The sequence below is a fragment of the Triturus cristatus genome, chromosome 5_2 (genome assembly GCF_964204655.1).
Source record: "Triturus cristatus chromosome 5_2, aTriCri1.1, whole genome shotgun sequence".
NCBI classification, from domain to species: domain Eukaryota; kingdom Metazoa; phylum Chordata; class Amphibia; order Caudata; family Salamandridae; genus Triturus; species Triturus cristatus.
In genome coordinates this window covers 12342775-13496207 of record NC_140588.1, presented here as the reverse complement: position 1 = coordinate 13496207, position 1153433 = coordinate 12342775, and the positions used below count along the sequence as shown (strand labels likewise).

At 47.4% G+C, this 1153433-nt stretch overlaps 1 protein-coding gene, 2 long non-coding RNA genes and 1 pseudogene across 11 annotated transcripts; 1 reads left to right on the top strand and 3 right to left on the bottom strand.

The window, feature by feature from the left end:
- Positions 1-43398: 43398 nt before the first annotated feature.
- Positions 43399-326308, bottom strand: LOC146822590 (uncharacterized). Of its 2 annotated transcripts, XR_014961805.1 has the most exons (4): positions 325658-326308; positions 288933-289026; positions 43859-43926; positions 43399-43478 (listed from the first exon to the last, which is right to left on the bottom strand). It is a non-coding gene; the product is annotated as an uncharacterized LOC146822590 (long non-coding RNA). The 2 variants fall into 2 exon arrangements; XR_014961804.1 differs by lacking the exons at positions 43399-43478; positions 43859-43926 and adding an exon at positions 281552-283718.
- A 28927-nt stretch (positions 326309-355235) lies between these two features.
- LOC146822589 (uncharacterized) lies at positions 355236-375734 on the bottom strand (annotated as a pseudogene).
- Positions 375735-503962: 128228 nt separating this feature from the next.
- LOC146822587 (fibrous sheath-interacting protein 2-like) lies at positions 503963-1142040 on the top strand. 8 transcript variants are annotated; one of them, XM_085606750.1, is made up of 6 exons: positions 835593-839078; positions 1022387-1022968; positions 1055066-1055097; positions 1064309-1064407; positions 1090539-1090590; positions 1141847-1142040. In XM_085606750.1, the coding sequence occupies exons 1-3, from the start codon at positions 835593-835595 to the stop codon at positions 1055084-1055086; spliced, it is 4089 nt and encodes a 1362-aa protein (XP_085462876.1). In that variant the 3' UTR covers positions 1055087-1055097; positions 1064309-1064407; positions 1090539-1090590; positions 1141847-1142040. The 8 variants fall into 8 exon arrangements, 4 of the variants coding, with proteins under 4 accessions (XP_085462876.1, XP_085462877.1, XP_085462875.1 ...); XM_085606751.1 differs by lacking the exons at positions 1022387-1022968; positions 1055066-1055097 and adding exons at positions 969954-970040; positions 970137-970390; XR_014962060.1 differs by lacking the exons at positions 835593-839078; positions 1022387-1022968; positions 1055066-1055097 and adding exons at positions 503963-504289; positions 546207-546252.
- Positions 509536-510043, bottom strand: LOC146822588 (uncharacterized). Its single transcript, XR_014961803.1, has 2 exons — positions 510007-510043; positions 509536-509694 (listed from the first exon to the last, which is right to left on the bottom strand). It is a non-coding gene; the product is annotated as an uncharacterized LOC146822588 (long non-coding RNA).
- Positions 1142041-1153433: the final 11393 nt, after the last annotated feature.

Below are 1153433 nucleotides of genomic sequence, written 5' to 3'. Positions count from 1 at the left end.
CTCCCTGACCTGGCTCAGTGGCGTCAAGAAGGGGGGCCCACCCAAGAACAGTTCCGCCAGGAACAAAAGACCTGTCCCTCCCTCGAGGGACTCCGCCAACAAGCCAGCGCCCAGAACGCAGGGGACTCCACCGGAACTCACTGGGTCTACTGGGATAACGACCTGCTATACAGCGAGCAAAGAATCGCCGAGCTGGGGGCCGGTCGAGTACTGGTGGTACCTCTCCGCTTCAGAGACTTTCTGCTCAACCTGGCCCACGATGTCCCCCTGGCTGGACACCTGGGCCAGGATAAAACGTACAGCCGCCTAGTGACCCACTTTTTCTGGCCGAAAATGAGGAACGACGTCCTGAACCACTGCCGATCTTGCCCCACATGCCAAGCCAGCGGGAAGAGTGGTCGGAAGCTGAAAGCCCCTCTGCAACCCTTCCCTGTGGTCACCACCCCGTTCGAGAGGGTGGGGATAGACATTGTGGGGCCTCTGGACCCCCGCACGGCACAAGGACACAGGTTCATCTTAGTACTGGTGGACCATGCCACCCGCTACCCCGAGGCGGTGCCCCTACGGACCGTGACAGCTCCGGTGGTTGGCCGGGCCCTAATGGGGATCTTCTCCCGGGTAGGCTTCCCCCGAGAAGTCGTCAGCGACCGAGGCACGAACTTTATATCCAAATACATGAAGTCCCTCTGGCAACAATGCGGGGTCACCTACAGATTCACGACCCCCTATCACCCCCAAGGGAACGGACTAGTGGAGCGTTTTAACCGCACCCTCAAGGGGATGATTGGGGGATTGGAAGAGCCCCTCCGTCGCCAGTGGGATGTACTACTCCCGTGCCTCCTCTTCGCCTACCGAGAAGTTCCCCAGAAGTCCCTCTGTTTTAGCCCTTTCAAACTCCTGTACGGGCACCCTGTGCGAGGGCCCCTCAGCCTAGTAAAAGAAGGTTGGGAGATGGCCCCCCTGAAGACCCCTCCAGACGTCTTCAAATACATCCTGGCCCTACGCAATCAGACCCGGCGCTTCAGAGGGATGGCCAAGGCGAACCTCGAGGCCAGCCAGGAGGACATGAAGAGGTGGTATGATCACAACGCCTCCTCCGTTGAGTTCGAGCCTGGGCAACAAGTATGGGTGATGTCCCCCACCGAACCATGTGCCTTGCAGGATAAGTGGACGGGGCCCTTCAAAGTGGTCGAGCGCAAAAGCCCCGTCACTTACCTCATCGACCTGGGGACCTCCCGGAACCCCCTCCGGGTCCTCCACACCAACCGACTCAAACCACACTTTGTGCGCTCAGAACTCAGCCTCCTGATGGCTACGGACAGTGGGGCAGAGGAAGACTCCGAACCCCTTCCGGATCTTCTGAAGACTCAGGAGAATGACGGCTCCGTGGACGGGGTCCGGCTATCTGACGCCCTCACTTCGGAGCAACGCCAGGGCTGCCGGAACCTCCTGCGGCAGTTCGCTACCCTGTTCTCCCTCACCCCCGGGGTCACCCCTTGGTGTTTGCACGACGTGGACACCGGGGACAGCCCCCCTGTCCGACACCGGGCCTACCGCGTACCAGATCGGGTACGGGCCTGCATACAGGAGGAAGTGGCCAAGATGCTCACAATCGGGGTCATCGAGCCCTCGGACAGTCCCTGGGCCAGTCCGGTGGTATTGGTTCCCAAAGCCGCTGCCCCCGGCACCGCACCTGAACTGAGATTCTGCGTCGACTACCGGGGCTTGAACGCTGTCACCCGGACCGACGCTCATCCGATTCCCCGAGCAGACGAGCTGATCGACCGGCTGGGGGCCGCCCGCTACCTTAGTATCTTCGACCTAACAGCGGGCTACTGGCAGATCGGCCTCACACCCAGGGCTCAGGAACGGTCAGCCTTCTCTACCCCCGATAGCCACTACCAATTCAAGGTCATGCCCTTCGGCATGAAAAATGCCCCCGCCACGTTTCAACGCCTCGTGAACCAGGTCTTGGCGGGGCTCGAAGAGTTCAGCGCTGCCTATCTGGACGATATCGCTGTATACAGCCGCCACTGGGCCGACCACCTCCGTCACCTCCACGAGGTCCTACAGGCCCTCCAGCGGGCCGGCCTCACAATTAAGGCCGGCAAGTGCCAAATTGGCCAAGGGTCTGTGACCTACCTTGGGCACCAAGTGGTAAGCGGGCTGGTGGCCCCGCTACAACTTAAGATTGCTGCCATCCAGTCCTGGCAGCCCCCCGTCACCCAGACCGAGGTCCGAGCCTTCTTGGGGCTCACCGGCTACTACCGGCGGTTCGTGAAAGACTACGGCAGCATCGTGGGGCCCCTCACGGGTCTCACGTCCAAGAACCAGCCGAAGCGGATTAACTGGACCCCCGATTGTCAAGCGGCCTTCGAGAAACTGAAGGCCGCCCTGTGCACCGCCCCTGTGCTCCAGGCCCCCGATTACAGTCGGGAATTCGTGGTACAGACCGACGCCTCCGACCACGGCATCGGAGCCGTCCTTTCTCAGTTAAACCCCGAGGGTCATGACCAGCCGGTGGCCTTCATCAGTCGACGTCTCCTGGCCCGAGAACAGCGCTGGAGCACCATTGAGAGGGAGGCCTTCGCAGTGGTGTGGGCCCTCAAAAAGCTCCGGCCTTATCTCTTCGGTACCCACTTCCGGGTACAAACCGACCATCGACCCCTGCAGTGGCTGATGCAGATGCGGGGAGAGAACCCAAAACTCTTGCGCTGGTCCATTTCCCTGCAGGGAATGGACTTCACTGTGGAGCACCGGCCAGGCCAAGACCACGCCAACGCGGATGGCCTGTCCCGCTTTTTCCGCCTCGACGAAGAGAGTCCCCAAGGAGATGGGTGACTCTCCCCGCCTTCAGCTGGGGGGGACGCATGTTGGACAGGCCACACGAAGGGCTTGCTCCCTCCCCGCACGACAGGGCCCGAGCTCCGGCCCGCCAGGCATAACCCACGAAAAGCACCTGTACCCCGTCTCCCGACGGATCTTCTGCCCTCGGACCTCTACTCATCACGGGGCCCAGCCCCACCGGCTCCCCCGGCCGGTTCAAGCCGCCATCTTGGGCCCTGCACCACGAGGCCGCGTGGCCTCGGCCCGACCCTAACCCCGGGCCTGGCCGGCCCCGACATCCCGGCACCACCTTCCACCCAGGAGGTGAGCGGACCACTTGGCAGGTCAATGGGAGAACGAAGTGTCAAGAGCTCTTCCCCCGCCAGGTGCCGATCGCCTCCAGCTCCCCCAGGAGCTGGCTCCAACCCCTGCTGGGTGTCTGGACACCTTCATCCCGGGCCCTCCGACCTCCAAGTGCGAGGGTCCGGACATCAAAGGGCGCCTGCCCTATAACTGGGGCAGCTCCGGAGCAGGAAGGCAGTTGTATCCTGGAGTCGAGAGACACCGAGAGAACTCAGCCTTGACGGACTACTGGCGCTGCCGTAGCCCGCTCTTGTGAACCATCGTCCTGCCTGCTGGCGCTGCCGCGGCCTTCTGCAACATCCATCCTCGTCGGGACCTGCTGGCGCTGCCGCGGCCCGTTGTAACGACCATCCTCACCGGGACCTGCTGGCGCTGCCGCGGACCGTACATCGACCATCTTTCCGGGACCTGCTGGCGCTGCCGCGGACCGTGTACCGACCATCTCAACCGGGACCTGCTGGCGCTGCCGCGGCCCGTACCAACTAAACCACCAAGCTCGAGGATTGTGAGCTAGTCATCATCTCATCCGAACTACCTGACTGGTAGACAGACTGTCCCGCTACCCCTTACCCTGCTTTGAGAGACTTGAATCGAGGGGACCCCTGAGTCCAGACCTCCTTGTATCATTCAACCGTACCCTAAGAAGTGCTTATAAAGAACCCTGAACCTTATCCGTGTGTGGTATCCGTCTGTGGGGGGGAAGTTACTTGTCTGTACGATCGCTGGAGACGGCTCTCCCCGGAGACCTCTCCCCCTGACCCCGGCCGACCCTCCCGGTCCGTCTACCCTTTCTAACACCACCTTTGGTGTGAGGTTTAGACACCAGGACTACTGGACTAGCCCAAGGGCTATCTGAGGGTTCAATGACTCCCAAATCCAACATCTTTTGGACTTCTGTCCTGATACAGTCCCTGACATGATCAGGTTGCCTGTACATCTTATTTTTAACAGGCAGACTGTCCCCAGTGTCCACCTAATGAGTGTACCAGGTAGTCTGACTTGGAGCCAATGAGAACATATGCCTGAACTGGCTGAGAACTTTTCTGCAGTCAGTTTGTTGCTGGACAGTGAGGCTGCCTGCCAAGGCTACACCAACTACTGACCCATCATCAGGGTTCTGAGAGAGCAGGTCAGAGAGTGGGTCACTCTCTTCCTCCTGTCCCTCATCAGTTGCCATGAGCAAGCCCATGTCAGCCCTGTTGATATATGGTTTCAATCTGTTGACATGGAGTACCCTATGGGGACTCCTGGGAGTTCCAAGGTCTATCAAGTAGGTTATCTCTCCCTTCTGTTCAACAGTTGTATGGGGGCCACTCCACTTATCTTGGAGGGCTGCTGGGGTCACAGGCTCCAACATCCACACCTTCTGCCCTGGCTGGTAAACAGTCAGCACAGCTTTTTGGTCATGCCAGGCCTTTTGTAATTCCTAGCTAGCCTCAAGGTTTTTAGTTGCCTTTTTCATATACTCTGCCATCCTGGGGCGGAGACCAAGTACATAGTCCACTATGTCCTGTTTAGGGGGTTTGAGAGGTAACTCCCATCCCTCCTTCACCAGACACAATGGACCCCTAACAGGATAGCCAAACAAAAGTTCAAAAGGGCTGTAACCAACCCCCTTTTGAGGTACCTCCCTGTAGGCAAATAAAAGGCAGGGCAAAAGGATGTCCCATCTGCACCTAAGCTTTTCTGGGAGACCTTTGATCATGCCCTTTAAGGTTTTGTTGAATCTTTCAACTAAACCACTGCATTGTGGGTGATAGGGTGTGGTGAATTTGTAATTCACTCCACACTCCTTCCACATTGCAGTCAAGTAACTAGACATGAAGTTTGCACCCCTGTATGATACTACTTCCTTAGGAAAACCCACTCTTGAGAATACACCCAAGAGGGCCTTTGCCACCACAGGTGCTGTGGTGGTCCGAAGTGGAAATGCTTCTGGGTACCTAGTGGCATGGTCCACCACCACCAGGATAAATCTGTACCCAGAGGCTCTCTGAGGATCCATGGGGCCAACTATGTAATCCCCACCCTCTCAAAGGGAACCCCCACCACAGGTAGTGGTATCAGGGGGCCTTTGTGGTTCCATCTGCCTTCTCACTGGCTTGACAGGTGACACAGGAGCGACAAAACTCCTTGGTGTCTTCTGACATGTGGGGCCAATGAAAGTGAGGGACAATTCTGTGCCAAGTCCAGGGCTCGACAAATCCACTCGCCCCCTCGCATTTGGGAGGGAGAATTGATGAGGACGAGCTATTTTTAGGTCCTACTCGCCCTTTCTGGCGAGTAGGAAGAGAAACTAACTTTTGTTCTCTGTCTGTGAAAACGAAGCAAAAGTGACAAGATAACAAGATTTAAAGGCATTTTTATTGCTCACAAAGGGAATGAACAATAAATATGCCTTTAAATCTTGTTATCTTGTCACTTTTGCTCCGTTTTCGGAGACGGAGGTCAAGTAGGTTGAAGTGAGGTCGAGGGGATTTTCCAAGGCTCTAGACCTGCAGGACTAGTACCATTTTTCAGATTTTTCGAGCCCTGGTTAGTCTTGTTTTGGCCCAGGTGACCTGCTAGAGGAATATCATGGGCTAGTGTTAATAGGAAGCCCCTAAACTTCAATGGTATTACCAACCTCTTGGAAGCACCAGGCTTGGGGTCTCTACTCTCTGAATATAAGAGTCCATCATCCCAATGAACTTTATGGGACCCACTAGCATTCCCAGCAGCCTCATCAGCAGCTTGCTTTCTGAGGGGTTCAAGAGAGGGGCAGCTTAACTGCTCCTGGCTCAGATCTGGCCAGGAAGGGCCCTTTGTCCCCAAGAACTCAACCTGGTCAGGCTCAAGCTCCTCTGGGACAGTTCCTTCTTCAGTACTAAGATCATCTTCCTCAGGAGGCTGATCTGTACTCTGAGAAAGGGGGTAAGGCACTGCCTTAACCCTACTGCTCCTCCTCTTGGGAGGCACCTGGTCCATTATTCCAAAATCCAGGGCCTGCTCAGTGTTAGACATTTTGGCCTGTGACCTGGTCACAGCAAATCCATGTGGAGGGATTCCTAGCATTTCTGCATGTGTCCTGAGCTCCACTTCTGCCTGAGCTGAAGTGTCATTGGGATCATTGCCAAGCAAGCATTCAACAGGGTTGGTCTGCACTTACCACAACTTTCTTGAGGCCAGTTACCCCTCCCCAGGAGAAATTACCAACTGCCAAGGAATGGTCTGTCCTGACATTGCTAGCATTGGTCACTTGGTACATTTCACCAAGTATAATCTGCTCAGGAGCCACACGATCTTTTGTGACCATTGTGACACTTGCTCCTGTGCCCCTGAATGCCAAAGCCTCTTTTCTATTCATCAATGGCTGCTGTCTGCCCAAGTTACTGGGACTCACAAAGGAGTACATGTCCATGCCTTCATCACAGATCAGGACAGCCTGAGTTGGAACTCTGACTAGGCCAGAGTCCATTTCAGAACCCAGGGTTAACCCTACTACACCCTTATTCCAAGTACCACCAATTGTAGATGCACTAGGGGGAACAGTTGCCTTAGGGGCAATGGTGACTGGAGTTGAGTCTTTGGACTTTGTACAGTCACTAGTCCAATGGGTTTTCTGTTTACAGATTTTACACCATGGTTTTTTTTGGCCTTTACCTTTGTTAGATTGGGACTCCCCCCATATGCAGATTTTTGCGGACCTTGAGAAGACTTCTGGTCTTTATCCTTTTCCCCACCCTTGTCAGAGTTCTTTGAATCTTGCTTCTTTGGGTCACCACCTTGGTTCTGAACCTTCGGCTTCACCCTGGTTCTGACCCATTTGTCTGCCTTCTTTCCCAATTCTTGGGGAGAGGTCAGATCAGAGTCCACCAGGTACTGATGCAACAGCTGATTTTGACAATTATTAAGGATTTGCTCCCTCATAATTAAGTTGTACAATCCTTTGAAATCACACACCTTACTGCCAAGTAACTAGCCCTCCAAAGCCTTAGTACAATCTACAAAGTCCACCCAGTCTTGATTCTGTGCCTTTTGGGTATCCCTGAACTTTAACTTTAACTGCCGCCCTCATCCTCCTCGACCTATCGGCCGCATTCGATACAGTCTGCCACCACACCCTAACAACCCACCTCCACCACGCCGGGATCCAAGGAAAGGCCCTGGAATGGGTCACCTCCTTCCTCTCCGACAGAACCCAGAGAGTCCGTCTCCCGCCCTTCCGCGCCGCGGCCACCAAGATCATCTGCAGCGTACCCCAAGGCTCCTCGCTCAGCCCCACCCTCTTCAATGTCTATATGAGCCCCCTCACAGCCATCGCGCGCAACCACAACCTCAACATCATCTCCTACGCTGACGACACCCAGCTGATCCTCTCCCTCACCAAAGACCCCGCCACCGCCAAAACCAGCCTCCAGGAAGGAATTAAAGACGTTGTGGAATGGATGAAGCTCAGCCGTCTGAAACTGAACTCAGACAAGACGGAGGTCCTGATCCTCGGACCAACCCCCTCCGCCTGGGACGACTCCTGGTGGCCCCCTGCCCTGGGCTCCGCCCCCAAGCCCACGGACCACGCACGCAACCTGGGCTTCATCCTTGACTCCTCCCTCACGATGACCAAGCAAGTCAACGCAGTCTCATCCTCATTCTTCAACACCCTCCGCATGCTCCGAAAGATCTTCCAGTGGATCCCCACCGAAACTAGAAAGGCAGTCACCCAGGCCCTCGTCACCAGCCGGCTGGACTACGGGAACGCTCTCTACGCTGGAACCACAGCCAAGCTACAGAAAAGACCCCAGCGCATACAGAACGCATCTGCACGACTCATCCTGGACATCCTCCGTCACTCCCACATCTCCGCCCACCTGAGAGACCTGCACTGGCTCCCCGTCAGCAAGAGGATCATGTTCAGGCTCCTCACCCACGCACACAAAGCTCTCCACGACAGTGGCCCCGAATACCTCAACAACCGCCTTACATTCTACTCGCCAGCTCCGCTCCGCCAGCCTCGCCACCGTCCCACGGATTCGCAGAACCACCACCGGAGGAAAATCCTTCTCCTACCTGGCCGCCAAGACGTGGAACTCCCTCCCCATCCACCTACGACTGACCCAGGACCACCTCTCCTTCAGGAAGCACCTCAAGACCTGGCTCTTAGCAGCCACCCCACCCCCAGCACCTTGAGACCTGCTCGGGTGAGTAGCGCGCTCTACAAATGTCATGATTGATTGATTGAACCTATATTGTTCAGTGGTTAGGCCAAACCCTTCAATTAGGTCATGAGACCTCGCCCTAACACTAGGGATGTTGCTGCCACCATGGGTCTCTAGCCCCAACTTTCTTCTAGCTCTCTGAAGCTCTAGGGACTCCCTTTCTAGGGCTATCTGCTCTCTTCTGATTCTAAGCTGAGCTTCCTCATACTTGAGCAGTCTCTCTTTCCTCTCATGAGAAGATTCCCTCCTATGAGAGGAAACAGATGTCCCTATGGAGGTGTCAGAATAGTTAGACTCCTGGGAAGGAGATCTTGACCTTCTAGGCACGCTCCCAACTCTTCCTGGTGGAGTAAAGAGAGGGACATCATGGCCATCTTCCTCATCTTCAGGAGGAGTTGCATCTCCCAGGTTAAGATCATTGTCATCTTCCTGTCCAGCTCCAGAGGTCAGGTCAGGGGTATCTGTACCCCTGGGCCTTTCCTCATCTGCTGCCCCACCCACTCTGCCTACCCCTTCAGACCCTGAGGTCTTTCTGAGGTCATCCAATAGCAGTACCTCTATGAGGCGTTGGGTGTTTGCACTTTTTCCTGTCTTCAATTTCCTAGTGAATGCTCTCAATTCCAAGAATGGGAGTTTGTCATACTTGGATGCTAGAAGCCCACTGGCTTGTGGCAGGGACCCACTGGTTCCTGGCCTTGAAGACATCACTAGTGAGGTGTGGTGTGTGGACCTACCTACTCTAGTGTGGCCTACTAAACTCTCTTGAGATGTAGAAAGGGTGTGCTAAGCCCTTGACACACAACTCTAAATTCAGTAGAACTTACAGTAGTTTAAGCTTGTATTATATGTACCTCAGGTACCTTTAGTGGTTTTCAGTTAGTCAATCACTTGAGATCACACAAACTACCTACGAGGATGAACCGGCGCTGAAGGCTCCCCTCACATGGATCTTTACTACTTAAACTAATTTCGATATCCTTACCAAGGATCAGCCCATAGGAGGCACTTTACAGTCTCCTCGTATATCCAGGATCACCTCAGCCATTCCACTGAGAGGTTTCTCTAATTCAGACTTCTCAGTCACAGCACTTACGAGACCTAACGTTAACACATAACCTGCCCAAAGGCCCTGCAACATTTTCTTACCTTTCCCTGAAGAAGCCCATGTCTGGGCGAAACGCGTTGGCTGTAATGAACTTCGAGCACATCACAAATAAAAACAACTAAGGAATACAAGCAACGACGTGGACTCATTAACTTTTAACACTTCATGTATATAATGCAGAAATCTTCTAATATATTGCCTCTCATACCCCTTGTGAATATTATTATAATGTATTGTCATATGGCAGCTGACCATCTGAGGCGGGCAATATTTCACCACTTTTCAGTGACTTGTCTTGGCAGTGCAGTCCTCCATAACCCAGCTGCTTGTTTATTGTTTCAGTAATCACTTGAGATTATCTGGTAAAACAATGGCAAGTTTGAATCCCAACCGCTGCACACCAATGTGAGAAGTTGGCCTGGTATATGCTGTCCACTAGTTATAGTGGGCACCTTGCACCAGTCCAAACAACTCCTTAGAGGTGATAGGTTAAAGACAACCTTATTTGAAAGCTATCCTAGTGGTAGCTATGGAGAGCAGCCTTCAGGCTAAGTGTTGAAGGAATGTAAAGCAGCTTGTTTTACCAGTCTATAATCTCTTGAATGATCAAATGAAAGGAGAACCACACCAGGTATATATATATAAAATATATGTATTTATTACTAAACACACCTGACTAGTCTCGTTATGAGGCTAGAGGTCAAAGCACATATGTTACACTTCAAATATCACAGTAAATTAGCACAATATATGATATGCCCTAGGGGCGAACCAAACCATATATTAAGAAAGTGGTATAAGAACCACAACTTGAGTAGACACAAGGCCTAGAGCCTGTAGAATCGCTGGGACCCCAAGGAACCACCCAAGGTAGTGACACAGGGGACCCACGGGGGACATGTGCAGTGTGAGAACACAGCCGCGAGCTCCGTTAGCTTCTATGCGGAAAGTCGCGGTTGGAATTTCAAAGTTTAAGGACACTTAGAGGTGGACTAGGAACAAACCCTTTTGGACTTAGATGGTTCTAGGGCCAACATCCATGGGAACACCAGACTACTCGTGTTACCTCACCCAGGGAAGCCGGGTGCATAGGTGTCAAATGGTGTCGGGTCGCGTCGTCGTTTTCAATGGCAGGAGACTGAAAAGTGCCGATGCCGGGAAGAGGAGAAGTGTCCGAAGGGATGCAAGCCTGGATCGAAGATATGAAGAACCTGAAAGCAGAGGGGACAGAGTCTGGGTCACTTGCCAGTGACCAGGGGCACGATAGATGAATGCCCACCAATGTTGGATGCTTCAGGAGCTAAAAGGGTAAGCTTGACTCTTCAGCCACAAGGAACAGGAGGAGTGGAGGATGACCAGGAGCTGGATTCGGATGTTGAGTGCTGCAGCGTCGGTGCCCAGATTGGACACAACAAGCCTTGGCAACAGCAACCCACGCAGGAAGAGGAAAGATGCTTTGGTGCAGACCAGCAAGGTCCTGGGGACTACCCAAGCAATGGAGAGTCAGGGCACGTCTGGAGCAACCAGGGAAGCCCAATTAAAGTTAGAGTTTCCTTCACAGGGACCCACCAGTCAACGGACCAAGGATTGCAAAGGTACCTCGAGCGAAAACACAAAGGGCCGGCTCACGGAACACTCGTGGAGTGTAGGCCAGCAATCTTCAGTGGAAAAGGTGCTCGGGGTCTGGGCTACAAGTAACCCAATACAGGTTAAAAGGATGTCGAGAAGCTAATGCACTTGCAAGTGTGCACAGTGTCCAGGGGTTCTGGTTCCACGATACCCACGAGGGAGACGGGTCTCACCTTTGCTGGGAACTCGGGTCAGCCTCTGGGAGTTCTGGAAACCCACCTCCTGTGTTGCAAATACTTCGGAGTCTGGCGGGAGCTTCGGAGATGTAAACCGGTCAGATGCGTCTTTGGTGCCTGCCTTACAGGGGAGTAACTTCTTTACTCCAAGGGAGATTCTTCAGTCATCTAGTCGTGTAGATCCTCGAAGTTCCAGGATTTCTGTATCAGACTTTCGTCCAGGTGTTATCTAAAATCCTGTAGCCAGGGGTTCCTTTCTTATACCCAAGGAAGGGGTTGGACATACTCTGGGGACCCACCTATGGGAGGGTCAGGAAAGAGGGGTGGCTACACCCATTCTCTTTGTCCAGATTTGTGCCATATCAGGGGCTGGTAGCCCCTGCAACCATTTTGAGCTGGACTATACACACGGACACCAAATGTGCCCACAGCGCAGACTTCAAAGCACTCCTGGAGGTCACCCACCCAGCCCTAATCCACTAAGGCCTGTCTGGGAGGTGATAACACCTCCCTGTGACAGGAAACCTATTGTCCAGGCCTCCCCTGCCGGAGTTTCGGTCAGCAGCAGGAGGCCAGACTCGTGTCTGTGGCTGGCAGCATCCATTTTGTGACGCCAGAGCTCTATTAGCTGGTACCGGGTATACCGGTGCTGTCATGTTTCTGCCTCTAGAAGGGTGGGATCATACTCCCACACCAGTTACTTGTGTGGGGGTATGATTCCAAGGTGTTTTACACCAAACACGGCATGTTTCCGTGCATCCATCCCAAAGTTAGCATTTATCGCAAGGTTATAATGCACTTAAGAGTATAAGGTCAGGCTGCATCACAGACAACCTCGGAGAATAGATTCCGAAGGCTGCAGAGGGGCTCTGCTCATGCATGGGCACCCTCTCACATAAAACCAAGCACCCTGTCTTCAGGATTGATAAGGCCTGCCATAGGGGTGACTGATAGGTTTATATGTGCAGTGATAGGGTGAGATATAGTGAACCTATATCTCAGTAAGGGGTGCATGCACCACTTTACCCTGGCTGCAGTAGCAGACCTGTGGTGTCATTTTGGAGGGATTCCCAGGGGTGGCATAATACATGCTGCAGCCCCTGGTAGGCCTCTGGGGTACATATGCCCTGGGTACAGAGATTACCAAATACTAGGGATTTTATAAGGGCACCCCAGAATCCAATCTGTGGTGTACCTAAGGTACATGGAATCAATTTAGAGAGAAAGCAGCTAGGCTGGGGTCCTTAATAGCAGGCCCCCAGCCAGACTAAAATAAAAAAACAGTGAGACATCAGCAAAAAGTGGGGGTAACCATAAGAAGCAGATCCTACTCTCCTACAAAACCTATACAGTTCAGTAATCTCCCTGTTACTACCTATGCAGTCCTCCAATCACCCAGCCAGTCCCATGTCCTTCTCCAATCACTGCGCCAAAAACTCAAGCATTAATAAATTCACCATGCACTTATAAATTCACCATGCAATGACCCAGGCACTAACTTGTGCACTTCTACAATCCCTTGAGCACTACCTATACAGTTCAGTAATCTCCCTGTTACTACCTATGCACTCCTCCAATCACCCAGCGAGTCCCATGTCTTTATCCAATCACTGCGCCAAAACCTAAGCACTTATAAAACACCTAAACACTACTCATTCCCTCCTCCAATTATCCAGGTAGAACCCGTATAGTGAAGCAAACCGGATGTGATTTCGAAACAAAGCATTTAAATTTTTTTTAGAACGTGTTTGTTTAGTAATAGAATAGTATATTTCTATATAGTTATATTAATAAAATCATATATATATATTTTTTTTCCAGATATTCTTCATCATCATTAAAAAAGACTTACCATGACCAAAAAAAAACCAACAAAGAGAAAACAAGAAAAGAAAGAATATAATTTAAAGTAAAGACAACAGCAAGAATTAGATGAAGTACAACATGTGGAAAAAAATAAAAAGTCTTGCGGTAAGAGAACAAAATAATTTATTAAAACACTTTCAATGACTACAAACAGTTTGCACAATGTAGAAAGTAGAAAGAATACCTCAAGAACAGAGAAGAATTAAATGAAAAAAGGACAAATTAATGGCAAATCACGTTCTGAAAAAGCAATCTATGGTAAAAGAAGAAAGAATCAATTTGATGAAATTAGGAAACAAATGTTTCACAACAGAGCAGTACAAAATGTATTACAACATGGCAAGAAATATAAAAAAAATCTGAATGTTATAAAAAGAAAAACATATTGAAACTATTGTTTAAAAGGCTAAAAGCTGAGGAAGATATTGTTAAATTGCAGAAGGAGGATCAGGCCCTACTAGACAGGATGGAGGTGTTGGAGAACAACGCCAGAAGATCTAATATACGCATACTTAATGTACCGGAAGGTTCCGAAGGATCTGATGTTAAAATATTTGTGGTGCAATTACTGAAGGAGTAGTTGTGTCTAGATCAATCCTTAGAGGAGTTGACCATCGACATTCAAAGGGTCCATAGAGATCCATTCAGGAGAAATCAACAAAGATCTAAGCCCCGCAAAATCCTTGTCAATTTTCATACATAGGCCCTTAAAGAGCAGATCCTCAACTTAGCCCTAAAACAAAAAACTCTTCCTGGCAAGGGATTTACTTTTCTTATTAGGTCTGATCTCTCTAGGGTTACGTTAGAGAAACAGTGGGAGTTTGGCAGGCGGCTTGATGCATTTAGAAAGTTGGGAGCAACTGCTCAGTTGGTGTTCCCTGCCGCCTTGAAGGTGATGTTCAATAATAAGATGTTTAATATCAGGTCAGTACAAGCTGCTGACGAGCTCCTTTTAGATTTGGGCAATAAGGCGGCAGGTTGATATATATGCCTCGTAACTTACAGACCAAGAGAGGGTTCAGAGTGTTAAAGTATAATTGCATAGCTGTAGGTATTGAAAAAAATAAAAATAAAAATAATCTTTACTAATTAGAAAATGTATTTATGGCTACAACATAAATATTAAAAGAAAGGGAAAAAAAAAAAGGGGGAAAAAAAGTAGAAGAAGAAAAAGGGGGAAAAGGGGAAATAAAGAAGGGAGAAGGGTAGGAAAGAAGAAATAGGGGAAAACCACGTATATACATACACATACACATTTACACATATATGTCCAGGATTCCTTTTTTTGTATACACTTCTACTAGCACATATGTAGTGCGTTAGCATAAATGGTCACTTTGGTCACTTTGGAGGGAAACTTGGCTCAGAGATTGGGGTGGGTCACGGGAGCTTGAGATGGGGTGCCATCTACTGGACTCGATCCGGTTAGATACACCAAGGGTTCTCCATGGGAGGGAGGGGGGTTGGGAGGGTCACGGGGTAAAATGTTTTATAAAATTCCTCATGCGCCAACTTTGTGTTCTATTGTACTACGCTTGGTGTATGACAACTTTAGATATGCTGCTATTTGATATAAGGGTAGGTCAGACGAAAGATGTTTAAAGTCCCCGTGTAAGGTTGGGTGGCGTTAGGGGCAGTAGTCAGTACAAGCGTTATGGCTATGGCTAATCTAAAGATAATATCTTGGAACGTAAACGGCCTGCGTACTAAATCTAGGGCCGGGAAAATATTACAATATCTTCGGGACTCAGAGGCACAGGTTATCATACTGCAAGAGACACATCTGGTTCAGGATGAAATGGATGCGTTAGTTAAAGGGAATAAGTGGATCGACTTTGCAATTTCTACTTCTCAGTCCTTGACCTGCAGCGGGGTATCGCTTATCTTTAAAAAACATTTCAGGGCTAGGGTGTTAGACTTTAAGGTTGACCCAGCAGGTAGATGGGTTATTGCCTCTCTTTCCATCTTGGGTACTCAGTTTACTATGGTGGGGTACTATGGTCCCAATCAGGACGATCCGTCATCCTTGGAGGCAATCTTTTCTCACCTTTTGTCTTTCCCAGAGCCTGTAATTTTTGCAGGTGACTTTAATATTGTCTTAGACCCCACTTTGGATAAATCTCATAATAGTCGGTCTCGAATTCCATCAAAATCAAGGTCCCTTTTGCTAAACGCAATGAAGCAGTATGGTTATGTAGACATTTGGAGGTTAAGGGCAGGTGAACAGCAGGGTGTCTCTTATAGAAACTATAAATACCGCCATCAGTCTAGAATAGAATTTGTATTAATTAACCATACCTTAGTGGATTTTGTTAAAGATATTAATTACCTCCCACTATACCTATCTGACCACTCTGCAGTAGTTATAGAGCTTATATCGCTGCTAAGGGTGCCGGCCAGGAGCTGGTCTTTTGATCGTTCCTTACTCTCCCACCCAGACGATGTTCTTTTCCTTAAGTCTGAGGTGAGCCATTTCTTAAAGATAAATGTAGGATCGGCAGGCATCGGAGTAGTGTGGGACTCCCTTAAAGCATTTTTGAGAGGCCTTATTACAAATAAAACAGCTTACAGGAGGAGGGAATATAGGGAGGCCGTGACATCAGTGGAAGCAAATATTGCTAAGACTCAGTTAGATCTAGATCTAGTCGCTGATTTTAATACAGAAGCGGTCCGCTCTTCTCTGTCTGAAAGATTACTTTCTTTAAAGGGCCATCTAGCTTCGATCCTAAATCAGCGGATACAAGAAAGTTGGGAGGCCAGCAAACTCGCACACTTCCAGTATGGAGAAGGAGCGGGGAAGCTATTGGCATGGAAAACCAAAACGGACCAAGTCCGTAATAATATCGAGGTGATTAATGTCAATGGCTTCCCACTCTCCCGAGATGACGATATTAGATCTGCCTTCAGAGAATTCTTTCAAAATATCTATTGTGAGGACAAGAACATCAGCCTAGTTACCATTAAAGATTGGCTCAGTAAGATTACCCTTCCAGCACTTTCTGATGAGCAAAGTGAGATGTTAGATAGTGAAATCTCGGAGGAGGAAGTTATTAAGGCCATACATAATGCCAAAAAGGGGAAGGCGTCTGGTACAGATGGCCTACCGGCTGAAATATATAAAGCACTGGAGCAGGAACTTGTCTCCTCCCTGGTAGTACTATTTAATAATATTCTACTGGATGGTGGTCGTCCTCCGACGTCATGGGACAGTGCGTCTATAACAGAATTTTAAAACCTGGGAAACCATCCACTGCATGTGGTTCATATAGGCCAATCTCCATACTAAATGTAGATTACAAAATATTTGCTTCAATTCTGGCCGACAGATTAGCTCTTGTTGCCCCCAACATTCTACACCCTGATCAGAAGGGGTTCGTCAAGGAGCGGCAGCTATATGAATTAACTTTTGACTTAATAGGGGCTATTGACTTTTCAGTTTTGGAGTCTCTCCCCCTGGCGGTCCTTACCTTGGATGCCACCAAGGCCTTCGACAGAGTCAATTGGCTGTATCTGTCGGAGGCCCTGGCAAAGTTCAATGTGGGAGACGGTTTTCGCCGGGCAATTGGTCTTTTATATCAGAACCCAAGTGCCTGTGTACTGGTCAATGGCAATTTATCTGATCCCTTTAACATCTCGAGGGGTACACGGCAGGGCTGCCCCCTCTCCCCGCTTCTTTTCGATCTATACGCTGAACCATTCGCCCAAAGCCTGAGGGATAATGTTAATATCAAGGCGTTCGCGTATAGGGGTTGGGAGAGAAAAGTCGCCCTGTACGCTGACGATATCCTCATTTTTACATCTGACGCCCATATGGCTCTCCCGGAAATATTCAAGCTAGCCTCGGAATTTGGGGAAGTGTCTGGGTATGAGATCAATGCCACAAAAAACGAGATTATGACCTGGGGTATGGACCAGAGTTTTTGTTTTGCTGGTATTAGGCCGGGAAAGAAGATGAGATATCTGGGCCTTGATATTGAAGAGGATATAGACCAGATTGTCAATACTAATTTTTCCAGGGTAGCTAAGGACTGCCGTAAGTTACTTCAGTCTTGGTTCCATCTTCCATTGTCATTATTAGGAAGGGCTAACTTGGTCAAGATGTCTGTTTTGTCAAAGATTTCTTTTCTATTCAACACTATCCCCCTGTATTTTGATCCAATTTCTATTAAAACATTTCAGGCCGAGATTAACACCTTTATCTGGAATAAACATCTTCCAAGAATTTCGTGGAAAAAGTTAAGGAGGCGTAGGGAAAAGGGGGGGTTGGCTGCCCCGGACATCCAGGCGTATGCCTGGGCGTTCCAGTTATCTCATGCCAGGATGCTGTTAAAGAAACCATTAGAGTATGGGGTGGGAACTCTATACACCACTTTGCTTATTGGAGAGGGGGTTAGCCAGTTTGGATTCCTACTAAAATTTGGAGATCCCAAGTTCTTTAAAAAAAATTAAACTGAAGATTCTACTGGGAATGGCTAGGACTTGGGTCCAGGTATTAAAATCTATTAAAATAGGGTACTATGGCTGCAGGACTCCCTTATGGGATCTGCCCGATAATCCACCCTGGTTGGGAGATTCACTTGCAGTACCTATTAGAGAGGCAGGGGTGGAGGTTTGAGGAGACTTATTTGTAGAGGGGGAATTGCTTTCCTGGGAGTGTTTGAGTAGGAAGATTGGCCCAGACCTAGCTAGGCTAAAATATCTGCAGATGTCCAGCTGGTCTCGCTCTTACACTGCACAGCCCTCTCGAAGAAGCAAGTTCCCATTAGGTGGTTATAGTACCCTTATAACTTTGTTAATCGATAAACCCCCTGCTAAGAAGGAGATTTCGTCTTGGTATAACCTGATTTTGGAGGAGATGGATGGAGTATTCTTGTTACCAGATGAGCTTTGGTGGCCAGATATAAGCAACACTAACTTGCAAGAGCTATGGAGTACATCATGTAGAATGATGTGGGATGTTGTGAAACCGGCGGGGTTGCGCAGGAACCACCTCTTTACTATCCACAGAGCCTACTATTCTCCCCTCCGACTTTCTACATTTATTCAGGGGAATATGGTGGTGTGTGCTAGATGTGGGCTCTTGGCAGCCTCGGACATCCACATGTTTTATGAGTGCCCTCTTCTGTCTCAGTTCTGGGAAGCCATTTGCAAGATCCTGTCGTCTTCAGTAGACTTCAATATAATATTAGATCCCCAGTTGGTGATTTTCGGAATCTTAGAGGGGGTTTCCACATTGGCGAAGAAGTTAGTCTTTTATGCTATACTACTTGCTAGAAGGGAGATATGCAGGAAGTGGAAGGACTCTTCACCCCCTTCTATCAATGAATGGTTTGCTTCTGCCCTGCAGGTCTCCAAGATGGACTTGGCCAGAGTAGGGAATCCAGATAAAAGATCTTTTTGGCGCCTCCTGAAATGGGATCATTGAGAGACTGGGGTTTTTTTTTTGTTCTTTTTTTTTTTCCCAGGTCCAATGATTAAGCCATCTATCCCATTCCTGGGTAAAAGCTGTGCTCTGATACTTCTTTCAGTATTCTGGCTGAACTCCTGAATCCCCCTTAAGGTTATGATATGGTGATCGCAGGTGTGTCAAGCCCTATTGCTGTGGGACGAGGTCCTCGCTCCATGTCTGTCCCTTTCAGTTGGACAAGCATATCGCTTGTTAACCTATTGATTGCACATATAATACCTTGGTGGCATATGAGGACAAAAAAAAAAAAAAAAGGCTTTTGAATGAAAAACAAAATCATTAATTTTAGTTTTAAACAGAATGCGATCATTAGATAAGCCAATACGTTTTATGAAGGCCAAAAGTAAAAAGAAGGGACTATTAACAGAACTAACTTTTGTGACATTTTTTTGGGTGAATGGAAGCACACTTCAAGTTCAGAACCCTTTTTTAATGAAGAGAGCTATTTTCAAACCAATAGATTAGTTCATGCAGTTGATACCAGTGGTCGTGCTTATGAAGTGAAGAACAGTTTTGCAATTGAAAAAGTAAAGATGGTTCCTACAAATGTAGAAGAAGTGATAGCTGATGAAGTTTCCAGGGAGAAGTACTAAAGCCCCAGTGTATACTTGGGATTGTAGTAGTATTTGTAGTATACAACAGGAGTCTATTGATATTTTATGAAATTTCTTACAAACATACAGTAAGAAAAGTGTTAAACAAAATATTAAGATGCTGCAAGGACTAGATCCTTGCAAAGTGAGAAAAAATACTGGTTTGCAAGGTCATTCTCTGGCTTGTCTTTCTAGAAAAGTGTGTAAAAGTGTTTTTCATCATTTGAGAATGTTAGCAGCACATCACTCTCAAATGCGGAAGTTAGTAAGAAGATTGTACTACACAAACAGTCCAACAATAATTTTAAGTGATTTAAATAGTGCTCTTTTGCATGGGTCAGTATCAGATGTAAAAAAAGTTTGTTATGAAATAGAATTTCATTACTTTGGTCCGGAACAAGAGTGTGGAGAAAGTGAGACAATGATAGAAGTAGGTGTTGAAAACGTGGAAGATAGTAGTACTGAGAAGTTTGAAGAAGAAATTACGAAGTTTAAGGTAATTTGTTGTGAAAGACCAAATTATGTTTGTATTTGTTGTCGACAAACTCACTATAAAAATCAAACTAGGAATGTTGATCTGTATTTAAAAAGTGAAAAAGAAAACAATGATAAGTGGAAGGAATTTGCTACTTATTTGTTCGTAGAAGATTGCTTTGATTTGGGTAGTGATCAACGTATTTGTAAATACTGTTATACCAAATTAGAGGATAACAAAATGCCAGCTAGAGCTGTACATAATAACCTAGAGATGGTAGGTATTCCTCCAGAGCTGGTAGATTTAAATACTTATGAGTCCATTCTGATTCAATCTGTGCACCCGTTTCAGGCTATTGTTCGTATGGAGCCTAAAACACTTAAATTGCCTCCCACAGATTTACAGAGAGGATTAAAAAGAAGAGTTGTGTATTTACCTTTAGATTTAAAGAAAAATATTGAAACTATTGGTGTAGATAAAAGAGGAAACGGAACCTGTAGTTATTCTAGTTAATGGTGTTCCTACGAAGACTCGGAAAATATGACAAGAATTAGTAGAAGTGAGCAAAGTGCAAAAGGCTACGATATATCTCACAAAAACCAATGATTACTACAAAAATGTGTATGTGGAAGAAGAAGAAATTGTTTTAGGAGATGATAGCGAAATTTCAAGTAGCCAAATTGAAAAAGTGGACATCTCCAAAAGTTAATAACATTATAGTGTACATCCTTTACATTCCAAAGAAGTGATGGGAAATACTATTGAATTATTCCAAATGAAAAAAAGTGAAGGGGACTCCCACGAGTGTTTGGGAAAAAAGTTTGGAAGCTCGTTGTTTTCCACAGCTCTTCCCCTTTGGAAAAGGTGGACGATATGGCGAACGACCAGTACAGATTCCCGCATCAGAATATCGGACAACAAGTTTGTACTCAGAAGATTCAAGATTGACAATGTATCCCATATATATTTCATCTTTTGTTTGAAAGTGACTTGTCTGGACTTTCATATGCAGTTAACCACATATTAAAAACAGGAGTTCATCTTCAAAATGTTTCTGCAAAGGAACTCATGGACAAAGTACATCAGAGAGATGATAATTTAGAATCTCAATTGATTCATTTGATGGCGTGTCAACATGGTACTAATGAGTATTGGTATCGTCGTCATGGAGAACTTAAATGTATGTTAAGGAACTTAGGAACTCCTACGTGGTTTCTTACGCTAAGCTGTGCTGAATACGCATGGGACGATTTACTTTAATTTCTTCGAGAAGCAAATTAAAAACATTGAATTCAAAACACCTGGAGAACTGTGTTCCTTGGATCCTGTAAATGTGTGCAGATATTTTAATCATAGGTTTCAAGCTATGATGTCTTTTATCTGCAATAAAAACAATCCTCCTCTTGGAGAAGTTATTGATTTCTTTTGGAGAAAGGAGTATCTAGCTAGAGGTGCTCCTCATATACATATGCATTTATGAATCAAGGATGCACCCAAATTTTGGACAGATTCGGATGAGACTGTTTTATCTTTTATTGAAGACTATGTTACATGTGCTATACCAAAAACAAGAGAGGAAAACAGCTTAAGACAACAAGTTTTACGTTTTCAAACTCATTGATGTGGCAAATACTGTAGACGGAAATACAAGTCAAAGGAAAAGTTTTATACCAAATGTTGTTTTGGATTTCCACGTCCAGTAATATCCAAAGGAGGAGTCAACAGTTTCATGTCAGCAGTGAGGCATACCATCACTAGAAAATCTCCAAAAAACACTTACAAATGAAAAAGAAGTGAACAATCAAAGTATGTTAATGATTATAATCCAGTAATTTTGTCAATGTGGAATGCTGATATGGATATCCAGTATGTTGCAGATAATTCCATTGCTGTTGCTCGGTATGTAACGTCATAAATTCCACAAAATCTGAAAAGACGGAGTTGAAAGAAATGTGGGAAAAGATTTCCCAAGTGAAGACTCTTAGTAAGAAAATGTACAGCTTTATTTTGAAGATGCTGTCCCATCGAGAGATTGGATCGTACGAATTTTCGGATCAGTTGTCCTCTGCAAATTTATATTCAAAGTCAAGAGGAATCATTTGGGTTAGTCTAGGTCTTGCTGCAACACGAAACTGAGTCCTTCAATCTATACAAGAAATTTTATATTTAGCATTAAATGAACCGGAAAGCACAAATATTGTTAAAACAAACATGTTAGACACATACTATCCTAAAAGAAGTCCCCATCTTGAAAACATATGTCTCTTTGAAATGCTGCAATATTACAGTTTTAAGAGAAATATTACAGAGAACATAAATGAAGAAAAATATGCAGTGATTGGTTCAGAAGGATGTTTGGTGAAGCATAGTAAAGGAAATGTGATTAATCGCAGGAAACTGAGTTGCGATACTCCTGATCAAAGGGAATTTTACTATTTAGTACTTCTGCAACTCTTCAAACCTTGGCGTACTGAACTGGAATTACTTGGAGATTTTCAGTGCTATGAAGATTCTTTTAATGCATGTAAAGATAGCATTGAATGCACAGTTTTTCTAAATTATCTCCAAATATTGAGTGAAGAAATTGAACAGGAAGCTAGTATTGCAGCAGAGATTGCTAGAGACAGTTCACAAGATAGTCAAAGTTCTAAGAAATTGGCCTATATGAGGCTGGATCTTCGGGTGGTTTCCCTTTTTTCAAAAAAATGATTAAGTTGGTGTCCTTCCAAGAATGAGGTGTGGTGCCATGATATTGTACTGCTAAAAACAAGTCCAGTAACATATGCGCTAGCTCAGGCTGCAAAACTTTATAGATTTCTATCGGAATTGCATCCGGACCAGCAGCCTTGCCCAATGCCATGGACTGTAATGCCTCATTAACTTCAGCTTGTGTAAACTCTTTTTCCAATTCCTGTATAATTATAGGAGGAGGAGTAATTAAGCGCTGCCCTGCTACTATTTGAGGATCAATCTCAGATTTATAAATGTCACCATAAAATTCAGCAAAAACTTGAAGAACATCCTGAGGATCAGTTACTCTATTCCCATCCCGCTGTTTAACCTCCAAGATGTTATTAGCAGCCGTCCTCTGTTTCAATTTTAATGCAAGATGTCTTCCAGTCTTTTCCCCATATTCATAATTATCCCTAGCTCGTGTTTGATATATTTTAGCATTCCTATTGTTATATATTCCATTTAATTTGGCTTTGACCCTTATCACTTCTAGTTCAATTAGCCTTGCTGCGTCCTTCTGTTTACTTTCAATAGTTCGGAGATGTAATTCCTCATTCATAGAAAGATCAGCCATGAGTTTTTGCACAGCCACCCTATGCTCTTTAATAAGATGTCCAGCGAAACTAATAATTTCCCCCCTTATGCATGCTTTAAACATATCCCATACAATTTCCCTTGATGCACTATACCGATTTGCGTCAAAAAATTGCTTGGTCCATCTCCTAAAATGATCTAAAAATCCTTCAGTTACCAAGAGTTTCCTATCGAAGGACCATTTACTAGGGCGGTTCAAATATTCCAGAAGCTCCAACTCAAGTATCAAAGGGTTGTGATCTGATAGCATCTTTGGGAGTTTCCGTATATTAGCACGGTCTATAAGGGAGGTAGATATAAAAAAATAGTCTAACCTGACATATTTCTGGTGGGGGCAGGAAAAGTAGGTATAACCAACATCTCCTACTACCTTTCGAGTCCACACATCAGCTAATCCATGGCTCGCTGCTAAGGCTTTAAGGGCCTTAAATACCCGTGGCTTCCTCCCATCATACCTTCCCAAAGAGATATCCAACATGCCTAGATGAATATTAAAATCCCCACAAATTATAAGTGGAGAGGGCCAGGCTGCTAGTTCAAGCTCCAGCTCTGCCCATAAATCAGAATCATCAAAGTTGGAGCCATAAATTGTGCATAGGGTTACTCTACAAGGTAATAGGGCTATAGCCCATCTCCCCCACTTATCTGCTAAGGTTCGCTCTACCTCAGGCATCCGAGTGGTGGTGTGGATAGCCACTCCTCTTGTGGTGGTAGACTGCCGTGAGCAGATCGTCTGCTTATATCCTGGAATACTATTTGGCCCTCTTTTCTGGAAAGGTATATGCGTTTCCTGTTGACAAATAACATCCACCCCCCATGAATGGATAACTTCAGCGGATCTATACCGTTTACCAGCGTCGTTCAATCCCCCTATATTCAAGGAACAGATTCTCAGCTTACCCATCATAATAACTTTTATTCCTGTGCAGTGACTTTAAACATCTCAATAACTCAATAGCAAACAGACTATACATTTTTCCCGATTTCCCTGAACTTTTTGCTCCACCCCCTTCCCTTCCCACCCCACTCCATAGCCCTCGGCTCCCCACCCACCCCACCCCTCCCACCCATCCCACCCGCCCTGTGAATGAAGGCAACAGACCAACCAGGTCTGTAGTGGATGAAAATTGTGCTCTCCCGAAAATAAACATAACTTGGCTATCCAATACCCCTATTTATCCAGAATAGCGCCTCCCATGACCCGATAGTCCTATATATCTGCTTAACACCCGTCCTGCAGAAGGAGGAAAAAAAAAAAGAAAGGGGGGCAAAGCAGAATACAATTTTAGATTGATTACACCTAGGATTTAGCCTTCCCTCCTGTATCCATAAACTCCTTTGCCTTTATCTCAGACGAAAAAAAGCTTGTAGTATCCCTCCAAATTACTTTTAAACGGGCAGGATTTAAGAGAAAGGCCTGAGCTCCCTTCTCTTGGAAGGGCTTGATCATCTGGCGTAAACGCCACCGGCGCTCCACAGTGACATGGCAAAAATCGGGTCTGACAAAAAAAAGAAAACCCCTCAGCTTTTATTTGGGCTTCTGGTCTAGCTCTTTCAAAAACACTCTGTCTTAACAAAAAATTCCCAAAATAAACCAGTAGCGCCCTGGGTTTAGCGTTAGGTTGAGCAGGTTGACGAATAGAAAAAGGAACCCGATGTGCCCTTTGTATCTCCTTATGCCAATCCCAGCCAACCAAATCTGGCAAAGAGGTCTGCATTAATTGAACAATATAAGTACGAGGATCAGACCCTTCCCTCCCCTCCGGAATACCCAAAAATCTCAGGTTATTCCTACGCTGGTAATTTTCCCCCTCCTCGAGTTTCCACTGAATGTCCATAAGTCGTGCCTCATGAGCATCCACTTGACCTTTGGAGCCAGCAACCTCTAGTTCCAGAACTTCTGTCCGAGTCTCAATATCTGTCATTCGGTCGCTTATATCCTGACATGTCTTTGCGACCTTCCTGATTGCCCCTTGAAGTTTACGATAGGCATTCTGTGACCTCTTGCTTTCCATCCGGGATTCCTCTCGATGTGCAACCACACACTGCATAATTGACTCTAATGTTGGAGGAGCCGGATTAAGCCCTGGTTCCGATCCAATATTTGAATTAGGTTTAATAGTACCCATCAATTGATCCCCAAGTGCGTAATCCCAATTCAGAGTCGCCTGCTTTTGGCCTTCAAGACTCTTAGGGCATAGATTCAAAGATCGTACCGTTGCAGCGGAGCCCAAAGTAGAGGGTAGCTTAGCCTTGTGTTGTGATTGTGGCTCATCGCTAGACAGGGTATCCCCACCCGAATCAGAGGCAGCATCTGACCAAGTTGCGTCAGAAAGAGAAAAAAAGTCGTTTGCCTCTGAATCTAGATCTTTATCCCAGTCCCGCCGTGAGGTCCGATGACCCCTAAAGCTCCCTTTATGTTTTAAACCAAAGTCTGTCATCTGAGGGGGGGGTACTCTGATCGTTTCCCATCAAAACTTTAATCTAACCCGGCTGAAGCTTTGTTTTCTGATCAGAGAGTATGGGGTGTGAGCTTTCCCCCCCCACCGGTGACTCCACCTCGTGCCCCTGGATGGGTTCCTGAGCCTGATCTAGACAAGGGTTCTGTTTATCGCTCAAAACATAGGTCCGAGGGTCTAGAGGTGTCATTTCTTCTTGCCGGGAGTTCGCCTCGACAAAGGGCATAGATAGTTCCTTAGCAGTACCATCCGTGCCTGATTCCGTATGCAGCAGCAAATTGAATATAGGCTCCTTCTGCCCCTCTTTCCCCCCACTCGGCTCCTTACCCGACTTCTCAGAGACCCCATCTCCGCCATCCAGCCCATTACCTTTCCTGTTGGAAGGAGCGCCGACAGCCTGTCCTCTAAGCAAGTCAATTACGGACACTGAGGACCGATGTGGCTGGGGCTGAGTACCTCCGCCCTTCCCCTTCCTGTCTGCAGAGGTCTCCGGGAAAGCGCTGGGCTTCTGCTTACGTCCGCGAGCCGGGATGTCAGTCTCCAAAGGTAATGCTGGTAGGCCCTGGCGATCCGCTGCAGCTCTGTTTTTTATGATAGATTTTGGCCCCATAGTAGAAACAGGAATTGAAGCGGCGACCGGCAGATGGGAGGCACAGAGCTTCTCAACGCGCTCCAACCGAAGAAGCAGCTGTTCCGTGTAACGGGCTATCGCTGAAGCCCAGCTACGTAAGTTGTTAATATCGCCGCTAAATTCTTTAGCCTTTAAGTTCTTATCTTGGGGAAAACACTCGGGGGGTGTCGCATCCTTAAGTTAGGGACATCGGTATAGCATAGCATTCCAAACAGCACATCTGCATCCTTTTCGGGAGAGCACAACCGGCTGATGCACCTCACTCCTCACTCAGCCGCCATCTTGCCTCCGCCGAACTCATTAGGATTCCAATAAAAGTTTTAGCCAATAGACTATCAAAAATAATATCTTCCCTGGTTAGCCCATGGCAGCATGGCTTCATTCCTGCTCGTGGAACAACTGATCATGTGCGTCGGGTGATCTCTCTATTCGATATCACTGAACAGACGGGGGGTCAAATGTCTTTGATCTTATTAGATGCTCAGAAAGCCTTAGATCAGGTTGAGTGGGCCTTCCCATGGCAGATCTTAAACACCAATGGCTTTGGCCCCCGTATTCAGACAGCTTTAAAGGCCATGTATATACAACCTTACGCAAAAATACAAATGATGGGGATGGAATGCGGGAGAATTAAGATCTCACGTGGCACCAGACAGGGATGTCCATGTTCCCCGATTCTTTTTGCCTTGTGCATAGACCCTTTAATTAGAGCTATGCTCAATGATCAGGCTATCAAACCTATAGTGGTTAGGGGATTTAGCACTAAAGTTTTAGCCTATGCGGATGATATTGCCATAGTCACCCCTGACCCCCAGGCTGCATTGGTCCGTATTGAGGCTCTCGCATTAGAATTCGGTAGTCAATCTGGCTACAGGCTGAATACAGCTAAAACCAAGATTGTTTGTTCTGGTAATACCCTGTTTAACGATGCTCGGAGGTCCCCGGAGGCTATTTACTTAGGGATAAATATAAATGCGGTGGTTGCAACTATCTGGGATATTAATTTGGCACAGCTGCTAATCAAGATTAGCACTGATTTAAAACGTATCGATAAATTATACATTTCTATTATAGGACGTGCTAATACCATTAAAATGACTATGTTTCCGAATTTTTTTTACCTTTTCAGATGTATCCCAATTGAACCCCCTAAAGAGTTCTTTATAAAAATTGACGGGATATTTTCTCAGTTTATATGGGGGTATAAAAAGATTAGAAGATCTATAAAGTGGTTGACTCTGCCACAAAATCGTGGCGGATTGGCTATCCCCCATATGCAACATTATTTTTGGGCTGTAATGTTGCAGCAAATGATTAGCTTGTTTCGGCCTAAAACCGGAGTAGGAATTACCTCGGCGATTTATAGCAGGGATTCTCCTCCCTCTATCTATGAGTTGGCTTTAGGGGATCAAGCACCAGGGGTTTTATTAAGGCAACTAGATGGGAGTTACTACAAAAGAACGCGGTTCAAAATTGTTAGAACCGCCTGGAATGTCTGGAATAAAATAAGTAAATTTCTGAGGATCCCCAAGTTGCACAGATATCATGCAATTTGGCGCTCGTCTATCTTCCTACCCCTATTTTACGATAATCTAGCGAAAACTTGGGAACAGGCTGGCATAAATGTAATTGGAGATCTATTTGAGCAATCCGAGTTAAAATCTTTTGAAGTGCTTCAAACTCAATTCGGGGTGGAAACTAAGACCTTCTTCAAATATTTACAATTTAGGGAGATTATTAAAACATTAATGGTTCAAATAAATGGACTGGATAATATCCCGATACTTGATTGGCTTGGGCATAGGCAGCCACGAGTAAAGGATTTATACTTAATTTTGTTGAATGCCAATCAGGATGATATTGCCAGCTCAGAAAGTGTTTGGGCAGATTCACTCGGGGATCCTGACGTGGATATCTGCAGGTCCCTTTATTTGTCAAAAAAAATATTTCTCGCATCTAACCTTAAAGCTCAACACTTTAAAACTCTGTTTAGGCTTTACTATACCCCTGCTAAACTCTTTAGTTGGGGGAAAAGGGAAACAGATCGGTGCCCTAGATGCAACTACGGCCCGGCAGATATAATTCACATGTTCAGTGGGTGTAATCAGCTCGATAATTTGAAAGGAAAGATAGAGAATTTTCTTAATCAACTCACTGTTGGCTTAGCACGACTAACTCCTACTCTGATTTTAATAGGGATTGATGACAGTTTATGTTTGGATCCTTCCCAAACTTATTTTTGTTTCATGGTTTCTGCCATTTTTCGTTTAATTATTGCGACTCATTGGAAGGATCCTGAACCACACTCCTATCAGGAATGGTATGCAAGACTTCATCATGTTTTTAATATAGAGAAGGCACTCTATAAATGTAAAGGGCAAAGAGCCAAAAGAAGAGGTCTCCGGGTATGGGGCCCGATTTGGGAAACTGATGAGATTTAATGTAGAAACTGCAATCCTCTGTGTTCTTGTACCCTGTACTTTGGGATGTATATTTGTTTTTTTAGTAATGTGGAATTTGCAGTGATTATGCGGTTCTTCTCTCTTGTTTGTATGACTATTTTTTTTTCTCTCTCAGTGTAATAATGTTTCTCTTGATTTCCCTGAGCAAAACAATAAAAAAAATAAAAAAAAAGATAGTCAAAGTTCTGCTCCACTGAGTCAAGATCCACTAGGACAACCAATTCTAGAAAATGAAGCATCAATCGCCATGACTGAAGTGGAAACAGCAATGCATCATGTTCAACACGATATTATGGACTTAGGAAATTTGGAAGAGCAACTAAATATTGAACAGAAAGAAATATATCAGCAAGTGACACAACAGATCAACCATGGTTAACTTCATGAAAAAAATGTAACTGTACATCTTTTAAACCTATTCAAATGTATATCAGTGGTCAAGCTGGTACAGTAAAAAGTTTCTTAATTAAAGTTTTGAGCAGTTATTTACAGAAAACCACTGAATCACATTTATCTTGTGTTGTAACTGCTCCAGCTGAGTTAGCAGCACACAACATTAAAGGGATTACCTTACATCGTTTACTAATGTAACCTGTTGAACATGAAGACACGTTGGAATATCACAAGCTTTCTGGAGAAGTTTGTTATGAAGTTTCAAGAGTACTAAAGAAAATGAAACTTCTGATTATTGATGAGGTGAGCATGGTCTCAAACTTATTGCTTGCCTTTGTGCATTTAAGAATGCAACAAATTTTAAAAACAGAATACGATGTGTTATTTGGAGGAAAACATGTGATAGTTTTCGGCGATCTATTGCAACTTACTCCTGTAAAAGGGCAATAAGTTTTCAAAACACTTGTGCATGGAGACACCAGAAAATCTTTAGGAAGTATTGGAAATGTCACCATTTGGTCATATTTTGAATACAAAGAACTTATTAAAAATATGTGACAGGCAAGTGATGAAGATTATGGAAGCATTCTTCAAGATATAAGAATTAGTGTATTGACAGAATATGGTAAAGAAGCTTTGCAAAGTCGGCTACTTACAAACTTGTTTCCAAATGAAAATATTGCTCCAGAAATAATATACAAAAAAACCTGGAGAAAAGAAATCTATAATCTGCCTAATGCCAACACTGCGAGGGTGTTCTACATTCAATGAAGAACTTTTCAAGCTGGAAAAACAACAAATAATGAAAATGGAAGCCAATGATAAAATAGAGCATGAAGGAATTACTATTATTTTGACAGAAAAATTTAAAACAAAATTGGATTCTTTGGAAAAATCTATATCTAAGACTGCTGTTTTAGAAAAGAATTTATATGTATGTGAAAACTGTCAGGTTATTTTACGGCGTCATTTGGATGTGGAAAAAGGTTTAATAAATGGAGCAATGAGAAAAGTTGTTGATTTTGTTAATTAGGCAAATAGAGATGGAATTGAATTTTTGAAGATTAAATTTGATCAGATTAAAGAAGTAAAACAGATTTGACATTGTTCTGTTTGTTTTTTGCTTGTTAAAGACTTGTATGTTCGTAGTAAACAGTTTCCTCTTTCATTAGCATATGCGGTGACCATTCATAAATCTCAAGGTTTAAGTGTAGACAGTGCTTTGGTAAACATTGGAAGTGCCGTGTTTAAAGAGGGAATGGCATACGTTGCATTGTCCCGAGTCAGAACTTTATCTGTATTGGTTTTGATTGATTTTGATGGGAGAAAGATTAGTGCAGATGCAAATTGTGTAAGAGAGTATAATCGGTTAAGAAGACTGTATGCTCCCAACTTAGGTGAATATCCTGTATATGAAAAGCGTGTAGAAGCTCAAAAACAAAGATATGAGAATCTCTGTAGTGAAGTTGGGAAGAAGAAATAAAATCAAGAGACTGTTGTGATTACAAATAAAAAGAAAAGGACACTGTTGAAGAGGTTGTAGGATATCAGTTAGAAAATAGTTCAGTTATCAACTGCTATGCAAATGTAGTGGTGAACGTCATACTTTTTCTAGAAAATCTCCAACAGCAAATTATGGAGAATCAAGAAAAAAGATTCTGTTCCTTGTTGTAGTCTATTTTTGAAAACTTGAGAACTGATAAAACTAAAATCGAAAATGTTTCTGGCATTCGGAATCTTCTGGATATATGTTCTGATTCTTCACAATTTACACAGAATGTACAGCAAGATGCTCAGGAATTTATTATGTTTATGCTTGCAGTATTGGAAGATGAAGGAATACAAATTGAAAATCTGTTTGGACTTCGTTACAGATGAAAACATTAATGTGAAGATTGTACATTTACTTCTACCACTGAAATAGACACTGAAAGATTCATATATTTGACATTACCTGTTTGTAAAACAGTGTCTTTTAAAAAATTAGTAAAATCAGCAAATCAAAATATGGAATGTCAGTGCAAATCTGAAATGTTATCAACATTATTTATAGAAGATTTGGACAATATGTAATTTTAATGATACAACGTTGCAGACCAGATGGAAGAAAGTTGGAAACTAATATTAAAGATTTTGTAGCAAGTCAACTGACAATTTCAGGTAGAACTTTCAAAACAGTGGCAATTATTTTTCACGATGGAGCTTCTACAACATCTGGACACTACACTGTGCATTTAAAGTGCAATAAAGGATGGACACATTGTAATGATGTCCTTTTGCAATTCAAATTTCGGTTGCCTAATGAATGACCAAATTCATACCTAATATTTTTGATGCCAAAGTTCTGAGAACATCATTCGGCCTATTGGGAAGATGTCAACAGGAATTAATGAGATTAATTTGGATATTTTCAAAACAAACGAGAGAAACATCATTCGGCCTATTGGGAAGATATCAATATGAATAAAGACGTTTATTTTGGATATTCTCAATGCAAATGATTTCGTAAATATCATTCGGTCTATAGGGAAGATATCTAGAATTGGTGATTCAATTATTGTTTCTGTTCTTTGATATTGTATTTACAAGATTATTTTAGATAGAAATATTTCCTATATTTGATCTTTGTATTATATGCAATGTTATTGACGGTGTTTATTTTAGGAAAAGTAAACAGATAGTTGAGTTTGTTGTACATATTTTGAACACAGATTTGTTTGGTTTTTAGCAATCTTATTGATTGTATTTTTTTGCCCACTGTTACATGATGATCAACATTGAAATCACTGTCTATGGTGAAATTCAATAAAATCTGAGAACCGCAAAAAAGGCAAACAGAATATGTTATGTAATTGTAAAATTATGTTGTATACTTCAAACTATAATATTATATAACTGTATTTTCTGCTCTCTTTTACAGACCAAAATTCTAAAGTATGAAACTTTTTAAAATTTAGATTATAAAAAAGAACTGAAAAAATTGTTTCAATGACTATCATATCTACTATTAAAAAGGTAAGATTAAGTTACTCAAACACTACGCATGCACTACTACATTCACCTCTGCACTACCCAAACAGTACTCTAACCATCTAGACACTGCTCATTCACACCTTCAATTACTTATGTAGTACCCATGCAGTCCAGAAATCACCCTGTCACTCTTTGTGTACTCTTCCAATCACCCAGCCAGTACCATGTACTTATCCAATCACTCCACCAATACCCAAGCACTTATACATTCACCATGCACTTTCCTTACAGTACTTTAATCATCCATTCACTACCCATTTACTCATTCAATGACCCAGGCACTAACACGTGTACTGCTACAATCACCTGTGCATTTCCCACACAATCCTCTAACTGCCTAGACACGGCTCATTCACACCTTCAATTACCCAGGTAGTACTCATGCAGTCCTGCAATCACCCTGTCACTTCCAATGCACTCCTCCAATCACCCATCTAGCACAATGTACTTATCAAATCACTCTGCCAATACCCAAGCACTTATAAATTCACCGCACACTCTCCTTGCAGTACTCTAATCATCCAGTCACTACACATGTACTCATGCAATTACCCAGGCACTAACACGTGCACTGCTACAATCACGTGTGCACTTCCTATGCAGACTTCTAACCACCTACACACTACTGATCCACTCCTCAAATTACCCAGGTAGTACCCATGCAGTCCAGCAATCCCCTGTCACTTCACATGCACTCCTCCAATCACCCATCCAGCACCATGTACTTATCCAATCACTCCGCCAAAACCCAAGCACTTATAAATTCACTATGCTCTTTGCTTACAGTACTCTAATCATCCAGTCACGACCCATTTACTCATTCAATGACCCAGGCACTAACATGTGCACTGCTACAATCACCTGTGCACTTCCCATACAATCCTCTAACTGCATGGACACTGCTCATTCATACTTTCAATTACCCAGGTAGTACTCATGCAGTCCAGCAATCACCCTGTCACTTCCCATGCACTCCTCCAATCACCCATCTAGCACCATGTACTTATCCAATCACTCTGCCAATACCCAAGCACTTATAAAATTCACCATGTACTCTCCGTGCAGCACTGTAATCATCCAGTCACTACACATGTACTCATGCAATGACCCCGGCACTAATTCATGCTCTACTACAATCAACTGTGTACTACCCATGCAGTCCTCTAACCACAAAGATACTGCTCATGCACTCCTCCAATTACTCAGGTAGTACTCATGCAGTCCAGCAATCACCCTGTCACTTCCCATGCATTCTTCCAATCACCCATTCAGCACCATGTACTTATCCAATCACTCTGCCAATCCCCAAGCACTTATAAATTCACCTTGCACTCTCCTTGCAGTACTCTAACCATCGAGTCAGTACCCATGTACTCATTCAATGACCCAGGCACTAACACATGCACTGCTACAATCCCCTGTGCACTACCAATGCACTCATCCAATCACACAAGCACTAGTGATGCACTCATACAATCACTTATGCACTACCCATGCACTCTTTCAATCACTCAAGCTCTACATATATAGCCATGCAATCATCCAGGCACTACCATACACTTATTGCTCTTTTTAAACAGATTAGGTGGTTCTGAACAGAACTGTTTTTTTCTTCTTTTTTCTATTTTATAATTGTTTTGTATTTTTTAACTATTTAGTAAATTGTTTTGGTGTTTAAAAAAAAAACCCAACAGAACAAAGAGTCCAACTTTGCAATTAAATAATGAAAAAAAATGCAACAAAACAAAATTAACATGAGTGGTTTCTTGCTGCACAAACCACAGCTTCAACAGACTGCTCGCCAAAACACACACAGGATTGCACTTGATGCAGAGTTGTTTAAGATTGGCGAACTCGGGACGGATATCAAGTCCACGGCTTACTCCTGATGTGCTCGGTCCAGCAGCCTGGTCATCATGCTGCGCAGCTTCCTGGGTGCAACGATGTTGTTCGCGAGCCAGATGCCGAGTGTGTAGTGTCTGGAGACGCTTGAGCATGCTGGACGTCCCACAGGAGTACTTCCTTTCACTTCCTTGTGAGAGCACCCTTGGATAGAGAGTGCAACTAACTTTTCTTGCATTGACCCTCTTCTGTCCGTCAGGAATTGTGGAGAAGGCCCAAACAACTGACTCTTTTCTTTTTTTAATAGGTTCCTCCAACACTTCTTCTTCCTCTGTTACTAAGTTAACTTAAGTTTGAGAAGCCATTTTTTAGATCAAAAAATGTACAAAGTAGCGAAGTAACACAACAGGTGTGTCTCCTAAGATGTAGAAGAAGGAATGAAAAAAAGGGAGAGGGTCTTTCCCATTCTAGAAAGAAAACCTTGTAAACCAATCAAATGCTTTCTTTTCAAATCACATGGCGTTCGCGCAGCGGGCGCGTAACCGGAGCGCACCCAGCGTGACTTCCGGAAAACATATTTAATAATAATGTAACTTTATTCCAATTGGAAATATCTGATTTTTATATTTAGTTTAGATAATCTTTTGCTTTAATACACATATTAAAGTTCTATATATATATACACTTTTAAAACAAACATTTTACAGGCGTCGCGTACTCGGCCCGACCACATACGTAAGTGACGTTATGCGGTGCCGGACACCGTGGACCTGTTGCATACCAAACTCGCATTCACCACGACTTTAGCAATATGGAGACTTGAATCCGGGTACCCAGCGAGATAGGTACACGATCAATACACGACTAATAAGGTATATAAAAATATTTTTTCCAAATAACAGTTACAAAAGATTTCTTTAAAAAACCTTTGAAAATCACAGAACAAAACTAAGGTTTCAGGGACAATATACTTAGACATTAGCATTTAACAAACCTTTGAAATTCACTGAAAAAAACATAGGTTTCAGGGATGTTATAGTTAGTTGGACATTTCACTCATACAAAACCAGAGAAATTCCACTGTTATAGTTAGTTCAGCTAACTATACCTTGCGACCCCGCAATGCACTGCTGATGAAGTCACATATTACATAATTCATGACATGGTCAGTGACATCACTAATGATATCACTGATGACATCATCCATGTGAAAATCTGATGCGCCTCCTCACACTATATTATATAACCTTTGATACACCCACTCTAAAATACAGACTACCATTTTCGAAACCATAGACACACCAATACCAGTTACTACATACACACTCACTGATTTCTAGGTCTACACACACATTCACTCATTCACCTATACAGTCACTCATACATGCAGTCACTCATCAATACAACACTATCATATACACTCATACAACTATAGACACTCACACACCGTCACACATCCAGAGTTACTCACACACCTAGTCAGTCATGCAAAGAATCAATCAAACTTCCATTTACTCACCTATACAGTTATACACACAGCCTCACTTATTCATACAGATACTAAGGCATACTTATTCTCTTATACAATCACTAATACAAGCACACACTCATCCATACAGCTACTCTCATAATCACTCACTCTCACATATAGTTATTTATATACACCATCACTCAGATGTACTGCCTTTTACATATGTAGTTACTCATATGTGTACCACTGAGACATCCATTCACTCGCCAACACACCCATACACACTCACCCCCCCATACAGCTGTCCTCATCCATTCTTGAACTCATACACTTGGTGAATCAACCACTCACACATCTATGCACAGTCACACACCTCCTACCCACCCCCACACACACTCAGACACATATACAAATACTCAGGCAACCAATCAATACACCATATAGACAATCATGTAGCTACTCACCAACCCATGCAGCAGTTTACACACCAAGCAACAGATTGATACAGAGATTCACACAGTTTAGTTGCTAATCCATGCATTCAGTAAGACACATTTAATCGCTCACTTATACAGTCAGTCATGTACCTACTAATTTCTCCATCCAAACACTTATACACCCATTCATTTTTCAATACACCTTTGACATATATATAAAACATATTTAAACTTTATAGAAACACACAGTCACTGGATGATGTCATCAGTGATGTCATCAGAGACGTCATCAGTGATGTCATTAGTGATGTCACTGACCATGTCATGAATGATGTAATATGTGACGTTATCAGCAGTGCATAGCTGAACTAACTATAACAGTGGAATTTCTCTGGTTTTGTATGAGTGAAATGTCTAACTAACTACACGGTCCCTGAAACCTATGTTTTTTTCAGTGAATATACATTTCATTCTGAAACGTTTTAGAAACACTCAGTCACTGGATGATGTTATCAGTGATGTCATTTGAGATGCCATCAGTGATGTCGCTGACCATGTCATGAGTGATGTGACATCATCAGCAATGCATTGCAATGGCGCGAGTTATAATTAGCTCAGCTAACTAAAACGGCTGAATTTCTACGAGTGTAATGTCATCCCAACTATAACGTTCCTGTAACCGGTGTTTTTTCAGTGAATATCTAAGGTTTTTTAAATGCTGATTCCTAACTATAACGTCCCTGAAACCTGTTTTTTGTGAATATATATATACATATACAAAAAAGTTTTTAAATATATTTTAATATTTTTCTATACATTTGTTATAATATATATATACATACATATATATAGGATTACAATTAGCACACCACAAGTACCAGAAGCCTGTGAGATGGCCACGCCCACTGTGGCAAGTACTTCAATACGAAGGTGTGTGAAATAAACTTTGCTGCCAGTCTTTACTCTCCGCGCCACTGAAGAAGGGAATAGCAAGACTCCGGAAACGCGTATGGCGTTACATGTTAATCTTTGATGCTGAAGCTCTGAGAGTCTGCCTGCGTGCACGTTGTCATTCAATAAACCAAGAGCGAATTATTCTGCCTGAGGCTTCCTTCCTTTTGGGGCTTACCTGCTTATGTTGGATATATACGGCTGTTGCCCAGCCGCGGAACGAAGCCCATCGCTGTGCGAGTCCGTGCTGGCCCCACCCGGCGCCGGCAGCAACGGAAGACAGACGAGGTCAGTGCCATTGGCAGGATGGTGTTGTTTCGACGCTCCGTGTGACAACGACAAAGCGGAGCAGGCAGCCACTAAGACTATGCATCTACCCACTTGGGAAACTACTTATTTTCAATTTTAAAGACTTGACTTTGCAAGCCCACTGAGGATTACAATTAGCACACCACAAGTACCAGAAGCCTGTGAGATGGCCACGCCCACTGTGGCAAGTACTTCAATACGAAGGTGTGTGAAATAAACTTTGCTGCCAGTCTTTACTCTCCGCGCCACTGAAGAAGGGAATAGCAAGACTCCCGAAACGCGTATGGCGTTACATGTTAATCTTTGATGCTGAAGCTCTGAGAGTCTGCCTGCGTGCACGTTGTCATTCAATAAACCAAGAGCGAATTATTCTGCCTGAGGCTTCCTTCCTTTTGGGGCTTACCTGCTTATGTTGGATATATACGGCTGTTGCCCAGCCGCGGAACGAAGCCCATCGCTGTGCGAGTCCGTGCTGGCCCCACCCGGCGCCGGCAGCAACGGAAGACAGACGAGGTCAGTGCCATTGGCAGGATGGTGTTGTTTCGACGCTCCGTGTGACAACGACAAAGCGGAGCAGGCAGCCACTAAGACTATGCATCTACCCACTTGGGAAACTACTTATTTTCAATTTTAAAGACTTGACTTTGCAAGCCCACTGAGGATTACAATTAGCACACCACAAGTACCAGAAGCCAGTGAGATGGCCACGCCCACTGTGGCAAGTACTTCAATACGAAGGTGTGTGAAATAAACTTTGCTGCCAGTCTTTACTCTCCGCGCCACTGAAGAAGGGAATAGCAAGACTCCCGAAACGCGTATGGCGTTACATGTTAATCTTTGATGCTGAAGCTCTGAGAGTCTGCCTGCGTGCACGTTGTCATTCAATAAACCAAGAGCGAATTATTCTGCCTGAGGCTTCCTTCCTTTTGGGGCTTACCTGCTTATGTTGGATATATACGGCTGTTGCCCAGCCGCGGAACGAAGCCCATCGCTGTGCGAGTCCGTGCTGGCCCCACCCGGCGCCGGCAGCAACGGAAGACAGACGAGGTCAGTGCCATTGGCAGGATGGTGTTGTTTCGACGCTCCGTGTGACAACGACAAAGCGGAGCAGGCAGCCACTAAGACTATGCATCTACCCACTTGGGAAACTACTTATTTTCAATTTTAAAGACTTGACTTTGCAAGCCCACTGAGGATTACAATTAGCACACCACAAGTACCAGAAGCCTGTGAGATGGCCACGCCCACTGTGGCAAGTACTTCAATACGAAGGTGTGTGAAATAAACTTTGCTGCCAGTCTTTACTCTCCGCGCCACTGAAGAAGGGAATAGCAAGACTCCCGAAACGCGTATGTCGTTACATGTTAATCTTTGATGCTGAAGCTCTGAGAGTCTGCCTGCGTGCACGTTGTCATTCAATAAACCAAGAGCGAATTATTCTGCCTGAGGCTTCCTTCCTTTTGGGGCTTACCTGCTTATGTTGGATATATACGGCTGTTGCCCAGCCGCGGAACGAAGCCCATCGCTGTGCGAGTCCGTGCTGGCCCCACCCGGCGCCGGCAGCAACGGAAGACAGACGAGGTCAGTGCCATTGGCAGGATGGTGTTGTTTCGACGCTCCGTGTGACAACGACAAAGCGGAGCAGGCAGCCACTAAGACTATGCATCTACCCACTTGGGAAACTACTTATTTTCAATTTTAAAGACTTGACTTTGCAAGCCCACTGAGGATTACAATTAGCACACCACAAGTACCAGAAGCCTGTGAGATGGCCACGCCCACTGTGGCAAGTACTTCAATACGAAGGTGTGTGAAATAAACTTTGCTGCCAGTCTTTACTCTCCGCGCCACTGAAGAAGGGAATAGCAAGACTCCCGAAACGCGTATGGCGTTACATGTTAATCTTTGATGCTGAAGCTCTGAGAGTCTGCCTGTGTGCACGTTGTCATTCAATAAACCAAGAGCGAATTATTCTGCCTGAGGCTTCCTTCCTTTTGGGGCTTACCTGCTTATGTTGGATATATACGGCTGTTGCCCAGCCGCGGAACGAAGCCCATCGCTGTGCGAGTCCGTGCTGGCCCCACCCGGCGCCGGCAGCAACGGAAGACAGACGAGGTCAGTGCCATTGGCAGGATGGTGTTGTTTCGACGCTCCGTGTGACAACGACAAAGCGGAGCAGGCAGCCACTAAGACTATGCATCTACCCACTTGGGAAACTACTTATTTTCAATTTTAAAGACTTGACTTTGCAAGCCCACTGAGGATTACAATTAGCACACCACAAGTACCAGAAGCCTGTGAGATGGCCACGCCCACTGTGGCAAGTACTTCAATACGAAGGTGTGTGAAATAAACTTTGCTGCCAGTCTTTACTCTCCGCGCCACTGAAGAAGGGAATAGCAAGACTCCCGAAACGCATATGGCGTTACATGTTAATCTTTGATGCTGAAGCTCTGAGAGTCTGCCTGCGTGCACGTTGTCATTCAATAAACCAAGAGCGAATTATTCTGCCTGAGGCTTCCTTCCTTTTGGGGCTTACCTGCTTATGTTGGATATATATATATATATATATATATATATATATATATATATATATACACACACACACACACACACACATACATACATACACACAGACACACACAGTAAATAGGTTTTTTAAAAAATATAAAAATAGGCTGCAAGGTGCTACCTGACCAGGTTACAGGGGAATGATTGGATGAGTGCATGGGTAGTGCTTGAGTGATTGGATGAGTGCATGGGAAGTGCCTGGGTGACTGGATAGTGTGTGGGTAGTACCTGAGAGAATGCAGGAGTGTTTGCATAGTGCCTGAGTGAATGGTTGGGTGCAAGGATAGTGTGCGATTGGATGAGTGCATGGGTAGTACCTAAGTGAATGACTGAGTGCAAGTAGTGCCTGAGTGATTGGATGAGTGCATGTGTAATACCGGAGTGAATGTATGATTGCTAGGATACTAAGTAATTGGGTGAGTGCATTGGTAATGCCTGAGTAATTGGATGAGTACAAGAGTAGTGCCTGGGTCATTGGATGAGTGCATGGGTGGTGCCTGGGTGATTGAATGTGTGCATGGGTACAGCCTGAGTGAATGGATGAGTACAAGAGTAGTGCCTGGCTCACTGGATGAGTGCATGGGTACTGCCTGGGTGATTGGATGAATGCATGGGTAGTGCCTGATCAAATTGATGAGTGCAAGGCTAGTGCCTGGGTGATTGGATGAGTGCATGGGTAGTGCCTGAGTGAATGGTTGACTGTAATAATAGTGCCTGGGTGATTGGATGACTGCATGACTAGTGCGTGTGTGATTATATGAGTGCATGCATAGTGACTAGCTAATTGGATGACTGCATGGGTAGTGCCTCAGTGAATAAATGAGTGCATGGATAGTGTCTGGGTGATTGGATGAATGCATGGGCAGTGCTTGAGTGAATGGTTGTGTGTAAGAGTAGAGCCTGGGTGATTGGATGAGTGCATGACTTGTGCATTTGTGATTGCATGAGTGCATTCGTAGTGTCTGGTTGATTGGATGAGTGCATGGGTAGTGCCTGAGAGAATGCAAGTGTGTAGGTGTTGTGGCTGAAAGAATGGATGAGGGTAAGGATAGTGTTTGAATGATTGGATGAGTGCATGGGTTGTGCCTCAGTGAATGCATGAGTGCAAAGGTAGTGTCTGGGTGATTGAATGAGTGCATGGGTAAGAGCTTAAGTGAACGGATGAGTCCAAGGGTAGTGCCTGGGTCACTGCATAAGTACATGGGTAGTGCCTGAGAGAATGGATGAGTGCATGGGTAGTACCTAAGTGAATGGTTGAGTGCAAGGGTAGTGCCAGTGATTGGATGAGTACATGGGTAGTGCCTCAGTGAATGCATGAGTGCAAAGGTAGTGTCTGGGTGATTTTATGAGTGCATGGGTAGTGCATGAGTGATTGGATGAGTGCATGCGTAGTGCCTGGGTGATGGGATGAGTGCACGCGTAGTGCTTGAGAGAATGCATAAGTTCATGGTTAGCGCCTGAGTGAATGCTTGAGTTGAAGAGTAGTGCTTCAGTGATTGGATGAGTGAAAGGGTAGTGCTTGGGTGATTGGATGAGTGCAAACGTAGTACCTGGGAGAATGCACGAGTTCATGGGGAGTGCCTGAGTAATTAGATGAGTGCATTTGTAGTGGTTTAGTGATTGGATGAGTGCTTGGGTAGTGCCTGGTTGACTGGATGAGTGCATGGGTGTTGCATGAGAGAATGGATGAGTGCATGGATAGTACCTCGGTGATAGAATGAGACCATGCGTAGTGCCTGAGTGAATGGTTCAGTACAAGGATTGTGCTTGAATGATTGGATGAATGTATGGGTAATGACTGGGGGATTGGATGAGTGCAAGAGTAGTGTTTGTATCATTGGATAAGTACATGGGTAGTACGCGAGAGAATGCAGGAGTGTATGCATAGTGCCTGAATGAAAGGATGAGTGAAAGGATATTTCCTGGGTGAGTGGATGAGTACATGGGTAGTGCCTCAGTGATTGGATGAGAACATGGGAAGTGCCCAGATGACTGGATAAGTGCATGGGTACTACCTGAGAAAATGCGGGAGAATGCATAGTGCCTGATTGAATGGTTGAGTGCAAGGATAGTGCTTGAGTGATTGGATGAGAGCATGGGTAGTACCTAAGTGAATGACTGAGTGCAAGAGTAGTGCCTGCGTGAATGGATAAGTGTAATGTAGAGTCTTTTCTCTGGCAGCTTCACTGTTCACTGACTGCTCAGAATGTTGGGCCTAGCCAAATATAAAACAGCAACACTTCCCATGTCACTGTTGTAAGTCTCACCATGTTTCCGAAGGCTTCAATGCATGCCTAGTACATGATACATAAAAAGAAACCTGGAAATAGTAGAATACCTGAGTTTCAGACCGCATGCTCTCTAAGTTTCTGTAGAAGGTGTATGTATTCCTTTCTGCTCATAATACAGGGCAAGTGGATATTCAACAGTCTATTTGAGGGGTTTGGTGACACCCACATACGTAAGACAGGTCTCCCTCTGTGACCGAATGATTGAGCGGAGCTGAGAAGATTTCTACACCTGTATGAGAAGCTACCAGTTTTTTAAGCTAGGATCTTCAGACGCACAGCACGTGTCAGAATACATGTACAAGTAAACACATACTTGAGTCATGAGAGCACGCAGACCTTTAAACTTGACAGAGTGCACTTACCTTTGAAAGCAGACACCTAAATTTATATGGCCTACTTCAAGTGTACCTTTCCAGAGACACATACGAAGTAGCCTAATCTCTAATACATCTGCCAACATGTCTTAAACCTCACTTTTCTCTGGCAGCTTCACTATTCACCGACTGCTCAGAATGTTAGGCCTAGCCAAATGTAAAACAGCAAACCTTCCCATGGCACTGTTGTAAGTCTCACCATGTTTCCAAAGATGCACCCACTCACACCACTCTAGAATCTTTTGTACACCCACTGCGGCTCCCACACAACCATTCACAAAGCCAAGGTTCCCAAAGATCGGTGGCATATAACTAGGTAAACTGGCACCACTCAGGAGATGTTACACATATATTGAAAGATAGAACAATATCAAATAACGGTGCTGCAAGGTGAAGAGAACCACCATCCTCCCCAAAATTATGGCCTAGGCCAAAACAACAGGTAAATACAATCCCCAGCACACGTCTTCAAGTTAAAAAGCAACAGTGATGCAAAATAGTGCACAAAATTCAGAATCACAGTAGTCGTAATCATTTCTTTCTTTATTCTTTTCCTTTTTTTGTTACTTTAAAGAGTTCTTAGCCAGCCAACACGTGTTTCTTCGCCACACTAGGAAATTGTCCCGCAACTTTTTCAAGGCTAAGTAAACAAATAAAGAATAAATGGCCATTGTAACACCATACACAAACTGCCGCACTTCAAACAACAGACAAACATTTCATCGTGACTGAGTATAGCTCCAAACACAAATTGGAGACATAAGTAAAGCATGCACAGTGTGGATCCCTCATGGCCAATTACAAAAATGCGGCAATTGGGTGAGAAGAAGGTCTTCTAATCCGGTTGTTAAAAGGGGACCCCAAGACCCCCAACGCTATATGTGCGTGAATAGAACGGCTACATGATGCACAAACAACCACATATCAATAGTATGTGTAAGAGCATAAAAGAAAAGATGGAAAAGTGCAATAGACACCAACCAGTTCCAAGACACTCATGCGTAAATAAAAGTTCTCCAAATACCTCCAATATCTCTGGTAGAAATCTCAATAAAGGTAAATAAAACCAACAGTAATCACAAAAGAAAACAAACACACAACAGTATCACCTACTTCACTTGTGGTGATCATTCCATCCCACAAATTTATATAGGAAGATATTCGATGTCCAAGTTCGATATCCAAAATCCAAGCCTGATGACGAGCCTAATTTGATCCACAAAGTCTAAAATCTGTAATTGAAGAGATATATATCTGTTTATACGACCTTCTATGCTCATACCACACATCCTCCTATGTTATCTTACTAACAACACAATCAAGAATTGGGTCCTTTAAACCGTATAATGCATCTTGCCCAAACGTTAGGACAGACAGGTGAATTACCCGTAGGTGTCCTTATATAAAAGAGAATCTACATCTCTGTATCTAACACTCTGTGACAGTATCATAAATCAAAGCGTATATGAAATGTGCACACTTCCATGAGCCATGACAACATACTTTAAAAGTGTATCAGTCCCACTGTCACAACACGTGATCATGTTGTCAAATGTGCTCATAGCAAGTATAAGCTAATGAGCCCCAAAATCCAAGCAGCCTTAATGCTTACCAATGCATATGTAAACGGTCCGGAAAAATCCCCATAGGCGTCCTTCAGTAATCGGAAATCCCACGTCGCTGTAAGAAAAAGTCACCAAATGTAACAAAATCTAGTCACACACAATAGTAAAGTGAGGCACTCAAGCCTATGTTAGCATTCAAACTTTCTTACTTATCGAATACGTTGTCCGTCTCCCTAGCTCCTAACATGTCCTCGAGTACAAGAAACGTTAGTCATCACTACCGCATTTAAATATCTCCTGCGAATCGGCACTGGTAAGCATGAAGATAGGACAGGAAATTCTGGCCAACCCTCTATGGGCGCCATCTTGAAATATCAAACGCTCCGTCTTAGTCTCCATCTGCGGGCGCCATCTATAAGTCTGACCCGACCAGTATAAACAACTCGCAAGGGGTGGGGCGCCCACTTACCTACTTGGGGGTTAAATAGTTATCACAAAAGCCGTATAATTAACAATTGAAATTCGTCGGACAGCGCCAAATACAAGTATGTTTCCTCAGTATACTGGTCCCGGTATAAGTGGTGGGGGGCCATCTAGCTCACTTTCAAGTATACAGTTTATTAAAACCCTCATTCATAGCCAATTAAGAGTGATCAGATGGACGGGGCTCAGCACCTCGAATATTCATAAGGCACAAGTCAAAATAATATATATTAAGCATATCGTCAAAATAAGCACAAACACAGTATCAATAAGCACCGTGTTACTACAAAACCATATCTATATCCATACGGATGTGACATCCAAAACGCCTGACAGTCACTAGTGTATACGAATATGACATGTGATATCCCAAATGTTTATACAGCAAAACGACTGCATAATCAACACGAACTATGGAGAAACGGGTGGCAAAAATCCTTAGCTCAAATCATTCTCATTAATCTTCCTCTTACTCAGTGAGCAAAAACTTAAGTCCCTCCAGATCATCCCACCAACAACATAATGCCGGTCAAAATCAGTACATATTGGACTGTCCATCTCCTTGAGGTGCTCATAAATATAAATGTATTTTCTTGTTCTGGTACATCGAATGCCAAGAATGTATAATATACGCAAGAGGTTATGCTGGCCACTGTTACTGTCATGTGTGTTAATGAATGACATTATTGTAATGATTTATGATAGATACACTGTTCAAATTTTCCTTTGTTATGTTGAGGAGTCTGAAGAGATGTTATAATATGGTTGTTTTAGTTTTTACCTATTCTAGTCACTGACATCCTTGTTTGTACTTCGGGGAGGGGCCTGTCACATCACTGGCAGCAGCTGTTGTGTTTACATACCTGACCACACACCCAGTGTGTATACAGCCATACAAAAATTGCATAGAATTTCACCAGACATACACCAAGAGACAGGTACTTGGACACTATCCGGGTGGTTCTGAAATATGCTAGCAACATGAGGTTGGAAGATCCTTATCTTTTTGGTTGTAGTTGCCGGTATCATCTTTAACTTGTTGTCTCTGCATACACGGTCTCCTGGCTTGTTGCACCTATTGTGTAAGTGCTCTGACACCTAAACCAAGAATATCAGTTCATGACACTAATGCTGCGATCATGTTGCAGAAACACATTGATGACATTATGCAGATCGCAAAAGGTATCTTTGAATACTATGTACGCATCAGCTTATAGTGATAGCTCTTATTTTTGCAATATGTTATCTGTTTCTAAATAGTAACATTAAAGTATAACGAATGCTAAAAGGAAGGTCTGTTGGAATAAAAATGTTTTAGCTGTGCTGTTCGTGCATTGTACGTCTTAAGTTAGCATTCGCAACTCCATTTTATGTGTAGCCGCCATTTTGAGCCATGATCGAAACTAATTTCTCTCTCTGCCCCTGCTGAAGCAGCTGCAATAGTTTGTTTCTCCAAGGTTGAGCCTTGCTGTACTAATGAAAATACTGTTCTTATTAGCGCATACCTTTCCCACTTGATAGGACTGCTCCCGCCGTTAGAGCGACGGGCACAGGCAGAACGATCTTGGAGTTAATATAGCATGTGCCCGGTCTCAGGATCAAAACTCATCCTTCTGTACCTTCTTTGTCTAGCTGCCCCCAACTGGAAACTTCCAGTCAGGGCATGTCTTCATTGGTTCTGAATTGTACATAATGTATCACCATGTTTGCTGAAGTCGGTCCCTCTGCAGCAATCCCAGGAGGCTGGTCAGACTGGACTACGCTCAAGTGTACCTGAAGAAATATACTTGGTTTGCACTCTCTACTGTCTGACTGACTCTTCTTTTGTGTGGAAGGTTGAGTGGTAGTTGCAAGTGACCTGGGTGGCCCTAATCGGGTCACTTCCTTCACTGAGCAGGCCTAGGGGGTTAGGGGGTTTCTACCCTACCTTCTTTTCTTCTTTTTAATCCTTTTCTTTTACAACTTTTTTCATGTGACTTGGTTCAACCGAGTCACAGGATGGCTGGCAACACTTCCTGGGTGGAACTGTTGGCAGCCAATCAGATTGCAGGCTCGAGATCGGGAGGGTTCGCGGATCTTGTATATCTGAGAAATGTTTACATTTCTCAGGAACTACTGAACAGATTTACACCATTCAACAAAAAGAGTGCTTTCTGAACCAAGAGCTACCTTTTTGCCAAATGTACTGTGATTCCGTTCAACAGTTCAAGCTGTAGCTGTGTCTAAAGTTTCCAATGGAAATTAACATAGAGAAAGCGAGTTTTGGAACCCCGCCTTTTTCTCAGCCCCCACTTGCCGAATCACCCAGAAACTTTCAACACAGAAGCTGACCTGACTGTCCCATTATAACTACCTACTGACGACTGCCAGTAGGTAATATATATATATACACACATATACACACCCACACACACACACACACACACACACACACACACATACACACACAATCATAGCTCTTCGATGAGTCTTCGTGGTGCTCTGATAGCACGTCCTGATCGTGTCTTCAGAAACTGGGGACAGGCAGTAGAAGTGTTTGTGATCTGCATTGGTGATGTAGGAACAATAGCAGTCAGGGGGTTTTCAGTTGTCCTTTCAGACCCAGTCTCTACATTGACATCAGCTTGGATGTTGCTTTATGCTGTTAGTGATATAATGTTTGGTTTATTTCTGAAGACTCTTAGTAGAGGGAGCTGCAGGTGTTGATGAGGAATTTATTTTGATGACTGCATCTATGGAATAATCGTCTGCCACTGCTGTTCGTTCGCTATGGTACTTCTGTCACACTGTGATGGCGCACAATTCTAAATATGGCAGCTGAATATCCACCATGCCAACATTGATGAATGTTTGACCATCAGTGGGGAATGGGGAAACTGTTGACAGAGGACTGAAGGACTGCAGGTAGACCTTCCTCCACCATACTGGCTATTAGGTAGAACCCTAAATATAGCAGTTAATTGCTAACTTGACATATGGCAATGCCCCTCCAAGCAGGAGGGATGACGGTCCTTCCGCCAAACCCTGAAAAAGTCCTTTAGTCTCTTGACCCTATCCTGCACTCTCTTCATCCAATGCTCCGGTTTACCGGCTCACACTCCTTAATGGATATCAATGTATTTTGCATACATTTTAAATTAAATATAAAACACTTATCAAGGACACAACTATTTCTAGTCGCTAGACTGTCATTTAATTAAGTACAAGAGCTTCATTCGGGCGCATGGCTGCCAGACAGGATAGTAACAAGGAACTCTCCCACCCTAAAAGGGCTTTCCCATAATTCAGAGGCCTAAAAACATTTTATGAGTATCAGTGGGCGAAAACAGAGAACACCAAGGAGCTGATGTATTCCCAAAGAATAACATCTATTTAGCAAATTAATTTGTGGAATCAGAGTTAGAACAGATTTTCAGCTAAAACTCAGGTTTTAGATTTTGCCTGTATAAATCGTAGGAACAACCAGAAAAGAGGGCTGTGGGCAGATTGAGGGGTTTCATGCTTAACTTTGGCTTCGTTATATTTCACTTCAGTGGCTCCCGAGTCCTTATCCCGTCAACAAACTGGTTCAGACTGCGGAAAACACTCTAGTTTCATTTCTGAACTCTTCACATGCAGATAGATGTGGATGTCTTCTGACACTGAGTAGAAATGAAGGCCATATCTAAAAAAGGCCTGCTATACACATTAAATAGAGGCGAACAAGATGGATGTCTGAGGAGCTCACAGCTAATGTGTATAGAAGCCACACTTGCTGCTTTCTTAGTTGCGCTCCGTGGTTATTCCTCAGATTTTCGGCTGAATTATTATCTCACTTTTTACCGGGTGTAAAACTGCACCTAGTTAAATCATTTGATTTCCTGCTCAAATTTTCCATTTGCTGAAAGCCAGGGGCGCAACACAAGCCCATGCAGCCCCTGTGGCGCAAGGGGGACCCTAATCAGGTCAGTTGTAATGAATATCATTGAGATATTCAAAACTGGTGAGCCCCTCATTACATATTGCAGGTGGCCCAATCATTTCGCGTTGCTGAAAACAGGTGGAAAATGTAAGCGGAAAAGGGCTTAGAGCTCAGAAAAAAATGCAGTAAATGGCCTGGTAATTGGACGAATTACTTGTTCTTTCCCATACCTCAAGGTTTTTTTAAGCACTTCTGCTTACCTCCGTCTCTCACCACCTCCTTACTTCCCCTCCTTCTCTCATTTCCTGCTTTACCTCCCCATGTTTTGTACTTGAAACTGCTGCCCAAGCCTTGAACTTTCAACGGTAAATTGTATGACTTTTTTTGTTTGCAAATGCTTTTTAATTTGGCAGTTTTAATGGATTTTCAAATCTTGTTCGACATGCACACTGGTTTCGCAGTTTCTTGGGAGCTGAAAATGCCTGGGTAGGAGAGGACTTTGCTTCATCCACTGGAAGCAGGGGTTCGAGCTTTAATTGAGTGGTGATATGAGTCTAGATTGCACCTGCGCTTGACCCACTAATGTGTAAGGTTCACTTCCAAAGATGAAAGCTGCAAAGAGCTTAACTCGCTGGCTCCTAATTTAAGTTAACGCTTTGGAGGTAGAAAGAGGGGCTAAAGGGCTCATTTGTCAAACTAGACATGCAGCTGGGTATTGAACTTATGGTCATTGTTGGAGGATTGGTCCCTTCCAAGGGCATCAATCAGCAAGAAGAATCAAAGGAGAGTGCTTAACAGGAGTCATACTTCATTTCTTGGAGGAATAAAAAAGCTATGGTTGTAAAATTACATGGAACACATAGTTATCCTTAAACTTTTCCATACACAGACAAGCAGTGCGCTTCACAGTTTGGTGGCTTGTACTGAGAACCCATGCTTGGGTTGCAATACTCTGTAAATTAATTTAAAACGACAAATTTAGATTGAAGACTTTGACTGGTTCTATGGATGTATAAGTTCTGCAGAAGAGAGTGTGGCCTAGTACAGTTAGCAGTCCCTGTGTAGTGCAGACTGACTTAAGAATAATTACCTGCCATCTAGGTGCCACAAAAGGGCTTAAAACCAGAGATATACAGCCATATGGATGTAGCTAAAAAAGTAGCCTTTCAATTCTTATCCATTTAAGGTCTGAAGAGGAATTAGTCAGGAGTCTTGAGGTAGAGGCTGTAGAATAGTTAATTCATGATAGCACCATACAGTGGTCACCAAAATGGTTGTACAAAATCCATATAGGAAGGATTAATGTCAAAAGTGCGAGCAGGTAAAATATGAACGTCTCTATCGAGGTCACGTGGGAGCCATGAAGACCCAGGTTGATACACAAGGTCCCACTATAGCTAGCAGCAGAGAATGGTATACCCATTTCTATCAGTTGGTTATATAGAATTGGCAATAATTGTCCATCAATAGTCTTCCCTATAAACCCGAGTAACTAGGCCTAGACGAACAGGAGTATGGTGAGAGGGACGTGAAATGCACTTGCCCTGAGGGAATAGTAAATTCACTGATGTATAGAACTTTGTATAGTGTTAAATGCTACTAAGATGTTCTGTGGAATGAGGGTAGCTGCCCCATCTATGTCTGCTGTTTTTAAGGTTGTATCAAATCGGGAAGTGAAAGAATTCAGGTTCACGCCAATGGCAGAATCTTATATAAGAATCAGCCAGAAGATCATTCAAGTCTATTAAGTCTGATTGCTGAAGGTAGGCTTTCAATCAGTTCAGCAAGAGTCTTTTGCAGTAGGGATGTACTTTCTCAGATGGGTGGGTCTGTAGGCCTGTCCTTTTGTAAAAGGGGCTTGATGTATTAAGTTAAGAGTTCCCCCAGCTAAATTCCATTTTCATTTGAATTTCTAATAATCTTCACCAGTGACGATGCATATGTGGAGAGCTGGAATTCTTTAAACAGTTCCTTAGAAATCTGACATTTGCCAGGAAATAACAAGTAACACAAAGAGCCAATGTCATACTCAGCGCCTCTCGAAATAAATCACAGAGCATCACATTAGTCCATATTGCAAGAAAAACAATATTATAACTCCCAGTAAGCCCATCAAAGTGTTCGACAAACCAGCTCCATAGCGCTACCAAAAGAGCGCTAATAGCTTCAAAATAGTTTAAGACTTTTTTTTTTTTAAATGTGACAAATTTGTTTCTGAGTTATCATTGTTCTGAGGACAGTATGTAAGGACCAACTGGCCCTTTTGCCTCTCTGATATTACCTCCTCATCTGTCTTCCATGTCCCTTTCCTTACTAGTGAGGATCCCGCCTCCACCATAGACCATCTTAAAGTCAAAATGAAGCCTATACTCATGGGCTGGCTCAAGGACTAGAGCCCCGCCCTTTAAAGTTTTTTTTAAATAAATGTTTTAAATTGGCATCTCAACATTATACATTACCACATAATGAGCAATATTAGAAATAAGTACAACATCAAGCAGCATGTGGAACTCCAAACGCCGCCAAGTCCACGCAGGAGAGGACATAAAATATCACTAAACAAAATAGTAATGAGAACACCCTCCCCCCATGCTCGGCTCAGCTCGTCACATAGATAATTCTCCTTGGAAACCTGCACAACAGATTAACCACTGCAGTTAATCCGCCTGTGTAAGAGCAGGACTTGATGTTGATGTGCTACTGCTCAATAGGGCCAACACCCTCCTCCTATGGTTGGGAGCAATAAGTCTGTGTAGTTTCTCCATCTCCGTCGCTAACTGCAGTCGTGGGGGCAGTGTTGTTGCTGCCAGTAAGTTTATGGATCATGGCGCCCCATGCCAGCAGATCATCCAGCCGCCTACCATTGTGCGTTACTTATTTCATATGATGCACCTCTTCCGCACCAGCCCACTCAACCATATCTCGCAGCCAGTCAGCTGTTTGGCCAGGGCCAGTCAGAGAAGTGCAAATTTCCTGCTAAGCTTCCTATTATTTCTGGAAGGGACCAACACCAACAGGCATTGTTTCACTTCCCTAGGTATCAGCCATCCTCGCAGCGCCATGTAAGTGCCCCAGTACCTCGTCTCTGCAACATACATTCTGAGGACAGCTCTACACAACATGAAGGAAGTCCGCCAGTGAGTATGCACAGCGCGAGCACCCTGCGTTTCTAGAAGGGTATATCATGTGTAGATGTTTGGGCAAGAGGTTCGTAATATGAACTATGTTGTTTTGTGCAAGTTTAAATCGTGCATTGGCAGAGACCTCCCGCAATCCCTTATGTATCCTAATCCATTTGTTAGCCATGACGAGGAACTCATTTAGCAGCTGCCACGTGCCAACCACCTTAGAGGGAGACCTGGGCTTGTCAGCTCACAATGCACTGTAAATATAGGGAATAAGTCTCCGACCGCCCACCAGACTTAGCAGTGCCACCAGAGTCTGAGTAGGGTTTGGGGCATCAGGAAAGTCAGGCCATACCTCCCTGGCCGCTATTTTGCCATATTGGCAAAACTGACCTCTTCCCAGACCGAGGGGTATATTCACAAGAACGTGTGATAACTACCGCAAGAGTAGCGTAACGCAACTTTCAATATCGCAGCCTATCGCAGGAAAATAACCCTGTGACAACGTGGGATTCACAACAAGGTGGTAGCATGTGATAGTCACCAGATAATGCGGCAAACGTCTACGTCAAAATCAATGCCACGCCGCAGAAATGCGATACGCAAACGCAAAAAAACATGTGATGAGACCAACCACGTCACACAAAGTAGCGAAAACCAGCGGTGCAAGGAGTAGGGAGTACGGACACAACTTCAACAGGAAGTGCAACGAACAGGGGCTAGGGGAGTGGGCACAATGGCATACATGCACAACGAGGTGTACCACACTGCACACCCACAATCACCCAGGTCCATGACCCAGATCCCCTTGGCACACTGCAGCACACACACATAGCACGAACAGCACACCCACATTGACAACAACGAGGAACAACACGCATAGCCGACACTGCAGAACAGAGGACACAACTGGCTCCGCACATGCACAGAAACATGCCTACTACATCTGATGGAGCCGGAAACTGTTAAATGAAAATGTACGCGTACGACCTCACATCCGTCATGTTGACCAATTGTACACTGTCCCGCAGAAGAATCCTGCACCCCCGAACAGTTGCATTGTACATTGCCATAGAGTCTGCATGCAAACCTGCACAATGCGCCAACATATATGTCAACACAAAGTCAATACGCACCTTCCCTTCACATTGCAGAGGGGCACAAAACACATTCAGCAGAGCACAGAATACAACACATCAGTGATGCCCGAGAGGACCACCACACCGTCGACACCGATGTCCTACAACAGCACATGGATATCCCATGCAACCCCCCACCAGGACCCGGACAGCCAAGCTACTCAGAGGAGAACACCGAGCCTGCAACAGACCACACAGCAGGAAGCACCCCAAGCACAGCTGGCTCACAACACTTCCCGACACATCGCATCCAATGCCATGTTCCTGCACACCAAAAGGAGGTGGCCCAACAGGTGTGGGTGGGGGCCGAAACCATGGACTGCGAACCAGGACACATATGTAGGTGTCTATCACCCTTCAGGGCCCACCAACACCCCACTAAGGAGACCCAAACTGCAATAGACACACATGCAGATGCACATTCACAGTACAGAACCACGGGCAGGGGCATCCAAATAGCAGTCACACACCCATGTTGGCTCTGCGTACGACGGCCCTGGACACTCCCCTTACAAATTGAGTGGGGGACGACAAAGCTACATGTCCAAACTACAACCCACTGCCTGCGGTGACATCTGCATCCGCTGTACACAGCACAATGTAATGTCGTAGGGCCCAGTGCCCTCATGCATACAAGACCACAGGGACACACGCTGATATCATGTTGATCTGGCTACAGGCACATGCGCCCGACCCCTTTATTGGCAGGGTCACATGTACAGTGACGCCGGTGCTGGATGTGTGTGGGCTGAGTGTAAGCCAGCCCACAGGGAATGCTTGGTGCTGGCAACAACTTGAACATTGGACAAACGGAAAGAGAAAACACATGCATAACAGAGTCAACTGCACAGCAACATGGAGGAAGCTGGAGTAAGGACAGAGGTCACCTGAAATTCAGTCAGGAGGTTCCATGAGTTGCAGTGCACTAAGGTAGGGGCACTAGAGATGAGCGCACTCATGTGAAGGTAACGCTAGGATTGTGTCTCTGTCCTGATGCAGATGCTGTGGGGTGTATTACACCTGCATCAACTTCCTCATCAATGTCCCAGGTCTCCCACACTGTCTGAGGTGTCAGTTGCATGAGCAGTCCACAGCGCAGTACCCAGTAATGGTTCCAGGTGTGTGGCTCGACTACCACCTCCAGTCTGCATTCCTGCCTTGGGGATGTTGCCTCCTGCCCTCCCATTGTCTGTGCCATCTCCCGTCCTCACACTTGACACATCTACCCCATCATAGTCCCAGCTGATGATGGCATCCACGACAGGTCTGAGCAACTCCGTAAGTCTGTCAGGACCACTGTGTCGACTGTGGCAGATGGCTGTGAGAGGTGGTCCTTGCGGTGGTGGTGTGGGTTTCCTGCGGTGATGCCACGTCTGGACCGGTCAGGACTCGATTTGGTGTGTGAGCCCTGCTGGGACGCTCTTGAGCCCGGAGGCTGCGTACAGCGCAGGGCCACAGAGAAATGGCGTTGATGACCCCAAGGCCAACGCTTCAGGGGCCATCTAATTTCTCAGGAGAAGGGGTCCCGGACTTGACTAGGACAGAGTTAGTGGCCCCGGATGCACAACAGCCGGCACAGGTACCCAGCCACAGGACGGTGACTTGCGGTGCAGTCAGATGGGCCATGCGACCGGAGCGGGTCACCATCAATGTCCAAGGTGTATTTTGCGGAGGGTATCGGGGGACAGTGAAAGGTTTGATTTTATCCGGAAGCAGCAAATGGAGGAGTGGAATACGACAGCCTCGTTGCCACCACCAATTAGGTATCTGCTACACGAGGATGAAAACTGCCCCCTGGCCCATAGACTCAGATGCCACCAAAGTTAGACCAGAGAGTGTCCGTGACTGCCTGGGAACAGACTAAGTGGCACTGGGGCTGAGAGGAGATGCAGTCTGCAATGATGCCGGTACGCCAATATGAGCTCAGCCTATGCAAAATGAAGAGTCTGTGACCTACTGGACCGCAGTGTAGGCCGGAGGCAGCGATCAGCATGGGCCATTCACCCAGTGTTGCCGGCATAGGTTGGATGGCCCCACCAGCCTGCGTAGTTCCGGTTCAGTGGCACCACGTGTTCGCTCACCTCCGTGACTGTGACCCTGCTTTCGTCCAGACTGACCCGCATCTTCCTCTTACTCCTCTCCGTGCGATCACTGGTGTGGACTCTGCCATTAATGATTTGCGCCAAGATGCTGGATGTGGGACCTACTGGCCCGCAGGGTATTCCTGGTCCCTCATCCATGTGTCGCAGGCTGGCCTTGAACAGGGTTAGTGGCACCACATGGCGCAGGCTGGCGTTGAACAGGGTTAGTGGCACCACGTGTCGCAAATAGCCCATATGGAACTATGCCTCACTGATCGGGGTGGGTCTGGTGCTATGGCCGCTGGCCCGTAATTGGGGTCACTGCCATTCATGAATTTGGACACATTTTCGCACATGTGACCAACTGGGCCGAAGAGTAGTGCAAAGGTGGCAGTAGAGTACGTCAACGAGAAAGGACTAAAGCGGGCCTGTGTCGTGGAGGCCATGGTGGACTGAGGAGGCTGCCAAGGTCGCGGCCCTCGGGCTTGGTGCTTGCACCAGCACGTGGTGGGCCCTCCTTGACACACGCCGGTGTCGGCAGGTGATCAGTATGGCCTGGCTGCGCAGGGGCGGGCCTGACGGGTTTGTGGTCCAGCTTCCGGGGTCCGGCAGGCGCACAGCATCGCAGGCAACTCCGCTCACGAGGACGTCCTCGGCCTCATGGCGGGGTGAGATGCGCCGCCCTGGTAGAGACGTTGTGCTTTCCGGAAGAGGAAGAGGATCACGCCCATGGCTACGTGCTTTTTATTCACACCCCTACGCTGGCGTGGCCATCCCACTCTGGTCACGCTTGGGCAGGGCGTAACAGGCAACATTTCCGCAAGTTCCTCCACTGGCTGGTGTGAAATGGTTGTGTCCACTGTCCACTAGACTCCATACACCAGAGGTGTGTGTCGCCATGGATATGGGTGTGTTCTGCATACTGCGGTCTGTCCAGCACATCTCCGCCACTCTTGGCATTGTGTACATTCCCAATTATGGTTCTACTGCATCCTTCACACATGCCTGGTTGCCACCTCTCCCCACATTCGGATGTTGTGTGGCTGAGGTGCCATGCCATTGATGGCTCATGTTCACGGCTTGGCCAGCTAACCATTGTGAGTTGTTCTGTCGCTGTCTGGTGGGTGGTCATGTTGTTGTGCATGTTGGTAGTGATTTTGTGACTTGTGCATTGCCAGAGTTGTGAATTGCATGGTTGTGGAGTTGAGGTGAGTAGGGTGTCCATTTGAAACTTGCCATGGGGCTGTGCATTTCCATTGTTGCCATCCTGGGTAAGCCGGTTGCTGATGGACTGTCTGAGGGTGAAGGAATCATGCACAGTGGCTGGGTATTTGGAGGTGGCATTGTTGGAGGTTCCACAGTGTTCTGTTGTTGCCTGCACATTGATGTGAGACGTGTGCTTCCTGTTGCGGTGAATGTGTGCTATGTCACTAGGGTGCACAGGTGGGAAGTGTGCTGTGGATTGCCCCTAACACGTGCGTGCATCCTGCTATGGCGTATGGTCCTTGCTTGGTCTCCAGCGGATCCTGAGCATTGTGTTGGACGTATGGGGACTGGGGTACCAGGGTGATGGTGATGTCCAGGACAGGTGTAGGGGACTTGGATGTGGCTGGCTGTGAGACTCCTCTGACTCTGGCGGGTGTTGTTTGGGGGTGCCAGGGGCCAACAGGTGCAGCCTATCCAGCAGCTTGGTGCAGGGTGGGATGTTGGTTGTCCACTATGTTGGTGCCGTAGGCCTGTTAGGCGATGGTCAGGATGCGTAGGATGGTTGTTCCTTTCAGCCTGTAGTGGACGGTGACATTATCAGATGTTTGGTCTGTGAGGCTGGTGCGTTTCCTGGGGGTCCGCTGTCTTTGTCTGCACTGCCTCTGTGGTTGTCCGGGGTGGTGTTCAGGGTTTGGGGTGGGGTCCTGGGGTGGTGTTGTGGATGTGGTGGCCCTCTTGGGTGTACGGCCCGAATGATGAGTGGCTCCTTGACATCTGTTGCACTTCCGATGTGGCCCTGGGCTGTGCTCCCTTTGTGGTGCTGGCTGCCGTCCGACTTAACACCAGGTCAGAGCAGGTGTAGATTTCCTGGTGATAACATGCCTTATTGCCTGTTTTGTGTTTCTATAGCCGATCTGTCTGGTCGTTGAGACTGGTGAGGTGTGGTGTGGTGTGGTCGCGGCTTTTGGCACGGGAACGCCCACTCTGCATCTCATTAGCGATAGTTGCGGGGGTCCTCTGTGGCGTTGTTTTTTGCGGCTGCTATCGCGGGTAAACTGGTTCTGTGGGCTGTTAGCACCAGCTTGTGAATGGGGAGGTAAATTTATCACGACTTTGGCTGCGATAAAGTGCGGCGATAGCTCCTTGTGAATATGGCCCCAAATGTTTTGGTTGCCTCTTGTAGAGTAATGAACCGGCCCAATGGATATAAATCATTCAAGGTGAAACAGCTCCCCTACCGCCAGCCGGAGATGGTCATGGTTCGAGCTATTTGTACAAAGGGTCGGATCATCCATATCTCCAGTTAGTTCCCAGTAGTGATGGCCAATAGAGAATTCTCCCAATTGTGTTCATCATCAAACCAGTGCACTGCATGCTGTCGGTGCAATGCAAAGTAAAATAGTTCAAGCTCAGGTACTTCCATTCCTCTGTTATCCTACTATAATCTTGGCATGGCATGCCCAACTCTGCACCACTTCCAAGCCCACAGTAAGTCCACAAGAAACTTGTCCAGCTCCTACAAGACACTCCAGAGAATCTTGTACATGGCTCCTTGCAACACATAAAGGGGCAGCAAAACCATTTTGATTTAGGCAATCTTCCCCATAATGGATAATTTAAGGGTATTATGGAATTTACTGGACGGCTTCAGGGTATTAAGCACATGCCCCATATTCAAGGTTTGGCACTGTCGTGCCCCATGCGCTACCTGCATGCCGACATAGCAAACACTGACGATGCTCCAGGGCATTCCCAACTCAGTGAATTGGACGGTCTCTAGCACCTTCAGCTGACCCAACGGGAACAGTGCATATTTTGATTGATTTACATACAGGCCAGAAAGCTCTCCAAATTCTTTCATCACATTCAGCAGGATCGAGCCAAAACATTCTGCTGATGCATATGTACCATAGTGTCATCCACATACAGAGACACCACTTGGGTCATCTGACTCACCTGAATTCCCCAACCAAGCAACACCTGATACAATCTGCACATCACTGGTTCCATAGCTATGGTGAATAGCAAAGGGGACATCCCTGCCTCTGCAGCTGTATCGTCTCTGACCCAAGGGATCCAGTGTGTACCCACCCCAGTGGTTGAACGTACAGCAACTTCACCAATGCAATACATTTGGGACCCAGCCTGCTCTGTCGTGTACTTGCCACAGATACTTCCAGCTAACCGAATCAAACACCTTTTCTATATATATTAGGGCAAGGGCATATTGTTCTTGATGCAGACAGAGTGCATGTGCCAGCCGCGGTAGGTTGCAAAGAGTGTATATGCAAGGTATAAATCCCAATTGGTCAGTATGAATCAAGTGTGGCAGGTGGCGGAGCAAACATTTCACCAAGATTTCCTTGAGTATCTTCTGGTCTACATTTATTAAGGACAGAGGACGGTAGGAGGCCGTATCCAGATGGTCTTTCCCAGGTTTAGGTATTAGTACAATCAATGCTTCACACCCGGATGAAGGAAGTACACCCTGTTCCAGGGTCTCCTGATAGACTGAGAGTAACAAGCCAGGAGTCTCCAACCAGTTTTTCAAGGCAGTCCCACAAGGAGCGCAACTGTTTTTGGCATCTCCCCCAGATGCCTGGTTTAGCATTGGATCATGCGACCGTACCCACGGCAGGGCTGCCAGTTTTCCCTTTTGCAGTGCGAGATCCCACTCCAGCGTGTGTCGGATATCTGTAGTGGTTGCCTTGCCCACTCCCCTGAGCACCACCTTCATGGCGTCCCATTTAGCTGCCCTATGCTGGGTGCTCTCCCAGTTAAGGGTAATATATTCAGTCATGTCATTCAAAATCGCACGCCTATAAACCTGGTCAGTGAGAGACTATGCCCGCATCTGCCATAATGGGACCCGGGGCACTCGCCTGTCCAAAGAGTAAGTCACAGTATGGGCGAATGATCTGATATGTACCTGACTAAATATGTTGTGTCTAACACATTCTGTATAACCTCCACCTGTATGAGGAAATAATCTAGTCTACTGTGAGTATCCACCACAGGTGTGTAACAGGAGTATGTGCGTGTCTGCGGGCATGGACCCTCCAGGTGTCCATCAATCCCACACTCACATAATTTTTCTGAGGACTTTAGTCAAGTGTGGTTTAGTACCCCGACGTGAGGGAAGCCGGTCCATATCATCCAGTACACAGTTACAGTACCCAGCTACTATCAATTCCACCTGCAGAAACCTGTATCGCTGCCAAATCCTCCCCAGTGAAGGTCCCATCATCCACATTAGGAGCATAGAAATTGACTAAGCAGAGGTCGTTGGCATCTAATGCACCATGCAGGATGACATATCGACCGTCCGGGTCTGCACACACCCCCAGCTTTTGGAAAGGGACGCCATGGGCCACCCATATAAGGGCCCCTCTTGCAAGAACAGAGGTGCCCACAGATGGATTTCCTGCAGAACACGATCGATATCCGATAGTGTTTGAGATAAGCAAGGACCTTATGACATTTCTGAGGTCTGTTCAGTCCCCTGGCATTCCACATAAGGAACTTGTAGTCACTCCCCAATCCCAGCCTATCTCAGCAAGCTAGTCCACACGACCCTCCCACTTGGCCTTTTCAATACAGGCGGTAAAGTCTGAGGTACATGAACATCAAGAGCACTTTTCCTCAAAAGTACAAGAACAATGACTCCTCCCACAGGCAGAATATACAGAACTCCTCCCAGGACAACCAACAGCCAAAAGGGTACTGGTCACCACCCCACAACCACCCGTCCTTCCCACCCAATAACCTACTAGAGCAGGTAGTAAGTGTAATACAGGCAGAGTGACTATGTCACCCCCAATCTGCAAGCCCCAAGCAGGCATCCAGCAGACCACAAGAAGAAAGGCCCCCTGCCACTTCCCACCACAGTGCAGTCCAATCAATTAATCCACATACATTTTCTACAAATAAGACCAAGTGAGTCACCCCCAGGCAACCGGCAAATCAAAGGAAAAGTTCCCCAGATCTTCATGTAGCAACCGATTGTCAAAACAAAAGCATACAGTGAATAAACAGTAAAGTTTTGCGATTACATTACTAGCTGCACCAGAACACCACTGGTCATCTTGTCCTGATGGTCGTTGAGATAGTGGTTCAGGCAATTCGTGCAGGGGGAACACACCTGTCCCATAGTCTTCAGTCATAATGATGCAAAATGCCCCTCCCAAAGCCTCCGTGCCACGTGTCCTCCAGTATCCAATGGACCGAACCATCATCAATATTGTCACTCAATGTGTCCGGCACCAGTCTAATCTGTGAGAAAACACTCAGATTCTGTTATTCTGGCCCCTCCAACCTCAGGGTGTCATCCAGACAAGCAAGGTTCTGTCTTTCTATTACAGGCAGAGTGATTCACGGCTCTCCGGAGTATCAGTGCCACCTTTCCATCCCAGAGTGTCCAGATATTCCACTGCTTTTTGCGGGGACTCATAGAAGCGAACACGGTCATCATACTCTGCACGTAATCTAGCAGGAAATAAGAGGATTTATTTGATGTTGCAGTCTCTCAATCTCCTCTTCATTGCCCAGAAGTAGTTGTGTAAAGTCTGGGCCTTGCGAAATGAAAATGTGTGTCCTCATATCTAGGGGGGCTGTGTGTGCGCCCAGCGCCAGAACCCCTGGTCCCCGCGCCGGCCACGACGACCGCCGCTGCTACGATGCCAGCACACTCCACGCTCTCAACCCCGGACGGACCCACACCTGCTTCAAAGCCGCCCCGTAACGCACACAGGGTCCCTTCACTTGCCGGAACCTCAACTACACCAGCCTCAGAGCCGCCGAAACACCTGCCAAGAAAGACCACAATCACCTCCGATGCATCCTACTGAACACCCACTCCGCACGCAAACATGCCGTCGAGCTCTGGGACCTGCTCGACACTTCATCCCCGGACGTCGCCTTCCTGACAGAGTCCTGGATGAACAACTCCTCCGCACCCGACATCGCCATTGCCACCCCAGACGGCTACAAGATCACTCGCAGAGACCACTCCAACGGAGTCGGAATCGCCATCGTCCACAAGAACCGGATCAGGGTCTCGACCAGCACCGACGACACTCTCAGCACCGCCGAACACATGCATTTCCAGATCCACACAGACCCCAACTCCACCCTCAGAGGCACCCTCGACTACAGACCCCCGGACCCCGACCCCAGTTCAGCGACACCATCGCCGACTTCATCAGCACGCATGCCCTGACCTCCACAGACTACGTCCTCCTCGGAGACCAGAACTTTCACCTTGAGAACAACAAAGACAGTAACTCCACCACCATGATCGATAACCTCGCCAACCTCGGACTGAAGCAACTCGTCACAACGCCGACCCACTCCGCCGGCCACACGCTCGACCCAGTCTTCTCCTCAAGCTCCCACGTCTCCTTCAGCCACACCACCGAACTCAGCTGGACCGACCACTGCTGCATCCACTTCACCTTCCAGAAACCCACCACACACTACCGCACCCAACAAATCCCTCGCCGCTGTTGGAGCAAAATCACCGAAGACCAACTACACACAAACCTCGCTCTCAGCCCACCCACCGAACCCTCCAACACCGACGACGCTGCCCACAGCCTCAGATGCTGGATCGACGACTGTGCCAACACCCTCGCCCCGCTAAAGAAACCCTCCCACAGTGACACTAGCAAGAGGGCCAGCTGGTTCACCCCAGAACTCCTAGCCTCCAAGCGAGCGTACCGAAAACTGAAGAAGAAATGGCACAGTGAGCAGACTCTGGACAGCCACGCAGTCCACAAGGACGCCATCCGCAACCACCATCATCTCATCAAGACTGCCAATAGGACCTCCTTCAAAGACCGCCTTGAAAACAACACACACAATAGCAAGGAGCTCTTCAACATCGTGAAGGAACTTTCCAACCCCAGCTCCAACACCAAAAACATCCCGCCGTCACAAGCCCTGTGAGACTCCCTCGCCACTTTTTTCCACCACAAGATAGCAGACATCCACGACAGCTTCAAAACCCAGACAGCCCCAACAGAAATCAACACAACAGAATCTCCACACACCATCGACCATGACCCCCTGCTAGCCTGGGCCAACGTGAGCCTCGATGACACCATCAAGACCATGAGCACAATCCACTCCGGTTCCCTGTCAGACCCACTCCCGCACCACATCTTCAACAAAGCCAGCAGCTCCATCGCACCCTATCTGCACAACGTCATCAGTCTCTCCCTCGAGACCGCGACCTTCCCAGAGAGTTGGAAACATACCGAGATCAACGCCCTACTCAAAAAACCCAAGGCGGACCCTAGAGATCTCAAGAACTTCTGGCCCATCTCTCTACTTGCGTTCCCGGCCAAAGTCATCGAGAAGGTCGTCAACAGACACCTAACCCGATACCTTGAAGAAAACAGAATCCTGGACCCTTCCCAGTCAGGGTTCCGCAGCAACCACAGCACTGAGACTGCCCTCATCGCCGCCACCGACGACATCAGGACCCTGCTGGACAACGGTGAGACCGCGGCCCTCATTCTTCTGGACCTCTCCGCCGCATTTGACACCGTCTGCCATCGCACACTGCGCACACGCCTCCACGCAGTAGGGATCCGAGACAAGGCTCTGGAATGGATCACATCCTTCCTCTCCAGCAGAAGCCAGAGCGTCCGCCTCCCCCCAGTCCGATCCAAAGCCTCCGAGATCATCTGCGGCGTACCCCAGGGATCTTCCCTCAGCCCGACACTGTTCAACATCTACATGGTCCCACTCGCACACGTCACCCGACAGCATGACCTCAACCTAATCTCCTACACCGACGACACTCAACTGATCCTCTCCCTCACCAAGAACCCCATCACCGCCAAATCCAACCTTCACGAAGGAATGAAGGCCGTCGCGGACTGGATGAAAATCAGCCGACTGAAGCTGAACACGGAAAAGACAGAGGTCCTCATCCTCGGCTCCAACCCTTCAGCCTGGGATGGCTCCTGGTGGCCGACAGCACTGGGGGCACCCCCGACACCCACCGACCACGCACGCAACCTGGGAATCATCCTCGACTCAACGCTCTCCATGACCGAGCAAATCAACGCCGTCTCCTCCTCAAGCTTCAACACCCTACGCAAGATCTACAGGTGGATCCCAACAGACACAAAAAGAACAGTCACCCAGGCCCTCTTAAGCAGCAGACTGGACTATGGAAACGCCCTCTACGTGGGAGCTCCGACCAAGCTCATCAAACGTCTGCAACGCATCCACAACGCCTCTGCACGACTGATCCTCGACGTACCACGCCACAGCCACATCACCCCCACCTGAGAAACCTGCACTGGCTCCCCGTCAACAAGAGGATATCCTTCAAGCTCCTCATCCACGCACACAAGGCACTCCACAAGACCAGCCGGGCCTACCTCAACAGACGACTCTCCTTCTACATCCCCAACCGCCAGCTTCGCTCCGCCGACCTCGCACTCGCCACCGTCCCTCGCATCCGTAGAACCACCTGACGGAAGAGCCTTCTCCCACCTCGCCGCCAAGACCTGGAACACCCTCCCACTGAGCCTACGACAGACCCAAGACCTGCTGACCTTCAGGAGGCTACTCAAGACCTGGCTGTTCGACCAGTAGTGGCTCCCTCTCCCAGCGCCTTGAGACCCTCACGGTATGTAGTGCGCTCTACAAATGAATGATTGATTGATTGATAGCATCACAGTCACCATAGTTAAAAAGATGAGCAAACAGAACCCACGGGGCACCCCCAGGGAACGGCATCAGTGCCAATGCTCGGTGGGCTCTCTCCTCCATAAAGAAATTGGACAGCTTTGGAGGCTGAGGGTTTTTGTAATCCAGGGCTCCATGACGAGTTCCGCTGAGGGGCCCTCTGCTCGTTCTGGGAAGCCTAGCAGGCACAAATTGTTGCACTATTGACCAGCCTTCTGCATTCTCTAGGCACTCCTCTGTATGAATGGCATAAGTCTTCATCTGCAACTCTTGGCGACTTGACTTCTCTTTTTAGAGCGTCCACATCATCCTCCACCACTGTGGTCTGTTCTGCAACCTTTCGTAGATCCAGGTGCAAATAATTGCGCTCCATAACCATGGAATCCATCTTCCCCTCCAGTGCAACACAGAAGCCCTGGATCACTGCCAGGAGCTCCGCAGCTGTGGAACTTTTAATCAGTGTGCCTGTGGTTTGTTCACTGAAATGGTGAGCTGGTGGTTCATCCTGCTTCGTCATGGTATATTGATAAGTTATGCAGGCCTGTGCTGGTTTCGCCCCCTTGTCTTTCCCCGTGATCAGCAGTTCCAAGCGGTGTCTCAAGGAAGCCATCACTCCCTGTCCGTAGCCCAACTCGCGGCTTTCTCCCACGGCTATCACACCAGGTCCCGGGGCTCAGGGTAGTTCAGCAACGAGGTATATGTATAGGCGGGGATGTACCACACAGTCCACGCAGCCCCACCAGCTGCCAGCCGAGCAGCAGTTTCCCTCCAGTCAAAATCTCAATGACAGGGCCCCCTCCAAGCACAGCCAGTCATATCAGGCCAAGTGCTTCTCACTGTCCAACTCGGTGTCTGGTTCACGTATTGTCCTCAAGGCCACACAGGAGGATCAGGCATGAAGCATCTGTGGCACTCAGCCAGGGAGTCGCATTCCCTACTTCTAGGGTCCAGCACAACCCCACTGCCATCCTAGTGCCACACATTATTCAGCCAGTCATCCGCCTGCCATCATGAGGCGTCCCGCAGGCCCCTTGGGCCCTGCAGCCAAGGGCTGTGCCCAGCTCACTGGATGTCCGTCGGCCAAAACCACAGTGACTTCCCTTCTGGTCTTACTAGGAGGAGTGAAAAGACACGTTGGACATCATCCCTTGACACAGCACACCAGAATAGTCTTAAATATAGGCACCGTCTCAACAGTATAGAATTTCTTGACATTCAAATTAAAGAAAATAACCAGACTCTAGAGGTTGACCTCTTTGTGAAACCTACGGCAAGAAACACTCTTCAACATTACAATAGTTTTCATTCGACAAAACAAAAAGAAAGCATACTATTCGGACAGTTCCTCCGTCTCCGGAGAAATTGTACAAACATTTCTGATTATGACAGCAGATCAGAAAATATGAAAAGTAAGTTCAGCGCACGTGGTTACCCAAGACGGGTGATAGGAGAAGCATACAAACGAGCAAGATTTTATAATAAGAGATCATCTCCTATCCAATCATGTAAAAGAAAAATCTACACCTCTTCTAGTATGCGTCACTAGGCACTCTACAGGAAATCAACAAATACGTCAAATCATATGTGCTAATTGGCACATTTTTAATGCCAACTTAGAGGAAACATTCATACATATACTCATTATATATGTATTCTTCACAGCCTAGATCTGTTCTGATACCTGATATATCGCTGATGCTTTGATGCACGATTTAGGTCTCCAAAAGACTAGAGGTATATTTTTGAAATTGTATACCTGTAGAGATATGACATTAACAAAGCACTTTCTACACGGGTGAATCCATCGTATGAACCTCGATTTTATGGTGTTTCTTCATTCACTTCATTATTCTTCTATATTGCACACTAGGTTTCTTGTCATTTTCACTATCTGCTATTTCCTTTCTCATTAACATAATCCTTCTATGTGTCTCCATTACCTTTTTGGTGGTACCGATCCTTAGTTCAATGCACACTAGTCTTTGTTTTTGTATCTTTATCAATTATTGCTGTCATGTTTGAACCCCTTCCGTATTCTTAAGACAACTTTTATATTTACAAATCCTACATTGCCCCTTTTCTGTGGCCATTTTTTCCTGACGAAGGCACTTTGGTGTGCCGAAACGCGCGTAGAACATTCTTGTCAATCAAATTTGTGCCACATTGTTTTTTTTTTTTAATGAAATTGTTTTTTATATAAATAGCTTATTTGTCATTTATGAACAATTGTTAATAAACATAATGTCTCTGTATAATTGAAAGTATGACTGAAAGTGTGCATGAGGGACATGCAAGTGTATGAATGAATGTTATATTTTTCTTGATTTTTCTATTCTTCATAATAGCCTAATTTGTATTTTTGTCATAACCACTGTTGTCTTTGGTTCTATTTGACAGTATATGCATCATTATTTATTATTGTGTTTTGATTGGTTGCCTTACTTCTGCCCTAGCAAGACGGTCCAGCTCTGATTGCAATGACCAGAACCGTCATGAGCACCTCTGCCCACTCGCTGCCAACAGGAGGGCTCAGCGGGGTTTCCCTCAGATTCATACACCTGCAGTACTGCTAATTTCACGTCCCCGACACTGCATCACCCTCAAGCAGTGGACACAGGGCAGGCCTCAGGCACAGCCTCACTCATCCGCGCCCGCTGGCACAAATATTCGGATCTCTGGAGGTAGGAAGCTTGGGAGCCACAGCCCGCAAGCGCATTCATTGCCGGCAGATAGTCTTGGGGGCCTTCTGTTTCGTTGTCCTCCTGCAGGCTGTCAATGTCGTGGCTCCCACACCGCTTTGTAGTGTAGTTCCTATATCCCTGATAGGCTCTGCGCATTGGAATTATATACACTATATATTTGACATAGGACTACGGTCAGTATGTCTCTATCGAGTAAATTAAACTTAATTACTTGTGTGTGCCAGCTAACTCAGAGGTCACTAGAAACTTCTCGAATATACAAGAAGGGATTAGTTTCTGACAACCGCATAAACATGACAACTTTGTTTCCCTTAGAGTCGGAACAATCTCAGAACCGTGGAAACAATAGATAACAGTTTCATTCAGTCAATCGTGCATGCTTTGTTTCTACAGAGTTGCACAGAAATAGAGAGACAGGCGTTTCAATAAAAAGGGTTTATTGAACAGTCTTGTTTCTCATGCAAGAGATAGGAACTGCTACAATCGTAAGACAGGCTGCGAAGTACAATATGTACAGAGTTAGCAGTAAGATAAAATAATAATGGCATGGTTTGTAGCTATGACATATATTTATAAAATACATACATAAATAACACAGGCTAAAATGTGAATACTCATCTGATGCTTCTAAATAGTTCTACCCCAGTGTACCTAACCTAAATGTAGTACGATGCAAGAAGTAGGTGCTGTTTTCTAAAGTATAGCTAGCTATAGCTATAGTTTTGCCAAGAGTTGCCAAAAGTTTCTCTAAGTTCTAGTCTGCTCCGTACCTTAGAATGTGCGAGGTTGAAATCTCTTTCTGGGACTCGATATCTAACACCCCACAAGGGGAGTCAGAAACACTGGAGCTGGATTCTCTGCGAGGAGGATGACAGCATCTGGTCAGTGCATCAGGCTGGAACTCGATCTCCTTCCGCACTTGCCGTTTCAAACCGCAAGTAGGCAGTCGAGCTAGACTGTACCGGAACCGTGGTTTCCCAGGGCAAGTGCAGGTATATTTATACCTTGAAGGTGTTTTGGAATGCCTATATTGGCATAAAAGTCGGGCATCGGAACGTCATGAATGAACCCTTAAGGAATAGATGTTCATGCATAATAAAGGGGTTCTTGCAGAAATCAATATCCAACTAAGCGAAATTCCTAAAGGCTTAAGAGTCTGGTTTTCCAAGAACTAGATGTGACGTGGATGGACAGATGTACGAGACCATACCTGCATTTGGTCAGCATGGACAATGCCTAAATAAGGGCTGGATTTTCTATGCCTATAAAAGGGCACTATGAATTGTACCTACAGAAGGGCATAAATCGGGAAACCTATATACGGAATCTAAATCTACACACAACACCCACTCCAGTTTCGTATGAACGACATTACTAAATCCTAAACATACTACACATGTCTAAAAGAGAGTATCCCATGATAATCTAAAACATGCTAAAACATATCTAAAAACATATGTCCTAAAAATGCATTACAAAAACCATTGCCAAGCATAAGGTGCTGTACATATTAAAAAACAATGTTTCATTCTAAGTATATGCGTCCATTGAAAATGCCAACAAGAATGAACCAGAAATATATACATATGATGAAATGGCTCGTTAATACAGAGGAAAAAGGGTCGAAACCATTTCATATCAGGTTAACACAAATCAATTGCTGATGTGACAAGGTGGCATAATGTCCCTGGAAGATTTTCAAAGAATTCTGTTCTCTATGAATAGTTCTAGTATATGCAGATTACTTGTGCCAAAAAATGCAAAAAATACAAATTTGGGAAAAAAAATTAATCATAGGAAAAAGTTCCAAAGTTAGTCCCTTGTCTGAAAAGAAGGAATGCCAAATTCAGAGTCTCATCGGAACACTGTGTGCCTGAATCAAAAGTCAGTGTGTGGGACTGGAGAAAACATGAAATCTTCTAGTCCTGTAGACAAAAAGTTGTCTACCGTTGTAGGTGAAAGTTGGAATACCTCGTTTGGAAGATTAACTGCACATAGATGTGAACTATCGCCTTCAGCATTGGTTGCATCAGCAATGTTCGAATCGGATGTTACCTGCGTGCCTGTTTTTTCCTCTCGTACCTCAGCAGTTGCAATTTGCGTCTGTGAGATCTCAATGAATGCCGTCATCAGGATTGGTAGCCGCTGGGGACAACACAGAGCATTGGCCGTTACCGGGTCCAGCAGAGTATTGATATCCATAGGCATGACTGATGGGAGTGTTAGACAGATGTCTAGCAAACATTCTTCACCGCAGAGCAGGCAGCGTAGAACAGGTAAGATGCAATCTTGCCAGATTGGTCTGAATGACAGAAACCATGTGATGTTTAATTCTCGTAGATGAGGTAAACCCAAAATTTGGACGATGCGCTCACGACACTTCATCTCCAATAGAGCTATCTCTCTGCTGCCTGGAGTGACACTGTTGATGAGGCTTGCCATATCGTAGCAGTAGGAGCAAAAATAGGATCCCTGCAACGAGTGCTAAAAGGAGCGGCAGTTCGCCAAACACAGAGTGCACGAAGTTTGGAAAAAATCCGAGGACTGTTTGAAAAGGTGCTAACAGGCCTGTACACACGTTCTTAAATACATGTATAATATCGCTCGTATCAGACATTTTTAAGATAAGACCTAACATTTCTGAGAAATGTACAGGGCAGTTTGTATACAAAAGGGTATGTATCTCCGCAGAAGTCCTTGCGACTTGGAGATCATAGGTTTCTTTGGCCGAGGTCAGTGGCACTGTTTTTTGTAAAAGAATGGCTTTCATTCTGCTTAGAGTATCAATTTGTATAGATGAGATGTTCAGTGAAGGCCACAAAGGCGACTCCCTGACTGTGTCTATTTGTGGAAACAAGACTTGCATACAGCAAGTGACCCTGGATGTAACCGTAACTAGATATGGAATGCCTGGCAACATGCCACAGCAGCTGTGATCATTCAACATAATTTAACTGCCATTAGAAAGTTGGCAAAAAATTGGATTAATCACTGCAGCCGGTGAACCTTGCAGGTGACAGTATAAGTTTGTAGTGGAACCATCACAGGCCCCATGTAAGTTAATACCCTGACAAAGGAGAGAACCGCTTAGTGTGTGTTCACAGTTTTCACCGCTAAGAAACACTTCACGTTCCCCACTCCAACATCTATGTGTGTAAGGTAAATCCCAGGATGTCTTGATATATCCTTTACCCAATCTTTCATATTTGCCAACTGGTATATGTTTTAGGCAATATTGAAAATGGAAAGTTGTAACAGGCAGAGTAATTTTACCATGTATGATCCACTCAGTAGCTGGTTTTTCTGCCACCGTGAATGGTAATTTTTCCAGTTTTTCAATGCTCAGCATAGTGTAGTCTGCTCCCCTTTGTGCCAGTCTGATCTGTTTATCAGCGAGATTGAATTCTGAAAACAGTGACGTAGCATTGATTAAACGCCAAGGCACATAGCCTGCACGCAAGTTTTGTAGCGCCCAGCCCAATAGCATGATAGAACGTAGCTGAGACTGACCATGTTGCAACATGACCAAGTCTTGTTCCATGATGTCTATGACAGAAGACACAATGCTATCCAATGAATAAATTCTGGACGACAGTGTTGTTAACCCATTATCTACCACAGAAGAAAGTTTTCTCTAAATTACTAAGATCAATTTCTCGTATTCGTTCTACAGTCACTGCTTGGGTAACCTTCTATGCTTTATTATAAGCAGCGTAGATACTGGCATATATGAAACGTTTTTGACGCAGTTTTCTTGGTCCTAGCAAGAATTCCCTGAGGTCTGCGCCTTCTTGAAGTAAAGTTAAGTGTTGTTTTACATCCTTCAGCGTAGCTTTCTGTAGCCAATCAAGGCACAGTTTCCCTGCACTGTATGTTGTTACGACCCCTGGATGCTGTCTTTGAACATAGCGTGGGTCTGGCCTATTGATAGTGAAACCCTGTGTTTTGTTCAGGAATTGATCTTGACAGTTATTCGTGTCTGTGGGCCAGAGCAACCATTTTTTCCATTCTGGATCTGATCTGTTGTGATGCAAATTATTATGTACGTCGACCTCCCCCCGTGTAGTGCTATTGCTTGCAGGTATAGGTATGGTCGATATGTTCATGTCTTTGATCCTGGCTAATCCAAGGCAAGATGTTTGCTGGACAGTGTCATTAAAAAACATCATTTGCTCACGGATGATACAGGTTCTAAACAAAGCTTCTACCCTCTGTACTTTCGTATTTGTTAACATATTTTTTGTTCCTGTTGTGTTCACATTTTTAAAGTAAAACGTTTCTGGATTAGACAAATTGTAGCCTGAAATATATGGAAATTTCATTGCAAAAGTTTTCGAACTACCCTTTGGAGGTGTAGGACAATGTTCCCATTGGTTATACATAAATACATTTCTAGGTGTTGCAAATTTATGCATGAAATGATGACCATAGTGGTTATAACAATACATTTGTTCATAGTCTGATGAACCCTCTAAATATTCATGATTTGTGAATACAGTAGACATCTCTAGATCAGACATCATGTTATTAACAGTTTTGAAATCCCAATCACCAGAGGTAATAAAGTCACTTAATGAAATTAAATAAATGTGGAATCTTCAAAAGCTCCGACAGGCCAAAAATGTCATATTCGGTTTGGTCCCAAACTATACCATCATGTATAGGAACGGCTGTGATGTTCACTGCTGAGAAGTCTCTTGCTTCATGATGGGATGATGTGTGTGGCTGGAGAAGTAAGTTCACTCTTTTACTTGCTGTGTCCACTTGAATATATCTTCCATTTATCAGCATACCCAGAGTTAATGCCAGAGCTAACCAAAGTAGAAAGAAGAATATTCCCAAAACAATCCATAGTTCAATCCATGGTAAAACCAGATAAGTCTTTTTCAGGAGATGAAAAAAATCTGTTGCTTGTTCTTTGAAAGTTCTTTGTGCTGGCGTCGTTTCAGGTTCTCTATGATCCTCAGAAAACATATCAAAGTTCATGAAATAGCCAGAGGCAGTTCTGTCAATGATTGGAATTACATCAGGATTTGTTGAATTCATTGGAACCAGTTAATCACATGTTACTTTGTTGTAGACATGTGTTTCAGGACGAACTGTTATTTGGGGTTCAAGCGGGACAACTTCCATAGCTTTGCTGCTTAGTCCTTTATTTCTCACTGTAGAATCTTCAACGGTGATGAGTCTCTCAGTTTGAACCTCTTGGATTGTAGCTAGAGGAGTGCGTCTGCTACAATGGCGGAATCCCCTTGGCCTACTGCTTAGTATCGGCCACATAGTGTGGTTTGATCAGGTCGATGGACACAAATCCTTTTTCCTTTTTACCAGCAAGGGGCGGCAAAAGTACTGTTCTTGATCCGTGGATTGCTAGGACAGGTACTGGTTGTCTGTAAGAAGGCCCAAATTCCTTCTTGTCCGCGATCTTGTCTCTCACTAGATCAACAAGCTTTGGGATCCAGACAGGCTTTACTGGGACGGCCGGTTTTTCCTCAGTGATGGTTGGCTTCAGGAGCACGTTGCTTTGTTTCGTTCTTAGTTCATTTAAGTCCTGTAAAACAGCCAAACGATCTTTGATATCAAATTTCTTATTTTCCATCACTGTGCCTTGTATATCAAGGTCCGGTACCAACATTTTAGTTCCAAATAGAACTTCATAGGGAGTGACACCCCCTAGAGAACTTCTTGGCAAGTTATTAAGTGCGCGCTGGACCCCATAAAGGTGTTTGACCCACCCATCACCCAAACCTAATACCCTAGCTGTTATAGACTGCTTTATGTCCCGTTTTTTTTATTCCACAACAGAATTTCCCTCAGGATGGAATAGAGAAGAATACCGCAATGCTACGCCCAAACTGGCCATGGCTTCTTTGTAAGCTCAACGCAGGACCCTGGTCAGAATGTAGCGTGCCAATTGCGTATGTGCCGCTAAAGACTCGCAAATCTTTTATAACAGTTCGAGTGTCAGCCGAGCGCTGAGGCCACATCCATAGGAACCTTAATTTAGTGTTTGTGGGACTGCATTTGTCCAAGAGGACGCCTGCACGTAGATAGTCTAATGCGGTCTAATAATGGTGTCTGACCTGGGCTGGCTATGTTGTAGTAAGGTATCTGGCGGCGTTCTGTACTGCGATCTCTATTGCAGTGTATGCAGTTATTGATGAAGATATGAATCAGTGTATTAATTCCTGGCCACCAGTACATCTCTTTTAGTTCTAAAATTGTTTTAGAGATCCCCTGATGTGTCAGACCCTCTCCCAGATGTGCTTCGTACATCAAAGCCGCTCTTCGTTCCATATTTGGTATTACCCTATCCCCCACTCCAGAGATTCGAGCAAATGGAACATTGTTTGCATCAATTATATACGAGTATTTCAGTGGAAACGTTTTAGGTAACGCTGCACCGTTGCCTGTGCTTGAAGCATTGACAGCCAGCATTATTTCACTGTCTATTTTCGTTTTCGAACGAGTGATTGCAGCTACGGAAGCCGTTTGCACAGCCCACTTCACAGCTTTATCAGCCAATGAAATCCCTTCAATGTGAACGCCATCACGTTGATGACTCAGTGTGTGTATCACGTGAGTCTTTTGTAGTCCGTTTCGCAACTGAACTACTTGTTCCCAAAGCATTTTATGCTTGATTGTGCCACCTTTTGCATCCTTGAAACCATTTTGAAGCCAATTCTGTAAATATTCATTATAAGTTTGAACACAGTAAAAAGAATCGCACACTGAGTGTGGGGAATTCGCGATCCGTGTTATCAAGTGCCATCTTGAATGCTTGTAGTTCAGCTCGCTGAGCTGTACAATCTCCTAGAGATTGTGTTTTTGTGACCATTGGTCTGAATTTGTCATCGCGCATACGACCTTTAACGATCGCGCATGGTGCACGGTAAGCTTGTTTACTCCCTGTAGCGGGTTGTGCAGATCCGTCAGTATAAATTATAAATTCATACTGATCAAGAGGGAGAATTTCAGTAGGCAGAGGACATTCGTGTTCGTATTGCAGGAATGCTTGTGTTTTCAAATAAGGATCAAAAACATATTCAACACCAGTTGCAGCAAGAGAATTAACCCATTGTATCCATCTTGGATGTAAAGCTTTTGCATTCGGAATGCTAGCTTTAGTAACTGCCTCCAAGGCTGGTATAGGAGTCACGACCATTATGCGTTTCCCGTGTGCTAGGGCTCTTTCTTTTGCTATAGTGGTTTGAACTGCTGTCAGAATCTTTTCTGTAGAAGTGAATTTCATTTCTGCTTGAGTATACAAATGTGATTTGTATGCAATTGGTACATTTTCACCTTCGTTAAAAGTTAAGTAGGTGAATCTGCATTGACCCGGAATGATTCGGATCACTAAGTCGCGTACGTTTACGCGTGTTTGCAAGTGATTTGTTGCTAACATGTCTGTTTGAAGTGAACGCAGATTTTCTGTGTGTCCTTGTGTCCAAGTTGTGGCTTTGAAATCAGGTTTGATTAATTCGTAGAGAGGTTTAACCCTCTTTGCGTAGTTTAGAATGTATGTTCTTCCAAAGTTCAGGAAACCTAGAATCGACTGCAAGTTCTTCAGCATTTTTGGAGGTTGGAGCAGCGCACACTTTTCTAAAACGTTGGCTGCCAGGCTTTTGCCTTCACTTGAAAGTTCATATCCTAGGAAAAGGACGTTGAGATGGGCAATTCTGGACTTTTTAAAGTCAAATTTGTAACCCTCAGAGGCGAAGCCCAATATAATGGTGTTCACCCTGTTCCAGTGTCTGTCCAGGTCATCGTCTGTTAGATATATATCATCGACATATGACAATACCTCGTCATCATAAATTTGTAGTAACTCTGTTACTCTTGCTGAGAATAACCCCGGACTGTTCTTGAACCCCTGTGGGAGTCGACAAAATGGACGCTGGGTCCCCGTTATTGAGAAAGTGGTCAAATATCTACTTTCAGGTGCAATATTTTGACAAAAGAAACCATTTGAAATGTCTAATGTGGTTTTGTACTTTTTACGCACACGGTTATTCATTAATGCTGTACTGTGTGCATTTTACACCGCAAATGTTTTACAACAAGAGTTTAGGTGTCTGTAATCCAAAACTAGACAATATGTATTGTCTGGTTTGGAAACAGGAAACAAAGGATTGTTCATTGATGAGGTGCATGTTTCAATTACCCCCTGGTATTCAAGTTGATCTAAGATCTCCCTGACTTGTTTTTTAGCTTTTTGCTTAACTGGGTACTGCCTTTGTGCAGTGGTTGATTTTTTAACTGGATATTTTGTTGAGGCGAGTCCTCATCCCATCCTTCATGATTCTTGTATAATGCTGGGGCTTGGGCCACTGCCCATTTCCTGGCATAAGTATATTTTAAATGTATTGGAACATCGTTGGAGAAGGCTGGCATAATGATATCTTCGCCATGTGGGCACTCCCTGACAATTTCTGGTGGCCAGTCTCGTTCTGCTAGAAGTAGATCATAACCACTTGAAAGATGCTCCCAAAAGAGTGCTTTCACTTTTCTTGGTATGTCTCCCTCCATCCGGAGTGTTATTTCATACAACCTATGCGGAGAACAAACCCTGGTGTCTGCAGTTTCAACTTGAATGTCCTCATTCATGTCCACTGTCTCCAGAAGCCCCTTCAGGTTCTGGCGAGCTACTGTAACTTCTGCTGCCCTGTCCAACATTGTCTGAGCCCATTCTCCGTTCTTCAGTTGCGTTCTCAGAATCCTCGGCATGTCTGATCTTCAGACCTGCTACCTTCTTCTTGGACAATTGAGGTTTTTGTTTGTTTTTCTGAACGTGCTGATCGTCTTTGGACTTCACGCGTTCTTCTTTGTTCTCGGACTGTCCTCTTCTTTCGGATGTCTGTGATGATATCTGAAAGGTACGATAGGAATGTGTATCAGTATCTTGATATCTGTCAGGTTTTCTCAAATTATCCCTATTCCTGAGGTTGTACCTCCTTTCAGATGGCTTCTTTTGAGGAGATCTACCTCGGGATTGGGAACGCTTTTCTTTGGAATGCTGTTTGCTATTTTCCCACTTCTTTTTAGAAGAGGTAGAAGTGTTTTTAGGAAAGACATGAGAACTTTCAGACAGTTGTGGTTTAACTGGTTTCCCTCCCAAACTGTCTCTGCCTAATTCTTCATAGGATTTTTCAATTATTCTGGCTAGTTCTTGTGGTTGTTCTGTTACATCAAATTCCCTTAATTTCTGGCAGATTGCTACTGATGCTGCTTCTCCTTTAATATTAGATAATATTATTATTGAGACCTGGTCGAAATCTTTCAGTAACTTCATACCTAAATTCAGAGCAGGCTCTGCCCCGTATTCGTTTTGAATTTGTTTCAGGACATCAGGTATTACCGCCATGGACGGAACACCATGTGTTTTTGTGTAGACTGCAGCAAAGACTGCCCCAAGTGGTGCAGTATTCCAGATGTGGTGTGATCCCCATCGGTAAACAGATTGTTAGAATTCTGTGTTTCTCATAAGGGCTAGTATTAGGAAATACTGCTTCGATTTGAGTAATTTTTTGAGCTATCCAGAATGGAATTTGTTCACGTTTTGTGGATATTTTACCCATGACTGCGTGTAAAGTCTGTGGAGGGATTTTTAGTGTATTCCCCTGATGAGGGGCTGGATTTTGAATGGTTATTGGTGGTTGGACTGTGAAAGTCTGCATGACATATTGAACCAATTGTCTATAAATTTTGATTAGCTCCTTGAGTTGAGCTATTAATTCTACATCTGACATTTCTTCAATGTCTGGATGTGGTGTGTAGCCGGCTAAAATCGGCCATGTTGCTCCTGGTCTACCTAGTGGACCGAGCCTGGTAATGTGATTGTAATGTTTTAGGGCGCCTTTAAACCAGAGCTCATGCTCCTGGTATGTGAGTGGAATTTCAATATCCTCGAAAGGAATATATTCCTCAGGTGGATCATCTTCTTTGTAGAAGTGAAACAAGTGTGTTACTGGATTTGATTCTGGGAATACTATCCATGAATGGAATACCTCTGTATGGTGAGATCCATGTGCCTCTATTACAAAAACTGCTCTACCACCTCTTGGTGTTAGGCCATGTTTTGTAAGTTTTAGAGTGATGGCTCTCCTTAAATTTGGATGGACGATTATAGCATCCTCGTTGGTTTCTTGAAAACCTGTACGATCAAAAGCTGCTGTGACATGGTCAGCCGCAGCTCCACCAGTATCGGCGTTTGAGCCGTTTTCGGTTATTGTTTAATGAAATTTCAGAGGACGTTTCAAGGGAACGAAGATAAGGTGCACAATATTTTGGAACACTGTATCCTTCAACGTTGAACAAACCAAACGGCTAATACATAGGATTTTTTTCCTACTCAGCTATGGCGGATATTATCCCTACCCACTCCGGACGTCTTATGGAGTATTTTGAGTAGGGGTCTCTGAGAAAAGCACGACTGAGTTACTCCTGTATCTAGCGTTAAATTAGTGCCTTACCAAACGCTGGACGCCATGTAGTGTAGTTCCTATATCCCTGATAGGCTCTGCGCATCAGGCACCCTACTCCTGCCGCACCTGCAGCCTCACCTGCGACAGAGCCACCAAACCTCCTAAGACTGAACCCAACCACCTTCGCTGCATACTCCTCAACACCCGCTCCGCACGAAAACACGCCGTCGAACTCTGGGATCTGCTCGGCACCTCCGCCCCAGACGTGGCCTTCCTGACGAGACCTGGTGGAACGACTCCTCGGCACCCGACATCGCCATAGCCATCCCGGACGGCTACAAAATCACCCGTAAGGATCGCACCAACAGAATCGGAGGAGGTATAGCCATCGTCCACAAGTCCACCCTCAAGGTCGCCACCCACGCAGATGACACCCTCTTCACCGCCGAACACCTGCACTTCCGGATCCACACCGAACCCAACACCACCCTCAGAGGAACACTCCAGACCCCCCGGACCCCGAACTCAGTTCAGCGACTCCATCGCTGACCTCGCCAGCACCCACGCACTCGCCTCCACGGACTACATCCTCCTCGGAGACCTGAACTTCCACCTCGAGAACAACAACGACGCCAACTCCGCAACCCTGATCGACAACCTCGCCAACCTCGGCCTCATACAGCTCATCACCGCACCCATCCACGCCGCCGGCCACACGCTGGACCCCGTCTTTTCCACAGGCACCCACGTCACCTTCAACCACACCACCGAGCTTCACTGGACCGACCACCGCTGCATCCATTTCACCTTCAACAAACCAACCACGCACCACCGCACCCAACAGATACCTCGCTGCTGCTGGAGCAAAGTCACCGAAGACCAGCTGATCACCACCCTCGCCCAGAACCGACCCCACCGACCCAGACGCCGCAGCCCGCAATCTCAGACAGTGGATCAACGACTGCGCCAACTTCCTCGCCCCACTCAAGAAACCCTCCAACAGCCACGCCAGCAGGAGAGCCACCTGGTTCACCGACGAGCTCCAGACCTCCAAACGCATATGTCGGAAACTGGAGAAGATATGGCTCAACGAACACACACCGGACAACCACACAGCCCACAAGGAAGCCACCCGCAGACATCACCACCTCATCAGATTAGCCAAGAGATCCTCCTTCAAAGACCGCCTGGATAACAACGCACACGACAGCAAAGAGCTCTTCAGCATCGTAAAGGAACTCTCCAACCCCAGCGCCAACGCCAACGCCATCCCGCCCTGACAAGAACTGTGCGACTCACTAGCCGTCTTCTTCCACCGCAAGATCGCTGACATCCACAACAGCATCAACACCACGACCGCCCCGCCTACGCCAGACCCCACCTCCTCTGGGAACGCCACCAGCACCAACCGCCTCACCTCCTGGTCCAACGTCAACGGCGACGAGACACGCAAGGTCATGAACTCCATCCACCCAGGATCTCCGTTAGACCCGTGCCCACACCACGTATTCAACAAAGCAGACGCAGCCATTGCACCCCAACTACGGAAGGTCATCAACATCTCCTTCGAAACAGCTACATTCCTGGAAGGCTGGAAGCACGCCAAAAACAATGTCCGCCTCAAAAAACCCAAGGCAGACCCCAAGGACCTCAAGAACTTCCGGCCCATCTCCCTGCTCCCGTTCCCGGCGAAGGTCATCGAGAAAATCATCAACATGCAGCTGACCCGCCACCTGGAGGACATCATCATCTTGGACCCATCCCAGTCCGGATTCAGACGAAACCACAGCACCGAGACTGCACTCATCGCCGTCACAGACATCAGGCGCCAACTAGACAACGGCGAGACATCAGCCCTCATCCTCCTGGACCTGTCAGCCGCCTTTGACACGGTCTGTCATCGCACTCTAAAGACACGCCTCCTAGAAGCCGGAATCCAAGAAAGGGCCCTTGACTGGACCACGTCCTTCCTCACCGGCAGAACCCAGAGCGTCCGCCTCCCACCCTTCCGATCCAAAACCACCGACATCATCTGCGGCGTCCCCCAGGGCTCATCCCTCAGCCCGACGCTGTTCAACATTTACATGGCCCCCCTAGCACAAGTGGCTCGCCATCACGACCTCAACATCATCTCCTACGCCGACGACACCCAGCTCATCCTCTCCCTCACCAAGAACCCACACACCGCCAAAACCAACCTCCACGAGGGTATGAAGGCCGTCGCCGACTGGATGAGGAATAGCCGTCTGAAGCTGAACTCGGACAAGACGGAGGTCCTCAACCTCGGACCCACCCCCTCAGCTTGGGACGACTCCTGGTGGCCGACCACACTGGCAACAGCACCGACACCCACCGACCATGCACGCAACCTAGGATTCATCCTCGACTCCTCCCTCTCCATGTCCAAGCAGGTCAACGCTTTCTCCTCCTCCTGCTACAACACCCTCCGCATGCTTCGCAGGATCTACAAATGGATCCCGACCGAAACAAGAAGAACGGTGACACAGGCCCTTATCAGCAGCAGACTGGACTACGGCAACGCACTCGACGCAGGGATACCAGCCAAACACCTACGACGACTACAATGCATCCAAAAAGCCTCTGCCAGACTAATCTTCAATGTCTCCCGCCGCAGCCACATCATCCCCCACCTGAGACCTGCACTGGCTCCACGTAGACAAGAGGATCACCTTCAAGCTCCTCACCCACGCACACAAAGCACTCCACAATGCCAAGAGTTGCCAAAAGTTTCTCTAAGTTCTAGTCTGCTCCATACCTTAGAATGTGCGAGGTTGGAATCTCTTTCCGGGACTCGATATCTAACACACCACAAGGGGAGTCAGAAACACTGGAGCTGGATGGAGGATGACAGCGTCTGGTCAGTGCATCAGGCTGGAACTTGATCTCCTTCCAAACTTGCCTTGGCGAACCACAAGTAGGGAGTCGAGCTGGACCGTACCGGAACCGTGGTTTTCCCAGGGCAAGTGCAGGTATATTTATACCTTGAAGGGGTTTAGGAATGCCTATATTGACGTAAAAGTCGGGCATCGGAACGTCATGAATGAACTCCTAAGGAATAGATGTTCATGCATAATAAATGAGTTCTTGGAGACATCAATATCCAATCAAGGGAAATTCCAAAAGGCTTAAGAGTCTGGTTTTCCAAGAACTCGTCGTGACGTGGATGGACAGATGTAGGAGACCATGTCTGTATTTGGTTAGCATGGACAATGCCTAAATAAGGGCTGGATTTTCTATGCCTAAAAAAGGGCAATATGAATTGTACCTATATAAGGGCATAATTCGGGAAACCTATATTCGAAATCCAAATCTACACACAACAGCTTCTCCGGCAAGCCACGGGCTACGGACAGGCCTCAGCCACAGCCGTATCCACGCCTGATACCACTTCGCTTCAGACCCCCGAGGTGGACTGCCTGGACATCAGCAGCATCCACACAAATGTTCGAATCTCTGGAGGTAGGAAGCTCGGGAACCACAGCTTGCAAGTGCATTCATTGCCGGCAGATAGTCTCGGGGGCCTTCTGTTTCGTTGTCCTCCTGCAGGCTGTCAATGTCGTGGCTCCCACACCGCTTCTCCGGCAAGCCACGGGCACCGAACAGGCCACAGCCGTATCCACGCCTGATGGCACTCAGCTTCAGACCCCCGAGATGGACCGCCTGGACGTCAGCAGCATCCACGCAAATGTTCGGATCTCTGTAGGTAGAAAGCTCGGGAGCCACAGCCTGCAAGTGCATTCATTGCCGGCAGATAGTCTAGGGACCTTCTGTTTTGTTGTCCTCCTGCAGGCTGTCAATGTTGTGGCTCACACACCGCTTCTCCAGCAAGCCACGGGCATCGGACAGCAGGGTCAGATTGGGATCACAATTTGGCCCGGGACGAAAAAAGTGGTCCACATTCGCGGGGCGTGGCCTACATTCACGGGACGTTCCCTTTCATGAAACACCATTTGGTTACTGTTAGAGGTCTAATTTGTAGAGAAATATTTTGAAATTAAGCCTTTTAAAGCTTACAGAGCCAGTAACATTGGTAAAGACTAGGAGCACTGCGGTTCTGAAAACTGAATACTTACTTGCAGTCTTAAGCCCTGCACTATTTCATTAGATACTCTTTCCCAACCAGCTATGTCTTTGACTCTGATCGTCACATAAATCAGAAATCTAGTACAAAGTAAGACTGGAATCTCTGGGAATAGAACATGTAATAACAAAAGTAAGAATTCACAAAGAGGAAAAGGCAGTCTGGGGTGTAAAGAATGCTTAAAAAATGTATCCGTACAATCTAGTCATAAATTTATTCCACAGCCAGCAGTTGATGTCCATATACAAAAAACGCAGTTTTGTTCATATCTGTCGCTGCCTTTAAGTCTGGGCCATGGGGAGACTAAGGATTACTCAATCAAAAGATCCTACAGCAATGCACTTTTTTGCAACTAAGTCAATAATGTCATCGGTTTTCAACTGAGACAGCACATTCCATTCAACTGACATGAGCATAAAGGCTTCAAGGTTTTCTTGACCAATTTGGTTACTTAGGTGGGTTTTGATGCACTTCAGTTTAGAAAAACTTTTCTCACAGGCTACTTGTGTACAGGATAAGGTCAAGACATATTTGTATGCCAAATACAAATGCCGATAGGCACTACTGAAAAGAAGGTATTTTTTCAAGATAGAGTAACAACAGACAGCACAGTCACGGCAAGTAATGCACTTTGTTGGCCCAGCCTCAGGTTCTTGGTCAAATTCTTCTACTTGAAGTTGTTTGTCTTCATTAGTATGGTCTTCTCTGTCATACTCTTCAGGTAGTGTCCTTTTTAAATTTGACCATTTAGCAGCAAAATCTTGAAGTTCTTCCTAAAAAGTCTGCACAGTTATGGTAGCTATCTAGGTTTTGCAACAAGGAGCAAAGTCTCACAAGAGCATTACCTGGGAGACTCTGATTGAAGTTCTTTGGGTTCAGGCATGCTATATCTGCTGCCAAAGTTAAGTGTGTCTTGAAACGAGTGGTCAGACTTTGAGTAACCATGCCCATTACTGTCCATTACTGTATTATGCACCCCAAAACGAAATCGATCTTTGACTAGGGTTATAGGCTCATCCTTTGTGGTCATCCCAGGCATCTTTTTAAAGGACAATCTCCCTTCTGGAAGTGTCATTTGTACTTCTTGGTCACAGTTCCTTTCTTCTAAACCTTTGTTGGCCCACTCTGAAAATTTTGTGACAGTGGTAAGGTGTTTTATAGTCTCGGACCCCATTCTCTGTGCTTGCAGGATATCCATTCAACTTGTTTGGAGATACTTAAACAGTGGTGTGGTTGAAACAAAAATGGGAAGATACAATTGGGCTGTTAGGACTGTTTGAAATTTACATAGCCCCTCAGCAAATGGTAAGCTTGGCTCCGTACGTTTGGAATAAATTGAAGATTATCAGATGAAATCTTATGAAGGACTTTAACCAAATCAATAAACATAGCATTGGCAGGGTTATTGAAAGAGCCAAAAACTTTGAGAGCAGCATCTTTTGCCCACCATCTTGTTTCTCCAATGATCTGGACTGCCCGACCATCCTTTGCCAGCTCATGCCACACATCCTTTCATGCCCCGCGGTCATGCCCCAAGACGTTTCCAGTATTTAAGGAGCATGGTTTCACTCGAACGCCACTTAGCGTTCTTGCTCCTAGCCCCGTTTCCGTCCTTGTTTGTTTCGCCTGACTTCCGCTTTAGGATTTCCTGTTTCTGTTGGCGTCCGTTCTGTAGACGTCTGTTGCTGATAGCTGCGGTTTTCCTCCTGACTTATCTTCGCCGCTATTGCAGCTATTGTTGAAAGCGGCTGCTTTCTTCCTAGTAGCTCTGTTCCTCAGTTACAGTAGTTTGATCACGTTTGAATCTAATTCGTGTTCCACGGCTGTTTTTCCCTGTATTCCCTCTCCGGGTGCTCCGCCCCGCAGCCGGACTTATTCCCGTTGCTTGGCCGGGCACTACTTACGATCCTTGCTTACTGGCCGGAGATGTTCTCTCGCCTTCCCAGTGAAGACCCTGTTCTATTATTTATTTGGGGTACTTGCGTGGACCACAGTGCAGTGTACATGTGAAGGCTCATTTCACCAGAATCACGGTAACAGCGCATAGTGCTGCCTTATTATACATATTACGGTTTATGTTAAGTTTGGATGTAATTAGTCTGGTTGAATTCCTTGGCAGATTATTACCATACCCACTAGAAGAACAAGCACGCACCTCTCTCTGAGAACATAAAGAGGACTACGATCATGTGTTACTCATAGTCCTCCTGGAGAACTGAGGGGTGAGCCTTATACATCCATAGCGTATTCATTACTAGTGAGTTGAGTTAGTTACATAACCTTTGTTCTTCTATTGTACAGGAATACAGGGATTGATCCAAAACCGCCACCCTCTTATACTACTAGCTGTGACTAATAGCCGTGGTATGTGCCATAGAAGTGTGTTGTTCATACACTGGGGTTGTATAGTGAATACAGAGTATAACACATTCCTTTTTTGCAGCTGGTTACTCCCTCAACTGTCCCTGACGTGGTTCCATCGACAAGACCTGTTTTTCCCCCACCTTTCCTTGTTTTGTTTCTCTGTTTTCCCCTGACGTGCCATCTGATACTCTAGAGTCTGATAGAGTCGGAGGGCCGTAGGGGAGGACTGAGGACTATTCTCCAAGTTCCTGACGCTCCTGTGGAACGAACCTGGCAACCATTACACATCCATCCTTTTATATGACTCACGGAGAAAGATTGCACAAGAGTGTAGCAGTCCAAAGAGAGAGGTGGATGCTGTAAATGCTTGGGTCACCTCAATAAGGACAAGGTTTAACACATGAGCATAACACCAGACATGTATGTGACTTGGAGATTCTTTGCTTAGCCAAGTACTGAGTCCATTGTACTGGCCTTGCATGTTGAAAGCACCATCAGTCGAATTAACAATGCACTTAGCTATGTGAAGACCATTTTGTTAAATTGCAGTTTGTATCAACACGAACAATCCTTTTCCAGTTGACAAAGTGCAATTTCTGACGGCTATTAGGCGTTCATGTACAGTGTCTATGACATATCAGATGAGAATGGAACACTGGTCAGTAATACTTAGATCTTGAGTTGAATCCATCTGGATTGAATATATACCTGCATCGTTTATTTCTTTAGTAATGTGTCTTTTTATCAGTTTGGAAATTGTTTCTATTACATAGCCAATTGAGGTCTTTGATATGAATATCACAGACGCACTTTTTCACATGCTCTGGGCCGGTCCTAGAGTTTGTTTCTTTTGGCATGCCGTCACTCATACCATTCGACAAGTTACTAACACTCGTGACTGGTTATCTCCAGAAGCTTGTCTTTTGGGCCTCCATGGATGTCCTAAGAGGCAGAAGGTACAGTTGAAGTTTGCCGACGTGGCACTACTTATTGCTAAGCTAGCAATCACGATGAGGTGGAAATCTGCCTCTCCACCTACGCACCTGTACTGGCACACGGAATTGATACGATGGGGAGTAGCTGAAAGTACTATACTCCGACAGGAGGAATTTCGGGGCTTGCGTAAGACTCCTATCTCATTAGAATGGGATCAAATGCTGGAAGTCTTCCGAGCTATAGATTTTTTTACACCCCCGGCGTCACCAATACCTGCGACTCTCCCCATTACTCCTGCATCTTCCTGAAAGACTTGCCTGTATTTCTTTTTGACCACCGTCAGCTTTATAATTATAGTGTACAAGTACACAACAGTCCCTTTTGTATCCGCCTAGGTTGTCACTAAACGTCTTTATACACTATCATGTATCATCCGCTCTAGGGATAGTTCCATAGGAGACTGGGACATCATTCAGTATCTATGAACCAGAGAACAGGGGGGGGTGGGGGGAGTTGGTTATCTTTATACTTCTTATCTAATGTAGACTAGATTTGATGTGACAATGTACAGTTTATTCTTGCTTATGCCACGGCTGTTACCTACATCGTATGCTATTATCATGTACTCTGTGCTTATCCTACATTGCTTAAGTTCTGTGCTGATCAGTTCACTGCTCCTTTTTAGGTCTCGCGTACATTGCAGGGCAGAGCCCTGCTCCGGCTCCGCGAGAGATTTTGTGTGAAAGGACTTTGAGAAGAGGGCTTGAAGCCCACCCTTATTTCCATTGGCTGGCGTCACCGTTTATGCTAAATGGTGGCCTGTCATTGGAAATGAGGGTTTTCTGTTCACGCCCTTTGTCTCCGAGCCAGACTGGCTCGCCTGCTTTGCTGCTGTCACAAAGCAGTTTTTTATCTTCATGAGGCCAAACACATGGCCCCATAAAGATAAGAGATCCCCATGCTGCGGCTCCAGCGTGGTCCTCTTTCACTTTCGGGACCACGCTTGTTGCTTCTTTCGGCCCGGGTGTGTCTCTGTCGAGCGCCCTTTGTCATCCATCCAAAAGAAAGCGAGGACAAGCCCTGGAATGTGTCCAAAAGCAAACTCGCTCTGGGACACCTCCTCTCTCCCTGCGCTTTCCACAATGCTCTACCTTCCTTTCCCAAATCACTTAAAATTAGTCCTCCCTGCCCTTCTGAAGGCTCAGCACAGCTCCCCGAAGCGCCCGGAGCAACATGTCTGCTGGCAAATACATGGAATCCGAGGTAGGGCATCCAATCGCGCTCGGTGCGTGTGGTAGGTTGTGGCAGTGGCATCACCGGGGTCTGAGCCAGTGTAGCCCAGGTATGAGCTGCTGGCACACGCTGCACCTATCACTGCCAGTGTGCTCCGCTCGTCTCTGGGAGGAGCGGGACGTGCACGGACGCAACCCCTGGGTGGATCGGGTCCCTCACTGGCTCTGCTGGGGGAATGTGATATGTGCAGATGTAGGTATGAAAAGGTGCCATTTTCCACGTGGCCACAGTATCTGCGTGCCGTGGGATTCACCGAGCTGCCTTGTGACATCTCAGGTGTGACACAGGTGAGGAAGTGGGGGCAGGAGGCGTCGGATTGGGGTGCGGAGGAGGTTGCTGCGGAGTTCCTAGACTCGGGGCTTGTACTTTCTATTAGAAACTGGAATTTTCCAAGGGTTCCAGGTCCGTATTCCTTGTTTTTTAGCAGTGCACGTCTGAAAGGGGAAAAGTACCAATTTTGAAGCCCCCTGGCATCCCCCACCTCCCACACACACTAGGTTTTCCCACATGGCACTCCGGTGTGTCTACCTTCAATTATTACCCTCCCGCAGTTGCCAGAGTGGAGAAGCTTGTTTTGCGTGCGTTGGTGAGTGTACCAGAGTACTGGGGGGGTGGGGTGTGCGTGTGCGCTTGCTTTTGTGTGTGTCCATGGTATGGCACTGTCTGTGGGGAGGTTAGGCGAATGTGTGAGCTGTGTTTTGGCTGTCGGCGAACGTGTATGTGACAATTATCTTTTTCTACAGTACTGACTGTATGCTTCTACGTGTGGGTGGGCTTGGGTGCATTGTGAGTGTATAAATAAGGTGAGTATGTATGTGTATATTTCTGTAGATGTGGGTGTACTTGTGATCGTGCGACTGACACTGATTCTGTAGGTAAGGTTCTCATATGGGGGTGCTCTACGAATGATGTGCTCATGGGGCCGGTGTCCTTAGGGTGATCTGGGCTTGCTTGGCCCTTGTGCTCTCGGCATGAGGTGCATTTAAACCAGCCCATGCTCTATTTGGGAGGTGCTCATGGGGCAATGGTGATGAAGTCTCTACGGCACGGGGTTTCCCTCCAAGTTAGTGGAGTAAGGGACCGGGGCTCTACTATGGAGACGATCGGAGCGGTGCTTTGTTTGTGATGTTCTAGTAGGGCTCGAGGCGGCTTCTTTGTGAGTGTGCTACTTATAGGACACGGTCGTTTGTGGAGATGTTGCTCCTGACAATGGGGTCATCCGTGGGGAAAGTGAGTGAGATGATTGGTCCTCTAGGTAAAAGGTAAGTGGCACTCGGGCGGGGTTTTCTTTGAAGGAAGTATCCTTGTAAACGGGGCCTTCTGAGGGTCGAGGGGGTTGGTCCTCTAGGCAAGAGGTGCTTGTGGGGTGTGGTCCTCTGAAGTAAACATTCTACGGGGGCCTTCATTGCCCGAGGTGCTGGGGCAGGCAGCTCATTGGAAAAAGTGCCCCTGTAAATGTGGCCTTCTGAGGTTCGGGGTTGGTTGTGGGGCTTGCTCGTCTAGGCAAGAGGTGCATGGGCGCGGTTCTCTTTGGAGAAAGCACCCCGGTGAACCGGGCTTTCTGCGTGTTAGGGATGGTTGTGGTGCAGAGTTCTATGTGGGTGAGGTGTTCGTGGGGCAGTAGCGCTCTTTGGGTGAGGTGACTGTAGGGCCAGTGTTCTTTATGGGTGAGGTACTTGTGGGGCATTAGCCCTCCGTGGGTGATGCATTCGTGAACAATGTTGCTCTGTGCACAAGGTGGTCGTACATTGGTCTTCAGGAGGTTGTTAGCCGGTGGGGCTGTGGTGCTCTGTGGGTAAGGTGTTCCGTTCATGGGGCAGTGGTGCTCTGTGGCTAAGGTGAACGTAGGGTCTGGGTTTTCTACAAGCGAGGTGTTGCTCCTGTGTTGGTGAGGCGTTGGTGGGCGGGGCTGCTCTGTGCACAAGGTGCTCAAAGTACCACCTTAGTAAAGGTGCTTGTGCGGAGCCGGTCCCTCCCCTGTGAGCGTGTTGCTGCAGGAGCAGGGGTCTTCTGTGTGTGAGCTGCTCGTGGGGTGGGCGTCCTCGACGGGAAAGGCGGAGGAGGGAATCACCTGGAATGCAGTCTCCCTCGCTCTGAGCAATGAGAGCTCCGCTGTCCCCTGACCCCTGGTGGTGCGAGCCTGTGCTCTGGTACCGAGGGGTGTGGTGGGTCTTCATTTTGTTGTTTAAAAGGCTGCCCACTGCACTCCCTCCCAAACGGACTGCCCTGCCTCCTTCGCTCCTTCTGCTTGCATTGTGGTGAGACGCCTCTCCTAAAGTTGCTTTTCTTCCCTTCTTCCCGACCGCTGAAGCAGGGTCTATTTTTGTATCATATAGTACCCCAGGCCAATTCTGCCCACACCTGAGGCATGAGACCCTGATAAGCCCCCACCAGCTAGCATAAAAGGAATCGGTTAGGTTGACCAAACTGTCCCAGCTGTTCTCTATCTATGAATAGGCCCCAAAGTGTCTCTCTCACACCATATCTCCTCAGCAAGGCCCAGCTCCCCCGGGGACCCCGTTCCGTTGATATGCTCTTCTTCTCTTACACCCACGTAGATACCGCAAGAATAGCAATACCACAAGAATAGGGAACTTCCCGAGGTAAAAGAGACATCTCGCAATACCCGATGGTGGGGGCCACTTGCCATCTGTCATCTTTCATATTACTGTATCTGTTGCTGGCGTTAATGTAACTAAGACATGCAACCTATATCTTCCTAAATATTCTGCTTTCCTATAAAAGTTTCCCTCAAGTGACGCAAATCCTGTTCAATAGATGTTCAATTTCATTATGATTCATGGTCAAACATCCTGTGACCTTTTGAGAAACTTTTTGTAGCGCGGGTGGCACTTTAAAAAAATATTTACCTGAAGTTACCAAAATGCGTCATGTCCTCTAGGTCAAAGGCACCTGATAATGTCGTCATTTTGTGGTCAATAGTTCATCATTGTAAGAGTATAAAGATCTGCTCCTTAGTCCATTCGACGGACTACCCCGCTGCAGTGACCCCTTGGGTCGCTGACGCCTGTGTGGTCTCCTTCAGCCCTCTATCTAAGCATCTTTGGCTGAAGCTCTAATTTCTTATTGTACTTTGAAATTGTCTCTTTCTCTCTCCTCTGCATTGCCCTTATTCTAAAACATTATTGCAATTGCAAAGCAATAATGGTTGTTCCTACTAACTTAACCTGTGCACTCCTAGCACTGCAGTCAAGTATGTGTTGCATTTTGAAAGTATTTCCATTGATTTAAAATATATTTGCATTGCACGAGATTGTTTTTCACTCCAGAAATGTGTCTTTAAATGCCAAGACTTTGCTAAGACTCCCAGTCTCATTATTGAATTTTAAAAAGGGTTCTTCATTCATATAAATCAGAAAGCTATTTTTCTCTATCGTTTATACGTCTATTTTGTCATAATTTTGCAGAAGCACCCCCTCAAATTAAGCTGCCTTGGTGCAGTGTCCGAGGACCATGAAATTTCACCCTTTCTATGCCTTTAAATGTACTTTGAAATTGTAAATTCTTGCATGGTTAATTTTCTCATTTAAGGGTTTGCCTTCTACGCACTTGAGCGTCATAAACATGTATTCTTGTGTTGCTATTTCTGGCTGATTACAATTGTAGTTTTGAATAGTCTTCCTGGAGCTAATGAATTGATGAATATATTCGCTGCTGTGTTAATGATTTGATGAATAACGTTCCACTTGAACGCAAGACCTTTGTTTCACATCTGTGCTCATTATTTTTAGATAAGCAGTGTTTGAACTGATATAGGCCACCACAGGAGGGTCTAATTTACCCCTCAACACCGTGCTCCACTCAGGGGCTCTTGTACTCGTCGCCCATCAGGGAGCAGGGGAGAAGCTACAAGCCCAACAACAAAGTCATGGCAGACGAGTGCATGCACGAGAAGCCGTGCCACAACGCCCACACCAAGGAGATCGACCTGGTGGACAGGGACCCCAAGCACCTCAATGACGACGTGGTGAAGGTAAGGGATGCACTGCGGCGTGGGGGCATCGGGGGAGGGGGGATCCCACCTGTATAGAGAGAAGCAAGGTATGGGGGGGGGGTCAAGCATCTGTGCACAGATTTGCTCGAATTGTCATCAGGATTCCATATTATTGCTCTCCGATTCTGAGATACCTTTCCCACTCCTTTGAAGTATATGTGGATTAGCCATTTTGATGAACTGTACCAATTCACTTGTAATTTACCATCACTACAAGGCCATGTGAATCTCTGAAAGTTGAAGATCTTGGAGTTATATCAGATGGAATGTGAGATGTATACAAAGAAATAACATTTCATATATACCGTGCCTACTGTATTGTACATTTTTGGAGGACTTCTTTTAGTTTAAAACAGTCTTACACTTCAACAAGGGCACCCTCACTAGAACCCTTCTCAAAGTCAGTAATTTATGTGCCACACTGATATCGGTTTATTAGCGTGTAAAGTCCATTGTAGGGGTTTTAAAAACAATCTTTAAATTAATATTTAGAAATACATTTGCAAGTTTTGGGTCCATTATGGTTAACTCTGCTTTTCATCCTTTTATGGGGCACACATTAAATAGTATATTGTATAAGTAATTCAAATAGCTTCTTTACAGTGACATTTGTTCGTCATTTGGCACAGAGCACCACAGTGCAGTTACACTCCTCACTCTGCTATAGACTTCTAAAAGTTCTTTCCAGTGAGTACTTTTTAGGTCTCGCATGCGCTGCTCAGGCGAGACACTTAGTAAGCCGGTTTTCAAAGTGCTACCCACATGCTTTTTCCGGCCACCAGCTTGCTGTTACGCGCACAAGCGCGCGCGACGTGCACAGCTGCAATCTGGCTTTATCGCGTGAATCCGATCGCGATCACTTTCACTTTTGCAGGGCGCGAGCAAACAACTCCTGGGCTTCTTTTCACGCACGCACCACTCGCATGCATGTTTTCTTTCTGTTTTCTGTTTTTACTTTGAAACTGCGGTTAATAAAACGTAAAGACAATACTCCTCGCCTTCGCATCCTAAATAGAATTAAATGTTTCCTTCATTATAGGTAGGAAACTTCTCTTTTACCGCTACTCCACGCCAACAATGCACGCCTCTGAATGTTTCCGAGTTTTCGCATTGCGCCTGCATCTCAAAATATAAAGTCCGATTGGCTTATTGGCTTGTACTACAGACTCTGCCCTTTACCACTCGCGTGCTTGTTTTCTTTCTGTTTTCTGTTTTTACTTTGAAACTGCTGTTAAGAAAACAAAGAGAATACTCCTCGCCTTCGCATCCTAAATATAATTAAACGTTTCCTTCATTATAAGTAAGAAACTTCTCTTTTACCGCTACTCCACGCCAACAATGCACGCCTCTGAATGTTTCCGAGTTTTCGCATTGCGCCTGCGTCTCAAAATATAAATTCCGATTGGCTTATTGGCTTATACTACAGACTCTGCCCTTTACGTTTCTGATTGGCGTTTCTTTCGGAAGATCTGCTCTCTCAGTAGGTGAGCTTCCTACGCATTGTGCGCCTGCGTATACTAGGTCTCTGGAGTTTCATTAGTCAACGTTGAAGCTAACTTAACCCTGTGCGTCGCTCCTTCATTTCGGAACTACCACGCTTCCTTCTCGCCCAGATTGGTCACTTTTGGAATCTCCGCCCTTTCTATTTCCTGGTCCTCTTTCCTTTCTCTTACCGCGTGCTTCGTTGTTTTCAGAGTGATTGGTTGTTTGTGAAACCCCACCCCTCTTTCCTCACAAACAGTGTTCTGATGGTACTGGTTGGAGCAGTAAGAGCGGACCTGGCAAAGGCTGTGACCGAAGCTCTAAGTGAAGTATGGTGTTCTGCAACTGTACGCGGCAACGATGTGAGCTGTTAATTATAGTGAAATCTAAGAGCTTTACTGTAGTAGTGAGCGGAGAAGGGTTAACCCAGGAGCTTGAAACCCCCCCCAGTCAACATAGCGTCCACCCTTCTGCCGTCTTTCTCTTACTTGCCACCTGTATTGTTTCTGTTTTCATCAGACCGCCAACTACATTCAGGGGCACAGATTATTATCTTCCAGGTCCCCTGATGCCCTTACTTTGTTCCCTCCAGTGTAGGGGTCTGCAACCTTTTCCACGATAAGAGCTACTTACATCTAATGAAAATGATTGTGGCAAACTAATTTTGCGTTTTATAATGACGCGACATGCGGGCTGTAGCGCCCCTTCATTGTTTGCCATAAACGCGTGCAGCATATATTACTTTCTATGGACAGAACGTTCAGTATTCACGGCGGCCCATTTCTCCTTATTAGGCTTTCACTTAAACACGGATAACTACTTATGGACTTAATAATGATGTGACGTGCGTCAAGATAATTATTTGGCTTCTTCCACCAGGGCAATGGATTTCTATGCCCCGCCTCTACGGGCAGCAAAAAAAGGGCAAACTGGTAGCGGTTAGGTTCCATCCCATTAGGAGTGTCTTGAGACAGCGAGTTGAAATGCCTTGGTGACTTCTGGGGACTGACATAATGTCTGGTATATGCCTTATCCATAGCGGCTATTGCGAGACTACATGCTCATAATGTATTAACAAAACACCTTTTTTCTTACTTCGACCTCTCCCTCTACCTCTCTCCCTCTCTCTCTACCTCTGTACCTCTCTCTCTCTACCTCTCCACCCCTCTCTCTACCCACCTCTTTCTACCACTCTCTCTACCTACCTCTCTCTCTACCTACCTCTCTCTCTACCTACCTCTCTCTCTACCTACCTCTCTCTCTACCCACCTCTCTCTCTACCCAACTCTCTCTCTCTATATACACCTGTCTCTCTACACACCTCTCTCTCTCTCTCTCTCTATACACCTCTCTCTCCACACACCTCTCTCTCTATACACCTCTCTCTCTCTACACACCTCTCTCTCTCTCTACACACCTCTCTCTCTACCGCTAAGTGGCAGTCGGAGCCCGATAGCACGGATTGTCCTAAAAAAACAAAAGGGGCCTTATAAGTGTTTAACCATGCAACAGTTAATGTTGTTGCACCAAGGATATTCCAAGGATATTGTGCTGCATAACTAAATACTTATAAGGTCCCAAAAGCGAGACCTATTGGCTATGCCAATGCTTGTTTATATTGCAGGATGTGTTGTGTAACCCAGCATATGGGACTCCTAGTATCTTGCCGTCAGCAGCGCCCACTGGTCAGCACCCACCACCATTGCTAAATTACAATATTTCAACCCCTTTTTAGGTCGAACCTGTGCAGCGCATGCGCTGCTCTGCGAGGAATACTGTATTTTAGTAAGGACATTAAGCTCCGCCCACATCTTTCATTGGCTTGTGTCATTGTCTTTTGTAAATGCTGGTTTCTGATTTGTTAATAGGCTTGTTAGTCCCTCCTTAGTACCGCCTTGTCTTCATTTGTAACCTCCTAGGAGGACTAGCCCTTTTAGTTCTTTTGTTACACAGTATGTCTCATTTAGTCTGTAAGGACTATTTTCTTTAATGAGTTTCTCCTACTGCAGGAACGAAATGCATTCCTGCAAAATACAGCGCGCCATGGGCATTTTCACTTTACAAGCAGCAGGGGATAATAATGGCTGTCGCTTCTTTGAAATTAAATAGGTCTCGCATTTACAAGAGTTTGAGCTATTGGCATTGTAAATGACAATGCCTTTTATGTGTTAATTATCAAAACAGATAAATAAAATGCATTGTCATTTACAATGCCAATAGCTTAAACTCTCGCGAATGCGAGACCTATTGCATTGAAAATGCAATAGGTCTCGCCATTGATTAAGTTAAAGCCATTTGCTTTGCTAATGGTATTGTATAGCAAAGCAAATGGCTTTAACTTAAGTAAAAGCGAGACCTATTGCATTTTTAAGGCTTATTTCCTGTGAAACTGTATAGGTATATCTTATATGCACAAGCTGTTTTGCCTTTTGCTGCTGCCATGAGTGATGCAGTTATTATTGACACTGATAATTGCCTTTTGTACGTCGTCCTGTATTGCAAAACCAATAAAATTATGTTTAAAAAAAAGAAAAAGTCACAGATGCACCACGGCCACCTTTCTGTTTTGCTTTGGAAGTAAGAGACTCAATGTGTTGTTTAAGAGGTTGGTCATATTTTGACAGAAGAAGGATGAGTTCAAGAAAGTTCCCATGATCCATTAAATCATTATCCAACTCAGACACAGACTCTGATTTCCCTTCGATAGCTAAGCCCCCTTTTACCAATCAGTTTAATAGCTTCAACCACACGCTCCAATATTTCTCTCCTCTTTCTGCCTTCTACTGCATGAGTTGTCTGCCGAGAGAAGAGGAGAGTGGTTATGTCAACTCCAGAGATGGTCATCATATACAAATCAGTGCATCCTTTGTGGAATTGGGATGCCTCATGCTCTGTAATGCGCATGTACTAGTGCCTAAAGCTTTTCAGCCCTCGAATAAAAGGACGACTTTCTTTACACTTTCTAAATGCCAAGCAAACTGTGCAAAAGAAAGCTTTTTGGATTTCCGAAAAGCTTAACCAGTGTCTCGTACTCCCACCTTAACTCATGAATGCCAACTGCCCATTAAACTGTTGATTTTTGGAAGGTTGGATCGGGTGATAGTGAAAGAATGCAGAAAGCTGGTCATGCGTTGGCCGTTGAAAGTAAAGGTCAACTATCTGTGTCTGGTCCATTCCTGGTGTCTCTGTCATATCTTGGATCCCAGCTTCTGGCAAATTCAATAAGAGGGATGCAGATCTTCCCGACACAGTGGATTTGGTTTCTTCGTCTGCTGGAGTGGCCTTTGCACTGGATTCTGTTGCTTCCTCCACTTTTGCTCCAAGTGTTGCGGCAGTACTGATTTGTAAGTCCTGCTCACTAGTGTCACCTTTATTTGCATCAATAGACAGGACTCCTGCTTCCTCTGACTTTATAGCTGCCATTCTTTCACAATCATGTTCTTCTATCATTTGCTTGCAAGTGGAGTCTACTGTCAAAATAATGGCCAAAACATTTGCACCTAAAGAGAGAGGACCCACTGCTGTAATACAGGCATTGTGATACAGCTTTTTGGTCTGCATTGTAAACATGTCGAAAATGTTTTTGTTTTCTTTCACTTCTTCTTCAAGCCGTCTTCTTTTCTTCTCTTGTATTTTTCAGCACCCCATTTTCTTTTCCTTTGTTCCATTTCTTTCCCTAGACAACATAAAACATCCTGTTTGTGTCTTTCATTCACACTGGAGAAGGTTTTGTTCAGCACCCATACTGAAGTCATGTATTTCGAGTTTTTCATATGTGATAATGAAGAAACAGGTCGGAAAGCGAAATAAATCAATTGCCTAGGATCACATGACATGATTAAGATACGAAACTGGTATTAATCCTAAATTGTTGGTTTCACATTGTGCAATTCAGAGACTAGATGTATATGCCTCACTTGCCTTACACTCACCTTACCCCCAACTGCCACCCTTCTGGTATCAACGTGGCCCTTGGTAACAACACAGACCAAATGTTGTTGCTCCTGGGAAAATGTTTGTGAGCACCTGTGTTCAAGCCTATATCATAATATAATACAATCTGGAATAAGGCTCCAAAAACATTCCTTGGGTGAATTGTGTACATTAAATTGCAACAACATTTGATGTGGAATTCTGCGTGTAACCTGCCTATTTCCCACATTTTTATTGGGTGATTTGGTTGATGTTTTGTGAGCTAACACATAATATCACAATAAACAATACGGGCATCGTGTTTGCAATTGTAGCTATAGTTATGTTTACTTATGCCATTCTTACAGCAACAATGAAATCCAATTCAATGTTCTGAGGATTTTCACAATTCCATTTGATGAAATCTAATAATTTCCTCCTTATTTCTCTTACCCGCCTTGTCCCTCTTCCCCGCCTTGTCCCACCTCCCCTCTTTCTCTGCGTGCACTATTCTGGTTAGACAGCGATACCCAGTTCCGCTGAGTAGGACCAACTGAAGTGCTGGTGAAAAAGAGGAGGTGAACAGAGAGGTAAAGAGACAGTATAATGAGAGAGGTGAAATAGAACTGGAAATGAGGTAGTGATAGGTGTGATGGGGAGAGGCATATGGTAAAGGTGGAAAGATCAGATAGCCAGAAGCATAGCTATAGAAAGAGGTAGGTAGATATGTGTGAGAGATATAGGTAATACTTTATGGTCATAGAAAAACACATGCAAACCTGCAAAGTGAACGTTCTTCACTTTTCCAGAGAGAATAGGTCTCAAATGCCACTAAGAATTCAGAAGAAGCAATACACACCTGCTGTTCTCAGAATCATGGTTCAAGAGACCTGCAAACAACTAGTGATATTGGTTTTAAATATTCCAACTGTGTAACAACCCCTCACAATTCATCACATGCCCTCCATGTGTAAGACACATGATAAAGCACCAAATCTGAAGCACGTTCTGGGGCCCACATGCATTATAACAAAACAAAACCAACCAGAAAACGTTGTGCAATACCAAATGGCCCTCTCGCAGGCAGAATAGAGCCACATGTTTGGGCACAACAGGGCCTAAGCCCTTAAATAGACCCGAGTCAATTAAGTTTCAGAAAAGGTCCTCCATGGATGGCAATAACCATGAAAATTATAGAAAATCAGCAAAAAGGACATATAACCTCAACATGCATAGAGAAAGAAGTGCCAAGTTTGCAAATTTTACTTAGGCCTCGAACAGGGCCTAGCTTAGAATGAGGCTCAAACAGTTCTCTTTTGAGAAAGCACATTACACAAAGTCTTGGACATATCCTGAAATCAACACACAAACATGTTGCCACATTCCGGCCTAGGACCTAAAACAGAGTCCAGTCAGCATGACCTACAAACTACGGACAAAAACTAACCACAACTTACTAATTAATATTCTTGGCATTTAGAGAAATATGCCCCTTGTCTGCATTTTAGATGAGGCCTTTAAAATAGAGTTACATTGTTAACTCGCACACAAATGAATCAGTTAATTGTGCAAAAAAATGGTAAACAAATCTCTAAAAATGGTTCCTACCTGTTCCTTCTTGCTTCAGAGAAAGGGATCGGCTAGCAACACATAGCATTTCTGGGTGCTGAATGTGGCAAGTCAAGTAAAGCTTTGGGGCAGACTTACTGCACTGAGCCTAGTGCAGTATTTTCTGGATACGGTGGGACCACGATTGAGGCGCACTAGATGTGTCTTTGAGTACTGCTTTATGTAGGAGAGTAGGATCTGCTTCACATGTTTACCCCCACTTTTTTGCTGGTGTTTCACTGTTTTTCAACTTAAGTCTGGCTGGGACCCTGCTATTCTGGTCCCCAGCCTAGCTGCTTCCTCTCTAAAATGATTCCATGTACTTTAGGTACAGTTCAGATTGGATCTGAGGTGCCCTTATAAGTCCCTAGTATATGGTAAACTATGTACCCAGGGCATAGGTACCCCAGAGGCCTACCAGGGGCTGAAGCATGTATTATGCCACCCCTGGAAAGCCACCCAAAATGACACCACAGGTTGGCTACTGCAGCCTGAGTAAGGTGGTGCATGCACCCCTTACTGAGATATAGGTTCACTATATCTCACCATATACTGCGCATACAAACCTATCAGTCACCCCTATGGCAGGCCTTATCAATCCTGAAGGCAAGGTGCTTGGTTATATGTGAGGGGGTGCCCAGGCATGAGCTGAGCCCCTCTGCAGCCTTCGGAATCTCTTCTCCCGGGTTGTCAGTAGTGCAGCCTGACCATATACTCTTAAGTGCATTATAACCAAACGGTAAATGCTAACTTTGGACTGGCTGCACGGAAACATGTGTTTGATGTCAAACACCTTGGAATCATACCCCCACACCAGTAACTGGTGTGGGAGTATGATCTCACCCTTCTAGAGGGAGAGACAGGACAGCACTGGTATACCCGGTATAAACTTAATAGAGCCCTGGCATCACAAAATGGATGCTGCAGCCACAGACACAGGTCTGGCCTCCTGCTGCTGACCGAAACTCCAGCAGGGGAGGCCTGGACAATAGGTTTCCTGTCACAGGGAGGTGTAACCATCTCCCAGACAGGCTTATGTGTATTGGGGCTGGGTGGGAGCACTCTCGGAGTGCTTTGAAGTCCTGCACTGGGGCACATTTGGTGTCCCTGTGCATAGTCCAGCTCAAACTGGTTCAGGGGCTTTCAGCCCCTGCTCTGGTGCGAAACTGGACAAAGGAAATGGGTGTAGCCACCCCTCTTTCCAAACCCTCCCATAGGTGGGTCCCCAGAGCATGTCCAACCCTCTACCTTAGTATAAGTATGGGACCCCAGTCCTTAGGACTTTAGATTACCCTGGACGAAACTCTGAAGCCAAATCCTGGACCTTCGATGCTCTGCTCAAGACCAGAGGACCGAAGGAATCTCCCTTGGGGTCAAGGAGTGACTCCGGCAGGCACCAAAGAAGCAATTTGCCGGTCTGCATCATCGAAGCTCCTGCCGGACTTCGAAGTATTTGTAGCCCAGGAAGAGGATTTCCAGATATCTCAGAGGCCGACCAGAGTCCCCAGCAAAGCTGAAGTCCGCAGCCCTCGTGAGTAGCGTGGAACCGGAACTCCTGGTCACCGTGCATTTCTGCAAGTGCATTGACTTCCTGACGTCTCTTGAAGTCATGCTTGGGTTGACTTGTAGCCCCCCACCTCGAGCACTGAATCCACTGAAGATTGTCGGCCTGGTCATTCCGTGTGACCTGTGGGCTGCCATTTTGTGTTTCATCTCGAGGTCCCTTCGCGATCCCTGGTCTGTTGACTGGTGGGTCCCTGAGTGTGTAACTTTGCATTTCCTTGGGCTTCTCTGGTTGCTCCAGACGTGCCCCGACTCCCAACCAAGGGGTGAGTCCCACAGACCTTGCTGGTCTGCACCGAAGCATCTTTCTCGTTTCTGCGCGAGTTGCTGTTGCCAAGGCTTGTTGTGTCCAATCCAGGCACCGACGCTGCAGCACTCAACATCCTTCGTGGGACAGCTCGAATCCAGCTCCTGGTTGTCCTCGACGCCTCCTGGTCCTCCTGGCTGAAGAGTCAAGCTTCACCTCTTTCACCTGAAATCACCCAACATCAGTGGACATCTGCTCATCGCCTTCCTGGTCACTGGCTAGTGACCCAGACTCTGTCCCCTCTGCTTTCAGGTTCTTCTCATCTTCGATCCAGGCTTGGATCCCTTCGGACACTTCGCATCTTCACGGCAGCAGCACTTCTTCGCTAGCTCCCATTGAAATAGACGACGCGACCCGACACCAAAAGACACCTATGCACACGGCTTCCCTGGGTGAGGTAACACGACTACTCCGGTACTCCCGTGGGTGCTATCCCTAGATCTTCCCAAGTCCAAAAGGGTTTGTTCCTGACTAATTTCTAAGTGTCCCTAATCTTTAAAAATCTAACCGCGACTTTCCCCATAGAAGCTAACGGGAGCTCGCAGCTGTGTTCACACACTGCACACGGTCACAACCTTGGGTGGTACCTTGGGGTCCCAGCGATTCTACAGGCTCTAGGCCTTCTGTCTAGTTAAGTCGTGGTTCTTATACCACTATTTAAGTATATGGTTTGGCTCACCCCTAGGGCCTGACGTGTATTTGTGCTATTTTACTGTGATTATTGAAGTTTAACTTATGTGTTTTGACCTCACAACCTTGGGTGGTACCGTGGGGTCCCAGCGATTCTACAGGCTCTAGGCCTTCTGTCTAGTTAAGTCGTGGTTCTTATACCACTATTTAAGTATATGGTTTGGCTCGCCCCTAGGGCCTGACGTGTATTTGTGCTATTTTACTGTGATTATTGAAGTGTAACTTATGTGTTTTGACCTCTAGTCTCATAAAGAGACTAGGAGGGTGTGTTTAGTAATAAATACATATATTTTATATATATATTCCTGGTGTGGATATCTTTCATTTAGTGACTCAAGAGATTATAGACTGGTAAAACAAGCTACTTTGCATTCCTTCAAGACTTAGCCTGAAGGCTGCTCTCCATAGCTACCACTAGGATAGCTTTCAATAAAGGTTGTCTTTAACCTTAACCAATAAGGGGTTGTTTGGACTGATACAGGGTGCCCACTATAACTAGTGGATAGCGTATATCAGGCCAACTTCTCACACTTTACTCAGCCTACTTTGGTCAGCCATGTGAAGAGTGGGGTGCCAAGGGGATTAGATTACCCTCTTGAGTTGGAGCTTGGCAGTGTGGTGTATCTGGTTAGAAGAGTTACCAAATATAAAAGGCAGGGTGAACACTCTGTAGTTCTGTATGGGAGGGTCAGGACAGTCTTCTTTCTAAGTCTCAGGAGTTGGACTGGGTCACTGAAGACCTACGCATGTAATCCTTCCACCTGGGAAGGATAGGAAAAGGTTGGGGCCTAAAGAGATGAAGATGTAGGCTGAAGCAGCAGCCTGTTGAAGCAGGTCTTCTGGGCCCCTGAGGGCTGGGCAGGTCTTTGCTTTGACCTCCTGCTGCGACTTCTGGATACGATCCTCCTGGTGGTGGGTGCTGTAGAGTACAACTTGAAGTTGTCTGATGAAAGCTGCTGGCAAGCTGCTTTTATGTCCCTCACCTGGCTAACGTGGGCGTGGTAATCAGGAGGCAGGAAGGAAATCTATGAATTCTTATCCCCACTTCAATCCAGAAACTGTGTCTTACTGGCTGACTGAGATAGGGGTGTGGTCAGAGCAGTGAGACAGAAACCTATGGGCCTGCTGTTTTCCCACTCATGCAGACAGTGAGTAAGGGGTGTGTCCATATGGAGGTGAGGCAGGAGCTGGAGAGGGAAATGAAGGCAACAAACATCACCCAACAAGATCCCCCATTGAGGAGGGAGTCACTGGAAAATGTGAATACTATGAAATGTTATCTGAGTGCAAGCTTAGACTCTCCCAGAATAACAAAAAGAACATAAAAGTAGAATGGTGCACCCAACAAGAGGTACAGAATGACTTAAGTGTCAGAGCGCAGCCTCAACAACATAACAAAACCAGACAGGGAGGCACTAAGGGGAATTTAATGAAAAAATAATATTTTGCATCAGATAAAGCTGTGTTAAAAAATACGGACATGTATTTATAAAGTGTCTTCTTTAATTATCATGTTCCCTTTGCAGAATCATAAAGCATGAACAAATGGTAATTTTTTATTGTTGTTTTTCCATTTGACAGTTTTATATAGTGTGAATTCAGCCCAAGACAAATGCTATTTGAGTTCTATTCATGAGCACCAATTACAGTACACAAGATCCGATTTTTTATTCAAGGGCCTGGGCAATGAAGTGATCTGCCCAGAATCACAGGCTGTTCAGCAGACGCTGGGACTCAAACCTGATTCCCCATCTCATCAACTCTGGGTGTCAGGCCACATATGCCTATGTACACACAAGGAATAAAAGGATACTGTTCTTGGAAAGGACACAGGGCCAAGGTGACAATGGCCTACAAGCTGGGTAACTAAAAAACACAGCAAGGCCCCTTTCTGTTACAAAATTATTCCCGAGCCCTCCAGCGCAGGAGCACCTGAACAACAGAAAGGCCCCTGTGAAGTACTGGGTATTTTAGACCCAGCGGTGCAGGGGCACACACCCTATGACTTCTGGGTTTCACCCTGTTCCGGACCTACAGAAACACAGAGTCTTCTGGGTGAAGTCAAAGATTCGTTTATTGGCTGCAGACCAATGACAGGTATCCTAGAAGTACAACAGCGTGTATGTTCTCAGGAGACTGCTGAAAATCATAGGAACGGACTTCATCTTAAATACGCTTTTTCCTGCCTCAAGCATACATTCCTAGGTTTTATGATACGGCAATATGCAAGTGTACATTACAAAGAAAAGGCAGAGTCATGATGACCATCCCACATTCTAGTTCGGTCAGCCCACAATGATTTACACAGTAAGGTTCAGATCCCACGTTTGATGTAAATAGACCCCCCAATAAACATGAGCATCTCCTGTTTTGGGAAACAAGTCATAAAGCAGGAACAAGCAGGTGTGGAAGAGATTAGCCAGGGGATTGTATAGAATGAAAGGGTTTTATTACGGGTCAAGCCCTGATGCTAATCACAGGTGGAAAGAGGAAGGGGAGCTCGTGAGACCGGTTTGACCCGTGGCAGCAGAGCCAGCTGCCCAGGTCACAGAGAAGTCAGAGGGAAAGCCCATGTACTGTGAGGCCCGTATTTACTCCATTATAGCCTATGTGAGGGCAATGACAAGATGGCCACTGCTTCCAAAATGGAACCCGCGTAGTAAGGCAGAATAACGTGTACACAGTGCATTCATAGCTAGAACGATATATAAAGCACTCGTACATGCCGCATTTACCATTTGCGGTTCGCTAATACCAACATAGACAGGGGTAGGGCCCTGTCCCCTACGCGGTCCCGAATATTAAAGTACGACAGACCCTCCTTTTGCCCTTACATAGGCAATCACTATGCTCATCTTATTTATTTATTTATTTATTTAATTTGTATGGCGCGTTATAACCACAGGGGTCTCTAAGCGCAATCTGACCAAATTAGCGTGAAAGATGTTGCATACACTTGAAAAACCAACTATGTACCTAAGATCTGCTCCATGCTTGCTTGAACAGAACCGTTTTTAGTTTTTTTCTGAAGGAAAGTAGATTACTTTCCTTCCTGAGCTTTGGGTCCAATTTGTTCCATATAGCTGGGAGCGTATTGGAGAAAGCGCGACCGCCCACCGTGGACAGTTTAAAACGGGACTGGGACAGAAGAGTGGCGTCCGATGAACGCAGAGTCCTACCCGGTATGTAGGGGGATAGTCGGGATTTGAGGTATTTAGGTGCTTTGCCATACCGAGCCTTATGAGCGATACACAGTCCTTTAAAGACAATTCTCTGCCGAGTTGGCAGCCAATGCAACTCCTGCATCAGGGGAGAGGCATGGGCAGTCCTGGGTTTTTTGAATATTAACCTGGCCGCATCGTTCATAACTCCCTGTAGTTTATCCAGCAACCGCTGTGGTAAACCTAAGTAGAGGGAGTTACCGTAGTCCAGCCTAGCCAGAATTGTGGCCGAGACCACGTGTCTCAGAGTAGGGAAAGAAAGTAAGGCAGAGATCTTCCTTAGTTGCCTTAAAAGGCAAATACTAGTGCCTACTACAGTGGCAACTTGTTTTTCCATGGAAAGTTTATTATCCACATAAAGTCCTAAACTTTTAACCGCAGCAGCCGGTTTAGGTGGTGCACCCAACTCCCTAGGCCAAAATTTCTCGCTCCAAGGGTTACCCGAGATGGAGATGGGCAATACTTCCGTCTTGTCCGGATTGACTTTCAAAGAGTTCTCGGACATCCAATTGACTGTAGTTTTTAGTATGTCCTGTAGCCTAGTGGATGCTCCTGGACCATCATCCAGCCGGATTATCTGGGTGTCATCAGCATAGTTGTACACTAGGCAGTCCATCCTGTTCAAGAGAGCAATTAATGGCTGCAGGTAAATATTGAAGAGTAGGGGGGACAAGGCAGAGCCCTGTGGAACCCCACAGGTAATCGGGGCAATCCGAGTCTAGGTCAATGTTCACGAAGTCATGGAGATGTTGCTGTAGCATCATCCTATTACTTAGCTCGTCCCTCGATACAGGTTTCCTTACACATAAGGTAGTACAGAGACCACATATCGCGGGAGCACACTGTATACACAGGCAGAGCAGGAAAAGAATGGCTAAGATCATTCCAATGACCATCAGAACTTTCCATCCCCAGGCAGATATCAATTCCCAGAACCACCCCACCAGTGACCAATCTCCCTTATCCACGTGTATGGCTTCAGATATTTTATGGAGTTTGGAGATGGCTTGATACACTGTTGGAGCATTATCTGGTATGAAAATGCAGCAACTGGATTGGATGACCTTGCATACCCCACCGCGGTCTGCAAGAATAACGTCTAGGACCATGCGGTTCTGCAGAGTCATGAGGCGATCCGCTTGGAGCTCAGCTGTCAGATTACTAAGGGCACCAGCCGTTACATTGACAGTGGATTCAACCACACGTGTCAGCTGTCTCAGGTTCCTACTATTGACCATAGGTCCCCAAAACGGCAGGAAACCCAAGAAGAAGTCTCCTGCTTCCTGACCGGCAGTGTCTTCCCTACTAATCACACCTCTCACAACTCTGGTCTTGTGATAATCAGAGGCAGCAGTAAATGTTGGCGGTAGCAAGTTCGCAATATAACATGTGCCCGAGAAATCAGGGGGCAGCCATGTATACGCTCGGTCATGACAGATGAAATATGTGCCCTTAGCAGCCAAAAACGCAGGGGAAAACTGTGACGGGAAAGTGTACGTTTCAGTACAGTCACTTCTTCCCAGTTGAGCTCTAGGATTCTGACCATTACCCTGTAAGCAGAACCGACCCATGTGGGGTACGACCCAGATTGGAGATGAGATTTTTCGCTGTCTTTCACCCAGACTAATACTATACCCCGTCGCGTTCCATCCTACATAAGGTCTCAACTCTTCTTTGGGAATGGATGAGTATGCATTGATATCCCTACTCATATCGGCAACTCCTTTCATTAAAGCCTTATTATTGGTGATAGGTCTGATGGAACGCGGTTGGCGAGGGGAGTATGTATCTAGAGCATAGAGAAACATGGTTTGGAATGCCCATGACGATCCATTGTAACTATACGGCAGCACCAGGTAGGGAATACCTTTGTTAATGGTATGTGGCATTAACCCACACACCCAGCAATTGGTCGTATTCATTACTAGTTGGTGCTGGTGCAAGAGCTGGATAAACGAGTTATTTACGAACTCTGATCGTCTGGTCTGTTCGTGCTCAGGCAAAGGGTGAAAAGAGTGAGAGGAGGCAGTAGAAAGAGATATAGGCTGTTCAGTGGGTGCAATGGGCTTTTGAGCGGAGAAAAACACAAATCCTACAATAAACATTATGATACTACACGATGTAAAAAGGCACAAAAAGACAAAACATTTACTTTTCATAATTTTACACATCCTTGCGTTAAAGTTCATTTCCTCAATTGGTCTCTCCATCTTAAAAAACTCCATCCTCTACTCGGGCCGCTCGCGGTGGATGAGTTTCTTCTGCTAAGGGGTACGCCTGCCAGTCCAGGGAAACGCCCTAGACCAACCAGAACCGTTGACCTAGCGTCTTCGGCCTGTACCCCAGAGTCTTGGCACCGCGACCCTGCGGCAGAACCCGGATGGTGGTTCGAAAAACAAAAATCAAGAAAGTCCTTCAGATGGGAGAGCAAAAAATGTCAAAAGGGAAAATAGTGAGGAAATCTTTATTTGTCCATGGGCCTAGGTCTCAAATTATAGCGGAGACGGCCAGGTGCTGTTTGGTCTTGAAACAAGAGTTCAGGCTCAGTGGTGTCCAGTCGACTTGATGGTGGCACAGCTTCCTGCAGAATATTGTCACTCTCTTGGTCTGAAACTGTGCCTCTTAAGCGTGCGTCACTGAATGGTACAGAACGAGGTACAGTGTCTGTCTCTGAGTCGGCGATACCCTCCTTGACCCACTGGTCATATGGCAGAGGCAAGGGGACTACCTTGCAGTGAGTACCATGAACCCAGTGCTTCTTCCCTTTCACTCGCACTGCTGATCTTGTTGAAAGAAGAACAAGATGAGGGCCGAGCCAGCGGGGCTCGTCGTTGCTCTTGCGCTGGAAATTTCGGACCAGGACCCACGTACCAGGGTTGATAGGGTGTCCAGGAGGTTCAGAGGCTTGGGGAAGGGTATCATGTACCTGTTGGTGCAAAACACGCAGTTTAACAGTCAAATCATACAGGTAATCGAGCAGTACTGGATGCTCTATTTCGCTAAATTTCGCCGGTCTTGGCACGCCCCATACATTAGCCGGGCGGCCAAAGACGACCTCATAAGGGCTAAGTCCCACTCGTGAGTGTATGGTCATTCTGGTGGACAGGAGTGCTAGGGGCAGAGCGTCAGGCCATTTAAGACCGGTGCTCGCCTGGATTTTGGCCAGCTTGAGCTTTAAGGCTCCATTGTAGCGTTCTACTAATCCAGCTGATTGGGGGTGATTTGCAGCGTGGAACTTCTGCTTTATCCCTAGCCCTTCACATACATTCTTCATCACTTTACCCACAAACTCACTTCCGTTATCACACCACACCATTCTTGGCATCCCAAACCTAGGGAAGAATTCCTTCACAAGGGCTTTGGCTGTGGATAGGGCAGTGTTATCTTTCAGAGGATAAGCCTCTATCCATTTTGAGAAAGCACAAACAACCACCAATACATATTTCAGGTTGTTGCATCTTTCCATGTGAATAAAGTCCAGCTGCAAAACTTCAAATGGACATGATGGGGGTGCAAAGTGACCAGCCGGAGTTGGGGTTCCCCTACCAGGGTTGTACTTCAAGCATACTATGCAATTCTTGACCACATTCTCTGCACACTTGGGAATCCCAGCATTCTGCCATACTGGAGCCAACAACTTGCATATACCTTTCGTACTGATATGTGCCATTCCATGTGCCATAGTAACCACTGGAAGCACATATGCATCAGGCAACAACCATCGCTTATGTTCTGTCAGATCAATCCAACAACCATTCTCATCCAACTTACCCATACTTTCTCTCCACTTGCTTAACTCTTCCTCTGTGGCTTCAGCCTGAAGCGACTTCACACTCTCTATTGTGTTCTCACACATTCCCACATCATTAACCCATCTTGCGGGACCTGCAACATACATTCTAGTCTTCACATTCTGTGCTGTTTCTCTCGCGGTCTCATCAGCAAACGCATTCCCACGTCCAACATCATCTGTGACTTTCCTGTGCGCACTACATTTCATGATCGCGACTTGCAACGGTAGGGTCAGTGACTCAAGGAGATCATTCACCAACTTGCCATTCTGAATTTTAGCTCCATGCGACGTCAGGAACCCACGCTCCTTCCACAAACGCCCAAAATTATGAGCCACGCCAAAGGCGTACTGGCTATCTGTGTATATGTTTACTCTCATTCCTTCAGACAACACACATGCTCTCGTGAGGGCGATTAATTCTGCTGCTTGGGCCGAATTATGTGGCACTCGTGCAGTTTCCACGACTGTGTGCAAAGTCGTGATAGCATATGTAGCAGTCGTGTCACCATTAGGGAGCTTGAAACATGACCCATCTACCCATAAAGTGCCATCACACTCAGTCAGGGGAGTATCTTTCAGATCTACTCTCCCTTTCGTCTCTTCTTCTGTTCTGAACAGACAGTCATGTTGCTCAATCTCATCTGAGTCTGCTGGAATAGGCAACAAGGTAGCTGGATTCAGGGTATTACATCTTTTTATGTGTATGTGATTAGCTAACAGTGTAAGTTCGTAACCTGATAGCCGCGCACTAGTCAAGTGTTGTGTCTTGGTCCTATTTAATAATGTGTCTACAGCGTGTGGAACCATGACAATCAATGTGTTGTCCATTACCAAACCAGCAGATTGTCGGATAGACATCGCTGCAGCAGCTGTCGCTCTCAGACAGCTTGGCAATGCCCTCGCTACAGGGTCCAAGGTAGATGAAAAATATGCGCATGGGCGCGGTCTGTCGCCAAAAGGCTGTGTTAACACTGACAACGCACATCCATCTTTCTCGTGAACATACAATGTAAAAGGTTTGCTGTAGTCAGGAGTACCCAACACAGGTGCTGAACATAATGCATTACGCAATTCCACAAAACTTTTCTGGCACTCTTCAGACCATGGGATAGGATTCGGTGTGTCTTTGCATGTTAAGGCTAACAAAGGTTTTGCCAATAAGGAAAAACTAGGGATCCAATGCCTACAGTATGAAGTAATGCCCAAGAAAGCACGTACTTCTCTCTGTGTTTTCGGCACACTTAACTGTGCAATGGCTTGAATTCTTTCTGGGGTCAGTTTCCTTCCCTTTTTCGATAAGAGATGACCTAAGTAGGTCACTTCTTGTCGACAATATTGCAGCTTAGAGAGAGACACTTTGTGATGGAAAGCGGATAAATGGCGCAACAGTGACAATGTGGCTTCTTTACAGATCTTCTCATTATCCGCGGCGATCAGTAAATCGTCCACATATTGAATCAGGATAGCGCCACTAGGTAAAACAAGTGCATCAAGCTGCGCTTTCAAAGCCTGACTGTATATGGATGGACTCTCACAGTAGCCCTGTGGAGCGCGTTTGAAGCGGAAGCTTCGGCCTCCCAGACTAAAACCAAAAATGTCCCTGCTCTCTTCTGCAATTGGGATACTAAAGAAAGCATTCTTTAAATCAATCACTGAAAACCATGCAGCAGAGGCTGGAATCATCGTTAACAAGGCAGTTATATCAGGGACAACCGGAAACTGTGGCACAACAATCTTATTAACCTCTCTAAGATCGATCACAAATCTGTAAACAGGTGGCTGTGAAGGATCCGTTCGTTTTAAGACAGGTAAAATCTTCAATCACACCCTTATTAATCAAGTCGCTGACAATGTCCAACAATGCTTTCTGCCCTTCATTAGAGATCTTGTACTGGGGAATACGTGGCAGTCTGACATTAGCCTTTAAAGTCACCACATATGGCGGTATCTCCAAGAGGCCCACATCATTGGGACCAGTAGCCCAAAGGGCATCCGGAAGGGATGACAATTCAGGTGGCATTGTGTTTTTAGACAAGTACATTGGGGAAATCACTTTCTTGCCTAATGTAAGTTGTACTCCTGAAGGAGAACAATACAGTGTAGCGTGCAATCTTTTCAACAAATCTAATCCCAGCAAATTCTCGCCACAACCTGTTGTCAGAATCAGGGGTGCTTTCAGCTCGCAAGGTCCAACAGAAAGTGACATGGGACTAGAAATCGGGTTCCTAACTGGGGCGCCAGAAAAACCTACTGAAACATTTATATCGCCAGACAAAGGTGCGCCAGGGAGTTTGGAATGCATAATTGAACTCTTTGCAGCACCAGTGTCTAGCAGAAAAGGCTCCGTTACATTTGCTGTAGTCACCTCAACATACGGTCCACTCTGATCCACTGGCACTGAAACAACTCCCTCTCTCTGTCTACGGCTGTCCTAGTAATCATTATTCTCTGCATCACCGTCCTCTGCATAATAATCATTATTATAATACTGGGCCGTATTACTAATCGCGTTAGCTTGCTGATCAAAGCTATTGATAGTATTTTGAGGCGGCAGAGGACGCGCGTTCAGGGGAACACTTCCACGCCCTCTGCCTCTAGGAGCTTGCTGACCACCCCTACCTCTTGCGCCATACATATTACCGTTACGCTGCAGCAATTTAGGGCAACTGTATTTAAAATGACCTTCCTCTTTACAGTATGAACATTGGTTGGGACCTACAGGGACACGTGGTTGGTAATACCCATTCATTTGCTGATTGTTCTGAAACTGTTGGGGTTGGTGATAGACACCTTGGGGTTGCCTATAATTATTACCACCTCCACGTGGCGGATAGGCCTGCTGTAAAAGGACCTTTGTCTTGAGTTCTTTCGTTTTCTTTTCTGTTCTATCTTTCTCGTCCTTATCTCTGTTTTCGTAATACTGTGCAGTAGCCAGTATTTGCGCTGAAGAAGAAACAGCCCAAGAACTTTCTGAATCTTTTAACTTTCTACACAGGTCAGGAAGTAAATTCTGCACGAACTTATCCACAAATAACCGTTGGCCACCCTCAGTACTCATATCTTGACCACTGTGATCAATAAACGTTTCTTCAAACCTAGTAAAGAAGTCTGACACGGTCTCATCTTTCTTCTGCTTGCATGCAGATAACTTGTCCCAATTTACGCGCATCGCAGGCATTATTGTCTTCATATACGTGATGATTCTACCAGGCAATTCAGCTACTAAAGGTTCTGGTTTCGCACCACCAGTTTGTCTAGCATCAGCAGCAACAATGTTAGCCCATGTATCCCCTAGTTCTGCATTGTGATCTACATTACGAATTGATCCCCATAAAGGCTGTGGAACAACATTACCAAACAACATGTCTATGTCGGCCAGATTCATAATGCATGACCCTGCCGTCTGTGACAACTCTTTATAATAACCTGCAGGGTTTTTACGGGGATCAGGCAAGGACTGCTTAAGCGCTAACACCTCAGAGCGCTTCCATGGAACATGTACCCAAACACGCTGGAAATGTGCTGCCACAGCGGGGTTAGCACCGACAGCTGCAACCGCTTCCTTCCATACCGGGGGAACTTCTCTCATAGGGTATTGTCGCGCTTTTGCCTTTTTCCCCACAAGGACCTCTTGTTCAAACAATGACTGTTGGCAATCGTCATTCCTTAAAGATAATACAACCGCAACTGCTTTATCTACTTCGCGGTCCACAATTATACCAGTTCCAAAATCAAACCTCACCCTACACAACTCCTGCGGGTTCGGATTTCTACCACTATCCTCCAATTCTTCACAGAGAATTTCGCACATTTTCTCAAACACATATCTCTGTTTTGGGGCATCCCACTGATGGAAAGTGTTAACAACCGATTCCACATCATACAGTGAAGGAAAAACGATCCATCTACGCGCCATGTGATCTATTACCTTTTTCTCATCGGGGTTAGGCAATTGGCTGCGCAACTGCTTACGCTGTACACCAGGAGTTGCACCAGATGACCCAAAGAGAGGAGACATTAATGTAGTAACCACATTAGCTAAGCGCTGTCGCGCTGAAGGAGACGCTGAGGCGAGAACAGGGGGAAAAACAGAGGGAAGAAAAGAGGATGTAGAGACAGGTACTGGAGTGGTGGAAGGAAGAGTGTTAGGGGAGGCAGTTACTGGATTAGGCAAAGTCGCAGGAAGTGCTGGGGCAGTTGGAAGCACAACTGGCGGCGCTTGAGAGGACTGCGCTACAGGAATAGGAACTGGTTGCAAAGCAACTGGCGGTTGCGGCAAGGCTTGCAGTATATGCACTGGAGGCGGCATATTTACAAGCTGGGGAGGCGCCGTGGCAGTTTGAGCATACGGGGGTGGCGAACTCAACAAATGTGACATCAGGGGATCTTTCTCCTTTTCTTCTAACTCATTCTGCTTAGAATGTGGTAAAGCTGGGTAGCATTTGTCAATCCCTAACTTATGCTGCCTGTGTAATTGCTCACTCATTTGTTCCTCTTCATTGTCTTTAAATTGTACAGCTGCTTGCATTACTGACATACCTCTCTCTCTCTTATTCTTTTTCGCTAACTTAATTTCCTTCTGTTTGGCTTCCTTTCGCCATAAGCGGAAAGAGTCAAACATCGCCGGCCGGGCTTTCTTCTTAAACAATTTAATTTCTAAATTATCTAAAATATCGGTATCAAAACTACCATTTTGGGGCCATTTTAAAACACCATCTTTCCTGGTGTAGTGGATCCATACTTCGTTATATGCAATGGGGCCTACGCCATGTTTCACATAGAGCTCATAAGTTGGAGTTCCAACCGGAGGAACCGGACATGATTCCTCTAGCTGGAAATCTTTTCCACAACCCAAACAGAATAATCTACCAAATAGTCCAGAACCAGGCATCTTTGCTCACTAGTCTAGATCCAAACGTCAAAGGATTATCGATTACGATATCCTCGTGAATACACGAGTCCTCTGGTTTTGGCGTTTGCAAACTCCAAAGTACTAATTCAAATGATCCCGAAGGATACCAAAACAAATGGGAGACGCTCCACTTATACTTAACTGAATATTGCTGATCGATGGCGTCACCAGAAGACTCTCTCGATTGTTTCGCTCTCTCAAACTCGTCAAGGGTCCAAAACAGGTCGATTAATCAGGGCAGCAGTCCTTCGTAGCCGTCGGGACGCGGAGAACCTCGCAGAAAAGACTTTCGGACCACGTCGACATGCAGGGGTCGATGAAGTGGCGGCCTTCCTCCGGAATTTCCACACGAAGCTCCTCACGAACCTCTGGCTTGGACTGGTACCGCTGAAATCGTCCCGAGTTGGGCGCCAAACTGAAGTACTGGGTATTTTAGACCCAGCGGTGCAGGGGCACACACCCTATGACTTCTGGGTTTCACCCTGTTCCGGACCTACAGAAACACAGAGTCTTCTGGGTGAAGTCAAAGATTTGTTTATTGGCTGCAGACCAATGACAGGTATCCTAGAAGTACAACAGCGTGTATGTTCTCAGGAGACTGCTGAAAATCATAGGAACGGACTTCATCTTAAATACGCTTTTTCCTGCCTCAAGCATACATTCCTAGGTTTTATGATACGGCAATATGCAAGTGTACATTACAAAGAAAAGGCAGAGTCATGATGACCATCCCACATTCTAGTTCGGTCAGCCCACAATGATTTACACAGTAAGGTTCAGATCCCACGTTTGATGTAAATAGACCCCCCAATAAACATGAGCATCTCCTGTTTTGGGAAACAAGTCATAAAGCAGGAACAAGCAGGTGTGGAAGAGATTAGCCAGGGGATTGTATAGAATGAAAGGGTTTTATGACGGGTCAAGCCCTGATGCTAATCACAGGTGGAAAGAGGAAGGGGAGCTCGTGAGACCGGTTTGACCCGTGGCAGCAGAGCCAGCTGCCCAGGTCACAGAGAAGTCAGAGGGAAAGCCCATGTACTGTGAGGCCCGTATTTACTCCATTATAGCCTATGTGAGGGCAATGACAAGATGGCCACTGCTTCCAAAATGGAACCCGCGTAGTAAGGCAGAATAACGTGTACACAGTGCATTCATAGCTAGAACGATATATAAAGCACTCGTACATGCCGCATTTACCATTTGCGGTTCGCTAATACCAACATAGACAGGGGTAGGGCCCTGTCCCCTACGCGGTCCCGAATATTAAAGTACGACACCTGCTATTACTAACCTGCTTAGCCCTCCCCGGCCCTCCAGCGCAGGAGCACCCAAACAACAGTGAGGGACCCTTTCTATTACAAAATGATTCCCCAGCCCTCCAGCGCAGGAGCACATGAACAGCAGTGAGACACCTGCTATTAGTAAATTACTCAACCCTCCACAGCCTCAGGGCAATGTCCTGGGAGGGGATAAAGCAAAACACACAGCTGCTGGGTCATCCGTGGGGGTCAGGGGGAGGCTGAGGTGAAGATGGTGCAAGTTCCAAACATTACCTGGCCCCCACAGCGAGACCCATTCTTCTTCGCCCACTATGCCCTGCATGAGGTGAAAATGGCTCAAAGGCCTGAGCAACACCTGGCCCCCAGGGAGGCCAATTCTGGCACACAAGCACCCCATCCCCAGCCCACCATCAGCATGATTGCTTTGCAGGGCATGGGGTCAAGGAGAGGCCACAGCTGATAATCGCTGAATGGCCGCCCAGCGAAGCTGCTTTCTTCTCCCTGTCAGTTCTCTCTCTGGACTGGGAAAGAGGGAAAACAAACGGCCGGCCCACAGAGGGCACTGAGACACCGGCCCTTCAGCAAATGCCCGTGTGCCCGTAGTGCCAATCTGCCCCTGCCAGAAAGGCCACAGCCGTATCCACGCCTGATGGCACTTAGCTTCAGACCTCCGAGGTGGACCGCCTGGACGTCAGCAGCATCCACACAAATGTTCGGATCTCCGGAGGTAGGATGCTCGCAAGCTACAGCCCCGCAAGCGCATTCAGTGCTGGCAGATAGTCACGGGAGTCCTTCTGTTACTGTTACGTTGTCCTCCTGCAGGCATCCCAATGTTGCGGCTCCTGTATCACGTCTTCGGCAAGTCGCAGGCGTCGAGCAGGCCCCAGGCATGGCCTTTTGTACCAACGCCTGATGGCACTTATATTCAGGCCCCCGGGGGAGGTCTCTGCCCGGACATCAGGAGCATCCACACCCTCGGCCTCTCTCGCAGGTCAAGTACCTGGGCGCCACGCATCAGTCTGGCTCCGCGCTCTCCTCCAGATGCCCAAGACCTCACACTGCCGGCGTGGCCGGGCACTCAGGCTGCACAGGATTTCACTGGCTTCTGAGCCCACTCAATCTCCCTGCCCTGTTTATTTGCTATTTGTTGATGTGAGTGTCTGTGTGTCAGCTTGCATGTTCGTATGGTTTATCTTATCTTTTTCTTATTGGTGGCAGACACTACTACTACTCTGAGGGGGATGCAGAAGGGCTAGGCCTGCGCGCCCCTCTTACTTCTCTATATTAGTTGCTTCTTGGCAGAGGGCTCAGCTAAATAAGAACAGTATGCCCTTCTGTTTGCTGGTAGCCAGTTCGGGAAGATGCGGCTCAGCTGAACCAGTGCATCCTCCTTCTTGGTGCTTTCCTTGTTGGAGAATACATCTGAGCGTAGCCAGCATGTTTTCGTTTCTTGTTTTTTGGGACAGCTTCTTGTGAATTATTTCCAACATGGAAGGACACTCCTAAGGCAAAACAAGTGTGCCCTTTTCTATTCCTGCCTTTTACGGTTCAAAAACGGCCTTTATAATAAGTGAACAGTAATTTCCATGTTTCAATGTCTTTTACTATTAATATAAAAGTCAATTACCTTGGAGTTTTTTTGAGTTAGGTTTTTGGGCTTACCTGTGATGCCTACTCCTTTAAAAAAAAAAAGGGAGGGAGACTGTTAAAGTTTCTAAATATCAAGGGATTTCGTTCAATGAGATTTGGAGGTATTTGAATGAGAGTGGTTTTTCCAGAGCTCCATGGTGTTTCCTTCAGCTATGGAGGAAGGACGTAAGGAGGTTTCTTAAAAGAGACACATTGATTAAGACCCCAAGGTGAAGATTGATGGGCAGAAGGATCCTGTAAGACATCCTTACCCTTTACCACGTGAACCTACGGAGATGACAAACAAGGGTGTGGTTGCTGCCTTAAAAGGTCAAGAACAACCATCTAAATATCCGAGGGGCATATTCTCAAGGAGCTATTGCCAAATTATCAGCACTTTAGCGCAGCCAAAGTCACGATAAATTTACCGCCCCATTCACAAGCTGGTGCAAACAGTCGATACCACCAGTTTTCCGGCGATAGCATCCTCAAAAAACATCACCATGGATGACCCCGGCAACTATCGCTAATGAGATGCAGAGTAGGCGTTCCCGAGCAAAAACCCCCGCGAAAACACCACACCTCAACATTCTCAAAGACCAGCCAGATCTACGATAAGAACACAAAACATGCTATAAGGCACATTAGTAGCAGGAAATTAACACCTGCTCTGACCTGGTTCAAAGTCGGACTACAACCTGCACCAGAAAAGGGAGCCCAGCCCAGAGCCACACCTGAAGAACAACAGATGCCATGGAGTCAACAATCATGCAGCTCGGACACCCAAGAGGGCCACAACACCCACCGCCACCCACCCTCGTACCACCCCCCATGGGCCCCACGTCGGGCACCCCCCACCTCCCCTGGACCAAGTGATTACACATCAACGTTACAAAATCATGAATAAAATCATTCTTCTGATGCCGCAGAATCATAACAACTAACAGTCATGTGAGTACAGAAAAAGCAGAATCAATCATTCACCATTGAGAGTCCAAACAAAATATCACAATCAAATTTCTCACCAAACAACTATTTGGAAGAGTCATGGCGGGTCATCCCTGGACAATCTTTAAGTGACAGCCTGTAAGACAATATCCCAGATAAGGTGTGTCAGGCACTCATCAAAGGAGGGGGGGGGGGCGTGGCCAGCAGCCAACGAAGATGGCCGCAGCCTAGGACAGCTCTGCGTCCGAAGCTCACTCCCCGATTAATCCTGGCATAAATCCGGCGAGAAACTAGGTGCGGAACGTCTGCTGCAGCCCAGGAAGACCCGGGCAGTGATCGGTGACGGTTCCAGCCCTGTATCGGCATCTGGTGAGGAGCGCGACAGAGTGACGCGGCTGAGGCCTGGGAAAGAAAGTAAAGCCGGGGCCTTGGGTACATTGAGCGCCGGGAGCGGTGGAGGTGTGCTCGTCTCGTGCATCCGCGCCCTGACCCCTACTGCCCCGTGAAGGGCTTACATCCTGACCGGCGGACGGCGGAATGCCCCACGAACGGAGGTGACAGCCCTTGAGGAGACTGGGCCGCGGGAGAAGAACTGGCCGTTCTCCGAGAGAATCAGATATGCAAAGAAGGTTCCGCGCTGCCTAGGTGGGGTTGCTGCGGGTGGACCTCGCCGGCGAGCCTGACTGTGGACTCCACCTTAACTGCCTTACAATGGGACCCGCGCAGCTTTGAGCTGCTTTCACAAACGGAGGACAACTCCCCTGCAGTGCGGCGACGAGCGCTGGTCCCTTGCGCCTGCTGGGGCTCTACAATCTGCGTCTGCTGCAGGGAGGACTCGGCCCACGCGGGATGGGCAGCCCTAGGACTGATGGCACACCACATGTTCCATAACTAATTGTGGGGGCCGGAGCGCGGTGGGACGGACCTGCCCATATGTGAAAAGAGCAAAGGAGTGCTGGATGCCAGCTCATTAAAAGACTCCCGGTAAGCACCAGACCTCGAATGTATCGCTGACTGCCTCCCGTCAAAAAAGTGAATACGTTGGCACGGTGCCCCGGGTGACGGGCAGACTTCCTGCTGGGTGGACCCCGAGGCCGGTCATCGGCGAACGGTCCTAGATGTGGCTCGGGGGCATGAGGTGGCGCCTGGAAGACTCAATATATGCTAAGGGAAAGGCTCTACATTAAGGACATATCCAGTGAGAGAACAGCGGTGATCCCTGGTGTTGCGTGGGACTGCGTGAGGGGCGCTGGGACGCACTGTGGCGCACTACTTATCGGGAAGATAGAGGAGGACAAGCTAACCGTATAGCCCCACGGGATCTGCCGAGGGGGGTGCTTCACAGGGGCCGGTAAAACCGACAGGCCGCACGTGGGCGACACCCTGTGGCAGGCAGCGGCGACTGCTGGCTCCCCCTTTCTGTGCCCCCCCCAATATACCCGACTACAGCGCTGCCCGCCTCGATCACCATGGGAGGCAGAGGGCAACGTACGATGCCTCACACCAAACTAGAAAAATATGCTTACAAGGAACAGACGGACGCGCCGCATCCACCCGCAGCTTGCGGCTCAGACCTACCATCCGAGAAACTGAAGGTGGTGACCCTCCGAGATGTGATGGCCGCGCTGACCCAGATGCAAACATCCATAGGGACAATTTTGACCGAAATCACGTTGCTTCGTGCCGACGTATCCAAAATGAGCGCAAGACTAAAGGAGGTAGAAACTACCACGGAGACTCTCACCAAAGATACGGCAGCATTTAAAAAAAAGATAGACATTAGAAGTCGCGCAAAAACAGCTGCTGGATAAGCTTGATGATCAGGAGGGTAGATCTAGAAGGAATAATATACGCTTGGTCGGCGTACCGGAGAGTGAGGGGGGCCTGCCCTAGACCTCTTTGTTGAAAAACTTATTACAGACCAGCTGCAGCCGCGTGGGCTGTCCAGCTTCTGCTCAGTGGAAAGAGCGCATCGAGTGCCCGGTGGAAGGCCCCGACCAGGAGCCTCCCCGCGACCGCTCCTGGCACATATATTCAATTTCCGCGACGCCATCCTGCACGCAGCGCGCATTGCTCCCCCAATACAAGTGGACAATTGTACTGTAACTCTGTATCCAGACTACACTGCCGCAGTGACCAGGCAGCGCCGTGATTTCATGGACGTTAAAAGAGAACACCGCAATTGTTAACTCAAATATGCAATGTTATATCCAGCAAAGTTGAGAGTGGAGGCGGAAGGAAAGACATGGTTTTTCACCATGCCAGCGGAGGCCTCTGATTGGCTAGAAGGCTGGCGACCAGCGAAAGACTCAAGACGACCGGGACTCAGACATAAACAGCAATCCCTAACATCGGCGTCATCGGGGAGCGCCGGACTGGAAGCGGCGGAGGGTTCACAGCAGAATGCAGCAGAGAATTCAGACTGAGTCAAAGATACCGGACCTGGCGCAGCCGTGTGCTCCCGCTGCTGACCCAGTGGGGGGTACTTCTACAACCTTTGAAGACTGGGCATAAACATTTAGAATTTTATATTTCTCGCACTGAACTACGAAGTGTCCGGGGAGAGAGCAGAAAACAAGGAGTGACTCTTTCCCCCTACGCAAGTATAAAGTTATGGGGACTAAGCACTCTGCTGAGTTGGGGTGGCAGGTAGTTCTAAATCCACTGTGCAGCGAGGCGGGGAGGGGGGATGGGTGCAGTTCACAGAGTTCATTATAGGTTTAGTTTTGGAGTTAATTATCGCACACAGGACATTATCGAACGACATTTATGGCATTGATGAGATGGGAAATATACATTTAACACAACACCGCCTTGCAATAGATGACAGATAAGGCGCGAATGAATGCCCCAACTGACGAATTGGGGCCAAAGAGAACGAGTTCCCGAACGCCCAACCCCCCATTTAAAGTGTTGTCGTGGAATGTAAACGGATTAGGGGACAAAATAAAACGGGGGCTGGTCCTACAATATCTCAAGCGTAAAGGTCCGGCCGTAGCACTTATCCAAGAATCCCACTTGACAGGATCGGCCTGCAGAGCCCTAGATAGGTGGGGCTTTAAAATGGTGGTACATTCCAACTTTACGTCAGGTTCACGGGAAGTGGGTATAATAGTAAATAAGCGTTTCCCACTGATAATAACCGACTTCCGAAAAGACGACCAGGGGCGATTTGCTGCAATGACCTGCCAGTGGGAGGGGAAAATCTATAACTTAGTAACAGTGTATATCCCTCCGACACTACATCAGACTACCTTCCAGGCCTTGGGGGAATTCCTCCTGTCACTTGCACACGGAGAATTAATAATGGGAGGAGATTTCAATGCGACGATGGATGCATCCATAGATAGGAAGTCCCCTGGAGACCCCAGTAATGCTAATCTTAAACTGCTCGAATTCACTGAGGCTTTAGGCCTAATAGATGTATAGAGAACCAGATACGGCAGTATACATTCCATTCCGGGGTGCACAATAGCCTCTCTAGGCTGGACTATATCTTTATATTGGCGACGGGACTTGTGGGAGTTACAGAAGCGACACACTTACCCAGGGGTATTTTGGACCATTCTCCAGTCCTAATTGCATACGCAGCCTTCACCCTGCAGAAGCGTAGGCTATTCCCACTCCATCCCGGATACCTTAAAATTAATAAAATCAGTAAAGTTCTCCTCATGACAACTAAGCAATATTTTGCAGAAAACAAGCATTCAGTTGCATCCCAGACGACACTGTGGGAAGCCTATAAAACAGGCCATCTCGATGGTGACGGATCATAAACAGACCCAGCAAAAAGAAATTGATAGTCTTGAACAAAAGGTATCCCTGGCAGAGGCAGAACATGTGACACATATAGATGAAAATACGGCACACCGGGTACACATGGCACAACAAGAATATAAGTCCTATGTATGGGAAGCGGCGAAAACTAGGCTCACCAAAACACAACACACTATTTACGAACTAGGTGATAAAGCGGGTAAGTTATTAGCCTGGCTAGAACAAAAGGAACGGGCTACTAGATGGGTGGCGCAGATCCAATTAGATTATGGTCGTTTAACGGCGGAGCCCCAGCGGATCGCAGAGGCTTTGGCAGCGCATTACAGAAAGATATACACCCCAGAGGCAACAACCACAATAGCAGAAAACCTAGAATTTCTCAAAGATATAACTATGCCCACACAAGCCCCATCTGCGGTTGAAGCCCTTGAAAAACCCCTGGCTCCTGAAGAGCTAACATTTGCGATAGCCGCGCTCCACACTGGGAAAGCAATGGGGCCAAACGGAATTCCGGTGGAATTATATAAGAAAGCAGCAACGGAGATTGTACCACACTTACTAAACATGTACACTGACAGTTTAGAGAAAGGGATCCTACCCAGAGATCAGAGACTAGCCACTATAGTGGCCATTCATAAACCCAACAAACACCGCATGAATGTATATCCTATAGACAGATCTCTTTGATCAATGCCGAAGCAAAGATCCTTGCAAAAGTGTTGGCAACGAGGCTGCAGCCATACCTAGCCACAGTAGTACACCCGGACCAGTCCGGGTTTATGCCAAATCATAATACCGCCCTAAATCTGCAGCGGCTACATGGTGTCATTGCGCGCCGCTCCACTATAGAGGAGGATGCCATCTTTTTGTCACTAGATGCTAGAATGGCGCTTGACTTGGTAGAATGGCCCTTCCTATTTGCAGTTCTTCGACACCTGGGATTTGGACCCAAGATTTGCGCTTGGATCCAGCTACTTTACACACAACCATTGGCGCAGGTTGTGGTGAACGGCAATATATCGACCGACTTCCCGTTGGGAAGGGGGTCACTAAAAGGTTGCCCCCTTTCACCACTTCTTTTTGCGCTGGTGTTGGAACCGTTGGCTGCCTGGATACGCCAAGACCCGGTCATCCGTGGCTTGAAATGGGCAATGGGATGGGAGGATCGCATCTCCTTATAGGCGGATGATATATTATTGTACCTAGCATCTCTGACAAGCTCGATTAATTGCCTCCTAGATACATGTACGTCATATGGACGGGTTTCAGGGTATACCATTAACTGGGCGAAGTCACACCTCTATGTACTCCAGGGTTCCCCACCACGGCTTCCAAGAGGGTGTGTAATACAGATAGCGGAAAGCGGTTTCAAATATTTAGGGATATATGTAACATCTGATAGAACACAATTTATCGCTGAAAATCTTGCACAACCCCTAACACGGTTTCGTCGTGACATCAAGCACTGGCGCTCCCTACCGCCGACACTGCTGGGAAGAGCGGCCCTCAAAATGATGGCACTCCCTAGATTCCTATATGTACTGCAGAACACGCCCTTCCCAGTCTCCCCAACATACTTTACCGCAATAAACGCAGCAGTGACCAGTCTGTTATGGAATGGGAAAACGCCACGGATAGCACTCCATAAATTAACAAGAAGCTGGTATGATGGTGGTATCGCCCTCCCTAACATCAAAATATACTATTGGGCCTCACAGCTCATGGTTATAAACCAATGGCTACACATATCCTGTGACGACCCAGCATATAGTATGGATAGACATCTGCTGGGCACTGTAGGAATTATGGGTGTGTTGTATAATAAGATCGGGAGACATAACCTCACGGACCCGACGGCACATACTATACAAGTTTGGTTTGAGGCGCAACGAGCGCTAGGATGTGAGGGAAAGATAACATAGGCCATGCCACTATGGGACACAAAAAGACTAGGTATGATGTGCAATACTAAGGGCTTTCGACAATGGGATCTGATAGGAATCTCGAGAGTCGGAGATCTCTGGAAGAAAGGGGAAATAGTCACGTTTGCTCAACTGCAGACTACATATGGAGTAGCAAACACTGAATAATTTCGCTACCTACAAATCAGACACGCACTCATGGCTGCAATTGCACCGGGTACACAGCTTGCGGAATCCTCACCGTTGGAAGATAGACTTCTCACAGAACATCTTACCAATAAAGCCATATCTCAAACATATCGGAAAATAATAAATAATCAGCCAGACCCCCTAAAAGCCCTTAAATCTAAATGGGAATTAGAGATAGGAGAATTCGACGACACGGATTGGCAAGAAGCGCTTTCATCCCCCAAGGAGGTAGCGAGATCATCAAAACTCAAGTTGATACAAATAAAAATCCTACATCGCACTTACTATACCCGAACACTCCTACATAAACTTAATCGGACAGATTCATCGCTCTGCCTTCGACAATGTGGCGGAGAAGGGACCTTCTTTCACAACCTCTGGCTATGTCCCGCAATTGTCCATTATTGGAAGGCAGTCATGCGCACACTCTCGCAGGTTACAAAGATCACGACTCTCCCGGAACCAAGGAGATGCCTCCTTAATATATGGGAGCCCACAGACCTTAACCATATGGCACAAACCTGGGTAACATTGGGCATGATGCTGGCGAAGCGAAATATAGCACAACAATGGGGACCCCGACAGATTCCTACCCTTCCCCAATGGTGTAGGGATATGGATAATGCAATGATTGTTGAAAAGACAGGAGAGAGAAAGAGAAAGAGAGATACTGAATAAGGAGCGCAAGGACTGTTGTGTGTGTCTCGCAATTGGTGCACCCAAAATCTAAGGCCTGGCAACAATTTCAGTGCGAAGGCCACAACACATTTCAAAAATGCAAGCAGTAGTCAGACTAAAATTAGGCATGAAAGCTCCTTTATCTCAATACACAAGGCGGAAGGACATCCGAACCTCCGACCTTGGTCTCCAGTGCGCCCGGCACCCCCTCACTGAGATACCACACCAGACTCTGGCGACTCCCACACCACGAACTACGCTAATGAAAGAGCAAAGTGTCCACACCCCACACACACTTGTCCCTGCTTGAGCTACACCTGCATGGCATGCCCCCAACCCAGCTGTAAAAAAGACAACCCATACGTCCAAACGTTGAACACACATACGACTCGTTGCTCCGAGCTGTGGCATATCGTCCACAGAACAGCCGCCGGTCTGAGGAGTGCTGGTGGTACGAGACCAACAAACGCAATGGCAGGCAATCCCAGGCACATGCACAACCCCAGTCACGTGGAACTGTACCGTGCAGGAATGCTGCATCTGTTGGGGGCTCTGACAATGGCAGTTTTGAGAATCAGGTACCATCTGAGTTTACGGCTTGCGTACGTCACATGCGTCCAGCCATGGTTCCACTGTCGATCATGCACATTCGAGTGGCCCATGGAGGTCTGCCTATCCAACACAACGGTAGCTGAACTGGATTATGACTTGTCGGTGCGCCCCCTGTTGGCCCACGAACAGGAGTGCAACCGGGATACCCGGGCATGGGATGCCTTAAAACGTGGTGTCTGTGCCGGCAGCAGTGGATGGGAGATTGCACAAGTCATCGTGTGCAGTGACCACATCAAGGCGTTCCTTTATTGGGCTGTGTTGCGGATTGGTGAAACTGCGTGGTCAGAGCACATCTGTCCGGACCAGTTAATGGATTGGCTCTTCCTCGTGTTCCTTGAATTCGAGAACGACGTACTTCTGGAACGGATTGCTTATGAAGCACCGCTCGCATTCATGGACGAGTAACTACCTTCCTGCAGCCACAACTGATTGACACCCAGAGCACAGGTCCCAACACTGGGTTGCATCGTGGAGGAATGGCCCCATAAGCCAGAACAACAGTGGACATGTGTGCATTTGCTCGGACTCAGAATGCATGTGCGTGCACCTACGTGTGTTGTCACACACCTGTGCAAGGTGCTACAACCCCATGGGCGGAACTGCACAGCATCTTCTGCAAAGTTCCTAAATCTGACATAATGCTGGAGGGAGACTACACACATGGCAATGTAGCACGACATTGACCTTGTTGGTCCCTTTCACCTGCTCACTGTCAGCAGAGTACACAGTCGGCACAGTTCCATGCAGAACCCATGGGCTGTGAATCGTGTCCCCTGACACGGGGCAATGAGCAGACATTAAACATAACATGACTTGACCAGCAAGGCAAGGTGGGCTGAGACCGTTGCCAACCGTAAGGATATGTGTTCATTTTTGCCACACCATTCCTTGCACCTCGACACGTTCCCATTCTGCCTGTAAGTGTCTTAACCATTTCTCTGCCTGTTGTGGCCCATTCCTTGCCCGTACTGACATGCACTGCTAATAAAGTCTACGCAACTTCACCAGTGTACAACTGTGATGAGTGTTGATTAGTATGACAAATCATGTGCCTAAATGAGCATTGTCTGTACACAGGGAGGGACAGACTGTCTCTGGTACATAGGTGGTGAATCCCTATTGGCAGCTCCACCTCTGTGAGCCACACATTGTGTTTGGGATAGTTGCTGGTAGACCTGTGCTCTTACGCGTCTTCAGCAATGTGAGTATAGTGTCCAACTTCTTGTAATGTGGATCAATATGATCCATTAAAACAGGCTGTGTCCATACTGATGTGTGTGAGTACGTCATGCGAAGAAATGTTCTGTAGCCACATGCGATGGGGGACACTACTTCAGGCAGACTACCGATTCCGAAATCTACACACTCAGCCCTATATAATACATGGACATGGGGCTACGTTGGGGGATGCGAGATTATTGTTCATGTGCAATGAGGCCACAGCTAGTTCACACCTTCACATTCATCTAATTGGCCATGTGGGTCAGGCTCAAACATGTGCATTGATGACATTTACCAGGGTGTACCTTTTAGTGCAATCAACGTCCCTACATTCATCCATGCTCGTACATGTGAGTGAACATAGACATGACACATCTGTGTGATTTGGAATGTTTTATTCACATTTTGGGGAGTCTCGGAGCCGGAGGGATACATGGCCAGTTCAAGCCCACATGACATGGTTGCCCAGGGGTGGGTCAACCAGAATCCTTGGGGGAATGCAAAGTTAATCTGAAGAGGAAGAGTTCAGTCCACAGCCGGATTGCTGTGTCATTGGTACAAGAGCAAATATGGCAGTCCATGTCGGGGTCCAGGTGAATGTCGGAGAGTGTTTCGGGATACAGTGGGAGGTGTTGTTCCAGAGCATGATGCATAGGGCTGAACCATGCAGGGACAGGCCATGTGGCGGGTACGGATGCTACTACCTCCTTCCTCACACAGTCATTACCCTCCACATCTTACTCCTCTGAGACGTCTTCTGTGTCCGGTGTGTCAGGTGTGTGTGGTGGTGTTATGGCAGCATCACTGTGTGCCACTGGCACATCAGGGTGATAGGGCTGCATCACTGTGTGCCAATGACACATCAGGGGGCGGAGATGTGTGTGTTGAAGTTCCTGCAGCAGTTATCTGTGACAGGCTCTGTGGCAGCAATGGCAAGATGAGGATCTGCAAGGCCTGGAAGATCCCAGCTACATGTCGCTGGTGTTCAGCCGTGGAAGCCCTACTTCCAGCCTGCATCCGCTCCATGGTCTCCATTGTCCTCCGCATCTGTGCCAACTCCGTGCTGTCATCGCTGGAGCCTGTCTGACTAGACACTTCTTGTATCTGAGTAATGGCCCCAGCGAGGTCAGCCAAGGATTGTCGGAGAGCATGGTGCGGACAAGGGGTGTCAGTTAGGGACTGTACATGGTCCCGGATGGGACTCAGCCACCCACGTATGGCATCAAGTTTAGCTGCCACGAGGTCAAAACCCACAGGCAGCTGATAAGCCAACTCCTCCTAGCACGGTAACACACGGCGTTGGAATTCCATGTGTTGGTCGTGGGGGTCCTGTGGGTCAGCCGTGGTGGTGTGTGCTTCCTGCTGTGTGGTCTGTGCAGGGGGTGGGGTCACCGTGATGCAGCTGGGCTACCCTGCTCCTGGGGATAGGATGCGGAAGCTGTCCACGAGACATTGGATGGTGTCTGGGCAAATGTGCAGGGCGTCCTCTTCATCATCACTGTAGAGATGTGTGGTCTGTTCTGCAGGAGGTGTTGATTGCCCCTCTGCAATATAACGGGGAGATGCAGGTTAACAGTGTGTTCCATGTATGTTCACGCATTGTACATGTTTACATACAGACTGCATGACAATGTACATTATGACTGTTTTGGAGGAGCAGGCTATTTGATGGCAGACAGTGGACATTTCGACTACATGACGGATGTGAGGTTGCACTCTTACATTATCATCTCACAGTGTCATGCAATGCCAGATGTGATTGGCCAGTTTCTGCGCACGTGGTGTAAGTGTTTCACTTCGTATCACATTCTCATCAATATTGATGTGCTGTGATTGCTATGTGTGTGTGCTGCATTGTTGGCGAGTCGTCCCTGCAGCTCTGATTTGGCGTCCCCTTATCCCTTTGAGTCGGTGTGCCTTTGACTTGTGTGCTTTTTGGGTGCTGTGATGTTTGCGACTTGGGTCATTTGTGTTCTTGAACATATTTTGTACTCTTGTGCATTGTTTGTCTGCAGATGTGTTTTTGACGTCATGGGTTGTATGTGCACGTGGATGTGTCAGAGTGTGACCTGCTCCTTTACGGATGTGGCCCGCACCCAGCCATCTCAAAGTCGTCTTGTGCACCATGTCATGTATTGTGACTGCAGCCATGCTATCCGTCATGCAGTGTCACTTGCATAGTCCGTGTGGCTCACAGAGTCACTGCTTTTCTGGATTCAGCACATGTGCATGGGTTGGTTGTGGCATTGGTGATATGGAGGGGGGCCCATTGTGCACATTGTGGACGGGGGCCTACTTGGTGTTTCCATGTGTGCTGCAGTGTGCCAAGGGTGTCCGGGACATTTTCCACACTCAGTGTGGGTGTGCAGTGTGCTGTGCATGATTGTGCATGTGTGCCATTGTGCCCATCTCCCTCCATCCCCCCAGGCCCTGGTCGGTACTCACCCTGTTGCTGTTGGGTCAGTTCATATCGAGCTGTGTCCAGACCACCAACTCCTTGCACCGTCTCCGCACTGATGACGGTGGCACCATTTCCTCCAGCTCATCCACATCCTCCTGTGGTGCAGGAGGCCCACCTCCAGCCGCCTTTGCTGCCTTCCTGTTGGCAGCGAATTTCTCTGTGGTTTGGCTGTGCACTTCATGCCAGCACCTCTTGACCTCCTCCATTGACCTCCTCGATACTCCGACTGCATTCATGTTGTTGACGATGGACTGCCATATTTCCGTTTGTGTTGCCAATGCGGCAGTGGAGGTGACGAACAGTTGTTGGTAGTGTTCTATCACCTCCGTGACGATGAAAGGGTCTTTCTGCGGACTCAACCCAGTCTTCTCTTGATTTGGTTTTGGTGTGGTTTTTTTTGGCTTTTATAGTGCATTTTCCAGCATGACATGTGGGAATTGCAGGCCTGTGGCTGTTTTTTTCAGATTTTTGTATTGCGCTTGGCCTCATCGCAGCTTTTTTTGCGTTTGTGTTTTGCATTTTTGTCGCGTTGACTTTGTCGCTGACTTTTGACGCGTTATGGTGAGTCTATTGCATGGTAACGCCGACTTGAGAATACCACGTTACCACAGTGTTAATTTCCCACGATAGACTGCGTGGTGAAGAGTTGCGTTAAGCTAATTTTGCGATGGATATGACACTTTCTTGAGAATATCCCCCGAGGGTTTCAAATCTAGTGGGGGATGAATCTGAACATCGATGTTGTTATATTCACGGTCTTGTCATTTTGGAATTACTAACCCAATCAGGCAGAATTTGGGCTTTCCTGAACCAACCTCTGCAGACGAGTATTTCTTTAAACAGTATCAGGGAAAAGAACCTGAATCCATACCTCTGCATCCTGCTATCAAAAAGATATTAACTAAGTAGTGGAAAGACATAGGAAACCACTTTTTCCTCGATTTCTCTCCAAAAGGCATCCTTAGGACGGCTTTCAGGTAGAATATCCCCTTCAGTAAAGGTTGACTCTCTCATGGCAGGATTCTTGTCTTCTGATGTCGTCCATAAAAAGGTGAATGCAGTGATAAAAAGGGTCTACACAGCATCTAATTTTGCATTGAGAGCTTCAGATTATGCATCATATACAGTCCAATCTCTGTTAAGAGATTTTTAGGCTTTGGCTGAAGAGGTCTTGTAGAATTTTGACTGCACTGAAACATTGTAATTTATGGAGCAGCAGGTCAGGTTACTAGTAGACATTTCCTCTGATTTTCTTAGTACTTTAGCTTTCGCTATCTCTGCAAGGAGGCACAGCTGGATGTGATCCTGGTAGGTTAAAGCAGCTCAGAAGGCTATGCTGAGCCACCTGCCATTTATTGGGGTTACGTTATTTGTTCGCCATCTAGAGGATTTAATAAAAAAAACAGCCGAAGATTGAAAGTTGATCGCTCCTTCTTGCCCTCCAGGTAGATGTCGTTAGTTTCCAAACTAGGTTTTATTTTCCAAAGAGGTTTTCAGCCCTTTCGAGGTAGAAGTTGTGGCAGGGGTGCCCTTCCCTCTGAAAAACCATGGTCTCAACCAGCAGGAACATCCCATCAACTCCCCAGAAGTCATGACTATGCTGGTTGAATGGGTGGTTGACTACTTCTGCTTTGCAACAAAAGGAGAGAAACAATCTTGGATGCTTGGGTGTTGGACACAGTCAGAGAAGGATACAAAATAGAATTTCAGGAAGATCCAGAAAAAAATATGTTCATAGAAACTCCAGTCCATTACTGTCTTCAAAAAAGAAAGGGTATTTTCCAGAGGATCCAGGAGTACTGCATCTGTTCCTCAGGTGGGAAAGTGTGCTACTCAATATTGTTTCTATTACTTACCGGTAATCACATTACACCTAGTCCTACTCTCGCTTCTCTCCATTACGCAATGAGGCCCCTGCACCTCGTAGACACATCCCCTACCAAAATAAAAATGCACGCCCCCTCCACAATACCTGTACGTACCAAGCCACCGTAGACACAGTTGGCCGGGCCACCGGGAGGGAGGGTGGGACAGTACGGTAATGGAGAAAAGCAAGAGTAGGACTAGGAGTAATGTGATTACCAGTAAGTAATAGAAACATTACCTCCACGTCCCTCTTGTTTCTATCCATTACGCAATGAGACATACCAAGCCAAGAAAAACAAGGGCAACTGTCCAAACCCAGAACATCGGAACAAAACGCACCAAAGAAGAACAAACTGGAAAAGGCAAGCCAGGCGCAACACAGCTGACCAAAACCCAGAGGCAAGCCTAGCCTCCAAACACGGGCTAGAAAGAAGACACATAAAACAAGGAGCCGAGGAGTCCCCAAGCCAGCAAGCTGACAAAACAGGACGAAAAACAGCAGAGTCAGAAAGCGCAACCCCCCAGAGAGGAAAGAAAAAAAGAGGAACACCAGAGAACCCGCCAAACAGGAGGGAAAGCCCCAAAAGGGACACAGCCATCGAGGAAAGGACCACCCTTCAAAGAACCAGCAGACCAGACCATCAGACCCCGGCAACGGGACTGCAAAGCCAAAAGGCCAGCCGGAGCACCAGAGGCAAAGAAACAGAAAAGGGAACCATATGCGCACGTGCCCACAAAGCCCCTAACCAACAGCCCATGCAGAGCCCAAGGAGACCCGGCAGGCCCCCAAAAAGCACACGCACAGCAGAGGCAGCCATAGCCGAGAGACCAAGGCATTGCCAGCCACCAAGCCCCAAGAGCAAGACGCCCACCCAGGAACGCCCGAGAAGGCACCTGGAGAAAAGGAAACCACCGGGCCACAGAACTGGAGAATCCAGACCACCACCAAGCAGGAGACCCCAGCAAAGTCGGACTTCCAACCCACTGAACCAGGCCCCCGGAACAAGGCCAATAGAGGAACAGCCACCAGGGCAATCCACTCCCAGGCCCCACAGCAAACAGCCCAGAGCCCATACGGCAGGAACTGGAAAGGCCCAGGACAGCAGAGGAGGCCGCCACCGGCGCCCCAAGGACCGAAAGAAACAGGGCCACAGCACTGCCCCAACCACCCAGAAACGGGAGAAGCCGGAGAACCCTGACCAAGCATGGAACCGAAGAGGGCAAAGCCCAAACCAGACCACAGAAAGCCACAAAACAGACCACAGGGCAGTAGAGCAGAGCCAAGCCTATAGCACCAGGCACACCCAGGCGGGCCCCCACCCTGGCACAAACCAGGCCCGAGCGAGCCCAACCCCTGGGAGCAGACGAGAACAGGCAACCCACGGCGCAAAGGCCCTAGGAAGAGGAAGCAGCGAAACCCAGAGCACCCGGCAAGCCCGGACAGACACACAACCAGGAATGAACCAGGGCCGACAACGCCGAACGCACGAGAACAGACACAGGCAGGAGCCACCAGGGCGAAAGGCCGCAGGACACAGAAGCCCCCCACCAGAACCACAGACAACACCCCGTAAGACCACAGGATGGGACAACAGCACCCGGGAAACTAGCATATATGCCCCACTGGCACAACAAGGTAGGCAAGGCCATAACCAGAGGCCAGCAAAAGACAGACAAGCGACCAGAAGCCGGCCAACCACCGGAACAGCAGGCAAAAGAGCCCCAGTACAAAAAACATCCAACAGGCGGAATCAAGACGGAACCACCAGGAAGGAAGCAGCAAGCCCGGCACCCCACAAAACGCAGGGGAAGCTGAAGAAAAAGACCACCGCCACACACAAGGGGAGAACTGCAGAGAAGCCCCCGGAGCAACGAGCAACAGCCCAAACCGCAGGGGAAGGCCGGCCCAAAGTCCAGCACAGCAGCCAACATGGATGCCCAGCAAGCGGGGAGATGACCCCAAAAAAAAAAACAGCGCCCGGCTGCAAGCACCGCAACGCAGATGCAGAGGCAGAGGCAGAGCACATGAAAAACCCACAAGCAATGAGAAAATGACAGCCCACCCGTCAGGAAACAGCCCAACCACGAAAGACATAGGCAAGAGACAAAGGACATCCAACCCAGACGGACTGAGAAGCAAAGGGAAAGGAGCACAGTACCCACCACAAACAGGCCCCCACCACAGAGGCTGAGAGGCCCAGCACCCAAAACAGAAGGGCGAAAAAGGGAGCAGAACCAGCACCGAGGGGCCCAACAAGTCACAGTGACAGCCAGAGCACCTCTCCAAAGCGCAGTGACAAGCCCAGGGACAGAAGCAGGTGAAGGGGGCCCCAAAACCCAGGAAACACAGCAGAGCCAAACCAGCACCCAGAACAGAGCAACGCCAGACAGGGCAGACAGCACCACCAGGACGAAGGGAAGCCCCCACAGCCACCGCCAAAAGACAAGCCCCCACAAGGAGGGAAAGAGACAATACCCAGAAGAAAAAGGCCAGGCGGACAGTGGGAAGACACAAGGCCCAAAGCAGCAAAGCAACCCCACCGAGACCACAGGAGAACAGGGGAGCCAGCCACAGGTCAGGTACCCACAGCCAGAGGCCACAGCCAAAGACCAGAGGCCGACCAACCCGTGCAGGAGCAGGCCCACACCAACCCTGAGGCAGGATCGAGACCCCTGCCCGAACGCCAAACCCAAGCAAGAGACAGGCACCCGGCCCCTGGAGCCCGCACGAGACTGCCGCACCGCCAACGCACCCCACAAAGGCACACCAGAGGGAACAAGCCAGAGGCAGCCTCAAACACCCCCCGAACACCACGGAGAGAGAAAACCGGCCCCAGTGCACCACCGGAGAAAGACACAGCCGACCACCAGGCAGGAGTACCAAACCACCAAAAACCATTGCACGCGAACAGGCATAGTACACCACACGGGTCACATGAAAAAACCACCACAGCACCCCAGGCCACACAACGAAAAGGAGAGAGGCAACCACCCCAGGCATCCCAACCGGAATGCAACATGCCAGGCGAGGGCCAAACTTAGCATCCTCCCACCCCCCCCCCCCCCCCCCCCCCGCAACGCCAGTATGAACAAAGAGGCGGGAGGAGGGCAAGAAGGGAACACACCGAGCACGACAAACACCTACCAGGGCCGCATGCACAGCAAAGCGGAGGAGGAGCCATGCGCTGTGCCAGGGGAGCTGATAGCACCAGGGAAACCCAGGCAGCAACCCCAGCAAGGAAACAAGTGGGCCAAACCTGTACAACTGCAGAGAGCAGACGAGAGCAGGAGCAAGCAAGGGGAAATGGAAGGAGGCCTAATAAAAACACCCCCTCCAGTCACCCCAACACATGCAACCAGTGGCCGGAGAAATGGACAGCAAACCCCCGGCCGGCCGAACAGCAGACCCACAGGCCACGCCCACCTCGACCAGAGTAAGGCACCGCCGACCTCCAGCCTGGGAGCAAAATACCCTGCAGAAACACACACACCGGCCGGAGAAAAAGCACAGCAAACCTCCGGCTGGCGGAAACGACCCACGCCGAAACCAGCTGAGCCGCCGCCTCCTCCACAAATGCAGGCAGAGGCGACAGGAAGCACCCAGGAGAGCCTGACCCCCAGGGAACCAGGATACCCCAACATAGCCGGCCAGAGGCAAGCACCGCAGACCTTCAGCCCAGCCGCAGTCAGGCATGTGGGGGAGAAAGCCGAGCAGCCGCACCGCAGGCCGAAACGCACCCCCATCACACACCGGAATATCCAGTCCCAACCGCACGCCACACGGCCCAGAAAATACCCAACCGAATAGGACCGCTCACCAAGGAACAAAAGGCAGAGCGCAACACCGGCCATGCAGACTCCCCAACCCAGCCAGCACCGCGCAGCAGGGAACAGAGCGCCGACAGATGCTTGAGTAGATGCATGCCACCAGGCCACGGAGAGCAAGAAAACTGGAGCAAAAAAAAGGAACCAGGCACACACAGGCTGCCCCCCCAACACCCGCAGCGCACCACCAGACAGGCAGCCCCAGCGCGAGAAGGAAGCGGGGGACCGGGAAGAGAGGACGACACAGCAGGAGTAACAGACCCAGCACACGCCCAGAAGCTGGCCAGAGTCAAGCACCGCAGACCTCCGGACCGGCCAGACAAGGTAACGAAGGCGGCGCCCACGCCCATAGGCAGACCCACTTCCCCACTCACTGGAAAGCCAAGTCCCACGCAGCATGCCCGAAAACGACCAACCATGGCAGCCACCAAGCCAGGAACGATATAGCACACCCGGGCATACCGCACCAACAGGAAGCCATACGCTGCCCAGGGCAGCGAAGAGGAATCACAAAAAGCAAAACAAACAAAAGTCACGCGGGAGTGAGCGCACCGCACCCACACGTACCGTGTCTACAGACACAAAAGAACAGGTATTGTGGAGGGGGCGGTGCATTTTTATTTTGGTAGGGGGGGGTGTCTACGAGGCGCAGGGGCCTCATTGCGTAATGGAGAGAAGCGAGATGGATGTGGAGGTAATCGTTGTTCTAAAGAAACCATCAGGACCCTACAGGTCCATCCTGGACCTTAGAAAACAGAAAGGATATGTCAAACGCAGGCCTTTCAGGATAGTAATTCTGCAGCTGATTTTTCCTTTGATTTCTCAGGGGGAGTCGTTAGCCTCCTTAGATATATTACATGCATATGCTCACGTGTTTCTCTGTTGGGGAGGCACTACCAACTTAGAGTGTTACGTTTTGCCCTTTCCAAGCTCCTAAGGTATTTACACAGGTTCTGGCCCCTTTAATTGGTCTGTTGCATAATCAAGGTAAAAATATTTTTCCTTAACTTGATGAAAACCTCCATTTTCAAAGGCCATGACTAAAGATGCCAAACTGAAGGGTTGGATGCTGTACTAGACAGCTAATCAGCACAGGGACTGCAATGCTGCCACATGGACTTCCCCGTATACATTAGTGTCTCATTATAGAGTTCATTTGAGAGGTTCCAAGTCTACTGACTTTGGTTTAGGTGTTCTTTCTGCTGAATTGGGTTGATTTAATAATAAATCAAGCACTGGGTGTATTATGTTTACTGAGGGCCATATAAGGAAGGATAGCTTGGGTACATATTCACTAATAAGGAATAGGACAAGGAAGACAGATGAGGAGGTAATGCTCAGATTACTTACTGATATTCTAAATTACACTGGGTCGTAGACTTCCTCATCACAGTCCTACATTCCCTCCCTCCCAAATTCTTCTATCGCCTATAATTGGTTTTGTTGTTGATTCCTATTGTTAATAAAAAAAATATTTAAAAAAATGGTTTTGTTCTGCTTGGTATTAATGATTACCAGTAAGTAATCTAAGTATTTTCCCGGAGACTGCAGGTTAGAGGGCTGTTTTCAGAACTGAATGGACTGCCATGACCCAACCATGAAAGCCCCTATGCCTCCCTATTGGTGACAGGCTTCTACAGTGTGTTGCTTTATAGATTTTGGTTTCCAGTCCTGCCATACAAGCTTGTACTTTGGTGTCTACTCAAATAAAGATAAAAGTATTCCTACCATCCTCATCGACATGACTGTAGCATCCTCCTCAGCCCAGAAGCATGCAAATAAATATGCAACACACTGAGCTTTGGATTGTATGTCTTTATTCCTCCACATACAATCACACACACTATCTGATTATGTCATAACCATTAAGAACTACACCTTAACACCTCCCAGGCAGTTACGTACTTCCTCTGTTGCGTCTACCCAGAACAGCAAGGGTTTTAGCACACATAGTCTCATGAAAACTACATCTCTCACCTTGTTAAATACATAGTACAAACAGTTAATATATATTTATTCTATAAGTCCTTGAGGCGCTCGCACTAGTTGGCCAGACTGAGTGACATAAAGTGGTGGAGATGCACTATGTTCATCCACCGGTGGTAGAGGTTCTGATGCTTGAACTGGAATGTCAGGCAAGATGGCCGCATTTGTAAGTGCAGGAGCTGACAATCGCAGAGGTCAGTGCTCTAAATGTGATGAGTCTCATGTGGTGGACTGTATGGGATGATGGGCCGTCACTATGTGTCCTTTGCATGTCACAACCCTCAGGGGATCAACAGCAAATGGAGTGTCTTTGGCTCTCCAACACCGATTGGCATACGTCTTCATTTTGCGTTTGCACTCTGTGACACAGACCTTATCAGCACTCACAGAACGGTCTACTGGCCATTGTGGCAGTTTGGTTCCGATGGCTCTCCCAAAAAGCATGGTGGCAGAACTTTCACCTGTTGTGGAGTGATGAGCTGAATGTTGAGTATTGGGAGCTTGATACAGGGATTGCTTTAATTTAATCCCTCCATTGATGCTCACTGCACTACCCTTTTGAGGCGGCCCATGAATCTTTCCACAACAGCATGTGCTTGGGACCACAGAGGTGTACTCTTTTGTTGCTTGATACTCTTTCTGGTTATAAACTCTCTGAATTCTTTGCTGTTAAATGGCGAACCATTGCCAGGCTTAAGAATGGTAGGGATACCCAACACTGCAACGATGTTGTCCAACCGCTAAATGACCTTGTCATGGGTTGTTAATGATCACTCCTCTACCAACAGGAAACGTGAACACTCATCAATGACTACCACAAAATGATGTCCATCTCCTAGGGACCCAAATAAAGCAACTGTAAATCTTTCTGAAGCCTGTGTCAGAAGGTCAGACATTGTCAATGGAGGTTGCGTCACTTTGGGGGGAAAGGCAGTTGCAATGATGGCACTCCATTAGTTCCTGTTGAACTCACTCATTTAAGTGCGGGAACCACACTCTGTCTCTTAGGGATCTATTTGTAGCTACAATGCCACAAAGTCATTCATGGGCTAGTTCAATGACCTGTTGCCTTAGGCTCTCGGGTATGACAATACTCAAGCCTCTCAAATACAACACCTCTCTTGGTCATGGACAATTTATCTTGTACATTTTTTAATTCGACATCAGCAAGAGGTTGAACACTCCTTTTCCAGGACCAAGTTGAAATTAGGTCTTTGAGAAAATAAAGATACTTTGACTTTGATGGCCATTATGTTGAGCAAGGACCAGTGGTGGCGGGCGACATTTGAAAGTGGTGAGGTGTAAAAGTTCGGGATGGGTGACATGTGGCGAGCGAGCATAGCGAGGGAGGGTTCGGGGGGGGGGGGGGGCGGTTCTCCTACCGAGATCATTTTGAAAAAAAGAGTGGGCAAATGGTGCATTTTTTTTTTTTTTTTTTTGCAGTTTCCATGTACTTTTAATTTATTCTCTTTGATAGTGAATAGTAAATACTTTTTTTTTTTTTTTGTCCTCATACATACGCCAGATAGTAAATGCTCTAGATGGGAACTATCCAGGCCCTCCACACTGACCATTTCGATTCCGATTCCTACCCTCAGGGCTACTGGATTCCCCCAGAGAAGGGCTGTCTCCTTATCCATTTCCATCAACCACTGGGAATCCCGTTGGTGCCAAGAAAGGATGGACCACAAACCCCTGGCTTAATCATTGGACTCAACAGTCTTCTTTAACCAGGCCTGAAGAGGAGACCAAAGCGTCTCCGAGCTTCTTTGATCACACGCAATATCTGACTGACTAATCCACATGATATTTCTCATACAATCAACAAATTTAGGAGGAATCTCAGACTTCCATAGTCTACAGATTTCTCTCCTGGCTATAACAATCACATAAAACACGAGTTGTGCAACAATATTTGAACAGAGTCCTGGTAGAGTACCAAAAAAGATCAATCGGGGACAACTTATAATTGGTATACCTAAAAGCTCTTCTAGAAAACGGCAGACAGACCCCCAGTAACCGGAAATCTTAGGACAATTCAAAAACATATGGGTGTCATCTGCTAACGGAAACTTACATCTTGGACAAAAGTGATTATCAGAAGAAACCCGGGACAGTTTAGCCGGGGTCCAATAGACCCTATAAGCTGTAAACAAATGGTTTATCTTCAGATTAGCGGGTTTAATGATTCTCTGAGACATGTGAAATGATTCTTTCCAAATTTCTTGTGTCTCCTCCGTATTCCCTATTAAACCATTGCCCCAAAGTTTCTCTACCTCTAATATTAAACTATCCCCAAAGCCAACCAGTGTTTGATACCAAAACGAGACTTCCCGTTTCCAGCCTCCCACCTTACGTATAGCATCAAAGATTGGGAAATCAACTGTCGGTCCCCAAGATTGTCTAGCCCACCACACAGACAGTTGGTAAAACTTAAACCTAGTCAGGGATCTATTCGTTAGATTTGCTAGAGACTCCCAATCCATAAGCTTAAACTCACAACACAGGTCACCCCATACTTTGACCCCTGCTAATTTAAGAGGCTGAGATAGTTGATCCAGGAGGCATTCAGGAGTGCCTGGGGAGTCCCAGATTGGAGCATATAGATTGAAATAAGGGATCCCAAAAGTTTTCTGAATAAATCCCCAATTTTTAAGTGCTGTTAATAAAATCTTGAGGCGGACCTTTTTGAAAAATTTTTGGTCTCCAAATTTAAGGAGAAAACATTCGAAACCATGCGGTTGATCATATAATAGAGCCTGAAAGAGGCGCCCTTGTGAAGAAGAGTCCAATTTATTGGCTAAGATTCTAAAGTTCTTAAAGTGGAAGGCGTGGCAGTAAATTAACAAGTCAGGTAGAGCCAATCCCCCTACTTTCAGACCCCTCCTCAGCTTCTTCCACGCTATCCTGGGCGATTTAGTGGCCCATATAAATGAACTTATCTTTCCTTGAAGAGAGGCAATATCTTTATGGTTAAATACCAAAGGGATAGCATTAAAAAGAAACGTTATTTTAGGGAGGATAATCATTTTTATAAGATTTACTCTCCCGTAGATGTTAAGCGGGATATTTCCCCATCTCAACAATAGTTTACAGACTTCCTTTACAACCTGCACCCAACTAGTTTTAGAAATATCCGCCAATTTCTGAGTTAAAAAAATTCCTAAGTATCTGATTTTTTGTTTAGCCCCTTTTATCGGGATTAAGTTATTCCATCCCATTATATCCGTTTTTTCCTTGTTAACTTTATACCCCGAGACTCTTCCAAACTCTTCCGCTAGTTCAAAAAGCCGTGGAATTGCCTCGACATGGTTAGAAGTATACAATAAAAGATCATCTGCATACAATGCGGTTTTCAACTCTAATTCACCAATTTTAAAAGGAGTAATTGTATTATCTCTTCTAAGTGTACAAACAAAAGGTTCTATATAGACATCAAACAATAATGGGGACAGGGGGCAACCCTGCCTTGTACCCCTAGTTATATTAAACCAGTCCGATAGCCCACCATTTACTAAAACTTTTGCACGAGGTCCAGAGTATAAGGATTTGACTGCCTCTATAAACAATATGGGGAAACCAAACATCCTCAAAGAAGCCCAAAGGTACCCCCAATTTACCCGATCGAAGGCCTTGGCTGCATCTATTGCTACAATGGCAAGCGGCAGTCCCTTTGCTTCAGCATAATCAATAGCTCCTAAAACCTGAAACGTAAGTTCATTCAGCTGCCTCCCAGGTATAAAGCCTCTCTGGTCAGAGTGTACAATTGTTTTAATGGATCTCGCCAATCTAGTGGCCAGTATCCCTGAAAAAATTTTTAGATCCGAATTTAATAAGGAAATTGGTCTATACGACTCCATTTTCTGTGGGTCTTTGTTTGGTTTAACTAACAAGGTTATGGTAGCCTCCGACCAAGATGGAGGGATAGGCTCTCCTTTTAAAAGGACACTATTAAAAAGTATCTTAAGCACAGGGACCACTATTTCAAGGTTATCAGCATAAATTTCTATCGGGAGCCCGTCTGGGCCAGCGGCTTTCCCTCTACTCATTTTCTTTACTTGTTCCAGTATTTCACCCTCTTTGATCTCGCTGGCTAAATATGTTTTCTCTGACTCTGTCAGTTGAGGCAAATTAACCGAATTGAGCCATTCATCCACCTCATCCAATCCAACTCTAGTATTCTCTTGATATAGAGTAGACATAAACCCCATAGCCTCATCTCTAATCAATTCATCCTCTGAAGTTAATAAGCCAGAATCCCTTTGTATTACAGCCTTTATATTATTCCTCACCCTATCTGCCCTAGATTTCCAGGCTAGAAGGGCTCCACACTTTTCTCCATACTCAAAATTTTTCAACCTACTAGCCTCCCATTTCTCTTTGTTAATCTTATCACACCTCGCGCTAAACGCCGCTTGTAGTTCCAGCAGTTCTCTCTCAAGTTTGGGGATCCTCTCCCTATCCATCAGAACCGCCCTTTGTAAATCCAATTCTTTGTTTTTTATAGCCTTGATATCCTCTATTTCCTCTCTCTTACGCATCTTTCTCCTGTATGACATTTGAGAGCTTAGCAAGCCTCTTAAATAAGCTTTGAAGGACTCCCAAACCATTTGTACTGTAGTGGAAGCAAGATTAAAATAAAAAAACTCAGTTATTCCCGTATTTACTAGGATCTTTACTTCATCATCCGCGAGAAGTGATCTATCGAGTGTCCATCTAGTCACTGTGTTTGTAAGACTTAAACTAAGAACAAATTCGACCACTGAATGGTCAGAAAGGCCTACCGAAGTATAGGCAATCAAGACAGTATTAGAAAGCAAAGATTGATCCACCAAAAAGAAGTCTATTCTGGAAAACTGCTTATATTTTTTACTGTAGAAAGAGTACTCTCTTCGAACTGGATTTTTCGCTCTCCAAATATCCAAAAGCGCATAATCCTTCATAATATACTTCAATGATATCCAAGTTTTAGTTGGAACACAATATTTAGCCCTTGAGGTCCGATCAACCTGCCCATCAAAAACTAAATTAAAGTCTCCCCCTAAAATAACCGGGGCAGGGTACTGTATGAGGCATGCATTCAATTTTATAATGGGACCCGAATCATCCTCATTCGGGCCGTAGTATACTGCACATGTGAAGGCTAAACCCGCTATAGAGAGAGCCGCCACTAGCCATCTTCCTGAATTGTCTGTTTCCCATTTCTGGACCTTGATCCCTCTATTCGATCTAATGATTAAGGCGACACCTCTGGTACAACCTGTCTGATATGAACATAATATATCCTGAACCCACCCTAATGTGCGAAAAGCTTGTTCACATAATTTTACCTCTAGGTGAGTTTCTTGTAGCAAAATAAGATGGGCTTCCGTACCCCTTAAATACTCACGGACCCTCCCCTGTTTCCTACTGCATCCTAAACCATTGACGTTCCAGGAGAGAAATTTTATATTAACTGACCCACTCATACAATCCTGATCTTACCCGACCTTACCCGACCTCTAGAGCAATTAAAATGGAAAAACAATCTTGCGCAATATGAGAACAATTTTAAACATTTCCTAACCCCCCTACCACCCTTCCCACACCCTCCCGTGAGGAACCCACCCTTCATACCTGGCGTTGGAATTCGCCTATTCAGGAGCCCAGACCCAGTGGCAACAGCATGCAAACATGCCAAAAAAACAGATTAAGAGTTAATCACCACAGTACATATTACTTCATATGCCAATTATACTTACTACAGAAACTTTTAATTATATCTGTCCATCTCCTACTCCCGTATTCCATATTTTTGTTTATTTAATTTTATCTTATGTCTATGTCTATGTATCTGTGTATCTATGTATCTATGTATCTTTCCCCTCTTCCTTTTTTTTTTTTTTCCTTTCCCTCCTCTTTGTCCCACATACCTCTCTCCTTCAGAAGCTCTTTTTTTTTTTTGTTTTCACTCTACTCTCTTATTTCAATTCCCCTTGCCTCCTTCTTCCTTTATCTTAGATAGGAAGATGTCCACATCCTCTGGCTGGCTAAAGTTATACATTTTGTTCCTCCACATCACCTTCAGAAGGGCAGGAAATTTCATCTGGACTTGTACACCTAAGGATCTTAGTTCTGGCATTCTAGAGCCCAGCTCCCACTGCCTCTGCGCAGTTTTCCCCCCAATATCGGATCTAATTTGATATGGTTGTGCATTGTGGAGGAGACTAGTGCTAGATAGGCATCTGCCCAAAATTAATTCTTTCACGCTATAAGTTTGAAAATTCACCAGAATCTTTCTCGGAGCTTTCCTGTCTGAATGTAATCTAAACGGGTCCCTATGCACCCTTTGAATTTCACTCTCCAAAACAATATCAGGACGGTCTTTCAGGACCCCCTCCCTCAAAAGTTTACAAACAAAATCCTTAATGTCCCCGCGCTCTTCGCCTTCCGGAATCTTCAAAATTCTGAGATTATTCCTGCGCGCTTGCATCTCTAGCCGTTCCATGTCCATCGTGAGAGACCGGTTCTGCATTTTTAAAGTGTTAATCACCTTTGTATTCTCTTGAACCGCCTCTGACAGTGCAGAAGTTTTAAGCTCCAACGAGCCAGTACGAGCACAAATGTCATCCAACCTGGACTCATTTTCAAGCAAATTTACTCACTCATGTACTCAGTGAGATATGCTCACTCTCATATTCAAACTCCGTCATTTTGTCTAATATCTTGTCGTTTGCGCTTTTGCTGTAGTCCCTTGTTAAACACGCACTCACTATTTACCTTAGTTATTGGTGCACTCGCACCCTCACCTGGTTTCTTGAAACCCTCTTATTGGATTTTGCAGTTACTTAGTTTTTGTATCACTAATGATTGACCTGATCAACTCAATGGAAGCCCCAAGTCGCTCACTCCCTCGCTTGGTCACTCAATCACTCTCACAAGCTCTCCAATTCATTCACTCACTTGCTTATTTACTTTTTATCAGTCATCCTGTTAATTAATCAGTAAGTAATTCATTCAAATAAAGTTTGTGTGTTCATGACCCATAAGTAATTTAAAAATAAACATTAAAAAAAGAAAAAGGTGTGTTAAAATCATTATCAATATTAAAAACTACACATCACAAATTAAAACAGAGTAATAATACTTTCACTTCAACGGCTGACTAATTATTAATCTTGCCTATATATCCAAGAAAATACAAGATTTAAACCAAATTGAGAATATTTTAATAACTACAATTTTCTCAGTTTTTCTCGCATACCAGGGTGAAAGCAGTTATCTGGAGATGGTGGATACCGAGGGCCACCGGAATTATGCGGAAGGGAGAGCCAATTATGTGGCAAGAAAATGCATTTTAGGCAGCATAATGCAGAAGATTTTGTGATAGCATTACTTCATTATTTGTCATTTTATACACTTGTTAACACTAGCTCGGCTTTGGTTACACCTCTATAGTAGCAGTTTAACAACCAAATGTAGCAACAAGCAACAGAAAGCTGACCAGTCAACCTCTGCGAAGGACCTTCCAATGCATGGCAGCACGTTGCCGCATTTTTTGAACTGTGTGAGCTAGAAACAAATTTATTTTTGGTAAAATCTGCAGATTATGCGGCAGATGATGAAATTTGTGGCAAATGCTGCAAATTTATAATTATGCAAAAAAACGACGCAATCACATAATTACAGTGCCTTGCAAATACCATAGGAGGTGACTTTGTTAAAGTAATCACTTGTCCAGGTTTTTAAAAATGAGTGTTAAAAAAGGTCTGTCACAAAGCCCCAGACAGATCATCGCCCAGTATCTTAGGTCTAGACAAGTAAGGCAGGTACCCCAGCTGCAAAAAAATGCAGGCATTTTACTTTCAAGGTGCACCTCCCTATCCTGCCACAACCCCAGCCCTTACCCACACTATACTCGATTTTTAAACTATGTCCACACACTATCATGGGCTAGAAGACACCAGATTAAAGGCTTGCTCTGAATTGGTGTTAGATTAAAGAGTACTGAACACTTAGGAGTGGGAGTCTGGGGGCGAGCGGGGGACGAAGGGAATGTGTCTTAAAGAGAAACTCCTCCATAGATTGTCTCAAACTTTGGCATGCAATAGTATATGCAGCTAAAGTGAAAAGCGCCTATTTTAAGGTGACTGGGCATTCACTTGGACATGTTGATAGGGGAAGGTGTCAGAAGATTGCGAGGATGAAAAATAACAAGCATTTACAATGCAATAGGTCTCGCATTTACGCGAGTTTGAGCTATTCACATTGCAAATAACAATGGCTTTTATTTGCGTTTTCGTTTTTCAAACATAAATAAAAGGCATCGTCATTTACAATGCCAATAGCTTAAACTCGCGTAAATGCGAGACCTATTGCATTGCAAATGCTTGTTCTGAAGTTTCTACCCTTTGTTAGAAGCGGTTCAATCCTGTTTGGGACCAGTGGTTGGTGTGGAGGGTGGGGGCTGCTGCGCCTTTGCCTCACATTGGCTGAAAGCGTCATGTGCTGCTGACCTCTCCATGAGTGTTCCGTAAGACAGCGACATACAAGTCTTAAGTTGAATTTATTGATTCATACTGATCAAAAGTTACATTGCCCGATTAATTCGTGTTTGCTTAGAAAGATGATTCCCATTTTCTTCTGTTTGTTAATAGGAACGGAACTTTCAGTTTTTTTTTCTCGCGTGGTTTCAAACCAAATTGATTACTGTAAAGTAGGCATAACGTGTCGTTTTATACATTCCGGGGGTGGGATCTATTCCGGCTCTGGTTTGATTTCTTCCACGAACTACCAGCTCCTCAAACTGGCACTGAAGGGTCGAGCTACTGCAACGTGGGGTTTTATTTCAACCTCACTGCTTCTCACACTATTTTAGCCCTGATCTCACCACTCCGTTCTACGCCCCTTCCTGTCTGTAGATTGGCGGAGCACATTTGTTATGTGCGTTGCCAAGGCGACGTTGAAATTTTGTCATTGGCTGACGCTGTTGCCAAGGCCGAGGTGGACAGGTTTTCTTACCCGACTCTTCTCAAGAATAAGCGCATCGCCGCTATTAATGGAATAGCCATTGCCCACGTTCTGTCTGTTTAAGCGGCTCCTGGAATGATCCCGAGGATGTATAGGTTCTCAATAAGCATGAATCCGCCGACAGGTTGTGAGCCCTGGAGTCAAACTAGCCAGGTATTCCAACACTCTAAATCGTTGTAATCACAAGAAGTGGTATGCTTTAACGTTTCCCATTCTTAGGCACTTTTTCAGTAATATTTATAAAAGTTATGCATTAATAATTTCTATCCAAATAAGCCAAGGTTGTGTGGTCGTCGGTCCTCACAGGCTCAGCCTGAATTGATTTTGCATATCGCTCCGGCTCATCACAACGTGACGACGGACGAACTGGTTAAGATTGCTGTGAAACATACAGTAAGTCTCTTAGACTTAGTATTACTGCCCTGCCCCCTGTACGACAACCAAAGCGAGCCTATGTGTCAGGAAACAGAAATTTACAGCCTCAGGTCTTTAGGGCCGGCATAACAAAGCTTACTCCTTCCTATTGGGACAAATTGAGGTTTTCGAATTCAAGAGAATCCCCCGAAATGTTATTAAAGAAGAGAGTCTCGATAAAAACTAAAGTGCCAAAATTGTTCCAAGATGTAAGAGTTTCGAATCTTGCTCACATGTGGTTGCTGGGATTAACAAACCCGTCAGAGCTTGGCGCGCGCGCTTGGCGGGGCGGGGGAGCGGACCTTTTTGTTGTTAGTGGGGGCTGGGGTGGTTGAAAGAGTGGCGCTCACATTTAGATTAACAAGCCCGGCGGAGCGTGGCGCGCGCGCGCTTGGGGGCGGGGAGCGGACCCTTTGAAGTGCTCCCAAAAGGCGGAATGCATGGCGGCACGATGCGCGTGATTGTGCACGTGCTAGCCATGCAATCTGCTTTTTGGGAGCACTTTTCAAACCCGCTTTCTATAGTCTCGCTTTCCGATAGCTTACGCGATAGCAAGGTCGAGACCTAAAAAATGCAAACCCTCCCTAAACACTTTGGATTAGATTCATCTGCACCAAAGAACAATGCAAAATATTAACCCAGATCGGAGAATAACTGAAGAAAGAAACCAATGATGACCTAACTGACATCAGAAACCGCACTTTATGAGACTCTTTCTACATACCCTTTGAAAACCTCACCACGTGTTCGTTGAACACTATTAGCAAACTATTAGCTAAGTATGCGCACATATTTAGTCACTGAGACTGACACAATTAGACCCATTCGTACACCCATTCGCAATCTGTCTCCCTTAAAATCAGATGGGTGCAGATAAACCACTAATTGCCGACATGTTGTGGCATAAACAGATTTGTAAAAAGCAAATGTACACAAGTAGGCATGCCACATACAAATACATATACATGCAGCCATATTTTGTAGCGGATAGGCATGTGCCCAGAAGTACATACTTTACTGCTGGACTCACGAGGAGGGGCAGGGATACCAAGAGCACAAAGTCTGCCAGGGGATAGCCGGGAGTAAAGCCCCACATAAACATACTTTCTTGCTATCCCGCATATACACCTTCACACACAGATGTACACACCGGTCAAATACTTTCATAATAAATCTACAATGCTTTCCTCTCGCTTACTCACACATTCCGTGATAAATGCAGGCAAACATTAGTCAAAGGGGGGCTTGGGGGGGGTAGGCGACCGTAGGGAGTCCCCACCCCCGGGCAGTTTGGGAGGGGGCGTGTGGGGGGGGCGTGGCTGGCCTCGCGCGGCCTTTTTTCAAACTTGGGCTCCTTTATAGCCCAAATGTAGCCGGAATGTAGCCCAAACATAGCCCAGGTATAAAGGCCTTGGGCGCCTGCTCCCGGCCACCATTTTAGGTTTGGTGACCTGGTGGCCGGGAGCTTGGCGTGTGGAGTGTTTTTTGTCAGGGTTTTCTAGTGAAGAAATTGTCTTGTCTCAGCGTTGGCAGCCCACGATGCCGCGTGCGCTTCACCGAAGCGCTCAAAGATGTCGGTGAGTGAGCGGGGCCGCTCGCGTTTGCGAAAGCCGGCCCCCGCTCGTTATGGCAAAATGCGTCAATCGGAGGTGTCAGAGGAGGCAGAGGGGGGGGGGGTATTAGCGGAGAACGCGGCTGGGCCTGGGGCGGGTTTCCCGTTATCTGCGGCGCGTTCCTTGTCATCGTCCGCGGTGGGGGGTAAGCGCGGGGGCGGGCGCGGCTCGAAGAGGCGCTCTTCGTCAATGCCGGAGGTCTCTTTATTGAGCGCGAGGGAGGGGGGACGCGCAGTGTGTGAAGCTCGGTCTGCCGGCTTAGGAATGGCATTGTTTTCAGAGCGCGGGGAAGTTTTGCATGTACGGCCAGCGGGGAGTGGAGCTGTGGATGGTCGTTTTCTCGAGAGGAGTTTAAGTAGGCGGGAGACAGGAGGAGAGTTTGCAGGGGAACAGGTGGCAGGTGGTTTGGGTTTTGAAGGGACTCAGGAGGCGCACATGGTAGATGAGAGGCACCGGGTTCCAAGGGAGGCAGAGCCCAGTAGTTGTTGTTGTTTTCTCCGGGTTCCTCTGTGGGGGCGCATCTTTTTCTGTGGGGGCGAGCTCTTTAGGGGAAGGGGAATGGGCGCAAGTTGAGGGGTGGGGTTCTCAGCAGGGTTGGAGGTCTCATGGAGCACAGCGGGTTTTCGGAACGCCGCTATCTTCAGATGAGGGGGCTGGCGTTCATTGAGTAAGGAGGCTCTGGGGAGGGCTGGCGATAGGGGTGGCAGGGGCGAGGGTTGGTTTTTAGAGGGAGGGGATTCGGCTGGGGGGGGCCTGGAGGGAGAGGGCCTGGACATATTTCCTTCCTGGGCAGAAGGCGTTCGGGGCATTGATGGGGGGGATGCATCGGTTTTGTCAGGCTTTCGGAGGCAGGATGAGGTGGGGGCAGGTTCAGCGAGGGAGGTCTATGGGGCGAGTGGTCGCGAGCGGTTTGGGTCGGGAGTTTCGCGGGTTCATGAGGAATTTGGCGAGGGTCCTGCGTCTACTTTGGGACATGCTATGTTGGAGTGGAGTGGGGATGAGGAAGAGATGATTTCGCCATCTCATGTGGGGACGGGTTCAGTGGGTCTTTCTAGAGGTAATGTGTCAGGCGAGGGTTTGTTGAGTGGTCTCGGGCCACAGGTGTCGGGTGGTTTACAAGTTCCCGGCACACCAGTCCAAATTTTCTCTTCACAGGTTAGGAAGGGTAGCAGAGCAGCGGACTCGGTAGGGCGAGGTGCGGCCCATTATCGCCGAGGAGAAGGGAGGATGAGGCCTTGCGCGGCACATTCCGTACCGGCGGGGGATCCCGTCGCGGCCAGCTCACGAAGGTCCGGCGCGACCTCGCTGGCCCCAACGTCACGACGCTCTTCGCAGGGTAGGACGTGTAGCAGAGCAGCAGACTCGGTAGGGCGAGGTGCGGCCCATCATCGCCGAGGAGAAGGGAGGATGAGGCCTTGCGCGGCACATTCCGTACCGGCGGGGGATCCCGTCGCGGCCTCGGTGGCCCCAACGTCACGACGCTCCAGGTGGACGGAGTTTTCGAATAAGGTGGAATTTTATGTAAATCAGCGAAAGGGGGAGGACCGGCGTGTACAGTCGGCTCCCCCGCAAGGTTTTCTAAGGCCGTGGAGGCCGGTGGTATTAATGCAGGGTCTAGTAAGGCCCGTGTGGTGGATTTTGCTGAGGAGATTTTGCAAGTGGAAGAGCCACTCTTGCTTGATTATGAGGAGGACAGCCCCGAGGAAGGGGAAATACGGGGTTATGAAGGGGGGGGGGGTCACTCTCATGTCTCTCGTAGTTTTTTACAGGTCTCAGGTGAGGCACCCATTCAACAGGCTGTGGTGGCGAAATCTAAGGGAGAACACGGCCCGTCGGTGAGGGCTCATCCTCCAAGGGATTCTTCTGAGAGGTCGGCGAGGCGGCCGGAGTCGGTCCGCACACCCTCTTTAGAGCCAGGTGAGAGCGCTAAAACACAGGCCAGACCTATTATGGTGTCTGTGGGGTCTGGAGTGGATGGGGGTGGGGGTGTGTCGGAGGGGAGGTTGTATAAAGGAAAGTATGTTAAAGATACAGGGGTTTGGCACGAGTACAGAGCAGAGGCGGGGGATTTTAAAGACAAACCACAGAGTAAAGAGTTAAAGATTAAAAAGCTTCCTTATATGGGGGTGACTAAGCCTCTGGGGGCCCCCTTAATGTTAGCAACAAAGGAGCGTATATGGAAGGGCGATTATGTGGAGATCTTGAAGCTATTACACAGGGAGGTGAGGTCTAAGGAGGGTTCTCGGGAGGAGGAGTTCGAACTTGCTAAGTGCCCTAAGGTGCCGCTGACAATTGAGAATTGGACGGCGGCATTTCTAATATACGCCAGTGTGTCATTTGAGAAGTTTCCCGAGTGCTGCGCGGCCATATTCAAATATATGGATGTAATTCGGAAGGCCCAGATTACAGGTAGCGGGTACGCTTGGGCACAGTATAACGAGGAATTTAGGGCACGCATGGCTGGGGACTGAGAGGCGAAATGGGGTGAGTTAGATAATTATTTGTGGCAACATACCATGGGGGCCGCGCCAAGGGGGTAAGACTAATTTTACGGCTAGTGGTCTGCCTCTAGTTTACCGGCCCTTTCAGGGAAAGCCCACCCGGGGTGGGGTGGGAGGCTCAGCCGCATCGCAGTCTGGAGTTGGGGCGTGTTGGGATTCTAACAAAGGCTTATGCACACGGGAATCTCGCTAATACCGACACGAGTGTTCCAAGTGCGGTAAGCGGCACCCTCTCGTCAACTGCTGGGGTGTTGGACCATCAGGCGGGCAGCAGGGGCACCAGGTGGGTGCAGGGATGTCTGGCAATGCGCAGCAGTCGCGGGGTGGACGGGGGGGCATGGGCGCACATTGTTCTGGGCCAAAGGGCTCCTACGCCAATTAAATTGGCTCAGCGGGAGAAGGCATTGGAGGGCTACGGGGATCTGGTGGCAAAAAGAGACACTTCTGGATGGTTTTCAGTGGGGTTTTCATTTGGGGTACCACGGGCCCCGACTGAGGAGGTGGGCAGATAATTTGAAATCAGCTTCGGAGCACAAACTGGTGGTGCATGAGAAATTGAGTAAAGAAGTGCAGGAGGGGAGGATGGCAGGCCCCTTTTGGAGAGTGGCCAGTTCAAAACTTGATCATTTCCCCCATTGGTGTGGTGCCCAAAAAAGAGGTTGGGCAGTTTCGGCTGATTCAACATTTGTCATGGCCTTAAGGGTCGTCAGTCAATGATTTTATCGATGAGGACGCTGCTTCGGTGTCATACTCCTCAGTTGACGTCGCCATGTCACTTGTAGTGACCACGGGCGCAGCTGCAGGCAGGGCACAGTGTGAGATCAAATCGGCTTTTAGGTGCTCCCGGTTCAGCCGGACGATTGACCTTTGCTGGGGATTCAATTTGAAGGTAATGGTATGTAGACAAGGCCTTACCAATGGGTTGTTCGGTGTCATGTGCTCTGTTTGAACTTTTCAGCACTTTTTTGCAGTGGGTTTTTCACGATTCGCACTGGCCACACCTTGGTTACACATTAGCTGGATGACTTCTTTTCTGTGGGTTCCCCGGGTTCTTCGGAGTGCCAGCACGCTCTGGACTCTTTTCATGAGCTTATGGAAGAGCTGGGGGTGCCGTTAGCTCCGGAAAAGACAATGGGGCCTGATACGGTCATCTCCTTTCTGGGTATTGAGCTTGACTCAGTTGCAATGCAAGCTCGTTTGCCGGAAGATAAGAAATTCAAAATGTTGGAGTTGCTGGACTCGATGTTGGGTAGGTGGAAAGTGACAGCGAAGGACATCCAGGTTTTGTTAGGCCATTTGAATTTCGCTTGCAGAGTTGTAAGGGCGGGTCGGACTTTTGGCAGGCGCTTGGGCCGGGCTTTGACAGGTCAGCATTTACCGCACCATCATGTGCGCTTGTCGGCTGGTGTGAAGGAGGACCTGCGGATGTGGTCCTTTTTCTTGCGCTCCTTTAACGGAGTACCACTGGCCAGGGACGAGGATGTGCAGTGGGATGTGCAAATGTTTTCGGATGCAGCAGGCAGTGATGGTTTTGGTATTTACTGGCAAGGACGATGGTGTGCGGAGAAATGGCCGCTGGGTTGGAGGAATGGAGGGCGGAGCATTACCTTTTTTGGAATTTTTCCACTACTTGTCGCTTTGACTATTTGGGGGCAAGGAACTAGGACATAAGTCTCGTTCGCAGTGGAGGAGATTCCGTGGACTGGCCAAGGAGGCGGACGGGACACCGACCCCGATGCCGGAACACCTCTGGTCTGTCGGAAACGTAGGGTATTTCAACTGGTGGTAGGTTCTTTGTCTGCTTCCACGCGTGCTGCGTATGCTTTGGCGTGGAAGGAATTTTTGTCCTCAGGAGCTTGTAGGCGGGAGGAGTCGCGGCACAGTGCAGATGATGTAATTCAATTTATCCTGGACCTCATTGAGAGAGGTTTGTCTAGAGTCACCATTGCTGGGAAGCTGGCTGGGTTTTCCTTTATGGGTAAGCTTGTTTGGGGTTATTCCCCTTCTGCTGGGGAAACCGGACGCGGGATGCTTGAAGGCTGGGCTGGGGAGCGGGGTGGAACCGTTATGTCCCGTTTACCTATCTCCTGGCAGACGTTAGCTCGTTTGTTGGCGGTTTTGCCTGCTGTTTGCAGGGAAGATTTTGAGGCTTCATTCTTTGCTAACCTTATGGTGTTCATGTTGTTTGGGGCTTGTCGGGTTTCTGAGCTCCTCGGGCCTAAGGTAAAGCAGGGCATTTGTTGGCAGGACGTTTTCATTTTGGACACAGGTGTGCACATTTGGCTGGCCAAGTCAAAAAACGGATCAGAGGGGTGTCGGGAAGGGGGTATGGTTGGAAGCAGCAACCCCCAGTACTTGCCCGCTGCGTTTGGCGAAGCAATGGAAGACACTATCAGGGGGAGATGGGGGCGGCTTGGATTTTACACATATGAATGGGTCACGCGCCACTGACTATCAGCTACGTATGGTTTTACGTAAGGGGTTACAGCACATGGGTTTGGACGGGGCCCAGTTTGGGACTCACTCTTTTAGGATTGGGGCAGCGACTGAAGCGCATAACCGTGGTTGGTCTCAGGGTGATATCATGCGCTTAGGGCGTTGGTCATCAGACTGTTTTCGCAAATATGTGAGAGCAAAGGCAACAGTGGCGCATGCGTCCACCTCTTTGGTATGAGTCTCATTCTTTTTTCTTTTCAGGTTCGGTGGCTGGACCCCACTCTACGGAATTGACGGTGTGGATTGTGGGGCATTCCTTCGTCAAGTGGGCACTTTTACAAGCGTGCAAAGTTATTTTGGGGGAAGTTTGGGGTTCAATGACAGCCTGTTTCGGTTGATCTGGAGAGGGAAAGGGGGTATGCTCTGGAAGGAGCTTATTCTAAGTTTAAATAAGGCCTTAGTGCGGGGACAATGCCCGGATATCCTTTTGAGACATTTGGGGGAGACCGAGCTTTGTAGTGTGAAAGGGGTGGTCTTATTGCGCGCCAAGAAAAGGGATTTGGCTGTGTTGAGGGAGCGCTGGTCGGGTTGCCATGTGCTGTGGTCGGAATTGGTCCCGCGGAGGGTGTGGAGAGGGGCTTTGAATCCCAGAGCTATTCACAGGGCTCGGAGGAAGGTGAATGCAGAGATTTCCCGGTTTTGCCGTGGTTTGGGTTTCGGGAGAGTGACACACAAGGATATTCGTTTTGAGACGGTAGAGTTTTTTCGGGGTGACGGGGTGCATTTGTCTAGGTTGGGCATGGACCTTTATTTGTTGGAAATTAGGGAGGTTTTGTCTCGGTGTATGAACGTGCAGAGTCATGCTCGAGGGGTTTAAAGCTCTCTGTTGAGGGGGGGGCAGAAAGAGGGGTAGGTGGTGGTTGCCCCCCCCCCCCTCTTTCTGGGTGGCGGGGGTTATGGTGAATTTTGGACAGTTTTACCGGAGGTTGGTGGAGTTATGTTGTTGAGTTGGGTTATCGACAGGGAAAGGATAGGTTGGTAAGTTTAGTTCGTTTCCACAGTTTGGGGGCCGATAGCTGTAAAGGGGCAGGCAGGGGAGTTTGGTTAACGGAAGGTTTGTATTTAGAGATTGTTGGGGGGGTTTATACAGGAATGTAATGTTTGATATTGTTGTAATGTTGTAATGTGCGGGCTCGAGGGAATTTAGGGGAGGGGGCGGGGGGCGGGGATAGGTATGTTATATATTCAGTGAGGTCTAGTTTTGGAAGGCGTTCGGCCAAGGTTTTTAATTGTAATGTGCACCTGTTTCCAATAAAGCGGCCTTTTACACACAATACTTGGTCAGTGGCCTGCTTCCCCCCCTCACCCCTCCCTCCCAAGGGGGGCTTGGGGGGGGTAGGCGACCGTAGGGAGTCCCCACCCCCGGGCAGTTTGGGAGGGGGCGTGTGGGGGGGGCGTGGCTGGCCTCGCGCGGCCTTTTTTCAAACTTGGGCTCCTTTATAGCCCAAATGTAGCCGGAATGTAGCCCAAACATAAAGGCCTTGGGCGCCTGCTCCCGGCCACCATTTTAGGTTTGGTGACCTGGTGGCCGGGAGCTTGGCGTGTGGAGTGTTTTTTGTCCCCACCCTTCCCTCCCACAAAAAACACTTTCTTATTTTGGCACTCTTTTCCTTGGTTTAAAATTTTTAGTTTAATTTTTTCCTCCTTTTTTCCTTTTTGTATTTTTCGGGCGGTTTTTCTTGGGACAGGTGTGCAGGGGGTTCTCAATGCTTGTATTTTTGTCGCTTGGAACAGGTGCTGTGCGGGGGTTATGGTGAATTTTGGACAGTTTTACCGGAGGTTGGTGGAGTTATGTTGTTGAGTTGGGTTATCGACAGGGAAAGGATAGGTTGGTAAGTTTAGTTCGTTTCCACAGTTTGGGGGCCGATAGCTGTAAAGGGGCAGGCAGGGGAGTTTGGTTAACGGAAGGTTTGTATTTAGAGATTGTTGGGGGGGTTTATACAGGAATGTAATGTTTGATATTGTTGTAATGTTGTAATGTGCGGGCTCGAGGGAATTTAGGGGAGGGGGCGGGGGGCGGGGATAGGTATGTTATATTTAGTGAGGTCTAGTTTTGGAAGGCGTTCGGCCAAGGTTTTTAATTGTAATGTGCACCTGTTTCCAATAAAGCGGCCTTTTACACACAATACTTGGTCAGTGGCCTGCTTCCCCCCCTCACCCCTCCCTCCCAATATACACACGTGTGTGTGTATGTAACTGTGTTGCATTTGTTATTTACACACGTGTGGACTCGTTTTCATTTCTGCTTCCCACGGCTATGAAGAAAATGTTGTGACAGTCACTTCACACTTTTGCCCGTTAATACAGTAGATGTGCACACTTATGACTAAAAAGCAGTACTGTCCAGACCATAACATTAGAAGTTCTGTAATCTGTAACTGCTACTGTGCCCAAATGAAAGAAAAGGATAGAAGGCTTAGAACGACAGCTAGATATTGTTAATGCTAGAGGCTTCGTGTTCGGGGCAGGCACCAGACTCTCAGTTTAACCAAGTAATTTGGAAAGAAGCCAAAAGGCTGTAAATCAACAGTTGATTATTAGAGGGAAACACGTTTTTGTCATCTGTGAGCAAATGGGAAACCTTTTAATATATAAACTGAAAATAGTTGGCGTTCCTTTCAAATCATGACATCCAGCAAAGAGGGCTGCGGTAGAGTTGGTCAACTGAAAGGCAGCAAGGGCTTGGACGGAGCTAGTGACATGTCAGTTGGGTCAGAGTCAGTCGTCCGCCAGTCAGCAGGGCCCCGGATAGAGTTAATCACGGCTATGTCTGCAGAGAGAACATTCTAGAACTAGGGGGTAGCGTTACAAGCCCCTTGCGGCACTTTTGCGGCACTTTTCCCCATGATAAAAGTGACACAAAAGTGGCGCAAGGGGCTTGTAAATCTGCCCCTAGGTGTTTAGTGATATTTGTTCACCTCCATTAATCCCAGCCCCCCCCCCCCCCCATGTAATCAGGGTTTCAAATTGTATAAATCAGATTCTGATCCCACTGTCCGTAAAGCTATTTGTTTCAGCCTGCATGAATTTCACCCGACTTACACACATCTAGAAGCAAGACGTTTTCACACGAGAGCGCTGTGCCACGGTTTAGACTCTTACAGTCTGCAGCTGCTCTCTTTCAGTCCGATGACTCGACGCTCCGAATCCTTTACCGAGTAAGCCAAGCCAACACACAGGGAGCTATATACCAAATAACAATAAATGCTTTAGCAGGCAAACTCACCATCCGACAACATTGGAGTTCACCGACGGTCCTAAAACCCCACCCCTCTCCTCGGGACTCCTGAGCCAATCTTCACGCTGCTCCCTTCATGAAGGCGTGCGAGGATTGGCTGGCTCAGGGACTGCCGACGCTCATTTGAGACATGGAAGCTGTGGATGCAATCCGCCCTCGGCTCCTATCATTGAAGATATGTGAAGGTTCAAGTGGGCATGTCGGGCTTGACAGAGCCAGGCACCTGTCCAACCCTACATGCACACTTCATCCCAAGGAAGCCCTGTTGTGTGAGTGTCACTCTCAACACAGCTCCACCCTCTACCCACATCTGACTCCGCCCACACCTGCCTATTGAAAATAGCAAACTTTGTCATGATACCAGCTGTGGCTAATAAAAACATTTAAAATGAGAGGGGGGAGGGGGGCAGCGCCACCCTGCCCCTATGAAGAAACCACCACTGGCAAGGACTGTCCCCAGCCCTACAGGGCTTGCATCACTGTGATCTCAGTCTGTCGTTTGGGGTCACTGTAGACTATCTCAGTTGCTTTCTCAATTGCATGTTTTATTCTTGTAAACCTTTGATCACATTCATCAGACCATTTGAACATGCCATTTTGTTTTGCCTGTGCTCTCAGTGGAGCACTCACAGTGGCAAAATCACTAATGTATCTTTAACTATAACTGGCCATGCCTAAGAAGGATTGCAGCATGGGGACATTTTGTGAGGTCTAGCAGATGATTGTGATTTCACTTTATCAGGGTTAGGAGTCATTCCCCATAAAAAAATATGTGTCCAAAGAATTTTGGGTTGGCTTGTGAAACTCACACTTTCTCTGCATTCAAAGTGAGACCTGTATAAGCAAGTAACTGGTACACTTGTGTAAGAGCCTTTTCATGTACATTTTCCTTTGCTCCAAATACCAGCATATCATCACTGTAGTTACATGCATTTGTCGACAAGTTGTATTATTTGATGTATAACATCCTGAAATATTTCTGCAGCTGATGATACCCCAAAATTCAACCTTTTGTAACAAATCAACTTGAGTCAAAAAGTAGTGATGTACCTGCAATTCGAGTTGATGGTATCCTTTGTTCAGGTCAAGACGAGAGAAGACGTGGCGCCATGCAGCTGCATGATCATGTCCGCTATGTGTGGAACTGGATGTCTTTTTCTCACAATCACTTTGTTGGCCTAGCTCATATCAATGCAGGAGCGCACTGCACCCTCACTTTGTGACTTTGCGGTGCCTCTGGGCAACAGGGCGAATATCCTCATTGATGTGAAGTCACACTTTTATCATCTTGAACCTGCCAAGGCCTTGAAATAACGACGGGAACAAAGTCACAACATCAGATGGAGTTTAGAGGTTGTAATTGAGAGATATCAGACCCATGTCGGCAGCGGTGGCAAAACTCGGTAAGCACTGGCTGAAGCTCCTTGAAGAACATGAATTGTCACATGCACATATACTGCTTTATATCCCAATGTCACATTGAATGACCCTTGACTTAGTAATGGTTTAGAGGTAGCCCACGTGTATACTTTCGTGTTTGATGGGTTGCGAAGTGGCTCAGAAGATCAGCTGTTGAAATTTTAGATAGGCATGATGTTAATCGAATCACCACTGTCTATAATAAAGGTTATTATTTCATTTCATTTCTCTTCCTTACCTGGAGGCGGACTCATCTGGCAAAAGCAGCGGTAACTTGCACGGGACAGCAACGCTGTGTCTTACCCTCGCCGCTACTCACCTCGCTGGATGCGGCTGGGGGGACTACAGCTCCCATCACCCTCTGCTCCTGGCTTACGCATCCCGCGTCACTTCCTGCTACCAGTGCGCCCGGAGGCGCTACTTAACCGGCAGGCTCCCTCCGCGTCGCGGGACGCGCGCGGGCGGCGCCGGGCTAAGCCCGGGACAGGGGCGGGACCGTCTGTGGACGTCCGTGGACGACGGTGGACGGGACGGGCCGCGAATCCTGGTTGAATCGGAACACATCTTGCACAGGTATCCACACTCTGATAACTCGAGGGTTAAACTCTGCATCTGGTAGTAATTGTGACAGTGACACTAAAACCCATTTTCGCCAGTGCAAGAGGTTAGTGAAATACTGTTAAAGACCCAGGGAGACTCAAGGAGTAAGGAGGATAACACTGTGCTTTCAACAACTATGTCTACTAAACCCAAAACCAGATCAACCAAAAGCAAATTAGTGACCCCAGCAAAACCCAAAATGTCAGTGTCTGAGAATGTAATTGACGCTCCACACAAGAGTACCCCCACTGCAATAGACCTAATGTTACAGAAGGTGGCGGGAGAGATAGAGAGAACGGAAAGACGCATATCTATGTCGCTAATCACTGTGCCACTTTCACCTACCCAGCCGGGGGCTGAGAACTCGAGTCTCCTAATGCATAGGGTCAGTCATGAGGAATCAGGTGATGAGGTTCCACGTGCCCAGCCAGTCAGGGAAGAGGACCCTTTGACAAACAGGGAAGGGACTGTAACCCCGGCGACGAAAGGGAGGAAAGATGGGAGGAAAAACACAAAAACACGTCATCAGAAGTGCCCCGTTAGAAGCTCCAAACAGAGAACTATGGACCACAAGCACTCCAGACAAGAAACGAATGCCCGTTTTGTCCCCCCAGGTTGGCTAAATGAGATAGTCTTAGACCTAAAAAAACATCTAGAGGCATTTATAGCCAATCAAATTAAACCACTGATTAGCAAACTGGACAAAATAACACGTGAAATCCAGAAACAGGCTAAAGTGAAGGACATACAAACCTCAAACCAGGGAGGTACGATCACACCAGATACGAATGCCCCATTGCAACGACCCCGGCAGATAAATAATTGCGTAAGCACTGCCAAGTGTAGCATCGTACAAGTACACACTGAGCCAAACACAGCAGAAGAGAGGGGCACTGAGGGAATAGGGAAACACCAAGGGAATGGGGGAAGTGAGCTACCACCAAGACAGGAATTAGTTACGCCCTTACCAATAGGACCCTCTGCTGCATTTAAACATGATTCCAAAGATCACGAGAGACACCAAGCTCACCTCCCATTAGTCAACCTCCCCCCGGAAGCAAGCCCTTTTGTAGTTATATTTACAGGGGTCCCTGAAAATAGAATAGGACAGAGAGAATCACAACTGGAATTGAAGGGTAAAATTGCTAATTGGCTAAATTTTCACAGACCCCTACAACCAGGCCAAGAGGGAGAAATCCAACACGTGAGAAGGGTTTACTGGGTAGGCTCTAGAAGGAAAGACAGGGAGGGTAACTGCGTCATCGCACATTTTAAAAACCCAAATTTGGTGGAGTACATATTAGAGAACTGCAATAGGAATGCCACAAGCACAATTAGGACCATGCCGGTAGCCTACTTCTATCCCAGAAAATTGGGGGCTTATCCACAAAATCCAAAACAGGGGACTAGAGACAGACATGGGGACGAGTATTGGGCAAGGCAAAATGATACCAGTACACAGCACTACCTACATCAACTAGGCCCTCAGTGGACAAATAGATATACCCCCTTGTACTCACACGATGGAACAGAATGACTAGGGTCTCCAGGAAGGCCTAGCATAGCTACTGATAATGGAGGGAGGAGTATAGTGATAGGATCTATGGAACGTATGAACCCAGAAATGAAGCAAGTACCAGATGCCCCGACGCTTAACGCTATAAAAGCGGGGTCAGGGAATTGTATAAGTCCAGCACAACAGGGCCAAGTCGGAAGTAGTATCCAGGAGACCAAGACAAAAATCCTATCTTGGAACATTGCAGGGCTAGCTGGTAAATTTGAAGATCAGGAATGGAGGAAGGATTTGCAGGGTTATAATATATTAGTTTTCCAAGAGACCTGGGCAGTTGATCCGGCAAGGTATCAAATAGAGGGCTATAAGTGCTTTGGAGTCCCCGCACAAGAAAGTAGATCAGGAAGAGCGAGAGGTGGGTTATCTATCTATGTCGATCTAACCCTGGAAGGGAAGTGGACAATTCCACACTGGACATCACATACTCTCCAGGTACTCAAGCACCAGGGTAGAAGGCACAAATCACAATTCTTTAACCTCTATAATCCTGGGCCCACACTAGGGGAAAATCCAGTATTAAGGGAATTAGATAGCAAACTGAGGGAACAGGTAGAACAGACAAATAAGGGGGGAAATCCAATCATCTTTTTGCTAGGGGACTTTAATTGTCACCTTTGTCCTCACCTCGCCACTTTAGAAAAAGACTGGGACAGCTGTCCGCAGCATAAAGGACCGCATTTTGAGCATACGCAGGAGGGCACACTATTATCCTCAATGTTGGCTACCTACTCACTGGCGCACACGATGGACATGATACCTCGGGTGGGGGAGGACTCATATATCCCCACATTTAAAGGCAGAGGTTGTTCCTCCACAATTGATTATATAATTTTATCAACCTTCGGTTTATCTAAAGTCACTAAGGTAAAAACAAAATGGAGTCCCTTTAGTGACCATAACCCTTTAACTATAGAACTGACACACATGGACCGTAGGAACAACACAAATGAAAGGGAGGGGAGGTTGCAGCCTGAAGCTCGAGGAAGGCGCCTGAAGTGGATGAAAATAAACCCACAGGACTTCTATAAAACTCTAATTTTGAAAGGGGGGAAATACGTAGAGGATTGCTTAGACCTCCAAATAGAAGGTTCAGACCTAGTGTCCTCCTTTGAATCACTAACAAAATTAGCAGACACACTTTTAGAAACAAAAGGCCCCAGCAAGATATCAACTAACCCACGGTGGTTTGACTCCAACTGCTCGAAAGCTTTAAGGAATTTGAAACAAGCACTAAAAAGCAAACCAAGGGACACGGCAATAGTGGCCAAACTGAGGCAAACCTACAAGGCCAAAATTAAGGAGAGAAAATCAGTAGTACAGGCAGAGGTATGGGCAGACTTGAGAGAGGCAGGAGAAAACCGGGACTATTGTGAATTCTGGAAAATAGTAAATAGGCCTTGTTTTCAAGATAGCTCCGCCCCAACTATTAGCACTAACATTCTCCCAGAACAATGGGTTAGTCACTTCGAGGGACTGTACAATAACGCGAAGGGGGTAGTGCAAGAGGGTAGGTGGGAAGGGGATAGGAGTGTAGATTTAACTTTCTCCCTGGAAGAGCTCAAATTAGCAATTCAAGGGCTCACCCCCAACAAAGCACCGGGACCAGATGGGACACCTCCAGACCTGTATAGAAGCAATATAGACCTGTGGGCCCCTATTTTAACAAGGGTCCTAAATGCGGCGATTAGGTCCGGTCTACCACGCTCCTGGTCCACCGCCCTAATAGTACCTATCTTCAAGAAAGGGAGCCGAGAAGACCCGAAATGCTACAGACCGATTTCTCTAATCAACGTCTCAGCGAAAATTCTGGGACGGGTGATATTGCACAGGCTAACAAACTGGACAGAGGAACATTGCATTTTAGTGGACACCCAGTATGGTTTCAGAGGGGGGAGGTCAACAAGCGACCAGTGCCTGAATCTGTATTTGTTAACAGCTAAATACACCAAAGCCTCCACTGGAACCGTTTTCATGGGGTTCATGGATTTGGCAGCTGCTTTTGACAATGTCAATAGAACTAAACTCTGGGCCATGATGTTTAACCTGGGTATGGAGGCGGAGTTGATTAACATTCTAAAGGAACTCCATTGGAATACTACGGCTAAAGTACGTTTCACCTCGGATGGGGGCTGCACGGATGCTTTCCCCTGCACAGGAGGAGTAAGACAAGGATGCATCCTTGCTCCTTTTCTTTTCTCGCTATACATAAATGGCCTGGAACGACACCTCATCTCTCTAGCCGCAGATTGTCCAAGAGTAGGATCACAACAAATACCTGTCCTTTTGTACGCGGACGACGCGGTCCTGCTGGCCCGCACACCAAGGAGTCTACAAATCTTGGTGAATGGGTTTGTTGAATTCATGGCTGACTTAGATCTGGCAGTGAACCTGAAAAAATCATTTGTCTTGGTAGCAGGGAAAAAACCAGCTAAGAAACCACTGTTCAAGATAGGGCCACATGTCCTGGAAACGGTAAATACTTTCCCTTACCTGGGCCTGCTCCTGGACTCTAACATGTACTTTAAGCCTTTGGTAGACGAACATTGGTCAAAACTTACATCATCCAATGGGGCAATTTTAAGCTTTGCACACAGACTGGGTCGGTGGAGCCCGGAACAGATCATGACACTCTATGGGTCCATCACTAAGTCAAAGGCCCTATACGGGGCAGAGGTGTGGGGATTTACGGATGTGACTAAATTGCAAATCGAAGAAGACAAGTTCCTCCGCCGAATTCTCAGAATCCCAAAATCCACCCCTGCGGACATTGCTCATCTTGAATTGGGGATGGGCTATATCTCTGACGAGGTAAAGATCAGACCAATTACTATGTGGACAAGAGTATGGACCAACCCAGAGGCGGAATTAACCAGGGAAATTGTTAAAGACTGTTTGCTAAGGGAAAACGCACTTGAAATTCCATGGTTGAAATATGTTAAAAATACCTTGAAAAGTATTCATCAGACACATTTGTTCTTGGGTCATACGCAGATTACAACTGTGAGAAGTTGGCCTGATGTATGATGTCACTAGTTATAGTGTACACCTTATATCAGTCCAAATACCCTTATGGTGATTGGTTGTAAAGTCAACCTTATAGACCAGCTATCCTAGTGGTAGCATGGACAAGAGCAGTCTTAGGCTAAACTCTGAATGGCATGTGAAGCCAGCTGTGATACCATATATAATCCCTTGAATACCAAATGAAAGGACACCACAACAGATATATATATAAAATAAAGTGTATTTATTCTAAGCAAACCCTCAGCACTCTTTATGAGATTAGAGGTAAGTACAACACAGTCTTATTAATGCATACAGTAAGTCACACAGGTAAGTAATACAGTTAGGCCCTAGGGGCCACGCAAACCATATACTAAGTAAGTGGTATAAGAACCACTGTCACGGAAATAGAATAGGCCTAGGCCTAGGGAATCGCTGGGGCTACACTACACTAGCGTTAGTTAGGAAGTGGGAGGCCCACGGGATTCGTGTGCAGAGTGGAAACACTCACGCGTAATGCGTAAAAGTCAATAGCAATGTTACAGTTTAGAAATAGATAGATTTAGGACACTTCCGGAGTAGCTAGGAAGTTGAGACTTGAAAACTAGACACTAGGATAGTCACTATCCTGATGAGCACCGGAGAACCCAAGTTACCTAGCCCACAGGCTGCGGGTGCATAGGGGTGAAGATGCGTCGTTTTCGTCGTCGACTCCTATGGATGCCTGAAGAAAGATGCTGACAGGCAGTCAGGGGAGAGTGTCCGGTGGATCCCAAGGCTGGGATCAAGAAGAGAAGGAACCTGCAAGCAGAGGGGACAGAGTCAAGGTCACTAGCCAGTGACCACGTGGAACCAGGAAGGAACCAGGCGATGTCGTGAAGAGTTGCAGGTGAAGGTGAAGCTTGTCGCTGCAGCCAGGAGGACCAGGAAGCGTCGAGGACGACCAGGACCAGGAGGCGAGCTGTCCCACGAAGGCTCTTGCTGTCGGCGGCGTCGAAGTTGGACTAGGACTCACCAAGCCTTGGCAAGCGGAACCCACGAAGAACAAGGGACTTGCTTCTGGTGCAGACCAGGAAGGTCTGGGGTGCTTCTTCTTTGCAGAGAAGCGGGAGCCAGTCTGGAGGAGCCAAACCAGCGCAGAAGATTTCAGGGAGCGTCGTCACAGAGGTCACTAGCCAGCGGGCAAGCAACCGGACAGGCGCGGCAAGCAGGAAAATGCTGAAGGGCCCCACGCAGGACTCGTGGAGTGTGGGGGGCTGATCTTCGGTGCAGATGGTGCTTGGGGTTGGGGCTTCTCAATCCCCGGTGCACAACTTCGAGGGTACCTCAGAAGCTGCGCTGTAAGTTACTAGCCACTTTTCCCAGGTAGCCGGTCCCACGTCGCTCGTCGCCTCCACGGATCTCAGCTCTGCTGCAGATGTGGATGAGGGTCGGAGAAGTCTGGAAGTCAAGGCTCTGGTCGGGCTCTGCAGTCGGTTCCTCGTAGAACGGTCGCAAAGCAAAGGGTAGTCTCTTGATGGTGCCTGTTTGCACAGGGTAGCCACTCCTTGGCTACAAGGGAGATTCTTCAGTCTTCTTCTTTCGTCGAATGTCGAAGGTCCAGAGTTTCTGTTCAGTTTTGCAGGTTCAGGATAATCTAAAGTCTTGAGGCCCAACTCCCACTCTTATACTAATCTGGGGGGCTGGGATACCTGCTAGGTCACGCCTTATGGGTGGGACCTGGGAGGGGTTGGTTACACCCACTTCCCTTTGTCCAGTTTCGCGCCAGAGCTGGGGCTGGAGTGCCCCAGCGCCGGTTTGAACTGGACTATGCAAGGAACACCTTGTGTGCCCCAGGCATGTCTCATTCCTTTCAGCCCACCCTGCCCCAATACACTAAAGGCTGTCTGGGGAGGTGCTAGCACCTCCCCAAGCAGGAAACCTATTGTCCAGGCCTCCCTGGCTGGGATCACTCCCAGCTGCAGGAGGTCAGACTTGTGTCGTGGCACCAGCATCCATTTTGTGATGCTGAGGCTTTGGTCAGAGGCTAACAGTTTGAAGTATGATTTTAACATGTCTTTCCCTCTAGAAGGGGGGAATAATATTCTCATGTCCAGAAATGGCATGGGGGTATTATTCCCGAGTGTTAGACACCTTACACGACATGTTTTGATAAAGCCAAACCATAGTTACCATAACCGTCTAAGATTATAAGGTACTTTAAGAGTATATGGTAGGCTATATCATAGAACAGCTATAAGGACATGGTTCCGAAAGCTGCAGACAGGCTCAGCTCATGCTAGAGCACCATCTCACATGTTACCAAGCACTCTGCCTCCAGGATTGTCAAGGCCTGCCATAGGAGTGACTGATAGGTACACATGTGTCTATATGTAAGTTAGGTATAGGAATACTACACCTAAGCAAGGGGTGATTACACGACCTTGCCCCAGCTGAGTGATCAGCCAGTTGTGTCAAAATGGAAGGCCAGGCCAGGGGTGGCATAATACATGCTGCAGCCCCTGGTAGGCCTAGGGTACACCTATGCCCTGGGTACCTAGGGTACACTGTACAGGGGCCAATAAGGTGATCCTATCCCAATGGGTTATGCACCTAAAGTACATAGTATTAATTTAGAGAGAGAACAGCAGGGCTGTGGGTCTGATTAGCAGGCCCACAGCCACATCTAAGTCGAAAACCAGTAAAGCAAAAGCAAAAAGTGGGGGTGAACATAGAAAGCAGACCCTACTCTCCTACACAACCCCACCCCCCCCAAACTTAGGGACATTAAACTAACCTTGACCAGTTGAGTCTTCATGTTCTAAGTGGAAATATCTGGAGAGTCCATCTGCATTGGCATGGTCAGTCCCAGGTCTATGTTCCACTGTGAAGTCCATCCCCTGTAGGGAAATGGACCACCTAAGAAGTTTGGGATTTTCACCCTTCATCTGATTTAGCCACAAGAGGGGCTTATGGTCTGTCTGAATCTTGAAGTGAGTGCCAAACAAGTATGGCCTCAGCTTCTTCAGGGCCCAAACCACAGCAAAGGCCTCCCTCTCAATAGCTGACCAACGTTTCTCTCTAGGGGTCAGCCTTCTACTTATAAAAGCAATGGGCTGGTCTTGACCATCTACATTCAGTTGTGAAAGAACAGCTCCCACACCTAACTCAGAAGCATCTGTCTGGACAATGAACTCTTTGGAGTAGTCTGGACTTTTCAGAATAGGTGCACTGCACATGGCCTGCTTCAGGTCATCAAATGCTTTTTGACAGCTTACTGTCCACTGAACTTTCTTTGGCATCTTCTTGGAGGTCAAGTCATTAAGTGGTGTCACTATGGACCCATAGTTCTTAACAAACTTTCTGTAGTACCCAGACAGGCCCAAGAAAGCTCTGACCTGAGTCTGGGTAGTTGGAGGAGCCCAGTCCTTTATGGTCTGGATCTTGCTCTCCAGTGGTTGAACCTGACCCCCACCAACTAGGTGGCCCAGGTATACAACCTTGCTCTGCCCTATCTGGCACTTAGTGGCCTTGATAGTGAGGCCTGCCTTTTGCAGGGCCTCTAAAACATTCCTCAGGTGGACCAGGTGATCCTCCCAGGTGGAGCTAAAGACAGCAATATCATCAAGATAAGCTGCACAATAATCATCCAACCCAGTAAGGACTTGATTCACCAGCCTTTGGAAAGTGGCAGGTGCATTCTTCAGACCAAAGGGCATTACCACAAATTGATAATGTCCTCCTGGGGTCGAGAAAGCAGTTTTGGCCTTTGCACTCTCAGCTAGTCTGATTTGCCAGTAGCCTGCTGTTAGGTCAAATGTGCTCAAAAACTTAGCAGCTGCCAGTCTGTCAATGAGCTCATCTGCCCTAGGTATTGGGTGGGCATCTGTCCTAGTGACAGCATTGAGACCTCTGTAATCCACGCAAAACCTCATCTCTCTCTTACCATCTTGGGTGTGAGGTTTTGGCACATGGACTACAGGACTAGCCCAAGGGCTCTCTGAAGGTTCAATGACTCCCAGCTCCAACATCTTTTGTACCTCAACTTTTATGCAGTCCCTGACATGGTCAGGTTGCCTGTAGATTTTACTCTTCACAGGCAGACTGTCACCAGTGTCCACCTCATGGGTGCACCAGTTTGTCTGACTTGGGGTCAGAGAGAACATATGTCTGTAGGCCTGCAGAACTTGTCTGCAGTCCTGTTGCTGATGGACAGTGAGGCTGTCAGAAAAGACCACACCATCAACTGAGCCATCATCAGGGTTCTGAGTCAACAGGTCTGGGAGAGGGTCACTCTCTTCCTCCTGCCCCTCATCTGTAGCCATGAGTAGCCCCATGTCTGCCCTGTCAACATATGCCTTCAATCTGTTGACATGAAGCACCCTGTGGGGGCTTCTGGGAGTCCCAAGGTCCACCAAGTAGGTGACTTCTCCCTTTTTCTCAACAATAGTGTGGGGTCCAGACCATTTGTCCTACAACAACCATGTCTAAACCTATAGTAAAGAAACTGTTACTGGAAAACTTTGCAAGTGCTAGACTCAAAGTGGGACAACTTAAGAGAACAGTAACTGCACATGGTTTGGTAGCAAACAGGGCAGGCATGGAACCATATTTGTTTTTAATGCACAACCAACAGGACAGATTTTTAATGTGCCGTTTTAGGCTCAATCTTTTACCTAACATTTTAGCTTACCCCGCGGGGTTCTCCACAACGATTGAGCAGAAGGGTGCCTGCGGCTGCGACAATAAGTCTCCGCAGGACACCCTTCATTTTGTACTTTTATGTCCATTTTATCAATTTCCAAGGCGCCGCTTCCTGGTCCAAATACTGAAAAACCAGAAAATACGCCAAGCAAAAGCAGCCCTGTTGTTTTTACAAAAAGCAAATGATATGTATACTCTCTATGCTATCTCAAATTTCCTAAAAGTTACTGTTAGACTTAGGAATACAAGGAACTAATATATTCGTATTTACATGTCCTTTCTGCCCCTGACCCACAAATCATGTCCCTAGTATATGTTTTTAATACTTCTCTTTTTAAATTGTTGAAGTTCAGGAATGAAATGTGATAAATTGTATTTTTATGATGATTTTTAATTATCGAAATAAAAACGAACTGAACTGATTGTGATTTCACTTTATCAGGGTTAGGAGTCATTCCCCATCAAAAAATATGTGTCCAAAGAATTTTCGTTTGGCTTGTGAAACTCACACTTTCTCTGCATTCAAAGTGAGACCTGTATAAGCAAGTAACTGGTACACTTGTGTAAGAGCCTTTTCATGCACATTTTCCTTTGCTCCAAATACCAGCATATCATCACTGTAGTTACATGCATTTGTCGACAAGTTGTATTATTTGATGTATAACATCCTGAAATATTTCTGCAGCTGATGATACCCCAAAATTCAACCTTTTGTAACAAATCAACTTGAGTCAAAAAGTAGTGATGTACCTGCAATTCGAGTTGATGGTATCCTTTGTTCAGGTCAAGACGAGAGAAGACGTGGCGCCATGCAGCTGCATGATCATGTCCGCTATGTGTGGAACTGGATGTCTTTTTCTCACAATCACTTTGTTGGCCTAGCTCATATCAATGCAGGAGCGCACTGCACCCTCACTTTGTGACTTTGCGGTGCCTCTGGGCAACAGGGCGAATATCCTCATTGATATGAAGTCACACTTTTATCATCTTGAACCTGCCAAGGCCTTGAAATAACAATGGGAACAAAGTCACAACATCAGATGGAGTTTAGAGGTTGTAATTGAGAGATATCAGACCCATGTCGGCAGCGGTGGCAAAACAGAGTCGGTAAGCACTGGCTGAAGCTCCTTGAAGAACATGAATTGTCACATGCACATATACTGCTTTATATCCCAATGTCACATTGAATGACCCTTGACTTAGTAATGGTTTAGAGGTAGCCCACGTGTATACTTTCGTGTTTGATGGGTTGCGAAGCGGCTCAGAAGATCAGCTGTTGAAATTTTAGATAGGCATGATGTTAATCGAATCACCACTGTCTATAATAAAGGTTATAGAGCAACAGTTGACCTTCATTGTGATCTTAGGGCAATGTCCAAATGACTTCCGTTGTTCTGTTCGGTGGTTTGCTTCTGTCGTTTGTTCTTCCATGCAACAACCAACCCTACATGTGCCTGTCGTTCCTTGGTCGATGCCATCAGCGCACATCTATCTTCTTCACTCGCGCTCGACAATGATGTCAATGAGCCTTTGTAGTATGAACTTGATGACAAAGGACTTTTTCTGGTTTCTACTTGTCGTAACTGATGTTGCCTTTTGACTTTGTGGGCATGAAGAGAATGCTTCTGAAACCTTCTGGCGTCCATTTTCTCTTTTCGCTGTGACGTAGTTAGCTTCTCTTTTGCTTTCCAAACCATTATGAAGTGGCTCTCTTTATCACAACCTTTGCACATTTCTCCTATGGCTGAACATTTGCCTTCATGTGGAAATGAACACCTACATTGGAAACACAATTTTGTCTTCTTTGGGGACGGCGACTTGCCTTAATTACCTTGTGCTTGCTTTTCATGATCGATGCTGATTCATTTTTCACTGTTCCAGCTTCCATGTCAGTGGCTTGTCGATTTGTTCCTTCTTCGGCACTTGCATTTATTAGAACTTTCTGTAAGAGGAGCGTCTCTCTCACCATGTGTTTTCTGAAAGAATCTCAAAGACAGCCATCTATGACTCGGAGAGGTATGGCCTCTTCATCATTGAATTCACTAAACTTGCAGTGTTTAATAAGCACATCAAGTCTTTCAACAAACTCATCCATCATTTCACCAGCTTTCTGTTGTGCTTGATTGCAAATGTACCTTTCATACTCGACGTTTGGCATCGAGTTGAACTTGGCTTCCAACACTTCCTTGATTTGACGGTACAATACTGCATTACCATGTGATATTTTCTTCAGCACTTTTTTTACTCTGTCACCGGCAAGGATCATCAAATAATATTTTCTTATCATCTACTTCTTCTAGGGCATCTATGAAATATTCTGCTTCTTCACTGTGTTGAATGGTGGTGGTGGTTTCAGAAACACAGAGGCATCGTACTCCACACTCTTTTCTACTGCCGTTGAGAGTATATGCTTTTCAGATGACGACAGCTGCTCTATTGGGCTGGTACCTTCTGCAAGTACTGGCCTTGTGCTTGTACTTGGGTCATCACGCTCGCTTTGAGGTGGTAAGGCGCCATCTTCTTTCTTGACTGTAAGTAATTGTTTTGTCTCTAGTACTTGTCGTCACTGTTTTGGGCTTTTTGCATTGTACCTGGTTGTGGCTGCCTGTAGCATTTTGCTTTGTATCGATGATGGCTTTGTGTTATGATGTGGTGCAGAGTATCTTCCATTTGCCTTACCAGTGGGTTTCTGGTGAGCTTTTCGAATACGCTTTGCTGCAGGGCCTTCAACTTCTTTGAGGGCCGTATATGGGCTGGAGCAGGATTTCGATTCCACACACACCACCTTGGAACTCCTTCTCACCAAATTGGGTGCATGTGGCAGACAGAAGGAGTTTCCAGGAAGAGCAGTCTCCTTTCTTCGGGACACAGAATCCCAAACACGTCGCCAGTTGTAGCGTCCTCCCCAGCCCGTGAGCAAACAAATAAATACGTTCCAGACGGACCTCCGGATTTTGCATCTTTATTCCTCTGCATACAAGAACACACATTCTGTGATTACTTCATAACGTTACGAACTTCCTCTGTTGTGTCCACCCAGTACCGCAAGGGTCCTAGAACACATAGTGTCAAAACACTACAATGACACATGGGGGTATATTCTCAAGAACGTGTGCTATCCATCGTAAACCCCACAAGCCCCACAGACCACCAGCAAGGAACAACGGGGTCAGGGAAGGCCAAGGAGAAGAGGGAGAGGAAGACGGGGTGCAGTCCGCAGGAAAACAAGACCAGCTTCATGGAGGAGACAGAACACAACCAGCAACTGACCCACAATCAGACTACCTTGAATGCAGCCGGAGTGTCGAGGAGGCAAATGGAGGAGGCCAAGAGGCGCTGGCATGACGTGAAAATCTAAACCAGGCACAAAGCCGCTGCGAACAGGAAGGCAACAATGGCGACAGAAGGTGGGAGTCCTGCGCCACAGGAGGAGCTAGAGGAAACGGAGGCCACAGTCAACAGTGCGGAGACGGTGCAAGGATTCGGGAGTGCGGACACAGCTCGGGAGGACCTGACACAACATCAACAGAGTGAGTAAAGACCAGGGACTGAGGGGACAGGGGAGATGGGCACAATGGCACATATGCACAAATAAGCAGAGCACACTGCTCGCCCACAATGACCCTGGATCATGTCCCTCATCCCCGTGGCACACTGCAGTGCATCCATATTGACGACAATGTGTTACAATGTGCAACCCCGACACTGCAGAACAGAGGACACAACTAGCTCCGCACACCCGCAGAAACAGGCCCACTACAACTGACTGAGCTGGAAACTGTGAAATGGAAATGTACGCGTCAAACCTCACACCTGTGATGTAGTCATAATGTACACTGTCCCGCATCTAAATCCTGCACCTCCAAAACAGTCACAATGTACATTGTCATACAGTCTGCATGTAAACAAGAACAATGCGCCAACACACGTCAACACAATGTCAACATGCATCTCCCCTCCACATTGCAGATGGACACACAAAACCTTCAGCAGAGCACAGAAGACCACACATCAGTGTTGCCGGAAAGGACCACCACACCTTCGACACCGACGCCCTACAACAGCCCATGGACATCCCACGCAACCCACCATCAGAACCAGGGCAGCCAAGCTACTTAGAGGAGAACCCAGCCCCTGCAACAGACCACACAGCATGAAGCACCCGCAAGCACGGCAGGCTCACAACACTTCACCGACCCACACATGGCACCCCAATGCCAGGTGTCAGAACGCCAAAAGGAGGTTGCCCAACAGGTGCAGGTGTGTTCTGAACCCATGGAAGGCGAAGTAGATCACGTATGTGGGTGTCTATTACCCTTCAGGGACCACCTACACCCCACAAAGGAGACCCACACTGCCATAGAGAGACATGCAGATGCACATTCCCAGTACAGAACCACGCCCAGGGGCACACACATTTCAGTCACACACCCACGTTGGCTCTGCGTACGATGGCACAGTCCACTGCCCTTACGAATTGTGTGGGTGATGACAAAGCTACATGTCCAAGCTCTAACACGCTGCCTGCGGTGACATGTCAGCATCCGCTGTACACAGCACAATGTAATGTCCTAGGGCCCAGGGGCCTCATGCATTCAACAAGACGACAGGGACACACGCAGATATCATGTTGAACTGGCTAAAGGCACGTGCGCCCGGCCCCTTTATTGGCAGGGCCACATGTACAGTGACGCCTGTGCTAGATGTGTGTGGGGTGAGTATAAGCCAGCCCGCACGGAGTGCTTGGTGCTGGCAACAACTTGAACAGTGGACACCAGTGCAATGGAAACAGAAAACACCTGCATAACAGAGTCAACTGCTGAGCAACATGGAGGGAGCCGGAGCAAGTACAGAGGTCACCCAACATACAAACAGAAGTGTCCATGAGTTTCAGTGCACTGCGGTTGGGTCCCCAGAGCTGAGCGTGCTCATGTGAAGAAAATGTTTAGGACAGCTGCAGTGGGGGGTGTCACACATCCATCATCTTCCTCATCGCCGTCCCAGGTCTCTCACACTGCCTGAGGTGACATTGCTGCATGAGCTCTCCACAGCACATAACCAAAACAGTAATGGACGATGATTCATGGTGCACAGAGCTAGTGGCACCTGGAGTGCTGAGCAGGGGATCAGGCAGAAGATGGCATCCATGACAGGTGCGGGCAACTCCTTCAGTCTGCCAGTATGGCCGTTTCGACACTGGCAGTTGGCGGTTGTAGTTGGTCCTGGCGGTGGTGGCATTTGCCTCCTGTGGTGATGCGACGTCTGGGCCGGTCAGGACTCAATTTGATGTGTGAGCCCTGGTGGGTCGCATTTTAGGCCGGAGGCAGCGGACAGCGCTGGGCCACAGACACATGGCATTGATGACCCCAAGGCCATCACCCCAGAGGCCATCCAACATTTCAGAAGAAGGGGTCCTGGACCTGACCAGCACAGAGTTAGTGGCCCCGGATGCACTGCGGGCGGCACAGGCACCCCGCCACGGGACGGTGACTTGCGGTGCAGTCAGATGGGCCACGCGAGCTGAGCGGGTCCTCATGAATGTCTGAAGTGTAGGTGGCGGAGGGTTGCGGGGGACAGCGGATGGTGTCCTCCAGGGCATGTTGCAGAGGGTGGAAGCTGTCCGGAAGCAGCAAATGGAGGAGTGGAATGCCACAGCATTATTTTAGCCACAAAGTCAGTATCACCGACATGATGGCGACGAAAACCCCAAGTCCATGGACTCAGTCGCCACCAAAGTTCAACCAGAAAGTGTCCATGGGTCTCGGGGAACAGACTTAGTGGCACCGAGGCTGAAAGGGGATGCAGTCTGCGTTGAGGCCTCGACAATGATATCAAGTCAGCCATAAATAAATCAAGACTGAATTCGAATAGTGTGACCTACTTGACCACAGTGGAAGTCTGATGCAGCGGTCAGCGCGGGCCAGAAGCGGTTCAGCGAGCTCCTCCTGGAACTCTAACTCACGACGTTGATATGACATTTGGGGTGACTTGTGGTTGACGGAGGCAAAAGCACCAGAGCCGAGCGGGTGTTCAGTCAGCGACGATGACGTGTCCTGCCTGGTTCGGACTGGATTGGATCGGCGTGAGGCCTGCTGGACCGCAGTGTAGGCCGATGGCGTATTCATCAAGGGCCCACAGACACGTGTGGTTGGGATGCCAGGCACATACTTGGTGTCCCCACATCGAAGGGAGTACAGTGATGTAAACTCTGCACTAATGTGCGTACTCTGACAATGTATGATCATGACTCAGTCCCAAATGTGTGACCTACTCGCCCGCAGCGTCGGCTGGAGGCAGCGGTCAGCAAGGGCCCACAGCCACGTGTTGTTGTCTTGCGATGCACAATCAATCAATCAATCAATCAGTCTATTTGTAGAGCGCACTACTCACCCGTGAGGGTCTCAAGGCACTAAGGGGGGAAAAAGGAAGCTACTGGTCGAACAGCCATGTCTTGAGGCGTCTTCTGAAGGTCAGCAGGTCCTGGGGCTTCCGTAGCTGGGCGGGGAGGGTGCTCCATGCCTTTGCAGTGAGGTAGGAGAAGGATCTGCCGCCGATGGTCATTGGACGGATGCTTGGGACGGTGGTGAGGGAAAGGTCGGCGGACCTCAGTTGGTGGTTGGGGTGTAGAAGGACAGGGTTCGTTGAGGTATGCTGGTCCGGCATTGTGGAGAGCTTTGTGCGCGTGGGTGAGGAGCCTGAGGGTGATCCTCTTGTTGACTGGGAGCCAATGCAGGTCTTGTAGGTGAGTGGTGATGTGACTGTGACGGGGGAGTCCGAGGACGAGGCGTGCGGAGGCGTTCTGTATGCGCTGGAGTCTCTTCTGGAGTGTAGCTGTGGTACCTGCGTAGAGTGCGTTGCCGTAGTCCAGCCTGCTGCTGACGAGAGCCTGGGTGACCGTTCTTCTGGTTTCGGTGGGGATCCATCTGTAGATTTTCCGGAGCATTTGGAGGGTGTTGAAGCAGGAGGAGGAGACGGCATTGACTTGCTGGGTCATGGCGAGCGTTGAGTCCAGGATGAATCCCAGATTACGTGCGTGGTTTGTGGGTGTCGAGGGAGCTCCCAGCACATTTGGCCACCAGGAGTCGTCCCAAGCGGAGGGGGTGGATCCGAGAAGGAGGACCTCCGTCTTGTCTGAGTTCAGTTTCAGGCAGCTGGTCTTCATCCATTCTGCAATGGCCTTCATTCCCACTTGGAGGTTGGATTTGGCAATGTCCGGGTCTTTGGTGAGGGAGAGGATCAGCTGCGTGTCGTCAGCGTACAAGACGATGTTGAGGTGGTGTTGTCGGACGATGTTGGCGAGCGGAGCCACGTAGGTGTTAAAGAGGGTAGGGCTGAGGGATGATCCTTGGGGTACGCCGCAGGTGATTGTGGTGGCTTCGGAGCGGTACGGGGGGAGGCGGACTCTCTGGGTTCTGCCGGTGAGGAAGGAGGTGATCCAGTCCAGGGTTTTGCCTCAGATCCCTGCGTCATGGAGGGGTGTGCGAAGGGTGTGGTGGCAGACGGTGTCAAAAGCGGCCGAGAGGTCCAGGAGTATGAGGGCCGCGGTTTCACCCTTGTCTAGTATGGCCCTGATGTCATCAGTGACGGCGATGAGGGCGGTCTCGGTGCTGTGGTTGCTGCGGAAGCCGGAATGGGAGGAGTCCAGAACGTTGTTCTCCTCCAGGAAGAGGGTCAGTTGTCTGTTGGTGGTCTTCTCAATGACCTTTGCCGGGAACGGGAGCAGGGAGATGGGTCGTAAGTTTTTGAGGTCCTTTGGGTCCGCCTTGGGTTTCTTGAGGAGGGCGCTGATCTCAGCATGTTTCCAGCTCTCTGGGAAGGTGGAGGTCTTGAAGGAGCTATTCATGATCATTCGAAGTTGGGGTGCAATGCTGGTACTTGCCTGGTTGAAGATGTGGTGGGGGCAGGGGTCGGAAGGTGAGCCGGAGTGGATGGTGTTCATGATTTTGGCAGTTTCTTCATCGTTGACGTTGTTCCAGGCAAGCAGAAGGTTGGAGCGTTCGGTGGGTGTGGATTCTGGGGTGTCGGCATCAGCCGTTTGCGTCTGGGTATCGAAGCTGTTGTAGATGTCTGCGATCTTACGGTGGAAGAAGGTAACCAGGGAGTCGCAGAGTTCGTTGTGACGGTGGGATGTCGTTGAAGCTGGAGCTGGGGGTGGCGAGTTCTTTCACGATGTTGAAGAGCTCTTTGCTGTTGTGTGAGTTTTTGTCCATGCGTTCCTTGAAGGAGGTTCTTTTGGTGGATCTGATAAGCTGGTGGTGTTTGCGCCTTGCGTTCATGAGGGCTGCGTGGTTGTCTGGTGTCTGGTCCTTGCGCCATTGCTTGTCGAGTTTTCTGCAGATATGCTTGGAGTTCTGGAGGTTGTCGTTGAACCACATGGCTCTGGTGTTGGTGTGTCTGTTGGAGGGTTTCCTGATTGGGGTGAGGGTGTTGTCGCAGTCGTCTATCCATACTCTGAAGTTGTGGGCTGCTGCGTTGGTCTTGGAGGGCTCGGGAGGAGGGTCTCGGGCGAGTGCAGTGATGAGCTGGTCTTCGGTGTGGGATGTCTTGTGGTTTGTTGTGTGCGGTGTGTTTCTTGAAGGAGAAGTGGAGTTCGGTGGTGTGGCTGAAGGTGACGTGGTCGCCGGTGGAGAAGATGGGGTTGAGTGTTTGGCCAGAGGAGTGTGTGGGTGTCGTGACGAGTTGTTTGAGTCAGAGGATGGCGAGGTTGTCGATCAGCGTTATGGAGTTGTTGTCATTGGCGTTCACTAGGTGGAAATTCAGGTCTCCGAGGAGGATGTAGTCTGTGGAGGCGATGGCGATTTTGCTGATGAGGTCGGCGATGGATTCGCTGAGCTGTGGTTGGGGGTCTGTAGACGAGGGTTCCTCTGAGGGTGGTGTTGACGTGGATCTGGAAGTGTAGGTGTTCAGCCATGTTGAGGGCATCTTCGGTGCTGGTTGAGACTCTGATGGTGTCCCTGTGCATGATAGCGATTCCTCCTCCAGGTTTGTTGTTATTCCGGTCTTTGCACGCAATCTCGTAGCCATCGGGTATGGCTATGGCTATGTCCGGTGCCAAGGAGGTGTTCATCCAGGTTTCTGTCAAGAAGGCGACGTCCGGAGCAGAGGAGTCGAGCAGGTCCCAGAGTTCGACGGCGTGCTTGTGGACTGAGCGATGTTGAGCAGTATGCAGCTGAGATGGTTATGGCCTGCAGTTTTGGGATGGTCAAGGCGTGCTGGTATGTGCTGGCTGGAGAAACTGCAGCAGCGGCAGCGGCAGGTGAAGGGTCTGTGGGTGCTCTTCAGGGAGGACTGGAAGCAGGTGGAGTTTCGGCCGTCGTTGAGTGCATGGAGGGTGTTTGCGTCGTAGCGGCGCTGGGTCCTGTGGAGCTCGCGGGGCCAGGGGGTCTGGCGCTGGGCACGGTCCAGGCACGGACAGGCGCAGACAGGCTTGCCTTAGGCGTGCCATTTGAAGGGGAGGAACGAGGGACGAGCAGCTGGGAGACGGGAGCAGGGTGGTAGGGGAGGCCTCGAACCCTGCAAGGGGGTGCTGGCAGGCTTCCAGGCGAAGCAGACCACCACGGAGCTGCCGGGGGAGAGTGACGCCCTGGGACCAAGGTCTTGGGACTCACGCGCACTCCCCCGCAGCGGTCGTCATTTGAAGGGGAGGGGGGGGGGATGAACAGCTGGGAGGCGGGAGCGGGGCAGAAGGGGAGGGTCAGCGGCAGAGGAGGGCAACGGCATAGAACGGGGCACAGAGTATCAGGTGGCAAAAACAACACGGGCACAGAACAATAAACAACCTAAAACACTACAAGTAATGGCAGACAAAGACAGTGTGCAAATAACGCTCACGGAGAGAAGCGGCGGGAAAAAAAGCCACTATGCCAGAAAAACGGGATCAAGGGAGACCTCGAACCTTGCAAGGGGGTGCTGGCAGGCTTCCAGGTGAAGTAGACCACCACGGAGCTGCCGGGGGAGAGTGACGTCCTGGGACCAAGGTCTTGGGACTCACTCACATGCACATAGTGACACCAGGGCAGTTGTCGGTAGTGTTCGATCACCTCCGTAACAATGATCCTTTTACCCACCAGACTGAAACGCGTCATCCTCTTACACCTCTCCTTGCGTGCAATGATATGTACTCTGCTATTGACAAATCAAGACTCAGTCCCAAATGTGCGAACGACTCGAACGCAGCGTGGCCCAAGGGCAGTAGTCCGCGTGGGCCCACGGACACCTGTGGATGGACTGCTATGTGCAGACTTGGTGGCACCACATCGATGGGAGTATAGTGAGATAAAATCTGCCATAATTGATGTTCTCTGCCATAATGTGATCAAGAAGACTCAGTTCCAAATGTGTGACCTACTTTTCCGCTGTGATTGCAGGTGGAGTACCTCAACGAGAAGGGAGTACAGCGGGCCGGTGTCACAGAGACCATGATGGTCTGAGGAGTCTGCCAGGGTCGCGGCACTCTGACTTGGAGCTTGCCCAGAGATACATGCTTTTTATTCACACCCCTAAACGTGCCCGGTGTACGCCGGCCCAGCCCACTCCACTCACTCTTACAGGGGGGACATAACAAGCTACATTTCCGGGATCTTCCCCACTGGCTGGGGTGACATGATTGCGTCCACTGTCCACTGCACTCCATACACCAGCGGTGTATGTCGACATGGATATGTGTGTGATCTGCATACTGCAGTCTGGCCATCGCTTCAACGCCACACTTGGCATTGTGTACATTGTCATTCATCGGTCAGTTGCCTCCTTCGCACATGCCTGGTCCCCACTTCTTCCCACAATCTGCTATCGTGTGGCTGAGGTGCCATGCAGTTGATAGCTTATGTGCATGGTTGGCCCAGGTTGCCAGAGTGAGTTGTGCTGTCGTGTCTGGTGGGTGAGCATGTTGTCTGGCATGTTGTATGTGAGTTTGTGACATGTGCATTCCCAGTGTTGTGAGTTTCATGGTTGTGGAGTTGAGGTGTGTGGTGTGTTCATTTGGTACTTGCCAATGAGCAGCGCATTTACGCGGGTGCCAGCCAGGAAGCGCTGGGTGATGATGGGCTGTCGGAAGATGTAGGACTCATGCACTCGGAGTGAGTGGTTGGCGTCGAGGTTGGTAGGGAATCCCAGGTGGTCCACTATTGCCTGCACAGTGATGGTATGCGTGTGCTTTTGGTTGCGGATATTGTGTGCAGTATCACCAGGGTGCACAAGTAGGACATGTGTGCATTCAATTGCCCCCTGACACGTGAGGTAATCCAGCTGTGGCTTTGACGCCTTGCTTGGTCTACAGCTGTTCCTGCGTAGTGTGGGGGAAGGATAGGTAGTGTGGTACCAAGCTGCTGATGGCATCCAAAACAGTTGGGGGGGTTGGATGTGGCTGGCTGTGAGACTCCGTGGACTCTGGCGGTTGCTGGTTGGCAGGTCCCAGAGGCCAACAGATGCGGCACAGCCAGCAGCTTTGTCTGTGGATGGATGTTGGTTATCCGCTGTGTTGGTACCGTCGGCCTGTGGGCAATGGTGGTCAGGATGCGTAGGATGGTTGTCCTTTTGAGCCTGTGGTGGGCAATGATGTTCCCAGGTGTTGGGTCTGTGAGGTTGGTGCGTTTTCAGCAGGTCGCTGTCTTTGTCTGCGCTGCCTCAGTGTTGGTCTGGGCGGGGGGGGTGTCCTGGGGTTGGTGGCGGTGGGTATTGTTGCCCTAATGGGGCTCCGGGCTGCATGTTCAGTTTCCAGGGTGCATCTGTTGTTCTTTATGTTTCGCTCTGGGCTGTGCTCCATTGTCTGTTGCCGGTTGTTGTCCGACTTTACACCAGGTCAGAGCAGGTGTTAATTTTCTGTTGCTAACGTGCCTTATGTAACGTAACTGGTGCTATGTAAAGCGCTCTGATACCCAATACTTTTGGGTCTAGTTCGCACTATCGCATGGTTTGTGATCTTATCGCCGATCTGGCTGGTCGTTGAGAATGTTGTGGAGTGGTGTTGTCGCGGCTTTTTGCACGGGAACACCTACTCTGCATCTCATTAGCGATAGTTGCCCGGGTCATCTGTGGTGATGTTTTTTGAGGCTGCTCTCGCAGGTAAATTGGTGCTATGGGCTGTTAGCATCAGCTTGTGAATGGGGTGATAAATGTATTGCGTCTTTGGCTGCGCTAAAGTGCCGTTTTAAACTGCGATAGCTCCTTGACAATATGCCCCATGGTGTTTCAGGCAGTCAAGTATACCTTTGTCAAATGTTTACAGATGCAAATTGAGTCAAAACAACGAATGTTCTCTAATTGACAATTATTTTCAAAAGTATGCTACGTAGTATTCTTTCCTATTCACCAATCTCAAATCGAATTCAAACCAAGAATATGCTATAGAGACTATTTTGCTTATCTGAACTAGTGAGGTAGACTTTGTTAAAAAATATTAGAATTTAATGACACTGGCGCTGCCAAAAACATTAGAAAACACTTCAGGTTTATTCTAGCAGGAGTAAGCGTGCCATTATTAGCGCTCGTGCGCCATCTTGTGGAAATCATTTTTATACTCAAATATCATCTAGAAAGTGTCCTACAGTCTACTTCTCAACCACTTTCACCGAGCAAAGGTTAATATCATAGATACCCAATAAGCATTCAATTCGAATTCCTCCAGGGGCTAATCAACATAGTAAAAAAATATAAATCACTTATTTCTGCCTTAAAGGCTGCCCTCTGTCATCATTTCTAAACAAGCATTTGCAATGCAATCGGTCTTGCATTTTTTTTAAGTTAGAGCTATTGGCATTAAAAATGACTTTTTTTTTTGTTGTTTTACGGAGTTTTATATAGCGCGAACTAGACCCAAAAGTATCGGGCATCAGAGCGCTTTACATAGCACCAGTTATGTTACATGAGGACACATTCATTTTATTTTTTGTTAGGCACGGGGAGATTAAGTGATTTTCCTAGAATCACAGGATGTTCAGCGTCATTGCCGAGACTCAAACCTGGTTACCCAGATTTGAGGTCGACCGCCCTAGCCATTAGGCCAACTACTCTTTTTACTTTTATTTTTTAATGTGCAGAGGAGTTATTATATTTGCATAGCACTAATGCCTTTGGTATGACCTCGTATTGTAGCTGGTAATAGCCGTACATTACACACTTAGGGGCTCATTAGGATGGCAGCTGGACAGTAGCCCGCCCGCCACCCTAGCGGTAAAGGGACCGCCCGCCTGACCTACGGCGGTCCCGCCACCCTAATTATGATGCAACCGCCACCGCGGCAGTTGCAACTGGCGATTTAACATTGCAGCGGGTGCTGCTGGCTGCAGCACCTGCCACAATGGTGAAATGCCATGTTGTGCATTTCTATGCAAAACGCGGCAGGCACAGTGCGGTGCCTGCCACCTTGTGCATGGACATGCAGGGGGGTACCATAGGTACCCACCAAGTGCACCCTCACCACCCCCCCGGGGGCCGGCAATGGGCCCTCTAGGCAAGTCCCCGCCAGCCGTTTCATGGCGGCATCACCGCAATGGAAAGGCCTTTAAAAACCAACATCATAATATGGATGGCAGTGCCTGCTAGGCACCGCCACAATATATGTGCCCCAGCTCCGCCCGGCCGGCAATCGTAACGATTGCCGGCCGGCGGAAAAGCGGCGGACGGACTTTCCGTCTGCCGCGAAACCCACCGCCATCTTAATATGGCGGTGGGTAATTCATGTTACAATGGCGGGCGGATCACCACCGCCGGGCCGGCGCTAGCGATCCTCCCGCCATCGTAATCAGCCACTAATTGTTGGAACATTCCTAGTTTTATTATTGTAAAGTTGTCTAACACCTCCAAGTCTAGTACCCTCTATATAGAACTGCAAATAAATAATTGTAAATAAACCAATCCTGGAAGCAGAGCACTCTGTTGTGGGCCTTATGTACAGCTGTGGCAATTGTTTCTTTTAAGTCTGCAATTACACAAACAGTGTGAAAAGAAATGCAGTGTGCTGTTCTCTAAAACCCAGTGCTGACTGATGCTGTCAAAGTGTGTCCTTTTGGCAGGTGTACAGCACCACGTGGGGGGTATGATTAAGCTTATGTGCAGCTGTGTGGCTTATTTGAATCAATTGAAAGATTTGACACTAAATAATGAGAAGGAATTTGAGGAAGTGAGGTCGACATTAATAGGAATAGAAAAAGTGATGTGCCTTTGGGGCTGGGATGCCCCCGGGTAGCCATGCGCTTAACAAATTTCTTTTTCATTTAATTTAATTTGTCAAATGCCTTTTTCGTGCCAGGGAAATTAGACGAGGGCACAAAAGCGACGAATAATAAACATAATATGGGTGTGGGGAACCAGTCACTTCTGAGTGGGAAGTTTGAGATTTTATTTTGTTAAGTTAAAATCCATAGGATGCACAGTTTCACACCGCTCAAGACACAACATGCAAGGTAGTTATTAGAAGCCACTTCAGGCAGTGCATATCATAAATGAGGTGTAAGCAGAATGAAAACAAGCATTGGCATAGCCAATAGGTCTCGCTTTTGGGACCTTATAAGTATTTAGCTATGCAGCACAATATCCTTGGTGCAATAACATCAACTGTTGCATGGCTAAAAACTTATAAGGTCACAAAAGCGAGACCTATTGGCTATGCCAATGCTTGTTGAAGAAAGCTATACATTTATTTACCTTCGAAAAAACTCATCAACAATGTAACTTTTCACTTGGGTGGTATGTTCATTTAAAAGTTATGCTCAGGACGCGTTTAGCAGACATGTTCTAAGTATCGTTTTTTTTATTGCTCCCATTTCATCTATATCGTGTGTTATTGACTGGTAAACCTTAAATCGGACTATTTTTTATAGTGACAAAAACAATAACCAAAGTTGGCATATATAGATGAGCCCCAATATTTAACCACGTAAAAAAAAGAACGGCCACTTGCTGGGTCGGCGTTCATTTGCATTGAGTTCTTGTAACATGTTTTAAAAATACACCTTGCGTTGTGTACATGATATGTAACCCATTTGTTGTCACCACAGTAATGTACTGGTTTCAGATGTACATTGTCCATCTGCATTGCAAACATTTCTAAACTGTCAGCACTTAAATGCCATCGACGTGTGCAAAATCACTTCTTTTAAAACTATTTTGCCATTGAACAATGATTCCTGTGATCTATCATCAGCCACAGTAACTCATTTAATTATCAACGAAAGTCATCGCGATCACGATCGCTGTGAAAACGAAAGTGATCGCGATGACGCGCTAAAACACGCAAGGGATGCGCGCGCAAGCGCGCGTGCTTGTTGCGCGTTCTAGCAAGCTGGCTAAAAAGCTGGGGGGGAAAACGCTATCGCTGACCACAGCTTGCGCGTGCCCGCGCACTTGCACTGCAAGCTGTAGCCGGCGGTAGCATTTTTTGAAGCCCTCACTTACTAAAGTCTCTACGAGCAGCGCATGCACTCTAAATCAGAGAGACCTAAAAATAAGGAGAAATAAACATATTTCTCCTTGTTATGCCTCACCTCAGGAGGAGTACGGATTTGGTGTTTCCCCAGGTTTAAATGATTTTGTCAATCTGGGGCCACGTCAAAATTTATGGGTGTTGCGTGGGAAAACCCACTGCAACGCCCATGGAACGCCTTCCAGCGCAGAGTAAGGAGACACAGCGAAGTTCGCTGCGTTGTCTTACTCAAAATTTATGAGGCCACTCAAAACCCCCCAGGGTGGCTCTGCATAGCTTCATAAATTGGATCGAATGCCCTGCGTCACGCATGTACCACCTTACATGGTGCAAAAGTAACGCACAACTCTTATAAATAAGCCACCAACTGCGGTAGAGAAACCCAGGCACAAACACAACCGGAGGACTTACCAATACCAGAGTTAGGTTGTTTTTTTCAAATTTACGAGTTTCCTATGGTAATGGCCAATAATGTGGGTAACAGCCTTCGCAACTATTATCATAGCATGGTGTTCTCTTGGCGCACTATTTTAGCCCTGCAGACTCTTCATGTATTTTACCTAGAAGAAACTGGATGAGTAAAATTCCATGACTAAGCACTATATAGGTGGATCCTGTGATTCAGTGGAGCTGTGATTCTGTGGCGCAACATAAAATGATGGGGCCTGTGTTACGCCCCTGCTGCGATTTCACATTGGCTTTTATGTCAGTTTTTAAACTTTCAGCGACACTCAGAATACAAGCAGCTCTCATTCTCAGGTGTTTGAGAGTAAGAAAGACCGTAATAAAAGTGCTTACTTTTTAGTGCATTACACGGTTTTGCATTAAACATTTATTAAGCTCTGCTGCTTTTATTAAGGCCAGCTTCTTCGTCTTCTCAGTCAGCAGGGCGGTTCATGTGACGTGCACACCGGCTCCTCAAGTCTAGCTCATGAGGCAGCGGACGCGGTGTTGATAATTGCTTTCTTCTGTTTGTTAGAAGAGAGGCTTTCACATAAGCTATGAATAGTTTTGTTTTTACTATTGATCAGAAATACTACTGATAAAATACCACCTACAAGAGCTTTGAACGCGTGCATCTTTTCACTAATGTCTGTGACACCTCGGGCCTAACTCACACTCAAGTGTTTAGAGTTACCCCTGGGCCAGCCCATTGTCTGCCGTTATTAGGGGGGACTGGAGCAGCCGGGACACGAAACAAAGCGTCTCCCACACGCCCATTCAAATGGAGGGAACTGGAAAGAGGCATGGGTCGAATCACTGAATATGACCAGCATTCAACACCTCGTGCAGGTGCCACCTCTTGAAGGGGGCCTTTGAAGTGCTGCAAAACCCACCCACGCATTTCCTGTGACAGTTAATAGCCGGGGCCAAGGCAGGTATTCTGCCGCCATTGGCCTGCAGGATGTATTTCAAATAACCTGTGTGGCAGTGAACTGTGACTACCACGCAGCTGTACGTCCGACGTAGAAGGTGTGTTGTATTACTACATTTCACTGCTTTAGATTTTTCAGCCAAGAGTGGTGGAGAATATTCTTGAATTACTTTGTGCCTAACTCATAAGACAGACACACATGCCAGGAGGGCTGACCACCTCACTGGCCTGGACAGGGATCACACATGCCTCAGAAATACCGAGAAAATACCAACCAAAAGAGGCCTGATGAACATTCACTGAAAGGATGCTACAGAAAAAGCATGTATTGAATTTGTTGCGCGCACCTTGGTTTCTGCGTAATGTTGTTTAGCCTCGTCATACAGCTGTGCGGCTAGGTGTCAAGTGTACAGTTACACATGCAATAATTTCGCATACAACCATTACCACGCTTAGAAAGCAGAGCACATCTGCTGCTTCTCTGTCCAACTGCTCAGAAGCATTTTTGGAGACAAAACATATAGAGGTGTGCCAGTACAGAAAAAGGTCCACGCATTGTGCAGCAAACCCCATCTCTGGTCCCACACTCGAGCGTACCATTGGAGATAAAAAACCTATTCTGTTCTCCTTGCCCAGTTAAGCTTTGCCAACAATCAACAACATTACCATGTTTATTGGAATGCTGAGAGTGGTGCAACCTCAGTTTTAGAATGCAGCTATAACTGCTTGTACATGCCATGTGCTGTCGCTCACAACAGGCGTAATATTCTAGAGAGGGACCTTGGAGCCAGTACTTAAAGCTAGTTGTTGCCCCTTATCTTTGTACATCACCCTGACCTTCAGAGCCATAAGCAGGGTGAAGGCCATAGGCCAACATTAAGGAATCCAGGATGTTTGATGTTTGATGTTTGCTGTTGCTAATGCATAGTTGAGCCTGGAATAGTTTGTCTTTCCGTGGATTGCCTTTTTAAGTTTATATCGCAAGTTGATGCGACAAGTGTTCAGAATAAGAAGCTGTTTATGAATAAAATCAGCAGGTGAATACAGGAAGCACTGTTTATTCTGTTTGGCCAGACTTCCTGCTAACTGAAATAAGGGGTGTGGTTTAGATTTGAAATATGTAGTACGGGAAAATGAAAGGCTTTTCATTATAAAGTAGTATAACTTTACTCAACGTACGTGCTAAAAAACAAATATGACTTGAAGTCCATCCTAGCATAAATGTTGAACATTCTAGAATGTTTGCAAGCATTCTTGTTGACTATTCAAAGTTTGCTCTCCTGGGTCCACCTTAGCCGTGGCACAAAGAATAGGGCGCTGTCCTTCTATTGCACTTCCCTTGCAGCTGCCTCGTAACAGGCGGGAGACAGATCCAACATCTACAGGAACTCAGCTGCTCACTCTATTAGATATGGCTTACAGTCTAAAGCCAATATCACAGCAGGAGCTATGGGAAAATCCCAATCACAGTAACAAAGGTCACCAAAGCCACTCTGAAAAGAACTGAAACTTCTGGCACCAATGTACAACAAAACAGAGAAGAACATTATTGTGGCAAAGAAATAGCATTAGTGCCGCAAGCCCTCATCATGGTGGTATGACTCACAAATGCAAGGCGCCTGGGATTGCCAGCACAGAAAGTTATTTAACCACATTTTTTAGTCAGACGGATTTACAATACTGTGTTTTCAATTGTGAAATATATGTGAAAGGCTTATAAGAAGGTTTGAACAACCTAAGAGTGTTAACTAAATAAAACATTCACAGTCAATATGAGTATGTTTTTTAATAATTTTTACGATGTTATGAAAAGACCGTAGAACTATCTAGTGAATGGGGTCCTGTTCATTTATACACAACTCTGATGTCACAAAAAGCAGCAAGTTAGTGCTTAACAGCAGCACCCGGATAATCACCTAAACAAGGACAACGGGTGTGCTCACGTCACAGGGTTCAAACCAGGTCTGGTTTTTAGAGGAAGAAAGCAAGCTGCTAAGGGCTGTCCTCCCTAAGGAGTATTTCCAGTCGCAGCCTTCCGTTGTTCCTCACTGGTGGTGCTCACTACATTTTAGCTAGAACTTTTAGTGAGGTCTGATATTTCACTGGTTCTGAAGGTGTTTGGAGACCTAAAATTCAAAAGATTGTATGTATTTGTGTTTTATTTCCAGGATAAAACAGGCTAAGTTTCCAAAGTTTTCTTTTCTTTTTTTCTATTTTTTGACTTTCCTCGAAACTAGTAGATGAAGTTGCCAGCCCCTGGCAATGGCAGGAATGTGCACCTCACTGGACTTTGTGTCCTCGTCCATCTACGTCCACTGTACTGACTGTGTAACTGCGTCCGATGAGACAGAGACAAATATGTGAGATAGTCTACATACAGACAATTTTGCATTTTTCAACTGAGATGTGAACTGAAGGCAGCCAAGTTCCAACCTCAATTAAATATTTACAGTTCTGTTAGCTTTTTTTTCTTTCATAAAATATTGGCAAGCCTGTCCATGAAAATTCAGCATTACAGTATGTCTCACAAGAGCAACGTGATTGGCTGACGCTTAATTGTTGATGGTTTCTGTTGATTCTCCAACGTGTCACTGCCTGAAGGCAAAGATGGCCGAGATTCTATCTCTCGGCAAGCCCCTTTAGTTCTCGGCTGCGTGCATAGGCTTTCAGCAAATTGCATCTACCCAGCTTATGCATGCACTGTTAATTTGCCCGGTGCTGCGACTAATCACTGCTATCTAGTGTCAAGATTTAGCGATAAGCTTGAGCGTCTTTCTTCTCTTTTTATCGTTGACACCTTTTATATTAGAGTTGTTAAAAGTTAGCTCCAGAGGCGCAGGAATGAGCAGATAAACTATAAATGAGAGAAACAAGTGTCTGTCTGGAAGTGGCAGAAACACGTTCACCAACACATAGGTGAGAAACGCTGTAGCTTCTGCACTCGACTGCCTCGAGCTGCAGGAAATGCATTTACATACGAGGTATGCAGGGATCCGGGCCAGAGCTCGCAAAGGAAGCATTAGAAACAGGAGTCGAAGGGCCAAATCCTCTTACATTTTACATTAATCCTTTTATTGGAAACAATGGGGTACCACTCCGCTAATTTCCTGAAAGACAAGCAGTTCAAATTTGCTGGCTTCCAACAGATAAACACATACTTCATTAGGACGTAATTTTGTACCTCGGGGATAATAAGGCCATGTTTAAACATCACCCGAGGGAGATAAAAGATGCCCTGTTTGCTTACCCAGTGCAGTAAAAACAAGCATTGGCCACGCGGACGCGAAAGTGAAGCAGACGCGGCCGCGATAACAAAAGTGAAAGTGATCGAGATCACGATCGCGTGCTACGGAGGAAAGACACATGGCGCCGCGCGCGTGCACGTTCACGTGCACTGTAGCTTTAGGCCACGGCAGCACTTTGAAAAGGCCCAGTTATAAAATGTCTCTTCGAGCCTTTGGCTCGCGAGACCTAAAAAAGCGAGACTGGATAAGTTAACTGGAGTAAGAGTACAATTGGACTGAAATGAGTGGGAATGGTAGGGGTGCGATCTTAAGTGGCTAATGTGTTCAAAGTGAGGACAGAGCATGGTTACTGATGAGAGTGAGACTTCTGAGATTACTAGCCACGTACCTGCATGAAGAGGCTGCAACTAGTGTGTGGCATAAAGTGGAGTTGAAATCACATTGCAAGGCAGTAATTCTGGGCATGTTGACTAGATCAGTTATATACAATGCACTTCCGGAATAAGGCATAGTATGTGGTACTGAAAGTGGACTCGGCTAAGGGCTGCTGCCATGATGGAATATGTTGTGAAGCGGTGCATTTTAACACAACTGCGATATGTTTAGGATGGGAAGAGGCTGGAAGGATCACTGCTGCCTGGACACAGAACGTAGTGGTAATTTATTAACTTTGGTAACTTTTTTTACTTTGGCAACATTTTATCAGCATTCTGCACTGGTGCTGCCTGCCCACCTCTATTTAAAAAGTTTAGCAACATTTGAATTTACTTGGCTAATATTCCATCAGCGAGGCACAACGCGCTTTATCTTTAAGCATGGCGGCCACAGAACAAAAGAAAGACGCGCCTGCCATGCTTAAAGATTAATTGCATTGTATAGTGCTGATCAAATGTTGGCAAAGTAAATAAAAATGTGCCTGCCACAGCCCATCCCTTAAATAACAAGAATATACTACGCAAAAGACAAGAAGCACATAGCAGTGGACATCTTTAGATGAAAAAAGATTTGCATGCAGTTGAAGCAGCAGCGACGCGCATTCTTTTAGCAACACGGCGCCTGTTGAGCTTCATGAAACATGAAGCCCAGCGGCCATGTTTTCTAGACTTGTGAAAGGAAACAGGGATGGGTTAATGAAGAGCACATCAGGCTTGTAGTAAAGATTGTTATCTTTCTGTCTGCAGCATCTGTGGGATACACATTGACTACATTGTGAGAAACAGCAAGATGTCAAAGTTTGCAAACAAACTGTAGATCACTGCTAAAGCTGGAAAGGCATGTCGAAAGAGCATTACAAATACAGCAATGAACGAAATTCTTTTTGACTAAAACTCGACTGAAAACATGCATTCAGGCACCAAATTATTACAAATACGGCACCATATATTATTTTAATAAAAAAATCACTTTACTATGTCTATTTATCCACCTCGCTCCAAATAGTTCGAAAAACGCAGAAAAGAAAGACTTAATCCCACCGGTCCAAAAATTAAACGGCATCTACTTTCAACTTAAGCAACCAAAAACAATTGAGTTTCAAAACCCAGAAAGACTTCATCTCACTGGTCCAAAAAATAGACAGCATCCATGTTCAACTTAAGCAACCAAAAAGAAAAGAGTTCCAAAGCAAATACTTCATCCCACCGGTAGCAAGTAGTTAAGCAGTGCTGTGTAGGCATTAGCAAAGGACTAAAAGGAGGATCTACAACACATATTAACCACTAAAAACAAAGAGATTTTACAAGACAAGTGAACAAACCAATAAAATACCAGTAGGCGGAGGGTCAACACACATACTGAATACAGCATGTCTCTGAAAGATAGCGCATGAGCTGCCTAGGCTCGACCTAACAAAAAATAGATGTTCAAATATAAAAATGTCAAATATTCATAATTCATTGGGAAGATGATGTTCAGCAGGGAAGGCAGGCAGGCATTTTCAACTCTGCTGGCTTGAGGAAGCCGTGATAAAGACAGCCATCATGGCAGACACGCTTTTACTCACAAATCCAGCGCCATCGGTGAGCTTGGAATCCGACCCAGTCGTTGTTTCCTGATTCACACTATCATCGGGGAGCTGGTTATGGCCCACACTGGCCCTAAACGGTAGCAGAGATCATGTGAGGAGCAGGTCAGGCAGTGGCATAGAACTTTTCTTTGCACCTGCACACAGGCCAAGAAAAAAGAGGGGCCCACCACATTGGAGAGCAGAGCAGCACACGCTCTGGCAGAAGAGCCTGGGACTCCTAAATTTCACGGACTGGTAAAGTGTCCTGAAGGTGGCCATCGTCGATCTACAGCAATTTTCTCTGATTATATTAGGCATGTCCCACAACTGTGTAAGACCAGTAAGTATAAGAGGGTAGTGGTATTTGGATATGTCAGGCATTACTCTCCAGATGTCCTTCTGTTTCAGGGTATCAAATGTGGGTTTCAGGAGGTGGTATAGTTACAAAAGGGTGTTCCACTTTGGCTTGACCAAAGGTTCTAGGTGTGTGGTGATCCTGCACCGGGGCATTCCCATTTGTGGTAGTACGGGTCAGGAAGGACAGTCAGGGCAGGTATATTTCACTGACCAGTGAGGTGAGCAGACACCCCTGGACTTTAAAAAGCATCTACACCTCCCTAATTCTAACATGTGGCATCGTGGGTAGGCTTAATGGGATCTTGGTGGAACTTCATCCAGGAGTAACACTAATAAAGAGAGACTTTAATGCAGAAATGCACAGGAAACCAGACAGTCAACAAGCTCGATCGGTGTCTCATATAGGTACTGTATTTTTCGACTGGGAAACAAAGGGGCATATTTACAAGCCCCTTGCTCCACAGTATATCACTTTTTTTGACCCCCCAGTGCAGTGTGCTGCTCCATATTCACAAGGCCACGTAAAGCCACCCTGTGTGGCTTTTTGTGACTTTGTAAATATGGCCCCTTTTTACGAAGCACTTTGACTGAAAGGGGCATTCCACAGGTGTTGCTGTGTGTGTTCCCATGCAATAAACCTGGGAATGCATCAGAATCCTATGTCTCCCCAGGGGAGGCGTACGGAGGTACAGTGAGTCGAAATACTTTTATTTCTCCTAATTGTTTCCTTTTTCTATGCATGCTGCCTTCTCCAGCACACATAGAAAGAGGAAAACACCTCCTGTGAATGTTTTAGTGCAGGAAGGTGTCCCTTCCTGCACAAAAACAATCATCCCTACAACACACGCACCATTGTACCATGGTGCAAGCGTGCGTGCGTTGGTGCATTGCATCCAATTGTACGCAAGCACAGGGGAGAGCTCAGGGATATGTCATATTTTTGTAAATATAATGCATCCCTTCGTTTCGGAAGTAACGCAGCGTGGTGCAGCCAAAAGTCTTGCTGCACCGCACTGCGTTAATTCCTTGTAGATATGGCCCAAAGATTGTCTGATATATGGCACACATTGCATTTCAGTGACAAAGCTTACAGAGATATATCACGTTCTCATTACTCCTTCTCTACACTTGATTATTTCTTTCTTTCCACAATCAATTCGTCCTCGGTTCACACATCCTTCTGACGGGCTCTCAGTTCACTCACCTAATGAAATACACCTGGGTCTGGCAAGGGAGGGAAGCCCTGGCCTGTGGCGACCAAACATATGGTGGTTGATGGGCAGTGAGTTTGTGGAGTACTTGTAAACAAACATACAATGGCACTTCCAGTTTTACGCCAGTTGTGTCTCCTCTGCCTGTATGCATTGGAACCCTCCAAGGGTATACTGCAGGGGAGGACAAAGTTATACTGGAGATTGACAGAAAGACCCTCTGACAGTTTGGCCTGCTCATTGTGGCATTTACATGGATGGCCCAGCAGCAAAGGTGTATGAGACCAAAGAGAAATCTGGCAAGCTCCTATACTGGCAAGCTAACATAAAGGCTACTTCTAGGATTGCTCTGGACTTTTGAAAAATTCCAGATGTCGTAGGTGGTGCCACAATATTTGCAGAATAGTACTGCTTCCTTTATTAAACCAGCCCCCAGTTTGACATAGTACTTACCTCTCCTCATAGACAAGATCTCTAACTCCAGGGTCTTACTATGGAGAATAATGCATGGTTGTATGACACAACCATGAATGCCTAAACCATGTGTTCATTAACAATGCGGTCAGAACAACAAATGCATCTTAACCATGTATTCCTTTACAAAGACTTGCCTTAGGTAAAGCACTGGACTTTGGAACAGTATAATTTACTATTCCAACTCCAGTCTGTGCAACAGTAGAGAAATCATTGGACTTTAAAGTTCAACGTCGCTTTACCTAAGGCATGTCGTTGTAACAACATGTGTGGTAAAGGGAGGCATGGTTAAGATGCATTTGTTGTTCCGACCGCCTTGCGAAGGCAACACATGGCTCTGTTTTCATTGTAATTGCTGTTTCCCTTTGTACAGAGCTCGAACTCCCTCTAGCAGAATATGAGCTTTTAGGTACAATAAAGAATTTACAATATAGTAAGACACCAGGTTCAAACATTTCCCATGGAATTCTTGAAATGCTTTGCCTCACCTACATCCCTTCATTCTCTGTCTATGACTGAGGGCGCCAAACATGTGGATGCTCTACTTGATAACCTTGGGTCAGCCACAAATTCATCCTTTAATATACGAAGCTTCCTGTCCAGTGCCCTTCCTATCAATTAAGTTCTCTGATTAACACAGTGAAAGCAACAACCTGGCTACGGCTCTTTGCAAGCACCTTGTTAAGGTAATACACATGCTGATTCACCCCAACCAAAATGTCTTTAAGCTAGGAAGGAGCACACAACTCTGCATTCATGTGTGCAGATGGCACTAATATGAATGCACAGGACTCAATTCACAAAGGTAAACTTTGACTCCAGGTCTAAGTTTACCTTTGTGAATTTGGCCCTTAGACTTCAGGTCTAAAGTTAGACTTCAGGTCTAAGTTTACCTCTGTGAATTGGGTCCTTAAACTTTAGGTCTAAACTTAGACTTCAGGTCTAAGTTTACCTTTGTGCCTACAAATTCCCTGATCCTTGCACCTTCATGTTTATTGATTTAGAAAAGTTCTTTGATTCGCTAGGGTTGGATTTTCTGCATCAGGACCTTGACCAGATGATCTTCAGGCCACGCTTTCTTTCTAACATCAACTAATAGCACATAGGACTGGGTAGAAGTCAACTGGATCCAGTCATCATCCTTCACAATTACGACAAGTACTAGGTATGGATGCCCCATCTCTCTGCTGCCTGTCTCTGTTCAGTCTGAGTTGGGTGACAGATGGGCTTTGTGTATTCCCTCTAGACATGAACACACAAAGGTAGAGGAGGTGTATGTTGATGGGCCATCATGGGAAATGGGAGGGAGGAGCTGGGCAGAGCCTCACACTTACACCAGAATAAACTGTGCCCTGTCCACACACAAAGGACAGTATACCCCCCTATTGTGAGTCTGGACTCAGGGCAGGAAGGAAAGACATCTGCACTTAAAATCTTTCTTTGAAGTCTCCCCCACTTCAAAGGCACAACTGTATATACGTTCTCTGCCTATGACACCATCAATTTAGTACAATTGTGGACCTGAGACCACTCTGCCAGGAAGAACTACTGTGCTGCTGGAAGACCTGCCATCTGCTGGACTGCTGCTTTGCTTGACTTTTGTCTTTCTGTGCTCTTGCCTTGCCAAGCTGCCCTGCTGCCTGCTGTTCTCCTGCTTAGGTACGAAGAACGGGACCTGCATCACTTGAACCCAGAGTGACTTTAAGGACTCAAATCTCAGAGATACAAAAGATATCCAACTACTTGCATCTGCACCTGGACCCTTGGAAGTGCAGCCTAAGAAGCTTTCTCAAGCCAACCCACACATACTCATCTGAACTGATGCATCTTCTCCTTTGTGTGGGTCAGAACCGGAGCATCCTCATCGAAGCGTGGAACGGAGTATGCGCATCGCACTTGGAACTGCTGCATCGCCTCCTGAATCGATGCATCACCTTCTGCAGGAGCAGTAGCCAGGCATCGTCTTTGGATACAGTGCCTTGCACTAGGAACCAACTCAGTACCACAATTGCATGGAGAATCTTGATGCATCACGCCCACTGCGTGGCTCAACACTGACGCATTGCTTTGGCTGCAGCTTGCATCTTCTTTGACTTTGAGGCAAACCCGGATCAAGATACTGTTGTTCAGCGGGCCTAAGTGGGTCCCTGTATGCAGTAGGGGTGGGCGGAATTTGCGAAAGTGACTTTCGCAAATTATCGCAAAAATGTTAAAAATCTCCGCAAACACGCGGAAATATCGCGAAGATGCGGAAGTTTTTTTCCCGCCCGTTCGCGGTATTTTCTGCGTGGTCGCGGCTCGCCAACTTACCCATGCGGTTGTTCGCGGGCGCGGCCATCTTGTTTTCACTCTTCTCGCGGTGCATGATCGCGAGAAGAAAGACGTGATCGCGCGACCAATGACATTACTGCGGGCGCGAACTGTCGCGAGACAGCGCAAATGGCTACCAACAATCCAACATCTCGTGGAGAACGCGACCGGATCGGGAAAACTTGTCGGCGAACGCGGGGATTCAGGAAAGGCGATCGCGCGCGCGCAAGAATGTATTATTTTACAGCGCGAGCAAGAAACAAATTATTGCTAAGCTGCGGAATGCGGAAATTTTGACATTTTCCCGCTCTCCGCGGAACGCGAAAATGTCAAATTATCGCAATTTCCGCGAGCGGAACGGAAATTTAGCCCAGGCCTAGTATGCAGCCCATGCCTCATTGAGATTGGCCTGAACTTTTGAGTTTGCCCTGGACCAGAGCGAACAGATAACCCATTTAAGCTCTTATTGCTTCTAAGCTCTATTTTAAAGTTTATTGTTTGAAAATTCATATCTCGACTTCTACTCGTTGGATTTTTTGTCATTTTGGTCTTGCTCTATTTATAAAATTATTCTCTATTTTTCTAACCTGTTGTGGAGTCTTTTGTGGTGTTTTCACTGTGGTTTGAAGTGTTGCACAAATACTTTACACATTGTCTCTTAACTTAAGCCTGACTGCTCTTTGCCAAGCAACCGGAGGGTGAGCACAGGATAATTTAGGGTGTGTTGTGGCTTACCCTGACTCGGATTGTGGTTCCTGCATAGACAGGGTGCATACCGCTGCTAACCAGAAACACAATTTCTAACAATATGGAACTGCCCGATAGTTAAAGAATATTGGTATAAGGTCATTCTATAATATAATTCTGATATTAGGAGTGATGGGTACACTTGGGGGCCTGAGTGTGCCATGGTGCTCTTTTGGCCAAGAGGGATATTGCCAAATATTGAAGATCCTGAAAGGCACCCCCCATGAGAAGTTGCTGAGGGGTATGGATTGGCACTCACAACTACAAGAATTTTACAGAGCCAAGGGATATCGCCTTAAACACAATTCAAATTTGAAGACGTTGGTTGGACCATTGCCACTTATTAACTTCCTAAGCAACTCTGATTCTCTAAGCTGAATTGTCCAGCATTGAAGTACTGGGTTTTTAAACCCCAGCGGTGCAGGGGAACACACCCTAAGACTTCGAGTTCTTCCTGTTTCAGACCAACATAAACACAGAGTCTTCTAGGTGAAGTCAAAGATCGTATTTATTGGCTGCAGACCAATTACAGGTATACGAGAAGTACAACACAATGTATGTTCTCAGGAGACTGCTTAACCTTCCAAAAACGGGCTTCTCCTTATATACAAAATATCATGCTTCAGGCACACATTCCTCGTTTTACGATATGGTCATTCATATGTATTCATTACAAACGAAAAGGCAGAGTCATGATGACCATCCCACATTCCAGTTCAGCCAGCCCACAATTATTTACCCAGCGAGGCTCAGATCCCACATCAGATATCAGCAGACCCCAATAAACACGGGTACCTCCTGTTTGTAAAACAAGCCATAAAGCAGGAAGAGTCAGGTGTGAAAGAGATTAGCCGGAGGCTTGTGTGGGATGAAAAGGCTTTATGGTGTGTCAAACCCTGATGCTAATCACAGGTGGCCGTAGGACGGGCAGCTCGTGGGACCGGACTGACCTGGGGCGGTGGAGCCAAGTCGCACAGGTCACAGAGAAGTCAATGGGAGGCACATGTGTTTTCAAGGCCTGTACTTGTCCTTAATGTGTAGCCTATGTGAGGGCAACCATTAGATGGCCACCGCTCCAAGATGGAACCCACGAAGTCAATGTGTAATATCGTATACACAGTGCATTTATCGATAAAACGTTATGCAAAGCACTTGTACATACCGCATTGGCCATTCGCGGTTCGCTGATACCGGAATAGGCAGGGTAGGGCCCTGCCTCCTACGCGGTCCCAAATTTTAAAGTACCACAGACCCTCCTTTTGCCCTTACATAGGCAATAACTATACTCATATTAATCCGAGTCCAGGTCTATATTCATAAAGTCATGGAGATGTTGCTGTAACATCATCCTATTACTTAGCTCGTCCCTCGATACAGGTTTCCTTACACATAATGTAGCACAGAGGCCACATATCGCAGGAGCACACTGTACACACAGACAGAACAGGAAAAGAATGGCTAAGATCATTCCAATGACCATCAGAATCTTCCAACCCCAGGCAGATATCAGTTCCCAGAACCACCCCATCAGTGACCAATCTCCTTTATCCACGTGTATGGATTCAGATATTTTATGCAGTTTGGAGATGGCTTGATAAACTGTTGGAGCGTTATCTGGTATGAAAATGCAACAGCTAGATTGGATGACCTTACATACCCCACCGCGGTCCGCAAGTATGACGTCTAGAACCATACGGTTCTGCAAAGTCATGAGGCGATCCGCTTGGAGCTCAGCTGTCAAATTACCAAGGGCACCAGCCGTTACATTAACAGTAGATTCAACCACACGAGTCAGTTGTCTCAGGTTCCTACTATTGACCATCGGTCCCCAAAACGGCAGGAAACCCAAAAAGAAGTCTCCTGCTTCCTGACCGGCAGTATCCTCCTGACTGATCACGCCTCTCACAACTCTGGTCTTGTGATACTCAGAGGCAGCAGTAAATGTTGGCGGTAGCAAGTTTGCAATATAACATGTGCCCGAGAAATCAGGGGGCAACCATGTATATGCTCGGTCATTGCAAACAAAATATGTACCCTTGGCAGCCAAAAACGCAGGGGAAAACTGCGATGGAAAAGTGTACGTTTCAGTACAGTCACTTTTCCCCAGTTGAGCTCTTGGATTCTGACCATTACCTTGTAAACAGAACCGACCTATGTGGGGTACGACCCAAATTGGGGATGAGATTTTTCGCTGCCTTTCACCCAGACTAATGCTATACCCCGTCGCGTTCCAACCTACATAAGCTCGCAATTCATCCTTGGGAATAGATGAGTATGCGTCGATATCTCTGCTCATATCGGCAACTCCTTTCATTAAGGCCTTATTGTTTGTGCTAGGTCTGATGGAACGCGGTTGTCGCGGGGAGTAGGCATCTAATGCAAAAAGAAACATGGTCTGGAATGCCCATGACGATCCATTATAGCTAAATGGCAGCACTAGATAAGGAATACCCTTGTTAATGGTATGTGGCATTAACCCACACACCCAGCAATTGGTTGTATTCATGACTAGTTGGTGCTGGTGCAGGAGCTGAATAAACGAGTTATTTACAAACTCAGACCGTCTAGCTTGTTCGTGTTCAGGCAGAGGGTGGAAAGAGTGCAAGGAGACAGTAGGAGGAGGTATAGGCTGTACAATGGGAGCAACTGGCACTTGGGAGGCGAAGAATACATAACCTACAGTAAACACCATCATACTACATAGTATAAACAGACATAACAATACAAAACGTTTGCTCTTCATTATTTTACATATTTTCGTCTTAAAGTTCATTTCCTCAGCGGGTCTCTCCATCTTGAAAAACTCCATCCTCTAATCGTGCCGCTCGCGGCGGGTGAATATCTTCTGCTAAGGAGTACGCCTGTCAGTCCAGGGAACGCCCAAGACCAACCAGAACCGTTGACCTAACGTCTTCGGCCTGTACCCCAAAGTCTTGGCACCGCGACACTGCGGCTGAACCCGGATGGTGGTTCGAAAAACAAAAAAAATCAAAAAGTCCTTCAGATGGGAGAGCTATAATATCAAAAAAAAAATAGTAAGGGAAAGGAATTTTTATTTGTCCATAGGCCTTGGCCTCAAGTTGTAGCGGAATCGGCCAGGTGCTGTCTGGTCTTGGAACAAGAGTTCAGGCTCCGTGGTGTCCAAACGAATTGACGGTGGCACAGCTTCTTGCAAAATATCGTCACTTTCTTGTTCTGAAGTTGTGCCTCTTACGCGTGCATCACTAAATGGTACAAAACGAGGTACAGTGTCTGTTTCAGAATTAGCGATACCCTCCTGGACCCACTGGTCATATGGTAGAGGCAAAGGGATCCGTTTACAGTGGGCGCCGTGTATCCAATTCTTTTTCCCTTTCACTCGAACCGCTGATCTTGTCAATAGAAGTACGAGGTGAGGGCCGATCCAACGGGGCTCATCATTGTTTTTCCGCTGAAAGTTTTTCACGAGTACCCACGAGCCAGGGTCGATATGGTGTTCTGGAGCTTCAGAGGCCTGGGGCAAAGTATTGTGCACCTGTTGGTGTAAAACACGCAATTTAGCCGTCAATTCATACAGATAGTCAAGCAGTACTGGATGTTCGATTTCGCTGAATTTTGTTGGTCTTGGCACACCCCATACATTGGCCGGGCGGCCAAAAACCACTTCATATGGACTAAGTCCCACCCGTGAATGCACAGTCATTCTTGTTGATAGGAGTGCTAAAGGCAGAGCGTCAGGCCATTTAAGACCGGAGCTCGCCTGGATTTTGGCCAGTTTGAGCTTCAGAGTGCCATTGTAGCACTCTACTAATCCAGCTGATTGGGGGTGATTTGCAGCGTGGAACTTCTGCTTTATACCTAATCCCTCACACACATTCTTCATTACTCGACCCACAAATTCACTCCCATTATCACTCCTCATCATTCTTGGCATTCCAAACCTAGGGAAAAATTCTTTCACAAGGGCTTTGGCCGTGGATAAAGCAGTGTTGTCTTTTAGGGGATATGCTTCTATCCATTTTGAAAAAGCGCAAACGACAACTAGTACATATTTCAAGTTGTTGCACCTTTCCATGTGGATAAAATCTAGCTGCAAAACCTCAAATGGATATGATGGAGGCGCAAAATGACCAGCTGGAGTTGGGGTTCCCCTACCAGGGTTGTATTTCAAACATACCATACAATTCTTGACCACATTCTCTGCACCTTGGGAATTCCAGCGTTCTGCCATACCGGGGCCAACAACTTACAGATTCCTTTCACACTGATATGTGCCATTCCATGTGCCATAGTAACCACTGGAAGCACATATGCATCAGGTAACAACCATCGCCGATGTTCTGACAAATCAACCCAACAACCATTCTCATCCAATTTACCCGTACTTTCTCTCCACTTGCTCAACTCTTTCTCTGTGGCTTCAGCTTGAAGGGACTTCACACTCTCTATCGTGTCTTCACACATTCCAACATCACCAACCAATCTTGCAGGGCCTGCAACATACATTCGAGTCTTCACATCTTTTGCTGTTTCTTTCGCGGTTTCGTCAGCAAATGCATTACCACGACCAACATCATCAGTGACTTTCTTGTGCACACTGCATTTCATAATCGCAACTTGTAACGGTAGGGTCAGTGACCCAAGGAGATCATTCACCAACTTGCCATTCTGAATTTTAGCTCCATGCGAAGTCAGGAACCCACGTTCTTTCCATAATCGCCCAAAACTATGGGCCACGCCAGAGGCGTACTGGCTGTCAGTATATATGTTCACTTTCATTCCTTCAGACAACACGCATGCTCTTGTAAGGGCGATTAATTCTGCTGCTTGAGCCGAATTATGTGGCACACGTGCAGTTTCAACGATCGTGTGCAAAGTCGTGATAGCATACGCAGCAGTCGTATCACCATTCGGAAGCTTGAAGCACGAACCATCCACCCATAAGGTACCATCACACTCAGTTAGGGGAGTATCTTTAAGATCTATTCTCCCTTTTGTCTCTTCTTCTGTTCTGAACAGACAATCATGTTGCTTAATCTCATCTATGTCTGCTGGAATCGGTAATAATGTAGCTGGGTTCAACGTATTGCATCTCTTTATGTGTATATGATTTGCTAATAGTGTCAATTCATACCCTGACAACCGGGCACTGGTTAAGTGCTGTGTCTTGGTCCGGTTTAACAATGTGTCCACAGCATGTGGAACCATTACAATCAATGTGTTATCCATTACCAATCCAGCAGACTGTCGAATAGACATAGCTGCTGCGGCTGTAGCTCTTAAACAACTTGGCAATGCCCTCGCTACCGGGTCCAAAGTTGACGAAAAATACGCGCATGGACGCGGTCTGTCCCCAAAAGGCTGTGTTAACACTGATAATGCGCAACCGTCCTTTTCATGAACATACAATGTGAAAGGTTTGCTGTAGTCAGGGGTACCCAACACAGGAGCTGAACATAATGCATTACGCAAGTCCCAAAAACTTTTCTGATATTCTTCAGACCATGGGACAGGATTCGGTGTGTTTTTACATGTCAATGCTAACAAAGGTTTTGCCAGCAAAGAACAATTCGGTATCCAATGCCTACAGTATGAAGTGATGCCCAAGAAAGCACGCACTTCTCTCTGTGTTCTTGGCACGCTCAATTGTGCAATGGCTTGAATTCTTTCTGGGGTCAGTTTCCTTCCCTCCTTCGATAAGAGATCACCTAAGTAGGTCACTTCTTGTCGACAATATTGCAGTTTTGAGAGAGACACTTTGTGATGAAAGGCAGACAAATGACGCAACAATGATAATGTAGCTTCTTTGCAAATCTTTTCAGTATCCGCGGCGATTAGTAAATCGTCAACGTACTGAATATGGATAGCGCCACTAGGTAAAACAAGTGCATCAAGCTGCGCTTTTAAAGCCTGACTGTATATTGATGGACTTTCACAGTAGTCCTGTGGAGCGCGTTTAAAGCGGAAACTTCGACCTCCTAAACTGAAGCCAAAAATGTCCCTGCTCTCTTCTGCAATTGGGATGCTAAAGAAGGCATTCTTTAAATCGATCACTGAGAACCATGCAGCGGAAGCTGGAATCATAGTTTACAAGGCAGTTATATCAGGGACAACTGGAAACTGTGGCACAACAATCTTATTTACCTCTCTAAGGTCAATCACAAATCTGTAAACAGGTGGCTGAGAAGGGTCCGTACGTTTTAAGACAGGTAAAACAGGACTATTGCAAACGTTGCCTCTTGTCTCTTCAATTACACCCTTTTTTAATCAAATCACTGATAATTGCTAACAACGCTTTCTGACCTTCATTGGAGATCTTGTACTGGGGAATGCATGGCAATCTGACATTGGCCTTTAAAGTGACCACATATGGCGGTATTTCCAAGAGACCCACATCATTGGGACCAGTAGCCCAAAGGACATCCGGAAGGGATGACAATTCAGGTGGCAATGTATTCTTTGACAAGTACATCGGGGAAATCACTTTCTTACCCAATGTAAGTTGTACTCCTGAGGGAGAACAATATAGCGTTGCATGCAATCTTTTTAACAAATCCAACCCTAACAGATTTTCACCACAACCTGTCGTTAGGATGAGGGGTGCTTTTAGCTCACAAGGTCCAACAGAAAGGGGCATAGGACTAGAAATCGGGTTCCTAACCGGGGCGCCGGAAAAACCTACTGAAACGTTCATTTCGCCAGACAAAGGCGCGCCAGGGAGTTTTGAATGCATAATTGAACTCTTTGCAGCACCAGTGTCCAGCAGAAAGGGCTCTGACACACCCGCTGTAGTCACCTTAACATACGGGCCACTTTGATCCACTGGTACTGAAACAACTCCCTCTCTCTGTCTATGGCTGTCCTAGTAATCATTACCTTCTACATTGTCGTCTTCTGCATAATAGTCATTATTATAGTACTGAGCTGTATTACCATTTGCATTGGCTTGCTGATCAAAGCTATTTATCGTATTTTGAGGCGGAAGAGGACGCGCGTTCTGGGGAACATTTCCACGCCCTCTACCTCTAGGAGCTTGCTGACCACCTATACCTCTTGCGCCATACGCATTATTAATACGCTGCAACAATTTGGGACAAATATACTTAAAATGACCTTCCTCTTTGCAATATGAACATTGATTGGGACCTATAGGGATACGTGGTTGATAATACCCATTCATTTGCTGGTTATTCTGAAACTGTTGGGGTTGCTGATAGATACCTTGGGTTTGCCTATAATTATTCTGTCCTCCACGTGGCGGATAAGCCTGCTGTAAAAGGACCTTCATTTTCAATTCTTTCGTTTTCTTGTCTGTTCTATCCTTTTCGTCTTTATCCCTATTTTCGTAATACTGTGCAGTAGCCAGTATTTGCGCTGATGAGGAAATAGCCCACAAACTCTCTGAATCTTTTAATTTCTTACACAACTCGGGAAGTAGATTCTGCAGAAATTTATCAACAAATAACCGTTGGCCACCTTCAGTACTCATGTCTTGACCACTGTGGTCGATAAACGTTTCTTCAAACCTTGTAAAGAAATCGGACACTGTCTCATCTTTCTTCTGCTTGCATGCGGATAGTTTATCCCAATTCACGCGCATCGCGGGCATTATGGTTTTCATGTAGGTAATAATTCTACCAGGGAGTTCTGCTACTAGGGGCTCAGGTTTTGCACCACCAACTTGTCTAGTGTCTGCGGCAACGATATTAGCCCATGTGCCCCCTAGTTCTGCTGCATGATCTGTATTACGAATGGATCCCCATAAAGGCTGTGGAACCACATTCCCGAACAACATATCTATGTCAGCCAGATTCATGACACACGATTCTGCAGTTTGTGATAACTCCTTATAATATCCTGTAGGGTTTTTACGGGGGTCAGGCAATGTCTGTTTAAGCGCTATTACTTCAGATCGTTTCCAAGGGACATGCACCCAAACACGCTGGAAATGAGCTGGAGCAGCAGCAATACCTCGAGCGGCATCAGCCGCAACGGCTTCCTTCCATACCGGAGGGACTTCTCTCATAGGGTATTGTCGCACTTTTCCCTTTTTCCCCACAGGGAATTCCTGTTCGAACAGTGATTGCTGACAATCATCATTCCTGAAGGACAGTAAAATCGCAACTGCTTTATCTACATCGGGACCCACAATTGTACCTGTTCCAAAATCAAATCGCACTCGACACAACTCCTGTGGGTTTGAGTTTGAACCATGATCCTCCAATTCCTCACAGAGGAATTCACACATTTTTTCAAACACATACCTCTGTTTTGGGGCGTCCCATTGGTGAAAAACGTTAACAACTGACTCCACATCATAGAGTGAAGGGAAAACAATCCACCTACGCGCCATATGATCTAATACCTCTTTCTCTTCAGGATTAGGCAGCTGACTACGCAACTGCTTACGTTGTAAACCAGGGGTCATACTAGATGACCCAAAGAGAGGCGACATTAAACTAGTAACTACATTAGCTAGTCGTTGTCGTGCTGAAGGAGAAGTTGAGGCGAAAACGGGGGGAAAGACAGAGGGAAGAAAAGCGGGTGCAGATACAGGTACCTGGGTAGTGTAAGGAAGAGCGCCAGGGGAGGCAGCTGATGTACTAGGCAAAGTCGCAGGAAGCGCAGGGGCAACAGGTAACAAAACTGGCGGCCCTTGAGAGGGCTGCACTATAGGGATAGGAGCCAGCTGAGGGGGAGCTGGCGGCTGTGGGAAGGTTTGCGGCCCATTAACTAGAGGCTGCACATTTACGAGCTGTGGAGGCGCTGTGGCATTTTGCGCATACGGGGGTGGCGAACTTAGCAAATGGGACATTAGGGAATCTTTCTCTTTCTCTTCCGTTTCATCTTGTGGAAGGGGTGACAAAACTGGGTAACATTTATCGATCCCTAGTTTGCGCTGTCTATGCAACTGCTCATTCATTTGTTCCTCCTCATTATCTTTAAATTGCACAGCTGCTTGCATCATTGACATACCTTTTTCTCTCTTATTCCTTTTCGCTAGCTTAATTTCCTTCTGTTTGGCTTCCTTTCGCCATAGGCGGAAAGAATCAAACATCGCCGGCCGGGCTTTCTTTTTAAATAATTTAACTTCCAAATTATCTAAGATATCTGTATCGAAACTACCATTTTGGGGCCATTTTAAAACACCGTCCTTTCTGGTGTATCGGATCCATACTTCATTATATGCGATGGGGCCCACGCCATGTTTTACATAAAGCTCATAAGTTGGAGTTCCAATTGGAGGAACTGGACACGAATCCTCCAATTGGGAATCCCTTTTACAACCCAAACAAAACCAATTACCAAATATACTAGAACCAGGCATCTTTGCTCACTAGTCTAGTTTCAAACTTCAAAGGATTATCGAATACGATAGTCTTGTGAATACACGAGTCCTCTGGCTTTGGCACTTGCAAGTTCCAAATCAAAGCGATCCCGAAGGATACCAAATTCCCGAAGGATACCAAAACAAACTGGGAGACGCTCCACACTTATACTTAATTGAGGTATCGATGATCGATGGCGTCACCAGAAGACTCTCTCAATTGTTTCGCTCTACCAAATCGTCAAGGGTCCAAAACAGGGCGATTAATCAGGGCAGCAATCCTTCGTAGCCGTCGGGACGCGGAGAACCTCGCAGAAAAGACTTTCGGACCACGTCGACATGCAGGGGTCGATGAAGTGGCGGCCTTCCTCCAGAATTTCCACACGAAGCTCCTTACGAACCTCTGGCTTGGACCGGTACCGCTGAAATCGCCCCGAGTTGGGCGCCAACTGAAGTACTGGGTTTTTAAAACCCAGCGGTGCAGGGGAACACACCCTAAGACTTCGAGTTCTTCCTGTTTCAGACCCACAGAAACACAGAGTCTTCTAGGTGAAGTCAAAGATCGTATTTATTGGCTGCAGACCAATTACAGGTATCCGAGAAGTACAACACAATGTATGTTCTCAGGAGACTGCTTAACCTTCCAAAAACGGGCTTCTCCTTATATACAAAATATCATGCTTCAGGCACACATTCCTCGTTTTACGATATGGTCATTCATATGTATTCATTACAAACGAAAAGGCAGAGTCATGATGACCATCCCACATTCCAGTTCAGCCAGCCCACAATTATTTACCCAGCGAGGCTCAGATCCCACATCAGATATCAGCAGACCCCAATAAACACGGGTACCTCCTGTTTGTAAAACAAGCCATAAAGCAGGAAGAGTCAGGTGTGAAAGAGATTAGCCGGAGGCTTGTGTGGGATGAAAAGGCTTTATGGTGTGTCAAACCCTGATGCTAATCACAGGCGGCCGTAGGACGGGCAGCTCGTGGGACCGGACTGACCTGGGGCGGTGGAGCCAAGTCGCACAGGTCACAGAGAAGTCAATGGGAGGCTGTTGGAAGGCGGACCCCGAGAAGTCGGCGAGACCACTCAGGGGGGGGGGGGGCCCCACACAGTACGAAGTAGCCGAGCGCTGCAGAGAAGCCTCCTGGGAGATCCTTCTCCTATTATGTACTAGCACAGTAACACCACCACACAGGACTCAAGGAGGTTGTCTCAAGACGAGCAATTCTTTATCAGCACTTAAAGGTTACGGGATCAATATTTACACGAAAGGGATCAAGGGATCCACAAAAGTCTCAGTGTCTCTTTAGAAGGGAAGGGGTAGCGGGACAGTCTTTGGCAGGAGCTTGGTACGAGGGTACCTGGGGCCCAGTTCTTATCCTCAAGCTGGAGGGCCTCCGGAACTCGGAGGGGTCGAGCCGCGACGGCGTCAGCAGGGCTCTGGTGTTCAGTTCGTGGAGAGCCGCGACCAGGTCAGCGGGGCTCTCAAGATGGTTTCTGCTCAGCTCGAGCCGCGACGTCGTCAGCAGGGCTCCGAGGGAGGTTTCAGCGAGGTTGGGCCGCGACAGCGTCAGCAGGGCCCCGATGTTCCGGGGGGGCTTCAAGGTTTCAGCAAGAAGGAGCCGCAACGCAGTCTGCAGGGCTCGTGGTGGTTTCAAGCAAGAGTTCTTCTCCGTAGGGTCGGCCGCGATTCAATCAGCAGGGCTCTCGACTCCGGGATACAACTGCCGGTCTGTGGCGGGGTCGCCCCAGATATAGGTCTGGAGCCCTTTGATGTCCGGACCCTTGCGCCCGGGGGGCGGAGAGGCCGGGTCGGGAGCGGCCAGATGCCCAGCAGGAGAGGCGCCCGGCCCAGGAGAGATGGAGGCCGATCGCACCTCGGTGTGTGGGGACGGTTGGGGGTCCCATCGATACCGCCCTCCGCCAGGGCGATGAGGTGTTCACGTGACACCCCCTGGCCAGTTCTTGGTGCCTGAATGTCTGGGCCTTGCTGGGGCCGAGGCCGGGTTGAGCGGAGTCATGAGGACTGGTGTGCAGGGTCACGTGGCAGGTGACAAAATGGCGGAGCCCCGAGGTGTAGGTGACCTCGTGCGGCCCGAACGGGTAGCTCGTGGAGGCTAGGGCGGGGAACGGGCCCAACCCCCGGGAAGTCAGGACCACGCCACGAGGCCGGGTCCAACAGGCGTCCCCCCCAGCCGAAGGCGGAGAGAGTCACCCATCTTCTTGGGGATTCTCCTCGTCAAGGCGGAAGAAGCGGGACAGGCCGTCCGCGTTGGCGTGGTCATTGCCGGGTCGGTGCTCCACCGAAAAGTCCATCCCTTGCAGGGCAATGGACCACCGCAGCAGCTTGGGATTCTCGCCTCTCATTTGCATTAACCACCGCAAGGGCCGGTGGTCGGTCTGGACCCGAAAGTGGGTACCGAAGAGATAGGGCCGGAGCTTCTTAAGGGCCCACACTACGGCGAAGGCCTCGCGCTCGATGGTGCTCCATCGTTGCTCCCGGGGCAGCAGCCGTCGGCTGATGAAGGCCACCGGGCGGTCGAGTCCCTTCTCATCAACCTGAGACAGGACGGCCCCGATCCCATATTCGGAGGCGTCTGTCTGCACGATGAACTCCTTACGGTAGTCAGGGGCCCGGAGTACAAGGGCAGTGCACATCGCTGCCTTGAGAGTCTCGAAAGCTGATTGGCAGCGGGGAGTCCAGTGCACCTTCTTGGGCTGTTTCTTCGAGGTGAGCTCTGTGAGCGGCCCAACAATGCTCCCATAGTCCCGGATGAACCGCCGGTAGTATCCAGTGAGGCCCAGGAAGGCCCGCACAGCGGTCTGGGTAGTGGGGGGTTCCCATGCCTGGATGGCATCGACTTTTGGCTGGAGAGGGGCCACCTGACCGCTTCCCACCTGATGGCCCAGGTAGGTCACTGATCCTTGGCCGATCTGGCCTTTGCTGGCCTTGATCGTGAGCCCGGCCCTTTGGAGGGCGGCCAGGACGGCTTTGAGGTGAATTAGGTGCTCAGCCCAGTGGTTGCTGTACACAGCAATGTCATCCAAATAGGCCGCGCTGAAGGCCTCGAGCCCGGCCAGAACCTTGTTTACAAGTCTCTGAAAAGTGGCCGGGGCGTTCTTCATGCCGAAGGGCATCACCCGAAAGTGGTAATGCCCATCAGGGGTAGAAAAGGCGGATCTTTCTCGGGCGCCGGGGGTGAGCTGGATCTGCCAGTACCCGGCGGTGAGGTCCAGCGTGCTCAGGTAGCGGGCGGACCCCAAGCGGTCGATGAGTTCGTCGGCCCGGGGTATAGGATGGGCGTCCGTCTTGGTCACAGCATTCAGGGCTCGGTAGTCTACACAAAATCGTAACTCCGGGGGATGGCCGGGGGCTGCGGCCTTTGGTACCAGGACGACAGGGCTGGCCCACGGGCTGTGGGAGGGCTCGATGACCCCCAGGGCCAACATCTTCGCTACTTCGGCCTGGATGCATGCCCGTACTCGGTCGGGTACCCTGTAGGCTCGGTGTCGCACGGGGGGGGCTGTCCCCGGTGTCGACGTCGTGGACGCACCAGTGGGTCACCCCCAGGGTGAGGGAGAAGAGGGCTGCGTAGTCCTGCAGCAGTTGTTGACAGTCGATACGCTGTTCCGGGGTCAGGGAAGAGGCGAGTTGGACACCTTTGATGGATCCGTCGTGGACGTTGTTCTGCAAGAGGTCGGGTAGGGGCTCGGAGTCGTCCTCGCCCCCCTCGTCGGTCGCCAGCAGCAGGCTCAGTTCGGTCCGGGCAAAGTGGGGTTTGAGCCTGTTAGCATGTAGAACCCGGAGGGGGTTCCGGGGGGACTCTAGGTCGACTAGGTAGGTGACGGGGCTTTTCTTCTCCACCACCTTGAAGGGCCCGGTCCACTTGTCCTGGAGGGCGCAGGGCTCAACAGGGGCCATGACCCAGACTCTCTGGCCTGGCTCGAACTCGATGGTAGAGGTGTTCCGATCGTACTACCGCTTCATGTCCTCCTGGCTGGCCTCGAGGTTGGCTTCGGCCATGGCTCGGAACTGGCGGGTCTGGTTTCGTAGGGTCAGGAGGTATCGGTAGACGTCAGGAGGGGCGCCTTGGAGCTTCGTCTCCCAGCCCTCCTTGACCAGGCTGAGCGGTCCGCGGACCGGATGTCCGTACAATAGTTCAAACGGGCTGAACCCCAGGGACTTCTGCGGGACCTCCCGATAGGCGAACAGGAGGCATGGTAGTAGGGCATCCCATCTCCGCCGGAGGGGCTCTTCCAAGCCCTGAATCATCCCCTTCAGGGTTCTGTTAAAGCGCTCGACCAGCCCGTTCCCCTGAGGGTGATAGGGGGTTGTGAATTTGTACGTGACCCCGCACTGCTGCCACAGGGACCGCATGTACTTGGAGATGAAGTTTGTGCCCCTGTCGCTCACCACTTCGCGGGGGAATCCCACTCGGGAGAAGATCCCCATCAAGGCCCGGCCTACCACGGGGGCCGTTACCGTTCTTAGCGGGACCGCCTCCGGGTACCTGGTGGCGTGGTCCACGAGGACCAGGATGAAGCGGTGGCCCAGGGCGGTCCGGGGGTCCAGGGGCCCCACGATGTCGATCCCGACCCGTTCGAACGGGGGCTGACGGCTGGAAAGGGCTGGAGGGGGGCCTTGACCCGACCCCCCGTCTTCCCGCTGGCTTGGCAGGTCTGGCAGGTCTGGCAGGACTGGCAGTGGTTGTCCACGTCTCTCCGCATCCGGGGCCAGTAGAAGTGGGTCACCAGACGGCTGTAAGTTTTGTCTTGCCCTAGGTGTCCGGCGAGGGGCACGTCATGTGCCAGGTTGAGAAGGAACTCCCGGAAGCGGAGGGGGACCACCAACACGCGGCTGGCCCCGAGTTCTGCCACTTTCTGTTCACTGTACAACAGGCCCTAGGCCCAGTAGACCCAGTGGGTGCCGGTCTGGTCCCCGTTGGCTTGTGCGGACGCTTGTTGTCGGACCCCTTCGAGAGAGGGACAGGACTGCTGTTCTTGCTGGAACTGCTCACGGGTGGGGCCCCCTTCGTGGCGCCATTGTGCAAGTTCTGGTAGGGCGCCGAGGGAAGCAATCTCTTCGGGGGAGGGTTCAGTAGGTCCAATGTCGGTGTCCGCCTCCCCCTCGCTGCAGGCGGGGGGTGGTGCGAGCCCCTCGGGCTGGGCGGCACCGGGGGCCAGGGACGAGCGGGGGGCCTGGGTGGTCATGGACCGGGTGATGGCGCAGGCCCATTCGGATAGTCCCAGCATTCGGAGGTGCTCTCGTCGCTCCACTTGAGCCCAGGGGGAACTCTCCAGGTCGTTCCCCAGGAGGCAGTCTACTGGTGCGTCGTCGCGGACAGTCACTTTTAGTAGGCCTGTCACCCCTCCCCACTCGAAGGGGACCAGGGCCATCTGGCACAGGCTTTCGCTGTTGTCGGCCGTCCGGACGGGGCACAGCACATTGAGTAGGATCTGTTCGGGGGTCACCAGGTGGCAGCGGACAGCGGTGACACTGGCGCCGGTGTCACGAAGGGCTTCGGCCCGTTGTCCAATGACGGTGACCTGCTGCCGGTACTTCTGGGTGTTGCTTGGGATGGGGGTGCGGGGCACCATTTCTCGGCTGCCCAGGCAGACCAGGGACATGGCCGCCGGTTCCCATTCGGTGGTTCCTCGGTCGAGGGTTTCTTCTTCTTCTTCTCCTTCCCCCAGGGCGGCGGCCGCCAGCTGTCGGGCGGGGGCCCGCCGGCCCCGCTTCTTCGGTTCAGGGGGCAGACCGGATCGCTGGCCTAGTGTCCGGTTTGTTGGCAGCCGTAGCATGTTACTGGGGGCCGTGGTCCGGTTCTGGCTGGGGTCGCCCCTCTTCGGGCTAGGCTCGGGGAGAGAAGTTGCTGCAGCGGCCCTCGAGGTGGGCTCCTGGGGGCCCCGGCGGGGGGGTCCCGGTTCCTGTTCGGCCCTCCCCCTCCACCGCGTTGGCGGGGAGGTCCGGTGGGGTTCCTCTGGTACTCCCCCATCAAGTTCCGGGGGACTCGGGTGTTGACCCATCGATCGGCCTCGACGGCGAGTTCTCGTGGGTCGGTCATCTTGCTGTCGAGGAGGTGTTGCCTTAGCTCCACGAAGCAATTGTTGGAGAGATGTTCCCAAACAATGAGGTCGACCAGCTGCCCGTAGGTGGTGACTTTGCTACCCTTGATCCATCCTTCTAGGGCCCGGCTGAAAAAGTCCACATATTCCACCCAGGTAGTACCCGGGATCTTCTTGCAGTCTCTGAATCGCTGGCGGTACATTTCCGCGGTTAGCCCGTAGCGGGTGAGCAGGGCCTCCTTCATGTGGTCATAGGAGGTCATCACCTCCTCTGGCAGCTGGAGCAGTGTGTCTCGACCTTCACTCAGGAACCGACCCCACAGGCCGGCGCCCCAGTCCTTTCGGGGCACCCGATGGGAGGTCATGGCCACCTCGTATGCCTTGAACCATTGTTGGATGTCGTCATTCTTATAGTACTCCTTGACGACATCTTTCGGGATATGTACCTTGGCCTCGGCAGGCGGTAGGGTGTCTCTATTGCTGGGGGTGTCGGTCCCCCCGTTCTTTGCCTTGATTTCGAGCTCTTTGAGACTTCGCTCGTGCTCAAGGGTCAGTCTTTTTTCCTCCAACTCTCGGTGCCGTCTCTTCTCTTCTATCTGCTCTTGTAGCCGTAGCTGCTCTAGGGCCAGTTTCTTTTCCGCCAGCTGGAGTTCGCCGTCCAGCCGCAGTCGTGCGAGCTCTAGTTCGTGGTTCCGGACCTTCTCCCGCTCTCGTATCTCCTCTTCGGAGAGGCCGGTTTCTAGGCTCTTTCCTCCTCCGGTTGCCGGAGTCGGTGCGGTTGATGTGGCCACAGTCAGGGGCAGGGGACCTTCTTCCTGGGAGTGGCCTGCCTCGGCCTCCAGCCAGGTCCTCAGGGCTTTCTGCATCTCCTCTTTGGTACCTATGCCGGTGGTTGCAATGCCTTTGTCCTTGCAGAACTGTTTCAATTCTTTGTGCGTGTATTCCTCCAACCGTTCGGGCTGGAACTCCGTGGTCGCGTTGTTTTCTTGGTTGCTCATGACTTCTGTTTGTCTGGATGGGTAGCTAGTGGGTTACTGGCTGGTACGTACTGCGTTCGGCTCGGATCCCGTCGCTGGCCACCAAATGTTGGAAGGCGGACCCCGAGAAGTCGGCGAGACCACTCAGGGGGGGGGCCCCCACACTGTACGAAGTAGCCGAGCGCTGCAGAGAAGCCTCCTGGGAGATCCTTCTCCTATTATGTACTAGCACAGTAACACCACCACACAGGACTCAAGGAGGTTGTCTCAAGACGAGCAATTCTTTATCAGCACTTAAAGGTTACGGGATCAATATTTACACGAAAGGGATCAAGGGATCCACAAAAGTCTCAGTGTCTCTTTAGAAGGGAAGGGGTAGCGGGACAGTCTTTGGCAGGAGCTTGGTATGAGGGTACCTGGGGCCCAGTTCTTATCCTCAAGCTGGAGGGCCTCTGGAACTCGGAGGGGTCGAGCCGCGACGGCGTCAGCAGGGCTCTGGCGTTCAGTTCGTGGAGAGCCGCGACCAGGTCAGCGGGGCTCTCAAGATGGTTTCTGCTCAGCTCGAGCCGCGACGTCGTCAGCAGGGCTCCGAGGGAGGTTTCAGCGAGGTTGGGCCGCGACTGCGTCAGCAGGGCCCCGATGTTCCGGGGGGGCTTCAAGGTTTCAGCAAGAAGGAGCCGCGACGCAGTCTACAGGGCTCGTGGTGGTTTCAAGCAAAAGTTCTTCTCCGTAGGGTCGGCCGCGATTCAATCAGCAGGGCTCTCGACTCCGGGATACAACTGCCGGTCTGTGGCGGGGTCGCCCCAGATATAGGTCTGGAGCTCTTTGATGTCCGGACCCTTGCGCCCGGGGGGGCGGAGAGGCCGGGTCGGGAGCGGCCAGACGCCCAACAGGAGAGGCGCCCGGCCCAGGAGAGATGGAGGCCGATCGCACCTCGGTGTGTGGGGACGGTTGGGGGTCCCATCGATACCGCCCTCCGCCAGGGCGATGAGGTGTTCACGTGACACCCCCTGGCCAGTTCTTGGTGCCTGAATGTCTGGGCCTTGCTGGGGCCAAGGCCGGGTTGAGCGGAGTCATGAGGACTGGTGTGCAGGGTCACGTGGCAGGTGACAAAATGGCAGAGCCCCGAGGTGTAGGTGACCTCGTGCGGCCCGAACGGGTAGCTCGTGGAGGCTAGGGCGGGGAACGGGCCCAACCCCCGGGAAGTCAGGACCACGCCACGAGGCCGGGTCCAACAGAGGCACATGTGTTTTCAAGGCCTGTACTTGTCCTTAATGTGTAGCCTATGTGAGGGCAACCATTAGATGGCCACCGCTCCAAGATGGAACCCACGAAGTCAATGTGTAATATCGTATACACAGTGCATTTATCGATAAAACGTTATGCAAAGCACTTGTACATACCGCATTGGCCATTCGCGGTTCGCTGATACCGGAATAGGCAGGGTAGGTCCCTGCCTCCTACGCGGTCCCAAATTTTAAAGTACCACAGCATTCCCGTACAAAAGACTGTGGGGCTTATTCAAAAACTACATTCTGTAATATGTTTGGTAGTGCTACAGCAGTACTATATCATGTACTACAAACATGCAATTCACATTTCTCCTGTCTTTTCTATGCGGAAAGCTCCCCCACAAGTATGAAGATCCCTGTACACATAAAGTCTACATTTTAGCAGTAAATGTGGGAGGGACAAGGGGGGAATAGCTGGAAAATTGGGATTACTTCAACCTAAATTAGAGGGGTTTAGGGAGGGGTAGGGAGGGGGTTTAGTGAGGGACATGCAAAAACTAAGCACCAACTCACACAAGAGAATGACCATTTCTAGGCACAAACTGGACTTCTAAAGTTACTACAGCCAAAAGATCCCAAAACAGTCGTAAATGCCCTCCAGCCCAGCCTTGGAGTAAGTCCAGCATCCCACATGGCCACTCAACGGTACTAAATCACACTCCCATAGAAAACATAGGAGAAAGGTACCTCATATAACAGTCAATAGGAAACAGTGTTAAAATAAATTAATTTTTTTTGACCTTTCAAATAAATACATACATTTGCCTTAATTTGTAAAGCTATATTTAATTAACACATTACTATATTATTACAAAATGAATAATACATTTATGTTAATATTAAAGTGATAATAAAACTTTTTTTAAATAATGGTTAGTATTTACAATTTGAACACGTATTAAATAAAATTTAAAACTTTAATGTAGGTAGGATTACTCTTTGGATATATTATTTAAAAAATAAATTAAGTGGGTGTGGCATGGAGGGCCAAGATAGAGGACGTGCCTTAATAAGGCTCTGGCAAAGTCCCCGAATATCAAATATTAATCCACAGTTAAGCGTTCCATTGAGCATGGGAAAATCGTGCATTATCCCCCCTTTCACCCTACAACACTGTGGCGAGATACTGGGAAAGCTGGCCAGTCAAGAAAGGACAACGGCACTTGAGAACATGATTCCGGCGGTTGGGGCCTAAAGTGAGGCGGCAGCACGCTGCTGAGTAGCGTGGGCCGCGGACAGAACAGACCCCGAGGCACGAACTAGGCTGCTGCCTTACCTACTCTGCTGGACTGCTAGGCGACTGCGGTGCCCCGTCCCCTGGAACTGATCCTCCTCTAGGTCAGTGGCAGCTGGGCCGGCTGGAGCTGTGCTGCAGTTGAGCACCAACTGGATCGGAGGTGAGGCTCTCAAAAGGCGGATCGTGGTGGGGGATGCCATCAGACATCATTGCCTGACGACGCGCTAAAGTGACAGCCTGCCTGATGCAGTGGGCGTGGCTGCGGCCTGCGGCTCCTGATCTGGCAGCGTTACTGTGAGGAGTCTCTCCTGTGCTGGTCCACCTGCAGGGTGTCTGACATAGTGGCGGATCCGGGCAAGTAAAGTAAACGTCTGGATGTCTGCTGTCCCTGTCCCGCCCGGCCTGCCACCTTCATAAAGACAGCAAGTCCCCCCCCCCCTCGTGGGAAGCGGAAGCCCTCCGGCCCTTGGGCAACGCAGTGCCAGGGCTGGGCAGGGGCCTGCGGGCCAGATGTGATGCCGGAGGCTACCCGTGGCTGGCATTGTGTTGCTGCCTTCCTGCGCTGCTCTCAGTTCAGCACATTGCCACCTGGACCACCAGAGTAGCTAGGGCTCACTGCCATATGGACTACTTGGGCTTGGTCCACGTCAGAACTGGGCTCTGACATGTGACTGTGTGAGGCCCCATGGATAAACACTTGCCGGCCATTAGAGGGGCAGAGAAATTACATGCAGACATGATGGTCTGTGGCCTGACCTGAATGCAGGCTGAGTATTCAGGCGCTGGCCTGGAGTTGTCCTTGTCCTCCTCCGCTCCTGGTCTCTGCGCAGAGTGGCAGAGTGGCAGATGGCTAGGTTATCCCTGACATTGGGCTGCTTGTGCCGCAGCGCACCCATAGGATTTTCAGGTGCTTGCAAGTGGGCCTTTGTGCTACGTGACAGGGAGTGGCTTGAATTGGCAGACCTGGCTCACACCCATGTAAGCCAACCACTGCCTCTACAACCTGTTCCTGACAGTCATGTGATCGTTTATAGTATGACTCCCTCTCCCTATGCTGATGGCTCCCAATAACATCCTTACATGGAACGTAAGGGGCATTCACACATCTACACATAGATACTCCCTCTACTCCTACCTTAGGAGATCCTTTACTCATAATGTTCTTCTGCAGGAGACACACTTGACACTCCCAGAGACCACCAGACTCCAAAAGCAATGGCGCGGCCAGATATTCACAGCCACCGTTTCTGCCTATGCCTAAGGGTCATTAATATGGGTTAGACAAGGGATTCCCTTTGTGGCTGATGAAGTCGACGTTCACACGGAGGGCAGATACGTTTTAGTACAGGCCACTTAGATGGCCGCCAACAACTGCTAGGCTCAGTATATACCCCCAACTTAGAACAAAAGCTTTTTCTTGACAAACTGTCGGGTAAGCTCTCTAGATGGAGAGGACTCCTGTGACTCATAGGAGGCAACTTCAATGGCGTTCTGGAACCAAGGCTTGACCGCTCATTCCCCCATTGCCCAGCACACCCACAGTCTCCACCACACAAGCTCTCCGTAACTGGCTTCAGTACCGGCAGCTACTTGACATCTGGCAGCAATGCAATGCTACGGCTAGGGTGTACTTATTCTACTCAGCCCCAGGCAATTTACATGTCCAACTTGACAGGCTGCTCTGTACCTCTAATTTGTTGCCCTCAGTACTTCAGACTGACTATTTGGGTCGTACACATTTTGACCTCAATCCACAGAATTTACAGTTGACGTGGGACACTGATGCACCAGCAATCCCCACTTGGCAGTTACAGCCAGGGGTCATGGAGGACCCTTCCTTCTGGGCACCACTGGGAACCACCATAGTCGACTATTTGAGCACTATGATGGCACAGCATCAACGTGGCTAATTGAATGGGATGCGCTCAAGATCACAATGCGTGGGCAGTGCATGGGTACACAGTGGAATATGCGTAAACATCTCGAAAAAGATATTACACTCCTTGAGTGCACACTCCTCTGGCATGAGAGGGGAGCTGTAAAAGACTAAACTGAGATACAGTGCCTGGAAAATAAGTGACAGGAACAAACGTCGCTGCTGGAGAGACTGCGCTGTCTCGACTATGTGGCCAACTCGGACCGCACACATGCCACTGCGGACAGACCAGGCCACTTGCTGGCATGGCTCATCCGTCAGGATCACTCTCGCTCTCCTATACTGACACTGGGTCCCCTCACAGGCACCATACTTTACATCCAACTAGAGATACAAACAGAGCTCACGCATCATCCACTCAGTCACTGCGTTCGAGCCCGATGCACTCTGCACATTTCTCTCCTCGATCACACGGCCTCATATTATGCCACAGCAGGGAATGGAACTGGAGGACCCTATCACTCAGTATGAGTATTCATACACTTGTTACAGGCAAAACCTAGGGCACCGTCGGCTTACCTGCTGAGTTTTATGAAGCTTATGCCTCAATGATTGCTCCTCAGCTGAAGCTCCTCTATGAGTAAGCTCTTTCTGCCACTTCCCTATCCGACTCCTGGCGAGAAGGCTTGCTCATATCTCTTCCCAAACCCAACAAGGACCCCATGGAGCTAGGCTCATAGAGACCACTGGCATTGTTGATTACAAATGTCAAGATCTTGGCTAAAATACTCGTGACCAGGTTAGCATCTCTAATTTCAACACTAATCCAACCAGACCAAAATGGGTTTGTGCCAGCACCCAACACCTCCTTGAATCTCTGGCACTTTTGCATAATGGCAGACTTGCCACAGCATTTGGGCATGGGTTGGGTGCCTAGTACTGGACCTTTAAAAGGACTTTGATTTGTTGGAATGGCCATTCCTGTTCGAGGAGCTGCGGCGATTTGGGTTTGGGTCCCGTTTTTTTAGACTAACACAACTATTATATGCACGTCCTTTGATGAGAGTAAAAAACGGCTCCTCTATTTCTGAGTCGATACCAATTGGCAGGGGTACCCGACAAGGCAGTCCTCTATACCCCCTGCTCTTCTCACTAGCGATGGAGCCGCTCGCTGCGGAGTTCCGGACACAGGGGGAAAACTAGGACATGCAGCTGGGTGATGGTCTCCATACTGTATCCCTCTATGTGAATGATCTGCTTATATACCTTTGAGGAATCAATAATGTTTCAGTTGAGATCGCTGAAGCACTGAGTCGCTTCATGCGCTGTCTGGCATGCATGTCAATTGGGCAAAGCCATAGTTATTCCACTCTACACCGGGCAAGTCGGACCCAGCTCTGGTTTTTTCTGTAGTGTCTATACCCTGGCAACCCAGAACATTTCAGTTTTTAGGCATGCGTGTGTACCACTCCCCTGAAGATTTGTTTGATGGCCACCTTACATGCACAGCTACATCTGTTAAGACTCAGATGGCTTTTTGGCAGATACCACAGTTTTTAGTGATGGGCCGAGTAGCCCCACTGAAGATGGTGGTCCTTCCCTGATTTTTATATTACTCCTCTAATCTGCCTCTTTATGTCCCGGCCAGATTTTCTTGAGACTTTGAAAAAGAACCATGGAATTTATCTGGAATGCTGGACAGTGCAGGGTAGCACTGGCAAACCTAGAGAAATATGTGCTCGCCTTTCAGTTGTAATGGGTAGCAAAATGGCTTGCTGGCCTGCAATTGGCTGACACAGCCACATCGCTACTGCCTTGGATGCTGACCCGTGAGCTTCACCTGTTCCACCCACCTACTCGAGCCAAGAAATCGGACACGCAAATGTTAAATGTTGCACACCGCTGCTATCGCAGGAGCCTTTACCTCATGCACTCAGTGATTCCCTATGAGCCAGCTCTGGCCCCACTGGGCACTCCTAGAAATGTTATCATCACTTCCACAATTGGGCTTGAGGACTGGCATGCCGTGGGACTACACACAATGGACGACCTGTACAATGATGGTGTCCTCACCCCCTGTGAAACATTAATGGAAGAATCAGTGCGACCACCAAGACAGTTCTTTTTGTACAATTCCCTGATGGTGACATTGGCCCAACTCTTGGGCAACCTGGATAGTAAGCCACCAACAAATTTAGTAGTGCAATACTTGCATGTTATGGGGCCGGGTAGGCACCTAGTACACTGGCTGGCTTCCTTACTACAGGCACAGTCAGCGCCCACACATGCGTCACTATGTGCCCACTGGGAGAAATACCTCACCCGTCCCTGTACAAACAAGGAATGGGTGGCAATCTTGGAGAGTCCCACGCAAATACCACAGAATATTAGATTCCACTTCATATAATTTTACATAATACGCAGGGCCTATCTAACCCCTGCCAAAATCAATTGCTACTTCCACCCTGTGGATGCTGCCTGCCCCCACTGCGCCCTGGTGGACGCAGACCTCCTCCACATGCTATGGTCATGCCCCTTCCTCCATACCTACTGGCGTGGGGTCATGACCCAGCTGTCGACATGCACAGAGCATTCCACGCTGCATACATGGTAGATAGCATACAAGGCATTTTACCCAGGACCAAGAGGAACAAGATTACCTCTAGGTTCCTTGACCTGGGCTTCCTATCAGGTACCCCACAAGTTACCTGCTTCTTGCGGAGCGATCTCGCAGAGACGACATGAGCTATCGCCCCCACGCCCACCCTACCCCATTTGGGATTGTACAACAAGCTAGGATAGGGATGGAGGTGGGGAAGGTAGCCTATAACAGCAGGACGGTGTCAGGAAGATGGTAGCGGATGTCCCTCTAGTTGGAAATGCCTTGGACCCCAACTGGACAGGGAGACAAAGGAACAACGGTTACACTCAGCACCACAGTCGTACACCATTTACTATCATGCACTCATGCGGCAGCCAGTAGTTACCTCAAGGAAGAACATCACAGGTTTATCCCCATCGAGAACAGAGAATGGAAGTCTTGCCATAACCATCAGAGTCTCGGCGCAGCTGATAAGTTCATCAACCAGCGCTCCTGCGCTTTAACACAAAAGGAAATCCAAAGCAAATACGCGCCCTTGCACAATCTGGCAAGCGAAAGTTAAAGGAAAATAACTAGAACCCCAGCACTTGGGGCTTGGCAGCAATGGCGTAAGGATAATCCAGATAGAGACCACTCAAGACGTGAACAGCAAAACAAATGCGCTCCAGCGCTGTGAAGAACGGAAAACAAAGTCTAGCAACTGAGAAGCGCTCCAGCGAGGCAAGCTTACCACCACGAGGAAGCGCTCCAGCGCGGGGAGATACCAGCAAGGATTCAGGAAGCAAGTCCAGCTTCCGACGTAGATGCGAAGCACCGCACTGGGGGGAAACCGCTGTTGAAATGCGGAATCCTCCCGGAAGCGCTGATGACGTCAGGGCAGTTCCGGCTAGAACGCTGGACCGCCAACCGCTAGAGGCCGGAAGTGAGGGGATCTCTTCCCGCATGAGGCATCACACCAGTGCTCACAGGCACTCAGTAAGGAGACGGGGAGGGGCCAGCAGACTAATCATGACAGCACCCCCGCCCAAAACAAAACCCCCGCCCCCAACAGCAGAATCATACAGGGGTGGCGGGGCGAGGGCAGGACGGGTGACGGACATGGAAGGCACGAACCAACTGGGAAGCGTGGCAGACATTGGACAAGGGCTCCCAGGCCCTCTCCTCTGGACCATAACCCTTCCAGTTAACCAGGTAAAAGAGCCTCCCCCGGGAACGACGGGAACCAAGAATAGCCCGGACCTCGTACTCAACGTGATCTCCCCTAAAAACAGGAGCAGGAGGGGAAGATACCACGCATTCAGGGTGAACGGGGCACAGCAGGGAGACATGGAAGACGGGATGCACCTTCATCTGAGGGGGCAGCAGGAGTCTCATGGACACAGGGTTGATCACCTTCTCGATCACATAGGGACCCACAAAACGGGGCAACAGTTTTTTGGGGCCGTGCACATTGAGGTGTCTGATGGAAAGCCACACCCTATCCCCTTTCGTGTAGCTATATTCCTTCGTTCTGTTGCTGTCTGCGTACTGCTTATAGTACTCCTTGGCTTTGGCCAGCTCAAAACGGGCCTGCTGCCAGAGTGTGCAAAGCTTGGCGTGGTACACTTGTACCGCGGGCAAGGGGTTGTTCAGTGGTTTCTCCCAAGGCACAGTTCTGGGATGCTTGCCCTGGAGGCAGTAGAAGGGAGACATACTTCTAAGCGAATTCCACCATCCATAGCACTTTTGCCCACTCTTTTTCTGCTGACAGCAGCAAGCAACGGAGATACTGCTCCATGGTGTGATTCGTCCTCTCAGCCTGACCATCGGTCTGAGGGTGGTACGCCGATGACAAGCGAACGTCCACATTCATAGTAGTACACACCTCATTCCAGAAGCGAGACACGAACTGCGTACCCCGGTCCGTAATCACTACAGATGGTATGCCGTGTAGTCTGACCACATTTTGCAGGAACACCACAGCCAGTTCGGCTGCCGAAAGCAATTTCTTCAGTGGTATGAAATGGGCCATTTTCGTGAGGTGGTCCACTATGGTAAGGATGGTGGTGTATCCCAACGTGGTGGCAGATAGTTCTACTACGAAGTCCATGGATACGGTGTGCCAAGGATGAGGAGGAACAGGAATGGGATTCAACAGTCCAACGGATGGCCCAAACACGTGCTTTCCCTGGGCACACAAGGCACAACGTGCAACATAGACCCTGGTGTCTTCTTCCAACTTGGGCCACCAGAAATGCCTCTGTAAGAGGTCCACAGTCTTGTGATAACCCGGATGGTTGGACAAAACATGGTCGTGCCACAAGTACAGGGCCTGTTGTTGGTGAGCTACCAGAGGAAGGTAGTACATGCCGTCTTTATACAAGAACCCGTTCTGTGCAGTGATCCCTTTGTGGTTCTGAGCCAAGGAAGACTGGTCGATCCGTGTGATGTCGTCATGGAGTTGGGAGAGAAAGGTGGAAGACAGCACAACATCCTGAAAACAATAGTCGGGTATGATGGGCAATGGTTCAGTGGCTGACACCGAGTCGTTGGCGTCCTCAAGGCGGGATAGTGCGTCGGCCTTGGCGTTCTCTTTTCCTGGGCGGTAGGTGATGCGGAAGTCATACTCGTTAAAAAACAGAGTCAATCGCAACTGTCGGGAAGTGAGGGCACGGGCCGAGCGAAGGAACTGTAGGTTACGGTGGTCCGTGTAGATAATCACAGGATGTTTGGCATCTTTCAGGTAGTGTTGCCACTCCTCAAAAGCCGTCTTGATGTGAGGTTCTGTAATTCTCGAGTCTAACTCCATTTTGTTCTGTGCCACCATTTTGTGTTGCCCTCACATAGGCCAGTGAAGGTAGCCTGCTATTGAGACCTCCTGAGGCGGAAGCCGGGAGCACGACCTGAAGATTTTTAAAATATTCATTGAAACTGTTTGTTTGAACCTGTGTTTTCTAGTTTTTAAACTCACTTACCACCTGATTCCTGTTCCCCCCCTATAAATCATGTGTCTTCATCGAACGCGCAGCGGACGAGCGCAGCGGGCGCGACGATTGCGCGCCTAAGGCAAGCCCGTCTGCGCCCGTCCGTGACCGAACGCGCCCAGGGCCTAGGCCACCCCGCTATCTCGGGCTACTACAATATTCATCGGCCCAACTATATGGTCTCCAAGGCCCTTGGCCTCTTGAAGCCTCCGTGACCAACCACATTAATAACCTGGGACTGACAGCCTCAACCGCCTCTTCCGCTTTTCTTGCCCCGGTTCACCCACCGCCTCTCCCCCCCATTTCCTGTCCCGACTCTCCTACCGGGTCTAGACATACTCCTCTTTCCATTCGCTACCTTAATACGCGCTCTGCAGTCAAGCATTGCCATGAACTCTCTGTCCTACTTGATCTCCATAAACCTGACCTCTTATTTCTGACGGAGACCTGGTTCCGTGATAGCTCCCTCCCTATCCTATTAGCATCTCTCCCCACTTCCTACTACGCTCTCCGAGCTGACCGGCCACCTGGCAAATCGGGCGGGGGTGTCGCCCTGATTGCTCGGAAGGATCTCCCTTTTCAGCCTCTCATCTTTCCCCCGATTGGTACATCTGATTTCTTAGTCGTTCGCTCACTTTCCCTTAACGTACCTCTTACTTGTTTACTTATGTACCACCCCCCAACCTTCTCAAACCTTTCTTGCTGGGTTTCAAGAGCTTGTGGCCACCCTAGCAGTTAACAACTCTTCCATCTTGGTGCTAGGTGACTTCAACTGTTGGCCCTCCGACCCAGCCGAATGCTCCACCTCCAAAGAAATCTCCGAAACTATACGCTCCCTTAATTTCATCTCACATGTCCACTCCCCTACGCACACCCAAGGCCACACCCTTGACCAGATTTGGTCTTTGAACTGCCCCATTATGTCTCTATCCATTTCCCCTTGCCCCTGGTCTGACCACTCCCTGATTTCCTTTTCCTCTCAACTAGGTCCACTCACCAAGCCCTCGCACCCTAAAAACATCTGGGTACGATCCTGGGGTCGGGTAGATGTGGCCTCTCTAGCCACCTCTCTCTCCTCCTCCAGACCAGACCTATCTGGTCTGTCCACTTCAGAACAAGCCAACTCCATCAACTCCTGGCTACTATCAGCTTGTGACTCCATTGCCCCACTCAGGCGAGTCTCCTCTAGACGGACAAACGATTCCAACCTCTGGTTCAATGATGAACTGAAGGTGCTAAAACTTTCAGTTCGTCACACCGAACGAGGCTGGAGACGACAGTACTGTCCCATCCTTAAAGCTCAGTACACCTCCCTCTTGTTGCAATATAAAAAATCTATTCTGTCCACCAAAAAGGACTACTTCTCCTCTAAAATTCTAGTCGCTGAGAATAAGCCCAGAGAAATCTTCTCTATTATCAATAAACTCGCTTACTCCGACAGAACCACTCTCAAATCCTCCCCGTCACAATCTCTATGTGACTCTTTGAACTCTTTTTTCCTGGAAAAAATAGCTTCAATCAAAGCCAATATTCCCCCCCCTCTCCCTCTTTCCTCAACCCGCCCTGTCCCCCCATAGTGGCCTGTCTCGACTCATTCTCTCTTCTAACAGAGGAATCCTTTCTCTCCCTCCTCCCTCTGGTTAAATCCGGGTCCCCACTTGACCCGCGCCCCACCCATATTCTTTGTCACATATTCATGAACTGTCCGCTACCCCCGCTTACTTTTCTCAACTGCTCCCTGTTTCAGGACGCTGTTACCCCTACTCTCAAAACTGCTATAATGCTCCCCATTCTCAAAAAACCTGGCGCGGACCTCTCTGTCCCCGCCAACTATCGCCCCATTTCTCTGCTCCCCTTCCTAGGGAAAGTTCTGGAGCGACATGTCACCAGAGCACTCACCACCTACGTGGAAGAAAACCGAGTTTTAGATCCCCGCCAGGCCGGTTTTCGTCCAGCTCACTCCACCGAGTCAGTCGTGCTTTCAGTACTTGACAACCTTAGAGAGGGATTGGACACTAACCTTCCCCAGGCCTTGGTCCTACTCGACCTTTCCGCTGCCTTTGACACGGTGGACCATTCCATCTTACTTTCCCGTGTCAGGGCGGCAGGGATCGGTGGCTCGGTCTTGGTCTGGCTGTCCTCCTTCCTAAGTGATCGCACCCAAGCGGTGCGCCTGGGTGATTTCTCGGCCGAACCACGGAAGGTGTTATGTGGGGTCCCTCAAGGCTCCTCTCTTTCCCCATTACAATTCAATCTGTACATAGCTCCCCTCATCTTTGCAAATGGAGGTCTCCGTATATAACTATGCGGATGACCTCCAGCTCATATTCTCTCTATCTCAATTCCCTGACTCTAAATCTAACCTCCAATCCACAATGCTCTTTATCCGGGACTGGATGAATCACAACCACCTAAAACTAAACCCAGATAAAACAGAGCTGGTTTTGACAGGTGGTTGCTCCAGTCCCTGGTCCCCCCTCTTTTGGCCCCCTTCCCTTGGGCCCCCTCCTTCCCCTTCTTCCTCTGTTAAAACCCTTGGTATTAAACTCAATGACCAACTCACTTTGCACTCCCAGGTGAGTTTGGTGGTTTCCTCCTCCTTTCTTTCTCTTCGAACTATCCGCAAGGTCTCCCGCTTCTTCTCCTTCACGGCCCTAAAACTTATCGTACTAGCTATGGTCGTCTCTCGGTTGGACTACGCCAATGCCCTTTACCACGGCATGCCCGCCTACAATGTACGACGACTACAGTTGGTTCAGAACCAAGCCGCCCGCTTGGTTTACAACCTCACCAAATCCCACCACGTCACTCCCCTCTTAAAATCCTTGCACTGGCTCCCCATTCGTGAACGCTCCCAGTTCAAGGTGGGCTGCCTCGCCTTCCAGGCCCAGCTAGGCTCCGCTCCTGCTTTTATCTCTTCGGAGATCAAACTCTATGCCCCTGCCAGGGAACTACGCTCCTCTTCTCAACACCTGCTGATAATCCCCCGCTTTCGCCGAAAAAAATGGGGAGGCTCAAAATTTTCTACCCTTGCCCCCATCTTCTGGAACTCCCTCCCAGCCCACCTCAGATGTTCCACCCAATACTCCCTCTTTAGAAAGGCTTTGAAAACCTATCTATTTTCTAAAGCCTTTCCCCAATAAACTCTCTCAAGTCCCCCCTGTTTTTTTTTTTTGCCTCTCAAGGACGCAGTATACTGTAGCGCCATGAAACCGCCAGGTGTACGTGCGCTTTAAAAATAATTTAAAACTCAAACTCAAATTCAATAAAGTGGCCTGGCCTTCTTAGTTCATGTATACATTAACTAGGTTTCTTTTTGACTCTGAAATGAACTGTAAGAAACTGACCTCTGCACCTGAAACTGACCCCGCAAAGCCAATTTCCCTGATCGATCTTTGACTGAGATTGCCAATCAATGTTCAGGACATCGTTAACTTTTAGTTTCCTTGCACATGCCTTATCTTGTTCAGCATCTGTTACCGTTTCTTTTTTTATGTTTCTTCATTACATGGGTTATGCTTTAAATTATAGGTTTGTCCGGCTTGTGGAGATTGAATTTGGGACATTCCTAATAATTAACTTTTGGGTTGGGATACTGTAAATTGAGTTTTTGTTATGTGACACTTTGTTTGAAAATGTACCTTATTGGCTAGAATTTTGTGCAGTGGGTGTACATTTATAATGTGAATATTGGGTTTAAAAGGAGACGTCTCGCCTTAGTAAAATGAGCAGTCTCCTGAGAATTTACACCGTGATGTATTTCTAGGATCACTGTTACTAGCTGCAGCTAATAAACTTGGCCTCTGACGCCATCCAGAAGTATTCCGTGTCTCTGTATACCAAGACAGGTGACCTCGAAGATCTTAGGCGTGCCCATGACGCCGCTGGGTTAAACCCCGGTTCTTCAACTGGTGCCCCACGTGGGGCGACTTCAGCGGTACTGGTCCAAGCCCGAAGATTGTGAGGAGCCCCGTGAGGAAATTCTGGAGGACGGCCGCCACTTCATCGACCCCTGCATGTCGACGTGGACCGAAGGTTATTTTCTGCGAGGCTTCCCCTTTCCGACGGCTGCGAAGGACTGCTGCCCTGACTGTCGCCCTGTCTTGGACCCTCTTGTGATGATTTGTAAGGCGAGACGTTAGACGGTCTTCTGGTGGCGTGACAGACATTTTGGTTAAGTATAAGTGGGTCGCTCCCACGACTTTGTTTTGTTTCTTGGTTTTGATTTGGCCATTGCAATAGTCGAAGCCGGGGGGTTCGTATATTTGCGAGTGTATCATTTTTTGATAGCCCCTTGAAGTTTGAAGCACGACTAGTGAGCTAAAAGATGCCTGGTTTTAGCAAATTTTGGAAATGGTTTTGTGGTAGTTGTAATAGGAATTCCCGATTGGAGGACTCGTGTCCAAAACCTCCGGTTGGAACTCCAACTTATGAGCTCTATTCAAAGCATGGTGTAGGTCCCATTACCTTTAATTAAGTATGGGTCCGTTATACAAGGAAAGATGGTGTTTTACGATGGCCCCAACATGGTAGTTTTGAATCAGTTGTTTTAGATAACCTAGAAGTTGCGCTATTTAAGAAGAAAGCCCGGCCGGCAATGTTTGACTCTTTCCGCCTTTGGCGTAAGGAAGCCAAACAGCGAGAAATTAAGCAAGCTAAGAGAGATAGGAAGGAAAGGAATATATCGGTAATGCAAGCTGCTAGGCAGTTTAAGGAAGATGAAGAAGATCGTACGATTGAAGTGTCAGATAGACAACATTGCATGGCCATTTACAAATGTTACCCGGCTTTGCCACCTCCCCTTTCAAATGTGACTGTAGACCCTGAAAAGGATCCTTTGATGTCACATTTACTGAGATTACCACCCCCTTATGTGCAGGGTGCTACTGCACCTCCGTTACCTCCAGTTGTTGCACCCCTTGTTGTCGTTCAACCCCCTGTTGTTGTTCAGCCACCCGTTGCTTCACAGGTAGTTCTTCCTCCCCCGGCGCAGCCCCCTCCAGGGCCGCCAGCCTTGCCACCAGCCTTGCCTCAAACTCCTTTGCCTTACACTCCTTTATCTTCAACTTCTCCTATTTCTGTCCCTACGTCTCTGTCACCTCAAAACACTTTGTCTCCTGTCCTCATGTCAACTTCTTCTCCTTCTGCTCGGCAACGAATAACTGAGACTGTCACTAGCCTTTTGTCTCCTTTCTTTGGGTCACTGAATATGACCCCTGTTTCTGAACGTAAGCAGATACGTAGTCAGCTCCCTGGTCCCGAAGAGCGGGCAGTGTTAGATCTCCTTGCTCGTAGATGGGTTTCGAATACCTCCAAGTACAGTCCACAAGTGGTTATGGATATCTTCCTACAGTGGGAGGCACCAAAACAAAGGTATGTTTTTGATGTCATGTGTACCTTCCTTCGTCAGGAGTGGGAAGATAATGAGTTAAGTTCAATTCCACTGGAATTGCTTAATGTTCAGTCTGAATTTGCTAAAGGGACGATAGTGGGTTCCGATGTTGAGGAAGCGGTAGAGACACTACTCACTTTTAGGTCTAGACTTCCACCTCAGTCATTGTTCGACCCCTGACCCTTCTATTAGGAGAAAAGTGAAGCAGTATCCTATGAGAGAGATTCCCCCTGTATGGAGAGAGGCAGTTGTGGCTGATGCCGCTCATGGTATTGCGGCTGCACCGGCTCATTTTCAGCGAGTGTGGGTGCATGTCCCTTGGAAGAGAGCTGAGGTCCTGGCTCTTAAGCAGACTTTGCCTGACCCCCGTAAAAATCCTGCTGGTTATTATAAGGAGTTGTCTCAGACAGTTGATGCGTGTGTTATGAATTTAGCTGACATAGATCTGTTGATGGGTAATGTAGTTCCTCAACACTTGTGGGCGAAGATCCGTCACGAGGATCACGCGCCAGAGTTAGGAGATACGTGGGTTAATATTACTGCTGCAGATGGTCGGCAGGTAGGAGGTGCCAAACCTGAACCCTTAGTTGCAGAACTATCTGGTAGGATTATTCATTTTTTTTTTTTAAATCTTTTTATTGTTTATTGAAAACATAACAAGGTCACACAAGACAGATCGTTTCACCCAAATATCAGGGGCGCCACATCACCGGCAACATACAGAGACAGCAGAAAGACTAGACTTATATACTTGAGTTCGGACAGCAGCCTAGGTTCCGTCCGCAATCTCCAGGCCGGACAGGCGAGCCTGCGGAGGCTCAACTATGTCTCCTCTGTAGGTGTTCCAGAGCGACCACACCTCCCCCCACTTTCTGGGGCACCCTCGTGCCGTATAGACTGACTTCTCCTGCAGCATACACCAGTCCATATCTTTTTGCCAGTCCACCAGTTTCGGCAGAGTCGATGCACCCCACAGACGGGCTATATTTCTTTTTGCGACCATTTGCCCAAGCGTGACCCAAAGTCTCCCTCGTTGGGACAAGTCCGTGGGTTCCCAAATGTTAAATAGACACCTCTTAGCCTCTGTGCGAAGGTCAGTCTCCCACACCTCACTCATGCAGGACACAACTCGCCTCCAGTACCGCTGCACCCCTGGGCATTCCCACAAGATATGGAAGAAGGAACCAATCTCCCCACACCCCCGCCGGCACAGTCCCTCTCCCCCCCCCCCCATCGCCTGAAGCCTGGTGCAAGAAACATATACTCTGTGCAATATTTTAAGCTGCACCAGTCGGAGTCTAGCCGATATCGCCACCTCTCTGGGAGACGCCAGAGTGGTAACCCACTCCTCGTCATCAATCTCAAGTCCATCTGCCACCCACTTCTCTTTCAGGGAGTCGAGGGGATCAGGGGGGTTGTTGATCAGTTTTTTGTATGTGAGCGAAATGGCATGCTCCGCCATGTGCCCATCCAGCAACCTGTCCTCAAGCGGGGAGGCCCGCGGGGGTCGAGTCCCCGGGGGGATGTTAGCTTGGAGGGAGTGTCGGACCTGTAGGTATCTAAAATATTCCGTAAGCGCCATGTCATAAGTTCCCTGGAGATAAGCAAAGGATCTGACCCCCTCCGGCCCCCAAAGGTCCCCCACCCGGGAGATCCCGATAAGATCCCAGCTACGGAACCCTTTTGTGTCGCAGGCTACCCAATCTCTCCGATGCCCACAGGGGTGTGGCCAGGGTCAAGGTGTTGGACCAGCCCAATTGACAGTGCGCAGCGTGCCATACTTGCACCGAGTGCTTCGTTGGCCACGTGAGGTGAAGCCTGCCCGGTCTGGAGTACAGCGCAACCTCATAATTCCCCCCCGGGAGCAACCATCTATCCATCCCGTAAACCGGGTCATTCCCATCACAGTACGTCCCCTGATTGATCGCCGAGAGGTGAGCGGCCCAATAGTACTTGTGGATATCCGGGAGGGCTATCCCCCCGTCGTACCACCCCAGCGTGAGTTTTCGCAGCGCTATTCTAGGTGCGCCCGACCACAGGAGGGTCCGCTGCGCCGCCTCCACAGCCGGATCCATGACGCCAGCGGCTCCAGAGAGAGCGCAAACAGGAGAGGGGAGAGCAGGCATCCCTGTCTGGTGCCCCTCTCCAGACCAAACACCTCAGACACCTTTCCGTTTACTACCACCTGGGCCAAGGGCTCCGAATACAGGAGGCGGACCCAAGCCATGAAGCGCGGGCCAAAGCCCATTTTGCGGAGTACTGCCATCATGTAGGGCCATTCGAGGGTGTCGAATGCCATGGTGGCGTCAAGCGACACCACCACCGCGTCTTCCTGGATCGTGTGGCACCTCCCCAATACACCGTGCAGGCAGCGGATGTTTAGCGCCGTGTTACGATGGGGCATGAAGCCGGATTGGTCCGGATGGACCAGCATGGGGAGGACTGAGTGGAGCCTGTTAGCAAGAGTCTTAGCAAGTATTTTCGGCTCTGCGTTCAGCAGAGAGATCGGCCTATACGAGGAGCAGGCATCTCTTGGTTTCTCTTCTTTTGGTATGGCCACTATAGTGGCCAAGCGCTGTTTGCGCGGCAGTCTCCCCGCCGCTGCGCTTTCCTCGAACATACGGAGGAGATGTACACCCAGGACGTCAGGCTTCAACTTGTAGAGCTCGATAGGCAGACCATTGGGACCTAGAGCTTTACCCGGGCGAAGGTCCACGATCGCACGCTCCAACTCGTTCGCTGCGAGGGGGGCCTCCAGGGCATCACGGTCGGCCTCCAACAAGCAGGGCATGCGAATATCTGCCAGCAAGTCGTCAGAGTCCTCCTCCGGGCGGTCCGACCCCCTGCTGTATACCCGCCGGAAGTGCCTTGCGAATTCCGCAACAATCTCTCTGGGCTCCGTTACCGTGTCTCCCGACGCCGTCCTGACCTCCGGCACCACTGTCGTGGCCCGCTGTTTTTTTTCCAGCCAGGCGATAAGTTTGCCTGCCTTGTCTCCCTGGTCGTATATCCTGCCCACCTTGTGCTGAATGGCAGTCTGGGCTGCGTGCGTGACCAGCTCTCTATACTCCGCGGTTTTAAGGCGCAGCCCATGTTGCACTCCCGGCTCCGTATCCGCACAAGCGGCCTCTGCAAGTGCTCTTAGGTCCGCCTCAACGGAGGCGACCTGCGCCACTCTTTCTTTACGGCTGCCGGAGATGGCCGAAAGGGCCTCTCCCCGTAGCACCGCCCTGAAAGCCTCCCACAGGGCAACCGAGGAGCTCGTCGATCCGACGTTGAGCTCGAAGTAGCGCTCAATGGAGCTAGACAGCTTTTTCCGCATGTCCTCACTCCGGAGACGCCAAGCGGGTATGGGGAAGACGCATCCCTCCCGGCCACCCCCCAGCGCGACCTGTATGTATACTGGCGAGTGATCAGAAATGCCGCGCGCAAGGAGGGAGGCCTCCCGTATGGTCATGTCCGGCAGTATGGAAGTTAAAACGTAATCCAGACAGGAAAAAGAGCGATGTGGACCAAAGTGGAAGGTGAAGTGCCTACTCGTGGGGTGCACCAGCCGCCAGATGTCCGTGAGCCCGAAAGCTTCGAGGAAATCCACCAACCACCTTTGCCCCGAAGGCGTTGCTCTGGGTGGATGTCTGTCCAGGGTTCCGGAGACCACAGCATTAAAGTCGCCCCCGATGAACAACTTCCCGTCAGGGAGGGAGAGCAAGAGTCTGCCCAAGTCTACATACGCCTGAGTCTGAAGGCCGGGGGGGATATATGTAGAAATGAAGTTAACCCGGCGACCCGCCCATCTCCACGACAGGCCTGCAAATCGGCCCAGTGGGTCTGTCTCCGTGTGGTCAATGTGGAGTGACAGGGAACGGCGAAGCAGGCTCCCCACTCCCCTAGAACCAGAGGTGAAGCCGGAGTGTACCGCTAGAGTATATCCCCATCTATTGAGGGCCTGACATGTATTTCCCATCAAATGCGTTTTCTGCAAGAACACTACATCCGGGAGGTGGCGTTTGATAAACTGCAGGACAATGGTACGTTTGAGCCCATCCCCCAGCCCGTTGACATTCCAGCTGAGGACCCTAAGGCTGTCCTCCCCATAACTAGCCATAGTCCTTACTGTAGAACCCCGCCCGTCTCCGAGAACCGGCGCTGCCCGCCACCCCTTGCCGACCATCAGTGTGTGACCATACCAACCGTCCAACATCCCCCCCCTCCCACCCACCCCCCAACAACCCACAGCAATGCATACCACAATTAGGACCAGTTCAAGTGGACCCGTAACCGTCGTTCGTACCAACCCTACGACATCCACTGTAACATCCCCCCAAACAAACCCCCCCACCCCCCACCCTGCCCCCTGCTCCGCAGGTTTTAAACTACCCACTGCCCCAATTAGAAGAGCGCCTGTCGCCCAACCCGTCCCGGAGAGAGTAACCACCCTCCCCCGGAAAAACTCTGTTAGGGAGAACTTAGGCCGGCTCCAACTCCAGCCGCCACCACTGTGCTACACCAAACTATTGTTCCCTCAAGTGTGCGAGGCAATCATGGGACCATCTCGATGTCATTAAGGGAGGGAGCACCCACGCCCGCCCCATATCTCAGCCACGGCTAACGGGACCCCAGTTCAGGCCATATTCATTACTGTTCGGTGCGGCCTGAGGCCGTGGGCGGAAGGTTCAGCGCGTCGCCGTGTCCAGGGGAGAGTCCCATCGGGGGCTGTTCGATCTGGACCGCCACGACCACCGCCTCTGTTCTGTTCTCCCCACTCCGCCGTCCACCGAGCCGGGGGACGCCGCCCCCACCTTCAGCGGGTGCTCACGATCGCGCCTCCTGCGCACCTCCGTCGTTGCCGTATCGAGCCACTCTGGGACCGCCGCCCGCGAGGTGAAGAAGTACGACTTGCCCTCCGCGATGATTTTCAGTTTGGCGGGGAAGAACATCATATATTTAATACCGCGGTCCCTGAGCGCCGCCTTGACACCCAGGAACGAGCGGCGCTCCTGCTGAACCCGGAGCGTGAAGTCAGGGAAGAATCTGATGGTGGCCCCTTCGTACTGAAGATCCCCCTGCTGCCTGGCCACCTGAAGGATGGCGTCCCGGTCCCGGTAGTTCATTATTTTGGCGATAATTGTCCTAGACGGGGCCCCCGGTCTGGGCATAGGGATCGGGGCCCAGTGAGCGCGCTCGACGGTGAAGAGCTTCGAGAGCCTTCTGGGCTTCAAGTGGTGGAGAATGAGGTCCTCAAGAAAGAGCTCCATGCTGCACCCCTCCATCCCCTCCGGCACACCTACGACGCGGATGTTGCTCCGTCGCGCCCTCCCCTCCTGGTCCTCGAGCCGCAGGGCCATTTGGCGGTGCTGGAGGACGAGCTCATTGATGCGCCCCTCAAGCCGTTTCTCAGAGGCCTACAGGGCCTTAATGTCCGTCTCATTGGCTTTTGACCTCTCCGTGGTCTTGCCGAGGTCCGTGCGCAGCAGATTGACCTCAATCAAGATCTTGTCCATTTTGGTCTCGAGGTTAGTGCCCAGCGTCTGTATCGCGGCCATGATGGAAGTCAGGGAGGGCTCCGTCTTCTCCATATTGGCGTCCACCGTTGCCCCAGAGAGCGCCGGGCCGGTGGGCACCGCGTATTTATCGAGCTTGTTGGTTTGCGTGGGCCTCCCCACCTTCGGGCGCATGGTAACCGTAGTCTGCCGCTCCGCCAAGGACCTTGTCCCAGCCCGGACGCCGGCAAGCACCCCCGGCTCCTCGTTTTCACCTCCTCTCCGCCCGGGCAGCGTCCCGCCGCCGCCCCTCCGGCCGGCGACCCCTTCAGGATATGATCACCGGCTGTCACACTGCTCCTCCCGTTGACCGCTTGTCATCTCTGTCTCCGCCGCCCACCGGGCGGTAACCACAATCGTGGCCCTCAAACGCTGGGCGATGGGTCGTGGGTCCGTCCCTCAGGGCAGGCCCCACCGGCTCATCTGCATTGCAGCCGCCGATCTTGGCCCCTCCTGCAGTCCTACCACGCGGGCCGTGATTACCCTCTGGACCTGACTGCCCAGGGCTGTCGCACTCCTCACTCCCACCGCCAGCCCAAAGTGGTGCCTCCGCGTATATAAGCCTCTCCTCACAGGCCGGACTTGTCCATGCGCTGAGCTCCACGCCCGGAGCCCAGCGCCGCAGATGTCAGCCGCCTGCCCCACAGGTATCAGAGGCCGCGCGCCGGGACCTCAAGTGGCGGCCAGCCCGCGCCTCAGGCTCCAGCCGATCACTGATTCCGCCGCGACACAAACAGCTGTCGCCGCCGATCTCCCCGTCGCCTCTGGATGCCGCTCCCGGCCTCAATCAGCCGCGCCACCCTTCAGGAAGGTAGCGCCGTGACTCTGCTGCGCGCAGCCCGGATAAATGAACGGATCTTCGCGGGCAGCACAGTTAGCTCAGCGGAGCTCAATACCTAGGCGGCCATCTTCGTCGGCGCCTGGCCACGCCCCGCCCCAGGATTATTAATTTAATGAAAACTATGATGCCTCCTCTGCGGGTGAATTGGGACAAGTTAGCAGCATGCAGACAAAAGAGTGTGTCTGATTTCTTCACTGGGTTTGAGGAAACATTCATTGATCATAGTGGTCAGGATATGAGTACAGAAGGTGGTCAGAGGTTGTTTGTAGATAAGTTTGTTTTTAATTTACTTCCTGAGCTTTCTAATAAGTTAAAGGACTCTGAGAGTTCATGGGCTGTTTCTTCTTTGGCTCAGATATTGGCTACTGCACAATACTATGAGAATAGAGATAAAGATGAGAAGGATAAAGTAGAGAAGAAGACTAGAGAATTAAAAACGAAATTTCTTCTGCAGCAGGCTTATCCGCCTCGCCCTAATTAGCGTCAGTTTCAGCAATCTTCCCAGTTTCAGCAACCCCCACAGTTTCAGAAACTGTTGCAGAAGCCTGAATCTTTTGCTTCGCGACTCCCGCTAGGCCCTAATCAGTGTGCTTATTGTAAAGAAGAAGGTCACTTCAAGAATAGTTGCCCGATCTTGCTACAGCGTGCGAATGGTATGTCTGGTCTGAGAGGTCGTGGTGGTTTCCAACAAGTACCTAGGGGTAGGGGACTTGGTACGTTTCCCCAGAATGAACGTTCCTTTTCCCCTCAGAATTCTATTAATTATTTTGACCAAGAGAATGTTCCGACCGTCCAGTCCGCTCAGTACTACACTGATGATTATTATGTTGGAAGTGAGAGTGCTGGTTTTAATGATAGTTAGGACAGCCATGGACAAAGGGAGGGAGTAGTGTCAGTTCCAGTAGACCAGAGTGGACCTTATGTTGAAGTGATTACATCAGGTGTGGCAGAACCTTTTCTTTTGGATACTGGTGCAGCAAAGAGTTCTATCATGCACTCTAAACTCCCCGGCGCACCTTTGTCTGGCTTGACCAATGTTTCAGTAGGATTTTCTGGCGCCCCAGTTCGTAATCCGGTTTCTTGTCCTTTGCCCCTTTCTATTGGTCCCTGTGAATTGGAGGCTCCCCTTATTCTAACGACGGGATGTGGCGAGAATCTGTTGGATTTGGACTTATTGAAAAGATTGCATGCGACATTACATTGTTCTCCTTAGGGAGTACATCTTACGGTGGGTAAGAAAGTGATTTCCCCGATGTATCTGTCTAAGGATCACCTTCCACTGGAACTGCGTTCTCTCCCTGATACACTTTGGGCTACAGGTCCCAATGATGTTGGTCTCTTGCAGATTCCACCCTACGTTGTTACCCTTAAGTTGAATGCTAAATTACCTCGCATTCCCCAGTACAAAATTTCCAGTGATGGCGAAAGCGTTCTTTTAGCGATTATCTATGATTTGGTTGAGAAAGGTGTGGTTAAAGAAACAAGAGGTAATGTGTGTAACAGTCCTGTTCTGCCTGTCCTTAAGCGTGCTGACTCTTCTCAGCCACCTGTGTATCGGTTTGTGATCGACCTTCGAGAGGTCAATAAGATCGTTGTACCACAGTTTCCTGTTGTCCCGGACATTACTGCTTTATTGACTATGATCCCTGCCTCAGCTGCCTGGTTTTCTGTTATTGATCTGAAGAACGCTTTCTTCAGTATTCTGATTGCTGAGGAAAGTAGGGATATTTTTGGCTTCTCTTTAGGAGGCCGCAGTTTCCGGTTTAAGCGCACTCCTCAAGGTTATTGTGACAGTCCCTCCATTTACAGTCAGGCTTTGAAAACTCAGCTTGATACTCTTGCATTGCCTTCTGGTGTTACTCTTATCCAGTATGTTGATGATCTGTTGGTTGCTGCTGATGATGAAGAGATTTGTAAAGAAGTTACTCTTTCTTTGTTGCGACACCTGTGTGACCTTCACCATAAAGTGTCACCTTCGAAGTTGCAGTATTGCCGACAAGAAGTGACCTACTTAGGTCATCTCTTGTCGAAAGAGGGAAGGCGATTGACCCCAGAGCGTATTCAAGCGATTGCCCAAATGACTGTGCCATGTACACAGAGAGAGGTGCGTGCCTTCTTAGGTATCACCTCGTATTGTAGACAGTGGATTCTGAATTTTTCTTTGCTAGCGAAACCTTTGTTGGCACTTACTCTTAAGGACACACCACACCCCCCTCCTTGGTCTGACGAATGTCAGAAGAGTTTTTCCGAATTGCGTGATGCATTGTGTTCTGCTCCGGTGTTGGGTACCCCCGACTACAGTAAACCTTTTACACTTTATGTACACGAGAGAGAAGGTTGTGCGTTGTCAGTGTTGACGCAACAATTTGGAGACAAGCAGCGCCCATGTGCGTATTTTTCAGCTACTTTAGATCCGGTAGCTAGGGCGTTGCCTAGTTGTCTAAGAGCTACAGCGGCAACGGCTGTTTCTATCCGACAGTCTGCTGGTTTGGTATTGGATAATACATTGATTGTGATGGTCCCACATGCAATGGATACCCTATTGAATAGAACGAAGACTCAACATCTTACCAGTGCGTGTTTGTCAGGTTATGAGTTGATGCTTTTGGCTAGCCACGTGCACATCAAGCGGTGCAACACATTGAATCCAGCTACATTGTTGCCGATTTTTGTAGAGACAAATGCTCAGGAACAGCATGACTGTTTTCTCCGGACAGAGGAGGAAACGAAGGGTAGAGTTGATCTGAAAGATACTCCTCTTTCGAATCCTGATGGTACCCTATGGGTAGATGGTTCGTGCTTTAAGCTTCCGAATGGAGAGACAACTGCAGCATATGCTGTCACAACTTTGCACACGATTGTTGAAACAGCACTGATTGCACAGAATTCAGCGCAAGCAGCGGAGTTGACAGCATTGACTAGAGCGTGTGTGTTGTCAAAAGGAAAGAGAGTGAATGTTTATACTGATAGCCAATACGCATTTGGCGTGGCTCACAGTTTTGGTCGCTTGTGCAAAGAGAGAGGATTTCTTACTTCCCATGGTACGAAAATTCAGCATGGACAATTAGTGAGTGAACTTCTTGAATCATTTACTTTGCCGACCCAAATTGCGATAGTGAAGTGTAGTGCGCATAAGAAGGTTACGGATGATGTGGGTCAAGGGAATGCATTTGCAGATGAAGTAGCGAGAGAAACGGCGAAAGATGTGACGAGTCGGATGTATGTTGCAGGTCCTGCCAGATGGGTTGTGGAAGGAGGAATGTGTGAAGATACAACAGAAAGTGTGAAGATGATTCAGGCAGAAGCTACAGAGAAAGAATTGAGTATGGGGAGAGAGAGTACGGGAATGTTGGATTCAACAGGCTGTTGGGTTGAGTTGTCAGAGCACCAGCGATGGTTGTTGCCGGATGCATATGTGCTTCCGGTGGTTACTATGGCTTATGGGTTGGCTCACATTAGTTCAAAAGGGATATGTAAATTGTTGGCTCCTGTATGGCAGAATGGTGGAATTCCTAAGTGTGCTGAGAATTTGGTTAAACACTGCATGATTTGCTTGATGCATAATCCTGGAAAGGGAACCCCAACTCCAGCGGGTCATTTTGCTCCTCCAACGTATCCGTTCGAGGTGCTGCAGATAGAATATATTCATATGGAAAGATGCAATAACTTGAAGTATGTCCTTGTGGTTGTTTGTGCCTTTTCCAGATGGATAGAGGCCTACCCCCTAAAGGATAATACTGACTTGTCTACAGCCAAGGTTTTGCTCAAAGAATTCTTTCCCAGATATGGCTTGCCGAGGATGGTATAGAGTGATAATGGAAGTGAATTCGTGGGTCAGATTATGAAGAAAGTATGTGCGGGTCTGGGTATTAAACAGAAATTCCACGCTGCGAATCACCCCCAGTCAGCAGGCCTGGTCGAGTGCTATAATGGCACTCTGAAGCTGAAGTTGGCCAAGGTGCAAGCGAGCTCTGGTCTTACATGGCCCGATGCCTTACCATTGGCACTTTTGTCCACGAGAATGACAGTACATTCTCGCGTGGGACTTAGCCCATACGAGATTGTTTTTGGACACCCGGCGAATGTCTGGGGTGTGCCGAGGCCTAAGAAGCACAGTGATATCGAGTACCCTATGTTGGTTGACTACTTACATGATTTGACTGCTAAATTGCGTGTTCTTCACCAACAGGTCCATGACACTTTGCCTTCAGTTTCTGTAGACGCTGGCCACACGATTCAACCTGGCGACTGGGTTCTAACCAAGAATTTCCAGAGGTCAAAGAACTTGGAACCAAGATGGACCGGTCCATACCAAGTCCTGTTATCAACTCAGACTGCTATTAAGGTGTTCGGCAAGAAAAACTGGGTACATGGTACCCATTGTAAGAAGATACCTTTGCCCTTACCGTACGATAAGTGGGTCCGGGAAGGTGTTGCCGATTCCGAGAGTGAAAGGGTTCCGAGATTTGTACCTTTTAGCGATGCACATCTGGAATGGACTCAGTCAGAACGTGCGGATGATAAAGTCTTGCAAGAAGCTGTGCCGCCGTGTTTGAGACTTGATACTATGCACCCAGAGACACTCTTTCAGGATCAAACTGTGCCTGGTAAAGAACGCTACAACTTAAGGTCTAAAAAGGACAAATAAAATTTGAAACTTTTTGTGAATTACACTTTTTCAGACAAGAGACTATTTTTCTTTTTCTTTTCGAACCACCATCCGGGTTCAGCTGCAGGGTCGCGGTATAAGAACTTAAGGGGTGGCCCGCGTATTGACGAAAGGTCTGCGGTTCTAGGGACGTCTAGGACGCCTGGACGCACACTTGAGTGAAGAAGGAAAATTGCCGCGACCAGCACGTTAGAGGATGGAGTCTGTTGTAACTGAAAGAGATGTTGAGAGAATAGATCTTAAGACAAGATTTTGTACATTGATACATAGCAAATGTTTTATAATATTGTGCTTTTTGATGTTTTTAAGTATCACATTAGCTTGTGTGGGTTGGACTGTCTATGCTACACAACAGACATCTGCACCCACCTCCCAACCTATGCTTTCTTTCACTACTGTTTCTTTGCACCAGTTTTATACGTTGCCTGAACATGAACAGACAAGGAGATCAGAATTTGTCAACAACTCGTTTATACAGTTGTTGCATCAGCATCAGTTAGTAGTAAATACCACTAATTGTTGGGTTTGTGGTCTTATGCCTCATACGACAGATAAAGGTATGCCATATTTGGTTTTGCCTTTTTCTTTTAATGGGTCTGTGTGGGCTTTTCAGACCATGTTTATCTATGCAAATGAGGTACGCCCCTTACATTCCCTTAAAGATAACTCGAGCAATAGTGCCTTAATAAGGGAAATACTTGCTATGAGCCGAGATATTGATGCATATAATGCTATCCCTAAGGATGAGGTGCAGGCTTACGTTGGTTGGAACGTGACAGTTTGACGAGAAGGAGAGACGAAAAAGGTCTCCCCCTATTTGGATTGTACCCCACCGAGGCCACTTTTGTTTTCAAGGTAATGGTCGGAATGCGAAAGCTCAGCTAGGTAAGAGTGTGTGTGCTCAAACCTATGTCTATTCATCTCAGACTTCTCCACTGTTTGTGCCAGCTAAAGGCACATATTTTGTTTGTCATGACAGAGCCTACACATGGTTGCCACCTGATTTTTCAGGAACGTGTTATGTGGTGTTTCTACTTCCCCCTACATACACTACTGCTTCAGACTATCATAGAACGAGATATGGTAGAGGTGTCTTCAATAAGGAAGATACCGCAGCACACGAAGTAGGAGATTTCTTCAAGGGCTTCTTGCCCTTTTGGGGTCCTATGATCAATAGTAGGCATATTCGACAGCTTGTCCGCGTTGTTGAAGCTACTATTAATGAGATAGCAGGTGCTCTTAGTAATGTTACAGCTGAGCTTCAAGCGGACCGCCTTATGACTTTGCAGAACCGTATGGTATTAGACATCATACTTGCAGATCGAGGAGGAGTATGTAAATTGATTGGATCCAGTTGCTGTGTTTACATACCAGAGAATGCCCCTACAGTGTACCAAGCCATCTCTAGGTTGTATAAAATCTCTGAGTCTATCCATGTAGACGAAGGAGACTGGTCATTGACGGGATGGTTTTGGGGACTGCTGTCCAAATGGGATGGAAGATTTTGACATACCTTGGTATGGTTTTAACCATCCTTTTCTCTTGTTGTCTTTGCATCCAGTGTGGTCCCGCCATTTGTAGTCTTTGTGCTACTATGTGTGTTCGGAGACCTGTTCCGAGAGAAGTAGAGAATAATAAGATGATGCTACAGCAACACCTTGATGACCTAATGAATATCGACATAGACCTAGATTCAGATTAACATGAGTCTTAGGTTATTGCCTACGTAATGGCAAAAGGAGGGTCTGAGGTTCTGTAATTCTCGAGTCAGGCTCCATTTTGTTCTGTGCCACCATTTTGTATTGCCCTCACGTAGGCCTGTGAAGGTAGCCTGGCGAATAAAGTGGCCTGGCCTTCTTAGTTCATGTATACATTAACTAGGTTTCTTTTTGACTCTGAAATGAACTGTAAGAAACTGACCTCTGCACCTGAAACTGACCCCGCAAAGCCAATTTCCCTGATCGATCTTTGACTGAGATTGCCAATCAATGTTCAGGACATCGTTAACTTTTAGTTTCCTTGCACATGCCTTATCTTGTTCAGCAACTGTTACCGTTTCTTTTTTTATGTTTCTTCATTACATGGGTTATGCTTTAAATTATAGGTTTGTCCGGCTTGGGGAGATTGAATTTGGGACATTCCTAATAATTAACTTTTGGGTTGGGATACTGTAAATTGAGTTTTTGTTATGTGACACTTTGTTTGAAAATGTACCTTATTGGCTAGAATTTTGTGCAGTGGGTGTACATTTATAATGTGAATATTGGGTTTAAAAGGAGACGTCTCGCCTTAGTAAAATGAGCAGTCTCCTGAGAATTTACACCGTGATGTATTTCTAGGATCACTGTTACTAGCTGCAGCTAATAAACTTGGTCTCTGACGCCATCCAGAAGTATTCCGTGTCTCTGTATACCAAGACAGGTGAACTCGAAGATCTTAGGCGTGCCCATGACGCCGCTGGGTTAAACCCCGGTTCTTCAACTGGTGCCCCACGTGGGGCGACTTCAGCGGTACTGGTCCAAGCCCGAAGATTGTGAGGAGCCCCGTGAGGTAATTCTGGAGGACGGCCGCCACTTCATCGACCCCTGCATGTCGGCGTGGACCGAAGGTTTTTTTCTGCGATGCTTCCCCTTTCCGACGGCTGCGAAAGACTGCTGCCCTGACTGTCGCCCTGTCTTGGACCCTCTTGTGATGATTTGTAAGGCGAGACGTTAGACGGTCTTCTGGTGGCGTGACAGACATTTTGGTTAAGTATAAGTGGGTCGCTCCCACGACTTTGTTTTGTTTCTTGGTTTTGATTTGGCCATTGCAATAGTCGAAGCCGGGCGGTTCGTATATTTGCGAGTGTATCATTTTTTGATGGCCCCTTGAAGTTTGAAGCACGACTAGTGAGCTAAAAGATGCCTGGTTTTAGCAAATTTTGGAAATGGTTTTGTTGTAGTTGTAATAGGGATTCCCGATTGGAGGACTCGTGTCCAAAACCTCCGGTTGGAACTCCAACTTATGAGCTCTATTCAAAGCATGGTGTAGGTCCCATTACCTTTAATGAAGTATGGGTCCGTTATACAAGGAAAGATGGCGTTTTACGATGGCCCCAACATGGTAGTTTTGAATCAGATGTTTTAGATAACCTAGAAGTTGCGCTATTTAAGAAGAAAGCCCGGCCGGCAATGTTTGACTCTTTCCGCCTTTGGCGTAAGGAAGCCAAACAGCGAGAAATTAAGCAAGCTAAGAGAGATAGGAAGGAAAGGAATATATCGGTAATGCAAGCTGCTAGGCAGTTTAAGGAAGATGAAGAAGATCGTACGATTGAAGTGTCAGATAGACAACATTGCATGGCCATTTACAAATGTTACCCGGCTTTGCCACCTCCCCTTTCAAATGTGACTGTAGACCCTGAAAAGGATCCTTTGATGTCACATTTACTGAGATTACCACCCCCTTATGTGCAGGGTGCTACTGCACCTCCGTTACCTCCAGTTGTTGCACCCCTTGTTGTCGTTCAACCCCCTGTTGTTGTTCAGCCACCCGTTGCTTCACAGGTAGTTCTTCCTCCCCCGGCGCAGCCCCCTCCAGGGCCGCCAGCCTTGCCACCAGCCTTGCCTCAAACTCCTTTGCCTTACACTCCTTTATCTTCAACTTCTCCTATTTCTGTCCCTACGTCTCTGTCACCTCAAAACACTTTGTCTCCTGTCCTCATGTCAACTTCTTCTCCTTCTGCTCGGCAACGAATAACTGAGACTGTCACTAGCCTTTTGTCTCCTTTCTTTGGGTCACTGAATATGACCCCTGTTTCTGAACGTAAGCAGATACGTAGTCAGCTCCCTGGTCCCGAAGAGCGGGCAGTGTTAGATCTCCTTGCTCGTAGATGGGTTTCGAATACCTCCAAGTACAGTCCACAAGTGGTTATGGATATCTTCCTACAGTGGGAGGCACCAAAACAAAGGTATGTTTTTGATGTCATGTGTACCTTCCTTCGTCAGGAGTGGGAAGATAATGAGTTGGGTTCAATTCCACTGGAATTGCTTAATGTTCAGTCTGAATTTGCTAAAGGGACGATAGTGGGTTCCGATGTTGAGGAAGCGGTAGAGACACTACTCACTTTTAGGTCTAGACTTCCACCTCAGTCATTGTTCGACCCCTGACCCTTCTATTAGGAGAAAAGTGAAGCAGTATCCTATGAGAGAGGTTCCCCCTGTATGGAGAGAGGCAGTTGTGGCTGATGCCGCTCATGGTATTGCGGCTGCACCGGCTCATTTTCAGCGAGTGTGGGTGCATGTCCCTTGGAAGAGAGCTGAGGTCCTGGCTCTTAAGCAGACTTTGCCTGACCCCCGTAAAAATCCTGCTGGTTATTATAAGGAGTTGTCTCAGACAGTTGAGTCACACAAGACAGATCGTTTCACCCAAATATCAGGGGCGCCACATCACCGGCAACATACAGAGACATCAGAAAGACTAGACTTATATACTTGAGTTCGGACAGCAGCCTAGGTTCCGTCCGCGATCTCCAGGCCGGACAGGCGAGCCTGCGGAGGCTCAACTATGTCTCCTCTGTAGGTGTTCCAGAGCGACCACACCTCCCCCCACTTTCTGGGGCACCCTCGTGCCGTATAGACTGACTTCTCCTGCAGCATACACCAGTCCATATCTTTTTGCCAGTCCACCAGTTTCGGCAGAGTCGATGCACCCCACAGATGGGCTATATTTCTTTTTGCGACCATTTGCCCAAGCGTGACCCAAAGTCTCCCTCGTTGGGACAAGTCCGTGGGTTCCCAAATGTTAAGTAGACACCTCTTAGCCTCTGTGCGAAGGTCAGTCTCCCACACCTCACTCATGCAGGACACAACTCGCCTCCAGTACCGCTGCACCCCTGGGCATTCCCATAAGATATGGAAGAAGGAACCAATCTCCCCACACCCCCGCCGGCACAGTCCCTCTCCCCCCCGCCCCCCCCCCATCGCCTGAAGCCTGGTGCAAGAAACATATACTCTGTGCAATATTTTAAGCTGCACCAGTCGGAGTCTAGCCGATATTGCCACCTCCCTGGGAGACGCCAGAGTGGTAACCCACTCCTCGTCGTCAATCTCAAGTCCATCTGCCACCCACTTCTCTTTCAGGGAGTCGAGGGGATCAGAGGGGTTGTTGATCAGTTTTTTTGTATGTGAGCGAAATGGCATGCTCCGGCATGTGCCCATCCAGCAACCTGTCCTCAAGCGGGGAGGCCCGCGGGGGTCGAGTCCCCGGGGGGATGTTAGCTTGGAGGGAGTGTCGGACCTGTAGGTATCTAAAATATTCCGTGAGCGCCATGTCATAAGTTCCCTGGAGGTAAGCAAAGGATCTGACCCCCTCCGGCCCCCTAAGGTCCCCCACCCGGGAGATCCCGATAAGATCCCAGCTACGGAACCCTTTTGTGTGTCGCAGGCTACCCAATCTCTCCGATGCCCACAGGGGTGTGGCCAGGGTCAAGGTGTTGGACCAGCCCAATTGACGGTGCACGGCGTGCCATACTTGCACCGAGTGCTTCGTCGGCCCCGTGAGGTAAAGCCTGCCCGGTCTGGAGTACAGCGCAACCTCATAATTCCCCCCCGGGAGCAACCATCTATCCATCCCGTAACCTGGGTCATTCCCATCACAGTACGTCCCCTGATTGATCGCCGAGAGGTGAGCGGCCCAATAGTACTTGCGGATATCCGGGAGGGCTATCCCCCCGTCGTACCACCCCAGCGTGAGTTTTCGCAGCGCTATTCTAGGTGCGCCCGACCACAGGAGGGTCCGCTGCGCCGCCTCCACAGCCGCAAAGTAGGAGGCAGGTACCAAATCTGGATAGTTTTGGAGAGCATATAGAAATCTAGGAAGTGCCATCATTTTAAAGAGGGCCGAGCAGTGACAACGGCAGCCGTTGCCACAAGGTTGAGTCACGCTGGAGCCGTTGCAGCGGCGGCAATAGATTCTTTTCAAACCAGAGATTCTTATCCAGTGTGACAAACACTCCGAGGTATCTGAAGCCTTCCTCCGCCACAGCAAGCGGACAGCTGTCGGGAAGCCTGGGAGGGCAGCCGTGGAGGACATAGAGGACGGATTTGGTCCAGTTGATGCAGAACCCCGAATTCTTCCCAAAACTTACAAAAATATCCATCGCCGCCATTATAGATCTCTGTGGTTGGGAGAGGTAAAGGAGGATATCGTCGGCATAAAGCGAGATTTTGTCCTCCCAACCATCCGTCCAGCGCAGCCCTGTGAGGCAGCTGTCCTGCCGGATCCATGACGCCAGCGGCTCCAGAGAGAGTGCAAACAGGAGAGGGGAGAGCGGGCATCCCTGTCTGGTGCCCCTCTCCAGACCAAACACCTCAGACACCTTTCCGTTTACCACCACCTGGGCCAAGGGCTCCGAATACAGGAGGCGGACCCAAGCCATGAAGCGCGGGCCAAAGCCCATTTTGCGGAGTACTGCCATCATGTAGGGCCATTCGAGGGTGTCAAATGCCATGGTGGCGTCAAGCGACACCACCACCGCGTCTTCCTGGATCGTGTGGCACCTCCCCAATACACCGTGCAGGCAGCGGATGTTTAGCGCCGTGTTACGATGGGGCATGAAGCCGGATTGGTCCGGATGGACCAGCGTGGGGAGGACTGAGTGGAGCCTGTTAGCAAGAGTCTTAGCAAGTATTTTCGGCTCTGCCTTCAGCAGAGAGATCGGCCTATACGAGGAGCAGGCATCTCTTGGTTTCCCTTCTTTTGGTATGGCCACTATAGTGGCCAAGCGCTGATCGCGCGGCAGTCTCCCCGCCACTGCGCTTTCCTCGAACATACGGAGGAGATGCACACCCAGGACGTCAGGCTTCAACTTGTAGAGCTCGATAGGCAGACCATTGGGACCTAGAGCTTTACCCGGGCGAAGGTCCACGATCGCACGCTCCAACTCGTTCGCTGCGAGGGGGGCCTCCAGGGCATCACGGTCGGCCTCCAATAAGCAGGGCATGCGAATATCTGCCAGCAAGTCGTCAGAGTCCTCCTCCGGGCGGTCCGACCCCCTGCTGTATACCCGCCGGAAGTGCCTTGCGAATTCCGCAACAATCTCTCTGGGCTCCGTTACCGTGTCTCCCGACGCCGTCCTGACCTCCGGCACCACTGTCGTGGCCCGCTGTTTTTTTTCCAGCCAGGCGATAAGTTTGCCTGCCTTGTCTCCCTGGTCGTATATCCTGCCCACCTTGTGCTGAATGGCAGTCTGGGCTGCATGCGTGACCAGCTCTCTATACTCCGCGGTTTTAAGGCGCAGCCGATGTTGCACTCCCGGCTCCGTATCCGCACAAGCGGCCTCTTCCAGTGCTCTTAGGTCCGTCTCAACCGAGGCGACCTGCGCCACTCTTTCCTTACGGCTGCCGGAGATGGCCAAAAGGGCCTCTCCCCGTAGCACCGCCCTGAAAGCCTCCCACAGGGCAACCGAGGAGCTCGTCGATCCGACGTTGAGCTCGAAGTAGCACTCAATGGAGCTAGACAGCTTTTTCCGCATGTCCTCACTCCGGAGACGCCAAGCGGGTATGGGGAAGACGCATCCCTCCCGGCCACCCCCCAGCGCGACCTGTATGTATACTGGCGAGTGATCAGAAATGCCGCGCGCAAGGAGGGAGGCCTCCCGTATGGTCATGTCCGGCTGTATGGAAGTTAAGACGTAATCCAGACGGGAAAAAGAGCGATGTGGACCAAAGTGGAAGGTGAAGTGCCTACTCGTGGGGTGCACCAGCCGCCAGATGTCCGTGAGCTCGAAAGCTTCGAGGAAATCCGCCAACCACCTTTGCCCCGAAGGCGTTGCTCTGGGTGGATGTCTGTCCAGGGTTCCGGAGACCACAGCATTAAAGTCACCCCCGATGAACAACTTCCCGTCAGGGAGGGAGAGCAAGAGTCTGCCCAAGTCTACATACGCCTGAGTCTGAAGGCCGGGGGGGATATATGTAGAAATGAAGTTAACCCGGCGACCCGCCCATCTCCGCGACAGGCCTGCAAATCGGCCCAGTGGGTCTGTCTCCGTGTGGTCAATGTGGAGTGGCAGGGAACAGCGAAGCAGGCTCCCCACTCCCCTAGAACCAGAGGTGAAGCCGGAGTGTACCGCTAAAGTATATCCCCATCTATTGAGGGCCTGACATGTATTTCCCATCAAATGCGTTTCCTGCAAGAAGACTACATCCAGGAGGTGGTGTTTGATAAACTGCAGGACAATGGTACGTTTGAGCCCATCCCCCAGCCCGTTGACATTCCAGCTGAGGACCCTAAGGCTGTCCTCCCCATAACTAGCCATAGTCCTTACTGTAGAACCCCGCCCGTCTCCGAGAACCGGCGCTGCCCGCCACCCCTTGCCAACCATCAGTGTGTGACCATACCAACCGTCCAACATCCCCCCCCTCCCACGCACCCCCCCCAACAACCCACAGCAATGCATACCACAATTAGGACCAGTTCAAGTGGACCCGTAACCGTCGTTCGTACCAACCCTACGACATCCACTGTAACATCCCCCCAAACAAACCCCCCCACCACCCACCCTGCCCCCTGCTCCACAGGTTTTAAACTACCCACTGCCCCAATTAGCAGAGCGCCTGTCGCCCAACCCGTCCCGGAGAGAGTAACCACCCTCCCCCGTAAAAACTCTGTTAGGGAGAACTTAGGCCGGCTCCAACTCCAGCCGCCGCCACCACTGTGCTACCCCAAACTATTGTTCCCTCAAGTGTGCGAGGCAATCAGGGGACCATCTCGATGTCATTAAGGGAGGGAGCACCACGCCCGCCCCATATCTCAGCCACGGCTAACGGGACCCCAGTTCAGGCCATATACATTACTGTTCGGTGCGGCCTGAGGCCGTGGGGGGAAGGTTCAGCGCGTCGCCATGTCCGGGGGAGAGTCCCATCGGGGGCTGTTCGATCTGGACCGCCACGACCACCGGCTCTGTTCTGTTCTCCCCACTCCGCCGTCCACCGAGCCGGGGGACGCCGCCCCCACCTTCAGCGGGTGTTCACGATCGCGCCTCCTGCGTGCCTCCGTCGTCGCCGTATCGAGCCCCTCCTGGACCGCCGCCGGCGAGGTGAAGTACGACTTGCCCTCCGCGATGATTTTCAGTTTGGCGGGGAAGAACATCATATATTTAATACCGCGGTCCCTGAGCGCCGCCTTGACACCCAGGAACGAGCGGCGCTCCTGCTGAACCCGGAGCGTGAAGTCAGGGAAGAATCTGATGGTGGCCCCTTCGTACTGAAGATCCCCCTGCTGCCTGGCCACCTGAAGGATGGCGTCCCAGTCCCGGTAGTTCAGTATTTTGGCGATAATTGTCCTAGGCGGGGCCCCCGGTCTGGGCTTAGGGATCGGGGCCCGGTGAGCGCGCTCGACGGTGAAGAGCTTCGAGAGCCTTCTGGGCTTCAAGTGGTGGAGAATGAGGTCCTCAAGAAAGAGCTCCATGCTGCACCCCTCCATCCCCTCCGGCACACCTACGACGCGGATGTTGCTCCGTCGCGCCCTCCCCTCCTGGTCCTTGAGCCGCAGGGCCATTTGGCGGTGCTGGAGGACGAGCTCATTGATGCGCCCCTCAAGCCGTTTCTCAGAGGCCTGCAGGGCCTTAATGTCCGTCTCATTGGCTTTTGACCTCTCCGTGGTCTTGCCGAGGTCCGTGCGCAGCAGATTGACCTCAATCGAGATCTTGTCCATTTTGGTCTCGAGGTTAGTGCCCAGCGTCTGTATCGCGGCCATGATGGAAGTCAGGGAGGGCTCCATCTTCTCCATATTGGCGTCCACCGTTGCCCCAGAGAGCGCCGGGCCGGTGGGCACCGCGTATTTATCGAGCTTGTTGGTTTGCGTGGGCCTCCCCACCTTCGGGCGCATGGTGACCGTAGTCTGCCGCTCCGCCAAGGACCGTGTCCCAGCCCGGACGCCGGCAAGCACCCCCGGCTCCTCGTTTTCACCTCCTCTCCGCCCGGGCAGCATCCCGCCGCCGCCCCTCCGGCCGGCGACCCCTTCAGGATATGATCACCGGCTGTCACACTGCTCCTCCCGTTGACCGCTTGTCACCTCTGTCTCCGCCGCCCACCGGGCGGTAACCACAATCGGGGCCCTCAAAGGCTGGGCGATGGGTCGTGGGTCCGTCCACGCCACACCCTCAGGGCAGGCCCCACCGGCTCATCTGCATTGCCGCCGTCGATCTTGGCCCCTCCTGCAGTCCCACCATGCGGGCCGTGATTACCCTCTGGACCTGACTGCCCAGGGCCGTCGCACTCCTCACTCCCACCGCCAGCCCAAAGTGGTGCCTCCGCGGATATAAGCCTCTCCTCACAGGCCGGACTTGTCCATGTGCTGAGCTCCATGCCCGGAGCCCAGCGCCGCAGATGTCAGCCGCCAGCCCCACAGGTAGTAGAGGCCGCACGCCAGGACATCAAGTGGCGGCCAGCCCGCGCCTCAGGCTCCAGCCGATCACTGATTCCACCACGACACAAACAGCCGTCGCCGCCGATCTCCCCGTCGCCTCTGGACGCCGCTCCCGGCTTCAATCAGCCGCGCCACCCTTCAGGAAGGTAGCGCCGTGACTCTGATGCGCGCAGCCCGGATAAATGAACGGATCTTCGCGGGCAGCACAGTTAGCTCAGCGGAGCTCGATACCTAGGCGGCCATCTTCGTCGGTGCCTGTCCACGCCCCGCCCCAGGATTATTCATTTAATGAAAACTATGATGCCTCCTCTGCGGGTGAATTGGGACAAGTTAGCAGCATGCAAACAAAAGAGTGTGTCTGATTTCTTCACTAGGTTTGAGGAAACATTCATTGATCATAGTGGTCAGGATATGAGTACAGAAGGTGGTCAGAGGTTGTTTGTAGATAAGTTTGTTTTTAATTTACTTCCTGAGCTTTCTAATAAGTTAAAGGACTCTGAGAGTTCATGGGCTGTTTCTTCTTCGGCTCAGATATTGGCTACTGCACAATACTATGAGAATAGAGATAAAGATGAGAAGGATAAAGTAGAGAAGAAGACTAGAGAATTAAAAACGAAAGTTCTTCTGCAGCAGGCTTATCCGCCTCGCCCTAATTAGCGTCAGTTTCAGCAATCTTCCCAGTTTCAGCAACCCCCACAGTTTCAGAAACTGTTGCAGAAGCCTGAATCTTTTGCTTCGCGACTCCCGCTAGGCCCTAATCAGTGTGCTTATTGTAAAGAAGAAGGTCACTTCAAGAATAGTTGCCCGATCTTGCTACAGCGTGCGAATGGTATGTCTGGTCTGAGAGGTCGTGGTGGTTTCCAACAAGTACCTAGGGGTAGGGGACTTGGTACGTTTCCCCAGAATGAACGTTCCTTTTCCCCTCAGAATTCTATGAATTATTTTGACCAAGAGAATGTTCCGACCGTCCAGTCCGCTCAGTACTACACTGATGATTATTATGTTGGAAGTGAGAGTGCTGGTTTTAATGATAGTTAGGACAGCCATGGACAAAGGGAGGGAGTAGTGTCAGTTCCAGTAGACCAGAGTGGACCTTATGTTTAAGTGATTACATCAGGTGTGGCAGAACCTTTTCTTTTGGATACTGGTGCAGCAAAGAGTTCTATCATGCACTCTAAACTCCCCAGCGCACCTTTGTCTGGCTTGACCATTGTTTCAGTAGGATTTTCTGGCGCCCCAGTTTGTAATCCGGTTTCTTGTCCTTTGCCCCTTTCTATTGGTCCCTGTGAATTGGAGGCTCCCCTTATTCTAACGACGGGCTGTGGCGAGAATCTGTTGGGTTTGGACTTGTTGAAAAGATTGCATGCGACATTACATTGTTCTCCTTAGGGAGTACATCTTACGGTGGGTAAGAAAGTGATTTCCCCGATGTATCTGTCTAAGGATCACCTTCCACTGGAACTGCGTTCTCTCCCTGATACACTTTGGACTACAGGTCCCAATGATGTTGGTCTCTTGCAGATTCCACCCTACGTTGTTACCCTTAAGTTGAATGCTAAATTACCTCGCATTCCCTAGTACAAAATTTCCAGTGATGGCGAAAGCGCTCTTTTAGCGATTATCTATGATTTGGTTGAGAAAGGTGTGGTTGAAGAAACGAGAGGTAATGTGTGTAACAGTCCTGTTCTGCCTGTCCTTAAGCGTACTGACTCTTCTCAGCCACCTGTGTATCGGTTTGTGATCGACCTTCGAGAGGTCAATAAGATCGTTGTGCCACAGTTTCCTGTTGTCCCGGACATTACTGCTTTATTGACTATGATCCCTGCCTCAGCTGCCTGGTTTTCTGTTATTGATCTGAAGAACGCTTTCTTCAGTATTCTGATTGCTGAGGAAAGTAGGGATATTTTTGGCTTCTCTTTAGGAGGCCGCAGTTTCCGGTTTAAGCGCGCTCCTCAAGGTTATTGTGACAGTCCCTCCATTTACAGTCAGGCTTTGAAAACTCAGCTTGATACTCTTGCATTGCCTTCTGGTGTTACTCTTATCCAGTATGTTGATGATCTGTTGGTTGCTGCTGATGATGAAGAGATTTGTAAAGAAGTTACTCTTTCTTTGTTGCGACACCTGTCTGACCTTCATCATAAAGTGTCACCTTCAAAGTTGCAGTATTGCCGACAAGAAGTGACCTACTTAGGTCATCTCTTGTCGAAAGAGGGAAGGCGATTGACCCCAGATCGTATTCAAGCGATTGCCCAAATGACTGTGCCATGTACACAGAGAGGGGTGCATGCCTTCTTAGGTATCACCTCGTATTGTAGACAGTGGATTCTGAATTTTTCTTTGCTAGTGAAACCTTTGTTGGCACTTACACTTAAGTACACACCACACCCCCTTCCTTGGTCTGACGAATGTCAGAAGAGTTTTTCCGAATTGCGTGATGCATTGTGTTCTGCTCCGGTGTTGGGTACCCCCGACTACAGTAACCTTTTACACTTTATGTACACGAGAGAGAAGGTTGTGCGTTGTCAGTGTTGACGCAACAACTTGGAGACAAGCAGCGCCCATGTGCGTATTTTTCAGCTACTTTAGATCCGGTAGCTAGGGCGTTACCTAGTTGTCTAAGATCTACAGCGGCAACGGCTGTTTCTATCCGACAGTCTGCTGGTTTGGTATTGGATAATACATTGATTGTGATGGTCCCACATGCAGTGGATACCCTATTGAATAGAACGAAGACTCAACATTTTACCAGTGCGCGTTTGTCAGGTTATGAGTTGACGCTTTTGGCTAGCCACGTGCACATCAAGCGGTGCAACACATTGAATCCAGCTACATTGTTGCCAATTTTTGTAGAGACAAATGCTCAGGAACAGCATGACTGTTTTCTCCGGACAGAGGAGGAAACGAAGGGTAGAGTTGATCTGAAAGATACTCCTCTTTCGAATCCTGATGGTACCCTATGGGTAGATGGTTCGTGCTTTAAGCTTCCGAATGGAGAGACGACTGCAGCATATGCTGTCACAACTTTGCACACGATTGTTGAAACAGCACATATTGCACAGAATTCAGCGCAAGCAGCGGAGTTGACAGCATTGACTAGAGCGTGTGTGTTGTCAAAAGGAAAGAGAGTGAATGTTTATACTGATAGCCAATACGCATTTGGCGTGGCTCACAGTTTTGGTCGCTTGTGGAAAGAGAGAGGATTTCTTACTTCCCATGGTACGAAAATTCAGCATGGACAATTAGTGAGTGAACTTCTTGAATCACTTACTTTGCCGACCCAAATTGCGATAGTGAAGTGTAGTGCGCATAAGAAGGTTACGGATGATGTGGGTCAAGGGAATGCGTTTGCAGATGAAGTAGCGAGAGAAACGGCGAAAGATGTGACGAGTTGGATGTATGTTGCAGGTCCTGCCAGATGGGTTGTGGAAGGAGGAATGTGTGAAGATACAACAGAAAGTGTGAAGATGATTCAGGCAGAAGCTACTGAGAAAGAATTGAGTATGTGGAGAGAGAGTACGGGAATGTTGGATTCAACAGGCTGTTGGGTTGAGTTGTCAGAGCACCAGCGATGGTTGTTGCCGGATGCATATGTGCTTCCGGTGGTTACTATGGCTTATGGGTTGGCTCACATTAGTTCAAAAGGGATATGTAAGTTGTTGGCTCCTGTATGGCAGAATGGTTTTATTCCTAAGTGTGCTGAGAATTTGGTTAAACACTGCATGATTTGCTTGATGCATAATCCTGGAAAGGGAACCCCAACTCCAGCGGGTCATTTTGCTCCTCCAGCGTATCCGTTCGAGGTGCTGCAGATAGAATATATTCATATGGAAAGATGCAATAACTTGAAGTATGTCCTTGTGGTTGTTTGTGCCTTTTCCAGATGGATAGAGGCCTACCCCCTAAAGGATAATACTGACTTGTCTACAGCCAAGGTTTTGCTCAAAGAATTCTTTCCCAGATATGGCTTGCCGAGGATGGTATGGAGTGATAATGGAAGTGAATTCGTGGGTCAGATTATGAAGAAAGTATGTGCGGGTCTGGGTATTAAACAGAAATTCCACGCTGCGAATCACCCCCAGTCAGCAGGCCAGTCAGCAGGCCTGGTCGAGTGCTATAATGGCACTCTGAAGCTGAAGTTGGCCAAGGTGCAAGCGAGCTCTGGTCTTACATGGCCCGATGCCTTACCATTGGCACTTTTGTCCACGAGAATGACAGTACATTCTCGCGTGGGACTTAGCCCATACAAGATTGTTTTTGGATGCGCGGCGAATGTATGGGGTGTGCCGAGGCCTAAGAAGCACAGTGATATCGAGTACCCTATGTTGGTTGACTACTTACATGATTTGACTGCTAAATTGCGTGTTCTTCACCAACAGGTCCATGACACTTTGCCTTCAGTTTCTGTAGACGCAGGCCACACGATTCGACCTGGCGACTGGGTTCTAACCAAGAATTTCCAGAGGTCAAAGAACTTGGAACCAAGATGGACCGGTCCATACCAAGTCCTGTTATCAACTCGGACTGCTATTAAGGTGTTCGGCAAGAAAAACTGGGTACATGGTACCCATTGTAAGAAGATACCTTTGCCCTTACCGTACGATAAGTGGGTCCGGGAAGGTGTTGCCGATTCCGAGAGTGAAAGGGTTCCGAGATTTGTACCTTTTAGCGATGCACATCTGGAATGGACTCAGTCAGAACGTGCGGATGATAAAGTCTTGCAAGAAGCTGTGCCGCCGTGTTTGAGACTTGATACTACGCACCCAGAGACACTCTTTCAGGATCAAACTGTGCCTGGTAAAGAACGCTACAACTTAAGGTCTAAAAAGGACAAATAAAATTTGAATTTTTTTGTGAATTACACTCTTTCAGACAAGAGACTATTTTTCTTTTTCTTTTCGAACCACCATCCGGGTTCAGCTGCAGGGTCGCGGTATAAGAACTTAAGGGGTGGCCCGCGTATTGGCAAAAGGTCTGCGGTTCTAGGGACGTCTAGGACGCCTGGACGCACACTTGAGTGAAGAAGGAAAATTGCCGCGACCAGCACGTTAGAGGATGGAGTCTGTTGTAACTGAAAGAGATGTTGAGAGAATAGATCTTAAGACAAGATTTTGTACATTGATACATAGCAAATGTTTTTTAATATTGTGCTTTTTGATGTTTTTAAGTATCACATTAGCTTGTGTGGGTTGGACTGTCTAAGCTACACAACAGACATCTGCACCCACCTCCCAACCTATGCTTTCTTTCACTACTGTTTCTTTGCACCAGTTTTATACGTTGCCTGAACATGAACAGACAAGGAGATCAGAATTTGTCAACAACTCGTTTATACAGTTGTTGCATCAGCATCAGTTAGTAGTAAATACCACTAATTGTTGGGTTTGTGGTCTTATTCCTCATACGACAGATAAAGGTATGCCATATTTGGTTTTGCCTTTTTCTTTTAATGGGTCTGTGTGGGCTTTTCAGACCATGTTTATCTATGCAAATGAGGTACGCCCCTTACATTCCCTTAAAGATAACTCGAGCAATAGTGCCTTAATAAGGGGAATAGTTGCTATGATCCGAGATATTGATGCATATAATGCTATCCGTAAGGATGAGGTGCAGGCTTACGTTGGTTGGAACGTGACTGGATATAGTACCAGTTTGACAGAGAAGGAGAGACGAAAAAGGTCTCCCCCTATTTGGATTGTACCCCACCGAGGCCACTTTTGTTTTCAAGGTAATGGTCGGAATCCGAAAGCTCAGCTAGGTAAGAGTGTGTGTGCTCAAACCTATGTCTATTCATCTCGGACTTCTCCACTGTTTGTGCCAGCTAAAGGCACATATTTTGTTTGTCATGACAGAGCCTACACATGGTTGCCACCTGATTTTTCAGGAACGTGTTATGTGGCGTTTCTACTTCCCCCTACATACACTACTGCTTCAGACTATCATAGAACGAGATATGGTAGAGGTGTCTTCAATAAGGAAGATACCGCAGCACACGAAGTAGGAGATTTCTTCAAGGGCTTCTTGCCCTTTTGGGGTCCTATGATCAATAGTAGGCATATTCGACAGCTTGTCCGCGTTGTTGAAGCTACTATTAATGAGATAGCAGGTGCTCTTAGTAATGTTACAGCTGAGCTTCAAGCGGACCGCCTTATGACTTTGCAGAACCGTATGGTATTAGACATCATACTTGCAGATCGAGGAGGAGTATGTAAATTGATTGGATCCAGTTGCTGTGTTTACATACCAGATAATGCCCCTACAGTGTACCAAGCCATCTCTAGGTTGTATAAAATCTCTGAGTCTATCCATGTAGACGAAGGAGACTGGTCATTGACGGGATGGTTTTGGGGACTGCTGTCCAAATGGGGATGGAAGATTTTGACATTCCTTGGTATGGTTTTAACCATCCTTTTCTCTTGTTGTCTTTGCATCCAGTGTGGTCCCGCCATTTGTAGTCTTTGTGCTACTATGTGTGTTCGGAGACCTGTTCCGAGAGAAGTAGAGAATAATAAGATGATGCTACAGCAACACCTTGATGACCTAATGAATATTGACATAGACCTAGATTCAGATTAACATGAGTCTTAGGTTATTGCCTACGTAATGGCAAAAGGAGGGTCTGAGGTTCTGTAATTCTCGAGTCTGACTCCATTTTGTTCTGTGCCACCATTTTGTATTGCCCTCACGTAGGCCTGTGAAGGTAGCCTGGCGAATAAAGTGGCCTGGCCTTCTTAGTTCATGTATACATTAACTAGGTTTCTTTTTGACTCTGAAATGAACTGTAAGAAACTGACCTCTGCACCTGAAACTGACCCCGCAAAGCCAATTTCCCTGATCGAACTTTGTCTGAGATTGCCAATCAATGTTCAGGACATCGTTAACTTTTAGTTTCCTTGCACATGCCTTATCTTGTTCAGCATCTGTTACCGTTTCTTATTTTATGTTTCTTCATTACATGGGTTATGCTTTCAATTATAGGTTTGTCCGGCTTGTGGAGATTGAATTTGGGACATTCCTAATAATTAACTTTTGGGTTGGGATACTGTAAATTGAGTTTTTGTTATGTGACACTTTGTTTGAAAATGTACCTTATTGGCTAGAATTTTGTGCAGTGGGTGTACATTTATAATGTGAATATTGGGTATAAAAGGAGACGTCTCGCCTTAGTAAAATGAGCAGTCTCCTGAGAATTTACACCGTGATGTATTTCTAGGATCACTGTTACTAGCTGCAGCTAATAAACTTGGTCTCTGATGCCATCCAGAAGTATTCCGTGTCTCTGTATACCAAGACAGGTGAACTCGAAGATCTTAGGCGTGCCCCTGACGCCGCTGGGCTAAACCCCGGTTCTTCAGATGGCCAGGAGCTCTCGGTCTGAAATGGTGTAGCAAGATTCGGCTGGTAGAGCTTCCGGGAGTAGAATGCTACGGGGTGTAGAAGTCCTGTCTCAGTGTTAGTTTGTGACAACACTCCTCCAAGAGCCTCCTGCGAGGCATCCGCCTCCACAGTGAATGGTTGTTCGGAGTCGGGGTGTGTCAACACGGGGGCTGTGGTGAATTTCCGTTTCAGGTCTTGAAAAGCGCACTCGGCCTTGGCGTCCCAACAGAAACGAGTCCCCAGACGTAGCAGGCGGGTGATGGGAGTAACAATTCCGGAAAAGCCCGTGATGAAGTGGCGGTAATAGTTGGCAAACCCCAGAAACCGCTGTATGTGCTTCACCGTGGTGGGAGATGGCCAGCGCAGGATGGCTTCTACCTTCTTGTTATCCATTCGGATGCCAGATGGGGTGATGACATGACCCAGGAATTCGACGGATTCGGTATGAAAGATGCTTTTTTCCAGTTTCACATACAACCCATGCTGTCCCAGCTGTCAGAGGACAGCGCGCACGTGTCGGACGTGGTCTGTCATGGTTTGTGAATATATCAGTATATCATCGATATATACAATGCAAAAGATATCGATGTAGTCCCTCAGAGCTTCATCGATAAAGAACTGGAATGCCGCGGGGGCGTTGCAGAGTCCGAAAGGCATGACCTTTTATTCGAAGAGGCCGTATTTGGTTCGAAACACCGTTTTCCATTCGTCACCCTCTCGGACTCTGACTAGATGGTATGCCCCCCCGGAGATCGAGCTTGGTGAAAACGGAGGCTTTTTTCACCTGGTCCAGAAGATCGGATATCAGCGGCAGAGGGTACCTGTTCTTGATGGTGATGGCGTTCATAGACCTGAAGTCGATGCATATCCTGAGATCCCCCTCCTTCTTGGCTACGAAGAAAAGAGGAGAGGACACAGGGGACCTAGAGTGGCGTATGAGCCCGTTCTTCAGGTATTCGTTCAGGTAGGTGCGGAGGTGCTCGTTCTCCTTTTCGGTGAGGGAGTATATCCGGCTACAGGGTAGCGTGGAGCCAGGGATCAGGTCGATCCGGCAGTCGAACGGACGATGAGGAGGAAGGGTGTTGGCTCCTTTCTTGTCGAACACCGCCGCCAAATCATGTTAGGCTTCTTGGACACGTCTTGTGTAGTCATGCCAGTTCTTGTCATGGTGAGGGTGTGGGCCTGTATGGGATGCACGCAAGGGGAGCTGGTAGGACCATAACAAGAAGTGCTGCAGTAAGCTGAGTTCAAAACTAGGAGTCCGGATGTCCAGTCTATTCGCGGGTTGTAGCGCACCAGCCATGGCAGGCCCAAAATAAGTCGGAACTGGGGAGCATCGATCACGTCGAAGGCGATGGTTTCTTTGTGCTCGTTCTCGAATGCCATGCTCAGATCTTCAGTCTGGTACCAGATAAGGCCCGATGTAAGGTCAGTACCGTCCACTGCCTTTACGGTCTCAGGTTTCGTCTTAGGTACAGTAGCCATACCCAAGTTTTTCACAAACTGGGTGTCTATAAAGTTGCCAGTGGCTCCTGAATCAAGGAGAGCGGTTACCTGCCACCCTTGCCCTGTCTTGGCTCGTAGGACCACCTTCACTCCCATGTGGTGGCTGCCGCTAATAAAGGCAGGGGTCGTTGTCTTATTCGAAGATGAACCCAGTAGCTGGACCCCACTACCTACTGGGTTTCTCCGTTTCCCGCCTTCTCTACTTTAGACACGGGCAGCACAAACGGCCTTCCTCCTTTAGTTCAGGGAGGCTTTACGGGACATTCCCTGCCGAAGTGCCCGTTTTTTCCGCAGTACAGGCACTGGTTCAGTCTTCTCCTTTTCTCTCGTTCCTCGTTGGTGAGAGGACCTCGTATCCCGCCTATCTACATCAGTTCAGGCATGTCCCCAGAAGGGGCTGGTTCGTCCTTGGTTTTTTCTTTGAAGGACAAGAACCGGTTTTCGCCTCCCTTGTTTCTCTCATTTCGTCTTTCCTGTATTCTGTAGTTAACCTTAACCACCAGGTCAATAAAGGGGCCGATTTCTTCCGGGGGATCAGACATCTGAGAAATCAGGTCCTTTAGGTCATCACGCAGACCCCTGTAGAACACGGATACTTTTTTGGTCTCGGGCCAGCGAGCTTCTATGACCAGCCTACTGAATGTCGTGATGTAATGGAGCAAGTCAGTGTTGCCCTGTTTTAGATTCAGCAGTTCATTTTCCACGGCTTGGACAAAGGTGTGACGGGCGAACATTCGCCACAGTGCTTCCTTGAAAACCGGCAGGTTGTAAAGCATGGGGTCGTCGTTTTCTACCAGGGAAATAGACCACTGTGCTGCGTCGCCACCGATGTAGGATAGGATGAACGCGATCTTGGCAGCGTCGTCCGGAAAGGCAGTTGCTCTAGCCATAAAGTGCAAATGGCCCTGGTGGAGGAAAACACTGTACTTGGTGCTATCGCCATAAAAACGTTCTGGTGGAGCTAGTTGAACGGGATGGGGAGAAATAACATGGATGGCGTTCTCTTGTGGCGTAGTGGTGGAGGCGCTCCCAAAGGTGAATAAGGGTGGTCGGAGCACTCCCTCCTGCCTCGTTCTAACAGAAGGACCCCAGGGACCCGTAACCCCTGCTGCCACCTGACCCTGTAAGGACGTTATGTCCTGGCGCAAACTGAGGTTTTCTGCCTGAATGTTCGCAAGCATAGCTGCTATGTCTTGCAGGGTGATCTCAGAATCGCTCATGTCGTCTGGGCGAGATAATTAGCTTGGGCTACGCATACTATCTGGGAACCCACAAGTTACCTGCTTCTTGCAGAGCGATCTCGCAGAGACGACATGAGCTATCGCCCCCACGCCCACCCTACCCCACTCGGGATTGTACAACAAGCTAGGATAGGGATGGAGGTGGGGAAGGTAGCCTATAACAGCAGGACGGTGTCAGTAAGATGGTAGCGGATGTCCCTCTAGTTGGAAACGCCTTGGACCCCAACTGGACAGGGAGACAAAGGAACAACGGTTACACTCAGCACCACAGTCGTACACCATTTACTATCATGCACTCATGCGGGAGCCAGTAGTTACCTCAAGGAAGAACATCACAGGTTTATCCCCATCAAGAACAGAGAACGGAAGTCTTGCCATAACCATCAGAGTCTCGGCGCAGCTGATAAGTTCATCAACCAGCGCTCCTGCGCTTTAACACAAAAGGAAATCCAAAGCAAATAAGCGCCCCTGCGCAATCTGGCAAGCGAAAGTTAAAGGAAAATAACTAGAACCTCAGCACTTGGGGCTTGGCAGCAATGGCGTAAGGATAATCCAGATAGAGACCACTCAAGACGTGAACAGCAAAACAAATGCGCTCCAGAACTGTGAAGAACGGAAAACAAAGTCTAGCAACTGAGAAGCGCTCCAGCGAGGCAAGCTTACCACCACGAGGAAGCGCTCCAGTGCAGGGAGATACCAGCAAGGATTCAGGAAGCAAGTCTGGCTTCCGACGTAGATGCAAAGCGCCGCACCGGGGGGAATCTGCTGTTGAAATGCGGAATCCTCCCGGAAGCGCTGATGACATCAGGGCAGTTCCGGCTAGAACGCTGGACCGCCAACCGCTAGAGGCCGGAAGTGAGGGGATCGCGTCCCACATGAGGCATCACACCAGCGCTCACAGGCACTCAGTAAGGAGACGGGGAGGGGCCAGCAGACTAACCATGACATTCCTAACAGCCAATCACCTTATCACCAGGCAGTGGAAGTCCTCGGAGCCCCCATCCCTTGAGGCATGGAGCAGATCTTTTCATGTGTGGGAGCAGGTGGAGAGTGTGGCACTGCATAGGGAGGACATGCTGGAATTGTGCAAATACCCTGTAGCCTCCAGCTGGGATGCACTTTTGGAAGGTGTCTGCTTGCTCTTGCAGGGAAGTGGTGTGAGTGATCCTGGCACATAGTGACTAGGAGGTGGCATGGTGGATGGCTATCGTGTCTACGGACTGGCGCACTACAGCACAACTTTTCCTGTCTTCCCTGCCCATGCACGAAAAGTTTTTATATAAAATTTCCCTGAACTCACTGACACATCAGGTAGCTCACTGAGTAGATAGAGCGGGATACAAAGTGGGGGAAGGTGCAGGGACATATGGTCAGCGGATCCAAATGTTATTGTTGTTCTGTTTTTCATATAACAAAATATTTTCTACTCCACTACAAAGACATGAACTGATGACCATTTAGGGACGCATGCAGATCGTTCGATGCCCTAAACTGGTAACCAGCCCATGGATGTGACAAATGTGACCTGTAGATTTAATGAACACCTCTCTGATTTACCCTCAGTACTTGTCAGAAACTGTATTTTTGAATGTTGTGATGTCACATACAGGCTTTTACTGGGCTGTACATGAGACCATAATCTCTTTGTTAAACATGCTGTATACAAAATGTATAAAACTTCAATAAAAGATTGAAAAAGTGTTTTAAATAAATGAATTTATTTTTAATAGTTATTTAATACTAATTTAAGTTAGTGTCCTGCAACATTTAATGTTAATAATTCTAGATTTAAAAAACAGAAGTACAATTGTTTTCAATAAATGTTCCTATACCGTAGACAACTCTATGGACTAGTAACGAAGACCTCCGCCTACATTTGAAAAGTTAAGAGTAGTAATTTGACGCTCATTTATGTTCCAGGAGACTCCATGAGGGGGTGGAGACATATAAGTCTGCACCTAGGAGTAACTTTATACATGGAAATGAAAATAGCAAAAAAGTGTAAAGTTTCTCCTAGGTTTCTCCAATGTACACATCTTCCGCAACAGACACCTCTGGCACTCTATCAACGTGCAGGGTGTGTGATGTCAGTGGTAGCTTTACTGATGTGTGTGATGCCAGTGGTAGCTTTACTGATGTGAATGCAGGTTTCCCAGGCTGTACACATGACAGCTACATGTTCCTCAGGGCACCTCTTGCCCGGCAGATGGCAGCTGGAGGATTTGGCAACATGTGGCTACTGGGTAAGTACTCAAGCACCACACAAGCCTGATATGTATACATGTTTTTTTAATATACACAACCATTATAAAACACTAATCCTTATGCCACACACATGGCCCAACAGACACTGCATGCACCATTGCATACATCATGTACTGTACAGATGCAACAGGGATGTACAAATATCTAAATTTCCTCCTCAGGTGATGCTGCATATGCACTCTCCACTCATCTCCTCACACCATACAGACATGGAACCTCAGTGTAGGTACAATAGAGCACACATTCGTACCAGAGCAATCATAGTGCATACTTGTGGCCTCCTGAAGTCATGATTCAGATGTCTTGACCATGAGGGGTGCTGCTGTATTCCCCAGAAGTTGTGAGCAAGAAAATAGTAGCCTGTTGTGTCTTGCACAACATTGCAGTAAATCAGGGCTTACATATACCTCTGAACCCTCACCTAGGTCTGAATCCAAGCAACCAGGTAATTGTACAAAACAGGGGGCAGGGTATGCAGTTGCATGCCCAGCTGGTTTACACTTTTTTCTCCCGAGCAGCCTGTTGTGTTACAGCCTTTATGTGGTTTGCAGTCTGTTGTCAATGATGTTTGGTCGACATTTAATACTCTGTCCATAAAGTCCATCCTGGGACTACTTTGTAAGCCATACATAACATGACATTATGTGCACGTAAGTGATGAATATGACACGTTATTTCGCATGCCATTACTTCGCATGCCATTACTACGCGGTTATTACTTAGCAATAACCGTTACTATGCAAGTTTTTACTTCGTATTCCATTACATTGAAAGTGTTAATGTATACAAAGTAAAAACTTGCCTAGTAATAAAAATGGTATGCGGAATACCGTGTCATATTAAAAAAAGACATTTAACCCCTTTTTTAAAATGTTTAAAACACAACAGTACTTTAAATAATAAATAGAAATACACTACCCTCCACATCTAAAAATGGAAAACACTACCAAAACACTCAAACACTACACTACCCTACACCACTGAAACACCACTACACTACCCTTAACCCTAAATCACTACCCCCTGTACGAACATACGCATTCCCCCACTCCGGTCCCTACACTCATTCACTAGCCATCACAAGCCCCCGATACTACACTAAACACTAAAACAGTAACCTACACTACACTAACACCACAACACTACCCTAAACCCTAAAACACTGCCCCCAGCATGACCCTGCCCCTACCCCCAGTCCCGTACCTACTCTCAAACACTACCCTTCACGACCCCCAACACTACCCTAACCCCTAACTTCCCTACACTACACAACACCACAACACAACACTACCGTAAAACCTAAAACACTACCCCCTGCACAACCCTCCCCCTACCCCCAGTCCTGTCCCTACACCGAAACACTACCCTGCACGACACCCCGACATGACCCTAAACCCTAAAACACTACCCTACACTACACTAACACCACAACACTACCCTAAACACTAAAACACTACCCACTGCACAACCCTACCCCAATCCCCAGTCCGCTCCCTACACTACAACACTACCCTGCACGACCTCCTGACACTACCCTAAAGCACTACCCTACACTACACAAACATCACATCACACCACTACCCTATACCATAAAACATTACCCTCTGCACAACCCTCACCCTTCCCCTAGTCCGCTCCCTACACTACAACACTACCCTGCACAACACCCCAAAACTACCCTAAACCCTAATACACTACCCTACACTACACAAACACCACAACACGACACTAAACCCTAAAACACTACCCCCAGCACGACCCTCCCCCTACCCCCTGTCCTGTCCCTACACCCAAACACTCCTCTGCACGACCCCGACAATACCCTAAACCCCAAAACACTACCCTACACTACACTAACAGCACAACACTACCCTAAACCCCAAAACACTACTTCTCAAACACAACACTACCCTTAATCCTAAAAGACTACCCCCTGCACGACCCTCCCCCTACCCTAAACCCTTAAAAACAGACCCTCTTACCACTCTCTCCTCGTGTCCTCTGTTCTCCTTCCTGCCTGCGTCGTCAGAAGGGCGGTGACCGTTGCACGTCGTTGTGAGGAAATGCCTCAGTTTCCTCACAACGATGTGGTTCACATTACAACGCATGCATTGTAATAACATGCGTAGAAATGGCTATGCGTTATTACAGCGCATGCGTTGTAACGCTTGCGTAGTAATGGTACACCGTGTAATGATTGCGTACAAATGGATGTTTACCGTCAGTGATTAGTGTGGAGAATGTCTCAAAGGACTCCATTGCCTGAGGGGGTTACATTTCAGTCTAATTTTGAGACCTCCCTGGACAGTATGACAATGGGGGCCTGATTCACAAAGGGCCTCTGCATTTGTGGCAGAGGCACAACAGTTTTGGGGGTGTCTCCTCACTTGGGTGGAATCTTCACAATGAGAATTCTGTTTGCGGAGATTGCGCCCCAAGTGCAGAGACTCCTCCATGACTGGGGCCTACTCCATGAGGGCAGGCACTTTGTCAATCAGGCCCCTTGTATTTGTGTGTGCTGCAACTTATGTGGCAGTGTTGCCGATATGTCTGTCATATATACACCATGGTTCAAGTGGACCTGTGTAATAACATAGATTGTCCAAGCTCAAAGGGGCCATTTTTTGCAGCTCCATGCAAGATGCACCACTTCAGGCCAGTTGGTTATTTTTGGGGAGACTGGGACTTGTGATACTGTTTTACTATGGAATGAAAAAGACTACAAGTCCCAGAATTCTAAAGTGAAAACTTGGACTGGATCAGCACATCAAGCGTGGACCTGGGAAACTTGGCAGGGCTGTGTCCTTAGAAACAGACTCCCTCCTGCATCCAACTAATGACTACTGGCCCCACTCAAAAAGACTAGGCATTTGTATTCTGTGTAATGCTGAATGCATCACAAACGTATGTCTAATGACCACCTCTGATCATATGTCACTGTTTCATGAAAGCTTTACAAATACCTTGTGAGATATATGACAAGGACTGCCTGCCACCATCTGACCTTTTAATGTTGTACTAACACATCCCCCCCAGCACATATGGCACATCTAGGCCCATCGCAGGTACACACACACACACACACACACACACACACACACTGCTCTGCAGCACGCAGTGAGGTCACTACAGATTTTGTTGTGTGCTGCACCACTCAGCTGTTCCTCTGGTCTCCCATAAAGCAGACGGTACCTATCAAACACCCTCTCAATTAGTATGTTCAAATCAGTATCACAGATTGGGTGGGTGCCTTGTCCTCAAGTCCCTCAGCCATGTTGGGGGCAGGTGAGTTAAACAGAGCAGCAGGATGGCAAAGGAGCTTGCAGGTGAGGATGATTCAGAATTACCATAAAATGGCAGCCTGCAACATCATGTATTGAGCTCAGCGAGGAATGTCACTCCACTGCTTTTCAGCAGTGGACGAAAGGAAATATAAAAGGTAATAATGCAATGTTATCATTATATTTTTTTTTCCATAGGGGCTCAGTTCTAAGTGTTAGGCAGGGTCGGACTGGGCAGTCCAGAGGAGTGGTGGGTACTCTTTAAGTGCGAATGATGGTTTGGCCACTCGGCTGTATTGCACAGCCTGGGTGGAGAGCATTCACTGGCTCCCACACTTTGTCTGAGCACCGAACCACTGCGCTCCGACCAATCATGACGCTGCTATCATGCTGGTGACAGCAGTGTTCTGATTGGCTTAGGGGAGCCTGTGTGCTTCCTGCTTCCAGGACTTGTCAGGAAGAGAAGCAGAGGTGTGACGACGGAGGAGACACGATGGCCATGAAGAGGTAAGTGTAATATTTTTTTTCACCCCCTCCATCTCCCCTGCCCTACCACCCCCGATCCATGCCTGCAACACTGATTGAATGTACTGCTTCTTTCCCCTGTTTGTTATTTTCTGATTTAAATCGTTGTTTTCCGGCCCGATCGCGTTACATTCACCTGGTCAGAGACGCCGCAATTGGGCTGGAACCCAAACATTTCATACAGTAAATGGCAAACAGGAAATAAAATCAGGTAATTCAATACAGGAAGTTGCCGGCAGCCATTTTAGGGTCATTCTGAGTCATCCTTACCTCCAAGCAAGATCTTCCGCCATCTTGTTTCACTTACCTGCCCCCCACATGGCTGAGGAACTTGAGGACAAAGCACCACATTTCAGTGAAGGTGAATTGAACATACTAACTGACGGGGTGCCTGATAAGTACTCTCAGCTTTATGGGAGACCTGAGGAACAGCTGAGCAATACAGCGCGTGCTAGAATTTGGGAAGATATTGCAGTGCGCTGCAGTGCAGTAGGCATGTACCATCGGCGGGCCAAAACTTGTCGCAAGTGCTGTGAGGACCTACGACGCTGGGCATGAATCAAGGCCCAGGATTTAATGGGCCTGTGCTCCCAGCCCCACTTACAGAGGCCCTGCCTTAGCCCACTGTAGAAGAGGGTCCTGAAGGCAAGCTGGCCGACCCTCCATGTTCAGGTGGAGGAGTATAAGAAGCAGAGACCTGGTAAGCACATGAACGGCATTATGTGCCTGGTACTATGATGTGAGTGGTGAAAGAGATGTTTGTACTACCATGTGTCTTTTGTAGCCGGTCACGTAATGAGAGTAATGGCTGCAGTACTTATAAGGATAATGCATCATTGCAGCACATTGAATGCAGTTTTCTGAGTAGATTCTGGGACTTGTAGTGTTCTAAACACAACTGGGGAAATGACCCTTACATTTTCAATTAAATGAATAAATGCACTTACAACATCATGTCTAGTGAGCTCGCATTATTATCATTTTAATTTCTCCCACTTCCGCAGCTTTGCGTGAGGGGGTGGGGCGGGGCAGGGCAGGGGAGAATTGGTAGCAATGACTGCTTGGCCGGCTGTTTCGGGCCGCCCAAAACAGTCTTGCGCACTTCGCATGTTTTCCATACAGGCTGTATTACAGCCTGCATGGAAAACATGCCCAGGCTCCCAGTCAGCGTCTGAGCGCCAAAACATGGTGCTCAGACCAATCACAATGCTGCTAAAGCAGCGCTGTGATTAGCTGACTGGGAGCCTGGGTTTGCTTCCTGATTAGGTCGGTGAGGGAGTACTACTGAGCAGAGACACAGCGAGGAAGTGGCGAGAAGGTACATTTTTTATTTTGTTTTTTGCTGCCTGCTTCCCCCTTGTCCTTCCCCCTCCTGCCACTGCGCCCGGCCCCTACCGTGGATCCGTGCTGTCCGCCGCTGCCTTTCATGTAATCAGAGTAATGGCTACAGTAGTTATAACGCCAATGCATCATTGGAGGACACTGAATGCAGTTTTGTCAGAAATTCTGGAACATGTAGCGTTCTAAACACAACTGGGAAAATTACCCTTACAGTTGCCTTTAAATGAATAAATGCACTTACAACAGCATTACTAGTGAACAAATGGGCTTATTTCTGTTGTATAAAATGGTAAAGGAATGACTTGAACATTGTCTAGCGTTGGTACGAGAGGGCTTTGGGTGTTGCATGCTGTATCATGCATGCCTTTTGTGTGTATTTGTTTCAGGGTATAATATCATATTAATGTACCATGAAGTAGAGGTTGACTTTGTGATACTGGTCTCACTCAAAATGATACAAACATATCCAAGGGGGATGAAATACACACATCTTCTCAACTGTGGCATGTATGTCATTTGTAATGTCTAGGTAGCTGTACTAACTATGCACACGTGCTTACCAGTGTATGCACAAACAAAGCTGTCTTGACATGCTAAATGTGGCACTTGCCATGTGGAGTGTCAGTGCTGTCAAGAGATATTCCAATACTAAGGGCCTGATTTAGATCTTGGTAGACGGGTTACTCCATTACAACGATGACAGATATCCTATCCACCGAAATATACATCCCATAGGATATAATGGGATTTATAGTTTGGTGGAAAGGATATCCGTCACCGTTGTGATGGAGTAACCTGTCTGCCAAGATCTAAATCAGGCCCTTAAAATCACATCTTTGCAAAGGTCATATCGAAGGCCTTGTTTGTATATGTACACCCAATTTTGCATGTATGCTGGGTTACACAATGTTACACAACAGATGACATTTGATAGTAAGTGTAAGACTGTTGAGACTGCATATTACAGGATAAATCTGCATCCAAGTTTTAGGTATGGATATATCCATCCAGACTGTGTCCCATCTCCACTTGTAGACATACTTTGAAAGATAACTATGTTTCAATGTCAGGAAACACGCATTGCACTAATGTGGAAGGTGAGGGTTAGTAAATACAGATGAGTATACTTACATAAATTGTAAAATATGTCAATGTGTGAGTACATTTTGGACATTACGGTGATAGTGCACAAACCTTTGGGTCAAAGAAACATATAATTGGTTAATGAGACCAAAGAAGTACTAAGTCTGCACTTGCTTTATGTAGCCACATGCTTTGTTATGAATTGTACACCAACTACATAATGTTTTGACTTCTATTTCAGTGGACCAGACTGGCCAAGGCCCAACTGAAGAGGAACAGGGGCAAAGTAGGACATCCTCAGCTCGTCTGCAGGCATGTCCTCTAGATTCCATCAGCAAAGAGGAGGGCTAGGACTCATCAGGCAGGGGTAGTGCACCTACCTGGATGGATCCTTCTACATCACCGGCAACAGCCTGGGTGGAGCTGAAGAAACTGAAGGGAGGGCATTGATCTGGATACCTCCGTCCATGGGGGAAGGAATGTGACTCTCCCCCTGACACGCAAGAACTGGACTTTGATTTGGTATCCACAGGGCATGCCCCATCACCATCTGGGCCTTCCACTGACCCCTCCCTAACTCTTGAGGCCCCCATTCCATCGGGACCTCCAGCTGCACCCCCTGCCACTAGTCCCCCTCGAAGTGCCTACCCAGAAGAGCTGAGGGAAAGCTCTGTCCCTGACACCCCACACCTATCATGTTATACCTAAACAGCTCCGTGTGTCATTACTCCTGTGGCTGTATCCCAGGAAGTGATGGTGGCATCTGATGATGACCAGAATGCATCCTCTCGGGTCCTACAGGAGATCTGTGATAAAATCTGTAGGTTCCAACAGGCCCATTCCAGAGAAATGGTCACCCTCAATGCCTCCATCACTTCCTTGGGTGCGGCCATGTTGTTTATGTTAGCCCAGCATCCCACCCAGACCATTGTTAATGTGTCTCCCTGACCATCTTCCCTCACGTGTGCCTCTCCCATGGGGTATATGGTCCTGCACTGGCTAGCCAGGATTAGTCCACAGGAACAGAGGATCTCCACATTGTGGGAAAGAAGAAAAGTGAGGTTGACCAGCCACTGGACAATATTCAGACTGTGGACTTTTTGTTTCCCCCGTATGCATAGACTGGTTCCCCTGTCTAATTCAGCTACCCGGTCCCCCGAGTAAGCCTCATGTGGAATGTACAGGTTACAGGCACTTCTGACCAGTAACGAATGAGAAGAAGGGTGAGTTACTTTCCTGCCCTCGCGTGTTGCTTAGTGAGCAACTAGCTTTGCACTGGTCCTGAAGAAAGTCCCCTGACCCAGCTGGGCGATAGAAGGGCTGAAACATGTTGACCATTCACATGGACTCACAGGTGTTATAGAACAGTAACATTTCTATATTTGCACCGCTCTGATTTTAACCTTGCCCCATCTCCAACTGAATAAATCCTCTTTGTTGAGGGATGTAGGTAATTTTAATTCACTTCACTCGCATTTACTCGATTACTGGTCACTACTGTAATCACCAGTTGGTCTACCTCTGGGTGGAGGAAAGCATATTTTATTAATATACCCAATGATGATGCTATCACGTGATCTAAGAAGTGGATAAATAAGATAGAAAATGGAAAGTTACCGGCTTAGGCCAAACAAAGGAGGCACAGAAGGATGGGCTGCCACCTACTAGATGGGTACCCGCTATCACTCTTTCAAGGGTGCCGTGCTGGGTTTCAGCGTCTCCTAACGTGGGAGCAGAACTACACACACGGATAGGTATGCAAAGGCAGAATGGCCTATTCATTAGTCATAAGGCGACCTCGAACAGAAAAGAAAATAATAACTAAATACAGTGTTCTGCTAAGGCAAGCAATACGAATAATGAGGCCTAGTTCATACACAGCCTAATAGGGATTACGAAATACAAAATGGAGTCACACTCGCTATCTGAAGCTCACCCATTGCAGAGAGAACTCAGTGGGTTGCATAAGTGGGTGCGAATGGTGTCTAATTTAGCTGCACATTGATAACCTAGTGTAACATGGAACAAGTGTATAATGAGAATAGGGTTTTCAGACCTAACAGACCCTCCTTTTAGCAGTGGAGGCTAAATGCTTTATTGACACTATCCGGTACAATTGTAGGCAGGGGAGAATGAAAATTCATAGTCACTCAAATTGTAAAGAAAAACAAAGCAGCACATGTGTATCAAGATCTCTTTATTATTCAAAAATACCCTCATTTATCAGCATCATATCCTGTATGTCTTGCATCATCAAAGCAGAGACTTTATTATCAGGTCCTGGCAATTTAGGGGTAGGTGTGGGTTTGCTCATGCAATATATGCAGCATGCTGGAAGGCAATTGACACATAAACAGCATGTGAAGATGACACCTGAGATAGCTACTAGAAAAAGAAGTATTGTCCAACCCCAGGATGATATCAGACCCCAGAACCACCCTGTCAAGGGCCATGAATGAATGTCCTGATGAATATCAGAAGCAAGCCTATGTAGCTTCTGGATAGCTGAATATACATTAGGGGCATGGTCTGGGATATAGACGCAGCAGCTGCTGCCGATGACGCCACAAGCTCCACCCCTATCGGCAAGGATGACGTCTAAAACCATCCACTTTTGAAGAGCAACAAGCCTGGTAGCCTGGAGCTCAGCCGTGATGTTAGTGAATATGCCTGCTGTAGTGTTGATAACTCCTTCCACAACCCTGGTGAGACGACGAATGCTATCACTATTATACATAGGTCCCCAAAAACGCACAATACCCTTCATGGCATCAGTGAATTGCTGTAGGGTAGTATCAGTTTGATCGATATCTGCTGTATCAATAACTCTTCTCACCCGGGACAAGTATACACTCCTCCGCTGCAGCATATGGTCTTTGTGATAGTTGGACGGTGAAATGTAAACGGGAGGTAAAAGGAAAGACACATAACACCGGCCAGACCATCCCCTGGGGAGCCATGTGTTAGCCTGCTCCTCACAAACAAGATATACATTTGGGGGGGTGAGCAAAAGTGGGTTATTAGTAGTGTTTAATTGATATGTGTAGTTGCAACTGCCCTGTCCCACTGGAATGTTCCCAGAACCTTCAACACAGAAACTAGCTGCTGTATAAATTACGGGGACGGGCATGGCTTTATCTTTGGTTACATTTTGTTCATGGAAACATTTAAAGTATTCGGTAACATTGAATCCCTGAAAATCCAGCATTTCATTTTGTAGCCAGGTGGCATTCTTATTACCTTCATAAACATTCCTACAAGCTTCTGGATGTAAGGAACCCTCCTTTCCATCTGTCCCAGATGTATACCCCTGGTGTACTACTATATACTCCAACACTGCTTCATAATCAGACATTATCATATTCATAGCATCAGCATGGTAATGAATATACACCATGGAAAGCAAATGGAACCCTGCCTCACAGCTACTTAAGTTTGACAGGGGTAAAGACACCAGTAAATCATTCTTGTTCACAACTGAGGGGAGTAACCCACACACCTAGCAGTTCGTGGCATTAGTGGTATTGTGTACCTGATGAAGCATTTGCAGGAAGGCATTCTCAACAATTGTCTGTCTATGTCTCTCTTTATGCAGGGGTAACATAACAAACAGGTCCTCAGGTGGAGCCGGGGTAGTCCCTATCAAAGTGTTTACAGGATTCTGTTCTTCTAAATACCATACTACCCCAAACAGTATTATCAAGTCAAGTCAATTCAGCTTTATTCAGTGTAAATAATACCACCATAAAAGCATTCTATTCAGAGGAAACAGTTACAATTGCAATTTAAAAAACCTAAAATATACAATCAAAAGATAAAATCAACATTTCATAGTCATACAGTAAGTCGAGATACAATACAAAAAGTGCAAAAATGCAATCTGACCAATAGCAAGAAAATACACAATCAAGTGGTACAATCAACGTTTCAAAAGCATTCAGGTACATAAAATGGAAGGTGTTCAAGTGTATAAGACAAATTCTGTCTCCATATCTTCATACACAATGGAGAGCAAACAGGATTGCCTTTGTCATACAAATATATAAAGTGCAAAGTGCTATTATGTGTACCACAACTACGTGCAGTCATCTGGTTTTTCATACAACAGTGCGTCCAGATGTGCATAGACCTTTCTTCTCCTTAGTGCCAGTTGTATATACAAAATAACTGCATTCGTGATTTTCTAGTTTTCCAGGCTACATACAAAATTAAAAGCATGTTTATTATAAAAAAGCATTTTAGATAAAAACAGAGGTTTTACAATGGATTTCCAGATATCCATATAAAAACTACAAAAAAGTAAAAAGTGCAACGTAGATTGGGGGGACTTTCCGTCACACGGGCAATTCGGAAGTTTATGGCACCACTTTTCCTGTTTGGGGAATGCTATTAAATAGTAAAGGGTGCCAAACCTAAGTCTTGTCAAATAAAATCTGTGTTCTATATTTCGCACCTGTATTAAGTAGGTTTGTGTGCCCTTTCAGAAGGGATTTCACAGTAGGAATTAACGCTATGTTCAACCTCTCTAGCACCTTCCATAACAGTATTAACATTACTATGAGAAGGAATACTACTACTATCTTACTCCTAGTAAACCAGCTAGACCACACAGGACTACCCTGTCCTGGTGGGGTTTCCGCTAGGGGCTGTTGATCCCCCATGGCAGCACGGCTAAATGGGTACATGTGAAGAGCTTTACCGACTGGAGCCACAAGAATACAACAGACCAGAGGGGCACAGTCACCCAGCGTCCGTCTAGAGCCTCGCTGGTAGGCTCCTATTGTTCATCAACGACGGTGCTATGAAGCACTCCCTTGTGGGGGCCGCATAATCGCAGCCCTTGCTGAAGACAAATCCTTCTTCTTCTGTCAGGATAGGGCACCCTCCCTCCTGGACAAGTAGTCTCCACGATCCTGTCCAGTGTCTAGGGCAGTGCACCAGTATAGCTCACCCTAATCCGACACAGGCACCTTAGACATAGCACCTACACCCTGATCTCAAGTCCTTCCTAACTCTTGGACTGTCCCTCTGGTGCACTGTCCTTCTGTCGGGGCCGCAGGTTATGTCTGGCAACTCCAGGCAGTTCTTCGTCAACAAAAATGGCAAGTAATTCAGGCTCAGAAGGGCATTGAGATGCAGGTGCCTGTAAATCAGATGGGGAAGATGCCGAGGCTGCCCTTATCTCCGGAGGGACAGCCTCAAGCAAGGCCACATCGTTCTCTGCTTCTGTCTGCGCCCACCTCAACCGGCCATCCGGCCATCAGAGAAGGGGATAAAGCAGGGCACCCTCACCCCCTCTTGGTCAGAAATGCCGTCGAGCATGCACTTGTCTTAGGGAAGTGGGAGTGGGACCTTCTTGCAGTAAGTACCATGCACCCAGTTCTTCCGGTCGTCGACTTTCACAGCTGTTCTAGTAGCGAGGAGGAGCCTCAATCCATTTACTGAATGTACAAATCACTACCAGCACATATTTCAAATTGTTAACTCGTTCCATTTCGATGATATCCATCTGGAAAACCTCGAAAGGTAAGGAAGGCGGTGCAAAGTTACCTGAGGGTGTAGGAGTACCTTTCCCAGGATTATGTGTCATGCAAATTATACAGTGTTTCACTAGATGAGTTGCTACTTTGGAAATGTTGTCGTTCTGCCACACTGGGTCCATCACCTTGCATATTTCCTTGGTGCTAATGTGGGCTGGGCCATGGGCCATGGTAACCACAGGGAGCACATAGGCATTAGGTAACATCCATCGCTGTTTCTCAGACTTATCAGTCCAACACCCATCCTCATCCAAACGCCCTGTACTGTCCTGCCTGTTAGACCTGGCACCTTGGCGTGAGTCTCCCTTCCACTTTTTTGTCACTGTGCCTCATGTGTTTTTATGGTGTTGGCCGCTCAGAGCACTGTGCCACTGCCAACCAGTGCCACAGTGCAAGTGCTCCCTATGTAAAATGTATATGTTGGTTGGATTCCATGATTGGCTTATTTGGTTTACTATCAGACCCCAGTAAAGTGCACCAGGAGTGCCAGGGAGTGTAAATACAAATGCCGCTGGTGGGCTCGTAGCACTGGTTGTGCCACCCACAGAAGCGGCCTGGTAAAATATGTCTAGGTCTGTCATTGCAGAACCTGCATGCAGTCTGGTACTGACATGCTGACTGGCAAGTGCACCCACTTGCCAGTCCCTAAACCTTCCCTTAACTTCATGTTAGTCACCCCTATGGTAGGCCCAAGGGCAGGGTGCATTGTAGCATAAGGTAGGACAAGCCCTGATGTGTGTGGCATGTCCTAATAGTGAATTACAGCCATTTTCGTTTTTCACTATTGTAAGGCTACCCTGTTCTCATAGGCCAGAATGGGCTGTTAAGATTGTTACATCCTATGATCCTAACAGACCCAGGGAACATGGTAGAAAATCGAGTTTAGTATGCCTAAACTCAGAATAATAAGGTACATCTTTTAGTAAGGTTTATTTTAATATTCTGCGTTTGCAAATGCCACTTTTAGAAAGTTGGCCTTTGCTTGCCTAACCATTTCAGCCCGCCTCTGCGTGATGTGTATCTGCTGTCTGGCTTGTGTGAGTGACAGGGCTGGGGAAACCCAGATGGGCAGGGCTAGGTAGCCTGGTGGTGAATAGGAAGATTGACAGATAGATAGGTGGGAGGAGTACACCTGCACTCTGAATAGGGCTGTGCTCTGCCACCACAATGCTGGCTCCGCCCCCTGTGGAGCGTCTGATGGCTCTGCCCTGCACCCTGAAAGAAGAAGCCTGCATCACATCAACAAAGTGCTCCAGAACTGGACTGAACTAGGCAAGGGCCCCCCTGGCCTGAGAGAACAAAAGATTTGTGGTATAAATGTAGGAGCCCTGCTCCTAAGAAACTAGATCCTGTCCTGCCAAGAAGAAACCTCTGTCCGACCTGAAGGAACTGGAAAAGCTGCATGGAGGAGTACTGTCCCTGACCTGGGGGATTGGCCTGCAGTGGTTGCCTTGCTGCTGAAGAAGAGGAAAAGACTCAAGGAACTTTTATTTGACTTGTGCTGAGAGATCTCCAAGGGCTTGTGAGTGAGCTTGCCCACTGAACGAAGTCCCAGGACCAGTGGACTTCACCGCCGTGAGATCACCATGGAAAACGGACCGTTTTCCCCGCATTTTCGACTCGAACTGCTGCGTACATCTCGCTGATCGCAGCGTACCCCCTGAAAGCTGGTATCCCGCTGTCCGGCCCGAACAACGTTCCTCGATCGCGAGCGGAGAAAGAACTCTGCTGCACATCGCGAAGCGGAGTTTTCTGCACTCCATGAGCTCTGCGGAGTGCAGAAAACACCGCAAACGGAGCGAAGTTCACCGCCCAGGCCTAGGTCAGGTAGGGGAACATCAGTCGGGTCTACCCGTCCTTTTGTCTCCTCTTCCATTCTATACACACAATCGTGTGCATCCGCGTCATTAGTCGTCGAAGGGAGGGGTAGTAACGTGGCTGGGTTCAGAGTGGCACATCTTTTGATGGTAATGTGTGGAGCAAACAATTTTAGTTCATATCCAGTCAGAAGCGCACTAGTAAGGTGCTGTGTCTTTGTCTTATTCAACAGCATATCCACAGCATGAGGTACCATTACTGTGAGATCAGTATCAAGAACGAGCCCTGACGATTGTCTGATAGAAACTGCCACCGCCCGGCAGCTCTTGGGCAGCTCGGGAGGGCTCTGACGACGTTATACAGAATGGCAAAAAAATAAGCGCAGGGTCTTTGCTTACTACCAAAACCCTGTGTTAAAACAGAAAGCGTGCAACCATCCGCCTCATGTACATAAAGCACAAAAGGCTGGTAATCAGGCGTACCAAGCACAGGAGCAGAACAAAGCGCAACCTTTACTTGCTCAAAAGCTTGCTGGCATGCAGGTGTCCAAGGGAGGGGTTCATGTTATGTTATGTTATGTTATGTTAAAATTATTTCTAAAGCGCACGTACACCCAGAGGTTTCATGGCGCTATGGCGAAGGTGTACTAGGTCAGGAGGTTACTGGTAAGCTTGGACAAAAAGAAAGGTCTTGAGGAGAGATCTGAAATGCGGCAGGGAGGTTTCAAGTCTGAGGTCCGAGGGAAGGGAGTTCCACATCTGCGGTGCCAGAAAAGAAAAAGAAAGTCCGCCGTGTTTTTTCCTCTTGAAACGAGAGGGGGTGAGAAAGTTGGAGTGTAACGAACGGAGTGCACGGGTGGGAGAGTAGCGAGAAATTAGAGAAGAAATGAAAGCAGGCGCCTTGCAGGTAAGGGTTTTGAAGATGGTGCAACCCAGTTTAAACAGACAACGTTTGTCAACCGGGAGCCAATGAAGACGTTTCAGCAGAGGACGGACGTGTTGGGTACGTGGTTGGTGAGTGATGAGGCGGGCAGCCTGATTCTGGACCAACTGGAGTCGGTGAAGTTGATAGAGGGGGATGCCAACATAAAGGGAGTTGGCATAGTCTATCCGTGAGATGACCAGGGCCAAGAGAACTACAGTAAGGGCCTCAGAGGTAAGAAATCTGGCAATCTTACGGATTCTGCGTAAGTGAAAGAAGCATGAAGATGTAACTGCTCCAATCTGGGGCTTCATGGACAGATCGCAGCTGATGATCACTCCAAGGCTTTTGACCGATTTAGAAGGTAAAGGGGGATTTCCTAGCGTGGGGTGCCAGAAATTGTTGTTCCAGGGATTTGAAGGGCCGGTCAAAACAAGCTCGGTCTTATCAGGGTTGAGCTTGAGTTGGCTGATATTCATCCAATCCCTGATAAAGCATAGAGTAGCTTGAAAGCTGGAAATGGAGGCAGTAGAGGAGTTAATATTGAAGACCAGTTGAAGGTCGTCTGCATAGTTGAAGCAAACCACTTCAAAATTGCGGAGCGAGTGGATAAGAGGGACCATGTATAGGTTAAAAAGTAGGGGTGAGAGAGACGAACCCTGTGGGACACCACAGGTTAAAGGGGTCTTCATGGCAGAAAAGGTGGCCAAACGAACAGCCTGCGAACGGTCTCCTAAAAAGGAAGAAATCCATTTTAGGGCCGTGCCCTGAATGCCAGCATCACGGACACGGTCGATCAGAAGGTTATGATCGACCGTGTCAAAGGCGGCCGATAGATCTAAAAGAACAAGGGCTTGGGAGAGATTGTGGTCCGCACCCCTACGGAGCTCGTTCATCACGGCAAGTATGACCTGCTCGGTGGAATGTGCAGGCCTGAATCCGGCCTGATGGGGATCAAGAAAGAATGACCGTTCGATGAAGGAACTGAGGCATTGTGTGACATGAGCCTCCAAAATCTTACTCAGGTAGGGGAGGAGAGAGATGGGGCGATAATTACTTAGGTTGGTAGGATCTGCCTGAGGCTTCTTCAGAATGGGTAAGACCTCTGCGACTTTAAAAGAGGCAGGGACAACCCCTGTTTCTAAAGAGTTATTGAGAAATGCAAGCGGAAGGTCAGGGCAAGAGAGAAACGCTTCTCGAAGAAAAGAAGGGGGACAGGGGTCCAGAGGGGAACCCGAGCTGACCTTCTTTAACAATGAGAAGAAATTTTCCTTGGAGATCGGAGGGATTAGATTGAGAGACTGAGTGTTTTTGGGTGAGATCCCCAAAGCCGAACGAACGGGGGTCAGAGGAATGCTTTGCTTAATAGTGATGATTTTCTGGGTAAAGAAATTATTAAGGGCATCGCAAAGGGCCTGGGTAGGTGCTGGTTTAAGGGTCACCCTGTCAGGTAAGGATAGTTCGTTGACAATGGAGAAAATGTCTTTGGTTTTTGTTGATGAGTTAGTGATTTTATTTGAGAAGTAGTCAGATTTAGCTGCGAAGATGGCTTTTTTATAGTCAGCTAGCAGCTTAGTGAAAGTATCTTTGGTGGTAGAAGAATAGTTACGTCTCCACCTGCGTTCTGCCTGTCTGAGAGAGAGTTTCTTAGATTTAAGATCTTCTGTGAACCACCGCTGAGCGTCATGAGGACGCTTAGCTATGGAGAACTTGCAGGGGGCGACGATATTGCTGGCAGCGCAAAGCCAGTTATGAATAGCAGTTTCTTGGTCCTTGAGACAGTCCGTCACCTTAGGCAGGGAGGTAGAAAGTAAGGAACAGAACTTCTCTTTGTTAACGCGACTCCAGTTCCTGGTTAAAATTTTATCCGGGGTGGAGGATTTGGCTAAACAAGGCAAATCTAAGGAGAATTGAATGGAATAATGGTCCGACCAGGGACAGGGGGAGATAGCTAGGGAGAAAATGGGTATATTGACTGTCCATAACTGGTCGAGGAGGTGTCCTTTGATATGAGTAGCAGTGTGGATGTGCTGGGTACAGTTGAGGCCCCCGAGGAGGTCAGTGAATTCTCGGGAGAAAGAAGTCTCATTAGGGTCAGAGGGCCAATAGTTAAAGTCGCCTATTATCAGAAGATTGGGATTATTTATTATGAGGTGAGAAATGAGATCTCCAGCTAACTGAGGAAAAGAGGGCATAGGAAGGGGGGGCCGATAGAATAAGGCACAAGTCAAAGAAGCTGAGGAGGAATCAAGTTTAATAATGAGTGCCTCGACGGAAGGAATAGCAGTGATATTTAAGGTGGTAAACTGTAGCTGATGGTGGATGATTGCAGCCACACCACCGCCGTGGCGCCCGGCAGGTCTGTTGGTCTGCAATATGTAGTAACCTGTGGGGATGGCTGCCAAGATATCTGGGAGAGAATCATCCGTAAGCCATGTTTCGGAAAGAAGGAGTACGTCAGGTTTTAGGGTGTCAAGCAAGTAGAAGATTTCTGATTGGTGTTTAGGGAGGGATCGCGTGTTTAGATAATAAAAATTCAACAGCTGTTTGTTAGGGTGGGGGGGGTTAGGAGTGGTAGGGAGGGGAACAGAAGGGTCTGTGCTAGGCAATGGAAGAGGTAAGAGAGAACCGGAGGACAGGATTCCACAAGAAAGAAGCTCTTGCTTTAGTCGTGGCTTAATGGGCCAAGGATAGCGGAGAGTGCATAATTCGCTTGAGGAGTATTTAAAATGCTGAACAGCGGGTCCTGGCCCCTGCCCCGGTCGGTCGCGGACGGGCGCAGACGGGCTTGCCTTAAGCGCGCCTTCGGCGCGCTGCCGGCGCGCCCGCTGCGCGCGTCCGCTGCGCGCTTGCGCTGACATCGGAGTTTTATGCTCAGCAGGCTCAAAGGACTAGAGCGCGAGTTAGCCCCCTCACACAAGATGGCGGCCCCGCTGGTCGGTGCAAGCCCAGCCGCCGGCGAAAGCGCGACGGGAATGGGGAAGCAACGAGCGATGGAGGCGGGGCGGGCACAAGATGCAGGTAGGGCAGTAGCTGAAGCAACACAAATGTAATTTTAAAACAAAATACAATGCACAGAATGCATGCAATGAGGATGGAGTATCACGCAATACAGTTCAAAAGTATTAAAAAAGACGCTTCCCGGCTTCCGCCTCAGGAAGTACAACCTATGAAGTTCATGCACTTCTTTGGTAGTCAGGTAAAGGAGGGGTTTCGTTAGTAGGGAATAATTGGGAATCCAATTTTGACAATACGAAGTAATACCTATAAATGCACTTACTTCACGTTGGCTCTTAGGAACAGGCATATAGCAGCTATGCGTTCAGGTATTAGTCTGCCACCCTCCTTCGACAGTAGGTGACCTAAGTAGGTGACCTCCTGTCGACAATGTTCATTTTTGAAAAGGGACACCTTATGGCCATGGTGCGCCAAATGCAACAGCAGTTTAACAGTGGCATCTTTCAAGCCATCTTCAGTATCAGAGGCCACAAGGAGGTCATCAACGTACTGCAAAAGCGCATTACCAGTGAGAAGTACCAAAGAATCCAATTGGGGTTTTAAAGTTTGACTATAGATACTAGGGCTTTCTGAATAGCCTTGAGGAGCACAACAGAATCTAAAGCTCCTGCCAGTTAGGGTGAATCCAAACAGATATCTGCTATCTTTATGGATCGAAATACTAACGAAAGCATTCTTCTAATCGATCACAGAAAAGAATTTGCCGCTGTCTCCTCAACTACACCAGACTTAACCAGATCTTGTATTATTCGCAATAAGGCCTGTTCTCCTGCCTGTGAAATCTTATGCTGAGGAACATGAGGCAATAGAGCGTTATCCTTGATCTTAATAGAAACTGGACGAGATCTGGAGTAACCCCACATCCGTATCTCCTGCTGCCCACAAGCTACGGGGCACCTCTTTGAATTCAGTGGGGAGGGACGCATCTTTAACAAAGCATTGTTTTGAACGAGCCACTTGTGGCCCAACGGACATGTAAACACCATCTGGGGAACAAAAGATGGTGGGGTGGAATCTCTTCAACAAATCCAGTCCCATCAAATTCTCTCCACAATTCGTTGTTAATAGAAATGGTGAATCTACCGTAAAGGGACCAATAGTCAGAGCAAGAGGCTTGGAAATGGGGCTAACAACTGGCATGCCTGAGAAACCAACCAAAACATTATTTAGGCCATACAGAGCTGCCCCGGGGACCAGTGAAAGGGAAACAGCTATTCATAGCCCCCGTATCAATTAAAAATTTCTCAGGCATACCTTGCAGATCCGCAGTGACATAGGGTCCGCGCTGATCTACAGGCACTGGAACTGGTCCCTCACCCTGCCCGGGGCTGTCCTAGCTGTGGGACATCCCTGTCACTTCGTCCATGTCATAGTCGTCATGATAATACTGCCTTCCTTGGGCTTCGTCGAAATAGTTCTTGTTCTGATGAGCGTACGATGTATTTTCAGACTGCACCTCCCCTCGGCCTCCTCTTCCTCTACCACATCCTCTAAAACCCCTACCTCTCAGGGCCTCAACTTTCTGCATCAATTCCGGACACTCACTTCGCCAATGCCCCTCCTTTTTTCGTTATACCCTACGGCACACCCAGTCTGTTCCTGTCAGACAGAGACCCCCGTTGGGCCGAACCCGAATCTCTACCTCTTTCAGTCCCCCTTGTCACTTGCTGCATCAACAACCTCGTCTTCAGCTCTTTTTACTTTTCCTCCACCTTCTCTTTGTCCTCATTCTCTCTATGCTCAAAGTACTGTGCCATACTTAAAATTATTGTTTGTTTTTTTGTAAATCTTTTTTATTAGCATTTCATTGTATAATACAGTACATATGAATGCGTGATCACAGAAATAAACAACATGCTACTTGTACACCATGGTGTGCATTATAGCATGGTCAAATATTATAACCCATCCATCAATTCCTTAGGTAGCATCACTGGTGTGAGAAAGTCCATGGGTATAGAGCATGTGTCCATGAGAGATGGTCTGTGGCCGTACCGAAGCCCGGGCATAGGCTCTCACCACTATCCCAGTAGGTGACTTGATGCTATACTTGAAAACTATGATCTGAACTCTTCTAAACTGGGAGGTAGAACAGGGGTACACTGTGTCTAGATTGGGGTCGCATAATAGGAGCCAGTGGATTAAGACATCAGAAGAGAGCTACTGGTTGCGCTACTTAAAATTACTGATGGGAATGAGGTGGCTGCAAATCTGACCCCCCCCCCCCCCACACCACTACGGTCAGTGACCTCAATGATCACTATTCTACGACTATATCGAACATTTTGGATGATCTATCCCCACTAAAACTAAAAAGAACCCAAATTAAAGACAGAAACCCTTGGTTCAACAGATCCCTCATCAAGGAAAGGAGATCCTCCGGCAAGCCGAAAGAATCTGGAGACAACACCCCTCTGCCGCTCATCTAAAACTACTCCGCCAGGCCAGAAATGCCTATAACAAGAACATCCTCAACTCCAAAAAAGAATTCTTCAGTTCTGAACTGAGGAACGCCATGAACAGGCCCCACAAGCTCACCAATGCAATAAACTGGCCAAAACATCAAAAGAAACCCCCAAGTCTCTAATCTCATCCAAGGAATTCTCCTCTTTCTTCGCTGACAAAATCACAGCCTTAGAAAAAGAACTCAGTTCGGCCACATACTCTCAACCCCTTCATGACCTATCTCCTCCATCCACTCCGCCCCCTCTGGCTTTACCTAAAAATCAAGCACACTGGACCGACTTCAAATTCTATGAAGAAGACTCAGTCTCAAAAATCCTATCCACCTTAAACCCTAATAACCATTTTAATGACCCGATCTCCTCCAACTGCCTAGCTGCCACCGCCCAATCAATTATTCCTAGCTGGACTGCAATAATGAATGCCTCTCTCTGGCAGGGATCGATTCCCGATTCTTTAAAAGCCGGCAAAGTCCTCCCCATTTTGAAAAAGCCATTGCTGGATTCAGCCTCCCCCGACAACTTCAGACCTATCTCTAAGATCCCTCTCTTAGCCAAAGTGTTGGAGAAGTGTGTGCAACAACAGCTAAATCAACACATCAACAACTTCCACCTACTAGATTACTTCCAATCCGGGTTTAGACCTGGGCACAGCACTGAAACCACCATGCTCCACATCGTTGATGATGCCCTCCAAGCCCTGTACCATGGCAAAACCTTTCTCCTAATCCTCCTAGACCTATCCTCAGCCTTTGACACGGTCAACCATGAAAAACTACTTGAACGCCTCAAACTCAGGATGGGATTGGATGGCTCTGTTCTAGAATGGTTTAGATCCTTCCTACAAAACCGATCACAGAGATTCCTAATTAATGGTAACTTGTCTGCTCCCTCTCCGGTCACGGTCGGAGTCCCTCAAGGATCAACCCTGTCCCCAACCCTCTTCAACCTTTACCTAGAACCGCTTACCGATGTTCTGCGCACCGCGAATATCTCCTACCATATGTAAGCTGACGATACCCAGATCTACATTAAAGCCTCTTCTCGCGAGGAGATTATCTCCCTGAATGAGGCCCTGAAACTGACTGTCCAATGGCTTGCCTCCAATTAACTTAAACTCAACGCAAAGAAAACAGAATTTCTCCTAATTTCCCCTACAAAAACCAACCCTGAGCTTCAGTTATGGATAAAGGCTATCACAGCCTTAAACTGCCCACCGACCATCGTGGAATCAGCCAAATCTCTGGGAATAACCTTGGACTGCAATCTAAACATGAGCGATCACATCAACTCGATGGCTAAATCAGCGAGGTTCCACCTGAGCTACCTAAGGATACTGAAACCCTTCCTCGCGCTCCTGACCTACAAATGGCAGTCCAAGCACTTGTAATCTCTAGACTGGAACATGCCTGTTCCACCCTCTCTGGGTTACCCATGACCTCCCTGGCACCTTTGAAAGCCTGCCTCAACGTGACCACCAGACCACTTACAGGCACAAGGAAGTTCGACCTCATTTCTCCACACCTGAAAGCTCTGAACTGACTTCCTCTCGAGGCCAGAACTGGCATGCATCACGCACAAGGCTCTATACGCAAACTCCCCTGCATATCTTGCACAGAAACTTTTGATATCTGGAGGAAGCAGAATCTCCCGGTCCGCTATAGACCTCCTGCTCCAACCTGTACGTTTTCGGGAAAAAAAACATACAAACGAGCCTTCTCCGGGGCCGCCCCAAGAATAGGGAACTATCTCCCACCCGCCATTAGAAGAATCCCTTCTCTGGCACGCTTCAATAAGGAAGCCAAAACCTTCCTTATGGGTAAATTCCTCACTTAACTTCTGCCATCAACCACCACTGAGACCTTGTCTAACTTCTGGCTTTGTCCTCCCCCAAGATACCTGGGGACCTGTCTTCTGTAATTGTAAATATAAACTGTACATACGTGTCCTTCTATCCATTATATTTCCAGCACTGTATGTATTCTATAACTCTATGACTCCTGTAAAGCGCTCTGATACCCTAACGGGTCAAGTTTGCGCTCTATAAAACACTAAATAAATAAATAAAATACTTTACGAAGCCTGCAACCCAGTCGCAATCACGGAAAGCAGATTAGTAACAAACCTCTTAACGAACAAACGAACACCGCCCTCCTGTGACAGATCTTGACCACTAAAATCCAGGAACACCCCTTCAAACGTGGTAAAGAAATCAGACACACTTTCATCCTTCTTCTGACGGCACGCAGTAAACTTGTCCCAATCCACCCGTCTCAGCGGGATAAGGGAATACATGTAGGTGATAATACGCCCAGGCAAGGCTAATAGCTCTGCCTTCGGCTTTTCGCCGAGCTTACGCTCCTTATCTCATGCCCTGATCTCATCTCATGTTCCACCCAATTTCACTACATGATCTTGCATATGCACCTGTCTCCATATATCTACCGGTACCAATAGGCCTAAAAACAACTTTATATCAGCTAATGTCATCACTGTGGAGGAGGCTGCCTCCGTCAATTCTTTATAATGCGCAGTTGGATTTTTACGAGGTTCCGGCAACTGACCCTTTCGAGATATTACCTCACTCCTTTTCCAAGGCATGTAAATACACTGTTCCTGAAAATGGGCCGCCACTAGTGGGCGAGTAACAATATCAGTCCCATCTCACAACTCTGGTATTTCGGGGTGGTAAATGAGATGAATTTCCCTCATGGGGAACTGTGACACTGTCGTCTGGACCTTCTGAAGTAATCTACTTCGATAACCCACCAATGTCGTCACATTACTGAAAATCTCATTGGGGGTCATACCTGTAGCATATACCCTATCCCGAATGTCATAGATGATCTGAGGTGCAAAACCCTTGAAACATTGTTCCCACAATCCTATCAGCATAGCCGACATATGCTTAAGAGCATGTTACTGTATAAACGGCTCATAATCTTTCATCACACTCCACAAATCTTCCACACTATATATCGGGTTCCGGGCCCATTGTGCAGCCTGGTCAGCCACCATTTTCTTTTCCTCATCACCCACAGCAGAGCGCACCAACACTTTCTCCATGGGGTCACGTGCCGCTGCCCAATTCGCTTCATGCACTTCACGTACAGGTGTCTCGGAATTTTGCAATGCCTCAGGTAACACACTCAAAGGGGAAAGAGCAGATGAAGAAACAGGTACCATCGCAAACAAGGACTGTGTTGTAGGAGTATGAGAAGGCGTAGCCACAGATTACGGAGCCATGAGACAGAATAGGAGAGCTGACGGCGCCCGCCCCTGTAACTTGCGAAGGTGAGGAAAAGACAGGAGGGGCTGGGTAGCTGGAGACAGAAAGACTAGGAATAGCAGAACCAGAGGCCGAAGACTGAGATGTTGGGATCATTGGGTATATCCGTTCAGGGGCATAAGGTGGTGGGGGTCGAGAATCTAGTAACTCCTCAACAAAATCATCACCTTCCTCTATAGCAACATAACATTTATCACTCTGTAATAGAAACTTCCTATCTGCACACTCTATGCCTTTCACAATCTTTTCTCTGCGTTATCGTTTGCATCTGTCCCCTCCGAGCTTGTTTCTCTGCTCGTATCCATCGTTGTTTTGTGTCCTTCTGCCATACCCTAAGAGAATCAAACATCGACTGCCTGCTCTTTTGGTGAACAATTTATCCTGCAAATAATTCAACTTCTGCTCATCAAATGTGCCAGTATGTGGCCACTGTAAGTCAGCATTGTCAATCGTATATTTATTCCACAATGTGCTAAACATAATAGGGCCAATGCCATGCTTGAGATATACATCATACTTTGGGGTACCCTCTGGAGGCGCAGGCTGCCTCTCTTCCAATCGAGCCTCAGTTGAACAACACTGACATCCAAAACACCCCAACTTACTTAAACAAGGCATCTTAATATAATACACATGCACTGTCCCCAATGGACAAATACAACATCAACCAACAAAACTGTCCAAAAACCAAATCAAAAGCAGTCCAAAAGCCACACCCCACAGTCTGCAGACTGCACCAAGACAAGTCAGTCCAAAGACTGTTCCAAGACAAGAAGACAGGCTTCAGCCCCAGACCTTTTCAAGAATAGACCGAATTTCCAGTTGGCCTGGCAGATTGATCGCAAACACTCCCAGACCTTTTCAAGAATGGGCCAAATTTCCAGTTGGCCTGGTAGACTGCTCGTAAACACTCTGTGTCTTTAAAGGGTCCGCAAACCAGATCAAGACAAGACAGACAGTAGAACGTACCGGACACAGCCCATAGGCTTGGGTCCTTCAACCATGGCGTCACATTTTCCAAGAATTCAAATCCCTCACCTGGTGCACTCAGGTCGAGCAAGGTTATTCTTCACTCCCGACTCTTCGGACCAAACGGTCAAATCCAAGGTCTCACCTTCTCAGGACCCCAGCTGGTGACCACTAGACGAGGAGTTGCCTGATCAGACAGGCGGGGCAGCCAAGAGATCTACCCGACCGACCAGACGCAACCCCGACCCTGCAACCCGATTACGTGTGAGTCGGATCACCTTGCAGGGTCCCTGTTCAGGGGCAAATGCAAGGAAGTTGCCCTTAGGGGCCACCTGGGTTATCTACAACCTCCCACTCGCCTTCTACCAAAATGTAGAGTCGGTCAGACAGTAGAGAATGCAAACAGTTGTTTATTAGCAATACTCTGCATAGGAGTCCAATCTGACCTGCTCTCTAAGATGTCTGCCGAGGGACTGGCCCCCCAATAGTCTGCAATGCATAACCATTTGTCTCAAGAACTGCCAACCACGCCCACAGTGGAAAGTTACCAGCTTAGGCCGAGCATGAACAAAGGAGGCACAGAAGGATGGGCTACCACCTGCTAGATGTGTACACGCTATCACTCTTTCAAGGTTGTCGTGCTGGGTCTCAGCCTCTCCTAACGTGGGAGCAGAACTACACACACGGATAGGTATGCAAAGGCAGAATTGCCTATTCATTAGTAAGTCAGAGGGCGGCCTTGAACAGAAAAGAAAATAATTACTAAAAACAGTCTTCTGCTAAGGCAAGCAATACGAATAATGAGGCCTAGTTCAGACACAGCCTAATAGAGATTACCAAATACAAAATGGAGTCACACTCGCTAACTAAGGCTCGCACATTGCAGGGATAACTTAATGGGTTGCATAACATGGGTACGAATGGTGTCTAATTTAGCCCCACCCTGCTAACCTAGTATAACATGGAACAAGTGTCTAACGAGAATGGGGTTTTCAAACCTAACAATGCCATTGTCAACCACTGCCAAAGCCTATTCTAGATTAATCTTATCAATTTCACGAAGCCTCTCAGCAGCTTCCTGTTGAGAAACCTTTCATAGTTCATTGTATATGGAATATAAGAAGCACTTTTAACATGGGTTCCGGGGACCTAACAAGAAATCCCTGAGATCCAGATCATCTGACAGAAGGGACAAGTTTCACCCGAGACAGTGTTGAGGTCTTTAGCCAGTCAATGCATAGCTTCTCAACACTGCATGATGTCACCACCACGAGTGTTCAGATTGTACACAACATTGGTGAGGTCTTTTGATCTTAAACCCTTTGGTGTTACCCAGGAATCTGGAATGACATCCATTAGTGTCTAAAGCCCAAGCCAACCATCTTTACCAATTATAGTCTGATGAATTGTAGGAGCCGTTACATAGCACTGCATATAGTGTATCCTCATTATAGCGTGCAAAGTAGTGTATTTTTCAAAAACTACAAATGTGGGACTTCACGATGTATTCAAGTCTTTTATCTTGGCTATTCCAAAACATGATTTTTGTGGCACAGTTTTGTTCTGAAAAATCATTAGATGTGATATGATGCCTCAGTTCATTGAATCTGCCAATCTTTTGTCCCCCAAACAGACTTTGTATCTATTGTGTCTTTCCAAAAGTCGAAACCCTGTACAGAGAGCTGAGAAAGAAAAGAAGCAGAGTATATCAGCTTGGGGTTTGTTAGCATATTTTACTTTGCAGATTAGGTGCAAGCCTGTAAAAATATGAGCCTGGGTCTGATGTGTCAAACCAGAAAAATAAGCAAACTTCTGTGCAAATGTTTTTGAACTACCTTTTAGTGATGTGTTCCCATTGGGTGTAATTATAAATGGCACTTGGGAAACTTCCTTTATGTAGAAAGTGGTGACCATAATGTTGATAACAGAACGTATCACTGTAATTAGATGTACCATCATACAATTTATCAGAAGAAAATACAATTGATTGCTTTAGATCTTTCAGCAAATTATGCACGGTATCAATGCCCCAATAATCAGAAATAGTACGAGCGAGTATATAATTTAAAAAAATGCTTAACAAATATGAAATTGCAAAAGTTCACTAGGGCCATACATATCATACGATACCCAACACACTATTTCTGCCGGAACTGGAACCTCTTTAATGTTCACCAGAGACAGAGCTCTTTGTTCACGGTACGATGATGCATGTGGTTTCAATACCAAGTTCACCAGCTGTACCGCAGAGCGTTCCGGGAGATAATGTCCTTTCAGAAGCAAGAAAAAGACAGTTATCAAACAAATCCAGAGGATTAGGAATAGTAATCCAATTTTAATTCAAGGGTGCAACCAAGCAGTAACAAAGTATGTCTTTTTCAGCCAAAGATAGAGAGCACACACTTGAAGATTGAAAGGGAGAGGCGGCAGCAGTGGAGTCTCAGGTCCAGGTGAATCCGATGAGCAGTCGTCGTAGTCCAAAAAGTAGCCAGATGTCGTTCTATCTATTTTTGGCAGCTCAGCAGGTTTTGTAGAACCGGGAAATGACTCAATCTGTGGCTTACTGACATAAATTGTATTGTTGTCTCATTGTCGAATTGATATTTGCGTTTCTGAACTAGTTGATTGTAAATGTGTTCTTGCAACAGGGAGAAGAAATACTTAATTGTTATTTAATGTTTCTTGTTGGAGAGAGGAATCTTCTTTAGTTATCAAATCTTACATCCTGTGGTCCCCATGAGCCCATGTGGCTTACTGTTGAGAATCGACCACATAATGTGGTTTGATCAGATCAATGGAGACAAACCGTTTGTCTCTTCAACTGGCAAAGGGTGGAAGAAGTACAGTTCTGATACCTTCGACACCCAGAATAGGTACAGGCGCTCTGTATTATGGTCCAAACTCTTTTGTGTCCACCATCGTCTCCATGACCAGGTCCCTAATCTTCAGGACCCAATCGGTTCTTGCCGGCACAACCTTTACTTCCCCAATGGTGGTGAAGTTTACTTGGTTGTTGCTTTGTTCGGCCTGAAATTCATTTAGTTCCTGTAAAACAAGCAAACGTTCACAGATGTCAAACGGTGTGACTGCCTCCACTGTGCCAACATTTTCTAGGTCTGGGACCAACATTATCACCCCGAACAAGATTTCATATGGAGTATGACCACCAAGGGACGTTCTTGACATATTGTTAAGTGTCCTCTGGAACCCATATAGGGGATGGACCCAACTGCGACCTGAGCTTAGTACCCTTGCTGTTAAAAGAGTGCTTTAAGTCACGGTTTTTCCTCTCGACTACCAAATTTCCCTCAGGATTATAGAGGGAGGAGTACCACAAGTCCACACCAAAACGTTCAATGGCCTCTTTGTAAGCAAGAGACATAAACGCCGGACCCTGGTCGGAATGTAGTGTGCCAATTGCCTGTGTCCCGATGAAGACTTGCAAGTCTTTGATAACAGTTCAGGCATCAGCCGACCACAGCGGCCATACCCACAGGAATCTAGAACATGAATCCACTACCACCAAGATGTACTTGTAAGCTGTCAGTATGTAGAGGGCCTTAGTGGTCCAAATAGACACAAACTAGAGGTTTGTTTAAATCATTAGGATGTCTGTGGTGGACACGCTACGATGGAGCCCTTCATCTGCTGGCAGATGTCACATTTGAGGGCAAATCCCTTGGTCTGTTTAGTAAGACCAGGCCACCAATAGTGCTTCTGCAATAATGAAAATGTAGCTGTAATCCCTGTGTGTGCTGTACTCAGACCCTCATGGGCAGCTAGTATTAACCCTAGTCTGCGATCAGTGTTAGGTATGACTCTATCCCCCACTCCTGGAATGTGAGCATATGGCATGTTCTGTGCATCTATGTTATAGGAGTACTTGAGTGAGAAGCCTTTTGGCAGGTGTGTATCGTTGCATGTTGTATCGACAGCCACCACGACGTCTCTGTCTATCCTCGTCCTAGAACGAGTGATTGCAGCAACTGCAACAGTACATTTGCCTTAGCGGCTTCATAAGCCATGGGATTTCCTTCATTGTGAACAGTAACTCATTGATAACTCAAGGTGTGTATTACATGAGCCCTTGACAAGCAATCTTTCAGCTTTGCCACTTGTTCCCAAAGCATCTTGCGCTTTATTGTGCAACCCTTAAAATCTCAAAATCCATTTTGACCCTAGCAGTGAAGGCATTCATTATATGACTGAGAGGCATTATTTCATTCGGCAGAAGATATTCCTGTTCATACTGCAAAAAGACTTGTGTTTGTAATGTAGAGTCAAACTTGTAGTCCACATATGTTGCATTGAGAGAGTTAGTCCATTATATCCATCGTGAATGTAAGACTTTAGCATTTGGAATGCTTGCTTTGGTGACGGCCTCTTGGCTTGGCACTGGGGTTACAACAATTCTGTGTTTACCCTGAGCTAGTGCTCTCTCTCACAACAGCAGTTTGTACTGCTGTGAGAATTTTCTTAGTAGGAGCAAAACAAATGTCAGAGTTTGTGTATAAATGTGATTTGTATGCTATTGGTACTGTATCACCTTTGTTGAACATGGTATAGGTGTACCCAGATGGTCCACCGACTACGTGGATCACCAGATTTGTGGCATTTACACGTGTATTTAAATGTTTGGAAGCTATCATATCAGCTTGTATGGAATGAAAAAGTTATGTGTGTTCCTGTGTCCAATGTGTGCTTGAAAAGTCTGGTCTTATTAAGTCGTAAAGTAGTATTACACATCTGCATCATCCAAAATGTATGTTCTACCAACATTTTTAAACCCTAAAATGGATTGTAGTCTTTTTAGAGTTGTTGGAGGTTGGAGCAACACACATTTGTTTTTAAAAAAATGGGTCGCTAGGCTGTTGCCTTCACTTGACAATTTGTATCCTAAAAATAGGACATGGAGATAGGCAATTTTTGATTATTTGAAATTAAATTTGTAGCCCATGTGAGCAAACTCCATAACTATATGGTCCACTCTGTTCAAGTGTTCCATTAATTCATCATCCGTCAGATATCCTCATAAAAAACACAGGGCTATTCTTATACCCCTGAGGTAATATACAGGATTGCCTCTGTGTGCCTAGCGCTAAAAATGCTGTCAAATATCTGCTTCCAGGCACTATATTTTGGAAGAAAAATCCATTTGAGATATCTAGTGTTGTTTTGTATTTTTTCTGCACTTTGTTATTCATTAGTGTGGCACAGTGGGCCTTTTGTACTGCGAATGTGCGAGTAGATGTGTTCAGATGTCTGTAATCCAATTCTAGATGGTATGAAATGTCCGGTTTCATTGCGGGAAACAAGGGATTATTCATTGATGAGGTGCAATTTTCTATGACACCCTGATATTCAAGTAGGATTTCCCTAACTTGTTTTTTAGCTTCATGTTTAATTGGATATTGTCTTTGGGGTTGAGGAGTTGATTTCAACAGGATCTCATGATGAGGTGACTCATCATCCCAACTTACATGATTGCGGTATAACACTGGAGCTTGCGCTAAAGCCCACTCCTTGGTGTAAGAATGTTTCAGATCAGTTTCATCCCTAAGTCCAGGGCTGGTGCTGCGCCTTACTCATTCTGAAACTGCTTCAGTACCTCAGATAAAACAGCCAGAGAAGGGGTACTATATGTTCTGATGTAAACAGCAGAGAAGACTGTACTCCAAATTGAGCAGTCTTCCACCGGGGGAGCCATCGGCAAGCAAATAGTCAGCATTCTGTGTTTTTCCTGCAGGCCCATATGGGGAAACAGTGCTTTAAGCTGGCTCCTATTTTGTACTATCCAGAAAGAAATGTGCTCCCGACTGCTGGGAATATTTCCCATAACATTCAGTGTTTGTGGCCTGATACCAGCAGTAGCCAATTGTGGTTGTGCAGCTTGAGCAGTGCAAACAGGATTTACTGTTAGTGTTCGCACTATGATGAGATTCCTGTATATTTTTACTAAATCTCTGTATACTGTACACATGCCACTGAATCTTTATCACCAATGTAAGTTTGAAATAATTGTGTTTGAGCATTTGCAGCTGGGAATTCAATACACCTCTGTCTTAAATGCTTTGTGTGCCTCAACCACAAAGGTAACATCTCCACCTGTAATCGGGAGACCAAAATTTAATAATTTCAAAATAAATGCATGTCTGCAGTTCTCTGTGATATTTAGTGCTCCTTCTTCTTCTTCAGTCATAATTTAAAATGTTTGGAAGAAAAGGAAAAGAGTAAATGAATTATGATCATTGGGTAGCAACATTTTGGGAAGTATATCCCTCAAGCTTGAATAACCTACAGCCAATACAAAGGGTATAACTACTCAGCTGAGGCGGAATTCCCTACCATCATAGACATCTCCAGTTTGGAGGTGAGTAGGAGTCTCTGAGAAGGTACGACTACTCAGCCAAACCATAAAATAAGAATCCAATCAACGTTGGCAGCACCATGTCGGCGCGTTCCCTCTAATCAATAGGATCTGCACGTTTGTGGACAACAAAAACTTTGGGTGAGGTGCCTTGACTGATTCCATGCACCTCCGCAGTATATGTTGGTCTAGAGATCAGCTAGCTCAAGTGCCACCGCAAGCCCCCCAAACCCAAATAAGGAGCGAATGGTTTCTCGTAACCACTGAACATGACATCCCTGACCCCTCAGGGATCATGGTAACAGATCTAGAAACCTTTCGCTCAGTCACTCGTACACTGTTGTTCTCAGAGAAGTATACAGAGAATATACAATGAGACATTGTTCAATATATTTATTGAACCAATGTTATTCTTGTATATATAGGTAGATGGTGGAGGTTTATACCCTTAATCCTGAAATCACTTGAGGAAGGTAAAATCCTTAGTCATAAGTTTCTTTATTATTTTATTTTTTCTTCTTTTTTCTTTGTTACACCTTGTAACCTCATAAAAAGCAACAGAAAGACAGCCAACACGTGTTTCGCTCATTTGCCAGCTGGCCGAGGGCTTTCTCAAGGCAAGAATCCAAAGGATTGTGTGTGCGCAATGCAATAACACTGTGCAAAACGCGATTGAATGAAATGAGTGATGTTGTCTCTGCGGTCCTCGAGGAAGAAGCAGCACAAATTGAAACAGCAAATCACCTATAAAGAAACAAGCATCCTTGCAGCGCAGGCACTCTTACAAAATGGCCCAAGGGTGCCTTCACTGGCGCTAGGCAGCTTTTTTAGCGGTAGGGGAAACAGAGGAGTGCACTGTATTTTTGTAAATACGGCACATCCTTGCATTCAAAAAATGTCAGAGCGCAGCGTTACCAATTTTGGAGTAACACTGTGCTCCCATATTTTATTGTAACTATCCCCCATAATTTAATTAAGTGGAGAAACTGGGATAATCCACAGATTTTCTGGTTTCACATTGTGCAGTTCAGCCACCAGATGTATATGGTTTGCTTTGCCTACATACATCTTACTGCCAACCCCACCCCAAACACCAACCGCTGCCCTCCTGGAATCAGTACGGGCTTCAGCAACATCAGTGACCATACATTTCTGCCCATGGGCAAATGTTTGTGAGTGTCCATGTTATAGTCTTTCAACTCAGTTGTGGCTACTCCTCTTTAGAAGAGACAATATAAGCAATTTGGTACATACTGTTTTAATTTAACATAAATGTAGAGTCATCTTTTCCTAAGCCAACATGTTATGAAGTAGTATACTCTTATGAGCCATTTCTGTGGAAGAGGTGTGGCGCCGCGGCCAGGGCGACTGACTCCGGTATCTGGGGATCATGGTTCGAACCCCGGCGGCAGGTCAGCCCAGCACCATGTGAGTCTGGGCAATAGCTTGCTTAATCTTCCCGACGGCCCCCAGCGCCTAGAGACCCTTACGGGTGATTGTTCACGCTTTACAAATGTGGATTATTTAGTATATTTCTGAGAATATGGAGATGAGTGACACACACACCACATACTGCTGACATAATCTTCCATTATTGAAGAGCATTTTGCGAAGGCATTATTAAGTGTACTTACTTACCAGAGTTTACCATCTGCCAGTGTATGGTGCCTGACCAGATATCACACCAGTCCATGGAGCAGAGATCGCTGTGAGCTGTATTTTTCTGGCTACGGTCACAGGGCCTAGAATGCTATGAGTGTATTTAGTTTACATTCTTGTTTACACATGTAAGGAACCACATTTCCTACTTCAGTTCACAGGTTTGAGACTATTGATGGATTCTCTGACCACAATGTAGTAGATGGGACCTCCTTCTGGCCAAATTTACGTACCAGTTGGTGCTGGGGGTATGGGATGAATGGGCCCCATGACGTTGCCTCCCTGCAAGTGCAAAGACCTCTGCTCCAGTGGGCGATTCTACTCTGGCTGTATGTGGCAATAAAAATGAAGAGTCAGCAGACAATACCAACAAATGATGATTATGTACAATTCACATATGTACTCAATTGAAATTACAAGACAATAGTGATGGTTACTAAATCAGGCACATGTTCTAGTGCCCTTTACCAGTGTAAAATGAAATCACCAGTAGTGATGGGCTACTGTTTGTGAATGAGAAACTGAAAGTTGCCATTTCCATTACAAAGTATTCTGGGACTTGTAGTGCACTAGACAAAAATGAGACACATGAGAGTCTAACTCACAATAAATAGTTGCGCAAACTTGAAGTGATCTCCATAGTCACATCTGCAGTGTATTGTACACATTTATAATTTTAAATCATTGTTTAATTCATTTTATATTCCCTAGTGCCACATTAAGGTTGTCAGTCACAGGCAGCCCATTGAGCAGGTGGGGGTGCATGGCGGAGAGGACATCCATCCCAAGTGAGGCGAGTCAGAGGCAGGCTCTAGTTTGTCCACCAGGTAGAGCTCTGGCCACCTCTATCCAGGTCAACTTCTCCTTCACCCGCCTCTTCTCATTATGCCACTTATTCTTAATGTCTGTGGCCTGTGGCAGTCCAGATGTCCTCCCCTAATACACTAACTGCAGTTGCCAACTGCTGCCATAGGGTTGTATTCTGTGTTACACTAGGTAGGGTTGAAGGCCATGCAACTTCTTATAGTTTCTCTATACAGTAGTGACAACTACACATACTCCGCCCGAGTGTGCAGATTCCAACCACTGCAGACGTAAAGGTACTACTTCAAACTTACCTTTAATGAAAGTTGCAAACGTAGACTTTTGGTATAAGTTTAGGCTTTTGGGTTAAATTTACCTTTGTGAATCAGGCCCTAGTTATTCTCTTTAAAGAGAAGATTTTCTGATCCCTGGTGCTACAACAGTAAGGCACTCCCGGTAAGAACATGGCAGCTGGCCCGGTCGGGAGCTCTTGTGCTCTCTGGGCGTGTTACAGCATGGAAATGAACCAGAAACAGTAATCCCTAAATACTCTCCCCCCTCCCTCCTACCTTCAAGGATATCCAGTACAGGGCTGGTCGAAGCCCCCCACGAGGTGACCGTGTAGCGCAGTACAGAGAACAGCACAGAGGACGGCAGGGAGGATTTTCGGCATGCCCACTCTCAGGAAGCATTGTCCTGGCAGGCGTGGTGGCGATATCGAGTCTCCGTGCAGATCGGAGCTTCTGTGAGGTGGCTGAGCAGCGCGGCAAGGAGCACAACAGGGTGAGGCACCGGCGCCACTTAGGGTGACCAACCGTCCATAAATTTCACGGACAGTCCGTAATTTTGGCCGTCTGTCCGTTGTCCGTGAAGGATTCTTTAACGGACGCCATTTGTCTGTAATTTTAACCGGGCGCCGATCGCACCACCCTAAAGCCGGCACAGCTTCCACCCACCTCCCTTCTTGACTCCGATGCTGCTGAGGTCAGGTGTAACAAACTCTGATGCAGCACCAAAGCTCAGATCCCAGCAGCATTGGAGAAGCACAGCGGGATGGCAACCCTCACACCTTCAGCCCTTGATGAGCTGTTAAGAGGTGCTTGAAGGTGACTGAGCGGAGGGGCTGCAGCGTCAGGAGCAGGGGCATCTATTCAGATGCAAACAGCCCTGCGCCGCACGGCCACCAGCTGCTGTGTGTGCCCCCTCGCCTTGCCCTCTGCCTCGCTGCCTGCCTCGCTGCCGGCTGACGCCGCTGGCGTCTGTTTTTGCTTGTTTTGTCTAGCATTTGTGCTTGTTTGAACTGCATTTTCCTCCCGTGTTAGCAGCTTTTGTCTGACTTTTGTGCCTGTATTTTTTCTAGTCAGTTTCTGCATTTTCCTCCCGTGTTAGCAGCTTTTGTCTGACTTTTGTGCTTGTTTTGTCTAGCATTTGTGCTTTTTTGAACTGCATTTTCCTCCCGTGTTAGCAGCTTTTGTCTGACTTTTGTGCCTGTATTTTTTTCTAGTCAGTTTCAGCCCTTTGCGTTCTCCTGCCTGTCTGCCCGCCTACCTCGCCGCCCTCCGCCTTCCCTCCCCGCTTCCCGCCACCACCGCTGACCACGCCCCTTTTTCCTTTCTGTTCCCTCCCCGCTCCCGCCTCCCAGCTGCCCCGCCCACCCGCGCACTTGGCCTTATATGGCGACCGTGCGACGCAGGTGAGTGTGACCCACTTGTGGGACACCCCCGCGCCGCACGGCCACCAGCTGCTGTGTGTGCCCCCTCGCCTTGCCCTCTGCCTCGCTGCCTGCCTCGCTGCCGGCTGACGCCGCTGGCGTCTGTTTTTGCTTGTTTTGTCTAGCATTTGTGCTTGTTTGAACTGCATTTTCCTCCCGTGTTAGCAGCTTTTGTCTGACTTTTGTGCCTGTATTTTTTCTAGTCAGTTTCTGCATTTTCCTCCCGTGTTAGCAGCTTTTGTCTGACTTTTGTGCTTGTTTTGTCTAGCATTTGTGCTTGTTTGAACTGCATTTTCCTCCCGTGTTAGCAGCTTTTGTCTGACTTTTGTGCCTGTATTTTTTTCTAGTCAGTTTCAGCCCTTTGCGTTCTCCTGCCTGTCTGCCCGCCTACCTCGCCGCCCTCCGCCTTCCCTCCCCGCTCCCCGCTTCCCGCCACCACCGCTGACCACGCCCCTTTTTCCTTTCTGTTCCCTCCCCGCTCCCGCCTCCCAGCTGCCCCGCCCACCCGCGCACTTGGCCTTATATGGCGACCGTGCGACGCAGGTGAGTGTGACCCACTTGTGGGACACCCCCGCGCCGCACGGCCACCAGCTGCTGTGTGTGCCCCCTCGCCTTTCCCTCTGCCTCGCTGCCTGCCTCGCTGCCGGCTGACGCCGCTGGCGTCTGTTTTTGCTTGTTTTGTCTAGCATTTGTGCTTGTTTGAACTGCATTTTCCTCCCGTGTTAGCAGCTTTTGTCTGACTTTTGTGCCTGTATTTTTTCTAGTCAGTTTCTGCATTTTCCTCCCGTGTTAGCAGCTTTTGTCTGACTTTTGTGCTTGTTTTGTCTAGCATTTGTGCTTGTTTGAACTGCATTTTCCTCCCGTGTTAGCAGCTTTTGTCTGACTTTTGTGCCTGTATTTTTTTCTAGTCAGTTTCAGCCCTTTGCGTTCTCCTGCCTGTCTGCCCGCCTACCTCGCCGCCCTCCGCCTTCCCTCCCCGCTTCCCGCCACCACCGCTGACCACGCCCCTTTTTCCTTTCTGTTCCCTCCCCGCTCCCGCCTCCCAGCTGCCCCGCCCACCCGCGCACTTGGCCTTATATGGCGACCGTGCGACGCAGGTGAGTGTGACCCACTTGTGGGACACCCCCGCGCCGCACGGCCACCAGCTGCTGTGTGTGCCCCCTCGCCTTGCCCTCTGCCTCGCTGCCTGCCTCGCTGCCGGCTGACGCCGCTGGCGTCTGTTTTTTCTTGTTTTGTCTAGCATTTGTGCTTGTTTGAACTGCATTTTCCTCCCGTGTTAGCAGCTTTTGTCTGACTTTTGTGCCTGTATTTTTTCTAGTCAGTTTCTGCATTTTCCTCCCGTGTTAGCAGCTTTTGTCTGACTTTTGTGCTTGTTTTGTCTAGCATTTGTGCTTGTTTGAACTGCATTTTCCTCCCGTGTTAGCAGCTTTTGTCTGACTTTTGTGCCTGTATTTTTTTCTAGTCAGTTTCAGCCCTTTGCGTTCTCCTGCCTGTCTGCCCGCCTACCTCGCCGCCCTCCGCCTTCCCTCCCCGCTCCCCGCTTCCCGCCACCACCGCTGACCACGCCCCTTTTTCCTTTCTGTTCCCTCCCCGCTCCCGCCTCCCAGCTGCCCCGCCCACCCGCGCACTTCGCCTTATATGGCGACCGTGCGAACGCGCAGCGGTCACGCGCAGCGGGCGCGCCGATTGTGCGCCGAAGGCGCGCCAAAGGTAAGCCCGTCTGCGCCCGTCCGCGACTGGACCGCGCCCAGCGCCAGGACCCCTGGCCAACGAAGATCCCGACCGACCCGCCTGACGTACTCCGCCGCCACCCTCACCGCACTCAACACCGGCCGACTCCCAGAATGCCATCAAGCCACTCGGCCCTCATCCTCCTAGACCTCTCTGCGGCATTCGACACGGTCTGCCACCGCACCCTAGTACGGCGCCTCAGCAACATCGGAATCCAGGACAAGGCGCTGGACTGGATCATCTCCTTCCTCGACGGAAGAACACAGAGAGTCCGCCTACCACCGTACAAGTCAGAGGCCTCCGAAGTCACCTACGGCGTCCCTCAAGGATCATCTCTGAGCCCCACCCTCTTCAACGTCTACATGAGCCCCCTCGCGGCCATCGTACGCAAACACAACCTCAGCATAATCTCCTACGCCGACGACACCCAACTGATCCTCTCCCTGACCAACGACCCCGCCGCCGCCAGATCCAACCTGCACGAAGGGATGAAAGAGGTAGCCGAGTGGATGACGACCAGCCGCCTGAAACTGAACTCGGACAAGACGGAGGTCCTCATCCTGGGCTCCTCACCCTCCGCCTGGGACGACTCCTGGTGGCCTCCCGCCCTGGGCACCGCACCCAAACCGACAGACCATGCACGCAACCTGGGCTTCCTCCTGGACTCCTCCCTCTCCATGACCAGGCAAGTCAACAACGTCTCCTCGGCGTGCTTCAACATCCTACGCATGCTACGGAAGATCTTCTGGTGGATCCCCACCGAGACCAGGAAGACCGTCACCCAGGCCCTCGTCACCAGCCGACTGGACTACGGCAACGCCCTCTACGCCGGTACCACCGCCAAGCTCCAGAAGAGACTCCAGCGGATCCAGAACGCCTCAGCCAGACTCATCCTCGACATCCCACGAACCAGCCACATCTCCGGACATCTGAGAGACCTTCACTGGCTCCCCGTCAACAAAAGAATCACCTTCCGCCTCCTCACCCACGCACACAAAGCCCTACACGACCAAGGCCCGAGCTACCTCAACAGCCGAGTCAACTTCCACGCTCCCAAACGCCACCTCCGATCAGCCAACCACGCCCTCGCCGCCGTCCCCCGCATCCGAAGAGCGACTACAGGAGGAAGGTCCTTCTCCTACCTGGCCGCCAAGACCTGGAACTCCCTCCCGACCGACCTGCGCCTGACCCAAGACCACCTCTCCTTCAGGAAGAAGCTGAAGACCTGGCTGTTCGAGCAGTAGCGGCACCCCCCCCTCCCCCCCCCCAGCGCCTTGAGACCCTACGGGTATGTAGCGCGCTTTACAAGTGTCATTGATTGATTGAATGCGTCTCTGCAATTTAGAGGGGCCTCACACATTTCCTTTTTCCCTGATTACACCGAGGCAGCACGTGGTTCTCTTCACACAGAGCTTACTTACCGTTACTAAATTGTAAGCAAACCTCAGTTCTTCAAACATGCAGTCTATAATGTAATAAAATAAAGAAATGGCACAATCGCACCCTCACTGATTAACAAAGTATGGAGGACAATCAGTTAAATCAGTTCTCTTGGAGTATCACCTTTAAGTACTGTACATCACAGTGGGGGGTGGCAAAACTAACATTTTGGAAAGAGAGCCTGTCTTTTCGTTGTCTTGTCCAGGAGGGGGTGAGGGTCCCTACCCCACCCTGGAAGAGACCAAGATGATACTAGAATACTGCATGCCCACCCCGGTGCCCACCCTGGTGGATCCTGTTCCCCCTCCTGTGATGGCTCCTGCCTCCCCCCAGTGATGGCTCCTGTCCCCCAATGTGGTGGCTCCTGTCCCCTCCCCCCCCCTCCCCCGCCTGTGATGGCTCCTGTCCCCCCTGTGACGGATCCTGTCTCTGCCCTGGGTGGCTTCTGTCCCTGTCCTGGAATGGCTCCTGCAGCGAGGGTGAAGTTCTCGATGGGCCTCTTCTCAAAAAGGCTCAGCTCAAAATGAATATGAAAAGATGAGCGAGTGAGTAAGTGAAGGGATGGGTGGATGGCTGGATGAATTAGTGAAAGGGTGAATGGATGAATGAAAGATTGAATACATGGATAATGAGAGAGGATGGATGGATTAATGAGTGAGTGGAAGGATGGATGAGAGAAAAGGTAAATAGCTGAATGTATGGGTGGAAGGGTAGCTGGATGGGTAAAATGGTGGATGGATGAGTGAAAAGGTGGATGATGACTGGGTGGATGGATGAGTGAAATGATGGATGGATTGATGAATTGATAAGTACAAGGGTGAATGGATGGACAGATGAGTGAAAGGGTGGATGTAAGGATGGATGAGTGAGTGAAAGGGAGGGTAGGTGGACAAAAGGATGAATAGATGAGTGAAGGAGTGAAAGGATAAATGAATGAGAGAAAGGATGGAGGAGTGATAGAGTCAATGGATGCATTCATGAGTGGGTGGGTGGGTGGATGGATGGAAGGAAGGATGGCTAAGTGAAAGGGTCGATGGAGAGAGACAGGCAGGATGGATGGATGACTGAAAGGGTGGATGGGTGGAAGGATGAGTGACTGGGTAGATGGATGAGTAAGTGAAAGGATGGCTGGATGGGTGAAAGGGTAAATGGCTGGATGGATGAGTGAATGGATGGATAGGGTGAAAGGGTGGATGGATGGATAATGGATGGATGAGTGAAAAGATGGATGAAGGGATGGATGAGTGAAATGATAGAATGAAGGATACAAGATGGATAGGTTTGCAAATGGTTGAATATGTTTGGATATGGCTGGGCTTACTTATATACTATTGTGCGACCTCCTCTGATGTGTCTGTAAAACGTACATATTGCCCTGAAGTTTTGTCCTGAATTTTGACCTCCTGTCCTGAATTTGTGTCCTGAATTTTGACCCTTTGTCCTGAATTTTTACACTCACCGTCCTGAATTTGCACCAATGCCAGTTGGTCACCCTAGCGCCACCCCAAATAGGAAGCACGGTCTGGGAGGACGCAGCATTGGTTCTCCGCATCAGGAGGAGAGCCGCTGCTCGGGTTTCCTTCTGGGGCAGACTGGGAAGCCCCAGGGACAGCAGAACAGTGCCTCACCGACCGCACCTCTCATGGGCAGAGGAAGCAGCCATCTGCCCATGCATGACCCTGGTAAGTGAGCAAGGTGGGGGGAGGAAGGTAAAAACAAAAGTGACATCTCTGGCCAGAATACAAGGAAAAAGAGTGGGAGGAAGCCCTCTTCCACTAAAAACCAACTCCAAGAGCAAATCCTCAGTCAGAAATGGGGGATAAGTTATTGTTTACGGAATACGGGGCTGAATATAGATACCACGACTGTAGGTACAAGGAAAAGCTCGACGTTAATATTGACAAATAGTAGGAAAAAGACAAAACAAGACACTAAAGAGGAATCGGAAAATCCTACCATCACTTTGGGAAGGGGTATACCTGTAGGTACTAAAATCAAGATCAGTCCATCCCTACGCTCCTTCTTCAAAGTCCAGAACTCCCTACAGGCACCCAGATGGAGAGAAAGGAGGGCTCCAATACAAACGGGGAAACACCTCTAAGGGAGAAAATGTTAACTAACAACAGATACCATGCCCTAGCAACAGAGGAGACGGTCAGACAAGAAGTACCCCTAGCCCAGCACCAAAGTGAGCAGGGCGAGCTTAGTAGGCAAGATGAGGAGCGGCAACCACAACAAACAAGCGGACGTACAGGCATGGAGAAGATGATGGAGACCTTAATAACAGAAATGAGGGCCAACTTTACCATGTCCAGGAACAACCAAGAGAGAATACAAGAGACATGTGAAGCCCTTGAGGCTAAGATCAACATGCTAATGGAGCGAGTGTCAACAGTGGAAGCATGGTTAGAGGAACTGGGTAAAGAGGTCGAGGCGAACCAGGAAGAGATACAAACACTGAAAGCCAACGAGAAGGATCTCAGGGGAAAAACTGAATCCATGGAAAACCAAGTGAGAAGAAACAACCTGAGGATCTTGAAGGGGCCGAAGGTAAAGACATAAGGTGTTTGGTCATAAACCTCCTGAAGAAATTTGTCCCTGGCATTGAGCCTGCTTTTCTGACTGAAGATATCCAGAGAGTTCACTGAGACCCATTCAGGAAAGGAACGTTAAGAATCCACGGAAAACTTTATTCAACTTCAAATCTTATGTTTTGAAGGAGAAAATACTGAATGAAGCCCTCAAAGCCGGCTCTTACACCAAAGGGCACTGCACCTTTAGAATTCGATTCGATATAGCTCAGGCCACACAGGACCGACAGTGCGAATTAGGTCAACGCATTCAGGAATTAAGGTCTTTGGGGGCATCAGCACAAATGTGTTTCCCAGCCACATTGAGAGTGATGTGGGAAAATCAAATGCATAATATAAGGGACCCCAAAGAGGTGGAAGCATTCATTGACCAAATCAAGCTGCAGGCAAAGGGATGAAAAGAAGGAGAGGAGTTTCCGCCACAAGCTCAAAACTTGGCTGTTTGTATGATCGGCGGCTTCGAGGCTCCACAGCTGTGTTGTTGTCACTGGTCTCTCTTTTATTTAGCGCCGGGACACTCCTTAGCTACTCAAGCCCGCGGCCTCCCATGTGTGCCTGGGCCTAACTGCGGCCTGGCGCGAGACGGAGCTCCGCTGCGGTTGCGATCGATCCCCCTGCTGACTCCCGGATCGTGTCGCCATGGGGTCTCTTCCGGTGAGTGCCCGTTCCACCATCTGCAGACTGGGGGTGAGGATTGCGACGCCACTGCCACACTAGGACGCCCTTACGAGGATGTCTTTCGCTGCCCTCCGGACCTGTAGGTACTGCTTTGGGCGCTCTTTATCCTGCCACCTGATCGGCTGCTGTCTGGGTTGAGACACATACTCCAGTTGCATCGCTCCTGTCTCTATTACGCCTCCTGCCATTGATGCCTGCTGCTGTGGCCTCTGTTGGACTCTGCACGTTGCCAGTACTGCTGCCATTCCCCGCTAAGCCTCACCTCCTGCTGGCCTGCTCTTACCTACCCACGCTCACGGCTTGGCACTGAAGCCTCCTCATTGCTTACGCACTCGGATCTCCACGCTGTAGACGAGTGTTGCCCCCCCCCCCCGAATATGGGGGTGGGTTCAGGGATCCATGAGTGTGTTTAGAGGCCCATAACTGCTGTTCTCCTATGCGTCCTATGCCTTTGTCTGGTTTGTCCCCCCAGCGACGATACTGCGACCATTGAACGGGGGCCTTCATCCACTGCGCATCATACCGCAGGGCTGAGTGAGTTGGTTGTTCCACCACAGGGGCCTCTTATTGGATGATGGACTTCTCCTCCTAGGTATTTTCTTGTTGCGCCTCACTCGTGGGGCTATTGTCCCTCTCCTTTGATACTGGCCCACCTGCCCGCATCTCTGACCTGCCCATCGCTGAACGAAATCTCTTCATCCAATCTGCTTGGGACCTTTTGAATCCAGCAAGAGGCCATGGGAAAAACGGATGGTTGCCAGCCCCGCCTAACATTTGAACCCCCCCAAAAAAGCGGCGACGCGATCCGCCTCTGCGGACCCTAACTCTGCGGACATGGAGCACGCACAGCCCTCCGCACAGGCATCTGAGAATGGCGTTAAATCCCTACTACTGGCCGTGCAACACACCCTCTCAGACTTGTCTGGGAAAATGGACACCATGAACAATCGCCTAGATTTCCTGGTACAAAAGGTGGACAAGCATGATGGCCAGCTGAAGGAGGCGCAGCAGCGCATCTCTGAGAACGAAGACACCACGGCCCGGATGCAGACACAAATGGCGCAGATGGATAAGTTGCTAAAGGTGATTGTGGGTAAGAATGAGGACATCGAAGCCAGGAGCCGACGCAACAATGTCAGCATCCTAGGCATTCCTGAAAGTACGAACACTGGGCGCATGGAAGACTGCATTGAGCGTCTCCTCAGAAGTACTTTTGGAGACGTATCATTCTCGACGCACTTGGTGGTGGAGCGTGCGCATCGTTCGCTCGGCCCACGTCCCCCACCCGGCGAGGCCCCCCGACCCATCATCGCACACCTTCTTAATTACAGGGATCGAGATGTCGCACTTCAGAAGGCCCGTGAGTTGCAATTCGAGGGGAACACTTTCACTATCTACCCCGATTTTACATTAGCGGTGCAGGAAGCACACCGGAAGTTCCTAGCTGTCAAGCAGAAACTCCGCAAGGCACAAATTAAATATGCGCTCCTCTATCCTGCAAAGCTCCGCATCACTTATAACGGCAAACATGTTTTTTGCACCAACCCGCAGCAGGTCGACGATTTTCTGAAAACTATCACGAGGCGTTCACCGCGACATGATCAAGACTCCGGACCATCATCCTCGCCCAGCGGCTAGGCAGGGGCGGCGGATCCTCGTCGCTGTCTTCGCTCATCCGGGGCTGTTCCTGCTCCCTCTGCTGCTGGTCTACGCTGCACTGCACTGCTGCCAACTAATGCGCCATTTCATGAGGGCAGCTGCCACTTCTGTCGGTCTTCTTGGACTAGTTTGGCGCTCCTGCCTTGAATCACGGACAGATAAGTGACCGACAGACTTCATTCATTGACTTCAGTTTTAACTGTATTTTAGTACTATTTGTCACATTGCTGGTAGAACTTTCACTGCACGCCAAGCATCCTTCCCCCCTGGTGCCGCTTTCTCCCAGTCGGGGTTAACACCCAGAGACTGCGTTGCAGATAGTGGCCGGTTAGGAGTCGGGTACACTGCCCCCCTGGCGTATCCCCCATGGGCGATCCCCCCTGGCATTTTTTTCCTTTTGTTTTACATTACGCTTTTTTGCTTTTGTTTCATTGGCCGCCACTTGTTAGAATGGTATGGCCATGTTTATTTGACCTGTTGGGTGGGCTACGTATTCCCGGCACGATTGGGGCGCTGCGGTGGGTGGGGGTGGGTTGGGTAATGTTCATTCATCTTGGAGACAATGCATTGTTGCCATTTCTGTTGGAGGCAACATACTGGACGAGATATTAGTTTCACTGCTCTAACACACACTGGGTACTTACACCTTGGCATACACATCATACTGAGTGGAGGCACTCTACCGCATGACAGCAACAAGACGCTTATGTCACATTGATACACACGTGACGCTGATGCAGACCAATCCGCTCTGCATTAAACTAATCACATGGAATGTCAGGGGCCTGCGCAATCCCCGCAAGCGGCGACAGATCTTGGCCTACTTAGATAGGCACCACCCTGCTCCAGGAAAATCATATGGACCCTAGGCGGCTCTCCTGCTTTGGCCTGGGGTTTTGGCCCGGTGCTCGGTGGCCATCTAGGGAAAACTACCAAACCCATACATTTCTGAAAACTAGACACCCGGGGGCTTCCAGGGAGGTATGGCTTGCGTGGATCCCCCAAGGTTTCCTTACCCAGAATCCCCTGCAAACCTCAATTTTAGCTGAAAAAATCACTTTTTTCAAACATTTTTGTGTGGGAAAGTTGTGGCATCACCGGGCTCACTCAAATTTCCAACCACCCAGCGTTCCCCCGGGTCTCCCGGTAAAAATGGTGCCTCACTTGTGTGGGAGGCCCAAGTACCCGCGACAGGCAAGGGCCCAAAACGTAGTGAGGTGACATCAAAATTGCCAATCTCAAAACCACCTGGTTTTGCAAGGGGGGTCACTTGGGCTTTTGGCCCGGTGCTCGGCGGCCATCTAGGGAAACCTACCAAACCTATACATTTATGAAAACTAGACATCCGGGGGCTTCCAGGGAGGTATGGCTTGCGTGGATCCGCCAACGTTTCCTTACCCAGAATCCCCTGCAAACCTCAATTTTAGCTGAAAAAATCACATTTTTCACACATTTTTGTGTGGGAAAGTTGTGGCATCACCGCGCTCACTCAAATTTCCCACCACCCAGCATTCCCCCGGGTCTCCCGGTAAAAATGGTGCCTCACTTGTGTGGGAGGCCCAAGTACCCGCGACAGGCAAGGGCCCAAAAAGTTTTTGGGATAGGCAACGTTGATGTCGCATCACTAAGTTTTGGGCCCTTGCCTGTCGCAGGTACTTGGGCCTCCCACACAAGTGAGGCACCATTGTTACCGGGCAAATAGATACAAATCTACAAACACAAAATCAGAAACTAAATACATTGCACTAACGCCAACCTTGAAACCAAATCAAATTTTTCAAAGAATACAGACCAGGCAGTTCACTTTACCACTCATGAATGCTCCCAAAAATTATTTTGCGTGTGGTACGCTCTAAAACAAGCAGGGACACACAGCCCAGGTTTAGAAGGACAGTGGGGGAAGTACATACGAATCTCCTTCCGCGTACCTCTTCGCCAACAGACTCTGCATCTCCTAGTGGGAAAATCTTTTGACGGTGTGGGAGGGATGAAATCAGGAAAGTGGCGATCTTTCAATCGAACCACATCCTCCACCACTCCAAATCTAGGAACACTTGCCTGTTCAACAACAACAAGGCTAGCTATCACAGAGTGCTGAAACTGAAGAAATGTCAACTTTGACGCACGAGAACACTCTTTGAACACGATTAAAGCATTGAAATTTGCTAATTCGAAGAAATGGATGGCCAACTTCTTATACCAAACATAAGTCTTCCGAATAGCAGAGTAAGGTTCCAACCTCTGATCTACTCTGTCAACACCACCCATGTGCTTATTGTAGTCTAGAATGCACACAGGTTTGCGCACTTCAGCAACCTGACCCCAAACAGCCACAGGTGAAGTACTCTCATCATGGATGGTAGTCAGCATGTACACATCCCTCCTGTCCACAAATTTTACAGCTAGTAGTTCATCACTACGCAAGGAACTGCACTGCCCCCTCTGAAGTTTTTTGCAAACAAGCTCTTTCGTATAACCTTTACGGTTAGAGCGGATTGTGCCACATGCAAAAGTGTCCACTTTATACAATTCCTTAAATAATTGCACAGCAGTATAGAAGTTATCAAGGTACAAATGGTGGCCTCTGTTAAACAGTCTTCTAGCAAGATCCCACACAATTTTCTCTGAAACTCCAAAAGTGGACGGACAACCTGGGGGGTCAATAGTAGAATCTCTAAAAGTGTACACACGAAAATTAAAAACATATCCTGTCCTACTCTCAGACAACATATACAGCTTAATTCCATAGCGTGTCCTCTTGCTAGGGATGTACTGCCTAAAAACCAAACGGCCCTTGAACAAGACCAAAGACTCATCAATAGATATTTCTTTCCCTGGAGTATAGATCTCAGAAAATCGATCTACAAAGTGATCAAGAACGGGCCGAATCTTAAAAAGACGGTCACAGTCAGGGTGATCTTGTGGCAACGCCATAGAATTATCAACAAAATGCAGCATACATAGCAAAAGTAAATACCGATTACGAGTCATAACTGCAGGAAATATGGCAGTTGCCAACAAGGGGCTAGTAGACCAATATGAAGCCAAGGTTGGCTTCCTTACCACACCCATCAATAAAGTCAAACCCCAAAACTTCTTAATCTCTTCCAGATATTTGGGAGTCCACCGGGTAGCTCTAGACTGGGGCCTAAGTTTGTCACTGTTGTCCCTCAAATACTGTTCAGCATACAAATTTGTCTGCTCAACAATCTCACCCAAAAATACATCATCCATAAACAACTGAAAAAGCTGTATAGGCAAAAAGTGTTCACAATCCACTCTACACCCTGCATCACCGCTAAAGGCAGGCAACACCGCCTGCACCATGTTTGGATCAACCCAAAGTCCAGCACTTCCAGTAGGAAGCCTAGCAGCCTCAGACTGCAATCCAGATGCCTCTTGCACCATCGGCACAGCAGTTTCATCCTCTAAGACAGGCACTTCATCCGCACTGAGAGTTGCTTCATCCACACCAAGAGTACCTTCATCTGCACTGAGAGTACCTTCATCATCCGAAGATTCCATATGGAGAGAAAACTCACTGCCAGAATCTCAGTCTCATAATCATGCTCAGAGGAAGATTCAAGAAGCATACCAACCACCTGCTGAGCAGTCATTCTACGGCTAGCCATAACGCTTACTAATAAAGGTAACTTGTCAAACAAGTCAACAACAACAAACACTTTTGTAAAATAAGTAATAAACAAAAAGCACCTTTATCAAAAACACATATATACTCCAAAACAATACCACTCACTTGCCAGAGGCAGCTAAACTACTCACCACCACCTACTCTGCACAGACACAGTATGGATCAACAATATCCCACTAAAAAAGAAAGAGAAAAGAAATTACACATAAGACTATGCAAAACACATCGCAAAGAATTTCATGCTCAAACCACTAACTAAATATGCTGCCATTATGACATCACTTACAAAAAAATTCGTTCAAACATTACAATATTACTCATTTGGAGTAAATACAACAAAAAACAAAAATCTTACCAAAACAATGCAACTACACAAAACTGCAGAACAACCACTGTCGAAACCGGAAACAGGAATCAAAGACTAGAATAAAAAGGAGAAAAAAACATTAATGTCACATATGCATATAATGCTCTAGACCATCACGTACTGCGCAAAATTTATTGCTTGAACCTCCCACTTTCAAGAAGGAAAGATCGATGGCCCAATCCTTTACAGGCGACGCGGCGAGAATCTGGAACTCAGATCCGGACCACCCCCTCTTCCCAGTCCTTCAAAACTGACCTCAAAGTTCTCCTCCTGCAAAGACACTTCCAAACTTAATTCACGCCCTCTCTATTGTCTGAAGGAAGTCTTTACATTATAGGAAATTCTGTTCTCCATGCCTATAGAAGTGCCTTCCCAGTGTGTTCCTGTGTTTTGAGTGTCTGCCATTTATTGCACTTTTATACCTCTACTTGTACTTTGTACTCTTCTGTAACTTGCACACATGTCACTTTTCCTCTTCTAACGTATTGTTTGCTACCTCTTTGATTTTGTTTGCACTTTAAAATATTTAAAAAATAATGTGGCCATAAGGGGAGCGACCCTTGCCTAAAGCGCCACTCCCACAAACAACCCCAAACCTAAAAAAACAAAAAAAAACCCTGGCGCTAGTGGCCATTCCTGCTGCACGATCGTTTGGCACATTAACCCTCTGTGCTACCTTTCCAGGAGTCAACCCTTCCACTAGACAAAACTCCATCTCTCTCTAGGAAGAACATTAATCACCAAAGTTATCATGACATTTTTATTGTTTCTGAAAATTGCTGGAGGCCAGGAAGGAGGCAGCAAGTTTTTTTCAAACCATAATAATCTTGAAAACACTACGCACCCACCTAAAATTGGTACCCAGTGAGGTCACACCATGCGCATCGCCCTAATCTGCTCAAGGTTCATGTGACCTCAGTGACAGAGTCACAGCGACTGGATCACTGTTGCTCTAGGGTGTGCTGCTTTGTAGGCCTGCCCGCAAGACTGGAGATGGATTGTGGTGGACAGGCCTTCAAGGTTAACCCACAATAGACACCACTAGGGTACACCTGCTTGTGCTAAGACATCAAGCCTTCTAAGGTCTAGTGGGGCCTTTTACGGTCTAGCATGGAAATGTGCTCCCTCAGTAGAGTGGTCTGGTGGACTGGTCATGAAGGCTGAACCCGGTTCCCCAGTTCCAAATTCGACAGCTCTGGCCATAGAGCCACATCCTCTCCCCCGATGAACACCATACTACCCCACTGACAGAAACTCGCACTGCCTTCAGCTATAACCTAATTGTGCCCGCTATAAACACTTGGATGGGGCTCAATTCAAATTATGCACTTGATAAGAGTAATATGCTGCCTAAAAAAAAAAAAGCAACCACTCATAGGGAATGCAAGAAAAGCATGTGAAATGTAAGCAGAAACAACATGGTTACCTTAACGATCTCTCACTCACTATTCAGAAATCAGAAACTGAAAAGTTATGGACATGACTAGAGGGCCTGAAGGGAACCGTTTCAATGTCCATTGCTTATATCCTTACAAAACGTAAGCACTATGGTATAAAAAGACCACATCCATAAACACAGAGCCATGGTACACATTGTGTTTTCCAATCCACCCATCAACCAGGTATTGCAGTACCTCCAGGAATGGTACACTCTCCCAACCTGGGAACAACAATGCTGTTCAAAGAAAGACGAGAAAACGAAAGTAGCGCTTCACTGGCAAACTCTGTAAAGTGATGCTGGTGTATTTGGATGTAAATAAAACCAATCTGGCCACTTTGCAACCCCTCTGTCTTCCTTTATTTAGTTATGTGTTTATTTCTCATATAATTGGAAAGAACTCCTGTACACTGAGGGCCACTCGTATAAACCTAACAATAATACCTTCTATTTCTCTCCATCCTGCTGCACTTTTCAACATTTCAGAAGAAGGGCATTTCTCGGCAGAGCGCTTTTCGTTTTTTGGATCCATTTCACAGGGAAGCAACTAAAAAACAACAAGAAGGAAGCCGAGCCTTGTGGCATGCCTTCGACCTCCCCCAACATAGTGCCCCCACCCTAACTAAACCCACCGATCGACAAAATGCATTGTTCAAACATATTCTGCAACACCACTAACTTCAAAATCCTACTCTTGGACAACAAAAACTGGTAGAGGGGGTTGCTTTGGCAACAAAGGCTCAAGGGGGACACAAATGAATCCTCATGCTTCAAAAGTCCTAACGTGAACACAAAAATCTTCCCTCGTTCAGACCTAGAGCACTTGGCATTGCAAGTCGTGTCTGAAAAATATTACACCCCCACCACACGGATGCAAAAAGAATTCACAATGTTCAGTTTACAACTGTCTGCCATGAAAGTAATGTGAGGAGGACCCAGGTAAAAACCTCTGAGCTAAGGAAGCCAAACTCGCTTTTCGTTTTTTGGATCCATTTCAAAGGGAAGCAACTAAAAAACAACACGAAGGAAGCCGAGCCTTGTGGCATGCCTTCGACCTCCCCCAACATAGTGCCCCCACCCTAACTAAACTCACCGATCGACAAAATCCCCCCTCCCCAGCCCCAAAACTCACCTTCACTCTCCGACGCGCAGGAAGCAAATGGCTTCCTGCGCCTCGGAGAACAAAGGGGAAACCTCCAATGACGTCAGCGCGGCTCGCGTGCTGACGTCTTTGATGACGCGGGGGTGGGGGGCGGGGGGAGGCAGGGGAAAGTCTTCCCCTGCCTTCCCAATAAAGAAAAAATCGACCACTCACGGGGGAGCACCAGCACTTCCCCCGTGGGTGGGTGTCATGACGAGCTGGACTCGTCATGGGCACAGCGCGACTGTGCTCCATGTCGAGTCCAGCTCGTCATGGGCACAGAAGGGGTTAATACCGTTCTCTGCCTTTCCATGGATCGCTCCAATCCCCAGCCACACCACTATACACACGCTTGGGATGCCCTTTCTGGGTTGCTCACCGAACATGGCCTCATAGACGCCTGGCAGCATGTTCACCCCGCCACTAAAGAGGGAATCTATTACACACCTGGGCACGCCACCAGGTCTAGACTCGACTACTGGCTTTGCACCCGTGGGATGGCCCCATGGATCAAAACAGTCACTCATCTGGCCCGCACCAATTCAGACCAAGGCCTTGTGTGCCTTGAATTAATGCCCCCAAACGCTGTAGTCATCCCTCGCTGCTGGCGGCTTGTGCCGGAGACACTATTAGATACGGTATTCCAAGCAGAACTGGGGGAAGAGATTGAAGATTTCTTTGCTAGGAACAAGGGCTCGATTGATGACGTCGGGCTCCTCTGGGAGGCATTCAAAGTTACGGTCAGGGGTATCTGCATCTTCAAAAGCTCTGGAATGCTTTGAGACATTAGACGTAAACTGAAGCGTCTTGAGCTTGAAATTAAACAACTCGAAATGGATATGTGGGCCACTGCTACTGGCACCACGCGCGCTGTACTACACGAGAAGCTCACAGACTATACAGACATTGCGAATCAGGAGGTAAAGTTCAGGGGCAAATATTTCACTGCCCGCCGCTACGGTGAGGGTGAACGACCTGGCCGTGCACTTGCTAATGCTATCAAACGCCCCGGTTCTCGAACTATGTCCTGGATGTGGTGGGCAATGACAGTATTCGATATAGGGATTGCTCGGACTTCCTACAAATCTTTACTGAATACTATTCGGAATTATACACTTCACAACGCACGACCCCCCTTGATTTTTCTCCTTATTTTAAAGACATAGAACTTGGATGGTTAGGGGACTCCCAACGGGAATTCCTCATGGCACCCTTCGAGGATGATGAGCTACGTGAGGCCATCATGCAGATGGCATCTGAAGTACTGGGAATTTTTAGCCCAGCGGTGCAGGGGAACACACCCTAAGACTTCGGGTTCTTCCTGTTTCAGACCTACAGAAACACAGAGTCTTCTGGGTGAAGTCAAAGATCGATTTATTGGCTGCAGACCAATTACAGGTATCCGAGAAGTACAACACAATGTATGTTCTCAGGAGACTGCTTAAAGTTGCAGAAACGGGCTTCTCCTTAAATACAAAATATCATGCTTCAGGCACACATTCCTTGTTTTATGGTTTGGTCATTCACATGTATCCATTACAAACAAAAAGGCAGAGTCATGATGACCATCCCACATTCCAGTTAAGCCAGCCCACAATTATTTACCCAGCGAGGCTCAGATCCCACATCAGATATCAACAGGCCCCAATAAACACGGGCATCTCCTGTTTGGAAAACAAGCCATAAAGCAGGAAGAGTCAGGTGTGAAAGAGATTAGCCGGAGGCTCGTGTGGGATGAAAAGGCTTTATGGTGTGTCAAACCCTGATGCTAATCGCAGGTGGCCGTAGGACGGGGAGCTCGTGAGACCGGACTGACCTGGGGCAGCGGAGCCAAGCTGCACAGGTCACAGAGAAGTCAAACAGAAAGTACATGTGTTCTAAAGGCCCGTACTTGTTTGTAATGTGTAGCCTATGTGAGGGCAACCATAAGATGGCCACCGCTCTAAGATGGAACCCACGTAGTCAATGTATAATATCGTATACACAGTGTATTTATAGCTAAAACGTTATACGAAGCACTTGTACATATCGCATTGACCATTCGCAGTTCGCTAATACCGGAATAGACAGGGGTAGGGCCCTGTCTCCTACGCGGTCCCAAATTTCAAAGTACCACAGACCCTCCTTTTGCCCTTACATAGGCAATAACTATACTCATATCAATCCGAGTCTAGGTCAATATTCACGAAGTCATGGAGATGTTGCTGTAGCATCATCCTATTACTTAGCTCGTCCCTCGATACAGGTTTCCTTACACATAATGTAGCACAGAGGCCACATATCGCAGGAGCACACTGTATGCACAGACAGAACAGGAAAAGAATGGCTAAGATCATTCCAATGACCATCAGAATCTTCCAACCCCAGGCAGATATCAGTTCCCAGATACACCCCACCAGTGACCAATCTCCCTTATCCACGTGTATGGATTCAGATATTCTATGCAGTTTGGAGATGGCTTGATAAACTGTTGGAGCGTTATCTGGTATGAAAATGCAACAACTAGATTGGATAACCTTACATACCCCACCGCGGTCTGCAAGTATAAGGTCTAGAACCATGCGGTTCTGCAAAGTCATGAGGCGATCCGCTTGGAGCTCAGCTGTCAAATTACCAAGGGCACCAGCCGTAACATTAACAGTGGATTCAACCACACGAGTCAGTTGTCTCAGGTTCCTACTATTGACCATAGGTCCCCAAAACGGCAGGAAACCCAAAAAGAAGTCTCCCGCTTCCTGACCTGCAGTATCCTCCTTACTAATCACGCCTCTTACAACTCTGGTCTTGTGATAGTCAGAGGCAGCAGTAAATGTCGGCGGTAGCAAATTTGCAATATAACATGTGCCCGAGAAATCAGGGGGCAACCATGTATATGCTCGGTCATTGCAGACAAAATATGTACCCTTGGCAGCCAAAAACGCAGGCGAAAACTGTGATGGAAAAGTGTACGTTTCAGTACAGTCATTTTTCCCCAGTTGAGCTCTTGGATTCTGACCATTACCTTGTAAACAGAACCGACCTATGTGGGGTACGACCCAGATTGGGGATGAGATTTTTCGCTGTCTTTCACCCAGACTAATACTATACCCCGTCGCGTTCCACCCTACATAAGCTCTCAATTCATCCTTGGGAATAGATGAGTATGCGTCGATATCTCTGCTCATATCGGCAACTCCTTTCATTAAGGCCTTATTGTTCGTGCTAGGTCTGATGGAACGCGGTTGTCGCGGGGAGTAGGCATCTAGTGCAAAGAGAAACATGGTCTGGAATGCCCATGACGATCCATTGTAACTAAACGGCAGCACTAGATAAGGAATACCCTTATTAATGGTATGTGGCATTAAACCACACACCCAGCAATTCGTTGTATTCATGACTAGTTGGTGCTGGTGCAGGAGCTGAATAAACGAGTTGTTTACAAACTCTGATCGTCTAGCTTGTTCGTGTTCAGGCAGAGGGTGAAAAGAGTGCAAGGAGACAGTAGGAGGAGGTATAGGCTGTACAGTGGGTGCAAAGGGCTCTTGAGAGGAGAAGAATACAAATCCTACAGTAAACACTATCATACTACATAGTATAAACAGACATAAAAATACAAAACGTTTGCTCTTCATTATTTTACATATTTTCGCTTTAAAGTTCATTTCCTCAGCGGGTCTCTCCATCTTGAAAAACTCCATCCTCTAATCGTGCCGCTCGCGGCGGGTGAGTATCTTCTGCTAAGGAGTACTCCTGTCGGTCCAGGGAACGCCCTAGACCAACCAGAACCGTTGACCTAACGTCTTCGGCCTGTACCCCAAAGTCTTGGCACCACGACCCTGCGGCTGAACCCGGATGGTGGTTCGAAAAACAAAAATCAAGAAAGTCCTTCAGATGGGAGAGCTATGATATCAAAAACAAAAAGGTAAGGGAAAAGAATATTTATTTGTCCATAGGCCTTGGTCTCAAGTTGTAGCGGAAACGGCCAGGTATTGTCTGATCTTGAAACAAGAGTTCAGGCTCTGTGGTGTCCAATCGAATTGACGGTGGCACAGCTTCTTGTAAAATATCGTCACTTTCTTGTGCTGAAGCTGTGCCTCTTACGCGTACATCACTAAATGGTACAAAACGAGGTACAGTGTCTGTTTCAGAGTCAGCGATGCCCTCCTGGACCCACTGGTCATAGGATAAAGGCAAAGGGATCCTCTTGATGTGGGCGCCGTGAAACCAATTCTTTTTCCCTTTTACTCGAACAGCTGATCTTGTAGACAGAAGTACGAGGTGAGGGCCAATCCAACGGGGCTCATCGTTGCTCTTTCGCTGGAAGTTCTTGATGAGGACCCACGTGCCAGGGTCGATAGGTTGTCCTGGAGCTTCAGAGGCCTGGGGGAGAGTATCATGCACCTGTTGGTGTAAAACACGCAATTTAGCCGTCAATTCGTACAAATAATCAAGCAGCACTGGATGTTCGATTTCGCTGAATTTCGTCGGTCTTGGCACACCCCATACATTGGCCGGGCGGCCAAAAATCACCTCATATGGGCTAAGTCCCACTCGTGAATGCACAGTCATTCTGGTGGACAGGAGCGCTAGAGGCAGAGCGTCAGGCCATTTAAGACCGGAGCTCGCCTGGATTTTGGCCAGCTTGAGTTTTAGAGTGCCATTGTAGCACTCTACTAATCCAGCTGATTGGGGTGATTTGCAGCGTGAAACTTTTGCTTGATCCCTAACCCCTCACACACATTCTTCATCACTCGACCCACAAATTCACTCCCATTATCACTCCACACCATTCTTGGCATTCCAAACCTAGGGAAGAATTCCTTCACAAGGGCTTTGGCTGTGGATAAAGCAGTGTTGTCTTTTAGGGGATATGCTTCAATCCATTTTGAAAAAGCGCAAACAACAACCAATACATATTTCAGGTTGTTGCACCTTTCCATGTGGATAAAATCTAGTTGCAAAACTTCAAATGGATATGATGGAGGCGCAAAATGACCAGCTGGAGTTGGGGTTCCTCTACCAGGGTTGTATTTCAAACATACCATACAATTCTTGACCACATTCTCTGCACACTTGGGAATTCCAGCATTCTGCCATACTGGAGCCAACAACTTACAGATTCCTTTCATACTGATATGTGCCATTCCATGTGCCATAGTAACTACTGGAAGCACATATGCATCAGGTAACAACCATCGCCGATGTTCTGACAAATCAACCCAACAACCATTCTCATCCAATTTACCCGTACTTTCTCTCCACTTGCTCAACTCTTTCTCTGTGGCTTCTGCTTGAAGGGACTTCACACTCTCTATCGTGTTTTCACACATTCCAACATCACCAACCCATCTTGCAGGGCCTGCAACATACATTCGAGTCTTCACATCTTTTGCCGTTTCTTTCGCGATTTCATCAGCAAACGCATTACCACGACCAACATCATCAGTGATTTTCTTGTGCGCACTGCATTTCATAATCGCAACTTGCAACGGTAGGGTCAGTGACTCAAGGAGATCATTCACCAACTTGCCATTCTGAATCTTAGCTCCATGCGAAGTCAGGAACCCACGTTCTTTCCACAATCACCCAAAACTATGCGCCACGCCAAAGGCGTACTGGCTGTCAGTATATATGTTCACTTTCATCCCTTCAGACAACACGCATGCTCTTGTAAGGGCAATCAATTTTGCTGCTTGAGCCGAATTTTGTGGCACACGTGCAGTTTCAACAATCGTGTGCAAAGTCGTGATAGCATATGCGGCAGTCGTATCACCATTCGGAAGCTTGAAACACGAACCATCCACCCATAAGGTACCATCACACTCAGTCAGGGGAGTATCTTTGAGATCCACTCTCCCTTTTGTCTCTTCTTCTGTTCTGAACAGACAATCATGTTGCTCAATCTCATCTAGGTCTGCTGGAATTGGCAATAATGTAGCTGGATTCAACGTGTTGCATCTTTTTATGTGTATATGATTTGCTAACAGTGTTAATTCATATCCTGACAATCGCGCACTAGTTAAGTGCTGTGTCTTGGTCCTGTTTAACAATGTATCCACAGCATGTGGAACCATAACAATCAATGTATTATCCATCACTAGTCCAGCAGACTGTCGAATAGACTTAGCTGCGGCGGCTGTAGCTCTCAGACAACTTGGCAATGCCCTCGCTACCGGATCCAAGGTTGACGAAAAATATGCGCATGGACGCGGTCTGTCGCCAAAAGGCTGTGTTAACACTGATAATGCGCAACCGTTCTTTTCGTGAACATACAATGTAAAAGGCTTACTGTAGTCGGGGGTACCCAACAGAGGAGCTGAACATAATGCATTTCGCAATTTCAAAAAACTTTTCTGACACTCTTCAGACCATGGAATAGGATTCGGTGTGTCTTTACATGTTAATGCTAACAAAGGTTTTGCCAGCAAAGAGAAATTCGGTATCCAATGCCTACAATACGAAGTAATGCCCAAGAAAGCACGCACTTCTCTCTGTGTTCTTGGCACACTTAATTGTGCAATGGCTTGAATTCTCTCTGGGGTCAGTTTCCTTCCCTCCTTCGATAAGAGATGACCTAAATAGGTCACTTCTTGTCGACAATATTGCATTTTTGAGAGAGACACTTTGTGATGAAAGGCAGACAAATGACGCAACAATGACAGTGTAGCTTTTTTTGCAAATCTCTTCAGTATCCGCGGCGATTAGTAAATTGTCAACATACTGAATGAGGGTAGCACCACTAGGTAAAACAAGTGCATCAAGCTGCGCTTTTAAAGCCTATTGATGGACTTTCACAGTAGCCCTGGGGAGCGCGTTTAAAGCGGAAGCTTCGACCTCCTAAACTGAAGCCAAAAATGTCTCTGCTCTCCTCTGCAATTGGGATGCTAAAGAAAGCATTCTTTAGATCGATCACTGAGAACCATGCAGCGGAGGCTGGAATCATAGTTAACAAGGCAGTTATATCAGGGACAACTGGAAACTGTGGCACAACAATCTTATTAACCTCTCTAAGATCAATCACAAATCTGTAAACAGGTGGCTGTGAAGGGTCCGTTCGTTTTAAGACAGGTAAAACAGGACTATTGCAAATGTTGCCTCTTGTCTCTTCAATTACACCCTTTTTAACCAAATCGCTGACAATTGCTAACAACGCTTTCTGACCTTCATTGGAGATCTTATACTGGGGAATGCGTGGCAATCTGACATTGGCTTTTAAAGTGACCACGTATGGCGGTATTTCCAGGAGACCCACTTCACTGGGACCAGTAGCCCAAAGGACATCCGGAAGGGATGACAATTCAGGTGGCATTGCATTCTTAGACAAATACATTGGGGAAATCACTTTCTTACCTAATGTAAGTTGTACTCCTGAGGGAGAACAATATAGCGTTGCATGCAATCTTTTTAGCAAATCTAATCCTAGCAGATTTTCACCACATCCTGTCGTTAGGATGAGGGGTGCTTTTAGCTCACAAGGTCCAACAGAAAGTGGCATAGGACTAGAGATCGGGTTCCTAACTGGGGCGCCAGAAAAACCTACTGAAACATTCATTTCGCCAGACAAAGGCGCGCCAGGGAGTTTTGAATGCATAATTGAACTCTTTGCAGCACCAGTATCCAGCAAAAAGGGCTCTGTTACATTTGCTGTAGTCACCTTAACATACGGTCCACTCTGATCCACTGGTACTGAAACAACTCCCTCTCTCTGTCTACGGCTGTCCTAGTAATCATTACCTTCCACATTGTCGTCTTCTGCATAATAATCATTATTGTAGTACTGAGCTGTATTACCAGTCGCGTTGGCTTGCTGATCAAAGCTATTTATGGTATTTTGAGGCGGAAGAGGACGCGCGTTCTGGGGAGCATTTCCACGCCCTCTACCTCTAGGAGCTTGCTGACCACCCCTACCTCTTGCGCCATACGCATTACTAGTACGCTGCATTAATTTAGGACAACTATACTTGAAATGACCTTCCTCTCTGCAATATGAACATTGGTTGGGACCTACAGCCATACGTGGTTGATAATACCCATTCATTTGCTGGTTATTCTGAAACTGTTGGGGTTGCTGATAGATACCTTGGGTTGGATGTATGATGTTACAACGCATGCTTTTACAACGCATGCTGTTACAACGAAATTTTTACAACGCAAATGCAGTGACAATGCAAGTCTTTACAACGCAAGTCTTTACATCGACTTGCACTAGATGGCGTGCTAACATTAAAAAAGTGTAATTTACTATTCTAACTCCAGTCCACGTAACAGTAGGCAAGGGGTTTGGATAGTAAACTACACTATTTTTAATGTTAGCACGCCATCTAGTGCAAGTCGATGTAAAGACTTGCGTTGTAATGGCATGCGTTATCAATGCATTTGCGTTGTAACAGTTTCGTTGTAATGGCAGTGCGTTGTAAAAGTTGCGTTGTAAAGGTTGTTCCCCCCTTGGGTTTGCCTATAATTATTCTGTCCTCCACGTGGCGGATAAGCCTGCTGTAAAAGGACCTTCGTTTTCAGTTCTTTCGTTTTCTTATCTGTTCTATCTTTCTCATCTTTATCTCTATTTTCATAATACTGTGCAGTAGCCAGTATTTGTGCTGAAGAGGAAACAGCCCAAGAACTTTCTGAATCCTTTAATTTCTTACACAACTCGGGAAGTAGATTCTGCACAAATTTATCCACAAATAACCGTTGGCCACCTTCAGTACTCATGTCTTGACCACTGTGGTCGATAAACGTTTCTTCAAACCTTGTAAAGAAATCGGACACTGTCTCATCTTTCTGCTGCTTGCATGCGGACAGTTTATCCCAATTTACGCGCATCGCGGGCATTAAAGTTTTCATGTATGTAATAATTCTACCAGGGAGTTCTGCTACCAAAGGGTCAGGCTTCGTGCCACCAACTTGTCTAGCGTCTGCAGCAACGATATTAGCCCATGTGCCCCCTAGTTCTGCAACATGATCCGTATTACAAATGGATCCCCATAAAGGCTGTGGAACCACATTCCCGAACAACATATCTATGTCAGCCAGATTCATGACACACGATTCTGCAGTTTGGGATAACTCCTTATAATATCCTGTAGGGTTTTTACGGGGGTCAGGCAATGTCTGCTTAAGCGCTATTACTTCAGATCGTTTCCAAGGGACATGTACCCAGACACGCTGAAAATGTGCTAAGACAGGTGGAACAGCATTTGGCTCAGCAGGTCTCCAAACTGGGGGAACCTCACGCATCGGATATTGGCGCGCTTTTACCTTTTTCCCCACAGGGAATTCCTGTTCGAACAATGATTGCTGGCAATCGCTATTCCTGAAGGACAGTAAAGTCGCAACCGCTCTATCTACATCGGGACCCACAATTATACCTGTTCCAAAATCAAATCGCACGCGACACAATTCCTGCGGGATTGTGTTTGAACCATGATCCTCCAATTCCTCAGAGGCATTCACACATTTTGTCAAAGACATATCTCTGTTTTGGGGCATCCCACTGGTCGAAAACGTTAACAACTGATTCCACATTATAGAGTGAAGGGAAACCAATCCACCTACGCGCCAGATGATCTAACACCTCTTTCTCGTCAGGACCAGGCAGCTGACTACGCAATTGCTTACGTTGTAAACCAGGAGTCACACTAGATGACCCAAAGAGAGGCGACATTAAACTAGTAACTACATTAGCTAGTCGTTGTCGTGCTGAGGGAGAAGTTTAGGCGAAAACGGGGGGATAGACAGAGGGAAGAAAAGCGGATTCAGATACAGGTACCTGGGTAGTGTAAGAAAGAGCGCCAGGGGAGGCAGCTGATGTGCTAGGCAAAGTCGCAGGAAGCGCGGGGGCAATAGATAACACAACTGGCGGCCCTTGAGAGGGCTGTACTGCAGGGATAGGAGCCAGCTGAGGAGGAGCTGGCGGCTGTGGGAAGGCTTGCGGCATATTTACTGGAGGCTGCACATTTAGAAGCTGTGGAGGCGCTGTGGAATTTTGTGCATACGGGGGTGGCGAACTTAGCAAATGGGACATTAGGGAATCTTTCTCTTTCTCTTTTGTTTCATCTTGCACAAGGGGTGACAAAACAGGGTAACATTTATCGATCCTTAGTTTGCACTGTCTATGTAGCTGTTCATTCATTTGTTCCTCCTCATTATCTTTAAATTGCACAGCTGCTTGCATCATTGACATACCTCTTTCTCTCTTATTCCTTTTCGCTAGCTTAATTTCCTTCTGTTTGGCTTCCTTTCGCCATATGCGGAAAGAATCAAACATCGCCGGCCGGGCTTTCTTTTTAAACAATTTCACTTCCAAATTATCTAAGATATCTGTATCAAAACTACCATTTTGGGGCCATTTTAAAACACCGTCCTTTCTGGTGTATCGGATCCATACTTCATTATATGCAATGGGGCCCACACCATGTTTTACATAAAGCTCATAGGTTGGAGTTCCAATTGGAGGAACCGGACATGAATCCTCTAACTGGAAATCCCTTCCACAACCCAAACAAAACAATCTTCCAAATACACTAGAACCAGGCATCTTCGCTCACTAGTCTAGTTTCAAACTTCAAAGGATTATCGATTACGATAGTTTCGTGAATGAATGAATGAATGAATTTGGGATTTGTATAGCGCATGGCTGCCCGGAAGCGTCCCAGCGCTGTGATTGTAGACCAACAACTGAGGGTAGAGGCTAAGGAGGAAGAGAAAAGGTTATTGTGGGAAAAGGTGAGTTTTGAGAAGCTTTCGGAATTTCATATGATTAGGTTCAGACCGGAGTTGGATTGGGAGAGAGTTCCAGAGGGTTGCGGCGACCACCGAGAAACGGCGTCCACCAGTACGAGCTCTTTTAGTTCGGTGGACCTTGGCCAGGTTGCCTTGCGCTGACCGTAAGGGTCTGTTCGGGGTGTATGGGTAGAGCATAGATTTCAGCATTGGGGGTCCTTGATTTTGCATAGCTCTATGGGTGGTACAAAGGGACTTGAATTTGACCCTTTCGCGTATCGGCAACCAGTGCAGTGTCTTAAGGGCAGGTTTGGCTGAAACTCTACGGGGGGTGCCAGTGAGTATCCTTGCAGCGGCATTTTGTGTTCGCTGCAGGACATTGAGCGTGGCTTCAGGGGCACCCAAAAAAAGGGCATTGCAATAGTCCAATCTTGAAAATATTAGACCTTGCATAAGCATTTTCTGGGAGGTTGCGGGAAGTAGTGGAAGAATCTTCCTGGTGGATCGAAGTAGACCAACACAGGTGCCGGCTGTTTTTTTGGCTTGTGTTGTCATGGAAAGATTCTGTTCCAGCCAGAAGCCTAGACTTTTGATTTCAGTTTTAGGCTGGGGGATGGGTCCTAGGCATGAAGGCCACATGGTAGTGGGGAGGGATGGTGGTTGGTGTCCCAAGAGCATAAGCTCGGTTTTTGACCCATTGAGCTTGAGCCTTGAGTTAGACATCCAGGCATGTATACCTTCTAGGCAGTCATGAAGGTTTTTGATTTTTTCTTCCTCGAGTGAAAATGATACGATCATTTGGGTGTCATCAGCGTAGGTGACGGCTTTTATCCCATATGGGGAGACCACATCCTCCAGGGGGGCCATATATGTATTAAACAGTGTAGGGCTCAGTGAAGAGCCCTGGGGGACCCCACACTGGAGGGAAAGGATATCTGATCGGACGTTCCCTTCACAAACCTGGAAGGTACGGTTTTCTAAGAAGGAAGAGAGCCAACATAGTGCCGTGCTTCTCACTCCTAGTTCAGATAGTCGCTGAATACACGAGTCCTCTGGCTTTGGGACTTGCAAGCTCCAAATCAAAGCGATCCCGAAGGATACCAAAAATCCCGAAGGATACCAAACAAACTGGGAGACGCTCCACTTATACTTAACTGAATATCGATGATCGATGGCGTCACCAGAAGACTCTCTCGATTGTTTCGCTCTACCAAAATCGTCACGGGTCCAAAACAGGGCGATTAATCAGGGCAGCAGTCCTTCGTAGCCGTCGGGACGCGGAGAACCTCGCAGAAAAGACTTTCGGACCACGTCGACATGCAGGGGTCGATGAAGTGGCGGCCTTCCTCCAGAATTTCCACACGAAGCTCCTCACGAACCTCTGGCTTGGACCGGTACCGCTGAAATCGTCCCGAGTTAGGCGCCAACTGAAGTACTGGGAATTTTTAGCCCAGCGGTGCAGGGGAACACACCCTAAGACTTCGGGTTCTTCCTGTTTCAGACCTACAGAAACACAGAGTCTTCTGGGTGAAGTCAAAGATCGATTTATTGGCTGCAGACCAATTACAGGTATCCGAGAAGTACAACACAATGTATGTTCTCAGGAGACTGCTTAAAGTTGCAGAAACAGGCTTCTCCTTAAATACAAAGTATCATGCTTCAGGCACACATTCCTTGTTTTATGGTATGGTCATTCACATGTATCCATTACAAACGAAAAGGCAGAGTCATGATGACCATCCCACATTCCAGTTAAGCCAGCCCACAATTATTTACCCAGCGAGGCTCAGATCCCACATCAGATATCAACAGGCCCCAATAAACACGGGCATCTCCTGTTTGGAAAACAAGCCATAAAGCAGGAAGAGTCAGGTGTGAAAGAGATTAGCCGGAGGCTCGTGTGGGATGAAAAGGCTTTATGGTGTGTCAAACCCTGATGCTAATCGCAGGTGACCGTAGGACGGGGAGCTCGTGAGACCGGACTGACCTGGGGCAGCGGAGCCAAGCTGCACAGGTCACAGAGAAGTCAAACAGAAAGTACATGTGTTCTAAAGGCCCGTACTTGTTTGTAATGTGTAGCCTATGTGAGGGCAACCATAAGATGGCCACCGCTCTAAGATGGAACCCACGTAGTCAATGTATAATATCGTATACACAGTGTATTTATAGCTAAAACGTTATACGAAGCACTTGTACATACCGCATTGACCATTCGCAGTTCGCTAATACCGGAATAGACAGGGGTAGGGCCCTGTCTCCTACGCGGTCCCAAATTTCAAAGTACCACACATCGGGGAAGGCACCTGGCACGGATGGGCTTCCCGTTGACTTTTATAAAATGTACATCAACCAACTACTCCCAGTACTCAAGGAGGTATTCCTTGAGGCTCATGAGACACAGACTTATTACGTCACTTCTGAAGCCTGGTAAACCAGCTGATCGTTGTGAGTCGTATCGGCCGCTTTCTTTAATCAATACGGACGCAAAAATCCTCGCGAAACTTGTGGCAAATCGCCTTAGTCTGCTGATGGACAAGCTCGTTCTCCCGGACCAATCCGGGTTCATACAAGGCAGAGCTACGTCCCATCATCTCAGGACCCTATTCTCACTCTTACAGACAGTGGACCCTAAACTGCGACTGATAGCAGTGTTTCCCGATGCCTCAAAGGCATTTGATTCAGTGGAATGGGACTACATGTTCACTATCTTACAATGCATGGGCCTTCCAGTTAGCTTTATAACATGGATTCAGCTTTTGTACACCTCGCCCACTGCGAAAGTCTTAATTAACGGTCATACGTCCCCCCATCTCACTTACCCGAGGCACACGTCAGGGGTGCCCGCTTTTGCCCCTTTTATTTGCCCTCCTCATGGAGCCCCTAGCGGCTAAAGTCAGACAGCATTATAGTTACTTGGGCTTTCGCTGCTTTCTCCGTCCTATATTCATCTCTCTATATGTGGATGACATGACCCTATATGTCAAGGACCCACAATGCAATCTTAACCCACTGCTACGTGAATTCGTTACATTTGGGGGACACTTCGGTATCCACATCAATTAGTCCAAATCGCAGATTTTCCCACTGACCGACGCAGTCACTTCCTTTGACACAGACTTTCCGCTTGCGGGGTGTGAGGACGATGTTAAATATTTGGGAATTCGCGTGTCGACGGACCGGGACGAACTAATGCGAATTAACTATGGCTGTACAATGGAGCATGTTACGGGTTGCATTACTCGCTGGATTGCCCTCCCCCTAACCATGGCCAGCCGCATCTCCCTTATAAAAATGGTGATACTCCCCAAGTTTTTATATCTTTTAAAAAATATTCCGTATGACCCAGAATGGCATTCCCTGACTTTCAGCTTTACTACCTATGTGCCCAAACTCAGTACACCCATTACTGGCTCCATCCACCTCGATACACACCCCATGTTGCCACCGAGCACTGGCTTGCAGACCCCATCCCACTGGACGGTGTCATTCTCGCCCCCACTGCAGACATATCTGTTGGAACACCCTTACACAGACGATGCCTAGTTTCAATGATCCCAACTTGTTCTCTAGGCATCTCAACACCATGGTGCGCTCTGTTCCTACTTTTTGAAGCGTCTGTCAGATAACAGTCACATCATATACTGTCAGAGCCTCTGACATACTTACTCTGTTGTAGTCTTTACTGGCAAATGTATGCCGTTTTGATTGTTCCTTATGTTACTCTAATCCTACAGTAGTATATAATGGCCCTCACTGCTGATGTATGTACCTGTTGAGTTGCATTCATGTATCCCGCAGTATTATTTTGCTATGTCCTCCCAGTATCTCAGTCATGTCTCCTTTACGGATATTGTACCATGCTTGTCTATTCCTTTACTATGGAAAAAATTCCAATAAATAGAGTAAAAAAAAAAAAGAGTGTTGGAAAGATTGAACATCTACCGGCGCACCTGTCCAACCACTCCGCAGTCCAAATGGAACTAATAGTAAGCCAGAACCTAGCCCCTCCAAGATGGAGTCTGGACAGAAAATTACTCTCAGACCACCAGATTAAGAAGAAACTGAGATCAGAAACAAAAGAATACTTTCTAACAAACAAATCTGGAATCTCCCTACAGGTCACTTGGGATGCATACCAGGCCGTCCTCAGGGGGAACCTGATCAGTATGGCAGCCCAGAAACATAAAAATAAAAAGAAGGAGCTCAACCAGACAGAAACCAAGCTACAACGCTTGAGTGGGGCACTAGGCCAAGCTCCCTTGAGAAAGACAAACTAGGGAAAGAGATAGAAACAAAAAAACAGCAGCTATATAACATTCTGGAGCTCTCAGTCAGAAAAAAGTGGGAGGCAAGCAAACTTTCCCACTATGAATATGGGGAAGGGTGTGGCAAAAGTTGGGGTGATTGGCCATTCGGGCGTCTTGAGAGTGGCACGGTCGGCGGAAAGCAGGAAATGGAGGCATGGCTTTTCTGTCACCAAGATAGTTTGGCTGGGATACCCATGCATGTGCTGGAGCTGGCTGCTGAAGAAGCTGCAGCAGACTGGGGGATGGGGGTGTCTCTCCTCCCAACGTCCTGGTCATACACCAGGGAGAAAATGATCTGACTCTCTTGGGGAGGCTTGAATTGCTGCAAGAAATGAAGTCCTCCATGTGTAAGTTAAGCAACCAATTGGGGGCATGTGAGGTATGGTGGTCAGTGATAACCCCTCGTTTAGTATGGCGAGGAGCATGGTCAGGAGATGCCATGGAAACCTCGGGCAGGAGAGTTAACAGTGCTATGCGTAAACTCACTGAACAGAGGGGGTTTGGTTTTATCAGGCATATTTGTTGCATGCCAAGTCCACAGGGTGTTTTGAAGAGGATGGGGTCCACCTGTCTAGAGTGGGCATGGACCTGTTTTTGCTGGATCTGGGAGAGGCCCTGGAATCAGCAGGATGTAAGTAAGAATGCCGGCCTTGGTGGGGGGCCCTGGTTGTGACGGTGGCCACACCCAGAGCTGTGGCGGAGTTACAGGGCGATCCAGAAGCTGAAAGGTACAAAGGGGTACCCATTTCAGGAGCACAATGGTGCAAATGCCAAATATCCCCAGGAGGTCCTCGCGGTGGACCCTGGAGGAGCGACAGCGCCCCGCTAGTCCTAAGGGCGGTTGTAAACCTGAGCAACCGGGGGTTGCCTGGAATGCTCCGCCCCCCTCAGGGGCCTTAGTAGAGGGGTGGACTGGCGGTCTGCCGGTGGGAGGGGGTAACCCCTCCCCCAAGTTTGGTAGACATCGATTGCCTAGGGCCACAGTGGAATTTGGCTCATCAGGTGGGCAGGCAGTGGAGGGGCTGCCTCCTTAGTGCCACATGAGGGCTCACGATACAGCCACAGGGGACCCCTCTGGGTCCACGCACCCCACGTCATTTCCAGGCATGGGTGGGCAGGGAGATAGGTAGAAGTACCTCTCACACCCACCTGGTGTCCTCTTTTGGCTGCTACCCTGACGCCGTTTCCCTCCCTACCGCTTACCCGGCGTACATTCAGGGGGTGGGGTGGGAGAGGCGTTTTAACCTGTTATTGTGTGTTGCAAGCAGAGTTACAGGGCGAGCCAGAGGCTGAAAGGTACACAGGGGTACCCTTTTCAGGAGCACAAGGGTGCAAATGGCAAATATCCCCAGGAGGTCCTCGCGGTGGACCCTGGAGGAGCGACGGCAACCCGCTAGTCCTACAGGAGGATGTAAACCTGAGCAACCGGGCATTGCCTGGAACGCTCTGCCCCCCTCAGTGGGCGTGAGTAGAGGGGTAGCCTAGAAACTAAAAACAGAGCAAAGCCGTAATAAGATAACGTCAATACAACAGGAAGATCAGACAGCTCCCAGCACGGAAAACTCAAAAATCGGGAGAGCCTTTGCAAACTTTTTCAATGACCTATACACGGAGGACATCACAGCCACAGAGGACTATCTAGCTAAAATAACAACCCCAACACTGTTGGAAGATCTGAGGGATGACCTCAACTCAGAAATAACAATCGAAGAGGTGGTCAATGCGATAGCAAAACTAAAAAAGCGGACAGCACCGGAGCCAGATGCACTGCCAAATGCAATCTACTGCACTTTAACAGAAGAGCTAGCCCCCTTCTTAACTGAGCTTTTTAACGCCATTTTTGTAAATGGGCAAGAAATTCCAAAATCATGGGAGGAGGCAACTATATGCCTAATATTCAAACCAGGGAAAGACCCCAAGAAATGTGGGTCATACAGACCTATATCTTTACTGGACTGTAATTATAAAATATATACACAAATTATGGCTAGAAGTCTAGGGGAAGTCGCTGCACATCTGATACACCTGGACCAAAAAGGTTTTGTCAAAGGAAGACAAATCCAAGAACTGACACATGAGCTACTAGGGGCAATAGATGTAGCCTCCCAAGAGAATATCCCCTTGTCGGTGCTCACTTTTGATGCTGCAAAAGCTTTTGATAGGGTCAGCTGGCACTTCCTGTTCAAAGTATTTGACTGGAACAATCTAGGAGGGGTATTTTATGGGGCGATAAGAGCTTTGTACAAAAACCCAACAGCAAACATCCTAGTCAATGGGAGCCTCACAGAAAAGATAGGCATAAGAAGGGGCACTAGACAGGGCTGCCCACTCTCTCCCTTACTTTTTAACCTGTACATAGAACCTCATACGCTCTTAGACAGAACTCTAGAATCACACCCTTCTACTATCAGGGATGGGAAAAGAAAGTTGCCTTATAAGCAGATGACTTACTGGTTTTCACAAATAACCTCCCAGCCACATTCCCAATAATACTACAAGCTCTCGAAGACTTCGGGAGAGTTTCTGGTTATCAAGTAAACCAGCAAGAAACTGAAATCATGGAATGGAACTCCAAAAGTAACAAACCCCTGGTAAAAGACAGAATAAAATACCTAAGCATTCAAATAGTACAAGACATAGACAAAATAGCCTGTGTGAACTTTAACAAACTTGTTCTCGAAACTAAAAACCTAATAAAAAGCTGGAGGGCTCTCCCCTTAACTTGTATTGGTAGATCCAACATCTTAAAAATTTTGATTCTCCTAAAATTCATGTTCATTTTTACACTATACCATTGAAGTACAGAAGGGATTGGTTTAAAAAAACTACAAGGAGAACTGAGCGGCATTATATGGGTTGACAAAGGAGTTAGACTAGCCTGGAAAAAGCTGAGAAGATAAAAAGAATGCGGTGGGATAGCCACACCAGACTTTTAATAATATAATAGAGCCTTCCAATTCAAGAATGTAAGAGCACTATTAACAGAGCAAACATACCCCATTTGTTGGCCATGGCGAAGCCCGAAGGCAGTTTCTTTCTGTATAAATTTGGTCACCCAAAGTTCCTCAAAAAGTGAAATTGAAGACACTATGGTCTGCCTGCAAATTATGATACCAGATCAGGAGAACTGCAAAGATACCGTATTACAGTCCATTTGCAATAATCTAGGACTCCCCAGGGACCCCGGCCTGCCTGAAAGATTCACTTGCACTACCACTAAGGTAAGAAGTCATATTGAAATGAGGTCAACTACTAGAGGAAAACAAACTAATAGGCTGGGAACAGCTCTCATTGAGGACAAATGGCAATACATCAAAATTCAAATATTACCAACTCAAGAGCTGGGTAGACTCACTTAGAAATAAACAATCAGGAAATAGGGATCTTGAAAAAAATTATGCAAGATAGTGGGACGAAAAAAAAGGAAGTAGCAAGATGGTACTGGAGCTTAATTGCGGCAGAGGATAGGGACTGTACCTTGCCAGTGGAGGTCTTGGGGGGAAAGATCTGCTGACCCTGGAGCATTCAGACCTATGGCAAGTATCAATGTCTACATGTTGGTATGTTGTTAAATCTGCACCCCTCAGGAAGAATCATTTATTTACAGTGCACAGAGCATACTGGACACCTACAAAGAGGAGCAAGCAAGAGGTGAAGTGCTGTCCTACATGCAGAGAAGAAAAGGCTGATGACATACACATGTTCTGGCAGTGCCCCCAGCTCCAATGTTTCTGGCAAAATGTGGGTGAGACACTTACAGAAGTGATGGGCCACAACATAGAGGTAAGCACAGAGCTAATAATATTTGGGGTACTCAGTCGTAATGAAAATAAGGCGAAATTAAGTAATAACCACAACAATCTACTCTTCATTCTGATCCTATTGGCTAGGAGGGAGATCTGCATCAAGTGTGTACTTAACATCTTGCCCACGCATGAGGAATGGGTAACCTCAGTCCAGAGAATAAACAAAATGGACAGAGGGGGGCACAAAGCAAGAGGGCAGGCTTCTGAGTCATTTAGGAACGGAAATATGGTACAGATGATCAATAAATGAAATAAATAAACCAGCTGGCAGCTGCCATTATTATCCTGATAAGGACTCCTATACTTTAGTGCATTGGCCGACAAAAAGTTCAGAGTTTTGACCAGCAAATGTTGAAAAACATAATCTGGCTGAAAACGTTTTTACAACAATAAAGTAGAAGAACACTAGTGCTGTAGATGAACCAGTGCAAAAGTGTTATTTTAAAGAAGAGCAGAGCCAATGTGTATGTAGCACTTGAGAAGTCTCCATCTAAGCCGTTGGCTGTAAGCCTTCCAGTATGTTTTTAACTTTAGGCTGCATGGTAATTTAGTAAATTGTGAAATTTCCCTAATTGCGCGCCATTTCTTTCTCGCAGTTTGCCAAGTGTCTCGAACACTGCACCACTCAATTGTAGCGTCGTCTTTGATCACTCATGTTTTTACTTCTGCACAATTCCTTGCATTGGTTCCACCCACACGCACCTTGTCCGCTTTAGCTCAATGTGACAGCACCCCTGCGTACTCCCAACGACGAGGCACATAGGCTGCTTCAATTCTTACCCAAGAGTTATGTGCCTGCCTGCATATCTCTGAATGGAAGCAGTTTTCTCGTATGATGAAATGCAATATGTGGCTGGAGAGGGCAGTGCTTGCTTCTCATGCATTACAAACAATACAGCCTGAGGGTGGCGTCATAAAAGAGCTCTCCATACCTGAGCAGAAGCTGTTGCTGGTCCTGTCCAAGCTCCCATTGCCAGACTGGAAGTCCTTGCTCTCCTCTTCTGCGAAGGGGGACTCAGAGGATAGGGGAGGCCTTCTGCCGAGGCAGATAGGGGTGCAGTACCATTCTCTGGATGCGGATGCCGGTGCATGCTTATTGTAGCGGTCTAGTTTATCTAAAGTGCACCCCCTTCCCGGAAACACTACCACACATTGTATCACTCTCTGGCCAGGCGTGGCCAGAGAGCATATATAAAGATGTCGGGGTCGTTTGTGACTTCCGGCTGCTACCACCATCCATGAGTGTCGTATTTCCCTCATTAACAGCCCTGCGGCGCGCGACAGCATAGAGTGATATCAGGTGGGGCCTACCTGACCCCACGACACTGGCGACGAGGGTGGGATGTAACGTTCCCACAACAACAGGAACTGCCCCCAACTGAAGCCGGTCTGCCAGGAAGAGGAGAGTCCCAGCGCTGCATAGCGCGGATGACGCGTCTGCACTCGACTCGACTCGAATCCTGAAAGTACCGCAAGCTGCCCGCATCATCCAAGCCGCCGGTGAGTGCTCGCAAGCCTAGACCCCAGCACCCGTTTGCGTAGCCAGCACATGACGTGTTGGAGCTCCCGAGTCAAGCCCGGTCGAGCACGCGTCGGGAAGAGCAGCGCGCGCATGCGCATTGGCCCCCTGCTGTATCCAGGCCTGAGGAGCGCGAGGGAGACCACGAGCGCATCGTCAGCGCTCAGAAAGTTATGACACAGCTGACTCCAATCGGCACAGAAATTAAATAAGGACACACAAACAAGCACAAGCAAAGGCAAGCCCTGAAACCATAAGGAAAGAGACAGTAAACAATGCAAATGAATGGTGGGCATTGAACATCATCAAACACTGGCAAGTGCAAGTCCCTAGACCGGGAGAATAGACCATAAGCAGTGGCAGAAACACATAACCAAGTTGGGAAGTGGCACAAAACGCTGCGGCAGGCGTCTAAGCTGTAAGCACTTTGCAGCGATGCGCCCCTTTCAAAATCCTGTGTTTTTACGACGTCTTGATTACGTACTTATACCTGCCCTTGTACTATCACAGGGTTTGCTCCATACGGCCCGATTCCCTCCCGATACGATCGAGACCACTGAGGAGCGGTGAGTCTGTTTTTTCCAGCTGTTGTAGTTTCATGTCATTCTGAACGCAGTTGAGAGTAATACCTCGTATCCCCCTATCTCTCCCCAGATTCAGTACCCTCGTGGGACATTGATTTGGGAGCGAAAGCAGGTCTATTTTATTCTTTTCCGACTCTGACACAATGGGTGGTGTTCCATTTTTTAATTGTATATAATATGGATTCTGTAAGGTTCGTTAATTTTTGGTTGTAACATTTAATTTTCCCGTTGTAGATTTGTGCACATTGGTACAAGCTGATGATTATGGCTGGCCTCTTAAGATTAGACTAGATGGGACATGCCAGATTTGATCCGATAAGCGTGAGTGTTTTACTTTTCAAGATACTATGTGACCGCTTATGTACCCCTACCCAGAGCTACGATGTGGACGGGCTCATATGTAAACTACACCTTAATTTTGCAGGTGCAGTTTCTCCGCTCTCTATACTCCGGAGCCTGCGCGCCCGACCTTCTCATGCTCCAGCCCTCCCTGTAGGGCTTTATACGGTAATTTTGAGGACCTTTGGCCTTGATAATCTGTTTTAAGGTCCCCCTTAAGACACTTTCCTTTAATATCGTTTCACTTGCACCCTAGGTGCCCTTCCGCTTCACAGTCCTGAGGAAGACCCCTTTTTAAGGTGGCCAATGACCTACAAGTCCCTGGGGTTGAAACATCAACACTTCTTTTCAAGCCAGCTTGTAAACAACTGAGATTTTTTACTGTGTCGGAATTTGGAGCTTGGCTATCTTTGACTATGTTGACTTGTGTATAACAGTTTAAAAATAATATGCCTAATTTTGTCGTCTAATGCGAACCAGTTTATTTCACCAATTCTTTTGCCTGTCCATAACACCTTATCCTCGCAAACAATCACCCAATCTGTCCAATACCCCCTCTCTTTTCCTCTGGGCACAATGTGTAAACATTCTTGATTTCTCATGCATACATTTGAAATTGTGATGGTGTGATTAAACAACAATGTCCAGTCCTTTGATTGTGTATCTTATTTTTCCTTACGTATTACAAATATCTGTATTATTTTCTCATGCTGAAACTTTGTTTACTGGGACCACTCATTATTGTACTGTATATTACCCAGGTCCCAGTACCATTGGGTCTACCCTTTACGTAACGCCTGGTACTCACCCAGTGGTCTGCCTCCATAGCAAGCTTCCTGGGGTCAGTCAGCTTACTATCAATTAGGTGCTGGTGCAGATCTGCAAAACATAGACTAGACAAGTGCACCCATGCAAATAAATTGCAGAGCCCCTGAAAATCTGTCACATTACTGCCCTTCACCCAGCCATCCAGTGACTTGCAAAACATATCTACACATTCCAATCAAGTGTTGGCATCAGACTTCTTACTGGACCTGAACTGATCCCTGTACTTTTCAGGAGTGAGACCATACTTAGTAAGAAGGGCGCCCTTCTTGTCTGGATAGGTGAGGTGAAACCCCTTACCCAAAGCTATTAAAGTATCCCTTGCTTCTTTTGGGAAGAGAGGCCACAATCCTGCTCCTCAATTCTCCTCAGGGACCCCATTCATGTGTATCGCTGCCTCGTAACCCTGAAACCACCTTTGTATGTCATCCCCCTTCTTGCATTCTTTGCCTACATTCTTAGGCATGTGCACAATCCTGTCTGCCTGTCTTGACGGGTTGCTGCCACCATCTGAACTGGCTCTACTCCTCTGATCCAGCTCCTTTATCCTGAACTCATGCTCTAACATCACCCGTTTCTCCTCCATTGCTAACTTAAGCTTCTCCAGTTCTACTGCAACTCTCCTTGCTTCCCACCTGTCCTCCAGCTCTCCTAGGGACAGGCCACTGCTGTCTGCCCAGGAGGGTTCCCCCCTCCCAAAAGCACATCCACCCTAGGAATGGGCTCCTCCGCCTCTCCACTGAGATCACCAGACTGTTCGCTGGCATGTCTGGCTGCTACCCAGGCCCTCTGCGCCTTTTGTAGCTCCTCCTTCCTAGTGAGGCTACTGACTTGGACTTTTAGGTTTTTGCAGATTGATTTCAATTCCCTAACATTGTAGGATTCCAACCTATTCTCCTCAAAAGCAATTTCCAGGGATACAACAGATGATGCTCTTGATTCAGGCATGATGAAGTAGCAAGTTCAAACTGGCAAGATCAAAAATAGGCCAAAAAGAAAAAGAACCAGTATGTGGCACGTAATGGTCAGCGATATGGCAGTAGTACACAGCAATCACTGTAAGTCAAGTGCAAACGCAAGTCCTATCCTCACCGCTGGCAACCAATATTAGAAATGGGATTTTTGGTATGCTAGGGCATGTGCCAAAGCCTTGCAGAAACCACCACTCTAGTCAGGATAAGGGAGTTACACTCCTAAAATAACCCCTGCTCACCCCCTTAGTAGCTTGGCATGAGCAGTCAGGCTTATCTTAGAGGCAGTGTGCAAAGCATTTGCACATAACCAACAAGTAATACAGTGTAAGCACTACAAAAGGACACCACACCAGTTTAGAAAAATATCCAATATTTTTATATACTTAAGATAAGACCAAAAATTATAAAAATCCACAATATAGTACTTAAGAATCTTCAGTTATCAAATTATGCTTGAAAAACAGTTCCTTGATGTCAATAGCTCCGTCTGGGGCTATTACGGCGTCATGAACAAACAAATCTAAACAGTTCTGGCTGGCTGCGGCGTCGAGAGCCAGCTACGGTGTCGGGAAGACCCGCAAACAGTACCTTTTAGAAATGCAGGGCGTCGGCGAACTCTCATTAAGCTTCCAAAAGCACGGCGTCGGTTGCAGAGGTCAGTGCAGGAGTCGTCGGGGCCCTCGAAGTCACACGCATTACAGATCGAACTCCTGTCTGTTGAAGTCAGGAGTCCTGGCGTCGGTAGGCGTCGGGTGCTGCAGTGCAAAGTGCTGCGATGCAGCGTGTGGTGCCCTCAGGTCGTGATGCGAGCAGCGGCTCGATGGCGGTGTCCGATGTCGTCATCAGTGAGACCAGGGTCGGGGTGCAAAGTGAATGCGGTGCTCGTCGCGGTGCTGGCAGTTCGCAGTGCAAGCAGCGGCGGCGTCTTTGCTGAAGTGCTGTCGTCGGCTGACGAACTGGAGTCTATGGCGCTGGTGTCAGTAGGCCAAGGCAGCGGTGCGGGATGGCGGTGGTGCGCCGTGTAGCTTTACGAGCGGTACCCTCGAACCATGGTGCAAGCAGTGATGTAGATTTCAGCATGGAGCGTCGTCGTTGTGGATACCAAGGCGTCGTCGTAAAGTGAGGCAGTGCGGAGTGCGGTGCCCACAGGTCGCGGTGCGAGCAGTGGCTCGGTGGCAGCGTCAGCAGGCGTCGCCGGTGAAACCAGGGTTGCGGTGCCCTCTGTGGTGCCTTCAGGACACGGAGTCGGCAGCGGCGTTGTCGACGCCGTCAGGTTGCTTATTCTTCTGTTGCAGCACAAAACACACAGTCTCCAGTGCTGAGGGCAGAAGAGCTTGAAGTCTTTTGTGTACCTGAGACTTCTTGAACAGGGGGCAAGCTCTACGTCAAGCCCTTGGAGAAACTCACAAAAGTATATTGCAGAAAGTTCAGTCCAGTACTTTCACTGCCCAAGACAGAAGCAGTCATTGCAGGCCAACACAGCAAAGCACACAGCAATGTGGTAGTTCCTCCTCACAGCTTCTCCAGCTCTTCTTCTTGGCAGTCTTCATGGTCCAAAAGAGTTCTAAAAGTTAGGGTCAGGGGTCTGGGCCCCAATATTTATATCCCAAAATCCTTTGATCTCTTAGGCAGAGTGTGTCAGTGCCCAGCCAGAACCAGTTCTGCCTTCTCTGGTGTAACTTCCTGGCAGGAGGTGGAGACGGCATGGTCAGAGGCAGGCCAGGCCCTTTGAGGTGCAAGGAAATCTCCTCCCCCTTCCCCAATTGCGGCCCAGGTCTATCCAGCCCTTTCCTGACCCGCCTAGACTATCTGGAGCCACTCCTGCTCTCCAGCCTTCTGTCATCCAAAACTCAGACAGGGAATCCACATTCCAGCAGCGGCACATGGGATGACTGAGCAAGAAAATACCTACTTTCTAAAAGTGGTATTTTCAAACACAGAATGTAAAAATCACCTTCACTAAAAGATGCATCTTTAGATTCTGAGTTCAGGCATACTAAACTTTATTTTCCTACCTAATTTCCCGGCCAAATTATGTTTATAAGATGTTGTAGGAGAGTAGGATTTGCCTCTTATGGTTACCCCCACTTTTTGCTGGTGTTATACTGTTTTTCGACTTTAGTCTGGCTGGGGTCCTGCTATTCAGGACCCCAGCCTTGCTGCTTCCTCTCTAAATTGATTGCATGTACTTTAGGTACACTCCAGATTGGATTCTGGGGTACCCTTGTGAGTCCCTAGTATATGGTATACTAGGTACCCAGGGCTTAGGTACCCCAGAGGCCTACCAGGGGCTGAAGCATGTATTGTGCCACCCCTGGAAAGCCCTTCAAAATGATACCACAGGTCTGCTACTGCAGCCTGGGTAAGGTGATGCATGTACCCCTTACTGAGGTATAGGTTCACTATACCTCACCTATCACTGCACATAGTAACCTATCAGTCACCCCTATGGCAAGCCTTATCAATCCACAAGGCAGACCCACAGCCCTCGTGAGTAGCGTGGAACCGGAACTCCTGGTCACCGTGCACTTTTGCAAGTGCATTGACTTCTCGACGTCTCTTGAAGTCGTGCTTGGGGTTACCCGTAGTTCCCACCTCGAGCAGAGAATCCACCGAAGATTGTCAGCCTAGTCATCCCGAGTGACCCGTGGGCTGCCATTTTGCATTTCCTCTCGAGGCTCCTTCGCGATCCCTGGTCCATCGACTGGTGGGTCCCTGTGAAGGAAACTTTGATTTTCCTTGGGCTGCCTGGTTGCTCCAGACATGCCCTGACTCCCTACCAAGTGGTGAGTCCCCCAGACCTTGCTGGTCTGCACCAAAACATCTTTCTCCTTTCTGCGTGGGTTGCTGTTACCAAGGCTTGTTGTGTCCAATCCAGGCACCGACGCTGCAGCACTCGACATCCTTCGTGGGACAGCTCGAATTTAGCTCCTGGTTGTCCTCGACGCCTCCTGGTCCTCGTGGCTGAAGAGTCAAGCTTCACCTTCTTCACCTGAAATCACCCGACATTGGTGGGCATCCGCCTATCGTTCTCCTGGTCACTGGCATGGGACCCAGACTCTGTCCCCTCTGCTTTCAGGTTCTCCTCAACTTTGATCCAGGCTTGGATCTCTTCGGACACTTCGCATCTTTCCGGCAGCAGCACTTCTTTGCCAGCTCCCAATAAAATCGATAATGCGACCTGACACCATTTGACACCCATGCACCCGGTTTCCCTGGGTGAGGTAACTCAAGTACTCCGGTGCTCCCGTGGGTGTGGACCCTAGAACTTCTTAAGTCCCAAAGGGTTTGGTCCTGACTCATTTCTAAGTGTCCCTAATCTTTAAAAATCTAACCGCAACTTTCCCCATAGAAGCTAACGGGAGCTCGCGGCTGTGTTCTCACACTGCACATGGCCCCCGTGGGTCCCCTGTGTCACTACCTTGGGTGGTTCCTTGGGGTCCCAGCGATTCTACAGGCTCTAGGCCTTGTGTCTAGTTAAGTCGTGGTTCTTATACCACTATTTTAGTATATGGTTTGGCTCGCCCCTAGGGCCTGACGTGTATTTGTGCTATTTTACTGTTCTATTTGAAGTGAAACTTATGTGTTTTGACCTCTAGCCTCATAAAGAGACTAGGAGGGTGTGTTTAGAAATAAATACATATATTTTATATATATACCTGGTGTGGTTGTCTTTCATTTAGCCATTCAGGAGATTATAGACTAGTAAAACAAGCTGCTTTACATTCCTTCAAGACTTAGCCTGAAGGCTGCTCTCCATAGCTACCACTAGGATAGCTTTCAATAAAGGTTGTCTTTAACCTATCATCAATAAGGGGTTGTTTGGACTGGTGCAGGGTGCCCACTATAACTAGTGGACTGCATATACTAGGCCAACTTCTCACATTGGTGTGCAGCGTGTGGGATTCCAGCTTGCTATTGTTTTACCAGATAATCTCAATTGAGTGACTAACTGAAAACCACTAAAGGTACCCTAGGTACATTTAATACAAGCTTTAGAATACAGTAAGTTCTACTGAACTTAGAGTTGTGTGTTAAAGGCTTAGCACAACCTTTCTACAACTCAAGAGAGTTTAGTAGGCCACACTAGAATAGGTAGTGCAATACACCACACCGCACTAGTAATGTCTTCAAGGCCAGGAACTAGTGGGTCCCTGCCAGAAGCCAATGGGCTTCTTGTCTCCAAGTACGATAACCTCCCATTCATGGAACTGAGAGCATTATGCACTACTAGGAGACTGAAGACAGGCAAAATCCCAACCACCCAGCATCTCATAGAGGTACTCAGGCTGGATGATCTCAGAAGACTTATAGGGTCTGAAGGGGTAGACAGAGTGGGTGGGGCAGCACATGAGGAAGGGCCTAGGGGTGAAATTCCCCATGACCTGACCTCTAATGCTGACCAGGAAGATGACAATGATCTTGACCTGGGAAATCCAGCTCCCCTGGAGGATGAGGGGGGAGGGCAACAATGGTCCCCTCTTTGTCCCTCCTGGAAGAGTTGGTGGTGGGCCTAGAATGTCTAGATCTCCCTCAGTGGAGTCTAACCATTCTGTTCATCTATAGGGACCTTTATTTCTTCTCATAGGAGGGAAACCTACCAGGTGAGGAGGGAGAGACTGCTGAAGTATGAGGAAGCCCAGCTTGAAACCAGAAAGCAGCAGGTAGCTCTAGACAGAGAGGCCTGAGAGCTCTACAGAGCTAGAAAAAAGGTGGGACTAGAGTTCCATGGTGGCTGCAACATCCCTAGAGATAGGGTGAGGTCTCATGACCATAGAAACCTGAACAAGATTGTCCCTCCCTACCAGAGTGGGGATGGCATCCACAAATGGATAACTGCACTGGAAAGGGCCTATAAAGTTCAAAGGGTCCCCCAGGAGCAGTGGGCAGCAATCTTATGGCTCTCCTTTGTAGACAAAGGTAGATATAAGCTCCTCACTGTTAGAGAGGAGGAGGCAGATGATTATACCAGTCTTAAAAGTGCATTGATTGAAGGGCTTGGCCTAACCACTGAGCAATACAGGTTAAAGTTCAGAGATTCCCAAAAGGCACAGAACCAAAACTGTGTAGACTTTGTAGATTGTGCTACTAAGGCTCTGGAGGGTTGGTTACTTGGCAGCAAAGTGCATGACTTCCAAGGATTGTACAATTTGATTATGAGGGAGCAAATCCTTAATAACTGTCAAAATCAGCTGTTTCTGGAGGGCTGGCTCACGGCTGAATCGCTGTCCCGCTGCTTCGTAGTGGAGCGGGCGCACCGGGCCCTGGTGCAGAGGCCGCCGGTGGGGGCCCGTCCTCGGCCAATTATCGCTAAACTCCTGAACTACCACGACAGGGATGTCATCCTCCGCCAGGCCAGGGAGATGGAGCCTCTGCAGTTTGAAAATTCCCGTATACTTATATTCCCAGACTATACACGTATGGTCCAACAGCAGTGGCAGTCCTTCCTGGCGGCCAAGGCCAGGTTGCGAGAGCTTCATTTATCCTATGCTCTCCTCTATCCTGCGCGCCTGAGGGTCGTAAATGAGTCCCGAACACTGTTCTTCGAATCGCCAGAGGAAGTATTTAAATGGACAGATGAGACAGTAAAACTGCGCCCTCATACACCCCCTGGTAGAGAATCGGACTCATCCCAAACTGAGGTGGCAGGGACTATCGCTAAGAAGCAGCGGCGCTCCGGATCCCGCCGTCGGCATAAGTCAGGGGGAACCCGGCGTGGGGCTAGCCCGGAGGCAGGTCATCCGCCGATTGGACCCTGAGGGCTCGGAAGTTCCTTGGGTGCGAGTCTTCTTGGTCTCCGCATCATGGACATGCCGCCGGCTGCTTTACTCTCCTGGATGCAGGGGGCTGCCTTGGTCCGGGGGACAGATGTGGGGGGCAACCACCGCCGTAGCCAGTTGCGGGCGGGGTCTTGGGACTTGGTGGTGGAGGGCACGTTGGGGATCCATTGGTTGAGAACTACTGAGGTTCACAGTTTGGGCCTGGGGAAGTTTCTCACCGCGACAGGTACTTCCATGTTTGTGAGGTATGGGGTGGGGGAGCGGGGTTGGGGGGATGGTTGGGAAGTTGGGGTTTTAGATTAGGGGTTGACCGCACCTTAGAACAGTACTGGGCGTTGTAGCATCGCGCTACAAAGGACCACAGACACTTCGTGGATGTATATAATGGGAGCTTTATTCCACACCTCTAACCTCGACACTGTCCCTTCTCTAACTGCCCCTATCCTGTCATGACTCCTCCTCTTCCATCCACCACCCTGGCTCCACCCTCCCCAACTACTAGGCTGCTAACTCCATTACATCTCCCCTTTCTTGATAAAACAAACAATCAACAATGCTTCAGTCCATTTCTACAATGAGTCTCTTGGGTGGCTGTATTTCACGACGTGGCCGTAGTGACATGTTCCTAGTGGACACGCTCGGCACGGACTCACTCTCCTGACCTCTGCCTCCGGTATCACTAGGATCAGGTTCTTCAGGTGCGGGAGTGTCAGTCGGGCTCACCCCAGGTCCTTTTATGTCTCGCCGACACCTCTTGAAGGGGAAGGTGTTCCTGGTGATTCTGCGTTGTTCAGATTCCGCCGTCAGCATCGTGCCCTTCTGCTGGGTAACTAATAGTGGCTCGTCACAGAATCGGGAATCAGTCTTTCTCTGCTGCTCCTGTTTAACGAAGACATGATCCCCTTCATGCAAGGATGGAGACTTCGCCCTCCTCTTGGCATCGGCATGCAATTTCATTCTGTCCTTGTTATGCTTGTCAGTCACAGCTACTTCCTGGTGCATGTAATGTGGTGATACCGCTTGCAGAGCAGCTTCCCCTGTCGGGATACGATTTCTCACTGGCCGCCCTAGCATGAGGGTCGCAGGGCATTGTCCGGTTGTTGAGTGGAGAGTTGTCCTGTAGGCTCTTAGAACTTCATTCAGAGCTGCCTGCAGTTCTCTCTTCTCAGCAGTGGCTTGCTGAAATGTCTTTTTGATCGTAGCCATAAATCTCTCAATGGTGCGATTCGCTTGTGGCCAGAGTGGTGTAACTTTTCTGTGCTCAAAGTCCATGTGTTTCACAAACGCCCTGAATTCATGTCCATTGAATGGGGGCCCAGTGTCTGTTTTGACTTCCTTGGGGACACCCATGTTGCGAATATCTCATCTAGCACTTTGAGAGTGCAGGAGGCGCTTATAGACGCTATTATTTGTGCGATGGGAAATCGTGAATATTCGTCAATTATGGCAACCACATATTTTCCAGACTGCAGCGGTCCGTAGAAGTCCATGGCAACTTCTTGCCACACTCCACTGGGTAAGGTGGTAATTTGCAATGGTGCCGGTGGATTGCTTTTGCTGGTCAACTGCAATGGCAGGGGGTGGCGGGGCATGTAGTCAGCCAGGTTCTCCGCCTTCCCCGGTTTGGGAAGTAATTTGGGAAACGTGCTGACACAGTTCTTATTGTCGTTGACCGTGAATAAGACTTCCACCAGACGAAGACGCTCCGCAGTGGGGAGGCTAAGTAGGCAGTTGGCTTCAGGCCCTTTGATGACATGTATGACCGCCTGTACGTTGATGTCGCCATGGGTGAGAGTTGTGTGGAATTTACCCATACAGGGGAGTGGTCTTTTGGACATCCACGTGAAGGCGCGGACCGGTGCAAAAGTTAGTGGGGGTTTCGGGACCATTTTCTCGTGTTCCGTAATTGGGATATAGTTCAGGGAGGCTCCGCTATCCCATATAAATTTGGTGTCATGATTCCCCACTTTGATATCTAGGCGTGGATACTTTTTCAGTTGATCAGGGTCCGCAATCAGGTTCAAGTGTTCCACAGTGTAGGTCGAGTCTTTGGAGGAAGATGATCTCGAGTCCCAAGATGGGGATCTGCGTCCCCAACGTGACCTGCGTGATTCCCGGCTGGAATGTGATGAACCTGGGGACCGCCTGGGCTCTCCTTGAACAGCTCTAATGTGATGTTTTCTTGTGTCAGAGCGGGACGATCTCGTTGTCTCACCTCGCCTTTCTTTGTGATAGTCCCCGCACATGGCTTCGAAGTGATTGGATCGCCCACATTTCCTGCATCGCTGACCCATGGCCGGGCAGGTGTCTGTATGGGGATAGTCATAACCACACCGATAACATCGGCTAGTCCTTTCTGGCTTTTGGTCCCTTCGCCCCGTTTCCCTTCTCCTGTACTCCGGGCGTTGTTGGTGAGACGACGGTCTCTGTCTCCATTTATTCTCCCGCGAATACTTCCTTCTGCTACGAGGTCGGTCTTGAACACGGTGCGCTTGCTCCGGACGGCCGTTGTGTCCCGTTTCGATGGTAGCGGCGTGTTCCTCCGCTTCGTCGTATATACGAGTCATTTCTTCTATCTCTTCCAATTCGTGGGGTTTCCTCAGTAGCCGTCTCCTGAGAGCTTCTGAGTGACAGCCAACTATGATTTGTGATTTGATAGCAGCGTCCGGCGAGAAGGTTTCAAACTCACAGTGTCTCGACAGCCGTCGTAACCGGGTGATAAATGCACTCATTGCCTCCTCTTTTCCTTGACGCGCTTGGTGAAACTCGTGGCGCTCATAGTCCACGTTTCTTTTATGTAGAAACTTTTTGTTTAGTGCCTCACGCACCTTGTCATATGTTCCACTATCTGCAGGTGATAAATCCTTGATCATTTTGCTTATTTCCCGGCCTGCTAGGTTACGGAGGGCAATTAACTTCTCTTTGTCTTCCGTCACTCTGGATCCCTCGATGTAATCTTCGAAGTCTTCTAACCATTCTTGCCACTTGGGGCCCATACTCCCTCCTGTGGTCACGGTCAGAGGTTCTGGAGCTCGCAGGTGTGATCCTCCCGCAACAAGGAGCTTCCGCTGTGGTGAGGGCGCCATTGTGTTGTTGTCTTCTTTCCACTCTTTTGTTGGTGCCTATTTCGGTATGTGTTCTCGCCAATGCTTGTTTATTTGCTCTCGCCAATGCTTGTTTATTTGCTCTTGCCAATGCTTGTTTCTTTGCTCTTGCCAATGCTTGCTTACTTGCTCTCGTCAATGCTTGTTTATTTGCTCTTGTCAATGCTTGTTTATTTGTTCTTGCCAATGCTTGTTTACTTGCTCTCGTCAATGCTTGTTTATTTGCTCTCGTCAATGCTTGTTTATTTGCTCTTGTCAATGCTTGTTTATTTCCTCTTGCCAATGCTTGCTTACTTGCTCTCGTCAATGCTTGTTTATTTTCCTTTCTGCCAATGCTTATTTCTGTTACTGTATGCCTGACTTCAAAATGGCCGCTCTCCATCAATCAAGGGGTCTGTCTTGAAAAAGTGCCTGACTCCAAGATGGCCGCCGTCACTGCACACACAAGAGGCTTTCTCTCAGGGCTCATTCAGTCCTTTTCATGCTGGACTCACCGGCGGGCATCTTCAAGGGTGGCACTCCTCAGGCCCTGCTTCTTCTTAACGGCGACGGCTATCAGATGAGGTCGGGGTGGGCTCCCGCCTTATTCGGCAGCTTCCCGCGTTTCTCCTCGCGACAGAGTGCCAAAACTCACGCATCGGGCGTGAGATCTGCCGGCATCAACGAGCTTTCCAGCTCAACTTCAACGCGCTCAACGGCGCTCGCTAGCGGGCCTTCAGGGACAGCGTCTCCGGTATTGGGGCACTTCTCTCTTCACTCTTGGGCGCACGGCAGGGTCGGGGTGGGCTCCCGACTTCTGCACTCACCAGCGTCATCCAAGGCACACGCTTCCAGCGTGAGTCGCATTTCGGCGCGATCGGCTTCCTCCCTTCAGGCAGGTCCACGCTCGTTCCTGTGGCCGCTTTCAGCTCCTCCACGATCTCTGGAGCTCTGTGGTCAGTGGGGCTTGGTCATCCCACCCTCGTCGCCAGTTGTAGCATCGCGCTACAAAGGACCACAGACACTTCGTGGATGTATATAATGGGAGCTTTATTCCACACCTCTAACCTCGACACTGTCCCTACTCTAACTGCCCCTATCCTGTCATGACTCCTCCTCTTCCTTCCACCACCCTGGCTCCGCCCTCCCCAACTACTAGGCTGCTAACTCCTTTACAGGCGGGGGCGGATGCCGGAGTCCCTGAGTGGCCACTATGTTTTGGATATGATTTCTATGGCGACAGCTTCCCCGGGGACTAGTGGGCGATTAGCTACAATTAAAGTACTGAGCTGGAATGTTCGGGGTGCCCTCGATAAGATTAAGAGAGGGGCGATCCTGCAGTACGCGAAGAGGGCATCGGCGGACGTGTTACTCCTACAGGAGACACACCTATTGGGAACAAGTTTGCTATGCCTACAACGCTACGGATACACACAAGTGTTTCATGCGGGGTTTGTCCAGGGTTCCAGGGGTGTGGGTATCTTGGTTCACAAGCGGGTCTCTTTTGTGCATTCCCAGACATGGGCAGACACGTATGGGAGGTATGTCTTTGTCTTGGGCCGGATTGGAACGGAGCGGGTGGTGTTCGGTAGTGTGTACGCCCCCCCCCCTTGTCCTGGTCATTTGCGGAGCAGCTCATGGCGCGCTGGGCGGACATCCCAGAAGTCCCGGGGCTCATAGGAGGGGACTGGAACGATGTGATGGATCTCCATAGGGACCGGCTGTCAGGGGGCCGGGCGGGAGGGGGAGGGGGACAGACAAAACTTCACACGCTGGTGGGTGGCCTGGCGTGGGTGGATGCCTGGAGGCGGTGTCATGGTGCTGCTAGGGCTTACACGTATTTGTCGGTGGTGCACGGTTCCTTCTCCCGACTGGCGGTGTCCCGGTTGGATGCGGCAGAGATCCTACCACGCGGGCTCTCAGATCACTCCCCGGTGTCTGCGGTCTTGCGGATGGGGGGTGTGGGGGGGGTCGTTTCACTGGCGACTCTCGGTGTGGCACCTGCAACAAAACGACTATAGAGTGCCTATGACTGCGGCGGTAGATCAGTATCTGTCGCGGAATGTGGGTTCCGTGTCCGGGGCGGATATGTTGTGGCAGGCGCTGAAGCCGACACTCCGCGGTGCGGATATCTCCTTCTGTGTGGCGGCCCGCCATGAGCGCCGAGCGGGGCTAGTTCGAGCGGAGGCTGAGGTTCTGGAGCTGGAGCGTAGGGGCCGGGAGGAGGGAAGGGTGGCGCATTGTCGGCAGTTACTCTATGCGCAGCAGACATATGGTTCCCTGCTGCTTGACGAGGCACGTCAGGTGTGGCTAGCCACTAGGAGTCGAGTGTACCAGTGGGGAGTTAAGTCGGGTGCAATGCTGCACAGGTTGTGCCAGGGGAAGTATCATGCTCAGGACCTCCCAGGGATAGTGGATCCTGGGGGGGCGCCCATAGTGGACTCGGGGCACTGGCCAATAGCTATGCTACCTACTATGCGGGTCTATACAGCCCCTGTGAGTGCCTCACGGCAACGGCCGTGGAGTGATTCCTAAGCGATCACCCAGTCACGGAGTTATCCGAAACGGCACGGACGGCATTGGATCATCCGCTAACAGTGGAGGAATTGGGGGAGGCTCTGGGTGGCCTGAACCCGGGCAAGGCTCCGGGCCCGAACGGGTTCCCAAGTGAGTTTTTTAAGAAGTATTTTCTACCATTAGGCCCACATTATACGGCAGTAGTGGAGGAGGCCCGAGAGTGTGGGTTGTTACCCCGGGACTGGGGGCATGCTGAGATTGTAGTGTTCCATAAACCAGGTAGGCCCCCGGAGGAGCACGCCTCATATCGTCCGATCTCCCTACTCAATGTGGAGGCTAAAATTCTGGCGAAGGCTTTGGCCAATCGCCTCCTGCCATATCTCGCCTCACTGGTCCACCCGGACCAGGCGGGTTTCATGCCCTCCCGCGCCACGCGACATAACATCCGGCGGGCCCATGTGGCAATCGCTGAAGTGCAGCGGCTGGGGGTCCCGGCAGCCCTATTGTTGGCAGATATGGACAGGGCGTTTGATTCCCTTAGTTGGCGCTATTTGTTTCAGCTGCTGCAGCGTTTAGACTTCGGGCCGCGGTTCCTGTCCTATGTGCGGCTTCTCTATACGGAGATTACGGCCTCGGTCAGGGTGGCGGGGGCGTCCTCGCGGCCATTCCCTGTACGGCGTGGGACGCGCCAGGGGTGCCCCCTGTTCCCGTATCTGTTTATTTTATTTATTTTATTTAGGTTGCTTATAAAGCGCTAACAATCATCCCGGGGGATATCACGGCGCTGCGATTGCTACAGTGAGGATGCAGTGGGAAAAAATAGGTGTCTTTAGTCATAGTCAGGGAAAAGAAAAGTTTTCAGTTGTTTCCTGAACGCCAGATGATCCTCTGTAAGTCGAAGGGCCATGGGAAGTTCATTCCACTTCTTTGCGGCAACGTAGGAAAAGGCTCGTTCACCCATTCTGGCTTTCTTTACCCTCGGTATGCTGGCCAGAGCCGCGATTTGTGAGCGGAGGTGTCTAGTGGGAGTGTAGAACCGGATCCTGTTTCTAAGGATGAGAGGGCCTGTCTCATGAAGTGCTCTATGAGTAATGCACAGCATCCCAAAAGTTGCTCTCTGCTTCATCGGAAGCCAGTGCAGATCTCGCAGACAGTTTTTGGCCGAGTCAAATTTCCTTTTCATACAGATGGCCTTGGCTGCTGCGTTCTGAAGTGTTTGTAGTTTGGTGAACAGATACTCCGCCATGCCAACAAACAAAGAGTTTCCATAGTCCAGCCTGCTCATCAAGAGAGACTGAATTAGGATCCTTCTGCAATCTAATGGAATCCAAGGAAAAACTCTTTTGAGCATCTTCAGGATCGCAAAGCCTTTGCCGCATATAGCGGCTACATGAGCTTTCATGGAAAGGGACGTGTCGATCGTTATCCCCAGATTCCTTGCTGTTAATGTAGGGGCTGGGGGGATGCCCAATGCTTCGGGCCACCAGGTGTCATTCCACATTTGTGTGTGGCCTCCAAACAACAATATCTCTGATTTGTCTGCATTCAGCTTGAGATAGTGTTTATGCATCCAATCAGCCAAATCTGAGAGGCAGCCCCTAAGCCCTGGCCATGGAGCCGTTGGCGGTGTGGGTGCAAATGGACGCGCAGATCTCCAGATTTGAGTGGGAAACTGGCCTGGCCGATCGGATAGCCCTTTACGCGGATGATGTCCTCTTTTTTCTGACGAACCTTGATCGTACGGGGCCCCGGCTGCTCCAGATCATGCAGATATTCGGTGAGACTTCGGGTCTTTTTATGAATCCCCTGAAGTCCATGCTGTGGGTACTTGGGGATCCGACTCCGGTGCAAGAGTGGGCGTCCTCGGTGCGGATGGCGGAGGGGGAGCTTCAGTATCTGGGGGTATTCTTATCACCTACTCCGGCGATTTCCTGGGGGCGAAACGTGGTGTCCTTGTGGGAGCAGGTTTGTCGGGATATCAAATTGTGGACTCGCATGCCACTCACTATCTTTGGCCGGTCTGCGATTTTTAAAATGGTGGCTCTTCCCCGCCTTTTGTATCAGCTGCAGAATCACCCCTATATGATCCCACCAGAATGGTTCCGTCGGGTGAACTCGACCCTGGGTCCGTTTTTGTGGGAGGGAGGGGTAGTGCGTGTAGCCTTACGGACGTACTTCCTCTCAACATATACTGGGGGTCTGGCAACGTCAGATCTGCTCTCGTATTATCATGCCTCCCGCCTGCTGGTGCTGAACGAGTGGTGGTATGGGAGGGGGGGACCTGGCGTATGCGGTGGAGCGGCGGCTCATGGCCTCACACACACTTCACACCTTGCTTTATTCCACCGTCCATCGGGCGCGGTTGCCACCGGTGATGCAGGTAGTCTTTCAAATTTGGCGTCAGGCGCTGAAGCGCATTGGGTGGTGGGGCGTGCTCACGCGGGAGACCCCACTGTGGCACAATGGGCGACTACCGCAGTTGGCGGCCCTGTCAGTGTTTGAGGGGCGGGATCGGATTGGCATCTCCACCATAGGTGATGTGGTGTGTTGTTGTGTTCTGAAGTCCTTCCAGGATCTCCAACAGGAGTTTAGCATGCCACGGACGGAGTTCTATGGATATCTACAATTTCGTCACACACTCTCCCCCAGTCTGGTGGGTTTGGACTCCATAGCTGACTTTAGCCCAGTTGAAGCTAAGCTTTTTATGGGAGACCTCCATGACAAGAAAATCTCCAAGATATATCGATCGCTTGTTATCCACAGCGCCCCTTCGCTCCAGCAGCTCAAAGGGAAATGGGAGGACGATGTTGGGCCCCTCGATGAGACGGACTGGACGGATGCACCGGCCTCGCCTCGGGGAGCAGCCATAGCTATCCGACTCCGTCTTATACAATTCAAATATCTGCATAGGGCTTACTTTACCCGGCGGAGGCTGTGGCGGGCGGGCTTGATTGTCTCTCCAGAGTGTTTCCGCTGTAGACGGGAGGAGGGTTCCTTATTTCACACCGTGTGGCTTTGTGGGTCTTTGTCTCGGTTTTGGAGAGGGGTATTGGCTTGTTTATCCGAGGTATTGGGTTGGGATCTCCCCGCGGACCCCAAGCTGACTCTCCTGCACATTATGGAGGACATTGGTGGCAACATATATAAGCGGCACTTATTGCTGCTGGGTCTCACACTGGCCAAGAGGGATTTCGCTCGGGCATGGAAAGCGCCGACTGCCCCCTCGCTGAATGTGTGGAAGAGGGGCTTGGACTTTAATCTGGGCCTGGAGCTCCCTATTTTTGCAGCTAGGGGGTGCCCCCGTAAACACTACAAGATATGGAAGTGGTGGGCAGACTATAGGGGTCTCCCCCTGGAGCCAGTTCCAGAGGAGCGGGAGAGGGGTTCATCTAGCTTCCCCCGGCGGGGGCGGTACACACAGGGACTGGGGTGGATCTGTCTGATTTATGCTCATGCACGCTGTCGTTGGTTGAATACAGTATGGTGCGGTCGGGGGGAGGGAGTTGGGAGGTTGGGGGGGAGAGTTTGGGGGTTGGTTTTCATCTGAAATGCATTCCAAGTATCCTATTATGATAAAACTGTCAATGTCATGATTAGTGTGCTGCTTGGGCGGATACCTCTGGGCTACAGGGGCCGGCAATATATGTGTTTGTTGACGAATAAAAACAATTAAAAAAAAAAAAAAATCAGCTGTTGCACCAGTACCTGGTGGACTCAGATCTGACCTCTCCCCAACAATTGGGAAAGAAGGCAGACACGTGGGTCAGAACCAGGGTGAGGCAGAAGATACAGAACCAAGGTGGTGAACCAAAGCAGCAAGATCATAAAAACTCTGACAAGGGTGGGGAGAAAGGTAAAGACCAGAAGTCTTCACAAGGTCCCCAAAAATCTTCTTCAGGTAAGGATTCACAGTCTAACAAGGGAAAAGGCCAAAAGAAACCATGGTACAAAATCTGTAAACAGAAGACTCACTGGACAAGTGATTGCCCCAAGTCCAAAGACAACTCCAGCCACCATTGCCCCTAAGGCAACTGTTCCCCCTAGTACAGCTACAATTGGTGGTGGTAATGTTCAGAATAAGGGTGTAGTAGGGTTGACCCTGGGTTCTGAGATGGACTCAGATCAGGACAGCCTGAGTTGGAACTCTGACTAGGCCAGTCATGGAGGCATGGATATGTCCTCCTTTGTAAGTCCCAGTAATTTGGGCAAGTACAGACAGCAGCCTTTGGTAAATGGAAAAGAGGCTTTGGCATTCAGGGACACAATGGTGACAAAAGATCATGTGGGTCCTGGGCAGATTATACTTGGTGAAATGTACCAAGTGACCAATGCTAGCAATGTCAGAACAGACCATTCTCTGGCAGTTGTTAACTTCTCCTGGGGAGGGGTAACTGGCCTTAAGAAGGCTGTGGTAAGTGCAGACCTACCAGTTGAATGCTTGCTTGATAATGATCTGGAAACTTCAGCTTGGGCTGAAGTGGAGCTCAGGACACATGCAGAAATGTTTGGGATCCCTGCTCATGTCTTTGCTGTGACTAGGTCACAGGCCAAAGTGTCTAACACTGGACAGGCCCTGGATTCTGGAAGAATGGACCAGGTGCCTCCCAAGCGGAGGAGCAGTAGGGTTAAGGCAGTGCCTTCCCCCTTGACTCAGAATACAGATCATCATCCTGAGGGAGATGATCTTGAGCCTGAAGAAGAACCTGTCCCAGAGGAGCTTGAACCTGACCAGGTTGAGTTCTGGGGGACAGGGGGCCCTTCCAGGTCAGATCTGAGCCAGGAGCAGAAAACCTGCCCCTCTCTTGAACCCCTCAGAAAGCAAGCTGCTTTCCATAAAATGTATTGGGGTGACGGACTCCTTTATTCAGAGTGTAGAAACCCCAAGCCTGGTGCATCCAGGAGGTTGGTTATACATCTGAGGTTTAGGGGCTTCCTATTAACACTAGACCTTGATATTCCCTTAGCAGGACACCTGAGCCATAACAAGACTTGGGACAGAATTGTCCCTCACTTTCACTGGCCCCACATGTCTGAAGACACTATGGAGTTTTGTCGCTTCTGTGTGACCTGCCAAGCCAGTGGCAAGGCAGGTGGAACTACAAAGGCCCCCCTGATACCACTACCGGTGGTGGGGGTTCCCTTTGAGAGGGTTGGGATTGACATTGTTGGTTCCATGGATCCTCAAACTGCATCTGGGCACAGATTTATCCTGGTGGTGGTGGACCATGCCACTAGGTACCCAGAAGCCATTCCCCTCAGGATCACAACAGCACCTGTGGTGGCAAGAGCCCTCTTGGGTGTATTCTCAAGAGTGGGCTTTTGTAAGGAGGTAGTATCTGACAGGGATGCAAACTTCATGTCTAGTTACTTGACTGCAATGTGGAAGGAGTGTGGAGTGAACTACAAGTTCACCACACCCTATCACCCACAATGCAATGGTTTAGTTGAAAGATTCAACAAAACCTTAAAGGGCATAATCAAAGGTCTCCCAGAGAAGCTTAGGCGGAGATGGGACATCCTTTTGCCCTGCCTTTTCTTTGCCTACATGGAGGTGCCACAAAAGGGGTCATTCTGTTAGGGGTCCTTTGTGTCTGGTGAAGGAGGGATGGGAGTTACCTCTCAAACCCCCCTAAACAGGACATAGTGGACTATGCACTTAGTCTCCGCTCCAGGATGGCTGAATACATGAAAAAGGCAACTAAAAACCTCGAGACTAGCCAGGAATTGCAAAAGGCCTGGCATGACCAAAAGGCTGTGCTGACTGTTTACCAGCCAGGGCAGAAAGTGTGGGTGTTGGAGCCTGTGGCCCCAGCAGCCCTCCATGACAAATGGAGTGGCCCCCATACAATTGTCGAACAGAAAGGGGAGGTCACCTACTTGGTAGACCTTGGAACCCCTAGGAGTCCCGATAGGGTACTTCATGTCAACAGACTTAAACCATATGTTGACAGGGCAGACATGGGCTTGCTCATGGCTACAGATGAGGGACAGGAGGAAGAGAGTAACCCACTCCCTGACCTGCTCTCGCAGAACCCTGATGATGGATCAGTAGATGGGGTAGCCTTGGCAGGCAGCCTCCCTGTCCAGCAGAAAACTGGCTGTAGAAAACTTCTCAGCCAGTACAGACATATGTTTTCTCTGACTCCAAGTCAGACCACCTGGTGCACTCATGAGGTGGACACTGGGGACAGTCTGCCTGTGAAGAATAAGATCTACAGGCAACCTGACCATGTCAGGGACTGTATAAGGACAGAAGTCCAAAACATGTTGGATTTGGGAGTCATTGAACTCTCAGATAGCCATTGGGCTAGTCCAGTTGTCCTGGTACCTAAACCTCCCACCAAAGATGGCAAGAGAGACAGGAGGTTGTGTGTGGATTACAGGAGTCTCAATGCAGTCACTAGGACAGATGCCCATCCCATCCCCAGGGCAGATGAGCTGATAGATAATTTGGGCTCAGCCAAGTTTCTAAGCACCTTTGACCTGACAGCTGGCTACTGGCAGATCAGACTAGCTGATGATGCAAAGTCAAAGACAGCATTTTCTACCCCTAGTGGGCACTATCAATTTCTGGTAATACCCTTTGGTTTGAAGAATGCACCTGTCACTTTCCAAAGGTTGGTGAATCAAGTCCTTACAGGCCAGGAAGACTATAGTGCAGCATATCTAGATGATATTGCGGTCTTTAGCTCCACCTGGGAGGATCACCTGGTCCACCTGAGGAATGTTTTGGAGGCCCTGCAAAAAGCAGGCCAAACTATCAAGGCTACTAAGTGCCAGATAGGGCAGAGTCAGGTTGTGCACCTGGGCCACCTTGTAGGTGGAGGCCAGGTTCAACCATTGCAGAGCAAAATCCAGAATAATGGACTGGGTTGCTCCAACTACCCAGACTCAGGTGAGAGCCTTCTTAGTCCTGACTGGGTATTACAGAAGATTTGTCAAGGGGTATGGATCAACAGTGACACCCCTGAGTGGCGTAACCTCTAAGAAAATGCCCAAAAGGGTTTAGTGGACAGTTAGCTGTCAAAAGGCATTTGATGACCTGAAGCAGGCCATGTGCACTGCTCCCATTCTGCAAAGTCCTAATTACTCCAAAAGGCTCATTGTACAAACAGATGCATCTGAGTTGGGGGTAGGGGCTGTACTGTCACAGTTGAATGATGAAGGTCAGGATCAACCAGTAGCTTTCATAAGCAGAAGGTTGACTCCCAGAGAGAAACATTGGTCAGCCATTGAGAGGGAGACCCTTTGCTGTAGTTTGGGCTCTGAAGAGGTTGAGGCCATACTTGTTTGGTACTCACTTCATTGTTCAGACAGACCATAAGCCCCTCTTATGGCTAAAACAGATGAAGGGTGAGAACCACAAACTTCCCAGGTGGTCCATTTCCCTACAGGGGATGGACCATAGTGTGGAACATAGACCTGGTGTCATGTTCTCACTCACCTCCTCGCTTCCTGCCGAATGGCAGCAAGGCATTCTCCTATCGGAACGAGACTCCTCCCACCAAAGGCGGCCTGGCAGGGTTGCCGTCTAGTTGTTGGAGGTCGACGCAGCTGACGCCACTGGGCAGCCGGCACTTCCGGTTAGTTCTGCTTATCAAGTCCGAAGACGCCCACATCAGCGCTTCGGATACTTCCACGGAGCTTCGCAGGAACGCAGGAGCGTGTGCGAAGGCTCCATCAGCAACCGGACTCCCCGTCCGGACCGCGCAAGGGCGCCCAAAGATCCTTCCTATGTGACTCGTGCGAAGGCACGGGGTCACGCTTGCCTTGTCCTTCTCATCAGCGCTTGACCCTTTCTTCGCGGCTCGTGCGACGGCACGAAGTCGCGCTTACCTTTGCCCCTAGCAGCAGCGCATGAGCGCTTGACCCTTTCCTTTGCGGCTCGTGCGACGGCACGAAGTCGTGCTTGCTTTGTTTCTTCACCGCAGCACAGGAGCGCTTGACCCTTTCCTTTGCGACTCGTGCGACGGCACGAAGTCACGCATGCTTTGTTTCTTCACCCCAGCGCAGGAGCACTTGAACCTTTCCTTTGCGGCTCGTGCGACGGCACGAAGTCACGCTTGCTTTGGTCCTTCTCCCCAGCGCAGGAGCGCTTGACCCTTTCCTTCGTGACTCGTGTACGGCACGGAGTTGCGATAACGTACCCTTCACATCAACGCAGGAGCGCTTTCTTTCAGGTGGTGTCGACACAAGACCCGCAGATCCACAGAAGGGACCTCACCACGACATCCACCATATTACCCTCACCCGCTTCTTGACAGCCTCCCCCGGTTCCCTCTTTGACCTGGTTAGTGTATTTGGTCCTTCCAGGAGGAGAAGGGCGCAGGAGGGGGTTGTCCACGTCGTCCCCGTGGGATCTCTCCACAAGCAGGAGGTAAGAATTGTGGGGATCTGACACCTGGGAGTAACCATGCCAATGCAGATGGACTCACCAGATATTTCCACTTAGAACATGAAGACTCAACTGGTCAAGGTTAGTTTAATGATCTGCATTTGGGGGGGTTGTGTGGGATAGTAGGATCTGCCTCTTATGGTTGCATCCACTTTTTGCTGGTGTTTCACTGTTTTTTGACTTTAGTCTGGTTGGGGCCCTGCTATTCAGTACCCCAGCCTAGGTGCTTCCTCTCTAAATTGATTGCATGTACTTTAGGTACACTCCAGATTAGATTCTGGTGTACCCTTTTGAGTCCCTAGTATATGGTAAACTAGGTACCCAGGGCATAGGTACCCCAGAGGCCTACCAGGGGCTGAAGCATGTATTGTGCCTGTTAGACCTGGCACCTTGCCGTGGGTCTCCCCTCCATTTTGTCTGTTGCCTCTTGTGTTTTTGCTAGTGTTAGTTGCTCAGGGCACTTTGCCACTGCTGTCCAGTGCCACAGTGCAAGTGCTCCCTATTGTAAATTAATGTATGAATTTGTGATTCCATGATTGGTTGGTTTGGTTTACCTGTCAGACCCTAGTACAGTGCACCAGGAGTGCCCAGGGCTTGTAAATCCAAATGCTCCTGGTGGGCTTGCAGCACTGGTTGTGCTACCCACAGAAGCAGTCTGTAATAGTGTGTCTAAGGTCTGCCGTTGTAGAGCCTGCGTGCAGTCTGGTACTGTCATGCTGACTGGGCAAGTGCACCCACTTGCCAGTCCCTAAACCTTCCCTTTTCTTCATATCAGACACCCCTATGGTAGGCCCAAGGGCAGGGTGCATTGTAAGGATAAGGTAGGACATGCCCTGGTGTGTGTGGCATGTTCTAATAGTGAATTACAGCCATTTTCGTTTTTCACTATTGCAAGGCTACCTCTTCTCCATAAGCCAGAATGGGCAGTTTGATTATTACATTTTATAATCCTTTTTTTTTTTTTTTTTTTTTAAATATTTTTATTGAACAGGCTGGTGAGTAAGACATACATTAATACATGTATTTGTTCACAAAAGGGAAGGGAAAAAAAGGAAGAAAAAAGAAAAAACCAAACCAAATAGACAAAATTAAGCTCAAAGGAGGAGCAGCACTATTCCATGAATGAACCCCAATTCTTTTCGTGTTTCATCAAGGAGCGGGTCCCCCTAAGATTGGCTAATGAAGCCTCCATTGAGTAAATCTCAGTTACCAGTGTCCACCAATCCCACACCGATGGTGGATCAGGGCGAGTCCAGGCTCTGGCCAAAGTCAGTTTAGCACAAGACATGAGAATTGAAGCCAGAGCATCCTGAGAGGAAGGAGTGGGATTGATATCTAATAGGACAAAGGAGGCGGAGAATAAGGGGAGCTGAGTTGACCTAATTTCGAGAACCTTACGGATGTCTGACCAGTAATCCTTAAGAGTGGGACAAGAGAACAACATATGTGCCAGATCAGCTGCGTGGGCCGAGCATTTGGGGCATTTGGTATGGTCGTTCGTAGTATTGTTAAGAGACCATCTGGAAATGATTTCTGGTGTGTAATATAGCATGCAAGTCGTTCTAAATTGCTGTAGCCTCAGGCTAGAAGAGTGGACACTGCTGTTAATATTAGATAGGGAACGTTCTATATCTTTCAAAGTGACATTTGTACCTAAGACCCTACCCCATTTGGCAGCTAATTTAGAACAGTCGTTTAGTTTGAAGTTGGTTAAAAAACTATAAGTGTTACTTATTGCTGATTTAGTTGTTGAGGAGTAAAAGTGGGTCCAGATATCGCAGTCTGTAGTCTCAAATAGTCGTTTTTTGTTCACCAGATAATCATGTATCTGTCGATGTTTATATCTCATAGATTCCGGGAGGCCATAAAGTAGTTTAAGTGTATTAAAGTCTAAAAAGCCTTGTATGCCGTATAAGTCCCCTAAATGCCTAATGCCCCATCTTGCCCAGCTTTGAGCATTGTGTTCGTTAAAAATTCCCGGAAGACCCGGGTTCCCCCACAACAGTAGTTTTGAATGATAAAAAGTAGTTTTGCAAAAAATAAGTATGTTAGCCCATATCTTTGCAATATCTCTTGCGGTCTTGAATTTTACTCTTTTAAAGTAATTGGGGTCATTGACTCGTAATAAGAACATATTAGCATCTTGTTTTAACATAAAAGAATGAAAAAAAGATGCTCCACCTTGGTTTAATAACGAACGAATACGAAAAACAAAAGCCGACCAAAAATATAATTTAAAATCGGGAAAATTAAGCCCTCCCAAGTTTATGTTATTTTTCAAAGAGTTCAATGACCTCCTCGCTTTTTTATAGCCCCATATAAAGCTACTAAATGCGCCGTCTAGTTGTTTGAAAAACAGATTGTTTAGGGCCAACGGAATAGAGCGGAATAAGTACATGAATTTGGGTAATACCTTCATCTTGATTAAGTTAATTCTGCCGATGATATTCAGTGGTAATCTGTGCCATTTTTTTAATAATGAGATGGTAGATTTAACTAGTTCATTGTAGTTTATGTTGTTGATTTCTTGAATTTTAGCCGTTAACTTAACACCTAAGTAGGTGGCGCTTTTACAAATCTCAGGAACTGGGACGGCAGGGGTATAGTTGGTTATGATTTGGGTCTTCTGTAAGTTGAGCCTATAACCGGAGACAATCCCAAATTTTTCGGCCTCAGAAACTATGCCTTGGAGTGCCGCCACAATATCCTGTGAGTAGACCGCGATATCGTCGGCATATGCAGTTATTTTTAGTGTTTGATTGCCTGAGCTAAAAGGAACAATTTGGGTTTGTAACTGGAGAGCATGTAGGAATGGTTCCAATGAGAGGGCAAATAAAAGAGGCGAGAGAGGGCAGCCCTGGCGAGTACCTCGTAAAATTGGAAACTCTTGAGAAGACAGGCCCCCATAGGATGTATAGGCTGTTGGGTTGTCATACAGAGCCTGTATAGCTCGTAAGAATTGCCCCCCAAAGCCCAGCTTAGAGAGGACACACCAGAGGTAGTCCCAGCCCACTCGGTCAAAAGCCTTCTCGGCATCTAATAAAATCATGCCGAGCGGAATGGATTCTATCTCTGCTACGTCAAATGCCGTGATAGCCATATTCACATGTGCTGTTGTGTCCCTCCCTGTTATAAACCCGTGTTGTTGGGGGTTAACAATTAAAGGCAGGAATGGAGACAGTCTTATAGCTAGTATTTTAGCAAATATTTTAGCAGCGGTATTGATCAACGATATAGGTCGGTATGATCCTCTCTCCTCCTTTGGTTTGTTCTTTTTTAGAAAAAATAATTTTTTTGCCCTGTTCCATGATTTTGGGGCCTTTCCATTGCGCCCAACAGCTTGTATAACCTCCAGTAGCAAGGGCCCCAGTTCGGCTATGCAGGTTTTGTAAATCTACAAAGGGATTGTGTCCTCCCCTGCAGCTTTCCCTGCTGGTAGTAGTTCTATTGCCTGATGTAATTCGGCTCCTGTGATAATATCTGACATCGATTCTTGCATTGTGTTAGACTCTGGATTGGTTAAGAACTTATCAACATAGTCCTGGATTGCTTCTAAATTGGGAGTGCTTTCTGGAGTGTATAATGTGCTATAGTAATCCGCGAATTGTTCTACTATTTCTCTCTGTTGGTTGAAAATTTTACCATTACTGCCCCGGATGCTTGTGATCAGTGTATGGGCTCTATCCTCAGCAACCTTATAGGCAAGAATTTTGCCAATCTTGTCTCCGCTTTCGTATTGTGAAATCTTGTATTTGTGAATGTTTGCGCTGCTCTTTTGGATGAATTTCTTTTTAGCCTCGTTCTTAAGTGAGCAAAGTTTGAGGCTGATCTCTGTAATCCCAGGTGAATTTAATCGAAGTGCAGAAGCCAAGGTTTCTTCTTGGGATGCAATTTTAGAAATGATCTGTGCCTTGTGCTTTCTGTATTCGGTGTTTTTCCTAATCACATAAGCTTGGGTAAAACCCCTAATAGCCGCTTTGCATGCATCCCAGACCATGAGACAAGAAGTAGTCTCGATGTTAATGTAAAGAAATTCGGTCAGGTGTGATTTAAGCTGTGACACATATTGTGCGTCTGAGAGTAGGTGCCTAGGGAAGGAAAATGGTCTGGGAGGGACCCTGATGTGTGGTATAGTGATTGCTAAGATTATTGCGTTGTGATCAGATAAGATTCGAGGACATAGGATCATCGTGCTATGTTTTAATAGGTTGTCACTAATTAGTGCCATATCCAGCCTAGAGCAAGATCTATGTGGTGCCGAATAGTACGTGTATCCTGGTGTGTTCGGATGTAAATATCGCCAAGCATCCTTAATATTGTGAATACGACAGATGTCATATATAGATGACCTAGTTTTGCGCATCCTATGAAAGCTTCCTGGATAAGTTGAGTCTATTTTATAATTCATTATGCAGTTAAAATCCCCCATAATAACGAGTTCCCGATCCCAATCCAGGAGTTTTATGTTCAATAAATCATAGATACTTGGATCATCAGTATTAGAGCCGTATACTACACAAAGGACATACATATAGTTATCGAAGCGGAGTTGGACCATCGCCAGTCTTCCGTCTTGACTATGAAAGGTCTGCAGTGTTTCAGATTTGAATCTTTTTTCTGTGAGGATAGCCACTCCTCTTGTGGAGAGTCCAAAAGTAGAGCAAACCAGAATCTGGTAACCCAATTGTTTAAGTAGTTTTTTATCCTTGCCGGCAATGTGCGTTTCTGAGAGTAAGGCAAAATGAGGGTTGTGCAATTTAAGTTCTTCTGAAATCAACATTCTCTTATTCTTGCTGTTGAGCCCTGCTACGTTCCAAGCCATTATCTTTATTTCATGCATTTGTGAATAATTGGATTTTTCAGCCTGAAAACGGGTATCATTAAGTATTCATTGTTACTCGTATGTGAGGTCATATATAAGGACCAAAGGGACAGTACTGGTTTGTCCTCAAAACACTCTTTCTCAGCAGCCTGAAACAAATTTTTATTGATTTTAACCCACCCGAACCCCCCCACCTCCCCCCCCACCCTGATTCTGACCCCCGAGGGGGAAGAACCGCCCTTGAGTAACAGCTGCCGCTGGAAGGGCAGCGCACAAAACAGGACAGCCAAGAGTGCCCCCCCCCCACAGTCCCTCTCCCCCAGTGCTTTGCCGTAAGACCTACAGCATTTCTACAGAAAGCCGGGCCTGCCAAAAAAAAAGATTTGCTAAGACATTGCAGTATCTAAACCGTGCCAAATCTAGAGATGTATGCTTCAGCTTCTTTGGCATCGTTAAAGAATTGAGTATGACCATTTTTAATAACCTTGAGGCGGGCCGGCTCCTGTAAAAAAGCCTGGCCCCCGCAAGATTTAATGGGGTCTAACAGTTTGCGTAGCGACCATCGCCTGTTCATTGTTTCCTTGCACAAGTCTGATCGGACAAAAAATGAAAGCTCCCCTACAGTTACAGGGGCGTTAGGGCGGGCTCTCTGCCAAACAGCTTGGCGTAAAAGAAAATTGCCCAAAAAAATTATAAGGGGCCGTGGGAACTGGTTTTCTCTCTTTCTGTTTCTAATAGCTAAGGGAAGACGGTGGGCAAGTTGAATTTGTGAATCCCAGTCCCGGTCTGCTAAATCTGGAAAAGCCTTTTGAAACAGCCCCACTAGATAAGACCTCGGGTCAGACCCCTCGGAGCCCTCCGGAATCCCAAAAAGTCTCAGGTTGGACCGTCTTTGTCGATTCTCCAAATCTTCAACTTTGGATTGTAGTGTCAGCAGTTGAGTGTCGTGTTTCTCTGTTACAGCAATTGTGTTTAGATTAGCCTCCTCGATCTCCACCACACGTTGCTGAAGTCCCACAATGTCTTGGGTAATCCCGCCTAGTTTGGAAGCAAGTTCTTGCAGTGAGGTATGCATTTTGCTGTTATCCTCCCTCAGTTGGATATAGTGTTCTTTAGCTTCAGCGCGTTGGTCTCTCAATATTTGTAGTATAGTATCTACTGAGGCGGGATCTGTTGGCATTTGCCCTGGCCCTGGCCCGGGTGTGCTTTTGGGAAAAGCACCTAAGTGTTCCTTTTGGTGAGATAGAGGGGGGGCAGAGGTGATGGTGTTAGAAGGACTCTCAGAGGAGGAAGTCGAGGTAGGTTCTTGACATGCTAGCCCAGCTAGTGATGGCGATTTAGGTGGAGCAGGTAAGCCATTGTTCTCCGCGGAGCAGAGGATATCCGAAAGAGGAGGCGTAGCTGGTAGAATAGACAAGTCTGAGGGCTCAGAAGTTTCTATTAAGCTGGCACCTGATAGTCTCTGTGACAGATTCTTGACTAAGCCTTTTGCTACAATCCATTTTCTTAGGGGACTTTTGTCCACGAAAGCCTTTTTTTGATCCAAAGTGTTGCTTAATAGGGGACGAGTTAATAGGGCTGTTCTGCGACCTCTTTTGACTCGAGCTTTACTTTTAAGTTTGTGGGCTTTCCCTGCTCGGGATTTTGTCTTAAGGTCGTAGGGCCCGTTTGTTCATTTTCCCCCTAAGTCATCTTCAGACATGGCCTCATCCTCTGTACTGATCTCGGCATCAGAGTCCTCGAGAGGATTTTGTTCGTTGATTTCAATATATTCCGTATGTACCGTTATATCTGGAGGAACCATAGTTTTATTAGGGCTGAGACTTTTGGTGGGGCATGGCTTTACTATGGATGGTTGTGGGCCTCCGGACGGGGTGGTAATGGATGCGATAGCAAGCGATAAGCCTGGAGTAGGCAAAGCTAAGTCTGAGCCACATGTGACTGCCGCAGTTTCTAATGTAGCCCCAATATCAGACACAGACACAGACAGCATAGGCGTTGCAGACAGCTTGGTCAAAGAGTTAATGGATGTCATGCTGTGACCCGAAGAAGTATCACAGATTAAGGGCTGTTGGTGTTTCGGTTGCTCAGCCCCCAGCATGCTATTAGTTTGTTTGCTGCTAGAAAGTATCCCTTCAGAATCGATGGGAGCGTCCTGGACAATATGTTCTAAGATTGAAGGGAATGACAGACTGTTTTTGCCTGTAGCAGCCACCCCGCTTTTGTCCGAGGGCTTAGCCAGATTTGTAGTAAGGTTTTTGCTAGTCCCCTTAGAACGAGTATCGACAAGTAAAATCGGTGGTCTCAGTACCTGTTTGCTCGCCCCATCAGCGATTACGCGCTCCGTAGTGGGACAGCCGTTGCTCGCAGATTCATCGGTGTCAGCGTAGGTCGCGGCAGTCTGGGAAAGCCCAGAGATCGTCGCTCCTGTCTCCCGAGCAGCTCCGGCTGGAAGGACTCCGGTCGGGTGCTTGGTGTGTCGGGTTGCGCGAGGTTGGTGTTTCGCAGGCATCTTGCTCATCTGGGAAGCCGGGGGGAGAGGACGAAAGGCAGTCCGAAAATACAGACCAAACCAATTGACCCCCGAGCTCCGTAGCAATCCTTGTAGAATCCGCCGCAAGAATCGAGTCGTCCCTGGGAGTTCCAGCATGGAGAGCGGCCGCAGTTTCTTTCCCCGCAGCTGTGTAGCAGTATTACGGCGTCCACAGAGGCAGGACACAGAATATAAAAGTCTGAAGGTTTGTCAACGTTCTAGGTCTGATTTTTAAGTTCAGTATGTGCTAAGTCGAGTGGAAGCATACTCGATTGAGAGTTTGCAGACGTTTACAGGCGTTTCGGTAGAAGGAGAGGGAGAGAGGGGGCGAGCCCCTTGGTGAGCTGCTCAGCTCAGATCCTCACTCCGCCATCTTGGATCCCCGTGAATGTGTTGATTCCAAGTTCCATGACCCTTTCCTTCGTGACTCGTGTACGGCACGGAGTTGCGATAACGTACCCTTCACATCAACGCAGGAGCGCTTTCTTTCAGGTGGTGTCGACACAAGACCCGCAGATCCACAGAAGGGACCCCACCACGACATCCACCATATTACCCTCACCCGCTTCTTGACAGCCTCCCCCGGTTCCCTCTTTGACCTGGTTAGTGTATTTGGTCCTTCCAGGAGGAGAAGGGCGCAGGAGGGGGTTGTCCACGTCGTCCCCGTGGGATCTCTCCACAAGCAGGAGGTAAGAATTGTGGGGATCTGACACCTGGGAGTAACCATGCCAATGCAGATGGACTCACCAGATATTTCCACTTAGAACATGAAGACTCAACTGGTCAAGGTTAGTTTAATGATCTGCATTTGGGGGGGTTGTGTGGGATAGTAGGATCTGCCTCTTATGGTTGCATCCACTTTTTGCTGGTGTTTCACTGTTTTTTGACTTTAGTCTGGTTGGGGCCCTGCTATTCAGTACCCCAGCCTAGGTGCTTCCTCTCTAAATTGATTGCATGTACTTTAGGTACACTCCAGATTAGATTCTGGTGTACCCTTTTGAGTCCCTAGTATATGGTAAACTAGGTACCCAGGGCATAGGTACCCCAGAGGCCTACCAGGGGCTGAAGCACGTATTGTGCCTGTTAGACCTGGCACCTTGCCATGGGTCTCCCCTCCATTTTGTCTGTTGCCTCTTGTGTTTTTGCTAGTGTTAGTTGCTCAGGGCACTTTGCCACTGCTGTCCAGTGCCACAGTGCAAGTGCTCCCTATTGTAAATTAATGTATGAATTTGTGATTCCATGATTGGTTGGTTTGGTTTACCTGTCAGACCCTAGTACAGTGCACCAGGAGTGCCCAGGGCTTGTAAATCCAAATGCTCCTGGTGGGCTTGCAGCACTGGTTGTGCTACCCACAGAAGCAGTCTGTAATAGTGTGTCTAAGGTCTGCCGTTGTAGAGCCTGCGTGCAGTCTGGTACTGTCATGCTGACTGGGCAAGTGCACCCACTTGCCAGTCCCTAAACCTTCCCTTTTCTTCATATCAGACACCCCTATGGTAGGCCCAAGGGCAGGGTGCATTGTAAGGATAAGGTAGGACATGCCCTGGTGTGTGTGGCATGTTCTAATAGTGAATTACAGCCATTTTCGTTTTTCACTATTGCAAGGCTACCTCTTCTCCATAAGCCAGAATGGGCAGTTTGATTATTACATTTTATAATCCTAACTGACCCGGGGAACATGGTGGAAATTCGAATTTAGTATGCCTGAACTCAGAATGATAAAATACATCTTTTAGTTGATTTTTTAACATTCTGTGTTTGAAAATACCACTGTTAGAAAGTAGGTATTTTCTTGTCTAACCATTCAAACCTGCCTCTGCTAGGCTGTGTATTCCTTGTCTGGAGTTTGAGTGACAGGGCTGGGGAATTCCAGGAGACAGGGTGAGGTGGTCCAGTGGTGAATAGAGAGATCTGCATCTAGATGGGTGGAAGGAGTTGCACCTGGGACCAGAATAGGGCTGTGCCTTCCCGCCACAATGCTGGCTCCACCTCCTGTGGTGCGTCTGATGTCTCTGCCCTGCACTCTGAAAAGAAAGAAGAAGTCAGGTAAACAAAGTGCTCCAGGACTGACCAGAACCGGTTTGAACAAGGCAAAGGCCCCCTGCCTTCAGAGGACAAAGGATTTTGGGGTATAAGTATTGGGACCCTGATCCCAAGAATTTAGATCACTTTGGGAAAACAAGAAGAAACCTCTGCTGAGGAGAGGAACCAAGACGAAACTGAGGAGAGACTATCCCTGAAACTGGGGGATTGGCCTTCAGGGGTTGCCTACTGCCAAAGAGAGGAGAAAGGAACTTTGTGTGTACTTTTGCTCAACTTGTGAAGGATCTCCAAAGGCTTGGAAAAGAGCTTGCCTCCTGCTGAAGTCTCAGGAACAACAGACTTCAACCACCAGCTCCCCAGAGTTCTTTGGAAGTGCCTGCAGCTGTTTTGAGGCCTTCTGAGGGACTGCGTATCGCAAGGAGCTGGAAGCGCGACTCAAGAAAGAGAAGCGTGCCGCCGTCGGAGCTGTTGTCGTCGCATCACGTAAAGGGGTGACGCCGCTGCAGTTGTCGCATCGAGCGGAAGCATCTCGCATCTTCGAAGAAGTGTCTCGCAACGCCGAAGAAGAGTGTCGCCATCGCATCCATCGTAGCTGACGCATTGCACCGCATCAAGAAAAGAATCTTGCATCGAGGAAGAAGCGTGTCGCCGTTGCAGCCATCGTAGCTGTCGCATTGCACCGCATCTAGCAAAGCGCATCACATCCACGGAGAAGCATGCCGCCGTCGGAGCTGTTGTCGCTTCGAGCGGAAGCGTCTCGCAAACGTCGGTAAAGAGGGTTGCTGCCAAAGCCGCTGTCGTCGCATCGCGTAAAGGGGTGTCGCCGCTGCACCTGACGCATCGAATCGAGCCTTCTCGCAACATCGGAGAAGCGTGCCGCATCTGGAAGATCTTCACGTCTTTATTTATTTGCACCAAACTTTCATCGCATCAACATTGTTGCAACACTTTCGTTGCCGCGCGTGTCGCATCTAAAAAGTACATTGACTTAAAGTGTCGCATTTAAGAACTAAAGAGAACTGAGCTAAATTCTACCATCTTAAAGTAACAGTATTGTGGATTTTTTGTCGTTTATGGTCTTGTGGTAAATCTATATAAAGAATACTTATTTTTGATATAAAACCTGTGTGGTGTTACTTTGTAGTGTTGTCACTTGATTACTGTATGTGTTCACAAATGCTTTACACACTGCCTCCGAGATAAGCCTGTCTGCTCGTGCCAAGCTACCAAGGGGGTGAGCAGGGGTTATTTTAGGAGTGTACCCCCTTACCCTGACTAGAGGCGAGTGCATACCTGTGCCAACTAGAGACCTCCATGTCTAACATTGGTGGTCAGCGGTGAGGATTCTGGACTTGCATTTGTGACTCATGTACAGAGTGGTGAACACTACTAGTGAGTGCAGACCAATACGCGACAAAATACTTATTGGTAGATTTCTTTTTGGGACTTTCTATTTTTGAGTACTGCCAAACTTAAACATGATGAAGAGAGCAGAATCTGTAGTCTCTGTTGATAATGAGTGGGAGTGGGAAGAAGAGAAACTGGAAAGCTACACTGTCAGACAGCTGAAGTTCTTCTGCAAGAAATTCAATGTTTCCACTACTGGATGTAAAAATAAGCCAGAGTTCTACAAGGCGCTGAGGGCCTGGGTAGAAGCAAGGAATGGCACTGATGATGATAATGCAGAGGAGCAGCTGGAAGGGCCAGTGGGTCCAAGAGGAAGGAGAGCCCCTTCCCCTACCGGTAGCAGTGTTTCTGTTAAGAGTCTGTCTCCAGAGGAGTTGGCAGATAGAAAAGAGTGTAGGATGCACAAAATGGAGCTGACCAAGCTCAAGTTAAGTGGGCAGTTAGAATTTTAAATGCAAACTAGAAAGTTAGCCCTAGAAGAGAAAAAAATGCAGTTTGAACATGAAAAGGTTTTGAGGGAGTTGGAGTTGAAGGCCAAGAGCTTAGATATTGCTCCCTCTGGTGGCAGCACACCGTCAATGCCTGTGGAATCTAGAGTGTACATCCCTAAAGATGTGGTGAAGAAATTTTAAAAAATGATGAGATTGGGCAGTGGTTCAAGGCCTATGAGGTAGCCATGTCTTCCCACCGGGTCCCTGAGAAGGATTGGGGAGCGGGGTTGTGGGGACGGGACACACTGCTAGACTTGCCTTCTGATGTCTATAATTCCTATCCCCACATGAAAGATGCATTAATGTCTAGATATGGTTTAACTCCTGAAATGTACAGGCAGAGGTTCAGGGGTTGCACAAAGATAGCGAACAGTACCTATGTTGAATATGTCACTTTTTCTGCAGAGCATTGGATGGTTGGGTGAAGGGTAGCAAAGTTGATGATTTTCAGGGACTTCTTGATTTAATTGCATGGGAGCACTTGTCAAGTAACTGTTTTCCTGAGCTATGCCAGCACCTGATTGATAGTAGGCTGACTAATCCTAGGAAGCTTACTGAGGAGGCGGATCGCTTGGTCAGCTCCAGGGTCCACAAGGGTCACGTGGGAGACTCAGCCAAGAGTGAGGAGGGTCCCCAGCAGAAGAGTGGGGGGACAAGGGTAAACAGAGGGAGTTCTCTAGAAGGCCCCAAAGTAATCCCCAAGGGAACCAAGGGAGAGGTTCTCAGCCACCCCCCCAGAAACCGCCAGGGGCCCGACAGGTCCACCTGTTCAAAGGGAGCCCCCGAAATGCTACAAATGTGGAGAACTGGGTCATTGTGCAATTGATCCCAAGTGTCACCTGTTTGGAAAACCAGCACCCCCTGGTGCAGCCCCCCATCAGATGGCTAGTGTAGCTCTGGGTGAGGAGATGGGTGACCAAGGTGGGTGGGGTCCCGCAGAGATGTCCCTTGTCTCATTAGGAGATTGTAAGGTGGTCCCCAGGACCCAGCTGCCTGATAACACTAAAAAATACAGGCAGTGGGTGACCATCAATGGCCATAGAGTGGAGGCTCTTAGAGATACAGGAGCCAGTGTGACAGCTGTCAAGTGTCATCTGGTGTCTCAAGAGCAGGTTGTCCCTGGGGCATTCTACCCAGTTGTTGCTGCTGACAACACAGAGAGTCACTGCGAGGTGGCTCAGGTTCCCTTTGAGTGGGGGGGGTCTCTGGTACTCTTCAGGTAGATGTGAGGCCCGCCATGCCTGTTGACTGTTTGTTGGGGGAACGATCTGGAGAGCTCCCTTTGGGCGAAGGTGGAGCGGAGTGCCCATTTAGAAATGTTGGGTTTGCCTGACTGGGCGTGTGTGACCACCCGGTCCATGGCAGCGAGTAAAGTTTCTCAAGAGGACCTGGAGCCTGAGAGGGAGGCCCAGGTACCTGCTGTCAAGAGTAGAGGCAGGGGGTGCGGGAAACCAGCCCCCGAAGTTCCCACGGTCCAGGAGGGAGCAGACCCTGAGGGGGATGCCCTGGAGCCTACAGGGGAGCAGGTAGCCGAACTGGGGGACCTGCCTAGCTGACCCATTGGCAGCAAGAAGGAGGGCCCTCCAGGGAGGAATTCTGCAAGGCGCAGAAAGTATACCCTTCTCTTGTGGGTCTGCGGCAACAGGCTGCAGACCAGGCAGCAGATGATCAGTCTGGGTCACATTGGATCTACTGGGAGAATGACCTCCTGTATACAGAGCCTAAGGTTGCTGAACCTGGGTCAGCCCGTGTGCTGGTGGTACCCCAGCGCTTCAGAGCCTTCCTACTAGGGCTGGCTCATGATGTTCCATTGTCAGGAAATTTGGGGCAAGACAAGACCTTTTAAAGGCTTGTCACCCACTTTTATTGGCCCCAAATGCGCAGGAGTTCAGACACTCACTGCAGGACATGTCAGACTTGCCAGGCAAGTGGAAAGAGTGGGAGGAAGCGCAAGGCTCCTCTCCAGCCATTCCCTGTATTCAACAACCCCTTTGAATGGGTGGGTATTGACATTGTGGGGCCACTGGACCCCAAGACAGCCAGGGGCAACAGGTTCATTTTGGTCTTGGTGGACCATGCCATCCGGTACCTGGAAGCCATACCTCTGAGGACAGTGACGGCCCCTGTGGTGGGACGAGCACTGATGGGAATTTTCTCCAGAGTGGGATTCCCTCGCGAGGTAGTGTCTGACTAGGGACCAACTTCATTTCCAAGTATATGAAGTCCCTGTGGCAGGAGTGTGGTGTAACCTATTAGTTTACCACTCCTTACCACCCCCAAGGAAATGGGTTGGTTGAAAGGTTCAACCGAACCCTGAAGGGCATGATTATGGGTCTTGAGGAAACTATGAGGCGTAAGTGGGACGTCCTCTTACCATGCCTACTCTTTGCTTACCGCGAGGTGCCACAGAAATCTATAGGGTTCAGCCCCTTTGAGCTTCTCTATGGACACCCAGTGAGAGGACCTCTAAGTTTGGTTAAAGAAGGCTGGGAGCAATCTTCCAGGAAACCTCCCCAGGATGTATATAGCTACATGCTGGCCTTTAGGAACCAAACTCGGCGTTTCAGGCAACTCGCTGAGGCGTATCTGGAAGCCAGCCAGGAGAAGATGAAGCTGTGGTACGACCAGAATGCCACTCCGGTAGAGTTTCAGCCTGGTCAGAAAGTGTGGGTCATGGCCCCAGTGGAGCCATGCGTGCTCCAGGATAAGTGGACCGGACCATTTGAGGTTGTGGAGCGCAAAAGTCCGGTTACCTACTTGGTGGACTTGCGGTCTCCGAGGAACCCCTTAAGGGTCCTGCATGTCAACCGCCTGAAGCCCCACTTGGAGAGGTCCCAAGTAGGCATGCTCTTAGCGACAGATGGTGGAATGGAGGAGGAAACCGAGCCTCTTCCAGACCTCCTGTCGGCGACAGAGCAAGATGGGTCAGTGGATGGTGTCAACCTCTCTTCCACCCTGACCCCTGAGCAACAGAATGACTGCCGCCAGTTGCTGGGACAGTTTTCTGATCTGTTCTCCCTGGTTCCCGGTGTCACTGATTGGTGCGTACATGATGTGGACACTGGGGATAGTACACCTGTGAGGCACAAATCCTACCGGTTTGACTGACAGGGTGAGAGCTTGCATCAAGGAGGAGGTCTCCAAGATGTTTGCGTTAGGGGTGATTGAGTCCTCTAGCAGTCCTTGGGCCAGCCCAGTGGTCTTGGTCCCAAAGGCTGCCGCACCGGGTGCCACCCCAGAACTCCGGTGCTGTGAGGACTACCGAGGGCTCAATTCAGTCACGAGGACTGACGTGCACCCCATCCCCAGAGCTGATGAGCTCATAGATCGGCTAGGGGCTGCATGGTACCTCCGCACGTTTGACTTAACGTCTGGGTACTGGCAGATCGCCTTGACCGATGGGGCAAAGGAGAGGTCAGCATTCTCCACACCGGATGGGCACTACCACTACCAGTTCCGGGTTATGCCCTTTGGGATGAAGAATGAAACCATCCTGGCTTGGGAGCCGCCCAAAACCCAGACAGAGGTGAGAGCCTTTTTAGGACTCACGGGTTACTACAGGAGGTTTGTCAAGGGGTATGGCAACATTGTTGCCCCCTTGACAGCGCTGACTTCCAGGAAGCAGCCAAAGAGAGTTATTTGGACTGACACCTGTCAGAAAGCTTTTGAGGCCCTAAAAACTGATATGTGCACGGCGCCCGTGCTCTTGGCACCCAACTTCTCCAGAGAGTTCATAGTACAAACAGGCGCTTCAGAGCATGGTGTGGGAGCTGTTCTGGCACAGATGAATGAGGAGGGCCTAGATCAACCCGTAGCCTTCATCAGTAGGAGGTTACCTCCACGGGAACAGAAGTGGAGTGCTATTGAGTGTGAGGCATTTGCTGTGGTCTGGGCACTGAAGAAGCTGAGACCCTACCTGTTTGGGACTCACTTCCGGGTTCAGACAGACCACAGGTCCCTCAGATGGTTGATGCAGATGAGGGGTGAGAATCAAAAGCTGTTGAGGTGGTCCATTTCCCTACAGGGGATGGATTTCACGGTGGAACATCGTCCTGGTACAGAACACGCCAATGCCGATGGTCTGTCCAGATTTTTCCGCCTTAGTGATGAGAACTCCCAGGAGGTAGGGTAGTTCTCTCCACATTTCAGCTTGAGGGGACACGTGTTAGACCTGGCACCTTGGCATGGGTCTCCCACTTTGTCTGTTGCCTCATGTGTTTTTGCTGGTGTTAGTTGCTCAGGGCACTGTGCCACTGCTGTCCAGTGCCATAGTGCAAGTGCTCCCTATTGTAAATTAATGTATGAATTTGTGATTCCATGATTGGTTGGTTTGGTTTACCTGTCAGACCCTAGTACAATGCAACAGGAGTGCCCAGGGCTTGTAAATCCAAATGCTGCTGGTAGGCTTGCAGCACTGGTTGTGCCACCCACAGAAGCAGCCTGTAAAAGTGTGTCTAAGGTCTGCCATTGCAGAGCCTGCGTGCAGTCTGGTACTGTCATGCTGACTGGGCAAGTGCACCCACTTGCCAGTCCCTAAACCTTCCCCTTTCTTCATATCAGACACCCCTATGGTAGGCCCAAGGGCAGGGTGCATTGTAAGGATAAGGTAGGACATGCCCTGGTGTGTGTGGCATGTTCTAATAGTGAATTACACCCATTTTCGTTTTCACTATTGCAAGGCTAACTGTTCTCCATAGGCCAGAATGGGCAGTTTGATTATTACATGTTATAATCCTAACTGACTCAGGGAACATGGTAGAAATTCAAATTTAGCATGCCTGAACTCAGAATGATAAAATACATCTTTTAGTGAAGTTGGTTTTAACATTCTTTGTTTGAAAATACCACTTTTAGAAAGTAGGTATTTTCTTGTCCATTTCATTAGTCTTTATTATCGATATATTACATCATTAAAGACAATTACAATACATAAAAATAAATACATAGTTTTAAAAGTACATAGTTTAAAAAGAAAAACATGAGCAGAATACATAAAAATATTTCAGTACCCTAATGCCTCTTGGTTCTAATAAACCAAACCCAAGACAGGAATTTGGCAACAGCAATAGCAACATATTCGCTAGGGTCAAATCTCAGCATTTCAAGTGCCTCAGACCCTCGTCTGGTGCCCAAAGTTTGACATAATGGTTTGAGCCATTTAGCTCGGGGAGCAGCGTAGGCAGGACAAACAAAAAAGATATGTCCGACAGAATCTATACAATCAAAACAACTTTTGCAGGAGTCGCTGGTCATGCCCTTCCATTTTTTGGTGAAGGAGTTGGTCGGAAGTGTGCCTACCCTAAATTGGTGGTATAGTTTCCTGTCATAAGGTCTGGTGATGGTGTCCCAGTAAGCTTCGAGGAGTGGGATTCTTTTTTGGGCTAGGAACCTTCCTGACAAGGACTCTGCAGAAGCTGAGTTAAAATGTTTCTGCTGTACCATTGGCCAATAAAGGCTCTTAAAATCTTTCTTGGAGGGAAAGGGGTTATTGGCTGGATCGGACCATAAATTGCCCAACCCCATAGATTCCAGGAGTTGTTTAGTATGTTTTAACCAGGGAATGTTGCCAGCCCCCAAGATGGATCGCACATCGAGAAAGGCCTTAGCATAGAGGTCCAACTCAGGGACTGTCCATAAACGCCTCCAGAAAGCCAATGGTTTGAACCTTGCAATATCTTCAAACGAATGACAACCAAGATCCAACAGGAGGGGTTTGACAGGGGTAGAACAAGGAAGCCCCGTGAGCAATCTGAGAAATTTATGTTGCGCTTTAACCAGAAGAGAAAGATCTGCAAAACCCCAAAGTTCAGCGCCGTAAAGGATCGCCGAGTTGATCCTTACATTGAAAATTTTAATGGGGGGACCTATCGTTCTCGACTGGGATTGCTTATGTTCTTTAACTAGGCAACCAGAAAGCTGAGCAAATTTTAGAGATAAAACATCAATTTGCGGCCTCCAATCCAACTTGTTTTCAAAAACTACCCCTAAATAGGTCATAACATTAGTGCGTTCCAACATGACTTTGTCCATACAGACATGGCCCTTTATACCTCGCCCTTTATTAAAAACCATGTATTTGGTTTTGGACACATTGACAGACAGATCAAAATCAAAGCAGAATTTCGTAAAGACGTTGAGCGCCACCTGTAGTCCAGACAGGGTCTGGGAGAGAAGAAGGGTGTCATCGGCAAACATAAGGAGTGGTATTTTAGTACCTCCCAACGTTGGGGCGTCCGTCGATGTGTTAGAGTAGTACTTAACAACACTATTAATAAACAATAGAAACAAGGTAGGAGCGAGAACACACCCCTGCCTGACACCCCGATTAACCCTGAACCGGTCAGTAACCTGGCCCTGTTTCCCCCAGCGAACTTGTGCAAAGTTGTTGTCATGGAGCCTAATGATGATATTCAGGAGATCAGGAGGAAGCCCTAGCTCAGCCAATACGCTCCAGAGTTTCGTCCTATTGACTAGGTCAAATGCTGACCGAAGGTCTACAAAGGCAGCATATAAAGTACCGCCACACAGATAGACCGTTTTCCAGACAATTAATTGGAATTTAAATGCCTGGTCGATGGTACTGGTACACGGTCTGAAACCGGCTTGGAGGGGAGAGATGATATCCTCCTGCTCAATCCAAGCCTGAATTCGTGCCAAGATCATTCTAGCGATAATTTTCTGGACCGAGTCAATAAGGCTGATTGGGCGGTAGTTCCCCGGGCATGAGCGATCACCTTTTTTAAAGATGGGGAGGATCTCAGCCCCCCCCCAGGAGTCAGGAATATCGGCCCCTCTGGCTACAGCGTTAGCAAGGTGTGCAATATAAGGCACCCAATTCCCTGGGTCAGATTTAAAGAGATCCGTGGGTACACAATCCATACCAGGCGCCTTACCGCTTGGAATCTTACTTAAGGCCTTTTCAACATCGACACTGTTAAAAGTCAAAGTCGAGTGGAGGGGAAGATCCCAGATTATGGCTGGAGCAAAACCCTCAACCAGTGGGGAAACCGAGAACTGGGATTCAAAATGAGTCACCCAGGCGTCCGGAGGGACATGATTGGTCGGAACCTAGCTGTTCTGGGAGTTACCCCACTTGACAATATGCCAGAAGAGGGTTTTCTTGTCTAACCAATCAAACCTGCCTCTGCTAGGCTGTGTATTCCTTGTCTGGAGTTTGAGTGACAGGGCTGGGGAATGCCAGGAGACAGGGTGAGGTGGCCCAGTGTGGAATAGAGAGATCTGCATCTAGATGGGTGGGAGGAGTTGCGCCTGGGACCTGAATAGGGCTGTGCCTTCCCTCCACAATGCAGGCTCCACCTCCTGTGGTGCGTCTGATGTCTCTGCCCTGCACTCTGAAAGGAAAGAAGGAGTCAGGTAAACAAAGTGCTCCAGGACTGACCAGAACCGGTTTGAACAAGGCAAAGGCCCCTCTGCCTTCAGAGGACAAAGGATTTTGGGGTATAAGTAGAGGAGGGACTATCCCTGAAACTGGGGGATTGGCCTGCAGGGGTTGCCTACTGCCAAAGAGAGGAGAAAGGAACTTTGTGTGTACTTTTGCTCAACTTGTGAAGGATCTCCAAGGGCTTGGAAAAGAGCTTGCCTCCTGCTGAAGTCTCAGGAACAACAGACTTCAACCACCAGCTCCCCAGAGTTCTTTGGAAGTGCCTGCTGCTGTTTTGAGGCCTTCTGAGGGACTGCGTATCGCAAGGAGCTGGAAGCGCGACTCAAGAAGGAGAAGCGTGCCGCCGTCGGAGCTGTTGTCGTCGCATCGCGTAAAGGGGTGTCGCCGCTGCAGCTGACACATCGCATCGAGCCTTCTCGCAACATCGGAGAAGTGTGCCGCATCTGGAAGATCTTCACGTCTTTATTTCTTTGCACCAAACTTTCATCGCATCAACATCGTTGCAACACTTTCGTTGCCGTGCGTGTCGCATCTAAAAGGTACATTGACTTTAAGTGTTGCATTCAAGAACTAAAGAGAACTAAGCTAAATTCTACCATCTTAAAGTAACAGTATTGTGGATTTTTTGTCGTTTATGGTCTTGTGGTAAATCTATATAAAGAATACTTATTTTTATATAGATTTTTGATATAAAACCTGTGTGGTGTCCCTCTGTAGTGTTGTCACTTGATTACTGTATGTGTTCACAAATGCTTTACACACTGCCTCTGAGATAAGCCTGTCTGCTTGTGCCAAGCTACCAAGGGGGTGAGCAGCGGTTATTTTAGGAGTGTACCCCCTTACCCTGACTAGAGGCGAGGCTCCCTATTTGTCACAAGTGCAAACCTATGCCAACTAGAGACCTCCAAGTGTAACATTGCTGACCCTGGAAAGCCCTTCAAAATGACACCACAGGTCTGCTACTGCATCCTGGGTAAGGTGGTGCATGCACCCCTTACTAAGGTATAGGTTCACTATGCTTCACCTATCACTGCACATAGTAACCTATCAGTCACCCCTATGGCAGGCCTTATCACTCCTGAAGGCAGGGTGCTTGGTTATATGTGAGAGGGTGCCCAGGCATGAGCTGAGCCTGTCTGCAGCCTTCAGAATCCCTTCTCCGGGGTTGTCAGTGATGCAGCCTGACCATATACTCTTAAGTGCATTATATCTTAAACGGTTAATGCTAACTTTGGACTGGCTGCACGGAAACATGTTGTGTTTGGTGTCAAACACCTTGGAATCATACCCCCACATCAATTCCTGATGTGAGGATATGATCCCACCCTTCTAGAGGGAGAGACATGTCAGTTCTGGTATACCCAGTAGAAACTTAACAGAGCCCTGGCATTACAAAATGGATGCTGCAGCCACAGACACAGGTCTGTGCTCCTGCTGCTGACCGAAACTCCGACAGGGGAGGCCTGAACAATAGGTTTCCTGTCACAGGGAGGTGTAACCACCTCCCAGACAGGCTTATGTGTATTGGGGCTGGGTGGGAGCACTCTCTGAGTGCTTTGAAGTCCTGCACTGGGGGCACATTTGGTGTCCCTGTGCATCGTCCAGCTCAAACCGGTTCAGGGACTTCTAGCCCTTGCTCTGGCGTGAAACTGGACAAAGGAAATGGGTGTAGCCACCCCTCTTTCCAAACCCTCCCATAGGTGGGTCCCTATAGCTAGTCCAACCCCTTCCTTAGGTATAAGTAAGGAACCTCTGTAACCAGAACTTTAGATATCCCTGGACGAAACTCTGAAGCTGAATCCTGGAACTTCGACGCTCTACTAAAGACTAGAGGACTGAATAAATCTCCCTTGGGGTCGAGGAGTGACTCCCCTGCTTGGCAGGCACCAACGAAGCATTTTGCCGGTCTGTATCTCCGAAGTTCGCGCCGGACTCTGAAGTATTTGCAACCCAGGAAGAGGATTTCCAGACATCTCAGAGGCTGACCCGAGTCCCCAGCAAAGCCCTCGTGAGTAGCGTGGAACCAGAACTTCTGGTCACAATGCACTTTTGCAAGTGCATTGACTTCTCGACGTCTCTTGAAGTCGTGCTTGGGGTTACTTGTAGCCCCCACCTCGAGCAGAGAATCCACCGAAGATTATCGGCCTAGTCACCCTGAGTGACCCGTGTGCCGCCATTTTGTGTTTTCTCTTGAGGCTCCTTCGCGATCCCTGGTCCGTCGACTGGTGGGTCCCTGTGAAGGCAACTTTGATTTTCCTTGAGCTTCCTTGGTTGCTCCAGACGTGCCCTGACTCCCTACCAGGTGGTGAGTCCCCCAGACCTTGCTGGTCTGCACCAAAGCATCTTTCTCCTTTCTGCGTGGGTTGCTGTTGCCAAGCCTTGCTGTGTCTAACCTGGGCACCGACGCTGCAGCACTCAACATCCTTCATGGGACAGCTCGAATCTGGCTCCTGGTCATCCTCGACGCCTACTGGTCCTCGTGGCTGAAGCGTCAAGCTTCACCTTCAACTGAAATCACCTGACATCGGAGGGCATCCGCCTATCGTCCTCCTGGTCACTGGCAAATGACCCAGACTATGTCCCCTCTCCTTTCAGGTTCTCCTCGATCCAGGATTGGATCTCTTCGGACACTTCGCATCTTCCCGGCAGCAGCACTTCTTTGCCAGCTCCCATTGAAATAGACGACGCGACCCGACACCATTTGACACCAATGCACCCGGCTTCCCTGGGTGAGGTAACTCGAGTACTCCGGTGCTCCCGTGGGTGTGGACCCTAGAACTTCCTAAGTCCCAAAGGGTTTGGTCCTGACTCATTTCTAAGTGTCCCTAATCTTTAAATATCTAACCGCGACAATCCCAATAGAAGCTAACGGGAGCTCGCGTCTGTGTTCTCACATTGCACACGGCCCCGTGGGTCCCCTGTGTCACTACCTTGGGTGGTTCCTTGGGGTCCCAGCGATTCTACAGGCTCTAGGCCTTGTGTCTAGTTAAGTCGTGGTTCTTATACCACTATTTTAGTATATGGTTTGGCTCGCCCCTAGGTCCAGACGTGTATTTGTTCTATTTTACTGTTCTATTTGAAGTGTAACTTATGTGTTTTGACCTCTAGCCTCATAAAGAGACTAGGAGGGTGTGTTTAGAAATAAATACATATATTTTATATATATACCTGGTGTGGTTGTCTTTCATTTAGTCATTCAGGAGATTATAGACTGGTAAAACAAGCTGCTTTACATTCCTTCAAGACTTAGCCAGAAGGCTGCTCTCCATAGCTACCACTAGGATAGCTTTCAATAATGGTTGTCTTTAACCTATCATCAATAAGGTTTTTTTTGGACTGGTACAGGGTGCCCACTATAACTAGTGGACAGCATATACCAGGCCAACCTCTCACAGATGTTATAAACAAACTCCCTATTCTGTCCTATGGGTAACAGGTAGCTTTGAAATAGCGAAAAATAAAATTGCCCGTAATTCACTATCAGGACATGCCACACACACCAGGGCATGTCCTACCTTTCACATACACTGCACCCGGCCCACCGAGGTACCTTTGGCCTACCTTAGGGGTGGCTGACATATAAGAAAAGGGAAGGTGAGGGACTGGCAAGTGTGTGCACTGGCCAAGTTGACATGGCAGTTACAAACTGCGCGCAGACTCTGCAATGGCGAGTCCGAGTTACCTTTTCAGGGCTACTCACGTGGGTGTCACAATCAGTGCTGCAGGCCCGCTCGTAGCATTTGATTCACAGGCTCTGGCACACTCAGTGCACTTTACTAGGGACTAACAAGTAAATCAAATATCCAATCATGGAAACACCAATCCATAACACAATTTACCACAGGAGCACTTGCACTTTACCACTGATAAGCAGTGAGAAAAGTGCGCAGAAACACTACACCAACAAAAACCGATTCAAAACCATGAGGTCAGAAAGCAAAAACTCAGGGGAAACACACCAAAAGATGCCAAGTCTAACAATGAGATATGAAAGTGAGATCGAAAGAAAGAAAGGGAGAGGAAAAGCAAGAAAGGGGAGTGAAACATAGAAAGGAAAGGGGTAGGGAAAGAAAGAAGGAAAGGATGATAAAACAAACTGAAGGGGGTAGGTGGACCAAGAGGTGGCATACAAGAAGGTCGGAGCCAAGGAGAGGAACAAGATGAGAAAGAAGCATAGTCATGATATAGATTTGACAGAGTAAGGGTGGAACGAGCGATAGCAGGGAGAGTAGAGACTTTGTGTGAGAAAGAAGAGTAGGACATAGATTGAAGAGAGGAGACAGAATGAGAGAAAGTGGAGCAGAGCGGAAATAGAGAAAGAGAAGTGGGATTGTAAGGAAGAGCAAGGAGAGATAAAAAGTTCAAAAAAGGGAGAAAGGTGGTAAGGACAAGCTCGGAGATCTTGTGGAAGTGGACAGAGATAAGAAATGGTGCAAGGAGGAGATAATAGTGGCATGGAGATAGCAAATAGAGAGGAATTATAGGTAGAATGATTAGGACAAAAGATGCAGTGGCACCCATACCCAGGGGTGCAAGAAGCCCTCTGTGCTCCAGTAATGAGTGGTTTTAATACCAACCCAGAGGTGTGTGTGGGCGTGTTCTTTTTTTACTGATTTGCATTAGGGCCCATGGTACCTTTGGTAGCTTGCACACCGCACATGCTTGTATATTAAGTTTTTGCTTACCTTCAGTGCACGCAGCCTTAGCTGCAGTGCACAAAGCACCTTTATTGCGGCACTTAGAGAAAACAAATTAGAGGCAACATTGATCTTGACCCAAATGATTTAGTTATGTTTCTCTTGTTGAGGTAGTGTAGGGAAAGTTAGTTTGCTCATTCTTGCTCAAGAAAATAATCTGATGCACTTCAACCTTCATTTCTTCGTCATGATCGTCTTTGCTTAGTACTATATAGGGTACATCTCTTAAGGAGATTTGGACTTATTTTGATTTTTCTGTACTTTTATGTTATTTTTGCTGAGATTGATCTACATCTATTTGTTTCTAAATTTATAATTAAAACCTATTAAACTCAGATCAAAGAGTGGAGTGGATTAATGTGCTACCACATTGGTTGCTCTGTATTGAGATGCAAATATGTGTTTTCCCTCTTACACCGCTCACTCTTCTAGAAAGACCCCTCCCCTCTGAAGAAATTGTGTAAATAGGCCTATCCTTTAACATTCTTTCTTTCTTTACCACCCCCAGTTATTCCCGTTTCTTTCAGTTTGTGTTTTATAAAGTGCAAATTGGACACGGACGTATTGAGCTGATGCAGAGACTCGAACTTGGTTTCCCAGTGTGAAAGTAAGCAGCACTAATGTTAGGCCACATCCTCTCTGTGTGTTATTTGTGTTTCTTTAGTACACAGTTTGTTTGAATTTAGATGAAGATCCTTAATGAAGAAAGGGCCTCTGTGATGCTGGTATACACGTTTTAAAATTGTCGGGAAAAAATCCTTTAAGCAGTGCAAATCATTTAATCACCACATCTGCAACAAAAGGGAGTACAAAAAGGTTTATTGTACATGCCAGGCTGATTCAGCTGGGAGAGTGATGTGCTATGAGCGAAGCGTAAGTCAGTCTCAACTAACATACATTCGGGTCTACTTCTTATAATACTAATTTTGGCCTAGATTCATATTTAATACAATGTTCACAATAGAAAAAGCTTCCTGCTTTTCCATTATGTCCCACCCAGATTACATACATTTATTTAAAGAACAGCTCTTTCCTGTTGTTTGTGACTTCTCATGCCAAACTAACAGACTACAATGGAAAACATTCTTGCTGCTCTGAATTTCCTGTTACATATCCTAGGCAGGACGTTCTCAGCTCATATACAATGAAGAGGAAAAAACACTGAATAATTAGGTCCTAAATCTAAATTAGGGTTTGGATTCCTTTAATTCCCCTCTCTAGTCGATTCTTCGACTACTTCTTCACTACCCCTGTGCATTTCTTCCAATTATATATTTTGCATCTCTTTATTTCTCCTTATAGGGAACATACCTTCCACTTTAGCTGTAACCCTCTTGCAACATGCTAAGATAACCTGAAGTACTAGGCACATCGACAGCAACAGAACTATTATAGGCAACAAGGCCTTAGACAACCCCGACATCCAGGACGGCACCCAATCAAACCAGCCAGTGATCCACTCATCTGGAGCACCCCCCTCTTTCTTCATCTGTGCATGCAAATTATGCAAAGTCAATACGGCCTGAGTTAGATTTCCTTCATCTTCATCATTCGCCGGTATGAAAGTGCAGCATACTGAATTAAGTTTTATACATACTCCTCCTTCGATTGCTGTCATTAAGTCCAAAACATATCTATTTTCCATCACCATAAGTCTGATTGAACGAAGCTATTCTTTAATTGCATTAAAGCCATCTTCAGTAGCATTTATGGCTTTCATCAGCTCCCACCGGGTGATCTGAACCCAGCGGGCAGTTGCTTTTGCTTGAAACAAAGGTATCAGACTTCCAAAAAATGTTTGGGCGTCACTGAACAACCTATACTCTTTGGGCACATCCTGCCACACTGAAGTTCCAAAGTACTCAGCCATCCTTTTTCTTCTGTGATGATGCAGCAGAATTGATGCTTTACTCATGGAATGCAAATGCTAATTTTGTATTTCTTTTGCTGGTATTACCATAGATGGAGTATGCAAAGTCACCAGAGAGCAGATTCCGCTCCAGTCGAGGGGTAATTGAGTGTATATTCGAGCTCCACACTGCCAGTAACAATCCATAAGGCTGGAGGTACCACCCTGCATATCGGCATTGTAAATAGTTGAACTGCAATTGAGATTCCGTCCCACTTTAACAATCCCATTTCCCTGAAAGCAAAGAGAAAATCTCATTAGTTTCACAGCCAGCTTAGGATGACGTTTAGTTCCAGTCCATGTATATCTCTGTATGTTTTCATCCCATACTTGCTGACATGATGCTTTTATATCATCAAATCTCAAATGATTTTTTGTTTCTGTGCCATTCCATAAAGATATGGCCCTACATGAAAACCTAGCTCCAGTAAACCATTTATTATTGGCAAATACTGATGCTTCAATACTTAATACTGACCTGACTGCGCAATCTGGGGGCAGTGGTTTGGCAGAATAATTATTACAGGTGGATGGTGGATTAGATCTCCCTAGAATACCTCGTTCCAATACGACTTCCTCCCAATTTGCATAACTATATTTCTGCCCTGCTCCTTTCATTCTGGATATCTCTTTCATTATCTTCGTTTTATCTGTCAAAATTTGCAAAATTTCAGGGGTTGTATCAAATCTGGTTGTATTAACTCTGGCTGTCATAGGACTAACATGCGTTGGCTGTAACTGTGCTTTTATCCTACACAATAAAAGATGCAATAAACACTTTGTCATATTAACAGGCACTTCTTTAGGATACACTAAAGGTGGTGTTTCTATGGCATGGGGAATAAGAGAACATACATAACAACTATCATTTTGTGTATTGGTACCTATATCATGCATGCTTTTGTACCACAAATTATCAAGTAGAGAATCGTGCAGAGGATGTATATCTGTTTAATTGAAAACAGCTCTACGAAAAAAGTGTAATACTTCTTCCCTATGGGTGGGATCTTTTGCATCTACATAACACTGTGACGGAGTGTCAGGGACAGGCGGGACACAACGTTGTTTTAAACGGGGTTTTATTGCCAAGTAATGCTTTCGAGATACACGGTCAGCCAGTGTTCGAGATGATTATACAGTTCTTTAGGCTCTCGATGTTGGTACTCTCTCTTCTCTCCACTTCTTTCTATTCCGTCCAGACACCAGGCGGTGCGTGCGCAGGATCTCCCCGGAGCAAGGCGATATCCCAGCCGGAAAGAAACAAAGAGACAAAAGGCTATGTCAGGGGACCGTGTTGCTAGGTTCGTTCCCTAACTCCGGGGGTGAGGAAAGACTACCACCAGTGCTTGAACCCCTTTTCCCCTCACGCTGTGCCTATTCAAGTGCTGACTAAGGGAAGGGAACACGGGAAACACCTCTCCTACACCGGCGGTCTGCCTTCTTTACCTAACCAGCCCGCTACTCGGTCACGTACCTGACCGAGCCACGCTCCTCCCCTGGGAACGTGGCTGGGCGAAGCGCGGTGTCCTGGGCCTCCTGGCCGTCCGAAGTTCGTCTCGCTTCCTCTTTCTTCGCTCCGCTCCTCTCCTGGTCCTTGTTCGCTCCGCTCCACTCCAACACTCCTCCTGGAAACGCCGTTTTCCTCACTGTGCGGTTCTTCCTGTTTTGGCTGCTCCCACTCGGTGACGTCATAGGAGGGCGGATACAGCGTCTCGTAGCCTTCGCTCCACTTAAAGGGACCTGCACCTTCTGGTCTCGATCCTTGCTGTTGGTCCATGAAGGGGAACCAGTCCTCCTGCTGAGGGGTTACAAGAGGAGATGAGACCGGTCTCGGAGTCCACCACTCCTTATCGTTATAGTCCTCTTCATGTCCCGCACTGTCACAAACACATAATACAGTAGCAAATTATCAGAGTAATAATCATAACCACTGAACTATCATTATATCATTGAAAATATCATTGTATAATTTGTTCTTGGACCATTGCCTCCTCCACTCCTTGTGGGGGTGAGGCCAAAAATGGAATAATGTCAGTTACGTGCACCCAGTTCCGCATCCCCTCCACTTTTACTGCAGTTGGCGTGCTCTGTGTTACTTGGTAGGGGCATAGAAACTTGGGATCCTTCCATGTTCTCACAAAGTTGCGCACGAAGACCCAGGAACCGATGCTGATGGCTGTAGACAAGGGCAGGGGTGGTGCAGTACTGTTGGCCTGTTGCAGCTGAACCTGTTTAGAATAAACGTACAGCTTTTGTTAAGGCAGACATGTATGCATTCATTTCTTGCCATACACTTTCTGATGCAGACTTGGTATCAGAATGAATCATTTGATTTTGTTTAAACTTGGTGAGGGGTCAAATGATGATCTTTTGAAGGGGCATTTCTCAATGCATACAGAGCAAGGGGAAGGCAGTAAAGCCAATTCTTTTTCAGTGTCTCATACATTTTTGACACTTTGCTTTTCAATAAGCCATTCATCCTCTCAACAATTCCATTACTCTCTGGGTGGTAAACTGAGGTAAACTGGCGTTTCACTCCTAATAGTGTAGTAATTTGCTGAAATACTGTGTTAGCAAAGTAGTTTCCATTATCGCTGCGTATCTCCGCCGGAACCCCCCACCTAGGTATGACCTCTCTCACCAGGAATTTGGCTGCCTGGTCAGCATCACACCTGGAGCAGGGTCCTGCTTCAATCCATCGCGAAAATGGACACACCACTACTAACAAACACCTATATCCATTACATTTTTGTATCATATCTACAAAATCTATGTGTAACTCTATGAAAGGACCTATTGGTCTTGGAATGGAGGATGAAGGCATTTTTGGTGACCTTTTATTAGAGTACTGATAACACACATGACATGAAGCTAGAAATACATCAACTAATGTCCTAGATTAGGGATAAACCAGCTTTTGTTTAATTCACACATCAATACTCTTGTAGAATTGTGTGTTGGTAAATGAAGTTGTTGAAGGGCTGTTATTAGTAGTGACTGAGGCATTATAATTTTACCTGAAGTTGCTGATAAAGAAGATCTGGAAATCCAGTCACCCCCCCCCCCCCCTCCCCTTGATTTCCAGAGCTCATGTTGTGGTGCTGCCTTTTGAATGTCTAATAATGCCTCTGTAGAAATATTCTCATAGTGTTGTATCTCAATCTCATCATCTGCATCTAAAGTGTGCATACTGCATGTTTTCATTGCATATAAACTAGCTTCCTTTGCTGCTGTATCAGCAGCTTCATTTCCCTTAGACACCAAATCTGTTCCCTTTGTATGTGCCTGGCACTTAACCACTGCTACTTGACATGGTATTTGTAATGCAGCAATAAGGTCAGCTAAAAGATGTTGGTGCGCTACTGGTGTCCCATCAGATTTAAGAAATCCTCGCCTTTCCCATCTCTTCAGCCCCGAGTGAACTGTGGAAGCTACATCTGCTGAATCAGTGTATATTGTTACTGGCTGACCCTGACACGCCTGTAGGGCCGTTATCAATGCTTTTAATTCAGCCACTTGGGCTGAGTCTTGGGATGGCAGGGGTAAGAGGTGCAATGTGTGTAAGGTATAATCAGTAGGTGTACCAATAGCCTCAACAACAGATGCACATGTATGTCTTTTACCTGTCTCCTGGTCTATCCATGAGGAACCATCAATAAACAATTGTCGGCCATCAGACAAGGGGTCCTCATGTGCCAGGTGATCGTCCTCCTCCAATGTTGCACTACAGTCATGATCAGTGGGCTCTAGTGGGTGCACTAAAAAAGTTGCAGGATTGACTGAGTGTACTCGCTCAATGCAGATAGAAGGGTTTGACAGTATTACTTCATAACCTGTTGCTCTATGACTGGTCAGTGTACTTTTACATTTCTGCAGCACAGCAAATGGAGAGTGCTCAACATACAATGTTACAGCTGTTGGAGCGCAGAAACCTAGGTAACGGGGAAATGAACGAGACCCGTTCCGATATCCTCCCTTCATCACAGACCAGATATCACACTAACGCTTTCACACATGCAGTCATTGGTGGGGCCCATAACACCAACATTCACACGTCACTTCACACTGGACTGCACATACAGGAAAGATGAGCGGTTCAAGCACTTGACATGAAAGGAATACCTTATGACCTATAGAAAGAAATATAATTTACATATCTATACATTAATACCTTTTCTTCTGCAGATCTCAATCTTAAAAACCATCAAGACACTCCTCCCATATGATCGATGGATCAAATTAGTTGGATTGGTTGATAATGATTTTAGAACCAGCTAAAACACATTTCAAGATTTGATCTTACCTTCCTCAATAAATCACACTAACGCATTTCTCGTTAATTAATATCTGTTTATCTAATAATTATTGAAAGGTTAAATAAACATTTAAGCAAGTTTATATCAAATTTCATGTAAATCACAGAACACCATATTTACCTAATCTGGCTATCGGGGCATCCTCTAAGTCATTAGCTTATCAAAACCAAATTGGCTGTCATTCGGCCAATAGCAGCAAAGTTCTTCGTGCAGCACGCTACAGTCCCAAAGACTGGACTAGGACCAAGGACGTGCAAGCATCAGTCAGTGCCCATAGATTTAAGGAAGCTCGTAGTTCATCGGATATTGGGCAGCATTCAGTCCGTCAAAGATTCAGGAACGCATCAGTCACCCTAGGCAGTAGCGTCACGTAGCGTCACCGTAGTCTTCGTCAAAGATTTGTCGATGAAGAGATATTCTCTCTATTCTACCACGTAATTTATAATAAAATGAAGGTAAAATGCAACAATTTACAAATTTTGGGCAATTCTGATTTAGATCGTCCGGTGAGGTTTAGCACAGTTCGAGGGGTGATGTCATAGTTCAGTTTATTCCAGTTTCTTTGTAAACGTCTATTGTCCTTCCACTTGGCTGTCTTCCCACCGTGGCCTTGTTCGGGAACACTAAGGCATAGGTCATGACGAGGCCACAGGAACAAAATGTTGCACATGCGCACTTCACCCGAAATCTCACGGAACAGTGGCCGTCATGTCGTGTCGCGTCAGCGGCCATTTTGATTTTTAGGCCCAAAGGATAACTTAAGCGAAACAAACACAAAAGAGTAATTGATACATAGAAATAATAAATCTAATGTTAACCCCTTACTAATCCCTCTATGTGTATGTATTTATATAGCTTATAGCGACATTTAAAGCATTCATATTCACCCATTTGTTGTCATCTCGAGCAACATTACAGTGACATCACAAAAGCCACATATATCATACAATTATTCTATTTAATACATATACTACAGTTAGTATGCTTACGGGTTTTAGTCATAAAAATTATTTAGCCATGCAAAATGCAAATCCCACGTATATTTCGTATACTAATAGGGTTGATTAATACACATGCAAACTCATTTAGTAATATTATAATTAATAAATTATTCAACTAGTATATTAATGCAGAATAGGGGGGTATACAAATGTTGTACTACCTGCTCCATCAATCCCCCCTTTGGTGACTCTATCACCACACCATTAAAATTTTGTATTAATTTTCCATGGAGTTGAAATGAATTCTTGCTTTAATTTACATCTCTGTTTCCCCAATTTCTTCTCTTCTGGCTGTCTTATACACATTTTCTTTCATCTCCTCTAATTCTACTTCTTCATACTCTCTCTCTTGTCCTGTCTTCTTCTTAAATTTTCTCTTTTTAACTTTTTCTGGTTTTTCTTCCTTTTATGACATAGACATCCTAATCTTAATATTACTACTACAAAAATCACACATGTTAATGGAAAGATTTTACCTAAAAAGGTACTACCTAAGTTTACTAAGAAATCTTTAATAGAAGATATTTTCTTTCCAATATTTTCAACCTCCAGTGGTGCAATTTCCTCATGCAGATCAGTTATATTTTTAATATACATTTTCAAATCTTTACTTTCGTCTGGAATGTAAGTACAACAATATTGAACTTTCAGCATTCCACAGACTCCACCCTCTTTTGCCAATAATATATCAAGGGCAAGTCGATACCATGGCACGCATGGCAACCATTTCAGTATTTACCAATAAAAATACTCCAGCGGTGCTTGTCGACAAGCGATCCACTACTGTTTATAGTCTTCTAATTTTGTTTGCATTCAGAGATATTCCCCACTGCTGGTATCAATGCTCCAAAGATGTCACCTACAATTTCTGACCAAGATTCTCTCTTTCCACGTGCTAGATAACTATCTAACTTATGTACACCATCTTCTCCTCTTCCCATGTGGAATATCTTTGGGAAAACCAGACCTACATAACATGTGCCATACCAATGGTCGGGCAAACGATAATATGCCTTGTTCCCGCAGATAAAATATAACCCAGGAAAAACTGGATCATTTCCTCCTTTAAATCCCAATCCACCCATGATTCGGTATGTATCATGGCACTCACTGTTACCTACAAAGTAATTATCATATGCAGTTTGATTCCTTCTAATACATAATTTTCCTTTCTGAGGCCAATCTAAAGCCATAGTTGGACTAGCTTCTCCCTTCAAGTGTTTTTCCATTTCAACATCCCAGACTGTCTTTTCCACTTTTCCCTCAGATACTTTATTTTGCATTTTCAATCTCCTTTCTTCAACCATATCCAAAAACGTCTTTTCCTCTTTCTTTAAACTACAAGGTAAATTATTTCTAAATATATATTCTAACGTTAGTTCCTTAGTCTCTAAGAAAAATTCGCCTAATACCTTTGCAACTTTTACTTTATTTAGCTTGTTAATTGAAGGTACTTGTGAAAATATGTTATCTACATCTGAAAAATAATATTCTAATTTCCCTGTTTTGTAAAACAAACTAGCTATTACACTACATGTTATGTAACTGCATACAAACGTAGCAGTCCCTTACGTTCATTGTCTTTACATATTCATACAGTAGTTTCGAAAATACATTGTTAGAAAAATCGGTTATAGACCTGTCTTTATGCAAATAATTTCTATCTATTTTAGTTGGAATTACCTTCTGAATGTTTTCTTTTTTTTTTTTATAATTTTTTTATTATTAATTTTCGCTTGACAGAGCAAAACAGAAAGACACGTGACTTAAACAATCAAGGTTCTCTGTACAAAATAGAAAATCACTGTCCAGAACACAAAAAACAAACAGTCTCAACAAAAAAAAAAAAAGAAATAAAAAAAAAAAAAAGAAATTGGCAATAGGCCCAAACGGTATTACTTGTTATACCAAACCGAGAAAGGGGCCCAAATCTTTAAACCCTTATCCCGCCTCCTTCTCCCACTTTTTAGAAAGACTGCTGACTCCAAGTTATAGAGGGCAAGAATTCTCGCTCTCCAATTCAGAAAAGACGGGGGTGAGTGGTTGATCCATTCAGAAGTTATACATAAGCGAAGTACAGACATTGCGATGCAAAGAAAGGCAGATTCAAAAAATGATCTATCCAGACTTGGATCTGTCACATATCCCATAATTACTAATTCAGGAGAGAGTTCTACCTGAATGTTCAATGAGTTATTAATGAACACTTGCATATCATAAAGAAAGCTATGCAGTTTGGTACATGAATAAAACATATGAACATCATTGGCTGCCTCCAGACCGCATCTAGGACACCCCTGAGCACCACCACCTCCCCATTTAGAGATCTTAGCTGGGGTAAAATATAAATCATACATAGCCATATAACTTTGTGAGCGTAAACTGCCAGATATTAATACAGAATTAGACAAATCCAATGCATAAGTGATATCTATATTTGCCTTTCCAAATTTGCCTCCTAGTTTAGCCGTCTGAGACAACAGATCGTCAGGAAGACCTTTCAGAAGAGTTTGGTAAATAATACTCAGACGGGTCCTCCTTAAGATTGACTCCATGAGGGCATTCTTACTTAGTGCGTTAGAAGAATTAATCACGAGGCGGTCTATGTAGCTGCGTAACTGTAAGTACTTAAAGAAATCATAAGAAGCTAAAGCATATTTATCTTTTAGGAATGCAAAAGAAGCCATTTTACCCTCACAGAGTAAGTCCCCTAGCGTGAGAATACCTTGAGTTCCCCACCTAATTGTGAGTGAGTCTTGGAAAATTGATGGTAACAGCCTAGCAGCAGTCAACGGAGTGTAAAAATTTATTTTAGGTATTACCCATTTTTGAGAGATCTTCCTCCAGGCAGAGTGCATAGCTATAATGACCTTGAATTTGTTTTTTTTATAATAACTCGGCTCGAGGACCTTGAGAAGTAACCCCTTAACCTCTTGTCCTAGGCTGATCTCAAAAATAGAAGGACTACAGGATAAGGGAAGTGAGCTGCGAAGACCGAATAATGGAGGAGCCAGATGTTGGAGTAAAGCGTCCCAATAATATAAAGAAAGACTAGGGACTGACCAGCCTCCTTTGTCCAATGTAAGGATCATCCATTTAGCAGCTCTTCGAGGCGTATGATAACTCCACATAAATCTGTTGCAGCATCTTTCTGCGCCATTAAGACTAGCCTTCGAAAACTCCAGGGGTATAGTCCTAAAGATATATAAGAACTTTGGCAAGATCAACATCTTTAGCACATTCCTTCTACCAAATAAAGAAAGATGGAGATTGTCTAGCCTACGTAGAGTGAGCTTGGCAGCAGCAATAATAGGTAAAATATTCATATCTGGTATTTGTTCTACTGCTGCCGAGATTTTAACCCCCAGATATGTTGCAGTCTGTACCGCCGGGACTTCCGTAGGCGGCATAGATGAAGACTGAATAATCTGAGTCTTCTGGACGTTAAGTTTATAACCTGAAAGCCGTCCAAATGACTGCGCTAAATTCTTAATAGCGGAGAATGCCAGAGACACATCCCTTGTTATAATTATAATATCATCGGCATAAGCTAATGCCTTGAAGTCGACTGCATTGATCTCAACAGGTAGAATCCTAGTGGAGAGCTCTATTGTAGTCAAAAAAGGATCGATATCTAGAGCGAATAGCAAAGGGGAGCAGGGGCAACCCTGTCTAGTACCTCTGTTTATTGCGAATGGTCTTGAAAGATTGCCTGAGATTGACAGACATGCTTGGGGAGCAATATAGAGTGATTGGAGAGCCTGAATGAAATTCGGGGAGAATCCCTTCCACCGAAGAACCCTCCATAAAAATTCCCAAGCTACCCTGTCGAACGCCTTTTCGGCGTCCAACAGGATAGCTGCAAGAGGGGAATGTGTTACCTGCGCCCAATTCAAGAGAGCAATGACACGGCGGACATGATCCGCCGTGTCCCTTCCGGGAATAAATCCGTGCTGGCGAATAGAGACCAAGGGGGTTATGACCAAAGCCAATCTAATCGCAAGGATCTTTGAGTAGATTTTGCTATCCGTGTTTATCAATGAGATCGGATGGAAGGAGGCGGGGTTGAACTCAGGCTTATCCTTTTTCTTTAACAAAATGATGGAAGTAAAACGCCAAGAGTCAGGAATAATCCCTCGCTGGGCATCTCTCAGAACCCGCAAAAAATCAACCTGTATTTCTGATCGAAATGTGCAATAAAATTCCAAAGGGATAAGGTCAGGTCCCGCAGCCTTCCCACTGGCTAATAAATTCATTGCTGAAATCACTTCGTCCCATTGAATTGGGGCCGCCAAAACCGTGTTCTGATAATCTGAGATTTTAACTGTGCCCAGACCATCGCTAAAATCAGCAAATTCACGGTCCAGTGTTTGTGAAGTGGTTTCCTCGGAATATAGGGAGCGGTAGAAGTCAGAGAATACTGATAGAACCCCTTCAGGGGTATCTTGAATAATTCCCAAAGGATCCTCAATCCTGGTAATACGGTTGGCTAACCCACGCTGTTGAAGTCGCTTGGCGAGCACCCGCCCAGACTTCTCCCCATGCTCAAACATTGTCGAGCGGAACTGCAGGTATTTAGCCGCCAGGTCCTGCCCAAAAAACTCCTGCAGTGAAACTTTAATCTGTGCTACCTGCGTTTGAGCTATAGTAATGTCCCCTCCCTCCCTAACAGTAGTTGCGAGTAAGATTTCGGCTCTACGTAATTCTTCCAACCGAACCTGAATTTGATCTTTTATTTGTTTGTGGTGAAAAAAAGAAAAGCTTTTGGTTTCGCCACGAATGGCAGCTTTAAACGTATCCCAGAGTATACTATTAGAGGTCGAGCCTCTATTGATGTTCAGAAACTCAGTTGCCCAAGGTCTCATGTGATCCAAATAATTAGGATCCAGAAGTAGCTTCCGCTCAAAAGTCCAAGACCTTAAAGTATGCCTATCTGCTGATATATTGCATTTCATAACCAAAGGATTATGATCTGATAATATTCTAGGGAGAATAAAAATTGAAGCAAAAGATGCTAACTGATCCGAAAGAAAAAAATAATCTAACCTAACCGTTTTTTTATGGGGGGCAGAAAAATAGGTGGTCCCTTCCTTGTCTTTGCAGTAATGGAACCATAAATCGGTCATAAGATGTTCTTGAACGAGGGCTTGTAGGGCTCTGTAAACTCTAGGTTTTTGACCTAAATAAATCTGCCCTCCTAATATGTTAAAGTTTTCTGGCATATTAATATTGAAATCCCCGCAGAGGCAAATAGGTTGGGGCCACATAGCCAGCTCAACATTTAGAAAATCTAGTAAGTCAGGATCATCGAAATTTGAGTTGTAGACGGTACATACTGTGAGGATTACGTTATTTAGCAAAAGCTGCGCAATTGCCCAGCGACCCCCAACATCCTGACTATGCCTCATGCATGATCCTATCCCACACTTCATTAATATAGCCACCCCCCTTGTCATTGAGGTCTGCCGGGAACATGTTATCAGATCAAACCCTGGAATTTTAAGGCACTCTCTATTGTTCCAAGGAACATGGGTTTCCTGCAGGCAGAGTACCTCAACCTGGAAAGAGCGAATAACCTGTGTAAATAAGGCGCGCTTCCTCGCATTGTTGAGACCACATATATTCCAAGTAGCAATAGAGATTTTACCCATTATCTTTTAACGTAAGAGTGCTGAAAAAGAAAGTACTTTTAATTTTTACACCAAGATTGTCATAAAACAAGAATTTAACGTCAAGCTTATTTTTTCCCCCAAACGCACTGCCCCCAACCTCCCTCCTACCCCACACCCCTACTGACCCTCCCCCACACCCAAGCCCTAACCACCCCCCAGACAGGGCAGGGAACTCCGTCCCGATGATGTAGAAGCCGGTGTAGACAGAACCCCCCCCCCCGAGAAACATCGTTCAAAGCAGAAAGGCACCTAGAAACTAGAAACAACAGATCCCACTATTAATGCAAAAAAAAAAAATTGCCAGGATGCTTCAACAATCATTATAATGTGTCAAGGTAACCCTTAGCCTGTACTTCAGATTAAAAAAATTTAGTCTGGCCTTGAAAGATTACTTTGAGTTTGGAGGGAAACAGCAAAAAGACCTGTGCTCCTTTTAACTGAAAAGGGGAAATCAACTGGCGGAGCTGCCACCTCCGCTCCACTGTGGCTGGGCAAAAATCAGGCCTAACAAAAAACTGACATCCCTTCCCAGATCTTTGCCTGTCAGGCCTGGCTAAGTCAAAAATCTTTTCTCGCGCCAAAAAATTATGCAGACATATTAGAATGGCACGTGGTCTATTAACTGTCTGCCCAGGGCGATGTTTTATTTTAAAAGGAAAACGATGGGCGCGCTGGATCTCCAGCCGCCAATCCCACTCCTTCACTTCTGGAAATGCTTCCATAAATAGGTCAATAATGAACTGGCGTGTATCTTGACCCTCCAAACCTTCGGGTACCCCCAGGACTCTAAGATTATTCCTCCGTGCCCGATTCTCCAAGTCAATCAATTTCCCTCCGATGTCGCCCCTCTGTGACTGAATTGAATCGAGAGTGGCTTTATGACTAACTAAATCGTCCTCAAGAGTAGAAATGCGGGACTCAGCTTCCGTAACCCTGGAAGCAATGTCCGTGCAGGTCTTCATAACTCTACGCAGGGAATTTTGCACCTTACGGCATGCTCCCTGTGCCCGCGCGCTCTCCTGTCGAGTCTCCTCCCTATGTGCCATGATTATTTGGTAAATTGTGGCTAATGAAACTTCCCCGGAAGGGGGGCCTGATTCAGACTCCTGAGGGAGAGACACTGGATTCTGAGAAATACTTTGAGGGGCAGCTTGTGCCGAAAAGGAGTAATCCCATGCCAATGACCCTGCATCAGTATCAGAGACAAAATCCGTAGGAGCTTTGCGGACTGTGGGCGGGCCGCTGAGAGCGCCCACGGAATTCAAAACATCATTGACTCGCCAATCGCCAGTATCGCTGCCCTCGTCCTCTGTCCAATCCTTATCCAGGGCGCCATCTTCTCCCGACGAGCCAGTATGTTCTGAAAGTGAGAAGAAATTATCCACATCCGTTTCAGCCTCGACAATTGGAGGGACATTGGAAATCTGTACGGGTGCTGCACAAGAAGCAAAGGGGTCAACAAAGGAGGCTTCCTGCTGCAAGTTGGATACCTGATCTGGACGAACTACATCTCCCAGCATGCCCTGTTGTAACTGAGCTGAGCCCTGGATAGCCTCTGTCCCAGAAGCAGGAGCTGCGACTGACTGATTCCCTCCAGGGAGCCCCTTTGCAGCACTCCCAAACAGCTCGATGGCTGATGTCTGATCCGCAAGCGCCTGAGTAATGAGGAGAGAATCGACAGGGTTGACAGGGTTGACAACTAGAGAACTCGAGATCCTCCCGCCTGCAGCGTTCTTCCGAGGTTTGAACAAAGCCGACACCGATGCCTGGGATCTTGAATTATTGCCTGGAGATGAACTAGCTGCCGAAGATCCGACCGCGGCTGAAGCTGGCATCGATATCGACTTCAAAGGTAAGCGCTTCGCCGAGGCCGTCGATTGATCTCCTGCGGCGGGCTTAGTAGGCTTGGTAGCGCCCCGGGCCGTCCCCCGTGTGTGGCTCTTAGGAGGCATTTCAGGTAGCAGCACTGACTCGCATTGAATAAGAGTCCGCAAAAAACAACTTGAAAGTGGACTTGCAGCTAAAATGCGGCTGACCAGAACCCGCGGGTGAATTGCGTAGTTCATGCACCGGAGCCGCCACAGCAGCGTTCGTCAGGCAGGTATAAATTTCCTCGGGTTACAGACAAACTGAAGGGTTACTCTTCGGGGGGGGGGAAGACAAAGCACCAACACCAGCTTACACGGCCACAGTTACGGCCGCCATCTTGCCCTGAATCTTTTCTATATTAGTTTTGTTTTCACTATGTCCTTCTATTGTGTCTATGGTAACTTTAAATGAGATCATCAGAGCTAGTACACTCCACAGAAGCATTAGTAATCCTGTACAACAACAACACATTTTACACCATCGCTTTAAGAATATACATCTATCTTTTCTACTATCTGTGTTTGCCATTTTTGTAAGAATGATCAGTGTCTTTTGACCTAGCCTCTTCTACTTCACAACTAGTTTGTCTAACCCAAGGCTCTAAGCACCTACTTGGTTCAACCAGTTTTTGTCTTTTCCGTATTTTATTGTCTTTTCATTAGCAGCATTCTTGTCTTATTTAGTTTGGCATTTGATCGTCCTTCACCTTTCCTTCACAATCTAGAACTTCTTGAACATCTGTTTCTTCTTCAATATCGGACAAGATAACTCTCAAGAATTCTGATTCTTCGTCTTCTTCAACCACTTCTGGTACAGTCACCTCTGGATTTTCTTGGCTATCCGCCTCTTCTTTTATTTCAGGCAGGGCCACATACGTCCATTCCGGCGACTTATACTTCTGGTTAGGTTTTCTCGTTCTTTTGATTTCCTCTATTACAATTATTTCTTCGTCTTTTAATTTTTCTTGACTAGATACTTCATTCACCTGTTCAGCTCTTGGTGAGTTTACTCGTGTCAATCAATATCTTAGCTTTTTTTATTTTGTTCGGCCAAATTTCATCTCTTGCCGACCTTTTCAATTTACTTCCTTTATCATTCTTTTCAGTTCTCCGTGCTCTCTTTCTCAAGACTCGGCCTTCCGGTACTTCGTCTTCACTTTCCCCTGATTCTGTTTCAATTTGCATTTTACTTTCAACAGCTTTTCTTTCCACCACTTCTTTTGTTTTCCCTACTTCTGTCCCTTCTCGGGTTTCTTGCGCACAATCTTCCTGCTGACTACTTGTCCCTTCCTCTAACTGGATGTTGGAGTTCCCTACACCTCCTCGGGGGTCATCCGCAAGAATCTTTCCCTCTCTCTCTGTATCTGGCACCTGCCCATCTATCTTTGTTATTTCAGGTGGAATCTCTCTCAGTTTTTCATCTGGAACTTCTTGATCAACAATCTCCTCAATTGTCTTTTCACTGTGTTTTAATTTTTCGAACGTCAAGTTACTTGTTCAGTCTCTGAGTCTGAGCTGGTATCAGAAATCTGTAACCTTCTCCTTAAAGAAATACTTCTTGGGACAAATGTCAGATCTGGTTCTGTTTCCCCCCTTTCAGGATTTTCTCTTGTTCTCGTTTCTTCTTCACCCGATTCAGAACTTGTTTCTGATTCATCGAAATATTCTCTTTCTTGTTTATCCACTGGATTCGGAATCCTCAATGTGTGACTAGCATGAATCCAGTTCTTTATTCCGGCACACTTCACAGCTGTTGTCGTTGTCGAAAAGACCTGTCGTGGTTTTCCCCACCGTGGGACCAAACAGTTCCTCCTTCTATGTAATTCGATTCTTACCCAGTCCCCTGGGCTCAGATCATGAGCTTGTTTCTTTTCAAGGGTAATGGCATCCGCTCCAACCTGATGAAACACAGAATGAACTGCGTCAGGCAGGCCCTTACAGTAATCCAAAACAAAGTCATCAGTTATAGGCAACAGCTTGTTGACTGGTATGAAAACATGACACATTGTTCTTCCCATGATGATTTCATGGGGGCTCAACCATGTGGTTCTGTCTGGAATTGATCTAATAGTCATGAGTACTAGAGGCAAGACATCAGGCCATTTCATACCCGTGGCTAAACACATTTTCCCTATTCTGTTTTTGATGGCACCATTTACTTGTTTCACCACACCAGAAGCCTCTTGGCGATAGGTACAATGTAATTTTTGCTGTACATTCAATGCTTCACAAATTAACTTTATGATCTCAGAAAATGTTTTCCTCTGTCTGACTCAATTGTTACTGGGAACCCGAATCAGGGAATGAATTCCCTCAAAAGCAATTTTGCCACTGTGATTCCATCGCTTCTTCTTTTTGGATATGCTTCTACCCATCTAGAAAACAAACAGACCATCACTAGAACATACCTCAACCTGTTGCAGGGAGGCATTTCAATGAAATCAACCTGCATTCTGGTGAAAGGCCCTCCTTCTCAACCTATTGTTCCTAGACTCACCACTGTTTTTCTTCCACGATTGTACTGCTGACATATAAGGCATCTTTGACAAAGACTCTCTGCTACAAGTCTAAACTTTGCATTGTACCAGGTCTGTTTAAATGACCTTATCATAGCATCTCTCCCTATGTGTCCCTGTCCATGATACATCCGTGCCATGGCAGACACCACGCTATCAGGCATAACTGGTCTTCCATCCCAATAGACCCACACACGATCCTTCTCCCTTGGTGCACATCCTGCTTTTACCCACTGCTTCATTTCCTCATTTCCTGCTTCTTCCTGCAATTGCCTCACTTCCTCCCAGGTACCCACAATGTTAGTAAACATTAGGGTGCAAGAATTCATATCTCTCTCCTTCGTCTGATTTATAGAATTCTGGTTCCGTGCACAGTATTGAGCCATATCGTTGGCATATTTGTTGCCGACTGCAGTGTAATCTTTTGATTGGTTATGTGTAGCACACTTTACAACGGCCAATTGCCTAGGCAGCTGTGTCGCCTCAAGCAACTTCCCAACCACTTCAGCATTCTTTATGGGAGTTCCACTCGAAGTCAAACATCCTCTCTGTCGCCATATTTTGCCAAAATCATGCACCACACCAAACCCATACTGACTATCATTTATCACAGTCACTCTTGCTGGAGCGGGTAGTACATAATTGTGTATACGCCCCCATTCTGCATATTTATATTATTCTGAATAATCAACTAATGGTAATATTATTAATTCTTTTGAAGTGAAAACTCACCAATTATATTAACAAAAGAATTACACGGGGGATTTGCATTTTGCATGGCTAAACTAATTGTATACTAATATATGTACGCATACTAATGGTAGAAAATTAGAATATTGCATGATATATGTTGCTTTGTGATGTAATTGTAAGTTGCACCAGATGACATCACTGGGTGAATATAAACGCTTTGAATATTATGCTAGATAATTACTTACACATAGGGGAATTAGTGAGGGTTTAACATTTTATTAGCCATTTCAATGTTTTAATTACATTTTTGTGTTTGTTTTGCTTAAGTTGACCATTTGGGCCTTCATAAAAATGGCTGATTGAGACGTACGACGTGACTGCTGCTGTATCACGAGGTTTTGGGTGAAGTGCGCTTGTGCCACCACCAGCAACAATGGCCTCGTCCTGACCCCAGGAGAGATGTACCCACCAAGGTCATACTGGGAGAGTTGCCAGGACCTCAACAATGAACTGTCTTTAAAACCGGAACCAGCAAGTGATATGACTTAATCTTACGGACTATGTGAGAACTTCACCGAGTGACCCCAAATCCACCAATGAGGACTGTCTAAAACTCATTCTTGATACATTTTGACATTAAAATCATTATAAAAGACGGTAGAATAGTGAGGAAAAAAAAGCTTTGGTTGTTCGATTTGTCTTGCTGCGAATTTCCTGACGTTATGCTGACGGAGAGGACGGTGACACTGCTGGACAGCTGTTATCCTGAATCTTTGAGAGACTGAATTGCGGCCTGACTTTGATGAATTTAAAGATTTTTCCACGACTTGACTGACTTAGAGGACGACTAATAGCCAGATTAGGTAAATATGATGTTCTGCGGTTTGGACGATGATTTCTAAAAATTTGCAATTTAATTAGATAAACTATGTTTTGATTAATTCACAAACGTGTTGTGGCGATTATTTGAAGAAATTAGATTAAGAGAAGAGTATAAATAAAGGAATTGAATTACTAAACCATAAAACAACTAACTGATTCATCACCAAATGAGGGGAATATCACGGGGTTTGAAGTTAATAAAAGTATTCAATGCGCATTAGGGTTTAGGTAAAAAGATATTCCTTTCATGTCAACGTTTGGAAACTTATCCCTCTAGGGAAACAGATCAATGAAGTATGAGTGTTGGTGTTATGGGCACCACCAATGAATGTATTTGAGTGAATGTGTTATTGTGATATTTGGTCTGTGACGAAGAGGGAATTTGATATTCCACGCTGGAACAGTTTTTCTGGTAGCAGAATGATGGTTGTTATTGTTTTGGTTTGGTGAACATAGCTTGTACATTGCTTATTGATTATTGGTTATTGATTGATATTGGTTTATGTATTAACACTCTATGTTGAGTCGCTTCGAGTTCTATGTTATGTGCACGGCTTCTGGGATGTAGGAAGTCGGAAGTTTGTAACGGTTCCGTAGTAGAGCAGAGGTAAGCGCTGCTCTCGGGAAAGACGGAATTGTTGTTGCCCTGTAGGTACACAGGGGAAACGTGTAATGATTGAAGTTGCACGACGCATTGCCTGGGTTCGAGTCGGTGACATCGCCGTGTGTTGCCATTAGAGACATTTTCTGTGTGAGAGAAGCGTGTATGATAGCGAAGGTCACCTGTGAAATTTTGGTCTTAGGTACCAGGAGTTCAAATGGCATTACGATAACGCTTATCACTGGAAAGGTAACAGGTGTTTTCTGAGCTTGCTAGAAGGATAAAGTAGAGGGAAGTGCTACTTTGTTAACGTATTTAGTAACAACAAGGGCACCCAGAAAAGGTCGGCCAGGGACCCTGGGAAATATGTATTTACAAACAACAATGGTCCCTAGAAAGTTGAGAATAGTGTAGAAGGATAAATAAGGACTCAATCAGTGCTTATTTAAGAGATTTGTCCAGCCGGACAGTGGTCATGAATTTTACTGGTATATTAAATAAACAAAATAAAATAAAGATTCACAAAGTGGGACACAAGCCTGTGTCCTGTACGAACAACGAAGATTGTGCAAAACAAAGAAGAACATAGGTTCAGGCAAATAACTTGGTTTGCTGCGAGGAGCGCAGATGGGAAATGAAACAACAAACAATTCAAAGAACAACCTTATGCGTTATAGTAAATATTTTGAGCATATAGGGTGTTTTAAAGTGTCGACGGCGTTTCGATCCATTGGGGGAATACAAGGATCATCATCAGGACAACAATTATTATGCCTGTAGGATGTAACCTGAATAACCTTAGAAGAAAAGGGAGGAAAAGGGAGGAAAAAATATACAATTAGGGCAATAGAGAGAATATATTAATTAAAGAGAAAGATTAGAATTGAATGACAACTCACGCAAAATTGGGACGACAAAAAGTGATTGGACGGCGCAATGATGGTGACAATTTACAAGGGATGCAGTGAAATAGAGTAGTGCCGGAGTACAATCATTTAGGAGTCAACAATAATTTATGTACAACGAGCGTATTGCTGGTGAGACAGAGATTATGAAATTATAATACGCGTAAACAGTAGTATAGAAAAAAACTGTGTAAGGCAGCCTAAGCTTTGCAAGGAGAGTCATACCATAATGAACGATTCAAACCAGTTATTAGCAAGAAGGAAAAGGGGTGAATTAGATAGTGTGCCCAAGGACAGAATCGTGGCCCAAGGTACAAGCGAGCGAGATCAAGTGGCGAGGGTACGTGAAGATATGCCGACGAAACCTCAGCGCGATTACGGTAGATTCGGCGGACGTGCCTGGAGGGGGGGAACAGAGTCGTGACTAGAGGTGTAAGCGAGCGGGATCGAGTGGGGAGGGTACGTGAAGATATGCCGAAGAGAACTGGGCGCGATTGCGGTGGATTCGGCGGAACAGAGTCGTGAACAGAGGAGGGGTTATTTACGTGAACCAGTGAGAATATGCCGAGGAAAACTCACAGCGGTTGCGGTAGATTCGGCGGAGGTGCCTGGAGGGGGAAAAAAAGGATATATTAGGTGTATTGCGACACGAATTCATGAGATTTCACTATTAAGTAAGGGGCTTTCCTTTGTTCCCACAACATATCCTAATTTCTTGGACCTCCAGACGGAACTTTTACGGTTCTTTCGTAAAATAAGACTCCATAGTTACTTTCTACAGAACCCTACTACACCTAAGGTGTCCAACACCCCATTAAGACCTCCATCCACATTTTCACCATATTCAAACATGATCCCTAGTGAGATCATTACATTTGAGAAGTTAGTACTTAAAGAAGTAGCAAACATTTCTGCTGCACATCACTACATTCCCTACAACATTACTAGAGAAGAAAAGGCAGCCATATCGTCACTTCGCGAAAATCCCAATCTAATAATCAAACCTGCTGACAAGGGTGGCGGGATAGTATTACAAGGGATAAATGACTACAGAGATGAAGTCAATCGCCAATTAGCGAATACAGACCACTACTGTAAATTACTGACCAATCCCACTAAGGAACTCCAGACCCGTATCAGACAGATTACTGACGAACTGGTTTGAATCGTTCATTATGGTATGACTCTCCTTGCAAAGCTCAGGCTGCCTTACACAGTTTTTTTCTATACTACTGTTTACGCGTATTAATATATCATAATCTCTGTCTCACCAGCAATACGCTTGTTGTACATAAATTATTGTTGACTCCTAAATGATTGTACTCCGGCACTACTCTATTTCACTGCATCCCTTGTAAATTGTCACCATCATTGCGCCGTCCAATCACTTTTTGTCGTCCCAATTTTGCGTGAGTTGTCATTCAATTCTAATCTCTCTCTTTAATTAATATATTCTCTCTATTGCCCTAATTGTATATTTTTTCCTCCCTTTTCCTCCCTTTTCTTCTCAGGTTATTCAGGTTACATCCTACAGGCATAATAATTGTTGTCCTGATGATGATCCTTGTATTCCCCCAATGGATCGAAACGCCGTCGACACTTTAAAACACCCTATATGCTCAAAATAAATTACTGTAACGCATAAGGTTGTTCTTTGAATTGTTTGTTGTTTCATTTCCCATCTGCGCTCCTCGCAGCAAACCAAATTCTTTGCCTGAACCTATGCTCTTCTTTGTTTTGCACAATCTTCGTTGTTCGTACAGGACACAGGCTTGTGTCCCACTTTGTGAATCTTTATGTTATTTTGTTTATTTAATGTACCAGTAAAATTCATGACCACTGTCCGACTGGACAAGTCTCTTAAATAAGCACTGATTGAGTCCTTATTTATCCTTCTACACTATTCTCAACTTTCTAGGGACCATTGTTGTTGGTAAATACTTTGTTAACGTATGTCATAATTCTGTAGTAGGACAGACTGTTCGCTGTTCTCGGGAAAGACAGGATTCTGTGTGAATGTACTACATTTTCTCGTATGAAAGTGTGTGAATGGGAAGGCATTCGGGTTAATTGTAAAACTCTAGTTTTATTTCTCAGGAGCATTGGGTCTCCAACCAAGTGTCTTAATTCTGGAGAAACGGTTAGCTAATGCTTGTTAGAAGGGTAAGGTAGAGGGATGTGCTACTTTATCAACGGAAGTAAAGATTCCGTAGTAGGGCAGAGGTAAGCACTGCTCTGGGGAAAGACGGAATTCTCGTGAGAAAGGTCTATTACTATTCCTTGGTTAGCGAAGCGGACAATGCTGGTGTTTTTGTGTTGTTACTAACAGAATTGTAAATTCGAAACAAAACTTACCGAGTGGATTTTGTAAAGGAGGGGTAGACAGGAGCAGGAGCAGCGGCTGTTGACGTCAGAACGACCGTGCTGGGATTGGCCAGTCAGTCAGAAACGTATATCGCTCCGGATTGGTGCGTTAGTATACGCCACGCTAGGAGTGGAGAAGCACAGGGTGACGTAGACGCTCCGTATTGGTGCGTTAGTGTGAGTCGCGCTGGGATTGCAGAATTGCCAAAGTGACATAAACTCTCCGGATTGGTGCGTTACTGTGAATAGCGCTACGATTGGACAGAATAGCGGTACAGTTGTAAGGAGAGACTAGCGATACATGGAAGACAGGAAAATGTATTACGATCCACCAGAAAAGGAGAAAAAGTCCTGGTTTGGTAGAATTAAAAAGTGGTTTAAAATGGACAAACCGATTGTAACTAGGGAAGGACAGTTACTTCCTCCACAGAAAACCCCCGCATCCTTTATGGTTGCGAAATATGGATATCACACCTGTATTTGGTTAGACAATTGGGTCAAGTATACTGAAAAGGACTTTTCCAGAACATGGTTCATTTAATTTGGCAGTTTTGAGAAATTTAAGAGAGAAAATGATGAATTTAGAACCAAGACCTAGACAGACACAATTTGAAGCATTGACAGAATGGGAAGATGAGATGCATGACCGAGAAAGACAGAGAAGTGGCGGAAGGTATAGGTATATGTTTGGTAGGTCATCCGGACATGAGAATCATGATGATCGAATGAGAAGGTGGCGGAATGCGAGTATGACTGAGGGTTTGTTTCCCGTAAGAGCTGCAGGAGAGAATGAAGGAAGAAAGTGCGTAGAAAAGAGACATAATGTGGAATCGAGAGGGTATGGAGTGAATGAATCAGAGAATGACGTTCTTGATGACATGTTCTATAAAAATCCACCCCCATATCGGCCAGAACCAGAAATATTAAACCCAAGTGCCCCAATGAAAGAAACAGTACGAATCATAAAATCGGAACCAGAGTTCCAAGATTTGGGAAAAAACAAATCCATTAGAGAAGTAGAAAAGAAGTCCGGAGGTAAAATAAACAATGAAAATTCAGCAGAACTAGCAAAGACAACCCTAGAATTAACAGAAAAAATAAGAGAATTGACCAAAAATCTGGAAGCTGTAACAGTTCCAGTAACGATAGGTCCAGTAATGCCTATTTTTGCTAAACAGAAAGATAGCGAACATGGTTTGACGGTCCCTTATAAAAGTAATAAACAGGTTGAACAACCAAAAATGAGTCAAAATGATAATCCATGGAGACAGACAAGAAGTATGATTGAACCAAATGTTTCAAATAATCCGTTTGTAGGCCAGAACTGTGCAGAAAGGCGTATAACAACAGTGGAGTCAATATTAGAAACACAAAAGGATTTTGGACAAGGAAATGTAGATAAGTCAGTAGGGCCATCTACAGAGGAATTAAGTGAATGGTTGAGAAGCTTGCAGAAGAAAGACAAAGAATCTCAGTCAATAGATGTGGCCAAACTACGAATGGTACTGGAAGAGTTAATAGTAGGAACTATCCCTACGGAGAAGTTAAAAACCTACCAAGATGAGGAGTTGTTATTTCTGTGTAAAAGCATAACGTGGAGAGCAAAAAGTCTCCATGAAAGATTAGAAGAAGTGGCAAATGAAATGGGTATAGATATCGAAAAGGTAAAAGCCCTACAGAAACCATATCGGGTAGATTTCACTGAAAAGGACATTGAAAATATGAATACCACAGGACGAATGAGTCAGATTAAGGAAATAATTATTTTGTTGAGAAAATGGGGAGATGTGGACAAATGGAAAAGTAGGTGGTATCGAAAACGAGATGATGTTTCAGATAAAACCTTTTCAGCTTTCCCTGTTAGAGAAAAAGAGAAGGTGGTAACAGAATGCCCTATGAGAGAAATTCCAGGAGGAGGATATGTACATGTCCCATGGACTAGGCAAGATATTTTGTCATTTACAAATGACTTCCCTCGACTACGTGAAAAACCCGTCGAGTGGTATAGACACGTGGACAGATTTGTAAAATTGTCCAAAGTATTGTGGATTGACCTAAACAGCCTGTTTGACATAATAGTACCAGCAGATCTATGGACAGAGTGCAAAATCATGCTAGATTGGCCAACACAAGAATACCCAAGGGATCCAAAAACAGGGGCTCCAGACCCCGAGGTAATGAAGAAATACGACCAGGTTATGGCGTTTCTGAAAAACAAAGTACCTCCTAAAGAGACAGATTGGGTAAAAATTGACAGAACACATCAGGAAAGCAAAGAGTCAGTACACGCATATTATGAGATGTTAATTTTGGCCTTTAAACAATTTAGCGGGGATGAAAATCTAAGTGAAAAGGATTTAAGTCATTTTGTATACAGGTTTGTATATGGTCTTCGTCCAGAAATTAGTGAGATGATAAAACAGCATACCGTAGACTGGCAAAATAAGAAAATAGACGAAGTACTGAGACATGCTAAATATTTCAGTGATGAAATCGAAGCAAAACAGCAAAAATTGAAAGAAAAGGCTATGTGGGCACAAATAAAGGTAGCGGAGAGACAGGAAGCTCAATTAGCAGAACAAGCAGGATCAAGACAAAATTTTAATCCTGGGAAAGGTAAATGAAATATCGAGGAAGCTAATACGAAATTTCCGTGTCATAATTGCGGTAGCATAGGGCATTGGCAATGAGAGTGTAAATTTCCCCCGAGTACTAACGATGAAAATGCATCATTGAATCCACAGGTGCAGAATGAGGTGATGGGTCAACCGCAGCGACAGCAGCAGGTTGTAACACAACAGAATCAGGTGCCAAACCACCTTTTCCACAGAGCAAAAATTCCCAGAAGTATAGTAAGGAAACGGGATTCTACAACGGAGAACAGGTAAATAAACAGCCGCGCACTAGCGCTGCTTCGCAGTATTGGCTGCAATGCGATGAAAGTAATTCAGAGGAGGGTTATTGACGGTGCCGAAGGGAGGAAGAAGAGCGCGTACTTGGCGCAACTCTAGAAGTAGACCAGACATGCCCATTTGTAGATGGAAAAGTTAATAATGAAAATATTACTTTCCTAGTTGATACTGGTGCTACTTGATCAACTGTTAGATCAGCTGATGTCAAGAATCTTCCTCTCTCGGATGAAACGATCCAAGTAGTTGGTGTATCCAACAGGCAGATTAAAACTTACCTTACAGAACCAGTGAAAGTTAGCATAGGGAAATTTTCTGAAATGCACCGCTTTGTCGTGTGCGACACTAGTCCTGTGAACTTGTTAGGTAGATATTTGTTGTGCAAGATGAACTGCACTATATTTAACCCTGACGAATTACCTAAAGAATTAAAACAATCTGTTAAAGCAGAAGTTTGGGATTTCACCGGAGAAGACGTAGGATTAATGAGAAATGTAGATCCAGTAAAAATAACAGTAAAAGAAGTAGTAAGTTATCCAAATGTCCCTCAATATAAATTGACACCTGAAATAATCAAAGGAGTTACTTCTGTGATTGAAAAAATGATAAAACAAGGTATTTTGAGAGAAATAATGAGTAGTCCATGTAATTCACCAATAATGGGACTGAAAAAGCCCAGTGGGAAGTTCAGGATAGTACAAGATCTGAGAAAGATAAACAAAATTGTTGTGTCATGCTGTCCCATTGTACCGAATCCATCTGTGATTTTATATCAGATTCCCCATGACGCAGAATGGTATACAGTGATTGATCTATACCATGCTTTCTTTTCCATCCCATTGCACCATGACAGTCAGCAAATTTTTGCATTTCGTTTCGGTGAGCGTATTTGGGCTTGGTACCGAATTCCACAGGGGTATACAGAAAGCCCCTCAATATTTAATCAGCTATTGAAGAAGTCCTTGGAAAATCTAGAAATGCCAGAAAATTCAGTGTTAGTTCAATACATCGATGACCTATTTGTGAAATCGAAAACCCGTGAAGCTTGTGAGGTAGACACGATAGCCTTGCCGAATCATTTGGCAGATGGAGGACTCTAAGTGTCACCATCGAAATTGCAATTTTGTAAGAAGGAAGTATAATATTTAGGACATAACATTGAAAAAGGACTGAGAAGAATAACAATAGACAGAATCAGGATCATAAAAAGAATGAGTCCACCTATGACCCAAAGAGAAGTGAGAATGTTTCTGGGAATGGTTGGATATTGTCGTCAATGGATCAGCAATTTTTCGTTGATCGCAAAACCTTTGGTACGACTGACAAGAAGTGATGTGAAAGATCCCATTGGCAGCATTCAAAAGATTGAGAGATGGGTTGTGTGAAGCACCTGCATTGGGTATGCCTGATTATGAGAAATAATTTGAGTTGTATTGCAGTGAGAGAAATGGATGTGCACTCTCAGTTCTAGTACAGAAGCATGGAAAACTGAGGAGACCAATTGGATATTTTTCATCAATGTTGGATCCAGTAGCTGTAGCCCTACCTGGGTGTTTGAAAGCAGTAGCTGCTACATGTCGGAGTTTGGAACAGAGTGAGGGAATTGTGATGGGATATCCTGTGAAAGTGTTTGTACCTCATGATGTGGCGATCCTTTTAACAAGGAGTCGTACTCAGTGTATGACACATAGTCGGCTGACTAAGTATGAAAAGGTCATATTAGGTGCAACAAATGTAAGTCTTGTAAGATGCTTGAATGTGAATCCTTCAACATTGTTGCCTGATGCAGAGAATGTGGAAGTAAGAGATGAAGCAGATCATGACTGTCTGGATGTACTTGATATTTGTACAAAACCACGACCTGACATAAAAGATGAACCTTTACCAGAAAGTGATTTTGTTATGTTTGTCGATGGATCTTGTTTGAGGACAGATGATGGAGTGTTGAGTGCAGCATATGCGGTATGTACAGTTGCAGCAGTAATGGAAGCATCCTATTTGAAAGGAGTAAAATCGGCCCATGTAGCTGAACTTGTTGCTTTGACGAGGGCATGCAAGATTGGGAAAAGTGTGAGAGTGACTGTGATAACTGATAGCCAGTATGGCTATGGAGTGGTCCACGACTTTGGCCAGATATGGCTGCAGAGAGGATTCTTAACCTCAAGTGGAACTCCCATTAAGAATGCTGAAGTAGGGGGAGGAGCCTAGCGCGCAACCAAGATGGCCGCATAGGCTTACGGCTCTCGAGGGCCTCCGCAACCTCCCACGTCTATCCTGACTTAATCCTGGTTTTATTGACGGGCTTTTGCTGATGAACTTGCGCTGAGGTGCCACCCGTTTTCCAAATTCAAATCGGACGCCGGGAACCGGAATGGTTGCGCTACAAAGTTTGCGGCCTGCTCTTGCCTTGGTCCCGACCTCGAGTTGGTGAGGTGCCCGGGTACGAAGTGAACAACAGCGGCATGCCGGGCTTGACCTGCCACGTACCCTGCACTTTCACTTTCGTTTTCAAGCTTGTTTGCTGATATCGGCTGAGGGACTCTGGTGTTTCAGAGGAGCGCGGATGGCGGAGTGTCTGGCCTGACTCTCGGACTATACACGGGCTTACTGTCTACGACGGCTGTGTTCAATTGAATTAGCTGTCTGGTCCTTATTCCTGGTGCTGGCGGGTGCCAGCCTTGGTGGCCTCCGGACGATGGCGGCGAGACTAGACGGAGACAAGTTGAAACCCAGGTCAACCCGGAGAGGAGCCTATACTCAGGCCAATAACATGGATCGTTATGCGCAGACAAAGGGATCCCCTAGTGGCTCGCATAAATCGCCTGAGAGGTCCAAAGAGGTCTCGGGCCCATCTTCAGAATTGACTTTGCTGGACTTCATGGGCACCATTGAGGAGATGAAGGCTGCTGTGGGTCAGCAGTTTGATACCCTGGCTCATAAATTGGACGCGGTCCTGATCGATGTGAATTTGGTCAGGGCAGACCTGTCCAAAACTAACGAGCGGGTCGACTCCTTGGCTCAGGCTGCGTCGAGCCTAACTGTGGACGTGGCCGCCCTGCAGACGGAGGTCCGTCGGTTGCGGCTAGCCAGTGACCTGACGGACCGTCGACTTGAGGACTCCGAAAGCAGGGCTAGACGGAACAATGTTCGTATCATTGGAGTGCCGGAAAGATCGGAGGACTATGCTGCTGATCTTTTTGTGGAGGATCTGGTGATCAATCGTCTCGCGCCCAAGGGACTGAGCAAGTTCTTCGCGGTGGAGCGGGCCCACAGGATTCCGGGTGGTGCGCCCAAAGTGGGTGCTCCCCCGCGGCCTATAATCGCCCGACTCTTTAACTTTCGGGATAGGGATGCTATCCTTCAGGCGTCGAGGGTGGCCGGGCCGCTGAAGTTTGAGAACTCTAATGTTAGCTTTTACCCGGACTTCACGCAAGCGGTCCAAAAACAACGGCTGGGATTTTTGGGCGTCAAACGGCGCTTGAGGGACATGGAGCTGAAATATGCGATGCTATTCCCGGCTAGGCTGCGGGTTGAGTTCGGGGGTCGCTCACACTTCTTCGACCGGCCGGAGGCGGTTGGAGACTGGTTGGATGCCCTGCCTCGGGGACAGGATCGGGATGGTCGGACGGCGGAGAGCGGAGAGGGTTTGGCGGAGCAGGACTAGAACTCGGTTCCTGGTGATGGACTAGACTGGTGATGTTTTGTACCTTAGCTCAACTGGACTCTAGTTTGGCACAATATGCCCTTCAAATGCTTGGAGGTTGTGGGGAGCTTATTGGGGCCCTTTCCTCCTTCTGGGGTTCTTTTTGTGGTATATGTTAGGGCGACAGGCACACTGCGAGTTGGGGGGGCTGTTTGGGCTCAAGCAGGGGTGCAGGGAGGGGGGAGTTGTGGTTGGGGGATTGTGGGGGAGGGGGGTGTTGGGGACTGTTTGTTTGTTTCGCAAGGCAATGTGAAGTTCTCTGCTGACTTGTCCGGGTTGTGCTCTCCGGGATGTGGGTATCATGCACGGGAGTGGGGTGGGGGGTAGGGGATTGAGAATCCTTTCGTGGAATGTGAATGGATTGGGGGACAGGATCAAGCGCGGGGTGGTGTTGCAGTTTTTGAAACGGATTTCGCCCGATATTGTTTTCCTGCAGGAGACACATTTGATTGGGAAGTCCTTCCATGCCCTGAATAGGCGGGGCTATCGCCTTGCCGCTCACTCTGGTTTCACTTCTGGCTCAAGGGGAGTGGGCATTTTGGTTAGGGCCTCTCTCCCATTGGAGGTGGACGAGGTGCTTCACGATGATAGGGGGCGCTATGTGGCACTGGTGGGGAGATGGGAGGGTAGGACTGTTTCGCTCGTTGCTGTTTATGTGCCTCCGGGATTGCAGACGGCTAGATTTGCTGATTTGGGGCGTCTGGTCCTGGGACTCCCTGGGGGGGTTCTGGTGTTGGGGGGTGACTTTAATGCTGTTGTATCCGGGTTGGAGGATCGTCGCCCCCCCAGGGATCTCCCTAGGGCTCAGGCCTGGTTGGGTGGCTTTCTGGACACTTTGGGACTTGTAGATTGCTGGAGATTGATGCACCCGGGACAGGCGCAATACACCTTTCACTCGGGGGCCCATGGGAGTCTATCGAGACTTGATTACATGCTTATGCCGGCGATCCAAGCTGGGATGATTGGGGAGGTGCGTCATTTGGCCCGAGGTATTTCTGACCATTCCCCTATATGGTTGCAACTGAAGGTTGTCCCTGGGGCGGAGGGGAGAGTAGCGCCCATTAACCCCTGGTATTTACGTAATCCTAAGATCCGCGGGGAACTGGTCAAGTCCATCGATCACTACTTCAATGATAATGTGGGGTCGGTGTCGTCGGCTGTCTCCCTATGGGAGGGTTATAAAGTGGTGATCAGGGGGCAGGCCTTGTCACTTATCTCCCATGCTAAGAGGTGCGGGAGAGCAGAGGTGGTTCGCCTGGAAACTGAAATAGCTGAAATGGAGGAGGACTTGGAGCGGGGTGTTACTGATGAGAAATTGCACGTTCTCAGCCTCAAACAATCAGATTATAGAGCGCTAGTCACGGATGCCGCTAAAGGGATGAGTAGAGAGCAGCAAGGACGACTGTATGATGTGGGGGATAAGGCCGGAAAGTTGATTGCTTGGTTGGATAAGAAGGAGAGAGCGAGCAGGGTGGTGCCCGTTGTGGAGAGAATGGATGGAGTGTGTGTGACTGACCCTGTGGAGATTGTTGACTGCTTCGCGGATTATTTCCGCGGGGTATACTCTCCGGTTTCTGTGCGTTCGGAGGAGGATTCTCATCTGTTGCTTAGAGACATTGCATTGCCAACCCTATCGGAGGCTGATGCAATATTGATGGAGGCGAAGTTGTCGTCGGATGAGATCGCTTTGGCCATTCGCTCGATCGCTTCTGGTAAGGCTGTGGGTCCTAATGGTCTTCCCATTGAACTATATAAGTTGAGTCCCGACAAGATAGCGCCGTATCTTCGGGACATGTTTTTCGCGGCACGTGTGGCGGGCATCCTCCCCCCTGACCAACGTCTCGCCACCATAGTTGTGATACACAAAGAGGGGAAGCCGCGAGATCGCTGCTGAACGCAGAACCCAAAATTCTTGCTAAGGTATTGGCTAATCGGCTGGTTCGGGTCGTGAGCGACTTGATTCATCAGGATCAGTCCGGTTTTATACCCCATCGGAATACCGCCCTGAATTTGAGGCGGTTGCACGGCGTGCTTGCTAGAGCGGAGTTTATGCGTGAGCCGGCCATCTTGGCATCTTTAGATGCTACCATGGCGTTCGACACTTTGGAGTGGCCGTATATTTGGGCAGTGTTGGCGAAATTCGGGTTTGGCCCTGAGTTTATTGGTTGGGTAAAATTATTATACGCTGACCCATTGGCACAGGTTGTGGTGAATGGTAGGGTGTCGGCTCCCCTCGCACTGGGGAGCGGTACGCGGCAGGGCTGTCCGTTATCACCCCTTCTCTTTGCACTTTCTTTAGAGCCTCTCGCCGCCTAGTTGCGTTGGGAGCCGTCGCTGCGGGGCATTAGATGGACGCCGGAGTTTGAGGACCGTGTCTCCCTTTACGCGGATGACATCCTTCTGTATCTTACCTCTCCTCGACAGTCGCTAATTGTATTGGTAGACGTATTGAATTCCTTTGGTCGTAACTCTGGCCTGGTTATCAACTGGGCCAAGTCATGTGTTTACGTCCTCTCGGGTGAGGCCCCCCTCCTGCCGCGGGATTGCCCTATCCAGATTGCTACACTGGGGTTCAAATATTTGGGAATCTTTATATCGCTGGATCCCGCGGTCCGCTATGAGCGAAACCTTCTCCCTCCCCTCCAGCGATTGAAGGCCGACATCGCGAGGTGGCGACGACTCCCGCTCTCGCCGCTCGGACGGGCGGCATTGTTTAAAATGATGTCGCTGCCTCGCTTCTTGTACGCTTTGCAAAATACTCTAGATGTCGTGCCAGCCCGTTATTTCCGTGAGGTGGAGGGTCTTCAGCGCCAACTGTTTTGGGACGGGCGGCCGCGGATCGCTCTCGCCAAGTTGACGCTCCCTTGGTACGATGGGGGGTCGCCCTCCCCGATATTAAAAGATACTATTGGGCGTCTCAATTGGCGGCGGTGAACCACGGTATATACGGTCCTGCCTTGAATCCGGCCTTCGAGATGGATAAATTACTGCTCCCGGGTGGGGATTATAATAGGGCGCTGTATTCGGCGACCCCGGATGCACGGCTGACAGGACCCACGCAAGTTGCGGTACGTGTGTGGCATGCGGCGAATGCTGCGATGGGGTGGAGGGATCGCTTGACTCGGGCGACGCTGTTGTATGCCTCCCGGCGGCTGGGTTGTTTGTGGAAAACGAAAGGCTTTGAGAAATGGGATATGATTGGTATATGTAAGGTGGGTGATCTTTGGGCGAAGGGGTCTTTCAAAACGTTTGAAATGCTTAAAACTGAATACAAATTAAATGATAGAGAGTACTTCCGGTATGCACAGGTCTACCATGCGCTGTGTTCGGTCTTTCCGGACGTTGCAGCTATCCCCGAGTATTCCCCGCTGGAGGATAGAGTGTTGGATGGCTATGTGCCCGACAGCACTATTTCTCTGATCTACAAAAAACTTATTAATGATCGCGCGGACTTGCTGATCCGTCTGCGGGAGGCGTGGACGGGCGACGGCTTGGAACTGGACGATGAGGACTGGGTATCGGCGGTGGCCTCCCCGAAAGAGGTGGCGATCCCGGCCCGCTTACGATTCGTGCAGCTGAAGATCCTCCATAGAGTGTATGTCACGGGGCCCGGTTTGCTACGTATGGGTTACTCGAGGGATGGAATGTGTAAGCGTGGTTGTGGCCTGTCGGGTACCTTTCTTTATATCCTATGGGAATGTTCGGAGGTTGTGCGATTTTGGAACGGTATCCACACCGTAATGGAGGAGGTCACGCACGTTGCTCTGTTGCCAGAGGCTAGGAGGTGTTTGTTGAATGTCTGGGAACCGAACGACTATAATGTGGCACAGACGCAGTGGGTGACTTTGGGGTACATGGTGGCTAAGCGTAACATTGCACAGCTGTGGGGCTCCCCGAGGCCGCCCACGATTGCGGTATGGAAGGAGAATATGGACTGGTGTATGTTTAGTGAAAAGACAGTGTATGTGGCGAGAGGCAAGCCTGGGAAATGGACTAAGGTATGGGGTCCATGGAATTCATATCGTGGACATATCTGCGCCCCGCCTCTGCCGTTAGAGGTTGATATTGCTTTGTCCCCCTAGCCACACATTCTGCGGGATTGTGTAAGGTGTGTTCCATGCTTTGTCTTCCCATCGCCCCCCACTACCACTTCCTGTCAAGAACTGCTTCGGACACTGTACGTTGTCCCCCGTCCTGGGAAGCGCACGCTGCTATTTCGGACTCTCATTGCCTTGAGTGTGTGTTGTATTTAATAGAAAATGAAACTGGTTTTTTCCGATTGCTCTTGGCCTATGGCCACGGCCTGTTGCATGTGCTCACGAACTGCCGGGAGCTTCGCCTCTGGTTCATTTGAATGTGTGGCGTTGCATTGCGGGCCCTCGGGCTCTGTAGCGGCCGGCCTTGGTGGTTGTAGGCCCTTGTATGTATTTTTATTGTGTAATAAAGGTTTCTTTAAAAAAAAAAAAAAAAAAAGAATGCTGAAGTAGTTGGAAAGTTGCTTGAGGCGATACAGCTGCCTAGGCAATTGGCTGTTGTAAAGTGTGCCGCCCATAGTCGCAGTGGTGATTATATCGCTACTGGAAATAAATTTGCAAATGACATGGCGCAATATTGTGCACGAAATCAGAATTCAATCAATCGGGCTAAGGAAAAAGAGGTGATTTCCTGCTCTGTGATGTTTATTAACACTGTGGGAACATGGGAAGAAGTAAGACAATTGCACGAAGAAGCAGGAGAGGAGGAAATAAAGCAGTGGGTAAAAGCAGGATGTGCACCAAGAGAGAAAGATCATGTGTGGGTCTATCGAGATGGAAGACCAGTCATGCCTGATAGCATGATGTCTGCCATGGCACGGATGTATCATGGACAGGGACACATAGGGAGAGACGCTATGATCAGGTCCTTTAAACAAATGTGGTATAATGCAAAGTTCAGACTTGTAGCAGAAAGTCTTTGTCAGAGCTGCCTAATATGTCAGCAATACAATCCAGGAAGAAAGACAGTAGTGAGTCTAGGAACAATAGGTCGAGAAGGAGGGCCTTTTACCAGAATGCAAGTGGATTTCATTGAAATGCCTCCCTGTAACAGGTTGAGGTATGTCTTGGTTATGGTCTGTCTATTTTCCAGATGGGTAGAGGCATTTCCAACAAGAAGAAAGGATGGGATGACAGTGTCAAAATTACTTTTGAGGGAATTTATCCCTAGATTTGGGTTCCCAGTGACAATTGAATCAGACCGAGGAGGACATTTTCATAATGAGATCATAAAACTGATTTGTGAAGCATTGAATGTACGACAAAAATTACATTGTGCCTACCGACCAGAGGCTTCTGGTGTGGTGGAACAGATGAATGGCACTATCCAAACATGATAAGGAAAATGTGTTTCGCCACAGGTATTGTTAGACCTGGCACCTTGGCGTGAGTCTCCCTCCCTCTTTTTGTCACTGTGCCTCATGTGTTTTTATGGTGTTGGCCGCTCAGCGCGCTGTGCCACTGCCAACCAGTGTCGCGGTGCGAGTGCTCCCTATGTAAATTGTATATGTTGGTTGGATTCCATGATTGGATTGTTTGGTTTACTATCAGACCCCAGTAAAGTGCGCCAGGGGCGCCAGGGCATGTAAATACGAACACCGCTGGTGGGCTTGCAGCACGGGTTGTGCCACCCACAGAAGCGGCCGGTAAAATACGTCTAAGGTCTGCCATCGCAGAACCTGCGTGCAGTCTGGTACTGACACGCCGACCGACAAGTGCCCACACTTGCCAGTCCCTAAAACCTTCCCTTAGCTGCATGTTAGTCACCCCTCTGGTAGGCCCCCGGGCAGGGTGCGTTGTAAGCCTAAGGTAGGACAAGCCGGATGCGTGGCATGTCCTAGTAGTGAATTACCGCCATCTTGTTGTTCACTACTGCAAGGCTACCCTGTTCCCATAGGCCAGTATGGGCGGCCTGGATTATTACACCCTATGATCCTAACCGACCCAGGGAACATGGTAGAAGATCGAGTTTAGTATGCCTGAACTCGGAATAATAAGGTACATCTTTTCGCAAGGTTTATTTTAATATTCCGGGTTTGCAAATGCCGCTTTTAGAAAGTCGGCCTTTGCTTGCCTAAACATTTCAGCCGCCTCTGCGTGATGTGTATCTGATGTCTGGCTGGTGTGAGTGACAGGGCTGGGGGAACCCAGATGGGCAGGGCTAGGTAGCCTGGTATGAATAGGACGATCGACAGGTAGATGGGTGGGAGGAGTGCTCCTAGGTTCTGAATAGGACAGTGCTCCGCTACCTCGATGCCGGCTCCACCCCCTGTGGAGCGTCTGATGACTCTGCCCTGCACTCTGAAAGAAGAAGCCTGCATCACGTAAACAAAGTGCTCAGAAACCGGACTGAACTAGGCAAGGGCCCCCCTGGCCTGGGAGAACAAAAGATTTGTGGTATAAATGGAGGAGCCCTGCTCCTAAGAAACTAGATCTGCTTTTGACCAAGAAGAATCTCTGCCTGAGGAGGAGGCACCGGGGAAGCTGTAGGAGGAAGACTGTCCCTATCCTGGGGGATTGGCCTGCAGTGGTGACCTTGCTGCCAAAGGAGAGAAGAGAAACTGTTGCTGAAGACTTTTACTCTACTTTTACTTTCAAGACTTGTGCTTTTCCAAAACGATCTCCAAGGGCTTGGAACTGAGCTTGCCCCCTGAACTGAGCCCCAGGACCATTGGGCTCTACCTGATCTTCACTCGCCTGCTGCTGGACTGTGGTGTCCTTTCCCTCGCCGGAGCTGTGACCCTCGTGCCCAGTCCCTCCCTGAGCCGTGACCAGGACTGCTTAGCCGCCCCCGCCTTGGGAAGAGCCTCGCTCGATCGGAGCCGCTCCCCCTACGCTGTGCTGGGCTGCCCCGTCACCTCGCTCGTGGAGGCTCGCTGTGCACCTTCACCCTCCCGCCGGAATCGGCGTTTGTGAGCATCTCCAAGCCTCGGACGGCCCGGACGCATCTGCGTGCCCGGCTGCCCCGCTTTGTTCACCCGCCACCTACAACACCCCGCTCTTGTCGTGAGCCTGAAGATCAGACCCCCATCGTGAAGTGTGGGAGCCTCGGACGCCGCCTCGCCCTTCTGTCGAAGGGCCGCTGAAATCCCGCACCCGCCTTTGCGTCAAGAAACAAGGTACTGTACTCACGAACTCGACCGCGAGCTCGCATCGGATCCAGGGTCCGCAACGTTCTTATTTCCCTGTCATCGGCTGTGTGCTTCCGGGGCGCTGCCTCAGCACAAAGTACGCTGAGGCCTACAGTTACCTTGTGCCCGCCTAAAGAACTTTCCGTAACACAAAGAGAACTTTACCGTATTTCCAAGAATTGTGGCCCCATCAGTTCAACGTTACTGGGCCTTGTATTTGAATCTGCTGAATCTACATAAAAGCTTATTTTTATATACTTCCTGATTGGTGTCCGTTTGTGGTGCATGAAAGGGGTTTGCTCCATGTGTAATTGCATTTGCTTAACCGTGTACGCCTGAGACTTAGCCTAGACTGCTCGCGCCACGCACCTAGAGGGTGAGCAGGGGTTATTCTGGGGAGTCATTCTTCGCCCTGACAAGAAGTAAAGGGTCCCTGCTTGTTGTGGGTTCACACCTGCGTCAACCAGAGCCCCCTCATTTCTAACATTGGTGGCAGCGGTGAGGATTTACGGATTTGCATTTGTGGTTTGCGTATAGTGAATCACTGATCACCACGTAGTGAGAGCAGACCAGTAACACAGCCACAAGGCTAGCATTTGTTTTTGTTTTGCCAAGAGTCTCCGTTGTTAGAGCCATGCCTGGGTCACTTTCAGCCGGAAGGGCGGCTTCCATAATCTCTGGATTTGAAGACGTAGATTGGGAAGAAGACGCGCTTCTGAATCGTACCAATGAAGACTTGAAAGGTCTTTGCTCCAAGTTCAGGATTGCCCAAACTGGATTGAAGAAGAAGGAACAATTTGTGAAGGCGCTGAGGGCCTGGTATGAGTCAAAGGCACCAGAGAATCAGGTGGAAGTGGTTCCACCAGAAAGTGTCCATGAGTTTGGCAGAGGCCTGTCGCCAGAAGAATTGGCAGACAGGGCAGCAACCCGGGCACACGAGGTGGAAATGGCAAAACTTCATGGGCAGATGGATATGGAAAAACAAAGATTAGCCATGGAAGAAAAGAAACTACAATTAGAGCATGACATGAAGCTGAGGGAGCTGGAGCTGAAAGCAAAAAGTTTGGAGCTTAATCCCTCTGGTGGCAGCACACCGCCAGTACCGGCGGAACCAAGAGTTTATATTCCCAAGGATGTAGTGAAGGAGTTCTTCAGGAATGACGACATCGGGCAGTGGTTCAGAGCCTACGAGGTAGCCATGTCTTCCCACCGGGTCCCTGAGAAAGATTGGGGAGCGGGGTTGTGGGGAAGGTTCCTGAGTGAAGGGCGGGACACACTGTTAGATTTACCTGTTGATGTTCGTAATTCTTATGCCCATATGAAGGAAGCATTGATGGCTAGGTATGGGTTGACCCCTGAGTTATATAGACAGAGGTTCAGGGGTTGCACTAAGATTCCCAATAGTACGTATGTGGAGTATGTGACTTTCTTTTGCAGAGCGCTGGATGGTTGGGTGAAGGGTAGTAAGGTGAACGATTATCAAGGGCTTCTTGATCTAATGGCATGGGAGCACTTGTCCAGTAATTGTTTTCCTGAGCTACGCCAGCACCTGATAGATAGTAAGCTGACTAACCCGAGGAAGCTTGCTGAGGAGGCGGACCGCTGGGTCAGTACCAGGGTCCACAAGGGTACCGTGGGAGATTCCGCCAAAGGTGGGCAGGGTCCCCAGCAGAAGAGTGGGGGGGACAGGGGTAAACAGAAGCAGTTCCAAAAAGGGCCCCAAAATAGTCCCCAAGGGAACCAAGGGAAGGGTTCTCAGCCTCCCCCACCCCAGAAACCGACCGGGGCCCCGACAGGTCCTCCTGTTCCAAAGGGGCCCGTAAGATGTTACAGGTGTAACAATTTGGGGCATTTTGCCTCTGATGTAAAGTGTCCATTGTTTGGTAAACCAGCACCCACTGGTGCTCCACCCCGGCAGGTGACTAGTGTAGCCTTGGGGGAGGAGAGGGATGTCCAAGGTGGGTGGGGTCCCGCAGAGATGTCCCTGGTCTCGCTAGGAGACCGTGAAGTGGTCCCTCCAACCCAGCTGCCTGAGAACACTAAGAAGTACAGGCAGTGGGTGACCATAAATGGCCATAGAGTGGAAGCTCTTAGAGATACAGGAGCCAGTGTGACGGCTGTCAGGTGTCACCTGGTGTCTCAGGAGCAGGTGGTCCCCAATGCATTCTATCCCGTTGTTGCCGCTGACAACACAGAGAGACACTGCAAGGTGGCTCAGGTTCCCTTTGAGTGGGGGGGGGGTCTCTGGTACTCTTCAGGTAGCTGTGAGGCCCGCCATGCCTGTAGACTGTTTGTTAGGGAACGATTTGGAGAGCTCACCTTGGGCTAAGGTGGAGCGGAGTGCTCACCTGGAGATGTTGGGTATGCCGGATTGGGCGTGTGTCACCACACGGTCCATGGCAGCCAGTAGAGGTACTCAAGAGGTCCTGGAGCCTGAGAGGGAGGCCCAGGAACCGGCCTCAGAGAGAAGGAGCAAGGGGCGCGGGAAGCCGGCCCCTGAAGTTCCCACGGTCCAGGAGGAAGCAGACCTTGAGGGGGATGCCCTGGAGCCTACAGGGGAGCAGATAGCTGAACTGGGAGACCTGCCGGAGCTGACCCATTGGCAGCAGGAAGGGGGTCCCACCAGGGAGGACTTTTGCAAGGCACAGAAGGAGTGCCCTTCTCTCGTGGGTATGCGGCAGCAGGCTGCAGACCAGGCCGCAGGTGATCAGTCAGGATCACATTTCGTTTACTGGGAGAACGACCTCCTATATACAGAGCCTAAGGTTGCTGAGCCTGGGTCAGCCCGTGCGCTGGTGGTACCCCAGGACTTCAGAGCCTTCCTACTGGGGCTGGCTCACGATGTGCCATTGGCAGGGCATTTGGGGCAGGACAAGACCTTTGAAAGGCTTGTCACCCACTTTTATTGGCCTCAAATGCGCAGGAGTTCAGATACTCACTGCAGGACATGCCAGACTTGCCAGGCAAGTGGAAAGAGTGGAAGGAAGCAGAAGGCTCCACTCCAGCCATTCCCTGTGGTCGGTACCCCATTCCAGCGAGTGGGGATTGACATTGTAGGGCCCCTGGACCCCAGGACAGCGATGGGCAATAGGTTCATCCTGGTCCTGGTGGACCATGCCACCCGGTACCCGGAAGCCATTCCTCTAAGGACAGTGACGGCCCCCGTGGTGGGACGGGCACTGATGGGAATTTTCTCCCGAGTGGGATTCCCTCTAGAAGTGGTGTCTGACCGAGGTACCAATTTCATGTCCAAGTACATGAAGTCTCTTTGGCAAGAGTGTGGTGTAACCTACAAGTTCACCACCCCTTACCACCCCCAAGGAAACGGGTTGGTTGAGAGATTCAACCGAACCCTCAAAGGCATGATAATGGGCCTAGAAGGAGCCATGAGGCGTAAGTGGGACGTCCTCTTACCATGCCTTCTCTTCGCTTACCGTGAGGTGCCACAGAAGTCTCTGGAGTTCAGTCCCTTTGAGCTTCTGTATGGTCACCCAGTCAGAGGACCTCTAAGTCTGGTCAAAGAAGGCTGGGAGCAATCTCCCAGGAAGCCTCCCCAGAATGTATATAGTTACATGCTGGCCTTCAGGAATCAGACTAGGCGATTCAGGCAACTTGCTGAGGCAAATCTGGAAGCCAGCCAGGAGGAGATGAAGCGGTGGTACGACCAGAATGCCACTCTGGTAGAGCTTCAGCCTGGACAGAAAGTATGGGTCTTGGCCCCCGTGGAGCCGTGTGCGCTCCAGGATAAGTGGACCGGTCCCTTTGAGGTGGTGGAGCGCAAGAGTCCTGTTACCTACGTGGTGGACCTGAAGTCTCCTAGGAACCCCTTAAGGGTCCTACATGTCAACCGCCTCAAGCCCCACTTGGAGAGGTCCCAAGTGGGCATGCTCTTGGCAACAGATGCTGGAATGGAAGAGGAGACAGAACCTCTTCCTGACCTCCTGTCAGCCAAGGAGCAAGATGGGTCAGTGGATGGTGTCATCCTCTCTTCCACCCTGACCCCTGAGCAACAGAATGATTGTCGCCAGTTGCTGGGACAGTTTTCTGACCTGTTTTCCCTGGTCCCTGGTGTCACTGATTGGTGCGTCCATGATGTGGACACTGGGGATAGTCCACCTGTGCGGCACAAGGCCTACAGGGTGACTGACAGGGTGAGGACATGCATCAAGGAGGAGGTCTCCAAGATGTTTGCACTCGGGGTAATTGAGTCTTCTAGCAGTCCTTGGGCCAGCCCCGTGGTCTTGGTCCCAAAGGCTGCAGCGCCGGGAGCCACACCCGAACTCCGGTTCTGTGTGGACTACAGAGGACTCAATTCGGTCACTAGGACAGACGCCCACCCCATCCCCAGAGCTGATGAGCTCATCGATCGGCTAGGGGCTGCCAACTACCTCAGCACGTTTGATTTAACGTCTGGGTATTGGCAGATCGCCTTGACCGAGGGGGCCAAAGAGAGGTCAGCATTTTCCACCCCAGATGGGCACTACCAGTTCCGGGTTATGCCATTTGGGATGAAGAATGCCCCTGCCACCTTCCAGAGATTGGTCAACCAGGTGTTGGCTGGGCTGGATTCGTTCAGTGCAGCCTACCTGGATGACATCGCAGTGTTCAGCTCCACTTGGGAGGAACACTTGCATCACCTCTGGGAAGTGTTGATGGCGCTGCGCAAGGCAGGCCTCACGATCAAGGCGAGTAAGTGCCAGATCGGGCAGGGTTCCGTGGTGTACTTGGGACACCAAGTTGGGAGTGGCCAGGTGGCACCCCTTCAGCCCAAGATAGAAACCATCCTGAATTGGGAGGCGCCCAAAACCCAGACGGAGGTGAGAGCCTTCCTAGGTCTCACCGGGTACTACAGGAGGTTTGTCAAGGGGTATGGCAACATGGTTGCCCCCTTGACAGCGCTGACTTCGAAGAAGCAGCCCAGGAAAGTGATTTGGACTGACACCTGTCAGAAAGCTTTTGAGGCCTTGAAAACTGCTATGTGCACGGCGCCCGTGCTCTTGGCTCCCAACTTCTCCAAAGAGTTTATCGTTCAGACAGACGCTTCAGAGCATGGTGTGGGGGCTGTTCTTTCACAGATTAATGAGGAGGGCCTAGATCAACCCGTAGCCTTTCTTAGCAGGAGGTTACTTCCACGGGAACAAAGGTGGAGTGCTATTGAGCGTGAGGCATTTGCTGTGGTCTGGGCGCTGAAGAAGCTAAGACCCTACTTGTTTGGGTCTCACTTCCGGGTTCAGACGGACCACAGGCCCCTCAGATGGTTGATGCATATGAGGGGTGAGAATCCAAAGCTGTTGAGGTGGTCCATTTCCCTACAGGGTATGGATTTCACGGTGGAACATCGCCCTGGTACAGATCACGCCAATGCTGACGGTCTGTCCAGATTTTTCCGCCTTAGTGATGAGGAACTCCCTGGGGTAGGGTAGTTCTCCCCACTTTTCAGCTGGAGGGGACACGTGTTAGACCTGGCACCTTGGCGTGAGTCTCCCTCCCTCTTTTTGTCACTGTGCCTCATGTGTTTTTATGGTGTTGGCCGCTCAGCGCGCTGTGCCACTGCCAACCAGTGTCGCGGTGCGAGTGCTCCCTATGTAAATTGTATATGTTGGTTGGATTCCATGATTGGATTGTTTGGTTTACTATCAGACCCCAGTAAAGTGCGCCAGGGGCGCCAGGGCATGTAAATACGAACACCGCTGGTGGGCTTGCAGCACGGGTTGTGCCACCCACAGAAGCGGCCGGTAAAATACGTCTAAGGTCTGCCATCGCAGAACCTGCGTGCAGTCTGGTACTGACACGCCGACCGACAAGTGCCCACACTTGCCAGTCCCTAAAACCTTCCCTTAGCTGCATGTTAGTCACCCCTCTGGTAGGCCCCCGGGCAGGGTGCGTTGTAAGCCTAAGGTAGGACAAGCCGGATGCGTGGCATGTCCTAGTAGTGAATTACCGCCATCTTGTTGTTCACTACTGCAAGGCTACCCTGTTCCCATAGGCCAGTATGGGCGGCCTGGATTATTACACCCTATGATCCTAACCGACCCAGGGAACATGGTAGAAGATCGAGTTTAGTATGCCTGAACTCGGAATAATAAGGTACATCTTTTCGCAAGGTTTATTTTAATATTCCGGGTTTGCAAATGCCGCTTTTAGAAAGTCGGCCTTTGCTTGCCTAAACATTTCAGCCGCCTCTGCGTGATGTGTATCTGATGTCTGGCTGGTGTGAGTGACAGGGCTGGGGGAACCCAGATGGGCAGGGCTAGGTAGCCTGGTATGAATAGGACGATCGACAGGTAGATGGGTGGGAGGAGTGCTCCTAGGTTCTGAATAGGACAGTGCTCCGCTACCTCGATGCCGGCTCCACCCCCTGTGGAGCGTCTGATGACTCTGCCCTGCACTCTGAAAGAAGAAGCCTGCATCACGTAAACAAAGTGCTCAGAAACCGGACTGAACTAGGCAAGGGCCCCCCTGGCCTGGGAGAACAAAAGATTTGTGGTATAAATGGAGGAGCCCTGCTCCTAAGAAACTAGATCCGCTTTTGACCAAGAAGAATCTCTGCCTGAGGAGGAGGCACCGGGGAAGCTGTAGGAGGAAGACTGTCCCTATCCTGGGGGATTGGCCTGCAGTGGTGACCTTGCTGCCAAAGGAGAGAAGAGAAACTGTTGCTGAAGACTTTTACTCTACTTTTACTTTCAAGACTTGTGCTTTTCCAAAACGATCTCCAAGGGCTTGGAACTGAGCTTGCCCCCTGAACTGAGCCCCAGGACCATTGGGCTCTACCTGATCTTCACTCGCCTGCTGCTGGACTGTGGTGTCCTTTCCCTCGCCGGAGCTGTGACCCTCGTGCCCAGTCCCTCCCTGAGCCGTGACCAGGACTGCTTAGCCGCCCCCGCCTTGGGAAGAGCCTCGCTCGATCGGAGCCGCTCCCCCTACGCTGTGCTGGGCTGCCCCGTCACCTCGCTCGTGGAGGCTCGCTGTGCACCTTCACCCTCCCGCCGGAATCGGCGTTTGTGAGCATCTCCAAGCCTCGGACGGCCCGGACGCATCTGCGTGCCCGGCTGCCCCGCTTTGTTCACCCGCCACCTACAACACCCCGCTCTTGTCGTGAGCCTGAAGATCAGACCCCCATCGTGAAGTGTGGGAGCCTCGGACGCCGCCTCGCCCTTCTGTCGAAGGGCCGCTGAAATCCCGCACCCGCCTTTGCGTCAAGAAACAAGGTACTGTACTCACGAACTCGACCGCGAGCTCGCATCGGATCCAGGGTCCGCAAAGTTCTTATTTCCCTGTCATCGGCTGTGTGCTTCCGGGGCGCTGCCTCAGCACAAAGTACGCTGAGGCCTACAGTTACCTTGTGCCCGCCTAAAGAACTTTCCGTAACACAAAGAGAACTTTACCGTATTTCCAAGAATTGTGGCCCCATCAGTTCAACGTTACTGGGCCTTGTATTTGAATCTGCTGAATCTACATAAAAGCTTATTTTTATATACTTCCTGATTGGTGTCCGTTTGTGGTGCATGAAAGGGGTTTACTCTATGTGTAATTGCATTTGCTTAACCGTGTACGCCTGAGACTTAGCCTAGACTGCTCGCGCCACGCACCTAGAGGGTGAGCAGGGGTTATTCTGGGGAGTCATCCTTCGCCCTGACAAGAAGTAAAGGGTCCCTGCTTGTTGTGGGTTCACACCTGCATCAACCAGAGCCCCCTCATTTCTAACAGGTATGAAATGGCCTGATGTCTTGCCTCTAGTACTCATGACTATTAGATCAATTCCAGGCAGAACTACAGGGTTAAGTCCTCATGAAATCCTCATGGGACGAGCCATGCGCCACGTTTTTATACCAGTCAACAAGCTGATGACTATAACTGATGACATGGTGTTGGAATACTGTAAAAGCCTGGCTGACGCAGTTCATTCTGTGTTTCATCAGGTTGAAGCGGATGCCACCACCCTTGAAAAGAAGCCAGCACACGATCTAAGCCCAGGGGACTGGGTAAGGATAAAAGTCCACAGAAGAAGAAACTGTTTGGTTCCCAGGTGGGGAAAACCAAGACAAGTCATCTTGACCACAACAACAGCTGTGAAGTGTGCTGGATTGAAGAACTGGATCCATGCAAGCCATACTTTGAGAATACCAAATCCAGTAGACAGCACAGAAAAGGAGTATTTTAATGAATCAGAATCCAGTACTGAGTAAGATGACGGAGAGCCAAAAGACAAAGAAAACCCTGAAAGGGGGGAAACGGAACTGAGTTTAACTTTTGTCCCCAGAAGTAATTCCCTGAGGAGAAGGTTACAGATTTCTGATACCAGTTCAGACTCAGAGACAAAACAAAGAGCACAATCTTCCAGGAAAGAACAAGGAAAGAACAAAGAAAAGGACAGTGAAGAGACAATAAAAGAGATTCATGAGAAGGAAGTGCCAGATGAAAGATTGAGAGAAATTCCACCTGAAAAAACACATTTAGATGGACAGGTGCCAGATACACAGAGAGAGAGGGAAAGATTATTGCGGAAGACCCCAGAGGAGGTGTAGGGAACTCCAACATTCAGTTAGAAGCAGGGACAAGTAGTTAGCAGGAAGATTGCGTGTCGGAGATTCGAGGAGGGACAGAAGTAGGGAAAACAAAAGAAAGTGGTGGAAAAAGAAACTGTTGAGAGTAAAAAGCAAGGGGAAACAGAGTCAGAGGAAAGCGAAGATGAGATACTGAAGGACTGAAAAGAACGATAAAGGGAGTAGATTGAAAAGAGCTGCAAAAGACGATGTTTGGCTGAATAAATTAAAAAGATTGAGATATCGGCTGACACGAGTAAATTCACCAAGGGATGAACAGGTGAATGAAGTGACAAGTCAGGTGAAATCAAAAGACGAAGTAACCACTGAAATTAAAGAAAGCAAAAAGAACCAGAAAACCTAACCAGAAGTATAAATCACCAGAATGGACGTATGTGGCCCTGCCTGAAGTAAAAGAAGAGGCGGATAGCCAAGGAAATCCAGAGGTGGTTGTACCAGAAGTGGTTGAGGAAGACGAAGAATCGGAAATCCTGAGAGTTATCTTGTCCGATATTGGAGAAGAAGCGGATGTTCAGGACATTCTGTATACCGATCACGAAGGAAAAGTGAAGAATGATGAAATGCCAAACTGAATGAGACAAGAAAACAACTGAGAGAAAGACAATAAAATACTGAAAAAGACAAAAACTGGTAGAACCAAGTAGCTGCTTAGAGCCTTGGGTTAGAAAACTAGTTGTGAAGTAGAAGAGGCTAAGTCAAAAGACACAGTCCATTTTAGCAAATATGGCAAACATAGATAGTAGAAAAGATAGATGCAAATTTTTGAAGAGATGGTGTAAAATGTGTTGTTGTTGTACAGGATTATTAATGCTTCTATGGAGTATACTTGCTCTACTGATCTCATTTAAAGTTACTATAGATACATTAGAAGGACATAGTGAAAACATCACTAATATAGGGAAGATTCAAAAAGTAGTTCCGACTAGCATAGATAAAAACTATTTACATAAAGACAGGTCTATAACTAATTTTTCTAATAATGTGTTTTCGAAATTGTTGTATGAATATGTAAAAACAATGGATGTAAGAGACTGCTACGTGTGTATGCAGTTACCTGCCTCTGTATCGGAGAGAGTGACTTATCACCACCTTCCAGTAACTTATGGAATAGCATGTAGTGTAATAGCTAGTTTATTTTATCAAACAGGTAAATCAGAGTATTTTTTTTCAGATGTAGATCCTATATTTTCACAAGTACCGTCAATTAACAAACTAAACAAGGTAAAACCTGCAAAGGTATTAGGTGAATTTTTCTTAGAGACTAAAGAACTAACCTTAGAATACATATTTAGAAATAATTTGACTTGCAGTTTAAAGAAAGAGGAAAAGACATTTTTAGATATGGTTGAAGAAAGGAGATTGGAAATGCAAAGAAAGGCTTCAGAAGGAAAAGTGGAGAAGACAGTCTGGGATGTAGAGATGGAAAAACACTTGAAAGGGGAACGAGTCCAACTATGGCTTTAGATTGGCCTCAGAAAGGGAAATTGTGTATTAGAAGGAATCAAACAGCATATGATAATTATTTTGTAGGGAATAGTGAGTGCCATGATACATACCGAATCATGGGTGGATGGGGATTTAAAGGTGGAAAAGATCCATTTTTTTCTGGACTATATTTCATTTGTTGGAACAAGGCATATTATCGTTTGCCAGACCATTGGTATGGCACATGTTATGTAGGCCTGGTTTTCCCAAAGATTTTTCATATGGATAGAGGAGAAGATGGTGTTCATAGCTTAGGTAGTTATTTAGCACGTAGCAAGAGAGAATCTTGGGCAGAAATTGTGGGTGACATTTTTGGAGCATTGATACCAGCAGTGGGAATATCTCTGAATGCAAACAAAATTAGAAGACTTTCAACAGTAGTGGATCGCTTGTCAACAATCACCGCTGGAGGATTTTTATTGGTAAATACTGAAATGGTTGCCATGCGCGCTATGGTAATGTAAAATCAACTTGCCCTTGATATATTATTGGCAAAAGTGGGTGGAGTCTGTGGAATGCTGAAAGTTCAACATTGTTGTACTTACATTCCTGACGAAAGTAAAGATTTGAAAATTTATATTAAAAATATTACAGAATTGCATGACGAAATTGCACCACTGGAGGTTGAAGGTGTTTGGGAAAAGATTGGAAAGAAATTATCAGCTATTAAAGATTTCGTAGTAAAACTAGGTAGAACATTTTTACGTAAGATATTATTTCCATTAACATGTGTGATTTTCATAGTATTAATAATTAGATCAGGGTTTATGTGTCGTAAAAAGGATAAAAAACAGGAAAAGTCTAGAAGAGAAAATTTAAGGAAAAGAGATAAGAAACAAGAAAGAGAATTTGAAGAAATAGAATTGGAGGAAATCAAGGAGAGCATGTATACATCAGCAAAAAGAGAACAAACAGGGGAAACCGAAATATGAATAAAAACAAGAAATCACTTTGATATTCCGTAAAAGGGATACAAACTTTTGTTGGTGTGGTGATATAATCACCAAAGGGGGGATTGCTGGAGCGGGTAGTACAACATTTTGTATACCCCCCATTCTGCATGTTTATATTAATCTGAATAATCAACTAATGGTAATATTATTAATTTGTTTGAAGTGAAAACTCACCAATTATATTAACAAAAGAATTACACGTGGGATTTGCATTTTGCATGGCTAAACTAATTGTATACTAATATATGTACGCATACTAATGGTAGAAAATTAGAATATTGCATGATATATGTTGCTTTGTGATGTAATTGTAAGTTGCACCAGATGACATCACTGGGTGAATATAAACGCTTTGAATGTTGCTATTATGCTAGATAATTACTTACACATAGGGGAATTAGTGAAGATTTAACATTTTATTAGACATTTCAATGTTTTAATTACGTTTTTGTGTTTGTTTTGCTTAAGTTGACCATTTGGGCCTTCATAAAGATGGCTGACTGAGACGTACGACGTGACTGCTGCTGTCTCACGAGGTTTTGGGTTAAGTGCACATGCGCCACCGCCAGCAACAATGGCCTCGTCCTGACCCCAGGAGAGATGTACCCACCAAGGTCATACTGGGAGAGTTGCCAGGACCTCAACAATGAACTGTCTTTAAAACCGGAAACAGCAAGTGCGATGACTTAATCTTACGGACTATGTGACAACTTCACCGAATGACCCCAAATCCATCAATGAGGACTGTCTAAAACTCATTCTTGATACATTTTGACATTAAAATCATTATAGAAAACGGTAGAATAGTGAGGAAAAAAAAGCTTCGGTTGTTCGATTTGTCTTGCTGTGAATTTCCTGACGTTATGCTGACAGAGGACGGTGACACTGCTGGACAGCTGTTATCCTGAATCTTTGAGAGACTGAATTGCGGCCTGACTTTGATGAATTTAAAGATTTTTTCACGACTTGACTGACTTAGAGGACGACTAATAGCCGTTATTTGAAGAAATTAGATTAAGAGAAGAGTATAAATAAAGGAATTGAATTACTAAACCATAAAACAACTAACTGATTCATCACCAAATGAGGGGAATATCACGAGGTTTGAAGTTAATAAAAGTATTCAATGCGCATTAGGGTTTAGGTAAAAAGATATTCCTTTCATGTCAGCGTTTGGAAACTTATCCCTCTAGGGAAACAGATCAATGAAGTATGAGTGTTGGTGTTATGGGCCCCACCAATGAAAGTATTTGAGTGAATGTGTTATTGTGATATTTGGTCTGTGACGAAGAGGGAATTTGATATTCCACGCTGGAACACTCTCACATTCTTTCCTATCTTGCATGCTCTAGTCAAAGCAACAAGCTCAGATACCTGGGCTGATTTTACTCCCTTCAGGTAGGATGCTTCCATTACTGCTGCAACCGTACATACCGCATATGCTGCACTCAGCATTCCGTCATCTGTTCTCAAGGAAGATCCGTCCACAAACATCACAAAATCACTTTCTGGCAACGGTACATCTTTTATATCCGGACGTGGTTTGGTACAGAAATCGAGTACATCCAGACAATCATGATCCACGTCGTCTCGGACTTCAACATTCTCAGCATCAGGTAACAACGTTGAAGGATTCACATTCAAGCATCTCAAGGCTCACATTTGTTGCACCTAATATGACTTTCTCATATTTAGTCAGCCGGCTATGGGTCATGAACTGAGTGCGACTCCTTGTTAAAAGGATTGCCACATCATGAGGTACAAACACTTTCACAGGATATCCCATCACAATTCCTTCACTCTGTTCCAAACTCCTACAGGTGGCAGCCACTGCTTTCAGACATCCAGGTAAGGCTACAGCTACTGGGTCTAGCATAGATGAAAAGTATGCAATTGGTCTTCTTAGTTTTCCATGTTTTTGCATTAATACAGAGAGTGCAGATCCATTCCTCTCACTGCAGTAAAATTCAAACTCCTTTTCATAATCAGGCATACCTAATGCTGGCGCTTCACACAGACCATCTCTCAATTGCTTAAAAGCTGCCAATTCTTCTTTATTTAACTGAATGGGATCTCTCACATCACTTCTTGTCAAGCGTACCAAAGGCTTTGCAATCAAGGAGAAGTTGCTTATCCATTGACGACAATACCCAACCATTCCAAGAAACATTCTCACCTCTCTTTGCGTCATGGGGGCTCTCATTCCTTTTATGATCCTGATTCTGTCTATTGTTATTTTTCTCAGTCCTTTTTCGATGTTAAGACCTAAATAATGTACTTCCTTTTGGCAAAATTGTAACTGTGATGGTGACACTTTGAGTCCTCCATCAGCCAAATGATTCAGCAAGGCTATGGTGTCCATCACGCAAGCTTCACGAGTTTTCGACGCCACAAGAAGGTCGTCGATGTATTATACTAACACTGAATTCTCAGGCATTTCTAGGCTTTCTAAGGATTTTTTCAATATCTGATTAAATATTGAGGGGCTTTCTGTATACCCTTGTGGGATTCGGCACCAAGCCAAAATACGTTCTCCAAAACGAAACGCAAAAAATTGCTGGCTGTCATGGTGCAATGGAATGGAAAAGAAAGCATGGCATAAGTCAATCACTGTATACCATTCTGCATCATGGGGAATCTGATATAAAATCACAGATGGATTCGGTACAATGGGACAACATGATACAACAATTTTGTTTATCTTTCTCAGATCTTGTACTATCCTGAACTTTCGATTAGGCTTTTTCAGTCCCATGATTGGTGAATTACATGGACTACTCATTATTTTTCTCAAAATGCCTTGTTTTGTCATTTTTTCAATTATGGGAGTAATTCCTTCAATTATCTCAGGTGTCAATTTATATTGAGGGATATTTGGATAGCTTATTCGTTCTTTCACTGTTATTTTTACTGGGTCCACATTTCTCATTAGTCCTACATCTTCTCCCGTGAAATCCCAGACTTCTGCCTTTACAGTCTGTTTCAATTCTTTTGGTAATTCATCAGGGTTAAATACAGCATAGGCTTCAGTAATCTGTTTCCCTATTTGCCTTAGTCATTTTATACAGTACGTCTTCATCAGGTGTCTCAAATGCTATACCATCAGGGGTACAAAACATGGTGCAATTCATTTTGCACAACAAATCTCTACCTAACAAATTTACAGGAGTTGAATTGCACACAACAAAGCGGTGCATTTCAGAAAATTTCCCTATGCTAACTTTCACTGGTTCTGTAAGATGCGTTTTAATCTGTCTGTTGGATACACCAACTACTTGGATTGTTTCATCCGAGAGAGGAAGATTCTTAACATCAGCTGACCTAACAGTTGATCGAGTAGCACCAGTATCTACTAGGAAAGTAATATTTTCATCATTTACCTTTCCGTCCACAAAAGGGCCTGTCTGGGCTACTTCTAGAGTTGCGCCAAGTACGCACTCTTCTTCCTCCCCTCGGCACCATCAATAACCTTCTTCTGACTCGCTCTCATCGCGTTGTAGCCAATACTGCGAAACAGCGCTAGCACGCGGCAGCTTAGTTACCTGTTCTTCGTTGCAGAATCCTGTCTCATTACTGTATTTCTGTGAGTTTACGTTCTGTGGAAAAGGCGGTTTTAGCACCTGATTCTGTTGGGTAACAACCTGCTGCTGCCGCTGCGGTTGACCACTCACCTCATTCTGCACCTGTGGATTCAATGATGCATTTTCATTGTTAGTACTTGGGGGGAAATTTACACTCGGATTTCCAATGCCCTACTCTTCCGCAATTATCACATGGGGATTTCTTTTTAGCTTCTTCTATATTAAAATGTCCTTTACCTTTCCCAGGAGTGAATTTTGGTCTGGGTCCAGTATTATTTGCTTGTTCCATTAACTGAGCTTCTTGTCTTTCTGCTACCTTTACTTGTGCCCACATAGCTTTCTCTTTTTTTTTTCGTTGTTTAGCTTCAATTTCATCACTAAAATATTTTTCATGTCTTAATACTTCATCTATTTTCTTATTTTGCCAATCTACAGTGTGCTGTTTGATCATTTCACTAATTTCTGGACGTAGACCATATACAAATCTGTATACAAAATGACTCAAATCCTTTTCACTCAAGTTTTCGTCACCACTGAACTGCTTAAACGCGAGTATTAATCTTTTGTAATACGTGTGTACTGACTCCTTACTTTCCTGATGAATTTGGTCAATTTTTACCCAATCAATTTCTTTAGGAGGTACCTTTTTTCAAAAAGGTAATTACTTGTTCATATTTCTTTATCACCTCTGGATCAGGGGCACCTGTCTTTGGATCTCTAGGATATTCTTCTGTAGGCCAGTCTATCACTATTTTACACTCTGTCCATAAATCTGCTGGTACTATTATATCAAAAATGCTGTTTAAATCAATCCACAGAATTTTTGATAATTTTACAAATCTGTCCACTTGCCTATACCACTCGACTGGCTTTTCGCATAGTCGAGGGAAATCATTTGTAAATGACAAAATATCCTGCCTAGTCCATGGAACATGTACATATCCTCCTCTTGGAATTTCTCTCATGGGGCATTCTGTCACTACTTTCTCTTTTTCTCTTACAGGAAAAGCTGAAAAAGTTTTATCTGAGGCATCATCTTGTTTTCGGTACCACCTGCTCCTCCATTTATCCACATCTCCCCATTTTCTTAACAAGATAATTATTTCCTTAATCTGACTTATTCGTCCTGTGGTATTCAAATTTTTAATATCTTTTTCTGTAAAATCTATTCGATATGGTTTTTGTAGAGCCTTTACCCTTTCAATATCTATACCCATTTCATTTGCTACTTCTTCTAATCTTTCATGCAGATTTTTTGCTCTCCAAGTTATACTTTTGCACAGAAATAGTAACTCCTTGTCCTGATAAGTTTTTAACTTCTCTGTGGGGACAGTTCCTACTATTAATTCTTCCAGAACCATTCGTAGCTTGGCCACATCTTTTGATTGGGATTCTCTGTCTTTTCTCTGCAAGCACCTCAACCATTCGCTTAATTCTTCCGAAGTAGGACCCACTGGTTTCTCTACATTACTTCGTTCTAAGTCTTTTTGAGTCTCTAATACTGATTCCATAGTCATTGTATGTCTTTCTGCTATATTTAGACTTAATATCATGTTTTTAGGAACATTTGGCTGGATCGTACTCATTGTTTGTCTCCATGGATTTTCATCTATACTTTGCTTTGGCCTCTCAGTCTGTTTATTACTATTATAAGGGACCGTTAAACAATGTTCACTATCTTTCTGTTTATCAAAAATAGGCATCACAGGGCCTATGGTCACGGGAATAGTCACAGCTTCTAAATATTTAGTCAATTCTCTTATCTTTTCAGTGAATTCTAAAGTTGTTTTTGCTAATTCTGCCGAATTTTCACCACTCACTTTATCATCTGATTTTCTCTCTATCTCTCTGAAGGAATTATTTTTCCCTAGTTCTTGAGGTACTGGTTCAGTCTTAATGATTCGCAAAGTTTCTCTCATTGGGGCACCTGGTGTCAACATTTCAGATTCTGGTTGATACGGTGTGGATTTTTATAAAACATGCCGCCAAGAACATCATCCTCCGATTCATTCACTCCATACCCTCCTGATTCTATATTATGTCTCTTTTCCGTACATTTTCTACCTCCAACTTCTTCAGCATTTCTTACAGGAAACAAACCATCAGTCATACTTGCATTCCGCCACCTCCTCATTCTGTCATCATGATTTTCATGCCCATATCTACCAAACATGTATCTATATCTTCCGCCACTCCTCTGTCTCTCTCTGTCATGCATCTCATCTTCCCATTCTGTCAGTGCTTCAAACTGTGTTGGTCTAGGTCTTGGTTCTAGATTCATCATTTTCTCTCTCAAATTTCTCAAAACCGCTAAATTAAACGAACCATGCTCTGGAAATGCCAAAACTCTGTCATTCTTCGTGTATTTCACCCAATTGTCTAACCAAATACAAGTATGATATACGTATTTCGTAACCATAAAGGATGCGGGGTTTTCGGTGGAGGAAGCAACTGTCCCTCCCTAGTCACAATCGGTTTATCCTTTTTAAACAATTTCTTGATTTTTCCAAACCAGGATTTCTTCTCTTTTTCAGGTGGATCGTAATACATCATTTTGTCTTGCGTGTATCGTTAGTCTTTCCTCACGACTGTTCTGTTGTTTTAACCAATCGTAGCGCGACTCACACTAACGCACCAATCCGGAGCGTCTATGTCACTTCTGCAACTTTCCAATCCCAGCGTGTCTCACTCTTACGCACCAATCAGCAATGTCTATGTCACCCTGTAATTCTCCACTCCTAGCGAAGCATACACTAGCACATCAATCAGGGGCGTCTATGTCTCTCACTGACTAGCCAATCCCAGCGCGGCTTTTCTGATGTCAGCTTTTCTCGCTGTCGCAGCTCCTCCCTCCTTTACAACATTTTTATCGGTAATTTTTCTTATGTTCTTTTTACTTACAAATCTGTTAGTAACGACATAAAAACGCCACCATTGTCCGCTTCGCTAACTAAAGATAGTTAATGACCTTTTTTACAAGAATTCCGTCTTTCCCGAGAGCAGCGCTTACCTCTGCCCTACTACGGAATCGTTACTTCTGTTGATAAAGTAGTACATCCTTCTACCTTACCCTTCTAGCAAGCACTAGCTAACTGTTTCTCCAGAATTAAGACACCTAGGTGCCGATTCCGATCCGGTAAAAAAAATTCCCGTACGACTCTTATCCGTATATTTTTACGTACGAATCGTACAAGTCCCGTCCCACCGGTGAAGTACGATTCGTACGTGAAAAATACATACGAATCGCTTCGGGAAAAGGTCTACGAGACGTACCCGGACAGTTTTACGTACAAATCGTAAAACTGAAGTCCGAGCACACAAGTACGATCTGTACCGCCCTTCCGAATACACAAGCGTATGTAAAACGTCCCGTACGGAGCGAACTCTGTACCACTCGTATCCCGGGTAAACTTGTGCTCAGGATACGAGTCGTACAGCCCCCCCTCCCCTCGCGTATGTCTGCACGTACCCCCGTATGTCAGCACCATCCCCCGTATGTCAGCACCGTACCCCCCCCCATGTCCGCACCATACCCCAGCCCCGTACTTGGACGCACCGTACTTGGACGCACCGTACTTGGACGCACCGTACCCCAGCCCCGTACTTGTACACACCGCACCCCACCACCGTACCCCAGCCCCGTACTTGGACGCACTGTACCCCAGCACCGTACCCCAGCCCCGTACTTGGACGCACCATACCCCAGCCCCGTACTTGGACGCACCGTACCCCAGCCCTGTACTTGGACGCACCGTACCCCAGCACCGTACCCCAGCCCCGTACTTGGATGCTCCGTACCCCAGCACCGTACCCCAGCCCCGTACTTGTACGCACCGTACCCCAGCACCGTACCCCAACCCCATACTTGGACGCACCGTACCCCAGCACCGTCCCCCAGCATCGCGTATGTACGGACCTTACAACAACATTGCGTATGCGAGCACAGTACAACAACATCGTGCATGTACGCACCTTACATACGCGTAAACGACTCGTACTGAACCAGGACACTGTAAAACAGCACAAGGAGGGTCAATTCGACTCGCACAACACCACAAAACACGTCTACAGTAGAAAATACATCAAAATGACTGACCTGGTACATCCAAACAGGCAAACAGAGGCCCAAACTCACAAACACCTCTTATAACACACCCACCAAAATTTCAAACTCAGGCACACCCACAAATGGACCAATAAAAAGGGCCCACACAAACAAACCATGAGCCTTTGCAACAGACTCACTGCAGCTACAGAGCACACCCCAACAACTGCACCCATACACCTTAACACATACACCTTCACACAAACTCCTTCACACATACCCCCTCTTCACATTCCCACACACACCTTAACATTCACACCCACACACCCACAACCATCCATACCCTCAGCCCACACCATGCCCACAGACAAGAATCCAGAGTTCACAAGGGAGGAACTGGACATCCTTGTCAACGAAGTCATCAGAGTCGAGCCACAGCTCTTTGGAACATTGGTCAGACAGACCAGCATAGCCGAAAAATCACGCCTGTGGCAGAGGATCGTCGATAGGGTGAATGCTGTTGCACCCATCAGAAGGACCAGGAATGAATGCCAAGCCAGGTGGTACGATCTGCGGAGGGCAGTTAAGCGGAAAATGAACGAGGACTACGCCCAGAGCAACATCACTGGGGGTGGGCTGCCCCGCAGACCGGTACATTACCATCCCTGGGAGGAGAAGGTGATGGCCCTGCTACCGCCGGTGGGAGTACATGGAGTCGAAGGAGTTGCAGAGCCTGCTGAGTACACAAACAACTTACGTAACATGGAGGTAATGGCATCCACACCCCAACTACACCAAATGCACGCAACTACCCCCAAGCCCTCACCGGACACAACCACACTCAAAAACAACGCTCATGCCACGAACATGTGTATGCCCCATTCACAAACAAAGGCCATGCCATGTCCCAGGCTACACGAAGCACAAACCCAAGACTGGATGTCCTGGATGCTGGGAGGGTGGGGCTCACAAAACACATTGTTCAACTCATAAATAGACACCATTGCCCTCAGCCCATATGGCCCAGGTACATACCCATGCATCATGCTCAATGCACAGGGACTGGCAAAGTACTGACAAGGTAGCTGACACTTGGCCCTGCTGTAGGCAGCACAAGGCCCTCCTGTGACCACTGTAGACTCAAACACCAACACCACAAGCTCAGATATCTAGGACAGGAACTCACACTCACTGTCATGGCAGCATGCTCCATGAGGGGACAGATACATCACCTGGGAGACCCACTGCCAAATCACACTACACCCACCAGCAGGCCCTGTCACACACACCCCTTACACAAGCACACACCCCCGGGGCAGGCAATGGATTTACCCACTCTCACAATGGACATGTGACACAACAAGATCAATCCATAGCCAAAGAAGCATCTAAGCCAAAAATCTACATGTCAAACACTCAGGAGAACATATCAATCTGTCTGCTGCAACATACCCATCCACAAGTGAACATTGAGGGGAATGCTAGGCACATACAACTACCTGGAGGAACTGTGCCAACTTGAATATGTATGAAACATGGATGTCGCATGAAACAGCATTAACATCGTCTCTCTCTCACACACAGGGCAACGTCATGGATCTCCCCCCAACAATGGGGGGGAAGAATCACAGTCCCAGGCTCGGGAGGAACCTGATCCCACTGGCAGCGACGCCTCTCAACACTCCGCGGATCACCCCAACCCATCTGGACCCTCTGGTGTCCAAGCCCCTGCAGCACCTGCTTCAGGTACATCTGTGCCAACCACCACCCCCATTCCTGCCACATCCCAGGAGACACCCAGGAGCCCTGCCCGCACTGAACAACTGAGCCAGTCTGACCTGGAGGGACAAGGTTCGCCGGGCAACCAGGAGGAGGCAGACAACCCCGCAACTGCCATCCCTCAGGGGTCCCGTAGACCCGATGTGCCCACAACGGCAGGCCAGGCTCATGTGGGCAGGGGTGGTGGGAGTGGAGGCAGGCGGAGGCGAGAACCTGACCAGCCAGCTGAAGGGACCGGTATGTCACACATACGCAACATCATGGAGGCATACCGGCGTGACACCAGGGCCATCAGCCAGGTAGTGGAGACCCTCACAGAGATTAAGAACCAGCAGGCCGAGCAACACGCCAGTCAACAAGAACACCAAGGACGGATGGAGGCAAGACTGGCTGAGCTCCTGGCGGTTCAAACGGACATAAGCCGTTCACTCCGTCGGATCGCCGACAACATGGGCAACCCTCCCTGTGCCACCAGGCGAAGACCACCACCAGCCACAGGGAGGGAGGAGGAGGAGGATTTGTCCGACGGAGCGTCCCAAACATAGTCAAGGCCTGCATCTGAGGGTCCCGCGAGGAAGGTGGGTCGTCCACGGAATAGACCGTGAGAGGCAGCGGACCATCCACATCTCCCAGGTCACCTGGCCTGGCACCTGGCCTTCATGCGCAACAGCATCACCTCATTCACTGACATTCTCTGCCACATGGACTTGCTGGTCACAGTCTGACCAATGATGACAAACACTGTGTTCTGGACTCTGATGACTTCAAATGCCAAGGATCCCATCTCTCCCTGTGAACTTTGGATTCTAGGCACACTGTATAGCACCTATTTTTTCCCACAAAACACACCCCCCACCGAGAATAAAACTAAATTTCTTTAATTAGATGTTGCAGTCATTTTGCATGAGTACACAACATACGTGTGGGGAAATGTCAAACTATGCCGGAGTGTTGAACTAACTCCAGCCATCCATACCCTGGGATCTGAGTCCGGTACAGGACACACATGGGTCACAATGTATCATCCAATACAGACATGGAGCACAATACTCACCCGTGATGGCCTCAAGCTGTTGAGGGGGGGGCTTGCAATACTGTGCGGACAGACCAATTTGGAAGAGTATCATTAAGGCGTAGAGGTCATGGCTCGTGTGGAGGTTCCCGGGGAGGGAGTCCCAGGTATGTTTGGCCAGGTGGGAGAACTATCTCCTGCATGCTGGGTCTTGGATGACAGACGTCCAAGGTTGGTTTGGGGTCTGGGGTTGTGGACTGCCTCCTGAGTGTGGGTGAGGAGTGTGAAGGTCATCCTGCAGCAGACAGTGATCCATTGCAGCTATCTCAGGTGGACAGTGATGTGGCTGGGGCGCTGGATGTTGAAGCTGAGGTGTGCAGATGCACCCTGGATGTGGACAAGTTGTCCGGGAGTTTGGCTGTACTTGCTCCGTAGAGGGTGGGGCTGTAGTTGACACAGCTGGTGTCGTGGACCTGGGGGACGGTCTGTCTTGCCTTGGAGTGGATCTATCTGTGGATCATGTGCATCATGTGGAGGGTGTTGCAGCATGAGGTACAGATGCTGGTGAGTTGCATGGCAATTGTGAGCGACGAGTCCATGATGCACACCATCTTGTGCGTGTGGCCACTGGGTGCTGGTGCAGTGCCCTGGTGGGTGGGACACAAGGAGTTGACCCAGCTGTAAGGGGAAAATCCTCAGATGATTACCTCTGTCCTGTACAAGTCCAGCCTCAGGTGGCTGATGTTCATCCATTCCTCAACGGATCTCATGCCATCTTGAAGGTTGGAACTGGCAATGGCTGTGTCTTTGGTGAGGGTGAGGAGCAGCTGGCTGTCAATGGCATACGAGATGATGATGAGGTTATGTGCGCATGTGATGGTGGAGAGGGGGGTCCTGGACACATTGAAGATTGACACGCTGAGCGATGAGCCCTGGGCCATGTGCCAGATGACGCCACCTTACTACATGCTGAAGGCTTGAGTCCCACTCCCATGGCCTTGCTGGTGAGCTACTTGGTGATTTCATCCTGGTCCATCCCCTGGATACCAGTGTTGGAGATGTGTGAGCTGACAGTGTGTGACCACATCGTGTATAATGCTGTGGAGAGGTCAAAGGGGGTGGCCTCACCATTGTTGAGCAGGGCAAAGTTGTCGGTTTTGGTGGCAATGATGACGGTTGCAGTGGGGTGATTCCTGTGAAAGACGGTCTTGTGCAGGTTGCCTGGAGCTCTTTGCGTGGAGGAAATTTGTCAGTTGCTCGTTGACTGTATTCCTGATGACATTTGCTGGCTAGGGAAGCACGGTGATGTTCCTTGAGAGCCAGCGTTCCTGCCGTCCATTGTCTAAGAAGTGCCTGGGTCACTGCATGCCTCTATCTACCATGGAATGTGGCTAACTCCAATGATACATACATGACGTGCTGGACGGGGGCTACAAGGATGGGGAATGATGTGGTTGAGATGTTGTGTGGGAAGGGGCCTGATGGAGATCCCCAGGGGATGTTGCACATGAGCTGGGTGTTGTATCTGCTGATGATGGAAGTCCAAAACCTGAGGGGGGTTGGTCCCGCGTATAATAGTGCGTTCTGCCTCTGTGTGCCAAGGCTTGCGTGTATGTCCATGAGCTTGCAGTGGTAGAAAGTTGCAAGGGATTGGCTCAGCCTTGCAAGGGTGGGGTGTCTTTTGGATGGAGAGCTGATGTCAGCGCACTCACGATGCTGATGAGCTCCTTGATGTCGTGCGGTTTTTGGGCCTCGGCCCCATCTGAAGGATCTCCAATTGTCCTTGCTAATGATATGGTGATGGCTGTGTGTGCCGTTTTCCAGGGTTGTAAGGCCACTGATGGTGATTTGTGTGCACAAGAGTCCTGCTAGACGTGTGTGAGTCCAGTAGGTCTGCCTTGTCCCAGGTGGCTTAATTGTTGATGTGCGTCACAGGAAAGTCCGTCAATGTGGCTAGATTGTTGGATCAGTTGCTGATCCAGTGTGTGAGGTTGCAGGGTGTGGCGGTGGTGTTGGTTCCAGTGTCCCACACAACAGGTCTGTGTTGACTTACATCAAGCATCTTTGGGGGACTGGTAGCGGGGTGTGTGGCAGTGTGTTGCTCGTCTGAGACGTGGATGCTAACGTGGATGGACCATTGATGGATGAAGGTGTGGTTCTCATCCAGCCAGAAGTTCCTGGCCCACAGCCACATGTATCCTGTGAATGTGAGGGCGTGCATGACGATGGACGTGTTGATGGCTTTGCGGAATTGTGGATGTAGGCCTGGAGATCTGTAGATGAGTGTTACTCTGAGGGTTTGCAGGGGGCTTGTTCCGAACCGGATTTGTGACCCTGAGTGCGTACTTGGGAATAGATATCAATTCATCCTCCGGGATTGTTAGTGCCGTCCCTGCGGGTGCTCTTGTATCCGTCTGAGATGGCAATGAAGAAGTTGTGTGCTGAGGATGCTTTCATCCAGGTCACTGTCATGAAGGTGATGTGTGGGCCTGTTGTGTTGAGGAGGTAACAGAGTCCAATGGCGTGCTGGTGGACGGAGCCGGTGTGGAGTAGGAGGGACATGACCTGGTTGGTGTGACAGGGCCTGGAAGGCGGGGCAGCACTGTGTAGGCAGTTGGAGTTGCACACTCAGCATGCGAAGGTGTCGTGTGTGCGCTTAGGGTATGCCTGAGAGCAGGCGGTTGATTTTCGGTTGGACATTGCTTGGAGGGTGGCTGCAACATGAGACTGTTGTGTGATGTGGGTCATGCAAGGACATGAGGGTTGTGCAATGTGCACGTTGCATGCACTGACAGTCCTGCCTTTGGCACCGCGTGGCCGCAACAGTGGCACAGACAAGCTGATGACAGCCTAATGAATGGGTGGAGGGAGGAAGGAGGAAGGGAGGAGCATCTTGGAGGCGTGTGGGTTGCAGAATCCGGGAACTTGGTGGGCCCTTGCCGCAGGAGCCGCAGCAGAAGGCGGCATGTACTGGAAACTAGGCCGAAAGTAGCACACAAAGACAAGGATGTCAGAAAGGACAACTGCAACAGGCGTATGTAAAGGAAGGAGTGTCAGGTTACTCATGGCGCACCCAGAGAAAATGGATAAACAATCACCAAAGCTGACTGACACAGGATCAGGAAACAGAAGGCCGAGCTGCGCACAGGAGACACACCCTCAGCAGGCGTTGACGGCCCGTTGGGGGGAGCAACCTGCCCAAATACATACACAACCATGGACTTCATGCACAATAGAGATTATAAGCCATGAAGAACTGCATGCATGTTGCCAAACTACACATACACTCATATGCACAATCTTTGTCAACTATGCCAGAGATGACGCATGCAAAGTGGCAAGAGACATGCATTGACAGAGATGAGGCACTTTGGAGGGTGAGGAACACCTTTATTACTCAGGCTTACACTAAGGGAAATGCATCAATATGAACAGACTCACAGGTCATTTGACTGAACATGTGGGACCTACGCTAGACACCCCCTTCACAACACGGATGTTGTAAATCCAAATGAACTGGCACACAAGTTAAAGGAATGAGCCAAACACCTCCTGCTGCACACGGAGAGGCTGCAATTCCCCATTGAGCCTGTTATGGGGATGTCCCACACTATGTCCACCCGTAGCATCCCGTATGTTTTAGAGGGAAGTTTTACACACATTGATGCCTTCATCAGAATCCAAAAACCATTACAGATGACTGTCACGAAGGGTAACTATCAATTCATGGGAGTCATGCTACATGTTATGTGCCCCATGGTGAGTCGACATGTATGCATGGTAACACAACATGCACAGAAGCAGTCCCCACACATTCCAAACATGTACCACCCCCAAAATGCCTTGCTGCAATCCTTACCCAAAATGACATTTCCCCATGTCTGTGCATGGAACACTCATTCAGCACACGTTGCAATACTCATGAGGAATAGCAGGAGGACAACGATGACACGAGCAGACAACATGCGCAAGAACCTGGGAATGACAGACACATAAGAAGTCAGCTAAAAGATTTTTCTCCGCATACATGGTCATTTACTAAACAGGAATAATGTTGTCCCCATGCTAATTTAAAAGAAAGTGTCTCAGCTAAAATGTGTGGAATGACATCATCACTCGAGTGACACATCAGAACACACATCTAAGTCACTTAGCATACAGTCAGCCTGACACACACATTGCAACACATGCCACCCAAGGCTACAAGCGTGCACACTCAGACCCAGTGACTCACCATTATGAGAAGAAGTTGCGTATGAGCTGACTCCGGATATCCTCCTCCTCCTCACTTGCCTTGTGACCAAGCCCTTCATCCTCCACGGGTGGATGTTCCTGCTCATCCTGCTCCAGGATGAGTGGCACTGCCTTCTCCACTGCCATGTTGTGCAGCATGCAGCACACGAGGAAGATTTTGCAGACCTTCGCCGGTGCATATGGGAGGGACCCGCCTGTCTTGTGAAGGCACCGGAATCGGCTCTTCAGGAGGCCAAACGTCCTCTCAATCACTCGCCTGGTCTGCCCGTGTGCATTGTTGTACCGGTGATCTGCAGCTGATCTTGGGTTGCGGAGAGGCGTCATCAGCAATGGCATGTTGGGATAGCCAGAGTCCCCTACATGGAAACATCATGTAAATAAGTGGGTCAGGAGATGACGTAAGAGCCAAAGATACCGCAACACACAGGACCAACAGAGTATACCCACCAACAAGACATGCTCGTTCGTTGTGCACAGCCGCAGCATCATTTGTGGTACCCTGCTACGCCTCATGATGTAGGCATCGTGTGCTGACCCTGGAAAACGTGCACAGACATGGGAAATGAGCATGTTAGCAAGACTCACCACAAGGGCATTTATAGAGTGGTAATGTTTACGGTTGCGATAGGCTACCTCCTGTGCCTGTGGTGGTACCAAAGCCACATGTGTCCCATCAATGGACCCAATGACATGGGGCATCCCTCCCAGGGCATAGAAATCACCCTTGACACCTGTCAACTCCTCAGGAGTCGGAAAATGGATGAATTCATCAAGGTGCTCCAACATGGCTGCCAAAACATCATGAAGGATACGGCTGAACATTGTCTGTGACATGCCACCAACATCAGCTATTGTGAATTAAAACGTACCTGTGGCAAAAAAATTTAGGGCTGCCATCACCTTCATCTTGGGGGTCAGCGCAGTAGGATACCTGTGTCGCAGTTGGAGGTGTGGTGCCAGCTTGGCGGTCAAGTCCTCAATCAACTGTTGAGTGAATCTGTAACGTCGGATGCAGGCACGTTCCCTCATGGCACCCAAGTCTGGCATTGGTCAGGGGACAGGCGGTGCCCTGCAGAAAATTGTAATGAATAACGAAGATTGAGAGCATAACAACATCAATGTCAATGAACAGAGCACATGCTCAACTGCTACTACACATCTGCTAAATACAGAGTCTGGTCTGTGCAATACATCCAGGACACGTATGCCAGCTTGGTGATACTCCTACGAAAAGCCAGATACACCCGTTGATTGGCTAGTCTACATGACATGCCCTGAAACGAGCTGGGGGCCAGTCTGAGTGAACAGCCAGAGACATCACAGGAGTGACATACATCCACATTGCTGCATTTAAAGGATGTCATCTCATACAGACAGCTGACGGCAAGCTAGACGCACAGGTCACATGGAATGTCTAATGTACAGGTCAAACACATTGCGATGAAGGGGTACACGTGAAAACAGAAAACACAGACATTGAGTCGACGCAGATATGTCCTCATGTCAAAATATCATGTTCGATGCATACAGACCCTGCTTACGTGGGAATCCACATGTGGCATGGTGTGCGTAGATGTGTGCCATGCCCATCTCCACACAGACACATGTTGGATGCAGCAACAGCAGATGTAGTGGACGGAACACTAACAGCAAGCTCATGGGAACACATGACACACACATGACATAGTCACATCGGGGCATGCTGATCGTGAAATGTCAGTTGTTAGTGTCCCTGTCCCTCGCATCAGGGGACAGTTGCGAGTGGTGGTGACTGTGCCATACCAGTGATGCTGTGCTTGACACGTTTGTACTACAGGCACACATGTGCAAAGTGTGAAGGGGAAGTGTGCCACATAGTGCCCCATCACACATGACATGTGTACACAGGTCATCACACATCAATTGTGCAACTACATGAGGAGACATGTGCAATATCACTGCCTGACAGCTCCCTAGGCCCTGCACATGAAAGTCTGCAATGACAATGACTTGATGTACAGCCTTGTGCGAGTCGGAGACCTCCATTCCTTTCGTGTGCGCCTCCTATCACCAGTGTAAGCGTGTGAAACGCACCGTACACACGCTCTCAGGGCGTGTGTACAGTCCGTATCACTATAGTAGCGGTGCCGTAGGAGTACGCGTGGTACTGGCCGTACACACGCTCTCAGGGCGTGTGTACGGTCCATATCACTATAGTAGTGGTGCCGTAGGAGTACGCGTGGTACGGGCCGTACACACGCTCTCAGGGCGTGTGTGTGGTCCGTATCACTATTGTAGTGGTGCCATAGGAGTACGCGTGGTACGGACCGTACACACACGCGTACTCCTACGGCACCACTACTGTAGTGATACGGACCGTACACACGCCCTGAGAGCGTGTGTATGGTCTGTATCACTATAGTAGTGGTGCCGTAGGAGTACATGTGGTACGGGCCGTACACACGCTCTCAGGGCATGTGTACGGTGCGTATCACTATAGTAGTGGTGCCGTAGGAGTATGCGTGGTACGGGCCGTACACACGCTCTCAGAGCGTGTGTATGGTCCACATCACTATTGTAGTGGTACCGTAGGAGTACACGCGGTACGGACCATACACACACGCATACTCCTACGGCACCACTACTATAGTGATACGGACCGTACACGCCCTGAGAGCGTGTGTACGGTCCGTACCATGCGTACCCCTATGGCACCACTACAATAGTGATACGGACCGTACACACGCCCTGAGAGCGTGTGTACGGTCCGTACCACGCGTACCCCTACGGCATCACTACAATAGTGATATGGACCGTACACACGCTTGAGGAGAATGAGGCATTGCTGAATGTCCTCCTCCCACAGTACCCCAGGCTGTATGGGAGACCAGGGGAGCAGGTGAGTGCTGACTCCACTACCTTTGACTGTGCACCTTTTTTGTGACTGTCACTTCTGGCATTGTGTCCAGGTGTGACAGACATGCAATGTGGTTTACAGTGGGTCCCGGGGGGGGGAAAGGCTTATGTCTGTCATGCAGAGCATGATGCAGTTCCTGTGTGCACTCCTCACTTGCATTGTGCTTACTGCGACATTCACTGCATAGTGCATGACACATTCAGCCTGGCAAATCCTTGGGGGCATTTTTGGGCTATTGTCCTGAGGTGATTCAGTGGTCCCCCCGGTGTGACAGGTGACTGTACCCACAGATGTGTATGAGTTGAGTGGAGCTGTGGTGAGAGTGTCCAAGTGATGTGTACGCCCTCCTGGACATTGATGTGTGTGAAGGTTCCTTGTCATGTGGGTGAGTGTCTATGTGAAGTGTTGCACCACAGCTGCATGGAGGAGGCAACAGCTCTACCCATCTGATGTGAGAAGTAAGCCGTGCTATGTGTCTGACTTGCTGAGCTAGCCCAACACCTGTGACACTCCACAGGCAAGTGGCACATGTGCAGAGTGAGGTATGTATCCGCTGTTGCCAATGGCAGGTGATTGATCTGTGCCTGTGTGTGTCTGTGTACTCTGCTGAGGTTGCGTCAGTGGCCTGGGGCATGTAACTGCTTTGAGGTGCTGTCCATCAGCCTGGTGTTGCATGTGATGCACAGTGTGTGCCATGATCAGGGAGTGTGTCGCACCCCTCCTGCCACCTGTGTACTTTCAAGGCCATGTAGTGTATTGGGGCTTCCACAGAGGCCAATGTCTATATGAGAAAGTTGCTATTCCTTGGCAGCATCCTATGCCCTGTTCAACATATCAAAGATGTTCAAATGTTTGTCTCTGTGACATGGAGCAGGTGTAGTGATGTTGTCTCACTTTGTCATCCTCACAGGTAACTGCCTACGAGAAGGGGGGGATCTGGAAGGAGATCGTCAGGGCCGTGAGAACGGCGGGGGGTCGCAGTCGGCGCCTAGCCCAAGTCTGAAAACAATGGCAGGACATCCGGTGCTGGACCCGGTGGATAGCCCGGGTCCAGCTGGGGCTCTCACCTCCACGCCCCCACGGCGGGTGCCGACGCCTGACCACCCACATGATGCGTGTCCTGGCGGTGGTCTTCCCTGACCTGGATAGGCAGTTACAGGAGAGCCAGCAGCAAGGAGAGGGTAGGTACCTGTCTGTTTGTTGTGTTGTGTGTCCCCAGCTTTTGGAAGTGCTCTGTAGCCTGGATACACTGCCAGGGTTTATGTGTGCAGTGCATATTCTGTTCCCCAAAGTCAACCAGTGCTCTCATTTGTCCCTTCCCCTCCTTGACATGTGTCCCCTGGTCTGTGTGTAATCACAATTGCACATGGTCATCTAGGCTGCCAGTTAATCCAAGTGCGCATTGCTTTCTGCATCATGTGGGAGGGTGGTCTGTGACATTTGTTGGTACCTTGCCTCTGCCCTGTCCTGTTCACTCTGTTGGGGGTCCATATTTGTTGGCACTGATGATGAGTCTCAACATGGGAGTGTGAGGTTTCAAATGAACACACTTGCAGCATGCATGACCAATGTTGTGGCCTCAGACATGATGTGCATGAGTGGGAGATATGCATAGTGCCAGGACGGTTGCTCATGTTACAGTCAGATCATTCCAGGAACAAGGAGCAGTGTGCCCACTACAGTCCCTTGAGACACCCTTGCCTCGTAATCATGTGTGTCATCCAACACTGTGTCCATTCTCAGTGTGTTCAGCATATGTTTGCCTCTGTGGCATTGTTCCCTGGCCTCATTTGTATTTATCCAAAGTGTGCTACATGTGTCCAATGGACAGGGAGACCCCATTTGGCTTGTGCATACTCACACTGGGCAGTGCCTGTGTGTCTATTCACAACTATCGGTCGATGGTTGTTTGTCACAAATATGTGTTGGCAGCCTCACAAGGTGATGTGGAGTACATTTGGGAATTCTTGCAGCACATTTTTGTAAACCCTGATTGAGAGGTGTCACTTCTTGATCTGTCTCAATCACATTGTCTCACGTATGGGGGATGTGTGCGGGCGAGGCCTACATGGCCAAACCTTATGTCTCCTTGCCAGGTCTGACCTGTGTGTGATAATTGGCTGGACAGAGACTCAACGTGCAGTGGCCCAGTGATGTTGTGCAGGGTTTAATGTTTGTGCTTTGCAGAATCTGTCAATTGTTTAAATACATGATTCCTGCTCATACATTTTTTGCACCAGTGTGTGGTCCAGATGCTACGTAGTTTGGTCTTTGTGTGCTGACATGTGTGTGGACATTCTGGCTTGCCATGAGGGTGTCTCCTCAGTGCAGGTATGCCTTTTTACGACACAATTGCAGGCCCATTAGCTCATGCATTGTCCTGGGTTTGGACATGTATGCCACTCCACATGACAGGCAGTGGGTCAGATGTGTTGTCAACTGTGTCATCAGGTAACGGATGGCCATGTGACAACTGACATAATTCAAGTTGTTAGTCACAAGGTATTGTACCTTGGCACTTACAACACTTGTCAACAGGTCTTCATGTTTTAAATGCTTTAGTTTGATGTTTTGTTGTTAAGAACAATAAAGTACCTGCATGACAGATGTCTCCCAAGGAAGTGCACAACAAACCACCTTTACGCTTTCAGGGAACACGCTGGCACATTTTAAAAGAAGGCACTGTTCTAATGAGACTGTTTTTCAGATTATACATGTACATGTTCCCCCAGTGTTGTGGAAATTGGGTAAGTCCTTGGTTGTTGGTGATACCAACTTACGAGTGTCAAATCATAAAAACCTCCGTGGGCCCATGTATATGTACTTTCTGCAACACCATTTCTTTCTAACAGTGGCTTCTTTAAAGAAGGCTGCCAGCTTCTTCAATGACTGGGTAAATGTAGTTTTGTGTGCACCTCCTTGGGAGCCATCTTTTATGAAGGCACATGTGTGTTCTGTTCACTAAATGGCACATTCCCACATTCTGACCATGTCGATTGTGTAAAGTATTGTGATTCCCAAGGGACCAACATTTTTTCGTTTTGTGTTCCAAAGTACTTACAGGTCTCTGAGTGTGGGGACACCTTTGGTATTGAGGTGTGTTACCTTGCCTTGGGTGCACCACTACTGTTTCTTTCACGGTAAACAAGAGGTGGCATGATTTCATTGTATTGCTGTGCTCACCTGTTCCCAGACACTAGCTCCTCAGTGTATTTCTCATTCAAGTTTGGGGCTGGTGTGTCCTATTTTTCCTTGTGTCCAAGTGGCATGGTGGGTCTACCAACTGGGGAGTACAGGGCTTACATATGTGCGGAGTAATCTAGCTGTTACTCATGATGCATTGCCCGATATGCACTGTGACCTATTGGTTTTGTACTCATGTGTCAGATGTATACAGGTGACTGATGTTTTTCTGTATCTTCACCTTGCCCACAGCATCATCATTGGAAACCGAGGGAGACACCTGCACGGACCTGGATGAGGGACCCAGCACCAGTGCCACCAGTGCTGGAGAGTCTACGGGAGCTAGTGGCACGGAGGGCGGGGGGAGTCAGTCGGAGGACCTGTCTGGTGGCGATTCCAACTACGACGCAGACGGGTCCGAGGATAGCCTCATTGAGGGGGCGGAGGCTGCTACAACACCTGGCAGCAGCCCAACATCTGTCCCCGCCTCCTCCATTCCCATCCCCACCCTCCCAATTGCTCCGGTCCCTTCTGTCCGTGCAGGGCCACACCATGTCTCCTTCGGGGCAGGCACCGCACCCCCTGTCACCCCTGCTGCCCTCAGTGCAGAGTCTGTGGACATACTGCGACAGTTGCAGGTTAGGCAGGCATCGGTGCTGACTGTCCTCCATGGCCACACCACACAGATGGTGGCGTTCATGGAGGGCATGTCAGCAACGATGTCTGAACAACGCCGGTTTCTGCGGTCCATGGACTCTTCCCTGACGGCAGCAGTGAGTCTTCTGCAGCTCTTCGTCCCCCCCTACCCCAGCCCCATCCACACTTCCCTCTCCCATACCTGTCCCATGCACACCCAGACATTCCCAAGCACGCACCCCACCAGACACAGGCAGCACACCACCAAGTAAGGGCAAGCGCACACCTCCTGGCATGCACACTCAGGGGGATGTAGGCACACCCACTGGGTCTGGGGCAAAAAGACATACACGCAGCCACAGTCTGAGTCCGCAGGCCTCACAACCCAGTCCCTCCAAAAGCACTCCCCTTGGCTCCCCTGCCAAACTGTCACCCAAAGAGCTCTACATGGGTGGGCTGGCCCTCACCCCCACTGTGACACCACCCCGCAAGCGGGCGAGGAAGTCCCCGGGCAGGATTGTTGAATCCCCCCCCTGTCCACCCCCTCCCCCAAGAGCACTGCACTCCATCCCTCGGCCACCCCCCTCCTCCGTTGGCCCTGGGGTTTCTTCCGGTGCAGGGGTTACCCTGGACGCCCTGGCAGCAGTGTGCAGCGCCGAGCTCACCTCCACCTTTGGCGCTGCCCCACCCCCTGTGATGGAGATGTCCACCCCTGCACCCACCACACCTACCCTTCCCCCTCCAGTCCCTGTGGTGCCTGGTCCTTCCCCACATGATATCCCCCCCCCGGTCGACGAACCTGAGGGTTCCACTGTGCAGGCAAGCTAGGGGAGACACGTGCCCATGTGTCCCCCCAAGGACTTCTTTTATGGACTGGCCATTGGCCTTTGTATATAGTGTGTTTTTTATGCTGAATAAAGTATTTTATTTTTACTTTGAACACTATTGCATTTCAGGTATTGATGTTGGTGCTGAGGCTCCAGGAGTTGGTGTTGTGGTAATGTGTTATGGTTCTGAGAAATGTTCTAGTCTGATGGTCATGAGGTGGACCATGGTATCTGTGTGCCATCACAAGGTCTCTGCAAAGAATCATTGGTAGTGTGTGTTATTTTGGTTTTGAGACATTGTCCCAAGGAGTGTTCCTTCCTCTGTGGTACCTGACATCTTCCCTGCAAAGAGTTGCACAATTGTTGTGCTGACCTGTGTCTACATTTCCTTTGTTGGTGACGGATCCCTTCAACTATGGCCATGCCTGCTCAGCAATGTCTCCAGCTGCATCGTCTGTGCCATCCTTGCTAGTCACTGTACTTGTGTATTGAGTATGTTGAAATGCCTTCATGGAGAAATTCTCCCTTTTCAGCACTATGCATGTGTGTACTGCCGGACTAGCACACATATGGCACTTGTTCTGCAGGGTATTTGGGCACCTGCCTCACAATTGTGGGCATTGTATCTGTGGGAACTCCACCCTATTCCTTCCATGAGAGACAGCATCTTGGTGGCTGGCCCAGCACCTGTACATTCCTATCAGTCCTGGGATGTGCGTGACAGTGTGTGTTCCCTTTGGCTCTCTTAGTTTAGTAGCCAGTGACATGACTATACAGTCTTGTGGCATGATCTAAGTGTGTGTATTGTGCTGCATCCGCCAGGGGTGGGTATGCATGTGTTATTTGTCCTCACACCCACAAGTGGTGTGTCATGCAGTGGGGGAAAGACATCCATCCTCCTGGGAGTGGGACACTGCTGTCAGTGATGTGTTGTTATGGCACTATCATCATTGTCTAAAGTTAGGGATGCGTACATACACCCATGGAGTTGTGATCATCTGATAATGATGTACACCCCCCATGTCTCTGTCCACTGCTGGGAGTCCTCTGCACCCACCCATATATGTCTGTCCACTGCTGGGAGTCATATACAGCTACCCCTCACATGTCTGTCCACTGCTGGTAGTGATATGCACCCACCCCCATGTCTCTGTCCAATGCTGGGAGTCCTCTGCACCCACCCATATATGTCTATCCACTGCTGGGAGTCATATACACCCACACCTCACATGTCTGTCCAGTGCTGGGAGTGATATGCACCCACCCCCATGTCTCTGTCCACTGCTGGGAGTTCTCTGCACCCACCCCCATGTCTCTGTCCACTGCTGGGAGTCCTCTGCACCCACCCCCATGTCTCTTTCCACTGCTGGGTGTCCTCTGCACCCACCCATATATGTCTGTCCACTGCTGGGAGTCATATACATCCACCCCGGACATGTCTGTCCACTGCTGGTAGTGATATGCACCCACCCCCATGTCTCTGTCCACTGCTGGGAGTCCTCTGCACCCACCCATATATGTCTGTCCACTGCTGGCAGTCATATACACCCACCCATATATGTCTGTCCACTGCTGGCAGTCATATACACCCACCCCTCACATGTCTGTCCACTGCTGGAATTGATATGCACCCACCCCCAATGTCTCTGTCCACTGCTGGGAGTCCTCTGCACCCACCCCCATGTCTCTGTCCACTGCTGGTAGGGATATGCACCCACCCCCATGTCTCTGTCCACTGCTGGGAGTCATATACACCCACCCCTCACATGTCTGTCCACTGCTGGTAGTGTTATGCACCCACCCCCATGTCTCTGTCCACTGCTGGGAGTCCTCTGCACCCACCCATATATGTCTGTCCACTGCTGGGAGTCATATACACCCACACCTCACATGTCTGTCCACTGCTGGGGGTGATATGCACCCACCCCTCATAATGCAGGCCACTGCTGGTAGTCATTTAGACCCACCCCTGACATGTCTGTCCACTGCTGGAAGTGTTATGCACCCACCCCCATGTCTCTGTCCACTGCTGGGAGTCCTCTGCACCCACCCATATATGTCTGTCCACTGCTGGGAGTCATATACACCCACACCTCACATGTCTGCCCACTGCTGGTAGTGATATGCACCCACCCCCATGTCTCTGTCCACTGCTGGGAGTCCTCTGCACCCACCCATATAGGTCTGTCCACTGATGGGAGTCATAAACACCCAACCCTCACATGTCTGTCCACTACTGGGAGTGATATGCGCCCACCCATATATGTCTGTCCACTGCTGGGAGTCATATACACCAACCCCGGACATGTCTGTCCACTGCTGGGAGTGATATGCACCCACCCCCATGTCTCGGTCCACTGCTGGGAGTCCTCTGCACCCACCCATATATGTCTGTCCACTGCTGGGAGTCATATACAGCTACCCCTCACATGTCTGTCCACTGCTAGTAGTGAAATGCACTCGCCCCCATGTCTCTGTCCACTGCTGGGAGTCCTCTGCACCCACCCATATATGTCTGTCCACTGCTGGGAGTCATATACACCCACACCTCACATGTCTGTCCACTGCTGGTAGTGATATGCACCCACCCCCATGTCTCTGTCCACTGCTGGGAGTCCTCTGCACCCACCCATATATGGCTGGCCACTGCTGGTAGGGATATGCACCCACCCCCATGTCTCTGTCCACTGCTGGGAGTCCTCTGCACCCACCCATATATGTCTGTCCACTGCTGGCAGTCATATACACCCACCCCTCACATGTCTGTCCACTGCTGGAATTGATATGTACCCACCCCCATGTCTCTGTCCACTGCTGGGAGTCATATACACCCACACCTCACATGTCTGTCCACTGCTGGTAGTGATATGCACCCACCCCCATGTCTCTGTCCACTGCTGGGAGTCCTCTGCACCCACCCCCATGTCTCTGTCCACTGCTGGTAGGGATATGCACCTACCCTCATGTCTCTGTCCACTGCTGGGAGTCCTCTGCACCCACCCATATACGTCTGTCCACTGCTGGCAGTCATATACACCCACCCCTCACATGTCTGTCCACTGCTGGAATTGATATGCACCCACCCCCATGTCTCTGTCCACTGCTGGGAGTCCTCTGCACCCACCCCCATGTCTCTGTCCACTGCTGGTATGGATATGCACCCACCCTCATGTCTCTGTCCACTGCTGGGAGTCCTCTGCACCCACCCATATATGTCTGTCCACTCCTGGCAGTCATATACACCCACCCCTCACATGTCTGTCCACTGCTGGAATTGATATGCACCCACCCCCAATGTCTCTGTCCATTGCTGGGAGTCCTCTGCACCCACCCCCATGTCTCTGTCCACTGCTGGTAGGGATATGCACCCACCCCCATGTCTTTGTCCACTGCTGGGAGTCATATACACCCACCCCTCACATGTCTGTCCACTGCTGGTAGTGATATGCACCCACCCCCATGTCTCTGTCCACTGCTGGGAGTCCTCTGCACCCACCCATATATGTCTGTCCACTGCTGGTAGGGATATGCACCCACCCCCATGTCTCTGTCCACTGCTGGGAGTCTTCTGCACCCACCCATATATGTTTGTCCACTGCTGGGAGTCATATACACCCACACCCACACCTCACATGTGTGTCCACTGCTGGGAGTGATATGCACCCACCCCTCATATTGCAGGCCACTGCTGGTAGTCATTTACACCCACCCCTGACATGTCTGTCCACTGCTGGTAGTGATATGCACCCACCCCCATGTCTCTGTCCCCTGTTGGGAGTGTTCTGCACCCACCCATATATGTCTGCCCACTGCTGAAAGTCATATACACCCACACCTCACATGTCTGTCCACTGCTGGTAGTGATATGCACCCACCCCCATGTCTCTGTCCACTGCTGGGAGTGTTCTGCACCCACCCATATATGTCTGCCCACTGCTGGAAGTCATATACACCCACACCTCACATGTCTGCCCACTGCTGGTAGTGATATGCACCCACCCCCATGTCTCTGTCCACTGCTGGGAGTGTTCTGCACCCACCCATATATGTCTGCCCACTGCTGGAAGTCATATACACCCACACCTCACATGTCTGTCCACTGCTGGGAGTGATATGCACCCACCCCTCATATTGCAGGCCACTGCTGGTAGTCATTTACACCCACCCCTGACATGTCTGTCCACTGCTGGTAGTGATATGCACCCACCCCCATGTCTCTGTCCACTGCTGGGAGTGTTCTGCACCCACCCATATATGTCTGTCCACTGCTGGGAGTCATAAACACCCACCCCTCACATGTCTGTCCACTGCTGGGAGTGATATGCGCCCACCCATATATGTCTGTCCACTGCTGGGAGTCATATACACCCACCCCTGACATGTCTGTCCACTGCTGGGAGTGATATGCACCCACCCCCATGTCTCTGTCCACTGCTGGGAGTCCTCTGCACCCACCCATATATGTCTGTCCACTGCTGGGAGTCATATACAGCCACACCTCACAGGTCTGTCCACTGCTGGTAGTGATATGCACCCACCCCCATGTCTCTGTCCACTGCTGGGAGTCCTCTGCACCCACCCCCATGTCTCTGTCCACTGCTGGTAGGGATATGCACCCACCCTCATGTCTCTGTCCACTGCTGGGAGTCCTCTGCACCCACCCATATATGTCTGTCCACTCCTGGCAGTCATATACACCCACCCCTCACATGTCTGTCCACTGCTGGAATTGATATGCACCCACCCCCAATGTCTCTGTCCATTGCTGGGAGTCCTCTGCACCCACCCCCATGTCTCTGTCCACTGCTGGTAGGGATATGCACCCACCCCCATGTCTCTGTCCACTGCTGGGAGTCATATACACCCACACCTCACATGTCTGTCCACTGCTGGTAGTGATATGCATCCACCCCCATGTCTCTGTCCACTGCTGGGAGTCCTCTGCACCCACCCATATATGTCTGTCCACTGCTGGTAGGGATATGCACCCACCCCCATGTCTCTGTCCACTGCTGGGAGTCTTCTGCACCCACCCATATATGTCTGTCCACTGCTGGGAGTCATATACACCCACACCTCACATGTGTGTCCACTGCTGGGAGTGATATGCACCCACCCCTCATATTGCAGGCCACTGCTGGTAGTCATTTACACCCACCCCTGACATGTCTGTCCACTGCTGGTAGTGATATGCACCCACCCCCATGTCTCTGTCCACTGCTGGGAGTGTTCTGCACCCACCCATATATGTCTGCCAACTGCTGGGAGTCATATACACCCACACCTCACACGTCTGTCCACTGCTGGTAGTGATATGCACCCACCCCCATGTCTCTGTCCACTGCTGGGAGTCCTCTGCACCCACCCATATATGTCTGTCCACTGCTGGGAGTCATAAACACCCACCCCTTACATGTCTGTCCACTGCTGGGAGTGATATGCGCCCACCCATATATGTCTGTCCACTGCTGGGAGTCATATACACCCACCCCTGACATGTCTGTCCACTGCTGGGAGTGATATGCACCCACCCCCATGTCTCTGTCCACTGCTGGGAGTCCTCTGCACCCACCCATATATGTCTGTCCACTGCTGGGAGTCATATACAGCCACCCCTCACATGTCTGTCCACTGCTGGTAGTGATATGCACCCGCCCCCATGTCTCTGTCCACTGCTGGGAGTCCTCTGCACCCACCCATACATGTCTGTCCACTGCTGGGAGTCATATACACCCACACCTCACATGTCTGTCCAGTGCTGGTAGTGATATGCACCCACCCCCATGTCTCTGTCCACTGCTGGGAGTCCTCTGCACCCACCCATATATGTCTGTCCACTGCTGGCAGTCATATACACCCACCCCTCACATGTCTGTCCACTGCTGGAATTGATATGCACCCACCCCCATATCTCTATGTCCACTGCTGGGAGTCCTCTGCACCCACCTCCATGTCTCTGTCCACTGCTGGTAGGGATATGCACCCACCCCCATGTCTCTGTCCACTGCTGGGAGTCCTATGCACCCACCCATATATGTCTGTCCACTGCTGGGAGTTATAAACACCCACTCCTCACATGTCTGTCCACTGCTGGGAGTGATATGCGCCCACCCCCATGTCTCTGTCCACTGCTGGGAGTCCTCTGCACCCACCCATATATGTCTACCCACTGTTGGAATTGATATGCACCCACCCCCATGTCTCTGTCCACTGCTGGGAGTCCTCTGCACCCACCTCCATGTCTCTGTCCACTGCTGGTAGTGATATGCACCCGCCCCCATGTCTCTGTCCACTGCTGGGAGTCCTCTGCACCCACCCATAGATGTCTGTCCACTGCTGGGAGTCATATACACCCACACCTCACATGTCTGTCCACTGCTGGTAGTGATATGCACCCACCCCCATGTCTCTGTCCACTGCTGGGAGTCCTCTGCACCCACCCATATATGTCTGTCCACTGCTGGTAGGGATATGCACCCACCCCCATGTCTCTGTTCACTGCTGGGAGTCCTCTGCACCCACCCATATATGTCTGTCCACTGCTGGTAGTCATTTAGACCCACCCCTGACATGTCTGTCCACTACTGGTAGTGTTATGCACCCACCCCCATGTCTCTGTCCACTGCTGGGAGTCCTCTGCACCCACCCAAACATGTATGTCCACTGCTGGTAGGGATATGCACCCACCCCCATGTCTCTGTCCACTGCTGGGATTCCTCTGCACCCACCCATATATGTCTGTCCACTGCTGGCAGTCATATACACCCACCCCTCACATGTCTGTCCACTGCTGGAATTGATATGCACCCACCCCCATGTCTCTGTCCACTGCTGGGAGTCCTCTGCACCCACCTCCATGTCTCTGTCCACTGCTGGTAGGGATATGCACCCAACCCCATGTCTCTGTCCACTGCTGGGAGTCCTATGCACCCACCCATATATGTCTGTCCACTGCAGGGAGTCATAAACACCCACCCCTCACATGTCTGTCCACTGCTGGGAGTGATATGCACCCACCCATATATGTCTGTCCACTGCTGGGAGTCATAAACACCCACCCCTCACATGTCTGTCCACTGCTGGGAGTGATATGCACCCACCCATATATGTCTGTCCACTGCTGGGAGTCATATACACCCACACCTCATATGTCTGTCCACTGCTGGTAGTGATATGCACCCACCCCCATGTCTCTGTCCACTGCTGGGAGTCCTGTGCACCCACCCCTCATATTGCAGGCCACTGCTGGTAGTCATTTATACCCACCCCTGACATGTCTGTCCACTGCTGGTAGTGTTATGCACCCACCCCCATGTCTCTGCCCACTGCTGGGAGTCCTCTGCACCCACCCATATATGTCTGTCCACTGCTGGGAGTCATATACACCCACCCCTCACATGTCTGTCCACTGCTGGGAGTGATATGCACCCACCCCTCATATTGCAGGCCACTGCTGGTAGTCATTTACATCCACCCCTGACATGTCTGTCCACTGCTGGTAGTGTTATGCACCCACCCCCATGTCTCTGTCCACTGCTGGGAGTCCTCTGCACCCACCCATATATGTCTGTCCACTGCTGGGAGTCATATACACCCACCCCTCACAGGTCTGTCCACTGCTGGGAGTGATATGCACCCACCCCTCATATTGCAGGCCACTGCTGGTAGTCATTTACACCCACCCCTGACATGTCTGTCCAATGCTGGGAGTGTTATGCACCCACCCCCATGTCTCGGTCCACTGCTGGGAGTCCTCTGCACCCACCCATATATGTCTGTTCACTGCTGGCAGTCATATACACCCACCCCTCACGTGTCTGTCCACTGCTGGAATTGATTTGCACCCACCCCCATGTCTCTGTCCACTGCTGGGAGTCCTCTGCACCCACCCCCATGTCTCTGTCCACTGCTGGGAGTCCTCTGCACTCACCCCTCACATGTCTGTCCACTGCAGGGAATCCTATGCACCCACCCACCCACCCACCCCCTTGGTGCAGTACACTGCTGTCCTGGGCCTACACACACACCAATATAAACGTAATATGCTGCACCAGGCCGTAGGCCAACATTCGTGGCGTGTGTACGCCTTGTATCCCAAATGTACTGGTGCCGTAGGGGTACGTGTGTACGGTCCGTACAACGTGTACCCCTACAGCACCACTACAATAGTGATACGGACCGTACACACGCTCTGAGAGCGTGTGTACGGTCCGTACCACGCGTACCCTTACAGCACCACTAAAATAGTGATACAGGCCGTACACCACTACAATCGTGATACGGACCGTACACACGCTCTGAGAGCGTGTGTACGGTCCGTATCACGCGTACCCCCACGGCATCACTACTATAGTGCTACTGACCGTACCCACGCTATGGATGTGTGAGTACGCTGCGTATCACTATTGTTGTGTTGCCGTAGGGGTACGCGTACACGTCCACTTCCGTTGTTGCGGGACGCAGGGATTGGTGGACACACCCCCCAGAGTGACCAGACCCTGGAGGTAATGTACGTCCTCACTATTGTCGGTTTTTATTTGGGTAGGGGGTATGTTTCCTGCCCCTCACCCCCCCTTGGCCCCTGGGTGTTGTTCTCACCTTCTGCGGCGTGTGCGTCCGGTTCGGTGCACCAGGTCGTAGGCTAAGAGGGCCGGGATGACACGTAGGATGGGGTTCATAGCAGTCCGTTGCGTACCGGGGCTCCATTTTCGCGTAGGACTCAGTTTTCCGGCATTTTTTGGCTGCCGTAAAAAAATATCTGTGCGGAGTGACGTAGGGACGAATCGTACTTGCTGGTCCGTAAAACGCTGCCTGACTCCATATGGACGTCGCGTACGCGCTGTCCAGGATCAGACTCGTAGGTATTTTTTAGCCGTACGGTGTTTTGTACGAATCATACGGAAATGCTATTTCTGTACGAATCGTACTTGCTGGATTGTAAGGTGGATTTCCCGGGTACGAGTCGTACGGAGAATACGCTCCGTACGACGATTCGTACCCGGGTTTTACAGGATCGGAATCGGCACCCTAGTTGGAGACCCAATGCTTCTGAGAAATAAAACCAGAGTTTCACAATTAACCCAAATGCCTTTTCATTCACGCACTTTCACACCGAAAATGTAGTTCATTCACACAGAATTCTGTCTTTCCCGAGAACAGCGAACAGTCTGTCTTACTAAAGAATTATGACAATCGTTAACAAAGTAGCACGTCCCTCTACTTTATCCTTCTAACAAGCTTAGGGAACAACTATAACCTTTCCAGTGATCAGCGTTATCAGAGCTCCTGCTGGACTCCTGGTACCAAAGACCAAAATATCACAGGTGACCTTTGCTACAATACACTTCTTTCATACAGGAGATGTTTCTAATGGCAACACACGACGATGTCACCGAATCGAACCCAGACAATGCGTTGTGCAACTTCAATCGTTACACGTTTCCCCTGTGTACCTACAGGGCAACAACAATTCAGTCTTTCCCGAGAGCAGCGCTTACCTCTGCTCTACTACAGAACCGTTACAAACTTCCGACTTCGTACATCCCAGAAGCCATGCAAACAACATAGAACTTGACGCGACTCAACATAGAGTGTTAATACATAAACCAATACCAATCAATAAGAAATGTACAATCAATAATCATCAAACCAGAACAGTAAAAACCATCATACTGCAACCAGAAAAACTGTTAGAGCGCAGAAACCTAGGTAACAGGGAAATGAACGAGACCCGTTCCGATATACTCCCTTCGTCACAGACCAGATATCACACTAAGGCTTTCACACATGCAGTCATTGGTGGGGCCCATAACACCAACATTCACACATCACTTCACACTGGTCTGCACATACAGGAAAGATGAGCGGTTCAAGCACTTGACATGAAAGGAATACCTTATGACCTATAGAAAGAAATATAATTTACATATCGATACATTAATACCTTTTCTCCTGCAGATCTCAATCTTAAAAACCATCAAGACACTCCACCCATATGATCGATGGATCAAATTAGTTGGATTTGTTGATAATGATTTTAGAACCAGCTAAAACACATTTCAAGATTTCGATCTTACCTTCCTCAATAAATCACACTAACGCGTTTCATGTTAATTAATATCTGTTTATCTAATAATTATTGAAAGGTTAAATGAACATTTAGCAAGTTTATATCAAATTTCATATAAATCACAGAACACCATATTTACCTAATCTGGCTATCAGGCGTCCTCTAAGTCATTAGCTTATCAAAACCAAATTGGCTGTCATTCGGCCAATAGCAGCAAAGTTCTTCATGCAGCATGCTACAGTCCCAAAGACTGGACTAGGACTAAGGACGTTCAAGCATCAGTCGGTGCCCATAGATTTAAGGAAGCTCGTAGTTCATCGGATATTGGGCAGTGTTAGACGGACCGGGAGGGTCGGCCGAGGACAAGGGGAGAGGTCTCCGAGGAGAGCCATCTCCAGCGATCGTACAGATAAATAACTTCCCCCCCACAGACAGATACCACACAAGGAGATGAGTTAGCGTTCTTTATAAGCACTTCTTACGGTACGATGGAAAGGTACAAGGAGGTCTGGACTCAGGGGTCCCCTCGATTCAAGTCTCTCAAGGTGGGACAAGGGGGTAGCGGGATAGTCTGGTTACCAGTTTGGTAGTTGAGGTGGTATGGTGGGTAGCTCACAATCCTCGAGCTTGGTGGTCTAGTGGGTACGGGCCGCGGCAGCGCCAGCAGGTCCCAGTGAAGATGGTCGATACACGGTCCGCGGCAGCGCCAGCAGGTCCCAGTGAAGATGGTTGAGGTACGGTCCGCGGCAGCGCCAGCAGGTCCCGGTGAAGATGGTCGTTACAACGGGCCGCGGCAGCGCCAGCAGGTCCCGGTGAAGATGGTCGTTACAACGGGCCGCGGCAGCGCCAGCAGGTCCCGACGAGGATGGATGTTGCAGAAGGCCGCGGCAGCGCCAGCAGGCAGGACGATAGTTCACAAGATAGGGCTACGGCAGCGCCAGTAGTCCGTCAAGGCTGAGTTCTCTCGGTGTCTCTCGACTCCAGGATACAACTACCTCCTACTCCGGAGCTGCTCCAGTTATAGGGCAGGTGCCCTTTGATGTCCGGACCCTCGCACTTGGAGGTCGGAGGGTCCGAGATGAAGGTGTCCAGACACCCAGCGGGGGGTGGAGCCGGTGCCTGGGGGGAGCTGGAGGCGATCGTCACCTGGCGGGGGAGAGTCCTTGGCGCTTCGTTCTCCCATTGACCTGCCAAGTGGTCCGCTCACCTCCTGGGTGGATGGTGGTGCCGGGATGTCGGGACTGGCCAGGCCCAGGGTTAGGGTCGGGGGGAGGCCACGCGGCCTCGTGGCGCAGGGCCCAAGATGGCGGCTTGACCCGGCCGAGGGAGCCGGTGGTGGCTTGGGCCCGTGATACATGGAGGTCCAAGGGCAGGAGTCCCGTCGGGAGACGGGGTGCGGGTGATTCTCGTGGGTCACGCCTGGTGGGCCGGGGCTTGGGCCCTGTCAGGCGGGGAGGGAGCAAGCCCTTCGTGTGGCCTGTCCAACAGGCAGCATTCAGTCCGTCAAAGATTTAGGAACGCATCAGTCACCCTAGGCAGTAGCGTCACGTAGCGTCACCGTAGTCTTCGTCAAAGATTTGTCGATGAAGAGATATTCTCTCTATTCTACCACGTAATTTATAATAAAATGAAGGTAAAATGCAACAATTTACAAATTTTGGGCAATTCTGATTGGTCGATTTAGATCGTCCGGTGAGGTTTAGCACAGTTCGAGGGGTGATGTCATAGTTTAGTTTATTCCGGTTTCTTTGTAAACGTCTATTGTCCTTCCACTTGGCTGTCTTCCCACTGTGGCCTTGTTCGGGAACACTAAGGCATAGTCATGACGAGGCCACAGGAACAAAATGTTGCACATGCGCACTTCACCCGAAACCTCGTGGAACAGTGGCCGTCACGTCGTGTCGCGTCAGCGGCCATTTTGATTTTTAGGCCCAAAGGATAACTTAAGCGAAACAAACACAAAAGAGTAATTAATACATAGAAATAATAAATCTAATGTTAACCCCTTACTAATCCCTCTATGTGTATGTATTTATCTAGCTTATAGCGACATTTAAAGCGTTCATATTCACCCATTTGTTGTCAACTCGAGCAACATTACAGTGACATCACAAATGCCACATATATCATACAATTATTCTATTTAATACATATACTACAGTTAGTATGCGTACGGGTTTTAGTCATAAAAATTATTTAGCCATGAGAAATGCAAATCCCACGTATATTTCGTATATTAATAAGGTTGATGAATACACATGCAAACTCATTTAGTAATATTATAATTAATAAATTATTCAACTAGTATATTCATGCAGAATAGGGGGGTATACAAAATGTGGTACTACCTGCTCCATCACAGCGCATCCTGCTGTAATAGTACTACTCTTTTCTACTACAAAAGCTGCTGCTGAAAGCGCTCGCTCACAAGGAAAGTGACCTTTCATTACTGGATCCAATAGTCCACTAAAATAGGCGACGGGTTTATGACCCATTGGGTATTTTTCAGTAAGGACTGATATCATGGAATCCTCTGTGGCAGCAGAAAACAGAAAAGATCTCTTTGTATAGTCTGGATTTGCTAGCACTGGGGCTGAAGCAATTGCTTCTTTCAATGTCTGAAATGCACTTATACTGTCATCACTCCACTGTATGCCTGTGTTGTCAGTTTTAGCTTGCTTCATTGCATATAATAGTGGTTGTATGATGGTAGCATAATCAAATACCCACTGACGTACAAAATTACAAAGGCCTAGAAATTTCTGCATGTCTTTTACTGTCTTGGGCTGAGGCTGATCATGTATAGTTTGTATTCTAGAACCTGCTATCTTTTTACCATTTGTGGACAACACTTGGCCCAAATACAGCACTTCTTTTTGCACAAACTGTAATTTTTTCCTGTCCACTTTGTATCCCTTAGTAGCAAGTAGCGTTAGGAGATTGACAGTGTCCAGAACACATTCAGATTCTGTTTTACTGCATATTAATAAATCATCTGCAAAACTGTACTGTCTGACTAGAAATTTAACAAATCATCTCTCAATACTCTATTAAACACAGATGGAGAATCACAATAGCCTTGTGGGAGTCTAGAGTACTGGATTTGTTCACCATCAAAACTGAAGGCTGTCAAATAATGACTGTCAGGATCTAAAGGTATGCTAAAAAAAGCATTCTTTAAATCCACCACAGAAAACCATTTGCTGTTACTTGGTATATTAGTCAGTATCACAGATGGGTCTGGCACTATGGGGTACTCTGCTAATACTATGGCATTAAGGGGGCGAAAATCCTGAACCATCCTCCAAGTATTACCTGTAGATTTTTTCACAGGATAAATTGCTGTGTTACAAGGTGATGGACAGGAATACAGGACTCCCTGATCCTTCAGTCTTTGTATTGTCCCTCTAATACCTTCTTTTGCTTCTTTAGACAGTGAATACTGTTTTACACGTGGCAATTGTGCACCTGACTTCAACTTTATCTTAAATGGTTCTGCAGATAGTATCCGTCCTACCTCATCTGGAGCTGATGTCCAGAGACAAGGTGGGACTGCTGCAAGTGCTTCAATATCATTGAAGGCAGATGGCACAACTGGTAACGTGGTCTGTGCACGGTAAACACGTACTAACAAGGGTGCAGTGTGTGTATAAACTATCTCAGTCCTGGTGGGATCGTCTGAAAAGAGTTCTGAATCAGAAATGTCCCGCGGTCTCAGACCAGGCATAAGAAAAATCAGGACCTTCCAAATTCCTCCATCATTATCTGATGCCACCAGAGCGCCCCACTTTCTGGATATTTCCATGCACTGAAGATAAAGGGTATTCACCTGTCCTAGTTCATCACCACCAGCTTGTCTCCTAAAAATTAATCTTGGTGGTAATTCCATCCATCTCCCTAAAAGTATTTCCTCTGTCTTCAGAACCGTAAGTACTGCATCTGCTAGCAATTTATAATGCACTGGCTCTGCCCTTCCAACCACATTTTCCTCTGGTATTCTTAGTAAATGTATCTCACATTTCGCTTGCCCTGGTATTCCACATGTTATGGACCCATCAGAGGAAAATCTTATTGTCATGTTTAATTTAGACATGATATCCCTTCCTAATACATTTGCTGGTGAATTTGGAGAATAAAGGAAACGCTCCTACGTTCACACTTCTGCCACCTCTATGGGCACATGTGTTGTGTATGGAATGCGCTGTACTTCACCAGAGAAGCCCTGCGTATCCATGGTGGCAGAGGACAATGGAACATTTCCTTCTGAGAGTCAAGATTTTGTTGCCCCTGTATCAACCAAAAAAGCATACCTCCTTCCCATTATAATCATTTCTACCATTGGTTCAACTCTGGGTCTATAGTCCTAGCTACCACAGTACTATTGGGGTTCCCTGGTGCGTCCCATCAGGCTGTATGATAAAAGGGGTTTCTTCCTTGAACAATCACTCCCCCTTGTCCTTGACACCCTGTGCTCACCAGTGCAGTAGTCTGCACCTGATGCTGGCCTCTTGCCTGCACAACAGGTGCTGGTGCCCCTTGAATAGGTATGTTAGCAAATTGCTGTTGTGGCATATAAACCTGTGGTAGTGGAGGTATTTGTTGTTGAGGATAGGGGGCATACTGATAAGGACCATATTGAGCTGCTGGCCCTGACGTGTTCACATTTTGTCTTCCCCTTCCTCTCCCTATTCCTATCACTCCCTGCGCTTCATCACTCTTCTTAAAGCGGCATTCAGCAATAAAATGTCCAATATTACCGCAGTAATGGCATTTAAAATTTCTTCTTCCTTGCATCTGTCTCCCCTCTCTTTGACCCCTTCCTTGCTCCCTGTTTGCAACAGGAACCTGCACAGTCATTTTTTTTTCCTGTCTTTTCCTTCTCATTTTTCTGTATCTTTTGTGTCACCAGTTTAGCTTGGGCTCTGTCACTTTGGTCTTTATTCCTCCTTTCCTTTTTTCTACAAAAATGTATAATATGTCCTTGTATTTCTGCCCAGGGTTTTACATCTAAAGCCACAACCTGATTTAAATGTTCTTGTATATCTCCTGGTAGCCCCTGTTTTAAAACATTGTAGAATAATCTGCAACTACCTCCCATGTCTACAGGTCCTACATCTGCTTCCCACTTTTTCTTCATCATTGTTATGTAGTCTGCAAAGGACTGTCCTGGAGACATAGTTTGTGTCATCAATGCCCCAATATCTGGTCGGTCTGGGTACCTATTCCTTAATTCAGTCCACACTCTAGGGCGCACAACTCCAAAAGCAGACCCATCATGTTTTCCTTTAGTAATAGTTACTCCTTGTATCCCTGCACTTCTCATTATACTATCCACCTCATCCCCTACTATGGAGCTCAAAAGGCTCTTTACATCCCCAAGAGCTAAAGGTAACCCAGCTGTTGCATTTTCAAATGCTTTTATCCATTTCCCTGCTCCTTCATGTAATGGATGCAGGCCTTTTTTAGATTTTTCTTTATCCATGTGTTGCCATGGAACATAGACAGGCTATGCTCCCTGTGTCTTATACACCAGTGGCATCTGCATTACAGCGGTATTCCTGTCACCATGTCCTCATAAGGTGTGTCAGACCGTAAAGCATATTTCTTCCACACGCATAGACATTGTTGCATGTAATCATAATCCCACTCTGGATCCCCATAACCTTGAAAAATACATAAATCAGCCATATTTATCAATTCAGGGTCAAAGGATCCTGCTCTTGGCCACACTTTCATCTATCGTTACAACAAACAAATGATGGACGGAATGCTGACAATGCAGACATTCTCCCCCAAGAGATCTGGGTTAAATCCATCGTTCTTTTGCCCACTACGCCACCCCAGTTTAGACATGGCCATATGCAAATCAGTCTTGACCCTGTGCCTCATGGGAACAGTCCAGCCCGAACTGCCAAGCCATGTCTTCCCTGGACCGGAATCAAGCATCCTAGGACCGGTTTCTGGCTATCAGCCGTCATCAGCCAGGATAGCTTGACTCCAGTGGCGTAGTGAGCACGGGTCCCACGTCTGGGAATACCCAACCCACTTAGGGCGAAAAGCGTTACAACAAACAAATGATGGACGGAATGCTGACAATGCAGACATTCTCCCCCAGTCAAGAGATCTGGGTTAAAGCCATCGTTCTTTTGCCCACTACGCCACCCCAGTTTAGATATGGCCATATGCAAATCAGTCTTGACCCTGTGCTTCATGGGAACAGTCCAGCCCGAACTGCCAAGCCATGTCTTCCCTGGACCGGAATCAAGCATCCTAGGACCGGTTTCTGGCTATCAGCCGTCATCAGCCAGGATAGCTTGACTCCAGTGGCGTAGTGAGCACGGGTCCCACGTCTGGGAATACCCATCCCACTTAGGGCGAAAAGCGTTACAACAAACAAATGATGGACGGAATGCTGACAATGCAGACATTCTCCCCCAGTCAAGAGATCTGGGTTAAATCCATCGTTCTTTTGCCCACTACGCCACCCCAGTTTAGACATGGCCATATGCAAATCAGTCTTGACCCTGTGCCTCATGGGAACAGTCCAGCCCGAACTGCCAAGCAATGTCTTCCCTGGACCGGAATCAAGCATCCTAGGACCGGTTTCTGGCTATCAGCCGTCATCAGCCAGGATAGCTTGACTCCAGTGGCGTAGTGAGCACGGGTCCCACGTCTGGGAATACCCATCCCACTTAGGGCGAAAAGCGTTACAACAAACAAATGATGGACGGAATGCTGACAATGCAGACTTTCCCCCCCAGTCAAAAGAGCTGGGTTAAATCCATCGTTCTTTTGCCCACTATGCCACCCCAGTTTAGACATGGCCATATGCAAATCAGTCTTGACCCTGTGCCTCATGGGAACAGTCCAGCCCGAACTGCCAAGCCATGTCTTCCCTGGACCGGAATCAAGCATCCTAGGACCGGTTTCTGGCTATCAGCCGTCATAAGCCAGGATAGCTTGACTCCAGTGGCCTAGTGAGCACAGGTCCCACGTCTGGGAATACCCATCCCACTTAGGGCGAAAAGCGTTACAACAAACAAATGATGGACGGAATGCTGACAATGCAGACATTCTCCCCCAGTCAAGAGATCTGGGTTAAATCCATCGTTCTTTTGCCCACTACGCCACCCCAGTTTAGACATGGTCATATGCAAATCAGTCTTGACCCTGTGCCTCATGGGAACAGTCCAGCCCGAACTGCCACCTATGGCACCATGTCTGCTGTCCATCCTGCAAGGTTATTAGTAAATGGGACAACATTATACCAACTATTTTCTCCCTTTGCTACTATTTGATTGGGTGTCAAGTCACGGTTTCATTTCCTTTCTTTTCTCTGTATAAAACTTGTCATTCAGTGCATATTTCGTAGATGAAGGGATCTTACTTCAGCTGGAGGGGAACTTTGTCCTAACTCTATCATATCCTCTGCGCGAAATGGACGCCCAGACCTTGTTGTACTACTGGGAAACACCTGCTCTCCTTTTAATTGTTCTCTAAAAGCACTTTGTTCCTCTAATCTTCTTCTATTTATTTCAGCATTTCTGTTCTCAGCCTCTTGCCACAATTCCATGCGTTCCCGGTCAAGAATTCTTTTAGTTTCACTCTCCACTGAGTTTATTTCTTCCTCATCTTTCTCATCCTCTCCTGTCACATTCTTGATTTCATTACAAGATAGGAGGCTGACATTATGCATATCACTTTTAATGCGTCTCCAAGCAGCTGCATACATCATAAAGCATATGAGTTCCAGAACAGAACATTCATAGTAAGTAAAAGGCATGAGCCCATAATAAACAGCCTCTTTTGAATGCGGCTCCGAGCAGATAAGTTCATTTTCCATTTCTCTTGCGTTACGCCTGCTTAGTCTAATATTAATTAACTATACGATTTTCTTTCATTGCCTGTTGACTTTGGTACACTGTGATTTATAACTTACTCTAATAATGTTGAATAATGCCCGCTTTTCCTACTTGCTGCCTAGTTGCCTGCTTGCTTCAAGGGATGCTCCCGCTCTCGCCTCCCATTGCACCGATCCCTCCGCTCTCCAATTTACGGAGATCGGCGCTTTCCTTTAGTATTTTTTAACTACGACGCGCCCCTGCCGCCTCGCTCTGCCCGCGTACTGCTGCCTCATCGCGAATTAGAGGAAGATACCCTGGCAACGCTCACGTTACGAAATCGCGTTGCCAGGGATCTTTCCTCAACCCCATGACTCGCAAACAATCCTCCAGCTGATCCACGCGCGAGAAAGCTTTCAGTTGCTCGCGTTTAGAGATCAGCTGGGGATTTTGAAGGACGCGCAGTCTTTTAAGCTTTTTCCTCTTGTTTTATCCTTCCCTTACAAATTTTAATATCTTGCAATTATCATAAAAGTGTACCATTCATTACCATTTTGAATTATAATATATACCACAAAAAAAAAGTAGAACTATTTAATTAAAGGTTCTTTTTTCCCCCTTTAACATTAAAAATATATATATATAATAAATAAATAAAAGTAAATAATAATAAAAATAAAAAAAGGGGAGAGAAATTAGAGCCTTTGATCTAAAATCACTTTAATTTTATTCAATTTTAATAACAAATAAGATCTAGGGCGCACAGACATAATGTCTGACATAGACTCCGATGAGACCAGCGCGCCTATCCCTAATATGGATAACCAAGCCTTTAAGAGCATCATCCACAACGAAATGAGATCTTGCATGCTGGAGACTTTATCTAAAGTCATGCCTCACAAGAGGTCACTACCTATCGTGGTGGACGATACCAGCGATACACAAAATAGCATTTCTAACGAGCTCACATAATCAAGGGGGAAAAGAAGTAAAAAGATTAAAAACATTGATTATTTGACCCCCAAGAACACTTCAGGAGTTCAAAACTCCTCGACCTTCACGGGAGGTCACCGCACCTCGAATACATCGGGTGTCCTTGGCGGCACGACTTATAAAGGTGTCCTTAGCGGCACACATTTTATGGGTGTCCCTAGCGGCACAAACTATCCGAGTGCTCAAAGTAATTTCATGAGAGATGATGATGACTCATTAAATGATGATGGCTCAAACCTTTTCGACGAATACGTCTTGGACTTAGACAATGATGATCAGGAATTTTACGATCAACCATTGGAGGATGAACTTCCCTCTGCCTCCAAAGACGTAATCTTAGATCCCTCAGGAGAAGAGATGTTCTCTCCCCTTAATATCAAACACCCTCATAGCTCTGAATGGTACCCTCAAGAGCATGTGAGTACATTTATTAAGAAGTGGTTAAGAAACCCTTTGGAGAGAGAAATCCGTAACTTATTGAGAGCTGAATGCTCTAGGCCCTGTATTGATGATAAAGTATCTCAGACCCCTAATCTCGATCCCGAACTAATTAAATACCTCTTCAAACTCGGAAGGGATCCAAGAAAAGGTATGGAGAGATCCCTTAAAGGTTGCCAGGATCGCGTCTTAGACATCCTAGGCCCCCTAGCTAGGATCATCGACTCTGCAGAAGATAGCCACACTAATGGCACCCCCTTGGACACCGAGGCAATTAGAGGTTGGTCACAAAGACCCTTATTCCTCCTGGGCAATGCTAACGCTAGCCTAAACTCTGAAAGGAGAAGGGTGGTCCTCACCAAAATTAGCCCGAAATTAGGCGACCTGGCTGATAAAGAACCCTCAGCCAATCCTAGAGGCCTACTTTTCGGAGAGGATCTCATCAAGACCCTTGGCAAATAGGTTATGACCTTTACGGCTTTGGACAAGGCTCATCAAAACATGAAAAGGGTGTTCAATAATAACCTTTTTGGCAGGGCCGGAAGACGGGGCCTACCTTCCGGCCACTTCAACCGGAGGCCATACCCAAGAAACAGAGGATTTGGGAGAGGCTACCAACCCTCTAATCCTCCCCAATTTTACCTGCAAAGAGGAAGAGGTCCACGCTCCAGAGGAAGAGGTATCTCCAGCGACAATAATTCCCAAAGTGAGTACAATTTTTCTTTCTCCTTCACTCTCCCTTTCCCCGAAAGTCGGTGGCAGACTCAGATATTTCTATCAGAATTGGAAATTGATCACTCAAGATCCTTGGGTATTGAATACTGTAAAAGGGTTTACAATAGATTTAATTCAGACTCTGATTCAATCTTCTTTCCCCAGAGACATCCCTCTCAACCTAGATCAAGAGAAAATAATAGAAGAAGAGATACACTCTATGCTTCAGAAGGGTGTGATTATAGAAGTTCCTTTGGAAATGCTAACCTTCTTAAGTACTCTTTTCCTCGTAAAGAAAAAGGACAAAGGCTGGAGACCGGTCATAAATCTAAGAGAACTCAACAAATATCTCGTCTACAGACAGTTCAAGATGGAAGGCATCCATCTTCTCAGAGACTTACTACTGGAAGGGGACTGGCTAGTCAAGTTAGACCTAAAAGACGCCTACTTCACCATCCCTATGGCCAAACATCACCAACCCTTTCTACTTCTACAGTTTATCTGGAAGAATCACCTCTTTCAGTTCCAAGCCCTCCCCTTCGGCCTCTCCTCCGCCCCATGGTGTTTCACCAAGGTGATGAGATCGATCGTCTCTTCCCTAAGAGAAAAGGGAATTTGTCTAATCATTTACCTAGACGACATCCTCATCCTTTCATAAGACCATTCTCAACTCCTTCGGGACTTGAAGTCTGTAATAGATCTTGTAGAGAACCTTGGCTTCATTATAAACAAAGAGAAATCGATATTATCTCCCTTAAGATCCCTGGAATTCCTGGGCTTTACTATAGATACTACGAAGTGCCTTCTCTTACTCCCAGCGAAGAAAATGTCAAAAATCAGGAAAGAAATAAGACGTCCTGCAACAAGAAAAATTATCCTTAAGAGAACTCGCCAGACTTCTAGGTCTCCTTTCTTCCTTCATTCAAGCTATCTTTCCGGGCCCTCTGAATTATCGTACTCTCCAAAGAGTAAAAGGGAGAGCTTTAAGAACTGGTCTTTGGTACGGGGACCTCATTTCTCTAGACCAGGAAGCCAGATTGGAACTCAGTTGGTGGATAGACAACCTGGATGCCTGGAATGGCAGGGCAATCTTTGGTTCTACACCAGAATTAATTCTAGAATAGGATGCGAGTCTTCATGGCTGGGGAGCCTGCCTCTTAAACCAAAACACTGGCGGAGTTTGGTCTCGAGAGGAATCCTCTCACCATAAAAACTATCTAGAACTCACTGCTGGTCTCTATGCCCTCATGAGTTTCAAACATTCTCTTCAGGGCAGATCTGTGATTTTAAAGATAGACAATATGTCCGCTGTTGCTTATATAAACCTCCTCGGAGGAACGAAATCTGCGGATCTTTTGAATTTAGCCAAAAAACTCTGGATGTTCTGCCTCGAACACAAGGTCACACTGAAAGCAGAATATCTACCAGGAGAAACCAATCTTTCCGCAGATTGGAACTCGAGATTCCTCTTAGACCGCAGCGATTGGAAATTAAACGTTTCAGTTTTCAATTCCCTCAACAAATCTTGGGGTCCTCTAGACTTAGACCTCTTTGCAAGCAGACTAACCTTCCATCTAGTCAATTACTTCAGCTGGATGCCCGACCCGGGTGCTCTAGCTGTGAATGCCTTCCTTCAATGCTGGAAAGGGACCAACGCATACGCTTTTCCCCCCTTCTCAATGATCCAGAGAGTCCTTCAGAAAGTGAGACAACAACAATGCTGCATAGTTCTAGTAACTCCCTTCTGGCCTTCTCAAGCATGGTTCCCCACGGCCTTGGAACTAGCTTACGACCTCCCCTTCCTAATTTCTCCCCTACCAGACCTTCTTACAGATACAGATGGTTTAACTCACCCACTGGTTCAAGCAGGGACTTTGACCCTTCTTGCCTGGAGAGTGTCAGGAGATCCAACCTACTCTCAAAACTTTCGTCATCTGCTGCAACTCTCCTCAGTGAATCCTGGGCCCCCAGCACACATTACAGATACAACAGCATTTGGAAATCATGGTCACGTCGGTTCTTGGAATGGAACTTGGATCCCGTGGAAGCACCTATCGCAGACATAGTTAACTTTCTCGTCGAACAATTCGACCGAGGCCTCAGCTATAGATCAATTCATTGTTACAGGTCCGCTATTTCCGCAGGTCATTCTCTGGTCAATGGTAAGACGATTGGTAAAAACCCTATTATTTGTAGAGTTCTCAAAAGCATTAGACTCAGGAGACCTCCCAAACCCAGATACCAACCACTCTGGGATGTTAATCTAATTCTTGATCTTTTTTCAAGCTGGCCCGATAATATTCACCTCAATAGAAAAAACCTCTCTATCAAACAGGCCACTCTACTTTGCCTAATTTCTTGTCGCAGGGTCTCCGATGTTAAAGCTCTGGAGATCTCTTCTAGGTCCTATAACATGTTCGGAGTCAAATTCGAACTTTTTAAAAGAACCAAAACTATGTCCGATTCTATTTTCTATCCTCGCTTCGATTCATGCAAAAAACTTTGCGTAGTCGAGTGTATGAAAGAATATGACAGCAGAATGAATCCTCTTCGTCCTCCTGGCGTTAGCGAACTTCTCATTTCTTTTGTTAAACCGCACAAAGCTGTATCCTCTTCTTCTATCTCTAGATGGGTCAAAATTGTAATGAATTTAGCTGGCATCGATCTGAACCTGTTCCAAGCTCATTCGATCAGAGGTGCTATGGCCAGCAAGTATTTCTGGTCTGGTGGTAAGTTGGATGATATTCTCAAAGCTGCCGACTGGTCTAATGCTAGCACCTTTACTCAGCATTACTGCAAACCAATTACTCACATGTCTGATGTAGTTTTACATGGCTACCAACATGCATAATGTAGCCTCCGAACTTGTAATGAAATTGCGATTCTCCTATTAACATGACAAGAGAATCTGGATTTCATTAAAGACTCGGAGGCTGACATTATCCCACCCACCCTTTCCCCTGAGACCTTAATAATACTCTCTGTTCATTTAATGTTATTCTTGTATTCTATTACTAAAATTGTTTATTAGAACATATTTACAGTTTTAACTTTATATTGTGACTTTATAATTTTACCTAACTCACATTTCTTCTCTCCTTTCAGGAATGCCTTGTTTACCCAAGTAACATGTTATTCTTTACTTTCTATTTTGGAGATTTTACCTACTTTCCTTTCTTTCAGATAATCTCTCATGAACTGATCCGCACATCCATCGCTCTCTCCGTTCTTCACATTCTTTGTTTGGTGTTGACTTAATGGACTGTTTGAGAGACATTTTCAACGACTTCTTCAACGTTAGATGACCTTTCCTGTTTTACGCCACATTCAAAAGAGGCTGTTTATTATGGGCTCATGCCTTTTACTTACTTTCAATGTTCTGTTCTGGAACTCATATGCTTTTTGCGGCTGCTTGGACACGCATTGAAAGTGATATGCATAATGTCAGCCTCAGAGTCTTTAATGAAATCCAGATTCTCTTGTCATGTTAATAGGAGAATCGCAATTTCTAGATCATATCCTATGTCCCTTACAACTGGCTTTGCATCTGGTTTAAATTATATGGAATTACATATATTTGAACAGTCATCAGCAATAACGCTTAATCTCTTCATTGTATTCTGTATTCCCTTTACAGTGGTGGCCATAGCACGATAACCCTTATCCTCTTCCTGATATATTTTTGATTGTGCCCCTATATCAAACTTCACCTGTGGGGTGCTAGTATAATATCCATTTCCCTCACTTGAGTTTTGAGAAATCTTGCTAGCCCATTCTAATATATCTTTTGACTTTTGTTCCAGCAATTTTCCATTGTTGTCTTGTCTTAATTTTACTGAAATGTCTCCTGTTAAGGACACTGTTCCTTCATATACTTTTTCAGGTTTAGGAGGGTCTTTATTAATTGTTTGAGCAAAATCAACCTCCCCCATGTTTAATAAGTCTTCAACCTTTGGTGTAACTTTGTTTATGTCAGTCAAAGGAATTAATATCGGATCGTTATAGCCTAAAGCTGGTACATCAGTGTCCACTGCATCTATTGAGGTAGTGGATTCCTTATCTTCAACTGACAATGATGGATACATACCCTGACGACATAAGGACCCTTTAATTATCTCAGAATATGTCGGGTGGTGGTGCTGTGGCTTCTACATGGGAATCCTGACTGAATATCTTCCACATGTCCAATGATGCTAATCTTTTTGTTCTCTTATCTCCTTTATATGCTCCTAGGATATATGATATTACATGGGCTATCACTGTATTATCAAAAGAGCCATCTGGTGGCCATGGAACCAGGGAAGTCTCTGTGCCTTCTGCCCATTCCTGACAATGTCTTTTTATTCTGTCAGAGTCTCCTGGAAATGTGGAAATCATATGGCCTAAAGGAGTCCCTTTGTATCCCTTCCTCCCCTTGGAAGATTTCTTAAAGAAAGGCATGACCTCACAATTTTCCTTTTAATCTACCCAAAAACTTTTACTATTCTTAAAGGCTACTGTCCTAATGTAGTTCACACTAAAAATACAGTTGGTACCTCTGATAATGCAAGAGAACTTATAATCTATTACACATGATATAACAATCACAAATCTACATTATATTATATATATAAATATATATTTGAAAAACAACTCACATAACATATGAATACAAAATGTAAACTTTTCCTCTTTCTCTGACGTTTTCCTAATTCAAACTGTCAAGATAAACCTCTAAGATAATTCCTATTTCTCTAATAATTCCCAAAGGGAAAGAAAAACAGTCTGCCAAGTTTAACTAAATAAACCTCTATTTCTCTGACGATTCCTCAACAAAAGGTCTGTCAGGATCAACAAAATACATTTAATTCTCTCGCTCTCTTCCTCTCTGACGATTCCTAAACAAAGGTCTGCCAGGATTAACTAAATACACATCTCCGTTTGTAACAATTGTGGATCAATACACAAGGATTCGACAACTGCCCTTTTTTCCTACCTTATCTGGCCGCTGCAAATGTCCCCCAGACCGGTATCCCTGTCGTCCAAAAAACAGATCTTTCGTACCAACGGGCGCCTGTCATCCTCCTCAAATTATGCACAACTAAATTAGTTGTCCGAAGGTGCCCCGAAGGGGAACCTCCCCAGCGGCAGGCAGGAGCAAAGGGGATCTCTTGGCTGGCTCTGCCACGATGTCGGGAACAAACCCTTTAAGCAGTGCAAATCATTTCATCACTACATCCGCAACAAAAGGGAGTACAAAAAGGTTTATTGTACATGATGTGCTATGAGCGAAGCACAAGTCAGTCTCAACTAACATACACTTCGGGTCTACTTCTTATAATACTAATTTTGGCCTAGATTGTAATTAATACAATGTTCACAATAGAAAAAGCTTCCTGCTTTTCCGTTATGTCCCACCCAGATTACATACATTTATTTAAAGAACAGCTCTTTCCTGTTGTTTGTGACTTCTCATGCCAAACTAACAGACTACAATAGAAAACATTCTTGCTGCTCTGAATTTCCTGTTACATATCCTAGGCAGGACGTTCTCAGCTCGAATACAATGAAGAGGAAAAAACACTTAAGCCAAACCGCATTGAGACCTTTTTTTGAAAGCAGGCTGTAGGTTATTTCCAGATACAATTGTGCAACTTTAACATGCACGTTTAAACAGAATTATACCGTTTTTCTGTCTTTACGTAATATTTCACAGTGTGTAGGCACGTGACAGATAAAACTAAATATTTATATCCTAAATCTAAACTAGGGTTTTGATTCCTTTTGAGGAACTTCGATTTCTGATCACGATCGAATCGACCCGCCATTTTGTGCTCCGCCGCCATTTTATGTTGCCATCACTCAGGCAGCACGGCGAGCAAAGTCTATTCTGCTTTGTCTGCAACCTGGTGTCGAAATACGCTTTCTGCCTCTATTTACAAAGCTGGTGTTAGGACTGGCCGAGTACACTAATCCCTGTCTGGCTTTCCTATTCCCTGTCTCAACTATCTATTGATTCACTTCATTATTTTCTGACTTTATCTTGTCCCCTGGCCTTCACTGCCTTCTGCTAGCATTTTCTCATTTCACAACTGTCCTCCAACACACACAAACGTATCTCGCCACCTGCAAGTTAGTTATGAATCTGTTAATAAATGAGCTTGAGGGAGGAGTGACAAACATGGTTGGAGGAGAGGTTTCTTCGAGTCATCTGACACTTTTGTTTTCCAATCTCTCCTATTGGTTCTACCTTGTGTGTTCTGGGAAGGTTCTTTGTTAATATGTCTGAACCCTATATGGTATAAAACCCTGTGCGCCACAGAGTGAAGTGGCAGTCTCGTGAGAACCTACTTTGTGTACTTCTAGGATAACTGTACTAGCTGCAGCTAAATAAATCAGATCTTCTAACGCCGACAGAGTGTCCCGTGTCTCTGTGTAGCTGAGCAGGAGAACTCCGGAGACTTGGGCGTACCCTGCGCCGCCAGACCCAAAGAGTTCTGGTTCTTCAACTGGCGCCCAATGTGGGGCGGCTTCAGTGGTACCGGTTCTGCCTGAAGGTCGTGAGGATCCCCGCAAGAAAATTCCGGAGGGTTCGTGAGCCACATTAAGCGACCCCTGTATGTCGAAAGTGGTCCGAAGGTCTTTTGCAGCGCGGTTACTCCTTCCTGACGGCTACTGACGACCGCTGCCCTGACTGCCGCCCTGCTTTGGCCTTTCCTTTGATGATGTATGGTAAGGCGAGACGATAGACGGGCCTCTGTTGGTGTGAGAAGACGTCCTTAGTTAAGTATCTTCGTGGGTCGCGCCCACAATTTTTGTCCTTTGTTTTCTTAGTATTTGTAGTCCTTAGTCTTCGACTATTGCAATAGCCGAAACCGAGGGTAAGTGCATTTGTGCTGCGTAAACGGAGTTTTACTCCCTTGAAGTTTGTGAACAGACAGGAAATATCGTGAGATGCCTGGTCTGACTAAGTTTGGAAAATTTGGTTGCTTTGGTTGTAATAGGGATTCCCGACTTGAGGACTCTTGTCCGATTCCTTCGGTTGGAACTCCTACATATGAGCTCTATTCAAAACATGGTATTGGCCCCATTCCCTTTAACGAGACATGGACCCGATACACAAAGAAAGATGGTGTTCTAAAATGGCCAGAAAATGGTAGCTTTGATCCTGATGTGTTAGATCATTTGGAAGCAGTTTTATTCAAAAGAAAAGCCCGGCCGGCAATGTTTGACTCTTTCCGCCTTTGGCGAAAGGAAGCCAAACAGAAAGAAATTAAACAAGCAAAACGAGATAGAAAAGCACAGGGTATGACGATTATACAGGCTGCCCAACAGTTCAAAGATGATGAAATTGATAAAGTAACTGAAATTTCAGAGAGACAGCATCGCATGGCAATAGATAAATGCAATCCGGTGTTGCCTGTTTCTCCTTCTGATAAAAAGAAAGATATAGAAGAAGATCCCCTAATGTCCCATTTATTGAGGTTGCCTCCGCCCTATGTACAAAGTGCCATGCACCTCAGCCTTTACAGCCTGCCCAGCCGCCAGCGGTACCTCCGCCTGTTCCGGCTCTTCCGCATTTGACTCCTCCAGTATTACTGCCCTTGCCGGTTTTACCATTAACTTCAACTTCTTTGCCCTCAACTCCTGATCTTAGATCTCCTTTGCCTTCTGCTCCTCCTGCAATTATCGATTCTTCTCCTGTTAGTTCTCCTAATACTTTGTCTCCAATTCTTATGTCTAATTCTCCGTCTGTGCGTAAGCGTCTCACAGACACTGTTACTGGTATTCTATCTCCTTTCGTTGGAGCTTTAAGTGTGTCTCCGGCTTTTGCTCGAAGACAGTCTCGTAGTCAGTTCCCAGATTTTGAAGAACGAGAGAAGTTGGACTCTCTCGCACGAAAATGGATCAAGAAGGGTCCACAATACAGTGTGCTTGATATTATGCCTACCTTCTCGCAATGGAATGCGCCTACGCAAAGATATGTTTTTAATGTGATGTGCGACATTCTCATTCAAGAATGGGAAGATGCGAGTTTGAGTCCGATCCCACAAGACCCGTTAGATGTTCAGGCTAATTTTGATAAAGGACTTATTGTGGGTTCTAAGGTTGAGAAAGCTATAAGGACACTTATTTCTTATAGATCCTTGTTGTTCTCTCAGATTTTTCTTGATTATGATCCGACGGTTAAACTGACGTCGAAAAACTATCCCATGAGAGAAGTTCCTCCAGTATGGAAGGAAGAGGTTGCGGCAGTAGGTGCTAATGCAGCTATTCCTGCTCATTTTCAGCGTATATGGGTACATGTTCCATGGAAATGGTCTGAAGTCTTGGCTCTTAAGCAGACTCTACCAGATCCTCGTAAGAACCCTGCAGGTTATTACAAAGAATTATCACAGACAGTTGATGCTTGCATCATGAATCTAGCTGATATCGACATGATAATGGGAAATGTAGTCCCACAGACAATATGGGCTAAGATTCGTAGAGAGGATCACGCGCAGGAACTAGGTGCTACTTGGGATGTTATAACTACTACAGATAGAGATCAAGTGGGTGGTGCAAAACCTGAAGCTTTGATTTCGGAACTCCCTGGTAGGATTATTACATTAATGAAAACTATGATGCCTGCATTGAGAGTTAATTGGGATAAACTAGCAGCATGCAAGCAAAAGAAAGATGAAAGTGTCTCTGATTTCTTCACTCGTTTCGAAGAGACCTTTACTGATCACAGTGGTCAAGATATGGCTACAGAAGGTGGACAGCGATTATTTGTGGACAAATTCGTATTTAATTTGCTTCCCAAGCTGTCACACAAATTAAAAGATTCTGAAAGTTCATGGGCTGTTTCTTCTTCTGCCCAGATATTGGCTACTGCACAATATTACGAAAACCGAGATAAAGAAGAGAAGGAAAAGAAAGAGAAAAAGACGAAAGAATTAAAAACGAAGGTTCTCTTGCAACAAGCCTATCCTCCACGCTATGTTCAGCCTCAATTTCAACAGCCTCTGCAGTTTCAGAGGTTGTATCAAAAACCTGAGCCATACATTCCGCGACCTTTGTTGGGACCTAATCAATGTGCCTATTGTAGAGAGGAAGGTCATTTTAAGAATAGTTGTCCGGCTTTATTGCAACGCAATGGAGCGTTATCTGCTCCACGAGGTCGTGCTGGACTCCAGTCAGCAAACAGAGGTAGAGGTCGAGGTGTGTTGACTCAAGAACAGCGTACCCTTCCTTCTCCCAATTCTGTGAACTGTTTTGATCAGCAAAATGTTAGGTCTACGCAATATTATAATGAAGATTATTATGTTGAAAATGGAAATGAGAGTCTTCATGCCAACTAGGACAGCCATGGACAAAGTAAGGGAGTTGTGTCGATTCCAGTAGATCAGAATGGACCTTATGTTAACGTCACTACGATGGGTGTTTCAGAGCCATTTCTTTTAGATACTGGGACGACGATGAGAAGTTCTATCATTCATTCTAAACTCCTTGCGGCACCTTTGTCTGGCTTAACGAATGTTTCAGTAGGTTTCTCTGGCGCCCCTGTTTGCAACCCAGTTTCTTGCCCTTTGCCTATTTCAGTTGGCCCTTATGACTTAGAAGCTCCACTTGTGTTAACGAATGGTTGCGGTGAGAATCTGTTGGGTTTAGACCTATTGAAAAGAATGCATGCTACGATATATTGTTCTCCTTCTGGTGTACATCTTACTTTGGGACAGAAATTGATCTCCCCAATGTATTTGTCCAAAGATCAGTTTCCACCTGAATTACTTTCTCTTCCAGCAACACTTTGGGCCACGGGTCCAAACGATGTGGGTTGTCTTGAGATTCCACCTTATGTTGTCACTCTGAAGCCCAATGTTGAATTACCACGTATCCCGCAGTATAAAATTTCCACTGAAGGTGAAAAAGCGCTTTTGGAAATTATTCATGATTTGATCCAGAAGGGTGTGGTTGAAGAAACAAGAGGTAACACATGCAATAGTCCTATTCTTCCTGTTCTCAAACGCACTGATCCTTCTCAACCACCTGTATATCGTTTCGTAATTGATCTGCGGGAGGTAAACAAAATTGTTGTCCCACAATTTCCTGTTTTTCCAGATATCACTGCTCTGTTGACAATTATACCTTCCACAGCGACTTGGTTCTCTGTTATCGATCTGAAGAATGCCTTCTTTAGTATCCCCATTGCAGAAGAGAGTAGGGATATTTTTGGCTTCTCTCTTGGAGGCCGAAGCTTCCGGTTTAAGCGTGCACCTCAAGACTATTGTGAAAGTCCCTCTATTTACAGTCAAGCTTTAAAATGTCATCTTGATACTTTTCATTTGCCGTCTGGTGCTACTCTCATCCAGTATATGAATGACTTGTTAGTAGCCACTGACTCAGAAGAGATTTGTAAAAATGTCACTGTTGCATTATTACGCCATTTGTTTAATCTGAATCATAAGGTTTCACCTTCCAAATTACAATATGTCTGTCGAGAGGTTACCTATTTGGGTCAGCTCCTATCAAAGGAGGGACGGCGACTAACGCCAGAACGAATTCGGGCGATTACGCGAATGTCTGTGCCATCCACACAAAGGGAAGTACGTGCCTTTCTGGGTATCACCTCTTATTGTAGGCAATGGATCCCTAACTTCTCTCTAATAGCTAAACCTTTGTTGGCACTCACTTTAAAAGATACGCTTCAGCCCATCCATGGACTGATGAGTGCCAAAAGAGTTTCACTGATTTATGTACCGCTCTGTGTTCTGCTCCTGTATTGGGTACCCCCGATTACACTAAGCATTTTACGCTCTATGTTCATGAAAGAGAAGGTTGTGCATTGTCAGTTCTAACACAGCAATTTGGAGATAAACAGCGGCCATGTGCCTATTTTTCGGCTACGTTAGATCCTGTAGCTAAAGAATTGCCCAATTGTCTCAAAGCGACAGCAGCAGCAGCAATTTCTATCCGACAGTCTGCTGGAGTAGTGTTGGATATCACTCTCATTGTCATGGTGCCACATGCAGTGGATACCTTATTAAACAGAACTAAAACGCAGCATCTTACGAGCGCACGTCTAACTGGATACGAGCTGACGCGGTTCTCTAGTCACGTACACATCAAACGATGTAATACCCTGAATCCAGCCATTCTGTTGCCCCTTCCAGATGAGGAAAGTGTTGAAGAACGGCATGATTGTTTCTTCCGTACTGAGGAAGAGACGAAAGGAAGGATTGACCTGAAAGATGCACCACTAGAGAATCCGGATGGAACTCTATGGGTAGACGGTTCTTGTTTTAAAATGCCTAATGGAGATACAGTTTCAGCCTATGCTGTGACTACTTTGCACACAGTGGTGGAAGCTGCACGTATTAGACATAATTCAGCACAAGCAGCAGAATTGATAGCTTTAACAAGAGCCTGTGTATTGTCAAAAGGGAAGAGAGTGAACATGTACACTGACAGCCAATATGCTTTTGAAGAAGCGTTCAACTTTGGGCGTCTCTGGAAGGAAAGGGGTTTTCTCACCTCACATGGCACCAAAATACAACATGGTCAGGTAGTGACTGATCTCCTCGAATCACTTGCCTTACCCACCCAAATAGCGATCGTGAAGTGTAGTGCACACAAAAAGATTACAGATGATGTTGGTCGAGGAAATGCATTTGCAGATGAAACAGCGAAAAAGACAGCAAGAGATTCTACAAGTCAAATGTATGTGGCAGGTCCTGCAAATTGGGTCAGAGAGAGAGGAATGTATGAGAATACAGTAGAAAGTGTAAAAGCGATTCAGAAAGAGGCTTTGGAGAGGGAATTGAGCAAGTGGAAAGAAAGTACAGGAATGTTAGACGAGATGGGTTGTTGGATAGAACTATCTGAACATCAACGTTGGCTGTTACCGGATGCCTATGTACTCCCAGTGGTTACTATGGCACATGGTCCAGCCCACTTAAGTGCGAAAGGTATATGCAAGCTTCTGGTTCCAGTGTGACAAAACGATAAAATCCCAAAATGCGCAGACAATGTAGTGAAACATTGTATTGTTTGTCTGATGTACAATCCGGGAAAGGGAACCCCAACTCCAGCAGGTCACTTTGCCCCTCCGACATATCCATTTGAGGTGTTGCAGATCGATTATATTCACATGGAACGATGCAACAACCTCAAATATGTTCTGGTGGTAGTATGCGCCTTTTCAAGATGGATAGAAGCATACCCCCTAAAGGATAACACAGCTTTATCCACAGCTAAAGTTCTACTAAAATAATTTTTCCCCAGGTTTGGTTTGCCGCGCATTGTCTGGAGTGACAATGGGAGCGAATTTGTTGGCCAAGTTATGCAGAAAGTTTGTGCAGGTCTTGGTATCAATCAAAAGTTTCATGCGGCAAACCATCCCCAATCAGCAGGATTAGTAGAATGCTACAATGGAACCTTGAAGTTGTAACTAGCAAAGGTTCAAGCGAGTACAGGACTCAATTGGCCTGATGCTTTGCCATTAGCCTTGCTATCCACCAGAACTGCAGTACACTCTCGTTTGGGACTTAGCCCTTACGAAGTGGTTTTTGGTCGCCCAGCTAATGTATGGGGAGTCCCTCGCCCTAAGAAATACTCAGACTTGCCGTATCCAATGTTGATTGATTATCTGCATGATCTCACGACTAAATTGCGTGTTCTCCATCAACAGGTTCAGAGTGCTCTGCCGGAGGCTTCCACAGACCCAGGTCATTCCATCCGACCAGGTGACTGGGTCTGCATCAAAAACTTTCAGAAGACAAAGAATTTGGAACCCAGATGGCGGGAGCCCCGGATGGTCTTGCTGACCACGAGAACAGCAGTTAAAGTCGAAGGAAAGAAAAATTGGATTCACGGTGTGCATTGCAAGAAAGTGCCTTTGCCTTTGCCCTTTGATCAATGGGTTCGTAGAGGTGTTGGTGACTGTGAAAATGAAAAGACTCCACGATTCGTGCCTTTTAGTGATGCACACCTGAATGGGACACTGTCTGAGAAAGAGGACGACGACGTTTTGCAAGAGGCAATACCACCACATCGTCGCTTAGAAACGACTAATCCACGAACATTGTTCCAAGACCAAAGCGTACCTGGGAAGGAACGATATAATTTAAGACCTAGACCAAAGAACATTTAAAACTTTTCTCTCCTGTGTAGTATTCTGTCCCGGTTGCAGGGTCACGGTAGGAGTCTGAATCACGACCTGAGTAGTGGCAATAGGCCTGCAGGACTTAACAGTGTCATAGGACGGTAGACAATCGTGATTTAGCGATTGAGGAAGATTGCCGTGGGCATCCATTAGTAAGATGGAAACTACACTAGGCAAAAGAGAGAGAAAAGAAGAAATGAAGAAAGAATCCTGTAAAATAATGTACCATCGTTTCAGTATAACTTTATGTGTTATTATATTATTGTGTATTGTTTTGGCGTTTATAAATTGGATTATTTATGCTCTGCAGCAAAAAGTTATATCTCCTTCTCCTTCTTCGTCTTTTTCAACTGTCTCTCTACATCTCTTTCATACTCTTCCTCAACATGAACTCATTAGAAGAACTGAATATTATAACAATTCCTTTATCCAGTTATTACATCAGCATCAGTTAGTGGTCAATACGACTGATTGTTGGGTGTGCGGACTTATGCCACACACCGCAGAGAAAGGAGTGCCATATTTAGTTCTCCCGTTTTCTTATGAGGGTTCTGCTTGGGCTTATTTCGTCATCTTCTCCAATGCCTATCAAAGCAAATTTAGACGATCCGTTAGTTCACATGTTAGCGATCCGGATTTTAGTCATAGTTCTTTGATTAAGGGAATGGTAGCTATGGCTAAAATCATGGAAAATAGTAGAATCTCCATTGACGAAAGAAAGGCATACACCAACTGGAATGTCACCCAATATATGTCCAGTCTTAGTGATAAAGTTAAGAAAGGAAAGTCTTCACCGATTTGGACTATACCACATCAGGGCAACTTCTGCTTACAGATAAACGATCGCTCTTCTGACACTATACAAAGGAATGACTGCTCCTACACGTACATTTATTCCTCTCAGAACTCGCCTCCTCTAGTGCCGTCTCAAGGCACCTATTTCATTTGCTATAACAGAGCTTATACATGGTTACCAACGGGTTTCTCCGGTACTTGTTATATAGCCTTTCTTCTTCCCCCTACTTACACCGCTTCCGCAAACCATCATCGAACCAGATACGGCAGAGGGATTATTGATTCGAAGGACACAGCAGGACAAGAGGGAGGAGATTTCCTCAAAGGATTTCTTCCTTTCTGGGGTCCAATGGTCAACAGCAGAAATATAAGGCAACTGGTTTGTGTCGTAGAGACCACAATAGACATCACTGTAGGAGCCTTGAGTAACATTACGGCAGAACTACAGGCGGATTGTCTTATGACCTTACAGAATCGAGTTGCCTTAGATTTTGTTCTCGCAGATCGTGGTGGAGTGTGCAAATTGATCGGGTCAAGTTGTTGTATTTTCATACCCAATGACGCTCCGACAGTATACCAAGCTATCTCCAAGTTGCACATAATCTCTGAGTCTATTCACCAGGACGAAGGAGATTGGTCTTTTACGGAGTGGTTTTGGGGACTACTGTCCAAATGGGGTTGGAAAGCATTGACATTTCTTGGTATAATTCTGACCATTATTTTCTCCTGTTGCCTTTGTATGCACTGTGGTCCCTCTATCTGTGACCTTTGTGCTACTATGTGCATTCCAAAACCCAAACCACAAGTAACAGAAAACATAAGAATGATGTTACAGCAACAACTCGATGACCTCATGACTATCGACATTGACTCAGATTAGCATGAGTCTACCTTGCCTGAGTTCTGGCAAAAGGAGGGGCTGAGGAACTTCGATTTCTGATCGCGATCGAATCGACCCGCCATTTTGTGCTCCGCCGCCATTTTATGTTGCCATCACTCAGGCAGCACGGCGAGCAAAGTCTATTCTGCTTTTTCTGCAACCTGGTGTCGAAATACGCTTTCTGCCTCTATTTACAAAGCTGGTGTTAGGACTGGCCGAGTACACTAATCCCTGTCTGGCTTTCCTAATCCCTGTCTCAACTATCTATTGATTCACACCATTCTTTTCTGACTTTATCTTGTCCCCTGGCCTTCACTGCCTTCTGCTAGCATTCTCTCGTTTCACAACTGTCCTCCAACACACACAAACGTATCTCGCCACCTGCAAGTTAGTTATGAATCTGTTAATAAATTAGCTTGAGGGAGGAGTGACAAACATGGTTGGAGGAGAGGTTTCTTCGAGTCATCTGACACTTTTGTTTTCCAATCTCTCCTATTGGTTCTATCCTGTTTTCCAACTCCCCTTATTGGCTCTTTCTTGTGTGTTCTGGGAATGTTCTTTGTTAATATGTCTGAACCCTATATGGTATAAAACCCTGTGCGCCACAGAGTGAAGTGGCAGTCTCCTGAGAACCTACTTTGTGTACTTCTAGGATAACTGTACTAGCTGCAGCTAAATAAATCTGATCTTCTAACGCCGACAGAGTGTCCCGTGTCTCTGTGTAGCTGAGCAGGAGAACTCCGGAGACTTGGGCGTACCCTGCGCCGCCAGACCCAAAGAGTTCTGGTTCTTCACTTTCAAAATCACAACACTACCCTCACAGTCTTTATTACCTTTACTGTGTCCAATTTGATTTTGATGAGTAAATACCTTTACGCCAGCCACGCAAGAAACAAGCGGAGACCCGCATCTGCAGACAAGGCCCTCCTACTCTCTGCAGTGGGTAACACAGGCCGATGTGAGCAGAGGAGGGCAAACACTTCAGTGGGCCCCCAACCGTTCTGGGCCCTCTACTCAGCCCTAACCAGTTTATTTCTGCAAGGTATGGGAGACGGAAGGACAACTCGTCACACACTGCAAAGGGTCCTCATATTGCATTGCACTACTGACTCTATGTGTGTAAATGTGCATGGCAGCTAGTCTTAGATACCTGGACTGAATGTTGCTATACACTGCCATGCCTAGCATTTGATGAGTGTTATTCAGCACCAGTACCTCACTTTAAGGTTCCTTGCATATCAGATTAACAGGAATCGCAATTCGATGACTCATGCGGCTGGCAAGCTGGCCACTGAAGAAAAAGGAACTGAACAGAACTAGATATGTTTTGTCTATCTCTGCTGTGAAGCATGTGTTGCCTAGACATGTCCCCCCCCGTCAGCTGTTAAGAGAGACCTCACTTTAACAGAATACCGGAGAATATTTATAGGTGAGGATTAGGAAAGAACAATTTTGTAGCTCACAGCTCCTGCAAATCTCTCCTTCTTTGAGAGAAAGAGCACTGCAGAGGTTTTATTTTTTTTATTCTATTTTTTTTATACTTTGTTTATTAGTTTCCAAACAAGTCAGTATTATCAGTGGCACTAATACTTCTACAAGGTTTTATAAACCCACAGGGGTGACGGGGGATATCAGCAGGGGAAGAATAGTGGAGAGAGGGGGATAAAGTGGAACTGCTTTTTGGAGGAAAGAACGAGGCGGAGTGGAGATAGAAGGGGTAGAGAGTGGTGACTGCATTTCTTCCTAATGCTTTTAATCTTTCACTTTCTCTTCCTCTTCAGTTCCAACTTTTCATGCCTGTGCTACTTTTGATTCACCGCCACCTATTTCCCCCAAGCATAGTATCATTGCATCCATCCATAATGTTCTCTCTGCAGTTGTTTGTGTGTTCCCCTCTATTCATCTTGCTATGTCCCTCTTTTCCAGTTGTTGACTCACTTCCACTCAGTTTGTCTCTCACCTGCTCGTTGCCCCCTTTCTTCCTAGCTCTGTCCCTCTTACTATCTCTCTCTGTCCCTTTCTTACACTTCCTCTGTCCCACTATCACACTCATACTCTGATTACCATCTTCTCACTTTGTCGCACACTTCCAATGGTTAATAAAAGCATTTTAGCAAAGCCTTTGTTTGACAATTCTTTGGCCAGTCTATCACTGTCCCCTCGTTGGGTTCAGCAGACGCTCCTTGGGACTTTGGAGGGTTGTGTCAAAAGGATGTAAAGAAGTCATGGTGGACAGCCTGGAATAAACATCAATAACTGATAAATGGGGTTACGAGGAATTGCTGCCACAAAGTCAAGTTGTCAAAGGTCCAAAGGCACATATAAGTCTTTGCGGTCCACCTTAAAGTGAAGGATAAAGGATACAGAGGTCAGTCAAGACCTGGACCACTGCAAACCTCATCTGAGAACAGACATTCTGAAAATATGGCTTGAGACATTCTCCTATTACCCAGCCCAGAGGATGGTGAATGGCTTGTGCTCGGCATATGCTTAATAGGGGGATAGGGGAATCTAAGGGGGTAGAATGGGCCTGCTCACTAGGCAGAGTGACCACACCTGGTGGTAATTCCACTGCAGATGAAGAAAGATTGCTTTGGCTCATGTCTGCTGCCTGCAAGGCTTGAGTGAGCTGTGGATCAGCTTCTGAAGTTGGCTGAGTGATTTTCACAATGTTAGTAGATCTACAGGACTACAGGAGGCAGTACAGGGCCTCTAGCAGAACTTCAGGTATAGTCCTAGCGTACCACTCAACTCCAAAAGTCTAAAGATGAACCAGGGTCTGTTCAAACTATTATTATTATTATGAGGTTCTTCAGTTTAGTGGAGGTTGGCTTTGGTTCATATGCTCAGTCCTTGCCAGTTGGCTTGCATCCTACATTCAATGTAATGTTAAGAGTGTCTGTGCCATTCTGTGTCTCTGTGGGTGCAGATGTGTAAACCTGGTGCCTCCTATACAGTCTGAAGGATAAAGGAGTAAAGGCGGAGTGTGGTATGCTTAGAGGTCTCTCAGCATTGTTAGGGTGCTGCGATAACACTACAGCCAGGCAGGTAAATGTTTAGTAGAATGTGCTCAGGCAGAAACCTTTTTAATTCAGACAGCTTCTTCTGAGGAGTGTGAGTGGGATGACACTTTTAAGGCCTTGCCCACACATAACTCTGAGATGTCTGTTGTCCAAAAGCCTTTGTGGACAATACTTACTGTGAGATTTTGGTCAGCACACTGCTTATTATTGGTTCTCCTTTTTGTCATTCCTATTTGCTTGCATTTTAATCATTGGCTTCCCTTCCTCCCCTTGTGTTTGCCCGTCCTAGAGCAGAGCTTCCTTTTGAATGATGCCACATCACAGAACTACTTTTTAGGTCGTGGTCAGACAGCGCATGCTCTGTCTCTTTGAGACTATTCTGTACAACAATATTTTTGCAGCCCGCACATTGAATACCATTCCTTGACTTTATTGCCACTCTTCTTTGCTGCTTTGTAGTAGGCCAGCACGCTCCAGTCATTTTCTTTTCTTTGTGTGGTGGACGGACCAAGCACAGATTGACTGATTCTAATTAGAGTGTGCCTGCCACTCGTGCAGTTATTCAGGTACTAATTTGTCTCCCCACCACTTTTCTGTATTCCTGACCCTGTCCTTTCATCCCACCTCTCCATGTCTTTACTTCAAATATTAAAACACAAACTTTCAACTGGCCGTGTGACTCATCTCTCCAACTAGTACCAGATTGTAGGAAATGTACTTGCATGGCCACTTTGACTTAAAACGCAACATTTTACCCTATTTTAAAAACAAAATATATTCACAGCTATTTACAATACACACATTTTTAAAGTATAAACATGTTTATATTCCTTTCTTCTCATCTGTAACAGCCAGGATACCTTTATTTAAACCCATGCCTTCTTTCATTTACTTAACACACGTAATCATATTTCACACAACACATGACAGTGCCTGCATTTCCAAAATGTTGAAGCCACATTTCATTGTGTACACATTAACTTCAGGCAAATCCAGACCCTCTACACTCGCGCTCCCTCTCCCGTCCACTCTTTCTGTCTCCCCCTCTTTCTGTCTGTCTCTCTCGCTCTCCCTCTTTCCATCTCTCGATCAGTTCCATGCTGCACATGAAAGAGAATCCAGTCCATTAAGTCTGCGTTTGTCTACAACCATGGTGCTTTCATCACTAGACTACAGCGCCTCCATTGGTAAAACTCAGGAAACCACAGAATGTTTAAAGGTTTGTAGGGTACTTCAGGGCAAGAAGACTTAATGGGCTTATCCCATTGAACCTGCTACTGTCAAGTGGAGGTAAAGAGTGACAGTGTTTGTGTATTTTATATTCTAATGGATGCATTAAATGCCTCGGACTACACGTTAGTAAAGTTTGCTCTGCTATCAAACGAAAGCCCTGGCTCTTTCCCTCTTAAGGGCCGATTAGTTTGTTGAATGCCTCTGTGGGCATGCCTCCCTTTTGTTCCAGTACCAAATGGAGAGTAATTTCATAAATGTGCACGGTTTAACTCTAATGAAGGCGCTGGTAGTAAAGAACATGCAATTACTATGAGTCGTCCCATGATCTTTTGGAAGGAATCTATTAAGCTGATTGGTCGTTAGTTTCCAGGCTGAGATTTGTCCCCATTTTTAAAAACAGGGATTACCTCAGCCCCTTTCCATGAGTCCGGGACTGGTGCACCCTTGGCAATTTTATTGTTAAAATCATAATATACTAACTCCACTTGGTTTGGTCGAAAAGGAATACGTTGGCTGGGATTCCGTCAGGACTCGGAGCTTTACCTCCCATTACAGCTCCCAGAGCAAGGCTGACATCGGCCTCGTTGAAAGCCGAACCATGGAAATAAGAGTATGAGAGCTCAGCCGTCTCATAGTCCTCTAAACTACAAGCGTATTGGGGTTTAAAATAACTAACCGATTGATCCTGACTTACATGGTGCATTGGTTCTGGCGGCCGGCCATCTCTGCCCCACTTTACGACATCCCAAAATTGTTTAGAATTTTTACTTCCGCAAGCACGTTTGAGGTCCTGCCATCTATTCTCATCCCAAGTTTTCTTGGCCTTCTCCTGTACTTTCTTATAGGTTTGCCTAGCAGTACGTACTTTGATGGGATCTCCCTCTCTGATTGCACCCCCTAGGGATCTACGTGCCTCCTTACATTCAGCATTAAACCATTTACAAATATTACTAGAATGATTACCCCTGGTCTTACAATGCTTATAAAAATAGGTACGGAGCTGAGCGAAGATTTCTTCATGGAATCCTATTACAGACTCAGGGGTTGCGGAATTGGCCAAGAGTGCTTCTATTGTAGTTATTGCACTAGTAGTGTCTAAGGAGATTGTTTCAAGGACGTCAGAATTCTCAAGTAAATGTACCCATTTTATTTGCCTCATATCATTTGTGGGAGCCACATCCAGGGTAATTAATTCACTGTGAGGAGGATTAATATATTTCTTCGTCAGTAAATCAAAAACTGAGCACAGAGGGTTATGGTCACTCTCAAGCCGCTCTCTTACCACCATTTCCCTTAGCGCATACCATAGCTGGAAATTGGTCAATAGATATCAATGCGGCTAACACTAAGACCATTATTAAATGTGCAAGCCCCATGTCTATCAGATGGGGATCTACCACTTGCCACCCTTAGTACTTTCTCCAAAGAAATTGAATTTATTTGGATCGCCACATCCGACCATTTTTTTATGGGATCTAGGTCTAATTTCGAGATTCCCCACTGGTCATCTTCCTCATCAGTGAAATTGCATTTCTCGTTTGTAAGGGGCTCAAAGGTCACATTAAAATCGCCCGCAATTATTACATTCCTGCCCCTGGAATATTGATCTAACAAAATATCGAGAGCCGCTATAACTTCCGATTTTTTCCCATTCGTCCCCCTTGCATAGACATTATAGATGTCAACTGTCTCTTGTTGACCCCACTTTACCCTAATTACTAGGATGTCCTTGCTATGAGACTCAAGTACCTGAACAACAAAGCCTATTTCTTGGCGGACCCAAATTATTAAACCTCCATAGCGACGGTTACAGTATTTCAGTCATTTGCTATTTTCAAGATGGCGACTAGACATTTTGTGGGAATGGAAGGTTTGTGTAACATTGATGTCTTCATAGAAGAAGACCCTGGTCTGCAAGAAGAACCATTGTCGAATTCTTAAGATTTGGAGTTGGCCTTTTTAATAAAAAAAATTGGTCTACTGGGCTAACTAAATTAACTGCAAAATAAAACATAAGAGACATTTGAGAACTTTGTTTTTTTTTGTTTTTTCCCACATGCTCCCCCACCCTTTGTGAAGCTTTTTTTGATTTTTCTTATATTTACATTTTGTGCCCGTAACCCTCCCAACCCTCCCTGGGGAACCCTCCCTAACAACTAGAGGTATACTGACGGTACCTCAATTTGAGCTCTCCTACCTCCTGATGGTCTTATTTTTACTGTTGTTAGACAGCTTGTGCTTTGATTTGTTCTATAAAAGTTTTTACATCGTTTGGATCCCGGAAATTATGCAACTTGTTATTTCTTATGACCCTTAGAGATGCGGGGAACCGGATGTTCACTGTTGCGCCAAGGTCTCTTAGTTCTTGTATATATTTACCGAGCTCCCACTGTCTATCAAGGGTTGTACGGGATATATCAAACCTAATACGGAAATACCAATCGTTTTTCCTATATGATCCTACTTTTAATGCCCCAGTAAGAATGCTTTCTTTTAATGAGTAGGTTTTAAAATTTACAAGAATTCTTCTGCCTGTTTTCCTGCCTGCATGGAGCACAAAGGGGTCTCGGTGGACTCTTTGTATATCCTTTTCCAATATAGAGTGATCAAGGTCCGTATTAAACTCGGTTAAAAGAGAAACTACAAAGGCCTTGACATCCCCGCCTTCCAGCCCCTCAGGGACATTCAAGATTCTTAAGTTATTTCTCCTTGCATTATTTTCAAGGGCTTCCAGCTTATCTCTTAGCTCTTGTTCGGTTTTCGTTAACTTCAGTATCTCTTCTTGATTATCAGCCACCTTCATAGAGACCTCTTCATATGCAGACTCAATGGCTCCAACTCGGTCAACTAGACTATTGATTTTTTCTTCCATAACTTCGCAATGCCCTTGTATTTTTTGTTGATTATTTTCAGAGATAGCGAATCTCTCCCTTATCTCGGACAACAATGTTGACATTGTTTTTTCAAAATCTGGGGTACCAATTTGCGCCATTGTCCCTGTATCATCCGGTACGGCTTGTGCTTGTGTTTGATACTCTGGAGGGGACTGTGAGGCTGTTGCATTCAGCTTAGCCATGGGGACTAATTTTTCTGGATCCGGGATTGAGCTGTCTTCAATATCTGCTAAAGGATCGAATCTATTTTTTATTGGAATTCCATTACAATTAATTCCTTAGTACCCGTAGCCATATTCTCCTCCCTTTGGCTGGTTGGCTGGTTGATATATCCTTGGGGGATTGTTGCGGACTAGGGAGTTCTTTTGTCTTAGTATGGAGCGCTTGCGTCTGAACCTTGAAATAAGAACACAGAGAGGGGGTCATTTTCACCTTTCTTGGCTTTCCCTTATTTGATTGTTTAGGTTGTTTTTTCCCTTCAGGCCCTTCAAGTCCTGCAAAACCTTTACTTGAGTCTAATGTAGTTAAATTATCAACACGAGACTCTAATTGCGAAGTTGGAGAAATCACCTGAATTTTAGGTGCTTAAGGTGAGATCCTCTTTTCCCCAAACCCCTCTACTCCTTAATCTGTATCTATTTATGTTATTGTTGCTTGCTGTCGCCTTATCCCCCTTCTCTTTTCTTTTTTCTCTTTACTTTCCGTGTTATCTGAGGTTAGTCCAATACTTTCAGAACCACCAAAGTTTTTATCCTCTTTTCCTGCCCCTCTTCCAGATTCACCCTCTTTTGATGAAATCTGCACTTGCTTCCTTACCGGGGTCATCGGATTTGCACTGTTCGTATTTCCCAGCTCCTTTGCAGTTGGAAATGCAGCCTCAGCCATGCGCTTCCCGCTGCAATCAGTTTGATCTTGAAAGGCTCTCTGTGCTCGAGCCCCCCCGATGCCTCTTAGTGGGAAGCCAATCCTTGCTGCGGCGCAGCGGCTCCTCACAAGCTGCACTGCCGCCTCCGCCCACTCGCCTCCCAGCGTCTCACCAGTGATTCCTCCCCTGCCTCACCGTGCCACTGAGACACCGGAACAGATGCGGCAGAAAAACTATTGCCGCCAAAGCCGCAAAAGGAGAAAAAAAACCCTGGCAGCACATCCGCTTCAAATCGGATAGAAGAGCCCGCGACCGTTACGGAGTAGCAGCCGCCATGTTCCCCCGCTGGCCACCACCGATTGTGACAGTCTAGTTGTAGTAAACACGCCGTCTGAATTCCAGGGTTACCTAAGAAAACACAAGAAAATAATCTTACTAAATGACAGGGACAAATAACCCCAGAAGTCTGAAAATATTGACATGGAACGTCAATGGGCTAAGAGTGATACCGAGGAGGAGGAGGATATTAGAGTATTTGAAGTTGTGCGATGTGGATGTTATTCTCATCCAGGAATCACATCTTTTAAAAGAGGAATGGTCGGTAATTTTAAAAACCCAAACATGGACAGAGCATTGCATTTGTACTACTCAAGTGGTAACAGTGAAGGGGGTGGCAATCTTGTTTAAAAAATCTTCCCAATGCCCTTTTTTATTGAAACTCGGGTTGATCCATTAGGTAGATGGGCAATAGCAAAAGCAAAGTTCCAGGGAATCTAGTATGCATTTGTAGGATATTATGGGCCAAACCTGGATGACCCCTCTCCCTTAAATACATTATTTTTACATCTAACTGAGTTGAATGAACCTATTATGGGAGGGGACTTCAACATACCCCTCAACCTTCCCCAGGACACCACATCTAAAAGAGCGGTTGTTACTGCACCAAAAATGAGAGCGGCCTTAAGACAAATAATTCAAGATCTAGGTCTTATTGATATTTGGTCCTCAAAAGGCGTGAAGTCGGGGGTAGAAGCGGGGAAATATACTTTCCATAATAAAAAAAGCACGGTCATCGATCAAGGATAGATTTTTTCTTGGTAACAACCGCTATCAGTATTTATATAAAGAATGTTGCCCATATCCCGGAGCATCTATCTGACCATTCGGCAGTCACACTTCAACTTTCAGTAAAAGAAAAGACAGCTGAAAGGCATTGGACGCTAAACCGATGCTTTTAGATGCTTCAACAATTGACAAACTGAAGAAAGTAACAAATGAATTCTTTCTTTTTAACCTTGATTCAGCTCCTTTAGATAAGGTGTGGGATACGTATAAGGTGTATCTTAGAGGCATACAAGTCGGTATCAATACGTCACATAATAAAAAGGTCAAAAATAAAATTAAACTTTTAGAGGATTCAGTTAAAACAATACAAGGGAATAAGGGGCGTTCTTCAAATCAAACAAATAATCTGAACCTAGAGACGCAGTTAGCAACAGCAAAAGCTAATCTAACAGATTATTTGGAAAATAAAGTGAAACAAAAGTGGGAAGCAAGTAAACTTGCTAACTACGAATACGGGAAAGGCTGCGGTAAACTTTTGGCCTGGAAGGTTAAAGCTGATCAGGCCAGAAATGCCATTAAAGTGTCAAATTACTGGAAACAGTACTACTGACGATGGGGAGATTGAACAAGCATTTGTTCAATTTTTTCAAGAACTTTATACAGAAGATTTAAATCCAGATAAGGATCGACTAACAGCCATTTTTCAGGATCTGAATCTCCCAATCCTCAGTGATGAATGTAGAGAAGAGCTATCTGCCCCATTCACAATTGAAGAAGTTTACAGGGCAATAAAAAACATTAAAAAAAGGCAAGGCTGCAGGGTCTGACGCCCTTCCAAACGAAATCTATTCCCGTCTGAAGGAAGAGCTGGCCCCTATTCTGCATAAACTGTATAATTCGGCCTATATTTTAAAACATGACCTTCTCCCATCTTGGAATTCAGCCACCATAGTTATCATACTACAACCCAACAAAAATCCAAGGGTTTGTGAATCATAAAGGCCAATCTCCCTTCTTAACAGTGACCATAAATTGTACACCCAGATAATTACCAAAAGGTTAGATCGGATGGTCGGCCTCTTGATTCACAGCGATCAAAAAGGTTTCATTAAGGGTAGACATTTAGATGATCTGGCTCATGAACTAATCGGCACAATCGACTTAGAAATGGAAAGTGCCAGCCCCCTTACTGTGATGACATGCGATGCTGCTAAAGCATTTGACAGGGTTAGTTGGCCCTTTCTTCAAGAGGTAATCCAGTGTTTTAATTTGGGACATACATTTGTTTCTGCAATTAAGGCTCTTTACAAAAACCCATTTGCTCGAGTTTTAGTAAATGGCAATTTATCTAAACAGGTTAAAATAAGAAGGGGTACAAGGCAGGGTTGCCCTCTTTCTCCCTGTTGGACCCGGCCTCGTGGCGTGGTCTTAACCCTCTTGGATTGTGCCCGTCCCCCGCACCGGCCTACATGGGCCGCCCGTTCAGGCCGCCAGGGACCCCTCCTCCCTTCGAGGTCCCCCTTGGATTGTACCCGTTTGCCTACACCCGCCTCAGTGGCCCCCTTTTCCAGGCCGCACAGGAACCCCTCATCTCTTCGGGGTTCCCCCCATGCTTGCTCCACGCACCAGCCCACGCAACCCGGCTCCCCCCGGCCTCGGCCCCAGCGAAGCCCCGACATCGAGGCACCAAGATCTGGCCAGGGGGCACCGCATGGCCACTTCACCTCTCCCGGAGGAGGAGAGTTTCGATGGGACCCCCACCGTCCCTCCACACCTAGGTGTGATCGTCCTCCGGCCTCTCCGGGCCTGGCGCCTCTCCCGCTGGGCGTCTGGCCTCTCCCAGCCCGGCCTCTCCGCCCCCCCCAGGCGCAAGGGTCCGGACATCAAAGGGCTCCAGACCTATATCTGGGGCAACCCCGCAATGGAACAGCAGTTGTATCCCGGAGTCAGGAGCCCTGCTGATGGAATCGCGGCTGACCCTACAGAGAAGAACTCTTGCTTGACCCTATACCACAAGCCCAGCTGACTGCGTCGCGGCTCCACCTTATTGAGACAAGGAACCTCACGGAACATCGGGGCCCTGCTGACGCTGTCGCGGCCCAACCTCGCTGAAGCCTCCCCCAGAGCCCTGCTGACGTCGTCGCGGCTCGAGCTGAACTGAACCACCTTAAGAGCCCTGCTGACCTAGTCGGGGCTCAAGCTCCACGAACTGATCACCAGAGCCCTGCTGACGCCATCGCGGCTCGACCACTCCGGGACACGGAGTCCCTCCAGCTTGAGGAACAAGAACTGGGCCTAAGGTACCCTCGTACCCAGCTGCTACCAAAGACTGTCCCGCTACCCCGTCCCGACCAAAGACTTTGAGACTCTTGCGGATCCCTCAATCCCCCCTTGTATATATCGAAAACCGTAACTTCCTAAATGCTGATAAAGAATTGCTCATCGTGATAAACATCCTCGAGTCCTGTGTGGTGGTGTTACTGTGCTGGTACGGTATAGGAGAAGGACCTCTCCTAGGAGGCTTCTCAGCAGCGCTCGGCTACTTCGTACAGTGTGGGGGCCCCCCTGGGTGGTCTCTCCGACTCCCCCGAGGTCCGCCTTCCAACATTTGGTGGCCAGCGACGGGATCCGAGCCGAACGCAGATCGTACAAGCAAGTAACCCACTCGCTATCCATCCAGACAAACAGAGACCATGGAGTTCCAACCAGAACGATTGGAAGAGTACACACACAAAGAGTTAAAACAGTTCTGCAAGGACAAGGGCATTGCGACCACCGGCCTAGGTACCAAGGAAGAGATGCAGGAAGCCCTGAGAACCTGGATAGAGTCCGAGGCGGGCCCCTAGCAGAGTGAAGGTCCCCTGCCCCTGAATGCAGCCACGCAGCCAGCACCGACCCCCGCGAACGGAGGGAGAAACAGCCTGGAAACCGGCCTCTCCGCGGAAGAAATACGAGAGCGGGAGAAGGTCCAGACCCATGAGCTAGAGCTCGCACGACTTCGGCTGGACGGCGAACTCTTGCTGGCCGAAAAGAAATTGGCCATAGAACAGCTACGGCTACAAGAGGAGATAGAGGAGAAGAAGCGGCATCGAGAGCTGGAGGAGAAAAGGCTGACCCTCGAACACGAGCGGGGCCTCAAAGAACTCGAGCTCAAGGCCCAGAAGGGGGAGACCGGCACCCCCAGCAATAGAGACGCTCTGCCGCCCACCGAAGCCAAGGTCCATATTCCTAAAGATGTCGTCAAGGAGTACTATAAAAACGACGACATCCAGCAGTGGTTTAAGGCGTACGAGGTGGCCATGACCTCCCTTCGGGTACCCCGGAAGGATTGGGGTGCCGGCCTATGGGGTCGGTTCCTTAGCGAGGGCCGAGACACCCTACTCCAGCTCCCGGAAGAGGTGATGACCTCGTACGACCATATGAAGGAGGCCCTGCTCACCCGCTATGGACTAACCGCGGAAATGTACCGCCAGCGTTTCAGAGACTGCAAGAAAATCCCCGGTACCACGTGGGTAGAGTATGTTGACTTTTTCAGCAGGGCCCTAGAAGGTTGGATCAAGGGGAGCAAGGTCACCACCTACGGGCAGCTGGTCGACCTCATTATTTGGGAACACCTCTCCAACAACTGCTTCGTGGAGCTAAGACAACACCTCCTCGACAGCAAGCTGACCGAGCCGCGGAAGCTCGCCGCCGAGGCCGATCGATGGGTCAACACCCGAGTCCCCCGGAACTCGATGGGGGAGTACCAGCGAAACCCCACCGGACCCCCCGCCAGCGCGGCGGGGGAGGAGGGTCGAACAGGAACAGGGACATCCCAGCCGGGCCGCCCCGGAGTCCGCCTCGGGGGCCGCCTCAGCAACACACCTCCCCGAGCCTAGCCCGAAGAGGGACGGCGCCAGCCAAAACCGGACCCCGGCCCACGATAACCTGCTACGGCTGCCAACAAACAGGACACTATGCCAGCGACCCTGCCTGCCCCATGAACCGACGAAGTGGGACCAGCGGGCCCCCGACCCGACAACTAGTGGCTGCCGCCCTGGGAGAAGGGGAGGAAGAGGAAGAACCCCTCAACGGGGGGTCCACTGATTGGGAGCCGGCGGCCATGTCCCTGGTCTGCCTGGGCAGCCGAGAAATGGTGCCCCGAACACCCATCCCGAGCAACACCCAGAAGTACCAACAGTGGGTCACTATCAATGGACGACGGGCCGAAGCCCTCCGTGACACCGGAGCCAGTGTCACCGCTGTCCGCTGCCACCTGGTGGCCCCCGAACAGATCCTGCCGAATGTGCTATGCCCCGTCCGGACGGCCGACAACAGCGAGAGCATGTGCCAGATGGCACAGATTCCCTTCGAATGGGGAGGGGTGACGGGCATACTGAAGGTGACTGTCCGCGACGACGTTCCGGTGGACTGCCTCCTGGGGAACGACCTCGAGAGTTCCCCCTGGGCTCAAGTGGAGCGGCGAGAGCATCTCCGAATGCTAGGACTACCCGAATGGGCCTGCGCCACCACCCGGTCCATGGCCGCCCAGGCCCCCCGTTCGTCCATGGTCACCGACACCGTCAAGCCCGAGGGGCCCGCGCCACCGCCTGCCTCCAGCGAGGAAGAAGCGGACACCGATGCCAGATCCACGGTGCCCCCCCCGGACGAGAACGCCTCTCTCGGCACACTCCCGGAACTTGCCCAATGGCGCCACGAGGGGGGCCCCACCAGAGAACAGTTCTTGCAGGAACAGAAGACCTGCCCCTCCCTTGAAGGAGTCCGGCAACAAGCGGCCTCTCAGGCCAACGGTGACCAGACCGGAACCCACTGGGTCTATTGGGCTGAAGGACTACTGTACAGCGAGCAGAAGATTACAGAACTAGGGGCCAGTCGAGTGCTGGTGGTCACCCTCCGATTCCGGGAGTTCCTCCTTAACCTGGCACATGATGTGCCCCTCGCTGGGCACCTGGGGCAGGACAAAACCTACAGCCGCCTGGTGACCCACTTCTACTGGCCCCGGATGAGGAGGGACGTGGACAACCACTGCCGGTCCTGCCAGACCTGCCAAGCCAGCGGCAAGACGGGGGGACGGTTCAAAGCCCCTCTCCAGCCCTTCCCAGCAGTCAACACCCCATTCGAACAGGTCGGAATAGACATCGTAGGGCCCCTGGACCTCCAGACCGCCCTGGGTCACCGCTTCATCCTGGTCCTCGTAGACCACGCAACCAGGTACCCTGAGGCCATCCCGCTTCGAACTGTGACAGCCCCCGTAGTGGGCCGGGCCTTAATGGGGATCTTCTCGAGAGTGGGGTTCCCCCGAGAAGTGGTGAGCGACCGAGGTACGAACTTCATCTCTAAATACATGCGGTCCCTGTGGCAGCAGTGCGGGGTCACGTACAAGTTCACCACCCCATACCACCCTCAAGGGAACGGACTGGTCGAGCGGTTCAACAGAACCTTAAAAGGCATGATCAAGGGCCTGGAAGAGCCCCTACGGCGGAGATGGGATGTCCTGCTGCCGTGCCTCCTGTTTGCCTATCGGGAGGTCCCGCAGAAGTCCCTGGGGTTCAGCCCTTTCGAATTGTTGTACGGGCATCCAGTCCGAGGACCCCTCAGCCTGGTCAAGGAGGGCTGGGAGACGAAGCCCCGAGATGCCCCTCCCGACGTCTACAGATACCTCCTGACCCTCCGCAACCAGACACGAAGGTTCCGAGCCCTGGCCGAAGCCAACCTCGAGGCCAGCCAAGAGGACATGAAAAGATGGTACGATCAAAACGCCTCTACCATCGAGTTTGAGCCGGGCCAGCAGGTCTGGGTCATGTCACCGGTTGACCCCTGCGCCCTCCAGGACAAATGGACCGGGCCCTTCAAGGTGGTGGAAAAGAAGAGCCCTGTCACCTACCTGATCGACATGGAGTCTCCCCGGAACCCCCTCCGGGTTCTGCACGCTAACCGGCTCAAGCCCCACTTTGCCCGGACCGAACTAAGCCTACTGCTAGCGACCGACGACGGGGGTGAAGGCGACTCCGAGCCCCTACCCGACCTCCTGCGGACCAGTGACCACGACGGGACCATCGAAGGCGTCCAACTCGCCCCCTCCCTGACCCCGGAACAGCACAACGACTGTCAGCAACTGTTGCAGCCCTTTGCGGCCCTCTTCTCCCTCACTCCGGGGGTGACTCCATGGTGTGTCCACGACGTCGATACTGGGGACAGTCCCCCCGTGCGACATAGAGCCTACAGAGTACCCGACCGGGTGCGGGCCTGCATCCAGGCTGAGGTGGCGAAGATGCTGGCCCTCGGGGTCATCGAGCCCTCTGACAGCTCGTGGGCCAGTCCCGTCGTCCTGGTGCCAAAAGCCGCCGCACCAGGCACCCCCCCGGAGCTACGATTTTGTGTGGACTACCGGGCCCTGAACACCGTTACCAAGACCGATGCCCATCCTCTTCCCCGGGCCGACGAGCTCATCGACCGCTTGGGGCAGCCCGCTACCTGAGCACTTTTGACCTCACCGCCGGGTACTGGCAGATCCAGCTCACCCCCGGTGCCCAAGAAAGATCCGCTTTCTCCCCCCCTGACGGGCACTACCACTTTCGGGTGATGCCCTTCGGCATGAAGCACGCCCCGGCCACCTTCCAGAGACTAGTGAACAAGGTCCTGGCCGGGCTAGAGGCCTTCAGCGCGGCTTATTTAGATGACATTGCCGTATACAGCAGCCACTGGGCTGAGCACCTGGGGCACCTCAAAGCAGTCCTGACCGCCCTCCAAAGGGCCGGGCTCACGATCAAGGCCAGCAAATGCCAGATAGGCCAAGGATCGGTGACCTATCTGGGCCATCAAGTAGGGAGCGGTCAGGTGGCTCCCCTCCAACCGACAGTTGATGCCATCCAGGCGTGGGAACCCCCCACCACCCAGACAGCTGTCCGGGCCTTCCTGGGCCTCACCGGGTACTACCGGCGATTCATCAGAGACTATGGGAGCATTGTCGGCTCCCTCACAGAGCTCACGTCAAAAAAGCAGCCCAAGAAGGTACACTGGACCCCCCGCTGCCAGGCGGCCTTCGAGACTCTCAAAATGGCAATGTGCACGGCCCCCGTGCTACAGACCCCTGACTACAGCAAGGAGTTTGTGGTGCAGACGGACGCCTCCGAATATGGAATTGGGGCCGTCCTGTCCCAGGTAGACTCGGAGGGACTTGACAGACCCGTGGCCTTCATCAGCCGACGGCTGCTGCCCCGGGAGCAGCGGTGGAGCACCATCGAGCGGGAGGCCTTCGCTGTAGTGTGGGCCCTCAAAAAGCTCCGGCCCTATCTCTTCGGCACCCACTTCCGGGTCCAGACCGACCACCGGCCCTTGCGGTGGTTAATGCAAATGAGGGGTGAGAACCCCAAGCTGCTGCGATGGTCCATCTCGCTGCAAGGGATGGACTTCTCTGTTGAACACCGGCCCGGCAGTGACCACGCCAATGCCGACGGCCTGTCCCGCTTCTTCCGCCTCGACGAGGAGAACCCCCAAGGAAATGGGTGACTCTCCCTGCCTTCGGCTAGGGGGGACGCCTGTTGGACCCGGCCTCGTGGCGTGGTCTTAACCCTCTTGGATTGTGCCCGTCCCCCGCACCGGCCTACACGGGCCGCCCGTTCAGGCCGCCCAGGGACCCCTCCTCCCTTCGAGGTCCCCCTTGGATTGTATCCGTTTGCCTACACCCGCCTCAGCGGCCCCCTTTTCCAGGCCGCACAGGAACCCCTCATCTCTTCGGGGTTCCCCCCATGCTTGCTCCACGCACCAGCCCACGCAACCCGGCTCCCCCCGGCCTCGGCCCCAGCGAAGCCCCGACATCGAGGCACCAAGATCTGGCCAGGGGGCACCGCATGGCCACTTCACCTCTCCCGGAGGAGGAGAGTTTCGATGGGACCCCCACCGTCCCTCCACACCTAGGTGTGATCGTCCTCCGGCCTCTCCGGGCCTGGCGCCTCTCCCGCTGGGCGTCTGGCCTCTCCCAGCCCGGCCTCTCCGCCCCCCCCAGGCGCAAGGGTCCGGACATCAAAGGGCTCCAGACCTATATCTGGGGCAACCCCGCAATGGAACAGCAGTTGTATCCCGGAGTCAGGAGCCCTGCTGATGGAATCGCGGCTGACCCTACGGAGAAGAACTCTTGCTTGACCCTATACCACGAGCCCAGCTGACTGCGTCGCGGCTCCACCTTATTGAGACAAGGAACCTCACGGAACATTGGGGCCCTGCTGACGCTGTCGCGGCTCAACCTCGCTGAAGCCTCCCCCAGAGCCCTGCTGACGTCGTCGCGGCTCGAGCTGAACTGAACCACCTTAAGAGCCCTGCTGACCTAGTCGCGGCTCAAGCTCCACGAACTGATCACCAGAGCCCTGCTGACGCCGTCGCGGCTCGACCACTCCGGGACACGGAGTCCCTCCAGCTTGAGGAACAAGAACTGGGCCTAAGGTACCCTCGTACCCAGCTGCTACCAAAGACTGTCCCGCTACCCCGTCCCGACCAAAGACTTTGAGACACTTGCGGATCCCTCGATCCCCCCTTGTATATATCGAAAACCGTAACTTCCTAAATGCTGATAAAGAATTGCTCATCGTGATAAACATCCTCGAGTCCTGTGTGGTGGTGTTACTGTGCTGGTACGGTATAGGAGAAGGACCTCTCCTAGGAGGCTTCTCAGCAGCGCTCGGCTACTTCGTACAGTGGGGGGGCCCCCCTGGGTGGTCTCTCCGACTCCCCCAGGGTTCGCCTTCCAACACTCCCCTATTATTTAATTTGTATATCGAACCACTCGCCATTAAACTAAGGGCTTGCAGGGACATCATACCTTTTTCCTGTAACGGGTGGGAAAAGAAAATCTGGCTTTATACAGATGATTTGATGATATTTTCTGGTCAGCTACCTGATTCAATCGTAGCTATATGGAAAATTTTGGAGAGCTTTGGAGAATTATCTGGATATGCTGTCAATCCAGCAAAGACAGAGATTATGCAATGGAACACAAATTATAGGAGTAACCTAGTTCGACAAAATATCAGATATCTAGGAATCGAGGTGGTCCAGAATCTTGAACTACTAGCAAAGACTAATTTTGATAAGGTTACCTTAAAGGCTAAGAAACTATTACAACAGTGGGAATCTCTCCCTTTATCTTTTCTAGTCCAATCTTTTAAAAATGTCCATTTTACCCAAATATACCTTCCTATTTGATTCTATCCCACTAGAGTTCAAGAAGGAATGGATAAAGAAAATTCAAGGCCTTTTTTCTAGTTTCATCTGGGGGAAAAAAAGACCTAGAATAGCTTGGCGGAAGCTTAGGGGAAAAAAAGGAAAACAGAGGTATAGCAAGGCCAGACCTCCTCCAATATCAGAGAGCCTTCCATTTAAAAATTTTCAGACAATTGTTAAAGGACACCACTAACTTGTCATCACTTTTTCAAGCTCTCACTTTTGGCCCGCCGGATCAATCCAGCTTTTTTCTCTTGAAATTCGGAGATCCAAACTTTTTTTTAAAAGTGAGACTGAAAATTCTCCAAGCACCATGTAAAATATGGCTACAAATCCGGGGCATACTACAAATTCCGTACTACAGCTGTTATGCTCCAATTTGGAGATCTCCAGGAACACCAGCCTTTTTACAGGACTCTCTAGCAATTCCAATTAAGGAAAAAGGAATCTATAGATGGGGACAGTTGCTATAGGGTTCAGACCTAATCTCTTGGCAAAAAATGCAGGAGATTACGGAAGGAGCTATCTCCAAATTTAAGTACTATCAGTTGTTAAGTTGGTCCAAAGCTAGAAAAAAATGCTAGAAGGGAAACAAGTTTTTAGAGTCCAAAATAATTATGTGCCCAACTGGTCAAAAAGAAGCTTCAGTATCGTACTGGATGCTGATATAGTCTCACGAAGAACCACAGCCCTGATTTAAAACGACTTGGAGGAGGGAGCTGCCGGATTATTAGCCTGATATATTATGGCAAGTATCTCTATCTCTTTTATGGCATAGTGTGAAGTCTGCACCGCTAAGAAAAAATATTTATTTACTATCCATAAGGCATATTGGACCCCTCGAAAACTGTCAAAATGGGTCTACAAGCTGTGAAGAAGTGCCCAAAATGTGGGGAGGTAAATGCAGACGAAGCGCATATGTTTTGGCGGTGGCCTTCCATCCAAGTCTTCTGGGAGAAAGTGGGCGCAACGTTGTCGGGTATTGTGGGGCACGAAATTAAGGTGAGTTTAGCTTTGGTAATTTTTGGTGTAATTCCGGATGAAGATTCCACAACTACTTTATCTAAACAATACAAAACTCTTATTTTTATGTTAATATTATTGACACATAGAGAATTGTGCATCAAATGGATTTTACAGATTCCTCCCTTGGAATGTGAATGGTGCACCTCAATACATAGAATTGCAAAACTAGACAAGAGTAAATTATAACAAAAAAAGAACAAAATTCTGGAGTTTATGGGATAATTGGTGTAAGAACCTAACTTCTTAAGGAGAAACGTTGCTAATACTTTACTCCAGTTTTTCCCTTTTGTTATTTCCTTGCCTTAGGTATCTCTCTTTCTTGTTTTGTTTGTTTTTCCTTATCGTTTAGTCCTATGATTAAGAAGCAGTATTACAGGTTGCCAGGGATTGTCCAGGAGCGGCCAAGAAGGACTGGCGGCCCTGGGATGGAAAATTCGAACGCACCTGTACGATTAGAGAAAATGGAAAAGCGGCTAGGCCAACCGTGGGTCTGAGAAGTAATACAGCCCCTCCATAAAGGAGCGATCGGACACATACATACTATATGCCCGAAAAAAAGCAGAGAACCCATTTCCTCTCCAAACCTAACTGTTTTGACAAATGAGGACAAAAAAAAAAACATTGATCAAAATGTACCCAGTTGTTGCTCTTTAGCCAATACAATACAGTGTTACCAGCCTAGATTTACAGGCCGTCGCTCAGAAGCTTGCGGGTGTACTGCCTTCAACCTGTATTATCACCATGTGGAAGTAAGCAGGCTTTAAATGGAGCATGCTAGTGGGGGCAAAGACTGAGTATGTTTTGTTCTCTTACTTTTTTTTTTTTATATTGCACATTTATATAGTGCGAACTAGACCCGAAGGTATTGGAGCGCTTTACATGAGCACCGGTTACTTACACATTCAGGCACGGGGAGATTAAGGGGCACATCATCGAGGTGATAAAAAATTATCGCCGCTTTTGCGTCCGTTTTCGTACGAAAAGCAGCGATTATTTTAACGCCCTATTAGCAAGGACATGCTAACACGCGAATCCATGCTTCTTCGCCCTTTCCCTTAACGCCCAGCTTTGCATCTCTAATGAGATGCAAAGTGGGCGCTCCTCCCGAGAATAACGGGAGAAATGTCGCTAAGCGACATTTCTCCTATTATCAAGCCTCACGCTAAGAAGAATAGCGGCAAGAAAAATAGCGATAACCTCTGTTATCGCTACTTTCCTTACGCCTGCTTTGAAACTGACTTAGCCATGATATCCTATGGAAGGTGGATATCATGGCTAAGTATGCCTTGCCCTATCAGCAAGCTATCGCCAAACCCTGTGCGATCATCGCTGTATTTCCAGCGATAATCGCACAGTTGGCAGCTTGCGCTCTGAATTTTATCGCTTTGGAGATAAGCGTTGCTGATAGCACGCTATCTCTGCGATAGCCAGAGTTGGCCAGCAATAATTATCCTTGTGCTAAGAGAGCTGAGCGATAATTATCGCCTGGCCTTGATAATGTGCCCCTAAGTGATTTGCCCAGAATCACAGGATGTGGACGTGACCCCAAGGCTCGAAGGTCGGCAGTTTAGCCAACGGACCACATCCTCTCACATTACTCTCAGCTTAAGCCCCTTGGCTTCTGTCGTCCTTAAAAGAAAACTTAAGTGTTTCTGTAGGTTTTAATTAGGAATCGCTTGCTACCCCGTAACATCTCAATTTGACATTGAATATTTTTACAGCACCACAACATTGAAAACGCTCTCTAGAAAAGGGGTTCGTTGTGGCTGTGCACTAATCCAGGCTATTTATTATGTGACTGTTTGGCCTCTGATCACAGCAGGATTGCTCGAAAAATGTTGTGTGTGTGGGCATGTTAATAGGGGATAATTTGCTGCACTGCTAAATTTATAAGGTCCCAAAGGTGAGGCCTATTGGCTATGCCAATGCTTGTTTTTTCCATGCAGATTTATATAGCGTGAACTCGACCCGAAGGTATTGGAGCGCTTTACATGAGCACCGGTTACCTTATACAAAGACACATTCAGGCACGGGAAGATTAAGTGATTTGCCCAGAAACACAGGATGTGGACGCGACCCCGAGCCTCAAACCTTCGTTTCCAGCACCAAAGTCGGCAATCGAGCCGTCAGACCACGTCCTCTCCTCACTCACTTGAGTCCAAGTTCATCAGTGTTAGAAGTGGGGGGGAACGGAAGGGCACGGCGTGCCCCTACTTTTAAAAATTATGCTAGTCCGTTCCCCTACTTCTTGATTTTAAAAAAGCGTCCCGGGACTGCCCTAATTCAGGCCCGGTTCTAGTAAGGCTTGAAGGCAGGCGCGAAACGCCATGGGGCTCAAAGTGCTTCAAAGCCCGGGCGCGCACACACAGACAGTTTCAGAGATTAACGCAGCCGTACCTGAGTACTTCACAGGTCTTTAAAAGACCATTTACATGTTAACGAGGCTTTGTTTATTTTTTCACCCCTTCATCTCCAACAGGGGCCTGGCGAAAGGCGACACATCCTTTCTTTGGCCGCGGTAACCTTTGCCTACTGTCCTGCTGCGTGGATATTTCTTTTCCTGTGCAGCGCAGGAGAAAAGAAGTTTGTTTATTTTGATTCACCTTTCCCAACCCCTGCAGCTGCTTATCACTTCAGGCTGCGACACTAAGATTGACTAATGGAGTAGGTAGGAGAATTTGTCACTATTTGTTTTTCTTTTTAAAATCTGCACAGGCGCAGCAGGACATGTACTTTGTGTGCGCTTCATTTAATCCGTTTTTATCATTATCATGGCTGATGCAGGACAACAATAGGACAATAAAAAAAATGCCCAGATAACGCTGGGTATTAATGATCCTGCTGGAGAGCAATCATTTCTCTGTTAGTAGTTAAGTGCAGATGAACTGTATTTTATGTGGGTAGCTCAGTGGGTTACTGCCTTTGTCACAGAGATCCTTGTGTTACTTGCAGTTCAGAAGTTACAATCCTAACATAGGACAGTGACCAATGAACTGTCATCAAAGAGCTGCATGCAAACCTGAATGATATAGTTAGAACTTCGCGTTTTTTGTTTTGTGATATAGTTAGAACTTCCCCAGTCTTTCATTATTCTAATGTTGCTAAAATGAGTATATTTGGGCAGATATACATTTTTATCAGTAAAGCCAACCCCTAACCACTGGAGTACTCTTTAAATCCTGAGTTTGTGCTTCTCCATACCAAACCCTCTTAAAATAACTGCCCACCAGTATGGATGACATGTGATTCATACACCTTGTAATCCTCATTGGCTTATGTGACATTCCCTGTAGGCTGATTTACATACTTGTATGATTCGTTGTCTCTGTAGAATGTGTGCGTGGTGTAAAATACTGACACACACTACACTGATATGAGTAGCGCTACACAACAAATGAAATGCATATGAGAGAGGGGCTACATAAAGATGAGGGGCACTGTTGGAGGGTGGCAGTGAGGGAATCCGAGGAGGAGGTAGTGGAAGTGGCTATGGAGCGATGAGGGGCACTGTTGGAGGGTGGCAGTGAGGGAATCCGAGGAAGAGGTCATGGGGGGGAGGGGGGAGCTAGGGAGAGATGAGGGGCACTGCTGGAGGATGGTAGTGAGGGATTCTGAGGAGAAGGTCATGAGGGGGAGGGGCTACAGCGAAATGAGGGGCACTGGTGGAGGGTGGCAGTGAGGGAATCCGAGGAGGGGGTCATGAGGGGGAGGGGCTATGGGGAGATGAGGAGCACTTGTGGCGTATGGCAGTGATTATTGGTGTGGCGCCAAAAAAGACTTTCGCATCAGCGCTAAAGCCGGCCTTGTCATGGCCTTTCTGTTTTTGTTTATTTAATTAGCAGTCGGGTCATAAGGGCTACTGTGGAACATACTTTAAAGTGTGTGCTAATTATATTTACTGCTATATTCAATGTTTTAAGTTTGAAGGTGATTTTACTAATGTTTTTACCGGGAAAAATGAAAGTGGAGCCCGATGGTGCCTGATATGGGGCTGGGGCCCAAGGTCAGCTGTGAGATAAGGTGCACTGGAGAGGAGTAGTGGATAATCAAGCCTGCAAGGGAGTGCGTTGCGGAGTCTGGGGTCAGGTGGAGGTAGCAATGAAGAGGGATCCTCCATGAAGGCTCGAACAGAGGGAGCCCAAGTAGTGTCACTTGCCTGATACTACCACCTCAGAAACCTCCTCTTCCCATCAAAGGAAAATTACATAGAAAAAACAGTTTTTGAGAGTGATAATATTTAGAAAGAGATTTGGAAAAGAGTGCGATTTACTGGGCCTTGTAAGACTAAGAAGAGATAAAGGAGGGCTCGGAGGATTTGCAGTCTGGGTGTTGCTACTCCCAAGATAATTTTGAAAAAAAAACTTTAGGGTCAAATACTGCATTTTATTTTCAACACCCCATTTTTACACAAATTCTCTCCAAAGCCATTACTGTGCCAAGACAACATCCCCAGGAGTTGACCACATTTTTTTTCAAGATGCACAATATGTTCCTCCCATAAGTAAATATTTACCTCCACTTTGCCAAGGCCTGTGTTTTGTCCTGCTTGCTCACATGTTATCTCACTCAGGCTCACTACCCCCATTATTCATTCTCATTCACTTTCCCTTTTACTGAAAATTGCTCACTTGCACTCACTCTTCAACATTCGGTATCACATTCTCACTCTCACTCAGTCTCACCACTTTTTCCTACTCTGATTACCTCATTCTAACTTAGTTTCACTTACTCTACATGACTCATTCTCACTCACTTTCATCGACATACACTCTTTCACTCATGCTCAGTTACATTCAGGCACTCAATCATTCACACCCACATTTACTTACTCGCACTCATTCTTCTTTGCAGGACACTTGAATACATATGTGCTATACTATGTTTAAGCAGCTAGCTGGCTGACATGAATAAGAATTATTTATTTATTTCACTTGTAAAGCGCACTCTCACCTAACAGGCATCCTGGCGCTGACAATCAAGAGTGCACAATTTGTGGATAAGAAGGAGCCCTTGTGGGTTTCCGTGAGTCAGATCAGATTCTCTTCAAGAGTTCCTTTGTCTCTGAGCCCTGCTTAACACGTGTACAGGAGGAGCCCTATATTCATGTCCTCAATGTTTGAGACAAAAAATACTCATTGATTTCTGAACGAGAGTAAAAGCGTTAAGGTAACATGTCGTTCCTGCTTATATTTTGCATGCTTTACATAATCCTGCATTCCCTATGAGTATCTGCTTTTCCCAGAATGTTGTTACTTTTTTTCAGGCACTGCATAATTTGAAATGAGTCACATCCAGGTGCTTATAATGGGGCAGAATTGGGTTGTAGGTGAAGACAGTGCGAGTTTCACTCAGTGGGGCAGAAGGGTGTTCGGTGGGGATAGGATGTGGCATTATGGCCAGAGCTACCAAATTTGGAACTGGGGAACCTGGTTCAGCCTTCATGCCTTGTCCATCAGACTACTCCTGAGGGAGCACCCATGATAGACTTTAGAAGGCCCCACTAGACCTTAGAAGCCCTGGTCTCTTAGCACCAGCAGGTGAACCCTACCGGTGGCCAGTTGGGTAAACTTGAAGCCCTGTCCACCACAATTCATACCCAGGTTCACCACCAGTCTTGCGGGCAGGTCTACAAAGCAGCACACCCTAGAGCAGCAGTGGCTTTGTCACGCAGTAGTTTTCCTGCAATAATAAAAGTCTCCCACACAACCCCCACGGTTTTTGACGCATTCATAGATTGACAAGGACTTGTAATCCTGGGAAAGCGGCAAAATCTTGCGCTACCCCAGAGGAGGCATAACTAGGAGAAATATCTTTATTTCTCCTTGCTTTTTCCTCTTTCAAACTGTGCTTTATTCTGCAGCCCACATAGAAAGATGAAAAAGCCTCTCAAGATTGTTTTTGCACAGGAAGGTGCCCCTTCCTGCACAAAAACAATCCTTCATGCAAAGGAGGCACCCTTGCACCCTTGCACCCTTGCACCATGGGGCAAGTGTGCCTGCGTTGAAGCTAGGCTGTCGAAATGGCGCCAGTGCAGGGGGAAAAGACCGGAATGCACCATATTGGATAAATACGGCACATTCCCGCCCTTTCCCTGTGACGCAGGGCAGCGCAGCAAAGTAACTTGCTGTGCTGCCCTGCGCCACCATTCCCATAAATATGTCCCTAAGCTCACAAATAGTAAATTGACCACACTAATTATCTGTGTAAGAGCATGTATTGATAAACACAATAAGCCACTGACCTTTTTCTTGGACCTTGTTGAGTTGCCAAGCACAGCAGCAGATCTAATCTTAGATGCCTTACTTGCATGCTTAGAGAGACACAGTTTTACTGATGAGTATTTAAAAAGTCATTTGGTTCAGCTTGTAACAGATGGTGCTTCCAATATGATATGTGGGAAATCTGGTGTGGCAACTCTTCTGAAACTGAAATATCCACAGTTGAGTGTATGGCACTGTGCTAACCACAAGCTGGAGCTTGCTGTGGGTGATGTTTGTAAAGAAGTCGCAGGCATTAATCAGCTCAAATTTTTTTTTGATAAACTATATACCACCTACCATGCCGCTCCGAAAAATCAGAGAGAGCTTGGGGAATGTGCTCTGGAGGTAGAAGTAAGAGTTCTGGCAATTGGAAAGGTGCTAGATGTACGTTGGGTGTCCTCAAGTGAAAGATCTGTGAGAGCTGTTTGGAATAACTACAAAGGACTTATTAAACATTTCATGGAATCTTCCGAAGACTCAACGAGGAGTGACATTGAGCAGAGGAAATATGCTGGTTTAAACCGTTTATTAACCTCCCTGGTGTTTGTTGAAAATATGGGCATTTTATATGATGCTCTCATAGAATTGGGTGACCTATCCAGAAGGCTGCAGCGGTGTGATATGACCATATATGAGGCCGATCGTTCAATACAGATGCAGATTTTAGTGTTTGAATCAATGGCTGATGCACCTGGGCCCTTTGTTTGCTACAACTGCATTAGATGCTGCTGAACGGATGCAGTTTGCTGGTGTAGGACTGCAACAGAACAAAGGCTGTGTTAGCATCAATAGGGCACAGTTCTTTAGGAGCTTAGCAAATAACCTGCGGAAAAGGATGACAATGTCTAATGCATCAAATGTTTCTAGATGCACAACCACAAACAATGATGAAATCGAATACAAAGAGTTAGTACATAGAATGAAACTCCTACAACCAGTTTATTGGCCAGATCCAGTAGACATCTTATACGGTGAGGGAGAATTACAAAACCTTTGTAGCAGGTTGCATGTATTTGATACCAGGCAGTACATCCTTGGTTTCAGAGAGTACAAACAAAATAAAAATTGCATCTCTGAAAGCCTGAAACCATTAATGCACATTATAAACACCTTTTGTACCTCAACTGCTTAATGTGAACGGGGCTTTAGTGTAATGAATGATGTGCTCACACCACTGCGGAACAGAATATCAATCAATCGTCTGTCTTCTACAATGTTCATAAATATCGTGGGGCCACCTGTCATAGAATTTAAACCTGAATTTTATGTTCAGAAATGGTTAGAAAAAGGGAGGAGAAGTACAGATGAAAGAAACTGCATGGCTCGGAGACAAATGGCTTATGATTTCACTTATAAGCGTATTTGGAATATTCTGTGATTGGAAACATGTCCCACATTGTAAATGAATTAAATATAAACAACTTATATATTAAACCTCAAATAAACATGTTTATTGATTCTTTGAATTAAATAACGTTATAAGCTGTAACTGGTCAGTGAAATGCCAAACGTTCAAAAATTGGTATGTTTTGCTATTTCTAGCCACACCTCCGACTCCGCCCACTAATCCAAACCTTGGGTTAGTCCCGCCCCCTGAGTCTCCGCCCACAGTTCCCCTACTTTTTTTTCCCCACTTCGACCACTGAAGTTCATACACCTCTGAGAACGACAGACGTGGACAGCGTCTGGCTTAAATGCCACCTGTAGATAATAGATAAGAAACACCAAATCGGCAGTGGGATAGTTCCAGAGAAACAATAAGATGGTGCCTAATGAACCCTTTTAAAACAACTTCCCTCGGAAAGGGCTCGATCCCTGTAGGTCTCGCCCTGCGGGTGACGTCACAAAGTAGCCCCTCCTCTCATGGCCTAGTAGTATTGTGATGACAAGTGGGCGCCAGTAATGAGCCAGCGATAGTGTACGAGCGAGGAATGACTCTTCACCTCTCCGACACCAACTAACGCTGGGATTGAAGAGCGATGAACGGGAATGGAGCTGGGTAAGTGGGAGAGTGAACAGAGGTAGGATGTCTGCTTCAAATTAAGGTTGTTGCGTCCTTAAAACCTCTCTCTGCGGTTCGCCTCTCTGATTGGTCCCTCTGACAGCGGTAACGGTACAACATTACGACTTTTAGTTATACAAACTCGCGTCCCAAACCAGTATTGCACATCTTAGCTGGCTAGGCATAAATATTGAATACATTTTTACAGGGGTGCTTAATACTTCCGGTGGCAGCCTACTCAGATAGAGAACGGTGGTGGTGTAGGGGGTGTTGTCCGGTGGTTAATGATAACAATAAAAAAGAATAATAAAAGGTTTGCCAGCAGCCTCACGTGCTTCCAGTCTCTGGCATCACGGATTCCCCACCCAATCTCCACATTGCTCCCAAGCAGGGAGTCTGGGCGGTTTCACCAACCCGGCTGTGCAATACAGCTGGGTTGGAGAAACCTAAGTGCACATGTCAGTTTGACCGGCCTAAAATGGCCTGCCAAAACTCACATGCGCTCTTAGAAGTGCATATAGCCCCCCCCCCACCGAAAAATAAAACGTTAATGAACTATTGTTTTATTTTTCAGCTGCTGACTCTGAATCAGTGGGAAAGGGCTCCTCCGCCATTGCGGAGGAACCGCTGCTGAATAGTACCAACATGATTAACAATTTTGTCCTCATTTAATATTTTTCATAGTGAATAGAAATACAGGAAGGAACTTTGAAAAGGTATACTACGCAACTATAGGTCAGCTGTACAACTGAGTAGAACGTTCGCAAACCATCTCTCTGATTTACTGAATCAGAGGCATAGCTGCCAAGGTTTCTGATTAGTAATGTGTGACATTTTCCTAATTTCAATGTCATTATGAGTGACATTCAACAACTAAGAGTGACATTTTCTCGCGATCATTATAATGTCACCCACACTTAGTAGTAGCACAGCCCAGCCCAGACACCAGTTGCCGAGCAGGACTGCAGAGAAACAATACATTAAACAGAGAGTCCCTGCCTTAGCCAGTCTATGCCTCCCTGGCTGGCAATCAATCATATTAATGGCATGATCAGATCCTGATCAATTGACAGAGTGTGTCCAGGCTCTCTTCCACATGGGACCCAAGGCCAACTACAGGATGTGAAGGAGCCCTGCGGGGATCTTCTCTCTTTACAGTTCTTCAATTAGGCCCTTATTTTACTGCAGTTTAAACTGACCCGGTTTTTGGCATGTATCTAGAAGCTTAGTTTTGCGGCTGGACATCCACATCTGTTTGATACTATGGTTTGAGCAGGGGGTGGTTTTTTACATTAATTATGCGATGTGGGGTTTTGAGTTTTGGTCTTTCAATCTCTGAAGTTCCTTTGGCTTAGCGTGAGAGCAGGATAGTTCCACGTCATACATATATTGAGAATCTTATATATACCTCCCGTTGTACATCCTGTGGCGTTTGAAAAACAGCACTTGAGTTGAGCTTTTATGCCATCCATCCTAGAAAAGCGAGAAACTGGAACTATCACACTTCAGGACATGGTTCGTTTGCATGACAATCTCAGGCATTGCGGTAATGAGGGAAAAATACCAGAAATGCATTATTCTACAGCAAGATGTGTGACCCTTGGCAGGGCTGTAGAGGGTTGGCGAATGCTAACATCTCTTTTCATATGTACTAAGCTCATTTAACGATTCAGAAAAGCTTCTCCGAATCGATAAATGGATTTAGTAAACTATACCGAATCAGTATTTGAAAGGGTAGTATCTACAGTGCCCCTTACAAATACTGATTCCTTTGGTATGTATTAATGTTTTGTGACTGAAATCTCGTTCCAAGCCATTAATAAAATTACCGACACCTCAAAGGAGGTGGTAACCCATTCACAAACACAAAGGGAATTGGGTGTTAATTTGCGTTCCCAGGGGTCACACTTGTGACCCTTTGCGATCCCTTGCTCAATAGTCCTTTAGATATCCAAAGAACACAAGCATTGGCAAAGCCAAGAGATCTGGCATTGGTTGCCAGCCTTTTGGCAATTGTTGTATTGTTTGCTCATAGTTTTTGCAAAACTTTATTGTTTGGGAAGATGCTGGTCCCTCATCAATCTAAAGAAAAGCATTGGCCAAAGACATTGATTTTTTTTGGTTTCAAAAACACTCACATTACCTTAGTACTCCCTGGCACTGTAGGGAACCACTTTGTGTGTGGAAGAGTTATGGTACACTCAATTGATCCATAGATAATGGATCACGAGAAACTAGCCTAAGTGAATAGACAGTGGGTTCACCAAATTGGTGAGCCTCAACAATTTAGAAAATAAAAATGCTTTTCTAGAGTCCCCTCACTCATCCAGGGTTGCCCCTAGGTGACATGCTTCATCATTGGGGCCATCCCAAGCATCTACTGCTTGGGGCGTGCTACGACTTGCAAGATTTACGTAGGAGCACTTTTTTGTGTGAAACTATGTGTTGTGCAGTGTTGGGGTAGTGGTGTTTGTGTTTGTTAAAATACCTAATTAGTGAGTTAACAATTTATTCCTACTCCTAGCTGGTAAGATAAAAAGGGGTTAATAACAGGAAAAATATAACTGATATGTGGTTATATTGCCTATTATTTTGTCAACATGTTTCGAGGTATCCCCTAACCTCGTCTTCAGGACAGCATGGGATCCAACCCATCCAATCCAATATAACCACATAACAGTTATATTTTTAGTGTTATTAACCCCTTTTTATCTTACCAGCTAGGAGTAGGAATAAATAGTTAACTCACTAGTTAGGTATTTTTAACTAACACAAACACCACTCCCCCCAACACTGCACAACACATAGTTTCACACAAAAAAGTGCTCCTACGTAAATCTCGCAAGTTGTAGCACGCCCCAAGCAGTAGGTTCTTGGGATGGCCTCAATGATGAAGCATGTCACCTAGGGGCAACCCTGGATGAGTGAGGGGACTCTAGAAAAGCATTTTTCTTTTCTAAATTGTTGAGGCTCACCAATTTGGTGAATCCACTCTCTGTTGACTTAGGCTAGTTTCTCATTATCCATTATCTATGGATCAATTGAGTGTACTTTAATGATATAGGAGGACGAACCTATCCTGAACCTCCTTCTCCCTCTTATTCTGACAAAGATGAGTTATGGTATACTGCCCTTGTGAAAGGGCTGTGGCTGAAGTGTGCTGATGCATTGCCCCATTGATGCATGCAGGAGTGGGAGGAAGAAAAATGTGAATGACAAAACCACAGGCAAATGGATAAAGTGTGGCTGCAAACCTCTTTAAATAACTGTCATACACATAACTTTAGTAAAATCAAAAGGTCTTGGCTAACACAGACCTAACAAAGCCAATCGTTATGCCAGTGGCTACCAGTCACTTGAAAAATAGGAAGGAAGGTATAATGGAAGGAGAAAAGGAAGGGAGAAATAAAGGAAGGAAAAGGGAAGGTAGGAAAGAAGAAAGGAAGGAAAGAAAGGAAGTAAAGAAAGACAGACAAGACAAAAAATAAAGAAGGAAAATTGTAAAATCATAAGGTCTTGGCTAATACAGACTTTAAAAAACCAGTTGGTATGCCGTTGGCTGCCAGCCTCCTGCCTTTGAGAAAGAAAGAGTGAAAACAAAAAAGAAGTAACGGAAGGAAGAAAAGAAGGAAAAAAGGAAGAAAGGAAAGCAAAAACAAAGGAAGTAAAGAAAGAGAAGGAAGGAGGTAAGGGAAGGGAAGAAAATGGCATGAAAGAAAAAAGAAGGAAAGAAAGACAAAACGAAAGAAGGCAGGAAAGACAAATGAAAGAAAACAAGAAAGACGGAAAATGACAAAAAGGAAATAAAGAATGAATGAAAAAAAGATTAAAAGAAAAAACAAAGAATGAAGGAAAAAGGATAGTAAGAAGGCAAGAAAAAAGAGAGCAAGAAAGATAAGGAAGGCAAGAAAGGCAAAAAGAAAGAAGTCCAGAAAAGAACAAGCATTGACATAGCCAATAGGTCTCGCCTTTGGGACCTTATAAGTGTTTAACCGTGCAACAGTTAATGTTGTTGCACCAAGGATATTGTGCTGCATAACTAAATACTTATAAGTTCCGAAAGCGAGACCTATTGGCTATGCCAATGCTTGTTTAAGGTAGACCTAAGTCTTTTGTGCACTTTATTAATTGCTTGCCATTGATTGGCTTATTTAAAGCACTCAGTTAGTCAAAGTTCTTAATTAGCAATATTTCCACAGTATATAAAGTAAAAGAAAAATACATAAATGCTTAAAAAGTATTTAAGACCACAGATTAAAATTACATGATATAAAAGAATAATAATATTACTATTAAAGCATGCCACAAATTAAACATTTCATAATAAAGATTCACTAAAAATCCTTAAGAGTGCAGCTTTTATCTTGCTTTACTGTCTATAAGGGATCTCCTACTCTTCAGGGACGACCAGAGGAACGACCCCAGAGAGTAACTAACAAGGGGATCAGCAAGTGTTTGAATAAAATATAAGGCTGTCCAACATTGCGTAAAATTGTATTTGCGCAGAAGTGGGATAATAAATCTTTTCCTATGCACATTATAAAAACTACCAAAAAATATATAGGTAATTATATGTAAATCCGTTTGGGAAGACAACCCATCACAGGGACATAACGTCGGATCTCCAGCAGAGGGAACATTACTGGGATAGCCCAGCCTCACCGGAATATAGTTTAAGCGGAACCTTACTAAAATGAAACAGTGTTGGAGGTTAGACTCTGTGACTAAGTAGGAGTGTACGTCCTGTGTGATGTGAGGGGGCAATTGATAAAACTGCACGGTAGCTTTAGTGCAGTTAACCTTCCTTCGCTCTCTGGCTGCCTATAATAAGAAAGCTTCCTTTAATCTCACCTTGGGTATAGTGCTTAACTCTGTGTGCTCTCAAAACGTTCCTGTAAACCGAGTGACCCGAGTGTGCCCTTTAAATATTGCTAAGCAGGAAATGTCAAAGAGGATGCACTCCTTCCCTTTACTTAGAAAATGCTGGTTTAAATTATTCGAATCAAAAGTGCGTGCGATCAGTAACTGTGAAACGCCTCCAGTCACAGTGAATACTGAAGTAAACTTGAGCAGGAGCATTTTCATTATGCTCCAAACTGTCGCACTGCAGATATGGGGCAGTCCCTCCAGTGTATCATTTCATTGAAGTAATCAATATTTCACACATTATACCAAATTTTTTTATATACTTCTTGCTTCAAGACTTGTGAACTTTACTTTGAATCACTGCGAAGACAGCATGATTGTATCCAAACGCTTTATTCAATAACTTCTCATGCGTTGTGTGCCCATCCAGGCCTCATACAACAACACGCTTCGGTTGAAGCCAATCATTACGTGGAAAAGACATGTGTATTTTTTATCCAATGCATTTCGAGCCTGTGAGGCTCTTCGTCAGGGATCTACACAATAAAAGTAAAGAAAAAACCACTAAGCCAACATATCATGAAACAGCCATTCTATCATAAACAATGTAATTAAGCGCCCAAGTTGTCCACCCTCATCCCAAACTCCACCAAAATTCTAAGCGGGTACACACTCATTTCCCCCACAGTAAAAAATATGAATGAACATAATCCTACACCAAAATTATCAGAACTACAAGTATAACCAAAGTGCATAATATACTCTCAAACCCCTTAATTCCTCCCAGCAATATTTTAAAAGCTTCCCTCCACCCGTATCCTTGAACTATAATGCTCGGTTAACATTACCTAAACCAACCGCCTCATGTTTTCCGTTGTGTTCGTGTCAACCCTTCATAAACGTGCGCGATACTCATTAACCCCTTCGCTGCTGCGGACATTCCGCTGCAGCGCTGGGGGGGGCAGGGGGGCAGCGCGGTGGGCCTGTGCTCATGACGGAGCCGCTCCGTCATGAGCCACAGTTGAGCTGTGCTCATGACGGAACGGTTCCGTCATGACTCCGCCCATTTGCGTTGTCGCCCCGCACAGGCGGGGAAACAGCGCCGCGCAGGCGGAGCGGCCGCCGACAGGATTGTCATGACGGAACCGTTCCGTCATGAGCACACGCCAACCGTGGCTCATGACGGAACGGTTCCGTCATGAGCAGGGAAGGGGTTAAATACCCTCTCGTGAACTAAAAGATTACCAACACCTGTTAAATCAAAATATCACGTGACCTCTATCTCTGTGACTATGCTGTGTTCAAATAGAAACTCTGTGTGGAAAAAACTCAAACTCCCACATTGCCTTTCGCAACGATACCTGCAAACATCAAAACACTCGTGTATTACCCCAATACTGAAATGAAAATAACACTTGCTCACTGGAAATTAAATTCAACATATCACCGCTCTACAATGTAAATGCATCAAAAATAAAAATAATCAGTTTAGTAATGATGAATCGAAAATCCAAGCATGACAGTCTCATAATCCTTTTTTTTTTGTGGTTTCTTTCTTATGTTGAAACATAACTTTAAGTGTCTCGGTTCCAGTTGGTCGCTGTCTCCGGAGTGACGATTTTTACAAGTACTCTGTGCTCCGTAATCCAAGGTTTCATGAACTGGGGTGCATGCCTCATGGAGGCGAAAGTAATTGCTAAGCAGTTTTGATTCGAATAATTTAAACCAGCATTTTCTAAGTAAAGGGAAGGAGTGCATCCTCTTTGACATTTCCTGCTTAGCAATTACTTTCGCCTCCATGAGGCATGCTGGACCCCTACAGCCAATACAAAAGATTTCGCTATATTTGCATGAAGAGCCAAACTTTCATAAATTTTGTGTAAACCTCTATGTTTCTGAAAACGTCTTCCCGAATAGCACAGCGTCACCGGCATAAAGAAGACTTGGCATGGGGACTGAGTTAAAATGAGGCACATCTTTAGTAGATCCAGAGAGAGCAGCCTTCACTCCTTGAGTACAAATTTTAAACAAAAAAGGCACCAGGAGGCAACCTTGCCTAACACCCCTTCGAATCTCAAAGGGCCTTGTACACTCCCCATCCTTTTCATACCGAACTCAAGCTGAGACCTGTGAGTACATCTGACGTATAAAGACTGTATATAACTGTCCACAACTTCGAATGGGTGACAGAATTGAAGGCGTCCGAGATATCCATCAAGGTCATATATTTTTGTCCATTCTTGGCCGGCATATATTTATCGATCACCATTGGTCTATGGTCCCTTCTCCTTTTTGAAACCTTACTGTGTGCGATCAGCGCATTACTCTTGCTTGCCCAATCCTCTAAATGAAGGGGCTAGAGTTCTTTCAGTCTCATCATTTTAGAAAAGTGCAGTTTCAATATTATAATGATACAGCAAAGGTAGTGGTGGTTTCGACAGTTGCACCTCCAATCCTACAAAAAGTCTTAGTTCGTGCTAGTTATTCCTGGACAGATTCTTATTTGTGTAATGTCGGTGCCCCTCAAGATAACAGTAACATCCCACTACCACAGATGTTGGCTCAACGGAGATTCCAATGGAATTCGTTGTCAAGAATTTTTCAAAACTACTTGTACCCCGGCACTCCAATATTTAGTATCATAACAGCTTGTGCTATTAAGGGACTGGGAATCTACTCCCTTAATAGCACATGCTGTTATGATACTAAATTATTGGGGTGCCGGGGTACAAGTAGTTTTGAAAAGTTTCAATATTATATTCAACAAAGCCATGGTTGCTGCATTTTTATTTTATGCTACTAACAACCATAGACAAAGCCAATAGTTCCTGCTAGTTGTAGGTGTAACGTTACTTGTGTTATATATCTTGATACAATGACAGAAGAGGCACAATACCAGTCAGGCGGTACACAATGCTAAGCAGAGATTTTTAGCTTGGGTGTTTTAAGCCACATTCTTAATTACATCAAACACCCCCTTTTGAGAGCCCCCTGCCCTTTTTTCATCCTACTTAAAGCCCTGGAAACAACACCATTTCACAGTCACCTCATGGCATGGCACTGTGCATCATGCATGACTCATGCCTTCTACTTATTCAGATTGCCTATGTGCAGGGGCATAGTGAAACCACCCCCCACCCCACTCCTTGCTTTATGAACTAATGCAAGGGTGAAATTCTTGATGGGCCTCTTCTGTCTGCAACTCTGCAGCCAAAGGCTCAGCTCATAATTAATACGAAAAGGTGGGCGAGTGAGTAAGTGAAGGGATGGGTGGATGGCTGGATGGATCAGTGAAAGGGTGAATGGATGAATGAAAGGGTGAATAGATGGTTAATGAGCGAAAGGATGGATTGATGAGTGAAAGGGTGGATGATCGGTTAGTGAATGGGTGGATCGATGAGAGAAAAGGTAAGTAGATGGATGTATGGGTTGAAGGGTAGATGGATGGGGAAAAGGGTGGATGGATGATTGAAAGAATGGATAGATGAGTGAAAGGGTGGATGATGGGCGAGTGAATGGGTGGATGGATGAGTGAAATGATGGATGAGTGATAGGGCCAATGGATGGATTCATGAGTGGATGAGTAGAAGAATGGGTGGATGGATGGAAGGAAGGAAGGCTAAGCGAAAGGGTCAATGGAGTGAGAAAGGGAAGCTGGATGGATGACTGAAAAGGTGAATGGGTGGAAGGATGGGTGGATGGATGAGTAAGTGAAAGGATGGCTGGATGGGTGAAAGGGTAAATGGCTGGCTGGATGGATGGATGGATGAGTGGATAAATGGCTGGATGGGTGAGTGGAAGAGTGGATGGATGAGTTGGGTGGAAGAGTGGATGGATGAGTGTACGGATGGATAGGGTGAAAGGGTGGATGGAAGGATGAGTGAAAGTGTGGATGTAGGGATGGATGAGTGAAACGATGGATGGAAGGATACATGATGGATAGGTTAGCAAATGGATGAATATGTTTGGATATAGATGGGATTACTTATATACTATTACGCGACCTCCTTTGATGTGTCTGTAAAACGTACCTTTTGTACCAAAGTTTTGTCCTGAATTTTGACCTCCTGTCCTGAATTTTTGTCCTGAATTTGGACCCTTTGCCCTGTATTTTTACCCTCATCGTCCTGAATTTGCACCCATGCCAGTTGGTCACCATACTCATGGGAAACAGTCCAACAATCGTTACACATTCCAATATAACTAGAACCTACACAATTATTAACTAGTGAAGACACCAACGTTTACGAATATCTGAGGTTCTTGTGGGAACTGGAGCAATCGCGGATCGTGAAGCATTTCTCACGGGTTTATTTTCTGAGAGAAACTTCAGTGCACGTGGTAAGCGAGCACTACAAAGCACATTGTCACCCCAGGGCGGGAACATTCATTCTGACGTGCATGTGTACCTATGGCCATATGTCGGGTTGTGTGTGACTTTGAACCTAGTTAATTTGTAATGTTGTTCGCATTTTATATAGCGTTAACCACAAATTATATGGCATCATTGTAAAACCAAGAATAATCTTTTTTTTAAAAAGCGTGGATAAAGTCACTTTTCCTGACTAACACCTTTATCACATATGTTGAAGCCTAAGGAAGTCTCTGTGGGCGTGGATAGCAATAGTGCAGCAGGTGCAGTGGCACCAGGGCTCACTGCACCCAATTAGTGGTTATTTTATACTATCAAACCAGGGCATAGAAGCCCAATTCCTTTTATGGCACTAGGGCCCCTGACATCTTTTCTACGCCCCTGATAATTCTGAAGTTAGCGTGCGCACAGAAGTGGATTATGCAATTGCAGACTGCTGGCAGCGTGTGCCACGCTTAATGTAAATGCGCCTTCTCCCGGGCGTGGGAGCCGCGTGCAGGTTGCACCGGGATCGAAGGGACGTGGAATGCTGACGGGCTGGGATCCACGCGCTGAGGTTACATTACAGCCCCATTAATGAGTAACGGGGAGAGGTGGAGGGCCAAAGGGCTGCGCCAGGTACACCGCACCCTTCTACGGCGACGAGCATGCGGGCCCTGCGCCGCACGGAAAGAGCAGCGCTTCCCTCCCTCCAACTGTGTAATCTTGTGACCACGGAAAGCAAACTCGGAACTCAGGAGCTCCCTCCTGGATTTACACAAATCCGATCCGGTGAGTTGTTGATTTAACCCTGCCGGCTAACGTGTAGCTTATCTACACAATGCTCTCACCAGTTTGTTTGAGACATTTGCTCGGTGTAATAAATACCCATTGTTGCAGTATTTGTTGTTTTATTTAAACAGCTTCTGACGTATTTGGACCCTGCAACTGGGAACAGCGATGTAAGATGTTCCGTGTTTAGTTTAGAAGGGAATATAGCTTTTCGATAATATGGCTCCTACTAAAAATGTAATGCTTTTAAAAATGTTTCTTTATTGCAAAATAATGTTACGCCGTTGGTTACATAGCTGGCTCTGGACATCATTTACAAACTCTTGTAAACGTTTTGAATGGCGTAGGGAAGAGATTTACTCAAGTAATTAGGTAAATTGCTGACTATGGAACAACAAGGCTTGTGTTCTGCTCCCGGCACCTCGCTTGACCTTAGTGTGTGATCCTGGGCATATCACTTCGCTGTTTGGCACCATACCTCGTTCATGTACCAATGTTAGTAGCGCTTAGAACTTCGCTAAATGGCTGTTTCTGTGGTATAAAAGCTTTGTATGAAGTTTGCAATAAAATCTTGGATATTTATTGTGTCTGATGTGCTCGGTAATGAACAGTATCAGGACGTTTGTCGCAGAGTAACCCGTCCGGTGTGAATGGGAAACAAGCACGCGCCCTTCGCGCGGCAGCAGGGGGAGGGGATAGAGGAGGGCGCCTGGGCCTGTTTCCCTTGCGGGAGCGAGCGAGTTAATTGCAAACCTATGGTTTGAAAGCTCGCTCCCGCAAGGGAATTGCCAGACGTGCACGCGTTGCCATAGGAAGCAATGCAACGCGTGCACGTTTTTGCCCGCAAAGCTGTGCCCATGGCTAAAGGTCTTTTTCCTATGCAGCGCATGCGCACTGCATAGACGAGACCTAAAAAAAGAAGGCAAGATAAAAGGAAGGAAAGTAAGAAAGATTGCTTGAAAGAAAGAAAGATGGAAGAAGGGAGCAAAAAAATAAGAAGGCAAGAAATACATAAAGAGGAAGGACAGAAAGAAGTTAAGAAAGAAAGTAGGAAAGAAGGAAAAAGAAAGAAGTTAGGAAAGACAAAAGGAAAGAAAGTTTGAAAGGAAGAAAGCACTCGTCTGCATTATGATCTTTTATTAAAAGAGTAAAGTGAATGGTAACAAAAGTATAAAGCTTTGCGCATGTATGGGTAAAGGGTGGGTGAGGCTATGCAGAAACAGACTATCTTGATTACAGCACACAGCAAGAAGCTGTATGTAGCGCATCCATTGATATGCACCACATGTAGTCCTTCTCCATCTACATGTCACCTGCTGTTTGAGTTAAGCTATAAAATGTTAATTTTGATTTAGCAGTTATGACACTGATGTACACTTTCTTATTTCACCCAGTGCCAGATAATATGTACACCTGCCACAAAAGGCACTGTCATTACAACCAATCTCCATCCAGTGTATTTTAAATAGCGTGATTATTTCAAATGATTTCAATATTAACATTAGTGGTACCTTTATAAACGTTTCAGTGTTTATTGGAAAGCAATATCTATGTATTTAATCGGAAATAATGTTTAGTCAATAGCCTTTTTGAAAGGTTTTAGAGATGTTCTAATAATATTGCACAGTCATTTTGGCACAATACATGTATGCTCGTGTGGATTCAGCCTATGAGTGCATTGTGTGTATGCTGTTTTAGATTATGCAAACGCGCATTGTATATCGAACCTTCAGTTGATTCATTCCATGTAACCCAGCCCTGGTTGCAGCGCCCATCAGTGGTGCCTAGATACTGCTGTATCCACTATATATTGGGCCAGATCTGCCAGGTAAGGATACTAACTGGTTGGAAAGAGTGAGAATAGTGTTATCCTTATTTGCTTACCCTGCCTCGGCTATGAGTTGTACACAACTCACTGGGACTGGAAGTCTGGTGTGACTAAACAACAGTGGGACTGGCACCTTATGTAATAGGTGTGTGAAGTAAACTCTAAGGTGTATAGCAACACTTAGCAGCAGAGGCCCTCATTACGAGTGACCCGGTATTTTGATGAGATAGTTATCACATGGATAAAATCCGACACCTATGTTTTTTGGATTTTAGCAGGTGCTATAATAGTTCACATTCCAGCTTTTTGGATGTGGATTTTGGTGTCTACTGAACCAAAATTGGCATGTCCTGGTAAAAGCTGTGCCTCTCCTCCTTGTCAAAGTCCGGTAGGTTTGACCTGATTAAAAGTAACAAATGGTATGATCTTTACCACACCTGGTAATTACCGGATTCAGTAAACATTGGACCACTTGTAATTGTGATCCATGTGAAACAAGTGTTTTTGAATGGATCGCAATTTAACTGGCCACTCTTAATGATGGGCAGAATGTGTTTATTTTGCGGTAGTCGGCCACATAGGTCCCGATTTACAATGTCGGACGGACCTGAGTCTGTCCGACATCGTTTGGGAACTGGGACCAAACGACCTCCTGTCGTCGGTCCCAACCCAGCAGTTAGTATTGTTTACAATGGGAGCATGCATTCCGACCAAATGCATGCTTTCATTGTAAAGAGCTGAGGTGCACTTCATCCCTGCACCCCATGGCAGGCACCTCAAGGTACCTGCCACCGGGTGCAGGGATTAACAAGGGGGCACTATAGGTGCCCCCTAGGACACCATCTGGCTGCCTTGCACCCATGCTGGGCCTGGTAGGGGCCCCCTAAAGTTAGATTCCCACAGCCTTTCTGTGTCTGAAAGGCCGGCACAGAAAGGCTGTGGGAATCTGCCATCGTAAATCCTTGGGCGGAAAGAGCCGCCTGAGGGATTACTGTAGACTTTCCGAATTGCAGCCGGGCTCTCTGAGCCCGTCGGAGGCCATTCAGAAATCCGTTTCGGATTCCTTTCCGACTGACCCCATAAAAATGGGTCGGTCGGAAAGGAATCTTAACAGCCAATTACGATAACGTAGGAACTGCTCCTACCGGGGTTCGGAGCCATACCTACGGCATCGTAATCGGGCCCATAGTGTCTGGAAGTGAATAGAGCTGGGGGAGGGACTCTATAAGGTACATTTTGCTGTTTGCTGGAATTAGGGCACCACTGGGTGAGGCCCAAGTCTAAGACTTAGTTAAGAATCTTGGAATAGCGGTGTAGATTAACACTCCTTGAACGATGCAGTCCAAAATTTTGGAATATTTTTCCAGCTGCTGTAAAGACCATTCCTAAGAGTAATAAGTCTAATGAACAAAATAATTTTTAGTTGAAGATGTATGGCAACTTCACTACCAGAGAGGGCAAGAATCTCCTTCTATTCTCTTGCAAATAGGTTTGGGTTACCATTAAAACAAGATTAAACGCTTGGAGTTTGGCCCAATATTGGGAGCCATTGAAGCCTGCGTCTAGTTACTGACATCAGGCCTCACCCTGGTCAGTAATATTGCTTTGATGTCCTTTTTGGTAATTTTCCAATTGAGTTTGTTAGTGGTCATTGCATTTGGGGTTGTGACTAACATTTGAGGGTGTTTTGGGGTTTACAATCACTGGCACAAAATGGCTGCTGGATATGTGATGGCTGCGCCTATGACATATGGTAGCAGCCTAATTAGTATATGTGTAGTGACAGAAATCTTAATGCCTGGTTTAGCAACATTTCTGATACAGTATTAGTTTTGAACTTATTTAATTTTGACTTATTTTAATTCAGTGATGTCACTTCTTGTGGTGTGATTTGAGACAAAGGTCACATGGTCCATGTTGTCATCATGGGTCTAAGGCAACTGGATGTTACTTCTGTTACCTCTGACGTATTGGTGACTCAAAGTTGATGGGGAAGTGGTCCCCAGGGGACCCCTTCCCCTTTGTTTATTTTGAAAAAACAGTCCATGGCACCATTGCTTACCCCTAAAAAAAAAAAAAAAGTTACTGAATCTTTACATTTCCGTTTTTTTAAACGCATCCTGTTACCTTTAACGAAAAAGAGCTACGTTAAAAAAAAAAAAAGCAATCACAGACATGGTGGTCTACTGACTCCAGCAGGCCACCATCCCTGTAATGCCAATGAATCATAGTGGATCACAATTTGCTCCCTACGTCATTATTATTATTGAGGTAGGTCGAACTGAGACCCACTACGATTCCATATTATAAAACTGGCCTAATAATAGGTTGGTCGGTTTGCGAACTACCAATGCTTTCAGTAACAGTCGTTGTGCAAACTGCAACCACTTTTACCAGTTGCATTGTATGTACATTTGGCCCCTATGAGCGAATAATAGTCCGGCCGTAAATTTTTTGAAAAGAGTAGGTTTCATTGATAAGAATATGGCAGTCAAGTAATTTATAAGTTATTTAAATGAGTAAAAGGAAGGATTTAAAGACAAACATAATAAGCAAGGACGAGAAGGAGTCCACAACTGTATATCAAAATATAACAGATAATCCTTTAAAAAAAAAAAAACAATAATTTTTATTGCACATTTTAAATATTCACATTATCTTCCCCCGTCCCCACTGCTCAACCCACCCCACATGTTATATGAAATTTACATATCTGGATTAAATATCTCCTTTGGCAACACCTATACAATTAATTGGATGTCGGGGAAAAAAAAATAGATCCCCCATTTCATTCCAAAACATTACATCTCGTAAATTAATACCATCTCTAATGATGCAGCCTATACATCTAACTTGATGTAGCTGTCAAATTGAATCGCCTTTTCATTCTAATACATTACATTAAAAAAAACACCAATATTGATAAAGTGCCAAGTGCTGAGAATACCAAACACCCATTTAGGGGACTAAGGCCTTCTAAATCATTGATTTCCAACTTCCAAGCCCCTCTTCCGTGCCCAATGACCCGTTTTTTTGCATATACATATTTTTCTAGGTTATAGACCGAAAGTAATCAAGCTAACCATTGCTGAAATGTTGGAGGGTTATAGTTCAACCATGCCGAGGTGATACATGATCTTAGGATAACCATGGAGACACAAAGCAAGGCTTTACCATCCTCCATCATCCTCCACCACCTCTCCTTCCAGTATTCCTAATAAAATCAATGACTGGGTTAAAGATCCCTTTGACTTCAGTTTAGATTTAAAGAATCTAACAAGCTCATTTTCCAATGGTGAAAGAGATGTACGATATCTCTACTATATAAGGAACAACGGGGACAGTAGGTACCTTTATTATTTCCCCATTTAGTGATCTTATAAGGTGTATAATATAAGAAAAAGCAAGTCTTATAAAACTGTACCTATAGATTTGCAGACATTAAAACGGATTGAGCTAACAGAAAAGCTCTATTGAAAACCAGTTCCGATATCTCTAGTTTTTCTAGCCATTCCAGAGAGTATTTTCCAAGGTCATCTTTTATTTCAACATTCAATAGATGATATATTAACCTAATTCGGCTTTTTCTCTAACTTATTAGTTTCTCTATCAATTCATTTTTAGATAAACCGGCTGATCCACCCCCCTTGCATATATTGAGCCCTAAAGATCTCGGGTAGGTTGTCATTGTTTGGGAGGGGTGTATAATAATTTAGTCTACCTATTCCCAACAATTTACCGACTGACAACCAAACCTCAAAAGCACCCTTAAGGGTCTTAAATTACACTTTTTGATAATCGCCAAACTCAAGCTGTCTCCACAGACATCCCCAGGCTTCTACTCTAAGTGTTCAAAAATAAGAGTACGATCCTCGGCCTCACTACGAGTCCACTCCTGTAGTAAAGTGGTACAATATTGCAGCGTGGTGGCCCAATAATCTAACTTAAAATGTGGCAGTGCCAATCCACCCTTCTCTATCGGGAGCGAAATAAATTTGAGTGATCTTCTGGGTCTTGGTGAAAGAACATTGATGATATATTTACACAGTTTTTATGGGCATATTCATTGATTAGGAAATTCTAAAGAATGGCTCTAAATAGATATAACATGTTAGGAAAAAAGATCATATTAATTATATTGCTTCTGCCCGCCAATGATAGATGTGAGTTATTTAATCTAGCAAGCTTTTTTTTAATCTTCCCGGTGTGTGGTTCTAAGTTTTCTTTGATAATTTCATCAATACTAGCGGTAATGCTAACCCCCAGAAAAAACACAGTTTTTGCTACTCTGTTATCTACGAATATCATCTTATTATTAATAATGATTTACGTCTTATCCTTATTTAAGGAATATCCAGAGATTTTCCCGAATCTCTAGGCTTCTTCTTCGACTATCTTAAGGGCTTCTTCCGGATTGGGGGTTACAAGAGCGACATCGGCATAAGCCAATGACTTAGCGTGGTATCCCTGTGCTTCAATCGGAAAAATTGCCATATTGCCCTCTAATCACCTTATAAACGGATCTATATAGATCGCAAATAGAAGTGGGGAACATGGACAACCTTGCCGCGTTCCCCTTGAGATCTTAAATTGTTCTATTAGTTCTCCAGATTCAAACACACAGGTGACAGGATTGTAATACAGAGCTTTTACTGCCTGAATTAAACTTAGACCGATGCCCACCCCTTGCATCGTAACCCAGAGGTAGTACCAGGAGACCTTATCAGAAGCTTTCTTCGCATCTAGCAGGATTAATGCCATAGGGTCCCCTGACATTTGTACCACATCAGAAAGAGAAATAGCTCTTCTGATATGATCAGTTGTACTTCTCCCGGGAATAAACCCATGTTGCCAATTGGAGACTATTTTTTAAATTATTTGAGCCAAACTTGTGGCTAGGACTTTTTAATACATTCTCGTGTCTCCATTAATTAAAGTAATCGGCTTATTTGACCCGAGTTCCAATACATGTTTATTTTTGTTAGGAAAAACAACTATTTTGGCTGAAGACCAAGACTCTGGGGGGGATCGCTCTGCCATGTATTTGTGCAAATAGCATTAACATATATTCTCTAAGTTGCCCAGAGATTGATCTATAAAACTTGGTTCAGATAAAATCAGTACCTTCCGCCAAACCTGATGGGAGGCAAGTCAAAAAGAATCTCCTCCCATTGTAGCGGCCCTTCTAACTGTTCTCTCTCTTCTCTAGATAGCCTATTTAGCTGCATTATATTTAAGTATTCATTTATCTGTCTAATATCTCCTTTAGTACTTTCAGAATACAAAGATTGATAATAAGTTCGAAAGGAGGCTCTAATCTCAGTGGGTTCCAATATTATACCATACGATGGATCTTTTATTTCGTGAATTTCATGATATCCGTTTTTAGGTCGAGCATCAGCACGCATGCGCGGTCTGCAAGACATTCTGTAATTACTCTAAGGAGTGTAATCTCGGACATTCTGGCATGCTTCTCGCAATTGGTTAATCGTTTTTTTGTCTCCTTTCTCCTTACTCGTTAGCGCTCCGATTAATAATTTCTGGTTTTTCGTGTGGAGCACCGGCCAATTACAGTCCCCTTACACTAGTAAGTGTTATTTGGGGACTGCTTGTTTATTTATTTAATGCTAGTGTATGACATGAGGCATTTAATGGTCATGAATATCAGTCTTCCAACATCAGAGTTACTTGAGAAAGTCTTACACACAGCTGTTCCTTCTTTCACACACCTTTAAATGTGCAGTAATGCAGTAACATAACATTTCTTTAAACAAAATGTGTAAAGCTAAAAGTGCTGACTACAAGCAGATGCAGTGAATAAAGGTGCAGTAACATAACACTTCTTTAAACAAAATGTGTAAATCTAAAAGTGCTGACTGCAAGCAGATGCAGTGAAGAAAGGACCAATGGTCATAGTGCCTAAGAGTGGTTTCTATCAAAACACGTTGCTCTTTTGACAGCTGCTGTGAAAAGTGCAATTGCTCATTCATTTTATAATCTTTTCATGTGATGCTCGTTTACATTTTAATGATGTTTGGCAAACCAGCTTACTTTGCACAGACAGGCACACGTGCAAACATACAGTTGTCTTCGTGCATGTCATTCACTAGTATTAAGATCTATTGTTTACGGCATTTAGAAGCTGCAAAGGAAAGGTATGAAGGGCTATACAAAATAATTTGTATTATTTGTTGTTTACTCATAGTTTCTTTGCTGAGATTGACTTCACCTATCTCATAAACTGTTCTATTACCAGTAAACATCTTTGGGAAACTGCTTGAAATGAGAGCACACATAATAAATGGAACCACGTGAGTTAGGGCTTCGTTCTTGGCCAATCAGGGCAGGAGAACATTATACAGCTACTATGTCTTTGCCCTGAGTTAGAAAACGAAAGGAAAACTATACTTAAGAGACTATTTAATGACCGTGGAATAAGGACATGTAGACAAGCTTTGATATCATGTCTAGGCTCTGATGATATATCTATGAATTCTGCCTTTGTAAAAATTGTATTGAGAGTTGGACAAAAATTAGAGGAGTATAATTTGAAACCCTTAACTACTGAATTTTAAAATATATTATGTAATGAATTGTATTAAGAACAATTTAGTTTATATAAGACATGGTATTGTTTATATATAATCTTTTATATTTTGATTAGTATTTGCAATTTTTGTAAGATTTTAATTAATCAAACAAATAAAGTAAATTGAAATTGAAACTCTTGGCCAATGCATGTGAAAGCAAGCACACTTACAGAATTAGCCAGCTATTGCGTTACAAGGAGCAGTAACCTCACTCTCCATAGGCCTCAACTCTCTAGGCTTGGCAAGACAGATTAGTCCGCATTCGTACCATGTCTCTGGCTACAGTGTTTTGCTGTGCATGGTTCACAGTGCAAATCCAAGCCCTGCGTATACCTTCTAAACCCCATAATTAAGACAAAGCACCATTCTCTGGGTACTTCACCCTGTGACTTTCAAATCTATATTTCATTGCCAATTCAACATGTGAGCCCCCCCTCCCCAACCCCCCAAAACTGCCCATACCTATTCTTCTAAACCCACCCATCCCACCCCCCACCAAAAATGAGCAATCGGGCCTAGCCTGAATGATGTTCACTTAAGCAACAGACCCTCCGCCCGATTCCCCCCCACCTTGATATTTTCAGCATGATTCAAACATGACTGTATTTACTTTATCGGTATTCCTATGATTTAGCTTTTTCTAGAGTTTTTTTGCCCCCTGGCGTGCTTTTTTCCTACTGTCCAACCTATATAGTGGATCCACCTGTGGATTCTTGTAAGCATTCATGTGCCTGAATTTCTGACACAAAGCTGCGGGTTCCCACATTAAAGAAGGTTTTCAGTCTTGCAGGTTTTTTTACAAATATATCTCAGTGCCCAGTTTCTGAAATGGAGCAAACATTTGCAGCTGGCACCATCTTTGTTCAACTATACCATGTGCAAAGTCAGGTTTAGCAAAAAATGACACCCCCCTTATATTCTTTCTTTGTATTTTGGCGAGCCTGATCTTAAATGAACTGCCTTAATATAAAATTACCAAAGTAGACCAGCATTGCTCAAGGCCTTTCCACATTGCTGAATTGATGCTTTTTCAACATGAAGGGAAAATGATGTGCCTGTTGAATTTCTGTATCCCAGTCCAATCTTGACATAGTGTGAAATGCGCCCTTTAAAAGATTTACTATTAATGCTCTGGTGTTACCCCTCTACACTCCTTCAGGTATCCCCAGGGGTCTCAGGTTATTCTTCAGTTGCCTATTTTCCTGGTCTTCCAATTTCACATGACATAATGGGCCCCTGTGATATATGTTGTATTTTCAAGGCAGCAACTTCTGTCTCCAGGCTCTCTGTCTGTGCTTCAACCATGGTTATCTGATCAACAATATCGGTGCATGTCTTGCTTACTTTTCTAACCCGCACCCTGCAGTTTTCTCGAAGCTTGCCTAGCCCGACGGCTGTCACTTCGGGCTTCCTCCTGCATTGGTTTAATAAAAAAGAGGATCATAGCTAGAGAGGGTTCTGAGGGATTAATGGACTATGCCCTCAATATCCCATCTGCCGTCACAATCTTTTTCAGCAAATTTGTTCTCAGGTTTCTTCCCATTAAGGTAAACAAGCTGTGTAGCAGAGTAATCCCATCTCAGTTTCGCCATATCACTTCCACTCTTTTCTCCTTGTTGGCTGCCCCCTTTCTTATTCTTTTTTTTAGTGAGGATTTCTTTTGTATCTGCTGATGCGTTAGTATCACGGATTCTTCCAGCGAACTACTACAGCTTAAATCTGAAAGGGCAACATCACTTGAGGATAAATCACCTGCATTCGAGGATTCACATTCATCAGTTAAAGAAAACAATTTCTTATGCATTGTTTCTGGTGAGAATATCATCTCTTGTTTTCGGTCTTCCTCCCGGGGGGGGGGGAGGGGAGGAGCTGGCCTGATTTAATATATTTTTTACTGAATCTGACTCATTTGTGACCTCAGGTAGTGGTGACACATCATGTATTAAAGAAGATAAAGTCTTCTTTTGCTCACCGCGTGTATTACTCGTCAAATCCCTCTGCGTCTCCATCAAGGTACCCATTAAAGGAGTCTTGGTAATGTCTGTACCAGGCCTCAGGGCTTCTCCTTTTAGTCCTTTGATGTTTGTAGCTGCAAACAAATTAGCTATCAAGGGTTGAGAGCCTCCAAATTCAGACTGTATCGCTCCCCGGGCCAGCCGCTGTGACGATTTCTTGCAGGCTTCACCCTTTCCTTTGCCGGCTATTTCATCCCCCTTCCTGCCACCTTTCAATTCATTATTGTGTTTGCGGCATGTCAAGGTCTGTGAGGCGGCTGTAAAGGCCACTCCGGTAGCTCCTGAGGCTACCGATCGTCCTTTAATGTTTTTGGCTCCTCTCCCCTTCATAGCCTCTGTCAGAAAGACCCTCTGTTTCCAGAGCAGTTTAGTCCCAAGATTAGAAAAATGCTGTGCCAGCTTAGAGACCACTGCTGAAGCCAGGTTGGATAGGACCCTCGGTTTTGCCCGTCACTAATTCTGTTTAACCCGTCTTGTTGGATGATTTCTTTCCGACAGCGTTCAGTTTCCTCGATCTCCGTGTCAATGTTGACTCTCCCTCGCATTACTCAGACTGCGTAGCCGAACTCCGAGGAGGGAGGAGAGCAGGTGTGCGGTGGAGCGAGTTACGCAAGTGCCATCTTGCCATATGCAAGATAATTCTAAAGCAAGCTGGTGTCTTGAGTTGTTCCTATGGTGCCTTGTTCCTGTGAACATGACAGAGCATGATTCCAAGCATGGCTGTGCATAAGCAACAATGGTGCATTATGTATTAGAAAGCGAAAAAACGAGATTTTTTTTCAAAGGAAAGATTGGTATAGAATAGTGTGGCTCATAGGTTAAAAACAAGGAGCGATTGACCTCCCGGGCTTCCTGACCTTTTGGTATATTGAGCACTCCCAACAAAATTTTGTGCTAAGGTGCTTCTAATGGTGTTCCATGATTTTGCTAGATGACAAGTATATATGTCCAATTATACAAAAATGGATTTTGAAAAATGTAACTTTTTAACCCATTACTTATTACTGTCTGTTATGCCGACTGCCATGTAGGGCAGCAATGAATGACCTCCACTTCTGTCTGTCATGGGCAAGTTTCTGTGCGGTGCCCTAGCTATGGTTTAGGTTCTTAATTTCTGTTTCCACAGTTCACCTCCAGCTGTTCCTTGGCCTGACTCTCTCCCGTTTGCCTTCTGCTGTCGAGTGGAGAGCTGTTCTTGTGTTGGAATCTTGTTCTTTTCGGATGGTGTGTCCTATCCATCTCCATCTTTTTCTCATAATGATGGCACCCATGCTCTCTTGCTTGCATCTTGTGAGCAGTTCCTGGTTGGAGATGGTTCGCACCCAGAAAATGCACAAAATTATTTTCAGGTTACTGGTGTGGAAGGCTGACAGTTTGATGGTGTCGCTGTTCGTAATCTGTCAGTATTCTGATCCATACAAGAATGTGTACAGAATGCGGCTCTGGTAAAGACTCAGCTTGGTGTTAGTGCTGTACTTAGATGTTACTCCAATCAACTCAAACTCAACGCGAAGAAAACTGAATTTCTCTTAATTTCCCCTCCAAAAGCCAACCCTGAGATTCAGATATGGACTAAGGCTATCACAGCCTTAAATTGCCAACCGACCATCGTGGACTTGGCCAAATCTCTTGGAATAACCCTCGACTGCAACCTGAACATGCGAGACCACATCAACTCGATGGCCAAATCAGCCAGATTCCACCTGAGCTATCTTTGGAAACTGAAACCCTTCCTCGACGCTCCCGACCTAAAAATGGCAGTCCAAGCTCTAGTCCTCTCCAGACTGGAATATGGCTGTTCTACCCTCTCGGGTTTACCCAAGATCTCCCTGGCACCCTTAAAAGCCTGCCTGAACGTGGCCGCTCGACTTCTTACTGGCACAAGGAAATTCAACCACATTTCGCCACACCTGAAAGCTCTGAACTGGCTTCCGCTCTAGGCCAGAATACAGCTTAAACTGGCATGCATCACACAAAGGCCTTATACTCTATCTCCCCTGCATATCTCGCACAAAAGCTTGTGGTATCCGGAGGAATCAGAAACTCCCGGTCCGCCAGAGACCGCTTGCGCAAACCTGCATGCTTTCGAGGAAAAAAAAAAATTATAATCAGGCTTTCTCTGGGGCTGCACCAAGAATATGGAACTCACTCCCACCCGCTATCAGAAGAACCCCTTCTCTAGCACACTTCAAAAAGGATGCCAAAACCTTCCTCATGGGTAAATTCCTCGTTTAAAGATTTTGCCTTCACCCACCTCAGAGACCCTGATTTACTTCCGACTACTGCCTCCCCTCGGATTATCTAGTCACCCCACCAAGAAACCTGGGGCCTTGTCTTGAGTAATTGTAAATATAAACTGTACATACGTGTCTTGCTATCCCTTTTGTACCCAGCACCCCGTCCCCTCCTAATCTATTGTATATTCCTGTGATTCCTAGCACTTTGTACACTTCCATGATTCCTGTAAAGCGCTCTGATACCCTTACAGGTCAAGTTAGCGCTCTATAAAACACAAAAATAAATAAATATATTCCTCTTTTATTTTTTACATTCATAGACCTTTAATCTGCCTTCAGTACTACAAACCGACCTCTATTCTGAATCTAACTTGAAAATTGAGGGATCTCTTCTTGACCTTTAAGCCATGCTTTTAATGGTGATAGCAGTAGTTATACACCAGATATCATCTTTTCAACCTACACATGCCAATTTTTATGTGGAGTTAAGTCATGCAAATAGCTGACCTCCAAAAGTTAAATGTGATCACATTTGTGTTGTCTTGCACGGACAATGTGGTCCTTTGAGCCATTTTCTACTGAGTTTAAGCAGTTATTAATTAAAATTAGAACAACAGTAAAATATATGTTCATTATACATTAGCGTAAAATAACAATTACGTTTGGCGGGCCGGCAATAGTAAAAGAACTTTAGCTCACTGAAAAAGAGTTTGATGTGTCATCTGAATACTGCTCTTTGGGCTGTGCATTAGATAATCACTATCATGTAGCTGTTTGTTGACTATTAAAAAGCATGCTTCCAATTCTGCCATGTTTTGGCTAAATAGGTTACGGCAGCATTTCTCTCCATCCTCTGATCTTGGTGTATAACATGAAAATGTGTGTGTTACGTAACTTCTTGCTTTCCTACAGGGTGGCTAGATTTGGAGTAGATACTTGAATCCTTTGATTGCTGCTTACATAAAGATTCCATTTATAGAAGAAGATCTGTCTTGTGCAGGTCATGAGGTTAGAAACTGTCATTCTGCTTTGTTAAAACCAGAGCTCTTTGAGTTCTGATATGCTTTATTTTTTAAATTTAGAAAGTTTTGTTCTGCTCCAGACGTGACATATATTGGAACTTTCCTTGTATCTTTTAATGGCGTAGGCTTGTTTCCTCATGGTTGGAAAAATGTTTTAGCAACTGTATTGGATGACCGCAAGCTTATGAAATTACAATTTGTGTATTGATACATTCAAAATTAGGCCTTGGTTTACTGAACAAGATCTTTTGTAGTTAAAAAGTAAAAGACCGTATTCTCCATAGTTAGAAATAGTTAGAAATAGTACAAGTGAAGGTACCAGCACAATGGACATGATTCTCAAACAACTGGAAATGGTCCACGACCTAGCGAAATTCACCAAGCTTATCACAGTTGTCATGCAACAGTATCTATGCTCTATCAAAGCCAAACTTGGCTCCATCAATAACAGGCTCTCAGAGGCAGAAGGCTGCATTAGCGCAGTGGAGGACAAATCACTTGCTTCAACATAGGGATATCCAAAAACTACAAACCACTACAGAGACTCTGAAAAAAGACGTGGCCGTATTGGAAGATCGTAATCGGAGGAGGAACTTACGCATCTTTGGTCTGCCAGAAGGGTCAGAGGACGCATCCACCTCATGCCTGGAATTTCTAGAAAAATTGCTCCCCCAAATTACAGGCCCCTCCTTCAAAAAAGACTTTGAACTAGAAAAGGCACACCGAGTACCATCATTCAGATCCACGAACGGGAATTTCACCATACAAATCGTGCCGCCCTCTGAGATTCCAACATGCAGAAATGATTCTCAACTATGTTCGCAAACATAATCACATCCTTCGGCAAGGTCAGAAAATCTATGTTTTCTAGGACTACCCGAGACCTACTTTAGCGACAAGGAAGGGCTTCCTAGCTCTTAGATCCAGCCTCAAGTCTCTAAATCTACAATCATCATTCATTGGTCCGGCGAAATTTAAAGTTATCGACAACGGGAAAAACCATATCTTCACCAATCCAAATGACCTACGGATATTTCTAAACGACAAAAGCTATACATCAATGGACACAGGAGATGCGCCTGCATCTGCCAGTACTGCCTTTGCAAATCCATGAACCTATGTCACTTCAGAGCTCCCCACTCTATATCCTTTTCTAAGGCCATATCCGGCTTGTATATAAAGTACTCCGTACAGACTCCAGAGAATGTGTCATTCCTTTTCTGTAGAATCTCTGAGTATAAGGAGAACCTCAGAAGTAGATTTTTACTCTGATATTACCTCTGAGATTAACTGATGTTACCTGATTTTACTTGATATTACCGCTGAGGTTACCCGATGTTACCTGATGTTACCCGATGTTACCTGATGTTACCCGATGTTACCTGATGTTACCCGATGTTACCTGATATTACCTCTGAGGTTATCTTATGTTACCTAACGCTACCTGATATTACTTGGTATTACCCATGATGTTTCCTGATATTAACTTACTTCACTGCTCCTCATTTCAATTCATCTCATACCTCAGCACACACCTTAACACACACCATATCTTATAGCATAATGCTTCATACAAAATAACACAACACAGCACATATCATACAGTGTGATGTCACTTCACACCATTTCAAATCACTTCGCATCACATTATACCGTTTCTCTGCTCCTTCTTGGTTCCGAATATTATTACATCACATCACATCACATCATATCATATCATACCACATTATATCATATTGCATCACGATACCATATAACTCCCACACCACATCAAATCTACTTAACAAATCCACATAAGTTGTTCAATTAGGCTGCTCACCTATACTTTTCATAGATGCTGTACCTGTGATTCCTCTTAGGTGAGGTGTTACTGTGGCTATTTTTTAAGTGTTTGGGCCTATGGCCCACTTCTGTGTCATCCTTAATTAGCCTATATGGCTCGTGTTCATTATTCGTTCGCACGTTTACATGTTACTGTTAATCGATTGCTGCTTGTTGTGGCCAGTGATGGCAGCTTTCGCCCGCTGTCGTCTCCCTCTCTTTCAAGGTTTTGGGTGGGTGGGTGTGGTGGGGGGGTGGGGGGTTAGGGGGTCAAGGGGAGTTGGGAGTCTACATTTTGTCTCTTGTTTTTTTCTCACTTTTATTTCCTGCCTTTTTTATTCTATTCTCTTATTCACATCCCAAGGTTACTCCTGAAAAGTATCATTTACCTCACTCGGTATCATTCACAATTATTGACACTGGGTTTGGGGCCTCTATGCCTCCATCACAAGCCTTCCATAATGCTTCCCAATGGTCCTCTCTCAATTCAAAACTCTGCCTAGCTTCATACTCATTTAGCCATATTAGCCCGCCAATGCATGAAAAATTCCCCTTTGGATAAAAACGTGAAGGGCCTTAACCGCCCTATCAAAACGGAAAAAAATCAAAAAATACCTTTTTAAACTGAAACTGGATGTTATTCTGTTACAGGAAACTAAGTTGTCTCAAGATGGGCTAAGGAACTTTGGCATGAGCTGGATTGCTGACATTGTTCGCTCGTCCAGTGATTGGAAAAAAGATGGGGTTGCCACTTTACTCTCCGAGAAAGACCAAGTTGCTGGAACTGTAATGTGGGTGATCTCCCTCACCTTCTCTTTTATTGTAGAGCGGTCGCTCCATTTGGGATTCAGTGTTTATCTTTATTCACTCTATCTGCAGAGACTCGCTGGGCTGGAACGTTCGTATTTAACACTACTCAAAGGATTTATTAGACCCGAACATCAGATCCAGCAACAACAGCCCACTAATTGATATTCGTGTAACTGCTGCCTGCAAATCGATTTTAACTAACTGTAAAAACACAGCCGCCACCTCCTTCCGCCCCTGGATAAACTGGATCTCCTTCCTGAGAGGGGCAGATAACACCTTACAAAATTACCCGTGGATTACACACAATACATCTATCTGGAACTCCCTTTAACTATTTTGCCATCTCCAAACCACCATGATTCTCTGTTTTCTCACCCCCTATGCCCATCTATATCTTCCCTCTCTCACATGGTTACAAATATAAGTGATATTCAGAACCGATATCACCTCCTCCCAAAACTCTGAACTGAACTCTTGAATTCAGTAGAGTTTATGACCGGGAATGCACCTGCACTTATATACATGAGGACCTCCTTGGATTTTACACGTTGAGACGTGTTTAGTCTCTATACCTACCAGTGCCCCTTCTTTCCCCTTTTATTTTACTTCTTTTACTTTTCTTCTATCACTTAATTTTATGCCATATCACACTTCCTATGAGTTTATCTAATTTCCATATGTGGTTTTGCTCTCACCATCTGCTGCCTGGATTTCGGTCTGTATTCTAGACTCTCAGGTCGTGATCAACCCTCCAGGACTCTAGGCACCTGAAGTGTATACCTTAAATTGGACCCTTGTATCCGACTGATTGTTTTTTTGCGCTGTTCATTTGTTTATGAAACATTTGCTCAATAAAATTCGCCTGAAATAAAAAATATATAGTACAAGTGATCATCCTCTTTACTGCACCAAAGAATTCAACCCTGAACCTCTCAGACTATGCATATTATTTTGCTTAAATTATTTGCTACTATTTAAATTTATGAGAGTATGGATTGAACTCCTTGTGAATGATGTCTGTGTAGACTTTGCGGGGTAAGTTTAAATCTTATGTTCATATGTATCACTCAGTTAAATATGAAAAGAAGTAAATATTATGTGTAGCCTAATTATCATTACGTGGAAGGTGGTAATAGTAAAGCCTGTTATTTTTGATTAATCTCATATGCAACTCTTGCAAGAGATTGTTTAGGTCCATGTGGCTTTTTGGTTATAATTACATTTTGGCTAAATAGAACATTTAGGATACATTTCAATTTATCCTTTCTAATTCACTTTTGATTTTTTAAAACTAAATACACTTTTCTCTGACTAGAAATGGTATATCAAAATCTGAATTACGATCTTCATATCGAAAATGTACTATTTCGTTTATTTAGACAGCCCTTTTTTTAGCAAATAAATTATGTATCTGCAATTAAAATCAATATAAAAACATATTAATCAACATCTTGCAACCTACATTGGTGTATTTTTAATTTCACGTAAAGTTGTCTATATCCTAGAGCACGGTTACTCATAGTACGGCCCGCGGGCCGCTAGCGGCCCGGCAAGCCTTCCTTGGCGGCTCGGCAAGCCTTCCTTGGCGGCCCGCGGACCTTAGACATCCTACCTGTGTTTATAAAAAAAAAAGAAAAAAAAATGGTGTTAGCAAACACTGCCGGGTGCAGCTGCCCGGACTCAGACTCTGCTCTGTGGGGGCCGGGGGATTATAGTGATTGTCAAAGTGGAGATGCAGGGGCCTAAGAGGTGAAATACAACAAAGCCTATTAGCATGTAAATGGTCTTTTAAAGACCTGTGAAGTACTCGTGTGCGGCTGTGTGTGCACGCTGGGAATCTGTCTCAGCCCGGGCTAAAGATTGACACACACACGGGGTGAGATGACAGAGGGGGAGGGAGGGAGAGGGAGACAGAGGGAGAGGGAGGGAAACAGAGGTTGACAGAGGGTGACCGGGAGAGGGAGACAGAGAGGCGCAGTCTGGGGGAGAAAGAGGGAGGGAGACAGTGGGAGAGGGAGGGAGGGAGGCAGAGGGGAGAGGGAGACGGAGAGAGGGAGACGGAGGGTGACAGAGGGAGACAGGGAGACGGAGGGAGAGAGACAGGGAGAGAGACAGGGAGAGATAGAGGGAGGGAGACAGAGAGAGAGACGGAGGGAGGGATACAGGGAGGGAGGGAGGCGGAGGGAGACAGAGGGAGGGAGGGAGACGGAGAGAGACGGAGGGAGACGGAGGGAGACAGAGGGAGATGGAGGGAGAGGGAGGGAGACAGAGGGAGAGAGACAAAGGGAGGGAGAGAGACAGGGAGAGATAGAGGGAGGGAGACAGAGAGGGAGGGAGACAGAGAGGGAGATGGAGGGAGGGAGACAGAGAGGGAGACGGAGGGAGACGGAGGGGGAGGGTGGGAGACGGAGGGAGAGACACAAAGGGAGAGGGAGGGAGACAGGGAGGGAGATGGAGGGTGACGGAGGGAGGGAGAGGGAGACAGGGAGGGAGACAGAGGGAGAGATAGAGTGAGGGAGACCGAGAGAGAGCAGGAGGGAGGGAGCAGGAGGGAGGGAGCAGGAGGGAGGGAGCAGGAGGGAGGGAGCAGGAGGGAGGGAGCAGGAGGGAGGGAGCAGGAGGGAGGGAGCAGGAGGGAGGGAGCAGGAGGGAGACAGAGAGGGAGGGAGAGAGACGGAGGGAGAGAGACGGAGGGAGAGAGACAGAGGGAGAGAGACAGAGGGAGAGAGACAGAGGGAGAGAGACAGAGGGAGAGAGACAGAGGGAGAGAGACAGAGGGAGAGAGACAGAGGGAGAGAGACAGAGGGAGAGAGACAGAGGGAGAGAGACAGAGGGAGAGAGACAGAGGGAGAGAGACAGAGGGAGAGAGACAGAGGGAGAGAGACAGAGGGAGAGAGACAGAGGGAGAGAGACAGAGGGAGAGAGACAGAGGGAGAGAGACAGAGGGAGAGAGACAGAGGGAGAGAGACAGAGGGAGAGAGACAGAGGGAGAGAGACAGAGGGAGAGAGACAGAGGGAGAGAGACAGAGGGAGAGAGACAGAGGGAGAGAGACAGAGGGAGAGAGACAGAGGGAGAGAGACAGAGGGAGGGAGACAGAGGGAGGGAGACAGAGGGAGGGAGACAGAGGGAGGGAGACAGAGGGAGGGAGACAGAGGGAGGGAGACAGAGGGAGGGAGACAGAGGGAGGGCGACAGAGGGAGGGCGACAGAGGGAGGGAGACAGAGGGAGGGCGACAGAGGGAGGGCGACAGAGGGAGGGCGACAGAGGGAGGGCGACAGAGGGAGGGCGACAGAGGGAGGGCGACAGAGGGAGGGCGACAGAGGGAGGGCGACAGAGGGAGGGCGACAGAGGGAGGGCGACAGAGGGAGGGCGACAGAGGGAGGGCGACAGAGGGAGAGAGACAGAGGGAGGGAGACAGAGGGAGGGAGACAGAGGGAGGGAGACGGACGGAGGGAGACGGACGGAGGGAGACGGACGGAGGGAGACGGACGGAGGGAGACGGAGGGAGGGAGACGGAGGGAGGGAGACGGAGGGAGGGGAGACGGAGGGAGGGGAGACGGAGGGAGGGAGACGGAGGGAGGGAGACGGAGGGAGGGAGACGGAGGGAGGGAGACGGAGGGAGGGAGACGGAGGGAGGGAGACGGAGGGAGGGAGACGGAGGGAGGGAGACGGAGGGAGACAGACGGAGGGAGGGAGACAGACGGAGGGAGGGAGACAGACGGAGGGAGGGAGACAGACGGAGGGAGGGAGACAGACGGAGGGAGGGAGACAGACGGAGGGAGGGAGACAGACGGAGGGAGGGAGACAGACGGAGGGAGGGAGACAGACGGAGGGAGGGAGACAGACGGAGGGAGACAGACGGAGGGGGAGGGAGGGAGACAGACGGAGGGGGAGGGAGGGAGACAGACGGAGGGGGAGGGAGGGAGACAGACGGAGGGGGAGGGAGGGAGACAGACGGAGGGGGAGGGAGGGAGACAGACGGAGGGGGAGGGAGGGAGACAGACGGAGGGGGAGGGAGGGAGACAGACGGAGGGGGAGGGAGGGAGACAGACGGAGGGGGAGGGAGGGAGACGGAGAGGGTGACAGAGAGGGTGACAGAGAGGGCGACAGAGAGGGCGACAGAGAGGGCGACAGAGAGGGCGACAGAGAGGGCGACAGAGAGGGCGACAGAGAGGGCGACAGAGAGGGCGACAGAGAGGGCGACAGAGAGGGCGACAGAGAGGGCGACAGAGAGGGCGACAGAGAGGGCGACAGAGAGGGAGGAGGGAGACAGAGAGGGAGAGGGGAGACAGAGAGGGAGGAGGGAGACAGAGAGGGAGGAGGGAGACAGAGAGGGAGAGGGGAGACAGAGAGGGAGGAGGGAGACAGAGAGGGAGGAGGGAGACAGAGAGGGAGAGGGGAGACAGAGAGGGAGAGGGGAGACAGAGAGGGAGGAGGGAGACAGAGAGGGAGGAGGGAGACAGAGAGGGAGAGGGGAGACAGAGAGGGAGGAGGGAGACAGAGAGGGAGGAGGGAGACAGAGAGGGAGGAGGGAGACAGAGAGGGAGGAGGGAGACAGAGAGGGAGGAGGGAGACAGAGAGGGAGGAGGGAGACAGAGAGGGAGGAGGGAGACAGAGAGGGAGGAGGGAGACAGAGAGGGAGGAGGGAGACAGAGGGAGGAGGGCGACAGAGGGAGGGAGAGACGGGGAGAGAGAGGGAGGGGGAGAGGGAGGGAGAGAGGGGGGAGAGAGGGGAGGGAGGGGGAGGGGGGAGAGAGCGAGAGATGTGTGTATGCCGGGTCAGGTGGCTCAGTGGACAAAGGCGTCTGCTGCAGGGACCTGTGTTCAACCTCATGGTCACAATTTTTTTTTGCTTTAGCCCCGCCCCTCCCCCTCTGACCCCGCCCCCACCGGTGCGGCCCTCGGCCACAAACCACACTGTAAATTTGGCCCCCGAGAGAAAGTTTGTGAGTACCCATGTCCTAGAGCAACAATAACAAAGTTTATTTTACATTATCATCGAAGGCTTCGGCCATATCATGATACCATATTTAACAAAAAGCAGACGAGAATACCATGTTTACAAAAAAGAGAAAAGTCTGTTAGCTGGTGAGACAGATCAGAGTTTACCAAACTCCCTTCATTTGCATGAACATATTGCAAAAATCTATACATTTTTAATGCTGGATTTACCACTATTGAAATCATATTTCCGAGCCCAGTGTGCCACGTGATAATCCTTCCGTTAAGGGAACGATTAGAGTCACTTAAATTGTTCAGTGTCTAATACATGGACTTTTTATGCAAATAATAATTTTTCTGCTTAATACTCATGGTCATTTTCACCTTTGGAGAACATTTATAGCTCTGGATACTTACAGTATCATGTTGTCATTCCTCAAGCAAGTATTGGCAAAGCCAATAGGTCTTGCATTTGCGACATGTTGGCTTTGCTGATGGCATTGCTGTGCAGGCACCCTCGAACTGCAGTGGAGGACCACTATTTGTTCTGAAACACAACAGATCACCGCACAGATCATCCCTAGCCCACATGGGGAAGGTTTAATTTCATCAGTAAATGAACACACGTTGACCAGCTCTCTCTGCTGGTCCGCCGGTGGAATAAACATGCAATGGCAAAGTCAACAAGTCGCGACTTAGCTGTTTACTTTGCTGATGAAAACTAACACTGAAGTGGGTTGAGGGAGAAATTTGAGGAACGTAGAGGGCAGAGACTTGCACATGGATGAGCTGATGACTACAGTGAACGGTGGGGGAGGAACAACCTATGTAGTGTACAGCCAGGACTGGTGACTTTGTAACTGTGAATCCAGGTTCGAATCATAATGTCTGCTCCTCACCTTTTTTATTTTTTAGGGCACACCATGTTTTCTCTTTGTGCCTTAAAATGAGCGTGAGCGTGACCGTGTATAATGTACCCATGTGTAAAGCGATGCCTAATGTAAAGCGCTCCAATGCCCCTGCGACTGAGTTCAGGCTATATATATACATACAAAAGTAAAGCATAAGCACACAAGAGCAATGCGGGTAATGGGTACAGCAGCTCATGGGCGGGACTGTAACTTGGAGCGTTGGGTTTGCAGAGAAGAACTGTGCTAGCACTTTGGCGGGCCTCTCTCTTGCCAGCATGAAAAAAAACATTTATAATCTACATCCTTCCTCAGAGAGAAGACGTAAGGTAAGTCCCAAACCCACCTGAATAGTCTGAATGATGGCAGACAAGGCAAATGCTTCAAACGTTCACGTTCCAAGGTGCTCAAATAGATCCTGACATACAGCACAATTAACTCAGCCACACATTGGAATTGGATTAGCTTTACCCAGGGAGACTTTGAATGAATTATTATTATTATTATTATTATTAAAAGGCTCTTATATAGCGCATGGCTACTCGGGAGCATCCCAGCGCTTAAGACTAACCAAGCAGAGATGGGTTAAAAATGAAGAGTTATTTTAACTAGTTTTTTGGAAACAGAAGAGTTTTTAACTTTTTTCGAAAGACAAGGAGGTTAGGCTCTTGGCGGAGAGGTGGGGGAAGAGCATTCCACAGCCCAGCCGCGTTGTGCGAGAACAGGCGACCTCCTGTGCGGGATCTGCTGATCCTAGGAACTGTCAGCAGATTTTGTTGGTTCGAGCGAAGATTCCTGGTAGGATTGTAAGGTCTGATCATATCATCTAGAATGGGGGGGCCACTCCCATAGAGTGTTTTATGGACCGTGCAGAGGGTCTTAAAATAGATTCGCTCCTTTATGGGGAGCCAATGCAAGGTGCCAAGTGCGGGCCTGGCTGATGTACGATGGCTAGTGCCCGTGAGTAGCCGTGCTGCGGAATTCTGGACAACCTGAAGTTGCCGGATAACCGACACGGGGGCTCCAAGATAGAGCGCATTTCCATAATCCAACCTGGATAGAACAAGGGACTGGACAATGGTTTTCTTTGCTGCCTCGGGTAACTGAGGAAGGATTTTCCGGATTGTTTTCAGCAGTCCGAAACAAGTGGCTACTGTTTTCCTTGCCTGGATCTTAAATGACAACTCTGCATCCAACCAGAAGCCGAGACTCTTTATCTCGGTCTTTGGAGTGGGTCCTGGACCCATACAGGAGGGCCAATGTATCGAGTTGTCAAATGTGGCTCGTTTTCCTAGAAGCATCAGCTCCGTTTTACCTCCATTCAATTTCAGGTGGGACAGGTCCATCCAGTTTGCTACTGCCTCCAGGCAGTGACAGAGCCTGGAGGGGGAGGATTCCAACTGATTAAGAGAAACAACTAGCTGGGTGTCGTCAGCATAGCTTACCAGTTGGATCCCAAAGGGGGCAACTACTTCTGCCAGGGGCGCCATATAAACATTAAACAGTGTGGGGCTGAGGGAGGAGCCCTGTGGCACCCCACACTGTAATGGCATTGATGGAGAGCAGCTATTTTCTGTAAAGACCTTAAAGGATCTGTCACCAAGAAAGGACTCCAACCACATGAGTGCCCTGTCTTTGACGCCCAGTTTTTTAAGACGAGACAGGAGGACACGGTGGTTCACCGTGTCGAAGGCGGCACTGAGGTCCAGGAGGATAATGGCCGCGCTGCCACCTGCGTCCAGAATCCTCCTGGAATCCTCAACCACCCTCAGCAGTGCCGTCTCCGTGCCCTGTCCTTTCCGAAACCCAGTTTGGGTTGGGTGGAGCAGGTTATGGGTCTCCAGAAAGGATGCTAGTTGTTTATTTACCCATTTCTCTGCGAGTTTACTGATGCCGGGGAGCAGGGAAATGGGACGATAATTGGAAAAGTCCTGGGGGTCGAGATGAGGCTTTTTTAACAGGGCCTTAACCATTGCCAGTTTCCAGTCTTGGGGTACCCTTCCTAATTCAAGTGAGGTGTTAACTAGATGGATAATGTATGTACTGATGTTGGATAAGGCTAACTTTAGAATATTCATAGGGACAGGATCTAGCGGGGAGCCGCTTTTTACAGAGTTGAAAAGCGTGGGCAACAATTCAGTACTGAGGGGGGAAAAGGAAGGGAGGCAAGGCAGAATAATATCTGTATCATCTGGCAAAGGGAGGATGGATTCTTCAAGAGGTAGAGGGGGGAGGGACAGGAGGATCTTTTGAATTTTTTCAGCAAAAAAATTCGCCAGATTAATGCAGTGAGCATCAGCCTCCTCCGTGCAGAGTGGTAAAGATGGCGGGTCAGGGGCTTTTAACAGGGATTTAGCTATCTTGAACATCTCTCTTGGGGCGTTAGCTGAGATCTCTATTTTTTCTGCATAAAAGATGGATTTGGCCACGTTAAGAGCAGATTTATATTTTTTTAGAGAGAGTTTGTATTTAGTTTTTTTCTCTTCCACAAAGTGTTTTCTCCACTGTCTCTCCAACCGTTTACATTCTTGTTTTAGGGACCTTAGCTCAGACGTGAACCAAGGTTGTTTAGTGGAGGCTTTCTTTTTGGAGATGTTTGTTTTAGGAAGCACCCTATCCAATGATGATTCAATCCATTGGTTAAAGTCCATATTAGCCCTGTCAATGTCCTGGTCGACCTGAGGTTCACTTGTATTCAGTGCCTCTGCCCATTCGTTCATTTTTAATTTTGTCCACCGCCTACTCAGAGTTTTACTTGGCGGTTCTGTTGGACCGGGTGTGGGCGTATTCCATATGAAGGGGATGACCATATGATCTGTCCAGGGGGTGGGGTATGGCTCTGCTGATGTTAAGTCCACAATATTGGAAAATATGGGGTCTAAAAGGTTCCCTTTAGAGTGGGTAGGGTGTGAGACTATCAAATTCAGTTCACATGCCGCAAGATCTTTAGTTAATTCTGTGGCGGTGGTGTCTGAGGGATTATTGAAATGAAGATTCAGGTCTCCTAGTACTATAAAATTTGAGACCCTGCTAGCTAACTCTATGGTTGATTCAATGATTCCTTTCGGAAATTGTCCAATAGCGCCAGGGGGACGGTAGATCAGAAGTCCAGAAAATGACACTTCTGGGGATAAAGTGATGGCAAATTGTGCGCTTTCACAGTCGGGGATGGAGCTGTCGATCATACGACAAATTAAGTGCTCCCTGTATACTATGGCTATCCCTCCTCCAACTTTAAGTTGTCTGTCCCTACATTGGATCAGATATCCAGGAGGAAGGGCCTGAACAATATCTGGACCGGACGTGGATCCCAACCACGTTTCAGTTAAAAAAAGAATGTCAAGTCCGAAATCTTGAATTAACAAGAAGATTTCAGTGGCATGTTTGGGTAATGAGCGGCAATTGACCAAAGCCATTTTCAGGATGCCTTCTGGATTAGTAGTATTAATATCCGCTTCCGTGGTTCTAAACGGGCAGTGTTGACAGAAGGGACGATCCGTCGCAGGATTTATAGAATGAGTGCAAGGGGGCAGCGAGACACTCCTCAATGCAAGGAGAGCCAGGCGGGAGTATGTCTGTGAGCAGCTGGGAGATTGGTCAGAGGTTCTGGTCCCTGAGCCCGACCGAGCGCGAACGGGCGCAAACGGGCTTACCTCTGGCGAACCTCCGGCGCAGGTCCGGCGCGTCCGCTGCCCGCGTCCGCTGCGCGGAGGCATAGCTGACCGTTTATGTAGAGCGACTAGAGCGCTCGTCCAATAGCGCCCAACCTAAGATGGCCGCCAACTACAGCAACCCGGGACCCGGTGAACTAAGCCTCGAGGACGGCCAAGCCCCACCTGGGAAGCGGGGAAGAGTGATGAGGTGCTAGCGTGTCCTGGGCATTAATATCAGCCCCTAAAATGTGCAAAATGTAGCTCAAAGGGGGGGGAGCGGACACAAAGGGAAATTCAATAAAACAATTGCAATGAGCAGTTTAAAAGTTTTTTAAGAAGCGTTTTTTAGCAAGCGACCGCTCAGGAGCAGCCTTAGGGGTCTGTGCAAGGTAATCTCCCGATTTAGAGCAAAGCCCCTCCTTATGTAGAGCGACTAGAGCGCTCGTCCAATAGCGCCCAACCTAAGATGGCCGCCAACTACAGCAACCCGGGACCCGGTGAACTAAGCCTCGAGGACGGCCAAGCCCCACCTGGGAAGCGGGGAAGAGTGATGAGGTGCTAGCGTGTCCTGGGCATTAATATCAGCCCCTAAAATGTGCAAAATGTAGCTCAAAGGGGGGGGAGCGGACACAAAGGGAAATTCAATAAAACAATTGCAATGAGCAGTTTAAAAGTTTTTTAAGAAGCGTTTTTTAGCAAGCGACCGCTCAGGAGCAGCCTTAGGGGTCTGTGCAAGGTAAAGTAATGGCCTACTGAGATCACGATCTCCCTAATATTTTATGAATTTTAATAGTCGTTATGTTGTGTAACATTTGTTATCATCATTATTAGTTTGCTGAACTTTGGAATCAATTTTATAACATTTAGGGGCCATTTCCGATCCTGTATTTTTTTTTCCCGTCCGACTCATATCGGTAAATTTTTCCATACAAATCGTACAAGTCCCGTCCGACCCGTGAAGTACGATTCGTACGGAAAAAATACAACTTTTCCCGATCCGATTTGTACGGATCGGCCCGATCCTTACAAATCGGATCGGGAAAAGTTGTACCAGACGGACCCGGACACTTTTCTGTACAAATTGCAAAAATGCAGTCCAACCGTACTAGTACGATCCGGACCGCCTTTACGATTTACGATTTGTACGGAAAACGTCCCGTACACTGGGAATGCCATTACCCGCTAGGAAGCGAGCTTGTACGACTCGTATCCCGGGAAAAGTTGTTCCCGGGGTGCGAGTCGTACAGGGGTGCGAGTCCTACAGGGGTGCGAGTCGCACAGGGGTACGAGTCGTACAGGCATACACCCCCGTGCGTTGTGTATGTACGGTGGGTCCCCCAACATCGCGCGTATGTACTGTGCGTACCCCCAACATCGCGTACCCCTACATCTCGTATGTACGGTGCGTACATACGCGATGTTGGGGTATGCGATGTTGGGGTATGCGATGTTGGGGTATGCGATGTTGGGGTACGCGATGTTGGGGTACGCGATGTTGGTGTTACGCACAGTACATACGCGATGTTGGGTACGCGATGTTGGGGTACGCAATGTTGGGGGTACGCACAGTACATACGCGATGTTGGGGTACGCACTGTACATACACAACGCACGGGGGTGCATGCCTGTACGACTCGTACCCCTGGGGACTCTGCTTTTACAGCTGTTTTTGGCTCCCGTAAGAGCCGTACGAGTGACGTAGGGACGAATCGTACTTGCTGGGCTGGAAACCGCTGCTTAAATACATACAGACGTCGCGTGCAAGCTGTTCCGGATCAGAATCGTTGGTTTATTTTAGCTGTATGGTCTTTTGTACGATTTGTATGGAAAGAGGCTTTCTGTACGAATCGTACTTCCTAGGTTGTAAGTAAAGCTTACCGGGTACGAGATGTACGGGAAAAACGCTCCATACAACGATTTGTACAGCCTTTTTCCAGGATTGGAATCGGCCCCTTAATATTAACTTTGTTTTGTCACTCATGGGCAATTTTCTTATTGCTGAATATATTTCAGTTGCTTGACTATTTCTAAAATGTAACCCCGAAATATGCTTTGTCATCATCATAAATCTTTATTTGGCTATGCAGCCATAAAAGCACACAGAAACAGCACACTACATAAAATCCATAAAAACATAAAAATATTTAAGCACTAAAATAAGATTAAAAACATATAATTAATGTAATTACAATGTAATGTGAACATGCCATGCAATTGTCCATATGGGTAGTGCTATATTCTATATAGTTACCTTATATAGGAGCAGGTAACATCACAACCTTTCACCTATATTCTTCCCTACATTACATAGATAACGGTTCTTAGGCACTGACCTTTTACCTAGATATGACACGCGTTCAGAACGCAGGTTTTTCCCTAGTTTCGAATCTCGTACATTATGCATGAGGCTTCTTGGAAGCACAGCAGGACTAACAGCAGGACTGACACCTCCTTATAATATCTCTGTATAAAGTTCAGGGCCGATGTCATCCTTTAGGACGACACAGTAACACAGCATACATCCATGTCTTGCTTAGAGAGATAGAGACCATGACTTCCCGGCTGAAACATTGACCAGAGACGCTGAGGTTCCTGCATGCAGACACTCCAGCTAGCAGTAGTCTAACATTCCTCGCGGCGTGTCCAACTCGAGACCAGGACGGGGTCCCACATTCTCTTATTCTCAGGTAATGGGGTTGACTTGATCCTAGAGGGATTCTTGGCATAACACCTACACTGATGCTAGGTACATTTAGGTACATCTAGTTAGGGAGGCATCGTAGGAGCACGCACTATTATGATGTGTTTTATATACTTGTATGTATTCATGATTATTGCAAGATAGTAGAACTATACCATCCCTTTACTTTTGTAGTATTGCTAAACATATATCTCTGCTACTGTCTAATGGTTATTGCAGCTCATCTATTTTACACTAGAATAACAACTGTTCAATAAATCTTTATTGAAACGCCCAGCCTGTTTATTCTGTGTATCTGCAAGACAAACTAAGTGAGCACGAGTGACTGAGCGAAAGGTAGGATATTGTTTCCACGATTCTGAGGGATCAGGGTTGTCATTTTCTGAGGTTGCCAGAAACTATTGTCTCCCCGATAAGAGGAGATTCTAGTGGCACTGTGAGCTAGCTAATGCAAACAGGCTAACATATCCAGTGGGGGTGCACAGAATCAGACTGCCACCAATCCCACAGTTTATGTTATCCAAACGTGCAGATCCTGTATAGGTAATATAGGAGCAACACACCAGTAGAAAGTAGCCTATTGCACCAAAAGAAACCCACAACCAGTACCTGTTGTAAGTCCAGTCAGAAGACCGGTACAATCTTAACTTGCACTGCTTATTTGCCCAAGCCTCCAGATGTACAAAAAAAAAATCGAGAGACTGTGAACACAATATAGTGTCTAACGTCGCTCCTCAGGATCCAAATTATTGCGCTAAAGACTCTTATTCCTAAGTTACAACATAATAGAAAAAAACACTTCTTTCTGTACCCCTGATATGTTGGACAGAAGATGACTCGGTTCTACACTCAGTGCGAAAGAGCTCCACCTGCTATGGACCTCCCCCATGCAGAACAAAATCTCCCCGGTTTTAGCACAGACAAAATTCTGGCTCCAACACAAAACGTATTGGACACCGGCTCGCCTGGCAACCCTGGGCCTGGGGGATAATGACCAGTGCTGGAATTGCGACAAGCAAAAAGGGGACTTGGCACACCTTATATACCACTGCCCCAAACTTAAAAAATTCTGGGAGAAGACTTTCACCTTCATAAATAAATTGTTAGGATGCACACTAAAAGCGGAATTTGCAACACTTACCGCTGCATTCATGACAACAGAGGTAGACTCACAACAGGACAGAGATCTACTGGATCTCCTACTAACAGCTGCAGTTAAAATGGTACTCACCAATTGGAAAGACACTTCCAAGGCAACCTTCAAGGGCTGGCTCAACTGGGTGACGTACCTCAGAGGCGCTGATACAACTGCCCTACGAAACTCACCATGGAGAAAACCCTGCAGGGGAATGTGGGCGTCCTTGGACAAAATCCTAGACCCATACGATATGCCTTGAATTGTACTAACAGAATGAAACATCTGGCGCAAAAATTTCACCCCCACTGGGTCAATACACTATCGAGGAAAAAAAAGTAAACTTCTGGTATGCTATCTCTTTCTCTCTGTACCTTAATTCCTACCCTTTCCCCTCTTACTCACTCCTTTTCCCTTACTGTGACAGTGGATAGGGGGGCAGTCAAGCATATATAATCTGAAATTGTACTACGACTAACACAGCCAGTTCGGGCTGCCACCCTGTAACGACAAAGCGTTGACGATTGCATGTTATATGTTTGTAAAAAAAACAATAAAAACTATATTGAAATAAAATAAAAAAAGATTATAGCATACTCAATGTTTTCAGTCACCTGGGGACAGAAGGGACAATATCCATGAGTCTCCTTGTAAACACGCTGCCATTTTGCTGCGACAGAACAGAGAGGCAGGGTCCCTAGCGGAACTTTCATATAAAGTGACTTGGTTTGGGGAGGTTCTAGCTCATCCCAAAAACCTTCTATGCCATATTTGTCTTTGAATTCAAGAATATAGGCTGATAGGGCACCTACTCCAGAATGCCCTAAGCTTGAATCATCAAGAAGCCACTAGTATAGGCCCTTTAAGTTTAATTTCGATACCCCAGTAGTTTGCTTGGGGGTGCACCATACGTTCCCACACCCAATCTGGAGCAGGCAATACTTTACAAACCTAAGCCAAGGGATCTTGGCTGCCCAAGCAGCGCGAAAACATCCTCTAGGCCCCGTAGGTAAGGCACGAGTTTGGGATTCGCCCAAAGTCCACACCAGTAGAAAATGGGTCTCCATCCCGTTTTATCAGCAAGAGATCTGAGACCAAGATCAAGCCGTAAAGAGATCAGTGGGGAACTAACAGGGAGAGCGACTAGGAGTCGCATGAAGAGATTATCTATTTTATTCTGAGATTTTACATCTATTTGACTCCCATAGCTCCCATCCATCAATGGTCGCCCAAGGGCTTTAAGGTTGTACATTTGAAGTGCTGGAGATATTTGGCGAATTAAGGAACCTCGTTGCGACCTCACAATTCCCCCTGAATATTGTTCTAATTTTAGTCTACACTACAGAATATGAGGCATCCAATCAAACTGCTCAGTGAGCTTGACTCCTAGATACTTAAATACATGAACTCTCTCCAACTGAACCTCGGTCAAGAGACTGATTGGATCTAGTCGATGTACAGGAATTAAAGACCATATACTTGATGTTTCCCATCTTAACCTCTAGGCCCCTCTGTTTGCAGAAGAGCCCAAACTGATCCAGAAGGTTCTGTAAGCCCATGGGTGATTTTGATATCAGAAGAGTATCATATGCAAACAGAAGTGTTGGAACCTTTCCCTCAGCTAGACTCTGGGAATAATTTTCACACTTCTCTAGATATGTCACCAGGTCATTGAATAAAATTAATATGTTTGAAGCTACACCACACCCTTGCCTCACACCCGGATTGACTGGGACAGGGTCTGTCAGCTCGCCCTTGGGTCTGCTTCTGACCTGAGTGAAATTATTTGTTTGCAGCCTGATAACATCCAGAAGGTACTTTGGGATCCAAATTTCCTCCACACCTTCCACAAAGACTCCCTAGATATCCTTTGTCATTTATCTGTGAAAAGACTTTTGTCTTTAATGTATCACATAGGAAGAGATATTCAGAATATATGAATTTAAAGACCGTACCCATGAAGGAATGTTGCTTTTATACATACCGAATGTGAGGACGTCTATTCAAATACAGGTGTTTTGACATTTTCTGATTTTCTTGACACCTCTTATTGCAATGGAAAACAACTGATTAGAGTGTATACCTGATTATAATGTGCTAAAGGAAGTGGGACATGGCTGCAGTCTTCATGCTGTGGTGTATTCAGTGGATCTTTAATGAAGCAACTATACCCTGGCCTATACACTTTGCATTTGCAGTTGACATTTCACTTCCCTAACGTCTTTTAATTCTCTTTTCTGCAGTGCAAATGGCTGGAGCGTTGATGACTTAGAGCGCAGAATGTATATGGTAAGGTTCAATCATATGACTTTGAGATGGAGATTGATAAACCTAACATTGGTGGCTCGACTAGGTGCAGAAAGTGATTTGCTGTGCACCAAACCGCAGGACTTTTGCCAGCCAGGTGCAATCAGGAAGTGGTCTCACAAAAAAGCCTCTGTGATTGCATGGAATGTTTTTGAATGATGTTAGCTGTCAAAAAGTATTATTAAAATACAAATTGATAAATGCCATTAACTTATTGTACATCTTGAATCTCACACTCTGTGTTGTGTATTAATACATTCCAAATTTGTTTTTACACTTGTAAAATGTAAACTTTTTTGTGTAGTTCTGACTAATCAGCAAACACTTTACACACTGATGAACTTCGCCACCTACGTGTTCAAACTATGTTCAATTTTCTCTCTACGATTATGGTGACAGAGTTATATAAAAATATAGTACTAATAGGCGACCTGAGTGCTAAAGTCTCTAATCCTGCTTTAAGGTTATTCGCAAATGAATCTGAAGAGGAAGCATGACAAATCCGCTCCGATATTTTCCCTTCTAACTGTAGAGCTGATATAAGAGGTTTGCTTCCGCTAGAAGGTTAAGGAATATTGAGTATAGTAAATGGAAAAAAAGAGAATTATAGTTAGTCATAAATCTCTCTCGAGTGGCTCCATTATTGATTATGTAATTGTTCCATTTTCCACGTTCAATATGATAACACATATGGAAGTCCTAGATAATCCTTATAGCGACCATATGTTGATGTACTGTGTGATATACGTGACCTTAACGGAGGTAGTAACCTGGATTTTTAAAGATGTATCTGTGGGGTTCAAGAGACCTAATGGTAGAATTCATTGACACTCCAATGCATCTGCAAAACTAAAAGAATCATTGACACATTATTGGGAAATTCGCATCTTTTTTTCCCCAGACTCACTAATTAAGCACAGAATCTGTCTAAAAACCTTGGTTTCCGCCTGTAAAATAACCATCTTACCCTCCCACCAGAGGTTACATCTTAACCCGGTGATTGGTTTCAACAGGGAGATAAACAGATAGTGAGAATAAAGCCTTTTCCGCTGTACGAAGTAAATTAATTAATTAAGCAAATTAATGAATCTTCTGAAAAGGAGAAGATATAGAAAAAACATTTTCTCTAAAGAAAAGAGAGGAAGATTACAATTGGGTTCAGTTAAAAGAAGCAGCCTCTTGTAAAGATGGCAAAAGATATTGGGAATTATTTCTAAAAGCTGTGGCACCTGAGAAAAGTCCTTCCGTGTTACAGTAATGGAAGCAATTTGGAGAACCAAGCTCGAAGAACTGTACTCAGATAACACTGATTCTGTGTGGCTTCATACTCTCTTTATTGAATCTTCTTCTTCTCCCCCAGTATGCTGTGCTCCCTCTACAAATGAGATTGTGGGCATTATTAAGGGAATGAGGTCCTCGGACAATGGGCCTGGGCGAAGTGCCCATTGCTGTTACAATAAAGGAGCCCTTGTGGTAGGCCTCTTACCTTACTCCCCATTTTGCTCACTGTTCTCAGTATGGTGCTACTTCCCCTTATTGGTCTGTAAGTATTTTAATCCTGCTACATAAAAAGAGTACACAGCCTCTCCCTGGCAACTATAGGCCAAGTAGCATTGCTTGATGCAGTAGGAAAAACATTTGCTAGAATTATCTTAGAACACCTTACAGAGTGGGTGGATGAGGAACAAATTCTCCCTATTGAACAAGCGGGAAACATTGTACATTCAATAAAATATTTATGCTGAAACTTATAGCACCAAAGTATACCTCAATCTATGTATATGTGGCATTCATAGATTTTTCCAGGGCCTTTGACAGGGTGGGCCATCTGACATTATGGAAAAAACTAAAGAAACTAGGTATGTCCAACATTCTCCTTTCAATAATAATCACCCTTCACTCCTTCACATGGTGTCAGCTGCTACTAGGGGGGGCAATTGAGGATTATCCTCTAGAATTCCAACAGAAAATGGCCTGAAACATGGTTGTCAGCTGGCCCCATTACTTTTCTCTTTGTATGTCTTGGATCTTCCTGACTGCCATGCATCTAACAAGAGAGATGCTCCAAAGATAGATTGTCGTCCTTTCCCTTGTTTGATGTATGCGGATGATATTGCAATTTCTGACCTAACACTCAAGTGCCTGAATTACAGGCTGATGTATCTTCAACAATATGCCACCCTACATTACTTGAAGACCAGCATTTCAAAGAGTAAGGTATTCATTCTAAAAAGTCGAAAGGCTGGGAAGACCAGTAAATATGTCTGGGGTTTAGGTCCAGAGAAGTTGAAGATCGTAAACTCTTACCCTTATCTAGGGAAAATTGTAGCAGGTAACACGCTGGAATTGAATATTGTTCTTCTAAGACCTCTTCTCATGTCAATGGGTTACGTACTTTTTATAACGCGATGGGTTTAAGACATTTTATTCAGTTGCTATCCATTGTATTCATTTGCAAGGTCCCTCCAACTCTATTATATGTCATAGAATCTATTAATGTGACAAAATGGGACTTTCTAGAGAAAATGGAAGCGCAAATTTGACGTAAACTGTCTTTTTAACTCATCTGTTTTGACCCCAGCAATGAGGCTGGAATTTGGTCTGATGAGATCCTATGTGCAAGGGTTGACCAGTGTGATTCAGTGGGGCTATCAATTCAAGAACAGTGAAAAGAATTTCATGAAGGGTTTTATAAATTGTGAAGTTTCTGATTCAGAGCCGGGTAAATAAATATTTTCCCGGGATTTTGCCTTGGCGCTAAGTTATCTTGAACTGCGGCTTCCTTCTCTCCCACGCAATTTAAAAGCTACTAAAAGGGTGCCTCAAGCTCTACTAGATATCGGAGAGACTTATGCACTGTATGTTAAAGAAAAGGCTAGAGGCGGTAACTTCATGCTGCTGCCCCAAGGTAGTTCAGCAGTACTTGACCTGGAACTTGGACCATGGTCTCTGCTGTTTTTTGACACTATTTTGAATGAACTTGCTCCAGCTAAATGAGCTAACTGCAAACTGGTACTCTCCTGGAAAAACAAGGAAAGAGTGTAACTTGTGTAACTCGGGGATCCAGGATCTCAATCATCTGCGCTTTGTTTGTCCCGCACTGTCACTACAGCGCCACCATCCTTTTAAAGCCAATGATTTTACAGAATAATATTAAATCAGTAGAGGTAGCACAGTTCCCTCTTTATCCAAAAAATAAAGTAATTTGAACAAAAGTAAAAAAAAAAATGTAAAGGCTTCATGAAGTTATATTAACTTGGATTCAGGATTGCTGCAGCGGTATGAGAATGTTTTGTCTGTTGAAAACTGGAATAATTTGCACAAAGTTTAAATATTTTAAGGCTTTATGAATTCATATCGATTTGCATTCAGGTTGCTGTTACAGAAAATTAGATTATGTGAACAAATGTTTTATAATGCATGTTCCCAAAATTGCCCTTCCAATGAGGACGCACTCCCAAGCTGATGATTTTCACAAATATTTAATCCAACAGGAAACTGGCATTTCATACCGATCTTTTCCATCCTTCAGCCTGACGCGTTTCAGAGCTTCATGCTCCTTTTTCGAAGGCACCAGAACACACAAACATTTTGCGCTGCCACAGTTCAAACTTCCTGCTTAAATTAGTTAGGCCTCCGGTGTGCCTGCTTAATTGATGTTGTTGCAAAGCATTTCGGAACTTGTGGTTTATTTTACGCTCCATTATTACCCTCCAGTGGGTTTTGTGTAAAATTCCAAATGTTAAAAGGACACACGTTTCAGAGCTTCATGAAGCTCTGAAACGCGTCAGGCTGAAGGTGTTGCTTGGCTTACTTTCCTCCCCAAACAAGAAACTAAAGTAGGAGATTTGTTCTCCTAGCATTGGTACTGGCGAAGAGACGCATTTCTATCATGGGGCATCGGCCTTCTCCCCCAATAGTTTAGGCATGGTTGAGAAACCTGTGCAAATGGGCGACTGCAGAAGAGGTACGGATGAAGCATATCTGTAGAGATGGAAAACAACTTGAGCACAACCTTCAGGCATTGTCCTATATGCTATCTCAATTACGGGAGCCACGGACACCAGTGATGTCTGGTTATGCTGATGAGGTAGGGATATCGCTGACTCCAGTGAGGTGATCATATGATGGATGACAATGACTGAAGAAACATTAAGATACCTAGGGCGCAATTCTACACCTCATCCTTCTCACTGACATGATGATCTGAGATGGCGGTAGGTTGGGAGGGGAGTGGGGGGAAGAAATGTGTTATTTGTTGGCATGGAGTTCCCTGGATAGTATGGATTGGTTCTCTAATTTAGGAGCAATGAAACTACAGTGAATCCTAGCTAATAGTTTTATTGTTCATAGGTGAGTGATGGGACATTTATCTGCATGAGATTATTATGCCTTTGCCCTCCCTCTCCTTCTTGGATATCCTGAGAATTATCGATACTACCACATGTTGTTTATCTTCATTTATGTGGGGATGGTCGGAGAGGGTGGATAACTATTTCAAGATGGACTCCTTTTGTAATATGCTGTCTATGTGATTCTCTAAATGCCAATAAAGTTATTTTTTTTAAAAAAATCTCCATACAGGCTGGCTCAGGCGAGAGTGAAGGGGAAGGTATCTGATTATGATTAACCAAAAATGTGTCACACAGCAAGTGTTAATTGTTGTACTCATACAGTCACTTCTGATCTCCATGACATCTTACCTGTGCCACTTGACAACAAGCATTGGCGTAGCCAATAGGTCTTGCCTTTGGGACCGTAGCTGTATTTAGCCATTCAGCACATTATCCTGGTGCTGCAACATCTACTCGGTGGGCAGAAACAACGATGGGAGCAAAGCCATAAAAAAAAAGTCTCCGTACTCATCTCCCAAATGCAGCAACCTCTATTAAACACCCACTGCTTGCCGTTCAAAAGTTTTTGCGGAGCCTGCATTTTTGTTGGAGGGCGGAAGCAACGACGAGATCAAAGCAAACATTTTTTTGTTTAAAGTCACCACACTGAGATACATAGTGCAGCCACCTACATTCCACACCCACTGCTCACATTTAATACATTTCTGCTTAGCCTGCCTTTGTGCCTGGAGTGCGAAAGCAACATCGGGAGCAAATCAACCTTTTTTATTTTATTTATTTAAACGTCATCACACTCCGTATTACAGCCACCTAAATGTAACACCAGCTGCTCACCTTTAATAAGTTTCAGCGGAGCCTGCACCTGTGTCAGACGGCGGTGGGAGGGCAGCAGGAAAGACTGGAATAGAGCAACTTTTTTTTTTTAAAGTCCCCACACTCAGCTCTATAGTGCATCCACCTACCTGAAACACCCGCTGCTTGCCTGTTTATAAGTCTCTGCAGAGCTCAGACAAACCGATCAGTTTGTTTTCTAGAGATCATGGAACGTGGGCAGTGTACACTGTAAAATGTGAACATCGCATGTTTGCAAAGTGAGTGCCACTAATTACATTAAGGCAGCGCAGCCACACTCAAACAAATATTATTAGAAATAAATGCAATGCCTCTGTAAAAATAACAACAAAAATAAAACAGAGTATGCATACAAGGAAAAAGCTATTACGGAGACGTGATATGCATTATGCCTTTGACTAAATCCGGCTCTACCTTGATGTTTATAATCGCAGCATTTTTGTTGGAGGGCAGAAGCAGTGATGGGCATGCCCCATGTTTAAAGAAAAATCTGCTTTTCCGTTGGAGAGTGGTGGGAGGACAGAAGCAAAGACGGGAGCAAAGCCATTAAAACTAGCAGCAGTAATGGAATTGCCCAGAGAGGCAGAAGAGGGCCACTGCAGATAAGAATTCACATAACACCCCCCTTTTCCCGGATCTTGGTGGGGGCGGACATCTGTTGACAGCACGTCCCTCCTTTGAATTTACTGATTTTGGAAGGTACAGAAACACAGTTCTGCTGTGGTGTTTATCATCAAAGAAAGGACTCATAGCCAGGCTGCATAGATCTCTGTCCTTAGTATAAACAGCAGAACAGCTCTTTGTCTCCCTGTGATGGATGGGTAGTTGCTCGGTGCGTGAGACCTCTACAATCTCGTGTAGATAGCGCAAGCACCCTTATAAACTCGGAGTAATGCTAGATGAAAAGTGGGTGGAGCTTAGGGGAGTGCGGGCGACACTCAGCTTAAAGTGAATTAAAACAAGCATTGGCATAGCCAATAGGTCTCGCCTTTGTGACCTTATTAGTGTTTAGCCATGCAACAGTTGCATAACTAAATACTTATAAGGTCCCAAAAGCGAGACCTATTGGCTATGCAAAGCGGCCGTGCGGCCGCGAAAGTGATCGTGATCGCGATCAAACATCAAAGCGGCCGCGAAACCGAAAGTAATCGTGGAAAAGCGCGGTGCGCGCGCCCGCGCACATGCACTGTAGCTCTAGGCTGGCTTGGTAGCACTTTTTAGAGCCCTCTCAATAAGTCTCGCCAGACCAGCGCATGCGCTGGGTCAGGCGAGACCTAAAAACGAGCGCGGCTGTTAAAGTGAAAGCGACCGTGCTGTGTGTAATTAGTAACCTGATCCACGACGTGACGAGGAATGCAGCTGCACTCTGCGCGTCGCTGCTTGCTCCCGAGAGCAAAACGCCATGGGAGTGAACCTTTCAAGAAGAGGTGGGACATGCACCCGCCTTTGGCCATTTGTGTGCTTTCATTATTGAAAGACACACGCAAAGGGCAATACAATGTATGAGAGGAGTCAGACCCACATAAAGAAGTTTTGGGCGCTCACAAGAAGCCTCTCATAGAGCAGCGCATGCGTGCTGCGCTAGGCTCGACCTAAAAATGAGTACAAAGAACTCAAAACCCACTAAATCTGCTACTCGCTTGCATATTCTACTGGCTTGCGTCCCTCTTAAGTGATATATGCAGGGATCAAGCTACTTTCTAAGGGCCATACCACACCACACCAAAAAGCTGCGTTTTCTTCCCGTGTTTTTAGGAAGCATTTGCTGGGTTCCACTCACTGTTATTTTACAGATCTGATTGAAATTTGTGTAGTTTATACTTACATACTTTTTGGCTTCACCCCTACCTGAAAATACTTTTTTAAATAAATAAATCCAGATGTTAAGTAAAAATCATGTTTGCGGTCTCTGATCTAAAGAAATATTTTCTACTCTAACAATGCATTGTATTTTTAGAGATATGAAAGGACCTTCAATGTCATGAAGGGTCTTGGGCTTCCCTCCTTTTTAGGTCTCGACTAGGCAGCGCATGTGCTGTTACGTTGAGAGATGCTGTTTACAGTTTAGCCGGGGGAAGCTCCGCCCACTTTTCGGCCATAAATTTGATTGGCTGCAATGCCAAATTCTGCATTTTGATTGGTTTGTGCCTTCTTGGTCCCGCCTCCTGACTGCCATGGCGTCATGTTTCCCCTTCTGAGGCTATCAGCCCCATTACTTCTAAAACCATTTTGTTTCCCTGTCTCTCCCTGTTCCCTCCCACAGTCCATAACTTATTGTACCACAACCACGCCCCCATCCCCTCCCGTTCGTGCCTTCATCCATGCTGGCACTTCCATTTAAAATGCAACAGGTCTTGGGTAAATCTGAGTCATATTGCATTTTCAATGCTTGTTTGCGGTCTGATTGGTGGGTGACTGCGCACTCTGTGTGTCGCATGCGCACGATGCCTGACATTATACCATGCGCAACAAAACAGTGGCGTTCCTAATTTACGGCGGTAGGCATTCACTCTCACCGTTCGCATACCCTCTAACACCCATGTAGTTTCTCCGCCCTGGGTGCGTGCTGTCCCTTTCTATTTCGCTTGAGGAGGGGTTGGCTTCTTGGCTATCGCTGCCTGCCTTGAATCATGACGAAGCAGGCTCGAATCCTGGCTTCAGCCCAATATCGATATGTGATTCTGGGCAACTTATTGTGCCCCTCATTAGTGTAATGTCCGGCGCGCGCGAGGCGTTCTAGCCTTCCGCGCTGCCGGGGCGCGCTAGCGCTGACGCGTGACATCAGACGGTAGCTAATATAAATAAATAGGCGTGGCCTCGGCGCGGCAGTCGGGAGCCACATGTTAAGTGCAAAGTACCGGCTCCTGTGTTTATTTAGCGCTACTGCGCGAGCATGCAATTATTAGCGTTAGGAACACTACACTGGCGACGAGGGGTGTACTGAGCCCTGCTTTGCTGCCTTTGTGCCCCACAGTGTGTACATCGGCCACCCATGTGTCCTGAGCCTGAGTGTGGTGTCCCCTCCTCATGGTGACCTGGCTGTGCCTGCTGTTAGGTCAGGTGGGAGACACTGAAAGAGCCCTGAAGGCCCATCCTGCCATCTGTGGAGACTCTGTGAGAGCCCTGGAGCTCCATCCTGCGGCCTGTGAGGGGTATGTCTCGCCTGGGTGGTGACACGCCTGCTGCCAAGAGGTGCCTGACGACGGCCGCACCCTCCGCCAGAGCAGGCCCACGCCTGGTGGGGTTGCCTAAGCCCCTGAGCACCCGGAGAGTCCCACGGATAACGTCTGGAGGTATGCGCGCCCGCTGGTTGGTGTAGAAGCACGAGGAAAGTCCACGCGCAACGCCCATAGGGGGTGCACACCCATCGGCTTCGACGAAGAGGAGAGGTAGCCGGCTTCCACCGCGTGCTGCGCGCGTGCCAGGATGGCGTCGATTCCCGCCATTGAGCCGTTTGCCGTTGACGGTGCCCCGTCGTCCCTCGCCCCGCGCTGGAGGGATTGGACGGACCGCCTCCAAATTTACTTCGAAGGGGCAGGCATCTCGAGGGAAAGGCGCAGAGCACTGCTACTCCACCTAGGAGGCAAAGACATCCACCGCATCTACAAAACTCTTGTGGAAGCCACGCCGAAAACGTACCACGCGCTGCTAAACGCGCTCAACGCCCATTTCGAACCCATGGCGAATAGAGACTATGAAAGGTTCATCTTTCGTCAAGCCAAAGAGGAGGCGGACGAGTCTCTGGATGCGTTCCACGGCAGGCTGAAGGAGTTAGCCAGCACGTGTGGGTTCCGCGATGAGCAAGAGGAGATCCGAGGGCAGATCATACAGGGGTGCTACTCGTCCAAGCTCCGAGTCCCGGTCCTCCAGGAAGAAGGAAAGCCCCTCGCGGACATCCTCACCCTCGGACGGTCGAAGGAGCTCTCGCAGGCGAGGGCCTCACACATGGAAGCAGCCCTACATCGTCCCGTGAAGACGGAGCAAGTGCAAGTAGCGGAAGCGGTGAACGTAGTGCGGCCCAAAGGGAGACCAGCCGGAGGGAAAAGACAACCGGAGATGATGAAGAAAGAATGCGGGTACTGTGGCGGCCAGCCCCACGCATGCAAGATTGCCCGGCCAGAGGGAAAAAGTGCAGCGCCAGCGGGTGGATGAATCACTTTGCGGCGGTGTGCCGGTCCACCAGAGTCAAGAAGGAGGCGGCCCATGCGGTGCAGGAAGAGGCAGACCGCGAAGACATGGACGATGACACCGAAGAGTACCCAGTCCATTATGTGTTTGCGATCCACCAGCCACAGAAGAAGAAGCGCAGACTTCCGAAATGTCGCATCTTAGTCCAACAACAGGAGGTAAAGGCGACAATTGACACCGGGGCATCCATTGAGTTGATGGCCGCCAATGTCTACCACCAACTGCGCACCAAGCCCCCGCTGCGAGAGGCGAAGATCCGGGTGTTTGCGTACGGCCAGAAGACACCCATCCCCCTCATCGGGTGCTTCAAGACAGAGCTACAACATGGTGAGAGGAGTATCAGCACCACCGTCTATGTCACAGAAGAGGGCAGCGCGATGCTGCTGACCGGGCAATCGGCCGAAGAGCTGAGACTGATCTCGTTTGCCATGGCAGTCCTAGAGGAAGAACTGGATACCATCATGGAAGAGTTCGGAGAGGTTTTCAAAGGCATCGTGTGCCTGAAGGGAAAGGAAGTGTCCTTACACATCGACCCGTCGGTCCAACCTGTGGCACTGAGGCACAGGCGGATCGCGTTCCACCTAAGGAAAAAGGTCGAGGAGGAGCTGGAGGCCCTGGAGAGACAAGGCATCATCAAAAAGGTCAGCGGGCCAACCCCATGGGTATCCCCGATCGCCATCGCCAGGAAGCCGAAACAGCCAGGACAAGGCCACATCTGTGTGGACATGCGCCTCCCCAACGCCGCGGTCAAGAGGGAGTGACACCTGATGCCCACCATTGATGACATCCTGGGAGATCTGAACGGGGCCAGGTGGTTTTCGAAGATGGACCTACGATCAGGCTATCACCAGCTACCGCTTCATCCGGACTAGAGGTACATTACCACGTTCTCCACACATGTGGGCCTCAGACGGTATCGGCGCCTCAACTTCGGCATCTCGAGTGCCGCCGAGGTATTCCAAAATACCATCAGAGAAGTCCTCAGTGGGCTCCCCGGCGTGCTTAATGTGAGCGACGACCTGCTAATCTATGCGTCAACCATAGAGGAACACCACCAGCGGTTGAGAGGGGTCCTCAAAAGGATTCAGGAGTCAGACCTGACCCTGCACCGAGAGAAGTGTCAATTCCTGCAGAATAAGATCAGCTTTTTTGGATACACCTTCTCGGACCAAGGGGTGGCCCCAGACCCGGACAAGGTGAAGGATGTCCAAGACGCCCCAGCCCCGACGAACATCTCGGAGGCCCGGAGTTTCCTGGGCATGGTCAACTTCTGCGGCCGCTTCATTCCGGATCTCTCCAACCTCACCAAACCCCTCAGGGAGCTGACCAAGTCGTCGACCATGTGGCAGTGGGGCCCGGAACAGGAGCAAGCGTTCCAAGCAACGAAGGCGGCCCTCTCTGCGGACACTACCCTCTCATACTTCGACCCGGCGAAGCCCACCAACATGGCGGTCAACGCAAGCCCTTTTGGTTTGGGAGCGGTATTGACCCAACTCCAGAGCAACGAAGAGCGGGCCCCCATCGCCTACGCCAGCAGGTCCCTGACCGAGTGTCGTACTTTGCAATTTGGGACCGCGTAGGAGGCAGGGCCCTACCCCTGTCTATCCCGGTATTAGTGAACCGCGAATGGTTAATGCGGTATGTACAAGTGCTTTGTGTAACGTTTTAGCTATCAATGCACTGTGTATACGCTATTATACATCACTACGTGGGTTCCATTTTAGATCGGTGGCCATCTTATGGTTGCCCTCACATAGGCTGCATTGCATGAGGCAAATACGGGCCTTTTAGAGCACATGTGCCTTTCTTTGACTTTTCTGTGACCTGGGCAGCTTGGCTCTGCTGCCCCAGGTCAAACTGGTCTTACGAGTTCCCCGTCCTCTGGCCACCTGTGATTAGCATCAGGGCTTGACACACCATAAAGCCTTTATATTAAACACGAGCCTCCAGCTAATCTCTTTCACACCTGACTGTTCCTGCTTTATGGCTTGTTTTCCAAACAGGAGATGCTCATGTTTATTGGGGCCTATCGATATCTGATGTGGGATCTGAGCCTTGCTGGGTAAATAATTGCGGGCTGGCTTAACTGGAATGTGCGATGGTCATCATGACTCTGCCTTTTCGTTTGTAATGTAGACATGTAATGGCCATATCGTAAACTAAGGATTGTATGCCTGAAGCAGGATATTCTGTATTTAAGAAGAAGCCAGTTTCTGTGATTTTCAGCAGTCTCCTGAGAACATACACGCTGTTGTACTTCTAGGATACCTGTAATTGGTCTGCAGGCAATAAACTGATCTTTGACTTCACCCAGAAGACTCTGTGTTTCTGTAGGTCTGAAACAGGAAGAACCCCGAAGTCATAGGGTGTGTTCCCCTGCACCGCTGGGCTTAAAATACCCAGTACTTCAGTTGGCGCCCAACTCGGCGCGATTTCAGCGGTACCGGTCCAAGCCAGAGGTTCGTGAGGAGCTTCGTGTGGAAATTCTGGAGGAAGGCCGCCACTTCATCGACCCCTGCATGTCGACGTGGTCCGAAAGTCTTTTCTGCGAGGTTCTCCGCGTCCCGACGGCTACGAAGGACTGCTGCCCTGAATAATCGCCCTGTTTTGGACCCTTGACGATTTTGGTAGAGCGAAACAATCGAGAGAGTCTTCTGGTGACGCCATCGATCATCAATATTCAGTTAAGTATAAGTGGAGCGTCTCCCAGTTTGAATTTGGTATCCTTCGGGATCATTTTGATTTGGTGCTTGCAAGTCCCAAAGCCAGAGGACTCGTGTATTCACGAGACTATCGTATTCGATAATCCTTTGACGTTTGAAACTAGACTAGTGAGCGAAGATGCCTGGTGCTAGTGTATTTGGTAATTGGTTTTGTTTAAGTTGTAGAAGGGATTTCCAGTTAGAGGATTCATGTCCGGTTCCTCCAATTGGAACTCCAACTTATGAGCTTTATGTAAAACATGGCGTGGGCCCCATTGCATATAATGAAGTATGGATCCGATACACCAGAAAGGACGGTGTTTTAAAATGGCCCCAAAATGGTAGTTTCGATACAGATATCTTAGATAATTTGGAAGTGAAATTGTTTAAAAAGAAAGCCCGGCCGGTGATGTTTGATTCTTTCCGCCTATGGCGAAAGGAAGCCAAACAGAAGGAAATTAAGCTAGCGAAAAAGAATAAGAAAGAAAGAGGTATGTCAGTGATGCAAGCAGCTGTGCAATTTAAAGATAATGAGGAGGAACAAATGAATGAGCAATTGCACAGACAGCGCAAACTAGGGATTGATAAATGTTACCCTGTTTTGTCACCCCTTGTGCAAGATTATTATTATTATTAAAATTTTTTATAAAGCGCGTAGTCACCCGGAGGTATCCCAGCGCTAAGAACCCTACCTCTACAGGTCAGAGGGCGGGAAAGGAGGGGGGTAAGGGAGGGGGGTAAGGAGATCGGGGTTCCGGAAGAGCAAGTTGCTTTTAGGGAAAAAGGTGGGTTTTCAACCGCTTCCTGAAGCGTAGGTAATGTGGTTCAATTCTCAGGTCGCGGGGGAGTGCATTCCAGAGGCGGGCGGTGTGGACTGAGAAACGTCTTCCGCCTGAACGTGCCTTCTTAAATCTGGGAGTGATGATGAGATTCTCCTTGTCAGAGCGGAGGGATCTAAGACAAAAGAGAAAGAAAAAGATTCCCTAATGTCCCATTTGCTAAGTTCGCCACCCCCGTATGCGCAAAATGCCACCGCACCTCCACAGCTTGTAAATGCGCAGCCTCCAGTAAATATGCCACAAGCCTTCCCACAGCTGCCAGCTCCTCCTCAGCTGGCTCCTACCCCTATAGTGCAGCCCTCTCAAGGGCCGCCAGTCTTGTTACCTGTTACCCCCTCGCTTCCTGCGACTTTGCCTAGCACGCCAGCGGCTTCCCCTTACGCTCCTTCTTACACTACCCAGGTACCTGTATCTGAATCTGTTTTTCTTCCCTCTGTCTATCCCCCCGTTTTCGCCTCAACTTCTCCTTCAGCGCGACAACGTCTAGCTAATGTAGTTACTAGTTTAATGTCGCCTCTCTTTGGATCATCTAGTGCGACTCCTAGTTTACAGCGTAAGCAATTGCGTAGTCAGCTGCCTGGTCCCAACGAGAAAGAGGTGTTAGATCACCTGGCGCGTAGGTGGATTGGTTTCCCTTCACTCTATGATGTGGAATCAGTTGTTAACGTTTTTCACCAATGGGATGCCCCAAAACAGAGGTATGTCTTTGATAAGATGTGTGAATTCCTCTGTGAGGAATTGGATGAACATGGCAGAGATCGAAACCCGCAGGAGTTGTGTCAAGTGAGATTCGATTTTGAAAAAGGTACGATTGTGGGCCCCGATATAAATAGAGCAGTTGCGACCTTATTATCTTTGAGGAATGATGATTGCCAGCAGTCGTTGTTTGAGCAGGATTTCCCTGTGGGGAAGAAGGTAAAAGCGCGCCAATATCTGATGCGTGAGGTTCCCCCAGTTTGGAGACCCGCTGATCCAAATGCTGTTCCACCTGTCTTAGCTCATTTTCAGCGTGTTTGGGTGCATGTCCCATGGAAGCGATCTGAGGTGTTAGCGCTTAAGCAGACATTGCCTGACCCCCGTAAAAACCCTACAGGGTATTATAAGGAGTTATCCCAAACTGCAGAATCGTGCGTCATGAATCTGGCTGACATAGATATGTTATTTGGGAATGTTGTTCCACAGCCTTTATGGGGATCCATCCGTAATACGGATCATGCTGCAGAACTAGGGGGTACATGGGCTAATATCGTTGCTGCAGATGCTAGACAAGTTGGTGGCGCAAAGCCTGACCCTTTAGTGGCAGAACTCCCTGGTCGAATTATTACATACATGAAGACCATAATGCCCGCGATGCGCGTAAATTGGGACAAACTATCTGCATGCAAGCAGAAGAAAGATGAGACAGTGTCCGATTTCTTCACCAGGTTTGAAGAAACGTTTATCAACCACAGTGGTCAAGACATGAGCACTGAAGGTGGCCAACGGTTATTTGTTGATGAATTTGTGCAGAATCTACTTCCCGAGTTGTGTAAAAAATTAAAAGACTCAGAAAGTTCTTGGGCTGTTTCCTCTTCAGCGCAAATACTGGCTACTGCACAGTATTATGAAAATAGAGATAAAGATGAGAAGGATAGAACAGATAAGAAAACGAAAGAACTAAAAACAAAGGTCCTTTTACAGCAGGCCTATCCGCCATGTGGAGGACAGAATAATTATAGGCAAACACAAGGTGTCTATCACCAGCCCCAACAGTTTCAGAATAATCAGCAAATGAATGGGTATTATCAACCACGAATCCCTGTAGGTCCCAACCAATGTTCATATTGCAAAGAGGAAGGTCATTTTAAATATAGCTGCCCTAAATTAATGCAGCGTAACAGTAATGCGTATGGCGCAAGAGGTCGAGGTGGTCAGCAAGCTCCTAGAGGCAGAGGGCGTGGAAATGTTCTCCAGAACGCGCGTCCTCTTCCGCCTCAAAATACCATAAATAGCTTTGATCAGCAGGCCAACGCGACTGGTAATACAGCCCAGTACTACAATAATGATTATTATGCAGAAGACGACAATGTAGAGGATAATGATTACTAGGACAGCCGTAGACGGAGAGAGGGAGTTGTTTCAGTGCCAGTGGATCAGAGCGGACCTTATGTTAAAGTAACTACAGCAAATGTAACGGAGCCCTTTCTGCTAGACACTGGTGCTGCAAAGAGTTCAATCATGCATTCAAAACTCCCTGGCGCGCCTTTGTCTGGCGAAATGAATGTTTCAGTAGGTTTTTCTGGCGCCCCAGTTAGGAACCCGATTTCTAGTCCTATGTCTCTTTCTGTTGGACCTTGTGAGCTAAAAGCACCTCTCATCCTAACAACAGGTTGTGGTGAGAATTTGCTAGGATTAGATTTGCTAAAAAGATTGCATGCCACGCTGTATTGTTCTCCCTCAGGAGTACAACTTACATTAGGCAAGAAAGTGATTTCCCCAATGTATTTGTCTAAAAATGCAATGCCACCTGAATTGTCATCCCTTCCGGATGTCCTTTGGGCTACTGGTCCCAATGATGTGGGTCTCTTGGAAATACCGCCATATGTCGTAACTTTAAAGGCCAATGTCAGATTGCCACGTATTCCCCAGTATAAGATCTCCAATGAAGGTCAGAAAGCGTTGTTAGAAATTGTCAGCGATTTGATTAAAAAGGGTGTGATTGAAGAGACAAGGGGCAACGTTTGCAATTGTCCGGTTTTACCTGTCTTAAAAAGAACGGACCCTTCACAGCCACCTGTTTACAGATTTGTGATTGATCTAAGAGAGGTTAATAAGATTGTTGTGCCACAGTTTCCAGTTGTCCCTGATATAACTGCCCTGTTAACCATGATTCCAGCCTCCGCTGCATGGTTCTCAGTGATCGATCTGAAGAACGCTTTCTTTAGCATCCCAATTGCAGAGGAGAGCAGAGACATTTTTGGCTTCAGTTTGGGAGGCCGAAGCTTCCGCTTTAAACGCGCTCCCCAGGGCTACTGTGAAAGTCCATCAATATACAGCCAAGCTTTGAAAGCGCAGCTTGATGCACTGGTTTTACCTAGTGGCGCTATCCTCATTCAGTACGTTGACGATTTACTAATCGCCGCGGATACTGAAAAGATTTGCAAAGAAGCTACATTGTCATTGTTGCGTCATTTATCTGCCTTTCATCACAAAGTGTCTCTCTCAAAATTGCAATATTGTCGACAAGAAGTGACCTACTTAGGTCATCTCTTATCGAAGGAGGGAAGGAAACTGACCCCAGAAAGAATTCAAGCCATTGCACAGTTGAGTGTGCCAAGAACACAGAGAGAAGTGTGTGCTTTCTTGGGCATTACTTCATACTGTAGGCATTGGATTCCTAATTTTTCCTTGTTGGCAAAACCTTTGTTAGCATTAACATGCAAAGACACACCGAATCCTATCCCATGGTCTGAAGAGTGTCAGAAAAGTTTTTTGGAATTGCGTAATGCATTATGTTCAGCTCCTGTGTTGGGTACCCCTGACTACAGCAAGCCTTTTACATTGTATGTTCAGGAGAAAGATGGTTGCGCGTTATCAGTGTTAACACAGCCTTTTGGCGACAGACCGCGTCCATGCGCATATTTTTAATCAACCTTGGACCCTGTAGCGAGGGCATTGCCAAGTTGTCTGAGAGCCACAGCTGCCGCAGCTATGTCTATTCGACAATCTGCTGGACTAGTAATGGATAATACATTGATTGTTATGGTTCCACATGCTGTGGACACATTGTTAAACAGGACCAAGACGCAGCACTTAACTAGTGCGCGATTATCTGGATATGAGCTAACACTGTTAGCAAATCATATACACATAAAGAGATGCAACAGGTTGAATCCAGCTACATTATTGCCAATTCCAGCAGACCTAGATGAGATTGAGCAACATGATTGTCTGTTCAGAACAGAAGAAGAGACGAAAGGGAGAGTAGATCTCAAAGATACACCCCTGACTGAGTGTGATGGTACCTTATGGGTGGATGGTTCGTGTTTCAAGCTCCCGAATGGTGATACGACTGCTGCATATGCTATCACGACTTTGCACACGATTGTGGAAACTGCACGTGTGCCACAAAATTCGGCTCAAGCAGCAGAATTGATTGCCCTTACGAGAGCATGCGTGTTGTCTGAAGGAATGAAAGTGAACATATATACGGACAGCCAGTACGCCTTTGGCGTGGCCCACAGTTTTGGGCGATTATGGAAGGAACGTGGGTTCCTGACTTCGCATGGAGCTAAGATTCAGAATGGCAAGTTGGTGAATGATCTCCTTGAGTCACTGACCCTACCGTTGCAAGTTGCGATTATGAAATGCAGTGCGCACAAGAAAATCACTGATGATGTTGGTCGTGGTAATGCGTTTGCTGAAGAAGTCGCGAAAGAAACAGCAAAAGATGTAAAGACTCGAATGTATGTTGCAGGCCCTGCAAGATGGGTTGGTGATGTTGGAATGTGTGAAAACACAATAGAGAGTGTAAAGTCCCTTCAAGCTGAAGCCACAGAGAAAGAGTTGAGCAAATGGAGAGAAAGTATGGGTAAGTTGGATGAGAATGGTTGTTGGATTGATTTGTCAGAACATAGGCGATGGTTGTTACCTGATGCATATGTGCTTCCAGTGGTTACTATGGCACATGGAATGGCACATATCAGTACGAAAGGAATCTGTAAGTTGTTGGCTCCAGTATGGCAGAATGCTGGAATTCCTAAGTGTGCAGAGAATGTGGTCAAGAGTTGTATGGTATGCTTAAAGTACAACCCTGGTAGGGGAACCCCAACTCCAGCTGGTCATTTTGCGCCTCCATCATATCCATTTGAAGTTTTGCAGCTAGATTTTATTCACATGGAAAGGTGCAACAACCTAAAATATGTATTGGTGGTTGTTTGCGCTTTTTCAAAATGGATAGAGGCTTATCCCCTAAAAGATAATACTGCTCTATCCACAGCCAAAGCCCTTGTGAAAGAATTTTTCCCTAGGTTTGGAATGCCAAGAATGGTGTGGAGTGATAATGGAAGTGAGTTTGTGGGTAAAGTGATGAAGAATGTGTGTGAGGGACTAGATATACAGCAGAAATTTCACGCTGCAAATCACCCCCAATCAGCTGGATTAGTAGAGCGCTACAACGGCGCTCTAAAACTCAAACTGGCCAAAATCCAAGCGAGCTCAGGTCTTAAATAGCCTGACGCTCTGCCTCTAGCACTCCTGTCCACCAGAATGACTGTGCATTCACGAGTGGGACTTAGTCCCTACGAGGTCGTTTTTGGCCGCCCGGCCAATGTATGGGGTGTGCCAAGACCGACGAAATTCAGTGAAATCGAACATCCAGTACTGCTTGATTACTTGTATGAATTGACGGCTAAATTACATGTTTTACATCAACAGGTGCACGATACTCTTCCCCAGGCCTCTGAGGCTCCAGGACACCCTATCGACCCTGGCACGTGGGTCTTGGTGAAAAATTTTCAGCGCAAGAACAATGATGAGCCTCGTTGGATCGGCCCTCATCTCGTGCTCCTATCCACAAGATCAGCCGTTCGAGTGAAGGGGAAAAAGAACTGGATCCACGGCACCCTCGTGAAGAGGATACCTTTGCCTCTGCCGTATGACCAGTGGGTCCAGGAGGGTATCGCAGACTCTGAAACAGACACTGTACCTCGTTTTGTGCCGTTCAGTGATGCACGCATAAAAGGCACAACTTCAGCACAGGAAAGTGACGATATTTTGCAAGAAGCTGTGCCACCGTCAATTCGATTGGACACTACCGAGCCTGAACTCTTGTTTCAAGATCAAACAGTACCTGGCCGTCTCCACTACAATCTGAGACCAAGGCCTATGGACAAATAAATATTCTTTTCCTCACCTTTTTGTTTTTGATACCATAGCTCTCCCATCTGAAGGACTTTCTAGATTTTTGTTTTTCGAACCACCATCCGGGTTCAGCCGCAGGGTCGCGGTGCCAAGACTTTGGGGTACAGGCCGGAGACGTTAGGTCAACGGTTCTGGTTGGTCTAGGGCGTTCCCTGGACTAACAGGCGTACTCCTTAGCAGAAGAAACTCACCCGCCGCGAGCGGCACGATTAGAGGATGGAGTTTTTCAAGATGGAGAGACCCGCTGAGGAAATGAACTTTAAAGCAAGAATGTGTAAAATAATGAAAAGCAAACGTTTTGTGTTTTTATGCCTGTTTGTATTATGTAGTATGGTAGTGTTTACTGTAGGATTTGTATTCTTCTCCTCTCAAGAGCCCATTGCACCCACTGTACAGCCTATACCTCCTCCTACTGTCTCCTCACACTCTTTTCACCCTCTGCCTGAACATGAACAAGCCAGACGATCAGAATTTGTAAACAACTCATTTATTCAGCTCCTGCATCAGCACCAACTAGTCATGAATACAACCAATTGCTGGGTGTGTGGTTTAATGCCACATACCATTAACAAGGGTATTCCTTATCTAGTGCTGCCATTTAGTTACAATGGATCGTCATGGGCATTCCAGACCATGTTTCTCTTTGCCCTAGATGCCTACTCCCCGCGACAACCGCGTTCCATCAGACCTAGCACCAATAACAAAGCTTTAATGAAAGGAGTTGCCGATATGAGCAGAGATATCGATGCATACTCATCTATTCCCAAAGAAGAGTTGAGAGCTTATGTAGGGTGGAACGCGACGGGGTATAGTATTAGTTTGGGTGAAAGACAGCGAAAAATCTCATCCCCAATCTGGGTCGTACCCCACATAGGTCGGTTCTGTTTGCAAGGTAATGGTCAGAATCCGAGAGCTCAACTGGGAAGAAGTGACTGTACTGAAACGTACACTTTTCCATCACAGTTTTCCCCTGCGTTTTTGGCTGCCAAGGGTACATATTTTGTCTGCAATGACCGAGCATATACATGGTTGCCCCCTGATTTCTCGGGCACATGTTATATTGCAAATCTGCTACCGCCAACATTTACTGCTGCCTCTGACTATCACAAGACCAGAGTTGTGAGAGGCGTGATTAGTAAGGAGGATACTGCCGGTCAGGAAGCGGGAGACTTCTTCTTGGGTTTCTTGCCGTTTTGGGGACCTATGGTCAATAGTAGGAACCTGAGACAACTGACTCGTGTGGTTGAATCCACTGTTAATGTTACGGCTGGTGCCCTTGGTAATTTAACAGCTGAGCTCCAAGCGGATCGCCTCATGACTTTGCAGAACCGCATGGTTCTAGACGTTATACATGCAGACCGCGGTGGGGTATGTAAGGTTATCCAATCTAGTTGTTGCATTTTCATACCAGACAACGCTCCAACAGTTTATCAAGCCATCTCCAAACTGCATAAAATATCTGAGTCCATACACGTGGATAAAGGAGATTGGTCACTGGTGGGGTGGTATCTGCCTGGGGTTGGAAAGTTCTGATGGTCATTGGAATGATCTCAGCCATCCTTTTCCTGTTCTGTCTGGGCATACAGTGTGCTCCTGCGATATGTGGCCTCTGTGCTACATTATGTGTAAGGAAACCTGTATCGAGGGACGAGCTAAGTAATAGGATGATGCTACAGCAACATCTCCATGACTTCGTGAATATTGACCTAGACTCGGATTGAAATGAGTATAGTTATTGCCTATGTAAGGGCAAAAGGAGGGTCTGTCGTACTTTGCAATTTGGGACCGCGTAGGAGGCAGGGCCCTACCCCTGTCTATCCCGGTATTAGTGAACCGCGAATGGTTAATGCGGTATGTACAAGTGCTTTGTGTAACGTTTTAGCTATGAATGCACTGTGTATACGCTATTATACATCACTACGTGGGTTCCATTTTAGATCGGTGGCCATCTTATGGTTGCCCTCACATAGGCTGCATTGCATGAGGCAAATACGGGCCTTTTAGAGCACATGTGCCTTTCTTTGACTTTTCTGTGACATGGGCAGCTTGGCTCTGCTGCCCCAGGTCAAACTGGTCTTACGAGTTCCCCGTCCTCTGGCCACCTGTGATTAGCATCAGGGCTTGACACACCATAAAGCCTTTACATTAAACACGAGCCTCCAGCTAATCTCTTTCACACCTGACTGTTCCTGCTTTATGGCTTGTTTTCCAAACAGGAGATGCTCATGTTTATTGGGGCCTATCGATATCTGATGTGGGATCTGAGCCTTGCTGGGTAAATAATTGCGGGCTGGCTTAACTGGAATGTGGGATGGTCATCATGACTCTGCCTTTTCGTTTGTAATGTATACATGTAATGGCCATATCGTAAACTAAGGAATGTATGCCTGAAGCAGGATATTCTGTATTTAAGAAGAAGCCAGTTTCTGTGATTTTCAGCAGTCTCCTGAGAACATACACGCTGTTGTACTTCTAGGATACCTGTAATTGGTCTGCAGCCAATAAACTGATCTTTGACTTCACCCAGAAGACTCTGTGTTTCTGTAGGTCTGAAACAGGAAGAACCCCGAAGTCATAGGGTGTGTTCCCCTGCACCGCTGGGCTTAAAATACCCAGTACTTCACAAGACAGAGCAGCGTTACTCGCAGATCGAGCGAGAAGCCATCGCCATCCACTTTCATGTGTATGTGTACGGCCATCACTTCACGGTAACAACCGATCACAAGCCCCTCATACCTCTGTTCCAAGGGTCAGCCTCGAAGCCGCCACCCCGGATCGAAAAGTGGATACTCCAACTACAAGGGTACGACTACCGGGTGGAGTACAAACCATGGGCCACGAACCCGGCGGATTATCTGTCAAGGCACCCGCGGACAGCCACAACGGAAGAGAAAGAAGAGGCCGAGGATACCGAGGAGTACGTCCGGTATGTGACAGAGCGGTCACGACCCCTCCTGATGAGCCTGGCCGCAATCATAGAAGCGTCAAGAGGTGATGAATGCTTGAGAGCAGCGGCGGAGGCCGTCAGGTCGGGAGACTGGAGGACAATCCAAGAGTCGCTAAACAGGAGGACTCCCCAAGCCAAGCTGGCACTGGAATCCATCTTGAGAGTGAAAAGTGAACTGTCCGTTGACACCCAAGGATGTCTTCTGCGTGGCCCGAGACTGGTCATGCCGGCCAGCCTCGCTCAACAGGCGGTAGACCTCGCCCACAGGGGGCATCAAGGAATGGTGAAAACGAAGGGCAGGCTCCGAGCCAAAGTATGGTTCCCTGGCATGGATGCGATGGTTGAGCAGGCGGTGAGAACCTGCACGTGGTGCCAAGCAGCAGGACAGCCGGAACGCCCTCACCCGGTGGCGACCGAAGAGAATCCCCTGAGACCGTGGGAGTGTGTGAGCGCCGACTTCGGACATCTCCCAGATGGACGGTACGCGTTAGTCATCATTGATGATTTCACCAAATACCCAGAGGTCGAAATCGTGGGGAGCCAGACAGCCACTGAAGTAATAGCGAAGTTTGAGAAGACCATCGCCACCTATGGCATATTTGGGGTGGTCAAGACCGACAATGGACCGCCCTTCCAGGGGCAACAGTTTGCAGAATTTCTCAAGAGCTGGGGGATCCATCACCGCAAAGTACCACCACGGTGGCCCCAAGCCAATGGAGAGGTGGAGAGGTTTATGAGGACACTCAACAAAACCATTCGCATAGCCATGGCTGACGGATCTCCACTGGAGCGGGCGATATACAGTTTCCTGAGGGAATACCGGATGACCCCCCATGTCACAACAGAGGCAGCGCCAGGAACAGCCACCATGGGAAGAATCATAAGTGACACGATCCCTCACCACCCTACTTGGGCTCCGGCACAAGCCACAAATGAAAAGACTCTATCCAATCGGAGGCGCTCGAATGACCATGCCAGCCGACGAAGGGGAGCTAAGGAGTCCACGATACAACTGCAGGATCGAGTGTATGTGAAGGACCGCTACCCAGGCAGCAAGTTCAGACTTCCTTTCGAACCACAGCCGTGGATCGTCACCTGCCGGACCGGCACGATGGTGACCGCTCAAAGGGGAGCTGAAACGGTCACCCGAGATGCGTCCTTCTTCAAAAAAGTCCACCCGGGAACACCTTCATGTCCCGGGGCCGAACCAGAGGGGCCCGACCCCGACCAGCTGAGCGGAGATCTGGAGGGGGAGGACGGTCGGAGTGAAGATGGTGACTCCCAGTCAATCCCAGCCACCCCTGGGGGTAACCTGCCCGGCTGCTCCCCGTCCCGGGAGGAGCCTAACACCCCAAGGCGCAGAACCCCCGAGGTGGCCCTAGCCAGAGGCGGCCAATCCCGCTACAGCCTGAGGAAGAACCCGGCACCGTCGTCCCAGTTGGCGGACTATATGATGTAACCTGTAAGGACTGGCAGACTGGTAACAGACTCATCGTTGGGTTTTGATTTTTGCATTTTGGTTTGATGTTTTATAAAGGTTGGAAGGAGTGTAATGTCCGGCGCGCGCGAGGAGTTCTAGCCTTCCGCGCTGCCGGGGCGCGCTATCGCTGACGCGTGACGTCAGACGCTAGCGAGTATAAATAAATAGGCGTGGCCTCGGCGCGGCAGTCGGGAGCCGCGTGTTAAGTGCAAAGTACCGGCTCCTGTGTTTATTTAGCGCTACTGTGCGAGCATGCAATTATTAGCGTTAGGAATGCTACAATTAGGAAATACCTTTTGTGCCCGGATTTCTTCAGGTTCCACGGAAGCCATGGAACGGGACCCTGGTAAGGGTGGCACACTTGCCAGAGCTTTCTCCACACAACCGCACGTCCTCGCAGGGGGTGGTAGGGCAGAAACTATGTTCGGACCCTACTTCAGTGGACAGAGGGCAGCAGCTCCGCCCCAGAATCGGTCTGCCGGAACCAGTGCGCGGACGAGGCACTCCAGCAGGGCTGTTGCATCTTGGACGGGCAGTTGGGGTGTCTGGAGGTGGCATACAGCGCTGTTTGGTAGCCCCCCCCCTCCCATTGGGTTTCTCTCTGTGGGCTCCAGTTCGGGTCGGGCTGATGGGTCCGCTAGGCATGACGGCGTCCCTTGCAGCTGGCTGGGGTCCGGGCAACTTGGGGGCTTTGGGGAGAGAGGGGCGGGCCAAACACAGGCAGTGGGGGCGACGGTTTCCATACAGATCTGCTTGGGTGGCTTCGGGGGTAGAGGGTTAGCAACGGTAGGCCCGCACCAGCAGCCATAACTCTGCACAATGTGGGAGTCCCAGGTCTCTGCCCTCGACCGAGTTCGAAACCGTGGAGTCTCTCTCTCCCCCCCCCCCCCCCCCCCCACACACACCATGCGAGGGTGTTACTCTGGCGGCCGCGAGTCCGGCCCCAGCAGGCCTTCATTGGCCAGGCAACCTTTAAGGGCGTTTGCCGCTGGCCATGCATCCTGGCCCCTGATTGACCCTGTACAATCTTAAGCAAGTGGCCAGGCGACAATAAGGTAGGATGTCGCCATTTGTGCCTTCTGGTCATGCCGTCCACCGTGGATCGTCGTGTTCCCAGGTCCGGAGGTATAACATTCCCTTATAAAGATTCCCGCAAATTCTAGGCCAATTCACTTTGCATGTGTGATTCTACACCTTCAGTTTGTGCTGTAGGTAAATACAGCTAAATATAGTTTTATTGGGCTTGCCTTGGAGATGTCTGCTGGGTATCCTGTTTTAAGGATGGCACAGCCGTGTCCAAAACCCTGCCACTACAGTGTGGGGTCCCCCAGGGCTCCTCCCTGAGCCCCACACTTTTTAACGTCTACATGTCCCCTCTAGAGGACATTATTTCCCCATTCGGCATAAAAACAGTCATGTATGCCGATGACGCCCAGCTGGTGGTCTCTATAAACCAGTTGAGCAAAAGCCTAGACAATCTGGCAATGTGTCTCGAACGTCTTCCACTGGATGTGTGAATCTCGATTAAAATTAAACGGAGAAAAATCCGAGATACTTCTCCTGGGAAATCCACGCAAACTCCCTCCATCCCTTTCTTGGCCGCCATGCATGGGATCACCTCCTACCCCCAAACCCGTAGTCAAAAGCCTTGGCATCTGGCTGGATCAAGACCTCAACTTCAAAACTCAGGCCAGAAAAACCACGGGCACTTGCTTCGGCCTCATTCGAATGGCGCGAAAAATCCTCCATCTGATCCCCTTCCAATCGAGGAAACTGCTGTTGCAGGGGTTGGTGAACTCCAGACTGGACTACGGCAACGTCCTGTACCTGGGGGCACCGGCATCAGTCATTTACAGACTGCAATGCGCTCAGAACGCTGCTGCCAGACTCTTAACCGGAACCAAACCGAGATGCTCTGCTAAACCAGCACTCAAAGTCTGCATTGGCTTCCGGTTAAAGAAAGGATCACATTTAAGACCTTATGCATTTCACACAAAATAATGCAAGGCAGAGGCCCTCCGATTCTGAGATCCATCGTCAAACCCCATCACTCTAACAAACAACTCAGATCAGACTCCCTTTCCCTGGCCAGCGTTCCTAGAATAAAAAAGGCCCGATCCGTTTTCCTACAACGCCCCAAAACTGTGGAACGCTTTCCCACTTTCCATGCGGAGAGAATACAATCTTTTGGCCTTTCGTAGGCAACTAAAAACTTGGCTCCTCCCATAATCTTCCACTTCTTCTACCCACCCCCCCCCCCCCCCCCTCTGCAACTATAGGTCAATTCAGCGCTGGGACGCCCTAGGGTAGCTACGCACTTTACAAATCCCCATTCAAATTCAAATTCAGGACGCGCCCCATTAAATGTGGCAATATTAACTAGAAGTGAAAAGGAACACATCTGGAATGTGAAAAACACTTTGACTGCAAAGACATGACCTCGAAAACACCCACTGTCACAATATTGTGTACGTATCTGCAGAAAAGAAATTCAACCTGTTTTTAATTCTCAACTCCAGGCAAAACCCAAGCCCGACACATTGGAGGGCTGGGTTTAATCATATACCGGCCCTAGCAAATTTGGGGCACGTGCATGACAATCGCATTGATCTGTGGTCAAAATGTTTGTATGGTAGATGTTTCGCCAATAGACGTTTTCAAGCCTGTGCTTTTGCAGACTGCGGTTTTAGTCTGTTTTTTCACACACCAAAGGCCGCAAGTGGGGAACAGTGTAATTCTTTAATCCACTAACCGCATAATTCACCCATTAACAGGTGTTAGATTAATAGGGTTAATCTGGGGAATTTCTGGTGGTCCGTAATAGTGGCCAGTCGTTCGCCTGCCTTTGAAGACCCATATTGCGATGTGTAAGAAGGTCAGAGACTGGGCCGACGAGTTGGGCTTCACGGCACATCCCCTGGCTGCAGATGCACATGGTGAACTAAATCGCATCGATCCCGGCGCTGGCAGGATGCCACTTGTTTCACTGGACTGATTAGCGAGTCAGCACCTGAGTTGGGGGTGTCTGGGGCCCACTGTCCCTGCAGTATTCATGCAGATGGGCTGGGCGTGTACTGTGATTGTGGGAGGCAGTATGCAGCACATCCAGGGTGTTGCTGCTGTGTGGTGTCTTTGCTGATTGGCTCGCAGGGTTTCCTTATGTGAGTTTGGGCGCCCACCTACGGCAACTAGGACCAGTCAAGATAGTGCCCGTATATGTCCAACCCAATTTAGTACATACCTTTTGCGTGGGTGTCGCGAGTTTTAGTCTTTTTTTTCACACACCAAAGGCCGCGAGTGGGGAACAGTGTAATTCTTTATTCTACTAACCGCATAATTCACCCATTAACAGGTACTGGATTAATCTGGGGAATTTCCGGTGGTCCGTAATAGTGGCCAGTCGTTCGCCTGCCTTTGAAGACACATATTGCGATGTGTAAGAAGGTCAGAGACTGGGCCGACGAGTTGGGCTTCACGGCTCATCCCCTGGCTGCAGATGCACATGGTGAACTAAATCGCATCGATCCCGGCGCTGGCAGGACGCCACTTGTTTCACTGGATGGATTAGCGAGTCAGCATCTGAGTTGGGGCGTCTGGGGCCCACTGTCCCTGCAGTATTCATGCAGATGGACTGGGCGTGTACTGTGAGTCTGGGAGGCAGTATGCTGCATATCCAGGGTGTTGCTGTGCGGTGTCTTTGCTCGGCTCGCAGGGTTTCCTTCTGTGAGTTTGGGCGCCCACCTACGGCAACTAGGACCAGTCGAGATGGTGCCCGTATATGTCCAGCCCAATTTAGTACAGGCCTTTTGTGTGGGTGTCGCGAGTGTTTTTCACTGAAACCGTTATTATGTCTCGCCTGACCCAGCGCATGCGCTGGTCTGGCGAGACTTATTAAGAGGGCTCCAAAAAGTGCTACCAGACCAGCCTAGAGCTACAGTGCAAGGGCGCGCGCGCCGCGCTTTACCGCGATTACTTTAACTTTCGCAGCTGCATGGCCGCTTTGATGTTTGATCGCGATCACTTTCATTTTCGCGGACGCTTGGCATAGCCAATAGGTCTCGCTTTTGGGACCTTATAAGTATTTAGTTATGCAACTGTTGCATGGCTAAACACTTATAAGGTCCCAAAGGCGAGACCTATTGGCTATGCCAATGCTTGTTTGCATTTTTGTTAGTCTAATGCTGGTATCTGTACGGTTGCGAGTTTCACCCATGCAGGCCTCAAAACGTATGGGAAAGCTAGGGCCTATTAGGGCTGAAAACGGGCATGGCCGCAGAATGGTTTTATGTGCGGTTGTGGGGGGCATCCGGTTGCACTGCCTTAGGTTCACAGCAGCCGCGGTGTTGTATGGTTAGCGGCCTGCTTACAAACTGTGCCCCAATATAATAGCACAATGGACTACCTTACTTTGTTGTGGAGGGGATGTCCCTTGAGTAGATTTTGGGTTGATAAGTCAATTTTAAATGTGAATAACTTTATCAGTGCATTGCCTGAGATGGCAATGGTTCTCCAGGCCAATTTTATTCTAATTTGAATGGAATTCCTGGGACCTCTGAGGCACAATGGTCAGAAAATGGCCTCCTGTGACAAGGGGTTGGAATTGATTCAGGAAACCTAAATCACAGGGTGTCCGCACAGCCTTGCGTGACAAGTGCAATTTAAGATAGTTTCTGATCTGGCTGGTCAGTCGTGCTGTTGGGCTATTGTTGATGCTGCCATAGTCGCGGGTTCGCATGTGGGCACTCCTCTCGCAGTGACGCATTGATTTTGCCACTAAGGTTTGAAGTTACTTCTCGTCGAGTAACTACAGGGTCCCTCAGTGTTGATTTTAGCACAGTTTTCTGTGTGTAAGTATGTAGTTGAACCTGTGAGGGGGCTCTGAGGTGAGAGCTGGCTGCATATAACCACCGAACGCCCTGATATTATATTAAAAACAGAGCTTTGGACTATACCGTTTCCTGCTAAAAGGCAATATTTCTCTCCATGTGTTCCCATACATGGCATGTCACACAGTTTGGTGCTTACTTTCCCTCCATGTAAAAAACTGTAGATGTTTCACCACCCAGGCTAAGGTACTGCATAGCTAAATGCATATAAGGTCCCAAAGGCGAGACTGTTTGCATTGCAAATGCTTGTTTTAAGGAGTTGGCTCTAACGTGCTATGGTGCCTTTGCTGTTTATCACCTGTGTACACCGAGATGCCTTGCTTTACCAACTATTGGACAGACTCTAATGAGCCTTTACAGCATGGCATTGGGAACCCATGAAGTTACTTCAGAGTATAAAAACATGATCTTTTGAATGTACTGTGGTGCAGTCAAGGCCTAAATTCTCCTTGTGACAACCCGAAGGTTCCAAAGCCTAAAACATCTTAGCCTCAGCCTTTCTTAGGTAGAACTGAACATGGTAGTCTTGCATTTTCAATTCGCTTTTTGACTGGTGGTACCATTACACATACTGAGTGCATATTGATGTACAGCAAAGGCATCCAGTACAAATGATACAAGAATAATACTGTGGGTGTTGGAAATGGAGAAAAAGGCTTTCAAGCAATTATGACTCGAGTAATAAGTGCTCTGTAACTGCCTCAGCAAAGAGTATCTTGTAGGGTCCAAAAAGTTCATAATATAACTTTGATCTTCATTGTCATGGTAGCACCCTCAAAGGAGGTGGCCTACGTCTCAGAGCAGTGAGTTTATGTTGCGCGTTGTGTAACTTTCTCAGAGCCTGTTGAGTTCAAAGGGTGTGTTTTGTTAATTCTGTGGCTTGGCGCCTCAATTTTGATTTATAGGTTGCATGTATGACTACGTGCAGTCATCTTCTTATGTGCCCGATTGTATGTCTTCTAATGCCATTGGTCTAGGGTGTGATTTCTCAGCTACTAGCCTCACGTCTCTGTGACTTTGGTTGCTTCCTATTTTGACACTGAATCAGTGTCTCAATAGGTATTCAGCACCATTTAGGAACCAGGTCGCTAGCTGCCTTAAATTGATTATTCCTGCCATTGAAAAAACACATATCTCTATCTGAGGTGGAGGTTTTGATAACAACACTATTAAGGGGTATTAAGGGGCTTATAGTCCACGCTGACACTGAAAGCTTGACCATAAAGATAGAGGCTCTATCCCACTGTATCAATGTGGCCTCCTTGTCAATATCTGAATATCTAAGCCTCTTTTTTATGAGTGGTTATCTGCCCATTCACCGCAATATTGTTTTTGAGACTGCACGGCCCCTAGCCCAGATGGTCCGGCAGTATGTTTGGAGGGGGGGTCAAAATATTTGAGTGTTGTTTCTGTAGTGACTTGATATGCGGCTTATTGAGGTCTCTCCAAATGACCTGGTGGTTGCTGACATTGTCATCTCGCATAGAGGTTCAGTCTGATGTGAGAGGAAGGTTATTTATGAATCATCCTCAGTATGTTACCATACTGAGGGAACTCCTGACATCTGGCCCAGACACAGGTGGATATGCCCATTTATGTCATCCACTTCTGAAGGGTCCAGTGCTACTCCTTGTGTGGCAAACTTGTTTCCAAAGAAACTGATGCTCATTTTGAGGAAGTCACATTCTTCAATTTATTGTTACCCAGCCTATGAAATTAACATCAAAGATGATGTTCTTGTTCTTCCAAGATTTTGGTATGCACAAGGATATTGTCACATGATGTTTTGAAATACATCTAGAGGACGTGATATTACTAATTGAGTGCCATCTATTAATTTAAATCGAGGTGAGCTTAAAAACTAGTAACGTAGGAGGTGAGGTCTAGTAAAAGCTGGTGATGTAATTAGTTTAAATTGACATACATTAGAAAACCGAAAGGAGCCATTCACTTCTGCCACTAGCTCAACAACTGTGGGGATTAGATGTCATTCCCTTTTGGTTGTTGCATTTGGGTTGTTGCATTTGGGTGTAAATCCATGTAAATGCACACTTCTGCTGGTTGGCTTGACCTTTAGGCAAATACCGTGGGTGAGGCCAATGGAGTAAGATCATCAACTCACTCTATTACATCACATTTTTTAACTTCCTCAGTTCAACTTTCACCTTTGGCCTGAAATGAAATTCTGCTCTGCGGCTTGATTGTACTGACTTCACATGCCTGTCTTTTCAGGCACCCAGTGCCTTTGAAGAGATTCTCAATTTCGATCAGCAAACTGTTGATTTCAGTTACATGTATACTCTGCAAATCCTTATTGTGTGACGTAAATTGTCGTTGCTGATGACTGGTCGTGAGATAGCTCACTGGTGAAAAGGTCACTCAAAGTGGAGGTGCCTTATTGACATTAGCAGATATCTTGACCTTAATGGATTTTTGTTTCATAGAGGTCTGAGGCAGCTGAACTGGTCTCATGACATTACATTAACAGAGCCTCCCCTTTCAATCAGAGCAGATATTAACATTTGGGTTGAGATTGACTGCTTTGTTCCTTGCTCTTTGGTATAGTATCTTCTTCTTAAGTTAATTTTCCATGTCATCAGCAATGTTGAATGCCTTTGTTGTTGGAGGCTTTGCACTGTGGATCGATCAACACACCTTCATAAAATGAATCAGTTTGCTGCAGTTTGCACTACTCTTCCCCTGGGCTAGGCTTTTGCTTGCGAGTGGAAAACTACCCCCACAGTTTGACATGCCTTCCCTTTTGTTGTGTGATGTGAATTTTGGTTGTGTAGTTATCTTGGTGACCAGGTTTATGGTTTCCATTTTTATGGACTTGTTGAGAGTCGCATCCTTATAGAGAATAGCCTATAGTAAGAATGTCAGGTAAGGATTTTCCTGGTTCTCTCAGAATCTGTCTGCATGGTTTGACTGACGCATACTCCTGGATGAACTCTGCTCTGATCCTCCTCTTTTTCATCATGAAGGGTGCATGAACTTGCCAGTTCTTTCACTCAGGTGTGTAAATCATCCACGGTCTTGTCTTGCCCTTGTTTTGCCTGACATGGCAGGATCCTCTCATAGCCTGGGTTGGCTGGGCGTGCAGAAATGAATTGAGGGTGTTTACTGCTATAGTTATATTTTTAGGGTTGCCCTGCTTTAGCCAGTGTCCGTGACAGTTGTCTTTTCCTGGATGGGCCTTTTCCTGTCTTCAGAGACAGCAGCTGCTTCAAAATGCATTTCCAGGCTCTGTTCCCATAGCTTCCATTTAGGGGCTTGCAAGGATGATCTGCGCAAGAGTTCAAATGGAGTGATCGCTGGTATGGATGGCATAATTGTCAAGATGTTTGCTTGGTAATGTTGCTTTAACTTGCCAGTGCAAGGATTGGCTGTACCATTGTTGCAGGTCTAAATAATTAGCGCAGTATAGCCTGAAACTTGAGTTGGACAGATAAAGCAATGCTCTGTTTGCTGGATTCTTTGTTTTTCAAATTTATTTTTTCCCCGTTTCTTTTTTAGTCACCTTAGCCAAGCCAGAGGTTGGTTGAGCTTCAGATTTGCTTTATTAGTTAAACATATGCGAAAGGGAGTGGGCCCACGATCATGGATTTCAAAACGGCAAATCGATTGAGAGCACATACTGTACTTACAGCACTTCAGTGAATCTAACCATAGTGTTGCAGTTGCAAGGCATTTATCCTTTCACTGGTTTGGTGTACACTGTGATGACACATACCTGCGACTGGACCGACAGTTGCTTAGTTCTTGTTACCGGAGCAGGCTGCCATGGGATGGGCCCCTCCGAAGGCTGCAGTGATTCTTGATACTTAATTTTTAGGTCGAGCCTAGCGCAGCGCTTATGCGTTGTTCTAGGAAAACGACCTCTTGGAATCGCTCAGTGCTTTCCACACACTCGTGCGTGTGTTTTTTTTTTTTTGCATTCTTTTAATTGGTGTTAGCGTGTGTCTTTCTAAAAAAGACAGTATAAAAAGTGGTGGTCCCAGTACAATTATATTCAAAAGTAGTGAAAAAACTGTATCAAAAGTCAATAACACAGAGAAATTGATTAGTGCTAAAGTGTTGTTTAATCACACTAAGCACCTGATAGATATTAGTTTAAGCAAACAATTTACAAACAACATTAGAATAAAAAACGTTGGTGTGCCCAACTGGGTGGGGGGAAGGGAGGAGAGTGACTTGAGTGAGGTAGTGAGGCAAGTGACAGACAATACTCAAAAGCATCACAATCAAATTGTTGGGCATATTACTCAATGCCACACATTCATAGTAAAGTTCTTAGCAGATAGTTGATATTTATTTACAGAGCCATTTACAATAGATGATCACAGTGCACAGTGCACTGTTGATGGTACTCGTATCAATGATGTGTCGACGTTTCGACCCCTGAAACCATGTAGGTTGGTTTTAGTCCTTACTGACGGGGTCTTCCTCAGGACAAAGGTGAAGGTGAGGGCAGAGGGGCACCTAAGGGTAAAATAAGGAATTGGTCAGGTCCGAAACTTTAATTAAAGGACGGGAGCAGAAGTAGGTATAGGTCACTATATTTACCGTATCTGATAGGAGGGAAAGCCTAGTAGGTACAAAGTTTCGTCACGGATGATGGGGCTCCAATGGCTCCGATTGGCGCAGGTGAGAGTGATGAACACCTGTGGATATAAGGTGTCTGTCAAAATTGGGCCTATACAAGAATCCCTGGTCACTAGAATGAACCCATACAGAAACTAAGGTAAACTTACTTTAAGAGGTAAATGTATTCCTATAAATTCTGCACAGCACTGTCAATGCTGCTTGGAAAAACCTTGGTAAAACCATCGGTCACGCGGTGAAAATAATCACAAGTGAATTCCTTCAATTAATCTAGATGAGAAAAAGGGCGGAAAGGGGGGGGGACAGTCAGTGCTAGGATCCAAATCATGTAACTAAGGTCAGTAGATTGATTAAAAAGCAGTGCCTAAATGGAAAATGGCATGCTGCATGCAGAAGCGCCTGATGGAAAACCGGGGGACTCGTTCTCAGGAGAGAAGGGTCCGAAACTCTTGTTAATTATGAGCAAATGGAAGGCAGCAAGCCATTTAAAATCAAGCATCTAAGGTCAGTGGAGTGATTAGAAACTCTTGTTAAATATGAGCATGGGGAAGACAGCGAGCAGTTAAAAATTAAAGCAGTGCTTATATCAAAAGGCATGGGTGACGGACGGCTAAAAGAAGTGCCACGCGTAGTGTGAAACATGCCGATATCATCCACAAGGTGAATTAGTTAGGTGCTGTAGGGCTGCTAACGTATTATCAAAGTTAAATTGACAACCGCCTGAAAGTTGATAGTGGCGGTTCCAGCAAAGATAGTGTCGTTAGAAATGCTTAGAGCGGTGAAGTCACGAAATTGTTAGACATTCGGACGAAAATAACGTGTCAGGCTGTAACCACACCCAAAGTTAACTAACAGCGTGCAGTTATTAGAGAGACGCTCCGAATTGGAATTCAATGAGCTCGCTGCATGTTGTCAACAGAGTAGTCGGAGGTGTAATTGGAAAATGCCACTGACCCCGTGCTATAGAAAAGTGTCCTATCAAGGAAATCTGAACATAGTGTAACCTCCTGTGGTATCTCTAGTCATAACCCCAAGTTTTATCAAACTAAACTAATCCGGTAGATTTAGAAGCTGACACTTCACTTACCCTTGTCAGTCAAGCGTTCCTCTTCAAATGGGGGGAGAGCGAGCCGCTTCTCCCTGAGCCCTTATTTATGTTATGCGGGATAAGGCTGGCTGCCGCGTGACGTCCCGCGTGCGGCAGCAGCTAAATGCCTGCCGATCCTGGAGTCTAACATCGCGGTAGAAGAAAGACTCGGGTATGCTAGTTGTTATTATTGACGGGGTATGCGTGATACGATTCTTCCTGACATTACTCAATTGAATGTGTATATATTGAGAGGGTAACTGTTCCTAAAGACACGACAAAAAAGGTTGTGTGTGCTCAAGGTGTGGTCGGGTAGGATAGAGTGTGGGGAAGTTCTCCTTTAGAATATAGTGCCCTCACACACCCTTTCGAGTGTCTTGCTTCATCATGGGGCGTTGCTCCTCGTGGGGGTGGCGCTGCAGTCCCCCACGGGCCCCGCAAGAGGGCTCTTTGTCGGAGATCTCTTGTTGGAGACGCCGCAGTTGTGCATGGGGGTGTGTGGGCCTATCTGAAGGGAAGTGTGTGGTGCGTTAAAAAATACTGGATAGAGTCCAAGACCTTTATTCACAGCTCTACCCAGTAAAGGTTAAAAATAATAATATTCCTGGAGCTCCTCTTTGAAAAAAGATATAGAGGGCAGGTGTGAAAATAACTGCTGCTCTCAGGATGGTGAGTGGAAGTCCTACTGATAAAGGGTCAACATGTTTCGCGCTTCAGGGTGGGTCCATAAGGGATCCTAATGCGCTTCGTCAGGACCAAATATATAGTGAGTGAAACAAATGTGAGTTATCGGAACAGGTTCCAGTAAGGTGCTGTGCTGTGAACCTGTGGTACCTTAATAGTAAGGGGATACAGCGTCCTCGCGCTGGTAGGTACTCCTTCTTATTTGGAAACCTTTACCCAACCTGGTAAGGTAAAAACAAGAGAGACACACACATGGACAGAAGAAAGGGAAAAGAGAAACATAGCATCTTTTGTAATCATTATACATTGTATGTTGTGATTACACTGTAAACCAGCACAATGAGTGTTTATTCAAAACATGCTTAAAATGTTCACATGCAGGTAAAATGACCTAGTGTCGGAAAAGTCTACAGCAAGGTACAGAAGACCGCTATAGTGGGGTGCGAGTTATGTTTTGTTTAGCCAATCTACAGTGATCGTGTGCCATACAAAAACAACCCCATAAGCGGCCAGCAGCCTGTGTAAAGACAACTCTCCGACAACACCGTGTCAATATTTCTGTTACTATCGCGGTTGTAAAAAAGTAGGAAAGTGCAACTCTCTAATGGAGCATCTCGAGTGTCCAAAAATAATCATGAAAAAACATATAGCTTACCCTTAAAGTCTAGGGAATGGGCTCCGTCAGCATCGCGGAGTTGGCAGAAAGAGAGACTAATAAAGGGAAAAAAAGGTATACCGTGGAAACTGGTATCTGTCAAAAATGTAAAAGGAGTCAGAGCGCATAAGCTCACCTCTTCGTAGCGAGTGAATACTCACGAGTGCTCGTTCGCCCAGGGTGTGGAAACCTACCCCTCCTCCGTACAGCGCCGGAATAGATAAGGAAAAATGCAAGGACGTGCCTCTTAAGTATGTTCCTCATAAGTGCTGAGATCGGGGATGGGGCGGTTCGGGGGCGCCGAAAAATGACGTCATGACTATGCGTGTATTATTGTCATGGTGATTATGGGAATTCAATGACGCCAAAAGATGACGTGGTGGCGTAATGTGTGTTATCGCCATGGCAATCACGGGAGTTCCTTGGTGCCGAAAAATGACGTTGTCGCATTATGTAATAAGTTGTCATGGCAGTCGAGGGGGTGTTCGACGCGAAGAATGTCAACGCAATCGTAGAGATTCAGTCTTATGTTCATAAAGAACCATCAATAAAGCTATCGGCAATGCTGAAATTAAAAGAAAATGTATGATGAGAGGAGATGTCTCAAAAGGTGTGTTTCCTCAATAGCGCTGAGGCCGTGGTGATTATTCAGCGCCGGAGGCTGGCGCGATTACGTTGCGTGTATTATATACATCAGAAAGTTGTGGTTGTATTACAGCAAGTATGGTGTCGTCTTGCTAGTTTGTAGTGCATTGGGGTGTATATCGTGTTTGATGCAAAAGACGGTGTACAAAGAAACAAACGGGATCTAGGGGGAGTCCCGGGTAGGGATATGGTGTCATTTTTGTCGAGCTACCATCTGATTGTCATCTGAAAGCACAAACTAAATGTCGAAATAGGGTGTCAAGTTAACTCAACCCATGGGATTTCGTCATTCAGGCCCCTGGTGTCGCATCTCAATCTGTGGACCCATCGTTGTTCCTGTCTGAACAGAGTGCGTTTTGTCCAGTAGGGATTGGAAACAATAATGGTCCATCTTAGACTATTCGCTGTGTGTCCTTGTTCTGCAAAGTGTGTCAATAATTTAGTGTTGGTTTTGCCTCGTCTTATGGTGCTTTTATGCTCCCCCATGCGAATTTTGACTGCTCTTGTGGTCATGCCCACATACCTCTTGTTACACGGGCAGATTATTGTGTAAACACAGTTGGTCGTGTTACAGTTCGTGTGTCTGGTTTGGCGCCAAAGTGTAGTTAAGCCCAAATCGATTTATTTTGAAATCGTGGTTTCAGCACATGTTGAACAGGAGCCGCAGGGGTAATGCCCTACTACTGGTGGTAAAGACCATAGTGTTGGTTGATGTGTGGGTTGTAGTTTTGGTCTAGTATGTACAAGGTGGTCTCTTAGATTCTGCGTACATTTAAATGCAAAGAGTGGTGGCGGGCCTGGTTCAAAGGAACCTGAATTCAATATTGTCCAGTGTTTCTTGATCACCTTCTGTATACTGTTGGAGCTGGGAGTAAATGTGGTGACACATGTAATGGTGTCTTATTCAGATTTCTCTTTTATTTCGAGGAGAGCTGCCCTGGGGCTGTTTCTGGCTCTCTTTTGAGCTGGACGGATAATGTTACTGGGGTAATGTCGTTTTGCCAGATTGTGACTGAGAAGATCAGACTGTATCTCAAAAAAGGGGATTTCATGACGAGATCTTGTGCTTGTGAATTTTAAATATGGGTTAACGAACATACCACAGGACGCCACATTGGAAGTACTAGAGAACACCCTCCAGAACATCAAACCATGGCCCTTCATAACTCCCATTTCATTTATCTGCGACTGTGCTTCCCTTGCTCTCAATGCAAATTTCTTTGCCTTTAAATCACAACTATTCCATCAAATACAAGGCACGAGCATGGGAAGCACATTCGCGCCGAGTCTGGCATGCCTTTACATGGCCCATTTTGAAGAACGACAAATTCTAGGAGATAACAACCCCTTTAATGAACACATTCTTCTATGGCGTCGTTACATAGACGATGTAGTCTTGTTTTGGCGAGGGAATGAAGAACAATGTATCGAATTCTGCAATTGGGTCAATACTCTTAACCCATATTTAAAATTCACAAGCACAAGATCTCGTCATGAAATCCCCTTTTTGGACCTCCTCATCTCGTTGGATAATGGTTGTCTTCACACTACTAATTACAGAAAGCCGACGGACAGGAACAATCTCCTGATTTACGACAGCCACCACCCCAGGGCACTTAGAAACAATCTTCCGGTTGGCCAATTCTTGCGTCTCCGGAGGAATTGCGACACTGTAAAGGAGTTTGAGATACAGTCAGATCTTCTCAGTCACAATCTGGCAAAACGACATTACCCCAGTAACATTATCCGTCAAGCTCAAAAGAGAGCCAGAAACAGCCCCAGGGCAGCTCTCCTCGAAATAAAAGAGAAATCTGAATTAGACACCATTACATGTGTCACCACATTTACTCCCAGCTCCAACAGTATACAGAAGGTGATCAAGAAACACTGGACAATATTGAATTCAGGTTCCTTTGAACCAGGCCCGCCACCACTCTTTGCATTTAAACGTACGCAGAATCTAAGAGACCACCTTGTACATACTAGACCAAAACTACAACCCACACATCAACCAACACTATGGTCTTTACCACCAGTAGTAGGCCATTACCCCTGCGGCTCCTGTTCAACATGTGCTGAAACCACGATTTCAAAAGAAATCGATTTGGGCTTAACTACACTTTGGCGCCAAACCAGACACACGAACTGTAACACGACCAACTGTGTTTACACAATAGTCTGCCCGTGTAACAAGAGGTATGTGGGCATGACCACAAGAGCAGTCAAAATTCGCATGGGGGAGCATAAAAGCACCATAAGACGAGGCAAAACCAACACTAAATTATTGACACACTTTGCAGAACAAGGACACACAGCGAATAGTCTAAGATGGACCATCATTGTTTCCAATCCCTACTGGACAAAACGCACTCTGTTCAGACAGGAACAACGATGGGTCCACAGATTGAGATGCGACACCAGGGGCCTGAATGACGAAATCCCATGGGTTGAGTTAACTTGACACCCTATTTCGACATTTAGTTTGTGCTTTCAGATGACAATCCGATGGTAGCTCGACAAAAATGACACCATATCCCTACCCGGGACTCCCCCTAGATCCCGTTTGTTTCTTTGTACACCGTCTTTTGCATCAAACACGATATACACCCCAATGCACTACAAACTAGCAAGACGACACCATACTTGCTGTAATACAACCACAACTTTCTGATGTATATAATACACGCAACGTAATCGCGCCAGCCTCCGGCGCTGAATAATCACCACGGCCTCAGTGCTATTGAGGAAACACACCTTTTGAGACATCTCCTCTCATCATACATTTTCTTTTAATTTCAGCTTTGCCGATAGCTTTATTGATGGTTCTTTATGAACATAAGACTGAATCTCTACGATTGCGTTGACATTCTTCGCGTCGAACACCCCCTCGACTGCCATGACAACTTATTACATAATGCGACAACGTCATTTTTCGGCACCAAGGAACTCCCGTGATTGCCATGGCGATAACACACATTACGCCACCACGTCATCTTTTGCCGTCATTGAATTCCCATAATCACCATGACAATAATACACGCATCGTCATGACGTCATTTTTCGGTGCCCCCGAACCGCCCCATCCCCGATCTCAGCACTTATGAGGAACATACTTAAGAGGCACGTCCTTGCATTTTTCCTTATCTATTCCGGCGCTGTACGGAGGAGGGGTAGGTTTCCACACCCTGGGCGAACGAGCACTCGTGAGTATTCACTCGCTACGAAGAGGTGAGCTTATGCGCTCTGACTCCTTTTACATTTTTATTGACAGATACCAGTTTCCACGGTATACCTTTTTTTCCCTTTATTAGTCTCTCTTTCTGCCAACTCCGCGATGCTGACGGAGCCCATTCCCTAGACTTTAAGGGTAGGCTATATGTTTTTTCATGATTATTTTTGGACACTCGAGATGCTCCATTAGAGAGTTGCACTTTCCTACTTTTTTACAACCGCGATAGTAACAGAAATATTGACACGGTGTTGTCGGAGAGTTGTCTTTACACAGGCTGCTGGCCGCTTATGGGGTTGTTTTTGTATGGCACACGATCACTGTAGATTGGCTAAACAAAACATAACTCGCACCCCACTATAGCGGTCTTCTGTACCTTGCTGTAAACTTTTCCGACACTAGGTCATTTTACCTGCATGTGAACATTTTAAGCATGTTTTGAATAAACACTCATTGTGCTGGTTTACAGTGTAATCACAACATACAATGTATAATGATTACAAAAGATGCTATGTTTCTCTTTTCCCTTTCTTCTGTCCATGTGTGTGTCTCTCTTGTTTTTACCTTACCAGGTTGGGTAAAGGTTTCCAAATAAGAAGGAGTACCTACCAGCGCGAGGACGCTGTATCCCCTTAGTATTAAGGTACCACAGGTTCACAGCACCTTACTGGAACCTGTTCCAATAACTCACATTTGTTTCACTCACTATATATTTGGTCCTGACGAAGCGCATTAGGATCCCTTATGGACCCACCCTGAAGCGCGAAACATGTTGACCCTTTATCAGTAGGACTTCCACTCACCATCCTGAGAGCAGCAGTTATTTTCACACCTGCCCTCTATATCTTTTTTCAAAGAGGAGCTCCAGGAATATTATTATTTTTAACCTTTACTGGGTAGAGCTGTGAATAAAGGTCTTGGACTCTATCCAGTATTTTTTAACGCACCACACACTTCCCTTCAGATAGGCCCACACACCCCCATGCACAACTGCGGCGTCTCCAACAAAAGATCTCCGACAAAGAGCCCTCTTGCGGGGCCCGTGGGGGACTGCAGCGCCACCCCCTCGAGGAGCAACGCCCCATGATGAAGCAAGACACTCGAAAGGGTGTGTGAGGGCACTATATTCTAAAGGAGAACTTCCCCACACTCTATCCTACCCGACCACACCTTGAGCACACACAACCTTTTTTGTCGTGTCTTTAGGAACAGTTACCCTCTCAATATATACACGTGATTCTGAGGGAGCACGGGTACTGGACCTATTTCTAATTATGCTCCCGGTCCCCCCTTCTTTATGTAGTATGATTACTCAATTGAAACCATGTAAATTATGGGTAAAGCACGCATTAGTGATACAAATGGTTTACGCGATTCATAAATATACACATCGGAACCACGGACATCTATACAGTTACATGAATTACAATGACTTGATTATAAGAGGCAAATATTCGCAGAACTGGATCCACTTGGTAGGAATAAAGGTGTGGAACATATCAAACTGACAAAAACATTCTTCCACCCTATGATGACCCTCAACCACTACCATTGTGTACTGACTTAAGTGTGTTATGTTACCCTAGCCTTAATGTAGGATGGGTTTGCATATGCCTGCTTCTCTTCTGTCCTGTAATCTTGCTGTCTTTTAGTAGAATAGTCTTGCCAAGAATAGGAGGTGTGGGATGTTGAGGTGCAGTGTTGTGGGTGATGGTGCACACATGTGCTCAATGTTGTATACTGAGGGATAAAGTCTATAATGTTATTTGGGTTAGGTGAATTATGACTTTGACCTATTGGCTTTGACGTGGTCTAATGTAATTTACCTTGCTTTATGGCAGTGCTGACTATTGCCTTTGACATGGTTTCATGTCATCCTTGCTTTTCTGATTCCATCTTGCTTTGGGCCTTTGTGTGCATGGCTTAACTAACTCCATTTTCATGCTGAAGCCATTTTCTGTGCCTGCACGAAGCAGCAGTAGGTGGGGAGGGCATGTTTTGCTCTTCTCCTGTTTTTTTCGCACTTTACTGACTAGAGAGAACTGGTTCTTATCAGAGGAATGTACATGGTCTGTCTCGGAGCCATAGCAAAGGCCTGATCAACCGATTCAGTGGCCTTGGAGCAGGCTGGTACGGGCTCTCATGAGAACGAGGGGGCGAGGCTTGCTAGAAGCTTCGTTGTGTTTGAATTTGTAATTAAAAAGGGGAGCCTACACTGGCCTGGTGGAAGTTCACGCCGTGGAGCAGACGTGTTGTCACGGAAGAGTGGTGTCACCTCTGAGCTTTCACCCGGTTCAAGCAATGGACTCCCCTTGAGCGAAGTGGGGTGAAATGATGGAGCAGTAGGTGAAGTGTCTCTGCTACTAACTGTCTCTTGATTCTTTTCTGAATTCTTTCCTTTACTTCTTATTTTCTGATTCTTATATCCATACATATATATTTCTACATATATATTTGCTTTGATTGTGTATTTCAATCATACTATTGATATGTTCGAGTCTGCTATGATAGGTACATTTGGCTTACGTGTGGTGCTATTTACTAATAAATATATCCCAGATATACCAATTTGTCTTTTCCTTGTAGCAGGAGGTGTGGACTCTTCTTGGCCAAGTATTCTGTTGTAGAAGGATGGGTGAATTCCCTTCTAGCAGGTAATTGTGTTATAGGAAGTTGTTCTACTCCTGGCAAGTGATGTGCAAAGTATGTTTATATATTGTTTTCTTGCCTTGCCTTTGAGGGGAGTGTTGGAAGTTTGCCCACCTTTGGAAGTGCTGTGTATATGTTATATTCCATGAGTTTGGAACTGAATATTCTCTCCCTGGGAAAGTGACGGTACATACCTTGGTCTAGGGGAGATCTGAGCATTACATTTGTGGAGAAGTTGGAATTGTGCAGTGTATATGGACCTGGTTCCGTATTAAGATATGCCAGTTGGGCATTACTGGGGTCTAATTCATTCAGGCCATTGGCAATTGTGTCCAGACGCACCATCCATTTAGATTCTCCAATAGTTAGGATTGAAGCAATGTTTCCACCTCTTGGTCCCAGTTCAGCTTTTTCAATTACGGACAATTGCATTTGATCAGGACTGTGTCCCATCTGTGTGAAGTGTTCAACTAGAGGCGCACCTGCAACGGAGCATCGGATCCTACTTTGATGTTGCAGTATCCTGGCCTTAATTTTCTGTTGTGTCTGGCCAACATAAAGGGACCCGCATGGGCAGACTATCCAATAAATCACATTAGCGGAGTTACAATTGGTGAAGGAATGTAGCATGATTGTGTGATGCTTGTGGATGAAAGTCTTGGTTGGTATCGTGGTCTGGCATGCTTTGCAGTGTCCGCATTTTTAGTGTCCTTTTACAGGTGGTAAGTTCCAGAGTGATTGGATAGTTGGTTCTACCGAGCTCTCCAAAAAAGAGTGTACCACATGATCTTTAACACTCATGGCTTTTTTAAAGGAGTGCATGGGTGGATTGGGCTGGTCAATATCGGCTTATATTAGATTCCAATGTTTGTTAATTATCTTTTTTACTGCGTTGCTTCGGGTGGAAAATATTGTGACACAGATTATTCTTTGTGACATGGTGTCATCCTTGTCCTTTACAGTCAATAGGGTTTCCCTTGGGTTGAACCAGTCCCTCTTCTGAGCTCTCTTCACCAGTCTTTTCGGGTATCCCCTGGTCATCAGTTGGACACTCAGATCTTCAGATTCGGCCATGTAGTCTGCCCTCTTTGTGCAATTTCTGTGGATCCGTAGAAATTGTCCCACTGGAAGGTTATCTCTCAGGCCACGTGGGTGGTAGCTGTTGTACCTAAGGGAGGGAGTTGCGTTCAGCAGGTTTCCTGTAAAGTGTGTTGAATAGTTTGTTGTCCTCACAACAAATTTTAATGTCGAGGAAAGCTATCTCATTAGCGTCTGATTGGATTGTGAACTTAATATCCTGATCACATAGGTTCAGCCACTCGTGGAAACGATCAAGTTCGATTGTATCACCGTTCCAGACAAGCAGTATGTCGTCAAAATACCGTTTCCAAAAATCCATCTGGTGGTAGAAGGGGTTGTTGTTGAAAACATACAGCTTCTCAAAGTTGTCCATATAGATCATGGCTAGGTCTGGGGCGAAGGCTGCCCCCATCGCCACGCCCTTTGTCTGTATGTAATAGCATCCTTGAAAAAAGAAGACATTTTTCTTCATTGCAATTGTCAAAAGGGCTATGATAAATTCCGTAGGCACCCTCATTGGTGCTGGTCGTTGGTTCAAAACGTCTCTCATTACCTCCAATGCTGGCTTTTGTGGGATGCTTGTGTACAATGATACAATGTCACACGTCACAAGTAATTGCTCATTTGGGTTGAAAGGTTTCTGGTCCACCAGGGTGATGGTTTGACTAGTATCTCTCAGCTATGCTTCAGTCTTCTCCGCTATTGGTTTCAGAAAGAAATCTATGTATTTGCATAATGGTTCCAGTAGTGAACCACATCTAGATACGATAGGGCGTCCAGGTGGGTTAAGCACATCCTTGTGTATTTTGGGCAGAGTGTAGATGGTGGGCAGCCGTGGATGTTTCTGGTTGAGATTGTCAAATTCAAGTTTACTTAAAAACCCAAGTTCCAGAGCTTCACAGGTGATCTTGAGGATTTCGTCAGCCAAGTCTTTGGTAGGGTCTGCTCTCAGCACGGAGTAGCTGATACCATCTTGAAGTTGTCTCATGATTTCTGATTTGTATGCAGTCGTGTCTTGTACTACTATTGCTCCGCCCTTGTCCGCGGACTTGATGACAATGTCCTTGTTATTCTTCAGGGTCAGGAGAGCAGCTCTTTCAGGCTTGCTGGTATTCGGTATGGCATGTTTGTGCGTTGACAGTAGTTTGGTTACGTCATTCAACACCATGCTTTCGTAGGCCAGAATCCTATTGGTCATGGCATTGGTGGGTGGAACAAAGGTAGACGGAATCCTTAGTCCTGTGAGAGATTTAGAGGGATTGGCTTCAGAGTTTCTAAAAAAGTATCTGAGGCGGATCTTCCGAAAGAATCTGTGCAATTCTGTTTTGAGATTAAAGGTGTTTGCATGCGCTGTGGGTACGAAGGACATGCCTTTGGATAGTACTTCTTGTTCTTCCTTCTTCAAAGTGTAGTATGAGAGATTCACCACTGGGTTCTTGTTATATTCTACAATCTGTATACTTTGCGTCTCGCTGAGATCTCCCCATGGTTCTCCGGTTGGAAACGGACCTGCTTGGATGCAGCGCCCCTGCCTCTGTCCCAATTCGTATTGGTGGGCTGCTGACCTCTCGGTGGGCCTCTTGGCCATTTGCCACCCCGTCCTCCTGGGGGTCTCCATTGGCCCTTTCCTAAAAAAGGAAAATAACCTTGAGGAGGAAACCAATTGTCCCGGTAGCTGTAGTCAGAACTGGGGCCTGGTGGTTCGTTATCACTGTCCGAGCTCACCGATGAACTGGAAAAAGTGGTGTAGTTCCTTCTTCCCCTGTATCCCCCTCTGCCTCTGCCTGTAAACTGGTCCTGAGTGTCCTGTTTGTAATGGTCTTCGTTCAAATAGGGATAGGTGTTTTTCTTCTCTTAGAAGCGAATATCTTTGGATAGTTTGTCAAGCTTTTTGTTCTGGGTGGGGGTTTCAAAATCTTTCAGAGATTTGCTTAGATTCTCCAGGGCATCTTTCGCATTGGTTAATGTGGAATCCCCCGCAATTTCCTGTTTGAGGGCTGCAATCTCTCTAGTGAGTAGTTGAACCTGTTCAGCTGCTGTCTCAACGCCTAATACCATCCAGTGGCGCGAGGCGTTGTTGGCGACAAAACTGAAACCTTCCTTAAACGTAGGTATATCGATGAATATGGCTGGTTCGTTTCTGATCTGTAATCCAACTGGTATTATGTTGGTCTGTAAATCTTTTGTAAGCAGATGTCCGTGAAGGCGGGTGCGTATAAGTTTCTTCTCCAAGCGTTCTAGTCGTGCGATTTTGTCATTGAGTGTGAAATCTATGTTAGGCATGTCTGATGATAGAAACTGATTTCTAGGATCCTGTAGCAACTGGTTGATATAGTCCTCCGTATAAGACAGAGTCTCACTCTCTACCATTTTTGAGGAAAAATTTGAAATATCACATAAAATACCTCGCAGGCATGCACCTGCACATAAATCGTTATAAATAAGGGTATACCCAAAACCACTGGGACCAGGGTGTAGAGCAGTATAGAAAGTGGTGGTCCCAGTACAATTATATTCAAAAGTAGTAAAGAAAACGGTATCAAAAGTCAATAACACAGAGAAATTGATTAGTGCTAAAGTGTTGTTTAATCACACTAAGCACCTGATAGATATTAGTTTAAGCAAACAATTTACAAACACCATTAGAATAAAAAACGTTGGTGTGTCCAACTGGGTGGGGGGGAGGGAGGAGGGTGACTTGAGTGAGGTAGTGAGGCAAGTGACATACAATACTCAAAAGCATCACAATCAAATTGTTGGGAATATTACTCAATGCCACACATTCATAGTAAAGTTCTTAGCAGATAGTTGACATGTATTTACAGAGCCATGTACAATAGATGATCACAATGGACAGTTTCTAAAAAAGACAGCACGCAATTGGTCAAAGGCGGCCGCATGTCCCACCATGAATCCGCCCACGGCCTACGGCTTCCGGTTCCGAGCAGGGGTGCGCTGTGTGCCATCTTTTGGTTTCGCATTTCAAAGGCTTTGCGTCGCGTTCACTTTGTGGCAGCGCGCCAGGGCATTGTTTTCTGTAAACAGTGCTTGTATAGAATGCTGCAGAGCAGGGTCTGGCGGTACTGCTGGGGTCTGTACAGTGGGGTCTGAGAGGTTCTGGGCACAGAACGGGTACAGAGCATCCTATCTCATTCGTCGCACCACAGCCGCACACAGGACTGCGTTTTGTTAATAATTCATGTTTCCTATAGAAAAGGGATAGCGACAGTATCGGCACACACACACAAAAGCACAAGTCCTCACGCGCGAGTAATGAGGGCAATACACAGATTCACTCGCGACATTAGGGTCGTCGTCACGCTAATAACGCTTAGGACCAAAAACAGAAGGCATCACATATTTACTTTAACTTCAATGCAAAAATAAAACAAAAATGCATTTAAGGAAGAGGGCGCAAGAGGGAACAGCAGTCAGATGGGGTGTGTTGTAAAGTGCCATTGTTCCGGTGGACACTGCGGGTCTGTGCTGGTAGCCAGTGGCGTCCCTCCCCCCTGGCAGCATAGTGCCAATATCGGCAACAGTTATCACAAAGCACATAAGTACATAAGTACATAAATAAAACACACAACACTGTAATGTAAGTGGAGAAATATTGCTGCAGGTTTATTAGCATAACCAATATGCAAACAAGGTGGGTTATCTTACGGGCGATCCCAGGGCAGGCCAGCCCTATGCCGCCTGCCCGTCTGATAAGCCTAGAGTCACCATGGCAACGCCAACTGGTGTATACCAAATATTGGGAGGGTCCACCCCTCCCATCCGTGGACCACCAGTCCACATGCTTCACACGCCCCCCCGTGATGGGTGGGCGGAGCATACATGGCAGCCCCCGGTTGCTCAGACCCACAACCGCCTTTCGGTTAACGGGGCGCCGTCGTTCTTCCAGGGGACCCGCTAAACATCCCTGGGTATCCTGGCTTAGCACCCCGCGGTGCTGCTGCATGCTGTACCCCTTGGTATGTGCAGACCCTGGATCGCCCTGTAACTCCTCCTGCAACACAAAGTAAAATTGTTAGAAAAAACCTGCCCCCCCCCCTTTTGTCCCTCCGGACGCCGGGTAAGCGGAGGGGCGGGCAAGGCGAACGAGCGGACAAGAGGACGAGGAGGGGGCGGAGACAGTATAAGTACCCCTGTCTCCTGCCCTCCCTCGCCGGAAACAGCTATCTGCTGGGGTCTCCCCCGGACTAGCCCAGGGACTCGACCTCCCACCCCTGTGCCTTCCTGTGGCACTAAGGCGGCCGCCCTCCAAGGGGCGGGCCGCTGCGCAACCCCCCCCCCGGGCAGCCTTACATAGTGCCAATATCGGCAACAGTTATCACAAAGCACATAAGTACATGAGTGGACAAGAGGACGAGGAGGGGGCGGAGACAGTATAAGTACCCCTGTCTCCTGCCCGCCCTCGCCGGAAACAGCTATCTGTTGGGGTCTCCCCCGGACTAGCCCAGGGACTCGACCTCCCACCCCTGTGCCTTCCTGTGGCACTAAGGCGGCCGCCCTCCAAGGGGCGGGCCGCTGCGCAACCCCCCCCCCCCGGGCAGCCTTACATTCCCCGTCTCCTCACATGTGCGCTCTGCAGACCGTCGCCCCCAGACTCCGTCAATGAGTCTAGCCGGCATGATTGTTTATTACCTGCCCTCCCATACCTGTCAGGAGATTGTCGTATTTTTGGTGAGCGGTAAATTAACACGTCTTTATCATTTTTCAGAGCGTCGTGCATCTTTTAACCCTTCATGTGCAGTCCAGGGACAGAAAGCACACAGCCAACCTGGGATCATTAACATGATCAGCATAGTAATGCTCAACTGTTTCTGTTTGTGTGTGTGTGTGTGCGCGCGCGCGCATGTGCGTGTCTGTGTGTGTGTGTGTGTGTGTGTGTGTGTGTGTGTGTATATATATATATATATATTATCTACTGGCGGTCGCCAGTAGATAGTTATAGTTAGGACCCTGTTTCCATAGGAAATCCGCAACATTCTATTTGGAATAACTTTGGCGCCGGTCGATGAATCCTCGCGAAATTTTCAAAATAGGTGGGGCGCTCCGCTCCGCTCCTACCCTGAAAGTCTCGGGGGGATTCGTCAAGCGGGGGCTGAGAAAAAAGGGGGGTCCCAAAACGCGTTTTTCCCATGCATTTTTCCATAGGACTTTTAGACACAGCTACAGCCCGAACGGCTGAACAGAGTTACTTGAAATTTGGCAGAGAGGTAGTCCTCAGGTCAAGGAAGTGCCTTTTGTAGGTCTGGTGTAAATCTGTTCAGTAGTTCCTGAGAAAATAGCATTTAAATCAATATATATATGTGGGCGGAGCCTAACCACACATCTCATCCTGAGATCTGATTGGCTGTCAGCACTTCATCCAAGAAGTGTTGGCAGCCATCTTGGGACCAATATACATGATAGCACCTCATTAAAAAGCATTGCAGTTAATAGAAGATTTTAAGACTTTAGTTACGTTATAAATCATTTGTTGATGGTACCATACTCATTTTAGGAATTGTGGTATGTTCTAAGGTGATTTCACCATGTGAAAAAGCCTTCTGCTGGGATATCATGATTGAGAGAAAAATGTTTTCTCATGCTTTTACCACAGAGGTTTGGAAGGTGATCTATAAGCTAAACTGAGAGCTTATTTTCTGTAAATTCACATTATCTTTCTCAGTCATGTGAGAATGAAGTCTGACATTCTCAGTAAAACATGTACATCCAACAAGGGCAGAGACTGTCAGTTGATTCCTTTGTGTTCTACTGCAGCTTTCCAGAGTGTTCCAAAGAACTACTAGAGCGCTAACCGTCCTACTTATGATAAATGTATGGCACACCTGAAGCCATCTTGCTTGGATTAAAGTGGTAACTCTTAAAACATTTAATTTAAAAAGGAACAAAATGAGGTGGTTCATTTTTCCATAAAAAGTATGATTAGTGCTGCATAAAGAAAAATTAGGGCACATTTTGAGTGACTTCTTAAATCCTGGCATGCAGACTGAAACATGCACTTTCAATACCAGCAGCAGTTTTCCCTGGTGAGCAGTAGCTTTACTACAGTGATCTAATGAGCAAAAAGAGTGCTAACATTCTGATTTTATGGCAAATGTGTGACACATTTGAATGCCTTCTTGATGGAATCAAAGTAAAAAACTGAAAGTATTTCCTACTGAGGAGACTGCAGTAAATGAGGAAATTAGGAAACTTCATAACAAATAAGTCTCCCAAGATGGCCACCAGAGACAAAAGAGCCCAAATGTAGCCCAAATATCACCCAGATGTAGCCCAAGTATAGCCCAATGACAGAATGTCCAAGAATGTTCTTAAAAACAACTAGAGCACTTACTGTCTTCATTATGACAAAAGTATGGCACACCTGAAGCCATCTTGATTGGAATAAACTGGTAACACTTAAAACATTTAATTTAAAAAGGAACACAATGAGGGGATTCATTTTGCCATAGAAATTATGATTAATGCTGAAGAAAGAAAATGAGGGCACATTTTGAGTGACTTCTCAAATCCTCTTCTATTTCATTAAAAAATTCTGACATGCAGACTGAAACATGCACTTTTAATACCAGGAGCAGACTTCCATGGTGAGCAGTAGTTTTACTACAGTGATCTAATGAGCAACTAGAGTGCTAACATTCAGAATTCATGGCAAATGTGTGACATATCTGAATACCTTCATGATGGAATCAAAGTAAAAAACTGAAAGCATTTCCGACTGAGGAGACTGCAGTACATGAGGAAATTAGGAAACTTCATAACAAATAAATCTCCCAAGATGGCCACCGGAGACAAAAGAGCCCAAATGTAGCCCAAAATCACCCAGATATAGCCCAAATATAGCCCAATGACAGAAGTGTGCAAAACACTTATTATTTTGTGTTTTTGCAGTGTTATATAGTGCAGACTTGTCAGGTATTGGAGTGCTTTACATGAGCATTGGTTACATCACACAAGAACAAATTCATTTTGGTTGTAGACATGGGGAGACTAAGTGATTTGACCAGAATCACAGAATGTCGAGCTGAAGCAGAAACTTCAACCTGGTTCCCCAGTTGCAAAGTCTGCAGTTCTGGAAGTAACACCACATCCTCTCCCCTAAGTGCAACATTTAATCAAGTTGTCAACTAGATAAAAAAACATAAAGATAACAAATAATTTAAAAGTGCTTTGTCGCTATTTGAAAACTCAGAAAATATGTCCTTATTTTAGTCTTTTAGAGCACTAACCATAATTTTGATGCCAATATGACCCTCTCATATATGTAATTTCTAAAGGAATGCTCTAGGTATTACAGTTTTGATTACATCAAGATGATGTCAGGCGCTCCACACTTTTGTAATAAATATAGAATGTTAGCAATCTAGTTGTTCATTAGGATACTGTTGAGAGGCAGAGGCCAGGGGCACGGACTCTGAAAATTGAAGGCAGGTAGGAGGGTGCAAAGGCAACAATTTAACCACACTGAGCAGGCAGGAAGGGCCGTGGAAGCACAACAGACTATGGAGGGCAGTGGAAAGGGGGGCAGGGGCAACAAACCAACAATACAGGACTTGCAAGAGAGGCTGTTGGAGGGAAGATCTATTACGGGTCAAGGAAGCTAGGGGCGGTCCCCAGAGCCCCGGGAGCCACCACAGAACTGAGCAGGAGAGTGAGTCAGGGACAAAAGGGGCACCTTAATTTGAGCCGGGGTGCCTAGGAACGCTTGCTCCAAAAATGAAGAAAACAGACATATGAGACATGGAATTGGAGGCAGAATACAATGGCAGTTTAATGAGAAGATGCAACTTCAAAGAAACCGCAGAATAGAGACCTAAAGTACAAAATACAGAATCCAGATAATCATACAGCTGTCATGATATTCTCTGTATCTCAATTAATGGACTGACAGAGAGAGAGAGAAAACACATCTATAAATGCATCATGAGAAACAAGTTACACCAAGGAAAATGTTACCTAGGGACACTCACATTTACTCTTAGAGCAAGCATTCCTGCAATTACAATACAACATCTTTTAAATGCAAAAGTAAAGAGAACAATGGTTAAACATAACATGACATTTCATATAGGTAAAATAGAATAAGATACTTCAAGCAAAGCCGAGCAAGACATTTTAAGCAAAGGAAGACAAGAGCTCCCAGTTCTTGGGGAAAACCTGCACAGCCTGTTAACCTACATACAGACGGCGAGGTTGTCCGTCGATATCTGTGGGTGCTCCCTTTTTATATCATTTTGTGGGCTCCTTTGCACGCTACATCTACCTACGTATGCTACCCAAAAGCTTCGTCTGCAGATTTTACCAGACATTTCGTCATTTACCCACTTAATGCTGACAATGGACTGGGTGAAAAGGTCAGTCTCTCAGGCCAATCGCTTATCGTAAGTTCCATAGAGCAAGCAGAAAATAATGGGTATTGTACAGGAATTCAATATATTCATGTATAAAATCTCCTCAGTTCTCCTAACTTGACGCTCTGCGGTTGCCACTTCCTTAAAAGCGGGAAACCTGCCCAGGAAGCAAGTACCAGTCCAGGATGCAGCCTACTGTATGTCGACAGCTTCAGGGGGATGTTGAACTTTGATACCGAGCACGGAGCACTCGGGTAGGGTGGGGGCTACTAGTTTGGAGCAGAAGGCCTCGCAGACCTGCCTTCAGACTGCTATACACTAAAATTGCAGAGCTATGGTCAATTTAACAAAGAGGCCTACATATTGAACAGAAGGGCCTACACAGGGGTTTTATGCTGGCTGAGTGGTAAGGATGTCTCAGGATAATTATATAGCAACACAGGACCCGCTGCTCAATTTAATACGGCCTACAAATGCGGCTGGCAGGGCAAGGACAAGGGTCTCATACTTCAGGTGTGGACAGAACGGGCCAGGGGCCCCCTGTGATACAAAATCTACCCTCCTTCAAGGCTGTGGCAATGTAATAGACCATTGTGGGCAGAAGGAAGAGGCAATGGTAGTACAACCATACATGCCAACAGACCCGATTCAGCCAGGAAACGTCCAATGTTTTTAAGCTCAAATGGGCTTTATTTGATCTGTCTCCTGTCTACAATATCCTCTTTTTCAATGTAACTCAAAGGGGAAAATCAATACCCCAGTTTTTTTTCAAAATCTCCCTCTTACCAAGTTCAAAATGTTCGCAAGTATGGTACATTGGATCATGGAAGGAAATGGGATAGGGACATGGACTTGGATAACAGAGGACAGGAGAGACATGGAGAGGTGCACCAAACTGACCCTGCAGGGCAGGCATCAGGGTTTGCAGCAGCACAATACCACACAGGGCATGCAGGACGGGAGTGCAGCACAACAATCCATAGAAAGCAAGAGGGAGGGGACAGGACCATGCACATGGACAACAGAGAACAGAGGGGCAAGAGGCAATGGTAGCTAGCTGACCATAATGGACAGACAGGAGAGAAGGCTGCAGCATAACAGACCATAAAGGGCAGGAGGGACGGATCAGGGGCATTACAATGGAACAGACAAGCCAGGAGGGAGGGAGTAGGGGTCTGCACGTGTAAACAGAGGGCTGGGGGCAAGGGGGCAGGGCAGGAGCAGCAAGATGGCCATGGAGGTCAGGCAGGATGGGCACTAGAAGCAAGACACAACATGAAGAGCAACAGTGAGACTGTGATGGCATACACACAGACCATGGAGGGAAGGTGGGAGGGGGTCAGGGGCAGCTAACTGACCACACAGGGAAGGTGGGAGGGGCCATGGCAGCACAGAAGACCATGCATGGCAAGTGGGAGGGTTAGTGGCAGCACAATGGCTATGATGGGCAAGAAGGAGGGTGCAGGGGCATGCACAAAGGACGATGGAGGATAGAAGGGAGGGTCAGGACCTGTGCACAGACAAGAAAGTTCAGGGGAAGGGGCCTCACAACAGACCACACGGGGCAGGCAGGAGGAGCAGTTGCAGCACAACAGACCAGGGAGGGCAGAAGGGTGTGGCAGTACAATGGACCATGTAGGACAGGAGGAAGAGGATAGAGGCATGGCATGTGGACAGGCAGGGTGGAGGTGGCAGGGACAGGTTACAGTCATCTGACAATGCTAGGCAGGTGGGAGGGGAGTGGCAGCTCAACAGAACACTCAGAGTAGATAGGAGTGGCAGGTCCATGGGACATGGTGGGCAAAAAGGATGGAGCAGGGGCATGCACAAAGACATCGGAGGGCAGGGGGAAGGAGAATAGGGGCAGCAAGCTAAGCACAGAGTTTAAGCAGGAGGTCAATGATGGGGCATAGAATTGGGCAATGGAGGGCAGGAGGAGTGGACTGGTACATCATACTAAATTGAGGGCAGTGGCAGCACATCAGACCATGCATGGCAGGAGGGAGGAGGCTAGTCCATGGATTCACACAACAGAGGATAGGGAGGAGGGGGATGGGGCAGCAAGCTAACTGTTCAGAGAAGGCGGGTATTAGAAACTTTATTGTTTTTAAAACATTTTGTCTGTGCAAACTACTTAAAATATGAACAAGTATGCAGCATAATCTCACTTTTATTCAGGAAGAAGAAGACGTTAGTGACTGTGACTCCGGGCTCACTTGGCAAAAACACCCCCTGACCCTCCACCCCCTATCGCAAAATGTAATGCCCGTGAAAAGGGTAGGTGAACACAGTGTTATATAGAACATAGTCCTGAGAGCACGATTGAAAATGAAAACTAGATATAGTGTATGGTATAAACTATGCACCAAAAAGTGTGATATAAGATGAACCAGGCGTGAAATATAATATGCAATACATTGTGCGCAATGACAGATTCATTGGAGAGCGCGAGATAGCACAGGCACTAGCGTGTGCTATGCGATATGCGCCTTGGAGTGTAATATGCACAGGGCAGTGTTGAGTAACCTAACTAGTCTCTAAAGTTGTAATATAAAATATGTGCTGGGGAGTGTAACGTTGCATATGCACTGTGACAAAGATATGGATCCCAAATTGTAATATGTATGGCATAGCACTGTGCGTTATAACATAGGCATCGAGGAAGGCACGTTAGATGGGGCAATATAACCCGTGCGAAGACAAGTGTGGCATGACATTTTCACGGGGTGGTGTTACAGTGCACATGGGCTAGAGAGTGTCATAGCATATGCACTAGCTAGTGGAATACAATACAGAGGTGTGTGGCACTCGGCAGGCAATGGTGGGTGTAACACAGCATTGGGCTCTGTCAGGAGCGCGCTGTGACTCGCAAGTGATGTTCGTCCCCTTTCCAGAGAGTAAAATAAAAAGTATTATACATCCGGCAGTGGATGTGTGTTTTATTAACTGTGAGGGGGGTTTCTTGCATAGTTTTGGTCGAATTTTTGTCGAATCCCCTTTGAATGGCTTGGTGTGCATGTGTATTAAATGTGCCCGTCAATAGCTACCCATGTTTGTATAAATAAACGACAAGGGTGTCTACCGGGATTAGGCACGGTAGAGCATCAGACATGTCAGAGCTTCACTAGTGGTGTAAATACATTCCACGTGGATTAATTGCATGCATAGTCGCCTTTTAATGAATATCACGCAAATCGTCATGGTGATAGGTACGTACGGTTTGTCCAGCATGTCCTAGGTGTGTCTATAAATATATATTTTTTAAAAATAATAAAAAACAGTGGCCGGCCCTGGGGATTGGGGTCAAAAAAATATAATTAGGAGACAGGCCCTGGGGGATGGGGTCATCAGGGCCAATAAATTAGGATAAGAAGGGGAACCACACAGCCCCCCTTCTTAAAAAAATAAAATAAATAAAAGACTGGCATCGTGCCGGAGGCCATGCCCCCTCCATGCAGCACTCTGCAAACGCGCCCCCAACAGGCATCTCCAGTATGCGCCAGGGAGCTGCGCTGCAGACAGGTGTTCTGAGGCCAAGCCCCTTTTTACACCTCTCTGCAACGCAGCTCAGTGGCGCTTACTGGAGGTACCTAGTGGTCTAGTGTGACCCTAGGGACCCTTAGGATTCAAGGGGACTTAATCTCTCAACTTAGAACAGCCACAGGGCGCGTTTACACAGTGGTGAAGGGAGGGGACGGGGCCTGAGGTGACGTGTGCAAACACGCACCATGGCACGTTTTAAATTGGGGATATAATTTCCCTTCAATACTGAGGGCCCCTGGGGGCTAACTAGCCCACCAAGTGCTTCCAGTAAGCGCCACTGAGCTGCATTGCAGAGAGGTGGTCCAGGCCGTGCCACTTTTTACACCTCTCTGCAACGCAGCTCTGTGGCACTTACTGGAGGTACCTAGTGGGCTAGTTGGACCCTAGGGACCCTCAGGACTCAAATGAACTTAATCTCCCAACTAAAAACGGACACAGGACGTGTTTACACAATGGTGAAAGGAGGGGACGGGGCCTGAGTTAACGTGTGCAAAAACGCCCTGTGGCCTGTTTTAAGAGGTAGTTTTAATCCCCATGCCCTATTATATACTAGGGGCTTATAGAGGAGGTAAGGCTAATCACAGGGGGACCCCAACGCATAATGTTCCCTAGTGTATGTAGGTGTTTTCACTGTATTCTAAGTGTCTTTTAACATAGCACTGGCTCTAGGACTGGTTAGTCAGACTCAGTTACCACCAGTATCCGTCTGAAAAAGTTGAGGGTACAGGATGATTTTGCAACAAGGCTTCTTTCTGCTCTTCTTTTTGTTCTTTCTGCACGTTATCCTTCTTCCTGCACTTATCTTCGTATTTGAGGACTTCTGTTGCTTCTTTCTGCACTTCTTTTGTTTCTTTCTGTGCATTTTTTCTTCTTTCTTCACATGTCCTATCTCTGTAGGCATGGTTAGAAATTAGCATTTAAAAAACCTTTGAAATTAACAGAAAAAACCATAGGTTTCAGGCACGTTATAGTTAGGAATTAGCATTTAAAAAACCTCAGAAATTCACTGAAAAAAACCATAGGTTTCAGGGGTGTTATAGTTAGCTGGACTTTTCACTTGTACAAAACCATTGAAATTCCCCCGTTATAGTTAGTTCAGCTAACTATAACTCGCGCGCCCGCAATGCACTGCTGATGACGTCACATATTACATCACTCATGACATGGTCAGTGACATCACTCATGACATCACTCATGACATCTCAAATGACATCACTGATGACATCACTGATGACATCATCCTTGTGATAGAGTGGCAGACCTCCTCTCACCCTAATATAACCTTTGATACACACATTCAAAAATAGAGACTAAAATTTTCAAAACAATGGACATACCAATACCAGTTACAACAACCTCTTCAGTAATTCTAAGATCCACATACACATCCACTCATTCACCAACAGTCCAATACGTCATCAGCAGTGGGTTGCGGGCGCGCGAGTTATAGTTAGCTCAACTAACTATAACGGGGGAATTTCAATGGTTTTGTACGGGGGTAATGTCCAGCTTACTATAACTCCCCCGAAACCTATGGTTTTTTCAGTGAATTTCTATGTTTTTTTAAAATGCTAATTCCTAACTATAACGTGCCTGAAACCTATGGTTTTTTCAGTGAATTTCAAAGGTTTTTTAAATGCTAATTCCTAACTATAACATACCTGAAACCTATGGTTTTTAAAGTGAACTTCAAAGTTTTTTTAAATGGTAATTCCTGTCTATAACTTATCTCTAACCTATGGCTTTTTAATGAATTTCATAGGATTTCTAAATCTTTATTTTTCAGTGTATCAATTGCTTTATTGATGTTTTCATACTGTTTTTCTTCATTTTTTAAAGTTCTTTTTTTTACATTAAAAAAAAAATTACATGTTTTTAATTACATTTTTATTAAACATATTTGTAAAAAATGTTTAACTCAATTTTTTTATATATATTTTTTAAACTATATTGTTAATATATATATATTTTTTTTTTTGGCAAGTCGCGCACCCAATGCGTACCGTTTCCGAACAATACCCGGAACCTAGCCGCCAATTTACCACTATTGTTCAGGATCCGCGTAGGGTGTGCGATGAATACGTATTTACCTGCGCGATTGCTATGCAAACCCTACGCGACTTCAAGCGCATACGTGACGCATACATTGTACGTTATGCGACGCTTCCGCATGACGTCATATACGTATTTGACGCGGTGGGTGCGCGATTCCCTCGAAATATTTTAAATGGCAAAAAAGATATATATATGTATTTCATATAAATATTAAGGCAAGACATAATCTAAGCTACTCATAAAGTTAATATATTTTTACTTTTAATAAACCTATATTACTTTTAAATGCAATTTTACAAATTTGCGCTCGGTTCATGCTGCCTATGCGCAGGGTGCGCGGATCCCATGTGACCTGAAAAAAAGAGATTTGATTGGTTCATTAGACTTCCTATTCTAACTATTGAAAGACCCCACCCATTTCAATAATTTTTCTTAGACCTTCTTTGGAGGAGCATCTCTGTGCTTAGAATAACTTTTTTGGGCTAAGTTGACACTTAGTTCAAACTTTTTTGTGACAAACATTGGCTTCAGGGCAGCAGTCATCACCACCATCTCAACATTCATCAGAAGATGAATTTTTGGCTGAACCACCATGCCCAGAAAGATATACTTCTGAAAATGTTTTACTTTCCCAGAGGGACAATCGAAGACAAATGCTGCCAAAGTGACATGCAAAATATGTCAGAGAGTGCTGTCCCGTGGAGATCCGACAAAGAAGTACTCATGTGGTACAGCCAGTATGATGAAGCATCTCAAAACATTGCATCCGGTAAACCTGGCACATGAAGAGTGCCGAAGAATGCAAGTTCTTCCAGCACCTTCAGCAGCTTCACAACCAAGTGCTTCTAGGATGGATCCCTCAGAGCAACACCTGAATATACGTCCTCAATTCGCAACACTGAAAGCGCACTGCTTGAATTGTAACAAAATTCTTTGCTATGGAGAACAGTCTATTGATTTAATTTGCAGGTTGCAAGAGAACCATCGTTGTTAGATTTTTTTTTTTCCCTGAAGTTCATTGTTTTGTTTCTCCAGTTCTGTTTTTTTCTTTTTTCAAGAAAAACCAAAAAAATCTAAAAATTGTTCAGAAAATCAAAAAAAATATAAAACAAAAAAGACGGAATAAAAAGTTCTTGTCAGAACTAACTCTTCTAGGTTAAAAAAAGAGCTATATTTGTATGTTACTATGTGAAAGTTTAGATGAATGTATGTGTAGTACTCCTGGACTTGTTCAAACGCTCGGCTGTGGGGGATGGGGGAGATCCGGTGGGGGATGATGGGACCCCGGTTCCTTGAGCGCCCTGTAACAGGCTTCCCCCTCTGCTCTTGAGGTACTCTCTGTTGGGATTGCTGGGAGGCGGACCCGACGTGTGGTGGATGAGGCTTTGATGTACATGTAATTCTGATAAGATACTGGCGACATGCTTGGGTGGGTGGGTAGGGTGGGGGGGTTCGTTAGGGGGGTTGCTGGGGGATGGGGCGGGGGGTATTTTGGCTGTATCGCACACTCACTGTGGATTACTCTTGTGGATGCACTACCTTGTAGCACGGATACTATTGGGGTGAATGCTGAACAGTTGTAGTTAATGTGGTGGGGTGATCACTGCAATACGTCCTGATTTGGTTGGAGGGCGGAATATTGGGGATGGGGATTGACTGCATTTTGTTCTGTGACCTAATAAAGTCTGTTTAAAAAAAAAAAAAATGAATGTATGTGTAGTGCATAATTGACTGAACAAATGCATTAGTAGTGTATGGTGAATGTATAAGTGCAGAACTATGAGGAAGTGCTGCAGCATCACACAGTAAGCTCTTTAACTGCAGTGTGCTGTGGTACTTCCGAAGCACAGGGATGCAGCATATGTACATAAATATGTTGCAAGTCTATGCTTCTCTCTGCACGGCTGCTTAAACTGAAGCCATGTGGTGAGACAGGCACCCTTGCACCATGGTGCAAGGATATTTGTGTCATGTGGAGTTTGTTTTTGTGCAGGAAGACACACCTTCCTGCACAAAAACAATCAGAAAGGCATTTTTCTCCTTCAATGTATGCTGAGCATTGTAGAATGTATTGAAAGATAAAAAATGAGGAGAAATTAAAACAATTCTCCTTTTTGTGCCTTGCTACACCAATTGGAGGATGGTGCAGCATTCACACACATGTCTAGATTTATGATTTTTGATAAATCTGGAGATGTCTTGTTCTATGAGTGTTCTGTGCAATCACGCACAGCAACACTTATAGAACGCCCTTTCAACGCAAAGTGGTGTGTATGATGAGGTCGTATTTACATGGAGAAGAAAAGGCACACAGAGTGCCTTTTCCTCTCTTTGTAAATATGAAAGAGTGTCTTGCGCTATAACTATGTTACTAAAAGTGACATATTTCTGTTTGGAAAATTGCTTGCGAATGATAGGAGGTAAGCACAGATTTTTGTCTGCAAAGATGCTCAAAGAAGAATGATTGAAATGATTGCGGTCCTTCAATAGGTATAATGGGAAATATTATGAACCACTCAAATCTGTTTTTTTTGCAGGTCACATGATATCCTATGACAGGGAGATTCCAAAACTACATAGGTATAGGGTGTTTTGAAAAACGTATTCAAACTTTGTAGCTTCTTGCAGATCTGCCCATTGTGCATATTAATACTTAGTTAAACTTACCTTCACAGTAATAGAAATAAAAAATGGTACACATTTTTTTCAGATGTTTTTTGTAATGTAAATAGGGGTAAATTGCTTATTTTCGAATTCGGATCTGTGAAAGAAAAGGAAAAAATAGTCATAACATGTAATAATACATTTTTAACAACACAGCATAACTTAAACAAAGTAATTTGTTTGCCTTTTTTGCTGTTCTCAGAATATATTGAATTTCACTAGAAATAGTGATTTCAATCGTACTCATCACATAACAGCGGGCAAAAAAAAACAATCAAAAAGATTGTTTAAAAAAAAACAACAATCTATTCTCAGTAAAATACCAGAAAATACAAATCACACATATATAACATGCTTACTGCTAAGAAAATGTTATAACTTAAATTTATAAACACTGTAAATGTTGTCGCTTTAAAATATACACCGAGTCAATGTGTAAGAAAAAGTCCATAATTCAAACATATACCTTTCCTTGAGGCCAAATGGTATTTTTGCTCTGTTTTTTATGTAAATTGTCCAATGGTTATCCTATTAAATTATAATAATAAATTCCTCTGAGGCTGAATTATCTTCCTAAAACTTTGGCTTTAAAAAATATTAGGTAGGAATTTGGTAATTCACTAGGCAAACATTGTTTGAAAACCAACTGGGCATCATTACAAAGTGACCAGCCTTTGTCACATTTTAGATAGGCAGTGTAATGTCCAGATGTTGTGGAAGGACCATCATGGAAAATTATTGCAACTGCTACAAAAGTCCTTTCTGATATTGATAGTTGAGTTGCTACAAAATGTTTTGTTAAAGTGTCCAATTTTCTTCCATCAGCTGTACAACTTTGCATCATTAAAATTATATATTGTCCATATCTTTGTAAAAATAATGTTGATAACATTTCTGATTTACATTGGCTACACTCCATGTTTTGATTTGCAGCTTTAACTAATTTATTGAAAGACACTGATTTACAGTCCGGGAATGTTAAATATAGAAATATTTCAGTGTCTACATTAGTGCTAGATGTATACATACAATTTTCACAATGATGTTCCCATTTGTAACAGACACAGCTTCTGCTTTTCAAAATACAGAGTTCGATCATGGCATACACACTCTGGACTCCTTTCCCTCCATTACTGTTGAGGAGCTATCTGTATTGGTTAAACAGATTTAAGTGGTAGTCCAGACGATACTATTCCAGCCAGATTAATGCCCTCTTTATTTGACACATTATGTCCCACGATCATTAAACTTATTAATCTGTCCCTGAGTACGGGATCTGTCCCTAAAGAATGGAAACGTGCACTTGTCAGGCCCATCAGGAAAAATACCACCATTGCCTGGACTGAATTATCCAACCTAAGGCCAATTTCACTGCTACCTTTTCTTGGGAAACTTACAGAAAAGTATGTCAATAGACTCCTTTCCAACTTTATTGAAACTGTGGGCGGCCTTGACCACTCTCAATCTGGTTTCAGGCCGAAACACAGTACAGAGTCTACATTACTATCTGTTATGGACGACCTGCACATGTTCCAGGATAGGGGTTATTCAGTGATCTTGGTCTTACTGGACTTATCAGCAGCGTTCGACACCGTGTCTCATAACATTCTTATTGACCGGTTGTCGAACGTGGGGGTTAAGAACAAAGCTCTGGCATGGTTGGGAAGCTTCCTCTCTGATCGTACCCAGACTGTCACCATGGGTACGTATCGTTCAGCAGAGATGAAAGTCTCGAAAGGGGTACCACAGGGCTCTTGTTTAAGCCCAACACTTTTCAACATCTATGTGGCGCCCCTAGCGAGAGTGATGCGCAAATTTGGCTTCATCCCCGTGTCTTATGCGGACGATACGCAGCTCCTCTTCCCTTTTAAGACTCTTACCCCGGAATTGAGGAGCTCTTTCTCTGCAGGCATGGAAGCTGTGGCATGTTGGATGTCCTCCAACTATCTACAGTGTAACGTAAGTAAAACGGAGGTCATGCTGTTTGGTGAAGCAAAAATACTTTGGACTCCTGACTGGTGGCCTCCTGGTCTAGGCGTAGCACCTGAGCCCAAGCAGCTTGTTAAAAACCTGGGGGTTCGCCTTGACCAGGATTTGTCATTGAAACAACACACGAACTTTGTCGCAGGTGTATGTTTCCACACTATTAGCTTGCTGCGTAAAGCCTTTCCATTGCTGCCTGACCAATTCAGGAAAACGCTGGTGCAGGCCCTTGTCATGAGTCGGATTGACTACTGTAATGGTCTCCTACTCTCTGCAAATGAGGGAGTACTGAATAGACTTCAGGTAATACAAAACACTGCGGCTCGCCTTGTTCTCAATGCCCCCCAAAGAACTGCATCAAAGCCTCTGTTAGAAGAACTCCATTGGCTTCCTATCCGTCAAAGGATAAAATTTAAAACTTGCTGCTTAATATACAAGAGCCTAAACAGACAAGGTCCACTTTATTTGGAAAATAAATGTATCCCATACATTCCATCTAGAACGCTCAGATCCAGCAATGGGCACTTACTGGTAGTGCCGCGTGCCAAGAAGGCCAGGCACGGAAGTAAGGCACTTTCAGTGTTGGGACCTAAATTGTGGAACTGTCTTCCTGTAGCTATTCGTTCCTGTTCTGAACACTTGGTGTTTAGGAAACAACTAAAAACCCTGTTGTTCACAAATGCGATCTAATGCCTTCCGCATGTCCCACTCTTGATATAGGACTCTCACGCCAGAAGCGCAGAGATACTCCAGTTGGAGTCGATTCTAGCGCTATAAAAACCTGCAAATAAAATAAATAAAATAACAAAGGCCAAAAATATTTTCTATTTCTACACCTTCATTTTCTAAAACGGTAAGCATATACATTCGAAATTTCTGAGCATCTTGTTGGATATTTTGCGTAAATTGTGTAGAACCAGAACACACATCCAAAAGATTACGAACATCAGAAACGGTTTGTATTTTACTTGTATCAGTTCTCAATTTTTCATAAACAGAATGCAACAAGGAACAAAATCTTTTTTTCCGATTATCCATAATTTGCTGTTGCAAACCTTCAAGATAAAAAACAACATTGATCACTACATTAGCATAGCAGTTGACACCTGAACTATTTTCAAACTGATAACTAACAAGCTCTTCAACAGTGTCCTTTTTCTTTTTGCTTGCAATGACAACATTATCTTGTTTTTTTCCCTTCTCTACACCTTCAGTACAGATATTCTCATACCTTTTTTTTCGACCAACCACACGCTTTTCAAATACAGGATATTGGCCTAAATTGGGAGCATATGCTCTTCTTAACCTATTATACTCTTTTACACAGTTTGCACCTGCAGTAACCTTTCTGTCATCAAAATCAATCAAAAACAAACCAGATAATGTTCTGACTCGCGACAAAGCAACATATGCCATACCCTCTTTAAACACGGTAGATCCAATGTTCACCAATGCACTGTCTACACTTAATCCTTGAGATTTATGAATAGTCACTGCGTATGCCAGAGAAAATGGAAATTGTTTCCTACGGACATATAAATCTTTAACAAGCAAAAAACAAACTGAACAACGACCAATTTCTTTAACTTCTTCAATCTGATCAAATTTAATTTTTAAAAATTGAATTCCATCTTTTTTCTGATAATTAACAAAGTCCACAACTGTACCCATTGCTCCATTAACTAAACCTTTTTCTACATCCAAATTACGCCTTAAAATTACCCGACAGTTTATACATGCATATAGATTCTTTTCTAAACCAGCCGTTTTAGATATCTTTTTTTCTAAAGAATACAGTTTTGTTTTCAATTTTCCCGTCAAAATAATAGTGATTCCTTCATGCTCTATTTTATCAATGGCTTCCATTTTTATAATTTCTTCATTTTCCAGTTTCAATAGTTCTTCGTTGAATATAGAACATCTGCGCAGTGTTGGCATTAAGCAGATTACAGATTTATTTTCTGCAATTTTCATGTATATTTTCTCAGGAACTACGGGCCCGATTCACAGAACTAACTTAAGACAAAATCCTAAACTTACTACCATTTTGGTATTCACAGAAGGCACTTACTCATTTTGGTATTCACAGAAGGCACTTACTCATTTCCGTATTCACAGAAGTTAGGAGTCCTAACTTTAGGACTCCTAAATGCCTTCTGTGAATACCGAAAGTCTTAAAATTAGGATTTTTCTCAGTTTAGTAGTAGTATAGTTAGGACTCCTGACTTTAGGACTCCTAAATGCCTTTTGTGAATACCGAAAGTCTTAAAATTAGGATTGTTCTCAATTTAGTAGTCCTAAATCTAAACTTAGGACTACTAAATCGAGAAAAATCCTAATTTTAAGACTTTCGGTATTCACAGAAGGCATTTAGGAGTCCTAAAGTTAGGAGTCCTAACTATACTACTACTAAACTGAGAAAAATCCAAATTTTAAGGCTTTCAGTATTCACAGAAGGCATTTAGGAGTCCTAAAGTTAGGAGTCCTAAACTTAGGACTACTAAATTGAGAAAAATCCTAATTTTAAGACTTTCGGTATTCACAGAAGGCATTTAGGAGTCCTAAAGTTAGGAGTCCTAACTATACTACTACTAAACTGCGAAAAATCCTAATTTTAAGACTTTCGTATTCACAGAAGGCATTTAGGAGTCCTAAAGTTAGGACTCCTAACTTCTGTGAATACCGAAATGAGTAAGTGCTTTCTGTGAATACCAAAATGAGTAAGTGCCTTCTGTAAATACCAAAATGGTAGTAAGTTTAGGATTTTGTCTTAAGTTAGTTCTGTGAATCGGGCCCTACATTTTCATTTGGAAACAAATTGGAAAGTAATCGACTCTGCAAAGCTTGTTTGCCATGTTCTGTCAAAAGTCAAATTCTTATATCTTGAAGAATACTTCCATATTCAGCATCATTTGCCTGTCACATATTTTTCGTCAGTTCTTTGTATTCAAAATATGACCAAATGTTCACGTTTCCAACACTACCCAGAGACTTTCTGGTGTCTTCATGCGCAAGTGTTTTAAATACTGGTTGTCCTTTTACAGGAGTCAGTTGCAGTAGATCTCCAAAAACAATGACGTGTTGTCCTCCAAATAACACGCCATACTCTGTTTTAAGAATTTGCTGCATTCTTAAATGCACAAAGGCAAGCATTAAGTTTGAGACCATGCTTACCTCATCAATAATGAGAAGTTTTATTTTCTTCAGGACTCTTGAAACTCCACAACAAGCTTCTCCAGATAGCTTGTGGTATTCCAATTTGTTCTCATGCTCTACTGGTAGCATTAGTAAACAATGTAAAGTAATTCCTTTAATGTTATGTGCTGTCAACCCAGTTGGAGCAGTGACAACACAAGACAAATGCGACTCAGTTGTTTACTGTAGATAGCTTGTAATTACTTTAAGAAACTTTTTCCTGCTCCAGCTTGTCCACTCACATACATTCGGATAGGTTGAAATGATGTTCATGAGCACTTTCTTTTCATGAAGTCATCCATGGTCAATCTGTTGTCTCACTTGCTGATATATTTGTTTCTGTTCAACATTTAGTTGTTCTTCCAAGTTTGCTAAGTCCATTACATCTTCTTGAGTTTGATGCATTGCTGTTTCCACCTCATTCATGGCAATTGCTGCTTCATTTTCAACAATTGGTTGTCCTAGTGGATCTTGACTCAGTACAGCAGAACTTTGACTGTCTTGAGAACTGTCTCTAGCAATCTCAGCTGCAATTGTAGATACTTGATCAATTTCATCATTCAACATTTTCACATTGCAAAAGCCCTGCATTTTATGCTATCTTTACAAGCATTAAATGAATCTTCATAGCTCTGAAAATCTCCAAGGAATTCCAGTTCTGAACGCCACGGTTTGAACATTTGCAAAAGGGCTAAATAGTAGAATTCCATTTTATCAGCAGTGTCGCAACTCAGCTTCCTGTGATTAATCAAATTTCCTTTCCTTTGTTTAACCAAACATCCTTCGTAACCAAAGACTTCATATTTTCCATCATTGATGTTCTCTGTAGTATTCCGTTTAAAAGTGTAGTTGTGCAGCACTTCATAGAGACACATGTTCTCAAGATGATGACTTCTGTTTGGGTAATATGTGTCCAACATATTCGTTTTCAAAATATCTGTACTTTCTGGTTCTTTTTCTGCTAAATATTCAATTTCTTGAACAGATTTCAGTACCCGATTTCGCATTGCTGCAAGACCTAGACTCACCCAAATGATTTTTCTACTTTTGGAGTATAGACTTGAAGATGATAACCAATCTGAGCGTTCATATGCTCCAATTTCTCGACACGATAACATCTTCAAACTGAAACTGCATTATTTCTTACTTAGAGTCTTCTCGTGAGAAATCTCTTCCCACATTTCTTTCAATTCCATCTTTTCTGATTTAGTAATGTAGAACGTTACATATCGAGCAACAGCAATGGAATTGTCCGCAACATACTGAATATCCATGTTAGCGTTCCACATGGATAAAATAACTGGATTGTAGTCATTTTATGTATTTTGACTTTTCGCTTCTTGTTAAGTTGTAGGTATTTTTCGGAGACTTTCTTGTGATGGTATGTCGCATAGCTGACATAAAACTGTTCACTCTTCCTTTGGATAATACAGGACGTGGAAATGCAAAATGACATTTGGTATAGAACTTATCCTTAGACTTGTACTTTCGTCGACAGTATTTTCGACATCTATGGCTTTGGAATCGTAAGACTTGTTGTTTTAAGTTTTTATCTTCCCTGCTTTTGGGTACAGCACAAGTGACATATTCTTCAATGAAAGACAAAGCAGTATCATCTGAATCTGTTCCAAATTTGGGGGCGTCCTTGATCCATAACAACATAAGTATATGAGGAGCACCTCTTGCTTGATACTCCTTTCTCCAAAAGAAATCCACAACTTCTCTAAGAGGAGGATTCTTTTTATTGCAGATAAGACATCATAGCTTCAAATCTATGATTGAAATATCTGCATACATTAACAGAATCCAAAGAGCACAATTCTCCAGGTGTCTTGTATTCAATATTTTTTATATTGGAATTTGCCTCTCGAAGAAATTCAAGTAAATCATCCCAAGCATACTCAGCACAGCTTAGTGTAAGGAACCATGTAGGAGTTCCCAAGTTCCGTAGCATACATTTCAGTTCTCCATGACGACGGTACCAATATTCATTAGTCCCACGCTGACATGCCATCAGATTAATCAACTGAGATTCTAAATGATCATCTCTCTGATGCACTTTATCCATAAAATCCTTTGCAGATACATTTTGCAGATGCATTCCCGTTTTTAAAATCTGATTTACTGCATATGAAAGTCCAGACAAGTTACTTTCAAACAGAAGATGAAACATATAAGGGATACATTGTCGAAATCTTGGATCTTCTGCATATAATCTTGCTGTCTGATATTCAGATGCAGGAATCTGCACAGGACGTTCATCATATCGTCCACCTTTTCCTGTTGGAAACAACTGCGGGAAACAACGAGCTTCCAAGCTCTCTTCCCATAAACTCATGGGACTTCCTTTTGCTTTTTTCATTTGGAATAACTCAATCGAATTCCCCATCACTTCTTTGGAATGAAGTGGATGTACACTGTAATGTTCATAAATTTCTTCACATCTGGACATGTCCACTTTTTCAATTTGTCCACTTGACGTTTCAGTATCTTCTGCTAAATCTATTTCTTCTTCTCCTACAAACACATTTCTATAGTACTCATTATTTTTTATCAGATACAATGTTGCCTTTTGCACTTTTCTAACATCCACTAACTCTTGCCAGATTTTCTTATTCTTAGTAGGAACACCATTAACTAGAATAACTAGTGGTTCATTTTCTGCACGGTCTACACCAATAGTTTCAATGTTTTTCTTTAAATCTATCGTTAAATACACAACTCTTCCTTTTAATCCTCTTTGTAAATCTGATGGAGGCAATTTCCCTGTTTTAGGCTCCATACGAACAATAGCCTGAAACGGGTGCACACATTGAATGAGAATAGACTCGTAGGTATTTAAATCTATCAGCTCTGGAGAAATAGCAACCAACTCTAGATTATTATGAACAGCTCTAGCAGGCATTTTATCCTCATCTAATTTGTTATAACAATATTTGCAAATACGCTGGTCAGAACCCAAATCAAAACAATCCTCTACCAACAAATAAGTTGCAAATTCCTTCCACTTATCATTATTTTCTGTTTCACTTTTTAAATACAGATTGACACTCCTAGTCTGATTTTTATAGTGAGTTCGCCGACAACAAATAGAAGAAAAATTTGGTCTTTCACCTGAAATCACCTTAAACTTTGTGATTTGATCTTCAACATTTTTTGTAATCCTGGGTTCTACATTGTCTTAAACATTTTGTTCTATTAATGTGTCAGTTTCTGCACTCTCTTGCTGAGGACCAAAGTAACAAAACTCAATATCATCACAAACCTTCTTCACATCTGATACTGACCCACGCAAAAGAGCACTGTTCAACTCTTATAACTTTTAGTGCTGGACTTATTGCATAATACAATCTTCTCACTAACTTCCGCATTTGAGTATGATGTTCTGCCAACATCCTGAAATGGTGAAAAACACTTTGACAAACTTTCCTTGAAAGACAAGCCAGAGAATGACCTTGCAAACCAGTATTTTTTCTTACTCTGCAAGGGTCTAGTCCTTGCAACACCTTAATCATTTGTTTAACACTTTTTTTACTATATGCTCGTAAGAAATTGCATAATTTATCAATAGATTCTTGTCGTACACTACAAATACTACTGCAATCCCAAGTATACACAGGGTCTTTAGGACGTCTCCCTAGAACTTCATCTGCTATCACTTCTTCTGCATTTCTGGGAACCATTTTCTCTTTGTCAATTGGACAACCATTTCTAACCTCATAAGCTCGACCACTGGTGTCAACTGCATGCAATAAATTATTGCTCTGTAAATAACTCTCTTCATTAAAGAAAGGCTCTGAACTTGAACTGCGTTTCCATTCACCCAAAAAAAATCACAAAAATGTGTTCTGTTAATTACTCTTTTCCTCTTACTTTTGGCCTTCATTAAATGGATCCGTTTATCTAGTGATCGAATTCTGTTTAATACTAAAATGAATAGTTTCCTTTTTACTTCAAAAGCCTTTTCAACAATGGTTTCAATATGCTTCTTCTTTTTATAAAATAGAGCTCTCTTTTTATATTTCTTCGTATCTTTCAGCAAATTATGTACTACTCTCTCGTAAAATAATTTTTTGCGTATTTCTTTATACTGATTTTGTCTTCTTTTACCATACTTCGTGTCCTTTAACTGTCCATTTGCTTTTTTTCTTTTCCTAATATTTTGAGCATTTTTTCTATTTGAAGCATTCTCAGAGGTTTCAGCATTCTGTACATTTTGTCTGGTCCTACAAACATTTTTAATAAATTGCTTTGTGATCTTACCAGAATATTATGGTGCCGATTCCGATCCGTTAAAACCCGGGTACGAACCTTCAGATGGTGCATTTTCTCCGTCCGACTCGTACCCGGGAATAATACCTTACAAACATGCAAGTACGATTGATTCGCAAACACCATTTGCGTACGAATCGTAAAAACCACCGACCGACCTAAAAATACCCACAATTCTGATCTGGGACACCGCGGACGTGACGTTCGGACGGAGTCAGGCAGCGTTTCACGAACCAGCAAGTACGATTCTTGCCGACGTCACTCCGCACGGACAATATTTTATGGCAGCCAAAAACTGCCGGGAAATCAGGACGACGTGCAGAAGGAGCACCTGTACGCGATGGACAGCCATGGACCCCAACCTACGTGTCATCCCGGCCCTCATAGCAGTCCACCTGGTGTACAGGAACCGACGCAGACGCCGCAGAAGGTCAGAACAACACCCAGGGGCAAAGGGGGGGCAGGCGCAGGAAACATAACCCCCACCCAAGTCCAAAATCACACATGCCCTGTACATACCTGACCCCCAGGGCCTGGTCACTTCGGGGGTGGGGGCGTCTCCACCAAGGCCTGCGTCCGCCACAACGGAAGTCAACAAGGACGCGAACCGGCATCACAACAATTGTGGTACGCACCGTACCCACGCCTTAAGAGTGTGGGTACGGGTCGTACCACGCCACCCCTACGTCACCCCAACAATGGCGGTACGGCCCGTACCCACGTCCCAAAGGCATGGGTACGGGCCGTACCACCATTGTTGGGGTGACGTAGGGGTGGGCGTGGTACGACCTGTACCCACGCTCCTAAGGCGTGGGTACCAGCCGTACCCCTCCAGCACCCCAACAATGGCGGTACGGCCCGTACCCACGTCCCAAAGGCATGGGTACGGGCCGTACCGCCATTGTTGGGGTGACGTAAGGGTACGAACCGTACCCACGCCTGAAGAGCGTGGGTACGGCCCGTACCACGCGTACCCCTACGTCACCGCCACAATGGTGGCACGGCCCGCACCCAGGCCCCCCGAGCGTGGGTACGGCCCGTACCACCATTGCAGTGGTGATGTAGGGGTGCGCGTGGTACGGGCCGTACCCACGTCCTAAAGGCATGGATATGGTACGTACCCCTACGGCACCCCAACAATGGGGGTACGACTCGTACCCACGTCCTAAAGGCCTGGGTATGGGCCGTACCTCTACGTCACCGCCACAATGGTGGTACGGCCCATACCCACGTCCCACAGGCATGGGTACGGCCCGTACCACCATTGCAGTGGTGATGTAGGGGTACGCTTGGTACGAGCTGTACCCACGTCCTAAAGGCATGGGTACGGTACGAACCCCTACGGCACCCCAACAATGGGGGTACGACCCGTACCCACGTCCAAAAGGCATGGGTACGGGCCGTCCAGCCATTGTTGGGGTGCCGTAGGGGTAGGGCCCATACCCAGGCCATAGGACGTGGGTACGGCTCGTACCATGCCAGTGGACAGACACATAGGGGTGTGTGGCCATCAGCCCCAGCAGTGCCCAGACATAGGAGGGGTGGGTGCAGAGTCCCCCCAGCAGTGCCCAGACATAGGAGGGGTGGGTGCCTATCACTCCCAGCAGTGCCCAGACATAGGAGGGGTGGGTGCCTATCACTCCCAGCAGTGCCCAGACATAGGAGGGGTGGGTGCAGAGTCCTCCCAGCAGTGCCCATGGGTGCAGAGTCCCCCCAGCAGTGCCCAGACATAGGAGGGGTGGGTGCAGAGTCCCCCTAGCAGTGCCCAGACATAGGAGGGGTGGGTGCAGAGTCCTCCCAGCAGTGCCCAGACATAGGAGGGGTGGGTGCAGAGTCCTCCCAGCAGTGCCCAGACAAAGGAGGGGTGGGTGCCTATCACTCCCAGCAGTGCCCAGACATAGGAGGGGTGGGTGCAGAGTCCTCCCAGCAGTGCCCAGACATAGGAGGGGTGGGTGCCTATCACTCCCAGCAGTGCCCAGACATAGGAGGGGTGGGTGCCTATCACTCCCAACAGGGCCCAGACATAGGAGGGGTGGGTGCAGAGTTCCCCCAGCAGTGCCCAGACATAGGAGGGGTGGGTGCAGAGTCCCCCCAGCAGTGCCCAGACATAGGAGGGGTGGGTGCAGAGTCATCCCAGCAGTGCCCAGACATAGGAGGGGTGTGTGCAGAGTCCCCCCAGCAGTGCCCAGACATAGGAGGGGTGGGTGCCTATCACTCCCAGCAGTGCCCAGACATAGGAGGGGTGGGTGCAGAGTCCCCCAGCAGTGCCCAGACATAGGAGGGGTGGGTGCAGAGTCCTCCCAGCAGTGCCCAGACATAGGAGGGGTGGGTGCCTATCACTCCCAGCAGTGCCCAGACATAGGAGGGGTGGGTTCAGAGTCCTCCCAGCAGTGCCCAGACATAGGAGGGGTGGGTGCCTATCACTCCCAGCAGTGCCCAGACATAGGAGGGGTGGGTGCAGAGTCCTCCCAGCATTGCCCAGACATAGGAGGGGTGGGTGCCTATCACTCCCAGCAGTGCCCAGACATAGGAGGGGTGGGTGCAGAGTCCTCCCAGCAGTGCCCAGACATAGGAGGGGTGGGTGCCTATCACTCCCAGCAGTGCCCAGACATAGGAGGGGTGGGTGCCTATCACTCCCAGCAGTGCCCAGACATAGGAGGGGTGGGTGCAGAGTCCTCCCAGCAGTGCCCAGACATAGGAGGGGTGGGTGCAGAGTCCCCCCAGCAGTGCCCAGACATAGGAGGGGTGGGTGCCTATCACTCCCAGCAGTGCCCAGACATAGGAGGGGTGGGTGCAGAGTCCCCCTAGCAGTGCCGAGACATAGGAGGGGTGGGTGCAGAGTCCTCCCAGCAGTGCCCAGACATAGGAGGGGTGGGTGCAGAGTCCTCCCAGCAGTGCCCAGACATAGGAGGGGTGGGTGCCTATCACTCCCAGCAGTGCCCAGACATAGGGGGGGGTGCAGAGTCCTCCCAGCAGTGCCCAGACATAGGAGGGGTGGGTGCCTATCACTCCCAGCAGTGCCCAGACATAGGAGGGGTGGGTGCCTATCACTCCCAGCAGTGCCCAGACATAGGAGGGGTGGGTGCAGAGTCCTCCCAGCAGTGCCCAGACATAGGAGGGGTGGGTGCCTATCACTCCCAGCAGTGCCCAGACATAGGAGGGGTGGGTGCAGAGTCCTCCCAGCAGTGCCCAGACATAGGAGGGGTGGGTGCCTATCACTCCCAGCAGTGCCCAGACATAGGCACCCACCCCTCCTATGTCTGGGCACTGCTGGGAGTGATAGGCACCCACCCCTCCTATCACTCCCAGCAGTGCCCAGACATAGGAGGGGTGGGTGCAGAGTCCTCCCAGCAGTGCCCAGACATAGGAGGGGTGGGTGCAGAGTCCCCCCAGCAGTGCCCAGACATAGGAGGGGTGGGTGCCTATCACTCCCAGCAGTGCCCAGACATAGGAGGGGTGTGTGCAGAGTCCTCCCAGCAGTGCCCAGACATAGGAGGGGTGGGTGCAGAGTCGTCCCAGCAGTGCCCAGACATAGGAGGGGTGGGTGCCTATCACTCCCAGCAGTGCCCAGACATAGGAGGGGTGGGTGCAGAGTCCTCCCAGCAGTGCCCAGACATAGGAGGGGTGGGTGCAGAGTCCCCCCAGCAGTGCCCAGACATAGGAGGGGTGGGTGCCTATCACTCCCAGCAGTGCCCAGACATAGGAGGGGTGTGTGCAGAGTCCTCCCAGCAGTGCCCAGACATAGGAGGGGTGGGTGCAGAGTCCCCCCCAGCAGTGCCCAGACATAGGAGGGGTGGGTGCCTATCACTCCCAGCAGTGCCCAGACATAGGAGGGGTGGGTGCAGAGTCCCCCCAGCAGTACCCAGACATAGGAGGGGTGGGTGCCTATCACTCCCAGCAGTGCCCAGACATAGGAGGGGTGGGTGCAGAGTCCCCCCAGCATAGCCCAGACATAGGAGGGGTGGGTGCAGAGTCCCCCCAGCAGTGGACAGAGACATGGTGGTGTGTACACCATCCTACAATTAGCAAAACACCATGGGTGCATGAAGGCATACACAAAGTGCGACTATATTGAGAGTGGCATGCCAACACATCACTGACAGCAGTGTCCCACTCCCATGAGGGTGGATGTCCATCCCCCACTGCATGACACACCACATGTGGGTGTGATGACAAATGACACATGCATACCCACCCCTGGCGCTGGCAGCACAATACACACAATGAGAGCATGCAACAAGACTGTATACTCATATGCCACCCTACTAAACTAAGAGACCCAAAGGGAACACACACTGTCACGCACATTCCAGTACTGATAGGAATGTACAGGTGCTGGGGCAGCCAACAAGTTGTTGCCTCCCATGGAAGGAAAAGGGTGGAGTACCCACGGATACAATGCCCACAATTGTCAGTCAGGTGACCAAAGACCCTGCAGAACACGTAACACATGTGTGCGAGGCTGGGAGTACACACAGGCATAGGGCGTAAAAGGGAACATGTCCACATGAAGTCATGTCAATATACTCCATACACTAGTACAGTGACCACCAAGGATGCCTCAAATGATGCAGGTGGAGACATTGCTGAGCATGCATGGCCAAAGTTGAAGGGATCCGTCACACACCCAGGATATGTAGACACAGCTCAGCACAACAATTGGGAAACAGCCTGCAGGGAAAATGTCAGGGTCCACAGAGGAAGGAACACACCTTGGGATAATATCACCATACAGTAAGAGCACACATGACCAAAGATTATTTGCAGAGCCCTTGTGATGGCACACAGATACCAGGGTCCACCCCATGAGCAGCACACTACAACATTTCCCAGACACCTAACACATTATCACCACCCCAAATCATGGAGCAGCACCGCCAACAGCAAGTCCGGGAAAGCATCAGTGTGCAAAAGAAAAACAAAATGCTTTATTCAGCAGAAAATAATATTTGCAAAATGAATGTCCACAATATAGAGGGCCCTTAGGCCAGACCATGTGAAAAGTCCTGGTGGGGGACACTCAGGGACATGTCTCCCCTAGCTTGCCTGCACAGTTCTGTTCCATATCATCCACAGAAGGGGGGGCATCATGTGTGGGGGAAGGACCAGGCCCCGCAGGGACAGGAGGGGCAAGGGTAGGTGTTGTGGGTGCAGGGACGGACGACTCCACCACAGGGGGTGGGGCAGCGCCAAAGGTGGTGGTGAGGATGGCGCTGCATACGGTGGCAAGGTCTCCCAGCGTCTCCCCTGCACCCGAATGAACCACAGGTCCCAAGGAGGGGGGGGGGTCGGAGGGATGGGTTGCAGCGCTCCTGGGGGAGGGTGTGGACAGGGGGGGGACTCAACTACCCTGCCCGAGCACTGCCTCCACCGCTTGCGGGGTGGTGCCACACTGGGGCTGAGGGACACACTGGCCACGAAGGACACTTTATCTGACAGTTGGCCAGGAGAGCTAAGGGGAGTGGTTTTGGAGGAAGTGGGTCTTGAGGACTGCGGACTCCCACTGTGGCTGCGTGCCTGCCGTTTGCCCCCAGACCCAGTGGGTGTGCCTACTTCCCCCTGTGTGTGCATGACTGGAGGAGTGTGCTTGGCCTTCCCTGGTGGTGTGCTGCCTGTGTCTGGTGGGGTGCGTGCATGGGGATGTCTGGGTGTGCGTGGGACAGGCATGAGAGTGTAGGGGGGGACGGAGCGCTGCTGGAGATCCACTGCTGCAGTCAGTGACGAGTCTATGGACTTCAGCAACATCCGTTGATCAGACATCGCTGCTGACATGCCCTCCATGTACGACACCATCTGTGTCAGCAGTCTGGTGTGGCCATGGAGGACATTAAGCACCGATGTCTGACCAACCTGCAACTGCCACAGAATGTCCACAGACTGGGCATTGATGGCAGCAGGGGAGACAGGGGCAGGGGGTGCGGTGCCTGGCCCGAAGGAGACCTGTTGGCGCCTAGCACGGAGGGAAGGGACCCGAGCAAGTGGGAGGCCGGTGATGGGAATGGAGGGGGCGGTGACAGATGGAGTGCTGCTTTCAGCTCTGGGAGCAGCATCCGCCCCCTCTGGGAGCTCAGCCTCGGACCCGTCAGCGTCATAGTCGGTGGTGGGACTGGACAGGTCCTCCGCATCACCCCCCTCGGCCTCCGTGCCACTCGCTGAGCCAGACTCGCCAGCACTGGTGACACCGCTGCTGGATCCCTCCTCAAGGTCCGTGCCAGTGTCTCCCTCGGTTTCCCCCGACGATACTGTGGGCAAGGTGAAGAGACAGGACATAATCAGACACCTGTATACATATGACACATGATTCAAAACTACATAGGTCACAGTGCAAAGCATGAAAGGCAACATGAGTAACATCTACAATACTACGCACATATGTAGGCCCTGCACCACACAGTTGGTTGACCCACCATGCCACTGAGAAACAATGGAGAGCATGACACAACAGCAAAGAACTTGATTCCAAATTAGACAGAGGAGCTAGTCTCTGGGGACAGTCGAGTACAGCATCTGGACCACACACCATAGCCAAAAAAGGGATGAGCAGGAACCATGTCATTTAACTCTAGGCACATGCTGCTTAGCAAATACATTAAACCCTGCCCAACATGACTGGGCCACTGCATGTTGAGTGTATGTTCAGACAATCATCACACACAGGCCAGACCTGGCAAGGACACATACGGTTTGGACATGTAGGCCATGCCCGCACAACCCCCCCCTACCTGAGACAATGTGAGTGACCCAGAGGAAGTACTTACACCTCTTACTCGGGGATTACTAAAATGCCGAATGTACACGAACTAACCCTCGTGCACCTGTCCACACTTATAATTGACAAACAACCATCATCAGATAGTTGTACCAAAACACACAGGCACTGGTCACTGTGAGTATGCACAAGCCAAATTGGGTCACCCTGTACAGTGGACACATGTAGCACACTTAACGTAAATACAAATGAGGCCAGGGTACAATGCCACAGAGCCCAACCTATGCTGAAGACACAGAGAATGTCCACATTGTTGGATGACACACATGATACCTAGGAAAAGGTGCCCCAGGGGACTGTCGTGGCCACACTCCTCCATGGTCCTGGATGGATATGACTGCAACAGAAGCAAACGTCCCTGCACCATGCATATCTCCCACTCATGCACATCATGTCTGAGGGCACAACATTGCTCATGCATGCTGTAAGGCAGTACACTTGTAAGACACACTCCTATGTCGGGACTCAGCATCAGTGCCAACTAACATGGACCCCACAATGACTGAACTGGCCAGGGCACAGGCAAGGTCCCAACACATGTCACACACCACCCCCACACATGATGCTGCAAGCATTGGGCACTTGGATTAACTGGCAGCCTAGATCACCTTGTGCAAGAGTGACTACACACAGACCAGGGGACACATGTCAAGGAGGGGAAGGGAGGAAGAACAGCACCGGTTTACTTTGGGGAACAGGATATGTACTGCACATATGAACCCTGGCAGTGTATCCATGCAACTGCGCACTTCCAAAAGCTGGTGACACACAACAAACACACATGTACCTACCCCCTTCCTGCTGCTGCTTCTCCGCTAAGCGCCTATCCAAGTCAGGGAAGACCACCGCCATGACACGCTTCATCGGGTGGGTCAGACGCCGGCACCCACGGTTCTTATGGCTCTCTGGTGAGTCCCACAGCAGGACCTGGGCGATCCTCCTGGTCCAGCACCGGATATCCTGCCAGCGTTTCCTCACCTGGGCCAGGCGCCGCCTCCGACCCTCCACCGACCTCACGGCACTGACGGCTTGCTTCCAGATCTCCCCCTTGGCATAGACGCCTACCTGTGAGGATGACAAAGTGAGACAACATCAATACACCTGCTCCATGTCATAGAGACACGCATTTGAACAATTTGGCTGGTTTGAACAGGGCATAGTATGCAGCAAACTCATTGCACCTTTGTCATAGGGACATCATCCTCTGGGGACGGCCAAATGCACTACGTGGCATTGAAAGTACACAGGTGGAATGAGGGGTGCAACACAATCACTGATCCCGGCTCACCCTGTGCATCACAAGCTACACCACGATTATTTACAGCACCTCAAAGCAGTCACATACCCCAGGCCACTGACGCAACCTCAGCAGGGTACACAGACACACACAGGCACAGGACAATCACCTGCCATTGGCAACTGCGGGTACAAACATCACTCTGCACATGTGCCACTAGACTGGGGGGTGTCACAGGTGTGGGGCAGGCTCAGCACGTCAGACATACAGCACTGCTCCCTGCACACATCAGATGGGTAGGGTATATGCATCCCTCATGCAGCTGGGGTGCAACACTCCACATAGACACTCACCCACATGACAGGGGACTTACACACACACCAATGTCCAGAGGACGAACACATCATTTGGACACTCTCACCACAGGTACACTCAACTCACACACATCTGTGGGTACAGTCACCTGTCACACTGGGGGGACCAAAGAATCACATCAGGACTGTAGAAACAACATTCCCAAGAGGATTAGCCAGGCTGAATGTGGCATGCACCATGCAGTGATTGTCACAGTAAGCACTATGCAAGTGAGGAGTGCAGACATGCACTACAGCATGCTCTGCATGGGAGACATGAGGCATTCCCCTCCCCTGGGACCCACTCCAAAGAACATTGCATGTCTGTCACACCTGGACACAATGCCAGAAGTGACAGTCACAAACAAGGGGCACAGTCTAAGCTAATGGAGTCAGCACTCACCTGCTCCCCTGGTCTCCCATACAGGCAAGGGTACTGTGGGAGGATCACATCCAGCAGGGCCTGGTTCTCCTCCTGGGTGAATGGCTGTGCCCTCTCCACAGACCTGGACATGGTGCCAGAGTAATCACGAGCAGCAGCAGTGGTGTGGAATGAAAGGTTGTGCAGGCAAGTGCTCTCTCATGGGGCCTGGCTGCCTTATATTTGCCTTGCTGGCCAGTTTCATTTACAGGAGTACAGAGTGATTGGTCAATCTCATTTGCATCCTACGTTTCCTCCAATCCCTTTAGACCTACCCCAGTGGGTGCCTTTGCATGTTTTAAAAAATGAGCATGATGTCAAGTCAACTACCACTTTGCAACTTTGTATATTGTCTCTGTTAGACCTGGCACCTTGGCGTGAGTCTCCCTTCCTCTTTTTGTCGCTGTGCCTCATGTGCTATTATGGTGTTGGCCGCTCAGCGCGCTGTGCCACTGCCAACCAGTGTTGCGGTGCGAGTGCTCCCTGTGTAAATTATATATGTTGGTTGGATTCCATGATTGGATTGTTTGGTTTACTGTCAGACCCCAGTAAAGTGCGCCAGGAGCGCCAGGGCATGTAAATGCAAACACCGCTAGTGGGCTTGCAGCACTGGTTGTGCCACCCACAGAAGCGGCCGGTAAAATATGTCTAAGGTCTGCCATCGCAGAACCTGCGTGCAGTCTGGTACTGACATGCTGACTGGCAAGTGCCCACACTTGCCGGTCCCTAAACCTTCCCTTAACTTCATGTTAGCCACCCCTCTGGTAGGCCCACGGGCAGGGTGCGTTGTAAGTATAAGGTAGGACAAGCCTGGATGCGTGGCATGTCCTAGTAGTGAATTACCGCCATCTTGTTGTTCACTACTGTAAGGCTACCCTGTTCTCATAGGCCAGCATGGGCGGTTGGGATTGTTACACCCTATGATCCTAAACCGACCCAGGGAACATGGTAGAAGATAGAGTTTGGTATGCCTGAACTCGGAATAATAAGGTACATCTTTTCGCAAGGTTTCTTTTAGTATTCCGCGTTTGCAAATGCCGCTTTTAGATAGCTGGCCTTTGCTTGCCTAAACATTTCAGCCCGCCTCTGCGTGTTGTGTATCCGATGTCTGACTGGTATGAGTGACAGGGCTGGGGGAACCCAGATGGGCAGGGCTAGGTAGCCTGGTGGTGAATAGGACGATCGACAGGTAGATGGGTGGGAGGAGTGCTCCTAGGCTCTGAATAGGACAGTGCTCTGCCCCCACAATGCCGGCTCCGCCCCCTGTGGAGCGTCTGATGGCTCTGCCCTGCACTCTGAAAGAAGAAGCCTGCTTCGCGTAAACAAAGTGCTCAGAAACCGGACTGGACTAGGCAAGGGCCCCCCTGGCCTGGGAGAACAAAAGATTTGCTGTATAAATGTAGGAGCCCTGCTCCTAAGAAACTAGATCCGCTTTTGACCAAGAAGAATCTCTGCCTGAGGAGGAGGCACCGGGAAAGCTGTAAGGAGGAAGACTGTCCCTATCCTGGGGGACTGGCCTGCAGTGGTGACCTTGCTGCCAAAGGAGAGAAGAGAAACCTTTGCTGAAGACTTTGCTTTATTTTTACTTTCAAGACTTGTGCTTTTCAAAACGATCTCCAAGGGCCTGAAACGAGCTTGCCCCCTGAACTGAGCCCCAGGACCATTGGGCTCTACCTGATCTTCACTCGCCTGCCGCTGGACTGTGGTGTCCTTTCCCTCGCCGGAGCTGTGACCCTCGTGCCCCAGTCCCTCCTTGAGCCGTGACCAGGACTGCTTAGCCACCCCCGCCTTGGGAAGAGCCTCGCTCGATCTGAGCCGCTCCCCCTACGCTGTGCTGGGCTGCCCCTGTCACCTCGCTCGCCGGAGGCTCGCTGCGCACCTTCACCCTCCTGCCGGAGTCGGCGTTGTGAGCATCTCCAAGCCTCGGACGGCCCGGACGTAACCTGCGTGCCCGGCTGCCCCGCTTTGTTCACCCGCCACCTGCAACACCCGCTCTTGTCGTGAGCCTGAAGATCGGACCCCCATCGTGAAGTGTGGGAGCCCGGACGCCGCCTCGCCCTTCTGCAGAAGAGCCGCTGAAATCCCTCACCCGCCTTTGCATCAAGAAACAAGGTACTGTACTTATGAACTCGACCGCGAGCTCGCATCGGATCCAGGGTCCGCAACGTTCTGATTTCCCTGTCATCTGTCGTGTGCTCCCCGGTCGCCACCTCAGCACGAAGTGCGCTGAGGCCCACAGTTACCTTGTGCCCGCCTAAGAACTTTCCGTAACAAAGAGAACTTTACCGTATTCCTAAGAGTTGTGGCCCCATCAGTTTAACGTTACTGGGCCTTGTATTTAACCTGCTGAATCTACATAAAAGCTTATTTTTATACACTTCCTGATTGGTGTCCGTTTGTGGTGCATGCAAGGGGTTTACTGTATGTATAATTGCACTTGCTTAACCGTGTATGCCTGAGACTTAGCCTAGACTGCTCGCGCCACGCACCTAGAGGGTGAGCAGGGGTTATTCTGGGGAGTCATCCTTCGCCCTGACAAGAAGTAAAGGGTCCCTGCTTGTTGTGGGTACACACCTGCGCCAACCAGAGCCCCCTCATTTCTAACAGTCTCCAACCGACTTCTGCTGGCCACCTGATGAAAAAATGTGAACTTGAAACTGGGTCTCCATGACAACCAGCATGCAGTTAGGCCCTTATAATTGTCCCTCATGTGTCCCCTATGTAATTTCACTATACACACACAGGTACGGAGCGTTCCACGCCCCTAGGGCACCACTACTCCAGTGATACGGTCCGTACAGGCGTCTGTAGGGTCCGTACCATTATGGTTGTGTCGCGTAGGCGTACGCCATAGGGATACGGTCCGTACCCGCGTGTGTAGGGGCCGTATCACTATGGTTGTGTCGCCGTACGCGTACGCCATAGTGATACGGCCCCTACACACGCGTGTACGGACCGTCTCACTATGGCGTACGCCTACGGCGACACAACCATAGTGGTACGGACCCTACACACGCGTGTACGGACCGTATCCCTATGGCGTACGCCTACGGCGACACAACCATAGTGGTACGGACCCTACAGACGCCTGTACGGACCGTATCCCTATGGCGTACGCCTACGCGACACAACCATAATGGTACGGACCCTACAGACGCCTGTACGGACCGTCTCACTATGGCGTACGCCTACGGCGACACAACCATAGTGGTACGGACCCTACACGCGTGTACGGACCGTATCCCTATGGCGTACGCCTACGGCGACACAACCATAGTGGTACGGACCCTACAGACGCCTGTATGGACCGTATCCCTATGGCGTACGCCTACGGCGACACAACCATAGTGATAAGGACCCTACACATGCCCTCAGAGCGTGTGTACGGTGCGTTTCACACCTTACACTGGTGACAGGCGGCACACAGAAAGGAATTGAGCTGTCATACTGGGCCGAGGCTGGACATCAAGTCATTGTCAGTGCAGTCCTACATGTCTCGGGCCTAGGTGTGTCAGGCTGTGATGTGGCACAAATCTCCTCATGTTTGAACCCAATAGATGTGTGATGAGCTGTGTACACATGTCATGTGTCAAGGTGCACTATGTGCCACACATCCCCTTCACACTTTTGACATGTGTGCATGTAGTAGAGACTTGTTGAGCACTGCGTCACTGGCATGGCACAGTCGCCAACACCCGCAACTGTCCCCTGGTGCCAGGTACACGGATAATGACACCTGACATGTGACTACCGGCGTTGCACGATGTGAGTATGTCATGTGTGTGTCATGTGTTCCCATAAGCTTGCTGTTGGTGTTCCGTCAAATGCATCTGCAGTTGCTGCATCCAACATGTGCATGTGTGTGGATGGGCATGGCACACTATTATGCACACCAGGACACATGTGGAATCAGACGTAACGTGTGTATGTATGCATCGAACATGGACTTGCAAGACAAGGACATATCTGCGTAGTATCAATGTATGTGTGATCAGTTTTGACATGTACCCCTTCATGGCAAGGTGTGTGGTCTGTCCTTTTTTCAGGGACATGTGACCTGTGCCTCTAGTGTTTCGCAACCTGTCTGTATGATAAACATCCTTATTCTGCACATATGTGGATGTCTGTCACTCCTGTAATGCGTCTGCCTGTTCACTTACACTGGCCCACAGCTAGTTTCATGCCATGTCATGTTGAGCTTGTGAATCCACGTTTGTAGCTGGCTCTTGGTAGGAGTGGCACCTGCCTGGCATACGTGTCCAGGATATATTGCACAGACCTGACTCTGCATGTAGCATATGTGTATTGGCTGTTCAACATGTGCTCAGTACATTGACAGTGTTGTTGTACTGTACTCACTCTTCGTTGTCCCTTCCAAATTACTGCAGGGCTCCGCCTCTCCCCCGACCAATCCCAGACTTGGCTGCCCTGAGGGAACGTGACTGTATACGCCGCTACTGCTTCACCCAACGGTTGATTCTGAACTTGACAGCAAGGCTGGCACCACACCTCCAACCGCTACACAGGTATCCTACTGCACTGACACCCAAGATGAAGGTGATGGCAGCCCTACATTTCTTTGCCACGGGTACGTTTCAAGAGACCATAGCTCTTGTTGGTGGCATGTCCCAGACCATGTTCAGCCGTGTCCTGCATGATTTTTTAGAGGCCATGTTGCTTCACCTGGATGAGTTCATTCATTTCCCAACTCCTGAGCAGTTGACAGGTGTCAAGGGTGACTTCTATGCCCTGGGAGGGATGCCCCATGTCATTAGGTCTATTGATGGGACACATGTGGCTTTGGTACCACCACAGGCACAGGAGGTAGCCTATAGAAACAGGAAACATTACCACTCCATTAATGCCCTTGTGGTGTGTCTTGCTAACATGGTGATTTCCCGTGTCTGTGCTCGTTTTCCAGGATCAGCACACGATGCCTACACCATGAGGCGTAGCAGGGTGCCTGAAATGATGCAGCTGCGCAATGAACTAGCATGTCTTGTTGGTGGGTATACTCTGTTACTCCTGTATTTAGCGTCATCTTTCTGTCTTACTGCTTCTCCTGACCCACTTCTGTCCATGATGTTTCCATGTAGGGGACTCTGGCTATCCCAACATGCCATGGCTGATCACGCCTCTCCGCAACCCCAGAACGGCTGCCGATCACCGGTACAACAATGCCCATGGGCAGACCAGGCGAGTGATAGAGAGGACCTTTGGCCTCCTGAAGAGCCGATTCCGGTGCCTCCACAAGACCGGCGGCGCACTCCCATATGCACCGGTGAAGGTCTGCAAAATCTTCCTCGTGTGCTGCATGCTGCACAACATGGCAGTGGAGAAAGCTGTGCCACTCATCCTGGATCCGGATGAGCAGGAACATCCACCCGTGGAGGACGAGGGACTTGGTGATGAGGCAAGTGATGTTGAGGAGGAGGAGGAAGAGGACATCCGGAGTCGGCTCATACGCAACTTCTTTGCTTAATGGTGAGTTGCAGTGTCTGAGTGTGCACGCATTGAGCCTTGTGTGGCATGTGTTGCAATGTGTGGGTCCACCTGCATGTATGGCAAGTGAGTCAGAGGTGTGTTTGGATGTGTCACTCGAGTGATGGTGTAATACCTGAGACACTATTTTCACCTAGCATGTTGACAGCCTTATACGTGTCGAGTACATGCCCATGCATGCGGATGTGCTTCTTTTGGCTCACTTCTTGTGTGTCTCTCATCCCCAGGTATTTGCGCATGCTGTCTGCTGGTGGCATTGTTGTGCTCCTGCTATTCCTCATGAATACAGCAATGTGTGCTGAATCAGCGTAACATGCACGGACATGTAGAAAAATCACCTTAGGGTAAGGAATGCACCACGGCTTTTTGGGTGTGCTATTTGTTTGGAATGTGTGTGCACTGCTCCTGTTCATGTTTGGTTACTTAGCATACATGTAGAATCACCATGGGTCACATGACATGGAGCTGGATTCACCTGAATTGATAGTCACACTTGGTGACAGTCATCTGTAATGTGATTGTGGATTGTGATGAAGGCATCAAAGTGTGTAACACTGCCCTTGGAAACATACGGGATGCACCGGGTTGACATAGTGTGGGACATCCCCATTAGTGGCTCAATGGTGAATTGCAGCCTCTCCGTGAGCAGCACGGGGTGTTTGCCTCAAACCCGTCACTTGTGTGCCAGTTCTATGGGTCTCCTGCATCTGTGGTGCAAAGGGGGTGCCAGTGTAGGTTCCACATGTTCATCCACATGACCTGTGCATCTGTTAATATAGATGCATTTGCCTTCCGGCAAACATGACTAATAAAGGTGTCCCTCAGCCTCCAAGGTGCCTCATCTCTGTCAATGCAGGTCTCTTGCCACTGTGCATGCGGCATGTCTGGCATAGTTGTCACAGATTGTGCATATGAGTCTATGTGTAGAGTAGCAAGATGCAAGCTGTTTGTCAGGGATTATGATATGTATTGTGCATGATGTACATGGCTGTGTAGGTATTTTGGCATCTCAGTCCCCACAACGGCCACTTTGCTGCAGGTGCATCCATTGTCTGCGTGTGTGCCATGTTGAACCAGACACTCCTTCCTTCTCATACACCTTTTGCAGTAGTCCTTTCTGACATGCTTGTGTTAGTGTGCAACTTGTGGCATGGTTTTCAGGACATGGCGCCTGCTGCTGCAGGCCCTGCAACAAGGGCACACAGAGTTTCTATATTTGCCCTCACACACACGCCTCTAAGACGCACCCCCCTTCCTCCCTCCACCCATTCATTTTGGTGTAATCTGCTTGTGTGTGACACAGTTGCGGTGGGAAAGGCTGGACCGTCTGCACATGCTACGTGCACATTGCACGTGCCTCATGTCCTTGCATGTGCCACATCACGCTACACCATGATGTTGAGGCCACCCACCAAGCAATGTCCATCCAATACATCTGTTGCATGCACTCAGGCATGCACTCATCGCCCACACAACACCTTGGCATAATGAGTGTGTAACTCCAACTGCCTACACAGCGCTGGCACGCCTTCCAGGCCCTGTCACACCAACCAGGTCATGTCCCTCCTACTCCCCACCAGCTCTGTACCCCAACATGGCCATGTGAGTGGTACTCCAGGCCTCTGCATGTAGTATGGTGTCATTGTGGGACAAATGGCACAGGTATCATGTCTCAGCGTTGTGGTACTTTAGAATTTGGGACCGCGTAGGAGGCAGGGCCCTACCCCTGTCTATCCCGGTATTAGCGAACCGCGAATGGTCAATGCGGTATGTACAAGTGCTTTGTGTAACGTTTTAGCTATGAATGCACTGTGTATACGTTATTATACATTGACTTCGTGAGTTCCATCTTAGAGCGGTGGCCATCTTATGGTTGCCCTTACATAGGCTACATATCATGAAGCAAATACGGGCCTTTTAGAGCACATGTGCCTTCCTTTGACTTCTCTGTGACCTGGGCAGCTTGGCTCCGCTGCCCCAGGTCAGTCCGGTCCCACGAGCTCCCCGTCCTACGGCCACCTGTGATTAGCATCAGGGCTTGACACACCATAAAGCCTTTTCATACCACACGAGCCTCCAGCTAATCTCTTTCACACCTGACTGTTCCTGCTTTATGGCTTGTTTTCCAAACAGGAGATGCTCGTGTTTATTGGGGCCTGTTGATATCTGATGTGGGATCTGAGCCTTGCTGGGTAAATAATTGTGGGCTGGCTTAACTGGAATGTGGGATGGTCATCATGACTCTGCCTTTTCGTTTGTAATGTATACATTTATATGGCCATATCATAAAACAAGGAATGTATGCCTGAAGCAGGATATTTTGTATTTAAGGAGAAGCCCGTTTCTGTAACTTTTAGCAGTCTCCTGAGAACATACACGCTGTTGTACTTCTAGGATGCCTGTAATTGGTCTGCAGCCAATAAACTGATCTTTGGCTTCACCCAGAAGACTCTGTGTTTCTGTAGGTCTGAAACAGGAAGACCCCGAAGTCATAGGGTGTGTTCTCCTGCACCGCTGGGCTTAAAATACCCAGTACTTCAGTTGGCGCCCAACGTGGGGCGATTTCAGCGGTACCGGTCTAAGCCAGAGGTTCATGAGGAGCTTCGTGTGGAAACTCTGGAGGAAGGCCGCCACTTCATCGACCCCTGGATTATTTTGATTTGGAGTTTGCAAACGCCAAAGCCAGAGGACTCGTGTATTCACGAGACTATCGTAATCGATAATCCTTTGAAGTTTGGAACTAGACTAGTGAGCGAAGATGCCTGGTGCTAGTGTATTTGGAAGATTGTTTTGTTTGGGTTGTGGAAGGGATTTCCAGTTAGAGGATTCATGTCCGGTTCCTCCAATTGGAACTCCAACCTATGAGCTTTATGTAAAACATGGCGTGGGCCCCATTGCATATAATGAAGTATGGATCCGATACACCAGAAAGGACGGTGTTTTAAAATGGCCCCAAAATGGTCGTTTCGATACAGATATTTTAGATAATTTGGAAGTTAAATTGTTTAAAAAGAAAGCCCGGCCGGTGATGTTTGATTCTTTCCGCCTATGGCGGAAGGAAGCCAAACAGAAGGAAATTCAGCTAGCGAAAAGGAGTAAGAGAGAAAGAGGTATGTCAGTGATGCAAGCAGCTGTGCAATTTAAAGATAATGAGGAGGAACAAATGAATGAGCAATTGCACAGACAGCGCAAACTAGGGATTGACAAGTGTTACCCTGTTTTGTCACCCCTTGTGCAACATGAAGCAAAAGAGAATGAGAAAGATTCCCTAATGTCCCATTTGCTAAGTTCGCCACCCCCGTATGCGCAAAATGCCACAGCACCTCCACAGCTTGTAAATGCGCAGCCTCCAGTAAATATGCCGCAAGCCTTCCCACAGCCGCCAGTTCCTCCTCAGCTGGCTCCTATCCCTGCAGTGCAGCCCTCTCAAGGGCCGCCAGTTTTGCTACCTGTTGCCCCTGCGCTTCCTGCGACTTTGCCTAGCACGCCAGCGGCCTCCTCTGGCGCTCTTTCTTGCACTACCCCGGTACCTGTATCTGAATCCGTTTTTGTTCCCTCTGTCTATCCCCCCGTTTTCGCCTCAACTTCTCCTTCAGCACGACAACAACTAGCTAATGTAGTTACTAGTTTAATGTCGCCTCTCTTTGGGTCATCCAGTGCGACTCCTGGTTTACAGCGTAAGCAATTGCATAGTCAGCTGCCTGGTCCCGACGAGAAAGAGGTGTTAGATCATCTGGCGCGTAGGTGGATTGGTTTCCCTTCACTCTATAATGTGGAATCAGTTGTTAACGTTTTTCACCAATGGGATGCCCCAAAACAGAGGTATGTCTTTGATAAAATGTGTGAATTTCTCTGTGAGGAATTTGAGGATAATGGTTCAAACCCAAACCCACAGGAATTGTGTCGAGTGCGATTTGATTTTGAAACAGGTACAATTGTGGGCCCCAATGTAGATAAAGCAGTTGCGACTTTACTGTCCCTCAGAAATGGTGATTGTCAGCAATCATTGTTCGAACAGGAATTCCCTGTGGGGAAAAAGGGAAAAGCGCAACAATACCCTATGAGAGAAGTCCCTCCGGTATGGAAGGAAGCTGTTGCGGCTGATGCCGCTAATGGTATTGCTGCTATGCCAGCTCATTTTCAGCGTGTTTGGGTGCATGTCCCTTGGAAACTATCTGAAGTAATAGCGCTCAAGCAGACATTGCCTGACCCCCGTAAAAACCCTACAGGATATTACAAGGAGTTATCACAAACTGCAGAATCATGTGTAATGAATCTGGCTGACATAGATATGTTATTTGGGAATGTTGTTCCACAGCCTTTATGGGGATCCATCCGTAATACGGATCATGCGGCAGAACTAGGGGGTACATGGGCTAATATCGTTGCTGCAGACGCTAGACAAGTTGGTGGCGCAAAACCTGACCCTTTAGTAGCAGACCTCCCTGGTAGAATTATTACATACATGAAAACTATAATGCCTGCGATGCGCGTAAATTGGGATAAACTATCCGCATGTAAGCAGAAGAAAGATGAGACAGTGTCCGATTTCTTTACCAGGTTTGAAGAAACGTTTATCGACCACAGTGGTCGAGACATGAGCACTGAAGGTGGCCAACGGTTATTTGTTGATAAATTTCTGCAGAATCTACTTCCCGAGTTGTGTAAGAAATTAAAAGACTCAGAAAGTTCCTGGGCTGTTTCCTCTTCAGCGCAAATACTGGCTACTGCACAGTATTACGTAAATAGAGACAAAGATGAGAAGGATAGAACAGATAAGAAAACGAAAGAACTGAAAACAAAGGTCCTTTTACAGCAGGCTTATCCACCACGTGGAGGACAGAATAGTTATAGGCAAACACAGGGTATCTATCAGCAACCCCAACAATTTCAGAATAATCAGCAAATGAATGGGTATTATCAACCACGAATCCCTGTAGGTCCCAACCAATGTTCATATTGCAAAGAGGAAGGTCATTTTAAATATAGTTGCCCTAAATTAATGCAGCATAACAGTAATGCGGATGGCGCAAGAGGTAGAGGTGGTCAGCAAGCTCCTAGAGGTAGAGGGCGTGGAATTGTTCCCCAGAACGCGCGTCCTCTTCCGCCTCAAAATACCATAAACAGCTTTGATCAGCAAGCCAACGCGACTGGTTATACAGCTCAGTACTACAATAATGATTATTATGCAGAAGACGACCATGTGGAAGGTAATGATTACTAGGACAGCCGTAGACAGAGAGAGTGAGTTGTTTCAGTGCCAGTGGATCAGAGCGGACCCTATGTTAAAGTAACTACAGCAAATGTAACGGAGCCCTTTCTGCTGGATACTGGTGCTGCAAAGAGTTCAATCATGCATTCAAAACTCCCTGGCGCGCCTTTGTCTGGCGAAATGAATGTTTCAGTAGGTTTTTCTGGCGCCCCAGTTAGGAACCCGATTTCTAGTCCTATGTCACTTTCTGTTGGACCTTGTGAGCTAAAAGCACCCCTCATCCTAACGACAGGTTGTGGTGTAAATTTGCTAGGATTAGATTTGCTAAAAAGATTGCATGCAACACTATATTGTTCTCCCTCAGAAGTACAACTTACATTAGGCAAGAAAGTGATTTCCCCGATGTATTTGTCTAAGAATGCAATGCCACCTGAATTGTCATCCCTTCCGGATGTCCTTTGGGCTACTGGTCCCAATGATGTGGGTCTCCTGGAAATACCGCCATACGTGGTCACTTTAAAAGCCAATGTCAGATTGCCACGTATTCCCCAGTACAAGATCTCCAATGAAGGTCAGAAAGCATTGTTAGCAATTGTCAGTGATTTGATTAAAAAGGGTGTAATTGAAGAGACAAGAGGCAACGTTTGCAATAGTCCTGTTTTACCTGTCTTAAAACGAACGGACCCTTCACAGCCACCTGTTTACAGATTTGTGATTGATCTTAGAGAGGTTAATAAGATTGTTGTGCCACAGTTTCCAGTTGTCCCTGATATAACTGCCTTGTTAACCATGATTCCAGCCTCCGCTGCATGGTTCTCAGTGATCGATCTGAAGAATGCCTTCTTTAGCATCCCAATTGCAGAGGAGAGCAGAGACATTTTTGGCTTTAGTTTAGGAGGTCGAAGCTTCCGCTTTAAACGCGCTCCCCAGGGCTACTGTGAAAGTCCATCAATATACAGTCAGGCTTTAAAAGCGCAGCTTGATGCACTGGTTTTACCCAGTGGCGCTATCCTTATTCAGTATGTTGACGATTTGCTAACCGCCGCGGATACTGAAAAGATTTGCAAAGAAGCTACATTGTCATTGTTGCGTCATTTGTCTGCCTTCCATCACAAAGTGTCTCTCTCAAAGCTGCAATATTGTCGACAAGAAGTGACCTACTTAGGTCATCTCTTATCGAAGGAGGGAAGGAAACTGACCCCAGAAAGAATTCAAGCCATTACACAGTTGAGTGTGCCTAGAACACAGAGAGAAGTGCGTGCTTTCTTGGGCATTACTTCATACTGTAGGCATTGGATTCCCAATTTTTCCTTGTTGGCAAAACCTTTGTTAGCATTAACATGCAAAGACACACCGAATCCTATTCCATGGTCTGAAGAGTGTCAGAAAAGTTTTTTGGAATTGCGTAATGCATTGTGTTCAGGTCCTGTGTTGGGTACCCCTGACTACAGTAAGCCTTTTACATTGTATGTTCATGAGAAAGATGGTTGCGCATTATCAGTGTTAACACAGCCTTTTGGCGATAGACCGCGTCCATGCGCATATTTTTCGTCAACCTTGGACCCGGTAGCGAGGGCATTGCCAAGTTGTCTGAGAGCTACAGCCGCCGCAGCTATGTCTATTCGACAGTCTGCTGGCCTAGTGATGGATAATACATTGAATTTTATGGTTCCACATGCTGTGGACACATTGTTAAACAGGACCAAGACACAACACTTAACTAGTGCGCGATTATCCGGATATGAGTTGACACTGTTAGCAAATCATATACACATAAAGAGATGCAACACGTTGAATCCAGCTACATTATTGCCGATTCCAGCAGATCTAGATGAGATTGAGCAACATGATTGTCTGTTCAGAACAGAAGAAGAGACGAAAGGGAGAGTAGATCTTAAAGATACTCCCCTGACTGAGTGTGATGGTACTTTATGGGTGGATGGTTCGTGTTTCAAGCTTCCAAATGGTGATACGGCTGCTGCATATGCTATCACGACTTTGCACACGATTGTTGAAACTGCACGTGTGCCACAAAATTCGGCTCAAGCAGCAGAATTGATTGCCCTTACGAGAGCATGCGTGTTGTCTGAAGGAATGAAAGTGAACATATATACGGATAGCCAGTACGCCTTTGGCGTGGCTCATAGTTTTGGGCGATTGTGGAAAGAACGTGGGTTCCTGACTTCGCATGGAGCTAAGATTCAGAATGGCAAGTTGGTGAATGTTCTCCTTGAGTCGCTGACCCTACCGTTACAAGTTGCGATTATGAAATGCAGTGCGCACAAGAAAATCACTGATGATGTTGGTCGCGGTAATGCGTTTGCTGATGAAGTCGCGAAAGAAACAGCAAAAGATGTGAAGACTCGAATGTATGTTGAAGGCCCTGCAAGATGGATTGGTGATGTTGGAATGTGTGAAAACACAATAGAGAGTGTGAAGTCCCTTCAAGCTGAAGCCACAGAGAAAGAGTTGAGCAAGTGGAGAGAAAGTACGGGTAAGTTGGATGAGAATGGTTGTTGGATTGATCTGTCATAACATAGGCGATGGTTGTTACCTGATGCATATGTGCTTCCAGTGGTTACTATGGCACATGGAATGGCACATATCAGTATGAAAGGAATCTGTAAGTTGTTGGCTCCAGTATGGCAGAATGCTGGAATTCCCAAGTGTGCAGAGAATGTGGTCAAGAATTGTATGGCATGCTTGAAATACATCCCTGGTAGGGGAACCCCAACTCCAGCTGGTCATTTTGCGCCTCCATCATATCCATTTGAAGTTTTGCAGCTAGATTGTATCCACATGGAAAGGTGCAACAACTTGAAGTATGTATTAGTTGTTGTTTGCGCTTATGTGAGTTTGTGGGACGAGTGATGCAGAATGTGTGTGAGGGGTTAGGGATTAAGCAAAAGTTCCACGCTGCAAATCACCCCCAATCAGCTGGATTAGTAGAGCGCTACAATGGCGCTCTAAAACTCAAGCTGGCCAAAATCCAGGCGAGCTCCGGTCTTAAATGGCCTGACGCTCTGCCTCTAGCACTCCTGTCCACCAGAATGACCGTACACTCACGAGTGGGACTTAGCCCATACGAGATTATTTTTGGCCGCCCGGCCAATGTATGGGGTGTGCCAAGACCGACGAAATTCAGCGAAATCGAACATCCAGTACTGCTTGATTACTTGTACGAATTTACGGCTAAATTGCGTGTTTTACACCAACAGGTGCATGATACTCTCCCCCAGGCCTCTGAGGCTCCAGGACACCCTATCGACCCTGGCACATGGGTGCTCATCAAGAATTTCCAGCGCAAAAGCAACGATGAGCCCCGTTGGATTGGCCCTCACCTCGTACTTCTGTCTATAAGATCAGCTGTTCGAGTAAAGGGGAAAAAGAACTGGATCCACGGCGCCCACATCAAAAGGATCCCTTTGCCTCTGCCGTATGACCAGTGGGTCCAGGAGGGTATCGCTGACTCTGAAAGAGACACTGTACCTCGTTTTGTGCCGTTCAGTGATGCATGCGTGAGAGGCACAACTTCAGCACAACAGAGTGATGATATTTTACAAGAAGCTGTGCCACCGTCAATTCGATTGGACACCATAGAGCCTGAACTCTTGTTTCAAGATCAGACAGTACCTGGCCGTCTCCACTATAACTTAAGACCAAGGCCTATGGACAAATAAATATTCTTTTCCTTACCTTTTTGGTTTTTGATAACCATAGCTCTCCCATCTGAAGGACTTTCTTGATTTTTGTTTTTCGAACCACCATCCGGGTTCAGCCGCAGGGTCGCGGTGCCAAGACTTTGGGGTACAGGCCGAAGACGTTAGGTCAACGGTTCTGGTTGGTCTAGGGCGTTCCCTGGACTGACAGGCGTACTCCTTAGCAGAAGATACTCACCCGCCGCGAGCGGCACGATTAGAGGATGGAGTTTTTCAAGATGGAGAGACTCGCTGAGGAAATGAACTTTAAAGCAAGAATGTGTAAAATAATGAAGAGCAAACGTTTTGTATTATTATGTCTGTTTATATTATGTAGTATGGTAGTGTTTACTGTAGGATTTGTATTCTTCTCCTCTCAAGAGCCCATTGCACCCACTGTACAGCCTATACCTCCTCCTACTGTCTCCTCACACTCTTTTCACCCTCTGCCTGAACATGAACAAGCTAGACGGTCAGAGTTTGTAAACAACTCGTTTATTCAGCTCCTGCACCAGCACCAACTAGTCATGAATACAACCAATTGCTGGGTGTGTGGGTTAATGCCACATACCATTAATAAGGGTATTCCGTATCTAGTGCTGCCGTTTAGTTACAATGGATCGTCATGGGCATTCCAGGCCATGTTTCTCTTTGCTCTAGACGCCTACTCCCCGCGACAACCTCGTTCCATCAGACCTAGCACAAATAATAAAGCTTTAATGAAAGGAGTTGCCGATATGAGCAGAGATATCGACGCATACTCATCTATTCCCAAGGAGGAATTACGAGCTTATGTAGGGTGGAACGCGACGGGGTATAGTATTAGTCTGGGTGAAAGGCAGCGAAAGATCTCATCCCCAATCTGGGTCGTACCCCACATAGGTCGGTTCTGTTTACAAGGTAATGGTCAGAATCCAAGAGCTCAACTGGGGAGAAGTGACTGTACTGAAACGTACACTTTTCCGTCACAGTTTTCCCCTGCGTTTTTGGCTGCCAAGGGTACATATTTTGTCTGCAATGACCGAGCATATACATGGGTGCCCCCTGATTTCTCGGGCACGTTATATTGCAAAACTGCTACCGCCAACATTTACTGCCGCCTCCGACTATCACAAGACCAGAGTTGTGAGAGGCGTGATTAGTAAGGAGGATACTGCCGGTCAGGAAGCGGGAGATTTCTTTTTGGGTTTCCTGCCGTTTTGGGGACCTATGGTCAATAGTAGGAACCTGAGACAACTGACTCGTGTGGTTGAATCCACTGTTAATGTTACGGCTGGTGCCCTTGGTAATTTGACAGCTGAGCTCCAAGCGGATCGCCTCATGACTTTGCAGAACCGCATGGTTCTAGACGTCATACTTGCAGACCGCGGTGGGGTATGTAAGGTCATCCAATCCAGTTGTTGCATTTTCATACCAGATAACGCTCCAACGGTTTATCAAGCCATCTCCAAACTGCATAAAATATCTGAATCCATACACGTGGATAAAGGAGATTGGTCACTGGTGGGGTGGTTCTGGGAACTGATATCTGCCTGGGGTTGGAAGATTCTGATGGTCATTGGAATGATCTTAGCCATCCTTTTCCTGTTCTGTCTGTGCATACAGTGTGCTCCTGCGATATGTGGCCTCTGTGCTACATTATGTGTAAGGAAACCTGTATCGAGGGACGAGCTAAGTAATAGGATGATGCTACAGCAACATCTCCATGACTTCGTGAATATTGACCTAGATTCGGATTAATGTGAGCATAGTTATTGCCTATGTAAGGGCAAAAGGAGGGTCTGTGGTACTTTAGAATTTGGGACCGCGTAGGAGGCAGGGCCCTACCCCTGTCTATCCCGGTATTAGCGAACCGCGAATGGTCAATGCGGTATGTACAAGTGCTTTGTGTAACGTTTTAGCTATGAATGCACTGTGTATATGTTATTATACATTGACTTTGTGGGTTCCATCTTAGAGCGGTGGCCATGTTATGGTTGCCCTCACATAGGCTACATATCATGAAGCAAATACGGGCCTTTTAGAGCACATGTGCCTTCCGTTGACTTCTCTGTGACCTGGGCAGCTTGGCTCCGCCCCCCCAGGTCAGTCCGTCCCACGAGCTCCCCGTCCTACGGCCACCTGTGATTAGCATCAGGGCTTGACACACCATAAAGCCTTTTCATCCCACACGAGCCTCCAGCTAATCTCTTTCACACCTGACTGTTCCTGCTTTATGGCTTGTTTTCCAAACAGGAGATGCTCGTGTTTATTGGGGCCTGTTGATATCTGATGTGGGATCTGAGCCTTGCTGGGTAAATAATTGTGGGCTGGCTTAACTGGAATGTGGGATGGTCATCATGACTCTGCCTTTTCGTTTGTAATGTATACATTTATATGGCCATATCATAAAACAAGGAATGTATGCCTGAAGCAGGATATTTTGTATTTAAGGAGAAGCCTGTTTCTGTAACTTTTAGAAGTCTCCTGAGAACATACACGCTGTTGTACTTCTAGGATGCCTGTAATTGGTCTGCAGCCAATAAACTGATCTTTGACTTCACCCAGAAGACTCTGTGTTTCTGTAGGTCTGAAACAGGAAGAACCCGAAGTCATAGGGTGTGTTCCCCTGCACCGCTGGGCTTAAAATACCCAGTACTTCAGCGTGTTAGTCTACAATGTGTCCAGGATCCCCCTCTACACCATGACACGCGCACTGCATCTCATCATCATCTGGTGTCCCATTGACTGGTAAGTGCTCCTCACCCTCCCCAAAGACGCAGTCCTTGCCAGTTCTCATATTGAATAATGCATGGTATCCATTGGCAGATGGCTGCACGTTGGCCACCTGATGCTGGACTTCTACACGACTGAGGTGTTCATCTGCGGATTGTCCCCTTACAGCTGGGTCAACTGCTTGTGTCCCACCCGCAAGGGCCCTGCACAGGCACACAGTGTCCACGCACACGAGCTGGTGTGCATCATGGAATGCTTGCTCACATGTGCTATGCTGATCACCAGCATCTGTACCTCAGGCTTCAGCACACTCTGCATTATGCACAAGATCCACAGTTCAATCCAACTCAAGGCAAGACAGACCATCCCCCAGGTCAACTTCAACATCCGTGTCTAATCCTACCCTGCACTCTAGGGAGAAGTACGTTACAACTCCCATGAGACTTGTCCACATCCAGGGTGCATCTGCACACCTCTGCTTCAACATCCGGCGACCCAGCCACATCACCGTCCAACAGAGATAGCTGCAATGGATCACTGTCAGCTGCAGGATGACCTTCACAATCCACGCCCACACTCAGGATGCAGCCCACGACCACTACCCCAACACAACCTTGTGGCACTGTCATTCAAGACCCCATTGTGCCATCTCCATGCATCCAACCTTGGCCTGGCCACCATTCTCCACATCCACCTGACTCCTGCTTGCAGGACATAGTTCTCCCACCTGGCTACACATACCTGGGACTCCCACCCCAGGACACTCCACATGATCCCTGACCTCTGTGCATGACTGTTGCTCTTCGAAATAGGTGTGCAGGCACCCCCTCAGCTGGTTGGGCCCATCACGGGTGAGTATGGTGCTCCATGTCTGTATTGGATGATACATTGTGACCCATGTGTGTCCTGTGCCAGACTCAGCCCCAGGGTATGCATGGTTGGAGTTACTTAAAAACTCAGGCATGGTTTGACTTTCCAACACACACACGTAATGGAATAATGCTTAATGACGGCATCATCTCGTGATTTCTCAGATTTTTATTAGTGGTGGGGTACGTGTTTGGGGGGATGTAAAGTGGTGCTCGCCGGGTGTCTCTTATCCAAAGTTCACAGGGGGAGTTGGGATCCTTGCCATTGGAAGTCATCAGAGTCCATGCCACAGTCTTGGTCAACATTGGTCAGACAGTGACCAGCAAGTCCATGTGGCAGAGAATGTCATTGGATGAGGTGCTGCTGTTGCGCCAGAGGGCCAGGTGCCAGGCCAGGTGACCTGGGAGATGGTGATGGTCCGCTGACTCTCACGGTCTTTTGCGTGGACGACCCACCTTCCTCCGGGGACCCTCAGAAGCAGGCCGTGACGATGTCTGGGATGCTCCGTCGGACGAATCCTCCTCCTCCTGATCCCTCCCTGTGGCTGGTGGTGATCTACACCTGGTGGCACAGGGAGGGTTGCCTATGTTTTCGGCAATCCGACGGAGTACACGGGTCATGTCCGTTTGCACCGCCACGAGCTCAGCCAGTCTTGCCTCCATCCGTCCTTGGTGTTGCTGTTGACTGGCATATTGCTCAGCCTGCACGTTCTTAATCTGATTGAGGGCCTCCACGGCCTGGCTGATGCCCCTGGTGTCACGCCGGTATGTGTCCAGGATGTTGCGGACGTGTGACATAACCGGTTCCTCAGCTGTTTGGTCAGGTTCGCGCCTCCGCCGTCCTCCACTCCCATCACCCCTGCCCACTTGAGCCTGGCCTGCCGTTGTGGGCACATCGGGTCTCTGGGACCCCTGAGGGATGGCATTTGCGTGGTAGCCTGCCTCCTCCTGGGTGCCCGGGGTACCTTGTCCCTCCTGGTCAGACTGGCTGCGTTGTGTGCGAGCAGGGCTCCTGTGTGTATTCTGGGATGTGGCAGGAATGGGGGTGGTGGTTGGCACAGTTGTACCTGACGCAGGTGCTGCAGGTGCTTGGGCACCAGAGGGGCCAGGTTGGTCGGGGTCATCCACGGTGTGGTGAGAGTCGTCGCTGCCGGTGGGATCATCGTCACGCCAAGCCTGGTCCTGTGATTCTTCCCCCCCCCCCCCCAGTGTTGGGGGGAGATCGACGACGTTGCCCTGTGTGTGAGAGAGAGACAATGTTAATGATGTTACATGTGTTATCCATGTTTCATACATATTCAAGTTGGCACAGTTCCTCTGGGTAGTTGGATATGTCTAGCATTCCTCTCACAGTGCACTTGTGGATGGGTATGTTGCGGGGGACAGATTGATATGTACTCCTGGTTATTTGGCCTGTCTGATGAGTGTTGGGATGCTTATTTGGCTATGGATTGGTCTTGTTGTGTCACATATCCATTGTGGGAGTGCCAATTTGCGTTTGCTGCCCCGGGGGTGTGTGCTTGTGTAAGGGGGGGTGTGTGTGACCGGGCATGCTGTTGGGTGTGGTGTGATTTGTCATTGGGTCTACCAGGTGATGTGTCTATCCCCTCATGGTGCCTGCTGGCATGACAGTGGATGTGAGTTCCTGTGGTAGGTAGGTGGCATGTGGAGTTGGTGTTTGAGTGTACAGTGGTCACAGGTTTGCCTTGTGCTGTCTACAGCAGGGCCAAGTGTCATCTACCTTGTCTGTACTTGGCAAGTCCCTGTGCATTGTGCATAGTGCATGGGTATGTCCCTTGGCCACAGCTGTCAACACTTTTCCTATGTGTGACACACTCTTTGTTGTTGCATCAGTTTTGAACGCAGTGAGCAGTGTAGCAAGCGTGCGTAGCGAGCGCTGCTGAACCGACTTACGTGTTGCACTGTACGTGGCCAAATGTTGCTTTGTCATTTCTATTGGAGAATGCAGGTAGGTAACTTATGCATTTGTGACTGGGTTCTAACAAACACAGTGAGTGGGTATACTGGGTGTGAGGTTAGGTTTGTGCCTGCAGTAAGGATCGACTTGTGCACAGTTTGACACATGGCCCAGTGCTTTCCAAACGAATGAGGGGTGTTTCATGCACTGCCAGACCTTGTCAACATGCACACAGTCCACCTGCTGATGAGCGGACATGCCCACACCACCCAAGGGTGATTTTGTCTCCCTCTGTCTCCCTCTCTCCCTCCCTCTGTCACCCTCCTTCCTCTGTCTGTCTCCCTCTGCCGCCCTCTGTCTCCCTCCCTCTCTCTCCCTCTCCCTCCCTCTGTCTCCCGCCCTCTGTCTCCCTCCCTCTCTCTCCCTCTCCCTCCCTCTGTCTGTCGCCCTCTGTCTCCCTCCCTCTCTCTCCCTCTCCCTCTGTCTGTCTGTCTCCCTCTGTCGCCCTCTGTCTCCCTCCCTCTCTCTCCCTCTCCCTCCCTCTGTCTGTCGCCCTCTGTCTCCCTCCCTCTCTTTCCCTCTCCCTCCCTCTGTCTGTCGCCCTCTGTCTCCCTCCCTCTCTCTCCCTCTCCCTCCGTCTGTCTGTCACCCTCTGTCACCCTCTGTCGCCCTCTGTCTCCCTCCCTCTCTCTCCCTCTCCCTCCGTCTGTCTGTCTCCCTCTGTCGCACTCTGTCGCCCTCTGTCTCCCTCCCTCTCTATCCCTCTCCCTCCCTCTGTCTGTCGCCCTCTGTCTCCCTCCCTCTCTCTCCCTCTCCCTCCGTCTGTCTGTCACCCCATGTCACCTCAGCCCAGCTTCCTGGGCACACACACTTTGCAGGTCTTTCAAAGGCCATTGGCTTGTTCATGTGGCTTTGTTTAGAATCTCCCGGACCCCATTGGGCAGCGTGTCTGTGAGTCTGCGCTGCAGCGGCGGTGTGTGCTGACACTCTTTCACAGTGATGCCTCTTCATTAGCTGCTGTTATGTGCAAATTGGGCCTTCATACCCATGTCATCCTGCAACGCGGCCGCCATTTGCAGGCGACACAGTACAGTGTCGGGACACACTGTTTGTATAGCTGTGCCCTAGGCCATATGGGCTGAGGGCATTGGTGTCTGCTTCTGAGTTGCACAATATGATTTTGGAGGCCCCCCTCCCGGCATCACGGACATCCTGTCTTGTGTTGGTTGTTTTGTGTGGCCTGTGACTTGGCATGGCCTTGCTTGGTGCATGGGGCATGGAGCCGCTAGTGGCATGTGCGTGTTTTTGGAGTGTGGTTGTGTCCGGTGATGGCTTTGGGGTATTTGCGTGCATTATTGTGAGTTGGGTTGTTGATGCGGTTCCCCCATGTAGGGTGAGTTGTTTGTGTACTCACCAGGCTCGGCGGCGACTCCTACTCCGTGTACTCCCACCGGCGGCAACGTGCGCATCACCTTCTCCTCCCAGGGATGGTAGTGTACCGGTCTGCGGGGCGGGCCACCTCCAGTGATGTTCCCTTGGTTGTATTCGTCTGTCATTTTGCGGCGGACCGTCCTCCGCAAATCGTACCACCTGGCTTGGCATTCATGCCTGGTCCTTCTGATGGACGCAACAGCATTCACCCTGTCGACGATCCTCTGCCACATGGCTGATTTTTCGGATATGCTGGTCTGTCTGACCAATGTTCCAAAGAGCTGTGGCTCGACTCTGATGATTTCGTTGACAAGGATCTCCAGCTCCGCTGTTGTGAACTTTGGATTCCTGTCTGTGGGCATGGTGTGGGGTGTGGGTGTGGATGGTTGTGGGTGTGTGTGTGTGGTTGTGAAGGTGTGTGTGTGAATGTGATGAGGGGGTGTTTGTGAAGGTGGTTGTGTGAAGGTGTGCAAGTGTAAGGTGTAGTAAAGGTTCAAGTATGGTGCTGTGGGTTGTCTGTGGGGTCTGGCAGCAGTGGGTCTGTTGCAAAGGCTCATGGTTTGTGTGTGTGGGCCCTTTTTATTGGTCCATTTGTGGGTGTGGCTGTGTTTGAACTTTGGGTGGGTGTGTTATAAGGAGTGGTTGTGTTTTGGGCCTCTGTTTACCTGTTTGGCTGTTGCAGGTCAGTGTATTGGATGTATTTGGGCTTGTTGGACGTGTTTTGTGGTGTTGTGCGATTCGAATTGACTCTCCTTGTGGTGTTTTGCAGTGTCCTGGTTCAGTACGTGTGTTTTTCGCGTCTGTGAGGTGCGTACATCGGCCATGTTGTTGTACAGTGCTCATATTTGCTATGGCTTGGTACGACTCGTACATGCGCAAGGCTGGGTGAGGGTGCTGGTGTAGGGGCCTCAGGTTGGGTGCGTACAGGCACGGGCAGGGTGTAGGGGCCTGGGGGTACATGCCGTACATACGTGAACCGAGGGTATGGCGCGTACATGGGGGGGCTGGGGGTACGGCGCGTACATACGGGGTGCTGGGGGTACGGTGTGTGCCCCCACCCCCGTATGGTCTGTGCGTACCCCCAGCCCCCGTATGTAGGCACCATCCCCCAGCACATACCCCCATCCCCCCGTATGTACGCGCAGTACCCCCAGCCCCCGTATGTACGCGCCATACCCCAGCACCCCCCATGTCTGCGCCGTACCCCCACCCCACCCCGTAGGTACGGAGCGTACCACCACCCCCGTAGGTACGGCGCATACCCCCACCCCATAGGTACGGAGTGTACCCCACCCCGTAGGTACGCTGTGGAACCCCGCACCATACATACGGGGGGTGGTGGTACGCTCCGTACCTACGGGGTAGGGGTACGCTCCGTACCTACGGGGTGGGGGTACGCTCCGTACCTAAGGGGGGTGGGGGTACGCTCCATACCTACGGGGTGGGGTGGGGGTACGGCGTGGACATGGGGGGTTGCTGGGGTACGGCGTGTACTGGGTGGGTGTTCGGCGCGTATGCAGGCACATATTTGGATGTCTCCATAGTTGCTATGGGAGTTCGCACCGTACGGTGTTTTTTCCATACGGTTGTGCATTCGGACGGACAGGACGGATCGTACTTGCGCGCTCGGACTTCAGTTTCCCGATTCGTATGTAAAACTGTCCAGGGATGTGTCGGACACTTTTTCCGACCTGAGGACGTGTCGGGGAATTTTCCAAATGCGATTCATATGGATTTTTTCACATACGAATCGTACTTGCCAGTTTGTACGGGACATGTACGATTCATACGGAAAAAAATCCAGATACGATGCAGTAGTCCTTTCTGACATGCTTTTGTTAGTGTGCAACTTGTGGCATGGTTTTCAGGACATGGTGCCTGCTGCTGCTTGCCCTGCAACAAGGGCACACAGAGTTTCTATATTTGCCCTCACACACACGCCTCTAAGACGCACCCCCCTTCCTCCCTCCACCCATTCATTTTGGTGTAATCTGCTTGTGTGTGACACAGTTGGGGTGGGAAAGGCTGGACCGTCTGCACATGCTACGTGCACATTGCACGTGCCTCATGTCCTTGCATGTGCCACATCACGCTACACCATGATGTTGAGGCCACCCACCAAGCAATGTCCATCCAATACATCTGTTGCATGCACTCCGGCATGCACTCATCGCCCACACAACACCTTTGCATAATGAGTGTGCAACTCCAACTGCCTACACAGCGCTGGCACGCCTTCCAGGCCCTGTCACACCAACCAGGTCATGTCCCTCCTACTCCCCACCGGCTCTGTACCCCAACATGGCCATGTGAGTGGTACTCCAGGCCTCTGCATGTAGTATGGTGTCGTTGTGGGACACATGGCACAGGTATCATGTCTCAGCGTGTCAGTCTACAATGTGTCCAGGATCCCCCTCTACACCATGACATGCGCACTGCATCTCATCATCATCTGGTGTCCCATTGACAGGCAGGTGCTCCTCAACCTCCCCAAAAACGCAGTCCTTGCCAGTTCTCATATTGAATAATGCATGGTATCCATTGGCAGATGGCTGCACGTTGGCCACCTGATGCTGGACTTCTACACGACTGAGGTGTTCATCTGCGGATTGTCCCCTTACAGCTGGGTCAACTGCTTGTGTCCCACCCGCAAGGGCCCTGCACAGGCACACAGTGTCCACGCACACGAGCTGGTGTGCATCATGGAATGCTTGCTCACATGTGCTATGCTGATCACCAGCATCTGTACCTCAGACTTCAGCACACTCTGCATTATGCACAAGATCCACAGTTCAATCCAACTCAAGGCAAGACAGACCATCCCCCAGGTCAACTTCAACATCCGTGTCTAATCCTACCCTGCACTCTAGGGAGAAGTGCGTTACAACTCCCATGAGACTTGTCCACATCCAGGGTGCATCTGCACACCTCTGCTTCAACATCCGGCGACCCAGCCACATCACCGTCCAACAGAGATAGCTGCAATGGATCACTGTCAGCTGCAGAATGACCTTCACAATCCACGCCCACACTCAGGATGCAGCCCACGACCACTACCCCAACACAACCTTGTGGCACTGTCATCCAAGACCCCATTGTGCCATCTCCATACATCCAACCTTGGCCTGGCCACCATTCTCCACATCCACCTGACTCCTGCTTGCAGGACATGGTTCTCCCACCTAGCCACACATACCTGGGACTCCCACCCCAGGACACTCCACATGATCCCTGACCTCTGCGCATGACTGTTGCTTTTCGAAATAGGTCTGTCCGCACAGTTGTGCAGGCACCCCCTCAGCTGGTTGGGCCCATCACGGGTGAGTATGGTGCTCCATGTCTGTATTGGATGATACATTGTGACCCATGTGTGTCCTGTGCCAGACTCAGACCCCAGGGTATGCATGGTTGGAGTTACTTAAAAACTCAGGCATGGTTTGACTTTCCAACACACACATGTAATGGAATAATGCTAAATGACTGCATCATCTCGTGATTTCTAAGATTTTTATTAGTGGTGGGGTACGTGTTTGGGGGGATGTAAAGTGGTGCTCGCCGGGTGTCTCTAATCCAAAGTTCACAGGGGGAGTTGGGATCCTTGCCATTGGAAGTCATCAGAGTCCATGCCACAGTCTTTGTCAACATTGGTCAGACAGTGACCAGCAAGTCCATGTGGCAGAGAATGTCATTGGATGAGGTGCTGCTGTTGCGCCAGAGGGCCAGGTGCCAGGCCAGGTGACCTGGGAGATGGTGATGGTCCGCTGACTCTCACGGTCTTTTGCGTGGACGACCTACCTTCCTCCGGGGACCCTCAGAAGCAGGCCGTGACGATGTCTGGGATGCTCCGTAGGACGAATCCTCCTCCTCCTGATCCCTCCCTGTGGCTGGTGGTGATCTACGCCTGGTGGCACAGGGAGGGTTGCCCATGTTTTCGGCAATCCGATGGAGTACACGGGTCATGTCCGTTTGCACCGCCACGAGCTCAGCCAGTCTTGCCTCCATCCGTCCTTGGTGTTGCTGTTGACTGGCATATTGCTCGGCCTGCACGTTCTTAATCTGATTGAGGGCCTCCACGGCCTGGCTGATGCCCCTGGTGTCACGCCGGTATGTGTCCAGGATGTTGCGGACGTGTGACATAACCGGTTCCTCAGCTGTTTGGTCAGGTTCGCGCCTCCGCCGTCCTCCACTCCCACCACCCCTGCCCACTTGAGCCTGGCCTGCCGTTGTGGGCACATCGGGTCTCCGGGACCCCTGAGGGATGGCATTTGCGGGGTAGCCTGCCTCCTCCTGGGTGCCCGGGGTACCTTGTCCCTCCTGGTCAGACTGGCTGCGTTGTGTGCGAGCAGGGCTCCTGTGTGTATCCTGGGATGTGGCAGGAATGGGGGTGGTGTTTGGCACAGTTGTACCTGACGCAGGTGCTGCAGGTGCTTGGGCACCAGAGGGGCCAGGTTGGTCGGGGTCATCCACGGTGTGGTGAGAGTCGTCACTGCCGGTGGGATCATCGTCACGCCAAGCCTGGTCCTGTGATTCTTCCCTCCCCAGTGTTGGGGGGAGATCGACGACGCTGCCCTGTGTGTGTGTGAGAGAGAGACAATGTTTTTTTTTCTTTTTCAAAACCTTTATTCAGCATGACCAGGGAATACACAGCCCCATGCCTACAACCAACCTGTGGCCGGCGGCTTGGTGCGAGAATGAAAATGAACGTTGAACACAGCTGCCTGCCTACAACCCTCCAGGGGCCGGCTGCGGCACAGGAAATAATGATAGTTAGCATGCCATCACGAATGACCATATCCCATCAAACACTGAATACTTTGCTTTTAACGATCTTCCCACAGTAATATGCACCAGTTGTGGCGAGGCCAACTTCAGTCGCGTGTAGTGGCAGTCCCACCTTGCATCCCAGTATATAGCCTGGCAGAGGAACAAGAGGAGATCCACCCCTGGCGAAGCACCTACAAAAGTAAGGGAGGGCACCAATCTCAACCCCCGACGACCCACCCCCATTCCCGCCCCATCAGTTGGATCGCTGCTGTAGAAGTAGTGTCTTGGAAGACTAAGGGTTAAGCGTGCAGACAAGTTCTTTACGTCTGTGGGTGCGATAACAGGTACGTCTGAAGGGGACCCCAGATGTCAGTCGGCCTAGATGCGGAAGGCAGGAGTTCTGCATATCGAAGTAAAGTATCTTGTCAGTGTACCATGTCTCTGATCCAATCCTTAAATTTGGGAGCTCTGCCCCTCCCCCATCTACAGGCTATCAGTCTCTTTGCCATGAGAAGGGCGATTGTGGCAAATCAGCGGACCTTTTTTTTTTATAGTTTTTGTGTAGCCCAGGAGTGCCTGCGTCGGAGAGGGTGACAATGGAACATCTGTCATTTCCGAAATGCCGGAATACACTTGTTGCCAATAGTTGGCTATTTCCCGGCACCCCCACGCCATGTGAAGGAAGTCCGCCGCCGGAGCGCGGCAGCGCCAGCAGAGATCCTCCTCCCGGAGGCCCACCCTATGCATGTGCGCTGGAGTACAATAGAGCCGATGTAAGAACCTATAATGAATTACCCTGAACCTGCTACTGGAGGAGATTTGTTCGGTTTGTAAGCAACAATAGCTCCAGAGTTCGTCATCTATGGGCAGACCTAGTTCTTCCTCCCATTTGGTACGTGCCCTGCAAGGCAAGGAATCTGGTGTAGTGCGTAGAGAGTGGTATAGGGTAGAAACTGCGTGTGCCGGAGTGGTAGCCTTGAGTAACTGATGCAGGGGCTCCAGCGTGGGTGGCTCACCAGGAAACTCCCCCGTCAATGCTCGAATACCACTACGAAGCCTGATATAGAGGAATGTGTCCATGGGAGTAGGAGCAAGGCTAGCGAACATGTGCGACTGGGAGCGGAAATGTCCGTCATGATAGAGGTCCCCCCACGTTTTAATGCGGAATTTGGCCATAAAGTTCTTAAACAATTGTTCCTGTAAAAGGGGCAGCAGGGGATGGTATGCCAGGGGAAGCAGTGGAGAATAAAGCAGCGTCGCGCGGGCTATCTTCGCAATGTATCGCCACGCCAGAATGGAACTCGAAATCGTGGTGCGGTATGCCGTTCGCGTCTCTGGTTTACTAAATATTGCTCCCTCCAGTGGGATAAGATCAACCAGCCAATGTTCCACAGCCGTCTGTGGCAGGAAGGGAGTGGGGCGAATCCAATGATGAATGTAGTGGGCCTGCGCACTATAATAATACATCTCAAAATCCGGCAAGTCGAGCCCTCCCTGCGCGAACGGACGAGTCAACACCTCCCAACGAAGACGCGGCTTCTTCCCTCCCCAGACCAGACGAATAAGCTCAGACCTCAGAAGTTGAAAGAAGGACTTGCCTGGGTAATATGGGATATTCAGGAACAGATAAAGGATCTTCGGAAGAACCACCATCTTGATGAGGGAGGAGCGGCCTGCAAAAGAGAGGGGTAGCGTGATCCATCTAGACACGCAGGCCTGGACATGGTCAAACGTGCGGCCATAGTTCATCCGCATTAGCTCTTCTCGGTCACGAGAAAGAAGTATGCCCAGATATCGAACCTCATCCATCTCCCACCGTAGGGGGTAGTCCAGATGGAACGGTTGAGCAGCCGCAGTCAGCGGAAATATAGTGGATTTCCCCCAGTTGATATGGATACCAGACATACCCGCAAAGCGAATAAACTCCCGGAGGATGGGGTTGAGGTTAGCAGCAGGATCACGAATGTATAGCGTGATGTCATCCGCATATAGGGAGATGAGCACCTCTCGCTGAAGACAACGCAGAGCCTTATCTCGGTGGTGTTGCCGGAGCCGGGCAGCCAGTGGTTCCATCGCCACCGCGAACAGCAGCGGAGATAGGGGGCACCCCTGACGGGTACCCCGCGACACCACAGAGGCTTCCGATATCCGCCCATTCACCCCCACCCTAGCGAGCGGCCGGTCATAGAGGATATCAATCCAGCGGGTGAAACCCAGAGGCATTCCCATGTTACGCAGAATACAGTGAAGATAGTCCCATTCCAGGGAGTCAAAGGCCTTGGTGGCGTCTAAAAAGACCGCCACCAATGGCAAATCCGGGTCTACATTGTGCATAATGGAGAATAGCGTCCGGAGATTATTGGAAGTAGCCCTGCCCGGGACGAAGCCCGCTTGGTCCGACAACACCAGGCCTCCCAATAACAACTGTAAACGATTGGCTAGTATTTTAGTCAGGATTTTGGCGTCACAGTTAATTAAAGAGAGCGGGCGGTAAGAGTCACATAATTGAGGTGGTTTCCCAGGTTTTAATAAGGAGGTAATCAGTGCCTCTTGCATAGAGGGAGGGAGCGTGCCCGACTCATGTGCCTCCAGAAAAATCTCTTGGAGTACCGGAGCCAGGATATCTATATACGCCTTGTAGAAATCCATGGGCGACCCGTCCAGACCCGGGGCCTTCCCCGGTGCCATCTGATTAATCGCATCTCTAACCTCATCCAGGCCTATCGGCTCCGCCAGAAACTCCCGCTGACGGTCTGAGAGCCAGCCTAGTGTGAGCTCCTTCAGGTAGTCATCCATGTCCAGTGCGCCGACTCTAGTAGTAGAGTATAGTGTGGAATAGTGGGTAGTGAAGGCCGCCAAAAGCGAGGGTGTGTCCCGTATAGGAGTCCCATCCTCCCCCTCCAGTTCCAACACGAAATTAGAGCCTCGCAGTGGGCGGACCGTTCCCGCCAAGGACCTACCGGGTCGTTCCCCTTCCCCGTACGCACGAGCCTTGAAGTACTTGCCCCGGAAGTTTACCTCTCTTTAGGCGGTGAACATGTAGTCCGACAGCGCCTCGCGGTACTTTGCCTGTGCATCTGTATTGTCGGCATAGTCTGGGCTAGTTTCCAGGGTGTGGAGTGTGGACTCTAATTTATGTAGTGTATCGCGTAAGACTCTCAGTACCCCGGAGCTCTTAGAGATGCAGAACCCCCGTATTGTGACCTTTAGCGCTTCCCATAAGGTGGCCACCCGGTCTACTGACCCCTTGTTTCGGGACAGGAAGTCTTCTAATTCTTGACACAGTTCGGCTCGGAACAGTTCATCGAGTAAGATGTTGGGTTGGAGTCGCCACGTCGGGGGTCTACCCATTATGTCCGGTAAGCGGAACTTGGCTAGTACCGGAGAACGGTCAGAGAACGTGCGGCCTACATGTTGCACATCCACCAGGGAGGGGGCTAAGGCCCTATTCACCATAATGTAATCTAGTCTGGCCCATGTCGCATATGCATTATTCCAGTGCGTGCCTTCCAGGGAGGTCGGGTGTAAGTGACGCCAGGTATCCACGACGTCCTGAGTGTCGCAGATGTCCCTCAGGTATCTGTGTGTGTTAGTATAGTGGTGTATAGATGGGTTGGACCTATCCAAAGCGGGGTCTAAAACAGCGTTGAAATCTCCCCCCCAGATGAGATGTGTGGAGCCCACTTCTCGGATCTTGTTCCAGAGAGCAATGAAGCTTCTCGGGTTATCGCAGTTGGGACCATAAGAGCAGGCCAAGGTAATAGTCTCGATACCCATTCTGCCCCACGCTATACAATATCGACCCTCTCGATCTGTGGCAGTACCCAGGGGAACATAGGGAACGCCTCTTTTTAATAGAATAGTAGTGCCTCTTGCATAGGACGAGTAGGGCGCATGAATCGAGTGTGCAGCCCATCTGGCAGCGAAGGCGCCTCTGCGGAGGGGGTCCATATGAGTCTCCTGCAGGAATACAACCTGGACATTCAACCTGTCTAATGCACCCAGGATTCGTCGTCGCTTTCTCGGGTCCCCCAGTCCCCTGACATTCCAGGTAATAGCAGTGAGCAGCCCCCCCCCTCCCCGTTCAGTGTGCATGGCGTGGGTCAAGTTTGCTGATAGTGGGATAACGGGTTGAGATGCTCATCAGGCAGCAATTACACCGGTGCATTTGTCTACCACAGGTGGCATACTGTGCTACTTCAACAAGTATATGCGCAAAGTTCATGCTGAAAAAAACCAAACCCAGAACATCCCCTCGAGAACCCACCCACCCACCCACTCCGACATCCCAATCATGTCGGAAATCTCCCCCACCCCTTACAATCCTACAATGTCCTGTCATTTACTTATTGGGGAACACCCAAGAGGGGGACACCAGGGGTCCAGACCCACCATCCCACTCCCCCGATATTGCACCCGCTATCCCCTGGAGCCAAGATCCAGCGGAAAACGCGGGAGGGGGAGGTTGGTGCCAGGGCACAATCAAACGTAAACATCATCTAGGAACCATCGAAACCAGCAAGGCCTAACAAGTGGTAGCTCAACAATAAAGGACCAAGGTACATAGATAGTTAGGTAACCATCACTAAAACTGAACAGAAAGGCATAGGAAGAGCAAGGCCAACCCATGAGAGTATCAATAATAGAACATGGTAACAGCTGGAAATCCCAAATCAGTCAAGGGCAGAAGTGGGGGATCGTGATCTCGCCCTCTCCTGAGGGGATCGGACTGGGTCGGCATACTTTTTGCAGTCCTTCAGAAAGAGTTCAACCTGGGACGGATCCTGAAAGACATGGGGTTTACCATGATGGACCACCCGTAGCCGGGCCGGGTATAGCATGGAATATTGAAGTCCACTTTGAAGCAGTCGTTTCTTGACCGGTCCGAATTTACGACGCGCCTCTTGTTCTGACTGTGTAAAATCCGGAAAGAAGGATAGCGTGGTATTTTCAAAAAGGACAGGTTGCTTTTCCCTGGCTAGCCGGAGTAGAGTGTCCCGATCTCTGTAATTTAAGAAGCGGATGACCACAGGCCGCGGGGGCGCCCCGGGCACGGGGCGGGGGCCCAAAGTGCGATGAGCCCGCTCCACCGCCAGCTGTGAAGAGAAGGCATCTGCGCCAAAGAGGTCAGACAGGAGTTTTTCAATGAAAAGTTCCATTTTCCCTACGGAGGTAGTCTCCGCCAGACCAATAAGGCGTACGTTGTTGCGGCGCGATCTCGCTTCCAAGTCCTCGTTCTTGTCGGCGATCACTTTCAACAATCTCTCCATTTGCGAAACCTTGGACGTGGTGGCCAATGCCCCATCCTCTAGCTCCGAAATCCGCTGTTCCGCCTCCTTAGCCCGCTCTTCCTGCCGGTCTAGTCTGTGCACTACGGAGTCCAGACGACGAGACATGCCGTCAATCTTAGAATCAATGGACGTGAGGCTGGTCTGCATGTTCAAAAGGAGTGCCTTCCAATCCACCTCTTCGGCGTCGCCCCCATCGGAATCACCATCTCCCGACGGTGGGGCCCGGGGTTTCTTCTTTTGGGACTCAAATGGGAGCCGGGATTGTTTAGCGTCTGCCTTCCCCATTATGTCAGTTGACGGCCAAGTCCCCCAGTTTGATAGCCAACACGGAGCAGTCTCAATATGACAGTCAATGCCTGGGCGCGTGTGGCAATATGGGAATTAGGCAGCACGTCGGACACTCCTCACTAGGAATCACTCTCAATGGCAGCTAAGCGGAGGGCCCATAGATATGCAGACAGGTGGGAGTCCTCCAGCACAAGGCGCCAGAAGCAGGGGCCCCCGCCAGAAGAGAGGCCACGGCCCTCGGCGATAGCACCAGCCGGGCACCACCCGCAAAGTCAGCCGGCCACCAACACCAACAGCCCCTTCGGTGCACACGGCGACCCCCCTCCCGGTCAACACCGCGACTCACAATCCACCAGGGCCGCAGGGGTAGGGAGGGCCGCACGCGGGGGGTCGATAGCGCTGCTTCCTAGCGAGGCACCAGATGCCGCTTGCGACCTCCGCCCTCCGCAGGGTCACCTCCACCCGCAACTCCCGTCCGGGTCGACAATATCCAAGATATATGGCAGGTAGGTCCTTGCAGTTAGCTCGGAGGGGGGGGGGCAGCAGCAACCAAGACTCCACTACATCTACCGCTGTCAGATCCACGCCGAGCCTCACAGATCCTTTCTCCGCTGGCCCCACCAGCCGAGAACAGTCTCTAGATGGCAGCCTCGTGATCTAAAGCCTCCCGCACGGCCACAGCTCGCCCCCGCCTTACCGGCACGTCGGATGGTCCGTGATGATCAGCAGGGGTCCCGTATGAGCGCCGGACACCGGTCTCCTCCTCCGTTAGCGGCCGCGTTCCGCGGCCTAGCGCGCACGCCGGATCCCCGTCGCAGCGTGTGCACGGCAGCCAGTCCCTGCGCTCCAGACGAACAGCAACAGCGGCCGCAGGAAGTTTCGGCGGTCGTTTCTGCCGAACCGCCGATCAGAATGATTCACAATTTAGTGTAGGTAGTCTCCGGCCTTAGCCCAACCAGTCGAGCTGGTCAGATCTGCGGTCCCCAGATGCAGGATGGACTAGTGAAGCATTGAAGCGCCCGGCTGGCGAGAGCCTCACTGATGTGCGGCCATGTCGGTCTGGCGCCCTCTAGCGCCCCCGAGAGAGAGACAATGTTAATGATGTTACATGCGTCATCCATATTTCATACATATTCAAGTTGGCACAGTTCCTCTGGGTAGTTGGATATGTCTAGCATTCCTCTCATAGTGCACTTGTGGATGGGTATGTTGCGGGAGACAGATTGATATGTACTCCTGGTTATTTGGCCTGTCTGATGAGTGTTGGGATGCTTATTTGGCTATGGATTGGTCTTGTTGTGTCACATATCCATTGTGGGAGTGCCAATTTGCGTTGGCTGCCCCGGGGGTGTGTGCTTGTGTAAGGGGGGGGTGTGTGTGACCGGGCATGCTGTTGGGTGTGGTGTGATTTGTCATTAGGTTTACCAGGTGATGTGTCTATCCCCTCATGGTGCCTGCTGGCATGACAGTGGATGTGAGTTCCTGTGGTAGGTAGGTGGCATGTGGAGTTGGTGTTTGAGTGTACAGTGGTCACAGGTTTGCCTTGTGCTGTCTACAGCAGGGCCAAGTGTCATCTACCTTGTCTGTACTTGGCAAGTCCCTGTGCATTGTGCATAGTGCATGGGTATGTCCCTTGGCCACAGCTGTCAACACTTTTCCTATGTGTGACACACTCTTTGTTGTTGCATCAGTTTTGAACGCAGTGAGCAGTGTAGCCAGCGTGCGTAGCGAGCGCTGCTGAACCGACTTACGTGTTGCACTGTACGTGGCCAAATGTTGCTCTGTCATGTCTATTGGAGAATGCAGGTAGGTAACTTATGCATTTGTGACTGGGTTCTAACAAACACAGTGAGTGGGTATACTGGGTGTGAGGTTAGGTTTGTGCCTGCAGTAAGGATCGACTCGTGCACAGTTTGACACATGGCCCAGTGCTTTCCAAACGAATGAGGGGTGTTTCACGCACTGCCAGACCTTGTCAACATGCACACAGTCCACCTGCTGATGAGCGGACATGCCCACACCACCCAAGGGTGATTTTGTCTCCCCCTGTCTCCCTCTCTCCCTCCCTCTGTCACCCTCCTCCCTCTGTCTGTCTCCCTCTGCCGCCCTCTGTCTCCCTCCCACTCTCTCCCTCTCCCTCCCTCTGTCTGTCGCCCTCTGTCTCCCTCCCTCTTTCTCCCTCTCCCTCCGTCTGTCTGTCTCCCTCTGTCTCCCTCTGTCTCCCTCCCTCTCTCTCCCTCTCCCTCCCTCTGTCTGTCTCCCTCTGTCGCCCTCTGTCTCCCTCCCTCCCTCTCCCTCTCCCTCCATCTGTCTGTCACCCTCTGACACCCTCTGTCGCCCTCTGTCTCCCTCCCTCTCTCTCCCTCTCCCTCCGTCTGTCTGTCTCCCTCTGTCGCACTCTGTCACCCTCTGTCACCCTCCCTCTCTCTCCCTCTGTCTGTCTGTCACCCTCTGACGCCCTCTGTCTCCCTCCCTCTCTATCCCTCTCCGTCCCTCTGTCTGTCGCCCTCTGTCTCCCTCCCTCTCTCTCCCTCTCCCTCCGTCTGTCTGTCACCCTATGTCACCTCAGCCCAGCTTCCTGGGCACACACACTTTGCAGGTCTTTCAAAGGCCATTGGCTTGTTCATGTGGCTTTGTTTAGAATCTCCCGGACCCCATTGGGCAGCGTGTCTGTGAGTCTGCGCTGCAGCGGCGGTGTGTGCTGACACTCTTTACAGTGATGCCTCTTCATTAGCTGCTGTTATGTGCAAATTGGATGTATGACGTTACAACGCACACTATTACAACGCATGCACTTACAACGCATTTTTTACAACGCATAATCCATTACAACGCAAGACATTACAACGCATGACACTACAACGCATTTTTAAAAAATACCTTTACAACGCACTACCATTACAACGCATACTACCTTTACAACGCATACCATTACAACGCATAATATTAAATTACATTTAAGGTAAGTATTAGATAGTATAGGGGTAAAAATTACTATTCTAACTCCAGGGGGTGCAACAGTAGGGTAACTGTTGGATAGTATAGGGGTAAAAATTACTATTCTAACTCCAGGGGGTGCAACAGTAGGGTAAGTGTTGGATAGTATAGGGGTAAAAATTACTATTCTAACTCCAGGGGGTGCAACAGTAGGGTAAGTGTTGGATAGTGTAGGGGTAAAAATTACTATTCTAACTCCAGGGGGTGCAACAGTAGGGTAAGTGTTGGATAGTATAGGGGTAAAAATTACTATTCTAACTCCAGGGGGTGCAACAGTAGGGTAAGTGTTGGATAGTGTAGGGGTAAAAATTACTATTCTAACTCCAGGGGGTGCAACAGTAGGGTAAGTGTTGGATAGTGTAGGGGTAAAAATTACTATTCTAACTCCAGGGGGTGCAACAGTAGGGAAAGTGTTGGATAGTATAGGGGTAAAAATTACTATTCTAACTCCAGGGGGTGCATCAGTAGGGTAAGTGTTGGATAGTATAGGGGTAAAAATTACTATTCTAACTCCAGGGGGTGCATCAGTAGGGAAAGTGTTGGATAGTATAGGGGTAAAAATTACTATTCTAACTCCAGGGGGTGCATCAGTAGGGTAAGTGTTGGATAGTATAGGGGTAAAAATTACTATTCTAACTCCAGGGGGTGCATCAGTAGGGTAAGTGTTGGATAGTATAGTGTAATATTATGCGTTGTAATGGTATGCGTTGTAATGGTAGTATGCGTTGTAATGGAATGCGTTGTAATGGTAGTTTTTAAAAATGCGTTGTAGTGTCATGCGTTGTAATATCATGCGTTGTAATGGATTATGCGTTGTAAAAAATGCGTTGTAATGGTAGTGCGTTGTAAAAGTTGCGTTGTAAAGGTTGTTCCCCGTGCAAATTGGGCCTTCATACCCATGTCATCCTGCAACGCGGCCGCCATTTGCAGGCGACACAGTACAGTGTCGGGACACACTGTTTGTATAGCTGTGCCCTAGGCCATATGGGCTGAGGGCATTGGTGTCTGCTTCTGAGTTGCACAATGTGATTTTGGAGGCCCCCCCTCCCGGCATCACGGACATCCTGTCTTGTGTTGGTGTTTTGTGTGGCCTGTGACTTGGCATGGCCTTGCTTGGTGCATGGGGCATGGAGCCGCTGGTGGCATGTGCGTGTTTTTGGAGTGTGGTTGTGTCCGGTGATGGCTTTGGGGTAGTTGCGTGCATTATTGTGAGTTGGGTTGTTGATGCGGTTCCCCCCATGTAGGGTGAGTTGTTTGTGTACTCACCAGGCTCGGCGGCGACTCCTACTCCGTGTACTCCCACCGGCGGCAGCATGTGCATCACCTTCTCCTCCCAGGGATGGTAGTGTACCGGTCTGCGGGGCGGGCCACCTCCAGTGATGTTCCCCTGGTTGTATTCGTCTGTCATTTTGCGGCGGACCGTCCTCCGCAAATCGTACCACCTGGCTTGGCATTCATGCTTGGTCCTTCTGATGGACGCAACAGCATTCACCCTGTCGACGATCCTCTGCCACATGGCTGATTTTTCGGATATGCTGGTCTGTCTGACCAATGTTCCAAAGAGCTGTGGCTCGACTCTGATGATTTCGTTGACAAGGATCTCCAGCTCTGCTGTTGTGAACTTTGGATTCCTGTCTGTGGGCATGGTGTGGGGTATGGGTGTGGATGGTTGTGGGTGTGTGTGTGAGGTTGTGAAGGTGTGTGTGTGTGAATGTGATGAGGGGGTGTTTGTGAAGGTGGTTGTGTGAAGGTGTGCAAGTGTAAGGTGTAGTAAAGGTTCAAGTATGGTGCTGTGGGTTGTCTCTGGGGTCTGGCAGCAGTGGGTCTGTTGCAAAGGCTCATGGTTTGTGTGTGCGGGCCCTTTTTATTGGTTCATTTGTGGGTGTGGCTGTGTTTGAACTTTGGGTGGGTGTGTTATAAGGAGTGGTTGTGTTTTGGGCCTCTGTTTACCTGTTTGGCTGTTGCAGGTCAGTGTATTGGATGTATTTAGGCTTGTTGGACGTGTTTTGTGGTGTTGTGCGATTCGAATTGACTCTCCTTGTGGTGTTTTGCAGTGTCCTGGTTCAGTACGTGTGTTTTTCGCGTCTGTGAGGTGCGTACATCGGCCATGTTGTTGTACAGTGCTCACATTTGCTATGGCTTGGTACGACTCGTACATGCGCAAGGCTGGGTGAGGGTGCTGGTGTAGGGGCCTCAGGTTGGGTGCGTACAGGCACGGGCAGGGTGTAGGGGCCTGGGGGTACATGCCATACATACGTGAACCGAGGGTACTGTTAAATGGTAGCGGCAGTTTCAGTCGATAATCTTTCAAGTATTTGCCCGGCGGTAATCGCCTCTCATACCACTCGATAATTTACCAATAAAAGAGGCAGGCGCCGGAGACTGGAAGGCAGGAAACAAAGTTTTATTCCGTCGGAGCAGAACACATCAGATCTGACAGCAAGGTATCGTCACGAGGTGCTCTACCTGCATCTCTGAGACCTGGTCTCTTATACACTGGTTTATTGCTTTATTATACATAGTACATTCTTGAGATTCCCTTGATGTGCGGGGAAATATCCCCTGAAGCCCCGGCTCAGATCCGATCCCACACATGGTTACAGTAGAGGTTCCCACCCTACCCGCAGTGGGAGATGGCTATCGCGCAGCAGGGAATTCCGCTAATTCCCGGGGGTGTGTGCAACCGGCCGGGTCTCAGGGGGTAGGGGCTTTGATTCTACTGTAATCCCTTTGATGTGGGGTGTTTCCCTTACAGTAGGGGCAATAAACTGCATCCGCAGGGCTAGGTGATGGCCTGGGACCAGTTCAGACAATGGGGCGCAGAGGAAGGGGGTTATCAAAGGAGAGGCATGACCATGTATGGGTTGTCGGTCGGAAGTGGTTCCGTAGCAGGGTCGCGCAGAAGGAGAGGGTTTATGGCCTGTATGAGAGAGCGGGGGTGGCCAGCGCGCGGGGGATGCTTGCAGCGCCAGGGGAAAGCGCTGGCGGTCGAGAGTGAGCGGGGAGAGAGTGGGGTGCCTAAAATGGCGGCCGTGCATTCGCTGTGCGTGGCGCTGGGGAGAGGCAAGATGGCGCAGATAATGTTCAGTTTGCAGGCTAAATTTCCACAGTCCTCCCTTTTAACATATCTCGCCAGCTTGTCTAGTTCGGATTTATCCCCATAATACTGCGGACTTCCACCTCATAGAGGGCTTTCATCCGTTCTGTTTCAAAGTTCAAAGTCTTAGGGCAGATGCAGTTCATAAAAAGCGAACATAAAGGTGGCAGACACTGAATCCCCAAACAACATCCACATAGTATCACAATCGGTATTAGGATAAATGAAAACAGCCTCCATCCCCAACTTTTAATAGTGTCCCAAAACCAACTCCCCAGCGACCATTCTTCTTGCTCTTGATGGACCTCTGTGGACAGTCTGTGGAGGTGTTCAATTGCTTTGTAGACTGAGGGTGAGTTGTCTGGTACGTAGGTACAACAGCTGGACCCAATGATGCGGCATGCTCCTCCACGATCAGCCAGGACCACATCTAGAACGAGGCGGTTCTGAAGGGCCACTAAGCGGACGGCCTGGAGCTCGGCGGTGTTGTTGGCGAGGGCGCCAGCCGTAATGTTCATTGCCGTTTCGACTGCCTGGGTTAAGTGGCGGATGGCACGGCTGTTTGCCATCGGACCCCAGAGCGGAACAAGACCCTTTACTGCATCCATGAACTGTGCTCCAGTGGAGTCGGCTTGCACAATGTCTTTGGCCCGTTTCTGTCGGTGATGGTTTGCTGGAGCCACATACGTCGGAGGAAGGACAAAGGCAATGTAGCAGGTGCCTCCCCAACCTTTCGGGAGCCAGGTGTAGGCCTTAGTACCACAGACGAAGTACATATTCGGGGAGGCAACAAAGGAGGGTGGGTCAACTGAATCCAATGTTCGGGTGATGAGGCAGGAGCTGTGGCCCACCAGCTGTGCCCCCAGGCCTTCGAGGCATACAGATCCAGTGATGTTGATGACGGACAGGGCCACTGTTAGGGTGGCGGCGGTCCGTTTTCGGAGGTAAGAGAAGGTGGGTCTGGCTGGATTGTTGAACACTTGCATTTCAACTCGTTCTTTGGCAGGGATGTCCATGTGAAAGGAAGCGTTCGATCTCAGAGGGCAGAAGAGGGCGGAAGTTCTACCAGTTTTGTTCATCCAGAACCCATGGTAGAAGTGTGACATGGTTCTGCCGGAAGTGGCATTGTCCTTGTAGCTCTCCTGCAGAAGGATCAGCCAGGCGAGGCAGGAACCATGGACAGAAAAAGGTGAAGGGATGAAAGGGATTGAGTGCCCAGTGGCATGTGGTAGCAATCCACAGATCCAGCAGTTAGTGGCGTTGGTGGCAAGATTGTGTTGGTGGAGCAACTGCACAAAAGAGTTATTCCAGAACTCCTTACGCCTTTCTCGGAGTTGGGGTGAAAGTGAGATCAGATGGTGCTCCTTCGTGGTGGTAGGTTGAACGGTGGTCAGCAATGTCTTATGAGCGGGTGTGTTCTCCTCCATGATCCAGAAGGTGACCATGAGGAGAAGGCAAAAGAGAAGGGTAATATAAAGTGTTATAGTCTTAAAGCTGTGCATTCGGTCAGTCTTTGGGTTTTTGTAGGGGATCTTCGGACGTCCGGTTGCTTCCATCACCTTCATGTCGGGCGCTTCCATCACCTTCGAGAGACTCGGTAGCGGGCAGAACCACATATTTTGCTTAGTTTCTCTCCTGGTGGCCTTTGAGGTGACTAGGCTACCGCTCTGAGATTTCCACTTAGCCTGTGGTCTGCTTAGCCGAAGTCCTCTCCTTTCGTCGCAAGTTATACCCTTCTTTGGATGGCACAGTGGGATCGGGATATTCAATCAATTCAAGTGTCTCTGTATCCGGGCAGCGGCTCAGGGATGGTCGGTCTTTGTCCAGAAGTTCCTCTTGGGCGGTGACGTTGTCCGTGGTTGTCAGGGTCGGTGATATCTTCTTGCAGTGGTGTGCGTGCAGCCAATTGCGTTTCCCCTCCACTCGAAGAGCTGTTCGGGTGGTGATCAGGACTTGCAGGGGGCCCGTCCACCGGGGCTCCAGACTCTTGGTGCGCTGGAAGTTACGCACTAAGACGAAGTCACCAGGTTGGATGTCGTGTCCGGGGCCCCTGGAAACATCGGGAATGGCGTGCAGCACCTGCTGATGGATGATAGACAACGTTTTAGTTAGATTGTACAGATAATCAGACATGAGGACGTCCGGGACGTCGTGGATGGATGTCGGTTTTGGTGCAGTCCAAAGGTTCATGGGCCGCCCGAAGACGACCTCGTAGGGGGTTAAGTGGTGTTTGGTGGGGGTGGAACGCATTGATAGCAATGCTAGTGGGAGAGCGTCTGGCCATCTTAGCCCTGTGGTGGCGACTATTTTTGCTATCTTAAGCTTCAATGTGGCATTGTGTCGCTCAACCAGGCCTGCAGATTGGGGATGGAAGACCGCATGGAACTTCTGTTTTACACCCAACCCTTTTAAGATGAGTTGGATAACTTCGGCTACGAAGTGGGGGCCATTGTCGCTCCACAAAATTCGACAAAGGCCGTATCGGGGGAAGAACTCCTTCAGTAGTACTTTTGCGGTAGTCATAGCGGTGTTGTCATGGGTTGGGTAGGCTTCCACCCACTTGCTGAAGGCACACACAATGACAAGTACATACTTCAAACCTTGGCACCTTTCTAGCTGGACATAGTCCATTTGTAGGACTTCAAAGGGGTGATTGGGGACCCCAAACCCTCCCCGGGGTACAGCAGTTCCTTTCCCAGGGTTGTGTTGGAGGCATACTAGGCATTGTTGGACTAGACGTTTGGCTGAGTCTGGTATTTTGTCGTTGTGCCAGACTTTAGAGATGAGTTCGATCATGGGGGCAGACCCTATGTGTGCGGGGGAGTGTGCCATGGTCAGCATGGGGATCAAGTATGAATCTGGTAACAACCATTTGTTCAAGTCTTTGGTTCGCCAGCAACCGTCATCGTCCTTCAATCCCACCCGGGCCCATTCAGTTAACTCGTGTGGTGTGCTGGCTAGTTGGATATCCCTAATTGTTTCCCTAGCATCCTTCCATTTCTCAGTTTGTGACCTGGTCACGTACATACGGGTCGTGGACCTATTCTCGGCTGTGGTTCGGGCAGTAATGTCAGCCAGTGCATTTCCCTGTCCTATAATGTCTGTCACCTTCTTGTGTGCCTGGCATTTGATCACAGCTAACCGTGTGGGGAGGAGGACTGCTTCGGTCAGGGCAGAGACTAGATCTCCATGCAGGATGGGTGTGCCATGAGAAGTCAAGAATCCCCTCTCTTTCCATAAGAGCCCAAAGTGGTGAACTACCCCGAAGGCGTACTGACTGTCTGTGTAAATGTTTGCGGTTGTCCCTGCTGCCAGGATGCAGGCTCGTGTAAGAGCAATTAGTTCCGCCGCCTGTGCGGATCGCTGTGTGATGCGGGCTGTCTCAACAACTGTTCGGGCTGTGGTGACTGCATAGGCAGCTGAGGTGGTGCCATCGGGGAGCTTGATGCATGAGCCATCCACCCACAGTTCTCCGTCAGGGTCCGGGAAGGCAGTATCCCGGAGGTCAACCCTACTCTTGGTTTGTTCGTCGGTGAGGGTCACGCAATCATGTATAGGGGATGCATTGGGGTCAGCGTCAGGGAGAGGCAGTAGTGTAGCTGGATTCAGAGTGGTGCATCGTTTCAATGTGATGTGGGGTGCAAGCAGAGTCAGTTCATAACCAGTCAGTCGTGCGCTAGTCAGGTGTTGAGTCTTGGTTTGGTTCAGGAGGGTGTCAACAGCATGGGGTACCAATACCGTGAGGGGGTTCGAGAGCACGATCCCCTCACTTTGTCGGATAGAGACAGCAGCGGCGGCTACTGCTCGAAGGCAGGCGGGCAAAGCTCTGGCTACGGGGTCAAGAGTGGCAGAGAAGTAGGCACAAGGGCGTTGCTTAGGGCCTATGGACTGGGTTAGGACAGACAACGCACATCCCTCCCTTTCGTGGGTGTAGAGGGAGAAAGGTTTAGTGTAGTCTGGGGTTCCTAGGACTGGGGCCGAGCAGAGGGCGTTTCGTAATTCTTTGAAGGAGGATTGACATTCAGGTGTCCAGGGGAGGGGGAAGGGGACATCCTTAGCCAGCAGGGAAAGCAGAGGCTTTATGGTAAGACTGAAGTTTGGCAACCACTGTCGACAAAAGGAGGTGAGGCCCACTAGGGATCGTACTTGCTTCTGAGTTTTGGGAACAGGGGTTTCTAGGATGGTTTGAATTCGGTCAGGGGTAAGTTTCCTCCCGTCTTTGGATAGTAGGTGGCCTAGATACGTTACCTGGGGCTGGCAGAATTGCAATTTCTTTCTGGAGACCTTGTGACCGTTCTCCGCAAGGAAGCGGAGGAGGTGAATGGTGGCTGTGACGGCAAGAGGAGTGGTGTCGGCCGCCAAAAGAATGTCATCGACGTACTGTATCAACACCACTCCATCGGGTAGTTGGACTGCATCCAGTTGCCTCTTGAGGGCTTGGCTGTAAATACTGGGACTCTCAGTGTAGCCTTGGGGTGCCCTGCAGAATCTGTACGAACGGGCTTTTAAAGTGAAGCCGAACAGGTAGCGGCTGTCTGGGTGGATGGGGATGGAAAAGAATGCGTTCTTGAGGTCAATAACAGTAAAGATGGTGGCAGTGGATGGAATCAGGGTGAGGATGGTGGTGATGTCTGAGACTACGGGGTACTGGGGTATGACTACTTTGTTAACCTCTCGCAAGTCAACAATGAAACGGTAGGCTTTCTCATCTCCCTCGCCTTGCTTCTTTACAATGGGTAGGATAGGGCTGTTGCAAACATTACTGACTACTTCTTCTACCACTCCTGCCTCGACCAGGGACTCGATGATTTCCACCAATGCCTTCTCGCCTTCGGGTGATATCCGATACTGTGGAAGCTTTGGGAGCACTGCGTCCGGTCGGACGGTTATGTGTACCGGGTCGATCACCATGCGCCCTACATCTGAGTCGGTTTTAGCCCATAGATGTGAAGGTAATGTGTCGAGTAGGGACATATCAGCATCGGTTATAGAGAGCATACGCCGTGTGTGACAGGGTCTGGACAGATCTGGGTTATCGTGTAGGATGACTCGAACTCCATCTGGGGAGCATCTGATGGTGGCTCGAAAATGTTTTAGCAAATCAAGTCCCATAATAGCATCGGGGGTGTTGGAGGAGAGCAGAAAGGTCGTGTCAGTGGTGTTATCTTCTAAGTCAAAGGAGATTGGTGCTGATAAGGGGTTAGTGGAGGGCGTTCCGTCAAAGCCTATTGAGGTTACGTGTGAGCCAGACAAGGGTGCCCTAGGAATCAGTCGTTTAGATAACGCACTACGTGTCGCCCCAGTATCTACCAGGAATGGAGATTTTGTGCCCAAGACCTTAGCGGTGACGTAAGGACCTTGCTGGTCAACACGGAGTTCGACTGGATCCCTCCCTTGCCCCTGGCGGTCCTATGCGAAGTCATGAGTGCTCTCATAGTCGGACTGCTGACACTGGTTTTGGCGGGGGCGATCAAAGGTGTTTGGTCTGCCTGGCCTGTCGTTGATGGTGTTGTTCGTGTGCCCTCGTCCCTGTCCTCTATTTCTGGGGTCATATGCTGTGTCTCTGGGGTCCCTATTCTTGTTCATTTCCAGAAGGACCGGGCACTGGGATTTCCAGTGTCCGAACCCTCTACAGAACGCACATTGATTTCCATCTAAGTCTCTCCGTCCGTTGTAGGGTGTAGGTGTATGGTCTCTAGGGGGTAGTTTTCTAGGGGCGGTTGGTTGGTAATTCTCTTTTGGGGGTTCCCTTCCTATGGTCACCCCTTGCAACTGTGCTATCATCACCCTCTCCTTTAATTCCTTTTTCTTCTTCTCTGACGCCCTATCGTTCTCGTTCTTCTGGTTTTCGTAGTATTGGGCCATCTGGAGAATCGCTGCGGGTTTGGAGGCTGCCCAACTGCTCTCGCTGGTCTGTAGCTTCTGGGAAACTTCTTGAGACAGACCCTTTACATAATTCTGGACAAAGAGGTGGTGTCCGGTTGCGGTGGTCATGTCTTGGCCACTGTAATCGGAAAACACAGTCTCGAATCGGGAGAAGTATTCAGACACATCCTCCTGGGGTTTCTGGCGGCAAGCCGTCACTATCGACCAGTCTACCTTTCTTTCTGGGATTAGAGTCTTCAGCTTTTGTACAATCTTGTCTGGGAGCTCTAAGATGGCTTTCGGGGGTTTCTGTCCTGGTTCTCGCTGTTTATCTATGGTATCGAGTTGTATCCAGGTATATCCGAACGGCTCAGCGTGGTCAACTTTCCGGATTTGTTTCCACACATCAGCCGGCAGGCATAGCCCAAAGAACAAGTCGATATCTGCTAACGTCATTATCGTTGAGCCTATGGCTGTACCCAATTCAGTGTAGAAGGCAGTCGGGTTCTTTCTCAAGTCGGGTAGAGTCTTTCTAAAGGTCAAAATATCTTGCCGGTCCCACGGCTGGTAGACCCAGTTATATACAACCCTTCCCTTCGCATCTTGGTGGTTGATGTCGTCGTGTGTTCCCTGACCCCGTGGGGGGACCCAGTAGGGGGCAGCTTCTTTAATGGGCATCATGGCATCGGCCCTTCCTCCCTGGGGCTTAGTTGCTATGGGGGTTTCTGTTTTGGTGGTCTGCCCATGTTCTTTAAGGTGTCGGTAGACCTCGAGTGTACGAGTGAAGAGGTTCGTTACATCGCCCTCTCCTTCTTCCCCAATGTCTACCTTCCTATATAGGGCCGCAAAGCCTTCGGGACCTTTATCGTGGTATCTGTCCTCATATGCATTCAGGGCGTGATAACAGAGCCGTACGACGAAGTGTCGTCTGCGGCTGTCGGCATACGAGCTATACACGTCTGTTATATACTCCTCACTTTCTTTTCGCTCCACCAGCGTCCCTACTATCCTATCGATTCCTGCTCGTTCATCCTTAGTTAATCGATTCATTCTGGTGGACTCTTTCTTTCCCATCTCATGGTCATCTAGCGTTGTAGTCGACATTGGGTTCAGTACAAGAGGCTCAGCCGGCGCGGAGGCCGTGAGGGCCGAGGCCCCTGTACTGCTTTCGCTCGTGTTCGGGGGTTGTGGGTGTTGCACTACTGATTGGGAGGGTGCATACGGAGGGGGCATGTAAATGATCGGGGGACCTAACAGTAATTCGTCATTCGTTCGCTGCTTGGAGGACAACTCAGGGTAGAGCAAAGAAGGGGTCCTAACAGCGTACTGGCCTGAGGTTTCGGGCTCCTGTCTTAGTTTAGTTTCCCTTCTCTCCTTTATGTCTTCTTCTAACTTTCTAGCGGCAAGGTGAGCTGCCTTTCGTAATTCCTTTTCTGCTTTTACTTCTTCCCTCTTTTTCCGTTGCGTCGCTTCTTTGCGCCACATGCCAATACTGTCAAGCATAGTAGGCGTCGTCTTATTGCTACGCAGAGCTACTTCTAGCGCTTCTATCTTGCGGTCGTCGAAGGATCCCATCAGTGGCCACTGACTTTCGGGGTCCTTCTTGGTATATTTATGCCACAGCTTGCTATAAGCTACGGCGACTAGTCCATATTTAGTGAACATGTCCTTATTAGGGGTGCCTTCCAGTGGAGCCGGGTGGTTCACCTCTAATAAGCGGTCCGGGCAGAACCAACTACCAATCAGTGGGGAGAAGATAGGCATGACGGGTTTCAACGGGGACAAAAGTCAGCACTACCTATCTTTTCACTGCTTGCAAAGACTAGACAGAATATCTCTATTCTTCGTTATTTGTAAGCAGAGAATACCTCCAAAGAACCAATATCGAACAACTAGTGTTCGGACAATCAATCAATCAATCAATGGGGAGATAAAGATAGGCACGACGGGTTTCAACGGGGACAAAAGTCTGCGTTACCTACCCTTCACTATTTGCAAAGACTAGACAGAATATTCCTATTCTACGTTATTTGCAAACAGAGAATATCTCAAAAAGCACTATTCTTCAAAACAATCAATGTTCGGACAATCAATCAATGGGGAGATAAAGATAGGCACGACGGGTTTCAACGGGGACAAAAGTCTGCGTTACCTACCCTTCACTATCTGCAAAGGGAGAGAGAGAGAGTATTTCTACTCCTCCCCGTTTGTAGACAGCGAATATCTCAAAGAGAACAATCAATGAGCAATACTAGTATTCAAACAATCAATCAATTATTTCGCACTTTTGTCGTATTTCACGACCCTACCCGGACCGCGTGGACAGTTTCTCGTCTTCCGCCTCCAGCGCCCGATCGTCCTCTACTCTCCGTATTTGCCGCGGCACTCCTGATGGTTCCCAGTCAGGACCGTAGATCACTCGAGAGAGGTCTGCTCGGAACCAGTGAAGTTCGGATGATCGGCTGCCAGACGAGGGTCTATTGGGCAGGAGCTCTCCCGATCGTTGCAGTCGTTCACTCTGTCGTCGGGCCCTCTCCCACTGGATCCACGTGTCGCTGATGGGCCCCACGTTTGGGACGCCAATTGTTAAATGGTAGCGGCAGTTTCAGTCGATAATCTTTCAAGTATTTGCCCGGCGGTAATCGCCTCTCATACCACTCGATAATTTACCAATAAAAGAGGCAGGCGCCGGAGACTGGAAGGCAGGAAACAAAGTTTTATTCCGTCGGAGCAGAACACATCAGATCTGACTGCAAGGTATCGTCACGAGGTGCTCTACCTGCATCTCTGAGACCTGGTCTCTTATACACTGGTTTATTGCTTTATTATACATAGTACATTCTTGAGATTCCCTCGATGTGCGGGGAAATATCCCCTGAAGCCCCGGCTCAGATCCGATCCCACACATGGTTACAGTAGAGGTTCCCACCCTACCCGCAGTGGGAGATGGCTATCGCGCAGCAGGGAATTCCGCTAATTCCCGGGGGTGTGTGCAACCGGCCGGGTCTCAGGGGGTAGGGGCTTTGATTCTACTGTAATCCCTTTGATGTGGGGTGTTTCCCTTACAGTAGGGGCAATAAACTGCATCCGCAGGGCTAGGTGATGGCCTGGGACCAGTTCAGACAATGGGGCGCAGAGGAAGGGGGTTATCAAAGGAGAGGCATGACCATGTATGGGTTGTCGGTCGGAAGTGGTTCCGTAGCAGGGTCGCGCAGAAGGAGAGGGTTTATGGCCTGTATGAGAGAGCGGGGGTGGCCAGCGCGCGGGGGATGCTTGCAGCGCCAGGGGAAAGCGCTGGCGGTCGAGAGTGAGCGGGGAGAGAGTGGGGTGCCTAAAATGGCGGCCGTGCATTCGCTGTGCGTGGCGCTGGGGAGAGGCAAGATGGCGCAGATAATGTTCAGTTTGCAGGCTAAATTTCCACAGTACGGCGTGTACAGGGGGGGCTGGGGGTACGGCGCGTACATACGTGGTGCTGGGGGTACGGTGTGTGCCCCTACCCCCGTATGGTTGGTGCATACCCCCAGCCCCCGTATGTAGGCACCGTCCCCCAGCACATACCCCCATCCCCCCGTATGTACGCGCAGTACCCCCAGCCCCCGTATGTACGCGCCGTACCCCAGCACCCCCCCATGTCCGCGCCGTACCCCCACCCCACCCCGTAGGTATGGAGCGTACCACCACCCCCGTAGGTACGGAGCGTACCCCCACCCCGTAGGTACGGAGTGTACCCCCATCCCGTAGGTACGCTGTGGACCCCCGCACCGTACATACGGGGGGGGTGGTGGTACGCTCCGTACCTACGGGGTGGGGGTACGCTCCGTACCTACGGGGTGGGGTGGGGGTACGGCGCAGACATGGGGGGGTGCTGGGGTACGGCGTGTATGTGGGGGGTGTGCTGGGGGGGTGTTCGGCGCGTATGCGGGCACATATTTGGACATCTCCATAGTTGCTATGGGAGTTCGCACCGTACGGTGTTTTTTCCATACGGTTGTGCATTCGGACGGACAGGACGGATCGTACTTGCGCGCTCGGACTTCGGTTTCCCGATTCGTATGTAAAACTGTCCGGGGACGTGTCGGACACTTTTTCCGACCTGAGGACGTGTCGGGCAATTTTCCCAATGCGATTGGTATGGATTTTTTCACATACGAATCGTACTTGCCAGTTTGTACGGGACATGTACGATTCATACGGAAAAAAATCCAGATACGATTCGTATGGGGAATATTTTTAACGGATCGGAATCGGCACCTATGTTGTTTCTCCAATACTTGTGGTTGATTTTTCTTCAAGTAGCTGTCCTTTTTCTGTTCTTTTCTTTTTCTTACTTTGTCCGGCATGATTACTTTATTTTAATGGTGATCAACCGTATCTGTAAAAATAAATCATAAATAAATGTATATTAATATCTTTATAAATTATACTTTTCTATTACTATACAAACACATTTTATATAAATACTGACTAAGAAATTATAGGCCTGAAGCACAAGTGTAAAAGTGATTAGACCACTTCATGCATAGTGCATAGCAGTTTGAAGCACTCCATGTCCTAAAGCCTGGCTCACTGCATGAGTACATGCATACTGACTGTATGATTACAGTACTATAAGGAGACACACTAGATGAATTCATAATTGGTTGAGTTTTACTTTAGTGAATGTTTAACTACATGGTACTGAAAGAGTCACTATGGGATTGCAACAGCAGTCACACTGTGTTTGCTGGAGTGTATGTATAGTAACTGGGGAATTGTAGGCCTGAAGCACAAGTGTGACATTGGTTACACCACTGCATGCATAGTGCATACTAATTTGAAGCAGTTCATGCCCTAAAACCTGCCTCACTGCATGAGTACATGCTTACTGACTGAATGATTACAGTACTATAAGGAGAGACACTGGGTGAATTCATAGCTGGTTGAGTTTTACTTTACTGAATGGATTACTACATGGTACTGAAAGACTCACTATGGTTTTGCAACAGCAGTCACAGTGTGTTTGCTGGAGTGTATGCATAGTGACTGGGGAATTGTAGTCCTGAAGCACAAGTGTGGAAGTGGTTAGACCACTACATGCATAGTGGATAGTTATTTGAAGCAGTCCTTGTGCAAAGGCAAGGTTCACTGAATGAGTACCTGGGTACTGACTGAAGCATTAGAGTACTGCAAGGAGAGTGCCTGGATTAATCTTTTAAGTTTTTGGCGCAGTCAATAGATTAGTACATGGTGCTGGATGAGTCACTGGTGGTGTGCAAGGGGAGTGACAGGGTGTTTATTGGAGTATATAGATACTGACTAGGCAATTGAAGGTGTGAAAGACAATTGTGTAGGTGGTTAGAGTCCTGCATGCATAGTGGATAGACGTTTGAAGTAGTCCATGTGCTAAGGCCGGGTTCACTACATAAGTACCTGGGTACTGACTGAATGATTAGACTATTGCACGGAGAGTGCCTGTGTGAATTTATAAGTGTTTGTTTTTTGGCGCAGTAAATGGATTACTACATGGTGCTGAATGAGTCACTGGAGGAGTGTAAGGGGAGTGACAGGGTGTTTGCGGGAACTGTATGAATACTGACTGGGGTATTGAAGGTGTGAAAGACAAGTGTGTAGGTGGTTAGAGGCCTTCATGCATAGTGGATAGACGTTTGAAGCAGACCATGTGCTAAGGCCTGGTTCACTGCATGAGTACCTGGGTACTGACTAAATCATTAGAGTACTACAAGGAGAGTGCCTGGATGAATCTTTTACGTTTTTGGCACAGTGAATAGATTAGTACATGGTGCTGGATTAGTCACTGGAGGTGTGCAAGGGGAGTGACAGGGTGTTCGCTGGAGTGTATAGATACTGACTGGGGAATTGAAGGGGTGAAAGACAAGTGTGTAGGTGGTTATAGGACTGCATGCATATTGGAGAGGGGTTTGAATCAATCCATGTGCTAAGGCCTGGATCAGTGTATGAGTACTTAGGTACTGACTGAATTATTAGAGTTTTTTAAGCAGTTATGTGTATGCAAAGACATAAAGTACCCAAAACCTTCTCTCTGAATGGTTCCTAAATGCATACAGACTCTGTGTGATTCTAGACAACAAACACTATCCCATGCATATTACCAAATTACATTTTCTTGTCTGGAATTGGTAAACGGAGTACACACAATCCACATATTGTACTACTTCACATTATTGTAGAACCCTGACTCTTTTGACACATACCTAACCAATGACTGGTTTCTAATTCTGCCAAAGTATGAGAACAGGATAGGTTTTTAAGCAGTTATGTGTCTGCAAACACATGAAATACCCAAATCCTTTTCTCAGTACAGTTTCTAAATGCACACAGACTCACAGTGTGATTCTAGAAAACAAACAGTATCCCTTGGATTTTACAAAAACACATTTACTATTCTTGAAGAGGTAATGTGGCTGCACACATTCCACATATTTTACTACTGCTCATTAGTGTATAAGCCTGACTCCTTTTACAAACACATAAACAATAAATGGTTTCTATTTCTACCAAAATGTAAGAACAGGATAGCTTTTTAAGCACTTAGGTGTCTGCAAAAACATGAAACACCCAAATGCTTCTCTCACATTGGTTCCCAAATGCACACAGACTCACAGTGTGATTCTAGACAAACAACACTATTTCTTGTACTTTACCAAAACACATTCACTAGTGTGGATGGGGTAAAGTGACTGCACAGATTCGACATTTCAATACTGCACACTACTGTGAAAGCCTGACTCATTTTGTGAATGCATAACCAATGACTGGCTTCTAATGCTACTAAAACTTGACAACATTGATTTTAAAACAGTTATCTCTCAGCAAATACCCGATGTAACCAAATGCTTCTCTCACAATGGTTGCGCAACTGCACAGAGACTCACAGTGTGATTCTAGACAAGCAACACTATCCCTTGCATTTCACCAAAACACATTTAGTAGTCTACAAGACGTAAGGTGACTGCACCAATTGCACAAAATGTTCTACTACACATTAGTACCAAAATGTTTCTCTCAAAATGATTCCTAAATGCACACAGACTCACTGTGTGATTCTAGACAAACAACACTATCCCTTGCATTTTACCAAAACACATTCCATAATCTAGAAGGAGTACTGCATTTTAGTGTAGAAACTTGACTCATTTTGCAAATACATAAACAATGACTGGTTTCTAATTCTACCAAAACATGAAAACAGCACAGTTATCTGTCTGCAAACACATGAAAAGCACAAATGCTTATCACAGGGTGGTTTCTAAATGCACACACACTGACAATAAGATTCTAGACAAAAAAAAGTACTCCCTGCACTTTAGCAGGAGAAACACATTAGTCTGATTAAAATCAAAATGGACCACATACCACATACATCCCCTCACAATTAAAAAACTCACCTTTCAAGTTGTTTTGTAGATTAAGAAGTATGTCAGTCACACACCAGATTTTCTTCTACAGAATCTCTGCACTGTGCACCTTTCTGCAAAACCAATGAATGGCAAACTTTCCCTCTCATTTTGCACACATATACACGTAAACACCAAATCACACTCCTTCCCACATTAATTCAAAATCAAACACACATTTCTATTGGTTACACATTTCAACCCTTTCCAAATGACATAAATTTGAACCCTACCCCCAATCTGCCTTCTGTCTGTTACCATAGAAACAGTTCATGGAACACTTAACTGAGCACACAGGTCACAAGTTCAGCACACAATGTTGCTAATCAAAACAGAAAGTGTGCTTGACTTTGACATATCAGCTTATCCTATATAATGTTCCTTTCAATCAGTTTTTGTTAACCAATAAGAATCATGTGTTTAAAAAACAGAAACATGCACCCTAGTTTTCAGTGTAGAATGTTGTCAAACAACCAATCATTTCTTTTCTTTTTTCAAAACTGCATCTTCTCCACCATTTTAGAAAATCTTACTTTTCAAACTGCCATTTCATTTACAGAGAGCATCTGAGTGCATCCAGACCTCCCTTCAAGATGCTTAGAGTGTGGATTGTGGGACACAGCTCTATTTTCTGGAGCCAAAGGTATGCAGAAAACAAAGGCATTCACAAAGACCTAGGTTTGCCAAATGTAGACATTAAATGGATTGGACAGAGAGGGTTAAAGTGGCACCAATTGATGCCATTGGTAACATCCCTTTTGCATCTCCAACACCCTGACCTCATAATTGTGCACTGTGGTGGCAATGACCTAGGCACTTTGAATGGGGTAGGTCTGGAAATGCTTATCAAGGACACCTTTTCAGAATTGATTTCACTTTTCCCCCAAACTGCCTTTGTCTATTCTAACATATGCCAAAGGCAGAAATGGAACTGGTCCGATCATTTTTGTCCACAGATTGAGAAAGCTAGGAAACATGTGAATAAATCTGTTTCTGCTTTTCTCCGAGACTATAGAATGGGGTCCATTTACAACAACAATCTGTGTTTTAATATGCAAGGCATCTATAGGAGAGATGGTGTACATTTTACTGATGAGGGTAACAGAGTCTTCCTCAACAACTCTAGACTCTGTATAGGTACTTACTTCTAAGTACCAAAAACTCTCAATGAACACAACAGCTCTTTTTAGAGCCACTCAAGATCGAAACACATAAATTGATGTTTATCTCAAAAAAAATTCATTTTGTTTTGCTTTGAGTCGCGCACCCAACGCGTTAGGAATCGCGCACCCTACGCGAGAGGAATCGTGCACCCAACACGTACACACCAGGAACTACAAGCGGAATCGTGCACCCAACGCGATAGGAGTTGTGCACCCAACGCGTGCACACCAGGGGGCCGCGCTGGATGCGCCACTCCTAATTTTACCGTAAAAAAAATAGCCCCATCACTAATTTTTATTATACCCAGGGACCCCATCCCCCGGGGCTTATAAAAAACGTTGGGGACCGTGGGGGGAGCCCCAACGCCCCCACGGTCCCAGCCGGCTCCCCGCGTCCTTCGGGAGCCGGCATTGCTTTTCCACATGGGGAGTTGCTGACATGCAGCTCCCCGTCACGATCCAAGTTCCGGTGATTGCGCTCGCTGCTGCATTACGGCATACGAGGCGCGAGACACCAGAACTACAGCCCCCATCATGCCATGCACGCGACGTCGTGCGTGAGGCAACGACGGTTCCGGAAGCAGGATATAAGGATCCTGCGTGCCGGACCGCGTTGCCGATTATTTAGCCACAGTCACGGAAGAAGCAGGAATCTTCGGTTCTCCGCTCCCAGTGCGGTAAGAGTGTCGGCAGACACAAAGCCTAATTCCCGTTCCACAGTTGACTCCCCTGTTGGAGGTAACCGCGTATGCGAGTTACATTGCAGGGGAGTGAAGGCGCACCTAGTGGCGCTTGGGCTGCTCTTGACCCCGTTGGCGAAACCCGACACTGTTTCATGCGGGGTGAGAATAGCGCGCGCGATCTTGTTCATAGAAAGTGCAGGGAGAGACGCTTGGGCTCCCATTGACCCCGTTGGCGAAACCTGACATGATTTCATGCGGGGAAAGAATAAACGCCCGTATACTTATTATTTAAAGCAACGAGTGTGTATGCGTGAGTGAGACTTATCACCGCAACACAAGACTGTATTATAAACTTTTGTGTGTGATAAACGGAGGCATTAAACCCAAACAATTTACGGGGCAACAAGTGGGTGTGGATGTCCTTAAACGTGTAGCATGAGACTACCGCTGTGTGCCTGGATGTATGGGAACAACGTGGCATAATAGGAAGTGAGGTGTGCTTTCTCAGAAGGATCATCATATTGCACTAATTCCTTCTCTGTGCCAACATCAGCCATAATCCCGCAGGGCGCTACTATCTGTTCTTGTGTTTGTCTACATCGTCTGCTTGCCTTCGTTTGGTTGTTGTTGGTGTGGTGTTTTCTATCTTGGTGTTCACACAGGAGGAAAGGAGAACGAAGCCTCAAAAGACAATCAAGGGCTAATTCCTCGGAGCCGTGCTCTGTTGGCCGTTTACCTCTCCGCTCCTCGGAAGTGTGAAGAAACAACCTTCTTTTTCTTTACAGGTAGGAAAGGGAAGTGGAGGGGGCAAAGAGAATAGAGTAAGGGAAGAAAAGGTTAGGAAGAAAAGGTTAGAATTCAAATCTCATGGTGTTTCCTTGTTTCCTATACAGGTCTCCCTCCCCGCAGTCTCCACCCTTTCCTTCCCCCGCTCAATTGCCCCAAAAGTCTACGTATGTTTAACATAGCGCAGACTTGGGTCGATTCAGAGGTGGGCCCCCATTGAGCATCAACACAGCCCCGGGATACGGAACCAGCGAGCACGACACCCCATGTGGAAAAGCAATATGGTTTGGATTTTGAAAGAGAGAGCAGGTTTTCCTGCTCTCTCTTTCAAAATCCAAAGGAAGTTTGCTATGGGAGGGCGGGAGACTCCCGCCCTCTCATAGCAAACAACAGTGTCCTGGGGGTGGGCACCCCAGGACACTGCAGGAGCCGGCCCTGGGGGGGTGGCGGTCCCCAGGGCCCTCGAGGGCTCCAGGAGGGGGGCCACGCAGCCCCCTCCCTCAATACATAAAGCCTCGGGGTGGTGGTCCCCGGGGCTTGGGTGGGCCGTTGAGCCCCCCCACCCATTTATTTTGTAGCCCGGGGGTAGCGGTCCCCGGGGCTGGGGCCCCCCCTGGGCCCCCCATTAAATTTTACATTTTTGCCCCCGGGATTTGGCCCCCCGGGGGCTAATTATTAAAGAAGCGCGGGAGCCCGCGCTTCGTTCTTTTATTTTTTTTTTACGGAAGGATCCGCGCACCGAGCGCGCATTTTGCCGTTTAAAAAAAAATAATAATAAATGGGCCCTGGGAGTCCTTCTGGGACCCCCTAAGCAGGTCTAGAGGGTCAGAGTATTTCTACCCTGCCCCCTTTATATGTTCTACACACTTATTCCACAGACTTCTTCAGCCTCGCTTCTACCGAGGCACAAAATGGCTGCCAACAGTACCTGTTTTCGAATGTTGACAACCACTTGACAGCCAATTAGCATTCAGCTCGTGATCGGGAGGGTGTGCGCAGGGTGCGCTCAGGGTGCGCATAGGGTGCGCGGATCCTCCGAGGGCATAGATATATATGTACTTTTAACTGTAGTTTTCTCAGGAACTACTCAACAGATTGACAACATTTAAGCAAAAGGCACAAGTCTGAACTGAGGAATACCTCTTTGCCAAATTTGCTGTAATTCCGTTCAGCAGTTCGGGCTGTAGCTGCGGCTAAAGGTCCTATGGGAAATTGCATGGGGAAAACATGTTTTGGGACCCCCCTTTTTTCTCGGCCCCCGCTTGACAAAGCACCCTGAGACTTTCAGGATAGGAGCGGACCGGAGCTGGCAAAAGTTTTGAAAATTTTGCGTAGATTCGTCAACCGGCGCCAGATTTATTGGGAATAGAATGTTGCGGATTTCCTTTGGAAAATAGGTCCTAACTATAACTACCTACTGGTGACCGTCAGTAGGTAATGTATGTATATGTATATATATATATGTATATATATCCGCTCCAATTCTCACATCCAAAGGAAGCAAGGAGACCGAACACACTCAAGGTGTAAACTCGGTTATTTTATTTCACCGAGAAATAAAGCGGGTGAGGACTCGTTTCGGCGTAGCACCTTTTTCCACTGTGAGTGTAGACAGGGTGACAACATGTTTAAATAAACAGAAAAACAAGAAAGCAATCATTTCCGGTGCGCACTACATCAGCAGCAACATAATTAAAGGACTAACAAACCTGTTTTAGCCCGCGGGCGCCATCTTGAAGTAAATAAAAATCTCAAAAGCAACACGGTGAATCATACATGTGCAAAACAGTACATGAGTGCAATATAGCTCTGTATGAGCAATTAATCAATGAATCGGCTGTGAAATGCCTTTGTACATGATTATGAACATAGAAAATACACAATGAAAATTGAAAAAAACAAAAATCCATACTGGTGCCAGTTAAATCCAGCACGGCAATCCACTTAGAACAAGATGTAAGAACTCAATAATCAGAAACTGTTCAAATTCATCACAATTATATTTTAACGACTGTTATGGTAAAAATACGATTGGTATTTCCAAAAACCAACAGAATTGAGCCCTGGATGGGCAATCAAATAAAAGGGGAAATAAACTGTCTCTCCTGAGTTGCAGTCTATACAATGTACCTCATTATTATATATATTAATCGTCTGGATGACAGTTCATAATATATGAGATAACATATGCAATTTAAATGACAATTCTTAAGACCTAGGAGAGCACCTTCATGAACACAGTTACTCGTTTACAAATAATTCATAGTCCAAACTAACACAGTAACATCCATTTTTTTCAGATACAATATAGCACACTCTATCCCAGATGAATTGCTAACTCCTGCTCTGTATTTAATCCTAAGGGAGATTTAGTCTGTAGATCAACTATATATCTGGATTCAAGTCTGCATAATTTCAATTCTCTATTGCCTCCCCATTCATGGGCGAAAACATGATCTAGACAGTAGAATCTAAGAAGATTTTTATCACTTTGGTGGAATCTAGCAAAGTGTCTCGCCACGGGATACGAGAAATCTTTCTTCTCAATAGCCATGGCATGTTCTAAAATTCTATGTTTCGCTGGGTGTATAGTGCTGCCTACGTAACACTTTTTATATGGGCAGACTAGACAGTAAATGCATTAGGGAGTGATGCAGTTTAGGAATTTATTGATGGATCGACTCTGTTTTCTGCCTGGGATCTCATATGTAAGAGTTTTAGGACTGTTCCTACAGGCTTTGCACTTGGAACAGGGAAATAATCCAGTTAGACTACTCATTCTAAGATTTTGTGTAATCCCTTCAAAGTGACTCTGTACCAGAGTGTCCCTAAGGGACCGACAGCGCCTATTAGTGAATTGCGGATGGTCTGATAGGCTTTTTCCAGTCACCGTATCTGATTTGAGGATATGCCAATTACGTGAGATAATCACTCTTACAGCATTAGAGTCTCTCGAGATTGTTGTAATAAATCTCGGTGTCTCCCCTTGATCTCTGCTGGGTTGATTCTTGTCTCTGAGGAGATATTGTCTAGGAATCTTTTCCACTCTACCCAGAGTTTTCTTTAATAGTGATGGTGAATACCCTCTCACGATAAATCTATCTATGGCCTTCCTAGCAGCTTTTTGAAAATCACTGTCTCTAGTACAGTTCCTCTTAAGTCGTATGAGTTCCCCGTAGGGGATACTGTTCTTTAGAGATTTCGGATGATTGCTGTGTGCTTCAAGGATCGAATTACCCTCTGTCGTTTTCCTGAACAGAGATGTAGTAATTTCCCCTTCTTGAATAAAAACTCTGAGATCAAGAAACTCCACCTCCGTTGCACTGATGTGCCCACTAAATTGGAGATTAACTGTGTTACTATTTAGTTCCTTAATGTATGTTTCTGCCTTAACTCTTGAGCCCTTCCAGAGAATAAAAAGGTCATCGATGTACCTATACCAACCCACTATAGACGAGACCCAGTGGTTGTTACATTCAGCCCAGGCCACCTGCTTCTCCCCCCAGCCTACGAACAAGTTTGCATAACTGGGGGCGAAGCAGGTGCCCATCGCCGTACCTTTTGACTTGTCTATAGTATTGTTTCTGGAATAGAAAAATGTTGTTGGTTACGCAGAAAGAGAGAAACTCAATAAACAGTTTGTTATACTCAGCATATTTCAGAGATCTGCCCTTAAGGAAGTAACAAATTGCATTAATACCATTTACATGATTTATACAAGTATATAGACTTGTTACGTCAAGTACTATCATCAACATGTCAACTTCCCATGGTATATGTGATAGTACTCTAATGAAATCTTTAGTATCACGTATATAAGATGATAATACTTTGACAAAATCAGTGAGAAAGAAGTCAATGTATTGTGACATAGATTCAATCACGCTTCCCTTAGATGATATGATCGGACGCCCGGGTGGTTTATTAGCATCTTTGTGAATCTTTGGAAGGTGATAAAACATAGATATCACTGGATGGGGACAAGAGAGAAATTTGAATTCATCCATATTGATCATTTCCTTGTCATGCCATTTCTGAATCATCAAATGGTACTCTTGGACACTGATATTATATTCCTCTTTGGTAATTTTGACATAACATGTATTGTCCGATAACTGTCTTAATGCCTCTTTACAATAGGAGTCTGTTGTCATAAGCACAATGTTCCCCCCTTTATCAGAAGGTTTACAGACGTTTGGATCTTTCTCAATGTCCGCAATTGCTCTTTTTTGTTTCATTTTAAGGTTCTTATTGGTTTCATTCTTTCTTCCAAATTTTTGTTGTTTTAATTTCACCAGGTCATTTATGACAGTTTCTCTATTACGTCAAAGGTGTCAAAGCTCATTGGTGGTATGAAAGTCGACTTTGGTTTGAAGTTTGTTTTCACCGTTTTCTGTGTTATTCCAAAACGTTCAATTGTGGGAATAAAAACAGCACCTTCTTCGATATCGTCAGAGTCAATTTGACTTTCAGCGATTGTAATATTGCAAGGTCATCTCCAGTTAGGACATCCGTTGATCGATTTGTGATTGACATTGTGTTGTCTCCTATTTCTTGTCCTTGTGATCCTTTAATTTTAAAGAACTTTTGGAGTTTTAGTTTCCTTGTAAAAAGATATAAATCTATGTGCGTTTGTATGTACTCAAAGCCTTGAGTTGGGCAAAATGTTAGTCCTTTCTTTAGAATCGTTTCCTCTGTTGTAGTCAATTTTCTTGGTGTCCAGTTTATAATTGTCAGATCCTCCACTGAGTTTACTTTCTCGTGCCTCTCTTGCTCCGTGTTTGTGAGACCACTCCTTTATTTCCAATTGTTGCTGCCCCCGCGTTTTGTTTTTCTTGAGTTTTTTTACGTGCTTGTTATGGGGGTGTGCCTCTTCCTACCTATTGCCGTGATTGTCTCATGAGTTGAAACTCCTCATGAAAATGGAAGCTCCCAGGGAGTTGAGCTCGGGGGTCCGTACTTTCCTCCCCTGGCTGTTCGTTGTCGGTGGTTAGGTCTGACTCAGAGGTTTCTCTTTGTTCCATAACTCTACGATTAGTATTACTTCTCAAGGCTCTGCGTGGTGCGTCAAATTTACGGGCAAACGTAAGAATCCTGCCCTGCTCATAGTTATGAGCATCTCTGTTGAAGTTGGTGTGTTTTCATTGTTTTATCTTTACTTCATATGCCTGAAGACGTACTTTCTTTGCCTATCTTAGTTCCTCTCTGGCAGTAGCATCTTGCTCTTGCATAATGAGAGTTTCCAATTCTGCTATCTCTTTCAGGCATTTGTCTCGATCACTCCATGCGGATTTTATTAAAATTTTCAACATTCCTACTGATACATCCGTTGTATATGCTGACCACTCATCTAGAAGTCTCGGATCAGGATTCTCCTAAGCGGGGATTGTATGAATACGTAGGCCATGTTGTATAAGCTCCACGTCTATGTAGTTTTGCAGTTTTGGCCTCCCACCAGTTACGTATTTTGCGTTCGAAGACACGCTCTAGTTTGCCAAAATGAGATTTTAAAGTTCCCTGTGCCTCAGGCGTTGTCTCTCTATTGGCCCCTTGTTGTACTTGGCCTTGTTTGAAAATACCAACCGCCGCCATACGGCCGCCTTATCTCAGATTTAAATAAAGGGTGTTCACTGGATGTTCTGATTGTGGGTATTCTGTGGGGAGCAGCATAACCTTTGAAGAAGGGCGTCAGCCCGAAACGCGTTGGGTTGCTGCAGACGCCAGTGCTGCCTGCAACCTTCCTTGACCTGACAACGCAGATGCGGAGTGTGCCTCGCTCTTGGGCAAACTGTGGTTTTGAATATTTATGGCCAGACCGGCCGGGAGGCGTACCGCCGCTTACGAAGCGGTCCCGCTGCTGTTTACTTGATAGCGTTGCGGGCCAAACACGCGAAAGGCTGTATGGAGGAAGGAAATGTGGGCATACCGAGGAATTTTGAAACTTGGACATTTGCCTCAAAGTTGCCAGCACCCACTGGGGTGTTATTATGTATTTATATATATGTACATGTATGTGTATTTATATATATGTACATGTCTGTATATATATATATATATATATATGTATGTGTATGTATATGTATGAACACCAATGCCTATGAGGAAGAAGAAAGTAACTTCGAAACGCGTCGGCATCACTGAGTTGGGACACCGCTGTGTGTTGAGAAGCCGATTACTTAATGGGCCATCCTCCCGGTTGAGGCATAACGCACTGCAGCAGTCCGTAGCAATGTGTCCAGCAGAATTTAAGGGAGTGTACCCTTAAGAGCAAGGTGGGGTGAGCCATCACTTAAGTGAGAGTGGTGGCGGGAAGATTCAAAAAGACCCCAGGCGATAACGATTCAATGCGGTACCGGCACTGAAGAAAGCTGAAGAATGCTGAAACGCGTCTGCCAATCTGTTCCGCAGCCGCATGGACTTTTGCTGTTATTTGGTAGAGATTAAAACCACCCGAGAAGAACCTTTGCTGTGTCGGATCCTTTTTCTACTGTGAAGGGGATATTGGGGTGTATGTTAAGAACAGTAATGCTGTCACTGTTACCGACACGCCCTTCCGTTTAGGTGCATCGCAGGAGACGACAACCTTACTGGAGCGAAGTATGGACAATACTACGCGGAGTCCCCCCTAGCAGCCTACAACCGAAGAGTTTCTGCACCTCTGTTTCTTCTTTCTGTACCCCTCTACCCTCTTTCTGCACCTCTCCTGCCTCTTTCTGCACCTCTTGCCTCTTTCTGCATCTCACTTGCCTCTTTCTGCACCTCTCTTGCCTGTTCCTGCACCTCACTTGCCTCTTTCTGCACTTCTCTTGCCTCTTTCTCCTCCTCTGTTGCCTCTTTTTGCACTTCTATTGTCTCTTTCTGCACCTCTCTTGCCTCTTTCTGCAACTCCCTTGCCTCTTTCTGCCGTTCTCCTGCCTCCTTATGTACCTCTGTTGCTTCTTTCTCCACTTCACTTTCCTCTTTCGCCACGGCTCTTGCCTGTTTCTGCACCTCTGTTGCTTCTCTCTGCATTTCTGTTGCTTCTTTCTTTCTTCACTTCTCTTTCCTCTTTCTGCATTTCAGTTCCTTCTTTCTGCACTTCTTTTGCCTCTTTCTGCTCCTCTGTTGCTTCTTTTTGCACTTTTCTTGCCTCTTTCTGCATTTCTGTTATTTCTTTCTGCACTTGTCTTCCTTCTTTCTGCACCTCGGTTGCTTCTTTCTGCCCCTCGGTTGCTTCTTTCCCTACTTTGCTTGCCTCTTTCTGCATTTCTGTTGCTTCTTTCTGCAACCTTCTTGCCTCTTTCTGCACCCCTATTCCCTCTTTCCGTACCTCGCTTGCCTGTTTCTGCACCCCACTTGCCTCTTTCTGTACTTCTCTTGCCTCTTTCTGCACCCCTCTTGCCTCTTTCTGCACCACTGTTGCTTCATTCTGCACTTCTCTTGCTTCTTTCTGCACCTTTCTTGCTACTTTCTGCACCCTTTTTGCCATTTTTTTTACCACTCTCTCACCTCTTTCTGTACCACTGTTGCTTGTTTCTGAACCTCTCTTGCCTCTGTCTGCACCCCTGTTCCCTCTTTCTGCACTCCTCTTGCTTCTTTCTGAACCCCTTTGGCCTCATTCTGCACCTCTCTTGCTTCTTTCAGTACCTCGCTTGCTTCTTTCTGCAAGTCTCATGCCTCTTTCTGCACCTCTCTTGTCTCTTTCTATACCTCTGTTGCTTCTTTCTGCAACCCTGTTGCCTCTTTCTGCACCCCTCTACCCTCTTTATGCACCTCTCTTGCCTCTTTATGCACCCCTTTTCTCTCTTTCAGCACCTCTCTTGCCTGTTTCTGCACCCCACTTGCCTATTTCTGCACCCCTGTTGCATGTTTCTGCACCCTTCTTGCCTCTTTCTGCACCCCTCTACCCTCTTTCTGCACCTCTATTGCCTGTTTCTGCACCCCATTCCCTCTTTCTGCACTCCTATTCCCACTTTCTGCACCACGCTTGCCTGTTTCTGCACCCCACTTGCCTCTTTCTGTACCTATGTTGCTTCTTTCTGCACCTCTCTTGCTTGTTACTGCACCATTCTACCCTCTTTCTGCACTTCTCTTGCCTCTTTCTGCACCCCTTTTCCCTCTTTCAGTACCTCGCTTGCTTTTTTATGCACGTCTCTTGCCTGTTTCTGCACGTCTCCTGCCTCTGTCTGCACCCCTGTTCCCTCTTTCTGCACCCCTCTTGCCTCTTTCTGCACCCCTTTTGCTTCATTCTGCACCTCTTGCTTCTTTCAGTACCTCGCTTGCTTCTTTCTGCACGTCTCTTGCCTCTTTCTGCACCTCTCTTGCATCTTTCTGCACCTCTGTTGCTTCTTTCTGCAACACTGTTGCCTCTTTTTGCACCCCTCTACCCTCTTTCTGCACCTCTCTTGCCTCTTTCTGCACCCCTTTTCCCTCTTTCAGTACCTCACTTGCTTTATGCACGTCTCTTGCCTGTTTCTGCACGTCTCTTGCACCACTCTGCACCTCTCCTGCCTCTTTCTACACCTCTGTTACCTCTTTCTGTACCCATCTTGCCTCTTTCTGCACCCCTCTTCCCTCTTTCAGTACCTCACTTGCTTCTTTATGCACGTCTCTTGCCTGTTTCTTCACGTCTCTTGCATTATTCTGCACCTCTCCTGCCTCTCTCTACACCTCTGTTACTTCATTCTGCACTTCTCTTGCTTCTTTCTGCACCTTTCTTGCTACTTTCTGCACCCTTCTTGCCACTTTTTGCACCCCTCTCTCACCTCTTTCTGTACCCCTCTTGCCTCTTTCTGCACCCTTCTTGCCTCTTTCTGCACCCCTTTTGCTTCATTCTGCACCTCTCTTCTGTCAGTACCTCGCTTGCTTCTTTCTGCAACCATTTTGCCTCTTTCTGTACCTCTCTACCCTCTTTCTTCACCTCTCTTGCCTCTTTATGCACCCCTTTTCCCTCTTTCAGCACCTCTCTTGCCTGTTTCTGCACCCCACTTGCCTCTTTCTGTACCTATGTTGCCTGTTTCTGTACCTCTCTTGCCTCTTTCTGCACCTCTCTTGCCTCTTTCCCCTCCTCTGTTGCTTTTTCTGCACTTCTCTTGCCCCTTTCTACATTTCAGTTGCTTCTTTCTGCACTTCTCTGGACTCTTTCTGCATCCCTCTTGCCTCTGTCTACACCTTTCTTTCTTCACCTCTATAGCTTCTTTCTGCACTTCTCTTGCTTCTTTCTGCACACCTTGTGCCTGTTTCTGCACCTCTCTTGCCTCATTCTGCAGCTTTCTTGCCTGTTCCAGCACCTCACTTGCCTCTTTCTGCACTTCTCTTGCCCATTTCTGTTGCTTCTTTCTACACTTCTGCCTCTTTCTACATTTCTGTTGCTTCTTTCTGCACTTCTCTTGCCTCATTCTGCACCCTTCTACCCTCTTTCTGTACCTCTCATGCCTCTTTCTGCACCTCTCTTGCCTCTTTCTGCACCTCTCTTGCCTGTTCCTGCACCTCACTTGCCTCTTTCTGCACATCTCTTGCCTCTTTCTCCTCTGTTGCCTCTTTCTGCACTTCTCTTGTCTCTTTCTGCACCTCTCTTGCCTCTTTCTGCAACTCCCTTGCATCTTTCTGCAGTTCTCCTGCTTCCTTCTGCACCTCTGTTGCTTCTTTTTGCACTTCTCTTTCGGCACACCTCTTGCCTGTTTCTGCACCCCTCTTGCCCCTTTCTGTACCCCTGTTGCTTCATTCTGTACTTCTCTTGCTTCTTTCAGTACCTCTCTTGCTTCTTTCTGCACCCGTCTTGCCTCTTTCTACACATCTCTTGCCTTTTTCTGCACGTCTCTTGTATCTTTCTGCACCTCTCTTGTTTCTTTCTACACCTCTGTTGTAGGAGGGTAGGATCTGCTTCACATGGGTACCCCCACTTTTTGCTGGTGTTTCACTGTTTTTCGACCTTAGTCTGGCTGTTGCACTGCAATCAGGACCCCAGCCTAGCTGCGTCCTCTCTAAAATGGTTTCCATGTACATTAGGTACATCTCTAATTGGATTCTGGAGTGCCTTAAAAGTCCCTAGTATATGGTATACTGTTAGACGGCGACCTCAGAGGAGCCTGGAAGGGGTCCTGACTACCCTGAGACCCACCCTCGAAGTATCGTAGCCGGGCACTGGCGGGAGACTCCCCAGGGGGAGGAATCTCGTATCTAGGATCGTACTTCTGGCACCACACGACACAGAGTGACCACACCGGGTATTCTGAGAAATCAATCTTTATCAAGTAGGTTATCACTGCAAATATGTACAAGGTGAGCACGGGCTCAAGAGTCTCGGAAGGGGTAGGGGGTAGCGGGACAGTCTCTGGTAAAGGTTCAAAGCAGGGACGTATCCGGCGCACAGCTCACAATCCTCGAGCTGGGGGATACGATGTTGTAGTCGGGGTCCGGCGGGACCGTGAGAGTCTGTTGGAGCCGCGAGTCACTCAGCGGGCTCAGGTACAGGTTCGGAGGTCTTACGATCTTCAGGGAGCCGCGAGTCACTCAGCAGGCTCAGGTGCAAAGTCGGAGGTCTTACGATCTTCAGGGAGCCGCGAGTCACTCAGCAGGCTCAGGTACAAGTTCGGAGGTCTTACGAGCTTCAGGGAGCCGCGAGTCACTCAGCAGGCTCAGGTACAAGTTCGGAGGTCTTACGATCTTCAGGGAGCCGCGAGTCACTCAGCAGGGCTCAGGAGGGTCCAAGTTCCAGGAGCCGCGACCACGTCGGCAGGCTCTCGTTGTTCCAGCGTCGAATCTGCCGGACAGACCCAGAGCACCCCTTGTTATAGGTCGACCCCTCTTTGATGTCCGGAGTCTGTGCAGGCAGGGGTCTTGTCACCTGGGGGTCGCTTGTCGGGATCTCCTGCTATTGTCTTTTGATCCTTTCAGGGCCGGGTCGGGAGGAGTCCCAGACACCCAGCAGGCACGGAGCCAGCCCTCAGGGAGGCCGGAGGGCTGATCGAAACCCATCGTCCCGGGGGAGTTCAGAGGTGCGATAGAAACTGCTCCTCCCTCTCTCATCCCCTGGAAGCGTGAGGTCCTCCAGCCGGAGTGGCGCCTCTAGGCCCGGGTCGCGCTGGGGCCGGGCGGCCATCTTGGTGCATGAAGTGGGCACGCGGGCCCGGGGTGGCCGAAAGGAGAGTGGCCATGGACGGGGATGTCCGGGTCGGTGCGTGTGTCCTGGTGGGGAGGGTCGGCTGGGCCGTGTGCTTGGGCCGCAGGTACCAGGTTTCGGTGGTGCGGGGGCACGGAGGGCCATTCTACGAGGCCGGGTCCAACATATACTATGTACCCAGGGCATAGGTACCTCACAGACCTACCAGGGGCTGCAGCATGCATTATGCCACCCCTGGGAAGCACTCCAAAATGACACCACAGTTCTGCTACTGCAGCCTGGGTAAGGTGGGGCATGCACCCCTTACTGTGGTATAGGCTACCTATATCACTACCATTGCACACACATATAAAACCTATAAGTCACTCCTATGGCAGGCCTTAACAATCCTGACGGCAGAGTGCTTGGTATTTATGTGAGAGGTTGCCCCTGCATGAGCAGAGCCCCTCTACAGCGTTCAGAGTACCTCCTCTGATGCTGTTTGTGGTGCAGCCTGACCATATACTCTTAAGTGCATTATAACCTCACGGTAAATGCTAACTTTGGACTGGCTGCCCGGAAACATGGCGTGTTTGGTGTCAAACACTTTGGAATACTACCCCCCCCTGCTAGTTCTGGTAGCGGGGGTAGCATTCCACCCTTCTAGAGGGAGAGACATGTTCACACTGGTCTACCCGGTAAAGACTTTCTAGAGCCCCGGCATTACAAAATGGATGCCACTACCACAGACACGGGTCTGGCCTCCTGCTGCTGACCGAAACTCCGTCAGGGGAGGCCTGGACAATAGGTTTCCTGTCCCAGGAAGGTGTAACCACCTCCCCAGACAGGCAGATGTGTATTGGGGCTGGGTGGGAGCACTCTCTGGTGCTTTGAAGTCCTGCACTGGGGCCACAATTGGTGTCCCTGTGCATAGTCCAGTTCAAACCAGTTGCAAGGGCTACCTGCCCCTGCTCTGGCGCGAAACTGGACAAAGGAAATGGGTGTAACCACCCCTCTTTCCAAACCCTCTCATAGGTGGGTCCCCAGAGTATGTCCAACCCCCGATCTTAGTATGAGTATAGGAACCCAGTCCTTGAGACTTCAGATTACCCTGGACGAAACTCTGCATCATATATCCTGGACCATCTATTTCAACTAGAAGACTGAAGAAGTCTCCCTTGGGGTCCAGGAGTGACTCCCCTGCTTGGCAGGCACCAAAGAAGCAACTGTCCGGTCTGCAACACTGAAGCTCCCGCCGGACGCCGAAGTCTTTGCATCACCAGATGTGGATTTCCAGAGGCTACCCTGAGTCCACAGCAAAGCTGAGGCCAGGCGCTATTGTGGGTGACGTGGAACCGTGACCCCTGGACACTGTGAACTTTTGCCGGTACATCATCTTCCTGGTCTTCCTCGAAGTTGTGCTTTGGGCTCCGAGTAGCCCCAGCCTTGAGCACCGACTGCACCGAAGGTCTCTGGCCTCCACTCCACGAGTGACCCGTGGGTCAGTTTCCATGGCGATTGCTCGAGGCTCCTTCGCGATCTCTTGCCCGTTGGCTAGTGGGTCCCCACAAAGGCAACTCCTTTTCTGCTTGGGCTTTCCTGGTTGCTCCAGACGTGCCCTGACTTACCCTCGCTGGGTGAGTCCCTCAGACCTTGCTGGTCTGCACCGAAGTCTTTCTTCTATTTCCACTTGACTTGCCATTGCCAAGGCTTGTTGGGTCCATTCTGGTCGCCGACACCGCAGCACTTGACAGACTTCGTGGGACAGCTCGAATCCGGCTCCTCGTCCTCGTCGACGCCTCCTGGACCTTGTGGCTGAAGAGTCAAGACACCCGTCAACTCACCTGAAGCACCCGACATCTGTGGGCATTGGACTATCGTGCCCCTGGTCACTTGTAAGTGACCCAGACTCTGTCCCCTCTGCTTTCAGTTTCCTTCCATCCTCGATCCAGGCTTGGATCTCTTTGGACACTTCTCCTCTTCACAGCAGCAGCACTTCTTTGCGAGCTTCCATTGAAAAGAACGCCGCGACCCGACACCAAAAGACACCTATGCACCCGGCTTCCCTGGGTGAGGTAACTCGAGTACTCCGGTGCTCCCGTGGGTGTTGGCCTTAGACACCTTTAAGTCCAAAAGAGTGTGCTTGTAGTTATCCTCTAAGTGTCCTTAACTTGTAATTTTCCAACCGCTACTTTCCCCATAGAAGTTAATGGCGATTCGCGCCTGTGTTCTAACACTACACTCGTCCCCCGTGGGTCCCCTACGTCACTACCTTGGGTGTTTCCTTGGGGCCCAAACGCTTCTACAGGCTCTAGGCCTTGTGTCTAGTTCAGTCGTGGTTCTTATACCACTTTGTTGGTATATGGTTTGGGACGCCCCTAGGGCCCAAACGTGTATTTGTGCTATTACTGTTGATTGCTGACTTGTAACTTAAGTACTTCGAACTCCAGTCTCATAAAGAGACTAGAGGGGTGTGTTTTTTCTTAAATAAATATATTTTAAATATATACCTGCTGTGGTTGTCCTTTCATTTGGTCATTCAAGCGATTATAGACTGGAAAAACAAGCTGCTTTACATTCCTTCAAGACCTAGCCTGAAGGCTTCTCTCCATAGCTACCACTAGGATAGTTTTCAATAAAGGTTGTCTTTAACCTATCACCATAAGGGGTTGTTTGGACTGATACAGGGTGCCCACTATAACTAGTGTATATCAGGCCAACTTCTCACAGTTACTACACCCGTCTACCCTCTTTCTACACTTGTCTTGCCTCTTTCGGCATGTTTCTTGCATCTTTCTCCACCTCTCTTGCATCTTTCTGCACCCCTATTGTGAGAAGTTGGCCTGATATATGCTGTCCACTAGTTATAGTGGGCACCTTGTATCAGTCCAAGCAACCCCTTATTGGTTATAGGTTAAGCAGCTTGTTTTACCGGTCTATAATCTCTTGAGTTCCTAAATGAAAGATATCCACACCAGGCCACACCAGGTATATATATAAAATATATGTATTTATTACTAAACACACCCTCCTAGTCTCTTTATGAGACTAGAGGTCAAAACACATAAGTTACACTTCAATAATCACAGTAAAAAAGCACAAATACACGTCAGGCCCTAGGGGCGAGCCAAACCATATACTAAAATAGTGGTATAAGAACCACGACTTAACTAGACACAAGGCCTAGAGCCTGTAGAATCGCTGGGACCCCAAGGAACCACCCAAAGTAGTGACACAGGGGACCCACGGGGGCCGTGTGCAGTGTGTGAACATAGCCGCAAGCTCCAGTTAGCTGCTATGGGGAAAGTCGCGGTTAGATTTTTAAAGATTAGGGACACTTAGAATTGAGTCAGGACCAAACCCTTTTGGACTTAGGAAGTTCTAGGGCTAACACCCACGGGAGCACCGAAGTACTCGTGTTACCTCACCCAGGCAAGCCGGGTGCATAGGTGTCTTTTGGTGTCGGGTCGCGTCGTCCATTTCAATGGGAGCTGGCAAAGAAGTGCTGCTGCCGGGAAGATGCAAAGTGTCCGAAGAGATCCAAGCCTGGATTGAAGATGAGAGGAACCTGAAAGCAGAGACAGAGTCTGGGTCACTAGCCAGTGACCAGGAAGGCGATAGGCAGATGCCCACCGATGTCAGGTGATTTCAGGTGAAGAAGGTGAAGCTTGACTCTTCAGCCACGGGGACCAGGAGGCGTCGAGGACGACCAGGAGCTGGATTCGAGCTGTCCCACGAAGGATGTCGAGTGCTGCAGTGTTGGTGCCCGGATTGGACACAACAAGCCTTGGCAACAGCAACCCACGGAGAAACGAGAAAGATTCTTCGGTGCAGACCAGCAAGGTCTGAGGGACTCACCACTTGGTAGGGAGTCGGGGCACGTCTGGAGCAGCCAGGGAAGCCCAAGGAAATTCAAAGTTACCCACCAGTCAATGGACCAGGGATCGCGAAGGGACCTCGAGACGAAACACAAAATGGCGGCCCACTGGTCACTCGGGATGACCAGGCCAACAGTCTTCGGTGGATTCTGTGCTCGAGGTGGGGGCTACAAGTCAGCCCAAGCACGACATCAAGAGACGTCGAGAAGTCAATGCACTTGCAGAAATTCACGATGACCAGGAGTTCGGTTCCACGCTACTCACGAGGGCTACGGGTCTCAGCTTTGCTGGGGACTCGGGTCGGCCTCTTCCTGGGCTGCAAATACTTCGGAGTCCGGCGGGAGCTTTGGAAATGCAGACCGGCAAATTGCTTCGTTGGTGCCTGCCAAGCAGGGGAGTCACTCCTTTACCCCAAGGGAGATTTCTTCAGTCCACTGGTCTAGAGCAGAGCGTCGAAGGTCCAGGATTGGGCTTCAGAGTTTCGTCCAGGGTAATCTAAAATTCTGGTTACAGAGGTTCCTTACTTATACCTAAGGAAGGGGTTGGACTAGCTCTGGGGACCCACCTATGGGAGGATTTGGAAAGAGGGGTGGCTACACCCATTTCCTTTGTCCAGTTTCGCTCCAGTGCAGGGGCTGGAAGCCCCTGATCCGGTCTGAGCTGGACTATGCACAGGGACACCAAATGTGCCCCCAGTGCAGGACTTCAAAGCACTCCGAGAGTGCTCCCACCCAGCCCCAATACACATAATCCTGTCTGGGAGGTGGTTACACCTCCTTGTGACAGGAAACCTATTGTCCAGGCCTCTCCTGCCAGAGTTTCGGTCAGCAGAAGGAGGCCAGACTTGTGTCTGTGGCTGCAGCATCCATTTTGTGATGCCAGGGCTCTATTAATATCAGTGCTGCCATGTCTCTCCCTCTAGAAGGGTGGGATCATACTCCCACACCAGTTACTGGTGTGGGGGTATGATTCCAAGGTGTTTGACACCAAACACGACATGTTTCCGTGCAGCCAGTCCAAAGTTAGCATTAACCGTTTAAGATATAATGCACTTAAGAGTATATGGTCAGGCTGCACCAATGACAACCCCAGAGAAGAGATTCCGAAGGCTGCAGAGGGGCTCAGCTCATCCCTGGGCACCCTTTCACATATAACCAAGTACCCTGCCTTCAGGATTGATAAGGCCTGCCATAGGGGCAACTGATAGGTTACCATGTGCAGTGATAGGTGAGGTACAGTGGTACAGAAAGAGGTGAGAGAGGGGTGCTGTGAGAAGTTGGCCTGGTATATGCTGTTCACTAGTTAAAGTGGACACCTTGCACCAGTACAATTCGACTCTTATGGTAGTAGGTTTAAGACAACCTTTAAAGAAAGCTATCCTAGTGGTAGCTGTGGAGAGCAGCCTTCAGGCTAAGTCTTTAGAGAAATGTAAAGCAGCTTGTTTTACCTTATAATCTCTTGAATTACCAAATGAAAGGACACCACACAGTTATATATATCAAATATATATGTATTTATTACTAAACAACTCTCTACTAATCTCTTTATGAGATTAGAAGGCAGGAACATATGCACAAATCAATGTTTCACAATAAGTTAAGCACAAATAGGGCTGGGGCCCTAGGGGCGTACCAGACCATATACTAACAAAGAGACTTAGAGATAACGACTTGCACGGGAACAAGGCCTAGGGCCGTCAGAAGCGCTGGGGCCTCATGAAACCACCCAAGGCAGGTAAGTAAAGGAGACTCATGCAGTGTGAGAACACAGCCGCGAATCCCTATTGACTTCAATGGAGCAAGTCGCGATTAGAAATTAAGAGTTTTAGGATACTTCGGGAGAGTCTATAAGCAAGTCACTTACAGGGTAAGTAGTTCTAGAGCCAACACCCACAGGAGCACCGTAGTGCTGGAGTTACCTCACCCAGGGAAGCCGGGTGCATAGGTGTCTTTTGGTGTCAGGTCGCGGCGTCGTTTTCAATGGGAGCCAATGAAGACTTGCTGCTTGTGAAGACAGGAGAAGTGTCCGGTGGAATCCAAGGCTGGATTCTGAAGAAGGAAGACCTGAAAGCAGAGGGGACAGTGTTCCAAGTCACTTGACAGTGACCCGGGGCAAAGAAGATGGATGCCCACAGTCGTCGGGTGATTTCAGTTGATCTATGGGTGTCTTGACTCTTCAGCCACGAGGTCCAGGAGGCGTCGACGATGACCAGGAGCTGGATTCGGTGTGTCCCACAAAGTCTGCAGCTTACTGCGGTGTCGGTGACCAGATTGGAGCCAACAAGCCTTGGTAACAGCAGGTCTCGTGGAAAGGATAAAAAGTCAGAGGTACAGACCAGCAAGGTCTGAGGGACTCACCCAGCGAGAGTAAGTCAGGGCAGGCCTGGAGCAACCAGGGGAGCCCTTTGGAACTGTAGAAAAGTCTTCAGGGGACCCATAAGCCAACCGGCAAGGGATCGCGAAGACGCCTCAGGAGGATCCACTCAACAGGGGCCCACGGTCACTCGGGACGGGGTAGGTCTCTGATCTTCGGAGGAATTCCTGCTAGAGGCTTGGACCACACGTGGTTCAATGCACAGGTTCGTAGAACGTTGTGAAGGGGTTGCACTCGAAAATAGTGCACGGTACCCAGGGATTGCGGTTCCTCGTCACTCGTGGGGTCCACTTGCCTCAGCGTTGCTGAGGACTCACGATGGCCTTGGAGAAGTCAGGAAATCCTCTTCTTGGGCTGCAGGGACTCCGGCGGGAGCGATGGAGTTTGCGACCGTTGATTGCAGTTCTTGGTGCCTGCCAAGCAGGGGAGTCACTCCTTGACTCCAAGGGAGATTCTTCCGTCATCCAGAGGTAGTGGAAAGTCGAAGTTCCGGGATTCGTCTTCAGAGCGTCGTCCAGGGGTATCTAGTTTGCAATGGCAAGGGTTCCCTAACTTATACTGGAAGGAAGGGAGGGACTAGCTCTACGACCCCACCTATGGGAGGGTCAGGGGAGTGGGTGGCTACACCCACTTCCCTTTGTCCAGTTTAGCGCCAGGGCAGGGCTTTCTGCATCTCTCTTGCCTCTTTCTGCAGTTTGCCTCCTTCTGCACCTCTGTTGCTTCTTTCTGTACTGCTCTTGCCTCTTTCTGCACCCCTCTTAACTCAATCTGCACCTCTCTTGCCTCTTTCTGCACCCCTATTCCCTCTTTCAGTACCTCTCTTGCTTCTTTCTACACCCATCTTGCCTCTTTATGCACCTCACTTGCCTCTTTCTGCACGTCTCTTGCCCCTTGCTGCACCTCTTGCCTCTTTCTGCACCCCTCTACCCTCTTTCTGCACCCTTATTCCCTCTTTCTGCACCTCTCATGCCTATTTCTGTACCTCTCTTGCCTCTTTCTGTACCTCTCTTGCCTTTCTCCTCTGTTGCTTCTTTCTGCACATCTCTTGCCTCTTTCTGCACCTCTGTTGCTTCTTTCTGCATCCCCCTTGCTTCTTTCTGCACCCCTCTTGCTTTTTTCTGCACCTTGGTTGCTTCTTTCTGCACCTTGGTTGCTTCTTTCTGCACCTCTGTTGCTTCATTCCCCACTTCGCTTGCCTCTTTCTGCACCCCTCTTGCCTGTTTCTGCACCTCTCTTGCCTCTTTCTGCACTTCTCTTGCCTCTTTCTCCTCTGTTGCTTCTTTCTGCACATCTCTTGCCTCTTTCTGCATTTCTGTTGCTTCTTTCTGCACTTCTGCCTCTTTCTACATTTCGGTTGCTTCTTTCTGCACCTCTCTTGCTTGTTATTGCACCCCTCTTAGCCTCTTTCTGCAGTCCTCTTACCTCTTTCTGCACATCTCTAGCCATTTTCTGCACCTCTCGCCACTTTCCGCGCTTCCAATGCTGCACCTCTGTTGCTTCTTTCAGAACATCTCACGCCTCATTCTGCACCCCTCTCTCACCTCTTTCTGTACCACTGTTGCTTCTTTCTGCACCTCTCTTGCCTCTGTGTGCACCCCTGTTCCCTCTTCCTGCAACTCTCTTGCCTCTTTCTGCAGTTCGCCCCCTTCTGCACCTCTGTTGTTTCTTTCTGCACCCCTCTTGCCTCTTTCTGCACGCCTGTTGCTTTATTCTGCACTTCTTTTGCTTCTTTCAGTACCTCTCTTGCTTCTTTCTGCACCCATCTTGTCTCTTTCTGCACGTCTCTTGCCTCTTTCTGCACATTTCTTGCCTCTTTCTGCACCTCTGTTGCTTCTTTCTGCAACCTTCTTGCCTCTTTCTGCACCCCTCTTGCTTCATTCTGCACTTCTCTTGCTTATTTCTGCACCTTTCTTTCTACTTTCTGTACCCTTCTTGCCACTTTCTGCACCCCTCTCTCACCTCTTTGTGTACCACTGTTGCTTGTTTCTGCACCTCTCTTGCCTCTGTCTGCACCCCTGTTCCCTCTGTCTGCACCCATCTTTCTGCACCCCTCTTGCCTCTTTCTGCACCCCTCTTGCTGCACCTCTCTTGCTTCATTCTGCACGTCTCTTGCCTCTTTCTGCACATCTCATGCCTCTTTCTGCACCTCTTGCTACTTTCTGCACCCCTGTTGCCTTTTTCTGCACCCCTCTATCCTCTTTCTGCACATCTCTTGCCTCTTACTGCACCCCTTTTCCCTCTTTCAGCACATATCTTGCCTGTTTCTACACCCCACTTTCCTCTTTCTGCACCTCTGTTGCCTGTTTTTGTACCATCTATTGCCTCTTTCTGCACCTCTCTTGCCTCTTTCTGCACCTCTCTTGCCGCTTCCCCTCCTCTGTTGCTTCTTTCTGCACTTCTCTTGCCCCTTTCTACATTTCGGTTGCTTCTTTCTGCACTTCTCTTGCCTCTTTATGCATCCCTCTTGCCTCTTTCTCCACCTCTTTCTTTCTGCACCTCTATAGCTTCTTTCTGTACTTTTCTTGCTTCTTTCTGTACTTTTCTTGCTACTTTCTGCACCCCTTGTGCCTGTTTCTGCACCCCTTTTGCCTGTTTCTGCACCTCACTTGCCTCTTCCTGCACCTCTGTTGCTTCTTTCCAAACTTCCCTTGCCTCCTTCTGCATTTCTATTGCTTCTTTCTGGACTTCTGTTTCCTCTTTCTACATTTCTGTTGCTTCTTTCTGCACTTCTCTTGCCTATCTCTGCACCCCTCTTGCGTCTCTTTGTACCTCTGTTGCTTCTTTCTGCACCTCTCTTGCTTGTTACTGCACCCGTCTACCCTCTTTCTGCACCTCTTGCCTCTTTCTGCGCCGCTGTTCCTTCATTCTGCACCTATGTTCTTTCATTCTGCACTTCTCTTGCTTCTTTCTGCACCTTTCTTGCTATTTTTTGCACCCTTCTTGCCTCTTTCTGCAGCCCTCTTGCTTCTTTCTGCACCTCTCTTGCCTCTTTCTGCACTTCTCTTGCTTCACCCCTGTAGTTTCTTTCAGAACACCTCATGCCTTTCTGCACTTCTCTCGCACCTCTTTCTGCACCACTGTTGCTTCTTTCTGCACTTCTCTTGCCTCTTTCAGCATTTCTGTTCCTTCTTTCTACATTTCTGTTCCATCTTTCTGCACTTCTCTTCCCTCATTCTTCACCTCTGTTGCTTCTTTCAGCACTTCTCTTGCCTCTTTATGCACGCTTCAAGCCTCCTTTTGCACCCCTGTTGCTTCTTTCTGCACATCACTTGTTTCTTTCTGTACCCCTCTTCTCTCTTTCTGCACCTCACTTGCCTCTTTTCGCACCTCACTTGCCTCTTTCTGCAGCTCACTTGCCTCTTTCTGCACTTCACTTGCCTCTTTCTGCACCTCTGTTGCTTCTTTCTGCATTTCTGTTGCTTCTTTCTTCACTTCTCTTGCCTCTTTCTGTATTTTTGTTCCTTTTTTCTGCACTTCTTTTGCCTTTCTGCTCCTCTGTTGCTTCTTTCTGCACTTCTCTTACCTCTTTCTACATTTCTGTTATTTCTTTCTACACTTCTCTTCCTTCTTTCTGCACCTCTGTTGCTTTCTCCATCCCTCTTGCTTCATTCTGCACCCCTCTTGCTTTTTTCTGCACCTCGGTTGCTTCTTTCTACACCTCTGTTGCTTCTTTCTGTACCCCTCTACCCTCTTTCTGCACCTCTCTTGCCTGTTTCTGCACCCCTATTTCCTCTCTCCGCACCTCTCTTGCCTGTTTCCGCACGACTGTTGCTGGTTTCTGCACCTCACTTGCCTCTTTCTGCACTTCTCTTGCTGCACCTCTGTTGCTTCTTTCAGAACATCTCACGCCTCTTTCTGCACCCCTCTCTCACCTCTTTCTGTACCACTGTTGCTTTTTTCTGCACCTCTCTTGCCTCAGTGTGCACCCATGTTCCCTCTTTCTGCTACTCTCTTGCCTCTTTCTGCAGTTCGCCTCCTTCTGCACCTCTGTTGCTTATTTCTGCACCTCTCTTGCCTCTGTGTGCACCCCTGTTCCCTCTTTCTACACCCCTCTTGCCTCTTTCTGCACGCCTGTTGCTTTATTCTGCACTTCTCTTGCTTCTTTCAGTACCTCTCTTGTTTCTTTCTGCACGTCTCTTGCCTCTTTCTGCACCTCTGTTGCTTCTTTCTGTACCCCTCTACCCTCGTTCTGCACCTCTCTTGCCTCTTTCTGCACCCCTATTCTCTCTTTCCGCACCTCTCTTGCCTGTTTCTGCACCTCTCTTGCCTGTTTCTGCACCTCTCTTGCCTTTTTCTGCACGTCTCTTGCTTGTTACTGTACTTCTCTTGCCTGTTTCTGCACCTCACTTGCCTGTTACTGCACCTTTCTTGCCTCTTTCTTCACCCCTATTCCCTCTTTCGGTACCTCTCTTGCTTCTTTCTGCACCCATCTTGCCTCTTTCCGCACGTCTCTTGCCTCTTTCTGCACATCTCCTGCCTCTTTCTACACCTCTGTTGGTTCTTTCTGCACCCATCTAGCCTCTTTATGCACCCCTCTAGACTTCTCTTGCCTCTTTCTGTACCTCTGTGCCTTCTTTCTGCACCTCTCTTTCTTGTTACTCTGAGAAGTTGGCCTGGTATATGCTGTCCACTAATTATAGTGGGCACCCTGTACCAGTCCAAACAACCCCTTATTGGTTATAGGTTAAAGAGAACCTTTATTGAAAGCTATCCTAGTGGTAGCTATGGAGAACTGCCTTCAGGCTAAGTCTTGAAGGAATGTAAAGCAGCTTGTTTACCAGTCTATAATCTCTTGAGTGGCTAAATGAAAGACACCCACACCAGGTATATATATAAAATATATGTATTTATTTCTAAACACACCCTCCTAGTCTCTTTATGAGACGAGATCAAAACACATAAGTTGCACTTCAAATATGATAGTAAAATAGCACAAATACACATCAGGCCCTAGGGGCGAGCCAAACCATATCCTAAAATAGTGGTATAAAAACCACGACTTAACTAGACACAAGGCCTAGAGCCTGTAGAATCACTGGGACCCCAAGAAACCACCCAAGGTAGTGACACAGGGGACCCACAGGGCCGTGTGCAGTGTGAGAGCACAGCCTCGAGCTCCCGTTAGGTTCTATGGGGAAAGTCGCGGTTAGATTTATTAAAGATTAGGGACACTTGCAATTGAGTCAGGACCGAACCCTTTCGGACTTAGGAAGTTCTAGGGTCAGCACCCACGGGAGCACTGGAGTACTCTTGTTACCTCACCCAGGGAAGCCGGGTGCATAGGTGTCTTTTGGTGTCGGGTCGCGTCGTCGATTTCAATGGGAGCTGGCGAAGAAGTGCTGCTGCCGGGAAGATGCGAAGTGTCCGAAGATATCCGAGCCTGGATCGAAGATGAGAAGAACCTGAAAGCAGAGGGGACAGAGTCTGAGTCACCCGCTAGTGACCAGGAAGGCGATAGGCAGATGCCCACCCATGTCGGGTGATTTCAGGTGAAGAAGGTGAAGCTCGACTCTTCAGCCACGAGGACCAGGAGGCGTTGAGGATGACCAGGAGCTGGATTCGAGCTGTGCCACGAAAGGTGTTGAGTGCTGCAGCGTTGATGCCCGGATTGGACACAACAAGCCTTGGCAACAGCAACCCACGCAGAAACGAGAAAGATGATTCGGTGCAGACCAGCAAGGTCTGTGGGACTCACCACTTGGTAGGGAGTCGGGGCACATCTGGAGTAACCAGGGAAGCCCAAGGAAGTTCAAAGTTACCCCCTCAGGGACTCACCAGTCGACGGACCAGGGATCGCGAAAGGACCTCGAGACGAAACACAAAATGGCAGCCCACGGGTCACTCGGGGTGACTAGACCGACAATCTTTGGTGGATTCTGTGCTCAAGGTGGGGGCTACAAGTCAGCCCAAGCACGACTTCAGGAGACATCGAGAAGTCAATGCACTTGCAAAAGTGCACGGTGACCAGGAGTTCCAGTTCCACACTACTCACGAGGGCTGCAGGTCTCAGCTTTGCTGGGGACCCAGTTCGGCCTGTGAGATGTCTGGAAATCCTCTTCCTGGGCTGCAAATACTTCGGAGTCTGGCGGGAGCTTCAGAAATGCAGACCGGAAAATTGCTTCGTTGGTGCCTGCCAAGCAGGGGAGTCACTCCTTAGCCCCAAGGAAGATTTCTTCAGTCCTCTACTCTTGAGTAGAGCGTCGAAGTTCCAGGATTCAGCTTCAGAGTTTCGTCCAGGGATATCTAAAGTTCTGGTTACAGAGGTTCCTTACTTATACGTAAGGAAGGGGTTGGACTAGCTCTGGGGACCCACCTATGGGAGGGTTTGTAATGAGGGGTGGCTACACCCATTTCCTTTGTCCGGTTTCGCGCCAGAGCAGGAGCTGGAAGCCCCTGAACCGGTTTGAGCTGGACTAAGCACAGGGACACCAAATGTGCCCCCAGTGCATGACTTCAAAGCACTCAGAGAGTGCTCCCACCCAGCTCCAATACACATAAGCCTGTCTGGGAGGTGGTTACACCTCCCTGTGACAGAAAACCTATTGTCCAGGCCTCCCCTGCCAGAGTTTCGGTCAGCAGCAGGAGGCCAGACCTGTGTCTGTGGCTGCAGCATCCATTTTGTGATGCCTGGGCTCTATTAAGTTTCTTCCGGGTATACCAGTGGGGACATGTCTCTCCCTCTAGAAGGGTGGAATTCTACCTCCCCCGCCAGAACTGGCGGAGGGATAGGATTTCAAAGCATTTGACACCAAACACAACATGTTTCTGTGCAGGCATCCCAAAGTTAGCATTTACCGCGAGGTTATAATGCACTTAAAAGTATATGGTCAGGCTGCATTTCAAACAGCATCAGAGAAGGGTCTCCGAACGCTGCAGAGGGGCTCTGCTCATGCAGGGGCACCCTCTCACATAAGAACCAAGCACTCTGCCTTCAGGATTGATAAGGCCTGCCATAGGAGTGACATAGTTTTATATGTGTGTATATATGTAGTGATATAGGTAACCTATATCGCAGTAAGGGGTGCATGCACCACCTTACCCAGGCTGCAGTAGCAGACCTGTGGTGTCATTTTGGGTGGCTTTCCAAGGGTGGCATAATACATGCTTCAACCCCTGGTAGGCCTCTGGGGTACCTATGCCCTGGGTACATAGTGTACCATATACTAGGGACTCACAAGGGTACCTCAGGATCCAATTGGTGGTATCCATAAAGTACATGCAATCAATTTAGAGTGAAAGCAGGTAGGCTGTGGCCCTAAATAGCAGGGTCCTATCCTGACTAAAGTCGAAAAACAGTGAAACACCAGCAAAACGTCGGGGTAAACATGTGAAGCAGATCCTACTCTCCTACACAGAAGACCCGGGTGAATGGTCTCCGAAGGCTGCAGAGAGGCTCTCCTCATGCAGGGGGACCTTCTCACTAAAAACCCAGCACCCTGCTTTCCAGATTGATAAGGCCTGCTATAGGGTTGACATGTTTTAAGTGTAGTGACCTGTTGGAAGGCGGACCTCGGGGGAGTCGGAGAGACCACCCAGGGGGGCCCCCACACTGTACGAAGTAGCCGAGCGCTGCTGAGAAGCCTCCTAGGAGAGGTCCTTCTCCTATACCGTACCAGCACAGTAACACCACCACACAGGACTCGAGGATGTTTATCACAATGAGCAATTCTTTATCAGCATTTAGGAAGTAACCGTTATCGATATATACAAGGGGGATCGAGGGATCTGCAAGAGTCTCAAAGTCTTTGGTAGGGACGGGGTAGCGGGACAGTCTTTGGTAGCCCAGGAACCCCTCATCCCGAAGGGATGAGGGGTTCCTGTGTGGCCTGGAAAAGGGGGCCGCTGAGGCAGGTGTAGGAAAACGGGTACAATCCAAGGGGGACCTCGAAGGGAGGAGGGGTCCCTGGCGGCCTGAAAGGGCGGCCCGTGTAGGCCGGTGCGGGGGACGAGCACAATCCAAGAGGGTTAAGACCACGCCACGAGGCCGGGTCCAACAGGCGTCCCCCCCCCCCAGCCGAAGTCAGGGAGAGTCACCCATTTCCTTGGGGGTTCTCCTCGTCGAGGCGGAAGAAGCGGGACAGGCCGTCGGCGTTGGCGTGGTCATTGCCGGGCCGGTGTTCAACTGAGAAGTCCATCCCTTGCAGCGAGATGGACCATCGCAGCAGCTTGGGGTTCTCGCCCCTCATTTGCATTAACCACCGCAAGGGCCGGTGGTCGGTCTGGACCCGGAAGTGGGTGCCGAAGAGATAGGGCCGGAGCTTTTTGAGGGCCCACACTACAGCGAAGGCCTCCCGCTCGATGGTGCTCCACCGCTGCTCCCGGGGCAGCAGCCGTCGGCTGATGAAGGCCACGGGTCTGTCGAGTCCCTCCGAATCTACCTGGGACAGGACGGCCCCAATTCCATATTCGGAGGCGTCCGTCTGCACTACGAACTCCTTTCTGTAGTCAGGGGCCTGTAGCACGGGGGCAGTGCACATTGCCGTTTTGAGAGTCTCGAAGGCCGCCTGGCAGCGGGGGGTCCAGTGTACCTTCTTGGGCTGTTTTTTTGACGTGAGCTCTGTGAGGGGGCCGACAATGCTCCCATAGTCTCTGATGAATCGCCGGTAGTACCCGGTGAGGCCCAGGAAGGCCCGGACAGCTGTCTGGGTGGTGGGGGGTTCCCACGCCTGGATGGCATCAACTTTCGGTTGGAGGGGAGCCACCTGACCGCTCCCTACTTGATGGCCCAGATAGGTCACCGATCCTTGGCCTATCTGGCATTTGCTGGCCTTGATCGTGAGCCCGGCCCTTTGGAGGGCGGTCAGGACTGCTTTGAGGTGCCCCAGGTGCTCAGCCCAGTGGCTGCTGTATACGGCAATGTCATCTAAATAAGCCGCACTGAAGGCCTCTAGCCCGGCCAGGACCTTGTTCACTAGTCTCTGGAAGGTGGCCGGGGCGTTCTTCATGCCGAAGGGCATCACCCGAAAGTGGTAGTGCCCATCAGGGGTGGAGAAAGCGGATCTCTCTTGGGCACCGGGGGTGAGCTGGATCTGCCAGTACCCGGCGGTGAGGTCAAAAGTGCTCAGGTAGCGGGCTGCCCCTAAACGGTCGATGAGCTCGTCGGCCCGGGGAAGAGGATGGGCATCGGTCTTGGTAACGGTGTTCAGGGCCCGGTAGTCCACACAAAATTGTAGCTCCGGGGGGGTGCCTGGTGCGGCGGCTTTTGGCACCAGGACGACGGGACTGGCCCACGGGCTGTCGGAGGGCTCGATGAACCCGAGGGCCAGCATCTTCGCCACCTCAGCCTGGATGCAGGCCCGCACCCGGTCGGGTACTCTGTAGGCTCTGTTGCGCACGGGGGGACTGTCCCCAGTGTCGACGTCGTGGACACACCATGGAGTCACCCCCGGAGTGAGGGAGAAGAGGGCCGCAAAGGGCTGCAACAGTTGCTGACAGTCGTGGTGCTGTTCCGGGGTCAGGGAGGAGGCGAGTTGGACGCCTTCGATGGTCCTGTCGTGGTCGCTGGTCCGCAGGAGGTCGGGTAGGGGCTCGGAGTCGCCTTCGCCCCCGTCGTCGGTCGCTAGCAGTAGGCTTAGTTCGGTCCGGGCAAAGTGGGGTTTGAGCCGGTTAGCGTGCAGAACCCGGAGGGGGTTCCGGGGAGACTCCATGTCGATCAGGTAGGTGACAGGGCTCTTCTTTTCCACCACCTTGAAGGGCCCGGTCCATTTGTCCTGGAGGGTGCAGGGGTCAACCGGTGACATGACCCAGACTTGCTGGCCCGGCTCAAACTCGATGGTAGAGGCGTTTTGATCGTACCATCTTTTCATGTCCTCTTGGCTGGCCTCGAGGTTGGCTTCGGCCAGGGCTCGGAACCTTCGTGTCTGGTTGCGGAGGGTCAGGAGGTATCTGTAGACGTCGGGAGGGGCATCTCGGGGCTTCGTCTCCCAGCCCTCCTTGGCCAGGCTGAGGGGTCCTCGGACTGGATGCCCGTACAACAATTCGAAAGGGCTGAACCCCAGGGACTTCTGCGGGACCTCCCGATAGGCAAACAGGAGGCACGGCAGCAGGACATCCCATCTCTGCCGTAGGGGCTGTTCCAGGCCCTTGATCATGCCTTTTAAAGTTCTGTTGAACCGCTCGACCAGTCCGTTCCCCTGAGGGTGGTATGGGGTGGTGAACTTGTACGTGACCCCGCACTGCTGCCACAGGGACCGCATGTATTTAGAGATGAAGTTCGTACCTCGGTCGCTCACCACTTCTCGGGGGAACCCCACTCTCGAGAAGATCCCCATTAAGGCCCGGCCCACTACGGGGGCTGTCACAGTTCGAAGCGGGATGGCCTCAGGGTACCTGGTTGCGTGGTCTACGAGGACCAGGATGAAGCGGTGACCCAGGGCGGTCTGGGGGTCCAGGGGCCCTACGATGTCTATTCCGACCCGTTCGAACGGGGTGTTGACTGCTGGGAAGGGCTGGAGAGGGGCTTTGACCCGTCCCCCCGTCTTGCCGCTGGCTTGGCAGGTCTGGCAGGACCGGCAGTGGTTGTCCACGTCCCTCCGCATCCGGGGCCAGTAGAAGTGGGTCACCAGGCGGCTGTAGGTTTTGTCCCGCCCCAGGTGCCCGGCGAGGGGCACATCATGTGCTAGGTTAAGGAGGAACTCCCGGAATCGGAGGGGGACCACCAGCACTCGACTGGCCCCTAGTTCTGCAATCTTCTGCTCGCTGTACAGTAGTCCTTCGGCCCAATAGACCCAGTGGGTTCCGGTCTGGTCACCGTTGGCCTGCGAGGCCGCTTGTTGCCGGACTCCTTCAAGGGAGGGGCAGGTCTTCTGTTCCTGCAAGAACTGTTCTCTGGTGGGGTCCCCGTCGTGGCGCCATTGGGCAAGTTCCGGGAGTGTGCCGAGAGAGGCGATCTCGTCCGGGGGGGGGGGGGTACCGGGGATCTGGCATCGGTGTCCGGTGGTGGCGCAGGCCCATTCGGGTAGTCCTAGCATTCGGAGATGCTCTCGCCGCTCCACTTGAGCCCAGGGGGAACTCTCGAGGTCGTTCCCCAGGAGGCAGTCCACCGGAGCGTCGTCGCGGACAGTCACCTTCAGCATGCCCGTCACCCCTCCCCATTCGAAGGGAATCTGTGACATCTGGCACATGCTCTCGCTGTTGCCGTCTGGACGGGGCATAGCACATTCGGCAGTATCTGTTCGGGGGCCACCAGGTGGCAGCGGACAGCGGTGACACTGGCTCCGGTGTCACAGAGGGCTTCGGCCCGTCGTCCATTGATAGTGACCCACTGTTGGTACTTCTGGGGGTTGCTCGGGATGGGTGTTCGGGGCACCATTTCTCGGCTGCCCAGGCAGACCAGGGACATGGCCGCCGGCTCCCACTCAGTGGACCCCCCGTTGAGGGGTTCTTCCTCTTCCTCCCCTTCTCCCAGGGCGGCAGCCACTAGTTGTCGGGGCGGGGGCCCGCTGGTCCCACTTCGTCGGTTCATGGGGCAGGCAGGGTCGCTGGCATAGTGTCCTGTTTGTTGGCAGCCGTAGCAGGTTATCGTGGGCCGGGGTCCGGTTTTGGCTGACGCCATCCCTCTTCGGGCTAGGCTCGGGGAGGTGCGTTGCTGAGGCGGCCCCCGAGGCGGACTCCGGGGCGGCCCGGCTGGGATGTCCCGATTCCTGTTCGACCCTTCTCCCCCGCCGCGCTGGCGGGGGGGTCCGGTGGGGTTTCGCTGGTACTCCCCCATCGAGTCCCGGGGGACTCGGGTGTTGACCCATCGATCGGCCTCGGCAGCAAGCTTCTGCGGCTCGGTCAGCTTGCTGTCGAGGAGGTGTTGTCTTAGCTCCACGAAGCAGTTGTTGGAGAGGTGTTCCCAAATAATGAGGTCGACCAGCTGCCCGTAGGTGGTAACCTTGCTCCCCTTGATCCAACCTTCTAGGGCCCTGCTGAAAAAGTCAACATACTCTACCCACGTGGTACCGGGGATTTTCTTGCAGTCTCTGAAACGCTGGCGGTACATTTCCGCGGTTAGTCCATAGCGGGTGAGCAGGGCCTCCTTCATATGGTCGTACGAGGTCATCACCTCTTCCGGGAGCTGGAGTAGGGTGTCTCGGCCCTCGCTAAGGAACCGACCCCATAGGCCGGCACCCCAATCCTTCCGGGGTACCCGATGGGAGGTCATGGCCACCTCGTACGCCTTAAACCACTGCTGGATGTCGTCGTTTTTATAGTACTCCTTGACGACATCTTTGGGAATATGGACCTTGGCTTCGGTGGGCGGCAGAGCGTCTCTATTGCTGGGGGTGCCGGTCTCCCCCTTCTGGGCCTTGAGCTCGAGTTCTTTGAGGCCCTGCTCGTGTTCGAGGGTCAACCTTTTCTCCTCCAGCTCTCGATGCCGCTTCTTCTCCTCTATCTCCTCTTGTAGCCGTAGCTGTTCCATGGCCAATTTCTTTTCGGCCAGCAAGAGTTCGCCGTCCAGCCGAAGTCGTGCGAGCTCTAGCTCATGGGTCCGGACCTTCTCCCGCTCTCGTATTTCTTCCGCGGAGAGGCCGGTTTCCAGGCTGTTTCTCCCTCCGTTCGCGGGGGTCGGTGCTGGTGGCGTGGCTGCATTCAGGGGCAGGGGACCTTCACTCTGGGAGGGACCCGCCTCGGACTCTATCCAGGTTCTCAGGGCTTCCTGCATCTCTTCCTTGGTACCTAGGCCGGTGGTCGCAATGCCCTTGTCCTTGCAGAACTGTTTTAACTCTTTGTGCGTGTACTCTTCCAATCGTTCTGGTTGGAACTCCATGGTCTCTGTTCGTCTGGATGGATAGCGAGTGGGTTACTTGCTTGTACGATCTGCGTTCGGCTCGGATCCCGTCGCTGGCCACCAAATGTTGGAAAGCGGACCTCGGGGGAGTCGGAGAGACCACCCAGGGGGGCCCCCACACTGTACGAAGTAGCCGAGCGCTGCTGAGAAGCCTCCTAGGAGAGGTCCTTCTCCTATACCGTACCAGCACAGTAACACCACCACACAGGACTCGAGGATGTTTATCACGATGAGCAATTCTTTATCAGCATTTAGGAAGTTACGGTTATCGATATATACAAGGGGGATCGAGGGATCCGCAAGAGTCTCAAAGTCTTTGGTAGGGACGGGGTAGCGGGACAGTCTTTGGTAGCAGCTGGGTACGAGGGTACCTTAGGCCCAGTTCTTGATCCTCAAGCTGGAGGGACTCAGTGTCCCGGAGTGGTCGAGCCGCGACGGCGTCAGCAGGGCTCTGGTGATCAGTTCGTGGAGCTTGAGCCGCGACTAGGTCAGCAGGGCTCTTAAGGTGGTTCAGTTCAGCTCGAACCGCGACGACGTCAGCAGGGCTCTGGGGGAGGCTTCAGCGAGGTTGGGCCGCGACAGCGTCAGCAGGGCCCCGATGTTCCATGAGGTTCCTTGTCTCAATAAGGTGGAGCCGGGACGCAGTCAGCTGGGCTCGTGGTATAGTGTCAAGCAAGAGTTCTTCTCCGTAGGGTCAGCCGCGATTCCATCAGCAGGGCTCTTGACTCCGGGATACAACTGCTGTCCCATTGCGGGGTTGCCCCAGATATAGGTCTAGAGCCCTTTGATGTCCGGACCCTTGCGCCTGGGGGGGGCGGAGAGGCCGGGCTGGGAGAGGCCAGACGCCCAGCGGGAGAGGCGCCAGGCCCGGAGAGGCCGGAGGACGATCGCACCTAGGTGTGGAGGGACGGTGGAGGTCCCATCGAAACTCTCCTCCTCCGGGAGTGGTGAAGTGGCCATGCGGTGCCCCCTGGCCAGATCTTGGTGCCTCGATGTCGGGGCTTCGCTGGGGCCGAGGCCGGAGGGAGCCGGGTTGCGTGGGCTGGTGCGTGGAGCAAGCATGGGGGGGACCCCGAAGGGATGAGGGGTTCCTGTGCGGCCTGGAAAAGGGGGCCGCTGAGGCGGGTGTAGGAAAACGGGTACAATCCAAGGGGGACCTCGAAGGGAGGGGGGGACCTCGAAGGGAGGAGGGGTCCCTGGCGGCCTGAAAGGGCGGCCCGTGTAGTCCGGTGCGGGGGACGAGCACAATCCAAGAGGGTTAAGACCACGCCACGAGGCCGGGTCCAACATGACCTATAGATATAGTGAATCTATATGTAAAGTAAGTGGTGCAAGCACCATCTTACACAGGGTGCAGTAGCAGACCTGTAGTTCCATTTTGCATGGCCTCTCATGGGTGGGATAATACATGCTTCAGCCCATGGGAGGCCTCTGGGGTACCTATGCCCTGGGTACATGGGTACCATATACTAGGGACTGATAAGGGTACCCCAGTATCTAATCTGGAGTGTACCAAAGTACATGCATGACAATTTAAGGCAGGAAACAGATAGACTGGGGTCCTGATTAACAGGATCCCAGTCAGACTAGTCAAAAACAGTGCAACATCAACCAAAAAGTGGGGGTAACCATAAGAAGCAGATTCCACTTTCTTACACAACCCCCCCCCCCCAACCAAAGGACATGAGCATAACCTTAACCAGTTGAGTCTTCATTTTCTAAGTGGAAATATCTGGAGAATCCATCTGCATTGGCATGGGTACTCCCAGGCATATGTTCCACTGTATAGTCCAACCCCTTTAGGGAAATGTACCACCTCAAAAGTTTGGGGTTTTCACCCTTCATCTGTTTTAGCCATAAGAGGGGCTTATGGTCTGTCTGAACAATGAAGTTAGTTCCAAACAAGTATGGCCTCAGATTCTTCAGAGCCCAAACCACAGCAAAGGCTTCCCTCTCAATAGCTGACCAACGTTTCTCTCTGGGGGTTAGCCTTCTGCTTATAAAACCCACTGGCTGTTCCTGACCCTCTTCATTCAGTTGTGACAACACAGCCCCTACCCCCCAACCTAGATGCATCAGTTTGAACAATAAATTGTTTGGAATAGTCAGGACTTTGCAGAATGGGAACAGTGCACATGGCCTGCTTCAGGTCATCAAATGCCTTCTGACAACTAACTGTCCACTGAATTCTTTTTGGCATTCTTTTAGAGGTCAGATCATTCAAGGTGGTCACTATAGATCCATATCCCTTGACAAACCTCCTGTAATGCCCAGTCATGCCCAAGAAAGCTCTAACCTGAGTCTGGGTAGTTGGAGCAACCCAGTCCATGATTGTTAGACCTGTCAGCCCTTTGGGTGGTCCCTCCTCATCATTATTTATTTTGTCCCACTTTTGCCTCAAACCCTGTTAGTATTTTTCCTTTTTGGGAACCACCAGACTTTTTCGTATTGATGCAGATTCAGGGAGCCATTTTATCTACCCCTGGAACTTCTGTCTGAGGGCCTGGAGCACAAAATGGTGGCCACCTGTGACATCATCAGAACCCACTGGAACCTACTAGAACCTTCTGCAACATTCTGGAACCCTGTGACAGTTGGAGGCGGTTTGGAATGTTGGGAAGCTAAGCCAGAGTTGACAGTTGGAGCTGGCAGTTGGCACCTGACTGGTGAAGAGAGAGGAGCAGAAACCTGAAGGAGGAAGGAGTGAGGCAGCAGGGGTGGAAACTTGTGCCTGGAGTGGGGTCCATAAACCCACCCTTGATACTAGTCCCTACTGACTGAGCCCAGCCTGGAGCCCTGTGTGGGACAAAGCAAGAAAAACCATCCTAAGGACCTGGACAGCAGGAACAGGCCTTAGAAGTAAAGAAAAGCAAGAATCTGACCTGTTTATTGGTTTCCCTGGAGTCCGACGTCGAGAAGCCTGAGACCTGGAGCCCGAGGTGGAGAAGCGGCGCTGACTGGAAAGCAGACGTCGTACCCGGAGCCGCCAGAGGTCGAGAGAGGGCGCCGACGGAGGTCGTGAGGAGTACCAGAGGTCGAGGAGGAAGTCACCCGAGGTCGACTGAGCGGCGTCGACGGGGGAGCGAAGTCCGCCCTCCGGAGTCGCCGGAGACCGAGGTGAAGCGTGCCGGAGGTCGGGAGTGGAGATCGCACTCCGGAGTCGCCGGAACCTGAAGAGAATCGTGCCGGAGGTCGGGAGTGGAGGTCGCACTCCGGAGTCGCCGGAACCTGAAGAGAATCGTGCCGGAGGTCGGGAGTGGAGGTCGCACTCCGGAGCCGGCGGAAGTCGACATCGAGCCAAGACTGCCCGACGTCATCGAATCGGAGATCGACATCGAGCCGAGGCCGCCGACATCGAACCGGAGCCGCCTATCGACGTCGTCAAGAACTGACATTGTGCCGAGGCCGCCGACATCGAACCGGAACCGCCTCACGGCGTCGACACGACTCCAGCGGCGTCGGAGCTTCATAAAAAGGGCAGTAAGTGGAATAGAGGGCGCCTAAGGCCCTGTGGAGCTCTAAGAGACCATCCTAAGGGATAAAGAGGTGTTAGAACCAGCCTGGAAGTGCCAGGGGTGGACTGAGACTGATACAGTGACCTGTGTGAGGGGTGGTGTAGTTTGGGAGAGCCAGATTCCTAGATTACCCTTGATCTACCTCAGTTTTAGCCTCAGCCTTACCCAAGCTAGGTGAGACACCCTCAGGCCATCCACCTAACCACAAGCTGTGACTGGGCCAAATCAGCCCATAGTATTTTAAATGTGATCTGATTTTACAAATGTCATTGCTGGCTGGAATTATTTATTGAGGGTACTGTATTTATTGTATTTATCTAAATTATTCCTGTAATGTATTTATTGTCCTGAGCTAACTTATTCCTGTACAGTATTTATTCCCTCACAGTATTTATTTGACCTGAACCTATTTATTGCACCTGTAAAGTGTTACTATTTATTTGACCTGCACTTTTTAAGGAGAAGCTTGTGTTCTGTGATTGTATTATTATTTATTTGGTGTTCAGCGGCGGGATTGAGCTGTGCCTACGTATACTCGACAATAACTGTGGGTAGTCCATAGGCCTACACCTGGAGTTTTCTCAAAGCGGCCTTCCTAATTGTGAGTTTTTGTTTTTCCAAATTTACTCTGGTGGTGGGAGGAGGTATTATATAAGGTACCCCCCTGCATAGCTTCTGCAAATAACTGTCCTCTGACCTGAGTGGGCAAAATGGAGTTTGTGCTAGAAGACCTAGAAACGTGCACTGTGGCCCAACTCAGGGAGTTTTGTCAGCGGGAGGGGGTGTATTGTCCCCCAGGAGCAAAGAAGGGTGCACTCCAAACCAGCTTAAGGGCTTGGGGGGAGGCACGACGGGAAAGCAAGGCTGAGGAGGAGGACAGGGATAGAGAGCCCGACAGTGAGGGAGCTGGTTTGTACCAACCTGAGGTGGGGAACCTAGTAGCGGGGCCCAGAACCATTTCCTGGAAGGGCAGCAGTGCCTCTAGCGGTGGCTTGTCTGAAGTGGAGTTAACAGACCGGAGGGAGAAAAGACAGCTCACATGGGACTTAGCAAGGCTGGAGAAAGAGAAGGAGGAACAAAGGATGGCTCATGAGCTAAGGCTGAAAGAGATAGATCTTCAGATCCTACGAGTCGGGGCACACACTGTTCCTAATGGTGGCAGCAAAGACCAAGAAAGAGAGTTCACTAGGGAACCCAAACCCTACCTGCCAAAGGACATAGTAGCTAGCTATGGAGTGGGCGACGATATTGCCAAGTGGCTAGTGGCCTATGAGGTCTCGTTAAGGGCCCATGGGGTTCCAGAGAAGTACTGGGGAGCGGGATTGTACAAGTACATGCCTCCAGCTGGTAGGGATGCTTTATTGGCCCTAGAGGAGGATGAGCAGACCCACTACCTCACCATGAAGGTGGCGCTCATAAGAAAGTTTGGACTAACACCCGAAAAGTACAGACAGAAGTTCCGGGGTAGTCACAAACTGGGCACACAGAATTGGGTGGACTTCCTGGACTATGCAAAGAAGGCACTAGAGGGTTGGATTGAGGGCAGTGAAGTAAGGAACTACGAGGGGTTGTTTGATTTAGTACTGAAGGAACACCTGCTCGAAAAATGTTTCCCTGAACTGCGTCAACACCTGGTGGATAGCAAGCTGACCAATCCCCGGAAGCTTGCTGAGGAGGCGGACATTTGGGCTAGTACCCGGGTGTCCACAAGGGGGACTGGAGGGGATACTCAAAAGGCCGGACAGGGCGCCCCCCAGAAGAAAGAGGGAGGGGAAAAGAAAAAGGAGTTCTCCAAAGGCCCCCAAAATAACTTCCAAGGGAAGGGAACAGGATTCACCCCTAGGGCTAACCCACCCCGAAACCCTAATCCTGGCCAGAGTCAGCAGCCAAGGGTTGTCCATTGCTACGAGTGTGATGGCGTTGGACACTACAAGGGAGACGCGAAGTGCCCAAAACGACCACCCCCTCCCATTGGAGGAAAGACCCCCGGAGTAGCTAGTGTAGTGCTCGGGGAGGAGATGCCTTTAATTAAGGGAAGGGAGTGGGCGGGTGTCACTTTAGTGTCCCTGGGAGAACGGGAGATGGTTCCTAAGATCCAGATGCCCGCAAATACCGTAAAGTATGGGCAGTGGGTCACCATCAACGGCCAAAGAGGGGAGGCTCTGAGAGACACAGGAGCCAGTATGACTATGGTACGTAGCCAACTGGTGTCTCCAGAGCAGGTAATTCCCGATGTACTCCACCCAGCCGCGATGGCTGACGGCAGAACAGGCCACTATCCAGTGGCCGAGGTTCCCTTTGAATGGGGGGGGGTTGCAGGTTCACTTCGAGTTGCCGTAAGCCCTGCCGTGCCAGTCGATTGTCTACTGGGGAATGACATGGAGCACAATGCTTGGAAGGAGGTGGAATACCGGACTCATACTGAGATGCTGGGTACACCTGACTGGGCCTGTGTGAGCACAATGTCCGCGACTACCCGGAGAGGGAGTTCGTTTCGGCTGGAGCCTGGAACAAAGGCCCAGCCAGCTGCCAGTCAAGGGAAGAACCGAGGACAGGAGGAGCCTGCCTCGGCGTCCACAACCCGTAGGACGGATAGGCCACCGGAGGTGGTGGACCAGGAGTCTGCGGTGGGGGATGTCACCGAACTGGTGGGACCTACCCATCCCGGCCGAGTGGCACGTGGAGGGAGGCCCGTCCAGGGAGGAATTCTGCCAGGGCCAGAAGGAGTGCCCTACCCTTGAGGGGCTGAGGCGTCAGGCCAAAGCCCAGGCAGCAGGGAACGTTGAAGGGAACTACAGTGTTTACTGGGAGGATGGCCTCCTCTACAGTGAACCCAAGGCACCCCTACATGGATCGTCACGAGCCTTGGTAGTCCCTCAACGTTATCGAGCCTTCCTTCTGGAGTTGGCTCACGAGATCCCATTGGCAGGACACCTGGGGCAAGACAAGACCTTCGCCCGTCTTGTCCCACACTTTTATTGGCCTCAAATGAAAGTGTCGTCCGATACCTACTGCCGGACATGTGTGTCTTGCCAAGCCAGTGGGAAAACAGGGGTGAAGCTGAAAGCTCCCCTGGAACCACTTCCTGTCGTTAGCACCCCCTTTGAAAGGGTGGGCATCGACATTGTGGGTCCGTTAGATCCACCTACTACAGCTGGTCACAGGTTTATCCTGGTTTTGGTGGATCATGCCACACGGTACCCAGAGGCAATACCTCTGAGGACCATAACAGCACCTGTTGTGGCTAGGGCCCTGATGGGAATCTTTACCCGAGTGGGTTTTCCCAAGGAAGTTGTGTCCGACAGGGGGACCAACTTCATGTCAGCGTACATGCGGGCCATGTGGAAGGAGTGTGGAGTGACCTACCGGTTCACAACTCCTTACCACCCCCAGACCAATGGTCTGGTGGAGAGGTTTAACAAAACCTTGAAAGGCATGATCAGAAGTCTGCCTGAAAGCCTGCGGAGGAAATGGGACGTCCTCCTACCCTGTTTACTCTTTTCTTACAGGGAAGTGCCACAGAAGGGAGTGGGCTTCAGCCCCTTCGAGCTTTTGTATGGGCACCCTGTACGTGGACCTCTCAACCTGGTGAGAGACGGATGGGAAAGAACTCCCAGAAAGCTTCCCCAGGACGTGGTGAGCTACATGCTGGCCTTCCGGAGCCAAATGGCTAAGTTGTGGAAGCAAGCTTCTGACAACTTGGAGGCCAGCCAAGCAGTAATGAAGGCGTGGTATGACCACAACGCTCACCCGGTGGAGTTGGAGCCTGGCCAGAAGGTGTGGGTGATCGAACCAGGAGAGCTTAGCGCCCTCCAGGATCGCTGGTCAGGACCCTTTGAGGTATTGGAGAAGAAGGGTAAGGCTACCTACTTGGTGGATCTTAAGACCCCTCGTCAGCCCCTACGGGTGCTGCACGCCAACCGCCTCAAACCCCACCACGAGAGGCCCGAAGTCATCTTGATGATGGTGACTGACGGAGCAGAGGACGCGGAAAGCGAGCCTCTCCCCGATTTGTTTGCGTCTCAAGAAAAGGATGGGTCGGTGGAGGGAGTGATTCTCTCCCCATCTCTAACTCCTGAACAGCAGGAGGACTGCCGCCAGGTCCTGGGGCAGTACTCTTCGTTGTTCTCCCTTGTTCCGGGTAGGACTCACCTGTGCGTCCATGACGTGGACACAGGAGACAGCCCACCTGTGAAGTCCAAGATCTACCGGATGTCAGACAAGGTGAAGGCCAGCATTAACAGTGAAGTCACTAAGATGCTGGAGCTAGGAGTGATCGAACCTTCTAGCAGCCCCTGGTCCAGTCCGGTGGTGTTAGTACCAAAAGCTGCACCACCGGGTGCCCAACCGGAACTGAGGTTCTGTGTGGACTACCGGGGACTGAATTCAGTAACCAAAACTGATGCTCATCCGATCCCTAGGGCGGATGAATTGATTGACCGGCTGGGAGCTGCCCAATATCTGAGTACCTTTGACCTTACTTCTGGGTACTGGCAGATCTCTTTGACTGATGGAGCAAGGGAAAGGTCAGCCTTCTCCACGTCCAATGGCCACTACCAGTTCTGTGTGATGCCCTTTGGGCTCAAGAACGCACCTGCCACGTTTCAGCGCCTGGTAAACCAGATCCTCACCGGAATGGAGAGTTTCTCTGCTGCTTATCTGGATGACATAGCCGTCTTCAGTAACAGCTGGGAGGATCGCTTGCGTCACCTGCAAGCTGTTCTCCAGGCCCTGAGACAAGCTGGATTGACGATCAAGGTCAGCAAGTGCCAGATCGGGCAGGGGTCGGTAGTGTACCTTGGACACTTGGTGGGTAGGGGAGCGGTGCAACCCCTCCAGGCGAAGATCGAGGCCATCATGGCCTGGGAACACCCCAAGACACAGACTGAGGTCCGAGCTTTTCTGGGCCTCACGGGATACTACCGCCGCTTCGTGAAGGGATACGGTACCATCGTAGCCCCCCTCACGGAGCTCACGTCCAAGAAACAACCTCGACGGGTAGTCTGGACGGAGGCTTGTCAGGAGGCCTTTGTGAAGCTGAAGCAAGCCATGTGCGAGGCCCCGGTCTTAAGGGCCCCAGACTTTTCCAAGAAGTTCATTGTCCAGACGGATGCATCAGAACATGGCATTGGGGCAGTGTTATCGCAACTCAATGAAGAGGGTCTGGATCAACCCGTGGTCTTCCTATCCCGGAGACTACTTCCCAGGGAACAGAAGTGGAGTGCAATAGAGCGTGAAGCCTTTGCAGTGGTATGGGCTCTGAAGAAGTTGCGGCCATACCTGTTTGGCTCATCACTTCCTGGTTCAGACCGACCACAGACCCCTTCGTTGGCTGATGCAGATGAAGGGGGAGAATCCCAAGTTGTTGAGGTGGTCTATTTCCCTACAGGGAATGGACTTTCAGGTGGAACATCGGCCTGGAGTGGACCACGCCAATGCAGACGGTCTCTCAAGGTATTTCCGCCTTAGTGATGAGAACTCCCAAGGGGTTGGGTAGCTCTCCCCACTTTCAGCTGGGGGGACGCGTGTTAGACCTGTCAGCCCTTTGGGTGGTCCCGCCTCATCATTATTTATTTTGTCCCACTTTTGCCTCAAACCCTGTTAGTATTTTTCCTTTTTGGGAACCACCAGACTTTTTCGTATTGATGCAGATTCAGGGAGCCATTTTATCTACCCCTGGAACTTCTGTCTGAGGGCCTGGAGCACAAAATGGTGGCCACCTGTGACATCATCAGAACCCACTGGAACCTATTAGAACCTTCTGCAACATTCTGGAACCCTGTGACAGTTGGAGGCGGTTTGGAATGTTGGGAAGCTAAGCCAGAGTTGACAGTTGGAGCTGGCAGTTGGCACCTGACTGGTGAAGAGAGAGGAGCAGAAACCTGAAGGAGGAAGGAGTGAGGCAGCAGGGGTGGAAACTTGTGCCTGGAGTGGGGTCCATAAACCCACCCTTGATACTAGTCCCTACTGACTGAGCCCAGCCTGGAGCCCTGTGTGGGACAAAGCAAGAAAAACCATCCTAAGGACCTGGACAGCAGGAACAGGCCTTAGAAGTAAAGAAAAGCAAGAATCTGACCTGTTTATTGGTTTCCCTGGAGTCCGACGTCGAGAAGCCTGAGACCTGGAGCCCGAGGTGGAGAAGCGGCGCTGACTGGAAAGCAGACGTCGTACCCGGAGCCGCCAGAGGTCGAGAGAGGGCGCCGACGGAGGTCGTGAGGAGTACCAGAGGTCGAGGAGGAAGTCACCCGAGGTCGAGTGAGCGGCGTCGACGGGGGAGTGAAGTCCGCCCTCCGGAGTCGCCGGAGACCGAGGTGAAGCGTGCCGGAGGTCGGGAGTGGAGATCGCACTCCGGAGTCGCCGGAACCTGAAGAGAATCGTGCCGGAGGTCGGGAGTGGAGGTCGCACTCCGGAGTCGCCGGAACCTGAAGAGAATCGTGCCGGAGGTCGGGAGTGGAGGTCGCACTCCGGAGCCGGCGGAAGTCGACATCGAGCCAAGACAGCCCGACGTCATCGAATCGGAGGTCGACATCGAGCCGAGGCCGCCGACATCGAACCGGAGCTGCCCGAAGTCGACATCGAGCCAAGACTGCCCGACGTCATCGAATCGGAGATCGACATCGAGCCGAGGCCGCCGACATCGAACCGGAGCCGCCTATCGACGTCGTCAAGAACTGACATTGTGCCGAGGCCGCCGACATCGAACCGGAACCGCCTCACGGCGTCGACACGACTCCAGCGGCGTCGGAGCTTCATAAAAAGGGCAGTAAGTGGAATAGAGGGCGCCTAAGGCCCTGTGGAGCTCTAAGAGACCATCCTAAGGGATAAAGAGGTGTTAGAACCAGCCTGGAAGTGCCAGGGGTGGACTGAGACTGATACAGTGACCTGTGTGAGGGGTGGTGTAGTTTGGGAGAGCCAGATTCCTAGATTACCCTTGATCTACCTCAGTTTTAGCCTCAGCCTTACCCAAGCTAGGTGAGACACCCTCAGGCCATCCACCTAACCACAAGCTGTGACTGGGCCAAATCAGCCCATAGTATTTTAAATGTGATCTGATTTTACAAATGTCATTGTTGGCTGGTATTATTTATTGAGGGTACTGTATTTATTGTATTTATCTAAATTATTCCTGTAATGTATTTATTGTCCTGAGCTAACTTATTCCTGTACAGTATTTATTCCCTCACAGTATTTATTTGACCTGAACCTATTTATTGCACCTGTAAAGTGTTACTATTTATTTGACCTGCACTTTTTAAGGAGAAGCTTGTGTTCTGTGATTGTATTATTATTTATTTAATCAGCAACTAAGAGAAAAGAAGATAAACACAGAGATATTTTCATAATTTTTAAGGTGTAGTGTCGTTTTTGGAACGGATGCACGCATGGTTATTGTATGGGTATTGCGTATGCTTAACACGGTGCCTGACCCCTGACCACTCGAGCCAAGCTACCACAGTGTATGTCTGGAAAAATCCCATTACCACCACCCTTCATGGTGTGGGAGTGGGGTTTTTCTAACAATGATGGTCTGGATTTTGCTCTTCAGTGGTTGAATCTGGCCTCCACCCACAAGGTGGCCAGGTACACAACCTTACTCTGCCGTATCTGGCACTTGGTGGCCTTGATAGTGAGGCCTGGCTTTTGCTGGGCTTCCAGAACATTTCTCAGGTGGACCTGGTGATCCTCCCAGGTGGCACTAAAGACAGCAATACCATCTAGATAAGCTGCACTGTAGTCTTCCAGGCCTGTGAGAACTTTATTCACCAACCTTTGAAATGTGGCAGGTGCATTCTTCAAGCCACAGGGCATCACAATAAATTGATAATGCCTCCTCGGCTAGTCTGATTTGCCAATAATCAGCAGTGAGGTCAAATGTACTCAAGAACTTGTCTGAGGCCGAAGTATCAAGTTCATCTGCCATAGGAATAGGGTGAGCATCAGTCCTAGTGACTGCATTGAGCCCCCTGTAGTCTACACGAAACCTCATTTCTCTTTTACCACCCTGGGTATGAGGTTTAGCTACCAGGACGACTGGACTAGCCCAAGGGCTATCTGAGGGTTCAATAACTCCCAATTCCAGCATCTTTTGGACCTCCGTCCTGATGCAGTCCCTGACATGGTCAGGTTGTCTGTAAATCTTATTTTTAACAGGCAGAATTTCACCTTTGTCCACTTCATGGGTACACCAGGTGGTCTGACTAGGAGTCAGGGAAAACATCTGTCTGTACTGATTGAGGACCTTTCTGCAATCAGTCTGTTGCTGCTGAGTGAGGCTGCCTGCCAAGGCTACACAATCAACTGAGCCATCATCAGGGTTCTGTGAGAGGAGGTCAGGGAGTGGGTCACTCCCTTCCTCCTGACCCTCATCAGTAGCCATGAGCAAGCCCATGTCTGCCCTGTGAACATATGGCTTGAGCCTGTTCACATAGAGCACCTTGTGGGGGCTCCTGGGAGTTCCTCTCCCTTTTGCTCAAGGATGGTATGGGGTCCACTCATTTGTCCTGGAGAGCTACTGCGGCCACAGGCTCCAACACCCATACCTTCAGTCCTGGCTGGTAGACAGTCAGCACAACCTTTTGGTCATGCCAAGCTTTCTGTAATTCTTGGCTAGCCTCAAGGTTTTTACTTGCCTTCTTCACATACTCAGCCATCCTGGAGCAGAGACAAAGTACACAGTCCACTATGTAGTAGTATCGTTATTCGATCAAAAATATGATCATTTACAAGGTTTAAAACAGTCGTATTATAAAACCGTTAAAAAATATTTCATAAAAATCCTATAGAAGACAGACAATAACAGTACCTGAAGAAAATGTATGAAATACATGATTCCATTCCCAGGGACTATATTAATATGCATTAAACAATCGTATTTCCAAGTGCACTTTTAAACAGTTTTGACCTTCTCCACCATGCATACAGCAAAAATCTTGATATTGCAAAAACGAGCCATTTTGTGGAGTCAGGTCTAAAAATTCGTAATGCTTTGCTGGGGCATGTAAACGATAGTAGACGACAGACTAGAGTTATCCAGGTTTTCCAATAGTCAGCGTAGGTTGGGCAGCAAAAAGGAAAATGATCAAGAGTCTCTGATCGAGTATGACATGTAGGACAGTATGATGTTACTGCTGTATTTCCCCACGTGCTTCTTCTTGAGTTTAAAGGTAGAGCCCCAAGTCTAAATAGAATGTACAGATCTTTTGCCGGTGGGGGTTCGATGTCATCCATAAACGGTTCAAAACCATACCCTCCTTTAAAATTTAAAAAGCTAGTAGTTAAAGTGCCATGTGCGATGCCTTCTACACTTTGAAATTCCATATACTCCCAGAACCTTTTTTTAATAAGGGGAACCGTCAATTTAGATATAGACCTGGGATCCTCCCAAATGCAACCCAACCCTAGTTCCAAAAACCATTCCTTAATTTTATTAAACCATTTAATACGGCCTGATTGTTTATGCAAGCCAATCAGTTCTTCCAGAGCCACCTTCAGTGGGACCTGTGTGTTGCTAATCCAAATTCTGATCCAAAACAGGAGTGCCCTAAGAATAGCAAAATGGTCTATCGGTTTTAAGCCAAGATCTAGTCTTAGCGACAGTAGGGGGGTGCATACAGGTAGATTCAGGATTGCCCTGATTAATTTGTTTTCAGCTAGGGTTAGGTCTTTTAGATTTTCTAGCCCCCATAGAGAGCTATGCCTGTGGAGTTCCAGAATGGGCGACACCGGGCGGTATGGGGACGCCCTGGCCCTCCTCACTATTGCACAATCAGTGTGTTGGAGGGCCAGAGTGCTCTTCTCAATTTGGGGTGTCCATACCAGCCTGTCACTAATGCGTACACTCAAATAGTCAAAGCACTTGACCTGCTCCAGTGCTTGTGTACCCAGCATAAGTTTGCCCTTATTTGATTTATAGGGATTAAAAGTCATACATTTTGTTTTGGAACAATTTATTTCTAGCTCCTTCTCCCTGCATATTTTATCAAATTTGTTCAGGAGGTTTTGGATCCCTTTTAGTGTTCTAGAAATAAGCAAAGTGTCATCTGCAAAAAGCAGACAAGGCACTGAACTGCCCGCTAATCTTGGGGGATCACCACCACAGTTGTATAATTTTTCAATCAATCCTTTAATATAGAGGGTGAATAATGTTGGGGCGAGGACACATCCTTGACGTACACCCTTCCGTAGTGATAGGTATTTTGTCAAACTGCCATCAGTGTTCCACCTGACCTTTGCATACGTGTTGTGATGTAAAGGGATCAGGATGTCAAGTATATAAGCTGGAAGACCTAGTTCGCTCAGTACTAGCCAGAGTTGAGTACGATCTATTGAGTTGAAGGCTGATTTTAGATCCACAAATACAACATACAGGTGGCCACCTCTAATCGTCACTTCCTTCCAGATTAATAGGAGAAATCTAAAAACTTGGTCAGTGGTACTTGTGGAGGACCTAAATCCCGCCTGGAGATCTGACAGGATATTATTATCCTCGATCCATTGTTGGATCCTAGATGAAATAATTTTGCCTGTAATTACTACGCAACCCCTTATCTCCCTTTTTGTGGATAGGGATGATCTCGGCACCGCCCCAGGTCGCCAGGATTTCGCCACCTAAAATGATGGCATTAAAAACTACTTGGAGAAGTGGGCCCCATATTAAGGGTTCCGCCTTGTACATGTCACCCGGAAGCTTATCTAGGCCCGGGGCTTTCCCACTCTGTAGTGTGTTTATGACTGTGATAGTTTCCTCTATGGAAATGACTGTCTCCTCGGATAAGACTATGTTTGTGGGTCCACTCTGTCTTGTTTAGGAGGTTTGAGAGGTAACTCCCTACCCTCCTTCACTAAACACAAGGGACCCCTAACTGGATGTCCAAAAAGAAGTTCAAAAGGGCTGTAGCCAACCCCTTTCTGAGGAACCTCTCTGTCGGCAAAGAGAAGGCTGGGTAACAGGACATCGCATTTTTACCTAAGCTTTTCTGGGAGGCCCATGATAATGTCCTTCAGGGTTTTGTTGAATGCTGCAACTAATCCATTGCATTGTGGGTGATAGGGTGTGGTAAATTTGTAATTTTCTCCACACTCCTTCCACATAGCAGTGATATAACTGGACATGAAGTTTGCACCTCTGTCAGTTAAGGCCTCCTTAGGGAAACCCACTCTGGAAATAAATCCCAGGAGGGCCCTGGCCACAACAGGAGCTGTGGTGGTTCTAAGGGGTATTGCTTCTGGGTACCTAGTGGCATGGCCCACCACCACTAGATCCCCAGATGCAGTTGGAGGATCCATGGGACCAATTATATCAATCCCAACCCTCTTAAAGGGAACCTCCACCACAGGTAGTGGTATCAGGGGGGTGTTTGTGGTACCTCCAGCTTTACCATTGGCTTGATAGGTGGTACAGGAGTGACAAAACTCCTTTGGGTCCTCTGACATATGAGGCCAGTGAAAGTGAGGGACAAGCTTGTCCCGAGTCTTTCTTTGACCTAAGTGTCCTACTAAAGGGATATCATGTGACAGTGTCAGTAGGAAACCCCTAAACTTCAGAGGTATGACCCACCTCCTGGTAGCACCAGGCTTGGGGGCTCTACCCATCATCCCAGTAGATCCTGTTGGACCCAGTGGCACTCCCAGCAGCCTCAACAGCAGCTTGCTGTCTGAGGGGTTCAAGAGAGGGGCAGCTGTGCTGCTCCTGACCCAGATCTGCCTTGGAAGGGACCCCTGTCCCCAATAACTCAACCTGATCAGGTTCAAGTTCCTATGAGACAGTTCCTTCACAGGGACTGGGATCATCTTCCTCATGAGACTGATCCTCACTCTGAGTCTAGGGAGAAAGCCACTGCCTTACCCCTACTGCTCCTTCTCTTGGAAGGCACCTGGTCCATGTTTCCAGGATCCAGGGCCTGGTCATGTGAAGACAATTTGGCCTGTGACCTAGTCACAGCAAACACATCTGCAGAGATGCCCAAGATTGCTGCATGTGTCCTGAATTCCACTTCAGCCCAGGCTGAAGTTTCCAAATCATTGCCCAACCAGCATTCCACAAGGAGGTCTGAGCTAACCACAACTTTCTTAGGGCCTGTTACCCCTCCCCAGCTGAAATTAACAACTGCCAATGTATGGTCTGTCCTGACATTGTTAGCATTAGCCACTTGGTACATTTCACCAAGTGTGATGTGGTTAGGGTCCACAAGATCTTTTGTCATCATTGTGACACTTGCTCCTATATGCCATGGCCTCCTTACCATTGATTAAAGATTAACAGCTGTTGTCTGTATTTGACCATATTACTGGGGCTCACAAATAAGGAGGAAATATCTATGCCTCCATCACAGACAAGAACAGCCTGAGCTGGAGTTCTGACTAGGCCAGAACCCACCTCAGATCCCAAGGTTAACCCTAGTATACCCTTGTTCCTTGTACCACCACTTTGAGCTGAACTAGGGGGAACAGTTGTTGTAGGGGCAGTGGTAGTGGTAGGAGGAACCTTGGCCCTTGGACAACTGGCATCTTTTGTCCAATGGGTTTTCTCCTTGCACAGGAAGCACCAAGGTTTCTTTTGCCTTTACCTTTGTTAGACTGTGACAACCCCCCCCCCCCCAGATGCAGGTTTTTGGGGCCCTGATGAAGACTTTTGGTCTTTACCCTTTTCTCCACCCTTATCTGAAGGTTTAGCAACTTGCTTCTTCTGGTCACCACATGTGGTCTGGTTTTCTGCTTTACCCTGGTTCTGACCCACCTATCTGCCTTCTTTCCAAATTCTTGGGAAGAAGTCAGATCAGAGTCAACCAGGTACTGATATAACAACTGATTTTAGCAATTGTTATGGATCTGCTCCCTCATCATCAAATTGTACAATCCCTTGAAATCATTCACTTTGCTGCCAAGCAACCAGCCTTCCAAAGCCTTGGTAGCACAATCTACAAAGTCTACCCAGTCCCGAGTCTGTGTCTTCTGGGTGTCTCTGAACTTAATCCTGTACTGTTCAGTGGTTAAGCCAAACCCATTAATGAGTTTACTCTTCAGGACTGAATAGCTGTCAGCATCCTCTTCTATAACAGTGAGGAGCTTATCTCTACCTTTGTCAGCAGAGGAGAGCCACAAGATAGCGGCCCACTGCTCTTGAGGGACCCTCTGTACTTCACAGGCCCTCTCTAAAGCAGTTATTCATTTGTGGATGTCATCCCCACCATGGTAGGGAGGGACTATCTTGCTCAGGTTCCTATGGTCATAAGTATACTCCTTAACCCTAGGGACACTGTTGCTGCCACCATGGGACTCTAGTCCCAATTTCTTTCTAGCCTTCTGAAGTTCTAAGGATTACTTATATAGGGCAATTTGCTCTTGCCTGAGCCTCAGCTTGACTTTCTCAAGCTCTTGAAATTGGCACTGTCTGTCGTAAGAGCTGTCTCTCTTATGAGATATGGAGGTCACTACAGAATGTCCTGAATTGCCAGATTCTGCAGAGAGAGATCTAGATCTCCTTGGTAAACTCTTCACGCTTCCAGGAGGAGTAAAGCGAGGGCCACTGGGGCCTTCTCCACCCTCTTCCTGAAGATCTAAGTTGTCCAGGTTGGAATCATGTTGATCTCCTGGCCAGGGTTTGAGTCTAGGTCATAAAAGGTGTCACCACCTGACCTGTCTTTATTCCCTGCCCTACCCACTCTTTCTACCTCATCTGACCCTGGGGTCTTCCTAAAGTTAATTAAGAGTAACACCTCAATGAGACGTTTGGTGTTGGTATTTCTCCCTGTCATCAGCTTCCTAGAAACACACATGGCTTTCAAATACTGAAATGTAATACCATTGTACCTAGAAGGCAGAGAGCCACTGGCTTCTCCTTTAGAAGACATAACTAGTGTGGTGTGGTGTATGCACCTACCTACCCTAGTCGGAACTAAACTCTGTTAGGTTGAAGAAAGGGTGTGCTAAACCCTTAGCTTACCCAACCCTAAGTTCAATTGAACTTACTTGTTCTAATCTTTAAGTATTATATGTGCCTGAATGCTTTAGTGGTTTTTTGAGTTACACAATACAAAGAGATTTATCTGGTAAAACAATGCAGGTTTGAATCCCACCACTGCCACCAATGTGAGAAGTTGGCCTGGTATATGCTGTCGACTAATTAAAGTGGACACCTTGCACCATTCCAAATGACCCTTATGATGTATGAGGTCAAAGATAACCTTTAGAATTCTATCCTAGTGGTAGCTGTGGAGAGCAGCCTTCAGGCTTTATCTTGAAGGAATGTAAAGCAGCTTGTTTTACCAGAATATCACCTTCTATATTGACTAAATATATTTTATTTGTTTATTTTATCAAAGCGCGAACAAGACCTAGACGGGTATCGGAGCGCTGTACAAAGAAGAAAATTAACTTTGACGTGAAGATACATAAAAGTACAATACAAAAGGCAACATAAGAGGAACCTGAATCATAAAGGAACATGGTGGGTGCTCTGGGAAGACGAGGTAGCAGGTGATCTAATAGGAAAGCCCTACTAAACAAGGCCAAGCAGTTTTAGCAGCGCACTACGTCCAATGAACGAGAAAATACATTTCACATCCAACGTGAAAAAAGAAAATGATTGTCAAGTACATATTTTACAACATAAAGATTGTCAAGCATATACATTTCAATACACAAAGTTAAAGTGATTGTCCAGCACTAGGGGGAAGTGACAGCCCTAAGACATAGAAGCTATTGTTGCTGAAGTTCTTCCAAAAGTAGCCATTTAACCTGTTTCTTGAATCAAGCATTTGAGGGGTTGGCTCTGATCTCCTTCGGTAGGGCAGTCGAGATTCTTGGGGCCAACCCTGAGAAGGTGTGATTGTAGGTTCTTTTTTTGTTGAATTTAGGTGGTTGCAGGAGTAAGGTATTGGAGCTTCTTAAGTTTTGACTGGAACCAGAGAGCTCAAGTTTCTTTGCCAAGTAAGCAGAGCTATTGAAACTTATAACTTTACGTGTCAGACAGGCTATCTTGAAGCGGATTCTTGCTTCAATGGGAAGCCAGTTAAGTTGAATAAAGTTAGGTGTAATATGATCATGCTTTCTGGACCCTGTGATTAGTCTGGCAGAAGCGTTCAGAGTAGCTCTTAGCGGCGCTAACCTAGATTTTGGAAGCCCAGCTAGGGTCACAAAGCCATATTCTACTTGCGAGATAACCAGGGATTGGACTGCTGACTGGATGCCCTCGGGCGGTAAGAAAGGTTTGATTTTCCTAAGAGTGTTGAGCTGATGATTGGCACTCTTAATGGTGGCAGTGATGTGACCTTGCATGTTAAGAAATGTGTCCAGAGTGACACCTAGAGAACAAGCGGAGTCCACCATATGCGTGTTGCAGTTGAGTGAAGGGATATTTTTGATCCAGTTTTGCGTTGGGGCCCTTGGTTGCGGGTGGTAATCAGGAGAAATTCTGTTTTGAGGGAATTTAGTAACGGGTGGTTATGAGTTAGCCATTGTTGAGTTTTTTTGGAGCGCTCCATTAATAGTTTTAATGTCATCTGGAGAGGAGATGTTCAAATACAGTTGAGTATCGTCCACGTACATATGGTACTGAATGTTTGACCTTTTCAGAATAGCAGTTAGTGGTTCCATTAAGAGATTGAAGAGCGTGGGCGAGAGAGCAGATCCTTGCGGTACCCCAATAGTGACCGTGGTGATGGCAGCCAAAGATTGGTTGACTTTGATTCTTTGTTTTCGGTTATGTAGGAAGGAGGAGAACCAATTTAAGACCGGGCCAGATAACCCCATCCTATATTGCAGAAGGTTAATCAAGTTATCATGGTTGATAGTGTCAAAAGCAGAGGAAAAGTCCAGAAGAATTAGAAGACAAGGCGTATCTTGGTCAAGAGCTCTCAAGGCGTCATCAACTATGTGAGTTAGCTCTATTTCTGTACTATGATCTGATCTAAAGCCTGACTGATGTCGGTCTAGGAGCTGACATTTCTCGATGTGGTCGCAGAGCTCTGTGTGAACGCATTCCTCAAGCAACTTTGCTAGAGACATGATGTTGGTGATCGGCCGGTAGTTATTGGGGGACTGTTAAGACTGCATTGGGCTTCTTGGGGATGGGTGTGACTTGCCCCATTTTAAGGCAGTCGGGGATCCTCCCCTGTAAGAGAGATTGTTGGATGATCTTGGCCCAGAGAGGCAGCGGGGAGTGGATCACTGAAATGGTTGGATGGTTTAAGAGCTGCCTAGGAATGTGACAACTCCTCAAAGTCTGGGAGTAGGAAGGCATTCCAGCAGGCATTGTTTTTGGGTGTGTACTCTGTGGTGTAAAGCGGCTCACACACTGCTGCCGGTACTGTCGAATACAAGGAGCTCATCGACAGCAGGTTTGCAGCGGCACATTGCAGCTCCCAATCAATATTCCTCGACTTTTCAGAAAAGTGTCACTGAGAAGACCTCCTCACTGGGACCAGCTGTTTTGATTGCTGGATTAGGATTAGCCTGTTGTTTGATGATATCAAACAGTTTTTTGGGACGGTTTTTAGCGCTGTCAAGCTGATCTCTAAAATGCTCTGATTTAGCAATGCGAATTTGTTTGTTTTAAGAGCTTCTCATCTTCCTTAACTGTTTGAGACTATAGGTGGAGGGGGCATTTCTCCAATGTCTCTCAGAGAGCCTTAGATTGAGTTATTCTTCATTAAGGGCCCCATTGAACCAAGGTTTGGATTGTTTGCAAGGAATCCTTTAGAGTTGCTTCGGGGCTGCAGTGTCGAGAATGTTTGTCATGGCACTGAAGTAATCATCCGTCAACTCTTCCAGATTTTTCATGTTAGTGTGAGGTTCTAGAAGATTATTGCTCAAGTTGGAGAGGTTAGGGATGTTGATGTCTCTCAGATTATGGGTCAGTTGCTTGTTTTTGAGCGGTTGACCTTGTCTGAGCAGAACTTTTTCCTGAATGTGAAAGGAGAGTTGGTGGTGATCCGACCAATCACATGGAACAATGTCATCCAGTTGAATGATATGATCTCTAGCTATGATAAGGTTAAGGATAGCACCTTTGGAGTGGGCGGGTCTGTTGCAGGCCTGTATATAGTTGAGGTCGGAGAGGAACGTCTTCAAAGAGCAAACTAGTGGATCATTAGTGTCATTCCAGTGAAGGTTGAAGTCACCTAGGAAGATATGGTTAGGGTGGAGGGCTGAGCTGGTAGAGATGGATTCCATCAGTTGCTCTACAAAAAGTAAGTTGTCCCCAGGGGGATGATAGATCGAGTGAAGCACACAAACAATCTTGCCCTTGTTCCAAATTTCAGTGACTAGGATTTCACAGGAGGACATCAGATCCTTATGAGTCTGCTTCAGAACGAGGCTAGAACGATGTATGCAGGCAATGCCCCCCCTCCCCGATTTAATAGCTCTATTGCATCTGATAATGTCATAGCCAGGAGGAATTAAGATGTCGAGTATAGGGGAGGAGGAGTCATTATCCATGTTTCCGTAAGAAGCAGGAGATCTAGATCTTGTGATAAGATGAGTTCGGAGATATCCGCTGCGTGTTTCACTGCTGATCTGCAGTTGAGAAGCATTGATTTGATATGAGAGTTTGTAGTTGCTTCCACTCGGTGCGACGTGGCTATCTGAAGTAAGTTATCCTTATTCAATGATCTAAAGTTAACGCTAGGTTCTCTATCCGGGTCAGATGTGATAGTGGGTATGCTGCTAGTAGAGACTGCCAAGTCATCATATGATAGTAGAAGTGCGAGCTTGTCCTCCTCAGACATCTCAGGCTGGAATCTAAGGGGTCTAGTATGGACGTTGGGAAGAGGGCGAGAGGGCCAGCGTGTGTTATTAGGGTAAGTATCAAAGGGCCTATCCATCCCAACACTTAAAGTAGTTGTTATGGGCTTAGGGAGAACAGACCCCGGGGGAGGATAGAGTTTGCACAACTTCTCATTCTTCAATGAGCAGTGTAGGAGGGACTGGAGGTTATCCTTTACAGTAAGGAGGTCCAACTTCAGTTCAGCCAGTTTTTCCTCAATCCGGCGCAGGCTGTCATAGTCAAGTACCCACCCAGAATCAGATAAAGGGGGAGGCCCTTTCTCCTCACAGTGCTTGCATGGGGAGATGGACCCCTGCTTGGGCTCATTTATGGGCTCCAAATGTGGGATGGGATTGGCATAGATGGTGTTCGGGCTCTGACCAGGAGGTTGGGGAGAACACCTTTGAGTGTGCAAGTAGGGGGGCCCAGTGGACAAATCCTGTGCCCTGGAAGTAGCCATAGAGGATGCAGAAGGTTGAGGCAGGTTCATAGGAAAAGTGGGCCCTGATGTAGTATCCAGTGCAATAGGTGAAGATGTAGAGGAGGAGGGAGGACATGAAGAGGAAGAGGAGGAGGGAGGACGTGAAGGGTTCAAAGAGCGGGTGCTGGGAGTTAAAGTTGTGTGCGGAGAAGCAATCCGATTAGAGTTACTGGTACTAGGAGACGCAGACCGAATAGAGTTACTGGACTAGGAGATGGGACACATGTAGTGTCCTGATTGGTATTGGTAACGTTAAACTCATAAGTGTTGCTGGTGGTATCAGAGCGGGTCAGCATGAGAGAGGTGGAGGGTGTGCCTCTGGAGTGTGAGGTAGCAGGTGGTTCCATAGTACTGGAGTGACTAAAATGTTTTGGTCTGGTAGGTTTGTGGTTGTTGTTCAGGATGCTTGGAGGGGAGATAGGAAGGGAGGGCACGGAAGGAGTTCCCATGATGGTGAGATTGGGATGACCTAGATTGGTAGGATTAGGGTTCTTGAGTGAATTTTTAATCTTCTGAAAAATGCTGCCAAAGCAAGTCAAGTATAAGTCAGAGACTTGAATAAGGATGTTGCCGTTATTGTAGAGAGAGATGGTCAGTTATGCATTGAGGAAGCAAGATGGCGTTATGTTAATACAGAAACCGTTGGGGATTTTTCATATAGCTTTGTAGCGCAGTGTATCAGTAAGAACTCTTCTCCATTGGGATCTTCTGGTTGTGTAGAAGATACTATCTGTCACCACTTAGGGAAGAGGTGTGGCGCCGAGGCCAGGGCGACTGACGCTGGAATCTGGGGCTCACGGTTCGATCCCCAGCACCGGCAGCAGGTCAGCCCAGCACCATATGACTCTGGGCAATAGCTTGCTTAATCTTTCCGACGGCCCCCAGCGCCGGGATGCCTTCGGGTAGCTGTTTGCGCTTAACAAATACTGGATTAAAATACTGGATTTACCACTATGCCCTTGGATGCACATAGGTAGGTATCAGAGATGAGAGTTTCAGGGTAGCATTTGAGTAGATTGTGTTTAAAAGCTTTGGCTACCTTCTTCGAGAGGTTGGGAGGGTAGATGATCTTGCAGGCATTAGTGCCTACCCGTGTCAAGCCCTTAGAGGAACAAGTAGAAGGTTGCGCCATGGTAGCTAGTTGAGTCGATAGATCCAAAAGAAGCTTTGAACCTTGTAACGGCCAGGTAGAATGCAGTCAGGTCGTGTCCAAGTGTGCCCTGGGGGACATACCAACCTTTTTGACAATGAAAGTAGCCAAACTGTATCTTAGTGCGACTTGACTGAACCCAGATGGCCTCCCGTATACTAGCCATTGAAATGAACTGCCTTACTGATCAAGAGATTAGAATAAGTCTTGAATCGAAGGGACCTCGAACAATATACCCGAAGAAAGTGGTGACCCCTCCCATCGCCTTTAACTGGAGCCCGGTGATAGTACTCATGGAAGATTGGGCATGCTCCTCATCTAGAATGGTTGTAACTCCAGCCAACCAGTAGGTAGCTTAGTGTCCTCAGCAACACGCTGATAGTAGGGGAAATAGTTTGTCCAAACCCTAATTAGGGTAGCAAACCAAGGAGCTGCGCTATTTATAGAGGCGTCTTCGCAGCGAGTTAGTCTGTCCAAACCCTCATTAGAGCATCAAACCAAAGAACTGCGCTCGTTCTTGAGGCGTCTACCCAGCCGGGGATCTAAGAGCGTCTCCAGGCAGATGCAACAGGCGCAAGTCAAAGCTCCAAGGCTCCCACCCCCGCATAACCAGCACCAGTAACACGGCCATCATGTGACCAGGCAGACTTTCCCAGTGTAACACGACGCGGACCGTGGAATACTTTGTGCATACCCATAGTAAGGAGCCAATCCAACGCCAATAGTCAGCGAAATGCGCCTTTCACCTCACCACCTCTACTACTCAGTGACCGGGGGGGGGGGGCAAGAGGACTCACCAGACTCTCCAGTACAACCTTCAGGACATGGCGCTCCTCTCCCCCCGCTCCCACAGAGTGAGGCAGCCTGAAGCAATCCAGGCCATTTCAGCACATGCCATCCTTCCTACTCGCATCAGACCTGCGTAGCTCAGCACAAAAGGAAGTGCGAGGGCTGCCCTTCCACACTCTTTGGCTCTCCGTGGCTCAATGCAGGAGGAAGCACAGGGCAGACCTTCCAGCACGCGACATATCTCTGGGGCTCAGTAAAAAGGAAGTGCGAGGGCAGCCCTCTCAACAGGCAACGGACCTCCATGGCTCAGTGCTAGTGTGAGATGATCCCTCCGGGACACGTGAACAGCACAAGAGTAGCCCACTTAGCCCCTTCTGCAAAGGAACGGAAGGTTCTCGTAGAGCAGCACATCGCATTCTGTTATGTTGAACCGGCGCTCTTGCCCATCTATAAGGTTTCCATGAACAGCAGCGGCGGGCCGACTTCACTTCTCCGTCCTCGAGGTCACCCCTGTCGCCCCAGCACAGTTCCGTGTACAAGGGGCAAGAGGCCTCCACCTCACCCAGCCAATCTCTCAGCAGCAGTCAGGACACGCACATCGCCCCAACCCTGCAAGCGGTTACGTGACAGAAGGGCGAGAGGGCTTCAACTCACCTAGTCGATCTCGCAGCAGCAGTCCGATCGAGGAAACCAAGCAACAGCGGACCCGCAAGCCTGATCCACCCAGGCGGCCTCCACAGCAGCCTGCAACTATGTAGAGGCACCTTCAGAGTGCTGGACGGTCCATTAGGATCTCCGCTCGTCCGCGCCACAGCAAACTCCCACTGATGTTCAATTGGGCCACTGCTTATTAACTGCAAAACTCGGAGAGTACAACTCACCCCAGCCGCCAGCCAGCCCGACCGGGGAGACTGATCACGTAACAGCGGGCCTGCGACAGCGAGCCCGATCACCCAGTCGAACCTCCTTGGCCACCCACAACGATAGAGAGGCACCCACAGCGTGCTGTACGGCCACCTGGAATCCCAGCACGATCAGCTCGGTCCGCGCCCTGCCCGACTCCTGCAGTCAACCAGACAGACCTCCTCTTGTGGAAAAAGAACCAACCGGGGTGAGTACAGATAAATCATTAGTTCCCTTTAATCCGCTATGTGTAAGTCATTCCTTAGTCCATTTTTTGAGGGTGAATGGCATGGATTGAGTAGGATATCTTATAGATTAGGGATCCTAAATCCCAGAGCTTCATTTTGGGGCTCCCACTTGGTGGCCTTCTTCCGTCGTAGTGTGTAAAAGGTGAACCACACAGTAGTTCTATAAAAATATGTATTTAGTAATATAACACTCTCTAGTATCCTCTACACGAGGATAGAACACCAGGCACACAATACGAGATCAATAGAACAGTTGTAAGTAGCACAATACACAGTGGGCTCCAGGGGGAGACCAAACCAACCATATACTAAAATAATGGTATAACAATCATGACTTGAGTCAAGACAAGGTCTAGAGCATGTAGAATCACAGGGACCCCAAGGAACCACCCAAGGTGAGTAGATAGTAGATAGGGACCCCATAAAGGACGGGTACAGTGTGCTAACACGACTGCGGGCTTCGTACAATTCTATGGGGAAGTCGCAGTTACAGTTTTAAAGTTTAAGGACCCTTCTAGGTGGACTTCGAGCAAACCCTTTGGAACTTAAGAGGTTGGAGAGCCACGCCGCCCTTGGATACCTTAGTACCCGAGTAACCTCTCCCAGAGGAGCCAGGTTCATAGGTCTGGAGTGGTGTCGAAAACCGCAGTCGTTCTTAATGGAGGGCTGTGAATAAGTACTGCTGCAGTGAAGGTGAAAAGGGTATGGTGGAATCCAAGCCTGGATTCTAGAAGGAAGAAACCTGAAAGCAAAGGGGACAGAGGCTGGGTCACTTCAGAGTGACCAGGGGCTCGGAAGACGAATGCCCACCGATGTTGGGTGCTTCAGGTGCGAAGAAGGGATGCTGGACTCTGCAGCCACGAGGACCAGGAGACGTCTATGATGACCAGGAGCCAGAGGTGAGCTGTCCCACGAAGGATGCCGAGTGCAGAGGGGTCGGTGTCCGGCTGGAGCACCAACAAGCCTTGGCAAAAGCAATCCAAGCAGGAAGGTCAAGCAGGTTACGGTGTGGACCAGCAAGGTCCAGGGGACTCACCAAGCAATGGGGAGTCAGGGCACATCTGGAGCAACCAGGAAAGCGCAACAGAAATCAAGATGACCCTCAGGAGGGCCTACAGGCCGAATGACTAGGAGTCGCAAGTGGACCTTGAGCCAGATTGCAAAGTACCAGCCCCCGGAACACTCAGTGCGAGGAGGCCGGAGTTTTTTGGTGCAAATACTGCTCAGGGTCAGGACTACACGTAGTCCAATGCACAAGCTCAGGAATCGCCAACCAGCATATGCAACTGCAAATGGATTGGGTGCACAGGTGTTCGGGTTATGTAGTCCCCACGTGGAATACTGGCCTCACACTTGCTGAGAGGGAGATCGACCTCAGGGACCTTCAGAAACTCACCTCCTGTGTTGCTGAAATCTTCGGAGTCTGCAGGAGCTCAGGAGCAGCAGACCAGTAAGTTGCGTTATGGTGCCTGCAAATGCAGGGGAGTGACTCCTCCACTCCAAGGGAGATTCTTCAGTTGTCCTTAGTGCACCACAGGTCCTGCACGTAGCCTGTATGGAGCAAGGGCATAGACAAAGCTTCGGACGGAAAATTCAAGCCCAGTCGAAGTCCAGAGTGTCCAGACGGTCGAAGGTCAGCGGTTTCTTCTTTTAGAATCTTGTCCACGTAAAATCTAAAGTCTTACAGTCAGATAAGCCTTTTTGTACCCACTGGAAGGGGTTGGACAGATTCGGGGAACCCTCCTAGGGGAGGGTCAGGACAGCGGGGTGGTTACACCCATGTCGTTTGTCCAGTTTTGCACCAGAGCAGGAGCCAGTGGCTCCCAGAACTAGTTTGAGCTAGACTATGCACAGGGACACCAAATTTGCCCCAGCATAGACTTTCAGGCACTCTCAGAGTGCACCCACCCAGCCCCAATACACTAGATCCTGTCTGGGAGGTGGTCACACCTCCCTGTGACAGGATGCCTATTGTGCTGCCTTCCTCTGCTCGAGCTTGACTCAGCAGCAGGAGGGCAGAAATGTGTCTTTGGTCGGCAGCATCCATTTTGTGCTGACCGGATTGAGAGGGTTGGCACCGGATAGATCAGATACCCCATGAAGCTCTCTTCAGAAGGTGGAATCATACCTCCCACACTGCTTACCGGTGTGGAGGTATGATTCCAAGGTGTTTGATACCAAACACAATATGTTTCTATGCAGCCGTTTTCGAGATAGCATTTACCGCGAGGTTATAATGCACCTCTACCTATATGTCCGACTGAGTCACAGACTACCCGGGAGAATGGTCTCCGAAGCCTGCAGAGAGGCTTCGCTAATGCAGGCGCACTCTCTCACTAAAAACCCAGCACCCTGCCTTCAGGATTGATAAGGCCTGCTATAGGGGTGACTTATAAGTTTTAAGTGTAGTGACCTATAGATATAGTGAACCTATATCTAAAGTAAGTGGTGCAAGCACCATCTTATACAGGTTGCAGTAGCTGACCTGTAGTTCCATTTTGCATGGCCTCTCATGGGTGGCATACATGCTTCGGCCCATTGGAGGCCTTTGGGGTACCTATGCCCTGGGTACACGGGTACCATATTCTAGGGACTGAGAAGGGTACCCCAGTATCTAATCTGGAGTGTACCAAAGTACATGCATGACAATTTAAGGGAGAAAGCAGATAGACTGGGGTCCTGATTAGCAGGATCCCAGTCAGACTAGTCAAAAACAGTGCAACATCAAGTTAAAAGTGGGGGTGACCATAAGAAGCAGATCCCACTTTCCTACAGTAATCAATAATACACGGCAACAGAATTATGGATTTGTTTTAAATAGATGCATTTGAAACAAGGTTTTAGAACAGTGCCTGAGTTTTTGACATATATTAGGTTCAAAGAGAAAAATTACGAGAAAATTAAGGGTAAAAAGACGTTTAGGATATTTCTAGCAATTCTTGCAGAAAAAAAATTTGGCCATTAGTGCTGACATATGTGAAACTGAATATGGTGAAGACTTAACTAATACATGGGTGATTTAAGTAAGCTCAGGGGTATTTCTTTCTATCTTAGTAGATTGTTAAATAGGCAGGTTTTAGGATGAAATTGTGTTCTTTTGTGTATTTTAATTTTTTCCTGAAGAAGCTAATAAGTATTGCATTGTGATATTATGTTTTTTTCATTTTACAGCCCTGATGATGTCCCAAGGGGGACGAAATGCGTTATCGTACCGGCTGTGGATGTGACGTGAATTTGAAGATAGAATTGATACAGCGTGCAAGATTGACATTGAGAACACGTATTATTACGGAGTAATGAGCTTGGAGAATAATTCTTTTGGAATGGGTGAACCGACCCTGATTTAGAATACGTTAATTGTGTGGAGAAGAAGCAATTTCTTTAAGACTGAGAAGGACATATAAAAAGAACATATATAAGTTTCAGCATTTGGCATCTACATCAATGTTTTGAAATTTAGGAGCCCTGATGATGTCCCAAGGGGGACGAAACGCGTTGGCTGTATAAGACTGTATAAAGCAATGTAATGGCTGTATAAGATTGTCTAAATCAACTGGCTATGCTGAGCAATTGACATTACTTGTTGGAGCACGTTACACATGAAATACTTGAAAATAAAGAAGTGAACTGGAAGTTGGTATCTGGAGTGCATCATTTTGGACTACAATATTTGATTGTTGGATAGATGTAAGTTTTGCGCTCTTTCCGTTTGATTTACATATCAATAAATATCATTATACCCATTTACCTACCAACTATCCTCTGCCCATCTATGTTGTTTTTAAGATCGCTTATTTTCGCCTATACAGTCTTGTCAAAGATTTGTCCTTTCTTGTGAACTAGACATAGGGTTTCTTTAATTGAAGCTATAGTTTTTTCAAGACATCGCATTCAATAGTAGTATGCCTTGATGTTCAATGGTGTCAGAGAATGGGAGGGCATGGCTAAGCACCGGAATATGGTCCATGAGGAGGGGGAAATCACGACTGAATCTTCTGGGGGCTCATTGTAGGGTGCTGACGACAACAGTATTGTGATAAATAAGTGCTGGACTCTGGGCTCTAGATTGAATAGCCGGAAAGAAATCGTCTTTAAATGACTGTTTTCTGCCTTTGGCTACCTTTGTTGGTAGTCGTAGGGCTGGCTGATTTGTCCTGAGTTGATACTCTGGATATAAGGCTGGGAGCTACCTATATATCTCAACCTGCATAGGGGACAATATATCTCTGAAGCCCATGTTTAGGCCAACTGAGATTCAGTTATGGGCATGAACCAAAATGGACAAATTCACACGAGTGCCAGGAGGGAGGCCTCCCATGGCATCAACAAAGACTGGCTGAAACCAAAGAAGCAACCATGAACACAAACATTGGAGCGACTAGAGAATCTTGATGCTCCCTGGAGCACAAAGTTGATGAGGTTCGCATGGATGAACACTCGTACAAAGGCAGAGGGACAGATTTGGTCAGCCAAAGGCTCAATTATGTCCCTAGTTGCCCAGGTCATGGAACAGAAAGAAAACAGCAAACAATCTGTATGAAAGATGCAGAAGGTAAGGCCTGGAGGAACACTGTTAGGCTGGTTGGAGTCCTGGAGGGCTTAGAAGGTGGTGCCTCAACCCAGTTCCTAACCAAAATAAGGCCTTGGTGCCCCCCCTGTTACTGGTGCACCACCCAGGCCTGTCATCATGTGATTTTTCAATTATATGGACAGGGGTGTAGTCCTCAGGGTAGCAAGAAGGGCGGGAACGTACAAGCTAGACTCCAGCACTTTGATGCTGTTCCTGGACTATACTAAACAAGTGCAAGAGCAAAGATGCTCCTTTACTATGGTAAAGCAAAAACTGGGGGCAATGACCTTGAAATATGTTTGGTCTTCCCTGCAAAGCCAAGGGTAAAATTTCAAGGGAAGCACACTTTTTAGTACCCCTGAGAAGGTGTGGGACAGGGTTGAAGAATGGGGCCTGTGACCAATCCAAGATCAATGAGAAGACCCACCCTTACTCCTTTGATCGTCAGCAGGCTAGGTGTGTCCCTGGGGGAGGAAATGGCAATGACTAGTACCTGGAGTTCGGTCAGAAACAGTTATGTGGAAGAGGTGCCCACACTTAGAATGGTGAAGACACACAAAGTTAACAATGCCACGCTGACGCTGCAGAAGTCAGAGAGTGATATCACAGAGACAGATGAATTTCTGTCTCTGGCACTGGAGTTCTTGAGCTTTATGAATGGAGGTCAAGGTGGCATTGGCCACAGATTCCAATCTCTCCGCTTTGGTGAATACTAGTTTGAACCGGGTTGTAGGCTGACATATGCTTCTGGGAGGGAAGAATGTGGTGAAGGTTTGTGGGAAGTTTGTTGTTTTGGTTGGTTACGTTTTCAACAGCAGACACTGCACACTCACCTAGCAGCACAGCAAAAACACTTAATATTTGATGGATCATGACATACTCCACTGAATATAACATATTGATGTGGAAGTCAATGGCCTGGTCAGTCAAATTTAAAAGGGGCATGACAGCTAGTACATTAGGTGATATTCCCCCAACATTGTACTCTTTCAGGGGACACCTCTGATGGGGACTGGAGAAAGATCTGATAGTGTCTGAATGTAAATTCATACATAGACATGGCTATATAGGGATTTGTTACTGTGGATTCACTAAAGAGTCAAGGTGCGTGGGTATTTTATCACACAAATCCCTACTCTTTCAGGTTACTAAACAGGTGCACAACACCTTGGGAACATATGTAATGGTTTTGGGTTCAATGGAGGGTTCACCATGGCCACTACTCAGTGTTTATGCTCCACAAACAATCACCCACACCGCACTTCAGAATTTCACAGACTTATTACTGGTTCCGCCTTTGGAAACAGTAGGTATTGGAGGGGGATTTTAATGAAATCATAGTGTAAGACATATTTACTTGAGGTACTAACACTGTTGCCACATGGACATCCATAGCTATCTCTAGTGATCAGAGGCATTGGGCCTTGGCGATGTTAAGTGCATCTGGCACAATGGTTATAAAGCCTACACATGTACTTTTCGAATTGCCACCAATCTGACTCCCTCTGGACTACTTCTTTGCTGCAGAGATAGATCTGAACAAGGTAGAGGGTGTTCGCATACATCCGCAAGGCCTCTCTGATCACTCCCCTGTGGGACTAATAATCAATAGCTTTGATGGGAGTAATTGACCATTTTAGGCCTGAGTACGTGTGGCTTTAAGACAGTGCTTTCACAGACCACATTAGAGAAGAAACTAAGGCCTATTTTCAGTTGAACCAGGGATCTGTTTATTTTTTTTTCATTTTCACTGAGTTTTATATAGTGCGAAGTTGACCCGAAGGTATCTGGTATCAAAGCGTTTTACACAAGCACCAGTTGCGTTACATGAGGACACATTCATTTTTATTGGGCACCGAGAGATGAAGTGATTTGCCCAGAATCACAGGATGTTGCCGGTCCTTGCTGAGACTCAATCCCAGTTCCTCAGATTTGAGGTCGACCGCCCTAGCCGCTAGCCCAACTCCTCTCCCCAAGTCAGAGGCAATACTCTGGGAGTCCTACAAGACCATTGTCTGTGTAAGTGGCAAGTGGGGTGATTAGGAAGAGAGATAGCCAATCTTAGAAAAAGAGATAGTCAATCTGGAAGCAGTACATTTATTGCTAGGTGACACTGTCAAGGCAAGTAAACTGCTATATTGGTTAGTGACTACATATGGTGGTGGAAGACAGTTGGTTCTCGCCCTTTGCTGAAATACTTGCTTAATTTTATGAATCATAATATGCGGCTAGATCCGTCTCAACCGGAGAACATAACAACCCGATCACTAACAACCTCATCAGTAAACAGCCTGGCTGAAATCGATGAAGACATCCTTGATCGCTCCTTTATAGACAAAGATATAATTAATGCCATTTACGACCTACCCACAGGTAAAGATCTCGGGTTCACCTCCACATTAGCCCCACCTCCACATTAGCCCCACACCTTCTTAGTGTCTTTGAAGAAGCCACTCAACAGAGCTTATTCTAACTTGATCTCCGAGGAGCACTGGCGATGGTTACCCTATACCGGGCAGGCCGCCACCAGAAACCTCTTCTTGCCACTCAATCGCCTGGGTAAATATTGAAATTAAGTTATTGGGAAAGATTCCAGCCAACAAGATGTGAGGCAGAATCCATACTTTGGTTCATACAGATTTATGACAGGCCACAGCACCTGACATGGCCCACTGCACCTGCATCATGATTATGCCCTTTATAGATGAACTTGAGGATCTGTTTGACTTTATTATGGCTGATTTTGGAAAGGTGTCGGACTCTGTTAGTTGGATCTTCTTGAATCAAATATTGTCCAAGGTGAACTTCATGAGATCTTGTATGCACCCAATTGGGCTTAAGTGCAGGTTAACGGTTCTCTATCCTCTCCATTTTCCATAGAAATGAGCACAAGACAGGGTTATCCCCCTGTTCCTGCTTTTAGGGGCTTTTGTGGTTGAGCCATTGACACAGGTTTGGGGATTGTCCTAGGAAAACGGTATGGAAGACAGATTGTCTCTATATGCAGACAATCTACTCTTTGTTTCTTTAAAAACCTGCTGCGTCCAGAACTCGTATCATGCAGATGCTGCAAATTGATAGTAAGGAATCTGGACTTGTAGTCAACTGAGACTGCATATATTCCCGTTCAAGGTGGACAAGAGCCACATATTCTTTTTTTTAATTTAACTTTATTGTCATTTCAAATAACAGCACAAATGAGGCCACAGCCTCAACAGTTTCAGCAGGCAGTCAACTGTTATAAGAAGAGGGGGGGGGGAGAAGAAGGAAGTGGAAGAGAGGAGGGGGAGAGGGGAAGGAAAGTGGGAGGAAGAAACAAGTACCTCATGTACATTTATTCTCATAAATTCCCACAGCCTGGTCTATCCTGCCGAATGCTGAAATCATTAACATTTCACAAGTCCAATAAATATCTATTAAAGGCACTTTCATAAGGTACTTCAATTGGGCACATTATGTCATGGCACACATCATGATAACAAGACCCATTGTACCACCCATACTACACTGCTCAACCCAAAACTTCCCTAGTACTACGTCTCCTGAGTGTTGTCAGGTTGCCCCTGTGGTGTGAAGACGTCCCTCGATCTTTAATATGCCAGTAGAGGCTCCCATTTATCTTTGTGGTGGGTCGTAGGTGGCAGCAGTTTCCAATAAGTAGATAGTTATTTATGGCAATAGACTGCGTCTTGTAGCCAGTGTTCAACCCGTGGTGGGGTCTTCCCTCCCCTGTGTTTAGCTACTTGGCGCTTGGCCACTAATAGGAGCTTAGCGTTCAAACGCCTATGTTCTGGCGGTTCCTCTTTAACATACCCCAAGAGGCTAACTACTGGTGTCTGTGTAGAAGGGTGCCCTGTGATTTGTTGGAGGTGTGATGCACTGCTTTCCAGTACTTTTGGGGGATTCCCAGGCAAGGTGTAACAAGCATGTGCCCGAGGTGTGGGGGAGAGGGGGCCGATTTCCGCCATATGTTTTGGTCCTGCGTGCAGTTGGGTGACTATTGGGCAGATGTAGTGGATTGCCTGAATCAGGTGACAGACCGTTCTATTGCTCCGGAAATGGGGGCTTGCTTGTTGCTTTGGTTTCCCCACACCCGACGGACGAAGGTTACCAGTAAGTTCTACGATTTAGGGTTGATCATGGCCAAGAGGGAACTGACCATGCACTGGAAATCCCGGGCGGGGCCAAGTTTCTTGCGGTGGAGGGTGGCGTTTGCGAGATGGGCTGGGGCGGAGGGTACGCTCCGGTTGCAATTGGCCCTCCGGAGGGACGACGAGAGAGCTCTGGCGACGGCCCGAGCGTGGGAGGCGCTGGTGGTGGAATTTCAGGGGCTGATGTCTGACACAGGGGAAGCAGGGAGCACGTCTGACAGGCAGGAGGACACGGTGGGGGGGGAGTAGGGGAGGAATACTGGTGAGCACTGGAGGATTTAGAAGTAGCGGGATGTGTGGGAAAGCCTGGGTTTCCTAGGGGCGGTTGAGCACCCGTACATGACTCATAGTCGGGGAAGGGTACGTAAGGAGAGGGGACGACAGAGGGGGGCACACTGACATGGGGTGGGAGAGGGAGGGCGGGAGGGTCCACATGGGAAGGATGATTAAGCTCCTGGATGTTTGGTAGCAATGATAAATGTACAGTTCTCCTTTCGACGGTGGAGGTAGAGGGGCATGTATTGAGTTGTTGTTTTGAAAACAATAAAAATTGTTTAAAAAAAAAAAAAAGGTGTAACAAGCATCTGCAATGTAATAGGTCTCGCATTTACACGAGTTTAAGCTATAGGCTTTGTAAATGACAATGCGTTCTATTTATGTTTCAAAAACCAAAACATAAATAAAAGGCAATGTCATTTACAATGCCAATAGTTCAAACTCGCATAAATGCGAGACCCGTTGCATTACAAATGCTTGTTATAAATTACGTTGAGATATGTGAAATGGTACTCAGCTTGTCAGTAAAACAAAGAACGTGTTTTGTAGGGACGAACCCTGCTTGCAGTGTGGTCAGGACACACACGATGTTCAGCCTCAAGTGTCTTTCAAAGGGTTGTCCTCTCCGCCTGAAAAGGCTGCTGAGCGAGATGGGCACCACGTATGTGTACCTGTCTGAACAAAAGGATTCGTTTTTTTGGTGGTGGTGGAGGGGTGGGGGGCGTTCAGCCCAGCTTACCTGATGACAGACTTCGAATTCCAGCCTTCTCTTGTTATGGGAAACAGGACAGCGTACGAGCGTCGCACAACACATTGCACCTAGGACCAGCCTCCGGGGGTGCCGTGAAACCGGGCCAACTGGTCCGACCTGGTCTGTATCCATCATCTACAGATCCACCTGCCCGAAGTCAACAAAACAGTTGTCTTCAAAAAGGCCTTTGTGACTGGCGTGGAACGCGCAAGATTGCATCTGCCAGAACTGCCACAAAGAACTTGGGAGCCTGGAGCGGAGGCACTCTATACGTTAAACGATCTACAATTAATTAGTAACTCAGTTTCAAGTTTAAGAATGCCCCGATTACTTACCGGTAATCTTCATTACTCCGAGTATAGTCTTCCTCGCCACATGATTACAAAGTGAGCTTCAGCTCCACACCAGAACCCTCCCAAGCAGAAAAGTCAGCCTCCCATGCCTCCCATCCCTTCCCATTATGGCCGACCCAGTATACCATGACCTCTATAAGAGGCGGGTCGGTCCAACCCATCAGCCTGAAACCACCAAGCACAAACATGAAGCCGATAGCCAGACAGGGAGGGAGGGATGGGAACTCATGTGGCGAGGAAGACTATACTCGGAGTAATGAAGATTACCAGTAAGTAATCGGGGCATTACCTCCTCGTTAGTCTTCCTCGCCACATGATTACAAAGTGAGCGCATACCAAAGCCAAACGGCTTCATGAACACTCACAAGAAACCAACAGACCTGAAAGGTACGCCCAGGAAAGAGGCAAACCCAACAGACCAGAAGAGTGGAAGGACCACCCAAGAGAGGCAACCCACGAGCCGGAAGAACGATCCCGGAACAGAAAAACACCGGGAAGGCCGAAAACCCGGAACCCCGTGACACGAAGTGACGCCAAAAAAAACGGCCCAACCAAAGTCCGAAGAAGGCACGGAACCAGACCGCACAGAGCCGAAAGCAACAGCAAACAGGCCCCAGAGGGAAAGCAGCAAGCCGGTGAACACACCAAGACCGCCCAACGGACAGCCAAAAGCGAGAGGGGACCATCCGACCCAGGACGTCCCACAAGAAGGAAGCGAGTCGCCGAAGCGATCACCCAGGAGGGCACACAGCCAGTCAGCAAACAACCAGGCAATGCCCCGTCGAATAAAGAAGAACCAACAGGAACAGGAGCGCAACAGAAGGGTAGGGCGAAACAAGCCCGGGCCAAGACAAAACTCCCAGGGAGCCACCGAGGCAACAGGACCTGGAATCCCAAAACCAGGGACAAGAACGATGAAGAGAAATCCACACCAGACGTACAGGGCCCCGTTGGGGAAAAAAAACCCCGGAGACTCAGCATCTCCGGGCACCCAACAACATCCCAGGGAACAGAAACCAGCCAGGAAGCCAGAAATCAGAGGCAGGACATAAAACCTACGCCCACACAGACAAAACATGGACCCAGAAGGAACAATTCCCAAGACAACCACCGCAGCAGCAGATGGCAATGGAAACGCACCCAGGCGAGTGCCACCGACAGGACAAAAAACCCCAGCCAGGCCAAACAAGCCCAGACGCCCCGGAAGAAAAGGACCCCCGGAATCGCAAAGCCGGGAGTCCAGACGAGAAGGCCGAAGACCCAACACCGGGGACCCAAACTAAGCAAACCGCATCAGACACCCCCAGGAGAACTCCCAACCAGTCACCGAAGAGGGCCGACCCACAGTAACGGGAAGAGAGCAGATGACAATAGGAGCCGGCCGGGCGGCACGGCCAGAGCCAGAAGAAAAGTGACCCAGGCAAGGACAGCGCCAAAACGCCAACAGGGGCGAACCTTGCAAACACCCCAGATCACGAAGCAGGGGAGAAACCTCCCAGGAGAGCAACAAGAAGCCCCCACAGGACCGGGACAAATCCCAGAGAGGCCAAGGAACGGGCGACAGCAAACCGACCAACCGAAACACTGGGCCAAGAAAGAACAGTCCGAAGACACAAAGGACAATGACCCCATCGGAGAGGAAGCCCAAAGCACCACGAAGAACCAGATAGGCAAACAACAAGGCGCAAATCGGCCCAGACCCAGCCAACCAGCCAGAGCAGAGGAGGCCAGACCCACACAGCGCAAGCAGGTCAAGGGGCCCGGAACGCCAAGAACGGGAAGCCGGAGGAGCCAACCAAACGGCAAGGCGCAGCACCAAAAAGGCCGCAGTAGGCAACCCAAGCACAGCATGGAAAGAGAACCGAGAGGGCGCCACAGAGAAGATGCAAAGGCCGCCAGCACCACCGCCAACACAGGCGGAGACAGAACGGAACCGGAAGCAAGGCAGGCACAAAAAGGACAGACACCAGCAGGACGGGAAGGACCACCACCGCCCGCCCACCAGGATCAAAAATACACGAAACACATCCCGAGGATGGCACCACCAAAATCAGAGCACCCCAACAAGAACAGTCGGGGGGGGGCCACAAAAAGAGCCCACCAAACGCACACCCCTACAGAGGTGTGTGCCAAACCACCGTTCCGACCAAGACGACACGCCCCAGAGGCCCAGAGCACAACGGACCCGAGAAGGGCAGCCCAACAACCGGCGAAGAAAGGAGCGGCCCGGCAGCGGGCATAGCCGAGGATAAGAACGACCCGGACAGGGGGCGGCACAACAGCCGGATGAGCCCGGGAACAACAAATGACGGGGAAGCAATGGACGGGGCCCCCGACAGGAAGAAAAAGGGCAAGCCCCCCAGAAGCAGGAGGAGCGGCAAGAGCCGGCAAGGAGACCACCGAAACAGCCCAGCGAAGGGCGGACAAGAGCCAGACGCCCGTCCCCAGACGTAGAAACCAACAGCAGAGCGAAGGATGACGCCCAACAAGAACCCACAGACAACGCCACACAATGGCGAGCAGGAGGCCATAGGACGGAAGGACGGCAGGCCGAAAGGAAGAAAAGCCAGGGACAACACCGGAACAGGAATCCAAGGCTCCGGGACAGACCCCCAGCGGGGTAGGAAACACAACCCCCAGGGCAAATGGCCAAAACCAAGCACCGCACGCCCGAACCAAGACGGCAAAACAGACACAACATGGGGGAAACTGAAAACCGCTGCAGGAAAACGAACCATCGCCCTGCCAGACCCTGAGCCACCAGGGACACAAGACGAACCAAAGAGCAAGAGCTCCCAGGGCGGAATCAAACCCCAAGGGACCCCACCCGGAAAACCAGGAAGGGACAAAGCCGTCAGGACGACGAGTGAACGCGCCAGCCAGAGGAACACACTGCACCGAAATGGCGGAAGCCAGAGGACCCCAACCAAACCAGAACGGCGAAGAGCAAGGCAGAAACCAAACCCCAAGTAGGACCCAAGGGAGTTGGAGCCACCAGACACAAGACGAACCCATGAGCCACAGCACCGGAGACCAACCACACACAGCGCATCGCAGCAGGATCGCCACATTGCAAGACCAGGGATGGAACACCAAACTCCCAGAGGAAGAGTCAAAGACAACAACCATTAGGCCAGTGATACACGTCGCGAAGGAAGAGACAAAAACGTGACAACCTACCGACAGTAAAAATATTCCCCAACCTGACTGAAGGAAAAACCAAGGCCAACACCGGAGACTGAGCAAACAGTGAAACGGAAAGACCAGGGATCGAACACCCAATCTACAGAGTAAGAGTCTAAGATCCAAATCATGAGGCCAGAGTAACTCACATAAAACAAAACACGGTCCGAGACACCCATAGGCGAAAAACACGGACCACAGGCACGTAGGCACAAGTAAAAACCCGCCAGCAAGGGCAAGTACCAACCGAAGAGGAAAACAGCCCTGCAGAGAAACGGACACAGGAAAAACCATGCAGCCGCTCCAGGGGAGTGCAAACGCGTGGCACACATACAAGTCGGATGGAAACACATACCAACCACACCGAAGTGAAAATCAATCCCCACACGACAGACGGAGCAAACAGCGACAGTGAAAGCCCAGCGCCAAACTCCCAAATAAAGAGCCCAAGACCCAAACAGCAGGTCACAGCGACTCGATAGCAGGAGGCACGCAAGCACCAGAACCCAAATGAAAAAGGGACGCAGGGCGCAGAACTCTGCCCGTGTCACCCCAACATCTAGGGGGGGAAATTGGCAAAGCCAGCGGGTAGAAATACGAAGGGTAAGAGTCCAGTGACATGATCTGACACCCAATAGGGTCTGAGAGCTGGATGCAACCATCATCGAGCCATCAACGACCCATGAGGAGCGCACAAACGCACCGCTGGCAAATACAAGCCGACAAGGGGCCCAGAACCAGGCTGAAACTCACCAGACGCCCGCCGGCAGGAGGAAACGAGCCAGCACGGAACCACCAGGAGCAGGAGAGCCGCGGCCAAGCAGCAGAGTGCGACTACCGGCCGCCCGGAGCAGCGCGCGGCTCCCAGCATTACACGCGGATATCCACCGGAAGTAACAAAGGGAAACCAACGGCGACGGCCGGGAGACGGCCAGGGGAGCCGAGGCCCAACCACACAGCAGGTCCAGGCCCTCAACTTACCTGTTGAAACACTCAGGAGAATCTGCAGGGCAGAACGAAAAAAACAGGCTGATGGGTTGGACCGACATGGTATACTGGGTCGGCCATATTGGGAAGGGATGGGAGGCTGACTTTTCTGCTTGGGAGGGTTCTGGTGTGGAGCTGAAGCTCACTTTGTAATCATGTGGCGAGGAAGACTAAGGAGGAGGTAATGTTTTTATACCCTGTCGCTCCGTTTTTTTCTCGAACACAAGTCATTCTGTCATAAGGACTGCGGAAAATCGCACTTGTTCTAATCCATATAACAACAAGGCTGAAAACCGCTAACAAACACTGCGGGCTCTTGTTGTCAAAGTGAGTTATAGAATCCGTCAATTATATTTTAACGCAAAATATACTGTACAAAAATACAGTAATTTTCCTGTTCAGGCTATGTGGGATTCTAAAACATGACAATTCAACTATTAACATAAAGGCGCTTTTAAATCCCCCTCAAGCCCCGAGGGCAAAAGGCATTCATGCGCTAAAACAGCACCGGTCTACAGCTCCATGAACAAGCGCGCGGTGGGAGCGTGTGAGAGGAGACGCCATGCGCGTGCACATCGTCTGTCCATACGTGCACATGGTTTGGCGCACCAAACCGACAACAATAGTCTCACCAAGGCGTAGCAGCGTGCAATCACTGCGTTCGCTAGGCGAGAACTAAAAAGGAGGCTTTAGGCACCGAACACCGTACACATTTCGGCTCTCATCACATTTCGGCTCTCATCTCAGGCCCATGAGGTGTAACTATATAGGTGTGAGGTATGTTCTGTGTAGAAATTTAAAATGTATTTGTGCGTAGCCTGTAGTTGGATGAGAGAGCCACGGTTTGTCTGCAGCAGTACGCCCATTGTTCCGTTGTTATTGGCAGGTCAGTGTCCACCATCCATTGGGCGTGAGCCCTGGGGTGTGCCTTTTCTTGCATGAAGTATCAGCGTGTAATCGGCTTGTGGTGTGTTTCATTAGTTATTAAATGTTCCAGGACGTCATATTGTGGGTTGGGATTCTGGAACTGTTCTGTGCAGCGCTTGGCATGTGGCTCGCACCTGCTGGTATAGAAGGACATCCATAGCCGTCAGCTGAGGGGCATCAGGCTGCAAGGGTGGGGGAAGGAAGTGGCCCTCTGTGTACAGGTCCACAATTGCGTGCAAGTTCCACTTATGTGCTCTGGTTTTTGCACTTGAATTCAGTAGGGCGGTATCATTTGATTGTTGGTTATCAGAATGGATGGGGCATACAGACTTGGAAGCTTAGCACAGTGTCTCAGTCCATCCTAAGCCCACTGTACACAGCCCACTGTAGTACCTGCAGCACGTCTGCCTATACGAATGGCATAATGCCATGGACAAGGGTGGCTGGAATTTGCTAGGATATAACCAGAAATTAACATATTGAGCCTGGGCGCACAGTGCGTATAGTGCTAAATTAGGTGCATTGAGTCCACCTGGCGCAGAGGGAGTGTAAGAATCTCCCACGCTGTCCTGGATTGCTTTCTGGCCCATGCAAGGGAAATTAGTTGTGTTCTTAGTCGGTGCATGAAATGGGCTGGCAATGGCAGATTGACAAACAGATATAAGAACTTGGGCAAAACAAACATTTTTGCTATCGACAATCTTCCCGATAAGGATAAAGGAAGGCGATTCCATATTGGAATTCGGTCCTCCAGCTAGACCAATGTCCTACCGTAGTTTGCACTCCACAGTTTCCCCCCCTGTTTCGGCTGAGCCATATTACCAGGTATCTAAGTACCATCACCCATGTCAATGAGAATTCCAATTCGAACTGTGGTGTATTATTCATAAAGGGGAAGCTATTGAACTCAGCCCAGTTAATTATGATTCCTAACAGTCCCCCAAAATGAATGACCTTGGTTGGAGTGGGGCTCCCGAACGTACAGTGCCATGCCGTCTGCATACATTGAAACGAATACTCTACAGGTTCTGAAATTAAGCCCTCTGTGCGCGTGGTGTTGTTGCAAACGGGCAGACAGGGGTTCCATAGCAATGGCAATTAATATAGGGGATAAGGAACATCCCTGATGGGTGCCCCACTTACTCGAGAATTGGTTTGATGTCAATACATTTAAACATAATCTTGCAGTCGGGGAGCTGTATAACAGACTTATGAGGTGAACAATATGGGAACTGAAGCCTAGGCATCTGAGTAGGCCAAAGAGGAATGACCATTCTTGCGAATTGAACGCTTTAGTGGAGTCTAGGAGTCTAGGAGGGCAGTGAATGCCACCAGGCCAGGTTCCACATTTTGCATGATCGGAAACAGCGTTCGAAGATTATGTGCCGTCGATTGATGCGGAAAAAGCCCGATTGGTCTGGCCGAACTATGTCTGGTAAGAGGGTCCGAATTCGATTAGCAATTTATTTATTTATTTATTTTATTTAATGCGTTTTTATATAGCGCAGACTTTACCCGAAGGTGTCAGAGCGCTTCACAATAGGAGCAGTAATGATACATAAGGAGAAAAATTACAAGTGAGCATGTTACAAAAGCAAACGTTACGTTCCATGAGGCAATAGTGGCATTTGTGCAAGTATCAGGAGCAAATAAAATACAAGAGGGAGCAAACGATACGTTACAAAAGGAAAAAAGTGACGTGTGCAGGTTACAAGAGCATACAAAGTACACAGAGGTCAATAAATGGCAGACACTCAAAACACTAAAATAAGAGTTACGTTACATGAGGCAGTGGTGGCCGTTGTGCAAGTATCAAAAGCAAACAAAATACAAGAGGTAGCAAACGATACGTTACAAAGGAAAGGAGATGTCTGCATGTTATACAAGAGTACAAAGTACAAGTAGAGGTATACTACTGCACTTAAATGGCAGACACTCAACACACAAAAACACACTGGGAAGGCACTTCTATAGGCATGGAGAACAGAATTTCCTATAACGGCAGGACTTCCTTCAGAAAATAGAGGGCGTAAATTAAATTTGGAAGTGTCTTTGAAGGAGGAGAGCTTTGAGGTCAGATTTGAAGGCCTGAGAAGAGGTGGTGGTCAGGAGATGAGGCGGAAGTGAGTTCCAGATTCTCACCGCATTGCCTGAAAAGGATTGGGCCATCGATCTTTCCTTCTTGAAAGTGGGAGGTTCAAGCAATACATTTTCTGCATTACGTGAAGGTCTGGAGCCTCCGGAGAGTTTCAGTTTATTCGCCAGGTAGCGAGGGGAGGAGGAGTGCAAGGCTTTGTGGGTGATACAAGCAGTCTTGTAGATAGATCTTGCCTCTATGGGAAGCCAACGGAGGGTGGACAAAATGGGTGTGATGTGGTCGCTTCTTTTGGCTCCATAAATGAAACGAGCTGCTGAATGGAGAACGGACTTTAGGGGGAACAGGTGGGTTTTGGGGAGGCCAGTAAGAAGAGAATTGCAGTAGTCCAATCTGGAGAGAACCAGCGATTGGACCAGGGTTTTAAGGTCGTGCTCCGGGAAGAAGCGACGAATCCCCCAAAGAAGTCGCAGTTGGTATCGAGCAGACTTTGCAATGGAATCGATGTGGGAGTGTAGATTGAGTTTTTTGTCGAGTATGACACCAAGGGATTTTGCGCTCTCGACAATGATGGGTTTATTGTTCAGTAGATTAGTCTGATCCATCCATGATTGCACTGGGGGAGGAGAAAGTGATGAGGAGAGGAGGAGGAATTCAGTTTTGGAGGGATTCAGGATCAGTTGATGAGTTAACATCCAGTTTTGAATGGAGTCGAGAGTAGAGCTTAGGAAGGAGAGATCGTGAGTGGAGGCCACCTTAAGATAGATTTGAGTGTCGTCCGCATATAGATGATAATGGATCCCGGATTTACTCAGGAGATTTCCCAAAGGTTCTAAATAGAGATTGAATAGTGTGGGTGTAAGTATAGAGCCTTGAGGGACACCTTGGCTGACCGCTAAAGGAGATGAAAGGCTGTTCGCTATTTTGATCATTGGGGATCTATCAGAGAGGAAGGAGGCAAACCATTTGAGCACAGTGCCCTCTATGCCCATTCTCTGTTGAAGAGTGTTAAGGAGAGTGTTGTGATTGACTGTGTCAAAGGCTGCAGAAAGGTCAAGAAGAATTAGAAGACAAGACTCCCCTGAATCGAGTATCCGCAGCGCGTCATCAATCACTAGCAGCAGGGTTGTTTCAGTGCTGCAGTTTTGAATGAAGCCGGACTGGAAAGTGTCAAGAAGATCATTGTCCTTGATATGGCGAGAGAGTTGTTTCGCTACACATTTTTCTGTGATTTTCGCAAGAAAGGGTAGGTTAGTGATGGGACGGTAGTTGTTGAGGTCGTTCGCATCAGCGGTGGGTTTTTTAAGCAAAGGGGTGACCTGTCCATTTTTGAAGGAAACAGGAAGGGAGCCTTGACTGAGGGAGAGGTTGACCAGAGTGGTCCAATAGGAAAGAGAATGGGTATAGAAGTCCATGGCAATGGCACTAGGGATGGGGTCAAGAGAGTGGTTAGAGGGCTTTGTATCGAGGATGCATTTAAGGAGGGCGTCATCAGAGATGGGGTCAAAGTTTTGCCAAATGGTTAAGGATTTGCGCTCCTCTGTAGGGGTAGGATGAATGACCTGATCTACAAGTGATTTCACCTTTTTGTCAGAGAATATAGCGAAATCCGCAGCTTTCTTTGTTGAGTCCTCCAATTTGGAGGTTGGGGGAGAGCTGTTAGGGTTCTTGAGGAGGTCGAATAGTTTTTTGTGTCTATTTTTGGCTGAGTCAAGGAGGGATTTGAAGTGCGACGCTTTTCCAAGGAAAATGTGCTTGTGGTACTTGGATCTTGCTGAACGCAGCGTTGCCAAGTTTTCGGTGGAGGGCGCTGGTCTCCATTGTTTCTCAAGGACTCTTAGGTACTTCCTTTCTTCATAGAGGGATTTGTTGAACCAAGGTGCTGAGGGAGTGGGTCTTTTCTTTTTGCTTTGGAGAGGAGCGACATTATTGATTTCGACTGCAAGGACTGTAAGGCATTGGGAGGTGAGTTACCAAAGTGTGCAAGACAACCTCAAAATCATAAAAACACAATTTAGAGGTAGCCAGAATAGGGTCTGAAAATCAAACTACATGAAATACATTTCCTAGCATCACAAATACACAATGGGGCTTGGCGCCCTACAAACCACCAGGTCCCCCTGGTCAACTGGCCAACTCAAAGGGGCTCAAATGCCCTGTGTCCAGAGTGTCGGGCTGCTGCCAATGCAGCGAAAGACCAGGGTGCGTACTTGCACAAATCTAAACGTTGCAGCTGGCACTAGGTGCTGCACAGCTCTGAAGAAAAGGTGCAAGGAGTGCATCTCACTCCTAACTCAGCCAGAGCTACCCCCAAATGCCCTAAGAGTCAAGAACCATTGTCTCCAGATTACTTTGTATATAGAGCAGCGGACATGAACAAAAAGAACGTAATCAGTCTTTTTACATTTCTTTTAGTCGTTTATCATCAATTTCTACTGGTGTTGCGAAAAAAAAAAAAAAGGCAGCCAGAGTGGTTCGTGCAGTACCGCATATAGCCCAGATAACTTCTTTAGTGAAGTATAGAAGAATTTTGAGACCTTGATGACTCAGGCAAAAAGTAGTTGATGTCTTTAGTCCCTCAAAATAGAAGTCTCATCAGGAATTGGAAATATAAATGATGTCGAGGCTGAGTACTTTGCTGTATGAATTATTCCTTTTGTGCATTACATTCAGAGGGATATGTCTGCCTCCGTCATGTGAAGTAACTTGAGTTTTTGGAGTGCACACAACCCACTGGATAAATGTTCGAAAAGCGTGACTCCAAAACGTAATAATAAGTTTCAAGTCCTGGGCTTTAAATCACCAGCAAGGAGAGACAGGCAGCCTCTGTTTTCAACGCGTCTCTAAGCTGAAAGGAAGAGACCGTTACTCAAGGATCAGATGGCCTAAGATGGCAGTTGTTGTTCAGTTAAGCCTTCTGTCGCGTTTCGGTTTCGATTTTCAATTGCGTCGCCATTAACCCCTCTGATATCTGAGCTCAGCAAAAACGCAAATAAAGTAAACGAGAGTTGGGGATGAGAACTAAAAAAGTCCATACCTCTGCGGTTCATAGGCCGGAGCCCCTCATTCCCGAACGAAAGCTTCCTCTGCTGTTTTAACGCCGAGTAGGGTCCGTCCTGCCACCGCTCTGCAGATGCACTCTGTGGATGGTAGCGCAGTCTCTGGCTGCCTCGGCACTCTCGGGAGCTCCTCCATTCCTTACCGGCATCTCAAGCGGCGATAAGCTTAGCCAATATTTTGTTGCCCATATTAATCATTGACAGGGTGTGTATGAACCGCATACACCGCATACATGTGCCAGTTTGCCAGGCTTTAGTATAGAAATAATTACCCCTTCCCGAAGTGAAGGGGCTGCTCAAGACATCAATTGTGGGTCTTTTGCTTTCTCTCCCTAAGTGCGCCAGGTATGCCCAGACGTGGGTCCTGGGCTCACTGTGCCACTGCAATCAAGCTATTCTGGCTGAAAAAGGGTGAAACCCCGAAACCGGTTCTAGGATGCTTGTTTCCGGTCCAGGGAGGACCTGGCTTGGCAGTTCACGCTGGACTGTTCCCATGAGGCCCAGGGTCAAGACTGATTTGCATATGGCCAGGTCTAAACGGGGGGGGGCATGGTGAGCAAAAGAATGATGGATTTAACCCAGATCTCTTGACTGGGGGTGAATGTATTGATTTGTTCTGCATTCCGTCCATCAATTGTGTGTCTTTTGCTTTCTCACTCAAGACTTCTGGCACATGGCTAGCAAATGAGGAACCAATAGAGTAGCGTATTCTTTATAGAAAGATTTCATCAAAACATCAAGGCCGGACGCCTCGTCATTTGGGAGACCGCAAATTACTTTTAGGACTTCCTCCTCATTGAAAGGCGAGTCCAGATATTGGCGGTGTTCATTGTCAAGCCACAAGAGCTGGATTGTATTGAGATATCCAGTTAGGTCCCCCTCTCGCATCTCTCCGTTAGTTTGGTAAAGAGAGTATTAAAAAGAGGACATTGTGTCAAGTAGGGCCGATTGGGAGGTTTGACGCACCGACTGTTCGTCTACTAGCCCCACAACATAATCGTCGGCTCTGGGAGTGTGAAGCATGTCTGCCAACGTCTTACTGGTTCGGTTTTCCTCGCCGTACTACCGCGCTTTGGATTTGCAGGAGATATAAGAGTTCACGGTTCACCTTCTCACTACACTCCGTGAGTAGTCCGCGTATAGACGCTAAGGAGTGCTTATTGCAATGCCGGGCTTCGAGTGCGTGCAGGTCCCTCTCAAGCTGAGCACGTCTTGATCTAGTCACTCTCAGCACTGCTTTGTAATGCAAGCCCCTCTCACCATAACCATGAAGGTCTCCCAGAGTAAGCTGACCGATCCTTCGTTGGTTGCAAAGTATTCTGCAATGAGCGTGCGTATCTCGGTGAGAATACCTGATCACGCAGTGTGCCTGGAGGCAGGCGCCACGTAAAGTCAAGCGCAGTTGCCAATGGAAAAGTGATTTCCAGGAGCACTGGGGAGTGATCCGACAGGTTTTGGGGATGTTAAGTCGCATTGACTGCCCAAGTAAGCACATCTCGGTTAGTCAGCCAGTAATCTATATGCAAGGAGGCCTCATGTGCCTGTGTCACAAAGGTCCCCTCCCTACGATCAATGGGCCCGATTCACAAAAGTAATCTGAGACAAAATCCTAACTTTACGACTTCCAGTATTCACAAAGGCATTTAGTAGTAGTAAATTTAGGATTCCTAACTTTACTACTACTAAACTGAGACAAAATCCTAACTTTACGACTTTCGGTATTCACAAAAGGCATTTAGTAGTAGTAAAGTTAGGATTGATTTGCAGGTAAGGGCAAGCCAGGGACCTCACTCACAGTGTCCCCCGCCCAGGCCTCCAGGCACAGCTGCACACAGGGTAGCTGCGGCCTCACAGATAGGAGAGAGCCGGCCTCCTCTGATCTCAGCCCCCCGGCCCCTGTCCAGCCCTGTGACCATGCCTCACTGCCAAGACAGGCTGACGCCGCAGTCAGTCAGCCTCTCAGGATCTCCACAGCAGGTCTCTTCATGGTCTGCCACGCCCCCACGTTAGATGAGGACCAGCTGATCCTCCACCCAGCAGGGCACCGAGCCCGGCTGCAGTCACCGCCCTCCGCCTCTCAGTCGGCCTCGCCTCAGTCTAAGCCGCCTCCGCCAGGCAGATCTCCCCAAGGCCACAATTCAGGCCTGGCCCCTCGTGATTCGGCCCGGGCGTCGGCTCCCACACCTGGACGGGCCCCAGATGGGTGTCGCTCTCCAGCTAGGACGCTGGAATCATCAGCAGTTCCTGGGAGATCTTGTGTGCGCACTCCTACCGCAGATGGGCAGGGATATTGGTGAAGTTTAGGTTTCAGCCGCCAGAAACTCTCTACCTAGCGGCCATCTTGCTGCATTGCTAGGCTCAGCCCCGGAAAAGCCACATTTTCAATGTCATATGGTTTCAAGTATCTGTGCCTACATATTTCTAATAATGTTTTAAGAAGTCTAAATCTTAATATTGCTCCACTCCTAGGCCGTGTCCAGAGAGACATGGCAAGTCCTCCCTTTGTGATAGCAGTCAGGGGAGCCCAGTTTGAAGTGACACTGCTCCTGAAACTGCTTTATCCTTTGCGCACTTCCCTTACTTTCTAAATACTTTTTTACTCAAGCTTAAGGCACTGATTTGAACGTTCCTCTGGGCTAGAAATGTACCCCTTGACTTTTATGACAAGTGTATCCAGGCTCGATTTGATCTTAGCCTAGGCATACCAGAGGTGCAATTGTATTACCTTGCATCCGAAGTGCTCCCAATTAATGTCTGGTTGATTGGGGACAGGGGCAGCCCCACATATAGATTTGAATGAAATGTAATGAACAACACAGAGATGTTAAGAATGTTGTATGCGGCTGAGGCACCCACTTCTCTCTTCTCTGCTACACAGTAGCGGGCTGGACTAAGTTCCTGAAACTGATCAAATGGAAGAAGAAATATACTAGGGAAACCCGCTTTGGCAGGGTGTAGGAAAGTAGGATGTGCTTTCATGGTCACCCCCACTTTTTGCTGGTGTCATTATGTTTTTCTGACTAGTCTGACTGGGATCCTGCTAATCAGTACCCCAGTCTCTGTGCTTCTTCCCTAAATTGGACATGGTGATTACTTAGGTACACCCCAGATTGTCTATTGGTGTACCCTTGTAAGTCCCTAGCATATGGTACTAAGGTACCCAGGTCATAGGTACACCAGGGCGTCCCCCATGGGCTGAATCATGTATTATGCCACTCATGGGAGACCATTCAAATTGTGACTGCAGGCCTGCCATTGCAGCCTGTGTAAGCTGCTGCTAGCGTCACTTACGAGGGATATGTTTCCTCATGTCTGAGGTCACTGCACTTAAAACCTATAAGTCACCCCTAAAGGAGGCCTTTCAACCCTGAAGGCAGGGTACTCGGTTATAAGTGTGAGGGTGCCCCTGCATGAGCAGGACACCCCTACAACCTTCGGAGTCCAATGTCCCGGGTTGTAAGTGCATCAGCCATTACGATACATGAAGTGGCCATGCGTCATTACGCGATGGTTAACTCTAAACTGCCTGTAACAAACTCTGTTGTGTTTGGTATTAAACATGTTGGGATCATACCCCAACACCGTAAATGGTGTGGAATCATGCCCCAACACCGTAAAATGTGTTGGAGGTATGATTCCATGCATTGTACAGCTCCTCTGGGAGGCCCTCAGTGCTCCTGGTATCAGTCTTCTACACCATGACAGCAAAATATGGCTGTTGCCGACCAGAGACACAATTTTGCTGTTCTACTGCTTAGCCAAGCTCGAGCAGGTGAAGGCTGGACAATAGGTATCCTGTCACAGGGAGGTGTGACCACCTCTCATACAGGATTTAGTGTATTGGAACAGGGTGGGGGTGCTTGCCAGTGCCACTAGACTGCTTTGAAGGGCACATTTGGTGCCATCCTTGCATACTCCAATTGGAACCAGTTCAGGGAGGCATTGGCTCCAGCTCTGGTGCGAAACTGAACGAAGGACATGGAAGTATTCTCCCCGCTGTCCAGCTCCTCCTGCGGGAGGGACCCTGAATTGTCCCAACCCTTTCCTTAGGGTACTTAAGGGCTTACCTCTGGGTGGTTCCTTAGATTCGTTGTGAGACAAGATTCAGATCCGAAACCACTTCATCTTTAACCGTCTGGGCACTTTGGACTTCGTTGGACTTCACTTTGGAAACCGAGACTACAACTGGGAAGACTCCTGCTAATCCTGGTCTCGTAGTCCTGCCAGTCTTCTGCGTCGTCTGTGCCTGTGCTCCATACAGGTTCTTCACCAGAAATCTTCGGGCTCCAAGAAGCTGCAGCCTCAAGTATCTTCTGTAACCAAGATCTTCGTCCTCACCACATCCTCTGAACCATGGGCCTGCATCATTGGTGAGCTGCTCGAGGTCTTCTTGCTACTCCTGTGCCTTCGGCCCATGGGTCCTCTTGGGGGTCTTCTTTGGCTGCAGTGGAATCTCCTACTTGCTCAGAGCCTGCTCTGACTTATATTCTCGTGGTGAGTCCCTTGGACCTTGCTGGTCCTGACATTGCACATTTTTCGACTACTTTGTTTGTTGTCGTTGCCAAGGCTTTTCGGTGCCCCTGCCGGACACTGATCCCCTAGCTCTTGACACGCAACGTGGGACAGCTCATGAACGACTCCTGGTCTTCCACAGTGTTGCCTGGTCTGCAGAGCTGCTGCGCCAAAGTCACGCCAACTCTCCTGCATCTCCGAAATGTGTGGGCATTTGTTAACCGTGCCTCCTTGTCACTCCTGAGTGGCATAGACTCCTTCCCCTCTGCTTGCAGGTACCTCTCATGTAGAATCCACCTTTGGATTCCACCAGACCCTATCACTTTCTTCTCCAGCGGCATCTTTACTGAAGTCCTCCATTGTGGTTTACGGCGGTTTCCGACATCACTTTGCAGCTATGCGTCCGGCTTCCCTGGTGTAGGTATCCTGGTTCCTTGGGTATGCACGGTTGGGGTGGCTCTCCAAACTTCCACTTCCACTGGGCTTTTACAAGGTCCTCTGGGAAGGGTCCTTCTTCTTAAAAGCTACACCACGACCTACCCATTGACTTGCATTGAGTACGCAGTCGTGTTCCCACTCCACACACAGCCTCCATGGGGTTCCTGTGTACTTACCTTGGGTGGCTCCTTGGGTCCCCAGATCTTCTACGTCTTCTGGGTCCAGTCTCGACTTAAGGTCGTGGTTCGCATTCCACTTTATTAGTATATGGTTTGGTCTCCCCCTGTTGACCACTGTGTATTTGTGCTAATTATGTGTTCTATTACTAAAGTATTTTGTGCATTGTTATTAAATCTCCGGGTAGGAGATATTGCAAGGTGTTAGTGAGTATTTATAGTAAATACATATTTTTATAACTACACTGTGTGGTCCTTTTTCGCTTAACCTACACTATATGATTAGTACTGGTAAAAACAAGGTGCTTTACACTCCTTCTGGACTAAGCCTGAAGGCTGCTGTCCACAGCTACCACTTAGAGGGCTTTTTAAGGTTGTCTAAGACCACTAAAATCACCATAAAGGCAGTAGTCGAAGTGGGCGGGATAGGCAGGGCACAGCGTGCACCTACTTCTTTTTTTCAGTAGATTCCGTTCCCCTACTTTGTTTATTATAAACATTCGTCCCACGACGGCAAAAATAGCCAGGGCCTGCAAAGAGGGCTCAGCGTTCGTGGCCGTTCGAGGACGGGCATAGCAGGCAAAGGACTCTTTTCCTTCTTGCCAGTAACAGTGTCCATTTCTCCTGATCTGCCCCTGTCAGCTGCCCCTCTCTCTTTCTTTTTCTTATTTCCTCTCTTTCTGTCTCGCTCTTCCTCACTTACAGAAAACCGTGACTTCAAGAAACGGTTCTCACCCTTTCGTTTATTTGTTCCCCTGTGAAAGGGATCCAAAACCAGAAAAAAACACTTTTGTCATTTTTTTTTTACATTTTTGTTTTCACAGTGCGCTCTGAGAATATAAAAGGTCCCGACTATGAAAAATAAATAAAAAACGAAATAAATCAAGTACGAGTGTTCGCAAAGTGGCCAGATTGATTTTATTCACACCCAAACACATTAGCATCACTTTGCAGAGTTTGCCAGTGGAGCGCAACTTTTGTTTTCTTATCTTTCTTTTAACCCAATTGTTCTCCCCGGGTGAGGAAGTGCACCAATCCTGGAGGTACTGCAATGCCTGATTGATGGGTGTATTGGTAACCATGTTGGTCCTGCTTACATTTCACATGCTCTACTTTGCTTTATCCAGGATGTTGGTACTTTATTTTTAAAAGGCAAAAACAACAGTTGATGGACAGAATGCAGAACAATGTCATACATTCCCCCCAGTACAGAGATCTGGGCCTAAATCCATCGTTTTTTTGCTCACCATGCCATTCCAGTTTGAACCCAGCCATATGCAAATCATTCATTTTGATAACTTTATTTCGGTCAGAGACCATAAAAGCACAGATAAAATATGTACATACAAAATAAAATACATAAATAGTTGAGAACCTTTGTTAAAAGATTATTAAACAATAAGTTATCAAATGGGGGATGACAATCATTGCAATTAATCACAATTTAACACAATTATTCAAAGTAGACCTTCTACGCCACATACCATATAGAAAACGAGAGACAGAGAACACAATGGGAGGTGAAGTATCATATCTTAAAATTCTACAGGCTTGAGCGCATTGTTTTACGCCCAGATTTCTACACAATGGTGCCAACCAGGATCTCCGTATTGCACTATAGGCAGGGCAGAAGAATAAAACATGGACCATATCTTCTTTGCTGTTGTTACAAGTTGGGCAGATTCCCTCTTCTCGTCCAGCCCATTTGCAAGTCAATGCCCCAATCGGCAGACAGCCATGTCTTAATTGTGTGTATAGTTTTCTTGCCATGGGAGGTTGTATTAAATCCAGAAATTCCTTCCTCCTGGGCACAAGTTTTACCTGCAAAAATTCTATAGACAACCTGCCCATAGTTGACGAACAGTGCAGCAAACTTAAATTATACTGTCTCAGGGAGGCCAGCAGCTCAGTTCTCCGCACCGCTGGACAACTCTCCTCTGGAGTCTCCCATAATTGGGGCAAACCAATTTGGTATGCAACAGCTTTAATGTGGGATAACCAGGGTATATTTTTGCTCTTCAACCGCCCCCAAACTGCAGAAAACTCAGCTCTGTAATCATCAAGCTCAGGTACTGTCCAGAGCCTTCTCCAATACAGGAGAGGTCGAGCCGCTAACAGTTCTGAAATGTGCTCTAGACCTAGATCTAGTCTCAAAGGTATGAGCGGGGTACTCTGGGGGAGACCTATCAAATTCCTCATAAATGCCTGCTCAACCCTAAGAAGGCTTGATGTGCATGTATGGCCCCAGAGTTCTGCACCATACATTACAGCAGGTCTGGCTTGGGCGCCGTAAATTTCAAGCACTGGGGAGACTGGCTTGAATTGGGTTGTGCTCTGAAACTTGCCAATACCCCCTACGATCTGTGAAAGCCTCAGGGCAGATTTGGCTACCTGGGGGCCCCAACAGAAATCTTCAGTCAGGGTGACGCCCAGGTATACAAAAGTTCTCCCCCTTTCAAGCAGGGTGCCATTTAGCACAGGGCTAGGGCGGGTGCGTTTCGGGGGACCAAAGATCATGAACTTCGTCTTCTCTAAATTAATCTCGAGTCCCCGCGAGGCGCAGAATGATACAAAACCATCCAGGACCCGTTGGATGCCTGTTGATGTTCGAGACAACAATAAAGTATCGTCTGCAAACATCAGAGCAGGCACCCGACCTGACGCCAACCAAGGGGCATCACTATCCCTAACGCTATCTAGTTCACCCACCAGGCCATTTATGTACAGACTAAAGAGCGTAGGGGCCAGGGCGCAGCCCTGGCGTACGCCTCTGGTTACGGGGAAGCGGGCTGATAAATCCCCGTTCTTCCCACACCTGACCTGGGCATAGTTCCCTGCATGGAGACGCTTCAGGACATCCGATAGATAGGGCGGGAGGTCTAGTTCTTTCAAGACCCTCCATAAACTCTCCCTGGGCACAAGATCGAAAGCGGCCCGCAGGTCTACGAAGACCAGGTAGAGGCTGCCACCCTCAACACTTACTGTCTTCCAGAAAAGGACCTGCAGCCTAAAGAGTTGGTCCAGGGTCGAGATCCCAGATCTAAAGCCGGCCTGAAGGGTGGTCATTACTTTGTGCTCATCCGCCCAGCCAAGTATTCTATCCAGAAGAATACGGCCCATTAGTTTCTGGGTGGTATCCAAGAGACTAATAGGCCTGTAATTTGAAGGCACTAAAGGGCAGCCCTTCTTAAAAATGGGGACGATCTCAGCCCCCGCCCAGGTGTCTGGTAGCTTGGCTCCCAAGAGAACCGCATTGAACAATACGGCCAGGTACGGTGCCCAGATTTTTGGCTGGGAACGAAAGAGGTCACCCGGTACCCTATCAAGGCCTGGTGCTTTATTAGGGAGCTGCCTAGTAATCGCGGATTCTACCTCCTTAACTGAGATACTCTCAACGCTTCCAGGAGCCACCCTCGCCCTGGTATCCCACTGGCCTGTCTGGTATCCCAAGCCCGAGGCCCCCCGCAGTCGACACTCGTGCGGGAGGTCTGGGGCTGGGGAAGTCCAAAGAGGACCATCTAGCTCTAATATCACGGTCCTATCTAAGTATTCAGGGGTGTCAGCCAGAGGACTAGTGTAGAGTGCAGCAAAATGCGCCTCCCACACTGAGGGAGCAATATTTGATAAAAGAGTCTCCCCTCCCTCTCTCGCACCAGAATTTACTAATGCCCAGAATAATTTTGCATCCTTTGTCACGAGGGCACCTCTCAGTTCTTCCCACCTGGCTTCTTCCCACTCTCTCTTGCCCCTAGACAGCTCCTTTTTATACATCAGTCTAGTAGCCCTAATATTCACTTTATCTTTCGATTTGATTGCCGCAAGAAGCTCCTTTTTAAATTTCCTGCAGGCATCATCAAACCAGGGGTGCGTTTTCGGCACGCGCCTCTTAGTTCTACTTACAGGGTTGAACACATCCCCTAATACCGCAACTAACTGCTTATGTGTGTCTAAAGCCTGCTGTCGGCCAGTCGAATCGCCCATCTGGGCTATAAGGGGGATTGCAAGTTGGTAAATTTTTGCAAGCTGTGAGGGTGAGTCTGCAAGATGAGGCCATTTAACCCTCCTTCTATTATTGGTCAACATGAGGGGGGGGCATCGTCATGGCGGATTTAGGGTCCGGATTAGTTAGTCCAAAGGACCCTGGCTTAAAAGTTAGGACCAAGGCATTGTGGTCGCTATCCTGTCTTTGTACAACTCTAAATTCCTTCAACTTGTCCCAATTTTTAGCATCCACCATTAGGTAATCAATGATGGATGTTTGGCTTGCCCGGTTGAATGTTGCTATTGCTGGGCGATCAGGGTCCAATCTCCCGTTACACGCCCGCAGAGATGTTGCGAGGGAGAGAGATTTTATTTGGAGCACCAGAGGTGTCCATGCTCTAACCGGGGCAATATTAGGCTCAGGGATGTGCCATAGTACATCTACTTCATCTTGTTCGCCCAGTTCGAGGCTACCCAACGGTTCAAATTGGCAGTTGAAGTCCCCGCCAAGAATTATCGCGGTAAAAGAATCTAGCCCCTGGATAAAAGAGCTCAGGGCTTTAATTGTATCCGATTCTTGCCCATTTCTAGATGGCCTCGAGTAGATATTTATTATTGCTACTGGGGGTTTGCTTGGAGGTTTTAATAAGACACACTGGATATCCAGGGAATTTGTTTGGATTTGGGTTGCCTGGATTCCCAGATGAGTGCCTATCCAAATTGATAATCCACCCGATGGGCGGCCTCTACCTGTGGACACTGCCAAGATGTCAAAAGTTGCAAAGGTCAAACTGGAACTCTCTTCCAGTGCCCAGGTCTCTTGCATCAGGCAGATGTCATGTCTTGCCATAAAGGCGGCCCACTCAGGAGTATGCAGCTTATTTTTTAGTCAGGCTATATTCCATGAGACCAGTTTTAGGCATCCTTCTACTAAATTTTCAGAGCCCTCAGCTGCCCTGTTCTCCTATTGCTAGTCCTTTCCCCTGGTGTATAGTCGGTTTTTGGATCCTCCCTAGAGGTTGGTGGTAAGACATTTCCCTCTATTGCCCCTACCCTTCTAGGAGCTTTGTTAATAACTTGTGAGGTAGAATTTCCTCCTAATCTAAGTCAATCCACCTCTTCCAACACGCTAAACCTATTCCAATGCGGCTGTAGTGGAAATAGGGGACCATAGGAAGACCTGCCCTCCCTAAATATCCCCCCATTTGGGGTGCTATGTGGTGGAAGATGGCACCCCCTGTTATCATGTGTAAATCTGGGGCGACATGGTTCCAAACTAGGAGTGGGGTAAAAATACGAGAGGTGCAATGGGCATATTTGCGTATTTAGTCTGTAGAGTGGAGCCTTGCAGATATGCTCTACAACAGAGGCGTCCCTGAAATTCAAAATTATTACATCACCTGCTACTGTCTTTGGGCCCCTCCCAATCCAACCCACTCTTCTAGCCAACAGGATTTCACCTGAGACATTCACTGGCAGGGGTCTATTTACCCTAAGCCACTGAGTGCACTTGTTTTTTAGCTCAGTCTCCCAAGTGCTACCACGTATGGTTGGGCTTCAGGGGGTAGGTTGATTGTTGGTAACTGATAAGAGATGGCTCTTAATGTTACGTTTCTTTTCAATGGTGAACTCGTTTTATCCCCCTTTTCACCCTCTTTTGTCTTTGCTGTGACTTTATCTCTGGCATTTGCAGAGTTTCCTGCTATTTGGCAAGTCTGCTTCTGGATATTAATACTAGGCAGGGCTTGCGATGGAGCATGTTTGGGCTTTTGGGTGCTTAGTGTAGCTCCCACATTGGTAGTCTGTACTAAAGAGTTTTTATTTTCAGCTACTCTGGCACTAGAATCATTTTGAGGTGGAATTTCAGTAAGAAGGGATGCAGGATTTCTCAGTGGTTTAACTGACTCAGTTGTCCCTCCCCCCTTAATATTCATGACGGAAATAAGTTTGTCAAGTTTTGACACCAGAGGTTTAAGTTGGATAACAATAGTCCGCTCCAGGGATGCTTGTAAATCGGCAACCATGTTAGCGACCCAGCATGGTATTCCTAGTGTTGGACCGGTCGAATTAAGAGTCGGGGTCACCAGATCGTGGTTTGCCAATTTATTATTACCCAATTTGTTTGGAATATTTGCTCTCTTTTACCTTGGGCATGGTTTACGTGCTTCTAGCCTTTTCTCAGGAGAGGGGGAGGTCAGAATAATTGGTCGATCTTGGGCGTCTATAGAGGTTTCTACAGGCATCTGGCTACAGGGCAAATCTACATATGACGATGTCAGATAAGAACTGGCCTCCAGAGCATCAGTCATGGTAGTTGAGGTGTCTCTTCCCTGATTTTGCATACATAATGTTGGTGTGATCGATAGCCTTCTCTCCGTATTCTCAATGGCATTCGCCACAACGCCAATAGTCTGTTGCAGCATTTTATCAATTGCAGTCAAAGTAGGCAGGGGTTGTGGTTCTGCTGCCAACAGCTTAGTATGTGATCGTGTAGCAGGGATTTTAGTTTTTTTCCCCCGATTATTCATTTTGGTGATAAGATGTTTAATGTGCAAATATAGTTAAGATGCAACAGAGGCCCAATCACTATCGATCAATAGTCCCACCTCGAGGTCGCCCACTATTATGTAACTATGTTACAACACTATTTGAATCAAGGGGCTTGCATCCAAATAACAACATTACCTTTCTGTGGGCAGCCTTATCAATAGCAGTTCCTCGATGGATGAAAAGGGGGTGGCCCGTCCCGTCCTCCTCCGGCCCCTGACGGCCACAGACGGCCCCACCCTTGTCCCGGGCTTAGCCCGGCGCGCCCGGCCTCGCGGAGCGAGGGACCAGGTGTGCTCTTATGCGCCTCCTGTCGCGCGAAGATGCCTCGTCCTGCCCCAAAGGATCGTGGTACTTGCTGTCCTCAGCGGAGCCAAGCCCGGCCGGACAGCAAACTGGAGCAGGGATGTCGTCAAGAGGTGGAGGGGCGGAGCAGAGCCCGGTCGCGGTGAGGGAGTAAAAAGATCAAAGGGGCCCAGCAGCGAAAGTCAGCATGTAGGGAGTGCTCAGGTCCGACAAGGTTTTACAATGGGCTCAGCACCAGGTGTGCTCTCATGCGCCTCCTGTCGCGCGAAGATGCCTCGTCCTGCCCCAAAGGATCGTGGTACTTGCTGTCCTCAGCGGAGCCAAGCCCGGCCGGACAGGAAACTGGAGCAGGAATGTCGTCAAGAGGTGGAGGGGCGGAGCAGAGCCCGGTCGCGGTGAGGGAGTAAAAAGATCAAAGGAGCCCAGCAGAGAAAGTCAGCATGTAGGGAGTGCTCAGGTCCGACAAGGTTTTACAATGGGCTCAGCACCAGGTGTGCTCTTATGCGCCTCCTGTCGCGCGAAGATGCCTCGTCCTGCCCCAAAGGATCGTGGTACTTGCTGTCCTCAGCGGAGCCAAGCCCGGCCGGACAGCAAACTGGAGCAGGGATGTCGTCAAGAGGTGGAGGGGCGGAGCAGAGCCCGGTCGCGGTGAGGGAGTAAAAAGATCAAAGGGGCCCAGCAGCGAAAGTCAGCATGTAGGGAGTGCTCAGGTCCGACGGAATGCAGAACAAATGAAAACATTCACCCCCAGTCAAGAGATCTGGGTTAAATCCATCATTCTTTTGCTCATCATGCCACCCCAGTTTAGACCTGGCCATATGCAAATCAGTCTTGACCCTGTGCCTCATGGGAACAGTCCAGCCCGAACTGCCAAGCCAGGTCCTCCCTGGACTGGAAACAAGCATCCTAGGACCGGTTTCAGGGTTTCACCCCTCTTCAGCCAGGATAGCTTGATTCCAGTGGCATGGAGAGCACGGGACTCACGTCTGAGCATACCTGTCCCACTCGGGGTGACAAATGCAAAAACAACAGTTGTGTGGACAGAATGCAGAACAATGTCATACATTCACCCCAGTACAGCGATCTGGGCTTAAATCCATCGTTTTTTTGCTCACCATGCCATTCCAGTTTGAACCCAGCCATATGCAAATCATTCTTGACCCTGTGCCTCATGGGAACAGTCTAGCCCAAACTGCCAAGCCAGGTCCTCCCTGGACTGGAAACAAGCATCCTAGGACCGGTTTTGGGGTTTCACCCCTCTTCAGCCAGGATAGCTTGATTCCAGTGGCATGGAGAGCACGAGACTCACGTCTGAGCATACCTGTCCCACTTGGGGTGACAAATGCAAAAACAACAGTTGATGGACAGAATGCAGAACAATGTCATACCTTCACCCCAGTACTGAGATCTGGGCCTAAATCCATCGTTTTTTTGCTCACCATGCCATTCCAGTTTGAACCCAGCCATATGCAAACCAGTCTTGACCCTGTGCCTCATGGGAACAGTCCAGCTCGAACTGCCAAGCCAGGTCCTCCCTAGACTGGAAACAAGCATCCTAGGACCGGTTTCGGGGTTTCACCCCTCTTCAGCCAGGATAGCTTGATTCCATGAGGCACAGGGTCAAGACTGATTTGCATATGGCCAGGTCTAAACTGGGGTGGCATGGTGAGCAAAAGAATGATGGATTTAACCCAGATCTCTTGACTGGGGGTGAATGTTTTGATTTGTTCTGCATTCCGTCCATCAAAAGTTCTTTTTGCATTTGTCACCCCGAGTGGGACGGGTATGCTCAGACGTGAGTCCCGTGCTCTCCATGCCACTGGAACAAGCTATCCTGGCTGAAGAGGGGTGAAACCCCAAAACCGGTCCTAGGATGCTTGTTTCCGGTCCAGGGAGGACCTGGCTTGGCAGTGCGGGCTGGACTGTTCCCATGAGGCACAGGATCAAGACTGATTTGCATATGGCCAGGTCTAAACTGGGGTGGCATGATGAGCAAAAGAATGATGGATTTAACCCAGATCTCTTGACTGGGGGTGAATGTTTTGATTTGTTCTGCATTCCGTCCATCAAAAGTTCTTTTTGCATTTGGTACTTTATTTTTAGGCAGCATATTGCTCTTGTCTAGTGCGAAATTTGAATTGAGTCGCATCCAGGAGATTATAGCGGGGCACAATTGGGTTATAGTTGAAGGCATTGCAAGCTTCTCTTCTCTCAGCGGGAAAGAGGATGTGGCACTATGGTCAGAGCTGTCAAATTTGGAACTGGGGAACCAGGTTCAGCCTTCATTACCAGTCCCCCAGACCACTCTCCTGAGGGAGCACATTCCCAGGCTAGACCTTAGATGGCCTTGCTAGACCTAAGAAGCCCTGGTGTCTTATCACCAGCAGGTGGACCCTAGCAGTGGCAAGTGCAGGTTAACGTTGATGCCTGTCCACTACAATCCATACTTAAGTTCACCTCCAGTCTTGCAGGCAGGCCTATGAAGCAGCACACCCTAGAGTGACTCTGTCACTGAGGTCACAGGATCATTGAGAAGGGCCAGCTCTAGGGCGGTGCGACCTTTGTGATCGCAACGGACGCTGGCTTTGGGTGGGGGCATTATGTTTGCAAGTATATTATGGTTCTAAAAGCACTTGCTGCCTATTTCCTGGCCTCCAGCAATTATCAGCAACAATACAAATTTCATGATAACTCCAGTGATTAATGTTCTTTCGAGAGAGAGATCAGAGTTTTTTCTAGGAGAAGTTTTGGCTCATGGAAAGGTAGCACAGACAGTTAATGTGCCTGCTGCAAAGAACATGTATTATGCAGATCACAAAGTGCACATGACGTAAATAGGTCAGTGAGTCACTGCTTTTGTCAGAGAGATCCTTTTGTTACTTGCAGTTTATAAGTTAAAATCCTAACATAGAACACTGCTGTGAGAAGTTGGCCTGGCAAATGCTGGTCACTAGTTACAGTGGCCACCTTGCACCAGTCCAATTCGACTCTTATGGTAGATAGGTTTAAGACAACCTTTTAAAAAAAGCTATCCTAGTGGTAGCTGTGGAGAGCAGCCTTCAGGCTAAGTCTCAGAGGAATGTAAAGCAGCTTGTTTTACCTTATAATCTCTTGAATTACCAAATGAAAGGACACCACACAGGTATATATATCAAATATATATGTATTTATTACTAGACACACTCTAATCTCTTTATGAGATTAGAAGCCAGGTACACATTCAAATGTCAACGTTTCACAATAAATTAAGCACAAATATCGCTGGAGCCCTAGGGGCGTACCAGACCATATACTAAAAAAATGGTATAACAATGTCGACTTGCAAAATGACAAGGCCTAGGGCCTGGGGAATCGCTGGGGATTCACTACTGCAGTGTTAGCAGGTAAGTAACAGGCCCACGGGAGACGCATGCAGTGTGTGAACACAGCCGCGGGTTCCCTATTGATTACAATGGTGCAAGTCGCGGTTTGATTTTTAAAGTTTTAGGGTACTTCGAGGAAGTCTACAAGGAAGCCACTTACAAGGTAAAAAATTCGAGGGCCAACACACACTATGACACTGGAGTGCACAAGTTACCTCACCCAGGGAAGCCGGGTGCATAGGTGTCTTTTGGTGTCTGGTCGCTTCACTGTTTTCTATGGAGACCAAAGAGGACTTGCTGCTTGTGTCGACTGAAGAAGTGTCTGGTGGAATCCAAGGGTGGATTCAAGATGCTGAAGACCTGAAAATTGAAGGGACAGTGTTCAAAGTCACTTGCCAGTGACCGGTGGCCAGGAAGACGGATGACCACAGATGTCGGGTGATTTCAGGTCGTCGATGGTGTTTTGACTCTTCGCTCACGAGGTCCAGGAGGGATTGCCGATGACCAGCAGCTGGATTCGAAGTGTCCAACAATGTCTGCAGCTGATGGCGGTGTCGGCAACCGGATTGGAGCCAACAAGCCTTGGCAACTGCAAGTCTTGTGTAGACTGAAGAAAGTCGATGGTGCAGACCAGCAAGGTCTGAGGGACACACCCAGCAAGGGTAAGGGAGGGCAGGCCTGGAGCAACCAGGGGAGCCCTTTGAGTTGATAGGAAAGTCTTCGGGGGACCCGCAAGCTAATGGGCAAGGGATCGCGAAGACGCCTCTTCAGGAAATGCTTCACAGGAGCCCACGGTCACTCGGGATGGGGTAGGCCGCTGATTTTCGCTGCAAGCCCTGCTGGAGGCTTGGGCCACAAATGGTCTAATGCACAAGTTCGTTGAACATCGTGAAGGGGTTGCACTCGACAATAGTGCACGGTCCCCGGGTATTGCTGTTCATCGTCACTCGTGGGGTCCACTCACCACAGCTCTGCTGGAGACTCACAATGGCCGTCGAGAAGTCAGGAAATTAACTTCTGGGGCAGCAGGGACTTCGAACTCCGGCGGGAAAGTTTGCAACCGTTGATTAAGGGTTTTGGTGCCTGCCAAGCAGGGGAGTCACTCCTTGACTCCAAGGGAGATTCTTCTGTCTTCCAAAGGTAGTGGAACATCGAAGGGCCAGGATTCTTCTTTGTAGAGCGTCGTCCAGGGTTATCTGATTTGTAATGGCAAGGTTTGCTATCTTATAGTGAAGATAGGGGAGGGACTAGCTCTATGTCCACTCCTCTGGGAGGGTCAGGGTAGGGGGTGGTTACACCCACTTCCCTTTGTCCAGTTTCGCGCCAGAGCAGGGACAGGTAGCCCCTAAACCGGTTTGAGCTGGCATATGCACAGAGGAGCCTACTGCTCCCCCAGTGCAGGACTTCAAAGCACTCTAGGAGTGCACCCACCCAGCTCCAATACACTAAATCCTGTCTGGAAGGTGGTGACACCTTCCTGTGACAGGTTGCCTTTTGTTGGGCTTCCTCCACTGCGAGTTTCAGTCAGCAGCAGGAGGGCAGCCCAGTGTCTGTGCTGGTGGCATCCATTTTGTGATGCTAGGGCTCCATAGGATTTCTATCGTTTTACATGTCGTCCCCTCTAGAAGGGTGGGATCATGCTCCCACATCATGGACTGATGTGGGGGTATGATTCCAAGTTGTATGACTCCAAACACAACATGTTTTGACGCAGTCATTCCAAAGTTAGCATTTTAATGCACTTAAGAGTATATGGTTTAACTGTATCCACAGCCATAGAGAATAGACTCTGGTAGCTGCAGAGGGGCCCTGCTCATGCAGAGGCACCACTCACATTGTAAACCAAGCACCCTGCCCTCAGGATTGATAGGGCCTGCCATAGGGGTGGCTGATAGGTTTATATGTGTGTGTGTGTGGTGAGATATAGAAACCTATATCTCTGTGAGGAGTGCTAACACTACCTCACACAGGCTGCAGTAGCAGGCCTGTGGTGTCAGATTGAGAATGCTTCCCAGGGGTGGCATAATACATGCTGCAGCCCCTGGTAGGCCTGTGAAGTACCTATGCCCTAGGTACCTAAGGTACCATATACTAGGGGCTCATAAGGTACCACAGTATCCAATCACTAGTGCATCTAATATGCACACCAAGTCGTTTAGAGAGAACAGAGAGACTGGGGCCCTGATTAGCAGGGACCCAGCAAGACTATAGCCAGAAACCAGTGTATACATCAGAAAAAAAGTGGGGGCAACATAAGTGCAGATCCTACTCTCCTACAACTGCGCTAGTAACTGTTATCTAAGAGCTGCATGCAAACTGCAAGGTAAAAATTAGAGCGTTATGTTTTTTTTCCCCAGTCTTTGATTATCCTAATGTTGCAAAAGGTGTTCATTCAGATGGAAATCAATTCTGATTATTAAAGAGAACCCCAACCATGATATTACGTTTTAAATTTTCAGTTTGTGTTTCTCCAGACCAATCACTATTAAACTGTATTGCCTACTAGTATGGCTGTCATGTGGCTCCTACACCTTGTAGTCCTTTGTCTTATGTAACATTTCCTATACAGAGATTTACACACATATGATTAATAGTCTCTCTGTAATGAGTAGGATGTAAAGTGCTCTGACACCCTACATTGGTATGAGTGGTGCTGTAAATCCAGTTAAATGCATCTGAGAGAAAGAGTGGTTATGGAGACTTGAGGGGCCCTGTAAAAGGGTGGTAGTGAGGGAATCCATGGCGGAGGTGGTCATTTGGGAGCACCAACAAACATTGTTGCACAGGGAGCCAATAGCGCTAAAGCCAGAAATGCCCATGAGTCCAGTCCGCCTCACCCATATATTACCCCAGTTGGCCTTGTTTTAGCAATAGTAGCTGCAACTCACCAGGGATCGGCAATGCGGGATTTTCACACACATCAAACTAAGTTCGCAAACTTCACAGTCTCTCTGCTTCATGCACAAACACTTTTAACATGTGCTGCCTGCTTTGGGGGTCACTGGAATTATTCAGCAAAGGAGGACAAAATTATGCAGCAGTGTTGACTAAATTATGCAGCAAAAAAGGCTGTTGCGTAATGCAGTATATTTTCTGATACTTTATTATTTTTTTTGTCAAAAATCTTTTTTATTCAGCATCATATGCAATACAACAGTCCAGTTGCACATAGCACTAGGTCCGTTACAATCCCCCTGTTATCATCAAAGCTGAGAGCCATTTTGTGTCGGGCTTACAGCCCTAGCTAAGAACCTCATAAACAACAGATAAACTAATAAAAATCTTTAAAAAGAAAAACGCCCCAACCCTCCTCCCACCCAAACCCTGGTGGTGGTGGAGCAATACAGGAGTAAAGCAAGTTGAACAGATGTATAAAAAGAGTGTGACTACCGGAGCTGGGCTTGAGCCGTGAGAGGAGTGGCTGATGCTGTAGCCAGTTCGTGACAGGGAGGTTAGAATTGGAATAGATGCATGGACCTTAATGAGGGAGGGCAAACCGCCGAGGGTAGGCCCCTAGACAAGTAAGACACTAATGGGCCCCATTTAGTTTCAAAGGTCTTAAAATCATCCTGGAAGATGTCCGTAATGAGATCTCCGGCGCGGCTTACTTCTTCCAGGCAAATGCTATCGTAAGTTTCGGCGCCCCCAGACATGCCCACAGGATAGTCTTATCGGCTTTTGTTTGATGCTCCAGGTTGGGATCTCTAATACCAAGTAATACCTCCTCTATAGAAGTCGAGACATGGTACCCCAGGATGCCTTTAATATGAGAAAGGATTTCTTCCCAAAAAGGCCGGATACCTGGGCAATCCCACCAGATGTGGCAAAAATCCACCTGCAACCCGCAGCCCCGGCAGCAGAAATCTGAGGTGTCCGGGAGGATTCGTTTGAGTTTGGTGGGGTAAAGATACCAGGTGGGGTAAAGATACCAGTCAAGGAGAGTCTTGTAATCGCTTCCATCAGAGCCACAGAGTGATTATGTTTATTGATGTCGCCCCAGAGGTGTTTCCATTCTTCGTCCGTAATCCCCCGGCCCAGCACCTGATCCCAAAAAGACATGTATCACGCTTGGGGTGCGCGTAAGGTATTTAGGAGCATGTTATATAGTGAAGAGATCGCCCCCTTCATGGTTCCTGCCTTGAATACCAGCCTCTCCATGGCCGTGAGCTCTCTGGTAGCGGCGTCTCTCATGTGTGGGAGGGTGGCCCAATGCTTAAGTTGAAGGTAATGATAATGTACCCTGTGAGAAACCTGGAATTCTCTTTTGCAAGCTTAAAATGTCAAGACGTCAAACTTATGGAATAGATCCGATAGTTTCAGACAGCCACCTTTCCGCCAGCTATCAAAGGGCCCGTCATTCATTGCCGGTGGAAAGGCCGGATTAAAGTGGATTGGAGTTTAAGGAGAGGGGAAAGTGGTCCAGCCCTCCCGCTTCGTAACCTGGTCCCATACCATAAGAGTAGTGCAGGTGGGTGTGCTAAGCAATGCATTTACCGGCCTGTCGGATTTTGGTTTCCATAGTACATCCCAAATGGTCCGCCCCACAATCGTCCTGTCCATATGGAGCCAGTATTTTTCAGATTCTCTAACAGTCCACTCTGTCACTACACTCAGTTGTGCCGCCTGGCAGTATAGTTGGAAGTCGAGGAGAGCAACACCCCCGTCTTTCCTGAGACATCGCAAAACATGGAAGGGAAGGCACGCCCTCCCTCCCTGCTAGATAAACTTGAATACCAGTGAGCGCAAGCGTGGCAAGAAGTCACGATCCAGTGCTATTGGGAGCGCCTGGAAGAGATACAAAAGCTTCGGCAAGACCACCATTTTGACGGCGTTGATCCGCCCCAGCCAGGAGATATACATCAGCTTCCATCTTTTCAAATCTCGCTTAAGCTGTGATTCCAGTGGGGGGAAGTTTGCCTTATAGAGATCGCCAATTTTAGGAGTGAGATGTACCCCAAGATATAGCAAAGAGTGTTTGGCCCATTGAAGCGATGTGTGGCCTCGCAAGTTCGCTGCAGCAGCCCCCGAGAGCATGAGATTTAATATGGAAGATTTGGAAAGATTCACTTTGAAACCCGAGACCCGCTCGAAGTTCCGTAGATCGTCTTGCACCGCGCTGAGGGAAGTGGACGGCTCCAGAAGCGTTAGCAAGACATCATCCGCAGAGAAGGAGGCTTTATGATCTGTGCCTCCGAAGTGTATGCCTCGGATCGCCTCATTGGCTCGACATTGTGTGGCAAGGGGTTCGATGCTGAGGGCAAATAGGAGGGGGGAGAGCGGGCAGCCCTGACGCGTGTCTCTACCAAGGTCAAAGGGAAGAGATTGGTGACCCATTAACTAGCACCCTTGATTGTGGAAGATGGTAATTGGCCCAAACCATATTGAGGAACCCTTCTCCAAAGCCGAATCTCTGCATAGTAAGAAAAAGAAAGGACCAATCCACCCTGTCAAAGTCCTTTTCGGCGTCGAGCCCCACCAGAATTGCAGGAATTTTAAACTTAGAGACTTTTTCTATAAGGTGGACAGTGCGTTGAATATTATCTTGTGTTTGCCTTCCCTTTATAAAGCCAGATTGATCAGGGTGGATTAGAGTGGGCATCAAGTCCTCAGGCCTGGCAGCCAGAATCGCAGAGTAGAGCTTCGCATCTAGGTTGAGAAGGGCTATGGGCCTATTAGACGCACAAATCTGAGGGTCCTTTCCCGGTTTTAGGATGACAGTGATAACGGTCCGGCCATTGAGGTCGAAACCTTGGCATCCAGTGCATTGGCCTTCAACAGAGGGGTTAAATGTGGAATCAACTCTGAGCCAAAACATTTATAAAATTGTGCCATGAGGCTATCTGGCCCCGGTGCCTTGTGTAGTTTAAGTTTATTAATGGCCTGTCTTACTTCTTTCAGTGTGATGGGAGCATCTAATGGTTCCGCCATCGCTGGTGATAGGCGAGGGAGCTCTAATGAGTCAAGATATTGCTGTTGCAGGGCGTGGTCGGGGGGGGGGAGTTCCTCGATAGAGGTCTCCATAGAAGGCGCCAAAGATGTCCGCTTTGCTGGTGTCGTCATGAGTAAGGTGACCGTCCGCATCTAGTATACGCCCTATGTACTCGCGTTCCCATTTTTCTCGCAATTGTCATGCTAAATGGGTCCCCACCTTGGCCCCTTGTGCGTACGATGTCTGTCGCAGTTTGAGCAGTGTGTATTCGGCCCTATTGTTGTAGATTGCCCAAAGTTTACCCCTCAAGGCCGTGTGAGTTGTCGCTGCAGCGCACGAGTAGGCTGTTCCTTGTGCGATTTTTCAACAGCCTCCAGTTCAGCCTCCAATGCCAGGCGCTCCTTCGCCCTTTGTTTGTTAAGGACAGCATTAAGTTGGATGCATTTACCCCGCAAAACCGCCTTAAAGGCGTCCTAGTTATTTTGCGGGAAGGTGTCTGCCGGGGTGTTAAACGTAAAGGACTCAATAATAGCGGACCTCAAGTCGTCCCGGAGAGACTTGTCCTGGGTGATAGAAGTCGGGAAATACCATTGGGAAGTGTCAGGTTTAGGCCCCCCCATGCTAAGCTAATAGAAACGAGACCATGGTCCGAGATTGAAATTGACAGTTTCTGGGCAGCCCGAAGAGGTCCTTGAAGTGTTTGGCTGATGAAAATGTAATCAATCCTAGAGTAGGTGCGGTGGACGTGAGAGAAGTATGTATAATCTCTGGTGTCAGGATTCAATATTCGCCATGCATCAAGGAGACCTAGGGTGTGGAATTTTTGCTTGAGTCCCTTGGGGAAGCAGGCGAGGGTCGTCCTGTGTGCATGGGAGCTGTCCACATTGTCATGCCATGTGAGATTGAAGTCGACCAAAAGAAACACTGAACCCTCCGCAAAACTACATATTAAGTCAAGTGTATTCGAAAGGAACGTCGCTTGCCCCGAGTTGGGTGCGTACAGAGAGATAAAAGTACACATGGTGCCCCGTAGCCTCCCCTTCACCATAAGGACTCTCCCCTCCCGGTTGGCCTTAACTGCTTCCGGCTGGAATTTAGCTGAAGACTGTAAAAGCAATTCTACCCCATTGTGTTTGGTGCCAGCCGACAATTGGTAGATTAAAGGGTAAGCTTTGTGACGGAGCCGTTTATCCTCCAACTTTTTCAAATTCGTTTCCTGGAGCGCCACCACCTCAAATTGACGGTTATTGATATACTTCCAGATTTTTTGCCGTTTTTGAGGCGAATTAAGACCTTTAACGTTCCAGGACGCTATCGAAACCATCCAAGAATCTGAGTGTTTCCTTCTCGCCCATTGGTCACCCCCCATGAACCAACCCTCACAAGGTGCGACTGCTGCAAGGGAGCTAGGGCATCCGCTCCACATAACTTGCCTTCCTGCAACCAGAAAATCTGTACCCCCCTAGCACCACCATCACAAACCCCCCCCCAAAACCAAGTCCCCCACATCCCTGTGATTGAAAAACTTTGCCAAGACGCCAAAAGGCTCTCAGCAGGAAACTTTGTGAAGAAGCGAAACAACAATTCGGGCAGTACGGACAGGCCCGCACCCCCGGCTGCCATGCTGCTATAACAGAGAGTACTTGTAAAATACTTTTATGGTGGATACATCTCAGCATCATAGTTCGGAGATCTGGTGTACAACTTCAGCATCATTGTCAGCTCATTCTGCCAGCCTTCAGTGGCTCCGCACTTGAGTATTATATGAGAACCCCAGTACACCAAAATAGCCATCACCCTCTGCGCACAACAAGAGGATCACTTGGGTGTCGATTTGTTCTTTGTGTCTGTTTGCCATGAATGGGTCTCCCTCCTGGAACGGCTCTCGCTAGTGGAGGGACCCGAAGCACCTTCTTCTGTCAGTACTGGAAGGACGAGAATATGCAGCCCCTCGTTCAACTCAGTCACATGGTGGGACTTGTTCTTGTACTCAAAGACGAGGCCAAAGGGATAAGTCCAACAATATCTGATGTTGTCCTCCCGAAGCATGGTGGTAACAGGCCGTAGGGATTGTCGACGCGCCACGGTGGCGGGTGCCACGTCCTCAAACAGGGCACATTTATATCCCTGAAAGGAGGCCTCATCCTTCCTCGCAGCGTCCTGGATGGCGTCCTTCATTTGGAAGGAGTGCATTTTCACCAAAACGTCTCTCGTCCCTTTGCGATCACCTGCCTGTGAGGGCTCCATCCGATGGGCGTGGTCAATCCTGATCTTTAGTTGACGGGGCACCAGCAACTCTGAGAAGAGCCCCATGACGAACGCCTAAATGTCGAGCCCCTCCGTGCCTTCTTCCAGGTCTCGGATACGAATATTTTCCCTCCGAGACCTGTTCTCCAAATCCTCTGCCGTCAGGAGTATTTGTTGCAGTTGGGACTGAAGTGCCAGCTGGGAGTTGTGTAGGCTGTGGGAGCGTGCGACGAGGGCCTGTATCTGTTCCTCCACCTCCAGCACCCTGGAGCCCACCACATCCACATCCGGTCGCAGGGAAGCCATCTTCTCTGTGAGGTCAGCTTTCAGTTGATCCATGGAGGCATGTCTTTCTTTATCTCCTAGTAGTAGAGAAAAGAACAAGGGGACCCGATCAGGTAGCCTGAGGACCTCGGGTAATAACTTATTTTAAAGAACAAAGGTCCTTGGCATAGGAGGGAATAGTGTAAACATTTCTACATAGACTACAATGAGCACTATGGGTAGTCTTCCAATGTCCCGCCGGACAGAGGAATATTTATTCAAATAAGATAACAGGGGAATGAACGGAATACAGGGAACAACAGGGATGGCTAACGGCACAATCCTGTACCGAGCATTAAAGTAAAGGGATAGGGAGTATAGACACAAGAAGGAAATACCAGGCAAGGAAATTGGTTGAAAGAAGAGCAAAAGGCGGCTTACATTTACATAGTAATGCTACGTAAGCTCATACCAACAAACACAACAGTTTTTACACAATGGTTAAATTGTGGTGTTTGCTAAACAGGTCGACATTTCGATCCCTAGCTCTCAATACTACGGGATCATCATCAGGACTAGAATATGAACTGTTGCCTGATAAGTAGTGTCAAGAAGCCTGTAAGGTTATGAGACAGGAAACAAAGAAACAACAAAAAAATAATAAATAAACAGTAAATATGGTCCACCACACTTAGAGCATATCTATTCGAAAATCGTTTTGATGATGTGGAACATACAAGACCCATAAGGTCAGCGACTGTGAGGGGGCAACAGGAGATGTGAAAAGTGCCCTTTATTGTCAGTGAAAAGGATGTCAGGAAGGCGTATGAGGGTGACGAAGGGCGGTGTGACCAGCTAATAATGCGTGTCGTACCGAGATAAACCAAAAACGACGACAAGTGTGGTTGAATGACCAGGGGCAGCGCGGTGATATTTGGAACATGCTCGTTGGTAAAATAGGTGCTTACGGAGGGAGAACTGTGTAAAAATCAGCGGACACGGCGCAGTGATGGATTAACTGCAAGACAAACAGCCGGGGTGCGCTGACCTGGCGAGCAGCTCGGCGGGTGCCTGGAGCTCGTGGGGAAGCCCGCGAATGTCTCAAGAGGGATCTGAAGGAGGGAAAGGGGGGGAGATGGAGTGAGCCTGGTGCTGGGGGTGGTCCGTGAGGAAATGGAAGCGGGGCGGGTGTTTACCTTAGGCGGGGTCCGAAAGTTGTCGGACTAGTAGCCGGGGTCGGTGAAGGCGTTTTGGGTGAGGACTCAGAGGAGGATCCAGCAGGCGTGGTAGAGTGCTGGAGCTGAGGGAGGCAAGATAAGTATTGGGGGGATTGCAAAATTGTGAGGCTAACGAGTGCAGGGGCAGTCAGGGAAATGGGCTTACCTGGGAGGCAGAATGAGGAGCGCAAGAGGCCGGAACGAATGTTCCTTTGGCCTGAAATGGTGAGTGCGTGCAGCAGGTTGGGCTGCGGGCAGGCGCGGGACCGGAGCTAAAAGAACATGAAACAATTATTAACGGGGGCGAACCCCATAATTGCGCTCTGGCGGATGGCGTGTCAAGTGTGGGCTTACCTCTTGAAGAGTCGCCGGGGGCCGGAGGAAGCAAGGATCTGCCGTTCCATAAGGTGTAATAGCAAGGGAACAGAGGGACTGTGGGTGTGTTAAGTAGACGGCAGGACAAGGCATGAGGGTAGGAGAGATAGACGGAGGACTGTGGTAGGGATCAGGACAGCAAAAGCAGTGGCCATGATGGAATGGGGTAGAACAATGGCGGACATCTTGTAACGGTGAACCTAGGGAAAGGTGGTGAAGGGCTTTGTGCGCATGCTTTGGAAATAGCGAATTGTGAGCTACATATTCACAATTAGAAAATTGCAATACAGGCCATGAAACAAAGAAGCATATAAGTGGTGATCACAGTGTATCTGAAAGTTAGGTAATAGACATGTCATCAATGGGATGCAATAGAGTTGAAGGGGAAGAGAAGTGACAAAAGAACATGGTTTTCATACATTTACATTTTCGGATTTAAGCAGTGAGGTCCAACGGTGATAGTCAAGCTATCTAAAAGTGACTGGGGTGAGAAAATCAGGTAATTCGAGATTACACTTAATTACAGTAAGGATGTCCAGTCTTCTGTCCTATTGAGCCCAGTGTTGATGGAATCAAAGAGGATGATTGTCTTTAATTCCTCTCTGTTTAAAAGTTGGGCCATATTGCCACCCCTTTGGGGTAACTTCGATGATTTGAGGACAGTCCAGCGCAAGTCATCTTCGTTATGATTGGCCTCAGTGAAATGTTCAACCAGAGGGGCGTTCTGTGTCTTGCATCGGATGCGACTTCTGTGCTGACAGATTCTGGTCTTGACTCTTTGTGTAGTCTGTCCAATGTATATTTTCGAACAGGGACATTCGATAAGGTAGATAACGTTACAGGAATTACAATTGGTGAAAGCTTGACAGTGCACTGTAATGTTATCAAATGTGAAACTTTTGCCCTCAATGGTGAACACACAAACATTGCAAGAACCGCATTTTGAGTGACCAATGATGGGGGACAGACCCCAACTAGCAAGGAGAGTAGTGTTGGGAGCGACAGGTAGTGCAGCCCTGACCAGGTGGTCCTTCAGATTTTTGCTTTTTTTGAAAGCGAATAGTGGTTTTTCAATAGTGAGATTCCCTGCATTTAGAATAGGCCAATGGTGCAATATCGCTTTTCTCAATTTGTTGGATACCAGGGAAAAAGTAGTCACGCAGGCAATTCTCTGCAGTAATTTTTTGGGTTTGGGGGTCAGAAGCACTTCTCGGGGACAATACCAAGCTCTTTTGGAAGCATTTTTTACGATTCTTTTTGGGTAGCCTCTGTTTTTTAGTTTAGAAGCCAGAACAGCTGATTCTCTGAAGTAGTCAGCCCTACAAGAGCAATTTCTCCTAATTCTCAAAAATTGAGAATACGGCAATGAGTCCCTTAGAGCCCTAGGGTGATTGCTGGTGTAGTTCAGGAGGGTGTTGCGTTCTGTGGGTTTGCGAAAAAGGCGTGTAAGCAGTTCACCATTGTTGTGAAAAATGGTAAGATCTAAAAATGCTATGGAGTCGGTGTCAGTGGTGATGGTAAAGGATAAACCAGAACAGTTGTTGTTCAGCCAATGTAGGAATTGGCGTAGAACATCAACGTTTTGTCTCCAGATGATGAAGATGTCGTCGATGTATCTACGCCAAAAAACAATGCCTGGAAAGAACGGATTGGAAGCTCTCAGAATGACATTAGTTTCTAGTTGGTCCATAAAGAGCACTGCCAGATTTGGGGCAAAAATCGCACCCATCGAGGTGCCTTTGATTTGCTGATAGAAGGTGTTGTTGAAGCTGAAAAAATTGCGGGTAAGGCAGAGTTCTAGGAGCTGTAGTATGAAATTACTGGGGACAGCATGTGGGCGTGGGCGTGACTCTAATATTCTTTGAATTACCAGAAGGGCAGCAGTCTGAGGGATATTGGTGTACAACGACTCGACGTCCATGGTACAAAGGGTTTCTAACAGGGGATCAAATGGATGATGCTCAATCATGTTAATCATTGCCATTGAGTCTCTGACAAAACATTGAGTGGTGGGAATGAAGTCTTTAATGAAGAAATCTACATAAGACCCAAGTGGTTCTAAGATTGAGCCGCAAGCAGAAACAATGGGACGGCCTGGAGGGTTTGAAATATTTTTGTGGACTTTGGGGAGCGTGTATATAACAGGGGTGCGCGCTTATTTGACATTCAGAAAATTAAATTCCTTTTTTGAGAGGAAGCCAGCACGGAGACCCTCTGTGGTCGTCCTGAGGATTAATCCCTGAATCTCTTTGGTGGGATTCGATGCTAACCTCATATAGTGTTCTGTGTTGTCAAGTTGGCGTTGGATTTCTGATATGTATGCTGTTTTTTCTTGGAGCACTATTCCGCCACCTTTATCTGCACTTTTGATTACCAAGGAATCGGTATTCTTTAACTGAGTGATAGCTTGTTTCTCTTTGAGTGTAATGTTAAATGGAATGAACCTTTTATTATTCTGTAGGTTAGAGAGGTCTTTCAATAACATTTTCTCAAAGGTGATTACCTCTGGGGATACCATGCCGGCTGATGGTGAAAATGTATATGGGGGCCGGAAGGGAGTATTGGCCGTTTGTTCTGGCATTGGGTGCAGTTGAAAAAACGCTTGTAGGCAGATGCGGCGGAAAAATCTGAGAAGCTCAGTTTGTAGGTCCATGAAATTGGGTGGAATTGTAGGAACAAAGGATAATCCTTTTTTGAGGAGAGAGAGTTCGTCAGGGGTCAGTGAGTGGGAAGAGAGATTAAAAATGGGAATCACGTCAGTATGTTGATTGGCAGGAGTGTCTGTCATTACCATTGGTAAAAATTGTTGCGTGTCCGTCTCTCTCCCGGTGGGTTGTACCACCGCTGAGTTTTCTTCACTCTGCCTCGTGGGGGTGGATCTTGTTGGCCCCTGGCTAAAAAAGTGTTCTGATTTAGGCCTCCACGTCTAGTGGTACTAGTTCCCTCACCTGGGTCCGAGTTGTCGGATGAATCGGCTGACGTATCTGAAAAGCCTACCAGATTGTGGCGTCTGTTATAACGGCCCCACGGACGGTTGTTTTGATGTGTAGAGTAGGACCTGTTAGTATAGAAATCTTTTTGCAAGTAAGGGTAGGTGGTCTCAATGTTATAGGTTTTTATGTCTTTCTTTATTTTGTTAGCTTTCTTGTTCTGTTCGATTCTGTGGAAGTCTGCAACAGTTTTCTCGATCTGTTCCAACAATTTCTTGGCATCAGAGGTTGGGTTAGAATCTTGGATCTGTTTGAGTATATCTGAGATCTCAGTCTCTAGCTCTTTCAGAGTTTCTGTAGCGATATCTATTCCTGTACTAGCCAGTGGCGAGAACACGTGGTTCCGATGTAGCTAAAGTTGGAAATATATTTTGGATTGTCAGTAAAGATCCCAGGGATATTACGTACTTGGAGACCTAAGGGAATGACTTCCGCTTTAAGGTAATCTGTGAGCATAAGGATCATTAATTGTAAACGAACCTGCTTTTTTCTGAGTTTCTCCAATTGATCCGGGACTGAGGAGTTGGAAGGGGTGGGTATTTCGGGGGTATCTGAAAGTAACGATGGACCTGAACAAAGTTGTTTAATGTAATCATCTGTATACAACGGTGCAAAAGCTGACATGCTGTGGTGTAAGGAAGGGGACTCAAAACAAAAATTCAAAAAGTTGAATAGAAAAACACTCAAAAAAACTAGGATGGCCGAACCAAGAAATTGGTAGGGAGGGGAATGAACCCTTGCAATCCAGCGATTGCGCTAAGTGTAGAGAAAAGAACAAGGGGACCCGATCAGGTAGCCTGAGGACCTCGGGTAATAACCTATTTTAAAGAACAAAGGACCTTGGCATAGGAGGGAATAGTGTAAATATTTCTACATAGACTACAATGAGCACTATGGGTAGTCTTCCAATGTCCAGCCGGACAGAGGAATATTTATTCAAATAAGATAACAGGGGAATGAACGGAATACAGGGAACAACAGGGATGGCTAACGGCACAATCCTGTACCGAGCATTGAAGTAAAGGGATAGGGAGTATAGACACAAGAAGGAAATAACAGGCAAGGAAATTGGTTGAAACAAGAGCAAAAGGCGGCTTACATTTACATGGTAATACTACGTAAGCTCATACCAACAAACAACACAACAGTTTTTACACAATGGTTAAATTGTGGTGTTTGCTAAACAGGTCGACGTTTCGATCCCTAGCTCTCAATACTACGGGATCATCATAAGGACTAGAATATGAACTGTTGCCTGATAAGTAGTGTCAAGAAGCCTGTAAGGTTATGAGACAGGAAACAAAGAAACAACAAAAAAATAATAAATAAACAGTAAATATGGTCCACCACACTTAGAGCATATCTATTCGAAAACCGTTTTGATGATGTGGAACAATTCGCCATGTGAATAGGATGGGGTGAAGTGAACGTGATGGTAGACATGCGGACAAGAATGACAATGTTGCTGTGTGCAGTGGCGCACAGTGTGGATACAAGACCCATAAGGTCAGCGACGGTGAGGGGGCAACAGGAGATGTGAAAAGTGCCCTTTATTGTCAGTGAAAAGGATGTCAGGAAGGCGTATGAGGGTGACGAAGGGCGGTGTGACAAGCTAATAATGCGTGTCGTACCGAGATAAACCAAAAACGACGACAAGTGTGGTTGAATGACCAGGGGCGGCGCGGTGATATTTGGAACATGCTCGTTGGTAAAATAGGTGCTTACGGAGGGAGAACCGTGTAAAAATCAGCGGACACGGCGCAGTGATGGATTAACTGCAAGACAAACAGCCGGGGTGCGCTGACCTGGCGAGCAGCTCGGCGGGGGCCTGGAGCTCGTGGGGAAGCCCGCGAATGTCTCAAGAGGGATCTGAAGGAGGGAAAGGGGGGGAGATGGAGTGAGCCTGGTGCTGGGGGTGGTCCGTGAGGAAATGGAAGCGGGGCGGGTGTTTACCTTAGGCGGGGTCCGAAAGTTGTCGGACTAGTAGCCGGGGTCGGTGAAGGCGTTTTGGGTGAGGACTCAGAGGAGGATCCAGCAGGCGTGGTAGAGTGCTGGAGCTGAGGGAGGCAAGATAAGTATTGGGGGGATTCCAAAATTGTGAGGCTAACGAGTGCAGGGGCAGTCAGGGAAATGGGCTTACCTGGGAGGCAGAATGAGGAGCGCAAGAGGCCAGAACGAATGTTCCTTTGGCCTGAAATGGTGAGTGCGTGCAGCGGGTTGGGCTGCGGGCAGGCGCGGGACCGGAGCTAAAAGAACATGAAAAAATGATTAACGGGGGGCGAACCCCATAATTGCGCTCTGGCGGATGGCGTGTCAAGCGTGGGCTTACCTCTTGAAGAGTCGCCGGGGGCCGGAGGAAGCAAGGATCTGCCGTTCCATAAGGCGTAATAGCAAGGGAACAGAGGGACGGTGGGTGTGTTAAGTAGACGGCAGGACAAGGCATGAGGGTAGAAGAGATAGACGGAGGACTGTGGTAGGGATCAGGACAGCAAAAGCAGTGGCCATGATGGAATGGGGTAGAACAATGGCGGACATCTTGTAACGGTGAACCTAGGGAAAGGTGGTGAAGGGCTTTGTGCGCATGCTTTGGAAATAGCGAATTGTGAGCTACATATTCACAATTAGAAAATTGCAATACAGGACATGGAACAAAGAAGCATATAAGTGGTGATCACAGTGTATCTGAAAGTTAGGTAATAGACATGTCATCAATGGGATGCAATAGAGTTGAAGGGGAAGAGAAGTGACAAAAGAACATGGTTTTCATACATTTACATTTTCGGATTTAAGCAGTGAGGTCCAACGGTGATAGTCAAGCTATCTAAAAGTGACTGGGGTGAGAAAATCAGGTAATTCGAGATTACACTTAATTACAGTAAGGATGTCCAGTCTTCTGTCCTATTGAGCCCAGTGTTGATGGAATCAAAGAGGATGATTGTCTTTAATTCCTCTCTGTTTAAAAGTTGAGCCATATTGCCACCCCTTTGGGGTAACTTCAATGATTTGAGGACAGTCCAGCGCAAGTCATCTTCGTTATGATTGGCCTCAGTGAAATGTTCAACCAGAGGGGCGTTCTGTGTCTTGCATCGGATGCGACTTCTGTGCTGACAGGTTCTGGTCTTCACTCTTTGCGTAGTCTGTCCAATGTATATTTTCGAACAGGGACATTGGATAAGGTAGATAACGTTACAGGAATTACAATTGGTGAAAGCTTGACAGTGCACTGTAATGTTATCAAATGTGAAACATTTGCCCTCAATGGTGAACACACAAACATTGCAAGAACCGCATTTTGAATGACCAATGATGGGGGACAGACCCCAACTAGCAAGGAGAGTAGTGTTTGGGAGCGACAGGTAGTGCAGCCCTGACCAGGTGGTCCTTCAGATTTTTGCTTTTTTTGAAAGCGAATAGTGGACCCCATCCTATTCACATGGCGAATTGTTCCACATCATCAAAACGGTTTTCGAATAGATATGCTCTAAGTGTGGTGGACCATATTTACTGTTTATTTATTATTTTTTTGTTGTTTCTTTGTTTCCGGTCTCATAACCTTACAGGCTTCTTGACACTACTTATCAGGCAACAGTTCATATTCTAGTCCTGATGATGATCCCGTAGTATTGAGAGCTAGGGATCGAAACGTCGACCTGTTTAGCAAACACCACAATTTAACCATTGTGTAAAAACTGTTGTGTTGTTTGTTGGTATGAGCTTACGTAGTATTACCATGTAAATGTAAGCCGCCTTTTGCTCTTCATTCAACCAATTTCCTTGCCTGTTATTTCCTTCTTGTGTCTATACTCCCTATCCCTTTACTTCAATGCTCTGTACAGGATTGTGCCGTTAGCCATCCCTGTTGTTCCCTGTATTCCGTTCATTCCCCTGTTATCTTATTTGAATAAATATTCCTCTGTCCGACTGGACACTGGAAGACTACCCATAGTGCTCATTGTAGTCTATGTAGAAATGTTTACACTATTCCCTCCTATGCCAAGGACCTTTGTTCTTTTAAATAAGTTATTACCCGAGGTCCTCAGGCTACCTGATCGGGTCCCCTTGTTCTTTTCTCTACACTTAGCGCAATCGCTGGATTGCAAGGGTTTATTCCCCTCCCTACCAATTTCTTGGTTCGGCCATCCTAGTTTTTCTGAGTGTTTTTCTATTCAACTTTTTGAATTTTTGTTTTGAATCCCCTTCCTTACACCACAGCATGTCAGCTTTTGCACCGTTGTATACAGATGATTACATTAAACAACTTTGTTCAGGTCCATCGTTACTTTCAGATACCCCCGAAATACCCACCCCTTCCAACTCCTCAGTCCCGGATCAATTGGAGAAACTCAGAAAAAAGCAGGTTCGTTTACAATTAATGATCCTTATGCTCACAGATTACCTTAAAGCAGAAGTCATTCCCTTAGGTCTCCAAGTACGTAATATCCCTGGGATCTTTACTGACAATCCAAAATATATTTCCAACTTTAGCTACATCGGAACCACGTGTTCTCGCCACTGGCTAGTACTCGGAATAGATATCGCTACAGAAACTCTGAAAGAGCTAGAGACTGAGATCTCAGATATACTCAAACAGATCCAAGATTCTAACCCAACCTCTGATGCCAAGAAATTGTTGGAACAGATCGAGAAAACTGTTGCAGACTTCCACAGAATCGAACGGAACAAGAAAGCTAACAAAATAAAGAAAGACATAAAAACCTATAACATTGAGACCACCTACCCTTACTTGCAAAAAGATTTCTATACTAACAGGTCCTACTCTACACATCAAAACAACCGTCCGTGGGGCCGTTATAACAGACGCCACAATCTGGTAGGCTTTTCAGATACGTCAGCCGATTCATCCGACAACTCGGACCCAGGTGAGGGAACTAGTACCACTAGACGTGGAGGCCTAAATCAGAACACTTTTTTAGCCAGGGGCCAACGAGATCCACCCCCACGAGGCAGAGTGAAGAAAACTCAGCGGTGGTACAACCCACCGGGAGAGAGACGGACACGCAACAATTTTTACCAATGGTAATGACAGACACTCCTGCCAATCAACATACTGACGTGATTCCCATTTTTAATCTCTCTTCCCATGACCCCTGACGAACTCTCTCTCCTCAAAAAAGGATTATCCTTTGTTCCTACAATTCCACCCAATTTCATGGACCTACAAACTGAGCTTCTCAGATTTTTCGGCCGCATCCGCCTACAAGCGTGTTTTCAACTGCACCCAATGCCAGAACAAACGGCCAATACTCCCTTCCGGCCCCCATCTACATTTTCACCATCAGCCGGCATGGTACCCCCAGAGGTAATCACCTTTGAGAAAATGTTATTGAAAGACCTCTCTAACCTACAGAATAATAAAAGGTTCATTCCATTTAACATTACACTCAAAGAGAAACAAGCTATCACTCAGTTAAAGAATACCGATTCCTTGGTAATCAAAAGTGCAGATAAAGGTGGCGGAATAGTGCTCCAAGAAAAAACAGCATACATATCAGAAATCCAACGCCAACTTGACAACACAGAACACTATATGAGGTTAGCATCGAATCCCACCAAAGAGATTCAGGGATTAATCCTCAGGACGACCACAGAGGGTCTCCGTGCTGGCTTCCTCTCAAAAAAGGAATTTAATTTTCTGAATGTCAAATCAGCGCGCACCCCTGTTATATACACGCTCCCCAAAGTCCACAAAAATATTTCAAACCCTCCAGGCCGTCCCATTGTTTCTGCTTGCGGCTCAATCTTAGAACCACTTGGGTCTTATGTAGATTTCTTCATTAAAGACTTCATTCCCACCACTCAATGTTTTGTCAGAGACTCAATGGCAATGATTAACATGATTGAGCATCATCCATTTGATCCCCTGTTAGAAACCCTTTGTACCATGGACGTCGAGTCGTTGTACACCAATATCCCTCAGACTGCTGCCCTTCTAGTAATTCAAAGAATATTAGAGTCACGCCCACGCCCACATGCTGTCCCCAGTAATTTCATACTACAGCTCCTAGAACTCTGCCTTACCCGCAATTTTTTCAGCTTCAACAACACCTTCTATCAGCAAATCACAGGCACCTCGATGGGTGCGATTTTTGCCCCAAATCTGGCAGTGCTCTTTATGGACCAACTAGAAACTAATGTCATTCTGACAGCTTCCAATCCGTTCTTTCCAGGCATCGTTTTTTGGCGTAGATACATCGACGACATCTTCATCATCTGGAGACAAAAAGTTGATGTTCTACGGCAATTCCTACATTGGCTGAACAACAACTGTTCTGGTTTATCCTTTACCATCACCACTGACACCGACTCCATAGCATTTTTAGATCTTACCATTTTTCACAACAATGGTGAACTGCTTACACGCCTTTTTCGCAAACCCACAGAACGCAACACCCTCCTGAACTACACCAGCAATCACCCTAGGGCTCTAAGGGACTCATTGCCGTATTCTCAATTTTTGAGAATTAGGAGAAATTGCTCTTGTAGGGCTGACTACTTCAGAGAATCAGCTGTTCTGGCTTCTAAACTAAAAAACAGAGGCTACCCAAAAAGAATCGTAAAAAATGCTTCCAAAAGAGCTTGGTATTGTCCCCGAGAAGTGCTTCTGACCCCCAAACCCAAAAAATTACTGCAGAGAATTGCCTGCGTGACTACTTTTTCCCTGGTATCCAACAAATTGAGAAAAGCGATATTGCACCATTGGCCTATTCTAAATGCAGGGAATCTCACTATTGAAAAACCACTATTCGCTTTCAAAAAAAGCAAAAATCTGAAGGACCACCTGGTCAGGGCTGCACTACCTGTCGCTCCCAACACTACTCTCCTTGCTAGTTGGGGTCTGTCCCCCATCATTGGTCACTCAAAATGCGGTTCTTGCAATGTTTGTGTGTTCACCATTGAGGGCAAAAGTTTCACATTTGATAACATTACAGTGCACTGTCAAGCTTTCACCAATTGTAATTCCTGTAACGTTATCTACCTTACCGAATGTCCCTGTTCGAAAATATACATTGGACAGACTACACAAAGAGTCAAGACCAGAATCTGTCAGCACAGAAGTCGCATCCGATGCAAGACACAGAACGCCCCTCTGGTTGAACATTTCACTGAGGCCAATCATAACGAAGATGACTTGCGCTGGACTGTCCTCAAATCATCGAAGTTACCCCAAAGGGGTGGCAATATGGCCCAACTTTTAAACAGAGAGGAATTAAAGACAATCATCCTCTTTGATTCCATCAACACTGGGCTCAATAGGACAGAAGACTGGACATCCTTACTGTAATTAAGTGTAATCTCGAATTACCTGATTTTCTCACCCCAGTCACTTTTAGATAGCTTGACTATCACCGTTGGACCTCACTGCTTAAATCCAAAAATGTAAATGTATGGAAACCATGTTCTTTTGTCACTTCTCTTCCCCTTCAACTCTATTGCATCCCATTGATGACATGTCTATTACCTAACTTTCAGATACACTGTGATCACCACTTATATGCTTCTTTGTTTCATGGCCTGTATTGCAATTTTCTAATTGTGAATATGTAGCTCACAATTCGCTATTTCCAAAGCATGCGCACAAAGCCCTTCACCACCTTTCCCTAGGTTCACCGTTACTAGATGTCCGCCATTGTTCTACCCCATTCCATCATGGCCACTGCTTTTGCTGTCCTGATCCCTACCACAGTCCTCCGTCTATCTCTCCTACCCTCATGCCTTGTCCTGCCGTCTACTTAACACACCCACCGTCCCTCTGTTCCCTTGCTATTACGCCTTATGGAACGGCAGATCCTTGCTTCCTCCGGCCAGCGGCGACTTTTCAAGAGGTAAGCCCACGCTTGACACGCCATCCGCCAGAGCGCAATTATGGGGTTCGCCCCCTGTTAATCATTTTTTCATGTTCTTTTAGCTCCGGGCCCACGCCTGCCCGCAGCCCAACCCGCTGCACGCACTCACCATTTCAGGCCAAAGGAACATTCGTTCCGGCCTCTTCCGCTCCTCATTCTGCCTCCCAGGTAAGCCCATTTCCCTGACTGCCCCTGCACTCGTTAGCCTCACAATTTTGGAATCCTCCCAATACTTATCTTGCCTCCCTCAGCTCCAGCACTCTACCACGCCTGCTGGATCCTCCTCTGAGTCCTCACCCAAAACGCCTTCACCGACCCCGGCTACTAGTCCGACAACTTTCGGACCCCGCCTAAGGTAAACACCCGCCCCGCTTCCATTTCCTCACGGACCACCCCCAGCACCAGGCTCACTCCATCTCTCCCCCTTTCCCTCCTTCAGATCCCTCTTGAGACATTCGCGGGCTTCCCCACGAGCTCCAGGCACCCGCCGAGCTGCTCGCCAGGTCAGCGCACCCCGGCTGTTTGTCTTGTAGTTAATCCATCACTGCGCCGTGTCCGCTGATTTTTACACGGTTCTCCCTCCGTAAGCACCTATTTTACCAACGAGCATGTTCCAAATATCACTGCGCCGCCCTTGGTCATTCAACCACATTTGTCGTCGTTTTTGGTTTATCTCGGTACGACACGCATTATTAGCTGGTCACACCGCCCTTCGTCACCCTCATACGCCTTCCTGACATCCTTTTCACTGACAATAAAGGGCACCTTTCACATCTCCTGTTGCCCCTTCACCGTCGCTGACCTTATGGGTCTTGTATCCACACTGTGCGCCACTGCACACAGCAACGTTGTCATTCTTGTCCGCATGTCTACCATCACGTTCACTTCACCCCATCCTATTCACATGGCGAATTGTTCCACATCATCAAAACGGTTTTCGAATAGATATGCTCTAAGTGTGGTGGACCATATTTACTGTTTATTTATTATTTTTTTGTTGTTTCTTTGTTTCCTGTCTCATAACCTTACAGGCTTCTTGACACTACTTATCAGGCAACAGTTCATATTCTAGTCCTGATGATGATCCCGTAGTATTGAGAGCTAGGGATCGAAACGTCGACCTGTTTAGCAAACACCACAATTTAACCATTGTGTGAAAACTGTTGTGTTGTTTGTTGGTATGAGCTTACGTAGTATTACCATGTAAATGTAAGCCGCCTTTTGCTCTTGTTTCAACCAATTTCCTTGCCTGTTATTTCCTTCTTGTGTCTATACTCCCTATCCCTTTACTTCAATGCTCGGTACAGGATTGTGCCGTTAGCCATCCCTGTTGTTCCCTGTATTCCGTTCATTCCCCTGTTATCTTATTTGAATAAATATTCCTCTGTCCGGCTGGACATTGGAAGACTACCCATAGTGCTCATTGTAGTCTATGTAGAAATGTTTACACTATTCCCTCCTATGCCAAGGACCTTTGTTCTTTAAAATATATTTCTTTATCTCCTGGCAGAGATCAGTTTTAAAGTCCCGCAGCGATGCTACCAAGTCCTCCCTGCTGAGAGCCATGGTCCGTGCCTGGTCCAAATCGGCCGAAGTCGACGCCTTCTTAGGTGGCATAGGGACTATGCGGCGGAGGTCACAGGAGCAGGCAACAGTCCATATCGTGGGAGGGCACCCCTGGAAGCCCCCAAATCTCCCCATGCGCTCAGCACTAGCAGGGGCCGTTGGCTAGTTAAGGGATGTTGGTGACCATCTTAAAGTCAGGCAGCTGGCGCGGGGGATCGGCATCCAAGACAGAGTCAGCCAGAGGCAGCGGTCCCAACAACGGAGGGGGAACAGGATGAAAGGTGCCCTGCCTACCCCAACTCCTGAGGTTGAGCGATGCAGAACCAGGCGCACCCGAGGGCAGTTCAGAGCATGGGCGCCATTTTGAGGTCAGGCGTGGCGCCACGAGTAATCCTCTCCCCGCAAACAAAGCCGAAAACCGCAAAAGTGCCACTAAAGTCCTAACTGCCAGCAATGTTCGCCTCCAGTGAAGTCCAATCCCTGCACTTCATTTTTTCCCCTCAGGTGGCGAGCATACTTCTGGCCGCACCTCCAGGCCGCACTTGCCGTCCCGCGTTGCCGCGCATCCTGCGCCAGTCCCTCAGGAGATGCGGCGGAATATCGGCGGGCAGGAGCACATCTAAGCATCCTCTGCGGAGTCACATCTCCGGGGATGTTTGTCCGCATCCATGTCAGCCTCACTTCAGAACTGGAGGCTCAGAGCGGGCAGTAGATTGCGCCCATTCCTGCCAGCGTCTCTCTCCGTGGCAAAATGGAAGCCGGTCCAGCACCGTGCCTCACGTCTGCTGAGGATCCGTTCTCCTGTCACGAAACTGCCGGCAAAGCCATCCGCCACATTCCCGATCGGTTCTGCAGCATGCCCCGCAGTGGCACTCTGTTCTCGACTCTCTACGGGTCCGGTAAACCACTTAGGGCAGTGTTAGACCTGGTACCATTGGCGTGAGTCTCCCTTCCATTTTTTACTGATTGCCTCCTCTGCTTTTGATCTGTTTGCTGGTTTAGATGGTTTGGGCACTGTGCCACTGCTATTCAGTGCTACAGTGCAAGTGCTCCCTATGTTAAGTTGATGTATTGATTAGTGACTCAATGATTGGCTTATTTGATTTACTTGTCAGACCTTAGTATAGTGCACCAAGTGTGCCCAGGGCCTGTAAATCAAATGCTGCTGGTGGGCTTGACAAATGCAAAAACAGCAGTTGATGGACAGAATGCAGAACAATGTCATACATTCACCCCAGTACAGAGATCTGGGCCTAAATCCATTGTTTTTTTGCTCACCATGCCATTCCAGTTTGAACCCAGCCATATGCAAATCCGTCTTGACCCTGTGCCTCATGGGAACAGTCCAGCCCAAACTGCCAAGCCAGGTCCTCACTGGACTGGAAACAAGCATCCTAGGACCGGTTTCTGAAACCCCTCTTCAGCCAGGATAGCTTGATTCCAGTGGCATGGAAGCACGGGACTCACGTCTGTGCATACCCGTCCCACTCGGGATGGCATGATGAGCAAAAGAATGATGGATTTAACCCAGATCTCTTGACTGGGGGTGAATGTTTTGATTTGTTCTGCATTCCGTCCATCAATTGTGTGTCTTTTGCTTTCTCGCCCTAAGTGTGCCAGGTATGCCTAGACGTGGGTCCTGGGCTCACTGTGCCACTGGAATCAAGCTATCCTGGCTGAAGAGGGGTGAAACCCCGAAACCGGTTCTAGGATGCTTGATTCTGGTCCAGGGAGGACCTGGCTTGGCAGTTCGGGCTTGACTGTTCCCATGAGTCACAGGGTCAAGACTGATTTGCATATGGTCAGGGCTAAACTGGGGTGGCATGATGAGCAAAAGAATGATGGATTTAACCCAGATCTCTTGACTGGGGGTGAATGTTTTGATTTGTTCTGCATTCCGTCCATCAATTGTGTGTCTTTTGCTGGTGGGCTTGAAGCACTGATTGTGCCACCCACAGAAGCAGCTTGTAAAGTGTGTCTCAGGCCTGCCATTGCAGAGCCTGTGGGCAGTCTATTACTACCATGTCGACTTCGCAAGTGCACCCACGTGCCAGTCCCTAAACCTTCCCTTTTCTACATATCAGACACCCCTAAGGAAGGCCCAAGGGCTGGGTGTATTGTATGTAAAAGGTAGGACATGCCCTGATGTGTGTGGCATGGCCTGATAGTGAATTACAGCCTATTTAGTGTTTCACTATTGCAAGGCTACCTGTCCCCTTAGGCCAGAATGGGCAGTTTGATTATAACATCTTATAATCCTAACTGACCCAGGGAACATGGTAGAAAAACAAATTTAGTATGCCTGAACTCAGAATGATAAAATACATCTTTTAGTGAAGTTGGTTTTAACATTCTGTGTTTGAAAATAGCACTTTTAGAAAGTAGGTATTTTCTTATCTAACCAGCCTCTGCTAGCCTGTGCATTGTATGGCTGGTTTTGTGAGTGATAGGGGCTGGGAAGCTCCAGGAGATAGGGTGAGTCAGCACAAGGCTGAATAGACCTATCTGCATGTAGAGTGGTGGGAGGAGTAGTACCTGGGCCTGAATAGGGCTGTGCCTGCCTTTCACAATGCTGGCTCCTCCTCCTGTGGTGTGTCTGAGGACCCTGGCCCACCCTGCCAAAGGAAAGGAGGAGTCCTGTCAACAAAGTGCTCCAGGACTGCACAGAACTGGTTTGGACTAGGTACAGGCCCCTCTGCCTTCAGAGGACAAAGGCATTTGCAGTATAAATATGAGGACCCAGATCCCAAGATTTTAGATCGCTTCTGGAACAACAAGACGAGCCTTTGCCAAGGAGAAGAACCAAGGAAGATGCAGGAGTTTGGACTGCCCCCTGCCACGTGCTGTGTTGCTGGGTTGGCCTGCATTGGTGTCTTCATTGCCAAGGAAAGGAGAAGGAACTTTTAAAGAACTTTCATCATCTTGCAGAATATTTCTCCAAGGGCTTGAACTTGTGCTTGCCTCCTGCTGAAGTCTCAGGGATAAAAGACTTCACCACCAGCCCCCCTCTGAATTTCCTTGCTGGGGATTCTGCCTGCAGAAGCTTCCGTGTTTCTGGGAGCTGGAAGCGCGACTCAACAAGAAGAAGAGTGTTGCAGTCGCAGCTGTTGCCGTTGCATCGCCAGAGAAGCGTGTCGCTGCCACAGAGGTCGCCGCCACATCACCAGAGAAGCGTACCTTTGTCGCAGCTGTTTACCGACGAATCGTGTCGCCACCACGAGGGTCGCCATCTCATCACCGGAGAAGCGTGTCACGGCTCCAAAGTTACAGAGTTCGCTGCACGACCGCCGGGCGTGCACGCATTGTCTTCACATCGTCGCATCACATCAAGGGCGCCATCTTATCGCATCCCACCGGATTGTCGCATCGCATCGAGGCGCCATCTTGCCGCATCGTAACTGGAACGCAGTACGAGAATCAACGTATCACCTCCTCTCAGGTAAGGAACAAGACGCATCCCCTACTCTGCGCAAGCATTGAGGAGCGACGCATCGCCTACCCCGAAGCAAGAAACCCACGCATCTCCCTCCCTGTGAACCTTTGGTTTGTTTTGCGTTACGCATCCAGTTACTTTTGTGAGAAACGTGTCGCATTTATCCTCAACTTGAACTAAGTTACTTCTACCATCTTTACGTCTATTGTGGTCTTTTGTTAAGTCTGTATAAAGAATACTTATTTTGATAAAACATGTGTTGTTTCCATTTGTAGCTGTATGTGTTCACAAACGCTTAACACACTGCCTCTGAGATAAGAATGTCTGCTCGTGCCAAGCTACCAAGGAGGTGAGCAGGGGTTATCCAGGAGTGTAATCCCCTTTCCCTAACTTAGAAGCACGGGTCCCTATTTGGTCAAAGGTAACTGGCTATTGTAGAGGAGTGTGCACCACAAGCCAGAAGGGGGTTGGGAGCCGCACTGCCGCATTGAGGTTAGCCCTTTCCATGCTGTGCACCGAACCCTGAGCGCCAAGCCTGAGAGGCCGCCTTGTGAAGTTAAACTCTTAAAGAACCAGGGCTTCTCTAGGTTGGTGCATATATTTTTGCTCTTATTTTGCACTGCCCAGAGTCGGAGTCAGAAGAGGTGAGGCGGCGGCAGGAGTTTTCAACAGGTTTTCAGCGGAGGTGGCAGGCTTAGCCTAGCCTGTAGCCTGTAGCCTGTAGTGTATATCATTGAAGAAGAGAGAAAACAAGTGATGAACTGAGGGTGCCGTTAGTATGTCCCAAACTCAGCAGTCGGTTTCCCTCTGAACTCACGCACTGAAGCTCCTGCTCCCTGAGGCTTCATAACACCTCACAGCCCCGCTTCAGCCCCGCTTCACAGGGGTGCCGTTCGTCGAGGGAGTTTAGCGTGTCTCAAACCCAGCAGTTTGTTTCCCTCTGAACTTACGCACTGGAGCTGGAGCTGCCACTGGACATTGCTGGACATTGCTGTGTGCTATTAGCAGGAGGACTTGGTGGACGTGACTGCGTGGATCAGCAGCCCTGTGATTTCTAACAGCTGTGTCCTCTTTCCGCCCCTGTTGTCTGCAGCTGGTACTCATACAACTAACTCACCTGGTCGTGTGCCGGGAGAAGCCCAAGGTACAAGGGCAGGCCGTCTGTGGCCGTCTGGGGGAGGAGGGGGCAGGGCAGGGCTGGGCCACCTCTCTAAGTTGTATTATTTCCTGTTCCAGAGGTTCGTTAAACCTCCACCTTGTGTCGTTGTATCATCAACAGGGGCCGTCATTAGTCTGTTTACACTTGTTAACGGTCTGTGCATGCCATGACAACACGCTCAGGAAAAGGTTTGAGGAGGGTGGGTGGTTCCGTTAGCGGCACCATGGATCAGTTCATTACTAGGGCTTTTTCGCTTCTCGAGAATGAGATCGCAATCATTGAGCGTCGTCTCTCTTGTGAACCTCTTACCCATAAACGATCATCTTTGGGTCCTTTGGCCTTAGCTTCCTCTCCCATTTATGTAGCTGAGCCCTTGGTTGTGGACTCTCCGGGGGCGTGGGCCAGAGAGTCACTGCCACAAGGGATGGCTTGGACAGGCTCACTTTATCCCTAAAAGAACATATGGCCTTTATTCCTGATGTGAGGCCGGCTGAGTCCTCCGTACCCCCTGTTTCCCTGACTATTTCTGCCCAACAAAAATTTCCTCTTGTTAGCATGGAACCAGCAAAGGTAGCTGGTGTATTTCCCTCCAAGAGGAAGCGTATTTTAAGTCCAAGGAAGGGTAGGAACCGTAAACCTGTTAAAAAGCCAAAAACTATTTGTACGAAGAGGGGTTTGGACACATTGGGGCGGGGAGTGGAGGAGAGACAGCTGTCTATGGGCCCGCTAGGACCATCGGGTGACCAATCAATTGGCTTTTTAGGAGGGCCGACGGCCGCCATCCCACAGTCTAGTCTAGACATAGGTGTTCAGTCTGAGCTTCCTTCTTTAGTTCAGATTAAGCATTTGTTGAAAGCTATGATTGTTCCGGTTTTGGAGAGAGTAAAGGGTTTGACAGAGCGGTTGGACAGTTTTGAACAGACCTCCCGGGACAAATTCTTTTCTCTCAAAACCCTAATAAAACTACACTTTAAAATTCAGGAAGATGGGCTGGCGGGGAATATAACTCATCAGGAAATTTCATCTCCCGTACAGGTGAATGATCAACCGCGTTACCAGGGGAAGCGGGGGGGGGGGTCCAATGTGTGTGTAGTAGTATCTACCTCAGGGTGTCCATCTGGGTCACACACGAATGCTGACTTTGTAGCTTTAGACACCTGTTACAAGATCCTCTACTTGTGCCGTAGCGAGGCTCCCCACACACACACTACAACTCCCATAATGCAACTTACTGGAAAGTAGGGTTGTGTACCGCCCCCAGCCTCCCTCGAGCAAGCTCATTGGTCAAGAGCTCTTTTAAACACAAGACCCTCCCTGACTCCCTCTCTTGGCTTTCGAAGCTCTTGTGCGCTACCGGAATTCTGCCTCGCCCTGGACCTGTATGCTGTACTCGCTGAGTACGGTGGAACCTGCCTCTTTGGATTGCTTACCTGTCTGTTTCCCTTCGAGAACACGTCCTCCTTGGCTACCGCGTATTGTTCGGGTTGTCTTCTCCCCATTGGTTTCGACGGAGTCTGATCTGCTTCGACGGAGTCTGATCTGTGCCGGTAATTCCTCGACCCTTCACCCCTCCTGGCGGGAAGCTCACTCGCCTTCTTGCCGGACGGATACACTCTTCATTGCCCAAGATTAACAGGCGCTGTCTACACCCGTACCCGAGTCCCTCCCCCTTGAAACAAACCTGCAACGGGACTAAAGACTCTACTCACGGAACAGTACCTCAAGAAACAAAAAGGGTACGTGACACGCGTTGCTCGCGTGATATTTTTTTTGTGTTTACTTTATTGACAAACTAAACCGGGACATTTCTTACGATACCGCAGAGTTTGGATAGCGGTTCTTTGCTTTATCACGGGGGTTTCCTGGATTGAAGGTGCCTCCATACCTTGTGCAGAATCTTCATTTGTTGTTTGGGAACCGCCAGAGAATTCTCTTTCCTTTCGTTAATGAGGCTTTATGGATTGATGATGAAAGCCTCACATGGGTAACAAAATGCTACTGAACTGTGCTCTTTGAACAGCAAAACAAACTTTATTGCAGCAGACTCGTTTCTCATTTGAAAGCCTGTGTTTATGATTCCCTTTGGCTGGAAGCCTCTCTCTGCCTACGAAACGCACCCTGGTACTTCTATTAAGAGAAGTTTCGTCTGACCCTCAGTCTAACCTCTTCACACTATTACGGAGTCTGTGGAGGTACACAACCATTCCTATTAGTTGAGGGATACACACTCTAATGTTTTAACCTTGCCTGTAAACAGGATTAATCTTTTTCTGTTCTCTCTGTCTCTTGTTTTATCTCCTCTTCAGCGCTGCTCCTTAGTTCCCTACACCTACCCATTGAGAAATCGCTGTCTTCCTGGAGGGCTTCCCTGAGGTTCTTTTCGTGTCCCGGTTCTTCCTTAGAGTATTGTCCATCTCTCAGGTGGTTATATCTCTGTAGATGGTCCTACTCTAGGGGAGAGTCGAGATCTTGGTCTTCGCTCCCGTGGATGCTGGCATTCGCCTGTGGCTATACAAGTAAGTCAAGGTGCAGGAGTGACAACGCCCCTGCACAATTTGCAGTTCCTATGAATATCAACATCCCCCCCAAATCTGGCCAAAGGGCCTCAGCGTCCCGACAAGCCTAGCCTTGCGCGGAGTTCTAGCGCTAACAACAACACGGAGGTAATGGGGGGCTAAGCTCCATCTCAGCTCTTCCCCCCCAACACGCAGCTAGTGGAAGAGGAGGGGGCTACCATTATTCCCCATGTTAATTTACCGCCCGATTGCCAACCTTTTGTTGTGGTGCTTACTGGGGTCCTTGTGCTTAAAGCTGGCAAATATGAAACGTATAATGAATTAAAAAATAAAACTATGTTTTGGTTGAGGGAAAATAGACCGTTCCCTAGCTTTCTGGATAGTCAGATCCTTCATGTAAGACGGGTTACTTGGCTGGGAGTCAGGCCCAAAGATCTGTGGGGTGAGTGTATTATAGTTAATTTCTCAGACGCCAGGGTAGCTAGTTTCATCTGCAGCCATCTTTACAGGGATGGTAACTCAGGAATTAACACCCACACCCTGAACTACTTCTATCCGTATCAAGCAACCCTTTGGCCAGATAGCACTTCGAACTGGGGGGGAAGGGTCAAATCATATCCTCATTCTACCTTTCCTCCCCATAGTTTGCTCTCAAATTTTTCAGGTACAGGTCCTCGTTGGCAGAGGTGGGGCTGTTGACATGAAGTCCTGCATTCTACGGGGAGGGCTGCTATCCCAGTTGTTTTTCCTGTAAGCCGTAGTCTGATGCATTTAGGGGGTTCAGTGGTGCCTTCTAATCCCTATGTTCCTTTGTCTTCCCCTTCTCCTGGTTCACTGAATGAGGCTGTACTGGATTACTGCCTCCTAGAGAACAATTGTACGATGTTAGGGTCTGAGGGCACAATATGTGAGTCCTGTGTTGGGCCCAGTATGGCCCCAAAACATCTGCAAGTGGTTCGAGATAAAACCAAAGGCGACTTAAGGATTGTTAGCTGGAACATAGCTGGCATTGCCAGAAATTTAGACCTTCCGGACTGGAACATCTTCATTGAGTCTTTTGGAATATGCATTTTCCAAAAAACTTGGTGTCTGGAGCCTTGTTATAAGGTTGGCTATACCACCTTTTTTGTTCCAGCAATTTCCTCTATCACAGGGAGAGGTTGCCCTTCGGGTGGCCTGCTCATCTGGGTCAGTATTGCCTTGGGCCTTCAGATCAGGTCTAGGGTTTCAAAGTTACCAGATCTAATGAGAATTTTGCTTACCGGATCTCATAGAGGGCGGTCCCTGGAAATCTTTAACATTTATGTTAGCGGTGGCAATAGTGGTATGTCATCGCCACTTAAATCAGGGCTGGAAGACGAACTTATTCGGTGTAGTCCTGACATGCATATTTTGGTTGCTGGAGATTTTAATTGTACCTTTGAGCCTCTTGCACCAGACGACATCTTGGGTATTGCAGAGGAGGATCTGAGGAGAGGTAGTCCATCTTTAGCAATAGCACCTATAAAAAGGTGGACCAAACGGGCCATGCAGCTTAATGCCGTTGTTTTGGAATATGGTTTAAGGGCGGCAAATGGCAGAACAACTTCGGACCGCTGTGGAGCACATACGTTCAACAGGAACGCCCATTCCTCTAGAATAGATTATGTTTTATTGGACCTTAAGCTCTGGGTTTATATGATTGATATGGCTGTCCTTCCATCTACAGACAGCGACTACAACCCGCTTTCTTTGTCACTTTCCCCTATGCTGTCAGCCCGTACCCGTTCTCAATAAGTTCCAGTTTTGCGGACAACTGGGGAAGTCTGTCCAGCAAACTGTGGGAGGCGTCTTAAGTGGCAAAAGGTCATTTTGGACGAGGGGAAGGTTCAGGAAATAGGTCTGATCTTGATTAAGGCTATGTTAGGACTAGGAACCGGCTCCCTGACCTACCCTGACGTTTCCTCCATCTTTTGTGACACTATTGAAGCCCTGGGAGAGTTATTTGTGATACGGAATAAGGGTTCTTCAATTAGAGTCAGTAGGGAATCTGGGAGCAACTACGGATGGTACTCCAAGGAATGTAGGAGAGCGAAAAGGGTTTTAATTGAAGCTGTGAAGTCCAAGAGTTCTGAGTCGATTGGCGTGGCTAGAATGGTTTATAGGTATGCTATCAGTAACGCTAAGAAAGAGTGGGACGACAAGTTTTGGTGTGATTTGAAAATGGCCAGTGCTGGGAGGGACTCGAGGGGTTTTTGGGACCTAGTTAACTTGTAACATCTCTGAGGAGATGTGGTTTAACCATTTCTCCAAACTTTATTCTCCCTCCCAGGACGATACCAGTGGGATGTTTGTCTTACCTTCTCTGAGCCCTTCCGGCTCGAGCGAAGATGTTTCTTTCACGCCCAAGGAGGTGGAGAAGATTATTAACTCTCTTGTCCCCAACAAAGCTTCAGGCCCAGATGGGATACCGGGGGATCTGTTCCGTCTTAACCTAACGGAATGGGGGTTACTTATCTCTTCACTATTAAATGCTTCGTACTGTGGTGCAGCTCTTCCTGATTCTCGGAAGGGTGCTGAGGTCGTTCCGATTTTCAAGAAGGGGGGCCGGGACGACCCAGCTAATTACCGGCCCATAAGCCTAATTGACTCTTCCCAGAAAGTGGCGGGGAAGGTGGTTCTGGGGAGAGTGCTTCAGTGGGTGGATGACATGAAAATTCTTTCAGACCTACAGGCTGGGTTTAGATCAGGCACCGGGACTATTGAGCAGACATTCAGACTGATGCGCTTGTATTGGAAAGTGGTTGTCCTGGGCAAAGGCAGTTTGTATCTTGCCTTTATTGATTTACGGTCTGCATTTGACCTTGTCCCTCTGAGCTGTTTGTGGAAGGTTTTGTGGGCAATGGGAATGCCCGCATATTTATTATCCTTCGTAATGAAGCTCCACACAGAAAATTTTGCACAGGTGAGGTGGGGCAAGCAGGGGGAGAAGACCGCTAGAATACCGGTGAATAGGGGTGTCCACCAGGGGTGTGTGCTTGCTCCCACTCTGTTCACCTTGTATGTGAACGGTGTGGTGGAGCATCTTTTGGAAAATCCTACTGATTCACCATCTCTTGCGGGCAGGAGAATACCCACCTTACTATTCGCCGACGACACCCTGCTCATCTCCAAATCCCCGATGGGCTTACAAAGTCTCCTTGACAGTTTCCAAACTTTTTGCGAGAAAAGGGGTCTCCAAATTAATACAGATAAAACCAAATATTTGATCCTTAATCCCCCGAAGAAACTTGGAAAATTTCCAACTTTAAATGGGGTGGCTTTGGAAAGGGTCAAGGAGTTTGATTACCTTGGCATCCATCTTACTGATACTATGCGGTGGACTTCCCATCTTCAGAAGATGTTGCTGAGTCATAAAAGGGTGATAGGGGCTCTTCTTAAAGAACAACGATTATCCACCTCAAAACCTATCTCTCCTGTGTTGGATATCTATACAGCCAGAGGGGTTAGTGCAGCCCTGTATGGTGCTGAGCTATGGGGTTTGCAGAACACTGACCTGCTAGCATGTTCAGAGAGTAAGTTTCTGAAAGACTTGTTGTCCCTCCCTTATAGTACCCCGTCCTTACCTCTATTCATGGATATGGGCTGCCGCCCTATTAGTGATCAGGCCAGGCTTCGCCCCTTGCTCCTCTGGGCTCCCCTATGGAGAGTCCCTGAATTAGTGAGTTATGCAGATGGGCTGAGGGAGATTTTATCGCTGCCCGGCTGGTCAAAAATTGGGTGGTTAAGGGATGTCAAATTTTTGCTGGGGGAATTGGGTCTCTGGGAGTCATGGTATTCCAGGTCTGCCCCTCCCAAATCCACCTTGAAGAAGATTTTTTGGAATTGGGTAGTGGGTAGGAACAACTCTAACCCAAATTTATGTAGATCTTCCAGTGAATTCTTCTCGTTTAAGGATGTGTCGTTTCGGGAACCCTATCTCGACATAATTTCAAAATCCAGAGACAGGGCCTTGTATATCAAATTTAGAATTGGTGTATTACCAGTGGGAGAATTGACTGCCCGCTGGAAAATTCCGGCTCAAACTAGTCCCTTGTGTGTTTTCTGTTCACAGAGGACTGAGTCGGTTGCCCATCTATTGTTTGAGTGCCCTGCCTACAAAGCGCCTAGATCTAGGTGGTTAAAACCATTATGTAAGGAGTTGGGTACTAGGCACTATAGGGTAGCCTTGAGAATATTGAAGTCAGATACACGGCCCCTAATTTTGTGTGGCATGGCAAAGTTTTTAAGTTGGGCCTGGGTGATCAGATCAAGAAGGCTCAAATTAATTGTTTAATTGGAGGATTTTAAATTTGTGTGTTCAAGGTAACTTATTAATGTCATTCGTTTATGGTATATTTTATCGACTGTATTGTTTTGTTATGGCTCTGTTTTTTTTGTCTTTTCACCGTATTGTATGTATTGCTTTTTAAGATAAGATTTTATCGAAATAAAGCCTATTGACTGACTGACTAACTACCCCTGCGAACTAGAGACCCCCAGTTCTAACCGGCCGCCACGGGGGTCCGGAGTTGAAGCGGCTCACGTCCGCTCAGCCATCTTGCTTGGCCTCGCCCCCATACTTTATTATTTTGACACTTTACACATGCTAACAGTCTCTGGAAATATGTTGCCTTATTAGTACCAGTGTAACATACAAACACAGCAGTGAGAAAGGTGATCGGTCAGCCTTTGTGAAGGGCTGTCCACTTCGCAGCAACATAAGTCAATTTTGTTTTGTAACTTTTGATCCGTTTGGGCTACAAACTATTTTTTTGTGAAAATGGTCAAATTGTGCAGCAGGTGCTATATTATGTGGCAAATATGGCAGGGCCATAATTATGTGGAAAACATTTGCAATCTACGATATTTTGCCATTCATGTTTGAACCGTTCTTGTGGAAAAAGGGAGAAGTGCTGATGACAGAAACTCCATGGCTCGGAGACAAATGTCTTGTGCTTCCACTTTTAAGCATATTTGAGACATTCTGTGATTGGAAACATGTCCCACTTTGTGAATGTATTTTAAAGTCAATAACTCTTATTAAACCTTAAATAATCATGTGTATCTATTGGTTGAATTAAATAACATAATAAGCTGTAACTGGTTAGTGAAATGCTAAACAAATACAGAAAATTGGGATGTTTTGTGCATTCTAGCCACACCTCTGACTCCGCTCACTGATCCAATCCTCAGGTTATTTCTGCCCTCTGATTCTCTGCCCACAGTTCCCCTACTCTTTTTTTCCCCACTTCGACCACTGCATAAGGATTGTCTGGATTAGTGCAGGGTGCTACACTTACATTAGAGAGCACCATATACTAAGCCAGCCTCTTACACAGGGGAACTGGCTGCAATGAAGTACTGGGAATTTAAAGCCCAGCGGTGCAGGGGAACACACCCTAAGACTTCGGGTTCTTCCTGTTTCAGACCTACAGAAACACAGAGTCTTCTGGGTGAAGTCAAAGATCAGTTTATTGGCTGCAGACCAATCACAGGTATCCGAGAAGTACAACAGCATGTATGTTCTCAGGAGACTGCTTAAAATTACAGAAACGGGCTTCTCCTTAAATACAAAATATCATGCTTCAGGCATACATTCCTTGTTTTATGGTATGGTCATTCACATGTATCCATTACAAACGAAAAGGCAGAGTCATGATGACCATCCCACATTCCAGTTAAGCCAGCCCACAATTATTAACCCAGCGAGGCTCAGATCCCACATCAGATATCAACAGGCCCCAATAAACACGAACATCTCCTGTTTGGGAAACAAGCCATAAAACAGGAAGAGTCAGGTGTGAAAGAGATTAGCCGGAGGCTTGTGTGGGATGAAAAGGCTTTATGGTGTGTCAAACCCTGATGCTAATCACAGGTGGCCGTAGGACGGGGAGCTCGTGAGACCGGACTGACCTGGGGCAGCGGAGCCAAGCTGCACAGGTCACAGAGAAGTCAAAGGAAGGCACATGTGTTCTAAAGGCCCGTATTTATTCGTAATGTGTAGCCTATGTGAGGGCAACCATAAGATGGCCACCGCTCTAAGATGGAACCCACGAAGTTACTGTATCATATCGTGTACATAGTGCATTTATGGCTAAACGTTATACAAAGCACTTGTACATACCGCATTGACCATTCGCGGTTCGCTAATACCGGGATAGACAGGGGTAGGGCCCTGTCTCTCACGCGGTCCCAAATTTCAAAGTACCACAGACCCTCCTTTTGCCCTTACATAGGCAATAACTAGGCTCACATCAGTCCGAGTCTAGGTCAATATTCACGAAGTCATGGAGATGTTGCTGTAGCATCATCCTATTACTTAGCTCGTCCCTTGATACAGGTTTCCTTACACATAATGTAGCACAGAGGCCACATATCGCAGGAGCACACTGTATGCACAGACAGAACAGGAAAAGAATGGCTAAGATCATTCCAATGACCATCAGAATTTTCCATCCCCAGGCAGATATCAGTTCCCAGAACCACCCCACCAGTGACCAATCTCCTTTATCCACGTGTATGGATTCAGATATTTTATGCAGTTTGGAGATGGCTTGATAAACTGTTGGAGCGTTATCTGGTATGAAAATGCAACAGCTAGATTGGATAACCTTACATACCCCACCGCGGTCTGCAAGTATGACGTCTAGAACCATGCGGTTCTGCAAAGTCATGAGGCGATCCGCTTGGAGCTCAGCTGTCAAATTACCAAGGGCACCAGCTGTTACATTAACAGTGGATTCAACCACATGAGTCAGTTGTCTCAGGTTCCTACTATTGACCATAGGTCCCCAAAACGGCAGGAAACCCAAAAAGAAGTCTCCTGCTTCCTGACCGGCAGTATCATCCTTACTAATCACGCCTCTTACAACTCTGGTCTTGTGATAGTCAGAGGCAGCAGTAAATGTTGGCGGTAGCAAGTTTGCAATATAACATGTGCCCGAGAAATCAGGGGGCAACCATGTATATGCTCGGTCATTGCAGACAAAATATGTACCCTTGGCAGCCAAAAACGCAGGGGAAAACTGTGATGGAAAAGTGTACGTTTCAGTACAGTCACTTCTCCCCAGTTGAGCTCTTGGAATCTGACCATTACCTTGTAAACAGAACCGACCTATGTGGGGTACGACCCAAATTGGGGATGAAATTTTCAGATGCCTTTCACCCAGACTAATACTATACCCCGTCGCGTTCCACCCTATATAAGCTCTCAATTCATCCTTGGGAATAGATGAGTATGCGTCGATATCTCTGCTCATATCGGCAACTCCTTTCATTAAAGCTTTATTATTTGTGCTAGGTCTGATGGAACGCGGTTGTCGCGGGGAGTAGGCATCTAGTGCAAAGAGAAACATGGTCTGGAATGCCCATGACGATCCATTGTAAGTAAACGGCAGCACTAGATAAGGAATACCCTTATTAATGGTATGTGGCATTAAACCACACACCCAGCAATTGGTTGTATTCATGACTAGTTGGTGCTGGTGCAGGAGCTGAATAAACGAGTTGTTTACAAACTCTGATCGTCTAGCTTGTTCATGTTCAGGCAGAGGGTGAAAAGAGTGCACGGAGGCAGTAGGAGGAGGTATAGGCTGTACAGTGGGTGCAATGGGCTCTTGAGAGGAGAAGAATATAAATCCTACGGTAAACACTATCATACTACATAGTATAAACAGACATAATAATACAAAACGTTTGCTCTTCATTATTTTACATATTTTCGCTTTAAATTTCATTTCCTCAGCGAGTCTCTCCATCTTGAAAAACTCCATCCTCTAATCGTGCCGCTCGTGGCGGGTGAGTATCTTCTGCTAAGGAGTACGCCTGTCAGTCCAGGGAACGCCCTAGACCAACCAGAACCGTTGACCTAACGTCTTCGGCCTGTACCCCAAAGTCTTGGCACCGCGACCCTGCGGCTGAACCCGGATGGTGGTTCGAAAAACAAAAATCAAGAAAGTCCTTCAGATGGGAGAGCTATAATATCAAAAAATAGTAAGGGAAGGGAATCTTTATTTGTCCATAGGCCTTGGTCTCAGGTTGTAGCGGAAACGGCCAGGTACTGTCTGATCTTGAAACAATAGTTCAGGCTCTGTGGTGTCCAATCGAATTGACGGTGGCACAGCTTCTTGCAAAATATCGTCAGTTGTGCTGAAGTTGTGCCTCTTACGCGTGCATCACTAAATGGTACAAAACGAGGTACAGTGTCTGTTTCAGAGTCAGCGATACCCTCCTGGACCCACTGGTCATATGGTAGAGGCAAAGGGATCCTCTTGATGTGGGCGCCGTGAATCCAATTCTTCTTCCCCTTTACTCGAACAGCTGATCTTGTAGACAGAAGTACGAGGTGAGGGCCAATCCAACGGGGCTCATCGTTGCTCTTTCGCTGGAAGTTCTTGATGAGAACCCACGTGCCAGGGTCAATAGGGTGTCCTGGAGCTTCAGAGGCCTGGGGGAGAGTATCATGCACCTGTTGGTGTAAAACACGCAATTTAGCCGTCAATTCATACAAATAATCAAGCAGTACTGGATGTTCGATTTCGCTGAATTTCGTCGGTCTTGGCACACCCCATACATTGGCCGGGCGGCCAAAAATTATTTCATATGGGCTAAGTCCCACTCGTGAATGCACGGTCATTCTTGTGGATAGGAGTGCTAAAGGCAGAGCGTCAGGCCATTTAAGACCGGAGCCCGCCTGGATATTGGCCAGCTTGAGTTTTAGCGTGCCATTGTAGCACTCTACTAATCCAGCTGATTGGGGGTGATTTGCAGCGTGAAACTTTTGCTTGATCCCTAACCCCTCACACACATTCTTCATCACTCGACCCACAAATTCACTCCCATTATCACTCCACACCATTCTTGGCATTCCAAACCTAGGAAAAAATTCCTTCACAAGGGCTTTGGCTGTGGATAAAGCAGTGTTGTCCTTTAGGGGATATGCTTCTATCCATTTTGAAAAAGCGCAAACAACAACCAATATATATTTCAGGTTGTTGCACCTTTCCATGTGGATAAAATCTAGCTGCAAAACTTCGAATGGATATGATGGAGGCGCAAAATGACCAGCTCGAGTTGGGGTTCCTCTACCAGGGTTGTATTTGAAACATACCATACAATTCTTGACCACATTCTCTGCACACTTGGGAATTCCAGCATTCTGCCATACTGGAGCCAACAACTTACAGATTCCTTTCATACTGATATGTGCCATTCCATGTACCATAGTAACCACTGGAAGCACATATGCATCAGGTAGCAACCATCGCTGATGTTCTGACAAATCAACCCAACAACCATTCTCATCCAGTTTACCCGTACTTTCACTCCACTTGCTCAACTCTTTCTCTGTGGCTTCAGCTTGAAGGGACTTTACACTTTCTATCGTGTTTTCACACATTCCAACATCACCAATCCATCTTGCAGGGCCTGCAACATACATTCGAGTCTTCACATCTTTTGCTGTTTCTTTCGCGATTTCGTCAGCAAACGCATTACCACGACCAACATCATCAGTGACTTTCTTGTGCGCACTGCATTTCATAATCTCAACTTGTAATGGTAGGGTCAGTGACTCAAGGAGATCATTCACCAACTTGCCATTCTGAATTTTAGCTCCATGCGAAGTCAGGAACCCACGTTCTTTCCACAATCGCCCAAAACTATGAGCCACGCCAAAGGCGTACTGGCTGTCAGTATATATGTTCACTTTCATTCCTTCAGACAACACGCATGCTCTTGTAAGGGCAATCAATTCTGCTGCTTGAGACGAATTTTGCGGCACACGTGCAGTTTCAACAATCGTGTGCAAAGTCGTGATAGCATATGCAGCAGTCGTATCACCATTCGAAAGCTTGAAACACGAACCATCCACCCATAAGGTACCATCACACTCGGTCAGGGGAGTATCTTTAAGATCCACTCTCCCTTTCGTCTCTTCTTCTGTTCTGAACAGACAATCCTGTTGCTCAATCTCATCTAGGTCTGCTGGAATTGGTAATAATGTAGCTGGATTCAACGTGTTGCATCTCTTTATGTGTATATGATTTGCTAACAGTGTCAATTCATATCCTGACAATCGTGCACCAGTTAAGTGCTGTGTCTTGGTCCTGTTTAACAATGTGTCCACAGCATGTGGAACCATAACAATCAATGTATTATCCATTACTAGTCCAGCAGACTGTCGTATAGACATAGCTGCGGCGGCTGTAGCTCTCAAACAACTTGGCAATGCCCTCGCTACCGGGTCCAAGGTTGACGAAAAATATGCGCATGGACGCGGTCTGTCGCCAAAAGGCTGTGTTAACACTGATAATGCGCAACCATCTTTTTCATGAACATACAATGTAAAAGGCTTGCTGTAGTCAGGGGTACCCAACATAGGAGCTGAACATAATGCATTACACAATTCCCAAAAACTTTTCTGACACTCCTCAGACCATGGGACAGGATTCGGTGTGTCTTTGCATGTTAATGCTAACAAAGGTTTTGCCAGCAAAGAAAAATTCAGTATCCAGTGCCTACAGTATGAAGTGATGCCCAAGAAAGCACGCACTTCTCTCTGTGTTCTAGGCACACTTAATTGTGCAATGGCTTGAATTCTTTCTGGGGTCAGTTTCCTTCCCTCCTTCGATAAGAGATGACCTAAGTAGGTCACTTCTTGTCGACAATATTGCATTTTTGAGAGGGACACTTTGTGATGGAAGGCAGACAAATGATTTAACAATGACAATGTGGCTTCTTTGCAAATTCTTTCAGTATCCGCGGCGATTAGCAAATCGTCAACATACTGAATGAGGATAGCGCCACTGGGTAAAACCAGTGCATCAAGCTGCGCTTTTAAAGCTTGACTGTATATTGATGGACTTTCACAGTAGCCCTGGGGAGCGCGTTTAAAGCGGAAGCTTCGACCTCCTAAACTGAAGCCAAAAATGTCTCTGCTCTCCTCTGCAATTGGGATGCTAAAGAAAGCATTCTTCAAATCGATCACTGAGAACCATGCAGCGGAGGCTGGAATCATAGTTAACAAGGCAGTTATATCAGGGACAACTGGAAACTGTGGCACAACAATTTTATTAACCTCTCTAAGATCAATCACAAATCTGTAAACAGGTGGCTGTGAAAGGTCCGTTCGTTTTAAGACAGGTAAAACCGGACTATTGCAAATGTTGCCTCTTGTTTCTTCAATTACATCCTTTTTAACCAAATCGCCGACAATTGCTAACAACGCTTTCTGACCTTCATTGGAGATCTTATACTGGGGAATGCGTGGCAATCTGACATTGGCTTTTAAAGTGACCACGTTTGGCGGTATTTCCAGGAGACCCACATCATTGGGACCAGTAGCCCAAAGGACATCCGGAAGGGATGACAATTCAGGTGGCATTGCATTCTTAGACAAATACATTGGGGAAATCACTTTCTTACCTAATGTAAGTTGTACTCCTGAGGGAGAACAATATAGCGTTGCATGCAATCTTTTTAACAAATCTAATCCTAACAGATTTTCACCACAACCTGTCGTTAGGATGAGGGGTGCTTTTAGCTCACAAGGTCCAACAGAAAGTGACATAGGACTAGAAATCGGGTTCCTTACTGGGGCGCCAGAAAAACCTACTGAAACATTCATTTCGCCAGACAAAGGCACGCCAGGGAGTTTTGAATGCATGATTGAACTCTTTGCAGCACCAGTGTCCAGCAGAAAGGGCTCTGTCACACCCGCTGTAGTCACTTTAACATATGGTCCACTCTGATCCACTGGCACTGAAACAACTCCCTCTCTCTGTCTATGGCTGTCCTAGTAATCATTACCTTCCACATTGTCGTCTTCTGCATAGTAATCATTATTATAGTACTGAGCTGTATTACCAGTTGCATTGGCTTGCTGATCAAAGCTGTTTATGGTATTTTGAGGCGGAAGAGGACGCGCGTTCTGGGGAACATTTCCACGCCCTCTACCTCTAGGAGCTTGTTGACCACCTCTACCTCTTGCGCCATACGCATTACTAGTACGCTGCATTCATTTAGGGCAACTATACTTGAAATGACCTTCCTCTCTGCAATATGAACATTGATTGGGACCTACAGGGATATGTGGTTGATAATACCCATTCATTTGCTGGTTATTCTGAAATTGTCTGGGCTGCTGATAGATACCTTGGGTTTGCCTATAATTATTCTGTCCTCCACGTGGCGGGTAAATCACGCGCATCGCGGGCATTAAAGTTTTCATGTAGGTAATAATTCTACCAGGGAGTTCTGCTACCAAAGGGTCAGGCTTCGCGCCACCAACTTGGCCGGCGTCTGCAGCAATAATATTAGCCCATGTGTTACCCAATTCTGCAGCGTGATCTACATTACGAATGGATCCCCATAAAGGCTGTGGAACCACATTCCCAAACAACATATCTATGTCAGCCAGATTCATGACACACGATTCTGCAGTTTGTGATAACTCCTTATAATATCCTGTAGGGTTTTTACGGGGGTCAGGCAATGTCTGCTTAAGCGCTAACACCTCAGAACGCTTCCATGGGACTGTACCCAAATACGCTGAAAATGTGCTAAGACAGGTGGAACAGCATTTGGCTCAGCAGGTCTCCAAACTGGGGGAACCTCACGCATCGGATATTGGCGCGCTTTTACCTTCTTCCCCACAGGGAATTCCTGTTCGAACAATGATTGTTGACAATCGCCATTTCTGAAGGACAGTAAAGTCGCAACTGCTTTATCTACATTGGGACCCACAATTGTACCTGTTTCAAAAGCAAATCGCACGCGACACAATTCCTGTGGGTTTGGGTTTGAACCATTATCCTCCAATTCCTCACAGAGGAATTCACACATTTTGTCAAAGACATACCTCTGTTTTGGGGCATCCCATTGGTGAAAAACGTTAACAACTGATTCCACATTATAGAGTGAAGGGAAACCAATCCACCTACGCGCCAGATGATCTAACACCTCTTTCTCATCAGGACCAGGCAGCTGACTACGCAATTGCTTACGTTGTAAACCAGGAGTCACACTAGATGACCCAAAGAGAGGCGACATTAAACTAGTAACTACATTAGCTAGTCGTTGTCGTGCTGAAGGAGAAGTTGAGGCAAAAACGGGGGGATAGAGAGAGGGAAGAAAAGCGGATTCAGATACAGGTACCTGGGTAGTGTAAGAAGGAGCGCCAGGGGAGGCAGCTGATGTGCTAGGCAAAGTCGCAGGAAGCGCGGGGGCAACAGGTAACAAAACTGGCGGCCCTTGAGAGGGCTGCACTGCAGGGATAGGAGTCAGCTGGCGGTTGTGGGAAGGCTTGCGGCACATTAACTGGAGGCTGCACATTTACAAGCTGTGGAGGCGCTGTGGCATTTTGCGCATATGGGGGTGGCGAACTTAGCAAATGGGACATTAGGGAATCTTTCTCTTTTTCTTTTGTTTCATCTTGCACAAGGGATGACAGAACAGGGTAACATTTATCGATCCCTAGTTTGCGCTGTCTATGTAACTGTTCATTCATTTGTTCCTCCTCATTATCTTTAAATTGCACAGCCGCTTGCATCACTGACATACCTCTTTCTCTCTTATTCCTTTTCGCTAGCTTAATTTCCTTCTGTTTGGCTTCCTTTCGCCATAGGCGGAAAGAATCAAACATCGCCGGCCGGGCTTTCTTTTTAAACAATTTAACTTCCAAATTATCTAAGATATCTGTATCGAAACTACCATTTTGGGGCCATTTTAAAACACCGTCCTTTCTGGTGTAACGAATCCATACTTCATTATATGCAATGGGGCCCACACCATGTTATACATAAAGCTCATAAGTTGGAGTTCCAATTGGAGGAACCGGACATGAATCCTCTAACTGGAAATCCCTTCCACAACCCAAACAAAACAATCTTCCAAATACACTAGAGCCAGGCATCTTCGCTCACTAGTCTAGTTTAAAACTTCAAAGGATTATCGATTACGATAGTCTCATGAATACACGAGTCCTCTGGCTTTGGCGCTTGCAAGCTCCAAATTAAAATGATCCCGAAGGATACCAAAAATCCCGAAGGATACAAAACAAACTGGGAGACGCTCCACTTATACTTAACTGAATATCGATGATCGATGGCGTCACCAGATGACTCTCGATTGTTTCGCTCTACCAAAATCGTCAAGGGTCCAAAACAGGGCGATTAATCAGGGCAGCAGTCCTTCGTAGCCGTCGGGACGCGGAGAACCTCGCAGAAAAGACTTTCGGACCACGCCGACATGCAGGGGTCGATGAAGTGGCGGCCTTCCTCCGGAATTTCCACACGAAGCTCCTCACGAACCTCTGGCTTGGACTGGTACCGCTGAAATCGTCCCGAGTTGGGCGCCAACTGAAGTACTGGGAATTTAAAGCCCAGCGGTGCAGGGGAACACACCCTAAGACTTCGGGTTCTTCCTGTTTCAGACCTACAGAAACACAGAGTCTTCTGGGTGAAGTCAAAGATCAGTTTATTGGCTGCAGACCAATCACAGGTATCCGAGAAGTACAACAGCATGTATGTTCTCAGGAGACTGCTTAAAATTACAGAAACGAGCTTCTCCTTAAATACAAAATATCATGCTTCAGGCATACATTCCTTGTTTTATGGTATGGTCATTCACATGTATCCATTACAAACGAAAAGGCAGAGTCATGATGACCATCCCACATTCCAGTTAAGCCAGCCCACAATTATTTACCCAGCGAGGCTCAGATCCCACATCAGATATCAACAGGCCCCAATAAACACGAACATCTCCTGTTTGGGAAACAAGCCATAAAACAGGAAGAGTCAGGTGTGAAAGAGATTAGCCGGAGGCTTGTGTGGGATGAAAAGGCTTTATGGTGTGTCAAACCCTGATGCTAATCACAGGTGGCCGTAGGACGGGGAGCTCGTGAGACCGGACTGACCTGGGGCAGCGGAGCCAAGCTGCACAGGTCACAGAGAAGTCAAAGGAAGGCACATGTGTTCTAAAGGCCCGTATTTGTTCGTAATGTGTAGCCTATGTGAGGGCAACCATAAGATGGCCACCGCTCTAAGATGGAACCCACGAAGTTACTGTATCATATCGTGTACATAGTGCATTTATAGCTAAAACGTTATACAAAGCACTTGTACATACCGCATTGACCATTCGCGGTTCGCTAATACCGGGATAGACAGGGGTAGGGCCCTGTCTCCCACGCGGTCCCAAATTTCAAAGTACCACAGCAACAGGTAGTGAGCCTGGAGGAGTCCAAGCCTGGGACCAAAAAGGCATTTCTAAACTAGGCGATATTTGCGGTAGATCAGGCATCAAATCCTTTGAAGAGATGAAGGGTGAGTTCAACTTGCATAGCACTCCATTCTATTATCTACAGATCCGGAATGCTTTAGAATCTTACAAAAAATAATGTATCGACCTATCCAACTTCAGACCCCTGGTAGCCAAATTAGCAATAGAACCCATTTGCAAGAAGAGCATTTTCCAGATTTACAAATCTCTGGTCCTAAACATCCCAGATCCCCTAATGGAGTTGGAGGCAGACCTGGGGACGATGATGCTGACTGGTTAAAGGCTCGTATGGTGCCACAAACGTTGGCTGTCTTGATCAGACTGTGACGTAATTCAAATAGTTGCACTGGGTGTATTACACCCCTGATAGACTTAGCCAGATGTGGAGGGGGGTGAAATCCTTGTGCCCAGGATGTCTCTCTTCTGTAGGATACACATGGTCTGGAAGTGTCCAGTTGTACAAACATACTGTCAGTAAATACATGGGATATTGAGTAAGGTGATTAAAGGCCAATCAGCATGGACCCTAAAGTGGTGTTTTTGGGGCTGACAGATCTATTTGGAGGTCTGTAAACCCATAGATTGTTTGTGGGGATGGGATTGCTCATTGCTACGTGTGATATTGTGTTTAATTGGAGATATAATGCCTCCCCATCAAGACCTGAATGGTCAAGGGGGATGGACATTTATGCCCAAGCTGACGCTGTGTATAAGAGCAGAGGCTCTCCATGGAAACACGAGAAGATATGTGGATCCTGGATGCACCATCATAATGGGGCCACAGCTGTTTATATTATAGAGATGTGTATGAGGGGCAAATCTTCTCGATCTATTGCATTAGTGTTTGATTAGTTATTACTTAAGGAAAATTGTATTGAAAAGTATATTAGTAAAAGTATGTTAAGTGGGTTTTATTTTGTACATTTACAAACAATTCAATACATTGTTGAATTAAAAAAACAGTCTCAGATGATAAAATTGCAGTCAGTTCAGAACCAGTACACAGTATTGTGTACTGGTTGACAAAGTATGAGTAAATCTGAAGACAGTGTGTTAGCTAAAAATCCAACTACCCACCTCCAGGTTAAGATGAGTGTAGGAGGGTACTCTGCATTTTATGAAACACACTTCATGGCCTGACCATAGTTACTTGTATATTGTTCTTTTCTAAAATGGCAGAATTGTCTGCAGCATATCAAAAGTTTGCAATTCCTAGTGATGCTGTAATAAGCTTTGTAGTAAGTGCATGTCTGTAGCCAGGGCTGTGTTATGGAATCAGCTGTCAGTATTACTACATCCCATCTCAAGTTTGTGCGCTTCTCAAAATGATTTGGAAACAGAACACTGTAGTCATGTATAACTTGCTGGCTTTTCTATGTTTCATTTATTCCTTTTTACTATGTACAATGAAGATGTGATGTTTAATGATGTGTTTATGGGCACCTGCTAGTAAACATTGCCTTATGTATTGTTATAGGTATGTTAGTGAAAGCATGTTAAGTGTGTTTTCCTTTGTAAATTTACAAAAAATCAATAACATGTTGAAATAAAAAATAGTCTCAGATGATAAAATTACTGTCAGTTCAAATCACATCAGCTAGGATTGAGTATTGATTGGCAAACTATGACTAAATTTGTAGACAGCGTGTTAGCTAAAAATGACCTCCAGCCTCCAGGTTAAGATGAGTGTAGGAGGGTACTCTGCATTTTATAAAAAACACTTCATGACCTGAACTTAGTTTCTAGTATAGTGTTCTACTTTTCTAAAATGGCAGAAATGTTTGCAGCATATCCAAAGTTTGCAATTACTAGTGATGCTGTAATAAGCTTGGTAGTAAGTGCATATAGACGCCCTCACAGCTCAGAGTACAGAGTTCTTTCTCCGCAGATGACACGGGCACGCTGCACTTTACCCTCGTGGGGGGGGATCAAGGCACTCTGCACCTTCCCTCGCTGGGGGGCAATTAACGGCGCATCTTTCAGCCACAGCCCGTGGGGAGGGCTATGGCACCCACAAGCCTTAGCGCCAGGAGGCGCTATCGTCATACCTTTGCGCCCGGAACACAGAAGCAGACAGGTCTGGTACACTTCTTGCCCGCATAGTTCGGGATAGACCCGACCCTCCGGTAATAACTAGCGTCCGTGCAGCCCACAGCAACATTGTCCACACCCAGCAGGATATCAACTTAGCCTTCCAGAACTATCTTACCACACTATATGCTGCGCCCCCACCTGTCGAAAACTCCTCGATCGTAGAATTCCTACGGGATTTACCCTTGCCGGTACTTCCCAAAGAGACACGCGCGAGTATAGATGGTCCCATAACGCAACACGAAATACGAGCTGTGATAAAAGATATAAATCGCAATAAAACACCTGGGATTGACGGGCTACCCATTGAATTTTACCACACGTATTCGGAGATATTGGTATCTACACTGGAAGCAGTGTATAATACAGCCTTCGCGGAGGGCCACTTACCACACTCTACCATGCAAGCATTGGTCATATCCTTACCCAAACCAGGATGTGACGGCCTAGATCTCCATAGTTATAGGCCCCTCTCCTTACTTGCGACGGAGTATAAAATCTTAAGTAAGGCCCTTGCCAATCGTATACAGCCCTCCCTCAATACGCTCATACAGAGCGATCAGTGCGGGTTCCTGACGAATCGTAGTACATCTCTCAACACCAGGCGACTGCATTATGTAATGGAAGCCACTCCGCAGGTTTATCAGTCGGCGGGTTGTATCGCCCTAGACCTCCGTCAGGCCTTTGATTATCTTTCCTGGGAATTTATGTTCGCAACCCTTAAAAGATTTGGATTCCCAGACACATACCTTAAATGGGTACGCCTTCTCTATACGGCCCCTACGGCCCGGGCCCGCACGGGTCGCTACATCTCTAAACAATACCCTATTCACAAGGGCACGCGACAGGGTTGTCAGTTGTCGCCATTATTATTTGTACTCGCACTAGAACCTTTAGCGATAGCACTTAGAAGGTCGGTGGACCAGCTTGGTATACCGATCGATGGAGTGACGCACCTGACCTCTATCTACGCGGACGATATCCTGTTGTACTTACGAGACCTGTCGGCCGAAAATTCTCCCTTACCTGACATTCTCGATACCTTTGAGCGCCTCTCGGGTCTGGCCATAAACCCGGAGAAATCTGTGGCCTTCTTTTTTAGGGATAGACCATGCCCAGATACACTGCGCTTTGGCGACTATACATTGCCAGTGGCATCCACCACCTTTAAATACTTAGGTATCCAAATATATAGAACACAGGCAGATCAGATAGAAGGTAACATCACGCGAGCCATAACGGGGCTCCGGGCCAGTGTGGCCTTCTGGACCTCCCTACCGCTCTCAGTAATGGGGCGGGTTGCCATCTCTAAGATGGTGATGCTCCCTCGCCTACTATACTACCGGTCATAATCCCACAGTCTACTTTTAATACTTTAAACACCTTATTGGTGGATCTTATCTGGGGCAAGGGCCGCAGACGTATTAGCCTGCGGAAACTTCAACTCGAGTGCGGAGGTGGGGGTCTGGGAGCTCCCGATTTCCGTGCCTACTACTATGCTAGTCAGCTACAGTGGCTATCTGATTGGACCGCAGGGAGACACTTACAAGAAATCGGGTACAAGAAATCGGGTGCTCGCCGGGGGAGTTGCACCGCTCTAAGATGGAACCCACGAAGTTACTGTATCATATCGTGTACATAGTGCATTTATAGCTAAAACGTTATACAAAGCACTTGTACATACCGCATTGACCATTCGCGGTTCGCTAATACCGGGATAGACAGGGGTAGGGCCCTGTCTCCCACGCGGTCCCAAATTTCAAAGTACCACAGCAACAGGTAGTGAGCCTGGAGGAGTCCAAGCCTGGGACCAAAAAGGCATTTCTAAACTAGGCGATATTTGCGGTAGATCAGGCATCAAATCCTTTGAAGAGATGAAGGGTGAGTTCAACTTGCATAGCACTCCATTCTATTATCTACAGATCCGGAATGCTTTAGAATCTTACAAAAAATAATGTATCGACCTATCCAACTTCAGACCCCTGGTAGCCAAATTAGCAATAGAACCCATTTGCAAGAAGAGCATTTTCCAGATTTACAAATCTCTGGTCCTAAACATCCCAGATCCCCTAATGGAGTTGGAGGCAGACCTGGGGACGATGATGCTGACTGGTTAAAGGCTCGTATGGTGCCACAAACGTTGGCTGTCTTGATCAGACTGTGACGTAATTCAAATAGTTGCACTGGGTGTATTACACCCCTGATAGACTTAGCCAGATGTGGAGGGGGGTGAAATCCTTGTGCCCAGGATGTCTCTCTTCTGTAGGATACACATGGTCTGGAAGTGTCCAGTTGTACAAACATACTGTCAGTAAATACATGGGATATTGAGTAAGGTGATTAAAGGCCAATCAGCATGGACCCTAAAGTGGTGTTTTTGGGGCTGACAGATCTATTTGGAGGTCTGTAAACCCATAGATTGTTTGTGGGGATGGGATTGCTCATTGCTACGTGTGATATTGTGTTTAATTGGAGATATAATGCCTCCCCATCAAGACCTGAATGGTCAAGGGGGATGGACATTTATGCCCAAGCTGACGCTGTGTATAAGAGCAGAGGCTCTCCATGGAAACACAAGAAGATATGTGGATCCTGGATGCACCATCATAATGGGGCCACAGCTGTTTATATTATAGAGATGTGTATGAGGGGCAAATCTTCTCGATCTATTGCATTAGTGTTTGATTAGTTATTACTTAAGGAAAATTGTATTGAAAAGTATATTAGTAAAAGTATGTTAAGTGGGTTTTATTTTGTACATTTACAAACAATTCAATACATTGTTGAATTAAAAAAACAGTCTCAGATGATAAAATTGCAGTCAGTTCAGAACCAGTACACAGTATTGTGTACTGGTTGACAAAGTATGAGTAAATCTGAAGACAGTGTGTTAGCTAAAAATCCAACTACCCACCTCCAGGTTAAGATGAGTGTAGGAGGGTACTCTGCATTTTATGAAACACACTTCATGGCCTGACCATAGTTACTTGTATATTGTTCTTTTCTAAAATGGCAGAATTGTCTGCAGCATATCAAAAGTTTGCAATTCCTAGTGATGCTGTAATAAGCTTTGTAGTAAGTGCATGTCTGTAGCCAGGGCTGTGTTATGGAATCAGCTGTCAGTATTACTACATCCCATCTCAAGTTTGTGCGCTTCTCAAAATGATTTGGAAACAGAACACTGTAGTCATGTATAACTTGCTGGCTTTTCTATGTTTCATTTATTCCTTTTTACTATGTACAATGAAGATGTGATGTTTAATGATGTGTTTATGGGCACCTGCTAGTAAACATTGCCTTATGTATTGTTATAGGTATGTTAGTGAAAGCATGTTAAGTGTGTTTTCCTTTGTAAATTTACAAAAAATCAATAACATGTTGAAATAAAAAATAGTCTCAGATGATAAAATTACTGTCAGTTCAAATCACATCAGCTAGGATTGAGTATTGATTGGCAAACTATGACTAAATTTGTAGACAGCGTGTTAGCTAAAAATGACCTCCAGCCTCCAAGTTAAGATGAGTGTAGGAGGGTACTCTGCATTTTATAAAAAACACTTCATGACCTGAACTTAGTTTCTAGTATAGTGTTCTACTTTTCTAAAATGGCAGAAATGTTTGCAGCATATCCAAAGTTTGCAATTACTAGTGATGCTGTAATAAGCTTGGTAGTAAGTGCATATAGACGCCCTCACAGCTCAGAGTACAGAGTTCTTTCTCCGCAGATGACACGGGCACGCTGCACTTTACCCTCGTGGGGGGGGATCAAGGCACTCTGCACCTTCCCTCGCTGGGGGGCAATTAACGGCGCATCTTTCAGCCACAGCCCGTGGGGAGGACTATGGCACCCACAAGCCTTAGCGCCAGGAGGCGCTATCGTCATACCTTTGCGCCCGGAACACAGAAGCAGACAGGTCTGGTACACTTCTTGCCCGCATAGTTCGGGATAGACCCGACCCTCCGGTAATAACTAGCGTCCGTGCAGCCCACAGCAACATTGTCCACACCCAGCAGGATATCAACTTAGCCTTCCAGAACTATCTTACCACACTATATGCTGCGCCCCCACCTGTCGAAAACTCCTCGATCGTAGAATTCCTACGGGATTTACCCTTGCCGGTACTTCCCAAAGAGACACGCGCGAGTATAGATGGTCCCATAACGCAACACGAAATACGAGCTGTGATAAAAGATATAAATCGCAATAAAACACCTGGGATTGACGGGCTACCCATTGAATTTTACCACACGTATTCGGAGATATTGGTATCTACACTGGAAGCAGTGTATAATACAGCCTTCGCGGAGGGCCACTTACCACACTCTACCATGCAAGCATTGGTCATATCCTTACCCAAACCAGGATGTGACGGCCTAGATCTCCATAGTTATAGGCCCCTCTCCTTACTTGCGACGGAGTATAAAATCTTAAGTAAGGCCCTTGCCAATCGTATACAGCCCTCCCTCAATACGCTCATACAGAGCGATCAGTGCGGGTTCCTGCCGAATCGTAGTACATCTCTCAACACCAGGCGACTGCATTATGTAATGGAAGCCACTCCGCAGGTTTATCAGTCGGCGGGTTGTATCGCCCTAGACCTCCGTAAGGCCTTTGATTATCTTTCCTGGGAATTTATGTTCGCAACCCTTAAAAGATTTGGATTCCCAGACACATACCTTAAATGGGTACGCCTTCTCTATACGGCCCCTACGGCCCGGGCCCGCACGGGTCGCTACATCTCTAAACAATACCCTATTCACAAGGGCACGCGACAGGGTTGTCAGTTGTCGCCATTATTATTTGTACTCGCACTAGAACCTTTAGCGATAGCACTTAGAAGGTCGGTGGACCAGCTTGGTATACCGATCGATGGAGTGACGCACCTGACCTCTATCTACGCGGACGATATCCTGTTGTACTTACGAGACCTGTCGGCCGAAAATTCTCCCTTACCTGACATTCTCGATACCTTTGAGCGCCTCTCAGGTCTGGCCATAAACCCGGAGAAATCTGTGGCCTTCTTTTTTAGGGATAGACCATGCCCAGATACACTGCGCTTTGGCGACTATACATTGCCAGTGGCATCCACCACCTTTAAATACTTAGGTATCCAAATATATAGAACACAGGCAGATCAGATAGAAGGTAACATCACGCGAGCCATAACGGGGCTCCGGGCCAGTGTGGCCTTCTGGACCTCCCTACCGCTCTCAGTAATGGGGCGGGTTGCCATCTCTAAGATGGTGATGCTCCCTCGCCTACTATACTACCGGTCATAATCCCACAGTCTACTTTTAATACTTTAAACACCTTATTGGTGGATCTTATCTGGGGCAAGGGCCGCAGACGTATTAGCCTGCGGAAACTTCAACTCGAGTGCGGAGGTGGGGGTCTGGGAGCTCCCGATTTCCGTGCCTACTACTATGCTAGTCAGCTACAGTGGCTATCTGATTGGACCGCAGGGAGACACTTACAAGAAATCGGGTGCTCGCCGGGGGAGTTGGACCGGGGGAAGTTACACTCCCTGCTTTTGCCCAAGGTTAAGATCCCTTCGGACAGTCCCCCCCCTTTTGAACACTGCCTTACAATGCTGGAGGAAGGCACCGACATACACTTCCATGGCGACTCCTTATTTACCGAACATCCCTCTTTTAGGTATCCCCACACCACAGGGTAGGCTAGCGAAGACCAGTATGCAGGATTGGACGGAGGGCGGCGTAGAGGACATTTGAGCGTTCTTTACTGACGGACACTTGATGGACCACGACACCTTTTTACAGACCACAGGCGCATCACCTCGATTATATTTATTGCATGCCACTATATCCCACTACATAAAGAATACATGGGCCCCGCAGCGCAGTGAACCCCAACAGCACAACCTAGTACATCTTTTATATTATATGGGGAAGGGAGGACATTTGGTTCATTGGTTATATACAGGAATACGGACGCACGCAGCAATCACGCTTACTTCACTAAGAGAGCAATGGTCCGGGGACTCTAACACAGAGATTACCGATAAGGCTTGGCAGTGCATGCTAGAACACCCTAAAAGAGTTTCCCGCAATGCCAAACTAAAATTCATCAAGACCATGATCTTACATCGGGCATATCTCACCCCCAAGCGGATCCATCGTATGTTTCCTGATGCCTCACACAATTGCCCCCGCTGCAAAGGGGAAGAGGCAGACTTTCTCCATATGCTGTGGTCTTGCCCACATCTCTGGAACTACTGGGAGGGGATTCGTCAAGCCCTAGGCGTGAGTACACAAACCCTTATATCTGAAAACGCCCTGCTCTGCCTTCTGGGTCTCCGCAAACGCTCCAGAATCCAAAAAGTACGAATGAGATTCATAGACCTAGCCCTTATTTTAGCGGTCAGAACCCTTACTATGAGGTGGAAGTCCCCCAAATGTCCAATGTTATCCAGTTGGCAGGCTGACATGTTACAATGGGGAAAGGCAGAGGGGGCGGCACTTCGGAGGGAGGAGGAGAAGGGGCTTCGGAAGCAGCCCAGTTCAATGGACTGGGAGGCAATGCTACACGAGTTTAAATCCCTTGACTTCTTGCCCCCTCCGGGTACTCATGTTTGGTAGGCACTTGGAGCGAATAGGTGATTATCCCTTAGTAGGCCTTAAGATTTAGACCCATCCATTGCATTGCATGAGGACAGAGTACCAGTTCGTGCTACCTCGTTGGTACTCCCCTTTGAGGTCCCACTGGACATACAAAAAACCGAACGAACAGGAGTGGGAGGGATGGGAGGGCTAGGATGGGAAGGGACACAGTTGAATTTGTTATTTATGTTAACTGGTAAAAGTAATAACACCATGCTATTCATTCATTTGCTATTACTGCAGTGGGCAGCTACACGTGAGGTCACAAGACCTTATTGATACTCCTTTTCCGCCTAACTGAGGGAGGGGGCAAAGTTGGTAATCTTGTGAACTATTTACGCTGTATCAGTGATAAGAGGAAAATGACCGTCTCTATGTAAATTCTCACTACATTGGATCTGATATGATGGTATCTAAATAAAGTGTGTTAAAAAAAAATACCTTTGCGCCCGGAGGCGCATAAATTCGGGCCAGGGCTTCCGCGGCGCGGGACGCCCTCACAGCTCAGAGCACAGAGTTCTTTATCTGCAGAGGACACAGGCATGCTGCACTTTACCCTCGGGGGGGGGGGGATCAAGACACTCTGCACCCTTCCTCGCTGGGGGCCAATTAACGCCGCAGCCCGTGGGGAGGACTAAGACACCCACAAGCCTTAGCGCCGGGAGGCGCTATCGTCATACCGTTGCGCCCGGAGGCACATACATTCGGCCCAGGGCTCCCGCAGCGCGGGCCCGGACGAGGCTGGGCTGGGCTGGGCTGGGCCGGGCCATCCCTTTTGAATCTGCGACTGAAAGTCACACTACACCGGTAAGAATTCTTTTTAGGGAATTTTGTGATTTCGTCCAGGACATAAAGTTACAACAAGTGAATAAGTAAAATGGGAAAACGTAAATTGCCAATAACTAATAAGGTGGAGTTCACGGTAAAAACTGCACCGATTTCAAACTAGTTAAAAAGCGCAATGGGCATTATTAATAACAAGATTGTCCAGGTGGAGTAGAAATTAGCCGCAACCAAAACTGCACTAAACGCTGCCCAAAGAGCGAGTTAACCCGTTGTGGGGGAGGCCTGCGTAGATGGCACTGACCTTGAGTTTGAAGTACCCACCTCGGGCGCTGACATTGGTGGGACAAATAACAATCTAACCGATGTCAGCTTTGATTTCCCTGACATACCTTCTAATCCTAAAACAGATATCGTAATTAGGCCTGGCCCCTGAGTATTGACTATTTCCCCTGAAATATCAGTTGTAGCCAACTCCAACTCACCAGAACCGATTTCTCCACCTGCAAAGAAGAGTAAGCAGCAAACTGCATTAGCCCCACTAAAAAACAACTTTAAGAAATCGAAAAAAAGCGGGAAGACATTGACACATAGTTCCATGAAAAGTATTGAAGACACAGCACCACATATGCAAGGCATCGAGACTCTTTTTAAAAAGTTACATGGGAAGATAGATACCATTGAGAGACGCGTCATGTCTGAGATAAAAACATTACAAAAAGATATTTCTACTTTAATGGAACTGGTCTCAGCTCTACGGACAACAAACGTTAATAATATATGCCCGAGAACTACGCCTAATAGGAAGGATAAGGACAAGACGTCACAGCAAAACAAGCGAAGTCTTAGTGGCATGGCAGTAGAGACTAATAGACGCCAACCCCGTGTATCGCAAAGTAAGGAAGTCCTAGGAACTTCGAGATCACATCTAGCTATCAACAGGATAAATGGCAATCTGCAAATTGGGAAAAATAACACACAATTGAGTGATAGTCATTACCAGTCAAAACCGCACCAGGTGGGGCCCTTTGGCCTCCCTCCCCAAGCTACCCCCTATGTTATTGTTTAAATGCCCAAAACTTCGTGAAAACTCTATTGAATCCTGGGACTCATTGAAGAAACAGGTTGTACACTGGTTTTCTAATAACACCCATTGTAGCTCTAGGCTCTTATTTCAAGAAATTATTATGTTAAGAAGAGTAAGTTGGGTGGGTAAAGGGGAAAAGCTTTGTGAAGGGGTTTTCATTGTAGTGAATTTTCGCCACCCTGAAGTGGTAGGCCGAATATTTGAAGAGGTTTCAGTAAAATATTCCTGGAGATATGATGACTGTAATGAGGGCATTACTGCCTTACCCCTAGGATATTTGTATAGATCCAGTTCAGATCTATCCCTCCATAAAGGTATAATGAACTATACCCCTGTAATTTTCAGGTTACCGTTTATGCCAAATAGGTTTGCTCCCCTCAGAAGCTGTAGTGAGGTCGATTGTCTGGATTTAATACCTACAAATACAGATGTTAGTAACTGTTGTCTAGATCAACTACCTACAACCCAGGGAAGTAGTATCTAAGATAGTGGTGAAGCCGAATGAAGGTAACTCCTGCACCCATTTAAAAGGAACAGAAGTAAACCCTGTGGAAGTATCGCAAGTAAATGTCTGTAGTGATTCCACATCACAGAATAATCAGATTGGGGTAATTCCATTGGACGACCCATTGGCTGGGATACTCCAACTGATGTCATGTAATGTTGCAGGGGTCCGTAATAAACTGCACAATCCTTTTTGGTTAAAAAGTATCCAGCATTGCTCCTTGATTCTTTTACAAGACACCTGGGCGACAGAAGCATTTTATATTAATGGTTTTAAAACAATTTTTACTAACGCAACACCGTCCAAGGCTGGGAGAGCAAGTGGAGGCCTAGCAGTATTAATTTCTATATCAGCACCTCTGGTCCTAACGAAAAGTTATCTAAATTCACAGTACTTCCAGCTCCTAGTTTGTACCCTTAAAGATAAGCAGAATATCATACTTATTAACTTTTATAATAATATTTTTGATAATACAAGAAAAGAAGTAATATTAAAACTAGAGGTAAAATTGGATTTAGTCTTGAAAGAACTAAGGGGCGATAATATCATAATTTGGGCAGGAGATTTTAATTGTGAATTATGTGCACATACTATAGGGGACAAATGTGGTTACGAAGACGTATTTGGTGATCAAATTTCTCATTTTCCAAAAAATCTATATGGCGAAGCCAATAACTATGCTATGTTTAAATGTAACCTAGAAATCATGGAGCCAGGACCCCATGAAGGAGTGTGCGTTAAATATACATACGAAGGGCCCAGGTCATCTTCATGTATTGACCACTTTTTTTTTTTAAAACTCTTTTTATTAACATTTTCATTTCCAACCATTTCTGCAATACCATATTGTTCTACACAATGTACATTACATCTTCCACGTTTCAGCCTTTGTCGTGCATTAATGACCCCTTTCGGTTTCCCCATTCCCTTTGCACCCGTCTCTTTAACCACATCAAAACACCTCTCATCAGTGCTCTTTATGCACACCCCAGCTAGTCGGAATTGTCTGATAGGGATTCTTCCTGTGGGGGATCACAGATGTTGCCCCGATATTCATCCCACTTCCCCCATATCTTATTCCATTTTTGGGGGCATCCTCTGTGTATGTAGACCGACTTTTCGGTTACCATTAGTTCGTCCATACCATTGTACCACTTTCGGAGTGTCAGGACTTGCCTGGCTCCCCACTGCTGCGCAATATCTCTTTTTGCCAAGGCCATCCCTAGTGTTACCCATGTTTGCACTGCCTGATTGAGGTCCGTGGCCTCCCAGATGTTTAATATGCAACCCCTTGGTTCAGGAACCAGTGTTATACCAGTTACCTGCACGATTCTGCGCACTTTTGCTTTCCAATAGTTCTGGATTTCTACGCATTGCCATATTATGTGCCAGAACGTGCCTGGTTCCCCACACTGTCTAATGCAAAGCGGTGTATCGGCTCTGTGCAATTTATGCAGTAGTGTCCTGGTGTAGGTACGATGCAGTATCTTCAGTTGTATTAATTTAAATCTAGCTAAAATCGCCACTTCTCTTGGGGATGCCAACGCTTCCTGCCAGTCCGTCTCATCCAGCTCACCCACGTCAGTCTCCCATCTAGCTTTTAGAGTTTGTGTCGGGTCTGGTTGGTTAGTTATGAATTTTTTGTATGTGAGAGATATAGCTTTCTTCGTCATATGGTCAGTAAGGAGCCTGTCTTCGAGGGGTGAGGATTCTGGCAGTTTCGTTCCGTGTGGTATTAGTGCTGTTAGTGCATGCCTTATTTGTAAGTATCTAAACGTCTCTGTGTCAGCCAACCCATAGCTCTGTTGCAGCTGCGTGAACGGGATGGTCTCCTCCTTTTTCCACACGTCCCCCACCCTCGAGATACCGATCAGGTCCCATTGTCTGAATCCCTTCGTGTTCTTTAGCCTTCCTAGTTTATTTGTGTCCCAGAGTGGTGTCGCCTGTGTGATGACTCCTTCCCAACCCATATCCCTCTGTACTTCATGCCAGATCTTAATTGTATGGGCTGTAGGGCCTATGAGATGTTTACGTTGATTCCTGTTGTATTGTAGAGTACTCCCATAAGATTGTCTACACCCAACAGATGCCTATCCATGCGATAGGCCGGGTCTTCCTGATCAACGTGAAGCCATTGGTTAATTACCGCCAGGTGTGAGGCCCAGTAGTATACCCTAATGTTGGGGAGCGCTATTCCTCCATCGTACCAGCCCTTCACTAGTTTGTTCATCGCTATACGTGTTGCCTTGCCATCCCACAGCAGCTTGTTTAGTTCATTATTGATTTCCCTGAAGTATGATGGGGTGATCGGAAATGGTGTATTTTGCAGGGCGTATATAAACCTTGGGAGGGCCATCATTTTAAAGAGGGCCGCCCTGCCTAATAGGGTGAGCGGCAGTGCACGCCAGCACTGCACATCTCTGCGGAACCGCTCCAGAGGTTTCTTGAGATTTTCAGCTATGAAGTGGGCATCCTGCGCTGTGATATGGATGCCCAAATATTTGAACCCATTCGGCACTATCTTGGCAGCACAATTGCATGGGAGTCGAGGCTGATCGCCTGAGAGTACATAAATATGCGATTTCGTCCAGTTTATCGTATATCCTGAAACCCGGCCGAACGCCGCATAGATATCCATGAGGCAATTGAGGGAGCGGGGCGGCGAGGCCAGATAAAGGAGTATGTCGTCCGCGTAGAGCGATATTCGGTCCTCCCACCCCGGAGCCCACTTGAGCCCACAGATTACTTGCTCTTGTCGTATCCACGCAGCCAAGGCCTCCAGTACTAGTGCGAATAGAAGCGGTCATAATGGACATCCCTGCCGTGTCCCTTTTGCCAGTGGAAAGGCGTCTGAAATTCTCCCATTGGCCACCACTTGTGCCATCGGTTTCGTATAGTGCAGTTCCACCCATTTTATAAAGTTGGGACCAAAACCCAAATGGTGAAGTACCGCGAATAAGAATGGCCATTCCACCATATCGAACGCCATTTGTGCGTCCAAGGAAAGGATTATAGCGTCCTCTTTAATTAGGGATTTGCGTGCCATGACACTATGCACTCGCCTCAGGTTTTGTGCCGTGTTCCGGTGCGGCATAAACCCCGATTGATCCGGGTGAACCACCGCCCCCAAATAGGGCTGCAGCTGCATTGCAAGCACCTTGGCAAGTATCTTTGCTTCTGCGTTGATCAGATGTATGAGCCTGTATGACATGCAACTGTTCGTCGGTTTGCCCGGCTTGTGTATCGCTACTATCGTTGCCATGCGCTGGTCCCTGGGAAGTTCCCCCTTCTCTAAACTATCTTTGTACATGTTCAATAGGTGGGGTGTTAGAACCGCAGCCATGTGCCTGAAGACCTCCACTGGGATACCATTAGGCCCCAGGGCTTTACCAGTGTGGAGTGCGAGTATCGCCTGAGTCGTTTCTTCCTGTGTAATGTCCGCCTCAAGTGCGTGTACTGCCGTCTGAGCCAACGTTGGCATTTGGATGTCGTGCAGTAAGGCTCTGTTGTCTTCTATGGTGGCCGTGGCTGTCGGCGTATAGATACGTTTATAGTGTGCCGCCAGTTCCTCTACTATGGCCTGGGGGTCTGTGATTGTCGTGCCATTCTGTGTGGCTAGCTCCGCTATCCACCTATTTGCCTTGTCTTTTTTGTCTAACCATGCCAGCAGTTTACCTGCTTTGTCACCCTGTTCGTATACTGTGTGCTTTGTAGTCTGAAGTCTAGATTTTGCCTCCTCCCATACAAATGTCTTGTACTCTTGTTGTGCCAGCAGTAGCCCGTGCGTGGTTGCTGCCGTAACGTCGGCGGCGTATTCCGCCTCTGCCCGTTGCAAGTTCTCTTCTAACGAATGGAGTTGTTGGCGTTGTCTCTTCTTGTGGTGTGACACGGATGATATGGCCTGACCCCGCAGGACCGTTTTATAGGCTTCCCAGAGCGTCGCTGGTGACTTCACCGTGCGTTCGTTCTCAGTAAAGCATTGTTTTGTGGCGGTGACCAATGTTTTCTTAATCTCTTTAATTGTTAAATAATATGGGTAAATCGGGAAGAGGCTACGCCTGTCTGGGATGCCTGATGAGTAGGTTATCAGTATCGGGGAGTGGTCTGATATTCCCCTGGGTAAGTGTGTCACTTCTGCTATCTGTTCCACCCCTAGCATCTGGGTAAATATATGATCTATCCTCGACTCACTGTTATGTACTCCTGAGTGGAAAGTATATTGCCTATCATGTGGGAATTTCGCTCTCCAGGTGTCCGTTAGGCCGATCGTGTCTATGAAATCTTTCAGTTTTGTACTGGAGCTGCTAGATCCTCTAGGGGGTCGCCTATCTATGGTCGCATCAATTACAGCGTTGAAATCCCCCCCTATAATCGTTGCTCCTTGCGGGAGCGAAAGCAGGAATGCGCCTAGGTCTGGGAGCGCAGAACCATGCAATGCCGGCGGGATATATACTGACACAAAGTTGTACCTTCTCCCTTCCCACTGGCCCGCCAATGCCGCGAATCTGCCCTGCGTGTCGGTCCAGGTCTGTTGTATTACCAATGGACATCGCTTGTGGATCAGTATTCCTACACCCCTGGATCCGGAGGTGAACTCCGAATGAACTCCCATTTTATATCCCCATCTGTCTAAGGCTTGACACGCGGAACCTACCAAGTGCGATTCTTGTAATAGCGCCACCGCCGGTCCTTTCCTTTTAATGTATTGCAATACCAGCCCCCGTTTTATCTTGTCCCCCAACCCGTTGACATTCCATGACAGAACCGCGAGGTGTTTGTAATTACTGGTGTGGTCTGTGATGTGCGGGTTGTCAGTCTTCCTCAATGACTGTTCCATGTCCGGCCCCATTTGCTATTTTATCTTGTATGTGTACTATACAATGAACGTAGGGAATAGAGTCTATGCAGTTGTGGACTAGGCTTGTGGTATGCAGATGAACTTTTTGAAACAAAACCCCCTGTAAACACCCCTTACCCCCAACCCTCCTCCCTGCTTCCCTGCCCGGCGGATTCCAAACTACCCACCACCCCAACTGAGCAGAGTGCTTTCTCCCCATAACTTTGTACTTGCGTGCCAGGGGGGAGATGCCACTTGCACCCAGTCTTAGTCTCCCCCTCAGAAGTTCAATATGTCCACGGCTGTAAAGATGTCCCAGGTTCTGGCCGTGCGAGCCTCTTTCACAGCCTCTATCAGTATGGTACCGTCCTCAGCTTTGGAAGGTTCTTTGTTTTAGTGCCAGTGAGAGTCTCCGAAGAGGCGGCCCAAGTCCAACCCCCATGGCCGCCTCCCAGGCGTAGCACTGCTCGTCGCGCCATTGCCGCTGTTCTTCTTGCCCCAGTGGTGTATCCTGCATGGCGTGGTTTCATATTCCTCCGGTCGCCCCCTTTCGCGATAAGTCCGATTCCTCCGCTCTGTCCGTGGATTGTCCAGGTCTCTGCGCTGCTCCATTGCATCCCGCGGTCTTCCGCCAACCCCCTAGCCATTCTCTTGCCTCCTCCGGTGACATGAAGAACCATGTCTTGCCCTCCGCCTCTACCCTGAGCTTTGCGGGGAAGAGCATTGCACATTTCAGTTCTCTCCTCCGGAGTTCTTTCTTTACCTCCAGGAAGTCTCTTCGTTGCTTGGTTACTAGCGCTGTGTAGTCCTGGTATATCTCTACTTTGCTATTTTCCACTAGGAGCGGGGGAGCGACTCGCGCTGTCTGTAAAATGGCGTCCCGGTCGCGGAAGTTAAAGATTCTGGCTAGTGTAGGTCGTGGTGGGGCTCCTGGTTTGTGCGCCCCTCCTGGCACCCTGTGCGCACGTTCCACTGAGAAAAACCCCGACAATCCTCTAGGTTGGAGTTTAGTCTTAACTAGGTCTTCCACAAATAAGTCCAGTGCCGGACCGCGTACGGTCTCCGGCACTCCCACTAGGCGGATGTTATTGCGGCGGGAGCGCCCTTCTTGGTCATCCAGTTTTGCCTCCAGTTGTTTCTGCACCCTTTCCAGAGACCCCACTTTGTTTTGTAGCATCGTTGTCTCCGTGGACAGGCTCGCCGTCGTGTCCTCCACCTCTTTCAGCCTGTCATTAATTTTGGACACGTCTGCCCTTAGCAGTGTAATGTCTGTGGAGATCGTACCTATCGACGTTTGCATTTGTGTCAGTGTGCGCATTACATCATGTAAGGTAATCTCCTTAGGCTGACCGGCCAGCGCTTCGTCCTCACTCTTCCCGTGAGTCTCTGGGGTCCGCGACCTCTCTACGCGGTAGGCATATTTGTCCAATTTTCCTGCTTGCGTCCCACGCTGGCCTTTCCCCCCCATTGTGCTTACCCCGTCGCGCGACGTAGTGGGCAGTCGTTAGGGAGGTCGGTAGTCGCCGTTGCCAGACTGCGCCGGAAAGGTCAGCGCTCGGCCTTTCGGTTTTCCCTCCCTCCCTCGCCGCCGCTTGTGCAGGGAGTCGTTGTCCTGTATACGCCTGCTCTTCACAGTTCGTGTTGTGGAATCGTAATGGGGAGCACCGTCGCAGCCCACTGCCGCTGCGGTGTGTCTTTCCGATATGTGTCTCTTTTACAACCTGGTAGGACTGCGAGGGGGGGGGGTCCGGCGCAAAATTCAGTCACCTTTGCCCAGCACGTCGCCTTTCACCAGCTGATTTGCGGCTCCAAAGCACTCTTCTAATATACCAGTGGCCGGTGCGTCGAAATTCAGGCCCGGGCTCACCACCGCATTCTCCGTTTGGGCCAGACCAGCCCGCACCCAGGGACACGCCGTGATCTCGGGCCGCAGACTCAGAGAACAGGTCCATCTTCTCTTCTGGGGCGCCCCCAATTCGCAGGTTCGGGGGGGGCCCGGGCTCCTGTGTCCTCCCCTCTCCGGAGCACCCCAGTCTCCCAATGCGTCCGGTCCGGATTACCTCGTCCCCTCTCCTTTCCACGCACCCCGTCCTGCAGCCTGGCGTCTCCCTGGGGGGCTCCCACCATCACGAGGCCTGGGTCCACGTCTGTAATGCCTCCAGGGAGGTACCGAGGGCCAGCGCGCCTTATTTCTTCGGGCCGAGGCCCCGTTGCGTCGTCTGGCACGCCGCCTCCGTCCCCCGAGTGGTCCCGCGCTGGGCGCCGCCTCCCCGGCCGCGCTCTTCCACTCCAGTCCCCGGTCGCAGTCCCGGGAAGTAGGCCGCACCCCCGGCTCCGCTGATGTGGTCCCTGAGGCGGCCCCGACAGCTCCGAGACAGCGCCCGATTGCCGCCGAAGCCTTCCGACGGTCGGTGCTAACGTTATTTGTCGCCATGGAAGCGGATTAATGGCTTGATTTACGGGGCGAGATGCTAGTGAGCGCGGAGCTCTCCTAGGCTGCGGCCATTGCTGTCGGCTGCTAGCCACGCCCCCCATTGACCACTTTTTAATATCTAGAAACTGCGGGCACTTGGTTGAAGACTGTTTTATACAACCCAGTCTGCTAAGTGATCATCACCCTGTTTTATTGTCGCTAAACTCTAAATTATTTTATAGAGTGAAGACATCCCCCCTTGTAAATAACATCAAAACATCAGGCAAAAATGGGATTTCGATAAAGTGGTCAGGTATAGATCCCATAACCTTTGCAGAGGAAATAATGCAAAAAAATGAGAACCACTTAAAGAAATGCCAGGCTATATCATCTAGTAACATAGATATTGTTTTAGCCTATCAAAATATTTCTGATTCAATCTCGAACGAATTGAAAGTTAAGAATAAGAAAAGCAGAGAGGATTGTCCGCGCTGGTTTAACCATCATTGTTCCAGATTAAATAGGGATCTGAAGGAGGAACTAAAAAGTAAACCAAGGGATAGGGAAAAAATCTGCTGTCTTCGGAAGAATTATAAGCAAGCCTTAAATTTAAGAAAAATAGAAATAAGGGAAAATGCTTGGGATAATTTGATCCAAGCAGCTGAGACAAAGAACTCTATCCTTTTTTAGAAAACTATTGATCAACCCCTGTTTAAAGATGCTACTTCGGCAAGGGTTGATACATTAGTTACACCAGTAGAATGGTTAACTCTCTTTGAAAATATATTTAATCCCTTACAACAGTTGTTTAAAATGGAAGAAAATCGCTATAGTACTCTGACAAATAACCCCAGGATAGAATTATTTACCATTGGAGAGATAAATATAGCTTTAAAAAATAGCGCAAGTGGGAAGGCTGCAGGGCCGGACGGGGTTCCAATCGATGTTTTTAAGCGTGACGAAGAATTATGGTCACCCATCTTAGCTAATTTATTTAATGCTATTATAAATGGGGTGTTACCATCAACTTGGGCCGAAAGTGTGATTGTCCCTATATTTAAGAAAGGAGAAAGAGGTAGCGCAAAATGTTACCGGCCAATATCCCTTCTGGATTCCACCTCCAAACTAATGGGCAGAGTTTTGTTAGCGAGACTGGAATGCTGGATACAAGATAAAAATATTTTAACAGACGCCCAGTATGGTTTCAAAAGTGGTATTGGAACGGTGGAGCAATGCGTAAACCTCGAGTTGCTCATTGGGAAATACACACTGGCCAAAAAAGGTTTACTCCATCTCTGTTTTGTTGACCTAGTGCGTTCGACTTGGTAAATCATGCCAATTTATGTCATACTTTACCAGAGATGGGTGCCCCCGGGAAAATTATACATTTTTTTATCACAGATATATGCCCACCTAAGTTCAAAAATACGTTATGGACAAAAGGGGGAATGCACTACGCACTTTACAGTTACTAGAGGAATTAGACAAGGTTGCGTCCTCGCTCCCCTTTTATTCTCCCTCTATATTAACGGTGTTGACTTTTTATTACAGAGTTTGCAAGCTGATGCCCCTGTTATTAATAAACGTGTTACTCCAGTTTTATTATATTCAGACGATGCAGTCCAAATATTGAGGACTGCAAATGGCCTCCAACTTTTAATAGATAATTTTACCAACTTCATGACCGTAAGAGATTTAAAAATTAACCTTAACAAAACATTGGTCATGACATGCGGGAAAATGAAAACAAAATGCAGAAATCATAACGTTGGGGGAACTCTTATTGAGAGGACATCTACCTTCTCTTAACTAGGGGTACTCTTTAATAGCAAAGGTCCATGGACTGCTCATGTAAATTCCTGTAAACTAAAGCTAGTAAGATCAAGCGAGGCCCTTTTTAGATTCTCACAGAAAATAGGGAACAAGCCTGTACGTGAGATATTAAAAGTATACACGAGTAAGTGTACTACGGCGATTTGTTATGGTGGAACACTATGGGGTATGGCTGATATCTCCTCAATACAAACCCTTGAGAATAAGTTTTTGAGAAGGGTTTTATCGGTCCGAAACTCAACAGCTACCTATATAGTGCATAAGGAGCTAGATGTAGCATATATGAGTGACCTGATTAATGTAGCGGCCCTTATTTTGTGGCATCAAATCTGGACCAAAGAAGAAGCCCATTTCACTAAAGAAGTTATTCTGGATTGCCTTAAATTAGACTATTTTAAGAACATACCATGGTTGCACTATATCGGTGGTCTATTAGCAGAGGGCAACATGGAAATCACCCTCAAAGAGCCCATGAGCATACAGACCTATAGTAAAATGGAGCTCAAGAGGAGTTTTTTGCGATCCAGAGAAAATAAGAGGGTTGCTGAAATTAGCAAAAACTCAAGTGTTAAACTTTATTGTGAAGGACCGATCTTTTCTGGGACTCAACCGTACCTCATCTTTATAAGAAATGTACAGCATAGATTTTACTTGACAAGATTAAGGCTGAGTATGCTCCACTTCTAAGTAGCTTTCCCAGAAATGGCTAAGTGGAGCGAAAATTTGCCAAAATGACCGTGTGATGGTAAAACTCCCCAGAGTACTCTGCATTTGATACTTTTTTGTAATTTTTACCGGGACATCTGAAAATTTTACGCCCAATATTTATTATTAACAAGCTGTATACTTATAAAAGTGCCTTTTATCATGTTTGTAACTTGGAGGATGCATCGATATGTAACGCGGTTATCCTTTTTACACAGATGGCAATCAAAAGGAGAAAGGATTATCTGGAAACGCTAAATTATGAACCTGATTAGATAGAATCTTTATTCTAACATTTTTATATTATATTGTATGTATTTTGCTGACCCCAGGTGATGACAAGCAATCCATATTCGTTTATACCTGCTAATACTTAAAGTTATATAGTGTTTACATTTGTAAAAAATTGTGCTCTGGTGAAAATTCGTGATATGAAGCTGTATTTTTATGATGAGATGATTTTATTGTAGAATGCTTTTATGGATATATATCTATATACCGAAAAAAACTTGTTTTGATTTGATTTGGCATATCTATAGCCAGGGCTGTTATGGAATCAGCTGCCAGTATCACTACATCTCATCTCAAGTTTTTGAGTTTCTCAAGATGATTTGGAAACAGAATATTGTGGTCATGTATAACTTGCAAGCTTTATTCCTTTCTACTATGTACAATGAAAATGGGATATTTCATGTTCTTTACAGCCACTTGCTAGTAAACATTGTCTTATGTATTGTAATAGGTATGTTCCGTCACTTTTTTGCATGATTGGTGCCTAGGCTTGGCATTAGCCTGTACTTTATGTAGTAAATATCCTAACTTAACTAAATTAAACTATTTCGGCTAAAAAATAATTATGGTTTCGACTATAAGTGTTCTTGGCTCGATGGAAACAAGACTAGGCGGCATATGTATCAACATCTCCATTTGCAATTCTCAAATAGCGATTTTTGAGAATCGCTATTTGAGAATTGCAAAACGGGATGTATCTAAAAATTTGCACAAATTTTGCGATTTCTTAAAATTCCTTAATTGCGATTAGCAAATTGCGAAATCGCAATTAAGGAATACCTTCCCATTCATTCCTATGGGCCAGGAGGCCCATAGCAATGAATGGGAAGTCGTTCTCAATTTGCGAATCGCTATTTGCTAATCGCAAATTGAGAATATTTTCAAAGGTGCAAGGGTGTCATGATGACACCCTGATGCATCCCTGAAATCAGCATGTGTGCGCATATGGCGCACATACATGCGTCTAGGCTTAAGTATATATACAACTGATTTTTTCTTCCTTAAGACCTCCTTATCCCTATATTAAGCCTGGGGAACAATCTTCACCAACTCAGTCTTATGTTTTCTGACCTCTGACATTCTTAGGACCGTCCTAAGCAGTGGTAAAACATTAATATATGAGTCAATAATAATTCTGTGTTTCCTCTGAAAGTAACATATTTTTCACTATTATTTTTGAGGCCTTGTTAAGCTTCATGCACATTTCTTGTTATAGTAAGTAAACTGATTCTGTTGTGTCCTGTGTATATAAAAACAACTTACATAAGATCATGTAACTGAATTGTTTGCATGTCGAATGATTGTCAATATAATTTACAGGAACGCATGGACAAGCAACACGCTTTATTACATGACACTGATCAAGGAATAATTGAAGAAACTGGGATTAGGAAACTGCTAGACTACAATAAGCAACATTGTTCTGTTATTAACATATTGGAACAGCTACCAACAGAAAGCATTCCAAATTGTGATTATTGGAATACCAACAATTCAAATATGAAGCAGTATTTACAAGCACAATTAGATATTCAGCGGGTGGTTGACTCAGTGTACCGTAACATCTCACAAAGATATGAAACACCCGCAGCAATGCAGGCTGCTCTGGTGAGCCGCAGTGGAGCACTTTTTGATAGAATAGCTAATACCATCATTCTTGAAATGACTCATCACCTTCAATCACTTTTGTCAGGTGAAGCACAGATTAAACCATGTCCCTCTTCTTCAACTGGTACTGTGGTGGAAGGAGTTCTTGGTGACATCCCCGAACATTGCAAACGGAGCCCACCTGGTAAACAAAAGAAAGAAGCATCAACTATCCCTATTTATTTTGCTGAATTTTTGGAAGATGTTATTTCTGGTCTTCTTTCCAAAATTGTTTTTACTTCAAACGTTGTTGATTCTAAAGGTGAAATGATATCCAAGTGTGGTCTTATTGAGACAGCAGTAAAATTAGTGTACCCTTTGCTGGGAGAAATTAAAAAGTCTCAGATTAAAATTGTAAACAGTAATAAAGAAACATGCAGTTCACTTCCAAGTGACAAGGATGTGAACAGAGCAGTCCATTCAATTTATCACTGTATTTTGAAAGAATTTGGATCCTATCAAAAAGTTCAAATGATTTTGACATGCTACAGCAAAGGGTTTATTGAAAGAATAAGTCGTTTATTATTAGCAGGACTAGATGATTACCAGATACAACCTCCACTTTCAAGAGATTCAGGCCCATGCAAAGCATTAGAAGCTAGTAATATTATTCGAAAAATTAGGAACAAATTTAGACAGTCCAAAACACAGGATAGACCATTTTCACCACTCACTACAATGTTATCTGCTAAGGTTTTGGAAGACATAGTTATACGACTAGTCTCTAAAATGTTTCCTGCCTCTTCCAGTGCTCAGTGCGCTGGTAATCCGAGCAGTTTGCCAGATTCTGAATTCAAAGAAATGATTTCAAAACTTATACATGAAGTTATGATGGAAATTTCAAATCATGAAATTTGGTACACTCAAGATGCAACATATATTCAATGTGTACATGCTCAAAAGGATGCACCTAATGTTGTTGATTCAGTTTACAATAATATTATGGACCAGTATGGAAATCAAATTGCAGCACAAGATAATACCAGTGAAGGTCAAAATATGGTAAAAAGGATATCACGTTTATTAATTAGAGAAATTTCAAACCCTAATTTCATGGCAGTGCAGTCTATTGAGTCATCCTGCTCATATTCATCAGCTTCGGCATCAGCATCATGTGTAGTTGAACATATTCTTTGTGGTCTTGATGTGTCCTGGGATCGAAGCCAGACAACAAACCAAAATGGTGTCAGTTCAACTTCATTTTTGCAAGAAATTATTACAGGGATTATATCAAAAATCTTCTGCGCTATTGTAAATCAGATTATGCAGGGAGAAGATAAAAAAGCATCAGCAGCAAAATTATGTGAATTGACTGTAACAATTGTAAATTCTGTACTATTGGAGATTAAGAATGCTCAAACTCCGATGCTCACCATTTTAGAAGAAAAGAAAATGTGCCCAGAAACACGTAAATCAGTTGTGAATACTATTGTTAATTCAGTGTTCTGTAAAATGTTTCGAGAAAATGACAGTGGTGCAACGTTTTATGTACGCTTAACTCACAGCAGCAGTTCATTTGCAAAAAGAATTGTCTGTTTGATCAGTGCAGCAATAGTTGAAGACCAGTCACAAAGACCTGTTTCTGAAGATGCAGCCTCTCCTGCATGTGTAACTCTAGATGCAGAAAATATTGTTAAAACAGTGGTGACCAATGTAACAGAAGCCAAGAATCAAGGTAAATGTCCAATGGTGAAAATTCCTTCAACAACAAGTGTTAAAGCTGCAAGCGTTGTTGAAACTGTTTTTGATGATCTCGCTCAACCATTTGATGATATTTATCTTTCACAACAATCTGTGACAGTGTTGTCTTCCAGAGTTTTAGAGGAAATTGTTGCACATTTTGTATCCAAGCTTTTCATCCACTGTCCCAATTTGGCCCTGTGTACAAAGGACATATCATCAATATATCATGTGAAAGAAATTACTGAAAGATTGTTAAATTCATTGCTGATTAACATTCCAGAAGAGCAGATACAAATTGTTCAAGATACAAGCGAAATGCGTTACGTACATCCTAACGACTATCAGATTATAGAGAAAGTTGTCAATTCTGTTTACAGCAGTGTCTTTCAGTTATCTGGATCCCACCTTTCGATTTATTGTCACTTAGCAAGAAAGGACGATGCTTTGTCACAAACAGTTGCCAATTTAATGATTGCTGAAATATGCAATTATCATTTTGAGCCGTGTTGCCCTCGTGGTAAGCTGCTGGATAAGTATGTAAGCATAGAATTAAGTTATATTGTACAAAGAGTTCTCAATGATATCAGAGGAATGCCAGCTCACAGTCCACTCATTGAGTCAAACAGCAATGGCCTCTATACACCATTTCTGGAGGAAATCGTTAGCCAGTTTTTAACAAAAATGTTTGTTTCTTCTAACTATGCCCGAAGCAAAAAATGCCGAAGCAATTCATTAGAAGGTGAGCTTAGCATAATTGCTTCAAAATTGATAAATACTGTCTTAAAGGAAATGTTAAGAAATGAAATGTGTGTAATAAAACCCATAGATGAAGAAAATTGCCTACATCCTGAAGATGAAGATTTTATCTCAGAAGTGGTTGATTCTGTCTACATGAATGCCTTGCATGAGGCAGGATCCCCTTTTAATCTTTTCAAAGCCATAACTAGTGGAAGCGCTGTTCTTTCTGAAAGAATTGCCAGTTTAGTAATTAAAGAAATTTTCAAATACCAACTGCCGATTTGTTCAGCTGCAGGTGTCTCACGTGATGTATATACCGATATAGAAGTTACCAAAATTGTAGAAAAAGTTCTAACACATGTTATTGCACAATCCACTTTAGCTGCTAATGCAGAAAACATTGTGGATTCCATAACAGATAAAATCAAGGATACATTAGAAGATGAACTACCAAAAATAATTCCTCATGTTAAAAGTGAACCAGTCAAAATTGATCCAGTCATGGTGGCAGAGCATTTGGCAGTACTCTCCATTAAAACAGAAAATTTTGATCTGCTGAAAAAACAATGTTTGCTTCAATCTGGACATACACTTGAATATATAAGGAACATAGCTTTCTACGATAAAAGTACCTCAGAAGATACTATGGAATCTGCACCTTTGGTTCCTGATTTTGCAGTAGTAAAGAAACAAAGAGTTGCTACTTTAGATAAAATTGGAAGAATAGCAGTTAAACCAAAACAGGTAAACAACAGTTTTATTAATTTATACTTTAACAATGAATAAGAAGTATTATATTGACATATACAACAGAATGAAACAGTTGCATGTTAACTATTTAATTTCTCTGTATATTTTAACATTTTAAGATCCAGTAATCCTCAGAAAGAACGTTGATGGTTATGCTTTATGTTGATGTTTGTATTGACATTTTGGTAGCAAAAAGTGGTTCATGAATAAAAATGTACACATGAGGCATTGCCTCTTTCAATGCACTTCTGAATGAACTTCTGCGAATGTGTACTAACCTTCGTGGCAGGTGACACATTTATCTATCTATGTAAAACACAAATGGCTTGCAATGGTGGGTTGGTCTGCTGAAGCAACCTTGGTGTGCTGTTTGCTAGCTGAACTGCCATGGCACTTACTAGATAGGGTTTTTCTAGCTCATGCTAAGGCAAAGAAGAAAAACGGGAGTGGAACTGTAAGCAGCCGTCATGTCCCATGTTTAGTAGAAAATTTAAGTGGGCACAGAAAAACAGTGCCAACCTACATATATTGGGGCATTTTTGTGCCTGATTTTTCACCCGAATACAGAGGACACCTATACAAAGATTCTAGTGCCTGTGTTGTGGGAAATGATTGATTGTTTATGGAGGAGAAATGCTTTATTCCTCCTCATTTTTGCTCTTTTTATGAAAACCACAAAACACCATGCATGATTATTTATGTGTAGGAAGGTGCCCCTTCCAGAACATAAACAATCTTAAATGGCAACTTGTGACTTCTATGTGTGCTGCTGTGTGCAGCACACATAGAAGTTGCAACTCGTTATTTTTAAAATGATTGTTTATGTGCAAGAAGGGACACCTTCCTGCATATAAACAATCATGCATGGTGTTTTGCTGTTTTCATAAAAACAGCAAAAATGAGGAGAAATAAAGCATTTCTCCTTGTTGCGCCCTGCTAAGACCAGGTTTTCCCTGGTCTTAATTTTGGCGCTGCCCCATATTTATGCTACTCTTGTAAATGTTGGGCAGCGTCCAGGGCCGGACTGGGAACCAAAACTAGCCCTGACAAAGTGCTCGGCCGGCACCCCGTCGGGGTTGGGGGTGCGGCCGAGCTGTTTGCCACGGGCGGTTTCAGCCGATTTTGTTACAGCGGCCGATATTGCAGCTATGCTGCAAAAACAGCCCTGTAACAAAATAGGACCCCACGGGCCCAAAACCGACGGCCCACCAGGGAAATGCCCGGTGCCCGCTTCGGCCAGTCCTGCCCTGGCAGCGTCAAAATCAATGGGTGTTGTGGCAGAACTTCCACCGCAATGACCATTGCATGCCCCTTTCATGCCAAGTATAGCATGAAAGGGTGCCTTATTTACAAGGCAGCGTTAAGTTGCTTAACACTGACTTGTAAATAAGGCAAAGCCCATATCGCCACCACAACGTAAAAAAAAGTGATGTTGCTTCGGACCCACGCCACAGAGACTCCCGGGGCGGCTGCCTTCGGTCCTGAGCCTCGTGTGGCAGAATCTAGCAAAATCTTGCCTATTTGCACAATATCGCCTATTTGCCTATTTTGCACAAACTGCGCGCTGTTTCTAGTGCTTTTAATCTAATTTTAACTCATTGTATTGTATTGTATTTTTTTGTATATGTCCTAGCGTCCTTTGCACTTAGCACTTTGTCTTCTTTCTCCTGAGGCGGAAAGCCGGGAGACTCTCACTGTACTTTCTATTGGGGCTGTGGATCTCGGCTCGTACCGGAGGGGCTCTGGAGCATCTTGTTGGTGCTCCAGGGGTCTCATCCTTGGTCCCACGCCTTCCTTTCTTCCTCATCGCTGCCCGGGCGTCCCGCGCATTGCGGACTCGTGAATGGGGTTGGACGCTCGTGTCGCGGCCATCTTGGGTGAGGCAGGCTTGCCAGTCCGCGGACTAGGCTTGCTGCCTCACGGGCGGGAGCTATAAAGTGAGCATCCCTGCCTCATTCAGGTTCAGACCCACGCCACAGAGACTCCCGGGGCGGCTGCCTTCGGTCCTGAGCCTCGTGTGGCAGAATCTAGCAAAATCTTGCCTATTTGCACAATATCGCCTATTTGCCTATTTTGCACAAACTGCGCGCTGTTTCTAGTGCTTTTAATCTAATTTTAACTCATTGTATTGTATTGTATTTTTTTGTATATGTCCTAGCGTCCTTTGCACTTAGCACTTTGTCTTCTTTCTCCTGAGGCGGCCATCTTGGGTGAGGCAGGCATGCCAGTCCGCGGACTAGGCTTGCTGCCTCACGGGCGGGAGCTATAAAGTGATACGGGGATACCTCCGCGCAGCGGACGCGTTCAGCGGATGCGCCTTTCCCACTCCAAAGGAGCGCCTAAGGAAAGCCCGTCTGCGCCCGTCAGCGTCCCGGACGCGGACGGACGTGGGCGGGGCCGGGTTTTAGAGAGTCAACAACATGAGCATACCTTAGTCTACTCGCCCAACAGCTTCTTGCTCTTGGGCAACACAGTGACAGCGGGTGCTGTACCTTTGACCCTGCTACTCGGCTTAGACATCACTGCACTAGATGTGGCTGGTCACTGAGGGGTAGGTCGACGGATACAGAGGGTGCAAAGTCTAGCCATTCTAGAAACGCATCAACAGAGCTGGCCTCTGCAGCCCGTTCTTTCAGCTGTGCCCTTTTGAACACACGGTCTATGAGCAAACATGCTCTGGACCTGTTTAACTTCCTTGCCGATGCTAAGCCCGCCTGCCTGTTCCTCACAGAAACATGGCTCGGCGAAGCGTCTGGCCCAGATATAGCCAACGCCCTGCCCGCAAACTATTTCATATTAAGGAAGGACCGGAGCACAGGCAAAGGGGGAGGAGTGGCTTTGGTAATAGACAGACGCTTTGAGTGTTCTATTATACCTACTGACGACATTCGAGGGGCGGAAGCACTCGGCTTCTGTCTTACACTCTCCCCTGGTCAATCTTGTGCTGGTCTCTTGGTCTATAGACCCCCTGGCCCGGTTGGATCTTTTAATGAGGAACTGGACGCTGTAATCTCAGGCATGACCGTTCAATTTAAGCATTTTATTCTCCTGGGTGATTTTAATATCCACTTTGATAAGACGGAGGCGTCTGATACTATAAAAATTCTGGATATTACTAGCCCACTAGGCCTTTTTCCCTATGTCATGCTGCCCACCCACAACAAAGGTCACACCCTGGATCAGATTTTTTCCACCACTTTTGTGACAGTTGTGCCCCCTCTCCCAGTGTTATGGTCTGACCATCTTCTGGTGGCCTTTAATATCCAGGCACAAGCCAGTAAGTCTAGCAGAGATGCGGGATGTCTAGCCCTGCGGTCGCGTCCTTTCCACTTAGTAACCGTGGAAATGATCGATCAGTATCGACAAACCCACCCCTGCTCTCTCACGAGCAATCTTGAATCAGACCTCGCGTGCTTTCAAGAATGGCTTGTACGGTGCCTAGAGGCTTTAGCCCCGCCTAGGCAGCTGTCAAATAAATCCCAACGTGCATCAGCCCCATGGTTTACACCAGCGCTTAACTCTAGTAGAAGGCTCTGCAAAAAAGCAGAAAGAGCTTGGCGAGCAAAGTATCTGGACCCGCTGAAGGAGGCATACAGAAGTTGCGCCAGGGCCTATCATAAGGATATTTTCCTAGCCAAAAAAACCTATTTCGCTCATCGGATTGAGGAGGCTGCTAACACCAGCAAAGAAATTTTCACAATTGTGAAAGAATTTACCTCTCCAATGGCTATTACACCTAGGTGCTCTTTCTCGGACCCCTGGGTTCGGCAAATAGCAAGTTTTTTTGCGGATAAAATTAAAAGCATTCAGGCTACCTTCTCTGCTCTCGCACGGGGAGGAGCACTTGGTCCTGAAACTAAGGCCGCTATCTCGGACCTGGTAAATCCTAGTCTGGTGACCTTCCCACCAATTGCACCCCAATCTTCACTGGAACTCCTTGCCAAAATAAGATCTGGTTCTCCTCTGGACCCATGTCCCGCAAAGTTTTTAGCTAAAATAGCTTGTGCTATTAACCCCCTGGTGAACCCTATTCTAAATTGTTCATTGCTTACAGGGACTGTGCCGTCTTCCTGGAAACAGGCAATGGTCATTCCGCTCCTGAAAAAACCGTCATTGGATCGGGATGTCCATGCTAACTATCGTCCTATTTCTTTACTCCCCGCTTTGGCTAAAGTGACAGAAAAGCACGTCCAGTCTGTCCTTTCTCACTTTGTGGAGGCCCACGGCCTCTTACACCACACCCAATCCGGCTTCCGTACTAACATGAGCACTGAGACCGCTCTGTTAGAGGTGGTGGAGGCCATCAAGGAAGTTCAGAACTCTGGGGGAAAAGCACTGTTGGTGTTACTCGATCTCTTGGCGGCGTTTGACACCGTTCCTCATGACCGCCTTTTGACCCGTCTCGGGGAGATCGGGGTTGGAGGTACGGTGTTTAAATGGTTTAAGTCTTTTCTGACCAACCGCCAACAGACAGTCTGGGCACCTCCGCACTCGGCGACAGTGCCGCCTTTGGAAGTAGGAGTTCCTCAAGGATCTATACTAAGTCCGATCCTTTTTAATATTTATATGTCCCCTCTGGCGGCACTGGTCGAGTCTTTTGGAGCCCAGATTGTCTCTTACGCCGATGACACTCAGCTTCTTTTCACGTGCAGCAAAAATATGGATTTCAATGGAGACCGTATTAAGTGCTGCCTGGCTGCGGTCTTTACATGGTTCCATTGCAATCAGCTAAAATGTAACTCTGACAAATCGGAGGTTCTTTTCTTTGGCTGCCCTCCTGATCCGTGTTGGAGGTCTTGGTGGCCTGCTGACATGTTTCCCCCTGCGGATGTGGCCTTGGTGGCCAAAAATCTCGGCGTTAAGTTGGACAATTGTCTCACCTTGAAACCGCAGATCCAGAGTCTAGTTGGCCAATGCTTCGGCATTTTAAAAATGCTAAGAAAATTTCTTCCTGTTCTGTCCATCGCTCACAGGAAGATCACGGTGCAGGCCTTGATAGGCTCCAGGCTGGACTACGCCAATGTCCTGTACCTGGGTCTCCCTAAGTGCCTTCTCTCGCGCTTACAAGTCGTGCAGAATTCGGCCACGCGAGCTATTTTCGGCCTTAGCCATCGCTCGCATGCCACGGGACTATTGCAATCCCTGCACTGGCTCCCCATTAAGAAGCGTATTGAATTCAAGGCACTTACCATGACATTTAAAACGCTTCATGGCATTGGCCCTCTCTATATGAGAAAGAGGATCAGTTTCTATCGACCCACCAGATCCTTGCGCTCTGCGTCATTGTCCCTCACTGTGGTCCCAGCAACTAGGCGTGCCCGGATCGGAGGGCGTTCCTTTAAATACCTAGCGCCACTCGCCTGGAATGCCCTCCCTTTGGCGTTAAGAAAGTGTGATAACTTGACGACCTTTAGAAAGAAGCTCAAAACTCGGCTTTTCGGCATGTAAGTCCTCCTCTCTGTTGAAGCTTTGTGGTCTAGGGTCTGTCAGCGCCGGGACACTCTGTCTGAGTAGCTGAGCGCTTAACAAAACTCTGGATAACATAACAATAGGGGCTTGTAAATGTGCCCCACAGTTTCAAATACCCCTCCGCACCTTGCTTCAAGGTTTAAATATGAACTAGTGAAGAACGTTCAATTTATTTACGACTCTACTTATGTCAAAAAGGAGCATTGTGACTAAAATGTACAAATGAAATGTAAGCCTTATTCTATTTGAAAAGGTGAAGGAGAGATTACACTGCCAAATATTACCATTTGCCTCAGATAACATTTCTCCATCTAGAATTGTTGTTGCAGTACAGATATAATAGTGTTGCAGGGATTCTGCTTATGCACAGAACTATGCACAGGAAACCAGGACCTCAGTGAATTGTGGTGTACCAAAAACTCACCTCAGAACCCAGAACCCCTTATCCGACCAGCATCAGTGTCCCATTCGTTATCCGAGGTTTATCTCGGCGGTCCCAATGTATAGACAACCCAGAACAAGCGACTTGGGGTATTCTCAGGAATGGTGGGAATCAGAAATACCCGTTCGTAATTATTCTCATATCAGTCCACAACAGAATAAACAGAGACACGGTAAAGTTTAAAGAGTTTATTTTATAAACCTCGTGTCCTAAGATGCAGTACTTTGGCTAACATAAGAAGACAAATGATTAAGATCAAAACCATCAGCATAGTTACAATACCATAGAAAATGAAAGGAGTAATCAGACTAAAATGACAGTGGATTTCAGTCGACATACCGTAAAGATCAGCTTAGTGGGATCACATCACAGGATCAGCTAGACTCTGCTCCTGGGAAAGCTCTTCCTCCGAATGTAATGTAAAACATGCAACGCGGGCATATTAAAAGCACCCGACTTTCAGGTATTTGCAGCTGCGTGCCTGTTATGGCTAAATAGTGGGCCGATCAACCTGAACCCAACAACATGCACCATCTAGCGACCCAGACTGTTTCTTTACACAATGTTCTGACCAAGGTCGCTGCTCACTGTTCGGGATGTGAACAACAGATAGTTCTCATGTGAAGCAAAGTCGAGCAAGCATTTCTTAATTAATAACATGTAACTACAGTGTCGTGTGCAAAAGCAGCAAAAGCGGCAAGATGGCTTTCTAACATCTAACACAGTTGTGCTAACTTAGCATTGTACGTATATAGATAGCAATCTCCACTACAATAGGTGTAACTCATCAAATAAATACAAGGGTGTACTAAAGTAAAAAAACGTAGCAATGTCAAATCTAATACAATCTAATAACGTATATTCGTTCTCAACCTCAAATTCGGCTGCCAATCCTCATTAGGAATTTCCAATCTTGTTTGTGAAAAGAGAAAAACGGTTTTGCCAACATTTTTACTGGGTTTTTTCACTTGGTATTTTTCTCTAACGTATTAATGTACCTGCAAGACGTTGGCTGCATCCACCAGAATGATGTCGGAAATAAGCTGTCAGTTTCGGTTAACAGGAGTGGTCTTTGCTAATGGCTTTCAGAATATTATTTTTAGGTAAGCGATGCTAACACAAACAACCCTTCTTGAGAGTCATCTTTTAGTCATGAAGGTTATTAATAGTAGTGCTAATCTATCTAGTTCTAGGCAACTTTACAGTGACAGTTTATTGTAGGAGTTTTAATTGATGTTCGAAGCTACCATCTTCAGTTAGAGCAGTAGGCTAGGTGTTATGTGACAAGTAATAAGAGCATTACCCACCATGGGATTTACATGAAAAACAGATGGAAAGTAACACTTTTAATGATGGTGAAATTAAGGTTCTCAGATACCACAGTTGTTTGTGATACAAAAACTTTCTATCTTTTTGAATTATCATGCTAACATAAGTGGGAACCTGGCCTCAAAACAGAACTTGCTTTCCTAGAGTGACCATGTTAATTATACATACCTTTACATTTCCAAGCAGCCCTTCTCTTTTTTTATCTTTTTTTTTTTTTTTTTTTTTAATTTTTATTTTTATTGAAGTACTTTAGTTACAATAAAGATTACTGGTCAAACATATACAGTATCAAACACCATAAAAGACAGCTTCAACATAAAGGATTCTCAAATAATAAAGTTAAGCATCATCCACTAAATAACCATCAGTCCGAATCAAAAAAAGAACCCCAAATTTTATCAAATTTTCTCCCACCTCCCACCCGCAGAGCATAAATTTGTTCACTCTTTCTTACTCTCCTCATTTTCTGTATCCACTCTAATTTACTTGGAATCTGTTTTGTCCGCCAGTTTTGCAGTAGTAAAGATCTTGCAACTGCCGTTACTATATACAATAGTTTAGTCAATTGGGCGGATATTTTAAGATCTGAATCAAAACCATATAGTATCAGTTTTTCATTAAAAGGGAGCGTAATTTTGAAATTAATCTGGCAGAACACAAAAATATCGTCCCAAAATTCCCTTATATTGGTACAATGAGCCATTACATGAGACCAGTTGGCGGATATGTGTTGTGTACATCTGAAACAGTTTGAAGGATAGTTTGAATACATTTTGGAAATAGCAGCAGGAGTACGATATAATAACCATTTCCCCAAAAATAACATTCTTCGCCAATTAGCTCCCCGAAGTATATTAAAATTAAAATGGTTAATAGTCTTCCAAGTATTCATAGATAGTACATGGTTTTCTTGTTCCTTCCATTTTTTAATTACTTTTTGACTTAAATCCGTTTCCCTACTATATGCTAAGCAACGTTTCCATTCCCCTGGTCTCTTTATACACTCATTTATCAGGAGATCTTTAACCAATTGCGTTGGTTGATTAAGCTGTTCAATATCAAGTTGGCCCAAAAATTTAAAAATAGTATTATATGACAAAACCAACAAAACATTTGTCTGAACAAGACTTGCCATCTCTCTAGGAGTTATCCAGCCTCCATTTTTTAAAAAATCAGCTACTTTACTAAATCCTACTCTGGCCCAATTGTCCACTATATCAGATCCACCTTTAATACCCATCAGTGGAAAAATACTGGACAGTGGAGTTGTTGCATTAAATAGTGGGAGTGAATATCTATTAAACATAACAGTACGTTTTTTAAGAAACCATAAGAGAATCTTATAGCGAACTAATTTGGGAGATTTAAAAATCTGCGGGGGAGGGGGTAGCTCATTTTCAAAACAAATTAGGTCGAAGAAACAATTAATAAACAAGTTTTGACCTTGAGTTTGATTCCTAAATCTCGACAGATACTGTATAAAATAAGCATTATAATAATCTCTAATATTTGGCAGAGAAAGTCCTCCTTGATCTAAATCCGCATAGAGAGTATTGATTGCTATACGAGGAGGCTTCTTTGCCCATACGAATGCAGAGAACATAGATTCAATCTTGGAAAAATACGTTCCTGATAAAAAACAAGGAATAGTAGAAAGCAAAAAATTAAATAATGGAAGAATAGACATTTTTATCAGGGCAACCCGACCCAGGATTGATAGTGGCAAGGAATTCCAACGTGTAAACATTAAGCGGATCTTTGAAAGAAGGGGATCAAAGTTAAGCATATATAAGTCCTTAACTGACTGTGAGAAATAGACCCCGAGATATCTTTTGGGTTTAGTATTAATGCAACGCTTTAGATCGGAATGTATTTCTGAATCTCTATTCCCACAGATCAAAATCTCTGTTTTCTTTTTGTTGATCCGGTAACTCCCTAAGGCTTCGAACTCTTCGAAGATCTGAAGCATCTTAACTTGCGAATGAAGCTCAGGTTTAATTAATAACATAATATCATCCGCATAAAGTTTGATCTTACTTATTGAAGGAATTGGGGGAGAGATATTAACACAGTTCCTTATTGCAGCCGCAAGGGGCTCAATAAAGAACGCAAACAAGACTGGGGATAAGGGACATCCCTGTCTTGTACCTCTCTTAACGAAAACAGTACCGACCATTACCATATTTATAATATTATTTGCTTTGGCCATAGTATACAGATTTCGAATTAAATTTACGATTTTATGGGGAATACCAAAGTGCCTTAAAATAATAAAAAGTGTCTCCCAAACCACCAAATCAAACGCTTTTTCTGCATCTAATAACAAAATCAATGCTGGGATCCCTCGTGTCTCAAAATAATCTAAGGCGTCAACTAAATAATGTGTATTTGTAAACAGTTGCCTTCCTGGAATAAAACCGTTCTGATCCGGGTGGATCAATTCTGTTGAGATTTGATTCATGCGCATTGATATTAATTTAGTAACGATTTTATAATCTGTGTTTAGTAAGGTAATTGGTCGGTACGAGTTTGGATCTTTAGCATCCTTCCCCTTCTTCAGAAAACTCACCACCGTTCCTTCTCTAAAAGAGTCCGGGATCGGGCCTCCTTCCAACATCGAATTTAATAATAGCAAAAAAATATTTGAAAAAGTGCAAAAAAACATTTTAAAAAATTCCGCTGGCAATCCGTCTGGGCCAGAAGCCTTCCCATTTGGTAGGTTTTTGACCACCAATTCTACCTCTTCCAATGAGAAAGGACATAACAATGCTTCCTGATCGGTTTGAGAAAGGCAGGGCAATGCACAATTTTCTAAAAAATCCGATAGTTTTATTTGATCAATACTATGTTGCTGACTATAGATTTTATTATAGTGAGCGAGCATTATCTTCCCTACCCCAATCGAGTCTATTATATCTATTTGAGTCGCTGGGCATCTTAATCCTCTAATCAAATTAGCCGCTGCTTGTTCTCTCACCTGCCAAGCTAGAAACTTCCCAGTAAAATTACTGTCTTCATATATTTTTTGAGAATGTCTGCGAAAAATCTCCTCGCTTTGAGCATAATAATGTGCACTTAATGCCCTTTTGGCTTCATCTAATTGATGTGAGATCGTATTGGATGAGTTTGCCTGTCTTAATTTGTTTAAAGCTTGTATTCTTTGTTCCAGCGCCTCTTTTTTACTTTTAATTGCTTTAAATACTGCTGCATCTTTACTTATAATTATACCGCGAATAAAGGCTTTCATAGCATCCCAGATAATATTAATCGGGGCCGAGTTGACATTACGAGATACAAAATCATTGATCTCTGTTTTCAAAGACGTTACCCACATTTCATCATTCAAGTATGTTTTGTTGAATACCCAACGCTTAGGAGTCTTTAAGTTTGGATCCAAAGCAAAATTAATAACCAACATTGCATGATCTGAGAACCCATTATGGATAGGCCTTTGATTCAACATATTAAGCTGTCTAGAGGCTAGAAAAAAGTCAATCCGTGAAAAAGACTTAAACCTGCCTGACCAACATGTGTATTCTTTTTTTAACGGGTATTGAGTGCGCCATGGATCACAAAGGTCTAAAGTTTTTTTATAATTAAGAATAACTTTCAATGATTTAGGTTTGACTTGTTTCCTAGATTGCGTGGTCTTATCCAGCCGTAAGTTCATAATTAGATTGAAATCTCCTCCAATAATGATATCTCCTACCACCATCAGTAAAGATTGAAATAGATCCTCATAAACTGAGGAGCAATCGTCTACCGGAGCGTATAAACTGACGAATGTAATAGGTCTCAATCTGTTTTTTATTCTACAGGAGGCCCAGCACCAACGTCCTGAGCCATCCTCATTTGTTTGTATGATCTCAGGATAAATATTCTTATTCAGAAATATGGCAACCCCTCGCTGAGCCTCTGAAAATGAGGAGAAACCACGATATGAGGCCCATTTTTTAAACATAGAGAATTGATCCAATTTTACATTTGGGATATGAGTCTCCTGCAGCAATATTACCGAAGGATTTTCCGACTTAATCCATAGCTCTATGGCCCGTAGTTTCTTTTTGTTATTTAAGCCGTTCACATTGAAAGAAATAATTTTCAAACAGTCGCTACTCAGTATTTAGATAGATTACATATTTTCTGGAGGAATCTCTCATTTTATCTTTAGTAAACAAAGAATCACCTATCAGGCATAGAATAGTTAATAATAAACATAATAATAGACATAGCACTAAAGACTTCATTATTTTTACTTTACCCATTGCCCGAGCACCCCCAACAACACCCTCACCACCCCCCCCTACAACACACCCACCACCCCCCCAAACCCCACCCTCCAATCGCCCCCTCCACACCCATCGGGTGACATCTTGCACCCCCTGGACCCCCTGGATTCCGCACTCCATCCTGTGCAACTGATCCTCCCCTCACCCTACTCAAAAAAAAAAAAAAAAAACCCCAACAGGAAGAAAACAAGACAGGGTTTCACCATCTAAGCACGACCGTCACAACTATCAGTCTATATTTAGGGGAGAAAAAAAAAACAAGACCCCACAAAATCCAAGTCCTTAAAGACCATAGATTTCCCAAATTTTCCCAAATTTAACCTTATAAAGAGCTGGAAATGTCCCGGAGTAGTTCCTGCGCTGCTGCGATATCTGACAACATAAAAAATTTGCCTTTCACTAAAACTTTAAGTTTGGATTGCTGCGCTATCGTGGCTTGAGCTCCTTTAGCTTTGAATAATTGTAGCATCTGGACAAACTCTTTTCTTCTGCGAGCAGCAGACGCAGACATGTCTGAAAAAATGCGACACTTCACGGTTTCATTGACGAAAAATTGTCTTTGCTGAATTGCCGTTGAAAGAATAGTCTCCTTAATCCGTATGTCCGAGAAATTCAATAAAATTGTTCGAGGAAGGGAAGAATTTGGGAAAGGCTGAGCGGGAACGCGATGTGCTCGCGTAATAGTCAGGTCGCCCTCATGATTAGGGATGACTTTAGATTTCAAAAAAGAGGTGACCCACTGCAGCGTGCTGGGCCCTTCAAGACCCTCCGGAACCCCCACTATACGTAGGTTAGATCGACGATTATAGTTCTCTAAATCGTCCAATTTGGATTCAAGAGCACGTGAGGTGAGGGAGAGCTGATTTGTGTCCTGTTTGACCTTAATCATTTGATCCTCCAAACTAGAAATGCGGGTTTCGGCTTCTTGCAATCGAGCGGGAAATGCGGAAAAGAGATCTTCCATTTTATCCAGACGTTGATGGATTAAAGCTAGCTCAGATCTCTGGAACCTCTTCAGCTCTCTAACCTCGTCGAGGATTAAATTTAACATATCCTTGACTGTCATCTTCATCTCCCCCACGGTCTCAGTATCCAAATCAAGCAAAGGACTGAGATGATCCCCATTAGAGACATTAGAGACAAATTTAGTGGTCGAAGCATCCGCCATAGTTGTTGGGGGATGTGCGGAGGGATTGTCACTAGACGAAGGCGTAGAAAGCATAGATAACATAGGGGGTGCCCCTAAGTTAGATTTAGGCAAAGAATTAGGAGGATGAATAATTGGAGGAGAGAGAGCGGGAGAAACTTGGGCAGACACGACATTTTTCTTTTCAAAGAGAGGAAATGATTTAGTACCTTTAAGCCCCTCCACTGGGCTCGCCTGCGTAGATGACCCATCTTTGAAGAACGAGGACCCTGCGATTTCTGTGCAGTGAGAAGCTTTCAAAACTGAAGATGGAGATAGAGATGGAGATAGAGTCTCACAGATAGATTCCTCGAGCTCTTCCGAACTTTCCGCACTGTGACTTCTCTCCTTTGCCTTGCCATCACCGAGGCACCCCTTATTTAATAATTTGGCGGCATTCCGCGCCTCTTTAGCCTGAATGCGAGAAGCCTTCGCCTTCCGTGTATTCAACAGCTTCCCCATCCCAAGAGCAGATAGAGCAAATATAGGCCTTAATCGTTGTCGCCAGATGCTGCTACAATAAGCAAATTCTGAGATATGAAAGTTCAAAAAAGTTCAAAAAGGAATTTTATGTCGTTTTGCTGGAGCTCTCCTGCTGCGCCCCTGCTGCTTGCAGCTCAGCCACCTCTCACCGTAACTGCCGCATCCATAGACCCTCGGGCGTAGCGTCAATGCTGGACGCAGGTACAGGCACCGGCTCTGGGCTGAAATAATACTGAGGACGCTGCCCTGCGATGCTGCAAAAACGTCCGAAGTACAGCGCTGTGTCAGAAGCGGCACCTCTCGAAATACATGAACCGAGCTGCTTCCCGCCCAGAAACGATGAAAACGAGCTTTCCCGTCAAGCTAGTAGCAGTATGCTGCTCCCCCGCCGTCGCGTCTCAGACACGCCAACCGCTCACGCCGTCAGCCGCCATCAACCGCGCCGGAGCTGCAGAACTCGAGGGGAAAGGGAGGAGCCAGGAGCCGGGAATCCTCAGGTGCGCGTGGAGGCGTGGATCTCCATCGCGCCGTCCTCTCAGAGGCCCGAGCTTGTTGCAATTAACTCCCCAAGCAGCCCTTCTCAATAAATTTAACAGGCTCATTGGCAAAAACCAGTAGTCTTCCAGGCTTTATATCTGTATGAGTTTACATACTGTAGGGGATTTGGCAAAGATTGCCATATTTTTGCATATTTTTAGATTTTGCACACAGACCATACTTGTAAAACACGACTGCAGCATTGACTCTCGCACACACGCTAATTTCATGTATAGATAATTCATCATTTAATCTAATTAAATATATGAATGCAACTTCCAAAAAATTGAATAGTAATTGATGCAAGCAAATGGGAGCCTTTCAGTCACACTGGTAGATTTCACTTGTCTTCCAGGCTGTATATCTGTATGAGTTTATATACTATAAGTGATTTGGCATACTTTGCCATATTTTTAAGTTCTGCACACACACACCATACTTTTAAAACACATAACAGCAGCAATGCTTTTTGCATACACACTGATTTAATGCACAGATAATTCATCATTTAATCTAATTAAATATATGAATGCAACTTCCCAAAAATGGAATAGTCACTAATAGAAACAAATGTGAGGCTTTTAGTCACACCTGGTAGATTTCACTTAGTTCCAAGCAGTGAGCTTGTACCTTCGAGAACATAAGTGTCCCATGACAAGCTCCCTCATAGATTACCTCACGAAGGGCCCATAAAGAGAAGTACAAGCATTCTTGCCAGAGGTCATTGCGGTAGGAGTTCTTCCTCGCCCATTCTTGAAGATAGCTCACACAAGCCGTTTGAACTAGCATAGTATAGTTTTTTTTTAGGTTGAGCATATACAGCACTTGCGCTGTTAGGCAATCTGTTATATGTGCTTTGTGGACTTTGACTCCTCCCATGTCCTTGATTGGCTTTTTTCCTGTGTCAACTAAAAATCGTAGCCTCCAAATGGCTAATGGTTGGTGCATGTCCCAACTTTTTAAAAAGTTTTCTCCCCTGGAGTATTGCCTCAGGAGCGAACAGCAACGCACACACAGTCCTTGCGAGGTAATCAGACACTGATGCATAAAAGGCCATTTATTAGGACAGGATTGCATACCTTAAAACACTTCAACAATTTATCATAATTATCAAAACATCTTTAAACGTAAACCCTTTCTTTCCACCATTCTCTCTTCAACCTCAGCTTTCACCTCAGCACCCCATCTTGCTTCAGTCCTCCTTTCATCTTTCTTTCAATAACCTCCTTCCAGTCCCAGTCTCTTTCACACTTCCTTTACCCGAGCATCCTCCAATGAGGCCTCCTTGTCCTGTACCAGGAGTCCGGTACACCGTATTCCTTTGCATATGCTCCCTCCTCCCCCTACCCCCTCCGAGGGGTGGATACGACTGCATCTGACTCTCCACCCTCTTAACTACCACCACCCAGGAAAACCCCAGAAGGTGTATTGCTGCCCCACCCCAACCTGCCGCAACACTGCACCCTGTGCTTCCCGTCATCACCAACTTCTTGATAGCTCCCAATATGTCCCTCAGTCCCCACAGATAGTGAACGGTGCCTCAGATCAGAGAGGTATACCCGACTGAAACAAAACAGTCTTTTTATCCCCTCTACTGCTTCCATATAGCCTGCCACCATAATGTCGTTCTCCAGACCTAAATTCTCAGTGCTCAATAGATCATCCTCATGGCCTCGATGAGCACATATGCTATCACCTTCCATCCATCTCTGCAAAGGAATCAATGCAGACCATCCAAGCAAGTCCCTGCCAGCTTCCATTTAAATAAAACATCCCTCATCCCCAAATTGCATCACTGCTCGCCCTGAGCACCGGACTAAAATCCTTCTTTCTCTCAAATGTATCACAAGCACGCCTGGTCATCTCTTTTCATGCACCATGGTCGCACAAACTGGCAAAACAAAACACCATCTCCCACGAAGCATTCCCCACTAGGGCACATCATGTCCGTTGCTTGGCCTTCCAACATCCCTTCCAATGGTGCCATACCATCCTAGTATCCCAGGGAAAACAGCTGTCCCCACTATCCAATCCCCCTCCCATGGTTCCCGAGACTGCTCACACCCTACGAAGAAAGGAAATATTAGCACAAGCTATGAAAGCCCCCTTTTGTCTTCCCCCACCCAGCGGCAACATGAATCCCTCTGTCCCCATGAATCCCGTGGATCCATGACCAACTGCGTCCCAAGCACGCAGCCACATTTGCTGGCACAATCCTGATGGAGACAGTCCCTGATTACTGCCATTGCCCGGTGGAGTACTGCCACCCGACAGCGGAACAGTGCTGAAATGACCATCTGTAATAGGAAAAAACCCTCGCCGTATGGAGCAAGGGCCTTGTTTTCTTCAAGGCAGTCCCTTACAATGTATGTGGACACATACATTGTAAAAGTGGGGGCACCCATGTGAAGCAGATCCTACTCTCCTACAGTCTGGAAATGCTAATGAAGGACACCTTTGCACAATTGATGTTGCTTTTGCCTCAAACTGTTTTTACATACTCTAACATATGCCAAAGACAGAAATGGAAGTAGTCAAATCAATTCTGTCCACAGATTGAGAAAGCTAGAAAGAATGTCAATAAACCTGTTTCTGCTTACCTCAGAGACCAAAGGATGGTCTCCATATATAACAACTATCTACATTTTTATATGGATGACATCTACAGAAGTGATGGAGTACACTTCACAGATCATGGAAACAGAGTCTTTCTCAACAACCTAAAGATCTGTATTCACACTTACAGCTACAACAAACTCATGATGAAAACAGGGGCTCTTTTTAGAGCCAACCTATAACATAATACTAATTGTATTATTTTTTTACAAATTGTATTTTTTTGTGGCCCCTGGCGCGAATCCACAAAACAAAAGCATAAATTAAATGTTCTACAACACAACACACTTTTCAAGTTTAACTATTCATTTTTAATTTTATATATTTCTAAGAACTATATCAATTGTAATCTTGTCATTAACTTCAATCACAGTACCTCTTTAAAACAAATTCACAAATACAACACTACCTTCTAAATTATATACTACTTAGTCATTTATTTAAGGTGAATTTGCAACTCCAACGCGATGTTACACGGGGGCCGCGCTGAGAGCCGTGTTGGGGTCTCGACTCCAAACTCGAAAGAAAAAAACGATTCACTTCCATTATTTCGTAGTCGCCCCAGGGACCCCATCCCCTGGGGCCTGCCATGATTTTTTGTCATAAAAAAAATAGGGGGGGACCCCGTGGCCCCTCACCTCAGGCCAATAGTGGCCACGGGACCTGGACTCCTTTTTAAAAAATTACAATTAGGGGAGGGGGGCCGCATGGCTCCCCTCCCGGGCTAATTCTAGCCTTGGGGGCCCCATCGCCTGGGGCCTGGCCTCACCGTTGGGGACCGTGGGGGTCGCAGCCGGCTCCTGCGGGAGCCTGCATTGCTTTTGCGCAAGTGGAGCTGCTGACTTGCAGCTCCTCTTGTGCAAAAGCAATCTGCTTTGGTTTTTGGAAGCGCCTGCTCTCATGTCCAAAAACCAAAGAAGAGTTTGCTATGACAGGGTGGGAGCCGTCCTCCCGCCTTGTCATAGCAAACAGCAATGTCCAAGGGGGAAGTATCCCTGGACATTGCAGGAGCCGGCCCTGGGGGATGGCGGTCCCCAGGGCCATCAAGGGCTCCTGTGGGGGGGGTCTGCACAGCCCCACATCCCTTCATTAGTAAAGGCCCGGGGAGGTGGTGGTCCCCAGGGCCGGCGGTCTGTAATGGACCCATGCATCTATAGGGACCTCTATCTCTGCTCATAGGAGGGAACCCTCCCAGGAGAGGCGAGAGAGACTGCTGAAGTATGAGGAAGCTCAGCTTTACATCAGAAAGCAGCAGGTAGCCTTAGAAGAGGAAGCCCTAGAGCTCTACAGAGCTTAAAAAAAGATGGACTAGAGTCCCATGGTGGCAGCAACATCCCTAGAGATAGGGAGAGGTCTCATGACCATAGAAACCTAAATAAGATTGTCCTTCCCTACCAGACTGGGAATGACATCCACAACTGGATAACAGCACTGGAAAGGGCCTGTAAAGTTCAAAGGGTCCCCCAGGAGCAGTGGGCAGCAATCTTATGGCTCTCCTTTGCAGACAAAGGTAGAGATAAGCTCCTCACTGTTAGAGAGGAGGATGCTGATGACTATACCAGTCTGAAAAGTGCATTGATTGAAGGGTTTGGCCTAACCACTGAGCAATACAGGTTAAAGTTCAGAGATACCCAAAAGGCACAGAATCAAGGCTGGGTGGACTTTGTAGATTGTGCTACTAAGGCTCTAGATGGTTGGTTACTTGGCAGCAAAGTGCATGACTTTCAAGGATTGTACAATTTAATTATGAGGGAGCAGATCCTTAATAACTGTAAAATTCAGATGTTGCACCAGTACCTGGTGGTCTCAGATCTGACCTCTCCCCAATAATTGGGAAAGAAGGCAGACAAATGGGTCAGAACCAGGGTGAGGCAGAAGGTTCAGAACCAAGGTGGTGACCAGAAGAAGCAGGATCCTAAAAACTCTGACAAGGGTGGGGAGAAGGGTAAAGACCAGAAGTCTTCACAAGGTCCCCAAAATGTTCTTCAGGTGGGGATTCACAGTCTAACAAGGGAAAAGGCCAAAAGAAACCATGGTGCAAAATCTGTAAACAGAAGACTCACTGTACAAGTGATTGCAACAAGTCCAAAGACTCAACTACAGTCACCATTGCCCCTAAGGCAACTGTTCCCCCTAGTACAGCTACAATTGGTGGTGGTAATGTTCAGAATAAGGGTGTAGTAGGGTTAACCCTGGGTTCTGAGATGGACTCTGGCCTAGTCAGAGTTCCAACTCAGGCTGTCCTGATCTATGATGGAGGCATGGCTATGTCCTCCTTTGTGAGTCCAAGTAACTTGGGCAAATACAGACAGCAGCCTTTGATAAATGGAAAAGAGGCTTTGGCATTCAGGGACACAGAAGCAAGTGTCACAATGGTGACAAAAGATCGTATGGATCCTGGGCAGATTATACTTGGTGAAATGTACCAAGTGACCAATGCTAGCAATGTCAGAACAGACCATTTTCTGGCAGTTGTTAACTTCTCCTGGGGAGGGGTAACTGGCCTTAAGAAGGTTGTGGTAAGTGCAGACCTACCAGTTGAATGCTTGCTTGGCAATGATCTGGAAATTTCAGCTTGGGCTGAAGTGGAGCTCAGGACACATGCAGAAATTTTAGGGATCCCTGCTCATGTCTTACTTGTGACTAGGTCACAGGCCAAAATGTCTAACACTGGACAGGCCCTGGATTCTGGAAGAATGGACCAGGTAACTCCCAAGAGGAGGAGCAGTAGGGTTAAGGCAGTGCCTTCCCACCTGATTCAGAATAGAGATAAGCCTCCTGAGGGAGATGATCTTGAGCCTGAAGAAGGAGCTTGAACCTGACCAGGGTAAGTTCTTGGGGACCGGGGAGCCCTTCCAGGTCAGATCTGAGCCAGGAGCAGAAAACCTGCCCCTCTCTTGAACCCCTCAGAAAGCAAGCTGCTGATGAGGATGCTGGGAATGCTAGTGGCACCCATAAGATTTATTGGGATGATGGACTCCTTTATTCACAGTGTAGAGACCCCAAGCCTGGTGCATCCAGGAGGTTGGTTATACCTCTGAAGTTTAGGGGCTTCCTATTGACACTAACCCATGATATTCCCTTAGCAGGACATCTGGGCCAGAACAAGACTTGGGACAGAATTGTCCCTCACTTTTACTGGCCCCACATGTCTGAAGACACTAAGGAGTTTTGTCGCTCCTTTGTGACCTGCCAAGCCAGTGGCAAGGCAGTTGGAACCACAAAGGCCCCCCTGATACCACTACCTGTGGTGGGGGTTCCCTTTGAGAGGGTAGGGATTGACATTGTTGGTCCCATGGATCCTCAAACTGCATCTAGGCACAGATTTATCCTGGTGGTGGTGGACAAAGCCACTAGGTACCCAGAGGCAATCCCACTTAGGACCACTACTGCACCTGTGGTGGCAAGAGCCCTCTTGGGTATATTCTCAAGAGTGGGCTTTCCTACGGAGGTAGTATCTGACAGGGGTGCAAACTTCATGTCAAGTTACTTAACCGCAATGTGGAAGGAGTGTGGAGTTAATTACAAATTCACCACACCCTATCACCCCCAATGCAATGGTTTAGTTGAGAGATTCAACAAAACCTTAAAGGGCATGATCAAAGGTCTCCCAGAAATGCTTAGGCGCAGATGGGACATCCTTTTGCCCTGCCTTTTGTTTGCCTACAGGGATATGCCAAAAAAGGGGGTTGGTTATAGCTCTTTTGAACTTGTGTTTGGCCATCCTGTTAGGTGTCCTTTGTGTCTTTTGAAGGAGGGATGGGAGTTACCTCTCAAACCCCCTGAACAGGACATAGTGGACTATGTACTTGGTCTCCGCTCCAGGATGGCTGAATACATGAAAAAGGCAACTAAAAACCTTGAGGCTAGCCAGGAATTGCAAAAGGCCTGGCATGACCAAAAGGCTGTGCTGACTGTTTACCAGCCAGGGCAGAAAGTGTGGGTGTTGGAGCCTGTGGCCCCAGCAGCCCTCCAGGACAAATGGAATGGCCCCCATACAATGGTTGAACAGACAGGGGAGGTCACCTACTTGGTAGACCTTGGAACCCCTAGGAGTCCCCATAGGGTACTTCATGTCAACAGACTAAAACCATATGTTGACAGGGCAGACATGGGCTTGCTCATGCCTACTGATGAGGGACAGGAGGAAGAGAGTGACCCACTCCCTGACCTGCTCTCTCAGAACCCTGATGGTGGATCAGTAGATGGTATAGCCTTGGCAGACAGCCTCACTGTCCAGCAGCAAACTCACTGCAGAAAACTTCTCAGCCAGTTCAGACATATGTTTTCTCTCTCTCCAAGTCAGACTACCTGGTGCACTCATGAAGTGGACACTGGTGACAGTCTGCCTGTGAAGAATAAGATCTACAGGCAACCTCATCATGTCAGGGACTGTATAGGGACAGAGGTCCAAAAGATGTTGGATTTGGGAGTCATTGAACCCTCAGATAACCCTTGGGCTAGTCCAGTAGTACTTGTGCCTAAACCTCACACCAAAGATGGAAAGAGAAAGATGAGGTTTTGTGTGGATTACAGGGGTCTCAATGCAGTCACTACGACTGCTGCCCATCCCATCCCAAGGGCAGATGAGCTAATAGATACTTTGGCCTCAGCCAAGTTTCTAATCCCCAAAATAAAAAAATCCAGGACTGGCGGTAGGACTTTCACCTACAACGCCTCTAAGCTATGGAACACCCTACCCCTCCACCTAAGGAAAAATCCCAATCTTACCTCATTCAGGAAACAGCTAAAAACATTCCTCTTCAATGCTGCTCAATAACGCCCTGGCTACCTCCTCTTGTTCTGTTGGCTTCTTAGCGCTTGGACGCCCCCGGGCAGCAATCGCGCTCTATAAATCAACATACAAATACAAATACAATACTTGACAGCTGGCTACTGGCAGATCAGACTAGCTGATGATGCAAAGCCAAAGACAGCATTTTCTACCCCTAGTGGGCACTATCCATTAGTGTTCATGCCCTTTGGTTTGAAGAATGCACCTGCCACTTTCCATAGGTTGGTGAATCAAGTCCTTACAGGCCTGGAAGACTATAGTGCAGCATATCTTGATGATATTGCTGTCTTTAGCTCCACCTGGGAGGACCACCTGGTCCACCTGAGGAATGTTTTGGACGTACTGCAAGAAGCAGGCCTAACTATCAAGGCTAGTAAGGGCCAGATAGGGCAGAGTCAGGTTGGGTACCTGGGCCACCTTGTAGGAGGAGACCAGGTTCAGCCATTGCAGAGCAAAATCCAGACCATAATGGACTGGGTTGCTCCCACTACCCAGATTTAGGTGAGAGCCTTCTTAGGCCTGACTGACACCCCTGAATGATATCTAAGAAAATGCCCAAAAAGGTTCAGTGGACAGTTAGCTGTCAAAAGACATATGATGACCTGAAGCAGGCCATGTGCACTGCTCCCATTCTGCAAAGTCCTCCAAAAAGTTCATTGTGCAAACAGATGCATCTGAGTTGTGGGTAGGGGCTGTACTGTCACAGCTGAATGATGAAGGTCAGGATCAGCCAGTAGCTTTAATAAGCAGAAGGTTGACCCCCAGAGAGAAACGTTGGTCAGCCATTGAGAGGGAGGCCTTTGCTGTGGTTTGGGCTTTGAAGAAGTTGAAGCCACACTTGTTTGGTACTCACTTCATTGTTCAGAGAGACCATAAGCCCCTCTTATGGCTAAAACAGTTGAAGGGTGAAAACCCCAAACTTCTCAGGTGGTCCATTTGCCTACAGGGGATGGACTATACAGTGGAACATAGACCTGGGAGTAACCATGCCAATGCAGATGGACTCTCCAGATATTTTCACTTAGAACATGAAGACTCAACTGGTCAAGGTTAGTTTAATGTCCTTGCGTTTAGGGGGGGTTGTGTAGGAGAGTAGGATCTGCTTCACATGGTTACCCCCACTTTTTTCTGGTGTTTCACTGTTTTTCGACTTTAGTCTGGCTGGGGCCCTGCTATTCAGGACCCCAGCCTAGCTGCTTCCTCTCTAAATTGATTCCATGTACACTAGGTACATCACAGATTGGATTCTGAGGTGCCCTTATAAGTCCCTAGTATATGGTATACTATGTACCTAGGGCATAGGTACCCCAGAGGCCTACCAGGGGCTTAAGCATGTATTATGCCACCACTGGAAAGCCCTCCAAAATGACACCACAGGCCTGCTACTGCAGCCTGGGTAAGGTGGTGCATGCATCCCTCACTGAGATATAGGTTCACTATATCTCACCTAACAATGCACTTAGAAACATATCAGTCACCCCTATGGCAGGCCTTATCAATCCTGAAGGCAGTGTGCTTGGTTATATGTGATAGGGTGCCCAGGCATGAGCTGAGCCCCTCTGCAGCTTTCAGAATCTCTTCTCCGGGGTTGTCAGTGGTGCAGCCTTACCATATACTCTTAAGTGCATTATATCTAAAACGGTTAATGCTAACTTTGGACTAACTGCACCGAAACACGTTGTGTTGTCAAACATCTTGGAATCATACCTCCACATCAATTCCTGATGTGAGAATATAATCCCACCCTTCTAGAGGGAGAGACATGGCAGCACCGGTATACCCGGTACCAACTTAACAGAGCCCTGGCATCACAAAATGGATGCTGCAGCCACAGACACAGGTCTAGCCTCCTGCTGCTGACCGAAACTTTGGCAGGGAAGGCCTGGAAAATAGGTTTCCTGTCACAGGGAGGTGTAACCACCTCCCAGACAGGCTTATGTGTATTGGGGCTGGGTGGGGGCACTCTCAGATTTCTTTGAAGTCCTGCACTGGGGGCACATTTGGTGTCCCTGTGCATAGTCCAGCTCAAACCTGTTCAGGGGCTTCCAGCCCCTGCTCTGGCACGAAACTGGACCAAGGAAATGGGTGTAGCCACCCCTCTTTCCAAACCCTCCCATAGGTGGGTCCCTAGAGTTAGTCCAACCCCTTCCTTAGGTATAAGTAAGGAACCCCTGGCAACAGGGATTTAGATATCCCTGGATGAAACTCTGCAACCGAATCCTGGAACTTCGACACTCTACTCAAGACTAGAGGACAGAAGAAATCTCCCTTGAGGTCAATGAGTGACTCCCCTGCTTGGCAGGCACCAACAAAGCAATTGCCGGTCTGCATCTCCGAAGCTCCCGTCTGACGCCGAAGACTTTGCAACACAGGAAGAGGATTTCCAGACTTCTTAGAGGCCGACCCGAGTCCCCAGCAAAGCTGAGACCCGCAGCCCTCGTGAGTAACGTGGAACCGGAACTCTTGGTCACCGTGCTCTTTTGCAAGTGCATTGACTTCTCAACATCTCTTGAAGTCGTGCTTGGGGTTACTTGTAGCCCCCACCTCGAGGAGAGAATCTACTGAAGATTGTCGGCCTAGTCACCCCGAGTGGGCCGCCATTTTGTGATTCCTCTCGAGGTCCCTTCGTGATCCCTGGTCCATCGACTGGTGGGTCTCTGTGAGGGTAACTTTGATTTTCCTTGGGCTTCCCTGGTTGCTCCAGACGTGCCCTGACTCCCTACCAAGTGGTGAGTCCCTCAGACCTTGCTGGTCTGCACCGAAGCATCTTTCTCCTTTCTGCGTGGGTTGCTGTTGCCAAGGCTTGTTGTGTCCAATCCGGGTACCGACGCTGCAGCACTCGACATCCTTTGTGGGACAGCTCGAATCCAGCTCCTGGTCGTCCTTGACACCTCCTGGTCCTCGTGGCTGAAGAGTCAAGCTTCACCTTCTTCACCTGAAATCACCCGAAATCGGTGGGCATTCGCCTATCGTGCTCCTGGTCACTGGCTAGTGACCCTGACTCTGTCCCCTCTGCTTTCAGGTTCTTCTCGACCTCGATCCAGGCTTTGATCTCTTCGTACAATTCGCATCTTCCCGGCAGCAGCACTTCTTTGCCAGCTCCCATTGAAAACGACGACGCGACCCAACACCATTTGACACCTATGCACCTGGCTTCCCTGTGTGAGGTAACTCGAGTACTCTGGTGCTCCCCTGGGTGTTGACCCTAGAACTGTCTAAGTCCAAAAGGGTTTGGTCCTGACTCATGTCTAAGTGTCCCTAATCTTTAAAAATCTAACCGTGACATTCTCCATAGAAGCTAACTGGAGCTCGCGGCTGTGTTCTCACACTGCACACGGCCCCCGTGGGTGCCCTGTGCCACTACCTTGGGTGGTTCCTTTGGGTCCCAGCGATTCTACAGGCTCTAGGCCTTGTGTTTAGTTAAGTCGTGGTTCTTATACCACTATTTTAGTACATGGTTTGGCTCGCCCCTATGGCCTGACGTGTATTTGTGCTATTTTACTGTACTATTTGAAGTGTAACTTATGTGTTCAGACCTCTAGCCTCATAGAGACACTCGTAGGGTGTGTTTAGAAATAAATACATATATTTTATATATATATACCTGGTGTGGTTGTCCTTTCATTTGGTCATTCAAGAGATTATAGACTGGTAAAACAAGCTGCTTTACATTCCTTCAAGACTTAGCCTGAAGGCTGCTCGCCATAGCTACCACTAGGATAGCTTTCAATAAAGGTTGTCTTTAACCTATCATCAATAAGGGGTTGTTTGGACTGGTGCAGGGTGCCCACTATAAGTAGTGGATAGCATATACCAGGCCAACTTTTCACAGGAAACCTACCAAACCCACACATCTTTAAAAACTAGACACCTGGGGTATTCCAGGGAGGTATGGCTAACGTTTTCTTACCCAGAATTCCCAGCAAACCTGAAATTTAGCTGAAAAAAATCACTTTTTTCACACATTTCTGTGTGGGAAAGTTGTGGCATCACCGGTCTGACACAAATTTCATACCACCCAGCTTTCCCCCAGGTCTCCTGATAAAAATTGTGCCTCACTTGTGTGGGATGCCCAAGTACCCGTGACAGGCAAGGGCCCAAAACGTATTGAGGCGACATCAAAATTGCCTATCACAAAACTACCTGGTTTTGCAAGGGAGGTCACATGACCTTTTGGCCTGGGGCTCGGCGGCCACCTAGGGAAACCTACCAAACTCACACATTTCTGAAAACTAGACACCCAGGGGATTCCAGGGAGGTATGGCTTGCGTGGATCCCCTAACATTTTCTTACCCAGAATCCCCTGCAAACCTGAAATTTAGCTGGAAAAATAACTTTTTTCACACATTTTTGTGTGGGAAAGTTGTGGCATCACCGGGCTGACACAAATTTCCTACTACCCAGCGTTCCCCCAGATCTCCCAATAAAAATGGTGCCTCACTCGTGTGGGAGGCACAAGTACCCACGACAGGCAAGGGCCCAAAACGTATTGAGGCGACATAAAAATTGCCTATCACAAAACGACCTGATTTTACAAGGGAGGTCACATGACCTTTTGGCCTGGTGCTCGGCGGCCACCTAGGGAAACCTACCAAACCCGCACATTTCTGAAAACTAGACACCAGGGGGATTCCAAGGAGGTATGGCTTGTGTGGATCCCCTAACATTTTCTTATCCAGAATCCCCTGCAAACCTGAAATTTAGCTGGAAAAATAACTTTTTTCACACATTTTTGTGTGGGAAAGTTGTGGCATCACCGGGCTGACACAAATTTCCTACTACCCAGTGTCCCCCAGATCTCCCAATATAAATGGTGCCTCACTCGTGTTGGAGGCACAAGTACCCGCGACAGGCATGGGCCCAAAACGTATTGAGGCAACATCAAAATTGCCTATCAAAAAATGTTTTGGGTCGTTTTGAGTTAGACAATTTTGATGTTGCCTCAATATGTTTTGTGCCCTTGTCTGACGCGTGTACTTGGGCCTCCCACACGAGTGAGGCACCATATTTATTGGGAGACCCTGGGGAATGCTGGGTGGTAGGAAATTTGTGTCAGCCTGGTGATGCCACAACTTTCCCACACAAAAATGTGTGAAAAAAGTGATTTTTTTCAGCTAAATTTCAGGTTTGCAGGGGATTCTGGGTAAGGAAACGTTGGGGGATCCACGCAAGCCATACCTCCCTGGAATCCCCCGGGTATCTTGTTTTCAAAAATGTATAGGTTAACGTTTTCTTACCCAGAATTCCCAGCAAACCTGAAATTTTGCTGAAAAAAATCACTTTTTTCACACATTTCTGTGTGGGAAAGTTGTGGCATCACCGGTCTGACACAAATTTCATACCACCCAGCTTTCCCCCAGGTCTCCTGATAAAAATGGTGCCTCACTCGTGTCGGAGGCCCAAGTACCCGCGACAGGCAAGGGCCCAAAACGTATTGAGGCGACATCAAAATTGCCTATCACAAAACGACCTGGTTTTGCAAGGGGGGGTCCTATGACTTTTTGGCCTGGGGCTCGGCGGCCACCCAGGGAAACCTACCAAACCCACACATTTCTTAAAACTAGACACCCGGGGATTCCAGGGAGGTATGGCTTGCGTTGATCCTCCAGCATTTTCTTACCCAGAATCCCCAGCAAACCTGAAATTTAGCTGAAAAAATCACTTTTTTCACACATCTTTGTGTGGGAAAGTTGTGGCATCACTGGGCTGACACAAATTTCCTACCACCCAGCGTTCCCCCAGGTCTCCCGATAAAAAATTGTGCCTCACTTGTGTGGGATGCCCAAGTACCCGCGACAGGCAAGGGCCAAAAACGTATTGAGGCGACATCAAAATTGCCTATCACAAAACGACCTGGTTTTGCAAGGGAGGTCACATGACCTTTTGGCCTGGGGCTCGGTGGCCACCTAGGGAAACTTACCAAACCCACACATTTCTGAAAACTAGACACCCGGGGGATTCCAGGGAGGTATGGCTTGCGTGGATCCCCAAACATTTTCTTACCCAGAATCCCCTGCAAACCTGAAATTTAGCTGGAAAAATTACTTTTTTCACACATTTTTGTGTGGGAAAGTTGTGGCATCACCGGGCTGACACAAATTTCCTACTACCCAGCATTCCCCCAGATCTCCCAATATAAATGGTGCCTCACTCGTGTGGGAGGCACAAGTACCCGCGACAGACAAGGGCCCAAAACGTATTGAGGCAACATCAAAATTGCCTATCAAAAAATGTTTTGGGTCGTTTTGAGTTAGACAATTTTGATGTTGCCTCAATATGTTTTGGGCCCTTGTCTGCCGTGTGTACTTGGGCCTCACACACGAGTGAGGCACCATATTTATTGGGAGACCCAGGGAAATGCTGGGTGGTAGGGAATTTGTGTCAGCCTGGTGATGCCACAACTTTCCCACACAAAAATGTGTGAAAAAAGTGATTTTTTCAGCTAAATTTCAGGTTTGCAGGGGATTCTGGGTAAGGAAACGTTGGGGGATCCACGCAAGCCATACCTCCCTGGAATCCCCCGGGTGTCTTGTTTTCAAACATGTATAGGTGTGCCAGGTTTTCCTAGGTGCCGGCAGAGCTAGGGTTCAAAAACTACAGCTAGGCACTTTGCCAAAAAAGGGTTCTCTTTCACTGTGAAATTGTGGTGTGTCCACGTTGCGATTTGCGCCGTTTCCTGTCGCCGGCACTAGGCCTAACCACAAAAGTGAGGTACTATTTTCCTCGGAAGACTTTGGGGAATGCGGGATGGGTGGAAATTTGTGGATCCACGCAGATTCCAGAACTTGCCACCACAGAAATGTAAGGAAAATGTGTTTTTTTGTTACTTTTTTAGGTTTGCAAGGGATTCTGGGTAACGGAACCTGGTGGGAGCCAGTCAAGTCATCCCATCCTGGATTTCCCTGGGTGTCTAGTTTTCAGAAATGTATAGGTTTGCTAGGTTTCCTTAGGTGCCAGCAGTGCTGGGGTTCAAAAACTACAGCTAGGCACTTTGCCAAAAAAGGGTCATTTTTCACTGTGAAATTGTGGCGTGTCCACGTTGCGTTTTGCGCCGTGTCCTGTCGCGGGCACTAGGCCTACCCACACAAGTGAGGTACCATTTTTCTCGGAAGACTTTGGGGAACGCGGGGTGGGTGAAAATGTGTGGATCCACGCAGATTCCAGAACTTTCAACACAGAAATGTGAGAAAAATGTGTTATTTTTTACATTATTTTAGGTTTGCAAGGGAATCTGGGCAACAGGACCTGGTGAAAGCCAGTCAAGTCACCCCATCCTGAATTCCCCTGGGTGTCTAGTTTTCATAAATGTATAGGTTTTCTAGGTTTCCCTAGGTGCCGGCAGAGCTAGGATTAAAAAACTACAGCTAGGCACTTTGCAAAAAAAGGGTAATTTTTCACTGTGAAAATGTGGAGTGCTCACGTTTGGTTTTGAGCCGTTTCCTGTCGTGGGCACTACGCCTACCCACACAAGTGAGGTACCATTTTTATCGGGAGACTTAGGGCAATTCAGATATGTAAAGCAACTGTTATTACCTATTGACTTTCGATGCATTTCTGCCTTCCAAATGAAAAACAATGTGTAAAAAAGAAGTAATTTTGAAAAATGATCGATAATTCTCATGCTAGTATGAGTTTTCCTAATTTCGGAAATGTGCAAATATCTACTGTTTCTAAACTCTACATTCTGTTCCCATTTCAGAAATACATAGGTGTCTTTCATACCTATTTTTCCATGTATACATTTTCCCAGAATAATTGCTATATACCCGGTACATAATAAAAAAACCATTGCAAGTCACTGCTACGTTTTTGGCTCTGGGTTCGTCGGGTTCTTGGTGAACCTACAAGTCCCATATATCCCCAGAACCAGTAAGGTCCAGCGGATGTAATGGTATATTGCTTTCAAAGAGCTGTCATTATTAGAAGAAGTTACAGGTGAAAACGTTGACACAAAAGGCTGTTTTTTTCAACTAATTTTCAATTTTTCCTATATTTAACTGTTAGTTTCCATAAAGAAACCTTGAAAGATCTACACAAATGACCCCTTGTTGAATTCAGAATATTGTTTACTTTTCAAAAATGTATAGCTTTCCAGGATCCATTATTGCTTTCATACCCATGTCTACCATTAACTGGAAGGAGGTTGAAAGCACAAAAAATAGCAAAAATAGGCTATGTCCCAGAAAAAAGCCTAAACTGTGAAAAAATTTGGGGGCATATTAGAAGGCCTTTATTGCCGCTTTAGCGGCACTTTTTGCCGCTAAAGCGGTGATATTTTGATCGCCCTATTAGCAAGCTGTCGCTAACAACTGTTAGCGACAGCTTAATGGCGATCACGGCCGTTTTTTTACCGCTTTGCATTTCAGCGATATTTATCGCTAATGACATGCAAAGTGGGCGTTCCTCACTAAAAGTAATAGGAGGAAGTCGCTAAACCAACTTCTCCCTATTAGCAGTACCCATCAAGCGATAAAAAAACTTGCGCTTAGCGCAATTATCGCTGGATTTTAACATGATTATCGCAAGTCCTTGCTAATATGACCCTTGGTTTTCTGACAAGAGTCTGTCATTCCCTAAAAGCTGGGAAAATGGTGATTTCAGCCCCACAAACATTTTTTGAATACCATTTGTAGGGAAAAACCCAGACGCTTTAATTTGCAGCACTTTTTTACCATTTTTCCCCCAATAACCAAAATGTATCTGTATTTTGGATATTGTTTGGGTCCCCTCCAGGGGAATCCACAAACCCTGGGTACCTTTAGAATCCCCAGGATGTTGGAAGAAAAGGACGCAAATTTGGCGTGCATACCTTATGTGGTCAAAATGTTACAGGGGCCTACGCGTGAACTACCCCAAGTAAAGGGGGGGGAATCAGGCCTAGCAGCAAAGGGGTTAAACTTTACAGAAACACAAAGTCACTGGATGATGTCATCAGTGATGTAATCAGTAATGTCATTTGAGATGTCATCAGTGATGTCGCTGACCATGTCATGAATGATGTAATATGTGACATCCCAGATTGGATACTGGGGTACCCTTATCAGTCCCTAGTATATGGTACTAAGGTACCCAGGCCATAGTACCCCAGAGGTCCACCATGGGCTGAAGCATGCATTATGCCACCCATAGGAGACCATTCAAATTGGAACTAAAGGCATGCCATTGCAGCTTGTGTAAGCTGGTGCTAGCACCACTTACTAAAGATATAGATTTCCTATATCTAGGGTCACTGCACTTAAAACCTATAAGTCACACCTATAGCAGGCATTTGCAGTCCTGAAGGCAGGGTACTTGGTTCTAAGTGTAAAGGTGCCCCTGCATGATCAGGACACCCCTACAGCCTACTGAGTCCATTTTCCCGGGTTAGTTAGTGAAGCAGCCATGTACTATATAGAGGGGCATCACGTAATTACGCAATGACTATCTTGAAACTGGCTGCAACGAATCCTATCATGTTTGGTATCAAACATTTTGGAATCATACCCCCACACCGTAAATGGCCCCACACCGTAAACGGTGTGGGAGGTATGATTCCAAGCACTAGAAGAGCCCTCTGTTAGGCTCTCAGTGTCCCCGGTGCCAGCCTTCTAGACCTGGACAGCTCAAAATGGCTGCTGCCAACCAGAGACAGGATTCTGTTCTCCTGCTGGTGAGACAAGCTCGAGCAGTGGAAGGCAGAATAATAGGCATCCTGTCACAGGGAGGTGTGACCACCTCTCAGACAGGATTTAGTGTATTGGGGCAGGGTGGGTGCACTTTCCAGTGCCACTCAGTCTGCATGAGGGGCACATTTTGTGTCCCCAGGCATAGTCCAACTCAAACCAGTTCTGAGAGCCGTTGGCTCCTGCTCTGGCGCAAAACTGGACAAAAGACAGGGGAGTAACCTTCCCACTGTTCAGACCCTTCCCTGGGAAGGCCCCCTGAATCGTCCCAAACCTTTCCTTAGGGTACTTAAGGGCTTACCTGTAGGTGGGTCCCCAGATTCGTCATGGTGAAAGATTCAGATCAGACACCACTTCTTCTTCTACTGTCTTGGCACTCTGGACTTCGCTGGACTTCGTTTGGGCTCGACTTCATCTCCATTTTAGTCTGCTGCATCGTCTGTGCCTGTGCACCAAACAGGAACCTTCCAAGGCCTGTGAGCATCAAAGAACACCTGAAGGAATCTCCCTTGAAGTGAAGGAGTCACTTCCCTGCATTCGCAGGCACCGCAACTAAGTCGACTGGTCTGCTGATCCTGAGCCCTTCCGGACTCCGAAAGGTTCTGCAACACAGGTGGTGGGTCTCCACAGCTCCCGAAGCCTGCCCTGTCCTCTCAACAAGTTTGAGGCTAGTATCCCTCGTGGGGGTTGCAATAACTGAACCCCGTGCACCATGTCAACTTGCAGTTGCAAAGGCTTGTTGGCTTCCTTCCAAGAAGATCTTCGGCATCCAAGTAGCCCCAACCTCGAGCATCTTCAGTGACCAGAATCTTCAGCCACACCGCATGGCTGTGCATTGTGGCCTGCATCTTTTGGTGAGCTGCTTGAGGTCCTCTCGCGAATCCAGTGCCTCTGGCCTGTCGGTCCATTTGAGGGTCACCTCTGTTTCTGAGCCTGCCCTGACTCCCCTGCTTGTGGTGAGTCCCCTGGACCTTGCTGGTCCCAATGTTGCACCTTCTTCGACTTCTGCGATGGTTGCATTTGCTAAGACTCTGTGCTCACGCCGGACACCAACACCTCAGCACTCGACATCCAACGTGGGACAGCTCGTGGCGCGGCTCCTTGTCTTCCTCAGCGTCGCCTGGTCCTCACAGCTGCAGAGTCAAGGTCCTTATCAACTCTCCTGTAATTCCCGACATTGGTGGGCATTCGTCTTCCATATCTCCTGGTCACTCCTGAGTGACATAGACTCTGTCCCCTCTGCTTGCAGGTACTTCGCAACTAGAATTCACCTTCGGATCCCACCGGAAACGTTCTCCTTTGTCAGCAGCGGCACTTTCCTTAAGTCCTCCATTGGGTTCGACAGCGGTTTCCGACACCACTTCACACCTATGCACCCGGCTTCCCTGGTGTAGGTAACGTGGGTACCAAGGTATTCACGGGTGGGGGGGCTCTCCAACCTTCTGTCTTCCACAGGGTTTCTTCAGGGTCCATTTGGGAAGGGACTTTAAAAATCCAACTGTGACTTACACATAGAATTGTACAGAGCACGCGGTCAAGTTCCCACACTATACACGCTCTCTGTGGAGTCCCTATCTACTCACCTTGGATGGTTACTTGGGTTCCCAGCACTTCTACGTCCTCTCAACCATGTATTGACCCGAGTCGTGGTTCTTATACCACTTTCTTAGTGTGAGAAGTTGGCCTGGCATATGCTGTTCCTAGTTATAGGGACACCTTGCACCAGTCCAATTCGACTCCTATTGATGATAGGTTTAAGACAACCTTTAAAGAAAGCTATCCTAGTGGTAGCTGTGGAGAGCAGCCTTCAGGCTAAGTCTTGAAGGAGTGTTAAGCTTATTGTTTTACCATAATAACCTCTTGACTAACCAAATGAAAGAGTAGCCCACACAGGTATATATATAAAATATATGTATTTATTCTAGACAGAATCCCACAGTCACTTTGTGTGGCTAGTGGCAAAGTTACACTTCAAACAAGCATTTATAAACACAATAAATAGCACAGAAATCAATGGGCCCCAGGGGGGGACCAAACCATATACTAAAATAGTGGTATAAGAACCACGACAATTCTACAGGCAATGCCTAGGGCATTCAGGATCGCTGGCCCCTTCAGAATCAACCCACAGTTAAGAGGAAGGGGACCCACGGGAGGCGTGTGCAGTGCGAGAAGTTGCTATCGGGATCGCAATGTTAGCCTATGGAGAATGTCGCGGTTGAAGAATTAAGGTTTAAGGACACTTCTAACAACAGTACAAAGTTAAGGCTTGAGACTTAAGGCTTTGGAGAGCCCACCACCACGGAAGTACCGAAGTACCACTGTTACCTGCCCCAGGGAAGCCGGGTGCATAGGTCGATTCTGGTGTCGGGTCGCGGGCTGATTTTCTATGGAAAAGGAGTCCAAACTGCTGCTAGCTGGAAGTGTCGTTGAAGTCGTGAAGATTAAAGTTGAAGAAAAGACAAAGATGAACCTGAAAGCAGAGGGGACAGAGTCTGGGTCACAGCACAGTGACCAGGGAGCTCACAGGAAGGAACTCGTGGATGTCGGGTGCTTCAGGTGTGGAAGGTACAGCTGGGCTATGCAGTCACTGTTAAATGGTAGCGGCAGTTTCAGTCGATAACCATTCAAGTATTTGCCCGGCGGTAATCGCCTCTCATACCACTCGATAATTTACCAATGAAAGAGGCAGGCGCCGGAGACTGGAAGGCAGGAAACAAAGTTTTATTCCGTCGGAGCAGAACACATCAGATCAGACAGCAAGGTATCGTCACGAGGTGCTCTAACCGCATCTCTGAGACCTGGTCTCTTATACACCGGTTTATTGATTTATTACACATAGTACATTCTTGAGATTCTCTTGATGCATGAAAGAACATCCCCTGAAGCCCCGGCTCAGATCCGATCCCACACATAGTTACAGTAGAGGTTCCCACCCTACCCGCAGTGGGAGATGGCTATCGCGCAGCAGGGAATTCCGCCAATTCCCGGGGGTGTGTGCGACCGGCCGGGTCTCAGGGGGTAGGGGCTTTGATCCAATGTAATCCCTTTGATGTGGGGTGTTTCCCTTACAGTAGGGGCAATAAACTGCATCCGCAGGGCTAGGTGATGGCCTGGGACCAGTTCGGACAATGGGGCGCAGAGGAAGGGGGTTATCAAAGGTGCGGCATGACCATGTATGGGATGTCGGTCGGATGTGGTTCCGTAGCAGGGTCGCGCTGAAGGAGAGGGTTTATGGCCCGTGTATGAGAGAGCGGGGGTGGCCGGCGCGCGGGGGGATGTTCGCAGCGCCAGGGGGAAGCGCTGGTGATCAAGAATGAGCGGGGAGAGAGTGGGGTGCCTAAAATGGCGGCCGTGCATTCGCTGTGCGTGGCGCTTGGGAGAGGCAAGATGGCGCAGATAATGTTCAGTTTGCAAGCTAAATTTCCACAGTCCTCCCTTTTAACATATCTCGCCAGCTTGCCTGGCCGTCATTTATCTTCGTTAACCTTCAGCTATAATATCGTTAATGTCTTTCATACATTCCTTAAAGATACAGAGTTTTTAGGGCATGCAGGAGTAATCTGACACATTTGCTTATAGTTACTTACAGGTGATAAAGTAGGCGAGGAGGTAGTACATACAGAGTTACAGTATAGTCGTGTACATGGCTGGTGTTGTATGGATGTTACTATACAAAGTTACATTTTCTTAACTTCTCAGTGTACAGTCGGAAGTGATTGATGCAACATCATGAAAATTTGATAAGAAGATAGTTAGTATAAAAAGGTGGTTGGGAGAGGATTTTCGACTTTGACATGGGTTCTTCTTTCCAGTGTCCTTTTTATAAAGAGCTATCACTGGTAAGCTCTCATTGTTGTTCTTCTTTCGTTGGCACTGTTGAGCACCGGCGGTGGAGCTAATGTCCAGCTCAAATCCAATTTCTCACGGTGCAGGGTGTGATCATTCATTGTTCTCCGATCACAGCCCTGTTCCTTAACACAGTTCACCATAGGTACTTTGAGACAGGGTACCTGCTTTTTGTTCTTCTGTGGGTAGGTCAGATTCATAATCCATATAAAAGATGGTGAGAGAGAGAAGGGTGTGACGTGCTTCGGGACGCCGAGGGAAGAGGGGGTGGAGTGGGATCAGATAAAAAATGTGGACCAAGGGGAGCAGAATCTTCCAGCACTGGGCCCATCAATCGGGCCCGACGGGTTGAGACTTCAGGCACGCTGGTCGGTGAGCAGGGGGCCTCGATGCAGCCCTTCGCGCTTATCATCCTGAAAATGGTGTCTCGTCTCACGCCCTTTTTGCTTCGTAGCCTCCCCCTTGGTCGATGTCATAGATGTTCCGTGGTCTGCAGCCAGGCTGTGCGTCACGTCCGACCCCTCCCTTCCGATGGCAGCACGTTATCTTTAAATGGGTACAAGAAACAAAAGTCTTAGAGAGTTGGCAGGGAAGACATTTACATACTTCATCCTCTCTCCCAACCACCGAGTAGTTGCGGACATGTTTTTATCGGTTGCTGCATGATTGGTGTCTTTTAACTCTGATGTTAGTGTGTGCGTTACTAATCTATTAATTATTGTTGTTGTGCAAGTTTCTGTGGGTGTCCCTGTCCATCGTCTGGCCCCCTAGGTGCCGATTCCTGTGCCCGATACTGGTTGCAGGAAGCCTGACATCTGTCAACCTTCTAGTCTATTAAAAATTCGAACCGGCTTCTCCGGCAGAGGCTCGTTCATCTCAACACAAGTTTTGTTATTACATATTTCCTTCCGAGGACTGCTAAGTCTATAAAAAGAAAGTGCGAGGTGCTACTGTCACGTGTTCACGAGTATCCATTTCGGGGAGGAACATAAGCTAAGCATTATTTTTGCGGGCGACAATAGATAACCCTTTATCAGTTTAGGCGATGCATTATTAGTGAATGAGGTCATCTGCTGTTTCGTTCGAAATACTCTGAGGCGGCTAGTATAGGGCTGGGGTTATCTTGGGAGAACGGGGTGTTTTAGACATTCTATTCCGGGATAATTGGGCGGGGGTAATGGTGTTGTTAAAGCTCTGAAAGACGGAAACCACTGACATATAGTCCCCGTGATGAGGGCCAAATTGGGAGACATCAGTCGTCTTACCTGTCCTTTCTTTTCTCAGCCAATTAAGCTCAATATTTGTAGAAAGGAGAGGTAGTAACGTGGCAAAGTACGGTCGTTTTGTTTCAGTCAGTTTGTTCGAACACCACCGTGCTCCAAGCCAATTATACACCTACCGAGGAGGTATGTGTCGTTAATTTATTCAAACAGAAAAGAGGGTAAGAAGGCTTTTTAGTGAGGGAGGGAGGGAGGGAGTGAGAGAGAGAGAGAGAGAGAGAGAGAGAGAGAGAGAGGTGTGCATCAAGTAGGCTATTTGGCATACATATGAAGATAATAGGCCACTTGGTGCACACACAACATGGAGTAGTATGGGTCTGTTCCATGCAAGAAAACACAAGCGGGGAAAAGACATAAATTCGGTGATCACGTACACACAAATGCTAGATTGGGTGTGACAGTACATGCATCAAGCGCAGAAACTTAAGATGGAGACTCAGGGCTACGTTGAGCATCGGGACCTCTCCTTTCCTGTCCTCCTTTCCTATGCATGCTGCGTACTTTCAGTATTTTGTAGTTTGTCCTAGGGGGTGTCGGACCCTTTTATTCTCCTCCCTTTGATCGACGGGCGAGCACTTCAATCATACAGTGACGCCTTCTTCAAGTGACCTAAGCATGAGATGCACACATATTCATACCGTGTAATCATAGCACACACGCACAATCATGCCATACAGTTTCTCATGTTCTCAATGGTGGTCTGCCCTTCACGCACTATCTCACAACGTTTGTCAAAATTTTCCCTGATTTTGAACTCGGTACGGTCCATGTCCGCTTCATTCTTCAGTCGGATCTTTGCCGTGACCTATAGAGGGGAAAAAGAGGGGAGGGGATGTGCAGCATTAAAAGTACCCCAGCGCGCGCAGACACGAAAAAGTTCTACTTACCACGTACCAGGCTAGTCGCAGGAATGGGTGATACCACAGACCTATTATTTTTTATTATATTTTTTTTTTTTTCGAGACAAAGATGCTCTAATTTATTTCATTTCCTAAATTTGCGTTCCCTTGTCATACATGCATTTCTCAATCGGTCGTGTATTAAGGTGCAAGATACCATACCTTGCGTTCGGCATATACCCTGAGCTATGGTTGACCATTGTTTAACAACTCTTGGAAAAGTTAGATGTGGTGGGTACAAATCCCGTTAATCAAAAAGATTCAGGCAAGTGGGGACTGCATTATCTGTTTTCTATTGCTTGGGAGTAACAATCGTTTATTCCACCTCCTTATCAGCCTACAAATCTTTGATCGACAAGACAAAAAGTCGATTCTTTCAGGAACGAATCGAAAAAGCAGCCTGTTCAAGCAAAGAAACTTATACCATCCTGAAAGAACTTCTTAAGGTCCCCGACCCCGCACCTAGAAATCCCCCAGATCCAAAGGCAGACCAGGAAAAATGTCACCAGCTAGCCAGCTTCTTTCAAGAAAAAATCCAAAAAATTCTTGACTCCATCCCTCCGACTAATCCGAGCGACACTGATGATCCCCCCGACACTGGGATCGGTCCGCGCCTAACCTCCTGGGGACAAATAACCAACGAAGAAGTGGAGAACACGCTCAAATCCATCAAAAGCGGATCCCCTAGGGACCCCGCACCACTACGAACCCTCAAAGAAGTCGCTCCCATCATCATTCCCCCCCTCACCCATCTGATTAACGCTTCTTTTCAACAGGGAGTCGTCCCCCCTAGTTGGAAAGCGGCAGTCGTTAAGGCGTTGCTAAAAAAACCCTCCTTGGACCCAGCTGAACTGGCCAACCACCGACCAATATCCCTCCTCCCCGGGACCAGCAAAGTCGCCGAGAAACTGGTGAATAAGAAACTCTCCCAGTTTCTTGAATCCAATAATCTACTAAAAAATTCGCAGACAGGCTTCCGCCCAGGACAGGGCACCGACATCGCCCTCCTGGCAGCAGTGGAGGAGGCCAGAGCGCTCTTGGACGAGGGAGGATCAGTGGCAGTGATCCTCCTCGACCTGAGCGCGGCCTTCGACACCGTCAACCACCAACTCCTGGTCAAACGGCTCAAGAAGGTAGGAGTAGAAGGCACCGCTCTATCCTGGCTTTCCTCCTTTCTGGCCCAACGTTCCTTCCAGATATGGGAGAATAACACCCGCTCCTCCGACACACCCCTCCAATGTGGCGTGCCTCAGGGCTCCTCCCTGAGCCCCACATTGTTTAACATCTATATGTCCCCATTGGAGGAGGTTGTCACCCCGTTCGGAGTGAGCATTGTCAGTTATGCGGATGACACACAACTAGTTGTCTCCCTTTCCCACCCTAGTCAACAGCCTGCGGACCTATTTAAATGCTTGACGCAGATCCAAGGGTGGATGAATAACTCAGCCTTAAAGCTGAATGGTTCTAAAACTGACATTCTCCTTTTGGGTCAGAAAGGACTCACCTTCCCTTTGAACATCTGGCCACCCTGTTTGGGACCCCCCCCTGCCCCCAAACAGGAAGTAAAAAGCCTGGGAGTATGGATTGAAACAGACCTTTCATTCTCCACGCAGGCCAAAAAAGTAGCAGGCACCTGCTTCGGGCTACTCAAATCGATGAGAAAGATCCTGCCCCTTCTTCCACCCACATCGCAAAGACTTCTCATCCAAGGCCTCATACTGTCCAGGCTTGACTATAGCAACGCTATATACCTGGGCGCACCCGAAGCAACCTGTGGCGGGGTGATAGGGACAGAGTCGACAACCAGGCTAGGTCGATGCAAAGACGGCTTTATTTTTGACAATGTTCTCTTTTGTCGCAATGACCTTCTAGTAGCTATGGACAAGGGAGAGTCAGATGGTTTTGTCCCCGACGCCTCCAGACTTCTGGTGGGGGAATGCTTCTCCGGTTTTCCCTTGTCTCGCTCCACACCCCCTGGATGGATCCGGTGACCTCGCCGCAGTGACAACGGCAACCGTAAATAAAAGAACAAGGAAAATCACGGATTAGGACAACGTCCTGCTCTGTTGGTATTAAGGGACCGGGAGTGAGGGACACCGAGTGCTCGAGTGCGCTTTTACCGGTCGGCAAGTGCAGTGGACAGGGTGTCAAGTGAGGGAAGGGGGTTGAGGCTGCATACAACGGGTACTTTATAGTAACGGCGGCGGCTTCCGTCCCACCCAGCCCGCTACTTTCCCCCGTACCTGCTCAAGCCACGCTCCTCCCGTGGGAACGTGGCGGGGCGACTCGAGGGGTCGGTGGCCTCCTGGCTTGCAGCGGTCTTCCCTGCTCGGCTCTCTGTTCCAGTCGTCCCGTCCTTCGCTTCCTCGATCTCTCTCCGGTCTGCTCGTATTCCTAGGCTTGGTCTCTCCTTCGTCCTCCTGGGAAACGCCGTCCGTCGTCTTCCGGGTATCCGCAGCCTTTATCCGCCCCTCTACGATGACGTCCTCGGTGGGCGGGGTTTCGTCCAAGTGGAAGGCCTCGTTAAAGGAGCCCTGTCCCTGTTCCAGTGTCCAGTCCTGTGTGGGAAAGGAATACCACTCCGCAGCGCTGTGGTCCGCCGCTGGCTGTAGGGGAAGAGAAGGTGGTGAGTCCCACGGGTATCCTGCTGTTGTGGCGTAACCCTCTTCCCCGTCACACACCTCCCCCCCTGGATTCTCCCGTTCGGGGAGAGGAAAGACCCTGGACAGATAGTCCGCATTCCCATTGTCCTTCCCCTTCCGGTGCACCACAGAAAAGGCATAAGGCTGGAGGGATAGGAACCATCGGAGAATTCTAGGGTTCTGGCTCCGGTTCTGATACATCCATCTAAGAGGGGCGTGGTCTGTGAAAAGAATGAACGGTTTGCCCTCCAGATAGTAATGCAATTTCTCGATGGCCCATTTTATGGCTAGGCATTCCCTCTCTATCGTGGGGTACTTGGATTCCCTAGGAAACAACTTACGACTGATGAATAACACCGGGTGTTCCAGCCCCCCCTGGTCGACTTGTGACAATACCGCCCCTATACCTATGTCCGAGGCATCTGTGGCCAGGACGAATGGTTTCTTGAAATCCGGGGACACCAGCACCGGATGGGTGGTGATGACAGTTTTAAGGTCGTGGAATGCTTTCACTGCCTCCGGACTGGGGTTCTGTAATTCTCGGGGTCTGGACCCTTTTCGTAGAAGGTCTGTGAGGGGAGCCGCTAAATCGGCAAATCTGGGGATGAACCTGCGGTAGTACCCTATCAGACCGAGAAACGCCCTTAATTCTCTTTTGGAAGTGGGAAAGGGGGTTCCCTCAATAGCCCTCACCTTATTGCTTTGTGGAGTGATGGACCCGTCCCCCAATACAAAACCCAAATAATTCACTCGGTGATATGCGGCTCGTGACTTCTTTGCGTTAACATGTAAACCCGCCCGTTGTAACGCCGAGAGGATGGTATGCAGGTGAGTCAAGTGATCGGACCACGTTTTGCTGTAGATGACTATGTCATCCAGGTAAGCTGAACTAAATCGTTGGTAGGGCTGTAGTATGGTGTTCATCAGGCGTTGAAATGTTGCTGGAGCCCCATGGAGTCCGAAAGGCAGCACCGTAAATTCGAACAGCCCTTCATCCGTTATGAAGGCCGTTTTCTTCCTGTCCTCCTCTCGGAGGGGTACCTGCCAGTACCCCTTTGTTAGGTCCAATGTGGTTATGTACACCGCTTCCCCCAGTTTCTCGATCAGCTCGTCCACTCTTGGAATAGGATAGGCGTCGAAAGAGGAGATAGCGTTCAGGGCCCGAAAGTCCATACAGAACCTTCTTGACCCATCCGGCTTGGGGACCATTACAATGGGCGATGCCCAATCGCTTTTGGAAGGCCGGATGACTCCTAACCGCAGCATGTCTTCCACTTCTTTTTTTATGGCTTCTCTACGGGCAGCTGGTATTCGGTAAGGCTTTTGTTTTACCCGTTTTCCTGGGTGGGTCTCTATGCTGTGTTCCACCAGCGTCGTTTTTCCGGGTAGATCCGAAAATATCTCCTCGTAGGGTACTAGCGTGTTCTCTAGCTCCTCTTTTTGTTGTGGCGTGAGCTCTTCGTTGATAACCAACTTCTTCAAAGTTGACGTTTCTGTGTTTGAGGTGGGAATGAGTAAGTTCACTCTCTTGGGTGGGGGCCCGATCCACTTTTTTAGTAGGTTGATGTGGTACGACTGTACTTTGGTGGGTGTCATCTTCAGGCGGTAAGTCGTGTCTCCTATGACATCTACCACCTCATAAGGTCCCTTCCATTCAGATTTACCTTTACAGGCAATGGGCGGGAGCAGTAGAAGCGCCCAGTCTCCTCTGTTCAATCTTCGGAGTCTGGTCCCTCTATCATAGTATTTCTTCTGTTTTTCTCTTGTTTGTTCTAAATTGGAACACGCCAGATTTTGCAGTTTTCCCAGTTTGGACCGGAGCTGCTGGGTATATTCTAGCATGGACAGCTGTTCTTGCGCCTCTTCATTCTCCCACGCCTCTTTCGTGATCTCCAATAAGGATCTTGGATGTCTCCCGTATAACAGCTCGAACGCCGAACAGCCTAAACTGCTCTGTTTCTGGGACCGTAGGACGTAGAGAGCCAGGGGCAACAGCCGATCCCAATCGCCTCCTTCCGTCGAAAGCATCTTCTTCAGAGTGGTTTTCAATGTCTGATTGTACCTCTCCACCAAACCATCGGTTTGGGGGTGGTACACTGACGTACGCAGGTGGTGGATGTTCAGAGTTTTACAGACCTCCCTCATCAGTTTAGACGTGAAGGGTGTCCCCTGGTCGGTTAAAACCTCTTTCGGAAAACCAACTCTGGAACAGAGCTCGACAAATTTTTCGGCTATATGTGCCGTTGTCGGTGTTCTTAGCGGAAAAGCCTCAACAAACCGTGTTGCATAGTCCACGATGACAAGAGCGTATAGGTGGCCTCTCGACGACTTGGGTAACGGTCCGATCAGGTCCATACCGACCCTCTCAAAAGGCCGTCCGATGGTTGGTAAGGGTTGCAGCGGCGCCGCAGGTGGCCGGTGTGTGTTCTGTCTTTGACATATGTCACATTTTCTGCAGTACTCTTGTACGTCTCTGTAGATGCCTGGCCAGTAGAAATGCCGCAGAATACTCTCGGTGGTTTTTTCCTTCCCACTATGTCCTGCTGTGAGGTGTGTATGTGCAAAGAAGAGCACTTGCTCCCGGAATGAAACTGGCACTAACAACTGAGAGTCTCCTCCCTCCACTCCCTCCCTATATAGAAGATTGTTGTGGATCCGAAACCTAGGGAACCTCGGGGTTTCCTGATCCTGGGTGACATGGGCACTTTCCCAAGCGTTACCTAGTGTAGGATCACTAGCCTGTGCAAAGCGGAAACTGCGGTCTAATACCCACGGTTCCGCCGAGGTGAGCGCAGCTACAGGCTCGGACTTGCATGAAGGGGGGAGGGACAAAGACCGCTTAAATAGAGCTAGGAACTCTGGATTATCCACCCCCAGTATCACATCCTCAGGAAGGGAATCCACCACCCCCAGTCTTACGGTATAGGGTTCTTTACCAAGGGGGGTCAGGGTCACTTGGGCGAGGGGGTAGGGCTTTATATCCCCGTGTACACATCTTATCTGGACCTTTGCCCCTACTATGTACTGTTTTGGCAGCACGAGTCTCCTACGTATCACTGATTGTCTGCACCCCGAATCTAATAGGGCCTGTACCGTCAAACCGTTCATCCTTACACTCACATAGTAAGACGCTCCCATTTCTGCTGAGTAGAGTACAGTCCTGGGTAGATACCCGACCTCCATGGGCTCTTCTACTGGTCTTTTCCGAGGACAGAGTCTTGCAACATGGCCCCATTCACCACAGTCGAAGCACTGGGGCCCACGTATTGGGGGTCCCTCCATCCTAGGTCGAAGTCGGGTAGGTTCGGGAGTAGGCTTCCCTCTTCGTTCTGGTTTTACTGACGGTTGGCCCTTTGAGTTCTTCTCTGTGTCCCACCCTAGGGTTTTTGGTTGGGCTCGTGCATAATTGGCCGCCATTTCGATGGCTTGTTCTGGTGTAAGGCCGGGATGCTGTTTCAGCCATCGCTGGGTAGCATATGGTAGCGCTTCCATGAACTGCTCCAAATATATTCTATTCATGACTTCCTCCTTTGTACTAGAGGCCGGTCGGAGCCATTTATCTGCTGCCATCTTCAAGCGAAAGAAGAGGGTCTTGGGGTTTTCTCCCGGTATGCCCCGTTCCTTCCTGAACCTTAGTCGATATGCCTCCCCATCTAGCCCTAGGTGATCCAATATGACTTCCTTGATCGCCGGGTATGGTGTGATTCCCATGGGGTTAGCCACTTGGTAGGCGAATTGCGCCTCGCCTGATAACAGGGGGGCCAGAAAGAAAGGCCATTTTTCCTCGGGCCAGCCCAAGGCCCTAGCAGCCCTCTCAAAGTTCATGAGGAAGACGTCCGGATCGTCCCCCGCTGCATATTTCTGCAGCGCGATCCCTGACGGGTTTTGAACGTTCAGGGGTCTGTTCTCCAAGGGGGTAGGGGCCACCGTGACAGTGCCGGATTTTTGCAGGCTCTCGATTTGTGCCGTAATGGTGGTTTGGAATTGTTCCCGATCGGCTTGGGCCGACGTCATCTGCCTCTGCACCGCCCATTCTAACTTCTCTTGTCCCTTGATGAGATGTTGAATAAGTGCGTCCATCTCAGTACTACAGACGGACCGTGGTGGATATCCCACTTCTGACACCAGTTGTGGCGGGGTGATAGGGACAGAGTCGACAACCAGGCTAGGTCGATGCAAAGACGGCTTTATTTTTGACAATGTTCTCTTTTGTCGCAATGACCTTCTAGTAGCTATGGACAAGGGAGAGTCAGATGGTTTTGTCCCCGATGCCTCCAGACTTCTGGTGGGGGAATGCTTCTCCGGTTTTCCCTTGTCTCGCTCCACACCCCCTGGATGGATCCGGTGACCTCGCCGCAGTGACAACGGCAACCGTAAATAAAAGAACAAGGAAAATCACGGATTAGGACAACGTCCTGCTCTGTTGGTATTAAGGGACCGGGAGTGAGGGACACCGAGTGCTCGAGTGCGCTTTTACCGGTCGGCAAGTGCAGTGGACAGGGTGTCAAGTGAGGGAAGGGGGTTGAGGCTGCATACAACGGGTACTTTATAGTAACGGCGGCGGCTTCCGTCCCACCCAGCCCGCTACTTTCCCCCGTACCTGCTCAAGCCACGCTCCTCCCGTGGGAACGTGGCGGGGCGACTCGAGGGGTCGGTGGCCTCCTGGCTTGCAGCGGTCTTCCCTGCTCGGCTCTCTGTTCCAGTCGTCCCGTCCTTCGCTTCCTCGATCTCTCTCCGGTCTGCTCGTATTCCTAGGCTTGGTCTCTCCTTCGTCCTCCTGGGAAACGCCGTCCGTCGTCTTCCGGGTATCCGCAGCCTTTATCCGCCCCTCTACGATGACGTCCTCGGTGGGCGGGGTTTCGTCCAAGTGGAAGGCCTCGTTAAAGGAGCCCTGTCCCTGTTCCAGTGTCCAGTCCTGTGTGGGAAAGGAATACCACTCCGCAGCGCTGTGGTCCGCCGCTGGCTGTAGGGGAAGAGAAGGTGGTGAGTCCCACGGGTATCCTGCTGTTGTGGCGTAACCCTCTTCCCCGTCACACAACCCTAAACAAACTACAGAAAATCCAAAATGCTGCCGCCCGGATCCTCACGCACACCCCTGCCAGAGCTTCAGCCAAACCTGCTCTGAAGCTCCTTCACTGGCTTCCAGTAAGGGAACGAGTAATATTCAAAGCCTTAAGCCTGGCCCATAGACTACTGCAGAATCAGGGCCCCCTCATTCTGAGGAAATTTATACAACCGTATAAAGCCCCTAGATCCCTCCGATCGGACAAGGAGTCCCTCATCATCTTGCCGAGATTCAAGAAAGCCCGCACGGGTGGAAGGCGCTTCTCGATCCACACAGCTCGCCTATGGAACGCTCTCCCCCGAGACCTGAGGAAAGAACCTAACTACCTGCGATTCAGGAAACGACTCAAAACACACTTGTTCCCTTAATTTTTTTTTTTTTTTTTTTTTAACCACATCTGTTTAAAATTGCTGTCCCCCCCCCCTTTTTTTCTCACCCCCGACCCCACAGGTGTAGGGATCCTTAGCGCTGGGATACCTCAGGGTGACTACGCGCTCTATAAAAATTTCTAATAATAATAATAATAATTCAAATGAAGAAATCTTTATCAACCTATGTGATTAGTCATGGCACTGATTCCGTAATTCTTTCAAGAGACCCTTTATTTAAAACAATGTCAGCATACAAGATACGGGCCTACAACCGTTCAGGCCGGCCACGTGGTGGGAGGCGTCGAGTGTCATGAGCAACGCTACTACGGCATAAATTCGGTTCCCTTCCTGCCCCTCCCCGACCATCATGTGTGGAAGCATCGCATATATATATATATCTTTTTAACACAAATGTCACGTGACTGGGACGCCACAAGGGTGTGTAGGCCTCTCCTACATCGGCGCCATCTTGGGGCGAGGTCGGGCCAGAGTACAGTCTAAGTCTTTCCATGAATTAGCTGTTGGACCAGAATCCCTTTCAGTAGTTCGAGAACTTTCGTTAGCATCAATTTTGCGTCAGCATGGCGTCACTGCGACCCCGTAGAAATGCCATGGTTCGTTCTTGGGGCGGGGCAGGAGGCGGGTTCTTCCGCCGACGCTTCGAACCAGTCTTTCTCACTGCACCAAGCGGAGGCAAGGTGGCTGCCGTCCGGGGCAAAGAGCAATGGCGGCGGTTTTGTCCTTACCGGAAGTCCGCGGGAGTCGAGTGTCAAATGACTCCAGCCGATTCTGCAAGGCTGAGGGGAGCATTTTGTCAAGGGTGGGGCCCACGCCCAAGCAGACAAGCTTTCGAGTCCAGAATTGTCTCACGGTGGGCTTTAGGCCTGGATCCGGAGGAGTCGACCGCCGGAGTTCAAGGGCAGCAGTAGCAGCAGCTCTTCGGTACAGTCACCGGAGAGGAGCCAGCAGCAGTAACAGCGGCAGTTCGGATGGTACTGCCACCGGGGTGATTCCAGTAGCAGTGACGACAGCAGTTTGGATGGTATCACCACCGGGGTGGGTCCCCGATTTCTTGGCTGCGGGGGCCCACTCCTCGCGTCGGGAGCTGGTGGCGATCCTGGTGAACCCGTGCTTGGGCGGTTGTCCGGTGGTCGCGTGCAGCGGCAGGGTGCAGCTCAGCTGGCCGGTGAGTCAAAGACGGTTGGGGTGCCCTCATCTGCTGGCGAGCCTCCACCTGGGGAGGTGGGGGAGGCCCGTCCGCGTCGCTTCCCCCCGCCAGGGCACCCTCCGTTATTGAAGGAAGAAGAGAATGGGAAGATCCGCACAGCGTGCCAGGGTGAAATTCAGCAGGCCGATGAAAAAGATGGCTGGGGTGCCCTCATCTGCTGGTGAGCCTCCACTTGGGGAGGTGGGGGAGGCCCGTCCGCGTCGCCTCCCCCCGCCAGGGCATCAGCCCTTATTGAAGAAAGAAGAAAGAAAGCGGGAAGATCCGCACAGCGTGGCGGACTCCGCCTTGGTGTTGCCAGAACTTCGGCGCTTCGTATAGCCTCCGGCCTATTCGCACAGTCGTCCGCCACTGATGTCAATGGATTTTTGCATGGCTTTTATAGCCCAAAGCCGACTAAAAGAACCGCCCAAAACAGGCCAATGTTGCAATTTCGAGGAAGGAGAGGCGAGGACGGTGTCACGTGGACGTTAAGGCTTTGGGATGGAGGTTGCAGCAGACTGTCATGTAAATAGTTGTTTTAAAACGTGTTTTAACCTGGTTACCCTGTTGGTGTGTTCGTTATATCTTATAAGTTATTAAAATGTTATAACTATACTACTTCGTTGGAGTGTTTGTACCTATTTGCAATTTGATGACGAGCACAAGGAGGTTACTGTGCAATCGGAAAAATAACATAGACCAATTGTGCGCGATCTAGCCCTAGTTTGGTGACGTCGATGGTGGGGTGCCAGCAGGCTTCCGTTTGTGCAGGATTTTGTCATACTTATTGGGCGGGGTGGGCAGTAGGGCAGACATGTTTAGGTAGGCGAGAGTAATGGAGTCGGGCTACCTCGTGGCCGTTTCGACCGTGAGCTTGGCTCCTTCCCTTGGTTTCATACGTCCCACAAAGGGCTAACTCCTAGCGTTACTTTAGTTTTTGTAAGGTCAAAAAGGATCCTACCAGTGCCTTTACTATCTTGTCGATTCCTGTTCGTTCATCCTTCGCTAGCCGATTCATTCTGGTGGACTCTTTCTTTCTCATCTCTGGGTCGTCTAACGTTATAGCCGACGTTGTGTTCAGCACAGGAGGCTCGGCCGGCGCGGAGGCCGTGAGGACCGAGGCCCCTGTACTGCTTTCGCTCGTGTTCGGGGGTTGTGGGTGTTGCACTACCGACTGGGAGGGTGCATATGGAGGGGGCATGTAAATGATCGGGGGACCTAACAGTAATTCGTCATTCGTTCGCTGCTTGGAGGACAACTCCGGGTAGAGCAAAGAAGGGGTCCTAACAGCGTACTGTCCTGATGTTTCGGGCTCCTGTCTTAGTTTAGTTTCCCTTCTCTCCTTTATTTCTTCTTCTAACTTTCTAGCGGCAAGGTGAGCTGCCTTTCGTAATTCCTTTTCTGCTTTTACTTCTTCCCTCTTTTTCCGTTGCGTTGCTTCTTTGCGCCACATGCCAATACTGTCAAGCATAGTAGGCGTGGTCTTATTGCTACGCAGGGCTATTTCTAGCACTTCTATCTTATGGTCGTCGAAGGATCCCATCAGTGGCCACTGACTCTCGGGGTCCTTCTTTGTATATTTATGCCATAGCTTGGTATAAGCTACGGCGACTAGTCCATATTTAGTGAACATGTCCTTATTAGGGGTGCCCTCCAGTGGAGCCGGATGGTTCACCTCTAATAAGCGGTCTGGGCAGAACCAACTACCAATCAGTGGGGAGAAGATAGGCATTACGGGTTTCAACGGGGACAAAAGTCAGCACTACCTATCTTTTCACTGCTTGCAAAGACTAGACAGAATATCTCTATTCTTCGTTATTTGTAAGCAGAGAATACCTCCAAAGAACCAATATCGAACAACTAGTGTTCGGACAATCAATCAATCAATCAATCAATGGGAGATAAAGATAGGCATGACGGGTTTCAACGGGGACAAAAGTCAGCATTACCTACCCTTCACTATTTGCAAAGACTAGACAGAATATTTCTATTCTACGTTATTTGCAAACAGAGAATATCTCAAAGAGCACTATTCTTCAAAACAATCAATGTTCGGACAATCAATCAGTGGGGAGATAAAGATAGGCACGACGGGTTTCAACGGGGACAAAAGTCTGCGTTACCTACCCTTCACTATCTGCAAAGGGAGAGAGAGAGAGTATTTCTACTCCTCCCCGTTTGTAGACAGCGAATATCTCAAAGAGAACAATCAATGAGCACAATCAATAAGCAATACTAGTATTCAAAAAGCTTCGGACAATCAATCAATTATTTCGCAATTTGTCGTGTATCACGACCTTACCCGGACCGCGTGGACAGTTTCTCGTCTTCCGCCTCCAGCGCCCGATCGTCCTCTACTCTCCGTATTTGCCGCGGCACTCCTGATGGTTCCCAGTCAGGACCGTAGATCACTCGAGAGAGAGGTCTGCTCGGAACCAGTGAAGTTCGGATGATCGGCTGCCAGACGAGGGTCTATTGGGCAGGAGCTCTCCCGATCGTTGCAGTCGTTCACTCTGTCGTCGGGACCTGTCCCACTGGATCCACGTGTCGCTGATGGGCCCCACGTTTGGGACGCCAATTGTTAAATGGTAGCGGCAGTTTCAGTCGATAACCATTCAAGTATTTGCCCGGCGGTAATCGCCTCTCATACCACTCGATAATTTACCAATGAAAGAGGCAGGCGCCGGAGACTGGAAGGCAGGAAACAAAGTTTTATTCCGTCGGAGCAGAACACATCAGATCAGACAGCAAGGTATCGTCACGAGGTGCTCTAACCGCATCTCTGAGACCTGGGGCCTCATGTAGGTAGCCAAATACCGGTCGGTAACGGCCGATTTTCGGTAAATATGCCGTTACCGACCGGTATTCAGACAAGTGAGATGTAGGAGTCCAAAAACGACTTTTCGGTAAATATGAGGCGGTAAATACCGAATCATATTTACCGAATCCTAAAATACCGAATCAGATTTACCGAATACATACTTAATGAATCGGTAAATATGAAGTGGTAAATATGAAGTGGTAAAAATTAAAATGACATGTAGGAGCACTCGGTAATTAAGAAATCCAAGAAAATCGGTAAATAAGAGTCGGTAATTAACACGGATTGAAAGCAGGTGGTAACCATCAACAGTGCACATAAGCAATCCCAAAATGCAAGAGCGTGGACAACATGGCCGCAATGTATGTCATTGCAAGGCGCCTACGTCTACAGGCAGCAGGACTGAGGGTTTGGCGACGGGAGGAACGCATCTACAGACAGCGCATCACACTATTCCACCTGACTGATGCAGAGATACATGAGAGGTACAGGCTACACCCCGAAACCATCATGGACTTAATCAGGGACCTTCACCCACTCCTGGACCAGCCAATAAGAAGGGCGCACGCCATACCCCCACATGTGCAGGTGCTCAGCAGCCTACATCTGCTGGCATCCGGCAGTTATCAGGTGGTGATAGCTGCGGTGGGTGGTGTATCCCAGAGTTGCCTGTCACGTTTCTTCAGGAAGTTCCTGGATGCCATGATGCAGAGAATGCACCACTACATCAGCTTCCCCAACACACAGGCTGCACTGCAGAAAACAAAAACAGACTTTTATCACATGGCACAGTTCCCCCATGTCATCGGCTGTATTGATGGTACACACATCCCAATCTGTCCACCAGCTGACACAGAGCACATCTACAGGAACAGGAAGTCCACCCACTCCATCAATGTGCAGGTGATCTGTGATGCAGGGAACATCATCACAGATATTGTTGCAAAGTTTCCTGGGAGCACCCACGACTCGTACATCTTCCAGAATAGTGGGATCTACACACGACTGAGTGCCGGAGAATTTGGAGAGGGATACCTGCTAGGTGAGTAACAGTGACGCCCCTTGCAACCTGCAAATCATAGTGTAAAGAGGCATGTGACTGATGTTTCCCTTTAACTCATCTAGGCGACAGTGCATATGCATGCCGGTCATTCATCCTCACTCCCTACCTACACCCAGCAACCCAGAGTGAGAGACGATACAACGTGGCACACAAAACAACACGCAATGTGGTGGAGCGCACGTTTGGACTACTGAAGAGCAGGTTCCGCTGCCTCCACAAGAGCGGAGGCGCACGCCAGTACACACCCATCACCTGCTGCAAGATTATTGCCACTTGTGCAATGCTGCACAACCTTGCCACGAAAAAAGGTACAGATGTGGAACTAACATATTTTGAGGACAACGAGGATGAGTCAGGCCAGCCACAGGGCAACGCAGCTAGAGTGCCAACTGCAATCGATGGGAGAGAGAGACGGGCAGAGATCACATGCAACTATTTCTGAGTAAGTAAGGGGACACAGCCAGTTGTGATGAGTCATGACGTAGTTTTAATGTGGCACCACGCCATGAACACATGAACAAGCCAATCTGGCAATATACCATCTATACAAGGAGTATGTCCAGGGTTACGTCACCCATTGGGAAGTGGCTAAGCAGGGCCACATCAATGTTTGCGCATACGCGCTGCAGTGGTGGATGGCACGGCCTGTGCATCCTCACTAGAGCCAACCCCAAGCCGCCTGCTGCTCCTGCGTCCTTCTGGGACGGGGGGTGTGATGCTGCTCCTGCTGCTGGTGTCGATGCTCTCCGCAGCATCCCCTGCAGCAGTTGTCGACGCCTGACTAGTTAATAGCACCCCTAGTGCACTTGTCACCTGCACCATCCCCCGAGACAGGTCGCTGCAGCAGTGTGTTAGTCCCTCCTGCATCGTCACAGAGCGCCGGCACAGTAGAGAAGTCGCAGTTGCCAGACGGTTGAGTGCCCTGTTGGTAGTGTCCCTTCTCTGCCGTTCCCGGCGCCGTGCTTCGATGTCAGCATCTAATTTGCTGCACAACTGCTGAATTGACTGGGACATGTCCCGAATGCCCGCAGCCATGCCGCTGATGTTCTTGTCCATGTTGACTAATGTAGCTTTCGTCACCCGCATGTGCCTCTGGACTGACATGACTGCCTTTGTTTGCAGGCGCTGTTGTTTCAACATTTGGCCCTCGAGACCCAAGAAGACACCATGGCCGTCAATGGGTGCTGGTGGACTCTGGACACGCGACCTGCGGCGCCCTCTTGCTCCCGTCTGTGCTGCCTGTGAGGTGTGGGGCACAGTGGCATGGCTCCCTTCCTGGGGCCTGGTGAGTTCTTCAGGGCCCATGCTGTCGTCTGACGAGGTGTCTAAGGCTCGTAGCCTGGCTGCTGGACGCCTCCTCATTCCCACACCTGCAAGCGGAGATGTGGCCGGTGATTCAAACATGAGTGGCGATGCTGGCTCTGGGTGAGGTGATGCTGGCTCTGGGTGAGGTGATGCTGGCTCTGGGTGAGGTGATGCTGGCTCTGGCTGCGGCGAGGCTGCCTGTGTTGGTGGTGCGGCTGCCAGTGGGCCTGCTCCCTGGTCTGAACTTGTGCTGGCTAGAGGTGATATTTGTGGCCGGTGTGCCGTCTCTCCTGCAGCATGCCCTGTCCTGCATGATGTCACATCTGTGGACAGAAATACAACATTGGCTCAGTGTCCCCGAAGGGCTGCATTGAAAGCGTCACAATAAATCATTTCACATTCCAAAATGTCCTCTGTCTCCTTGTGCCTCGAGTGCGTGACATGCCTTGTTGCCCTGTAACATTTACGTCATGGTTGGTGTTTCCCTGACTACATCTCCCGGAATGCATTGCCTGTCTGCACTGACACGTGTGGACTGCAGTGTGATTCTCGTTTCACAATGGGGGATGTGGGATAGGGATAGGGGGTGCTACATTGCTGTGCTTGCGTCTTACCTTGTTGTGTGGCGGCTCTGGCAGAGCTGTCGGCGTCCCCAAGACCCACGACGCTCTCTTGCTCGATTGTGGCCCCCACCAGCTCCTCCAGTTCGGTGAGGGCAGGTGCCCTGTTGGTTCCACCTCCAGTCTGGCTGGCCTCCTTCTGGATGTCGCCCATCTTCCTCTTGGTTACAATCCTCAGGTCATACCAGCGCTTCTTTAGGACCTCTATGTCCCTGTGGGTCACTCCCACAGCATTGACCTGCGCCTGGATGGCCAGCCATATGTTGCGCTTTTCAGCCTCAGGCACTTGCAGGGATTGCCTTCCAAACAGCTTCTGGTGCTGCTTCACCACCTCCTCCACCAGCACCTGGAGTTCCTTGGGGCTAAATTTCAGCTTCCTCCTCCTTTCCCCTCCGTCTCTCTGTGTTCTCTGGCTGGACATGATGTTCGTTTTCCCGCTCGCACAGGCACCGGCTCCCTGCCTCTCCTCTGCACTCCAAGCCTCTCCAGGGTCGGCTAATTATGTACACCTGCCTGGGTGTGGCCACTTCCTGGTTGGGTGGGCTGTGGTTGCACAGGATTAGCTGTTTCGTCAAGTCATGTGATTTTATTTACCGATTCCGTACATACCGATTCGGTAAATACCGATTCGGTATTTTCCGATTCGGTAAATACCACCTCGGTATTTACCGATTCGGTGAATTCCGATTCGTGATTACCGAATGTTACCGAATCGGTAACTGTTACCGAATTTTTACCTACATATAACTTACCGATTCTAATTTACCGATTCGGTACGGCTCGGTATTTAAGAAACGGTAAAATTTATTTACCTACATGAGGCCCCTGGTCTCTTATACACCGGTTTATTGCTTTATTACACATAGTACATTCTTGAGATTCTCTTGATGCATGAAAGAACATCCCCTGAAGCCCCGGCTCAGATCCGATCCCACACATAGTTACAGTAGAGGTTCCCACCCTACCCGCAGTGGGAGATGGCTATCGCGCAGCAGGGAATTCCGCCAATTCCCGGGGGTGTGTGCAACCGGCCGGGTCTCAGGGGGTAGGGGCTTTGATCCACTGTAATCCCTTTGATGTGGGGTGTTTCCCTTACAGTAGGGGCAATAAACTGCATCCGCAGGGCTAGGTGATGGCCTGGGACCAGTTCGGACAGTGGGGCGCAGAGGAAGGGGGTTATCAAAGGTGCGGCATGACCATGTATGGGATGTCGGTCGGATGTGGTTCCGTAGCAGGGTCGCGCTGAAGGAGAGGGTTTATGGCCTGTGTATGAGAGAGCGGGGGTGGCCGGCGCGCGGGGGGATGTTCGCAGCGCCAGGGGGAAGCGCTGGTGATCGAGAATGAGCGGGGAGAGAGTGGGGTGCCTAAAATGGCGGCCGTGCATTCGCTGTGCGTGGCGCTGGGGAGAGGCAAGATGGCGCAGATAATGTTCAGTTTGCAAGCTAAATTTCCACATCACGGGCTCCGGGAGGCTTCAAGGAAGGCCAGCTTCTGGAGGGCGACTGTCCCACGTCGGCTGAGGGTCGCTGCGGTGTTAGTGTCCCGATTGGATCCACTAAGCATTGGCAACCGCAACCCACACAAGATGAACAAAGCAGCTGCTGGTGCAGACCCACGAGGTCTGAGGGTGCTCTCCTTTGCAGGGAGCGTAGAGCAGGCCTGGAGCAACCAGGGGAACTCTTGGAAAAGAAGATGGTCCTCCGTCAGGGCCCACAAGTCGAGAGACAAGGGACCGCGGAAGGCAGCAAAATGGAGTGCGTAAAAGGGCTCCCACGGGCCACCAGAGCGGGCCAGGGAGCTGAGAGTCGGCACAAATGCTGCTTGATGGTTGGCTCAAGAATGGGCCAAAGCACAACTTCCCCACTGGTCGGGGTCGTGTGCTGGACAAGAGGTGGCCGGTGTCTCGGGGTATGCGGGGATCTCGACACCCACGTGGTCCAGGGTGCTCAGACTTGCTGGGCACACTCACAGGACGCTGGGATGCACTGGAGACCCACCTTGAGGTTGCTGGAAGGCGTCGAAGGTCGTGAGAGCAACGAAGTTCCAACCGGGTATCTTGTAGTCTTTTAGGTGCCTGCCAAGCAGGGGGATAACTCCTTTATCCCAAGGGAGATTTCTTCAGTCAGCTGGGTAGCAGCTCGTCGAAGGTCAGTTCTGTGAAGTCCTGTACGAATCTAAGGCTCTAGGGCAAAGTTATTCCCATATATCCCCAAGATTAGGGGATGGTCCAAAATAGAGCCTACCAATCAGAGTAGAGGCGGGAAAGGGTGGCTACACCCACTCCCCTTTGTGTGTTTCCCGCCTGGGCGAGGGGCAGGACGCCCCTGAACCGGTTCCAGGCGGTGTATGCAGAATTGGGGCTCTGCAGCTGCCTACGTGCAACTCTGAAAGGACATTTGGTGCACCCACCCTGTTCCAATCCACATATCCTGTCTGGGGAGGTGCTGGCACCTCCCTGCCACAGGAGCCCTATTGTCCAGATGGCGAGGCTGGGGTTTTCCCCAGCAACAGCCAGCCAGAGTCGTGTAGGTGGCGAACAGTAGCCATTTTGTGGTACATGTGCACTTTTAAATTGGTGTCCAAATTCTACCGCTTTTCCCATATCACCCTCCTAGCAAGGGGGAATCGTGCCCCCATACCCATGGCTGGACTGGGGGTATGATTCCTTCATGTTTGACACCAAACACGATATGGTTCTGTGTAGCCATTCCTAAGTTACAGCGATGACGCAATAACTTATAATGCGGTTAAGAGTATATGGTATGGCTACACTACAAACAACCCAGTAACGATTTTACAAAGGTTGCAGAGAGGTCCTACTCACGTAGGGGTCCCCCCTCACACATACCTCAGCACCCAGCCCTGTAGGATTACCAGGGCCTGCCATAGGGGTGACCTATGAGAGTATATGTGTTGTAATGGTATGGGACATAGGGTACCTACATCCCTGTAAGGGGTGCTAGCACCACCTTACCCAGGCTACAGTAGTGGCCTGGTGGTGTCAGTTTGGGTGGCTGTCCCAGGGTGGCACAATAAGTGCTGCAGCCCTGGTAGGCCTACTGGGGGACCCATGCCCTGGGTACCTAGGGTACCATCTACAAGGGACTGGTAGGGCATGCCCAGCATCCAATTATGTTTGTACCTAGAGTACTCACAACAGTTTTAGGGAGAAAGCAGATAGGCTGGGGTCCTGGATAGCAGGATCCCAGCCAGACTAGTCAAAAACCACTTAAATGCCAGGCAAAAAGTTGGGGGCAACCATTAGTCAGATTCCACTCTCCTACATAACCCCCCCCCCCCCAAACGAAAGGAGATAAGGCAAACCTTGTCCAGATAAGCCTTTATTTCCTGAGTGGCCATATAAGGAAGAACCTGTACTAACATGGTTGCTCCCTGTGTCATGGTCCACTTGGGAAATCCTACCCCAAGGGGTTCTAGAGTTTCTCCAAAGTCTAGGGAAATTACCTGTATTGGTTTTTGGGTCAGAGGTGGGCTGGTGGGGTGTCTGAGTCTGGAAGTGAGACCCTACTTGGGTTGGTCTCCACCTCCTCAGATCACTGGCCACTATGGAAGCCTTTCTGCCCATGACTGTGTCATATCTGGCCCTAAGGGTCAACCTCTGGCTGCCTACAGCTGGGGGTTGGATCCCTTTGGCTGGAATAGTGGAGGGCACTGGAAGGTTTGGGGCAGCTAGGCCCCAGGTTTCCCTGTGCTCAACAACATCCATTTGAGGGGTGCCTATACCTAGGGGTAAGGGGGATCCCTCAGTTTGTAGAGGAATATTCACCTGGCTGAAACTACTCTGCTGGGTGTCCCTAATCTGTTGATGAGGGGGTTCCTCTGGGCAGGGGCCCAATAAGGGTCCACTGACCTCCCTGACCTCTGCAGCCCTGGGCTGACTGAGGCAGGGTAGAGAGGGGCAGGATACCTGCTCCAGACTGGGTACCACCTTGGAAGGATCCCCTGCCATCAGAGAGGTGGGCAGGTCAGGCCTGTCCACTTCTGGGGCAGTTACTTCACAAGGGGCAGGATCAGTTCCCTGAGAAACTTGACCCTTACCTGTAGTCTGGTGGGGGGAGGACTGTTCCTCTTCCCCTATGCTCTCTGTTTGGGTAGAGTGATCCATAGTTTCAGGCTTCACTCTTTCTATTTTCTCCTGGGGTGGAGGTGAGGCCCTCAGGGTCTCATCCACTTTCTCAGGGATTCCTACCATTTTCAAATGGGCCTTGTGGTCAACCTCAGCCCAGGCTGAGATTTCTAGATCATTCCCCAGTAGACAATCTACAGGCAAGTTTGGGGACACTGCCACTCTCTTGGGGCCAGTGACCCCTCCCCAGCTGAGATTTATCACTGCCATGGGATGATCTGTCCTGATTCCATCTATGTTGGTCACCTGGTAGCTAAACCCAGGTAAAAGCTGATCTAGGGGCACTAGCCTCTTGGTCACCATGGTGACACTGGCCCCTGTGTCCTTATAGGCCACAGCCTTCTGACCATTGATTATTGGTTCTTGTCTGTACCTGCCCAGAATACTGGGGCTCATGGTAAAGTTGGCAAACCCCATGCCACCATCACAGACCATTGTTGCTTGAGTAGGGGACCTGGATAGGCCAGAGTCCCCCTGAGTTCCCCAAGAAATCCCAACTAAGTTTTTGGGTGCACTCCCACCACCTGGAGGATTGCTACTAGTAGCAACAGGAGGGGTTGGAGCTGGTTTTGGAGGAACATTTTCTTTATTGCCATTCTTTGGACAGCCGGGGTCAGTTTTCCAGTGGCCAGGTTGCTTACACACATGGCAATATGGTTTCTTGTTATTAGAGGAAGTATTTTGGGACCCACCCCCAGCACTGGGTTTTTGGGGCCCTTCAGAGGACTTTTCTTGTTTATCATCCCCACCTTTCTCTTTGGGCTTAGTGGAATCCTTCTTCTGGTCACCAACTTGGTTCTTAGGCCTAATTCTGGTTCTGACCCATTTGTCTTCCTTCTTTCCCAATTCTTGGGGAGAGGTCAGATCAGAGTCCACCAGGTGCTGGTGTAAAAGTTGGTTCTGACAATTATTAAGAATCTGCTCCCTCATTATGAGATTATACAATCCTTGATAATCATTAACTTTACTGCCATTTAACCAACCTTCCAGTGCCTTGGTTGCACAATCCACAAAGTCTACCCAATCTTGATTCTGTGCTTTCTGGGTGTCTCTGAACTTAAGTCTGTATTGATCAGTGGTTAAGCCAAACCCATCTATTAAAGCAGCTTTCAAGATATAATAATCATCAGCATCCTCTTCTCTTACAGAGAGGAGCTTGTCTCTTCCTTTATTTGAAAAGGAGAGCCACAGGATTGCTGCCCACTGCTCTACTGGGACCCTCTGTACTCTACAGGCCCTTTCAAGAGCAGATATCCATTTGTGGATATCATCCCCATTCTGATAGGGGGGCACAATCTTGTGGAGGTTCCTATTGTCAGGGACTTTCTCTCTAACTCTAGGGGTTTCATTACTGCCACCAGGGATCTCTAGACCCCACTTTCTTGAAGCTTTCTGAAGCTCCAGGGTTTCCCTGTCCAATGCTAACTGTTCTCTTTTAAGCTCAAGCTTAGCCTGCTCAAATTTGATCAGTCTGCATTTCCTCTCATGAGAGGATTCTCTTCTCTGAGAAGAGGCAGAGGACCCTTTGGATCTCCTAGACTGGTTGGATCCCACTGAGGGGGATCTGTTCCTTCTTGGATCCACCACTCTCCTTTTAAGGGTGGAGGGAGTGCCTCTTGAGCCATCACCTCCATGCTGTGAGTGGTTTGTTTCTTCCAGGTCAGGATTTTCATCCTCTTCCTGTTCCTCATCAGAGTCCACTCTGGGAGTGTCCTCTTCTGAAGGATGCCCACCCACTCTGTCTGTCCCTCTGGACCCTATGGATTCCATAAAGTCTGCTATGAGCAGGATTTCCCTGAGACGTTGTGTGTTGGCACCTTTGTTTGTCTTCAGTTTTCTAAGGGTGCACATTTCCCTGAGCTCTGCAAAGGAGAAATTATCATACTTATCTACTGGGACCCTCTGGGGTCCTTCCATAGCCTTAGTGGCACCTGCACCTGAAGACATGTTTAGTGTAGTGATGTATCTACCTACACTAAGTGTGGCCTACTGAACCCTCTCTTGAGTTGTAGTCAAGGTGTGCTAAACCCTCTACACACAACTCCAAGTTCAGTAGAACTTATTGTATTCTAGCTTGAATTTATATGTACCTTTGGTACCTTGTGGCTTTCACTTTAGAAATTCAATTTGTTATCTGGTAAAACAATGGCAAGCTTGAATCCAACCGCTGCACACCAATGTGAGAAGTTGGCCTGGCATATGCTGTTCCTAGTTATAGGGACACCTTGCACCAGTCCAATTCGACTCCTATTGATGATAGGTTTAAGACAACCTTTAAAGAAAGCTATCCTAGTGGTAGCTGTGGAGAGCAGCCTTCAGGCTAAGTCTTGAAGGAGTGTTAAGCTTATTGTTTTACCATAATAACCTCTTGACTAACCAAATGAAAGAGTAGCCCACACAGGTATATATATAAAATATATGTATTTATTCTAGACAGAATCCCACAGTCACTTTGTGTGGCTAGTGGCAAAGTTACACTTCAAACAAGCATTTATAAACACAATAAATAGCACAGAAATCAATGGGCCCCAGGGGGGGACCAAACCATATACTAAAATAGTGGTATAAGAACCACGACAATTCTACAGGCAATGCCTAGGGCATTCAGGATCGCTGGCCCCTTCAGAATCCACCCACAGTTAAGAGGAAGGGGACCCACGGGAGGCGTGTGCAGTGCGAGAAGTTGCTATCGGGATCGCAATGTTAGCCTATGGAGAATGTCGCGGTTGAAGAATTAAGGTTTAAGGACACTTCTAACAACAGTACAAAGTTAAGGCTTGAGACTTAAGGCTTTGGAGAGCCCACCACCACGGAAGTACCGAAGTACCACTGTTACCTGCCCCAGGGAAGCCGGGTGCATAGGTCGATTCTGGTGTCGGGTCGCGGGCTGATTTTCTATGGAAAAGGAGTCCAAACTGCTGCTAGCTGGAAGTGTCGTTGAAGTCGTGAAGATTAAAGTTGAAGAAAAGACAAAGATGAACCTGAAAGCAGAGGGGACAGAGTCTGGGTCACAGCACAGTGACCAGGGAGCTCACAGGAAGGAACTCGTGGATGTCGGGTGCTTCAGGTGTGGAAGGTACAGCTGGGCTATGCAGTCACGGGCTCCGGGAGGCTTCAAGGAAGGCCAGCTTCTGGAGGGCGACTGTCCCACGTCGGCTGAGGGTCGCTGCGGTGTTAGTGTCCCGATTGGATCCACTAAGCATTGGCAACCGCAACCCACGCAAGATGAACAAAGCAGCTGCTGGTGCAGACCCACGAGGTCTGAGGGTGCTCTCCTTTGCAGGGAGCGTAGAGCAGGCCTGGAGCAACCAGGGGAACTCTTGGAAAAGAAGATGGTCCTCCGTCAGGGCCCACAAGTCGAGAGACAAGGGACCGCGGAAGGCAGCAAAATGGAGTGCGTAAAAGGGCTCCCACGGGCCACCGGAGCGGGCCAGGGAGCTGAGAGTCGGCACAAATGCTGCTTGATGGTTGGCTCAAGAATGGGCCAAAGCACAACTTCCCCACTGGTCGGGGTCGTGTGCTGGACAAGAGGTGGCCGGTGTCTCGGGGTATGCGGGGATCTCGACACCCACGTGGTCCAGGGTGCTCAGACTTGCTGGGCACACTCACAGGACGCTGGGATGCACTGGAGACCCACCTCGAGGTTGCTGGAAGGCGTCGAAGGTCGTGAGAGCAACGAAGTTCCAACCGGGTATCTTGTAGTCTTTTAGGTGCCTGCCAAGCAGGGGGATAACTCCTTTATCCCAAGGGAGATTTCTTCAGTCAGCTGGGTAGCAGCTCGTCGAAGGTCAGTTCTGTGAAGTCCTGTACGAATCTAAGGCTCTAGGGCAAAGTTATTCCCATATATCCCCAAGATTAGGGGATGGTCCAAAATAGAGCCTACCAATCAGAGTAGAGGCGGGAAAGGGTGGCTACACCCACTCCCCTTTGTGTGTTTCCCGCCTGGGCGAGGGGCAGGACGCCCCTGAACCGGTTCCAGGCGGTGTATGCAGAATTGGGGCTCTGCAGCTGCCTACGTGCAACTCTGAAAGGACATTTGGTGCACCCACCCTGTTCCAATCCACATATCCTGTCTGGGGAGGTGCTGGCACCTCCCTGCCACAGGAGCCCTATTGTCCAGATGGCGAGGCTGGGGTTTTCCCCAGCAACAGCCAGCCAGAGTCGTGTAGGTGGCGAACAGTAGCCATTTTGTGGTACATGTGCACTTTTAAATTGGTGTCCAAATTCTACCGCTTTTCCCATATCACCCTCCTAGCAAGGGGGAATCGTGCCCCCATACCCATGGCTGGACTGGGGGTATGATTCCTTCATGTTTGACACCAAACACGATATGGTTCTGTGTAGCCTTTCCTAAGTTACAGCGATGACGCAATAACTTATAATGCGGTTAAGAGTATATGGTATGGCTACACTACAAACAACCCAGTAACGATTTTACGAAGGTTGCAGAGAGGTCCTACTCACGTAGGGGTCCCCCCTCACACATACCTCCGCACCCAGCCCTGTAGGATTATCAGGGCCTGCCATAGGGGTGACCTATGAGAGTATATGTGTTGTAATGGTATGGGACATAGGGTACCTACATCCCTGTAAGGGGTGCTAGCACCACCTTACCCAGGCTACAGTAGTGGCCTGGTGGTGTCAGTTTGGGTGGCTGTCCCAGGGTGGCACAATAAGTGCTGCAGCCCTGGTAGGCCTACTGGGGGACCCATGCCCTGGGTACCTAGGGTACCATCTACAAGGGACTGGTAGGGCATGCCCAGCATCCAATTATGTTTGTACCTAGAGTACTCACAACAGTTTTAGGGAGAAAGCAGATAGGCTGGGGTCCTGGATAGCAGGATCCCAGCCAGACTAGTCAAAAACCACTTAAATACCAGGCAAAAAGTTGGGGGCAACCATTAGTCAGATTCCACTCTCCTACACTTAGTATATGGTTTGTTGGACCCCATGTCTTCTCCAACTAATGTACTTGGCAGGAAAATGTGTTTGTACAACATCCAAGTTCACCAATCAGACGAAATGTTAAAATGAGTCTGAAGGTATTTTTTAAAATAATTACCAGAGGGTGAAGCACTTCAGGCTACAGGCAGCATAGCAAATTACATTCAACACCAGCAAACAAATAAAGGCATTCTAGGAATTAGAAAGAAAAAAACACCATTCTCTCAAGGAGTGTGATGATAAAGTATGCAAAAGTGCATCTAGATTAATGTTACCTTGGGCTGTCCAGACTGACCTCACGCACACACACACCTCTCCACTTTAAAGTTAATGATGGATAGAGAAAGGGGAGGGTGCTAGAACTGGAAGACAGGTATACTTTCCTCCTGACTGCCCTCCTCCCATCTGCGCTGCTTCCAGAGAAGTACAAACACCATAATTATCTAATTATCTAGGTGACTTCCTTTAACAGCATCAACAACCTGTGTGTTACTTAAAGGCGAAGCTGCATCCCATTGTAACACAGTACCTTGACTTGATACTTTATGGGCCTTAATGAGCCTTCTCTAGATAAATAATCATAACTGTTTGAAGGGGAAACACTCTTTCCTTAAAAGCACACATTCTTTGCCAAATCAAAAGCTGTACTCAGGTGAACCAGCATCTGGGTGACAGTCCTTCTCTGTCATACCCCTGAAAGCTTTTTTCTGTTGATCACATGAGGTCTAGCTACAGCTGTGCTGTTAAAACAGGCCCAAAAAGGCTGTGTTGATTCATTGCCCTGTGTGTGGCGACCTAATGGGGCCAAGAGATAGGTCGGTTCCAGTTAGCAACACTCTTCAGACTGTTTTGTTAAATTATAATGTTTTCTAGCGGAAGGTTCAATTGAATGAAATGAAAGAGGATGGATGCATACTGAACGATTTTAAGCTGCTATGGCCACATTTGCAAGCCAGTCACTATGCATTGCGGCAGTGAAGGAGAGCACATTTGTTAGATAAAAATGATTTTGGATTAAAAGTAAACTGTTACACTGAAGTGTTACGGACATGCTTAGCCTACCAGGTGTGTGTCTTGCAGATTATCATGTCACACGCTGGGACATTCTGAGCACTGCCTGACTTTTGAGTTTTAGCAATGAGCTATATTTAAATTTTATTTCATATATTATAAATGATGCAGGCTGAAAAATATCCCAATGGGATAGTGTTAGAAATGGGGGTCTCTGGTTGGCAGTGGATGACCACCATCCAAGCAGGGACCCTTCTTTCTAAGTCAGAGTGAAGGGCTGCACCCCCTTGACAACCCCTGCTCCACCCTGTGGTAACATAGCACGAGCGGTTAGGCTAATCTCAGAGGCAATGTGTAAAGCGTTGATAATCAGACACAGTAAATACGGTGAAGAACACTATAAAAGGACACAACACAGGTAGTTATCAAAGGAAATAGTTATATTTATAGAGACTTATCACAAGACAAAATAATGAGGAAATCACAATACTGTACAAAAATAGTTCTCTCTGGATGCTGCAAAAATAGTTCCAAGGGGTAAGGTAAAGTCCAGTTCAGGACAGTGGTCTCTGCGACCCCTCTACTCACAGTTCTGAGATGTTGGCAAATAATCCACAAGAAATGTCGCTCAAGCGGGTTAGCGATGTTTTTTCTCACGCTCTGGTCACAGCCGCTCGCTAACAGGGGTTAGCGACAATTTTCTTTACGCTCAGCCGCTGGAGCGATGATTTTCTGGCCGCAAACGTGCGGGGCGATGATCAGGCCAGTGAGCCTTCAGCGGCAGCGATGCGATGATTTTCTTCACGCTCAGCAGTTGCAGCGACGATTTTCGGGCCGCAAACGTGCGGGGCGATGATCAGGCCAGCGAGCCTTCAGCGGCAGCGATGCGACAATTTTCCTCATGCTCAGCAGTTGCAGCGACGATTTTCTGGCCGCAAACGTGCAGGGCGATGAACAGGCCAGCGAGCCTTCAGCGGCAGCGATGCAACAAGTTTCCTCACGCTCAGCAGTTGCAGCGACGATTTTCTGGCCGCAAACGTGCGGGGCGATGATCAGGCCAGCGAGCCTTCAGCGGCCGCAATGCGCCGATTTTCTTCACGCTCAGCAGTTGCAGCGACGATTTTCTGGCCGCAAACGTGCGGGGAGATGATCAGGCCAGCGAGCCTTTAGCGGCAGCAATGCGACGATTTTCTTCACGCTCAGCAAGTGCAGCGATGATTTTCTTCACGCTCCTCGGCTGCGGCGGCTCGCTAACAGGCCTTAGCGACGAAAATGAAGTCTACTGGTCCTGAGACTTCAGTCAGGAGGCTAGTTTTCTCTCTAGCCCTTGGGTGATTGCAGGGTCAAGATTAAAAAGTTCTCTTACAGCTCCTTTTCCCTCCTTTTTCCAGTCCAATGAAAACTACTGCAGGCCAATCCAGCGAACAGCACACAACACCAGGACAGTCCTCTCCTGCAGCTTTCTTTAGTTCCACGGACAGAGGTTCGTCTTGAAATCCAGGGGCAATACAAACTGTAGGGGTTTGGGCACAAATATTTATACCCCCAAAGTCTTTGTTCTTAGAAGCTACAAGTCACTGAACCCAGCCAGAACCAGTTCTGCCCAGCCGTGGAGCACTTGGTTTACCAGGCTGCATCTTTCCTTTCAGAAAGAGGGGGTCTGCCCTCAGACGCACAGTGGGAGGTGGAGCCAGCATTCACCTTGCCAGGCACAGCCCTATTCAAGTGCAGGAGCTACCCCTCCCCTCACTCCAAGGCAGATCTCTCTATTCAACCTAGGTCTGACTCAGCCTGCCCTGTCACTCCAAAACCAGACAGCCAATACACATAATAGCAGAGCACACTGGAAGGCTTAGGCAAGAAAGTACCTACATTCTAAAAGTGGTAGTTTAAAACACAGAATATAAAAATAACCTTCACTAAAAGATGTATTTTAATATTCTGAGCTCAGGCATACACATTTTTTTTCTACCATGTTCTATGGGTCAGTTAGGACTATAGAATGTAATAGCCAAAACCTCCCATTCTGGCCTATGGAGAACAGGTAGCCTTACAGTAGTGAAAAACGAAATTGGGTGTAATTCACTACCAGGACATGCTACACACATCAGAGCATGTCCTACCTTACACATACAATGCACCTTACCATAGGGGTGGCTTACATGATGCCAAGGCAAGGTTCAGGGTCTGGGAAGTGGGTGCACTTCACAGCTAAGATGGCAGTTCTAGACTGCACACAGACACTGCAGTGGCAGGCCTGAGACATACTTTACAAGCTGCTTCTGCGGGTGGCGCAAATCAGCGCTGCAGGCCCACCAGCAGCCATTGGGTTACCAGCCCTGGGCACACACAGGCCACATTACTAGGGACTAACAGGTAGACCAAATAAGCCAATCAGGGATACACCAATCCATGTGTCATCTTGATACAGGGAGCATCTGCGCTGCGGTACTGAATGGCAGTGGCGCAGCGCCCAGAGCATCTATCACCAGAAAAAACAGAGGAGGCACAGTAAAAGTGGAAGGGAGACTCACGCAAATGGTGCCAGGTCTAACACGCGTCCCCCCCAGCTGAAATTTGGGGAGAACGACCCATCTCCTGGGAAGTTCTCGTCACTAAGGCGGAAAAACCGGGACAGACCGTCAGCATTGGCGTGCCCTGTCCCAGGGCGGTGTTCCACCGTAAAGTCCATCCCCTGTAGGGAAATGGACCACCTCAACAGCTTGGGATTCTCACCCCTCATTTGCATCAACCATCTGAGGGGTCTGTGGTCTGTCTGAACCCGGAAGTGAGTCCCAAACAAGTATGGTCTCACCTTCTTCAATGCCCAGACCACAGCAAATGCTTCCCGCTCAATTGCACTCCACCTCTGTTCCCGTGGCAGTAGCCTCCTACTGATGAAGGCTACAGGTTGATCTAGTCCCTCCTCATTGATCTGTGTCAGAACAGCCCCCACCCCATGCTCTGAAGCGTCTGTCTGGACAATAAATTCTTTAACGAAGTTGGGTGCCTGGAGTACGGGCACGGTACACATGTCACTCTTGAGGGTATCAAAAGCTTTTTGGCAGGTGTCAGTCCAGTTCACAATCTTGGGCTGCTTCTTGGAAGTCAGCTCAGTCAAGGGGGCAACAATGTTGCCATACCCCTTGACAAACCTCCTGTAGTACCCCGTGAGTCCTAAGAAGGCCCTCACCTGCGTCTGGGTCCTTGGGGGCTCCCAAGCCAGGATGGTCTCAATCTTGGGCTGCAGGGGTTCCACCTGGCCACTCCCCACTTGGTGTCCTAGGAACACCACCGAACCCTGCCCAATCTGGCACTTACTGGCCTTGATTGTGAGGCCTGCTTTGCGCAGCGCCATCAACACTTCCCAGGGGTGGCGCAAGTGGTCCTCCCAGGAGGAACTGAATACTGCAATGTCGTCCAGGTAGGCAGCACTTAAATCCTCCAGTCCAGCCAACACCTGGTTGACCACCCTCTGAAAGGTGGCAGGGGCATTCCTCATCCCAAAGGGCATCACATGGAACTGGTAGTGCCCATCGGGGGTGGAGAATGCGGACCTCTCCTTTGCCCCATCAGTTAGGGTGATCTGGCAGTACCCAGACGTTAGATCAAACGTGCTGAGGTACCGGGCTGCCCCTAGCCGATCAATGAGCTCATCTGCTCTGGGGATGGAGTGCGCGTCGGTCCTCGTGACCGAATTGAGACCTCGTAGTCCACACAGAACCTTAGTTCAGGGGCCTCACCAGGCGCGGCAGCCTTTGGTACCAAGACCACTGGGCTGGACCAAGGACTTCTAGAGGACTCAATCACCCTTAGGGCAACCATTTTGGAGACCTCCTCCTTAATGCAGGCCCTGACCCTGTCAGACACCCGGTAAGCCTTATGCTTAACAGGGAGGCTGTCCCCGGTGTCTACCTCATGGACGCACCAGTCAGTGACACCCGGCACTAGGAAAAACAAATCTGAGAATTGCCCCAACAGCTGGTGACAATATCTCTGCTGCTCAGGGGCCAGTGTGGTGGAGAGGACCACACCCTCCACTGACCCATCCTTCTCGTCTGCGCACAGGAGGTCAGGAAGAGGCTCACTCTCCTCCTCTATTCCAGCATCTGTGGCCAGCAACATGCCCACTTCAGACCTCGCAAAGTGGGGCTTCAGGTGGTTCACATGCAGGACCCGCAGGGGGTTCCTGGGCGACTGAAAGTCCACCAAGTAGGTGACTTGACTTTTACGCTCCACCACCTCAAATCGACCGGTCCACTTATCTTGGGGCGCGCAGGGCTCCACTTGGGCCAGTATGCAAACCTTCTGACCAGGTTGAAACTCGACCAGAGTGGCATTCTGGTTGTACCAACGTTTCATCTCCTCCTGGCTGGCTTCCAGATTTGCCTCAGCAATCTTTCTGAAACGCCGAGTCTGGTTCCTGAAGGCCAAGATGTAGCTAAATACATCTTGGGGAGGTTTCCTGGGAGATTGCTCCCAGCCTTCCCTGACCAGACTCGGAGGCCCTCTGACCGGGTGACCATAGAGCAGTTCAAAGGGGCTGAACCCTAAGCACATCTGGGGTACCTCACGGTAGGCGAACAACAGGCATGGCAAGAGGACGACCCACTTACGCCTCAGGGGCTCCTCTAGAACCATAATCATACCTTTTAAGGTCCGGTTGAACCTTTCAATCAGACCGTTTCCTTGGGGGTGGTAAGGAGTGGTGAACTTATAAGTTACCCCACACTCCTCCCACAGAGACTTCAGGTACTGGGAGATGAAGTTGGGTCCCCTGTCAGACACCACCTCTCTGGGAAACCCCACACGGGAGAAGATCCCCATCAGTGCACGCCCCATCACGGGGGCCGTCACTGTCCTGAGTGGGATGGCTTCAGGGTACCGGGTGGCATGGTCCACCAAGACCAGGATGTACCTGTTGCCCATGGCTGTCTTGGGGTCCAGAGGCCCCACAATGTCAATTCCCACTCGCTTGAATGGGGTACTCACAACGGGAAAGGGCTGGAGTGGGGCCTTGATCTTCCCCCCACTCTTCCCACTTGCCTGGCAAGTCTCACAGGTCCTGCAATAAGTATCTGTACTTTTGCGCATCTGGGGCCAATAAAAGTGGGTGACCAGCCTCTCAAAGGTCTTGGTCTGCCCCAGATGTCCTGCCAACGGAATGTCATGAGCCAACCCCAGTAGGAAGGCTCTGAAGCACTCGGGTACCACCAGCACACGGGCTGACCGGCTCAGCAGCCTTAGGCTCGCTATACAGGAGACTGTTCTCCCAATAAATCAGATGTGACCCAGACATGTCACCTGCTGCCTGGGCTGCAGCCTGTCGCCGCATACCCACAAGAGAAGGGCAAACTCTTTGCTGCTCACAAAGCTCCTCCCTGGTGGGCCCTCCTTCCTGCTGCCAATGGGACAGCTCAGGCAGGTCCCCCAGGTTGGCACTCTGCACCCTGGTAGGCTCCAGGGCATCCCCCTCAGGGTCTGCTCCCTCCTGGGCCGTGGGAACCAAGGGGGCTGGCTTCCCATGCCCCCATGACCCTTCTCTCTAAGGCAGGGACCTGGGCCATACTCTCAGGCTCCAGGCCTCTCTCAACACCCTCTTTGGCTGCCATGGACCGAGTGGTGGCTGTGAGAAGTTGGCCTGGCAAATGCTGGTCACTAGTTATAGTGGCCACCTTGCACCAGTCCAATTCGACTCTTATGGTAGATAGGTTTAAGACAACCTTTTAAAGAAAGCTATCCTAGTGGTAGCTGTGGAGAGCAGCCTTCAGGCTAAGTCTCAGAGGAATGTAAAGCAGCTTGTTTTACCTTATAATCTCTTGAATTACCAAATGAAAGGACACCACACAGGTATATATATCAAATATATATGTATTTATTACTAGACACACTCTACTAATCTCTTTATGAGATTAGAAACCAGGTACACATTCAAATGTCAACATTTCACAATAAATTAAGCATAAATATGGCTGGAGCCCTAGGGGCGTACCAGACCATATACTAAGAAAGTGGTATAAGGATGTCGACTTGCAAAATGACAAGTGTGTGAACACAGCCGTGAGTTCCCTATTGATTACAATGGCGCAAGTCGCGGTTTGATTTTTAAAGTTCTAGGGTACTTCGAGGAAGACTACAAGCAAGCCACTTACAAGGTAAGTACCTCGAGGGCCAACACACACTAGGGCACCAGAGTGCACAGGTTACCTCACCCAGGGAAGCCGGGTGCATAGGTGTCTTTTGGTGTCGGGTCGCGTCGCTGTTTTCTATGGAGATCAAAGAAGACTTGCTGCTTGCGTCGACTGAAGAAGTGTCCGGTGGAATACAAGCCTGGATTCAAGATGGAGAAGTCCTGAAAATTGAAGGGACAGTGTTCAAAGTCACTTGCCAGTGACCGGTGGCCAGAAAGATGGATGACCACGGATGTCGGGTGATTTCAGGTCGTCAATGGTGTTTTGACTCTTCGCTCACGAGGTCCAGGAGAGATCGACGATGACCAGCAGCTGGATTCGGAGTGTCCCACGACGTCTGCAGCTGATGGCGGTGTCGGCAACCGGATTTGAGCCAACAAGCCTTGGCAAAAGCAAGTCTCGTGTAGAGTGAAGAAAGTCGATGGTGCAGACCAGCAAGGTCTGAGGGACTTACCCGGCGAGGGTAAGTGAGGGCAGGTCTGGAGCAACCAGGGGAGCCCTTTGAGTCGATAAAGTCTTCGGGGGACCCACTAGCCAACGGGCAAGGGATCGCGAAGACGCCTCTTGAAGAAATGCTTCACAGGAGCCCACGGTCGCTCTGGACAGGGTAGGCCTCTGATTTTTGCTGCAAAACCTGCTGGAGGCTTGGGCCACAAATGGTCCAAAGCACAAGTTCGTAGAACGTCGTGAAGGGGCTGCACTCGACAATAGTGCACTGTTCCCAGGTATTGCAGTTCCTCGTCACTCGTGGGGTCCAGACGCTACAGCTTCGCAGGGGACTCAAAATGGCCGACGAGAGGTCAGGAAATCTGCTTCTGGGGCTGCAGGGACTTTGGACTCTGGCGGGAGTGGGAAAGTTTGCGACCGTTGATTAGAGTTTCAGGTGCCTGCTAAGCAGGGGAGTCACTCCTTGACTCCAAGGGAGATTCTTCCGTCTTCCAAAGGTAGTGGAACGTCGAAGGGCCAGGATTCTTCTGTCAGGAATCAGGCACAGCGGCGCCTACCTCGCGGATTCCCGAGGTGAAAACTACATTTCCCGTGATGCCAATGCGGAAGTGTGGATAAAGCTCTGATGGCTGTAGCCGGCGCGCGTAATTCTTCAACCACTTCTGCCCTGGACTGTTTGGAAGTGAGGGCGGTTTCGGAAAGGCTTCTGTCAGGGCCGCTCGGAGAACCGGAGAGGACTTCAAGGGGCCGGATTTGGAGGCAAGGCGGAATCGTGAGTACCGCGGTAGAGAGCCGTAGTAGCTCTCGCGCTAGCTGGACTTTGTTACTGTAGTGCCCCATAGCGGAAATCCGAAGGGCGGCTGCCGGCTATTCATTACGGGATACGAGGAGGAGCAGAGACTCTTCACTCCCATTTTCCTTTTTTGTATTATTTTCGAAGCACAGTGGAACGTCGCGGTGATCTGAACTGCACGCTACCGTGTGTGCGTTTTGCATGACTTTCGAGAAATCACTCCGGTTTGTTTAAAAGAGAAGGCGGAGAAAACCAACCGCGGACCTCCCTTGTGGCTCAGTGAGCTCTGTGGAAAAACCCCTCAGGGAACCTTTAAAGGAGAACAGCGGTGAAGGAACCGCGTTCTGCTGTAGGATCCAAATAGGAGGGAGATACAGTTCAGTGGACAGGCATTTTATCTGCTGAACGATTCCTTTGGAATAAAGGATTTTGTACTTTGAATTAGCACTTTCCCCATTGCAATGCAGAGGAGATACTGTCTGGGGTACGTGTGGTGAACTAATCGCTGGTGCAGAGTGAATGGAAAGGGGGGGAACAAACGCCATTAATATTTGTGATGTTTTATTGCAGAACCGAAAAATGTCAAAGGCTGTGGAAGGCATTCTGTGGGGAGGCTGACAGCATTCCCCCTTCCCAGGTATAGCAGACGAATCATAGCGAGAATAAATGAGAGTAGATTCGTATGCAAATGTCTTATGCTCTTGTTCCTTTTTTGTTACAGGTTCTAACTCCCCTGCTGTTCCCTTCCCTACCCTCACCTGATCCCTCGAACACCCTGTTTGTTTCACCAGGGTGTTGGTGATATCAGGAGGTTGACCCTTTTCTACTACTGCTGGATCCCGTGGAGCGTAACCTGACATCTTCTTCTAAAGCGTCGTCCAGGGTTTCTGAATTGCAATGGCAATGCTTGCTATCATATAGTGAAGATAGGGGAGGGATTAGCTCTATGACCACTCTTCTAGGAGGGTCAGGGTAGGGGGTGGTTACACCCACTTCCCTTTGTCGAGTTTCACGCCAGAGCAGGGGCAGGTAGCCCCTGAACCGGTTTGAGCTGGCATATGCACAGAGGAGCCTACTGCTCCCCCAGTGCAGGACTTCAAAGCACTCTAGGAGTTCACCCACCCAGCCCCAATACACTAAATCCTGTCTGGAAGGTGGTGACACCTCCCTGTGACAGGATGCCTTTTGTTGGGCTCCCTCCTGTGAGAAGTTGGCCTGGCATATGCTGTCTCCTAGTTATAGGGACACCTTGCACCAGTCCAATTCGACTCTTATTGATGATAGGTTTAAGACAACCTTTAAAGAAAGCTATCCTAGTGGTAGCTGTGGAGAGCAGCCTTCAGGCTAAGTCTTGAAGGAGTGTTAAGCTTATTGTTTTACCATAATAACCTCTTGAATAACCAAATGAAAGAGTAGCCCACACAGGTATATATATAAAATATATGTATTTATTCTAGACAGAATCCCACAGTCTCTTTATGAAGCTGTGGCAAAGTTACAATATCAAACAAGCATTGATAGACACAATAAATAGCACTATTAACATTGGGCCCCAGGGGGGGACCAAACCATATACAAAAAAGTGGTATAAGAACCACGACAATTCTACAGGCAATGCCTAGGGCATTCAGGATCGCTGGCCCCTTAAGAATCCACCCCAGGTTATGAGGAAGGGGACCCACGGGAGGCGCGTGCAGTGCAAGTAGCTGCTATCGGGATCTCTATTACAGCCTATGGAGAATGTCGCGGTTGGAAATAAACAGTTTAAAAATACTTCTAGCAGGAGTACAAAGTTAAAACTTTAGACTTAAGCTTTTGAGATGCCCACTACCACGAGAGTACCGAGGTACCACTGTTACCTGCCCCAGGGAAGCCGGGTGCATAGGTCGTTTCTGCTGTCGGGTCGCGTGCTGATTTTCAATGGGATAATAGTCAAAGGTTCTGCTAGCCAAAAGCGTCGATGATGCCGTGAAGATCAAAGATGTGAAGATTGTAGAGAAGAACCTGAAAGCAGAGGGGACAGAGTCTGGGTCACGGCAAAGTGACCAGGAGGCTCAAAGCAAGGAGCCCTTCGATGTCGGGTGCTTCAGGTGGAAAGTGGGGTAGCTTGGATCTGCAGCCACGGGCTCCGGGAGGCTTCAAGGAAGGCCAGCTTCAGGAGGGCGACTGTCCCACGTCGGATGAGGGTCGCTGCGGTGTTAGTGTCCGGATTGGATCCATTAAGCCTTGGCAACCGCAACCCATGAAGAATGAACACATCTGCTACAGTGCAGACCCACGAGGTCTGGGAGAGGTCTCCTTCAAGGAGACTGTAGAGCAGGCCTGGAGCAACCAGGGGAACTCTTGTTTGCAAAGATAGACCTCCGCTAGGGCCCACACGTCGAGAGACAAGGAACCGCGGGAGGCGGCAATTTGGCGTGCGTAAAAGGGCACCCACGGGCCACCGGAGGGGGCTAGGGCGCTGGTCTTTGGCACAATTGCTGTAGAGTGGTTGGCTCGTAAACGGGCCAAAGCACAACTTCCCCACTGGTCAGGGTCGTGTGCTATGCAAGAGGTGGCCGGTGTCCTGGGGTATTGAGGATCTCTGCACCCACGCGGTCCACGGTGCCCAAACTCATTGAGCACACTTACTGGCCTCTGGGATGCGCTGGAAACCCACCTCAAGGTTTCTGGAAGTCGTCGAAGTTCGTGAGAGCAGCGAAGTTCCAACCGGGTCACTTGCAGTGTTTCAGGTGCCTGCCAAGCAGGGGGATAACTCCTTTATCCCAAGGGAGATTTCTTCCGTCAGCTGGGCAGCAGCAAGTCGAAGGTCAAGACTGTAAAGTTCAAGATTAATCTGAGGCTCTGGGGCCACGTTATTCACCTTTATCCCCAAGATTAGGGGAGTGTCCAGAGTAGTGTCCACCAATGGTAGGTGAGGCGGGAAAGGGTGGCTACACCCTCTCCCCTTTGTGTGTTTCCCGCCTGGGTGAGAGGCAGGATGCCCCTGAACCGGTTCCAAGCGGTGTATGCAGAATGAGGCTTCTGCAGCTGCCTACGTGCAACTCTGAAAGGACTTTTGGTGCACCCACCCTGTTCCAATCCACATTATCCTGTCTGGGGAGATGCTAGCACCTCCCTGCCACAGTAGCCCTATTGTCCAGCTGGCGAGGCTGGGGTTTTCCCCAGCAACAGCCAGCCAGGGTCGTGTAGGTGGCGGGTAGTAGCCATTTTGTGAAACTTGTGCACTTTTAAATTGGTGTCTAAATTCTGCCGCTTTTCCCATATCGCCCCTCTAGCAGGGGGGAATCGTACCCTCATGCCCATGGCTGGACTGGGGGTATGATTCCTACATGTTTGACACCAAACACGATATGGTTCTGTGTAGCCATTCTCAAGTTATCGCGATATCGCAATAGACTTATAATGCGGTTAAGAGTATATGGTATGGCTACACTACAAACAACCCAGCAATGATTTTACGAAGGTTGCAGAGAGGCCCTACTCATGTAGGGGTCCCCCCTCACACGTACCTCAGCACCCTGCCTTGTAGGATTACCAAGGCCTGCAATAGGGGTGACCTATGAGAGTATATGTGTTGTAATGGTGTGGGATATAGGATACCTATATCCCTGTAAGGGGTGCTAGCACCACCATACCCAGACTACAGTAGTGGTCTGGTGGTGTCAGTTTGTATGGCTGTCCCAGGGAGGCACAATAAGTGCCGCAGCCCTGGTAGGCCTACTGAGGGACCCATGCCCTGGGTACCTAGGGTACCATCTACAAGGGACTGTCAGGGCATCCTCAGCATCCAATTAGTTTGTACCTAGGGTACTTCAGATTAGTTTTAGGGAGAAAGCAGATAGGCTGGGGTCCTGGATAGTAGGATCCCAGCCAGACTAGTCAAAAACCACTCACATACCAGGCAAAAAGTTGGGGGCAACCATTAGTCAGATTCCACCTTCCTACATAACCCCCCCCCCCCCCCCCCCAAACGAAAGGAGATAAGGCTAACCTTGTCCAGATAAGCCTTTATTTCCTGAGTGGCCATATAAGGAAGAACCAAGGGGTTCTAGAGTTTCTCCAAAGTCTAGGGAAATTACCTGTATTGGTTTTTGGGACAGAGGTGGGCTGGTGGGGTGTCTGAGTCTGGAAGTGAGGCCCTATTTGGGTTGGTCTCAACCTCCTCAGATCACTGGCCACTATGGAAGCCTTTCTGCCCATGACTTTGTCATATCTGGCCCTAAGGGTCAACCTCTGGCTACCTACAGCTGGGGGTTGGATCCCTTTGGTTGGAATAGTGGAGGGCACTGGAAGGTTTGGGGCAACTATGCCCCAGGTTTCCCTGTGCCCAACAACATCCATTGGAGGGGTAAGGGGGACCCCTCAGTTTGTAGAGGAATATTCACCTGGCTGAAACTACTCAACTGGGTGTCCCTAATCTGCTGATGAGGGGGTTCCTCTGGACAGGGGCCCATTAAGGGTCCACTGACCTCCCTGACCTCTTGTGAGAAGTTGGCCTGGCATATGCTGGTCACTAGTTATAGTGGCCACCTTGCACCAGTCCAATTCGACTCTTGTGGTAGATAGGTTTAAGCCAACCTTTAAAGAAAGCTATCCTAGTGGTAGCTGTGGAGAGCAGCCTTCAGGCTAAGTCTCTGAGGAATGTAAAGCAGCTTGTTTTACCTTATAATCTCTTAAATTACCAAATGAAAAGACACCACGCAGGTATATATATCAAATATATATGTATTTATTTCTAAATATACTCTACTAATCTCTTTATGAGATTAGAGCCAGGTAAACATTCAAAAGATCAACAGTTCTCAATAAATTAAGCACAAATATGGCTGTAACCCTAGGGGCGTACCAGACCATATACTAAAATAGTGGGTTAACAAACTCGACTTGCAAAAGTAAGAGGCCTAGGGCCTTGGGAATCGCTGGGGCTTCACTTCTGCAGTGTTAGCAGGTAAGTAATCAGCCCACAAGAGACGCGTGCAGTGTCTAAACACACACGCGGGTTTTCAATGCGTTTCAATGGCAAATGTCGCGGTTTGTATTTTACAGTTCTAGGGCACTTCGCAAAAGTCAACAAGCAAGAAACTTACAGGGTAAGTATTTCGAGAGCCAACACACACTTGGGCACCGGAGTGCACGAGTTACCTCACCCAGGGAAGCCGGGTGCATAGGTGTCCTTTGGTGTCGGGTCGCAATGCTGTTTTCAATGGAGATCCTTGAAGACTTGCTGCTTGTGACGACTGGAGAGGTGTCCGTTCTAATCCGACGATGGATTGGAGTTGCAGACGACCTAGAAATTGAGGGGACAGAGTTCAGAGTCACTTGCCAGTGACCGGTGGCCAGCGAGATGGATGACCACAGCTGTCGCGTCTCTTCAGGTCGGTGATGGCGTTTTGTCTCTTCGCTCACGAGGTCCAGGAAGGCTCGACGATGGCCAGCAGCTGGATTCGGGAGGTCCCACGACGTCTGCAGCTGTCGACGGTGTCAGCACCCGGATTGGAGCAAACAAGTCTTGGCAGCCGCAAGTCTCGTGTAGAGTGAAGATTGGCAATGGTGCAGACCAGCAAGGTCTGATGGACTTACCCAGCGAGGGTAAGTGAGGGCAGGCCCAGAGCAACCAGGTGAGCCCTTGAAATCGATGTGGAGGTCTTCAGGTGAGTTACTAGCCAACGGGCAAGCAACCGCGAAGATGCCTTTGCAGGAAAAGTTTAACAACAGCCCACGGTCACTCGGGACGGGGTAGGCCGCTGAAATTCGGTACTAGACCTGCTAGGGACTTGGACAACAAGTGGTCCAAAGCACAACTTCGTTGGACGTAGTTTAGGGCTTGCACTCGAAATCAGTGCACGGTTCCCTGGTTTTGCTGTTCCTCGTCACTCGTGGGGTCCAGATGCCACAGCTTCGCTGGGGACTCAAAATGGCCGTCGAGAGGTCAGGAAATCCGCTTCAGGGGACGCAGGGACTTCGGGCTCCGGCGGGAGCAGTAAAGTTTGCAACCGTTGTAGAGAGTTTTGGTGCCTGCCAAGCAGGGGAGTCACTCCTTGACTCCAAGGGAGATTCTTCAGTCTTCCAGAGATAGTGGAACGTCGAAGGGCCAGGATTCTTCTTAGTTGAGCGTCGTCCAGGTGTAATCTAAATTGCATTGGCAATGTGTGGTATCTTATAGTGAAAAGATGGGAGGGACTAGCTCTATGACCACTCCTCTAGGAGGGTCAGGGTAGTGGGTGGTTACACCCACTTCCCTATGTCCAGTTTTGCGCCAGTGCAGGGGCAGGTAGCCCCTGAACCGGTTTGAGCTGGCATATGCACAGAGGAGCCTACTGCTCCCCCAGTGCAGGACTTCAAAGCACTCTAAGAGTGCACCCACCCAGCTCCAATACACTAAATCCTGTCTGGGAGGTGGTGACACCTCCCTGTGACAGGAAACCCTTTGTTGGGCTCCCTCCACTGTGAGTTTCGGTCAGCAGCAGGAGGGCAGCCCGGTGTCTGTGCTGGTGGCATCCATTTTGTGATGCCAGGGCTCTAGATGATTTCTACCGTGTAGTACAGTGTGTACATGTCGTCCCCTCTAGAAGGGTGGGATCCTACTCCCACACCAGTTACTGGTGTGGGGGTAGGATTCCAAGTTGTTTGACACCAAACACAACATGTTTTGATGCAGTCATTCCAAAGTTAGCATTTACCGCGAGGTTATAATGCACTTAAGAGTATATGGTTTAACCGCATCCACAAACAGCAGCAGAGAATAGACTCTGCCAGCTGCAGAGGGGTCCTGCTCAGGCAGAAGCACTCCCTCACATAGTAAAGCAAGCACCCTGCCCTTGGGATTGATAGGGCCTACCATAGGGGTGACTGATAGGTTTATATGTGTGTGTATGGTGAGATATAGGAACCTATACCTCAGTGAGGAGTGCTAACACTACCTCACACAGGCTGCAGTAGCAGGCCTGTGGTGTCAGATTGTGAGTGCTTCCCAGGGGTGGCATAATACATGCTGCAGCCCCTGGTAGGCCTGTGAAGTACCAATGCCCTAGGTACCTAAGGTACCATATACTAGGGGCTCATAAGGTACCACAGTATCCAATCACTAGTGCATCTAATATGCACACCAATCATTTAAGGGAGTAAGCAGATAGGCTGGGGTCCTGGATAGCAGGATCCCAGCCAGACTAGTCAAAAACCATTCAAACACCAGGAAAAAAGTGGGGACAACCATATAGTCAGATTCCACCTTCCTACATAACCCCCCCCCCCCCCCCCAAACGAAAGGAGATAAGGCTAACCTTGCCCAGTTAAGCCTTTATTTCCTGAGTGGCCCTATAAGGAAGAACCTGCACTAGCATGGTTGCTCCCTATCTCATGGTCCACGTGGGAAATCCTACCCCAATTGGTTTTGGAGTTTCTCCAAAGTCTAGGGAAATTACCTGTATTGTTTTCTGGTACGGAAGTAGGCTGGTGGGGTGTCTGAGTGTGGAAGTGAGGCCCTATTTGGGGTGGTCTCAACTTCCTCAGAACACTGGTCACCATGGAAGTCTTTCTGTCCATAACTGTGTCATATCTGGCCCTAAGGGTCAACGTCTGGCTGCCTACAGCTGGGGGTTGGGTCCCTCTGGTTGGAGTAGTGGAGGGCATTGGAATGTTTGGGGCAACTATGCCCCAGGTTTCCCTGTGCCCAACAAAGTCCATCTGGGGGGTACCTGTACCTAGGGGTAAAGGGGATCCCTCAGTTTGTAGAGGAATATTCACCTGGCTAGAACTACTCTGCTGGGTGTCCCTAATCTGCTGATGAGGGTGTTCCTCTGGACAGGGGCCCATTAAGGGTCCACTGACCTCACTGACCTCTGCAGCCCTGGGCTGACTGAGGCAGGGTAGAGAGGGGCAGGGTACCTGCTCCAGACTGGGTGCCACCTTGGAAGGATCCCCTGCCATCAGAGTTGTGGCCAGGACAGGCCTGACCACTTCTGGGGCAGTTACTTCACAAGGGGCAGGGTCAGTTCCCTTAGAAAGCTAAACCCTTACCTTTAGTCTGGTGGGGGGAGGACTGTTCCTCACCCCCTATGCTCTCTGTTTGTGTGGAGTGATCCATCGTTTCAGGCTTCACTCCCCTTAATTTCTCCTGGGGAGGAGGTGAGGCCCTCAGGGTCTTATCCACTCTCTCAGGGATGCCTAACATTCTTAAATGGGCATGGTGGTCTACCTCAGCCCAGGCTGAGATTTCCAGATCATTCCCCAGTAGACAATCCACAGGCAAGGTTGGGGACACTGCCACTCTCTTCGGGCCAGTGACCCCTCCCCAGCTGAGATTTACCACTGCCATGGGATGGTCTGTCCTAATTCCATCAATATTGGTCACCTGGTAGCTAAACTCAGGTAAAAGCTGTTCTAGGGGCACTAGTCTCTTTGTCACCATGGTGATACTAGCCCCTGTGTCCCTGTAGGCCACAGCCTTCTGACCATTGATCATGGGCTCTTGTCTGTACCTGCCCAAGATATTGGGACTCATGGTAAAGTTGGCAAACCCCATGCCACCATCACAGACTAGAGTTGCTTGTGTAGGGGACCTGGTTAGGCCAGAGTCCACCTGAGTTCCCCAGGGAAGCCCAACTAATTTTTTGGGTGCACTCCCACCACCTGGGGGATTACTACTGGTAGTAACAGGAGGCGTTGGAGCTGCAGAGGGAGGAACATTTTCTTTATTGCCATTCTTTGGACAGCTGGAGTCAGTTTTCCAGTATCCAGGTTGCTTGCACACATGCCAATATGGTTTCTTATTGGAAGAGGAAGGATTTTGGGACCCACCCCCAGAACTGGGTTTTTGGGGCCCTTCAGAGGACTTTTCTGTTTTATCATCCCCACCTTTCTCTTTGGGCTTAGTGGAATCTTTCTTCTGGTCACCACCTTGGTTCTTGGGCCTAACCCTGGTTCTGACCCATTTGTCTGCCTTCTTTCCCAATTCTTGGGGAGAGGTCAGATCAGAGTCCACCAGGTACTGGTGTAAGAGTTGGTTTTGACAATGATTAAGGATCTGCTCTCTCATAATCAAATTATACAATCATTTAAAGTCAGTGACTCTACTGCCAACTATCCAACCCTCCAGAGCCTTGGTAGCACAATCTACAAAGTCCACCCAATCCTGAGTCCGTGCTTTCTGGGTGTCTCTGAACTTGAACCTGTACTGTTCAGTGGTTAATCCAAACCCATCTATTAATGCACTCTTCAGGGATTCATAATCATTAGCATCCTCTTCTCTAACAGTGAGGAGCTTGTCTCTACCTTTATCTGAAAAGGAGAGCCACAAGATTGCTGCCCACTGTTTCTGGGGGACCTGTTGAACTTTACAGGCCCTCTCCATAGCAGTTATCCATTTGTGGATATCATCCCCACTCTGGTAGGGAGGAACAACCTTGGACAGGTTCCTATGATCTGGCATGTAATCTCTGCCTCTAGGGACACTGTTGCTGCCACCAGGGGTATCTCACCCCTCCTTCTTTGAAGCTCTTTGGAGCTCGAAGGCTTCCATATCTAAGGCCAATTGCTTGGTTCTGAGGGCAAGCCTAGCTTCCTCATACTGGAGCATCTTGAACCTTCTTTCAGAGGAGGTCTCCCTGGGAAAGTTGGAGTTCCTCTGGTGAACAGATTCTCTTTCAGAGTGGTATGAATGGTCAGATTCCCTTGAAGGGGACCTGGTCCTTTCTCCCATTCTGTCAGTTCTCTTAGGGAGAACTCCTCTGTTCCTCTCAGACCCTTCTGGGTCTGGCCCTTCAACCACAGACTCCAGGTCATCTTGATTTTCATCACCAGACCCAGAGACTATGTTTGAACCACCCCCTGATGCAGACCCACTTGCTCCTAGAGCTTGTCTCAGGTCATCTGCTACTAACAGATCTATCAGGTGTTGTGATGAGGGACTCCTGCCCACCCTCAGATTTCTTTCAAAGCATAAGGCCTTCAGTTCAGTGTAGGCTATACCTTTGTACTGAGATGGGGTGGACCCACTGGTTCCACCCTGGTGAGACATACTAGTGTTGTGCAGTGTTGTACTACCCTCACTAGTTGAGGCCTACTGGACCTAGCTTGAGCTGTAGCAAGGGTGTGCTTGTCCCTTCACAAACAGCTCTAAGTTCAGTAGAACTTATTGATACTAGCTTGACTTTATATGTACCTTGAGTACCTTAAGTGGTTTTCAGTTAGTAATTCAAATAGAGATTCTCTGGTAAAACAATGGCAAGCTGGAATCCCACACGCTGCCCACCAATGTGAGAAGTTGGCCTGGCATATGCTGGTCACTAGTTATAGTGGCCACCTTGCACCAGTCCAATTCGACTCTTGTGGTAGATAGGTTTAAGACAACCTTTAAAGAAAGCTATCCTAGTGGTAGCTGTGGAGAGCAGCCTTCAGGCTAAGTCTCTGAGGAATGTAAAGCAGCTTGTTTTACCTTATAATCTCTTGAATTACCAAATGAAAAGACACCACACAGGTATATATATCAAATATATATGTATTTATTTCTAAATATACTCTCTTTATGAGATTAGAGCCAGGTAAACATTCAATAGATCAACGGTTCTCAATAAATTAAGCACAAATATGGCTGTAGCCCTAGGGGCGTACCAGACCATATACTAAAATAGTGGGTTAACAAACTCGACTTGCAAAAGTAAGAGGCCTAGGGCCTTGGGAATCGCTCGGGCTTCACTTCTGCAGTGTTAGCAGGTAAGTAATCAGCCCACAGGAGACGCGTGCAGTGTCTAAACACACACGCGGGTTTTCAATGTGTTTCAATGGCAAATGTCGCGGTTTGTATTTTACAGTTCTAGGGCACTTCGCAAAAGTCAACAAGCAAGAAACTTACAGGGTAAGTAGTTCGAGAGCCAACACACACTTGGGCACCGGAGTGCACGAGTTACCTCACCCAGGGAAGCCGGGTGCATAGGTGTCCTTTGGTGTCGGGTCGCGATGCTGTTTTCAATGGAGATCTTTGAAGACTTGCTGCTTGTGACGACTGGAGAGGTGTCCGTTCGAATCTGACGATGGATTGGAGTTGCAGACGACCTAGAAATTGAGGGGACAGAGTTCAGAGTCACTTGCCAGTGACCGGTGGCCAGCGAGATGGATGACCACAGCTGTCGCGTCTCTTCAGGTCAGTGATGGCGTTTTGTCTCTTCGCTCACGAGGTCCAGGAAGGCTCGACGATGGCCAGCAGCTGGATTCGGGAGGTCCCACGACGTCTGCAGCTATCGACGGTGTCAGCACCCGGATTGGAGCCAACAAGCCTTGGCAGCCGCAAGTCTCGTGTAGAGTGAAGATTGGCAATGGTGCAGACCAGCAAGGTCTGATGGACTTACCCAGCGAGGGTAAGTGAGGGCAGGCCCAGAGCAACCAGGCGAGCCCTTGAAATCGATGTGGAGGTCTTCAGGTGAGTCACTAGCCAACGGGCAAGCAACCGCGAAGATGCCTTTGCAGGAAAAGTTTAACAACAGCCCACGGTCACTCTGGACGGGGTAGGCCGCTGAAATTCGGTGCTAGACCTGCTAGGGACTTGGACAACAAGTGGTCCAAAGCACAACTTCGTTGGACGTAGTTTAGAGCTTGCACTCGAAATCAGTGCACGGTTCCCTGGTTTTGCTGTTCCTCGTCACTCGTGGGGTCCAGATGCCACAGCTTCGCTGGGGACTCAAAATGGCCGTCGAGAGGTCAGGAAATCTGCTTCAGGGGACGCAGAGACTTCGGGCTCCGGCGGGAGCGGTAAAGTTTGCAACCGTTGTAGAGAGTTTTGGTGCCTGCCAAGCAGGGGAGTCACTCCTTGACTCCAAGGGAGATTCTTCAGTCTTCCAGAGATAGTGGAACATCGAAGGGCCAGGATTCTTCTTAGTTGAGCTTCGTCCAGGTGTAATCTAAATTGCATTGGCAATGTGTGGTATCTTATAGTGAAAAGATGGGAAGGACTAGCTCTATGACCACTCCTCTAGGAGGGTCAGGGTAGTGGGTGGTTACACCCACTTCCCTTTGTCCAGTTTCACGCCGGTGCAGGGGCAGGTAGCCCCTGAACCGGTTTGAGCTGGCATATGCACAGAGGAGCCTACTGCTCCCCCAGTGCAGAACTTCAAAGCACTCTAAGAGTGCACCCACCCAGCTCCAATACACTAAATCCTGTCTGGGAGGTGGTGACACCTCCCTGTGACAGGAAACCCTTTGTTGGGCTCCCTCCACTGCGAGTTTCGGTCAGCAGCAGGAGGGCAGCCCGGTGTCTGTGCTGGTGGCATCCATTTAGTGATGCCAGGGCTCTAGATGATTTCTACCGTGTAGTACAGTGTGTACATGTCGTCCCCTCTAGAAGGGTGGGATCCTACTCCCACACCAGTTACTGGTGTGGGGGTAGGATTCCAAGTTGTTTGACACCAAACACGACATGTTTTGATGCAGTCATGAAGTACTGGGTATTTTAGACCCAGCGGTGCAGGGGCACACACCCTATGACTTCTGGGTTCACCCTGTTCCAGACCTACAGAAACACAGAGTCTTCTGGGTGAAGTCAAAGATTCGTTTATTGGCTGCAGACCAATTACAGGTATCCTAGAAGTACAACAGCGTGTATGTTCTCAGGAGACTGCTGCAAATCATAGGAACGGGCTTCTCCTTAAGTACAAAATATCATGCTCCAGGCACACATTCCTTGGTTTACGATATGGCCATATAAAGGTATACATTACAAACGAAAAAGCAGAGTCATGATGACCATCCCACATTCCAGTTCGGCCAGCCCACAATGATTTACACAGTAAGGTTCAGATCCCACATCGGATGTCAATAGACCCCCCAATAAACATGAGCATCTCCTGTTTTGGGAAACAAGTCATAAAGCGGGAACAAGCAGGTGTGGAAGAGATTAGCCGGGGGATTGTGTAGAATGAAAGGGTTTTATGACGGGTCAAGCCCTGATGCTAATCACAGGTGGACGGAGGAAGGGGAGCTCGTGAGACCGGTTTGACCCGGGGCAGCAGAGCCAGCTGCCCAGGTCACAGAGAAGTCAGAGGGAAAGCCCATGTACTGAGAGGCCCGTATTTACTCCATTATAGCCTATGTGAGGGCAATGACAAGATGGCCACTGCTTCCAAAATGGAACCCGCGTAGTGAAGCAGAATAACGTGTACACAGTGCATTCATAGCTAGAACGATATATAAAGCACTCGTACATGCCGCATTTACCATTTGCGGTTCGCTAATACCAAGATAGACAGGGGTAGGGCCCTGTCCCCTACGCGGTCCCGAATATTAAAGTACGACAGACCCTCCTTTTGCCCTTACATAGGCAATCACTATACTCATCTTAATCCGAGTCTAGGTCAATGTCCGCAAAGTCATGGAGATGTTGCTGTAGCATCATCCTATTACTTAGCTCGTCCCTCGATACAGGTTTCCTTACACATAAGGTAGCACAGAGGCCACATATCGCGGGAGCACACTGTATGCACAGACAGAACAGGAAAAGAATGGCTAAGATCATTCCAATGACCATCAGAACTTTCCAACCCCAGGCAGATATCAATTCCCAGAACCACCCCACCAGTGACCAATCTCCCTTATCCACGTGTATGGATTCAGATATTTTATGGAGTTTGGAGATGGCTTGATACACTGTTGGAGCATTATCTGGTATGAAAATGCAGCAACTGGATTGGATGACCTTGCATACCCCACCGCGGTCTGCAAGAATAACGTCTAGAACCATGCGGTTCTGTAAAGTCATGAGGCGATCCGCTTGGAGCTCAGCCGTCAGATTACTAAGGGCACCAGCCGTTACATTGACAGTGGATTCAACCACACGAGTCAGCTGTCTCAGGTTCCGACTATTGACCATAGGTCCCCAAAACGGCAGGAAACCCAAGAAGAAGTCTCCTGCTTCCTGACCGGCAGTATCCTCCTTACTAATCACACCTCTCAGAACTCTGGTCTTGTGATAGTCAGAGGCAGCAGTAAATGTCGGCGGTAGCAAGTTCGCAATATAACATGTGCCCGAGAAATCAGGGGGCAGCCATGTATATGCTCGGTCATGACAGATGAAATAGGTGCCCTTGGCAGCCAAAAACGCAGGGGAAAACTGTGACGGGAAGGTGTACGTTTCAGTACAGTCACTTCTTCCCAGTTGAGCTCTAGGATTCTGACCATTACCCTGTAAGCAGAACCGACCCATGTGGGGTACGACCCAGATTGGAGATGAGATTTTTCGCTGTCTTTCACCCAGACTAATACTATACCCCGTCGCGTTCCATCCTGCATAAGGTCTCAACTCTTCTTTGGGAATGGATGAGTATGCATCGATATCTCTACTCATATCGGCAACTCCTTTCATCAAAGCCTTATTATTGGTGATAGGTCTGATGGAACGCGGTTGGCGAGGGGAATATGTATCTAGAGCATAGAGAAACATGGTTTGGAATGCCCATGACGATCCATTGTAACTATACGGCAGCACCAGGTAGGGAATACCCTTGTTAATGGTATGGGGCATTAACCCACACACCCAGCAATTGGTCGTATTCATTACCAGTTGGTGCTGGTGCAAGAGCTGGATAAACGAGTTATTTACGAACTCTGATCGTCTGGTCTGTTCGTGCTCAGGCAAAGGGTGAAAAGAGTGAGAGGAGGCAGTAGAAAGAGGTATAGGCTGTTCAGTGGGTTCAATGGGCTTTTGAGCGGAGAAGAACACAAATCCTACAATAAACATTATGATACTACACAGTGTAAAAAGGCACAAAAAGACAAAACATTTACTTTTTACAATTCTACACATCCTTGCGTTAAAGTTCATTTCCTCAATCGGTCTCTCCATCTTAAAAAACTCCATCCTCTACTCGGGCCGCTCGCGGTGGATGAGTTTCTTCTGCTGAGGGGCACGCCTGTCAGTCCAGGGAAACGCCCTAGACCAACCAGAACCGTTGACCTTGCGTCTTCGGCCTGTACCCCAAAGTCTTGGCACCGCGACCCTGCGGCAGAACCCGGATGGTGGTTCGAAAAACAAAAATCAAGAAAGTCCTTCAGATGGGAGAGCAAAAATGTCAAAAGGGAAATAGTAAAGAAATCTTTATTTGTCCATGGGCCTTGGTCTCAAATTATAGCGGAGACGGCCAGGTGCTGTTTGGTCTTGAAACAAAAGTTCAGGCTCAGTGGTGTCCAGTCGACTTGATGGTGGCACAGCTTCCTGCAGAATATTGTCACTCTCTTGGTCTGAAACTGTGCCTCTTATGCGTGCGTCACTGAATGGTACAAAACGAGGTACAATGTCTGTCTCTGAGTCGGCGATACCCTCCTTGACCCACTGGTCATATGGCAGAGGCAAGGGGACTACCTTACAGTGGGTACCATGGATCCAGTGTTTCTTCCCTTTCACTCGCACTGCTGATCTTGTCGAAAGGAGAACAAGATGAGGGCCGATCCAGCGAGGCTCGTCGTTGCTCTTGCGCTGGAAATTTCGGACTAGCACCCACGTACCAGGGTTGATAGGGTGTCCAGGAGGTTCAGAAGCTTGGGGAAGAGTATCATGTACCTGTTGGTGCAAAACACGCAGTTTAACAGTCAAATCATACAGGTAATCGAGCAGTACTGGATGCTCTATCTCCCTGAACTTCATGGGCCTCGGTACACCCCATACATTGGCCGGACGGCCAAAGACAACCTCGTAAGGACTAAGTCCCACTCGTGAGTGTATGGTCATTCTGGTGGACAGGAGTGCTAGAGGCAGAGCGTCAGGCCATTTAAGACCGGTGCTCGCCTGGATTTTGGCCAGCTTGAGCTTTAAGGCTCCATTGTAGCGTTCTACTAGTCCAGCTGATTGGGGGTGATTTGCAGCATGGAACTTCTGCTTTATTCCTAGCCCTTCACATACATTCTTCATCACTTTACCCACAAACTCACTTCCGTTATCACACCACACCATTCTTGGCATCCCAAACCTAGGGAAAAATTCCTTTACAAGGGCTTTGGCTGTGGATAGGGCAGTGTTATCTTTCAGAGGATAAGCCTCTATCCATTTTGAGAAAGCACAAACAACCACCAGTACATATTTCAGGTTGTTGCATCTTTCCATGTGAATAAAGTCCAGCTGCAAAACTTCAAATGGACATGATGGGGGTGCAAAGTGACCAGCTGGAGTTGGGGTTCCCCTACCAGGGTTGTACTTCAAGCATACTATGCAATTCTTGACCACATTCTCTGCACACTTGGGAATCCCAGCATTCTGCCATACTGGAGCCAACAACTTGCATATACCTTTCGTACTGATATGTGCCATTCCATGTCCCATAGTAACCACTGGAAGCACATATGCATCAGGCAACAACCATCGCCTATGTTCTGTCAGATCAATCCAACAACCATTCTCATCCAACTTACCCATACTTTCTCTCCACTTGCTTAACTCTTCCTCTGTGGCTTCAGCTTGAAGCGACTTCACACTCTCTATTGTGTTCTCACACATTCCCACATCATTAACCCATCTTGCGGGACCTGCAACATACATTCTAGTCTTCACATTCTGTGCTGTTTCTCTCGCGGTCTCATCAGCAAACGCATTCCCACGTCCAACATCATCTGTGACTTTCCTGTGCGCACTGCATTTCATGATCGCAACTTGCAACGGTAGGGTCAGTGACTCAAGGAGATCATTCACCAACTTGCCATTCTGAATTTTAGCTCCATGCGACGTCAGGAACCCACGCTCCTTCCACAGTCGCCCAAAATTATGAGCCACGCCAAAGGCGTACTGGCTATCTGTGTATATATTCACTCTCATTCCTTCAGACAACACACATGCTCTCGTAAGGGCGATTAATTCTGCTGCTTGGGCCGAATTATGTGGCACTCGTGCAGTTTCCACGACCCTGTGCAAAGTCGTGATAGCATATGCAGCAGTCGTGTCACCATTAGGGAGCTTGAAACATGACCCATCTACCCATAAGGTGCCATCACACTCAGTCAGGGGAGTATCTTTTAGATCTACTCTCCCTTTCGTCTCTTCTTCTGTTCTGAACAGACAGTCATGTTGCTCAATCTCATCTGAGTCTGCTGGAATTGGCAACAATGTAGCTGGATTCAGCGTATTGCATCTCTTTATGTGTATGTGATTAGCTAACAGTGTAAGTTCATAACCTGATAACCGCGCACTAGTCAAGTGTTGTGTCTTGGTCCTATTTAATAATGTGTCTACAGCGTGTGGAACCATAACAATCAATGTATTGTCCATTACCAAACCAGCAGATTGTCGGATAGACATCGCTGCAGCAGCTGTCGCTCTCAGACAGCTTGGCAATGCCCTTGCTACAGGGTCCAAGGTTGATGAAAAATATGCGCATGGGCGCGGTCTGTCGCCAAAAGGCTGTGTTAACACTGACAACGCACATCCATCTTTCTCGTGAACATACAATGTAAAAGGCTTACTGTAGTCAGGGGTACCCAACACAGGTGCTGAACATAATGCATTACGCAATTCCACAAAACTTTTCTGGCACTCTTCAGACCATGGGATAGGATTCGGTGTGTCTTTGCATGTTAAGGCTAACAAGGGTTTTGCCAATAAAGAAAAACTAGGGATCCAATGCCTACAGTATGAAGTGATGCCCAAGAAAGCACGCACTTCTCTCTGTGTTTTTGGCACACTCAACTGTGCAATGGCTTGAATTCTCTCTGGGGTCAGTTTCCTTCCCTCCTTCGATAAGAGATGACCTAAGTAGGTCACCTCTTGTCGACAATATTGCAGCTTAGAGAGAGACACTTTGTGATGGAAAGCGGATAAATGGCGCAACAGTGACAATGTGGCTTCTTTACAAATCTCAGTATCCGCGGCGATCAGTAAATCGTCCACGTATTGAATCAGGATAGCGCCACTAGGTAAAACAAGTGCATCAAGCTGCGCTTTCAAAGCCTGACTGTATATGGATGGACTCTCACAGTAGCCCTGGGGAGCGCGTTTGAAGCGGAAGCTTCGGCCTCCCAGACTAAAACCAAAAATATCTCTGCTCTCTTCTGCAATTGGGATACTAAAGAAAGCATTCTTTAAATCAATCACTGAAAACCATGCAGCAGAGGCTGGAATCATTGTTAACAAGACAGTTATATCAGGGACAACCGGAAACTGTGGCACAACAATCTTATTAACCTCTCTAAGATCAATCACAAATCTGTAAACAGGTGGCTGTGAAGGATCCGTTCGTTTTAAGACAGGTAAAATCGGGCTATTGCAAACGTTGCCTCTTGTCTCTTCAATCACACCCTTATTAATCAAGTCGCTGACAATGTCTAACAATGCTTTCTGCCCTTCATTAGAGATCTTGTACTGGGGAATACGTGGCAGTCTGACATTAGCCTTTAGAGTCACCACATATGGCGGTATCTCCAGGAGGCCCACATCATTGGGACCAGTAGCCCAAAGGGCATCCGGAAGGGATGACAATTCAGGTGGCATTGTATTTTTAGACAAATACATTGGGGAAACCACTTTCTTGCCTAATGTAAGTTGTACTCCTGAAGGAGAACAATACAGTGTAGCGTGCAATCTTTTCAACAAATCTAATCCCAGCAAATTCTCACCACAACCTGTTGTCAGAATCAGGGGTGCTTTCAGCTCGCAAGGTCCAACAGAAAGTGACATGGGACTAGAAACCGGGTTCCTAACCGGGGCGCCAGAAAAACCTACTGAAACATTTATATCGCCAGACAAAGGTGCGCCAGGGAGTTTTGAATGCATGATTGAACTCTTTGCAGCACCAGTGTCTAGCAGAAAAGGCTCCGTTACATTTGCTGTAGTCACCTCAACATACGGTCCACTCTGATCCACTGGCACTGAAACAACTCCCTCTCTCTGTCTACGGCTGTCCTAGTAATCATTATTCTCTGCATCACCGTCCTCTGCATAATAATCATTATTGTAATACTGAGCCGTATTACTAATCGCGTTAGTTTGTTGATCAAAGCTATTGATGGTATTTTGAGGCGGCAGAGGACGCGCGTTCTGGGGAACACTTCCACGCCCTCTGCCTCTAGGAGCTTGCTGACCACCCCTACCTCTTGCGCCATACGCGTTACCGTTCCGCTGCATTAATTTAGGGCAACTATATTTAAAATGACCTTCCTCTTTGCAGTATGAACATTGGTTGGGACCTATAGGGACACGTGGTTGGTAATACCCGTTCATTTGCTGATTGTTCTGAAACTGTTGGGGTTGGTGATAGACACCTTGGGGTTGCCTATAATTATTCTGACCTCCACGTGGCGGATAGGCCTGCTGTAAAAGGACCTTTGTCTTCAGTTCCTTCGTTTTCTTTTCTGTTCTATCTTTCTCGTCTTTATCTCTGTTTTCATAATACTGTGCAGTAGCCAGTATTTGCGCTGAAGAAGAAACAGCCCAAGAACTTTCTGAATCTTTTAACTTTTTACACAGGTCAGGAAGTAAATTCTGCACAAACTTATCCACAAATAACCGTTGGCCACCCTCAGTACTCATATCCTGCCCACTGTGGTCAATAAACGTTTCTTCAAACCTAGTAAAAAAGTCTGACACTGTCTCATCTTTCTTCTGCTTGCATGCAGATAACTTGTCCCAATTTACGCGCATCGCAGGCATTATTGTCTTCATATACGTGATGATTCTACCAGGCAATTCAGCTACTAAAGGTTCTGGTTTCGCACCACCAGTTTGTCTAGCATCAGCAGCAACAATGTTAGCCCATGTATCCCCTAGTTCTGCATTGTGATCTACATTACGAATTGATCCCCATAGAGGCTGTGGAACAACATTACCAAACAACATGTCTATGTCGGCCAGATTCATAATGCATGACCCTGCCGTCTGTGACAACTCTTTATAATAACCTGCTGGGTTTTTACGGGGATCAGGCAAGGACTGCTTAAGCGCTAACACCTCAGAGCGCTTCCATGGAACATGCACCCAAACACGCTGGAAATGCGCTGCCACAGCGGGGTTACCACCGGCAGCTGCAACCGCTTCCTTCCATACTGGGGGAACTTCTCTCATAGGGTATTGTCGCGCTTTTGCCTCTTTCCCCACAAGGACATCTTGTTCAAACAATGATTGTTGGCAATCATCATTCCTAAAGGACAATACAACCGCAACTGCTTTATCTACTCCACGGTCCACAATTATACCAGTTCCAAAATCGAACCTCACTCTACACAACTCCTGCGGGTTCGGATTTTTACCACTATCCTCCAATTCTTCACAGAGAATTTCGCACATTTTCTCAAACACATATCTCTGTTTTGGGGCATCCCATTGATGGAAAACGTTGACTACTGATTCCACATTATACAGTGAAGGGAAAACGATCCATCTACGCGCCATGTTATCTATTACCTTTTTCTCATCGGGGTTAGGCAATTGGCTGCGCAACTGCTTACGCTGTAAACCAGGAGTCGCACCAGATGACTCAAAGAGAGGAGACATTAATGTAGTAACCACATTAGCTAAGCGCTGTCGCGCTGAAGGAGAAGGTGAGGCGAGAACAGGGGGAAAAACAGAGGGAAGAAAAGAGGATGTAGAGACAGGTACTGGAGTGGTGGAAGGAAGAGTGTCAGGGGAGGCAGCTGCTGTATTAGGCAAAGTCGCAGGAAGTGCGGGGGCAGTTGGAAGCACAACTGGCGGCGCTTGAGAGGGCTGCGCTACATGGATAAGAGCCGGCTGCAAAGCAGCTGGCGGCAGCGGCAAGGCTTGCAGTATATGCACTGGAGGTGGCATATTTACAAGCTGGGGAGGCGCCGTGGCAGTTTGAGCATACGGGGGTGGCGAACTCAACAAATGTGACATCAGGGGATCTTTCTCCTTTTCTTCGGACTCATTCTGCTTAGAATGTGGTAAAGCTGGGTAACATTTGTCAATCCCTAACTTATGCTGCCTGTGCAATTGCTAATTCATCTGTTCCTCCTCATTGTCCTTGAATCGTACAGCTGCTTGCATTACTGTCATACCTTTCTCTCTCTTATTCTTTTTCGCTAACTTAATTTCCTTTTGTTTGGCTTCCTTTCGCCATAAGCGGAAAGAGTCAAACATCGCCGGCCGGGCTTTCTTCTTAAACAATTTAATTTCTAAATTATCTAAAATATCGGTATCAAAACTACCATTTTGGGGCCATTTTAAAACACCATCTTTCCTGGTGTAGTGGATCCATACTTCATTATATGCAATGGGGCCTACGCCATGTTTTACATAGAGCTCATAAGTTGGAGTTCCAACCGGAGGAACCGGACATGATTCCTCTAGCTGGAAATCTTTTCCACAACCCAAACAGAATAATCTACCAAATAGTCCAGAACCAGGCATCTTTGCTCACTAGTCTAGATCCAAACGTCAAAGGATTATCGATTACGATATTCTCGTGAATACACGAGTCCTCTGGTTTTGGCGTTTGCAAACTCCAAAGTACCAAATTACCAAATCAAACGATCCCGAAGGATACCAAAAACAAATGGGAGACGCTCCACTTATACTTAACTGAATATTGCTGATCGATGGCGTCACCAGAAGACTCTCTCGATTGTTTCGCTCTCTCAAATTCGTCAAGGGTCCAAAACAGGTCGATTAATCAGGGCAGCAGTCCTTCGTAGCCGTCGGGACGCGGAGAACCTCGCAGAAAAGACTTTCGGACCACGTCGACATGTAGGGGTCGATGAAGTGGCGGCCTTCCTCCGGAACTTCCACACGAAGCTCCTCACGAACCTCTGGCTTGGACTGGTACCGCTGAAATCGTCCCGAGTTGGGCGCCAAACTGAAGTACTGGGTATTTTAGACCCAGCGGTGCAGGGGCACACACCCTATGACTTCTGGGTTCACCCTGTTCCAGACCTACAGAAACACAGAGTCTTCTGGGTGAAGTCAAAGATTCGTTTATTGGCTGCAGACCAATTACAGGTATCCTAGAAGTACAACAGCGTGTATGTTCTCAGGAGACTGCTGCAAATCATAGGAACGGGCTTCTCCTTAAGTACAAAATATCATGCTCCAGGCACACATTCCTTGGTTTACGATATGGCCATATAAAGGTATACATTACAAACGAAAAAGCAGAGTCATGATGACCATCCCACATTCCAGTTCGGCCAGCCCACAATGATTTACACAGTAAGGTTCAGATCCCACATCGGATGTCAATAGACCCCCCAATAAACATGAGCATCTCCTGTTTTGGGAAACAAGTCATAAAGCGGGAACAAGCAGGTGTGGAAGAGATTAGCCGGGGGATTGTGTAGAATGAAAGGGTTTTATGACGGGTCAAGCCCTGATGCTAATCACAGGTGGACGGAGGAAGGGGAGCTCGTGAGACCGGTTTGACCCGGGGCAGCAGAGCCAGCTGCCCAGGTCACAGAGAAGTCAGAGGGAAAGCCCATGTACTGAGAGGCCCGTATTTACTCCATTATAGCCTATGTGAGGGCAATGACAAGATGGCCACTGCTTCCAAAATGGAACCCGCGTAGTGAAGCAGAATAACGTGTACACAGTGCATTCATAGCTAGAAAGATATATAAAGCACTCGTACATGCCGCATTTACCATTTGCGGTTCGCTAATACCAAGATAGACAGGGGTAGGGCCCTGTCCCCTACGCGGTCCCGAATATTAAAGTACGACAGTCATTCCAAAGTTAGCATTTACCGCGAGGTTATAATGCACTTAAGAGTATATGGTTTAACCGCATCCACAAACAGCAGCAGAGAATAGACTCTGCCAGCTGCAGAGGGGTCCTGCTCAGGCAGAAGCACCCCCTCACATAGTAAACCAAGCACCCTGCCCTTGGGATTGATAGGGCATACCATAGGGGTGACTGATAGGTTTATATGTGTGTGTATGGTGAGATATAGGAACCTATACCTCAGTGAGGAGTGCTAACACTACCTCACACAGGCTACAGTAGCAGGCCTGTGGTGTCAGATTGTGAGTGCTTCCCAGGGGTGGCATAATACATGCTGCAGCCCCTGGTAGGCCTGTGAAGCACCAATGCCCTAGGTACCTAAGGTACCATATACTAGGGGCTCATAAGGTACCACAGTATCCAATCACTAGTGCATCTACTATGCACATCAATCATTTAAGGAGTAAGCAGATAGGCTGGGGTCCTGGATAGCAGGATCCCAGCCAGACTAGTCAAAAACCATTCAAACACCAGGAAAAAGTGGGGGCAACCATATAGTCAGATTCCACCTTCCTACACCTCTGCAGCCCTGGGCTGACTGAGGCAGGGTAGAGAGGGGCAGGATACCTGCTCCAGACTGGGTACCACCTTGGAAGGATCCCCTGCCATCAGAGAGGTGGGCAGGCCAGGCCTGTCCACTTCTGGGGCAGTTACTTCACAAGGGGCAGGATAAGTTCCCTGAGAAACTTGACCCTTACCTTTAGTCTGGTGGGGGGAGGACTGTTCCTCACCCCCTATGCTCTCTGTTTGGGTGGAGTGATCCATAGTTTCAGGCTTCACTCCCTTTATTTTCTCCTGGGGTGGAGGTGAGGCCCTCAGGGTCTCATCCACTCTCTCAGGGATTCCTACCATTTTCAAATGGGCCTTGTGGTCAACCTCAGCCCAGGCTGAGATTTCCAGATCCTTCCCCAGTAGACAATCTACAGGCAAGGTGCGGGACACTGCCACTCTCTTTGGGCCAGTGACCGCTCCCCAGCTGAGATTTACTACTGCCATGGGATGGTCTGTCCTAACTCCATCAACGTTGGTCACCTAGTAGCTAAACCCAGGTAAAAGCTGTTCTAGGGGCACTAGTCTCTTGGTCACCATGGTGACACTAGCCCCTGTGGCCTTGTAGGCCACAGCCTTCTGACCATTGATCATGGGTTCTTGTCTGTACCTGCCCAGGATACTGGGACTCATGGTAAAGTTGGCAAACCCCATGCCACCATCACAGACTAGAGTTGCTTGTGCAGGGGACCTGGTTAGGCCAGAGTCCACCTGAGTTCCCCAAGAAAACCCAACTAAGTTTTTGGGTGCACTCCCACCACCTGGGGGATTACTACTGGTAGCAACAGGAGGTGTTGGAGCTGTAACTGGAGGAACATTTTCTTTATTGCCACTATTTGGACAACTGGAGTCAGTTTTCCAGTGGCCAGGTTTCTGACACACATGGCAATATGTTTTTTTCTTAGAAGAGGAAGGATTTTGGGACCCACCCCCCAGCACTGGGTTTTTGGGGCTCTTCAGGGGACTTTTCTCTCTTATTATCCCCACCTTTCTCTTTGGGCTTGGTAGAATCTTTCTTCTGGTCACCACCTTGGTTCTTGGGCCTGATCCTGGTTCTGACCCATTTGTCTGCCTTCTTTCCCAATTCTTGGGGAGAGGTCAGATCAGAGTCCACCAGGTGCTGGTGTAAGAGTTGGTTATGACAATTATTAAGAATCTGCTCCCTCATTATGAGATTGTACAATCCTTTATAATCATTAACTTTACTGCCATTTAACCAACCTTCCAATGCCTTGGTAGCACAATCAACAAAGTCTACCCAATCTTGATCCTGTGCTTTTTGGGTGTCTCTGAACTTAAGTCTGTATTGATCAGTGGTAAAGCCAAACCCATCTATTAAAGCATCTCTCAAGATATAGTAATCATTCGCATCCTCTTCTCTTACAGAGAGGAGCTTGTCTCTACCTTTGTCTGCAAAGGAGAGCCACAGGATTGCTGCCCACTGCTTTACTGGGACCCTTTGTACCTTACAGGCCCTCTCAAGAGCAAAGATCCATAGGGGGGCACAATCTTGTGGAGGTTCCTATTGTCAGGGACTTTCTCTCTAACTCTAGGGGTTTCATTACTGCCACCAGGGATCTCTAGACCCCACTTTCTTGAAGCTCTCTGAAGCTCCAGGGACTCCCTGTCTAATGCTAACTGCTCTTTCCTTATTTGTAGCTTTGCCTGCTCAAACTGGAGCAATCTGCATTTCCTCTCTTGGGAGGATTCTCTCCTCTGAGGAGAGGCAGAGGTCCTTTTGGATCTCCTAGAATGGTTGGACCCCACTGAGGGGGATCTGTTCCTTCTGGGATCCACCGCTCTCCCTTTAGGGAGGAGAGAGTGCCTTTTGGGCCATCACCTCCATGTTGTGAGTGGTCTTCTTCTTCCAGGTCAGGATCTTCATCCTCTTCCTGGTCCTCATCAGAGTCATCTCTTGGAGGGTCCTCTTCTGATGGATGCCCACCCAACCTGTCTACCCCACCAGACCCTAAAGTCTGCATAAAGTCTGCTATGAGCAGGATTTCCCTGAGACGTTGGGTATTGGCACCTTTGTTTGTCTTAAGTTTCCTAAGGGTGCACATCTCCCTGAGATCACCAAAGGAGAGATGATCATACTTGTCGACTGGGACCCTTTGGGGTCCTTCCAGAACCTTATGGGCACCTGAACCTAAAGACATTTTTAGTGTAGTGATAGTGGTGTATCTACCTACACTAAGTGTGGCCTTCTGAACCCTTTCTTGAGTTGTAGTCAAGGTGTGCTAAACCCTCTACACACAACTCCTAAGTTCAGTAGAACTTATTGTATTCTAAGCTTGAATTTATATGTACCTTTGGTACCTAGTGGCTTTCACTTTAGAAATTCAATTTGTTATCTGGTAAAACAATGGCAAGCTTGAATCCAACCGCTGCACACCAATGTGAGAAGTTGGCCTGGCATATGCTGTCTCCTAGTTATAGGGACACCTTGCACCAGTCCAATTCGACTCTTATTGATGATAGGTTTAAGACAACCTTTAAAGAAAGCTATCCTAGTGGTAGCTGTGGAGAGCAGCCTTCAGGCTAAGTCTTGAAGGAGTGTTAAGCTTATTGTTTTACCATAATAACCTCTTGAATAACCACATGAAAGAGTAGCCCACACAGGTATATATATAAAATATATGTATTTATTCTAGACAGAATCCCACAGTCTCTTTATGAAGCTGTGGCAAAGTTACAATATCAAACAAGCATTGATAGACACAATAAATAGCACTATTAACATTGGGCCCCAGGGGGGGACCAAACCATATACAAAAAAAGTGGTATAAGAACCACGACAATTCTACAGGCAATACCTAGGGCATTCAGGATCGCTGGCCCCTTAAGAATCCACCCCAGGTTATGAGGAAGGGGACCCACGGGAGGCGCGTGCAGTGCAAGTAGCTGCTATCGGGATCTCTATTACAGCCTATGGAGAATGTCGCGGTTGGAAATAAACCGTTTAAAAATACTTCTAGCAGGAGTACAAAGTTAAAACTTTAGACTTAAGCTTTTGAGATGCCCACTACCACGAGAGTACCGAGGTACCACTGTTACCTGCCCCAGGTAAGCCGGGTGCATAGGTCGTTTCTGCTGTCGGGTCGCGGGCTGATTTTCAATGGGAAAATAGTCAAAAGTTCTGCTAGCCAAAAGCGTCGATGATGCCGTGAAGATCAAAGATGTGAAGATTGTAGAGAAGAACCTGAAAGCAGAGGGGACAGAGTCTGGGTCACGGCAAAGTGACCAGGAGGCTCAAAGCAAGGAGCCCTTCGATGTCAGGTGCTTCAGGTGGAAAGTGGGGTAGCTTGGATCTGCAGCCACGGGCTCCGGGAGGCTTCAAGGAAGGCCAGATTCAGGAGGGTGACCGTCCCACGTCGGACGAGGGTCGCTGCGGTGTTAGTGTCCGGATTGGATCCACTAAGCCGTGGCAACCGCAACCCACGAAGAATGAACACATCTGCTACAGTGCAGACCCACGAGGTCTGGGAGAGGTCTCCTTCGAGGAGACTGTAGAGCAGGCCTGGAGCAACCAGGGGAACTCTTGTTTGCAAAGATAGACCTCCGCTAGGGCCCACACGTCGAGAGACAAGGGACCGCGGGAGGCGGCAATTTGGCGTGCGTAAAAGGGCACCCACGGGCCACCGGAGGGGGCTAGGGCGCTGGTCTTTGGCACAATTGCTGTAGAGTGGTTGGCTCGTAAACGGGCCAAAGCACAACTTCCCCACTGGTCAGGGTCGTGTGCTATGCAAGAGGTGGCCGGTGTCCTGGGGTATTGGGGATCTCGGCACCCACGCGGTCCACGGTGCCCAAACTCGTTGAGCACACTTACTGGCCTCTGGGATGCGCTGGAAACCCACCTCAAGGTTTCTGGAAGTCGTCGAAGTTCGTGAGAGCAGCGAAGTTCCAACCGGGTCACTTGCAGTGTTTCAGGTGCCTGCCAAGCAGGGGGATAACTCCTTTATCCCAAGGGAGATTTCTTCCGTCAGCTGGGCAGCTGCAAGTCGAAGGTGAAGACTGTAAAGTTCAAGATTAATCTGAGGCTCTGGAGCCACGTTATTCACCTTTATCCCCAAGATTAGGGGAGTGCCCAGAGTAGTGTCCACCAATGGTAGGTGAGGCGGGAAAGGGTGGCTACACCCTCTACCCTTTGTGTGTTTCCCGCCTGGGCGAGGGGCAGGATGCCCCTGAACCGGTTCCAAGCGGTGTATGCAGAATGAGGCTTCTGCAGCTGCCTACGTGCAACTCTGAAAGGACTTTTGGTGCACCCACCCTGTTCCAATCCACATTATCCTGTCTGGGGAAATGCTAGCACCTCCCTGCCACAGGAGCCCTATTGTCCAGCTGGCGAGGCTGGGGTTTTCCCCAGCAACAGCCAGCCAGGGTCGTGTAGGTGGCGGGTAGTAGCCATTTTGTGAAACTAGTGCACTTTTAAATTGGTGTCTAAATTCTGCCGCTTTTCCCATATCGCCCCTCTAGCAGGGGGGAATCATACCCTCATGCCCATGGCTGGACTGGGGGTATGATTCCTACATGTTTGACACCAAACACGATATTGTTCTGTGTAGCCATTCTCAAGTTATCGCGATATCGCAATAGACTATTAATGCGGTTAAGAGTATATGGTATGGCTACACTACAAACAACCCAGCAATGATTTTACGAAGGTTGCAGAGAGGCCCTACTCATGTAGGGGTCCCCCCTCACACGTACCTCAGCACCCTGCCTTGTAGGATTACCAAGGCCTGCTATAGGGGTGACCTATGCGAGTATATGTGTTGTAATGGTGTGGGATATAGGATACCTATATCCCTGTAAGGGGTGCTAGCACCACCTTACCCAGACTACAGTAGTGGTCTGGTGGTGTCAGTTTGTATGGCTGTCCCAGGGTGGCACAATAAGTGCTGCAGCCCTGGTAGGCCTACTGAGGGACCCATGCCCTGGGTACCTAGGGTACCATCTACAAGGGACTGTCAGGGCATCCTCAGCATCCAATTAGTTTGTACCTAGGGTACTTCACATTAGTTTTAGGGAGAAAGCAGATAGGCTGGGGTCCTGGATAGCAGGATCCCAGCCAGACTAGTCAAAAACCACTCAAATACCAGGCAAAAAGTTGGGGGCAACCATTAGTCAGATTCCACCTTCCTACACCTCCACTGCGAGTTTCAGTCAGCAGCAGGAGGGCAGCCCAGTGTCTGTGCTGGTGGCATCCATTTTGTGATGCCAGGGCTCTTTCAGATTTCTGTCGTTTAGTACAGTGGGTACATGTCATCCCCTCTAGAAGGGTGGGATCATACTCCCACACCAGTTGCTGTGTAGGATTCCAAGTTCATTCCAAAGTTAGCATTTACCGCAAGGTTATAATGCACTTAAGAGTATATGGTTTAACCGCATCCACAAACAGCCATAGAGAATAGACTCTAGTAGCTGCAGAGGGGTCCTGCTCATGCAGAGGCACCCCCTCACATAGTAAACCAAGCACCCTGCCCTCAGGATTGATAGGGCCTGCCATAGGGGTGGCTGATAGGTTTATATGTGTGTGTATGGTGAGATATAGGAACCTATACCTCTGTGAGGAGTGCTAACACTACCACACACAGGCTGCAGTAGGAGGCCTGTGGTGTCAGATTGAGTCTGCTACCCAGGGGTGGCATAATACATGCTTCAGCCTCTGGTAGGCCTGTGAAGTACCAATGCCCTAGGTACCATATAGTAGGGGCTCATAAGGTACCACAGTATCCAATCACTAGTGCATCTAATATGCACACCAAGTCGTTTAGAGAGAACAGAGAGACTGGGGCCCTGATTAGCAGGGACCCAGCCAGACTATAGCCAGAAACCAGTCTATACATCAGAAAAAAGTGGGGGCAACATAAGTGCAGATCCTACTCTCCTACACAACCCCCCCCCCGCCAAACGCAGGGACATTAAACTAACCTTGACCAGTTGAGTCTTCATGTTCTAAGTGGAAATACCTTGAGAGTCCATCTGCATTGGCATGTTGGGTCCCAGGTCTATGTTCCACTGTATAGTCCATCCCCTGTAGGGAAATGGACCACCTGAGCAATTTAGGATTTTCACCTTTCATCTGTTTGAGCCATAGGAGGGGCTTGTGGTCAGTCTGAACTATGAAGTGAGTGACAAACAAGTATGGCCTCAGCTTCTTCAGGGCCCACACCACAGCAAAGGCCTCCCTCCCTATAGCTGACCAACGTTTCTCTCTAGGGGTCAGCCTTCTGCTTATGAAAGCTACTGGCTGGTCTTGACCTTCATCATTAAGTTGAGACAGTACAGCTCCCACACCCAGCTCTGAAGCATCTGTTTGGACAATGAACTTCTTTTGGTAATCTGGACTCTGTAAGACGGGGACAGTGCACACTTCCTGCTTGAGGTCATCAAATGCCTTCTGACAGCTAGCTGTCCACTGAACCTTTTTTGGCATTTTCTTAGAGGTAAGATCATTTAAGGGGGTCACTATAGATCCATATCCCTTAACAAACCTCCTATAGGACCCAGTCAGGCCTAAAAAGGCTCTAACCTGTGTCTGGGTTGTTGGAGCTACCCATTCCATTATGGTTTGGATTTTGCTCTGCAATGGTTGAACCTGGCCTCCACCTACAAGGTGGCACAGGTACACAACCTGACTCTGCCCTACCTGGCACTTAGTGGCCTTGATAGTGAGGCCTGCTTTTTGCAGGGCCTCCAAAACATTCCTGAGGTGGACCAGGTGATCCTGCCAGGTGGAACTAAAGACAGCAATATCATCAGGATAAGCTGAGCAATAGGTTTCCATAACAGTCAGAACTTTATTCACCAACCTCTGAAAAGTGGCAAGTGCATTCTTCAACCCAAAGGGCATTACCACAAAGTGATAGTGCCCACCAGGGGTTGAAAATGCTGTTTTGGCCTTGGCATCATCAGCTAACTTGATTTGCCAGTAGCCAGCTGTTAGGTCAAATGTACTAAGATACTTGGCTGAGGCCAAAGTGTCTATAAGTTCATCTGCCCTGGGTATTGGATAGGCATCAGTCCTGGTGACTGCATTGAGGCCTCTGTAGTCAACACAAAACCTCATGTATTTCTTACCACCCTGGGTATGAGATTTTGGCACAAGGACTACTGGGCTAGCCCAAGGGTTATCTGAGGGCTCAATAACACCTAGTTCCAACATTTTCTGGACTTCAGTCCTGATACAATCCCTGACATGGTCAGGTTGCCTGTAGATTTTACTCTTTACAGGCAGACTGTCTCCAGTGTCCACCTCATGGGTGCACCAGGAAGTCTGACTTGGGGTCAGGCTAAACATATGTCTAAACTGTTGGAGCACTTGTCTACATTCAGTTTGCTGATGCTCAGTGAGGCTGCTTGCCAATGCAACACCATCAACTGACCCATCATCAGGGTTCTGTGAGAGCAGGTCAGGGAGAGGGTCCCTCTCCTCCTCCTGGTCCTCATCAGTTGCCATGAGCAAGCCCATGTCAGCCCTGTCTACATATGGCTTAAGTCTGTTGACATGGAGCACCCTAAGGGGGCTCCTGGGAGTTCCAAGATCCACCAAGTAGGTGACTTCTCCCTTTTTTTCAACAATTGTATGGGGGCCACTCCATTTGTCCTGGAGAGCTGCTGGGGCCACAGGCTCCAACATCCACACTTTCTGGCCTGGCTGATAAACAGTCAGGACAGCCTTTTGGTCATGCCAAGCTTTTTGTAATTCTTGGCTAGCCTCAAGGTTTTTAGTTGCCTTCTTCATGTACTCTGCCATCCGGGAGTGGAGACCAAGTACATAGTCCATCACATCCTGTTTGGGAGGTTTGAGAAGTAACTCCCATCCCTCCTTCACCAGACATAAGGGTCCTCTCACAGGGTGCCCAAACAGAAGTTCAAAAGGGCTGTAGCCAACCCCCTTCTGTGGAACCTCCCTGTATGCAAACATAAGGCAGGGAAGTAAAAGGTCCCATTTTCGCCTAAGCTTTTCTGGGAGGCCTTTAATCATTCCCTTTAGGGTTTTGTTGAATCTCTCAACTAACCCATTGCATTGTGGGTGATAGGGAGTAGTGAATTTGTAATTGACACCACACTCCTTCCACATTGCTTTTAGATATCCTGACATAAAGTTTGTACCTCTGTCAGATATGACCTCCTTAGGGAAACCCACTCTGGAGAAAACTCCAATGAGGGCTCTTGCTACCACAGGGGCTGTGGTAGTCCTGAGGGGTATAGCTTCTGGATACCTGGTGGCATGATGCACTACTACCAGTATAAATCTATGCCCAGATGCAGTTGAAGGGTCAAGGGGACCAACAATATCAATTCCTATGCTTTCAAAGGGAACCCCCACCACAGGTAGTGGTATCAGGGGGGCCTTTGTTGTGTCACCTGACTTGGCAAGTGACACAGGAGCGACAAAACTCCTTGGTGTCCTCAGACATGTGTGGCCAATGAAAATGAGGGACAAGCCTGTCCCAGGTCTTGTTTTGGCCCAAGTGTCCTGCCAATGGGATGTCATGTGCTAGGGTCAAGAGGAACCCCCTAAACTTCTGAGGTATTACCAACCTCCTGGTGGCTCCAGGGGTAGGATCTCTAGCCTCAGAATATAGGAGCCCCTCATCCCAATAAACTTTATGGGACCCACTAGCACTCCCAGCAGCCTCAGCAGCAGCTTGCTGTCTGAGGGGTTTAAGAGAGGGGCAGCACTGTTGCTCCTTACTCAGATCTTCCGTGTAAAGTCCCCCTGTCCTCAAGAACTCAACCTGATCAGGCTCAAGTCCCTCTGGGGCAGTTCCTTCTTCAGGATCTGCTTCTCCTCCCTCAGGAGGGGAATCTGAGATCTGAGACAGAGGGGAAGGCACAGCCTTAACCCTACTGCTCCTCCTCTTGGGTAGCATCTGGTCCATAGTTTCAGGATCCAGAGCTGGTTCAGCTTTATGCATTTTGGTCTGTGACCTGGTCACAGCAAACACCTCTGCAGGTATGCCCAATATCTCAGCATGAGTCCATAATTCTACTTCAGACCAGGCTGAAGTCTCCAGATCATTGCCCAACAAACATTCGACAGGGAGGTCTGCACTGACTACTACATTTTTTAGGCCAGTTACCCCTCCCCAGGAGAAGTTCACAACTGCCAGACTATGGTTGGTCCTCACATTGCTTGCATTGGTCACCTGGTATATTTCACCCAGGATGATCTGTGCAGGGTCCACTAGATCCTCTGCCCCCATGGTGACACTAGCACCTGTGTCCCTGAATGCCAAAGCCTGTTTGCCATTTATGATAGGCTGCTGTTTGTACTTGCCCAGATTACTGGGGCTCACTAGGAAGGACATATCAAGGTCTCCCTCACAAACTAGCAATGCCTGTGTTGGTCCTCTGGCTAGGCCAGAGTCCACATCAGAACCCAGGGTCAACCCGACTACACCCTTATTCTGATTTTTACCTCCACCAATGACTGCACTAGGGGGAACAGTTGCCTTAGGGGGCTGGAGTGGTGGTGGTTTGGTCTTTGGACTTGGTACAATCAGAAGTCCAGTGCCCTTTCTGTTTACAGAATTTGCACCAGGGCTTCTTTTGGCCTTTTCCCTTTGTAGACTGAATCCCCACCAGGTGCAGATTTTTGGGGCCCTTGTAAAGACTTCTGGTCTTTTGACTTATCCCCACCTTTATCTGAGCCTTTAGGATCTTGCTTCTTGGTGTCACTTCCTTGGTTCTGGGTTTTCTGCCTCACCCTGGTTCTGACCCATTTGTCTGCCTTCTTTCCCAATTCTTGGGGAGAGGTCAGATCAGAGTCCACCAGGTACTGATGCAACAACTGGTTTTGGCAATTATTAAGGATCTGTTCTCTCATTATAAGATTATACAATCCCTTAAAATCAGTAACTCTACTACCAACCAGCCAAACTTCTAGAGCCTTGGTTGCACAATCAACAAAGTCAGTTCAATCCTGAATCTGTGCTTTCTGGGTATCTCTGAACTTCAACCTGTACTGTTCAGTGGTTAAGCCAAACCCATCTATTAATGCACTCTTCAGGGCTTCATAGTCATCAGCATCCTCTTCTCTAACAGTGAGGACCTTATCTCTACCTTTATCTGAAAAGGAGAGCCACAAGTTTGCTGCTCACTGTTTCTGGGGGACCTGTTGAACTTTACAGGCCCTCTCCATAGCAGTTATCCATTTGTGGATATCATCCCCACTCTGGTAGGGAGGAACAACCTTGCACAGGTTCCTATGGTCTGGAATGTAATCGCTGCCTCTAGGGACACTGTTGATGCCACCAGGGGTATCTAACCCCTCTTTTCTAGAAGCTCTCTGGAGCTCAAAGGCTTCTCTATCTAAGGCCAATTGCTTGGTTCTGAGGGCAAGCCTAGCTTCCTCATACTGGAGCATCTTGTACCTTCTTTCAGAGGAGGTCTTTCTATGTAAGTATGAGTTCCTCTGATGGACAGATTCTCTGTTAGAGTGATATGAATGGTCAGATTCCCTTGAAGGGGACCTGGTCCTTTCTCCCATTCTGTCAGTTCTCTTAGGGAGGATTCTTCTGTCCTGTTCAGACCTTTCTGGGTCTGGACCTTCAATCACAGACTCCAGGTCATCTTGATTTTCATCTTCAGACCCAGAGACTATGGCTGACCCACCCCCTGATCCAGATCCACCAGCTTCTAGAGCCAGTCTAAGATCATCTGCTACTAGTAGATTTATCAGGTGTTGTGTGGAGGGACTCTGTCCATGCTTCAGGTGTCTTTCAACACACATGGCCTTCAAGTCAAAGTAGGTCATGTCCTTGTACTGAGGCTGGGTGGACCCACTGGCTCCACCTTTTAAGGACATTCTAGTGTTGTGCAGTGTTGTACTACCTATACTAGTTTGTGGCCTACTGAACCTAACTTGAGCTGTAGCAAGGATGTGCTTATCCCTTCACAAACAGCTCTAAGTTCAGTAGAACTTATTGATGCTAAGCTTGACTTTATATGTACCTTGAGTACCTTAAGTGGTTTTCAGTTAGTAATTCAAATTGAGATTTTCTGGTAAAACAATGGCAAGCTGGAATCCCACACGCTGCCCACCAATGTGAGAAGTTGGCCTGGCATATGCTGGTCACTAGTTATATTGGCCACCTTGCACCAGTCCAATTCGACTCTTATGGTAGATAGGTTTAAGACAACCTTTTAAAGAAAGCTATCCTAGTTTTAGCTGTGGAGAACAGCCGTCAGGCTAAGTCTCAGAGGAATGTAAAGCAGCTTGTTTTACCTTATAATCTCTTGAATTACCAAATGAAAGGAAACCACACAGGTATATATATCAAATATAAATGTATTTATTACTAGACACACTCTACTAATCTCTTTATGAGATTAGGAACCAGGTACACATTCAAATGTCAACGTTTCACAATAAATTAAGCACAAATATGGCTGGAGCCCTAGGGGCGTACCAGACCATATAATAAGAAAGTGGTATAAGGAAGTCGACTTGCAAAATGACAAGGCCTAGGGCCTGGGGAATCGCTGGGGCTTTGCTACTGCAGTGTTAGCAGGTAAGTAACAGGCCCACGGGAGACGCATGCAGTGTGTGAACACAGCCGCGGGTTCCCAATTGATTACAATGGCGCAAGTCGCGGTTTGATTTTTAAAGTTCTAGGGTACTTCGAGGAAGACTACAAGCAAGCCACTTACAAGGTAAGTACTTCGAGGGCCAACACACACTAGGACACCGCAGTGCACGAGTTACCTCACTCAGGGAGGCCGGGTGCATAGGTGTCTTTTGGTGTCGGGTCGCGTCGCTGTTTTCTATGGAGACCAAAGAAGACTTGCTGCTTGCGTCGACTGAAGAAGTGTCCGGTGGAATCCAAGCCTGGATTCAAGATGGAGAAGACCTGAAAATTGAAGGGACAGTGTTCAAAGTCACTTGCCAGTGACCGGTGGCCAGGAAGATGGGTGACCACGGATGTCGGGTGATTTCAGGTCGTCGATGGTGTTTTGACTCTTCGCTCACGAGGTCCAGGAGAGATTGACGATGACCAGCAGCTGGATTCAGAGTGTCCCACGACGTCTGCAGCTGATGGTGGTGTCGGCAACTGGATTGGAGCCAACAAGCCTTGGCAAAAGCAAGTCTCGTGTAAAGTGAAGAAAGTCGATGGTGCAGACCAGCAAGGTCTGAGGGACTTACCCGGCGAGGGTAAGTGAGGGCAGGCCTGGAGCAACCAGGGGAGCCCTATGAGTCGATAAGAAAGTCTTTGGGGGACCCACTAGCCAACGGGCAAGGGATCGCAAAGACGCCTCTTGAGGAAATGCTTCACAGGAGCCCACGGTCACTCGGGACAGGGTAGGCCTCTGATTTTTGCTGCAAAACCTGCTGGAGGCTTGGGCCACAAATGGTCCAAAGCACAAGTTCGTAGAACGTCGTGAAGGGGTTCCACTCGACAATAGTGCACGGTTCCCAGGTATTGCAGTTCCTCGTCACACGTGGGGTCCAGACGCCACAGCTTCGCTGGGGACTCAAAATGGCCGACGAGAGGTCAGGAAATCCGCTTCTGGGGCTGCAGGGACTTCGGACTCCGGCGGGAGCAGGAAAGTTTGCGACCGTTGATTAGAGTTTCAGGTGCCTGCCAAGCAGGGGAGTCACTCCTTGACTCCAAGGGAGATTCTTCCGTCTTCCAAAGGTAGTGGAACGTCGAAGGGCCAGGATTCTTCTTGTAAAGCGTCGTCCAGGGTTATCTGAATTGCAATGGCAATGCTTGCTATCTTATAGTGAAGATAGGGGAGAGACTATCTCTATGACCACTCCTCTAGGAGGGTCAGGGTAGGGGATGGTTACACCCACTTCCCTTTGTCCAGTTTCGCGCCAGAGCAGGGGTAGGTAGCCCCTGAACCGGTTTGAGCTGGCATATGCACAGAGGAGCCTACTGCTCCCCAAGTGCAGGACTTCAAAGCACTCTAGGAGTGCACCCACCCATCCCCAATACACTAAATCCTGTCTGGAAGGTGGTGACACCTCCCTGTGACAGGATGCCTTTTGGTGGGCTCCCTCCACTGCGAGTTTCAGTCAGCAGCAGGAGGGCAGCCCGGTGTCTGTGCTGGTGGCATCCATTTTGTGATGCCAGGGCTCTTTCAGATTTCTGTCGTTTAGTACAGTGGGTACATGTCATCCCCTCTAGAAGGGTGGGATCATACTCCCACACCAGTTAATGGTGTGGGGGTATGATTTCAAGTTGTTTGACACCAAACACAACATGTTTTGATGCAGTCATTCCAAAGTTAGCATTTACCGCAAGGTTATAATGCACTTAAGAGTATATGGTTTAACCGCATTCACAAACAGCCATAGAGAATAGACTCTAATAGCTGCAGAGGGGTCCTGCTCATGCAGAGGCACCCCAGCACATAGTAAACCAAGCACCCTGCCCTCAGGATTGATAGGGCCTGCCATAGGGGTGGCTGATAGGTTTATATGTGTGTGTATGGTGAGATATAGGAACCTATACCTCTGTGAGGAGTGCTAACACTACCTCACACAGGCTGCAGTATCAGGCCTGTGGTGTCAGATTGAGTCTGCTACCCAGGGGTGGCATAATACATGTTTCAGCCCCTGGTAGGCCTGTGAAGTACCAATGCCCTAGGTACCTAAGGTACCATATACTAGGGTCTCATAAGGTACCACAGTATCCAATCACTAGTGCATCTAATATGCACACCAAGTCGTTTAGAGAGAACAGAGAGACTGGGGCCCTGATTAGCAGGGACCCAGCAAGACTATAGCCAGAAACCAGTCTATACATCAGAAAAAAAGTGGGGGCAACATAAGTGCAGATCCTACTCTCCGACAGTGGCACACGCCCATTCAAGCATTTCCAAGTGAGAACTCCTCCTCACCATAACCCATGGGGAGTTCTCCAAATCGTTGCCCAACAGACAGTCTACAGGCATGGCAGGCCTCACAGCTACTTGAAGAGTTCCTGAGACCCCCCCCACTCGAAGGGAAACTGAGCCACCTCACATTGGCTCTCTGAGTTGTCAGCTGACACTACTGGGCAGAATGCATGGGGGAATTATCTGTTCTTGGGACACCAACCGGGAGCTGACAGCAGTTATACTGGCTCCTGTGTCCCTGAGAGCTTCCACTTTATGGCCATTGATGGTCACTCACTGCCTGTATTTTTTAGTGTTGTCAGGCAGTGCAGTTTTAGAGACCAGTTCACAGTCTCCTAGGGAGACAAGGGTTAACTGTACAGGGTCCCACCCCTCTTGAGCATCCATCTCCTCTCCTTCCACATCTACACTAGCCATCTGGCGGGGGCACCCGTGGGGGTGCGGCAGTAGCCCTCTGAGGGCACTGGGGATCAATAGACCGGTGGCCCACTTGGCCACAATTATAATAGGTAGGGGGCCCCCTGAGACCAGACCTACCTGGCGGGGGCATTGGCTTCCTTTCTTGGGGTGGCTGGGACACCACTGTTTGGTTCTTTTGGGGATTACTTTGGGGCCCTCGGTGAAACTCCCTTGGTGGACCCCGGTCCCCCCACTTCTCTGCTGGGGACCCTGCCTACCCCTGGCGAAGTCTCCCATCGGGCCCTTGTGGACCCTGGTGCTGACCCAGCGGTCCGCCTCCTCAGCAAGCTTCCTAGGTTTAGTCAGTCTGCAATCAATGAGGTGTTGGCGTAGCTCAGGAATACAGTTTTCAGACAGATGCTCCCAGGCAATCAAGTCATACAGTTGCTCAAAAGTTTCTACTTTGCTACCTTTTACCCAGCGTTCCATTGCTCTGCAAAAAAAAGACACATACTCCACCCATGTGGTACCTTCCAACTTCTTACAGGACCTAAACCTTTGTCTGTACATCTCAGGGGTCAACCCATAGCGGCTCATCAGCGCTTCCTTCATGTGTTCATAAACCATTCTATTTTCTGGGGGCAGGTCCAACAAGGTGTCTCTCCCCTCACTCACAAACCGTCCCCACAACCCTGCTCCCCAATCCTTCTCAGGGACCCGGTGGGACACCATAGCTATTTATAAGCGGCAAACCATTGCCCAATATCCTCACTCTTGTGGAAATCCTTAATAACCTCTTTGGGAATGTATACTCTGTTCTCTGTCTGTACTACCGGTATGCTGCCACCAGAGGGACTGGAGGTCTCTCCACTCTTTGCCTTAATCTCCAGCTCCCTCAATGCTCTCTCCTGCTCAAGCTTCATTCTCATCATTTCAAATTCTAGCTTCTTGATCTCAAGGTCTCTCTCCTTCTGACCGTCTAGTTGTATCCTAGCCATTTCCCTATTATGGCGCCTCTCTCTTTCCCTGTCCTCCATCTCCTCTGGGGACAGACCCCTCGCCAACACACTTGTGCCCGGGCTGGAAGGCGCTTTCCTACCTACTGCATCAAACACTTAATCCACATTTTCTCCCTCCACCACAGGCTCTCCCACATTCCTAGGTGCATCCCTGGCTGCTAGCCAGGCCTTCAGTGCCTTGCGGAATTCTTCTTTCCTGGTGGACCCTGTGGTAGGGACTGTAAATTTCTCACAAAATCTTTTTAGCTCCTTGGACGTGTAGGTATCTATCTTCTCCTCTTCCCAGGAAAACTCTTCTGGGTGAACAACTCTGGGCTTGGCCATTGTAACAACAACTGGCACTCTTTATCAAAAATAGACTTAAAAAAAAAAAATCCCCCAAAAATTCCTCAAGTACGTATGTGGCACATTATGGTCTGCACTCGCTAGTAGTGTACACTATAATTACTGTATGCAGTCACCAACGCAAGTCCAGATCCCCACCACTGACCACCAAAGTTAGAAATGGGGGTCTCTGGTTGGCAGTGGATGACCACCGTCCAAGCAGGGGCCCTTCTTTCTAAGTCAGAGTGAAGGGCTGCACCCCCTTGACAACCCCTGCTCCACCCTGTGGTAACGTAGCACGAGCAGTTAGGCTAATCTCAGAGGCAATGTGTAAAGCGTTGATAATCATACACAGTAAATACAGTGAGGAACACTACAAAAGGACACAACACAGGTAGTTATCAAAGGAAATAGTTATATTTATAGAGACTTATCACAAGACCAAATAACGAGGAAATCACAATACTGTACAAAAATAGTTATCTCGGGATGCTGCAAAAATAGTTCCAAGGGGTAAGGTAAAGTTCAGTTCAGGACAGTGGTCTCTGCGACCCCTCTACTCACAGTTCTGAGATGTTGGCAAATAATCCACAAGAAATGTCGCTCTGGCGGGTTAGCGATTTTTTTTCTCGCGCTTTGGTCGCGGCTGCTCGCTAACAGGGGTTAGCGACGATTTTCTTTGCGCTCAGCCGCTGGAGCGACGATTTTCTGGCCGCAAACGTGCGGGGCGATGATCAGGCCAGCGAGCCTTCAGCGGCAGCGATGCGATGATTTTCCTCACGCTCAGCATTTGCAGCGACGATTTTCTGGCCGCAAACGTGCGGGGCGATGATCAGGCCAGCGAGCCTTCAGCGGCAGCGATGCGACGATTTTCTTCACGCTCAGCAGTTGCAGCGACGATTTTCTGGTCGCAAACGTGCGGGGCGATGATCAGGTCAGCGAGCCTTCAGCAGCAGCGATGCAACGATTTTCTTCACGCTCAGCAAGTGCAGCGATGATTTTCTTCACGCTCCTCTGCTGCGGCGGCTCGCTAACAGGCCTTAGCGACGAAAATGAAGTCTACTGGTCCTGAGACTTCAGTCAGGAGGCTAGTTCTCTCTCTAGCCCTTGGGTGATTGCAGGGTCAAGATTAAAAAGTTCTCTTACAGCTCCTTTTCCCTCCTTTTTCCAGTCCAATGAAAACTAATGCAGGCCAATCCAGGGAACAGCACACAACACCAGGACAGTCCTCTTCTGCAGCTTTCTTTAGTTCCACGGACAGAGGTTCGTCTTGAAATCCAGGGGCAATACAAATTGTAGGGGTTTGGGAACAAATATTTATACCCCCAAAGTCTTTGTTCTTAGAAGCTACAAGTCACTGAACCCAGCGAGAACCAGTTCTGCACAGCCCTGGAGCACTTTGTTTACCAGGCTGCATCCTTCCTTTCAAAAAGAGGGGGTCTGCCCTCAGACGCACAGTGGGAGGTGGAGCCAGCATTCACCTTGCCAGGCACAGCCCTATTCAAGTGCAGGAGCTACCCCTCCCCTCACTCCAAGGCAGATCTCTCTATTCAACCTAGGTCTGACTCAGCCTGCCCTGTCCCTCCAAAACCAGACAGCCAATGCACATAATAGCAGAGCACACTGGAAGGCTTAGGCAAGAGAGTACCTACATTCTAAAAGTGGTAGTTTCAAACACAGGATATAAAAATAACCTTCACTAAAAGATGTATTTTAATATTCTGAGCACAGGCATACTAAATGTGTTTTTCTACCATGTGCTATGGGTCAGTTAGGACTATAGAATGTAATAGACAAAACCTCCCATTCTGGCCTATGGAGAACAGGTAGCCTTACAGTAGTGAAAAACGAAATTGGGTGTAATTCACTACCAGGACATGCTACACACATCAGAGCATGTCCTACCTTACACATACAATGTACCTTACCATAGGGGTGGCTTACATGATGCCAATGGAAGGTTCAAGGGCTGGGAAGTGGGTGCATTTCACAGCCAAGATGGCAGTTCTAGACTGCACACAGACACTGCAGTGGCAGGCCTGAGACATACTTTACAAGCTGCTTCTGTGGGTGGTGCTAATCAGCGCTGCAGGCCCACCACCAGTTATTGGGTTACCAGCCCTGGGCACACACAGGCCACATTACTAGGGACTAACAGGTTGGCCAAATAAGCCAATCAGGGATACACCAATCCATGTGTCATCTTTATACAGGGAGCATCTGCGCTGCGGCACTGAATGGCAGTGGCGCAGCGCCCAGAGCATCTATCACCAGAATAAACAGAGGAGGCACAGTAAAAGTGGAAGGGAGACTCACGCCAATGGTGCCAGGTCTAACAGATATAGATCACCAACTTGCCAAACTAATTTCAAGTTACTTCTTTGTGAATGTATTTGTTTGTATGCTGATTTATATAACTCAAACCTAACTACTAAGAAAACAAGCACTGTACACATGGGTGGAAACGGGGTGCAAAGGAGGAGCACCGCCAGAGAGAATGAGGGAAATGATGCAGATATGAGAGCACAAGAGGATTACCGGCCGGGGTCCATCATCTGGAGGGTTAGATGTGGCGAGAGTGCTTGCCTTTTTTTTCCTAAAGGGCTTGAGTGATACATCTTGCTGTATATGGATCTAAAGGGGGTTCCAGATAATAGGAGCATAGCAAACTGATAAGGGCATATTATGTTCATCTCAAGGCTGATTTGGTTGGTCATGCAAATGACTCATAGCCCACAAGAGATCTTGAGCTTGCTTGCCAGATGTGGTGGAGTACTTTTGTTTGGCTGGTTTTGTTTAGGGAATCCAGACACTGTGAATGTGATGGTGACTGGGAGAGGGTATTATGAAGTTGTTTCAGACCTTTGTTCAGCCGGGCTGCCGTGGCTTTTGGGCACACTTCACGGTGCATCATATGTGATTCTAAGAAATTCAGAAGGCAGAAAACATGCCTCTTCCATCGATTCAAACCCAATACTTACAGCTCTGACACATATGTTTCATTAACTCTGTACTGCTGAAAATACGATGGCCCGACACGCCAGGCATGACTTGAAGATATCTGTTCATTTCACCTGGATCAATAATGTCAGTGTGCTGACTGCTTAAAAGAACCCAGAACAACTGCATGGGATATATGAAGGTGGTCCCTGAGTGGACCCAAAACCAGGGCACAAGTCCTAAAAAAAGAAGTGGGGGGACGCTCCAAGTTAGGTGGTGTCACCGGAAGTGATGTCACGACAAGAAGTGACGTCACGAAATTTGCCGGCCTTCGTCTGAAATGTGGTGAATACATACAAGATACAAGTAGAGGTATAATACTTCAATAAGTGGCAGTCACTCAAAACACAAGAACACACTAATACACAGAACCCATTCCTCAGATTACACGGTTATTACAGACTCGGGCCGTAGGCACTACGGGCATCTGACAGGGTCCCTGGAAGTGACATGCTCGGCGTGTTGACTGCGCAACTCCTTGAAGCCTTGGCGCCCCGTCTGTGCTCTGAGAAAGGCTGGCAAGGGGAGGGCACGAGGTGGCAGGGGAGATTAGTCTGAGCCTCGGGTGCATTTGAAAGGCTATCATACGCTGCAGGTGCAGACTCGGGTACCGGCTCCATCTTTTGGGCAGGGAGGACGGCGTCCACCCCCTAAAATAAGTGGGGGGACGCCGTCCACCCGCGTGGTACCCCGACTCGAGCCCTGCCCAAAACGTACTTGCCTGCTTTTAAGAACTCTGTGTGTTATGAAAACTTGAGTTCATCAAAAGGAAACATCTGCAATACTGGATGTGTCTGGAAGTTGTTTTTTATTTTGGACGTATTTGTTATTGTGTTGCAATAACTGAGTATAATGTAACCTGGTGTTAAGTTATCTGCTTTGCAAGGAGCAATGCTTGTTTAAAACACCAATGTTTAGCAGCGTGGGCACGCATCAGGACACGAGAAGGCTGCACGTGCAAACCGCTATTACAGCTTCACGCGTGGGTAATTAACTTTGACCTTTGAATCAGGACACGTGAATGCAGCCGCCAGCTATTTAAACCCCACCCGCCCAAACTCGTTGCTTCGCGAACAACTTACTCACCTGACTCCGGTCTCTTTCAGAACTCCCGCTTCCTGATTTCTCTTCGGCTCCAGATTCCCTCGTCTGGCCGGCTCTGAACATTCTTCCTCGATGCTACACAGCGATCCCCAGGACTCTTCTTCCGGCTGGTTCCCCTTCCGTTCCCGATAGCAAAACATTCCGATGGCCTGAAAAGAGACAAGACAAACAAAGGCTTAACAACGTTGCTAGGCAATACCCCGAAGACTCATTAACTCTCTTTTTGGTATAGAGTTGACAAGGTAAGAGCTCTTACATAGAAACATAACGAGAATGCAAGTTCTTAAACAAGTTTAGTCTTTTGGAAAAAGACAGTTTGTGTTACCGAACATTGTGTACTGAACATTGGAATGTTAAAGACCTTTTTTGTGAACTTAAAAAGAGACAGTTTGTAGCCTGATGAAAAGACTTCCTGAAACTCGTTGAGGTATGTAACTTGCACAAAGATGTCACGGATATAGATTTTTGGGGATATCAAGTTTTTATTTTATTTATTCATTTTCAGAAGTAACAAGAAAACAAAGTGTATGTATACAGTACAAAGCATTGGCACGGCATTGACATATTTTAAAGTTAAGCTGGTGTGTCGGAGTAACACATAACATGTCTTTATAGATAATCACAATCGGGATATACAATAAAAGAGGCATCACAGGACATCATACTCAAAATCACATTTCATGACAGTATAAGGCAGAGTATATACATTAAAAAACAGTACATCAGATAGAGGCTACAGTCAGTAAATAGGCAGTAAGGGGAGCCCACATGTCCCGTGGTTTTGATGACGTGGGCAATTCCTCTGCATAACATGTAAACTGATCCTGACAATAGGTCAGGTCCTGCAACCATAGTTTATTGGTGGGTGCAGGGCTGCCCCCCCCCCTTCCCCCCAGCATATAGAAACTCTTCGCTTGGCCATTAGTAATGCTATAGCCACAAACCTCCTGTGAGAGGCCTTAATATTAGTGACCAGACCCAGAAGACATAGTTGAGGAGTACAGGTTATAGGCAGCCCACCATCAAGTACAGAATCTGTGTGACAGACCCCCAATATAAATACACCCTCGGACATTCCCAAGCTAGGTGATAAAAGTCGTCATTAGTCGCTCCACATTGCACACCGCTATCTGTGTCCCGCAGACCGTACTTATACAGCTGGGCAGGGGTGTAGTATAGTTGATGGACCAATCTCAAGTTACCGTTCGCTGTTAAGTGCCTCGTCAGACGGCAGCATCCAGACCACTCGTCTTCAGAGATAGGATTTGGTAAAGTCACATTCCATTTATTTAATGCAGGTATACCTAGTGCAACCACCTCCCTCTGTGATGCCTGATATTATCTAGTGACCAGCTTAGCCCGCGAAGTGTTTGTGTATAAAAGCTGCAATGCTTCTAGGGCAGGTGGTTCCGCAGGGAATTGTGGATAAAGCGCACGCCACGCAGATCGCAGTATAGTATAGATAAAAAGCTGCATAGTAGTAACACCGCCACCTGCAGCCACAGACGCTGAGGTTATGAATTGGCCACCAAGAAACACATCCTCCATTTTTGTCATGTCCATATCCCTAAGGGTCCTTAGGGCACCAGACTCAACAGTGACCGAGAGATCTGTGTGGTATAAGAGTGGCATATTGGGCGCATATAGCGGCAATTTCTGCGCTCGCTTTCCCAGTTCCCACCAGGCTGCGGTCGTGGTCTGAACCGCTTTGAACTCCCCTTTCTCAAAGACTGTATGTGTATTCACTATCATGACCGATGGTGTGAGTATGCGTGCACGGTCACGCATACTCACACCATCGCAGGGGCGGACTCTTTAGCCTTTACCATCTCCCTATCGCCGCAACAAGCGCTGAAGGGTCTGATTGTTTACAGACCTCCGGGCCCAGTGGGATCCTTTCTTGATGATCTCCAGCAGGCCATGTCGATCCTTGTCCTTAGATCGGAGCTGTGCCTACTGGCGGGAGATTTTAATTTCCATATGGACGACCATAATGACCAGGACGCCATCAAATTGCTGGATATTGCATCCACTCTAGGCCTTTCCCCCTATCTTTCTGGTCCGACCCACAACAAAGGCCACACACTCGATCAGGTGTTTTCCACCACACCTATCATGGCTGTAACTCTTCTGCCAGTCGTCTGGTCTGATCATTATCTTGCCCATTTTGAAATACTTTCTACTGTGACCTCTCCGGCCAGTGTCATGAGGCAGCAGGGCAGCAGCTATAGGGCATTCCACCGGGTGACCCCAGACATGCTAACGCATGCCCTGGCAGATCACCCTGTTTCCTGTACTGGCGACCTGGAGAAAGATCTGGAGAGCCTACAATCCTGGCTTCTTGCCAGACTAAATGAGCTCGCTCCCTCACAGCCACCCAGATCTGCTGCCCGGCGGGTCTCTGCCCCCTGGTTTACGGAGGATTTAGCCCACGCTCGTAGGCAATGTAAAGCTGCTGAGCGGGCGTGGAGAGTCCAGTATGAGCCTGAAGCCAAACAACGCTATAAAATCATGATGAAGTCCTACCACGATCTTATCTTACAGGGCAAGAAATGTTACTTTGCTAAAAGGATTGAAGACGCAGCTAACTCCTGTAAGGAGATTTTTTCAATTGTACGTGAATTCACCAACCCCCGGACAACCTCTACTCAGGGTGCCCCGGTGGAGACCTGGGCTAACACTATTGCCAATTTCTTCACCACCAAAATCAGGCTAATTCAGGATTCTTTCCCGTCGAGAGCGTTAGATGATTTATCTACGATGTCGACGGAGACAGTCTTCCTGTCTCCTCCTGGCCCAGCTTTGCAAGACTTTCCTCCCCTTCCGGTTGCCGCATCCTTAGCCTTGATGAGGAACCTTAAATCAGGCTCACCATTAGATCCGTGTCCAGCAAAATTCTTAGCGAAAATGGCAGATGTCATTAATCCCATAGCTAATCCTATCCTCACTTTATCCCTGAGTCAGGGTTTTCTGCCCCAGGCCTGGAAGCAAGCCATGGTCATCCCCCTGATCAAGAAGCCCAATCTTGATCCAGAGGCGCCTTCTAATTATAGGCCAATCTCGCTCCTTCCAGCACTGACCAAGATCCTGGAGAAACACGTGCACAGCGTGCTTTCTAACTTCCTGGAGTCTGAGTTACTTCATGAATCCCAATCGGGCTTTCGTTCCAACTTAAGCACCGAGACGGCGCTCCTGGAAGTCTCGGAGATCGTGAAGGAGGTGCTGGATACAGGAGGCAGGGTGATGTTAGTCATGTTAGACCTGTCGGCGGCGTTTGACACCGTCCCCCACGAGGATCTCCTCACTAGACTTCATAACATCGGTCTAGGGGGGACGGTGCTCAACTGGTTTCGTTCCTTTCTGGCCAACCGCCGGCAGACGGTCTGGGTCCCACCCGGGTCCGCCGAGATGCCGCCATTGGGAGTCTGAGTGCCTCAGGGCTCTGTACTGAGCCCCACTCTATTTAACATCCTTATGACCCCTCTGGCGACACTGGCGGAGTCCTATGGGGCCCGGATCGTCTCTTATGCTGACGACACCCAGCTTCTATTCACCTGTCGTAAGAGCGAAGAGTTCGATGGAGAAAGGATCTGCGAGTGCCTTGGGGCTGTCTTTAGCTGGTTTTCACACAACAGCCTCAAATGCAACTCGGACAAATCCGAAATACTATTCTTCGGATGCCCATCAGAACCAGATTGGCAGGGATGGTGGCCTGCTGACATGTTCCCTCCCACTCAGTCCTCTAAGTGGGCTAAGAACCTGGGGGTTAAAATTGACAACGAGCTCTCGCTCAAATCCCAGGTTTCCACTCTTACGGGAACATGCTTTGGGATACTCAGAATGTTGCGCAAGTTCTTTCCCCTTCTCTCGGAGGAACATCGGAGGATCACTGTTCAGGCACTCATAGGGTCCAGATTGGACTATGCAAATGTCCTATATCTGGGTCTGCCTGAATACCTCCTCCAGCGTTTGCAGGTTACTCAGAACGCTGCTGCTCGTGCAATTTTTGGCCTGCACCGCCGCACCAGTGCCTCCAATCTCCTCGTATCCCTTCACTGGCTTCCGGTGCGGAAGAGGATACTTTTCAAGGCCATGACTCTCGCCCATAAGGCCTTGCATGGCAATGGTGCCAAATATCTTCAGAGGAGGCTGGACTTCTATCGACCTGTACGATCCCTCAGGTCAGAAGCTTTGGCTTTGGCTCGGGTGCCACGCATCAAAAGGGCTCGGCTAGGCGGCCGGTCCTTTAGCTTTCTTGCTCCGCAGCTATGGAATTCCTTACCGGTGTCCTTGCGAAACACCGCTAACCTGCTTGCCTTCAGAAAAGACTTAAAAACCTGGCTGTTCACTGGATAATCTGCCCCCTCTTTAGGCCCCTGCTCTTTTTACTGTTATGTTTTCCAGCTCTTTCTTTGGTCTGGAGCACAAAAGCGCCGGGACACTCCTTTGGAGTAGCCGTTGCGCTATAAAAGTCCCATTTAACATAACATAACATAACATAACCTTGAGTGGAATTGGGTGAACGGCTCTTACCACTACCGCAACATGGGGGATGTACGCTGGATCTTGCTGCCAGTAGTAGGCGTAGTGAGCCTGTGCACAAAGATAATACAAATGAAAATCGGGCGCCGTAAAACCTCCCTGATCATAAGGAAGCGTAAGTGTTTCCCATTGAAGGCGAGGTTTCTTACCCCCCCATGCCAGCATGATTAGGAGGGAGCGGAGTGTATTGAAAAAGTGACGTGTCAATTGGACAGGAATGTTTAAAAATAGGTACAGAAAGCACGGAAGAATTACCATTTTCATTAACGCTATGCAATCTGCAAAGGACAAGAGCAACTTGATCCAGTGAGCCACTTGCCCTTCCAGTCGTGTGACCGCTGTGCCGTAATTAGATTGACTGAGTCTCATACGCTTCTTCGTAAACCTGATGAAGATAGGGGGCGAGTATGTGTATATATACCTTATAAAATTCGGCCAGCAACCCGTCGGTGCCAGCCGACTTTCCATTAGGTAGCGCAGTAATGGCGTCCCGTACTTCGCCCGGGGTAATAGGATGCATTAAAAACTTTTGTTGCCCTTTTGAGAGCCAGACCAGCGCTATATCGTCAAGATACTGTTGTAATTCAGTCTCATCTTCAGCTTGTCGTTGAGCATACATTTCAGCATAGTCATTTGCGAAAGTTTGCAATATGTTGGGTGTTTCATAATGCATTACGTCATCTGCGAGGACTGCGGTAACTAGGTTTGCTTTGTCTCGGGGTTCTGTTATACGGGTTGCAAGCGCTCTACCAGGTCTGCCACTTTCATCATAATAGCTAGCCTTACATCATCGTTACATCGTCGTGACTTTGCTATATTCTGTGATTTTTGTTTTTATGAGTGTGGTGGGATCGGCCGTGGCTTCATATTGTCGCTCTAGTTCACTCAATTCACGTTCAAGCGAAGACATTGTAGTGCGCAAGGATTTCAAAACCCCGGCCTGGAGACTTATACAGGCCCCGCGTATGGTCACTTTAAAAGCTTCCCATAATATCCCAACTGTCTCGACCGAACCAGTGTTATGTGAAAAATAGTCAGCGATAGCCTCACGGATCCCATCACAGAACACAAGGTCCAATAGAGAGGCGGACTGCAATCGCCATTGAAATTGAGAGGGGGTATAAGATGGTAATGCCATGCTAAGATATACGGGGGAGGGGGAGGAGCCAAGATGGCGATCGGGACGGCAGCGTAGGCTCCCGGCTCCGTGAACCTCCACATCCCGCACAGATATCCTGCATGAGATCCTTAGCCTGCGCTATATGCCCGTGTTGGTGGCTGAGAGCGGCAACCGATCGTGTGATTCTGAAGTTTCTGGCGGCGGTACCGCCAGAGAAATGTCCATTTGAAGTTTGCGGCCTGTGCAACCCTGGAACCGGGACCTCGGGTGGACAACAAGGCCGGGCGGCAGTTCAACAACAGCGGCCATTGGTGACTGGGTGGAGTCGGAGTACCGGAGCGGTGCGAATATTGGCCTGAATTTCGCTGTGGTCGTTCCGCTACGCTCAGTGGTAGGAATGAGTGCATGCCCGGGGTGGCAATTCCAGGATTCTCCGGTAATTGCCTGAGCCTTCGCCGGTGAGCTGCCCGGACGCTGCCCGTAACGCGTCCCGATTTCCGCGGGCTGCTCCCGGATTCTCGCGGGCGCTGGTCCGTGGTGGGGATGACTGTTACCTGTGGCCACACACTGGATATATATTTTTGTCTGCCCCCGGAACCCTGTTTCCAGTGACATGGAACTTGATGCGCCTGTGCCTGAGTCCCGGTCCCAATCTGGGATGAACCTACCCGGCGGCCATCTTGCTAGGATGGAGTCTATCATCCTGTACACTGGGTCTCCGCAAGATTGGGAGTGTGTGCCTAAGAGTAGCGGAGCGGGCGCCGGGAGCTGGGCTGGGGTACGGTGACCTTCTCGAAGCTCTCGGTGCCCTTCATTCCACCCTGGTTCACGGCGCCTCGGTATTGGGGAGAAAGCTTGATAGTGTTGCTTCAGCGTCGGAACAGTTGCGATCTGCCTGTCCCCAGGCACACAGGGCTTGTCACACTTCACACAGGAGGACAGTGTCGTGGCCACCCCTGTGAATAGGGGAAAGCTGGAAACTTCGGACAATGTGCCAACGTGTGATCGGCTGGCTGTGGGTCCGGTCTGTTCCGGAGGTTTTGGATTTGAGCGGGGGGTGGTGGCTTTGTCCCACGCGCAACCTCCGGTGACCCAGGCAATATTCCAGCAACAGTCGCCTGCTCTGGCTGATTCCGCCTTCCTGGACCTTGTGTGCAGTACAGATCCTGGGGCAGTACTGGGAAAGATGGTCCTCCATAATGTTGACTGTGTTGGTGTTCAGAGACGTTCACCCTACATGTGTGTGTCGCTTCCTGGTCTTTTTTGGACGCTCCTCTTCCTCGTAACATTGGACATGGCACTGGGTCGATGGGTATGCATGGGTGGATTCGCAAAGAGTGGCAAGGATAAGGCTGATCCTTCAGAGGTTGTCATCCAACAGGCGGGCGGGCACAGGGGTTGCGTGCTCTCCCCACATAACTAATAGTGTAATAGGTGCATAATGCTCCCCATTTTTCTTTGACATGGTCGATTTTGTGTTTGTTTACTGTTTGCTTTGGGGAGGAACATATTGTGCGGGAGGGAAAAGCCGGGGGCATGTTTTGAAGGCCCTCCTCCAGTTTATTAATACTCTCTTTACTCCCCCGTCTGGTGGGGTTTCCTTTCTTACTCCATTTTCTCTGTTTCTTCTATATTTCGGGTCTGGTTCCGGGGCGACAGGCACACTGCTGGGGGGGGGGGGGCGTACTCATCTGCAGAGGTGCAGGGTGGGGGGTTGGGGGAGGGGATTCTTTAGTTTTTTACTTTGTTTCTATGGCCTCCTTTTTCTTCTTTGTCTTCTTTTCTGGGGTCAGCACGGTAGGTCTCCTTTGCTGCCAATCACTGCTTTTTTATGTGTGCCTCAATTTCCGTGGTGATTTCTGGGTCTTAGGGCAGGGGACTGCAGGCGCAAATGGCCGTGATATTCCTCCACATCCTGAACCTCCTGTTTTAGCGCCATTGCCTGGATAGATTGCTGTTTATTGTTGGCGTTTACTATTCTGCCTGCCATTTTTTGCTGCTGGGAAATTGTTTGGCACCTGATCCTTCTATCCCCTATTATAAAATGAAAACCTTTTGTATCCTGGTCCCTATTTGGGCTGTTCAGTGGCCAAGAGTATGCTAGCATGGAGAATCTGCTCCCCGAGGTGCTGCCTGTGATTAAAATTTGCTTCTGTTACTCTGACTGCTTAGCGGCAGGCCCCGGGGGTTGTAGGCCCATACTTGTCTTTTGTTGAAATGTCAATAAAGGTTTTTACAAAAAAAAAAAGATATACGGGGGAGTGGTCTGACCAAGTCCTAGGTAGGTGTTTTATCTGTACTACTCATGCATTCACGTCCTTTGTGACCAACCAATAGTCGATACGAGACCACTTGTTGTGCATATGAATTACATGTACCTTCTTTGGAACCAGGGTGCCGTAATCTCCAGATATCTGTGTGCCCCAAGGTTAACATACCATCATGAATCAATGCAGCAGCTCTCTTAGGAGTGGGGTCCGCCGCGGACAACCTGTCCACAGCGGGGTCCAGAATCACATTGAAATCACCCCCGCAAATAATAGTGGAGGGAGGCAGATTGTAAAGCTTACCCCATAATGCACCATAAAAGGCGGGATCGTCAACATTCAGTCCATACACTTTTACAATTACTATCGACCTACCATATAATGTTTCCTGCACTATTATGTGTCTGCCACCGTCATCTTCTACATGAATCGGTACAAAGGGGGTCCCTTTCTTAATCAAAATCATTGCACCCCGCGCATGCGAGGAGTAGGACGCAGCCAACCTCACCCCCGCCCATCTAGTGGCTATGGTGGAAACCACCCGCTTAGTGAGGTGAGTTTCTTGCAGAAGGGCTTTCTGGATGTGATGGCGACCCAGATAGAACAGTACCTGACAAACATTTTTGGGATTGTTCAGCCCCCTGACATTCCAGCTAAGCCACGATATTGTTGAGACTTTGGATTCAGCCATGTCCCAATTGCATGATATGGTGTCTGTGACAGTGCCAAAATAGTAGCTCGGTATTAGCCATGCCAAACCAGTACAATGCAGCCAATGCGCTATCCACAAAACATTTCTCCCCTACAACCCCACCCACTCACTCCAGCAATGGAAACCTGCTGTGACATCCCCTACCATTTAACAACTGGATGGTTGCATACCTGAAAAAGCGAGCCGAAAATTAAGGAACTTAGAAATCATCGCAACCCAGGCACCAAGAGGTGCTCTAACCTAAGCAAAAACTTTGTGGGTATTTCCCATACAGTGGGACGCTAGTAGCCAAGGTCACCCCATCGAAACAGGGTGGGTCGCGATATAAAGTGAAAGGCTAAACATAGATGAGCATGAACACAGTGCAGCGGCTCTAACCCAGGATTATCTTTGTATACCATCATAACACATCAGGCAGCCCAACGCACTAAAATCAAAAAACAGCAGATAGGTACATATGGCCTACATAACCTGTAGGAAAATGGCATTAGGGCCTATTTTGATATATCGGTTACAAAACACAGGAGCTAAGTAAGAACAAAAAGGGGCGCATGCAACATATATCTGTCACCAGTGAACCACACAGCAAGAATGGGTAAACAACTCTGCCAATCTCACACAATCAGCCATCAGAGTCCGAGTCCTCTCCTCCCTCCTGCCTCAGCGCCTGCCGTTCAATCTGTCGAATGTACCGAAGTGGTTCCTTGGGTGCCGAGAAGATGCGCTCTTTCCTGTCATGTTGAATCCGTAGGCGAGCTGGGTACAACATTGCGTATTGGATGTGTGAGGATTGCAGTTTTTTTTTGATAGAGTGAATCTCCCTGCGCGCATGTTGCATCGCTACGGTGAAATCGGGAAATAGATCCACCTTCATTCCCTGGTAATTCAAACTGCCTTTCCCTCTGGCCAGGCGAAGCGCCGTGTCCCGATCGCGATAGTTCAGAATCCTGGCTATAATGGGACTGGGCGGTGCCCCAGGCACAGGTCGGGCAGCCAATGAGCGGTGGGCTCTCTCAACAATTAACACTTTTGAAAAATGTTCCAACCCCAGTAATGTTGTGAGCAGTTTCTCCACATATGATTCCATAGGCCCGTGTTGGTTGATTCCGAAATGCCAGTTATACGTAGAATGTTCCTTCGGGACCAGGCCTCAATATCCTCATTCTTAGCTCGTATTACCTCCAGTAGCTTCTCCATGCTAGCACAGGATGTGCTGACCGCCTCCACACAATCCTCCGTGGTAGAGATGCGATGTTCAGCCTCTGCGAGCTGTGTATCATGTTTGTCCAGCTTCGTCGCCATATTGTCTATGCGCAAATTCAGATGGTCTATCTTGGCATCGATGGCGTGAAGGCTTTGTTGCATATCCATCATCATACGCTCCAGTTTAGTGCTGGAACCAGACTCCGGATCAGGCTCAGTGTCGGAGGCATTTGGGGTTTGGGATTTAGAGGTCTTTTTTTGGATCAAAGGTCAGTTTGCTCTGGGGTCTATCCGTTCTCCCCTACTTAGGCTTGAATCAGAGTTGGTGCACACAGTAAGAGCGAGAGCAAAGGTGGTGGCCAGAGGGAGCTTGTTGCACCGCTACGGTGAAATTGGGAAATAGCTCCACCTTCATTCCCTGGTAATTCAAACTGCCTTTCTGTCTGGCCAGGCGAAGCGCCGTGTCCTGATCGCGATAGTTCAGAATCCTGGCTATAATGGGACGGGGTGGTACCCCAGGCACAGGTTGGGCAGCCAATGAGCGGTGGGCTCTCTCAACAATTAACACTTTTGAAAAATGTTCCAACCCCAGTAGTGTTTTGAGCAGTTTCTCCACATATGATTCCATAGGCCCCGTGTTGGTTGATTCCGAAATGCCAGTTATACGCAGAATGTTCCTTCGGGACCAGGCCTCAATATCCTCGTTCTTAGCTCGTATTACCTCCAGTAGCTTTTCCATGCTAGCACAGGATATGCTGACCGCCTCCACACGATCCTCTGTGGTAGAGATGCGCTGTTCAGCCTCCGCGAGCTGTGTATCATGTTTGACCAGCTTCGTCGCCATATTGTCTATGCGCAAATTCAGATGGTCTATCTTGGCATCGATGGTGTGAAGGCTTTGTTGCATAGCCATCATCATACGCTCCAGTTTAGTGCTGGAACCAGACTCTGGATCCGGCTCAGTGTCAGAGGCATTTGGGGTTTGGGATTTAGAGGTCTTTTTTTGGCTCAAAGGTCAGTTTGCTCTGCTGCCTATCCGTTCTCCCCATACTTAGGCTTGAATCAGAGTTGGTGCACACAGTAAGAGCGAGAGCAAAGGTGGTGGCCAGAGGGAGCACTTCCTGCAGCACAGTGCAGAGCACTATACAGTCAGTAGCGCTACAATGGCGTCCGAGCAGAAATAATACAGTACGGGCGAATACCTACTCGCAAGCAGGTTGGCTCTGCCGATAAATACAGGCACCGTATCATGACACCTGTTGCCCCACTGATTCACGCACACCTCACAGGAGCCACGCACACCGCCCCGCGACCGTCCACCACTACAGTACAGCGCCCGGCAAGAGTAGAATTATGGCTGAGGCTCTAAGGCAGACGGCCTCCGCGATGCTGGGGCCCCTGGTGTTGTAGATTAAGCACGCCGCGCGGAAGCACCCGTAATGGGTTTGGTCCATGGGTGTTCCTCGATGTGCGGCAATGATAGTGTGTCCTAAGGCCTCCGTCGTGTAGTATCATCCAGAGAGCCACAACCTCAAACGTCAGGCCAAGGGAGAGGCAGATTGACGAGCGGCAGCGCCTATCCCGCTATATCAAGGGGATGATATTTACTGCAGCATAAGGGCACCACCACTCACCCGTCTCTGTACAACATGCCCGGCAGCAAGAGCGGCAGCCACCGCGCCGGAGACCACGGCCGGGCAGTTAGTCTCGTAATGCTGCCGCAGAGAACAGGCCATACAGCTGCACAAGAGTCGCCGCGTGTGTTTCGTACTGCTCCTGAGATCACACAGTCATACAGCGGCCGGCCAGGCGAAGGCCTGCTACGCAGATGCCTCACCTCCTCTGCCCGGGCCTACGATGGCAAATGAGCTCCATGATGCGGGGGGCGCACCGGCGCCAGGCAGTTCCGCCACGAAGTACCAGCGCCGGATCCAGGCCGTCGGAGCCAGGCACAGCGACGGGACAGGCAGCGGGCCACTCGGGGAGGTCAGTGCAGAGTCTTACACCGGTGCCGCCATTTTGTGCCCGGGCAGGATGAGGCAAAACCAGCGGTTTCAGGCCCTTAATCTGCAGATTAGCGATATAAAAGTGCACCTCGAGGGTCAGGGAGTCCAGATATATGCAGTGGAGCCATGGATGGCGCCAATGTAGAAGGATATTAGGCGGATGATGATCTCGACTGGCAGAGCTGCACTAAAGTGTGGCCATCTTGCTCCGGGCTCTCTAGCGCCCCCCTGGGAGATCAAGTTAATTAGACTTTTGGTGAATCTCTGGCACAAAGGTTCACAAATGTAAAATCTTGTTGGCAACAGAGATTATAGAACAATTTAGGAAACTGTAATGTCTCTATGAATTCTCAAGACTTGTGATTATTTTATAGCATCTTTTATGTATAATTTTATTTGGTGATTTGTTCGAACACTGCTCTGGGTTATTACAGGTACATGCTGATATAAGGATTTAACAATAAACACGAGCAAATGCAATTCAGAACAATAGTGTAAGAAGTGACCCATTGTTTTTTTCTGTTTTAGCACATAGTACACAAAAGGTGTGCACCGTTTCAAGAACACTTCTGATATAAAGTAATCAAGAGTATGATCTTGGCTGAACTCTTTTAGGTAGGTTAAATAGGAAGTCCGGGGGGGGGGGGGGGAGGGGGGGTTCTAGACGGTCATAACTAGCAAAAGTTTATGATGTACTAATTGTGGTCTTGTTCATGTAGGTGATTGAATCCGAACACTACAATAGAATAACCCTGGAGAAAACCCCTTCTTCATCAGCAACTGAGAGACAATTGGCGAAGTCCAGACCGCAAGACAGCCTCTCGAGAATCCGGTGTTTCCTTGTCTCTCATTCCCTTTTCCCCCTTACCTTCGAGATCAGTGAGGGTGGCAAGTGTGACTTTCCTTGCCGTTCTGATTGGTTTCAGAGGGAGTCGGGACCAAGCAGCATCAAAGAAGAAACAAACCGGAGTACAGGTGGGTGGCTTTGTAACAGAAAGCGAAGCCATTAACAATCCCTTTGTTCCTTCTTCGAGTCTGCAACATGGATCAAGAAGAGATTGCTTTGGAGCCATCCCAGTTGGTCACTTTGGTGCGAAAACTCACAGCAGAAATGCAAGAATGAAGACAGGAAAATCAGGCCCTTAGGCATGAATTAGATAGGACTAGAACTGGGTTTACTAGCTGGAGGGACCCCTACCCAGAGGAAAACAAACCCATAATTTCTCCTTCAAAATTTAGTCCTAATCTTCATAACCTCGCCACATCCTTAGGTTCAAGTTCTGACCAAAACCTCCAAGTAACCACCAGTTCCCAAGTCCAGTCCCTTTGGCAAATCCAGAAAGATTCACGGGAGACAGCAAGCGCTTTAGTACTTTCATGAGTCAGTGTCAGCTGCATTTTATTTGCAAACCGCAGATTTTTACTAATGATATGTCCAAGGTGGCTTTTATTATTTCTTATTTAGGAGGGGTAGCAGCAAACTGGGCTATGGCCTGGGTTGAATCTAATGATCCCATGTTACATAATTTGGTAGCTTTCAAAGCCGCTTGTCAGGTTTATTCGCCAAACATGTTTTCCTTCATGCCTCTGACGAGTTGTTGAACCTACGTCAGGGGTCTAAGGATTTGATAACTTATGTAACCAATTTCAATGGAGTTCTTTCAGAAACACATTGGCCCGAAGATAAGAGTTTCTTTATTTTATCGAGGTCTTAGAGACAATCGTAAAGATTAATTGGCACACATTGTCAATCTGCCTGAGGACTATACAGAATTTCTACATTTAGTGGTTAAACTAGATCATAGGCTAGGAGAGAGAAAGAACGAAAAACCAAAAGGTGATTTCAGAGCATTACATTTTAAAGTAGACAAGAAAGAACCAGAAGACAAAAACACTCATGTAGAACCCATGCAAATTGGTGGACTGAAAGGACCTCTTTCTGCAGAGGAAAAGGAACTCCGAAGAAAGAGAAATCTCTGCCTATATTGCGGTAAAGCAGGACGCTTTGCCAAGAATTGCCAGGTAAAACCAAATAAACAAAAAGGAATAGCAACAACTGATAAACCTATGAGTGATTCGGAAAACTAGGTTTCTCGGTGAAAGAAGAGATTGTATCCCCGAGAACACCCACAGTGCAGATCTCGCAGTACGCTACTAATGTCTTCACTCACACTCCAAAACATTTCACAATCAGATGAACCTTTATTCTTACAGTTCAACACAGACCCAGTTTAGCTGTCATGATAGATTCTGGCACCACTGGCATCTTTTTAGATTTAAGTTTGGCTAACAAATTAGGAATAACACAAGTACCAAAAGCTGAACCAGAAATTGTCAGGGCAGTCGATGGGTCGGTTTTATCATCAGGACTAATTACGTTTCACACAAAACCACTAACAATAGTTGGTGAAAATAGACACCCTGAAGACACAGTGTTTGACTTAATCGATACACCCACTTTTGGCATTATACTAGGGGTTCCTTGGTTAGAAAAAACACAACCCCAAGATAGATTGGGTTAAAAGAACTGTTACCTTTGACTCCTCGTATTGCAGAAACCACTGTTATTCTGACACTCAAGACCCCATAAGTCCTTTATTTTGCTCTGCTGTCCAACAAGACGCTCCGCAAATACCTAAAGAGTACCAAGAATTCTCTGATGTTTTCAATCCAATCCAAGCTACAAAATTACCACCCCACAGGGTTTATGATTGTCGAATAGACCTAATCCTTGACGCCGTGTTACCCTGTAGCAGGATATACTCTCTGACTGAACCAGAGAATCAATATCTAAAAACCTATCTGGACGAGCTTTTAGAAAAAGGATTTATAAGACACTCCACGTCACCAGTCTCTTTGTTTCTAAAAAAAAATCTGGCGATTTAAGAGCGTGTATCGACTATCGCGCAGTTAACAAGGCAACAATAAAAAATCGTTACCCTTTACCTCTCATTCCAGTCTTGTTGAATCAGATTAAAGGATCAAGCATTTACACCAAATTAAACTTGCGGGGCGCTTACCACCTGGTCCGTGTAAAGGAGAAAGACGAATGGAAGACAGCTTTTCGCACGAAATATGGTCTCTTTGAGTATACTGTAATGCCATTCGGTCTCTGCAACGCCACAGCAGCGTTCCAGTATTTTATCAATGATGTCTTACATGATTTGCTTGATGTCTGTGTCATTGTTTATATTGACGACATACTGATTTTCTCAAAGAATGAGAAGGAGCATACCGAGCATGTGCGTTCAGTTTTGCAAAGGTTGAAGGACAATTCCTTATATTTGAAACTAGAGAAATGTGTCTTTAATGCCAAGAAAGTTGAATTTCTAGGATATTGGCTCTCCCCAGAAGGTATAATCCTGGACCCAAAAAAATTAGAGGCAATTTTGAATTGGCCTACCCCGTCCTCGGTTAAGGACACGCAACGAGTGCTGGTTTTCGCCAACTTTTATAGACGTTTTATATCCAACTTTTCTGACATCGTGACACCAATCACACAATTGCTTCGAAAAGGTCAAAAATTTCAATGGAATATTGAAGCTGAAATAGCCTTTGCCAACTCAAAACAGGCTTTCACGTCTGCACCTATCCTTAACCACCCAGATCCTGACAAACCATTCTTTGTTGAAGCGGACGCTTCTCAAACAGCCCTAGGGGGAGTATTCATGCAAAAAAAAGCTTCAACTGGACAGTTACATCCAATTGCGTTTTACTCTCGTAAATTGATGCCCGCAGAGCAAAATTACACCATTGCTGAACGAGAGTTGCTGGCAATTAGGGCAGTATTTCTTGAATGGAGACCTCATTTATTAGGTGCCAAACACACGATTACTATATTCTCAGATCACAAAAACCTCCAGTTTTTTACTGCAATCAAGGCTCTCACTCCCAGAAAAATGCGCTGGTTGTTGTTCTTTAGTGAGTTTGATTTCATCATCACATACCGCCCTATGCAGAAACAACTTCTTTCGGACACGTTATCAAGGTTAGTTTGAGACAAAAATCTGAGGAAATAAAAGAATCAAAAAGTATAATTCCATCAGAAAAAATAGTAGCATTTACTCAAGCAGATACCTTTTTTAGATCAAGGTAAAATGAGTACCCAGGCATTGAATAAAGAGGAATGGTTATCTAATGAGCAAAATTCCATATGTGATGATTATTTCTTTCATAAGAATAAACTGTTCATTCCTCAAAAAGATTTTAAGACAGCAGATTTTGAAATGGAATCCTGATTCCATTATCGCAGCACATCCAGGAATTCATAAAACACTAGAATTATGTCAGAGACTTTTTTGGTGGGAAAACATTAGTCAGGATGTTCAACAATATATTAAGACCTGTCCAGTATGTGCAAAACAAAGGTCCTCCCACCAGGCTCCCACTGGTCCTCTGCAACTCCTGCCAATACCACCACTTCCCTGGCATACTATAAGTTTAGACTTTATCACTGACGTACCCAAATCCCATAATTTTACAACCATTCTAGTGGTGGTTGATCAGCTATCTAAAATGGGACATTTCATTCCATTAAATAAACTACCAAGAGCAATTGAGTTTTGCGAGATTTTCATGAAACGGATTGTAAGATTACACGGACTTCCCAGTAAGGTACTTTCTGATAGAGGCCCCCAATTCATTTCTAAATTTTGGGGTCAGTTATGCAAGAGCTTAGGAATAGAAGTAGCCTTATCCTCTGCTTTTCATCCACAGACGGATGGCCAAATTGAAAAGGTAAATCAGTATCTGGAACAAAGTTTACGGTGTTTGACATCTTCAGTATCGGCAAATTGGGATGAGGTCCTTCCACTAGCAGAATTTTCATACAACAATAGTTATCATGCAGCCCTGGGGTGTTCCCCTTTCTTTTTTACTACTGGTGTACACCCACGATCCCTTCCTACCATTCTTCCAAATTTTGTCAACACAATGCCAGCAGTGACTGAGACGCTAAAAAACTTACTTACTTTACAAGAACAAGCCAAGTGTAGTTTAGCAAAAAATAAACAAAGGATGAAACAATTAGTTGATAAACACAGAACACCAACACCATCTTATAAAGTAGGGGACTTAGTTTGGTTATCAACCAGAAATATTCAACTCGAAGGTCCTAAAAAATTAAAACCCCGATATATAGGACCTTTCTCAATAGCAACAATTTTGAATCCAGTCTCCATACGATAGAATTTTCTATTCATCCAGTGTTTCACGTCTCCCTACTTAAACCACACGATCCTTCCACTCAAAGACAATCCACCACCACCAGTCATCGTAGGAGCTCATGTTGAGTATGAAGTAAAACGTATTATTGATGCCAAACGCTTACATGGTCGATTGTATTATTTAGTTGATTGGAAGGGATATGATGCTTCTGAGCGTTCTTGGGAACCTGATTCACATGTGCACGCCCCACGATTAGTCAGAGCTTTCAATGCTTTACACCCAGAGAAACCCCGTCCTTTAATAAGACCTTTGGGGGGGGAAACTGTTACGAAAACTTGAGTTCATCAAAAGGAAACCTCTGCAATACTGGATTATGTCTGGATGTTGTTTTTTATTTTGGACATATTTGTTATTGTGTTGCAATAACTGAGTATAATGTAATCTGGTGTTAAGTTATCTGCTTTGCAAGGAGCAATGCTTGTTTAAAACACCAAAGTTTAGCAGCGTGGGCACGCATCGGAACACGAGAAGGCTGCACGTGCAAACCGCTGTTACAGCTTCACGCGTGGGTAATTAACTTTGACCGTTGAAGCAGGACACGTGAATGCAGCCGTCAGCTATTTAAACCCCACCCACCCAAACTCGTTGCTTCGCTTCGTGAACAACTTACTCACCTGACTCCGGTCTCTTTTGGAACTCCTGATTCCTCTTCGGATCCAGATTCCCTCGTCTGGCCGGCTCTGCACATTCTTCCTCGATGCTACACAGCGATCGCCAGGACTCTTCTTCCGGCTGATTACCCTTCCGATCCTGACAGCAAAACCTTCCGGTGGCCTGAAAAGGGAGAAGACAAACAAAGGCTTAACAACGTTGCTAGGCAACCCCCCGAAGACTCGGTAACTCTCTTTTTGGTATAGAGTTGACAAGGTAAGAGCTCTTGCGTGGAAAAATGAGAATGGAAGTTCTTAAACAAGTTTAGGCTTTTGCAAAAAAAACAGTTTGTGTTACCGAACATTGTGTACTTAACATTGGAATGTTAAAGACCTTTTTTGTGAACTTGAAAAGAGACAGAGTTTGTAGCCTGATGAAAAGACTTCCTGAAACTTGTTGAGTTATTTAACTTGAGATCACGGATATAGATTTTTGGGGAGATCAAGTTAATTGGACTTTTGGTGAATCTCTGGCACAAAGGTTCACAAATGTAAAATCTTGTTGGCAACAGAGATTATCAAACAATTTAGGAAACTGGCATGTCTCTGTGAATTCTCAAGACTTGTGATTATTTTATAGCATCTTTTATGTATGATTTTATTTGGTGATTTGTTCGCACACTGCTCTGGGTTATTACAGGTACGTGCTGATAAAAGGATTTAACAATAACCACGAGCAAATGCAATTCAGAACAATAGTGTAAGAAGTGACACATTGTTTTTTTTCTATTTTAGCACATATTACACAAAAGGTGTGCACCATTTTAAGAACACTTCTGATATAAAGTAATCAAGAGCATGATTTTGGCTGAACTCTTTCAGGTAGGTTAAATAGGAAGTCCGGGGGGGGGAGGGGGTTCTAGATGAGAATATCTAGCAAAGGTTTATGATGTACTAATTGTGGTCTCGTTCACGTAGGTTATTGAATCCGAACACTACAATAGAATAACCCTGGAGAAAACCCTATCCTCATCAGCAACTGAGAGAGAATTGGCGGAGTCCAGACAGCAAGACAGCCTCTTGAGTGTCCGGTGTTTCTTTGTCTCTCATTCCCTTCCCCCTTCCCTTAGAGATCAGTGAGGGTGGCAAGTGTGACTATCCTTGTCGTTCTGGTTGGTTTCAGAGGGAGTCGGGACAAAGCAGCATCAAAGAAGGAACAAACCGGAGTACAGGTGGGTGGCTTTGTAACACTGTGCTTCTGTTGAATGCTTCTTGTGATGTGGCATGTATCTTTATTTTCTGTTGTGAGTTTCCTTTGAGATGTGCTTAAGTCTGCGCAGGAGTGCCAAAACGCAATATGCTGTGTGGGGACTCGCGCAGTCCCGCTCAGCATATTTTGAGTTCCTGCTTCGCCAGCCATTTCATGGTGGAGCCCCGCCATTAAAAAGGCTGGCAGAGCAGGAACAAAGGGGACCCTAAAAGGCCCCCATCTGGCCCCCACCATGGGATACATTCAGGGGGGCACAACATGTGCCCCCTTTCTGTATCCCCACAAAGTTCCAGCACAGCATGGACGTCTACACCCATACCGTTCTGGAATGTTTTCACCGTTCCTATTGGGGTGCCTGTTTTCCAGGCACCGCCATGGGAAGGCAAAGGACTGCCGAGTATATCACAAGTTGAACCTGTGATATGGTTGACGGTCCTTGCGCAGGTTTAGCACAGCAGAGCTGGCGTTGAGACAGCACCGTTGCGCCAAACTCGTAATCAGGCCCAGAGTCTTGGTTTTTAGAAGAGAGTGTTTTAATCAGGTTATATGTGTTTGCTGTGTTCTTGTGTGGTTGAAGTCTAAGGGTAAAGAGTTGACATTGCCTTCAGGCTTCGATCTATTGGCAAATATGATTAGGGGCCTGATTACGATGTCGGGCAGACTTACTTGGACCGACCGACCTCCTGTCGGTGGTCCTCACCGAACAATTAGGAGGCGGCCAAACACTGTTCGTCGCACTCCTATTCTTTACAATGGGAGCATGCATTCCAAATTAGATGCATACTCCCATTGTAAAACAAAGAGGTTCACTTCATCCCTGCACCCCGTGGCAGGCACCTCGAGGACCGGCGGAGAGAAGGAGCTCCGTGAGGCTTTAGGTGGTTGGCATTACGGGGGAATGCCTCACAGAACCCCGAGGACTCACATAGGGAGCCTACTGGAGACCTCATTCATTGAGCTGGTACGCGAGGCCAAGGCTCCACGAGGTCTCCGAATGTGATTTTAAGAAGTGTCCTTATCGTGTGCCAAGCGACTGTTGTTGCCCTGACGAAATCGCCAGAAAGAATCCAGGCGATGAAACATGTTGGCATTTAAGGAGGGTATGCATATTTAGCAACCTTTTTAAGTATTGAAGTGGGTGCACTCCTAAGGCGGAATAAAGTTTGAACCTGTAGTGGGTGTACCTGTTTCACTTTTTAACCTTCACTATTAAGTCGCACTACTTGTTTTTCTTTTGGACACCTCTTCTTTATTATTATTTTGGAGCGTGATGGCTGCCGATGATGAGAAGAGTGGACAATGCTGACGAGTACCAGCCAGCAAGCTCAATTGGGGTTGCGCACGTGAGGTGCCATCACGTCTCTTTCACATTTTTTGCACATTTATGTGTTCTTTCACGGTTTACTCATTAGTTAATTGAATTGAGAAACCCTAGGTGTACTACATTTGAGTTTAGACACCTTCACGATCATTTGTGAGACTGCTGGGAGTAAAACCATTTATTGTTTTTCTGTTTTTTAAGAAAGTGAAGGTAGCTAACTAGTTGGCAACTACCCCAAAAGATCTTTTGACTCGGGGCAGTACGAAAGACCTACAAGGTTCGAACCAACCTGTATGGCATAAAATACCTTCTGACACCCAGGTCTTTGTTGTGATAGACTGTTTGAGTGGAGGGCGACCTGGGCTTCTTTCCCTCTAGAGCTCCTTATTGTGTACACCTCGAGGTGACTGCCAGGGGGTGCAGGGATCAACAGGGGGGCACCATAGGTGCCCCTTCAGCCTCCAACGGGAGGCCTTGCACTCATGTGGGCCCTACTGGAGGCCCCCAAAGTCGACTTCCGATAGCCTTTCTGTGTCGCAAAGGCCGGCACAGAAAGGCTGTTAAAATCCAAGACCTTAATCCCTCTTACAGAAAAAAACGCCCTTGAGATTACTGGCCCCTTTCCAAATGGCAGACGGGCTTTTCGAGCCCATTGAAAGCCATTCAGAAAGCCTATTCGGATTCCTTTCCCACCGACCACATCATAATAGGTTGGTCGGAAATTAATCCGAACGGGACATTACGATGCGGTCGGAACGGCTCTAAACGACGGTCGGAACCTTTTCCAACCGCATTGTAGTCGGCCCCTAAGTTGTATTTTAATTTGTTGAGGATGTAGATCTTGAAAGATTTGTTGCATGGTTGGTTTGGTTGTCCACTCTGGGCAAGTCTGGAGTGAAGAGGATCAATGGAGATGGCTGTGTGTTTGATGCAGAAGATGGGCTGTGGTGCCTTCCAAGTGGAATTGGTTCTGGCTGTGCCGTTGAAGTTGCTACTTTGGTGTGTTTTGTTAATTTGGTAGACTGTTTGATTTTGATATTTTTTCTAGTAGGCTGAGAAAAACGTACATCATTGTCTTGTTGTTGTGTCACCTGGGAGATTGATGTCCAAAGTACGATGCAGTTGTAATAACTGGTTGAAGCTGTATTTTTGAGGTCAGTTGGGCGGGAGGGATGGATCCCCAGTGCAGACTTTGCCAGCTGGAGATTGAAGATCTGTGCTACAGAGAGTGACAAGTAATAGGAGAGAAGCTACAAAGAGTTGTTTGATCATTGTTCCAGGAGTGGGGACTTGTTGACACAAAGTTTTTGAACTCCCGGCATCTTGACTGCCATTGAGCGGTAACCTCCCTCTGGAGGCCATGGCTGACCTGACTACATCTCAGTGAAGCTTTTATGCTACTATATCTGGACCTTGCTACTTTGTTCCGTATTGACGTAATATCCCTTATATTGGAAAGAACTTGGCATCTTTCATAGAAGCCCAGGCCTACAACCCTCTTGGACCTTGTTCGTCAGACTGACTGAAGCTCGTGTTTTTATATATCTATACTTCCGCCTCTGTGATTTTGGCTGCCGTCCTGGCATTCTAGCCCAGGTCCTTCTTTCTCCTTTGCCTGCACACGATCTTGTCGCCCTGAAGAAGGTGTGGCCCTAGCCAGGGTCTGACACCGAAACGCGCGTCGGCGCCAGAGCCTTGTGCTCCCTCTGCTTGTGATTGTGCCTTGGAAAATTAACTTGAACATAATTTGTTCTAGTGCTATAATACTATTATCATCTTATTTTGAATGTGCTTTAGCATCCTATATTTTTTGATGTTCTTATGTGATGTCAATTTTGTTCTGTACCATAAGACTGTGTTTAGTATATTTTAATGTGTTATTGTGTTGGAATGTCTGATCACGTATGAGTCTGTGTCTGGTTGTTCGTTTAATAGTGTGTATGTGCAGCTTAGGATGTCTACTATATTAGTATGTGAATTATTCTTGTCTGTAATGTCTTTTTTATGATATTGATGAAATAAATTAAGAAATATGATAGTCCATTGGGGATAAGTCTTTATGATATTACTGTGAAAGGTACGTCTCCCATGGACTGTTTTGTATTAATCAGTGACGTACTGCACTAGACTAAATAATTTGTAGGCAGAGTGTTTGTTTTGATTGTTTCCTGCTTGTTGACACATGGGTCAGACAGTGCTAGATGGTATCACGTGGGAACCAGGACAGGTGTGTGTGTGGAGTTGGGGAGAGGGAAGCCAAACTTCTGTTATGACAATAGCATCAAATCAATAGTAGTGGTGGTGCCTACCAGCACACTACAAGCAGGATGGAGAAGTGTACTTTTGTTTTTATGAAGTTTTGTGGTGAGAGTAATGTTGGGAAGGTTGTTTAAGTGGTCCACTGACAAAATATCCCCTCTGAAAACATCGCCCTACCAAAATATTGTGACCTAAATATCGTTGTCAAAAATATCGTCATCCTGTACTTATAATGGGGAGTACAAAAATATTGAAATAAAATATCGTCATCAATATTATTGTATTAAATATCGTGTTTTATATATACATTTAAATATTAAATCTAATAAATAGTGACATTAATTTGATACAGATAAAATAGATTTAATGTATATTTAAACAATTAAACTTATTTTTTAAAAAGTTAAATACATATTTATATCAATATATATATTTTCATATATCTAGTCAATTTTTTTTTTTAACCTAATAATTTCAGAACTTTCAAACTAAAGTAGCAAATATATATAGGTAGTTATAGTTAGGACCTAGCTTCCATAGGAAAAGCGTTTTTTGGTTTGCCAATATCTTTGGCGCAGTTTGACAAATCTTCACAAAGTTTTCAAAACTAATGTGGCGCTCCAGTCAGCTCCTGTCTTGAAAGTTTCAGGGTGATTCGTCAAGCGGGGGCCGAGAAAAAAGGGGGGGGTCCCAAAATGCGTTTTCTCTATGTTAATTTTCATAGGAATCTTTTGCCGCTACTACAGCCCAAACTGCTGAACGGAATTACACCAAATTTGGCAGAGCGGTAGCTCTTGGTAGAGAGTGCACTCTTTGCTTTAAATGGTATTAATCCGTTCAGTAGTTCTTGAGAAAATGATATTTAGAATTGATTATTTATCTAGTGACCGCGGTGGATCCGCGAACCCTCTCGAGCACAAGCTTGATTATGATTGGCTGCCAGCACTTCAAACCAAGAAGTGTTGGCAGCTATCTTGTGACTCGGTAACACAGAGTCACAAGAAAACAGTATCAAACCAGAAAAGGGGCCAGGGTAGAGACACCCTGACCCCCAAAGCCTGCTCAGGGGGCCCACAAGTACCCCCAGGCCCAAAAAAAGCATTTTTTCTTTTTCGGCTGGAGTCACGCTGGGTGCGCGAATCCGGTTGAAAATGTAAAACAAAAAAAACCAAAGCGCAGACTCCCGCGCTTCGTTTTCCTTGAGCCCCTGTGTGGGACAGGTCCCGTGGGCAATCCAAATTTATGCAGCAGGGGCCTGCGGGGGCCCCCGCAGCCCCAGGGACTGCCACCTCCCCGGGGCTCAAAACCTATTGAAGTGGGCTCCTGCCCCCCCACACTGCCCAGGAGACCGCCACCTCTCCGGGGCTCCAATACATTTAAAGAAGTGTTGTGGGGCTTCTACCCCACCCCACACTGCCCCAAGCACCACCACCACCACCACCTCAGGGCACTAATTATTAAAATGCAGGATTCCGTTGCGGCCCCTTGGCCCCGGCGACTACCACCTCCCCGGGGCTATGTTTACATTGGGAGGGGGGCCGCGCGGCCCCCCTCCTTGAGCCCTCCATGGCCCTGGAGACCGCCATCCCCAGGGCCTGCTCTGGCAATGTCCATGGGTGCCCATCCCCAGGGCATTGCCGTTTGCTATGACAGCCCTGTCATAGCTAACACTGCTTTGCTTGGTAAACCTGCTCTCGCTTACACAAAGCAAAGCAGAATTTCTTTCGGGCAAAGGGAGCTGCATGTCAGCATTGGGGCTCCCCCCGTGGTCCCCCAACGTAAGGTCAGGCCCCAGGGGATGGGGTCCCCAGGGCCATAATTGGCCTCCGGGGGGGGGGGGGGGCATGCGCCCCCCCCTCCAAAATAAAGAATAAAAAAAGAAAGGCTGGCCAGGCCCCGGAGGATGGGGTGGGGTCCCCGGGACCATAATTGGCCTCAGGAAATTAAAAAGAAAGGCTGGCCAGGCCCCGGGGATGGGGTCCCCGGAGCCAATAGTGACCCAGGTAAGGGGACCACACGGCCCCCCTCCCGAAAAAAACCCTAAAAGTGCATCATGTTTTTCGCACATATAAATACTGCCAACATGTGTTGCTTGTTAAAATGACATAGAAGAGCTACTGCCATTTTATAAAACTTGCAATTAAAGGTACAGTTCTTTTTATGAGCAATCCCTTGTGGAAAAATGTATTGCACTTGGTGTACTTTTAGGTTTATAAAGGCTGCAAGGACAGCCAAAACAAGTTCTTGTTATTTGTGAAAGGCAGTGCTGCCAAATAAAACAAGGCATTTCGCACACATTTCAAGTGCAGGCTTCTTCTGGATCTGAAGTGGAGTGGTTGTGTTATATAATCACCAAATAACTCCTCCTGATGAAAGAGCAGAGGCCACACAGGGGAACCATGTGAGCACTTTTATTTAATAAGCGGCAAATGCATTTCGGCCTAAAGGCCTTCATCAGCACCAAAGTGTTCAGGAGGCTTCCAACACCGCATTTAATATGTCCTGCCGCACTACAATTGGTGAGAGCCCGCTCCGTCCCTCAGATGTTCACTCACCACTCACAGTTCATGGAGTTCTTGTGAACTGCAAAACCCAGAATACACTTTATCCCAGGTAGGTGGTGCGTGGGGATTGCTTTGATAATGTCCCAGTGGTTGTTGCGGGATGCATGGTAATCCGCGGTGTTAGTGAGACCCATATGCTGTTTAAATTAAAGTCCAAGTGCCTCCTCAAGTGTCCCCAAGACCGTATATACACATACATATATAATTACATATACCAAGAACATCAATTATTACAAACAATCTATTTTAATTAAAATAAAAAAGTAAACAACATACATGTCTTACAATTTAATAGAAATATTTGACATTAAAAACATGAATAAATATTATAATTTTAAATTAAAAAAAAAAAACACAAAGGTGCCAATTCCGATCCTGTAAAACCCAGGTATGAACCGTCGGATGGAGCGTTTTCTCCGTCCGACTCGTACCCGGGAAAAACACCTTACAAACCCGCAAGTACGATTCGTACAGAAACACCATTTCCGTACGAATCGTAAAAAACACCGACCGGCTAAAATATACCCACAATTCGGATCCGGGACACCGCGTACGCGACATTCGTACGGAGTCAGGCAGCGTCTTACGGATCAGCAAGTACGATTCGTACCCACAGCACTTCGCACGGCAATATTTTTACGGGACCCAAAAAGTACCGGAAAAGCTAAGTACACCGCAATGCATGACGAAAAGGGGGACCGGTACGCACCGTACCCCCCCATCCCTACACGTCCTCACCGTACCCCCAGCCCCCCCATGTATGCACCGTACCCCAGCACCCATACGTGTACGCACTGTACCCCACCTCCGTACCACAGCCCCGTACCTGTACGGTGCGTACCCCCCGCATGTACGGTGCGTACCCCCCGCATGTACGGTGCGTACCCCCCGCATGTACGGTGCGTACCCCCCGCATGTACGGTGCGTACCCCCACCCCCGCATGTACGGTGCGTTCTGGGGGTACACACCATAAATGCGGGGGTGGGGGTACGCACCGTACATGCGGGGGTGGGGGTACGCACCGTACATGCGGGGGTGGGGGTACGCACTGTACATGCGGGGGTGGGGGTACGCACTGTACATGCGGGGGTGGGGGTACGCACCGTACATGCGGGGGTGGAGGTACGGTGCGTACAGGTACGGAGCTGTGGTATGGCGCGTACATGGGGGGCTGGGGGTACGGTGCGGATGTACGCGGGAGGGGTGGGGAGCTGGGGGGGGGCGTGCGACTCGTACCCCTCGCCCAGGTGTGCCCGGGGTAGGGGTGGTACACAGTTCGCTCCGTACGGGACGTTTTACATGCGGTTGTATATTCGGACGGATGGTACGGATCGTACTTGTGCGCTCAGACTTCAGTTTTACAAATCGTACGTAAAACTGTCCGGGGACGTGTCGTACACTTTTCCCGACGATATTCAGACGTAATAACTTTCCGACGCACTCTCGTAGACTTTTCCCGACGCTATTCATAGATATTTTTCACTTATGAATCGTACTTCCAAGTTTGTACGGTACTTGTATGACTCGTACGTAAAAAAATACGGATACGAGTCGTACAGTAATTTTTTTTTAACGGATCGGAATCGGCACCAAAATAATATAAATTATACCAATATAAAAATAATTTATAAAATGTTACATTTAATACATATATTATTCCCACTACAATTTATACAGAAGTAGCCAAAGTGTTGGGCTAATTCACTACTCCCACTTCACACAACGCAACAGTAGGAAAATTGTTACATCACACAGGGGTAAAATTTACTATTCCCATTACAGTCAGTGTAATAGTAGAGTAAGGATTGGATTGTGGAGAGGTAAAATATACTATTTTCACTCCAGTCAGTGCAACACTAGGAAAAGTGTTGGATAGCGGAGAGGTCAAGTTAACTATTCCCACACCATTCACTGCAGCAGTAGAGAAAAGTGAAAGTGTTGGATTGCAGAGAGGTATAATTTACTATTCCCACTCCAGGTAGTGCAACATTAGAAACAAACAAATTCTATTTAACATTATAAAATAATTTCAAAAACATAATGAACAATTAAAAATATAAATATGTAAAACTAAGAAATACAAATATATTTTATATTAAAAATTAAATAGAATAAAAAAGATTACAATGTTAAATACATGTCATAAATAGCTACAAATAATATTATAATTGAAACACAAATATATTCTGAACATAACAAGCAAAATATTATTTATATTTAAATAACACAACGCCATTAAAACTTACATAATATATAACATAATTTTATTTTAAAAAATGCTTATATTTAAATTTGTGATAACTTAAGTTACATTCTACCCTATACTTCAACAAAGAGTACAACACATATAAAAATATTATTTACACATGTTACATATTTATTACTTAAAATATCAATAATATAAACGTATTCCTAAAATAATTATAGTTAATTACCACCCCACCATTTATCCTTACAAATGAAACACACCAAACATATAAATAAAAAATATATTATTTTCAGAATTTCATATTTATATCGTAATTAAACATTTATTATTAAAAAAATGAGTAATAAATTAATATTCAATTAACTTCCCACCATTTACTTCTACAACTCACAACTAATATAAAAAATTGAAAAATATTTTATGTACATATTTTACATAAATATTTTCAATTTCTATAATTATTAAAAATTCACTTTATTGGTTATTAAGGGCCTTATTACGATGTTGGTTGGAGTTGCCTCCACCAACACCGTCGTGGTCTCAGGACTGACTGACTGACCTCCGGTCGGCGGTCTTCACACTGCAATTAAAATACAACTGCACATGGTGCGTCACTTACTCCCATTTCTCAAACCAGCCATAGCACATGCTCCCATAGAGAAATGGGAGATTGTGTTCATCCCTGCACACACACAACTAAAACACACATCCCAAACAAAAAACATTTAGGGCCTTATTACAATGTTGGACACCGTCCCGGATACAGGTCTGACCGACGTCCGCTCGGCAGACCCCACCTCTGAATTGTGATGCGACTGCACATGTTGCGGTCGCAAGCTCCATTTTCTGTATGGGAGTTTGTGCTGCAGCACAAGCTCCCATACAGAAAAGAGTTTGTGTTAATTCGGCCCCTTAGTATGAATAATTGCCGATACACCCTTACACATAACAACAACTACAACACACATCCCAAACAAGAAACATTTAGGGCCTTATTACGATATCAACGTTGTGGATACTGGTCTGACCGACCTCCGGTCGGCAACCCTGGCTGCTGAATTATGATGTGACCGCACATAATGCGGTTGCAAGCTCCCATATAGAAAAGGGAATTTGTGTTCTTGCCTGCACTGCATGGCAGGTACCTCCAAGGTATTTGCCACACGATGCAGGAATCAACAGGGGGGCCCTATAGGTGCCCCCTCAGCCCCCATCCGGGGACACAGGAAGAAGGGGGATCCTGCTAGGGGTCCCCAAACTCGCTTTCCGACAAGCTTTCCATGTCAGAAAGGCCGGCATGGAAAGCCTATCGGAAACTGAGCATCGTGATCCGGGCGGTGTAAAAAATGCCGTCCGTAGGGATTACGTGCCTTTCCAACTGGCAGATGGGCTCCTTGAGCCCGTCAGAGGCCATCCGGAATGTCTGGCCGGTTTCAAAACCAACAGCCTCCATTGTAATGGCTTTCCCAGACTCATCGTAATCGGCCCTTACATATATATTACACAATTTTAAATAAATATTTTTCATTTAAATAAATAATAGTATTTAAAAACTAATTAGTAATTAGCTAAAATATGTTTATTAAATATTCAAATGTAGTTACTTCCCACCCTATACCCCTACAAAAACTCACAACCCACACCTAAAACTCACCTTAAAAAAATACATTTTTTACAATAATAACATAAATATTTATCAACTGACTAATTATCATTAATTAAAAATGCATTATTATTTAATTATAATTAATTCACTTCCCACAAAATACACCTACAAAACATACAACACACTCCTAAAATTTAAATTAACCAACAATTAATTACACAATTAACATAATTAATTAACAATTTAATCATTAATATCAATTAAAAATGAATTATTACTTAATTACAAGGAATTTACTTCCCACTCTATACCCCTATACACACACCTAAAATTTAGGAAAAAAAATGTCATTGCACATTTAACATAATTAATGATCAATTAAATAAATATTATTAATTAAAAGTGAAATAATAATTACTTATAATTAATTTACTTCCCACCCTGTACCACTATAAACCCCGCAACCCCACCTAAAATTAAAATAATAAACATATTAATTAATCAATTAACTTAATTATCAATTAAATTTGTAATATTAGTTAACAACTGATAATTAATGTACTTCCCAACCTGTACTCCTATTAACCCCACAACCTGCACCTAAAATTTGAATGAAAAAAAAATAATTGCACAATTAACACATTCAAATATAAATTAAATAATTTATAATAATTAAAAATGAATTGTTAATTAATTACAATGAAATTACTTCCCTCCCTGTACCCCTATAAACCCACAACCTGCTATGGTTCTAAAAATCACAAACCTTTCTTAAAATAAATGTAATAACTGCTAAAAATGTAATAACTACATTAAAAAACATGAACAATGAATATACAAAAAATATACATCATATACATTTAAAATATATATTATGTTATGTTAAAATTTCTTATAGAGCGCACATTCACCGATTGGTTTCTTGGCGCTAACCTAAGATATTGCCGTTTTCGTTTGTAGGAAGGAATGGTTAGGAGGTTCTTATGAGCAGAGCGCAAGCTCTGGGAAGGTATGTATTTTTGAACAACCCTGGATAGGAATTTTGGGCTAACACCATGCAGGGACTTAAAAATGAGGCAGCCAACTTTAAATGCACATCTTTGTGGTATAGGAAGCTAATGTAATTTTTCCATAATGGGGGAGACCTGTTCCCATCTGGGTTGCTGAAATATCAGCCTGGCTGCCTGATTCTGCACCAACTGCAGTCTTTTAGCGAGCTATACAGGGATGCCGAAATATAAAGAGTTGGCATAGTCCAGGTGTGAAATCACCAATGCTAGGACCACCTGGATCAGACCTTCCTGAGTAAGTAATCTCCTAATCTTCCTTATCATTCTGAGCTGAAAGAAACAGGTGGTAGTTACTGCTCCTTTCTGGGATTTCATAGTGAGGTCACTATTGATGATCACCCCTAGACTCTTGGCTGAGGGGGAAGGAGTGGGGGAGAGCCCAACTCACTTGGCCAGAAATGCGCGTTCCAAGGGTTCAGGGGACCCCCTATCAGAATCACTTCAGTTTTGTCTGGATTAAGTTTTAACTGGTTACTATTCATCGAGTCGCGGATGTGCAGCATTATTGCCTGGAATTCAGATACCGAGTCAGGTGAATTATCAATAGTGAACACCAGTTGCAAATCATCTGCATAGTTATACGTGCACATCTTCCTGTTTTTCAGGGACCGAAGTAGGGGGAAAATGTAAAGGTTAAACAAATGAGGGGACAATGAGGAGCCCTGAGGTACTCCATATGTCGTTTCCATTTTTGGTGCAGAAAACTGGGAGAGACGCACTGACTGGGTGCGATCCTCAAGAATAGACTCCATCCAACTGGACGCTGCTCCCTTAAGGCCAGAAGCCCTGACACAGTCGATCAGGATACCCTGATCGACCGTGTCAAATTTCGCAGACCGGTCCTGCAGCACCAAGGCCTGTGGGGAGTCCTTATCAGCTTCCTCTTGAAGTGTGTTCAGTACAGTAAGATTACTGCCTCGGTTGAATGGGATGGTCGAAATCCTGCTTGGTTGGAATCAAGGTAGTCAGACTGCTCAATGAAAGCACAGAGGCATTTGGCCACATGAGATTCCAATATCTTGGCCAAATAGGGGAGCAGGGAGATGGCCGGTAATTGGTCAGAATCCTTGGATCCACACCTGGCTTTTTTTAGGTAGAGGGGCGACAGTTGCTTCTTTGAAAGCTCTCGGGACACAACCCTGCGATAGTGAATCGTTTAGAAGTGCCAAGGCAGGTCTGGGGAAGATAGTAAAAACTTTGTTTAAGATATGGGGTGGGCAGCTGTCAGTAGGTGAACCCGACTTTACTTTAGACAGAAGATCTAGAAAAGTCTGATTGTCTATTGCTGAGAACTGGTCAAGAAAACAGGGGTTTTCCAGCATTGAAGATGATACTTCAAGGGAAGGGTAGAAAGGGATACTGGCTTTAATTGTTGCAATTTTATTAATGAAAAACGAATTAAGAGAGTTGCAAAATGCTTGAGAGGGTGTAGATTTTAGTGTGATTCTGTTAGCGCTGGATAATTGGTTCACAATAGAGAATACCTCTTTAGACCTATTGGTAGAGCTCAGGATTTTTGTAGACAAATAAGTAGCCTTGGCAGTGGAAATTGACTTTTTATACTCTTGAAGTGGATTAAATAGCTCTCTTTTTTTACATAAAATTAATTTAAAAACGATATTACTAACAACTATATTTTTGTGAACGATATTGATAGCCGGTATTCCTTTATTACTTACCTTAAAATCGATATTCTTGACAACGATATTCGTACAGACGATATTTCTGTATCACAATATTTTGTACATGAAATTTTGGTAGGACGATATTTTAGATTCAATATTTTGTCTGTATACTGTTTAAGTTGTGCGGGTGTTGGGATTATTTGAGAAGAATGTGTTAGATGGTGCGGGTGGTGCATGAAGGTTTGGGTAGTAGGCAGATGTTGAGGGAGTGTGGGGAAGCTGTATGTTGGCATACAATTGAAATCGGATTTATGGCCCTTTTCCACTAGCAAGGCTGTATTAGGGCCAAATGGAAGTCTCCCTTGTCCTTGGCCACACTTGCCTGTAGATGTCCCACACATCTTCCTAAACAAGGGGGACATTGGGACTCCCTTCTATTTCCTGGTTAATTGCATCAAGTGTACAAAATACAGGTGAAATCACTGCATATGTATTTTAAATGTGTATTCTCTTATGTAATCATTTTTTAGAATTGCTATTACAGTGAAAATCCCATTACAGCCACCAGTTATGTAATACAGTAATAAAGGGACAAATTCTGAATATATCAGCTTTGTATCACTCAGCATATTTTTCTTTGCTGGTGATGGTGTGAGTCTATAATAATAAGACACCGGGGGCATATTTACAAGCCCCTAACACCACTGTCCCGTCACTTTTTCTGACACACCTGTGGCATTGCGCCATTCACCATATTTAAAAAGCTGTCGCTAAGCCACTTAACAGTGCACCATAATTTTGAAAAACAAACATTTCATCAGAATTAGCGGTACCATCATACATTTCATCTGTGTTAAAAACAATGTATCAATGCCCCAATCATCGGACACAGTACTAGGGGTGATAATGGCTTTTTAAGGCATATGGAATACATGCGGTATTTGCAAAAGTTCATAAGGACCAAATATATCATACTATACCCCTTCCCAAAAAATTCCATCCGGAAGCGCAACAACAGAGATGTTCACCAGGGAAAGGTCTGTTTACACTTTGGTGCCGATTCCGATCCGGGTCGGAAAGCACTCCGACCGAGTCGGATCCGGAGTGTTTTCCGACCGAGCCAGACCCCTACAGTCCGACCGAGCAAGTACGATGCGCACGTATGCTGTCGGACTCGGTTTGGTCGGACTCCCATAGAAGTCAATGGAGCCAGTTGTACGACGCGTACATGCGCTCCCATTGACTGAATGGGTACGTCTCGAACAAGTGCACCCCCACAGGTACGCATCGGTGCCATCTGCGCCGTGCATGCCTGTGTGGGGGAGACCCATGGGTCTCCCCCTGTATGTGAGTCGTACGGCCGGCTGCAGGTGTCGGGGGTTCCGACGCGGACCCCCGAAGTCCGACTCTGGGAGCTTTTGCGAGCCGGACGCTCTGACTCGTTGATCTGTCAGATTCGAGCATTGTGCTCATTCGGTCGAGAATAGTCTCCATTGCGCATGTCGGTTTGCGTGCGACTGAGTCGGACGGATCGGGTCGGAGCCGGGAACGAGTCGGTCGGAGAATTCGCGCATCGTACTTCGTCGTCCGGACCCGTGTACGGATCGGTCGGAAAAGAAGCATCGGAATCGGATCCGCTACGGCCAAACCCGATTCGGTGCCCTTCCGACCGAGATCGGAATCGGCCCCTCTGTGTGACAAAGAATAGGATGTTAAAACCAAGAGCTCCAATTGTACAGCAGAGCATTCTGGGAGATAGTGTCCGTTCAGAAGCAGGAAAAAGACTGTCACAAAACCAATCCAAAGAACGAGGAAAAGTGATGAAATTGTAATCCAAAGGTATAGCCATGGTTGAACAAAGTACTTCTTCTTCAGGAAAATCAGAATACACACAATCTACCTTGCAGAGGTGGAGGTGGCTCAGATGAATCTGAAGAGAAGTAATCAAAGTTGATAAGGTAGCCCGAGGCTGTTCAATCTATTGTTGGCAGCTCTGTAGGTTGTATAGAGCTTGGAGTAGGCTTGAATTGTATTTTGACAAAACACCATCCGTGTCTGGTTTCCGAATAGAAATCTGTGTTTCTGTACAAGTTGTTTGTATTGTAGTTGTTGATGAAGCAGATAGAATAGATACTTCATTATTTGCTAACCCCAGCCGGGGAGTAGAAGCTTCATAGCTGATCAAAGCTTCCAGTGGGACTTCCTGTATAGTAGTGAGAGGAGACAGGTAACCACTCAGGATCCCATGTGACCTTACCTGTAAAACCGGCCACATAATGCGGTTTGATGAGATCGATTGACACATCACTTGTTTTTGCAACCAGCAAGGAATGGTACGGGTACAGTTCTAGTACCTCCAACAGCCAGGACAGGCACAGGTACTCTGTAAAGTGGCCCACATTCTTTCTTGTCCACAGTCTTTTCCCTGACCAATTCACCAACCTTGGGACTCCAGCCAGAGGTTGCTGGTGTTTCCTACACTTCTGCAGTGGTTGTGCATTTTACTTGGACATTTCTCTGTGCGTCCCGAAAGCTATTCAGTTCCTGTAAAACAGCCAAAAGTTCATTGATGTCAAAGGGTGTTTCTGCTGCCACAGTACTGGGACTGTTGAGGTCAGGTGCCCACATCTTAACCCCAAACAGGGTCTCATAGGGAGTCCGACCAGCCAGGGATTTTCTTGACAGATTGTTGAGGGCTTTCAGGACCCCATATAGGTGATGAGCCCAATTGCTACCTGATACTAATACCCTTGCTGTTAAAGAATGTGTTATGTCTTGGTTCCTCCTCTTCACTACTGAATTTCCCACTGGATGATAGGGGGAGGAGTACCGCACAGTTGCACCTACTTTTCCCATGGTATCATTGTAAGCCTTAGAGGTGAATGCCGACCCCTGGTCTGAATGTAATGTGCCAATGTATATGCCCTGATAAAGACTTGCGGGCCTTTAATAACAGTTCGGGCATCAGTCGATTGCTGTGGCCAAACCCATAGGAATCGACAGCAACCAAGATGTACTTGTAAGCTCCATCCGATTGTAGAGGGCTTCAGTGGTCGCGATAAATACCAGCAAGTGGCTTGTTTAAGATCTATAGAGGTGTCTGTGGTGGACGATCTACGGTGGAACCCTTCATCTTCTGGCAGATGTTGCATTTAAGGACAACAGGACAGATGTATCAAAGGGTTTTGCCCATTCTGTCTCTGTGTTGGTACATTTGGCCCAAAGTCTGTATGTAAAGACCTGGCCATCAATAGCGTTGCTGCAATTGTGAAATTGTAGCCACCACTTCTTCATGTGCTGATGCTAGGCCCTCATGTGCTGCTAGTATTAAACCTAACCTGCGATCTGAATTTGGTATTACTCTATACCCTACTCTGGGAACATGCGCAAATGGTAGGTTTTGTGCACTCAACTGGTAGGAGTACTTTGCTGGAAGTTCTTTAGGCAAGTGGGTCTTATCACGCCTAGTGTTGACAGACTACATAATGTCTCTCTCTATCCTCGTACTGGGATGAGTAATCGCAGCCACTAAAGCGGTTTGCACTGTTGCTGTTGTGGCTTCATCGGCCATGAAATTCCCTGCAACGTGTATTCCTACACGCTGATGACTCAAGGTGTGAATCACATGAGTCACACTGATGACTCAATGTGAACCACATGAATCCCTGGCAAGCATTCTTTCAGCTTAGCCACTTGTCCCCAAAGTGCTTTGTGCTTTATGGTGCCCTTTGGAATCTCTGAATCCATTCTGGGTCCAGTAGTGTAGACACTTATTGTAAGACTGGATACAATCATACAAATCACACACTATGAGTGTGAGGAATCCGGTATCCATATTCTTTAGTGCCAGAATTTGAGCTCTGAGTTCTGCCAGTTGCACTGTGCAATCACCTAGTGACTGCATGTAGGTCCTTTCAGGTTGGAATTCACTATCCTGCATTCTACCCTTAACCAGCTGCGCATGCAGCTCAGTATTGCTGTTTTGTCCCCACGGCAGGCTGTGCAGAACCATCAATATAGATGATGTAATCATACTGATCAAGAGGCTTTGCTAAATTAGTCAGAGACAATTCGTTTTCATATTGCAAGTTTGCTTCTGTTTGTAGTGTAGAGTAAAATCTGTAGTCTACATCTGTTGCAGTGAGAGAGTTGGCCCAGTGTATCCATCTTGAATGTAAAGCCTTAGCATTAGGAACACTGGCCTTCGGGACAGCCTCAAGGGCTGGAACTGGAGTCGCCACAATTATTAGTTTCCCCTGAGCAAATCTCTGTCACCACAGCAGTCTGTACCGCCATCAGCATCTTTTCTGTCAGTGCAAAATGCATCTCTGCATTGGTGTATACATATAACTTATATGCAATTGGTACTGTCACCTTCATTGAATGTAGTAACATAGGTGTAATCTGATGCACCTGCAATGATACGCATCACCAGGTTTGTGGTGTTTACATGTGGCTGTAAGTGTTTTGAAGCTAGCATGTCCGCTTATACTGTACTTAAAATCCGCGTGTGTTTAGTTGTCCAGTGTGAGCTTGGAAAATCTGGATGAATCAAGTAGTTGAATGGTTTAACCCGTTCTGCATATTCTGGAATGTAAATTCTGCCAACATTTAGGAATCCCAATAAGAACTGAAGTTTCTTCAATGTGTTTTGTGGTTGTAAGAGTGCACATTTCTCTAATAAGTGTGTGGCAGGGCTTTTACCATGACTATCCCGGAAACAGGACATTGATCTGGGCAATTTTTGTGTTATTGAAGTTGAATTTGTAACCCATGTGAGCAACTCCTCGAGCTATGCGATCTACTCTTGTCAAGTGTGTAGAAAGGTCATCATCTCTCAAATATAGGTCATCCGCACTTGCTTTTTCTGACTTGTCCGCCTGCTGGCAGCACTGCCGAGAGACCGGGAGAGCCTGGGACTCCAACCCCCATGGTGCCACTCGGCGCGTACACCTCTACCAATCAACTTTCGCGCCAAGAGGCGCTTAACTGACAGCCAGGGATCCCGCAGCCCTGCCCGGGCCAAAGGCAGGCCCGTCTGCGCCCGTGCGAGACCGGAGGAGGCCAGGCTGGGGCCACCCTCTTGGCTCTGTTTTTTCCCAGCAGGATCACCCATTGCATATCTTCTCCAAGTCAAGTATCTCTCCTTACGTAAGCTGCGGACGTTCAGGTAGGGAGCTAACCCTTTTTTTCATCATTGTGTTATCACTCCCTATTCACACACTAACTATTTGGCTGGATTTTTAGTTGGCTGCTGGTCAAGGAGTTGGTCCCCCGAAGTATTTTGGTCAAGTCAGACTGGACTTCTGTATTTCTGTTGTGGTTTGATCTGCTTTCATCGTATTTTAATTGGCTATCTGCTATACTAATATGCTAGTAATGGGCAGGCGCGGGGTGGTGGCAGGACCTACAAGCAAAGAGCCTTTACCCATTGGTTGCACTATGGACGCCTTCCTTCAGTGTGCAGCGGGGGTCCTGGATAAGGAGATTGAACTGGTCAGTAGACGACTATCTTGCTCACCCGTGCAACGCCCCGCATTGATCTTTCCAACCACCCCACAGGCCGAGACCTCAACTCAGCCTCAGTCTCCTGCGGTTGAATGGGTCGAGCTGCTGACACTTGGGTCGGTGGTATTGTCCCTCTTTCCCCGACCGTTATCACCCGGCACACTGCACACTGTTTTTTTCCAGTTCTCATTCCAGCCACCGGATCTGGACTAGGAAAGCCCCTTGGCAATGGCCATAGTACAGAAGGCGCAAAAAGGAAGCGCCTGTCGGCAGGGGGCCCATGCAAGCACAGTAAGAAAACCGGTCCTCAGCCAATTCCAGCCGCGCACCCGGGAACCATGAACTTGAATGCGTTTTCACTAGACATGCTTCAAGCAACACTATTGTCAGGTTTGGACATTAAATTGGACCCCACCTTACATCACCTTGCTGTCTTGGAAAAGAACCTCAGCGCATTAACAGTCTCCTTGCAAAGAGACAGTTCTCCCTGTATCACAAGTCTCTCCCTGTAAGGCCTTCAACCGTGACCACCACCCCTAGGTCTAGTGGCAGCAGTTTAGGGGTAGGAAGCGTGGTGCTATCTACTGTTGCCCAACACCGAGGTAGCTGTCTCCTCAGTATCAACCAGGATCAGGCATGAGCCCGTGCCCCCTGATCCCTTAAACTCCGGTAGGGGAGTCATTACCTCGAATTCTGTCACCCTTCCATCCTGACAACCTCTGAGTGATAATGTTGGCAGTTTGCTTCGTTATATGCAAGATGGGCTTGATGTTACACCCCCTTCCCGCCATGTGGGCTCTGTACACCTCCCTCCTGAGTCCACCCCCTCTTGTCGTAGTGTTAGCCAATGTGCCACGCCTTGAACCAAACAAAAAGAAAGACTTTGGCCAGCTAAAAAACAAGGTGATGCACTGGCTCAATTCTAACATTGTTCCCGGTCCTAGGGTGGATAAACAAATCCTCATGGTGCGAAGGACCGAGTGGGTTGGTGGCACTAAAAAATCTTGGCAAGGGGACTGTATCATTGTTAATTTTAATAACCCACTTATTGTAAATCACATCTTAAGCTCAGTTGTGCAGTCTGTGAAAAGTTGGCCTGGTATATGCTGTCCACTAGTTATAGTGGACACCTTGCACTAGTCCAAACAACCCCTTATTGATGATAGGTTAAAGACAACCTTTATTGAAAGCTATCCTAGTGGTAGCTATGGAGAGCAGCCTTCAGGCTAAGTCTTGAAGGAATGTAAAGCAGCTTGTTTTACCAGTCTATAATCTCTTGAGTGGCTAAATGAAAGAAGACCCCACTAGACCTATATATAAAATATATGTATTTATTCCTAAACACACCCTACTAGTCTCTTTATGAGGCTAGAGGTAAAAGCACATGAGTTACACTTCAAATATTACATTAAAGTAGCACAAATGCACGTTAGGCCCTAGGGGCGAGCCAAACCATATACTAAAATAGTGGTATAAGAACCACGACTTAACTAGAAACAAGGCCTAGAGCCTGTAGAATCGCTGGGACCCCAAGGAACTACCCAAGGTAGGGACACAGGGGACCCACAGGGGCCGTGTGCAGTGTGAGAACACAGCCGCAAGCTCTCATTAGCTTCTATGGGGAAAGTCGCGGTTAGAATTTTAAAGATAAAGGACACTTAGAGATGGACTAGGACCAAACCCTCTTGGACTTACACAGTTCTAGGGTCAACACCCACGGTAGCACCGGAGTACTCGAGTTACCTCACCCAGGGAAGCCGGGTGCATAGGTGTCAAATGGTGTCGGATCGTGTCGTCGTTTTCAATGGGAGCTGGCAAAGAAGTGCTGCTGCCGGGAAGATGCGAAGTGTCCGAAGAGATCCAAGCCTGGATGTGAAGAACCTGAAAGGAGAGGGGACAGAGCCTGGGTCACTTGCCAGTGACCAGGGGCACGATAGGCGAATGTCCACCGATGTCGGGTGTTTCAGGTGAAGAAGGTGAAGCTTGACTCTTCAGCCATGAGGACTAGGAGGCGTCGAGGACAACCAGGAGCTGGATTCGAGCTGTCCCACGAAGGATGTTGAGTGCTGCAGCATTGGTGCCCTGATTGGACCCAACAAGCCTTGGCAACAGCAACCCACGCAGAAAGGAGAAAGATGCTTCGGTGCGGACCAGCAAGGTCCGAGGTACTCCCCCAGTGAGGAGGAGTGAGGGCACGTCTGGAGCACCCAAGGAAGCCCAAAAAAAGTCAGAGTTACCTTCACAGGGACCCACCAGTCGACAGACCAGGGATCACAAAGGGACCTCGAGAGGAATCACAAAATGGCGGCCCATGGGTCACTCGGGATGACTAGGCCAACAATCTTCAGGGGATTCTCTGCTCTGGGTCTGGGCTACAAGTAACCCAATGCACAGCCTCAGGAGACGTTGAAAAGCTGATGCACTTGCAAATGTGCACGGTGTCCAGGGGTTCCGGTTCCACGGTACCCACGAGGGCTTCAGGTCTCAGCTTTGCTGGAGACTCGGTTCGGGCTCTGGGAAGTCTGGAAATCTACCTCTGGTGTTGCAAAGTCTTCGGCGTCCAGCGGGAGCTTCGGAGATGCAGACCGGACAGATGCGTCTTTGGTGCCTGCCAAGCAGGGGAGTAACTCCTTTATTCCAAGGGAGATTCTTCAGTCATCTGGCATTGAACAGATCGTCAAAGTTCCAGGATTCAGTTTCAGAATTTCGTCCAGGGATATCTAAAGTCCTGTTGCCAGGGGTTCCTATCTAATACCCAAGGAAGGGGTTGGACTAACTCAGGGGACCCACCTATGGGAGGGTTTGGAAAGAGAGGTGGCTACACCCATTTCCTTTGTCCAGTTTCATGCCAGAGCACGGGCTGGTAGCCCCTGAACCGATTTGAGCTGGACTATGCACAGCGACACCAAATGTGCCCCCAGTGCAGGACTTCAAAGCACCCTGAGTGCACCCACCCAGCCCCAATACACTAAAGCATGTTTGGGAGGTTGTGACACCTCCCTGTGACAGGAAACCTATTGTCCAGGCCTCCCCTGCCGGAGTTTCGGTCAGCAGCAGGAGGCTGTGGCTGCAGCATCCATTTTGTGATGCCAGGGCTCTTTTAAGTTGGTACCGGGTATACCAGTGCTGTCTCTCCCTCTACAAGGGTGGGATCATACTCCCACACCATTTACTGGTGTGAGGGTATGATTCCAGGGTGTTTGACACCAAACACGACATGTTTCTGTGCAGCCAGTCCAAAGTTAGCATTTACCGTTGGGTTATAATGCACTTAAGAGTATATGGTCAGCCTGCACCACTGACAACCCCGGAGGATAGATTCCGAAGGCTGCAGGAGGGCTCTGCTCATGCATGGGCATCCTCTCACACAAAACCAAGCACCCTGCCTTCAGGATTGATAAGGCCTACTATAGGAGTGACTGATAGGTTTCTATGTGCAGTGATAGGTGAGATATAGTTAACCTATATCTCAGTAAGGTGTGCATGCACCACCTTACCCAGGCTGCAGTAGCAGACCTTTGGTGTCATTTTGGAGGGCTTCCCTGGGGTGGCATAATACATGCTTCAGCCCCTGGTAGGCCTCGGGGGTACCTATGCCCTTGGTACCTAAGGTACCATATACTAGGGACTCATAAGGGTACCCCAGTAACAAAACTGGAGTGTAGCTAAAGTACATGGAATCAATTTAGAGAGGATGCAGCTAGGCTGGGGTCCTGAATAGCAGGGCCCCAGCCAGACTAAAGTCGAAAAAACAGTGTTACAGCAGCCAAAGGTGAGGGTAACCATAAGAAGCAGATCCTACTCTCCTACACAGTCCGACTATAGGGGTTGTAACTCTGAAATGTTGGCACTCCCGTTAGGTTTCTTTTACAGACCAGGCAATTCTAGCCCGGGGCCTGACACCGAGTGGATTCCTGAGGAGGGCCACAGGGGCTGCATGGAGGGGCCCTCAGGGGTAAGCACTGCAAATGGGTTTGCCCCATTGAGCATGCTGGAAGATTGTGATTGACGCTGTGCGGGCTCGTTGGACTCTATGGCCCATCATCACAGGGGACCGATCCACCCCCGGATTATGTTCTGTATAAGAATGGAGGGTGCAAGTTTGTTTCTTGGAGCACTGCGGGGTTGGCAAGTAAGATAGACAACCCTGTGTGGCTGGCCCTTGTGAAAACATAGAATGTTATCTGCCTTCAGGAAACTTGGGCTATTGAGAACAATTACCACTTGGACAACTATAAAACTTTGTTTGTACCAGCAACCCCGTCTGGGTCAGGGAGAGCAAAGGGGGGGCTAATCACATTTGTTTCGTTAGCGGTCGTTGATATTGCAGTATCTGTGCTTCATGCCTCGCCCAATGTACAAGCGATGTTGCTGTTGAGTGGAAAGAGTAGACTCCTGTTGGTAAACTTTTACAATGCGGGAGCGTTTGTTGAGGATGAGGATAACCTAACACAGTTGGGGGTAGTATTACGGGATTGTACCTTAAATGCTCAGAACTGTCATCATATTTTTTTAACAGGGGATTTTAATATCCATATGTGTGGGGATGCCATGGGTTGTGCACGTCAATCGGGCCTGCACTTGGAGCATACCCCTGAGGGTAGCGAGCTTAACTCTTTTTTGCTTTAATTTGACCTAACATCAGTCATGCACAAGTTGCCTCCAAAGAACACTGACATTGTCCCCACTTTTAAGGGTAGAGGGTGCGAAATGTTTATAGATTTTATTTTTGTATCTACCCCTTTCTTTTCTTTAGTCACAGACTTTTTTATTCAGACAAGTGAATTTAATGACCATAACCCTATTTGTATTACCACAGGCTGGTCCTGAGTACCTTGACGTCCTGAAGGGGGTGGTGGAGGAGCCTATCGCATAGTGACCGAGGTAGGGAGGAGTTTAAAATGGGTGAGTATATCACCAGTGTCATTTCACGAGTCCCTCACAAACCAGTGTTGCAGGGAGCTTGCTACCTACCTCGATAGTGAGGCCGGTGCCTTGGACATCTTGGGTGCTTTCAGCACTATGTCCACTGTCATCCGGAGGCTACTGCGTGCCCCGGACAAGGGAAGCGAGCCTGCAGGCCCAAGACGGTTTGATTCTGCATGTTCTCGGGCTTCTACGGAATTGAGACAGGCTCTGAGCGACAAGCCCTGTGATATGGTGGTGGATAAAGGTCTTCGTAGAGCCTACAAGGTTGTGTTAGCCACCCTCAAGTCCACCTTGAAGGAGGAGGCCTGGTCGGATCTAGTGGAGGCAAGTACTTTGCGTAATAGCTCTAAGTTCTGGGTATTATTAACAGCCCATTTCTCTCAGTAGAGAGAGCTCATCTATTGGATGCTAATATTACGGAGGATGATTGGGTTCATCATTTCGAGGGTATCTTCCAGCCAGACTCTCTGCTTATTGAGAGGCAGAATAAGGTGGTAGGCAAGATGGACCTCGTCTTCTCCGAATTAGAGGTTAGAGCAGGCATACTAAGCCTTACAAAGAGAAAAGCCCGGGGTCAGATGTAATTCCACACGATCTTTACATTGCCCATATAGATACCTGGGCACCCGTTCTCACCGCCGTCATCAATGCCTCGGTTCGGGCTGGCCACCCTGATTCTTGGGCCTTATTGACTATAGTCCTGCTATTTAAAAAGAGCGATCAAGACAGCACCTTATGTTACAGGCCCATCTCCCTCCTGGATTCTGTGGTGAAGGTGGTGGGCCACATGATTCTCTATTGATTGGCATTCTGGGCGGATGAAAGTAATTTCTTCTCTGAGACACAATATGGATTTCGCCCCGGTCGTTCCACTGTGGAGCAGTGTCTTAACCTGTATCTCGTCTTGAACAAGTACACAGTGGCTCGCGCCTGCCCTATTTACCTAGCTTTTATGGACCTGTCGTCAACTTTTGACTGTGTGAACAGGTCCATAAAGACACTTTGAGACATTAATTCTCCATTGAGACACTCCATTAAGACACTAAGGCAGTAGGACGCTACTCAAAGGACCTGAAAGTGTCCCACCAATTCAATAGTAAGAGGGATGTGCGCCAGGGGTGTATCCTCGCAACCTTCCTTTTCAATTTATATATTAATTCCTTAGAGAAGGTTCTTTTAGACACCAAAGCAGACACCCCTCAGGTAGGCAAGAGCAGCCTGCCGGTCCTCTTCTATGCAGACGATGCAGTCCTCCCGGAGAGGACTTCAAGGGGCTTACAACTTCTTCTCATTTCCTTTGCCTCTTACATGGAGGATCTGGACTTATCAGTGAATCATTCTAAGTCATACATCATGCAAGTGGGCCCCGGCAACGCAAAGCCAAAGCAGCCCCTTTTTAAATTAGGAGGCTCATAAATACCTAGAACCAATGTTTTCTCCTACTTGGGAGTAATCTTTGACTCCCTGAGCTGGTGCCCCCTGATTAACCGCAAGAAAGGGGACCTAGTGAAAGCATTATCAGCCGTCTTTAATTTTGGCAGCTGAGTGGGAGGGAAGCCAATAGGGGCCCTGCTGAAGATTTACCAAGCAAAATATATCTCTAAGGTTAGGTATGGGAGTGAAATATGGGGCCATATTGAACTTGGGGCTGTGCAGAGAACCGAGAACCAAAGGTCTCTCTGTCCCGCAATGTACTCCATCTTATGTTGTTCACGAGTAATTGGGGATGTCTTTCCTCGCTGACGATCTAGCTTTTCGTCCTTTGTCTTTGTGGCTCAAAATTTGGTTGAAGCAGGAGAATACACTTAGCATCATACGGGATTGTCTCACACTTGATCACACCTCATGTATCCGATGGCTCCAGTCAATATGTTTCATACTTATGCTGTGGCTGCAGTACCAAATGTTTATCGTCCTTATGCAATTCTTTCAATTCCTCTTACGGACTGGGAAAACCACACTTGGTTTAATGGGGCCCTTCCCCATGTCCACAGCATTGTTCGTATGGGCACCTTAACTATTGAAAGGGCCACCTGGCATACTCTTGCAGGCTTTACAACTTTCCTGAATTTGGCTGCGCTGAATTTGGCTGACACATGTGCATTACATAAAACAGTTGTTCATTTGTATAGACACTTAATACAATTTGTTTCTGGTGCCTTTTTGGCAGGTCCACCAAGAGCTGGTGCGCCTGCTCAGGCACAACAAGCCGCAGGTCTTGTAATAAGTACGGTTATTGTAAATTCTTCTATGGGCAAACAACCCCCTAATCCTGAGGATATTCCACTTTGGATTCCCCCCCAAAATTGGTCAACCTGTTGCTGTGTTTCCTCTTACAGGTCCGCAGAAAAAACCTAGAATCTTGACCATGCGTCTGCCTAATGGTCAAACCGATTTAAGTTTTGCGGAGTGCCAGTGTGATTGCGTGACTTGAGTTGCAGGTCAGTGGGAGTAAGTTCAGCAGCTCGTACTCGGTCCGCCAGTTTCTGGTGATCGGCCTTCATAAGCATGAAATCAAATGCTAGTTTATCTGTCTTATCTACTTAAGGGAGGTGTGCGTCTGATCCAGTGCCGCACTGATTTTTTCTACAGCTGCTAGGACTGAGTCGAGCATGGCAGTGTGTTGAAGCTCCAGATGTCTCTCCGCTCTCGATGATGGCCTATCGCCGGCATCCTGAGACGTTGCCATTTGAGGGGCCGTAGAGCGGAGGCGACCCATGACTAGTTGCTGAGCTATGGGCATGAAGGAGGCCCTGGAGTACAGTCCTCTACCAACGCAGCAGGTAAAGGTGTCCGATAAGGTGCTGCGAGTTGAAATATAGATTAGGCCCTAGTCGGTGGTGCGTGAATCGCGGCTCCGCCAGTGTCTCCGCCAGTGTCTCCCGGCTCCAAGGTTAGGCCCGCCGTGCTGCACTATAGGGCTGCCACGGGCTGTCAGATGAGCACCCTGATGGTCATAGACTGAGTGTGAATTAGGGCTGGAACTGAATTGCCCTCCAGTAGAGGGGGAGGCTCCCATCTCAAAGTCAAAGATGGGGCGTCTAGTGGCTACCAGCACCTTACTGCAGTAACAAGAGAGTGCATTGAGTTGAAGATGATAGCACTACCGCGCCTGCTCTACTATTTCCGTACTCTGCCGATCTGGATTCCGGCCGCCTTTTTCCAGACGATTCGGTCCTTAATGACAGGGTTTATTTGGGGAACTGGGAGGCGACGAGTGGCGATGTCGACGCTGTTGAGGCCACGGGAGGCGGGCGGGCTGGCAGCCCCCGATTTTGAATGGTACTATTTGGCGGCGCAGCTGCAGTGGCTGACGCATGCCGTGGCACGTGAGTTTCGGGGCCCAGAGGGCCCGCAGGATAGGGTCATTCCGCGCCATGTACTGTCGTTCATTGTGCTCCGGCAACGGCTCCGATTGGATCAGCTTACCCTCGAGGAACGCACGCTTCGGCTGTGCTGGATCCGTAGTCAGAAACGGGCGGGGTTTGCCCGGCCGTATGCCCCGGAGATACCGTTGGGCATGTGCACTGCCCTCCCGCACGGTGGGGACTGGTCGGCCCTGGCTCACTGGGAGGAGTGCGGGGTGCACATGATTGGGGACTTATACGGAGATGGCGTTTTGCTGTCGTTTCAGGATCTGCAGGGGGCATATGACCTACCACGGGGGGACTACCTTTTGCATGCTGCCTTGGTGCGTGGGATCCAGAAGCACTGGGGGATGGGGCTGTCGGAACCCCCGATTTCCCAGGGATGTCAATACGTCACTATGGCGGAGGGTACGGTTAAGGCCATTACTTGTCTGTATAGACGGTTGTCCACGGAGAGGCTGGCACCCTTGGAGGTCTTGCGGGGTAAATGGGAGGGGGATCTTGGCAGGCCCATTCCTGAGACGACTTGGGCACAGCTTTTACGGCGGGCCTGGAAGGGCACGCGCAATGCTAGATTCCAGTTGATCCAATTTTACACCCTTCATAGGGCTTACCTCACTCCGGTCAAAATTCTGCGGTATTTTGGAGGCTCTCAGTCGCCATGTCCTCGATGCGGAATAGAAGGGGCTGATTTTGGTCACATGTTCTGGTCCTGCCGGGGCCTGGGCTCGTACTGGGCGGGTGTGGTGGCGTGTCTGAATCAGGTGACTGACCGTGAGTTGGAGGTGGAGATGGGGACTTGTCTTTTGTTGTGGTTTCCGCACACCCCCCGCACCAGGGTCACAAGCAAGTTTTGCGAGTTGGGGCTGATAGTAGCGAAGCGGGAGCTCACTCTGCATTGGAAGGCAAGTCCGGCCCGAGTTTTCGGAGATGGAGGGGGAGTTTCCTGGCCTGGGCGGGAAGCGAAGGGACGCTTCGGCATCAGATGGCCAGGCGGACCGCTAATGAGAAGGCGCTGGATGTGGCGAGGGCGTGGGAGGTGTTGGTGGAAGAGCTGCGCTCCTGGGAGACGAGGAATGTGGAGGATGGGGATTCTGTAGATATGGATGGGGGAGTGGAGCCTGGGACGGGGTCGGCGGGGGCTGCGGGGGAGTGCATGCAGGACGGGATCACTTAGTTACACTCATGGAGGACTTGCTATCTGCACTCTACCTGGGTAGCGGTTGCAGAGCGCAGGTGGGAACAGGGCTGCAGAGGGAGGACACGGCAGGGTCCTCTCTCTCGGGCTGACTACTAGCAGGGGTCTGCCCGTTCGCCCGGAGCGGGGACGTCTTAGGCCATAGGACCGGATGGAAGGTAGCTGCTGAGGACTTACTGCGGGCACACTGACTGGGGGGGTGGGGGTAGAGGGGGCGGCGGGTGGGGGATGTAGGGTAGGCATGCAGTGGAACGGATTTCTCCTGATGTGTATTTTGAGGGGGGATTCCTCGTCTGCTGGTCATATGTGTAATGTTGGTCTCTAAGACCCTGGGTGTGAAAACTTAATAAAATCTTTTACCAAAAAAAAAAGAGAGTGCATTGAGACTAGAGACAGCATGCTGTTTTGTGACTAGGTCCCATATCAGTGAACAGTTGAGGGCCTGGGTCCGACAGACCCACGTGCCCCATCAGGAATGACATGGTGAGCTAAGCGATTGGCCTCGACCCGACCCGGTCCCTGAGCCACCCCAGTGGTGACAGAGCCCCAGAGGATCTGACCTCTAGTGTTCAGGGTAATCTCGCAGTGTGACAACAGTCGTGGTGAGAAAGCGGCAGCCCAGGCCTGGTCTGACCCTCGTGCCACCCCCTCATGTGCGTGCTCTAGAGAGCAATGAGCATTAGGAGGCGAGGGCTGTGTCTCTCCCCCCCCCAGCACCTCGAGTGTGCCACCTAAATGGCACAACGCCGGGCCTACCTCCTCCGAAAGCAGTAGGCAGTCACCGTCGGAGTGCAGCGCCGCACCCGGCCTCCCCGATTCGCCAACACTGGAGGAGCACTTGCAAGGGCCTGCAGCAGTTTTAGAGAAGGGGGGGGCGTAGGTCCAATCGGACCCTCACCCCAACTTTGAGGGTGTCCAATTCCAGCAGTGCGACCCAGGACTCACCCCTTGTGGCATAGCGGGTAACCGGGCCCAGAAGTTCGAAGGGAGCAGGCATCTACCATCCGGCCGAAGATCACCGCATAGAGGCAGGAGGACCCGGGATCAGCTGCCGTATTGCGGTCCCTCACTGAATTCCCCAGCCGCAATGCCACGGAGCGCGCCCAGGGTCCAGTTCAGATATGGAGAGCCTCGGACACCTCCAGGCGGCAGGACCCCTTTGGGAGTACCAACTTCAAGGTTGCACAGCTCGCCCGCCTTGGGCTGCAGAGGGTGCATCAGATCAGGATTCTAGCGGGGAGGTGGAGCTGTGGCAGGCTACGGACTCCGATCCGGAGCGGGCCGCACTCCCGGCTGTGATAGCCTTGACAAGTCAGGAGCCCCGAAATGCCCACCATCCGGGTCAGTGGCAGCGAGACAGCGCCCACAGAAGTAATCCAGCCAGTCGGTGTAGCGGAGAATACCGATGATGTAAGATAATCAGGATAGGATGCTGAGCGGACTAAAGGCATGTCTGCCATCTTAGGCTGCTGGCCATGCCCCACAAAAAAGTTGCAGTCTTAACAGCAAAATATGTCCCAGGCAGGGAGAAACCTTCTCCTGGACAGGAGTTGGGCAGTGACTCTCCTCATCAGCGAGGCAGAAGTCACTATAGTGTCCAAGACACTCTGCCAACTTCTGGAGACGAAAGGAACTGACACATGTGCCACAGTAGAAACCGCAGACACCCGCTTTGCACCCCCTGATAGTCTATCACTTAGATATTCAGATTGAAGGCGAAGTTAAACCCACCATTAAAGCTATCTTTTGGGACAAATTATCTTCTTCTTATGATATTCTTTTGGTGGAGATAGATTAGCCTCCTCCTTTTATTTTTGTCCTCCTCCCTTCATTGTCGCATCTTGTCCCAGATGCTTACGCTTCAGAATGGGCCCATGCCTTGGCTCCTGCTTTATATTGCAACCAAGGTGGATGGGATAAAGCTTCTCCTTTCCATGTAATACCTATACGGAACACTCCACAGCTTCAACCTCAATATCCTAGTAAACGTGAAGCCAAATCGGCCATTAAAGACATTTACTCAATTGGAATACCAAGGAGTAATTGAACTGTGCGTTTTCACAGATGAATAATCCTCTGTCTGGTTTTTAAACCTGATCAGTTTTATCGTATTGTTTTAGACTATCGACATGTGAATAGTTATACTTGCACTTTCGCTGTCCAAAATACACACCGTACCGCTCTGAATTATAATATTGTTCGTAAAAAGTTTGAAACCCCACTTGGTATTTCAAATGGATTTTTCAGTTACAATTTGGCTATAGTGAGCTGTGACTGGTCTGCGTTTACCGCCCTCTGCTCTCGGTGGTGACACGCTTGTTTACCGATGAGGTATCAAAATTGCTCCGGGGTTTTTGCAGCTCGAATTGTGTCTATTCTACGTGAGGTCCTATGTCAATGACATCTACTTGACTGATGATTAATTAAATCCTCATTTAGCTAGAGTGGTTGGCATAATTTTGCGGTTAGCTGAACTTGGTTACAAGTTAAACTTTTCAAAATTTCACATTGCTTTCCTCAGTGTACTTTTCCTTAGTTATTAATTAACCATTGAGGGTATGAGATTCGCCCCTCACTGTTTAGAAAAATGTGCTCAATTGCAACCCCCAAATACTCTCAAAAAGCTACAATCCTTGCAAGGCTTTTTAAATTCTGGAAGGACTTACATTCCAGCCTATGCTCAAAGCATTAAATCCCTCTACCCTTTGATACCTCTTGATTTTTCGGTGTCCTGCTAGATGCCTGAACACATGGTGATTCTCAGATCTTTGCAATCTGATTTTTTTTTTAAAATTTACATTTACACACACGATTAAATACTACTAATTTGGTCATCCGGACATTTCCGGGTGCTGTCGGATTTACCTATGTCACTTTTAATGAAGGTGATAAGTTGCAGTTATATTCCCAGGCAGAAATGCATTTTGCCTCTATTGAAAAAATGCTTACAGCAGTCCAGATGGGCGTTCTTAAGGAATGACCTTAGGCTCACGGTAAGCGAATAATTCTCGTTTGTCTTGTGTCCGCTTCGGAGGCTGTTACAAAGACTAGCATTCCCAATTCAAAAGCCCTTCATCCACGTTGGATTCAATGGGCTACATCTTTAACAGCAGTTGATGTCATTTGTTTTTTGGCCCTTCTTTACAAATGCAACAATTCTTACAATATGAGCATGTTTATCCTGTTCCTTCTTCACTATTTCCTCTTCATGAATACAAGTGTATTATTTACACTGATGGTTCAGCACAACCTGCTTTAGGTTCTAAGTAGCAATATTCTGCGGCATGCACTATTGTTCTAGGCGCTATACAGGACAGAGTTTTTCAACCGACTGTCATTCATACTCAGTCTTTGGTTGACTGAACTAAAAGCTTTGCTTTTCGCTCTTGAACATATGAATCCAGAAGTCCCCACACTCGTAGTGTGTGATTTGTTTTATTGTGTATAATCATTTAATGACAATTTGCATTTTTGGAGACAAAATTATTTTTAGGATTCTAAAGGTAGCGCAATCAAGCATAAACTGCTTTGGTTTAAGGGGGCAGACTTTAAGAACAAATTGCCACATGTGCATGTAATTCATACATTAGATGATCAATGTGCAGGAGCTCATGCTGTAGGGTATCCTCTTACTGATGAGGCAGTCAAATCTGTAGTAGCCACTTGTAAAATAGGAGCAGTCACACATTCTAAAACACGTGTTGAAAATTACTTCTTGGCTGCCGTCCATGCCTCTCAGGCCGGCACCACTTTACCTAAAGGTTTTCCACTAAAATACTCTTATTTTTTAAATGAGCAGAATGTTCCCTTTGCAACTATTCCTGGGTTGGTGAACGCTGTATCCCCAACCTTGACCGCAGACAGTCTTTAATAGTTGCTGCACATGAAGGAGTCTCATCCACACATGTGGGAGTGGCCGCCACTATTTCACTCTTACAACAATGTTATTGGTGCAGGTTTTATACAAACAGACTAAAAATATGTTTTATGCTGTGACATTTGTCAGCAAATAAAAAGTTCTACTGTGTCTCGTCCACTGTAGACACATTTATCTGTGTCTACAGTGTTTACTTAGATCATTGTGGTCCCTCGATTTCTGATACTGCTTTCAAATTCATTTTGGTTGCAGTTGATTCTTGCTCCAGGTTCCTCTGAGTTTGGCCACAGCGCTTGGCTGATGCTCAAACTGTTATTAAAGTTTGTAAGGTACATATGCCTGTCGCGCATTCCACACGGACCAAGGTCCGGCTTTTGCATCTAAGGCGTACCGTGATTCGATGAAGTCCTTTGGTGTGCAAGTGCATTTTTCTTCTCCGAAGGCAAGTCTGTTGTGGAAAGAATGAACCATGGCTTAAAGGCTAGAGTATTAGGTACAGCGCGTGGTTGATTTAATCATCTTTATGGGGTTCAACAGGCACTTAATAATCTCCCTAAAAGATCTCTTTGATATCAATATATTTGTTCCAGACCTTGATGGTCCAGATGTGGTAGCAGCCACAACCCTCAGTGCAGTTAACCACTGTACTATCTTGCAGAATCTAGAAAAGTGCAGTGATGACATAGTTCACAAACATTTGGCTGCAACTCTCTCTGCGTGTCCGAATACTCAGATTCCTGTCACCGGTTACCTTCCAAAAGTTGGAGACTTTGTCCGCGAAAAAGTGGCCCTCAAGAAGGAATTTAGCCCAACTGACTGTGCTCCTGTTCCAGTCCTTGGCATTCAAGGTACACGAACTGTCATTTTTCGCACAACTTCCAGGACATAAATAAAATCGCTTTGTTTCTATAGAACATGTCAAGTTTCATCAAATGGCCGATACTCCATAGTATGCCCAGACGTGGCGCTACACATGACTTTCCTTTGCAGCTCATGAGCACCACCATTGCTGCACCCCCCCCCCCCCCCTCCCCCATGCTGCCGGTCAAGATTCCTGTTGATTTGGTTCCTGTTTCTACTTCTACAATGGATATTGTTTACACCGATCCGCTGTTGGATACTTATACTGAGTGGCCTTTTTCAAATCCTACCGCTGAATTGTAGCCTCCTCTTTTCCATTTGAGTTCCTCAGCATACCATATGGATCAAGACCATTTCTCATCAGACAGTTATCTGTCTTTGGTTCTGCATCTACCTCCAGCATGGATTTGTGTTTTTATTTCTTGGTTTAAACACACTTATCTAGTCCATCCATGGATGTACATTTGGATCACCTTTTCTTTTGTTCTCTTATTTATGTAGATTGTATTCGTGGCGATCTTCTTTCTTTTGATCAACTGCCTCCCAGAATGCTTTGCTATGGGGCTGGTTGATGGGGTTTTGGCTCCCCATTACTCCTCTCAAAAGACTTGTCCCTAGTCAACATTTCAGCTGTTCCAGTGACTGATGAAATTGTTTGGAATAAAGTTCCATTCAATATATATGGCCCTACAGAGACCCTGTGATTCCATATATGTTCAAAGTTTCGATGGGGATGTAATAGTACAGTGGTTACAATCAGACGATTGGGATGTTGATACTGTAAATTCTATGCTTTCTGAATTGCAATTTATACTGTGTTTGACTCTGATGTATATCTTAATTCTGTAAACTACCCTGATATGTTTTGTTTCCACCATTATGGACATCATTTTTTGCCTAGAACAAGTGGACAATCTCCCTATTATAACTATACACAGTGGGAACATTGTCAAGCTCCACCATTGGGAAGTTCATACACTCAAACAAATAAATATACATATTTTACAGGTTAAGACCTTTCAGACCCAACCTCATACTATTTTAAATTGGTTCCCAACCAGGTGAAAAAGTATATGCTTAGTCAGACCAAGCTGATATACGCTGCTTCATTTGTCCAACAACTGGCCCTTAAGGGTTATGATTATGGGAAAGACAATATTGATCTGAAATCCGTTTGGAGTACCAAACCCTGGCAGGTCCAGGGTATGGAAACTCTATTTCGAGCCTGTTTGATTCCCACACAAATTATTTGGCGAATTGAAACAGTCCGGCAAATACATTTTCTGGGATTGTAAAAAATTAAGTATCGGATTGCCCCTACAATTCCTTCAGTTGCCCGCTTTGATAATTGGCAATCATATACAAATGATACCGAAGACCAGCTCACATGATACATAATGGTACATTTAATTTGTCATTTGCATCGCCTGGTGGGTGGTTATTATGGCTAGTACACACTAACGGTTGTCATGCTCGTATTCTCAATTTACCTCCAGTTTCAAATCCAGTAGACCCAACACACGGTACTCACAGTCATCCACTTCGAACACTATTATCATCTATTCTGCTAGCAGTGGTTAGGACATACCACACTATCTGCAGTAAAACAACATCTTTCTCTCTTGTCCGAGGACATTAATCTGTCTGATTTTTTTTGTTAGGTCCAAAGTCTTCTCGTTCCAAAAGATTCCTATATGCAGCCCACAATGACATTTGAAAATTATCACAAATTGAAGCTGCTATGCGCTTGAGAAAAATTGATAAGATAATTTGGATAAGGTACTTGCTGTAGTAGACAACAGCATTAATACGTTAACTCATATTTATAATTTGAACAGCATTGTGTCATCTATTATAGATATTGTACAAACAATATGTCAACATTGTATCGAGGTCAGGATCAACTCAGATCCATTATGCAGTTCAGTTGGACAATTCAAACCCTCGAAAATTAACGCATCCCCTGGCATTATTTGAATTTTACCGCTTTGTTTCTGCCTTTTAATTTAACTCAGACAAAACAATCAATGGCTACGAAAGATGCAACATATACCATGTTACATTTAGAAAAATTAGAGAAGGTCCCATTCACTGTAGCCAAAATGCCTTCAGCAGTGTGGTTTATGCACAGATTTATCTCCTTGCCCATTTCTACATTTCAGTGGAAGTATGCCTGGCTCTACAAACGCCCGCTGCCTTGGAACTTGAACTACTGATGAGTCCCTTAGTGGCCCGTGATCAGAACTGTTCCTTGCGTTTGCGACCTCTAATAAATCCAGTTCTGGAGCAAATGGCTAACAGACGTGTTTGTTAGCTCAGCGAATGCTGGATGAAAATGTCATTGAAAACAACGCAGGTTGCCTAGTGATAGTATCTGCATCTGTTGAGCTGAGGATCATGTTTGTTTGTTGAAACTTATGAACTGGGCCGCAGACCTGGCTATCTAAGTGGATGGAGTCCTTTGCCTCTAACATGGATGCATACATACTGGATCCCTCTGACATGAATTAATGAATATTTTTGTTTTCCAATTGTCATTTGTTGCTCCGTGTAAACTATTGACTTATGGTCCTACGAATTTGAGTCTGCTTACCTCTTACTTTCTGTCACTTACTTAGGTGCTTCCTTCCTGATTAAGGGGAGGGTGTTATGTATTCCGTACAGGGCCTGTTGTAGTTTTCCTTATGTTAGCCTGACTTAGCACATTTTGGCAGTCACAATTCCTGTGCACCTGGCCCAAACTAAGTTCACTGTAGACCCCCCTCTGGCATAAAGGGTTACTGTGGTGCAGCTTTGTGCTTCCTGCCCAGTGCTTCCAGTATGGCTCAGAACAATGCAGCACTCTCCTGGCAAACGAGGGTCACAGAGCTGATACTGCACATGGGCAACAGCCTCCAAGAAGCCGGAATTCGGGATAAAGCCCTAGACTGGACATCCTCCTTCCTTGCTGGTAGAACCCAGAGAGTCCGCCTCCCACCCTACAGAGCCGAAGCAACCGACCTCATCTGCGGCGTTCCCCAGGGCTCATCCCTCAGTCCGACACTATTCAACATCTACATGGCCCCCCTCGCGCAAGTGGCCCGCCAACACAACCTGAACATCATCTCCTACGCCGACGATAGCCAGCTCATCCTCTCCCTCACCAAGGACCCGCACACTGCTAAAACCAACATCCACGAGGGTATGAAGGCCGTCGCCGAATGGATGAGGAACAGCCGCCTGAAGCTGAATTCGGATAAGACGGAAGTCCTCCTCCTCGGCCCTACCCCGTCTGCCTGGGACGACTCCTGGTGGCCGACTACACTAGGAACAGCACCGACACCCACAGACCAAGCATGCAACTTGGGATTCATCCTCGACTCCTCCCTCTCCATGTCCAAGCAGGTCAACGCCGTCTCCTCCTCCTGCTTCAACACCCTCCGCATGCTTCACAGGGTCTACAAGTGGATCCCGATCGAAACCAGAAGAACGGTGACCCAAGCCCTCGTCAGCAGCCGGCTGGACTATGGCAACGCACTCTACGCTGGAATCCCAACCAAACACCTACAGCGACTACAATGCATCCAGAACGCCTCAGCCCGCCTGATCCTCAACCTCCCTCGCCGCAGCCACATCACCCCCCCACCTAAAAGACCTGCACTGGCTCCCCGTCAACAAGAGGATCACCTTCAAACTCCTCACCCACGCACACAAAGCGCTCCACAACTCCGGACCAACATACCTGAACAGCAGACTCAACTTCTACACCCCGCCGCCAGCTCCGCTCTGCAAGCCTCGCACTCGCCGCCGTCCCCCGAATCCCAACGAACCACCGCCGGAGGCAGATCCTTCACCTACATTGCTGCCAAGACCTGGAACACCCTCCCCACCCACCTGCGGCAGACCCAGGACCTGCTCACCTTCAGGAGGCTCCTCAAGACCTGGCTCTTCGAGCAGTAGCAGCAGCCCCCCGCCCCTTCAGGACCTTGAGACCCTCGCGGGTGTGTAGTGCGCTTTATAAGTACTGTGATTGATTGATTGATCGGTGAGCATCCAGAAACCAATTCAGGGAATCCTCCTGCAGGCTCCCCACTGGACTTTGCTCCCTCCAACTGTCATGTATTCCATACAGTGCCTATTGTAATTTTCCTTATGCTAGCCTGACTGCACGACACAGGCCACATTAGCTTTGCACACGTTACTACATAATCATGTTTGCTTTTGTGCCTCATTATATTTTCACACAGAACCTGCAGTTGTTTTCTCATTCTGTTCTTTCCTGGGATTTAGTCTGAACAGCAGAGATGGTCAAACAACAATGTCTCTTCTTATTATGTTTTGGTAAGGCACTCGCACCTAGAGCCAACACAGAAATTCAGCTGTTGTTTATGAACCTTGCCATATAGGTATGCACATCACTGTGTCTGAGATGTAATAAATTCATATGTGTGTGCTAAGGTACGGGATCCGCTGCTAAACCTCAAGATCTTTGCTGTATAATTAGTTTTGCTACTGAAGAAGGGAAGAGGGGTTAGGCTAGTCTGTCTTATAATATGACAGGGCTTTTTATAATCTACGGTTTATTGACAATGCTGATGTTATTTTTGATAGGCAGTTGTTTTCTTATTGTGGCACGTATACTGCAATTCAGAGCACAATAGTTTAAATAAACATGTCAAACTTCCTTCATGTCTCTTTCATATCTCATTGTGTACGAGTATAAGTGAGTGAAAGGGAGTGTCCTGTTACCACGATCCCTGAGAGGGTTGGGAGTATTGTGTTCTAGGATGTCAATTCACTTGTTGCTCTAGTTATGAGTAGGAGGGCAGGTGAGACACTCCAGCAAGCCGGACTCGGACTAATTGTACTGAGGTGGTATGGTGACTCCATCTACTAATGTTCTGCGGTCCCAAGCATAGTTCTATTCCTGAGAAAAATCCCTGCAGCACAACGCTCTCCTCTTCCTCTCAATGCACTTTTCTCCCAGTCCTGGTCACAGGCAGAAGTCTTAGATCTTCCCTTTCTCACTCAGCCCATCTGGTGAGGACCAATCAGTCAAATGGGCTGATGACCAATTTTTGGGGATTCAACTTCCCCTTATTGTCCATTTTTCAGGCACCAAATGTGATTTAGGATCTGAGACTGCAGTTTTCTGTTGGGATTCTGCTTAACTTGAAGTTGGCATTTCTTTCTTCTGTCCTCATGAAAGATGTCTGTCACAGCAGGCATGACTCCGAAGCTGATTGACCCACAACACAATCCATGGAAATGACCAGAGTTCACACTTGGATGTCAGCCACAGTGGTATGTGCAACAAAATGTTTCTCCCTTCCCTCTAATGTTGTCCCTCCAAGCTCATAGGAATGCAGCAATCCACAAAGCTGTCTGGGGGGATTCTTCTCCTCCTCATCCATCCCCCTCATTAGTAACCGAAGATGGAATAGCCAGTGCGGAGTCTGCAGAAGCCAAGATCCAGATCACCAGGAGCTGAAGCATTCCAGGAGGGCTTATAAAATGAGTTCCAAAGCAATGGGAAGTGCAAAGGACACCAGTACAAGTGAGCCTTTAGGGGGCCCACCAACAGTTCTATGTCCAAATGTTGATCCTGATGCATTCCTAGGCATATGTCTAGGGCACACTCGAAAGTGCACAGCAGACAGCGGAATACGGGCTGCACGCAGTGTAGCCATACAGGCTGAAAAGATCAGAACCAATGCTCATTGAGTTCATGCAGCAAGGGTGCGCAAAAATACTATAATGCGTTCACAACACAGGAGCACATGTGGAAGTGCCCGTTCTATTTGGCCTCTTGATGGGACATCCATTGCGGAGCAGAAAAAAATAAAAGCGCAGTCCCAACAATCAGGAACAGGGCCAGCGGAAGACCTCTAAAAATACTTCCAAGCACTGAGTGTATGAAATACACATTAACTCCTAAGACTGTCTGGAAGGTACTAGCCAACCCAGAGCCAATTGTTTTGAAATAGTGCGGTACTCTGCTGTACCAGACATGTAAAAATGCTATGCACAATCTCCTCAAAATGTAGTGGGAAATTAGTGTAGACTAGTGACTGTATCTCATAAGAAGACCTTGCGACTTGGAGATCAAACTTCTCTTTCGCAGATGTTAAGGCCATATCTTTCTGGAACAATAAGGCTTTCAGTCTGCTCAAAGCATCAAAGTGTGCATTCGAAAGCTTTATCGAAGGCCAAAGCGTCACCTCCCTAACTGTGTGGGCAGGTGGAAACAGTAATTGTGTGCAACAGGTCACGACTGCAGAAACCGTTACCAGATAGGCAATGCCCGGTTTCATGCTGCAGCGGCCCTGATCATTGAACATCAAATAACTCCCATTTCAGAGCCATCTGAAAGCACGATGGATCACCACAGCTGGAAAACCCTTCAGATAGCAGGACACATTTGCAATGGACGCATTACATGCACCATGAAGGAAAACCTCCCTATGCACCAAGGAATGCCCAAAAGTATTCTCACAGTCAGTCCAGCTAAGAAAGACTTCAGTCTCGCTACTCCTACTGCAATTTCTAAAAGGTAATATCCATGATTCGTGCACATATCCTTCTCCTAGCGGTTTGTATCTGTCTACTCAATGGTGTTGTAAACAGTATTGGAAGTGAAATGTCCAAACTGGCAGAGAAATAAACCTGTGGATTACTTCTCTGTGTAACATGGTGTACAGTGCGTCCTTTCTTGCCATGATGGTTTGCTGTTTCATTAAGGTAAAAACTAGCTAGTGGCATTAAGATGTCACCATGGTACTCGACCGGTACGAAGCGTCAGCTTCATAACATAATCAATCTAAGCACACTGCCCATGTTTTAAAAATGACATGTCATTCTGTATGATGTCTATTGCAGATGACATAATGTTACCCAGAGAGCATATCCTAGTAGACAATGTGGTAATTTCATTATCCACTACTGCTAGAGCCCTTTCTAAATTTGCCATGTCAATTCGCGCAGTTTCTCAGCAGCTTCTTGCTATGAAACATTCCACACTTCATTGTGTATTGCATACAAGAAGCGCTTTTGACGTGGCTTTTGACGACCTAGTAAAAAGTTCTGTAGTTCCATGTGATAAGAAAGAAGGGGCAAGTGTTGTTTAACCTAAGACCATGTTGAGTTTTTTGGCCAATCTAGTCATAACCTTCACAACAATGTAAGTAATTACCACCCGAGTGTTGTGTCTGCATGGAGCGTAGGTTGGGCCTGCTGATCTTAAACCCTTTGGTGTCACCTAGTAAACATGCATGACATCGGTTAGTATCTAACAGCCACACCAACCATCTCCCCTGATTGGGCCCTGAAGAATTGTATGAACCGTTGCGAAGCATGCATGTAGGTCTTTTCAGGGTGGAATTTTCTAACCTGCTTTCTGCCTTAACAGCAACGCACACTGCTCAATATCCGTGGCATGCTTGACTTTGAGTCATGCTACCTTCTTCTTTTTTAACTGAGGGTTTTGATTATTTAGGTTTTGCTTCCTTTTTAGGTCGAGCCTTGAGTCAGCACTTGCGCTGCTCTAGGGGAGACTTGTAGTGGAATATGTAATGGAAGCTTCGCCCACTCTCTGCCATGTTTGCCATTGGCTTGTGTCAGTGTCCTTCATAAATGCTGCCGTTTGATTTTTAAACAGGCTTGTTATTCCCTCCTTCGTACCGCCTTGTCTCCATTTGTACCCTCCCATGGCGAATGGACCTTTTACTTGTGTCCTTTCGATATTGCTTGCATTACCCCTTCTGGCAAACTCTTTGCCTAATTAAATTGAAAGAGCACTGGTAGAACGCCAGCTTTAGCAATGGCGGCCGTATTTGCAGCGTGCTGTGCGTGGTTTTACTTCTGCTTATTGGCTTTGGCTTAACTTTTAAATATCACCCCCTTGCCCCCACCTCCGCAGGGACGCCGCACAATGCACGCCCTGTGTTGATTACAGAAATCTCTGGATGCTTTCTCCATTGTTTCCTCCCTCCCTCCCCCATCCATGCCCTTCGTGTAGTTTGTCTTTTTTTTATGTACGGCAGCCCTCACACTCCACAGCTCACACAACGCTGCCTCTCCTCTGTTCAGACAGTGCTCCTGCAGCTGCACACCACCACCTTCATTTTAGTCTGTGAGCACTATTTACTTTATTGACTTTCTCTTAATGCAGGCATGACGTGTTTGAATGTAAGCAAAGCACGTCGTGCCTGCAGTAAGCAGCGGGACAATGACGGCCGGTATTCCAGTGCCATAGGTCTTGCATATTTTTACAAAGCCCTTCCTACCACGGTTTGGGGTCTCTCAACTATATAAAAAACAGGCGGTACTACTAGCGAACGTGATGGTATTCAATTTACCGACCTAAGAAAGATGGAAGACCATGCTGTCTTTACCAGGATTCCACTTTTGTTTACATGTCCGTGGCGGCGTACAACACGCGGAGCCAACTCTGCTTTTCTCCTGCAGTACGTTCATCTTGTACCGAGCAATGTTGCCTCTGAAAAGAAATGATAAAATACACCATTCGTGAAACAGTGGAAATCTAGAACCGGTAAAACAATGACAGCTAAAAAAATCGGCACAATAAAGTAGTAGTTGCTTTCACATGACGTCACTGCAAGTGTACTTTTGATTTACATCATACGTATTGTGAATTAAATAAAAATGTCTGATCACATATTGAATTTTCAGCTAGCTTCAAAAGCTGACTTCAAGCTGTACTATAACCACGGTTATTATTTATAATTTGTGCACCATAAACAAGTATTTTTGCACAGAAGTAACAGACTAATTATTTTTGATAGTCATTTTATTTCATCGACTTATGATGGATGAAAGGCCTTTCAGCCACAGATACAAATGTGCTCTTCGTTACCGAGTGGTGCATCGAATATCTTGTTTGAAAGCTGCAAGCACCTGTCCTGTTTTCGCAAGAACTTGTGCGGCATCTTCTTAGAAACTACAAATTGTGATAGGGCTTTTTTGTTTTAACCCTTTCACCGCGGCGGGAATTCCGCCGCGGTGCTGGGGGGTGCGGGGGGGCAGCGCGGTGGCGCTGTGCTCATGACGGAGCCGCTCCGTCATGAGCCACGGTTGGGCTGTGCTCATGACGGAACGGTTCCGTCATGACTCCGCCCATTTGCGTTGTCCCCCCGCACAGGCGGGGAAAGAGCGCCGCACAGGCGGAGCGGCCACCAACGGGCGTGTCATGACGGAACCGTTCCGTCATGAGCACACGGCAACCGTGGCTCATGACGGAACGGTTCCGTCATGAGCAGGGAAGGGGTTAATGAGACACATTTAATTTTCACCAGACCCCTTAACTTTGTTAACACAGCTGTCTTTTTAGATACTTGAAATTCTTTGCACTTCAAGGAAGTGAGCGTGTGCCCGTATCTGTATGTCATGCAACATGTGGCAAACTGAATCTTTTGAAATATGTGAGGTTTCTAAATTTAAATCAGTATTTTATCGTCCTGTCGCCAATGAATGCAATAGGAACAAGCATCTGCTTATTATGTAGTGATATGAGCGTTGTGAGTCCATCTTCAGTTTCACATACTCCCCTGATCTGCGCTGTAACAGTCCTCCTCCTCGAGCATTTTTTGGATGACTCCTGAAAGGAACAAGATGATTGTGTGTCAGTATCCTGATACCTGTCAGGTTTTTTTAATATTATCACAGTTATGCAAATTATAGCGTTTTTCAGTGGCCTACTGTTGAGGACATCTGCCCCATGACTTGGCCTTTTCTTTGTGTTTCCTATTTTCCCACTTTTCCTTTAAAGAGTTGGGTGCTAGCTTTGAGTTATCATTTTTAGAATTATTCTTAATTTGTGGTTTTGTAGGTCTGGCTCCCAAATTATCTATACCTATGGATGCATAGGTATCGTCAATAATTTTTGGTAACCCGCGGTCCTGTTCTCATTGAGTCAAGTTAGTGAGTCGTTGGTGTACTGCCAACTCTGCTGCTTCCTCTTTAATGGTACTCAACATAATGGTGGATACTGTAGCAAAATTGCCCTTAAGTTTCATCCCCAAATCCTGGGCAGGGGCTGCCCTTTACGCATTTTGGATCTGTTTCAGCACCTCTGGCAAAACCACTAATGAGGGTGTACCACGAGTTCTGGTATATAGTGCAGCAAAGACCATACCCCATGTGGTGTAGTCCTTTACAGGGGGAGTCATCCCCATTGGTAAGCATATGGTAAGAATCATGTGTTTTTACTGGTGTCCCATATAGGGAAACACTGCTTCAAGCTGACTTGTTTTTTGTGCAATCCAGAACGGAATTTCCTCCCATCTGACATGAACTTTACCCATGACTTCATTGATCATTTGTGGGCTTATGCCCGGTGTAGCCAATCGTGGTTGTGCAGCTTGAGTAGGACTGGGCGTAGTTCGTGGAGTTTTGCTGCGCGGAACTTCGCGAAGTTAGAAAAAACTCCAGCGAGTGGCAGAGTTCAGTGCGAACTGCAGTTTGTGCTGGTATTCCTGCAGCTCGGGTACAAATTCTACCCGAGCTACAGCTCGCACTCGCGAACTTATCGTTCGAGATCGCGAACTTACCGTGCGCGATCACGAGCGGGGAAAAACTCTGCTGCACATCGCGAAGCAGAGTTTTCTGCACTCTGCGAGCTTCACCCAGGCCTAAGCTTGTTGCAAGGAAACAGTGGCTCGTGTGGATTAATACTTACTAATATAATATACAACACATAATAGTAATCAAAAAAGAAAAAAGGGGTTAAATATGGCGTCAGAAAGAAAAGTTTGGCCATACACATTAGAACTTTAGTAGAAAAATGTTTTCTTTATATTCACAATGAAGGAGTTTATAAGAAGTGAACACAGACTCACATTACATATTATACAAAATAACAATGTTTGTACATATTTCAAAAAGTGTCCCAGTGAAAAATGAAATATTAACCTAAACAAAAGAAAGTGACAAAGTGCAACATACAAAAGGTTTCAATTATTCATTACAAAGGCAATCATAAAAAATTGATAAATACAATTATCAACACTTAATCCTCATAAGTGTCAAAGAATGATTTGCCTTTCTCGTCAACGGCGTTTCGACCCTATGACAAATAGAGGGTCTCGTCCGGACAATCTAATATAGGGACACCTAAGAAAAAATAATAATAAAGAAAAAATCTCGTCAGGATAAAATGATCTTTTTTTCAAAAAAAGTAATGGAGCATTAATGTTTGATCTCTCTACCTGGTCGTCAAAGATGATATCTAACATAGATATATGCGGTGTCACCGTGCTCGATGTGAAACAAAATACTCACAAGGGCCCAGCCGGGTACTATTAATGTGAGGATAGAAAAACTATTAGTGCCAGAACGTATATTATGAGGATACGCGGTATTAACAATGCTAAAACTTTTTACTTACCCCTGTGAGGAAAGACTCACGAGGAGACAATTGCCCAATAGTTGGAAATCCTGTATTTGTTGAGTAATAGGGAGTACTTAGCGTGGAAGTCAATTTACTGGCAAAGAAATAACGAACGGGAACCACATATGCGAACTGCTTAATAGCTGTCGCTTGTTTTCAAGGAGTTCTATAAGCTGTAACAAAATATGGAAAAGAGAAAAAGGTGAGCACCTCATGTTAAAGGTTCACCCAGTATCTGTTTAGAATCACCGATAAGGAAAGACGGAACCGTCCCTACCTCTCTCAAAAGCTTCCGGGTGTACGAGTCTCCCGTATTGCGCTACAGCAGGAGAACAAAGTTCAGTCTGCTTGGTACGGTCACAGTGATTGGAGGGGGGACAGCAATATTTAAACATGATTCGATGCCGAAAGGCCAATCCGGACTCCGCGTTTACAATGAAACGGCGGAAGGAAAAGTTTCATGTTGCTAAGTAACCAATACAACTTGTTGAAATACGTTCAGATACAAGTCTCTGTGGGTCATCGTTAATAAAGTTCAGGCGCCACAGTGATTAAAGGGAGAGGAACAAAGTTTGAACAAAATTGAATACAGGGCAGCAGAACAAAACATCGCGTTTACAATAAAACAGCGAAAAAGAGAGTCTCGCATTGTTAAACATAGTACAACTCATACAGATGTAAGCAAATGAAATGTCTGCAAATCATTCTAAATAAAACTGAGGCAAATACATAGTTTTTCTATTCAGATGCACGTAGACACCAACATATTGTCTAAAGAGCCCATCATCAATTCTACATTGGATTATGAGAAATTACCCTACTGTACACTATAAACAATTTTCAATTGTGCTTGACACTTAGTTCATAAGTGACGTTTAGTACAAAAAGGCTTTCTTCCTGCCTACAATTAAAAGATGTATGACCAATCAACACTTGTTATCTATACAAAAAACATGTTATCTTATACAAAAAACATTGTATTTCTTTATAACAATCACTCATTAATGAAAAATCAACATATATATCTTTGATTCTACACAAACCATGTTTCAGTTAATCTCACCTGAAAACAGTCTCTACAATATTAATTCATGTGTACATGCAAATATCCCATCTTATATATACAGCCCAAGTTCGCCCAACAATTATTACTCAAATTTAGGGAAAACAAGATGTTATTGAAGTAAGACCCTCGAGGGCAATATTCAAGACTGTATGGAAGGATAAGAAGCATAATGTATGGACTGACAGAAATTTAAGTGAGGGTAGTAATAAACCCACGCCATTCCTCAGCTGAATTCAATCCTTGTGTTATAGAGTTGGTACGTTCGATCCAGCGGCATTCTAGTCTTTGTAGTATCTGTGATAAATCTCCGCCTCTGTTAGAGGCAGCCACTTTGTCTATCACTTGCCAGCGGATGTCTATTTCTGAGTTTAATGCTTTTGTTGTTTATTTAAATTCTGTCCAACCACATTTGAAGTTTACATCCACCATACATGATTCAAGTATTGCCTTTTTAGATCTAAACATATCACATGATGATGGGAAATTGTACACTTCACTACACAGAAAATCCACGGAGCGGAATACATTACTTGCCTACAACAGTCACCACTCGCGTGCACTAAGACGGTCTACCCCATGGACAGTTCTTGCGACTACGTCACAACTGAACCAAAAAAGAGGACTATATGAAAGAGGCATATGTTCTGAGAGAAAAACTGTTATTGAGGGGCTATCCAAAGAAGTTGGTTAAAAATTCTCTGAAAAGAGCTTGGTTCTGCCCAAGGGAAACATTACTCATTCCAAAAGTGAAATCTAAAGTAAACAAACTGATCTGTGTTACCACCTTTGGTATACACACGAATCCAATTCGTAAGTTAATCACAAAGAATTGGCACATTATCAAAAGTATAGATTCCAGCATTGATGCGCCAATGTTTGCCTTTAAAAGAGGCAAGAATATTAAGGACCATCTCATCAGATCATCAATGGAAAATCCATCACAAATTACGAGATCATTGGAATCAGCTTGGGGTTTACCAGATTGAAAAGGCCACTACAAATGTGGCAATTGTGTGGCTTGCGAATTCACGGTTAATACAAAATAAATTTCACATGGCAAAGTCGATCAGCAACTAAATTTTTTTGCAAACTGCAATACCAAAAATGTAGTTTACTGTATACTGTGTCCCTGTGGGTTACCCTATATTGGACAAACCCAACAGATTGTGAAAGCACGGATAGGGCAACATCGAAGCAGGATTAAGAATTCGGTCCTTAACGCCCCTCTAGTCAACCACTTCTTAGAGAAGGGCCATACAGCAAATGACATCCGCTGGCAAGTGATAGACAAAGTGGCTGCCTCTAACAGAGGCGGAGATTTATCACAGATACTACAAAGACTAGAATGCCGCTGGATCGAACGTACCAACTCTAAAACACAAGGATTGAATTCAGCTGAGGAATGGCGTGGGTTTATTACTACCCTCACTTAAATTTCTGTCAGTCCATACATTATGCTTCTTATCCTTCCATACAGTCTTGAATATTGCCCTCGAGGGTCTTGCTTCAATAACATCCTGTTTTCCCTAAATTTGAGTAATAATTGTTGGGCGAACTTGGGCTGTATATATAAGATGGGATATTTGCATGTACACATGAATTAATATTGTAGAGACTGTTTTCAGGTGAGATTAACTGAAACATGGTTTGTGTAGAATCAAAGATATATATGTTGATTTTTCATTCATGAGTGATTGTTATAAAGAAATACAATGTTTTTTGTATAGATAACAAGTGTTGATTGGTCATACATCTTTTAATTGTAGGCAGGAAGAAAGCCTTTTTGTACTAAACGTCACTTATGAACTAAGTGTCAACCACAATTGAAAATTGTTTATAGTGTACAGTAGGGTAATTTTTTCTCATAATCCAATGTAGAATTGATGATGGGCTCTTTAGACAATATGTTGGTGTCTACGTGCATCTGAATAGAAAAACTATGTATTTGCCTCAGTTTTATTTATAATGATTTGCAGACATTTCATTTGCTTACATCTGTATGAGTTGTACTATGTTTAACAATACGAGACTCTTTTTCGCTGTTTTATTGTAAACGCAATGTTTTGTTCTGCTGCCCTGTATTCAATTTTGTTCAAACTCTGTTCCTCTCCCCTTAATCACTGTGGCGCCTGAACTTTATTAACAATGACCCACAGACACTTGTATCTAAACGTATTTCAACAAGTTTTACACAACGGAAGGTGCACTCAAATAACAAAGTCCAGATCGATATATATTCCCAAAAAATTTCTTGGTCTTCCTATTTATTAAAGAAAATGGGCAGCTAATGCGTTTCGTTCCTATAACACAGGAACTTCTTCAGGGCATGGAGTTGGTTACATGAAAATAAACTCATTCCATAGTTGTTGAGTCAGAGAATTCACAGATCACAGTAAGGTATCGCACATTTAGTGTATAGCAACACGTCTTCAAATATAAAGGTAAAGACGATACCACTTGACGGTATTAAACTAATATATTGTGACCAGTGTTCACTCATAATGATAAGAAATCCATTGTTGGATCAAATTATCTTTAAGTTCAGCAAATATCCGACGGCATGGTAACCGGCAATGACGCGACACAGCAAGTTGTATTGGTTACTTAGCAACATGAAACTTTTCCTTCTGCCGTTTCATTGTAAACGCGGAGTCCTGATTGGCCGTTCGGCATCGAATCATGTTTAAATATTGCTGTCCCCCCTCCAATCACTGTGACCGTACCAAGCAGACTGAACTTTGTTCTCCTGCTGTAGCGCAATACGGGAGACTCGTACACCCGGAAGCTTTCGAGAGAGGTAGGGACGTTTCTGTCTTTCCTTATCGGTGATTCTAAACAGATACTGGGTGAACCTTTAACATGAGGTGCTCACCTTTTTCTCCTTTCCATATTTTGTTACAGCTTATAGAACTCCTTGAAAACAAGCGACAGCTATTAAGCAGTTCGCATATGTGGTTCCCGTTCGTTATTTCTTTGCCAGTAAATTGACTTCCACGCTAAGTACTCCCTATTACTCAACAAATACAGGATTTCCAACTATTGGGCAATTGTCTCCTCGTGGGTCTTTCCTCACAGGGGTAAGTAAAAAGTTTTAGCATTGTTAATACCGCGTATCCTCATAATATACGTTCTGGCACTAATAGTTTTTCTATCCTCACATTAATAGTACCCGGCTGGGCCCTTGTGAGTATTTTGTTTCACATCGAGCACGGTGACACTGCATATATCTATGTTAGATATCATCTTTGACGACCAGGTAGAGAGATCAAACATTAATGCTCCATTACTTTTTTTTTTTTAAAAGAGCATTTTATCCTGATGAGATTTTTTCTTTATTATTATTTTTTCTTAGGTGTCCCTATATTAGATTGTCCTGACGAGACCCTCTATTTGTCATAGGGTCGAAACGCCGTTGATGAGAAAGGCAAATCATTCTTTGACACTTATGAGGAATAAGTGTTGATAATTGTATTTATCAATTTTTTATGATTGCCTTTGTAATGAATAATTGAAACCTTTTGTATGTTGCACTTTATGTCACTTTCTTTTGTTTAGGTTAATATTTCATTTTTCACTGGGACACTTTTTGAAATATGTACAAAAATTGTTATTTTGTATAATATGTAATGTGAGTCTGTGTTCACTTCTTATAAACTCCTTCATTGTGAATATAAAGAAAAACATTTTCTACTAAAGTTCTAATGTGTATGGCCAAACTTTTCTTTCTGACGCCATATTTAACCCCTTTTTTCTTTTTTGATTACTATTATGTGTTGTATATTATATTAGTAAGTATTAATCCACACGAGCCACTGTTTCCTTGCAACGAATAACACCCAGGCTCCTTGTGAGTAGGGTTTCCTTGTCTCCTAATTAGATTACAGGCCTAAGCTTGAGCAGCCCTCACAGACTTTACTGTCATTGTTCTCATAATGAATTGTGTCAGACTCCTATACATTCTGATTAGGTTATTAAATAGTCTGCGTAACTGTGGTGCTGTCATATTAGCTATATTTAGATGTTGTGTTTAATCGGCCAAGACTGGCCATGTTGCTCCCTCATTACTAAAGGGTACCTGTTCTTGGCAATTTAATGGTATTTCTAGAGTTTCGTTAGCAGTATAGTTATTTGGAACGTCAGTCGCACTGTACGTGTGAAACAATCGCAAGCATTCGTTTGCTGCTGGGAATGTAACCCATGAATAGAACCTCTGTCCTAAATGCTTTGTGAGCCTCAGCCTCTTGGGAACTTCTCCACCTGCAAGTGTGAGATCATGTTGTAGCAGCTTCTGAGTAACTGCATGTCTGCAGTTCTCAGGTATGTTAAATGCTGCCAGGTCAGCCATAAGGATATGTTGCATTCGGAGAGGGTACCACTAAAGGGTGAGGCTTTGAAAGGTTCATGCTTGAACTACCTACAGCCAATACATAGGTTTTACCTACACAGCTGAGGAGGATTTTTCCTTCACATCAACAACATGTCCTATTAATAGGTTTTTGGGTATACCAAAGAAAACTACTCAGGTGATGCACTAAATAAGAGCCCAAGCTAAATCATTGGTGGTGCCCTATTGTACGGCTTGTACTTTCGCTGTAAAACTGTGCATTTGTTGGACAAGGTAAATGTCAGGATGTGTTCCAGACTGATTCCGTGCACACCCTCAGTATATGTTGGCCTATAGTCCTGATAGCTTACAGTGCACCATTTACACCCCTAACCTTAAAGGGTAACAAATGTGTGATCAACCTCAGAATGACAACCCTGATCCCACAAGGAAATTGTGGTAACAGATCTAGAACCCTTTCGTTTGGTGACTCAGCAATACTGAGCAAGGCACTCAATATTTAATGAAGCATTTTGATTTTTGTATGAAATGTGTGCTGCGATAATCAATAGAATGAAACAGATTAGCGTGATTGGCATTACGAGAATAGTGAACCATTGTGCTATAACAGTGTATATATGCTAGCATATTCATACTGTGTTTCAGTGTACTCCTACCTAGTGCAGCCTAACCTAGTTTTGCCTAGGGTGGGTGATCTCCTAAATCCCTGTCGGTGGTCGAACTCTGCGTTACCTGTGTAAGTGTCATCAGGCTATCCGTCATGGTCGTAAGCTAGACATCCCTCTTCGCAGGGGTAAACCGGAATCACCTGAGTTTGAATTTCGCCATGCAGCAACCTGGCAGTGGCAGTGAAATGTTCCTCGACCCAACAATGTGGTGAAGCTGTTTATATAATAAACATCCCCCATGCTGCCATGTCGAAACCCCAATTCAGGCCGCTATAGTTTATTTTATTATGATAGCTCTGTCACCTCATGGACCACAACAAGAAAACAACATTTGCGCAGTTACCCTGAACATTTCATAAAAGGGATAAGGTTATCATGATAGTGTGCCTACAAAGTGGAAATGTAAGCAGTGCAGTTTCAGAGAATTTTATCTTGCACAGACACTCAAGCAAATGTATGTCAAATGTCAAAGTGTAAGAAGGAAAGCAACTTAAGAAACCTGAGTATGTGAAATGGTGGTGTTTCTAACTGGGTCTATCCTGACCACGTGACACAGGCAGTACTGGGCCTTACTCCGCGCCCAGGAGGCATTCAATAGGCGTTCCAGTGGGTTTTGCCAGGCAACATCCATGGAATTCGATGCTGCCCCAAAGTGATGTCAAGCTGGGGAAGCGCCAAATCTGTATGCCTCCCAAGGTGAGGCGTAAAAAGGAGAATTTTTTTTATTTCTCCTAGTTTTTTCCTCTTTCTATGTATGCTGCATTCTTTAGTACACTTAGAAAGAAGAACAATCCTTTTAGGATTATTTTTGTGCAAGAAGGTGCCCCTTTCTGCACAAAAACAATCCTGGATGCCACAGAGGCCTCCCTTGCACCATGGTGCAATGGTGCCTATTTTGGCACTAGGCTGCGGAAAAGGCGGCAGCGCAGGCAGAAAGCACAGGAATGCACCGTATTGCTTTAATACAGTGTTTTCTTGCCCTTTCACGTTGGCGTAGGGTAGCACAGCATGGTGCCTTGCTGTGCTGCACTATGCCAAATACCCATAAATTAGGCCCACAGTCTACTCGCACTGTTCAGTCCTGAAGCATTCCTACATTCAACCAGGGTTCTGCTTATTGTAAAACACACACAGTGCTAGCACACACACTCCCTATGTGCACACTGCACAACACTTCATCCTACATTCATTGTACTTAACGCAAGCAAGCATACTCCGAGCACTTACTTCCCCGTGCTCACACTGCACAGCATTATATCTCTCATGTAATGTATTCCTCTTAGGGATACATTTACCCAGGACATGCACTAACCACAGTGGCACATCACAGTACTGCTCCATCACTGAATTGTACCCTTCCCAGGCACACATACAACCAACGCGGAGTCACTACTCCTGTGCTGTGCAGCACTCCACATTTAACTGATGTAGGTCCAGTGTGTGTTAAGCACACCGCAGCAGAAATTTTAAACAAGTGAATGAGCCTGTAGGCCTCACGCCAATGACACAAGGTAAAAAGGTTCTGTTCACTACTAATGAAAGCTACATGGTATTCTGCCACCACCCTCTTACCTCCTAGTAAAGGAGGTAGCCTTCCACCACTATGAGGGTAGCGCTTTGGGTGCCCTTACAGTCCAACAAGACCGCAATCCGTGAGAAAGGCCTATGTCATGGTGCACAAGCATGATCCATGTTCTCCTATGACAAAAAGTCAGCATTTGCGATCCAAACAACAGTACAAAAGATCACTCAGGGCAGGGGTACACATCTTTACCATGAAGATGACTTTTCTGTCCCAACACGAGAATTCTAGTTGAGCAATAAAAGTGTCCAAATTGTTTGTGATAAAAGAGCTCCACTATTTCCAGTGATTCACTCAAGTAGAATGGTTCGCCTGAGCCTAAATGTGCCAATCATGCATTTGGCAGGTACGTAAAACAAATATTACAAAATATCTGTTGTTTAGTTATGCCATGTTATAATTGCATTATTTTTTTTAGAATGAGAGAAGATAGTTTTAATTAAGTTCACAATGTGTAACACATTTACAAGGAAAGCATTTCTCTTATAACCGAAGCATTGTTATTTACATTTTAGATAGTTGCTAGAAACTCCTTTCTCAATGTATTAAAACCTGATATAACGAAAGTGGAACTTCTAAAAGACGTAAAAACCCATCAGGAACTTACTGTTCGTCTGGTTGCTCACGATATCGATCATCATGTTAACGACGAAGTAATGGAACGCATAGTTATATCAAGTGGGCCATGTGTGATCGAAAAAGATAGCCAGGCACGTATTTTGATGGCTAAAATTAGCTCAATTGCCAAAAAGCAAAAGTGTTGCAGCTGTAACTGCTGCGGCAAGGGTAGCACAAAGACCAAGGATTCTGGTATACCTGCCCGAGAAGAAGAGCTTAGTATCTATGACAGTGGCGTAAAAAAGGTCATTTGTGTCACGCGCAATCTTCAGCCCAGTGCTTCTGATCGAGTGAATGCTGACTTGCCAAGAGGACAAAACTGCAATGCAAACAGCAACACAGCTTCTGGCGGCAGAACGTGGTTGGAATGTGTCAGCAGCAGCCTTGAGCAGAAACCAGTTTGGGCCGTGGGTATTTTTAAAAACAGCAACGCAAATTCTTCAATCACACCTTTCACCAAGTCTGGAAACCCCCCCACTGTAAGTATGGCTTCTTAATTGTTACTGGGCAGATGAAAGCTGAATATAGTTATCACATAATATTTACTTAGAATGTATTTGTTTTCTTGGTTGCCAGCATATGTATAAATTGGTAGTTGTCTATCAAAGCATGTACAGCAACTAGTGATGCTGGAACAATTTTCAGATTGATAATGCTGCTATCAATGTTACATCACTGAAGTCACTGTGAAAAATACAAGTGTCACACTAACATCAAGTGTTAGAGCCTTAAGAGGTTTACTGGTTCCGGCCAAAACAATGTTGACAGTTGCACACCGAATTATTACATGCTGATATTGAGAAACCGTGCACAAAATATTTTTTCCACTTTGTAAAAAGGCCAGACTGTTTATAAGTGGCTAGAGACCCGGCTTCTGCCTGTGTGTGTGGTCTCGAGCTACAGTTATCAGAGCCACGGATAGAAAGGACGAGAAGTCTTCGACGATGTACCCTGTGCACTTGAGACCTGGCAGTACATTATCTGCCGCCGGAACAAATGCTGGAGTTCAGATAACTTTAATGGGCATTATAAAATGAGGATTTGGTTGAATATCTACGTGTCTCATTCTAAGCAGCGGCTTCACTCCGTATCGGTTTAGTTCAAAGCAGACCATTTAAAGCGGACGCGAGCAGGTAATAGTAGATACAGCATTTCAAATCACACAGGCAAAGGGACGGTATGATCACTGGCCAGCCTGATCGCACGAAAATGCAGTGCACCAGTGGTTCGCGATACTAGGGGAGGGCAAATCCAGACTACCAAAATACTTGTATCAAATGGCTTTGATGAAGCATCATACGGATCATAATACGAAAGATTGGTGCTGAGCCCTGTTTCGAGATGTGACGCCCGACATGGTAGTACGTCCATAAAGTACCTGTCCTCCTTTAGCCGCGATTAATGCACTTGGATACCATACTGATCTCTCCAGGTTTAGTAGTGGCAGATGCAGCGTGGCGGGTACATGCTTTTGTGTCCATAAATACATGCACATTTATTATAGTCCCTGGAAATAAATAAGTACGATGTGCCAAATACAGAGTGAGATTAGCCAAAAGCTAAAGTGGGCGGTAACTGCAATGTTAATGACGCAACCACCCAACAAAGGATCACTAAAACCAAATTCTTTGCGAACGCGAGACCTAGAAGGAATGAAAGACTTCAAGAAAATGGGGAGATATAAGTGAGAGGGAAGTAGGTATTATGAAAGAAGGCCGCCTTTGCAAAGAGACGGAAAGGTGGGTGAGTATTGTCAAGGGAGACGAGGGCAGAAAAGGTCAAGACCGAAACAAAGGAGATAATGAAGACAAGCGCGCGGGCCTTGTGTTGAAAGAAAATGAGGCAGCAGGGGAAGGGGAGAGAGGAGGGGGCCTGAGCCTGTTTCCCTTGCAGGAGCAAGCAGGAACCATCTGTTAATTACAAACAGATGGTTTTAAAGCTCGCTCCTGCAAGGGAATCGCCAAACGTGCACTCGTTGCCATTGAAAGCAATGCAACCCGTGCACGTTTTTGGGCCAAAAACTGAATTCATTATTAAAGGTCTCCTCCTAAGCAGCGCATGCGTGCTGCGTAAGCGAGACCTAAAAAAGGAGACCGTTTAAATCCAACATGCTATAGGCCAGTCTCCTTAATGGACTCTCTAGCAAAGGTAGGGGCATGGATAATCTTGGAAAGATTACAGCAGTGGGCTGAATTAGTGAAGGATGGGGGGGGCGGAGCTTGCCTGGCTCCAAGATGGCCCCAATGGAGTAACGCTCTGGTAACCCGACTGTCACAAAAACAGTATCCTAAAGTCCACAGCAATAACTTGCACTCCGTTAGATGAGGAGCAGCTTCCCGATCCCTCTGGCTAGCAGAATTGTGCCCGGTACATAGAAGCGAAGCAGCTGCACGGCGCGGGTCACTTACCGAGGCTGGAACAGGCTGGTGAACAACATGGCGACTGAACTCCAATGAGGCCGCACGCAGCTGGTGTCAAAGAAAAGCATGGCAGAGAACATCGGTGGCGAGCAAAGAGAGACGCTGAAGGGGACACAGCAGCGGACGATCGACGCTTAGATCCCGCCTCTGGCGGCGGCAGAGACCGTGCACCGCAACAGGTACAAGAGGGCTCAGGCACTGCTCCCACGGCCGAGGGCGGCAAGCCGTAGCAGGTGAGTCCGAGAGGCCCACGGCAGCAATAAACGACGTGCCTGGCAGAAACTGTATAGGCTCACCAGGGGGCCAGAGCTCCTAGTCTAGGGGAGCCGGGTGGAGGGATAAAATAAGTCGTAGTCAGCTCCGCTCAGTGTAATGGGTCCTCCCCACCCAATTTGGACTCCTGGGATGTGCCACTGGTGAGGCTCTCAGCCAGATATGCTTTACAGAAGACTTGGCCCAAAAATTCCATTGAAGGGCTCCCTCTCACCTCCTGCCTGCATGAATAGTTGACCTTGATGGGCTCAGATTGAACTTTGGGTGAGTTTACGGACTTTGACCTTGTGGCCTGTGATTTCTCGCAGAAGTGTATGCTGAGTTGCTGGGACAGCCCTGAATGTCTATGGCTGCTGGTGGACCGCTTGGATTGTCCATCTGGGAGGAGATGGCAGTGAAGGAAAAAAATTATGGGGGTGGTCTGCTGTGCATAGGATTCCACCCCCTGTACTTCATCTATTTGGCCCACTGGACATGGCCAGGCCGTAGCTGTGGCCTAATTTGCAGTGTATGTGTGGCGTCATAGTTTGACATACTGTTGTCTATTATAACTTACACTAGACCCATACCCTACAGGGTGTTTCAGTGGTGGCTTGAGTGACACTACCCCCATGCTTTAAAAGACACAGTGGTGACAACATGGAAAGATCCTTTATTCCTCTCTGGCTGTTAATGCTCTACTACTATATGTGGTGGAGCGGGTCAATTTATTAGCTCTCTTGTCTGATTTGCTGCATCTTTATGGAACTTGGGTCCTAAATCCTAAACTGTTCTCAACAAGAATAACTTTGCTGATTAATAAGTGACTGAACTAATGCAAAATGTCATGATGGTGAGAGAAAAGCCCCTGACGTCTCATGGCCAAACAAGACTTGGTCAACTCCGCCTTAGGTAATTTGTACATTTCAATTTTCCTCAGTATCACAGTCAGACCCACAGTCTACTGGGCAGGTTTCCCTGAAAACTCTTTAAGATATACAAGAATCTCATTCCTCACTTCAAATGAAGGTGGTAGAGGTTGCAACAAATGCTTCACTCTCACACCAAGCCTTGTGTAATTTAGTATAATGAGTCACCACTGCTGAGGGGTATATTTCTGAGAACGAGGATCATGTTTACACATTGGAGTCTACTGTGAATCACCTGAGTGACACTACCAAACTACTTGAGGTCCGAGTTGAAGACCCTGATAACAGGGTCTGTTGAAGCAACCTTCTCATGGTGAAAATACCGAAGGGGGCTGAGGAAGAATCACCCAGAAAGTTCATGACGTCATGGTTGCAGTCAGGGTACTCGCTGAGACACTTTCGGATTTCTTTGTCATTGAGTGAGCACACATGTCTCTGACCGCATGACTTTCTCTGGAATCCCCACTACTTTCCTTCAGTCTGACGCTATTTAACTACAAGGACAGAGGCATCATCCTCAAGGTGGACAGGTGCAAAGGAGATGTATGCCAAGGAATTAACTAGAGGTTAAAATAAAACTCAGGCTGAAAAAGCTGAGAGCTGAAAGCCTTCATTGACCACGATAAGAAATTGGCCCAGGTGGTTGCTTTCATGGAGGGCATACATTCCGACGTGGGTGGGCTGCACAGGACAGTCCAGGCTTTATCATCAACAGTGACGTCTGCCTTGCAACAGGCACATTCTCACAGTCCAGCTCCAGTCCCTTTGTCCACCACCCAGGCAGTGGCCACGTCTGACGATAGTGACCACGGTCCACATACATCAAAGTCACAATACAGCACACGGAGCACACAGCAGCAGCAACCCAAGCGGTCCCGGGCGCAGACACTATCCCCACAGAAGACCAAAGGCACCCAAGAGCGCAGGGAGAAAAGCCCGTCGGGCGACACCAGTGGACAATTAGCAAAGCAGCAGACCTCAGGCACACATGCCTCAGTGGCATCCCCATCCAAGGACTCTCCTGCCCCAAAAGCATCGCGCAAAGATAATCGTACAGTGTCTGTGCCCACCAAGGAGGTGATGCATGCCAAGGGTACACCTAGGAAGGGCTCAAAGGCAGTTTCACCAACCACCTCGACTCCCATTCCAAGCCCAGTGAAGCAGGGGCCGGAGGGCACTGTAGGGGTGACACCTACTAAACAGGGGACGGGGGGATGAGGCGAAGCACAGCAAAGCGTTCCGCTGGGTCCAGCACATCACCAGAGGGGCTGCCAGCGCCTGCACCTGCTGTAGCAGTGGTGGTGAGTGTGCCTGTTGTGCCCACACCACTTCCCATTGATCCAAAGTCAGTCAAGCCATTTAGGATCCCCAAGAAGTAGAAGGGCACCCCTCCACAATCTCCCAGCCACACCGTGACTCCCGTCTGCATGACTCCACCTCCACATGCCACTACACCACCTGGTCCAAGCAGCCCTCCAGCTTGCCAAGACACTGATTGCTCTACCTCAGCTGTTCCGCTCTCTCCCCCGTCAAGTGCCCTGACAGTCCCCGAGGCACAGGCAGCTCCCAGTCCGCCTGACAGCCAAGTCTGAGTAGTAGTCACCCTCATACACCAAGTGGGCCTGTACTGCACATTGTTGCCCCCTGACTGTGTTGCTGACCATGGAAAGGTACAGTCGCACAATTCCCTGTGTCGCTTCTCATGGACTCAGTCTGCAGTTTGTCTTGCCCACTGGCCTTGCCGTTCACTGCTGTGTTGGACCCTTCCCTGTACAGCTTCTCATGGACTCAGTCTGCAGTTTGTCATGCCCACTGGCCTTGTTGTTCACTGCTGTTTTGCACTCTTCCCTGTGCAGCTTCTCATGGACATACTCTGCCCTGGACCCCGCCTTGCTGTTTTGCCCTTGCCTGTGCAGCATCTCATGGACATGCTCTGCACTCTGCCCTGGCCACTGGCCTTGCTGTTTTGCCCTTGCCTGTGCAGCTTCTCATGGACATGCTCTGCACTCTGCCCTGGCCACTGGCCTTGCTGTTTTGCCCTTGCCTGTGCAGCTTCTCATGGACATACTCTGCACTCTGCCCTGGCCACTGACCTTGCTGTTTTGCCCTTGCCTGTGCAGCTTCTAATGGACATGCTCTGCACTCTGCCCTGGCCACTGGCCTTGCTGTTTTGCCCTTGCCTTTGCAGCTTCTCATGGACATGCTCTGCACTCTGCCCTGGCCACTGGCTTTGCTGTTTTGCCCTTGCCTATGCAGCTTCTCATGGACCTGCTCTGCACTCTGCCCTGGCCACTGGCCTTGTTGTTCACTGCTGTTTTGCCCTTGCCTGTGCAGCTTCTCATGGACATACTCTGCACTGGCCACTGGCCTTGTTGTTCACTGCTGTTTTGCCCTTGCCTGTGCAACTTCTCATGGACATGCTCTGCACTCTACCCTGGCTACTGGCCTTGCTGTTTTGCCCTTGCCTGTGCAGCTTCTAATGGACATGCTCTGCACTCTGCCCTGGCCACTGGCCTTGCTGTTTTGCCCTTGCCTGTGCAGCTTCTCATGGACATGCTCTGCATTTTGTGCCTTACTCTTCTCTTCTCATAATGCCTATCTGTGGAATGTGTGAATAAAGACAGTTGCTCCAGTTGTATTTTGTCAGTGTCCTTACTGAATAAAGTTATTTTGCTGTGTGTAAATGGTTTACTGTGCCACATGGTCTGTGTGGCACTTCAACATGGTCAATGTTTGGGCTCACTTGCTCTCTTTTTTTTCAGGGGTGACAGGGTCTTCAGTTCTTCTTGGCCCAGATACTTGTGGTGGCAATTGTGTCAATTTCGAATGGTTAGCAGTAGTCATTTACTTGATTAGTTCATGTTGGCTCAATTGTACACATGTCAGGGTGGGCTTCTGCACACAGTATTGCAAGCAGGCTGTCCAGGGTCATCATGTGTGTGTTCTTCCTATATGTGTGCCCAGTGGTGTATGTGTGTGGTCATCTTTTGATGGCCAGTCATCCTAGTCCCATGGCTTACTTTCCATATGTGCTCTTGGATGGCCAGGTAGTGTGCAGTGTGAAGGGGGTGAGTTTGTGGGGAGTGTTGATGTGTGCATGCCTATGCAATGTCAGCTACACACGTGTCACCCAGGAGTTGGCGTGCCTGTTGTTTTGATTGTTCATCCCTGTGGATGTGGTTGTATGCCCATGTGTGAGTTGTATGATGTGCACTGTGCAGTGTGTTGGTGTGTCCTTGCAGTTCTATCTGACTCCTACTTGTTGTTTTTGTCACTTGTGAGTATGCAGAGGGTGTTACTGGCAATTCAGTGTTGTGTTTGTTTGTGGGGTCTGTGCAGACCTGCTGCTCCACACTGCCATTGTGGTTATGTTTTCTCATGCCTTGCTGTCCCATGGTGCCTTCTTGCCTCCAGCGTGGCATGTTGTGTGTGTTGTCATGCCATCCCCTATCTGTGCTTCAGCTGCCTACCCATTGTGGGTCTGCTCTCCCTCTCTTTGTGTATGGTACACTCCTGCCATGTCCCCTACTGACATGCAGTACACTTCACTTTGGTGTGAGCTATCCCCTTGGTGTGTATGTGTGTGTGCGCCTCCCCATGACTTCATTTGTGCCACTGTGCTTTGTGGTGCATTTCTTTGTCCAGTGTCAATGTGTCACTCAGTGCATCTCCCCAATGAGTCATGTGTGATGTTCTGGTGCTGTTTGTCGGTCATGGTTGCTGCTATGCAGTTCAACTGTGTGTGCTGCCCAGTCCTGTGGTCAAGTTGTTTCCACCTTTGTGTCCCAGACTTGTGCATCTATTGGGTGTTGTGTTGGATGTATGTGTGTTGTTTGTGTTATTGCTTCACTTCCTGGGTGTGCTGTTGTCTTTGTGCTGTGCTGTATGGTGTTGTGTGGGTTGCTGTTCTGTCACTGATATCTGTGTGTGTCTGGTATGCTTGGTGTGCACACACAGCTTGTTGTGCATGTGTGTGTATGTTGCCTTGTGATTGCCTGATGTGCATGCCCTGATGTTGTGCTATGTGATTGTTCTGCATGTGCATCTGTTGTTTGTTTGCTGTGGTTGTGTTGTTCTGTGATGGTGCACTTCTTGTGTGTGTTGTGGTATGTTATGCATTGTTCCTGAGTGATGAGGTTGTGCACTCCTGTTGTGTCTGTGCTCCCATTGCCTTTCCCCAGTTTAGCTGCACAGGGCATGTCTGTTGTTGTTGTGGCTCTGTGTGTGTTTCAGTTGGGTTATGTGTTTGTCTGTTGTATTTGTTTCCACATTTGTGGTGGCATCCCTGTGTACGTGTGTGATGTTTTTGGCTGAGCCTAGGGTGTGTGTGTGTTTGTTTGTGTGTGTATTGCCTGTCGAGTATTGCCAGCCTTCAGTGTGTTTGGCGCTGGTGTTGTGTGCTGCTGGTGTGAGGGGGGTATGTGTGTAGATTCTTACTGGTGTTTGTCAGTCCTGAGGTGTGTAGATGGTCCCTGTGTGTAGTGCTGCTGGTGTACTCCTATGAAGTAGTTGTACGGATGTGTGGCTGTTCCAAGTTTGACTTCACGGCCTTCCTTTCATCCTTTCATCCTTGTGCCTATGCATGGTTTGCCTTGCTGTCTCCCTGTGTTGTTGCACTGAGCAGTCTGTGGTTTGATTTCACTAACTGTGCTAGCCATGTGTGAATTGATGGTGTGAGGGTGTTGTGCTCTGTTCCTTGTGTTGATGTGATAAGTATAAGTTTTAGAATCCGCTTTAAAAATCATTTCAAAACGTGACTAAATGTGTATTTTAAAATGTTTATTCATAATTACCAAGTGACCTTCTTTGAAAAGATTTACAGTCATCTTACTTGGGGACAGGTTTGTAGAGGGTCAGTGAAAGTGACAAAAGACAAACGCTGACAAAAATCACGTCGTATTTTTTTAGCCAATAAATGTCATTAAGTACATTTGATAGGAATACGTGCTAAAGGGACGTTTGATGTTTCGGAACTAATTAACATTTTAAAAACGTGGTAAAATGCTGCGTTGTAAAAAGCTGCGTGGTAATGCTTCTTGCGAAGTAAAATTTGCGTGGTTATGCCATGCGTGGTAATGGTTTGCCATGTAAAATCATACATCCCTCTGGAACTATAAAAAACACTTTCTTTGGGATTTTTTTCAGTAAATTTCTTTTTTGTTGTTGTTATCTTTACACAGATGAAGAATAGATTATAAGATATGCTAACCAAGCCTTTACCAAACGAAATATTTAATATGTGCACTCGATACAGTTAAAGGCACTGTACACTGCCTTCATCCATGTTCAGAGGAGGTTGTGTGCAGTGCCTGACAAGCGGCCATGGCCTGAACCAGCCCTCCAGGTCTCCATGCCTTCATCCGAGCTGTGTGCAGCCTGCATCCAGTCTCAGAGTGCAAACAAGACTGGCACCAGCCTCCATTCCACTTGTCCCATTCTTGCCTCCAAACCTGCTGTGCTCAGTATGCAGGTTAGTTTTCAGCAGCCCGCGTGCAACTGAAGCAGCTTTACATAGCCTTCGACTCTGTCCTTGTCTTGTGGCCTGGCCTTGTGCCTCCAAGCTCGTTGCCAATGGCCATCGTAAGTTGGCTGTGGGCCAGGTCCTGCACCAGCTTCAGTTGTGCTAAGCTGGCGTGGGATACATGGCTTAGTGTTGTGCCAGCTTCCATGCACGAACGCTGCCTGTGGGCCCGGCCTCAGGTCAAGCCTTGTAACAGCCCCTAAGAAGTTTGGCCATGCACAGCAGGCTCTTGGTGCAGGGCCTGGGTTCAGAGTGGTCACTGAATAAAAAAGAAAATTGTTGAATTTGCATAATACATTTATTCACAAATTTGCATTCCCAGAAAAAACTGAACCTTTTTTGGGAGCGCCAGTATTTATTCCTACAAGACTCCACATCCCCCTCCCCACAATCCTACTTACAGTTAGTGCATTCTTCCCTTCCAACCTTAGGCCCCAACATTTCTATTCAGGGTACATAATTTGGGAAAAAATGGTTCAATTGCCACCAGCCAGTGAGATTTCTTGGGTGCACTCAACCTCCCAGCAAGATATACAAAATAATTAACCCTTTGATGCCTTCCGGAGAATTTTTTGTAACTCTAGTTTCTCAAAAACTACTGAGTAGATTTACACAAAACAGTAAAAAAGGCTTCCTAAATAAAGATTTACTTTTATGCCAGGTTTCATGTAATTCCTTGTAGTGTTCTTTTTAATTTAACAGAGCTCAAACGTTCCTTTTGGAGCCAAATAAACAACCCTTCATTTTGATCTGCTATAAACGTTTTCCCCATGAGCTTGACATGCTGATATTTAACTGGATGAGCTACGTGAAGGGTGAATTTTGTGCCTATTCTTCAAATGACACCAATGTTCTTAACAAACTAGAAAAGGCTGTTTAAGCAGACGGTGCATCTAAACCATAATTACGCAGTCACCGTGGCTGATGATTCATAACATTTATCACTTGCTTAGTGTTTGCTTTTTAGGTCAATGCAGATAGTATTTCAGTGGAAGAACAAGGAAGGCATTATGGGCAATGTTGTATATGACTCCTACTTTGACGGGATTACTTCTAAACTCCTACATTTGAAAGTTATAGATAATACTCTGTTAATCAAAGTTAGTTGCCTAGGATCACACGGTTTGGTTAAGCAGACAAGGCGGTTTTTGGCCTGACGTTTACTAGTCACACTGTCTGCAGTTCAGTCACTGGATGGTATCCATTTTCTCTCCAGTTCCACACCAGAAATACAACAGTTGATGCATTCTTTTTCAGGAGCCAAATTGGTACACTGTGATCAGTATTGCTAGTGAACAAAATACTCATTATATTAGGTTAATTTGACATTTTATGAAGGATGTCTAGCTTATTCCTATACTTACCTCTCAAAACCCCAAAGTGTACAATAAATTATTGTTTGGAACATACAAGACAGTTAAAAAACACATTGCTTAAAAATGGTTATGTGCTGCTCTCTTGTACAAGGGATTAGGAATGCAGATTATTTTATTTTTATATTGGACATTGCACACACTTATATGACCATAATTGTTTCATGACAAGTACTTCTCAAAACAGTGCTATAATGTGCCTATTATTGCCAAAGCTTCCATGTTAAAGAAAAGTAATGTTGCAGCACCCAGGATAATGTGCTACATTGGGAAATACTTATAAGCAATGTTCCCTCTAATTTATTTCCTCTGTGTGCGGCAATGTAACGTCTCTGTGTACTGCAGCCAAGGCTATGTGCACCAAGAAACTGACCATGCATGCAAGAGTTACCTGGATTTCCACTTTAGGCCAAACAGGCATGTACTGTACTATATTGAAAGGTATTCCCCGGTTACATTGAGGTTCAAGAGGGGGGAAAAAAATCAAGAATATTGAAGTGTGGGCCTCTTAACCAACCTATCTCATTTTACTGGGTAGAAAAATCTCTAAATTGATATAACACAACCCCACAGTGTCCCCTATAAGTGTACTGACTTCACAACATAAATGCTTTTTCTTTGTGTTTATTATTTAATCAAAAGCAATACATAAATTTTTTTGTATCAAAAATATATTCATATAATTTTTTCAATTTTTTCTTTCTTGTTTTGTGATTTACATAAATTGTCAAAAAACATATACATACAAAATCACTAAATATAAACAAACAGTTAAATCCTTGCCCTATGCGGACGCAGTGATTGAAAAATTGACAGTGCCCCTCAAAGAAAAACAAAAATTATGTACATGAACAATACCTAATCTCGCATACCAACATCCATACCATATGCCACAAAATATACACCACAAAAAAGATTATAAAACATATATTTTCCAACTGGAAGGCTCTCCTTTCAATTGTTATCTATATACAATTTATTCTGCTGACATTTTCCTTCAACTGTCTTTTTCTTATTTTCTTCGGTTTTAAGTTGTTCCAAAGGAGTTTATTTTCCAGTTGTGAAAATAGTTGGTCAATAGTTGGTCTGGTCTACGTACGTTTCGGTGAAGAAGTAAATAAGATCACCTTCCTCAGGACCATCATCAAAAAAAAAAATAGCCCCTCTACAGCTTTTAAAAAAAAAAAATTTTTTTGATGATGGTCCTGAGGAAGGTGATCTTATTTACTTCTTCACCGAAACGTACGTAGACCAGACCAACTATTGACCAACTATTTTCACAACTGGAAAATAAACTCCTTTGGAACAACTTAAAACCGAAGAAAATAAGAAAAACACAGTTGAAGGAAAATGTCAGCAGAATAAATTGTATATAGATAACAATTGAAAGGAGAGCCTTCCAGTTGGAAAATATATGTTTTATAATCTTTTTTGTGGTGTATATTTTGTGGCATATGGTATGGATGTTGGTATGCGAGATTAGGTATTGTTCATGTACATAATTTTTGTTTTTCTTTGAGGGGCACTGTCAATTTTTCAATCACTGCGTCCGCATAGGGCAAGGATTTAACTGTTTGTTTATATTTAGTGATTTTGTATGTATATGTTTTTTGAGAATTTATGTAAATCACAAAACAAGAAAGAAAAAATTATATGAATATATTTTTGATACAAAAAAAATTATGTATTGCTTTTGATTAAATAATAAACACAAAGAAAAAGAATTTATGTTGTGAAGTCAGTACACTTATAGGGGACACTGTGGGGTTGTGTTATATCAATTTAGAGATTTTTCTACCCAGTAAAATGAGATAGGTTGGTTAAGAGGCCCACACTTCAAACAGGCATGTACTGACATGTTTCTTTATTAGCATTTGTTACGCTAAACAGGTTCATAAACCTGCCTTGTGTGTTAGTCCTTCTGTGATGCAGCTTTTCCCTGGCATTCATGCTGCATGAGAGGTAGAGCTATGCAAGACTGAAAATTCGTAGGGAGGGTTGAGGCAGATCCTTTAGAATAGCCCAAATGAAATGATACAGCAAGTAGCATGCAACAAATATGACAAAGGCTCTTTCAAATTATAAAGAGATTATTTTGTTAAGAGTTGAATTTGAATGTATTCATAGTAAAATAGATGACCGCACAGCAAAATGAGGATGACAAACTTTGACACCATAGGAATTGCACAGCAGACTGCCATAACCCTAAATAAAACCTGACACATAACTGTTTCATTGCATTGAATATGCAGCATCAGATTGTAACCCTAACAGCCATTCATCAATATCATATCAGGTTCCGCATACCATAACAATGGGATTTTTCAGTTACTACATCAGCCATAACACAACAATGGGACCTAAGACTGAAACAAGTCAGACTATTGGCTTTACCAATGCTTTTTAGCTGTATGAAACAAATGAGTAGCAATGATTTTTTTTGGTGTAAATTGTGTTGATTAATTTCCAAACAAACCAAACAGAAGTGTCATATACATTAAAGAAAGCTTGGCACAGTACTAGCACATCTATGGCACAACTCCATCTTGTCATTTAGGAGAAAATAATAAGGTATTTACACATACATCGAAAAGCATCTTACAGTTGGTGAAAGCATTACACATAGCCACATTTAATGGAATGATACCATCTGTATACAACACAGGTCCACCTTAGGGAGTCATCGTTCCAACACCCCTAGTAGAGCCCAATCCCGGGCACTCCCGGCTATTCCAAACCCGACATATTGCATTCCAATCAGCATAGTTCCATAACACCCCAACTCTTTAGTGGATCCAGCCCCACTGATATTGCGGGTACCCAGAACCTCTCCGAAAAGCCGGCTCCTCCTACTCTGTTGCGGGGTCCGTCCACGAGTGCGCAAGCAAATAGCACTTTAGAGGCCCCCAAATATCTTTGGGCCTGGAGGTGCTCGACAACAATTCCGCATATGTAGTGAGTTGCTCCTGACAATACACTAAATCGTCCATCCAGACCTTGAACTTAGGCACCCGCCCTCTGCCCCAGCGGCATGCCACGCGCCTCTTTGCCAGAAGCAGCGCAAGTGCCACATATTTGCGATGCACCGCTTTTAATGGTTTAACATATCCTAGTAGAGCCAATAGGGGTGTGGGCTCAATATGAGCATCCACCATCAAATCTAAAGCTTCAAAAACCTGCTTCCAATAGTTATGTACTGCCGGGCATTCCCAGGCTAAGTGTAAAAAATCTGCGCCCGCCACCTGTCACAATTGTCTTCAGCCCTCAGACTATACCTATACATCCTGGCCGGGGTGTAGTACAATCTATGTAAGAATTTGTAGTGAATTATACGCAGCCTACTGCTAGCTGATACCTGCGCTGTCTGCGATGAGCAGAACTCCCATTGCACATCCGACAGCTCAAAGCCCGATTCTGCGCCCCAACGCATCCTAGCTAGCGCAGATGGCTCCTTTCTTTGTGTGTGTATTGTGTGATATATCCATGATACTAGCCGTTTGGCTGTCACGCTTTTAAGAGTCAGCTGTAGCGGAGCAAGCTCTGGGGAAGCCGGGAAGCTCGGAGTAAGGGAGCGGATGCCCTGTCTAAGATGAATGTATAAAAACACATCAAGCGGGGTCTGCTGTAAGCCCTGAAAAACATGCTCACGTTTCCGAAATTGACCGTCATGATACAGATCCCCCCAAGTTTTAATGTGTGCACGTTCCGCACATTTATGAAACACTGTTTCTTGAAGCAAGGGCATGCTGGAGTGGTATATGGGAGCCATCAGCGGGGAATAGAGCATTGGGGCATTCAACAGATCACTTATGCGTTGCCACGCTGCCACAGTACAGGCAACCGTAGTCGACTGCTGCTCCCTGCCCGTAGACACATCATACAGCGCTCCGTCTATCGGGACGGGATGTGCAAGCCAGTGTTCTGCTGCCACTTGTGGCATATATCGCGGTTGACGCACCCAGAAATAAGCAGAGTGAGCCTGCGCACTAATATAATATAATTCAAAATTGGGCACGCCAAAACCTCCCTGCGAGTATGGCCTCATGAGTACACTCCACTGTAGTCTCAGGTGCTTGCCTCCCCATACCAAACGTATCAATTCAGATTTCAGTGTTTAAAAAAAACAATTCCCCGTATAAAATGGTATGTTTAAAAAAAGATACAGTAATTGGGGCAATATCACCATTTTGATCACGGAGGCTCTTACCGCCATTGAAAGAGGGAGAGTAATCCAGCGGGAAACACATTCCGTTATATGCGTCAGGGCTGTTCCATAATTGAAGCGCATTAATTCATCCCTATCCCTCGTGACACGCATTTCGTCCTCGCACCACTCCAGGGGGTAATCTAGCGGGAAGCGGACCGTTGCAGCCGGTAAAGGGAAAATACAGGATTTGCGCCAGTTAATTTGGATCTCCGAGAGTTTCCCGAACACGATGAACTCCCTTAGGGTTGGGTTCAAATTAGTTTGCGGGTCGCAAATGTAAAGAGTGATATGATCCGCATATAAGGATATTAATATTTGCCTCATGTTGCACCGTAGCGCTTTATCTCCATGATGCTTCCGCAGTTTCGCTGCCAAGGGTTCGACCGCAAGCGCAAAAAGTAATGGGGATAGGGGGCATCCCTGCCGGGTACCCCTTGTGACTGGGAACGCCCGGGATGTGCGACTATTGATGAGCACCTTAGCAACTGGCGAGCAGTACAATAGTTTAATCCATGAGATAAAAAGGGGGGGAAAGCCCATGCGCAGCATCACCCCAAAAATATAGTCCCATTCAATTGAGTCAAAAGCCTTTGTGGCATCGAGAAATACAGCCGCCAAAGGCAATTCAGAAGAGACATTTTTCAGCACAGTGAAGAGAGTTCGTAAATTATGAGAGGTAGCTCGGCCGGGCACAAAACCAGACTGATTAGGAAGTATTAAGTTCTCCAGTAACAAGCTAAGTCGATTGGCTATGAGCTTGGCCAGTATTTTAACGTCACAATTAAGGAGTGACAACGGCCTGTAAGAATCGCACCGATGAGGCGCCTTCCCAGGCTTTAATAGCAAAATGATTAAGGCCTCTCTCATAGAGGGGGGTAGGTCCCCGGTTTCTAAGGCATCTTCATAGACTTCACGAAGTATGGGGGCCATCTGATCTATATACATTTTATAGAATTCTACAGGTATACCATCTGTACCAGTGGCCTTCCCCGATTGCAAGTGCATAATTGAGTCCCTTACCTCATCAAGCTCAAACGGGGCACATAGAAACTCTCGCTGCCTATCACTCAGCCCTCCCAATGTCACATCCTTCAAATAGCTATCCAGATCTAACTCATCTACCCTATGCGTGGCATACAATTGAGCCTAATGCGTGGTAAATGCATTAAGGATACTGGGAGTATCTCTATATACCACCTCTCCTGGACCCTCGAGTTCCAGGACATAGTTGGAATAATGTGGTTTCCGAATCGTATCCGCCAGCGCCTTGTGAAGTACTGGGTATTTTAAGCCCAGCGGTGCAGGGGAACACACCCTATGACTTCGGGGTTCTTCCTGTTTCAGACCTACCGAAACAGAGTCTTCTGGGTGAAGTCAAAGATCAGTTTATTGGCTGCAGACCAATTACAGGCGTCCTAGAAGTACAACAGCGTATATGTTCTCAGGAGACTGCTGAAAATCACAGAAACGGGCTTCTTCTTAAATACAGAATATCCTGCCTCAGGCATACATTCCTTAGTTTATGGTATGGCTATTACATGTATACATTTCAAACGAAAAGGCAGAGTCATGATGACCATCCCACATTCCAGTTAAGCCAGCCCGTAATTATTTACACAGTAAGGCTCAGATCCCACATCAGGTATCGATAGGCCCCAATAAACATGAGCATCTCCTGTTTTGGGAAACAAGCCATAAAGCAGGAACAGTCAGGTGTGAAAGAGATTAGCTGGAGGCTTGTGTAGGATGAAAAGACTTTATGGTATGTCAAGCCCTGATGCTAATCACAGGTGGCCAGAGGACGGGGAACTCGTGAGACCAGTTTGACCTGGGGCAGCGGAGCCAAGCTGCCCAGGTCACAGAAAAGTCAAAGAAAGGCACATGTGCTCTAAAAGGCCCGTTTTCGCTTCATGCTATATAGCCTATGTGAGGGCAACCATAAAATGGCCACCGATACAAAATGGAACCCACGTAGTGATGTGAAATAGTGTATACACAGTGCATTCATAGCTAAAACGTTACAAAAAGCACTCGTACATACCGCATTAACCATTCGCGGTTCACTATTACCGGGATAGACAGGGGTAGGGCCCTGCCTCCTACGCGGTCCCAAATTCCAAAGTACGACAGACCCTCCTTTTGCCCTTACATAGGCAATAACTATACTCATTTCAATCCGAGTCTAGGTCAATATTCACGAAGTCATGGAGATGTTGCTGTAGCATCATCCTATTACTTAGCTCGTCCCTCGATACAGGTTTCCTTACACATAATGTAGCACAGAGGCCACATATCGCAGGAGCACACTGTACGCACAGACAGAACAGGAAAAGGATGGCTAAGATCATTCCAATGACCATCAGAACTTTCCAACCCCAGGCAGATATCAGTTCCCAGAACCACCCCACCAGTGACCAATCTCCTTGACTCAGATATTTTATGCAGTTTGGAGATGGCTTGATAGACTGTTGGAGCGTTGTCTGGTATGAAAATGCAACAACTGGATTGGATAACCTTACATACCCCACCGCGGTCTGCAAGTATGACGTCTAGAACCATGCGGTTCTGCAAAGTCATGAGGCGATCCGCTTGGAGCTCAGCTGTCAAATTACCAAGGGCACCAGCCGTAACATTAACAGTGGATTCAACCACACGAGTCAGTTGTCTCAGGTTCCTACTATTAACCATAGGTCCCCAAAACGGCAGGAAACCCAAAAAGAAATCTCCCGCTTCCTGACCGGCAGTATCCTCCTTACTAATCATGCCTCTCACAACTCTGGTCTTGTGATAGTCAGAGGCGGCAGTAAATGTTGGAGGTAGCAGATTTGCAATATAACATGTGCCCGAGAAATCAGGGGGCAACCATGTATATGCTCGGTCATTGCAGATAAAATATGTACCCTTGGCAGCCAGAAACGCAGGGGAAAACTGTGACGGAAAAGTGTACGTTTCAGTACAGTCACTTCTTCCCAGTTGAGCTCTAGGATTCTGACCATTACCTTGCAAACAGAACCGACCTATGTGGGGTACGACCCAGATTGGGGATGAGATTTTCCGCTGTCTTTCCCCTAGACTAATACTATACCCCGTCGCGTTCCACCCTACATAAGCTCTCAGCTCTTCTTTGGGAATGGATGAGTATGCATCGATATCTCTGCTCATATCGGCAACTCCTTTTATTAAAGCTTTATTATTGGTACCAGGTCTGATGGAACGTGGTTGTCGCGGGGAGTAGGCATCTAGAGCATAGAGAAACATCGTCTGGAATGCCCATGACGATCCATTGTAACTATACGGCAGCACTAGATAGGGAATACCCTTATTAATGGTATGTGGCATTAAACCACACACCCAACAATTTGTTGTATTCATGACTAGTTGGTGCTGGCGCAGGAGTTGAATAAATGAGTTATTCACAAACTCTGATCGTCTAGCTTGTTCATGTTCAGGCAGAGGGTGAAAAGAGTGTGAGGAGATAGTAGGAGGAGGTATAGGCTGTACAGTGGGGGCAATGGGCTCTTGAGAGGAGAAGAATACAAATCCTACAGTAAACACTACCATACTACATAATACAAACAGGCATAAAAATACAAAACGTTTGCGTGTCATGATTTTACACATTCTTGTTTTAAAGTTCATTTCCTCAGTGAGTCTCTCCATCTTAAACTCCATCCTCTAATCGTGCCGCTCGTGGCGGGTGAGTATCTTCTGCTAAGGAGTACGCCTGTCAGTCCAGGGAACGCCCTAGACCAACCAGAACCGTTGACCTAACGTCTTCAGCCTGTACCCCAAAGTCTTGGCGCCGCGACCCTGCGGCTGAACCCGGATGGTGGTTCGAAAAACAAAAATCAAGAAAGTCCTTCAGATGGGAGAGCTCTGGTTATCAAAAAATAGAAAGGTAAAAGAAAAAGAATATTTATTTGTCCATGGGCCTTGGTCTTAGATTGTAATGAAAACGGCCAGGCACTGTTTGATCTTGAAACAAGAGTTCAGGCTCTGTAGTGTCCAATCGAACTGACTGTGGCACAGCTTCTTGCAAAATATCGTCACTTTCCTGCGCTGAAGCTGTGCCTTTTATGCGTGCATCACTGAACGGCACAAAACGAGGTACAGTGTCTGTTTCAGAGTCCGCGATACCCTCCTGGACCCACTGGTCATACGGCAGAGGCAAAGGGATCCTCTTCACGTGGGCGCCGTGGATCCAGTTCCTTTTCCCCTTTACTCGAACAGCTGACCTTGTAGACAGTAGCACGAGGTGAGGGCCAATCCAGCGGGGCTCCTCGTGGGTTTTCCGCTGGAAGTTTTTGATGAGCACCCACGTGCCAGGGTCAATGGGGTGTCCTGGAGCCTCAGAAGCCGGGGGAAGAGTATCATGCACCTGTTGGTGTAAAACACGCAGTTTAACCGTCAAATCATACAAGTAATCAAGTAGTACTGGATGCTCGATCTCACTGAATTTCGTTGGTCTTGGCACACCCCATACATTGGCCGGGCGGCCAAAAACGACCTCGTAGGGACTAAGTCCCACCCGTGAATGCACGGTCATTCTAGTGGACAGGAGTGCTAAAGGCAGGGCGTCAGGCCATTTAAGACCGGTGCTCGCCTGGATTTTGGCCAATTTAAGTTTTAGAGCGCCATTGTAGCGCTCTACTAATCCAGCTGATTGGGGGTGATTTGCAGCGTGAAACTTTTGCTTTATACCTAGTCCCTCACACACATTCTTCATCACTTTACCCACAAACTCACTTCCATTATCACTCCACACCATTCTTGGCATTCCAAACCTAGGGAAAAATTCCTTCACAAGGGCTTTGGCTGTGGATAGAGCAGTGTTATCTTTTAGAGGATAGGCCTCTATCCATTTTGAGAAAGCACAAACAACCACCAATACATATTTCAGGTAGTTGCACCTTTCCATGTGGATAAAATCTAGCTGCAAAACTTCAAATGGATATGATGGAGGCGCAAAATGACCAGCTGGAGTTGGGGTTCCCCTACCAGGGTTGTACTTCAAGCATACCATACAATTCTTGACCACATTCTCTGCACACTTAGGAATTCCAGCATTCTGCCATACTGGAGCCAACAACTTACAGATTCCTTTCGTACTGATATGTGCCATTCCATGTGCCATAGTAACCACTGGAAGCACATATGCATCAGGTAACAACCATCGCCTATGTTCTGACAAATCAATCCAACAACCATTCTCATCCAACTTACCCATACTTTCTCTCCACTTGCTTAACTCTTTCTCTGTTGCTTCAGCTTGAAGGGACTTTACACTCTCTATTGTGTTTTCACACATTCCAACATCACCAACCCATCTGGCAGGGCCTGCAACATACATTCGAGTCTTCACATCTTTTGCTGTTTCTTTCGCGACTTCATCAACAAACGCATTACCACGACCAACATCATCAGTGATTTTCTTGTGCGCACTGCATTTCATAATCGCAACTTGCAACGGTAGGGTCAGTCACTCAAGGAGATCATTCACCAACTTGCCATTCTGAATCTTAGCTCCATGCGAAGTCAGGAACCCACGTTCCTTCCATAATCGCCCAAAACTATGAGCCACGCCAAAGGCGTACTGGCTGTCCGTGTATATATTCACTTTCATTCCTTCAGACAACACGCATGCTCTCGTAAGGGCAATCAATTCTGCTGCTTGAGCCGAATTTTGTGGCACACGTGCAGTTTCAACAATCGTGTGCAAAGTCGTGATAGCATATGCAGCAGTCGTATCACCATTCGGAAGCTTGAAACACGAACCATCCACCCATAAAGTACCATCACACTCGGTCAGGGGAGTATCTTTAAGATCTACTCTCCCTTTCGTTTCTTTTTCTGTTCTAAACAGACAATCATGTTGCTCAATCTCATCTAGGTCTGCTGGAATTGGTAATAGTGTAGCTGGATTCAACGTGTTGCATCTCTTTATGTGTATATGGTTTGCTAACAGTGTCAGCTCATAACCAGATAATCGCGCACTAGTTAAGTGTTGTGTCTTGGTCCTATTTAACAATGTGTCCACAGCATGTGGAACCATAACAATCAATGTATTATCCATCACTAGTCCAGCAGACTGTCGAAAAGACATGGCTGCAGCGGCTGTGGCTCTCAGACAACTTGGCAATGCCCTCGCTACAGGGTCCAAGGTTGATGAAAAGTATGCGCATGGACGCGGTCTGTCGCCAAAAGGCAGTGTTAACACTGATAATGCGCAACCATCTTTCTCATGAACATACAATGTAAAAGGCTTGCTGTAGTCAGGGGTACCCAACACAGGAGCTGAACACAATGCATTACGCAATTCCCAAAAACTTTTCTGACACTCTTCAGACTATGGGATAGGATTCGGTGTGTCTTTGCATGTCAATGCTAACAAAGGTTTTGCCAACAAGGAAAAACTCGGTATCCAATGCCTACAGTATGAAGTAATGCCCAAGAAAGCACGCACTTCTCTCTGTGTTCTTGGCACACTCAACTGTGCAATGGCTTGAATTCGTTCTGGGGTCAGTCTCCTTCCCTCCTTCGATAAGAAATGACCTAAGTAGGTCACTTCTTGTCGACAATATTGCAGCTTTGAGAGAGACACTTTGTGATGGAAGGCAGACAAATGACGCAACAATGACAAGGTAGCTTCTTTGCAAATCTTTTCAGTATCCGCGGCGATTAGTAAATCGTCAACGTACTGAATGAGGATAGCGCCACTGGGTAAAACCAGTGCATCAAGCTGCGCTTTTAAAGCCTGACTGTATATTGATGGACTCTCACATTAGCCCTGGGGAGCGCGTTTAAAGCGGAAGCTGCAACCTCCTAAACTAAAGCCAAAAATGTCTCTACTCTCTTCTGCAATTGGGATGCTAAAGAAAGCATTCTTCAGATCGATCACTGAGAACCATGCAGCCGAGGCTGGAATCATGGTTAACCAAGCAGTTATATCAGGGACAACTGGAAACTGTGGCACAACAATCTTATTAACCTCTCTAAGATCAATCACAAATCTGTAAACAGGTGGCTGTGAAGGATCCGTTCGTTTTAAGACAGGTAAAATCGGGCTATTGCAAACGTTGCCTCTTGTCTCTTCAATCACACCCTTTTTAATTAAATCACTGACAATTGCTAACAACGCTTTCTGACCTTCATTGGAGATCTTGTACTGGGGAATACGTGGCAATCTGACATTGGCTTTTAAAGTGACCACATATGGCGGTATTTCCAAAAGACCCACATCATTGGGACCAGTAGCCCAAAGGGCACCCGGAAGGGATGACAATTCAGGTGGCATTGCATTTTTAGACAAATACATCGGGGAAATCACTTTCTTGCCTAATGTAAGTTGTACTCCTTAAGGAGAACAATATAGCGTGGCATGCAATCTTTTTAGCAAATCTAAGCCTAGCAAATTTTCACCACAACCTGTTGTTAGAATAAGGGGTGCTTTTAGCTCACAAGGTCCAACAGAAAGCGACATAGGACTAGAAATCGGGTTCCTAACTGGGGCGCCAGAAAAACCTACTGAGACATTTATTTCGCCAGACAAAGGCGCGCCAGGGAGTTTTGAATGCATGATTGAACTCTTCGCAGCACCAGTATCCAGCAGAAAGTGCTCCGTTACATTTGCTGTAGTTACTTTAACATAAGGTCCGCTCTGATCCACTGGCACTGAAACAACTCCCTCTCTCTGTCTACGGCTGTCCTAGTAATCATCATCTTCTACGTTGTCATCTTCTGCATAATAATCATTATTGTAGTACTGAGCTGTATTACCAGTCGCGTTGGCTTGCTGATCAAAGCTATTTATGGTATTTTGAGGCGGAAGAGGACGCGCGTTCTGGGGAACATTTCCACGCCCTCTCCCTCTAGGAGCTTGCTGACCACCTCTACCTCTTGCGCCATACACATTACTGTTACGCTGCATTAATTTAGGGCAACTATATTTAAAATGACCTTCCTCTTTGCAATATGAACATTGGTTGGGACCTACAGGGATTCGTGGTTGATAATACCCGTTCATTTGCTGATTACTCTGAAACTGTTGGGGCTGCTGATAAATACCTTGTGTTTGCCTATAATTACTCTGTCCTCCCCGTGGCGGATAGGCCTGCTGCAAGAGGACCTTTGTCTTTAGTCCTTTTGTTTTCTTATCTGTTCTATCCTTCTCATCTTTGTCTCTATTCTCATAATACTGTGCAGTAGCCAGTATTTGCGCTGAAGAGGAAACAGCCCAAGAACTTTCTGAGTCTTTTAGTTTCTTACACAACTCGGGGAGTAGATTCTGCACAAATTTATCAACAAATAACCGTTGGCCACCTTCAGGGCTCATGTCTTGACCACTGTGGTCAATAAACGTTTCTTCAAACCTTGTAAAGAAATCGGACACTGTCTCATCTTTCTTCTGCTTACATGCGGATAGTTTATCCCAATTTACGCGCATCGCAGGCATTATAGTTTTCATGTAGGTAATAATTCTAACAGGGAGTTCTGCTACTAAAGGGTCAGGTTTCGCGCCACCGACTTGGCCAGTATCTGCAGCAATGATATTAGCCCATGTGTTGCCCAATTCTGCAGCGTGATCTACATTACGAATGGATCCCCATAAAGGCTGTGGAACAACATTCCCAAACAACATATCTATGTCAGCCAGATTCATTACACATGATTCTGCAGTTTGGGATAACTCCTTATAATATCCTGCAGGGTTCTTATGGGGGTCAGGCAATGTCTGCTTAAGTGCTAACACCTTAGATCTCTTCCATGGGACATGCACCCAAACACGCTGAAAATATGGCTGAACAGGTGGGTTAGCAGCTAGATCACCAGGTCTCCAAACTGGAGGAACCTCACGCATCGGATATTGGCGCGCTTTTACCTTTTTCCCCACAGGGAGTTCCTGTTCGAACAATGATTGCTGACAATCGCCATTTCTGAGGGACAGTAAAGTCGCAACAGCTTTATCTACCTTGGGGCCCACAATTACACCTGTTTCGAAATCAAATCGCACTCGACACAATTCCTGTGGGTTTGGGTTTGCACCATTATCCTCCAATTCCTCACAGAGGAATTCACACATTTTATCAAAGACATACCTCTGTTTTGGGGCATCCCATTGGTGAAAAACGTTAACAACCGATTCCACATCATAGAGTGAAGGGAAACCAATCCACCTACGCGCCAGGTGATCTAACACCTCTTTCTCTTCGGGACCAGGTAGCTGACTGCGCAATTGCTTACGCTGTAGACCAGGAGTCGCACTAGATGACCCAAAGAGAGGCGACATTAGACTAGTAACTACATTAGCCAGTCGTTGTCGTGCTGAAGGAGAAGTTGAGGCGAAAACGGGGGGATAGACAGAGGGAAGAAAAACAGATTCAGATACAGGTACCTGGGTAGTGTAAGAAGGAGCGCCAGGGGAAGCCGCTGGCGTGCTAGGCAAAGTCGCAGAAAGCGCGGGGGTAACAGGTAGCAAAACTGGCGGCCCTTGAGAGGGCTGCACTGCAGGGATAGGAGCCAGCTGAAGAGGAGCTGGCAGCTGCGGGAAGGCTTGCGGCATATTTACTGGAGGCTGCGCATTTACAAGCTGTGGAGGTGCTGTGGCATTTTGCGCATACGGGGGTGGTGAACTTAACAAGTGGGACATTAGGGAATCTTTTTCTTTCTCTTTTGTCTCATCTTGCACAAGGGGTGACAAAACAGGGTAACATTTATCAATCCCTAGTTTGCGCTGTCTGTGCAATTGCTCATTCATTTGTTCCTCCTCATTATCTTTAAATTGCACAGCTGCCTGCATCACTGACATACCTCTCTCTCTCTTATCCCTTTTCGCTAGCTTTATTTCCTTCTGTTTGGCTTCCTTTCGCCATAGGCGGAAAGAATCAAACATCACCGGCCGGGCTTTCTTTTTAAACAATTTAACCTCCACATTATCTAAGATATCTGTATCGAAACTACCATTTTGGGGCCATTTTAAAACACCGTCTTTTCTGGTGTATCGGATCCATATTTCATTATATGCAATGGGGCCCACGCCATGTTTTACATAAAGCTCATAAGTTGGAGTTCCAATTGGAGGAACCGGACACGAATCCTCCAACTGGAAATCCCTTCTACAACTCAAACAAAACCAATTACCAAATACACTAGCACCAGGCATCTTCGCTCACTAGTCTAGTTCCAAACTTCAAAGGATTATCGATTACGATAGTCTCGTGAATACACAAGTCCTCTGGCTTTGGGGTTTGCAAACTCCAAATAAACCAAAGTTATCCCGAAGGATACCAAACAAATTGGGAGACGCTCCACTTATACTTAACTGAATATCGATGATCAATGGCGTCACCAGAAGACTCTCTCGATTGCTTCGCTCTACCAAAATCGTCAAGGGTCCAAAACAGGGCGATTAATCAGGGCAGCAGTCCTTCGTAGCCGTCGGGACGCGGAGAACCTCGCAGAAAAGACCTTCGGACCACGTCGACATGCAGGGGTCGATGAAGTGGCGGCCTTCCTCCAGAATTTCCACACGAAGCTCCTCACGAACCTCTGGCTTGGACCGGTACCGCTGAAATCGCCCAACGTTGGGCACCAACTGAAGTACTGGGTATTTTAAGCCCAGCGGTGCAGGGGAACACACCCTATGACTTCGGGGTTCTTCCTGTTTCAGACCTACAGAAACACAGAGTCTTCTGGGTGAAGTCAAAGATCAGTTTATTGGCTGCAGACCAATTACAGGCGTCCTAGAAGTACAACAGCGTGTATGTTCTCAGGAGACTGCTGAAAATCACAGAAACGGGCTTCTTCTTAAATACAGAATATCCTGCCTCAGGCATACATTCCTTAGTTTATGGTATGGCTATTACATGTATACATTTCAAACGAAAAGACAGAGTCATGATGACCATCCCACATTCCAGTTAAGCCAGCCCGTAATTATTTACACAGTAAGGCTCAGATCCCACATCAGATATCGATAGGCCCCAATAAACATGAGCATCTCCTGTTTTGGGAAACCAGCCATAAAGCAGGAACAGTCAGGTGTGAAAGAGATTAGCTGGAGGCTTGTGTAGGATGAAAAGACTTTATGGTGTGTCAAGCCCTGATGCTAATCACAGGTGGACAGAGGACGGGGAACTCGTGAGACCAGTTTGACCTGGGGCAGCGGAGCCAAGCTGCCCAGGTCACAGAAAAGTCAAAGAAAGGCACATGTGCTCTAAAAGGCCCGTTTTCGCTTCATGCTATATTGCCTATGTGAGGGCAACCATAAGATGGTCACCGATACAAAATGGAACCCACGTAGTGATGTGAAATAGCGTATACACAGTGCATTCATAGCTAAAACGTTACAAAAAGCACTCGTACATACCGCATTAACCATTCGCGGTTCACTATTACCGGGATAGACAGGGGTAGGGCCCTGCCTCCTACGCGGTCCCAAATTCCAAAGTACGACACTTGCCCGGCCTTTCCCCTTCCCCATAACGCCTAGCTATCCAATATGTACCCCGAAAGCACGCCTCTCTCTGTGCCGACTCCATATATTCTGTAAGCGTCTCTCTAAATTTTAGTTGGGTGGGACCATCCGGGTGCGAGGCCAATTTCGTCTCAAGGACCTTAAGTTCATTATCCAGTTTCCGCAGTGTGCCCATAATGTCTTTGAGTACTCCTGACCCCTTGTATATGCAATAACCCCTGAGTGTGACCTTGAATGCCTCCCAAATGGTCTCAACATTCTCTTCTGAGTCTTTGTTCCATACAAAAAAATCGCGCACCTTTTCCCCTAACTCCTCCTGAAAAACCGGGTCCAACAGAATAGGAGCGTGCAGTCTCCAACTATTGCGCGGGGGGCCATAATCTGCCGACGATAGCGTAAGTTTAACTGGGGCGTGGTCCGAATATGTGCGGGCCAGATGCTGTGCCTGAGTTATGGCGGGGCCCAACCCGCGGGTCACAAACAAATAATCCAGCCTCGCCCATGACGCCGCCTGTGCCGTGAAGTGTGTGCCTTCCAGCTTGTGAGGGTTTGCATGCCGCCAGACATTAATTAAATGATAAGTACTGAGTGTGCTTTGCAGGATAGCTCGAGCTTTTGTGTAATGATGACGGGCAGGGTTAGACCTATCAACCTCTGGGTTACATGCGACATTGAAGTCCCCTCCCCAAATTATATGATTAGAGCTTACATCAAAGATCCGAGCCCATAATTCGGAATAAAAGTCTGGGGCGTCCACATTCGGCCCATAGCAGCAAGCCAGGGTGACGGAATCAGGACCCAGCCTACCCCAAGCCCGACAATACCTCCCCTGCGCGTCCCAGGTAGCCTCAGCCAGCTGGAAGGGCGTGCGTTTCTTTATAAGTATGGCTGTGCCCCTTGCATAGGAGGAATAAGAGGAAAAGATTCGATATTCTGCCCATTTACTTGCAAAAGTGTTAAGGCTCCGGGGATTAAAATGTCTCTCCTGCAGCTTGGCTATGTGCACCTGATGCCGGTCCAGATAGGCTAGTATTTGTCGCTTTTTACGTGAATCTCCCAACCCTCTGACGTTCCAAGTGACAATATTCAGTTTCTCGGACTCCATGTCATTCAGGGGTATATGTGTTTGTCAATGGTAAAAAGGCCCATGCCCTATGAGTACAGCCCAAGGCTTGAAAGCGTATATTCTGCAGTACTGTACCTTGTGCTAAACGCTCAACAGTGAAATCACCTGTCATCCACAGTACATGTAAAACCAAACCATCCTGTGGTGGGAAGAACAGGTATAAACGTGAACATCCCTCTTGTGATCCCTCCCCCTCCCACTGAAGCAGCCCCAACTTGCCAGAGGTAATCACCCACCCCCCCGCCTCCCACGAAAAACAGAAAAAAAGAAGAAGAAAAAAAAACACTCAATAGAAAAGTGACCAGCACACATGGCACAGGCCATGCAGTGCATAACCTTGGGGGAATACCCATGGGGGTCTCCTTAGGTGACAACACAGATACTCCCCGCTCCGAGAGTCCACCACAGATGGTGAGGGCTGGACCCTGATGGAGCCAGGGGTGCCCAGCTTGTCTAAAAAAGGACTCCAAGTGGCCGGTCAGCCGAACAATATATTAAATGAGCACCAGAGTTCCAGCTGTCCAGCTATCGTAACTAGCTTAATGCCGCCATTGCAACCCAGAGTGAACCTGAACAAAAAGAGAATATATCAATAGCAAGCAGTACAATAGTTACTGTGGTTCTTCGTCTGCTCCCAGTGCCGAAGATCGCGGCGATGCCGCTGATGCTCCAATATTGTGACCTATTCGTTTCAAATGTTTAAGGAAGTCCTGCACTTGCTGTGGCTTGGGTCACACGGAGGCGTGCGGGATACAGTAGCGTGTAATCAATTTGGGCTAGCCGCAGTTTGTTCTTGACATCTGTGAACTTTCGCCTTTCCTCCTGAACCAGGGGAGTAAAATCCGGGTAAAAGAAGAATGTGTTGCCATCATATGTCAGCTGCTTTTTGTTTCTCGCAACACGAAGAGCGACATCCCGGTCCCTATAATTTAGAAGTCTCGCTATGATGGGACGCGGCGTGCCCCCAGGGGGTGGGTGCGGCCCCAAAGGGCGATGTGCGCGTTCTACTATGAACTGGCTGGAGAAAGCGTCCGCTCCGACAGAGGCTAACAACAATTTATCCACATATTCCTCCATTCTCCCTGTGTTGGTTGACTCAGGAATACTTAAAACGCGAATGTTGTTGCGCCGACTGCGCGCTTCCAAGTCCTCGTTCTTAGTGGCGACAATTTTCAGCAATTTATCCAGGTGGGTGACCTGCATGGTGACCTGAGTTGTAGCATCATCAGTGTCCGAAATACGCCTCTCCGTCTCTTTTATGCGATCCTCATGTCCGTCTAATCTGTGCGCGATAGCGTCGATACATGATGACATTCTGTCAACCTTGTCCACGATGGTAGCGAACCCCTGCCGGACCTCCTGAAGAATACTCTGCACATGAGTAGCCAGGCATGGCTGCTCCGCTCTGGGCATCCTCGCTGTTGTCCAACCCCTGGTTTTCCTGCGGGCCCCCAGCATTCCGCTTCACCGTCTCGAAGCTCAGTTTGGGTTGACGGTTATCCGACTTGCCCATGGCGCCCCGAAGGTGCGGCACTCCCGGCCCGATGGTCTATGCTCCTGCCTGTGCCTCAATAGGGAGACGGGTTAGTGCACCCAAGGTCTAGCAGGGGCCAGTCCAAGGTGGGACAGCAATACAGAAGGAATATCAAGGCACCCCCCACCAGCGCGCAGCACACCAGGCGGTCCTGGGTCCTCCAGCGCACCAGTAATAAGTAATCCAAATCAAGTGGGCCGTGAGGGTAAGTACAGCAATGTCCCAATGGCCTCAGCACACCATTTCGCCAGGACTAGCACTCAGGGCATTCTCCACGCATATTACCAGCAACTTTGAAGGAGAGTTCAGGATGCCACATGACCTGGTGTTGTGATCCCGTTAATCGTCCTCAAAAGCAGCACACTCTAGTCATCAGCCATGCAGTACTCAAAGCGTGTGCAGTTGTGCCCCCCAGCACAGGTTGGCGCCAGCACAAGCGCGCCCTGTATCTCCAATCTATCATGAGGGGGGCCCCATATCCAGTCAGCACTTCTCTCCCCGCACCCCAATCGCTGCAGAATGACCCACCTTGAGGCCCAAACAGGATTGTCCAGGTCGCCTCGCCGTCAGGCAGCCTCCAAAGCCCCCCGACACATCAGCAGCAAGCAGGTCTGAGCTGAGGCTGGACGCGCGACGAAATGAAATCGCCAGGGCCGCACTGTAGTATGCAAAAGCAGGCACCGATTATCTAGTCACCCCATGATGCAATAGAGGCGAGGCCCCTTATCCTCCAATAGTCGGGCCCCGGGCCGGCTGCGTCCGCACCTCCCCTCTGAGGTTCACAGGGCACCGCGGCGCTGCGCAATCGTTCTCTCCGCCACCTCTCAGTAACGCCGCAGTATACACCGCAGCCACCAGCCAAGAAGTAGGCAGAGCTCCTCACATGCGCTCCGCTGTCTTTACTCACGGGGACAAAAAATGTCTGCTCCGACCTCTCCGCTGAAGTCGTGTCACAGGGCCCAGTCACCTCGTGGGCAGCACCGGCCTCCCGTGATTTTGAAGGCCGATTTAGGGTACTGCGCCGCTCCGTCCCTTTCACCGGTCAAAACTTCTCGGCGTGGCAGCAAGTGTAGAAATGCCCCAAAACAGCTGTGCTCCTCAGCGAGTCTTCATTAGTGTCTTCGCTTCATTCCTCCACCGTTTTAGGCAGCCATCTGAGTAGGATAAATTATAGGATTTATGCGCTGGGCTGCAGGAGCCTTACAGCAGTGCGGCCATTCTGCATGTGCGCCACCTAGCGCCCCCCGAGTAGCAATGATTTTATTAAGATAATGTGAACTGAAAATATCTGCCCTTAACACATATCTTTTTTGTCCCCACAGCTTTCTGAAATCTTCAATATGCATATATCACATATCATCTCTTCTTGTGCACCGTTTTTTCACTCTCTCCGGAACATACTTCATTTCAGCGTTGCATTTTGTTTCTCTTTGGTGATGTCTTAGTTGGAAAGTTGTGTATCTCTTGCACCCATTTTTCCACAGTTACAAAGAACATATATGTTATGTTAATACATTTCTTAAAGCGCATGTATACCCAGGGGGTGTCTTGGCGCTGACTCAGCATAACAAACACATAGTGGGAAGGATCCTCGATACTAGTTGTTAAAAAGCCAGGTTTTCAGCAGTTTTCTGAAGGTTGATAAGGAGGGAGCAGCTCTGATGTTAAAAGGTAATGCATTCCAGCGTTTAGGAGCTTCAACGGCAAAGCAACTACCACCCCAATTAAGTCTTTTGAATCTGGTGCTGGTGTCCTTCAGAGAGTCTTCGGATTGCAGGTCCCTACTGGGTTCATACCACGCTAGGGATTATTTAAGATGATCAGGGCCGAAGTTGTGGAGAGCTTTGTAGGTAAGACAGAATACTTTAAATGTAATTTGATTGCCTAAATATAACCAGTGGAGTCCTTTAATTGCTTGGGAGTCTAGCAGCCGTATTCTGTACACTTGCAGTTAATTCATATGTTGCTTTTGGAGATTTAGGTACAGTCCATTGGAGTAATCCAGTTTTGTAAGAATTATCAAGATGATTACTGTTTTCCTTGAGTTGGGGGGGGAAAGAGGACTTATTTTCCTGATAAATCTGAGGGTGTTGAAGCATGAGGAAATGACTGAATTGATGTGTTCACTAAAATGTAACTTATTAAGACTCCCAGGTTTTAAGCTTTTTTGGCTGGGGATGGGAGAGCGCCTAGTTCTGTGGGCCAGTAAGTGGGATTCCAGAATTGTGGATTATTATTACCAAAGAGAATGACCTCAGTTTTGTCCGAGTTCAATTTAAGGCAATGTTTGCCCATCCAATTGCTCATAGCTCTCATGCAGTTGTGAAGTTGGAGGTTAGTGTGGTTAAGGTTGTTGGAGGCAGACAATACAATGTGTGTGTCATCAGCGTAAGACATGGGTGAGAAGCAAAAGGAGCTGATAAGGGATGTTAATTCAGTGATGTAGATGTTAGAAAGTATAGGGCTGAATGAGGACCCTTTGGGGACCCCACAAGGAAGAGAGAATGGCCTGGATGTGACGTTGTCCAACATCACTGAATATTCTCTGCCCGTCAGGAAGGACCATAGCAGGGCAAGTGCTTTGTTATTGATGCCAAGGTGTTTGAGGTGAAGGATCAAAGTGGAATGATCCACCGTATCGAAGGCCGCTGCTAAGTCAAGAAGAATGAGGGCTGCAGTGCTTCCCTCATCCAAGATGGTTCATAACTCATCGATGGTTTTGATTAATGCGGTCTCTGTGCTGTGCTAAGCTGTAAAACCAAATTGTGTGGAGTCCAATAGATGACTACATTGGATAAATTGCATCAGTTGAGTATCTATAATTTTTTTATTAGCTTTGCTGGAAAGGGCAGTCTAGAAATAGGACGGTAGTTGGCTGGATTTTCTGAGTCCAGATTGGGCTTCTTAAGAAGTGGAAAGATAGAGGCCTTCTTCCACATGGTGGGAAAAATCCCTGTAGCAAACATCCCATTAAAGTTGTTGGTCAGGTAGCTAGCTATAGGTACAGGTATCTGTTTGAGGATGGAGGGGGGCCACTGGTCATAGGGAGATCCAGATTTTGTAGATTGGATGATCTTGAAGACTTTTGGAGGGGTAGTGGGGGTGAATTCACTAAGATTGACTAGAGTGCTGCTACCCAAATCATTTAAGTCATTGCTAACATAGTGAGCTGTCGGAGAGTTGTAACTGGAGTCAGCAGGGCTTGATGAAATTAACAGATTATGTATTTGACCTACTTTGTCGCAGACATGCTGGGCTATCTTTTCACACTCTGTTTGTACATAGGCCATAATTGGAGGTGAATGTAGTCTGAAAAGTATTAGGACTCCCTGATAGGCACTGTGAGAAACTGGCACTGCATTCTACCTTAAGTACAAAGCTCTCAATCATGTCCCATCATAATCACACACCCACTGTTTTTACTTAATAAGACACGTGGCTGTAACTCAGTCCACAGTATGTCATACAGTGCATAATAAACTGCAAATGCACATTTGTAAAACCTCATCCTTTTAGGTAATGCACAATGAAATGATACATGAAGCATTCGTGCAACTCTGCATAATTTGTGGAAAATGGGCTGGTAATGGAGTGACTATTGATGTAAGAATCTGTGTGGTGTGCATTTCCAAAACATGTGGATTTATTATTGTATGTACTGTACAGTGATTATTATTACTTCTACATTTATAAAAGAAAACTGTTTTTCTAAATAAAAAAAAATGGAAATCTTTATTTCAGGTTGAAGGGAAGCCTGCATGAACCAAGAAGAGGTAGGCAAATGTTTCACACCTGCTCAGACAGTGGTGCTGTAGTTACACATAATGTTATTGTTATCTGTGCGCGGTCCTGAGGAAATCCACTTTCCTGTCAAAAAATGCAGTCCTCCATCTTTGCTAGAAATGGCAGATAGCTAAGGTTTATGAATATGTTGAAAATACTAGGTAAATGCCAGTAACATAGAAATTCTGCCATGGGCTCTGGAGCAAGCAAGGAAATCGCACTTCTGACTGTTGTTGGGATAGGAAAATACAGAAATGTACATGGTTTGTATGGTCCCTGGTGCCACTACACCTGCTGCACCAATGGTAGCTACTTCCCTGGTACTAACATCAGCGCATGCCCACTACATGGAAACAGAGAGCTGGTGACTCTAAAAGAAAATGATACAATTAGTGTTGTGCAGACATGTAGCTTCCATTGGTGCAGCAGGTGAACCGGGGGCCAGGGTCAGAGGGGCCCACTCAATGCTGACTATTGCTGTATTTCACAGTTCAAATACCCGTTTAGTGGCTGATTTGTACAAAGTGAAACTAGAAAAGCAATTTATCCCGGCTTTCTCACATTTGCATATGGGTGGGTCTAAACTGGGGTGGCATGGTGAGAAAAAGAATGATGGATTTAACCCAGAGCTCTTGACTGGGGGTGAATGTATGATTTATTCAGCATTCCGTCCATCATTTATTTGCGTAGCACTTTTCACCCTAAGTGGGATAGGTATGCCCAGCCGTGGGTCCCTTGCTCACTGTGCCACTGGATCCAAGCTAGCCTGGCTGATGAAGGGTGATACCCAGAAACCGGTCCCAGGATGCTTGTTTCTGGTCCAGGGAGGACCTGGCTTAGCAGTTCGGTCTGGACTGTTCCCATGAGGCACAGGGTCAAGGCTGATTTGCATATGGCTGGGTCTAAACTGGGGTGGCATGGTGAGCCAAAGAACAATGGATTTAACCCAGATCTCTTGACTGGGGGTGAATGTATGATTTATTCAGCATTCCGTCCATCATTTGTTTGAGAAGCACTTTTCAGCCGAAGTGGGATGGGTATGCCCAGCCATGGGTCCCCGGCTCAATGTGCCACTGGATTCAAGCTAGCCTGGCTGATGAAGGGTAATACCCCCAAACCTGTCCCAGGATGCTTGTTTCCCATCCAGGGAGGACCCGGCTTGGCAGTTTGGTCTGGACTGTTCCCATGAGGCACAGGTTCAAGACTGATTTGCATATGGTTGGGTCCAAACTGGGGTGGCGTAGTGGGCAAAAGAATGATGGATTTAACCCAGATCTCTTGACTGGGGAGAATGTTTGAATCATTCAGCATTCCGTCCATGTGTTGCAGGTACACTTTTTGCCCCAAGTGGGATGGGTATGCCCAGGCGTGGGTCCCTTGTTCACTGTGCCACTGGATTCAAGCTAGCCTGGCTGATGAAGGGTGACATCCAGGGAGGACCCGGCTTGGCAGTTTGGTCTGGACTGTTCCCATGAGGCACAGGGTGAAGACTGATTTGCATCTGGCTGGGTCCAAACTGGGGTGGCGTAGTGGGCAAAAGAACGATGGATTTAACCCAGATCTCTTGACTGGGGAAGAATGTTTGAATCATTCAGCATTCCATCCATCATTTGTTGCAGTTACAATTGATCTTTATTCACAAGCATCAGCTGTCCCTTCTTAAACACGAACAATGCATAGAGCGCTTTACACTTAACATTACTACCAGGCATTAGAATAATGCCAATTGATGCATGGCATTAAAAAACATACATTAATCAGAGATGCCACTGCTGCCTGTATATCCCTGTAGCCGCCGCCAATTTCAGCAAAACGTATGAAACAAGTGGCATGTGCGCAGCTTGATACCAGGCCTTAATGTACTAAAGAGTAATTCTTAACATCCCATCAACCCCCTGCAGGGTTGGATTGGGATTAAAAATCGGCCCGGGCACGATAAAAAAAGTGGCCCACATTTGCATATTACCTTTGCAAAACACTGCTTCGGCGAAGTTTTATAAAAAAAAGGGGGGGGGTGAAAAAATGCTCGGATTAGCTTGCACTGGTGAAACACACCTGAATACAAGTGAGGCCACTTTTGCTCCGGCCCCCTGCCGGCCAATATGCATATGTAAATTGGCTGGTCCCAGCGAGAGAAAGGAAGTGACACCTCTGCCCTTTGATAAAAGGGAGGTAATTGAGGCCCATCTGCCTCCAGAAAGGCCACTCAGGCACTCACTGGGCCGCTGGCGGCATCCGAACAATGCAGGAACTGCCAAATTGCCCCCCAGACTGCTCAATAAATCAGCCCACAGCTGAAACTGGACACCGGCCCCTCGGGCATTGCCCGAGTGCCCGCGTTACCAATCCGACGCTAACCCCCTGCCCTCCTCCCATCTTTCTCAACCTCTTGCCGGCACATTGAAACGATCCCTGCCCACACAACAAACATCAAAGTTTGTTTCAGCCCAGGATGCAGTCCCACTCAATCGATTACGGCCAGCCCTGTTTGTGACCCTCTGCAGCCATCCACCCCTACCCGCACTGCCTCTTCCACAGTGAACTGCTTATCCCTTCTCCACACGATATTGCCATCTGCTTCTGCGTGTGGTCTTCCATAACGGAAGTGACCGTTTTTTAATGCAGCTCACGTTATTTAAAGCAGCTGCAAAGTCCCTTGTGTGAATTGTGAAGTGTGTGCGCTTCACACTACAGACTGCGCGCTCGGGGAAGTTAGAATGTGCTCTGGCGCACGCGCGCACCTTACAGGGAACGCTGCTTATAAGGTCCCAGGCAAGACCGACTGCATTGCAAATACTTGTTGTCTTTGGGGTTCTCACCCCCTTTCCCCTGGGGAGTTTTAGTAATCCCATTCTTTTCGTCACATCCAGCAGCTGTTTTTGTTACCCTAGTCTTGACCCAATGATCTGCCTTCTTTCTCAATTCTTGGGGAGAAATTAGACCCAGGTCTACCAGATGTTGATGCAACTTCTCATTAGTGCAATTGCTCAAAATATGTTCCTTCATAAAACGATTGTAAAGTCCGTTGAAATCATGCACATTATTTCCAGTTAACCATCCATCTAGTGGCTTAACTGAGTAGTCTACAAAGTAAATCCAGGACTGGTTTGGGGTTTTGTGAGCCCCCTTGAACCTACTGCTTTATTCCTCAGTTGTGAGCCTAAAGCCCTCAATCAGAGTGTTCTTCATGAGATCATAAGACCCAGCATCTGCCCCAGTAAGGGCCAGGAGTCTGTCTCTACAGTTATCAGTGAACAGTACCCAAAGGAGAGCCCCCAGAGTGTGACTTCCTCACTTTTCACATTTCACAAGCCCTCTCAAAAGCTGTGAGGGCTTGTGAGAGGCCCTCACAAGCCTCTCACAAGAGGCTTGTGAGGGCAATCACAAGATTGCTCTCTGTCCCTATTTATTAAGTTGCTGCCACCATTGATGGGAGCTAAGCCCATCTCTGCTCTTTCTTTTTCTAGAGCCAGGAATCTGGTCTCTAGGTCTAATCTTGTGGTCAACCTCACTAAGAGGTTGGTCTCTTCATTGAGGCTGTCCTCAATGGACTCCGAAGCACCTGACCCACCTGCAATACACAATGGTCCAGCACTCTTAATATTAGTTAATATTCTTTAGGTATAACACATTTCCTCAAAGTAATGGCAATTCGGCAGTGTTGTTTCCATCAAATTCTTTATTCGTAACTTCTTTTTTCAACACGATAAAAAGACCGTAGCCAACGCATTTCGTCCTCTCGGACTTCTTCAGGGCTACAAATAACACATATATTTACAGAAATGAATATACAATATATACATATCCTAAACAGTACAAAACAATGACAATACAAAATAATCCCCATAACTTTGAAACATTAAATTATCAACAGTTCAGATACTGTGAATTTCATAGGCTCATACCAATTTTTTCAATCTTTTCAGCCAAACAGGATGTATAGAATCATATTTCACGAATCATATGCATTCTTTATTTCAATATGATCTAAAAAGGTGTTTTTTCATGCGAATCTTTAAGCAGCTCAAAATGTAACAAGTTTCGGTGGGTTTAATGCATGTGCAGTAAAGTGGTTAAATTAGATAACCATTAGCAAAAGTAGAAAAGTAAGCATCTCTTACCAAAAAGCACATTTACTTGCGGTCTGTACTGTAATTCAAAGAGTACTGTATCCCTTTTCTGGATTCAATAAAATCTGATTATATCTAGTAAAATTAAGAGGGGATTTTTTATTAAAAGAATAATAAGGCCTATTTACAATATATTCAGAGGTAGGATAGTCATTCTTAACATGAAGCATACAGATATGTCCATACCTTAAGTTAAAGTGCACTATTACAATCCTCATTGTATATTGGATTGCTTGATTCTCATGGTAGATGGTCAGTCAATCTCAGCCATCCTCCGTTTTTCTTTCCCGAAAAGCCATTAGAACAGAGATAACAATAGGCTAATGGCATCTCTAAACGTGTAAAGATCAAATAGTCATTTTAATTTCATCATTCCTTTCACTAAAAAACCCTTTTATTTAGGGATTTTTGTATTTGGCATTTTACGACAAATGTTCGCAAATATCGCAAACTCTATATGCAATTTCATTTAGCATTTGTTTATCATACTATTTCAGATTGAAAAGTCATCTAATTTTCATTTTTAAGTATCATAAGGTTTTCATCTTTATCCTGCAAAAGCATTTCTGCCTCTTTTTAAACCACTTAAGGAGCAAGTCAGTGCGCCAACTCATGATATACCGACAAGCGCCATTTTTATTAAAACAATTGTCAAAGTTAAAATCGGAAAGAAAAACGCTCCTGTCACGGACATTATCTTTGTATTCCCCCGTGGTAAACAAGGATCTTTTACATCTGATAATTTAAATCACTCTACTGCTAATAGTAAATAAGCAAGAGAGTAACAGTGAAAGAAACACAAACTATATGTCAAATCAAAATCCCGCATTCAACCAGCTAAACAGCTAAAAAGCACACAAAGTTCGCAAAGGTTTAGGCATTCTGTGGGACTTCAATAATTCCGCCACAATAGTATATGCTTCCTCTAGATTTATCAAATTGCGATTTAAGCCAGAAAAAATGTAGCCCGCCCAACGATGTCAAAGCCTAAGACAGCTGTATTAGGCATCAGAACAGAAGATAGGTTTTATATAATGAGCGGTCGCCATCTTTAGATGGGCAGCAAGGGGTAAGGAAAACGTGGAACGCCATTTCACTAAAAACAGCTGAATTAATCCAATTTACAGAAGGCAAAATCTCCAAGTAACATTGGACTTATACTCTATATGAATCCATCAATTAGAATCGCTTTAATGTTAGTGAAAAGGAATAACAGTGTTGAAGGGACATAAAATACAAATGGCATAATGGTCCGATACTTTAACAACTAAAGTTACCAACAGTTTAGAAGACTTACTTTCAGAGTTTAGGTCGTCCTGCACAGTAGCGTGGCATCCGTCTCGATTGTAAGATTTAGATTAGTGGCACGGTTTAAATAGCCCGCCAAACACTGTCAAAACTCAGGACAGCTGTGTTTGACAAAAAAGAGAGACTAGATTTCATATTCTAAGCGATCGCCATATTCAAATGGGCCGCAAAAGGTAAAGGATTACATAGAAAGTCCATGTTTCCTTATCCTTCTTACACAGACTGCCATGCATAAAACTATCTACCTTTACTTTGTATGTTTTTATTTAACATTGCATTACGCCCGTGTAGGTAATAATAAATTTCTGCATAATAAAGTCATATGCGAGTGCCCAAATTAACGTGAAGACGATCCGCCGCTATTTTGAAACAGGCAATGTTCCTATATGAGAGACCGGATTATATATTGCGTGTAATCGCCATTTTAAGATGAACCACAAAAGAGAGAGGAAACAGCGAATATTTATGTTTTCTTAGGATTCGGAAGTATGCCTATCGAAGCTGAACAATGTGTTTTTATTAGCATTACATTATGCAATGCTGCGCCCATATTAATGCTCAGAAAAACCCGGCGCCGTATTAAAGTAAACCGGAAAGGTGAAAAAACACGTCAGAATCTGACGTAGCGGAGAGTGGCCATCTTGGAATGAACCACAAATAATAGAGGAGACATAGAGAATCTATGTTTCCTTAAAATTCATAGATTAACCTGTCATACTGAGCAATATTTTTCTTAACATTACTTTATACAAAAGAGATGTATTATTGTACAGTAATGCCATTCGCCGTATGCCCGAGTTAACGTATAGAGAAGACGGCGCCATATTAGGATAAAAAGGATAGAATAAAATAAAATAAATGTTGCTTCAAAATTTGACATAACAACCAAGTCTTTATAACAAGATTAGATAAATTGGCATTATTCAAAGATGAAGTTTCGATATTGATGATCTCTTTCAACTATCCAGAACCCCATGATTTAAGTTAATGGTACAACGATTTGCCTAAGAGAGGCAATAGTAGAGCAAATTATTATAGTTTGAATGGGAAATCATCGCCTGCTCGTTGTAACACAGTGATCCAGGCTAATGGTAAGGTATTTCACAACTGAGGAAACTAAATTTTCACAATTTTTACATCTATATAGTTCTCTTTTTATTGCTCACATAGTATTTTATAAGAAATGATGAAGCTCAGTATTGGTATTTAAGCCTAATACTGATGTCCTCAAACGACATATCCAACCTGCCTCAGCTCTCCTTAGTGCCGTCTCTCTATTACCACCTCTTTCGGGTATTTTTATATGTTCTAAGGCGTGGAACCATATACCTGTTTCCGAAGGGTGGTGCTCTTGTACATGTATAGCCATAAGGTACTTATCATCCTTGTTTTTAATTGCCCTTACATGCTCTTGGATCCTAATATTTAGGCTTCGAATACTACTGCCTATATAAACCTTGTTACATTCACATCCAATTGTGTAAACCGTATATGTTGTATTACAGTTAATGAATGTATTTATCGTGTATTCTTTCAAGGTGTTACATTTGAATTTAGTTTTCTTGTTGCATCCAAATTTACAGATTATACATGAGCCACAGACAAAAAAGCCAGGTGGTTTGCAAGGTAGCCAAGTTGTCATTCTATGGTCTGTATTTTTAACATAACTTGGACAATTATTTTTTTAAAGGTTTCACCTCTTCGGTACACCACTTTAGGTTTTTTAGAGATCGTGCCAGGTGGCATCTTGCCAGAAGCAAGCAGGTGCCAGTTCTTGCGCAAGATGTTATAAACATGACCGCTATATGCATTATACTTTGTTATAAAGAGAATTTCCTCAGAATTTTCCCTTTTGTTTTGTTTTCCTTGACTGGTCATTAATATAGTTTTCCGGTTCACTTGTAAAACCCTGGAGTCTGCTTGATTTAAACATTGATTTGTGTATCCCTTTTCTCTGAAATTGCGTTTGACGTTTTTAACACTTGTTTTGAAGTTACTTTCTTCACTGCAATTACGCCGGGCTCTGATCATTTCCCCATATGGTATTGCATTAATCGTTGCCTTGGGGTGGGCACTTTCGGCGTGTAGGATACTGTTGCAGGCCGTAGGTTTTTTGTGAATGTCGCTATGTATCTTGTTGTTGGATATTTACAATTTTAAGTCCAGAAAGTCTATCGATTCTCTCGAATAATTGATGGTAATTTTCACATTAAATCTGTTTTGGGTGAGGTACTCATGATATTCGAGCAACTCACCAACCCCTCCATTCCATATTAGCAGAACATCATCTATGTATCTACCATAGAATATAATGCTATCGCTCCAGTCTTGTGAGCCAGGTCCCCAGGCATGCTCCGCCTCATACAAACCCATCAAGAGATTTGCATAAGACTGTGCAAACCTGGATCCCATGGCTGTACCCTGTTTTTGCAAAAAACATTCATCATTATGCAGGAACGCATTCATAGTGAGAATCATGCAAGTCATTTCCATTAGCATAAGAGTATGTTGAAGATGACCAGCATTTTGTTTGTACAAAAAATGTTTGAGGGCATCCAGTCCACAGTCTGTTTTAATACACGTGTATAAGCTTTCCACGTCCAGAGTAGCAAATATGAAATCACTACTTTCCCAAACAAAGTCTTCTAGCTTGCAGAGAAAATCCCTGCTATATTTCAGATAAGAGGGTAAGTTTTTTACAAAGGGTTGTAGGAATCCATCTACATACTCAGAACGATGTTCTGTGGGGCCCCCATTTCCTGATATGATTGGTCGTCCTGGAGGGAACCCCTCCCCCCTTTATGAATTTTGGGGAGGATGTAGATGCACGGATGTCTTTAATCCTGTGCCTGCAGGTATTTGTATTCTTTATCTGATAAAAGGCATGATTTATGCCAGTCTCTTAAACTGGAATTAATATTCCATTCAATATGTTTCATGGGGTTCTCATTTAATTTAATATAGCAGTCAGAGTTCTTTAGCTGCCTATCAATTTCCCCCAAATACTCAAGCTGGTTCATCACCACGATATTCCCCCCTTTGTCCGCCTCCCTTATGACTATATTAGGATCTTCCCTTAATGATGTCAGCAGTTCTCTGTCCCTTCTGGATATGTTGTATTGGTGTTTGCAATGTACACTGGTGGTATGCTTATCTTCTAGTTGATACAATTGCTGTGTTACCTTGTTGTGAAATTCTTCTATAAAAGAGTCTTGGGATCTTGGTGGCATAAATTTCAACCTATCCCATAAGCCACTATCAACCAAGGTGTCCTCAAAAATTTCCAGCATACCTGCAGTGTCAGTGATGTCAACATTATCATCATCATTGTCCTAAGTTACAATTAAGTGTGTAACATTTAAATCTGCAATGGTTAACATTGATGCGTTACAGTTATTAGATGAAACATTGAGCGGAACTGGATGATGCTCAAAGAATTTTTTTAATCGCAATTTCGTGACAAATTTAAAAAGATCAATATGAACATCCACGAAGTTACATGTATTGGTGACACAAAAGCTTACTCCTTTCTGTACTACATTTTTTTTCTTTGCCAGACAGCATTCTTTCAGACAAATTAACAATGCATAGTTCATTTGATACAGGGTCATCATTAGCAATTGCATTTTCATTAGTACATTCTTCAATCAAATCATTTACTGCCTCATCTGTGTCTTGCATTGCAGCCTTGTTTGTACGCCTGTTTTTGTACTTCTTCCCTCCCCCCTGATGCTGGGTTTTGATTTTTCTTTTTGTTCCCCAGCCTGTAGCATTGGACCTCTCTTAAAAAAACACGGAGGAGGCAGATGTTTCTAAATTGCTTGGTCCTTCACCAGCATCACTCTCCAAGGACGAAAATGAGGTACTACTGGATGTTATACTCACTGCTTTTTCTGCCTTCCCCTGGTTAGTTGCCAATTCTGGGGGTACGTCATCATATTTTTTAGAGAATGTAAAGATACGACCATTTGCGTAAATTTGATTGGCTGCTAACTCCTTTTTCAAAATTTCATGATTTTTCATGGTTGCTTCTTTAAGATTGATCTCCAAAATTAATTTTTCTAATTTCAGGATTTCATCCTTAATCTTGCTAACTTTTCTCTCAGAATTAGTAATAAGTATCCCCATCATGCGATATGATGCATCGTAAAGACCTTCTTCCCAATCATCTAGGAGATGTTGTTCCAGATCTTCGTAGTTGGGAAAAATAAAAATCCTTAGCCCCCGCGGGATCTTTTTATTTTCGATGTATTTCAGCAGGGTTGTCCCATCCCACCATTTGGCAATTTCCCCCAAATACTCAAGCCGGTTCATCACCACGATATTCCCCCCTTTGTCTGCCTCCCTTATGACTATATGAGGATCTTTCCTTAATGATGTCAGCGGTTCGCTGTCCCTTCTGGATATGTTGTATTCATGTTTGCAATGTACACTGGTGGTATGCTTATCTTCTAGTTGATACAATTGCTGTGTTACCTTATCGTGAAATTAATCTATAAAAGAGTCTTGGGATCTTGGTGACATAAATTTCGACCTATCCCTTAAGCCACTGTCAACCGAGGTGTCCTCAAACATTTCCAACATACCTGCAGTGTCAGTGATGTCAACATTATCATCATCATTGTCCAAAGATGCAATTAAGTGTGTGGGATCTAGGGGCTGTGACTAGTATTGTTGGAGTCAGGGGAAAAGGGGCCCTGTTCTCCTTAGGAAGTGAGGGGGTTGGTAGTTATCCTCATCCCCTACATTTTCTTCCCCAGCTGAGAGGTCCTCGCATTGCTAAGCGGGGTGGTCTTTAGCATATCCTGCCAACAGCTCCTGGAGCTTTTATTTAGAGGGATCGGACCACATGACAATGTATGACGTTGCAACGCATGCCTTTACAACACGCTTGTTACAACGACTGCGTTGTTACCACGCATGCCATTACATCACAAGTCGTATCAACGACTTGCTGTAGGGGGCGCGCTGGACTTAGGAATAGTATTAATTACTATTCCTACTCCTGTTTGTGCAACAACAGGGAAGGTGTTGGATTTAAAATCCAACACATTCCCTGGTGTTGCACGCCCCCTACAGCAAGTCATTGAAATGACTTGCAATGTAATGGCACACGTGGCACAACGCTGTCGTAACAACCACGTTGTGAAGCCATGCTTTGTGGAAACAGCGTTGTCCCTAAATACTAAATTTAGGGGCGTTTGAGGTAGGTAAAGGTTGGGATCAATGGATCCCTTCCTTGGCGTGGGTACACCCTCTATTATGCCACCCTCCAGTGGGAGAGGGGCATAAGCCTCACTCTGGTTGGCTGGGTCCCCCATCTTCAAGATGGCGGGGACTGAGAGTTGTGCGTTGTCTTGCCTCCCCCTACTGAGAGGTGGGTTGGCAAAGGTGGGCACACCTCTACTCCTATCTTGGTTTTCCAGCCAATTCTCCCACCCAAAGAGGAAGTCCAAGCTGGTGGGGGCCAGTTGCTGGGAGCAGCAAATGGCTGTGTCATCTCACAAAGGCGGCAAGCCTTTGAAGCTTCCCCTTCGTGTATCCTGCCCTTCCTGAGGGAGGAGGCTTGGCAACTGTGCCCAGGATGTGCTTTGTTTCAGGACCCCAAGAGCAGGAGGCTCTCAACCTAGGGGTCCAGAAACAGGTCTGGGGGTGGCAGCTGATGAGCAGCCAGTCAGCCAGGACACTAGAGTCAGGTTGTTTTTCAAAGGGCAACTCTAAGAAGCCCTCTGAGTGCATTTTACATTAAATCCCAATGATGTCCCAGATTCCTTTATGCACTCCAGAACTTCTTCGATGTCATTCCTGCGGCCTACTTTAGGGAGGTGGAGAGTTTGCAGAGGAGACTGGTTTGGGACGGGCGATCGCGTATCGCGTTGGCCAAGCTGACTCTTTCCTGGTATGACGGGGGCATCGCGCTTCCTGATATTAGACGGTACTATTGGGCCTCCCAGCTGTCTGCCATTAATCATGCTACGTACGCTCCTGGTTCGAACCCGGCATATGAGATGGATAAATTCCTGCTCCCCGGCGGTAACTATAACAGAGCGCTTTACTCGCGGTCTGCTGGTAGGGCCCTTACGGGCCCTACCAGGATTGCGGTCCGTGTATGGAAGGCGGCTAACGTTGCGATGGGCTGGAGTGAGCGTTTAACGTGCGCCACTCCTCTATTTGACTCAGACCGCTTGGGAAGCCTCTGGACAACGAAAGGCTTCGAGCGCTGGGATACGATCGGCATCAGCAGAGTGGGGGACCTGTGGGTTAAAGGTGCGGTTAAATCCTTCGCGGCGCTTCAGCGCGAGTATGAGCTTAGTGACAGAGAGTTCTTCCGTTATGCACAGGTTCGGCACGCCCTGCTTTCGGTCTTTGGGGAGGGGACCACGGTCCCTTCTTCTTCGCCTCTCGAGGACCGCATACTCGACGGTCACGTCCCCGACAGTACTATCTCCCTGATTTACAAAAAACTGATAAACAATCGGGCTGACCTCTTGGTGCGTCTTCGGGAGGCATGGACGGGAGATGGGGTGGAGCTGGACGATGAGGACTGGCAGACTGCACTGTCATCCCCTAAGGAGGTGGCCATCCCGGCCCGTCTCCGCCTGGTCCAGCTTAAGATTCTCCATCGTGTATATGTGACGGGCCCCCGCCTGGTCTCGATGGGGTTTTCAGACGACGGACTCTGTAAGCGTGGCTGCGGGCTCAGTGCTACTTTTCTCCATATCCTATGGGAATGCCGCGAGGTGGCGGAATACTGGCGCCGGGTGCATGATATTATGAGACGAGTCACCGGGGTCGCTCTGCTGCCGGAGGTGCGTCGTTGTGTGCTGAATGTATGGGAGCCCAATGACTGCAATGCGGCTCAGGCTCGGTGGGCGGCCTTGGGGAACATGATTGCAAAGAGAGATATTGCGCAGCTTTGGGGTTCCCAGCGGCCTCCCACCGTGTCCGTCTGGAAGGAAAACATGGACTGGTGCATGTTCAGGGAGAAAACGGTGTATGTGGCCCGTGGTAAACCGGGGGCTTGGGGTAAAATTTGGGGGCAGTGGAACGCGTATCGTGGGTCTATCTGTGCTCCCCCTTTGGTAGATACGTCCGGGGTTGCCTCGTCCCCCTGATCCTTGAGGGTTCCTTGTGCATCTCGTACTTCGGAGTACAGATTTGGTTCTCTCGTTGCCCCCCCCTCCCTCTCAGGTCTTCTTTTATTGACTGCCCTCGGGTGGTTGGGTGTTGACTCCCCCGGCTGGTGTTCGCCGCCCTTCATAAGTCGTTTCGCCTTGTTTGTTGTATTTTTGTATTTTTCTTTTTTGTTGTTATTTATACTAAAAGTGTGTATTCTGATTTCCTTTATGTGCAGTCTGATTTACTGTGATAGTGCGGAGCCCCTGTGTGCCAGCCATTGTTTTCTGATATGCTGGAACACTTTGACTACTAGCGGCCGGCCCTGGTGGTTGTAGGCCCGTGTTTGTAACCCTTTTATGCACAATAAAATCTTTTAAAAAAAAATAAATAAATAAATAAAATGGGAAATATTTAAAAAAAAAAAAAAAAAAAAACTCAAGGAATACACTGACTTTGCCACCGATGCAGCCAAATCGTATCATAGAGCCACACTCAGTAGAATTTATGACGTTGGAGATAAAGCTAAAACAACAATTGATTGACAGAATGCAGAACAATGTCATACATTTAACCCAGTACAGAGATCTAGACCTAAATCCATAGTTTTTTTGCTCACCATGCCATTCTAGTTTAAACCCAACCATATGCAAATCAGTCTTGACCCTGTGCCCAATGGGAACAGTCCAGCCCGAACTGCCAGGCCAGGTACTCCCCAGACCGGAAACAAGCATCCTAGGACCAGTTTCGGTGTTTCACCTCTCTTCAGCCAGGATAGCTTGACTCCAGTGGCATGGAGAACACGGAACCCACATCTGGGCATTCCCGTCCCACTCGGGTTGACAAATGCAAAAACAACAATTAATGGACAGAATGCAGAACAATGTCATACATTCACCCCAGTACAGAGATCAGATCTGGGCCTACATCCATCGTTTTTTTGCTCACCATGCCAGTCCAGTTTGAACCCAGCCATATGCAAATCAGTCTTAGCCCTGTGCCCAATGGGAACACTCCAGCCCGAACTGCGAGGCCAGGTACTCCCCAGACTGGAAACAAGCATCCTAGGGTTTCACCCCTCTTCAGCCAGGATAGCTTGACTCAAGTGGCATGGAGAGCACGAGACCCATATCTGAGCATACCCGTCCCACTCGGGGTGACAAATGGAAAAACAACAATTGATGAACAGAATGCAGAACAATGTCGTACATTCACCCCACTACAGAGATCTGGGCCTAAATCCATCGTTGTTTTGCTCACCATGCCATTCCAGTTTGAACCCAGCCATATGCAAATCAGTCTTGACTCTGTGCCTAATGGGAACAGTCCAGCCCGAACTGCGAGGCCAGGTACTCCCCGGAATGTTAACAAGCATCCTAGGACCGGTTTCAGGTTTTCACCCCTCTTCAGCCAGGATAGCTTGACTCCAGTGGCATGGAGAGCATGGGACCCACATCTGGGCATACCAGTCCCACTCGAAGTGACACATGCAAAAACAATTGATGGACAGAATGCAGAACAATGTCATACATTGACCCCAGTACAGAGATCTGGGCCTAAATCCATAGTTTCTTTGCTCACCATGTGATTCCAGTTTGAACCCAGCCATATGCAAATCAGTCTTGACCCTGTGCCTAATGGGAACAGTCCAGCCCGAACTGCCAGGCCAGGTACTCCCCGTAATGGAAACAAGCATCCTATGACCGGTTTCGGGGTTTCACCCCTCTTCAGCTAGGATAGCTTGACTCCAGTGGCATGGAGAGCTTGGGACTCACGTTTGGGCATACACGTCCCATTTGGGGTGACAAATGCAAAAACAACAAGTGATGTACAGCATGCAGAACAATGTCACACATTAAACCCAGTACAGAGATCTGGGCCTAAATCCATTGTTTTTCTACTCAAGATGCCATTCCAGTTTGGACCCAGCCATATGCAAATCAGCCTTGACCCTGTGCCCAATGTGAACAGTTCAGCCCGATCTGCCAGGCCAGGTCCTCCCTGGACTGGAAACAAGAATCCTAGGCCCGGTTTCAGGGCTTCTGCCCTCAGCAGCCAGGATAGCTTGACTCCAGTGGCATGGAGAACACAGGACTCACGTCTGGGCATACGCGTCCCACTTGAAATGACAAATGCAAACTGAGCAATTGATGGACAGAATGCAGAACAATATCAGACATTCACCCCAGTATAGAGATCAGGGCCTAAATCCTTTGTTTTCTTGCTCACCATGCCATTCCCGTTTGGACCCAGCCATATGCAAATCAGTCTTGACCCTGTGCCCAATGGGAACAGTCCAGCACGAACTGCCAGGCCAGGTCCTCCCTGGACTGGAAACAAGCATCCTAGCACCGGTTTTGGGCTTTCAGCCCTCATCAGCCAGGATAGCTTGACTCCAGTGGCATGGAGAGCACGGGACCCACGTCTGGGCATACCCGTCCCACTTGGAATCCCAAATGCACAAAGAACAATTGATGGACAAAATGCAGAACAATATCAGACATTCACCCCAGTACAGAGATCAGGGCCTAAAACCATTGTTTTCTTGCTCACCATGCCATTCTAGTTTGAACCCAGCCATATGCAAATCAGTCTTGACCCTGTGCCTAATGGGAACAGTCCAGCCCGAACTGCCAGGCCAGGTACTCCCCGTAATGGAAACAAGCATCCTATGACCGGTTTCGGGGTTTCACCCCTCTTCAGCTAGGATAGCTTGACTCCAGTGGCATGGAGAGCTTGGGACTCACGTCTGGGCATACCCGTCCCATTTGGGGTGACAAATGCAAAAACAACAAGTGATGTACAGCATGCAGAACAATGTCACACATTAAACCCAGTACAGAGATCTGGGCCTAAATCCATTGTTTTTCTACTCAAGATGCCATTCCAGTTTGGACCCAGCCATATGCAAATCAGCCTTGACCCTGTGCCCAATGTGAACAGTTCAGCCCGATCTGCCAGGCCAGGTCCTCCCTGGACTGGAAACAAGAATCCTAGGCCCGGTTTCAGGGCTTCTGCCCTCAGCAGCCAGGATAGCTTGACTCCAGTGGCATGGAGAACACAGGACTCACGTCTGGGCATACGCGTCCCACTTGAAATGACAAATGCAAACTGAGCAATTGATGGACAGAATGCAGAACAATATCAGACATTCACCCCAGTATAGAGATCAGGGCCTAAATCCTTTGTTTTCTTGCTCACCATGCCATTCCCGTTTGGACCCAGTCATGTGCAAATCAGTCTTGACCCTGCGACCAATGTGAACAGTCCAGCCCGATCTGCCAGGCCAGGTCCTCCCTGGACTGGTAACAAGCATCCTAGGACCGGTTTTGGGCTTTCAGCCCTCATCAGCCAGGATAGCTTGACTCCAGTGTCATGGAGAGCACGGGACCCACGTCTGGGCATACCCGTCCCACTCGGGGTGACAAATTCAAAAAGAACAATTGAAGGACAGAATGCAAAACAATCTCAGACATTCACCCCAGTACAGATATCTAGGCCTAAAACCATTTTTTTTTTGCTCACCATGCCATTCTAGTTTGGACCCAGTCATATGCAAATCAGTCTTGACCCTGCGACCAATGTGAACAGTCCAGCCCGATCTACCAGGCCAGGTCCTCCCTGGACTGGTAACAAGCATCCTAGGACCGGTTTCGGGGTTTCAGCCCTCATCAGCCAGGATAGCTTGACTCCAGTGGCATGGAGAGCACAGGACCCACGTCTGGGCATGCGCGTCCCACTTGAAATGACAAATGCAAACTGAGCAATTGATGGACAGAATGCAGAACAATATCAGACATTCACCCCAGTATAGAGATCAGGGCCTAAATCCTTTGTTTCCTTGCTCACCATGCCATTCCCGTTTGGACCCAGCCATATGCAAATCAGTCTTGACCCTGTGCCCAATGGGAACAGTCCAGCACGAACTGCCAGGCCAGGTCCTCCCTGGACTGAAAACAAGCATCCTAGGACCGGTTTTGGGCTTTCAGCCCTCATCAGCCAGGATAGCTTGACTCCAGTGGCATGGAGAGCACGGGACCCACGTCTGGGCATACCCGTCCCACTCGGGGTGACAAATGCAAAAAGAAAAATTGATGGACATAATGCAGAACAATGTCAGACATTCACCCCAGTACAGATATCTGGACCTCAATCCATCGTTTTTTTGCTCAGCATGCCATTCCAGTTTGGACCCAGCCATATGCAAATCAGTCTTGACCCTGCACCCAATGGGAACAGTTCAGCCTGAACTGCCAGGCCAGGTCCTCCCTGGACTGGAAAGAAGCACCCTACGACCAGTTTCGGGCTTTCAGCCCTCATCAGCCAGGATAACTTGACTCCAGTGGAATGGAGAGCACAAGACCCACGTCTGGGCATACCCGTCCCACTCGGAATCACAAATGCACAAAGAACAATTGAAGAACAAAATGCAGAACAATATCAGACATTCACCCCAGTACAGAGATCAGGGCCTAAAACCATTGTTTTCTTGCTCACCATGCCATTCTAGTTTGGACCCAGTCATGAGCAAATCAGTCTTGACCCTGTGCCCAATGGGAACAGTCCAGCATGAACTGCCAGGCCAGGTCCTCCCTGGACTGGAAACAAGCATCCTAGGACCGGTTTTGGGCTTTCAGCCCTCATCAGCCAGGATAGCTTGACTCCAGTGGCATGGAGAGCACGGGACCCACGTCTGGGCATACCTGTCCCACTCGGGGTGACGAATGCAAAAAGAAAAATTGATGGACATAATGCAGAACAATGTCAGACATTCACCCCAGTACAGATATCTGGACCTCAATCCATCGTTTTTTTTGCTCAGCATGCCATTCCAGTTTGGACCCAGCCATATGCAAATCAGTCTTGACCCTGCACCCAATGGGAACAGTCCAGCCTGAACTGCCAGGCCAGGTCCTCCCTGGACTGGAAACAAGCACCCTAGGACCAGTTTCGGGCTTTCAGCCCTCATCAGCCAGGATAGCTTGACTCCAGTGGCATGGGGAGCACAGGACCCACGTCTGGGCATACCCGTCCCACTCGGAATCACAAATGCACAAAACAATTGAAGGACAAAATGCAGAACAATATCAGACATTCACCCCAGTACAGAGATCAGGGCCTAAAACCATTGTTTTCTTGCTCACCATGCCATTCTAGTTTGGACCCAGTCATGTGCAAATCAGTTTTGACCCTGCGACCAATGTGAACAGTCCAGCCCGATCTGCCAGGCCAGGTCCTCCCTGGACTGGAAACAAGCACCCTAGGACCAGTCTCGGGCTTTTAGCCCTCATCAGCCAGGATAGCTTGACTCCAGTGGCATGGAGAGCACAGGACCCACGTCTCGGCATACCCATCCCACTCGGAATCACAAATGCACAAAGAACAATTGAAGGACAGAATACAAGTCAATCTCAGACATTCACCCCAGTACAGAGATCTAGGCCTAAATCCATCGTTTATTTGCTTACCATGCCATTTCAGTTCGGACCCAGCCATATGCAAATCAGTCTTGACCCTGTGCCCAATGTGAACAGTTCAGCCCGATCTGCCAGGCCAGGTCCTCCCTGGACTGGTAACAAGAATCTTAGGCCCGGTTTCAGGGTTTTAGCCCTCAACAGCCAGGATAGCTTGACTCCAGTGGCATGGAGAGCACAGGACCCACGTCTGGGCATACGTGTCCCACTTGAAATGATGAATGCAAACTGAGCAATTGATGGACAGAATGCAGAACAATATCAGACATTCACCCCAGTATAGAGATCAGGGCCTAAATCCTTTGTTTTCTTGCTCACCATGCCATTCCAGTTTGGTCCCAGCCATATGCAAATCAGTCTTGACCCTGTGCCCAATGGTAGCAGTCCAGCCTTAACTGCCAGGCCAGGTCCTCCCTGGACTGGAAACAAGCACCCTAGGACCAGTTTCGGGCTTTCAGCCCTCATCAGCCAGGATAGCTTGACTCCAGTGTCATGGAGAGCAAGGGACCCACGTCTGGGCATACCCGTCCCACTCGGGGTGACAAATTCAAAAAGAACAATTGAAGGACAGAATGCAAAACAATCTCAGACATTCACCCCAGTACAGATATCTAGGCCTAAAACCATTGTTTTTTTGCTCACCATGCCATTCTAGTTTGGACCCAGCCATATGCAAATCAGTCTTGACTCTGTGCCCAATGTGAACAGTTCAGCCCGATCTGCCAGGCCAGGTCCTCCCTGGACTGGAAACAAGAATCCTAGGCCCGGTTTCAGGGTTTCAGCCCTCATCAGCCAGGATAGCTTGACTCCAGTGGCATGGAGAGCACAGGACCCACGTCTGGGCATACGCGTCCCACTTGAAATGACAAATGCAAACTGAGCAATTGATGGACAGAATGCAGAACAATATCAGACATTCACCCCAGTACCGAAATCGGGGCCTAAATCCTTTGTTTTCTTGCTCACCATGCCATTCCAGTTTGGACCCAGCCATATGCAAATCAGTCTTGACCCTGCGCCCAATGGGAACAGTCCAGCCCGATCTGCCAGGCCTGGTCCTCCCTGGACTGGAAACATGCATCCTAGGACCGGTTTTGGACTTTCAGCCCTCATCAGCCAGGATAGCTTGACTCCTGTCGCGGTTCCAAGCCTAATCCTCGGGGGCGAAGAAAGACCTTGACTCTCCCGCAGAGTACCACCAGATCCGGTTATTACTGGATTACTAGTAACTACTCCCAAGGGAGAGAAGAGACCGCTCAGGACCACCAAGGTGAAGGACGAGCACAGTATGTTCAGGCAATGCAAAATTATCAGATGGAAGACTGAAGTCCTATCAGGTGACAAACAAAGATTTAAACATATTAACTCTGACAATAATTATCCCTATTGCTGTGTGTATATCCCCAATACCTATGTCCCTTTTAAGTTTAAGGTTGTGTACCCCATGAGACTCACCATGATCAGCAACAAAGATGCATAGAGATGAGGACAAGATCCACCCTGGAATATACAAATGTTCTGCGTAGATCAATCCACTAAACTTCATAACACTTTGAGGGATACAGGTGTTACTGGCCCAAACTCATGTTCAAATGTTCATTCACGAAGGAAGAGAATCCATACACAAAGTTCCATCCGACCGGAGAAAAAAAGAGAGCTGCTCAATTATCAAAGTGAATCGTAGTATGTTCAAAACTTCCAATATAACAACAATGCAGCCGCGAGGAAACTGTTAACGCCGCCGAGAGGGAATCGGCAACGCACCCAAGGGAAGCAGCTGTGCTGGGCTCAAAGGCGTTTAAGTTAATTAACAATGGTGCCGCGAAGGAAGCGGCAACACTGCTGCGAGTGAGGCGGCAGGGACTTGAAGAAATACCTGCCACCGTGGGCGGATAAAGCCAGGTAAAAAATAATGTCCGCCGCTGCTAAGAAAGCGGCAAAGTAAACAATCAAAAATTGATGCCGCAAAAGAAACGACAGTGCCAAAAGGCATAAACAAAATAGTGGTGCGCGCGCAGCACCAAGGTAAACAAAAGACGAGACGGAAAAAAATAAAAAGTTCCCAACACTCGTCACCAAAAGTAAAAGACAAGAAACGGGAACAACAAATAAAGCAAAATGAAGAACAAACAAAATAGTTCACCTCAGTTATAAGGCAGTCCAATCCAACATCAATTGTCAGGGAGGAATCCAAAAAGGGAAACGAAGGTCCAAATCGAATCCAAAGCAAGGTTTGAAGGGCGTGGTCCACTAGGAAATTAGTTGCCAAGCACCCACACTTGGGAGCAGGCTTCTTTTATGTCTCAGGTCATGTGACAGATCATGTGACGGGGTCTATGAGAGTACATAACCATTTCTCTCCTGATGCATTGTGGTTCTTGTAGTATCTATACTTTAATCAGAATGTAATGCTAATTCGTAACAGTTCTCCCCCCTAAAGGCCTTCCCACGGGTCTAGGTTTGGAAGGATAAAGTGCATGAAACTTCATTACTAATGAAGGGGCATGTACATTCGCAGCTGGTTCCCATGTTGTATCTTCGGGGCCATATTCCACCCAGTCCACTAAATATTGCAATTTTCCTCGATACCTCCGAGAGTCTATTATGCGTTTCACTTCGAACTCTTCCTCTCCATTTATGATAAGAGGAGGGGGTGGAGGTTCTGGACATGAAGGATTCACATATCTTTTGAGCAGCGAGGTGTGAAAGACTGGGTGAATTTGTATTTCCGGTGGCAGATCTAATTTCACAGCTACGGGGTTGATAATACTAAACACAGAAAAAGGCCCAATATATCTGTTGTAATTTTCTAGGACCTGGTAATCTCATATTTTGTGTTACTAGCCAGACCTTATCACCTATTTTATAGTCAGGAGGTGGTTGTCTATGAGTATCTGCTTGTCTTTTAATTCTCAGTTGGGCTTCTGTCAGTTCATGTTTAGCTTGGTTCCAGATACGTGTGAGTTGTACATGATGTTCTGAAACAGCAGGAATTTGTGAGATGGAAGGGGGTAAGTAGAGAGGCAGGAATCTAGGATAATACCCATAGGAGAAAAAGAAAGGAGAGACCTTGGAATATGAGTGATTTGAGTTATTGTAGGTGAATTCTGCTAGCGGTAGTGCCTGTACCCAGTCCCCAGTCACAGTGCTTAAAAGTCACCTAAGATATTGTTCAAGCGTTTGGTTGGTTCTTTCTGTTTTTCCGTCTGTTTGTGGGTGGTATGCACAGGAAAAACGATGATCCATGTGAAGTGCTGTGCACATCCCCTGCTAAAACTTCGACACAAATTGCGGGACTCTATCTGACACTATTACAGAGGGTAACCCGTGTAGGCGTATGATGTGCGATATGAATATTTCTACCAGATCTTTGGCATTAGGTAGTTTTTTTAGTGGAATAAAGTGCGCCATTTTAGAAAGCATATCTACTACAACTAGGATAGTAGTGAAACCTCGCGACGCAGGTGGATCAGTAATAAAATCCATACTAATGGAAGACCATGGAGTATGATGAATGGGCAAGGGTTGCAATAGACCAGCAGGTGCACAATGCATTGATTTTTGTCTTGCACATACAGGGCAAGCTTTAACAAATTCATGAATATCTTGATGCATGTCTTGCCACCAAAACCATCTTATGCACATTTGCAGAGTCTTCTCACTTCCTGGATGCCCTGCTAAGGGTAGAGCATGACACCATCTAATGACCTTAATCTGTAGTTCTTTAGAAGGGATATATAGTTGCTTATCATGAAAGTAGAGACCGTTCTCTATTTTATTCAAGGGGTTAGCCAACCCTGGTACATCTTTATCAGTTCCTCAAAAAACCAGTCCTCTGCAGGGGTCTTTTTCATACCTATTGCAACTATCTTGTCCATTCCAGTTTGGACCCAGCCATATGCAAATCAGTCTTGACCCTGGGCCCAATGGGAACAGTCCAGCCCGGGCTGCCAGCTCAAGTCCTCCCTGAACTGGAAACAAGCATACTAGGACCAGTTTCGGGCTTTCCGACCTCATCAGCCAGGTGTCAGACATCGACGCTGAATCCAGCGTATGCCGCGACTCTGCCGCCCCAAGCGTCGCCCGGGAGGTGGTGGGTATGAAACTACAATACCCATCACCCCTAGCGAACGCGCGGAGGCACTTCCTGAGGCGGGTACATAAGCCTCATTCGCGGAAGGCCAGGGGCTTGTCAATCAAGTCCTGCCTGGCGTTCGGCGAGGTAACGGACCTCGCGCGATCTTCACCCGGCATTTCCCTGTCTTGCAAGCCGCTTTCTGGCTCAGTGACGCTCCATTCCATAGCAACGGAACTGGCGCCCGTAGGCGCCCTGCAAGGATCCTGGAACCCGAAGACATTTCCCCCTGGACCAAGACACGCCTGGATACATTGCCAGCGCCCCAGCCATACCTCGTGGAGCGAAGCGCCTCTTCTCCCCGTTCACCCTTCTTCTCGCTTGGAGCCGACTGAAAGGCTCGGAGAGCGTCCGGAGGAAGAAGGATACTTCCAGTTTCTTCTGTTTCCCTGTCCCGGCGCTTGGAGCTGCTTGAAAGGCTCGGAGAGCGACTCCGCCTATGAAGTGCTGACCTCAGCTGATGAAGAACATACTACACCTCCTCTCCTGCGACGGCTGGTTCGTGAGTACTTGCCTGCGGGTACATCATTATTGATTGAAGCTACCCTGAGAGATACAGAGGCAGCATTAGAGTGAGTGTGCTGGAGATACCACCATATGTTCCTGTATGTTCCCTCTATGTATGGTTAACGGGCTCCTATAGCTCAGCTTGCCCTTTCTCTCTACAGGAGTAGGCGCCCTGAGTGAAGGTTTCGTGCAGTCGCCTCTCCCCTCTCCCCTCCCTGTTTCCTTTCTTCCCTTGTTTTTTCCCCAGGGGTGGTGTTGCTTAAAGAGTGGTACTAAAGTCTTCTTGAGTAATACCGTTCTTGGGGAGAGGGTAACTAACGTCAAGGACCGCTCCAGCTGTATCCGGCTGCTAAGGTTAGTGAGCAACCTGTCTGCCCTCTGACACCAGGATAGCTTGACTCCAGTGGCATGGAGAGCACGGAACCTACGTCTGGGCATACCCGTCCCACTCGGGGTGAGAAATGCAAAAAAACAATTGATGGACAGAATGCAGATCAATGTCAGACATTCACCCCAGTACAGAGATCTGGGCCTAAATCCATAGTTGTTTTGCTGACCATGTTATTCCTGTTTGGACCCACCCATATGCAAATCAGGCTTGATCCTGCACCCAATGGGAACCGTCCAGCCCGAACTGCCAGGCCAGGTCCTCCCTGGACTGGAAACAAGCATCCTAGGACCGGTTTCCGGTTTTCAGCCCTCATCAGCCAGGATAGCTTGATTCCAGTGGCATGGAGAGCACGGGACCCACGTCTGGGCATACCCGTCCCACTCGGGGTGACAAATGCAAAAAGAACAGTTGATTGACAGAATGCAGAACAATGTCAGACATTCACCCAGTACAGAGATCTGGGCCTAAATCCCTCGTTTTTTTGCTCACCATGCCATTACAGTTTGGACCCAGCCATATGCAAATCAGTCTTGATCCTGCACCCAATGGGAACTGTCCAACCCGAACTGCCAGGCCAGGTCCTCCCTAGACTGGAAACAAGCATCCTAGGACCGGTTTCGGATTTTCAGCCCTCATCAGCCAGGATAGCTTGACCCCAGTGGCATGGAGAGCACGGGACCCACGTCTGGGCATACCTGTTCCACTCGGGTGACAAATGCAAAAAGAACAATTGATGGACAGAATGCAGAACAAAGTCAGACATTCACCCCAGTACAGAGATCTGGGCCTAAATCCCTCGTTTTTTTGCTCACCATGCCATTCCAGTTTGGACCCAGTCATATGCAAATCAGTCTTGACCCTGTGCCCAGTGAGAACAGTCCAGCCCGAACTGCCAGGCCAGGTCCTCCCTGGACTGGAAACAAGCATCCTAGGACCGGTTTCGGGCTTTCATCCCTCATCAGCCAGGATAGCTTGACTCCAGTGGCATGGAGAGCAAAGGACACATGTCTGGCCGTACCCATCCCACTCGGGGTGACAAATGCAAAAAGAACGATTGATGGACAGAATGCAGAACAATGTCAGGCATTCACTCCAGTACAAAGATCTGGGCCTAAATCCAGTGTTTTGTTGCTCACCATGCCATTCCAGTTCAGACCCAGCCATATGCAAATCAGTCTTGACCCTGCACCCAATGGGAGCAGTCGGGGCCAGACTGGCCGTAGTGGGCAGCGGGCAATCCCCCGGTTGGCCGCATGGGTGGGGGCCGGTTTTGGGCTCCTGGGGGCCGTTTTTGTCACAGGGCCATTTTTGCAGTATAGCTGCAAAATGGGCCCTGCAACAAAATCGGCCGAAAACCGGCCCTGGCAAAGAGCTTGGCAGCGCTCTCAGCCCCCCGGAGGGCCGGCCGAGCACTTTGCCAGGGCCGGTTTTGGTTCCCAGACCGGCCCTGGGAACAGACCAGCCTGAACTGCCAGGGCAGGTCCTCCCAGGACTGGAAACAAGCACCCTAGGGACCAGTATCGGGCTTTCAGCCCTCATCAGCCAGGATTGCTTGACTCCAGTGGCATGGAGAGCACGTGACCCACGTCTGGGGATACCCGTCCCACTCGGGGTGACAAATGCAAAAAGAACAATTGATGGTAGAATGCAGAACAATGTCAGACATTAACCCCAGTACAGAGATCTGGGCCTAAATCCATAGTTTTTTTGCTGACCATGCCATTCCAGTTTGGACCCAGCCATTTGCAAATCAGTCTTGATACTGCACCCAATGGGAACCGTCCAGCCCGAACTGCCAGGCGAGGTCCTCCCTGGACTGGAAACAAGCATCCTAGGACCGATTCCGGGTTTTCAGCCCTCATCAGCCAGGATAGCTTGACTCCAGTGGCATGGAGAGCACGGGACCCACGTCTGGGCATACCCATCCCACTCGGGGTGACAAATGCAACAAGCATTGATATAGCCAATGGGACTCGCTTTTGGGACCTTATAAGTATTTAGTTATGCAGCACAATATCCTTGATGCAATAACATCAACTTGTGCATGGCTAAACACTTAGAAGGTCCCAAAGGCGAGACCTATTAGCTATGCCAATGCTTGTTTCTATTACAACCCCGATGAAGTGGCAGACGCCGTGCAACACGTGCCACTGTCCTTCCAGTCGAACAGTTTAATTAAACAAACTGTTCCTGCCTAGCCAAACACCTCTTGTCTTGTGTTTTTTAAGGAAATCCAATTCTAGCGACATTTATTTCTGTTTTTCTCTTTCTCTTAGTGGGTAGAATATTACAACAACATTTTAACCTTTCTGATTCAGGCAATACCAGTTGCTAAAGGCTCTCGCCCTTTTAATTGGCCATCACTTGAGGCGTGGGGCTGTAACTCAGACTATGGCCTTTATCAACTGATATGGCCCCTGGCAACGGCTATAACATATTCCGCCAGTAATTTACCAATGTGCACAATCATTACATTGGAGCCTTCTGTTGCTGGCCAAATGCTTTCACGCACAGTGCAGCAGGGGAATCGGATGTATCTGATCAAGCTGCAGTTGGTTCAAAGTGAATACTATCAAACAACAAAATGCAGTATATTATAACTGTGCGCAGTGTCCCAACTTCTTGTTTTTTTAGTTGGGTTGTTCCAATTCATAGAGCTGTCTTCTTTGGGAAAGAACCTAACTGAACGCTGTTAAACATGGAACCTTGTTTATGACATGCTTGTCTCATCAGAAACTAAAAAGGTTAACAGCTCGTCCTTTAAATTTATCATCAAGAAGGTCAGAATGACATCATGACAAAGTTTGGAAAAATGTAAACTAACAGGTACGTCGTTAAAAAATAGAACTGCATAAAAAAGATAAGCATTTTAGGTAAACTCACATTTACTGATTGTACTATCATTTTAAGACAGCTGAAAGGTCTTGGTCCTAAAACTGTGCTTAAAGCCCAGAGAGAAACTGGCTGAGTTGTGGAGATCCACAGGCGGCTAACTTGAGATACTGACAGAGAACAGAACCAACGTTCTAGGATTGCGATTGATCGCTAAATTAAGAGTCTGTTTCTTCTCTATCACTACAGGTGCACAAGGTAACAAAGCTGTGTAGTTATGTAGTACTTGTGAGATATTAAGGCACTGTGTACACACAAAAAAAATCGGGTAGAAGGGTGTGAAATAATTGGAGTATGACCTCAAAACTGCTTTCTGAAGCAGAGTGGATACTTCCAGGAAAGAGAACGCGGATATAAGGGGACATCTGGAAATGAACCCTTCCATAGGTGGAAAATTGTGGCGGACAGTTGCTCTGGTGCTGATATGCAAGCAATAGGAAACACAGTCCCCATGTTTATTATTTTCCCGATTCTCAGAGGAAACCTTTGGTTGAGGACTTTGAGCTGCAATCACCAGTAGATTGGTCGCATGAGGTGCAGGTTGGATAAAGCATCTGGCCACTGGCATTGAAAGGCAGACCTATGGCTTCAATAACCCTTTCAACCCCGTCTTTCACTAATCCGCGGTTTACAGTGCAGGCTTGCGCTCACACTGTAATGGGGTAGAGTGTCCTGGTCCGAGCCCGGCGCACGCATTAAGGATGCGGAAGAGTGCACCCCATCTGTAAAGCAGCCCCTACAGTGCTGCTGACTAGCTAAGATGTTCCCAAATGCTAGAAATTTACCTGATAAACTATAGCTCAGCTGGGACGTGTGCATGACATAATGGAGTTTGCTGAGAGTATTTGGCTTTATGTGCACGACTGGCTAGATCGACAGCAACAGGGGAGATGTTTTGGCAGGGCGCTTAGTGATCAGTCCCAGGTTCGGATTGGAATGTAGGGCAATCAGGCAGTGCCCGAGTGGCTGGCCTGACAGGTTAGAGAGGGCTGTTTTTTGGCAGTGTGCCTGTTTTATGGCCTCATGGGCTAGTGTTTACTGATGAACAGATAATAAAAACAAGCATTGCCTGCAGCAAGGTCACCTAAATGCAGTCTTCCATACAACCTGTCATTACAAAGTCAAAACGGCCCAATTTGCAAACATGGGCCCCTTTCAAAGCAATCTACTTCACTAATGGGAGCCACTTTTACTTTGGTGCCTGGGCCCATTTCCAGTCCCAGTCCGACCCTGCTCAATCCCACTGTCAGGAGGGAGACGTATTGACAGAGATCCACTGCAATAGTTCTGTTAGAGCTCCAGTGCTTTTCAACGCAGCAGTGCTCCTCTTATTTTTCCAAGGGAGCATCTGTGTTAGTGCCTCAATGCAATGACGGTGTTAGCACTCTGCTAGTACTACACTGCGGCCCAAGTGGCTGCGGAGTAAAGGCATATATATAGGCAACAAAATAGAGAAGTAAAAGACAAAAACTCAGTTCACTTACCATTCGTAACAAAATGGCATTCAGCTATGCAATTCAGCTATAACAGCACTTTGCAACATGTGCAGTATGTCTCCACATTGGTAGATAAAAATGAACTCCGGGTTAAGGCTCAAGAGGGAAGTCAAAATAGACGGGAAATGGAGGAGCATGGGTGACTCTTTGGACATCAGCTGTGTAGCATTAGCAGTTTTACAGGAAATATCCATGAGATGGCAGCATTCGCATAAGCTGGGAATTGGTGAAACTTGCAGCAAGAACATGTGAGGGCCTGTGTGTCTCGGGGAGGGGGGAGGCATGCATAATATATATATATTTTTTGGAGCAAGGAATATTGAAAGTTGACAGCAAGGAAATAAAATCAGGGAATTCCAAAAGCCAGTCATTCAAATGCGTTCATCAGCACTGTAAATATTTGTAGCTTGTTTGGATGGATCAAGCGCAAATATTGGAACTGAAATTACGTAACTCACAAACCAAAAAGTAAAAGGATAAGCACTAGTTCCGAGAAACTGGACAGGTTACTTACAATGTTATTTTGTGTTAGTTGCTTAAATATCATGCCCTAAATCTGCCGCAAAGCCCTGAGGCAAAATATGGAATAGGGAGGGAGGGGGGGTAGGCAAAGATGCGTGAGAAGGAAGACATAGGAAAGAATTTGGCAACTTATTATTTTGACAGTTTACTACTGAAAGACACAATATTTAAAAACATACCTTTGATTTATAGTAAAGGTGAACTCCAGAAACTACTAGCCTATCTCGTTCCATCAAGTGCCACTGGTACGGGAGCAATGCCACTCTCTTTTCCTATTTAAACAAGCATTGGCCGCGCGAGCGGCCGCACGACGCGTTCTGGGGGGGGGGGGGAGAGAAGCGAGAGTTCTGTGCATAAGAAAACTGGTGTGAAATAGCAGCAAGGAAGGGGGCGGAGAAGAGGCTATAAGGGAGAACGATGTAAAGCCATATGGCTGCTTTGCGCGCGTGCACGCCTCGTGCACTGTAGCTCTATGCCAGCTGTAGCACTTTGAAAACTCCCTTACAAAATGTCTCACTAGCAGCGCATGCGCGCTGGTTCAGCGATACCTAAAAAGAACAGTTGATTGACAGAATGCAGAACAATGTCAGACATTCACCCCAGTACAGAGATCTGGGCCTAAATCCATCGTTTTTTTGCTCACCATGCCATTCCAGTTTGGACCCAGCCATATGCAAATCAGTCTTGACCCTGCACCCAATGGGAACCGTCCAGCCTGAACTGCCAGGCCAGGTCCTCCCTGGACTGGAAACAAGGACCCTAGGGCCAGTTTCGGGCTTTCAGCCCTCATCAGCCAGGATTGATTGACTCCAGTGGCATGGAGAGCACGTGACCCACGTCTGGGCATACCCGTCCCACTCGGGTGACAAATGCAAAAAGAACAATTGATGGACAGAATGCAGAACAATGTCAGACATTCACTCCAATACAGAGATCTGGGCCTAAATCCATCGTTTTTTTGCTCACCGTGACATTCCAGTTTAGACCCAGCCATATGCAAATAGTCTTGATCCTGCACCCAATGGAAACAGTCCAGCCTGAACTGCCAGGTCCTCCCTGGACTGGAAACAAGCATCCTAGGACCGGTTTTGGGCTTTCAGCCCTCATCAGCCAGGATAGCTTGACTCCAGTGCCATGTAGAGCACGGGACCGACGTCTGGGCATACCCGTCCCACTCGGGGTGACACATGGCACTAGACACACAGGGGAAGGATTAAGCATGTGAATTTGCCACTAGCCAGGAAGAAGGCCGAGCTGCAGGGAGGTGGGAAGGGTAGGGAGTTTGTTATTGTAGGATAGTTGTGAAACATGTAGATATAACTGCCATTCTGAATGACATGAGGTGGCTGTGTTTAATGCGGAGTCATTTATGTGATAGAGACGCACAATGGTCAGTAATTACGGAACTACATTATTTGTATCTAAGCAGCGACGTAATATTATTTATCGCCTAGATATGACTCCAGAAGATTGATGTAACAACCAGCTGTGTACTTAATACAAATTCAGGAATCATGAGATGTACATATAGATTATCAATATGTAATTCTGCATTATATATATATCTGTTGCGCAAAATCAATAAAAATATGTACAAAAAACAAGAAATGTATGATACAACATAATAATATGATTGGAATTACTTTTATTTTCTCCCGGGGAATATCAGTATGTCTTTTATATGAAATGACGTGTTAGAGATTGGGTTGTAGGTTGACTCGGGTGTGAGCCCTAGTCAAGCAGCAACCACAATCCTGTCAGGTTAAGAAGCAGGCAAACCCTAAATTAACCTGTGCTCACCTTCAGGTAGCTTGGCAAAGAGCAGTCAGGCTTAACTTAGAGACAATATGTAAAGTTTTGTAAAACACTTAAAACTGGGAAAACATCACACAAATAGATTCTACACCATGTTAGAAAAATAGCTCTTAATCTATTAAATAAAACAAAACCAAAACTAAAAGAATCCAATAAGTAGAACTTGAGATATGAATTTTTAAAGAATAAACTACAGAATAGCTCTTTAAAAGCAATAAGAGCTTACTTTGGATACTTGGTCAGGCCGGATTGGGACAAAGTCAAAAGTTCAGACCAACCGCGATGGAGCACGGGCTGGATAGATATCCGGCGCTCAGTGAGGCCCGCTGAACAAAAGTACCTTGATCCTGACTGTGTTGATGTTGAAGATGCGGCCGCAGCCGAACCGATGCGTCAGTGTCAATCCACACAGTGGTGGCAATGCGCCGGTACTGATCCCCTCACCAGCGATGATGTGTCAGCTTCAATGAGCGCAGACCTGCGATGCAGAGATTTGTCGGTGGCAGTGAAGATGCCGATGGTGGAGATACGGGGAGACCTTGTGCAGTGATGGTTCTGAAGGCGATGCCTCAAGGCCGATCCACGCAGTAGAGGCAATGCGCCGGTTGTGCTCACACAACTGGAGTGATGCGCTAGTTCTGATCTATGCAACAGGAGCGATGTGCCAGTTCCGATCGATGCAGCCAGGGTGATACTCCGGTTCTGATCCAAACATGGCACTGATTCGACAGAGGGTGTATGGGTTTTGCTGAAGCAAGCACCTTAGGCCTCACTTCCAAGGGTCCAAGAATGGGGTGACACCACTTGGCAGGGCAGACTCACAGATGGCAGAGGCCAGGTGCAGAAGCAGGCGAATTGGAAGTCTTTCATGCTCCTAAGACTTCAGATTAGGAGTTACTCTGCGGTCAAGTGATGCAGGTCCAGTCCTTCTCACCCAGGCAGGGGAACACCGGGCAGCAGGGCAGCACAGCAAGGCAGGAGTCTGCAAAGCAGCAGACCAGAAGAGGGGCAGTCCTTCTTACTGGCAGAGTCTTCACAGTTACAGAAGTATACTGAAGTCATGGTTTCAGAGGTCCAGTGCTTGTACCCAGTGGGCCTTTGAAGTGGGGGAGTCTTTAAATGTAAATGTATTTGTACTTCTATAGTGCACTTCTATCCAGGGGTCTCGTAGCGCTGTATTCATACCGCTGGGGAACCCTTCCTGGTTTTCCTGTGAGATGTCCACTCCTGGGCACGCCCAAGGTGAAGCCAGGCATCCTAGCGCTTTGGGGGCCGTTGTGGAGATTAAGCAAGCTATTGCCCAGAATTGCACAGTGGGACCCATGATTAGAATAGGCACCGAGGCGAGAATTATCAGGTCCGGGGAAATTGAATCCAAGAGCCACCGAGGCGGGAATTAAACCCTGGTCCCGGGCCAGACCTCTGCATCAGGGCTGCCGCTCTAACCATTGAGCCACACTTATCCACTTAAAGACAGGTCTTTGAAGTGCACTGAGGTCATCTCTTCCTGTCCAGACTCACTACAGGACGGTATGCAGCCCTTTTTTGTGTGGACAGGACACAACCTATTCAAGTGTAAGTGAGGCAATAGCCAGCTCCTCCCTCCCATCCTCCTAGGATGGCCAATCAAGTCAAACCTAAGCTCCCATTGTGTATGACTGTCTAGGGTGAATATGCAAAGTCCAGCTGTCATCCACCTCAGACTGATCAGAGATAGGCAGCAGGTACCAAACGGCTAAAGTAAGAAAATGCCAACTTTCTAAAAGGGGCATTTGCCGAATTTTAATTTAAAATCTAACTTCACTACAAATCAGGATTTTAAATTAGGATTCCAGAGACACCAGACTTGGGTTTTATTATCCCAATAGGAAATTACACTTATAAAATGTAATAAGATAATCCCAATGTTATCCGATAGTAGAGATAGGCATTACAGTAGTAAAAATAAAACGACTTTGGGAGTTTTTCACTACCAGGACATGCAAACTTAAAAGTGCATGCGGTGCCTTTTAAATACATTTCACTGTGCCCTCTGGGTTGTCTAGGGCTTACCTTAGGGGAAACATATATATAACAAGCATTTGCAATGTAATAGGTCTCGCATTGCTGAAAGTTTGAGCTTTTGGCGTTGCATTATCATTTGCAATACCAATAGGTCAAACTTTCAGTAATGCGAGACCGATTGCATTGCAAATGCTTGTTTATCACTGCAAGCATGTGGTGTCACACAATTTAAAATAAAGACATATGTAAAGTTAAGGGCAAGCAACAGTAGGTACAACACCATAAAGCATTATGTAATATTGATTGAGCTGCCCTTCAATCAGCAATATTAATACTTTGTAGAGAAATACAATACCATTCTTGTGGGGAACTGCAAAAGATAGGTAATTATATGTGTCAAAACATACAAGTTGTGTATTTTGGCTATTTATTGGTATAATTCTGCTTAAAGTAGTTTATTGCCAGCATGTAATAATTGTGAACCGCTGACTGAGGCTAAATGGAGTATGGCCAGAGTCACTGGAATTATGCAGCAGCAGAGGAACAATTTATGCGTCAGGGTTGACTAAATTAAGTGGCAATGTGGTACATTCTGTGATAGTATTTAATATTTTCTAATTTTTACACTTGTTAACAGTGTTCGAACATAAGTTGCACACCATTAGTGTTGGTTTATCTCCCAAATATAGTAATAAGCAACAGAAAGGTAACCAGTGAACCTATGCAAAGAGCCTTCAACTGTGCAGCAACATATGTGGCAGCGTTTTTAGTAACTTTTGGACCGTTTAAGCTAGAAACAATTCTTTTCTGTTACAATCTGCAAATTATACAGAAGATGATAGATTATGTGGCAAATGCGGAAAATTCCTAACTATACCAAAAACACTGCAACAGCACAAGCACATAATTCCAGTTGGCCAGAGTATAGCTGACTTATGGGACTACAGGACAAATACCAGTGCTATGCATACCGCCAGTCTTGTTATTAAAATGCAGGCTGCCCTTTGGGGCGGTGGGGGGGGGGGTTATGCTGAGGAATGGAGAGAGGGAGACTGGATTACTCTTTCAGTAGCTGTGAAACTACTGCCGCTTTCAATTATAGTGGACTGATCTGCACAAGTACTATTTAAGTTGTTTACTCTGTTTAAATGGTGAAATGTTAGTACAGCAGTGTCTGCAATTCGTTCTGCTCTTCAGAGGACTACTGTCATAGGTATGCTGCAGCCCATAGTGCAATGTATTCAGCTTGAGCACAGTGGTCGAAGTCTCCCATAGGGGAGCTTTCTCCCACCGGAAGAAAAGTCAGCTCTCGGCGAGGGGCAGGAGGCCTGCTGAAGACACAGGAAGCAAGTGCCAGATAGTGATAAGGGATGGCTGGACAGAGATCACATCAGGCATGCACCAGAGTTGTAATCCATATAGACACGAGGTGTGTGGTCTATTGCGAGTCTCCCCACAAATAAATACCACCGCTCCCAGTCCAAGCTGTACAGATTGTGCAGTCCTATTTCGGGACTCACTATTGGAGGTTTGACCTGACTTAGCACTGTGGAGGCCCTTGATTAGTGGATGGAAATTGTTGCCAGGCAATAACAAGACACTTTCAACTTTTAACCACCATATTACCTGCCTTTTTTCTCAAGAGGTTTTACCTATATTTCAAAGAAGGAGTAAGCCTCACAAAGCAAGTATTCAGCATCGGAAAGCTCAAACACTTCCGTTAACAAATGCTTATTTGTGGAATCACTATATGCTACATCCATTCTGAAACCCACTCTTCTGGCAAGAAAGCAAAATGCCAAACTGGCAATTTGAAAACACGTAGTGCAGTGCTTTCGACAAGGCTAAATTACTGACTCACCGTGAGGTTGCAATCCGAACCAAAGCAGGGATGTCGCACTTCCCTTCGAGTTGTTTTTCTTTTCCCCTGGGAACTGTGCAGACTGGGATTGATTGACAGCCTTCTGCTGTCCATCCATTGGTTCTACTGGTACATGTGAGCAGCTTCAAACCCACCCATCGCTTCCCTCATTGGACCACCGGTGGCTGAGCTGTCCCTAATGTGCAGAATGGTATCAGTTACTTTATCTGTAGTTTAGTTCTGTGATCCTATGTATTGTCTTCTCAGAGTCGTAAATAACCCTGTTTTGCTGGTTCATTTTGAAAAAATAGGAGCCGAGTGAGCCTGCCGGAGGACAGCAGGCTGAGAGGAGGAGCACTCGTATGGATTACAGCAGGGCTTGCAGAGCAGCGCATGCACGCTGCCTCTAGGCTCGACCTAAAAAGGGAAGGCTCGGGCTAGGCAAAAGGTTTATCTTAGCAGGTTGATGTGGCAGTGTGAAACTGCACACATAAACACTGCAGTGGCAAGCCTGAGACATAGTTAAAGGTGTACATCAGTGGGTGGCACAATCAGTGTTGCAGGGCCGCTAGTAGCTTTTAATTTACAGTCCCTGGGTACAGGGGGTACCACTTTAGTAGAGACTTATAAGTACATTAAAAATGCCAATTGGGGATGAACCAATGTTACCATGTTTAGGGGAGAGAGCACAAGCACTTTAGCAATGGTTAGCTGTGGTAAAGTGCACAAAGTACTAAAGCCAGTAAAAACGAGGTCAGGAAAGGGAAGGAGGTAGACTAACAGTTGGGAAGAAAACAACCCTAGGCTGTCAGGTCTAACAACATGCTAGATAGATACATGTTTAAATAAAATGATTGGATAGGTGACAGCTGTAACTGCTTCTGAATGAGGGTGGGATGTTATAAGATTTTGGTTTCTTTGTATTTTTGATGAAAGCAAAAAGAAATATGAGAGTAACTATTACTAACTAGATTACCGTGAATTTAAAGTGAAATCGAATTGATTCACTCTTGTCTGGGCAGTTACTAGACACTGCTTGGTGCAATAATTCCTGAGCGTAATATTACCGTCTTCAGGCTTGTATTGTTCGTCCAAACCTTATTCCAGACACTGAACTAGAGCCTTACTTGAGCCACACCTGGGAGCAAACTCTGTTTAAGTATTTGGTTTTGTTGTGCAGTTTTATATTTTTGAGTATTTCCCGATATCAAATGCTTCTTGTTGTTACGAGTTTAGGGGTGGGCGGAATTTGCGTAGTCGCACTACGCAAAGCTCCGCGAAACGGTAAAAAATCTCTGCGAACACGAACAAATTCCGCGAACACACGGAATTGCTTGTTTGCAACGCTTTTTTCCTGTTCGCGAATGGTGTTTGCATGCTCTGGGGGAAATATCTTGCGAACACGCATTTTGAGAACTCCAACAAGTACAAAAATCTGCAAAGCCGCGGAACACAGAATTTTGGGCAATTCCATGTTCTCCGCGGAACGCAAAATTACCCAAATTCCGCAAATTCCGCGAGCGGAATGGAATTTACCACCCAGGTCTAGAGTTTATACGTTTGGTCATTGAGTGACTAAAATTGGTATGTGCTCATATGGAGGATTTGGTCTCTCAACCCTCAACCATCTCATATCATTATGGTTGTACTCTTGATTTAATTTCGGTTGTCTCTAAGATGTCTGAGTCAGGAAATTAAAAGATGTTTAATACGTGATTAATAATGACATTTAACATTATGCATATTCATGTTAAAAGGTCCTCTCATTATTTTTCTTTAGTGCATTCCGAAAAAAGAAGAAACTACTGATTCCACTTTGCATGATCCAGCAGGTAGTTTGTTACAATTGTACTTTGTTCTCAAGTTTAAACTTGCTTCATCTTTCAAATTTAAACATTCTGCTATTTTCCATAAGCTAATTTTGCAAAATTACCACAAGACGTTAAAGTTCAAATTACGAACGTAAAACCTTCAGGGAAAATTCAAATATGTTGATTCTGGAACAATAACTGTGTACCCTTAGGGCCTGATTCACAGAACTAATCTGAGACAAAATCCTAAACGTACTACTTTTGGTTTCACAGAAGACATTTAGTAGTAGTTAAGTTAGGATTTTGTCTTAAGTTTGACTTAAGACAATCTCAAGACAGACTTAAGACAGACTTAAGACCAGTGGCGGTGCGTCCATTAAGGGCGTTGGGACGTTGCCCCACCCACAGCATGGCCACATTCTTCCTCGTTAACTTAAACGAGGAAGATTGCATCCTGACTCGAAATCGGCCGGCCGGAGACAGAACACGTCACTGAAGGGGGTGGGGCAGCACTGCAGGGCGTGGTTGTTGTTGACTGACAGCAGCAGCAGGGCAGGCCCAGTGCGCATGTTCAGGTTTGGGCTAGTCATTTTTCGCACAAGCCTGAACCTGCGCACTAGTTAGCCTGCAGTGCTGCTGCTGCACATTAGGAGAGCGAGCGAGGGCTGCTACTGGCCAGTGGCCGCAGCCCCCGGTCTCCTATGGGCGGGGGCAGTCCCTGCTCGAGTCAATCCTGGAGCTGCTGGAGCAGCGTTTGGATTGGCTGAGATGGGCTGCCGTTGTCACCAGCCACTCAACCGAAGGCGCCAACGTGGACCCCGGCCCAGGAGCACACAGCAAAAGCGGCGCGGTCTGAACTGGCAGTGAGGTAAGTTTTTTCAAATTTTATTTTTAAACCCCCAGCCCCTCACCCCAGTGCGACCCCCCCCGCGTGAACCCCCCCCCCCCCCCGCAAGTATTGCGAGCCGCGACTGACTATTTTGTGCCGGCGGGTAGATTCTCGCTGCGCAGTGTGCACTGGTGCGTGTTATAGACGTCTTTGCGTGTTCCTTTGACCTCCTGTAGTGTCGATAGTCGCTCTTGTTATTCCAGCGTGTGTGCCGGTATTCCTCAAAGTTGCCCATACTTGTCACATCGATACTTGTGCTTTTTTTCTGGTAAATGCCCATACCTCGTGGGTGCGCTGCTTTTCCCGACAGATTCATAGATTTGTTACATATGTGTGTTTATTGTTAATTCTCCTGGATGATTGCTCTGGTTACTTCAGTATGTGTGTGAGATGCTGTGTTTTGTAGATTAGCACTCTGGTCATCGTCGTATGTGTGTTGGTATTTTCCGATGATGCTCCCCCTTGCTACCCGGTGTGATCGGTACTGTAGTACCTCTTTCATTGATGCTCACTCTTGTTAGCTTGTGATTGTGTTGATACTTTTCGTAGGTTCACTCTTGCACGCTGAGCGTGTGTGATTCTATTTGTGTAGGTTCACTCTAGCTTGGAGCGCGTCACGGTAATATCCATAAAAGCGCCTGCCCACGGATTTGCGACCTTTCAAGTGGGCCCGGAGAGCAGGGTCCCCGGGGGGTGAGGGGTATTACTGTTGAGTCTCGTGGTATGCACGAGGCGCCCACTCAACTGGAAATATTTCCTTTATTTCAACTCTGATAGAAAGGATGTCTGTCGCCAGACCGGGACATTCATTTGCAGCGTTGTAGAACATATGGTACTGTGGCACTGTGCAGATCATTAGTTATGTGTTCTGTTCATTAAATGAGAAGCTTTGAAGGATTTAACTTGCGCGTGACTGCAAACTATTTTTATACAGGATAGGGTGAACAAAGTCAAAGTCCTTCTTTTTCTTCATTGTCCAAATGAAAGCACCTTCAAAATCCTGTGTTACAAATTCCAGCTGTACAAAAATAGATTGGGTTTGTTTTAAAAGACATGTTCCATTATCTTCAAGAACCTGGAACACATACAGGGTGCATGTGACAACGGTTTCGCCTCCTAGTTCACTAATGGCACTTTCACTAGGTTGGGGGCAGAGTGGTTGTAAGTTCATGCATAAACACTATCGCTTTTAATAAGTACTTCTCAGTGTAGTGCTTTAACGCATATATTAATGTATTAAACAGCACCCAGCTACAGATAAGAAAGCTTTAAGCAGATGACAATCGGTGTGTTTAGCTGGATTTCAAACATTGCGCAGCGTATTCATTTATTTTTATGCATGGGCATTCCGTCAGCCAATCAGAGGCTGAGGTGAAGGCGCTGGTACCCTGGGCCCAGAGGCAGCGAGAGAGAGTGAGTGAGCGCGGAAGAACCTCAGGGAGAGCTGGGCCGGAGAGAGTTTGGGCCACTGAGGGCGACAGAGAGCAAGAGCGAGAAGCAAGTATGAAACAGTGTGCACGAGGTACACTAGGAGCTTGAGACGAGTGTGAAGTGATGTGCACGAAGTAGGAGCGAGAGAAAGGGAAAGTGAGGCATAGAGACAGAAAGAGAAGGGGGCAGGAGAAAGAGAGGGAGTAAGAGAAAGAGGGAGGGAAGGAGGATTTCACTGGCAATCCCCTGCAAGAGAAATGAAAACACATCTTAATTGCCATTACGGAAAGAGGTTAAATACAAGCTGGGTAAGCTGCTAAGTACTAGGGGACAGATTAGAGGAGAGACCACAGCTAAAGCACAGGTGGCTCCCAAGAACGTAAAGTAAACAGGGTTTATGTGTCGCTGAATGCGAGGGCACTGGGTGCATTCCTGCGTCTTCGGGTAATAGGGAATGTAGCTCGACTGACACTTTGCTTTTACTTTTTAATATAAAATGCAACATTTACTAAAGAGGCCATTATTATAAAAATCTGATTAAGAAACACAATAAAAACAAAGGACGATGTCATTTTTCTTTCTTTCTGTTGTCTCTGCGGCTTTTATTGGTTTGCAAAGCACATGCCTGTTTACTTTCTAGAGTGCCTGTTTGAACATTGTGACATCATGGCAGGGCGCACGTGGAGCCTTTCTCAGAGTCTCTTTATATTATCCGACTACGTCGGCACATCTTAATCATTGTGAACTTTCTGGAGTAGCCAGTTGTGGTAGTTTTAAACACATGGCCGTCTCTCAAGTTTTGCTGCAGAGGACGTGACAGCATATCAAGGAGTGCCATTAGCGAGGGAGTGTCTTTGGCATCCATGAAGTGTGGAGACGAATTTTGCAGTATTGTGTGGCTACTCCCAGAGATGTGTTTGCCAAGCCACCTCTTTCTCAAATTTGCATGAAAATGCACCATTTGGCCACCCGTTTTTCAAAATTTTCTCAGGTCGTTCAGGCTTGCGCGCTCCGCACGCTCGCCACAGTGCAGTATTTACGCCCCACCTCTTTCAAATGTCACCAGCCGCCACTGCTTAAGACCGTCTTATGACAAACTTAAGACAAACTTAAGACCGACTTAAGACAAAATCCTAACTTTACTACTACTAAATGCCTTCTGTGAATACCAAAAGTAGTAACTTTAGGATTTTGTCTCAGATTAGTTCTGTGAATCGGGCCCTCACTGTGTTTGAGAAAAATGAAATCACAAACATATACAGCACAGTTTCTTTATTGCTTATATTGGCTATTTCCAGTAAGAGCTGCCTAAGCATCTAAGTCGCCTCTAGCACTGCCTCAAGAAAGACTGGGCATGGACATCGCTGGGAGCGAGTATTGTTTAGGATCTAACCAGAGCGTGATAAATCTAAAGACCGCAGTATTCAACGGTTTTAAAGCAGAAAGCGAAAAGAAGACCCGTGAATATAAGCCCATGAATTTGTTCAACGCACTGAAGGGTGATTTAAACAGAGGCAGAAGCTTCAGGTGTCAATGTCTCGACTGACAAACTTTCATCTCTCCACTGCCCTCCACCATCCAAGATTCACCAGTTGTAACATTCTAAGGTGACACCTTTCAGATCTGATAACTGACTTATTCTATCCAAGCCCCTTAAGCCTTCCAGAGGCACCAACTTAAAATGCTAGAATGTACCCAACCCACCACACATAAGCAGCACTTCATAGGTGAATGACCACACCACAGTGCCTGTATGTGCCGTTCCCTACAAACTGTTAATTATCAGACTGACGTGTTACTAGCTTTGACTAAGACTGAACCAGTTTTGGTGACATAATGAGATGTGCAACTGACTGCAACATAAATCACCTCTCCTTCTAGAGTCGCTGACAAACCATGTAGTAAATTCTGTCCTAACACAATGTTGCTCCCCTGAAGCATTTGACTAACATATGACTGACACTGTGCAGCCCCACTGGACCAGAGAATTTTGGATGAATTCAGACTTCTAAATGGCACATATCTCATGGAAAGCAAGTGTCCCCCATATGTACCAGATATCTATAGCATTAAACCTAAAAAAAACCCTGTGCGCGAACTCAGGGGCATATTTATGAGCCCCTTGAGCCACCGGAGCGTTACGTTTTGTGATGCTCTGGCAGCGCAAACTGCAAAATCATATTTATAAGGTCACGCACAGACACTGTGCATGGCTTTGAATGGCCTCATAGATATGGAGTAAGGCAAGGCAGTGCAAATCACGGTGTTGCCCTACTGTACGCTAGATAGGCGTTCCATCGGCGTTGCTGTGGGTATACCCATGCAGTACTCATGGATTTTGACAATTCATGTAAACCTGGGGAAGCATCAAAACTCCCCAGGGGAGAGGCAACAAGGAGAAATAACTTTATTTCTCCTTGTGTTTTCCTCTTGCTACATGTGCTGCTGCAGCACACATAGAAAGAGGAAAAAGCCTCCCAGGTGCTCCTTCCTGTACAAAGACAACCCTGCCGATATCACAGGCACCCTTGCACCATGGTGCAAGGGTGTCTGCATTGACACTAGGCTGCTGAAAAGGCACCAGCGCAGGAGGAAAGGCCAGGAATGCACAATATTGGATAAACACAGTGAATTCCTGCCCTTTCACTTAGATGTAGAGCAGCACAGCAAGGTGACTTGCTGTGCTGCCCTATGCCAAAACCCCATAAATGAGGCCCTCATTATCCAGAATATGTTTAATAACAAAAAGCAAAGAAGTTAATAACTGTTAAATCATTTCATTTCAGCAGACTTTATTTCAACAATACATGTCATAAAAGCAATACAGAAATACGATCAGTAGTAATAAAAAAGAAGGAATAGATCAAAATAAATGTTTGACATACAATCAACAATAAATGAAAGCCTAAATATTACAATCATACAGAAATTTTGTAATATTCGTATGTGAAATGCATCATTGGATATCATAAAATCACAAGCAATGAAGTATATGATAAAAGTATGTAAAAAAGTATTAAAAGCAAACAAAAGCCATAAGCATATAAAATGCAGTGAACAAAAGACTGTCATGAACATTTAAGGTACAATAGAGCTACTGATTAACACCATCAAGGCACTAACTAAAAAAAGCTAGGGATTCAAAATTTGCGAACATACGTGACAAGAATTTTCAATTCTATTAAGGACACGGAGGCGAGGATTATGCTTCTCATTTCTTTACTAAGAAAATGCTCAGCAGCCAATCATATTACAGTAAAAGAAAAATAAGGCTACAATACCCATGAACCCATGGGTATGACCTAATAACCATAGAGAGTCTCCTATAAAAGGTCCATAAGAGAATACCACATCCTCTTTCTTTGGTAAGTAGAACAGGTAATTGAAGAAAAAACACAGTCCGACAGCTGGGAAGAACGTGGAAGAAACAACGTAGTTCGATCACTGAGACAAGAGACCAACGGGTCGGAACAGCAGACTTGATGCTTGGATCGAAAGCAAAAAAACTGAACCAGCAGGTATCCAAGAGACAGTCCATGGAGGCAGAGCAACGCGACTCACTTAGGATCAGAACCTGAAAAGAGACATAGAGTCGTAATATACCATCCCTATATGGCAGAAAAAATGTATCTATAGTAACAGGGAGGGAAAACAAACAAGGAATACATCCAGAGTACATCATATAAATACGCAATAAAAGCATAGAATGGAAATAAGAAAAAACAAGTGGGATAATCCTCGCCTCCGTGTCCTTAATAGAATTGAAAATTCTTGTCACGTATGTTCGCAAATTTTGAATTCTATGTCAGGACCGGAGGCTCCGATTATGCTTGGTCAAAGCTGCGCCACCACAACAGAAGCAATATCCACAATCGGTTTATAATAAAAACTTTTAAACATAGAATCAGTTGACCAATCAGCTGCTTTCATAATGTCTATTAAACTCACTCCCAGAGAAAAAGCTTTGGAAGCCATTGCTCCATGAGTTGAATGTGCACCAAAAGCCGTAATATCAATACCTGCTTCACCCATGAGCCATCACACCCATTGTGCTAAAGTAGCAGGGGTCACAGGACGAAAAGGTTTTTGCAGAGCAATCAACAATTGACCATGCATATTCTGTCGAAATTGAGCAGTACTTACCTCATAATCCTTAATACATTGCACTACACAAAGTTTTGGATTATTGGGAAAATTCGGATAAGTAACCGAGGTAGTATTACACTTAGTACGTCTGGATATAGAAAAAGTAACTCCTTCAGGTGAAAAGGTACGACCTGCAAGATCCAGAGCGCGAACATCAGAAACGCGTTTGCAAGAAATTAGACATAACAACATAGTCAATTTTACAGAGAGTTGTTTGCGGGATAAAGAATTGTTGGAGGGCCAAGCCTCCAAGAAACGCAAGACAATGGAAACATCCCATAGAGCAACATATTTTGGACAAGGTGGTTTAACCAACCTGATACCCCTGAGTAATTTAGAAACCAACGGATGTTCACCAGCAGGTTTTCTATTGATAGGAATATGTCCTGCAGAAATGGCAGAGCGAAAATTATTGACAGTCCTATATGCAAGACCGGAGGCGGCAATAGAAGCCAGAAAATTCACAATTCAAAGACACATCTGCTGAAGAGGGATCCACCGCCCGTTGAGCACACCAATCACACCAACGTTTCCATGCTGCGGCATAACATTTGTGTGTGTTGGGAGACCAAGCTTCGCTGATAAATCTGGTAGCGTCTCGCGAAAGGCCTGGGATTTGCCAGCGATCCCCGAAACCCGCCATGCTACCAGAAGGAGTTGACCCGACTCTATCAGTGGATGAGGATTGTTGAGAGGGTCCAATAACAGATTCCACAGCTGGGGAAGAAGGAACGGCATGGCACAACTCATCTCCAGGAGAACTGGGAACCAAGCCTGAGCCCTTCAGAGAGGAGTGATCAGAATCAACTCTGATTGATAAAACTTTGTGCGTGCCAGAACCCTGGAGATCATGACAAACGGGGGAAAGGCATAACACAGATGGGACGGCCAGGGCTGTAGAAATGCATCTGTGGCCAGAGCCTCCGGATCCGGGCGCCAACTGAAAAACAGAGAAAGTTTGGTGTTGAGGCGTGAGGCAAAAAGATCGATCTGGCAGGGACCCCACATTCGAGACAGGGATCTGAATACCCGAGGGTGAAGCCTCCAATTGCTGAAGTCCCGGAGATGACGAGAATTCCAGTCTGCCACCAGATTGCTGTGACCCGGAAGGTACTCTGCAATCACATTGATGTTTCTCTGAAGACAGAAGTGCCAAAAATCCTTGCCGATTTCTGCCAGAATCTCGGAACGAGTCCCCCCTAACTTGTTGACATACCGAACCGCTGACACATTGTCCATGCGGAGGAGTATGCAACAGTTCGTCATGCGTGGAGACGGACAACGAATCGCAAAAGACCCCGCCAGAAGCTCCAGACAATTTATATGGAGAGACAATTCCTCCTGAGACCACCGGCCTCCCGTGGACATTGGACCACAACGGGCTCCCCATCCCCACCTACTGGCGTCTGATTCTATCACCACCTCCGGGGACACTCCGAACAGGGCTCGCCCATTCCAGGACTCCATGTGTTCTAACCACCACAACATCTTCCACCTCGCTTCCTCTGAAAGAGGAATCTGATCCGAATACCGGAGACCTTTCTGGAGATGACGGATTGTGAGCCGCTGGAGTGCCCGATAATGGAGAGGACCCGGAAAGATGGCCTGAATCGAGGAAGCTAACAGACCGACAATCCGAGCTATAGATCTCAACGAAACAAGCTGTTTGTGTAAAATCAATCTCAACTCCCTTTTGATCGTTCTGATCTTCTGAAGGGGCAAGAGAAGTTGGCAAGAGAGGGAATTGACCAGAAAACCCAGAAATTCCATCGATTGCGAGGGAAGGAAAATAGACTTCTGAGGATTCACTAGAAATCCGAGTGATTGTAAAAGATCTATTGACCATTCCAAGTGGATCATTAACAGACGGGGACAATGAACCATGATGAGAATGTCGTCCAGATAGATTATCAGACGAACACCCCGGGCTCGCAGTGACTCCACCGCAGGCCTCAGAAGCTTCGTGAAGCACCAAGGTGTTGACGAGAGGCCGAAAGAGAGAACCTTGTACTCGGACCAGACTCCTTGCCATTGGAATTGTAGAAACCGGCGATGAGGACCGTAAATGGGAATCGACAAATACGCATCCTTCAGATCGAGACGGACCATCCAGTCCCCTTCCTGAAGAAGATCCCTCAAAAGATGGATGCCCTCCATCCTGAAGTGGCGATAGACAACCCAGCCGTTGAATTCCCTTAGGTTGAGAATTAGCCTGGAACCGCCCCCTTTTTTCTGAACTATGAGGAACTTCGATTTTTGATCGTGATCGAATCGACCCGCCATTTTGTGCTCCGCCGCCATTTTATGTTGCCATCAGTCAGGCAGCACGGCGAACAAAGTCTATTCTGCTTTTTCTGCAGCCTGGTGTCGAAATACGCCTTCTGCCTCTGTTTGCAAAGCTGATGTTAGGACTGGCCGAGTACACTAATCCCCGTCTGGTTTTTCTAATCCCCGTCTCAACTATCTGTTGGTTCACACTATTCTTTTCTGACTTTATCTTATCGTCTGGCCTTCACTGTCTTCTGCTAGCATTCTCTCGTTTCACCACTGTCCTCCAACACACACAAACGTATCTCGCCACCTGCAAGTTAGTTACGAATCTGTTAATAAATTAGTTTAATGGAGGGGTGACAAACACGGTTGCTTCGAGTCCTCTGACACTTTGTTTTCAAACCTTTTCTATTGGTCTTGTCCTGTTTTTCAACTTTTCCTATTGGCTCTTTCTTATATGTTCTGGGAGTGTATTTGGTTAATGTATATGTTACCTATAGGGTATATAAGATTGTGCGCCACAGAGTGAAGTGGCAGTCTCCTGAGAACCTACCTTGTGTACTTCTGGGATAACTGTACTAGCTGCAGCTAATAAATCTGATCTTCTAACGCCAAACAGAGTGTCCCGTGTCTCTGTCTAGCTGAGCAGGAGAACCCAGGAGATTAAGGCGTACCCTGCGCCGCCAGGCCCAATTGGTTCTGGTTCTTCAACTAGAAAGATGTTGCTGGAAAAACCCTGAGGATGACGAGAAGTCCGGACGATAGCCCCTTTTTTCAGAAGAGAATTTATTTCCGCAGAAATTATCACCTGATCGTGAAGGGAAAAAACCAGGGGAGAAGGAGGAAGGGGTTGACTCGGGCAACTGAAAAACTCTATTTTGTAACCCTTGACAGACTCTAACACCCAAGCATCGCTGGAGATCAGAAGCCAATTGGGAAGAAAAAACTGAATTCTGCCCCCTAACACGACGTCTGCAGCCGAGATCAAGCTCACCTGAAGCGGAAGAATCGTGATGTCCTCCTTGATTACCGCCATAGCGTCCCTTCCGGAATTGGTGTCGACCTTTGCGGGAAGGGTAGAAGGAAGACTTGTTGGCGTTATAGTTGAAATCTTGACCTCCTCCACGATGGGACTGATAACCACGCTGGGTGGTCTGGTTAAACCCACGGCCGAACGATCGTCCCCTATATCGTCCGACCCGTCCAAAAACCGGGCGAAAAGCCCGTCTAATGGAGATTTGAGCCTTGTCAAGCCTACTGAAAGTGGCCACAAATTTTGTTAACTCCTTAAGGAAAGGATGACCGAACAATAAACCCTGAGCCAAAGGGCCAGACTCAGAAGTGGAGAGCTCTGCCAATTTTGGGTCCAATTTCAACAGGATAGAGCGTCTACGCTCACAGGACATGGCACAATTGGCGTTTCCTATTTGGCAAATGGCCCTCTGAGACCACCCAATCAGGTCATCCGGGTCAACGGCAGTGGAAGACTCCTTGGCCCGAAAGCCTAAGTCAAAACATTTTGTGAGAGGTCCCAGTAAATCCAATAACTTGTCCTGACACGAGCGCCATGCTCTATCAATACCTCTTTTGGGATCCTTGGCATATTTCTTAAGATAAGTCACCATAGTGAGATCCACCTCAGGAGTGTCAGCCAATTTGTCTGCCAAATCAGGCCGAGGACATTCCGACCGGAGACGGGTTCGCACGTCCTTGTCAAGGGTTGACGAATATGAGTTTGGACGTACTCCGCCACTTCCTGAGATGGAAGCCAAGAATAAGAATTAGGGTGCATAATGTCGGAAGGTTCAAAAATAAGGAGTTGAGGATGCGACGGCGCATCAACAAAATAATCCTTCCGAGCCCTCTTAGAAGGAGGAGGGGAAGAAACGTCATGGTCTGAGGATGAAGAAGGAGAGGTGCCATCATCGTCTGTGTGGCGAGCCGGAGTGGATGAAGTCTCCCTAGAAAGCTGACCATAGGAATGCTCAGAAGAGAGGGCTTTGGCAAGCTTCACAAAGTCAGACTTATGAGGATTCAATTTTAGAAGACTTCGAAGAAGACTTGGAGGACTGTGAAGACTTTGAAGACCTAGGCAGTCAACCCTGCTGTACAGCATAATTGGACAAATGACGTTTTAAGGGTGCAATAGCGCAAACCAGCGCTTTATTCACTGACTGTTGAACACCCACGTCAAGAGCCTCAACCAAATCCTGTTCCATGGAGCCAGAGGCTCCTTCATCATAATAATAGTCATCTTCCTCATAATATTCAGCCATGGTAGTACCAAGCGATAGTAAAGCCCACAAGAGGAAGTAATAGTCACTGGTTAGTCAAAATGCCAAAAGCACGATAAGGGGGGAGTGGCAAAACCCCGTAGGCAAGTCAAAACAACAGGTAAGATATAACCTGAAATAATTAAGTGTGGAGGGAGGGCTTGCCAATAAAGAATAAGCCACTCTAGGCAAAGCCTATGCTGTATTATAAAGCCCCACTGTGTAGAAAGTCAGCAGGACGTCAAAATAGGGGCAAGGAAACAGGCTGTGAGCAAAGAGCACTTGAAGCGCTGCTCTCGTGCTGAATTTCGAATAACCTCCGTTTTAGTAAACACACAAAATGGCCACCGCGCGTGCGCGGTAACGGCCGCCTGAATCAAACAAAGAAAGGACTACGTGACCGACGCGCGTAGCCTTTCAGCCCCTTACTCCCGCTCCACTAATAAATTGAAAGCGCGGGCGCTCTGCGCCCGAACCGGGGAGGCAAACACATGCTCCCTGCAACTATGGAAACCAAGCGGCAATGACGTAAAGTCACAGCGGGAGGAGGCGAGCGCACAATGCATAAACTGAATATAGCACACAGCGAGCCGAGTAAACAAAAAACGCCATGATAAACAAAGCGAACGGTGCCTTAACCAATGCAATACAAAGAGAAATGCAACCGCAGAAGAACAATATAGGAAGGCACTTAACTGGCTGCGGAGCAGCACAGAAAGAGGATGTGGTATTCTCTTATGGACCTTTTATAGGAGACTCTCTATGGTTATTAGGTCATACCCAGTGTGTTCATGGGTATTGTAGTCTTATTTTTCTTTTACTGTAATATGATTGGCTGCTGAGCATTTTCTTAGTAAAGAAATGAGAAGCATAATCGGAGCCTCCGGTCCTGACATAGAATTGCTAAATTCCCCTAGGGGTGTGTGGTATCCTCCGCCACAGGGGATCCTTTTCCTAGCCACCCACCCTCTCTCCTAGTGTTCTGTAGGTTTACGCCACTGTGACAGCTGATTAGAATGTCACAGTGGCCAACGTTCGAAGTTGAGCTCCCTGCGCGGACTATTGACGAGAGCGGCGTTCGCGATCACAGCTGTCGCTGGGGTCATCCTGTGTACTTCTTCTAACAAACAACCTTGGGGCATACTATCAAGAGAATTATCGCCACTTTAGCGGCCGTTTTCAGCCAAAAAGCAGCGATAATTCTATCGCAGAATCAACAAGGGCACGCTAACGCGTGTTTCCTTCTTTAAGCAGCCCTTTAAACGCCACTTTGCATGTCTGCGATGAATATCGCTAATGACATGCAAAGTAGGCGTTCCTTTCCATTGCTCAATGGAAATCCACACTGACACTGCAGCGCAAGATTATCAAGCCTCGTGCAAACCCTCGATAAAATAAAATAAACCGCGCTAACCGCGGTTATCGCAGGTTTGTAACGCCTGCTAAGAAACTGACCTAGCCATACTTTTAATGGCAGGTGGATTGAACGGCTGAGGCAACGGGGCATATTATCAAGGAAACGCTATAAATATCGCATTTCCCGCTTTGCGCAATTCTGTTTCAAGCCGCTATCGCTGGATTTAATCGCCGTGGAGATTTGCATTGATAATAATGCGATATCTCGGCGATTAAATCCGGCGATACGCGGCGTTAAACAGAATCGCGCAAAGCGGGAAATGCGATATTTATCGTGTTTCCTTGAGAATATGCCCCCTTGTTCCATCTATACTGAGTCTCTGCGTCCCTGCTGTTGAAATAACCACTTTTCTACACTGGCGACTAGTAACGTGGAAACGGAACCATCGGAAGTACATGTGAGAGGGACCTCAACACGCTAACAAGTATGCTGAATGGTGACTGACAGGAATCGTGGGTACAATAAGGAACAGCTCCCGAATACATTAAGGGAAATAGACCGGGTAAAGGAACCGTAAACACTCACGATCTGTCTGCAATGGAAGACACCTCGTAAATCTTGAGTGAAGTCGTATTTACATTGCCGGTGGGGACTGCGATTCCTCAGACTGCCAGCAGCACTTTGCGTGTAAGATCGTAATTATGAGCACCTGGAGGTCAGGGGGGCGTGTGTATCACACCACCGGGTGTGCTCCTTCACAGACACTCTGCCAGAGTTTCGAGTGGTGTTTTAGCTCTTGGGAGGTTTTTCGAGCGCAGTTTTAAACAAAGGAAGTGGAGGTGTCATTTACTCGCGATGTTGATGAGGTAGCGACGCTGAAAGCAACTTTGTTGGCCCAGGGAGATAACGAATTTGTGAGTAGGTTATGGAGGAAAAAGGACAATTTTCAGGACCCAGGTGTCACTGGTTGGGGTGAAGCAGACGCGGCCAGAGTCACCCGCCGTGTTTGTTGTATGGAAATACTGCCAAGGGCAAGCAACAAAAGGTTATCCCCATGCTAGTTGCACTACTCGCACAGCTGGAGTTGGTGGTGGGAAGATTCGCATCCCAAGGCCCTCACGAGACATTATCCTGTCAGGTGTGTGGTGCGCCCGCTGCTAAGGAAAACACATTCAGCTGAGTCAGTGGTCGAAGTGGGCGGGATCGGCAGAGCACGGCGTGCCCCTACTTCTTTAATTCTATAGCTTCCGTTCCCCAACTTTTTTTATTTTGAACGTGCGTCCCGGGACGTAAGAAATATCCACGACCTTAGAGAAGGCTCGGCCTTCGTGGCTGTTCGGTGACGGGCGGGGAACAGGGAAGGAAAAGGTCTCCGTCTCTTGCTTCCTACCCAGACGAGACAAGCAAGGTGTCCGCTTCTGATCTGCCGCTGGAAGCTGCCCCGTCACCCACCCTCTTTCTTAATCCTATTCCCTCTCTGTCTGTCTAACTCCTTCTCACTTACCGAAAACCATGACTCAAGAAATGGTTCTCACCCTCTCTTTGTTCCTGTCGTTCATTTGTTCCCATGTGAAATGGATGCAAAAAAGAAAACTTTTGCTGGAAATGCCGTTTTTACATTTTTCTATTCCAAAGTGCAGCCTCGGAAATAAAAGGTTGATAATATGAAAAAATCAATAAAAACAAAAATGCGGAGTGTTCTTAAAGTGGCCAGATTGTTTTTATTCAAACCCCAAAAACATTAGCGTCACTTTACCAAGTTTGCCAGTGAAGCGCTGTTTTCCCGGTGGGGAAGTGCGCCAAACCTGGCGGTACTGCAATACCTGGTTGATGGGTGGATTGGAAAACAAAATGTATACGGCGGCTTTGTGTTCACGAATGTGGTCTTTTTAAACCATACTGCTTATGTTTTGTAAGCATATAAGCAGTGGACATTGAAATGGGTCCTTTCTGCGCCCTGTAGATTTCAGGCAAAAATACTCGTTGATTTCTGCATAATGACTGTAAAAGCGTTAAGTTCACCATGTTGTTTCTGCTTACATTTCACATGCTTTATTTAATCTTTCATTCCCTATGAGTGTTTGCTTTTTCCAGGATGTTTTTACTTTTTCTTTTAGACAGCATATTGCTCTTGCCTAGTGCGTAATTTGAATTGAGTCACATCCAGTTGTTTATAGCAGGTCAAATTGGATTGTAGTTGAAGGAAGTGTGAATTTCTCTCAGTGGGGCAGTATGGTGTTCAGTGAGGGAGCGGATGTAGCACTGGGGGCAGAGCTGCCGAATTTAGAACTAGGGAACCAGGTTCAGCCTTCAAGACCAGTCCACCAGACCACTCTCCTGAGGGAGCACATTCCCATGCTAGACCTTAAAAGGCCCTGCAAAACCGGAAAAGCCCTGGTGTCTTAGCACCAGCAGGTGGACCCTAGCAGTGGCAAGTGTGGGTTCACCTTGAAGGCTTGCCCACCATAATCCATACTGAAGTTCACCTCTAGTCTTGTGGGCAGGCCTACGAAGTAGCAGACCCTAGAGCAACAGTGACTCTGTTACTGAGGTCATAGGACCCCTGAGAAGAGCTGGCTCCAGGGCTGTGCGACCGGTGTGACTGCAACGGGTGCTGACTTTGAGTGGGGGCGTTGTAAACTATGGTTTTAAAAGCACTTGCTGCCTCCTTCCTTGCCTACAACAATTTTCGGCAATAATAAAAATGTCATGATAACGCCGGTGAATAAACTTCTTCCTAGAGAGAGATCGGGGTTTTGTTTAGTGGAAGTTTTGACTCATGGAAAGATAGCGCAGAGGGTTAATGTACCTGCTGCAAAGAAAATGTACCATGCACATCACAAAGTGCACATATTGTAAATAGGTCAGTGGGTTACTGCTTTTGTCAGTAAGATCCTTTTGTTACTTGCAGTTTATATGTTAACATCCTAACAAAAAACAGTGAGCTATTAACTTTCATCTAAGAGCTGCAAGCAAACTGCAAGGTATAAACTAGAGCTTTGTTTTTTTCCCTAAGCCTTTGATTATCCTAATGTTGCAAAAAGTGTTCATTTGGATAGAAATCAATAATGATTATTAAAGAGAACCCCCAATCATCGTATTAAGTTTTAAATTCTGAGTTTGTGTTTCTCCAGATCAATCACTATTAAACTATACTCCCTACTAATATGGTTGTCATGTGACTCCTACATCTTGTAGTCCTTTGTCTTATGTAACATTTCCTATACAGTGATTTACACACGTAAAATTGATTGTCTCTGTGTATATTGCTGATGGCAGAAACTCCATGGCTCGGAAACAAATGGCTTGTGCTTCCATTTTTAAGCATATTTGGGTAATTCTGTGATTAGAAACATATCCCTCTTTGTGAATTTATTTTAATGTCAATAACTCATATTAATTGTTAAATAGTCATGTGTATCCATTGGTTGAATTACATAACATAATAAGCTGTAACTGGTCATTGACATGCCAAACAAATACTAAAGATTGGGATGTTTTGCCAATCCTGGCCACCCCTCTAACTCCGCCCACTGACCCCATCCTCGGGTTATTCCCGCCCTCTGATTCTCCGCCCACAGTTCCCCTTTTTTCCCCCCACTTCGACCACTGAGCTGAGTAGACTTTATCCAATGCTTCAGAGCATCGCCGGTCATGCTCACTGGCACAGCTCATAGGCATAAGGAAGTTTTGTGTGCAGCCACTGTCCACGGGAGTTAAAATTGCGGCCTGTCACGCTGATAGGCACAGCGTATCCTCTCACCATTCCCTCGACGCAGTGCTTTAAATGAGAAAAAATAAGTGTAGGTACTCATTAAATCGAGCTAGGGGCATGGCTAGTGGGCGGGGTTAGAGGCGGGGCGTGACATGATGATACTAGGACATTTCTATAGAGTATTCATTTTACCCGTGCATTTCCTTTGATAGTAGCTTCAAACTTCCCATATATGCAGATTAACAGCTGCATATCGTGATAAAGAGTGGTGTGAATACCTGCTGGGAGCAGGCCCTAAATCATAATAGAAGGAGCTTTCAAATCAATACATTCAAGCCATCAACCGCACTATTCAGGCTAATTATGAGTGTGCCTCAGAATAAAAGAGATTCTGGAATACCAGCATTAATAATGAGTACTACGCCAGTTGCAGGACATACCAAAACATGTGAGAAAAGTATCAATATAAACAAAAAAAGTGTTAACTCATTACACAAAATAAAGACCAAACACGATATGTTAAGGTTTGCTTGTCTTGCAATATTTCCAGCTTCTCACTGTCATACTGTTCCTACTTGGTTGCTATTGGCACAATACTTCAAATACACACAGAAACAAGCAGACAATGCACACACAAAAGCATTCCACGCATTTCTTTAAAACTACCTCCTGAGATTGTCCACATTATTTTCCTCTCTGAGCTCGCTTTTTCTCTCACACTGAAACATACACAGAAGCAGGCGCGCACACCAGGTGCGCAACGCCCTTTGGGATCAAAGGGCTTCAAGCCCCCTCCCGACACCCTCCCCCCCCCACCCCTCCATCGTGTGTGTCAGCCCGGGACGAGACAGCTTCCCTGGCACACACAGAGCCGCACCCGAGTACTTCACAGGTCTTTAAAAGACCATTTGCATGTGCATGAGGCTTGGTTGTTTTTTTCACCCCTTTTAAGAGCCCCTGCAGCTCCACTCTGCCTATTGGTGGAAGAATTACCCCCCAGAAATTTGCCTCTAGTTGCGCCTCTGGTGCACATGCACACAAACACTCTACATTTGGGATCGTTACGGCACAACAAGCACAGTGTGAATGTGATTGACAGAGAAGGGCCTTAATGGGCCCTTCTCTATCAAACACAGCAGGGCGTGAAAATTCCAAAACAGGGACATCCTTTGCATAAAGCAGGAGTCGCTGCTGAATGGTTCAGCCGTTACTCACCTACGAGCTGGAGATGCGCTTTGGCTGTCAGAGGGCCGTACAGATCTGCTCCCCTCTGACTGCCTTGAGCTTCGCAGCACTAAAACCAATTAATTTACCTCCAATGAGTACCGGTACTCTCCTTAGCAGTGAAGAAGTGCCGGTACTCTGATAGGTAAAAATAAGAAGTGCCGGTACTCAGTACCGGTGAGTACCGGCCCATTTAAAGCACTGCCTCGACGTCAATTTCCTCACAGGCATCTCCCGCTCGGTGAGGAGAAGAAAGGAGCTGGGGTCACGTCAGCATGGATTTTGTAGTGCGTAAGCAAACATGTTCTAAGTAGTCACGATTCCAGGAGGGTGATCCAGGAAGAGTACAGTTTTTTGTTCTGTCCACAACAAAGAGGAATTAAAACTTAAACTTTACATATGAAGAATGGTTTGTGAGAAGAACTGTGACTTGTAGGAAAACCGTTTCTCAAGCATATGCTGCCACCTAGTGGATAGAACTATTCTTTCACCACTCTGTTCCCAGAGGTTTGATTTTCTTATCACCCCTGCACCGTTTGGGGATGACTGTTCATTTTTCAATATCAGCAGCTCCCTCAGTTTCCTAAAATTATTTTTTTTTTAAAAATTACCCGGTATATAGGGTGGGAAACAGTTGGGAGCTTAAACTTCTAGTATATTGATTCCTTTGTGTTGTACACGGTATTCCCATTAACCGTCTATATTATCCTGTAGACAGCATGCAGAATGTTACTCGTCCACCTTTTTTCTTATCCACCCCAGGGGAACCAGTCCTAAAATAGAACAAGTGGAAAAAGTTTTTCAGAACTATGCAGTGGTTTGTGGACCTAACTTCGGGTTGGAAAGGAAAGTGGCACTTCTTTTGCACTATCTAGGAGCAGAAGGGCAAGAAATATTGGCACATCTGCCTGAGTTGAATGTTAATGACGCAAGAGGACTGAATGAGTACGAAATCAGTCTAAAAAAATTGGATATCCAGTTCTTGCCAAAAATTAGCACGATAATAGAACGCTACCATTTTGGAAAGAGAGGGCAGAATGAAGGGGAAACAGTGGAAGAATTTGTATCAGAGTTAAAGAAACTAGCTGCCATGTGCAAATTTGGGGGCGTATGTGAAGAACGGATACGTGATCAATTCCTGTTGAAGTGTAGAATTGAACGTATACGTGAAGAGTTGTGGTTGAAAGATGACCCGCCCCTGGCAAGATGGCGTATGGTTAGCAGTGGGTAAAAGATCGCTCCCTATCCCGCCAGACATAATGCTTTAATCTTCATCCTGATGAGTATAGGCCCCAGCTAGGCCCGCAGAATACAAGGGTTCGCTCTCCTGTAACAAAAGCTAGAAGGAAGTTGGCACGGAAACTGCAAATACAAAGACAGAGTTTATTAACCCTTAAGGGTGGTCCTACAACCTACACAACACTTCAGTATTGCATAGAGTAGCACACAGAACTTGCGTACGTGGTCCCCTTTTATACACAACAGAGGGGCTCATAAGTGGGTGGATACAACATAGAGCAAACTTCATTACCATTTATGGACATTTTCGATACAGGATCAATATGTGGGCGGAGTTAACAATTTCCTGAGCCCGCGAAAACATGGTCAAACAAGGACTAACTGATAACAGATGTGGTCAAGTCTGGACATGCGCCAGACGGACAAAGGAGCTATTTATAGACTGTTACTAGGCAGATTACAAGAGCAACTAGCGAAAAGGTAGGACTCTTCTCATGCAAAGCACGTGGAGACATAACAATACAAAATGGAGTCCGGACATTAGTCAACATAAGACAAGAAACACATTTTAACTGAAGAGAATCCATGTCTTTAGTGAATGCTTAATCATACCGCTGTTTTAATAATCAACAGACGACCCTTTCAGCATTTACTGAAGACATTCGGCTTGTTAGGATAATCATCATATATGTCAATTTTCATCATCTCTTCCACCTCTTTGTTTAAATGTTTCTGATAGGTGACATTGGCAAGAGCTTTCTTATCAGGAATACAGAATGACACACATAAAGAACAGAGTAAAGGACCAAACTGAACACAGATGCAACAGGAAAACAGAACTGCTACAATAATACAGAGACCAGTTAAAACTTTCCATCCCCATGTAGTAATCAATGCCCAGAACCATCCAGAAAAGGTCCAAGTGCCATTTTCTGTATGAATTTCAGCTGCAATTTTATGCAATTTATTAATAGCGTTATAGACTGATGGCGTGTGGTCAGGAATGAATACACAACAGCTACTTCCGATAATCCTACATGCTCCACCTCTGTCTGCTAACATAACATCTAATACCATACGATTCTGTAACGCAACAATTCTAGGGATTTGTAATTCTTCCGTAAGATTCCCAAGAGCGACAGCAGCTTGATTTGTTACAGCCTCTACAACTCTTGTTAACCGTCGAACCTTCCTACTATTTAGGGCAGCTCCAACAAAGAAAAACAATCCTAAGTTAAAATCAACATACTGCTGTAAGCTAGTGTCAGTTTGGTCAACATCATCAATAGATAAAGTACGTTTATACCTATTTACAGTTACATTGTTCAATAACTTCAAATCTCTATGATAGGATGCAGGTGCTAAGAATACAGGGGGTAATAAAAACGCTACATAACATACTCCGGACCAGCCGGCTGGTAAACGATAATAACCATTATTTCCACATACAAAGTGTGTATTATGGGAAGCTAAGAAAGTACTATTATTTAATCCATCTATATTCAAAACAATAATACAGTCACTAACACCAACAGGAATATGAACCACACTCTGAACACACAGGTCCGCTTGAGCTTGTGCCACTTAAATCACAAATTGTTCATTCCCGGCAGTGTCTCTGGTGTTCGTGAAGATGTAGGGGATCGATTCATTGTCTGGTCGATATTCTTCCCACTCCCATATTGTCCCATTCGCTTGTGGATAGCCTTCTTTATCTTGATGACATTCCCTGTCAAGTCTAAAAAGCAGTCGTCCCACTGTAGGTTTCCGAGTGGCAAAAAGCAAAGTGTACCATGCTCTACAAGAGCCATTATGAGAGAAAGGAAGAGGTATGAACGGCGTTCCTCCTTTCTTCTGATGAGCTGGCATCATACCACATATCCAACAGTTCGTAGCATTTGTAGCAACATGGGTATGATGCAACATCTGGATAAAAGTATTATTCAAATAAGACTGACAATGCTTCAATTCTTGATACGGAAGGGTATAAAAGTAGTGCTCCTCAGGCACTGGAGTAGTCAAAACAAGCAACTCACGGGCAGGAGTTACATCCTCAACAAACCACGTGGTTATACCAACAATAGCTACAATGATAATAAAACTTGTTGCACAAAAAATCTTCTTCTTCTCCATCTTATAGTAAAAGTCAATATCTTCCTGAAACTAAAAGGTTGTCAGAACTCTTCCTCTTAGGCAGCCGTTGATTTCTTCGCCAGTGGGCCAAGACGGGTGTCACTACACTAATGCAGGGCTGATCCCCCCCCCTTGCCTCATTGGCTCTCCGTTTCACTAACCTAAGAGCCGTTCTGACAACGTGTCCTGATACAGAAAGAAATCACTTCCTCGGTCTGAGATGATATCTTCTGCCTCCAGGAATCGCTTGGTCCGGGAAGAGCTCCTCAGTGTCGTTCGGTTCCGCAGCACGGCCTTTCTCTGCAGACAGGATTTCTCGATGGTCGGTCAATACAGCAGGCTCCACTAATCCAGGCGGCACTTTACGACAGTGCAAGGAGTGAATCCAGTTCTTCCGATTGGAGACTCGCACAGCTGTCCTCGTTGCGAGCAAGACTTGCTCAGGACCAACCCATCTCGGCTCCAGACTGTTCGTCCTTTCAAACACCTTGATCATGACATGGTCTCCAGGCCGGAGGTTATGTCCTTCACCTGTGGACCGATCAGGGAGCGCTTTTCGAACCTGTTGATGAATAGAAACCAAATTATCCGTTAACTGTGCCAGATAATCATTCATCATTACACAAGGTACATCATACACTGACTTCGGTTTCGGTGGACCCCAAATATTCATTGGGCGTCCAAACACGATCTCGTAGGGTGTGAGACCGGTCCGAGAATGCGGTATCGATCTAATTGACATTAATGCCAGCGGTGAAGCGTCTGGCCAAGTCAAAGAAGTCGAAGCTTGGTTCTTAGCGATCTTAAGCTTCAAAGTACCGTTATATTTCTCAACCAATCCCGCAGACTGAGGGTGAAACACTGCATGGAACTTTTGGGTAATTCCCAGTCCTTTCAGGACATACTTGATAACGTCTGCTATAAAATGAGGTCCGTTATCACTCCACAACAATCTACAAACACCATATCGAGGGAAGAACTCCTTCAATAGCATCTTGGCTGTAGTCATTGCAGTATTGTCTTTCGTAGGGTATGCCTCAACCCATTTGCTGAAGGCACAAACCACTACTAGAACATACTTCAGATTGTTACAGCGCTCAAGCTGAATGTAATCCATCTGCAAAACCTCAAAGGGTGCAGTGGGTGTTGCAAATCCTCCTACTGGAGTTTGTGTACCCTTTCCTGGGTTATACCTCAGGCAAATCATGCAGGTCTGCACTACCCTCTTCACCGTACTAGCGATCTCCGGATGCTCCCAAACTCGTGTGAGTAATTTTACAATTGCGGACGCTCCGACATGCGCTAGTCCATGTGCCATCTGAACCATAGGTTGTACGAAAGCTGTGGGTAACTTCCATTTATCCATCTGCTTACTTCTCCAACACCCTTCATCATCTAATTCTCCATCATTGGACCATTGCTCCCGTTCCTTATCGGAAGCGGTCCTCTGTATCTCCAACACTTCTCTCCTAGCATCGTGCCATCTTTCTGCCTGTGACTTCACAACATACATTGCGGTAAAGCCAGGCTGCATCGCCGTCTCTCGTGCCACCCGGTCTGCCAAAGCATTCCCTTCTCCAACTTTATCAACCACCTTTTTATGGGCACTACATTTAACTATAGCAATCTTCTTTGGATATGTTAATGCAGTCAAAAGGTTGTGAACTAACTCTCCATACATTATCTGTGCTCCATGTGACGTTAGGAACCCTCTCTCCTTCCAGAGTAGGCCAAAATCGTGCGCCAGTCCGAAGGCATAGCGGCTATCTGTATAAACATTCACACACAATCCTGCACTGAGCTCACATGCTCGTGTTAATGCTATCAGTTCCGCTGCCTGAGCTGATTTCTACGGTATGCGTGCTGTCTCCACTATTGTTTGTAATGTGGTAATTGCATACGCTGCTGAAGTCGTACCATCTGGTAGCTTCAGTCATGATCCGTCCACCCACAGTTCTCCAACTACATCTGTAAAGGGCATATCCTGGAGATCAATACGACCCTTTGTCTGTTCCTCAGTCACAAGAATACAGTCATGTGCTTTTCGTGCTTCAGACTGAGTTTCCGGAAACGGCAACAATGTGGCTGGATTTAACGTTGCACACCTCTTTAACGTAATATGAGGAGCCAAAAGCGTCAACTCATATCCCGTTAAACGAGCACTGGTCAAATGCTGCGTCTTTGTCTGATTAAGCAGGGCATCAACAGCATGGGGGACTAATACCAACAGCTTATGAGATAACACAATTCCTTCACTTTGGCGTATTGACACAGCTGTCACAGCAACCGAGCGAAAACAACCAGGCAATGCTCGGGCAACAGGATCAAGTACAGCTGAAAAATATGCACAAGGGCGCTGCTTGTCGCCGTGCATCTGCACTAAAACTGATAATGCACATCCATCTTTCTCATGTACATACAATGTAAAAGGCTTTGTATAATCAGGGGTACCTAACACTGGTGCTGAACAAAGGGCTTGTCGCAATTGCTGAAAGGCAATTTCACACTCATTTGACCAGGGAAGAGGAACTGGGGTATCTTTTGTCAAAAGTGCTAACAATGGCTTAGCTATGTGTGAGAACCCCAATATCCATTGCCTACAGAAAGAAGCAAGACCCAAAAATGCACGCACATCCTTCTGTGTGGAAGGTACTGGCGTGTCCAAAATTGCTTGAATACGATCTGGTGTGAGTGCATGCCCCTCCTTAGACAAAAGGTGACCCAAATAAGTCACCTTTGGTCTACAGAATTGCAATTTCTTCCTCGACACTTTGTGATTGTGAGATGCCAAAAAGGAAAGCAAGGATAACGTACACTTCTCACACAGCTCAGGAGTGTCGGCCGCCAACAAGATGTCGTCGACATATTGTATAAGGGCGACACCATCAGGCAGAACAAAGGAATCCAATTGTCTTTTCAACACTTGACTGTAAATACTAGGACTCTCTGTATAACCCTGAGGGACTCTACAAAATCTATAAGACCTATTATTCAAAGTAAAGCCGAAGAGGTACCGGCTATCAGGATGAATAGGAATCGAAAAGAAAGCATTTTTCAAATCGATAACTGAAAATGTGGTCGCCGTTGGTGGGACCAGAGTAAGTAACGTCGTGATATCAGAAACCACTATCTTATTCACCTCCCTTAAGTCAATAATAAAACGATAAACCCTAGTATCAGTATCTTTCTTCAAAATAGGTAAAATAGGACTGTTGCAGACGTTGTAGGGAACTTCCTCCACTACTCCCACCTTAATCAAATCCTGCACAATCTGTATAAGGGCCTCCTCCCCCTCCTGGGAAATACGATACTGAGGGAGGCGTGGCAACACCGCACCCTCCTGGACACTAATGTGGACAGGCGGAATCACCATCTGTCCCACATCAGTATCCGAAGTGGCCCACAAAGTACGAGGGAGAGAAGCTAATACAGTATCCTCTGCAACCACACACATCCGTTCTGTCATAGGGTGATTATCGTTTAATATCACACGTACTCCAGTAGGGGAGCAGCGGATCGTAGCTCTGAAGTGCTTGAGCATATCAAGACCCAAAATGTTGTTCGGCGTGTTTGGGGCAAGCAAAAATGGACAAGGTGCTGAAAGGTGTTCAACACGAAATGCAAGGGGTCGGGATAGAGGGCTTCGAGAGAGTGTACCATCAAACCCTACCGATGTAACCATTAAGCCAGATGGGGGAGCCCTCGGAACCAATTGTTTGGACAGCGCACTGCGAGTAGCTCCTGTATCAACTAGGAACTGATCAGTAGAACCCAGAACATTTGCTGAAACATAAGGACCCCTCTGATCAACCGGCACTTCAACTGATTCCAACCCCCATCCAACGCAATCCTACGCATGCTGCGAATCATGGTACCCAGGGCGGTCATTCCCAGACATTTGATACTGATTTTGCCGATCAAACACATTAGGTCTATCTCGTTGCTGCACGTTAGGCTCAAAGCGAGCACGATCATTGGAATTCCCTCTGAAATTTGAAAAGCCCCCTCTACCTCTCGACGGTCCCTGACCTCGTCCCTGACGGGGTGCATATAGTACCGGACAATCCCTGGCCCAATGACCCAGCTGTTTACAATACGCACATTGATTTCTATTAACATCTGACCGACTCGAAGGGGGACCATAGAATCCTCCTCTACCTCTTTCGACACCCCGACGAGGCGGACCATACACTTGTGCTAACATCACCTTAGTTTTCAAATCTTTCGATTTCTTCTCCTCATTCCCCTTCGCTTCCTGTTCCTGACGCTCATAATACTGAGCCATGGTCAGGAGGGATGCCGGAGACGAGGTGGACCAAGAACTTTCACTCGCCTTTAATCGAGCTGCTATTCCCGGTAATAAATTCGCCACATATTTATCAACAAAAAGATGTCGACCCGTATCATCCGTAAGCGACTGGCCACTGAAATCATGAAATGTTTCCTCAAAGCGCGTAAAGAAGTCTGAAACTGATTCATCAACCTTCTGTTTACATGAGGCTAACATATTCCAGTCAATCTTTTTAGGGGGGATAATCGTTTTCAACTTAGTCAAGATAGCAGCAGGAAGATCTAAAATAAGCTGGGGCGGTTTTTGCGCGGGCTTTCTCTCCCTATCCTCATCCTCAATCTCAGACCATTTGGCCTTAAAAATGGCTTGATCATCCACCTTCCGTATAGATCGCCACATATCCGGTGGTAAAATAAGCCCAAAGAACAAATCTATATCTGCTAAAGTCATAGTACAAGAATTCAAGGCCCCCTCGACCTCTTCGTAAAAGGCCGCTGGATTCTTGCGGGGGTCAGGCAATGCATTCTTTAATGCCATAACATCAGTCCTATGCCAGGGAGTATAAACCCAATTATACACAAAATATCCCCTAGCATCGGGGGAAGACATGTCTGGACTAGTTCCTGCTCCTTTAGGAGGAACATACAAAGGTGCCGCCTCTCGCATCGGTTTAGCATGCACTAGTTCGCTCTTATCTGAATGGGAGGTAGACGATTGTTTTCCGCCGACGTGTGAATCCGATTTCTCCTTTTCCCCTGTCTTTTGGCGCGCTCTCTCTTTAAGTTCAAGCATCGCGTCCCGCAATGTAAACAGCCGTCGAACCGCATCGGGTACCTTGGAGGGAGAAAAGACACCGTTACGTAATGCTTTAGAATCTGATACTACATCTTCAGGCTCAAAGACATCAGAATATTTCCGAAAGGCAGTAACTACTTCTTCAGAAAAAGTTTCAACAAAATACAACTTCTCTCTATCCTGCCAACTTCCCAAAAATTCCAATAATTCAGTAAGAGATAGCTTGCCTTTAAGCGCGCGAAAAGAAATTTTCCGAAGCTCACCCATACGCTCAGTTGATAACATGGACCGCGTGTCTACCTTATCCGAAACCGATCCAGAATCCTGTGACCTCGGGGCAGACGCGCCAACATAAGGGGGCGGAGAGCGATCTAATAAATGAAAATCATCTTCGAGATTAGTAAGGACAGGATAAAGTGGCTGGCGGACAGCATATTGACCCGAGACTTGCAACCTACGCTCTTTCTCTTGTCTCTCCGCCAGTTCTCTTTCCTCCCGACGCTTCGCTTCCTGTGCTCTCACATGATCATTTTTCCGTTGCTCTTTATCAATCAGCGCTTTCTCACGTTTCTCTCGCTCACGCACTTCCTTCACCCATAACCGTACACATTCAAACATGTCTTGCCGAGCACGCCGTTTACACATACATTGTTCCACATACTCAATCTTACGCATATCAAACGATCCATACAAAGGCCATCGTAACTCAGGATCCTTTTTGGTGTATTTCCTCCACACTGTGCTGTACATTATAGAGGAAAGACCATGCTTCACATACATATCCCTATTAGGAGTCCCCTCTGGGGGGGCTGGAGCAGATTCCTCAAGATTTAACCGGTTTCCAAAGCAGCAGCACCACTTACGGAGTGCGCTAAAAGCAGGCATGCTCAAAAATAATGCAAAATATGCAGTATTATCAAAAAAATGGCACTTAAACTTTGCGCCATTCAAATTTAAACAACTCCGGAGAAATATCTCCACATTACCTGCCTATATGTGTTGCAACGCATATATTCTCACAGGAATCAATACAAAATATGACCGGTCATCACAAATCAAACTCAAATAGCCAACCCAGGCTTCAAAACTCGGAGCAAGTACCGTACAACGGTTCTTACCAATCAAGAGTGTCCAGATTCCAACTGCCAAGTTCCAAAATTTGCCCAAACGGCTGTCACACGGCAAACCGACAGGTCTCAGTCGAGGACCGGCGCCACCCAGATGGTCAGCTCGGAAGGGAAGGAAGAAACCTCGGGATGCCAGGACTAAAAGACGCCGCTGGCAGTGATCACATCCCCGGCCAAATTCCTCACCTTCGTCACGACCAGTCCTTCGAGCATCCGAGTCGCCGATGAGCCCCACGTGACGGGCGCCAATTGATGAGTACAGGCCCCAGCTAGGCCCGCAGAATACAAGGGTTCGCTCTCCTGTAACAAAAGCTAGAAGGAAGTTGGCACGGAAACTGCAAATACAAAGACAGAGTTTATTAACCCTTAAGGGTGGTCCTACAACCTACACAACACTCTTCAGTATTGCATAGAGTAGCACACAGAACTTGCGTACGTGGTCCCCTTTTATACACAACAGAGGGGCTCATAAGTGGGTGGATACAACATAGAGCAAAATTCATTACCATTTATGGACATTTTCGATACAGGATCAATATGTGGGCGGAGTTAACAATTTCCTGAGCCCGCGAAAACATGGTCAAACAAGGACTAACTGATAACAGATGTGGTCAAGTCTGGACATGCGCCAGACGGACAAAGGAGCTATTTATAGACTGTTACTAGGCAGATTACAAGAGCAACTAGCAAAAAGGTAGGACTCTTCTCGTGCAAAGCACGTGGAGACATAACAATACAAAATGGAGTCCGGACATTAGTCAACATAAGACAAGAAACACATTTTAACTGAAGAGAATCCATGTCTTTAGTGAATGCTTAATCATATCGCTGTTTTAATTTTCAACAATCCCCCACGTACCTTTATGGAATCGATTTTTGGAGTCAGTGCGGATCTTCGAGCGTTGGTTAAAAGCCTAAAAGCGGGGTTTCTGTTCGGCGCTACGAGGTTGGTGGGAGAGCTTCGGGCACGGCGGCAATCCCGGCAGCGGCAGAGGCCACGACGGCAATCCCGTGTGTGTCCATCGAATGTAGCGGAGCATCCCGGCGGCGAGGCCAGCGAGGATTACGGAGCTCAACACCGCAGGCTGATTAATGGAGTCCTGAAAAAAAGACCCGAAGAGAAAGCCAGTCTTTCAGAAGTGAGTAGTTCAAGCTGGGTATATCGTGGGGTTTTATCCAAACTGAGGATAGAGATGGCTCCCAAATCCGCAAGGACTGGCAAGGGGAAAACCCCCGAGACAGAACTACAAACTGCAGAGTCAATGCCTGTAGCGGTAAAGCCCTCAGCAAGGCAGACGGCTCAGATTCCATTCCAATGTACACCAATATATGGGAGAGTGCTGGTGAAGACTTTTCCCGACTGATGTCATTTTCACGCTAGGTCGGTAGTGGTAAAAACACCATCAGGGCAAATGACAGTAGCTTCAGAACTCAAGGTAGGTGAGGCCTGCTTTGCATTGTGCGGCTGCTGTCCCTGCGGCTCAGTGGTTCCATGGAGACATAGCCCTCCTCCCCCATGTATGGCGAAAATGAGCCCCCCCTCCACTTACGGAGGACGCAGCCAATGCCTGTGCATGTGACCTGCTGAGACGCAGAGTTTGATTCACTGCTGTCAAAATGCCAGCTTGGACGCTCACTGGTTAAATATTGAAGTCGACAAAAGTATTGGGGTGCTTTACATGAGCACCAGTTACATTAGGAACATTCATTTTTGGTAGGCACGGGAGAAGGAGATTAAGTGATATGCCCAGATTCACAGGGTGCAGAGCTGATGCCGAGACTCGAACCCGGTTTCCCAGTGCCACGTCAGCAGCTCTGGTGTTACGCTTTACCCTCTCCCCTAATATTTCTGTTTTATATGCGCATTTTCTATTCATCTCATCACTATCGTCATCACTACTCGTATTAGGCTAGTTAGAGGCCATTACACGAAAAGAAAGAGATGGTCTCCTTTAGAAGCATATGGAACACAAGAAGAGGGTGTACTGCTTCATTCATATGGGGCGAGAGCAGTGCTTTGAATGGGCAGGTACAGAGTACCTAAACTTTTATATAATTGGAAAGGAATGGCACTTCAACTTCCTTTCGCACGAGATTTTCAATACTTTATATGGGAGAGTACCGGCACTTCACAGTTTGAAGCAGGCACTCTAATCGCATGAGTACCCGCACTTGTATATTCTCATTTAAAGCATTGGGAGAGAGCTGCTCACTTCACAGCGACATGACACAGAGAAAGGGCATTTTTTGCTCCACCTTAGGATGCTGCACTTGGGGAGGCTGAAGGCAGGGGGCGGGGTGTTCCTGTTTTCGTGGGCTGGTGAGGACTTTTCATCACTGATGTCATTAATGCATATTAATTATAAGCGCAAAACACAATAACATTACATAAGCAACATCTATTTCTGTCAGTTTGCTCACCAACTTAGTTCACTTATTATTTTAGCCATGCAATAGCATTCCCACGTGTAATTCTCTTGTTAATAAGGTTGGTTAGACATGACTTTGACAAACTTTTAATAATTAATCAGTAGTACTTTTAGTTATAACATGCAAAAATGAAACAGGTATTCGGGTTTAAAGTAAAAACCCTGCTCCATCAATCCCCCCTTTGGTGATATCTTATCACCACAAAATCAAAAACCCCAAAAATCAATTTAATTTCCCCTTTTGGAAGAAATTCAAAATATTTTCTTGTTCATTTTTCAAACCCTTGTTTCCAACTCATCTTCTCTCTTGGTTTCTATGTACATGCTTTCTCTTAGCTCTTCTAATTCTATTTCTTGTGGATCTCTTTCTGGTTTCTTTTGTCTCCTTTTAACATTTTCTTTTGTGATTTTCTTTTTATTTCTTCTATACCTACAACACATACACCCTAATCTAAGGATCAATAATGAAACAATTACACAGGTTAATGGAAACAATATCTTACCAAAAATGGTACTACCTATTTTAGCTATAAAATTTTTAATAGCAATCATCTTATTTGCCATTCTAGTCCAGATACTTTCAGCTTCCAGTGGTACTAATTCTTCATGCAAATCAGTAATATTTTTAATATAAACTTTTAGATCTTTACTTTCGTCAGGAATGTAAGTGCAACAATGTTGAACTTTCAGCATTCCACAGACTCCACCCTCTTTTGCCAAAAGAATGTCAAGGGCAAGTCGATTTTGCATCGCCATAGCACGCAAAGCAACCATTTCTGTATTAACCAAAAGAAAACCTCCAGCGGTGCTTGTTGACAAGCGATCCACCACTGTTTATAGCTTCCGAATGCCATATGCATTCAAAGAAATTCCCACTGCTGGAATTAAAGCTCCAAAAATATCTCCTACAATTTCTGTCCATGTTTCTCTTCTATAGCGTGTTAATGTGTTAGAATGTTCAGCATCATCTACTCTATCCATGTGAAAAAATTTTGGAAAGACCAGGCCAACATAACATGTACCAAACCAATGGTCAGGCAAACGGTAATAAGCCTTGTTCCCACAAATATAATACACTCCCGGGAAAACTGGATCTTCTCCTCCTCTAAATCCCAATCCGGTTGCAATAAAGTATGTATCATGGCACTCACTAGTCCCTATGAAATAATAATCATACTGGGATCTCTTCCTGGTAATGCACAGTTTGCCTTTCTGTGGGGCATCTATAGCCATAGTTGGACTGGCTCCATTTTTCAACTCCTTTTCTTTCTCAATATCCCACATTGTGTCACTCATTTTATTCCCTTCTGCTTTCTTGTGCATGTTCAATCTTCTTCTCTCAACCATGTCTAGAAAATTCTTCTCTTCTCCCTTCAAACGGCAAGTTAAATTGTTTCTAAAAACATATTCTAATGTTAATTCTTTTGTTTCTAAAAAAATCTCACCTAAAGTGTTAGCTTCTTTTGCTGGATTCAGTGCTTTATTCATAGGCAGTTGCCCAAGAATATTATCTACATTAGACATATTATAATCTAATTTCCCTAATTGGTAAAATATACTAATTAGCACACTACAAGAAATTCCATACGTAGCCGGAAGATGATGATAAGTCACTCCTTCCGAAACAGAGGCAGGTAATTGCATGCAAACGTAGCAATCCCTTACTTCCATTGTCTTTACGTACTCCTACAACAATTTAGAAAAAACATTGCTAGAAAAATCATTAATTGACCTATCCTTATGTATATGTACATTGCTAGTTCTAGTTGGTACTATTTTCTGTGAACTTTTCCCTATATTAGTTCTGTTCTCCGTATGACCTTCTAAAGTGTCTATAGTGACTCTAAATGAAATCAATAGAGCAAGTATGCTCCAAAGCAACATTAATAAACCTGTACAGCAGCAGCACATCTTGCACCATCTTTTCAGAAAGGTACATCTACTTTTATTATTCTCAGTGTTAGCCATTTTGTTAATTTGACCGTGTCTTTTGACTTAGCCTCTTCTACTCCTCTACCGAACTTTAAGGGCAGCAAGTACCCAACAGATTTTTACAATCTACTAGTTTTAATATTGCTTCTTTTCTTCTCCCCTCCAAGTGATTTTCCTTGGATTTACTCAATTTGGATTTTCATCACTTTTCACTGTCTCTTCATCATCATCAAACTGTATCAGGTCCTGAACATCCGTCTCTTCTCCAATGTCGGACAAGATAACTCTCAGGATTCCCACAGCTTCTTCTTCAGCAACCTCTTTCAATAAAGCCTCCTCTGGACTTCCTTGACTGTCTGCCTCTTCTCCTTGTTCAGGCAGTGCCACATACATCCATTCCGGTGACTTGTTCCTCTGATTTGGTTTTCTTATTCTTTTAGTTCTCTCAGGTATCTTTGTTTCTTCTTCTTTGGTTGGATTTTGACTTGACACTTCGTTCACTTGTTCAGCTTTCGAAGAGTTAACTCGTGTCAGTCTATACCTCAGTCTCTTTATCTTATTCGGCCAAAGATCTCCTTTAGCATTTCTCTTTTGTTTTCCTTCTTTATTGTTTCTTTCTCCAAGCCAGGTTCTCTTTCTCAGAACTCGTCCTCCATGTATCTCATTGTCACTTGCATCAGACTCTGTCTCAGTTGCCTCTTGTTCATTAACAGTTTTCTTTTCCCCAACAACTTCCTTTTCTCCAACAGTCTCTTTTCCCACCAATTGAGATTTCCCTACTTCTGTCCCTCCTCGGGTCTCCGGCACGCAATCTTCTTGCTGTCTACTTGTCCCTTCACCTAGCTTGTTGTTGATGTTCCCTACAGCTCCTCGGGGTTTTTCCGCAATCTGTCCCTCACTGTCTTTGTCTGTCCCTTTTTCTTCTATATTTATCTCAGGTGGAACTTGTCCAATTTCCTCATGTGATTCAGGTGTCTCTTCTGTTGAAATGTTCTTTTCTTTTCTTTCTTTCTTTTTGTGTTGGTCAGTGTCAGTTAGAACCTCAGGCACTTCTTCAGAATCTGAACTTGCCTCTGCAGTTTGCACTGTTCTTTTCAGAACCTCTTCTGGTGGGATGAAAATTTCCCTTGACTCACTTTCCCCACTTTCAGGATTCTTTTTCCTTCTTACTGTCTCACTGTCTGCATCATCACTGGAATCTGATTCTTCAAAGTATTCTTTTCCAGTACCATCTCTTGGATTTGGAACTCTCAGTGTGTGGCTTGCATGTATCCAATTTTTCACTCCAGCACACTTCACAGCAGTCGTTGTGGTCAGAATGACTTGTCTTGGCCTTCCCCACCTTGGAACCAGGCAATTCCTTCTTCTGTGGACTTTTATCCTTACCCAGTCCCCTGGGCTTAGATCATGGGCTGGTTTCTTCTCAAGTGTGGTGGCGTCTTCTCCAACCTGGTGAAACACAGAATGAACTGCGTCAGCCAGGCCTTTACAGTAATCCAAAATCATGTCATCAGTTATAGTCATCAGCTTGTTGACTGGTACAAAGGCATGTCTCGTAGCACGTCCCATCATAATTTCATGTGGACTCAAACCTGTTGTTCTGTCTGGAGTAGACCTAATGGTCATCAGGACTAGAGGCAAGACATCGGGCCATTTCATTCCTGTGGCTAAGCACATTTTGCCAATTCTGTTTTTGATGGTACCATTCATTTGTTCAACCACACCAGAAGCCTCTGGTCGGTAAGCACAATGTAGCTTCTGCTGTACACTCAATGCTTCACAAATCAGACCCATGATTTCATTATAAAAATGTTCTCCTCTGTCTGATTCAATGGTTACTGGGAACCCATACCTTGGGATAAACTCTCTCAACAGTAATTTAGCCACTGTTATCCCATCATTTCTTCTTGTTGGATATGCCTCCACCCACCTGGAGAACAAACAGACCACCACCAGGACATACCTCAATCTGTTGACTGGGGGCATTTCAATGAAGTCAATCTGCATTCTTGTGAAGGGTCCTCCTTCTCTGCCTATTGTTCCTAAGCTCACCACTGTTTTCTTTCCAGGATTGAATTGCTGACATATCAGACATCTCTGACAGAGACTTTCTGCTATCAGCCTGAACTTTGGACTGTACCAGGTTTGCTTAAAGGCTCTTATCATAGCATCCCTCCCCAGGTGTCCTTGGCCATGATACATCCTTGCCATTGTTGATAGCATGCTATTTGGCATGACTGGTCTTCCATCTCTATAGACCCACACATGATCCTTTTCTCTAGGTGCACAACCTGCTTTCACCAAATATTTCATTTCCTCATCTCCTGCCTCATCCTGCAATTGTTTCACCTCCTCCCATGTTCCCACTTCATTAGTAAACATCAAGGAACAAGAAAATATTTCTCTTTCTTTACTCCGATTAATAGAATGATTGTTTCTTGCACAGTATTGTGCTATGTCATTGGCAAATTTATTTCCCACAGTAACAAAATCATCACCATGACCATGAGCAGCACATTTTACAACTGCTAGTTCTTTAGGCAGCTGTATCGCCTCTAGAAATTTTCCAACCACTTCAGCATTCTTTATGGGAGTTCCACTTGAGGTCAGGGAACCTCTTTGTAGCCATAGCTGGCCAAAATCATGGACAACCCCGAAGCCATACTGGCTGTCAGTCATCACAGTCACTCTCACACTTCTCCCAATTTTGCAGGCTTTTGTTAAGGCCACCAATTCTGCCACCTGAGCGGATTTAACTCCTTTCAAAGGTGATGCTTCAACAACTCCTGAAACGGTACATACAGCATATGCGGCACTCAGTGTTCCTTCATCCGTTCTCAAGCATGATCCATCCACACACAACACATGATCACTCTCAGGCAGTGGCAGATCTCTTATGTCTGGCCTTGGCTTTGTACAGTAATCAAGTACATCCAGGCAGTCATGATCAACTTCATTCCTTACTCCCACACATTCAGCATCAGGCAACAGTGTCGCTGGATTCACATTCACACATCTTTCCAGAGTCACATTTGTTGCACCAAGAATGACTTTCTCATATTTAGTCAGCCGACTATGAGACATGAACTGTGTCCGGCTCCTTGTTAAAAGGATTGCCACATCATGAGGTACAAATACCCTTACAGGATATCCCATTATGATTCCCTCACTTTGTTCCAGACTTTTACAGGTAGCAGCTACTGCTTTCAGGCAACCTGGTAAACCCACAGCTACTGGGTCGAGTGTTGCTGAGAAATAGGCAATTGGCCTTCTCAGGCGTCCATGTTTCTGGATTAACACTGAAAGTGCACATCCATTTCTCTCACTACAATACAACTCAAATTCTTTTTCATAATCGAGCATTCCTAGGGCAGGAGCTTCACATAGTCTGTCTTTTAACTCTCTGAATTCAGCCATTTCTTCTGGGTTTAGTTCCAATGGGTCTTTCACCTCACTTTTGGTCAATTTAATCAATGGTTTGGCAATCAGGGAAAAGTTACTTATCCACTGACGACAGGAACCCACCATTCCCAGGAACATTCTCACTTCTCTCTGTGTCATTGGGGCTCTCATCCCTCTAATGATTTTAATCTTGTCTATGGTCACTTTTCTCAGACCTTTCTCAATGTTATGTCCCAAGTACTGGACTTCTTTCTTGCAGAATTGCAATTTGGCTGGAGATACTTTTAATCCTCCATCTGCCAAGTGATTCAGTAAAGCTATGGTATCTACTTCACAGGCTTCACGGGTTTTTGATGCCACAAGCAGGTCATCAATATACTGGACCAAGACTGAATTTTCAGGCATTGTTAGACTTTCCAGAGATTTCTTCAGCAATTGATTAAATATTGAAGGGCTTTCTGTATACCCCTGTGGAATTCGGCACCATGCCAAAATCCACTCTCCAAATCTAAAAGAAAATATTGGCTGGCTGTCATGATGCAATGGGATTGAAAAGAAAGCATGACATAAATCAATTACAGTATACCATTTTGCATCATGGGGAATCTGATACAAAATCACTGATGGATTTGGCACAATAGGACAACATGACACAACAATCTTGTTAATTTTTCTCAAATCCTGTACTATTCTGAACTTTCCATTAGGTTTCTTCAGTCCCATTATTGGTGAATTACATGGGCTGCTCAATATTTCTCTTAACACCCCCTGCTGAATCATCTTTTCAATTATGGGTGTTATTCCTTCAATTATTTCGGGTGTCAGTCTGTATTGCGGTATGTTTGGGTAAGCCACTCCCTCTTTTACAGTAATCTTTACTGGATCTACATTTCTCATCAGACCCACATCTTCTCCAGTAAAATCCCAAACTGCTGCTTTCACTGTCTGTTTCAATTCTGGGGGTAATGCATCTGGATCAAATATTGCATATGTTCCCAGAGCCTCACATTTCCTGTTATCCATGGTCATTCTGTATAGAACATCCTCATCAGGTGTCTCAAAGGTTATTCCATCTGGAGTACAGAAAATAGTGCAATTCATCTTGCATAGCAGGTCCCTGCCTAGCAAGTTCACAGGACGTGTGTCACACACCACAAATCGGTGCATGTCTGAAAATTTTCCTATTCTAACCCTTACTGGTTCAGTAAGTAGAGTTTTAATCTGTGTGTTGGACACACCAACCACTTGGATTACTTCGTCCGAGATAGGAAGATTCTTTATATCAGCTGACCTGACAGTTGATCTCGTGGCCCCTGTGTCAACTAGGAAAGTGACACTTTCACCATTAATTTTCCCATCTACAAAAGGCCCTGCCTGGTCTATTTCTAGAGTTGCGCCAAGTACGCACTCCTCCTCCTCTCTTCGGCAACGTCAGAAGTCTCCCTCGGAGTCGCTTCCCTCATTTTTCAGCCAGTATTGAGAAACAGCGCTTGCGCGTTTTGGTTTGATTACCTGCTCTTCATCGTAGAACCCCGACTCTTGGCTGTACTTCTGGGATCCTCTTCTCTGTGGCAAGGGTGGTTTTGGCACCTGATTCTGTTGCTTATCAGCCTTCTGCTGTTGCCGATGCTGACCACACCCCTCACTCTGCACCTGTGAATTCAATGATGGATTATCATCATTAGTAGACGGTGGATTCTTACACTCGGATTTCCAGTGCCCCAATTTTCCACAGTTGTGGCATGGGAACTTCTTCTTGGCTTCCTCGATGTTCCCCTTTCCTTTTCCTGGACCAAACCTGGGTTTATTTCCTGGGTTATTTGCCTGTTCAACCAACTGAGCTTCCTGTCTTTCTGCAACTTTCACCTGTGCCCACATTGCCTTTTCTTTTAGCTTCCTCTGCTTTGCCTCAATCTCATCACTGAAGTATTTTGCATGTCTCAGAATCTCATCAATCTTCTTGCTCTGCCAGTCTATGGTATGCTGCCTTATCATTTCACTGATTTCCGGCCGCAAACCGTACACAAATCTATATACAAAATGGCTCAGGTCCTTGTCACCCAGATGTTCATCTCCACTGAACTGTTTGAAAGCTAATATTAAACTTTCATAATATGCATGGACTGATTCTTTCAATTCTTGATGTGTTCGATCTATTTTAACCCAATCAGTTTCCTTGGGAGGTACCTTATTTTTCAAGAAGGCCATAACCTGCTCACACTTCTTCATTACCTCGGGGTCTGGAGCTCCTGTCTTTGGATCTCTCGGGTATTCCTTAGTGGGCCAGTCTATGACTATTTTACATTCTGCCCACAGGTCTGCTGGTACAATTATATCAAACAGACTATTCAGGTCAATCCACAGCACTTTTGACAACTTCACAAATCTGTTGACCTGTCTATACCACTCGACGGGCTTTTCCCTTAGTCGAGGGAAATCATTTGTAAATGATAAAATATCCTGTCTGGTCCATGGGACATGTACATACCCACCTCCTGGAATCTGCCTCATAGGGTAGGCTGTTACTGCTTTATCCTTTTCTTTGAGAGGAAATGTTGAGTAAGTTCTATCTGCCCCATCCTCTCGCTTTCGGTACCATCTGTCTTTCCATCTTTCTACGTCTCCCCATTTTCTCAGCAAAGCAATCATCTCCTTGACCTGCCCTGTTCGGCCTGCATTGTTCAAATTCTCAATGTCCTTATCTGTAAAATCCACTCGGTAAGGCTTTTGTAAAGCTTTTACCTTGTCCATGTCAATTCCCAATTCACTGGCTATTCCTTTCAATCTGTCATGTATGTTCTTTGCTCTCCATGTAATACTTTTGCACAGGAAGAGGATCTCCCCTTCCTGATAATTTTTCTGTGTTTCTGTAGGGATTGTTCCTACTATCATCTCTTCCATTTCCATACGTAGCCTAGCTACATCAATTCCCTGTGATTCCTTTTCTTTTTTCTGCAAAGTTTTCAGCCAGTCATTCAAATCTTCAGCAGTTATCACAGATTTTTCTGCACTCCCTGGTTCTGTCACTCTTTGCGGTTCTAAAATTGATCCTCTGTTCCCTTCCACACATCCAGAATTCAAACTTGAGTTAGTCTGCACACTCAATTCTCCTCCACATATGGTATGTCTCCACTGATTTTCTCCTGTTCTCCACTGTGTTTCCCCTTTTCTCATTTCTGCCTGCTCCGGAGGAACAATCAATCTATTGCCCAAATATGGTACTGTCAAACCACTTTCGCCCGTCCTCTGCTTGTCAAAAATTGGCATAACCGGGCCTATTGTCACAGGCACTGTAACTGCCTCAAGATTTTTAGTCGGTTCTCTGATTTTCTCTGTCAGTTCAAAGGTAGTTCTTGCTAGTTCTCTGGTCTTTTCATCCTCAAGTTCATTTTCTCTTTCTATCTCTCTCTCTTTTTCTCTTTCTCTCTCTCTCTTTCTCTCTCTCTCTCTTTTTCTCTTTCTCTCTCTTTCTCTCTCTCTATCTCTCTCTCTCTCTCTCTCTCTCTCTCTCTCTCTCTCTCTCTCTCTCTCTCTCCCTCTCTCTCTCTCTCCCTCTCTCTCTCTATCTCTTTCCACCAGAGAACAACTGCCTTTCAACCCAGGGGTGGTACCCTCTGTCTTAATAATCCGCAGGGTGTCTCTCATCGGGGTCATTGCTGTTTCTACCTCTGGTTCTCGTCTATACGGGGGTGGTCTTTTATAGAGCATGTCCTCTAATACATCATCATCAGACTCATTTGCCCCATATCTCCTGGGTTCTATATTATGTTCTTTCTCTGTACACTTTCTCCCTTCTGACTCCCCTGCTACTCTTACAGGATATAATCCCTCGGTCATACTGGCGTCACGCCATCGTCTCATCCGGTCATGATGGGTTTCACGATCATACTTTCGCCCAAACATGTACCTGTAGCTACCTCCACCCCTCTGCTTTTCTCGTTCATGCATTTCATCTTCCCATTCAGTCAATGCCTCAAACTGCGTCGGCCTAGGCCGAGGCTCTAGATTCATCATCCGGTCCCGTAAGTTCCTCAGTATGGCCAGATTAAATGAGCCGTGTTCCGGGAAAGCTAAAACCCCATCTTCCCTCGTATACTTCACCCAGTTATCCAACCAAATACAGGTATGATACCCATACTTCGCAACCATTAAGGATGCCGGGGTTCTTATCGGGGGCAATAACTGTCCTTCCCTGGTCACTATATCTCTATCCTTGTCGAACCAGTTCTTTACTTTACTAAGTAAAGATTTCTTTTTCTTTTCCTCAGCCTGGTAGTACATTTTCTTATTTCTCCCAAGCTACTTGTCTTTTCTACAGCTGTACGATCTCCCGTCCAATTGCAGCGCGACTCACACTAACGCACCAATCCTAGAGCGTCTACGTCACTGACTCAGTCCGCGAATCCCAGCGCGACTCACACCAACGCACCAATCCTGGAGCGTCTACGTCACCCTGTATGTCCCCCAATCCTAGCACGGCGTACACTAGCACACCAATCACCGTGCTTCCACTGTTCTAACCCACTGTCCAATCACAGCGCGGTCTCCCTGACGTCAGCAGTCGCTTCTGCTCCTGTCTCTCGTGTCTACCCCTCCTTTACAAGACTACTTGGTAGACTTTGTTTCAGTTTTCTACGAGTCTGTTAGTTACAACATACAAACATCTCCATTGTCTGCTTCGCTAGCCACAGAACAGCAAAAGACCTTTCCCACGAGAATTCTGCCTTTCCCGAGAGCAGCGCTTACCTCTTCCCTACTACAGAATCGTTACTTCCGTTGATAAAGTAGCACATCCCTCTACTTTACCCTTCTAACAAGCACCAATTAACTGTTTTCTCCGGAATGCTCCTAAGAGTTTCACAATTAACCAGAATGCCTTCTCATTCACACCAGAAAATGTAGTTCATTCACACAGAATTTCTGTCTTTCCCGAGAACAGCAAACAGTCTGTCCTACTACAGAATTTTATCACACGTTAACAAAGCAGCGCTTACCTCTGCCCTGTCCTTCTAACAAGCTCAGAGAATACCTATTACCTTTCTAGTGTTAAGCTTTAACGGAATGCCATACGGATCCCTGAGACCTAAGACCAGAACTTCACAGATAACCTTCGCTATCATATACACTTCTCTCACACCGAAAATACGTTTCTAATGGCAACACACAGCGATGCTACCTCATCGAACCCAGACAATGCGACGCGCAACCTCAATTGTCACACGTTTTCCCCTGTCTGCATACAGGGCCAACAATCCCGCCTTTTTTCGAGAGCAACACTCCCTCTGCTCTACTACGGAACTGTCACCGACTCCCTACGTCCCAGAAGCCGTTCACAATACATAAAAGTCAACACGACTTCAACATATAGTGTTAGTACAAATATCAATCAATAATCAACAAGCCTATATACACGCAATTTCGCCAGACCAAGACAATAGTAAACCATTATTCTGCTACCAAGAAACTGGGGCAGATATGAGCTTCCGAATCCCCTCTACTTCCACGGACGGAGTGATCTCACAGTCACACACGCATACACACATCACACGCTGGTGGGGCCCATTTCACCAACATTCATCCTACCACTCTTATCCGTGTCATGTATAATGGGAAAACACCTTCTAATACCTATCCAATCTGCATGTACTTTGAGGTCAATGGCATCTACTTAGTTGCTTTTAAATCTAGCGAAACATTTCAAAGAATACACAAATAAATTCAATAAACATGACCAGAAATAATCACCCGACACAGAGATTGAAACAGAATTATTTGTTTATCTAAAATTGTAAGAAAACCAATTAAATGCAAATTCAGTTCTCTCATATTTACCTATTCTGTCTAAATGTCAGATCCTAAGTCAGAACCGGTCCTCAGTGGAAGAATTAGAGTTTCCTGCCGTCATGTAGAGTCACCGTCCTCTCCGTCAGCATAGGGACCTCGGATCATCAGTTCGGGAAGAAGTGGCGCTAGACCTCTCTAGTCTACTAATATTTATACCAAAATTACATCACGAAATGTTACAATCCTCATCCGTTTAGCAGGAAAAGATGTCGTCTTGTTACATTAAGAAATTTTCTCATGTATTGTAAACTTCAAATTCTGAATAGAAATTATTAGTCCATAGCTAATTCGTTACTTTTACGGATGTCTCTACTGGATAAATTTGTATCCAATTGTGGGATCATTACAAGTTCATAAAGTCAATATTTTGAGATTGCAACAAACTCCATTTCCAGGGGCATTTGGCAGACTTTCTGGACTTGTCATCATGATCATGGCTTTTCAGTTCATCAGAAGTGCAAGGTCACAGGCAGCGCAAAGCCTCTTTGCAAAAATTCCATCTACTCGAATGCAGGCTGCGGGTGGTAGCCATTTTCTGGTAGGCCACATTAGTCAACTTAAGTGAAAATAGACATAAAACAGAATTACTGCACGGAAATGATTATACAGTGTTATTCCCCTGCTAATACCCTTATGTGTGTGTATTTATCTAGCCATTTGCGACATCAGAAGCCATTAATGCATATTAATTATAAGCGCAAAACACAATAACATTACATAAGCAACATCTATTTCTGTCAGTTTGCTCACCAACTTAGTTCACTTATTATTTTAGCCATGCAATAGCATTCCCACGTGTAATTCTCTTGTTAATAAGGTTGGTTAGACATGACTTTGACAAACTTTTAATAATTAATAATTAATCAGTAGTACTTTTAGTTATAACATGCGAAAATGAAACAGGTATTCGGGTTTAAAGTAAAAACCCTGCTCCATCAAGAGTACCGGCACTTCACAGTTTGAAGCAGGCACTCTAATAGCATGAGTACCCGCACTTGTATATTCTCATTCAAAGCATTGGGAGAGAGCTGCTCACTTCACAGCGACATGACACAGAGAAAGGGCATTTTTTGCTCCACCTTAGGATGCTACACTTGGGGAGGCTGAAGGCAGGGGGCGGGGTGTTCCTGTTTTCGCGGGCTGGTGGGGACTTCTCATGACTGATGTCATTTTCACGCAAGGTCGGTAGTGATTTGCATTGTGAGTCACGTATGGAGAAAACGAGCCCCCTCTCCAATTACGGAGGACGCAGCCAATGCCTGTGCATGTGACCTGCTGAGACGCAGAGTTTGATTCACTGCTGTCAAAATGCCAACTTGGACGCTCACTAGTTAAATATTGAAGTCGCCGAAAGTATTGGGGTGCATTACATGAGCACCAGTTACATTAGGCACGTTCATTTTTGGTAGGCACGGGAGAAGGAGATTAAGTGATATGCCCAGATTCACAGGGTGCGGAGCTGATGCCGAGACTCAAACCCTGTTTCCCAGTGCCACGTCAGCAGCTCTGGTGTTACGCTTTACCCTCTCCCCTAATATTTCTGTTTTAAATGCGCATTTTCCATTCTTCACATCACTATCGTCATCACTACTCGTATTAGGCTAGTTAGAGGCCATTACACAAACAGAAAGGGATGGTCTCCTTTACAGGCATATGGCACACAAGAAGAGGGTGTACTGCTTCATTCATATGGGGCGAGAGTAGTGCTTTGAATGGGCAGGTACCGAGTACCTAAACTTATATAATTTGAAAGGAATGGCACTTCAACTTCCTTGCGCACGAGATTTTCAATACTTTATATGGGAGAGTACCGGCACTTCACAGTTTGAAGCAGGCCCTCTAATAGCATGAGTACCCGCACTTGTATATTCTCATTCAAAGCATTGGGAGAGAGCTGCTCACTTCACAGCGACATGACACAGAGAAAGGGCATTTTTTGCTCCACCTTAGGATGCTACACTTGGGGAGGCTGAAGGCAGGGGGCGGTGTGTTCCTGTTTTCGTGGGCTGGTGGGGACTTTTCCTCACTGATGTCATTTTCACACAAGGTCGGTAGTGATAAAAACACTACCAGGGAAAATGACAGTAGCTTGAGAACTCAAGGTGGGTGAGGCGTGCTTTGCATTGTGAGTCTGGTGTCCGTGAGGCTCAGGGGTTCCCTGGAGACACAGCCCTCCTCCCCCACGTATGGAGGAAACCAGCCCCCCTCAAATCACGGAGGACGCAGCCAATGGCTGTGCATGTGACCTGCTGAGACGCAGAGTTTGCTTCACTGCTGTCAAAATGCCAGCTTGGACGCTCGCTGGTTAAATATTGAAGTTGACGATAGCATTGGGGTGCTTTACAATAGCACCAGTTACATTAGGAACATTCATTTTTGGTAGGCACGGGAGAAGGAGATTAAGTGATATGCCCAGAATCACAGGGTGCGGAGCTGATGCCGAGACTCGAACCCGGTATCCCAGTGCCACGTCGGCAGCTCTGGTGTTTCGCCTCACCCTCTCCCCTAAAATGTCTGTTTTAAATGCGCACTTTCCGTTCTTCACATCACTATCATCATCACTACTCGTGTTAGGCTAGTTAGAGGCCATTACACGAATAGAAAGGGATGGTCTCCTTTTCAAGCATATGGAACACAAGAAGAGGGTGTACTGCTTCATTTATATGGGGCGAGAGCAGTGCTTTGAATGGGCAGGTACAGAGTACCTAAACTTATATAATTTGAAAGGAATGGCACTTCAACTTCCTTTCGCACGAGATTTTCAATACTTTATATGGGAGAGTACCGGCACTTCACAGTTTGAAGCAGGCACTCTAATAGCATGAGTACCCGCATTTGTATATTCTCATTTAAAGCATTGGGAGAGAGCTGCTGGCTTCACAGCGACATGACACAGACAAAGGGAATTTTTTGCTCCACCTTAGGATGCTACACTTGGGGAGGCTGAAGGCAGGGGGCGGTGTGTTCGAAAGGAATGGCACTTCAACTTCCTTTCGCACAAGATTTTCAATACTTTATAAGGGAGAGTACCGAAACTATATGTGAGAGTCAGTAATTGTGAGATTGGCTGCATGAGTAATTATGTGTTAGTATCTGTATGAATAAGTGAGGTTGTGTCTGTATAACTGCATATATATATATAGTATACTATGTATACATGTGGATATGTGTCGGTCCACCTGTTTACCTCGGTGGTACGGAAAAAATGGGTGGAACTGACGTCAGCACGCTGACAAGGTCCTCTTATGGCTCCTATGATGTTATACGCTGTCGCGAGCGGAGCCGTGCTATTAGGACATCGTCGTCGACTTGGGGGAGCTAGGAAAGAATTTCCACGGAAGGCTGGAGCTGGGGATATTCACCTAAGTGTTCAGGCTAGGCCTTTGGGAGCAACTGTTTATGTTACCACTCCAGAAACCGAAACCAGTGATTCGAGGGCAGATGCCCTGCAGATGGCATTCGAGGTGGGGAGCCCAGTTGTGTGCACCGGCGGGGCAGTGAAGTGACAAGCACGGTACGGTCATACTGCGGTGGGACGCACACTCGTTGACCTCTCATGGCACTGCTCCACACTTCGGGGACAGCGCTTTCCATTAGCTGTGTTTTCTGATGACGTGTCGCGCCGGCCTCGTCCAACAGCAGAACCCCTTTAGATGCAAACAGACTCTTCCACTCTCTCACCGGAAGTGAAACCAGGCCACGCGGACACTTTCACAATACAACAGCCGAGAATGCACTTTTCGATAAAAAAAACACATTGCTTCCTCCTAATTTATCAAAAAAATGACTCACTGAAGAACAGGGGCCAGTTTCGATCGGTAAACAACACATTTTTTACTTCGCGATACCATTACAATGCATGCATTACCACGCATGCGTTGTACATCGCGAAGTCATTACTACCCATTTTTTTAGAACGCATGGTCATTTACCACGCATGCCTTTACAACGAATTTTGTTGCAAAGGTATGTATGGTAAATGACCATGACTTCTAAAAAAATTTAGACGATCCACGTCTTTGTAAGGAAACAGAGGCTGTTCCGTTTCCTCACAACGACGTGCACTACCTCTCAGAGACGACATAGGGGAGGTAAGGGGGATTGGGCATGGGGTGGTGGTTACTTTTCTAGGGTTTAGGGAAGTGCAGTGGTGTTTGAGTAGTGTAGGGGGTCGTGCTGAGGGTGGTGTTTTAGGGTTTAGTGTAGTGCAGTGGTGTTTGTGTAGTGTAGGGGGTCATGCTTGGGGTGGTGCTTTAGGGTTTAGGGTAGTGTAGTGGTGTTTGTGTAGTGTAGGGGGTCGTGCTGGGGTGGTGTTTTAGGGTTTAGAGCAGTGCAGTGGTGTTTGGGCAGTGTAGGGGGTCGTGCTGGGGGTGGTGTTTTAGGGTTTAGGGCAGTGCTGTGGTGTTTGGGCAGTGTAGGTGGTCGTGCAGGGGGTGGTGTTTCAGCGTTCAGTGCAGTGGTGTTTGGGCAGTGTAGGGGGTCTTGCTGGGGGCGGTGTTATAGGGTTTAGGGCAATGCCGTGGTGTTCGGGCAGTTTAGGAGTGACTTGTAGGTTTTAAGTGCAGTGACCCTTAGATATAGTAAACCTATATCTTTAGTAAGTGGTGCATGCACCAACCTACACAGGCTGCAATGGCAGGCCTGTAGTTCCATTTTGCATGGTCTCTCATGGATGGCATAATAGATGCTGCCTGGGATACCTATGCCCTGGGTACCTGGGTACCATATACTAGGGACTTATAAAGGTACCCCAGTATCCAATCTGGAGTATACCTAAGTACATAACATAACAGTTTAGGAAGAAAACAGATAGACTGGGGTCCTGATTAGCAGGATTCCAGTCAGACTAGTCACAAACAGCATCACATCAAGCAAAAATTAGGGGTAGCCATATGAAGCAGATCCTACTTTCCTACACTCTCCAAGGGCCAATTGACTGGCCTTCTATTCACGAAATCCCAGTTACAGAAAGGATCTCCCCATTTCCATGAGAGTGTAAGGACCGTGCAGGGTGTGGTGGAAACGCGTGGAAGTGATCGTCGGCTGGGACAAGGATGGTCCTGATGTATGCCGTAATCACACTATGCAGAGGAGTATGCTTGTAAAGATCAGTAGCCCACCTGAGGTACGGAAACATGAGGACTTTGAGGAGTGCAGGGGAAGTTTGCCAAGCCCAAGGGACCTGTGCTTGCAACTGGAGACCTGTGCTAGCTTTTCACTCCGTGGCGTGTTGTGTCCGGGAGGGTGTTGGGGGAATCAGCAGGACCCGAGCTGCCGGCCTCGACTATCTCCGACCTCCAGATCGGCTGCCTCAGTCTGAGGTCACTGGCTCCCTCTCCCAAAACTCACACCACAAAGTACTCTGTTGTGGAGAATATCATGACTGGACCCGATGAGTCTTGTTGTGCCTTGTGGGCACCCATGGCTGGCTGCCAGGAGCAACTGCAGTTTGCACCTCCACCGGTAGGGAAATATTTCTCCAATTGCGAAGCATGCCAGCTTCTGATGTCACAATCTTTTCTCTACAAGGGGATAGTGATCGCACACTCATGAAGGTGCCTCTGGGTGCTTGAAGGCCTAATCTGGCGGGACGAAACCCAGTAACTGCTTCCTTCTACTTTAGGTTGTCCCGATAATCTAATCAAAGTGTAGCCAGCAGGGGCAACATGTATTGCTGGCTGGTGCCGTTTGAGTGACTGAGGAGCTGGGTACTCGAGGTGTAGTCGAAACCTGTGATTTCTTGACCATTGCAACTGTATAGGGAATGCAGTATTGGGAATGTTGGAATACCTCTGAATAGTGCATATATGTTGATGCCATTCTGCTGCTAATGGGAGAGTTCTACAATTGTATATAACTGTAAAGTATATATCTAATGTATATGTTGTGTTGATTTTAATGTGTGTGTAATACAAAGACTAGTGCTTTATACTAACTGTGTGGAGTCTCTTTTTGTAGCCTACGCAGTGTTTTGTAAGAGTGGTGTTGTGCCAGTACTTTACAATTTGACCCTGAGGACGAGCTCTGTGCCAAGCTACCCAAGAGTGAGCACAGGTTATCGGACAAGGGTATCGTACTCATCCTATCTAGGACGGTGGTTTTTGTCTGGCTTCAATGCGTCCCAGCCAGCCAGAAACCGCTGGGTCTAACAATGGATTTTTCTTCGATGAATTGAGACATCTGGCTGAATGCTGCTCTTTCTATCAGTTGGCCCAGGGAAAGCCCATTGGTAATCAGTCTGTAGTTGTCGAGGTCATATAGGTCCATGTTTGTTTTCTTCAATAATGGGCGTATGAATGCCTTTTTTAGGTTTTCAACAAAGATTTCCCTAGTTAAAGAATTATTGATGATTCTTCTTACTGGTGTGAATATTTGTGGTAGACAAGGGTCGGAAGGGCAGCTGGCTGGCCTGCTTGATTTGACCAGGTCCATAAATTTACTTTATGATACTTGTTTGACGGAATGCAGAGGTTGAGATAGCTTATTCGTGGAGGGCTTTTTGGGGAAATTGGTTGGTACGGTTGGTTTTGCTTTGTTTTAAATAGGAGTCCAAGATGTCTGCTTTGGTGTGTAATGATTTGCCAGTTTGTCAGTGAATTCTTGAGTAATGGTATGAGTTCTTGCTCTGCATTTAGGTTTACGAAATTTGGTGAAAATTTTATAGAATTCTTTATTTGCACATTTAGCATTTTGAGTTCTGTCTGAATAGTACCTTTTTTAAACTTTTTTGATTGTTGTCTTGTACAATCTGTTATGTTTCTGTAGAGGAAGTTTGTCTTGATTGCTGTTCGTTTTGAGCCAGGTGCGTTGCTGCTTTCTAATTTGCTATTTTGTCTCTTTTAGTTCTGCTTTTCTTCAAGGTACCTGTTTTGTTTTTCTAAGTGGAATTGGGTTATCAAAAGCTTCTTGTAGCCACTCATAGGGGTATTTCAACAAGGGCTTTATCTCTGCTTTTTTGGCTTTTAAAGCCAATAAAGCAGAGCTAAAACTAGCGCCCTATCAGCAACAGGGTGCTAACACGCAAATTCGCATGTTAGCACCCTTTTACTCTACACTTCCCCTTGCACCTCTAATGAGATCCAAAGGGGGTGTTGCAGAGTAAAATAATAGACGAAATGTCGCTATGCGACATTTCTCCTATTATCAAGAATATCGCTAACCCTGTTAGAGATAAAAAAAGCAAACGCTAACCGCGGTTAACGCTGCTTTTTTACGTCTGGTATTTTTCTGACTTAGCCATGAAATCCTATGTAAGGTGGATATCATGGCTAAGTATGTCTATCCCTATCAGCAAGCTATCGCCAAACCTTGTGGGATTATCGCTGTATTTCCAGCGATAATCTCACAATTGGCAGCTTGCGCTCTGAATTTTATCGCTTTGGAGATAAGCGTTGCTGATGGCACGCTATCTCCGCGATAAAATTCAGAGTTGGCCAGCGATAATTATCCTCACGCTAAGAGCGCTGAGCGATAATTATCGCCGGCCCTTGCTGATATGCCCCATAGTTATTTAATGGAATTTATTGTGTCTAGATCTGTGTTGGATGTTAGCTGTGTTTCTAAGTATTCAAAATTGAGTTTATTCCATAGTCGATAGATGGATGCATGTAAGGTGGTTTTAGATGTGTTTTATGTTGGAAAGCTAGCAAATGATGGTCTGACCATGTGATTGGAGTAATCTTCTGAAAGGTAACTAGTTCTGGATTTGAAAAAAGTATGCCTAGGATGTGTCCAGTGATGTGTGTGGATTTGTGGATGATCTGATGTATGTTCTCTGTGTCTAGGCTAGTTTTTGGATGGGGCATATTGGGTTTGTCAAACCAAATGGTTAAGTCACCAAGAATGCATAGGTTGGAGTGTAGTGTTATCAGGTTTGAAACTGTGTCTAGGCATGCGTCTGAGAATGTTGCATTGCTCATGTAGGACTGTAAGGGAAAAGGAAGTTACAGGAGGAAGTTGGTGTAGGGTTGCATCTGGTGAAGAGGGCCTCACAACCTTGTATGGAAACGTGGGCAGCTTTAGTGAGATTTATTGTTTGCTTGAATATAACAGCTAATCCGCCTCCTCTTTTGCCTATACAATTTTGTGTGACAGTTTGATAGCCCAGAGGAATGGCTTCATGCAACACTGGAGCCATGTCATCTCCTAACCATGATTCAATTGTCAAGAGTTAAGTCAGGTTGTGTGTTAGTGAGTAAGTCGGAGATGTGGTGCTTGTTTTTGGAGAGTGATCAAGCATTTATTAGTAATCAGTTTAGAGATTGTGTTTTAGTGGTGTTGTGACTGTTTTGTGGAAGAGTGAGCAGTATTTTTTTAACTCGTAGCAGGTGTGTCATTAGTGCTGGTATTAGCTGTATTAGGATGACAATAGTATTGTGTTTCTATATCGTCTTCCACGTTTAGCAGACTTAAGGCATTTTGATGGGTCTGTGTGTGTAGGCGGTGGAAATGGTGGTTGAGAGTGAGTTGGTGAGCTGTGTTGTTTTTGTAAAGTAGCCTTGTTGTGTAATAGACATTGAGATGCAAAGTTGTGAACAGTGGCATGTTGTTTATTTTGTTTGCGTCTGTTTAGGGTGGAAGGTATATGAGTTAGGGGTGGTGGTGGAGCATGTGGGTCTTGTCTTAAGGCTCTAAATTGTGCAATGAATAAGAGACAGTTGAAGGAGAGTAGTGTTGGTGTATTTGTGTGGGCAAAGAGAGCAAATGTACGAGTAAAGATGGTTTAGGATGTGTATTATTTGTGTAGTCAGGAGGGTGGAAGTGGGTGTATGCTTCTAATTTGTGATGGAATGTATTATGAAATAGTGTGTGTTTATGTGGGTGAGTTTTCATATTTAAAGTACTGTTGTTGAGTGGAAGCTGAATGGTAAAGGGTGCGGTGACTTTTTCAGGAAAATGGTGTATGTGAGAGGGGATGGACTAGAGTTATGAGTGTTTGTGTTAGAGTTGTTATCTGGAAGAGGTAATATGTGGGGTGTATTGGAGTGTAAAGATTGATTGGTTGTGTGTTTTTGGTATAAAGAGGTGGCAGGTGTTGGTAGAGGATGTGATGGAGAGCTGAGTATAGGTTTAGTGGTGACAGAAAGGGGTCTGTTGGGAGCAAGTAAAGGGTAGAGCAGGCGTTTTGTACTAAAGGGAGTGTGTGTCTGGAAGGACTAACGTTATGGCTTTGTGTTGTGTGGATTTTTTAGTGGTATAGGACAGTGGTGTTTTGTGTGAGAGTGATAGTGCCATTGTGTGGTAGTGCTTCCTTACACGCTCAAGTATTTTCTCTCCCTGGGCCCTCCCTTCACTGGCCGGCTGCTTCCCTTAAGCTGCACTGACTGGAGCAAGTGTGGCCTTTGCCTGTATTAGACTGACATCTTTCACCACATGACACAAGTAAGTCTTTTTACCCTTACTCATAGCCGCACTCAACACCCTGACCTCCCGCCTCAAATTTGGGTATCGCTTTACCTTTCTCTTTGATGTTTGGCTGCAGCAGTGAGCATGCGAGCACGGCCAAGCAAAATCTCTCGCTGCATACCATTTGGTGCGCGTCATGGCCATGGCCTGTGACTGGACACCAGGATTTATAAGGTCTTCCTGATCTGCCTCACATAAGACCTTCAGCACTTCTGTCACCGCTCTTGTTTTGACAGATATTGCTAACCTTTAAAGCTAACCAACTCTATATAGGCTAAATATAATGTTAATTCGACACATACACAGCCCAGCCCTACCTGCCAGGACCACACTGAACTTTGCAGTGCCCAACTGACAGCAGAAACTCCAACTGACAGATAAGTCCTACACGAGGCTAAAAGACCCAGTCACCAACCCCCAGGGCCTGGACTGCGCCATCCGCTCGAAGCACCCCGGGGTGGAAATCCTGCAGATACCATCCCATGAAGCTCCCATTATGCAGTAGACTGTAAATGTTAGAAGACACAAAAGAGCTTCCATCAGAATATTTTATCAGTATTTTGTGTCATTTTGATTTATTTTTTCCCTATTCATAAATGTGTGATTCTGCTGATTGATGAAGTTTAGTGTGATTTTATGTCACAGTCCTGCAAGCCACAAAGAGTGTGTGAAATTGCTGAATCATGGACCTCTTTTTTCTGGGCATGTGTGTAAGCATGCTCCTATGTGAAAGAAATGTGTTTACATTGAAATGCATTTTACTAATGTGACTAGAATAGAGAGAGATTTTAGACGGTTGTATTTTCTGATTTACAGCCTAAATCTAATTTATTGTAATCTGTTTGATTACTGTTTAGTATTACACTTGTGTGTGGGTTATGGCACACAGAAATCGAGATGTACTTTATAAGATCTTTGTGATCGAAAATAAAGTTTTATGATGATGATGGTAGACAAAAAAACGCTGTTATTGTCGACTAACTGAATAAAACCTTAAAAACACTGTACATAGGTGTGTATTTTTCTTTAGTATTTCAACCTCATCTGCTTCTACAGTTTTACAGAAGAAGTTGTGTTTTTATCATTTTTCTTAAACTAAAACTGCATAATTGATGATATGAAAAAGTAGAACAATATAATTTTTCCTATCCGTGTGTCTTAGGAACGTCTTTTATTTCCGAGCTTCTGTATATTGCTCTATTAATTTGTCTATTGTTCATCTTCCTCAACATGTTGTTTGGTTCACATAGTATAAGGATTGTGTTGTTTTCATTTAATAAGTCATGTTGCTTCATCTTTTGTTTTAAAAGATTTTTACTTGCATGAATGTACCATACATTGTTGCATCATGCTTGTTTTCATGTCTACCCACAGATTATCATGCAAGTTCGTCCTCTTTTCCATCAGCACAGAGGCTGTCCGAGTCCAAAAGGTTGTCTAGTGTTTTCGCTAGACTGTTTTCTATCAAAACATCATCCTGCACTCCAGTCAAGCATGGACATGATTAAGACATTTTATATGCATTGTGGGTATTGACAAATATGTGTCAAACATAATAAAACACCTATTTCAAATCAGGTCCTTACTTTATTTTCTTCCAATGAAAATACATTTATTAGATAGTAATCATTGCGTCTTTCAGACCTGATTGTTTTTCATAATTTAGTGTTGCATTCGAGTAGCCTTATTTTTTGGGATGGTAATCCCACACCCGGATTAAAGAGACTATTAGAATGAGACTCTTAGCTCTAAATTCTTCAGGCCTGGTCTAAAAGTAATTCTACTGATCGAAAAGACTAGTTTGTAGCTCTGATGCACTCAGAAACATAATTATTTACACAGTTAGATGTAGGGCTCTGATCCTCGGATGGGAAGCACTACTAACCACTAAGGAGTTTGGGGTATTGATGTACAGCCCAGGAAGAGGCCAAACCCTCACTTGCTCATCTTCTTCTGAACGCCTCCATCATTCCCTACTCCCTTTCTAAAGAATAGTGGTGCGCTTTGCATAGAATCTATCAATATTTCAAATCTTGATGAGCCGGTTGCTGGCATGAGCCTGTATCGCAGTCCTACTATTCAACAAGCCCATATAATTTTTCAGACTGCTGCCATTTGTGTCATAATATCACAAGAAAGGGTACCTTTACAAAAAAAAAAAACTGACATGTACTTCTCAATAAACATATACCAAAAAAAAAAAAAGAAAGGTTACCTTGCCATCTGTAGGAGTGCTGTGATACCAAGCTGCTCTCCCTTTGTATCTAAAGATAGTATTCAGGCCAAAGGGATAGAAAACGTCCGCCAGTCACTCAGAGAGGTTAGAGTATCTCACAATTTACACATCTAGAATAGAAAACTGTTGTTTGCAGCAAGGTGGTGACTTCCCCCGAGTTGGTAGAAGACCAATCCCTGTACTGGTGTAAGCAGATGATAAAGTATTGCTGGCCAGGACCACAAACAGGCAGCCGCGGTGCGTCCATTGGGGCGTAGGGGCGTAGCCCCACCAGCCAGCCCTGCTTGGACCCGCGGCTGCATGGCTCTCGCATGCTTGTGGATATAAGTACAGACTGAGAAGCTCTGAAAAATCGTCGTGAATGCGCAGCAAGAGCTTGGACCCGCGGCTGAGAATAACTGACAATTATGTCAGTCAGCATGACGTCAGACTACCCGTGGGCGGTCTAGCGTCATGTTGACTGACATGCAGTCAGACCGTCACCAGGGGCATGGAGCAGCACAATGCACAAGTGCGCATGAGTGGGGACGGAGGACGAATTTTCGCACCGTGCCCAGTCATGCGCACTTGTGTTTGCAGTTCTGGTGCATGCCCATTAGGAGAGCGAGGGTTGAGCAAAGGCTCAAACCTCGGTCTCCTAATGGGCAGGCGGGCGGAGTGTAAAACGTGCCCGCAGCCAATCCTGGCGCTGCCAGCAGCGCCAGGATTGGCTGAGAGGGTTTTGCACGCCCACTTGCAAGCAGTCAGTGATGTATGCGTGGCTGTTCCCGAGTGTAGGCGCCATTGCGCCAACGGACCCGTCACCCGAGGCAGCGGACCGACCTGCTCAGGTAGGATTCTTTAATTTTATTTCAAAACTCCCCCCCCCCACCTCCGCGATACACCCCCCCCGCGACACCCCACGAGACGCAACTGTTAGGTTTCCATTTCAAGCACTCACCTTAATGCTGCTTACATTCCCTCCGCTCTACGCTGTAATCTTCGGATTTTTTTTAAAGAAGTAAATTGTCTTTCAAAACTAGCGTGCGTGCTCCATAGATAGCAATATTATTCCATGTATGTTAAAGACGAGTCGGTAAAAACACTGTACGGGGAACGCTGTCGATGAAAACGTTCCCCGCGCTTCCCATACGCATGCAACTTTCTGCATTCCTGGAATGGTAAAGAGGTTGGCAGATGTTGGCCTGCAGCAGCTCCAAGAGTTAACACTACGGCCCACATTTGCATAGTTTTGCACGAGCGCCCACAGGGCTTTAAAGCATATAGTCGACGACAGCGCCCGTTTGCACTGCTTTTCTTCAAAGAACGCCTACACAAAACCTTAGTACATTTGGGCCCAGGAGAGAGAGTGTAGTCTTACGGGTGTGTACTGTTTATTTTTTTATATTCATTCTTTATAGGAAGCCGCTACCGAGTAGTAGGATGAGATTAGAGTTCTAGGCAAGGGTGTCCAAAGTGGTTTCAGGAGGGACGTTTCAGCGTGATTTTTCAGAATAACCCATGAACATGTTGATCAAGTCCACTGAGGTTCGTTGTATGCAGATGCGTGTTAAGTTGGGCAGCCCTGATGCAGAGCAGCGGTTACAAGCATCATTTTCATGGAGAGCAGCGAGTGAGCTGGATGGGCCTCCGAGTGGTGGGGCAGCCGTGCCTGGGACGCACTGAGTGCTGAGAAATACCCTTGTCCATGACAGTTCAAAGTTCGCGTGCATGTGATCTACTGTGCGTGTAGTTGGAGATGGCTCATTTGGGTGTAAAGGTGATGCGCTGAGATAGCGAGAGCAGTGGAGGCCACCTCGGTCACTCAACATATCTCAAATGTTCAGGTACCTGGGGTGTCTTATCTAGGGACTGCCCACACTGCTCTTAAGCAACGGTTTACAATGGGAATGGTTGCTTGGTTCATGGACATCTTAAGGGATTTGGCGGCCTTGTGTCAAACGTATTTTACTCTTAGAGCTGAGATTTCCATGAGTCTTATAGTCTGAATTCAGCACCTGAGCATAATAGGACAGAATGTATGAAGCTCTGTGGTAATACTGAATAAGCAGCTACCTATGTTATGCCATCTATTAATGTAATAACTGCACTTTCACAATTGCTTTATTAACCTTCCTGCTTTCTCAAATTTGCTTGAAAATGCACGATTTTTCTTTTTTTTTTTTCAAAATTTTCTTGGGGGGGGTAACCCCCCCAAATCCCCCTTTTGGGGTTCGGGCTCGCTCGCTGCGCTCGATCGCTACGGTGCTGTATGTTAATTCGTTTGCGCCCCACCACTTTAAAATCTCACCCACCGCCCCTGCAAACAGGCTGCAAAAATTATTGGACTCTTTTAATTTAACATTTAGGCCTATCAACTAACTTGTCCAAATCGTATGAGATGTGGCTCAAAAATCTCTAAATTGAGGGTTACTACATTACTGGCACTAGAGTGAGTAGAGTTACCTCTTTTAATTATCTCAGGTTTACATTTAACAACTTTTTTTGCATTGATCAATACAGTTATGGTTAGAAATCAACAGTTCATTACAGCGACTGAAACAGTTTGTTAAAGCTATTGGATTTGATATATCTTAAAAGGGACTTCTCACTTTTCATTTTTCTTTGTTTCTATTGGTTCAGCATTGTATTTTCTTTACCAATGCTTGCTTTATGATGTTCTTCTCTTATCAGTTTCTCGAGGTTTGCTTACTCATTCTCATCCCGCTCTCCGCAAAAGCTTGAAAAGTCATTAACTCTGCTAGTTATTGTAAAAAAGCCCGAAACACTGCTGCATGCAAAGGATCCCCCCCGCAGCACTGTACCGTGGATGTCAACATGTTGGTAACCTCTTTGCCTGTTTTTTTATTGTTTACTTTTGCGCTGCGTGCCAAGCTGCAGCTTCTCCCCACCCTTCAACTGGTATTCTGTTGTTTTGCCTTTGACGGTGCTTGTCGACAACTGCATCTGTTTCATACACACGAGACGGGGCGCTTGTTGAAGAGAAAAGGCCCCAAGGCTCTACTGTAACTTAGACTTTTTGTCTCATGAAGCATGCTTGGTCTCCAAAGACAAGTTCGAGCAGCTCCAGCATTGTTGTTTATATTTAGATTTCCCTCTAAGCTAGAATTATCAGGGTTATTTGTGCTCTAAGTTCAGCATTTTTACTAAGTAAACACCTTGTTTCCCATTGAGATGTCTGTGACATAAAATGTCAGGAAGAGACGCACAAATGAGTGAACGGTGCTATGAAGGTGTTAGATTCCACAGAGGCCTGGAATTTTCCAGGTCTAAGCCTGAATAGGTCATTCAGTCCAGGATTTCTGTTCATTCTGCGACCTATAGAACAAGTTACTTATCTTCGGTAACGATATATCTGTAAGAAACATTAGTTAGATTCCTTACCTTAGGTGTTGTGAGAAAGTGCCATCTTTCTTGCAGGGTATGCCCCCACTTTTTGCTCAATGTACTTTGACTGAGTGTGCCCTGGACTCCTGCCAATCAGGTGCCCAGGGCCTATGTTCCTTCCCTAAACAAAAACCTCAAAACCAAATTGGCAAACCCTGGCCACATGTCAGCCCCTGGTAAGTGTTACCCTAGGTACCCAGGGCCTTGTGACCAGGGAAGGCCTCTAAGGGCTGTAGCACTCATTGTGCCACCCTTAGAGGCCCTGTACCCTAACACACACACACACTGCCCTGGCAGGCTGAGTGTCTGGGTACAAGACAAAACAGAGAGACGACATGGCACACATCCCTGTGTGCCATGCCCACAACCTACACTGCCCTGGCATACATCAGCCACCCCTCTAGCTGGGTGCCCTATGCCAGTGGTGTGGGCACAGAGGCAGGAGCCCTGTGCCCCTACAGTACCCAGGTCCATTCCTGGGTCCTGTAAGTGCTAGTGCTGCCATTTAAGAGTACATGGTGCTGGGAGCTTGTCAAACACAAACTCCACAGCACCATAATGGCAGCACTGAAGACTGAGAAGTTTGGTATCAAACTGCTCAGCACATTAAATCCACACTGATGCCAGTGTGGGATTTAATGTACCAAGCACCACAGAGGGCATCTCAGAGAGGCCCCCTGAAACCTGACCTACAATCCACGTCTGTTCTGAGGCTGCCTAGGCTGCCACACAGCAGACATGTTGCTGGACCCCTGGGTAGGAGAGCCCCTGTTCTCCTGAGTCTGCAACAATGCACATCCTGGGCGAGGTGCTAAATCTCCTCCCCCAGGATGGGCAGGGGGAAGCTTCAAAGGCATGCCGCCTCTGTGAGCTTCCCCAGGCCACTGCAACCCCCCACTCTGGTGGGAAGCTTGGCCGCAAACCCCAAATAAGGACAGGGGATCTGCCAGCCTGCCAACCCCACCCCTCAGGTGGGGGAGGCGAGGTGAGGCACATCTCCGGGCTCTCGCCATCTTGAAGATGGGGAGCCCTGCCCAATCAGGATTAGGCTACTGCCCCCCTCCCACAGGAGAGAGGCAGTATAGGGGGTGTACCCACCCCAGGACAGGGACCCATTGGTCCCTGCCCTTCACCTACCTGTAACACCCCTAAATCTAGTATTTAGGGGCACCCTGAACCTTCCTTCCCCAGATTCCAGATTCCAAAATTCAAAGAAGAGCTAGAAGAAAGAAGACCTGCTCTGCAGCTGCTAAGAAGAGGAACACACCAACTGCTTTGGCCCCAGCCCTACCGGCCTGTCGACCCTCGAACCTGCTCCTGCTCCAACCCGGTATCTCTTGTGGCCAGCAACCTCACAAACCCCGAAGGACCTGGCTAGCTTTTGACTCTAAACCCCTGGGACGCCCATGAGTAGAGGCTCTACTCAAAACCTACTTCTAATCCCTGGCGGCAGCCCGGAACCGCGAACCCAGCACACTCTGCACCAGGCAAGCCTGGCCTGTGCCGGAGTGAACAAAGACCACGAGGATTGCCCCACGGCGACTGTGACCCCGAGTCTGGCACCCAAGGATCTCCCTCGACACTCCTGAAGAAGCCTGCAGCCTCAGAACCAGGAGCCCCCCCAACCGGGATCAACAGAGGGTAAGATTTCCCGACACCAACAGGCACCCCGGCGCCCCGCGGCCCCCTGTGCCCAATCCCGGGGTACCTACCTATCCTCCAACTACCCAACTTACCTCTCGAAGTGGTGGTAGCACCTGAAGAATCTTTGTCCCCGAGCTTGCAGTCTTTTTCTAACTGGAGATTTCCCATTGAAATCAATAGAGCGCCCGAAGGCTCAAAAGCACCCTGCACCCAGCCACCCGAGTGGCCCTGGCAGTGCAACCTCTACACCTATCTACTTCACCACTTGCCCTGCGTAAGTGACCAGGAGCCCACCTCGCACAGCCGCGTGGCCTTCTATTCAGCAGCCACCAACCAAGGCCCCCCTACCTCTCATAGGATAACATTGGGCCTAACTCTCTCTGCACCCGGCCGCCCTTGTGCCGCTGAGGGTGAACCAACTGTACCTACCTGACCCTGGGAGACCCCTGAGTCAATGCTCAGAACCTTAACTCTGCCAGTCGAGTACTTACCTTTAAACTCAGTTTTCTTCATAGGGTAACATTGACTTGCTTTTTCCTGAAATTTCTTCTAAGTGTGGACTTTTCAAATCATAAAATATTCACCAAAAATCAGCCGAGTAACGTAATCGAAAATACTCACCTGCTATGAGGTGAGCTCCCAGTGCTGGATCTTGGTGCCCAGCACTGAAAAATACTTACAACTGTACTTACCAGTAACCCAATTTTCTCCCATAGGAAACCATTGACTGTTTTTCTGTGAAATTTCTTCTCTCAATTTATGCAAACTTTAAATATTCTTTAAAAATCGTATAACTTCTGAAAACATAATTGCTTACCTGTTTTGGATAAAGGTCCCAGTACTGAGTCTAGGTACCCAGTACTGGATTACAAAAGTAATGAGAACATACTATACCTGCAACTTGAAGTTTCTTCCATAGGGAATCATTGACTGTTTTCTATGAAATATTTTCCAAGTGTCAACTTTTAAAATAGCAAAATATTGCCTAAAAATCATCACAGTAATTAAGTCGACTTTTATCACTTGATTCTAAGTACTGACCCTGGACTGAATCTAGGATCCAGTCCTGGAATTCCAAAAGTAATCCTAAAAGTAATCTGTTGCAAATAACTTGAAACTTCCATTGAACTCAATGCATTATTGTGTTTAAAATTGTGTTGCCTATTGCAACCACTTGTAACTTTCTACAAAAGACAATTGCATATTGCAAAAGTATTTATATAAAGCATCTCATTTTGAGAAAGTATATTTTAATACCTATTGTTGGTTCTAAAATAAAACAAGCATATATTTTTTATATATAAACCATTGGCCTAGAGTTCAGTTATTGAGTGTGTGAGACCATTTGCTGGCTGAGTGTGTGCAACAAATGCTTTACACTGTCCTCTGATACTGCCTTACTGTTCGACCAAGCTACCACTTTAGAGAGTAAGGTTATATCTAACTTTAGCCTCTGCCAAACCTCTGGGGACTGTGGACTCTGTACACCCTGTACCTATTTGGGAACAGTATATACAGAGCCACTTTCTCACATTGGTGGATCAGCAGTGGGGTACAAACTTGCATGTGTTGGACTACTTGGTTACCATCTGATCACACAACAGAACTCTTAAAATTGCCTTTAGAATTCTGATAGGTCTTTTCCAAAAATACTAAAAATCTTGCTAGGGCCTTGCTTAAGTCCCATTAGAATTTTAGAAAAATAAAAGTCACTATAGTCAGGGTAGAGTATTAGAACTGTCAGGTTCGAATGACTCAAACAAACCCAGCTATTGGTGAAAATAATAACATGGACCTAGTGGAGAGCTCGACCTCACACCTTACTTGCACTTGTCTTTCAAGGAATTGAGGTCCCTATGCAAACTTAAAAATATACCAATGGGCCAGCAACAAACCAAACTAGGGCTCCAGGAGCTCTTGGCTGAGTATGCTAAGGACCACCCATCTGAACATGGTGATGGCCAGATGAGGAAGGGGAAGAAGGGGAGGTGGATAATAACCCCCCCCCCCATACTATCCCCTAGGGAGGAGATGGCACCCATACCCTTCAATCCAAGAATTAGCATCTGGGGACCAGAGATCACACAGGTGATTCTGGTACCACAGAGATCACTGGGGGACCCACCAGTGAAGAGGACAGCCTTGTAAGGCTGGCCAAAAGATTAAAGCTAGAGTCCAGGCTCCTGGCTCTAGAAAAAGAAAGGAGAGAGATGGGCTTAGCACACATCAATGGTGGCAGCAATAATAAAAATAGGGATAGGGAGGAAACTTCTGACCTTAAAATCCCCAAAGGGATTGTCCCTAAATTTGAGGAAGGTGATGATATCACCAAATGGTTCACAGCCTTTGAGAGGGCTTGTGACATCAGAAAAGTAAAGAAACCTCTCTGGGGGGCACTCCTGTGGGAACTGTTCTCTGGTAACTGCAGATACAGGCTTCTGACCCTCTCTGGGCCAGAAGCAGGATCCTATGACCTCATGAAGAAAGCTCTGATTGAGGGATTTGGATTCACTACTGAGGAGTATAGAATTAGATTCAGGGGGGCTCACAAACCCCAGACCCAATCCTGGATTGACTTTGTAGACTTCTCAGTAAAGACACTGGATAGTTGATTAGCTGGACATGGTGTGCAGGATTGTACTGGATTGTACAATTTATTCATGAAGGAACATATATTAAGTAACTGCACAAATGAAAAGTTGCATCAGCATTTGGTAGACCTAGGTCTAATTTCTCCTCAAGAATTGGGAAAGAAGGCAGGCCACTGAGTCAAGACTAGGGTGACAAGGACAACCACTGGGGGTGACCAAAAGAAAGTGGTCATAAAGCCTCCCCAGGGGAAAGGTGGTGAGAATCCCCAAGATAAAAAGTCTTAGTCTTCCAAAGGGCCCCAAAAACCTGTTCAGATGAGTGGGACCCAAACTACTCTCTATGTACCTCAACCCTATAGGGGGTAGAACTTTGATCCGTTAAAGGCTTGGTGTAATAACTGTAAGAGGTCAGGACACCTAACTGTAGATAAATCTTGCCCCCACAACAAAGCCCCTAAGGCACTCAGTACAGCTACTCCTGGGGCAGCAAGTATACAAATGGGATCAGAAATGTACCCTGAGCAAATCTGGGAACACACTGAAGCAAGTCTAGTCTCCATGGGAGAAGTGGAGTTTGCCACTGTAGCTATGTGGCCACCCAACTTAAAGAAATACTTACAGTACCCCTGGGTGAATGGAACTAGGGTAGAAGCTCTGAGAGATACAGGTGCCAGTGTCACTATGGTGAAAGACACACTGGTTTCCCCTGAGCAATATTTGATTGGGAAGTCTTACCCAATCACCAACGCTGACAGTGTCACCACTAGTCATTCCATGGCCATGGTGACATTAGGCTGGGGGGGGGGGGGGTTACTGGCCTGAAACAGGTAGTGGTCTCTCCAAAGTTGCCAGCTGCATGTCTGCTTGGAAATTATCTGGAAACCTCAGCCTGGGCTGAGGTTGAGCTAAAGGCCCATGCAGCCATGATGGCCATCCCTGAATTGGTGTGTGTGCAAACCAGAGCACAGAGCAAGAGGAAGGGTGAAAAAGTAGGTCTGGAGCCTGAAATAATGGCCCAACCAACCAAGAGAAAAGGTAAGAAGACTGGGGAACCAGCTTCTGTACAGCAAAACATTCAGGACCCCTCTCCACAGGGAGAGGAGTTGGATACCCTTGAGGGAACTGAGTCCATGGAGCTTGACCCTTACCAGGTTGAACTCTTGGGCCCAAGGGGACCCTCTAGGGAAGAGCTGTGCCAGGGTCAGCGAGACTGTCCCACTCTTGAAAGCCTGAGGCAGCAAGCTGTTTCAGAAGCAAAGGGAGATGTCAGTGGTACCCACAGAGCTTATTGTGAAGAGGGATTACTGTATGCTGAGGCAAGAAACCCCACTCCTGGAGCCAGCAGGAGGGTGGTAGTGCCACACAAGTACATGGAGTTCCTCCTAACTTTGGCTCCTGACATCCCCCTAGCTGTACATCTGGGGCAATCCAAAACTTGGGAAAGGCTAGTGAGTCACTTTAACTGGCCCCAGATGCACCAAAAGGTGAAGGAGTTTCAGCTCCTGTGTTACCTGTCAAGCCAGTGGCAAGAAAGGTGGCCACTACCAGTGGTTGGTGTACCCTTTGAAAGGGTAGGAGTGGACATTGTGGGTCCACTTGAACCTCCCACAGCCTAAGGGAACAAATGTATTCTAGTAGCAGTGGATCATGCTACTAGGTACCCTGGAGCAATTCCACTTAGGACTACTACAGCTCCTGCAGTAGCCAAGGCCCTCCTGGATGTCTTCACCAGGGTAGGGTTTCTTAAGGAGGTGGTTTCAGACAGAGGTCCCAACTTTATGTCTGCTTACCTAATCCACATGTGGAAGGAGTGTGGAGTGCAGTACAAGTTTACTACACCCTACCACCCACAAACCAATCGCCTTGTTGAGAGATTCAACAAGACATTGAAAGGTATGATCATGGGTCTCCCTGAAAAACTCAAAAGGAGATGGGATGTCCTGTTACCATGCCTGCTTTTCGCTTACAGGGAAGTACCACAGCTCACTGGACAGCTCACTATCTTTCAATGTCCAAGCCACAAAACTGTCAGCCACATGTTTTGGCATTCTGAGAGTGCTAAATAAAATCTTCCCCCTCCTCCCCCTGGAAGCCAAACAGGCTGCCATTCAAGGGCTCATTCACTCCCGTCTTGATTTTAACAACGCACTTTTTCTGGGTGCACCAGAATACACCCTTCGGAGGCTGCAAACTGTACAGAACAGCGCAGTTCGCCTTCTACTTAAAATCCCGCACAGACACTCAGTGAGGACCGGACTGACTAGCCTCCATTGGTTACCGGTCCGGCAGAGAGTTCTGTTCAAGGCGCTATGCATAGCCCATCAAGCCTTCTGGGACATTGGACCTATCATTACCCGTGATCTGATTACTCATTACATCCCAAATCGTAGTCTTCGTTCCAGCCAGACTCTCTTAGCAGTAGTCCCAAGAATAAAAAGATCTAGAACCGGCGGAAGGACGTTCATGTACAACGCAGCTAAGGCCTGGAATGCTCTACCACTTCATCTTAGAGCCACCCAGAACCTGACTATGTTTCGCAAGCAACTGAAGACCCACCTTTTCACATCTGCCTGCTAAACCGTTGTCTTTTTTTCTTTCCCCTTCCCTGCTCTCTGTAGGTCGCGGTTATCCTAGCGCTTGGACGCCTTTGGGCAACAACTGCGCTCTATAAATCCCCAAGTTTACAAGTTTACAGAAGGGAGTAGGTTTCTCGCCCTTTGAACTTCTGTTTGGTCATCCTGTAAGGGGACCACTTTGTCTTGTAAAAGAGGGCTGGGAGAGGCCTCGTCAAGAGCCCAAACAAGACATAGTGGACTATGTGCTGGGCCTAAGGTCCAGAATGGCTGAGTACATGGAAAAAGCACCCACGAACCTTGAGGCCAGCCAGGTTGAATTTCAACCTGGGCAACTGGTGTGGGTGTTGGAGCCAGTGGCACCAAGGGCTCTCCAAGATAAATGGAGTGGCCCTTACCCTATCCTAGAAAGAAAGAGTGAGGTTACCTATTTAGTTGACCTGGGCACTAGCAGGACACCCAAAAGGGTCATCCATGTGAACCGCCTTAAGCTCTACAATGACAGGGCTGACATCACCATGCTGATGGTG

Bases quoted from the DNA above. Each gene is read 5' to 3' on its own strand.
- LOC146822587 (XM_085606749.1), top strand. From the start codon at position 835,593: ATGGACAAGCAACACGCTTTATTACATGACACTGATCAAGGAATAATT. The intron at 839,079-1,022,386 runs GTAAACAACAGT...TTTACATTTTAG, and splicing joins TAGCAGTTAAACCAAAACAG to ATAGTTGCTAGAAACTCCTT. The intron at 1,022,969-1,064,308 runs GTAAGTATGGCT...TTTGTTCCCCAG, and splicing joins AGTCTGGAAACCCCCCCACT to CCTGTAGCATTGGACCTCTC.